We start from the raw sequence: 1,153,433 nt of genomic DNA, 5'->3' as shown, positions 1-1,153,433 counted from the left end.
TGCAGCTTGACTTTACTTTTTCTTGGTTTACTCACTGATTTTGTGAGAGTAAAGGGGAAGTTTATAGGGGAGAGCTGGAAATGCCTTTAGTCAATTTTCATGTGTGATTGACAGTAGAACTGTAAAGGCTTTGACCCACTGTTTTCTGGTTACAGTGTGCTATGATGCATTTGATGACTTTCTAATTGTTGATCCTTTGCGTGTTCCTCCCTCTTTTCTCACTGAACATGATGATTACTGAGTGGCCCTGCCTTTCTATCCTGGCAGCTCATGTCTTCAGTTCCGGGAAGTTATAACTTCTTGGACAATCGCCCCTCCCATTTCCTCTTCCCTGTTCCCAATTTCTCTTTCCTTTTCTGGAACACCTAATTTATTACTTGAATATCCTTGACAGGTCCTCTATTTTTTTTTTAACAGTCTTTTCTCTCCAATTTCCCACCTCTTTGTCTTTTTCGTTTCTAATGTCTGGGAAATTTCCTCAACTTTTAAATTCCATAACTTTGATTGAATTTGTATTTATTTTATGAGTCCAATATATTCCAAGAACTCACTTTTCGGTCTTGAATATTCTTATTGAAAGCAAACAAACAAAAAAGCAACCAATGTCTTCATCTTATGCATAACTTATCTTCTCTTATTCGAAAATCTTACTTAGTTACTTTTCTATCACTTCCTAGATTATTTCTGTTTCCTCTGAGTTCCTTTATTTTATTTTGCTCTCTTTCCAGAATGACAAACCTTTTTTTCCAAATATGTGTTATCCTCTTTTCTGTTTATCTTAAACCTGAAGCACTAAAATGCTTTTTGGAAATTCTGTTCATGAGGTTATTTGTGATTTGTAGTCCTACAGACTTTATTACAGCAATAGCTGTAGAGAGCCTGCCAGTTTGATGGAGTAATCCCAGATGGCAGCCTCTGTGGATCTTTTCTTTGAGGCAAGTCAGTTTTCTTAGAGAGAATTCACCCAATTTCCTGCCTGTGCAGTTGTAAGTGAGGCTCCCAGCATCCCTGGTGCCAACTTATTAAGGTAGACTGTGGTTTTCAATGTTCAGGAGGTCCATTTCCACTTAATCCCACACCTCTGAGCACAGCGTTCCATCTAACTAACTCCATCTTTCAACTTGTTAAGTCTGTCTACTTCAAGGTCTCTAGAGAGTAAAGCTCTAGTCTTCTGTCATGGTGGTGAAGGATGAGAACTGCCTGGCTGCACTGGAGGGGTGAAGGTTTCTCAGGCATCTAACCACTACCTAGGGAGACTTTCAAACAGTCCTCCAACTCTTTCTTATTAGCATCTAGAAGACTAAGTTCAGAGATATTTAGGGGTCCGCTTTCCTTAGTCGACTATGTCCTTCTCCACTCTTACACCCACTTTTGAGACTTCAAGTTTTGTTGATATATCTTTTCCACTGTCCTATTTTGGACTCTCATCTTTGGTTTTGCTGATTTATATTTCTTTTATTCCTTTACGGTATTATCAGTGCAGTTTTGAGATGCAACAGAAATAAACACGTTATTTAATCTATCACGTCATATGGAAGCCTCAAGTCTCCTCATTTATATTCACTGCACTTTTGAAAGGGTCGATGTCAAATAAATTAGTGTAATTTAATTTTTTAAACATAAAACATGTTAGGTATAAATAAAGAATAAAAATAATGTTTATTTAGAATTATTATACGTGATTGGGAGAGGCATATTATATGAAATTAAAATGATAAGACTCATTTGGCTGTATCCTTGTTCTAGTAAACAGTTAAATCAGTATCTTCAGATGAACACACACTGTGTTGGAATACATACAGTATGTGACACAAAGTCCATGTTATTACTATTTTTGAATTGTTAATAACTGCCATTTGCGTTGATATGTGTATTTCAGAAATGAATTCATAAAAGATCTACTGAGGATAAGATAGGTACAGAAATTCATGTAAAATGATTTTAAGTGAATATTCAATCATGAATTTGTCACGTATCAGCAAAACAAATCCTATTATCTAGTATTCCTTATTGTTATGATGTACAGAAATTTTTATTCAATAACAATAGTATTAAATTCTAAAAGTATTTCCATGGAAAGATGAAAAAAAGATAGTTGTATATGGCTTCTGATCTACACTCAAGCTCTGATCTGCTAACCCTTCTCTTTTTTAATTTGATTCTTGTAAGGATTGATGATCTATTAGTGAAATGTCAGTCTTTTATCAAAAATTCCACTTCCTATCCCCTTTGCTTCCCCAAGTTCCCACATCTTCAAGAGCTTGACCTTGTCACACAGACCTTGGCTATAAGTGGTCTTGGAATAGCTGAGTTCAAGCAGTACAGCCCCGAATATGCCATCTGCTCTCTTGGAGATACACTATATAGTTCATGACTCAGACTATATCTTGTTTTGCTTTGATGGAGTGCTGCTTAGTAAAAGAGTGGGTCCAGATGTTTTGTAAATTAATAAAGGTTTATAACTTCTTGCTGTAAGACTATTATTGTGAACTGGTCAGACCTTTTCCTGCAATACAGAGTAAAGAGTTCTTTATAAATCAAGCTCTTGGCATCCTAAGTTAGGTAGTTAATTACAGATGAGTTAAATTGATGAGGTTTTCATTCTCTAATATGAAGTATGATTTTAATAAAACATAATTCTGGAAAACAGGAAAAAATTAGAAAAGTGAGTGGTGAATATGATGATATAGGACTATAGAAATCTAAGCACCAAAGTGGAAAGTGAAAATAAGAAAAAGAAAAGAAAATTCACAGTGTAAGAAAGGGAGAAAGCTAACATTTTTTGAAAGTGCTTAATCATCATTATTGATAACAGATATTTATGAAGTGCCCAGCTAAGATGGAATAAAAGTGAAGGGAGATTTAAAGATAGCTGTGATGACACACTCCGTTATGGTTATTTCTCCATCAATAATTTAAGAAATTTAGACTGTACTGGGAATCGTCAATTTAGTATCCAACAAAGTTCCATTGTTACTAAATATTCTGTAGCTTTGGGTAAATCTAATCTTCTAAATAGCCTGAAACCTTTCTGATGTCTGATGTCATATAGTAACTGTTTTCAAGACTAAGAGTAAAAAGAATACAATTGGTCAAAATGAAAAGAGTTATAAGAAATCTAATATTTTTAGAGGAAAACAGCTACCACAGCGTGATCAAGGAGTTCATTTATAACAGCTACTTGTCAGAGACAAACAGGAGACCACTATGAGGTACTCAGCTTCTATAAGATATATATTCCAATTGCTTCTAGACTGTATTTGACATTGTTGATGTTCTTTGCTCTTTGGAAGTGAAGGGCTCTATAACATAACAAAAAGCCCTTCCTGTATGGACTATTGCCTCCAGTTTAGGTTATAAATTTCTGCAGATGGCAGTTCAAAGTCAAGACAGTTAACACCATAAACGTTATTACCGTCAATGTGTGAATAATTTTAAATGTTGCAGCTGATTTGTATGATTCAACTTAAAAACACTGTATAGCTGCTGTGTTTAGTAGAAATTTAAAATATTTTTATTATTGATTGGGAATTCAATAGGAGTTTTGATGTTCTTAAATAGTTTGATAACCATAGAGGTAATTATTTTATTATTTTCACAAAGAGGAGAGAAGAACTGGTGGCAAAATCATACTGAAATTTCCCGTAAGCATCACAGACCTTCTAGACACTGTAGAATACATACTATCCAAAACTCTCCAGACCTATGTAAATCTGATAAATTGATAATATTTTTAAAATGATAAAAAATTGAAACTGACTTATGCAGAGCCAACAGATAAGAGCTGATTAAAGTGTTCTTGTGTGTTTGAATAGGATATAACTTGAACTTTCTTCTCTCATTTCCTCTTTTTTTAAATGTCAGAGGCTTCATACTACTAAGTAGCATTATAATACTCAGTTTATGATATAATTTTATCATTTTCATTGCAAGTACTATTTTAGTTTTATTTTCCCTTAGTCGTCTGCTCTCACTTCTTTTCTCCATTCCCCACAGGTTCTCACATGTATGATTTGATTTATTACCTGTGTGTATGTGTGCATGTGTGTGAACTTATCAAACATACAGTAATGTTTGTGTTGTTTCACTGTACTTTAATTGGCACAAGTGATATTGTGACATCGTACTTTAATCTGCACATGGTTCTCATTCTGGTTTGGGTTTTTTGCTTATTTGTTTGTTTGTTTACTGCCAGATTACTTTCAAAGTGGCTGCAACAGTTTCCACCATTAGTCTATAAAAGTCCTCCATCCTTTACAGTCAAGTGTGGTATTATATGCAATCCTAATTTCTGCAAAATTCACTTATGTAGAGATAAGGCTTTCTTGTATTAATCTGCGTTTTGATGGGAGCAATGCAACTTAACTTTTTCAGTGTTGGTAAGATTTTGCAGCTTCGTTTACTACATAGCTCATCTTTCCCTACTGAGGTGTGTATCATTGTAAAAATCTATCAAGTTTGCTTATAAACAGGGCTGTTTCTGAGAGTTGAACTTGAGTTTTTCTTTTGCTTAGTATCATATTGTATGTATTATACTGATCTTCAGCATAGTTTTAGTATTTGATAGTGTCAATTTATATCTGCATTAAGTTTTTAAAGATAACTATTTGTTGAGATTTATTCTAATGTATAAATTTCAATGAATTTGTTTTCAGTTTATTTTTAGTTAGCAGCAGATTTTGTTTAGTTATTTTTAGTTACCTAACAGATTTTTGTTTGTTGTAAGTATTTTAGAATTTTATTTGATACCATTTTAAATTCATGGGTCACTTATGTTAGGGTTGGTACATATATTTTTATTTTGGTTTTTGATTTTACTTCCTATTTATTTGTTACTTACATTACTATTGCATTATGATTAAAGAATATAGAATGTTCCTTTTCTGGAACTTACTAAGGCATCCTTTGTAAGCCACTTTTACTTTCTTTTTAAATAAATGTTATTTATATCAAAATAATCATCATATTTTTGCTTCCAAGCTGCCAAGTTTATATCAACTGTCGCTTTCAAATATTGTGTATCTTTGCTTATGCTTTGTATGTCTCAGATGTCATTTTCTGAGCATAGTGCTAAAATCATCTATTAAATTTGTTGACTCAGTTTTTTACATCATCCTAAAAAATCTTTTTAAAATATATTTTAAATCTATATTGTTAGCGGTATGCATGTTCATAATCGCAATATCTTCTGGATCTAGTGTAGCTTTTTATCATGATATAATGCCTTTATTTGTCTCTCAGGGTATTTTTCATTAAGATGGAATTTTCTTGTTTATAAAATTGCTACAGGTTTATTTTTGCTTAATTTTTGCCAGTATATCCTTATTCATCCCTTTACTTTCAGTCCTCTTGCTCTGTTTCTTTCAAGAACTTCTACTATACACGGTACATTGCTAAGTTTATTTTTATAAATTCCATTTTAGAGTCTTTGTGCTTTGGACTGGAGAATTTAATTTATAATTTCCATAATTTCAATTAAGTTAGAACTATTCTTTGCCACCTTATTTCATATGTTATCTTCACTATTATTTATTTATTAAAATTTTTTTTTATCCCAGCCTCCTCCTACTTCAAAAGTTGTACTTTTTTTTTTTCTGGTGGCAAATTCTAATGATTAAGATCATATTTATGGTAATATTTTGCTTCTCAATCTTATGTAATCTCTCATGATTTACTTTTCTTTCTTGCTGTCATAAATATTTCAAGAGTGTACTGACATAGAAAAATTTAGATTTGTCTTTGCAATCACATGTTAGTTTGTTGAGATAAATTATAGATTGAAAATAATGATCTTCAACTATGTAAATATGCCTTTGTTATTTTTATATATCCAGAGATAGTGTTGAAAGTTTTATAAAAATCTTAATATTTTTCCTTTGCTTGTTCTTCTGGAAGCTTGTAGGAATTTCTCAATGTCTTTAATTTTCTTAAAAGAAGCATTTTATTTAAGTGTAAGTACAAAAATAGCTGTTTAGCCTTCTCTAACTTAATGACATTTCATCTTTCTTTAATTTTCACCACTTATTTTCATCTATTTATTTTTTTCTTGATTATATAGTTATATATAAATGTTTTCATGTTTAATTCTATATTTATATCACTTTGGTATTTAAAAATATATAATTGGCATATTTTTTCAAGGGGAGTTTTTAACCTGATGTTCTAGTTAATTAATTATTTGTCTATATTCATCCTATTATTTAAATTATCAATTTATATCTTTAGGTCAATTATATTTTTCTTACAGAATACAATTGGGCTTATTTAAAATTATTTGTATTTTTGGATACTAGTAGCTAATGGTTACAAATAAAAATTTACAATATCACCATAGACATAAAATACTTGGCAATGAATTTAACAAAGGTTGTGTAAGCCCTCTACACTGAAAACTACAAAACATTGCTGAGAGAAAAATGAAGAAGACTTAAATAAATGGGTAAATATACCATATTCATGGATTAGAAAGCCCAATATTTTTAAGATGTCAGTTTTTCCCACACTGATCTGTAGATTCAAAAGAAGCCCAATCAGAATCTCATTAGGCTTTAAAAATAACTTTGAAATTGACAAGCTGATTCTAAAATGTATATAGAAATGCTGGGGACAAAAACAGCCAAGGCAGTCTTAAAAATGTAAGACAAAGTTGAAGACTTACACCCTGTAGTTTCACAACTTATTATAAAGCTATTGTAGTCAACGAAGGGTGATACTGACATAAGGAAAGACAAGTAGAGCAAGGAATCCAGAAATAAACATATACATACACAGTGAATTGATTTTTGACAAATATGTCAAAGTATTCATTGCTGAAAAGAACATCTTTTTACTTATTCTGTTTGGAGTTTGCTGAGCTTTTAGAATCTAAGAGACAATGGTTTTCATAAAATTTGCAAAAATTCTCAACCATTATTTCTTTAAAAATTGTTTTTCTGCTATAGTAACTTTCTCCAGTCATTCTGGGAACTAGTTATACATATATTAGACGGCTTGATACTTCTCACATGACATTAAGTCTATGTTCATTCTTATCCATTCTCTTTTCTTTCTGATTTTCAGGTTGGAAAATTTCTAGTAATCCTGTCTTCAAGTTTATCAGCGCTTCCTTCTCTATCTCCAATCTGTTCTTAAGACTACAAAATCAACGTATTACTTCAGCTAAGGTACTTTTCAGCTCTATAATTTCTATTTGATTCTTTTTGATGGATTACATTTCTCTTCTGAGATTCTTCTTTTATTCAATCATTACAACCATCTTTTACTTTAAATCCTTGAATATATTTATACAAGCTCTTTTATAGTCCTTGTCTGTTAATTGTGCTGCGTCATCTGTTTCTACCGATTGCTGCTCATTTCCTTGATTACACGTCACACTGCCCTGCTTGTTTATATACCTAGTGATCTTAAATTATATGATGGATATTATGAATGACTTATTGGAATGAGTCTGGATTAAATGGTGGTCCTCTAAGTGATGGTTTTTTAAAAAAAATTTTTTTCCTGGAAAGCAGTTAAATTACTGGTGGATCTATTTAATCTTGTCAGTCTTGGGCACTTCTTTTTCTTCTTCTTCTTCCTCTTCTTCTTTATTTGTGTGCCTGAACTTTATTTTATTTTTATTTCTTTTTCAGTTTTGTCTCTAGTAACAGGGTATGGCTATTACTCTAGGTTACTCCCAAGGCATGGTCATTTTTGGGGTCTCAACCAAGTGCTTGAGATTCACTGCAAAGTTTCTAAATACCCTGCATTGTATAGTCTCTCTTTTGCTACCTCTTATTAGCTATCAGTTCTATAATCTTGTCAAGTCTTGCCATTCAAATAGTCTTTATTTTTTAATGTTTTCCTCAGTTTTATTGAGGTATAATTGGAATATAAAATTATGTAAGTTTAAGGTGTACAACATAATGATTTATATATATATATATATATAGTGAAGTGATCACCACAATAAATTTAGTTAATATACATCACCTCACATAGTTACATATTAGTCTTGACAAAGAACTTGCACAGCCCAGCCTTTGGTCAAAAACTCTCTGTGAGGAAGACCTCCCAGTGTCCTGGCCTCTCCTTATTCTACCCTTTTATTGGCATGCTTCTTTGTGAAGTTCAGCCTCCTTAGTTGTCTGAGTACTAATATCTGTCTTTTCAGCTCAGTGAGTTGACTTGTTTTATTTGAGTTCCACTTCTTTGGGCTATAGAAAGTACCTGTGGCAGAAAACTCCAGAGAACAGGCCTAACAACCCTAATCTCCTGAATTTCCTTTCTCTCAAGAATAACATTTATGCATTGCTTGGTTTCTAGTGCCAGAAACACCTGTCACATGTATTTTGTCCAGTTTTATTCTTATTGAGGGCAGGAGGGAACGTTTAATCATGGCTCTCCCAATTTCATTTGTGAGGACTTTGGAGCTTAAGCTCTGATTGGAGCTTAAGAATTAATGGCATTTTTGTTAATATTTTATTTAGTATTCTATTGCTATATAAATTGTTATTAAAATGTAACATCACAACAGGTAAACATAGAATTTAGTGCTAAAAGATTTTCTTCCCTTAGAAATACCTGTAGGTTTATAAATAAATAAATTAATTAATATATAGTTAGGATTCAGTCAGGGAAACAAAAGTCACTTTGTATTTAAGCATGAAGCGTTTGAATACAGGCTGACTTCTTCTACTCTTATTTTTTTCCAAATCTCATGTCTCTTTTTGATAGGCTCCAACCTGGAACCACATAGAGAAAAAAATTCTGGGGAATGTAACTCTTGGTGTCTCCTCTGGGCTGTGTAGAGGGGAACCACGTAAAAAAGTAGTTGTGATGTTGAGTTGATAACAAACAGTGAAGCACAGTGTGGTTTGCCTCAACATCTCACATATATGTATTTTTCTAAAATGAAAAAAATTTTGAAAATTATTTTTGTTGTCAGAGAATTCTGAATGTATTTTGTTTCTTTCAAGTTAATTTAATTTTTATTTTATATTGGAGTATAGTTGTTTTACAATGTCATGTTAGTTTCAGGTGCACAGCAAAGTGATTCAGTTACACATATACATATATCCATTCTTTTTCAGATTCTTTTCCCATATAGGTTATTACAGAATATTGAGTAAAGTTCCCTATACTATACAGCAGGTCCTTGTTGGTTATCTGTTTTATATATAGTAGTGTGTATATGCTAATCCCAAACTCCTAATATATTTTGGTTCTTTAAACATATTAAATGCTTAATAAATCTTTCCTGAGTGAACACTGCTACACAAATGTTATTCAGATATGTTTGAGAATATTTAAGTTATTTTACATATGGAAAAATAATAATATTTTCAATCAAGTTTTAGAATAACTATGATAGTCTTAAGATACTAAATATTTAAAATTCAACTCTCCATATATCTATAACTTTAAATGTTGATCTAAAATGTTTCTAGACTTATATATGTGAAAATGTCCTGGTTGTATAGCACTTTACATAAATTTTAAGGAACCAATGAAATAAAAAGCAAGTACAGGGCACAGAAATATAAATTTTGGTCCCTGATTTGACATATGTCTTCATTTCAAGACATATGAAAACTCAATCTCCATTAAAAAGTAACTTGATATCTCTGTCATCTTTCGTGGAACACTACCTCTGCAATATAAACTTGGAGGACCTCGGGAAAGACCATGCATACTGTTCTACATGCATTCTAATTGTTATGGCTGTGTGTTAATTATGCCTATTGCAGGTGTGTCAAAGGTAAGAGATGCAAATAGCTCTTTAGTATTTTAAATCACTGCAGTGTTTGTTTACTATGGGTATTCCCGGAATACAATGGGGAAAAAGAACTTCAGAGCATGGTGGGTAAAAAGAGAGGGAGAGAGGGCAGTTCATGCACAGTGAGCCATGGATCCCTTCTCTGATGGTCTGGGTTTGGCTTTCCATGGGCTGAACTATACCCAGGATACTCTGCTCTTAGCTTCACTTTTTCCATTGTGTCAACTTTCCGTATTACAGTATGTCCCCTACATAAGAACCTTCAAGTTGTGAACTTTCAAAGGTGTGATCGTGCATTTGCATGTCCAATCACGTAAGTTAGTTCATATGTCTGGCGGACTTTGTCACATGTGTGCATCCTTGACAAGTAGTTGTGCTTTTGTGTACTTTACTGTGCAGTACTGTATAGGGTACAGTAGTACAGTATCTTTATTTCAAGCCCAGGGATGTCTGGAAGCAAGCATTAAAGCAGTGGTGATGTAGCTGGTACTACTGTACTTTTCAAGGTACTATACTGTAAGATTAAAAATGTTTTCTTTATTTTTTGTACTTGTTTGTTTTTTGTGTATTCTTTGTGTGAAAAGTATTATAAACCTATTTCAGTACAGTACTGTATAGCTGATTGGTCAGTTGGGTACCTAGGCTAACTTTGTTGGACTTATGAACAAATTGGACTTACGAACTCATTCTCAGAATGGAACTCGTTCCTGTGTAGGGGACTTACTGTTATTGTTCTCACTTACTGCCCTCAACTCTGTCGGCCTAGGTGGTCTGATGTTGTCATTCCGCTTTTCAATTATTATCATAGTATTTCTTTACTTTGGTCATTCATCTATACAGCAAGTATTTATTGAGTGCTTACTATGCTAGGCATGGTTCTAGATTGTGGGTATACAAAGGCGAACAAAATAGTAAAAAAATGCCTTAATATAGAGGTTCTATTCTAGTATTTGGAGTCAGAAAATGAACAAAATAAATAACTAAAATATACACTATGTTAGATAGTAAGAGCAGCTATAGCAAAAAATAATTCAGGGAACAGGTATTAAAAGTTTTTGTCAGGGAGGCACTTTTGCAATATTAAATAATGTAGTTGGAGAAGGTTTTACTGAAATTCTAACATTTAAGTCACTTGTAGAAGTTGATCACTCTTGCCTCACATTTCTCCATGTTCTTCTCATCTCCTGTATTTTCTGCTCTCCATTCCTTCTTTATTTTTTCTCCTTAGTATTTACATTTCCCTAAATACAAATATATATTTATCTTTTTTACTGACCCCATTAAATATAAGCTCCACAAAGACAGTGATTTTTTAATGTTTTGTTCACTGTTATATTCCCAGCTCCTAGAAAGTTCTTATCTCATAAAAAAGTGATAAACATAATTAAATGAGAAACTGAATGAGTGAATGAAGAAAAGCATTTCAGGTAGAGAGACTAGCAAGTGCAAAGGCAGTGAAGAGAGAGTGTGTCTGGTGAATTAAATGAAAAACTAAGAGGCCAGTGTAGCTAGAGTGCGGTGAGTCTGCGAAACAATAGTAGGAGATGAAAATAGAAAAGTAATGGTGCAGGAGGTGGGTGGCAGCTAGTGTAGGGCCTTAGGCCACCGTGATGACTTTGGCTTCTACTCTGAGTCAGATGGAAAGCTGTTTGGATGGGTCATATCAGTGGCAAGACCTCACTTTTGTTTTCACAAGTTCACACTGACTGTTGTGTGGAGAATTGACTGAAGAGCCAAGAAGGAAAGCAGAGAGACAAGTTAGGAGATTGTTGCAATAACGGCCTCTTCTCAATATTTGCTATTGCCCAATACCTGTAAGTGTAACCACCTTACTGTCCAGAGTACTGTTTCTTCCACTCGGTTCAGAGCAGGAAAAAATAAAAGCAAATATAAAGTGTCATTATATATAAATTAAGGTGGACAGAGAAAGGCACTGAAAACTACATGACTTGGCTTAAATCATGTACATGGAAGTAAACCATTTATACTTAATATTAATTATTCTTAATAATTCAAAAAAGTAAAATTTCAGTGAATGTAAATGTGAATGGAAGGCACACTTTAATACAAAACACATCTGGCATGAGAATTTTTTAAATACATATTTTTGTATTTGGGAAAAAGTCCCTTCAATTATGTTTGAATGACAGTAAAATATTTCCTAGTACTGATACAAAATAAATGTTTTCTGGACAGTTAAATTTAAAAATGAGGCTCTTACATTCAGTCAATACATTTCTTACACTAAATAATTTAGTCATAAAAGAATTACTCTAGGAAATTTGTTTACCCCTAATTTAAGATCAACTCAAATAATTTGATCTTAAATCTCCATTTCAATGAAATAAATGGCAAGTAGTCATAAACTTGACTGTGACTGCAACGTGAATGCCAACAGTTCTTTCCTGTGTCGATAACGTTGGAGAGCCTTAACACTCTATGACATGACGCACTGTATGTTTGTTATCAAACACTCTACATTTGATAAAAGGGCTTTGGTAAAACTTTGTGCATCAGAGACACAATCTTCCTTTCACACACACACACTCAGTAACTTACAATAATTTACCAGCTCCCGGAAATCACTGACAAATATTCTAACAGATAGACAATAGTGAACCCTGTTCTTATACCTCGTATTTATATATTGGAAGATATTTTAATTACATGTTTTTGAAATTTCCTTAGTTATTAATATGTTAGAGATGAACAATAACTAACATTTAATCAATACTTACCATGTGCTAAGCAACATGCTACATGCTTTACATATATGCTCTTATTTAAGATTCACTAAAATCCTGTGAGTAATGGGCCATCATAATACTCATTTCAGAGATGAGAAAACAAGGCTAAACGTTAATTCTCTAGTTCATGCAGACTGTAAGTGACCTGGCAGAGATTCCAACTCTGATTCCATAAAGCAGCTATTACCCAAGGCCATAATTTAAAACTATATAATTAGCTATACATGTTAAAAATAAAGCATCTGTTAACTTAAATAATAAGTAATTGCTTACTTTAAAAACACGATTTCTCTAAAAATTAACTAGCTTCCAAATTCTACCCTTGGGGCCAGTTAAGAAGATAGGTCCTTTCTCCCATCATGAAGGGTCAGAATTCCACAAAGAAAACGTGAAAAAAATGCTTTGCTTTTAAATTTGAAAATAACAACTGGAATCTGTCTGCAGAAATGGTGCTTAGGCACAGTCAATCATAGGCCAATCTTATTGTTCCATTACCTATTTCTGTGTAACAGACAATTCTAAAATATAGGAGCTTAAAGTCAATGACTCAAAATATGGAGTTAAAGGGCTTCAAGTTTGTGACTTAGCCCTAAGTTACCTTCCAGCTTATCGCCAGCATTTCTGCACCTCCAGTCATGTGAGTGGGCAATCTTAGACACTGAGCCCAGTCAGACTTCAGAGGAATGCAGCTTCAGTTGCTGTCTTACTACAAGCTCATAAGAAATTCCAAGTTTGAACCACTCAACCAACTGCAGTCAACTCACAGAACCATGAGAAATAATAAATTGTTATTTTAGTCTGCTAAATCTTCTGCTGGCTTGTTATGCTGCAAAAGCTAATCCAAACAGAAATTAGCACCCAAGGTTTAAGTGCTGCGATAACAAAAACCGTAACGTTTGGCATTGTCTGGGGACAGGTTTGAGGCTGTGAGTATCTGAAGGAGACGTTTAGCAAAGGATGGAAGACAGTGAGATCTTGTAACTGGACCCTGGAGAAAAGAGGGTCCACATTATGTAGTGGCTGAAAGTTTGGCAAAACTGTTGTAATGTTGAAAAAAATAAGACATACCTATTAAAATGGTAGATTTGTCTAAAGAAATTACTAGGCAGAATGTTGAAAATGTCAAATGGTTTCTTTAGCCATTTATGATAAGATATGGAAATAGAGAAATGATCAAAAAGGAAATATTCAAGATTCAAGCAGAATTTAGAAAAATGTAATAGAGTTAGGAAATGCTAGGTTCAAAAATCAAAATATTTATTATCTCCAAAGAATCCCAACAAAAAGTTGCTTAAACTAAGAAATGACCCCATTCTATACTTCCCTTATCCTGTTCAAATTGTATTTCGTGTTCCATTTCTTCAATCATTAACTTGCCAGTACTCTAAACTACTATGCACTTCTGCCAAGCAAAGATGGAGAAATTTTTATAATCTCTGACATGTGGTATTTATAATTAGAATCGAAGCTAGATCTTGAAAAAATACTTGGAATTGTAACGAGTGCTAATTTAGAGTAGGAGTTACTTGGGCAGGTCTGGGTTATCCAAACCCTGAACATTCCAAAAAATGTTTTGACCCTTGACCATCTCCTGGGAGATAACCTCTTGGAATTTCCTGCCTGATAAGAGTGTTTCTATTTACCTGGGTCTTTGGGCCATGCCAGATGTCTTACGCTAACAATGTGATTTACGCTGCAGGCCTTGGGCCATATAGTACTAATTTGTCCACTGGAGGAGCTTAAGACTGAGACATAAAGGTCAGCCATGGGGACTCTCTGGGCCAACATGACCAATACCCAATAAAGTGCCTGGGCACTAAGGCTCTAGAGAGCTTCCGTGGATGGTAACATTTCATGAGTGTTGTCACACATTGTTGCTGGGAGAATTAAGTGTTGTCCATAAGACTCCACTGGGAGAACACAAGTGAAGCTGTGACTGGGCTTTTTTAGGCTCTGCCCTACGTGCTTTCTGTCTTTGCTGCTTTGTCCTTTCACAGTAGTAAACCATAACCGTGGGTATAACATCTTTTCTGAATTCTGTGAATTCTTCTAGAGAAACACTGACCTAAAGGTGGTCTTGGGGGTCCCTGACTACAGTTAGGGAGGCCACAGACATGAAATGACTGAGATATGAGTAATGAGTCAGAGTTACGTAAATGAAGATGGGAGAATGCTTATTTATTGAATCTCAGGTAATATGTGCTTTACTTACAGGTTTGAATGAATGAATGAATGAGCATACAAAGCAGCTAATCTAAACATGGTGAATCTTAGGAATAGGAAATAAAGTTTAAAAAATGTAAACGGAGGGCTTCCCTGGTGGCACAGTGGTTGAGAGTCTGCCTGCCGATGCAGGGGATGTGGGTTCGTGTCCCGGTCTGGGAAGATCCCACATGCCGCGGAGCGGCTGGGCCCATGAGCCATGGCCGCTGAGCCTGCACGTCTGGAGCCTGTGCTCCGCAACGGGAGAGGCCACAGCAGTGAGAGGCCCGCGTACCGCAAAAAAAAAAAAAAAAAAGTAAACGGAGAAATTTAAAACAGCATAACCAGCTTATTAATATTGGTATGAAAATGTTCTTGATAAAATCGAAGTATCATTAGGAATGGTTAATTAATATTTCTGACCAGTGAAAATTCATGACCCTAGTGTGCATATGACTAGATTTGGAGTCTGATGACCTAGATTTGAATAACTTAATAGTCAAATATTGTTTAAAAAAGTCACCAAAATTTTCTGGGCCTTAAGTTTCCTTATTCATGAAATGAAAATAATGATAATTCTTCTATCTTTGTCATAGTCATGAAAGTAAAAATATGATATTAGTAAAAGTGCACTGAAAGTTACAGTGTATGACTCTATCATGGCTTCCAAATACATTCTCCTTCTTCTAATTATTTACCCACCATTACAACCACTATCCTACTATTATTAACCCCTATTATTACTATTAACTATACAACTTAAAAGGCCTAAGACATTGACATAGTTGCTTTAGCAAAACCACTTTGAAAAAATAATCTCCAGCTTTTTCCCTCAAAATGATGTTAAGGGAATGATATTCATTGGAGAAGCTAATACTGTTAGTCATATTTCTTGAACAAAATGTATATATAGCCACCATTTTTTTTTTGAGAAAGAGAAATATCTTCTACTAGGTGGTGTTAAATAGATTTTTTTTATATTAGATACAATACTGAAAATATCATGAATATTTGTTTTTGGTCAAATCTGTCTTTCTTCAGGAGGACAGTAAATTTAAAGACAAGCTAATAAGGTATATTATTGTATGTCTTAGAGAACTGTGGAAAAAGAGAAAATTGTCATAAAGAATAGGAATTATTCAAGAAATCATGGAAAATAGGGACTGTCTATGAGAAAAAAACAATTCACCTCATTGCTCCTTACACTTGAGGATTTTTGCACTGTTAATTTATTCATTGAGCTCTGGTTCTAAATGCTCTGACAGAATCAAGACTACTTCTATCAAGGGGCAGGAAAAATGCCACAGGGTTTTCAAATCAGAATTCATGTCAATCAGTCTAAGAGCAAAGGCTTGTCTGCTGAAACAGGAAGATTAACTCTGCATGTATTTCTGTCCCTCACCTTTATCTTTCTTTCTTTTTTTTTTGGCATTAACACAAAATGTGCTTTGTTGACTCATGGTGTGTCATATTAGTTAAATTAAACATCAAACATCTGTCTGATTTTAAGATCCCAACATGAGTATGTTGGCAGTCTCGGTAAAATTTGAGCTGTTAAAGGCCCTCAATCAGTCAAAAGGATAGAGCTGCTGTAACGGCAAACTCAGCAAGCAATTACATCAAAGGATTTAAAATCTATTTCAGTAATGCCTTCTGGATAATGACATTGATCTCAGAACTCCCCTTGCAGATTTCCCGGTATTGAAAAGCAGGGTTCTGCATGGTTTCACATTTAGAAAAACACCATTCACCATTTCTTTTTATGTGAACATAGGTCAGTTCTCTTGAATACACCTAGACAGCTATTTCTGACATAACACCTAAAAGCTAATAGACTTTTATTTCATAAGGCCAAAATTCATGCTATGCACACAATCTTTTCTTTGTTCTTTTCTGTCATACCAATTTTGCCAAAGTAGGAGAAATAACGAGAGGATTTTACTTTTACATTCATGTTTTTCTCCTACGCTAAATCAGGTATTATAAATAAATAGATCCATCAATCAATCCATATTTCTCTTTATATTTTAATCTTCACTTAGTTTGCTTATCTTTTGGAGTTGATATGAATAAATGAAATGATTGCAGAAGAGAATGTTTCAAATTAAAGAATTTCCATAAACTTTCTTCCTCTCTTCTCTTTCTTCCCTTCCTTCCCCCCCCCCCCCCTTCTGTCCTTCCCCTTCTCTCTCTCTCTTTTGTTTTTGGTTAGGGGAAACATTTATTTCGGGACTTTCATGAGCTATCTGTAGATTGTTTAAGTGGGTTCTAATGCTGGCAAGGTCTTTAATTTTATTTTTTAAGTAGTTGCTCTAGTAAAGAAATAGCTAGGTGTAAATTAATGCTTAAATTTGCATGCCTTAAAGCAGCTGTGTAGTTAGTCAAAAACATGTAGTAACTTTCTACTTTAAAATAAGTAAAAGTAAAAATTGAATTCTACTAGAGAACTACATATTTTTCATGTCATATAGATGATGCATGTGAGATAATTTAATTATCTGTTATTTATTTACTTGTTCTTTGACTCTAGAATCTACTCTATGCCAGAATCCCCAGTGTACCATTATACAGTAGTGGAATAAACCTTGTATTGCTAAATCTCTTTGTATTATCTTCTAACGGAAAGATGTCTAACTCTACTTCCTTCTTAATAAGGCTATTTGGTCACTCAGTGTGACTGTCCTCAAAAAGAAATTCCCTCCTCTCAGCTACTTCCTGGCAATGATCAGAATGAAAGGCGTAGGGTCATACAGACCTACTCTGAGAGTCTGCGAATTCTCTGTGACCATTCCTGGATATGATACTTCTCTTTTACCCCTAACGGCAACCCCAGGATGGCCTGGTTGGTACATCTTCTGAGTGGAAACCTGGCCACAAGAGGGACTAGTGAATTCAAACTTGATTCTGATTCAGCCACAAAGATTCTCTTGTTAGACTGGCATGTCACATATCATATGGGTAATGACCATTTGGTTGAATATATTACTTGTCAATTCCTTCTATAGTGGAACATATGAGCCAAAGTGAAGGAGCTTGTGAAATAAAAGGAACAAAAAGAATACATGATTTAAGAAATAGAAGAAATAACAGGATTAATAAATAAATGAAAGATCTGGTCGTTAAAAAGCAACAATCTAAATAATATCTGTAAAGCTAATATCTGTAAGGATGGGGTCACAGGGGTAAGAATAAGGGGACATAGTAACTAGAAATTGAGTCTTGGTATAATCACAGGTAACACTGATCAGATGCGGAATAATGAAATTATTAGTTTATGTATCCTAAAATATGTCCTGAGCAGAGGTAGGGTTTGTGGATCATTTGAAAAAGGGTTGACATCTTGATTACGGAATAGGTTGGATTCTCCCATACCTTGTGAAGATTGGACAATAACATGTGCTATTATTTTGAATAGGACATTGTTTTGGTGGTTTTTTGTTTGTCTTTTTTTTTTTTTTAACTTTGTAGTGTGACACAAAAGGGTTCAACATGTTGGGGAAACTTTATCAATATTGTGATTTACATTTTTTTATATATAAGCTATTTTGAGGTACAAATAAAAATTTTGAGACTCTGGCAAAGTATGTTTTCCTAAGAAAACATATGTGTTTTGAGTGATCTTAGAAATACCTTTGTCTTTGACTTGCGTAACGTTACTTAGGTGACTAGGTATCTCATTGAATAGCATTAAGTTGATCTGTGTTTAATTTTTATTCTTAAAGCAATGACAGAAGAGAAAGCAAGAAAAGCAAAGATTTATGGAAAGCAAGCCTCGCCTTACCTTATATTGAGAGTTATAGTAAATTCAGGACCACTGAGAATTAGATACTTTATCAAAAAAGTAAAAGAAATTAATTTTTAAATTATGTTAAAATAACTTCTTATCCTTAGCTTCAACACACTGCAGACGAGTGTAATGATGTTCAATACTGGTAACAGAAAACAAACAAATATCAAAAAGCACAATCTTCCTCTTTTGTCTGCCCTATGACCCCCCCGAAATAAGAGTAATAGAACTCATAAACCACACTGAGCACACAGTTGAGAGCTCATAGGAAAAGTACTGATACAAAAGGATTGTGGTAGCTAAAATGAAACCTCTGAAAGTTAGACTAGTTAATAGAATGCTAACTGCTGACACAGTTTCTATTAGTGTCTATTGTAGATTGCATAATGCTATTTCAAGCATGGAATATAAAAAATTAGTGAACTGAAAATAATGAAAGATAATTTGAATTATGGTAACATCATTATTTCCCATCTAATATTTATACCATATTTGCAATTTTATATTCATCCTCATTACTGTCAAATGGCAACAGCAAGAACAGAAACAGGCTTCACTGTTTTCCTGTAATGTATCTTCGCAGCCAGCTGGAGAAAGGAAGTTCCATTTCAGTAATGACATTAGGACTCCAGTCCTTTATTGGAGAGAGAAATACTCATGCTATAAGTTAGTTTTGTGACTCCCCAAAGAACAGTAGTTGACTTTCATTCTATTATTCATTTGAATTTTTCTTATAAGCACAAGGGAGTAAGGGATGATGCTCCCAAACACAGATAGAAGAAATCATGCCACAAAGAGTCTGTCAACATTGCATTTCCTTTTGTTAATGGATATGTGGCCAAAGATAATACTTATTCATATACGAATTATTGACTAAAACGGGATGCCAAAGAAAAATATTTTGGTTCTGGGTATCTGCCTATTTTACACTATTGTTTTTGAAAAAAGGCATAAAAGAATAATATGTCATTGAAAATATACACTTAGAAAGCTGCAGAATATGTATGGAATGTATATGCCCTGATCAGTGTATATGCTCTTATCAATGATTCTACTTATTCTTCTCTTGCTTTTGCAAATAATTTGCCCTGATAGCTTTTTATTATTATTTTGCAATTATTGTACGTGTGCCTTATCTTCAGGAAAAGAGTTTTTTATTCATTGTCATCATTGTCGGATTGTGTTTTACAATATGTAATACATAGCCTGCACTCAAAAAATACAGAAATTATAAAAAGATAAAGTTATTACAAGACACCAAAAAAGGGACACCAATACACATATTAAATCATTGCTTAACATAATGCCCTCAAGATGTATCCATGTCGTTACAAATAGCAGGAGTTCCTTTTTTTCCTCATGGCTGAATAATATTCCATTATATATATATATATATATATGCTTTATATGAAAAAGTGGCAGCTAATCCTTTAGTGGAAACTTGATCCCCCACTTTGCTTTCTGAAGCAAAGCTGCTGTCTCAGATTCACAAAGGTTCTGCTGACTGTCTGGACCTGATTCACTGATGGTTTAGCTAAGCTGGAAGTTGATGGTGTCCTTGGATTGGGCAGTATTCAACAACAGCACCAATTGCAAAATTAAAAATGGTCATGGCCACTCCACTTAGTGGGCAGTACTGACAGTAATTCTCACAGTTCTGGCTAATGCTCCCCTTAATAAATATTGTTACATTTTTACTGACCCTAGCTGTTTTGTCTGCCGCTTGCAAAACTACAGAGTAGTGGATAAAAGGCCTTCTGGAGTAATGGAAATAAAAACAAAAATAAATAAATGGGACCTAATGAAACTTAAAAGCTTTTGCAAAGCAAAGGAAACTACAAACAACACGAAAAGACAACCCTCAGAATGGGAGAAAATATTTGCAAACAGATCAATGAACAAAGGATTAATTTCCAAAATATATAAACAGCTCATGCAGCTCAATATTAAAAAAACAAACAACCCAATCAAAAAATGGGCAGAACCTAAATAGACATTTCTCCAAAGAAGACATACAGAAGGCCAAGAAGCACATGAAAAGCTGCTCAACATCACTAATTATTAGAGAAATGCAAATCAAAACTACAATGAGGTATCACTTCACACCAGTTAGAATGGGTATCATCAGAAAACCTACAAACAACAAATGCTGCAGAGGGTGTGGAGAAAAGGGAACCCTCTTGCACTGTTGGTGGGAATGTAAATTGATACAGCCACTATGGAGAACAGTATGGAGGTTCCTTAAAAAACTAAAAATAGAATTATCATATGACCCCACAATCCCACTACTGGGGATATACCCAGAGAAAACCATAATTCAAAAAGACACACGTGGAGACCTTCAAGATGGTGGAAGAGTAAGACATGGGGATGCTCTGTGGTCTAGACCAACTTAGTTGAGATCACTGGGCAGGACTTATGCTATGCATTCAATTCCTAAGCTAATCCTGACCCCAGCACAAAACCTTACCCACGGCCTTGGTTGGCCATCATGTGGGGCCTTCAATTAAAGTTGCTGCCATTAACTCAGTATTTAGGAAATGAATTCTCAATAAATCTATGGCTTTAGAATAATAATCTTTTTACATCTCTAGCCATGTGCCTGAGTGTTTTCTTTAGTTCTTAAGCCAATATGAAGGTCTTAATGACAATGAAATCTTCTCAGTGTGCTTGGTCAGACATTATTTTTAGCTCTTCTAGGTCTTTTTTTTTTTTTCAGAGACTAGACAGTATCATACCCCTGATTACTGTTAAGGATCCTGATTCACAATGATATTTGCTTGAATTGGGATGTTACTGCATCCCTGCCTATGGTTCCTGTCACTCATCCTCTGAATTGGACTCCTTTTGCCCTGATTTTTGCCAAAACTATGTCAGAGTAATGAAACTTCTTTCTGGTTCCAAAAAACAAGTCAGGATTTAGACGTCCAAATGAATGTTGCCCAGGCCAAAATAGTCAGGTTGGAAGCTTTGCATTTGTTCCAGTAATGCTGCCATGACTTTAAACATTCTGGAATTAGTCTGTGAGAATTGCTTTCACAGCTTGAACAACGTAGGATTTAGGAAGTATTTATTTAGCATTTGCCACGTGCACTGCACTAAGATATTGCATAGAATGTTCGGACTTAAGAAAGAGCAGTTTCTATCCTTAGTGAGCTTGCAGAACAGGGCTAATATGCACCTATTAGCAAAACTGTCTGCAGTGGAGAAATGCATTTCGGCAATAGTAAAAAAGTAACTCATTCTGTTGAGTAGGAAGATAAGCTCTAACATATACTTTGGTCTGTGTTAACATGTGAATTGTGACTACTGTCTGGGTGTTTTAGTGTCTCTAAAAATAGTTCCCAAATATTCAATGGTGTGATAGGTGCACCACTGACATACAGCATAGGCATTCCAAATAACCACCTTGAAAGACATGCCTAATTTACAGTATAACTTTTACGTATTTGTTTTAAGATGTTTTGTTGTTTTGTAATTTTGAATACATGAATACTGGCTCTAAGACATAAAACAGTAAAGTTTAGCACCTTGTTACTGTCTGAATATTTAGGAATCAGTCAACTGGCAGTATTGTTTTAAAAAATTATCTTCAGTAAGTAACAAGCTAAGTGATTTTTCAAAATAGTAAATTGTTACTGAAAGGATTGAACAGTATGAGGAAAGACAGTATACACACACACACACACATACACACACGCACATTGAGAGGGAGACAGGGAGACATAGACAGAGACCAAGAGAATGAATGGCTTCACAGGATTCCCAGAATATTCATTTATTTTCTGTGTCTCAGGTGGATTAAAACTAATCATTTAAAAAATAGCTACATCTGGCTTGGCCTCCATGCATGGTGTTACACAGAATTTGTTTATGTCCTCTAGAAGAACCTGTTTTATAAAATGGTATTTCTAAAAAATAATTTAATCTCCACTACAAAACAAAAACAAGGAACAAGAAAGGCATATGTTGAGGTATGAAGAACAATGCCATGGTTTAGAAAGAAAAAAGCAGGTTATGATGGCATGCTATGTCCCACTTGTTTACCCATATTTCATAAGTTTAAGGTTTGTTTTTTGACTATATAACTATGCTAATATTATTCTTTACAAAAGAAAAAATTAGCAGCATAAATGGTTATTAAAGGTCCAATATTTCTGAATATCCTTCTATATTTACAAGAAAAAGGTAAACATTGGAATAAAAAAGTGACCAAAGGTGTGCATAAGCATGGCAGAAAGAGAAACTTCAAATGGTTAGTCCAAAAATAAAATACAGAGGCTTAAGCTGGTAATCATCAAGGAAGGAAAGATGAAAACATGAGGCCCCCATTTTTGTTCATCAGATGTTTGATAACATTCAGTGCTGGCATGTATGTGGTAAAATCAGCACTCACAAACAGATACTGCCCAACAAACTTGCACTTGCTTCAAACTGGGAAAGGGAAGCACCAATAATCATCTTTATATTTAGACCACCCCTTCTGCCTTTTTCTCCTTCTAAGCATCCAGTCTTGTAATAGCTGTTATGTGAGTGGCTTTAAAGGGCCCCAGATCAACCTTCTAGTTACACGATATTTTCAGGAAACTCCCTGTTTGTCTGTTGGAGTCTACACAAGTCCCATTTACTGTATTACTTAAATTCTCATGATTTTAGCTCTCCTACCTGTGTGTACAGAATCTTAGATCTCTAGGCAATTCCCTCTACTTTCAAAAGAAAATAATTGGGTAATATTTATTTAAATTAAAAAAAATGCGTTTGTTTGGACCCACCTAAATATTAAATAGCTAGAAGTGAGAACCATGGGATTATTTGCTTTTCTCGCAGACACTTCTTTACTTAGATTATTATAATGTTCATGAATAAGTCATTAAAATAAAGCTGAATAAACAGTGACTCCTAAAAATGATTAATTTAGATTCTATTAATCATAATTTAAATGAGACAGACACCTTCCCTAATTAAGATGGGTCATGATGCAAACTACATAATGCTTCACTTTCTGTTACTGTCACAACTACATAAAGCCACAGTGAGCATTTGTAATTTTGCTTTGAACTTTAACATTATGGTCAGTATAGGATGTATGTAATATATTGATATTAATGTATGATGACAATTCAATTATGGGATTTTGCTACCAGGATGTGTAATTAGTAGTAAAAATACCGCATTTTCTTTCACCCTTTCCTTTTTTTCCTCAGAAAATAAGTTTTAGAGATTAAAAAAACAACCCGTTAGTAGATCTTTGGTTCTTGGTGTACCATGCTTCAGATAATTGCCTATTCACTCTCCAAAAATTTTCCTTTTTCAATTTTCTTTCAGTTCTTTTGATTAAATTGAGAAGAAAACATCAATGGGTTTATTTATGGCTCGTAGCTTTGACTGTTAATAGCAGCTTGTTAAATCTGCTCAGTACTGCTTGCAGCTAAAACCCAAAACTCATGAATCCAAATTTCTGAATCAGAATTCCTATAAAGGGTCATGTAAAATTCAGATCAAACATTCAAACGTATGCAAATACAACAAGCTCTTCTTCTTTACTTTATTTGATTTGAAGTAGTTACTGTTAAGGGGTATAAAAGGAAAAGGGCAAACTTATACGTAACAGGCACTTAAATACTTATTTGAAATATAAGTTGACTTCTATCTAATTTTGCTTAGGGATATTGCCAATTTTAAGCAAAAATATTTTTAAGGAGACTTTTCAAACAATATACCATTTACTGCCCAAATCTTATCAAATATTGATAGATTTAGCTTAGAGTGATCCAGTCGGCACACTACTTAATTAAAACATATATATCAATTCTCACAATATTGAGCTTTATTCTCGGCAAACAAACAAGGCAGGAGACAATTCAAGACACATACTAAGCCTGGAGCAGTATTTACAGAGTTTCCTGGGGAAACATAGAGAAGGAAGCAGTAGCTGTTACATGGTTAGCTCATTATTCACAGAGATCTGAAAGGTCCATACATTAAGACTTCAGGAAGGAAACGCGAGTCTTTGTGCTAAGGGTCTATAGGCTACATGACTGGGAAGCCCCAGTCCTTACCCTGGTGTGGCCAGGAATTGAGGTCCAAGCTTGTGGTTGTAGGAGGGACCAGAGGTTTCCAGGGCTGATCCCACACTTCACCATCTTACCAATATCGATTGTCCCAACACAACTGTAGCTGGTCTCTGAGTTTTGCAAGAGGACTGACGTCTCTCTAGAAGACCACTTTGCTGAGACTCATTCCTGGAAAAGTGAATACTTCTGTCATGTGTTAACAAGAACTTATTAAGTACCAGCAATAGGTAGAAATAGTAAGAAACTAATTTAACAGTATGGAGGATCTGCTACTATCAGAGCTCTCAGAAAAATTACCAGTGAGTAAATAATACCCTTGATTCTTTGCTCTTTCCCTCACCACATCCTTTCACCAGCCTTCATAGGCATCCAATGTTTACATAGATATTCCTGTCTTTAACTTGTCCCACAGTGCAGATGACCTCTACTCAAAACCCACTTCTGGGCTTCCCTGGTGGTGCAGTGGTTGAGAGTCTGCCTGCCGATGCAGGGTACACGGGTTCGTGCCCCGGTCTGGGAAGATCCCACATGCCGCGGAGCAGCTGGGCCCGTGAGCCATGGCCGCTGAGCCTGCGCGTCCGGAGCCTGTGCTCCGCAACGGGAGAGGCCACAACAGTGAGAGGCCCGTGTACCGCAAAAAAAAAAAAAAACAAACAAACCAAAAAAACCCCCACTTCCATTCCTAAATAACATTCCTATTTCTCTGTGTAATTCAAGAAATAAGGATGTGCCAGGAACTCTGCTAGACACCAGGGAGACAACGGTAGATAAGACATGGACTCTTCCTTCAAATAACTTAAATTTGGGGGAAGGAACATGCGTGGTTACAGAACACCAGTTTTAGACAACCTGATGAGGAGATGTGAATAATTCACATTAAGGTATAAATCAGTCTAGTACAACAGGCTTAAGTTATCTAGGGTATTTATAGGTTGAGAAAGTCTGCTAATTCAAATTAATTTTTGTTGAACAAAAAATAGATGTTAACATTTTAGAGTGAATTTTTAAACAGCGCAATGTAATTCAGTCACTTTTTCAAAAAGCCATTTCCTAATCACACTAATTGTAAGCTTTGAAGACGAATTTATCACGTACCCTAAAAGCAAAGGGGCAAGAGGCAAAGTGTCTTGATTTAAAGGCCAGGAATTCAAACACAATAAAATATGCAGGCCATGGGCAGCCTTATTGCACGGATTACTGATGCTATAATTCTCACTGTAATGTCTTCTTCAGTAGAGATTCTTAGGTAGATTCTCCTACAGACATTGCCTAAATAAGCCTGTCCTTTATTCGAGGCAGAAAAGGGCTCTATGAGTCATATTTGTCGTTAGGATTCCCATTCTATATTTTTCTCTCCATCCAAGCATCCAGCCTAATAACACGGGCTATACAAGTGGACAAGGATCCCCACTCAACTTTCTGTTACGTGGTACCCTTAAGGAAACTTGATGCTTATTTTGTGGGACTCTGAAACAACCCCATTTAAGATTCTTTTTTTTTTTTTTTTTTCCTCTTTTCGGTAAGCGGGCCTCCCACTGCCGTGGCCCGCCCCCGTTGCGGAGCACAGGCTCCGGACGCGCAGGCCCAGCGGCTATGGCTCACGGGCCCAGCCGCTCCGCGGCATGTGGGATCCTCCCGGACCGCGGCACGAACCCGCGTCCCCCGCATCGGCAGGCGGACTCCCAACCGCTGCACCACCAGGGAAGCCCTGAAACCACCCCATTTAAATTTCAGTGAGTAGTGCTTCTATCAGCTTAGGCAGCTCAGACAGGATTAGAACCCCAGTAACTACCAGTTTTGGGCAGGAAGTCTTTCCCAATATTTCTGAGAGTCTCTGGGGTCTCACAGAGTGGTCGGCGAGGTCCCTGCAGGATATTGTTTTGTCTGCTGGGCTTCCTTCCCATCCCTTCCACAAAACCATTTAGCTTACATTGGGGGTCTTCAAGTATACCTTTGAGGAAACACCAGTGACACACTAGGGGAGTTCCCGCTATGTCAGCATGGTGCTATTTTCTACATTAAAGTAAGGAAAATGTTCAGTAACCTCCAGCCTGGCCACAGTTTATCATACAGAGACCAAAGATGAACATTTTTTGAAAGGGGAAGGGGTTATTTGTCACAGGGACCCATAAAGCAATACCATGTTTACACAGGTAATTTAAAGTAGAAATCATAATGCTGCTAGAATCGTGGCCTCTCTGATGACCTCGAGTGTATTGAACAGGCTAGTACAATAAACAGAATGCCTTACCCATCAAGACAAGTTTCAGCCTTTCCAATTCAGAAAGTTTCCTTTGACTTTCATGTTGCATTTTCGAGATGCAAATTTTTTAAAGAAATAATGAAAAACTTTACTAAATCTCACAAGGTTAAATGATTTGTACAAAGATACTTAGCCAGTGTGTGCAAAAATCCAAGTCCTTCATTGGAGTTCTGTGCTCATTCCACATAGCGTAGTCAGAGCATTTATTAACTCTTGGAACTAAGTGTTCATTATTGTAATCACAGTTATTATTGAATTCCAGTAGGTATAATTTGTCTCTGGTTCAAAAAATGTACAATTTAAGTCATTACTCTTATTTTTATCTAAAATTATTAGAAGATATTTAGTTTTATACTTTTAAAAAATATTAATTAATTAATTAATTAATTTATTTATTTTTGGCTGTGTTGGGTCTTCGTTGCTGTGTGAGGGCTTTCTCCAGTTGCGGCGAGCGGGGGCCACTCTTCATCGTGGTGCGCGGGCCTCTCACTGTCGCGGCCTCCCTTGTTGTGGAGCACAGGCTCCAGACACTCAGGCTCAGTAGTTGTGGCTCACGGGCCCAGTTGCTCCGCGGCATATGGTATCCTCCCAGACCAGGGCTCGAACCCGTGTCCCCTGCATTGGCAGGCAGATTCTCAACCACTGCACCACCAGGGAAGCCCCAGTTTTATACATTTTAATAGTTAATTTGACATAAAAGCGTGTTTTACAACTATATGTTTCCCTTGAAAGGGGGTTTATTTTAGACAACTGAACACGGTGTTACCTACGTCTATGTATACAGTTTAATAAATGATTAGTTAATATGCTTAACAATGATTTGCAAAGTTTCTTTTTGTTACAACAGAAGTGGTGACTAATTTAGTTTCTGTCACTATAGATTAGCCCCTTCATTTATTCAGTTGTTAAAATTCACTTTTAATTGTTTTTGCTTCCTTAAAAAAAAGCCCAGTATGGTCTTATGAAGTTGATAATGGACTTACTAAGTGATATTGACTACTATTTCCTGAATCTATCTTCTGATGACCAGGTGTTGATTACTGTTCATTGAATAATTCACAGATTACCCCCATCTACCTAAAATTACTTCTGTGATGATCTCATAAAACTTTCATTTTTAATCACCTATAATAATACTCAAGAGAAAATAAAGTATGGTTCTATTTTTTTAAAAAATAGACAATGACAACATGCAAAGACATATTTAATATCTGTAAGAGATGCTATTAACTTCAGGGTTGTTCAATAATTTCCATTGTTAGAATGTGCTCCCCGGGAATCACAGAATGAAGATTATGTGGATAGGAAATGTTAATAAAACCAAATGGAATAAAGTGTTTCCTAAATTACAATGATCTGATCTAAATAGTGCCCTAACAAAAGTTTTTGTTTTGTAAACTTGGGGCCATTTGACTTTATCAGGCTACACTGTCCCTCCATGTTCAGGGATATTTTGATTCCCATGGCTATGGTACCTCTAAATACATCCTTATATGTCCAAATACTCTTCCACAAATCCAGCCATCTTGTTGCTACCCAGGGGGAGCTGCCGAACAGCTTGCAGTTTTCAGTTTCATTTAACTACGTTGTTATGCATTCTCAGAAAAGAAACAAAGCTTATTCTCATTGATAGATTTTTCCCTCTTATTGCTTGTACAGTATTTTGATACAAGCATGGGTATAACATGTAATAACCACAGTCAAAGTCATATAATTATTAAATACTTTTAATTTTGTTAGTAAATTTAAGTATCCCATTTGAAATTGAGGGACGTATCTGCAGTCTAATTAAACTTTAGTGAAATGAAAAATTTTTTTTCATTTATATTTTTATTAGAATATAGATTATAAGCATTTTTCTATTTTATACTGTATTCTATTCTATATCCATACTGATTGCTGAAACTATGGTGTACGTTTTTGTTTGTTTTTTTAACTTGGGAGGAAGGTTTTTAAAAAGTTTTATCATAACATTTTTTACCCCCAATGAAACTTCCTAATTTCAAGCAATTTGAGATTTAGCCTGGAAATTAAGTTCTTCTTCCCAGATTTCACTATTCACTGAAGGAGATTATTGTGATCTTCCTTTGCAGGAATCACCTCCTCTGAAATTGCTCTTAGATGTGAAATGGAAATCCGGGGCTGTACTTATGCTGTTATTAATATTCAAAATAGTAGAAGATGCTTTGGTTCTTAACATGTAATAGATTTCAGTTATCCTTTTGGTTGATAAAACTGTGTCTAATTTGAAGAAAAAGGTATTTTAGGGATTTCACCATAGTAGACAACTTCTATGGAGAGACATTAGCAAATAATATTATAACATAATATTTTAATCTCTAATCCCTAGAAACATACCTCTGCACTAAGAAGAACTATAACATTTCTAGTACTTCTCTTGATGGAGATTATACAGTTTTATGGTGATACAATTTATCATCAAGAACTTATTTATAGCTGAAATTCAACATGAGATCATTTTCTTTTTAGCAGAAACAGGAACCAGCCGAACATTTTTCAATAGATTGCTTTATATTTTCACTATGGTTAAGAAACGTCGTGTTTAATTTCCAAATACTTGTGAGTCTTCTAGCTATCATTCTGTTAGTGTTTCAGAATTTAATTATGTTATGATCTGAGAAAATACTTTGTATAATTACTGTTCTTTAAAAGTTGTTAATATGCATTTCATCACCCGGAGTGTGGTCTAGTTGGGTGAATGTTCTATGAAATTGAGAAGAATGTGTGTTCTACTATTGTTGGAGTATCCAGTAAATGTCAATGAAATCAACGTGATTGCTGGTGCTGTACAGGTCAAGGGTACCTTTACTGATTTTATGCCTGCTTGATTTATTGCTGACAAAGAAATGTTGAAGTCTCCAACTATAACTGTGGATTTTTCTATTTCTCCTTTCATTTCTACCAGTTTTTGCTTCATGTATTTTAGTGCTCTGTTCTTGGGTATATATGGTTTTAGGATTGTAATGTCTTCTTGGAGAATTAACTACTTTATCCCTATATAATGTTCCTCTTTATCCCTGATAATTTTCCTTGCTCTGATGTTGGTTTTGCCTGATAGAACTATAACTACTCCAGACTTTTTTTAAACTTGTGTTTGCATGGTATATCTTTCTCCATCCCTTTATTTTTAACCTATGTAAGTCTTTACATTTAAAGTAGCTTTCTTATAGACAACATATACTTGGTTCTTTTTTTTATCTCCTCTTACAAACTGAGTCTTTTAATTGGGATAGACCATTCACATTTAAAGTACATTTTTAATGTAGTATGATTAATAATTACCATGTTTATAACTGTTTTCTATTTTTTTCATTCATTCTTTGTTTCCTTCCCTCATTTTCTGCTTTCTTTCGTTTTAATTGAACATTTTACATAATTCAACTTTGTCTCCTCTCTTAGCATATCAACTATACTTCTTTAAAAAAAAACTTAGTGATTGACCTAAGCTTTATAATATACACTTTTAACCTAAGTTCACCTTCAAATAATGCTATACCACTTCAAGAGTAGTACAGGTGTCTTAACGCAGAATATTCTGAACTCTTCACTCCTTTTCCTTGTGATATTGCTGTCATTAATTTTACTTAAACATAGGCAATGATCACCCAATACATTGTTACTATTATTACTTTTAAAAGAGTTATTTTAAAAAATTAATTTAATTTATTTATTTTTGGCTGTGTTGGGTCTTCATTGCTGCGTGCAGGCTTTCTCTAGTTGCGGCAAGCGGGGGCTACTCTTCGTTGCAGTGCGTGGGCTTCTCATTGCGGTGGCTTCTCTTGTTGCAAAGCATGGGCTCTAGATGCACAGGCTTCAGAGCACAGGCTCAGTAGTTGTGGCACATGGGCTTCATTGCTCCGCGACATGTGGGATCTTCCAGGACCAGGGCTTGAACCTGTGTCCCCTGCATTGGCGGGCAGATTCTTAACAGCTGTGCCACCAGGAAAGCCCTAAACGAGTTATTTTTTAAATCAATTAAGAATGAAAATAAAATATTTTATTTGTTCTTAATTAATTTCTTCTCTGATGCTCCTTTTTTTTCCTTTACATAAATCTAAGTTTCTGACCTATGTTATTTTTCTTTTGCCTGAACTAATTATTTTAACATTTTCTTTAGCATAAGCTCCTGGTGATGAACTTCCTTTGTTTTTGTTTGTCTGAGAAAGTGTTTATTCCTTCTTCACTTTTGAAGAATAATTTTGCTGTGTATACAACTCTAGGTTAGTGTTATTTCTTTATTTCAAACTTTAAATGACACTTTATTGTCTTCTTGCTTGAATGGTTTCTGATGAGAAGCCTCCTGTAATTTTTATCTATGTTCCCCTGTAGACATGGAGTTCTTTCTCTGATTTCTTTAAAGATTTTCTTTTTGTCTTCGATTATCTTAAGTTTGAATATGATATGTTGCTATGTCCAATGCTTTTAAATTTTTTTTTCCGTATAGTTATCCTGTTCAGTGTTCTCTGAGATTCCTGAATCTGTGATTTGGCACCTGTCATTCATTTTGAAAATTTCTCAATCATTATTGCATCAAATATTACATCTCTTTTCTTCTCTGGTATTCCAATTAAGTGTATGTTATAGAATTTGAAATTCTCCACACTTCTGTTTAAAAATTTTTTTTCTTTGCATTATATTTTGAATGTTTCTATTGATCTATCTTCAATCTCACTGGTTCTCCTTTTGGCTAAGTCTAATCTTCCTATTGATGAGCCCCTAAATCATTCTTCATTTCTGTTACAGTGCTTTTGATTTCTAGCATTTCCTCTTGATTCTTTCCTAGAGTTTATCTTCTTATATTACCAATCTTTTATTGCATGTTACCTACTTTCACCTTTAGAGTCATTAATATGTTAATCACAGTTAATTTAAATTCAATTCTCTGATAATTCCAACACAGTAAGTCCCCTACATATGAACCTTCTTGCCGTGAACTTTTAAAGATGCGAACGTACATACGCATTTCCCATCGTGTAAGTTAGTTCACGTGTCTGGCATACACTGTCACGTGTGTGCATCCTCTATGTGTTTGTGCTTTTATGTACTTTACTGTACAGTACTGTATAGAGTACAGTAGTATAGTACATTTAGTACTGTACAGTACTGTATAGTACATTTAGTACATTTAGTACATATAGTACATTTAGTACTGTACAGTACTGTATAGTACTGTATAGAGTACAGTAGTATAGTTCATTTCTTTGGTACTAACGCAGAACTTCTTAGAATATGCAACCTTAGAGTAAAATATTTCTTTAAAAATTATATTTCAAGCCCATAAAATAATTTAACTCTGAAGAATTTTGAATAGGAATGTACATTAGTTATTATAGATATTGGATTGATAGATAAAAATCAGAAATTGTCTTTTGGATCCAATAACTTCAATGTGACCACATTTGTTAAAACTGAGATCAGGGCTTCCCTGGTGGCGCAGTGTTTGAGAGTCCGCCTGCCGATGTAGGGGACACGGGTTCGTGCCCCAGTCCGGGAAGATCCCACATGCCGCAGAGTGCTGGGCCCGTGAGCCATGGCCACTGAGCTTGCATGTCCGGAGCCTGTGCTCCGCAATGGGAGAGGCCACAACAGTGAGAGGCCCGCGTACTGCAAAAAAAACAAAACAAAACAAAAACAAACAAAAAAAACCTGAGATCAATAGTGTGTGTGGTCTTTATGATTTCTTTGGATCCCTAATACCTATATTTGTTTCAGCAGACATAATAGACTTGTGTGAAAAGTATTATAAACTTATTACAGTACAGTACTATAGAGCCGATTGTGTACATTGGGTAGCTAGGCTAACTTTGTTGGACTTCCATACAGATTGGACTTACAGACGTGCTCTCCAAATGGAACTCGTTTGTATGTAGAGGTCTTACTGCATTTGTGTCATATCCGAGTCAAATTCTGGCACTTGCTTCCCTCTTTAGACTGCGTTTTCTCTCGTGTTTTAGCGCACCCTGTAACGTTAAGTCGAAAGCTAGACATGTATGAGGCAGCAGGGACTGCACTAAATAGGCCTTCAGCATGAAGATTTAGGTCTCTCTAGCTATAGGTGCTGTGCTCTGTTTGACGTTTGCTGTAGAATGAGATTTTACATCCTGCTAGTATCTTTGTTTATGTCTCCCCTCTTGACTTAGTGTTTTCTTATGTACTTCCCCTCAGAGATGGTCTCTGTCCTGCAACTCTTTCAGCTTTAATCCATGTATTATACTGGAGCCCTGTTGATGTGGTCATAGAATATGAAGGACAGAGGAAGTTCTATAATTTTCCAACTGAATCTCAGTGCGTAGTGCACCTGTGTCTTGGAGCGAGTTGGGACGTTTATAAGGCTTCTCCAGGAGCGTAGCTTTCCCCCGTTGTTCCCTACTCTCTTCCCTGCCTGCAGTGTTCCCAGTGTATTTCACTGAAGTCCTGATCATTCTGGACCAGGCTCCTCCTCCTTTTATCTGAGAAAGAAGTCTAGAGGGGACCTGGATGGAGAAGAATGCCCTTCGCTCCACAGGGATAAAGCTCTGGCAGAGGCTTTCCCACACTTGGAATGTGGGAGTTTGTTATGGAGGAGTTTTTAATTGTATTTCATATTGATTGCTCTTCCCCTCGCTTTGGCAGAGCCATAAAGAGATCCTTCTCGGATTGTCACTGTGAGGCCCTGGTGGAACTTCTGGAGTAAAGTCCACAAATGCTGTAGTCCCCCGGAATTTCTCACTCTCACACCTTCAGCAATACTTCAAAATTATTATTTATAATTATTATTTATAATTTTTATAATGTTCTTACCAGTTTATCACTCCAGTGGCTTTTACTCCAATTAAGCAGATCTTGGCTGTGTCTGGAGGAGTCTGTTTTTCCAGAGTTTGGGGTGTTTTTCCTTGTGACTTCAGTTCTCTAATGGGTCTAATAAAATAATCGATTTCCCGTTTGTTCAGCTTTTTCTTGTTGTAAAAATGGGTGTGAAGGCTTCGGAGCTCTTTACCTGTCAGAGCTGAAATAGGAAGTCTCTTTTTCTAGGATACTTGAAATTTGCATTTTCCTCAGTTTGAATGAGGTTGAGCAACTTTTCCCATGTTTAAGAGCATTGTGTGTTTCTTTTTCATGCAATTCTGTTCATATGTTATTTCTCTTCTAGTTCTCTATTGCTCTATGAAAATAACTCCTTAGATTAGTGGCTTAAAACAAGAATGTGTTATCTATCTCAGGTTTCTGTGGTTGGGGCTCAGCTCAATGGTTCTTGCTAGATATTTTATGCAGTTGCAGAGCGATGGCGGTTAGGGAGCTAGAGGTGGAGTCATCTGAAGACTCAACTGGGCTGGATGTCCAAGACATTCAATGCCTGGTAGCTTGGTACTAGCTTGGTACTTACATTAGTCTTCTATTGCTTTCTTAGCAAATTACCACAAACCTAGTGGCTTAAACAACACAATTTTGTTAACTTACAGTTCTGCAGGTCAAAATTTGGACACGGGTCTCCTTGGGCTAGAACCAAGTTGTTGGCAGAACTCAGCCCTAGGAGATTTGGAATTTTACCTCTGTTGAGGACTGAGGTCCTGTCTCCTTGTTGACTGTCAGTGAGGACAACTCCCAGCTTTAGAGGCTGCTTGCATGCCTTGGTTTAGGGTGACTTTCTTCCATCTTCAAAGCCGGCCACAGCAGGTTGGATATGTCTCTTGCTTTAAATATATCCTCTTTTTTACTCTGTTGCATTTACCTGACTTACTTTTCTGCCTTCCTTTTCCACTATTAAGGGCCTATTGATTACATGGGGCCTGCCCAGATAATCCAGTATAATCTCCCTATTTAAGATTTGTAACATGAGATACATCTGCAAAGTCTTTTTCCTCACATAAAGTAACATTTTCATAGGTTCTGAGAATTCGAAATGGACATTTTGGGGGGTCATTATTCTGCTCACCTAGAATTCTCCTCTTTCTCTAGATGGCATTGCATTTTCCAGGGCATGGTTTGTCCTTCTCAGGGCATGACTGTCACACTTTTTACATAGTAGCTTCCTTCCAAGAGGGAATTCCTGAAGAACCAGTGTTCTAAAGGGGCAGAAAATAGCAGCTCTCAGATCACTGAAGGACCATATCAGCAAAGGGCACAGCAACACATACCTTCTACTGGGTTGTTCCAGGCAGCCACAGGGCTTATCCATATTTAATCAAAGGAAGACAAAAAAGTCAACAAGGACGTTTTTCTTGGTGGAGTCAAATTGCAGCAAAATATACCAAGCCACAATCCTCATTTTCTCTTGCTGTATAAAAACTGAGCCTAAAACTTAGTAGCTCCAAAACCAGTCTCATGATTTGATGAGGGCAGGTTGTTCTTTCTTGGGGCCTTTTAGGCATTCATGGTTAGATGGTATATGGGACTTCAGTGTTCTGAGTTCTCGACTAGTCTAGACGTCCAAGTTCAAACACTCGCATGACTGAGAGTTGATGCTGGTTGTTTGCTGGGAGCTCAGCTTGGACCACTCACACACCTACACTTGGCCAGTCCACGTGATTTGTATTCTCACGACATGCCAGCTGGGTTCTGAGCAACACCCTGACAGCGAGTGTTCCAAGAAGCCCATTGAAAACTATAAGGCTGTTTATGACTTTGCCTTAGATGTTCCAGAGAATCGTTTCATTTGTATTCCATGTGTTAAGCAAGTCAATTAGGTCAGCTTAGATTGAAGAGGGAGAGAATTACCATACATATTTTTCTCATTTTTCTGTTTTGTTATTGGATTATTCTATTTGCTTCATAGGAGCTCTTTTCATATTTTTCTGGTTATCTATTGTTTCATAAACCTTCCTGGAAGCTCAGTGACAAAAACAATAACTTATTACCTTTTATGGTTCTGAGGTCATCAAATGGGTGGTTTTTGTTTGGTGTCTCTTATATGCCGGCAGTCAGACAATAATGGGACTTGAGTCATGTGAATGCTTCTTTATTCACATAACAGCTGGGGACTGGTCAAGCATCTTTCTCTCCATCATCTCTCAATGTGGCCAGCTTGGTCTTCCTCATCACTTTCATGGCCTCAGGGCTCCAAATGATCAAGGCAGAGACTGCTGACGGTTTTAAAGGAAAGGCCTGGGACAGACATAGCATCACTTTTGCTTAACTCCAGGATCAAAGCAGTCACAGGTTAAGTTCAGAGCCAAGGAGAGGAGAAATAAACTATATCCCTGGAAGGAAAGAGGGTTAAATGTACAGCCATCTTTAATCTGCCATATACGTAAAGGAAATAGTCCTTTCCCTGTTATACAAGCTGTAAACGATGTTCCCAGCTTGTTTTTGTCATGATGCTTCTGTACTCAACAAATTAAAAAAAAACAACCTTGTCTTCAAGTCGGATGTATCTTCATAGTTCTTTGTTTTGTATTTAGCAATACCTTTCTCATTTAAAATTAGTTTTTAAAATTCTCATGTTTTCTCCTAGTACTATTCTTTTTGTGTGTGGGTTGAAATCACTGCATGTAATTTATTGTTTAAAGTTTATTTTATAAATCCATTTTTTTCTTTCTGGCTGCCCTGTTTCTAATACCATTTATTGAAAAGTTTATCTTTACCCCTCTAGTTTTTTACCCTTATTATGTACTCTATTTTCTTACAACTATTTCTTTAGGACATTTTCTTCTGTTCTTTTGATCTGTTTATCAATGTTCAAGTGAAAAATGGTTTTAATAATGTGGTTTTATATCATCTTGCTTGTTTACTTTTTTCCATTAGAATATCAGAATTAGTTTGGTTCAAAAACAATTCTGTTGGTTTTTTTTAGAGGAAATATTTACATTTTTATGATGTTGAGTGTACCTATCAAGAAGACAGTGTGAATTTAAACTATTTTCCTGGCCAGAGACCGTTTTGACCAAAAGAATGAGGTGGAAGGAATGCTACTTACTTCTTTATTAGTCTTGTAAATTTTCTTTCACACAGGTATTATACATGCTTTTTTTAAAGATATTCCTAGGAATTCTTTTTATCCTAGTTATTGTAAATGTAAGTATCTTTCTAATCATATCATCTAATTTATCATCGTATGTATATTTTCCCAGCCATTTTTCTGATTTCTCTATTCATTTATCTATTTCTCAGTTTCTTTTACTTTTTTGAGTAAAAAAATTACGTTAACCAAACTGATAGTAATTTTATCTCTGAAAGTATACTTTTTAAAAGACAATGTATGACTATTTTCTCAAGTACATTTGTCTACTGGAGTGGAAGCCCACATCGTCCTTAAGTGGAGAGCTTGTACATGCACATATAAATAGATACCACGTACTATCCAGAATGAATTTACAACTGGAGTTCCATAAATTTTGTGTTTGGAAGCTAATCGATCTAGTTCAACCTGCGTATGTTACAGATGAGAGGAGAGAGATTCAGAGAAATGAAATGACTCAAGGGAAATCTACCGCTCAGGTAGGACCCAGAATTAGGATGACCAAGTCACCCAGGTGAGAATGGCACTGACACAGTATATTTTCCCCTCCTATTTCCCCCCTTAGTGTACTTTGTGTCCCAATCAAACTAAGCTGTTTGCTTGTCCTGCCTCCACACCTTTGCCTGGTTACTGTCTCTGCATATAATGCTAACCTCACGTGTCCACAAGTCCAGTTTCTACCCATCATTTAAAAAACTCATGTCATTTAAAATCATCCTCCCATGACTCTCATTCTCCATAAAATGCAACACTATCCTCAAAAACCAAGTATCGATGTGTACCTTTCTCACAGCTCATAGCATTTGTAACTTACGTTCACGTGCGCGCAGGTATTGCAACCCTTCCTGGGCCATATATTATTTGTGGTACTCAGCCTCGTCCTCCTTCAAGTGCTTAGCACAGAACATTGAACATAATAGAGAAGTGAAAATATTTCTTGGGTTAATGACTAATATTCATATTTATTGAGCCATTATGTGCACATCTGCACTAGAATCGAAATATAAATATGCAGGATTATACACACATCTACATACATGTACAGGTATAAATTCTGATGTTAGTAACATTCCATGTATTTAATTCATCAGTGGAGATGTTCTTATATAATGTCTCTGATGAGACAGGCATATTAAGTGTTTTGAAGGTCAGAATGTATTGACCTTAGCATGTGAAATGGTAATTAAAATGATGTAGATGAATGTTTCTTTTTGTAGATGCAGGGAGAAGCATTGAAATTTTTAGTATCTGTAACTGTTCATCAGACAACGTAAAATTGTATAAGGTGAACAAAATGTTTAGAAAACAGCACATTTTAAATTTATTCATCTATTTTTAGGACAAAGAAGCAGCACTTAGAAACGTCCTAAATGGAATAGTTGTAAGAAAATAGAGTACATAATAAGGGTAAAAACTGGAAAAAAAACCTTGGAAATAGTCTATTCTATTTATTTGGATACTTTTTTTCCACAGATATATTTCATACTTGATATTCAAGATTCTACAGTTAAGAGGCTAACCAAGCAAGCTTGCTTGCTTGTTTTTGGAATAAAATTTATTTGTGTTTTATTTTTGACTTTGAAGTGAATTTCTATTTGTCAAAAGCTGACCGTAATATCTGTTAGAGCAGATCATATGCATAATCTAAACACCAAACACCCAACAGGAATGTATACAAATAGTCACCAAAAATCATGTAAGAGAATGTTCATCATAGCAGTACTTTTTTTTAACATCTTTATTGGAGTATAATTGCTTTACAAGGGTGTGTTAGTTTCTGCTGTATAACAAAATGAATCAGCTATATGTATACATATATACCCATATCTCCTCTCTCTTGTGTCTCCCTCCCACCCTCCCTATCTCACCCCTCTAGGTGGACACAAAGCACCAAGCTGATCTCCCTGTGCTATGCGGCTGCTTCCCACTAGCTATCTATTTTACGTTTGGTAGTGTATATATGTCCATGCCACTCTCTCACTTCGTCCCAGCTTACCCTTATCCCTCACCATGTCCCCAAGTCCATTCTCTATGTCTGTGTCTTTATTCCTGCCCTGCAACTAGGTTCATCAGAATCTTTTTTTTTTTTAGATTCCATATATATGTGTTAGCATACAGTATTTGTTTTTCTCTTTCTGACTAACTTCACTCTGTATGACAGACTCTAGGTCCATCCACCTCACTACAAATAACTCAATTTCGTTTCTTTTTATGGCTGAGTAATATTCCATTGTGTATATATGTGCCATATCTTCTTTATCCATTCATCTGTTGATGGACACTTAGGTTGCTTCCATGTCCTGGCTATTGTAAATAGTGCTGCAATGAACATTATGGTACATGTCTCTTTTTGAATTATGGTTTTCTCAGGGTATATGCCCGGTAGTGGTATTGCTGGGTCATATGGTAGTTCTACTTTTAGTTGTTTTTTTTTTTTTTGCAGTACGTGGGCCTATCACTGTTGTGGCCTCTCCCGTTGCAGAGCACAGGCTCCGGACGCGCAGGCTCAGCTGCCATGGCTCATGGGCCTAGCCGCTCCACGGCATGTGGGATCTTCCCGGACCGGGGCAAGAACCCGTGTCCCCTGCATCAGCAGGTGGACGCTCAACCACTGCGACACCAGAGAAGCCCTACTTTTAGTTTTTTAAGGAACGTCCATACTGTTATGCATAATGGCTATATCAATTTACATTCCCACCAACAGTGCAAGAGGGTTCCCTTTTCTCTATACCCTCTCCAGCATTTCTTGTTTGTAGGTTTTTTGATGATGGACATTCTGACCAGTGTGAGGTAATACCTCATTGTGGTTTTGATTTGCATTTCTCTAATGACTAGTGATGTTGAGCATCCTTTCATGTATTTGTTGGCAATCTGTATATCTTTGGAGAAATGTCTATTTAGGTCTTCCGCCGATTTTTGGATTGGGTTGTTTGTTTTTTTGATATTGAGCTGCATGAGCTGTTTGTATATTTTGGAGATTAATCCTTTGTCAGTTGCTTCGTTGGCAAATATTTTCTCCCATTCTGAGGGTTGTATTATTGTCTTGTTTATGGTTTCCTTTGTTGTGCAAAAACTTTTAAGTTTCATTAGGTCCCATTTGTTTATTTATGTTCTTATTTCCATTTCTCTAGGAGGTGGGTCAAAAAGGATCTTGCTGTGACTTATGTCATAGAGTGTTCTGCCTATGTTTTCCCCAAGGAGTTTTATAGTGTCTGGCCTCACCTTTGGGTCTTTAATCCATTCTGAGTTTATTTCTGTGTATTGTGCTAGGGAGTGTTCTAATTTCATTCTTTTACATGTAGCTGTTCAGTTTTCCCAGCACCACTTATTGAAGAGGCTGTCTTTTCTCCATTGTATATTCTTGCCTCCTTTGTCAAAGATAAGGTGACCATATGTATGTGGGTTTATCTCTGGACTTTCTATCCTGTTTCATTGATCTTTATTTCTGTTTTTGTGCCAGTACCATACTCTCTTGATTACTGTAGCTTTGTAGTTTAGTCTGAAGTCAGAGAGCTTAATTCTTCCAGCTCTGTTTTTCTTTCTCAAGATTGCTTTGGCTCTTTGGGGTCTTTTGTGTTTCCATACAAATTATGAATTTTTTTGTTCTAGTTCTCTGAAAATTACCATTGGTAGTTTGATAGGGATTGCAATGAATCTGTGGATTGCTTTGGGTAGTATAGTCATTTTCACAATGTTGATTCTTCCAATCCAAGAACATGGTATATCTCTCCATCTGTTTGTATCATTTTTAATTTCTTTCATCAGTGTCTTATAGTTTTCTGCATACAGATCTTTTTTCTCCTTAGGTAGGTTTATTCCTAGGCATTTTATTCTTTTTGTTGCAATGGTAAATGGGAGTGTTTCCTTAATTTCTCTTACAGATTTTTTGTCGTTAGTGTATAGGAATCCAAGAGATTTCTGTGCATTAATTTTCTATTCTGCAACTTTACCAAATTCATTGATTAGCTCTAATAGTTTTCTGGTAGCATCTTTAGGATTCTCCACATCATAGCAGTATTTGCGTTAGTCCCAAACTGTAAGCTACCCAAATACCTATCAAGAGAGTAATAGGTAAATATATAGTAATATTCTCACACAATGGAATACTGTACAGTGATGAGAATGACCAAACTTCACTGTAATTAATGATATAAATGAATCACACAAACCAACACCCAGTGAAAGGAGTGAGATACAAAACACTGCACACTGTATGAAATCAATCAAATAAAATACGAAACGGGTAAAACTAACCTATGCTGTTAGAAATAAAGATAGAGGTTACCCTTGGCGGGTGGTGACTGGAGGGGACATCAGAGAGAGTTCTGATTTCTGGTAACGTAACCATGCTCAGTAAGGGCATTCTTCACTTACTTGCGTGTGCTCTGTTACAGAAAATAATTAAGCATATGGACTTGTGTGTATTGTTCTGTACATATATTTTAATTCCATAAAAGTTCTAACGGTGCTGTCAGTCAATCAGCTGGAAAATCAGATTTGTACATTTACAATCTAGTTATTGGGGCTACTTTCCTGCAATTGGCATAATTCACTCGTTTCAACACGTAGGAAGTGAATCTGCCTTTGTCAACAGTGGAAATAAAAAGGGATCATATTTTCTTGTATAAATCTAGAAAAAAAGAAGTATAATACCAGTATACATGTGTGGTATTTTCCAGGTCATAGAGGGGTTTCAGATACATCATTTTAGTTTATCCTCACTCCTGTACTCTTTAGGCTACATAGAGACTATTCCAATCTTGGGAACAAAAGAACTTTTATTCTAGGAAATCTATGGCCCCTGCCTAACAGTAATATTTCTTTATGAAGCTGCTATTTCCATTGTATAATTTAAAATCATAGAAACATCTTTAACATAAAAATTTGATAAATTTTATTACAATTGGTAGAGGTATTGGTGCTCAAGTTTGTATGATCTTTCCAAGGTTTGCTCTGATAATTATTGGCAATATTTTTAGGTCCCTTTGAGTGAGGCTAGCGTTATTTTTCACTATTTGTAATTGTGAATTTTAAAAAGTTTTCTAGGCCTTAGAATGAATGAACAGAGCATATTTGGAGAAATCATCTTTATATTTATTCATATGTGCTGATAACGTTAACTCAAATTAGGTATTTTCATAAACATTCTGGATATACTCCTATCTAATTAAACTTTAAAAAGCAACCTCTCCTATTGATATAAAGATGGATCATGTAGTTTTCACCAAGAAATAAAAGCTTGAATTCACATGACTTATGCCTTGATTCTGTCCCACCTCTTTGTCTGCCCCTGCAGTTAAAATGAAAGCATCCGTAGCTGTAATCACTGAAGCAAAAAGACCCAAACTTAAACCACATGCTTGGAATTACAGTTCCAGCTTTATCTTGCCTCAGTTGCTGAATCTATTAAACCTATCAGCCCTATTTAAAATTAAGACTCACAGTAACTCTCTGTACTTTCCAAAGGCAAAACCCTTGTTTTGTTGTTATGGGCAGTATTTTGTTTATTTATTTATTTACTTACTTACTTACTTATTTATTTTTACTGCGTAGCTTGTGGGACCTTAGTTCCCCGACCAGGCATTGCACCCTTGCACATGCTGCGTAAGTGCAGAGTCCAGACCACTGAACCGCCATGGAATTTCCTTGTTTTGTGGTATGACTAACTAAGATAATGCATGAAAAATAGTACTTACCTCATCTTTACTACTTACTAAATATCAGGTGATGTTATTATTTTTATTATTATTTTCATCAGTGCAAATAGACAAGATAGATAAGATATTAGGTGCTTGATAAATGCATGGTGAATGAAAGAGTCATTATAAATTGCTTTAAAATATTCTCTAGGATTATCTGTAAGGAGCGAGAGATATGGCTGGTCTAGGAAATGTATTCTAAACAATTTTATAGTGATTGCTTCTGTATAAAAATGGATTTTTCCCATTTTTCTGATTTCAGAAACATTTCACATTACTCTTCTAAAAACTACACGTTTTATTTACAGTAGTTTTAGCTGCAAAGAAAGATACCACATATACCTTACACAACCAATTTCCCGTGTTGTTAACATTTAACATGACTCTGAAACATGTGTCACAACTAAAGAACTAATATTTACTAAGTTATTATTAACTGAAACCCATAGTTTATTCGGATTTCATTAGTTTTGCATTAATCATAGTTTCTGTTTCAGCATCCCATCCAGGTTACCATGGTTACATGTAACCATGTAATCCATTGTATCTCCTAAGGTGCTTCTTGGCTAAGGTGGTGTCTCAGGATTCCTTGCTTTTGATGACCTTGACAGTTTTGAGGATTACTGATCAGATATTTTGCAGACTATCCCTCAAATTGGGTTGTTTGATTTTTTTTCTTGGTTAGAGGGAGGTTATGGGTTTTTAGGAAATAGATCACGGAGATGAAGTGCGATTTTCATCACGTCACCTCAAGGGTACACACTGCCACTGTGAATTTTCACCATTAATGTTAACCATTATTACCTGGTGAAGGTAATGATTACCAGGTTTCTCCACTGTTAAGTTACTTTTCCTCCTCTTCCATACTGTGTTCTTTGGAAGCAAGTCACTCTGGCCCACATTTAAGAAGTGGAGAGTGTACAGCAAAGTAACATTGTTAATCAACTATGCGCCAATGTAAAATAAAAATTTAAAAAGGTAATAGATTAATAATTGTATTTTACATCTATGTTGGTGTAAGGAAGAATACAATATTAATATAATAAAATCATTAATGGTTAAAAAGAAAAAGTGGAGAGGATGCCTCACCTCCTTGAAGGAGGAGGTACATGTAAGTTATTTGGCATTTTTCTACACAGATTTTTCTCCTCTTCATTTAATTATTTATTCAATCATTTACTTGTGTCAGCATGATATTAACTTCATACCTTTATACTCTTAAACATGTACTTTGGAGTAATATATAGTAATATGTTAATTATTTTTCCTGATTGGATTGTTCTGTCTTTGACCATTTGGAGGCTCTTTATTGGCTCCTATATCCCTTTGACATACCTCCATCCTTTGCTTTTTGACCACTGTCTTTCTGGCACTACAAGATGCTTGAGGCTTACCTTGTCTTAGTCCTAGAATCAGTCGTTTCTCCAAGGAACGCTGATTTCTTTTATTGGATAATGCCATCAGAGCAGTGCCAGATGTGTGATGCAAATTTATGTTTACCCCAACTTTATTATTTTAAAATATATTTAATTTTCACTACTTCCCTCTAATTTTTGAGGGAACATTAAAAAAACCAAGATTAGGCACTGGGTTCACAGTGCTTTTTACACTAAAAGATATTTCAGAATATTGATATTAAAACTATATCAATTAACAAATTATTTCCAATAATTAGGTTCATCTTAGTTTCATAAACTTACTAAAATTCTACTATAAATATATTTTGCTCAAAGTTTGGTTAGATAATAAAACTAAGAGATCTTTTCTGTGAGATAAAATCTTGTTCACTTTGAAAGGATTGTTAACACACCATAAGTGAACCAGGCAGATAAGAATCACTGCAGGTAAAATCCTTAAGAGGATGTGCATTTTTATGACGCACATCAATATTTTCCTTACTTGAAAAGCATTTTTAGGTATTTGTTCTATACAATAGAAAATACACTCTTTTCTGAGATTCCATGGCAGTATCTTTGATTACACAAACTAGTAATAAGGTAAAGAAATAAAATGAAGATATGAAATGTAGAAGTTTAGGACAAGAAATCACCCACCCATAGGAAGAGTGTACGGAACTTTTTCTGCTTTCATGAGATATATATATATTTTAAGTACAAAGCTTATTTACTGCTGATTTACAGAATCTATTTGCAAAAGTGCCTTTTTCTTACATTGGTTCTGTTTCCTATTGTAAGAGGAGAGAGATAAGCATCACTTATTTATTTACTTTGTCTTATTTATTTTTTGTCTTATTCAAACTGCTCCTTAAGGGACTTCCCTGTTGGTGCAGTGGTTAAGAATCCGCCTGCCAATGCAGGGGACACAGATTAGAGCCCTGGTCCGGGAAGATCCCACATGCAGCGGAGCAACTACACTCATGCACCACAACTACTGAGCCTGTGCTCTAGAGCACATGAGCCACAACTACTGAAGCCCGCACGCCTTAGAGCCCATGCTCTGCCACAAGAGAAGCCACCACAATGAGAAGCCCGCGCACCGCAACGGGTGAGTAGCCCCCGTTCGCTGCAACTAGAGGAAGCCCACGTTCAGCAACAAAGACCCAACACAGCCAAAAATAAATAAATAATTTACCAAAAAAAAAAAAAAAACCCAAACAAAGTGCTCCTTAATGCTCTATAGTTACAACTTTTCTAAAGATGAACAAATGGATATTAGCCCTGCTTTTGAAACTAAAGAGGTGTCATTTGAATTAAGATATCACTCAGTAAGAGTGTCCATTTCCTTTTATTTTATACTCAGAGAAATGGAAATAGAAATTCAAATGTATAACCTTCTTTTGTGTAAAAAGAAAATGAATTAGCCATGGGATGACTTTTTAAGTCCCATTCAGTTTTGAAATTTAGTAAGTCTGCAGAGAAACTTAAATTTAATGGTCATATGCTTTGCTAAGGTTTCCACAGCCATCATAAAGGTGGAAATTCTCAGAATAAAGAAAACGCCATTTTCTTTTCACTTTAGGCTAGCCATAGGGACATAGGCTATGTCACTACCTCCTTTGCAAAGTTGAAACATGCTTTAGAAGTGTGATCTTACTGATTTCAGAGTTTGAACGTCCTGATTGATTTGTAGACTTGCTCTCTGGTGGCTGAAAATTTGAGGATCAGGAAAATCTCAAGAAGGCAGAACAAACTACTAACTTTTAGAATAAAATAGTAATATGCTTGAAGCGGGAGTCATTTCTCTTGTTACTTTTATTACCATTTTCTCAATGCTCCTTAGTCCTATTCTGAACTGCTTTGGGGTCTATGCATTGTAAGCTGTCATTCATTTATGCTGGTCCCTCCTGATTTCTTGGTTGGCTTTCTAGTAGATATTTCTAACATAAATGTAGAACTCTGTATCAAAAACCCAAATTCAGCTGATGTTGTGAACATAGGATAGTATCTTAACAGGGACCTGAATTCACCCCATTCTGATGGTCAGTTATTATTTGACAGGAGAGGAAAATATGCATTTGTTTGTTCTGATCACATATTCATTTATTCAGAAGGCATAAGAAGGATTCAGGAGATGCATATTTTAAATGAAGATCAAAATCTGAAATAAGTGAGAGTTGAATGAAAGGTGATATAACCATAATGTCCTTAGCATTCCATCCAAAATTGGGGGATTCATTTTGAGTTCTCATTTCATGCGGCTCATCGTGCAGGGTCAGGACAATTTTTGGTTCAATTTTAGCATGGGGGAGGGCTTGGGTGGACTGGGAAAGAGAGGAAGAATAGGTTTTAGAGCACCTATGAAATCCTGAAAGCAATTGTTTCGCTTTCACAAAACATAAAGCAATAAACACAGTTCATAAAATATATCAATTCTATGTCTGTATCTTATAATCATACTAGTAGATATTGTATAGTTTATCATCATCTCCTCTGTGATAGAAATTTCACACGATCCATATTATTGCTTTAATAAGTTGCTAGAGAATGGGTCTGACTTTGCTGTGAATTACTGAAGATGTTTAATACCAGGCTTTTCGGGTGAGGCGACTTTCTGTATTCAAATGTCCAATGCCTTCCTGGTGTTTGACCCTTGTTCACTGTGGTCTCAGAGTAGGATGAGCTTTTTCGTTGGAAAGTGCTGAATAAACTCTCTCTAATCTACTGTTCAGAGCTGCACTGGCATCTCTCCCTGATATACAATAAAACAGCCTTCATCTTGTTCATGTAAAATAAATCATGTTATAGTACATATGACAAAGTGACTGACAAATATTCCAACGGTCTCCTTTCTAACTTAAATGGGAAAGTAGGCCTAAGTTTATGTTTCCTTAGTTTCCCTTATCTCTCCCACGTTCTGTTGAAAAATCCTTTATTCTTGCTCTTTTCTACCTTATTTCACCTTATATTCCTGGAAGAGTATTACTGCTCTTTCACACTGTGCTCCGTATGAGCACTGTATTCGCAAACTGTGTATTGATGGAGAAGTAGACAGTCATCTGTTCCTATATGTTTGAATTTCAAGTGGAAAACCATGCTAGGCAAAAATTACTATATAACTCCTTCTACCAAAGCCAGAGGAATCCAAGTGTGATCAGCTCATAGTACTTAGCTTAATGCTGAGATTGAGGTTTCAGGTTTGGTAAGCTCAGCACTGACAAGCAGGAAGACTTTGCACACATCATTTCTCATCTTTGAGATTCTGATTCCCCAGATGTAAAACAGGTATGTGAGACTATGATTCTGATTCCTTTCAAATTTAGCATTTTATGGTTTACTGTTTCATTAAAAATAATATGGATTTAAAATGGGCTTAGTATATTTAACATAAACACAGACAACTTAGAAGATAAAAATTACCCACACTTCCTTTGCTTTTTTTTTTTTGCAGTACGCGGGCCTCTCACTGTTGTGGCCTCTCCCGTTGCGGAGCACAGGCTCTGGACGCGCAGGCTCAGCGGCCATGGCTCACGGACCCAGCCGCTCCACGGCATGTGGGATCTTCCCGGACCGGGGCACGAACCCGTGTCCCCTGCATCGGCAGGCGGACTCAACCACTGCGCCACCAGGGAAGCCCTTCCTTTGCTCTTTTTAAAAAAAATCATGGAAATATAGTTGATTTACAATGTTGTATCTATTCTTGTTTAGATTCTTTTCCCTTATAAGCTATTACAAGACACTGAGTAGAGTTCCCTGTGCTATACAGTTGGTCCTTGCTGGTTATCTATTTTACATATAATAGTGTGTGTATGTTAATCCCAGTCTCCCAGTTTATCCCTCCCCACACCCCTGTCCTCTTTGGTAACCAAAAGTGTGTTTTCTATGCCTGTGGGTCTACTTTTGTTTTGCAAATAATTTCATTTCTATCTTTTTTTTAGATTCCACGTATCCACACTTACCCCACTGTAATACGGCCATGGAAAGAAACATAGAGAATGAATCCAAGGCACCTGAGGACTGTAATGCTCACGTGCATGTTCTTATCATGATGCCTGCATCAACTTCCTCTTCTTAAGTTTCACTTCATTGTTATCTATCCTGAACTTCTATTCTCCAGTTATTTATCTTACTACCCAGTCCTTCCTATGTTTGTTTTTAAATCTACGGAGTTTAAACACATTTATTTTTATTAGAATTGTTTTCTCCAAAGATGAACAATAAAATGTGGATTACTGTTTAAATAGAATGTGCTGGAAAGGATGCGTAGTCTCATTGCCTGGATATACATGATTTATTCTCTCTGATCTTACCCCACATTTTGATCTTCCTTTATTCTTGACACTGAATTTTTTATCTTTTATAATCTTACTGAAGTGTTTATATTTCTCTAAGCCATTATAAAAACCTTTTGGGATATAAAGTAGAGTGTAAATAAATAAGTGATATGTTCCCCCTCAACTCTAACACTCTCTGGACTCACTCTCCAATTTAAGTCATGTTTCTAGATTGCCAGGAATGCCATTTTCTAAAACTCCAACTGGTGCCACCATTAGAACCCATTTTATTTAATTAATTTATTTATTTATTTTTGTGGTACGCGGGCCTCTCACTGTTGTGGCCTCTCCCGTCGCGGAGCACAGGCTCCGGACGCGCAGGCTCAGCAGCCATGGCTCACGGGCCTAGCGGCTCCGCGGCATGTGGGATCTTCCCAGACCGGGGCACGAACCCGCATCCCCTGCAAAGGTAGGCGGACTCTCAACCACTGTGCCACCGGGGAAGCCCAGAACCCATTTTTTTTGTTAAGACTCATCTTCATCCTGAAAAAATGGTGTCTGGAGGCCCTCCTAACTGGTTCATCTGACTTAATACCACAAGGTTACTCTTTTGAACAATTCCTGTTTAATCAGGCCACTTTCATTCATAAATTCCTAATTACCAACATAGTAAAGTTAAAACCTTTAATATAAAACTTCCTTAATAAAATTTCCTTAGTTCTTAGTAGGTTTATCTCCTGCCATACCCTTCTGTCTACCTTATACATTCCACTCATATAGATCAATTTGCAATTTTCTTAGGAGTTGTGATCTTGAATGCCTCCAGGTAATTTTGACGTATAAAGGCATTCCAGCACCCTATTTGAGACAGGGAAAGCAGCCTATGAAATCTCTATATCTTAAAATTCAATTTATATTACCACATGTACAGCTTTCCTTAATTCCCCAGGCAGAATTATTTCATTCCTTTGTATTCACATAGCACCTATTCATACCTTTCTTATGGCATTTATCACAATGTATTTTATTTATGTGTTACTTCTTTTTCTCACTAAACTATAAACTCGAAGCTAATGCCTTTAGTTGGCACTCAATAAATGTTGAATGAAACAATGAATATGGAAATGAATAAATTAATGAAGTAGGAAATAGTTCATTTTAGGTGTCAAGGTAAATTACAACTTTTAATAGATTAGAAACACAAGATAACATCTTTGGTTTTTTTGTCTTCATTACGGAGAATGGAGAAACTCAAGCAGAAAGAGCCACACTATGTAAACACAAACCTGTGTTCAGAGAACTTGAAGGAAAATATAGAAGATTTTATCTAATCTCAGCTGAATTTAATGAAAGAGAATGGGAAAAGATGGAAAGCTATATACTGTTTCTAGTTAATTGGTAATTTTGGTGAACTTTTGTCAGAATACAGGATCAAAGATGAATGAGACGTGGTTCTGATGCATTTCAGTTAAAATAATAAATGTTTATAAAACCTAAAATGTTTAAAATTGATAGCCCATTGTCTACACACACACACACACACCCCCCACACCAAACATAAACACACACAGAGGTATACACATATAAATGGGAATAGACATACACATGAGGGTTTCAAGTTTCTTTGCAGGATAAATGAGTCTGTTAGTAATTCACTTCGTTACAGACAATTTAACATTTTTAACATTCAGCTGATACGCTGTGTTAGAATAAGTCTAGTCCAATAAATAGTGCGGTTTGCTTCTTTATGGCTTATTTGTTGCAGGTTTTATTGATCCTTCCCTTTTGACCTCAGTGAAAACAAAAGAAAATATTAAGAAACAAGTCAAAGAGAAGATGTAAAAGTCAAAAGGTAACATACTTACTATACGTCCTAACCTAGTGAATTATGACTCCAAAAGAAAGTGGAGAGTGTGAGTCAGAGTGAAAAAAAAAAAAATAGAGAGAAAATAAAGGTTTGTTCCCCTGCTTTGACACTAGAGAAGGCAGAATGGATAGAAAATAATTTGGACTTTCCAGGAAATAAGAGGAAACTACTTTCACGACCTACAGGTACCTGTGAGCCCCATTTTTCACACTCTGCAGGAAGGAAAGTCAGACAAAGAGGCAGCTGACTAGCTTTCCTCTAGCCTCGTTATTTTATATTTGCAATGTTTTCCTAACTGCCAGGGCTGCAGAACTGCAGCATTTGTATATTACGTACATGCAAAGTGCAAAGACCACCTCAGCTACTGAAGACCGAATTTTCAGACTACATAGATGCACTTTATAAAAACCTTAACAATGAACTGGTTAACATAGGAGAAATTATTATCTCCATTGACAGCCTCTGAAATAGTTGAATAAATTAATTTAAAGCCCAGAAGCCGGACCTCCCTTTTGGGTATACATTTCAAAGACGGCGAGCCATAAAAGGTGGGGTATTTACATCTTATTGTTCTGCTCCTTAGCCTTCATTTAGGTGATATATTGTAATGATATCCTGGTCTAAACGTGAGAGAAATGACTGATGATGCTTTTAACCCTCACGAATGAAAAGTTAATCATGTCACAATAGTAATTCTATTTAAAATATGCCACAGCCCTTTGATGATCACTTGAAATTTTTCTCAGAGAAATATGCTTGTGTTACATCTTAGTAAATATGACTGGAAATATCATAAGTGGCCATAAAGTAATTGGTAATAAAATTCTATGAAATACCACGTATTCTCTGAATGCATCCTAGAACTCCTATTAATGTTAATTGGAATAACTAAGCTAGCACAAATGGGAACAAGATGTTTTAACATCTAACACTTTGGAAACTTAATAGTCATAAGCAGAATCAATAGGACTTGGGCCATATGTTACATGTGAATCCATCCTTGTAAACGGCTGCAGTTTGGCATGAACACAGATTTTCTCTTGGCCTAGCTAAGAATAATTTTCTTTCTGCCTGTGAGTCACAGTGTAGAAGTAATAATATCAAAAATCCTTATGCCATTATTCTTTAAGGAAAATACTATATGACTACAAAATGCTACATATTTTAAAAATCTATTTGTCTTATAAAGTAACATTTAGTAATTTCAAATAGTGTCGAGGAATGTGGAAGCCATAATTTATTTTTCTGGCTCCATCATTGACTTGCTTTGGGATTCTAGATGAGATATGCAGCCTTTATACGTGCTTCAGCTTATGAAGCTGTAAAATTTGTACAAAGCAGCCATCATGCTCTGTAGTAACCTGATGAGGAAATAAATTTAAAATATAATTAGGTTACCCAAAAGGAACACTTTGCTGGAAATATTTCTACTCTTCACATGTGGGGCACACACTTGAGGTGGCACCGTAGATTCCCTTCCAGAACCTGCAACTACAGGATGGTTTGGGGCTTCCTCTTTTATACTGTTGCTTTGAGATAGTCAATCCCCTTTTCACCCTTTCTCCTCCCTACTACTCTTTATATAGCATTCAGCTTGATAACCTTTTATCATCCTAAAATATTCCTACTGTATTCAACAGCTATATATTAAACACCTTTCAAGAGTTGGCAATGAATCTTTGTGTTATAGAGTCAACAACCCCTGCCCTCAGTAAGCTGACATTCTGGTGGGTGATCAGAGACAATACATGAGACCAATAAATTGTGTAGTACATCAGAAGAAAAATATTATGAGTAAAATGAGGCAGTGAAGGAGACAGAGCATGCTAATAGGATGTGTTGCAGTTTTAAGCAGAATTGTCAGGAAGGTTTTCCGAAACGGTGATGGCTGAGTAAAGACTCTCTCGAGAAAGAAGTAGGGAAATACCTGGGGGAAGAGAATTCTAGGCAGAGGTTGGAGCAAGGGCAATTCCTTGAGTTGGGGGAGTACAGCAACGTACTTGTGTAAGAACAACAACGAGGCCAGTGAAGTGTTGTAGAATGAGCGAGGGGCTAGTAGGAGGGGAAGTGGTCTCATAGGTAGCTGGTGAGAGGGCTTTGGCATTTACTCTGAGTTGGGTGGAAAGGCATGGGGAGGTTTTAAGCTGCGTGTGATATGGTATGAATTACATACATATTGAGATAATCACTCTGCCTCTTGTTTTGAGAACAGATATTGAAGGGACAAAGATGAAAGTAGGGAAACCAGTATGGAGGCTGTTGCAATAATCTACAGGAGAGATGATGGCGCCTTTGACTAGAGTGGTAGCAGTAACAATGCAGAGAGATGGTCAGATTCCTGATATGTTTTGCATCTAGAACCAAGATGATTTGCTTTTAGATTGAAATTTTGGTGTGGGAGAGAATACATCTCCAAGGAGTTTGGCCTGAGCACCCAGAAGACTGAACTTGACATTCATTGAGATGTAAAAGACTGTAGTGAGAGGGGAAATCAGGAGAGTCATTTTAAGTACATTGGGTTTGAAATATATCTTATCATCGGGTTGTATACAGTATTCTAATCTGGAGTTAAGGAGAGGTCCAATCTGGAGATATAGATTTGGCAATCATAAGCAGAGTAATGTTATTTAAAGCCAAGGAACTGGATCAGATCACCAAAGGAGTAAGTGTAGACCAAAAAAAAAAAAAAGGACCAAGGCTTAAGTCCTGAAGCTCTTCAACAGAAAGAGACCAGGCAGATGAGGAAAAGCCTGTGAGTCTGGAAAATATTAGCCAGTGAGGCAAAGGGAAATCCACAAGAATGGTTCCCAGAAACAAAGAGAAGAAGGTATTTCAAGAAAGAGGGAGTGATGATCTATTTTGTTAGAAGTTGCTGACAGGCCAGGTGGGCTGGGTACTGGGAACTGACCTTGGGACATAGAAATGCAGGGTTGTTACCATCGGTGACAATAGCATTTTTGGAGCTGTCATGGGAAAGAAACCTGACTCACGTGGATTCAAGATTGAAAGGGAGGAGAGGAATGGGTGACAGTGAGCACAGGCAGCTCCTCTGAAAAGTTTTGTTCTGTAAAGAGGAGGCAGAAAAGGGGGAAGTAGTTACAAGGAGATGTGGAGTCAAGAAGAGGCTCTTTAACAAGAGTTAATAGAATACTTCTAGGTGCTTGTGTACTTGCTATTCTGCATGCTTCTTAATGAAATAAGAACCAAAGTTACCATCTTGCAGTAAATACAGGGAAGGCATGTTGGACGTCTGAGGAGTGGAGAGTTAGAAAGTAAATCAGCTAGGAAAACATATGGACCATCCAGAATGATGCTGAGCGTAATGGAAGCTAATGTCCCAGTTATGAGAGGATGAAAGTGGAGGATGGCTTTGAGAATCGCCTCCAAATCTCCATGTTCTTTTTCCTTCAGTTTCTCTTTTCTTTTCTTTTTCTTTTCCTTTCTTTTCTTTTCTTTTCCTTTCCTTCCCTTTCCTTTTTCCTTTTTTTCCTGCCATTACAAAACAGGTATGACATGTCATTATACCATCCCAGACTAGCTTGACAGATGCAAAGGATATGTCAGATTATAAAATAACAGTGTTTAAGCAATATTCTGAGTGACTCTATACTCTGACAACCTCCTAATTCTTAAAAAGAATTCAGTGACCACTTCTGGGGACTTTTCTTTTTGTTGTTTATGTAGCTGTATGGCACACACACACTTCATTTCTGATTATTATTCTGTTTTTAGATGATTCTTTTCTCTAGATCCTCGTTGCCTGAAGCTTACTTTGTGCCCTCATTATCTTTCACGTGGACTATGGTATTTTCTTTGTGAAAATGTTCACTGCTTCTCATTTCTGCATTCTGAAATTCAGTCCACATGCTATGTTTTTTTAATTGAAGTATAGTTTATTTACAATGTTGTATTAGTTTCAGGAGTACAGCAAAGTGATTCATATATATATACATATATATATATTTTTTCACATTCTTTTCCCTTATAGGTTATTACAAAACACTGAGTCAAGTTCACTGTACTATACTGTAGGTTCTTGTTCGTTATCTATTTTATATATAGTAGTGTGTATCTGTTAATCCCAAACATGCTATTTTAAAACTACTAATTATGTTTCTTTCTGGCTTAAAAACATGCAATGGACAGTAGTGCCATTATGATAAATTTTATTTTATTTTATTTATTTTTAAGAATTTTTTATTGAGGTATAGTTGATTTACAATGTGTTAATTTCTGCTATACAGCAAAGTGAATCAGTTATATATATATATATATATATGTAATATATATATATACATATATCCACTCTTTTTTAGATTCCATTCCCATGTATGTCATTACAGAGTATTGAGTAGAGTTCCCTGTGCTATACAGTAGGTCCTTATTAGTTATCTATTTTATATATAGTAGTGTGTATATGTCAATCTCAATCTTCCAAGTTATCCCTCCCCCTTTTCCCCCTGGCTACCATAAAATTTCTTTCTACATCTATAATTCTGTTTCTGTTTTGTAGATAAGTTCATTTGTACCCTTTTAATAGATTCCACATATAAGTGTTATCATATAATATTTGTCTTTCTCTGTCTGGTTTACTTCACTTAGTATGATAATCTCTGGTTGCATCCATGTTGCTGCAAGTGGCATTATTTTGTTCTTTTTTATAGCTGAGTAACATTCCATTGTATATATATGTACCAAATCTTCTTTATCCATTCCTCTGTTGATAAATTTTAAATTTCATAATCTTGGCTGACCTTCCTGTTCTCTTTCTTAGATTACATACTTGCTTCCTGTATACCTCACTCATTACAATGCATCTGCTCTTTTCCAAAAGTACTTTGCTTTTTCAGCCTTCCACCATGTATATACGGATCTCTGTGCCCTTTCCACCTAGAAAAGGATAGGCCAATAGACCTAACTCAAGCATCCCCTCCAGGACAGTCTCCCTTCACTTATTCTGTGTGCAGTTACCAGTTCTCTTATCTGTGCTTCCGTCTCCCCCCTTGAATTTTGTCTCATTAGGGCAGGATTTTTGATTTACTATTATATCCCTCATGTCCAGAAGTGTTCTTAGCTAAGTGTAGGTGCACAAAAACTACCAGATAAATAAAGAGCACCTTAACCCATATGGCAGGATCTGGAACATAGCAAATACTTAAAAGTGGCTATTGAATGCTTCTCACTACTGCTAAATATTTTACTAACTCTAGATGCCTCATTATCATTTCTCATACAGATCCACCACAAAGACTGTAGTTGTGGCGAGATAACTCATATAACTCAAATGTGAGGGTCACAATATCTTGTTCGTGGACAGCCAATACTTTTTATTTGATAACCCAGATGCAGAGTTGACCCTACTTATATATTCCCCTCTGATAGGCCCTCACTTAATTTTTGGCATGATTGAAGATTTATCCAGAAATAAAGGAGCAACAGTTTATACCAGGAAACACAACTTATAAATGGAGTTACAGCTGGCCAAAATAGACTAATTATTTATATATTTATTTAATATTTTATATATATATTTAGATGGCATGCACAAGGAAGTAATGGACACAAATTTCCCATCTCTGTGGTTTTAGAGTCGATTCGAGAGCATGGCCATCTAAAAAGCTCTGCCTCTTCTCTCTCAAGATGGCCATAGATAGCAACACATATAGTTGAAACTTAAGTGCCTTTTGATGAATGAACAAATTGTTTTGAATAAAAATTTTAGGCTTTGTTCAGTTCAGCTCTCTTCTAACGACTTATTTTAATTGGGAGGAAGTGACATTGTTTATAAATATTAATTATTCTTATTAAAATAATAAAAAAGTATTATTTTTACAGTGGAAGAGGCCAGAAAACTATTTGCAGGGATATATCTTGTTGTACAAACCTAAAAATAAGGAGAGCAACCATTTATGTTTCTGTGGGCCATCTTCCCAAAGTTGACAGCTTTTTCATGATTGAAGTTTTCTAGGTATACAAACAGAGTACTACATCTTTAATCCTGTGCAAGATGGCAACAGATTAGCCTGCCACAGGCATTCTTCATCTACCTTTAATATTTGTATTTCTTTATATTCTTTCCTGAAGAAGTTGGGGCTCACCATTATCTGACAAAATATAGTGACTATGGTGTTAGCAAGAATGGAAAGATAGTAATGACTTTGATTTGTTTTTAATTAATAAACCTCATTTTCAAGTTTACAAAAATACTGACTGGAAAGTAGAGAGAGTTTCCTTATATTCCTTCCCCCTCCCAAAGTTTTTATTATTAACATCTTGTATCAGTGTTTGTTACAAGTGATGAGCCAATATTGATACATTATTATTAACTAAAGTCCTTAGTTTACATTAAGGTTCACTCTTTGTGTTGTACATTCTACGGGTTTGCACAAATGTATAATGACATATATACATCATCATGTAGAATATTTTCGTTGCCCTAAAAATCTCCTATGTTCAATCTTTTTATCCCTTCCTCTCCCCAAACCTCTGGCAACCACTGATCTTTTTACTGTCTCCATAGTTTTGCCTTTTCCAGAGTAACTTGATTTTCACCAAAGTATGTGATGGAGTTGCTTGAAAAAGGACCAAGATCTTTCTTTGCTTGATTTCAAGTAGCAGTTTTTTATGACAAAATCTTCTTATTCAAAATCAATTGTTTAAATAATCCATTTCTGGTTGGAATATTCAAAGGTGATCTGTGTGCTGCTGTCCACCAGAAGTCAGCCAGCAACTACCTGTCATCTTACATCGTCAGTTTAGACTTACACAATCCTTTCCCAGCAACATGGTTTATTCTATCAACCTTAACAGAATACTACATGCATGCCAATCTTACGGATTTAATTTTGTTACTGACAAAATTAAGAAACAGCTTAAAAAATGGAACGTAACATCTGTATGTATAAGTAAATTTCACAACTATTTGGGAGACTCTGGTCCCACGAGTTTTAAATTTGATCTGAAATTTAATGCACCTGATTCCATCAATTTTCTGCCAGATTGCCAAGATGTTTTTTTCCTCTTCTTCCATTGCTTCTTTCTCCAGAACTTCTTCCTTCCTGTCTTCTTTCTTTCCTTCCTTCATTCTGAATATTTATTAAGAAAGTTCTACATCCTAACTTCCCTCCTTCCTTCCTTCTTTTCCTACTTGCTATTGTTTTAACAGGTGTTTATTTGGCACCTACCACTATCAAATAAGTTATATGAGTATGGTGATTATTATGGACTGAATGTTTGTCCCCCTAGTTTACACATTGAAATCCTACCTAAACCTTAATGGTATTAGGAGGGGGGGGCCTTTGGGATGTGATGAAGTTGTAAGAGTGGATCCCTCATGAATGGGATCAGTGTCCTTACAAAAGAGACCCCAGAAAGCTCGTCATCCCTCTCCATCATGTGAGGGGATGAGAAAACAGCAATCTGTGAACCAGGAGTGAGCAGCCATCAGACAGCCTTAGCCTTGGACTTCCCAACTTCCGTAACTGTGAGAAAGAAACGTTCATTGTTTAAGCCACCTGGTCTTTTGTACGTTTCTTATATCAGCCTGAATGGACTAACGCAGCAATTGATACCAAGAAGCGGGGTCCTGTGGTAATAATATCTAAAAATATAGAAGCCTCTTTGGAACTGAGTAGTGGACAGAGGCGGGATGAGTTTTGAGATGTGTGCTAGGAAAAAACCTAAATTGCTGTGGATGGACTTTTAAAGATAGGTTCTGGTGAGGGCTCACAAAGAAAAGAGGAGAGCTATAGAGAAATCTGCCATATTCTTAGAGAACACTTAAGTAAGCATGAAGAGAATGTGGATGGAAATATAGTCAGTAGAGGCCATTCTATGGAGGTCTCGGATGAAAATGAGAAAGATGTTATTGGACGATGGGGAAGAGAAAGGTGACCTTTGTTATAAACTGGCAGAGAGCTTGGTGAATTGTGTTTGTGTTCTAGTGTTTTGTGGAAGACAGAACTTGCCAGTGATGGAAGTGGATGTTCAGCTGAGGAGATTTGTACACAGAGTGCTGACGGAGTGGCTTGGATCCTCCCGACAGCTTACGGTAAAATGTGAGAACACAGAAATAACTTGGAGATGGAATGGTTAAGCAAAAAGGAACAGAATTTTAAAATTTGCAATTCTCTCAGCCTATCCATTTTGTAAAAAATGAAAAAGTATGCTCAGGGTATAGCCAAGTGACCATTTGATAAAGACCAAGCTCCTAGCTAGCCATCTCAATAGAGGTCAGGCACTGCTCAAGACAAGGGGAAAATGACTCCTCCAAGGTGATTCCGAGATCATCAGGCTGCCCTCAAGCCAAAGAGGATTCTTCTTGAATCTTAAGGTTTAGTGTTTTCTGCCCTGTTAGGTTTTAGGCTCACTTGGGACATATTACCCCTTTTATTCTTTTTTTTGGAAGAAAAGTTGCTTGTTATTTAATTTTTTATATTTTATTGGAGTATAGTTTATTTACAATGTTGTGTTAGTTTCAGGTGTACAGCAAGGTGATTCAGTTATACATATATTCATTCTTTTTCAGTTTTTTAAAATCACAGAATATTGAGTAGAGTTCCCTGTGCTATACAGTAGGTCCTTGTTGGTTATCCATTTTATATCTGGTAGTGTGTGTAGGTCAATCCCAAGCTACTTTCCTATTTCTCCTTTTTGAATTAGAAATGTCTGTCCTGTGCCTGCCTGACCATTGTACTTTGGAAGCACATGACTTGTTGGTTTCGCAGACTCACAGCTGGAGAGGAGTTTTGCCTCGGGATGGATCATCTTTACCTTACAGAAGCCCAAACTGACTAAGATTGTCATGATCCCAAAAATCTCTTTCGGTCCTGACTTCCTGCTCCAGCTACTCTCAATAACCCCCTGTCACTCTGCTCATTCAAGTCACCATCACCTCACACTTGTTTTACAGAAATAGGCTTTAAACTGGCCTCTTTGCCAAACTCTTGCCCCTCTTCAATTTTGTCCATGTGTGGCAGCATCCTTTACAAATATAAATTGGACAGTGACACTTCCCATTCCTTAAAACCTTTCAGTTGCTCCCCATCACAATTAGGATAGAACCTTAACAGGGTGTTCATAATTCCGAGCTGAGTCCCACCTCCTACGCCAGACTCATCTGGCACCATTTTTGTGTGCTTCAGCCATGCAGCCCTTCTTTCAGTGGCTTAAACCATTCTGCTCTTTCTCATTCAGGATCTTTATGTGCTGCTCCCCAAGTGTACAAAGCTCTTCCCCTCTCCTTTCCCGAACCCACTCCCCACGTGCGTAACAAAGTACAGATTTTTCCAATACTAATTCAGTAGTCATTTTCAGGATAAAATAACAGAATAGCTGATGCTCTCTTGTTACAGAATTTAATGATATCTTGTCTTTATTTTATATGCACATTTTTGTAATTATATATTTATCTGTGATTATTTGATTAAATTTTTTTCTATATTGAAGCGTAAATTGCACACAGACTGGACCTGTGTGCAATTTACGCTTCAATATATATATATTTCTATATTTTATCTATATATTTGTTTGTGAGGTTTGAATTTGAGTTCAAAACCAAACTTAGCAGACTGCTTAGAATAAAGTAGGCAATATATATTTATTGGATGAATGAGGAGTGAATGAATAGATAGATCTCCATGGTCCTGGGATGAATATTATATCTTTTCTCCATCAGCTAATTCATTATTTCAGTTTTCTGCTAGGTAGTAGAATTCAGAGGTGCTTATAATGAGTATTATTAAAGAGTAGGAAGTGGTTGGTAAGTAACAAATCAACTTTTCTTTTACTGGTAGGTGAATACTAATGAACGCTAGTAGGAGCAATTTCCTAGGCTACCGACTATTCCCATCGTAAAAATGAAGTTGTCTTTTACTGGTTGTGCTGAAGCCCCCCCTATCAATTTCAGAGATTCATAAACGATGTCGGTCTAGTTTCTAAATGCCTCGGTGCTGCAATTAAAAATATACTTTAAGTATCAACACTGTCCAAATGAAATCTTCCAAAACACTGGTGGAAATATGCTCCCATTTTAGACCAAACTCTTATAAACACATCTTCTTCAGCTGCATGGGTGTTTTAATGGTCACTTCGCCCATCGCTCCTTACTATGTGGACCACTTGAGTACTGCTGTTTTTCTGCTATTTCATTTCTTTTTTAATGTGTTCCAGTAGTTACACTGCAAATTCTACTTTAGATAAAGGAAACAGAATCAAAACTCAGTTTAGTTCACTCATCTCTTTCTTTCTCCTGCTTCCACACTGCTGGAAAGTCCCCTGGGCTCCTCTCCCCTTCTGCAGATCAATACTTCTTGTCTTAGTTTAATGAACACTCATACATTGATCTCTCTCAGGTGCTGCATTACTTTATGACAAGTTTCTTGGTTACAACTGGCTCTTAGTAAGTCAGTGGGGCACCATGCCATTTCCTACACAAAGCAACCTGCAGAAATGGGAACTTTATTCATCACAGGTTAATGTGTGATTTTTTCCTTTGGAAAGGAACAAATAGATTTTTTTTTCAGCTTATTCTTTAACTTCATCTTTTGGTTATATTCCTGGAAAAATTGTAAAAGCAGTTTAAAATGGTATGAGAAAACAGCAAGCAGAAGCTGTGAGTTTTTAAAGGCTCCTGAAACACTTCTCTAAAAATCTGAACGTTACAATAGCCATGTTGGTTATTTTATTTGCTTTATGTCTTGTTAGCATAGTAACAAGTCATTGAATACTTTCTGTCCCCAGGAAGACAATACTTTCTGTCCACAGGTACCAGCACCTGACAAGTTACTCCTGTTTCCAAAGCCAGGGCTCCCATCTGAGTTGTCCTGTGCTGGTGGAAGGCAGACATGAAGAGAGTGAGTGAAGGGACAGTAGGCCCGTGGATGGTGTTCTTTTGTAAATTTATTTATTTTATTGGAGTACAGTTGATTTACAGTGTGTGTTAGTAGCTGGTGTATAGCAATGTGATTCAGTTATATCCTTTTTCAGACTCTTTTCCATTATAGGTTATTACAAGATATTCAATACAGTTCCCTGTGCTATACAGTAGGTCCTTGTTGATTATTTTATATATAGTAGTTGTATATGTTAATCCCAAACTCCTAATTTATCCCTCCCCCCTCAAGTCCCCTTTGGTAACCTTCAGTTTGTTTTCTGTATCTGTGAATCTGTTTCTGTTTTGTAAATAAGTTCATTTGTATCATATTTTAGATTCTGCATATAAATGATATATGATATTTGTCTTTCTCTGACTTATTTCACTTAGTAGGATTATCCCTAGGTCCATCCATGTTGCTGCAAATGGCATTATTTCATTCTTTTTTATGGCTGAGTAGTATTCCATCGTCTATATGTACCACATCTTCTTTACCCATTCATCTGTCGATGGACATTTAGGTTGCTTCCATGTCCTGGCTGTTGTAAACAGTGCTGCAGTGAACACTTGAGTGCATATGTCTTTTTGAATTATGGTTTTCTCTGGATATATGCCCAGTAGTGGGATTGTGGCATCATATGGTAGCTCTATTTTTAGTTTCTTAAGGAACCTCCATACTGTTCTCCATAGTGGCTGCACCAATTTAGATTCCTATCAACAGTGCAGGAGGGTTCCCTTTTCTCCACACCCTCTCGAGCATTTGTTATTTGTAGACTTTTTGATGATGGCCATTCTAAGTGGTGTGAGGTGGTATCTCATTGTAGTTTTGCTTTGCATTTCTCTAATCATTAGTGATGTTGAGCATCTTTTCATGTGCTTATCGGCCACTGTGGATCGTGCTCTTGACTCTCCATAAAGACTTTTCATGAGTTCATTTGCTCTTGTGGCTTTTCTTTCTGTTATTACACTGTGTGTGGTGTTTAACGAAGTACCGCCCTGTCCCTAAGACATTCCAGTTCAATTTCATCTTCTGCGTCCTTTAGCTAGTTCACCTTTCTTTGCCTGGTGTATCTCTCAGCTGTGGTCATGATCCGAAGCAAACTTTTTTCCCTTACTGCTTGCTTAAACTAATTGCTAACTCAGTGGTCTTTAAAAAAAAAACAAAAATAAACAAACAACTGGTTTCTTAGAGGTAGATCACTTTTTGTTATTGTTGCTGTTTTTTCAAAAAATGAACACCAAGTAACCACCTTCTGGGATACTGCCAAAGCCTGACACACTCAGAACAGGGAGAAGGTTCACCTCTTTGGATTGGCAGCAAAAATAAGAATCAACTCCAAGCTTCCGATTAAATCCTGATCAGTGCTAGAGAGACACAAAACTCAACATCCACATTGACTACTCATTTTTTTCCCCAGCAAATCCTTTGTATCTCCTTTCAAAAAATACTCAGCATGCTACCATTTCTCCCAGCTCTATCCCCATTGCCTCTTCTCCAGAAGAGTATACAATACTCTCAATCTGATTCCACCCTTGCCCTTGAATAGACTAATTTCTGCACTGCATCCAGATGATCCTTTAAAACTGAGGTTAGATTATATCACCTTTCCTCAGAGGAATCTACCAATGCCCCGTGTCCCTCACAGTAAAAGTCAACATCTATATAAGGGCCAATGGATACATACATGGTCTAAAGCGTTCGCCTCAGTCTGGATGTGCTACTCAACTTCCACACACTGGGTAGCTTATAAACAACAGAGATTTGTTTCTTATGGTCCTGGAGACTGGAAATCTGAGATCAGGGTGCCGGCACAGTCGGGTGAAGGTCCTCTTCCAGCCTGCAGACTTCTCACGGTGTCCTCACATGGCAGAAAGAGTGAGGGATCCTGGAGGTCTCTTTTGTAAGCAGCCTAATCTCATTCACGAGGGCTCCATCTTCATGACCTAATCCCCTCCCATGGTGCCACCTCCCCACACCACCATCTTGGGCATCAGGTTTTCACTGTGTGAATGTTGGGGGACACAAACTTTCAGACCGTAGCCCTGCCCTTACTTTTCTGTGATGGTTTCGTCTCTCACCATGTCCTGGGTCATTCTAGGCAGACACACTCTCCTCCTTGCAGTTAATCAAATACAGTCAATGTAATTCACATCAAATTTGCATATATTGTTTCTACTGGCTGAAATGCTTTTCCATTAGCTAATCACAGGGCTCAAGCCTCCTTTCTGGTAAGCCTTTATCCAAAGGTTAGCTTATCGCTAAGGCCTTCCCTGATGAACCTATTGCAAATTGTACCCATTTATAGCCCTGTTTTGATCTATTCCTATCCTATTTATTTGGTTTATTTATTGTCTCCTCCAATTGGAATGTAAGCTCCCTGAAGTCAGAGCTTTTGTCTAATTTTTGTGTTTTTTTTTAACTCTATATACCCCAAACCCAGAACAGTGCCCTGCACACGATACTTAATAAATGCTTTCAAATGAATGACATGCCATAATTAACAGTATTTTTTTTTAAGTGGGAAAATTCACTTCCTATGTCCTAGAGCCCAATCATAACTCTACCCTCTGTTGGGCAAAGAAAGCACAGTTAAAACTCCTGAAGGGGTAGTATGTTGGGGATTGTGAGTAAAAGGTCATACACTCTGGGCTGAAGTTTGGGAAAATGTAAGAGTAAGGATTGAAAGGTACTGGATTTTCCTGCTGAAATCAAACCTTGGAACATATCTGACTTTGATCAAATCTTTGGTCACATGTTTTTTGGTCAGTCCTAGCAGCTTCCTTGGTTACTGCATACTTTGTTTTTTCTGCAATGGACATCTCTTTTCATTACACTACTGTGAAATGGAATGCTATTTCACAGCTGTTTTACTGAATGTTGAAATCGAGTTGAGTATATAATTTCCACCGAGGATTGGGTAGAGGAGGAGGAAAGAAATATTTGCAATAAAACTGCCAGGTAATCTCTTCCTTACTCTTACCCTGACCTCCAACTAAAGAGAAGCATTAAACTTCTAGTCATATATTTAGTACTTATTTCTCATTTTATTTCATCTGATGATGTCACCAAGGAAACTGGCTTACTTGGAGATTTGGGAATGGCTGCTGTAAAGCACTTTCCAACATGTTAGTTTGCCATGAGCTTTATAACAATTTAATGAGAGAGAAAGAGAGAGACAGAGAGAGAGAGAGAATTTAAATCAGTTAGACAATTAGGTAACACGGGATGTGCTCCTACACAGTTCTGCCACATACAAGCTGCACTGATTTTGACTTTGGGAAGATACTACTAACTGCCCAAACCTCACTTTTCTCTTTTGAACATGGGCATAATAACACCTACCTTGCAGGGCTGGCAAGGATTAACATAAATGGGAAATACCAATGTAACTGTACATGTAAAAATCTGTGGCACACAGTTTTGCTAAAAAGCCTTAATACTTTTAGAATTCTGATTTGTCCTCATTCATTTATTCAAACACATATTAGCTATGTTCTGTGCTAGGCATTCGAGATGCAAAGATGAATCAGACATAGTCTTGTATGTCTCTGTTTTACCCCTGGGTAGTTCAGATTTAGTCCTCGTTCTGCCTATAGTACCTGAAATCCAAACCCGACACCCACACCTTTTTATAATTAGTGACTTGAAACTCTTTTTTTTTGCTTTGTGATGTTGTAATGAGATCATCAGACTGTATTCATGTATTCAGATTCAACACATGAGTCACTTTGGAAAATAGCTAATCTCTGTAAAATAACAGATTATTAAAACATACCTTTCTTTGGTACACTCAAAAATGTCTTTGCTTCTTTCCCAGCTGAATTGAAATACACCTTAGAATTTAGTTTCCTCCTTCACTGCACATCCTGGAGATTTTTTTTCTCCCTGACGATTCGTTACATTGAATGGTACATGAAATACCCCATCTGTCTTTCTAAAGGCACATCAATATTGGCCTACTTTGATTGAACTATCTAGACCAGCAATTCATTCACCTGTGACACACCAGGACTATTGTTTCATTATAGCTGCCTTAATGCTTCTCTGTTATTCAGAGATAACAGGAAGTTTCTCGTTTTCTACTTAAATATTTAGCTTCTTAAAATACAACTATTTTCTCCTCTGATTCAAGTGCTAGACCATAGCCTCTAGATACAAGGCTATAAATAAGAACATCTGCCAGTCATTATATAATGCTGAATAAACATAAACCTTTTCACAAACTTTTCCTTTGTGTCTTACTGCATTTTCCTCTGTCTTCCTCTGCATTTTAAATTATTTTCCTTTATTCCAGCTCTCATATTTAATGAGGTTGTGGGTTAAAATGAAAATGAAGAGATTACTTTCATCTCCCTGGTAATCACACTGTCTTGTTATTTTTGGTGGTTGAAAGACACAGTGGAATAAGTCATCAGACGTCACCTGGTACTGGAGGTAAATGTGCTAGTTGTAACCTCAGCTGATATTCCTAAATGCCATTGGGTACCCTCTACCACTTTCTTCTTATTGTATATGTCTCCTCTCTTCCTTTCTGTTATGTCAGAATTATTCTGATTGTAAATGTCAGCTGAGAATCATGCCTTTGCTCCTTGAGAGTTGATATTCTAATGGGCAGGAGGAAAAATAAGCAAACAGCTATTATGTCAAGTGATACATTTGATTTCTTCATAGAAGCTATGTCAACATTCCCCGACTGAGCATATCTGTGGGATATCCAAGACAAGACGGAAATACATGAAGGGAGTTCAGGGGAGAGATTTAGAATAGAGATATTAATTTGAATTCAATAGCATGTTGGCTATAGGTGAAGCTATGCGGCTGGTTTGTCGTTCAAGGAGTATATGTCTAGAAAGAAGAGATCAGGGTCTAAGATAGGTTATGGGGAACAGAAACGTATTTAGAGAATGTGCATAAAGAAAATTTCCAAAGTCCCCTGAGCATGAGTAATCAGAGAGAGACACGTGACGTCTTAAAATCAAAGCAAGAGAGAGTTTCAGAAAGCAACTGGTCAATGATGTTCAATATTTTATACAAATGTTGAGTTACAAATCAAAGGAGTTCTGCTTGATTGACTGAGACAATTATTTGATTATTTGCCTTTAGAAAGGCAGATATGATATAAAAAAAATATACTATTAGCTTCATATCATTTGGTTTTTTTCCCTTCATTCAGAAGGAAAGTGAAAATGTCTCCTGCAACTTTATTATGATTATCTGTGGAGTACTCATTCATATTCTGATGTACTAACCAGTATTGATCTAGAGTGAAGTAAAGATACTTACTGAGAAAACAGACATCAGGCAGTTTATTGCAAATAGAAATAACATAGAGTTCAATCTTGATTGGTAATTCCTTTGAAAATAAGTATTCTTTTAACCAAATCTATTTGGACAAGGAGAGAGGGTGTTTTATAAGTTCTAGTCATCTCAGGGCTGAGCTGCTGGTAATAGGAAACGGGGAAGAGGTTGTGGTAACACATGATTTTGTGGACCAGGCTCTGGTGTCCCCTAAAAAGTGCAAGAACCCTCTGGGCCTTGGCTGTGTGTGACCCCAAATTCTCGCATCAGAGGCCTCTGTCAGAGTGCCATGATCATTGCTCACCTTGGCCAAGTTATGTAGGAAGAACTTTGCCTCCTATCTTGGTATAAATTGGGGAAATTATTCACATTTTATAATACATCTCTTTATCTTCTCTATTGTATCTATTGCCTCTGATTTTCATTTCTGAATACAACTTTTTAAGAAAGTGGTGACATGGGGACAATAAAATCAAAGGAGAGTGGTCTGGTCTCTTAATTTAGAAGAAACTTTGAGAAAATCCCAATGGTCTTGAACTGACAAAATAGATAGATAACCAGGGCATCTCGGTACAGTTCAGGATATTATTCTTTCCATTTATCTGAACAGATGGTTATGTTAAGAAAAATTGTCACTTATCAGTTCTGTGAAATCTCTGAGGATGCTGGCCCTTATGCTAAATATCCTTTTGAGTAAGATTCTCTAAAGTCGCTATCAGCTATGCTGATTTGTAACAGGTTTCGCTTTTTGACTTAATGCATTTTTCCCAAAATATCTGTTCGCAGTTTAGGAAAATGAAGCATGTTATATGCTGATATGACAGGACAGTCGGACAAGATGTTGTTAATATAGTTGCGTGGTATTTCTACTATCTCACACTCACCAGAACCCTTCCTGACCTGTGCATTACAGGGAGAGCTGGTGTGTCACAGCAAAAGGGCACAGAACTGAACTCAAAGCATTATTTTTTCCATACTGTGGCTTAGGCACACTAGATAATTTCTCTTAATTAAAAAAAAGAATGGAGTGTGGATGAAATTATCTATGGCGATCATGTGCATTATATTAGACTATATTAAAATACCTGTCATAGTGCCTGACACAGAGCAAGACTTTAATGCACAACGTTTACGTTCTCTTGTCTCTTTTCTCCCTCGTCTCTTCCTTCCCTCCCTCTCTTCCTTCCTTCCTTCCTCCCTCCTTCTCTCCTGCCCTTCCTTCCTTCCTTTCAACCTTCCCTCTTTCTCTTTCTTTTTCTACTGAATATTCATGAAGCTCTTACTTTACATCAAAAAGTCCTACAAAGTCCAGTCTCTTTTTTTCCAGTCTTTTCAACCGTGTCACCCCCTGTTAACATAAACATTTCATTCTAAGAAGGATAATTTATCCACGGCTCCCAAGCATGGTTTCTCTTTTCTGATCCAACATTTTTGTTGTGTGGTTCCCCATAATAGGAACGTTCTGTCCATTCGAATCTTTTAGAATAAGCTAGTAATCCTTCTAAGGCCATCTTGACAAAACAACCAACCAGCCAAAAAGATGTCTGTTCTTTTTGAAATTCTATGATTATATACCCTAAAATTCTAACGTAATCTGACTTGTATCATTATTTGATTCATCAAATGTAATTTATATATAAAATAATTTTATATCACTTTATCTGCTTCAAACTAATCACTGTAGAAATCAAACATGATAGATATTAATGTGCTCACCCTACAGATGATCAAACAAGCTTAAGATAAATGTTTTACCAAAATCATACAGCTTGTAGGGGCAGAGCTGAAACAAAAACTATTTTTCCTGACTTCAAACATGGTGCTTTAAACCATGCAACTGCATTTTATATGTGTTATAAACATAATATTTTAAAATCACAAACCAATAAATTATAGAAACCTTAAGGGGAAATATCTATAGTTTAATATATGTATTTTTATGTGTATTTCAATCCTATATGCATTTTTTTTTTTTTTTTTTTGCGGTACGCGGGCCTCGCACTGTTGTGGCCTCTCCTGTTGTGGAGCACAGGCTCCGGATGCGCAGGCCCAGCGGCCATGGCTCACGGGCCCAGCCGCTCCGCGGCATGTGGGATCTGCCCAGACCAGGGTACGAACCCGTGTCCCCTGCATCGGCAGGCGGACTCTCAACCACTGTGCCACCAGGGAAGCCCCTATGTGTATTTTTATGTGTATTTCAATCCTATCAGTCCATGTATAAGGACAGTGAAGCAAATCGGAACCATTCTTATATATTTCAGAAATATGTGGATTTTTTAGAAGAAATAAAGTCATATAACATTGTATGATTTGTTCATTTTTTTCCCTGGAAATAAAAGTCACTGTCGATAAGAAAAAAGGAGAGAACTACCTTTGTAATCATTTCTGAAGTTATCATCATGCAGATGCAATAGTTAGGTGTGAAACTGATTATTATGGTTGTGGAGGTATGTCTAGAACATGCCTTCAGGTTAGAGTAACAGGGCATCCGATTTCAGAGCAGAAGCTGAAGTACCTTACAGATGTCCTCATACTGAGAATTAATACCTCATTTTTCACCAAATCTTGAATTGACCCTTAAGTGTATTTGCTCATATTCCTGTGAAGTAAATTGTTGCTTATTTCAATAATGCTGAACGTTAACCACATATTTCTACTTCCTTCATTAGCAAATAGATATTCTGAGTTGGTGATAATATTAACCAGTTTATGTGGTTCATATTTTGTTCAAATAAAGATGTTTTGCCTTATAGGAAAGATAATTTTGTAGTGTATTGAGTTTCTCAGAGATAGATGATAAACAAATACCAAATACTGCTATTCCAACTGTCATCTTCTATCTTTGTATAGACAAACACATTTAAAGCTTAGACAGGATTCATAGTCAGGGCAGTCTTTCTTCATGTGCCCAAGGTATCACTAAAGGTACACACAAGTAAGATCAGAGTCAGTAAGACTGAATACTTCTTGTTTATATATGCATAGCTTGAGTCCAGACAGAATCTAAAAGAACATTATTTTATTAAAAAAATATTTTCAGTTACTGGTTGAAGGCTGTTGCGTAGCAACTAATTGTTCATGGAGTACTACCTAATAATACCTGACCCCATGTAACATTACATCTATTTTTCAAAATTTCAATTCTATTCCAAAAAATCAAGGTAGATAATTAGAGTGACCTGAACATTTTAAAGATAAAAGTTATTCCTTTTAAATTGATAATGATGAAGGTTCTCTTCAGGAAATGTATTTTTTCTTAGATGTGCATGTCAGTTTAAAACTGTTTTAATCCACAATGAGACTAAAAAAATTTGTTTTTCAGCCGAGATATTTAAGTCAACCAAAGGAATTAAGAATTGATTGAACCAGACCTAACAAATGAAGAGGAAATAGGCAGTCTACCTGAAAAAGAATTCAGAATAATGATAGTAAGCTTGATCCGAAATCTTGGAGATAGAATGGACAATAGAATGGACAAAATGCAAGAATCAGTTAACAAGGACCTAGAAGAACTAAAGATGAAACAAGCAACGATGAACAACACAATAAATGAAATTAAAAGTACTCTAGATGGGATCAATAGCAGAATAACTGAGGCAGAAGAACGGATAAGTGACCTGGAAGATAAAATAGTGGAAATAACTACTGCAGAGCAGAATAAAGAAAAAAGAATGAAAAGAACTGAGGACAGTCTCAGAGACCTCTGGGACAACATTAAATGCACCAACATTCGAATTATAGGGGTTCCAGAAGAAGAAGAGAAAAAGAAAGGGACTGAGAAATATTTGAAGAGATTATAGTTGAAAACTTCCCTAATATGGGAAAGGAAATAGTTAATCAAGTCCAGGAAGCACAGAGAGTCCCATACAGGATAAATACAAGGAGAAATACGCCAAGACACATATTAATCAAACTGTCAAAAATTAAATACAAAGAAAGCATATTAAAAGCAGCAAGGGAAAAACAACAAATAACACATAAGGGAATCCCCATAAGGTTAACAGCTGATCTCTCAGCAGAATCCCTACAAGCCAGAAGGGAGTGGCAGGACATACTGAAAGTGATGAAGGAGAAAAACCTGCAGCCAAGACTACTCTACCCAGCAAGGATCTCATTCAGATTTGATGGAGAAATTAAAACCTTTACAGACAAGCAAAAGCTGAGAGAGTTCAGCACCACCAAACCAGCTTTACAACAAATGCTAAAGGATCTTCTCTAGGCAAGAAACACAAGAGAAGGAAAAGACCTATAATAACGAACCCAAAACAATTTAGAAAATGGGAATAGGAACATACATATCGATAATTACCTTAAATGTAAATGGACTAAATGCTCCCACCAAAGACACAGAGTAGCTGAATGGATACAAAAACAAGACCCTTATATATGCTGTCTACAAGAGACCCACTTCAGACCTAGAGACACATACAGACTGAAAGTAAGGGGATGGAAAAAGATATTCCATGCAAATGGAAACCAAAAGAAAGCTGGAGTAGCAATTCTCATATCAGACAAAATAGACTTTAAAATAAGGACTATTAAAAGAGACAAAGAAGGACACTACATAATGATCAAGGGATCGATCCAAGAAGAAGATATAACAATTGTCAATATATATGCACCCAACATAGGAGCACCTCAATACATAAGGCAAATACTAACAGCCATAAAAGGGGAAATCGACAGTAACACATTCATAGTAGGGGACTTAAACACCCCACTTTCACCCATGGACAGATCATCCAAAATGAAAATAAATAAGGAAACACAAGCTTTAAATGATACATTAAACAAGATGGACTTAATTGATATTTATAGGACACTCCATCCAAAAACAACAGAATACACATTTTTCTCAAGTGCTCATGGAACATTCTCCAGGATAGATCATATCTTAGGTCACAAATCAAGCCTTGGTAAATTTAAGAAAATTGAAATTGTATCAAGTATCTTTTCTGACCACAACGCCATGAGACTAGATATCAATTACAGGAAAAGATCTGTAAAAAATACAAACACATGGAGGCTAAACAATACTCTACTTAATAATGAAGTGATCACTGAAGAAATCAAAGAGGAAATCAAAAAATACCTAGAAACAAATGACAATGGAGACACAACGACCCAAAACCTGTGGGATGCAGCAAAAGCAGTTCTAAGGGGGAAGTTTATAGCAATACAAGCCCACCTTAAGAAGCAGGAAACATCTCGAATAAACAACCTAACCTTGCACCTCAAGCAATTAGAGAAAGAAGAACAAAAAAAACCCCAAAGCTAGCAGAAGGAAAGAAATCATAAAAATCAGATCAGAAATAAATGAAAAAGAAATGAAGGAAACAATAGCAAAGATCAATAAAACTAAAAGCTGGTTCTTTGAGAAGATAAACAAAATAGATAAACCACTAGCCAGACTCATCAAGAAAAAAAGGAAGAAGACTCAAATCAATAGAATTAGAAATGAAAAAGGAGAGGTAACAACTGACACTGCAGAAATAAAAGAGATCATGAGAGATTACTACAAGCAACCCTATGCCAATAAAATGGACAATCTGGAAGAAATGGACAAATTCTTAGAAATGCACAACCTGCCAAGACTGAATCAGGAAGAAATAGAAAATATGAACAGACCAATCACAAGCACTGAAATTGAAACTGTGATTAAAAATCTTCCAACAAAGAAAAGCCCAGGACCAGATGGCTTCACAGGCGAATTCTATCAAACATTTAGAGAACAGCTAAAACCTATCCTTCTCAAACTCTTCCAAAATATAGCAGAGGGGGGAACACTCCCAAACTCCTTCTACGAGGCCACCATCACCCTGATACCAAAACCAGACAAGGATGTCACAAAGAAAGAAAACTACAGGCCAATATCACTGATGAACATAGATGCAAAAATCCTCAACAAAATACTAGCAAACAGAATCCAACAGCACATTAAAAGGATCATACACCATGATCAAGTGGGGTTTATTCCAGGAATGCAAGGATTCTTCAATATACGCAAATCTATCAATGTGATAAACCATATTAACAAATTGAAGGAGAAAAACCATATGATCATCTCAATAGATGCAGAGAAAGCTTTTGACAAAATTCAACACGCATTTATGATAAACACCCTGCAGAAAGTAGGCACAGAGGGAACGTTCCTCAACATAATAAAGGCCATATATGACAAGCCCACAGCAAACATCATCCTCAATGGTGAAAAACTGAAAGCATTTCCACTAAGATCAGGAACAAGACAAGGTTGCCCACTCTCACCACTCTTATTCAACATAGTTTTGGAAGTTTTAGCCACAGCAATCAGAGAAGAAAAGGAAATAAAAGGAATCCAAATCGGAAAAGAAGAAGTAAAGCTGTCACTGTTTGCAGATGACATGATCCTATACATAGAGAACCCTAAAGATGCTACCAGAAAACTACTAGAGCTAATCAATGAATTTGGTAAAGTGGCAGGATACAAAATTAATGCACAGAAATCTCTGGCATTCCTATATACTAATGATGAAAAATCTGAAAGTGAAGTCAAGAAAACACTCCCATTTACCATTGCAACAAAAAGAATAAAATATCTAGGAATAAACCTACCTAAGGAGACAAAAGACCTGTATGCAGAAAATTATAAGACACTGATGAAAGAAATTAAAGATGATACAAATAGATGGAGAGATATACCATGTTCTTGGATTGGAAGAATCAACATTGTGAAAATGACTCTACTACCCAAAGCAATCTATAGATTCAATGCAATCCCTATCAAACTACCACTGGCATTTTTCACAGAACTAGAACAAAAAATTTTGCAATTTGTATGGAAACACAAAAGACCCCGAATAGCCAAAGCAATATTGAGAACGAAAGAAGGAACTGGAGGAATCAGGCTCCCTGACTTCAGACTATACTACAAAGCTTCACTTATCAAGACGGTATGGTACTGGCACAAAAACAGAAAGATAGATCAATGGAACAGGATAGAAAGCCCAGAGATAAACCCATGCATATATGGACACCTTATCTTTGATAAAGGTGGCAGGAATGTACAGTGGAGAAAGGACAGCCTCTTCAATAAGTGGTGCTGGGAAAACTGGACAGGTACATGTAAAAGTATGAGATTAGATCACTCCCTAACACCATACACAAAAATAAGCTCAAAATGGATTAAAGACCTAAATGTAAGACCAGAAACTATCAAACTCTTAGAGGAAAACATAGGCAGAATACTCTATGACATAAATCACAGCAAGATCCTTTCTGACGCACCTCCTACAGTAATGGAAATAAAAACAAAAATAAACAAATGGGACCTAATGAAACTTCAAAGCTTTTGCACAGCAAAGGAAACCATAAAGAAGACCAAAAGACACCCCTCAGAATGGGAGAAAATATTTGCAAATGAAGCAACCGACAAAGGATTACTCTCCAAAATTTACAAGCAGCTCATGCAGCTCAATAACAAGAAAACAAACAACCCAATCCAAAAATGGGCAGAAGACCTAAATAGACATTTCTCCAAAGAAGATATACAGACTGCCAACAAACACATGAAACAATGCTCAACATCATTAATCATTAGAGAACTGCAAATCAAAACTACAATGAGATATCATCTCACACCAGTCAGAATGGCCATCATCAAAAAATCTAGAAACAATAAATGCTGGAGAGGGTGTGGAGAAAAGGGAACACTCTTGCACTGCTGGTGGGAATGTGAATTGGTTCAGCCACTATGGAGAACAGTATGGAGGTTTCTTAAAAAACTACAAATAGAACTACCATATGACCCAGCAATCCCACTACTGGGCATATACCCTGAGAAAACCAAAATCCAAAAAGAGTCATGTACCAAAATGTTCATTGCAGCTCTATTTACAATAGCCCGGAGATGGAAACAACCTAAGTGCCCATCAGCGGATGAATGGACAAAGAAGATGTGGCACATATATACAATGGAATATTACTCAGCCATAAAAAGAAATGAAATTGAGCTATTTGTAATGAGGTGGATAGACCTAGAGTCTGTCATACAGAGTGAAGTAAGTCAGAAAGAAAAAGACAAATACCGTATGCTAACACATATATATGGAATTTAAGAAAAAAAATGTCATGAAGAACTTAGGGGTAAAGCAGGAATAAAGACGCAGACCTCCTAGAGAACGGACTTGAGGTTATGGGGAGGGGGAAGGGTGAGCTGTGACAGGGCGAGAGAGAGTCATGGGCATATACACACTAACAAACGTAGTAAGGTAGATAGCTAGTGGGAAGCAGCCGCATGGCACAGGGATATTGGCTCGGTGCTTTGTGACAGCCTGGAGGGGTGGGATAGGGAGGGTGGGAGGGAGGGAGACGCAAGAGGGAAGACATATGGGAACATATGTTTATGTATGACTGATTCACTTTGTTATAAAGCAGAAACTAACACACCATTGTAAAGCAATTATACCCCAATAAAGATGTTTAAAAAAAAAAAAAAGAAAGAAATTAAGCAGATGGTCAAGGAGCAATATAAAAAAAAAAAAAAAATTGATTGAGAGCTCACCAATTGACCAATAACTTGCTAACAAGATTATAAAATGATAGGCAATGGTGATTCTTCTATTTTGCTCTGCTGATGTTCTGGTGTTTTGAAAAATATTTTCTATTCTATTGCATATTCCAAATTAAAAATCCGGGAATTTATTTGGAATAATTATATGAATTTTCATTCTGGAAAAATCTGGATAGTAACATATTTCAGGTCTTCTTATTCACAGGATTATGGTAATAATAATAAAAATAAAACATCCATAGGTTTGATTCCCACCTCCAACAATTGTAGATAGCTATGTGATTGTTAGGCAAATGGTCGTCTAACCATAGGTTAGTAATTTCATATATGAAGATCACACATACCAAAGAGAATGGAGGTCGTGGGGATTAAACATGGTAACACATGGGAAAATGCCTCTTACAGTGCCTGACAGATGGCATATGGTTAGTTCAAGTTGTACATCAATTCTTCTGTTTCACTTCCGATATGGTAAGTTGTTTTATTTACAGAACACTTTCCTGTAAGCCATCTTATTTTGCGGTTGGGATTTTGGTAAACTGGGTGGTAACTTTGTATTTTTGATGTAGTTCTAGATTCCTAGATTCCTAATGGAAAACAGTCCATCCTTCTCTTTTCTTCTTCTTTTTCCCAAAATTGTTAGAATGAAAGGAGCTAGAACTCAGCTCTATGCTATAAAGAGAGGAAGGAGAGTGTAGCAGTAGCTTATAGCCATGTCCTGCTTCAAAGGTAAAGACCAATCAATGCAGGTGGTAGATGATGTAAAACGAACATTCATTCCAGCATCACAGTTACATAACATAAGGTCTGTTTACCAAGTTCCAGAAGGAACAAAAGTGATAAGCCTGGTAATTGAAGTCAAATCAGCATTTAAAATGGAGAAATGAGATCAATCCAACAATCTAAAATTTTAAAAGAATGAATATAACTTGCTTTATGGGGCTCCTAAGAATCAATGGCATAAGTACCACATGACTTAGAAGTGCTATGTATGAAGATGATTTAGGAATCATACTAGTTTTCTGTCACTGCTATAAGAAATTATCATAAACTTGGTAGCTTTAAAAACACAGGTTTTTTACCTTACAGCTCAAAGGTTAGAAGCCCCCAACTTTCTCTTACCTTCAGAGGGACAAACCACACGAAACTGAGCCAGAGATAAATGTATCATGAAGAAAACTGATTACTCTCTTTATGACACGAGAATTTTAATGCATGTTTACAATAACTAATGTACTCTGCTGCAGGACATTAATAAAGTTGCTTTTTTCAGGCTAGAGTGTCGTGATGCTGTAATCAGAACATGCTTTTTTTCCCTTTCTTCAGCTTCAAATGCAAATTCGTCATTGGGCTGACTTCTAATAATTGCAGTGTTTCCTGCCTTGGGCTTATGAGAGAAGCCTGACAAAATAGTGTTTGCTTAGGCAGTAATTTAGACTTATCTTATTTGTGATTACTATAGCGATTACTATAGCTACAAGGTATAACTTTACTTTCTTATTTAAATTTTATGAATTTGAATGTGTTTTACACTAACTTTGCCCAATAAAGTCCAAAATGAAACCAAACAAAAAAAAAATCAAGGTACCGGCAGAGCTGGTTCTCTGGAGACACTGGGGGAGCATCCCTTCCTGCCCTTTTCCAGTTTCCAGGGGCTGCCTACATCCCTTGGCTGTTGGCTCCCTTCCAGCAATAGCATCACCCTGACTTCTGCCTTTGTGGTCACATCTCCTTCTCTGACTCTGATCCTACTGCCTCCCTCTAATAAGGATCCTGTGATTACATTGGGCCCAAGCAGCTGATCCAGGATAATCTCCTCATCTCAAGTTCCTTAGTCTCATCCCACTGCGGAGTCTCTTTGCCATGTAAAGTAACACATTCACAGGGTCAGGGGATTAGGAAGTGACATCTTTAGGGAAGGGGTGTTATTCTGCCTACCACAAGGGGTTTGGGGGGATAAGTACAATACAAAACTACCATGGAATTGAGTATAAGTAAAGTCAATATGACATCAGGCTTTCAGTGACAGAAAAACAAATGTTTTTTTTTTTGTGGTACGCGGGCCTCTCACTGCTGTGGCCTCTCCCGCTGCGGAGCACAGGCTCCGGAGGCGCAGGCTCAGCGGCCATGGCTCACGAGCCTAACCACTGCGCCACCAGGGAAGCCCAAGACAAATGTTTTTAATGGAAGAAGTAATCCAGCCCAGCTCTGCTGATCACAGAGCTTCTTACAGAAGACTGGGGCTAGAATGATGAGTGGACCTAAGAAAAAGATATACGGTTGTTAAAATTTGAAAAGGTTTGTGAACAAAAAGAGGATACAATGCCTTTCCTCAAATATTTATAAGGATGTCTGTCCAATGAAGGAAGGACTATTGTTCTGTTAAAGGCAAAGAGCTAGAAACTGCACAGTAAGCACAAATTGCAGTGTGGCAAATCTTTCAGTCAACGTGAAAGAAAACATATTTCATTCCCTGGAGACTTTCCTTTTCTACATGTCTTCAAGCTTGGAGCTTGCCAAACCCTTTATGGGCATGTGGTAGCGGACATTGAAGCATCAGATAAGAAGTTGGGTCCAACTACATTAATTTTGAAGTTATTACTTCCAAAAATTTTATTTTATTATTTAATATTGCTATCCTCTGACTTATATTTAGGACAGATTCACTCTAGAGTTTATGATTATTAGATTTTTTCCATCTAACAATTTGCTTGATATAAGTCAATATTGACCTTAAGTAAGAAATCTTCAGTCAGGGGGTGAGTGAATCAGAAATAAAACCAAAGGATCTCTATAAAAACTTATACACTGTATCATAAATGAGAAATTCATATTTAACTGATACAATATAAGGTAAAGATTCACGCTTTGAAAAGTCCATACAAATGATAGAGGAGAGCTTTAATGTAGTTGCAGCAAAGAAGAAAATCGGAAACAATTTGTTTGCAAGTACATAAGAGGGCCACACGGTGAATGAGAATTGGATCTGTTCACTTTTGTAAAACTGTTGCAAATACTGTGTATAAAATATGTTATTAATCCACTGAGAGGAGGAAGCACAGATGATGTCACCTAAATTTATATACAAAATAATGTATTTATGGATTATTTTCTTTGATGGAAATAAAATAACTGTGTCCCTTCAATGACATCACTGAATTTTGAGAAACAAGTTGAATTCTCTCTCCAAACTACAGAATCTGAAATGCTGAGGGAATATTCTCTGTCTGTCTGCCTGTCTCTTTCTCATTTTATCTTAATTCTTAAAAGCACAACTTAAAAACTAACTGTAAGCTTCAAACCCTAAATGTAGTAAAAAGGACAGAAAAGGAAGAAAGAAAGAAAGAACGTAAAGATATGCTTTTTAAGTCTTTTTAATACAAAAATTACTTTGATGAGTAGTAAGGGAAAAGTTAATAACCAAAAAAAATCACTTGGCAATTAGGAAAATAAAGCTAAGAAGTTCTGAGTACACTGAAAAAGAAAGAGTGAAAAAAACATGATTAAAAATTGCAGAAAGATAATATTTGTTATTTTTTCATAAAACATTTTTTATTTGTGATGAAGAATTGCCTTATGATTCTTTAAAGCTTGAAGAGCTGGAAAGAATTAGGTGTACATACAAAGAAGAAGGAAATTATCCAAAAGATACAACCAACTAAAAAGAAAATAGAAGTTAAATGGTTAAAATAGTCAAATAGGTAAAGAGCAAAGACAGCATAATTTAAGTATCGTATGTTATTTATATCTAAAAGTCATATTTATCTACTAGCAATTTTAAATTTTATCTCAAAGTTTTTTAGAAAAAAGAAAAATTCACAGTGCTTCATAGCAAACAAGAAAGGCCTGGATGACAAAGAGACGGTCCAGCCAGGTTAGGGATACAAAAACATATTTTTCAAGTACCTACATAAAAGTTGAACCTTGACATGATAAAAGGATGCACGCTTACAGTGGAAAAGCATCCAAGAGCTGTTTCCAGTGGAGAATGAAGAATTAAATTAGCTTCAAAACTACAAGCAGATCATTCTTCTCTTAAAAGCATACAGCATCTCTTCTAACGTTATACTCTATTTCATCAAGGAAGACTCCAAACTACAAAACCAAGAGAGAAGCCAGATTCCATCCAGGTCCCATATCTGTCAAGCACATTCGTTCTATCCAGTAACTAAGAGAAGAGACCAAGACTATCACATGTCAATCTGATTTGCCTTTGCTGAAGTTAAGAAAGAATTGACTACTGAATATAACCATGTTTTAACATGTTTCTATTTAAAGTCCAAAATCTGATAAGTAAAGATAAAGTAACACATCTTATGGCTGCAAATACCAAAGTGTCCTAGAAATGATCCCTTTAGTTTAAAAAAAGATGTGTCATAGGGGTTTCCCTGGTGGCGCAGTGGTTGAGAGTCCGCCTGCCGATGCAGGGGACACGGGTTCATGCCCCGGTCCGGGAGGATCCCACATGCCACGGAGTGGCTGAGCCCGTGAGCCCTCGCCGCTGAGCCTGCGCGTCCGGAGACTGTGCTCCGCATTCTTCAAAATTATTTATGCAAATCATTTTTAAACTATGAAATAAATCTTGAAAATGCTATAGTGACAAGAATTTAAACCAGCCCTTTGGAAGGATAGTATTTTATACCACTTAAAAAAAAAGAAGAAGCTTATGGTTGATTGTAAACTTCCTTTGGAGACATAAACAATATTTTTCAATTTGATTTCCTTTATCATCATTGATTCAGAAATCAATTCTGCATGTGTAACCTGTTAAACATGAGGTGATCTTTAAACAAAGAGGCTCAAAGTTACTACTGGAGTGGAAAGAGGGGTTGAACACTTGATACTGTACAAGAAGCAGAGTTAAATTCCTGCATGATGTGCAATCCATTTACCTTTCAAGTCAATCATGGAGTAATTCTTTCTGCCAGGAATAATTTAACACAGCAAAGAACTCCAGCCTCTAAAACACACGCACACAAAAAAATCTAGAGATGAAAGAACACTGAACCATTTGGGTAAGGTGTTGTCATTCATTTCTTGGTGAGAGGAAACTGGGGATTTGTATTAGATATCACCTAAGTGGTAACCTGAGTACTCAGGAAACCTGATGCTCCAGGCCCAGACTCAGAGATTCTGACTCCATACTGTGACAAATGTATAAAAACTATGAAACCTTAACAAGCCTTATGTCTCTTTGGATACTGTTATATTTCACCTAAACTCAAGAACTGAAGTTATTTTCCACAAGCAAAGGATTGACATGGATGCAAATATGTCGTGAAGATCTTTTACAGGTGGAATTTGGAAACACACGTGTTTAACACGTGGTGCAAGCAATTATATATTGCCTCCAAATAGACAGACCTGTGGGTAGGTTATGACAACAGATGCTCTTTTCACCTAAAGACATTAATCTTAAGGAAAAGAAAGCATTCATCAGTTATACTGAGCAGGTAGCACTTTCCTGATATCTCTGCCCCCTGGTTGCCACCTGCAGAGCAAAAACGAATGGAATTTTCCTTAGAATGCTCTTATGACGGCAAAATGAACACTGGTCAACTAAAACCGAACGGTTAAAAAGAATGTAAATTCAACGCGCATCGCCGATTTACCGCATTGAGCTTCCTAGTCCTGATTGGGTTATTTCGGATGTTCATTTGAAAATGAGCTCCTATTTCTTATCTTTTGTTTTACAGATAAGGATACTGAAACCAGGGATAAAGCTCAGAGGGAAAGGTGACAAGAATCCAAGGTTTCTAGTATTTTGTCTTAATTTTTAATTTTATGAGGAAATCTAATTTCAAAGGTCCTTTCCTATAAAAATTGAAGGTCATACTTTTTTGGTGGTCCAAACCCCACTGTCTGCCTAAACACTCTTCTCACCAGCTTTGTTGTCAAGATATGGTAGAAAGACCATCGGTGTAGAAAAATGTTTAAGTTGTGGGGATTCTGTTGCTGACTCATAGTTTTCTAAAGGTTAGTGTGATGGTTATTTACTATCTACTCCCTGCTGGAGGAGATCACACACTAAATTTCAGACTTTGGGCAGGAACGCAATAGAGAGAAAAGCCTAAGGGACTCACTAGAGGGGAATGAGGAGGTGGGAAGAGGAAAGAAGAGACTACCTATTTTCAGTTTTTAATAAGTGTTTTTCCAGAGCATGGACACTGCTGCTTCATGCTCCACTTTCTTTGGGCACTTCCAGCACTTCCAGCACCAGCTGTGCTGCAGCCCCTCAGAGAGACGAGGACCAAACCATTCGATCACCTTCAATGGTTCCAAGCTCTCATTTCACGTTCCCACCCCCAGCCCTCCTACCAATCTGTCTAAGCCCCAGCTATGTAGAGGGAAAGTCTCCAGTCCTGCAGGTAGAAGTTGCTGCCTCCTGTAATCACTCCATCTGGGGTATCTCACGTGCAGAAAAAGATTAACTCAGCAGGCCTGGAGTGCTCAAACCCTGCACATTCACAGGAAGGCCCTGTCTTTGGTCCTGGCCCTTGGCTACCTCCAGAGATGGGTTCTGAGCACTTGGAATATTCGGCCTGATAAGATTATTTTCTTATGTCTGAGGTCTTAGAGCATGAGATAACTGTTTGATCAGATAGTCTATGCTAACATTGTGATTTGGGGTAAACACTTGTTTTTGTATGTCTGAGGCTATGGGGCTTGAGGTACCAGTTGGATTAGATAGTCTATGCTAACAATGTGATTTGTAACAAATGCCTGTTTTTGCTCTGGGATGCTAAAGCCTGAGCAGCTGAGGTGAGTCACTGATTGTCAAAGATTTAGCGGCAGGTTTGTTTATAAGCTATGAAAAACACAGTTGGATGTTTTGTAACATTACTTTTTGTTGGGAAACAAATATGATATAATCTATAGTGAGACAGATGCTGAAGGCGTAATTTTAGCTTTATTGACATACTTTTTTTGTTCAGGTGAAATCAGTGATGTATAAAACTACCATAATGCCTTAGTTATAATGAAAAGGACCAGTGGTCTACAGTATTACTATTCGTAGTTGTAGTTAAGAGTCCAAAGAACTAAGGGCTCAAAGATGAAATCAATGGAGAAAATAGAAAAACAAAAAAGAAGCTCTGGATAATAGGTAGGAAAAAGGTACTAACTATATACCAGACATGGTGTTGGGTGTACACATTAAAAGGCAATTACAGTCGTTTAGATTAGAATAAGAATATGGATGGCTTAGACTAGGCTAGTAGCCCTGATGGTCCTGAAAAGGAGTGAGAATCTGAATCTATTTTGAAAGGTGAAATTGAACTGGATGTGGATTGTCAGAAAAAAGAGGTGACTCTAGTATGACTACAAGTTTTGTTTTGCATTATAAACTGGAAGGATTGGGTTGCCATTTGCCCAAGAGTAGACAAGACAGGGAGAAGAACAATTTGGGGATGGAGTGGAAATCTGTATTGTAATTTTGAAAACATTAAATAGTTATAAAATCGTTCTTTGGTAAGCCATTAGATATTTGAGTCCAAAACTAAAAGAAGAGATGTAGGAAGGAGACATAAATTTGAGAGTTATCATACAGATTGCTTTTAAAGCCATGAAACAGGAGAGATTGTAGGTTGAGAATGGTCAAATGGAAAAAAATAAAGAAGAGATTCAACAACTGAGGTTGAGGGTTACGCAAAGGTTTAGAGTTAAGTAATAAGAGAAATCCAAAAGGAGATGAGAAACAGTAACCACATGTGAAAGGTTACAGAAAGTCGAGGAGAAAGTAACATATAATAAGCCTATGAGAAAATAGCCTAGCTAAAATGATATTCTGTAAAAATTTCTGTACATCTCATTTTCCTACTCTTGTTGCCTAAGATTATATACTCAATCTTAAGGTGACACATCTGTTCATAACAATAACTGATTGAGTTCTTCAAATTTGGATTTGATGAATATGAATAAGAACAGACAGGCGTTCGTTGAGAAAGATTGAATGCATATTATTTATAACTGTATACATTATACTTAGATGACCTCAGTAACTGTCACTATACCATGAGGCTTTGTATCAATATTCAGTGCCTTTTCACTAGCAACTAGTGAAAACTATTCTACATTTTTCAGTAATGAGGTTGATTTTTTTCTTTTTAAGGGCCTCTTCCTCTCACTTAACATATTCATTAATCTGCATCGAAAAATTTGTATCCCTTAATTGATATAGAGATTTTTCTCCCTCCAATGGGATCTACCAGATACTGGCTGATGCGTCTGGATTGCAACTGGTAATACCTTGGTTTCTTCCTATTGTAGCACAACCATATAACCTTGTTTTTTGTTTTTATTTCTTTCATATATGCTTCTACATTCTGCTGGTCAGTGCCAGGGAGGAATTTTGACCTTCTTTGGCTAAAAAGTAAATTTCTGATTGGAATGTGAGCTAAGTTGTAATTTCTTTCATTGGGCAGAAATTTGCTAATATATTTCCTACATTGCAAAGTTAAATTTACTCCCTGTTTGTAAGTTCAGTGAGTTTAGAGTTTTCAAACACATCATTGTTGATATCACAGAGGAAACACCAGAATATCAAACTGGTGAATGCAACACCATAATCCAAGACTTGCCTTATATCAAAGTCCACGTCCTTCCTGCTGCCACGGGATGACTCCAGCATGCTTCTACCTGCCCACAGCTGGGCCAGGGGGCAGCTAGGAGAGAGACAAACAAATTCACTCAATACACCCAAGTGGTGGTGATTTCAGTCAAAATTCATCGACTTACATGGCTACTCTTGTGAAAGCATAAGTGCTCAAAGATGATTTTCCCTAATCCTATGATTATGAGGCTATGCTCCATTTCTTATGCAGCTCATATGGGAAAATACTCAACTGAGCAATTTTCTTACCATCGCCACTGTCTTGCTAACCTGAGGAGATATAATCATTCCTCAAATACTGCTGATCCTGCTTTTATAATATACAACATGAGTCAATCTACTAGTCAATATATGGCACTCTCTAAAGGCTAACGATTATAGTATAAGGTGAGAGAGCTTCCTTCCTAGAAGGAGGGAATGATGAACATTTACTTGCAGAAAAGCCAAAGATCACTGAGTCCGATATCTTAATTTGGCCTGTGAGGAAATTTAAATAGAGTCAAGCTACTCACTAAACCCAGGCATTCTGACTCTTGTTTTTACTACATACTTTTAAAAAAATATTTTAATTTTATGGGAGTATAGTTGATTTACAATGTTGTGTTAGTTTCAGGTGTACAGCAAAGTAACTCAGTTATACGTACACAAATATTCATTCTTTTTTAGATTCTTTTCTCACATAGGTTATCACAGAATATTGGGTAGAGTTCCCTGTGCTCTACAGCAGGTCCTTGTTGGTTATTTATCTTATATAGAGTAGTGTGCGTGTGTTCAACCCAAGCTCCTGATCTATCCTCCCACACCACGTTTCCCCTTTGGTAACCATAAGTTTGTTTTTGATATCTGTAAGTTTGCTTCTGTTTTGTAAATAAGTTCATTTGTATCTTTTTTAAAGTTAGATTCCACATATAAGTGATATCGCATGATATTTGTCTTTGCCTGACTTACTTCACTCAGTATGATAATCGCTAGGTCCATCCATGTTGCTGCAAATGGCATTATTTCATTCTTTTCTATGGCTGATCTACTACATACTTTGAGTAGTGTGACAGACAAAAGAGTATGTTCATCTGATTCTATTTCATATGACTTTTGCTTGGGCACATGGAAAACCACACTTCCTAGTTTGTTAAGCAGATCATATGACTATTTTTGACAAATGAGTCATGAGCATACAGGACATTTGTCACTCCTGGTCTGGAGCAATGGGAACTGGCTGTGCGCTTATTCAGACTTTCTCTTCCTTTGCAGCAGTGTCTTGAAAGAATCCACTTTTTGAGCTGACAGGGCCACAAGATTGAAGCAATCTGCATTCCTGCTGCTTGAGTGAAGCTTTTTTATGCTTTGGTGAGTGAGAAAAAACTTTGGTTGTATTAAGCCACTGAGATTTGGGGTTGTTCGCTACCCAAGGAAAAGCCTATTCTATCCCAACTAATTCAGGTACTTAAAGATGCAAAGGGAAAGCCATATCTTTGTGACTGCTGGAGTCATGGGGATTTATAAAAATCAAAGCACTGACTTAAAGCCGGATGCAAATAGACAGTCTTGCAAACTGGGGAAAAATTATTATAAATTGAAGGCATGCTCCGTGGGGCCTGGTACCTCTGCTTTGACATGAAATACTTTTTATTGCCTTTTAGATTTACTTCATCTTCTCCTGCAACTCCAATGTCACATTTAGGAAAGGAGAAATGCATATTAGAGGCATAAAAATAGAAATCTCTCCTTGAGTAGATACCACCTGCTCTATGCGGAGTCTCTCCTTTTCTTTTCAATTTTAGCAAAGTACATTTGACAAGATTTTTCTGTCTGCGGAACGCTGTCAATGAGAGAAGAGGATCTGCTTTATTCTGGGGAAATGCTATTAGTCATGATAGTCACAGATCAGCAGCAGTGTAACAAGGTAATGCAGGATAATCAAATGATGCCTGTGGACTAGCACAGTGATTAAAGAATCAATCATTGGCTCTTCGAGAATTTTATGGCTCTCTGTAAAATAATTTAAATGTACAGAGGTATAGATTTTTAGTTTGAAAGTGCTTCTATGTATAGCAAACTGAACTATACGTACATACATACATAAACATAATTAATTTAAGAATAGTTTGATAACACAGAAAACTATTGTCATGTTGTGACCTTGGTCAAAATATATTGGCTTTAATTTGCCTCGGCTGTGGGAACACAGATTATCAAAGAGCTGTTTTCCTTGAAATTGTGTCTCTGGCAGAAGATGACTATTGACTACAAAGTTAGACAAACTAAATAACTGAGATTTGCATTTTAAAAAGTATTTCAAAGTTTTATAAGATTGCTAGCTCGAGATAACTGGAACCTATCTGTGGTATATTCACAACATGTTCATGCCTCTTGAATGGATTTGCATGCCAATCATCTCAAGTAACTTTACTTTTAACTGACTGTTTTTCTCTGGGGAAACAATATAATTAAAATGTGGTGCTACCCGTGTTTGAAAAAATAGACAAGATGACTTGTATGTTATTTTAATTAGTGAATATATTTTTATATATTTCTGCAGTGTACTATACATGTGTGTTATGTAGATAAATGAATGAAAGGACACTTGGAATACTCTAAATATACTTAAAAAGTGGGTACATATTCTTTAAATTGAGACACATTTGTAAAAAAAAATTGCTGAATGTTTGTGTTCCCCAAAATCCATATGTTAAAATCCTAAACCCCAAAGAGGATGGTGTTAAGAGGTGGAAACTTTTGGAGATGCTTAGGTCTTGCGAGTCAATCCTCATGAATGGATCAGTGTTCATCTAGAAGAGACCCCGCAAAACTCCCTAATCCCTTCCACCACTGAGGACACAGTGAGCAGGTGCCAGCTGTGAGCCAGGAGGAAGATCTTCACCAGAACATGACCAGGCTGATGCCTTGACCTCAGACTTCTCGCCACCAGAACTGTGAGAAATAAACTTCTGTTGTTTAGGAGCTACCCAGTCTATGCTATTTCATTACAGCAGTCCGAATGGACTAAGAAAATAACATTTTACAGAATCCTGTGAACATCTTTCTTCCCCAAACAAGATCTGGACACAGACCTTATGAAAACTAATCTTCTGCCTTTTAATAATGTTCTAGAGATTCCATCTTCAGCCTGGAACCGTCTTGGGTTGATGAAATACGAAAAGGATTTAAAGCTGGCCTGACACTCCTCTCCACTAAAAAAGTGCTCACTTCTAAGATGGAAGCACTGTTGTAGAATGAATTACTGGCCTCAATTCTTTACTCCTCCCCGTATCCATGTCCTTTGCTATGTAAATTTGCAGTTGACTCCACAAACAGTAGATTATATTTCTCTATACTTTGAATTAGGATTCTTCCACATAACCTGCTTCCATCCATGGCAAACTAGTGTATGGGACACAAGCAGGGGTTTTAAATGCATCACCATGAGGGGGTACTTCCTTTTGTGCCTCTTCAGTCACTTGGAGAAAAACCATGTCTTTCCTGGGCCGCTGGTCTAAGGAGGGAGAGAGGCATGCAGAACAGATGCAAACTCTCAGATCTGCAGTGTTCAGTGCGCAGCTGTGACAGCTGGCACAGAGCCAGCCAGTCTACCCAGGAGAATAAGTGTTGCATTGTTTTAAGCCACGGACTGGTAGGGTCGTTTTGTCATGCAGCATTATTGCAATAATCAATGCTTGATAAATTCAGGGATGCCACAGTTTTTAAGAAATTAGCACTGGACCACTTATCTGGGATAAGTTGGAAATTCCTAAGATGCCAGAGAATTTACTATCATTTCTTAGTACTGTATTTTCATGTATGAACCTAGAGGGCACTATTTTAAAAGGTCATGTTTTTTTATTATTTTTGCTCTTTTCTTTTCTGCCTTGATACTTGAGACCCTGCAAATCTTCTCCAACTTTTTAAAGTGCCTAATAGGACTTTAAAAAACTCCCATAAACTTTTGAAATATATGGATTTCATTACCTGTCCTTTGACTTAAGACACCCATCTCATTCCTTTAGTCTTATATTACTAGATACTAGCTAAACTTGAATTTGCCCATTGCCCTGCTATGACATAAAGGCACCATATAGGTCTAGTACTAGTACTATAATTTCTTACATTCCTTAAAATTGAAACCCTTCAAATTATCAGGTGGATATCTGGCCACATCACCTGGTGATTTCTGAACATCTATATTTCTTTTCATTTTATCCAGATCTCATCATACATACCGCAGTGGATAATCTGTTGCTTATAAGACATTTCTGGTCTAGGTCTTAGTATACAATCTAAGATGTTATATAGTTCAAATGTTTATAAGTCATAAAGGTGGCTCTAGGATGATTAAACAATAAAACTGCTAAAATAACCTGATAATTTTAACATTAGAAGAAGTGTAGATAAAGTGGATCCAAGAAGAGAAAAAAGGGACTAAAGTGATCAAAGTCGGACGAGCGATGCTTGCCATCTGCCTTCCAGATTTACTATGGTACACCTCATGACTAACTCGTGGGTTTATGTGGGATTTTATTGTGAGAATCACTCTAAGATGTGTAACGTGAGCAAACGGAAAAGCAGAAGGCTATCCAAACACATTTGAGCTGTAGTCCTGTCGTGAAAGCTGGCTTGTTTACAGATTTTTGATTCTTGTCAGGGGAAATCCCGGCAGCAAGAATCTGAAAACACTACAAATTTATTTCACTTTACACAGAGCTTTTCTTTAACAAAACATGATATATAACTATACAACTTTACTTTGCGGTATAACTTTAAATAATTTCAATCAAATATAGGTATATTTCAATAATTCCAGTATATGAACTTTGTGTGTTTGCACATTTTTAATCATCAGAGGCAGTTTCTAAAATCATTATATAGTATATTTAAAAACAGTAAATTGAACATGGGCAGTTACTTTGAGAATGCAGAGAAACATGGATCACCTTAGGGCCATGCGTGTTATAGAACCAGTCATTACTTTAAGCTCTAACTAAACACAATTATGATTTTGTTTGGGATCTTTTGTTTCTCTAAGAAATTAATGGTTAACATTTAATGAATGTTTATAGAAAAGTAAGATATTTACAGTCTTTTTAAAAATTGTTTTCCTCGGGGGGTGGTGGTGGGATGAACTGGGAGATTGCGATTGACATATATACACTAATACGTATAAAATGGATAACTAATAAGAACCTGCTATATAAAAAAATAAATAAAATTCAAAAATTCAAAAAAAATGTTTTCCTACATTTTTTAAAGACAATTTTTTTAGAGCAGTGGTAGGATCACAGCAAAATAAAGTGGAAGTGACAGAGATTTCCCATATATGTACCCCCTACCCTCACACATACACAGCCTCCCCCATTATTGACATCCCCACCATATGCTACATTTGTTACAACTGATGAACGTACACTGACACATCATTATTATCCCAAGGTCAAAGTTTACCTTCAGGTTCGTTCTTGGGGTTGTACATCCTAGGAGTTTGCACAAATGTATGATGACATGTACAGGTTTTCCTACCCCGGCACTGGTTCCCATGACAGTTTCTGCTTGTGCCTCTCTGCTCTAGTAAACTGGGATTCCCTGTCTTGGCCTGTCTGTGTCTCCAATCTTACAGGCACTGTTTTTCCCTTCACCCTCCCCTCTCTAACAGATCCAAGAAGAGTTGTTGATTTTTCAGTCTGTTTAGCTTTTACTTGTTATTATGATGGAGTGGCAACTTCCAAGCTCTTTCCATATGGAACCCTGTTTACATACTCTTCAAATGCAATATTACACTGAAATATTATATCTGTATATAAATGGTCACAGATATATACATAAAGTGAATGTACCTCTTTAATCAGCATCTAGGTCAAGAAACAAAACATTACTAGCATCCCAGAAACTCCTTGCATGTACCTTTCCAGTAACTCAGTAACTACATCTTCACTGAGAGTAACCACTACTAACAGAGTACTTCTTTTTTTTTTTTTTTTTTCCTCTCTGGGTGGCTTGAGGGATTTTAATTCCCTACCAGGTATGGAATCCAGGGCCCCAGCAGTGAGTGTGCCAAGTCCTAACCACTGTACTGCCAGGAAATTCCCCAGAAGTACTTTTTTTTTTGAAAATCATTTCAAAAATCAAATTTTCTGAAGTTTACTTTTCCAGCAAGCAAAGAATCTCTTTATTTTACGGAAAGGGACTGAGGGAGTATGTTAGGGTTTGCTAGTACATTTTACTTTATTATTTTCCCATTGTGGTGTTATTTTTTAAAATGCACCAAATTCTTCTGCACTCCTCCCATCAAAAGACAGAATCTGTGTTTCCCCCTTTTGAATCTGAATGACTTTTGACTATGGAGGAGGAGATACTAAGTACCTCTGAGGCCATATAGAATAGAGCTTCTATTTAATTGTCTTGGGGGGTTTACACTAACCTACAGTCACCAGCCTCTGAGAAAGCCAAGTAGCCACATGAAGAAGTCACGTGGAGATGTTACAGTCAACAGCACCAGATGCAGTTCCAGATGACAGCCATCACCACCTGCAGGATAAGTAAAGGAAGAAGCCTTTGTGATAATGCCAACCTCAGCCTCCATCTCACCATAAAAGCGTGCGAGACCCTGGGTGAGGGTCACCTAGCTAAGCACAGTCAATACTTAGAAACAAATAGTTATAATAAAATGGTAAATGTCTTTTGTATCATTACTTCTTAGGGTAACCTGTTACACAGCAATAGTAACTGAACCAATTTTTGTACTTGAAAGTGCTGTAACAAAAACTTGCAACATGTGTAACTGGCTTTGGAACAAGAGAACAGCTGGAAGGGTGTTACAGAGTGTTTTAGTGAAAGCTTAAAGGGCCGTGAGGAGAGGATAAGCAGAAATCTAAAGGGATCAGGAGGGCATGGGGGCTCAAAGGAAAGTGATGAAATGTTTTGAGAAGCCAGAAGGAAGAGGACTTCATTTGGAAGAAAGTTTGGTGGACACTGTCATGTATGATAACATGGAAAATAGGAAATGTACCTAAGGACCTTGAAAGTCTAACAAAAATGTTATCCAGGCAGAATATTAAACATACCACACGGCTTTTTCTAGTTGAACACATTAAATGTGAGAATAGAGAGGCGAGAATAAAAGGAACTGCATAGTAAAATTTGAAAAAAAATCTAAAAAAGAGATAGAACCTCCTGAATTAAAAATACAATTCTTTTTCTCATTCCTTTCCAGATGGCAAAAATTCTCCAAGAAAAAAAGGAGTAAAAAGCTTCCATGCCAAGATCACATCTAGAGCAAGACCTGTGAAGACTTCAAAGAAATATGGAATGGTGCCTCAATGAAACCTTTAGAAAGATAAAAGACCTTTTATGAATCTTAAAGGCATGCGCAAATCCTCTTAGTAAACAACAGGGCTTCTAAGAATCTCAAGGCTCGTGTCCAATAGCGGTTTCATTGGGAGCTAAAGGTCCAGAAGGGCCTGTCTGGTAGTTATTTATGGTTGTACATTTTGTTTAAAGGAATGAACTGCTGTAGAATTTATAGAAAACCCACAAAGTTGTTAGGATATTGCTTCTCTTGGAAGCACCAAAAGAGAGAATAGAAAATTAAAATGTCTTTGGACCCTCGATGTTTCAGAGAGTAGGCTGAGTATTCAGTTCAATGTGTTTTCTCATGGAGAAAGGATGCATGACTCAGAGTTTTGCATCAAGAACTCAGAAAATGGAGCCACGATCCATGGAGAATCACTCCCAGGAAGCAGAACCAGGCTGTACCCAAGACCTGACAACGTGTGCCCAGCCAGGTTTCAGTGTGTGCCCAGTCCATGGGACTATCCCATGCAGTCTGGTTTCCTCTTTTTGAACAGAGTGTTTATTGCTCTAATGCCTTAACACTTGCTTATTGGGTTTATGTAGGGAGGGCTAACTTGGTTTTTTTTAGTGGAGACTTTCAAGTGGAAAAAAATCTTATCAGAGAAGCTGTTTCCCCCCCAAAACAAACAAGAACCTCATCTCAACTTGATTTGACCTAGATGCACGATTTTGAACCTAGAGCCCTGTCTGATGAGACATTTGACAAGTCTTAGAAAGGGGTTAAAAAATTGAACTTTATTTTGAGTCTTATGAGATAATTCAGTCTGATAGTATTATAGGAATTTAATTGACTAAGCACCTCCTTTTTCTGAGGGCCAAAATGCTTGCTGTGGAAGGAAGGATCATCAAATATATTAACTGATTTTGCATCATATAAGATGACAATTAACTTTTATATCATCTGAATTTCTCAATGTTTTAGGTAGGAAAAATGTGAATAACTCGTTGCCGGTGTGTAAATCATGACTGATCTATAATGTAGCCCCTGAATTCTTTAATACTGATCCCAGCAAGAGGTGGGGATCTTTGTTCTTTACCCTTGAATCTGGGTGGATTTTGACTATGGCAGGAGGAACACTGTACCGTTTCTTTCTGGTTCTTTCGGCACACACGTATTGATCATGGTCTAAGGAAGCCAAGCAACCTATGAAGTGGTTGCTAGTTGCATGGGGGTGTTGTAGCTGATGACCACAGAAAAGATCCAAGCTGACAGTATCAACCACCAGACATGCGGGAAGAAGCCTCTGTAGTGGCACCAGTGCCACCACCTACTATAACTGCATAGACTCTAAGTCAAGAACCACCTAGCCAAGCCCAGTCAACCAACAGAACCATGAGAAATAGAAACGAAATAACTATTGTTGTTTTAAGCCACTAAGATTTCGAGTTGTTATGCAGTAGTTGGAACTAGAAATCTAGCTATATGACTTGAGCTCAATTTAGATATGCTTTAACAGCAAAACATGCTATTATTATTCTTTGCCAACAGTTCAATTATACCAACAATTCATTTTATCTTCTAATAAAGTATCATTCTTCTTTGTATCAGGGGCCTTTGATGGTAGAATATCAGGTAATTATAGAAGTTAGTAAAAATGGTTTTGGCATGGTTGTTGATCATATTTGGGGATCCAGGTCAGGTGGAACTAATTTGTCATCTTACATGTTAAAAAATCAGCTCATATATTGAATGCATCTTTCTTCCCGAGTACTTTGGAGAATAAAGTCTTATAGTAAGGGGTGGGTGTTATTTGGGGTGCTATTATGTTTCCAAGCTAAACTATTCCAGAATCTTTAAATCTCCTTTTGTACTTTGAATCTCTTCATATATTAAATCTTTGAATCTCTTTATATCCTCATTTTAAATGAATTTTAAAGTGTTACTTAGTATTATTTTAACTCTTAGGTTCACTAAGAAATTATTTGCAGAAGTTGTTTTACTTATCTCCTGTTTCTGATATGTTAGTTCTTTGGTTTTTTCAGTTATTGTTTGATCTCAGCCAATTAGGATACCTAACTTCATTTTGCTAGTGTGTTAGAAGGTCGCCAATGCTTTATGTTCCAATAGCTTATTCTGTATTCTCTGAAAATGCTTTCTTCTGTAAATTGATCATTAACATAGAGTTTATAAACCATTTTAATTAATAAATCCACTGTTTTCCTTTGTGAATTAAATACACTTTCATGTGGGTAGAGAGGATAGTAAGCTCCAGTTCAAAGAGGCTCAGGATTTCACCTACAAAAAGTAATCTGGTTTTAAAACCTCATTTAAGCTTTATCTGGCATTACAAAAGCTCAAAATCCTATACACTGCTTTCAAGTAGAAAGTAATGGAATTTCAATTTTGCTAAATAGATTGCCTAGTGATGCTTGAAGAGTTTGATTTAACTAGATAAGTGAATTTCAAAAGAGTTGAAAAAGGAAGTGCAGGAATGAATTTTGTGTGTGTATGTTGGGTTATGTAATAGAAAAATTTTGATAGTAGCTATACATCTTTATAAGAATTTGATTTAAATTCTAACATGTCACTATATACAGGAAATAATTTGTTGATAGATATTAAATACATTGGGAAAGTTATGAAACAGCTTCCCTTGGAAGTTAGTATTTTCTATGCAATTACATAGATAAAATCCTGAATGGAAAGAAATGTATATGTTCAGAGATCATTTAAGGTCTTCAATCATTTTGGCTTGTATTCCATTTGAAATAATTTTGAAACCTATGCTCTCTCTTATATATTTGTAAGCTTACAAACTTACAGAAGTCTTCACCTAAAATTTTCCATTACCGATTTAAATAGTTCCTAGGGATGTAATTTTTGGAATATTGTAAATGTTGGCATTAAAAAATAAAACTGTTACATCACTTTTAAAAATATAACCAATGGAATCTAAATATCAGTTTAATTTGATATCTACCATTACTCAGATTTAAACATGACAGCTTAAAGTTTACATTTTTCTTTTACCCTAAACTTTATTTATATTCTTCTCTCTGTAAAGATTTATATGCTAATAACTTAAGTAATTTTCAATCAATTTATCTTCTTGGGATCTCCTCATATAATAAAACATAGTAAGTTTTAAATGTTAGTATAATCTTAATCCTAACTATCTAATGCCTTTAACTGATCTTACATAAATTCTTATATAGAACTTATATGTATATAAATTAATGTACATATATTAATGTGTATTTATATTGCAATTTTAAAGTAAGTTTGTTTCCTGTGAAAAGAACCTATGAGGCACTACATTTCTTTTCCAGATTTAGATAATATTATATTATAATGATTACAAAATTAATCAAAATAAGTGATTTAAAATGCTTGATAAACAATTATTAAATCTAGAAAACTGGTACAGATGAACCGGTTTGCAAGGCAGAAATAGAGATGCAGATGTAGAGAACAAATGTATGGACACCAAGGCAGGAAAGTGGGGCAGGGGTGGTAGTGGTGGGATGAATTGGGAGATTGGGATTGACACATACACACTAATATGTATAAAATGGATAACTAATAAGAACCTGCTGTATAAAAAATAAAATAAAATATTAAAAAATAAAAAGTAAAATTTTATTGGAAGTGAATCTCTTAATAAAATGAATCCTGACAGGTCTATTATTTTACTTTTTATTGACAGAAATTGTAAATTATTAAATACTTTAAAAGATGAAATAATATTAGGAGTGACTCTAATTAGACTAATTACTTCATAGTACTAATTGTTAAAATAAATTTTCACTGTTTTCTTGAATAACATATAAATTTTAAAAAATTACATATATGTTTTATCCTTGGGGTTTACTTATTCTATCCTAAGAATTTTTATTTTCTAATAAAACACTTCAGTTACATTTAAAAGAATTAGTAACGGGAGACCTTCAAGATGGCGAAGGAGTAAGACGTGGAGATCACCTTCCTCCAGACAAATACAGTAGAAATACATCTACATGTGGAACAACTCATACAGAACACCTACTGAATGCTGGCAGAAGACTTCAGACCTCCTAAAAGACGTGTGGCTGACAGAGTCTTTGTGCTCCGTCTGGGTGTCAGGCCTGTGCCTCTGACGTGGGAGAGCCAAGTTCAGGACATTGGTCCACCAGAGACCTCCTGGCTCCACATAATATCAAACAGCAAAAGCTCACCGAGAGATCTCCATCTTAATGCTAAGACCCAACTCCACTCATCGACGAGCAAGTTACAGTGCTGGACACCCTATGCCAAACAACTAGCAAGAGAGGAACACAACCCCACCCATTAGCAGGGAGGCTGCCTAAAAATCTTAATAAGGCCACAGAAACCCCAAAACACACCACCTTCACACATATCTTCATAGCAACTTTATTCACAGTTGTTTAACTTGGAAGGAATCTAGACGTCCTTCAATAGATAAATGGATAAATAATATGTGTGACATCTATGCAATAAAATAGTACTCAGTGATAAAAGGAAATGAGCTATTAAGTCCCAAGAAAACATGGATAAATCCAAATGCAAATTTCTAAGTGAAATAAGCCAATCTGAAAAGGCTACATAGGTAGGATTACAACTATAAGACATTCTGAAAAAGCACAACTATGGAGACAGTGAAAAGAGATCAATGATTGCCAAGGTTTTAAGGATAGGAAAGAGGGATGAATATGTGGGGAATGGGATTTTTATGACGGTGAAACTTCTGCATGACACCATAATGGTGGATATATGTCATCACATTTGTCAAAATCTGTAAAACGTACAACACAAATCTTGGGCCCTAACGTAAACTATTGACTTCAGTTCATAATAGTGTATCAATATTGTCTCATCCACCTTGAAACGTACCATATTAATGCTGGATGTTAATGATAAGGGAAACTGTCTGCTGGGGAAGAGAGGAGATGTGGGACATAGGGTACATGGGCACTCTCCATACTTTCAGTTCAATTTTTTAAAACATAAAACTGTTCTAAAAAGTCTATTAATTAAAGAAATGTGATACAGATTCCCAGCTGGAAGTCTTATTAGCCAAAATGACAAATTCCACTGCTAGTCTTCTCATGGACCTTCCTATCTCCTGCAAGGAAATATTCTGAATTCCTTTTTGGATACATTCCTAGATATTCATCTGTTTTGAGACTTTGTAGCCAGATAATTAACTGCTACAAAGATGAAGATGTATTGCTTTAAATATCATCTAGGCCAATATTTTTATCCTGCTAATTATGAAAATATGTACAATATTGAAGAATACTAAATGTTCAAACATTCTTATTCTTTTTCTGTGAAAAATAAATACAGACTGAGATTATGTTTCTGTTTCAAACTTTACAGGTAAAAGTACAAATTGGAAAATTATATTTAAAAGTTAGTGGAAAATTTCACCAAACTCTATTCATAGTGATATTGAAAAAGATGTGCTTTTTCCTAGAATTGTTCACTAGTTTTTCTCAACATGTATTATGAAAAATTGCAAATATAAAGAAAAGCTGAAGGAATTATATTTAGTTTGCTATATTATTTCTGCCAGGAAAAATCCCACAGACAATTTTCTGTTTTGATGTATGTATACACTCATGAAACCACCACCTCAACCAAGAAAATGAACTTATTTATCTCCCACAAAAATTTCATTCTGCCTCTTTGCTTTACTTCCTTTCTAACCTTCCCTTTTTCTTCTATCTTACCCCATTTTGGGGAACTACAGATCTGCTTTCTGTCACTATATATTTGTTTGCATTTTGTGGAACTTTATGAAAATTAAATTATACAGTATGAACACTTTTTTGTCTGACTTCTTTCACTTAGCATAATCATTTTTTATTTCCTCCATATTGTTGCATGTGTCAACAGTCTGTGGTTTCTTACTGCTGAATGCTATTCCATTCTGTGGCTATAACACAGTTGGTTTATCCATTCACCAGTCAGGAAACATTGAGCTGTTCAGAGTTTTGGGGTGTTACATGTAGATCTGCTATGTGAAAATTTGTGTACAAATCTCTGTGTGGGACATACACTTTTATTCTTGCTTAAATACCTAAGAGTGAAAATGCTTTGCCATTTGGTAAGAAATTGCTCAATCTTTTCCAAAGTGGTCGTTTCATTTTACCTTCCTACAACCAGTGTAAAAGTCTTTTATCAGATAAATGGTTTTCCTTTATTTTTCTCCACTCAATGATTTGACTTCTTATCTTTCAAAGCCTAGAAGCTTTTAATTTTTATGTAAAATGTATCCACTTACCAATTTACTAATTTAGATTTGCCAACGTAAATATTTTCTCTATATGTTCTTCCACATATTTTCTAGATTTAGATTTTCAATTTAGTCTACAACACACTTTGAATTAATTTTTGTAGATGCTGTAAAGTATGCATTGAAATTTATTTTTTTGCATATATATATTCAATTTTCCCAGCATCAATTGTTTAAAAGGCAATCTATTCTCCACTGAATTATCTGTATATCTTATTTGATAATCAACTGAACAGATATATGTAGGTCTATATCTGGAGTCTTTATTCTGTGCCAATATTCCTTTGTCTTTCTTTATGCCCACACTGTCTTGATTATTGTGGCTTTATAAGAAGTCTAGACATCAAGCAGTATAATCTCTTCATCTTTGCTTTTTCTTTCTAAATGTTTTTCTCTTTTTTATTTTTCACTGATTTAAGTTCTTTGCCCGTAGTATCAATTGTTATCCTACTGTTATTCAGTCTTCTCACTGATAGCAAAGGTATATTTCTAAATTTATTTCTGTCAGCAGTGTTTTGTAGTTTGCCATGTAGAGGTTTTGCATATCTTTTGCCAGATGTAACTCAATTCAGGGAGAACAGTGGGCTTCAATTGAGTTCCCCCTGTCATTGCCTGGAAACTGTCTCCAGAGAGTAAAGTGGGCAATCATAGGGCTCCTTCATCTGTTTCCTGTATCTTTGGCATCACTGTCTCCTGTTGCTTGTGGTCAATGCCATGAAAACCATGGTTTTATATATTTTGTTCAGATTTTAAAATTAATTTAGGTTGGAAGATACCTGTTAACACCAGTTTGGCTGGAAGGAAAAATCCTGTGATAGATTTTGAACAAGAAAGCTATTAGATTTTTCAACAGGTGTTTGCCTTTGGTTCAGAGAAGCAGCTTACTGTTAAACCATAGAGACAATGTGATCCTCTGTATTTGAAATTTACTAAAGGCATTTACCATCTCTTCTAAAATTTTTTCATCCTAAAAACCAATTATGTGCCTGGCACACAGACAGCTGAAAGACTCCTTAGGTCCCTGATTAGAGAGATAATTATATAAATAATGGACTTTATCATCCATTAATATTCATAAAACTTAAATATTTAATACATATATAATTTGTTTTAATTATTTTCTTAGCATAGATTTATTTGACCTAAATAGATTTAGTGAATATATAAGTATAAACTTTTCAAAAATTCCTACAGTTTCCTAGCCAGTGTTAAATGATAAAATATGGGTTAATCTTTTACAAGTTCTTGAGAAGTATAGGCTACACACTAATGACTAATAATTTTCTATAAACTTTATAATAATTAAAAAATTACACTTCTTTTAAAAGATTCACATTATCTTAGTTGGTCTTTGCTAAAGAGAGTTACACACTTTTTTTTTTTTTTTTTGCGGTACGCGGGCCTCTCACTGTTGTGGCCTCTCCCGTTGCAGAGCACAGGCTCTGGACGCGCAGGCTCAGCGGCCATGGCTCACGGGCCCAGCCGCTCTAAAGCATGTGGGACCCTCCCGGACCTGGGCACGAACCCGTGTCCCCTGCATCGGCAGGCGGACTCTCAACCACTGCGCCACCAGGGAAGCCCAACACACTTTGTAAATGATGTGTTACTTAAATATATTAAGTAAGATGAAAATGAATTAGGTTTTTTGCCTTTATTTATTGAAAAAATCTAAAAGAAATATATTTCTCATAATGTTTTCTAGTCAAGTCAAACCAAAAACTCTACTTTGTAAATGACATTTTTAATACTACGTTTTATCTTCTATTTTGCTAGCCCTTGGTTTTAATAAGATTCTTTTAAAATAGATCATCTGCTTTAGGGAATGAAGGAAAAAGCCAAGATTCATGATTTATTGTTAGCTGAAGGAAGAATAATGGGTATCAGACTCATTGGCAACAACTCCAGCATTGTAGTGGTATAGAGTCTTGAAGTTCTCATTAGCTGTGCCATTCTGCTTTGAAAGCCTAATTCCCAGTACTTCTTCATTCAATTCTCATATGTTCTTATAAAAAGAGACTATTATAATAATTTTTTTCCAAGAAAATCTAAAGTCCTTTAACTATGAAATCTTACCTCCCATCAGAGTTCTTAGACCACATAATTTGGAATTTAATATTAATCTTTCCACAACTGTTTTTATGTATTAAACTCTCCTCTCCAGGAATATTATATGTTCACTGAAGGTGGGGCTATATCATATCTTTGTGATTTTGTTATACTTTTTCATGTATTCACTATTGAACCAATTAAGCATTATTTTTCTAATACTACTAATAATATTAAATGTTTGCTGAATGCAGTTGAATTGAATAAAGGGGATATGATTGCTCTATTGAGTACGAATGGAAAGTGTATTGCATTTAAATATTCAAGTGGCCCATTGCTTGGCATATAAAATACTATGCACAACACTCTTATATACTCTCTTAATTGTGAACTAGTACCATGTACCCCTATTCTATACCACTTTTGAGATATTTAAATCAGATATTTAAATGCAGAGAAATTGGAGAAATATTTGAAGGCAAATAGAACACCCCTGGTCACCCTTTTCAGATTTAACTTCTTCCCTCCACATATTTGGACAAAGAAATGATTTGACTTTTCTAGCCAAAAAGTTGTATTGAAATAAAGTGAGACTTTCCTTCTATATATGCTTTCATTAAATGCCATACTAGATTTGGGACTACACTAAATTTGGGAATTCTTTATCTCAATACAAAGAAAATGAAAGAACTGGCTTTGAAAAGAAAGAGAAAAGAAAGAGAAATCAATATTCTTAGATCAAATTTTATAACTTGTGTATGCATGTATTCTAACTCTAGTATGATTAGTTACATTAAGAAATATCTGCTAACATTGTTTCAGCCTCTAATAATATTCTGTATTTCCAATGAGGTATTTTGAGCATTACCTGTAGTTTTTGGAGAACAGCTGATGACAAAACTCCTGCTATAACTCAGATTAATTAATCAATTTTAGTCCTCCATGGATCCAAATGATGAAGAAAATGTATCCACTTAAAACTAATTCTAACATAAGCAACGATGGCAAAAAGAAGTTTATCTAGCATTTATTTACTTCTTTCCCAATATTCTGTTGTGGTAAAATACATGTAACAAAATGTATCATCTCAGTCATTTAAAAATTTACGGTAATAAATAGAATCAGAGTCGTGTGTAACCATCACAACCATCAATCTCCATAACTCTTTTCATCTTGTAAAACTGAAGCTCTGAATTTGTTAAACTCCCCATTCCTCCGCCCTCCAGCCCTTGGCAAACACCTTGCTGTTTCTATGATTTCTGACTTCTCTAAATATGTGATATAAGTGAAATCGTACAGTATTTGTCTTTTTGTGACTGGCTCATTTCACTTAGCATAATGTCCTAAGGGTTCATCCTTGTTGTAGGAAATATAAAATTTTCCTTCCTTTCTAAGGCAGAATAATATTCCACTGTATGTATATATCAATTAGTCAATTATATGCAATTTATATCAATTATATTCCACTGCATGTATCAATATATCAATTTTGTTTATCTTTTCAAAGAACCAGCTCTTAGTTTCATTGATCTCTTCTATTATTTTTTTCAGTCTCTATTTCATTTATTTCTGCTCTGATCTTTATTATTTCTTTCTTCTGCTAACATTGGGTTTTGTTTGTTCTTTTCTTAGATTGTTTTAGGACTCTGGGAGGGCTCACGCCAAGGAGTACTTCCTAGAGCTTCTGCTGCCAGTGTCCTTGTCCCCACGGTGAGCCACAGCCACTGCCCGCCTCTGCATGAGACCCTCCAACACTCGCAGAATGACAAAAGGTATTGTCGGGGCTTCCGGGAAGATGGCGGAAGAGTAAGACGTGGAGCTCACCTTCCTCCCCACAGATACACCAGAAATACATCTACACGTGGAACAACTCCTACAGAACACCTACTGAACGCTGGCAGAAGACCTCAGACCTCCCAAAAGGCAAGAAACCCCCCACGTACCTGGGTAGGGCAAAAGAAAAAACAGAGACAAAAGAATAGGGACGGGGCCTGCACCAGTGGGAGGGAGCTGTGAAGGAGGAAAGCTTTCCACACACTAGGAGCCCCTTCGCGGGCGGAAACGGCGGGTGGCGGAGGGGGGAGCTTCGAAGCCGCGGAGGAGAGCGCAGCCACAGGGGTGCGGAGGCCAAAGCGGAGAGATTCCCGCACAGAGGATCGGTGCCGACCGGCACTCACCAGCCCGAGAGGCTTGTCTGCTCACCCGCCGGGGAGGGCGGGGCTGCGAGCTGAGGCTCCGGCTTCGGTCGGAGCGCAGGGAGAGGACTGGGGTTGGCGGCGTGAACAGAGCCTGCAGGGAGCTAGTGCACCACGGCTAGGCGGGAGGGAGTCCGGGAAAGAGTCTGGACCTGCCGAAGAGGCAAGAGACTTTTTCTTACCTCTTTGTTTCCTGGTGCGCGAGGAGAGGGGATTCAGAGCGCTGCTTAAAGGAGCTCCAGAGGCGGGCGCGAGCCGCGGCTAAAAGCGCGGACCCCAGAGACGGGCATGAGACGCTAAGGCTGCTGCTGCCGCCACCAAGGGGCCTGTGTGCGAGCACAGGTCACTCTCCACAGCCCCCTCCCGGGAGCCTGTGCAGCCCGCCACTGCCAGGGTCCCGGGAACCAGGGACAACTTCCCCGGGAGAACGCAGGGCGCGCCTCACGCTGGTGCAACGTCACGCCGGCCGGCGCCTCACGCTGGCGCAACGTCACGCCGCCTCTGACGCCGCAGGCCCGCCCCGCCCTCCGTGCCCCGCCCTCCCCCACCCCCGCCCCCGGCCTGAGTGAGCCAGAGCGCCCGAATCAGCGGCTCCTTTAAGCCCGTCCTGTCTGAGCGAAGAACAGACGCCCTCAGGCGACCTACACGCAGAGGCGGGGCCGAATCCAAAGCTGAGCCCCGGGAGCTGTGCGAACAAAGACGAGAAAGGGAAATCTCTCCCAGCAGCCTCAGGAGCAGCGGATTAAATCTCCACAATCAACTTGATGTGCCCTGCATCTGTGGAATACATGAATAGACAAAGAATCATCCCAAACTGAGGAGGTGGACTTTGAGAGCAAGATTTATGATTTTTTCCCATTTTCCTCTTTTTGTGAGTGTGTATGTGTATGCTTCTGTGTGAGATTTTGTCTGTATAGCTTTGCTTCCACCATTTGTCCTAGGGTTCTATCCGTCCGTTTTTTTTTTGTTTTAAAAAAATTTTTTTTTCTTAATAATTATTTTTTATTTTAATAACTATTATATTTTATCTTACTTTATTTTATTTTACTTTATCTTCTTTCCTTTTTTCCTTCCTTCCCTCCTTCTTTCCTTCCTTCCTCCCTCCCTCCCTCCCTCCTTTCTCTCTTTCTTTCTTTGTACTTCTACTAATTCTTTCTTTCTACTTTTTCTCCCTTTTATACTGATCCGTGTGGATGAAAGGCTCTTGGTGCTGCAGCCAGGACTCAGTGCTGTGCCTCTGAGGTGGGAGAGCCAACTTCAGGACACTGGTCCACAAGAGACCTCCCAGCTCCACATAATATCAAACGGAGAAAATCTCCCAGAGATCTCCATCTCAACACCAGCACCCAGCTTCACTCAACGACCAGCAAGCTACAGGGCTGGACATCCTATGCCAAACAACTAGCAAGACAGGAACACAACCCCACCCATTAGCAGAGAGGCTGCCTAAAATCATAATAAGTCCACAGACACACCAAAACACACCACCAGACGCAGACCTGCCCACCAGAAAAACAGGATCCAGCCTCATCCACCAGGACACAGGCACTAGTCCCCTCCACCAGGAAGCCTACACAACCCACTGAACCAACTTTAACCACTGGGGACAGACACCAAAAACAACAGGAACTACGAACCTTTTTGCACCCTGCAAAAAGGAGACCCCAAGCACAGTAGGATAAGCAAAATGAGAAGACAGAAAAACACACAGCAGATGAAGGAGCAAGATAAAAACCCACCAGACCTAACAAATGAAGAGGAAATAGGCAGTCTACCTGAAAAAGAATTCAGAATAATGAATAGTAAAGATGATCCAAAATCTTGGAAATAGAATAGACAAAATGCAAGGAACATTTAATAAGGACCTAGAAGAACTAAAGATGAAACAAACAACGATGAACAACACAATAAATGAAATTAAAAATACTCTAGATGGGATCAATAGCAGAATAACTGAGGCAGAAGAATGGATAAATGACCTGGAAGATAAAATAGTGGAAATAACTACTGCAGAGCAGAATAAAGCAAAAAGAATGAAAAGAACTGAAGACAGTCTCAGAGACCTCTGGGAAAACATTAAACACACCAACATTCGAATTATAGGGGTTCCAGAAGAAGAGAAAAAGAAAGGGACTGAGAAAATATTTGAAGAGATTATAGTTGAAAATTTCCCTAATATGGGAAAGGAAATAGTTAATCAAGTCCAGGGAGCACAGAGAGTCCCATACAGGATAAATACAAGGAGAAATACACCAAGACACATATTAATCAAACTGTCAAAAATTAAATACAAAGAAAACATATTAAAAGCAGCAAGGGAAAAACAACAACACACAAGGGAATCCCCATAAGGTTAACAAAAGACCTAAATAGACATTTCTACAAAGAAGATATACAGATTGCCAACAAACACATGAAAGAATGCTCAACATCATTAATCATTAGAGAAATGCAAATCAAAACTACAATGAGATATCATCTCACACCAGTCAGAATGGCCATCATCAAAAAATCTAGAAACAATAAATGCTGGAGAGGGTGTGGAGAAAAGGAAACCCTCTTGCACTGTTGGTGGAAATGTAAATTGATACAGTCACTATGGAGAACAATATGGAGGTTCCTTAAAAAACTACAAATAGAACTACCATATGACCCAGCAATCCCACTACTGTGCATATACACTGAGAAAAACATAATTCAAAAAGAGTCATGTACCAAAATGTTCATTGCAGCTCTATTTACAATAGCCCGGAGATGGAAACAACCTAAGTGTCCATCATCAGATGAATGGATAATGAAGATGTGGCACATATATACAATGAAATATTACTCAGCCATAAAAAGAAATGAAATTGAGCTATTTGTAATGAGGTGGATAGACCTAGAATCTGCCATACAGAGTGAAGTATGTCAGAAAGAGAAAGACAAATACCGTATGCTAACACGTATATATGGAATTTAAGAAAAAAACTGTCATCAAGAACCTAGGGGTAAGACAGGAATAAAGACACAGACCTACTAGAGAATGGACTTGAGGATATGGGGAGGGGGAAGGGTAAGCTGTGACAAAGTGAGAGAGGCATGGACATATATACACTACCAAACGTAAGGTAGATAGCTAGTGGGAAGCAGCTGCATAGCACAGGGAGATCAGCTCGGTGCTTTGTGACCACCTGGAGGGGTGGGATAGGGAGGGTGGGAGGGAGGGAGATGAAAGAGGGAAGAGATATGGGAACATATGTAAAAAAAAAAAAAACGCTATTGTCATCAAAATAAATAAATAAAAAAATATACTAGTATAATTCTAGGTGAAGTTCTAAGAAAAAAGATTAGATCTAAGATTAATATGTCCTTTTTTGATTGTCAAGATCTAATTTTATAATATAGGTAGATATTAAAAAAATTTTTCCTATGAACTTTTACATCTCTATATATTTATATATTTCATGTTTTGTGATAGGGAATTCTGGATATTTAGTGTAGTATTTTAATTTACACATTTAAAAAGTTCTGGAAATATGTTTCAAATTTTCTGGTTTCTTTGCACTTATTCACAATCCCCAATTGACATTAGGGATAATTCTTTCTTTCTCTGTTATAGCAAGAACGTAAGTCAAAAACACATACCAAGTAAAATAAAATGTTATATTAAAATAAAATATTATATTTTCTGTATTAAAATAAAATGTTATATTTTCTGTCAACACTCTTTGTATGAAAAGCTGTAAGTTGAACTTTAAGTTGCACATCAGAATCACCTGTTAGGTGTTGTTTTTTTTTTTTTTTTGCGGTACGCGGGCCTCTCACTGTTGTGGCCTCTCCCGTTGCAGAGCACAGGCTCCGGACGTGCAGGCTCAGTGGCCATGGCTCAGGGCCCAGCCGCTCCGTGGCATGTGGGATCTTCCCGGACTGGGGCACGAACCTGTGTCCCCTGCATCGGCAGGTGGACTCTCAACCACTGCGCCACCAGGGACGCCCCAGCTGTTAGGTTTTTAAAAAATATACTTTTTTGAATCTCCACCATCAATGATTCTTGTGGTGGGCTTCGTCCATTTTCTTTTTCTGTGTTCCCCAGATTATTCTAACACATATTCATATTTGAGAACAACTGATTTTAAAAATGTAAGAGTTTTTGTACTCATTTAACGTGTGAGTTTCAGTTATTAGGTAATAACTCACCAGTAAATTATCTAACATCTTCTCTGCATCATCTGTTAAGATCATTAGAGGTCTGGTTGGAATAAATTAGAGCACTTGACAACCATAGAATATATGTCCTGGACCCCTATAGCCCTAAGGAACATTGGGCATATTTATCATTATCACAGACAACATGCAGGGTATAATCCAAAAGTTTGAGTTTCAAAAGTTACGTAAACTTTTTTTTTTCTTTCTAATGAATCATCTCACATTCAGAGCCCTATTGGTTTGCTAGTGACCAGAGCCCTATTGGTTTGCTAGTGACCAGAATTACTTAATGCTGCTTCCTAAGATTCCATTTTACATAGAATTAATAAGTCAATACATGGGCTTACTTTATTCACCGAGAAGGACAGATTAGATAGAATAATATGAACAGGGAGTGAGAGATTCCTAAAGTGTGTGTCAAGTTGATTATGGGCAATAAAGCCCCAGAGCAGAGACACAATAATGATTTCTAACAAAGATCAGCATCAAACCAAAGGTTAAGACAATTTACAGTACAAATGTTTATAAAAAAACTGTTAAAGAAAAAAAGTCATAAATTTCCAGCTAACCTAATGATGCATTAACTAATGACCTGCTTCATAAGAATATACTGTGACTTTGGAAAATAGGCTTGTACTTAAATGGTTATTTTATATCATCCATGTATATAAAAAATAGTTTCCAAAGTAGGATTAACACTGATAAAAGCTGTCCTATATAACATAATAAAATACTAACACTAGAAAACAAAGAAAGAGCAACTTCCAAAGCTACTTTATCATTCCCTGAAAAGAACTGTTCAATATCCCACCTGCTTAATCACTAGCTCATATTGCCAAAGGGATGGACCTAACAGTTTGTTTTGAGTGGTATATCTTACAAGAAGTAAAGACACTTGACCCACTCTCAGTGCCTATGACAAGAACATCGACCGTACATCACAATGATGGGAGTGATACTCAGTATACTTTCCTTTATCTCTCTCCTTCATCTTTGTCTCTGTTCCACTCTTCAGTTTCTCAATTTGAATGTTGCTAATATTTACAGATTTACTTTTGAGGTTTAACATCAGAATTCAATGTTGACAACATCTTCTTGGCATTGAATTAGCCAATACATTTCAACAGTTTCAAAATATTACTTCAGCTCTATTATGTTTCAGATATCATTTTAATTTATTTGCATTTTGCTGAGTGTAAAACCTCTCTGTAGTTTGAAAAGTACAATAGAAAGTATTAATATAAATTGGATATATGTGTTGAAAAGTAGGTTGTATCAATCGAATACAATTGAACGTGTTCAAGAAATTTAGCTTTGGGAACAAATTTTAAATCATAGTAAATCCAGTTTTAATATGTATTTATATTTTCTTGCATGTCTTTACCTTAAGTCAGATTAGTAGGTTTATTATTTTTTAATTTTTATTATTTTATTGCAGTAAGAATATTTAACATGAGATATACCTTCTTAATATGTCTTTCGGTGTGTAATACAGTAATGTTAACTAGAGGCACAATGTTTTACAGCAGACCTCTAGAACTTAATCAGCTTATATAACTGAAACTTTATACTTGTTGAAAATAGCAAATCCTATTTCTCCTTCCTCTAGTCCCAGGCAACCACCATTCTGCTCTTGGCTTCTACGTGTTTGACTATTTTAGAAACCTCCTATAAGTGGATCAGGAAATATTTTTTCTTCTGTGACTGGTTTATTTCACTTAGCATAGTATCCTCAGGGTTAATAGATGTTGTCACATAGGGCAGGATTTCCTTGTTTTCTAAATGTATATACACCACATTTTTTTCGACAGCTGGACATGATGCACTGGGTGAAAGAAAGTGCTGTAAATGGACTTTTAGTAGTACGTTGGTGAGGTATGGGGACCTGGGAAGCATCCTATGATTAGTCTATGATTAGGTCCTATGATTAGGTCTCAGCATGGATTATGCATTTCAATTGGGCAGGATGGCTAAAGTGGGCTGGTATTTCCTTCTCCCACGTGGAAGGCAACAATTGACTAGAGTTGAATATATCCCTTCCCCGGGTCCGTTAGGCTCTGATAAAACCCCAACAGGTTAAGCTCCAATTAGTTTCTCTGAAGGCAGAGCTTGTTAAGAACGGAATGCTCTAGCACGTTTCAAAATGCCTTTTTACTGTCCTCCTGTAGGAGGCATGAGGGAACTTTTTTATTATATTCACTGTGAGAACAAGTTCAAGCTCCTGGAAGAAAAAATGAGTGGGGCCCCCTATGACTAGGTCTCCCTGGAGTTTTGACTCAGTTTTGTCCACACTGAGCCTTCAGCCATTTGTTAATTACAGTTCAGGTTTCCTTACACTGGCAATGGGTCCCTCAGCAGTTTCCGTTTGTGGGTTTCTACTCAGCTAAGTTGTGATTCTCATTATTCGCCTCTTGGGCTCTCCAATTTTGCATGGTGTGGTGTTAGAGTCTGAATGTTTGTGCCCCCAAATTCATATGTTGAAAGTCTAACGCCCAGGGTAATGACGTAGAAAGTAGGACTTTGGGAGGTGATTAGGTTATGAGGACCCTCAAGAATGGCATCAATGCCCTTATAAAAGGCCCAAGAGAGATCCTTGTCCCCTTCCACCTTTTAGGACACAGAGAGAAGTCAGCAGTTGTAACTGGGTCCTTCACCAGAACCCAACCACACTGGCACCCTGATCTTGGACTTTCAGGCTCCAGAACGGTGAGGAATAAGCTTCTGTCATTTGTAAGCCGTTCAGTCTATGGCATTTGTTATAGCAGTCGGAATGGGCTGAGATAAGCGCTCTGCCCTGGGACCTTACTTCTACTGTGGACCCAAGAAGAACTGGTACTTTTTCAGTTCAGTTTTTCACTTGGTGTTGGGACAAAGTGGTGCTATCCAGATTTTGTAATTGTTGGGCTGGAAGTTTGACTTGATTTTTTAAACAATAAATTTTTTCCTTAAAAATATCTTGTTGGAATAACCATAAACTGTAAGTACATTTAATCTGTACGATTTGCCTTCATTTCACCTGCAATCATCTCTATAATCTATACAACATGCCCTAAATTTCTGGCTAAGGAAATTGCTTTTAATTCTTTCTTAAGGATGTAAGAAATTCTGTGCTTAATACCAAGAGAATTTTTCTACTTATTGCAATCAATTATTTCAGTTTTAGTTAGCACAATGATGAATTAAAATCTCTAATTAGTACAGACTTTTAAAACTTTAATTCCCACGAAGTGCCGTTAAATATAAATTGTTCAGACATTTAAACATCAGTCATATAAATCACATTAAAGATGCTACTTAGTCCCTGATTTATTTTAAAGAGCATTAAATCTTATTAACATTCCAGTTATCTACTCTTAATATTAATTATTATGGGTATTTGTGAGATACCTTGTCAACTTAAAGTCATCAAGGGATGAATGGCACATGACTGTCTTGCACCAGATATTTCTCTGGTTGTATATATTGCAAGTCTTGTATGGAAAGATAAAATATAGAATTTGACAGCCAGCCGCCTAAAATTAATTGAATATTTAGAAGAAAACATTTTATTTAGAATTTAGTATCCAAAGAAAAGTGTGGTATGGCTTCAGTGATAATATGGAAAAATGTATCATGTAATTACAGGAACATTTTTACTTCATAGTTTCGAGGGTTATCTGTATTACTTATAAGATATATGGACTATGATTTATTACATGATGGTACAGATTACATTGAACAAGGCAATAACAGCAAACAGTTCACCACTAAGGTGACCTTCACATCCACGGGGCTGCTAAACGAGTTCTTTTTGGAAAATGAGTGTTTGGGACCTTATTTTTACTAATAGAATCATTTATATTTGTAAAATAAATTTGAAAATGACACAAAATGCTTTTTTCCAATAAACCATAATATATTTAAAAAACTGAAATATTAACAGTAGGCTATACTGTATTCCAACTACATTAGCGGCCATTCTGTTCTTTGAATGATTCCTTGACATTATCACATTGGATAAGCTAAGAGGATTGTTTCTGAATATATCAGTAAAGCTTATTCAATTTTATTTCTTTATATATGGCTTCTCCCCACTTTTTGCTTTTCTATATATTTGTATCAAAAGGAAGAAATGCAATTAAATTATTTCATTAAAATACAGGCAAAAACTCAATTATTTTTTCCACTTTATGCATTTGTACCCGATATTCCTCCTTCATGGAATGTCTTTTCCATTCCTCTCTCCCTAATCCTAGTTTTCACTTCTTTCACATTGGGTTATCTCTGGCTACTGCGGCAAACATTAGGTTTGCTCTGCAGGACTGCAACAATTTTTGTCTGCCTTATTAACCTTGGCCTTATATTTTTACCTTTCCCAGCACGTAGTGAGCTTTCAAATAGGTATTGATGGAATTAATTGAAATATTTCAGAATGTACCGGCTTCTGAATAGATTATAAACCTTGTAAAGATGGGTACAGGTTTAATACTGTTTTTACATCCCTCTAACACTCCTAATTCCTAATTCCACTGCCTGCTTTTCAGTTCTCTGCAGTGATCTTTTTACTTCTCTGCAGTATTTGACAATTTAAGCAATACTGTAATCTTGTACTTTTTGTCCCCTGGATTTGACCATATCATTTTCTAGGCAATTTTGTTCATGTTTCTCCAGAAATGTCTTAGGTTTGGGTACTCTCAATTTTTTAATTTCTGCTTTGCTTTGCTTTCTTTCTCTGTGTTTTATCCTGGCCAATCTTACTTGCTTCCATTACTTAAATTATTAGCTATTCCTTGACAAGAATAATAACGAGTAACTTTTATTACATGCTTTCCAGCTTCTAGAAACTTAATCTGCATTCTTTCACCAGACCCAATGACATAGATTCTCATACTGTTCCCATATCACAAATAAGGAAAATGAGAGATTACATCGCATGCTTATGGTGATGTAGTTAATTGTGTCGGAGTCAGGTTGCAGACCAGATTCTGAGCGTCTATTACCCTGTATTACATTACTCTCTAATTATTTTAGACTGTATCTTTCCAATGCTCAGATTTCTCCTGACCCACATCCCAACCGTCTATTAAGTATATCTATTTGAGATGCTTTACAGAGAAATCAAGTTTTACTCTTGAACGTGAACATTTGTTACAGTTTCTCTATGTTTCCTGCTCATTTAATGATGCCTCAACCATTCAGCTGTCTAAGCTAGAAACCTCACAAGTGTCTTTATTAAGCCTTTTCACCCTCTGCAGGTAGCGGTCCTCGAATCCTTCCAGTTCTACTGCAGAAATATCCTTGACATGACTGCTTATCCCTAATCCAAACGATCACTGTTCCTTTCTTAACTACACTGTTGTCATAGTTTTATCTTCAAATTCAACCTCAATGATGCTGGTAGAGTTATTTCTGTGGAAATATAGATTTGAATTTATCTTTTATTTAAAACCTTCCTTGCTTCCCTTATGTACATAATAAACTCCAACATTTTAATGGAAATATTCATAGCTCCAGTCTCTGTTTTAGCCTTGCTTCTTATAGCTTTCTCCCCAACTCCACTTCCAAGAAACCTATATTCTAGACCCCAAATATTTCTAACACAGTAATGAGTTGGTCACGCTCTTTGTTCCTCTGGGCCTTTACTCATGCTGTTCTCTGTCTGAAATATTATTTCCTTCCTTTCAACCCAGTGGAGTTCATTTATCCTTCAAGGCATAGCTCAAATTACATCTTCTCTCTAAGGCCTTTCTGCTACCAACTGCAACTCCTCCACCTTGGACAGAATCCATTACTACTTTCTTAGGGCTCCAAATCTCTTTGTACTCATCCTGACTGTAGAAATTATTACAATATATTTTATTGTTTTTTGTGCTTTGCGGCATGGCTGTATTCTCCCTTGAAAGTTAAAAAACTGGCTGTACGGCTTCCCTGGTGGCGCAGTGGTTGAGAGTCCGCCTGCCGATGCAGGGGACACGGGTTCGTGCCCCGGTCCGTGAAGATCCCACATGCCACGGAGCAGCTGGGCCCGTGAGCCATGGCCGCTGAGCCTGCGCGTCCGGAGCCTGTGCTCCGCAACGGGAAAGGCCACAACAGTGAGAGGCCTGCGTACCGCAAAAGAAAAAAAAAAAACAAAAACTGGCTGTAATCAGTTTTCTCTTTTAATCCTGAATATGAATACAAAAAGGTCAATATGAGGTAAGGAACAAAAATGTTTTCTATATATTGGACATAAAAATGTATGAAATATATATGTTTTCCTTTGGATTTTATTTCCTTCTGTTATGCTTATTAAGTTTAGCAAATTTGGAAATATTATTATAATGGTAACAGGACACAAAGAATTAGAATTAAAGTCATATAAACATTTATCTAACTTTATATGTATCTCTGAATGTTTGTATTTGGCCATTTGTTAATAATGACTAAAGACATAAGGTTTAATTTGTTGGAGTTTTCTAACCATATTTATACAAATAAAAATAATTTTATGGTTCCCATAGAGTCTGTGATATGAACAATTCTGTATCTGTTCCCTTTACAATTTTTCTTTGAGTTGTACCTATATCAGTTTGATTAATAATTGTTACTAAAAGTTATTTGCTTTAGATTTAAAATTTATTTACTGACTATTATCAACGGCTTTACGAAGTACAGCTGCAAGAAGTTTGACATAATTTAAGCATAAGGGCTTTGAGATGAGACAGACCTGGGATATAATTTCAGCTCTATTATTTATTCGTTGTTAGATTAAAGGCATGTATGTAACGCCTCTGAATCTCAGTTTTGTCTTCTGTAATATAGGGTAAGAATGACTTTTTGGAAACCTGTTTTGAGTATTAAAAATGATATACATAAAGGTCCTAAGCTAAGGCAATAGACGCTCCGTAATTGGTAGTTGTTAATATTGTTACTCATATTACTATAGTGAATAGATCCTTCCTGTAGTGTTTCTAAAAAAGTTTTTTTTATTATCTTCAATATCATCATGAATTCTCCTGTGTCATGATTTAGGGGAGGGTTGTCTTCAGCATTTGATTGAATGATGTCTGATGTGTCAAAATGGAAGTTACGTGATGAATGTGGGTGTGGAAATCTCTGCCACACGGTTGATTTATGTGTGTTCCCTCTGAATCATCAGAGCAGCCTTACTAGCCAACGTGGAGGTTAAGTCACCTCCCTCTTCTGATTCTCAGTTGACAAGAGATTGAACATTGGAATGACAACACCTAACTTCTTTTTCCTTTCCTTTCTAAAAATGTTATTGGAGTATAGCTGATTTACAATATTGTGTTAGTTTCAGGTGTATAGCAAGGGGATTCAGTTACACATATACATATATTCATTCTTTATCAGATTTTTTTCCCATATAGGTTATGACAGAATATTGAGTAGAGTTCCCTGTGCTGTACAGTATGTCCTTGTTGGTTATCTATTTTATATAAATATCTATATAATTTAGTGGCTATTGCTTAATTCTAGTCCACTACCTTAATATGGGCTTCAGAATATCCTTAAAACAGTTGTGTAAAATGTTTTTTACATGTTACTGAATTTCATCTTAATTACATGTTTTTAGGAAAAAAATGAAGTGACTATTCTTTATAAGTTCTCATGCCTGTAAAAGGATTGTGCTTCTGATTCTTAATGTTTGGGGTAATTGCCTAATAATACAAAAGTGGATGTGGCTATATCCCGTAACACACTAGAACAAAAGGAAATCGTTAAGGCTCCCATTTCATTGTTAAAGTTACATATAAACAAGTGAAAGATGGGGCTAGAGGGAGTCATTTGAGATGGGATTAGCATTGGAACAAAGAATCACTGTGGGAGAATTTGGATGCAGTGGTGAGAATAATCCGGTAGGTTTACTCACATTTGGGTTTTTGTTTCCTTATGTGCACCTGTCTATTCCAGCAGTTCTACTTATATTTTAGAGGCTTAGAGGTTGAGTTGCACTCCACAGAGCCTTGGTATTCCACTGATTTTTTTTTTTTTTTTTCAAGAGAAATTCATGTCTATTTTTTCAAGACTTTTCAATGATCTCAGTAATAGAAACGGAGAATGCCTAACCCAAAAGGTTGGTTTTGCTACTAATCTTTCCTCCTCTCCCTGCCAACCCCATTCCACTCCTGCACACCCCCTTTCCCCCACATCAGCATGTTAACCTTCCTATTTATTTTGTTTAAGCTAATTTCTTTTTTAAAATTGAACTAGAGTTGATTTACAATGTTGTGTTATACATAGGAATAACTCAACAAATATTCATCAGACAAATAGCAGATAGTTGCAATATTATGAGGAAAAATATAGCAAAGCAGGAGGATAAAATTCCCTGGTTAGTTTTGATGCAATTTCTAATAGGGTAATCAGAGAAGACTTAATAATAAGGTGGCATTGAAGAAAGCCCTGAGGAAATGAGGGAGAAATCCATGTGGGTACTGGAGGAAGCTCTGTAAGTAGAGAGAAAGCATGTGCAAAGACCCTGAGGTGGTGTATTCAAGGGAAACCAGGAACTCAGAGTAAGGGGGAGAGAATTAGGAGATAAAGTGAGGCCGGGTCATGAGGTATTTGTGGAAATTAAAAGTATGTTAGAATTTGCTCTGTATGAGCCAGAAAACGTTAGAAGAATTTGAGCAGAGGAATGCCATACCCTGGCGTCTATGTTGAGGGTGTACTGTAGGAGAGGCAAGGACAGGCACAGAGACTATGATTAGGTAGAAGTTTTTGCAATAAGTCAACTGAGAAATGATAATGGGTTTCTAGTGTCATTGGGGAGGTGAAAAGAGGTAGTTACACACTGGATATATTTGATGATGCAAGAGAAAGAAGGTATAGGTCAGAAATTTCAGGATTCAGGGTACAAGTAGAATGTTAGCTTACCTATGAGCAAAGACAATTGATCTCTGGGTAGAGACACAGGTGAGTTGGTGAGTGTGATGTTGAAAACTTGTGAAAGTTCTCTTCCAACTACTTACATTTCTTTCAGTGAAAAAGGAAAGAGAGACACTGAAAGTGAGAAAGTGGATGGAGATTTTAGAGCCTAGAAGAGAGGAGAAGTTGTAAAATAATTTGGGAGAGGAAATGGAGCATCTGGGAGGATAGAGGGACTTAGGAAAGTAGTACAATTACCAGATAGTAAGTAGGGACCACTTGAAGTTACTGGCTTTGATTTTAAAATCAGATCTTTTTTACATAGGTGTGTGTCTTTCTCTATCCATATTCTTCTGAGTAGATGAAGTACAAAATATGAATTGCATTGGATTTCAGTAGGATTCGAATTTTGTCCTGTGAACAGAACAAGTGCGTATAGTAAAGAGGGCAGGAGACCTGAGGGTCTGTTCAGGGAGTGATTTTAGAGATGGGCCATGTAATCCGCACTGGATAGGAGGGAACTGAGGACATGAAGATCAGTTGAAGGTTAGTGAAAAGGTATCTTGGTGTAATTGAAGCACTTTCGTGTAAGGGTACCAGAGAGCATGACATTCAGAGAGTTAAGATGCTTGAAACTGAGATTGTGTAAGGTACAGTCATTTGTCACTACAGGTCAGACATAAGATTGAAGGAAGGAGAAGAAGAGGTTAAAATGGGGTAGAAGATCATCGAAAGAGAGGAGATTCAGATACAAGTAGGTGGATATTGAAATCAATATACTATATTATTTTGTAATAAAAGAGACAGTGTAAGATAGAATTTCATTAATTCATAAACTAAAATCATCGAGAAATGACTTTGGTTTAGACATCTGTAGATTACCGCAACAAGTCTGAGTTGATAACATCTGACCAAATGAAATTTAAAGACAGAGCTCTTAATCTCTCTCTTAGCAACAAACCATTGTATTCTTTGCTAGTTTCCATAGTACTCTGCTATCTTTATAATATATTATCTTCTACTCCTTTTTTTCCATAGAGAAGACCTTTATGACGCTAATGATTTACTTTTAGCTACTCTTCTTTTCCCAGAGTGAGGCTGCCCCCTGATGCGGCCCCCAGACACATTGTGGAAACTCTTGTAGCCACCCCGGTCTTACTTCAATGCTACTTGTGCTCACTCTTCTGGGATCCACTGGAGCAATATTGTTTCCAGGATATTAATAGCTTTGTATTCAAGTCCTATAAACAAAGAGACAAAACTGGGTTATATAATCAAATACACTTGGGGGAACATCAGTAAAATCGGTCTTAACCTCTCAGAGTCTTTAATAAATTGATGGGCTTTGTGAGTCTCTGAGACAGCTCTAATAAGCTCAGTTTCTCCAACATTTCGTGTCATCTTGGGGAATCAGCGTTCCTCAGAGCTAATATTTTGGTATATTCTGAACTGCAGCTGTGTAAACTTCATTTACTCTGTGCCTTAGCTTATGAATGAATGAATAATCATAATATCCCACACTTTTTTGTGGAAAGCAGACACTCTTTAATGTTCTTATATGTATATTAGCCTATTCAGTCCTCAATACAACCCCAAAATGTGGGTGCTATTATTGATCTCTGTATTTTAGTTTATATTTTATTTTATTTTATTTCTTAATTGTTTTCATTGCAGTTTCAATGACAGAGTCTTTCATGCAAGTTTCCATCATAAAAAACCCATTTTTATACCCATCATCACAAAGTCTAGGCCTGCACTGTCCAGTATGGTAGCCACTAGCCACTGATCTCTGTATTTGAGATGAATAAACTAAGGCACAGGGAAATTAAGTCACTACCCATATACTCACATGGCTGGTAAGGGGTAGAATTCTGGATCCTGGCAGTTTAGCTTCAGGGTATGTATTCAGCCCACTAATAATAAAAGGAAATTTAGGAAATTTCCTTTCCTAAATGGAAAGGAAGTGAGGATACAAAATGATGATCAGAAAACCAAAGATTAGGTATAGCAACAGTATATGTATTTCTTAAGACATGTGAAACAACTATAAAAGAAGCAGTATGACAGCACCTTTTGTTTGGACTGATAAAATACAGACAGACCATTTGAAAATCTCTGCCTAATACACTTTGGTATGCAGAGCAGAAAGCCCAAAGACCTGATTGAAAAAGATTTCTATAATGGTTAAATCCCATGTATGTGGAAATAGCCCAGAAATAGTAATGACAATGCAGAGCATTGGGTAAGACTTTGTTTATTTTTTAATGTTAAATTCCATGGAGATTGCAAACTCTATACAGTTAGATGTGAACTTACAGCATGTGTATGTGTGTGTGTGTGTGTGTTTGTACATATATGTGTGTTTGTTATTTTATTGTGTTTTTAATACCTTGTTGGATTATTGTATATTCTTATGTTGGCTGGGTTTGGAAAAACAGCCCTAGGTATTTAATCTTTGGGGGACTGATCGATTTTAATTATATTTGCTCGTAGTCAGACAAGCAAAGATGTATTGTTTTAGAACAGGCTTACAGTAAATCTCCACTAGTAGCTATAAAACTGAAGGTTCATAGACCCTACCACAAGTGCTCTAAAGCTAAAAGCAAAGTTGTTTGTACATAAATAAATTTGCTAAATTGTTCGCTGATATGGACATTTTTCTATGGAAGATTCTATATCATTCATTAGGTAACAGATCCTTTACTCCTCAGGCCTCCTGAGAGAGTAAAATTATTTCCTTCCAAAAGTGCGTGTGTGCATGAATATGTGTGTGTGTGCGTGTGCGTGTGATATCTGGTTTGGACACATCACGGCCACCTAAGATTTGAAATATGGCATTACGGGTGAAAGTAGACATTTAGATTGAGGTCCCCTTGACTTTGGATACATTCCGCTGTCTCCAGTTTATCCTGGGTGGTGTGATTTGAGGGAGTTTGAAATTGACTTTGCTATGTAAATTACAGGCCGTGGCATTTCTGTTGAACTACTTCAAATATAATTGAAGAGGAACTGGCTACAGTTAGAATCTATCTGCTCACAAACTTCTTATTTGGATCTTAAGTAGAAACTTCCTTTTTTTGTTGGTAAGTAATTAAATGGCATAGGGAAAAGAAGTGCTGAAGCTAAAAGTGATCCTCCCATCTTTTATGGGAAAAACACTCTAAAGAAAAAATATGCATTTTATGTTTTTTAATAATACATTATTTGGTTTCAGATCAAACCATGAGAGACAAATGAATGGAACTTGTGTTTAACATTAAGTTTCCCCTGAATAACTGTTAGTATCAATTACACAGCTATTGTGCACACTAGTGATTTTCTTATTTTTCTGCTCAAGTGGGAAGTGCATTTAGTATTGATGAAATGCTATCGTCTGAGCTTTTCCCATTGTTTGGATTATAATTTCAGTACTTCTTTGGTATGAAGAAAACAACACTAAAACTACTAAATAACTGCTCTTTTTGAACATGTTAATACCTGTTTATAATTATTTGGCAACTAATTTTAAAAGTATGTTGACTAATGTATTAAAGATCTCAAAGTCTTAGTTTATTCCATATTGCTCACTTGTTTTCAATTCATTTATTTGTAAAATTAAAAATGTACTGCATTATTTATTTTATAAGTCTTATCATTGATAAGGGTAAAACAATTCCACTGCAAGTACTTTTTAACAGAATTATTGCACAAGGGTTAAGTGTAAGTATTGACTAAATTTGCACCTGTTTTATAGTGGAATGTACAGAAAATATTGACTGGAGTTTTCAGTGCTTATTGGTGCAAGGTCCGTAAGATTAGTTTTCTTTTAAAAAGCTTCATAAACCTCATATGTTTGCAAATTTTATTTCCTTCCACTCTGTATCTGACCTACTACTGGCTTCTTTATAAGTGTCCTTTGCTATATCCAGTTATAGAAATTTAGGACACTTTTATCCAATTTGCATAGTACTTGTATAAACAGTTCTCTTTCTTTATTTGGTATTTTTGAAAAAGCCCTTTTTCTTGGTATATATGTAATGTTACTATTCATTTAAAGATTTGTTCCAGAGGTTTTGTGCATTATCACTCAGCCCCTTATTTGATTATTTTAAAATGTTGTTGAAATTTAAATTTGTCCAATGGCTCTACATCTGACTTAAAAATAGTCTATTTTGGAGAATTAATATAATGTAGATTTATCTTATATATGCTTGGAAACATACATACATATATGTGTTATATAATCTACATTTTCAGAATAGAATTAGTATAAATGAATAAAAAATTCTTACTTGTCTTTCTGGGTGAACAATGAAATTGCACACGAAATGCAATCAATTATCCAATGATACTGCACGAATGGAGAGTGAATTATAGGAAAAACAAACCAACTAAAGGGATGAGTAACAGCAGGACCTATTCGACATCATAAAGCTCGGGTCTTAACTTCTGTTCTCTGATCCCTAGGAGATTGTGGATAGAAGTATATTTCAACACAGGGAGATAAGCTCAGTGCTTTGTGACCACCTAGAGGGGTGGGGTAGGGAGGATGGGAGGGAGATGCAAGAGGGAGGAGATATGGGGATATATGTATACATATAGCTGATTCACTCTGTTATAAAGCAGAAACTAGCACACCATTGTAAAGCAATTATACTCTAATAAAGATGTTAAAAAAAAATTCGGGGAGGGTCTGGCCCAGACATTGTCAATCACCAAAAAAAAAAAAAAAAGTATATTTCAATATAATGATATCCTTTATAGTATTATTTACTTTTTGGAGTACTTAAAAAAACATTATTATGACAAACATTTCACTAAACTTCCAAATGTGTCCATGTCACACCAAAGGTGAAAAACCTTTATTGGATATAATAAAAATAGCTAATATTTTATCATTGCTGACAAAGTGACACCCACTATTTAAAAAGTTTTACTTATGTTCATTTATTAAATCCAACAATCTCAGGAGGTAGGTATCATTATTAGACTTCATTTTACAGAAGAGGTAACTGGATCACAGAGCGGTTAAATAATTTACTGAGAGTCACACAGCCATAACTGCAATTCTGGCTACAGAGATTGTATCTTAATATTTTAGTGCATATAGATATAATAGCAGCTTTTAAGATAAAATAAAAAATGTACTGGTGGCGCAGTGGTTGAGAGTCCGCCTGCCGATGCAGGGGACACGGGTTCGTGCCCCGGTCTGGGAGGATCCCACATGCTGCGGAGCAGCTGGGCTCTTGAGCCGTGGCCACTGAGCCTGCGCGTCTGTAGCCTGTGCTCCGCGGCGGGAGGGGCCCCGGCGGTGAGAGGCCCGCGTACCGCAAAAAAAAAAAAAAAAAGTTACTGAATGCAAGTTCATGCACCCTTCACACAGTGAGGCCAAAACAAACCAATATGTCGGAGTTTGGAGCAGAGAAAGGTTTATTGCAGGGCCAAGTAAGGAGAACGGGTGGCTCTTGCCCCCCAAAACACTGAACTCTCTGAAGGGTTTCAGCAAAGCACTTTTAAAAGGCGAGGTGAGGGAGGGGTGTGGTTATTTGTTGCAAACTTCTTGGTGTTGGAATCCTTCGTTCTAGCAACTGTCCACGAAGGTCAGGTCACTATGTTCCTGTAAATCTCCAACAAGACAAATGTTATTCTCGGTTCTGCAACTTTTCATCTCTATATGAATGGGAAAATGTTATACCCTTAAAGGTCAGAGCCTTGAGAATGGGCTATCCTGTATGTTTCAGGCTGTAGGCAACATTCTTAACCTGTAGCAAAAGTGATAGAATACAAAGACTAAAGTAAAATATGGAATCAGATTTGTTCTTCCCTATTACAAAAATATAATGGATTTTAAAAGATGTCAGAACATTTCTTACAGATATGTTACTAGTATTTTAATATGATTTCTTAAAATATAAGATTTTAAATAACATTTTGTTTACTTATATTTGTACAGCAGTATATTTTGATTTGCATTTTTTAATTTATGAGAATTTCTATTCTCAGTTCAAAATCTCGATCAGTTACAACAGATTATCAATGAATCATGATGTGAGAAGAAGCACACAGACAAATATCAATGATACATAAATGCATTGTTTGATAGCATTACGCCACTGATCCTTCCTTACCTGATTACCTTCCAGCAATCCTCATGAATTGGTTTGCAGTACTTTTACTTAACCCCTAATGAGTCTGATATAATAGTCTGCAAATTGTTGCAGGTTTATATGACTCTTTTAGTTAATGAGGTACCATGGGCTTACTAAATGAATGCATCAATAAAACAACCTCTATTCCTCTATATTTGGCAGAAAAATGATTCACGTACTGTAACTACTGCATTTAGAGAGTAAATTTTAAATCACATAACTTCTAACCATGAGAGAAATCTAGTGCTTGCTGACATGATATATGTTCTCTGTCTAACACAGGTGTATACATTCATCTTTTGAAAAGTCTATTTTGCTAAAGGAACGGTAAACACTTGTATTTCTGCTTTTATTAGATTTTAAAGGAATAAAACGATGGAGCACAGTTGTTGCTTTTTTTTCTTTTTTTTTTTTTCTGATTTCATTCAATGTAGCCATGATGGCTATCAACCATCCACGCTACTGTTGCAGTTTTACTACATAGACCAGTTCTTGATTTATTAACTTTCAGACTCAGGCTTTGCTGTGTTGTTACATTCTTTGGCTTACACAGCACCTGTGTAGACCTCTGGTGATACAGTTTTATTTATTATTCATGCAACTTTCCAGGACAAATAGGAGACAAACTGGTTTGGAGGTCATCACCATGATTTAAGGTCAAGCTATTTGACTTCTGAAGTCTTCAGTAATATCCTTCTGATTTCCTTGTAAATGAGGCAGTCCAACCAGCTACAATGCAACATAGAATGTCCTGACCTTTGGAAAGTGAATAAACTAAATGAAAAGGAATTTAAGACATGGCTTTCCTGTTCATTTTAACTCATCATTCTACATGTTGTTATATCTTTTGTAGAATGGGTGGGCATAAAGGAGCTGCTGTGTCATCAATCTCCAGAAAGAATTCTCTGAAAACAGGGGTTTTGCCTAGTTGAATTTGACCATTTGTTATCATTAGAGGACTGTTTGTAAAAAACAAGAATTTCTTCTTAGCTGACAATGCAGGAACATCAAAGGCCTAAATAATCAAGACTCAGGGAAGAGTTTTGGACTCATTCATCGTCCTCAAACACGAACTTCCCCTTCTAACTTGGCAACACACATATTTTAATTTATTTATTTATTTAACACCTTTACTGGAGTATAATTGCTTTACAATAGTGTGTTAGTTTCCGCTTTATAACAAAGTGAATCAGCTATACATATACATACATCCCCATATCTCCTCCTTCTTGCATATCCCTCCCACCCTCCCTATCCCACCCCTCTAGGTGGTCACAAAGCACCGAGCTGATGTCCCTGTGCTATGCGGCTTCTTCCCTCTAGCTATCTATTTTACATTTGGTAGTGTATATATGTCCAACACACATATTTTTAAGATCATGCTTCAATCATTATTTACACACCTGCAATCAGAGTGACATTTGATTTGAGTAGAAAACTGCTTTAGAAACAATGAACCAAATTCTTTCATTTTTAGAGATGAGAAATTTGCGGGGACTACCATGAAACAATGAATTGTATTACACTTATGAAGAAATCAACAGTTTAATATACCTCAGAACTCCCTTACATAATTTGCAAATTTACACATTTGGTTCCTAATATATGCATACATGTCAGCAGTGGCATTTAGAGAATCTCTCTGTGTACAAATATTTCCTTCCCCTTCATATTTTAACAAGTCTTTGAGCAAAATCCTTTATTTGTTCACAGAACACTTACTCCTCTGAAAGCTTCATCTCCATAAATTGTATAACCATCAGCATGGTTGCTATAGTCAAAAGTGGAAGGTTCTTTCAGTTCCACTCTTAACCTCACCTCCACCTCTATCCTCTCATGAATTTGCTAGGTTCTAACTATAAATGTATTGCTAGTTTTCTCCCTGCCTCTGGTGTCACCTCTCGGGTGCAAGCCACTGTGTCCTCTTGTCTGGACCATGGCAGTCCTAACTGCCTCCCTGATTTCCCCATGGCCTCTGTAGGGTCCGTTCCGTACCCAGCAGCCTAAATGTAAACGGCATTACAGGCAGAGATACCGCCTGTTCTGTTCCAGACTACCGCAATAAAGTCAGTCACGTGAATTTCTTTGGTCTCCCAGTGCATATAAAAGTTATGTTTACATTATACTGTAGTGTGTTAAGTGTGCAATAGTCACACTTTAATTAAATATATTTTATTGCTGGAAAATGCTAACCATCATCTGAGCCTTCAGTGAGTTCTAGTAGTAACAGCAGAGATCACTGATCACAGATGGCCATCAGAAATACAATGATATGAAAAAGTTTGAATTATTGTGAGAAATACTAATACTATGACACAGACATGATATGAGCAAATGTTGGAAAAATGCTGCCGATAGGCTTGCTCAACGCAGGGTTGCCGCAAAATTCAGTTTGTCAAAGCTGCAGAATCTGTGGGGCACAAGAAAGTGAAGCACAATAAAATGAGGTACGCCTGTATATCATTTCTGTGCTTAAAGCTATTTTATATCTTCTTATTCCAGTTGTGGATAACTTCAGACTCTTCCTATGGCCTCCAAGGGCCTCCGTGATCTGCCCCAACTGACACCATGTCCTCTAGCTCCTACTGCCTCACTTCAAGAGTGATTTGCATTTGTGTAGTAAAGAATCTAACTCCATTTTTTTGATGTTTGAATGCTGATAGCTTCCAAGCCTCACCTTTTCTTCTTCCCCCTTGGCCCATCATCTTGTTACCAAAAGTGGGGTCCAGCTGCCCACCCCTCGAAAGCCAGTACTCAAGAGGCAAGGTTGGCAGAAAGGAAAGTCTGCTTTGTTACAGAGGCCAGCAACTGAAGGAGAGGTGAGCTAGTGTCCAAAGGCCTACTCCTCCCACCGACAATCAGTGGGCAAGAGCTTTGAAAGGGGAGTCTCAGAGGCGTACAGATGGAGGGAAGGGGCTACATGCAGAAACAGCACATTCAGCTCTGACTGTCATCTTGAAATTGGTCATGCAGTGATCTGATTAGTGTTATCCTGATTGTTTTAAATACAGTTAGTCTTCAGTTCCAGGGTCAGTTTGTTCCCATTCCTTTGAGGCCAGTTCTTGGAATTGTGGCAGCCTATGTGATGGCTACAGTCTGGTCATCATGTAGTTAACTTCTTCCTCCCGGCAGGGTTTTCGGTATCTACAAGACAGCTCACAGATACGGCTCAGAATATTATCTATAGCCCTTGAGGAGGAATTAAAGGTCCTAGATTTTGTTTAATGACTCAACTATTATTATTTGCCCTATTTGACTGTTTTCCTTTGCTTCTGCGTTTACTGACTTCTCTGATTAAACGTATTCTTTGGCTAAAGTTTTTCTACAGACAAAAGGCAGGTCGAGGACATGGGGGGCAAGGACCATAGGGTCCTGGTCCATTTCAATCTGAGCAAGCTGATTAAAATGTCAGGGTAATCTCCCTGTAGTGCCAGTGAGAGATTAACACCACTGCTCAGAAGTGGGAATCGTCCCCGCTGCGTACCCCCTAGCCACCATAAAAGCCCTAAGCCAGTCTCTTTTCCATTTTTTCTCCTTTCTGTTTTTGGACCTGTTGGAGAGCCACTGTTTGCTACTCAGAAAGCCACATTATGTGAGTAATAAAGCTTTTCATACACTCTTGGTGAGTATGCAGGGTCATCAGTCTCACCGTAGGAACCAAATTTGGAGTATGGGGGTTTTTTATCCTGGTTCTGTAGAGTGGTACTATGATTTCTTAATGTTACTTTGGGAAGATCATTCTCTTAGAAGATACATTCTAAAAAGTCAACAGTGATGTGTACAGAGAAATAAAATTCTTCATTCTGTATCTTCAGGAGGAATCTAATAACCAGAGAGAGGATGGTTAAAATTCAATTAATTGTTTTGTTTAAATGTAATGTATATTCTCTATTAGTTGAAAAACAAGTTTTTGTATAGCACTACATAAATATATCTATAATTGTGTAATGAAACCAATCCTGAAATGTTTAAATTTCTTATATAAATTCTTCTTTTATAGATGAGAAAGACCAAAATTATTTTGACTTCTTAAGCATCCTAATATGACTTTTAATCACTTTTCTATCACTATCCTGCAATTTTAATTTTTTTGTTACTTTTCCTCCCTTGAATAACAGTTGACATAAACATAAGTATTTCCATTTTAGAGATAAGAAAATTCAGCATGGCTATTACATGTTGAATTATAGTTATTTAGTGAATACATATTCCACATTTTTGATCTATAGCTATATTATAGAACATATATGAGGTTATACAGTGCAAAATAACATTTTACAAGTTTAACAGAACCCGTACTTTGAGTCCTCAAGCAAATTGCCTATGAAAGGAAATATTGGAACATTGCTGGAAGCTGGTCAATTTCTTCTAAATGCAGCATTTTGTTAAATAGTTACTCTGGACGCTAATCAGGTTATTAGAAAATAAAGTGCATTAATAAAGCTAAAAACCTCGAGTTTGATTATTTTAGCACTAGACTTTTAAAGAAGTCTCTATTGCTCAATTATGAGTGGGAAAATCCTTTTTTTTCTTCCCTAGGTTAGGAATCATCATGCTGGTGTCATGTGGTATGAGGGTGTCAGGTTGTCTTTCAGAGTTACATTTAATCTGATCCACATGGAAAATTTGTATAAAAAGATAATTTTCCTACTCTGACATAAGGGGCAACTACTAGCTTAAATTGAAGCAAATCTTCGCAGGTGATGAGATTACATTAGATTCTAAAATTCCTAAAATGATCATCTTCGTGTCAAGTTCTGACTTTTGAATCCAGGAATGGGATCATGTTGTAAGCCAGCAAAAACAGCCTTAAAAGACTGGAAATCTTAGATATAAAGATATGGTGAATTTGGGTGTGGGATATGAAAGAGAGGACATGCTTACTTAGATATTTTACAGTGATAGACTGTAAGGAGAGGGGGTAGAACATTTTGCTGAATACCTTTAGAATTCTCCTGAAATGTCACCTCCTGGAAAGCATCCCCAGATGACCTATTTGCTGCACCCAGCACATCATAAACCAATCTCTAAGAGGACAAGCTGTACTCTTATTAGAGTGTCAGATGATCCACCACACACTAGCTGGGGGAAACAGAGCAAGTTAAGTTACTTAACTTCTTTGTGTCTCAGTTTCCTCTTTTGCAAATTAGAAAATGCTATTGCACATTTCCTAGGTTGATGAGAAGTTTCATTGAGTTTACACATGTAAAACACTGAGTGCCTGCCATATAGCAATCTCTTGATAAAATATTAGTGTAGCAGATTTAAATAAAATAATAGTAGTTTTGATAAATTGTTGGATGTGTCTGTTTCCACTTAATTGTCTTCTATGAGACTATAAGCATCTTGACAGTGTGCTTTATAGATAACGGCGCCTGCAGGTTCTACCAGGCAGTCTGTGTATTGTGAATGGTATCTCTATTGTTGGTAATATTCAACACAGATATTTACTAATCACCTTGATTCTATTCTAAGAATTTAAAAGTAATCAAGAATATAAATTTACCTAAGAGAATACTCTAAGATTTACTAATCTAAGAAACCCCAAGGTAACCTGTTATTCATGATACAAACAGGTGACATTCAGGCCTGGTATGAAGAGGACAGGAGTTGCCCGTCTATCCAGCCTCTATGGAAATTTTCTCATAAATTCAAATGTGTTTTGTAATGATTCCAGCTGCCATGCTCCTCAGCTACTTTTTGTTCCCTAAGACACTTCATAGTTTTCTTTGTATTTTTTTCAATTTTTAAAAGTTTTTTAACATCTTTATTGGAGTATAATTGCTCTACAATTGTGTGTTAGTTTCTGCTTTATAACAAGGTGAATCAGCTATACATATACATATATCCCCATATCTCCTCCTTCTTGCGTCTCCCTCCCACCCTCCCTATCCCACCCCTCTAGGTGGGAGACTTTATATATATATATATATATATATATATATATATAGTCTAACATCTTTATTGGAGTATAATTGCTTTACAATGGTGTGTTTCTGCTTTATAACAAAGTGAATCAGCTATACATATACATATATCCCCATATCTCTTCCCTCCATATTTTTCTAACTAGGTTCATATCCTGGATTGGCATTGGTCAACCAGAGACCATTAGAGAACCTTGGAGAATGCTCTTATCTGATAAGAGATAATAACCAGATATAATGCTGAGTTAGAACCAGGTTATATTAGCCAGTGTCCAAGGCTCCAATGCTCTTATCTGATAAGAGATAATAACCAGATATAATGCTGAGTTAGAACCAGGTTATGTTAGCCAGTGTCCAAGGCTCCAATGAGTTTATAGATAATCTAGTTCACATTACAAGTATTATGTTCATTTACTCAACAAATGACAACCAAGTGACTTATACATCCTGTTTAATACTGAAAGAGTTACGAGGGCAATATCCTCAAAAACTAATAAACTGGAATATACTCAGTTTTTTCCTAGGGAAAGGTTTGGTATTAAAAACTCAACTGTGCTATACTGCAGTTGTCAAGAGAATGGATAACATCCAGACGACCAAACCACTTACGGCAAACTTAAGAGAGATGGGTTTGTGCAGAGCACCTAGATGAAGTTCTTCAAGGGCATACAAAAATGTATACCACTGTTGCTCTGCTTTAGGAACACTACGCCAATAACATCACAAAACTTGGAGATAGTTTTTCTGTGACTAACAGAGCTTGGGATTGAGCTGCTACTGCATGTGGGTTGACTCAACTTGCAGGTCTGTAATGTGTTTGCAAGGAGTTGAGAAGACAAATGGGAGAGCACCGTAATGTTCTCCTAGAAGGGATGTAGGAGGGTGACAAAAAGCCAGTCCTCGTGGACCAACGTTGCAGAAAGTGTATCCCGGTTTGTTTGGCTGTGTGGATTGAAGCGTCAAGGGCTCCTGATCGTCACATTATTCATTCCTGCATCCCTATAGGGAAACCAGGTCACATCTGTTTTCTGAAATTGGTAACCAGACGTACTCCTGCACTACAGGGAAACTGGAAACACTGCATAAAACCAGAATTGCTTAAATACCATTAAACTACTTCACCAATTCAAAAGGAAAAGGAGGAGTTTAAAAGATAATAACATAAAAACAAACAGTTGAAAAATGTGTTGAACTCCTGTGGTGATCTACACAGTTTTCCCGAAAATGGTGTTGCACAAGACATCAACAGTGACAAAACGCCTAAATGGTGGTACAAGCTGGTATGCAGTTCAGTCCTCAGGGACTGTCATTGTTACCATGATCACACCTTCCGGTTAGGGCTGCTCTTGTGGAGCAGGGTTAGTTGGCGGGCCTGCTTTCCTCTCTCATGGACACCTCATTATTTATCATCCCTTCAGTACTTTTAATTGCTCTGAGCAAAGATTTCTTTTTCCATTTAGAAATGGGGACTGAACCCATCAATACCCAATTTAAGCAAGACGTTCATAAAGACAGCAGTGAAATTATCGCTCTGCTGCTTTTCTAAATATCCAGCTAGCTTGGCCAGACATTCGTAAATTTAAGCTAGTTTGGCATCTAAAACTAAAGCTTCTCCTTGATCGCTGAATGACTCTTCGGACATACAGTGTTTCTAATTAGCTGTAGCAAAATCCTGAAAGACACATTTTGCATTTGGTTTAATGTATTTGTGAAACTGTCCTTCACTTTTACTGGTGTATAGCACACGGATAATTTGGGCCCATGTTTTTCAATAATAATTGTAAAAACATGAACAATTATATTGTTTGCTAAATACTAAATGTGGTTCAATTTTACACGAAATAAACACTGTGTTATTTACTAAAACTTAAATTATACATCAAAAAGTTGGGTTTTTCGATTTATAAATGTTTATTATATATACAAAGTAAGATCTAAAAAATAATCCAATAAATTCAATTAACTATATATATAATATTGGATTTTCAATATGGCAAATGTCATCATGACTATAATTTTTATGTAATAGTATGCAATATTGAGCATTGCATATTTTAATTTCTATGAGTTGTAAAGTTCAAAATCTCAGTTACATTGCTGCAATAGAATAAACTTGAAATAGAGGAACAGCTCAAGGAAGCTGACTACTACTAGTCCACTTACAAAATGCTTAGGTATAGTTCTTAGAGTTTCCAACTGAATGTGTTTTTACATCATGCTTGTACTTTTAGCCACATCTAATTTTCACTGATTTTTAAAAGCTCTGGTAGGCTTTATTTGTACCTGATTAATTCAGTTAATTAATATTTAAGCAACTAATAGTAATAATATAAATTTAGCACATTAAAAATGATACCAGCTACCTTTTATTATGTGCTTTGCCTATTTCCGGCTCTCTCCTAAGGAATTTAAGTCAGACGTCATGTCACATAACTCACAATAAACCTGAGGTGGGTATTTTTATCATCATTTTAAAGGTGCGAACTAAGACTTAGAGAGTTGAAGTGACTTGCCCAAGGACTGCTAGTAAGGATGAAAGAGAAACTCCAAATCCTACATATCTGACTCTGGATTTCAAGTTTGTATTCTAGTTGTTTCTTTTTTTCTTAATTAATGATCTTACTTTTTATTTTTTAATTAAAAAATATTTTTATACAATTTTTAAAGGTTACTTTCCATTTACAGTTATTACAAAATACTGGCTCTATTCCCCATGTTGTACCATACACACTTGAGCCTATCTCACACCCAAGTGTGAGCTTGTGCTCACAAGTGAGAGCTTGTGCCTCTCACTCACCCACCCCTGTATTCCCCCCTCACCACTGGTAACCACTAGTTGTTCTCTATATCTGTAAGTCTGCTTCTTTTTTTGTTATATTCACTAGTTTGTTGTATTTTTTAGATTCTACTTATAAGTGACAGTATTTGTCCATCACGTTGGTTTTTAAACTGCGAAGCATAGGACCTTCTCCCAGGCCTTACTGACAAAGGTAAGGAGTGGAAAGGGGGGGTATTAGGACAGGTTTGTGAGGAAGAAAATAAAGACAGGCCACGAGGTAGACAAAGATCTTTCCACTCTATATTGTGGCTTATCTCTTGGTGGTTGGAGACAGCAGGGGAAGGGGGAGATGTGAATCGAGCAAAGATCTAGTATCTGCTAAGGGAGTTTGGGATGAGACTGAGTTTTCATAATGAGAGAACACTGCTTGTATGCTGAGAGCCAAACGTTCACACTGCTTCAGATAAAGTGTCCATTTGAGAGCTACTGCCCACTCAAGACCCAATGATCAGCCCATATTTAAGAAACACTCTTGAAATACTGATAGCCTGGAGAGACTGAGAAGCTCAAATCCAGAAATCCAGACATACTGATGATTCAAACACATGAAGTAGCTCAGATTTTCCACCCAGAAAAAATGAATAGTTCATCCTATATACAGTAGGCAACCAGAGGAGGTGCTTACTGTTTAATTACCATGGGATTTTCCTGTACAACCCAAATTACTGTGTATGAGTGTGTGAGAGTGTGTGAATGTGAATGTGTGTGAGTGTGTGCTCCAGGGGTGGGACATTGGCCTGTGATTCCCTCCAGACTTCAGTTTTCCATTTTCTATCACCCCCTCCCCCTTACTAAACCATAGGTATGTTTCCCCAGGTCTCCTCAGGAGAGAATTTTTGATATTCACTGCATCAATTAATGCATGGGCCTATAAATAAGTGAAACTTTAAAGCATTTCCCCCCCGAGATCACATGAAGTGTATTAAAAGTTGTAGTTTTTCACAATCTATGCTTAAGTCACTTAACGTGTAGTTTTTTTCTTGAGAATGCCAATTTTTCTAATATAGAAGGAAATGGGCAAAAGCCATCAATATAATTATTAAAACCAATCATTGATGGGCATTTAGAAGCCTGATTAAGTAAAACAGACACAAGTCAGTAACCTAGATTTGAAAGGCATTTGATGTGTTTAATGATTCTTTAAGATCACCCATCCTTATCAGACTTGTGGTCTGCAAATAAGACAATTCACTCAATGCTTAATTCACCTTCCTTATGCAGGTCTAAACCCCAGCTGGGTTGACAGGCCATGCATTATGTTGAAAAAGTGATGTCTCAGACAGTCTCCTAATTTGGAGATATATCTCTGTGCTAAGAGAGGACACAAGACTGTAGAATCAATGGCGGACTTATAGTTTTGAACATATCACATCTAGAAGGATGATCTTATAACTTAGAAGTACTACACACTGTTGAAATTTCTCTGTCTTGATTTTAAAATAAAATAGTCAGGATTTAGAAGTCTATGATTGATAGTTCAAAATTTTCCTTATGTCTATTTTTATTTTCTGTATCAGTAGTGGTAAAAACACTGAAGAACCAAAACACTGCCCTCACACAGGTGTCCTCACCCACCCATAGGTCCTCTGTGTCTTCCAGAAAGATCTACTTTTGCCGAGTGTGTATGTGTGTGTGTGTATGTGTGTGCGCGCGTGCTGTAGAGGCCTTAATGCATTCAGTACAGTAAAACCTAAATAACTTAAGAGTCTGAAACAGAGATGATAAATTGGATTTATATTCAGTGTGTTAAGAAGAGTTGCCATCCCATTGTTAATTGAGAGCAAGACCAATATTCAGTCTTTTTTGTACATTGTATCCCAGGTTAAAAAAGTAATTTCTCCTGACATCAGCCTTTATTTAATTTTTATCTCGCTGTTGCACAATGTATTGCTGAACTATTAATCTTTAAAAGTACTGAGAAAAGTCCCAGAAACTACATTAAAAAATGAAATGGCTTGACCACTTGCACCAATACTTATAAAAAAAAAAAAGATTCATCTCAGTTTGCAATTCAAGTGCCGGGTTTCAGGACATTACATTTTGAGTTGCTGAAATAGAAGTGCTCAGAAACCAGTGTTTGGAAGGGAGGCCCAGCACCTTTAAACCACAGTGCCATGATGCATGGCACTGTAATCAAGAAACAATTCTCGATACACATTTACAAGAGATTCTTTCATATTCTGTGGTTCCCTCAGGAGGAGATAAAAGATACTTCTCACAAACAAAATGCCATGGCTAGTGAAGAAATGTGTTTTACATGATTTGTAATTACTAATATTATTCAGGTGGCTGCCCCAGATGAATCTTTGAAATAAAACCAGTTTTTTATAACACATGATTCAAACGCTCTATCAGATCAGCACACAGCCATGGAAGGTTATGGCAACTTTTAAAATATGATGAGTATTTTATGAAAAATAAACTACTTGTTATGATATTTCATTTCGTTTTCATCTAAGAAATTAATATATATAATTCTGCAGAAATATTCATCATGTGATTATATGGGGTCAAAAAAGTTTATTTTTATGAGTAATTTTACCAACTTCTCTTGTTCTAATTTGGCTATAATAAGTTGATATTTCAGATCTAGTTCTGAAAATCCTAACCCTAGAGTACAATTCTCACATACTTCTGCACAATAAGCTTAAATGAGTTAGGAAATATGCCTACTTTATTTTCGTGGGTTTAATTTCTGAATATGTTTACTACAAGTTCATTTTCTCTCCCACCAGGATTTAATTTCAGAAAGGTTACTGTGTCTCACCTCTTTTCTGTTTTAAAACCTTGAATAGAGCAGTAACATCATAGACCCTTATAAATATGGAGAGAATGATTAAATTAATTTTAATTTATCAAGTTTAACTATGTTGATTGCAAATAACACACCTTACAGCATTTTTTCTAGTTGTGTTTGCTCTCCCACATTCTTCAAAGACTATTCCTCACTTAAGCAGTGGACTTTCCTTTTGCTTTCTAAACTCTCTGGCAATATCTTTTTATCACATTTCACAGAGAAAATAAAACCTTTTAAAAGTGAATCCTTGGGCTTCCCTGGTGGCACAGTGGTTGAGAGCCCGCCTGTCGATGCAGGGGACACGGGTTCGTGCCCCGGTCCGGGAAGATCCCACATGCCGCGGAGCGGCTGGGCCCATGAGCCATGGCCGCTGAGCCTGCGCGTCCGGAGCCTGTGCTCCGCGGCGCGAGAGGCCACAGCAGTGAGAGCCCTGTGTACCGCAAAAACAAAAAAACAAACAAACAAAAAAAAAAGTGAATCCTGTTATCTTCCCTCTACCAAATGAACAAATTCTCTGCATCTATACCCTTTCTTTCCTTTTCTCTGAGTATAATTTAAAGGTATGCCATCTCTCTCTGAAATGCCAGCTACTCTCTGGGTCTTCTAGATTTTCTTACAAATTGATTTCTTAGGGAGCTGAATTCTATTGGAAATCTATCTCTACTCAATCTTTAGCTGCTTCTTTATTAAGATCCCCAGTATCATTTTTAGGTACATTTTCATAACTTCAGTAATAGAAAAGCAAACCAAAAAGAGAGAAAACAAATCTCTAATAGCAAATCCCTCTCTAGCTAGCACCTAATTTTTCTACATGATTCTTCAACCACAATCCAGAGAGCCAAACAGTTTGAAAACCAAAAGTTTTATTTTTTACATTTCACTTAACTGGTCAAAACCTTACCGGACTTTAACTTACAAGAGGCTATTTATAGTCTTATGCAACTTAGCATGAATACTCATACAGTCATATTCAAATGACTCCAGAAAAGTCAATGAAAATTTTAATATAATACTTGATTTTGGGGTGTTGTTAAGAAGTCACGGGGTGTCACTTATATACAATAGGTGTCTTTCTACCTTTTTATTTATTTATTAAACAAACTTATTTACTTATTAAATTTATTTATTTATTAAATTTACTTATTTATTAAATAAATTTATTTATTTGTTTATTTTTGGCTGCCTTGAGTCTTTATTGCTGCTCATGGGCTTTTCTCTAGTTGCAGGGGCTACTGTTTGTTCTGGTGCACGGGCTTCTCATTGTGGTGGCTTATCTTGTTGCAGAGCACGGGCTCTAGGCACGTGGGCTCAGTAGCTGTGGCATGCGGGCTCAGTAGTCATGGCTCACGGGCTCTAGAGCACAGGCTCAGTAGTTGTGGTGCACGGGCTTAGTTGCTCCAGAGCATGTGGGATCTTCCCGGACCAGGGCTCAAACCTGTGTTCCCTGCATTGGCAGGTGGATTCTTAATCACTGCACCACCAGGGAAGCCCCATCTCTACCTTTTTAAAATGTGAAATATTCAGAATTCCGAGCACACCTAAGCCCCGCATTTTCTCCTAAGGGACTGTGGACCTGTCATTTCCTGCTTCACGCACTGTTCCCTCTTTATTGACTGCAATTCACCATTCGGCTCACTCCAGCTTCCTCTATGGACGCTCTCCTTGCTAAGGTAACTAGTAATTTTCATGTTGACAAATCCAATGACATTTTCTATTTCTTCCTTGACCTGTGAGCCCCATCGGACTCAGTTGATCATCCCCTGCTTCCTGAGATGTTCTTTCTCTAAGTGTCCAGGACTCCCTTCCTTGCCTTCCTCCAGTCCCGCGGTTCCTTTACAGTCTACTAAACAGGCTTCTCCTCTACCCACAACCTTCTCCACTACCTCTGAAGGTTGGTGTTACTTATAATATTTTCTATGCCTTTATCATTCTACACTCTCGAAACACGAGCGTTTCATCCCCACTCATGCCTGTCAGATAATGAATCCCAGCTGAATGTATATATTTAAACTATAATTTTGTTGCTGTAAACCTACACAGCCAGCTCAGTATGTAGTAGTCTCCCTTTGGATGTTACGTAAGAATCTCAAACTTTTCTTGCGTCAGATTTCACTCACATTTCTTCCCTGCATCCTCCCTTGACAAAACAAAGCAAGACTAAAACTACTTATCTCTCCATTCATTAATTTGAAAGTTTTTGTTAAGTACTTACTATAAGCCTAGTACTCTTCTCGGCACGGGGAATAGATTAGCGTGAGAGATGATTGTGGTCTCTGTCTGCATGGAAAAGACCAGATTGCTAAATCATAAATTAAAATAAGTTAAATACACCTTACAACTTTTTTTTTTTTTTTTGCAGTACGCGGGCCTCTCACTGTTGCGGCCTCTCCGGTTGCGGAGCACAGGCTCCGGACGTGCAAACTCAGCGGCCATGGCTCACGGGCCCAGCCGCTCTGCTGCATGTGGGATCTTCCCGGACCGGGACACGAACCCGTGTCCCCTGCATCGGCAGGCGGACTCTCAGCCACTGCGCCACCAGGGAAGCCCGTTACAACTTTTTATATGTGGGATGAAGGACCAGGTCGCTGGATAGGGCACATTTCTTAGTTTGGGTCCTTTTGATAGGGTGGTTCTGGGAAGGCTTCTCTGAAGAGGTGACATTGATGCTGAGGTATGAAGGTGAGAAATATCTAATTAGGACCAGGGTGACAGTCAGGAGAAAGAAATTGAAAAAGTCCTGAGTGGAATGGCAGGAGGGAGAACATGATGATGGCAGTAAGTTTCAGCTAGTTGATAAAAGTAAAACTGTTGCATTTTGATTTAGCAATAGATTGTCTGCTTTAAAATTATTTTACGCCATTTGAGAAGGCACATTTAACAACCTTTTCTGATGATAGCTCAGAGTTGAGTTTCTTCCAGAAGTATTTTTTATGTGGTCCCCATTTGTTTCCTTGACTAACTTCCATGATGTGTTATATTAGAATTTTCTATGAAAGAAGAATAAGTCGCCCTGACATTTGAAAACTCACTGAAAGGAGCAACTTAGAACTTTTGAGAACAATACATTTCTAACACCTCCTTTGAAAAAATGTTAAAGCCTTACCAACTGCTTATTTTTAATTTATTCTTAGATTGGTGTGAACCAATTATTGTCTTCCTAGTCCTAGTTCCAGCTCCTTTCCTCACATCGAGTTGAAATACAGCAAGTTGGCTCAAGTTACCACGCAAATGTACAATTTTAGGGACCCTAAGTGTTGGATAGGATTTGGTTGATGGCAGCATAGAGAAAAGTGCTGGAAAATACGAGAAAACTTTACTACTTTATACAAAACACAATTTACTTTCAATTCACAATAATGATAATTAATAACTTTCAATTTTTAATATTTACCATGTGCCAACACTGTGCTTAACCCTGATAACAGTCTTACAAACAATGGACCTTCATTTTACAGATTTGCAAACAGATGGTAACTAGCTCACCTGTGCTGATACATATGGTAGATCACAAAGCCAGGCTTCGAAGCCCCGTCTTACTGAGAGGTCTGAAATGTCATTGTTCATCACTCTCGCACGAGTTAGATATAAAAAGAACAATGACCCAGATCAGGGTACATATGACCCAAAATTGAGTTCTTATTACCTTTGGGAGCACAATTTTATTTCTTGCTCAAAAATCTGTTATCTAAGTTGGACGAGATTTGAAACATTGTGAACATGGTAAGAGAACTCAGTAGAAGAACTGGTATCAGATTTTTATTTGACTGATTACATAATAATTATCCCTTACTCTTCTCATATAGCTATACAATCCAAGAAATAATAACTTAGTTAAACGGTAGAAGGGACAATAGACTTTTTAACCCTGAGTCATATACTCATTTAATTATTAAAATAAAGGATATACGTTTTTCTTTCCTAGAAAGTGATTCTAATGTAAATGCAACAAAATATATATAGATGTGAGTTATAGCTTTTACAGAGTATACAATTTACATTCTTACATCTGGTGTCATTTACCAGGTTTATTAATTTCAGAACTGAGGCATTAATGATTTGAGACTCTAAACGCTTTCACCACCACACCAGAGCAAAATGAAGTGCAATTACCATCAGCAGAAATGCCAGAGATATTAATGGGCCTTTTTTCAACCTCTATTGTTTCTCACCTAGTTTTAATTGATAGTCTATGATGCTAAGAAGAGAGAATCTGTGGCCTGAATAGGAGAAAACATTCTTTACAAAGCTGTGAAGACAGAATCACTTAAATCCAATGTTCCATTTTTGACTTGCTGTGTAAGATAATGAAAAAAAAATGTGAGCAAAGTGCAATAAAAAGCAATTCTGCATTGACCTTGTATAGTGTCTGGCATACTATATGGAGTCAGTACTACATGCTCTTTTGATGATTGCTTTTGTATAGAAATGCTTTTACCTACCTTTGTATGTACCTAGGACCTTCTCAGCTGGAATCAGAAACCAGCCTAAAAATTACTTTCTTAGCTGGGCCTTTCCCTACCCTTTTAGGTTAAGGAGCTGAGACCATCCCTGTTATTTTCTGAAATGGCAGCATGAGTTGGCCACCTGGCACCTCCCAAATTTTCATGTACTAATTTTTTCGTTCACTTGTTTATTGTATGTTTCTTCCACTAGAATCTAAATCTAACACTTGCCATATAACAGGCTACTAATGCGTATTTGCTAAATAAGTGCTGTTGGGTAATTATTTACTTGCACTGTATGTAGGCTACATGTGTCCTCAGACCCTTAGAATCGCATGGATAAGAAACAAACAGATACTCTGCAGCAAGTGTCACAATTTTTATTTTTTATAAAGATGTTTTTGATGTGGACCATTTTTAAAGTCTTCATTGAATTTGGTACAATATTGCTTCTGTTTTATGTTTTGGTTTTTTGACCACAAGACATGTGGGATCTTAGCTCCCTGACCAGGGGTTGAACCTGCACCCTCTGCATTGGAAGGTGAAGTCTTAACCACTGGACCTCCAAGGATGTCACACAAGTGTCACCAGTTTTAAAGGGCCATTATCTGTCTATTATTTCTGATATAAACCTGGCAGTTTTGGATGGTTCCAAAAGATGCTACAATATGCTTCTTACTCACCAAAACAGTGGGTCATGTAGGCTTAGCTTACCACTGGACTTTTAATTCTGTTTTTCAATGAAAGATTGATTGATCAGTTTCATTAATGAGCTTACTCATGTTTCCACTATATTAACTCTCTCTAGATGAACACATTTAAAATTAAGTTTCCAAGAATAGATCTTAAGATGTTAATAAATACTGAGGATAGTAGAGGAAACTACAATTCCCAGTGAAATTCACAGAGAACAAGAAGGAGTTCCACTTGGATGAAATCCTCCAAAACCATTGTTAGCATAAAAGCAGAGTTCAGCAAGCTTAATTAAAGGAAAAAGGAAAGGAAGACTCTCCCTACTAATGTCAGTTTACCCATGGGAAATAGATTTCACCAAAGAAATAGATTTCTTTATAGTCTTGGATACTCAAATATGTGAATAAAACATTTCACATAGTTATATTTTGGAAAAGTCACTTTTTTTGTAAAAGTGATCTTTTTTTGTTGTTGTTTTTCGCGGTACGCGGGCCTCCCATTGCAGAGCAGGGACTCCGGACGCACAGGCTCAGCGGCCATGGCTCACGGGTCCAGCCGCTCCGCGGCATGTGGGATCCTCCCGGACCGGGGCACGAACCCGTGTCCCCTGCATCGGCAGGCGGACTCTCAACCACTGCGCCACCAGTGAAGCCCTGTGAAAGTGATCTTTATGCCAAATTTGTCACAAAAAATACTTTATTTTACTCCAAAAGCATTTTTTTACAGAATATTTTTGGTAAGAGAAAGTAACAAAAGCACAGATTTGCATGTGAGGACCCCTCTGTTTGGCGAAATATTTCCTTCCCTGATTGTACTACAATGTTGCTGAGAAAGCGTCCCTAAGTACTTTTCTCTACTTTGGCATATCTTTAAAGAGGTTGCCAAGTGCTGAAGAGAGATATATTTAACCAAGCTTAATTGCATTTACTGTTTTAAAATTACAGAGCATCCAAACCGCTTACCAGCATTCTTTCGTGCGATACTAATACTAGTGCCATAGAAACTGCAAAATGAAAAGGATGCTAAATGAAGTAGTTTTACTATGCTCTTAACCCTTCTCCGAAGCTGCTTAACTCAAATGTAATTTGTCCAAGAGTCTTTTAATTATTTGAAAGGGTTTATCTAAAGATGTGTAGTTGAATAGGTGATTTATTTATTTATTTATTTATTTATTTATTTATTTATCTATTTATTTTTGTGGTACGCGGGCCTCTCACTGTTGTGGCCTCTCCCGTTGCAGGGCACAGGCTCCGGATGCACAGGCTCAGCGGCCATGGCTCACGGGCCCAGCTGCTCCGCGGCATGTGAGATCTTCCCGGACCGGGGCACAAAACCGTGTCCCCTGCATCGGCAGGCGGGCTCTCAACCACTGCGCCACCAGGGAAGCCCAATAGGTGTTTTTAAACTTAGAAAAAGCACAGTATAAAAACTCAAAAGAATAATACCTCCCAACGTTGAGTGGAACTCATAGAACCTTCCAATTTTAGAGTATTAACTGTGTTTAACTGTTTGACCAGTAGGAAAGTAAAGTGTTGCATTGTTATATTAAAATCATACTGGATAATATTGAAATAATAACAAGATCGTCAGTTTATTATAGGTCCAATTGAAGACATACATGTTTTGCACTGTATAGCTCAAAACAAAAAATGTAAAGTTTTAACAGTAAGAGAATTTTCATGATACTAAAAAAGGCATCAGTTTTAAAAGATTGTTTACTAGTTATTTTTGAATTGACCAGAATTGTAGCTATTTTGTATGCAATATAGTCATAAGCATTACCCAATGGACATAAAATTATGCTGAAAAAAATCTAAATTATTCAGACAAAACTTCATCCAGGAATATACTTAAGTTTTATCTTCATTTCTGCAACATAAGATTGTACAGTTGACAAATATCCAATTTTTGGTTTTTGATACTTTGCTACGCAATAACAATTTAAATTTATTTTCCAAAATATAGGCTTTAAAAATATCCTAGCTGCAATGGTTTAGATAACTAATGAATATGCTTAAAAATCTGAAAAATACCTTTGTGGTTCTTTTTCTTGTGTAAATAATTTAGACAAGTTGGGGGAAATAAATTAAAAGACTGGGAGGGGCTAATAGATATCTTGAAATGGATGATACAGAATGGTGGTCTGCAAACAACCCTAAATCTCTGGTCAGTTCTCAAGTCTTCCATTTTCTCAGCCATGTATATCAAACTTAAATGATTTCCTTGGATCCCAGTGTGCAGTAGGGAAGATGAATATGGACGCTTTGATGCTTCTGCAAAACTAGTATAGCATTTGTTCCTACTCTAGCCCCTAGGACATACAGTTTACATCAGTGGCTATTGACCTCAGAGGATGTGTGAACATTCCCTAAGTTATTTGCAAAATATTCTGAGGAAGAGGATTTTGGGGGTTAAGAATGGATATTTTTATCAGATTAATGAAAAGCATCCATGATCCTCCAAAAAGTGCTGAAAACCACTGGGAGCTAAAAATAAATCATTTTAAAAATGAGAAAAGAGAACTTTTCTTCAGGAATTTAAAAGCGTCTTGTGTTTACCTGCTTACTTTTTTTTTTTTTTTTTTTTTTTTTTAAGGTTCTCTGTTCATAAACTCATGGAATTAAGGATCTGGAAGACATCAAGAAAAACTGCAATCAAATGTTCCAAAAAGTGAATAATAATTTTTCCTTTAAGTATTGGAAATTAAATCTAAGCACCTTTCTTTATAAATTAATTCAGTATTGCTTGTAGTCCCAGCATTTTCCCTTCCACTGACTAGCATATGGAATTCTTTAATTTCCTTGAAAAAAAAAGTCTCTCACACTGTCTGTGCTGAAAGAATTGCTTAGTCTACTAACAAATTTCTATTCTCTGTAGGAAGTTCATTCATGTATTTTACCACTCTTTGTAATAGTTTCATCTTACCTTTAATTATCCACATTGCACTCCTTTGGCACTTTTTAAAGTGAGGGATACTGTGGATATTAGATCATTTATAGAAAAATATTTTTAGATGTTCACTGCCAACTTTAAAAGATGACCAAATTTGTTATTTATTTTTTTATTTAGTAAGTAATTTTAATAATAAATTTAATACATATTTATTTAAAATATTTCTTTGAATAGTTCATGCAAATTTCATGTCATATGATACATTCACATTTCATATTCTAACAAAAATTACTCCGAAGTATCTCATGGGATTTTTATCTTAACTGATCTCATTTCTACCTTTTTTTCTGACAGTTCATTCAGTCTCCTGCTTTACCCATCCCTTTGCTAAGCCAACTGATCATTTGCCCTCTTTCTCTACTTCAACCCAGTTTGCCTTTTTGCTCTCCTGAACTCATTATATCTCTAAGTTACTTCTTTTGCTAATTGTAACATGTCTAATTTTATCAATATTTAATTTCTCAAATTTATTTCTTTATCCATTTTTAATATAAACATTCAGTAGTCTATCAATTTTTAACAATTATATTGTCTCAGACTATACACAGAATCATCAAATTAACAATTACCAGATCTCTGAAAGGCATTTGTGGCATGTTTCATCAGGTTGGTCATATTTACTAGTCAAACACAATCAAATTAAATTATTAGGCAGTATAAGTGGAGTCTTATTTGGACATGGTCAGCCTAAAAATGGATAGAGTCTGAGATCTAGACTTGATGATAACCATCTATATTTAATTTTAAAAGACAAATAATAACCTATTTACTATATTTCCTATGAAACAGGAATCAACTGTCTGGCAAAATGAAGTTTTTAATACATAATAGCATTTCTACTGAAAATTAATTTAATGTTATTAACACATTTAAATTGTTTTTTTGTAATGTTCAATCTCATGCATATAGACATAACTGTAGAGTTTACATTTCACTTTTGCAAACATAAAGTAATTGATTTTAGAAATTTCTTCCTCCCTAAATTTCTTCTTCCTTTTATAGCCCATGCCCAGAGTTACAAGTGCTGGAAATAGCCAGTTCATCTTTCTTGTAGACCTTTCATTAAAATGCATAACTTACTTTGAAAGGATAGATTGCAATGGCCATTGCAAACTTGGCTAAGGACATATGCTGATAAGGATATAACTTAGTAAAGTCACCAAATTAATACTTCACAAGAGAATTATAGTGAGCAGCATTAATGTTCTAGAGTTTTATTAATTTGCAAGAGGCTTTTTCATGTTTGGCAATACTCATGCAAGAAAAAATACTTTATCTAAATATTTTTTCATTTAGTTTAAAAAGAAATGCAGAAAGATATATGTAAACAAAAAAAAAGAGAGACATCAAATGGAATCATTATTAAAAAAAATCAAAGTTAGTCATGAGAGCCATAAAATTTCCTTTTATATAAAATTGGTTTTCCATTATCTCTGGCTCCACTGATCACTGTACAGGTGAGGTTATTGCTTTTTCAGTTTTGTTAATAAACCTATTTGTACATAAATAGCCTTCTGGCCTTTCCTAAACAAATGGAAAATAAAATCGTTTCATTATCCCCAGGGTTTCATGCACTCCTGGTTATAGAACTATCCCTGAAGAAATGGTTCTGTTTGCAAGAAAATGTTTGTCTTGAAGACTTTTCATATTGGACTCTAGGGGCTTCCCTGGTGGCGTAGTGGTTGAGAATCTGCCTGCTAATGCAGGGGACACGGGTTCGAGCCCTGGCCTGGGAGGATCCCACATGTCGCGGAGCAACTAGGCCCGTGAGCCACAACTACTGAGCCTGCGCGTCTGGAGCCTGTGCTCCGCAACAAGAGAGGACGCAATAGTGAGAGGCCCGCGCACCGCGAGGAAGTGTGGCCCCTGCTTGCCACAACTAGAGAAAGCCCTCGCACAGAAACGAAGACCCAACACAGCAAAAATAAATTAATTAATTAATAAACTCCTACCCCCAACATCTTCTTAAAAAAAAAATTTGGTTTCGATATTTTTGTATTCTTTAGATTTTATAATTAGAAATGGAATATTATTTGAAGCCCTGCTATATATTATAAACAATATTTTAAAATTATTAGAGGCAATTTCAAAAAAGGGTAAAGCATGGGTCGTGTCAAATTGCAAACCTACCAGGAAAAGAAATATGAGAATAGGTTTTTAGTGTCAAAGAAAGGTATTTTATTATATTGCAGGGATATTTCATAGGAGTTGAGTGTTTAATATTCAAATGGCCTTCAGATCAAGAAAATAGGAAAGAACCTACTATAGGCCAGGCCTAATAACATGTGCTGGGAAATGAAAGATGAATAACACTGCATCCATTCATTTATTGATTCATACTCAGATAAGCCTAACTATTCCCCAGACAAGAAGGTACCTGTCACCTGCCTTAAAGCCCCAGAATTATTCCTTAGTCTTTACACACCGCAGGTAATCCCTTATTTGCCACAAATTGGTTTAGTGGATTGTGTTGCTGTGTCAAATTGCTCTGGTTGAAACACTAGTCAGAAAGATGCCAGAGATGATTCTTAACAGCCGTGATACTTATGTGCCTGCTTTGTGTACCATAACTGCATTATTACAGCAGGCTAGAGTTAATTGAATATCCCTTTAAGACACTGAATTTCGGAGGACTCAGTGAAGCTGCAAGAAAGCAGGCAAGTGACAAAGTAAGGAAGTGAAAAACCAGAGGTCTAAAGAATTGGCTTGATGGCTGACCTGCCATTTACTGTATGAGAAATACAGACTATTGGTTAGTTGGATAATAAAGTATAATGGAATAGGACAAGGGGATCACTGCAATTAAGCAGTTCTATACTCCATGCTTCAGTACGGGTAGTCTGAAAAGATTAGAGACGAATGATTCTTGTGAGTTCCTTGAAAACAACGGACAATCCTCACCTCTACAACTCCAACACTGAATTCAGTGCTTGGCAGATGAAGTGCACTAAAATTTTTGTTGATCGAATGAATTAATTTATTAATAAAAATGAATATATGTGGAATCTAAATTATGACACAAGTGAACTTATCTACAAAACAGAAACAGACTCACAGAGAACAGACTTGTGCTTGCCAATGGGGCTTGGAGGCGGGGGTTGGATTAGGAGTTTGGGACTAGCAGATGTAAACTATTACTTATAGGATGGGTAAACAACAAGGTCCTACTGTATAGCACAGGGAACTATATTCAATATCCTGTGATAAACCACAATGGAAAAGACTATGAAAAAGAATCACTTTGTTGTACACCAGAAATTAACACAACATTGTAAATCAACTGTACTTAAATAAAAATGAAAAAAATAAAACCCATTATCCAGAAGGTGAAAATTTTCCATTAAAATACAATTCATTCTACTAAACATATTAATTGAGGAGTCTTTGCATTAGATTACCTTATATAAAACTATATAGGTGACCTAAAACCAGTAAAATGCCTTGAAACATTTTAATCTTGTTTAAGGTTATTGCATCCTAACTGAAAAGCTAAAACGTGAGTTACTCAGATCCTAAGTTACTAGGATCTCATATAATATATACAATGTGGAAATGAAAAGATGAAGAGTAAATAGTGACACGTGCCTGATGTGGGTTACCTAAACATTCAGAGATTTTGCCAAACACATGTTTAAGGTTCCTATCTAGCATCAGAAATCATACAGATCACAATTTTCTCTATGAAATTTCTACAGAACTGTAGGGAAGGTCAAAGTTTTTCTTACAAAAACTTAGGTGATGTACTTCCCAAAGTGAAGTATTGAACTCTTAAAAAATTGTCCAAGAACATTCATTAGCATTTTATTAATGAAAAATTGAGAGCATAAAAAGGACATTACCAGCCCATGAAAATTCATAAACAAAATAATTGCTTTTAAAAGTACACGACTATTAAATATCATATATGCAATTGATAATAGAAAAATAATATATTATGGGTACATGAAAACCATGACGAATTTTGTTTGAAAATAATCTGAATATATTGTATTCACTCTCTGGCATATGGGATATTTTGCTTTTCATGTTTGTTGGTATAAATGTTCACGTAACAATCACAACTGGGTAGTCTCTTGGTTGCCTTTCCAGGTTCTGGTATCTGCTTTGAAGAACTATTGTGTTTCTTTATGTCCACACTTGATAAAGAGGAAGCTTAGCTATGTGCCGTGTTCTATGATACCCATGCTCATATAATAAGAACTACACCATTTGCTACATATGAAGGAAAAAAATACCCTTTTCCACTTCTAAATAAGAACTCTCAGTATTAAAGGTCATCAGCGTTTTCTTAGTTCATTTTTAGAATGCTTTCATAAACATTTCCCAACTTTCCTACTTTCCTGAAAGATACTATCTCCTGAATTTAGGAGGGACATGATTCATTGAAATGGTAATTTACCAGATGTTCAGTTATTCTATTTACCTATCAATATTCCTTTTAGGATGCCTGTAGGAGATGCAATGTCTCTTTTTCTAGTTCCAAGAGACAGCAGGCAACTTATGCATGATAACTATCTGTTACATTTCTCTAACACCTTCACTTTGCTTGTAAATAATAATTGTGTGTTAGTTGTAGGAATGTTTACCAGGAGATTAACAATTTGTAAAAGCCCTGCCATGGAGGATGTGAAATAATATAATTCAATTTGAAAACCTATAATTTCATACGATACGGTTTTACCACTCTTCTTAGTCAAGGTAGGATAAAGCAAACTTCCTGTCAGAGATGATTGGATAATGTGATGCATTACCTGATTACCAAGTGATTCTGGGAAAACAACCCATTTCTCTACATTAATCTGACTTGTTTAGTGTTTTTCCCCCTCTCTGCATTCCAATGAGGTGCTCGGCACCAACCTAATTCTTTTTTATGTACATCGGCTGTTTTTTAAAGCACATTTTTTTTCTAAACTGCTTAAATAATGACAGTTTTGCAAAGTTCTGAATAGTTTTCCAAATGTCTTGAATTTTAATTTGGTGCATTTTCCTTCAGGACAATTTGTGTGGGTGGAAACAAGAAATTGGAAAACATGCAACTTGGTGAATTCCAGTAATATTTAATAATTTCTTAATGTTGCTGATATCACTTTGCATTTGTACGGCATTTTTCTTTAGGTGCTTTCCACGTATTTCATTGTTATTTTGCAATTATTAATTTTTTTAGAAAAGGAAATTAGCGACACAGATGAAATAAAATTCTGTTTTACACAGCCAGTGAATAAATGACAAATATTAGACAGATGTCTTTTCTGAGATTTTTAAACATTTTCTTGAAAAGGGTAGAAATCATTTGTCTATTGTTGAATACAAGGACTTTCATATCTTGTACTAAATCTGTTCCCAATCTCTAAGGATCTATACCTTATGTTTTAGTGTGTGTCCTTTTATCCACTATACAAGCTGAAGTCACTCAACTCTTTCTCAATGTCGCTCAATACACTGTAATATATCCCTGCCACTAGAGTGCCAAATAAGGACTCTGATGTTCTTTTGCCCTTTATAGATTTGTTCTTGATGTTGTAATATTGTTACTCATGATCCTAGTTGTTTGTTCCTGTTCCAAGGTTCTTTTCCAGTGGTACAAGTGAAAATTCAAATAGACTTTATTTGCATAAGACAACTTAGACTTTTTGTCTCAAAGGAAACTTTAACGGCCATATCGTTTAACTCTCTCATGAATGTGGAAACTGAGGCACCACAAGATGGAGGGCTTCCCTAAATCAAAGAGGAATTTAATGGCAGAACTGTAAATTCAAAGGATACTCTTTATGCTGCTTTTCTAAAATATAAATGTTCCCACTCTTTGTATTCCACGATTATGTAATTAAGCCTGGGCCACTTTCCTCATGCCACAAAAGAGCTCTTTCTGTTTCTTGTTTTCTTCTACATGGAAATTTAACTCTCTAGCTAGATTTCCTACCCTTTGTCATATTTTTCAAATATTTCTTACATTATGTTTTTTGAACACTTTTTTCTGGATCACTGACCTTTTTTTTTTTTTTTGCCCACAAAAACCTGATAAAATGTGTTCATATTTATTACAATCAACATCAGATTATTATTGAAAAAATGACTGGTCCTTCTTTGGACCTTTCCTTTCTAGAAAGAAGGACCAGGTATGAATGGAAGACTATGTCCACTCCAGAATTAGTTAATCTGGCAAAACCAATTCTCTCATAATCTACATGAGTCACCTCAAAGGAAAACCTCCAATATTCTTAATCTTCAAATCCAGCAAATGAAGGTCCCTAAATAAAACCAAAACCCTCCTAGTTTCTGCTATTATTGCAAAGAGTTGACACTGGGCAGGAGATTGTTACAAATTTAAATATATTAGGCATATTCAGCCCTCTATCTGGACTTGCCAACGTCCGCCCAATTCTCAGTGATGAGGCTCTGAGAAACCACAGGGGTCTTCTCAATCCTCCCTCTTAATGGGTTTGGAGAAAAATTTCTCCAGATTGGGGATGAATCTCTTCCAGTCCTAATTGACACCAGAGCCACACTCTGGGTGCTTAACCCTACTACTATAAAGCAGTCCCTGCCTCAGAATACTAAAAGAATTCAAATAGTGGGATCTCTAATGAACCTCAAGAAGTCCCTGTCTCTGAACTTATTCCATTTGTTTAGGCCCTCTGAGAGATACACACTCTTTTCTCCTGAGTTCCTCCACCCTTATCCATTTATTAGGCCGGGACTTCTTAGAATAGTATCATGCTGGGGTTTGTTTCTCCTGAAAGGGGGAAATAATTCTGGAATTTGACAGTGGTCATCAAAGCAGACAACAAGGTGAATTAAATGCCCCCTTGACATCTTTTTTTTTTTTTTTTTTTGCGGTACGCGGGCCTCTCACTGCTGTGGCCTCTCCCGCCGCGGAGCACAGGCTCCGGACGCGCAGGCCCAGCGGCCACGGCCCACGGGCCCAGCCGCTCCGCGGCACGCGGGATCCTCCTGGACCGGGGCACGAACCCGCGTCCCCTGCATCGGCAGGCGGACCCTCAACCACTGAGCCACCAGGGAAGTCCCCACCTTGACATCTTTTACTTGTTCTGTTTCTGAAGGTACTAGAACTGATTGCGGAAATACTGATCATTTGCCTTTTGAATCGGCTACCACCCTCCTTAAGGGCAAAATTTCCAACTAATATTGGCAAAATTCACAGCATACCTCCTGTCAAGGTTCAAATAGATACCTCACAGCCTCTCCCCAGAATTAATCAATATCCTACAACTAAAGAAATCTTTCAATGTATAAAGCCCATAATAGATTATCATTACACCTTGTACTAACCTCTGTAACACTCCCATTTTACCAGTGAGAAAATCTGAGGGCTGAGGATAGATTTGTCAAGGATCTCTAAGCAATAAACAACATTTTTATCCCTTGACACCCTGTTATTGCTAATCTCATACCCTACTAAAATCCATTCCTACTGGAAGCAAATTCTTTGCTATAATTTATTTATGCAGTGCATCCTTTAGTATTCCAGTTGATGAAGCTTGCCAATACCTATGCACATTCACTTGGGAAGAAAAACAATTTACCTGGGCAGTAACGCCTCGGGGATTTACTGAGAGTCCTTATTTCTCACAAATTCTGAAGGCTGGTCTAGATGATATAAAGTTCCCTAAGGGTTCTACTTTGCTGCAATATATGGATGATTTCGTTCTTTTTTCTCTTTCTCAAGCCTCCTCATGGGAAAACAGCATCTACTTACTTGCTAAAGCTTTTAGTCTTAGAGGGACATAAAGTCACCAAGGGAAAAAAAAATTGCAATTTGCTCAAACCCACGTTTGATATTTAGGGCATCTGATATCAGAACAAGGGCTATACCTAGAGCCAGGTCAATTTCATGGTGTCCTAAGTTTCCCAAACTCAAAATTAAGTCCTAGCTATGAGCTTTTCTCAAGCTAGTTGGTATTGGATTCCAAATTTCTCTCTTATAGTCAAACCTCTGTATGTTCTACTCAACAACAACCACCCCAATCCAATTTTATGGGATGAACAGGACAAGGTAGCATTTGAGGATTTAAAGGAGAGTTTGATGAACGCGCCTGCCCTTGGACATGCAAATTGTCAGATTCTCTGTTTCCTTTTTTTTTTTTGCGTTATGCGGGCCTCTCACTGCTATGGCCTCTCCCGTTACGGAGCACAGGCTCCGGACGCGCAGGCTCAGCGGCCATGGCTCACGGGCCCAGCCGCTCCGTGGCATGTGGGATCTTCCCGGACCGGGGCACGAACCCGCATCCCCTGCATCGGCAGGCGGACTCTCCACCACTGCGCCACCAGGGAAGCCCTGTTTCCTTTTCTGTATATGAAAAGGGAGAGAATGTCCCTGGGGTATTCACCCAAAAAGGTGGGGACCACCATCAACCCACAGGATATTATAGCCAGTAACTGGACCCTATGATAGGAGGATACCTCCCTGGCCTTAGGGCCACCATGGCCACTGTCCTTTAGGTTAGGACCACCAAGAACATTACTTTGGGATCCCCTGAACCCATTTTTGTATCTCATGCAGTAGAAGCCTGCCTGAATTTCTCATCACTCTCAACAATTTTCAGCCAGCCACGTCACCACCTATAAGAACTCCTCACGTGACTCTTTTCTGTAGTAACTTTAACCCCGTTACTCGTTTTTCTGCATCACGGATGAATTCCCTCACAGGTGCTTAATGCTGATGGCTCACCTCCTGACTCCTTATAATGATCGGTAGGAAACTCATTTGGGTATTGCTGACCATGAATGAACCATGATTCATTGATGAATGAACCATGGTTCATTGATGGTTCTTATTTAAAAGGTGACAATGGCAAGTATCATGCTGGATATGCTCTTACAGCTCCTCTTGCTGCTAAGATAGGCTTTTTACCTATGGCCACTTTGGCCCAGCAGACTCAATTACATACTTTTACACAAGCTTGTACTTCAGCCAAAGACAAAACTGCCAATATTTGTACAGATAGTAGATATACTTTCAGAATAGCTCACGGTTTTGGAATGTTGTGGAAGCAACATAAGGCTGCAGAAAGTGTCTACCTCACTTGTCCCACTTGCCAAAAGTACAACCCAGAGATGACTGTTTGTACTGCTTCCAGGCATGTTCAGCTGCCTAGTGGACCATTCAAGGTCTGGCAAATGGATTTCATACAACTTCCTCTGTCTGATGGATATAAACATGTCTCAATCATGGTCTGTATGTTGTCACACTGAACTGAAGCCTTCCCTTACAGACAGGCCACTGTCTCTTCTGTGGCTAAAATCTCTTTGGAGAAGATTATTCTTACCTGGGAAACTCCTCTGGAACTTCACAGTGCTTGAGAAGCCCATTTTACTGGCCAAGTGCTCTGAGAAGTCTGTGCTGTTTGGCCAGTTTTACAACACTATACCTAGGCTTACCACTCTCAATCCCTCTTGTTTAGTCAAATGAACTAATGACATTACTAAGACTCAATTAGCAAAATTTGCAGAGACCCTCCAAATACCTTGGCCAAAGGTATTGTCATTGGTGCTTCTAGGATTTAGATCCACCCATTGGAACACATAAACTCGCAGCCTTTGAGATAGTCACTGGATACCCAATGCACTTGGCTTCTGCTTCTTTTGACCTACAGCTGATAAAAGGAGAGCTGCTCCGATATTGCAAAGGCCTAATTGGTTCTATTAAAAATAACCATTTTTTTGGTAGCACAATCTTTTCACAGTGTGTCAATTTCTACAAGAATGTCAGCTGAGATTCTGATAAGATTTGCATTGAACCTGTACATCAATCTAGGGAGTATTGCCATCTTTACAAAATCAAATATTTTGATACATAAACATGGGAGATTTCCCCATTTTATTTAGATTTTCTTTCATTTCTTTCAACAATATTTTCAAATTTTCAGAACAGGTTTTGCATTTCCTTTGTTAAATTTATTCCTAAGTATTTTATTCTATTTGATGCTGTTGTACATGGAATTGTTTTCTTAATCATTTTCATATTGTTCATTACAGGCGTATTGAAATACAAATGAATTTTGTGTACTGAGCTTATATCCTGCAAATGTGCTGAACTTATTTATTATTTCTAATGATTTTCATTGGATTTCTTAGAATTTTTTATATAAATAGACATATCATCTACAACTAGAAATAATTTTACATTTTTCTTTCCAAATGAATATTTTAATTCTTTTTCTTCTTGAATTGCCCTAGCTAGAACTTCCAGTATAATGTTGTATCAAAGTAGAGAGAGCAAAAACTGACACTGCAGAAATAAAAGAGATCATGAGAGATTACTACAAGCAACTCTATGCCAATAAAATGGACAATCTGGAAGAAATGGACAAATTCTTAGAAATGCACAACCTGCCAAGACTGAATCAGGAAGAAATAGAAAATATGAACAGACCAATCACAAGCACTGAAATTGAAACTGTGATTAAAAATCTTCCAACAAAGAAAAGCCCAGGACCTGATGGCTTCACAGGCGAATTCTATCAAACATTTAGAGAAGAGCTAACACCTATCCTTCTCAAACTCTTCCAAAATATAGCAGAGTGAGGAACACTCCCAAACTCCTTCTACGAGGCCACCATCACCCTGATACCAAAACCAGACAAGGATGTCACAAAGAAAGAAAACTACAGGCCAATATCACTGATGAACATAGATGCAAAAATCCTCAACAAAATACTAGCAAACAGAATCCAACAGCACATTAAAAGGATCATACACCATGATCAAGTGGGGTTTATTCCAGGAATGCAAGGATTCTTCAATATACGCAAATCTATCAATGTGATAAACCATATTAACAAATTGAAGAAGAAAAACCACATGATCATCTCAATAGATGCAGAGAAAGCTTTGGACAAAATTCAACACCCATTTATGATAAAAACCCTGCAGAAAGTAGGCATAGAGGGAACTTTCCTCAACATAATAAAGGCCATATATGACAAGAAGTCCCAGTTGTTATACCTTCTAGCCAACCTTGTGTTTTATTATCTGCTGAGGTTTTCATTTGCGTTTTCTAAGTAGCTAATGATGAGCGTCTTCCTTTGTTGTCATCTGTGTGTCTTCTTTAGTGAAGTGTTTGCTAAAATCTTTTACCTAGTATTAAGTTATTGGTTCTCTTATTGAGTGATTAAAATATGTTTATAATGTGAATACAGCTCTTTACTAAATACATGTTTTGTATATCTATTCTCTCCATGTGTGGCTTATCTTTTCATTTATTTGAGAGTGCTTTTAAAGAGTTTTTTTTTTCTTTTTAAATTTTGAAGAAGGCTACAAGAATTATCAATTTTTCATGGTTTGTGGTTTTTGTGTAAGAAATGTTTGCCTAACCAAAGGCTTCAAACAATTAGAAAACTGTTTTATTTACAAATTAGATATCATATTAAAATAACACTGACTGTGAAAAAAAAAGATTAAATTTCCTAAGGACCATTCGATCTGAGCCTTCAAGAGGAGAAATCTGCCAGGGTAACCAGAAGTACTGAATATAGATCATTGAACTTAAGCCCAATGATTGGATTGATTTTTAAACTCTGCATAGGTCTGTGACCATGATATAAAAACACTTGATTAATAAGCAAAAGTCCAAAAAAATCAAGAAAACACTACAAATAATCATACAGGTCAGGTCCAGCATCTTAGGATAGCTGTCTGTTTCTGATGTGGTCTTTTTCTCACCATGATGCTGATGTCATATCTTCTCTGTCTGACTGTTGTTTTAAGGTGAGTTTGAAGTCAGTAGTCCTATTTATAGACTAGTCCAGTGAAGGGGCCCTTTTTAAGTGAAAATATGAGTTCAAGAATCAATTCCCTTCAGTTTTGCTGTGCATGAGCTAGTTAAGAGTATCTGACAGGGTCCTTCCATCTAGGTTGGAGAGAGTCCTTTAAATGATGTCTTTTCCAATATGCATAATCTGGTTGCACATCACGTGGCACCTGATCTTCATCTAAAAACATATTACTATAATAAGCTTCAGAAACAAGCTTAGAATGTCCTTTCCATAATTCAGTTAAAGCTTACAATAATGTAACACAGTAACAAGGAGCCATTTGGAAGTGAGTCTTAGTCAGTAAACATAAAATCTCAAACACCATTAAAAACACTAGAATTTAATATCCACTGAAACATATTTTTTCTCTAAAATTACCCTCATTTCTACAAAATGTAGCCACACTCAGACTAATTTGTTTGCAAAATAAGTCTGGTTTCCATAAACTTGGCCAGGTTTTTTACATAAGTGTAACAAGAATAGCAATTGATTGTATATGCTCTTTAAAATTTATTTTGCCAGAACTTTTCACATAGAATCTCAGATTGACTTTTAAAAAGGCCTCTCCTGTGGAGGAAATTCACTACAAGGACTTGCCACTATATTCTACCAGAAATACCTACAAATTTGTGTTGATTCCTCTCTTCTTGAGGTCCCTGAAATATCTTGAGGTCCTGTAACTACCAGGAAGTAACTTCTCTTATTTAGCTGGTAAGATTGCTGGGAACCCTGTAAGCAAGGCACTGGGCTGTTTTTCTACTGGGCTTTATGGCTCCATACAGTTCACCTTAGTTGTTTAAGCTGTCTGATCATATCTGATTCTTTGCATTTTTCTCAAATATGGCATCCCAGTCAAAACCATTGTAATATAATCAATGTTTCAATTGTGATCTGTTACAAGGAGAATAGATTCTTGTTGAACTCATGCAAATGATGACATGGTCATGAAAATAAGAATATTCACAAAGTGTTTCCAAATTCTGGAGGGATCAGTAGAGAGAAAAGATAAATGTTTTAATTCTGCTTACAAAGTCAAAATTTACCAGATTTCTATAAGTCATAATTAGCTTAAGGTGAAAAGTTTCCTTATATCTGGAAAACAAAGTTTAAATAAACAGGTAATATTTCAGACAAAAAGTCATAAAAATTATCATTCAGCCCTATGAAACTATTTACTGTTAATCTTGATCTTCTGTTAACAGTTATATGAAGCCACCAGAATTTTCATTAGAATTCTGTAGAATAAGAGTATCAAATTAAAAGAAAAGAGTGATTCCTATATGTTTTTTCACTAGAATTTTTTTTTTAACATCTGTATTGGAGTATAATTGCTTTACAATGGTGTGTTAGTTTCTGCTTTGTAACAAAGTGAATCAGTTATACATATACATATGTTCCCATATCTCTTCCCTCTTGCATCTCCCTCCCTCCCACCCTCCCTATCCCACCCCTTCACTAGAAACTTTTTAAGTAAACTTACTTTATATTCATAGAGGGAAGAAAATATATTCTCTAAATCTCAGTTTAATGATTTAATTTTGTCTCATCATTTTCCCCCAGTTTTTCATTCCCCTTTAAGAACCACATTTAAAAGCAAATGGCCAAGCATTATATCATTATACTGAAGACTGAACTGGTTGAAAAATTGCAGGGAAATTAAAATTCTACTGGAAAAGAATGTTTGTGATAGGAAACAAGAAAGGGTCTCAAATAACTAATATATAAGGAAGCACTGTAGATACATTGAAACAGAGTTTAATGATCTAAAGTTGACAAACAAGGTGATATGGACTATTCCAGGTATGCTATTGCTTGACCTGTGAATTATTTTCTTAGTGAGTAGTGTTTTTGGAGAATGCTTCAGTTCACAAATTCTTCTCAAAGCAGAAAAAATTAGTAGTTCTCAGAGTCTATAAAAGGGTGATTTTAATATCCTCATGTTTTTAACATTGCATATTAATGTTTGTCAAAGTAAATTCTAAATGTATAAACAAAGTAGCTTAGAGGTATATTTCATTCTTGTTACTATTGTTTAAAACATATATAAACCTTCTTTAAAATCTATAATAATCATGTTTATTTTTGAATGTTTTGACAATATAGAGAAGTACAAATAAGAAAACAAACTCCTTTAATTATAACATGCATTGATGTTTATGCTTAGTATTTTGGTATATGTTCTTCCAGTACTATTCTATAAAACTATATGTGTTTGTCTAAATATTTTATGTTTGAATTATATCACATACTGGTCTGTTACCCATTTTTCACTTGGTAATAAATATTGATCTTTAATATATTCTATATTAATATTTTAATAAAAATCTATATTAACATTTTAATGTTTGTTTAGAGTTGCATTCAGTGAATGGACACATATGTGTCCAGTAAAGCCCTGTAGGCTGATATTTTGGTTTATATTATTATTTTATTGACACTGGAAATGATCCCACAGTAAACACAAATCATTCGGTACATATTTTTGTAAGTCATTAGTTTACATTTCTGGACATAAAATCTTTGGATACACTTTATTTTAATAGTTTTGATAAAAGAATTGTGGTAGCAATTTAAATTGATGATCCATTTTTCTATATACCTTGAATAACATTTTTAGGAAAAAGTGGAATTCTGTGACTGTATTTTTAAAATTTTTATACTTTTATACTAAAAGAAGATTATGCTTCTTTTTACACTTATTTTGTTCCATGTATTTTTTTATTTGTGAAATTTCTCAAGTTGTTCTTTATTGTTTTTGGAAGGAGGTGTTTGAATTTTCTTAATAATTTTTAACAAACTTTTAATTTTATTCATAGATGGGTCCTTTCATATATTTGTGTCTCATTAAATTTATAGACTTTCAGAAATTATTGATGTCTATCAATATTGTTATCAAATAAAGCAATTTATTTTTCCCAATTTCCACTTATTACTAAAATTTTCCCCTATGCTGTGTAGCTCCTAATTAGAGCCTCTTATAAGCAAATTATCTAATAGCTGCAAGATAATAAGCAAGAAGAATGTATATTTTATTTACCCTAACATATATTTCAATTACTATTATTTACTACTTGCTCTTAATATGTTCACAATTGGGCACTTTGGCCTTTATTTCTTTTCTTAATGGGAAGATTTTTGCATAGGAATGTGCAGAAATGAAATCAGATGTATCATGCTTTCTTTGCTATACTTGACATATATTAGTAATAAAATTTTCTTCCTTTGATAAGGAAGATTTTGCTACAGATTGAACTCTATAGAAACATTTGTTCCATGTTCAAGAAGTCTGCATTTATTTACATAATACAGCATTTTGGGGGGCAAATTCTTAGAAGTATACACATATAAGGGATTTTTTGATTTGACAGATTTTTAAAAATATGATAATATCCAGTGTTGGCAAAAATTTTGGAGAAAGACCAATCCTACATACAGCTAATGGGAGTATACAATTTTAGAGATTTCTGGAAAATAATTTGGGAAAACATTTTGTAATAATTACTAACACATTGTTATCACAGTATTTGTGATGATATAGAAAAGACAGAGGCTGGTGTGACTTCTTAACATTTTAATAATAATGAAAATGATTTTATAATAAAAACTAGGAGAATGGCTAAAGATATTTTCTGTCCACATGAAAATCCTTTTTATATTACAATACCTCATGATCTTTCTTTGTATTCCCTTCAAAATGGCCTTTAGCCCAAGACAGAGATATGTGTCCTCAGAAATGGAAGTGAATTTCTATTTTCAGAGGCAAACATACTTCCATAAAGACTAAAATATTCCCAGGTGATTCTGGATTTTTTTGATAGTTTGGCAGCAAAGACGTGACAAGAATTTTAGGTCTTCTTACAGTAGCCTAGTGTAATAAAATGTATCAAATACTTACAGATTTACCTAAAGAATATGTAAAAGTGAACATCTCTAAGGCACTTCATCTCCTATATAATTATATGCATTAACAAGTAATGTTACAGAACTAGGGGAGGAAATAGTCATCAAAGCACCTGTACCTTCTGAACCGCACTACTTAAAAGGAGAGCACAAAATAGATACAGTAATTCTTAATGGGAAACTCTAAATAAATATTTGAAAACCCTATAGAAATTGTATAATCATTTACTTTGAAATTCCACTTTTATTAAATTAGTTGAAATAATTAAGACGTTTGAAGTTTTTACATAACAGTTAAAAGTGTAAACAATTTATACATGTAAAAGAATGAAATTAGAACACTCCCTAACACCATACACAAAAATAAACTCAAAATGGAATAAAGACCTAAATGTAAGGCCAGACACTATAAAACTCTTAGAGGAAAACATAAGCAAAACACTCTGACATAAATCACAGCAAGATCCTTTTGGACCCACCTCCTAGAGAAATGGAAATAAAAACAAAAATAAACAAATGAGACCCAATGAAACTTAAAAGCTTTTGCACAGCAAAGGAAACCATAAACAAGATGAAAAGACAACCCTCAGAATGGGAGAAAATATTTGCAAATGAAGCAACTGACAAAGGATTAATATCCAAAATATACAAGCAGCTCATGCAGCTCACTATCAAAAAAATAACCCAATCCAAAAATGGGCAGAAGACCTAAATAGACATTTCTCCAAAGAAGATATACAGATTGCCAACAAACACATGAAAGGATGCTCAACATCGCTAATCATTAGAGAAATGCAAATCAAAACTACAATGAGGTATCACCTCACACCAGTTAGAATGGCCATCATCAAACAATAAATGCTGGAGAGTGTGTGGAGAGAAGGGAACCCTCCTTGCACTGTTGGTGGGAATGTAAATTGATACAGCCACTATGGAGAACAGTATGGAGGTTCCTTAGAAAACTACAAATAGAACTACCATACCACCCAGCAATCTCACTACTGGGCATATACCCTGAGAAAATCATAATTCAAAAAGAGTCATGTACTACAATGTTCATTGCAGCTCTATTTACAATAGCCCGGAGATGGAAACAACCTAAGTGTCCATCGACAGATGAATGGATAAAGAAGATGTGGCACATATATACAATGGAATATTACTCAGCCATAAAAGAAACGAAATTGAGTTATTTGTAGTGAGGTGGATGGACCTAGAGTCTGTCATACAGAGAAAAACAAATACCGTATGCTAACACATATATATGGAATCTAAAAAAAAAAAAAAGGTTCTGAGAAACCTAGTTGCAGGACAGGAATAAAGATGCAGACGTAGAGAATGGACTTGAGGACATGGGGAGGGGGAAGGGTAAGCTGCAATGAAGTGAGAGAGTGGCATGGACATATATATACTACCAAATGTAAAATAGATAGCTAGTGGGAAGCAGCTGCATAGCACAGGGAGATCAGCTCGGTGCTTTGTGACCACATAGAGGGGTGGGGTAGGGAGGGTGGGAGGGAGACGCAAGAGGAAGGGGATATGGGGATATATGTATATGTATAGCTGATTCACTTTGTTATAAAGCAGAAACTAACATGCTATTGTAAAGCAATTATACTCCAATAAAGATGTTAAAAAAAAAGTGTAAGCAATTTGAAAGTTCAACAATAAAGGGTTTGTTAAATTTGACTATTCTAGAGCAGAATACTCTGCAATCATTACAAATGAACACAAAATGTCAATACTTATAATTTATGTTTTGAATAAAAAATCTACAAACAGTACACTAACATCTTTTTAATTTAAAAAATGCACATAATCGTGCTTAGAAAAAAGATTTACAAGTATAAAAGCAAAAAAATCACCACTGGGCTTCCCTGGTGGTGCAGTGGTTGAGAGTCCGCCTGCCGATGCAGGGGACACGGGTTCGTGTCCTGGTCTGGGAAGATCCCACATGCCGCGCAGCGGCTGGGCCCGTGAGCCATGGCCGCTGAGCCTGCGCGTCCGGAGCCTGTGCTCCGCAGCGGGAGAGGCCACAGCAGTGACAGGCCAGCGTACCGCAAAAAAAAAAAAAAAAAAAAAAAAAAAATCACCACTGCTTATCTATAAGTAATGAGTTCTTGAGGTCTTCTTTGTATATGCAGTTTGTATTTTTCCTTATAAACATGAATTATTTTATAACAAGAAAGATAAAGATAACTAACACATTGAAAATATAGCTAGAAGAACTAAAGTGACCCTTTACTTTTGCAAATCACATAAGCAAGGTTATATTTGTTTAAGTCCACATGTGATTGAGGTAGAATTAGAGCCATGTCCTTTTTCTTCTGGGTTTTGTTCTTTCCTCTGCACAGTAATGGTTTTTACACAGTCTGAACTAGTTTAAATATTCTTAATCTATATACCACTGACCATTTGCCTCGACATACATTTATTCAGATACTGAATAGATTGCTAAAAATCAGTAATCTAGTCCACAGATTCTTTTCATGAAACCAAATGGAGTAAAATTACCTCACAGCTATGCATTGTAGGTTTTACTTTGCTTCTATAATATCTATACTTCGTAAACATAAATGCAAATCAAATAGATGCAACAAAGGTAAAATTTTGCTCATCCCACTGTCGCTGTGGTTTCATCCTTTTACTTGGAAAGCTTGACAGGGAAAAGAAATGCTAACCTTTGAAGTCACTCCCAGCAGAGCCCTCCTTTAGCTCAGTTTGTTATGCTCTTGAAAAGATTTGAAGGAGTAGGAATCAACCTTGAAAATCATTCAAACATCTAAACATCTAAATTCACAGGACTTGCTTTCGTTGAGACAGCTCTGCTCATTCTGAATCAATACTCTCTGATGTGGGACTTTTTGATTTTCTTCTGTTCAGACATTTGAATTAAATTTTATGAAGCCATACATGAAGGGTGAGTACATAAACCATTCTTCAGGTACAATTAACAGCAAGTATGGCACTCCAGCTGAGTTATTTTATCCAAAACATCAAAGGGACTTCCTTTCTACTGTGGTCCCTTTAGGCACTTAAGCGGTAATAGCCTATGAATTACTGGCTTTAAACTGAAGGCCCGGGGAAGACCTAATTGGATGAATTCAAACATCTTTATAATGTTGATATCTACAAACGAAGACATAATCTGAATTGAAATACGGAACACACATTGAAATAGAAAGAAAGGGGACTAATGAATATAAACAAATCAAAAGCTATAAGACCAGAAGGGACTAAAGCTGTTTTTTTTTCTGCTTTATTCAGCACTGATACTGTCTGACTTTATCTTTTTAAAGGAACTGAGAATTTGTATCTAATATTCGAGTTAGCTAAAATTTGTAATAAAGCAGAGTATAAAGTTGATTCTCTCATTAGGGTGATAAATAAATATGCCAAATTAATATGGTATAAAAGTAAAGATTAAAGACTCCTTAGCCTAAAAAGAGTCCAGGTAAATTGTCACTTATTGTTTCCTGACAACATTTGTTCAGAGTCTAGAATTTAGCCATGCAAGTTTCTCAACTCAGCTTTTAATGCAATGTATTCTCTCTTATGCTGTTTGTTCTGACTTTTGTTCTCATACTTTCTGTACTATTTACATTTCTCCCTTTTTCTCCTCCTTCCTCCTTTCTCAATTTCTTTTCTCTCTAGGTATTCTCTTTACATTTGTGTAATATATGTATCTTTGTATGTGCATGTTGCATACATACATTTATAATATATATTCATATATTACATATGCTTATACACAATATATAACTGTATATTTATATTTCATTAGAATATAAAAATATATATATATGCATTCTAAGTTCTGTAACCTACATAAAACTTTCAAAGCATATGGTATTTTAATTAATTTTAATAATTATATGACCAGTTTTAATATTTTTATCCAACACCTAAAATGGAAATAAAAGTGCTTTGGAAAAGCATGGCAATTGTAATTCTTATTTGATATTAATAAAATTTTAAAATAATGGGCTTTGTAAATATATAACATTCATACTGATTGTTCTGTAAATAGTCTTTCTATTTCAGTTTGTTATTGATAATTTGTATTATTTGTCTATATTTAAGTAAAAAGAAATTGGAAAATTCTACTCTCTTATCCTTAATGAAGTGGCCTGAAAATACTGGTTTAGAACATGCAGGGCAAAGATGTGTTTTCTGCTCTGTGATAGTAAAATGAGTCCAACAAAATGAACACTTCTATAGCACCGATTAGTATGACTTCTCTTGTATCAATGTGTCATGTTATTTTTTATTTTATTTTTTTCTTTTTGGCTGCGTCGGGTCTTAGTTGCTGCACCCAGGATCTTTGTTGCAGCATACAAGCTTCTTTCTAGTTGTAGCACACAGGCTTCCCTCTAGTTGTGACATACGGGCTCCAGAGCGCGTGGGCTCAGAAGCTGTGGCACGCGGGCTTAGTTGCCCCATGGCATGTGGGATCTTAGTTCGCCAACCAGGGATCGAACCCAGGTCTCCTGCATTGGAAGGTGGATTCTTTACCACTGGTGCACCCGGGAAGTCCCAATATGTGTGTCATGTTAAAGAGGACATGTCCTTGAAACATTTCTTTATCTTACAAGTTCCCTGGTTTTCTTTTGAATTCTCTGGATGCTTGTTTTGTTTCCTTTTTGGTTTTCCTTTTATCTATGACCATTTAATGTTGGAGGAGTCATGGGCTCTTTCTTGATCTGCTTGTAGCCCCTAAATACACTCACTCTGCTGGTGATCAAATGAAATTTCATGGTTGCAAACAACACCATAAGGCGGAATCATCAAATTTTGTCTACATCCCAAACACCTTTTCTGAAATCAAAATTCAAATACCCAACTGCTTACTTGACATTTCCATTTGATGTTGAATATCTCAACATAGCATGCTCAAAATGAAATTCCTCATTATTCAGCTCCAACTTATTTTACTCTCATTCTAGCCCATCTCAGTTAATACAGTCTTACCTTTCTAGCTGTTCAGGTCAATCTTCAAGATTGACTGATATTCCCTATTCCCTTTGTAAAACAGATTGATTGGATACCCATCATACTCATTTTCCCTTATTAGTAGGTAAATCTTCATTAAGCCTATGCAATTCTGCATTGATCAGTTGAAAGAATTGTATACTAACAGAACGATAGGTACAATGGTATCAAATGATTACTATGGCAATCATAAAAATTAATTAAATATTATATGAACTGATACATTTGTACAAAAATACAGTTAAACTATATTTATGGTTTAAGCAACTATATTAAGCAACTGTATGGTTGCTTTTTCTATGAAAGTTAAGTGGAAAGTTTTCAAAATACATATAACAATAGAAAAATTCTTCTGGAATAGGGTGTTAAGACAATCTAAAAAAGCTTCTTGGAAGAGAATGACCAGCCAGGAAAGAAATAATTCTTCAAAATAAGCTCAACTTCCCAACAAGATATTTGCTTAATTAACAAGCTGTGTGGAGTGAGAGGCTAAAAATCTTTAGTAGACTGCAAAATCGGCTACAATAGCTTGCAGATGCTTCCGCCAAAATGTAGTGAATTTTTTCACTATCTTGAACTTAAACTAGCCAATCTCTTTAAAGACAATAGATTATTCAGATTTTCAATATCCTCTTTTGTCACTTTTGTGAGTTGCATTTTTGAAATTATACACCTCAGGCATATTTCAAATATGTTGAAAAATAGTTGTACAAAATGTGCCCTAACCATCCTTTTAATATATGTAGGATTTGTATTGATACCCTAATTTTATTCCTAATGTGAATAACATGTTTTCTCTATTTCTTGATTACTCTTTGTGGGAGTTTATTAGGTTCATTAAAGTTTCTATACAACTAAAGTTTGGCCTTTCCTTTAGTGTACATTTACTTTCTATACTATTGATTTCTACTCTTATTTTTATCATTTATTCCTTCTATTTTCCTTGGGTGTGACCTGCTATTCTTTTTTTTTTTGCGGTACGCGGGCCTCTCACTGCTGTGTCCTCTCCCGTTGCGGAGCACAGGCTCCGGACGCGCAGGCTCAGCGGCCATGGCTCACGGGCCCAGCCGCTCTGCGGCATGTGGGATCCTCCCGGACCGGGGCACGAACCCGTGTCCCCTGCATCGGCAGGCGGACTCTCAACTACTGCGCCACCATGGAAGCCCAATATTTTATTATTTAATTGACAAAGTAGTTATATTTCTGATTTACAAATGATATTTTTAGAGCACTAGTTATACCCCAAGCATGATTCTAATGGCATTTCATCGTTCATTCCATTACTTCTCACAAAAATTCCCTGAAAGGGAAAAACTATTTTCTGTTTTTGCCAAAAAGAAACTTGAGGCACAGAGAGCTCAAACATCTTGCTGAAGGCTACACAGGTACTAAACGGAAGAGCCAAGATGTGAACATACGTGGTTTGGCTCCTGCATCCTTTGGGACACAACCATTTTTGCCACTATGATTTAGCATTTAATTATTATTGATGATTTTGTTATCAATATTTATTGATAAGATATTTTTCTCATGTAAATTAAGAATAGAAATAAGTGAATTAAAAATAAGATGCAGGGATATTTAAAGTTTTTAAAAAAGGAAGGGGGATAAAACAAATTATCCAGTTCTTATAGGTTCTCATCTTCAGGATTTAGATGAGTAGATACCGTAACACAAAGCAAATCAGGAAAGGAATTTAATTTCGTCAACAAGAACATTCTTGTGACTATAATTGCTTTCAAATATATTCTAGTTGGATGACAGAGGATTTAACAGGAGTATTTAGTTCTCATAAGGTGCACGCGTGGGTGGTTAGATCATACTTGATTTACAGATGCAACTATATGAGCTTTCACGAATAAAGCCACGTTTCGGTGTATCGGGGAGAAAAAGAAGTAATCAGTATTAACTTTAAGTATGAGCTCTCTCTGAGTTTTCTGCCTCTACTAAAGTACATACATGTTTGTTTTGCCTTTTTAACTGTGAAAAGTTATTATTCACCTACATTTTTCTTACGATCAAGGCATGTTGAAAACACACAGTCATTTTCTTTTACCCCAGTGTGGGTTCTTTGCCTTCAATAACTAGGAGGTATAGAAACATCTGGATAAATCTGACTAACCCAATTCTGTGTACAAAGACTCTTCTCCCCTTAGAGAACCTCCTTGAGGTTTGTGACATTTGAAGGTAACAGATCTTCTGACCTATTCTTTGGAGAAACTTATTGACCTTTCAAAAATACTATTTTGTCTCATCACCAGGAGGATCTCTGCCCTCGCCCTTTTATGGCAATACTCACATCCCACCTCATCATCCTCCTGTCTCTAGCTCCTAAAAGTCTTTAATATGTTCTTCATTTCTATAATTTTGTGATTTCAAGAATGTTATATATATAATCATGCATTTTTTTACCTTTGATTGCATGCAATGTCAATGTACTTGTTAATAACCTGGGCTATGTTTCTGCAAAATGTTACCATTGTGGAAACTGAACTGGGTAAAGGAACCCATATTATTCTTGCAACTGCATATGAATCTAAAATTAGATTCTAAATCTAATTTAGAATTTTAGATTAGAATTTTAGATTAGAAATTTAGATTAGAAATGTCTAATTTCTAATCTAAAACTGCATATGAATCTAAAATTATTCAATATAAAAACCAAATATTAAACCAAATATTAAAACAAAACCAAATATTAAAACAAAAACAAAATGAAGGGATGCAAAAGTACTAATAGAGGTATATTTTAGGAAATATACTTATAGACGTTATTTTTCTCAGAAGCAGCACCTGGTCCTAGACTGTATCCTATACTGAAGAAAAAAGAATACTATGTAAGACATTATTGTGTAAGCTGACCAAATTAGAATATGGAGAGTAATTAGATTAAAATGACACATCAATGTTAAGTGTACTGGGGTTGGTAATTATACTGTGGTTGTGTAAAATAATATCCTTATTCTTAGGAACTACTCACTGAATTATTTAGAGCTAAAGAGTCATGCTGTAAGTAACTTAACCTCAAATGTTTCAGAAAAAAGTGTGTGTGTGTGTATGTGTGTGTGTGTGTGTGTAAATAATACACGTGCACAAATGATAAAAAAAAGGAAATATTAGTTTGATCCATGCAGAGTATGTGTTTTCTTTGTAATAATCTCATTTTTACAATTTTTCATAGGTCTGAAATTATTTCTAAATCAAATTAAAACAATGCAACCGGGCTTCCCTGGTGGCGCAGTGGTTGAGAGTCCGCCTGCCGATGCAGGGGACACGGGTTCGTGCCCTGGTCCGGGAAGATCCCACATGCCGTGGAGCGGCTGGGCCCGTGAGCCATGGCTGCTGAGCCCACACGTCCGGATCCTGTGCTCCGCAACGGGAGAGGCCACAACAATGAGAGGCTCACGTACCGCAAAAAAAAAAAAAAAAAAAAAAAAAAAAAAAAAAAAAATGTGTATATATATTTCTATATATATATATATATATATATATATATATATATATATATATATGACAAATAAGCTTATGAAAAAGGTCCTCAACATCATATGTCATTAAAGAATTGCAAGTTAAAACAGCATTGAGATATCAGTACACACTTGTTAAAATGGCCAAAATACTGACAACACAAATTATTGGCAACAAAGTATAGCAACAGAAACTCTCATTCTCTGCTGGCGGAAATGCAAAATGGTACAGCCACCATAGAAGCTAGTTTGGCAGGTTTTTCAAAAGTGAACATATTCTTACCATACATTCCAGCCATCACATGCTTTGGTAATTACCCAGTGTAGTTAAAAACTTATGCCCATACAAAAACCTACACACAAAAGTTTAGAGTAGCTTTATTTATAATTGCCAGAACCTAGAAGCAACCAAGACGTCCTTCAGTAGGTGAACGTGTAAATAAACTGTGGTCCAGCCAGACAGTGGAATATTATTCCATGTGAAAAAGAAGTGAGTTCTGGAAAGATAAGGAGGGACCTTAAATGCCTATCACTGAGTGAAAGAAGCCAATCCTGATAGGCTACGCTCTGTATGATTCCAACTACACCATATTCTGGAAAAAGCAAATCTATGGAAATAGTCAAAAATCAATGGTTGCCCGGTTGGGGTCAGGAGGACGAAATAGTCAGAGCACAGAGGATTTTTAGGACAGTGAAACTGTGATATATGTACCTGCATACATAATATCATGGTGGTGGACACATACCATTACAGATTTGTTCAAACCCATAGAAAGTACAACACCAAGAGTGAAGACTCATGTAGCCTATGGACTCTGGGCAACAACGATGTGTCAACATAGGCTCGTCAATTGTTATAAGTGTGCCACTCCGGTGAGGATGTTGATAATGGAGGAGGCTGTACGTGAGGTGGGGTTGGAAGTGCACGGGGTCTGTGTGTACTTGACTCAGTTTTGCTGTGAATGTAAAACTGTTCTAAAAAAAATAAACTCTACTAAAAAAATGGAAGCTGTGTGTTATGCTTAATTGCTTTTTTTATTGTTGCTCTAATGCTTATAAACCTATATTTGTTTTATTAATAACCCATGTATTTAAAAATAATCCAAATAATCATTTGGTAAATTAATTATAGATGCTTTCTCAGTTGGATAAGAATTAGAAGCTTTAATAGGAATTTGGATAGGTCTATGGTTATTCCCAATTTATGGAAAATGATTATTTCAGTGTGGTTATGATCAGGAATCTTATGTTTCTCTACAGCTGATCGAGTGAAGAGTGTAGAATTATTAACCACATTTGTAAATAACCGTTAGACATTGAATAAATCTGTTTTTTCTAAGAAGTATTGCATAGATTGAAATGGCTATATAATAACACCGAAGGGGTAAAAATATTGTAATACTATTTTGGGGAAATAAATTAATGTTATAAATTATCAAATTTTTTTTCAAATTTGTTTTTATGATTTGAACACCAGTCAGATCTTTTGCTTTAAATATATTAGTGTGGCTTAACAGCCAATCAATTTAAATTACCAGCTTGTTCTCAATTACATACTGAATTAAATAAGAGATAAGAAGATCCAAGAGCTTAAAATTTATAGTTTCATTACTCTGAAAAATTAAATCTAAAAATGTGTAAAAATTCACATTAATCATTTAGTTTCAGTCCATAAATGTAAATGGTTGGAACTAAAATTCACTTCAGACTATAAGTAATAATTACCCAAAAACACTTCATGAGCTTCATTAGATATTATGTTTAATAAAAGTGAGGAGCACAGGGGACCTGCCCAAATCTGCACAAATAAGAGGATTATAGTATTTAATCAGTATAAAATGGTCACCATAAAGCTTCATTTAGGAGCATTTTCAAAAAACGAAATCAGGGAAGATGATCTTGAAAATGAAATCTGATTTTCAGCTTGACAGTTTCCTTAACATAATGCAACTAATTTTTGTGCAGTTGTCTTTTCATGTTCTTTTTCTATGTGTAACAGATTAGTAAAGAAAAAAGAATAAGGAAGTGATTGAAAACACCAATAGCATTCAGATCTTTGTTTAATAAACGAGCATTTGTAAATGCCAGCAACTTTTTTTCAATTTCTAATTTTATATGACTCATGCTATTAAATAACATCTGTTAAGAAGTCACTTTGAGAAAACATTTCTAGTTTTTGGGGGATAAGGTGCGCAAATCTTGTTAGAGGCAGTGGAAGCTCTATTTCTGATTCTCTGTGCAGAGTGAAGCAGAGAACATGCTACATTTACAGACACACTGGGGGCTCTGAAAAAATTTTCTGTAAATTATTAGAAAATACAAATTTACCTTTAAGATGTATTTGTGTAATTTAGTGGGTCATTCCAGTGATACAAAGTTTATATTCTTATAATTACTTGAGGAACACACTATTCATACCACACTGCTTTAGAGCTGCCTTATTAATGCAATAACTATGCCAAGATTTAATTTTAGAGTCTCTTTTCATGCTAGAATACCTATTACCTTTTCTAAAAACTATTTATTTGGTTGGTTGCGCCGGGTCTTAGTTGCGGCAGGCAGGCTCCTTAGTTGTGGCTCGTGGGCTCCTTAGTTGTGAAGAATACATATTACCTTTTGATAGGCATTGAATTTAAAAAAATATGAAATCATCAACTGCCTAGTGCATATTTCTGGAAGTGCTTAGACAACAACTATACAATTTCATTAAAAAGTAGTGTGCACTCTGACTGGAGTCGTCACTACTTTGTGGAATCTATGAGCTCTCTGTTAAATATCTAATTACAATTCAATACCACGTGGCTTTTCAGCGACTTACTCCTGAATGTTAAAATTTAGGTAATTGAACTGGGTGACACAGAGTCTATGAGCTTCTATAAGAAATAAGAACCTAATACAAAGGTAACATATTGGCAATATGGATAAACTTTCATCATTTAAAAAAATGCACTCAAAATTTGGAATATAAAAAAGATTGCAAAATTACATGAACCCAGTGATTTTTAAAAGTAATCTGAAAACAGAGTAAATGCTTAAACATTCAATTTGGACTATTGCCTTGTCCTATGGTTTATGGAATCTCTTAGGATATTTAAATGAGATTCCAATTATAATACAGATTTGTACTTTTGTAATGTCTTTCACCAAAAGCAAGATTTTAGTAGGATTAACTTCAAGTGGCAAAATGTCAATGTATAATCCTTTAGAAGTTAAACACACACACACATGGATATACAGATATATATGTGTATATATAAATATATGCGTATATTTATATGTATAGTATATATAAATACATATGTGTGTACGTATCTATATAATGGGCCAGTAAACATTATCCTATATCTTTTTAGCAAATAGAAAAAAATAAAATAAATTATGTCAGAGTAATTACGGAAAAAGTTGGGTACCTGTTTTAATCAAAATATCTTATGCCAATCCCCTTCTCATTTCTTTTTCTGTTAACTTGCTCTAACTCTTACCTTTCCACTTTGAATAACTATACTTCCTCTCTCAATCTCTACGTATGTATTACAGTTCTCAAGTAAGAAAATATATAAATATATATAATTTATATGTAATCTATATAAACATATTTATAATAAGTATTTAAAGTATACATATAGTATGATAGTATTTAAAGTGTGTATATATACTTTATTTATTTATTTATTTGGAGAGAGAGAGAGAATCTCTATACCTATAACACACACGTGTGTATGTATGTTTGTCTGTGATCTTGGGGAAATATCTGAATATTTATAATTATATTTTCTCGCCACATGGCTGTTCTGAACTCAGAAGCATATAGTGTCTATCCTCCTATCGAATCATTTTGTTTGCAAAAGCAGATGGATACTAGCTCTTACCTGGTTCTGGGGAAGCTGAGTCAGTCTATAGAACGTGTTTCGTAGGCTTCAGCACAACTGAGCTGTGTCTTCAACCTGACAAGGCTCTATGATGTTGGTTCTTGGAGAAGGGAGCTCAGTGCAGGAGTTAAGGTTCCCTTTTCACATGCATACACCCAAAGCCTAAAGTTGTAAGAAAAAATGCGGGCTTACAGACAGAGAAAAGATCATGTCATCCAAACATTTAGGTCTCACTGTTTTCTCTTCAGCTTCACATGTTCACTTATTCACACTTTTTCTCTTTAAATATCTGCACCTGACCAGAGTCTCTTGCTTTAAAAACAAATACGTCTCTTCTCATTATTCACTGTTCAAAACGTCCCACTTTCCACATACCCACTAATATAGAGAACATGAACATAACATTTCCTGATGCAAAAAACAATTATTCAGACATAAAGAAATTTCAATAAATTTTTATTGTAATATTTAGCAGTAATAAGATAAATAAAACTCAGAAAATTGAATAAATGTGATTATCATTATTTTCAATAACATTCTTTTATGTGTTAAAAATTATAGTATATAACTATTATATATATGTGTATATATATTCATCATCATGGAACTACTGAAAAAAATGCCAAATATATGTAAATGAAAATTAAACTGACCTAACATTTCAGGAGACAGAGGTAACCACTGTTTTCTATTTATTATGTTAATTATAGACATTTTTCCTATGTTTCCATGCAAAATTCTTAGGTTAAATTAGTACACGTGTGTGTGTGTGTGTGTGTGCGCGCGTGCGCAAGTGATAGATCTACCTCACCAAGCTATGGGTACAAATGCAACATACAAGTGCCAATAGCAACAATTTTATTAACTTTTCTCATCTGCTGCCCCTGTATCTCCAAGTCATCCCAATTATTTCTTTTTCCGTTTATCTTAAGACATCTTCAGGACTGTCTCCCACGTGCTCAGTGATACATGTGGAGGAATTATCTTTTTACACACTACAGAGTGTATCCATATACTGTTTTCTTTTCCTGGTCACCTTGTTGTCATTCACTGCTAGAACTTCTCCCAGTACCAATAATCTTTACAGGCTTTGGCCGCATCTACTTGGCAATGCTATTCCATTTTCCATTCAACTTTTTTTATTGGCATGACTTCTCATTTGAGTGGATACTGAGTTTCTCCAACGCTATTCTCTTTGACACAGAAGTAAGATGAGTGTCCTTCTTATATCGCACACTGTGATGGAACCAGAGGAGTGGAATCTCTTCTCCAGTTTCAGAGTCCCTTCCTCAAGGCAGCTCTTTCTTTTTTTATTTAAATTTTTATTTTATATTGGAGCATAGTTGATTAACAATGTTGTATTAGTTTCAGGTGTACAGCGAAGTGATTAAGTTATACATATACATGCATCTATTCTTTTTCAAATTCTTTTCCCATTTAGGTTATTAGAATAAAGAGGTTATTAGGATATTCATATATACACTGGAATATTAGCCATAAAAAAGAATGAAATAATGGCATGTGCAGCAACATGGATGGACCAGGAGATTATCATACTAAGTGAAGTAAGTCAGACAGAGAAAGACAAATATCATATGATATCGCTTATAAGTGGAATCTAAAAAAAAAATGATACAAATGAACTTATTTACAAAACAGAAACAGACTCACAGATTTAGAGAATGAATTTATGGTTACTGGGGGGTAAGGGGGGAGGAGGGATAGATTGGGAGTTTGGGATTGACATGTACACACTGCAATATTTAAAATAGATAACCAACAAGGACCTACTGAAGGCAGCTCTTTCTGGCCCCCCAACAGCCACCATGAGCTGGTTTTGGAGATCTGTGGCTTGCCATCTTCCCCGTTAATTTGGCCTCAGTATCATGGACACACTCTCCTCTGCTTTCACCAAAACCCCCAATGTATTTCCACCACTGAAATGGGTTTGGAGAGTCCAAGTATCTGTCAATCTGTGAGGATATGCCCAAATCCCATTGGTGGGTCCAGGGGTAGGTCTATCTGGAATATATGCCAGATTATAACATATAAGTCAAACTCTCTTCTCAAGGATCTTTTAGAAAAACTTAACCTTTTGTAATACTTCAACCATTTGTGATTTGGTCTTTAATTTGTTTTAGCACTATTTTTGCCTCACTTTAGCATTACTTTAACTTTGTAAGTAGTAAAATGTATTGATATGTGCTTGTAACTTCTTTATTTTATTTTATATTAAGACAATGCACTCCTAAGTTGAGGTTTATTCAATAGTCACCTTTTCTTTCATCTTTTAGGATTTTGTATTTCATGTTTATCTCTTTTATTCATCTTCCATTAGTTCGATGCCTGCTGAAGTGGAAGTACAGCTTAATATTCTTTCTGCACAATAAAATTGGTAGGGAGAAGTCTTAAAGGTACTGTGATAGCAATGGGGGAGTCAGACATGGGTATAAAAATTGGGGATTCGTACATTCCTCAATGAACTTGAAACCTTTAGGGGAAAACACATGTAAAACACAAATCTATCCAAATATTAAGGGATGCCAAAGGTGACAGTTTTGCTGTTACTATTTTTCATACTTAACATTTACCAAGTGCTTTCTGTGAGCCTCACACTAAGAAGACCTATTATAAATTTTACTAATTAATACAAGGTCTAGAAAAGAGAGGCAAACATGCCATCCAGTTTTTCTGGCTTGGGAAACAGGGTAAATGATGACATAATTAACAAATGCCCTATATGAACTGATTTAGGGAGAAAAATTTAAGTTCGATTTTGGACAGATTGTTTGATATGCTCCTGAGAACTCTAAGAGATGTCTCAGAGAAGTGTCTGAGTGACCTTAGCAAGAACAGTCTCACTGGAATGATGGAATCAGAAGACAAATACATTGAGTGGAAGAGTGAGGAGGAAATAAGTGATAGAAATGGAAAGTGCTCACAAAACTCCATAAAAAATAAGTTGTAAAATAAATGAGAGATGAGTGTGAACTGGAAAAGAACAGAGTCAAGGGAGTGTCTGTGTTTCTAAGAAGAGAGAGAATTTTAATATGTAATAAACATTGAAAGGTAGAGTCCAGTATAAAAATACAAATGGGTATCCAGAGGCTGTCAGAGAAAATCTATGACCAGAGAGCTGAGAGGAAGAAAGGAATGTGATAAAAGACAGAGTCAAAGGAATTGGCTACAGAGAAAACCAGTCATTCATACATTAGAACCGTAGGGAAGGAGGTCCAGGTAAATACACATTGATTAATTTGTTGCCGTCGACTTGAGACACTTTTGACCAGATCCCTTTAACGTGGATCTGAGGTCATCTGCTAAGGACCTTGAAGGAAAGTCTAGAAGGTTAAAAGTAGTGATTGGGGAGAATGAGGGAGTAGCATGACGAAGGAAATAGAATGCTGCTGGTCAAAACAGAGGAGCTAATTGTGGGTGGTGACGTGACCCGGAGTTCATGGCAGTGCAGTTCCTCTGGGGAACGTGCTTGCTTCGGGTGTGATTCAATTAAGCAAAAGAAAGACATGGATAAGCGCAAGAAAGACACGGTTTCAACCAAGGTTGAAATTCTACATACAGATGGGATGGAATGTTAGGGAGCTTGAGTGCTTTGTCAGGAGAATCTCAGTAATGGTGTTAAGGGGTGTGAGCGATGGATAGGAGAGTTTAGCCTGGCCCCCGAAATGGCTTTAAACATTCATTTCCTTAAATATACAAATTATAATTTATGCCAAAAATGATTTTTTGAAAAATGACTTGGCAAATTAAAATAATTAAAAACCACAGGAGAAGGGCAAAGATAAGCTTGTTAAGGTTATTTATTTATGAATAAATTCAACCAAATGTCTGAAAACCTTCTCTGGAGAAATTGGGAGACTGTTCCCCTGCTCTTTAAGAAGGCCTAAAGCTAGTTAATATTGGTGTGATGACTGTTCATCTTTTATAGTATGCGCTAACCTTTTCTTTGAGAGACAATTTAAAGAGCGAGCTATGAATATAGTACTTTAATTAAGCCATCTCTTCTTTACAGCTCTGATCTTATATTCGACTATATTCTGGGGAGAATGTGCTATACTGTAAAAAATGTTTAGAATCTTCTTTTATTCTGCATCTTTTAAATGTATTTGTTATACGGAGGAATAATGAATCTCTATACCACAGCAGAAAATTCTGTCTCTAATATTTATCAAATTTGTATCAAACACCTTGAAAACAAGTTGGTGTTGAAAAAGTACCAGTAAAATGATTCAATAAGGTGAAGTCTCTCAGTGTGTGTGTGTGTGTGTGTGTGTGTGTGTGTGTGTGTGTGTAGGGATGTGATTATTTATGTGAATTCACACAGATTTTGGACTAGCAATGTACAAGTCCATAGTAAAGTCAGTGTATTTGTTGTGGGTTACATAGCTGGAGACGCCCCAAATTTAAAGTTTGAGATAGCAATAGGGCATAATGGACATGCGAATAAAGAAATAACTAAGGTGGAAGCTTTAAACTTCCAGCTTTGTAAAAATGTTACACACTGTGATTTTTTTATTAAGGGGGCTCTGTAGAAAGAAATGTTACTCTTGCTTTGTCAAGTGTAGTGGCAATAGTCGTGAGGCAAAGAATCTGTCCTGATTAAGTGCTATCCAATTACTGTCAGTAATTTCCACCACTAGCCAGAAAGTGTTATGTTAATAGTGTTCATTTTAACAATGCTAAAAATACATTTCTTATGCTATGAAAATGTAGCCATTTTTTTTCTACCAGTAATTTTGAATAGTAGTGTTTATTGCAAATGATCAAGATAGAAACTTTGCTGAGAAACAGGAAGATTCTACAAAATTTTTTTGACTGGGTAACACTGACCCATATAAATAAACACAGAACAGGTTGCAAAATAATGTTCAAATTAGGTTTTAGCTGAATTGATACATTTTATTTTATAGTGCTTCAAAAGTAAGTAAATTCAGACAGCATGACTATGGAAGGAGGACAGTTTCTTATAAAAATAAACAAAAATGTGTTTGCCTGTTACTTATGGGAAAAAGTCAACTTCCCATATCCTAGTCAACAACAAAATAATTCAAGGTAAAGAAAAAAGCAGTGCCAATAAAAACCAAACAAGGATGTATTGTGAGATGGGAAGTTTGTAGAGCTTTATAAGATATAAAACAGGCTGGATCAAACAAATGAAACACTTCACCAGTCTGGTTCACTATCTAAAGAAAAAAAAAAACTGTCAAAGGTAAGGGAAAATGTCACGAAATGTCAGAGCTAGAAGTCCTACAAAATAAACCAGAATATTTTCCTAGAGATAAAGACTGCTGTTCAAACCTATTGGAACTCTATAAATCAAATTCATGAAAAAGGGACACCTCAATAAGCTAGAATGTCAACATTAATAAACAGAGTCAAATAGAACATTAGAGTAGGAATGAAAAAAGGAAAAAGAAGTGGAATTATTTCCAGTTGCTAGGCTTTGCAACAATATGTTCGTGTGGGTTCTAGAAAGTGTGAGTGGGAAAGAAGAAAGACAGTATTAGGGAAATAAGTGGGTGCATAGAATAGGAAAAGAAGCATTGATCTGTAGATATTGGAATTTTTTTTAAGATGAGCAACTGTGAATAATAGCTACCAGATACTGAGCCTGGTTATATGACAGCAACTCTGCTTGCCACTTATAAGGTTATTTCGTGTTATCCTCAAAATAATTTTTTAAACTGTGTTATTATTCCCTTTTAGAGAGGAGGAGACTAGATCAGAAAACATATATCAATTTACCATTGTCACAAAGTGACTGAGGACCTGGATGGAGTAGGAGTCCAGCCAGAATACAGTATTTTAAATGGTAATATATTCACTCATTCTTTTGTAGTGTCATTCTTCTGCTCATCTAATTTGTTTAGGCAGCAAAATTGTGATTTTGTACTCAGAGTATTCAAAAAAATCATTGCCAATGGTATCACAAAGTATACAATGAAGAAACAGTGATTTTTTAAATATAGAAAGTATATTTCCATATTAAATCCTCAGCAGATGAATCCACCTTGCAGCTGTGAAAATATGAGAGTGATACTGGGATTCTTTTCAGGTAATAAACGATATAAGGTGAAACATTACCGATTGGACACTATGACCTCAGTAGAAACTTATGTTGGTCCCTGTAGAATGACCGATGATTAAGTCACAATAATTTGACCTCTGGGTGAGATTGTGTATTAATCAGTGAAGACTTAGAAAATAGTTATCAAACATTAGGGTTTTGTTTTAGCTCTGCTACTGCTGAGCTATTATTCTCACAATAATTAATCAAAGGTTTAATTGCTTAAGGCTTCTTCATAATGAAACAATGTCGTCTGCACAGAGAGTGATGATTGCCTCCTAATTTACGGTGTTAGAAAGGGCTGCATCCAAATTATCTAAGTCAGTAGATACGTTACCCAAATTATTTTCTGCCTCACACGGATCATATTTATAACACAGTCTCATGGGTGACATCACTCATTACACAGAATAATTCTAAAATGTTGGAGGGCGTATTACCCTAAGGTAATGCTTCTCGAATCAGGCTGCTCATTTTGGTCATTTGTGGAATCCATAAAAATACAGTTATCAGATGTACATCCCTACAATTCCGGCTCAGCATAGCTGAGAAGAACCTAGGCATAGAACATGTTTGTAGAACTCGATTTGGAAGCATAAATGGTTTTGAAAACTATTATTTAAGGACAATATAGAATCTTTTGTATATCAACTAGAGTAAGCTATTTAATTCAACAAACAAATAAATAACTATGACCATAAAACTCCAGAGATAATTCTGATATGCTACCTGAACACAGATTTCTAGAATGGGTCTGATCAAAATGCTGGAGGGTGAGTGTATTTGCAGACTTTGAATTCCAGATCTGTGCACGAGCCTGCACATTTATTTTTCCCTCATGCCCAGATCTATTTGAAATAGCAGAAAAATAAAAAATATAAATAATTCTATGAGAGTCTAGAAAGAAAAACTTTGCAACGCCACTAAAGCAAGAGAGAAGACTTCCGAGTGATTGTTCCCAAAAGAATCCTGGAGGGACAAGAAGGGCAAAAATAACTCAGAAATTGGGAACCAGAGAAGCTGTGATTCAGAAGACAGTTCAGGTGAACGAAAATGGCACACGTGCACCAGGCCATCTCTGAGACAGGCTGACGTTCCGCCTCTAAAGACAAGACCTTTTAATAATGTCAAAGCTTGTAACTATTCTGACAAGGTGGAAAATGTGTAATGGTGGCTCTCCATGGAAAGATTTGGGTCTAGAGAGGCCAAAAATCTAGATATCAGCTTTGATCTATCATTTTCCCTCACACACACCAACATCTGATATATCAGACATTCTCGCTGGTTCTAAATGCAAAACTTCTATCCCATTTATTCCACATGCGTCTCCATTTCCACAGCTGCTGTTCTATTCCATGCCAGCCTCCTGTCCACCTGCCTGACTGCAAGCCTTTCTACCTGGCATCTTCGTTTGCACTCTTCTTCCATTGCTAACTAATCTCCAAACAGCTCCCATGATAAGATTTTAAAAACATTACATCAGGTCATGTTCTCCACTTGTTTAGAGCCCTGCCATTGTTCTCATTGAAAGTTGAAATAAAAAGCAAACTCCTTTCTGTGGCCTGAGAGGTGCTGCACATTGAGGTCTTCACATCTTTATAGGTAGCGGTCCTCCCTCACAGGAGGGTACTCTTGATTTTTATGCTATTTTATTGTCCTAGGGATATGATCCAGGATAGGACGTGTCTTCTTTGATTATACAATAAGTGTGAAATGGTACACAAATCTGTAAGTAAACATAATAATTTATGTAAGCCTGTTGATGTTCCATTGTTTGGAAGAAATGAGCTATCTTTTAAGAAAATATGGATAAAATACTGCAACGTCTTAGACCACAGAGGACCATTACTAAATGCAAAATTTTATTGTTTCTCCTCTTATTTTTTCAGGTTCCATGTTTTACTGAGTATGGTTCACAGCAGAAGAGCAATACTGAAAGGAAAAAGAAAGTTTTCATTCTCAACTTGTTCTGAAATATCCATCACTGAAGTAAAGGTAAGCAAAGAAGAAACAGAAATACTAAGTCCTTAATTATAGACATAAAATTAGTAATTCAAAGATTGTCACATACTTTCCCACTGAGTGATATTTATCTGAGATGATAAATTAGCTTCAGCAACAATATTCTTCTCCTACTGAAATAAACATGTCTGGGGAAATTCATATTTCCTATGAATAATATTTTGAGAAGTCAATACAGTCCTTTGTATTTAAGCCTCCCCCAAATTTAAAATTCAGGTGATAAATGCTCAGGAAATATCCATTATGGTTCTGGAGACATCGGAGGGATTGCTACATGCGCCAGTGAGAATGATAAATAAGATCTAATAATGATGTAAGGCATACCGACGTCATCCTAAAATTGTGGTGCAGAAATGATTTTAAGTAGATAAGAACGTGACCTATTAAAAAAGTTTAAAAATTATATAACTTGATTTACCAAATTTACTATAATTGAAATCTGAATAAAGAAGAGCATAAAACATTAAACAAAGGATTCATTTAAAAATAGTCAAGTAGCTATGAGAAAAGGTAAAAATAGTCAGGTAGCTTGAGAAAAGGCAAATGGTCAATAAGATTTTATTCTTTCACTCGAGCTGCCATATTAAAAGAAGAAATCTCAGCTATTTGTAGCAGTACTTGGAAATATCTGTATTGCCAGAAAAGTACCCTTTCATTTGGGGGCTTGGTCATTTATTACTCTTTAGAAGCTAAGTGTTAACCCCCCTGAAATGTGACAGGTCTAACTAGTTTAACTTAAACTTTGTAGCGGAAAATCACTTTATCTTTGGTGTGGAATTATAGTATACTCAGTTCGGTATATCACTCAAGAAGAAAGGCGTAATAAGAAGTTAGGCACTAACAAATACCTATATTCTGTTGTTTGTTGGATGTAATTAGGTAAGGGGAAAATGGCACTAAAGAACCAAGGTAGATTATATTTTTATCCAAAGAGTTTCTTATCTGTAAAGTTTTCACCAGTGTGGCAAAATGACCGGTTTTCAAGAAATCAGACAGGTTAAGAAGTTTGTTAGGGAAAAAAAAAAAGTTTGCAAGTAGAGACCACAGGTTCTGATCATGATGGAGTAATCTATAACAGAATCAGCTGCTTACTGAAAAGGACTGTCAAAACTGTGCTAAATATATAAAACCTCTATTTAAAGGCATTGGGGAGATGCCAGTGCAGTCAGGATGGGCAAGGATAAAATTCTGAAGAGAAGTGAGATGAACTCAGAGTGGAGCTACACATTCACTCTATTTTGTTTTTCTCCGAGAACATTTGCAAATTCTCAGGGTGGTGGGGAATAGAATACTGAGAATGAAAACGGAGTAATACTAGGATAAAGACACAGGAGTTGATGTTAAAAGCTTCCAAAGCAGGTGACACTTAAGCAAAATTTCAGAGAAACCCCATGCAGTTGAGCCATTGTACTAACTTTGAAGTTCTACAGGGAAGATGAGAATTATAAACTGAAGGATCTGTTTCCTTGAGAGTAATTTTGAGATTTTATGTGAAGAAAGAAGGCTAGCACCTGACTAGATATTGACAAGATAATTCTATGAGATGCTTAGTGCATCTAGAGCTGTGCTGAGAAAGAGTGCATGTGACGGTAGTTAGATTAGGGGAGGATCATGCTTACAGATCTGCTTACAAGCTGACAACATTTTGGCATCTCAAGAACTAAGCACCCTTGGCGTGAATGTTGGACTTCTGAAAGCAGACACCTTCTGGGTGATGGAGGTGAAGTTTTCTTAAATGGCTTCAATCAGAGGAGCCATGGAACCAGAGTAGGGGATGAAGAAGAGTGGCAGAGAACTCATGCTGACAGATCTCTAAGGACATGCAGGTATATTATTACTTAGAAAATGTTCTAAGTGATAATCGAGGAATTTTTTAAGAGGATACTTTGTGTGCTATAGGTTTATGTGTTGTATACAAACAGCGAGGCTAAAATACATCCCAGTTGGATTATCATTAAAATTTAATATGATTTCATGGGACTTCCCTGGCGGTCCAGTGGTTAGAACTCGGGACTTTCACTGCCGTGGGCCCAGGTTCGATCCCTTGTTGAGGAACTAAGATCCCGCAAGCTGTGCGGTACGGCCAGAAAATAATAATAACGATACGATTTCAGTCCTGATCACAATGCTAACACACAGATGTTGTGTCTTAGTTGTGACACAGATGACACAGATGAACTAAGATGTTGTGACCCTTAGTTCCCTCAGATAAAGAATAAGGAAGTTAAACTAAATGATCAGAATGGAATTTTCCATCTGGGCCAGTCTGTGAATTTATTTATTTATTTTTTTAAGGACCATCAATTATTTTTCAATATCTTCATAAGAACAGGAAAATGACAAAGTCTTTGCTCTACTCAGCAGCATATACTTCTTTGCAGCTGATTCCTGAGCAGAAAGAATAATGGACTAACAGCTAATTTGTGGAGTAAAGGTTTGGCATGTCCTCTAGTTAGTTATTCTTCATCAATCATCCTTTCATTTTTTGTCCCAAGTCTGTGATCTTCCAGGTAAAATCTTGAGAATTTTGGAAATACATTAGCTCTTTCAAAGCTTTTAGGTACCATCGTACTATGCCAGGGGACTATTAAGTAGAACAACCCCTGACTTAGTAGGCATTGTTGAGAATTAGCTTGATCCATTTAGGTAAAATTAGTTCAGTGCAAAAGTTTTAAGCTTCACATGTGAGCTTATGGCATTCCTTTTGATGGCTTAGAGCTCTCTCTGACGCCCTGGTTTGGGACTGTCTCTGGGACAGTGAAGTTTGTTAGGAAATGCTCCACGCTAACTGATATCTTTGGTTGGGAAGTTTTACTTCCTTGAAAGAGCATAACAGAATTTCAAAAGTGATTTTGACTAGAGAGAATAGATATAATTTTAGTTAATATTAAAAATGAGAAAAAAAAAGAAAAAAAAAGAGCTTCATGCTTGGAAGGAAGATTTTGCCATTCATCAACCTAGCTGTTTATGATTATTACTTCATCAGAAATACTAGCTATAAGAACCTAGCTCTAAGGACTCTTTTTCCTTAAGGAATTCCTTTTTTTCCTGTTTTTAAAATTTGTATAAAAAGGAAAGCTTAGTGTAGATCCAGAAATTAATGGGGAAATTACCCTTGGGAAGCTGGTAGTGGATAGCATAAATTTACAATCTGGTAACTCTAAATTTCACAAGTAATTGCAGCCATAAGAGTTGGAGCCCACGTTGAAGTTATAATGAAATTACCACAGAAAGCAGCCATCTAACCAACAGAAATCTAGCAAAAAGTTAAAGCTACTTTGTTGCCACCCAAAAGGCATGTAAATAAAGTCTTTGAAAACCATAGGGAATCCATCAATAAATTTTATACAGATGTAAAGGATGACATAAAATAGAATTTGTAGTATTATCCCCTGATGAGAAAAAAAATTCATTTTTTCTTTAATGAAAAAAATATATCTCAACTTGAACACCTTTTAAAATCTATTAAACTATAATCTACTTAGGAAATCTACATGAGTTAGAGTGATTTTAAAACTGAACTACTGAGCTTCCCTGGTGGCACAGTGGTTAAGAATCCACCTGCCAATGCAGGGGACACGGGTTCGAGCCCTGGTCCAGGAAGATCCCACATCCCGTGGAACAACTAAGCCTGTGAGCCACAACTACTGAGCCCAAGCACCACAACTACTGAAGCCTGCGCGCCTAGATCCCACGCTCGGCGACAAGAGAAGCCACCACAGTGAGAAGCCCACGCACAGCAAGGGAGAGTAGTCCCCACTCGCTGCAACTAGAGAAAACCTGCATGCAGCAACGAAGTCTCAATGCAGCCAAAAATAAATAAATTAAAAAAAACTGAACTACTAATCTCATTACGTAGGCGTATATTCAGTTAATAGAAAAGAACCCTTATGAAAAGTTGAATTCATAGCAAATTATGACTGATGTCTTTGAGAACAAGGGCTACATCTATACGTAAAGTATTTATACTAGATACTTTTGTTTTACTTTATTAAAAAGCTGTGACAAATTTCTCAAAAGTTATATCACATATTACAGATGTTAATTCAAATTGTGCTTCAAAACTGATATAAAAATCTATAAATGCTATATTCTTGATATGCAGGGACTCTTGTATTTTCAGACACAAGTCTATCTGATGTATGAGTCCTTTATACCTTCAAACTTTACTTAGAAATGATTAAATTCTAAAAATTATTTTTTGTAAAATCCCATGCCTTCTTCTCTACCAGTGATATGCATACTTTTTCAGTAGATACAATTTAGAATAGAAATAAAACGTAAGTTGATTATAGTGGTTCAAGGTAAAGATAGATTATTATGGATTGGTGTAGTCAGAGAAAATTTAGTGGAGAAAAGAGTTAAGCTCACTTAAAGGAAGGGATTTATCAGAATTGAGCCTCGTGTCTTAAAAAGAAGCAGGATATGCATATAGACAGACATTAGCATGGCATATGTAAGAATGAGGAATTAAGGCAGACAATACAAGGATTTATACAGAAAAGTTCAGCGGCAAAAGGTAAACAGATTCTGTCAGTTTTTAATAGAGAAATAAAATTGTTTAGGCTTAATGTAGAAGAAAGTAGGGAGTCAATGTGTCTGATCTCTACTTTTTAATGCTGGATAGGGGCATGAGGCAGACGTGATTTTAGGAGGATTAATCTTCGAACAATATTCAGGCAGCCTCTGAGAAAGGAAAAACAATCACCAGAAAATACTGAAAGAAAATTTTAGTAATAATTCTAATGTAAAAGTATGAGCATCTGGTTTCTGTACAGATAAAATGTAGATAAAGGAATGGGAAACCAAAAGGGCCAAGTAGTGCTCAGGCCTGGTCAGAGGCAGTAGGGAGATGTATTGTTTCAGAGAATTTCAAAACAATAATAAAACTGAATAAAAGTTTATCTGTTTCTAATGTCAAAGATAAAATACATTTTCCTGACAAATTTTGGTCTAAGTACCAAACAGTTGCCATCGTTACTGATGAGTTTTAATCATACACACACAAGCTTTACCTTAGCCTATTTAAATTACTTTTCCTCAATAAATATTGCAGTTAAAGGATGTTAATTCAAAGAACTTCTGGTTATAAAATCAACTCCCATTACCCATGGCCTCCACTATACCATTTCACGTTCATTTCAAGAGTCAGTTCATGAGAATTCGGAATCCTTTGAGCTCATTTCAGGTAGTTTGTGTTTTAAAGCCCTAAGGTATTAGATATTTCTTCAGTAAAATGCAGTACTTTTGAAATAAGCAGAGGGTATGGTGATTTTTAAAATGAAGAAACAGAATTTGAGGTTTTTTTACTTCTGTAATATTTACTTATTATTATTAATTTGTGTATTTTCAAATGACATGATTTTATATATATGTATATATACATATGAGATCCAGTAAAACAAAATTGTCACTTCTTTTCTGACTATTATTATTTGCTTCCTTTTAGGATTATTATTGAAAATAATTTTCCTGTATAGAAAAAGTGGGTGTTAGAAAATAATTCACTTCAGCTGTCAAAATGTTAAATATACTGCAGAAATAAAATAATAGTAGAGGCATTTTTAGGCTTATATATAAGATAAATGAAGTGGAATCATCAAAGGAATTTTTGTGCTTCTTGTTTAGGGATTAGGAATATTAAACGTAGTAAAGAACCTGGAACAAGGAATCAGTTAGCTAGTTTGTGAGTAGAAAGAATGGGGAGAAAAGATAGTGAGTTTGGTTTTTTGCATATTTGATTTGATATGATGATGGCTACTGTAAGCTAAGATAGTACATATACATTTATAAATCTATGTATACATATGTGTTATAGTACCTTATATTGCATTATGGTGATTTGGTGAAATGTTTATTTCTTTGGATATATTGTGAATCCCTGATATTTAACCAAGAGCATGGCACGAAACAGCTACTCAAAGTGGTCAAAGATCGAGCACATGAACACATGTGAAAAAGTTTCAGACCTGAGAACAGGTGAGCTATGAACGCCAGAGATGTGTATTTTGCAATTAGATTGCTCTTTTCTTGAGGCTGACCAATAGGGTCTTTAAAATTTTTTAATTTATTTTTTAATAAAAATTGTATGTATTTAAGGTGTACATCATGATGTTTTGATACACATATACATAGTGAACCGATTATTATGTCAAGCTAATTACCATATCCGTCACCTCACATAGTGATCTTATTTGTGTGTGTGTGATGAGAGCACCTGAAATCTACTCTCTTGGCAAATATCCTGCATACAGTATATACTATTAACTGTAGTCACCATGCTGTACATTGTATAGCTAGAACTTATGCAACTTTGTACCTTTTGTCTAACATCTCCACATTTCCCCTCCCTCTCCACCTCTGGTAACCATTATATTCTGTTTCTATGAATGTGAATTTTTGGACTCCACATGTTAACAGATCATGGAGTGTTTTTCTTTCTGTGTCTGACTTATTTCCGTAGCATAAGGTCCTTCTAGTTTTGTCCACGTTGCCTCAAAATGGCAATATCACCTTCTTTTTTAGGGCTGGGAAGCCATCTGGTCCTGGGGTTTTCTTCGTTGGGAGGTTTTTGATTACTACTTAAATTTTCGTATTAGATATTGGTCAGTTCGGGCTTTCTATTTCTTCTTGATTCAGTCGTGGTAGGTTGTATGTTTCTAAGAGTTATCCGTTTCTTCTATATTATTCAATTTGTGCATACCTGGGGTCACCGCAATACTCATCTTTAGCTTAGATTTTACTTCCTCAAAGATATTCTCTGAGCATCTTACTAAAGAATCCTACTCACCATCTATTGCATCACCTGTGTTTATTTTTATATTTATTTTCTATATAATTTCAGTTAACACTAGTTGAAAGTATGTATTTTCTTACATATTTACTCCCATTAGAATACCAGGTTCTGTTTTTTTCCCTGTCCTGTTCACTTTTGTATTAAAAAAATAGTACAGTGTTTAGCATTTATTATTATTATTATTTTAGAAAGAATAAGATCATAGATTTTTCTATAAATACTAAACATTAAAATTAAAAATGCTTTTAAAATAGTCATTCTTTGGCAATATAAATGCTACAATGTGATTTACCATTCAAATTTTACACTTGCTGTGTGAAAGCTTCAGGTGATCCTTCATAATATTTGCAAAAAATAGGCATTGATTATTGCATTAATGATTTAAAATACGGTGTCTCACACCAGGGCCTCATGATATAGAAATTATATTGTAGAAGAGCTAGATATAGACAAGATGGAATAAATAAAGCTACCCCTCTTTATTCAGGCTGAGAAACTAGAAGAAGGAGAAGCACACTGCTCTTAGAGGAGTCCAGAAGTAAGGAAGATACACTGCTAGCGAATCATGTAGCCAATCTGTTTTCTGTGCATCGCTGCCCCTACAAAGTAACATAGAACTTCTTTTAGTTTTGATGGTTGGTTACTTGATTCACTTAGATTACCTCTATTATCTGATGACTTTGGTAAAATTACTCATAATAGAAAATCTATGAAAGGAAGACTCATGATCATGACTGTATCTCAGAAAGATAATGGCTTTTCTTGACATATACTATACACATACTGGCTCTCTACTATGCATACTCTGCTGTAGAGCATGAGCTTCATATAAGGATTTTTAAAAATTCTAAAGAAAGGAGAATACAAAAGCTTCTCATTAAATCAACATATATGTGTTTTCACCATGACTTCTACCATACACATATTGACTCTACAAAGATGGTTCTTTGCGGAACAATATCTACTTAAGTTAATATGACTGATCTTAGAAATAATCAAACTCAACATAAACCCACAGGAGCATAAATCTATGTACGACTGATAGCTAGAATCAGGACCAAGTCTTTCCTGTTTCCTAGGCAGGACCATCATGAGGTAGCATTTTTTTTTTTTTTTTTTTTTTTTTGCGGTACGCGGGCCTCTCATTGCTGTGGTCTCTCCCGTTGCGGAGCACAGGCTCGGGACGCGCAGGCTCAGCGGTCATGGCTCACGGGCCCAGCCGCTCCGCGGCATGTGGGATCTTCCCGGACCAGGGCACGAACCCGCGTCCCCTGCATCGGCAGGCGGACTCTCAACCAATGTGCCACCAGGGAAGCCCAGAATCATCATGAGAATGAGGTTTTGTTACCAGGTAAATATTACCCATTATGCAGTTACCTAACCACCACTCAACCCCTTGATTTCTTTTTTGCTTTTCTATTTTGACAGTAGTTCAAGTAAAAACAAATATATATATATATATGTCTCTTTATTCAATTTTCCTTTCAGTCAATTCTGTCAAACTGAGAAGACAAGAAAAAACCAAGAAAAAATGTGCAGCATATTTTGATAGATCTCCTTAGAATGGACATGATGACACCTGTCTAATCATAAGGGATTAAAATTCAACATAGTCCTTAAACAGACAGCCAGACTGTCTGCCCTTGACAATTCCTTCTGTCTTTTCTATCATGCTGAAAATGAAGGAAAACTTCATGCATATGACCCCGGGTATTATTTGGAGAGAAAGAAATATAGTCAATTATTAAAACTTTAAACTAAGGGAAAATTGTATTTTCATATATTGTCAATAATCCTTTTTTCTTAATAGATAATTACTGTTATTTTTAGATTAAAGGAGAGGAATATTTTGGTACCTATTAACCTATTAGCTCTTTTTTACTAAAATATAGGACTAGTGTTAAAAATATAACTGTATCTTATTTTTAGAGGATATATTTTATATTTATAATTGCATTTTCTTCAAGGGTAGTTATAGAATTGTAACACTTATGCATATTGTCTTCCTCGCTTGTTAAATATATATGTGTGAATTACTTTTCCTTTTCTTCTTATTTCCCCTTATTGTTTTATTGAAAGATTATTGTTGGTGACTAACTTTACAATGTAGTCATTAGGTTAAGGAATATTCAAACAGAACTGGCATTCAACTTGAGAAGTAACTAACATCACCCAAATTTGAGTAATGCAGCTGTTGAAATGTGTATCCCTCTTCTGGGGAAGAGAGTGAAAATCTTTTTTATTTGTTAAAAGTGTTTATGTTTATGTTGTTCGAAGGATGTTCCCATACGTGTAGAGCTTATTTATGGATACTGACTAGGCAAAGGGGTGGACCTGAGGCTGGGGTTTAAATCTACACTTCTTCTTTGCTGATTTCCATTAGGTTCTACCAATAGGTGAGGCAAGAGGAACATTGGAAGGCAGGAGGAAGAGGAAGAGGCATGTTTCCTCTTGTCAGCTTCCTGTTTCTGCCAGCGTCTACTCAGCCACTGTTTTTCACTTCAGCAGAGGCTTCCGTTTCCAGTTTCTTCCAATACCATCCCAGATCCAACCTCATCCTCCTCCTTAGAGACACCACAAATAGCTGGGTAGCAAGCTTCCTCAGAGTTTTGAGTCCCAGGTCTTTAGGGCACTGCATTTTGGACTGGTGACAAAGAATTTGTCTGCAGATTAGACATTGAATGACACTGACTTATGGTACACGTGAATACATTTGGCTTCATCAGCATTTGTTTCTTGCCCTTAGGCAGCAGAGACAGAATATCTTACTTCTTCCTCTTTTCTTTTCTTTTAATCAGGTTTATGCATACTCAGCTCATGTGCCCATTCACATAAAACCTCTGAGGTAACCAGCCTCTAAAATGATCCCCAATGTTATTGCATTACTGATATTCACAGCCTCCTCTAGGTTTCTCCCACATTGTATCAGAAGTGATCTGTGTGGCTAACAGAATGTGGTTGAAGTGATGGTATGTCACTTCTGAAAAATCATTGAGTTTCTACTTTGCTCTCTTTTAGACATTCACTCTGGAGGAAGAAAGCTGTCACATTATGAGCTGGCCTTTGGAGAGGTCCACATGGCAAAGTCTTAAGGCTTTCAGCCACCACAGAGCAAGAATCTGAGGTCTTCTGCCAACACCCATGGACGCACCATCTTGTAAGGGGATCTCCAGCCCGAGTCCAGCCTTCAGATACTTTCAGCCCTAGCCAGTTGCAGCCCCATAAGAGGCGCTAGGCCAGTCCTAGCCAGCTAAACTGATTCTGGATTCCTGACCTTCAGAAACTGTGAGATATAATAAAGTCCTGCTTATTTTTATGATGCTAAGTATGGGAGTTTATTTGTTACACAGCGAAGAATATATGGTACACCTTCTATCTTGTAAAATTGAATTTTACTTGTCAGAGTATGTCTAGAGAGCTAAATATTGCAACAAAGTATAGAGTTTGGGAATATAAAGTAATTGTCTTTATGTGTCTTCATAGCTCTTCCAAGTTAGGAAGAGTTTTTAAGAGTGGTGTATCCAAAGTAAAGGGACCTTCTGAAATTCTTAATTATCAATACTTTGATCATGTTATTAAAAACATTAAGCATGCATTATGCCCTCCTGAAATTTCTAATAGTGACAGTATATTTCTCTTTATTTAAGAAATGAAAATGAGGTTGATTTTTTTTAATCAATAAATTTAGGAAGAAAAATGTCATCTAGTAGTATATGGTGCTATAGGGTTTGATATCTCTTTTCTCTTCGTATCACACTTTTTTCTTTATCTGGTCTATAACTTCCTACAAATCTTATTCTCAATGTTGGTGTTGTATTGCTTATTTAAACTAAATGATTCTCTCTCCCAGCTCCTCAATTTTGAAATTTCCTTTCAATTTGTTAATTCCCTATTTAAAAGCTTCCTGAACTTCATTTGCTCCTTTTTTTTTTTTTTTTTACAAAAAATAAGGTTTTCTTTATTGTGAGAAATCAGATTCTTTTCTTCCAGCTTAAATTTCTTAGTTTACAATCCAAAATTTCAAATTTATGTCTTTGCTCTTCTAGCCTTCTCTGAAACTGTTACCAGCTTCACTGAGCCGTTGTAACTCTTTACTAAAATTTACAACAATAATAAAAATAGTGATTTTGTAACAAGACTAATCAGAATAACTTTAAGGGGAATAAAATTTTACCTTATTTGATCTTTTTACAAGTGTGAAACCTGCTCTATCCCTGCTTTTTCTTTACTGCCTGTACATAGAAGTGTTGTAATTAATTTGTAATTCATAACTATGTTTTGTGAGCCAAGGCTCATTTGTGTAAATATGTTTTTCCCCTTTTACTATGTCTCCATACTTTGAGAATAATTATGACTCAATCCTATAATTAATTAGTAGCTTTACACATTCATTCAACAGATGTGTACTGCAGTAAATCTTCGTATCACATAAGACACAGACAAAATTGTTTTGAATAATGAAAAAGCTATATTAAAGGAGCTTGTATTTCAGTAGAAAGAATAAAGTATACATCCAAATACCTATCGGCAACATGAGGATTTTAGTAATCAATTAATTTAATCTGTTTTGATGAATTATGGCCATAGGTCATTATATGTGTTCAATAAAAGTATACGCTGTTAATAATAAATATGTAAAAATGTCAACAATTTGGTGAGAAATTTAATTTCTCTGAGATGTACTGAGTGTTTTAAGTTTCAACATTATAAATGTGTGGTAATAAATCTGTTCTATCAAGAAAAATATTATATTCTCTTCTAATTCTTCTCTCTCTCATCTCCCCTGCTCCCTACCTTTCTCTGTTTTTCTCGCCCTGTCTCTCTCCTCTCTTCTTCTGTCTTTGAAGTTTTTCTCTAAGTTCAAATGTCCTGAAATACTGAGGTGGAAGATTCTGTGGTTCTTCGGCAGAGTTTATGAGTTGACTTACAAAGAGAAGAATCTTGAGTTTGGGAAGGAAAGGTTATTTGCAGAATAGGAGGAAATAACTTTAATTATATCTTGGATGTAATTTATGAAAGAAAGGGATCAGGAATGTCAATCCTAGGATGCATAATCAAAGAAGAATCCTTGACTTTGTACCAACTGTTTGGAGAATAACGTATCTATTTATATGAATTACATTAAAATGGAAATATTTTAAAGTATGAAATTATTTTACAGACACTTTAAATTTTGTTTTATGATTCTCTCCTTTAACTGACTTTTAAAAATGTATAGCACAGTGACTGTAGTTATTAATACTGTACTGTATACTTGAAATTTGCTAAGAGAGTAGAACTTAAGCATTCTCAAAATGATAATGATAATAATAATAGTAATAATCAATAACTATATGAGGCGATAGATCGGTTAACCAGATTTTTAAATTAACTATATACTTTTATCAAGTAACCTTTATTTTAATTCTCCATCTTGAATAAATTTAAAAAAAGTGATAAAAAGGTAAATAAGAAATCCCAAATACTTGGAAAAAATTGAAATATACCGCTAAGACACTTTATGTTAAGCAAAGGAAGTTGCAGTTTTCAGCACACATCCAGGGGATAACTGAGAAGGTGGAAATTGAGTTTACAGTGATGTGATATCCAGGGCTGGGTTCTAGTCTAAGCAGCCCTCGAAGGACTGGTTGGATTGCCACAGGTAAAGCACTCTTTGACATGTGCCAAAGGTTTGAATATTACACGCGTGAGAGAAGAGGCAAAAGGCTGAAATCACTCAAGCCACATTCCAACAGCTTCCCTAGTTGGCTTGTGCATATTCAGAATAGATTTCAAATAAATTGTTTCTCCTTCACAGCATGTGGTAAGGATGATATTTCCTACACAGATGCAAGGCCAGCCCTGTGAAAAGGTGTAAAAGACATTCATTTGGAGTGATTTATGGAATATCAAACACTTTCAACTTGGCCAAATAACTTCTTAAAATGTATATGTGTGTGTGTGTGTGTGTGTGCGTGTGTGTGTGTGTGTGTTGTGTACAGTTGTCCAAATTCTCACCTTTGACATTGGAAGCTTTTGAATTAAAACAGTACATTTTTCTATTTCAAACAGAAAACTGACAAAATTTAAGAAGTTTGATAACATTTGCATTGCATGGTGTACGTCATGTGCTGGTGCATGTTTTCACAGCTTTTGAGAGGGAAAACCTAGCAATAAGTACTAAAATTTTAAATGAAAATACCATTTTATATAATAAGTTGGCTTTAAAGTTTTCATAATATATACTATAACTAATACAAATTGTGAAATAAAGTATGCACCAAAATTTGTTGCTTACAAGTCCAAGAAAACTGTGAACAGCCTAGATGTTCATTAGTAGAATAAAGATTAAAGAGATTAATTCAAAAATATATAATGCAGAAATTTTTAAAAAATACATCCATACGTGCTTATTGAAGAAAAATTGCCAAGATAAAATATTGAGTGAGATAAAAGAACAGGGTACGGAGTGTGATTTTTTCTGTATGAGTATACTTGCAGGCATACATTTAAATATACATGAATTACATGGCTCTTCGTCTAACTTAATATATTTTGTATATGCATAGAAATTCCTGGATGGATACACAAGAAACTGTTCTCAGTGGTTACATATGAGAGGTGAGGATAATTAATTTTATATTTCACCTTGTACCATTTCTATTTAATATGATTTTTAGGAATAGTTGTTTTAATAGTATATATCCCTCCTCCCCTCTCCTCTTATTCACATCCTCACACCTTTTAATTCCTTGTGCTATCAGAAATGATTCTATTATGCCCATTATCCTAGTTTACATTAATAAAAATAAGCCCGAGAGTCCCAGGTCACCTCTCACTCCTTAGATTTTCATTCCCAAATACCTGTTCTATTTCTAACCGGCCCCACCTCTTATTCCTTTCCAAACACTAAACTGTTCTGTGTCCCTGCAATTCACAGTCCATCAACAATAAAACCTTCCTTATCTTCTCCAATTGTTCCTTCCCTTTGTTACTCAACACGAAACCCCCGTTTTTCCTGGGAAGATTCTGCTTTCTCTGTGGCCCTGTCACGCGGTGGCTAGAGGAGCAATCCGTTTCCTCCTCGTTTCTCATTTCCAGTTCCAGATAGTTCTCCTACCACCTTCCTAACGCTCAGATCTAACGCTCTTGTCATTAAATTATACCGATGCTGTCTATCCTTGGTACCATCTTCTACTAATGACTCACTCTTGTTCTTTAACATTCCAACACCTCTGTCGCTGCCATTCTTTGTAACATTATGCCTGTCATCATTGGTGATGATATTAACATCATTTTAATAGCCTAGTGGATAATTCCCTCCCTTCTTGTCCTTCAGGGACTTCTCCTCCAATCTATCTCAGCCATTCCCGCCCTTCAGCACTGGAAATAACGGAAACCTCTGCATTACCCTACTTCACTCTTTTACTTCCACTTCTTAACTTTGCAGGTCACTCTTGGTATTCTGACAATTCTTGGACTCCATTGTTATATGTACCTGACTGATCTTATCTCACTTGACTGTTTCCACCACCTCAAATTGTCATCTTCCTAATTACTCACATTAGATTCCATGATCTTATATTACAGTCACTTCCTTGCTACTCTGAAACTTCTTTGCTCCTTTCTCGGTCCATGGGACTCACTTGCAGAAATACCAACTCCAGAGCACATCCGATGCTCTGACTAACCTGTGCCTGCACTGCCGAATATACCTGGAGAAATGCACACAACTAACAACAGCTTGCTAGCGGGATGCTAAGTTTGCAACCACTTCCCTCAGTGGAACCCTAGTGATGCTGTGTTCTCATGTTATGCTCTAGTCCACTCACTTGCTCACTTAGATAGACTTCTCTTCTTTCATTGAATTTCCAACATCTCTTTCTGTAACCTTACTCTTATCTAATCATCTTGTTTTTCTTTTCAAGAAAACAATGTTAGCATTTTACTGTGAACAACTCTCAACAAGACTCATTTATATATGAAAGAGTTAAAAATAAGTTTGTTTTACATAAAGTGAAAACAGTGGGCCTGCTACCCAGGCTGCTTGGGTTTCTACATATTTCACAAACCCCCTCAGTGGCTGGAAGACTCTTCCATGGAAACTGAAAGCATCACAGACAGAATTAAGAATCCTCTGATCCAAAGAACAGGATCGATAATACCTAAATTCTTGTAGGAGACAAATTATGAAATTCAGCATTGTTCTCGTTTCCTCCACAACGTACACAAGTAATCCACTCCACTGTGCTGGCACAGACAAGCTGCTTCGTAAATGGGAGCTAGCGTTATTAGTGCTGGTATGTGTAACGCACACTATTGTACATAATGTGCTTGGGCTCAGAAAAAAGAGAGTGGTAGGTGGAAAGATAGAAGTAAGATATTATTTCCTAGAATTCCATCACCTCACAGAAGGTTAATATTTTCCCATTTGTTCTAAGAAACTGGGTAGGTAAGATTTGTGATTCTCTTACTCCCCCAAATAATAAATAGTAAAGCCATATACATTGCTTCTATCATGAGCAGAGCATAAGTCAAATAGAGCACTGGGAGCATCTCTGAGCACTCTGTCTTTTAAGATGTTACAAATAGTTCCCCGTCTCTATTTTAATTGCGAGGATTATTCTTTACTCTGCAATATACACTGTACCATTGAAGATGCGTATTTCTCTTTTAGGGAGGATGACAAGATGGCGTTTTCACAGCAAGAGAAAAACTTGAATTGGATAAAGGATTTTATAAATCCAACGTGGGCAGGCTTTATAACAGTATACCAGTGAATGGTATCTATTAACAGAATTTGATTTGCTGATGACACAGAAATGTGATATAACATTAGCAAAGACATGTTGGGGTCATTCTTGTTTTTGATAATTTGGTGAGTTGATAGAGAGGTGCTGAAAGCTGTGGGCTGCACTTTGATATGATATTTGCCATTCCATGTAGGAATAAACTCAGTCATTTCTGACTGCTCTAGCACTGATATGTTCAGTTAAATTTAAGATGTTTTCCAATCAAACAAGCATCTAAATAACAGTAAAATTCAATCATAAAAAATGAATTTCTTGACTGACATAAATGAGCAACTGTGACATCTGAAGGGAATACCTGCCTTAGGTCACTGATGACTTTCACTTCAAAATGCTGATTTTTCAGTGTCAGGATAAATCCACCTGTAGTGATATATCACCTGTACGATGTTTCTATAGCTTTATTCCCTATGTTAATGAGTTTTCTTCCTTTTTCTTTTAGTAAAATGAATCATCAAAGGACCAACTCAAGGAGAAATAAAAAGAAAGCACTTGAATATAATATTTTCATGGATTTTTAAAACAAGCTTAGACTTTGATCATTGCTTATTTGATCAAAGAATATTTGGTACCCTTTGAAGGGAACTGTATTGTTTTAGTATCCATCAGATTTTATTTACAACTTCATCATGACAAAAGTGAAAGGAAAAAAGCTGTTTCTATTGTGAATTGAATGTGTTTATATATAAATCAAGCATGGCAATATATACATATATATAATTTTAATTTAAAATATCACTGCTCTTGGGTAAACAGATGTCATCCATTGTGGGAAAAAATAATTAAAATAAATAGTTGAATTCAAAGTTAAACGTGGTGGTATTCGTTCTCTATGAATATTTTAAAATAAATCATGTTAACGTCTCATCATATGAACGATGAACAATATCTCCTGACGATGATTTATCACAGTATTTTTCTTAAAGAATCACTAAAGTACTGTAATAAATGCATTAAATCTAACAATTGACTTTTTTGTAATTTAAAACTTGGGCACTCATTCGTAAGTCAGGTTTTTGCTTGGATTCTAAGGGACTCCCTGGAATAAAGTTTAATATCCAAGAATACCTAAAAATAAAAAATAATATATTTATATTTCAAATGATTTTTTTTTTCTTTTGCGGTACGCAGGCCTCTCACTGTTGTGGCCTCTCCCGTTGCGGAGCACAGGCTCTGGATGCGCAGGCTCAGCGGCCATGGCTCACGGGCCCAGCCGCTCCGCGGCACGTGGGATCTTCCCAGACCAGGACACGAACTCGTGTCCCCTGCATCAGCAGGCAGACTCTCAACCACTGCACCACCAGGGAAGCCCAAATGATTTTTACTTTTGTAAATACTTTAACACTTAACTGACTTGCAATCCCATGGAGGCTTGTATTAATTTTATTGTTTATTTCTAATACTGTGATAAATGTCATGAAGTACTCATATATGGGTACAACTTGAGTTCTTAAAGCTTATAGTATAAGGCAGAATGCATTTTCTTTCTCTGCTGTGTCTAGGATGTATACAGTATAAAACATCTGGGTTAAAACATGAAACAAAGAATCTGGGAGATTTGTTCATACAAGTTCATGAATTCTTCTCACTGGAAATTCGTGGATATCTGTGGCTTTATTGAAACATCCTAAGCTATCTATTAGAAGCATTTTAGATATTAGAGAGAGCCTACTAGCCATTGGATTGCCGGTGATCTATTTTAGGGATTTTGATTCAGTAATGATATCACTGGGATTATTTTGTACTATAATTTTGCTTTACTGCTTTATTTCTTAGAAGGAAAATTATTTTTAGAGATCCACCTAATAGTATTTTTTGTCTTTGCCAAGGGCTGTTAAAGACCAATAGTTGTCTTTTCTCTCCCTTTGGTTCAAGAATATCTATTTTGGGCTTCCCGGGTGGCGCAGCGGTTGAGAGTCCGCCTGCCGATGCAGGGTACGCGGGTTCGTGACCCGGTCCGGGAGGATCCCACGTGCCGCGGAGCAGCTGGGCCCGTGAACCGTGGCCGCTGAGCCTGCGTTCCGCAGCAGGAGAGGCCACGGCAGTGAGAGGCCCGCAGCAGGAGAGGCCACGGCAGTGAGAGGCCCGCATATCGCAAAAAAAAAAAAAAAAAAAAAAAAAGAATATCTATGTTGACATCGGTAATTCCGAATGACTTTGATATTAAATGGAAAGTGGCAATAGTGTAGTCTTTCACTTTGCTCACTTAATTTATTAAAAGAGGACTGAGATGTTTCTTCTTATTACTATGATTTTTAACCTGATTTTTTTCTTACTTCCCTTAAAATTTTTTAGTGATTAAAACTTTTGTCCTCTTATTTTGCTAATCACAATACTCTCTAGGTGCATCCACATTGTTACATATGGCAGAATTTTATTCTTTTCATGGATGAGTAATATTCCATTGTGTACATATATATACCATACATATATCTCCCACAGGAAAGGAGGAATGGGTGAGATAGGAATATGGGATTAAGAGACACACACTACTATGTATAAAATAAATAAGCAGTAAGGATATATTGTACAACACAGGGAAATACAGCCATTATTTTGTAATAACCTTAAATGGCATAGAATTTATAAAAATATTGAATCACTATTTTGTACTTCAATAACATATGTCTCCTTAATCTCTTCTTTCTTTATTCTTTCTGCACATCTGGTATTATTTTTGTTGTGGGGTGACTTTTAGGGTCTTCTTACCCTCACCTGCAGCTCTGTGAGTCCCTAACAGAGGGTAACAGACTCTATGTGGCCTTATTAAATGTACAAATACAATTAAGTTATTCTTCTGCCTCTTCTACTGCCGCAAGAGAAATAAAAACATACATAAACAAATGAAATGTGTTTCAGAGACAGTTTATGAAAAAAAATCTTAGAAGCAAATAGATAAAGCAGTTGTTAAGAACTGAGTTGATCAAAAACACAAGTGTTGGCAAAACTTTGGAGCAATTGGAACCCTCTTATACTGCTGTTTGGAATGTAAAATAATGCAACTAATCTGGCAAATGTGTTGGAAGTTCCTCAAAATATGAAACACAAAGTTACCACATGACTAGAAATTCTACTCTCAAGAGTACTCAAGAGAAATGAAAACATATCTCCACAAATAGGCTTGCAAATGAAGGCTCATCCCATTCCATTATTCACTGAAGCCAAAAACTGGAAAAAGAAAACCCCAAAACTCAAATGTCCATCAACTGATGAGTCCTTAAACAAAATGTTCTATTATTTGGCAATGGAAAAGTGTGAAGTACTGATGCATGCTACGACACAGGTGAACTTCACAAATATTAAGGAAAGTGAGAGAGGTCACAAAGGCCCAAGAATTGCATGATTGCATTGAGATGGATTGTGTGGAACAGGCAGATCTAGGGACAGAGCGTAGATTAGTGCTTGTCTCAGGCTGCAGGGTGGAGAATGGGGAGATGATTAGGAGAGAGCGCTGACTATGGGACTTCTTTGTGAGGTGACAAAAATGTTTCAGAACTAAACTATGCGGTTGCACAATGTTTTTTAGCTTCCCCATGGATGTTGGGACCAATCCCTTACACAAATTAGTATCTTGAGACTGATTATGCCACACATACCAGGAGGATATGAAAAGGTTCATTATTCTCATGATGGGGCTCTCCGGGGAGAGCAGCTGGCACAAGCCGGTCCAGATGACACAAGCGAGAGAGACAAGTGGCTTTGGCTTTTACTGTGGTTGGGAGGTGGGCCAGGGTTTTTGTGGTTTGGACTTTAAACCAGTGCCAAGGGAGGGAAGTGTGGGCTGTCTTATTGCCTTAGACCAAATGTGGGACAGAAGAGAAAGGCAAGGGGGAGGAGGGGTCGTGTTTGACACCTTTCAGGTCAAACATCCAAAATGCAGTCTTTCTCCTTGTTATGCACAACTCTGCAAACATACCAAAAACAGTGGTATTGAACATTTGAAATGGTGAATTTTTTAGTATGTATATTACATCTCAATAAAGCTATTTAAATAAAAACTGACGAGCACACAATCTTGGCTAAGATATGGAACTAACAGAAATATCACATACGGCTGATAGGAATAAAAAAATGATAAAACCACTTTGTAAAAAGTTTTGGAAGTTTTTTTTTAACTTTAAACATCAACTTATCATTTGAGCAAGATGTTCCACCTTTAGGTGTTCTAATCCAAGAGGAATAAAAATATATTTCTATTTAAAAATTCATACAAGAATATTCATAGGATCTTTATTTCTAATAGACCACAACTTCAAGCAATCCATGAACAGGGGAATGGCTGCACAAATTCTCGTATATATATGCGGGTACTGCTACCTGCAAAAACAGGAATGATTCTCATAGACAGCTGGGTGAAAGGAGCTAGAAAAACAAAGAGTTGTGTGATTCAGTTTCTGTTACATTCTTGAACTGGCAAACTGATCCATAGTGAAAATAATCAGACAAGTAGTTGCCTCTGTGGGGAGCGATGGACCAGTTAGGGCCACAAGGGAAATTTCTGGAGTATTAGAAACATTCTATAGCTAGCCAGGACTTTAGGTTAGATAAGTATATAAATTTGTCAAATGTATGCAACCTAGATATGTGAAATTCAATGTGCATTAATTTTATCTTGAAAAATACTATAAACTAGTCATAATTAAGTAGGGGAGCTTTGAATTGGGGTAAGTATTGATGATTCAAGAGTACTGAGTTATTAAAGCTAGGAGATGGGTACATGAGGTCTTATTATACTATGTGGTTTACTTTGTACATGTCTGAAATTTCCCATCACTAGAAGTTTTTTCAGAATTTCACGGGCAAGCATGATGGTGGTGCCTGAGAGAAAATAGAGGTCTCTCTCAAGGAAAATGATACGGCAGACCAGTTCTCTTTGCCTGAGAAGTACAGCTCACTCTAGTGAATCAGAGGTTTTATTATTGTGATAGAAACCTACTAAGTTGAGGCACTTGATGAGGCGAGCTCATTCAGAGAATATCAAGAAAGTACATGACTAAAACGATTAACGCACTTGAAACGAGGCACAGAGCTCCCCCAACTCAAGGCATGCTGCCATGCTATGTCTTAATTTATGCTTCTACATACATCTGTACATTTTTTAAGGATCTATTTAACGTGTTTTGCTGTTTCTAATTGCATGACTTGTGAAGTACCTAGAATTTCAGTTTTTAATTCATAAGACTATGTATGAACTGTTGTATATTTAAAATATCAAATGTTTTACTCATGCATATATACATAGAGTCATACCTTCAGGTACTGGCAAAGATGTAACTCATGATATCTGCTTTTGCTCAATTCTTTTTGAAATAGGTTAAGTGCATTATTTAGTATTACAGCATAAGCTTGTTGCATATTTAAGGCTTATTTGGAATTTCTAATTCCCAGGTCAATTCTACACTAATTTTTTTTCATGTTAGAACATGAAAAAACCATATTTTAAAATCCAATATCATGTCTCACAGTAAAATGTAAAGGTATTGCTTTAGATATCTACTTAAGCTTGCCTACTGTAAGTTCAGATAAGTTTTTTAATGTTTGAGTTCATATGTTTTCTTCAAAAATTACACAAATTTGTATTTGACTAGAGTACAGGTATTAATATGTGTTCTATGCCTTAAATCAGGCATTTTGTGCAACTGCATGTATATCATTATTTTTGTTATTATTATCATTTAAGTTTATTTTTGAAGTATCAGTGGTCAAATGAGGAGTGTAAGATGAAAAGACCTCATTATTTAGACTTGCACATAACCTTCAGTTCATGTTCAGATAATTCATTAAACAAAAAAAACCAATGCAAATTTCCATATCTTTTCATTCAAACCAGATAGGTAAGTAGAATGCTAAGCCTCAAAGTCGTTAACACATGGAAGTCAGATAGAAGAGCTGAACCACTAAATGGTGACAGAATTTCGTCAACAGTGCTTGTAAATAGGGTCTTCAAAATTCAGCATTATAAATAATAGAAAATAAGATTGTATTTTTTAAAGGTAAAGAGCAAAGATGAGAGTGCTGATAAGTGTCGAGACACACCCCAGCCGTAATGCAGAAATGAATTCGTTTTAAGAAAACATAGTTCCTTGTTTTTACTTACGCTCAATTCTCCCCTTATTCTTACTCTCCACCCCTAAGTCTCTGAGGTCCTGCTCCACTAGTCTGTCAGTTGTCAATGTATATTGATGAATCAAAATGTACTATTTTTAGACATAAAGACCATTACAATCAGCCTCTAATACTGAACCACAGAATTAGGTAGACAGCCCATCCATATGATTACTACATACACGGGAACACCAAAATTGTGTGTTACTTTTGTGACACTGGGAATATTTGCAAATGTCTTTGCTGGGATAAAAAAATTAGGATACATATTATAACATCAACTATTTTGTGTGTTAAATAAGAAATGTTCATAGGAAAGCTATGAAGAGTCTTTGAATGATCCAATGTCCTCTTGTAATATTATTATATTATTTTTAAAATATTATTAAGGCTTTCTTACTGCAAAGATACTAATCACCTGCTCCTGCACCTGAGTTCCTGTCTTGTGCTCCTACTGGTATTTACACGTGCTTCTTACGTATCTTAGCACATTTTGACTGCACATATTTTTCCTTCATCTTTGTCATGAGTTCCTGGAGGTCAAAGACCACTCGTTACTCACCTCTGGATATCAACAGCTACCAACTATACAATGCTGTAGGAACACATACAGGAAGGTGAGAGTTAAGTGGGAGTGTATTGTTTCACTGAGTTGGGCTCCGTTTGAGTGACAGCAACTCTGAAGTCTACACCGTGTGAAATGAACTCTCCTCATGCGGGCATCTCCACCCCTGTTTAAAGATCTAAACTTTGACCTATTTCCATGAGTCCTGTTAGAGGAACCACTTATTCTCAATTACTGATATTTTCTCCCATGTAGAAGAACATCTGTTCTCTCTGCTGCCTCCCTCTTCCTCACTCTTCTCTCAGGGAGAGAGGTGATTGTTGGGTTAGAGTTTTTTACAGAGAACCACGTGTCTCAGTTACTCCATTCTGTGAGGCTTCCTGCTTGCAGAGAGCAGGTCCTCTGATTTGCTCCCAACCAGAAGAGGCTCAGAAGACAAGGCTCTGCCTCATTGGGAGATGCCTGGGAGTTCTCAGCACGACTGTGTCTGGGTGGGTCATCTGTGTAATTCTACAGTTCACTGTTAGAAGTCCATAATTGCCTGACACCCAGGTAGCATTCAGTGTGCTCTTTTGATCTCACTTTATTTTGTTCTCTAGAGCTTTAGGTTCTGTAGGGAAAGGTCTTCAGCAGGAGAGGCCTGCAGTTTGAGGAAGATAAGTTCAAATCAGGGGTGACTTGTCAGTAACTTGTGTATTGATCGAGGAACTTTGAGACTTAAAAGGAGCATTGTATCAATCAAAGTGATTTGGCATGATTGAGTCTCTGGTGCTGTCAGGGAAGGGACTTTAAGGGTTGGTGGCACTGAACTAAGGAAGGCAATGAGGATTTGTTGTTATAGAGATAGTGGTGGCTGTTTTGTTGGAAGGTTTATAGGGACCCCTATTGCGTCACTTGACTGTTTTCTCAGTCGTGTGCTTGGCTTTTAACTGTTGCAGGCTTAAACTTTAGACTTTAAGCAAGTGGACCACATGGGATTTTGATGTTAGCAGTTCCCTATACCTCATGACCCTTTTTACATGGGCCAGTATTTACTGTTATAAAGAGAAGGTTTCATTAGGACAGAGTTAAGTGGAAAGGCTCGGGAGCTTATGGTGCAGGCTACTATAGACTTGTCTTAAATGAACAAGCACAGCCTGGACTCTTCTGTAAAGGATGGTGACTTTGAAGTAGTAATATTTTGATTCACACTGGCAAAAAAATCTACTTCTTTCCTTTATTATCAGCCAGATCTACAGGATGGGATATGTGGCCTGAGCCACAGAACACTGGTGAGCTTCCAGGTTCAAACTGCTTAGATGACATTGACATATTGTGCTCTGCATTCAGGGACAAGTGTGAACATTGTGTGAGATGACCTTGACTTTCTGTGGCTTGTTCATAGGCTCAAGATTCACCCCTTATGACATGGCCTGTAATTAACTGGGTTTTGCGTTGACTATACAATCTATGACCATGTGTTTGGAATTTAAAGACCCAAATTAAACCTTTTCAAAGAGCACATGGCAGGGATGTTGGTTGTCCTTACGACTCTGGGGCATAAGCTTCAGAAGCATCAATAGAAGATTCAGTTCAAGAACCCCCTGAGGATAATTCTTAAGCTAGCACAAACATTGAGATTGCACAATGTTTGAGTGCTAGAAACACAGGACTCAAACAGAAAATGCAAGTTAGAATTTTGGATACACAGAAAAGAAAATGAAATACGCCTCAGTTAAGATCCAGTGGCTGGAGTTTGGAGTTGTCTCCATATTAAATTCCTAAACTTTAAAAGAAGGCAGAAATGGCTCTAGTATATATTTTGGGCACTAACCTTCACTTCTACGTACACGGGCATACACACCACACACACACACTCAAATATCATAACGCTGGATTCTGGTTAGGTTGTGTTGACTGTCAGCATACTAACAGAGCTAAAATCACTGAGCAGTGAGCCCTAGTAACACAACATGGCATAACACAATCCTGGTAAAACAACTGTTCTAGGCTCTAGAGATTGTCTTATTGTCTGAATTCAGTGCATGTAGTGCCAGTTCTGTGACAGTCCTGTATCCTTTTATCAGTATATGTTCTTTAATAGTGAGTATCTTAGAGCCTTACCATTGGACTACCATACTACCTTACCATACAACTCCTTAAGCTCTAACTGAACCACCTCCCTATGAGTTAGAGACAGGTTAGGCAGAAGTTGCAGAAAAAGAACAAACAAATCTACTTAAACATTGATAATATTTCTAGAAAACAAGTAACATTAATAAATTAGGTAGGTTACACCTTGAACTTTATATTTTTTAACTTCAAATAAATACGGAAAGAGAATTTGACTTTGCACTCAAATCCATTTGAGCTTCAATTCTCAAGAGATGTTAACTTATAGCTTTAGTTTCTGCCAGAGAATTTGATAATAAGAGGTAGTTATTTCAAATGTGGGGTAACGTTTTTGGTGCATTGTATTAGAGTATCTTTGTGAAGTCATTTGATATCATTGGAGGGCTTTTGAAAGGCTATATTGAAAAATATGGCTAGAATAGAATGGGAATTAAAAGAAGAAATAAAATTTCAGCCTTGAATAGAGACTGGCCTTGTAGCTAACTTAATTAATGCACTATTATAACCCATTTCAGGCTCTTATGTTTCCCAGGAGCGTTTATAAAAGAGCAATCTTTGTTTTGGGGTCCTTTCTTCTTCGTCCCAATAGACTGAATCATCCTCTTAGATCAGAGTGTTAATGGTTGAGCACAGTGGATTAAAAAGACAAAAAGCTGGGGCTTCTGGAAGAGGTACGTCTTTTTTCATTTCTCGTGATTACTTCCAAGTGGAGGGAGATCCATCAGTCAAAGACTCTTCAACTCTCTCTGTTCTTTCGGGTACTGACTTACCTCATTAGTGAGGATAATATGAGTTTCACAGCAGATATTCTTCAGATCCTCAGACTTATCTGTCTGCAGAGACCATGCGCAAAAGTCTGGAGCTCTAATGTTCAACATCAACACGTCCAGTTTTGCTGCACACCTAAGCACTACCAAAAAGTAAGCAGCAAAAACTCAATGGCATTTTAGTCTGCATTTTCCTGATTATCTTTCATTTGTTTCAGAATTTGGTTATGAAAAAAGGATCAATTTTCATCATCTATTAAAATCTCAACAAATTCCAGAGAATTATTACCCTGAATTTAATTCCTTCTGTGTCATTTTTTTCACAGTGGGGTAGAGGTGTAGAAGATAAAGAACATATACAGGTAAGAGAGATACACCGTGGAGGAAGTTAGAACATCATGCTAAAGTGTGTTATTTATGACTTTGCCTAAAGGAGGCATTTTGGACATAAAGTCATTGAAGATTCTGATATTTGCCTCTTACAAAAAAAACTTTGTAAAAACCCAACCAAGTGTTTATTTTAGATAATTGTCTAAAATAACGGTCAAATAGTTTTCAGATTTTTAGACATGTGCTTCCCCACGAGGAAGGAGTGTGTTGATACTCTAACAGAATGACTATGATTCTGGTCTAGCAATAGCTTGCTGGTGGGCTAGCTGAGTCTAGTTGAAGGAAGCACAGATGTCACCACTGCCAGGCTCAGTTTTCATGATATCAGACAAGGAATTATCCTGCTGATTGAGATGTTTGCCTGAAGAGTCTCAAAGTACTTTACTGTAGGGCCCACATCATCACAAAACTATAAACTGATTTTTCCCATCTCATGACTGTTTAGGTTAATTGCTTTTATCCAAACAGCTTTCCTCCTTAGATTTCAGCTACAATAGTGGTGTTCAATTCATTATATAACTTAATCGTAAAACAAAAATTTCCCAAGTGAATGATTCTTAATGTGATACAGGTTATATAATTCCTTAAATACAAAAGTTGATAGCCACTATTCTGTTTACTACTTTACTGAAAAGACAGTACATTTTAAGTTTATTTTTTGAAGGGCAAAAATGCGGTTTAAATATTCATTGATGGCAGAAACGAAATCCAACATATACATTCTGTTCTGTGGAATACAACAAGTTTTCAGTTTGACAAGCCTTTGGTGAATTTGTGAGTTTGACTTTAATACTTGATCTCTAGACTTAAAAGGGGAAAAATTTTTAAATGAATGTGGATTGATGTTCTCTTTAGATACACATTTCTCTGAGAAAACATTGATTGATTCTACTGAAGTCTACAATTATAAGAATTATAGATTTGTGTATTATTAAAAATAGAAGGTTACAAGAGAAGCTTCAAATTTATACGCTGCCTGTGTATTTGAGTTTATGTTGTGGGGAAAGTTAGTGAAAAATTATAAAAAATAGAAAATATTTTTATTTCACATTCTGTCTGCAAGTATGAAGAATCATTTTAATACCTGCAGGAATATCTTCTTCATCTGTGAGGACCATGCTAGTTTGATCTTAAGGAGGGTAAGTATCCACAGATTTCATATAAACTGAATAATCTATACAAAAATGACCACATGGCATTTAAGCAGTCACATAAAAACAGATTCCAAAAAGTAACAAACTGGATTCAACAGGACTCTTAAAAAAGCAAGAAATTTTTGACATTGTTCAATAAAAGAAAATTTAGAATCAGATGCAAGTATGATTGCAGGAATCTTAGCAGAAAATGTAGCAGGAATACAGACATTTATTATAAATGATCAGAGAAACCAAGGTACAGGACAGGGAAAATATGTCAGAAATAATTTTACCTGGAGAATTCTTATACTATTTAGCATGTCCAAATACAACATTTGGACATAATTTAATTTAATTTTTTTTTAAAAACCTGCTGCAAAATATATTCTATTTAACATTCTAAACAAAGGCAAACATTTTGCTGATTCAATTTTATTACCAATGGATTGCAATTAGGAATTCAATGACTTGTTGGAAGAAGAACCAAATGCTGATATTTGATTATATAAAATATACAGGAAATTTTATTTAGTGTAATTTTATTCTAAAAATTATTGAATAACTGAGATATGGAATCCTTGCTTACATTCTAACAAATTTTAAATAACTAATGTGAGAATTAAATAGCATTATGCGATATGTCCTATGGAAAACATAGAATCTTCTCAGTCGCCCTTGTACCGTGGATTATTAGAAAATTAACACACTAACATTGACAACAAATACAACTATTAAAAGAAAGACAATGTAATGATGCACTTTAATTCAGTATTATTCTCTGTAACAGCACTGTCCAATAGAAATGGTATGTGAGCCATGAATATGAGCTACATACATAATTTTAAACTTTACAGTAACCATATTAAAAGGGTAAAGTGACTCAGATTATGTTAATATTAATGATATATTTTAATATATCCAAAATATTTTCCTTTTAGAGTGTAGTCAATATAAAATATGAGAGATTTCACATTTATTTTGTTAGGCCTTCTAAACATACGGTGTGTTTTACATTTTCAGCACATCTCAATTCAGACTAGACATATTTAAACCCAATAGCATCAAGTGCCTAGTGTCTGCTATTTTAGTCAGAGTAGCTTTTGCTGAGGAAGGCAACACCTTCATGAATTGTACACCTATGTCCCTACTCATATGTGTGAATTATTTAGTTATCAAATTACTGGAGCAAAGGGAAATGTTTCTGGAGTAAAAAAATATATATATGAAAGGGTTTAAGGAGAATAGAGAATAAATTACCTCTGTTCCCCACAGAATCACCTGGTTTTACCTTGAGCCCACACTAATAGAGTGTTAGCTGCAGAAGCTGTTGGAAAATTTTGGTGAAAATCAGGACTCAGCAAGCAGGCCTAACCGAGAATTGTGAGGGAGCGATTCTCTCCAGTTCTGCACAGGACTTATTTACTCTCCAGGGCTCTGAGTAAATAAAGCTATAGAGTATGAAGGAATTCCATCATAACTGTGGACAAAGCTTTCTCTTCAGGAGAGCCAGAGAGACTTCTTGAGATATTTTACAAACAAAGCAGGTAACAAAATATGGGAGGAGGCGTAGAAAAGGAAGAATAGGACAGACATCGAATGAGGACTCTGCCATATTTGTCGAGGAGATATTGGTAAGGAATTCTTTGGGGCTGCTCCCCAAAATGAGGCATTTGGTGTGGGAGTCTAGAAGGTAGAAATCTTGCTACTAAGAATGTGAGGAATATTAAGCACATAGGTAATCACAGCTGATGTATTTGAAATTAAATACTAACTTTTTATATTACTCAGGAACAATAAATGCAGTATTTGGGGATAGTTCATTTTCAAATACCAAAACTCATGTATCTACGTTTCTGTCATTAATGTGACTAAAAACATGGTAATTCTAGGTTCTAGAAGATAGCTTGCTGTTGCTGGAGCAGTGCTCGTTTTAAAAAGTGTATGCAAACAAATAAATAACCCTGAACTAAAAAAACACATCGGAAGCAAAGTTGGAGAAATGCAAATAATGCATAAACAAGAATTACCGTTTGAAAACATGAAGTAGTGTGGCCACAAGTAGAAGTAGAAGTAGAAGAAATTAAAGCAAATGAAATCCTTAGGTTAGTAAAAAAGCCAAGCCCTGGTTTGTTGCCAGAAATCAGTGGTAGAAGTTACAACCTGACAGTATTCAATAATGAGGATTTATATTTTAAGCAAGGCTTTGAGAAAACATGAGTGATAGGAAAATATGAAGGACAGCATTAATTAATAAAAAAATAAGGTCGCAGTCAGGTTCAGAATTATTATTAATAATAATAATTATTATTATTATGGACAATATTCTCTAGAAATAGTAGCTAGCACAAATTCTGTGAGGAGAAGATTCAGTGTAAACTCTGCCCCCCAAGTATTCAAAAGATGGATTACAATGTAGTACAATAATCTTGATATGCTGAGGAATCACTTAATAGAAACCAATATAGACACTCCCTGAATGTAGTATGTTGTATCCTGAGCAATCAGTGGCAAATTAAAATGGCATCATTTTAATATTATTCTCTTATCAATAGAATACCAGAAAGCCGTTCCTGTCTTTTCCCAAAACTTCATGAAAGTCTAAGCTCATGATATAGAATAATAGAAAAAAAGGTGCGTGCAATGTACAGTATCTCTTGTTGTAAGTCCATAATTAAATAGGTAAGTCAAGTGACTAATTATATGTTCTCTTAATTTAATGGTAATCCAGTGAGCATTTCTTACCTATGTGGCTCTGAGCTAAGTTATGTGGGGTAAACAAAGATGAATCCATGCATAGTTCTAGCTACAAGATCATATAATATACAACTAAATATAGCTGATCAATATTTTTGTAAAATAAAGTGTACAAAAATGAAAGTATACAAAATGAAGCATTTCTATGAATCGTAACAGAGCAAATCACAGCATGGCTTCCTTATTACCAGCCTGGCTAGACAGGACATAGGTAAGCTGTGAAAGTGATGGTCCTAGGGAGACGATAAAGGTGCTGCCTTCCGTCAATGGTTTGGAGCTGCAGAGCTGGGAGGGAGACAACCAAAGCTGGGATAGCAAATGCTGGTGCTGTGCTGCTCAGCAGCACATACAATAGACTATTCCTGACTTTCTGGATCGCCATTACAGAGATAATAGTAGGCATAGCCAAGATTAATAGCCACTTGTCTCTGACTCCAGAGCTGGCTCTGAAATAACGTGCTACTCTGCCTCTCCGATCGTGTAGCTTTATGAACATGTACATGTTACTACTGAGAGGAACATACGTAGGAAATAAGTGGAGACTTTCAGAATTGTAGTACAAGAAACAGGACAGGGCTGCTACATTCATAAAGGGATAATATTTTATCCATATAATACTATGATGCTCTATAGGGTCTCAAGTTTACATTTTGTGCAATTTGTCCTTATTTTTTCATCTAAATATTAGAAAGTAAAAGGATACCTTCAACAAATTTATGGAATTTAGAATAGCTTCCTTGAGGACACTTTGCCAAGCATCTCTGGGGATACTCTTGGGAAAACATTCACTTAATAGTTTTTTTGAGAAAATGAAGCAGAGAACCTTTTCTGTTCTCCTTTTGATCTCATTTTAAATATCCCTCCAGCAACTGAAAGTATTAGTGATTTGACAGCTGGTCTTTCTTTTTCTAAATTCAACGTTGTAATACTTTCTTGCATATGTTTTTGGGCAAGGTCACGTTAAGTTATATTCCTGCTTACATATGTGGTTTTAGAAAAGTCCATAGGCATAATTGGATGAGCACTGTGTGGATCTAATTAGAATTTTCAGCAAGTTGAGCCGGAAGTGCTTCTACTCTGATATGCATGTGTAACTTCCACTAAAGTGAGCAAGCATAACTAAGGACAGTATTTTCCCCTTTGAGCACTTTGAATTTTGTGCACTCCAGATGCTACAGAGACTCCCTATGACTATTCCCTTATTCAAACTGTTGATTTGTTATGGCAATAGAATTCCTTATGAAATCACTTTTGCTGGCTTTAATGAAGTTTTAGACCCCTCCAAAGTAATATAAGTTCTGGTATGGAGGCGTTAACTTTTGAGGGATGGAAGAAATATTTGCTAAGTGAAATGAAAACAATATTTGTCAAGGCCATCATGCTTCTAGTTTGATGATTCTGGACAAGGTGCTGATACAAGCTGGCAGAAAGATAGGAATATCCCTGCAGATTAAAATGCAAATTTTATTGCAGAAAACAGCAATACACAGGAAGGCCATAAAGCCTTGCAGCTTCTGACAGCAGCTTGCAGAATCGGTGCACTGAATCACTCAATATCTTTAAGTGTCTATCCTGTTCTGGAACTCTCATAAACATCTGCTCACACTGTACCCGTGCCAAGTTCCAGTTTTAAGAATATACAGACTTCAGGATTAAATAACTGTTGGACTAAGCACTTTTCTCCAGAGTAGATTGTGATTGAACATACTCTTAATTAAAAAGAAGAGTGTGGGGTAAAGGGTGAGAGTATAACATCATATAGAGATATAGGTCCTAGATATGTAATTCCTGTTCTAAAAAAAAAATATGAACTTGATTTTGCTGAATTATAATGTTATATCACATGCAACAAATGAAGTACTTTAATTCTGCAGTGGAAAGAAGAGACACTGGGATTTATTCAAGAAACACTAAGTGATTCTTAGAGACCAGAGCCTCTCCTAGGCTGAACCGATACAGAGGGAACAATAAAATAGTCTGTCCTTCAAACACTTAGAGTTCGTCAGGGCCTTAGCCTCATAAACAACTAAGTCCAGTAACCTTGCTTAAACAGCAAGTTCTATGCTCAAGATTGATTTTGTTGTAATCTCTCAATTATATGTAGAGAAGCCACCCTTTTCCGTATGGCAGAAAATCTGATTTTAAGTTGCTAACATACATTCAGAAAAAGTGGCAGTTAGTAGATGATCATGAATGCCAACGTTGACAGTAGTTAGTGGTTACCTTGTAATAACCAGTTGTCCTTGGGATTAGGGCTACTAAAAGCACCAAACTGGATCTTGGCCAATGTTGAAACCATAGTGATGAACGTGGGGCTCCTTTTTCTACACTTCATGTTGACTTAATGCGTTAGAGTATACACTGGGATCACTTAGAGGTTTATTTTGTTTTACTCAGACATTACTTCTAAAGATCACTGATCTCATTCTTTTCATCTCCCCAAATTAAATTCTTAGAAGAGGGTTTAAATTTTGTATATGTGAAACACTTTATTGTTGCCCTGTGTTCTTCAAGTAAAGTCAAATTTTGCTTTTGCCTGAACTATGCACTCTACAGTCAAGACTGAGTCATCTGTAGACATTTAATATGTAGCATAGTTTATATTCAGTTTTCTTCTATCAACCAATATAATTTTAGGTTACTGTAAACCATCTGCATATTAATTTAATATGCCTGGGAAATGGATAATCCTGCATGTACATATGTAAAAAAAAAAACTTTGTACGTATTGTGAATTTAAATTAAACAGATTAAGGAAGGTTTTGTTTTATTATTTACTTTTAAAATTTATTCATGCCTCTGTTCTCCTTTATCACTTTGAATAACCTAAAGTTAATTGTATTTGCCTTATCTTTAGTTCCATTTAAGTGTGTTTTAATCTTATTCTTTTCTCTTCTGCTATCTCTAACTTTGATATACAATTTTAACAGTATTTTGCACAACATAAATAATAGCTCTTAAAGCACAGGTCTGACATTTTCTCACGGTATGCTTTGCTGCTAATATTTTCGTATTATATTGCTACTTACTCTGAATATTACAAAACCTGCATCAGATTTTACATGTAGTATAAATCATTCTAGGTAGTGAATAGCCCAAATAGCGACTAGAAAACAAATTTGCATTCACATATTGTTGTTTATTACCTAAGGATATATATCTCCTCCTTAGAGGGGGAAGTATATATTATGAAACATGAGAGGGCTGGGTATTGACCTGTGATCTGAGGGCAGATAATGACATGAAAGAATCATTGCAAACCAGTGTTGATTTAATTTCTCATTGTGAGAGAGTTCAAGTATTAAAAATGAACAAATGCCATTCTTAGACATTACAGAATATAGAAAGACAAATTATGCATGGATATATTCGATGGTTTCAGGGTAGTCCTGCTGTTTTAATAGTTTTGACAAATACAGTTGTTGAATAAGGGAAGTGACTTTCAGCAAATGGCCCTGCAAGTCTATGAGAGCTATGCTTACTGATAGGGAGAAAAGGTCTCAAAAGGATAGTCTCTCTTCCCACAGATCTTTCTATGAAGAGAAACTGTCTCATCTTCAAGGATTAAAAATGAGAAATTGAAACCAATTTAGGGATTCACATATGTTTTGTATTTAAAAATGGTAATGTATGGAAGAACTGTCTTCTCTCAGCTAATTACTTTTTCATAGGAAGCCAAATTTTATGTGTCTATTCTAATCTGTGAGTTGGAGCACACACACACACACCCATGCACAACACATCTACTTAAATTCTGATAGTAAGGGCTTCATTTAATATTTTTCCTTCCCCAATTTTTATTGATGATTTTAAACTCAGTATAATCTTCTCTTTTATCCAGCTGATCAGCTTGAAAAGAGGACAGAAGCCAAGCCCACCATTACTGAAGTCTTCCTGCTTCCCAGGCCACCAGAATAAGATAAGAATGGTCATATTCCAGCAACTGTAATTCTCATCACACTGTTGTTACAAGTCATTGACGGGGAGTAGTGAACACATGGCTGACAGGTTTTGAATGATAATTCTTCCATTTTTCTTTTAGGGATCCAAAGGCAGTTTATTCCCTCTGGCAAAGCTTCCCTTACAAAATTGTGTGTGGCTTTAATATTTTATTTGAAACCCTATGTTATTATATTTGAATTCAGTGGGTAGAGGTACCATTACAACATTTTACCATAATTTTGACATATTTGATACATTTTGAAGACAGAGTAATATTCATCTGATCAAAATAATCTGCAGTTGAGTTGAGAACACAAGATGAACATGGGTGTGAAAGATACATACTTATATATATTTTTAAATGGAAAGCAGAAAGAGCAATTTGTCAAAAGATAATGCATGAGTCAATTGTTATGCATCATTAATAAATAATGATACTATTTATCATATTTATATATATGTATTGTATTTGACATTTATTGAATATTTAATGTTTACCAGGCATAGGACTAAACTCTTCATATTATTTTATCCTCTCACAAATGTCATAAATTAAGTAATAAGTCCTATGAGTCCCGAATGTGGAGAGATTTCCCTGTGATGAAAGACCCTAAAATTACCTTTGAAAGATGGAACATTTAAACTGTGTCCCTAAGTGTCTAGTTACTAGTATTTAAAAGTTTCTCATTCTAAAGTATATAAGAAGACATTATAAATAAAGAACATCATTTTGGGAAAAAGTGTGGCAGCAGATTTATGATGACATCATGTGAAAAATAAAGAGATCAGTCTGACAACTTGGAAATTGTGACTACAATGAATGGGATTTAGTACAATCTTGGAATGAGGTTTTAGAGAATTTTGTGCACTTGGCTAAGATTGCTAATCTTATTAATTGCTTAATATATGTCAGATATTGTACGAAAAGCTGTACATATAAGAAATAAAAACACATTTTATACTTACAAGAGCCATATGAGATAGTACTTTTATTATCTAGATTTTGCCTTTTACGAAACTGAAGCACAGAGTCTGACTTGCCCAAACTCACACAAGGAATGAGTAGTAAAGTGATTGTCTTGAATAGGAAATGGGGAGTCATGGCATCTAAGTTGAACAGGAGAGAAATGAAAGATTATTGGGTTTTCGGGACTAGTAAAATGGGAGAATAATATTGCCATGGTCAAAATAGGAAATCAAAAAGGGAATCCAACAGGGAGGACTTAAGTAAAATAACATGCTGTCTTCTGCATTTTCAAGACATGAAGGAATGAGGATAAATTTCTCAAGGACACTATTATAAGTATACTTACACTAAGAGCAGTAGTGCCAATGACAGGTCATGTGTGTGTTATTTTTCAGTTGTTTAAAGGATCATGGGCTAGGGGGTCAGGGAAGGATCCCTGCATTCAGGGATCAAGGTTATGATCTGTGGAGAGAGAAACTCTAACTTCAAGCCTGGTTCTAAGACTTACTAACTGGACACCAGACACATCTGTTTTATAATCTCAATATTGTCATTTAAAACATGATTGAACAGTTTTCAAGATTGTCAGATTATAGACTCAACGAGATAGTATGTGTAAAAGTACTTTGTAAATTATTGCTTAAATGTGAAGGTTTTGTCTTACTTACAAGCCCAGTTTCCATGGGTGACCAGTATAAGTGGCAGACAGAGCCTTTTAACAGCAGAGGAGAACACAGCAACATTGAGTTCTCTCTGCTGCATGAAGGAAACTGGTCTCATTATGCCCCGGGGTCTGTTGGATTGCCTGGGCTTTGAGTTACACATTATAGAGAGTAGATGGTATTTTTTTTGTTTTTGTTTTTTGTTTTTGCGATACGCGGGCCTCTCACTGTTGCGGCCTCTCCCATTGCGGAGCACAGGATCCGGACGCGCAGGCTCAGTGGCCATGGCTCACGGGCCCAGCCGCTCCGCGGCATGTGGGATCTTCCCAGACCGGGGCACGAACCCGTGTCCCCTGCATCGACAGGCGGACTCTCAACCACTGCGCCACCAGGGAAGCCCAGATGGTATTTTTTGAATCAACAGCCAGATTTAATTTTCATTTTGAGAAAGTTTCCTAGATCATTCCATGTTTTATTTTAAAGAAAAACGATTAGAAACAATTTATCTTCTACACTGCCCTAGCTATCAAAGGGGAAACCAAAACCAAAAGCGTTTGTGTGAAGTTCCTGAGAGTCTACTGAATTTGTAGGCTAATTAATCTAAAGGAATAATAAATTAGCTCTGTAATCTCATTCTTTCAGTCTGGCCACCCATTTACTTAATATTTAATTTTCTGCTATTTTTAATCTTTTACTGCAGCACACTTATTCTGGATTAGACTTTGAAATAGTCATTTGGCTATTTTAGTAATTTCTGTCTGATTTAAAATGTTTCATTATTTATCTAATATTACTGGCCATTCAGAGCTCTTCAATTTGGAATCTCTATAATTCAGAATTAATTATAAAGCAGATATTGTAATGTTAGAACTTCAGCTTTAAAAACTCAATGCCTAGCCAGACAAGAATGCCACTGGAGAAATATCCTTGACAACTACATTATCAAGAAACATCAGTTGGGTTGGTAAAGGTTAAGACAGACAATTACCTCTGGTTGCTGCTCAGATGGTCACTGTGCATTCTGGCATTTTATTCATCTTATTTCAATGGAATGAGAGTTTAAGTATACAAAGTAATTACCTGAAGGCTGAACAGATTGGATTGGACATGGCCTCCTCATCAGAATTCAGCAGAAGTGTAAAATAATGAAAATGAGCATAAAGTGGAGAGGAAATCAAAGACGGGCAGAGAGAAAAATCTATGTTGTTCCTTAATCGATATGACAAATAAAGGGTATTCTTCTGACCTTAAATTTTGTTTTTCCACCACTTTTTAGGTTGGCATATGACTATAAACTTAACTGCATTGAAGATTTCCAGTTATCAGTCATGCAAACTTAAAGAACTAAGTCTGATCATAAAAGAAACAGATGGAGAGGTCACTGCCGTATACCCTTCTATGAGCTTTGTCACACCATTGCCATTCAAAGCATAGTCCACAGAATTAAAATAGCATCACAAATGGATACACCACCCATAATAACTTAGCAATATAAACTTGTGTCATAAAATATAGCTATATTTTAAAAAAGATCCTCAACATATTCTGTTAGGTGACTTTTCATTAAATGTAAAAGATCTCTGGAATAAATCCAGTTTATATTAAAAGAAAACAGATGTTTTATTTAATATTTACTCAGACTTGGATTGACACCTAATTATTTTACATGTCAGTCTTGAAATAAATATGCACTGCCGTTAATTTCACAGACTAAAAAAAAATTTGACAAGTAAAACAAGTAATAGACATGACAATTTCTCCTTATAAGAAATGTTTTGGAGTGGTCATGAATTTCAGTTATGAGATGCTGTCACTAATTTAGAAGACTAGAAATAGTTTGGATAGATAACATTACATGTAGCCGACTATTGGGGGAGAACTTCATGATTGAGCTAAATTAAATGTATTTTTAGAGTGTGAAATTGCTCTCTGAATATACACATAGCAGTGGGAAAAAATCAACTTGAGACATATGGTGAATATGGGATTAACAGAAGAGAAGCAGTGTGAAATAGAATAATAAAGTTATACTTCCTAAGGATACAGTTGCTTAAAAAATGATAGAAAGATATACATGTACAATTTTTTGAGGGATTCTTGGTATTAGAATGAAAATAAAACTAAAAATGAATAAATATCCATTAATACAAAATTCCTAAATAAACTCTCAGACTCATATAAGTTGAAGTAATATATATATATATATTCTAAAATGAATGAAGGCAATTCACATGCAGTTAACATAAAAAGCTTTTTATGATATTAACTATTTTAGAATAGGTACTTAATAAAATCTTATTTTTATGTAAATAATAAAAGTAAATTACTAAATTTAATGATTGCAAATTTAAATATTATTTTTAGAAGAAAAATCCAGAAACTGCAATTACATCTAGGAACAAATAAGTGAGAATAAAGAAGAACAAGTACCTTCAAAGAAGAACAAATACCAATCCTTCTCCAAATCTTTAAAAAATTAGAAGATGAGTGAGCACATCTGAACTTATGAGGCCAGGTTTACCCTGACACCAAAACTAGATAAGGGCATCACAAGAAAAGAAAATTGTAGATCACCACCCCTGATAAACATTGCAAAATTCCTCAACAAAATAGTAGAAAACTGAATTCAACAATATATTAAAAGGGTCATACACCATGATCAAGTGGGATTTGCTCCAGGGATGCAAGGATGGTTCAACATCTGTAGATCAATCAACACAATGCACCATAATAATAATAAAAAATTAAGAATAAAAAAATTATATGATCACCTCAATAGCTGCAGAAAAAACGTTTGACAAAATTAATCATCAATCTATGATCAAAAAAAAAAAACTCTCAAGAAAGTTGGTGTAGAGGGAATGCCTCAAGATACTAAAGGTCATATATGATAAGTCCACAGCTAACATCACACTCAGTGGTGAAAAGCTGAACTTTTCCTCAAAAATCATGAACAAGACAAGGATGCCCACTCTTGCCATTTTTATTCAACAAAGTATGGGAAATCTGAGTCAGAGTAATTAGGCAAGAAAAAGACATAAAGGCATCCAAATTGGAAGTGAAGTAAACTTGTCACTATTTGCAGATGACATGATACTATATATAGAAAATCCTAAAGACACCACCAAAAACCTGTCAGAACTAATAAATGAATTCAGTAAAGTTGCAGGACACAAAATCAATATACAGGAATCTGTGTATTTCTACACACTAATAACAAATTATCAGAAAGGTAAATTAAGAAAGCAGTTCATTTACAATTGCATCAAAAAGAATAAAATACATGTGATAAAATTTAACCAAGTAGATGAAAGACCTATACAATAAAAACTATAATGCATTTATGAAAAAATTGAAGAAGATAGAAATAAAGTGAAAGATATTCCATACTCATGGATTAGAGGAATTAATATTGTTAAGATGTCCACACTACTCAAAGCAATCTATAGATGCAATGCAATTCCTATTAAAATTCCAGTTGCATTTTTTTACATCAATAGAACAAATAATTCTAAATTGTGTAGGGAATCACAAAAGACCCTGAATATTCAAAGCAATCTAGAGAAAGAAGAACAAAGCTGGAGGCATCATGATGTCTGATTTTAAACATTACAAAGCTATAGTAATTAAAACAGTACATTACTGGCTTAAAAACAGACTCATAGACCAATGAAACAAAATAGAGAGCCCAGAAATAAGTCCACACATATATTGTCAATTAGTTTATGGCAAAGGAGCCAATACAATGGAGAAAGAACAGTTTCTTCAATAAACTGTATTGGGAAAACTGGGCAGTCACATGCAAAAGAATGAAACTGGGCCACTATTTTATACCATACATGAAAACTAACTCAGAATGAGATTAAAGACTTGAATTTAAGACCTAAAACCATAAAATTCCTAGAAGAAAACATAGTCAGGAAGCTTCTTGACATTGATCTGTCTTGGTGATGATTTTTTTGGATTTGATACCAAAAGCAAAGCCAACAAGAGCAAACATAAATAAGTGGAACTACATCATACTAAAGTCTTTGTACAACAGAGAAAACCATCAACAACAAAAAAGGCAATCTACTGAATGGGAGAAAATGCTTGCAAATCATATATTTGAAGGTAAGGGTTTATTATGCAAAGAACTCAAATATCTCAATAGCAAAAGCAAACACTCCAATTAAAACATAGACAGAGGATCTGAATAGACATCTTTCCAAAGAAGACATGCAGATGGCAACAGGTACATGAAAAGATGCTCAACATCATTAATCATCTGGAAAATTCAAGTCAAAACCACAATGAGATATCATCTCACACCCATTAGAAGGGCAATTATCATAAAGGCAAGATGTAACATGTTGGCAAGAATGTGGAGAAAAAGGAACCCTTGTGCACTTTTGGTGGCAATGTAAATTGGTGCAACCACTGTGAAAAGTAATATGGAGGTTTCTCAGAAAAGTAAAAGTAGAATTACCATGTGATCTAGCATTCCCACTTCTGGGTATGTTTCCAAAGAACATGAAAACATTAACTCAAAAAGATATGTGCCCCCCCTATTCATTGCAGCATTATTTTCAACAGCCAAGATATGGAAACAACGTAAAAATTCACTGGCAGTGAGTGGATAAAGACAATGAGGTGTATATACATACAATGTAATATTATTCAGCAATGAAAAGAAAGAAATATTGCCATTTGCAACAATGTGGTTGGACCTTGACAGTATTATGTTATGTGAAATAAGTGATAACAGGGAAAGAAAAAAACTGTATGATATCACTTATATGTGGAATCTAAGAAAGCAAAAAGAAAAACAAAAAACTAAGCTCATAAATACAGAGAACAGGTTGGTGGTTGCCAAAGGTGCGGGTTGGATATGGACAAATGGGTGGAGGGAATCAAAAGTTCCAAACTTCCAGTTATAAAATGAATAAGTCCTGGGGAGGTAATGTTAATACATGCTGGTGACTATAGTTAATATGATTGTATTGAATACTTGAAAGTTGCTAAGAGACTAGATCTTAAAACTTCTGTATCACAAGAAAAAAAATTCTGTAACTATGTATGGGAACAAATGTTAACTAGACATATTGTGGTGATCATTTTGCAGTATTACAAATATCAAACTATTATGTTGTACACCTGAAACAAATATAATGTTGTATGTTATTTATAACTTAATTTAAAAAAAAGATTAGCATCAACCATCCTAAGACAATTTGTACATTGATTAAAAATTACACAGACATGAAATTAAGAATGAATACTATGTATTAAATGTAGAAAGGACAATAAGTTGGTGATCCTTTCAAAATCTGAAATGGGTTTAAGACACAGATGATGGAAAATAGTGGATAATGTGGAAGATATTAAGAGAGAGATGAAAGCATTAATTTTTATATACATTTTACTCCATATTTATTAGAAGAGAGAGTTGTGAAATGAAACTAGTATTTTTTTCGAGTCTAATGTGCATTTTTTTAATTTTAGAAATATGTGTCTTATGGTGAAATAAAATAGATATTAAGCTAAAATACCTAAAGCACAGTTTTGAACTAAACATATACTTTATGCTAAACTCCAAGTGGATCAATAACCTCTTAAAAGGTAGAGACTTCTTTCAAACTAACCCTTTTATATACTTTTCACTCAGGGACACAATGACTTCAGTAAGTAGAAAATAATCTAAACAAATTGGGAGCCATTGTCCATTTCTTATTTGCTGAGCTTGCTTGACCTAATTTATACTTTATCTGTCATTCCACTGCCGTCAACTTTCTGATTTTTACATTCATAGGATAACAAACAAAAAGTGTATGATCCAGGAGAAGGTAGGTCAAGGGGAAATGTGAAAAACATCTAAATTTCCTTGGACACTGAGTAGAAAATATTGAAACTCTTTGAGCAGAATTAGGAATAACAGCAATATGGATACATGATAAGGGATATAACCTTTGAGGCAATCCAGATTCCAAAGCACCCAAGCTGCATGGAGAGCATATGTGATGACAGAAGAATGGGAACTCTGATCTCGGTTCCTAGGTCAGCAGTGAAAGACGTGCGTGTTAAGCATCACAAATTAAGCCAGGTTGCTCTCCATCAATCTAATCTGATTTTAAACCCTAAGCAAATATGAAAACATTAAGCAAATATTTTATGATATTAATTTTATCATCTCAAAATGGTGTCCACAGAGAATAAAAGTTACCTGCACACATGCTTTTAAAAATACCTTAACCATAGTATAGAAGGTGAATAAAATGAATGTAATTATGTATAATAAAATGTATTTAACATGCAAGCTGAAGCAGAGTCCACCAGAGCAAAGGTCTGTAAACTGGAGTAGACATACCCCTGAAGATTCACAGAGACTTTCTAAAGATTTTAGTGTTTAAAACAGTTTAGAAAAAGTTAATCATGGTCCAAAATAAAATTAATAAAATTATATCTAAATGTTTAATTATGCTCTCTAAAAGATAGTCTCAAATCTAAGCATCTGACCATTGTATGTATTCACTCAAAATTACTGTAAAATAATGTGCATTTTGGGACTTCCCTGGTGGTCCAGGGGTTAAGACTCTGCGCTTCCACTGCAGGGGGCGCGGATTCAATCCCTGGTTAAATAAAATGTATTTTGACATTATTCTTATTAAAAATACATTGTTTTAGCTACTCTGCATTATCACAAATTAATTAATGAAAAATAACAGTTTAATTGTTCTTATATAATGCTAAATAAGTAACTTATACAAGGTCTATATCATGTTAACATGACAGATATCTTTGTTAGTCCATTTTATGCAATGCATTCAATAAAGGTTTCCTTCCCCTTATGTAACATGAGTGGTTATATTACATGCTTAAGAATACTTCATTATCTTCATTTCTGCAGAAAACTACAGTAAGGTTTATATTTTAACAGAAAGTAAGTTGTATTGGTTATTTGGTTCGAAAATGCAGACTGCCTTTTCTTTTACGTCATGTGATGGGTATTTTCTGTATGCGATGTGAGCTGAATCATCAGGTCCAAGCAAAAATACTGATAAAAGCATTTTATCAAAAATATTTTTATTGGCAGAAGAAGTACATTAATAAAGAATAATTAAGTTCTCCAGGTTTTCTGAATTAGTCTAAGTGAAAGAGTAACAGGCAAAATTAATTGTTATAATTCTTGATAAAGCCTTTGGTTATATTTCTGAGAAACAACAAAAGTAGCTCTGATACTATTAAAAAATCCTTTGAAGTCCTGTGGTTTACAATCTTTGGTTTCAAAAGTTGAAGGAGAACATATTGAAAATGTCAGCTTAAAGATCATTAAAAATCACCAGTGATTCTAGCTCACTTTTTGATTTTGGTGAATTCTAGGGAGTTCAAAAAATTGAGTGACATTGCTATGAGAAAGCAAAGTTTCTCAAAATAATCATCCATAAAAATTCAACATAAAAAAAGAACTTATGCTAGTCTTCTTTATCAAAAGAATAATTGATAATCTTCCAAGAAAACAGCTAAAATCATCTATTGAAGATATATAATTTCTACAATTTTTTTCTTTTAGTTTAATATAATAGTTATCCAAATCCAAAATATATTTAAGGTAAATAGCTATCTTTAAGAATAAATAAACATAAGAAAGAGCAAGTGAAAAAATACACACTACAGAGGTTATAAAATGTTAATATAGCATAAGGAAAAAGCAACATTGCTTGAAAATTCAAGGAAGATCATCTCTAAATTGAGATTATTTTTGTAATAAAAAAAAATTAGGTAAAAGCCATGCGATTGGTATATTCAAAGAGATGTGTTCTTATTTTTTAATTGTTTAATTGAAGTATAGTTGACTTATAATGTTGTATTAGTTTCAGGTGTACAGCAAAGTGATTCAGTTTTATATATACATATATATAACTGAATTATATATAGGATTTTCAGATTCTTTTCCATTATAGGTTATTACTAGATATTGAATATAGTTCCCTGTGCTATACAGTAGGTCCTTGTTGTTTATTTTATATATAGTAGTATCTGTTAATCCCAAACTCCTAATTTATCCCTCCTCACTCCTTTCCCCTTTGGTAGCCATAAGGTTGTTTTTTATGTCTATGAGTCTGTTTCTGTTTTGTAAATAAGTTCATTGGTACAAAGAGATGCATTATTGAACGACTTTCATGAAACATGAGAAAGTTTACATAATGAGGAAAAAACCTGACAGATACATTTTTACTTTCAAGCCAAAACAGAACATTAAAATGAGTACATTTTTAGAGCAAAAAGAGAACAAACTATAAAGTACTACTATTACGTATTTTTATTTATATATTAACTTATATATTTAATAAATATGTGAAAAGATGTGAAAAAAACATGAATTAAACTTTAAAGATATTATAATGAATAAAAACAGAGAGGATTCCTGAATGTAAAGGAAGAGGACTCTTTTACTCAATTAATGATGGAATTACTGTAAATTACAACTCATTAGTTTTGGACAGTAGCAGCACATGGTGATCTAATGGAATGAAATAATGGGATTTTACTGGATTTAGAAAAGTTTCCCTGGAGTGATGATAGAGCTGAGAGCTGAAAGTTTAAAGCAGAAAACATAATGGGAAGAAGAACCAAGCTAGGAGAAATAGCATTTGCAGAAGTCCTATGGTGGTAACTAGATGACATGTACACAGGAATAAAACAATGGAACATCAAAAGTATGATACAAAATTACTAAAAATAAACAACTGAAAATCGGAATTATTAACAGATAAATATATATATTTAAATAGATATGATGTATATATCATACACACACTGTCTATCTCTATCAATCTACCTACCTATCAATAATCTGGGTATTATAATTTGAGAAATCCAGCCTTAATTTCAATCTTTCTGTTTTATGAATATACCACAGATTACACTGTGACCGGACATTTAGCTTGAAACATATAACTTGCCCCCCAACACACCATTTTGATTGTAAGCTGTAGTAATAGTAAACTGTGAAGCACTCAGTTCTGGGTAAAACTCCTGGTCCTGAAATTTGTAAGTATTTTTAAAATTTTTATTGGAGTATAGTTGATTTACAATGTTGTGTTAGTTTCTGCTGTAAAGTGAATCAGTTACACATATACATATATCCACTCTTTTTTAGATTCTATTCTCATATAGGTCATTACAGAGCAGAGTAGAGCTCCCTGTGCTATACAGCAGGCCCTTATTAGTTATCTATTTTATATATAGTAGTGTGTATGTGTCAATCCCGATTTCCCAATTTATCCCACCCCCTCCTTTTTCTCTGGTAAACAAAGATTGTTTTTTACCTCTGTGACTCTATTTCTCTTTTGTAAATAAGTTCATTTGTACCATATTTTAGATTCCACATATAAGTGGTATCATATGATATTTGTTTCTCTGATTTCACTCAGTATTACAATCTCTAGGTATATCCATGTTGCTATTTCATTCTTTTTTATGGCTGAGTAATAAACAAAATCCAACAACACATTAAAAGGTTCATACACCATGATCAAGTGGGATTTATTCCAAGGATTCAAGGATTCTTCAGTATACATAAATCAATAAATGTGATATACCACATTAACAGATTGAAGAATAAAAACCATATGATCATCTCAAGAGATGCAGAAAAAGTTTTTGACAAAATTCAACATCCATTTATGATAAGAACTCTCCAGAAAGTGGGCATATAGGGAATCTACCTCAACATAATAAAGACCATCTATGACAAACCCACAGCAAACACCATTCTCAATGGTGAAAAACTGAAAGCATTTCCTCTGAGATCAGGAACGAGACAAGCATGTCCACTCTCACCACTTTTATTTGACATAGTTTTGGAGGTCCTAGCCACAGAAATCAGAGAAGGAAAAGAAATACAAGGAATCCAAATTGGAAAAGAAAAAGTAAAACTGTCACTGTTTGCAGATGACATGATACTATACATAGAAAATCCTGAAGATGCTACCAGAAAACTACTAGAGCTCATCAATTAATTTGGTAAAGTTGCAGGGTACAAAATTAATACGCAGAAATCTGTTACATTTCTTTCTTTTTCTTTTTTTTTTTTTTTTTGGCTGCACTGCACAGCATGCAGGATCTTAGTTCCCCAACCAGGGATCGAACCCAAGCTCCCTGCAATGGAAGCACAGAGACTTAACCACTGGACTGCTAGGGAAGTCCCTGTTGCATTTCTATACACTAACAATGAAAAATCAGAGAGAGAAATTAAGGAAATAACCCCATTTACCATTGCATCAAAAAGAGTAAAATACCTAGAAATAAACCTATCTAAGGAGACACAAGACCTGTACTCAGAAAACTATATGATACTGATGAAAGAAATCAAAAATGACACAAACAGGTGGAAAGAAATACCATGTTCTTGGATTGGAAGAATCAATATTGTCAAAATGTCTATACTATCCAAGTCATCTACAATTCAATGCAATCCATATCAAATTACCAATAGCATTTTTCACAGAATTAGAATAAAAATATTTACAATTTGTATGGAAACACAAAAGACCCCAAATAGCCAAAACAATCTTGAGAAAGAAAAATGGAGCTGGAAGGATCAGGTTCCCTGACTTCAGACTGTACTACAAAGATGCATCAACAAAACAGTATGGTGCTGGCACAGAAACAGAAATATAGACCAATGGAACAGGATAGAAAGTCTAGAAATAATCCCACGAACCTATGGTCAATTAATCTATGACAAAGGTGGCAAGACTATACAATGGAGGAAAGACAGTCTCTTCAATTAGTGGTGCTAGGAAAACTGGACAACTATATGTAAAAGAGTGTAATTATTTTAACTTATTTTGAGCATTTTACTTTTTCTATTACATTTATTTGTGTTGGTTTGGATTCCTTTTCTTCCCTATTCAAATTTTTACTATTCAGTGGTCAGCAACATCCACAAATCCAATTAATATATTATTTTATGTCTCCATTCTGGTTTTAGGTGTTAGAATAGTGACCAGCATATTAATAGATCTAAAACCTCCAAGTGTATCACTAGAGTTTTACTTCATATACACCCAAAGGTCAGTGTTCTTAAAGCTTACCATATTTTAAAAAATATAGTACTAAATAAAAGCTGGGATAATCAAAAGTTTTCAAGAGAAAGTAGAATTTGAGTTGTGTTTCCATGTCTTGCAAAAAATTGGAATGGATTTTCATGTTAGGCATGAAAATTATCTTCAAAATATCCAGCCTATGGTGCTGAAGACAATTCTCTCTTTCTTTCTCTCTGTCTCTCTCCAGCTATGGAAAATTAAACTTGGAAACTAATAAAAGTGAGAACACCACAGTTAAAAATGGTCAAAGACTTGGTTTATGTGTATATGTGATATTCGAGGAAAAATTTAAGTTATTTATTAAATGAAGTCTAATAGAGAAAGATATATTTAGAGCTTGGATGAAATTATTTTTACCTTTTTTTTTTTTTTTTTTTTTTTTTGCTTTTGACCTCAGCTAGGAAGCAATGAAAAAGAAGCACAGATGATCAAATGTACATAAAGATAGAAATGCAGGCCTCCTCATCTCTCCAGGGGATGCTTCTGAAATTCCATGATCTCAGCAGCTAAGATGCAGAGAGACACCTGCTGAGAGAGATGAGCCCAGAAATGTCACCACTTGCTGTTTTCTTTTCCATTTATGTCCAGATTAGGGTGGGACCCATGTCAGACTATCTAACTCAGTCTTAACATCTGAGGTTTATAATTGTTTACTGGTCCAGTCCCGTGACCCAGTTTGATAATGCTTACAAAGTATCACATATCACCCATCCAATGAGAACTCTGAGGTTGAAAAAGACTACAGAATTGATCCAGAGCTAACAGTTGTTTGAGTCTATTCTAGACCAAAGGTCCAAACCAGTAATCTCATTATAATTCCTGTTGTAGCTCATGTAATTCTAATACTTTATGTAATGCTAATTATTTCATTAGAAAACTCCTTTCAGAAAGACTTTTTTGACAGCGCTGAATGTGTTCTAAGAATACCAATGATTACTTTATAATCTTATAGCTCCCATGAGCTGCTTTTAAGCCTGCATCTGATTTAATAAGGATAAAAAACTGTTTATAAAATCTCAGAGAAATCTTTTTACAATTAAAAGAGTGAGTAGGTTTGTACTATTCTTATTAACTAATTAAAATCAAGTGAAAAAGCATGTATTAACATAATTGGAGAAAATGTTAAGCTAAAATAATTTGATTTCATTTTAAATAATCTAGATTTACCCTGCTTATGTGATATGGCTTGGATTTAGTAAATCTCCCATCTCTTACAAAATGTAGAAAACTAGTTGAGAAATAAAATATTCTTTTCTTTCAAATCAGGGAGAGTCTAAGTTATTACATAAAAAATATGCTCATATAGATTCATATTGAGAAAATGATCTTTCTCAGTCCTTTTCGTTTAGATCTCCTGTGGTAAACTGACAATTTTTGCTTGAGTATCTGTTTATAGAGCTGCTTTTCCAATTCCAGAAGTTCTCTATTGCTGGAGTCAGCATGCATAAAATGAAACATAGTTGACAAAAAGAAGAGCAAGTCCAAAGCACCGACTACACACTCAGAAAAAGCAGCCTGTGGAAGAGATAAGGCAAGGGGAAGAGAAATGTATATCTATACAGAGTTCCCTGAGCTGCATAATGAATTCCTATGAGCCCTGAGCATATTAAAGGTAGTCCAGGTTTTCAGCTCGCATAAAAGGGAACACAGTGATGCTGTCCTCCAGAAAGAAGAGTAGGCTTACTTTCCCATTGTTTTTCTTTAGACCCTACTGAAGAGGTTTTGCATCTTCTAATCTCCCTTAAGTGGTTGAAACTACCAGTGGAAAAGATGACAATAGCTGATAGACAAGTTGAAACCCCTGACTGTGGTTTGAACAATTCCTGGCTTCTCCACACCCGTTCATTGGAGTAGACATTCAATCTTATGTAGAAGAGGCCTCATATTGCAGGAGAAAAGTTACATAGAAAATCTGAAATTTTGTTTTTGCTCTAAACCTTTTCTCCCTCTGAAGTATATGACTTATAAGCTAATGGCTGTGTGTTAATCATATAGACAGAGTCCCAGGGTGGTTATTTCATAGCCTATATATAACAAAGACAAACGTGAACCTATACCTCTTAAATTATTGGCTTATATTTCCACACACTTTTACTGGGCTCTTTCCCCATATTCAAAAAAAAATGCCTAGAATTCTATTTATCTCTTTCCCACATAATACTTATCCCTCTATACTCTCTTTCATTATCTTCTGAAAACTTTCCCCTGCCTCAATCCATAAAGGACTGCTCAGAGAAGAACTGACAGCTTTCCTGACCCATCCAGGGAAACCCCTTTTGTTTACTCCTCTAGCTGGCCCTCTTGTAAGGCACATATTCTATATCCATATATTGTATGCATGATGTTACAAAAGCAATATTCTAAGACTCCTATGAATGGGAAATAACAGGGACAGGAACACAGTCTGCTGTTCGCTCCATTAGCCTATTGTTAAAAACAAAAATAAAAACTCAACACAGTGTTCAATTCTGTAAGCATACACACATGGTAGAAATCTGGCCTCACGACTGTCACATGCTAGGTGAGAAAATTACTTTTAAGATAGCCAAAAATATTGACAGGATGGTGGTGAAATAAGCTTAAATTTTGTTCTTGCCTAGTGACTTTTCATTCAAAATTGTTCTTACTTTCACTATTGGAAATTTGTACAAATAAGAACAATGTGTGGGAAACGTGCAAAATCCATATGGTAAGTGGGATGATAGTATATACGTTTACCTGCTTTCATTTAATTACATACTGCCTTTCCAGTGCAATAGTATCAAAAGGGGGCTCGGCTAACTTATAGAATAAAAAGAGAGAAGAAACATTGCATTCCATGTGAGCAATAACTTATTATCCCTTTAGACCCCATGCATAATGTTTATTCTTTTCTGTAGTGTAGCAGAATTTTAGAAGGTACAATACAAGCATTGCTAAGCTGTTGTTAATTTTTCTTCTATTCTCCTGAACATTGTGGAAGGCAGTTCACTACTGTCAGGATGTTAAACACATACCTAAGTGCCTTCATCACTCTGAGGTGACAAAGTGCCTTTTAGATTCCGGAAGTGTTAGCTATGAGATTCCAAAGCAAGATTTATACTCAAACCTCAGTCTATTATCATAAATGAGAACCACATATATCTTTGTTACTCTGAGAGTTACTGATCCCTTCTTGACAATATTAAAATCAATGAATAGGTCACAAATTATTCTTTCAACAAATGTTTATTAAGACCCTACAATGTGTCAAGCCCTATTCTGGGAACTGGGATTGTAACACTGAAAAGAGAAGTTACATGCCATCGAGGGAGACAGCTTATAATTCAATAACTACATAAATGTCTACACAAGAAATTAGACCAGATGTTCAAGTGCTATATAGAAAGAAAATCAGGGTGATATGGTACAATGGCAATGTGGACCCACTAGGCTGAACGGTTAAAAAATGCCCACCCGAAAGGGTGACACACATACTCCAAATTAGAACTATTCATGGGAAGATCAAATAGAACAATATTCCAAGCAAAAACTCTAAAATAAGAATGTGCCCCATACATTCAAGAAACCAGAAGAAGGGTGGTGTAACTAAACCACAGAAGCAAGAGAAAGAGAATTACAGGGTGAGATCATCTTTCAAGCCTTGTGAAGGCAGATAATGTAGAGCTGCTTTAGCTAGAAGAAAGTTTAGAGCTTATGTCAAGTGCCGGTGGAAGACACTGAAGAATTTTATGCAACTGTATACAGAATAGTACTTAAGGGCAAAATGTGAGTCTGTAGAGACACGTCACAGGCTAATTAATTAGTCCAAGAAGGAATTATGGTGATTAGCACAATAATAGTAGAGCCAGTGCAAAGCGGAGACACTGGACATTAAGACAGATTTTGAAGACAGAGAAGGCTAAGGGTTACTGAGTTACTTGGGTGAGGGGAAAGTGGTAGTCAAAGACAGTGCTTCAACTTTTGACTTGAGCAACTGATGGGAAGTTATGATCTGTATTTAGCTGTGGAAGTTTACGAGAGAATGAGATGGGAGTGCCAAGAGCAGGAATGAAGATATTTTTGACATGTTACATTTGAGACCACTGTAAGGAAGTCTACACAGCCTTGTTGAGTAAGAAGTTGGAGGTTCAGAGAATTCAGATATAAATTAGGGATCAACAACTTATAGTCCGTCTTGATGAGCCAGCTGAAATAGAGAAACTGATAGTGTAAGAGAGTGTAGGAATAACTTTTTGAAAAAAAAGAAGGGAAAGATTTCTAGCAAGGATATTTCAACCATGAGAGCAAGACGGCAGGGAGACAATTGTATTTGCTCTTGAAAAGAGGAAGTTAGTCCCTTCAGATTCTTTCTGTTTTCTCAGTGAAGCATGTGTCAAGATAATTAGCTGAGAATGAAGAAAGAATAGGGAAAATGAAAAGTAAAAGGGATAGAGAAAATGAGCAATAGAGATTTGAGATAGGAGGAAATGAAAGAAAGTGTAAAACTATAGTCAGCTTTTTGAGTAGTATAAAGTGTTTATTTGAAATTTGAAGCCTTGAATTTTAGGTGAGATAAATCAGTTCTGATGTGTGCAGTCATGGAGAAGACAGAAAACTGAGTTTAATTAGGTATCAGGTAAAACAGATGGAGAAGGGGAAAGGGAGTTAAAAGTCTCGCAAGGGTGTTGCTATAATTATGGAGCACTGAATCTAAGTTGAGTAGGAAGTGAAGTGAAGACATGGGCTGGAGAAAGAGCAGTTCTAGAAAAAAATCAATTGGAGTTTTCAATAAGGTCAAAATATTGGTAGAAAAGAAACTGAACTAGAATGATAGGGAACATGTTGAGAGAGTAGTGTTTTGTTTTGTTTCATTTTGTTTTGTTTTCACCTACCTCTGAGTCCTAAATTAAGTGGTAATTAAACAAAAACATGCTCATTTGAGAGGGCTTTAGAGATAGCAGTGTTGTCAGGATATCACTGAGTTTCTATTATAAAGAGGTAGATGACATGCAGAAACAGTTTGAAAATTTGCTGATTATAGATGTTGTCAGTAAAATATATCATATGATGTTTTTTGAGGTTGTGTAAGTATAGGGAATTATGGCAGATTAATGGATGTGTATGATGTGAAGTGGACTTGGAGGCTTGGGTCTCTAATTGTGTGCAAGGTAAGTGATGAGGCATCTATGGTGCATGGTTTTCTAATGGTGTAAGGGGTGTAAGAGGCTCATGAAGTCCATCATGGTGGTCTCTTGAGAAAAGGCAGGAAACCAGTGCAATATGGATGGTGTGGGGTCTCTGAGCAGTTTTCATTCTAGTCCTAGGAGAGTGGTAGCCAGTGAGTGTTCCTAAGGACCTGCTTAAGGGATGACTTCTTTAGGTGACAGGCTCTCTGAGGACCTTTTTACTTTTCTTTTAAATTTTTATTGGAGTATAGCTGCTTTATGATGTGTTAGTTTCTGCTGTACAGCAAAGTGAATCAGCTATACGTATACATATATCCCATCTCCTTTGGATTTCCTTCCCATTTAGGTCACCACAGAGAATTGAGTAGAGTTCCCTGTGCTACACAGTAGGTTCTCATTAGTTGTCTATTTTATACATAGTATCAATACTGTAAAATGTCAATCCCAATCTCCCAATTCACCCCACCACTCCCTTTCCCCCTTGGTATCCATATGTTTTTTCTCTATGTCTGTGTCTCTATTTCTGCTTTGTAAATAAGATCATCTATATCAATTTTTTCAGACTCCACATATATGCATTAATATACAATATTTGTTTTTCTCTTTCTGACTTACTTCACTCTGTATGACAATCTCTAGGACCTTTTAATCCAACAATCTTAGTCTGTGCACACAACTTCTCCTTCAGTAGGAGATAAGGAACTTCCTCTTCTTTAAAGTGGCACAGTATTGTTGTGGCTGGACTGGGAGGGGCTTTTAGACACTGTTTCTCCTCTGTACAACAATGCCGTAAAGAGAAATGAGTATGTATATATATATATATATATATATATATATACACACACATATGTATGAGTTAACATAGTTTAATGTTTGTCTGTGGGTATCTTCAGGCATGGTTAGCTCATCACTTATGAACTAACAGTGGACCCCAGCTCTTTTTCATTGTGCAAAAAAGAATTAAGATGTAATGTGTATCCATACTTACACAAACAAATGTATATATATTTATTATACATAAATATATTCATTTATAAATCATATGTGTGCTCATGGACCTATATATATATTTTTAAATATATACAAAAATAAATATTAGAAAAAGCAAATTAAGAATATATATAGGTAGAAATTCTTATAGTTTCCTTCCCACAAATAGCGTGCCTGTCTAAGATTTTGGAGCATGGCTGTTTCATTTTGCAGAGCACTCAGAATATATAGTTTACAAAACCCACTATCAAACTTGAAACTAATTCAGAATTACAGTCATACATTCTAAATATATATAATAAAGATATATTTCATTTTCTGAAAAGTCATAGAAAGTTGCCCTAATTCACAAATAGAGTGTAAGAATGAGTCTATACAATAAAATATATATTTTTCGTGAGATTCTGCTTGTTTGCAGCCTTGTGAAACCTGATTTCTGGATTTACTGTTTACTACAAGATATTTTTGTTTGTTTGCTTCTGACTGCTTTTAGAGTTAGCATGTAGGCAAATTTAAGTGTTTTCTAGTGTTCTAATTTTTACGTGTAAACATAAATCTAACATGTGTCTTAGTATGGCACCCAATCTGATTCTCCTAAGTCTTCAAATTCACTTCCTCTTTATCCCCATTGTCCCTACTTGATCTGAAATCCAACCACCCAATATTTGGTTTGCTTCAATAGTCTTCTTTTCTGTCTAATCCTACTCCCTTTCACCTTGGACACAATCTGTGACCCATCCCCACATTTCTATTCTAAATTTACTTCTTGTATTTTGTAGGTGTCATGCTTGCTAAGGTATGTTGATGTTTATCACACTGGATTTTAATCTTTCAGCAAAATATTTATAGTACTCAAATTTTTTAAAGAATTACCTGTTTTCTATTATCAACTTAAATTGTTCTTCCTTTATATACCAACATAAGAACTTTATTCCAAAAGTTCAACTTCTTATTTTACCCTACATAGTTTATTTCTATTTCTTATTCTGCATTTTGTTTGATCTTGTTCGTTCAGTCATCTCCTTTTATGACTCAATCTGTATATTATGGTAAAAGTACATTGCCACAAATTCCTCTTTGAGAGAGCAATGTAACTGTAAGAAATTAGCTTAAGTAGAACCAGGAGTATTCTCAAAGACACAAAGGCACACTTTAAAACTGTACCCATTGGAGGATGGATCCAGGAAAATGGAAGCACTTTTGTTTGAAGTGGGATAAGAACACTTAAAAGTAAGACATGGGCTCAGGCTGAGATATTCTGCATCATAAAGAGAAGAATATGAATGTCTCTGGAAAGATCCGGGGGAAAGAAAAAAAATTTCTAGCAAGGTTGCAACTGTATAGGAAATATGTGAGAAGAAATCTGAGTAGGGTTGTTGGATATTGGAAAATAAATATGTCTAAGGAGATTGTGTATTAATTTATTTTGTAGAAATATATATATTTTCCCTCTGTACACACACTAGCCACTGTCACTATTTTCTTCTTGTTTTTTAATTCACTGAACAATGATGAAGAGGATCATAGAGGTATCAGTCAGATTCTAAAAATACCACACAGAACCTAAATATTTTCTACTGAATCAATACCTATGGATTGCTACATTCCATCACTTGGTTTTACTCTCTTCCTTTCTCACAAGTTGCTCTATAATTATAAGTCCCAGGAATGAGTTTAGAATGGATTAACATTCTTCTTAAATAATTGCTGATATGAATTGGTAGCCTTTTTTCACTTTTGCATTTAGAAGACATCTTTTAAAACAAAACATCAACAATTTTATACTAAAACTAAATTAAGCAGTAGTTATTTGAAAGTCACAATTTGGTTTAGAAGAGAAATTGATCACATTCCTAGAGACTGGTGACATATCCTGCAACTAATAATTGTCAGATAAATGAATAATGAATCGTACACAGATACAGCTACTGATGAAAATATTCACCAGTATATATTTACTAACTATAAAAATACCTATATTATTTTCAAGTCTTCTATATCTAATAAGAGAACATAATCAATATAAAGCTCTTGAATTCCTGACTGATGACTTTTTGATGGAAATGTTATGATTTTGATTAAAAAAGTTATTTATCCCTTCTGTCAAACATTTATAAATTGCATACATATATGTGAAACGCTATGTATATGTGTGTGAATGTGTGTGTTCTTGTCTATCTATCTATATCCATCCATAAAATCAGCAATGACTGATTTAGAAAGTGAGAGGTATTGAGTTGAATACGATAGTTTCAGTACTGGCATAATTATTCCATCATTATAGAAAACAATCAGAGTCTTTTAGAAAGACAAACAAATATTTTGAAATGCTTACTATTTACTGACATTGAAATAAAATACATTGAAAAAATATGAAATTGCTCTACGTATCAACATAAAACAAAAGTCCTCAAGGCAACTGACATAAAACACTGCTGATTTTGACTGTCCTATTTTTATAAACAGGCTGAAACAACCTCTAGATACCCAAGATTGATCTTGGCAGCAGGTAGCAACACTGCCACAGATCAGACACACCATCCAACTCTGCGCAGTGGAAAGTCTGCCTGAGCCACATATTTTAAAAACTGCAGCACTACTTAATGCTTTGAAATGTTAATGGTTCTATAGGCTTTGCCACCATTGCATACTTCCTTCTAATTAATGCTTTTTAAAATTTGTTTTAATTTTATTTTTTAATTTTATTGGAATATAGTTGATTTACAATGTTGTGTTAATTTCTGCTGTACAGTAAAGTGAATCAGTTATAAATATATATACATATATCCACCCTTTTTAGATTCTATTTCCATATAGGTCATTACAGGTTATTGAGTAGAGTTCCCTGTGCTGTACAGTAGGTCCTTATTAGTTACCTATTTTACATATAGTAGTGTGTATATATATGTCAATCCCAAATTCAAAATTTATCCCCCCCCCCTTTTCCCTCTTGGTAACCATAAGTTTGTTACAGCCACTATGTAGAACAGTATGGAGGTTCCTTAAAAAACTAAAAATAGAGCTACCATATGATCCAGCAGTCCCACTACTGGGCATATACCCAGAGAAAACCATAATTCAAAAAGATACATGTACCCGAATGTTCATTGCACACTATTTACAATAGTCAGGACATGAAAGCCACCTAAATTTCCATCTACAGAAGAATGGATAAAGAAGATATGCTACATATATACAATGGAATATTACTCAGCCATAAAAAGGAATGAAATTGTGCCATTTGCAGAGGTGTGGATGGACCTAGAGACTGTCACAGTGGGTGAAGTAAGTCAGAGGGGGAAAGACAAATATCATATGGTATTGCTTATATGTGGAATCTAGAAAAATGGTACAAATTAACTTATTTACAAAACAGAAATAGGGTCACAGATGTAATCAATGCTTTTAATATTAGATGATTATACTGTTTTCAGCACTGCATGCTTTATGGCCATATACTGCTATATGATACACTAAAATCATTAACATTTGGAAATATTCATGTTGACTGTATTTTAAGTTTATGGTGAGAAATTATCTCAGGTCAGTGTATTCTTACTGCTTTGTGACCTAATTAAATAGACAGTGTCAACTTTTCCTCAATAAATAACCAGTCTGTTGTGACTGCACATCCAACCTCCTTAACAAAAGCTGCTGCCCATGATCATTTAATTTTTTGGTAATATGCGAAGTGTCTTCTACAAAAATTGTACCCTACAAGCACTCTCTCAGCACCTTCTGATGAGTTTATGGATTCAGTCTTCTAAGTCTATCCTGTAAGTCTTTCTAAGTATCTAGGGTTGCCTCTCCTTTTTACTCACTATGGGAAATATTAAAGTCTTCTCCAAACACTGGTGCACAAATCATATTTATTAATTAAATTAAAACTTTTTTGGCTAAAAAAAATTCTAAGTATCTAGCACAGTTTATGCATTTAGAAAGATAATAAATACATTTAAAATCACTCCCAAATCTAAATTTACAATACTGACCTCATGAGGTTAGCCCTACCATGTATTTTCTTGATATTTCTAACTTCTTGTCAGTGCTTTGAGCTGTTTACATACATGCGTTAGCACACATCTTCTTTCTCTACAATTTTTTTTCTTTTCCTGATATTTTAAAATTTCAAATCTAATATGAATTATTCCTCACTCTTATTCAGTAGGGGTGGGAAAATTCTATTCTACTCTAATAAAGCCTTTTACTTATTTGTTTATTTTTAAATTGTTTGGCCGCAAGGCATGTGGGATCTTCGTTTCTTGACCAGGGGTGGAAACCGTGCCCCCTGCATTGGAAGCACAGAGCCCTAACCACTGGACAACCATGGAAGTCCCTAACAAAGCCTTTCAGAGCCACCCTCTTGCTGACTGTGCCAGTGGACAAATTCGGGCCCTCTTCTTCTGTCACCACTGGACATAATTAGACGCCCCCTCAAGAGTTTCCTTGCCCTCATGCTTTTCTTGGTATAATCCATTCTAAAAACCCACCTAGAGTGCACCTGGAGTTCAAGTCACTACCTAGCGCCTAGACAAGCTTATGGCAAAAGTAAATGTTTAATAAATACCTTTGATATGGTTAAACAGACTTTAACTGTTAACTTGACCACAGGGTCAATTTGCACCAGCTTCATCACTGGCAGGCACAGTGCTATGTACATTAATTAACACAACAGCCTGTGTACCCCCATTGCCTACACGGTCCCTAGCCTAGACTGTCTGCATTGGCTTTTATGAGCTCACTCATATTCTCCTGCCCTTTTTCTCTCTTGCCTTCTGGGACTCTAAATATACATGCTAGACCATATCATGTTATTCCACAGGCTAATCAGGACTTGTTCATTTTTTTCACTCTCTTTTCTTTCGCTACTTCTATTTGGATAATTTCTATTGTTATGTTCTAATTTTCACTAATCTTTTCTTCTGCATTGAATCTGCTAAGTCAATTCAGCGAATACACACACACACACACACACACACACACACATATATATATATATATACACGCAATATCTTTCGTATCTATCTATCTATCTCTATCATCTCCAAGTTCTAAAGGCTCTCTTTGTTTCTTTTTAAAAATGTCTTCCATGTCATCCCTTATCTTCTTCCCAGTTTACTTTAAATCTTTATGAATATTATAACAGCTGTTTTAGCATCCTCACTTACTAATTCTACCACCTCTGACTGTTTTCTCCTTTGGATGTTTACTGTACGGCTCTGACTCAAGCGATCTGGCCTGGCTCTGGAGGCTGTGGCGGGTGTGCTGGGAGATGTAGTCCCCGATTTATGTAGAAATTGAGATTGTATGTTAACCCTGCAGCCAGAGTTCACTTTCTAGAACACAGATGTTACTCTTTCACTTAAAATTCCTTAATGAGTCCCTATTACATTCAAGGAAATTTCCAGAATGCTCGACACACCTCATGGTTGCCTCTCCAACCTCACCTATTCTGCAAAATCTTTGCTGTATTTTCTTACCCTCTATTTACTAAAACCCAAATCAAACAATCTGAGACTCATAAAATGAGTTTTTGGGAAACATACAATGGGTTTAATATACATCATCAATGATCATCATCATAAACACATATTTCTTTGGCGTTCTTAGAACTATTTTAATTACATTTGCCCCACGTGAGTAGTACAGACAAGGTTAGGTTTTCAAAAGTAACTTGTTCACTTGGATCAATGAGTTTTAATAGAATTCATTAGAACCTGTCTTAGAAGTTCTGAATTTTAGTTTCTGAAAGTGGGAGTTAGTTGTCTTTATTTTAATAACTCCATTAAGTAATAAGGAAACAGAGCCAGGGTGCAAATCACTGCACTGGGAGGTAGGGGGTTCTATCCTTACGTTCCTACCATCTGGCATGATGCCTGAACTTCAGGAGGCAGTCAGGAATTCTCTATTGAAGAAATTTACAAAAAAACCCAGTCTTTTTGCATTTTACATATATACAATTTACATAGCTAACATTTGCTTAAATTATATTGGCATATAAATATATTTGTTGTGACTCACTACCATTTTAAAAGGGGATCAAATCTAAAGTGGAACAATCAAGATGCCTATGCATTTGTGATGCCCAGTTTGGTGCCAATTAATTTATTTTTTCAGTAGTTTACTTGCACACAAGATACCCAATTGCATAATCTCTTACCTCAAATTCTTTGATTTTGTATAAGGGATGATGAAAACATGTTTATATGTCTTCTTATAAGTAATCATTTAGTCTGAAATATTTTTGCGAATATAAGACATTATAAAAAAATTGTGAGAATTTTGTGTTTGACTTTGTTAAATGCACATTAGCTAAGTCAACATGACCAAGTTGTTGCTAGCGAATAAACCAAGAATTATAGAACAAAATAAATATTCTCATATTTAAAAGAATACCACCATCATTACTCAAATTAAATGGTAGATATAAACCTCACTGTACTTTTGACATCTCTTTTTATTTCAGTCTGGTGATTTGTGATGCAGACATATTATTCTAGCTGATATTTTTTATTTTTATTTTATTTTGTCAGACTTGCCAGCCCTTCAGCCAAGGATTTAACCTCAAAGAAAACAGAGTTTAAGAACCAGTCATCCAACATCAAAGTACTAGGCAAGCTGTGCTATGTCTGCTTTGATAATAATGCATTTTCAGAAATTCAAAAGCTTCAAGAATAATATATTTTAGAGGTAACCATGTGTTATACACTGGGTTTGGGTGACCTTATTTTAGAAAGCCGCCCTTGCTTTACTTTCAAATGAGAAAGTCCTGCTGTATTATTTTGCATTCTTTGCCTTAGCACAGATAAATTTAATAATTTGAATGAGGGTTTTCTTGCCTTTCAGTGTTGGTTATGTTAGATCATCATCTTATAGGCTGAATTATTTCCTTCTCAATCATTCATGTTTTCCATCACCTGCTGGGTGCCTTCAATGTGAAATATTATTAGAGGTTATTTGAAATATTCGTAATGTGGACCATGACCCTTGCCCTCCAGGAGATTTAGGGTGGTGGTAGGGAGCAATGCCACAAAAACAACCTCAGAAAGTTAACAGACAATGAATTCATCATACATTTATTCTAGTCTCTTCAAAACTATTAATTGGATATTAAGCAAAGGTGAGTAATTTAATCCTTCTGCCTCTCAACTTTCTCACCTAACGTATGAAAATAAGTTAGATTTAGTTTTCAGCCACCCCATTGGCGCAGCTCCAAGGCATGTTCTCAGTGGCTTCATGAATTTTGCTCCCAGGTATGGATCACTTGATCACAATTTCCTCATCTATAAAATGAGAAGGCAGGACTGACCTTTCTCGCCCTAAGTAGCCACAATCCTAACACATACTGTGACCACAGCAGAATAAATTGTTGTGAAAGAGAAAACACAGTGTAAGCCTTTTCTCCAAGGACAGCATTTAAGACATCTAGACATGCCTAGCTTCTATTTCAGATGTAATATGAAGAGAGACCCTGAATTTTATTCTGTAGTCATCATATAAAACCTTTAGTTGGAAAATTATTCTCAAAATTAGTTTTTTCTTCTATAATCGTGTCTATTCTATTCAGGAATAAAGAATTCAAAAGCTAGTTAATGAAAATTACCAGCGTATGGGGTCTTTGTTAAGATAATTTGGGAATCAATTTTTGATACACTGATTGATAACATACCCAGCTATCAACCATCATTTAAAACATTGTAAAAGAAGAATTTCTCAACCTTGGTATTACATTTATTCCAATATTTAATCTTTATATTTCAAACCTTTATCCTTTTCACTAGATACTTTCCTGGGAGTCTTCAGCCCAAATAACTGTAAACCCCTTAGACTGGTCATATGTGCCCACCAATTCTTACTGGTTAGTAATTCTTATTGGTGATGGAGTGAAAAATAAAATATCCCTTTTGAGGGTGGTTTCTACAGTCCCTCCCAGATGGTTTGCTCTCTGGAGCCACCCAAATCTTCTGGCCTCCACGAAAAGCTCCTTCATTTTGTTCATGTGACAATGGCCTTACTAGTGAGATAAATAGAAGTTCATCTCTCCACCTGATACTAATTCACAGATGACTTGAACAAAGTACTTTGGTCCCCAAAATTGTAAAAATGCTTACAGGAAGTGGTATTTCATTTTGCATATACATACTGATACATGTGCACACACACACATGCACACACACACATTTATTGCCCCAAGTCAATTAGAGTACTTGGGGCTTTTCTATCTGGATGCATTCTGATGCAACTCATCAATGCTACTCCCAGAAATATCAGTCTTCTCCCCAACTCCATACTCTCAGTTTTCAGGAAATTTCCAAGTGGAAGTGTATCAAACACACTCTGAGGTGTTCTTCAGTGAGTTACACTTTTGTATAATTCCCTCCACTTGTATGCCAGTGGAATCTGCGATTTGCTTTTAGCCTGTAGAATATGGAAAAAGGTGAAGATGTTTTTCAAATGTAATGAAGGTACTAAATCAGTTGATTCTAATTTATGCAAAAGGGAGAATACTCTGCCCGTGTGGGCCTCATTTCATCAGATTTAATCTCTTAAAAGAGGGATTGGTCCCTCCCAACAATAGTGTATTATAGACTTCAAAGTTGCTAAGACACTGTATCTTAATTGTTCTCACACAATAAAGAAATGATAAACGTGTGACAGGATAGAGGTTTTATCTGTGCTATAGTGGTCATCGTATGGCAATATATATGTGTGTCAAATCAATGCATCGTACATCTTAAAGTTATGTAATATTATATGTCAATTATAGCTCAATAAAACTGAAAAAAAACCACAAAACAAAAAAACCAAAATCCTCCCCTCAGCAGACATAAGTGACTCATACTTGTGGAAAGAGACAAAAGGATGGAGGGAATGAAGATGTCTGTCTCTTCTGACCAGAAGCACCTGAACCAAGATTCCTGCTCAGACAAGAGGCTGAAGAATCCTTATTTTATCTAGGAGAATTATTCAAAGAAAAATCATTATCAGTACAAGGAAATCTAATTTTCTCTTTGTCATGCTCAGTGGAATATTTATTATTTACCTAATTAACTTTTAAATGTACATGCAAAGTCCTTTACCTTTTACATATTACATTGTTATGGTAAATTAATAATTATTTACATATGATACTGTTATACTTATAATAACTACATTATTATATACTTGTGTTATAAAATTGAATTCAAGAGCAGACATCTCTCGCTTTAGATATATTAGTTGCTCTCGGAAAGAAATGAAAAGGGCCATATCTAAGTTAAAAATTAATACAAAAGTATCATGAAAGACTTCTTGATTCATGAATTTGACACTTTGGTGGTGTTACCTCTAAATTAAATGTAGATCTAGGTATATGTTATACATATGTGATACTAATAGTCTTGTTATGTCATGCAGATATAATCTGAGAAACCCAGATAAACCACAAATACATTCTCACATTATGTTCAGATGACGTTTATACTTGCTTTTATGCAAATATTGTTTATATATTAATAGATTTATTCGATTTTATCCTTGGGAGGTGACCTTTTGTTACTGCACCTTTTAACAGGGAAGCAAGCAAAGGTATTTGGAAATTCAATGACTGCAGCTCATTTACACAGCTAGTAAGTAATGGAGTCAGGGTGGTTTTTCTTGATATAGCCACTATATGTCACACTGCACCTGGACTTACAAGGCTTATCGCTATTATTAAATGTGTCTTATAATCTGTACAAGAATTTTATACAAAATAAAAATGTATTTTCCAAGTGTTACATATAATTATCAGTCATCTATCCAGGTATCTGTCTCTTTTATAAGACTATTTATCAATCTATCCATGAGCAATCTATTGATATTTCCTATCTATATTACCACTTAAAAAGATAGAGGTCTACTTTCATAACTATTAATTATAAATAATTTGTTTTTCATAGCTCATGCTAAAAGTGGAAAAATCAAATTCTCCGAATCAATCTAGTCATTCTTGTTTTGGCCTTGGTGACTTGTGATGTATCTCATTATTACTTCAATTTTAAATGTATTGGCTCTTTTCCCAGTACTTTAAACAATAAAGAAAATAATGAAATATCCTGAATATGTTTATATCTTGAACATGTGATTTTTTTCATATTGATTTTTAAGGAATGACATTGTGTATGGTATATATTTACAAGACAGAATTGACAGGTTAGGAGAGAAAGTGTAGTGTGAAAAACTAATTGTGGTCAATATAATTCTGTAAAAATGGATGTATGTTCTTTTAAGTTTACCAAAGAAATTCCAATATAAGTGAACTATAATACAATAAGTAAGATTAAGTTTTAGGTTGCTTAAAATAAATATATTATTTTCTCCTTAGAATATTTATAAAAATAATGTAGCTTGACAATATATAAAAAGGCACAGATAGGATAATTATAACAAAAAGCCTTCTCTCTTATAAATCTATTGTTTAATCTTCTGTTTAAATTGCCAGATTTTTCTTTTTGGCTGTGTTCTAACTTTAAATTTTGTGTCACCAGTTGACATTATAATTGATATAGCAAAGGAAGATATTTATATTGAAATTTTTATTACTTAAGTTTAAGTGATCTCCTTTAAATAGCTTTATGTCAGATCATTCACTTCAGAATGTAAGGCACTCATTGTAAGTAAAATATGTGGGGATTTTATTTAACATTTTGCAAGACAATCTAATCAGTGCCTCTGTGATATTTTTTAAAAATCAGCAAAACTAGGAATAAAATAAGTACAACTTAATTCAATATATTCATCAGGTCAGCACTTTTCATCATGTTTTCTCATTTGTACATGGGTTTTACATGAATTTCTTGTTAATACTCAGGATCTTGTTGACTTCCTGAATTGTACAGAATAATTTTTCTTCTATTATGGGCATTTCCACCACCAGTTTGAAATAAAAGTAGTTGTCATATATATCAAACAGCATGTTTTCCACCATCATCCCTAACCCCAGTCAAAATTAGTAGTTGGAAGTTTTAAATTTACTTCAAATATAGTAACATAAAGTGATAGAATTGTCTTGACAGCATTGATGATTTCTGTGTATCTTTAGGCACATCTAAGATGTGTGTTAATTATTCTCTGAAAAAGAATATACTATTTTAAAATAATATATTTAAGACTACAGCCAAAAAAATAAAAGTGTCCTGGCAGAAAGAGCTCAGGGATGAAAATGTGGATATGAATTCTTCTTCTGATTCTGAGTTTTAATTTCTTAGAAAATAAATTTCTTACTTACCAAACAAAATTTGATCAAATAAAGAAAACCAAAATACGTGCTTTTCAAAATTTAATGTGCACACCAATTACCTGGGGGTAATATTAAAATGCAAATTCTGATTCCATAGGGTTGGGTGGAGTAAGATGCTGCATTTCTAGGAAGTACCCAGGTGACACATAGACACATATATATGTATATATAATTTATATACATTCCTTTTTTAATATTCTTTTCCATTATGGTTTATCACAGGGTATTGAATATAGTTCTCTGTGCTCTACAGTAGGACCTTGTTGTTTATCCATTCTATACATAAAAGTTTACGTCTGCTGACCCCAACCTCCCGCTCCATCCCTCCCCTTGGCAACCACCAGTCTGTTGTCTATGTCCGTAATTCTGTTTCTGTCTCATAGATAGGCTCATTTGTGTCTTACTTTAGATTCCACATATAAGTGATGTCATATGGATTGTCTATTGATAACTTTCATAAATGGCACCATGGGTAAGCCATGAAAAACCTGAGGCTACCAGAAGCCTGGAGAGAGGGCTAGTACAGATCCTTCCTTAGTGCTTTTAGAGGGAGCATGACCCTCTGATACCTTGACTTTGACCTTATATCCTCCAAAACCATGAGATAATAAATTCTGCTGTTCTCAGTCACTCAGTTTGTGATACCTTGTTATAGCAGCCCTAGGACACTAATAGACCATGGTATGGCCATCCATCACCCACATCTACATACCCTTGACCTTGTCAAACTTAGAATCCTGGAATCATATGAAATCTGAAATTTGATCTTTGAACTCGCTGACCACGACTTCTTGTGTTTCCAGCATTTTGCTTGGTTATTCCCCCTGAACCTTTCCTTTGACCAGACTTGACTCCTCTACATTTGCCAATTGATTTCCTTCCAAGGTTCACTTCCTTCTCTCTATAGTCAATTGCCCATAACCCTTCCTTTTTAACTATTCCCTTTCTAATAATTGCAATTTCTTTCTCTTGATGTTCTCTTGCTCTTTTTGACACACTCTAATCCTGAATTAACAGCAGGGTTTTTTTTGTTTGTGTTTTAATGCTCTTTTACTTAACTGCTAAGTAGAGCAAGGAGATAAACTGCATAAGCCTGGATAATTTTTGTTTCCAGTATTTTATTTTGGATAAAGTGTATATACAGTGAGAAGCATAAATCCTACACATATAATCTGCTAAGTTTTGACAAGTGTGTTCATATTCCTATCACAACATAAATATATTTAAAAACTCAAAATGTTTCCCTTGTCATAATTCCTTTTCAACAACCACAACCTGGTCACTCTGAGGCCACCAGATATTGTTTTGCATCCAGGATTTTCTTTTCCCACAAAGAAAAAGAAATGAAAGCCATCCATTTATGTATATCAGTAGCTCAATCCTTTCTATGCAGAATAGTAGGGCTTTGTATAAACAGGAAATAGTTTGATGCACATTCGTGTTGTTTCCACGTTTGACTATGATGAACAAAGTTTCCATGAACATTCTGAGCATACAAGCCTTTGTGTGGACATATGTTTTTATCAGTTGGATAAATAACTAGGAGTACAATTTCTGTGTGGTATGGTGTTTCTTGACTTTATAAGAAATTTCTACATCTTTTCCAAAGAGATTGTAGCATTTTACATTACCACTAACAATAGACAAGAGTCAGAGTTGCTAAGCATTCGTGAAAATATTTGGTGCTTTCAGTGTTTATAGTTTTAGGTATCTTAGTGGATGTACAAAATGTATCTCATTGTGATTATAATTCATAAATCTGAATATTGTGCTCAGTAACTGGGTCCTCAACCCTGCCTGGAAAACACTGTGATTTTTGTTAATGTGACATTTTGTTAATGTCAAAGTAGCACACGTTGCTGGCCGCCTCCCACAGAATCCATCCAACAGACATAGGCTATGAAGTACTGGAAGACATGGGGAGAGGCAGCAAGAATCTAACAAACTGATAAAACTAGTGGGAACCCCTCCACCAAATGCCCTGTCACTGCAGCTAAAAAGTTAATTACCTGCACACAATCTTTCTTCATCTATACGATTTTAATTGAAGAGGTGTTCCTCTTCAGGCAAACTCTTAGACCACGCAGTATGTCTTGGTGGCTCCCTTAGAGGGGAACTCTTTAGATTTTTGTATTAATATATGTAATATATGTAGTAAAATATCTACACATACATGTATTTATTGCTTTAAGCAAAATTTGTGTTTTTATGGGAAACAAATATTCATTGCTATTATGGAAAATGGCAAAAGGAAATGACAAATATAAAACAACCATTGAGGCAAAGAGACTGTTCATGTGTATTTAAATAATTAATCAGTGAGTCCACTCTTTTTTTCTTTTTAATTTTTATAGGAGTATAGTTGCTTTCCAATGTTGTGTTAATTTCTACTGTACAGCAAAGTGAATCAGCTCTATGTATACATATATCCCCTCTTTTTTGGATTTCCTTCCCATCTAGGTCACTGCAGAGCATTGAGTAGGGTTCCCTGAGCTATAGGTTAGGTTAGTGAGCCCAATCTTGATCAGGTAACTGGAGAAAAAAGATCTTATATTATTTCTATACAATAAAAAGATGTCCTATGAATTTTGTAAATAGTCCAAACATTTTCAATAACATTTGCTTGGAAATATGTTACTGGCAGTCAAGACATATTATTTAAACATATTTCAAAATATTTATGCATCCCTACAATACTTTGGTGGTGTCTATATAGCAAGGCTGAACTGATGACTTTGCTAATCTTTACCTTTTGTGTGATTTCCCCAGGTGTCTGAGATTTTTACAGGCATTGTGATTTGTGTTATTTATATAGTGTCTGAGATTATAAAACCATCCCAGGAAAAAAATAAAATAAAGTAACCAAACAAAAACAAAATTGTCTTGCTGTGAAAATTGAGATTTTTGACAATGGTATTATGTGTTGCCTCCTTCTATGTTTGCTTCCAAATTATATACTGTCACTTTGATTAAATAGGTAAAATATATCCGTCAGGTATCTATGATTTTATTTAATCACATGATCAAATCAACTCTGTAATTCTACCGATGTTGTCTTTTATAATCAGCTTTTACAGCAGAATAAGTAAATAATGAGTAAATGATTTGGAATCTCTTACACCTGAAACTGTGGTTCAGATTTGCTACAGGGCCTGCCTCAAATTATGTTTTTCAGCCTCAGGTCATTGCTCTTGGAATCTCTGAGCCTTTCAGGCACCCCTATGGGTGATTTTAAGTTACTGCAGGGAGTTGAGGGGCTTGGCTAGGAAGGGAATGTCTTAGGACAGGGGTTAATATAGGATGAAGGAGGTTCAGGTTTTGAAATTGGGAAGACTGAAAGACTCGAGAGCTGAAGGAAGACAGAAGGTAGTCAAAAGGAGTAACAAGGAACAGGGGATGGGAGAGGTCTCAGATGAGCTGGTTTGGGGAGATTTCATGTTTCCCAAAGAGGCCATGAAGTTGCAAATTACCCTTTGTCAAATTATTCTATTTTGGAGATATTGGCCCAAAGTAGTGCCATAGTGGTGGAACATAGAGTCAGCAAAGAAAGAGTGTGTGTAAGGGGGGCTGCACTGTGGGATGAGAATTACCCATGGGATTAGACCAGAGAAAGGAACAGAACAGGCTTCGCAAAAGAGCTGGGAAGATTCCTGCTCAATAGAAAAAAGTCAGGAGGTGTCCTACTCAATGGAAAGACTCAAGTACTTAAGCCAAGGAAACATCCATCCAGGAAGATGCTTTCTGACACAGAAATGAGCAGGGAGGAGTTTCACTCAAAAGAAAGTCAGAGATTAAACCCCACTCAAGAAGACCCAAGAACTCTTCCATCCAGGAAATTCTCCCTCACACAGAAGTTCTAAATCTGTCTTCTAAAGTGAGACCCAAATCTCCTCTATTCCATCATTGCTGCTGATTTTCAAACTTTTGTTGTAATTGCACACTTCACGAAAACCAACTTAAAATAATATATTTAGGAATGAAATGGAAATAAATGCAGTTTATCTCAAAAGAAGTGTGTATAGAAGTTTTAAATGTATCTAAAACATTGTATTAGTACCGTGATTAAACCATGCTGTAGCTCAACTAACTCTTCCTGAGTTCTGGCTATCAATTCCTATATCTGCTCCAAATGCATCAGTCTCCCAAATCTGATCATGTAAATTCAGACAAATCTTTTAATCTACTAATTACATAATTTAATAGTACCAAAATAGCAACATATTTTAAAATCAGTAACTTTAAAACTTTCCTTTTCTAAAAACTTAAAGGGTGGAAACTAAAAACCCTTGAAGAACAAGGAAAATTTTAAAATTAAGGTAATTGATAAATTCTATAATAAATATCTTCATTTAAAAAGATTAGTTTTATTTCCTCTTAGCATAAAATACTCATTTAACTTTATATGTATACATAAAATATGATATAAAATTTAACAATGTTTTCCTTCGAATGTTGAGTTTTTTGTTGTTGTTGTTTTTTGCGGTATGCGGGCCTCTCACTGTTGTGGCCTCTCCCGTCAGGCTCCGGACGCGCAGGCCTAGCGGCCATGGCTCACGGGCCCAGCCGCTCCGTGGCACGTGGGATCCTCCCGGACCGGGGCAGGAACCCGTGTCCCCTGCATCGGCAGGTGGACTCTCAACCACTGCGCCACCAGAGAAGCCCTGTTGAGTTTTTTAATGAATGAATAAAAAGATTCTACATTTTTTTTCAGAATGATGATTTTTAAACAATTCTTTGAAATCCATACTGCTTCTAATTGTAGGCTAAAATACTAGTACATCTTTTAATCTTGTTTCACACCCTAAGAGAAAATTGATTTGAGAAATTACTTTTCATATATTAGTGGCATTGATCATTTCTGATTTGTGTTTTTAAAATTTTTCTCTATGATTCTTAGAGTCTAAATATTGCTGATAAATAGCATAATGAATTGTTAAAAACACTGGCATATTTTTATGATGAGTAGCATCCATGCTACTGACCACCATAACTGGTATTTCTTCTAATTCCCAATCAATGACTAGAAAAATAAATATATTTCCAATAAATAGCATGTAAAGATTTCACGAATTGAAAAGTCATATTGAGTAACTCTCATAAGTGTTAGAATTATCTTTTTCTCCAGAACTTTTCCTTTCTTAGAAATATTACAGATGCAAGGAGTCAATCTTCATTATCATGCAGTGTGATTTCACCTACTTTTAATGAAAATTTGTTTCACTGTAGTTCATTACAAAGCTGATTTTCAACATTTTTGCAATTCTATTGATTCTTCGTGAAACCATGTCATTGTCTAATGGAATAGAATAAATTATTTCATTTAGATTTCTTTCCATCACCACACTAATAATGTATTGCACAGCAAGTAAGATTAATTATTCTCTAATATTATGTGACTTACAATATTTTCTTATCATTAATCTTATTCAACAAACAATAACACCATAAAATCGGAACACTATCACAATTAGAAGACTTTTAATCATAGTGGAGTGAATAACATGGCTTCAATATTTCTAATAAATATGAGAAATAATATATATAGATAAAATGTTGTGTTAGCATGTTTATTTGTAAAGCGTCCACTTAATTTTCATGCATTTGTTGCAATAGTAGTAAAGAATATATGTTAGCAGAGTAGGGCATTAGTACCTTCAATTTCATGTGGATATTAAAATTAAATTCCAAGCCCTTAAATGAAGATTTTTACCGCTTTTACTGCAGCTACTCAAACTATTACTCTGTGACAAAATGTAAACCTGAAATAAATAATAGACACGATGTGAATGCTACAGCTACAAATATATATGAAACGCAGTATGTACACTTTTTTCCTGCGATATCTAATCTGTTATCAATCTTACCCATTATCATTTTCACCTGAATCATTGCATAGTATCATCCATATCTATACTTAGCATGTTTTATGTTTCTTCTAGGTTCTCGAACATATGGAATACAGCTAAATAACTTTTAATGCCTTTGTCTACTAATTATATCATCTCCGTCATTTCTAGATTCATTTTGATTGATTTTTCTCCCTGTTAAGAGTTTTATTTCCTTGTTTCTTTGAATGCCTGCTAAGTTATGATTGAAAGCTAACCATTTTGAATTCTAACGTATGCTGGATATTCACGTTCCTACAACTATCTCTCAGGTTTAATCTAGTATTTTGTTAAATTACTTAGAGTTTGATCCTTTGGGGTTTTCTGCGTTTGTTAGTTGATACAAGATCAATGTTTTGGGCGAGTTTCCCTCACTACTGTCGTAAAACCCTGTGTATATACTATCAAATATCCCATGGTCATGAGGTGGGCCACACAGCTATGTTTTGAGCATTGGGTATTGTTTATATCTGTTTAAATGGAGTTCTCTCCAGTCTCAGTTTCCTCACATAGTTTCTCCTGGCCTGTGCTATACTAGTTTCCTCAGCATGTGCTGACATGATTGAGCCCCTCTGCAGATTTCTTGTGTCTCCTCTGTGCTGCTCTTTCTTTGGTACTCAGTCCTGTGAACTCTGACCACCTTGGACTCCTCAAACGCCCATTTCTCTCTCCTCAACTCAGGGTCAATATTCCTGCACCAGGGCTTGGAAACTCTCTTGAATCAATTAGCTAAGGCAAATGTAGGGCGCACCTTCTTTGTTTCCTGTGTTCCTTTACTCCAAGCTTGATTTTAAAAAATTAATAATGTGCCTTGAAGATCTTTTCACATCAGCAGAGATGAATCACTATCATTCTTTTAAATAACGCTGTTGTAGTGCATCCTGTTGTTTTCCTTATTGAAAATGCTTCATTGAATATCTTTAATATATGGCTTGCTGAAGGTTTTCAATATACACAGTACAAGGAATATTTAGTTCAGTTTATCCGGTGGTGGATATTTTCAAATTGACGTGCGTAGGATTTCCACCAGTTTACAGTGTATATTAACAAACTGTGAGGAATAAGTATTTTCAGTTACCATTGTTTGTTACTTAAGTGGTAGTTTAATGCTATCAGGCACAAGTGTATCTGTACCCTGCTTCTGCCAGTTACTAGCTAACTTGGCAAAAGCTTTAACCTCACTGAATCTTAGTTTCTTTTCTCTTTAATCAATGTGAAAAGAGTATTCTATTCACTGGTTGAAAGACAATGTATAAAGAGTTTATTTAAAACAATCCTTGGAACATTGCAAACCCCGATTCAATGAGAGTTTATATAATTATCATTATTATCATTATATAGTAATATTATTATGTATTGCTATTATTAAAATGGTTTTAGGTTAATGCCAGTAACTTTTGGCTTTTGGAGATCTACACAGATGTGTAACATTGGCATCTGTAGCTGTCATCCGCTGATGCCTTTTCTTATAAATCTACTTTTCCCTCTTTTCTGAGGAACAAAAAAAACTCTTTTGTCTTAGTAAATTTAAGAACAGTTCAAATTGAGTATGACATCCCTGAGACTTTACAAAATTTCATCTTGTGCAGGAGTTACTAAGTCACCAACTGATGTGAAAAATTTGAACTGGTGAGTTCTGTTCTTTCAGGTGGAGAATTTCTTACACTGAAGCAGTTGCGTGTGAACTGTAAGTGATGTCTCGAGACAGATGCAGGTGACAAAATGTGTCCCATGACTCACGGCACACCTGGACTGACACAATAAGGGTAATGAGAAGGATACAGTAAACTTTTCTATCCTTTCTGAACGCTGAAGAGAGTATTAGAAAAGCTACACTCTGGTTTTTCCATGTGTTTAAGTCAAAGTGTTTCAATTTAGTCTTGTTCAGAAGCTCAAAGCTAATTATACTATTACACACTGGACACACAAGCACAAATCTTGATCAGAAAAGGGTTTCACTCATCAATATGCATGACGGTATTGAGGTGATACGGCAGGCGCTAAGGAGCCTCTATTAGCCTTGTCTTATTATCCTCAAGAAAAATACAAATAGCTCGGAGGAGAATAGGGAAACCCGGTTAGAAGTGTCAGAGTGGAATATATGACTGAATTTGGAAGATTAAATTCTGCCAAATTACCAGTAATTTGAAAGAAACAGATTTACTGAGATTCAGATATTCTGGTTCTGGTTCGCTCTCTTGTGACAAATGATGCCTTTTTATTTTGACTATAACTCAGAAAAGGTTCAAGTTGCTCCAGGGAAAGTGAGTATAAGATCATCTATTTAAGTTAATAGCATATGGGAGAGTAATAAGATATAACAGAGCAGATCAATTAATTGTTTTCAACTCAACATAGAATACAGTTTATTTCACTTTTGATTTAGCTAAAATGCCTGGAACAAATTAGCTTTGCCATGGTTCGTTCTTCTCTTTTAATACAAAACATAGCCAAGGCAATTGAAAAATTAGGAACTTGTAATTAATTCTATAAATTTAAAATGTAATAAGACTCAACATTGCTCAGTGTCCTGTTGATAACTAACCCTCAATTGAAAATCAAATCAAAATTGGAGACTGTCTATGTTGTTTGCATTATTATACATATTTTGGAGATATATTATTTAAACATGTAGCAGAAGAGAATTTTGCTGGTAATGGGACTTCTTTACTTATCTGAATTAATATTTTGAAAACATTAATCATTAAGGAAGAATTTACGTCTCATAGGAAGAATCTCATAATAGATTCTAAACTGCAAATTATTTTGAGTTTAGAATCATTTTACTTTTGTTTGCATCATTTACAATACACGTTTTTCCTATATTTACAAATTCTTGGGGTCATTTTGAAGTTGGCAAAAAACATCTTAGCAGTATTTTTTACTCAAAACAATAAAATAAATATCCCTAAGGACTCTTTCCACAGTTAAATTATCAAAATGCATATGGGAATTTATCAGGGCATCAGGGTGGAACAATCCAGGGGAAATGAGTTACATTCCCAACTACACTGGGTCCAATTTTTTATAGGGTTCATTGCAATATCTGGTTTTGTTCCAGGAAAAAAAGAGGTATTAAAATTGCTTGGAATGAGTAACCCCACATTGCCCAAGTATGTTTAAGAACATACTAAGTTGTGAAGCACTTGATTTACTTGCAGAAAAACTTGGTTGGGTATTCTATGTGTGCTCTAAGCAGAAGTGCAGCCCCCCTGACAGAAGGTAAAAGCCCACCGGTGGCACTGGTGAGCAGATGGCAGTCATCACACTCGGCTCTGGTTCACTCACTCAGGGGTGCTACCGTCCTTCCTGCTTTGTGTGCAAGTTATGTTTCATTTAGCAAACCCCAAAAAGGTAGTTCAATCAGCAGGCCAGAATAAAGAGATGGGGGTTCTTCTTCATTACTTTTGCTTCAAATATCATGTTATTAATTTTTTCTCTAAGTGAAGAAAGATAACGTGCTCATTTCCTTTCCTTTTATCAATAACACTAACACTAGGGCAGGAGATTTAGTGACTTCTTTCTTTCCTAAGTGTGCAAATGTCACAAACTATAAGTAAGTTAAGACAATAGAAGAAGGAAGAAGGAAAGAGAATATTTTCTCATGTTTTATCCTTTCATTTCTATATTGAGCTAGTCCTTTAAAATGCTTTATATATACTAAACAAACAAAAATATAATATTAATTCATGAATATTTTCTATGATATATAATTTCTATTTAATATATTATGAAGACTGATTTTATTCTGTGGTATTACTGAAAATAGCAAGCAGAGTGTGTTTTCTTTGCTTTGGACATGTACCAAAATTAAATCCTTCCATTACAAGAAACTTAGTGAATTCCTGCCAACCCCCAAAGAAATCAATGATGTGTAAACTTGTAGTCATGGCTGTTAACACAAAAGACAGAGATTTAGAGAACACATGCGGTATTGCAGTAATTCATTGTTTTGAAAAGAAAATTGTTAAAAACTTTGTACTAAGGGAAAATGGATTGGCAGGGGATTTATGTTCTTCATAGACAAAGAGTTTTCAGTGATTATATAGACATTAATGCCTCTCCACCTTGTGATGGGCATCTTGAAGTCCCACTCAAAAGAACAATTAATTTACATTCCCACCAACAGTGCAGGAAGGTTGTTTTTCCAGCACACCCTCTCCAGCATTTATTGTTTGTTGATTTTTTGATGATGAGAATTCTGACTGGCGCTATCTGGTACCTCATTGTGGTTTTAATTTGCATTTCTCTAATAATTAGTGATGTTGAGCATCTTTTCATGTGCCTCTTGGCCATCTGTATGTCTTCTTTCGTGAAATGTCTATTTAGGTCTTCCACCAAGACTTAGACATAGAGAATGGACTTGAGGACATGGTGGGGCAGGGAGGGGGAAGGTGGGGTGAAGTGAGAGTAGCAGAGACATATATACACTACTGAATGTAAAATAGCTAGTGGGAAGCAGCTGCATAGCACAGGGAGATCAGTTCGGTGCTTTGTGACCACCTAGAGGGGCAGGATAGGGAGGGTGGGAGGGAGGCTCAAGAGGGAGACGGTATGTGGATATATGTATGCATATGACTGATTCACTTTGTTGTACAACAGAAACTAACACAGTATTGTGAGGAAAATTGTACTCCAGTAAAGATCTATTAAACAAAAATAAAACAAGGTTTCATGTGGACACATTAAAAAAAAAAATTAAATAGTGTGATAAAGATTAACTCACTCTCAGAGTGTTGGAAACTTTATCCTTTTAAAATTTAAATTTATGACTTTTTAAAAGACTACTAAAACAAAGTTTTTGAAGAAAAATATTTTGCAAGTTACTTTCTACAAAACCAAAGGAGTGTTGTCATATTTGACTCTATCCTAAAATGTATTTTTTCCATAATGCGTCATAATTGAAAAAGTGAGACAAATATTTTCTTATGGGATATGCAACAATATTAAAAATTAGCCCTTAAGTGGTTTTGTATCATTGTTTGCATGCACGGATATATAAATTGCAAAGGTAAATAAGTAGAAAACAATTACTATAATCATTTGTCTTTGTTCAAACAACAGACTGAATCTGGGGACTATGTTGGTAGTTTATCTGTTGTCAGTATAATAGAGAGAGGCACGTGGGTGATACACGTGCCATATGATAAAATAAAGAATAATGGGTGAGGATTCAGAGCAATGCTTTGGAGACTGATTGCTTGGGATCAGATTTTAACATTTCTTGACTACATGACAGTAGGCAAATTACATTCTTTACATTTCTTAGTTTCTTCAACAGTAAATGGGGCTTCAAAGGGCCCCTTTATAGAGGAACACTGTATGGAGTAATGTATGGTGCATAGCGACCTCTCAATAAGTTGTAGATATTTATAATATCGATGTGGTATATATTTTTGGCATCAAATAGTCCTATTCCAGTCTTATGCTACTGAGGATATTCTATAATTAGGTGCAATGGTGTATAGAGATTTAGATACACAGTGGGTCACACATATAATAGGAATTCAGATGACATGGAAATAATACCTTGCCCTTTCTGGTGTCTTTTCAACCCATTAACAATGAATGTTATCATTAAAGACTCGAAATAATGATAAGACAAAAGCTGAAACAGAAAGGCAAAAATTGTAAGGACGGATCAAGGAGAAAATAATCATTTGGCCCATTAAGTGTTGTGCCTTCCCCAGAGTGTAACTGAACCCAGGTTTTGCTTCTCTCTGCTCATTAGCCAATAATTCAAGAGGCAAGTTTCAGTAGAAAGGAAAGGTGCTTTAATCAGAGAAGCTGGCAAGCTGGGGAGAAGGTGGACTTGTGTAACCAAACCAACTCTGAAGATCCTGCTCAGCCATGACAGTTGTTTTTTGTGTTTGTTTGGTTTTTTTTTGCGGTACGCGGGCCTCTCACTGTTGTGGCCTCTCCTGTTGCGGAGCACAGGCTCCGGATGCACAGGCTCAGAGGCCATGGCTCACGGGCCCAGCTGCTCCGCGGCATGTGGGATCCTCCCGGACCGGGGCACGAACCCGTGTCCCCTGCATCGGCAGGCGGACTCTCAACCACTGCGCCACCAGGGAAGCCCCATGACAGTTTTTAAAGGGAAAAAAGGGGGAAAATCTCAGTGAATCATAGAGAGAGGAAGTTGGGTTCTGCATCATTCTCCATCGCATACAAGCTGGCTGACTCTCTCTTCAGATGTTATCTTGCCCAAGTGATCTGCCGGCAGGATTCCTCAGGGGGCTGCTGAGGGTAGAGAGCTAGTCATTTGTTAACTAATTAATTCTTCATTCTTCTTTTTATCTTGGAAAAGAATCAGCAGGTTAGGCAAGGTAAGGCATGGTGTGCATTCAGGAGAGCATAAATCCGGGGTTAGTTTTAATTGCTTAGTCGTCTCATTCCTATAATTAGGTTTTTAAGGTGAGAGGGGGACAGAAATGGGTAGACAGGGAAAGGGCAAAAGAGCTGTGTTCAGGAAGACTTGAAATAGGGAAAGGGAGGTTATGATAAGAAAATGTAGCCTTTATTTTTTAAATTATTTTTTATTTGATATAGTTGCTTTACAATGTTGTGTTAGTTTCTACTGTACAGCAAAATGAATCAGCTACACATGTACATATATGCCCTCTTTTTTGGATTTCCTTCCCATTTAGGTCACCTCAGTGGATCAAGTAGAGTTCCCTGTGCTCTACAGTACGTTCTCACTAGCTGTCTGCTTTATACATAGTATCAATAGTGTATATATTTCAATCCCAATCTCCTAATTCTTCCTACCCCCTTTCCCTCTTGGTATCCATAAATTTGTTCTCTACATCTGTGTCTCTATTTGTGCTTTGCAAATAAGATCATCTATAACATTTTTCTAGATTCCACATATATGTGTTAATATATGGTATTTGTTTTTCTCTTTCTGACTTACTTCACTCTGTATGACAGACTCTAGGTCCATCCACATCTACACAAATGACCAAATTTCATTCTTTTTATGGCTGAGTAATATTCCACTGTATATATGTGCCACATCTTCTTTATCCATTCATCTGTCGATGGACATTTAGGTTGCTTCCATGTCCTGGCTATTGTAAATAGAGCTGCAATGAATATTGTGGTACATGACTCTTTTTGAATTATGGTTTTCTCAGGGTATATGCCCCATAGTGGGATTGCTGGGTCATATGGTAGTTCTATTTTTAGTTTGTTACGGAACCTCCATACTGTTCTCCATAATGGCTGTATCAATTTACATTCAAGTTATGACTTTAACCTTGATTTCTGCAGTTCCACATGTATTTACTTGAGTGTGTGTGTACACACAGGTGTGTGTGTGTTTGTATCTAGTTCTAGGCAATTTATCACATCTATTTGTTTGTGTATCCACTGCCACAGAAAATACAGAGAACAACTTCATCTTTACAAGGATCCCTAACATTACCTTTTCCTAATTGTATCTTCTTTCTCCCCACTCCTAACTCCATCCCTAATAATTGACAACAACTAATCATATCTGCATTTCTATATATTTTTTTCATTTCAAAAATGTTACCTAGGGCTTCCCTGGTGGCGCAGTGGTTGAGAGTACGCCTGCCGATGCAGGGGACACGGGTTCGTGCCCCGGTCCGGGAAGATCCCACATGCCGCGGAGCGGCTGGGCCCGTGAGCCATGGCCGCTGAGCCTGTGCGTCCGGAGCCTGTGCTCCGCAACGGGAGAGGCCACAGCAGAGAGAGGCCCGCGTACCAAAAAAAAAAAAAAAAAAAAAAAGCATTTATTCTTGAAATAATGTCAGCCCAAAAGAAGAATGTATTTACTTAGATGGAGTTAAGAGTACTGGCCCTGGTAATATTTTCAGCTGTGTTTGTTGTCATTTTTGCCCTAGATTTGTATGCAGTCTTTTATCTTTTCTTCGAGGCATGCACTCAGTTTTATTGTGCTGGATATATTCTTTATTTCATTCAATTTCACTTTTTAATGTTTTCTTGCAGACTTCATGGAAACTAGTAAATAAGTGCAACAGAAAAACACACTCCTTTGACTTACCTAAATCTTCTGAAGGACAGTGCAAATTTCTACTTAAAGAGTATGAAAACAAAATAAATAAACACATAAAATCAAGTAAAACTTTCATCAACTAAATTCAATGAAAAGTCTTGTTCATAATGTGCATTGAATTAACCCAACTAACATGTGATTCCCTCTGACTAGTTTAAAAGCTAGTAGCTATGGGTAAGCTCTATAATGTATAATTTGAAATAAATATACTGTCCCCATTTTTCAAATAGAAGGGTACTTTCTTTTCTGTAAATGTGAATATATAATTTTTATGTTTCTCTTTTTTAAGTAATTGTATTACTTTATGAATATACTAGGTAAGTAATTAATAGCATTAAGAACTAATTTTAGACATTTAAAAAAATCAACCTAATATTATCTCAAACCTCTTAAGTTCTTCATTTTTAACAATGCTACATATTGTGTAGCATTTATAACAAAATATAGTAGATATCTAAAGAAATGATTGACATATTGTCTCATCTAAGTCCTCTACATGGCCAAGGCCCTCTGAGCTTCTCTTCCACACTGCTGTGCCCTGGGGTTCTGTGGACACACCAACTGCAGAAGTTACAGAAATCCTCTCATTCTTCCCATCCAGAGCTAACATGGTCTCACAAAATCTGAGACCATTCACCTCTCCCAAAGTCAACAACCTCTCCCTTTCCAGTTGATAAACTACCTGACTCAAATCACTCTAGATTTTTAACAAAAGCAGCTTTTGCTGCTAAAGATGGGCAAAGATGTAGGCAGAGCTACACACACCCCATTATAAGCCTAAACCTCAAAAAGCTGATCATTACACAAGAACATAATGTCCTGATTGACATAATATAATCGTCGCCCAAAATAAACCTTCAGTGCTCACACCTGCTCATTTCCCTAATATAGTCCGACTCATTTTGATCTGGGTGTAAGCTCTCTCTATCAGTTGGTGCTTACATTCTGTGAATCTTCTATGTTTTGAACAGCTTGCAGCTAGCTACTGGAGTAAATTAGAACATAATAAAACTGGAGTGCTTATATCCTTGCTTACAGTATCAAGACTGAGTTTTTGCTTTGTTTCTTATATGAATTAGCTAAGTGCCAATAAACTGTATTGCTATACAGTTTCAGATGCATTAATACCATGTTTATGCAAACATCAGTTATCAAACGAAATTACTTTTGTTTTGAACTTGATTTTCAAAACAACAGAATATCAAGGTGTAGATCATAAAGCCATTATTATCTTTTGATTTTAGATACTTATATTTATGATCATTAAGTTTATAATACCTCAGTGATATTAAAACAGACTTGTTGAAAAACATAATTAAGATAAATGTCCTGTAAGAACAGGAATTTACCAATTATGTATGAAGCAATTTGGATTTGTGAATGAAATGTATAATCCCAGAAATTGTCACAGCATCTTCACAATGAAAATAAGCAAGTTCATAGCCAAAATGTAATTCTTTAATTCTTGACCAAGGGACTAGTAAAAATAAATGGAAGTGGGAGGGAATATTTCATTCTTCCTTGTAAGCAAACCCTTTTGACATTGTTTACAAAATCCAAGCTGGGATATAGTCCATTGTAATAGGTTATTACAAATAGTTGTAAACCAATCAAATAATATTATGGTTGGGCCTTGAACAATACTGGGGTTAGGAGCAACAATGCTTGCACTGTTGAAAATCTGCATACAATTTAGATTCTCCTCCTTATGTGTGGTTCTGCATCCATGGACTGAACCAACAACAGATCATGTAGTACTGTAGTATATGCATTTAGTGATAAAAATATCTCCGTATAAGTGGAGCAGTGCAGTTCAAACCCTGATTCTTCAAGGGTCCACTGTATTTCAAGATTTGGGGCATCAAATATAAATTTAACAAACATAGAAATGGCTAAAAATTAATATCAAAAATAGAATGAATTAAATTTTAGTGCATATTTTATAATTATGAATTATCTATTGCCTCATAACAAATTACTCTAAAACTTTGTGGCTTAAAAAAGCATACATTTATTATCTCACAGATTCTGTGGTCAGTAAACTGCGCACAGTTTAGTTGGATGCCTCTAACTTGGAGTATCTCCTATTCACTCAAAACAAGAACTGAGATTGAAAGAGAGCAAGCAAGATGAAAGTCAAAGTCTCTCTGTAATCAAATTTCAAAGGAGAGCTTCAATCACTTTTGCCATATTCTCTTCCTTACAAGACAGACCACAAGGTCCAGCTCAGAGTCAAAGGGAGAAGAGGACACAAGGATGTGAATACCATGAAGCACAGGTCATCAGGGTCCATTTTAGAGGCTGTCTGCCAAAATTCATTTGTATATTTATGTACACATAATTGTCTATTATTAAAAAATTTAAAAAGCTCTCCCTAAAGCCACATACATTTATTACTTTACATATGAATGTATATACTTCCATTTCACAGTAAAAAAAATGATGTGGGCTAAATGACCACCTAATAAATATTAGCTAAAGTTAAATCAATGCCATTTCCACTCATATCTAAGCTGAACCAAATCTATTTTAGAAATACACCTTAGTGGAAAAATGGTGTTCCATTTTTCTACATGCTAGGGACTTCCCTGGTGGCATGGTGGTTTAGAATCCGCCTGCCAATACAGGGGACACGGGTTCAATCCCTGCTCTGGGAAGATCCCACATGCGGCGGAGCAACTAAACCCATGCGCCACAACTCCTAAGCCTGCATTCTAGAGCCCGCGAGCCACAACTACTGAGTCCATGCGCCACAACTACTGAAGCCCGTGCGCCTAGAGCTCGTGCTCTGCAGCAAGAGAAGCCACCGCAATGAGAAGCCCGTGCACCACAAGGAAGAGTAACCCCCGCTCACCGCAACTAGAGAAAGCCCACGCACAGCAACAAAGGCCCAAAGCAGCCGAAATAAATAAATAAAAATATTTTTCTGCATGCTAGACCAGCTGATTTGATTTCATAGTCAACAAGGGAAAAGCTAACATCACAAGTAATCTCTGCACATGGTTTAGTTTCTAATAAAAGGATCCTATACAAACTTGAAAACTTTTTTGGTTTCTAATTACGTTATTTTGCCACTTTTGTTTCCACTTCTGTTTTCTTATGAACAAGAAGAAAGCATATGTAAATGCTCCTGTTAACTCCTGAAGAGGAGAAGGGTCCACAGTGATGCACTAAACGTTGGGATTTGAATCGGCCTCGCATCAGTCATGCTGCAGAGGACTTTCCTGAATATTCTACGTGGTTGTCCTGAGTACTGCTGACATTCAAACAACAAACAGCCACCACTACACTAAAAGGAGATACTAAGTAGAATTAAATACCGTCCAAAAGATCAATGCATATCTTTTGAATAATACAAAATTCCACAGAACCTGAAACATAAAAATAAAGAAGTAATGAATATTCTCCTTTGAATAGTGGGACCTGGATAGACAGTCTGTGAAGATGATAGGCTGAGCACACGTCCATGCCTCTTCCCTTTCCTAAGTTCCTCTCTTGAATGATAACTGCAAAAGGAAGCTGGCAGACCCTGAACTTCACATTTAATCTGGATCTTCATATGTGAGAGCAGTCGACTAACCCAAGAGCCCTACACAAGCTCCCATTCACTTGGTAGTGTGAACTATTTTCAGACTTCTAAGGATTGCCATTGGTAACAATCATTAAGTATATTTATGGAAACGCTTAGAGTTCATTTAACAATGTGTCAAGTGAATTAGGAAAAAGAACCCACAATTAAAGTAAAAAAAGATGACACAAAAGAGTAAACCCTCAACCTTGAAATATATAAATGAGGTGATGATACTGTAACTGAAAATTGATAATATATTTTGTAAAACTATTACAATAGTTTTCTTGTTTATGAGATATGAGGTGTGATTTTGGGGGAATCATCCTGGAAATTTGCTTTCTTTAGCAAGCCCAAATGATTTTGTAAATCATCTCTAACTCTGAAATGATTCCCCTTAAATTTACACTACTTATAGTAGATTCACTTTTTCTGGAACTGAGTATTGTTCCAAATATAAAAGTGATTGCTTCATGATATGTATATTTATGGCTGTGTGTGTGTGTGTGTGTGTGCACATGTGTGATGAGTGTTGAATGCATGATTGTTCTGGTGATGTGATGGACTTTTGACTGGAAGTGAAATGCTTTAATAAGTTAAGGAAATTCTCTCTAAGTTGTACATTCAAACTATTTTTCTCTTTAAAAGTATAGGTAATGATCATAGTGATCACCCATAAGACCCAATCAATCATCATAACATCCAAACATTCTATGAATTAAAATTATTTCTATGTGTGCTCCTAAGGACATCATAATAAGAGAAAAAATACTTTGCCAGAAAAGAATTTATAAGAATCAATTCTTTAAAAAATTATACCTCTTATAACAACTTATTACTTTAAAAGTTAAATACCAATTTTATCAGATTGGGTTTTATCTTAAATTATTCTTATATAAATAGTGTCTTAGTGATATTAACGTTATCGCGTCAGCCAAGTGTGCAATTTCAACCTTTAAAATTCAAACATGTGCACAAATATGATATTGCTGGTAATGCAGCGACATTAAGTCTCTGCAGTCTTTAGAAGTAAAAGCGTGGTATTTTTTAGAATTTCATTAAGCAAACTTTGGGTAAGAGAAACATTTTATTTTTCATAAATAATTTCAGGAAAGTTGAGTGTCTTCATTTTAAAGTGTCTCTCTCCCACAACAGATTGATGAGATAATTGATTGATAGATTGTGGAGGTCAGATAGAGATGAGTAAAATATTAAAATCGGAGTTAATACTGAATTTAGACTCATACACATTGTTTTACTGTTTAGTTTTGTTTATAGGTTTGTTTCTTTTTCGCAGTATTGGTGATAGAATTAGTGTCAAAAAGAGAGGAAAATTAATTGTTTCATAGAGTGTTCATTTAATATGAAAAAAACAATGGACACACTCCACTAACAACTATAAAATAAAGATTTTAAAGATAATCATATCTAATTTCTACCTGTACACTCTTGAACATATCCTTGTTAAATATTCTTAAAGAATAATTAAGAAATAATATACAACTTGAGTCTACTTTTATAGAATATGTAACCCTTGATGCAATTTGAAATGACTAACAGTGATCTATATATTTACAATTTACCATGTTTTCTCATTGTCAGATAGAAAAACTTCCATTACCAATAAAAACACAGTTTTCATGAGACTCAGTGAAACCCTGAGTCACTGACCTGCCACTGCCTTTAGGAAAGGTTGGAGTGAGGCAAACAAGGGATGGACTTAATGGACTAATTAGTGCCACGTCCTGCAGGAGTGACCCTCAACAACAGCTCCTCATTTCCCCAAATAAGTCCTGGGAAGAAAGGACTGGGGCACATTTGTGCAACTAATTCTTCATCTTTCTTTGTTCTGTAGATTCACTAAATAGGCCTCTTTGCTGTACATCCATTTCTGCAAGTGATCTCATGATTTCATTTTGGAACTCTCATGTTTTCTTCATGTCTTAATCCTGACATTTTAAACTTTAATATACAATCAATATACCTTAAAATTCTTAGTGGTCCTTGCTGAAATATGGGCCTAGGAGAAGAGTGGCTTATTTTGGATAATTTTGCATTTTCAAATTTATTTATATTAAATTAAGCTAACAATGAGCATGTGCTTTTTTATTATTAAAATAAAATCTTAAACTATTTAAAGTTCAAAATTGATATAAATGTTTTTATATACATAAAATTTGTTATATTTTAACATTAAACATGGATCTGCCTCTCAGTTTGTAATTATTCACAGGATGACTTTTGATTAAAGAAAACAATTAGAATCAATTTCTAAATCTCCTATAAAATTGTTTTCTTCAATATATCTGGACTTGTCAAGTTTTAAACATAACTATGTGATATGAATAAACTACCAGTGGACATATCACAATCACTGGCAGAGCAATTGACCAAACCCACCATTCTATGATCCTGTTTATTTTTCCCAGACAGTTAAGAAAAAAAATCTCCTTTTATAATCTTTGAGTCATTTTATCATATTACATATTGCATCAGCTAGGTAGTAAGCATTAGTCAACAAAAGAGAAATGATTCTAGATATTTCGAAAAGAGGACATTTAGTACGAGAAACCAGTAGAAAATGTGTGGAGATGACTGACTGGGAAAAAAGAAAATGAAGTAATCGAAAGTTTATTAATAGCAGGAAATATCTACTCCCCTTTATTCTGGGGGAGTCTCTCATTTGCTGCTGCCCTTCTAGTACCATGTGGGACACTACAAGTATTAGGTAGGGTCACCTGAACAAGGCTGGAACTTCTAAGAATGAGATGCCTAGGACTGGCTGCTATCACAGAAGAAACATCCTAGGAGTGAGAATGGGACCAGCAGGGATACATTAACACCTGGCTCTGGGCAGATGCTCTGAGCTGGGGATGCTACAAAGGACCGGAATCTCCTGGATTCGGCTGTATCTGCTGCTGCTGGACGGGCACTACCAAAACTAAGTTGAAACAGAAAGAGTACTCTCCCTCTTCCTAATCTCCAGCACTCTGAGACTTACCTTCCTTTGGCAGGGTCACCCAGAAGCCAAATGCCAAGAACTTGTGAATAGAACATTGTGAGGGTCCTAGTTTCCAAATAATATGTAGCATTAAATAGAAGAGTGGAAATGGGGCCCCTGAGTTCCCGAACGTAAGAAATATCTGTTCAATCATTAAACAAAACTTTTGGAGACCATGGTGCTTTCATAAGAGCTTCACAAAACTAGAATTCTAACTGTGTACCTTTTCATTTGTCACTGTTATAGAAACTCAACACACTTAATACCATTACTTTTAAAAAAGACATAATTCAATTGCTGGCTTGTCATTAGATTATTTTTTGAGAAATGATGTACTTCTGAAAGCATTGCAAAGTAATTTTCTTTGAAAATTATTTATATATTGATGGACAATTAGGAGAATGCGTTTAAAAACATACTATGAAATGCTGCTTCATAATCTAAATTATTCTGCTTTATATGTTACTGTGTGACAAGATCTATGCAAAATGATTTTAAGGTTAATGCTTCAGACTATTATTACCCCCAAAAATGTTGTGACATTAACAGTAAAACAAATTTGATTATTCTTTACTCATGAAAAAATAAAATGTGTGTTATTTTTTGAATTATTGATAAAAATAATATCAGATATCGAGTATTAATTCATTTATTTCCGCACTCAAAATGGAAGTACCAAACTATCAGTTGAAATTGATCAATATAAATAGAAAAAATAAACTATTAATTCACTGTAATATACATATTGAAATGGAAGAGATATTCATGTACTATATCTTACAGGAACATTGTTTCCAATGAATGCTGGTTACATATGGAATGCGGATACTTGAACAGCAATGTCTCAGCAGTATGTTTGCTTAGAGGAAGTTTAATGATACTGCATAATAGGAGACCCTTTTTTCAAATATGACTACATGCAGGAGGTGACTTCCCACCCATTGAGTTTTAAATGATTTTCTTATTGTTCAACATGCAGAACAAAGCACAGTGTGCCTTAGGAGAGCCAGAGGCTGTAGCATCAGAAGACCATAGTTGTTAGCCCGTAACATGGGCAGCCAGAATTTCAGAGCATGCACTGGAGAGAAGAAAATTTCCTATGGAAGTCAATGTGCAGACACCTTGAACACGAAGATTCTTTTTGGGATCATAAGGAAATATCACCAATTTCAAGTCATTAGTAAAAAGGGCCAGAAAAAGAGGTACCAAATAAGTATCACCCAAATAGAATCCCGAGGTTTCACTGTAAGGGGTACTCTTCTCTTGGATCAGTAGTTAAACACTATTTCGTGTTCCTTAATGAGCAGAAAATACTGATGTTTATGAGAGCCACTGTGTTTTCTTTATATGTAATAAACTTATTCACAGTTCTCACAAACGCTATTTTAAACTATAATCCCAAATAAAATAATCATCTATGCAGTATGCTTATACCTGCAGATCTGCATTGGCTCTGAGATTTGTCTTAACCTGAGCTTATTTCTATGTAGATATGTCCAATATATGAATAAAGTGTTTAATTTTTTACAGGCTTCTATATTTTATATGGCTTCAGCAAATTATGAAAACAAAAATAGTTTTAATTACAAAAGTTTTATCAATAAGGATTAAATCATTCAAGTGTCTGCTGAGTTTTGTATCAACAGTGTATTCTTACTATAAAGATTACAGGGTAAAAATTCAACATGTGCTAATAAAAGAGAGTGATCACAGGTGACTTTAAATTAATATCACTATGAAATACAACTGCTCTAACCATACCCGAGGCCTTGAGTGAATTCAGGACGGTGTGTATCCAGACCCAACCAGAACTAGGTGTAAAATAGTGAAAAACTCACTTTTATTGTTCTAAGCTACTGAGAGTCCAGGGTGGTTTGTTACCTCTGCTTAACCTTACCTAATCAGAAGGTTAAATCCAGTAATATATTCTTTGCAAAAAATAGACTAATATACAAATCTTTGTATTAATTTCATTAGGAAGATGGGGCAAGAAAGTAAGAATGGAGATAATAATAATGTCAAGCAAATGTAAGTTCAAGTAAAAAACAATAATGAAAATAGAAAGAATATATAAGTATATTATATGTATAATGATGATGAGATGTATGATGAACATATAATGATAATAAACCTCAATGTGCATAAGATGTGAAACAAACACCTAAATCAAAAATAATTAGACATTTAAGGTTATCTTAATAAAATATGTTTTTATGTGAAGTAGGAGATCTCATTATCCTTGAGACCTAATAATAATAATAATAAATTAAAATTAAAAATTGTTATACAGAGCATTTAATAAAGTGATCAAATAGACACACAAAAATCTTCACAATATTTCAATCCAGTATAAATTGAATATCAAAATGAAGCAAATTTTTCACATGGAAAGGAAGTTTTCTGGTTTTAATATTCAATGTATACTGGATTAAAATATCTTGAGGGCTTCCCTGGTGGCGCAGTGGTTGAGAGTCCGCCTGCCAATGCAGGGGACGCGGGTTCGAGCCCTGGTCCGGGAAGATCCCACATGCTGCGGAGCAGCTGGGCCCTTGAGCCATGGCCGCTGGGCCTGCGCATCTGGAGCCTGTGCTCCGCAACGGGAGAGGCCACAGCAGTGAGAGGCCCGCGTACCAGGGGGAAAAAAAAAAAAAAAATCTTGATTGGGTTCTGCTGGCTAAACTTTAGATTATTTGCCTTTTTATTCATGGATGCGATTTATTTTTATGTACTAATTTTATGTGAAAATAGTTGCCTGACTATGTACTGAATGTATACCAGATACGGTTTCAAATATTGTAACATTCTCTGTACGTATATTTGATTACTCTCTTAAATGCTTTTTCTTTGGTTGGAAAGACAATATTATAAAAATATAAATTCTCAGAAAATGTCTATCCATTAAATTAAACTACACTGTATATCCCCTAAGAGTTACACTGTTATTTTTGTTTTTCTGAATTCTGTTAACTATTCCTGAATTTCATCTGAAAGAACAAATTTTTTAGTGTAGCCAAGAAAAGGATACTAAAGTATAACAATGACTGGAGAATATCTCATTAGAGGAGCACACTATGGGCTCACTGTAATTAAATCAATATTTTACTAGACTAGGAAGAAATTAATAACCCACTAGACCTCATTATACAGGAGAATAATTAAAATGTGATAAGTTGATGTGAAATATATTATTTAATTAATGGTTCAGGTATATCTTGCCATCATCTGATTTTTTTAAAAAGGTAAGTACTCATCTCACAGTATTTTAAAAATAAAATTCATATGGAAATAGTCTTAAAAAACATCAATATGTGTACCTTAAAAATGAATAAAAATACATACACATTCCAGAAGTAGAAGATACATACTTAATCAAGACTTTAAAATCAGGAACTCAAAAACAAATTTCATTTACGTATGAATGGGTACCCAAAATTGCATACATAAATATAATATAAAAGTTAATAAAATATTATTTGGCAGTTATTATTAAAATGTATTTCTAAAGGGCAAAGATCTCTGATAACAAGCAAACATGGAAAGAAAGTACGTGCACTCCAACAGAAAAATGACTGAAAATTATAGTGTATACAAAGCAGGTAGAGTTTAGTAGACATTAAAAAGTATGACTAAGTGGATTGATACATAGCACGTATGGATTTCCATCTCATGCTATTGCACGAGAATAAAAAGTTCCAAGAGAGCCAAAAGTATGCAATGATATGTTATGTTTGAACACAATAACAGAAATTTCTCTCCTATACGCTTATGACTGTTTACCTATTTAAAAATATACATGCCTCTACAGGGTTATCTGATCATAAAAATACAATTCCAAAGTATAAACATCAAAGTGTTAAGAATGAGGACAGATGTTGAGATACAGAGTGGAAGTTAAGAGAGGAAAGAAAGTGGGAGTGGAGAAATAAGAAAGAAAGAAGTCATTAAAAATAAAAATAACTGCTTAAAGGTAAGAATACAGTTGCATTTATGCATTTAGAAAAAGTCATGCATGGATGTGTCTTTATGCAAAACAAATGAAGCAATTGAAAGGTAAAAGGAAACTTAGCTTTAAGAAATATATGCACATACACACTGAAATTTATCTGTTTAACTTTGAAAGAAATCAAGGTTTTAGATGGAAAAGGCATTGTCATGATGCCACCAAAATCACCCTTCCACGGTCCGTTTTGGGCATTGCTCTTCCACTATAATGCTCTTGCTTGCTGAATGCAGAAACAGCCCCAAATCTTTCTTTATGTAGTGCTTCAGGTAACTAATAACAATGGACAGGTTTAATCCCTCTCAGCCCTTCTGGATTAACGCAACTCTGACTCAAATGTCTCAGTTCTCTGGAGCAAGCTGACATGATGAGCATCAAAAGATAAACTGGGGAAAAACTTAATTTCACATCTAAAGTATTTTATTTTTAATTCAGCTTTAATGAAAAATGTTGTATCTAACCTTGGAGGAGATATTCCTCTTCTCTAAACTTTGTTATTCATAAATTCTTTTAGGTCTCTGCTATCACACTCTGCCTTCATGATATAAAAGTTAAATATTCTGCATAGAATATATGCTTATTTATGGCCATTAGCTAAAAGCATATTGCAAATACTCAGTGGGATTCTCATAGTTAAGTCGAGATCTGCAGCATTTTTTCTCCCTTGATCATTTTATTTACGTGACTTGGCACATTATCTTTTTCCGTCCTAATAGGCCATTCTACAAAATTCAGTGTATGTCCATTATAGCACTTGATTAAAAGTACACTGACCCCCATTAGTCCCACCAAACCCTAGAGAATCATGCAGTGTTCTACATCATTAAAGTTTAGGTCACAATCTCAAATTTTTATGACTCAAGGTAAACTCCAAGCTGTGAGAACCTGATGAGAGCAAGATACTAAAAATTGAAGCAGCAATATAACAAGGAACATTAAATGCATTAATGAACAAACATAACCGTAGAAACTTTTAGGAACCAGGAATAGATCTCCATAAAATAAAATGAAGAACCATTACAGGTAAAGACAAAGGGTTTTCAGTGGAGCCAGAATAATATAAGTACCAGTAAACTACCCAAGATTATTTGAGATTATTTTTTTTAGGCCTAGTAATAAACTCAGGAGAAAAAAGAAAACTATCTCATTTGGTACCTTGTAAATTCTGTTGTTGTTTGCTTGTTTAAATTTCAATGTGTTACATTTTGAATCTGCATATCTAGGTATGTGAAATACTTAATTTAATACATTTTAATATTTGAAAGAATGAGTTAATGGATAAAAACAAAACTACAGGGCCTTCTTGGTGGCGCAGTGGTTGAGAGTCCACCTGCCAATGCAAGGGACCCGGGTTCGTGCCCCGGTCCGGGAAGATCCCACATGCTGCGGAGCGGCTGGGCCCGTGAGCCACGGCCGCTGAGCCTGCGCGTCTGGAGCCTGTGCTCCGCAACGGGAGAGGCCACAGCGGTGAGAGGCCCGCGTACCGCAAAAAATAAAAAATAAAAAACTACATATTTTGACTTCTAATTTGACATTTTGCCATCTATACTGCAAATTATTTAAACAGGAGACAAAGCAAGCAAACAGCCAACTATAATCTTACAGCACTAATTTATTGTAGAATCGTAATTTTCTAAGCCCTAAGTTGAAACTCAAATATAATTCGGAAGTCTCAGAGAATTTAACAGCTATAAAACTTTTGTTTCGAATAATTGTTGTCTGTTAAATAAACACATTAAAATCTGAAGTTTTTGATACTCCATTTGTTGAATACTCTGATTAACACCTTTCAATTGATTTTTTGTAATGCAACAAATATTAGCTTATTTAAAAAAATAATTTTAAAACTTTTTGGATACATAGATTTGTTTTAAAAACTGAGAATTTTAAGAATCAATGATTCTAACATTTCTTAATTCAGTTGATACCAGGTAAGGAACAGCATGTACTAAATTCTGCTAAAATACATATATAAATATATCTTTATTCAACATTGGCTTTATTGCAAGAAAAATTTGATCCTGATATCTTATAGTGTATATATGTAAAAATATTGATAATCTTTGACCATAAGATCTTGTATTTGATTGTCAGATATCATAGTTTCGATGTATTTCAAATATTTATGTACCACAACCAATTTCAAGAATAGGTATTTTTCATTTGGTTAGAATATTGTTTATATCATGATGCTGTGCTCCACCATAATTTGTATTTGTATTATCATTACAAACAAAAATAATTCATCTTTTTTAAAATTTAGAATTTATACTACAGTCATTTGATCTATTAGGAAAGTCATGATGGTGTTTCTTCAGGTTTGCATCTTCTGGTTTCCATATTGTCAGTAAAATGATTGTGTCATTTTTTTGATTTTTTTGTTTTTAGATTCCAATTCTAATAAAACATCAAAATATCTTATGATCACTCTCATTAAAATTGTATTAGTCCATGTATAAAATCTTGCATCAGTTCTGCTATATCACTAATGGAATATTATCTCTATTTGCTTGTCTTGTTTTGGAATATTTTTGAAATTGGCAAAAAACATATCCCAGGTGTCACCGTTCTCCATCAGTTCTTCTGATATTAAACTTCAGTACAGTGGTTATGAAGAATGATGCATATTGCAATTGTCTAAAGGCTTAAAAAAAAAGCCTACTAGTGGTACTGAATTCTTTATTCCAGAGAGAGCCAAGTTCAACAATATGAATCAGTGAAGGTAAAGTAAACCAGCAGAAATCCCTTGAACTGAAGCACGTACAAACAGAAAAAAGGCTAAAAAAGAAAAGAAAAAAAAAAAAAACCAACAGAGAACATAGCATCTAAGGTCTGTGGGACCATATCAAATGGTGTAACAGACACATAATTGGAATGCATAAGTAGATTCCACATATACAAATATAGAATGGACAGAATAATAAATATTGAAATAAATAACAAATAAAATTCCCAGAACTGAAGACAAACACCAAACCACAGGTCTAAGACACTCAGAGAATAGCAAAGAAGATGAATATTAAGATGAACTAGGAAAACTGTCATATCCTATTGAATTGCTGAAACCAAAACCAAATACAAAGAGGAAATCTATCAGAAAAGAAACCCAAATAAACAAAAACAAAATTATCAGAAACCATGAGAACACGAAAACATTAAATAACATCTTAAAAGTCTTGTAGTAGGGGGTGAGTTACCTCAGAATTCTACACCCTGTACTAATATCCTTAAGAAATGAAGGGGAAATAGTACGTTGCTCAGAAAAACAAAACTGAGGATCCATACAATAAAACTGTATAAAATGCTGAAATTAAGCCTAATTCTATTATGTATACCAACAAGGATGAATGGGACAAATATTGAGAAATAGGATTTAACAGAAAATAATACTACTCTGTGATTCCTTTCAAAGAAATTATAAAAAAGACAAAACTAAACCATGGTGCTACAATCCAGAATAGGAGAGGAGCTTGGTGACTGGCAGAGTGCATTGGTTAGGTCCCTAGAGTGCTAGTCACACTAGCACTTTTCCTGAAGTGTGCTATTTACCCGCTGAATGCACATATACCATATACTCTATGCCCTGATTTAGTACAATAACGTATATTGCTTTAATGTTTTAAAAATTTTAATAAAGTTTTCAACATATTTTTCCAATTTCTGTGATTTGCTTCTTGTATACCATGCCTTTCCTTACAAAGTGTATGTGCTAATGTACATGTGTGTTTTAAAGAAGTATATCCTTCAATCAGTCTTTCAGTATGTTTTTTTGTTTTTTTTTTTGTTTTGTTTTGTTTTTTGCGGTACACGGGCCTCTCACTGCTGTGGCCACTCCCGTTGCGGAGCACAGGCTCCGGATGCGCAGGCTAAGCGGCCATAGCTCACGGGCCCAGCCGCTCCGTGGCATGTGGGATCTTCCCGGACCGGGGCACGAACCCGTGTCCCCTGCATCGGCAGGCGGACTCTCAACCACTGCGCCACCAGGGAAGCCGTAGTATGTTTTTTTTTTTTAATGTAAAATATTTGGCTGTAAGCATGTCTGAAAAAATGTTTTTTATTATTCCTGAATGGATATTCCATGTGCATAAGATAGAATGTTTCCTGCCATTTTTTTCTCAGTAGTTTCAAGTCCTTATTACATTCCCTTCTGTCTCTTACAGTTACTAATGAACAGTTTAATTATAATTGGATTTTCTGTCTTTTGAAGGTTATCGGGTCTTTTCAATCTAGTTAAATTACTTTGTCCTCTAATTTTTGATGCATTTTAGTTGCATTTTAGTTTTTTCTGAAATAAAAATAAATATCAAAAAATAATCCTAAATAGTACTTTCTAGGTAAATTGGATATCAAGAGTCTACTGTATTCGGGATAATACATAGTCAGTCATACAAGCCATAATTGGCTTGATTGAGTTTCTTATCATTATTCAGTATATCTATAATGGCCCCTCATGTTGAGTTTGAAAGTTTAATTCCTGTTACTCTGTTGAGCTCAAATTGATTCTACAGTTTCCTATTAACACACCTAAAACACTGAAGTGGATTCAACTTATCACTTGGCATTTTAGTATTCTTGGGCATATAGTTTAAAAAAAAATTGCAGTATAAGTTATATACTGCATTTCACACAATGAAACACCTTGTATGTATACACTGATCTCCTAATATTTACTGTTCTAGGCCCCTTACCAACCAGCAATACTATTCCCCACTGCTTCTGAATCTGAATATATTTTCACTTGGGTGGTTTTATTTCCAAACAAGCTAGATAACTAGATGCACTGTCCAAAGCTCTGCTCAGTGGAGAACTTCTCGTATTCACTGTCTTTTAGGCATACTCCCTGATATAAGCAAGTGTTTCATGTTGGTTTATACCCAAATATTCAGTCGACCCATCACTGATTAGTCTCTGTCTCTTTGTTCATTCTCTAGCTTGTCAAAAGAGACACCCTGTGTGCTCAAAGGTAAAGTAAGGGAGAAGTGACAATGGAGCTGACCATTTCATTGACACAGGTGTTATTGCTCCTGCTTGTGTGTTACCCTGGCAGTACCACTTCCAAGTTACAAAGGATTGCTGCTGCATGCCCCTGACATCATGACTCGGTGAGTAGATTGAAATCAACATTTGATGGATAGCTTGAACTGTGTGATCACTTAGTATCTTAAAGTCAAATGTTTCCTTTCTACTAAGACTTAATAGTATGAAAACAGAGCTAGTTGTCAAATGTTAAGCAATTCTCTATTGTAGAAATAAAGGCCACGTTCCAGTTCTCTAGTGAGCTTACATTTTGATTCTCTTTAGGGGCTTGGCATAAATGTTTCATGATATTCTGTACCATTAAGACAGCATTAATCCTTAGAACTTCAGGAAACATGGCCCAATTAACAAGGCTGCTTACTCTGCAGATGGGACCCCGGTAGAACATTTTTATATTCTTGACTCATTTCAAAACCTTTACCTTTGTGTACCATGTGGTAAATTGTCAGGAGAGTGTGGAATATGTGTTCTCTACTAAGGAAAGTGGCAAGAAAAAAATTAGTATGAAGCAAGAGAGCAGGGAAATACGTGTTACCTATCAAAGTTGAGATTCCATATACAGTTTCCAAGGAAAAGAAGGGCACTAGCCTTCGACTGAAAGAAGGGGACATTTTTGCAGGCCGAGGAGTATTTCAAGGAAATCTGAAATTTCCAAGTTTCTGAGTCCAACCACTCAGATGATTCTCATCCCATAGATCAGGATTCTGCTCTTTTTCAGTCATAGCTCTGATTTTGGTGTTGCAGACTTGCTAAATTTGGAATTAAACTTTACTAGAAGCTCATCTACACCTAGTTAATCCCAGTCTTTGATCCTGGATCCTGCAGAATTTCCTGCTCTCTGCTGCTGCTGAGAATCCCTTAATATGTTGCTAAGGAAAATCTCTGGCTTTCTCATTTAGCTTTAAGTTGATGATTAATCACTGTCTTCCTTTATTGTGCTTCTTGAGCCCATCAATTGCTCCCAGTAAGGGTTATACAATTCCATCATACTTTCTAATTTATTTCTGGTATGACCAGAAAACATAGTTGGTATAATTTCATATTTTTAACTAAATAAATAGAATATCTGAAGGAAAATAATCAGCAGATGGGCTTTCACAGTGAAGATCTGAAAAAAATCCCCGCTGCCTCTGGTGAAGGAAGGGAAGAGTAAGCATTGTGAAGTATGCCCATATTTTACTCATAACAAAGGCCTGTTTTCCAGAGAAAAAAATTTGCCAGAGCCTTAGCCTCAGTAAGCGAACAATATTCTTCCCACTCTGGCCCCCTGCAGCTTTCCTGTTACCCCTAGAAAATGGTGGCATGGGGGAGAAACACATAGAAAACAAGGGGTTGATGCTTAAAGAAAATAGATTGCAGACTCTGCAACCTGGGAAGGCTGTAGGAGAAAGAGAAAAATATATATACACTAATAGAAAAATGCTTGTGAAGGTCACAGTCCCAAGACATAGGCTCAATAAGAGACTTAGATATCATTGGAAGATTATAGAGCACACCCAAACCTTACCATCACATGAAATGGGCTCTGCTATAATAAATGTGGATTACAGATGAAATTGCTGAAACACACAGACAAATTTTAAGGAGAAGTACACAGGGAAACCCAGAGTCAAGACAGAATACAGAAAAAAAAGTATATTAGAGGAATCTGAAGTCTCATGCACCCATAACTACAATATTAAGCACAGCACAAGTTCTTGCCAGTTTAACAAAAATGCCTACACTAAAGGCCTATTTATCTCAGTTCCTGTAACCTGATTTAACATGTCTGGATTTCAACAAAAAAATATAACATGTCTGGATTTCAAAAAAAAAAAAAGGGGGGGGTGACAAAGGTCAAAAAATAAAAAATAGCTTGAAAAGACAAGACAACCTCAGCACCAGATTCAGCTATAACATTGATGTTGGAATTATCAGATAGGGAATTTAAGATAACTATGATTAGTATGTGAAGAGCTTTGCAGAAAAAGTGGAGGACATGCAAGGAGAAATGAGAAGTTAAAGCAGAGAGATGGAAAATCTATGAAGGAATCAAAATGGAATACTAGAAATAAAAAACATAGTAAGAGAAATGAAAAATGTCTTTGATGGACTCATCAGTAGACTTGACACAACTAAGAAAATATAAGTGAACTAGAAGATTGGCCAGTAAAAACTGTCCAAACTGAAATGTAAAGATAAAAACAGTGGGAAAAATAAAAATAGAGAACTTCCAAGAACTGTGGAGCTAATGTTAAATTTAATGCTACAATAAGTGAAGCACAGGGTTGTTTTTTAAGCTGGTAAAAATGTTCTGTGGGATATATTATGGTGGATGCACGACACTATGCCTTTGCAACACTGATAAAAATCTATTGCATAAAGAGTGATCTTTAATGGAAATAAATAAAATAGAGACACACTGCCCCTCACACACAAAATAATACAAAAGATCAATAAATCTAAGAGAGCAGAAAACTAGAGAGAGCCTCCCTCAGTGGCTGATGTTTTGAAAAGATAAACAAAATTGATAAACTTTTAGCCAGGCTCATGAAGAACAAAAAGAGAAAGAGTCCAAATAAATAAAATTGAAATGAAAGGAAAGAAATTACAACTGGTATCCCAGAAATACAATCATAAAAGAATACTACAAACAGTTATATGCCAACAAATTGAACATACATAAATTTCTAGAAAAATACAGTCTTCTAAGACTGAATCAGGTGAAATAGAAAGGTTAAATAGATGAATTGCCAGTAATGAAATTGAATCACTAATCAAAAAACTCCCAGCAAACAAAAGTTTAGGACCAGATGGCTTCACAGGAGAATTCTACCAAACATTTAGAGAAGAATTAATACCTACCCTTCTTAAACTAGTCCAAAATATTGAAGAGGTGGGAACACTTCCAAACAAGGCCAGCATTACCCTGATACTAAAACCAGACAAAAACACACACACACACACACACACACACACACACACACACACACACACACACACACACACACACACACACACACACACAGAAAATTACAGGCCAATATCCCTGATGAAAAGTGAAAATTCTCAACAAAATATTAGCAAACTATATTCAACAATGCATAAAAGGATTATACATCATGATCAAGCAGGATTTATTCCAGGGATGCAACGATAGTTCAATATCTTCAAATCAATTCATATATTACTCCATATTGACAAACTGAAGAATAAAAAGCATATGATTATCTCAATAGATGCAGAAAAATCTTTTGACAAAATTCAATGTAAGTTCCATTTATGATAAAAATTCTCAACAAAGTTGGTATAGAGTGGACGTAGCTCAACATAAAAAAGGCCATTTATGACAAAACCGCAGCTAACATCATGCTCAATGATGAAAAGCTGAAAAGTTTTCCCCTAATTCATGTAGATTCTATGCACAGAAATCCCTCCTCCATATGTGTGGCCTGTGCATAGTGACTTTCTTCCATAGAGTAAAATGTGAAGAGAGGTGAATAGTAAACTTACAGTGGAGAAATCTAGCTACACTATTCAGCCAGATGATCACAGTCAAAACCAATAATGATGAGCCATGTCCTCTCGGTATGACTTAATGAAAATTATACTTCACCTCTCTTGTCTTCCTCCACAAAATCCATAACTGCACTCTAGTCATTAAAAGAAGTCAGAATAATTCCAATAAAGAGGCATGCAATAAAACAGCTGGCCAGTACTCCTCAAAACAGTCAAAGTCATCGAAAACAAGGAAAGTCTGGTAAACTGTTATAGCCAAAAGAAGTCTAGGGAAGCAATATTGTATCCTGGCTGGGATCTCATAACTGAAAAATGAACATTAGGTAAAATATAAAGAAATATGTATAAACTATGGATTCTAGCCAAAGATAATGTATCAATATTAGTTCATAATTGTGATAAGTATATTATTATAAGATATAGATAGAAGGGAAACTGGTCTCACGGTATTTGAGAGCTCTCAGTACTATTTTCAAAACTTTTCTGTAATTCTAAAACTATTCTAAAGTGGAACATTCATTCAAAATAAATCTAAACTACCTTTAGATATATTGAAAAAAATACAATGATATCGAGAGCATGAATAAACTTTTTCTTGTTTGGGATATTTCAAAAAAACATAGCTAAAGCATTAATGTTGGAATAGAAAGAATAAACACCAAAGGCTAAAAGGCAGAGTGATATATGCAGTTATTTTATTTAAAATAAGAGAGAATGATTATATGTGTATGAATCTCTGATATCTCTGTTGGCAGGAGTTGGTACAGCAGATGGGCATGCACTAATTGTTCTATCCTTTCTACCATTTGTTCCATTTGTTCTAATTATCATGCGTTCAAAAAAATTGTGAGTGGTACCAGGAGGTACACTGAGGGTTCTCAATGCTAGTTTTCTATTCCAATACATTTCTATTTGTAAGCAGAAGAATTTAATAACAATCACTTAAAACTTTAATCTCTAGAATGTAAAACAGAAAATTAGAGTGCATCCTTTCCCACCACTCTCCACAAGCTACCCAAGAAAAGGAAGTACTTTATATATGTGAAGATTGTGGTTTATAAAAATGAATCTGAATATTCTCAACAAAACATCCATTCAAAGGACTGCAAACTCTAAACTCTAAAAATGGCTAAAACTTGTGAATAATGTTAATAAAAATTGTTTTTGATGAAGGAAACATGAATCAAAATAAACTGCCTTTTGGAACACAGAATGTTAATAGATACTTTAAAACTAGGTAAACAGGTGAAAAAACATAGAGAAAAATGCATCTTCATGCATCAATTCCATTAATATAAGTGCAAAAAAATTGGAAATTAATTTTGAAATTCATAGTTTGGATCTTAAATATCTTGTATTAGTCAGGGAATAGTCAATAAAACAGAAACCATACTAGGTATTTAAAATGATTGATTTAATATAAGGAATTGTTTACAGAGACAAGAAGGCTAAAAAGCAAAAGTAAATAGGACAGAGAATGTAAGTGCAGGGTGCAGTATCACCCTAAAGACAGGAAAACAAAAAGGACCAGGATGAGTTCCCAGAAATCAGGAGATTGAATAAGGGGTAATTTGCAATTCACATATTTTAGGAATGGGTCATCTAAACATTCCGTACCTCAGGACTTCAGTGGAGTTCTGTGAAATGTTTTTGCTCAGACATCAGAGGAAGGAATATTTTAAGAGGCACAGTTTCAACCCTCTAGGGTTGAAAGAGCTGTTTCAACCCTCTAGGTCAACTTGCTGGTACTGAGGACCTTCCAACTCTGGGTAATGCTGGCAGGAATATAGAAAAGGAAAGATGTCATTCTCCTTGCCTCCTAACTTCCAGTTTTCTTCTAGTGACTCCAAAGTGCAATAAAAATTAAACTGACAAAAATGTATGGGCAATGTAGTTTCCTGAGTTCCAGTTCCTGCATCAGAGTATAAAATGTGGATTTGGAGCTGTAGACAGTAATCATAAATCAATCCATATCTAAAAGTCTGTTAAAATAAATTATAAACAAAGATGCAAAATGTACATTTTATTATGATAGTTATGCTGGAAACAACATAAATGTGTATCCATCATAGTATTCGTACATAAGCATAACATAAAATCATAACAAAATCTCAAAAAGAAGTCTCCATACATTTCAGTGTTTCGTGGGGGGTTTTTTTTGTGTTTTTTTTTTTTCTTTTCAGTTTTCTCTGCCATTGCTTGTGTGTCATGATAATTCCTTCTATACATCTTTCAGAGCTGATCTTTCCAAAGTGAGCCAGAAACATGTGCTGAGTCTCTTTGAAACAAGAAATCTCAAATAACATATTTTCTTATGAAAATATATTACTTAGATTATAGAACAGGTAGCATTTGGAAAAGTCAAATACGACTGGAAGATGCTCAGAGCACAAGCTGACTTAGCAGTCAAGATTTATTTCTTTTTATTTTAAATACTTGATTGTGAAACAGATATCTACAAAAATGTAAATTTATTTTGGATATTTATAGGGCTACAGAATAGATATTTTGCAAAGCAATTGATCAGAGGTGAAGGTGATGTCACAAGAATAGAAAATCATAAACAGAAGGGAGAGAAAAATGAGTTTAGAAAACAGTCTCTGGCGCTCTTTTATCAAGTAGGAGAACGTGAAGCCAAAATAGTATATCGAAGAAATTTAAAATGTGGAGACATTTTTAAAAATGCTGCTACGTGTTGCAGTTGTAATTCTGATAAAGAACTAATGATAAAATAAATCGCATTGAAGTTAGTAATATCCTTAATTACATCAATAGATCTGAAAATTAATTAACATGAAAATACTAGTATAACAATGACACACTATTATGATAAAATGAAAAAATACTATCTAGTAGCTCGTCATGTAGGCATACTTGTCTAAAATTGTAAAACTTTTTAGTACATGATAAAAATCTCAAGAAAATGCCATTCAATGTTAATGTAGAGTGATGTTTCAAGTCCTGAAAATGTACTCAATTTGAAAGTTTGGAAAACTACATTCACTCACTATGAACTGCTCTTAGATTTTACTAATTAGCAAGTATTTTGACAGGTGTTATACTACTAAGTGTTTTGGGACACCCTTTGCTTTATGCTTTGGGAGTTCTGTTTAGCACGATGAATTTAAATAGTTATTCTCAACTAGCATATTTTTTATTCCCTTTAAAGTACATCTCATAAATTAAAAGCAGTGGGTGTATTATAAAATCTAATTCGCTTTCAAGCTTCCTGTCAGGTTTGTTTTTCTACTAGTAGTGAGAAAACTTGCCTCATATAGGTAATACACCTCTCTTCAAGTTTTGCAAAGAACACTACAAAATCCCTAACATTAAAGCTGGATATTTCTGAAAGTACATTGAGTCTTTCAAGTCATTAGGGGAGGATTTAGTGTAATAGAGCTGAATTCACTGAATTTCAGGCATTGGTGGCTTATTGCAGTACAATGTAATTAACACTCAGGGAGTCGTTTATACACCTGGAAGGATCTAACCCATTGTCTACGTAATTGACATGATTTTTTAAAGCGAGATGGAGCACCCTAATATTTATTTGAAAAGAAAATTGGGATCAAATTACCTCTTCAAGGTCAGAGAAAAAATTAATTACTGAAGTAAGTCTTGAATTTTTGTTTCATTCTCAGTGTTTCACTTAAGATAAAAATCATTATTATGATGTGAACCTATGTGAGTATAATTCTGGTCTTTGTTTTAGGTTGGACTTTCAAAAGATGCAGGTTAATATACTATACAACCCTAAAGTTATACAGTGTATTTGTCATTTATATAAGGGTCACATGATAAGGTAGGCAAGTTATGCAAATATCACAGTCAGATTACCCTTGAGCAATCTCTGTGGAAGTTGCCACCAAAGAGACTTCCTCTCAAGAATCCAACATACTTTCAATATTAGAAAATATTCTTCTCTTGAGTACTAGGTGAAATACTAGGCTTAATTTTAGGAACTGTGAAAAGTGTACAGCATTAAACACTAGAACCATGCTCACTGTGGCATGTTCCAACTTTGAAGGTCAAGGGGAACTTCAGTCAACTGAGAGTAAGGAAGGGTAATTGCACAGAAACATTCTAACTAAATTCTAGGCAGAACAACCTCCTCCCAGGATACCTGAGACAGATGAACCATTTCACTTCTAGGACAGGGGTACCAAACCTTGCCATGAAAGCAAGGAAAACAGGCTATACACATTCTTACAGCCTGAGTGTGGGCTACACTGACAGGATGGAATGGCAGGGGGTCACAGGCATACATGGAATCCACACTCACTCAGCAGCTATTTCCACAGGTCTTGACCATGAATTCAAAGGCTAAGGAAAAGGCAGGAGACCTAGGCCAGCCCTGCCTTGTGGTACAAGGACACAAAACTCAGTCTGCTCCCCAGGCTCTACACTCATACAATGGTAAAGCCATATACTGTTGGAGCAGCAAGGAATACTCCTGTTCTGGATCCCTGACAAAGATTCACTGCTGTTGAGGGAGAGGTAAAAGCAAAAGCCATCTGCTCCTGGAGCAGGGAGAGAAAGGCCCTGCTTCACCACAAGTCTTTCAGCAAATGACAAGCAAGTAAGGCACTTAGCACTGTGGGAGGGATAAGGCAAAAGTTCTCTGGGAGAAGGATTATAGAAAAAGCCACCTGACCCAGTGAGTGAGGCAGGGACACCAATTAGACCAAAGATCCTGTACTGATACAAATCAGGAGTCTGTGATCATGGGGGAGCAGGTGGGGGGCAGGACACTCACTCTCACAATAAACCTCCATAGACATGAGGCAAATTTAATTAAATTTAAGGCAAAATTTAATTCTGGAGGACGTAGGAGAAAACTTAGAAAGCCCACGCCCATGGCAGGCACACAGGGCTTTCCTAAGACTGAGCTGAAGAGGAGAATTCAGAGATTATAAAAATAAGAAACAGTTGTGCTGCTTGGGAAGGGACCAGTCCACGAAGCATGGGGAAAAGCTCTTTGACACTTCAGACCCTACATAAGTCACAAGGTAGCAGCAGAGATTATCTGAGTGTTAGATCAGAAAGACATATTCATCTATACAGTCATGATTAAGATGCTAAAGAATCTGGTGAAAAACTTGGCAACAGGTATGGACAGATGGGAAATTTCAGTGAAGCATTTGAAAGTATAACAAAGGGTTAAATATGAATGCTAAATGATACATAATCTATTACATAAAGCATATTTATAGAGGATAGCACAGGTACAGTATTCCTTCAAAAGGTTTCTCAAGACTTAAAAGTTTACCAAAATCCTCAGAGTAAATAAAAGAATAAATCCATAGAGTTTGATAGGCCAATAATAATTATACAAACTTAAAAACAAAGATACAAAAGAGAGTACAAAAGAGAACAAAAAATCCAGGGACTGTGGGACAATATTACAACTATTGTACCAAATAAAGAAGAAAATGATGCCTGTAAAATTTCTACATTTAATGCATGATAGCAACACACAGATAGAAGGGTCTCAGAGAACCCCAAGCGAAGAATATTTTTTTAAAAAATGCATTATAGTTAAGCCTCTGAAAACCAAATATAAGGAAAAATTTTAAAAAATAGTGGAAAAAAACTTTACATATAGAGAAACAGATCTAAGAATACAGCAGACTTTTCACGTGACATTTCCGAAGCCAGAAGACAATAGAAGGTCCTCTTTCACATACTGAAAATACAAACTGTGAACCCAGAATTGCCCATTCCTCTAAAGTACCTTTCAAAAATCTTGGCAAAATATGAGTTTTTTCAGAGAAAAAAAGTAGAAAAGTCTACTGCCAGCAGACCTGCTATGGAAAAAAGAATGTTAAACAAAGGTTTTTTAGGCAGAAGGAAAATTAAATAGATGGATCTATTATAATGTGGATCTTCAAAAAGAAATGAAGAGAGCTGAAAATGGGAAGACAATACACGTGAACCATTTTATTTATTTCTGATATTTTTAAAGATAATACACTGTCTTAAACAAAATAGTAGAAAAATATTTTGTGGTTAAAATAACAATTTTAGCAATGTAACTTGGAGATTAAAGCATGTGTGAGGATATGGGGAGGAACTGATAGTACAATGTTTTCTACTCTAAATTAAGTGGTATTGACTTTTTTTTGACAAGAATGTTTCATATTACAGAGATGTGTTGTGAAACCTAGAGCAAGCAATTAAAAATAAATAGGTTTAAATAATAATTCAGTAGTGGAGACAAAATTAGCATAACAAAAATGTGCACGGGATGAGAAAAAAAGCTAAGAAAAAAATGATACATCTAATCTCAATTATAGTGATAACTAAGTTAAATACTAATAGACTAAATGTCACTATTAAGAGACAAAGATAGTCAAGCTTTTTTTTTTTAAAGAAAAAAGACCCAGTTCCTCAGGAAAAACATTTTAATATCATTATGGATAAACCAAAAAGAAAAAACTGCAATCATGTAAACACTAAAAACAAAACAAAACAAAAAAACCCCTCAGAGTATCAATATTTGTATCAGACAGAGTAGACTTGACGACAATTAATATTACAAGGTATATTGAGGAATATTATATATTAATCAAATTGTCAAATTACAAGTGTACATAACAATCCCCTCCTTGCTTTAAGCTTATAAACTCTATTGTTTTATATATATTTCATTGCTTATCTACTTAATTCCCCTCTTCTTTTTAATTCAGCTTTTTTAACCTATGGTATTTCCTGCTGTTTTATAGACAGATAGGCAGACACACACACAAACGTACACACACGCAGACACACGGTGACAATTTAAACAAAAAATACTTTCACTTAAAGTAGCCTTTCTCAAACTGTTCAACCTTTTTCATACTTATCTCAACTTCCAGATTTCACTTTATTGGTAAGTGACTCATAGTGGCTGACAACTTTCATAATGGGGGAAATTTAAAAGATATTTGTGGTTATGATAATTTTCCCTAGAAGCCATATTCTTCACTCCTGACTCATCATTACATACCAAATCATAGTGACCTGATTTGTTAAATGCTTCTAAATGCTTCTAAAAACTGAGAATAAATCCTTCAGCATTTTGGTGAGTTTATACTCCAGCAAAGTCCTTTGAATATGGTAGCCATTCTATGAACAGTCATTTAAGAATAGCTATTAAAAACAAACAAGCAAAAAGAAAGGATGCTTTAAAGATGAGTGTTCTAAAGCCTTACTATTAAAAAGTACAAGGATATCAGGGGAGATGTGATACCTCAAATATTATCTCAGGAATTTTGAGGGTTATAATTGAAATTATAATTTGAAAGTAATAATAAGGTAAATAAAATATTAAATTGAATAGTGGAAAAATTGTATTTCATTTTCAATCAATATTAGACTTAATCACAAAGTTAGTTAGCTCATAGAATTTATAACACATCTTTACATATATTAACATACAAGTTAACATAAATTGTATATATTTATTATATATTATTAGTCTTGATTTATATTCAAGGAAACTGAAGTTTAATGTATATCTAATACTTAGTGTTGAAAACACACCCTTGGTATGACTCTGAATGCACTTAACTTTTTATTAGACCATATTGCTATTTCCATTAGATATAAAGCCAGTTCTCATTTTTGTATTTGTAATTTGAAAAAAAGATAGGACAACTCTTAAAATATGGGCATATTAAAATGTTACACTTTTTAACACTTTGAAAAGAACATGTCTTTATTAAGAGGAAGGCAGCTCTAAGAAACATGCCAATCATTTGTCTTATGTCCGTAAGTTTGTTACAGTTGTACTTTCACAGATATATAAAATTAAAAAAAAATTAACATTAATAAGTAGTAAATAGTATGAAATAGAACTTTGGAAAAGAGCCACGATAGTTTACCAACTATAAGTACTATAGATTACTCTCTCTAAATAACCTTCTGCCACCTTTCGAGAAGTACTTCCTTTATACACCTGCCTATCAATGCTAGCCTCCCAGTCACCAAACGTATTTAACAGTAACAATTTTTGTCTGTCTTCAGTTGAATTGACCTTCATACAGACTGTTTATCCTTCAAACTACTCTATTTCCAGGATCTAATTAGACACACACACATTCAAGTCTATGACCACAGCTTTTAATCATCTTATTCTTTCCACCTCCCCAGCACTTGGTACCTCACGCTTTACCTCATATCATCTCTGCTTCAATTATTCCTGCTTATCAGAATCCAAAACCACCTCTTCTATTCTGCTACACTCTGAAAATAACTGATTCTCCTAGTTCATTGTAAAATCATTTAAAATGTCATTCTTTACATTCTCCATTCTATCCATCAATTACTTTGTAATTCCCAACTCATTGCATTCCAGTTTCTGCTTTACTACACTATTGAAATTAATTTTCTCAGGCTACTCATTTATTTCTTAATTATCTCTGCATTGTCCATATCTCAAGGTATTGTGAAATAAAAACAGGCAAACGGAATGTTACTCAGGAATATGGATCTAAACAGTAGAGTTATATAAAAGATAGACATCCTTTATTTAAAAACATTTTTGGTTTTTCCAAATGAGAAACTGTATGTTTTAAATTGCTATGGACTGAGTCTAAAATATTATTCTATTATTTATAAGGAGAGAAAAAAAAGTGGTGGCAATTTAGATTCAATGATCATTGTTTGATAAAAATTGAGATAGTTATAAAACAAAGAAGGATCTAATGTGTTAAATTTAATTAAGAGTTCAAATAATATATCAATTTAAAGATACTTAAATGTAGTCTGAATTGGTCAAATTTTACTTTGGAGAAAGCTGTGTCAACAGAAGAACTAATGGTACATACAAGTTGTTTCTATAGGTGTGCTAATATATAGATTATATATCAAGTAGGTTAAAAAGTGAAATCTACCAAGAGAACACAGGATAAGTAACATCAAGTTTTAGTTATGCCTCCAGCTGGAAGGGTGCTCCCCAAATGTGGTTGTGTACAATCAGGGTGAAAAAGATAATCCACTGTAAAGTAAGAAAAACTTACTCAAATTTCTATTTTCTCTACATAGATATTAAAAAGCAAATAAGTCCAGCTTATTAAATTACATGAAACTGTTTAAAATATATACACACCTCTGTACTTATCTCTACATATGTGTATTCATTTGATATGTACACCTATTCAATTACTATCTGTATTTCTATAACAATAACTTCAGCTCTTTAATGAATAGTGGTTGTTGATATTTTTATTCTTTCTTAGATTTCACTGATTTCAGAAAAATTGCAGTTTATCAGTAACTGGACATTTGGATATAGATTATATTACATTGTTACTACATAAATGTAAAAGGATTATTTTAAGAAATAATTACTAAGAACACTAAGAATAAAAACACAACAAGCAACAAGCAAATGAAGGACTCAGCTTCTTCTACACTCACATAAATTCTCCTCAACAGCTTGTGATAAGGAGAAATAGTAATTATATAATTGACAATAAAGCAATAAAAATCAATATTAGAAGATTATTAAAAAACTTGCATTTTTCTTTTTTTAAATTTTTATTGAAGTATAGTTGATACTTCAATAAAATGTTGCTGTAGTTTCTGGTGTACAGAAAAGAGATTCAGTTATACATACATATATATTTATTTTTTCAAATTCTTTTCCCTTACAGGTTATTACAAAATATTGAGTATAGTTCCTTGTGCTGTACAATAGGTCCTTGTTGGTTTTCTATTTTACGTATAATAGTGTATATCTGTTAATCCCAAACTCCTAATTTATCCCTTTTCTCCTTTCCCCTTTGGTAACCATAAGTTTGTTTTCTAAATCTGTCATTCTGTTTCTGTCTTGTATAAAAGTTCACTTGTATAATATTTTTTCTTTTAGATTCCACATATAAGCAATTTGCAGCAGAATTTATAATAGCTAAGACATGGAAGCAACCTAAATGTCATTGACAGATAAATGGATAAAGAAGATGTGGGAGATATATATATATTTATATTTATACACATATATGAACAATGGAATATTACTCAGCCATAAAAAGTAATGAAATAATGTCATTTGCAGCAACATGGATGGATCTAGAGATTATCATGCTAAGTGAAGTAAGCCAGGCTTTTTTTTTTTTAACAGTGATAAACTATATGTGTATGTGGTGTTCACATATTAGCTTAGTATGGAAATTCTATTCTTTTTTAATTCATATTTTGTTTTTATTTTTTAAAACACATGACATTTTAGCATAATGGTACAGGCAGATGGTGTACAGTACAAGTGTTTCATATGTGTTTGTAATGCTGAAAACATTTTACTGATAATTGAGTGATATGAAAATTTGAGAGATTATTTAATTAAAGTGTTATTCTTATTATTGTCAAATGTACACTTTTTTTAAGAAGCACAAAGGTAATAGATGAGAAATTCAGTGAAGACTTAACCATGTTCTTCACTGTGAAAGAGAGAGCTTGAAACCAATAAATATCGTAGATCTAATTAGCAAAAGATTTATAAATATACAATGGAAAATTTATGGCACATTCAAGAGTTTTTAAATAATTTAATTGAAATTGAATGTCTGTTGTCCTAAATTTATAGTGTGTCATTTAGAGTGCATATTTAACTGAAGGATGGACAATTCGTTGATATCTTCTATGACAAGGTATTCAACTTGAATCCTCTGAATTACAGAGCAGTGAGTCTCACATATTAAGCAAACTCACAGAATCTATAATTGAGGGAAGAGCCATGAAGTGAAAGGAAGCATTTATTAAATGACAAGGAAATGATTTTTTGAGAGAAAATCACATTTGGTATTTTTAGCAAGCTCATAGATTTGTTAGCAAAAGTTGCATCATAGCAAGATGATTCTTATCCAATTCCCATTGCCCTTTCTTCCTGTCTTAGTTGGGAAGCAATGTGCCAGCTAGATAATCACTTAGCCAAGCTCCTTGCAGCTAAGGATGGCTATTCCGTTTTACCAGTAAGATGATAAGTGGAATGCTGCTGAGTAACTTTGGGAAATTATTTGTAAGAAAACTTGGGGTTGAGACATCACTGATTGCTCTGTATCAAAGGCAGGGGAGAATCCAAAAGAATATTTTACTGATAATCATATTTTATAGACGGTTATTGATGTACCTGGTACCATTCTTAAGTTCTTTTTTTGGTAGGGAGGGCTTTCCTTGGATTGAGAATCTATAGATTTATCAGAATTCAGTACATTCACAAGATGACAGAAATGAAGAAGAAGGTCAATATTCTAAGACTGGCAGAGAGAAGAGACAAATAAACTGGTTTATTAAAGGGATTTTTTACAGCAACCATTTCCAGCTTCCATATACAGCTTCCATATATTGTAATGTGAGATATAAAATAGATCCTTTATCTGTTTAGTCCACCAAAAGTTTACGTTTCATTACTTGCAGCTGGTTCTGTTTTTGTATGTAATAAAAGAATGGTTTATGGTAAGCACTTCATGGGAAGTATTTGCATATTCAAAGAATACTCAATTTGAAGCTCTCCAATTTCTACACATTCCTAGACAACACATGCACTAGTCACATTGAATTGCCCTGTGCTTGTCATTTAATGTCCTCTTTATCATTTATATTCAATATAGCATGTCAGATTCAATATAAATCTGTTCTTGATATTTTCTCCAAAGACACAAATATCATGTTTTCCTGGCTGATCATGTTTTGCTGTTGTTGTTGTTTAATGCTTATCATATTATCTTCTTATTTGTTCTTTTCACCTGTAAGTTCCTAAAAGGCAATATATTGTATTTGCATGTAACTTTATTACACTTTCATAGTAGTTAGTTGTAAGAAAATGTTAAAAGAATACAGAAATGGCACTTTCATTATTTTTATACCAGGGAGAGCTACAGGCTTATTTTTTCTTAACTGTGAATGTGTTTAACTGAAAGAAGGACTTAGAAAAGCATCTAAAATAAATGTGAGATCAAAAGAACAAAGAACAAAAGAAAGTCAACTGCTCAAGGGCTTTTTTTCCTCCCAAGGGCTTTTTTATACTCTGTAAATTTTGGTTTAGCAAAAATTTGGGCTTGATTAACTATTTCCTTTCCCATGTTAGGGAAGTTTTCAACTATAATCTCTTCAAATATTTTCTCAGTCCCTTTCTTTTTCTCTTCTTCTTCTGGAACCCCTATAATTCGAATGTTGGTGCATTTAATGTTGTCCCAGAGGTCTCTGAGACTGTCCTCCGTTCTTTTCATTCTTTTTTCTTTATTCTGCTCTGCAGTAGTTATTTCCACCATTTTATCTTCCAGGTCACTTATCCGTTCTTCTGCCTCAGTTATTCTGCTATTGATCCCATCTAGAGTATTTTTAATTTCATTTATTGTGCTGTTCATCATTGCTTGTTTCATCTTTAGTTCTTCTAGGTCCTTGTTAAATGTTTCTTGTATTTTCTCCATTCTATTTCCAAGAGTTTGGATCCTCTTTACTATCATAACTCTGAATTCTTTTTCAGGTAGACTGCCTATTTCCTCTTCATTTGTTAGGTCTGGTGGGTTTCTATCTTGCTCCTTCATCTGCTGTTTGTTTTTCTGTCTTCTCATTTTGCTTATCTTACTGTGTTTGGGGTCTCCTTTTTGCAGGCTGCAGGTTCGTAGTTCCCGTTGTTTTTGGTGTCTGTCCCCAGTAGCTAAAGTTGGTTCAGTGGGTTGTGTAGGCTTCCTGGTGGAAGGGACTAGTGCCTGTGTTCTGGTGGATGAGGCTTTCTGGTGGGCAGGTCCACGTCTGGTGGTGTTTTGGGGTGTCTGTGGACTTATGATTTTAGGCAGCCTCTCTGCTAATGGGTGGGGTTGTGTTCTTGTCTTGCTAGTTGTTTGGCATTTGGTGTCCAGCCCTGTAGCTTGCTGGTCGTTGAGTGAAGCTGGGTGTTGGTGTTGAGATGGAGATCTCTGGGAGATTTTTGCCATTTGATATTATGTGGCGCTGGGAGGTCTCTTGCGGACCAGTGTCCTGAAGTTGGCTCTCCCACCTCAGAGGCACAGCACTGACTCCTGGCTGCAGCACCAAGAGCCTTTCATCCACACGGATCAGAATAAAAGGGAGAAAAAGTAGAAAGAAAGAGAATAAAAGAAAATAAAAAGTAAGGTAAAATAAAATAGTCATTAAAATAAAAAATAATTATTAAGAAAAAAACTTTTTAAGTTAAAAAAAACAAAAACAAAACAAAAAAAAACGGACGGATAGAACCCTAGGACAAATGGTGAAAGCAAAGCTATACAGACAAAATCTCACACAGAAGCACACACATACATACTCACAAAAAGAGGAAACGGGAAAAAAATCATAAATCTTGCTCTCAAAGTCCCCCTCCTCAATTTGGGATGATTGGTTGTCTATTCATGTATTCCACAGATGCAGGGCACATCAAGTTGATCGTGGCGCTTTAATCCGCTGCTCCTGAGGCTGCTGGGAGAGATTTCCCTTTCTCTTCTTTGTTCTCACAGCTCACAGGGGCTCAGTTTTGGATTTGGCCCCACCTCTGCGTGTAGGTCGCCGGAGGGCGTCTGTTCTTAGCTCAGACAGGATGGGGTTAAAGGAGCCGCTGAGTCGGGGGCTCTGGCTCACGCAGGCCGGGGGCAGGGAGGGGCACGCAGTGCGGGGCGAGCCTGCGGTGGCAGAGGCCGGCGTGACGTTGCGCCAGCCTGAGGCGCGCCGTGCGTTCTCCCGGGGAAGTTGTCCCTGCATCCCGGGACCCTGGCAGTGGCGGGCTGCACAGGCTCCCCGGAAGGGGGGTGTGGATAGTGACCTGTGCTCGCACACAGGCTTCTTGGTGGTGGCAGCAGCGGCCTTAGCGTTAATGTCAGTCGTCGGGGTGCGCGCTGTTAACCCCCGGCTCGTGGCCGTCTCTGGAGCTCCTTTAAGTAGTGATCTTAATCCCCTCTCCTTGCGCACCAGGAAACAAAAATACCATCATTTCTTAAGTAAATAAGTGCTGTCCATAAAGGTTATTAAATCTTTTGTATCCTACAAGACCCCCAAATATATAAAGATAAACAATGTCACCTATGCCAACGCTATTATTTTTATTGAATAAAATATGTGATCTTGCTCTACTTCATTAAAATGAAAAGCTGCTCTGCAAAAGAAATTGTCAGGAGAATGAGAAGACAAGCCACAGACTGAGAGACAATATTTGCAAAAGACACATCTGATAAAGGGTTGCTATTCAAAATATACAAAGTACTCTTAAAACTCAACAATAAGAAAGCAAACAAAAAAATGGACCTTCAAGGACACCTCACAAAGGAAGATACATAGACAGGAATAAGCATGTGAAAAGATGTTCCCTATCATATGTCATAAGAAGAATGCAAATTAAGACAACAATGAGATGCCACTACACACTATTAGAATGGCCAAAATCTAGAACACTGACAACACCAAATGCTGGTGCAGATGTGGAGCAACAGGAATTCACATTCACTGCTGGGGGAAATGTAAAATGGTACAGCCACTCCAGAAGACAGGAAAAGGAAGAAAAACGTATATAAGTATCTAAGGAGATGGCATGAGTTTAGTTTAATTTCAGTAAACCTTGAGTACATTTACTTTTCCCGAAATCAGCATTCTGGGTCAGTGAATATTAGTATCCCGCTATAAAATAAAGGAGATAATTTAGTTTTCCATCTTTGATTTCAAGGTGTAATTTTATATAAAGGACATTAAAAACCTACAGCCATTTTTAAAGCAAGGCAATTCATAAATTTCTTTTGAAGGTTAGTTGTAAACATAGAGTAAAACCTCATCAATTTCAATAATTGAAGGAGAAGCTTTTTTAAAGTCAGCCTGGAAATTATGTTGGCAAAATGTTGCCTATAATAATTCCTCCTGGACTTACTCTAATAAATAAATATGAATCATGCAATTATCACATTGTTTGTATGCAAATGAATCCTGCTAAAATGTTTAAGAATGATTAAACAAGTTCAATATTCTGTTTTTTCCCTCTGGCACTGTTGAGAAATACCTATTAAAATTTGAAAAAGTTACACAATTTTTCTGGGGCTTAGTTTACTCATTTGCAAAAGGGGCTGAAGTTTGATGATTTCTAATTCCATTTCACATCTACCCAGTTATTTTCTACTATATTCTTTAAAATTTAAAATTACTTTGAGAAGACGTTTCAAATTACTTGAAAATAAATGCTTGGGTTACTTGTTTTGTGTCATCTCCCTGCCCACCCCCCACTCCAAGGAGAATAAATAATAAACAACCTGGGTGATGTAGTCACCTGCCATAGCATGATTCTCTGTTCATGCGGTACATATGTACTCAGCGGCTGGACTCTGCTTATTTGAGCCACCTGGCCAAGGAGGCAGCTACTGTGTTTCAAGACAAAACATGAGTCAACCTGGAACTCAGCTCTCAAGTTGTATGTTGTGTGACCTTATGGATGAACACCAGGGCCATCATTTATAAAGCAGGATTGGGAGTGGAGAACAATAAAATCTACTTTACTGTTTTGTTTGGGTTTTTTTGTTTTGCACAGGTTAAAGAAAAGTGCTTTGCATTTGGATGTACTCAATGACAATTAGATTTTTTATCTGTACTCAGAAGAGTAATTCAGACACCTGTGTTAGGACTTCTTGCCTCGGTATACATAAGAGAATCGAGACATTGCAATTGTTTCAATATTTCTTCTCCTATCCACTGAGAATTAGAAAAAAGTAAAGGGATAAATCTAAAAAAACGTATCTAAGTGTTAGCTTACTAAAAACACTTTAAAGCATGAAAAATTTTGAGTGTGATAACACAACTTAATATGAAGACAAACTAGATATAGGCCATAAATGTACTGCAAACATTTAAAAAATGTTACTAGTCCCAGACTATACTTATTTTATATTATTTTTCCTTATTTTTTACATTGCTTTGCATCCAGTGCTTAACATAATGTCTTGCAATAAAATGTATCTAATATGTATTTCTTGAATGAATAGAATGAACAAATGAATAGGTATGAGGGTAAAACAATATAGTAACATTATAAATTATATACAATAAGTTGATGAGACTGAGACAATGAGATGATAAGAGATTTCAAATTCCAATCTACTCATTTCAGAAGAGAAAATGAAGAGCAGAGCTTTTAGTTAAGATTGCCAGGGTCACCCTCAAACATAACTACCAAATTAAAACACTGGTCTTCCAATGTCAATACTATTTTATTCATTTAATTTTATTATAAAATATTACACATATAGAAAATGCACATAAAATGTTCAGTATAATGAGTAATGATGAAAGAAACATCTTTGGAATTATCAAGTAAGTACAGAAATGGAATACTGTCAGCACTTCAGAAGCCACTCATGTGTCCTATCACATATACAATACCAGCTCCACACAAGTAACCAATATTCTACCATTTTTTGCTATTATTTTCTTGTTTCTATCATAGTTTTACCAAGTATCAATGTATCCCTAAATAGCATAGATCTTTTTTTTTCTAGGATTTAATAGCACATAAATAGATATATACAGTATATTGTTTCGTGTTTATCTTCTTTCACTCACTATTATGTATGTTTGCCAGTTTCATACATGTTTTTGCTCACAGCTCCTATGTTTACTTCCTACTTGCTGTATGTCATACAGCAAAGAGTTATATATATATTCTTTTTCAGATTCTTTTCCATTATAGGTTATTACAAGATACTGAATATAGTTTCCTGTGCTATACAATAGGGCCTTGTTGTTGATCTATTTTACATACAGTAGTGTGTATCTGTTAATCCCATACTTCTAATTTATCCCTCTCGACCCCCTTTCCCATTTGGTAACCATAAGTTTGTTTTCTGTCTGTGAGTCTACTTCTGTTTTGTAAATAAGTTCATTTGATTCCACATATAAGTGATATGATATTTGTCTTTCTCGGTCTGACTTACTTTACTTAATATGACAATCTCTAGGTCCATCCATGTTGCTGCAAATGGCATTATTTCATTCTTTTTTTATGGCTGAGTAATAGTCCATTGTATATAAGACAGGTTGTTGCTTTAGTTGAAGACCCTGACACCTGGCTGTCCTGCTCTCCTTCTTCAGCTTAACTGAGGTCTTGACAGCTCTATATCTGTTACATAAATGGAATCAATAATTAATAACCTTCACAAAAGAAAACACTAGGCCTAGATGATGTTGCTGGTGAATCTACTGCACATTTATGAAAGAAATAACACAACCTCTCCACAATATCCAGAAAACAGATGCAGAGGAAACACTCCTTAATTCATTTATGAAAGGAAAATCACAGACCAATGCCACTCATGAACTTAGACATGAAAAGCCTCAATAAAATAATAGCAAGTTGAATTAAACAATAAACACAAACAAAATTATACCCCATGAAGAAATAGAATTCATTTCAGGAATGCAGGTGTCTTCAACTGGAGTTTCTTTGGGGCCTTTGGCTGAGGTCTCTACCCAGACCTCCTTATTAGGGGGAAGTCAATATTTAAAATTAATAATGTAGCTCACCTTATCAATGGGCTAATAAAGAAAATCATATGATCATATCAATTGACACAAAAAAGTATTTGACAAAACCCAACACCAATTCATTAAAAAGATCTTGAAAACCTAGGATAGAGAACTTCTTTGACTTAGTAAGGAATATTTAAACAAAACCTCCAGCTAACTACATACATAATGATGGAAAGACTGAACACTTTCCCACTTAGATTGGGAAGAAGACAGGATGTCCTTTCTTGTCACTCTTATCTGTCAACATAGTACTGAAAGTTCTACCTAGTGCAATAAGACAAAAAATATATACATACAGTTTATACAGAAAGAGAGGTATATATATATATATGTATATATATATATATATATATATATATCTAGCAGGCGCCATATTGTCTATGTAGAAAACCCCAAAGAATCTATAAGAAAAGCTCTGTAACTAATAAGTGAGCATAACAAGGTTGTAGGATACATGATCAGTATGCAAAAGTTGATTGTCTTCCTATATATCACCAATGAACAACTGGAATTTGAAATTGCAAAAACAATACCATTTGCATGAAGAAGTGAAATATTAATATTTATGTATAAACCTGACAAAACCTATGTAGGATTGATGTGTGGAAAGCTATAAAAATCTGCTAAGAAAAATCAAATAAAGGAAGAGACATTGGAATACTTAATACTGGAAAGATGCCAATTGTTCCCAGCTTGATTTATAGATGAAACGCAATTCCAATCACTATACCAGCAAGCTATTGTGCAGATCTTAACAAAATGATTAAAAGTTTTACAAGGTAAGGAAAAGATCTAGAATAGTCAACCTAATACTAAAGAAGAAAAACTACGTTGGAGGACTCATCCTACCCACTTTCAAGACTAAACATAAAATTACAATGATAGAGACAACATGGAACGAACAGAAGAACAGACACATAGATAACAGACTAGAAAGCCCAGAAATGGACCACAGGGCTACAGTTATCTGAGTTTTGAAAAATGTGCACAGACAATTCAATAGAGAAAGAATAGCTTTTCAACAAATGGTGCTTGGAAAATTGGATGTACATAAGCAAAAAACTTGACATCAACAAAGCCTTACAATTTACAGAAAAATTGATTGAAATTACAGTCCCAAATGCAAAACGTACAACTCTAAACTTTATAGAATAAAACAGAGGAGAAAATCTATGTGACCTTTGTTTTGGTGATGAGTTTTCAGATACAACATTAGCAGCACAGTCCATGAAAGAAGTTATTTATAAATTGAACTTCATTAAAATTAAAATTGTCTGCTCTCTATATATAGAAGATTCTGTTAAGAGAATGAAAAGACAAGCCAGTATGAACTCACATATGTTATACTTTGGTTTATGATGCAATTCATTATCATCATCATTATTATTCTTACTATTGTTACTATTATTACTATTATTATTTTGCTCAAATTTTCCCATAGTTGGCATTGGGTGCTCTTTCAGTCGACTCTTGTGTCCTTTTGAGATACCCTTATTATTTAATTTGTTTAGTACTTCCTCACTTTCTGACAATACAAGTTGCTCCAAGCTCATGTTGTATATTTCTTGCCCCAGTCCTATAATCAGCCATTTTTCCAAGGAAAATTGGACCTTTTATTGGAGAATGGTATTAGAAGCCAAGATCTGGGTGTTAGATGTGTTCCTTGCTACTGAGGTGTTATTGCTTCTAGGCCCTCTCAGCTGATTGAGTAATGATGTATGTGTGTATACTAACCTTTGTATATACGCATAGTAAATATTTCTATATGAAACTATCTATATCCTTATTCAGCTAAACTTGAATCCACAGTGATTTCTCTAACTCTTATCAATTACCACACAGATCTAGGGGGATCTAGCCTAATTCTCTTGCTTTCTTTGAACTACCACTACAACAGTTAGAAATCTTGCTCCCACCATCTTCTTTCCATTACAGTGGAATATGCATAATAGCATATTATAGGGGAAATTCATAGAGTTCATATAGGGAATTTTAAAAAACAGGGTATTTGGGGAAGGTTCATACAGGGAAAACTTGGTGTATGATATGTGGAAATTCTCTGCCTGGTCTCCTAAACTTTTCTGTAAATCTAAAACTATTGCAAAATTAAAAAGATTATAAAAAAGAATGGGCATTATTATATACTTAGCTTTCTACATTTATTCTTAACAATTTGAACATATTCCAAGGTTATTATATATTCTTAGAAAAGGTATTATTAGGTGAAAGTATAACATTCTTTTTGAAAACTATAATATAATTTCCTAATGTGATTTTCATGCTTTTAAATATTTGTTTTAAATTTTGTGGTATTATATGAAACAATCTAATGAATATTTGTAAGTATATAGCTTTGAGCATAATTTATATTATATCATTTCACTAACTTTTTGGAAGTAGAAATAACTGAATAAGATATGTGAACGTTGTATATATACACATTTTTTAACATATATATTATTTTTTAAAGAAAGTTTGTGTTTATTCCAACTTTATCTGAGGTTAATGTGAATTTCTGCCTAATTTGCCCTGGAAAATACTATTTATCATCCTTATTACGTGTTTGCATACTTTGTAGCTTATGTAATTTAATTTTCAATGTTTGGTTGTATCAATGAAGTTGATCAATTTTTCTATATTCATCAGCCATTTCTAGTCCTATTATTATTTACTGCATCTTTTAAATCTTTATCAGTTTCTCACTCTGCTGTTACTTAATGAAAATTGCTCTACTGCTTCTTAATAAGTTTTTCCAGAGCTTTTATTTTATTAATGCAGTTTTAATTTTCTCAGAGAACTTTCATTTAAGTAAGATTTTCACATTGGTTAATAGAATTAAGCATAATCTCTTACAAACAAAGGAAAAGGTAAAGTAATCTAATAAAAATTGGTGTCAAATTATTGAGGTTTATTTAATTACACTCTATTCGGAAGCATAATATTTTATATTTAACCAATTTTACACTTTACAAAGGGTTTTTAAATCCATTGTATTTTACAGAATTGCATAATGTCAAGTTAGATCTCATTCCCAAACTAAACTTTGTCAGTAAGTAACAACTTGTGTATTTCCGCTGGGCCTCTGTTTTCTCTTTTTAAAAAGATAGTGTGTATTTAACAGTACCTACACCCTAGGCTTACTGGAAAGATAAAATTAAAAAACAAACAAATAAGTACCTTTCTCATATAGAAAGCACTCAATAAATGCTATTCGTGATACTGCAGCTGATACTATGATGACTGCGACAGAATGTCTAACGTCCTTGCACAAGAATGCTTACAATGTGACTGTAATGTATGCAAGACAGTCATTTTATGATTAATATACAAAACTAAAACTTGTAGTGCTTGGGTGACTGTCCGTCTCCTAGTTTGTAAGTATCAGAATGCTGAGAAGACACTGGTTTTCTAGCCTCTGTTTTGTGCCTTTTGCCTCCCCCACAGTCCCAGATAATATACCTCTGAGCCAGTGCTATCTTTGAAGATAAGCTGCTCATGGATCATTCGTATGACCATAGCTTCTTATTCTGTTGCTGCTTAAATAATCAGACCCCCAAAATGTAAAATTCTTTATTTAGAGGTCTGTACTATGTGATTTCTAACCTATTTAACATTTTCAGCAGTTACCTCATTGATAACATGGCAGATTCCTGTCAAATCTGCAGAAGATTCTTACCTCTGAGAGATGGCTATCAATTTGGTGAGTGACAGAATCAAGATACAAGGCATTTTTTAAGAGGTGGAAAACCAATATCAATTGCTACAGAACAATATAAGCAATATAACAACATACATATTCTGCAAAATAATATTGTATTTGTATATATATAAGAGCAGAGTAAAGTAAGATTAGTCACAAGAATTGGATATGGGAACAACAACAAAAAAACTTGTATACTGACTATCATTGTTTTAAGTAATGTGACAATATGAGGTGCTGCTAAAACATAAAACTAAGGCAATGTTACTGGTTAGAAATTTTAAAAATTGTGTGAAATCTGTATTAGAGAAGTTGATATGATTGAGGGTGATAATATCACTTGTAAGATACATTATTGCTTGTTAGGTAAGATGTGATAGTGAAAAATTGATAAAATGGAGTGAGCTTGGAATACTCTATGATCTCAAAACCTCGATATATAAACTGAATAAAATAAACTAGGTCTTTTTGATATACAAAGAATAGACCTTTAGTATGTTCTAAATATTTTAAGCTTTACAAATATGGTGATGTTGCAATCATTGCCCTTTAAAGTGATTACAGGTGGGAAAGTTAAATGTCCAGAAAGAAAGTCACTGCAGCGTTGTAACCAGGAACACAGACACTGGACCCCACAGCATAGGTTTGAATCTGGCCCTTCTGTTTACTGTGTTATCACAGTTTCGCTGGGCTCTTAGCACCTGGAGGCCATCTGAATTAAACAGACAAAAAGCTCATTACATTTTTGAGAGGACTATATTTTCTAACTACCTGAAAGAAAATAGAAAACTATTGAAGACCTAAAACAAAATTTGTATCCCCAGGTGTCTAGGTCCATACTGTGGGCTAAAAATTTCTTCAGAACCCACAAAATACACATTTCACAAATCCCTTCAGGTAGAGCAAAGAGGATAAAGAAAAGGAACAACTTGCAGGAGGGCAAAGTCAGGGCCTTCCAAGAACAAGGGAGCTGCATCCCAGGGGGAGGCCTCCATCCCCACTTAATCGCCCAAAGACATCTCAGAATTACTATAGACCAAGTGCTTAATTTCCTCTTCACTTATCTGAATACAGGAATTTATTGTAATCATATAATCCCCATTCCACCTATGGAATTTGAATGTATGAGGAGAAAGAGAGCTCATCCTTTTATTGCATAGGTTTCTAGATCAAGGGGAACCACTTGGGTCTGATAGAGACATAACTGAGCATCCTTCAGAGCTCCTGAAATTAAAATTGGATACCATGATGTTTCTACTGGGCTGAACTTTTGGGTTGTCTCCTTCGGGGACTGGGTGAGTATATATTGCCTATGGGGAGAACTGAATATTTATTGATAAAAGGTAGATTGTCACAACTATACTTCAACTAAAAAAAGATACATATACAGCAATGTATATGTATATATGTATATATTTATATATATATATATAGTATATATATATACTATATATATATATAAATATATATATTTATATATATAAAGTAAGAAAAAGATATGTAACTGCAATGTACATAGTGGCTGTATATGAATATTACTTCAATGTACAGCAATGTAACTCGTTTCATTCTCACAATAACTTAACGGGGCAGATGCTATAAAATTATCCTCATTTTACATATGAGGACACTGAAGCACAGAGAAGCCACACAGCTAGTATATATATATATATATATATATATATATATATATATATATATATATATATATACTATATATATATATATATATATATATATATATAAAAGTATATATTACTTCTGGGTGAAAATATTTAATTGCTGGTTTGAGATCCTTCAGAGATCTCAGTTGCTCTGGCACGGCAACCAGAAACATTCAAGGTGAAGACTGCTTCATCACCCGAAAGAAACTCAGTGAGCACAGACACCTCCCAACTGGTGGGAGACAGGCAGTGTGTGCAGAAAGGAGTCTTTGCTGTTTTAAGCCACTCATTGAGATTCTGGCATTCCTACATGCCAGAGCACAATCCAGCCTGTGCTGACTGATACAGGCAAAATAACAAAGAAAATGATAGAGAGATAATAAATAGAGAGGTAGCTCAGTAGGTAGTAGATAGATCTGATATAGGTATATCTAGATGTGTATATTTATATATCTACATATATATACATCACATGTACAGATATATATTTAGTTTGATATGAATTTATTTTTGTGTTTATGCAAGTATGTGTATATAGTATAGATATAGTAAATATATATATCTATTATATATAAATATATATTATATATATATATATAAGATGGAGAAATTCTAGTATATTTATAGCTAGTCTGAGTTATTTACTAGAAAGAAAAAATAGAGTCTGGAGAAAGACTATAAAACTGGTAGAATTGTGCCTTGCAGAGGAGGGAGGGAAAGGAATCTAAAGTATGAGTGTGGACACCAGCTTTTATAGAAGTCTGGGCAGCTTATTCACAATAACAGAACAAAACTGGAAGGGCAGAGAAAAGTGGTGCGTTATCGACCAGGCAACAACTGCAGAGAAGACAGGAGGGCCTTGATAAGAACAGTAAATATAGAGCAAGAATTGTCCAAGAAAAAACGTGCTGGGTAAATTTCAGAAGTTTGTAAAAATGATTTCTATATAGATAATGAAATACTTGAAGGTGTCTCTGAATTTCTAGTACAGGTGACTGAAATTTGTAACATTACTGATTTAGGCTGAACACAAAGGAAAGACAGGTCCCCTTAGGAGAGGGGCAGGGCTAGAGGTGTGTGTGGAAATCAACCCCTAGTGTGAAGAATGCTGGCTGAGCAAAACAAAATAATCAGGTTTTACTGAAGGTAAACTAAAATTAACACTATTCATTAGCACCAAGCAAATAACAATAAATTTCCATAATAATCTCCATGAAATGAATACATTTTATTTCTATAGGTTTTACTTCTTTAAACTTATGATCATTGTACACACAAACCAATGAATAGATTAATCTAAATATGTAAATTATTTCCCAGGCTCGTTTTACTTAATTCACCTTTTTTCCCCTAATACTCAGAACAAGCACAGAAGAGAAGGATTATGTTTCTCATTTTAATGAAAAATAAAAGGAGATGGAGGTTAGGTGTTTTGCCCAGTTCACACAGTTAATAAAAAGCAGAGGTGAATTTCAAGCCCTGGTCTGAATAATTCTGGATCTCATGGTTGTTAACAAGACATTATGCTACCAAATGTCTTACAATACTTTTTTTTTTAATCATTAAGCAAAGGCTCCCTTGTACAAGTTTTAGCCATCTCTTCCACCTTGATCATCAGTCACAAGTATCTGCAAGGTTCTGTAGCACTCTGCAAACTGGCACATGCCTTACTGGTTAAGATAGTCTTCATCTAACCCCTCCAAGAGGAATACTTCACATCATGTGACAAGGCAGCTACTTTCTCCATAGTATCTTCAGTCTTAGCCCTGCAGTCCTGTTGGAAGCAGCTGCTTATATAGATATTAAAGCTAAGACTATGTAGTGAACAGATTTGATCATGTTCATGAAGCTATCTTGTTCAACTGTCATAATAAATAATGACTGTATAATGTTCAGATAATGGGTTTGTAAGACGTAATAGACCTGACCATTTGTGGTCTGGATCTTTATGCCTTACTATAACCATAATTGGCTTTTTAAAAAATGGAATTCTTTTAATCTCATCATAACCACTAACACACATGCATTTTACATCGTAAAGTGTGAAGAACCATTTACCATAAATCTCATTTGAGAATTGGGAACCCACAATACACCCGAAAAGATTTATATAGATAAGCTGCATTCCTATTTCCAGATGAAGAACACATTTTTAATTATACCACGCAGAAATATATGCCTTTAAATTGCAACTGTATGTGGACTTGTAGACAAAGTAACAGATATAAGAAGAGTTTTCTTTTTTATCTACAAAACTACAAAAAATATATTTTTGAAGTCAGTCAAATAAATCATAAATTAAAATGGAAACACAAAGAAAAATGAGCTACTTGAATGGACAGGTCAACGATGGAAACTTTCGATAGAGGACCTTCAAAATGGCAGAGGAGTAAGATGTGGAGATCACCTTCCTCCCCCAAAATACATCAAAAATACATCTACAAGTGGAACAACTCCTACAGAACACCTACTGAATGATGGCAGAGACCTCAGATTTCCCCAAAGGCAAGAAAATCCCCACGTACTCGAGTCGGGCAAAAAAAAAAAAAAGAAAAAAACAGAGACAAAAGAATAGGGACGGGGGGCTTCCCTGGTGGCACAGTGGTTGAGAGTCCTCCTGCCAATGCAGGGGACATGGGTTTGTGCCCCGGTCCAGGAGGATCCCACATGCCACAGAGTGGCTGGGCCCTTGAGCCATGGCCGCTGAGCCTGCGTGTCCGGAGCCTGTGCTCCGCAACGGGAGAGGCCACAACAGTGAGAGGCCCGCGTACCGCAAAAAAACAAAAAACAAAAACAAAAACAAAACAAAAACAAAGAATAGGGATGGGACCTGCAACTCTGAGAGGGAGCTTTGAAGGAGGAAAAGTTTCCACACACTAGGAAGCCACTTCGCTGGTGCAGATGGGGGTGGGGAAGCTTGGGAGCCACAGAGGAGAGCACTGGAGCATGAAGGGCAAAGCAGAGAGATTCCCGCACAGAGGATCGGTGCCAACCAGTACTCACCAGCCGGAGAGGCTTGTCTGCTCACCCGCCGGGGCGGGCGGGGGCTGGGAGCTGAGGCTCGGGCTTCGGAGGTCAGATTCCAGGGAGAGGACTGGGGTTGGCTGAGTGAACAAACACAGCCTGAAGGGGATTATGCACCACAGCTAGCAGGGAGGGCATCTGGGAAAATGTCTGGAACTGCCTAAGAGGCAAGAAACCACTGTTTCAGGGTGTGCGAGGAGAGGGGATTCAGAACACCACCTAAACGAGCTCCAGAGACGGGCGCGAGCCGCGGCTGTCAGGACAGACCCCAGAGACGGCCACGAGAAACTAAGGCCGCTGCTGCCGCCACCAAGAAGCCTGTGTGCAAGCACATGTCATTCTCCACAACCCCCTTCCGGGGAGCCTGTGCAGCCTGCCACTGCCAAGGTCCTGGGATACAGGGACAACTTCCCTGGGAAAACACACGACACGCCCCAGGCTGGTGCAACGTCACACCAGCCTCTGCCGCCGCAGGCCCGCCCCGCACTCCGTGCCCCTCCCTCCCCCACGGCCTGAGTGAGCCAGAGCCCCCGAATCAGTGGCTCCTTTAACCCCGTCCTGTCTGAGCGAAGAACAGACGCCCTCCGGCGACCTACATGCAGAGGCGGGGCCAAATCCAAAGCTGAGCCCCTGGGAGCTGTCTGAACAAAGAAGAGAAAGGGAAATCTCTCCCCGCAGCCTCAGGAGCAGCGGATTAAAGCTCCACAATCAACTTGATGTACCCTGCATCTGTGGAATACCTGAATAGGCAACGAATCATCCCAGAATCGAGATGGTGGGCTTTGGGTACAACTGTAGACTTGGGGTTTACTTTCTGTATCTAATTTGTTCCTGGTTTTAAATTTCTCTCAGTTTAGTATTCAGACCTTATTATCATTGGTAAATTTATTGATTTGGTTGTTCTCTTCTTTTATATATATATATTTATCCTTTTTATCTTCTTTTTGTGGGTGTGTATGTTTATGCTTCTTTGTGTTATTTTGTCTATATAGCTTTGCTTTTACCATTTGTCCTAGGGTTGTGTCTTTTTTTTTTTTTGGTATAGTTTTAAGCACTTGTTATCATTGGTGAATTTGTTTATTGGTTGGTTGCTCTCTTCTTTCTTTCTTACTTCTTATATTTTTATTACTTTTTATTTTTAATAATTTATTTTTTATTTTAATTATTTTATTTTACTTATTTTCTTTTTTTTTTTTTTCTCCCTTTTCTTCCAGCTGTGTGGCTCACAGGGTCTTGGTGCTCTGGCCAGGTATCAGGCCTGAGCCTCTGAGTTGAGAAAGCCAAGTTCAGGACAGTGGACCACCAGAGACCTCCCAGCCCCACGTAATATCAAAAGGTAAAAACTCTCCCAGAGATCTCCATCTCAACACTAAGACGCAGCTCCACTCAATGACCAGTAAGCTACAGTGCAGGACACCCCATACCAAATAAAGAGCAAGACAGGAACACAACCCCACCCATCAGCAGAGAGGATGCCTAAAATCATCATAAGGTCACAGACACCCCAAAACACACCACTGGACTCGGTCCTGCCCACCAGAAAGACAAGATCCAGACTTAACCACCAGAACACAGGCACCAGTGTCCTCCACAAGGAAGCCTACACAACCCACTGAACCAAACTTACCCACTGGGGGCAGATGCCAAAAACAAAGCGAACTACAAACCAGCAGCGTGTGAAAGGAAACCCCTAAATGCAGTAAGTTAAGCTAAATGAGAAGACAGAGAAACACACAGCAGATGAAGGAGCAAGATAAAAACCCACCAGACCTAACAAATGAAGAGGAAGTAGGCAGTCTACCTGAAAAAGAATTCAGAGTTATGATAGTAAAGAGGATCCAAACTCTTGGAAATAGAATGGAGAAAATACAAGAAACATTTAACAAGGACCTAGGAGACCTAAAGAGCAAACAAACAATGATGAACAACACAACAGATGAAATTAGATATTCTCTAGACGGAATCAGTAGCAGAATAACTGAGGCAGAAGAACGGATAAGTGACCTGGAAGATAAAATAGTAGAAATAACTACCACAGAGCAGAATAAAGAAAAAAGAATGAAAATAATTGAGGACAGTCTCAGAGACTTCTGGGACAACATTAAATGCACCAACATTCAAACAATAGGGGTCCCAGAAGAAGAAGAGAAAAAGAAAGGGACTGAGAAAATATTTGAAGAGATTATAGTTGAAAACTTCCCTAATATGGGAAAGGAAAGAGTCAATCAAGTCCAGGAAGCACAGAGAGTCCCATACAGGATAAATGCAAGGAGAAACAAACCAAGACACATATGGATCAAACTATCAAAAATTAAATACAAAAAAAAATGTATTAAAAGCAGCAAGGGAAAAACAACAAATAATATACAAGGGAATCCCCAGAAGGTTAACAGCTGATTTCACAGCAGAAACTTTGCAAGCCAGAGGGTGTGACAGAACATATTTAAGTGATGAAAGGGAAAAACCTACAACCAAGATTACCCAGTAAGGATATCATTCAGATTTGAGGGAGAAACTAAAATTTTACAGACAAGCAAAAGCTAAGAGAATTCAGCACCACCAAACCAGCTTTACAACAAATGCCAAAGGAACTTCTCTAGGCAGGAAACACAAGAGAAGGAAAAGACCTACAATAACAAACCCAAAACAATAAGAAATGGTAATAGGAACATACATATCAAAAACTACCTTACATGTAAATGGATTAAATGCTCCAACAAAAAGACACAGGCAGGCTGAATGGATACAAAAACAAGACCTGTATATATGCTGTCTACAAGAGACCCACTTCAGACCTAGGGACACATACAGACTGAAAGTAAGGGAATGGAAAAACATATACCATGCAAATGGAAATCAAAAGAAAGCTGGAGTAGCAATTCTCATATCAGACAAAATACACTTTAAAATAAAGACTATTACAAGAGATAAAGAAGGACACTACATAATGATCAAGGGATCAATCCAAGAAGATATAACAATTGTAAATATTTATGCACCCAACATAGAAGCACCTCAATACATAAGGCAAATGCTAACAGCCATAAAAGGGGAAATTGACAGTAACACAATCATAGTAGGGGACTTTAACACCCTACTTTCACCAATGGACAGATCATCCAAAATGAAAATAAATGAAACACAAGCTTTAAATGATACATTAAACAAGATGAACTTAATTGATATTTATAGAACATTCCATCCCAAAACAACAGAATACACTTTCTTCTCAAGGGTTCATGGAACATTCTCCAGGATAGACCATATCTTGGATCACAAATCAAGACTTGGTAAATTTAAGAAAATTGGAATTGTATCAAGTAACTTTTCTGACCACAATGCTATGATACTAGATATCAATTACAGGAAAAAATTAGTAAAAAACTAGAAACACATGGAGGCTAAACAATACACTACTAAATAACCAAGATATCACTGAAGAAATCAAAGATGAAATTAAAAAATAAGTAGGAACAAATGACAATGAAAACATGGCGACCAAAAAACCTATGGGATGCAGCAATTCTAAGTGGGAAGTGATTAGCAATATAATCCTACATCAAGAAACAAGAAACATATCAATAAAACAACCTAACATTACACCTAAAGCAGTTAGAGAAAGAAGAACAAGAACACCCCAAGGTTAGCAGAAGGAAAGAAATCATAAAGATCAGATCAGAAATAAATGAAAAAGAAATGAAGGAAATGACAACAAAGATCAATAAAACTAAAAGCTGGTTCTCTGAGAAGATAAACAAAATTGATAAACAATTAGCCAGACTCATCAAGAAAACAAGGGAGAAGACTCAAATCAACAGAATTAGAAATGAAAAAGGAGAAGTAACAACTGACACTGCAGAAATACAAAAGATCATGAGAGATTACTACAATCAACTAGATTCCAATAAAATGGATAACCTGGAAGAAATGGACAAATTCTTAGAAAAGCACGACCTTCTTAGACTGAACCAGGAAGAAATAGAAAATATACACAGACAAATCACAAGCACTGAAATTGAAACTGTGATTAAAAGTCTTCCAACAAACAAAAACCTAGGACCAGATAGCTTCACAGGTGAATTCTATCAAACATTTAGAGAAGAGCTAACACCTATCCTTCTCAAATTCTTCCAAAATACAGCAGAGGGAGGAACACTCTCAAACTCATTCTACGAGGCCACCATCACCCTAATACCAAAACCAGAAAAAGATGTCACAAAAAAAGAAAACTACAGGCCAATATCACTGATGAACATAGATGCAAAAATCCTCAACAAAATACTAGCAAACAGAATCCAGCAGCACATTAAAAGGATCATACACCATGATCAAGTGGGGTTTATCCCAGGAATACAAGGATTCTTCAATATACACAAAACAATCAATGGGATAAACCACATTAACCAATTGAAGGAGAAAATCCATATGATCATCTCAATAGATGCAGAAAAAGCTTTCTACACCAATTTATGATAAAACCCTGAAGAAAGTAGGCATAGAGGGAACTTATGTCAACATAATAAAGTCTATATATGACAAACGTACAGCCAACATTTTTCTCAATCATTAAAAACTGAAACCATTTTCACTAAGATCAGGAACAAGACAAGGTTGCCCACTCTCACCACTATTATTCAACGTAGTTTTGGAAGTTTTAGCCACAGCAATCAGAGAAGAAAAGGAAATAAAAGGAATCCAAATCGGAAAAGAAGTAAAGCTGTCACTGTTTGCAGATGACATGATATAATACATAGAGAATCCTAAAGATGCTACCAAAAAAAAACTAGTAGAGCTAATCAATGAATTTGGTAAAGTAGCAGGATACAAAATTAATGCACAGAAATCTCTTGCATTCCTATACACTAATGATGAAAAATCTGAAAGAGAAATTAAGGAAACACTCTCATTTACCACTGCAACAAAAAGAATAAAATACCTAGGAATAAATTTACCTAAGGAGGCAAAAGACCTGTATGCAGAAAACTATAAGACATTGATGAAAGAAATTAAAGATGATACAAATAGATGGAGAGATATACCATGTTCTTGGACTGGAAGAATCAACATTTTGAAAATGGCTATACTACCTAAAGCAATCTACAGATTCAATGCAATCCCTATCAAACTACCAATGGCATCTTTCACACAACTAGAACAAAAAATTTCACAATTTGTATGGAAACAGAAAAGACTCCAAATAGCCAAAACAGTCTTGAGAAAGAAAAATGGAGCTGGAGGAAACAGCCTCCCTGAGTTCAGACTATACTACAAAGCTAAAGTAATCAAGACAGTATGGTACTGGCACAAAAACAGAAATATTGATCAATGGAACAGGATAGTAACCCCAGAGGTAAACCCACACACATATGGTCACCTTATCTTTGATAAAGGAGGCAAGAATACACAGTGGAGAAAGGAGAGCCTCTTCAATTAGTGGTTCTGGGAATACTGCATGTAAAAGAATGAAATTAGAACACTCCTTAATACACAAAACTAAACTCAAAATGGACTAAAGTCCTAAATATAAGGCCAGACACTATAAAACTCTTAGTGGAAAACATAGGCAGAACACTATGACATAAATCATAGCAAACAAAAATAAAAATAAACAAATGGGAACTAATGAAACTTAATAAGTTTTGCACGGCAAAGGAAACCATAAACAAGACGAAAAGGCAACCCTCAGAATGGGAGAAAGTATTTGCAAACCAAGAAAATGACAAAGGATTATTCTCCAAAATAGATAAGCAGCCCATGCATCTCAATATCAAAAGAGCAAACAGCCCAATCCAAAAATGGGCAGAAGACCTAAACAGACATTTCTACAAAGAAGATATACAGATTGCCAGTAAACACATGAAAGGTTGTTCAACATCACTAATTATTAGAGAAAGGCAAATCAAAACTACAGTGAGGTGTCACCTCACACCAGTCAGAATGGCCATCATCAAAAAATCTACAAACACGGCTTCCCTGGTGGCGCAGTGGTTGAGAATCTGCCTGCCAATGCAGGAGACACGGGTTCAGAGCCCTGGTCTGGGAAGATTCCACATGCCGCCGGGTAACTAGGCCCGTGAGCCACAATTACTGAGCCTGCGTGTCTGGAGCCTGTGCTCCACAACGAGAGGTCACGATAGTGAGAGGCCCGCACACCGCGATGAGTGGCCCCCGCTTGCCGCAACTAGAGAAAGCCCTCACACCGAAACGAAGACCCAACACAGTCATAAATAAAAATAAATAAATAAAACTTTAAAAAAAACTACAAATAATAAATATATGTAAATAGCTATATGTAAATTTCCATTTTGCAACTTTCTTATTTAAATGATAAAATAATTTTAGTAATATTTCATTCAAAATTAATTTTTGTAAATAATATTGTAAGTGTACTATTATCTTCTAATCATCTTCATGAAACTCCCCATCACATTTCAAATTTGCTGTACTAATTTTAATAAAGACCTGGGAAATTTTGATTCACATCACAAATGAAGATGGAGTAATGTAGGGTAGTCATTACTTAAAGACTGTTAAACTGTTTCCATATCAAACAATTTTATTTATACCTCTGATTGTTTCAGTAGTCTCGATGCAGGTTGTTATCCACTAACACCGTCAAATCTGTTCTACTGTAGTATGAATATCTAGAGTTAGCCTGATTTGATAAAGTGTGTCATTGTTATTCATGGAGGTTTTTGGTGTATTACTGAACTTGTTTTACTTTTTGAAGTGTAAAATACAACCAGATAAATACTAGAACCACCCTCTGTAAATATGCAGTTCAACAAATAACCACAAAGGAAATACCTGGGTTGACCACCACCCAGATCAAGAAATAAAATAGTACCATCACCTAGAAGACTCTTATTTGTCCTTTCCCTAACATAATCTCCTAATCCCTTGCCAAATATTAACCCTACTTTTATCTGTCAAAGTAGAGTTTTGTTTTTCCTGTTTTTATATAAATCGTCATGCATTAATATTATTTTTTAAAATGTATTTATTCATGGGTATATCCTTGAGGACTACCTTCTTTGACTCAGCATTACAATTGTGATCCATCCATGTTTATGCATGTAGCTGTACTGCATTCATGTCTGTTGTTGTATGATATTCAGTGGTATGATATATTGCATTATTAACAATTCTTTTCCTAGAAATGTGATTTGTTTCTGATTTTGCTTATTATGAAAAATAATACCTGGAATAGTTTTGTTTATGCTTGGTGTACATAAACATGCATTTGTTTTGGGCATAATCCTGGAATTAGAATTGATGGATCAAGGGTATGTGTCCCTTCAAATCTAATATATACCTGAATTTCAAAGTAATTGTATCATTTTATATCCCCACTAGCAGTGTAGGAGCGTTTACTTACTCCACATATTCTCTATTACTTGCTATTTTCAAAATGTTTGATCTTCACCCTTCTGATGAGCATGCAGTGGTATTTCATTATAGTTTTAAGTTGAAATTTCCTGACTACAAATGGTTGGTCAACTTTTCATATTTTCATTGACCTCAGATATCACCTTGAATAAAGCTCCTTTAAGATTTTTAAGGTTCTTTTTCTTTTCTTCTTTTCTTTCTTTCTTTCTTTCTTTCTTTCTTCTTTCAACATACACTTATTTTATTTTTGGACTTATTTAGAAAGAAGGTTTGAGATTTGTCTGTTCATAAGAAGCACTTATTCAAAACACTATGTAGAACATTTCTTCATGTCAAATTCATGAAAACACTGAGAGATTCCTGTTTGATTATATGTCAATTTTCTTTTTTTAACCTAAAATTAGGCTGACTGCCATTCTTATACCTTTCTACATTGGTTAGGCTCTTCAAGTGTTAAGGGAAGTCTTAGGTGGGAGCTCCCTCCTCAGTCAAGCAATGTACGTTATAATAGTTGCAATATTACCCCCTGATAAGCTGTTAAGTCTTCAAAGGCAAAAGTAAGTACCTTCCCTTTTAGAACAGACCATTATTTGGCGATGCTACTGGCAGAATCAAAATAAATCTGTCAAAATGGAAGAAATCTTACCTGCCACAAACCAGACTGAGGGCCTTATCTGAAATAAGTTGTAAAGTAGGCAGTGAGGAGGAGTTTGATTTCCTTATCAAAGAGGTGATACACTTTAAATCACAATTTATTCTTAGACAAAAGTCAGAATGCCATTCTAAGCAACACTAAAATCTTTTCTGTTATTTTGATGGAGAGCCCTAGACAGCTTATAAATCAGACATAAACTTGCTGCACTGAGGCAGGCCATGTACCCTTTCCATGTATACAGTGTGCTATACAAGAACACAATGCCATCAATCTCCACAATCTGCAGTGTGCAAAGGTAAATGGCCAGTGCTTCATTCCCTCACTCAGATTTTTCATCTCAGATGCCAAGCCAGTAAAGTCTATAAAGAAAGCCTATTCAGAGTCTTTTGTGCCTATTCTTTGTCAGTTCTTTGCAACTTTTATTACAAGCTCACTACCTTGCTCCTTGCTGCTTCTACAGCTATATTCATTATCTCTGCTTCCTAGCTACCAAGTGAGCTCCAAAAGTGTGGGTGCAGGAAGAGCAAACAGAGGTCTCAGTAGAATATCTGAGATGGAATAGCAGATACTTAACTGTAGTGACCATAGGTCCCAGTTTGCTGGAGACAATTCTGATTTAGCTTGTGGTTCCAGTATCCCCTCTGGTTTACTCTCCTGGTCCCACCACTGTTCAGTCTGAAAAGTGAGGTGGTTTGAATCTGGGATTGCATTGTCTCCCTTGCCATAAACTATAATCTCTACTCTGACCCAGGGAGTAGATAGCGTAGGGCAATTTCAGAGTATAATATCAAATTTATTCATTAGTTTATTAAATCATAGTATGAATAACCATTTTTATGTAAACTGTGGATAATGGATTTCAACTGAATCTCTTTTACTTTCAACAATTTCCTGTTTCAGGAAAGTTGACAGGAAACTGACACAGGAAGTTGACAGGAAACTGACACAGGAAGAAAGTTTTTCCTTGTGTTGTATGTGCTTCATTACCAGTAGGAAAAAAAACCTATAAATTTCAGAGGAATCTATTCCTATTAATTGTTTGGTTACTTAAATTTTTATATTAACAGGCATGCTGAAATATTAAAGTCATAAAAATCTTGGATATCAAGTATATTTTAATTTTAGTTTTGAAATGTTGATATTGATAGTCACAGAAAAAGACCACCATTTTCTTAAAGATCCTTATTTCATTTGAAAAGTTAGTTATTACTATTTCAAATGTATGTAATTCACATAATTAATTACATATGTTATAGTGCCAAATAAAAACGAAACTATAGCCATCTATCTTTATATAAAAATAATGTTTAAAAACCCCACAAAATTAAACACTATAATTCCAGAAATTGGATAGTGTTTCTGTAGGTGTTTAATAAAATGTGTTATTTAACCATTAGGAAAACTATGATTATACAAGCTCAAAACATTTTAAATGAAAAACTGTACCTTGACCATTAACATTCAAAGATACTGAATTACCTATATCATTTAGTCATTTCTAAAATATGTTTAATATCTTTGGTCTTCTGTTGAATAATATATTTTCTTTTCCACTACAAAGTTTTAGTTTTCATTACTTATATGTCCAAGCCTGAGAAACCATGGTGTGCTGAAGATACAAGAGTATGAACAATTGTTTACTACACACCATTCAGAGAGTTGGTGGAGTCACCAAGCTGGAAGATGGACTTGGCCAAATCTTGCCCTTAATTCAAACCATGCTGCAGTCAGTGGCAGTGGCTTGTAACTTGGGCAAACATTAAACGTCATGTAGACTGTTGCTCTTTCTTCATTACAGTCCCTCAAACTTTGGTCTTTGAAAGTGCAAGGGAGCATGTTTCACATTCATCACATACACACTAAATAACCAAAGCTGTTCTGGCAGAAAGTCAGGGTCATGAAAAACTACCCTCTGAATACATAACCTATTCTGATTCCTGAAACATATTTCCCAGGTTAAAAAAATGTTCCACTCATTTTTCTACCTGTATCTGTAGATACAGACCACCTTTCTGTGTGGTTTTGGGGGGTAGGTACATATTCCATTTCTATATATCTTATGACTTATGATACTACCTTCTGTGAGTCTTCTTGAAGCCCTTTCTCTTTTATACCCATCCCACATTTCTTTTGACATTTAGGCTGTGGCATCCTCAGCTTCAGGTTTTCCGTTCTGGTGGTGCCTCAGAGAAGGTCACTTCCCATGTTTGTGTCCTCCTCCTGTGCCATCCCCAGCAGTGCTCTACTCTAACTTCCTAGTGTTTTTTGATAGAGGGCAGTGGAGGAGGAATTCTCTGTTTTCCTGAGTAAGCCACGTCATAAGCAGGCATGGGGTCCCTGGTGTCAGGGAGGGTGGTCTCCTAGGTGCCCTGGTGCTCTGAGGCTCTATTTCTAGATACCTCCTGCCTCTCTCCCAGAAGGACAATGTTCTGTATTTTAGTTCCTTTGCCCCAGCTGCACAGGACCCTAAGGACCAGTGTTTGTGACCTTCCCCCAAGGAAATTAAGACTTTTGTTCCACAGGATAGATGGAGAAGAATGGTTCAGGTCGACTTTCCTGATGCTGTCTCACTGGTTTCTGCCCCCACCCCCCAGGTCTAAAACACAAAGAATACTTTTTTGGAAGAAATTAGCAGTTGGTTTTAAAATGGTAGGAATTAACTTTTGCTTTATGTTTCAAATTAGGAACATTGTTCAAATTTGAAATGTAGGCTTCAATTAGCTATCCATCAAAGATAGCTATCAACTAAAGAATAGAGCTGGTATTAGTGCTGTATAAGGAATTCAAAAATATTACTTAATGGAAACACGATAGATTTATATTCCCAAACTACTCTATTAAGTAAAATTGCTCTGAGGAATTAGCATGTATGAATTATAGTCTAAAGTAGGCTGTGTTTTGGTAATTTAATTACATGAAACTACTAAAAGTGATAACCATGTTACAGCTTCTATCCTTTCTTGAAAACATAACAGTAAATAAAATATTTATTTTTTTCTGTAGGTACTAGACTCTTATCTAAATACAGGTTTTGCACACAAAAGAAATCTTGTCATTAGTCTTTTAAAAACTCTGTTTTGGGAGAATAAACAGAAGTGTCTTTAAACATTATTTACTCAACATGTAGTGAACAAATATTTAGGGAGAAACAACTATAAGTCACCTATTTTCTAGGTTGAGGTATTTAAATCAGTGCACAACAATCAAGTCAAAATCTCAACTCGTGTAACTTATTATATTCTAGTAGGAAGAAAGAAAGAAACAGCTAAATGTAGACTCTGATGTCAGATGTTGACAAGCACTATGAAGAAATATAAAGCAGAGTAAGAAGAGAAAGAGTGCTGAGTGGGAAGGGGTTCTATTTTAAATGCAGGTGTTACAGAACCAAACTTAGGTCAACTCTCCTGTGTGCAGTAAAGCCAACTACTGATACTGGTTGTGGTGAAGAAAAGTGCAGCATTTATTGCAGGGCACCAAGCAAGGAGAATGGACAACTCATAATCAAAAGACTTCAACTCCCCAGTGGCTTTCAGGGAAGGGGTTTTAACGGCAGTGGGGGCGGGGGGGGGGGGGCTGCAGGGTGTGTGATCAGTTCATGCACAGTTGTGGGATGACTGGCATCAAGGTGAAGTTTCAAGCATCATCAGCCTTCTGGTTTCAACCGGTCTAGGGTCTAAGGGCTTGTGCTCAGCAGTTTTCATCTGGTGGGTCTGCTTCCTGTAAAAACAACTTACGAATGTGTGTCGTGCCTTTATCTGTATCTTTCAGGGAACTGGGAGTTCGGTGATTCTGCTATGTGGCCGATTTAAAGTCTAAATCATTACCAGTTTCCCCACCCTACAGCTGTTCTTTGTTTCTACATCTTCACATTCCTAATCATTAACTCTGGAGCAGCATTTAGAGACTCAGTGGAGGCCTGGGAGACTAAAGCAAAAGCCTTGTACTTCAAAGGACGGGGACACAGCGGCATGTATATGGCTTCACATGAATGATATTCACCTCTGGGACACTCTGAGGAGTTGGCGTTTGAAGAGGCATGAATGAAATGGTAGGCTAGACCAGGGGATCTGTTGAAAGAATGATCCAGGACAGAGGCTCAAAATGCAATGAGGCAGGGAGGTGAATGTGGCAGAATATGAGGAAAAAAGGATTTTAGAAGATTAAATATTAACTTGATCTTTGTAACAGCCCTATCACTTACTCTGTCTTACAGATGAGCAAACAAAGGCACACTAGTAATAGGACAAAGGTCATACATCTTGCAGATGCCTGAACTTGGATTTGAATCCATAGTCTTTGATAGCTACAACACTATGAACTGCTTACACACTAGTCTTTCTTTCTTTCTTTTTTTTAAGTTCTTAGTGGTTTTATTCAATTAAAAAAAATTTTATTGGAGTACAATTGCTTTACAATGTTGTATTAGTTTCTGTTGTACAATGAAGTGAGTCAGCTATATGTATACATATATCCCCTCCCTCTTGGACTTTCCTCCCCCGACCATCCCACCCATCTAGGTCATCACAGAGCACCGAGCTGAGCTTCCTGTAATATTTGCAAATGAAGCAACAGACAAAGGATTAATCTCCAAAACATAAAAACACCCTATTCATTCTTTTCTTTCACCACTCACTAACTGCTTTTGTAAGGTCCCTGTTTAACTGGCGCCTCCACTACTAAGCTCATGACTTTCATACACTTGAAATATACACCATATTCATTATACTCTGTTCAATAGCCTCACACCCTTTCAGGTACAAAGATATATCTGAGACCTTTATACCTTTTCCATGAAACTAGCATCATCTTTCTCAACCAAAACTAGTATTTCTCACCAACTACTATATTTTTTAATCACCTCGTGCCTCTTATTTTGAAGGTTTATTTATTTGATTACTTTTCTTGCTTCTATTTATTTTAAGAAAAAAATGGGGGTTTTCCAAATTCCGAGCAGTAATCTAATTTTGACCAATAAGAAAAATATATAGGGGTAAATTTTTAAATAATAAACATATATTTGAGTTTTTTAGCATTCTGTGAAAAGAGGAAACATGATCATTCCTATGGTTCATTGTTCGTCAGATTAAAAAAAAACTAAAGGTGAAAGATTCATTTGGATGCTGTACTTCGGGTGTGTGTTTCATGGGCAGTGAATGAGGAGTGGCAGACAGGAGGAAGTGATTCTGGGATGCTGTGGGGTCATGAAAGAATATTAGGAAGAGCTATAAAGCAACGTTTGAGGGATTACAAATGAAAAATGTAAATAAGTTCATTTGTATCCTTTTTTTTTTTAGATTCCACATATAAACAAAACATGATATTTGTCTTTCTGTGTCACAGATGCAGAAAACAAACTTATGATTACCCGGGGATAAGGGGGCGGGGGATAAACTGGAGATTGGGATTCACATATACACACTACTCTATATAAAACAGATAACTAATAAGGACCTACTGTATAGCACAGGGAACTCTACTCAACTTTATACTCTACTTTATAAAGACCTACATGGGAAAAGAATCTAAAAAGAGTGGATATATGTATATGTATAACTAATTCACTTTGCTGTATACCTGAAACTACCACAAGATTGTAAAAAACAAAAATTTTTTTAAAAAATGAAACTTTAAAATTTGGTTCAGGCTGAAAGGCCTTCTTGGTAAAACTTGGCTTAAAAGGAAAGTGCTTTGGTTTAGGAAACCCGCCTAAGCATGTCTTTGCCATATGATCATAAGGCTGCTCTATCACGCAGTGGCCAATGGACATAGAAGAGACAGTTTCTGAAAGCTCAGAGACTGCTACGACCTACAAGCTTCAGTCGGATTTTCATCTAGATTGTGAGAAAAAGGGAGAAGCAAAGGTTGATGTTATATTGCCATCTCAACTGACAGGAGGGTGAAATAAGTTAAACAGCCTAACTTGGCTGATTTCCCAACCTTTTCTACACTAAGTTTTAATCCGAAGTTTTCGTCCCCTGACTCTATTCACTCCTGAGGATCTGAAGGAATACCTATTGATATCACTTGTGCCAATCACCCATTAATATACAAATCTGTTAAAAAGTATTACATATTTATGCATGTTTATAGACAGACATGCCTATATAATAATGCTGGAGGATGTTTTCATAGCAGTAGTAAGAAAACAAGATACAATAATGTATTAAAAATGAGTTTTTGTTACATTTTTCCAACATAGTATAATCACTAGTGCATCAGTTATCTGTTGCTATGTAACACACCACTGCGAAACTTGTTTGTTTGAAATAATAAATGCTTCTTTAGCTCATGAATCACTGAGTCGCTGTGAAACTGGCAGGTCTGTGCTGGCCTTGGTTATGTACCCACCCCAGCAGTTAGCTGGACAGACTGATAACGTTTGGCTTTACTAACTCTCCGTGGGCTCTTCCACATGCGTTGCACCTTGTCTGAGATGAATCAGCTGACTGACCCCTGACTCTGCTCCATTTGGTCTGTCATCTTCCAGGAGTCTATTCTGGTCTTATTCATGTTGTTAAAGAGAAAACCACAGGCTCAAAAGTTGTCACTTGTGCTAAAGTCCAGGATACCAAACCTCAACTTAGTACCTAACCTAATTGCGGTTTTAACCTTCCCAGGAATGTAATTTTAATCAACCCGTCTGGAATTTTCTGGTCAGCACCAATAAGGTCATGTGTCACATGGGTCCTCTCCATCCCCAGAGGAAGAAAAGGCCATCTGTGTGATAAAACCCTTGTCATTCTCTTTCCCCCCAAAATAAAATGTCCTGGCTTAAAAATAGTTCTTTCTCTTCTTTTGCTAATAGCTCCCTTGCCCCACTCTACTTCCTATAAAAACTTTCCATTTTGTACAACCTCTTGGAGCACTCTTCTAGTTTCTAGGTGGGATGTTGCCTGATTCATGAATCCTTGAACAAAGGTAATTAGATCTTCCAGTTTAATTTGTTGAATTTTTTTTTTTTAACAGTATGGAGGCTTCAGGAGTCCAAGAAAGCAAGCAGAGACATGCAAGACCTCTTGAGGCTGAAGGTTGGAAGTAATATCACATCACTTGCTTCCCTTTTAGCCAAAGCCAGCCCAAATTCAAGGAGTAAGGAAAGAGTCTCTACCCCTTTAAAAAAGACCCGCAAAGGCCCTCTGCAAAGAGCATGGATGTAAGAAAGCACGAATAATTGTGGCTACCTTTTCAATCTACCACGAGTGACCTTAACATATCTGTAGAGAAACTATTAGCAAATTTCCTTAGCAACTTGCTGATCTGTGGCTTTACAGAGGAACCAAGAGATTTTCATCTATTTCATTATAATATTAGAAACAATTTATTATATGAAGTTTCCAGTTGCTTGCATATAATTTCACTCTTCTGCTATCCCTGTGAAATACTTGAAAACTTGTACCCTTGGGTTTTGTCTCCTCTGGATGTTACTAACCTGCAATAGAATGTGTTCATTGCTACTCTAATGCAGCAGTTAATTGAATTTCAGTACTAGTCAACATTCACCAAGGTCATCGTGAGTCAGCTTCCACTTTGACAGGAATCTATTATCATCAAGAAACACCAAGCAATTAATCACTATATTTTAAGTTTGGTTCTTTTCATTTTTTCTCTGCTAACATCCTAATAAATGGAGACACATATCAAACCTTACAGTTATGAATTAGAATGTCTTTCCTAGTAGATGACTTATTGATGGCGAAGTGATTAACCTTTCATTAAAACTTGATATAAAATTCTTCCCTCCATATATCTGTGTTTATTACTCAAGCCCCAAAGGAGAATACATCAAACATAAGACAGCTTGGTTCTTTAAAACACTTTTGCAAGTCAGAGACTCATAAAATCTGTGATTTTCTAATTTCTCCTCCACTCCATCTACTTTATGATAAAAGGGAACAGGTTCCACACTCTCTTGAACTGTATCTTATTACCTACCTTCAGGATAGAGACATGGCGTTAACTAAGGTGGTATCCTATAATTCCCATGTAGCATCTACACAGAAAGGCATGACTCAATCTTTCATTTTGGTAGAATATTCTGTTTGGAATCAACATAGTGCACAACTTTGTAGAACTCTTCACAACCACTCTGACATAGTTGACACATACTGCATACGGTACCCATTTTTTAAGAACTGGATGTAAATGCGGTCTCACAATTAGTGTGACTAAGAGAAGTTATGTGTCTCTATACAGAGGAGCCTTTCAAGTCTCTGCCTATTTATTCCTTCAGATCCTCAGAGGCTGTGGTACTCTGATCACAGCGCAGCTGTTAACTCACACCGTCATCACCTTTTATCTTGTCTTGTGCTTTGACTCTGCTTATCTTTGATAAAATTCATTCTAAAGGCCAGCAAACTCCCCAGCTAAGAGTTCAGTGTTTTAAAGGCGTTCAGAGCTGCCTGCAGGGCCTGCTATGCTGCTTCCGTGGCTGGTGCCAGCACTGCACTGGTGACATCTGACAATGTCCATTAAAGGGCTGTCAGGCTGACACCAGGCTGCTGTGAATCTGCTTCACTGAGATGAACACAATCCCTCCCGCTTTGCTATAATCAGTTACATTAGTAAAAAGAAAGCTGTCTTACTTGCCAGACTTTAGAGAATCTTCGTGCTGTAACAGTACTGTATAAAACAACTCAAGAAAAGAAAACCTCAACTCTGATCACCGCTCTCTGCCCTTCCTGCCCCTCCTCCTGTTTACAGAAATGAGGCTGGGCCTGAGAACAATCTGAGTTTGGAATGCTAAGCTGTACTAGAATATGATGACAAAGCCAATGTTAAATGAAGAAACAAACAGATGTGCATTTTTCTTTCTGGGTGATTTCCTAGACTTTGCCAGTTGTAAAACCTAGATGACTTGAGACAATGCAAATAAGCTTTGGGAATGTATTAACTTTTTACTCAAGTCTTGATAATGAAAAGTAGTTGAAACTTTATGGCAGCTATTGAGACAACATCCCATTAGTAATTTTTTCCAGCTTTATTGAGATGTAATTAAGACTGTGTGTAAGTTTAAGGTGTACAAAGGGATGGTTTGATATACTTACATATTGGGAAATTAAGGATAATTCACACATTCATCACCACAAATAGTTACCATTTTTGCAGTGAGAACTTTTACGGTCTACTCTCTTAGCAACTTGCAAGTATGTAATACAGTGTCGTTACTATACTTGAAGTCTGGTAAATTCCAAAGGTGGAGTAAGACAAGGTCTTAAGAAGATCACTTGGCAAGAAAACTGTACTCCTGGGACCAGACACCAGGACCTGAAGAATACTCTCGGCTGGAAATTAGCTAAGGCGATTGTGAACACAAAGGGATAAAAATATTTTTCTTGAAAAGAGGGCTATAGGTTAAATAAACGGCAAAGCATGAATCTCCACGGTACAGAAGTAAAAATTGTCTAGGGACTCTATGAATAGAGAAATCCAGTGGCAATAGGAAATCAAGACGAAAAAGAATGAATGAACTCTCTTTAGAAAGTTTCCTAATGAAAATGGGACAAATTGTTCACAGAGATGTGGTGCTATGGCCCTATCAGCACTAGCTTACTGGGAGTACAAGACATGTATAAATTGAGAAGTTTAAAATATGTTATGAGGTAGATAAGCCAGAGATTGGCTGGCTACCCCACTAATACCATCTCTCTCATATCTCTAGCTCTACCTATTTCCATCTCTCTTTCTTAGGGGAACCATGATTTCATTTATCTCTCTCCTGGTGGACAAGATTTTCCAGAGGAAAATCATTATCCAAACCAATCCCATTCTCACTTGTGATAATAGTTTAGTGGCACCATATCTGTCCAATAAGACATGAGTAAGATTTACTGAAATGACCTACTTTTAGAAAAGTTTTCCTCAATATCATAAAGTTTTATGCCCCCCCCTTAAAATTCCCACATTTTGTGCCACTTCCTTAGCACTTTAATGAAACTGTCTTAATTTTCCAAACTGAACCAACTGTTACCTCTCATGGGCAAGGATATTTAGAGTTATTGGGTACCTTGTGGTGTCAAATAGTTTCCGAGGTTTCTTTCTTTAAATGAGATGTAATTGACATATAAATTATATTAATTTTCAGGTGTATGACATAATGATTAGGTATTTGTATATACTGTGAAATGATCATCACAATAAGTCAAGTTGTTTAAAAAAATAAAAATGAACTCACAGATACAGACAAGAGATTGGTGGTTACCACAGGTGGAGGAGAGGAACAAAATGTGTGAAGCTGACCAGAGGTGCAAATTCTTATGCTTTTCACTTGGATTCTTCTCACTTAATGGCCATGTCATTAGGATCAATTCTAGAAAATGCTATAATATTCTTGAGAAAGTTGTCCTTGCAGAGTTTGCTAGACAGAAGAGGGGAAATCAAACAGCTTGTATTTAAGGATGGATTAAAATATATGGATTTAAAGACATTTAAAATATTAATTAGGAAGATACATTGTGTAGAGTTCAAGAGAGAAGAGAATTGTAAGTTGAAATCTTCATTTTTTTCCCTCTGTTTTTAAGAGTTAAATCAATCATCTGGGGTAGTCAATTTCTTTGTTGCCGAGAAAAATAGAAAGAAATGAAAGAGCTCCTTTCAACTTTTCTCATTGACAGCAAAGACCCTTCCTAATCCAAAGAATTATTGGAATAGCTTAAAGGTGGACAAATCAAAACTACCTTGAGGTCTTTGCTAACCTTACATGAATGGAGTCAAGTTTACCTTTGACAGAAATGATTCTGTGCAGAGGGAAAAGGCCAAGAGAGGTGTGCCAGATGAGCATTGCTTACCAACCTGGACCCCTGGGTTGGCTTTGAGCTCCATTTTCTTTTTTTTTTTAACATCTTCATTGGAGTATAATTGCTTTACAAAGGTGTGTTAGTTTCTGCTGTACAACAAAGTGAGTCAGCTATACATATACATATATCCCCGTATCCCCTCCCTCTTGCGTCTCCCTTCCACCCTCCCTATCCCACCCCTCTAGGTGGCCACAAAGCACCGAGCTGACCTCCCTGTGCTATGCATTTTGATGGTTGCAGTCACAACTCATTGAAGTTTCTGGAATTCCTAAAAAAAATCAAATATTTGGAATCACTGTCTTTTGATTTGCCCAAAGTTTAGGAAATATTTCTGATATCTGGCATTGTGCCATTAAAATTATCTCAGCTTTACCTAGCAAATAGGTAAATAGAGAGTTATATATCTATCTCTTACAGTTTTAGAATCATTTCCTCTTTTTCCATTTGCTAGCTTTGATCTACAGTAAGTGCCCTACGTACGAACTTTCAAGTTGTGAACTTTCAAAGATGCGAATGTGCATTGTCATGTCCTATCACGTGTTAGTTCACCTGTCTGGTGTACATTGTCATGTGTGTGCATCCTCTACAAGTGTTTGTGCTTTTGCGTACAGTACTGTATACAGTAGAGTAGTACATTATCTTTATTTCAAGCCCAGGATGTCCAGAAGCAAGCATAAAATCAGCAGTGATGTAACTAGTACTTTTCAAGGTATTGTACTGTAAGATTAAAAATGTTTTCTTTACTTTCCATGTTTGTTTTTTACGTATTATTTGTGTGAAAAGACTTGTAAACCTATTACAGTACAATACTATATAGCTGATTGTGTTAGTTGGGTATATAGGCTAACTTTGTTGGACTTAGGAACAAATTGGACTTAGGAACGTGCTCTCGGAATGCAACTCGTTCGTTTGTAGGGGAGTTATTGTATAGGTTTCAGGTATGTATTTGGACATAGGATAGTGATAATACCACCAAGGTATTTTTTAAGACTGGATCCATCGGAACTCAAGAGTGGGGAGCAGCAAGGGTAATCAGTTGGACTGACTGGGAGATCAGATCACAGGGACATCAGAAGTGGACCCCAGAGGCAGAGTGGGAGTTCTGTCCACTGTCAAGAAGTCTCATTTACTCTGCTTCCTGATATCAGAACACGTTGCAAAGAGGCCTACATGATGAAATATGCAGACTAAAATTACTGCAAATCGAAGGCATTTTTTACCAAATAAAATTGTATTTGTCCAAAATTGTATTTGAATTGCTGCTCTGTCTACCTCCCATGAGCCTTTTTCAGTGCTTGCAGTAATAAAATCCCTTTATTTAATAGAATAGAGTTGTGCCACTGCATCTTGCTGGTTTACTTCAGGAACCTCAAAGAGGCTCAAATGATGAGGAAATTGAAAAGAGAAGGCCAGAAACCTTGCTGTTGTTTCACTGTTTGTTTTCCTTTAGACATTCACTGAGATATTATCGCTCAAGGGGGGCAGACCAAAAACTGAAGGAAGTGGTCAGATAGTGAGAGAGCTTTTAAGATATACCCCGTGGTCTGGGTGAAAAATAGCAGAAATGGGCAAGAACGTTCTCCCTGGATATGAACAGAACAAAGCAATTCTGACACCTAGGATCATTATTCCTGGGATCAGTATTCTTGGGAGCAGCATTCCTGTTGTAGACCAGGGGTTCCCAAACTTTCTCAGCTCACACAGTCCTTAGTGTATCAAGATTCTTTTCTTCATGGTGCCCCTCTTTCAAAAAATACGCCATTCAATTGCAGTGAAATAGTTTACCCAAACTTAGATGGATATACATAAAATAGAAACAGAAAATCTTAATTTCATTCTTAAATAACCACAATATCTTGTGACTGGATATATACTCTTGGCATTAGACCTTCAAATTCTGTTCCATGGTGATCGTGTACTTGGTTTTTAACACAGGAACTCCTGCAAACTCAGATTTGCAAAGACATGATGTCATGAAAAGTAATACAGGGTGAATTATGCTTAACCCTAAAGTATCATGAGATGTCTAATGTTGAGTAGTGCTGTTGAGCGTTACTTTGTTTCCTTTGAAAATGTAAGATGCTCCACTGCAACTGCGTGGGTTTGCTGTTAGAACCCAGGCACCTCGGCACACAGTCTGGGAACTGCAGTGTAGATGGTGCCATCCTTACAGTGGATGGGAACCATGACAGCAACCAGGAGCTGTGTCTCCCAGGAGCTTTACTGTCAGATTGGTCTAGTGGCTGAGAGTTTTGATGCTAGAAAAGGAAAATCTACGTTGAATCCCAGCTCTGCCATTACTAGCTCCTTTGCCTTGAACTATTTATCTTTCTGCGCCTTAGTCTCCTCCTACAGAGAATGAAAAATAATAAAAATCCATAGTACCTGTCTCATAAAGCTGTTATGAGTATCAAACTGAATCAAGCATACAAGGTTTCTTTTAAGTATATAGCAGATAATTCATGCAAGAAATTTCACTCACTACTATTATTATTGCCTAATCTCTCTCCAGAAATGTTAGGTTGACTACCGATTGTCACCAGTTCCTTGGCAACAATAGACATGTCATATACAAATATAAAGTTGAAATAAAGAATAACTTTTTAAAATTCTAAGTTACTCATAATAAATTTGGTGATTTAATGTGTAGTTGTGAGTTTTAACCTTATAGGAGTAAATTTTATTAGTAATTAAGATCTAAAATTATTTTTCCTGAATTAGATTTATTTTTCTAAACACCCCTTAGCTCATCTGATAGGATGAATTTTCACTAGAATGATTATCATATTCTGTGAAATTTTAATACTCCCAAAACATCTATGTCTTGCTTTAAACAGACATAAACACATATATACATATTTTGTTAGATGGCTAGGTTTCTTGCAATATAACACTCTATAGTATGATTACTGTGCTGGTATATCAATTAAAAAAAAACACACATTTAAGGCTTGCTATGTGCCAGACACTGTAATGCATCACAAATATTAACACATTCATATCTTATAACAACTTCAATAACTACTGAACACACTTTACAGTGTTAAGCTGGGGTTAAGTAGAGTCATTTGCTTTCTATAAAAGGCAAAAATCCAGACCGTGAAAACAACTGATGAGGGCTTCCCTGGTGGTGCAGTGGTTGAGAGTCCGCCTGCCGATGCAGGGGACGTGGGTTCATGCCCCGGTCCGGGAGGATCCCACATGCCGCGGAGCGGCTGGGCCCGTGAGCCATGGCCGCTGAGCCTGCGTGTCCGGAGCCTGTGCTCCGCAACGGGAGAGGCCACAACAGTGAGAGCCCCGTGTACCGCAAAAAAAAAAAAAAAAGCTTCTAATGCCAAATATTGGAAGTAAAAAATCAAGGTCACATGAAATGATAACAAAAGTAGACAATTTTGCTTTTTAACTACTCAACTTTACATTGGATCACTTTTCCTTGACTGTGCTTAATAAAACTTACGGGGGTTCTTGCAAAATGTTATCATGAGCTTGTCCATTCTCAGTTTACCCCGTTTTTGTTTTTGCATTGAGAACGCCCATAACTTAGTATTAAGAAACTACTGCTCATTAGGCATAGTGCTAGTTTGATTCATATTATTTAATTTATTAAATCCTTAGATCGGTTATGTGATTACTAGTTCCATTTTATAAAAGAGAAAAATGAAACTCTGATAGCTTAATTAAATAGTACACTTAAATTTTTATTGTTTAGGATTATCCTGAGTCAAAACAAATTCTTTAGGATACTATAGTGCAAATCTTATGCATGACAATATTTGTAGATAAAATTTAAATCATTGTACGAGGCAGCTTTTTGGGTTGTGGCAAGGACTCCTAAGATGTATCGTTAAATGGCCATTTTGTTCTTGGAACATGGTTATAATTTTGTGGCCTTGAAAAACAGAATTAAATTAAAAGAACCTCAGGGAGGTCATCTTATGTGTCTTCTACCTTCCAAGAAGCCTCTAAACTACCTTAATATGTGATTATCCATCATATTTCAAGACTCTACAGGGAAAGAGCAGCCGCAACTTTCTTCAAATTGCTGTTTCATTTTTTACCACCACTTACATTCAGGAAACATATCTTTGTGGTTATTCCAAAGTTCTCCCACTATTTCTTAAATCTCTTTTTCTTATTTTGCTCTCAGCGAACATGAAGAATAAATCTGTGAGCTGTACTTTTTCAGGTGTAGGGCAGGAGGTATTTTTTTATAAACAGGTTAAAATGTTTCCATTTCTTTACTTTCTTTTGTAAATCTTATATTCTAACCTCTTAATCTACTTTATGTCTCCATGTTAGATTTGTAATATCAGAAACCCAAAAGAGAAGAAAATTACTCACCAAATGTCTAAGTATAATAGATCACTTTAAGATTCTATTAAATATTTATATAACCATACACTTTCCTTCTCTCTCTTCCTCCCTGCTCCTACCCCAGACTCCTGGTCTCTGTCTCCCTCTCTGTCTCTTGTTCTCACTCCCACACTTTGCCTTCTATGTAGGTATTCTCTACAAATATTCAAACAGTACATGACAATGATAACTGGTTTATTTAGTTTAAATTACAATTTTAATTAACAATAATAGTAACAGTAGCACTTGCTACATCAATGAATAATTTATTTGGTACCCACTATATGTGACATATGTGTATGTTAGTTACTATATATACATTGTTTGTATTCTCACAATAAACTCTGCAAAATCACTGTTATTTGCCAAAATATATATGGATAGATACGAAGGTTCAGAGAAATTAACAAAATCGACTATGGCCATGCAGTTATTAATGCAGCCTGGATTTGACCCCTGGTATTTGTGAATATAATTTCCCTGAAGTAGCCATGTATTCAGAGGAGTGCTGGTAATCCTTGCTTCCTATAATGGAGGATAAGACTATTTAACATGGATCAAGTTTCTCCTTGAGGACAAGAAAACACAGGCAAACATATAATTTAAAGATTATTTAAAAGAATGAAAGAGTTAGCAATAAAATGGGGGATTTCTGGGCCATGACCTGAGGAAGAATGAGAGAGAGAGGAAGGAAGAAAGGAAAGAAGGAAGGGAGGAAGGGAGGGGGGAGGGGGGGAGGGGGGGAGAGAGAGAGAGAGAAAGAAAGAAAGAAAGAAAGAAAGAAAGAAATGAAGGAAGAAAGAAAGAGAGAAAGAAAAAAAGAAAGAAAGAGAGAAAGGGAAAAGAAAAATGTGATCCCAGTAATGAAGACATTTATACCAGAGAAGAAAGACCTTCAAAATAAATCTGTGTTTTTAGTCCGAGGGTCTAAACAGTAACCATGGTCTGAAAAATGTTGGGATTCTGATTAACCATCCAGTATGTTAACCTTCGATCCAAAGGTCTTTGCCATCAAAGTTAAGTTTCAACTGAACTAAAGCAGCCCATTTTAAGTTGTCTTCCAAAGCTTGAACTTAAAAATAAATCCTGAACTTGGATTTGTATGCTCTGAGGTTGCATCAGAAGCAAGCAAAACAAATCATCATTGAGATATAATCACACTAAAGAATAATAAACAGGTATAATTAGAAATATTTTTCCAATACAATGTCCAGTATGGAGTCAAAAATGACCAGGCACACAAAGAAACAAGACATTATGGTCAAGAATGAGCAGAATCCACAGGCAATTGAAATAGTCCCACATGAACTACAAATTCAATTTATGATGGCTATATTAGAAGATATAACAGTTAAACTTGAGTATTTTAATAACGTTCGAAAAGTTAAATTAAAAGGCATAAATATTTCAAAAATGAACTGATACGTATACACAGAAAAACACGGTGATCAAAAGTAAGCACTTAATGGATGGGTTTTATAGCGGATTAAACAGAGATAAATGGAAAATTAATGAAGTGGGGGATCGGGACACAACACTATCTAAACTAAAGCATAAATAGAAAGAGAAGACTTGTGGGAACTCCCTGGTGGTCCAGTGGTTAGGACTTGGCAGGTTCACTGCTGGGGGACTGGGTTCGATCCCTGGTTGGGGAACCAAGTTCCCACAAACTGCACAGTGTGGCCAAAAAAGAAAAGAAAAGAAAAAAAAAGACTTGTCTTTAAAGCAAGTCTTAAAAATATCAAAGGACTAAAAGCATACCATGTATTTTCGCTGTACACATTGTAACTAGCTGAACATGTTCACATACTTGAATAATAAGAAATAAACTTAGAGATACTAAGTGTATCAAAGAAAAACCTTAATAGAAATAGGAAGACATTTGGAATTACAATATTATTCCTAAGAAGTTAAAAGGAGGGTGCAATCCACAACTCAATTTTGAAGACAGCGATACTTTTCTGTGAAAACCTAACAATGAGATTAGAAGAAAGGACAATTATATATCACTGTATATGAGAGATCAGCAAATTTTTTCTAAAAGACCCCTAACGTAAACATTTTAAACTTTCCAGGCTATACAGTCTCTGTTAAAACAATTCAAACCTGCTGTTGTATCATGAAAGCAGCCCTAGAAGATATATAAACAAAAGGTGAGGTTGTGTTCCAGTCAATTTCATTTATAAAAATAAGTGTGGGGTGGGCTGAATTACACCCAGATGCCCTAAAGTGATGACTCCTGAACTTGAAGAAAAGAATGGCCATCAGTCGCTATGGGGGAGATTGTAGAAAGAGCAGTTTATTAGGAATTAAGTTTTTGACATGTTGAGTATGAGCTGTCTATTTAACATCTTAATAGAGATATTGAGAATGCCCTGGGGTAAAATATTATGCACATCAGGAGGGGGGTCTATCTGCATATATAAATTGGCAGTCATTAGTATAAAAATGTGATACAATTCTGGGAAGTGTATAAACAGCTATTTTGCGCTCCAATCACTTTCCTTGTACCAGGGAAAATAAAGAAGGTAAATTAGTTGTTCAAATCTCCTTATGGATATAGTAATTGGAATCTTACTGGTAAATAAACAAACATTGTTTGTTGATCTAAAATTGATCAAAATTTGCTTACAGTATACCTATAATCTATGAATTTATATGAGTGGTCACTGGAATATGTTATATAACTTATTTAGTTATCTTAACATTTATTAGTAATTTTTAATACTGGGTAATATTTCTGACTCATGTGAGTCTGAGTTGATGACGTGATCTTGTATATTATGTCTAATGCCATTACATAGGATCAGATTATTATAGGGTGGGTTTAGGCAGAGAAGAGAACCAAGAAGTGATATTCTTAAGGTACTCCAGTAGTAAAAGTCTTATGGAAGAGAGGGAAAGATGCAAAGAAGACTCATGGAGAACAGCCAATGAGGCAGGAGGAAATCCAAGGGGGCAGGCTAAGCTATAAGCCAAGTAAAGAAAGAGTATCAAAGAGGAGAGAGTGTTAATTGTGTCAAATGGCAGCTATAGGTACTGCAGTTTTGTGTAACACGTTAAGTACACTGGTGACCTCGGCAAGAAGAGCAGTTTTGGCTAAATGGCAAGGGTAAATCCTCAACCTGGGAGAGAATGTGAAATGCTCATTTCAAGGCAGTGAATGTTGACAACTATTTCGCACACAGTTTTGCTGCAAAGGAGACCAAGGACTTTAGAGAAGAAGGGTCAAAAAGTTTTACTTAAGATAGGAAAAACTTAAAAATATATAGTTTTCTATGCTGATTGAAACAATCAATTAGAGGGAGAAGTTTTCAATGATGTAGAGAAGAGAATAATGTTGGAGCAATGCCTGAACAAGGAAGAGAAGAGGGGATCAAGGACATGGACTGAACAATGGGCATAAGGTAAACAAACAGTTCATTTCTCACAAAGGGCAGAAAGTTTCTTCAAATGTGTACAGATGCTTGTATGTGAACAGATGTCCCAGAGAGAGTGTCCATATTCTTTTGTGTGCCTCAATTTTCCCAGTGAAGTCAGAAGCATGGTCTTTACATAAGAGTGTAGATGGGGTAGAGAATGTAGAAGGTTTTAGGAGAGAAAATAAAGTGTGAAATGATACTCTAGGACATTAGGAAAATAAATGGATTAGATAAATATAGTGCTGTTCTCCAGAAGCATTAAGAACGCTATTTTTCTTTTCGATCATGTATTTAAATAGGTATGCACATTTTCTTTAATCACAAAGAGTAACATTGGGTTGCAAGATAAAAGAAATCAGAGATTGAATTAAATCATGGTTATTGTGTAGCCAATAGTAGGAAAAGGTGAGGCAGGTGCCTAGAATTCAAGGGTAGATGCAAGGGAATAGTTATAATGATTGACCACGAACTGAAGTAGGATGAGAACGGTGAAAAGCACCGCCAGTGGTGAAAAAGCATAAAATTGTGGGATGGCCAATGATTTGGACATCCTGGTTGAATTAGGGAGCACATAAACAAACCTGGAAAGCTAAGAGATAGTGGCTAGGGACTTATGCATGAAATTGTGACTATATAAGGCATTGCAATTATAAGTAATGATGACACTTCAGTGGTGATTCTGGTGTTGAGTGGAGGAATTTATGGAACTAAATTCGAGTTGTTGGAAAGACTATATGTACACTGAAATAGACAAGAACTAATTTTGGAATTAGACAGTACTTTGAACAGAAGTTCAATTCATTTAGAAATTCCAGGGAATGACCAGGTATTGAGAGATGGGATGATAAATGACAGATTCATAGATTAATCTGATGATAGGAGATTAGATTTTTTTTTAGTGTGGGTGGAGGAAATTGATCTGAAAATTGTAAGTAATTAGGAACAAAAAACATGGCTATATCCAAGACCAGAAGCCAAAGTGTTGTGGCAGAAAAATGCCATCACTCCAGAAATGAACAGGAATCTCCTCTTGAGAGAAAGCCAGGTGAAAAGAATACTCAAGAAGATTGAGGATGTAGAACTATTTGCTGTTAATGGATCGTTGAATTCCAAAAGGATACAGTGAAAGATTTTATGTGGTAGGACATGGTGAGGAAAGAGAAGGAAGTAAGGTGTAGATACACAAATCAGAAAAACAATGAAAACCTTACAATACTATTTTTGGTGATAATGTAGAGCAATACACTTTCTTAAACACTGCCATTAGGAGTATAAATAGGTATACCTACTCTGTAAAGAGCTAGATTCTGTCTGGGGATCTGGTAAATTTGCATATATAAATAACTCATGTGATAGCAATTCCATTCCTAGGAATATGTCCTGGAGAAATGCATGCAGGCGTGTGCCAAGAGACATGGAAAAAATATTCATAGCGCCATTGTTTATAATTGCCCCGAATGAGAAAATCGCCATGTGCCCATCAATAGAAGGAATTAAACGTCTGTGATTCTTATCATAATAGTATGCCTAAAACTAACACAACATTGTAAATTAACTATATTTCAATTTAAAAAATTGTTAAAAAATAGCAACAACATGCCAAAATGAAAGTAGGTTAAGAGTGAAGCTTTTAATCCCTGACGGCGTGTGACATTGTAAGCATGAGGCTAAACCCAGAAGAAACGCCTACTCCTACAAGTTCCATTTTCCGCCATGAGTCAGTGCACTGGTTCATCAGAATGGGGGTTGGGGCGGGGGGGTCAGCTCATTGTCATGGGAGACAAAACCAAAGGCTCCTATGGTTTTATGGACCCTGAGGCTGGAGGGAGAAAGCAGGAAATATAAGAGCATGGCTGGCCAGCAGGGCCTGAACCCTTGAGTTTCTCTCCAGAAACTGCAATTCATTGTCTCTGCATCAAGTAGAAAGGCCAGCTTTCCTTTCCCCTGAGACCTGCCAGGTAGAGCCTTTGTAATTGTCTATGGTCAGGCTTGAAAAATTACACTAGATTATTTGGCCAGGAGCCAGACTTCTCCAGAGCTATTCAGGGTATCGATTTCTCCTTGTATGAGTTTTGGTAGATTGTGTCTTTCAAGAAATTATTTGGTCCATCTCATCTAAGTTACCAAATTTGCAGGCATAGAGTTGTTCAAAGTATTCCTTTATAACCCTTTAACTGTTCATGAGATCACTATTAATGACCTCTCTGTCATTTCTAACATTGCTAATGCGTATCTTTCTCATTTTCCTTGTTAGCCTGACTAAAGGCTTATTAATTCTATTGATTTTTTCCCATAAATTCATATTAGATAATGTTGGTTGCTGCTGTTTGGGTCATGTGCACCTTAAATGATTTTTCTGCCTCCTTGATCTAACAATACTGATGAGAAATGTAGACGTTTCCAACTTTAACAATGGATATGTCTCTCTCCTATCAATTTGGCCTCCTGTTTTGAAGCTGTGCTGCCAGGTGCATAAACGTCTAGGATTGTGATGTATTTTTGGAGAACTGACATCTTAATCATTGTGTAATGGCCCATTTATTGCTGGTCATCCTCCATCTTCTGAAGTCTGATATGTCTGAAATTAATACAGATACTCCAGCTTTTTTTGATTGTTCTCATGGTAAATATTTTTCCATGACTTTTCTTTACCCTATCAAGTCTACATATTTAAAGTGGGTTTCTTGTAGACAATATATAATTGGAGCTTGTGTTTTATTTTATAGACTCTAACAACGTCTATCTTTTGTTTGGTGTAATTAGACCATTCATTTTAAAGCAACTGTTGATGTAGTTAGACTAGTATCTGCCATATTTGTGTTTTCTACGGGTTATATTTGTCCTTTTTATATGATAGCATTTTAGGTCCTCTCTTAGCATATCAACTGTACTTTGAAAAATTTTTGGTGCTGTCCCAGAGTTTATAGTGAAGATTTTAAACTAATCTAAATCCACATTCAAATAGCACTGTATCACCTATACTGCAGGTGCTTTTCACCAGAGTATTTCCAGTTCCTTCCTCCCATCTCAAGTGACATTACTGACATTTGCTTTACTTATCTGTGCCCTATAACCACCTATACAGTAGTACTATTATTGCCTTAAACAAGGAGTTGTCTTTGGGATCAAATAAGAAAAAGAAATCTTTTTATATCCAGTTTTGGCTTCTCCAGTGCTCTCCTTATTTACCCAAGTTTCTGATCTTTGTCATTTTTCTTCTGCCTGAAGAATTTCTATCAAGATTTCTTGTGGGGCAGGTCTGCTGAAGATGAATTCCTTCATTATATTTTGTTTGAAAAAGAAATTATTTTACCTCACTTTGTAGGCTAATTTTACTGAGTAGAAAATTCTAGTTTGGTGTTTTTTTCTTTCAACACATTAAATGTTTCAGCCTGTTCTCCTAGTTTCGAAGGAGGGATCTATAAGTAATTCTTATAGGATAAGTAAGAATTACTTATAGGATATAAGAATTCTTATAGGATAAGTAATTCTTATCCTCATTCCTCTATATCTAAGGTGCTTTATTTTTGGACCTGGATTTTACAATCTTTGCATTTGTTTTCCTACTGTTTGAGTACACCTAGTTGTGTTACTCTTTGGTGGTTTTTGCTTAGTTTGTTTGTTTTGGTATTTATTCTGCTTGATGTTTTCTGTCCTTCTTGAATCTGTGGCTTGTTGTTCAATTACTCCAAATATTTCTTCTTTTTTTCTCCTTCTGGCATTCCTATCCCACACATATTATACCTTTTGATATAGTCCCACAGTTCTTGGATGTTCTCTTTTATTCATGTATTTATCTCTTTGAATTCCAGTTTGCGATGTTTCTATCAATCTACTTTCCAGCTCACTGATTCTTTCTCCAGCCATGTGAAAGCTGTTGCTTAGGGCATCAAAGGCATTTCTTCATTTGACTGTGTTTTTAATTTCTAGCACTTCCCTTTGATCCTGTCTTAGAGTTTCTATCTTTATGCTTACATTATGCATTTGTTCTTGCATGTTCTGTTTTCCATTATTTAGTGTATTGATCTTAGTCATTTTAATTTCCTGGTCTGATTCCAAAATCTGCCATATCTGAGTCTGGTTCTCATGTTCTCTTCATATTCTTGTGTTCTAGCTTGTCTTCTAATTTTGTGTTGAAAACTGGGCATATGTATCTAGTGATCATGGGTCTTTCCGTAGCCAAACTTTAGTCAGGCTTCTCTGAATTCTCTTCCCAACTAGGTCTATATTTTGGACTTCCATTGCCCAGTTTTAACAAGAATCTTGTCAAGTTTAGCCAGAATCCCCCACCCCCAATATCTGACCAAATTCTTCATCATCCCCACCATCCCTCTGGTGGTATCTGATTACCCTGGACTGCCTTCAACAAGGACCCTGTTAGGTTTAGCCATATACTTGATATTTCCTCTTAGTAACTTTCCATCCACCAACCAGCTGCCTGGCTATAAATTTCTACTTTTCCTTGTTGTATTCAAAGCTGAGTTTTTTTGTATTCTGAAGTCTCATTCCCTCTATCATGTTGGTCCTAAATATAATCTGTACTTTATCATTTTAACTATTATGCAGCTCTGGTTTTCTTTGACACTGGTAACAGGAACTGAGTTAAACAGGCCTTTTAGTGCAAGATTTTCTGAAAACCTGGCCAGGTGTTAGGCTGTGTTGCTTTGTGCTGTGGTTTCCTCTGGTGTCCTTATTTTGTCATGTATCTTAGCTTTGTCTTCTAGAAGCACTCCTCCTCAGAAGGGGTCTCTGTTGTACAGCCTTTCCAGCTGTAATGCAGTGTTATACTGACAGCCTGTTAGTGTGGTGACAGGGATGTGAAAGGAGATTATTCTGTAATCTCTGAATTAAATCACAGTGCTTACGCGGCCCTGTGAATCAAGGCTATGACTTTCATAAGTATTTCTTCAGTGTTATCATGTTGCTCTGTGTTTTCCACTGACCTCTACTCTTTTCCCTGGGCACAGTGATCAAGGTCCATTCCCTTGAAGCCCTGACCCCTGTTGACTACTTTTTCCCTTTTAGTTGTAACAGGAAGGCTAAAAGGGTTTGGCTGGAAGGAATTCCCTTTCCCCAGCTGTTGTAAAACTTTGGCAAAATCCTTTCACTTGAATTCAGGCCTTTTCTATAGAGAAAACTTTTGGTAGATTTCACAACGATTACCTTCCTTTCTACCTGTCAGAGCCAACAAGGGATCTTCCTTAGCTCTTTACCATGAGAACCTGGTGAGGTTCCTAGAGATAAATAAACAAAAGTGTGGGGTCCCTTGAAGACAAAGTCCCCCCAGAAGTTTCTCACCCTCATAGTAATCTATATACAACCTCCAACAACCATCAAAATTACCAGTTTAGTGTTCCCCCCTCCTTAGGGCTCCAGTAGCTTCAATTCCAGGTGAGGAGATCAATATCCTGGGAGACATTTCTCCCAGGAAATATCCTGGGAGAAATATCCTGGGAGATATTTCTCCCAGGATGTGCCAGTTTCTTCCTATTTTCATCTGGAAGGTCTTCACTGCAAATTGATTTCCCTGAGTCCGAGAAAAGTCACTGTTTTTTGGTTTCTCCAACTTTTTCTTATTGTAAAGATGTGTATGACAATCACCAAGCACCTTAAACAAAGCTTAACTTAATTTCTTCTTATAGATTACCTCCTGCTGATTCCATTTTGTTCACCCTCCCTATTTATTAACTTATTATTGTTTTCCTGTTTTGTTAATGTTTTTCTCTTTCCTGAAGTATTTTGATATCGATATCTCTCTAGATTTTTTAATTACCTATTGACTTATGTAGTTCAAAATTAACTTAATATTCATGAAACTAAGAGCACAGAATAGTACAACACTTAATGTCAACCCCGATTTCTGCACTCCCAGTGGGAAAGAGTCATATTGCATGTAAGTAAACACTTATCCATACAGCATGATTTCATTGACTTCTGGGAAGATACTCTAATTCCAAACTAACTTTTCTCCAACCGATATGTGAAATCCCTCTAACAGAGATCAATCTTCGATATGCCTCAGTGAGAAATAAGACTTCAAGTGTCTCCTTGGAGAAGTAATATCTTGAGTTCAATTCTTCTTGGGCAAAATTAAATAACAAGTCCTTTGAAGACAGTAAGAGCTTGAAAGGGAAAAGTAATGGATCAGATAAGCTGAAAAAAAGTGAACGAAACCATAAACCTGGTGTGAAGAAACTTTGAATGTGTCCGAGTTCTCATTTAAAACACCAAATCTATAGCTATATGAAGGAAAATGTCTTAGAGTTGAATCACAGAAAGCCAGGCAGAACTCACCCACAGGATGCTTGTCAATCACTGCCTGCTAGAAAATCGCCAGCAGTACTGAATAGAAATTCAGTAACCATTTCATCCCCACAGACAGAAAGAAACCAAGAGGGTAAGACAATCACCCAATATCACAGAGGTAATTAGTAGCAAATACGGAACTAAAAAATATTCTCTTTTGCCAACATTGGGTTTTGCAATATACAGTAAAAAGTTATTCACTTTGCTGGGATTTTTAAATCAAATAATAATAATAAATCATAATAAAATCACAAAAGCAGAATGATATAAAATATACTTCTCATTTTACTGTTTGGGCTTTGAAAACTTAAAAAGCTAGATTTGTTTTCTGGCCTTGAATTACTTATCTTGCATAAAAACCTATTTCTAGATGATGGGCTGAGCATATAACTCAGCTTCCCCCTGCCTACCTAAATGTGTAGTATTGATAGAAAAAACATATTTTTGAATACCTAAGGCTTCTGTGGAAAGCTGGAAATGAAATTCTTAGTGGACAAGAAATTTTGAGGGATATCGGGAATAAGGAAAATAAATTGCATATTATTGAATAGTAAAATCAAAGTGGTAAGGGCTTGAGAGAAGAGTATGCATAATTAATATAGACTATCAGGGACCGAATTTATCTTCCCACTTGAAACAATAACAAAATAGACAATATACATAAAACAAATGTCGAGATAATGGACATTAGAAAATAAAGGATAATATTCACTGAGAGAATAAAACAGAAGATAAACCATAGAATTGCTCATGGAACAGGAAGGAGAAATCCAGACTCTTGTAACTGCTCTAAATTAAGAAGATTGAAGCTGAAAGTCCAAACGGCTGCAGGAACTAAAGTTCACAGTGCAGAGATATGTGAGGGATTCTTCTCAAATGGATTTATAGGTTCAGGCAATCCCAGTGAAAAATCTTAGTAGATCAATTGGATAGTATAGAGAGTACAGAAATAGATTCACACAACTATTGTCAACTGATCTTTGACAATGGACGAAGAAATTTCAAAGGAAAATTTCTTATCAATAAATAGTTCAGGGAAAGTTAGATTTCCATATACTGAAGAATGAACTTTGATCCATACCTTATACCTCATAGAAAATTTAAATCAAAATGGATCCTAGACCTAAATGTAAACCCCAAACTTTAAAACTTCTAGAAGAAAACATAGGAGAAAATCTTTGTGAGCATGATTTAAGGAAAGGATGTGTTAATATAGCACCAAATACATGATTAATAAAAGAAAAAAATGGTAATTTGGAATTTAACTAAACTAAAACCTGCTACTTTTTGAAAAGACATTGTTAAAATGATAAAGCTATGCAACAGAGTAGAAGAAAACTTTGCAAATTTGACACTTGATAAAGGATTTTTATCTAGAATATACAAAGGACTTTTAATATTCAGTAATGAGAAAACAAACAATCCAATTAAAAATGGGCAAAATATTTCAACTGCAAGTCTAAAGTTTAAAGGGCTCACCATACCAACTAAGATGTGAGGTAATTCAACCGCCGATATACGCATATGAGAATGTAACATTGTACAATGCCTTTGGAAAGCATTTATGGGCCCATCTACACTAAAATATAGTGACATAAAGAAGAACAGCCGTAATCTTGGGATGGAGACCGTGAAGCAGTAGGTGGAAATACAAATGTGAGCAAACTTTTGGGGGTGACAGATGCGTTCATTATCTCGGCTGTAGTGATGGTTTAATATGTACTAAACATCGAAATGCACATTTTAACTATGTGCAGTTCAATTTATATCAATTAAACCTTAATAAAACCACTTTTAAATAACTGTGTATGGAACTATAAAATTTGTAGTTCAGTCGGTTTGATACAACTCCTGGAAAACTGAACCAATAACAGCTTAAATAGATGAGGTTTTTATTTTCTTTTTTTCCAAATAAGAATTTCAGGTAGGGTCCCAGGGTGTCATTATTGTGGGAGGTTTCTTAAGTTTTTTGTTCAACTGTTACTGCTGTTGTGTCTTTTCCTCATAGGCTCAGGAATGTACCTCTATCTCCGGGAATCAAGAGCACATCACAGGAGTTCAAAAAAGGAAAGTACAGACCTTCCACAGTCCACAATGGGATTACATCCTGAGAAACCCACTGTAAGTTGAAACTATTGTAACTTAAAAATACACTTAATACATCCAGCTTCCTGAATATCATAGCTTATCCTAGCTGAACTTACATGAGCTCAGAACACTTACCTTTTCCTACAGCTGGGCACTATCATCTAACACAGAATGTATTTTATAATAAAGTGTGGAATATCGTATGTAACTGATTCAATACAGTACTGACAGTGAAAATCAGAGTGGTTGTCTAGGTACAGAATGGTTGTAAGTGCATCCATTGTTTACCCTGTGATGGTGTGGCTGCCTGGGAGCTGGGGCTCACTGTCACCTCCCGGCATCAGGAGAGAGTTTCCTACCACTTATTGCTAGCCAGGGAAAAGATCAAAATTCAAAATCAGAAGTACAGTTGTCACTGAATGTGTATCTCTTTCACATCAGCCTAAAGTCAAAACAGTTGCTAAGTCAAACTATTTTAAAGTTGGGGACCATCTGCAAATGAAAAAGGGGATAAGCCTGTACCAGCTGACATTCTTTTTTTCTTTTTTTTTTTTTTTTTGGCGGTACGTGGGTCTCTCACCGTTGTGGCCTCTCCCGTTGCGGAGCACAGGCTACGGACGCGCAGGCTCAGCGGCCATGGCTCACGGGCCCAGCCGCTCCGGGGCATGTGGGATCTTCCTGGACCGGGGCACGAACCCGTGTCCCCTGCATCGGCAGGTGGACTCTCAACCACTGCGCCACCAGGGAAGCCCCCAGCTGGCATTTTAAGCAGCCTTTCCCTTTTCTGTACAGTTCTTTGGCCAAAAGTTTGTCCGACAGCAATCTCTCTCAAAAGAGAGTCTGTGAAATATAGTTTTCATTTTCTCTGTTTAGATTTACACATGGCCTGTCCAAACTAAATTGAAGTTTTTATAGTTTCTAGTAGTAATGAAGAAAGTGAGAATGGATATTAGATTGATCACTAGCAGTGTGTGCCAGAGGCACCAGTAGTCCTTTTCATAAGAAGGTGTGGATATAAGAGAGAGAAAAGTTCTCGAGATCAGGAGTATTAAAGTATATACAGTATGATTCCTGGAGAGTCAAACCCTGCATATTCTCTCCCCACCTACCTCTATCCTGACAGCAGTGTTACACGTGTGCACCACACACAGTGGGTAGCTGTGTGATTTGTTGGGGAGAATGGACAATGTCTCCTGTAGCCTGCCATACATGGGGGGTATGGGTAGCATCCCCATCTGTTAACAGATAGTGAAGCACCCCCCAGTACCTGCAACCCCCCAATCTTATTTTCCATTAAAAAAATCCAGAATACACATCAACTAGAATGCACTACCTTTCCGCCCAGTACCCTCAAATTTATGTCAGAGGTCTGAGGGGCAAAATCAAGTGAGACAATGGGTAAGAAGCACCAAATGACTGAAGACAGCCACTACCATGGATAGAACAAGAAATTCAACAAATGGTAGAAATCGGGCTTATTGAAATTGAACTGATTTTCATTAGTTCTTTTTTCCATTATAGGTTATTACAAGATACTGAGTAGAGTTCCCTGTGCTATACAGTAGGTCCTTGTTGCTTATCTATTTTATATATAGTAGTGTTTATGTGTTAATCCCAAACTCCTAATTTATCCCTCCCCTCCCCTTTCGTAATCATAAGTTTGTTTTCTATGTCTGTGAGTCTATTTCTGTTTTGTAAATAAGTTCATTTGTATCATTTTTTAGATTCCACATATAGGTGATATCATATGATATTTGTCTTTCTCTATCTAATCCACTTCACTTAGTATGATAATCTCTGGGTCATTAGTTTTCTTTTTTTATTTGTTGGTAAAGTGGAATATTTCCTCACATTGTAAACAGTGTTAAATATTTATCCTAAAGTCCTAAGGAACATGTTAAAATATATAAGGTTTTCAATATTAAAAGTGTTTTATGATGCATTAACAATTTCATAATCAAAATAAAGTATTATAAATAGCTAGATCAACAACAAGATTATAGCCAGAATGAAATTATAAAATTTATACAATTCCATTCAATTTATGCCAATGTACTTCTAAAAGCATCATAAATGAAATGAGAAATTTTCTCAGAAATAATAAACTATCAGAATTGGACCAGGAAGAAATAGAAAACCTGAGGGAAGTAATGATTGTAGCAACAGTTGGAAAGATAATCAAGGATCTTACACATGTGATCCAGATAATTTTATAGCTGAAACTTGCCAAGTATCATCAATGGACAGTTCAATGTTACCTAAAATGTTCCCCAATGTCAAAAAAGAAAAGATTTTTGGTGCAAGCCGACAAGGTAAATAGTCAATAAACTTAACCCCCCCCCCTTTTTTTTTTTTTTTTTTTTTTGCGGTACGCGGGCCTCTCACTGCTGTGGCCTCTCCCGTGGCGGAGCACAGGCTCCGGACGCGCAGGCTCAGCGGCCATGGCTCACGGGCCCATCCGCTCTGCGGCATGTGGGATACTCCCGGACCGGGGCACAAACCTGCGTCCCCTGCATCGGCAGGCGGACTCTCAACCACTGCGCCTCCAGGGAAGCCCTAACCACTTTTGAGGTATAAATATGATCAGAATATGATAATTTAAGAAATAATGGTCACATACATATCTCTCACTTTCAAAACTGTCTTGAAGAGATTTTAGGTAAAGCTGTAAATAAAAATATTCATTCCTACTTAAATCAACATGCATTTATTGCAGTTTGTTTAAATCTAAAAGTGCAAATGGACTTGGAGACAAGATTCAGGCTAGTTCTGCAGGATAATGTGAGCTACAAACGTTTTCTCTTGAGCTGACAAAGTAGATGTGAAAGAAAATATATATTTGCTTCCAGAATGGGTTAGCTTTGAAATTATTTGTTTTAGTTCCAGGTTGTTAAAGACGTGTAATTTCTCTAACTGGTGTCAATTTTTATCAGGAGCCAATGATAACTGTGAAGTTTCCTGGTATGATTTATAACAAGCAGAGCCTTGCAACAAGCTTTGAGTAAGCCTAAGTGAACCATATCAGATTTGTTTAGTAAAGCTGTGCTAACAGATTTTTGAAATCTGTGGTATGTCTCTGTGAAACCCAGTGAGGTGGATATAGTACCTGTCATCTATAGTTATAATTTGAGAATAAATGCAATACTGAATCAAAATTGCATTATGAATGCAGAGCTTTTGTATTTGGTGGTACATAAAGATATTTTTAAAGGCTCAGTACAGTTTGCTAGAAATGATTTATTAATGTGGGGAAAATGAAATAATACTAAACAGCAATGTTTAATGGACGGTCATGTAAGGAAACGACTGGAGATATCAACCACAAATGTTGTCAAGTCTCAAAAATGAGAAGAAACCAGAAAAATAATGATTAGCAGATAACACATAGAATATTGGAATGGATAGCATCATATTTCAACTCCTGATGCCAATGTAAGCTTGCTTTCACTAGAAGCAGAATTGATGGCTGGTAAAATTGGTTCATTTTCCAACTTTATAAATATTTCAGAATCACTTTCCAGATTGCTTTTACCAGTTAATCCTGTCACCAGGGTAGCAATGCAAGAGGGTCCACTCTTCTGCATCCTGTCCAATGCTTGGTACTGTTAGACTTTGTGTGTGTGCGCCATCATTATGGTGTGAAAATTAAATCAGTGTTGCTTTTAGTTTCATGTCTTAGAATATCAAGTTAGATGGGCAGTTTTATGCATATGTCAACCTACACAAATATTTTAGTCATAAAACCTGACTATTTTTCTATCGGTTTGTGGGTATTTTTACCGTTTTAAAACATCTTTCCTATATTCTGAATACCAATTCTTTGTTGAATTTAATGTAAGTATATCATTTCACACAGGTACTTCTATTTTAATTTAGTTTTTCATTTTGTTGGTCATGCATAGTTTACTTTTAAGGAAGATGAATTTTCACATTTTCTTTTCTGTTTTTTTTTTTGACAGACAAGTACCTTTTAATATGAAAAGAATTCCTGCAACCAATTCTAAAAGGATGAATGCATCATAGGGATAAATGGGCAAGGACACAAAGACAATTTGCAAACTACAGAAATGGTCTTCTGAGAGCTTTTCTTTCTTTTTAAAAAAATTTTCTTGTCATATAAAAAATGTGTAATGTTTTAAACAAAACACATTTTTTAATAGCTGTGGACATTTTGCTGAGTGACAATACTGCCCGAGATGCCCCTAAGCCACCCATTTCCCCAAATGCCTTCCTCATTAGAGAACTTTCCCCTGCTTCTCAGAGATGAAACAAGAGGCCAGCTCTCCTTTTCCCCCATTGTTTAACTACCATTTTTTATCACTGTTGTTGTAGTAAGAACACTTAGCATGACATCTACCCTCTTGACAAAGTTTTAGGTGCACAATACAGTACTGTTAACTACAGGTACAATGGTGTACACCAGAGCTCTAAAATTCACCCACCTTCGGGAGCGCGGGGGAAGATGGCGGAAGAGTAAGACGCGGAGATCACCCTCCTCCCCACAGATACATCAAAAATACATCTACACGTGGAACAACTCCTACAGAACACCTACTGAACGCTGGCAGAAGACCTCAGACCTCCCCAAAGGCAAGAAAGTCCCCACGTACCTGGAAGGGATTCAGAGCGCTGCTTAAAGGAGCTCCAGAGACGGGCGCGAGCTGCGGCTAACAGCGTGGACCCCAGAGACGGGCGGGAGACGCTAAGGCTGCTGCTGCCGGCACCAAGAAGCCTGTGTGCGAGCACAGGTCACTCTCCACAACCCCCTTCCGGGGAGCCTGTGCAGCCCGCCACTGCCAGGGCCCCGGGACCCAGGGACAACTTCCCCGGGAGAACGCACGGCGCGCCTCAGGCTGGTGCAATATCACGCCGGCCGGCGCCTCAGGCTGCTGCAACGTCACGCCGGCCGGCGCCTCACGCTACTGCAACGTCACGCCGGCCGGCGCCTCACGCTGCTGCAACGTCACGCCGCCTCTGCCGCCGCAGGCCCGCCCCGCACTCCGTGCCCCTCCCTCCCCCCGGCCTGAGTGAGCCAGAGCCCCCGAATCAGCGGCTCCTTTAACCCCGTCCTGTCTGAGCGAAGAACAGACGCCCTCCTGTGACCTGCAGGCAGAGGCGGGGCCAAATCCGAAGCTGAGTCCCGGGACCTGTGCGAACAAAGAGAAAGGGAAATCTCTCCCAGCAGCCTCAGGAGCAGCGCATTAAAGCTCCACAATCAACTTGATGTACCTGCATCTGTGGAATACCTGAATAGGCAACGAATCATCCCAAATTGAGCAGGTGGACTTTGAGAGCAAGATTTACTATTTTTTCCCCTTTTCCTCCTTTTGTAAGTGTGTATGTGTATGCTTCTGTGTGAGATTTTGTCTGTATAGCTTTGTGTTCACCATTTGTCCTAGGGTTTTATCTGTCCTTTTTTCTTTTTAAAAAAGCTTTTTCTTAATAATTATTTTTTATTCTAATAACTTTATTTTATTTTATCTTACTTTATTTTATTTTATCCTTTCTTTCTTTCTTTCTCTCTTTCTTTCTTTCTCTCTTTCTTTCTTTCTTTCTACTTTTTCTCCCTTTTATTCTGAGCCGTGTGGATAAAAGGCTCTTGGTGCAGCAGCCAGGAGTCAGTGCTGTGCCTCTGAGGTGGGAGAGCCAACTTCAGGACACTGGTCCATAAGAGACCTCCCAGCTCCACATAATATCAAATGGCGAAAATCTCCCAGAGATCTCCATCTCAACACCAGCACCCAGCTTCACTCAACGACCAGCAAGCTACAGTGCCGGACACCCTATACCAAACAACTAGCAAGACAGGAACACAACCCCACCCATTAGCAGAGAGGCTACCTAAAATCATAATAAGTCCACAGACACCCCAAAACACACAACCAGATGTGGACCTGCCCACCAGAAAGACAAGATCCAGCCTCATCCTCCAGAACACAGGCACTAGTCCCTTCCACCAGGAAGCCTACACAACCAGCACCCAGGTCCACGTCCAAACTTAGCAAACCAGGTCCAAACTTAGCAGAAGGAAAGAAATCATAAAGATCAGATCAGAAATAAATGAAAAAGAAATGAAGGAAATGATAGCAAAGATCAATAAAACTAAAAGCTGGTTCTCTGAGAAGATAAACAAAATTGATAAACCATTAGCCAGACTCATCAAGAAAAAAAGGGAGAAGACTCAAATCAATAGAATTAGAAATGAAAAAGGAGAAGTAACAACTGACACTGCAGAAATACAAAGGATCATGAGAGATTACTACAAGCAACTCGATGCCAATAAAATGGACAACATGGAAGAAATGGACAAATTCTTAGAAATGCACAACCTGCCACGACTGAATCAGGAAGAAATAGAAAATATGAACAGACCAATCACAAGCACTGAAATTGAAACTGTGATTAAAAAGCTTCCAACAAGCAAAAGCCAAGGACCAGATGGCTTCACAGGCGAATTCTATCAAACATTTAGAGAAGAGCTAACACCTATCCTTCTCAAACTCTTCCAAAATATAGCAGAGGGAGGAACACTCCCAAACTCCTACGAGGCCACCATCACCCTGATACCAAAACCAGACAAGGATGTCACAAAGAAAGAAAACTACAGGCCAATATCACTGATGAACATAGATGCAAAAATCCTCAACAAAATACTAGCAAACAGAATCCAACAGCACATTAAAAGGATCATACACCATGATTAAGTGGGGTTCATTCCAGGAATGCAAGGATTCTTCAATATATGCAAATCAATCAGCGTGATACACCATATTAACAAATTGAAGGAGAAAAACCATATGATCATCTCAATAGGTGCAGAGGAATCTTTCGACAAAATTCAACACCCATTAATGATAAAAACCCTGAAGAAAGTAGGCATAGAGGGAACTTTCCTCAACATAATAAAGGCCATATATGACAAACCCACAGCCAATATCATCCTCAATGGTGGAAAACTGAAAGCATTTGCACTAAGATCAGGAGCAAGATAAGGTTGCCCACTCTCACCACTCTTATTCAACATAGTTTTGGAAGTTTTAGCCACAGCAATCAGAGAAGGAAATGAAATAAAAGGAATCCAAATTGGAAAAGAAGAAGTAAAGCTGTCACTGTTTGCAACTGACATGATACTATACATACAGAATCCTAAAGATGCTACCAGAAAACTACTAGAGCTAATCAATGAATATGGTAAAGTAGCAGGATACAAAATTAATGCACAAAAATCTCTTGCATTCCTATACAATAATGATGAAAAATCTGAAAGTGAAATCAAGAAAACACTCCCATTTACCATTGCAACAAAAAGAATAAAATATCTAGGAATAAACCTACCTAAGGAGACAAAAGACCTGTATGCAGAAAATTATAAGATACTGATGAAAGAAATTAAAGATGATACAAATAGATGGAGAGATATACCATGTTCTTGGATTGGAAGAATCACATTGTAAAAATGACTCTACTACCCAAAGCAATCTACAAATTCCATGCAATCCCTATCAAACTACCACTGGCATTTTTCACAGAACTAGAACAAAAAATTTCACAATTTGTATAGAAACACAAAAGACCCCAAATAGCCAAAGCAATCTTGAGAACGAAAAACAGAGCTGGAGGAATCAGGCTCCCTGACTTCAGACTATACTACAAAGCTACAGTAATCAAGACAGTATGGTACTGGCACAAAAACAGAAAGATAGATCAATGGAACAGTATAGAAAGCCCAAAGATAAACCCACACACATATGGTCACCTTATCTTTGATAAAGGAGGCAAGAATGTACAGTGGAGAAAGGACAGCCTCTTCAATAAGTGGTGCTGGGAAAACTGGACAGGTACATGTAAAAGTATGAGATTAGAACACTCCCTAACACCATACACAAAAATAAGCTCAAAATGGATTAAAGACCTAAATGTAAGGCCAGAAACTATCAAGCTCTTAGAGGAAAACAGGCAGAACACTCTATGACATAAATCACAGCAAGATCCTTTTTGACCCACCTCCTAGAGAAATGGAAATAAAAACAAAAATAAACAAATGGGACCTAATGAAACTTCAAAGCTTTTGCACAGCAAAGGAAACCATAAACAAGACCAAGAGACAACCCTCAGAATGGGAGAAAATATTTGCAAATGAAGCAACTGACAAAGAATTAATCTCCAAAATTTATAAGCAGCCCATGCAGCTCAAAAACACAAACAACCCAATCCAAAAATGGGCAGAAGACCTAAATAGACATTTCTCCAAAGAAGATATACAGATTGCCAACAAACACATGAAAGAATGCTCAACATCATTAATCATTAGAGAAATGCAAATCAAAACTACAATGACATATCATCTCACACCAGTCAGAATGGCTATCATCAAAATATCTAGAAACAATAAATGCTGGAGAGGGTGTGGAGAAAAGGGAACACTCTTGCACTGCTGGTGGGAATGTGAATTGGTACAGCCACTATGGAGAACAGTATAGAGTTTCCTTAAACAACTACAAATAGAACTACCATATGACCCAGGAATCCCACTACTGGGCATATACCCTGAGAAAACCATAATTCAAAAAGAATCATGTACCAAAATGTTCATTGCAGCTCTATTTACAATAGCCAGGAGATGGAAACAACCTAAGTGTCCATCATCAGATGAATGGATAAAGAAGATGTGGCACATATATACAATGAAATATTACTCAGCCATAAAAGGAAACGAAATTGAGTTATTTGTAGTGAGGTGGATGGACCTAGAGTCTGTCATACAGAGTGAAGTAAGTCAGAAAGAGAAAGACAAATACCGTATGCTAAGATATATATATATATATGGAATATAAGGGAAAAAATGTCATGAAGAACCTAGGAGTAAGATGGGAATAAAGACACAGACCTACTAGAGTATGGACTTGAGGATATGGGGAGGGGGAAGGGTAAGCTGTGTCAAAGTGAGAGAGTGGCATGGATATATATACACTACCAAACGTAAAATAGATAGCTAGTGGGAAGCAGCCGCATGGCACAGGGATATTGGCTCGGTGCTTTGTGACAGCCTGGAGGGGTGGGATAGGGAGGGTGGGAGGGAGGGAGACGCAAGAGGGAGGAGATATGGGAACATATGTATATGGATAACTGATTCACTTTGTTATAAAGCAGAAACTAACACACCATTGTAAAGCAATTATACTCCAATAAAGATGTAAAAAAATACATAAGTTATTAAACACTTTCTTGAATGTTTAAAAATTCATATTCACTTAAAAAATAAAATAAATTAAAAAATAAAATAAAATTCACTCACCTTATAACCGAAACTTCATACATGTTGAACAGTAACTCCCCAGGTGTCAGGTGAGCACCATTGCACTCTGTGTGTCTATGTGTTTGACTGCTTTGGATACCTCCTAAAAGTGGAGCTGTATTGCATTTGTCTGTGTCTGGCTTATCCATGTTGTCGCATACGGCAGGATTTTTTTTTTGCATTCCTCTAAAATTCTTTCTTTTAGGGCAAAATGGTGCAAAAGGGGACTTATGTTAAATTTCCGAAATCTGGGATAGATTTTTTTTTTAATAGATCTTCATTGGAGTATAACTGCTTTCACTGTGTTAGTTTCTATTGTACAACAAAGTGAATCAGCTATACGTATACATATATCCTCATATGCTCTCCCTCTTGCATCTCCCTCCCTCCGTCCATATCCCACCCCTCTAGGTGGTCACAAAGCACCAAGCTGATCTCCCTGTGCTATGCGGCTGCTTCCCACTAGCTAGCTATTTTACATTCGGTAGTGTATATATGTCGATGCTACTCTCACTTTGCCCCAGCTTCCCCCCCTCACTATGTTATACACCTAAGGCTAATATAATATTATTCATCAACTATACCTCAACAAAAGAATAATTTTTGACAGAAGGAAGACCATATGAGGACACAGTGAGAGTCATCTACAAGCCAAATAGAGAGGTCTGAAGAAAAAGGAGCCCTGCTGGCACCTTAACCTCAGACTTCCAGCCTCCAGAATGAAATAAATGTCTGTGTTTAAGTCACCCAGTCTGTGAGCAGAGCAGCCTGAGCAGAGGAAGACAGACTTTGATACAGAGCAGTGGGGTTCTGCCGTAACAAATACCTAAAAATATGGAAGCAGCTTTGGAAGTGGGTGATGGAGAGATGCTAGAAGAGTTTTGAGGTACATGTGAGAAAATGCCTGGATTGCTGTGAAGGGACTGTTGGTAGAAATATGAACATTAAAGGTGAGTCTGGGGAGTATCAGAGAGAAAAGAGGAGAGCTGTAGATAAATCCTCTGTCTTCGTTGATGGTACATAGATAATTCTGAATGTTGGTAGAAGTACATGATGAGTTCTGGGACAGAAACGAGGAACAGGTTATTGGCAACGGGACAAAAGGGCCCTTCTTGGTACAAGGTGGCCGGGAACCTGGCTGAACTGAGTTTTTGTGTTTTGAGGCAGGACTTACACAGTGAAGCTGGATATTTAGCTGAGATTTCTCAGCTAAGTGCTAAAACGTGGCCTGCCTTCTCCTCACTGCTTTTAGCAAAATGTGAGAGGAAAGAGATGAAATGGAGAAAATGTTAAGTCAGAAGGAACTAGAACTTGAAGATTCACAAAATTCTCAGCCTATTTATACCGTAAACAATGTGAGTGTGCTCTGGAGCCTTGTAAGACTTTTGGTCCTCTCCAAAATGTCCATGGACCTATTTGGTCCATGCCAAGCGGTTTTTGTCAGGACCAAGTATCAAGGACATTTTGGTGTGGACCAAATGTCTTATGGGTAGTTTGGACGAACCAAATGTCTCCTAACCATTCTGGAGAGAAAGCCTAAGGACTAGAACTAAATAAAGAGATTACAGGGTAATATGCATGGAAACACTACACTTGGACTAAAGGACACAGAGACCAGACAAGTGGAGAGACGCTGGTGGACTTCGGGGATTCTGTAGGATGGCAGGTAGAACCAGTCGGCAACAAATTTGCCTTATTCTTAAAGAAAAGAGAAGAAGGACCCCAAGGCCACTCGGAGTTTAACAGGGCTAAAGGTTAAGCCTCCTCCATTTGAAAGGGTGGGGCTACCGCCTTCATTTCAACCTGCAGGCTGTCTCTGGCCAGTGACTTAGGGGCAAGGCTGCCACCAAGGCTGAGGGGGCCAGGCGGCTGCCCCCATGAGCCCGACAGGCCATATCTTCCCTTCATACCCAAAGGTCACACCCCCCACACCAAAGTCACCCACACGTTCTGGTGCCCAGTTCCCTTTGGTCTTTCCCGGGTGCAGGTCACAGCTCTGGCCTTTCCAGGGCTGCAAGGGGGCATGTGGCTGGAGGTGGGTGCTGTCAAAGGCCAGGAGATGCTTTGCTTCCTGGGGAAAGTCGCCTTTCCGAGGCAGCTGGCTCTTTGGCCTAGGGAGCCCCATGGGCTGCAGAATGGGTGCCCCTTAACATCCTAGGCGGCACCCACCTCCCCCCTGGTCTTGCTCCCCGGCACCCTCTGCCGTCTGGAAGTCCGAAGCAGTCTCCTTCCTTCCAGGTCGGCGCCCCCAGGTCACAGGGAGTCTTTCAGGCGTCAAGGCAGAACGCAAAGGGGGAGGGGCCACGTGGCCACCCTGGCGCAACAGGAGAACTTGCGTTTGTCCAGCACCTTCTGGGTGTGCCAGGGCACACTCGTCCCACGGCCATCCTCAAGCATCCTCTGTACGCGGGAAGGGGCGCCAGGTCCCGCTGGGAGCTCTGACCGCAGGCTCAGCCCTGTTGCTGGACATCCCTCCAGCAGGGGCTGCCGTGGGAAGCTGGCCCGCAGCCTCGACAAGGCATGCTCGCCAGCAGGGAAGAGGTGATGTTGCTTCGGTTCTGCCAGGTGGACACCGTGGCCCGTGCTTTGCAGGCAGTGAGAGGGCAGTTTCTTCCAGGCAGGCGGTGGCCAGCCCTCACCCTGCTCTCCAAGTGATACATTAATGCATTATCTCTAAAGGATTTTTAAATTAAGAAAAATAAGATAAAAGAAGGTATCTGATTCAAAGTTCTGTAATTAATCATCAAATAACTAAAAATGGAAAAGTTAAAAAATGGTTATCTCTGGAGAGGGGACCTGAAGCAGGGGAGGGAGGCTGATAACTTATTTTTTCAATATCCCATTTTTTAAAAATTGTTATTGCCCATACATAAAGCAGAATGAAAGGAAAGTTATAAATAATGGGGAAAAACGTTTCTCCTCTACTTTTATATACCTGAGTTAGCTAATTTAACTTCACTTTATTTCTTTTTCTTATGTGTACAATAATTTTATTTATTCTTTTTATTCATCATCCAAACTTTTCTTATTTCCCCAGTTGCTTAAGGAAAACACATTGTTTTAATTATAACTTTACTTGGCAAGTAACCCAGAAAACATCTAAATCATAAATACATCCTAAACACCGAAACATTTTTCAACTAAATGAAAACTATTAAATAAAATTAGGCATGACAATCAGAATCATCAATCTCTAAAAGTTATGAATGATCTAAGCATTTTCATGACAATTTTCAATTAACTTCCATCTAAATATCTCTTCTGAAGCTGCTGTCTTTCACGAAAACAATATTCAGAGTAAAATTCAAAATGTTTACTAATTAATGTAAACATTTCTGTCTTATTAAACTAGTTGTTTTTTGTATTTTTCTGTAAGTCCACGAAAGAGGTGTAGTATGCAGGCACCATTACACAGTATATGGATTTTATGGGCTAGCTTCATTTCAAGCACTGGCTCAAGGAGAAAATTGTTTCTGAGCATGAATCAGCAAACTTAAAAATAAGCGTTTGGATCAAATCCATTTCCGAATCAGAGATTTACATATTTTTCTGTTTCTGCGTCTTTAAACATAGCTTCACTGAACCTAGAGACCCATGTATTAGAATTTCAAATTTTATTTGTAATGACAAAGAAAAATATATTATTACTGTTACACTGGAAAGGAGAGAATAAATAGGTTCTGTCTGAAATGTGTATGTGATTCTATATTAAGGATATAATATACAAATGATTAAAATAAAATGGAAGTAACCTAAATTGTTACAGATCAAGTAACTTATTTATAGATTTCCCAGTAGAAACAATGATTAAAATAATGTAATATGCATTGACCAGAAAAGCTAAATCAAACTACAAAAGGCTGTGATAATGGACTATTTTATATTATTCTGTGCAAATATTATTTGGAGCTACCAAAACCAGAGAGTTATGCACTAATATAGATATCACAACCACGCCTGCGGAATGGTACTGGAGTCGATTATGTAAATCACAGAAGTATATAACAGGATCATAATTATTGACAATTACTTAGGCTGAAGGTGAAACAATAAATAAAGTTGGTTGTAGAAATTACATAAAATCCCAAGCTTTTCAAAATATTTGCTGTAGGTAAGAAATTATGAAACCTGGATTTTATGCCATTGAAAGACATAATAATTAGAAAATATGTTTATATGGGTGAATAATAGTATTTTAACATTTTATTATCATTTATATCATTTAACATTTTATTATCAGTATTATCAGTATCATTTTATTGTTTTCCTTTACTACTAACTGAATAACTTTCAACCATTTTTGAAAATAACTTTGATCATTAACTATCAAGAACTTGTCTAGTTTCATTTAAGGAAATGGTTCTAATATTTCAGCCTTAAAATTGGTGCTGGCTGTGAAGTATTGGTGAAGCACACAGAAAAATTCTTATGAATGAGAGGGGGCATTATGAGGCTACTTTTGTTTTTACTCATTGAGATAGTTTTACTTTTGTCCTTTAATCTGTTAATGCAACATGTTACGTTGATAGTCTTCTAAGGTATATCTGTCTTTAGGATTTTGGGCACCTCTGGTCCTAAGGAAGATTGCCTTTAATTCCGTCTGTTGTTTCTCTTGTCTCATACTTGGCTCATTTTGTGAGTTTTTATGTTTTACACGTGAATTGATGACTGGCTGAGTTGGTGGGTCCTGTGAGGCTGGGTTGAGGGGTTTTCACTTTGTGGAAACTGGTGTTTGCCTCTGCTGAGCACTCGGAATAGCTCCCACTGGAATCATTGTAAATTGATGATCCTGCTTTGGTTTTGATAGGCTTTACTAATAGATAATCTCAAACCCCACATCATTATAAGCACAGGCCTGTATTTACAAATTCTTACGTAAGAAAAAAAAATATCCATCCAAACTCAGGCAAAACAGACACGTTTGTGTACGTACATGTTTCCATTTGCTAGAAATGAAGACGTTTTTCTCTCACTGTGCTTTCTCTGAGCCTGTATTTCTCCAAAGGTCTCGCTTTACATGGGAATGGAGGGGAGTTATCCCCTATTCATCTCCAAATCCTCACCTTGCATAAGCACCAAAAACCTTGCCTTTTGTCACCCATGTAATTCCCCAAATCCCACGGGCCCCATATTAGGCGAATACTCTGAGAGTCCAGGCACACTGTGAGCCTTCCAGCTTTGCTGCACATTAGGAAATAGAAACATTTTACATACGAAGGTAAAAAGTGTCTTAACCTGGCACTGCCATTCCAGAATTCTATCATCCATGTTGAAATTAGTGTTATTGAATTCAGATTCAGCTGCTCACTGCTCAAAAGCCATAAATCGGAGAGACAAATTTTAGCAGAAGGGAAAGGCTCTTTAATCAGAAAAGATGGCAATCTGAGGAGAAGTTGGACTTGTGTCCTAAGATCAACTCTGAAGATTCTGCTCAGTCATGACAGTTTTGAAGGGAAAAAAAGGGGGAAGAATGTCAGTGAATCATCAGCAGGAGGTTGAGCTCTGCATCATTCTCCATTGTGTGCAGACTGGCTGACTCTTCAGATGTTATCTTGCCCACACGATCAGCCTGCAGAATTGCTAAGGGGTCTATTGGGGTACAGATCTACTCATTCTTTTTTTTTTAAAAACAAATTATTTAATAAATTTAAACAAAAACATGACCTACGAGCAAGCAAAAAACTCCATGAATGAATTAGTTCTTCATGTAAGAAAGGGAAATGGTGGGGAGTTTTGCATTCCCCTGATTTAATACCCAATTCTGAGCTCCCTTAGACAATCATTCACGAGACAGCTTTGAGCACCGGTTCAGCATTCACAAGAGGGCCTCTGATTCTCCTGGTCTCGCTTTTGAAGTGAATCTGATCTTGATGCTACAGTCACTTGTCAACATCAAATGAGACCCCTACAACCTACACGGTACCTACATTGTTCTATGTCTTCTTGTTTTCATTTATTTACTTTTTTAAAATTTTTATTGAGGTATAATTGATTAGCAATGTTGTGTTAGTTTCTGCTGTACAGCAAAGTGAATCAGTTATACGTATACATATATCCACTCTTTTTTAGATTCTGTTCCCATATAGGTCATTACAGAGTACTGAGTAGAGTTCCCTGTGCTGTACAGTAGGTCCTTATTAGTTATCTATTTTATATATAGTAGTGTGTATATGTCAATCCCAATATCCCAATTTATCCCTCCTCCCCCCTTACCCCCCAGTAGCCATAAGTTTATTTTCTATATCTGTCACTCTATTTAGTCATTCTTTACTTCATTCTTCATTCTTACTTATTTTAATCTAGGAAAAAGGATCAACAGGTTAGGCAAGGCATGGTGTACATTCAGGAGAGCATAAGTCAGGAGTTAAATTGCCTAGTGATCTCATTCCTATAATTAGGTTCTTTCAAGTTTAGAGGGGAAAAGAAATGGGCCAACAGGAAAGGGGCAAAAGAGCTTCTTTCATTAGGAAGCTCTGTTCCATGGAAACATCTTCCATTATTACCTCTAGCTAGATGCAGCCAGCCAGTACCAAACTTCAGAAGATTCTGGTGCCTTCGCGCCAGGTCACCCCTTATCCCTTCATTGAAGGGAGTGATCTCTGGACCTTCCCAAGGAATATAAAAAGTAGAAATTTCTCAGATCTTACACTGTAAATCCAATCTAACATCACCTATTCCCCGAGACTTTAGAGACCTTCCTATAATGTTACTGCCAACTAAAAGTTGTCACTTGCCATCTGCCTCTACAAGGATTAGGTCAGTAGCCACTGCATCTGCTGACCTTCAGTACGCCCTGAAAGGAGTTCAGGGTGGAGGTCAGGAAGGGGGCCCTCTGTGCGAAACTGGCAGAACAGGCCTTCAGTTAGTTAGATATTTTCAAGACACGATTTTATGAACCCAACATCTTGCATCTCTTCAAATCTAGAAAAACACTAAAATTATTAATGGAAACATCTGCTTCTTATGACTAGCAGCAACCTTGTGCCAAAATGTGTGCTTGGCTGCACGTCCCCCCTTCACCAAAATCACATGTGTACGGACCTCACCCCCACCCCTTTGGAGCAGTTCCTCGGAGCTCTCTGAGAAGCTGTCTCCTGGGCTCTAGTCCTCATTTTGCCCCAAATAAAACTTAACTCACAACTCTCACCTTGCGCATTTTTTTCAGTCTACACAACACTGAAGATACACTGATGTCTCAATCTTATTTACCATAGGGCATCATTCCGTTCAGAGTTCAAGGTGATATCACAGCAGTTTATTAGGCAAATTCTGTCTTTCCTTTCCGGAACACTGAATTTTTAGCCAGGATCAAGTCCACTTCTCAACGTATTCTCCCTTATCTAACCGTATGTATCTCCTACTCTTGTTCAACTTCCTTTAAAGATACATCTCTCCAAACATGTTATACAGGTTCCTTCCAGCACATATTTAATAAGCTTTATTTTTCTCATTTATGGCAGGAGAATTAAGATACTTTCTTTTTCTTTTTCTGGAGCAGAGACAGTACTCCCAGTTTGGGTGATGCTGTATCCTCATCGTGGTTATTTGCACAAAAAAGTGTGTTGGTTTGGAAGATCTTGAGAGGAACAAGCTTTATCATGCAATATGTCTACTTAAGGTGGAAACACTATGCAGTCTGCAGACAAGGAAACCTGTTTTTTTTAAAAAAAAATTTTCTGGAAAAAGACAAAAAATGTTACTCTTAAACAGGAAGTTTTGAGAGGGTTTAGATATTCATATTTCCCAGATGTGTGCACTCAGAGGCTATTATTCTCAGACTAAAGGTCCCTTTCTGACTCTAACAGGGGTCCAACTTTGATATACTGTATCCACATGACTTTGGATTACTCTTCATCATTTATAATTAGATCCTGAAGCTGCTATTCAGCAGGGTCTGACCATTAACTCTAGAAGATAAGACTTTCCATTAAAACATCATAAAGACACTCTCAGATACACAGCGTGATCTAAGTTGTTAATTAATACTTCTGAACATGACAGTTTCTTTTTGCAAAGCTTTTTACTTTTTAACATCTTTATTGGAGTATAATTGCTTTACAATGGTGTGTGAGTTTCTGCTTTATAACAAAGTAAATCAGCTATACATATACACATATCCCCATATCCCCTCCCTCTTTCATCTTCCTCCCACCCTCCCTATTCCACCCCTCTAGGTGGTCACAAAGCACCAAGCTGATCTCCCTGTGCTATGTGGCTGCTTCCCACTAGCTATCTGTTTTACATTTGGTAGTGTATATATGTCCATGCCAGTCTCTCACTTCGTCCCAGCTTACCCTTCCCCCTCCCAGTGTCCTCAAGTCTTATTTTTAAAATTTATTTTATTGAAGTATAGTTGATTTACAATGTTATGTTAATTTCTGCTGTACAGCAAAGTGATTCAGTTAATATATTCCCACTTTACAGAGGAGAAAACTGATATAAAGAGAAGTTGAATAACGACTCCTGATTCTAGCCCAGAATTTTGGCATTTAACAACATTTTACTCAGCTGCCCTGACAGACACTCTCGAATATTCCTCACAAACTCCCAGTATAGTATTTATAGTCTAAATGTCCCCTCACCATGTTGCTTCTTTACTTGTTTTTTATTGATCAGCCCCTTGCAAAGCCTCTCAGCATCTGAGCTACTAATTGCTTATCAAGGGCGACAGATGAGATGATGACATCCTGATACAACTTTCTTCATTCTTATATCAAGACAACTCTACTTCTAAAAACAACTTTTTTTTGTCTTTGTCATAAACAGGTTGTTTAAAACAACTTCACTTAAGTCATAAACAAGTGGATTTGAAATTATATCAAACCACAACACAACAATTTCAAAAGACGATTTCTTGGCAGACATTGTAGCCAAATGTACTGTTAACTTTCCTCTGAATGTTGAGGCAACAAACAAGGGACAGAGAGAAGAAAGCAGGAAGTAACTGGGAGTGAAAAAGAGAGAAAGCACAAAGGGAGACGTACAATCAGGGTCGATTATTATTCAACCTAATCACTTCATCTACTTTAAAAATAGCCTTTAAAAATTATCTTTTATGTATTCTGTATATTTTCTTTGGGGCTTCATATTGGTCAATATTCTGATGCAAGAGAACAGACTCTACCCTAGGCAATTAGAATTGAAGTATTTATTAGAGCATGTCAGAAGGCTTACAGAATATTGAGATGGCTGAATAAAACTCTGTAGGGGGGCTTCCCTGGTGGGGCAGTGGTTGAGAGTCCGCCTGCCGAGGCAGGGAACACGGGTTCGTGCCCCGGTCCGGGAAGATCCCACATGCCTCGGAGCGGCTGGGCCCGTGAACCATGGCCGCTGAGCCTGCGCGTCCGGAGCCTGTGCTCCGCAAAGGGAGAGGCCACAACAGTGAGAGGCCCGCGTACCGCAAAAAAAAAAAAAAAAAACAAAAAAAAACTCTGTAGGGTGAGATTCCAGAATCCATTCCCAAGTCTATACTGCAGGACCAGGCTGCCGAAGGAGCTGCTTCTCCTGCCCTCATCAGGAGGCTCTTTGTCAAATCAGATGTCCCTTATTACACACACAGAGACACAGGGCTGCCCCAGTCTGAGCTGCTAAATAAGCTAATTTCTGGTTCCAGAGGGCATCACTGTGCTCCAGTCAGGAAAGCTCAGGTGCAAAATCGGAAGCTGCCACTATAGCTTCAGGGTGCCACATCATCATTTTCTACTATCATGAAGCGATTTCTGCTAAATCGGCAAGACTGGGAGACATGGTATGTCTCCAGAACCATTCCACATTTGTTTTAACACACACTGATCAAATGCATGCCCAGTATTCCATTATCTCAGCTCAAATTTCAAGTCTCATGTTACTGCACCTGATGTGGAACCTGAATAAAGCTTGGATCACCAGCTGAAAATGAATTGGCTTGGCTAACCTTAAGAAATCCCAAAATGCTTTAAAATTGAGTCTTCTCTCCACATAAGACACAGAAAGTGTAGCTTTCTCCTTCTCCTTTGTTTCCTCCTCCACCTCTGTCCCCTTCCCTCTCTTCCCCTCCCTCTCCCCCTTCTCAGGCTCCCGCTCCTTGTTTAGATGTTTCTATGTCCACTTCACCTGCTTCATCTATTTGTGCTTCTCTTTCTCTTTCTTAACTTCCTTCTCCACTCATTTCTCCTTTCTCTTCCTTGTTTTCATTTTCTTCCTTAACATTTTCTCTTATTTCTTTGTTCTTCTTTTCTTCACCTCTAATTATTTATTGGAAAAAAACACTCATATTTGAATTAGCATGAAAAGAGAATCCATTTTCTTTACTAGGGTTCAACTATGATCTTAGGACAAAGATTGAAGACAGCTATTCTGGTCCCCAAAGAATCGTAATGGATATCGTAAGTTCAGATCTTTCATTTTACCGATGCTGGCCTAAGGCAGTAATAAATCATGTTTCAAACAGTACACTGAATAAAAGAAACTACAAATACTCTTGGATCAATAGCCTGGGGTTTTATCATTATACTATAATTACTAACATAATTTAACTCCAACGCCATCTAAAATTGCGTTTAATTACCTAAAGAGAACAAAATGATGGAATACAGCATATGAGCTAAAAATTATTTTGACAAATATAGACCTACAGTGTAAACCTTTTCCTAACTAGGTTAGACAATTAGAGAGCCACTTGAACTTCACATTAGCGATCTGAAATCACTAAAGCTTAAAAGGGTAGGCAATAGCTTTGTCAAATGGTAAATATTACTGGGATGATGTTCCATAAATTTAAAAACAAAAACCTCCTTTTTTATCTTCCATCATCTGGCTACTGCATAATAGCCATTTTTATTTTTTAAATTCTACTTTGACTGTATTTAGTTTTAATAAACTTCTTATTCTTTTATTCATCTATTGGCAAAAATCTTTGTTATTTTGCCACTGAAACTTTATCTTTACCCGATGCATTTATGTCATCTGCCTAAAGGGGGAATGATTGAGACTACTTAGTACGAATGGCTGAAATTTCTACAAGTCAGTTAAAATATTTTATTTGAATTTTTTTTATTCCTTGATTTTCAAACATACTGCAAATATTTTCAATAAAATGTGTTTCAAGCTAATGGTATCAAGATAGTAACCTAAATAAAACAGTAAACTGAGACAAGCTCCAATTACCTGAAATTGAGGTCATTTGGGGATAGCAGAGGGATTGTAATTTGGGAAACACATGCTGTAGTGAACTACAGGCAAGTCCATTTAAGGTTTGGGTTGGGCTGTATTTACAGGCAGGGACTGCAAAGAGTGGGGAGTCCAGCCAGATGTCAAGGCAATAAATTCACTGGCTTGAAGATGGAGAGAGATTCTTGGTGGTCTTCATGGGTCAGGAGATAATGCTTGGGCTTCTGTAAACCAGGCATTTAATGGAAATCAGTCTCTTAAGTTCCATTCCTCTGAGGGCACAGGCATGAAATTCTCCATTTCATATCCTCCAGTTCTATTCTGGATTGAAATCCTATTACATTTTCTCCTTTTCATCAAGAGTTTTCACAGAAAGCATTCCTGATCAACCATTTTGTTTAAGCATTGTTTTCCTCCTTTTCCCTTCCTTCCTTTCTCCTTCCTTCCTTCCTTTCTCTCTCTCTCTTTCTTTCTTTCTTTCTTTCTCTCTTTCTCTCTTTCTTTCTTTCTTTCTTTCCCTTTTATTCTATCAGAGACATTGTTAGATAGAGTACATGTCCCTCGAAGCTGAGGAGGACCACCTTCAGGTGTCCTGCCCCACCAACGAGGGAAATGACAACTGGATTTTACTGACTTCTTTTGAACAAGAAATTTCAGAAACCAATTTGAATCAAGGTAGCTGAAACAGAAACAAAGAAGTCTAGAGATGGCGTGAACAGACTTGGCCGTTGTGGATTGGCTGGTGTCCTTTGCTGATTTCTGAGAAGTTCCTGTGAGATTAGGTTGTTTCCTTTATGAGCTTGTGTTGACCACCTATATTTTGTCCCTGATATATGTCACCTCATTTTAGTTTGGTTTCACATTTCCCCTTTTTGAGCAAGTACTTATTAGGGTGTTTGATCACCCAACATATTGCTAAGCATTTCTTCTGCATAGACTTCACTTTTTGACTGATCAACTTTTTTTATTTATTTTTCTACACCACGCCATGATTGGACATCTTTCTTCAGGGTGAGAGAAGATTTTGTATTTAGTAGCAACCAAAAGGCCACATTTGAGCAACTTCTTATATTGGGTCTAAGTGGAGGGTCAAAGCAGGAAGACTTTGTCAAAGATACAGGTTTTAGATATCATTTCACAACACAGGGCAAAGCATCCGTCTACCAGGCTTTGTATTGTTACAAAGACTGGGTAAACAGAAACTGAATACTTTAAAGATCACAACACAAAATAAAATTACAAACAAGATAAAGAGACCAAACTGTAGTATAGATCTAAACCATGATCCCAATCCTGTAGGGAACCAGCTCAATAAATCAAAATTACAAGGTGAATCAGATTGGATTTGTTGTAGCCAATGAGCTTTGTTCTTAGGTGTTATGTATTTGGACCTTGACTTCCCCCAAAATATTACTTCAAGTACAACCAGTGATGTTGACTACAGCACAGACACCTCCTTGTTCAGTCAAGAGATAACCAAGGGCTATCCTATTGTCAAGAACAACTTTGGCCAGAGAGTCTGTGGAACTTTGTTAGGAAGCTATTACTTTAGCAACAGATTCTGTAATATTGTCAAGAGTTAGGAGATTCTTGACCATCACCTCATTTGCAATTACTCACAGCCAGAGGAGTAGGGACCTGCCAAAGGAAGAAAATTTGAATCAGTGATGCCTCCCGGTAATTTCTCTTTGAGTCTGTGGTTCTTAAAACAGTCATAGAAGCCAGTGAAATGTAAGGGTCTGTAGGCCACATGGCTGGTTTTATTTTGATTACACTTGCCTTGTGTCCTGTTGTGCAGAACTTGGATACAATATTCCCTTGGTTTGGGATTGTTAACCAGAAACAGGAAAATAGACCTCCAGAGTTAGAGGTTGACATGATAGAGAGGAGACTGAGTTTTTCCAGGGAAACGGAAGCTATAAGATTGCCAGTGTCATGGAAAATCCAACAGTCATTTAGATGTTGGATTACCCCTCTCTGCAATGCCTGAGATACATAAAAAAGGGAATCAGGGGCTTCCCTGGTGGTGCAATGGTTGAGAGTCCGCCTGCCGATGCAGGGGACGCGGGTTCGTGCCCCGGTCCGGGAGGATCCCACATGCCGTGGAGCGGCTGGGCCCGTGAGGCATGGCCGCTGAGCCTGTGCGTCCGGAGCCTGTGCTCCGCAACGAGAGAGGCCACAACAGTGAGAGGCCCGCGTACCGCAAAAAAAAAAACCCAAAAAAACAAAATCTTTGCTTTCTAGGCAGATTACTTAAAAGGTAAAGAAAAACTTTTCACAATTGCTAGTCAAAAGCAGATGAATAGTCCTAAAAGAGTTATCCATTCAGCAAATGAAAGAAAGTTAATTGCCAGTTTTACATAAGTTCTCTGCTTATATTGAAACTTATTTATAAAATATTTATAATAAATTAACTCAATTTTAGCCAGTTTGGCCACATAGGAGTTTTTTCTCTTTCTCTCTTTCTTTTCTACTATCTCTCTCTCTCTCTCCCTTCACAACTTCCTATTTCCATTTAGTTTGTTCTTTGTTCTCCTCATTCTCATTCTGAAATAACCAGCTTTACTTTAAGACAACTGTACTTTTGCAAAAATGCATCTCCTTTTCTTAGCCAAAAATATATTCTACTTTTCTTGCATACAGAAATATTTCCCTTACGAGTTCTACTAGTTTTATTATACATGTTAGAATTCTAAACTCTTAGAAATCTTAATTTTAGTGAAAAGTAAGAAGCAAGCAATTATGGACTGACAAATTTATAAACACATTTTATAATCTTTAAAAGTATATTCTTAGAGTAAATTTTTCAATGTGGCAAAAAACATGTTTAATATACAGAACTATCTTTAGTTCCTCTGTAGAAAGAAACCAAATGTGGATAAATCAATCAGTAATTAATATTTTAGTATATTATTTAGCTTGGAAATGATCTAGATATTCAATGAATATGTCACTTAACTTATTTTACTATAACTTTAAAATTTCAGGTAACCAAAAAGATTTGGAAAGTAATTCTTAAGTAGACATACTGTAAAGCACAATTATTGCTGAAAAGTCCATTTGCAAACTTTCATCTTACATCTATCTAATTTCTTTTTAACAATTATATTTAGATTACTCATGAACTTTTCATGAAACATGAAACAGCTAACCATCATTTTAAGTTATTTTTCTTGCTGAAAAATTCCATAACAGACATAACATGAGCTTATTTGAGTTTTAGTAAACCTAGGTAGAATAAAAGTTTCAAGTCTTCATTATATTTAATGCTGAATGCTAAAGAGATGCCTGTTTTGATTTTAAAAAAAACCTAAATTAGCTTTTATTAACCAAAGATAATTTCAGATCACGTGAACTTGAAAAAACAATTAGGCGAGTTTCAATATTTCTGACACCCTAGAAATAATTAATAAGCTCTTATTTTTCTTTAAGGAAATTAAATAGAGCCCTTTCACAAATCAATTTTTGGCAATACCATCCAAACGTAGAAAAATATCACATCTGTGACATGTAAAGATACCTTTGCCAAAATCTTGGCTCTCTGTGCACCAATGCTGAACAGAAATACAGAAACAGAGTTATGGAGGAGAAAGAAAGAGTGGCTTTATTTCTTTGCCAGGCAAAGAGGGAACACAGTAGGCTGGTGCCTCAAGAACTGTGCCCTGCTCCCTGGGGAATAGGGAGAGGTTTTTATAGTCAGGACTTCTGGTCAGAGGTATGTGATAAGGATCAAGACAGTAACAGTCTTTTTTTTTTTTTTAAAGTTATTAAAATAAAAAATTATTATTAAGAAAAAAAAATTTTTTAAGGAAAAAAACGGACGTATATTACCCTAGGACAAATGGTGAAAGCAAAGCTATACAGAGAAAATCTCACACAGAAGCATACACATACACACTCACAGAAAGAGGAAAAGGGGAAAAAATAATAAATTTTGCTCCTAAAGTCCACCTCCTCAATTTGGGATGATTCGTTGTCTATTCGTGTATTCCACAGATGCAGGGTACATCAAGTTGATTGTGGAACTTTTTAATTCACTGCTTTGAGGCTGCTGGGAGGGACTTCCCTTTCTCTTCTTTGTTCTCACAGCTCCCGGGGCTCAGCTTTGGATTTGGCCCCGCCTCTGCGTGTAGGTCACTGGAGGGCGTCTGTTCTTCGCTCAGACAGGATGGGGTTAAAGGAGCAGCTGATTCGGGGGCTCTGGCTCACTCAGGCGTGGGGAGGGAGGGGTGTGGATATGGGGCGAGCCTGCGGAGGTAAAGGCCAGCGGGACATTGCACCAGCCCGAGGCACGCTGTGCATTCTCCTGGGGAAGTTGTCCCTGGATCCCGGGACCCTGGCAGTGGCGGGCTGCACAGGCTGCTCGGAAGGGGGTGTGGATAGTGACCAAGACAGTAACAGTCTTGCATTCTTCTTTCTTCTGCAAAGTTTCAAAAGGGTGGTGTTCCTGATTAGGGTGTGTGCAGGGTCTCAGGTCTCCTAATCTTTTTTTTTTTTTTTTTTAACATCTTTATTGGAGTATAATTGCTTTACAATGGTATGTTAGTTTCAGCTTCACAACAAAATGAATCAGTTATATATATACATATATTCCCATATCTCTTCCCGCTTGCGTCTCCCTCCCTCCCACCCTCCCTATCCCACCCCTCCAGGCGGTCACAAAGCACCGAGCTGATCTCCCTGTGCTATGCGGCTGCTTCCCACTAGCTATCTACCTTACGTTTGGTAGTGTATATATGTCCATGCCTCTCTTGATGAGCTTCTCTGGTCCCTTTAATCTTGCCTCAGGTGGTTTTATGGCTGCTTCTACCTTGATTAGCAACTGTTCAAATCTGCCTTTTGGAACTCAGGGAACTTCATGGAGGCTAAAGTCTTGCCTACAAGAAATGGGGGACAAAGAGGCCTCCATGCCCGGGAGGCCCACAGGACCCTGCTTGGCATCAGTACATTGAAACGTACAGACAGAGGCCAACAGAGATCTTATAGCTTTCATTTTAAAATTTTAACCATGAGTCAAGTACAATAATGCGAATTTCACTAGTAACAGTTGGATCCAAATTGTGTTTTTGGCAGATGGAATAAGTTAAGTTTACCTGCTCAGCTGGCTTAAACTTTTGACTAATATTTATGGGGAAAACTCTTAAGATTTGTTATTTGCCTAAATTTCAAATAGCGGTTTTTTTTCTTTCTGATAAGAATTTCCTCCCTGAAGTTTGCATTTCAAAGAGAAGGCCTAGATAAGTGATCCTAGAGAAGACCAGATAGAATATTTACATCTCAAAGTCATAGGGAAAGAATGCAAGTTCCTCCAAGAGGACTTTTGTTTCTTAAATCCGGATTTTGTATAATATCTGAAAGCATTTTGAGATAAATAGGGGAGGTTTGTGGATTAGAAGAAAGGTTTTTTCTTCTAAAAAAAAGAAAGTTTGAACTGCTTCAAGAGCTGCATTTCTGTTCTTGCAAAGCCTAGATTTGTAGGACAAGTACAGTTGTTTTTAATCCCTCAAGGAATTGTGTTGCCATTTAAATGACATTTTAGGTTGATCTATCTATCCAACTACATTACCTTCAATTTGCTTCTTTAGATCAGGGAGAAGATCTTCAACTAAGATGAAAATCAAAAGATTCCTATGTTTTGAAATGAGAGCTTTGCCTTTGGAATTCACAAAGATTTTATCACAATTGTGCCCCTCCTACTATCTTTTTGTGGCTTCTTCCTTATCTTTAGATGTAGGGTATCTTTTTTTGGTAGGTCCCAGCATTTTTTTGTTGATGGTTGTTCAGTGGTTAGTTGTGATTTTGGTGTTCTTGTGAGAAGAGTTGAGCTTACTTCCTTTGACTCCCAGAATTATCATTATTTTCATCTTCATCTTCACACTAGTAGCCAGAAACTAGAGAAATAAATTCCTCAGAAAACCGTGAAGTTGAAATCATGTTTCTGAAGAGCAATCATACTGAGCAGACCTTTATTCAAAGTCTCTGTTATTTCTTTGTCATTTATTTTTGAATAACGTAAAGATTATGATGTTGTATCCCCTAAACATTCCAGTTTTGGAAACATTATCAAGCCATATATAAACAAAAGTGCAGTGTGTTGTAACAGTTATGAAACTACATATATAAAACAGATAAAGTCTTGGTCTGTGGCAGGATGAAGTTTATTTCAATCAAAATTACAAGTTAAAATGTAGCATCTCAATATCCAGCTATATTTAGCTAAAATTTCCTAAAGATGAGTTATTACTAGAGGTTTTAAAATACTGAGATATCATAGGAGTCTTTCTTTTTATTCCACTATGGAATATGGTTGTATTTCTAGAGCAATTTGGAAACCTAAATATCTCAGGAAAGTCCATTCTCTCTGGTCTCTTTATAGAGTTGCATAGAAATAGTTGGTCACTGTGATATTTGTTTTATGTTTTAATAACAATTGTGAAAGTCTACGTATCCCAGCTGACTTCTTGGATTACATCTTGTTAAAAAAGCAAGAGTGCTTTACACCCCACTTCATGCCACAGGTAATTTCCTTTGGATCCATAGAGAGTCCAGCAAGTTTACACTTTTTGCTTGAGGGAGTCACTTCTGGTGTTAAATTAAAACAAAAATAAAGCACCACCAATAAAAGTCCACTCCTTATTTTTCAAAGTTACATCCATCAAAATACTAGCTCTGGTCAAACACAGAACAGCTGTAAAATCTAAATGAAGGGCTAGAGTCAAATATTTCCTAATTGCCTGTTTTTCAATACCATCTGTTCACTTGCTACATTTGGTTATGTGCCACTAAATATATAAAAATTAGTTAGTTACACTATATTACTCCAAAAAGATGCCATGTGTTTGTAAAGATCATGGAAACTTGTTTATATTGGCTTCCAGAAATATGTTAAAGAAATAAAAACACATTTATCTGTGAATGAATTTTAAATGCCTCACATTTCTCTTTATTTTCTGCTTTATTTCAGTTTATTAATATGTAAAGTATTGGAAATAAGGTTTACTTTGAAACACTGTACAATATATGACATTATCTATGATAGAAAAATAATCATTGCCACCACTGTTGCACAATGATACGTTATTGACCCTCAGAGGCTCTTGTAGTGTTCTGTTCATGGCTACCACTGGGATAAGAGTCCTTTCCATTCAGGTGTGACCAACCTCTGACCAGTTGAAATTGGAAAGTAAACTTGAAACTAGTGTTCGTCTCCATGCAGAAGAAATAGTTGATGCTTGAACCACTCAATTAATTCATACATCTTCGTGTGTGCATACAAACAAGTGATTAAAACAATGTTTATTCTGCCACAGAAATAATGTCTTATGTTGTTCCTTTCTCAAAGTAATGAGAGATCAATTTTGTTGCAACAATCGCAGGAGACTTATTTCCTTTTTCCTGGACATGAAGTTAATTAGGGAGAGGGGAAAGCTGATAAAAATAACTGAGTGCTTACCAAATGCCAGCTGCTTATCTAATATCAGGTATAGTGCTAGAAACCTATGGAGGGATTAAACCCACAGGCGTTGGAGTCCGACACCATTCAAATTAGAGCCAACTTGTATGGTGAACTTAGGAAGTTTCTTATTCTCTACAGGCTTTATTCCCTCAAGTGTAAAATAGAAATAATACTGTCACCTGTTTTAAGTGATTTCTGTAAGAATTAAATAACATACAGAAATATTGTGTCTAAAATGTACTCAATAAAGTGTTTACTATCATTACTTCATTGTTATTTGGTTTAATTTTCACAGCTAACCTGATATACATACACACACACACACACACACAATCACACGTGTGTGTGTGGGGGGGTGTATATATATATCTTTATATACAAATTAAGGAAAGTGAAGTCCAGAAATTAAAATGACTTGACCAAGTTATGCAGCTATAAATGATTTGAACCTGAATCTTTAAAGCCTATTGGTTTTTTTTTTTTTTTTTTTTCCTTGCAGTACGCAGGCCTCTCACTGTTGTGGCCTCTCCCGCTGCGGAGCGCAGGCTCAGCGGCCATGGCTCACGGGCCCAGCCACTCCGCGGCATGTGGGATCCTCCCGGACCAGGGCATGAACCCGTGTCCCCTGCATCGGCAGGAGGACTCTCAACCACTGCGCCACCAGGGAAGCCCCCTATTGGTTTTTCATTGCATTACATGTTTGCCCACTTCTCCTTTTCTGGTGTCTGTTAGGCAAGGATGGTTCTCCCCACACCACTGTGCAGCTCATTGTGTAGAAAATGAGCAGATTCTTCACAGAAGGAACATTAAGCTCACAATTTTAGTGCACCTCACAATCAAGTTATCATTTTATAGTTACTTCCTCTATCTTCTGGACACAGTATAGGAATAAAAAGAATTATCCCTACTTAATTTTTAGAACATACTGAAAAATAGATATTTTTTCTTTTTATTTTACAATGAGGATCACAGAGGCAAGTGATTTGTTTATGATCAGACAACCATTGTGTAGAATATCCATTACCGGAAGCCATGTCCATCATTTTCTAAAGTTTATAATATAATCATGAAGAAATACTCTCCCCCATGTGGGTTTAGCAAATAAAGTCAGATTTGTATTTTCAGAATTGCTTCTGCCACATGAAGTGTCACATTCAACTCGGAGAGAAATTTTTTTTTACTGGGTGATACAACATAGAATTATGACTTCCAGCTTTCCTGGCTCCAGTAAAAATATTAAATAAATGGAAAGTTTAAAAGACTATTTCCTTTTCTTTGATCTCATTAAGAGCAATCACAGTAAAACTGTGGCAGTTTTCTGATAGCTTTGAAGTAAACTAGCCCGAAGGATTGAGGTAAGCAGCATGAAATGCTGGACTTGCACAGCTTCAGAGAAGTATTGTCTATAAAAAGCAAAATCTAGGCTCATATATATATATATATATATATATATATATATGTATATATATATATATATATATATTTTTTTTTTTTTTTTTTTTTTTTTTTTTGCGGTACACGGGCCTCTCACTGTTGTGGCCTCTCCCGTTGCGGAGCACAGGCTCCGGACGCGGAGGCTTAGCGGCCATGGCTCACGGGCCTAGATGCTCTGCGGCATGTGGGATCCTCCCGGACCCAGGGGCACGAACCTGGGTCCCCTGCATCGGCAGGCGGACTCTCAACCACTGCACCACCAGGGAAGCCCTAGGCTTATATTTTGAGATATGATTACATACAAAGAATAAGGCAAGGATTCCAGTCCAGATACAGCCCTATGAATTCTGCATTTGCTTAGCCAGACGTCACAATTGTATATGCCAATTCCTTTCAATAAATACATGTAACATTTTAACATTGAATAACTAACTCATGCATGTCTTAAATTTCTATCCCATTAGTTCTGCTTCTCTGGTTGAATCCTTCCCAATGCTCCAACACCCTTTTTACTCAGTTGAGACTCCCTAGTTAGGAGAAGCAAATTATAAAGAAATTTGGTACCAAAGAGAGTCTAGATAGTTGTTTATTGCATACAGAATAGTGGATGGGATTCCCAGTTGATGAACATAGATAACACCCAGACAAACTAGTTACAGATGTAACTTCCTTTCCAAATGTCTGGTTTCCATTGGGTTATCAGCTATTCTTCTTTAATGGAGAAAACACAAAATGGACCTTTTTGTTCTAAATAATCATGAAAATGTCATGCTGAATAACATGGCACATTCAATGAGAAAGAATCAAAAAGAGGTAAGTTTTTTGCAATTACCAGTTGCGGTGGTGTCGTTTTAATTGATACCCATTACATTAAAAAAAAATTTGACATTGCTTACAAAAGATAAACCAAAATAAAAGTTAAAAAGTTGTAAGGAATGATTTAACATTTAAAAAATATTCTAAAAATGCATAGAGAAATATATAAAAGTGTAAAATCATTGTACCTATATTTCTCTCACCTTAAAATTAATCATATTATAAGAGATAAACACACACACATAGTCATATATAACTACTAGTGAGTGATGAGATCCAGTTGTCCACATTTTTTTGTCATTTAAAGTAAATTATTTAATAGTCCCCATTTGGTCAGTTATCTACATTTTTATTTTTAATTTTAAAGCAAGCATTACCCCGTTTATGTTTAGACTGTGCAGAGAATAAACTAAACTTCATTTATTTTCATGTGTGTGTTAAATAAAAATTTTCCCAAAGATCCCAGAGAATTCCATTCATTGAACTACTATTTTTTATAATATTATTTTAAAATAACAACCAGAAGCTGCTTAAATCATTTACATCATCTAACATTTCTAGAATAATCTATGTTATAGGACTAGCGCTAGTTCATTTCCTTCTTGTTTAAAATTATTGGAAGATCACGTGGATGACAATTCACATCCAAGAAATTACTTTTAATACTCAACGTAAGTATAAGCTATGTATATTACTATTTTATTTGCATTGTTTATTTGTATTTAGTTCATGATAAGGGGAAACTGTGTATCCTACAGTAGTCTGATTTTAAGTAAGTCTTTTGATATGCTTAATATTATTTTCATAAAGAATTAATAGTTGGCACAGAATGAAACATCTGGAATCAGCTTTGGCCCTGTGATGTTCACATTCCACCAGGTGTAAGATATTTGATAACTTTCTCCATCAGCACATTTGTCCGTGAGCGAGTCTGCAAACACAGAGATGCTGCGTGTTGAAAAGCATCACCCAGGGACTATTCTATTCACACCCCAGCTCCTCCTCTCTTTTCTCGTCCTACTGGGTGTTTGTATGATTTCTCTTGGGCACTTCTAGGAGAAATTGGGCACTTCTAGGAGAAATTCTCTTGGGCACTACCAGGAGAAATTTGACTGATCCATGAGAATCACTTATATAAAACTTAGAGACTTGTGAAAGGAAAGAGGCTTTCTGAGGAATACACAATAAATCTATAAAATTTATGCATATACACTTTCCTTCTAGAAGTAGGCATCTCAGCCATAAGGAGACAGGTGGTTCGTGTATCACTGGTCATTGGATAATCTTCTTTACCTCAATAAAAGCAAGAGCAAAACCATCACCAGTCTCCAAAGAATTGATGATACTGGTGTCCAAATAACTTGGAGTTGATGTGCCCAATAGCTAAAGCAGTCCACTGTGGCATCATATCCTGGTTATGGAGGGAAAATTAATGCTCACATCCCCAAACCCCAACTCTTCACTGGATATCAAAGATTTCAGATCAAGACCATGGACGATGTTTCTTTCCACCCAAAGTCCTTGCCTTTGGGAATCCAATGGGTGAGAGTGGGGGTTATCTGGTTTCTAGTGTAGTTACCCAAGGTCAGCTAAGTACTTCCGCTTTGCAATCCCTCAGCTGGGGGTGCTGAGGACTGTCCCTTTGGTACTACATTCCCACTGTCTTGCCTTAGTCCTCACAGCAATGCTCCCCAGGGACTAGTTAATGACTTTCTCTTTGGGGGAAACACATGGGAGCCAATGGGTCTGGAAGGATACATCAGGAAATTGGATGGGCCTAAGGAAAGTTTCTAGAATGATCCTTAACGTGGGAGCTTACCACTAGCTAATTCTCTGGGACCGAGGTGCAGGAAAGCTAGAGAAATAGGACCCAAACCCAAAATAGAGGTAGCATTTTTATAAGAATGGGACATATTGTTGAATATAGAGGCAGAATAGATAGTTTTTAGAAGTAATCAGCTAGGAGATTGGAAAGAGTAGGCATCTGGAGAGAATTGCCTCTTACAGATCAAAACTGTTAATTCTCATTCCAAACATCTGTCATGCAAAGTTCCTTGGACTGGAAGAAGAGTACCGTTTTATTGGCTCAGTGTAAACGTGCCAAAATAGCAGTTGAAATTCTTTATTGTCACCTTTCCTGATGGCTTCCAAAGACTAATCATTGCAAACAAACATGTGGGTAGAAAAGTCCACCCAAGAAATGCAATCAACACTCAGATCCTCCACCCAGACAAAACTAGGAAACTAGGTGTTTGAGAGGGTGGGTGGAGACCTTGAGGAATTGCGCACTGCCCTCTCTATGTTTTTATAACTGATTTTAACTTAGTAGGCAGATGGATAGTTTCCATTGCTTAGATGAAGGGCAGCTAGGTGGTCACAACTTGAACAAAGATTTCATTTCACGTGGTTCCAGAGCTACTCTTATGTTTCTAGAGATCACATATGATGACAACACTGTCTGTCGGGAATGAGAGAAGGTTAATAGTCAATGAGGAATAAAAGCTCAATTGTTAGTTATAAAACACTGCCAACCCCAGGAAGTGGATGGAGGATATAACATCTCTATCACTCTATTCTTATCCTTGATCCAATTAATTATATCTCCTGATAAAAAGGGCTTATATTTGAGTATTCCTTAAGATCAAGGGTTGACTGGGCAAAGGCAAAGAGGCTTTTCTGCAAGACTAATGACCATGACAATTCTCTCTGCATTGCTCAGTAAGCAGTCAGCTTGTCCTATTACCAGGAGAATCAGTAGGAAAATCTGTGAATAGTCTCAACATCCTTCAAGGTTTTCCAGTGACATCAGTGCAACGAAGGAGCATCTGGTGCCCAAGCTCAGACTGTTATTTTACCATTTTTAAGGACACTCAAATACTCTCTGCATAAAAATACAGAACATATTTTGGGAAACTTTCTTTCTTGGAGAACAGTGTTATTTCTAGCTCTGTCTGGTCCAAACATTCCTCTCCAAAGGATGCCAAGAGAAAAGGGAACCGTTTTCTTCATCCTGTTGGTAACTTTCTTCTTGTAATTCTAGTTTCTAAATATGACCCTGAAGTGTTGCCTGAGCCCTTCCCTCAGCACGTGATAATAAATCCATCATTATATTACACAAATATTGCAATGAATTTCTCTCAGCCTCTCAATTCATTTCTAGACAGTAAGAAGAAGGAGGAGAATGAGGATGAACAGTGTAATGCGTTCCCTCACACTTTTTTCATGTGCTTTGACCTTAGCAAAATGATACACATTTACAGATAGCTATATAGATACATAGATATATAGATATAGATAGATAATTCCTAGACCAGTGAGTAAAAGGATTTACATATAAAACACATTTTGTGGCTTTGAATCTATAAACACCTACTAATGTGGTCTTTACAAATTCTCACAGTCAGTGAAATTTTATGCTCTAAATTAGCTCATATTTAAACAACACTAGCATAGTGATATATGTATATACCAATTCATGGAACATGACAATAAAAATTACTCAAATTTCTAATAGCAAATTGTTTATACTAGTAACTTCATCATGATTTCCACAGCAGGTTCACAAATCCTGGAAGTTTTGGTCTTGACTGTCAGAGCCAGGCAGAGACAATGAAATGATCCTAAATAGTGACTTTGTTTTCATCTACTAAAAAGAAGCCCAGATTCTCAAGCAAATTTGTGTTCTTGAAGTCGTGGAGAGAAAATATCAAGATTGCTAACTTATAAGAGAAATACTTCAGGTTCCTGAATTTATTGAAAGCATAGATTTAATCAATAGGCTTGTATTATATCTGAGTTCCAAAATCTAAGATGAATGTCCAGAGAAAAACATGACAAATTTGAGGGGACAGATGTTTTAACCTCTATACAGTATTACTTCTAGAGCAGCATACAGAAAATCATTAAAATAGAATTGTATTCTTTACCTGAATCTGTGAAAGATTACTGAAAGATATCTAATTCAAAATTCATGTCAACAGTTTCCCAAATTTCCTTTTTCCACCCAATTTTCTTGACAAAGATCTTCTGAAGCTTCTTATTGATCTAAATCCCAGCTCAACAATCTCCATCTCATCTCACAAGAGTGCTTTTCCTCTTTCTGCCTCCTAGCTCTTTCAAGAGGCTTTTGTTACCTTGAGCAACTAGTCTCTTTTCCATTAATTAAAATAACTTTTATTCAGAATACCAAATAGTGATGAAAAACAGACTGATACAGTGATTTTAGAGGTCCGTGGTAGGAGGTACAACTCTTAATGTTCGCATGCAATTTTTTTCCGTTCCCACATATATTTGTCACCTGATAACTGTCTGATACTAAGGAAGGAAGGTGAGAGAGTAACAGTCTAAGAACATGGGATTATGTGGAAAACCAGCACAGCAATAACCTCTTCATATCAGCATTTCCCTGCTTCTGCCATACATTGCATGAACGTCCGTGACTATTCTGGGAGAGATTTATTTTCCTTCCATAAGTGAAACTCAGAAAGTAGTATGGTTTTTATTATCTATATTGCAATTCTCTATGCAGTTTTACCTTGAAAAGCAAGAAGCATCTTTTCTCTTCACATGTATTCATAAATGCAAGTGCAAAATGGAAGATATCAAAAATGTAAGCTCAAATTGTTAAAATAATTTTTGTTAATTGAAATAAAATAAGGTGGGTTTAAAATATCTGGAAAGAAAGCATTCCTACACTATTTGTTGATGTTGTAGGCATAACTGCCTGGGAATGGCATTCAGTCTGTTATCTGCCCTTCTCTGGGGTTATTGGCGTATTTGGTTTCATGAAAAGTCATGGTCACAGATGTGATTTCCACTGGTATCCATGAATGATACTAGGATTTAAACTGTTATAGTTAGATAACTGTAATGCTAAGTGCGTTAGTTTGGACCATTAGAATCCACAAGAAAACTGGGAATACATTCTTAACACGATACTGTGTCTGTTTGCTTTTACGTTTTGAGTGAACTTAAATTCACCTCTTTGGATGTTACCCAGAAATTTACCACTCATAGTGTTTGCCATCACTCACCCCATTCCTCAGAAATAAAACTTGATTATACACATGCATTTTATATCTGCTTCAAAGGATTTTAAACAGTTCTAATGTGGTTACCAACACAAAAATTTCAGTATTTTATGAAACTCCAAAATATTCTGTTTTTTCTTGCTTTATATTACAGTTCAGTATTATAACTGTTAATTTGCTCCATGCTTACTTGTACCATTCATATCATCTATTTATTGTCTTTTCCTTGTCTTATAAAACAATTTGGGACAGGTAAAGTAGAAGTCTTATTATATACATTTCTTAACTCCTTCCCTGTGTTTTTCTCATCAACATTTACTGAAACCAGTTTTGCAACCAAGATGTTTGTCATCTTGGCATGCTGTCACATTCATCCATGTCACTCTCTTCTGATAGTGTTACAACCACAGTTTGGCTGCCTAAGCCCTTTGATCATATCATCTAAATGCAATATTGCCACAAACATTATATTCAGTCACTAAAAAGTTTTGTGATGCTTTATGTCCAAAAAAATAAACTGAAATTTAAACATTCCAAAATTTTAACAATTTTGAGCATAAGACCATTAAAGATTATTTGGTAAAAAATATTCTGAGATTACAAACAATAAAAATCCTCCTGCACTTATATATGAATTGAAGTCAAGAAAGTTTAACATTGACATTCTAAGGAGGCCATACTTTTTGGCAAATGTCAAACTTACCCTTGTTTAAAGACAGTCATTTTTTAAGGGAAAGTATTTTAGCATAGAGGCACAGCAATGGAATTTCTGAACATACAAGCAGAGTTTGCCCTTTGCTTAGCTCTTTGGGTGTAAATAAGTTTCTGTTTTAAATAGAAGAGACCTAAATACTATTATTCTTAGAATTCTCATTATTTTAATTACAGAAACTATGATATGTTTTCCCAAAGGTTAGTTTGCTTTAGAATTTGTAGCTCAATTCTTTGTTATAGAGTATTCCAATTTCCCCAGAGTGGAAGTGATACTAATAAAAGAAAGGATGAAGAAATTTAAAGTTACAATTAATTAAATATGTAAGTGTACATATTGGAGCTTATAGAATAGTTGCATCTTTTAGTTATTCAAACTGGTTTGAATGGAAAACTGATTGAATCTATGTGCACATGTTCTAATAATAATCACTCCTGAAATCAAATAGTTATTAAACCCTTTGCTTATCTTTAATTGCCTCTATAGTGTGTGATCCACAGATGCTATCTCACAAGGATTTAAGTTCCCAACTCCAGCTCATCTCCCCCCACCTACCTAATAATATAACTTGCCTCACACCTAATAGAAAAACCTGAAATTTTCACATATCCCGATCTCCTCTCAGTACTGCAATAAATACACATGTACCATTTGTAAAATTAACTTAAAATAATATCTGGTCTCTGATCTGTGGTTTTGGTCGAATGAATATAGCCTTCCTTTCTAACAAGTTCAAGCCCTTTTTTTTCTTTTCTTTTTTTTTTAAATTGAAGTGCAGTTGATTTACAATGCTGTGTCACTTTCATGTGTCCAGCAAAGTGATTCAGATATATATAATATATACATGTAATATATATAATATTCCATAATATTCTTTTCCATTATGGTTTATTACAAGATACTGAATATATTCCTTGTGGTATACAGTAGGTCCTTGTTGGTTATCTATTTTATAGATAATAGTGTGTATCTGTTAATCCCAAAGTCCTAATTTATCCCTCCCTCCTTCCCCTTTGGTAACCATAAGTTTGTTTCCTATGTCTCTGAGTCTATTTCTATTTTGTATATAAGTTCATATGTATCATTTTTTTTAGATTTCACATACAGGTGATATCATATGCTATTTATCTTGCTTTATATGACTTACTTCACTTAATATGATAATATCAAGGTCCAAACGTGTTCCTTTCTCTATGTTTTTAAATATCCTCAAGTTGTTCATATTTTTAAATTGATTAACTTGAACATCTTTTAGTAACTAGTTGAACTCTCATTAAAACTCCTTGAAAGAAGGTTTACTCAGAACCTTCATGTGCTGTTATTTTCATACTCTTCCATTTGGCTCCCACCCTTGGACTACTCTACACACAGGTGGCCTGAAATTTACAAAATATTCTCCAATCTTTTACATTATGCTACTCCTCCTTGATTCCTCTGAAGCATTTGTTGCCTCAGATCAACCATTATTTGTAAATTTCTCTTTCTTCCTCTTAAGGTATTATGCACTTTGGGTGCTCTTGATATCTTTATAAACTTCTTTTGTGAGTCACTGTCTTTCTTTCCTTTGCTACCCTCTAGATCTTAGTGCCCCTAAAGTGTGAGTTCCTTTGTGTTAAAATTAATCTTCAAAACTCCAATTAAGCTTTTATAACTCTTAAATTACAAACAGATGTTGATTAAATCTACTGTTATGACTTAAATTTACATTGATTTCTCCTTTATTTTCATGTCCCCAGAACTGAGAAGTGTTAAGTATTCAGATCAAAATTGCTCACTGAGTACTTAGTGATGATGCAAAAGAATAACATTAGATGAAAATAAAACAACACAGAAAACCAATGTTCAGGAAAACTTTACAAACTAGATTGGCAATGGATTTCTTAACTGTAACATGTATGCTAGAAAATGTAGCAGTAGTGCTTTGAACATTGTAGACAAAATTATTTTCTACCAGGAAAACTCAGCCAAACTATCGTTCATGTGGGAGGAGTTTAAACAAGAATGGCAGATATATGATCATTTAGAAAGTTGATCCTTGCAGCTGCCTTTGTTAAGAAATTGTTGAGAATGTATTCTGGCCTACTGAGACTGTTAACAAAGAAGACAAATCTAGAAACCAGGTAACATTGGCTCTTACTATCAGTAAGTTCCAAGGAGGCAGCGAGACTGCAGGTTAGAGAACAAAGTTTTAGTGAAAGAATGGAGGTTGAAAGAGGAGTGTCTCAGAGGGACAATAAACAAACTCAGAAAATGAGAAAATTTGACTGAGGGAGCAGAACATAAAATGAAGATATGATAAGAATAGTCCCAAAAGAAGATTTTATAAGATGGGCAAAAATCAATAACACTATTACCCCATTACCACTGCTACTACTACTACTGTCTTCAAGACAATCTATGAATGGAGTATGAGGCAAATTAAATATGACCATAATAGTACAAAGTTCTCTGGTATTTATTTCAAAATACAGAGTCAACTTATGGAGAAAGAACAAAGGAATCCTACCATGGGGTGTACAAGTAAAAGTGCAGGTGATGAAAGGTGAGATGTGAAAGTGGAAATGTGGGAACTTGTACATCAATGATAGCCTCGTCTTATAAAGTGGAAAGACAAGTGATGCCCGTAAATATTGACCTTAACATAATCGAGATTTCATATATATTTTAAAATCAGAAGTGTAACTAAAAGATTAATTAAAATAATATATCATATATATTAAATACCTGTCAAAAATTAAAGTAAAAATATATATTGGACATTTAAATTTTATGGAGCATATTTTTATGTATTGATGCGATACATAAGGTAAGATCTTTTAAAGGAGATAAATATAATAGGACTTATTAAACAGATATCACCATGGATGGACCTAGAAAATATCATACTAAGACAGAGAAAGACAAGTACTCTATGATATTACTTATAATATGTGGAATCTAAAAAAATAATACAAATGAATCTATATACAAAACAGAAACAGACTCACAGACAGAAAGCAAACTTATGGTTACCAAAGGGGAAAGGGAATGGGGAAGGGATAAATTAGGAGTTTGGGATTAACAGGTACACACCACTATACATAAAATAAATAAGCAACAAGAATTTACTGTATAACACAGGGAATAATATTCAGTATCTTGTAATAACCTATAATCGAAAATAATCTGAAAAAATACATATAAATGAATCACTTTGCTGTATACCTGAAACTAGCACAATATTAACTATACTTCAATAAAAAATAGTAATGGCACATTTTTTTGCCCATTATACTGTAGGATATGTTTATTCTCTGTTTTTTTTTTTTCTAATAATATTTCTCTGAACTGCCTGCAGGCACTGGGAGATCTTGTTTTGGTTTGGTTTGGTTTGGTTTTATGTAGTGATAAAATCAAACACAGTCCAGTGTAAAATCCACTTTGCCTTGGTGTTCTGCTCTTCTCAAGCCTATAGTTATTGATACATTGATTCCTGGTTCAACGTAATGGTACCACACTAAACACCCTCTCAACAAAAACATCAAGCATAAAATAATTAGGATTTTACTTAACAGCAACAGTGAGTTTTTAGATGTGTAGGAATTAGATCCCACCTCTTCAAAAGTGTCCACCCACTTATACAGCCAACTATTTCAGGTAGACCAGTTATTTGTCGATCAGGTTCTTCGTACCTACAAATGTATCGTACAGGTCATCATGCTCATCATTTTAAATCGCTCTGTGTCATAAGGATGTCACCATAAGACAAACGTCCCATTCTCAGAGAAAATGGTGTTAATGCACAGAGATAATTTGGATTTGGAAACTGAAGTTACATTTCAAATAGTCAAATTTAGTAAAGACATGAGAAAGTCTTTTTTAACTTGGCTGCCCTTTTGTGGTAATTTTTTTTTTTTCCAGTCCTGAAGCTCTCTTATTTCCAAACACTTCGTTATTTTCTCACCATGGGAATTTCTGTCACAATCTACATATAACAGTGACTAATTTAAATTCAGTCCTTTCATCTTTTTCTAGGCTCCTGATGTCCTCCTCTAAGCTCATTAAACCGTTTTGGCAAAACTACATATGGATTTCTGTTTTACTGTAACACATTTCCACATTCTCATCCTCAATGTATCTCCAAATTAGAGAAGGACATCCTATTACCCACGCTTTGAAAGTATGATTTGATGGCTGGCCAACATTTTAAAATCTTCTCTACAGCCAAGAAAAATGATAACCATCATTTTTGCCATCTCTTTACTTTTCCATTAAGGTGAAATTTCATTAAGTGCTTCTACATTGTCTTAAGAAAACTGAAAACTGAGAAAGTGAAGAAAACCTTTATTAAGAAAGCCTCAGTATCCCAAACGCTACTCCTTGTTGACAGTGGTATGTACAAAGTATGCAGAATATTTAGCACGTAAGGTATTTTCATTTTATTTGTTAAGAAGTTTATAGCAAAAATGGAATTTGCCAGAATTTACATTTGCATTGTGTGCCTGCTAAACATGCGGATGGATGAACAAAGTCTAGTTTGTATTTGGACAAGATATCAACAATCTTGTGTCTCACGTTTGCTGTAGTTTTATTATAATCCTCTTATTATAATCCTCATAGAAATCAAGAAGATGACTTGAAACTCCACATTTCAAATCAAAGAACCTAAAAGCAAGAGAATAACTTTTAAAAATGTCTTCCCTTTTTTTGGCCATGATTCAACAACAAGCCTAATAAACTCTAGGGAACATGGTTATGGGTAAGAACCTCAGAATTAGTGCTATACTGTAAAGGGCCAAAACATCGGTATGAAAATGTGTTTTGTTGCAACACAGGTTGTTTGTTGCAACCTCTGAATTAGGAAATGCTACTTTACTAAATTTCTTAGATCGGTCAAGAGAACAATATGATAAATATTTATTGGTTCCTGTGATACATCTAAACTAATTCAGCAGCCACTATTTTTGATAAGCAATTAGAATCTTTGGGGAGATGAAAAATCTTTTGATTGATTTAGAAGTGCTTTTGTTTCTCATCCTGGATTTGTGAGTTTCCATGTGTGCTCTCATATGCTCTGCTCCACCAGGGCCTGTGACAAGCTCTGCTCTGTAGCTGTCCAACATGTTCTGCTGTGGTGACTTTCCTCCCTAATCCAGTGGTCTATGTTGTTCCATCTGCCGTTAGTATAACACAGTTGTTTAGTCTTCTGTTTGGTGATGTCTGAGTCATCCTAGTGTTAGTGTTGGAATAATTCATTTTGATCATCTTAACTGTTAGAAAAAATAGTCAAAATATTCATTGTTAAAATTTATTCTAGCATTCTAATGATACAAAGCATTACAGTTTATCCACAGGCAAAGTCGAAGATGAAATATTAATGCTCAAAATTTCAACACACTTCAATCGCCCATGTAGTCCTGTAATTTGGAGTGAGCAACAATTTTCATGATCCATTGTTAGGACCCACAGCTCATGGATTCCAACATCAGAGGTCAGGGAAAAAAGGAGTAACAGAGACTGCAGAAGGCTGATAATCTCTGTCATATCCATTTTACACTAAGAAGAGTATTGCTTTTAGCTTCTATTTTGGGGGCAGTTATACGGGTTCTGTAATTTTCCCCCAAACTTCCAAACTCATCATCAAAAAATAGAACTTTTCAAATTCTGGAAATGGTTTTTCCAAGATGCAGCACTGTTAGTGCAAAAAACAGGGGCAAACTAGATGGGTTTTCACCCTGTGATGCTAACTTGTAGCAACTCATATAAAACGGTACATGGAACAAAGACCTTGAATAGAAAGCTAAGTGATGCACTGAAAAGGAGAAGACATAGAAACAGTATGAGGACTGGGACATGAGAATCACACATGTTTTCTGGGAAATAGAAGAGCAGTTTGTTAAAAAAACAAACACACGATAGTCAAAAAGATTACCACCTGAATAAATGAGGATCCTTATGAGTAAAGTCAGAATAGCATGGTTATGTCTCTCTCTTTCTCTTTCTCTCTCTCTCTCTCTCTATATATAGTATGTGTGTGTAGGTATACATGTCTGCACACATATATACAGGTACCAAATTTATTTTTACTTATAGTTTAAATAAAATTATTATATATACATATACTTATATATGCTCTTCTTACTCTTACAGTAATACCTACTATTTAAGCCACAGGATATTACATTTGACAAATGAAAAACATACACTCCATACTTATTACTCTATACAGTACTGTACAGTAAAGTACACAAAAGCACAACTACTTGTAGAGGATGCACGCACATGACAATGCATGTCAGACACGTGAACTAACAACGTGATTAGACATGCGGTCGCACACTTGCATCTTTGAAAGTTCGCAAATTGAAAGTTCGTATGTAGGGGACTTACTGTGTTTGAATTGAGCAAAACGAAATAACAGAATACCTTAATATTTACTAGAAAAGGCATCAGAATTACTCTGATAATTTAGTAGTTTTTATGACTGTTTTTTGTTAGTTTTAAAGTGGCTTACATTTTATTAAATGTGACTTTGTTATGGTAGTTCCTTTAGATATTCTTAGTAAAGGCTGACATTTTGCAAATTAAAAAATATATATTCATATAATTATATTAATTTATATTCAAATACTTCACACGTATCTATTATGGCATCAAAATATGTTTGAAAATCTTACAAGTGTAGTTGCAATCACCTTTTTCTTTACCATTAATATTATTTTTATTTGAAGAAGTGCTAGCATTTTCTATTTAGTACCTCAGAATATGTTATTTTTATATCGCTTTGTCTTTTCAGTGTAAGCACATTATGTTTTATTGGTTTTATTCATTTTATTCGTTTATGGGAATTGCAAATGTCATCAATTCTAATTTTCAAAACACATAATAGTGACCTCTTGAAAATTTCTAGTAGATTAATAAATACTTTATTATTAGAGCTACACGGAATCTATTCAAAATGTTACTGCCATGCAAGTATTCACTACTACAGATTAGATATTTGCATTGTTTTAAAACATTTCTATTCTGTACCTAAGTCAGTAGTTAAAAGTTAAATGATGTCTGTATACTTTTCTAAGAAATTAGTTTGTATTACAGGCACATTTCTCAGTATGTTATGTAAAAGAAAGAAACCTGGTAGATATTTATAAACAGTGGTGCTAAATGCATTTTTACTATAATTTATGGATCATTGTTTAATGTAATTTGCAAATATATCATGTTACAGTTTTCATAAGTCGTATCCTTAATGTATGGAAAGCATAAATCCGTGGTATAAGGAGAACTACGGGTGTTGCTTCTGTAAATAATACAAACAAACCTCAATACTTTGATAGATTTGTAGACAAATGTCATTGTTCTGAAAGAGAAGAGAAACCCCATGCACGCTAAATTAGGAGGAATGTACAAACTGAAAGTGAAAACCTGTGCTTCCTTTGAGATTGGTGAGAAAGATGGCAGGCATAAGGAGGAGGGAATGAGAAGGGACTTGGGATTTGGAGCACGTGATCACAGACAGGAGAGAAACCCGGAGAGATGATGTACTGAATCTTGCATGCTAATCGTCCTGATCTGAATATTCAACACGCATCCAATGTCTTTCTCTCTAAATGACTGCCCAAACAATTTTTCCTCAAATAGATCATAAACCTTTTCTGCTGAGTGTTTAAAATAAAGATGAGATCCACTTCTTTCTTCCTGTGCATTCTCCCTTTGTTTCCTTATTTTTTATAAGCTTTAATGTTGTGTACAAGAACTATATTCATCGGTAATGACTGATTCAAAGATGTCATGGTTTCGTTTTATTTTAAATGTTATTTTTAAATAAAATTTGCATATATTTAAGTTGTACAACATAATGTAATGATATATATATATGTATACATAGTGAAACGATCGCTACAGTCAAGCCATTAACATATCATCTCACAATTACATGTTTTCTGTGGTGAGAGCATCTGAAGCCTACTATATTAGCAAATTTTCAGTATTCAGTACAGTATTATTAACTGTACGTATCATGCTATACATTAAATCTCTAGGCTTCTCCATCTTACATAATTGCAACTTTGTACTCTTAAACCAGCATCTCCCCATCTCTCCCACCTCCCCTCCCCTGATAATCACCATTCCACTCTCTGCTTCTATGTATTTTTTAGACTCAACACGTAAATGAGATCATGCAGTATTTTCTTTCTGCATCTGGCTTATTTGGCTTACTAGTCCTCCAGGCTCATCCATGTTGTTGCAAATGGCAGCCTCTCTTTGTTTTTTGAGACTGAACTATATAGATAGATATAGATAGATAGATAGATGATAGATATAGAGAGAGACAGGATGTTTGGTTGTTTCCATGTGTTGGCTATTACGAATTGTGCTGCAATGAACATGGGGGTGCAGCTATTTCTTCAAGGTACTGATCTCATTTCCTTTGGATATATACCCAGAAGTGAAATTGCTGAGTCATATGGCAGTTCTAGTTTTAATTTTTTTGAGGAATCTCCGTACTGTTTTCCACAGTGGCTGTTCCAGTTTACATCCCCATCAACAATGTACAGTTCCCCTTTTCTCCACTTCCTCACCAACACTTCTTATTTCTTGTCTTTTTTTTTTGCGGTACGCGGGGCTCTCACTGCTGTGGGCTCTCCCGTTGCGAAGCACAGGCTCCGGACGCGCAGGCTCAGCGGCCATGGCTCACGGGCCCAGCCTCCGCGGCATGTGGGATCTTCCCGGACCGGGGCACGAACCCGTGTCCCCTGCATCGGCAGGCAGACTGTCAACGGCTGCGCCACCAGGGAAGCCCTATTTCTTGTCTTTTTAATACTATCTATCCTAGTAGGTGTGGGGTAATGTCTCATTGTGGTTTCATTTGCACTTCCCTGTTGATTTGTAATGTTGACCACCTTTTCATGTACCTGTTGGTCAGTTGTATGTCTTTTTTGCAAAATTGTCTATTCAGATCCTTCTCTGAGTTTTAATTGTGCTGTTTGTTTTTTTGTGCTTGAGTCCTATTATGTTGCTTATAATTTAAAATCTTAAATTTATTCAAATGTACTCAGTTAATTTTATATGTATTTTCACATTTAATCTGATATTTAAATTACAGAGAAAAATGTTCACATGATCATTCTTTATAGATAAATCACGCAGCAATGACTTTCTACTGTATGCAGGGTTTCATCCCATGTTTACAGTCACTTCTCTTTTGATAAATTGATGGAACTCACAGGTATGATTCAAAGGATGGGCTTGATGAATTTTCCCAGGGATCATTACCTAATTTCTCTCTTATTTTATTACCAATATTTATAATATGTTGTGTTTGCTTTATCATGAGCTTATTTCTTTTGTAAGACCCCAAAGAAGTTAAACTGAAAAACGGGAAAAATGAGCTTTAGCTTGATTCCCTCCAGGCCTGCATTTAAAAGGAGAGATCCTGATTCATGGGTTACATGGGGGTCTGCTGAGCAGTTTCAGCCCTGCTTTCTCTTACTGAGGGTATGTGATTCCTTTAGAGTCTCAAAATTTAAAATCTTAATCTCTGAATGTGAGCAATTTATAAAAATCTATAGAGTTAATAAGACATACAGTATCACACTACCAATATTACCGAAAACTATACATAGCTCCCCAAACTATCCCCAGAACTTGGAAGATTAACGCATCAAGAACTCAGTCCTCAGATCCGTCAAAGGCCACAACAGAAATGCAGTGGTAGCTGACTGAAAAGGGGAGAGAGAAAAGTCATCCCTGAGATGCTGATCAGTCCTCTTGAAATGTCCAGAATCCATAACATCTGAACTCAAGTCAACTGGAGAGAAATCAGTAAGATACAGAGATTAGTATGAACTCTCATTATACATTCACCATTTGGGGCAGAAAATTTAATTTTCAGTTCTTGTTTCAAAGTTTTTTTGTTTAGTGGTATTTTCTCTTTGAAATATAAGTAAAAGTGAGAAGGGCAATATCTCAGCCTGGCATGGGACAATCCCACGATTCCTCCAAGCTCTTTCCACCTTTTGGCTTTGTGATACAGCTAATCTCAGACTGACCTTGTGGGAACACATGTTACAGATGTCAGAGTATATGAGTGTGTGAGACCCCAGACCCTTTGCCATGCTACTGATGAAGGCAAAATGTAAACATAGCCCTTATATATTTGGGGACCTTTTATGAAAGGACATTAACTTTTTACAACTATTACAACATTATTCCTTCTTCCAAATGGAACTTTTAGTAGATCTATTATATTTTTGTTCTATCCTTGTATATTGGGCAGATATGTTTATTTTTTAAAGTTATCATTGAAAAAGTAGCCACAACATGGCCTGACAGAGATTACTTACTGCACATCACTAAGAGATCCTAGAAAGTGACCTGGTTATAGTGCAGAGGGAATACGTAAAATATCTCTACTTGTGGGAAAAAAATGGAATGCAGGAATACTAGGCTAACCAGATGGCTGATTTTTACCTATAGCCTACTGTCTGATCTTTCTTTGGTTATTTATTTATCTATTTATTATTTTATTTAGGTATTGTACTTCATTTTATTGAAGTATAATTGATTTATAATGTATTAGTTTCTGGTGTACAAGAAAGTGATTCAGTTATACATAATATATATATTTTTTATTTTCTTTCCATTATGGTTTATTACAAGATATTGAATATAGTTCCCTGTGCTACACAATATTTCCTTATTGTTTATCCATTCTATATATAATAGTTTGCATCTGCTAATCCCAAACTCCCAACCAACCGTCCCCCACCCCCTTCCCCCTTGGCAACCACAAGTTTCTTCTCTATGTCTGTGAGTCTATTTCTGTTTCGTAGATAAGTTCATTTGTGTCATATTTTAGATTCCACATATAAGTAATATCATATCATATTTGTCTTTCTCTTTCTGACTTACTTCGCTTAGTATGATAATCTGCAGGTCCATCCATGTTGCTGCAAATGGTGTTATTTCATTCTTTTTTATGGCTAGGTAGGATTCCACTGTATACACATACTTCATCTATATATAGCATAGATGTAGTACATTTATCCATTCACCTGTCACCTAGTATCTGATCTTATATTCTCTTATTTATAAAATCCCCTGAGTTGTAGTTGGTAATGTGGACGTCAAAGCAGAGATGACAGTTCCTGGCTGTAGATGTGGCATTGTGCCTGGTGTGAGATGAGGGGAGTGAGGGGGGTAGATGTGTACTTATCCTGTGCTTCCTTTTCCCATTTCCACAGACTGAGACCCAGAGCAAGAAGCCAAACATCACACTTAAGACGGCAGAACTCATGTATCCAATTGGTCTTTGGAGTAAAACTCAATCTAGACATTTCTGTCCATCAACATTTGAGGAGAGAGAATGTAATTTCCACCGTATTTAATTAAACTGAAAGGTACACACAAAAGTCATTTCAAATACATTGCCTGAAATTAAATAATATGGATACATCTAACTGCAAAAAGACTGAAGAACAGATTGGTGGTCGCCAAGGGTGGGGCGGTGAGAGGGAGGTGGGAATTATGGGTGAAGGAGGCCAAAGGGTACAAACTTCTCATTTATAAGATGAATAAGTCCTGGGGATGGTGACTACAGCTTACAATATTACATTGTATATTTGGAAGTCCCCAACAGAGTAAATCCTAAAAGTTCTCAAACACACAAAACTTGTGACTGTGTGACATGATGGATGTGTTAACTTTATTGTGGTAATTACTTTGCAATATATACATATATCAAATTATTATGTGTACACCTTAAACTTACACAATGTTATATGTCCATTATATCTCAACTAAGCTGGGGAAAAAAAAAAAAAAAAAGATTGGGTTACATAGTCAAGGATCTCCTGGTGCTATTTGCATACTTTAGAGGTTAAAATAAACCCATAAACCACTCACTCTAACATTACATGTAAAATGAAAGTTCCCTCTTTATCTTTTTAACACATTCACTTCCTCCTACCCAGATTTAATTTCTCTACCAACATTGTTTTGTATTCTCACCATGCATTAAAATTTTTAATCAGTCCAAGCTGACAGAACAAAAAAGCAGTTCATATATTTCTCAGATCTGTTTGAACAGATTTAGACTTAGCTTTGAAGTTGGCATACAAAGATATTTTGTTTGCCATATTCCTTTACACAATGTTTTGCAGTTACTATCTTATACATGATTAATATTTTTATATAGAATTATTTCCTGCTTCTAGATGCAGTCAACTGATAAAAATACATCTACTGAATTCCAGAAAATCTTCTAAAATACCTCAGAAGATGATTTATCTGTTTTTATATCTGCTGATCAAAACAATGGTGATGGTGTTTTTTTTTAATTAATGAAATTAGAGATGATTTACTACAAACACATCAATGCTAAATCTTTACTGAAAGAAAAATTGTACATAAGTAAATATATTTAAGCCAGCAGCACCATGTAGTAAATCAGCCAGAGTATAGTTTTAGAACATTTCTAAATTGGTAAAGGTATAACATTCAGATGCCTAAATCAGGAATAAGAACGCTATTTAAAAAATAACCTACATATTCTCAGAAGACTCTCAGAAGAGCCTGTTTGTAAAGAGGGTTTGTAAGGCCAGTTCTTTAGTTACAGAAAAATTGACTAAGATGTCTGTGTGACAGCAGGACTTGGTCTACACATTTTAATTGCAAAGCTTAATAAATAAAAGGGAAACATTATTTTTTATCCCTCAAAACATTTTTGTTTATAGCTGAAATAAGCCATTAGAAGAGGTTAATAGCCACTGATGGCAGCCACAATGACTGCAAGAAAGATTTAACCTTGGTAATCATAATATTTTACAAAAATAATTTATTTCCCCTGACACAATATAAGCAGCATATACCTGGTATATCAGTGTCACTTAAATCATTAAGTGCTAGAATAAAACATGCATAAATATTTCTGTCCAATTTTTCTTTCAATATTAAAGACAGTTAGAGAAACAAATAAAAAGCAAAGAGGTGGCTTAAAGGAGGTCTGAATGTTTTCAACTTTGTTATCACGTGTGTGTGGTAGTGAAAGAACCAGGAAGCATGACACAGGTAACTTTAAAAAAGATGAGTGTAAATTTTCTTAATACAAAATCAGTAATAGCTAAATATTACGGCATTTTAAATAGTCACATTCTAGTAAGTGTAGAAAGGATGTTCATTATAGACATATTACTTTAATATTTGTTTATAACCATACACAGGTAAGGATTTTGTATCGCACAGAAAATTAAATTTAAACTAGGCTCTGGGGTTCATTTGCATTTTGACCTTGGCCACATTACTGGCTTCTGTGAGACTCAGTTTTTCTTGCTGTTTTTAATGTAAAACATAGGGAAAACAATCTCTAACCTGCAGCATTTATTTTAAAACGCTTATTATCTGCCAGATACTCTGCTAGATGCTAAGGAGATACAAAATGAAAGACTGATCCTGACTTAAAAAATATTATATCCCAGAGAGAAACTATGAGTGCAGGATAGTGTGACGTGTGTCGCCGATAACACTCCACACTCTGCACTGTGTGTTCAGGAAGGGAAGGAAGATCTGCCATCAGACTGGGTCAAGGCGAGTCGTGGCGGAAGGTTCTTTGAAGTACAGACTGAAAGCAGTGGGATGAAGAAGGGGAGTGTATTGCAGGTACAGAAAAGAGCATAGGTAATGTCAGGGAGTTATAAAATGACATGGGACATTCTTCTGGAATGAACAGAGAGAAAAGAAGGAGAGGTAAGGACCGATGATGGGAAAAAAAGCATGGGGAGAAGGCACCAGCCAAATGAAGAAAGGCTTTGTGTTCTAAGTCAAGCACTTAAAGATTACCATGATGGACTGCTGTTAGAATACGAAGGCATGTTTGCATTTTACAGAAACGATTTTGGTACGGTGTGGTGATTGTTTGAAAGATTGCGAAAATGAAAGCGAGAAGTGCGATTGAGAACCAAATCTGGATATTTAGGCTGAAATAGGGAGTAGATAACAGAACTAGGGACAGCGGGAAGGGAGAGAAGATGAAGAGAGCGAAGCTGAACAAACAGGAGAATTCTCAGACTCTGGTGGATGATCAGGCGGGGGACAGAAGGAAGGATGGAGTTTTCTGGGTCTTAACTTGGCTGACTGCAGAAACAGGGCAATTCACAAGCATGACAAATACAGGGAGAGTGGACATTTTGGGAGAAAGATCATCTGGCTTCAGATTTAAACATATTTATTTTAGCTTTTAATCAGACAACTCAGTGGATATGCCAGATGGGCTTTGGCTCAGAGGACAGAATCTGACGTAGATTTGGAGCTGTTGGGAGTTTTGGCTTATATGTGCTAATCAAAAAATTGTCCGGCTGACGTCATCCAGGACGAACAGAGAGAGAACGCAGAGCTCTGGGGAGGAATGGTGAATATGAGACAAGTAGAAATAATAAAAAGATTTTTCGTGATGAATAATTTTTTAAAAAACTTGGTTTATATCATAGTAAAGAATAAAAATATCCATAATTGGACATATATGTAATTGGTATATATGAGTAAGCATAAAATACTATTAATATATAGTATATTTATTTATAATATATAAATGATATGGTGTGTGTGCCCATGCACACGTGTATTATATATATGTTATATTTTACATATGTATAATCACTACATTGCTACAGGTCTAGAGTAACTAAAAAATGTGCTTGTAATGGTCATACAGGTTTTTAAAAACAGAAAACTTTTTAGATGTTTCATTTTATAATGAAATATTAATTTAAAAACAAATATAAATTGTATTTGGAGAAATTGTTTAGACTTGCCATTTCATTTCTTTAGTTAGCTATAGATTTGCTCTATCTTTACTCTCCTAGCCTCAAAATTATTTTGACTCACTATTCCCTTAAATGGAATTCTCCCTTTCTTCATTCCATTTCACCTACTTCAGACATCTTTGAAATATATATTGTCGTAAACATCCCATTGATCAGAGCAAATGTCAGACCAAATCTGATCTTATTTTACAGAAGATAAAAGAAAAATCTGGCATAAATAGAAATTAATAGTCTATTATTAGTTTGACTTATTTTTTAAAAAGCCAAAATAATCAAAGAGTTTCCAAGATATCATAACATACAGTGATGAATTTTCACTACATTTGCCAAATGAATAGAACAAAAGAAAGTAGTATTATTCTATAAGTGCCTTTTATGTGTACTGAATGAAGATTTACTGCATGATGACCAACAAGTGACTGCTTTGTGTGTGTGTTATGATCTAATAGCCATAGACATCTGAGTGCACAGCCTCAATAACTGAGTGATAAAGGCAGGTTTGCCTGAAGTCTTCAATTAAGGGAAAAAACATATCCTTCAGGTCATTTCTGGAAGAACAGAAAACTGAATTGCAATTAGACCTTTCACTGGGAGAAATAGCTCAATCTAACTTCATTTATAAATAACAAAAGGAGCAATGATAGCAATTTATCATCCATCTGTGCCGAGAAAATACACTGAAGACGGTGACCAGAGAGATTAAAGACAGCACTGGTGTGTGTTCTAGGATGCCTAAATGAAAACCAAGTGCTGCATGCGCTGCGGACACTTAGACTTAGTTTCTTTCTCATTAAAAAAAAATCAAAATTTTTGATTTTTAATGACAATATGATATGGTACATTTACCTTTTAAAAAATATATTCCTTAATTACTTTGATTTAGCAGAGATATAAAGAGATACCATTACTCGTCTCGTGTGACTCTCAATTTCTGCCTCATTTTTTTTGGTATTGCTGATGTACATTTCACTTTTTACATACGTTGTAAACACCAGTACATTACTACTGTTTTGAGTTTAGCAGTCGATTAACTTTTAGAAAGATTAAAAAGTTTAAAAATAAATTTATCCCTAGTTTGATTTTGCCATTCCCAGCACTTTCCATTGCTTGTGTAGATGAAGTTTCTGTCTATAATATTATCATATTAATATGATATAAGTTTGTAATATTCCTTCAGCCTGAAGAACTTCCATTAATTTCCTTGTAGTGTAGTGCAGGTCTGCAGGTAATGAACTCTCTCTGTTTTACTTCATTGGAAGAAGGCTGTTTTTCTCCTTCAATTTTGAAAGGTAGGAAGAAAGTGAAAGATGAAAATTTGAAAGAAGAATATAGGTTGGTAGATTTTATTTTATTTTCCTTCCAATGCAAAATGGTTCAGCCCACTCTCTTCTCATATAGTTTTTAACAAGAAGACTTCTGTAATTCTTCTGCACCATTATTTTTCTATTCTTTCTGAAATTTCAGTTGCATGCATGTTAGACCATTTGATATACTGGCAGCAATATGATCTATTACTTTCATTTCTACTTTATTTTCTCTTTTGTTCTAGTTTGGGTAATGTTTATCAGCATTTCTTCAATATCACTTATTTTTCAAACTTCTCCAAGTTCCCTGATTAAGATTATGATAATCTGAAAGACTTTCAGGAAAAGAAAGTGAAAAAAAAGATTGTGGCTATTCAATCTTTAAAAAAGTAGGATTGAAATTTGATGAGATACAAAGTCAAAAGAAGCAGAATATATTCCAAACAGAATATAAAATTAAAGTACACCCATACATATTGCATAATATGTAGAATTCCAAAGACTAGCAGAAGATCTTAAAAACATCAATATAGAAAAGAGAGATAGCATTCCAATAAAAACAAAATAGGGGAAATATTATAGCAATTATTAACAGCACCATCTCAACAGCAACAATGAGTATCTTGCCTTTTATCTCACTTCTATAATATAGATTCTAAATCTTGAGAAAGGACATTTTTGGCTTCGAAGTACTAACAAAAAAAGAACCACAGAGATGAGAAAGCTAAATATATTCAAAGAAACTTTTTTCTCTCAAATCAAATTTGCTCTGACAAGACTATGTAGTACAGCTTTAAAAAATGCCACTGTAAATGGGTCTAATGTGATATGACAGGACCAGAGAAACCGGATATAAATTTACATTTTTGAAAATGTTTGTTGCTTCGCATGATACATTTAGTGTGTACAACTCCTTTTGTAGTTTTTATTTTTACTATTTAAGTCTGGAAATGATGTCAAATTTTTGTATTTAATCAGTGTGTTTTCTTCAGTGATATACACTGCATTACACATTGATGTGTATATCAATATATACTGATATGTGTTACACTTACTCATATAAACACATAAATAATAGGGGGTGAAAACCACAGCCTTTGCATTCTCTATAGCCTCTACAGACAGACCTGATCTTAAATGCAAACTTGTCATGTTGTGATGTACAGAAATAGAGAAGAGTATTAAAACAAATTTAAGGAAGTTTTAAAAACTAACTTTTGGGTCAGAAAACCTATGTTTGAATAGCTGTGTTGGTAGAACATAAGTTGGTACATCCTGCCCAAACAAACCCTCTGGGCCTCTCTATCAAAGAAACAAGCGGGGTGATGGAGGCTGTAGAGGGATGAGGTCGAATAGCTCTTCCAGGATGGACTTTAGATTCATCATGTGAAAAATGAACGTTTCTTTTCCTTTCAAACTTGCTTCTCCTTCCTTGTGAAATATTTTACAATCCAGACAACCGTTCATTTAGTCAATCAAGCTAGGGGGTTATGTAATTCACGAACTGTTCCTGTCCGTTCACCTGCTCTTGGTAAATCTTATCAGTTATTGCCCTGTCTACATGTATAATAGGTCTCAGAACTGTTTTCTCCCCCTCTTCATTTCCATGTATAGTATACTGCTTTAGTTGAGGGTCTGGTCTCTTTCAATTACCCATAGATATCTCTCTATAGTTCAATTTTCTTTCCACAAACATATAATCTTTATTATGCTTTCTGGGTGAGTTTTCTGAATTAAAATTTTGACCATTCAACTCACCACCATAAAATCTCTCATGGTTTTCTATTATCTACAAGACAGAATGAAAATCTGTAGCATGTTTGGGCATTTCTCTTTTATTTAGGTTATTTACTGATATTCAAAGGTTTAATTTCTCCCATTTTGGACTTAGTTCGTTATCCTAGAGCACTGAGTTTCCTCATTGTGTTTTTTATTTAGAATGCACATTTTGCTGTTGTTAAATTTGAAATGAAGGTCAAAACACCATAGATAAAATTACAGAGAAGAAACCAAGTAGGTGTTAAATGAATGTAGATAAATACCTTCATTTTTCAAATGATGAAAAATGCCTGACTATATGAGCACATTTGTATGGCCATCATTAGGGACCTCTTCCAATGACGTGCTGTTTTTAGCTTTACCTTATCCATCTCTGCCTAAGGAAGTGGAGCATAAGATGGGAACTAAGACCCCTCAAAGTAGAGTCAGGATGTATAATATTTAGGAAATGTTTTTCTGGACTAACACTTCTGACGTTTGCCCACACCATTTATTACTTATGTGAACTTCACTGAGTTACGGAAACTCTCCTTATACCTTTGATAACTGTGACAATAATAGTATCCGCTTCATAATGTTGTTTTGAAGATTGAGTTAATACATGTAAGCAATTAGAAGTTTGCCTGGATGGTAATGAGTGCTCAGTAATGTGACGTATTATCATCATTATTATATTTTAAAACATTACACATAGCTACTGTATCAGTCAATTGTATGGGTAAAACAAGTGCATTTTTAGGATTTAAAAGGACTCAAAACAGTTCATTTCCTAAATGTATTGCAGGAAGATAATAAGGAGATGCTGCAGCAAATGACAGGATGGACCAAAAAAACAGAAGACTAGGATCCAGAAAAGTGTGGAACTAAACTAGAAAATCATCCCAAATGGCAGCTGAATGGCTGAGAAAATAAATATCATATTGAAGCAGAAAAATGGATGGTGAAAGGAGGTTGGATTCATCCAATAGAGAAGACTCAATAGGAGTTCATTAGTTGGAAAGTTTGGGAAAATAGTTGGCTAATATGTAGATATGTATTTCATGAAAAAGGAATGTAAATTATTAATTTTAAAGAAGTATATCAGAGAAGACATTTCTAAAATATATTACTTGGATCCATGATGAAAACTTTTTACATAAATATATTGTAAATTCTGTTTATATTTTCTTACTTTTACACTAACACTGAAGATAAAGGTATTGTTATGCTGTGTTTGAAGGGCATGATGTAAGTCACAAACCTAGAAAACATAACATTATAATATGGATTGCAGAAATTAAGAGTTGGGAGCAGGGGAGCAAAGCTTAAAAAAAGAGTAGTGTTCATATTGCCCTAATCTTTCAAAATAGGGAGTCAAATGATAATTGATAGAAGTTAAAATATAAATGAAACAAATCATTAAAAAATTTAAAGCAACCAATAAATAAATTAAAGTAGGGATATAAATATGATTGGAAGATGGTTGGCAGGAGACAGGGTGAAAGAGAAAATAAATGACCTAAGTTATCATCTGTTATACCAGTAAAGTAATAGCTAGTATCTCAGATTGATAAATCAAGCACTTATGGGAAAGCATATTACTATGATATATAGTGGTAACTAACAGAAGAGTAACCTAAAAGAGTCAAAAGAAGTTGGGGGGAGAACTGTAGAAGGCATTGGAAAGTGATAGTAGCAGGAAATGGCTGTATCTTGTTAAAGCCATTCTGTTTTATTAATGTGACTGTATTGTATACCAAAGGATAATAAAGCAGATAATATACTAAAAAATAAAAAATTAACACCATATGAAAATATATTCATTCACACCAGCAATCAAATAATTATTAAATTTAAAAATTACAGTGAGATTCTTTTTTGTATGTTTTTAAAAGTAACAAAAAATTAAATTATAATATAAATAAGGGGCTGGAAGTGATAAGATGAACATCCCCACACAATCTAGTGGAAACATGTCAAATAATCACTCGTAAAAACTTAGTATTAAATATCAAATATTTTTAAATTATCTTTCTTTAAAAATCTATCCCAAGTAAATAATAGAAACTTGAAGTCAAACTAAAGAACAAATATTAATTGGATTTTAATTGCACTTTCAATTTTAAAATTTATGCCTTGATTTCAAGATTTTGACATATAAAAATGCACCATGGAGTCAAGGAATTCAGATTACACATTTGGAAATTGAAATATAATAAGAAGTTAATTTTAAATAAGAGAAAATCCAAGTCAATTAATAATTTGTCAAATATCAATATCATCAACTCTTCCCTCTTCATAATATTTATAACAAAATAAATAAAACCCTATGATTCTTAAGTCATTATATTTCTTGGGGTCAAGAAAGTCATTGGTGTAGATGATGGGTCTCCAGGATGTACTTAAGCCACAGCAAGTAGTTATTAAGCTACTCTTTTTAAGTATGTGGTAGAATATAATCTCATGGGGAAAGAGAATTAGTTATTCTGTTCTCTCTGCTGAATTCTCAGGATCTAGTTAAGTGTTTTCCTTGGCAGGTGTTCATTAAAGATTTGTTAAATCAATGAGTTAATTAACATATCACTTAGAACTATTTCTTATTTTTCCTTTCACACTGGGAAGAGTGTTTTAGCGACCAGAGAAACAAGGAGATGGTCATTCAATGTACACTTTACTAAGGCTGCCAAATCATTAAGGACACCTACTGTACCTACAATATTCTTTGAGTGGCTGGCTTTCTTTAGTCATTAATGTTTTAGATGCTAAGCAAGCCATGAAAATGTGAGGCTCCAAGAATTTACTGAAATCTGGGGTATGTAGTTGACACTTCCACAATCCATGGGCTAGGTAGGAACATGAGAAAGTTACATTTACATCTACATTTGTGAATAAACAAACAAGTTGTGAATAAACAACATGGGTCTCAGGCTGGTTTTAGTTAAAAGGTGACAGAAATTTTCCTAATCTTCAGAATAATGGCCTAATAAATTAATGCATTCATTTTATTTTTTTGCCATTTAAATTCTAAACACTTCAAATGTATTTGTTGTTTTTGTGCACATTCACTTAATATATTAGCAGCTTTATGAAACTCTGTATTATGTTGAAATCAGAAAATTAAAGTAGACTCAGTGGAAAATGTCACAAGGAAAATTTAGAACCTGCTTAAACTGGGCAGGCTTTGTGAGATATGATGGAAAATAAGATATTTAATGTACTATGTGTTAATCATTTTATTATTTGTAGTAACATATTGCATATTTACTAAAAATCTCCATCTACGTTTACTAAAAATAAGTTGGAATATTAAAATAAATGTGATTGATGCATTTTGGATGCATGTGATATTATTTCATCATGATGCATATATATTTGAAAAGTTATAATGTCAGAACTCTGCATTTATCAAAAGACTCTTTTCATATCCTGTGGACTTTTTATTCCTTTTCTTTTTTCAAGACAGTTAATAAAAAGCAAGAGAAAATTCACAGCCAGATATATCACAGCAGCTAAGGAAAAGCAAACAGCTGGAACATAAACATGGTTGTAGATTCATTAGATCATGAATATATATTCACACTTATCTGCCATTTCAAGGTGAGAAAACTTTTAGTTATTGTCAATGCCATAGTGTTGCAACAGCTAATTGGGCTGAAACTGCTTGAAATATTGTAAACAAGACATCGACGTCATCCTTACAGGGAAAAAGGAAACAACTGCAGCTGAAGCCAGGAGAAAATAAAGCTACCCATATGGCTCTAGGAAACCATTGCCAAAAAGAAAAATTCCCAGAAAATGTGATTTCTTTATTATAGGGGTTGATTATTATTCTAAGTACTCTGAAAATAATTCTCCTTTTTCTGGAAATAGTTTAAGAAAATACTTCTCTTTATCTGACTCAATAATAAGCCCATACTCATAGAACTTAAGTAGTATATGTGCTAGCATTTAAAGAGGAGGAATAAGCACATTTAACTGAACTTAAGACAAGAATGAATAAATATTTACTTAAATGCCCATATATTTTTGGAAAAGTGGAAAAGACATAGTCTTCTAACATATTATGTACATATATTTTTGTATGCTAAAAATAAAACATTTTTGTTAAATCCCTAACTAATACAAGGTGTACAATGTTCATAGAAATTAATAAAGAACATAGTTTTAAATGAAAATATGAATCAGTATTAGTTGCAAATAATAACTTGGATGACCCTTAGAGAAATTTATATTATAGAGTAATTTCTTGGGAAATTACTTCTTCTGACTTTCCACTGTTTAACAAGAAACAAATCACAAAAATGTATGTAAGCATATTATTTTAATTTATTTTTCAATACATAGGAGGTTCCATATTTGTTTCTAAACATCTATTGATAAAATACATAACAACTTCATGATTTCTGGAAAAAATATAAAATACCATGTCATGTTGTTGGATGAAACTAGGCTCTGTCTACAAGTTTAACTGATAAAGCTGGTCTTAATTCTACCATATCTGAAGCTACTGCATATTTACTTATGTATTTGTTTCAGTTCCCTCCATGCTTTCATTCTATTCTTTATACCATGTAAAATAGATAAATTCGCTATGATCCTTATTTACTTATATTCTAAAATTGACTCCTACAGGTTTCATATTAACTTCCTTAAGGGGACTTTAACTCAATTTTCTTTTCCTATTTTAAATATTTAATTTTGCTGTTGGCATTCTAGAAACAAAAATTCAGATGATTTAAATTCTAATGGATTTTTTATTGTTGACCTATAGGCAGCTCTGAATACAGGATGTTTTAAAATCTGTTGTTTTCATGTTTAGTGGACATAATGATTTTACTGGTGAAAATCTTGTTTATTGAAAACTACAAAACATGCTTGATTGAAATTTCTAAATTTCTAATTAAAAAATAATTTTAAAAATATCAACATAATGGAAAGCTACCACGTGTTTATGAATAAGAAGAGTAGGTATTGTTATTATGGCAAAATTTCCTCAATTGATCTACAAATTCAATGAAATTCTTCTCAAATAATAATAATAACAATACTAGTAATAAAAAGTTTAGGATGAAATCATCTTCTGGAAGATTTTGGTGCCTGTTCCTTACCCTGTTTGATAGGTAAATTTCAAGATCCCCTGTTTGCCAATATCAAAATATTACTGTATCTTTACAGATGATATTTACCAGCATTTCAGTCCTCAAATTTGAATTGAATTTCCTCACACTGATTTTGCTGGTGTAGTCTTGATTCAACAGCAAAGAAGGTTAAGATATTCAAAATCATCCTAAAACCATTCATCTACATGCGGCAAATTTAGTTTGCCTCTGTGATGAAAACAATGCAAAATCACTGCTTGAAAAGTCCCTTTATAATCTGCTTTAAAGTGTCACTCAATAAGTAATGATCCATGATAAAAGCAACAAATCCTTTTTAAAATCAGTCGATGCTAAAGGCAGCTTTTCATAGCCTGTGGCAAATTTACAAACCACATCTATCATTTTAAAAATCTTAACAAAAAAGAAATAAAAATGATATAATAGGTTGTTTCATTTCTCTTTAACAAAGAGGTTCATGTAACAATCTTCCAATTGGTAAAATTTAGTTATGAATGTATCATATACGGAAATCTAAAGACATTTCTTATGAGATTATTTTATTTTCTCTTTTTTTTGTTCAATAATGAGAAGAACAATTCAATATAAGAACACCTGGAGCTTCTACTGATCTGAGGTTGAAAGATAAATTGTCTGTTTCTTTAATTAGCTCTAATAGCTTCTAATAGAGGTAATTTGTGTAAAAGGAGGTGCTAGGAGGGGGAGCTAAAAGCAATTTACATCAGTGTCAAACACAGACTATGCCTAAAGGCTTTGCTTTCTAATAACTCAGACTAAGGAAGATCTAGTAAAATTAAACTTGTATATAAAACCAGATTCAGATTAAAGAAAATTTTTTTTTTTACATCAAAGAACAGGCAAGTTTCACAACTGAGAGTGGTTGCTTTCAAAAATATATTTAGGTAAGTTTTATTTTAATAACCACAGTACTAAATACTTTATTTCATTAATACATAAAACAGTAAGCACATTACATATAACAGTATATTATTGGGTTATAGATGCAAGAACATCCATTCGGCCTGGAGACACAGCTTGATACACACACAGTGGTTTGTTCTTGACTCTGATGTTCTTTGATTATGAACTCCTATTAGGTTGGTCTTGGAAGTGGAAATTTGAACCCTAATTTTCAAATGCTTTCTTTTAAATGGAATTTGCATTTGCTTCTCCTGGAAGTCAAAGTTCACTTCTAAACCAGGACCACATTGCCCCCTTACCTTCCCCTGGCTTAGTGAAGGTTTCAGATTCTGCACCCCTGCTTATCCACTGGCCAAATGCTTAGTCTTACTGTGGAAATACTGATAAAATTATGTTTTTTGGCAGGCTGTCTTCCTTTGCAGTGCAAATAACCATTGAGAGTATCTGTTTTAAAACATCATTTTGTCACTATTTCTAAGTATTTTATAAACATCATATACTGGTTTTAACTAAATAGGGAACAGAAAAACATAGAAAATGAAACTGTAATCCTATTAATCCAATATACAGCTAAAGAGGGATGTTAGCTGTTCTAAAATGACATCACGATACTGTCACTTGTTGGCTTACTAACACCTGTGAGATTAATTGCTTGAATTTATTTCTGTAAGCCTCAGTTTCAGAACTCTGAAATGGGGAAATAATAATACACAATTAAGACTATTCCATCTATGTTCTTAGTTGTTACACCGAGCAAATATTCAATATACAGCAGCTATTATTTATCTCTGTTATGATTACTTGTTACATAACGCAGAGACAGGAGATGGTTCTGAGAGGACAAGGAAAATACAAGAGTAAAGAAGGTAATTAGTAAAAAATGCAGTTGTATATTGAGTGAGATACAAGGAGAACAGTAAACAAAGATAGATAAAAAGAATGTTAAATAGGCATAGAGACTCTTGGAATAAGATAAAGAAATAAAGAGTTATTTAGGTTCAGATAAATTAGGCAGATAAAAACAAGGAAAATAGAATTCTGGAGAAACAATCTCAGAGAAAAATAAGAAGTCAGTGAGAGACTATGTAGATACAGAATTGATTTACATTCATAAAGATTAATATTTAAGTAACTGAATTGAAAAAAATTGAATGTCCCTGATTATACAATTACGTTAATGCAGATTATTTCCATTTTATTTCCATTTATTGTGAGTGATCACAGCCATAAGTCTAGTAATCATCAGTCCCTGTACAAAGTTATTAAAATTTCATTGACCATATTCCTTATGCTGTATATTATATCCCTGTGGCTTATTTATTTTGTAAATGGAGGTTTGTATTTCTTAATTCCCTTCACCTATTCCATCCCAGCCCAACTCCCTCCACCCTGGAAACCACCTTTTTGTTCTCTGTGTCTATGAATCTGTTTTCATTTTGTTTCATTTGTTTTGCTTTTTAGATTCCAAATATAAGTGAGATCATACAGTATTTATCTGTCTCTGACTTATTTCACTTAGCATAATACCCTCTAGACCCATCCATGTTGTCACAAATGGCAAGATTTAATTTGTTATGGCTGATATTTCATTATATGTGTATAAAATATATGCACATCTTCTTTATCCTTTCATCTATGGGTGTACAGTTAAGTTGCTTCCATATCTTGGCTACCATATCTTGGTGAAAAAATGTTACAATGATGGTTGGTTAGCATATAACTTTTTGAATTAGTGTTTTTGTTTTCTTCTGATAAATACCCAGAAATGAAATTGTTGGATCATGTGGCAGTTCTATTTTAATTTTTTAAGGAACCTCCATGCTGTTTTCCATAGTGGCTGCACCAATTAACAATTCCACAAACAAGGGAGTGTCCCCTTTTCTGTACATTATCACCAACATTTGTAATTGTTGTCTTTTTGATGATAGCCATTCTCACAAGTGTAAGGTGGTATCTCATTGTGGTTTTGATCTGCATTTCCCTGATGGTTAGTGATGCTGGACATCTTTTCATGTGCCTGTTGGCCATTGGTATGTCTTCCTTGGAAAAATGTCTATTCAAACCCTCTGCCCATTTTTTAATAGGGTTGTTTGGGTTTTTTTGTTGTTGAGTTGTATGAGTTCTTTGTATATTTTGGATATTACCCTTTATTGAAGATACTATTTGTAAATATCTTCTCCCATTTAGTAGGTTGCCTTATTGTTTTGTTGATGGTTTCCTTCCTGTTCAAAACGCTTTTAGTCCCTTTTATGGTTTCAGACCATACATTTAAGTTTTTAATCCATTTTTAGTTTATTTTTGTATATGGTGTGAGAAAATTGAGTTTGATTCTTGTGCATGTAGCTGTCCAGTATTCCCAGCACCATTAATTGAAGAGGCTATTATTTCCCCATTGTATACTTTGCCTCCATTATCATAGGTTAATTAGCTATATACTTGTGGGTTTATTTATGGGCTCTCCATTAATCTATATATCTGTTTTTGTGCCAGTACCATACTGTTTTGATTATTGTAGCATTGTAATATAGTCTGAAACCAGGGAGTGTGCTATCTCCAACTTTATTCTTATTTCTCAAGATTGTTTTGGCTATTTGAGGTCATTAGTGGTTCCTAACAAATTTTAGAATGATTTATTTTAGTTCTGTGAAAAATGACATGGGTATTTTGATAGGGATTGCATTAAATCTGTGGATTGCCTTGCGTAGTATGTACACTTTAACAATATTTTTCCAATCCATGAGCATCATACATATTTCCATTTATTTGTGTCATCTTCAATTTTTTTCATCAGTCATATAGTTATTAGTGTACAGTTTTTTACCTCCTTAGACTTATTCCTAGGTATTTTATTTTATTTTTTTGGATGCAAAAAAATTGTTTTCTTATTTTTCTCTGATAGTTTGTTGTTAGTGTATAGAAACGGATCAGATTTCTGTACATTAACTTTGTATCCTGCAACTTTACTAAATTCACTTGTAAGTTCTAACAGTTTTTTTTTTTTTTTGGTGGTGCATTTAGGATTTTCTCTGAATAGTATCATGTTATCTGCAAAAGGTGACAGTTTTATTTCTTTCTTTTCAATTTGGATTCCTTTTATCTCTTTTTCTTGTCTGATTGTTGTGTCTAGGACCTCTAATACTGTATTGAATAAAAGTGCTGATAGTGGGCTTCTTGTCTTGTTCCTGATCTTAGAAGAAATGCTTTTAGCTTTTCACTATTGAGTATAATATTATCTGTGGGTTTGTCATAAATGGCCTTCATTATTTTGAGGAATGTTTCCTTCATACTCACTTTGTTGAGAATTCTTATCATAAATCCATGTTGAATTTTGTCAAAAGCTTTTCCCACATGTATTGAGATTATCAAATTCTTCAATTTGTTTATGTGGTGTACCATGTTGATTGATTTGTGGATATTGAATCATCCTGGGATTCCTGGGATAAATCTCACTTGATCATGGTATCTGATCCTTTTGATGTATTGTTGAATTTGAATTGCTAATATTTTGTTGAAGATTTTTTCATCTATGTTTTCCATCAATGTCATCAAGGATATTGGCCTATAATTTTCTTTTTTAGTGATACCTTTGTCTGATTTTGGTATCAGGATGATGCTAGCCTCATAGAATGAGTTTGGAAGTGTCCCTTCCTCTTCAAATTTTTGGAATAGTTTAAGAATAGGTGTTAAGTCTTCCCTAAATGTTTGCTGGAATTCTCCTGTGAAGATTTGTGGTCCTGGACTTTTTTGTTGGGAGCTTTTTGATTACTGGTTCAATTTCACTGCTAGTAATCATTCTGTTCAGATTTTCTATTTCTTCCTGATTCAATCTTGGGAGACTGTACATTTCTAGGAGTTTATCCATTTCTTCTAGGTTGTTCAATTTTTTGTGGTATAATTTTTATAGTAATATCTTATATATTTGTATTTCTGTGGTATTGGTTATAAGATTTCCCTTTTCATTTCTGATATTATTTATTTGAGTCCCCTCTCTTTTAATCTGGATGAATCTAGCTAAAGGTTCATCAATTTAGTTTATCTTTTCAAATAACCATATCTTAGTTTAATTTATCTCTTCTATTTTTTAAGCTCCATTTCATTAATTCCCATTCTTTTCTTTATTATTTCCTTTCCTCTATTAACTTTGGGTTTTGTTTGTTCTTCTCTGAAATAAATATTTTTAAGGCAAAATGAGATTTATCAGTATATTTAAAGATTACATTTTCTTTTAAAGCATATATTAATTTACTTAGCTAATTCCAAAATAACTTGGACTATTTCAATAAATAGCACATGCTGTACTGTCATTCTTCAGCTTATGTATCTTTGCAATTAAAAATTAAGCCACTTTGATTTGTAATATATAACAGGAATAATTATGACCTCCCAACAAATACTTGTATCTTGTGAAAAATAGTAGCTTCCCCAACAACACTGCTTCACTATCATGCATCTATGATAAATCGGTTCTTTTCTTGTTTCAGAAGGAAAGGCATATACTACAGTGACCTCAGAGGGTGATAAGCACAACTGCAGTTCATATACCTGACTCCCCTGTGTGCCTACAGATAAACCTCTGCCAAAGTGAATAGGAAGGAAATAGAAAAGGAAGAAAAAGGCAGGACAGACCAATTTTTCTTATCAATTCCATTAACAAAATATAAAGATCAGAATCTGAAGTCAGTAGACAGTAAATCACTTGTTAGCTAACTTCAGGCTCACAGAAGCTCTGTGAAAGATTAACATACAAGAATTCCTTTTACTTCACATTCACAGATTAAAGTAAAGATTTCTTCCAACACCTTGCTGAAAAATTAATGGGCATCAAGATAATAAGCCCATTTTCCCCAAAAAACCAAATCAGGAAGCTATTTTCTCTCACATTAGGAATACAAATTCAAAGTGGAACCAAATATTTAAACTACAGCTATATGATTCCCATTCTGTAAGTATTCCAATAATTTTATTATTATGAGAAAAAACAACAACAAAAACCCTAGGTTTTTTCATATAATGTTTTGAAAGCATTGTTGTATAATTGATTTCAATTCTAACTGAGGGTTAACATATTTGGCCCTTACATTGAAATATTATGGTTGTTATAGTAAGATCAGTAATGCTTAGCAATGGACAATTAGGAATCCTAGATTTCTTAGGAAATTTTAAAGAATATATAAATGAGGTCAAGTGACATTTAAATAATTTTGAAGAAATTTGAAAATAATCTCATAAGATTGTCTCCACAGCAATTGTTAAGGAAGTAGAGAAATTCATTGTTTTGAAAAATTTAAGAGGAGAAAAATATAATGTTTTGACATCTAAAACTTTGATATCTGTATTTCTCAGAAACAATTTGCTATCTAATTATACATTAAATTTTTGTTACATTATAATCTTTTTACTCTTTTTGAAATATATAGCTCCTTATTTTTTATCTCTTCCTTGAAACATTTGTACTTTATATATTTTAATGCTGCATTGCTCATGATAATAGCAAATATTTTAAAAGAAATTGTGTTCTAAATTGTCCAATAACATAAAGTCAGTCTAGATTCTTTATAGGAAATATTATTCAAGTGACCTGATTCTTTCGCTTGGACTAGAGGTAGGCACATGATCCAAAATGGGCCTCTTGTACCCTTGGTCACAGTAATTTTTCAGGGATTGGAATGAGTTGGGTCATGGCCCAAAATAATTCTTTGTTCCTTTACAACATTTGGAAAGTGGTTCTCTCTTTCGATGAACAGAAAGAGAATTCTAGACCTGATGCCAAAATATTGACCAAAATTCATCTGTACTTGACACCAGAAAACTGGATTTTCAGTTTAACTAAGTCACTATATACTCTATTTATGTAAGCAAGATTGATTTGTGTCTTATTAATGAAAATCATTATCTAATATAAGAGGAGTTAAATGTGGAATTCCAGGATCATCAGCTGAGAAGTTGGAAAGCTAATTTCTTGGTTTGTTTTGATTTAAGAAATGGGTGTGTCTCCATCCTGAACCATCTAAATGAAGTCATCTCTATGACAGATAAAATTTTTTTAAACGTATTATTTTATAAAAAATTGATTACCAAATTATCATTCCTGTTAGGCATCATCTATATTTCCAAATGAAGAATGTCATTGTACCTTACATATTTTGGTAAAAACAGCTTCCTTCTTAGAGAGAAAAGCAAGAAATTTGGCTCTAGGAGATCATCACGGTCCTTGCACATCTTGGCTTTTGTACAAATGCACTCTTTGTAAAAATAGCATACAAGAGACAAGTTGTATATGTATCTGATTCCTCTGACCAAGATTTTCCAAACCACTCTTCTCAGATAGTGATAAAGATAGTTGGTGAGCACAGTATCTTCTTTAACTTCCTGTCAGTGGCTTTGCCAACCCACATGAATTGTGGCAGATTTACAGTGTATCAGTAAATGAGTGTAAACGACCATCAGACGATTCATCTTTATGGGGCTAGAGTAGTTTGTTATGAAAATATAACAAAGGTCCTTGATTGATTGTTTAATATTCACTTAGTACCAGTATGAGCTTGGTTATATACTTTACTACTAAACTTAGAGATCTCTATGTTACAATTGAGCAGACCATACCCTGTTTATACTGCTTCTACTCTCTTGCAAAAGAGCTTAATATATGGATCAATGTGTTCTTAGAATATTTGTTGTTAATTTCAGCTGGCAAATGCAAGCACCTTTATATCATTAGAAACAAAGTTAAAATAAACATATGCATAGGAATCTCTCATTGTCCCTTAAGCATATCTGTGTAGAAAAACTTCAGCCAATAAAGCTGGAAAGAGTTAAGTGCTTTTTTTTTAACTAAAAGTATTAGGCTGTGTCAATAGCAGTGGGAAATCAAGCTATGTATATTTTGGAATTATAAAAAAAGATGAATATTCTAGGTGATTTTGTGTATAGTGATTATTTCTCACTATGCAATTCTTAGAAAGGGGAATGGATTAAAAAGAGAGATTAGAGAAAAGTTTAAAAAGCAAATAAAGAGATAAAACATCATAAAGAAAGTGATCTGATGTTTCTAGAGCTGTCAGTCTTAACTGGAAGTTTCCTTACCATGCTTTATTGTGGAATCAAAGTGAGTTGACTTTCTGAAAATGTTACGATTAAAGATGAAATAAGTCACTGGGACTTAAGCATCTGTGTATACAAAAAGCTTATATCAATGAAGATGTGACATCATTAGGATGAGGCTTATAATAGTCATGAATATAAACAGGTAAGAACAGTTCATGTATATGGTTTGGAGAGAACATGAGATATATTAGGGCATTAATACTATGTTTTCACTGCCCCGTTTTTCAGTCAAGGAAACAGAGTCACACTGTGTTATGGGATAAAGATTGTACTATACTAATTTGAGCTCTCCTATTTGTGGATGGAGCTTGGACAGCACAAGGCTAGAAGGGGAAGTAGGGGAACAAAAAAGATTCTAAAAGGTCCATGTGGGAAGGTGCTGCCTCAGGGTAGCTTTATCTCTGTGGGTCCACAGCTAAGTATATGGTGGTGGGTTTGGGGCCCCTGTTGGTCAGCAAGTCTAGCAGTCAGAAGGAAGGGCTGAAGAGATAATAGAGGCTGGAACCCATGGGTGTGTGGTAATCTTCAGTAGCGGCTCCCGCTTCTCTCCTGTTTTCCAAATCTCATGCACATTTCTCTTTTGGCCAACTCTCACCTGGAGCCTTACAAGGAAGGGGCTTCTGGAAAACACACTTCGAGCTTAACCAAATCAACAGAATGCAAATTATGTCTAATGTTCTGGCCCCTTAGAATATCAAGTGGTCTAAAACCCAGTCTTTAGAGCAGGAAATCAAAGAGAGTATACAACCTTGAGAACTATGTACATAAGGACAGATATTCAGTAGAGGAGTTATACAACTTCTTAACTTGACTGAATAAAACCCATTTTGACCAATATCTTGGTGTTTATATAGGCACGGCTTTTGATTGTGACTAAGAAAGGGTGGCCCATAAAAACTGACTCCAATATAGAACAGTGTGTAACACAAGAGCAAATTACAAATGATTAAAGGGGAGCAGTTTTCCTAACTAGAGAGAGAGAAGCTCTTGCATTTAGCAGTGAAACGTAAGGGATGAGTAAACAAATACAAGGAGACTGAAATAGATGAAAGATACGACCAATAGCAATAGCAACAGGAACTAAAGAAAAGTAGCAGCCATTACAGTTTAAAGAAATGAGTACATAGGGAATGCAGGAGGCCCTGGGACCAATAAACTTTTAAATATCGCTGCCTCAGGAGGAAATTTCTAGCTTGGGAAGACAATAAAATTTCCAAGGACAGAATAACAAAACAGAAAATCGGGGCAGAGCAGGACATTGCCTTTAGATACCTTTTGCTAAAATACTTGAACAGTTCTTGGGCTTCCCTGGTGGCGCAGTGGTTGAGAGTCCGCCTGCCGATGCAGGGGACACGGGTTCGTGCCAATAAAATACTTGAACAGTTCTTGATAAAGAGAAATGAGCAACTCAGCAAGAGGAGGGCTATTAATATATCATAAAATAAATATGTATATTAATTAATATACATATTAATCTTTTGTTTAACTTATGATCATTTCATTATAGCGGTATTGCAGGTTACTTCAGAGTTTGCATTTAATTGCTAAGCACAATTTAAGTCATCCATTTGTTGTTAAAATAGAAATCCTCTCATCCAAGTGGAATCAACTATTTGGAAATAATCTTGGCATCCTTATTGGTGACTGCTCAAAAATTGGTACATTTGCAGTTTACTGAGCTGACTCTTAAACATGAACTAGCCATAGCAGGTGTTTCTCCTAGAAAAGTCTAATTTGTGGTGCTGCATAGCATCAGTTGGAATTTGTCATACATTTTCAACCCTTCAAACCCTGACACCCCTTTATCACAGTGGTTGGAAGGCTAAAACTACATTTGTCAATCTCCCTTGAAGCTAGCGTTCACTGTTTATTTAAATTTTAGAAATAAAGAACACTCTCATGGGATTTGAAAGTTTAGCTTAGGCCAGTTTCTTGCATGATTGATGCCTGGTAAGGAAGACCTGACATATATGAATATTTGTAGCTGGTTTCATATTTTTGTATTTAGCTATAAGGTTCATGGATGTGAAACAAAGGTATAAACCTTCAGGATTTATACCTGAAGATTCTTTACATTCTGTGTATCCAACCCTTTAACCAATATTGTAACCACAAAATTCCCTGTATTAAATTCTTCCTGGTTGAAATAACTGAAGTAGATTCTTACACTGTTTTTTACATTATACTCTGACAGGTACCAAGGTGCCTCTTAGAGTCATTACTTGACCACATCTATACTGGAATCTAATAAAACACCACAGGAGAAACTGAATTATAAAATTTTAATATAACCACGTGATTGGTAAAAGAAAACATGTCTTGTTGGATTGTGAGATTGTGACTATACAGTAATACATTTTAAAAAACAAAGGGATCTGAGATCATTGACACCAGGGTTTGCCTTAAACCTTTGTGTGATCTTGCCTTAATTGCTCTAAATCATCTGCACTTAAGAAATAAGATGAGGCATGTGCAAACATACTGGAGCCATCCTATCAACAACTGAGTTACTTGTTATTATGTTTGAAGTTATATAAAGGTAATGTCATAGTACTTCTCACCCTAAACAGGTACGGCTATTTTGATTCTGAAATTTTTTTAAAAAAAGAAAACAAATAAGGAAAAAGTAGTTAAAATAAATCAGTTATTTGTGAAAAACTGATCTATCATCTGTATTTTTCTTATCCCTGTAATGTTTTATTTATGCTTAATATTAATGACTCACTCATTTTATATTGTGGATAGTCTTATTTAAAGCAGAATATGGTATCCAAATTTGCCTTATTCCCTAGCTTTGTTCAGCTTAAATTAACCCTAAGTCTGTTCAATATTCTGTAATAACCTAAATGGGAAAAGAATCTGAAATAGAATGAATATGTGTATATGTATAACTGAATCTTAAGCTGTACACCTGAAACTAATACAACACTGTAAATCAACTCTACTCCAATAAAATAAAATTTTTAAATGTCAAAAAACTCTTTATTAACTAAAGGTTCACTCTGCCCATATCCTGAATGAGGTAGTCAATACATTGACAATGTCATACACAGCAGCTGACAGGCTCTGAAATTTGTCTTGCTGACAATCTGGTTACACATAAATGCACTGCCTTTTCCTCCTCTCCTTCATCACTGCCCCTTCTACATACATGTGGCCACATCAGCATGACTGGATTTCATCCGGCCCTGATATCCTTGCTCAGCACTTACATGCTTAAATTCTGCCACTACACCAAGCAGAAGAGAGCTGGCTGGAGCCCTGACACACAATCCTTATTTTCCAGTCTCCCCCAAATTTCGTTTGTTTGGCAGCTGCACTGTTCTAAGCAGGCAGATCCACCAGCTCCTCTCTAATTCCAAGCTTTGCTTGCTGCATTCTCCCTGTACCATATCTCACCCATCTTAATGGGTCTCTTTAGTTCTCCAGGTCTGCCTGAACCAAGCCAGAATTAAGCATGACCTCTTGGAAACAGCACAGCTCTGAAGTGCCATATTGTTCTGCCAGAAAGGGCTTCCTTAGTCAAGTTACCTTCATCTGTCTTTTTGCTACTAAATCCCATCTACTTCAATGTCTCTTTTCCCCCTTCTGTTAACATTGCAGTCTGAAAGCCAAGCTTTTCTTTGCTGGACATGATGAAAGCATTTTAGTTTTCCTTTTCTGTCACACTCCACAGATCTCATAAATCTTACACTGTTTTAGAGCAAGATAAGTGACTTTCAAGCATATTAAAATTTATTTAGGCAGTTTTTTAGTATGTGTAGCTTTTTATTCTGAAGTTTATACGAAGTTAAATAATTATCAACAGAAAATAGCTGACTATTTCACATGCTAGGATTAAAAGAAATATGGATTGAAAGGACTTCCAAGCTGTTCTATGACAGGCAAACTCTTTATAGTTGTCGATTTCTCAACACATTTCCTGCCCTGCTATTTCAATGAAAACAGCCTGTCCAGAAGTTTTACATAGATCAAAAACACGGGATAAAGAAGTGTTAGGTGTTTTCTTGTCTGTAACACCTACTTGCTTCACATATTTTTCTTCTGAAAGGAAAAATCCCCTTATTATATATTAACTGCTATCAATCATAATGAGTACTATTTGTGTTTAAGATATATTTTGCATACTAGGAATTAGTCTTGCTGACACATCTATAATGAGTAAAAAATTTAAAGCAGGAAAATGTTTATTTAAGAAAAAAACATGCAAAATAAATGAATGCTTATTAGTTGTATATGGATATCCATCACAACATAAATATTTATATAATTTAAAAATAATCCTGTGTAAATTCTACTTTCTTGGTATTCTTTTTGTATTTTTCAAATGTCAATAAATTAGAAAAATAATTTATATGGTTGTATACAACCCTGAACTTCTGTAGTTCTATGAGTCCATGACAAGCCCAGATCTCATACACTCAATTCAGTAAGTCTGCCTCAAAAGATAGTGTCATGAGAAATGATCATTTGTTCTCATCATTCCACTCAATTGTGCAATTGTTTTATCTTGAAAATAAACATAATATAAAACTCATAAAAAATTTTAGAAACCAAATAAAACATCAAATTATTCTTAAAGGAAACAAAACTGAAAGTTAAGAAGCCTTCCGAAAGGCTGAGCACACTTTGAATGTATTTTTTAATGGAAAATTTCCAAGAATAATTGATCTGTGTAGTGGTGTGTAATGAAAAATAGATACTCTGAAATGTGAATCTTTAAACCTAAATTCTACTAACTTTAAACTTGAAGTTAAAATTCAGAAAGCATATTTATTGTTTAATCTATTTTTTATTACCATTATGACTAGGCCACCCATATATTTTATTCCTCTTCAATCCATACCTAAAAGTCAAATAGGGAAATGCATAGGTAATATAATGTAATTATCTATAACTTGGATTCTGCAGCAATCTAAAAATAAGTTAGTTTTAGGCAACAAAAGCAAAAATATCAAGTGGAACTATCTCAAACTAAAAGGCTTCTGCACAGCAAAGAAAACCATCAACAAAATGATAAGACAACCTACTAAATGAGAGAAAATATTTGCAAATCATATATCTGATGAGGGGTTAACATCCAAAATATATAAAGAACTCATATGACTCAATAGCAAAAATCCAAGTTGATTAAAAAATGGTCAGAGTATCTGAATAGGAATTTTTCCAAAGAAGACATACAGATGGCCAATAAGTACATGAAAAGATGCTCAATATCAGTGATCATCAGGGTAAAGCAAACCAATACCACAATAAGATATCACCTTATACCTGTTAGAATAATTAATATAAAGAGACAAGAAATAACAAGTGTTGACAAAGATGTGGAGAAAAGGGAACCCTTGTGCACTGCTGGTGGGAATGTAAATTGGTACAACCACTACGAAAAACAGTATGACGGTTTCTCCAAAAACTACAAGTAGAACTACCGAACTACCATACGATCTAGCAATTCCACTTCTGGTTATCTATCTGAAGAAAAAGAAACACTAACTTGAAAAGATATATGAACTGCCATGTTCATTGCAGCATTATTTAAAATAGCCAAGATATGGCAACAACCTATGTCCTTGACTGGGTAAAGAAAATATGGTGTGGACCTTGAGGGCATTGTGCTAAGTGAAATAAGTCAGACAGGAAAAGGTAAATATCATATGATCTCACTTACAGGTGGAATGTACAAACAAACAGCGAAGAAACAAAAAGAAAGCTCACTGATACAGAGAACAGATTAGTGGCAAGCGATGGGCAATATGGGTGAAGAGGGTCAAAAGGCACAAATTTTCAGTTAAACAATGAATGAGTCATGAGTATGTAATGTGCAGCATGGTTACTGTAATTAATAATATTTTATTGCATATTTCAAAGTAGCTGGGAGAGTGGATTTTGAAAGTTCTCATCACAAGAAAAAAAATGGTAACGATGTATGGGGACAAGTGTTAACTGGACTTAACAGTGGTGATCATTTTGCAGTAAGTACACATTTTGAATTATTATATTTGCATCTGAACCTAATATAATGTTATATCTGTTATACCTCAGTGAAAAATAAGCAGTAAGTACAGTACCCTGTACTGTTTGCACACCTTACAATAAGCATTCATTCATGATACAGCATGTCAAATACAATGTAACAAAAAGTTTAGAAAAAATGCAGACAATTATATACAATTAAAAAGAAAAAAAAGTTTTTGCTGAGAAGGGGCCATGCATGGATAGAGGGATATGAAACTTGTGATAAGTAGACAAAAATCTGGTTTGGGTACCATCTTTAATTGTCTACATGAACCTGATTATTCTTTTAAGATATATGACCTCAAATCTTCTATAAAATGGGTAAGCTAGACTGAAAAATCTACATAGCCCCTTTCATCTCTAAAGTTCTGAATTCCTATGAGTCTAAGTCCTACAGATGCTTTGACGTTACTATCTAAACCAAAAGTCAGGGGACCTGATCACATGATGACATTCTGTATTCTTTCCATTTGCAAGATGTAGCTTAGGAGGTACGGTGAAGATGCCATACTGGTGTATGTGAGAAAAGTGGTAGCACCGTGCCTGGAGCACAAGAAGCACTCAGTGAACATTAGCCTCCTTTGTTTTTACTCTCTATCTATACACACTATGGCTAGAATGATTTTCTAGCAGTAAATTTTGTTTGAGAGCAGATGTGCCAAGATGAATCTGGAGGAGAGAAAGCATTGTAAGAGAAAATTATGAACACTTGTCTCTACATTGAACTGAAGATGGCCCCCAATCTCCTTTACTTACATCTAAGTGTTCTGGTGTATTTGTTGTCTATGCTATCTATGTTTTTAAACTTAGAAATATATTTGCTGCTTGAGTCCAGTGTTGCATGGAGGACAGCAGAGGATTACTTCACAGGCAGGCATCCTGAGTAAAATTGATTTGATCTGCCTCAAAGGAAAGACTTCTTAAAAAACACAAGTCACCTGAGCAAAATATAAACTTCTGAAACTCCTTGTGTTCAACCCTGAAAAGCAATTCTCAACAAAATCACTTTTTATTTAGGTGCCTATCATGATAACCTGTGGGACTTATTCAAACTACAAGTACTGTTCTTAACCTTTCTGGTGGTGCGTAAGATATATTGCACATTCTTACCCCTTCTCCCTTTTGGTAATTACTGCTGTTGTAGTATGGTGAGAAAATGATGTAACCTTCAAGTGAGGATGAATAATAGTATAAATGGTTGAAAATGAAACATACTGCTACATTTCTTGATTATTCCAAAGGACTTGTTGGTCTTATCTCATTCTTCACATTTTCACAATATATCATCTTTTCAAACACACATCATAATAGTTGATGCTATATAGCTTCTTTCTTTGATGCATTTACTAAGGAGCACTGAAAGTTGAATAAAGTGACCATTTTTTAAGTGCCACCCTTTTTTAACTGGGTGAATTTGGGCATGCAGTATTCAAGACTCCTGAAGTAGACACATATAGCAAATAACTGTTGTATGTGATTGATACTTTGGCCCATGTCATGGATACTGATAGGAGCAAACAAGTTTAAAATTACTAGTGCTAGATAAACTCAATCATTTTTTTAGAGTTCCTCTGAATCAAATTTATTCTAATATTTAAGGGAGCTTGGCTGACAAAATAAGACAAAAATAGGATGCAGTAATAAAGATGACAATTAAAGACATTTTTAATAAGAGTAAGTAGAGAAGAATGAATGACGGTAAAAGTGTAGAAGAAAGATGGAGCAAGCTTCTATAGTAGTCAGAGGAAATTTGTTTCAGAATTCAAGGGTCACACAACCAGTTAGAATTAACAAATCTCATTTGTTGTCAAAATTAACCAGCTACATCATTTCTCAAACACTGTGAATTTTCACTCACTGTATACTTGTGAAATGGATGAATAAAATATACACATAATAAAAGTGTTATGATTAATACTTTGGCTTCTAAACACTTTGACCAAAAATATAAGGAAATTAAATGTTTTAAAGGGAAGATACCATAGATGACAAATTACTCAAAGTTTTTCAGCATATAAACCAAAAATTCTATGACAGAGAAAATGTATTCATGTTCCTTCATGACTGATTGATAATTACTGACAGAAAAGAAATTCTAAATCATGATCCTCCAAATTCCTAACCTCAAGGGATTTCCTTCAATGGAAGGAAATAAATAGCATTCTAATATCTAGTATGTCTAGTATTTGGACAAAGATGATTATTGTAGGAGATATTTTAATCAAACACTTCTTAAAAGAAGACACTCTACTGCATGAAGTGATCAAATAAAAACTCCTGAAGTAAATTCCAAATTGTGGATCCTTGTCTATTTTAGAATTCATTATAATTAGTGTATTCATTTTTCTTTCCCATCTTTGGTAGATAGGTAATGGGAAGGAAAAACCTCTTTTTTTTTTTTTTTTTAATTTTGCCAGATTTTTTTTCCCTGTTAATCAATTACCCTCAGTATAAACAGTCATTCATCCCCTAGATGGTCTGAAACTGCAAGGCTCCCAAGTTTACATCCTGGGCAGAAGGCCAGAAAGGCTTATGTTTCCCACCTTGCTCTCTGGGTCAGCAGGTCCAATAGAAGTATAAGGTGAGCCACATAAATAATTTTCCATTGTATTAGTTACATTAAAAAACATAATTTAAAATGATATTTATTTTATAAATAAGCTTTATTTTTTAAAACGGATTTAGATTTACAGAAAAATCAGTGTGATAGTACAGAGACAAAGAAGTCAGCTGAGATTCTGTTAGGAAATACATTCAACTTGTAGGCTAATTTGGAAGCATCACCATTTCAGTTTTCTAATCCATGAATAGGGATAGTTGTCCCATTTCTTTTGAATGTCTTTAATTTTTTTCAGCACTGTTTTCAGTTTCAGAGAATAAATTTTACACTTCCTTTGTTAAATTTGTCACTATGTAGTTTAATTAATTAATTTATGTGGTGATATTATAAGGGAAAATTTTGTTTTCATTTCCTTTTTGGGATGTTCATTCTCATTGTAAAAATATACGATTGATTTTTGAATACTGATGTTTTCTCCAATCTTGCTGAATTTGTTTATTAGTTCTAATTATTTTAGTGGATTCTTTAAAATTTCCTATATACAGAATTACGTTATCTGCCAATAGAGATAGTTTTACTTTTCTTTCTAATGTGGATACATTTTATTTCTTTCTTTTGACTAACTGTCCTAGCTAGAAACTCTGTCAGTCAGTCAGGGTCATACGTTTATCCAGAGACACAGGACCAATAGGAAAACAAAATGTGTGTGTACGTGTGTGTGTGTGTATATGAAGAGATTTATTCCAAGAATTGGCTTACGTGATTGTGGAGGCTGGCAACTTTAAAATCTGCATGGCCAATCAGTGACTGGCAACACTCAAGAGGAGCTGATGTAGTCTTAAGGCAGAATTTCTTTCTCCTTGAGGAAGCCCATTTTGCTCTTAAGCCCTTTCAACTGTTTGGATAAAGTCCACCCACATTACAATGCTTTATTGAAAGTCTTCTGATTGTGGATTAACCACATCTACAAAGTACATTTACAGCAAAGCATAAATTAAATGCTTTATCAAGTACCTGGACCTAGCCAAGTTGGCACATTAAAATAATCATTATGGTCCATTACTTTCCAACTTGAAATACACATCTCCATAAATCAAAATTAATCTCCAAATAATGAAAGCAAACTCATATTTCCCACCTAACATGATATAATATTCTGCATAAAGCCAAAAATGTATTATTCCTTTCCCCAGAAGAGGATACAAAGTCCATGGTATCCTGTAATTTTAATATTGTGATGTTGCGCTAACTACTATTAATATATCTTATGTTGTATAATAAAGGAATAAAAGTGGGAAGAAAACAAATATGATACATACAAAATAACACACAAATATAATCATAACAAAATAAGGAAGAAGTACTCATAATACTTGTAAGTCCTAGTTCATGCTACTTGTCATGTGGTCATAGCTGTTGTCTCTCAGTAAATGCCTCAGCTAGTTGAGGATCTTTGACAGGTAGAGAGACCCAAACCTTTACTCCTGAAGTGTCTGAGCCATTGGTATTCTGCCGAAATTGGGTCGTTGTCATCCTCCACTGAATTTAATTAAAAAGCATGGTGATACTAGGAGACACTCTGAGAAATTTCCTGTACTCCACACCTACTCTTTCCTACCCCCATTGTATAGTAGTATCCCCCATCCCTTTGGTAATCAGAATAAATCACTTTGAACAGTACAGTCACTCCTTTCATTGCCCACTGATTCAGAGACATGAGGACCCCAAAGTGGCCGGGTGGCAGACTTAACTTCCAGTTCAAAGGAATCATTTTTGTGTCTCTTGGTGGAAGCATTCTTTCCTTTTGAAATAATATTCCTAGACCAGCAAAACAGAAGGTAATAGGGACAGGGGGCAAAAATTTTGTTAGTGAATCACTAGGGATGAGTGGTTCCACATTCATTTTTTTAGATATATTTTACTTTTTATTTATTTTTAATTTTTTAATTAATTTATTTTTTATTGGTGTATAGTTGTTTTACAATGTTATGTTAGTTTCTACTGTACAGAGAAGTGAGAGTTCCCTGTGCTATACAGCAGGTTCTCGTTAGTTATCTATTTTATACATATTAATGTACATATGTCAATCCCAATCTCCCAACATCCCACCCCCCTCTTCCCCCCTTGGTGTCCATATGGTGTTCCCTACATCTGTGTCTCTATTTCTGCCTTGCAAACAGGGTCATCTGTACCATTTTTTTAGATTCCACATATATGAGTTAATATACGATATTCGTTTTTCTCTTTCTGACTTACTTCACTCTGTATGACAGTCTCTTGACCCACATTCATTTTTGCCACTTGACTCCTGGACCAAAGAATCCTGGCTATGGGAGAAACAGCACTATATAGTGTCTCACAGCATATACAGCTTTCTGGAGAAACTTATCCCAGCCATTCAAGGTGTTGTCATCAGGCTGTAGTTGTAACTCCATACTCAAAAAGACATTCAACATTGGATCTCCTGGACCCAAGTAGAAGAGTGGTTTGTGTAGCAGCCTTTTGCAGAGCTTTCTCTTGTCTTCAGGCCCACTTGAAACTAGCAGCTTTTTGAGTCACTTAGTAAGTGGACCAGAGAAGCACACCCAAATGAGGAATGTGTTGCCTCCAAAATCCAAAGAGGCCCAATAAGTGTTATGCCTCTTTTTTGGTTGTAGGAGAGGGCAGATACAACAGTTTATCTTTCACTTCAGAAGAGATATCTCCATATACCCCCAGATCACTAGACCCCTAGAAATTTCATTGAGGTATAATGCCCTGAAATTTTGTCAGATTTATTTTTCAACCACTGACATGCAAACGTCTTATCAATACGTCTAGAACAATGACTAATTCTCAGTCACTAGGTTCAATTAGTGTAATGTCCTCAATGTAATGGATAACAGTGATATCTTGGAAGGAAAAAGAGATCAAGGTCTCTGTGGACTAAATTATCACATACGACTAGGTAGTTTATGTATTTCTGAGGTAAGTAGTAGACATCCTTGTCTTATTTCTGATCTTAGGAAGAAACCATTCAGACTTTCACCATTAATTTAACGTTAGCTATGGGGTTTTCCTACAAGCCACTTACCAGATACAGGAACTTCCCTTCTATTATTAGTTTGCTGTGGTTTCTTTCTCATAAAAGGATTTTGTCAGATGCTTTTTTTCTTTATTGAAATAATCATGTTATTTTTTGTTTTTTAGTCTATTACTATGATGTATTGTATTAAATTATTTTCAGATGTGAAACCAACCTTACCTTACTGGGATAAACCCCATAGAGTGTATAATTCTTTTTATATGTTGCTGGATTTTGTTTGCTAGTATTTTTTGAAGATATTTGAATCTATATTTATAAAGACATTAGTCTGGCTTTCTTTTTCTTGTGATATCTTTGTCTGGTTTGGTACCAGGGTCATAGTGGCCTCATAAATTGATTTGGGAAGTATTTGCTACTATTCTATTTTTTGTCTCTGCTTTTCTGTGTGTAGTTTTTTTTTTTTTTTAATGACAAATCAAATGTTTCATACCTTATATGTCAATTCAGATTGTCTATTTATTCTTGAGTCAGTTCTAGTTGTTTGTGTCTTTCTAGGAATTTGTCCTTTTCATCTAAGTTATCTGATTGACATACAATTGTTCATAGTATTATCTTAATCATTTTTATTTCTGTTAGGTCAGTAGTAATATCCTTTCTTTAACTCATGATTCTAGTAATTTGAGACTTCTCTCTTTTTATATTGTCAGTCTACCTAAATGTTTGTTATTTCTCCTTTACTTTTGAAGGATAATTTCACAGGGTAGAGAATTCTAAATTGGTGGCATTTTTTTCTCTCAACATTATAAACATTTTTCACTCTGCATTCCCCTTTTTGCATGGTTTCTGAGGAGAAGTCATATATAAATCTTGCCTTTTCTCCTTAATATGTAAGGTGTCCCCCCACCCTGCCCTGACTTCTTTTTATAATACAGACTATTCAAAACTTTCAAAAATACCATATTGATTACTGTAAAACATTATATCTCTTATCTCATATTAAACACAACTGCTACATGTTCCTATTTATCTCTCTGGTGTGCTTTTGATGTCTCCTAAAAAACAACAACAAAAAACAAACAAACAAAAAACCCCTCAATTTTGTCCACATAATCCCTCCACTGTTTCTGAGTATTATTCTTTCTTTTCACATGATTTTTATTGTGTTTAAATTCCTCTTAATTTAATGTGATTTTACATATGATATAAAATCAATAAATTTTAGCTAGACTAAGAACTTAAATATGAAAAGCAAAATTTTAAAATCTCCCCCAAGTTTGGACCTAGGGAAGAATTTCTTAGACTTACTATACAATCATAAAAATAAAGACTGATACATTTGACTGCACTGAAGTGTCTTTTAATCATAAAAAAATAAATAAAATAAACATAAGCTAGAGAAAATATTTGGCTCACGTATAATCAAAAATTTTAGTATTTATATTATATTGTATTCCTACCTATTGGTAAAACACACACACACACACACACACACACACACACAAGCATCAAAATAAAATATCGAGCTAAAGTCATGGTCAAATATTTCATAGTAGAAAAAAATAGATAATAAAGATAAAAATTTTCAACTTTATTATTAATCTGGAAAATACAAACTAAATACCATTGAATATAATACCATTTTATTTCTACAAAATTGAAAAACAAAACAATACCCACTGAAAAAATTGGAAAAATAAAGTTGTTAGTAAAGGATAAAGCAATAGATAGTGTAGGCAAAGTATAAATTAATATAAAGAACTTTGAAAGCAATGAGGATTCCAAAGTAAAGTTGCAAATATGCAATTTTATTCCTTAAAATGTTCTTCCATCTCTGTGCCAGTAGATATGCACAGAAATGCACATATCAGCAATATTTCTAAGCACAAACACTACAAAGAACCCAAAGGTCTATTAGCATTTAAATGCATAAATAAGATTTTTATAGGTTCATACTAAAAAATACTATTGAACAGTGAAAATTAATAAATTGCCTTTATATTGGTCAATGTACAAAAGATATTTAATAAAAATATCAAGGCACGAAAGTCACATGTACATTATTATGTTGAAATAAAGCTTGATGATGCAACATTTTATATTAAGTAAAGATATATGCATATGCCATAACACTATGAAACATTATCCAGATTTTTAAAATATTATTTATAATGATTTTGTGTGTGTGTGCAGGAGGAAGACAGAGGATCTTTCAGAACAGAACCAATGAGGAATTTGACTGCAATGGTAATATTCTATTTATTAAATCTGGTGGGTATTCATTTTGTTATTAAGCCTTGAAATATTATAGGTATTTTTGGCATTCTTTTTATGTATATTCAAAAACAGAAGAAGGAGAATGAACAGAAACACTGGAGCCAGATGGGCTGCGTTCAAATTCTGCCTTTGCCACTTGCAATGGTAACTCTGTGCAAGTTACTGAACTCTTCTGGGTATTTTTCTTATGTGTAAAATGGGTCATGACAACTGCTATTCTCAGAGTTTTCATAAGGAATAAGTGAATTAAAATATATAAAACAATTTAGAACAGTGTCTAGCAGGTAGTATGTACTGAATAAATGTCAGTTTTCATATTTAATTATGGAGGAAAAAAATCTCACCTATATATGTTATATCATTTATCTACAGAAACAGTAACTTGAACATAACAGAAACATAAAATCAACAGTTATTGATTTTCAATAACACTATTTAGTACAAGAAAATAATCTACACACACACACACACACAAACACACACACCAAAACCCAGGGATGCTCTGTGCTTGCTCACCTCTCTGAACTCTTCAAAATAAGGAAATAACTTCCTGTTAGTCCTTGAAACTCAGCTTCTCTGCCTTTCCATGTGCTGCTTCATTTGTATAGTAGTCTCTTCACTTAGTTCTTTACATCTTTGGTTCACCTCATAGACTCATTCTAGAGAGTGTCCATTCCTAAGGCAGGTCTGCACAACATCCCTAACCAAAAAGTCAGTCTGTATGACTTTCATTACTCATAGGATTATTTGGTTATTTGATTATTCACAGAAATTCATAGGATTATTTGCTTGGTGTCTCCTTCCTCCCAACACACAGTTATCTAAATTTTATGGAGTCAGGAGCTATTCCATCTTGTTTACCACTATATTCCCAACACCAAGAAAGGCATCTAGTACAGAGTAGGTGCTCGATATATATTCATTAAACACATGAATGAATCTATAACAAAACAAGGGAATCATTTAATATATCCTGCTCTTGAATATTGTTAGGTATTTAACTGATGCTTTATAATTTAATTACTTAAATTGCCTGATTATTTTCCCTTCAGTTCTTTAACTTATGTGCAAGTCACGGCATTTTGTTCCTGATATGCAAAGAATTGACAAAACGTGTTGCCAAATACAACAGTGATTGTGTTAGCAGAAGGTTTCCGTAGAATAGATCTAAAAGTCCTCATTCGTCTGCTTTTACAAAGCATCACAGTATTGTATTTCAGGTGAAATGTGTAATCATTTTTCTCTCTAGTTCATGAAGAGTCATTCAGAAGGATAAGAATAATTGGCACACTACAGCTTGAAGAGTGGTTCCCTACCTCAGGTATAAAACTGTTTACACAGAGACATTGCTTGATATAAACAATACTAAAGCTTTTTGCAAAAACCACATTAAAGACATCTAGGAAAAGAAAACTTGCAGAATAAACCTTTTGAGAAACAGTTATTAAACACAAAATGTACATTTCTAAACTACTTTTATATGATACTCTAACTTTTAATGCGACTAGTGATCTTGAAACAAGGTTAATACACTTAAAAGGAAGTCATGAATGTTTGTTCATATTGTAAAATGGAAAGTTTAAAGCTCCTTAAAGAAGTCAGATTTGCCTCAGTGGTACGAAATTAGGATGGATCGTGAGAAGTAATTATAAGCTGATTCATTTTACATTACTGGCAGGTTCTGCTTTCCATATTTTCTCATCTTCCTTCACTTTATTCTCAGGGAAGCTATAACTGCATTTCCCAAATCAGTGTTGTCCTTACAAAATTTGGATTGCAAGGGTATGAAGCACCTTCACTTATTTATAATATCGTACACGGAATAGAAACATCATTTAACAAGGAGGTTAAATGTAAATAGATGAGGTATAGAAGTGAAAACTAACTTTAAGATGTCACACCAAAAAGTAAGTAAATAAGAGAACCGCTTTCAGATTAAAGAATCCAATAAAAATAAAGCTACTCAACGATCTGTTCAGTCTGTCGTTGTTTTATTATTTTTTTGAGACACACTTCATGGACTCTAAATAAAACTCTTCTATAGCAAACCAGTGTTTAAAGAACAAAAACAGTTTAATGAATCAAAATCCTCAGAGTTCCAACAATCAATATAAGAAACCTTCCACACGCAGGGATTGTGTAATTTTGTCAGCTGTTTCAAATGGTCTCCTTCAAGAAATTTTGACAGCAGGACACTCAGAGGGGAGACACACCAACTGCTGGCAAATCATTCCCACTCATCTAGTGGTGAGAGCTAGTAAAATGAATCACAGCGTTTAAAATGATTTAAACTGGGTATATCCAACTTGGAAGACTATAGTTTTTAATGGCTACTTATCAATTACAAGTATCTTGAACTATCCAAAAAAATTAAGGTTATTGGATTTTTAATTTACACTGATTTTTTACAAATCATTACTTTTAGCATATAGCAAGTCTGCTTGTAGATGACAGCAATGTGGGGTGTTTATCTTTTGGTCATATCACATTATTTATATGAAACTGCATACTTACATGAAATTGCATATTTATAAGAAATTGCATTTCCACTTTTAATTAAGGGTTGGGCATGTATAGATTCATTTAAGGGTTATACTATAATGCTAAATGTTATACATATTAAAACTCATGAAAGGTTTCTATAAAAAATTCACTGATTTAAAAAAATAACAGTAGATGGCTTAAAAAGCAAATTTATTTTTATAAAACAATAGAGCTGTGAACCTAGCCACTGCAACTGTAATGACCTCAAATAACAAAATATTTGACTGATTCGTCAACCTTACGTATAGAGCCTGCCACCCTAGGAATAAAAAAGAACAGTACAATTTCTTGCCTTAACACATGTTCTAAAACAGAGAATTGTTGTGAGGTCTTTAGTTTGAAAAAGTATTAAAACTCCACCCACATTTTGGTGTTTAATACTGATGAAATATTGGACATGAATAAAAATTATTGGAAATGCCAGTTTGGGGTTCTCTTTTAATGGGAGGCAGCATCCTATAGTGGATAATGTTTAAATAGCACAAACAACCTTAGTTTAAGAGCAGCTGCAACACTGATAAACTTTGACCTTTTGATCAAGTACCCTTATTTAATCTCTCCTCTTGGTGCCTTCATTTCCCCTGGTTTAAAACAAAATAGGGTCTACCTCAAAATGTTATTTATATAATACTACACAATGCGCTTAGAGCTGAGATAGGCATCACTCTATACACACATATATAATGTAACAGAATTTATAATGTATATGTGTATAAGTTTATGTATATGTGTATAAGTTTATATATATGTGTGCATACATACTTCTCCAGATTATGTTGAACTTTTATCATTTTGATCTTATTTAGGAGAATTTACTTTATTAATAACCTTAATACAATAGACTAAGTGTTATTGTCATGATCACATCTTTCAGATTTTCCAGGATTATCTTTATTTAAAATATTATTTTCTATCGCTCCCACACTTGTCACCATTATATTCACACCAGTGAGATTTGTAAGCCTTGATTATTACAAACACCTGAGCTATGATGGAATAAAAATTAAAATTCAGTTGAAAAGATAACATGTAGATAAAATCAATAAGACTATAGTGTAGCCCTATTTATCTTTTCTATTACAGTTTGTAAATGGTAACATTTTGTTTTCACAGAACCCTGAATCATCCAACACAAGGATTTCTAAGAGCTTTCATTTGAAACAAAAAGAGCTCTGCCTATCAGGATTCTAGTGTCAAAAAGGATTACTGGGATGAAATAAAATTAAACAGCTTGTTCCACTGAGTATTTAAGAATGTCTATCATAGCACTGATACGAGTTAAGTATGAATAGGAAGAAACTCTCTCAGGTGGTTTTTAGAATAAACAAGAAGGAAAGCTCTTGAGCTGTAGTGCTGAATGCTACCCTAAGGGGCCTTTATTTTTGCTCAGGAACTGTCAGCAACACTTCATTCCTGCACATATGATAAGTCAAATTTAATAACACTCTTCCTATAAGAAATGAACCTAGAGAGTGAATTAAATAAAATAAAGATCGCCTTTGTGCTGAAGTTGCAATGTAAGACAACCCAGAAAATATCCACATGCTTTCCTGGGTCTTCTACACCTGCCTGCTTGGCAGGACATCATATATAAATATAAATGAATATTTAAATCAAATCACAAATTGTGAACACAGTTAATTTAGTTGCTGTCATATCTGCCTCAGAAAACCATGTGGGAATGAAAGTATTCATTGTCTTGTAATTAAATAAAATTAATTGTTATAACATATTATCATGGAAACATGTTGTTCTAATTATTTGTTAGTAATTGCTTTAAAAAGTGTGTGTTAGAAAATATTTCAGCTTCCACTTGAATTTTTATTTCTAATTGAGAATTATAACTTTCCATTTCTGCTTCTTAGTTATCTATGGTTCAAAAGATGTTTTACTCTTCTAGTTTGGGTTATACTTGAACACTCTGTGATACAACAGACATTCAAACAGAGTTGAAAATATATTTTCCACTGAGGGTTATCAACTTAAGAAAAAAGGGCAGATCCTATTGAATAATAAAAAAATATTTTAAAAGCCCAGAAAACTAAGTAGGGAATATAAATAGCACTGTTCCCCACCTGATCTGACTACATTTAAGTTTAAAAATATTTTATGACAAAATTTATGTATCAATTAGTGTAAATGTTTGAAATATTAAAATAAAATTAGAAATAAGAAAAAAATTTAATTTCTAACACATAACTTAGAAAAATTCTCTAAACAGTTCCATGTACACACTTTTTCACTTTTCTATGAATAGAGATGGCATACAAGAAAAACATAAATTTCAAATGGTCAGGTTAAAATTTGGTTGTTAGTATCAATGAGGTTATCTCCAAAAATAGTTTGCTATGTTGTATATTTGTTTGTCAAAATAGCACTTATAATAAGTGTAAATTATTTAAAATAAGCAAGTATAAAGTAATGAAAATACATAAGTTTCAGTAAAGAAAGAAATTGAATGTAAATAAATATATTTTTACCCGCTCTCAACTTTCATTTAGGAGACTGATATTACTTATATGTGGAATCTAAAAAAAAATGATACAAATGAACTTATATACAAAACAGAAATAGGCCCACAGACAGAAAACAAAGTTATGGTTACCAACGGGGAAGGGGTGGAAGGGATAAATTAAGAGTTTGTGATTAGCTTATACATGATACTATATATAAAATAGATAACCAACAAAGACCTACTGTAGAGCACAGGGAACTATACCCAATATTTTATAATAACATATAAGGAAAAAGAATCTGAAAAAGAATATATATGCATATTACAACTGAATCACTTTGCTGTACACCTGAAACTAACACAACATTGTAAATGAGCTATACTTAAAAAGAAAAAAAGGATGCTCTTCTTCTGGGCCACTGGAACTATGTAATGAAAAATATTAATTGTCCCTACCTAATTTTTGTGAAAGCCTAGCTTGATAAAATACATTTGAGATTTTATATGCCTTTGAGACTTGACTGAGGACAATCTCAAAATAGGTATTCTTAAAGTACTTAGCTTAAACTCTTTGCTTTATGAATAAAATGATATCTTGTAAAGAACACTGAACTATAGAGAAAAACAGCAAGGTGAAATGCCATAAGTCGAAACGGAGAGGGGATATAAGAGAGTTTATGGAAGATGTCATAATCGTTCCCATCCTTCACTGCCTCTCTGTAATGAGTTACACATTCACCCAACTTTTCCATCTGCCTTTGTAATGGATACCAGTATAGTAAGCAGGGTATCTATTACCACCCCCTTGACCATGTGACTTGCTTGGAAAATAAAATGTTAACAGTTATGATATAAGCAGAGGTTTTAAATGTGCTTGTATTGTTTGGCTTAGTCATTTGGGCTTCTACCACCTGCCATGAAAAGAGCATGCCTCCGGGTTAGTCCCCAGAATGAAGAAGATAAACTAAGAAGAAGCCTGGATCTAGCTGAGACCAGCTAAGACCAAATGAGCCTAGTTGAGATCAGCCAAACTGCAGCCAACCTAAAGATCCATAAGCCAGAAAAGTGAATGTTTGTTGCTGCAAGCCATTGGGCTTTGGGATTGTTTGTTACACAGTATTACCAGAGCAAGAGCTGAGTAATACAGTTTGTAAGGCTCTGCCTGTGTTTGAATTCTAACTACACTATTTTCGAATTGAGAGATATTAGCTAAATTGCTGACATTGTACATTAGGGTACTTTTTCAAGAGAGAGAAGCAATAAGGGTATCTATAAGTAAGATAGATAAACTTAGAGGATTGTTGTGGTAATGACATGGGTTAAGGCATATAATGTGTTTCAAGTAGTACCTGGCATGTAAGTGCTCATTACACGTAAATGAGTTACAATTCTTAATAAAGTCTAAAATTTCATATAATTTCACCTAGACTGGTTATCCTTATGTAAAAAAGAAAACATATATTAACCTTTATTGTGTAAACATAAATAGAAATGCTAACAGTTTTTAGATTATAAACGTGTGTGTGAATCTCTAAATCTCAGATATAACTGCTAAGTAATTGAATTACCTACAATGGCTCAACATTTTAATATTTTCTGACATTATAATCTTATAGAGAACATTAAATTAGATGGCCACAAATACTTGGGTAGAGTAGGATTTTGAAAATATGAATGGAAAGGTATCCAAATCTGTATTATTTTCCTATTGCAGCTGTAATAAATCACTATACACTTAGTTGCTTAAATAATACAAATTTGTTATTTAATAGTCAGGAGGTAGAAGCCCCAAATGGGTCTGACTGGACTAAAGTCAAGGTGCCCTCAGGGTCACCTTCCTTCTGGAAGCTCTACATCAAAATCCAATTCCTTTCCATTCCATCTTTGAGAGGTGGCCTGCATCCTTTGGCTTGTGGCCCACTCTTTCATCTTCAAAGCAGCACTCACAGCCTCCATGTCTCTTGTTCTGATTCCCTCTCCCACTTTAAGGTCCCCTGTGATTACATTGAGCTCACCTGGATATAATGCAGAATAGCCTCTGTTTTAAGGTTGGTTGATTAGCAAACACAATTCCATCTGCACCTATTTGCTTTGCCCTGTAATCTAATATTCACAGGCTCTGGAGGTTGGATGTAGATATCTTTGAGGTGGGAGACACCATTCTGCCTAACAAAAATACTCAGTTTAACTTCTAAGGATGAAATAGTAATAATATCCAATTCCACCTATTACCTATTGTGAAAAACAAACTCATTGCCACAACAAAGTGTTCATTTTGTGACAATATAATATTTCTCTGTGTTGCTGTATATTTAAATTTTCATATGTGTTATTTTCTGAATATCTTCATATGTGTTATTTTCTGAATATCTTCATATGTGTTATTTTCCATTGGGGTGCCTGTGCATATTTGTCTGAAAAAGAACGTTCCAGTGTGCAAATCTGCACATCGTTTTCTACTAATAAAATCTTTCAGAAAGTAACATTATATGTTTTATGTATTTTATATATAAATATATATTTTTTCCTATTGAGAAAACTTCCCCACAAGAGATGTGTTTTTAGATTGGCTGCCTTGGGATTAAAAAATCAGTACACAATTGGGAGATTGGAACTGACAAATATACACTATTGATACTATGTATAAAATAGATAACTAAAGAGAACCTACTGTATAGCACAGGGAACTCTACTCAATGCACTGTGGTGACCTAAATGGGAAAGAAATCCAAAAAAAGAGGGGATATATGTATACATATAGCTGATTCACTTTGCTGTACAGTAGAAACTAACACAAATTGTGAAGCAACTATACTCCAATAAATATTAATTAAAAATATTAGTACACATCTATTCTTTATCATGGCTGTCCTGTTATACAAGCTTTTATTTTCAATCCAATATTTTTTACCCTCTTATTCTAATACTAATCATCCTACATTGTTGTAATAAAAAACCCTTTTTTATAAACTAATTAAAATTCCATTGGGTAACTTTTGTCCAATTATGGCATTTAGAATAACCCATATAAGCTTCAGTTGAAATGTGAACTCTATTAAGAACCTGTATTTTTATCCTTTTATTTTCTTATTATTAGCAAAGTTTGTGTTTTCATATTGATTTTTCCCCCTTGAATTCTAGATAAAAAGTATTTTACAGAGCAAGTAGTGAAATACATTTTAATTTGTTTTTAGGACATAGTTAAATATGAAAGGAAGATACAATTATTTTTACATATATGTGATTTGCAGCTCATCAATATGTAAAGAACCAAGGAAAAATCTTAAGACATAAATCTTTTCTTTCTTTCAATCTCTTAATCTTCTTTTTAGGAATGTGTTATGGGGAAATAAAGTTATTGAAAGTTGGAGGGATCCCTTACTATCACAATCACTGTTAGGCTTTTGAGTTCTGGGCATCACCTGACAGCAAAATTTTGTAACGCAAAATCCTCTTTTCCTACCCTCATGTAGATATTTTGCAATATGTCAAAAAACTATTAGATTTAATATGCAGCTACAGTATCATTTAGTTCTGAAATGCTGAGAGAACAGTTGACTAAAAATTGTTTATTAGTGTGACCATTCCAAACAATGTAAGGATAAATCCTGCTGACAGAGGGGCTTTGCTAAAGAAAATTAACAGTGCCAGCCACGTCACCTCAGAGATGAGAGACAAAGACAGGTAGCTGTGACTCTGAAGGCGACAAAACACCAGTTATCCTGAGTTCCTAACAGCCTGGGCCCCTGCAAGTGGCAAAAACAACATGACTTAAAAAGAACGCTAAAATCACTGAGAGTAGAACAGAGCCCTTTTGAAGTCAACGGGGTTTTCATGCCTACGGTGGCAAAATTGGGACCATATTGCAGATCTCTGTCCTAAAGGTCATTCCACTTATTTCTTTTTAAAGGCAAAGAATAACTTTTAAAGAAGATGGCTACCAAAGTTCAACCATAACATTGTCGGTCTTCAGGTTTCAAAAGGACAGACCCATTTTAAAAATATCATAGTTCCTCAGCTTGTTCTTAAAAACAAAATGCTATAATCATTTAGGTGACTTTGAACTTATTACCATTATCTTCTTTATGCATTTGTTCCTCTTTGCTATTAAGATCCTCTAAGGGAGAGCTTCTTTCCTCTGCTCTCAGCTACTTCTGATCTATCTTGCAATTTCCAGTGTTCTCAATTTTATAGGGCTTACATTTATGGCTTTAATTTTCAGTGTCATGTTCTTTTCAAATACCAATAAAACTAGCTTTAAAAACACAAAAGCAGGGCTTCCCAGGTGGTGCAGTGGTTGAGAGTCCGCCTGCCGATGCGGGGGACACGGATTCGTGCCCCGGTCCGGGAAGATCCCACATGCTGCGGAGCCGCTGGGCCCGTGAGCCATGGCCACTGAGTCTGCGTGTCTGGAGCCTGTGCTCCGCAACGGGAGAGGCCACAACAGTGAGAGGCCCGCGTACAGAAAAAACAAAACAAAAACAAAACACAAAAGCAGGAAATGGTTGACTATGTTACTTTAACTGGCCTATCTGAAATAGAAATAAAGGAGTTACCAATAATTGCTCAGTTTTGGACCAGGAAAATAATAAGAAAGAGAAATAGTTCTGATGGTAAGCTGTTCATGCTACCTCCTAATAAAATTGAAAAGATAGTTTTGTTTGTTTTTTTTTTTTTTGCGGTACGCGGGCCTCTCACTGCTGCGGCCTCTCCCGTTGCGGAGCACAGGCCCCGGACGCGCAGGCCCCGGACGCGCAGGCTCAGCGGCCATGGCCCACGGGCCCAGCCGCTCCGTGGCACGTGGGATCTCCCCGGACCGGGGCACGAACCCGTGTCCCCTGCATCGGCAGGCAGACTCCCAACCACTGCGCCACCAGGGAAGCCCTGAAAAGATATTTTAATTCCAAATGTATCTGAAGGAAATTTAAGCTTTACAGGCAATGGCTGCCAATTAATCATATTTATTTTAATGAGAAGAGCCTAGATAAAGCAGAATCTAAAATAGAGTGTAGATGAAAATGAATGGTCAGAGCACAGGCTATTTTCCTGTTACTCCCTTGGGCAACCTGAAGTGAATTATGGCCAAAAGAACTCTCCAAACGTATTATTTTGAGAATCAGAAAGCACAATCGCTTGCCATTGCATTTTTAGGTGAAAAAGTTTTGTTAGATGACATCATTTGAAATTAATAATGACAGTAAGAGTAAATGAAAAGCCCTGGAGCCTTCAAACTTTCTGAAACATTTAAATGTGCACGATCATGACAGTATTCACAAGTACAGTTAGAAGAAAGATGTATTTTGACAAAAGACGATGAAGTATCTTTGCTTGGAAACTATCCTTCAGAAAATACCGCTCAGGCATGCCACCTTGTATTTTTCTGAAATATATGATGAATAAAAGTTTAAGGTTTCGCATGATTTATGTCACAATATCCACACACTCTTTCCATCACTTATTTCAGTTTAAGTCCAGAGACACTCATTTCAGCCTTGAGTCAACAAAGCATGTGCATGCATAAAGCAAAGGTAAATTTAAATAGAACTGAGTTTACTTGGTCTAAAAATATGCCTCTTATTTTACAGTTAATTCTTTAATATTTTCCTAAAATAAAAAAATCCTAACCAATTGACACATCTTAGTGTAAAACTGTATCTAGAAGGATTTTTGTTTATTCTTTCCCTGAATGTTCACTTTCATTAGTCAAAGAAGTATGTTGATTCTCCTGACACACTTTCTTGACTAAGGATGTAATTTATATGTCCATCAGCACTTGGTCAAAATTTCCTACTTGCCAGTTTACTTCTCAAGGTGCAGCTGTTGTATCTCAAGATACAATGGCCTCAATTCTTCTATGACCAAAAACACCTTTCCAAAATCACAGGTTTTCCTTCCCAATATTTTACAAGTGGTATGTTAGAAAAGCAGAAATCCCTCTCTGCAGGAAGTTTGAAACTATATTATCAAATCACATACTGACATGAAAATGGACTCAGAACTGTTTATTCTTCTTCCCGCACACACAGCTAGATTGCATTGATGTTAAGAGTCGTCATGCACTGTGATTGAGCAACACAATATGAGTGGGAGTGTTGTGTACTATTTCTAGGATTGACCCATGAAACTTCCTGTACCCCATCTTCTGTGCACTTTCCCTTTCCTTTGAACATGATCCAATGTGCATGAAAGCCCAAGGGTTGAAAAACACAGAGCCTCAAGATAAAAGAAACCCTGATTTGTAAATTACTACTAGGAAGAAAAACACAAGTTAGTCAGGAACACAATTTTGGAATTTAGTTGAATGATAAACCTCACTCACGTTTGAGTCTTTGTTCATTTATTGGCGCAGCTAACATTCCATGAACTTAAAACAAAACCTTATACCAAAACTTAACTGGAGATGGCTTGCTGCCTTTACAGTCACCTAAAGTGTGTGTCATTGGCTTTGTGGTTGGATGACAGATGGTAAGAAGAGAGATATTGCAAATTGTAATGCTGAAGATCTGTTATATAATGGCAGAATGTCCAGTAAAACTATTGCCCATAAAATGGTTGATAATTTTCAAAACAGACTATGTGCCTACTAAGTCTGACTTCAGGGAAATTAGGTTGAAAACAGAATGTGTATTGGCTATGATCTGAAGCTTGAGATCAAGCAAGAGTTGACTGGTTTTCAAACATAGATGACAATAGAGGAAATATAGAAATAAAGAAAGTATGGGCTTGGAAAAGCCACCAACTACTTCTGGATACAAGTCAAAAGATGATATGGAATTGGAAAAGGCTTAGCAATAAAGACCCAATAAGACTCCTTAGTTGAACAAACATCTTAGTCTTGAGACAAAGACCATTCAACCTAATACTAACATACCTGAATCTTTTCTTTCAGTTTACCTCAAATCAACCAAAATTGAGGGGAAGAGGAAGATAATATTAACAAATCAAATAAATAAATTAAACCTGAGAATTATGCACCCAGAAAACTTTGTGTAATTTTACATGTATATTTGAAATGCCTGCAAGCAAACAGATCAGAAACCTACTATGTTTTGAATGACCTGTTTTGGCAAAGGAAAAACTAAACCAGGAAAGAATGCTTTGACATTTTTACTTCAAATCAACCCTTGGTGTTCAGAGTTGCACAAGTAGGAAGAAGGCTGTAAAAACCATACTCTACCAAATAAGTAATTATTCCAAATTACATCCACTTCTGATGTAGCTTTAAAGAGTAAAAAAGAAAGAAAAATCTGTCAGAAAGAAGAAAAAAAAGCAAGCAATCATGAAGTACAATGTATAAGGAGGAAAATTAGGGATGGTCTCATTAAGGTGATTTTCCAAAAACCTGAGAAAGGAAACAGACCTCCAGGTCCAGGAAGCACAGAGAGTCAGAAACAGGGTCAACACAAAGAGGATCACACCAAGACACACTCCATTTAAAATGGCAAACATCAAAGATAAAAAGAGAGAGTATTAAAAGCAGCAATAGAAAAGCAACAAGTCACGTAGAGGGAACTCTCCAATTGCCATGAACTGACTTTTCAGCAGAAACTCTGAAGGTCAGAAGGGAGTGGTATGATATATTTAAAGTGATGAGACCTACTACTAAGAATACTCTACACAGCAAGATTTTACTTGGATTTGAAGGAGAGATCAAAAGTTTTAGAGAGCAAAAGCCAAGAGTTCAGCACCATGAAAAAAGCTTTACTAGAAATAAAGAACTATATCCACTATGTAAAGTGAATATATATCACATCTTCTTTATCTATTACATATTTAGATAGTTTTCTTTATCTAAAAGAAAACTAGGTTAGCAACATTTATATCAGACAAATAGACTTTAAAACAATGATTGTAACAAGAGAGAGAAGGACATTACATAATGGTTAAGAGATCAATCCAAGAAGATATAAAAACTTTAAAGATCTATGCACCCAACATAGGGGTACCTAAATATGCAAAGCAAATATTAACACACATAAAGGGAGAAATTGACAGTAACACAATAACAATAGAGAACTTTAACACCCTATTTACTAACAACTAAAGGATCAATGAAGAAATCAATGAGGAAATTAAAAATATATCTAGAGACAAATGAAACACAATGATACAAAAACTACGGGATGTGGCAAATGCAGCCTAAGGAGAAGTTTATCATGATACAAGCCTACTTCAGGAAACAAACAAACAAACAATCTCAAATAATAACTTAGCCTTATACCTAAAGGGACTAGAAAAAAGAACAAAAAATGTCAAAAGTTAGAATGAAAAAATCATAAAGTTCAGAACAGAAATAGAGACTAAAAAAATAGAAAAGATCAATGAACAAAAAGAGCTGGTTCTTTGAAAAGATAAACAGAATTAATAAATCTTTAGCCAGACTCATCAAGAAGAAAAGGAAAACTCAAGTAAATAAAATTAGAAATGAAAAAGGAAGTTACAACTGACTTCATAGAAATACAAAGTATCATAAAATATTACTATGAAGAAGTATACCCTGATAAAATATACAACCTAAAAGAAATGAAAAAATTCATGGAAGTGTATAATCTCCCAAGACTGAACAAGGAAGAAATAGAAAATATAGATGTACAAATTACTAGTAATGAAATTGGATAAATAATAAAAAGAACTCCCAACAAGCAAAAGTCTAGGACCATGCAGCTTCACAGGTAGTTTCTATCAATCATTTAGAGAAGAGTGAATGCCTATACTTCCCAAACTATTCCAAAACTAGTGCAAAATGCAGAGGAAGGATTATCATCACATCAAAAAGAATGAAATGCCTAGGAATAAATCTAGCTAAGTAGGTAAAAGACCTGTATTCAGAAAACTAGAAGACACAGATGAAAGAAATTGAATATGACACAAACAGATATAAAGATATACTCTGCGCCTGAATTAGAAGAATTATATTGTTAAAATGACCTTACTACCCAAGGCAATTGACAGATTCAAGTCAATCCTTATCAAAATACCAATGGTATTTTTCATAGTGATAGGAAAAAAAATCATTCCAAAATTTGTATGGTAAAACAAATAACCCCAAAGGGTCAAAATAATCTTGAGAAAGAACAAAAACTTGAAGTACCACATTTTCTGATTTCATATTATACTACAAAACTACAATAATTAAAACAGTATGGTACTGGCACAAAGCAGACACATAGATCAATGGAAGAGAATAGAGAGCCCAGAAAAGAACACACTCTTATATGGACAATTAATCTAAGACAATGTAAGCAAAAGTATACAATAGGGAAAATACAGCCTCTTCAATAATTGACGGTGGAAAAACTGGGCAGCTACATGTAAAGAATAAAACTAGAACATTTTCTCACACCATATACAAAAATAAACAAAAAAATGGATTAAAGACTTAAATGTAAGACTGGAAACCATAAAGCTCATAGAAGAAAACATAAGCAGTACACTCTTTGACATTAGTCTTAGTAATATTTTTGGATATGTCTCCTCAGGCAAGGGCAACAAGAGCAAAAATAAACAAATGGGGCTACATCAAATTAAAAAGCTTTTGCACAGGGTTGGAAACAATCAACAAAATGAAAAGACCTCTTACTGAATGGAAGAAAATATTTGCCAATGATATATCTGATAAGGAGTTAATATCCAAAATATACAAACAACTCAACATCAAAAAAACAAACAACTCAGTTAAAAAATGTGAGGACCTGAATAGGCATTTTCCAAAGAAATCATGCAGATGACCAACAGGCACATGAAAAGATGCTCAATATCACTAATCAGAAGGAAAATGGAAATCAAAACCACAATGTGATATCATGTCACACCTGTTAGAATGGCTATTACCAAAAAGACAACAAATAATAAGTGTTGGTGAGAATGTGGAGAAAAGGGAACACTTGTGCACTCTTGGTGGGAATGTAAATTGGTGCAACCACTATGGAGAACACTATGTAGACCCCTCAAAAGTTTTAAAATACCACTGCCATATGACCCAGCAATTCCACTCCTGTATATTTATCCAAAGAAAACCAAAACTCTAATTAGAGAAGATATATGCACCCCTATGTTCACTGCAGTATTATTTATGATAGCCAAGACAATGGAAGCAACTTAAGTGACTGTCAATAGATGACTGGATACACATACATATAATTGAATATGACTCAGCCACAAAAAGAACGAAACTTTGTCATTTGTGAGAACATGGATAACCTACAGGGTATTATGCTAAAATGCTAAATGAAATAAATCAGATAGAGAAAAACAAATACTGTAAGGTTTAACTTACAGGTGGATTCTAAAAAAACACATATGAACAAACTAGACTTATTGTGGTGGTCATACTGAGATGTATAGAAATGTCAAAATACTATGTTGTGAAACAGGAACTAACATAGCATTGAAGGTCAATTACTCTTCAAAAACAAATAAACAAACAAACAAACTTACAGAAAAAGAGATCAGATTTGTGGTCACCAGAGGTGAGGGTAAGGGAATGGTAGTCAAAAGGTACAAACTTCTAGCTATAAGAAAAATAACTACTAAAGATGTTACATATAGCATGATAAATATTATTGACACTGCTGTATGTTACATGTGAAAGTTGTCAAGAGAATAAATCCTGAGATCTCATCACAAAATTTTTTTCTATTTTTTTAATTTTCTATCTATATGAGATGATGGATTTTCACTACACTTAGTGTGATAATCATTTCATGCTGTATGTAAGTCAAATCAATATGCTGTACACCTTAAACTTACACGTACTGTATGTTAATGATATCGCAACAAAACTGGAGGAAAACGGACAAACTCGCACAATACGTTATCTTGTAATACTTGTGACCGCCTCAATACTGTTATAACTGAGTATAACTAAGATGATTTTCCTTTAAATCTGATACTTGATTCCTCAAGTATCTGACCTTAGTTTCATGAAAATGTCAAAGTTGAACAAAAGAAAGTTTGTAAAGGAACACTAAAAATTATTTATTTCCATTTGCATTGTGTACTACTCGAGACATGAAATATTCTTAGTAGGTACTATTTACTACTCGCAGCTCTGAAGTTTGCTGGCCTTGGAGAGCACATTGTTCTCCCTCATCCCACCTTCTTTATCTCTTGAACACCAGTTATTGGTGATCTACTAAAACTTCGACGCAAATTTGTCTATTTTTATAGACAAACATAATAGCACCTAAGAAAAGTCAGAGGAAGCACAGTTTTTCTATCCCTGAGAGAATTACTGAAATTAACAAGGATACTGATTAGAGACCGTTGGTAAATGTAGTAGTGGCACATGTATGTTAAGAAAATGCTCATATTAAATCATATTAAGAAAAAGCCAAAATTGTGAAGTTTTTATTGCAGCAAATGCTAACAAGTCTACTTTGATCTGAAATCCAGTAAAGAAGAAAAATATGTAGAAAGAGTCCAATATATATTTGAACTATATGTCATGAAAGAAACTGTCCATGCAGAACACAGGTATTAATTTTAAAATGCGAAATGCATTAATCAATTTTGCTATAACATGAATCTAATCTAATGTCATTGTGAAGCCATTTAATGGTTTAAGTAGAATGAGTCCTTTATAAGGTAACAACTGTGGCTGTATCAATACTTTCAGATAGTTTAGGCAGAAATGTGCTGGCTCTCCTACTGTCTGTTTACTCTTTCCAAACCCAAAGGAAAGGTTTTACTAAGATTTACGCATTTTATGTAGTTCTAAAGGATTTCACTACTTATTTACTACTTGGTGAGCATCATTATACATTTATTATTATCAAAATATGCTCTGGCAATTACATACTGTCTGGTGATATTTGGGGGTACTTCATATATAACATGTACTTAGCTAATGACATTTCTCAGTTCCATCATTCATAGAAATTTCTGTAACCTCTTCCTCATGAATGACAAGAGAGCTCCTTCTGAAAAGGAGAGAACTGTTTATTTATACTTCATCAGTAGAGTTGCCTTTAATTTGCAGTTTTTTTACCGACACGTTCAATTTTTCAAAATAATAGAATGTAAACTCACACTTATTTATGCAATTTCAGGATCCTAAAAGATTCCTAAAATAACTATTCTACTTTCAAAACCCATATGAAATATAAAATTATAAACGTTTAACATTTTAAAATAAAAATAGTTAAAAAGCTGTGTGTCACACTCTGTACTTCGTTCATATCTGATTTCACTTTGAGGTATGTTAATTGAAACATTACTTTGAGAGCTACAATCATCAACATGGTATTGGTATTTTTTAATACCAAATCTGTTTCCAATTCTGTCTCTGAATTATCTAACCTGAACTATACTATACATATAAAATTTTAAAATACATATATTAAACTTAGAACAATAATCTGTCAATTTCGGTGCCATAACTATTAATTTTGTGTTTTTGACATGGCATAATATTCTGTGATTAGCCAAACTTCAAAGTTATAACAGTGTCCTAATATATCTATTATAAATTAATAAACTGCTATTGAATCTTCATCTCATAATGTTGCACTTACCAATGTTGTAAGCATGCATTAATAATTGATACTTAAAAGAATAATAATGTTTATAACTGTGTAAGAGAGGTGGAACCCAATTAAATTAGACCTCTACTCAGGAAGCTTCCACAGTAGCAGAGATAGATATGGGAACATGTACGCTGAAGAAATACATTTATGTTACGTTTGTTGATAGTCTACAACATCTTTTATAATTAGCACTGGTAACACAGAAAACTGAGATAAAATATGACTGATATATCTGAAACTATTTTGTACTATGACTGAAATATTTGAAACTATTTTATAGAAGTGATAACTTGTGAGCTGTAACTTGTGGACTGATGGACTTCTGACAGGCAGGGTTATTGGGGAGAACACTTCAGTGAGAGGAAATAACTAGGAACAACCTTTGTTTGATTTTCCAGTGCCAAAAATACAGTGACAAACCTCATAAAGGCAAAGTCTCTAATGACTTTTATATACTTTTGCTAATCTAAGGCATTGATGGACTGTGAAAATGTTAAGATCTGACAAGCTGTGTCTAAGTGTACAAAGTTGTTAGACAATTTTCAATGCAGGTAAATAAAATGAATTAACCTGGGAAGGGTAATTCTGAAAATTGAAGCATAGGTTATTAGAATTGGGAGGAACCAGAGGAGCTTGGGATTAACAGACACACACTACTATATATACAATAGATAACCAAGGACCTGCTGTATGGCACAGGGAACTATATTCAGTATCTTGTAATAACCTAGAATGGAAAAGAATCTGACAAAGAATTATATATAAATATATAACTGAATCACTTTGCTGTACAGCTGAGACTAACACAACATTGTAAATCAACTATACTTTAATTTAAGAAAAAAACAAACAGGAAATTCCCTGGTGGTCCAGTGGTTAGGGGTCCATGCTTCCACTGCAGGGGGCACGGGTTCCATCCCTGGTAGGGAGCTAAGATGCCACATGCTATGCAGTGCAGCCAAAAATTAAATATATTAGCTAGAGAGCCTCTACCTCCGTGGTACCATCATATTCTAAGAGTTAGAGATATGGGGTCAGGTGTGGGCTACAAAACAGCATGACATTCTCAGAAAACAGCATGGTGACTTCAAACCAGTTAGATTTACTAGAAAAACTTTTCAAGGTGTAAAGAGTGAGAATATAAGCCTGAAATGTAAGCCAGTTGCTTGATGCGTGTGCTACGGATGGATGTGCTATGTGGATGGGTGAGTTATAAGTGCAAGTGCTGTGACAAGGAGTTTTGTTTACGTTGACACTTTAACACTGGGTAGGAATTTTTCAGGAAACACAGAGACGGGCCACACAGAGAAGTTGCCATGAAGGAGACTACAGACAACAGAAATCTTTAGTTTCTCCCAGGAATTATATGGAGTACTATATAGCCAAAGAGTAAAATGTCCCAAGAATTTAGTGCTTCTCTGGTGGCGCAGTGGTTGAGAGTCCGCCTGCCGACGCAGAGGACACGGGTTCGTACCCCGGTCCGGGAAGATCCCACATGCCACAGAGCGGCTGGGCCCGTGAGCCATGGCCGCTGAGCTTGCGCGTCCGGAGCCTGTGCTCCGCAGCGGGAGAGGCCGCAGCGGTGAGGGGCCCGCGTACGGCAAAAAAAAAAAAAAAAAAAAAAAGTATGTGTAGCTAAAAGTATTATAATTTTCTCTCAAGATACTTTTTCTTCTGTTTTAATTTTAAAGGAACCATTCTTTGTATGTTTGACTTCCTGCTGTTTAAATAGGCTGGTTAATCAAAAATTTAAAACACAATACACACACTGAACATAAATCTGTAATAAATCTTTGAACTACATTCCATGTATGAAATTTTATCCATGCTGTAGCTTTTTCATAAAAAACAATATCAATATTCTGAAAATGAACATATTTTAGAGTTAGAGTTTGTTGTCATTTGGTTTATATATGAGAAATACATTTTACTTTAAGAACAAGTCACTAAAAACAATTCTCACATAATCTACAAGATAACTTATTTTTGCTGGATCAAGAAATATGTCACATTTACTAATGACACTGCAATAATAATGTTAACCCTTCATTTGGCTGGTTGTACCCTGTGACCTAATAAAACTGTCTTTTCTCTCAGCTACTTAGGCTGCTGCTGTGTTGTGAGTGCCCTTGTGTCTTCTACACAAGCACTTTCTTTCCTGATGAAGTTTGCCCAAGCGCAAATGTCCACTACTTCATTTCCAGAAAAAGAAATAACTTACTCTTATAGTTCAAACTTAAAACTTATCCTTAAATCCCAGGAGTTTTCACTGATTTAAATAATAATCAGATATGAGGTGTTAAATTTGGGTAAGAAAAAAGTCATCCACGATTTAATATGAATTAAATTACTATAATTTATAAGAATAACTCACTGAAATGCTTTTGATATGAAAATTTATTATCTTACAGTATTTATTTGCTGTCTCCTATACTATTCTTCTTTGGTTTAGTTTGATGATAATATATTGATTTAAATCTCATCTAAATTTACTTTTCCACTGGGCTGCCATAGCCTTGGGCTATTTTGTTCTGTCCCATTAAGGTGTCATTCCACCCAGCATGCATCCCTTTGGCCAAGGAGTCACCATCCAACCCGCCGGCTCCCATACACCCAGCTCAAACCCATTCTCCCCCTGCTTAATTTTCCTGTTTCTATCAATGGCTATTCTCTTAACAATATTTGAACATTTTCTAGGTTGGAAAGCTTAACTGCATCCTTATACCCTTTTTCTTAATTGAAACGTATCTTCCAAGGGCAATTTTTACTCCACCCTCCTTTGGAGTGGACATCTTTATTCAGTCCCCCATCACAAGACCTGGAGAGACTTGCTAGCATTATGCTAGTTTCCTGATCCATGAACACGGCGTAAGGGAAAACTCTTCTGTTTCCCCTCTACTCTCAATGCTTCACTTCTGAAACCAGATGTGTGGATTCTCCCGCACATCAAGTCATTCTCTGATATCAGCTGGGTGTCCTATAACTTAACTCAATTCTGACATGATCTCCCTGGAGTTGGCATCAGATTCCGCAGGTTAAGTCAGTCCCACATGACTGCCCCACTGCAGACACGAATCCAAGGTCCAGCTTGTCCCACGGGCTGCATGATCCCCTACTCTGGCTCAGTAATTCGCTAGCATGACTCACAGGACTCAGGAAAACAACTGGTTTATTAGATTACCAGTTTATTACATAAGGATACAGTTGAGGAGTGGCCAGATGGGGGAGATGCATAGAGCAAGGGTGTGGGGAGGGGTGTGAAGTTTCCATGCCCCCTCCAGATGTGCCACCTTCCCAGCACTTACATGTGTTCACCTATCTGGAAGTTCTCTGAACCCCAGTTTTGGGAGGTTTTATGATGGCTTCATTACATAGACATGGTTGATTAAATTGTTAGCCATTGGTGATTTAATTCAATCTCTAGCTCCTCCCTCCTCCCAAGGGGTTGGAGGTCAGGAGTAAGCCTGAAATTTCCAACCCTCTAATCACATGAATGGGCAACTAAGGCCCCTCCTTAGGGCCTTTCCAAAAGTCATCTCATTAATATAAACTCAGGTGTGGCCTAAAGGGGCTTATAATGAATAAGAGAAAACTTAATTGAAATTCCAAGAGTTTTAGAAGTCCTGTGCTAGGAATGGGGACAAGGACCAAATACATATTTTTTATTATAAATCACAATGTCACGGGTGGTATATTTATCCATTTATTTAGGTCTTTGACTTCTCAGTAATGTTGAACAGTTTTCAGCACTGATCTTGCACATCTTTTGTCAGATTTATTCCTCAGTATTTCACAATCTATTTCACAGTATTTCAGAATCTATTCTGAGTCGTATTGGTTCTTTATTTTAATTTCTGATTGTTGCTAATTTACAGAAATACTAATTATTTTTAAAATTAATCTTGTATCCTGCAAGCTCATTAAATTCACTTAGCTTAAGTAGTTATTTTGATACATTCTGTAGATTTGCTACATAGATGATTATGTTGATTACAAATGGAGAGAAATTAACTTCTTCCTTTCCAATTGGACAACATTCATTTCTTTGCCATTGCTTAATGCATTGTCATTAAGAATCAGGCAAGAATCTCCAATACAGTGTGAGGTAGAAATGGTGAAAAAGCAAACACCTTGCCTCCCTCCCGCTCTCAGGAGAAAGGATTCAGTCTTTCACCTTTAAGTAGGATAATAGCTATAGATTTTTAGATGATGCCCTTTATCAGGTTGGGAATGTTCCCTTATATTATCAAAACTTTCTCCTTCAGCTGTTGACATTAACATGTAGTTTATCCTTTCAATTTTTGAAAACACAGTGAAATGCATTGATTGATTCTTAAATATTAAACCAACTTTGCATTTTTTGAGATAAGCTCTATTTGTAAATTGATCTGTATTTTTGTTTCTCATATGTGTTTGCCTAACTTTGAAATCAATGTAATATTGACCATAAAAATGATTTTGAAATTATTCATCCCTCTGCAATTTTCTGTAAATGTTTAGGTAGAATTCCACTTTTTTCTTCCTTAAATGTTTGCTAATATTTATCAGTGAAACCATTATGGTGTGGAGTATTCTTTGTAGGAATGTTTTAACTATAGTTTCACTGCCTTTAAGAGATGTAAACTTTTGTTTCTTCTGCGAGCTTTAGTAGTATTTGTCTTTTAAGGAACATGTCCATTTGAGTTTATTAATATATTGGCATAAGGTTGTTCATAATAATCCCTTGTTCTTTTAACGCCTACACAATCTGTAATGATGTCACCTCTCGTTGTAAATATTGGTCATTTGTGTCTCCCCACTTTGTTCCCTGATTGGTCAGCCTTGAGGTTTACCGATTTTATGGATTTTTTTTCAGTTGGTTATTTTTATTTTCTAATTATTCAATTTCTCTTTGATATTTATCATTTTATATCTTTTGCTATATTGCTTTCTCTTTGTTTTCTAGTTGCTTAGTTTGGAAACTGAGGTCTTTGACTTGAGACTTTTCTTCTTTTCTAATGTAGGCTTTTATTCTATACCTATCCCTTTAAATTCTACTTTAGCTTCACACTATACATTTTGATATGTTATATTTTCATTTTCATTCAGTTTAAAATATTCTGCTATTGGTTTCTTTATTGACCCATGGACTATTTAGAAGTGTGATATTTAGTTCCTACCTATTTGATGATTTTCTAGAGTCTTCACTGTTATTGATCTCTAATTTAAATATATTGTGATCACAGACCATATTCTGCATAAATTTAATTTTTTTATATACATGGAGTTTTCGAATGGCTTAGAATATGATCGACCTTTCAGTGTCTCATGTGCAAACTGAAAGTAATGTGGATTGTGCTGTTATTTAATGAGATATTCTAGAAATATCAACTAGGTCAAGTTGATTTCCAGTGGTGTTCATGTCTTCTATATACTTATGATACCCTGATAAATTTTATAGACTATTGTTCTTTCAATTATTGAGGGAGGGATGTTGAAATCTCTAAATGTAGCTGAATTTTACTATTTCTATTTGTGGTTCTATTGACTTTTTTCTTAATTAATCTTAAAATCCACTTCTTAGGCACATAAACAATTAAGACTGCTATGTCCTTTTGATGCTTTGGCACAGTGATTATTATGCAAGACCTTTTTTGTACCAGATAATATTCTTTGTTCTGAAATATAATGTTTCTATTACTAAAATAGTCTCTCTAGCCTTCTTTTGTTTAATGTTAGTGTGGTATAACTTTATCTATCCTTTCACTTCTAATCTACTTATTCTTTATATTTATATGCGTTTATTAAAGAACATATAGTTGTGTCTTGCTTTATTATCTGGCAGTACTCACTCAGTGTGGTTCTTAAAATAATTTACAGTCTTATGATTATTGATATGATTGGTTACGAATTTACTGTTTTTCTATTCATGTTCTGTGTGTGTTCTATTTTTCCCATCTGTCCTTGGTTTCTTTTTTTTCTCTCTTTTTCTGCCTTGTTTTGGATTATTTTACTTATAATCTCTTTTATCTCCTTTGTTAGCTTATTAGCTTAACTATTTTTCATGCATGTTTTGTGTTTGATTTGGGATTTATGGTGTTCATTTTAACTTCCCACTGGCTGTTTAACTTCCCACTGGCTGTTTTCCAGATATACTTCATATATAATATGAAAACCTCACAATTGCATATTTTCATTTATCCTCGCCTGCCCTCATTGCTATGGTTGTTATATATGTTACTTTCCATACATGATATACTCCCCATAAATATCTATTTTTTGCCTTAAAAAGCCAATTTTTATTTGAGAAGATTTAAGTAACAAAAAACTATCTTTCATATTTGTATACATATTTACCATGCCCTTCATTTGTATTTGAAATCTAGTTGCCATCTGCTGTCAGACCCTTCCTGTCTTTCCTTTACCGTTTCTGTAGTGCAGTCTGCCGTTGGTGAATTTCAATTTCGTATGTCTAAAAAATGTTATTTATATTAAAATATACTTTGCTGGATGTAGAACACAATGTTAACAGTTTTGTTCTTTTTATAAAAAAGAGGAAAGCCAAAAATAAAAGACATTGCAGATGTCCCTCTGCAAGTGATGTCTTTTTTTTTTTTTAATTGGAGCACAATTGCTTCACAACAGTGTGCTATCTTCCGCTTTACAACAAAGTGAATAAGCTATACATATACACACACGCCCATACCTCCTCCCTCTTACATCCGCCCCCATCCCACCCCTCCAGGTGTCACAAAGCATCGAGTTGATTTCCCTGAGCCATGCGGCTGCTTCCCACTAGCTATCTATTTAAATTTTGTAGTGTACATATGTCCATGCCAGTCTCTCACTTCGTCCCAGCCCACCCCTCCCCCTCGCAGCATCCCCAAGTCCACCCTCTACATCTGAGCCCCCATTCCTGTCCTGCACCTAAGCTCTTCAGAACCACTCCTTTCTTTCTTTTTAGATTCCATATATATGTGTTAGCATACAGTATTAGATTTTCTCTTTCTGAATTACTTCACTCTGTATGACAGACTCTAGGTCCATCCACCTCACTACAAATAACTCAATTTGTTTCTTTTTATGGCTGAGTAATATTCCATTGTATATACGTGCCACATCTTCTTTATCCATTCATCTGTCAATGGACACTTAGGTTGCTTCCATGTCCTGGTTATTGTAAATAGAGCTGCAATGAATATTGTGGTACCTCACTCTTTTGGAATTCAGTTTTTCACCATTGACAACAATGTTGGCTGTGGGTTTGTCATATATGGCCTTTATTATGTTGAAGTAAGTTCCCTCTATGCCTACTTTCTGGAGGGTTTTTATCATAATTCTGTATTGAATTTTGTCGAAAGCTTTTTCTGCATTGACTGAAATGATCATATGGTTTTTCTCCTTCAATTTGTTAATATGGTGTATCACATCAATTGATTTGTGTATATTAAAGAATCCTTGTGTTCCTTGGATAAACCCCACTTGATCATGGTTTATGATCCTTTTAATGTGCTGCTGGATTTTGTTTGCTAGTATTTTGTTGAGGATTTTTGCATCTATGTTCATCAGTGATATTGGCCTGTAGTTTTCTTTCTTTGTGACATCTTTGTCTGGTTTTGGTATCAGGGTGATGGTTGCCTCATAGAATGAGTTTGGGAGTGTTCCTCCCTCTGCTATATTAAGGTAATTATCAATGTGTATGTTCCTGTTACCATTTTGTTAATTATTTTAGGTTTGTTATTGTAGGTCTTTTCCTTCTCTTGTATTTCCTGCCTAGAGAAGTTCCTTTAGCATTTGTTGTAAAGCTGGTTTGGTGGTGCTGAATTCTCTTAGCTTTTGCTTGTCTGTAAAGTTTAATTTCTCCATCGAATCTGAATGAGATCCTTGCTGGGTAGAGTAATCTTGGTTGTAGGTTTTTCCCTTTCATCACTTTAAATATGTCCCGCTACTCCGTTCTGGCTTGCAGAGTTTCTGCTGTAAGATCAGCTGTTAACCTTATGGGGATTCCCTTGTATGCTATTTGTTGTTTTTCCCTTGCTGCTTTTCATATTTTTTCTTTGTATTTAATTTTTGATAGTTTGATTAATATGTGTCTTGGCATGTTTCTCCTTAGATTTATCCTGTATGGGACTCTCTGCACTTCCTGGACTTGACTATTTCTTTTCCCATATTAGGGAAGTTTTCAACTATAATCTCTTCAAATATTTTCTCAGTCCCTTTGTTTTTCCCTTCTTCTTCTGGGACCCCTGTAATTCAAATATTGGCACATTTAGTGTTGTCCCAGAGGTCTCTGAGACTGTCCTCAATTCTTTTCATTCTTTTTTCTTTACTCTGCTCTGCAGTAGTTATTTCCACTATTTATCTTCCAGGTCACTTATCCATTCTTTTGCCTCAGTTATTCTGCTATTGATTCCTTCTAGAGAATTTTTAATTTCATTCATTCTGCTGTTCATCATTGTTTGTTTGCTCTTTAGTTCTTCTAGGTCCTTGTTAAACATTTATTGTATTTTCTCCATTCTATTTCCAAGAGTTTGGATCATCTTTACTATCATTATTCTGATACCTTTTTCTGGTAGACTGCCTATTTCCTCTTCATTTGTTTGTTCTGGTAGGCTTTTACCTTGCTCCTTAAAAAGTTTAAAATAAATATGGTCTAACGTGTTTAATAAAACCACTTGATTAATCTGCTCATAAATTGTGGCTTATAGCCCACCAAATGTTCATTCCAAATATGTGTCCTAGTACAGCAGGCTGTCCTGTTTTGTTTTGTTTTTCTCCATGAACCTAGAATATACCATCAATGATAAATGTTAAAAATATTATTTTTTCTAATGTAAACCTTAGCTTCATATGAAAACAAGATTGAGATTGAGAATAAGATTTTCATCCAAGTTATTTTGTTTTAGGAAAATATCAGTTCACACATTCAAACTTGAGTAAATAGAATATTCAGAGGCACAGATCAGTGAGTTGTCACTTGAATGGCAAAGTTATGTAAGCTTTCTTGAGTTTAACAGAATCTTCAGAAATGAGTACTATCTTAGAAATGTCTGCTCAACAGATTTCATACGTAGGTATTGTCAGTTCAAAGTTACTTTCTGAATTTCCTTAGAATTTTAATATTGATCCATTCATTCTCTGCAGTACATTTTTTCGTTTTAAAATGTTTTTCTCTTTCTTGTTTACCCGCTTTCTTGTTTACCCCTCACATGCTTTCATATATTTTAGAGAATTCTATAATAAAAATTGTTTTAGTAACTAACATTTATTGAGCATTTACTATATACCATTATGTGTGTATATACATGTATATCTAAATATGCTTATTTATTATTTATAACATCAAAGTGGATACTACTATATTCAGACATTCATAAGTGAGAAAACTGAATTACAAAGAGACTAATTATCTTCTAGCCCATTTTCCTGGCTATGTGACCATTATGTCACTTTATCAGTTTTACTTTGTTAATCTCTACTTTATCATGCTGAGTTTTCAAACTTGCAAACTACATTTCTAATTACAATTGCCTTCTTGTTACATTCTGCTTATAGGGGGTAGTAAAAGAAGGAAATTGCAAGGCAAACAAAAGGAAGAAGAGTCTTTCTTCTTCCTGTGTACTTGCTGTTCTTGTCACCATCATCTCAACCACCACACTGCCCCAAAGTAACCGCAGTTAGTCCCAGCCTCCAGATCCTTTTTGTTCTCTGAGCCCCAGCATCACCGAAACCCCTCAGGTAACAACAGCACTAGAAGCACACCTCCTCCTAAGAGGTCTGTCTTCCTGTTCTGCAGGACCACTATTGACAGTCATTATGATAATCCCAACTTTTTTGCTTTATTCTCCAGATGTAAGTGTGACAGATTCTTCTTGCCATTGTTATTTGTGGCTTACCAAATTTTTGGTTTTGGTTTTTACTTATTCAGTTTATTCAGCACCTGTATAACCAATTCCCTGCTAAATTCCGTCCTTTCAAATACCTAGTTTGGTTTCTGTTTTTCCTGCCAACTCCCTAACATAAACTCTCTTGACTCATTTCTTTGCAATGTTCGATCTCTTAATTTAGGTCCCTTGAGTGGTGAAAATGAAACTGAACCTTTTAATATTTTGAATAATTATTTGTATAAATTAAAAAAATCAATTGCTTCTCACATCCTAGGTGAAAATAACCCTTAACTAAGTAAAGCTATCATTTGCTCATGACTGCTCTGAGAGCTGACAGTGTTGAAGCCATCTCGAATGGAGAATTGGGAGGTAGCACAATGTCTTCATGCTCAGATTTTTGTGGTCCCTGGTCTCCCAGATTCTGAACCAACACTATGTGTGCCCAGAACCTGCCAAAATTTTTCAACTCTCCAACAGTCAAAATCAAATCAGTATTTACATTTCTTTCACCAACAATCTTCTCTGCTACTCCATCCCATTTAAAATAATCAGAACCTGTATCCAAGACTCAAAAGAAAATTAGGCATTACCAAGCATATTAATTCATACGCATGTATTTGTGTGTGTGTGTGTGTGTGCGTGTGTGTGTGTGAGGGCACACACGTAGTGGGAGGAATGGTGATTCTACATGCCTAGTAATCCTTAACCAGTCCAGCTGAACCACCTGACTTAACCACACTGCACAGAATTGCTTTGTCATTTCCTAGTCCTGAGATTTTTGAAAAAATTACTTAAGCTCCATGGTCTCCCATTTCCTCATCTCTGAAATGGGGATTTTAAAAGTATTCAACTCAAGGATTATGGGAAATTAAGTGAGTTAATAAGTATAAAATGGTTAGAACTACATCGTCACATGGCAATTGTTAAATGACTACCCACTAGTTTTACTGCTATTATTCCTGCCGTGTCCTAGACTGACATGACCTGGAGAAATATGTACTAGAAAAAATAATGTATTCTAAAACATACATGTAGGAAATCTCCATAAGCCAGAAATAGTTTTCTCAGAAATATGGAAAGTACAAACTTATCAGACAATTTATCTTGTATATAAATTGGTTTAGCAATTGTGTGGACCAAGCCTATGCACCACTGCTTCACACCTCTGGAGAAGAAAGCCTCTCAAATAAAGGGTAGTACGAAAACACTTTCTTTACTTCCCTGCCCCTCATGTCTCTCTTACCAAATGCTCTTGGAAGAAATGTGAAGGCAGATGTCAATGCATGTACAACTGTGATACTACCTGTAGAAAACAATTGCAGATTAAGTAAGGTTGCCATATTGTTTGTTTCATTTGGACACATTTCTTAACCCCATGAAGAGTATTTTTCTAGTTCTTTGGTAGGAAACTGAGTACTACCCTCCACCTCTGGCTTCCACCTCCAACGTGTATACCTTTGGCCACGCCTTTCCTGTCTTGGATTTCTCTGACACTGTGTTTTATACATGTAAACTGCCTTCTAATTTTGAAATCATTTTTATATACTTTATTCCAACATATCTTTCTTTCCCCCTTATGAGTAGTAGAGTTGAAGCCCAGAAGCTAAATGCCTGAAGGTCGTGGTTGAGCCAGCTCTGAGCTAGGTCTCCTGATCCCTGGCCTAATGTATTTCCATTAATGTTTAGGTTAGAGTTATATGTTTGTCCTTTCCTAGAACAAGAATCCACAACTCTTGTTGGATTCACATATGGGTATGCGATAAAAAGATTGGTAACAACAGAATTGTAAATTTACAAGAAGCTGAGTTTGGGACAGTGAAGAGCATGGGGTCCATCACTAGCAGGTGTGGTGGACACATTTCATGTTTATTACATTATCTCTGTTCACCTGTAGGTGGGAAGGTTCCAAATATTTCAGGCTAAAGAGGGCATTGCATTTCTTCTCATCTTCTATGCTGTACCTACTCAGCTGAGACCTCTCTGCGGATAAAAGGACTGAATACTTGGTTCAGAAGAAATCTTTCAGGATGTTGGAGAGACAGAGATTGGAGAAAATACATCACAGAACCTCAACTTTGCCAATCAGGTTTTAGTCGTATGATACTGAAATTATTTTTTGTCTGTTTTAATTTAACATATTTTCCACTAAAAATTATGAGAAATAGTTATCCGAATGTGCTACGTTTTCCTTGGAGTATCGCATGTTGCAGAGAAATATAAAATATGCAGCACTAGTTCCATCCATATGTAGTCCTGGAACATCTTGGACTCTGATTCTCTCTTTTTCAGAAGGTTAGGGTTGCAACACAGCAGGCAGGATACAAAGAGCAAACGTCCCACAGGGAGTTAATCTGACTCCTCATTTATTATACAAAAAAGGTACGTGTAAAGAGGTGGAGAATCAACTTACATAAACAGTCTCACAATGTGATGTATTCATAACCTCAGTACCTGCACTTTTAGGGAGCGTGAAATGTAACCGTCTCTGGAGATAATGTGCTTCTTCTTTTTCATACTGCAAATCAATGAGGGTGGTCCTAGAAATTTCTCTTTCTTTTTTCCTCTCTTCTTCATCTCCTATTTTTCTTATTCCCTCTTCCCTCCCTCTCTCCACATATCTAAAGCTTTCTCTATAATTTAAAGCACTTTTTGCTCCACAAAATGTAATAATATTTTAATTGACAAAACAGCATGCTCTCAAGACAGAAAAATTTTACATGCTTACTTATTCCTTAAGAACAGCAACCAACCTCCTCAAAAGAAAAACAAATAAACAACCCAGTGGTAGCAGGAAGTTCCAGGGATGCTATATTTCCTAAATGATACTTATGTTCTTGTTTACTAATTCCTAAATTTGCCTCAGTCCATCCCTGTTGAATCATCATTTCTAGCAACTTTACCATGAAAAACTTCTGCTCCTGTAAATATTAAAATCAAGGAAACTCCAAGAGTTAGTTTTTTTAAAAAATAGAAAAACAGAAGAAATGGTTCTGCTTTATTCTGTTGTGTTTTCTTGTACTTTTTAAACGAAACTCAATTTATCAATTCAAGAGAGGGTAGAACATAAAAGTAAAGGATGTTGCCATAAAAGGTGGACATATATCCTCTATAACAGCTTCTGGGGCCGATCTGCATAGCAAGTTCTTGGTTGTTTATTCAGTGTGAAAGCTAATAAATCTATTTGTGAGAACTCCTAAAAGGCAATCATTTTCAGAAGAGCGAATCCTGGCAAAAGCTATTGTTTTTTCAAATCCAAATGACAGACGCTTTAATATGACAACATTTGCAGTTCTGGGGGCACAGTACATTTTGGAATCATAGAAGTAGCAACACATTTTGTGTAGCAAAACATACTGTGTTTAAATCTGTCCTACTGAAATGTGCTGCTAATGGTTATACACACTATATTAAGAAGAGGAAGGATGACAAATTGTAAACCAACACAGATCTAGTCATTTTGCAAGAAAATCTTTATTTTCTTTACTTATTTTTTCTTTTTATCCATCTGTTTTGGTTTCACACACCCTCCAAATTCAGTTAGAAAATCTGTCTCTCAAGAGCTTTCTCACACTGTGTTTATCTTTAGAAGGTATGCTTTAGATTTTCCAATAACACTCTTCAACTTTATTGAAAGTATCAAATAAAATATAATTATTATTAAATTCAAGAATTAAAATAAACATTGTATTTTTTTGCTACGTGTGAAGTGTAATGATTCATGATGCCTAGAAAGGTGAAATTAATTAATTAATTTCTCATTTAATTTACTTCTCAAATGTCTTCTGTTTGTCACTGGGGTACAGGGCAACGAACATTGTGGAAAATGAAAAGTTGATTGTCTTTGCCCTGAAGCTTACAATCTTAGAATAAAAGCTTGAGACAGGCAGAGTCAAAATAGGAAACCTGTAGCAAAGTGAAGTAAACATTGTTAGAGGTAAGGCAATAGGAAGGGAAAACAATATACTGTGAACTTGGAAGTAGAGACAATATTGTGTTTATTTAAGAACTGCCAGTCTCTCAGGCTGCATGCTGCAAGCTGGCCCCTGTTATAGTGGGCTTAGGTTTGTTTTGTTTGTTTCTTCCTTTCTTTTAGATTTATAGAGATACTTCTGGTTTGGACTCTCTGATTACTGCCTAAATCCATACTTCAGAGAATTGCCAGGAAAACACCAAGCTTTTGAAGGAATTTCTGCACACACTGTAATCTGACTCCCTTTTTTCTGTCACATGTCACATTTAATCTAAACCTGTCAATCAGTCTTTTAAAGTTCCCTATTAAGTGAATCCAACATTCTTTTTTTTTCTTTCTTTTAATTGTCACACAAAATGAAGTTTTTATTTGTAGCAAATAAGGAGAACACGGGGAATCATTTCCTAAAGCCGTGGCTCCCCAGCAAGAAAGGTTAGGTCTTTTATTAGGGCAGCAGATGAATATTCAAGCAGGAAGGTTTTGTCAGTACAAATAAAGGCAGACATAATCTTGTTCACGCAGTTTTGGAACATGCTTCTTCCCATATTGCATGTTACGTTAATGGGGCTTAAGCTTCACCTGGGGAGGAGATCTTAGCACTGAAATTAAGCAAAGGTAACTTCCGGGACACTGGTCTGTCTGAATAGGCTCCAGTCTTGTGGTAGAGTGTAAGGCTCAAACCAGTTGCAGGGTGCTCTTGATGATGTATCTTCTTGGAGCTGTCCATATCATGAAAATAAACAACTCAAAAAACAACACCAGTGACTTTCTGCACTGGTGCTACCTAGGAACACAATAGCCTCTCCTGATCTTATGTTTTGCATGAGCTACTCAAGGTCAGGGTCTGACTGATGACATTTTCCCTTCGAAATAGACTTGTGAGAACACAATGAGAATCTACTTTCACCGAAGCACTTTTTTTTAGGAGAATTGGGATTTCTCATGACTGACGGATTTTCACAAGGGATCCTCAAGTAGAGAGATCTTTACTCATTTCAAAGAGTAAAAGAAAATGTGTCCAAGCAATGAGAAATCCAGAGCGTTACTGCCCAGTGGACCCCTGAGGCCCTCGAGTCCTTACTTCGCTTTTCCCAGCTAAGGACACTGCTGTTCAGGAGCTGGTCATTACTTAAAGCGTCCACCTGAAATTGTGTACAAGCCCATGTGTCCCTTTTTACTTTGAAGTAGACAGCTTTTGCTTTAGTCTCCAAGCTTCTCTTGAGTGTCTAAAGGCTGCTCTAGAGCTAATGATTAGGACTGTGAAGATGTAGAAACAAAGAATATCTGTTGGGCTGGGAAACTGGTAATGATTTAGACTATAAATCTACAGGATAGCAGAATCACCAAACTCCCAGTTCCCTGAAAGATATAGACAAAGGCCTGACACACATCCCTAAGTTGTTTTTACAGGAAGTAGATCCACCAGATGAAAACTGCTGAGCACAAGAACATAGACCCTAGACTGGTTGAAACCAGGTTAATGAAGCATGAAACTTCACCTTGATGCCAACCAATCTGAGAATTATCCAGGAGCTGACAACACCCTGCTCCTTGAACACTATAAAACTCCTCACTACCCCCTCCAGGGTGGGTCACTGTCTTGTGGGCATTAGCCCCCTGTGGCCCCCTTTGCCCAGCAAAGCAACAAAAGCTACTTTTCTTCTTTACACACCCTGCAGCCCCCTCCCTCACCCTGCCTTTAAAACCCCTTCACTGAAAGCCATAGTGGAGTTGGGGTCTTTTGCGCATGAGCTGCCCATTCTCCTTGCTTGGCACCTGCAATAAATGCTGTACTTTCCTTCACCACAACCCAGTGTCAGTAGGTTGGCTTTATTGCACATGGGTGAGCAGACCCAAGTTTAGTTCTGTAACACACACTTCCAAGCAGATATCAGGTCAGATTCCTGTGCTTCACTTTCTTGATCTGGGGTGCTCAGATTTCTCTGCTCCATCTGTTCAAATCCTAACTATCAGTGGGGTCCAGATCCACCCCTTCCACCAACTTGCTACTATGTTCTTTTACAGACCTCAGTTACTAGATTATACAAAAGTTTGCCTCTTAGATGCTCAGCTCCTGTTTCTGTTGTTCCCTCAGTTGGAAAATGTGCTGCTTGAGGAAATCTCTGATGTATTACTTGCCCACATCTTTCAAAATGCCCTGAATAGAATAAGCCTTTGCTGTATTCTCAAAGCCAATCCTGTGTGATTAAATGACAAATGAGCACACTGTGTTTCTTAGACAAGTTCTTCCATCAATAAATATATTAAATATAATGATGGGTTAATAAAAGTAAGTGTGATTTAATCTACTTTAAACCTTAAAAAAAGTAGTCGGAATATAACACCTGACTCTAAGATAGATTTTCACTGTAACGTTTTTCCTAATTTTTCTCCACTCAATTCCATCCTAATTAATGTGAAGAGAAGAATGGGGTTCCTCTCTAATAATTTTCATTTGAAATAATACAAGTGAAAATAGCACGTTTTCTCTTGAATACAAGCAGACACACACACACACATATTGAATTCAGCTAAAATATTTTAATGATTAACAGGCTCTTATTGGGTTATAATTAGAACAGCAATTTATCAAGCTCAGCAAACCTTTTCTCTTCGTAAGTGACTCTCATATGCAGAGAGATGATGGTATTTATTTTCTATGAACTTAAATGATTTAAGATAGTACTTAAATTGATTTTGGCTTAAATTCAGTAATATCATTTGGTAAATAATACACTATAGATTAATGAAAGGTTTCCTGGAGTAATTCTACTACTGTAGCTAATGTTGTTTCAGAAATTAATACTATTTTGCAATATGAAAGGAATAGTCACTGTTCCCCTAGGTATGTCTAGAGCAGAAAATGTTGTAAAACAGAGTTAAGATTCAAACCTTGATCTCTCTGCCTTCTAATATCATTTTTCCACTTTGCAATCTACCTTTCTGTTTTTATGTGTTCAAAATCATGAAGTCATAATAAAAAGTATCTCATGGATGTTGAGGAAGTTCTTACATAAAATAAAATTACTCATAAGCATTTGTTAGGTTATTTTTTTCTTACAGTGAACCTATGTTAAGTAATGAATAATATTATTTATCTTTCCCTAACTCATAAGAATTATTCTTATCTCAAATATATTTCTACAGCAATTCTCACATTTCACTTAGAATACAATTCACATTCATTAGCTGTCATTTTTATACAACTTTTCTACTGCCATCCTCAAAGGCACCCTCCACTGGACTCAAATTTCTTGCAGCTTTAAAAATGTGACCTGATCTTTCTCATCAGTCTTGTCACTCTTTTCCCTTCTCTGTGCCTGGGATTCTTCCCATTTTCCTCCTGATTGCTAGCTTTAAAGCTCTGCTCAAGAGTTGCCTCTATTTGCAGATGTCACGATGTACTCCTTTGCTCAGTCTAGCCTCTATCTCCTTCTGGTGTCCTGAGGTCTGTGAGTACCCTCTGACACTGCACATAGTGGGCTATGATGTGGGTCATACAAAAAGGATGGCCTTAGTCATCTCTGTGGATTAGAGACCAGAGTCAGTGGCGTAGCAATACTGGGTCCTCAGAAAAAACTTTGCTGCTACTGCTGAATATAAGTTATGTTGACTTTTTGAAGAAGAACAAAAAAAGTTTCAGAAGCTTCAATTTTCATATATAGGAGGTTTAGCAGTTATAATTTGAGTTAATTATAATAGAGATGTGTGGACATTTGTGCTTTCCCAGGACTGACAGCCTTAAAGAAGGTGCTTAGGGAATGGCAGAGGGACACCAAGGAGTCTAGGCAAAGACTTAATATCTGTCCTGTTCCAGTGCTTTTTACATAGTTCTAAAAGCACATAGAGTTCTGCACATGTACATAGGCAAATGCAATGCCTACAGAAAACTTTTAGAATTTTTATGGCTAACTTAGTAGTTACAAGATTAATGATTAGTAATATAAAGTATAAGTAAATATCATTATGAAGATTAAAGGTTGAAAAGTCAGGACTTGGAAAAAATTTCTCCAATCAGAACACTTTATAATAGAAAAGGAAAATTCATTTCAATGAAAAATACTTTCATAACATTACTGGTGGCTAGAGGGAAATAACTGGAACAAGATTTATTAACATTCCCTCTTTTCTACCTACTACTTTGCCTCTCCACTCATCCAACATTTTAATAACCGAAGAAATTTCTGTCTATACCAAGATTCAACACCACAGCTCAACTAACTTATCAAACCAAAGTTACTTTCTGTAGCTGTAACTAGTGTCTCGTACTTGGAAGGTAGAGATGGTCTCAAGTCTACTTGTGTTTACTGCAGTCAGTCCATGTTATTTTTCAAACATTCTTTAATGTTTCGATGGCCAACTTTACTCTCTAGTTTTCATTTCTTCTTGAAGGGTATTAACACCATTTACATGGAATATTTACATTAGGAAAATTAATTTTTATTTTACATTTATATAAAATATTGAGATCTTGTTTAAAATTACATATTCTATGCTTATGGATTATTTTTATGGGTGAAGCCACTAGGACCCTCTTCCTGATCGTCACATTCTGTTGATGATTTCAATGGCTACTTTACCAAGGAAACTGAAGCATTAAAAGAAAAGTTTCAGAGAATTCCCTGGTGGTCCAGTGGTTAGGACTCTGCGTTTCCCCTGCAGGGGGCATGGGTTCAATCCCTGGTTGGGGACTAAGATCCTGCAAGCCAAGTGGCGTGGTCAAAAAATAATAATATTAATAATAATAATAAAATAAAAGTCGTTTGTAAAAAAAAAAAAAGACGAAAACTTTCAGATTCCCACCACACTCTCCTGCATCTGCCAACATACTCCACCTTCCTCCCATACCTAGTTCCTTCCACTGTGTTCTAGATCCTATCTCTTCTCATCTTTTCAAGCATATCCTTCTAGCATTTTCCTTTGTCTCTTCTAATTGAAATTAAAATAAAAAATGACTAGATCATTCTACTCAGCTACCATAATGATGTTATTTCTCTCTTTTTTTTTAACATCTTTGTTGGGGTATAATTGTTTTACAATGGTGTGTTAGTTTCTGCTGTATAACAAAATAAATCAGCTGTACATATACATACATCCTCATATCTCCTCCCTCTTGGGTCTCCCTCCCACCCTCCCTATCCTGCCCCTCTAGGTGGTCACAAAGCACCAAGCTGATCTCCCTGTGCGATGTGGCTTTTGCCAATACTAGCCACTACCCCAATTCATTACATGCATATCTTTGAAAGATATGCTGACTCCAATATTTCTCTTCTCATCTCTCTTAATCCCAATTTAATCAGGCCTTAAAAGTCAACTCTGCACCAAAATTGTTCTCAAGATGAACAATATCATCCACGTTGATAAATCCTACTCTCAGTTCTCAATAAAATATCTTACATAACATTTTAGCAAAGTTGGACATAATAACACCATTGATAGCCACTCTTCACATAGTTTACAGAATACTATATTACATTATTTTCAACTAATTCACTTCTATTTTCTGGTTCCTTCTATTCTCTCAAGACTGCTTGTTGTTAATTCTTGTCCTCTTCTTTCCTTATTTATAATTAATCTCTTGATCTCATTGGTTCCATGGTTTTAAATCTGGCAAAAGCTAACAATTTACAAATTTATACCTCTAGCTCATATATCAAATAAACATCTCAAACTCAACAAATCTGAAATTTAACTCCTAAATTTTTTCTTCCATGCTTGTTCTACCATAGTGTCAGAGTAGAGTGTTCCCAATTTCTGTTGAAGATAAACCCTCTCAGTTGCTCAATTACAAAAATCCTAAATTCATCTTTTCTCTCACCTACCACATCCATCAAGAAATCTCATCATTTATGAATGGACAAAGAAGATGTGATATATATATATATATATATATTGCCCTCATGATGGGATTAGTGTCCTTATAAGAAGAGACACCAGGGAACATGCTTTTTGCTCTCTGCCATGGGAGGATGCAGGAAGAAGGCAGATGTTTGACAGCCAGGAAGAGCGCCCTCACCAGAACTCAACAGTGCTGGCACCCTGATCTCAGACTTTCAACCTCCAAAGCTGTGAGAAAATTAATTTCTGTTGTTTAATCCACCCAGTCTGTGGTATTTTGTTATGGCCTCCCAAAACGTCTAATACAGACATATATTAGCTTTCTGAGTTATTCTTCTTTTATCTCCTCTACTCCAGCCAGAGTCTCCTTTTTCTTTCTAAAACCACCAAGCATGACCATGCATTAGGATCTAGTTCTACATATACCATCTGCCTGAAATAGTCTCTTGGAAGACATTCACTTGCAAAAGATTTCATCTTTCAAGTCACTGTCCAGATCCCAGTTTCTCAGCAGTCTGCCCCACCTGTCCTATTTCAAACTACAGTTAGCCACCACATGTACACCTGGCCCAGGATCCCCACCTTCTTACTCTGCTCTATTTTTGCTTATTTAATTTTATATCTTTCTTTCTTTTCTATTTTTTAAATTTTTTTTCAAAAAAATGTTTAATGGGAAAATCCCTATGTTTTCAAAATCTTAAGTGAAAAGAATATCCAAAACTGTGTACACCATTTGATCTCAATTACATATAAAATACACATCTCCATATGTCTGGATGAATAAAAAAGTCTGAAAGAAGAAAGACCAAAATAATAACCATGGATCTATCTGGTTTATGATATTTTTGGTGATTTTTGTTGTCTTTTTTCTTATCCTCATGCAGTGATTTTTAAAAATAATTAATTTATTTTTATTGGAGTACAGTTGATTTACAATTTTGTGTTAGATTCAGGTGTACAGCAAAGTGATTCAGTTATACATATACATATATCCATTCTTTTTCAGATTCTTTTCCCATATAGGTTACTACAAAATATTGAGCAGAGTTCCCTGTGCTATACAGTAGGTCCTTGTTGTTTATTTATTTTATATATAGTAGTGTGTATATGTTACTTCAAAATTCCCTGCTCTATTTTTTTTAACAGAACATATCTTCTAACCATAATATCATTTACAGATACTGTTTATTATTACATGTCATTCTCTGCTTCTAAACTGTAAGCTTCACAAGTACAGGGATTTTTTTCCTTTACTTTTTTTTCCCTGATGAATACCAAATGTTTATAAGATAATATATATATTTTCCCTTAAAAATTAATCTTTAATATATGTTATACTATCTAAGGTATTTTTTTCCTGAGTGCCCAGAACATTTGCTCCATATGATAATTATTAAGCAGATTTCATATTCTCCTTTTTCCTGCTATACTTGTAATAAGTGTGTTATATACTTCCAATCCTCACTATTAACATTAAGACCTTTGGGTGGAATTAGCTTCTTTTTTCTTAACATTTATTTTGATAATGAATAAACATAATCCCATTGGGTTATTTTCATTTGAAACACTGAATTTGATGTTTCCTAATGTGCCTTGCTTATAAAAATGTGTAGTTTGTAAAGACCTAGAATTCTCATCATAAACAGCTTCAAAATACATCACAATCTGAGGCACTTGGCATACATCTGTGATCAAGATAAAAACATCCCTATTCTTGATCTCTAAGATATTCCAGTGATCATATTTCACATGAGTATGAGTACAAACCCAACTGTTTTGAGTTTCAAACACTACCATTTTCTTTTGACACTCTTTCAATGTAAAAGTCCATTTCATTTCACAGGACTTGTATTAAAACTTTTTCTCAAAGTCTCTGTTTAAACCATTCTCATGGTACTCATCATGTCCTCTCAAATTTATGAAGTTTAACCTTTAATTTTTATCCTTTATGTCAAGATGTTTCTCTGAAACCTCCATATGGTTTATTTAAGGTTTTTCCTCTTTTTTTTTAATGGATTATCAGTTCCTCTCTCTCAAATGAATTGATATCTGTAAAATAACTTTGAAAGTAAATGCAGATTTTTAACTTCACTTCAGAAATGATGTACCTTTACTTTTTCACTTCAGACATGATGTACCTTTGCTCTGTTTCATCACTGCTTTTGAAAATTCTAGACTATGACAAAAACCGTAAGGTTTTTTGTAAGTACAACTTACTCCTTTCATTTCCATTATTTTGAACACATTCCTTTCAGTTTTTTTTTCTTTTACATATTGCCACTCCACTAGTGAGACTGTATCTAGAATGTTTTAGCCACACTGAGTAAGTTTGTTCTTCTGTGGACTCAGTTCCCTGCCTGAGAGTGAATTAGGTACTTGGAGAGGACCACTAGCGTCTGCAGTGCACGTGTAATGCTCAAAACAGCACCCAAGTGGCTCAAAAAGTTTATGTACCTGATGTTAGAGAGCTTGACTTCAGTCCCCAGGAGGAAGGGATAACAGGATCCTGGGAGATTATCTGATCTAGCTCCTTGCGTCCAGGCAGGCTTATGTTGAAACCATTCAGGACAGATCATCTTCTAATTATTGTTCTGGATCGTTTCATTTTGTGTGTAATTTCCTTCTCTTTAAATTACACAAGGCAGCCACTGCAGTGCCATGTACCTGGCGCTTTCTAATACTTCTTGCATTGAATGGTTACTTGGGACCTTGTTTGTTGTTGTTATTTGTAAGTATCCGTCACTACTCACTCTTTTAAATTGAAATAAGATTACTATTCTACTGATTTACCTTTAGATATCAAAGATAAACTAAGTACAGTAAGTCCCCTGCATACGAACAAGTTCCGTTCTGAGAGCACGTTCATAAGTCCAATTTGTCCGTAAATCCAACAAAGTTAGCCTAGGTGACCAATGAACACAAATGGCTATATAGTATGGTACTGTAATAGGTTTATAATATTTTTCACACAAATAATACATAAAAACAAACACAAAAAATAAAGGAAACATTTTTAATCTTATAGTACAATACCTTGAGAAGTACAGTAGTACAGTATAGCAGCTGGCATACAGGGGCTGGCATGGAGTGAACAGGAAAGAAGAGTTACTGACTGGAGGAGGGAGAGGAGGTGGGAGATGGTAGAGCTGAAGGATTGTCAGCAACAGGAGACGGAGGGCCAGCTGCAATGTTGCTCACATCTTGGGCTTGAAATAAAGATACTGTACTACTGTATCTATACAGTACTGTACAGTAAAGTACACAAAAGCACAACCACGTGTAGAGGTTGCACACATGTGACAATGTAGGCCAGACATGTGAACTAACTTTCGTGACTGGACACGTGAACGCACGTTCACATCTTTGAAAGTTCGCAACTTGAAGGTTCCTATGTAGGGGACTTACTGTAACACAAAAGTAGAAGCAGATTTTTATTAGGAGTCAGAATAGATTCAATCTGGTTCTGCCATTGGAGCCTGGCTACTTTGGACACTTTCTTCTCTTGTTAAGTGTTAAAAATAACATTTATATTAACTACCTTATTGGATTGCTTTAAGGATTAAGTAAACTAGTGCATATCACAGTGCCAAGAAAACTACAAGGTGTTATTCAATTACTAGGCTTTTAATCACTATCACTTCTATGTCCCTGGCAGAATTTTGTTTATATAGCTATTATAGCGCTCAGGATGTAGCTTCTTAGTATTAAATGTCCTTCTTCTGTGTCCCAGCCCCAAGGTTGTCAACTACCAGAAAGCAGAGACCCTAATTTACTGTCATGTTCCCTGAATGCAAACAAGTACAGGGCCATAAGTGTAATAGCCAAAAAATAAATGTAGAATAAACAAGCAAATGAAATGTGTAGATTTCATTACTGATTATTTGTAATACTAATATAAGTTATTAGCTAAGGTGGAAACAGAAAACAAAGGCGTAATGAAAATAGTTCAAGCTATATATTTCCAGATTTTTGGTGGTAAAAAAAACCCCAAACCTCATGTGACGTAAATCTATACCCCAAATTTTGCCAACACAAATTTTGAAGAGAATATCCACACTTTATTGGAAAGAGATAACATATTCCAACAAAAATTCTGTGTTACCATGTGTTTACATCTGATGGTACCAAGGTCCAGTGCACTTTACTCTAAAGAGTGATGGACACCAGAGTTCAGGTACTAGGTGAGCCACATTCTAGCTGTGTGGTCTTGGGAAGCTGGGACTTTAATGGTTCATCAAGGACAGGGATGTCTACTACTTAAATGTGAAATATTGTGAAGTGTTCCCTGCTTTATAACCATCGCAGTTCCCTCTTTCAAAGCTTTAGTTAAGCCTGTTCCAAACATTTCTTGGATTGATGTAGGAGACAGATGGGCCCCTGGGCTGGACAGCTGGTGTTTGTCAAGTGGAGTACCACTGAAGCTTTGTTCTCACCCAGACACTCTAAGGACAAAGCCAGTGGCAGAAAGCTGAGCTCTGCTCGAATAAAGAGATACGATGACCCCTCCTGAGGTCAAGGAAAACTTCCCCAACTGCACATGAGCAGGAAAGCTCCTTGGGGGTCAAAAAGGGAGGGGCTTCCACCCCATAATATGTGTGGACATGCACACACAGGCCTCTGCGGTAGGATCCGTCTTAGCCAAAAGATGCTCACGCATGTTGGGGAGGGTCCTGGGACTAGTCAAGTGTGAATAAAGAAACAAGATAATTGGCCAAAGTTAAACAAAGATCCAGAAAGACTGTCCTATATGAGTGATTCAAATCACTTCCTTACTGCAGTCCTCCTCATTAGAGAGGACACCCACATCCTTTTTCTCTGCGTGTGCATTTTTGCCTTGCTTCAGTCTTAAATAAACTGTTTCTCTGTGTGCTCTCTCACTCGTTGTGCTGTGTCTCTAATAATAAACTTTGTTCCTGTTTTTATAGTTTTTGCCTCCTTGAAATATTCTTGCTTTCAAACAGGGGCAAGAGCCAGTGCTACTTTTCTTCTAGCCTCTAACCCCTGGTAGTCTATTGGCTAGGATTCCTAGTTTTCATCCAGGCTACCTACTTTCAACTCCTGGGCAGGGAACTACGCTCTCTCTTCAGGACTGCTCACTGCTGTCTCTCTGAGATCAGAATCAGTGGTAATTTAAGAAATTAGAGGCAGAGAAATCAGCAAAAGCCGTAACATAGTGTCTGGTGTAGCTGAAAGGAATATAAGGACACCAAGTCTCACTTAAAATATTTGAATAAACTCTGACTTTATCACCATACCTGAAAGAAGTATTTATGTAATATTAATTTAATATTAATAAAATAAAAAGTTATGATCAGAAAGCATGAGTATGAGAATGTTCAGATGCTGAAAACTTATGGTATATAACAGAGAAAAAAAAAAAAAACTATGAAGAAGCATAAAGCATAGTCTACTTCCAAAGAAGTGAAATTTATCACCTGAAGTAAAATGCTTAGAATTTTGGTGAACTTACTGCATAGGATTTAAAAATATTTAATTCAGAATAATTTGCCTCGGGCTTCCCTGGTGGTGCAGTGGTTAAGAATCCGCCTGCCAATGCAAGGGACATGGGTTCGAGCCCTGGCCCAGGAAGATCCCACATGCCGTGGAGCAACTAAGCCCCTGCGCCACAACTACCAAGCCTGAGCTCTAGAGCCCGTGAGCCACAACTACTGAGCCCATGGGCCACAACTACTGAAGCCTGTGCACCTAGAGCCCATGCTCCACAACGAGAGAAGCCATGACAATGAGAAGCCTGTGCACCTCAAGGAAGACCCAACGCAGCCAAAAATAATTAATTATTTTTTTAAGTGTTTAAAAATAATAATAATTTGACTCTCATTTAGTGAGTCTACATTAAAATTCTGAAAGAGGATACTACAATAACTGATATTATTAACAACATACAAGAAAAAGGTACTAAGAATATCTTTCCCTTTCTGCCCTTTTTATACTTAAATACGTTGTCTTCTCCATCCTACAAAAAGGAGACAAAATCATCCAAAACGTTGAGGAGTCTTCAATTCTGAATCACACACTTATCTAATTCTCTTGAAACTTAGGGGTTGGCTAGAAGATAGTTAATGCTGAGGAAAAGAAAACAAACACAAGGGAAAGATGGTTCATTCATGCAGGGATGACTACTGGTTGACTCTTTGAAACATTTTTATTATATCTGATGTTATTATATTGGTTGTCACAAAGTCAAAAATTTGTACAATTTCTTTTTTAGATATTTTTAAATGGGTAACTTTAAGGTATTGTGTAAACATGTAAATCTACTTGTAAAATATTTGCAAAGTTTTATTCATATTGTTTCTGATAAAAAATCAGGAGAATTTTATATGTTCACAGGGGTAGATTTTGTTATTGTGAAATTCTGATTCTTTGGTTTAGGACGGGGAGAAGTGAAATACCATTTATTAGAAAAGTTTTGGCCAAAGTAAGCAACAAGATAAATGCAAGTACCAAAGAAAATATTCAGAAGACTGATATCTAAAACTGCATGAGGGAAGTAGTGACAAGTAGAATTTCCTTATATACATGGAGGGAAATAAAGGTGAGATGATTAAGAAGTTAAAGAATATCCAAGCTATAGAGTGCAGTCCACTCTCTCACTTTAGAATCTAATTTGGGGGCTTCCCTGGTGGCGTAGTGGTTAAGCATCTGCCTGCCAATGCAGCAGACACAGGTAAGAGCCCTGGTGCAGGAAGATCCCACATGCCGCAGAGCAACTAAGCCCATGTGCCACAACTACTGAGCCTGCGCTCTAGAGTCTGCGAGCCACAACTACTGAGCCCATGTGCCACAACTACTGAAGCCCGCATGCCTAGAGCCCATGCCCCGCAACAAGAGAAGCCACCGCAATAAGCCCGCACACCTTAACGAAGAGTAGTCCCACTCACCACAACTAGAGAAAGCCCACGCGCAGCAACGAAGACCCAACACAGCCAAAAATAAACAAATAATAAATAAATAAATTTATAAAAGAAAAGAAAAAGAATCTAATGTTAAATGATGTGGCCAAGGTCGCATGCCTGATATGAAACCCTAGGTATTAGGATACCCAAGACGGTTTGTTCTACTGTTTGCCCTTCTTTAGAAAGGCAAAGGCTGAATCTTGTTAGGGGACACAGTGGTTAAAGAGCAGGGACTCTGGAGCCAGACTCCCAGAGTTCAAGTACGATCTCTGCTACTTACCAGCAGCATAACATTGGGCATCTTATCAATACTTCAGGTCTCTGTAACTTTGTTTCTTTATCTGTGAAATGGTCCTAACAAAGCACGTATCTCAGAGAGTTTAATTCATAAACAGTGCACAGAGCAGTACTGAACACATAATAAGGGTGTATTAGTTCCCTGTAGCTGTTGTAGGGAAGAACGACAAAATTGGTAGCTTAATACAGCAATTTGTCCTGTCACAGCTCGGGAGGCTAGAAGTCTCTAATCTGGTAGGGTGCCTTCGCCCAGGAGTCCTAGGGGACAACCTGCTCCTTGCCCCTTCCATCTCTGGTGCCGACCCTCCCCCCCCCCCATTCCTGGCTTGTGGCCGCATTGCTCCAGTCTCTGCTCCAGCCTCATATCTGCCTTCCCCTCTGTGTGTCTCCGTGTAACATCCTCTGCCTCTATTTATAAGGACACCTGTGATGGCACTTAGGATAATTCAGGATAGTTTCCTCACCTCAGTATTCTTAATAGTGAAAGATTAAGTATTAATCTTAATACTGCATCTGAAAATATACTTTTCCCAAATAAGTTAACATTTACAAATTCCTAGGATTAGGACTCAATATGTTCAGGTGACCATATTCAAATTACTACATAAGGACTTTTCCATTTTTATAATTTCTGGGATTCTGGATGCCCTGATTTTATAACAAAGTTTATCCGAGTCACTTGACAGAATAGTCTCTATAAGACATTAAGTACCAGAGACAAGAGGAGGAAAAGGTTTTGAACACATAGGACAGGCTTGGGGCGGGGAGGCACAAACTCTCGATGAAGAAGAAAGAAAGGCATATTTAAGGTTAAAGAAAATCTGTGCATTCTACAAACGATAGAACAAAAATTCTAAGTAGATTTATGAGAATCCTGCCCCTCTAATCAGTCTGTCAGTACTTTAAGGCTAAGTTGGGAAGCACTGTGAGATGAATGATTTATCTTCTTGAAACATCGATTTATTTGGTAGCATGAGTAAAAACACTTGCTGATCATAAAATCAGCTAATGTTTTACATAGTTGCCAGTACTGTCCAAGCGTCCTCTTAGTCCTGTTCCAATGATGGAAGCCAAGCTGGAATCTCATCTTGAGTTTTACTTTTCTAAGGCCATCTCTAATTCGCCTTGAAACGTTAGCCAGGACCTGACAGGAAACAGACATTCTTGGTGTAATTGGAGGAAACCTTGTGCCATTGGAAAAGGCAGGAGAAGGGTTTAGAAATAGCAGGAAGGGATGGTGTGGTCCTCCAAACTAGGGAGCCTGTCACAGGGTCTGAAGTGTTGCTACGGGGTTGCCTGGATGGGAGTGGAGGGAGAGCTGAATAGAGCAGTCTCCTGCCTCAAGTTGTGTCCTCTGATGGAGACATGCAGCCACCCATGGTGATGCAGCAGAGGGACCCAGGTAAATAACGACCGCGACTACTCATGTTGACACCAGAAAAGCTCCAGCAAAAGTCCAGGCTCTTGTTCAACTCATCCAAGAAAAGTTTGGGCAAGGTACACAAAGGAGAAAACAAAAAGAGAACAATAAAAAAAAAAAATCAAAAAACCACTGCAGCTCAGGAGCAAGGAGAACAAAGAAGCATTTTATTGAGGCAAAAGGGAAAAAAACACACTCAGAGAAGAGTGTGGACATCCTGGTGAGTGAGGGATACCCTGCAGGTCTTTATTTTGATCCTCCTTTTATCTTATTTTTAGCCCTTTGAATGGGAGGGGGTCTTTTTGATTATGGGTAGAATATTCATTGAGGGGAGGGTTGAGGTGTGGCCTGGATTGCATCAGGTTGCATCAGCTTCTGGTCCTGTGCATTTGTCTCCTGAAGCCATCGTACATGAACTCCAAGAGCCGTTTTCCCTTAAATTGTCCCTTACTAGTCAAGTGCCACACGTGGAAGTGTGTACAGGGTCATAAGCAACCTGTGCATCTTTTTTGCCCATGCTCCAGGGTTTTCATGGTCAGAGTTTCTTGTTCAGATACTACAGATTTTCTGTTTTAGATGCCATTCCTCCATGCATCATGGCCTCATTAAGTGCAAAACAAGGAGGTGGCTTTGCCTTCTGCCTAATGCCTGTGCATGAGGAGGCTGTGCTTGGGCCCTGTCCTGACTTTCCTACCTCAGCATTGTCCTCTGTGTGGTATTCTGTGCCTCATAAGGGATAGTGGAAGAGTAGGAAGTCACTGATGCAGTCCTTGTGGGTCATCCGCCCTGGACACAGGAGGAGAAGTGGTGATGGGGCCCAAGAGAAGTATCCACCCACACTCTCTTGGAAACTTTGCATATCCTTCTCTGCTTCTCTTTTTTAAATTATATTATTGCAGGTATTCTTTCAATGAAAACCGCTGGCTTTGTTGAGCAGGGTCCTTCTTGTTTAAATGTATCTTTGCTATCACCTAGTGCAGCACACTGGGACCTCTTTTTACAGAGTTGTTTGATATTCTTCAGTAATGGTGTTACCGATCAGGGTTCCTAGTCTCCTAATCAATAGAAAGCGATAAGATGTCAGACAAGAAATTCAGGCAAGGCTTTACTGGGGCCCCTGGTGCAGCACAGGGGAGAGAAATAAGTAATAGGTTCCCTTGCTCGCTTGCTCCGGGGGAGGGGTGGGATGTTTCCTTATACGGGGTGAGTTATTTTTAATCCATTATAGTTTCTTTGTATTTTGTTGCTTGTGGAGACCTTTGTCCAGGTTCCAGCACTGCAGCAAAGGGTCCCAGGTCCCAGGTCCCAGCCTCTCTCAAGGGGACTAGTCTCAACCTGTGTCAAGAATCAGGCTAGTAACCACCTTCTGACTGTCTTTTGTAATAGAGTGACAAAAGCTAGCACGAACAAGTGAGTATCAGCACACCATATTCTTCCAGCCAGCTTAACTTCCGCTGCTCCAGAGATTAAAAACATGGACTCTGGAGCTTCCACTGGCGCAGTGGTTGAGAGTCCGCCTGCCGATGCAGGGGACACGGGTTCATGCCCCGGTCCGGGAGGATCCCACATGCCGCGGAGCGGCTGGGCCCGTGAGCCATGGCCGCTGAGCCTGCGCGTCTGGAGCCTGTGCTCCACGACGGGAGAGGCCACAACAGTGAGAGGCCCGCATACCACAAAAAACAACAACAACAACATGGACTCTGGATTCATTTTATAGCTCCACCTCTTATTAGCTGTGTGACATTGGCTAAGCTCCTTAATCTCTCTGTGCTTCATTTTTCCTAATCAAGAAAGTGAGTTTCAATAGTATCTACTTCATAGAGTTGCCATGAGCATTAAAACAGTTAAAATACTTAAAGCATGTAATAGAGCGCCTGTAACTACAAAGAGCTGTATCAGTATTTGTTATTATTCCTATATCCAAATACTTTGTATATACCATGTCTTTGAATAGAAACCATACTTCCTGAGGTCTTCCTGAGAGCCATTCCTGTTTCAAATTCCCCACTACTTTTAGCTTTAGTGAGATTAGAGTTTCCCACTAAGCATGTCTTCTGAGAGTAGCATTGACATATACACACTACCGAATGTAAAATAGATTGGCTCGGTGCTTTGCGCTGATGATATGGGGACGTGTGTGTGCAAATGGCTGATTCGCTTTGTTGTGCAACAGAAGCTAAAACGGTATTGTGAAGCGATTATACTCCAATAAAGATCTATGAAAAAAAGCAACTGAGAGTAGGCCAGGCACTCAGCACATCAGTGATGTCTGAGCATTTGGTTGTAGTTTCCACACCACTGCCTTGTAATCTCAAGACGTCACAGAACAGCGCTCGTGCTGAACCTTTTTAGCTTCTCCTTCGTCTTTGACTGCTCACCACTACAGCCCCACGTCTGGTCAGGGCTACAGCAAGCCTCTTGTCTATGTTTTGAACTAATGGCATAATCCACAGAACCCAGAAGCCTCCTCCATAGTATTCCTGCCAACTCTGCTGTCTCAAGGTTCTCCAGAGAAGTCACCAAGGAAATGCGGTCATTCTTTCTTTTTCAAGTCTAATATAATCTAATGAGCCAGGCCCCTAAGAGGTAAGTCTTCATACCCTACCGGGAATCCTACTCGCCATCATATATCCTACTGTCTGAGTCACAGAAGAGGATCAGTTCAATCAAGATTACATTGCTCTTCCCACCTCCACTCTTTTTATCACCCTGGTATCTTTTCACCGAGGTTTGCCCTGAATGGTCTACAGTTTCCAAGGCAAATCATCTAAACTATTCCTATGTAAGTCTGTGCAGTCAGAATACAGGACAGAGAGAAGCCCCCTTCTTCCTAAGTCATAGTGGTATAAAGTTCTTAAAAATCCTCATGTGCTCCAGGAAATAATAACATGAGAGAGAATGTTATATTATCACCAAGCTATTCAAGTGAGCCATGCAAACTCAACTTTATCTCTACAAGACGAGAGCCAGTGTAGCGTGCAGCGGGATCGGAAGTAGGCTGTGCACCACATCAGTCTCAGTATTGGGTAATACTATACACCAAATGGCTACAGAGTGAGGGAGTGCACAGAACACAGGCAGGAACACGATCCTCATTTGTCATTTGTAGCCTCCCAGGCTACTAAAGCCTAGCACTGTTACCCAGTCCAAGCTCGTACTGCTTGCCGCACAGGAGGCCAGTAAATCAACAGATGAGTTGTTGGGCAATAAATAGAGACTTTATTCAGAAAGTGGCAGACTGAAAGGATAGTGGATTCATGTCCCAAAGAACCGTCTTCCCTGAGTTAGAATTCAGGCTCCTTTTATACTAAAAGGGGAGGGAGGAAAGTCAAACATTTCCTGGTTCCCACCAGCCTCCGGAGGGGATGTGTTAGTTTCTTCCTTCCTGCAGTCATTCACAGGTGAGCCTGGTCGGGATGTCTCCTGTGAGCTAAACTAAGGTGTTTTAGCTTAATGGTCATTACCTGGGAGTCAGGGTTCCCAGAGATGGGACGTTATGTATAATTTAAGCATATAGGCAACATCCTTTTAATGAATAACTTGTATAGAATACAGAGCTTCTTCTCTATTACAGCACAAGTGTGTTCTTGAAGTCAGAGCTGTAGAGTTACAACAAGTCTCATATTCACATGTCTCTGGGTGTCTGGCTCGCAGTCTCCTAGGCAATCACATGGCCTAGGTTTACTGCTCAACATTTTAAAGTAAACTTGTTAAAAATAAGATTTTCAAACCTGCCATATGTGATCAAATTATTTGTAATGACTCATTTGTGCTGTAATTTGTAAAAGTTAAGTAAAGAGTGGAAAGTCATACTATTGTCTAATGATTTTAATGAACTCGGATATGAAATTGGCACTTAGAAGATGCTCAGTGGCTCTGAGTTGCATTGAGGGCAATGTGACCAGCTTAACAAAAAGGGCTTTGTTAGCAAACCACACTTGGGTCCACTGACCCACGTGTAAGAAAGCCAATCGACTGACATTGGGTTGTGGTGAAGGAAAGTGCAGCATTTATTGCAGGTGCCAGACAAGGAGAATGGGCAGCTCATGCTCAGAAGACCCCAACTCCCCAGTGGCTTTCGGGGAAGGGGTTTTAACGGCAGTGTGAAGGAGGGGGCGGCAGGGTGTATGCTCAGCTCATGCACAGTTCTCAGGTTGGTTGGCAACAAGGTGAGGTTTCAAGCATCATCAACCTTCTGGTTTCAATCAGAATAGGGTCTATGTGCTTGTGGTCAGCAGCTTTCATCTGGTGGGTCTGCTTCCTGTAAAAACAACTGAGGAATGTGTGCCAGGCCTTTATCTGTATCTTTCAGGGAACTGGGAGTTCAGTGATGCTGCTATGTGGCTGGTTTATAGTTTAAATTGTCACCAGTTTCCCAGCCCAACAGCTGTTCTTTGTTTCTACATCTTCACATTCCTAATCAATAACTCTGGAGCAGCCTTTAGAGACTCAGGGGAGGCCTGGGAGACTGAAGCAAAAGGCTTTTACTTCAAAGGGCAGGGACACAGAAGCTTGTACACAGTTTCAATCCTCCTTTTTTTGATAGTCCTCAATCTTGAGGGGAACATGCTCAGGAAAAGAAAGGGAGTAAAGTTTTGGATAGAGAGACTAATCATAAACTCAGCAGAGGAACTCAGTTTCAGGGGGACAGAGTTTCAGCATTGGTAACTGGATAAAAGTCCCCAGGCTAGGTCTATGAAACTTCATGCCTCCTCTCTAACTAGGTTTTAACTTAACATCACTATGTTTGTGTACATGTGACATTTCTTTCCCCCAGAAAGTCCTGTACACCGTTATTGAGAGCTGCAGCGATTAAAAGGGAGGGATGATAGAATCACCTGGAAAGGGATAACAAAGCACAGAAAACAGAAATGGGAATTGGCCAAAACACAGCTTTTGAAATCACCAAGAATAGCAGTGGGCACAGGACAAGCAGTCAAAGACTTAGGAGAGAAGAATTTTGTTCTCCTGGTTCCTTGCCTCTCCCCCGACTAGAAAGTAAGCCCCGGGCTTCCCTGGTGGTGCAGTGGTTGAAAATCTGCCTGCTAATGCAGAGGACACGGGTTCGAGCCCTGTTCTGGGAGGATCCCACATGTCGCGGAGCAACTAGGCCCGTGAGCCACAACTACTGAGCCTGCGCGTCTGGAGCCTGTGCTCCGCAACAAGAGAGGCTGCGATAGTGAGAGGCCCGCGCACCGCGATGAAGAGTGGCCCCTGCTTGCCACAACTAGAGAAAGCCCTCGCACAGAAACGAAGACCCAACACAGCCAAAAATAAATTAATTAATTAATAAACTCCTACCTCCAACATCTTCTTTAAAAAAAAAAAAAAAGAAAGAAAGTAAGCCCCGTTTCAAGAACAGTCTTTGCTTGTTTTGTTCCTATATAACCAATACCTAGAGCAGAGCCTAGCAATACTTGGTACTTAATAAATATTTCATAAATGGGTGAACCAAGGAGTAAAATTAGCATAGAAGAAGCAGAATTTGAAGATTAGAAGATCAGTGTAGCTATGGACACAGAGACCTCTTCTACTAAAAATGTCAAGTTGCTAACGTGCCATGCCCACTTATTCCTAAAGCAAATATTTATCAATTTGGGGAAAGCTCTGTTGCTGTATAAAACACAGTGACATTACACTCATATAACACCTTCTTGGCTAGCTCCCAAACTAGCAATGCAGCAACGCACAGATGCAAATGATTGCACTGAGAAAGATAAAAAGGTGCCAAACAACGACCTAAAAATATTTGTTTTATTTGGTTGGTTAGTCCTCACTGAACTGGAAACTTCTTACGACTACAGTAGTGTCTCATTCATCTTTGCTTCCTGGTGGTGCATGGTATCTGATTCAGAAAGCACACATTTGTTAATGTAATTGAACTAAATCCCAAGAAACTTTCTCAGTAAAGCAGACATCCTGCCAGATCAAATAAACACTGCTCTAATCTCTGCGACCAAAGGATGTTGTTACTTCATTAAATTAAATTTCCTGCAAAACAGGGAATGCTAGGCAATTCCTCCTCTAGCTGGAAAGAACCACAGTGTTGACACCGACTTGAGTTTTTAATGTTTTTCTCTCTATAATCCCATCACTTGAGGAATGCACTGCAAATCTGTCCGGTCTGACAGCTTGCTGCCACCCACAGCCTGTCAGCTCTCTCAGAAGACGGAGGCTCTGAGAGAGAAAGTGCATTCACACCTCTGTGATCCCATGAATTGGTTTAGAAAAGCACCATTTCTAACACTGCACAGCTTCCACACCACAAGGGAGCCCCATTCTCTTGTCCCTTGGGCTTCAGTCTGATTTGTGTTATCAATATGAACCAACTGATACGTGGAAAATGGTACACCAGGCAGTAGAGGCAGACATAAATATTTTAAATAAAACAGTAGCAGTGGGAGGTGAGGTAATATACAGATACATGGGGCTTTAAAGTGTTCTAATTCTTTCCTTTTAAAGATAAGTAAACCATTCCAAAGAGACAATGGACCAATCAGGATTACACAGATAAAAAGCGGTATGAATAAGAATGTAAATGAGAAGACATATATCCTATGTGTTGCAATAAAAGGATCGTTTCCACTAAGTTAATGGTTTTCACACTAGAACTTTGAAGAACTATTTCTGTCAAATGTGTAGACACTAGACACATGTAATTGAAACTGAGATTTAAATTAATTAAATATATTAAATTACAAATTCTATTCCTCAGTCATACTAGCCACATTTCAAGTGTCCAATGACCACATGTGGCTTGTGGCTGTATGTTGGACATAGGTTAAAGTAAAGGACACAGATCCAATATGGAGTCAGATTTGTTCTTCCCTGTTACACCATGGCCATCAAGATTCATCATCATCTCTACAATTATATTATTTAACAAGTGTTGTATAAATGAAATCATGAAATATGTGTTTGTGATTGGCTTTTTTCACTCAGCTTAGTTTTCTTGAAGGCCACTTAAGTTGGGCGTATCAGTAGCTTGATCCTTTTTATCGCTGAGGAATATTCTGCCACAGTTTGTTAAATCATTCATCCATTGAAGAATATTAAAGTTTTCTGTTTTGGGCAATTATAAATAAAGCTGCTATGAACTTTCATGTATAGGTGTAAAAAGCTTTCAGTTTTCTGGGATAAATGCCCAAGAGTACAATTCCTGGGTAATTTGTTATGATCATTTTTAGTTTTAAAATAAACTGTCAAATCCTTTTCCTGACTTACTGTACAATTTCACATTCAAATCAGCAATGTATGAGTCATTCAATTTTGACAAATCCTTACTAGCTTTTGGGGTTATCACTATTTTTTAATTTAGCCATTCCGATAGCTGTGTAGTGATATTATGATTTTAATTTCTATTTTTCTAAATGCTAGTGATGTTGAAGATCTTTCCATAGGCTTAGTTGTCATCTGTGTATTCTCTTCAGTGAAATATCTGTTCATGTTTTTTGCTTGTTTTCTAGCTAAATTGTTTGTTTTATTAATACTGAGCTTTAAGAATTCTTCACACATTCTACATATAAGTCCTCTGTCAGATACAGGATTTGCAAATGTTTTCTCCCAGTCTGTAATTTGCTTTTTTATCTTAGGGTTTTTTACAGAACAAAGTTTTAATTTTAACAGTTTCAATTTATCTATTTTTCCTTTTATGGATCATACTTTTGATGTCAAGTGTAAGACTCTTTGCCCCACATATTTTCTCTTATGCTTTCCTAAATGTCTTATGTTTTTAGTATTATGTTTTATATTTGATCCACTGTCCATTTTGAGTTACTTTTGTATAAGGTGTCATATCAAGGTCAAGGTTTATTTTGCCTATAGTTGTCCAATTGCTCCAGCACCACCTGTTGAAATTAAGTTGCTCTGCCCCTTTGTCAAAATTAATTCTAGTTTCTCTGTTCTGTTACAGTGATTTATGTCTTTCTCTCCAACAGTACCACACTGCCTTGATTACTCTCCTCCATGCTGGGAAAAGTATTTCTTCTCACTTTATTTACAGGTACAAAGTTTATTAGAGACATAGCACAACAACAAGTGGGAGAGCACACAGAGAAACACTTTGTTTTGTTGAGACAGAGCAAGGCAGAGATACACACCCAGAGAGAAGACGGATTATAGCCCAGAGGCATATGGGACGGCCTTAGCATCACATATTACGGGGTGGTGTCTCCTCCTTTTTGGCCCCCAAGGAGGCTTTCTGCCCGTGTGCAATGTTTCCCTTGCCCCAAGATGGGAAATGTATGACTTCTTGATCTTTTAACAGTGTTTAGCCCCTCTCTGTCCCTGCCATAAAAGTGTCCAATGTCTGGTTATTTATCCTATTTCTGTTGCTGTTTTTTATATCCAGGTGCAGATCTTGAAATATAGACAGGAGTCCAGCCATAAATATGTAATCCTGAGGCCTGTTTGTCTCTTGCTTCAGGAAATGTAAACAGGGGGCTGGTCACGAATGTCCAGCATGGAACCCATCTTCTTCTCACCCCAGGAGGTGTGAACAGGAGGCCAGTTTTAAATGCCTAGCCTGGAGCCCATCTATCTCCTGCCTCATGGCCTCCATTGTTTGTGATAATGCATCACTCTTAATCTTACTGGTGTTCCCATAAGTAACATATCATTTTCTTCTTTCTGTTTCAAAGTGTGTCGCTTTGTTACTGGCTTTCAAAACTTTTACTGTGTCATGCCTGCATGTGGATATCTTTGCATTTGTACTATTTGGATTTCACTGACCTTCTTAGGTGTGTAGATTAATGTTTTCCATCAAATTTGGGAATATTCAACTCTTATTTCTTCATTTTTTTTCTTTTCTTGTTAATACCATTACACATATTTTGATGTCTTTAGTGATGTTCCATGTTTATCTTAGACTGTCCATTTGTCTTTATTTTCTTTTGTCTCATTCTTAGTATTGCATAATCATTATGAATCTACTTTCAGTGAATGTTTTTTTAGTTACTGTACTTTTCAACTCCAGAAATTCAGCTTTTTAAAAAAATTTCTCTCTTTATTGATATTCTGTCTTTGAAAGGACATTGTCACTATCTTTTCCTTTGATTTTTTTAAAGCACAGTTTCCCTTAGCTCTTTGATCATATTTATAATGGCTACTTTGAACTCTTTGCCTGTTCAGTGCAACAGTTGGGGCCACTCAAAAACATTTTCAGTTGCTTGTTTGTCCCTCCCTTCGTATCACATTTTCATTTTTCTTTGTATGTACAATTTTTTGTTGTTTTTAAAAGCAAGGTATTTTAGGTAATATATTGTAGCAAATACATATACCCTCAACAGAACTTACTGTATTTTGCTTGTTTATTCATTTATGACTTTACTGAACTATTAAAGTGAAACTCACACAAGTTAAAGCCTTTGATACTACTACACAGAGGATGTAGCCTTTAGCATTTCCACAATCATCCTTGAATGACATTGGTTTCAGCAGGGCTCTCTTAGGCTATTTCTTTGTCTAATCTCTGTGTTAATCTGTCTGTCTCCATTGTATCACACCAGGCTATTAGGTTCTACTAATTGCTGGCTGAATTCACTATTTTTCTTTTAAACATCTTTATTGGAGTATAATTGCTTTACAATGGTGTGTTAGTTTCTGCTTTATAACGAAGTGAATCAGTTATACATATACATATCTCTTCCCTCTTGCATCTCCCTCCCTCCCACCCTCCCTATCCCTAGATGGTCACAGGCACGAGCTGATCTCCCTGTGCTATGCGGCTGCTTCCCACTAGCTATTTTACGTTTGGTAGTGTATATGTGTCCATGCCACTCTCTCACTTTGTCCCAGCTTACCCTTCCCCCTCCCTGCATCCTCTATTGTTTCAACAAACCCTGGGGGCAACTTGCTCAAAAGTCTTCTCAAATTACATTCAGGGTTTTTTGCAGAGGCAGTTTCTGATGTCCATCTTTGTGATTTGCTCTGAACCCAGGAGGGCTCTTCTTAGCTGTGCCTTTCTCTGATTCTCTCTAGTAAACTTATTGGCCTACAATTTACCTTGTAAACTTTTTTTTTTTTTAGGAGGAGTCTGTTAAACAAAGAGTTGCTTTATTAATACAAACTATTAATACATACCCACAAACTATAAAGTGCTAAGAAATTTAAATATCTAAGTTATAGCAAACTGCTGGCCGTTCAACATCCAGGGTCAACAGAATGCCTGAGGGAGACTGTTTTCCCATAGTCCCTTGTGTTATGTGTATTTCTTCTAGACTTGGACTATTAAACATAATTTGACAGTTTTTACAAGTTAAAAGAATACATAGTAATAGATCTTATGAAAAAAAAATCCTAGGAGGGTTTAAAGCAGTAAATATTTTAAAGAACAAAAATTGAGCCTAGACATTTTCTGAGAGAATTCAAAAACACAATTTCTAAATAACATACTTCAGCATTTCAAGTATAATAAGTACATGTATTTATTTTTCTATTATAATTTTCTTTAAACAGTGTAACTTTATAGGATGGTGGTACTTAGTCCAAATAATTATAACTAATATTAACAACATTAGAAACTGAGCTAATAATGGAAGGAGAGGTTGAATATAGTTGGATAACATAGTGAAAAATTTATGCACAATACATACGAATAAGATAAATCAAAGGCATATTATTTCATGTTGGATGTTGGGGTAAAAGCATAAATTCATCACACAGTTAAAAGATATTTAAATAAAGTTGTAGATATTTTCAGCAATGAATGGTATACTTCTGATTTGATGAATTAATCTCAAAACATAAATACAGATTATCCCCAAATACACTGATATTTTGGGGGGATACTATAGATGCAACGTCTTTTATTTATTTCATATAAACATGCTTCTTGGGATAAGGCTAATATAAAATGGACAATCTGCCTCTATAAACAACTAAAATATAATGTATATTAATTTAGAGTTTAATTATATATGTAAGGGATTAATCTTTAACGTAACATCATGTTTACATAACAAATTACATTTAATGTGAGATGGCAAATGTTTAAAAGACATCATCTATCCAAATGTTCATTACGTCTATTAACTCTAATACTTTAGACAATTAGAGGATATTAAATAGAAAACACCTGCCTGAATAGTGTTCCTTTCAGTTATCACAGTTTAATAACATTCAAGGCATACATTTTTGCCAGAATGATTTGAGATTCTCAGGAAGTTAAACATATGCTCTACAGAGACCAAAAACTAGTTTGAGTCCAATTAAAATAGTAATCCAATCATCTCCCATATGTTTATTTACTGCCTAATATGTGCCTACCACATACAAGGCCTTTTTGGTTTGCTCTCCTTGCTCTCATTTGGTTGCATAATGTGGATGTGTCAGATAGGGTTACATAGATAATAAACAGAAAATAAATTGTATAGCATGTTAGATATCAATTCAATTATGGAAATGAATATCAGCAAACGTGATAGCCATATTCTGGAAATTCTGGAAGTTTTAAATAGGGTATTCAGAAAAGCTCACTGGCAAGCAGCCATCTGAAGAATGTGAAGAGACAATTCGTATGAATGTCTGGGGAATAAGTACTCCAGGTAGAAGGACCAGCAAGTGTCAGGAGTGGTCTTTCAAAGGAAAAGACAGTATGACTGGAGATGAATGGATGTGAAGAAAACTGCTCATGTGATGCTCAGGTGATCGGAAAGCTAATGGGATACTACATCATGTCATTTAATGTAGACAATTGAAGAAAGTCCCAGGATCTAAAAGAACAGGGAAGTACCATTTCCCACCCACTGCCCTGCTCACAAAGCTGGAGTCACTCCAAGAGTGGGGAGCAACTATTTCCAGTACCAAAATATCTGTGGCTCAGATATTCTGCAGATCATAAGAATAGGGGAAGGGGCTTCCCTGGTGGCGCAGTGGTTGAGAGTCCGCCTGCCGATGCAGGGGACAAGGGTTTGTGCCCCGGTCTGGGAAGATCCCACATGCCGCGGAGCGGCTGGGCCCGTGAGCCATGGCCGCTGAGCCTGCGCATCCAGAGCCTGTGCTCTGCAACAGGAGAGGCCACAACAGTGAGAGGCCCGTGTACTGCAAAAAAAAAAAAAAAAAAAAAAAGAATAGAGGAAAGACAGATCATAAGAACAGAGAGCAGCAGACCTATTCTCATAAAATTCTGACTTTATTTCCACAGTGTAAAGGAACTTAAACTAAAAGGCTTTTTAAAAAACAGTAGAGATTTTAGTGGTAACCAAATAAGAGGAAGTTGGTAGCCCCATATGGGTAACAAGCTACATCACAGGTCAGCTAATTTTTCAGAGATAACCAGGAAGAGATGCTAAAGAAAACCAGATCATAACAAACCCCTAAGGCAGGCCTCAAAACTATCCCTGAATAGGAAACTGAATTTAACAGGAGCAGACTGGAGCAATTTGTCTCCCAGGACATTGTTGAAAACAATAACAAATTCAGCCAGCAATTCATGGAGCCTAACAGCTCAGTGTGATGCCAACGGAGACAGACAGCTTAACAGAGACATCAGGCACAGAAACACTCAGAACTAACTCTGCTAAAACAACATCATCACAGAGTCATTTTGCACGTGCTCAGTGTTGTGGTCTCTGAGGAGCAATGTCAGTCTTCACACTGTGGGCAATCTACATTTTCCTACAATAGTCCAGCTAAGTAAGTAAACAATGTAACAGTAAACAAGGACAACAACAAGCCCAGGGAGGAAGACAGAATATCTAGAGTTGATATGTTATCGAAAATGTGTTGTCTTCAACAAAAGCTACAGCAAAACCACGGAACCGAGAAAGTGTGTCTCATACAAAAGGAAAAAAGCAGACACCAGAAACTGCTCAGTAGATGGTCCAGTAATTGCATTTAATAGGCAAGTCTTCAAAGCAGCCACTATAAATACGGTCAAAGAAAGAATAGAAATGCTTCTTGACGAGTAAAGGAAGTTATGATGACAATATTTTGTCAAATACAGAATATAAATTAAAAACTAGAATTGATTGAAAATAAACAAAAATCCTGGAGTTGAGAATTACAATAAAAGAAAATAAAAATTTGCTAGAGTGGTTCAACATTAGATTTGAACTGATGGAAGAAAGACTCAACCAACTTGAAGACAAATGGATAAAGAATATGCCATTCAAAGAAAAGAGCTAAAGAGAATAAAACGATTGCATGAAGATTCAGAGAAGGATATGACACTAGTAATCATACCAATATATATAAAATGAGCATGGCAGAGGACGAGGGAAAATGTTATTTAAAATGATAATAGCTGAACACATGCAAATGTAATAAAAGCAATAATCTACACATCAAAGAAGTTCTATAATGACCAAGTTGTTTAAATAAAAAGAGATCTAAACCCAGGCATGTCATAGTAAAAATACTGAAAGACAAAAAATAGTCAATTTTGAAAGCAGCAAGAGAATAACATGTCACACACATGAGAATCTCATTAAGAATTACAGCAGATTTCTCATCAGGAAAAATGAAGGCTGGAAGTTAGTGGGATGACATGTTCAAATTGCTAAAAGAAAAAAAAACCTTTCTCTCAAGAATCTTATACCTGGCAAAACTTTCTTTCAAAAATAAAGGCGAAATAAAGACATTCTAAAATAAACAAAAATTGAGAGAAGTTCTTGATAGCAGACCTACCTACAAGAATGCTAAACAAATTTCTTGAGGCTGAAATCAAGTTACAACAGACAGTAATTTGGATCTACACACACACACACAAACACACACTCACACACATACAGAGCACCAGTATGGACAATTATGCAATTAAAAAAGATATTATAAATGCCTATATCTTCTCCTATCTTCTTTTAACTGACATAAATTATTTATTGAAAAGTATATATGCACATGTGTTATATATACACATTATATATAATGTATTGTAGGATCTGTCACACATGCTTATGCAATATATTTGACACTAAAAGCACAAAGGAGGTGAATAGGAGCAAAGCTGTACTGGAATAAGGAAATGGTAACATGGTAACTCTGCTACACAGGAACCAACAAAGGGGACCAGAAAAATATATATAATTGTTCTTCCTTTTCTGTTTATTTGAAAGACATACATTTACATAAAGTAAATAACAAAAAGTAGTACAAAATGAGGGAAGAGTGATTAGAGCTTTATGGGAGTAACATTTCTGTATCTCACTAGAATTAAGTTAGTATAAATCTGAAGTTGTTTCAATAAGATGTACCTAGTAAGCCCTAAAGCAACAATTACAAAAACGATTTTCTAAAGAGTGAAAAGATCATTAAAGGAATTGAAATGTTACCCTAGAAAATAGTCACCCAATTCAAAAGTAAGCAGGAAAGAAGAATAGGGGAACAGAAAAGACATGAGACCTATTTTAAAAAAAAAAAAAGGAAGATGTAATTCCTATGATAGTAATAATACAGTTAAGGTAAATGGATTAAATAATCTAATCAGAATACGTCAGACTGGACTCAAAAGGATCCAAATATATACTGTTAAAAGGAAACATTTCAAATTGAAAGATACAAATATAAAATAAAAGGGTGAAAAAGATATTTATTCCAAAAGCAACAATAAGAAGTCTGGAGCAGCTCTACTAATATCAGACAAATGAGAGTTTAATACAAAAAGTGTCCCTTTAAGTGTAAGTGGCATACAGTTCTTCTTTACACGGTCCATGGGACCAGGTTTCCTGTCCCTCCCCCAGCACCAGAGCATCCTTTCTTCTCTCCTTTATTTACCTGTCTTGGGGCTGGGTGCTTGCTACTCCTCCCTCAGAGACAGAAGGTCTGCTTTTACTCCTCCTGAAACATTGGGTCCTTGCCTGTTCTGGGGGCGAGACAGATAGCTGCTCTGCCTTAGGAGCTTAATGTTTGGCTTCCTAGGGTACAAGAGCGTCAGCAAGGGGACAAGGCTTCCTCTCCACAGCAGATGGTCACGTTACACACAGCACCAGGGTAGGTGTCTCCGATTTCCTGCTGGCCTTTCATCTTATGCGCTTAAAGGATTCTGAGTGTGGAAACTCTTCCTGTGTCTGAGCCTCACCCCCTTCACCCCAGCCATTCCAAACTGATAAGGTGCCCTCCACATAGCCTGTAAGAACTTGCAAAACTTTTAGCTGATTTCGTGCCACCTGCTTTTCATGTAGGCCACCTCTTTCTCCCGTGCCGTGCCAAGGGCTAAATAATTCCTTACTCCTCATTAGAAATTAGTTTACCAGTTGACCTTGCACCCCCAGCTCTATGCTATGCTCAGGTAAAATTATGATGTTGGCAATTTTCCAGCTTTTTCTCTTTATTAGAGTGGGAGTAACTTTCTTTGAAGGTTTCTTCTAAGAACTGTCAGAAGCATCACATTATTTTTGAAGTATGTTGTTTTCATTTTCATTTTTATAAACAGAATCCACAGATTCTGCACCTCTCAACTTGATTCCTTTTTAAAGTGTTGTTTGTGATTGGTTGTATAATGTACATGCTTGCTTATTTACATATTTATAATTTCTTAAGTAGTTGAAAAATTATTTCTCAGTTTACTTTCAGTGAACTGAGAATGCTCTCTATATTATTTTGCTTTATTTAGTTTGTGTCTGTAACTGTTTTTAAAATGTACTAGTAATTGTGAGAAAATATTAGAGAGCTAATTTTTGCATGTATAAATACTTGTATTTATATGCATATGTGTACATATGTATACATTCATTAGATCTGAGTATTACATTGCTAAGTGGTACTTAGTATTGCTATACATGTTTACATATCTTTATTTACTCCATCTAATAGAGTCTCCAGAATCAAGGCACACTACTTTTTCTTTTATTTTCTTACTTCTCTGTAGTTCGTACTTTATACACATGGATGCTAATTAGTAGGTGTTGCATAAGTACTTTGAAGTTATGTCCTCATTTTGGTTCATTATAAAGAACACATATAAATAGGTGTGTAGAAGATGGAGATTCTGTGCTCTACAATCATTCCACAAACTTACACTAAAATCTTATATATAAAACATTTTATTTAAATCAATCTTGTCCTAGATTTAAGAGAAATTTAAAAGTACTAATGAGGTATGTTTGAATATTAAGATTTAATTCTCCATCCCAGATGCGTCCATTTTTGCATATGCCCAAATTGAGACACACACACACACACCCCTGTGTGATGTTTAACTGCTGCTATGTAAACCTGCATGATGTATGGTACATTTGCACCAATATAGACAAAATGAAATCATGTAATATTTCTGTCAACAATAAAATTTTTAAAACTATACAAAATTAACATACTGTATGTTAATATCCTTAATCTAATTGATATATTTACTTTTGCTCAACTTATAATAATTATTTCCCTAAAGGGCAATTAATGTATCAAAATGATGTGTAATGACCTAAGGAAAGTCATGAATACTACTTTATTCCCAAGATCAGTTGTGGAGTGTTTGCTATGCTTTGGTAATAGTTCTGAACAAAGTACAGAACCTTGAATTAGAAGCAAAACTGGTTTGAAGGTAGGTGGATAAGCAGAGGCATAGTGGAGTAATTCAGTGATTATCCATTTGTGATATCTCTATATTTTCATGTGTGTAGAGTCCCTTTCTTGATTATCATGGGATATAGAGCCAGGTGTAAAGGAACAGTGTACTTTTTCATGGAAATGCAAAAATAATTTATACACATGAATAAAACGAACATATTTCCAACTGAATTGACCGTATATTCTTTTGACATTGAGACAATTCTGAATCTTCTTTTAAAAGTGGAAAATGTGCTATAGAGAGTCTTCGAAATATTTATCAAACATTAAAAGATACACTTGGTATTTCAGTCTGTTCTTTCTCAGTTTCAGCCAAACTGTACTACATGCAAAATTTAGTTATGGACTTGAACACAAGTCTCAAAACATTGAGCATTTTATCATTACTGTACTCTCGTATAAAAGAAAAATGGTGAAATCTTTTCTAATTCACCAATGGTTAGTTGCACATTACTGTAAAAGAGCTGTGCAGTGCCCATTATATTACACAGAGGCAGGAATATTTTGTTGATGAATATTGCTGAAAATGCTGTGTGCTTTTCTATTTACTAATAGGACTATATCATTTATTAAATACAGACTAACAGGGCTTCCCTAGTGGCGCAGTGGTTGAGAGTCCGCCTGCCGATGCAGGGGACACGTGTTCATGCCCCGGTCCGGGAAGATCCCACGTGCCGCGGAGCGGCTGGGCCCATGAGCCATGGCCACTGAGCCTGCGCGTCCGGAGCCCGTGCTCCGCAACGGGAGAGGCCACAAGAGTGAGAGGCCCGCGTACCACAAAAAAAAATAAATAAATAAAAAAATTACAGACTAACAAATCATGCTCATATGTTAAGATTTAGTCTTCTCAGAGGATGGGGAAGGTTACCGTGACTCAAGTCTACGATCGTGAATTTCTATAGCATGATTTTCAGAACATATTTCTGTGCATGAAGATTCCAAGGAGAGATAAATGATATTAGAGTGTGTTTGGAAGAAAAGTGAAAATAGGCTTTTGATAAGATGCTGCTTTTTTTCTCTTTACCCATTCACACAGGAACCGCTAAATGGTAGATGTATGGACCAGTGACATTAGAAGTGGCCCCTTGTGAGTTCGTAAGGTTGTAACATTGGGGTGTACATTTTCATCCTATTTTAGAGTCGTATTAATTTTCATGATAGCCATATTGTTCTTAATGTTTTCACACTTTTAAAATTTACATAATATGACAAGCTGTCAGATATGATTAAACGTATCATTTCATCATGTAAAATCTAAAATACTTAATGTAAAATCAGTCAAGTTCACTTATTTTTTAAAAGAAAACCCTGCGAAGAACTTTTGTGTGGGAGTCTTAAAGGTGGTAAGGTTCTAAAATTGCACTTTTTAAAAAGTGCTTCTACTTTACTTTTATATCATTAAACAGGAGGTGGAATAATGCCTGAAAATTGTATTGGTTTGCTACATAAACATGATGACACTACTCTGGAAATATATCCCATGTCCAGTATTATTTGTCTTTTATCTAAATCCTCCTTCTTACACCCAAATCTGCTTCTCTTTCATGACTTTGTTTTTACCACTGATGTCCTATTTGAGACCTGTTGATTTGTTTCTTTTTATCATACACACTTATTCAGTTGCCATCTCAAGTCTGGTTCCTTAACACGCCCTGTCTTGTAATATATACTTTCAATTTAATTGTCATATATTAAAGATCACAAACTTACATTTTTTTGCAGTAGCCTCCCAAATGATACCTCTTTCTCTAATTTCCCTTGTCAAATCTTCATTTCATTAGAAAATAATGAATGTTGAAAGTGTTGTTTTCACTGTTATTTCTCTTTTTAAAAATTATTGCCGAGTTCCTACTGTCTGGATTAAGCCTAAACTCTTTAAATTCGTTCCATTCTTCACTTCCCTCCCTCCAAAATCTGATCATAACCCCTTTTTCTTGAGTTATGGATATCACCTTCTTTACATAAATATTTACTTTTTCTAGTCAGTTGTGCTCAAGGACCTCTCCACATCCTATTTCTGTTCTTGATTTCACACCTTTTCTTACTTCATGCCCTTCACTGATATCACAAAATTATCACCAGATAATTTGCAACAAAATCATATTATTTTTTTTTTTGCTATCACTTCACTATTTTCTCTTGCCTATTAAAAATCTACTCTTTGATGTTATAGCTTCTTTTTAGAGTGATGACCTTATCATTTTTATCTTGGCTTTTCTTAACGTTCAGTTTTTACACATGCCCACATTATTGATGAGATCATTATTTTCAACACACTTTTATCAAGACGCGTATAGAGTAATGCTGATGCCCTGTCGGCCAGCTCTTATTCTGTTGAAGAAATAATTATCTACTTTAGAAAATATTATATTATTGCATTTCCTTCTTTTTTAAAAGAATCAAAATGTCAATATTTTGAATATTTCATTGTTAAAAAAGAGGGCTCAGTATTTGTGTGGTTGGAAGTGTAAGGATGTTGAAAGGAAAGGATTTGAGTCTACTTTTATGTTCCATTCTGATACTCATTTCTTTAATATATAAGAAGGGATTCTAAAGACATAGACACCTTAAAAGGATAAATATCTTGCTTTACACATGAATATGAAGGCATAGAGCAACTTAGAATTGATATAATAAAGCTAAATGGTCGTTCCTTGATTGGTCTCACTTTACCTGCCCTCTACCCCACCCCATCACTTTAAAAATAATGCAGAACAGCAGACTATGTTTGAAGTACAGGGAGGAAAACAAAACAAAACATGGGCATTTACATTAAAACACTGACTGAACTCTCAAGAGTTAAAATGTAAGAAGTTTATTCTCCTTTTATCAAGCAATGTCTACAGACAGAGCACCCACATGGTGTAAGCTACCAAAGAAGGATATATGAGACAGACTTAACATTAAATCATTAGGTCACAGACACTTTATGTGGTTCATGATCCCAAAGGAGAAAATTGCTAGAAAGGAAAACAGGTAAGTAGAAACATAAGCTGATTTCTGTTGTTTATTAAATCTACCTCCCATAATGCTTCCTTAAGCTAAGAAGTAATCTACTGTATCACACAGTTCAGGATGCTATATACACATAAGATATTACACACTATAAAATGTCAGGTTTCTAAGCAGTTTTACACAATTTAAACGAGTAAAATTTGTATTTAAAAAAGACCTTACTGGATTACCTTCAGGAAATGGAGGTCATTTCAACAGCTCATTAGCATTTTTAGCAACAATAAAACAAAAATAAGTAAAAAGGTTCTCCAAACATGTAAGCTATTACTTTAAGCCTGGATGATTATCCGCTTATTTTAATAAACCAACTCACTAGTTTTAATCCACTTCTACCAGCCTTTTCTTTGCCTTGAAAAAGAAAAGCAGTAATTTTTACTTCTATGCAGTGTCGCAAATAAGAGGATTAGTCAGGTTTCAAACTACGGGACATAGTGAGAGAGTTGTTTAAGGATTATGTAGGAGTTAAACAATAGTCATTTAGGAAGTTATAAACGAAAGAAGTCCTGTGATGGGTTATATTTAAATAGCAAAGGCAATGGAGAAGTACATCTTTCCTCACCACTGTGGTGCTACCCCCTAATTCCCAATTTCTGTTACTAATTCTCCTAAACCACTAATACTCATCAGTTCTCCAGCCAGTTTTTTCTTCCTGTTATTAATTTCCCGATATGTGGTTTACTCTAAGCAGACACAAATAATGCTTCTGTTTTAGAAATGGAAGTTCCTGCTGATGCAACACTGGACTACATGAAAAGAAAAAATCTATTCCACTAATAATAGACATTTGTAAGCAGTTGACATCCCAGACAAACTTGCATTAAAAATATAATACACTCTAGCGATTGAAACCAAAAGGAGTTGAGAATACATTGCAAACATTTCACCATAATTATTTTCCTCTTTTCCTCCCCATTTTCCATAGCATGCTGCAGATTATACAGTGAGTGTCAGAGTTTGTCACCTGTGTACAACCTTAGGCCAACTTATGCCTTCAAACGACATTTCATTGAGGGTTAGACAAATGACTGAAGACTGGGTTTGTTGCAAGAGATATTCAACTTTTCTCTTTTAATGACAAGAAATTTACAGTGATGTAGGCGGTCAGTATGCAGTTTTTAGCCTTCCTTTTCTTCTTGTGACATTCCCTTCAAGGCACAAAAGATTATAAACAGTGGATGGGACAGAATATTTTGAATTAAGAATTTTAAGGTTCCATAACACCTTTTATTTCTGGTGTAAGCATACCAAAAGGACAGAGCAAAAAATAGATAAATCACCCTCAAAATGAAATGATGCTTAAAATCATTTCAAATTCCCTGCAGTTATTTGTAAGTATTTAAATTCCTATTTTATTAGCTTAAAACATAACTATAGATCTGATTCTTGCAATTGATGTATAATAGCTTCTCATTAAATATCGTGTTAAATATTTCTAATCAACCAATATTACTAATTGTGTATTTCTCTGCCAAAAAAAAAAATCTATTTTATTTGGGCCACCCAAGTAACTTATGTTTGCCTAGGATACAAACTTGAAAAGTTAAGCCATGTAAGTTGTAAATTGAAACCATGGATTAAGTGCAGTGTACTGGAAAGCTCTTCACTTAATAATTGTTTAATAGGCTCCTAGGCATCTCCAACCCAGACGACTGTATTTCCTTGCTTAACTTCAGTGATCTCACAGTTTAACTTATTGAGTCGTCCATCTAGTATAAAGAGAGAGTCCTTGGAAGGCGTCATCAGATATTGACCAAATAAGCCACTGTCCTGGATTTGCCTGTTCTTCCGGTTCCAAGGCCATTCCTCTGCCTTGAGTGGTTCCTTGAGACTCTTTATCATCTTAACCTTCCCAGAGGCGAGCTCCACAAAGAGCACATCAGTCTGTGTGCTTGAACTACCGTAGATGTTGTACTGATGGGCTTCCGTAAAGGATGGCTGAAAGGCCAGGTCAGATATGTGCAGGTTTGTGTGAATATCAAAAGCCTCTTGTATTTCTCCTCTGATGGTGATGTACTGGACCCTCACAAGACCTTTCACGTCACTGATGCTGACAAGATAGTGTCCGTCCGGAGAGACATACGGAGTGCCTGTCACATCACTGTTGAACCCAAAGACCGAGTCAGTTACACTGTCCACCAAGAGCTGTGGGGGAACCACCCCAGTGCTGTTGGGTTTACAGCCAATAAAATAATATCCTCCCAAGTGTGTATACGCCAGCGACTGAGGGACACACTTATAGTCCTTCAAGTTAATGGTCTTGACGTATGACATGGTTTCAAGATCAATTTTTTGTAGTACAGCTTCATCTTTATGAAGAATAAATCCAAACCTGCAAAGATGAAAACCAAAGTTAGACAGGAAGCTCCGGGGTGGTTACCAGAAGAAAATGCACTGTGGGCAGGTGGAAAGGGCCATCACAGCCCAGGCATTAATTGTCAGGCCATGCAGCAACCGGTGGCCCAATCGTGTTAGAATTAACTTTCAATCTTGCTGTCCTCCTCTTTCCTCTAGGTCATCCTTTCATTAGAGCCAAACAGTTATAGCGCATGCTGTAGAAAGCAAAATAATTAAAAGTGATATATCTAGTTAATTGGAACAACACATTTTATTTTTACTCTAGAGGGTCAAAAAGTAAACATTATTTTGCACGTCTCTAAACCTACTGATATTGAATCAACTTTGTTAACTGCTAGAAAGCCAGCAAGAATAAAAGCCTTGAATATATATCGCTTTCACTCACTTCATTTACTTCTTATATTGTTTATGACCTTCAAATAAATCTGACAATCACTATTTAGATAATTATCCCTATTTTTCTCATTTTAAGCTGCCTCTCTATCCTAATAGATGGAGATTTTTTTTGGGAGGGGTATAAAACTATTACCCTTCTATTTATTCCATTTTAGGATCATCTTGATTAACTACCTTTACGCTTTTAACATTTATTTTATTATAAATTTCAAATACAAGTTAAAATTTTCATCCTTGCCAAGCAAATACTATCATAATTTTTAATGACATACCTGCATTGTATCGGTTATTTTATATTGAACAATGATGAACTTTGGAGATTTATGGCATTTTTCTATTAAATTCAATCAAAAAAATAAATATATTTTAAAATATGTTTTGGTGACCTCTTTGATTACTTCAGTGCTTTTGGTCCTGAATGCTAGCCGTAAATCATCAAAAGTCCCTGTGACAAGGGTAAATATATCTTGTGGGTTTTTTTGTTTGTTTGCAGGGTATAAATACATTTTGAAACACTGACCTATAACATCAGTGGCTTCCTAGCAAAAATAAGTAGGTTAAATAAGATAAAATGAGATAGAAACTACGATACACAATTATATCCAAAATGCATATTGGACAACAGAATTGTAAAGGACTTTTATTTTGTTTTTGTTAATAATATTGATTAAAACACCTCCTAATATTTCCAGAAATTCCTTAAAAATAAAGATCAGAAAAGTATTGTTATGTTACATTGACTGTACTCCTAAATGAAAAAAATTAAGATGACTTTACTGTGAGTATTAAAACAAAGCAAAACAAAACAAACTCTATAAAGACAGCCATTTTTATTATTGTCACCTGTACAATTCATTTTCAGTATACTAATTCTTAAAGTTTAATTTTTGTAAACAAAGTTACCATTTCCACACAGAATACAGAAATATGGTGCATTCAGTGTAATAATCCTTAAAATTTTAAATATAATCACATGGAAAGCTCAAAATATAAATAAACACAGACCTTTAATATCCTAGACAAAATAAGGTGAATGTTTTCAAAGAATCAGTCTTGTATTATGTAAGGCATGAAGTACATAAGCACAAATATTTTACTAAAATAGACATAAGACTGTAACTGCTTCTATGTTATTGCATTACATAGACTTAGGAAACTATATCATAACTTTAGATATATTTGAACATTTGTGAAGAGACTGCTGTCACTGGAGAGAGTACAAATTCTTCTACACAAAAGAAAAGCTACCGAGGGTTGTCGTGAGTGCCTCTGAGGAAGGCTGGCTTTTGGGGGAGTTTTGCGCTCGCTGAGGGGGCACCTCGGGAACAATGGCGGAAGGAGATAATCGCAGCACCAACCTGCTGGCTGCAGAGACTGCAAATCTGGAAGAGCAGCTGCAACGATGGGGAGAAGTGATGCTGATGGCAGATAAAGTCCTCCGATGGGAAAGAGCCTGATTTCCACCTGCCATCATGGGTGTGGTTTCTTTGGTGTTTCTGACTATCTACTATCTAGATCCATCCGTTCTGTCGGGTGTTTCCTGTTTTGTTATGTTTTTGTGCTTGGCAGACTACCTTGTTCCCATTCTAGCGCCTAGAATTTTTGGCTCCAATAAATGGACCACTGAGCAACAGCAGAGATTCCATGAAATTTGCAGCAATCTCGTAAAAACTCGACGCAGAGCTGTGGGCTGGTGGAAACGCCTCTTTACGCTCAAGGAAGAAAAGCCTAAAATGTACTTCATGACCATGATCATTTCTCTTGCTGCGGTTGCTTGGGTGGGACAGCAAGTCCACAACCTCCTTCTCACCTACCTGATAGTGACTTTCTTACTCTTGCTTCCTGGACTAAACCAACATGGAATCATTTCGAAGTACATTGGAATGGCCAAAAGAGAGATAAACAAGCTTCTCAAACAAAAAGAAAAGAAAAATGAATAATACATCTGCTTTATGCAGTGTGATTAATGGTGTATACATTGTCCTTGGGGACAGTGTCTTTTATGCTGTCTGGATACTAAAATGTTACAGATGTAGCTCTTTGCTGTCCCTCATTCTGCCCTTAGTTAGTAGAAATTCTGACTTGCCAAGTAAGGCTTTATGCCCAGTGTCTTCATGGGTGTGTTGTCATCCGCTGGCCTTATATGCACAACTCATTCATCATTACCACTCGTCTTGGTTTTTCTCACCCAGGGTTAATTGAACTCTTACTTTTAAAATAATATAGTGGTGAACTTCATCCTTTAGTACAGTTAATAGTGGCCTGGGATAACTGTTCAAGTTGATCTTTGCTGTAGCTGGATACAAGATAGTGGTCTGTGACTACAGGAAGCTGGTTCTACTGTCTACTTCCACAGTCTGCTTAAACAACTGTCTGGCTTCGTGAATATAGAAACCAAGTTTACCACTTCTGATGAAGAGACCAGTTAAGATTCATTCCTCATTCTGTTTCGACACTGTGGGAGAAGAATCCTCATGGAATAAAATGAAAGTAATTCCATGGCCTAGTGTGTGTTGGCTTCTCCCTTGTGCAGAATTTAGCAATTTGTTGGAAGCATTGATCCTCCCTCCCAAATGGGTAATCTGACAGGCTTAGAACTCTTGTTCCCGTGCACTTAAACTTGAAGTTAGTACATCCTTAAGTGCTTTTTAGTAGCAGGCTTACGCAAGATGGTATTTAGGATTTTTAGCATACTTTTGACTTCAGATTTTCAGCTAAATGAAACTAAAGTACATAATAGGTTAAGAGTCATGTCTAAGACCTTCACTCCAAGACCAGCCGATAAAGAACAAAACTCATCCTGTGTTTAGTCAAGATTCATTTCAGTAGAAAATCCTACTAGTTTTTCAAGACCAGAATAAGCCTTTAAAGGTAAGCCTCAAGATTCTCATTTTATGGTATCACTGGCTGCTTTTGGTCCCCATAGATGGAGTAATTGAAATCTGTAGGAATGAACCTCTGAGGGCTGGAAATGTGACATATTTGGGAACAATTCTTAAACTGATTAACTAGCTGTAATATAGTTTTGTGAATTTATTGCACTGATGCTGTAAAACCTGGACCTTGTGGTGTATCTGTTCCTAAGTAAGTGTTGTTTTCTCTCCTTCAATATTGCTGTAAACAGTGGCACCCATGTAGCATATGTTTGACTTCTCTTTTTTTAATGTTTCGTATACAAACTACCGTAATTTACATGTGTTTCCTCACTGTAAATAAGCTTGTCTTCCTAGATTTTTGTGTGTATGTGTGTTCTACCAATTAACTACTTTTGCAGTTTTAATCCTGTATTATTTCTTCTACTTTGTTTTGTGTAAAGGGGGAAAAATAAAAAAGCTGGAATCCCAAAAAAAAAAAAAAAAAGAAAAGCTACCATGTATATCTACTCCTTTAAAAAGATATCTTAAATATTTACTGAACAACCACTAAACCCAAAGAACTGGGAATATACTGGAGGTGAACATAACTCGCCCTGCTTTCAATGAGTCTAGAAATTTTGAGTGAATTGAAAAACTGTTAGTGATTAATGCTTAATTATAGTATTCTGTAATACTATTACTTAGTATCTATTACTTTATATATATATATATATTTGAAATGGAATAAAGTAATCATTTTGAAAGTAATATTTCTATTGTATTTCAAAATGACATGCACCATTTCTGGTTGACTTAGGGGATCTTTATTTTTTATTGTGTCCCTAATAACTGTGCTTGTGTCCTTTCAGTAAACAAAGCTCATACTATACCTATTCAGGATGCAATTTCGGTCCTGATTACAATGGTATGAAGAGACCTTTATATTGTTAACGATCACTTTTAAATGCTCCCATTAAAATATGAATACCTAGTGCAGGTTTTAAATACTACCTGAATGTTAAAGAATAAGCAAACAAACAAAAGCCCTCAAACTGAAAACTGAGTCTCATTACTTTTGTATTATCGGCATCAAAAATATCATAAAATCCTAATTATCACTACCCACTCTCATACTTGTCTTAATAAATAATGAACTTGGGCTACTGGAAAGGGACGTACTTCCATTCATTGACAGTCATTAAGGACATGTAAGTGTGGAGATGTATCATTGTGTCTGATGTCATTAATGGAATTGTTAATTATGATGGAAGATACTGTCTTTTTTTTTGTTATATATGGTATAAGTGCTCAGAGGCAAAAGCAGTAATTTGCACATTTAATAAAAGCCATAAACCAGTCAAGTCTTGGCATTTCAATTCTCCTCTTAACCTGGGGTCTTCTGCTCCCTTTAGACAATGGTGTTTGAACGCTGAAGAGGAAGAAGGAGACAAGCCCTAACCACTCATGAACTAGTTTAACTCCGATACTGAAGAATGCACTCAACTTTCCTCTGATACAGTCCAGCCTCTTTTGGAGGTAAATAAATTTTAAAAAATGGTTCCGTTAAAAATGCAAAAGCCCCATGTGGGGCGATAAAATTACATCCCTTTGGCAACCATACTGTATGCTCCTTTAGGACTAGAGATCTAGCTACGTAAACAGATGCATTGAGAAAGCTTCAATTTTTCACTACTGATTTATTGGTAGGAAGTGGTGTCTCTAATTCAAAATTTCCCCCAGTACAGATTGATGTTCTGAAGTCTCCCACTGTTCATTAGTCTGTGATTAATATTTACTATGCTAGGCTCTCAACTTTCATGCCTGCTTAGTATAATAAAATCCTGCATAGTACTAGACCTAACATAGTTTGTCTAATATCTGTCAGAATGTGTGTAGGAAGTTGCAGACTATGAGAAATGAGAGAGTTAAAACTTATTCTTGAAATGACTTCGTGTAGTTGGGAAATAAAGTAACTAGGAAATCGTAACCTCTCCGCACGGCACTGTGTGGATCTGTTGCCAGATTTGGTGAGGCGAGTGAGAGCCTTCTTTCCTTTACCAAATTATTTTCTTTTTCTGAGTGTTTAATCAATCTAGTTCATTATAAATTTTATAAAAAGATTCAACTTTAATTACTGTTTTTATGCTTTAAAGTGAGGTCATGAGGTGATTCACATTCAGAGAACTTGTTTGGATGAAGTAAGTGTTTCCAATCTGAGCTGATTTAGTTTCATGACCCAGTTTTTCAATATAATAGACATGTGACCTCATATAAAGTCCTTGACTCATATAAGGTCCTTGACTTCCATGAGTTTCAGTTTCCTCATCGGCATGAAGAGGATAAAAGTACCTTGTTTTGAGAATGAGAATAAATGCGTGTTTATTACCAGTAAAACAGTATATTCTCAACAAGCAGAACACGTCCATGCTTTATACGTTAAGTAGCATCATTTTCCCATTATGTATCAAATATAATATCTCCTATGGGACAACAGACTATTATAATCCATGGATGGAAAAACAAAAACAAATGATTAATATTTTTGTATAGCCAGTATTCCCACAATGTTAAAAATAAGCACATGGTATTACCCAAATGTGATGAGATTTATGCATTTGTGAATTCAACAGCGGTCACTTTTTTTAAAAAAATTAATTAATTAATTATTGGCTGTGTTGGGTCTCCGTTTGTGTGCGAGGGCTTTCTCTAGTTGTGGCAAGCGGGGGCCACTCTTCATTGCGGTGCGCAGGCCTCTCACTATCGTGGCCTCTCTTGTTGTGGAGCACAGGCTCCAGACACGCAGGCTCAGTAGTTGTGGCTCACGGGCCTAGTTGCTCCGCGGCATGTGGGATCTTCCCAGACCAGGGCTCGAACCCGTGTTCCCTGCATTGGCAGGCAGATTCTCAACCACTGTGCCACCAGGGAAGCCCAACAGCGGTCACTTTGATAATAGAAATTCACCTTTTTATTCTTGCTTTCGCTTGTGTCAACAGGATCTGTGTCCAGTGCGCACCTTGCCCAATCACCAAATTGCTCATGTTAGGAACATGGGCAGCCGAGCTCACTCCATCATCTCTTAGAGATGCTGTTTCAGTTCCTAGGGAGGGTGTGGAGCAGGTGGCCATGGAGTACTGGGTGACTTTGAACTCTGCACAAATGATGGGATTTGGAATCGATATCTGTCTTACTCAAGGACTTTCACTAAAAGTAACAGAAAATTTTGTGGCTGACTTTAGGACCTGGATCTCTAAGGACATGGAGAGGTGCAGTCAGAGTGTGTCATGGCAATTCAGGAGCGTTGCAAGGGAAGTGATTTGGCAGAGAGGGGGAAAAGAACAGATACTTAGAGAGAAACATGACTGAAACATCATGAAGCCTAATAAAGATTAACTGTGCCATGACCTCCACGTCCCACAAGACCAGGCTACAGTTCTTGCATTTGAGTAATGAATGACTTCCCCATATCTTTCACTAGACAGCCCCCAAATAGAATCTCACAAAGCAGCTTTTAAGTCACTCACCCCACAGAATCTGTGATGATATTCTGTTCCTGTCCTGCTTTCAAATCCATGACCTGAGATACTACTGAAGGAATCTCATAATTGTAATTAATGACCTGTATTAATCTGCCATGGTCAGTGCCAAGAGTAGTGATACCCCAAAGCTTAGAGTGAAAGGTGCTCCAAAGATTTGCAGAAAAACAATGATTTTATCTCCTGAATCATAATACAGGGCTGCCTCTCCCCAGAGTCCTCACAGATCCCCACCTGGACAGTTCTCATTAAAGCTGACTTCTAATACTTAACCACTAAGGACCAGTCCTTACAAGCTAGGAAGTGTTTCTTTGTTTTTTTTTTTTCTTTAATTTTTATTGGAGTATAGTTGATTTACATTGTTGTGTTAGTTTCAGGTGCACAGCAAACTGAATCAGTTATACATATACATATATCCGTTCCTTTTTTTTTGGGATTCTTTTGCCATATAGGCCATTACAGAGTACTGAGTAGAGTCCCCTGTGCTATACAGTGGGTCCTTATTAGTTTTTTATTTTTTATATAGTAGTGTGTATATATTAATCCCAATCTCCCAGTTTATCCCTCCCCCGCTTTCCTCCCTGACCATAAGTTTATTTTTTTACATCTGTGCCTTTATTTCTGTTTTGTAAATAAGTTCATTTGTACCCTTTTTTTTTAGATTCCACATATAAGCGATATCATATGATATTTGTCTTTCTCTGTCTGACTTAACTTCACTCAGTATGACAATCTCTAGGTCCATCCATGTTTCTGCAAATGGTATTATTTTGTTCTTTTTTATGGCTGAGTAATATTCCATTGTATAAATGTACCACATCTTCTTTATCCATTCCTCTGTTGATGGACATTTATGTTGCCTCCATGTCCTGGCTATTGTAAACAGTGCTGCAGTGAACATTGGGGTGCATGTGTCTTTTTGAATTATGGTTTCTCCCTGGGAAATGTTTCTGAAGCTCCCTCTCCATTCCTGTATGATCCCTTTCCTCAAACTCTGTCATCTGCACCTCCCCAGATTTTAAAACTAGTCTTTCCATGTATATCAATGGATGCAAATGGAAAGCAGTAAGTGGAGATTGGGTGTATTTGAGTATTGGTTTTGCCAGACACTATGCCTTATTAGTTAAAAAAAAAAAAAACAAAAAAAAAAACCAAAACTTGCTGCAATCCACATCTAAATAAAAGAATTTCCCCAAACTTTTCTGATGTCTCAATTGTAGAAAGCATATTCTTTGAAATAAAATCTCAGAACAAGAAAATTGGAACAGCCATAGGAATTTGTTGTATTGAGATTTTACTTGTGAAAATCTAAATCCAAAACATAGGATCAAGTAAATGATCAGTACTTCATAAAAAGTGACAAGCAGGATTATTAATACTTTGTTTTCCTAACTGGATGATAAGTACCCTGTTTTTCCAACTGGAAGGTAAGAAATGCTTAACAGATAAGAAAGTAAAATGATAATCTCCTCTCCTTGCAATTAATATATAGACCCTCACACATAATGTGCTGTTGAAATATCCCCCAGTGTGTTAACAGCTAGCACAGGGTTTTCATCGACACAAACCATAAAGCTGACGTGAGTCATCATTCACTAGTTTATGGATTCCTTTATATTTAGTTGTTTCCTGTTATCCCAGACTGACCCCTGTAATAAAAGACTGAATGCTGTTCCTACTCAAGTACCAGAGGATTTAGTTTTTATCTGAATTTCACATAAACAGCTCAGTAAAATACACCTGTTCCTAAAGAGTGGTCACATTCACATTCGAAAGAGGTGAAACACAGAAGAAGTGGAATTGACACATTTAGTAAAGATTTATAACGAGAGCAAGGACGGTTTCTGAATTGGCCTAATGCTTAGATGTGTTTGAGAAATGATAATACTTTGAAGTTTTCTGTTTTCAACACACAGGTTGAAAAGCTGAAATGAACACCAGGATGCCCTCCTTCCTGACTTTTATAAGTATATTGTGCGAATTCTGTATTAAAGATTTTAGCTACATTACTTCTTCCCTACTTTCATTTTTAATTTTTTTTCTTAAAAAATGAAGTAGAATGTATTACTGATCCCTAAATCCCCTATTGTCTTCCTTCTCTGGTATCTTATTTTTCTGTTGTGTAGGGAGCTTGATTCTTCTAGGAAAAACTGAGACATAAATACATAACTTAATTTTATTATATTCAGGATGTCTAATCGCTTGACAGAATTAATATAGTGTCTAAAGTTCTATCACTTCTAGTGAGTAACCAGGGCATACAGAAAAAAAACAGATTTATTAAGAATTCTGTGCACACCACATGGACTACAGACCGTACTTCAAATACCAAAGCCCTCCACTTTTTTCTGAAGAGCTTAACAGCTTAAGGAAAAACATGACAACTATGCATTAAGATGGCATTTTAAAAGATTGGTGGCTCTCCCTAACTTTTTTTTGGAAAACAACCTGAAAAATAGCAGCTTCCCTGACCTTACCTGTTCCTCTGAAGAGGATGTGTTTCACGTAAGAGTTGGTAAACGGATCAGAGGTGACATAACAGAAGTGGAGTTAGTAATTAGAAGAGTGAGAGATAATTTGTGAGCCCAGAGGTGGGAAGAGAAAAGGGAGATAAAACAAAGACATGAACAAATTAGAATCTTATTAATCAATCAAAAAATATTACCCAAGTGTCCACTGTGTACTGTAAGAGAGAAAAGGAAGTGAAAAACCGGTTCCCTGAGGAACCAGGTTAGGCATGATTTGGGTTCTAGAGGCTACGTGATCACATTCAGTAATAATTCACAGCCTACTGTGTGCAGTACACTTCATAAAACCTTAGGAAGGAAATGGAGAGTAAATAAATGGTTCCTATCCTTAAGGTAATTATGTCAAGTAGTGGGTGCTTATAATTATGTCCCTTGACTTGCAAAGAGTATTTGGGGAAACTCTGCAAAGAAAAGATGGGTTACAACTACTAATTTGCTACAGCTACTAACTTTTGTTATGCTAGGCTTTCAGTGGAAGAGAGAGCTCATTTCAGTCTGGATCCCAGAAGGAAAAGTGCAAATTCTAATTAGAATAAATCAAAGAGACTGTTTACAAAGCAATGTAAATTGACTGCAAGTGATAGTGCAGTAATGTGTGGAGCGCAACAGTAAGGCTGTCGTCACTGCTGTGTCCTGGAAGGAAGGAGTTAGGTGGAGAGAGGTATGTCCTGTGAGGATCTGGGACTTTCCATTTTAAGAAACATCTGGTTTCCTAGCAATCAGTAGACAAGGTGCTGGGGGGTGGGTAGTGGGGATAATACGCTCTGGTCCCACCTTCTGCATGCAACCTCCAGCCAGGTTTCTCATTGGCCAGACCCCTGGGACAGAGCAAGGTGGAGGAGGGTAAAGGTTTTGCCAAAGAGCAGCACAGGTTTCCTCGGCTGAGGAATCCGAGAGTCTCAAGTCTAGTGAATGCATGGAGCTGCCTGCAGTGAGAATTGTAACATACACAGTTTTTCTAATTGAGATCATTTGACAATTGATAAGGAAAAAGTGCGTAACTGTGCAAGTTGGGCGAAGGAAAAATTCTTGATTTTTCTCCCTGAAATGATTTCTTCTTTGTATAACATTTTCTTCTGGTAAAGTTGTAGAAAATGTCTCTAACCTCCAGTTACTAGTAAAATATTTTTACTAACTCCTGTGTACTGAATGTGTGTGCCTCATATCCTTCACCTCCCTCCAAATTCACATGCTGAAGCCCTAATTCCCCATGTGATGGTATTTGGAGGAGACTTTGGGAAGAATTAGGTCATGAGGGAGGAGCCTCCATGAATGAGATTAGTCGCCTTATAAGAAGAGACATGAGACAGACGATCTCTCTCGCTGTCTCTGCCATGTGAGCACACAAGAAGACGGCAGTCTGCAAACCAAGAAGAGGGTCCTTACCAGAACCTCGCTATGCTGACACCCTGGTCTCTGACTTCCCAGCGTCTAGAACTGTGACAAATACATTTCTGTTGTTTAAGCCACCCAGGCTCTGGTATTTTGTTAAAACAGCATGAACTGACTAAGACAGACCTTGGTACCACAAGTAGGGATGCTGCTGTAAAAGTGTGGAAGCAACTTTGGAGCTGAGCGATGGGTAGAGGCTGGGATAGTTTTGATGTACATGTGAGAAACAGCCAATATTGCCATGGAGGGAATGCTAAAGGCAAGCCTCATGAAGCCCCAGAAATAAAAAAGGAGAGAAAGTCTCTGTCTTCTTAAAGAATACACCAAAAATCATGAGCAGAATGTGGAGATATGAATGGTAGAAGCCATTCTGATGAAGTCTCAGGTGGTTCTGAGGAAGTATTATTGGAAACCAGAGGAAAGGTGACTTCTGTTACATGCAAAGAACTCGGTTAAGTTCTGTTAGTGTTCTAGTGTCTTATGGAAGACAGAACGTGGGAATGATGAAGTTTTAGATGTTCAGCTGAGGAGATTCGTAAGCAAAGTTCTAAAGGAGTGGCTTGCTTCCTCATCACTGTTTATAGTAAAAATATGAGAAGAGAGATGAATTGAAGAAGGAATCATTAAGCTAAAGGAGCCAGAACATAAAGATGTGGAGAGTTTTTTGTGTCCATAATACAAAAAATGAGAATGCATGTTCAGAAGAGAACATTAAGTGTGTGGAAGACTGACCATTTGATAAGGAGATTAGCATGGGTGGGACCACAGAACGAATCAGTCACCAGGAAGAACACGGCCAGTCTGAACTAAAGGAGATGGAGATGGGATGGAGTGAAGGGAGATTGTCTGACTTCTCGAATTTTAAAGGATGAGACCATACAGCTATTCAGCTGTGGACATGCATTATTCTTCAAGGCAAAGGGTGAATGGCTCCAGAGGTGATTCAAGGATTATCACGGCCACATCGTAGGACTGAAAAGATGTGACACATCACCCAAAGCTTCAGGAACAGGACCACCCAGAGCTCTGCAGAGTTGCAGGGGGCAGAACTGCCACTCCAGTGGGTCTGGAAGCCACAGCATCTAGCCAAAGGGTATATTCTTGAGACTCCAGAATCTCATGGAGTTTGCCATGCTGCATTTTAGAGTTGCTTGGGACTCATCATCACCACTCCCTTCTCTCTTTGTACTCCCTTTTGGAATGAAGTGTCTATTCTGTGCCTGTCCCACCACTGTATTTTGGAAGCACATAACTTGTTTGATTTCACAGGTTCACAACAAGAGGGGAATTTTGCATCAGTATGAACCATACCCTGAGTCTCCACCAAATCTAATTTAGGTGATATTTAGATGAGACTCTGGACTTTAAACTTGAAATGCTAGAATGAGTTCAGACTTTTGGGGCTATTGGTATGAATGAGTGCATTTTGCACTTGAGGAGGACATTAATTTTGAGGAGGTAGGAGTGGAATGCTATGACTGAAATGTGCCCTCCCCCCCATTCATATGTCGAAGCCCTAATCCCCAATGTGATGCTAGTTGGAAGTCAAGCCTTTAGGAGGAAATTAGGTCATGGATAGAGCCCTTGTGAATGAGATTAGTGCCCTTATAAGAGGAGACACTTCTTAGAAAGGTGATCTCTCTCCCTGCCATGGGAGGACACAGCAAGAAGATGACAGTCTGCAAACCAGGAAGAGGGTCCTCACTATGACCGTCAGGACTTCCCAGCCTCTAGAAGAGTAAGAAATAAATTTTTGTCATTTAAGCCACTCGGTCCATAGTGTTTTGTTAAATTAATGGAACTGAGATAGAAATATGCAGTAAAAGTTACAAACATGATTAATACTAGTAGCGGTATTATTATTTTCCCATTATGTTTACATTTTCTTCAGACAAGACTAAAGCTGCGTGAATAATTACTGCTTGACAGGTTAAGGGATTATAATATATGTTCTGAAATTTATTTGGACTTAGTATTAAAAAAAATTATCCTGTGTGTGTATTCTTGGGTATGTAAGAGTAAGGGAAAGAGGGAAAGGCGAGAGTTTTGTTTTGTTTTTGCATTTTTATTTATATAAATGATGATGATATGGCATATATCTCATGTTGTGTCTTAGTTTTCCTCTTTCAACACTACATTTGAAAGATACGTCCCCATAGCTGTCTGTAGTATATTTACTGCTTTAGAGTCATTCCCAGGAAGCTGAAGTATGAGCCACAATATTTTACTTACTCCATATACTCAATGTGGCTTCATTCAACTGCTGGGTTCGTTGGTGGCTGAGCTCAGCAAGGAAAACTGGGACGGGTTGGCCTCCCTCTTTCAGTGTGGTTTTCTATCCTCGAGGATGCTACACAAGACTTCCTCGCAAGGTGACTGTGGCGTTCTAAGAAGGGAAGCTCTAAATAGTCAACTCTCTGCTTGCCTCATGTTTGCTTAGGTCCCACTGACATTAAGAAATGATATAGCCAAGCCTAGGGTCAACGTTTGAGGGGATTACCCAAAACCATTGATACTGGGAGACTATTCACTGGAGACCATTATTATAACAATATACTATATACAGTAACGGTTCAAATGTTGTTGTTTTTCTTGACATAGCTATCTATCAGTACACAATTTATTGAATAGGCCATCACTTCCTACTGATTTGGAATGCCGCTTGTTGGCTGACATGCATTTAGTCTATACCTGAATGTTCTATTTACTTCATGAGCGTTTCTCTTCACATATAAGTTTTACACTATTTTATTTATTGAGCCTATAAATACATATAAATATCCAAGAAAGTGAATCTTTCACAATTTTTTCTCAAAATTTATTGGCTACATTTTTTATGTGTGGCGTTCCATAAACTTTGCAGTCAGTTTATCAAGTTAAAACATGACTAGCATTTTTATCTTACATTTTAGAATTTATCTAATTTAAAAATGTTAATATTTTCAGGGGATATATTAAATTTATACATTAACTAACTGAATTTTAACATATTTAAAAGGAATACTGTATGTGTTTCTATTTATTTGATTCATTTTTAATTGCTATATCATGAAAAAGTCGTCTCTTCTTGAACGTATACATAGATATTTTACCTTTTTAGTTGTTAATGTTAATCAATTCTTTTTTCCATTACATCTCCTGATTTTTTTTTACTATATATAGAATTACTAATTTCTTTTTCTTTTCTTTTTTTTTTGCGGTATGCGGGCCTCTCACTGCTGTGGCCTCTCCCGTTGCGCAGCACAGGCTCCGGATGCGCAGGCTCAGCAGCCATGGCTCACGGGCCCAGCCGCTCCGCGGCATGTGGGATCTTCCCGGACCGGGGCACAAGCCCGTGTCCACTGCATCGGCAGGCGGACTCTCAACCACTGCGCCACCAGGGAAGCCCTGATCAAAACTTTTAATGACTTCTATCGCACTTAGAATAAAATGTAATTGACTCTTCTTCCCTAAACCTGTCTCCTCTCTCTAGAGTTGCAGTGGCCTGCGGACTGTACCTCAAACATGCCAGAAGGATTTCTGATCAATAACTGAGCTCACAGTTGCCTCTACCTAAAATACTTGGCTTGATTGTTCTCTCATTTTTTTTCAATTAATATCTTTTCACAAATACCTCTTAAAATTCTCATTGTCAATAACTGTACATTCTACTCTTTTCCTCAATCTTTTATGCATTCTAGTGGGCCAGCGTAAGTTACTGGGATTCTGACCATCCCTGGGTACTTGTAGATACTAACCTCTAGTCCTTGAAATTAGAAACCTGGTCCTGAATTCTGTGATCTCATCCAAGAACTGCTTGGTGAGGTTCTGCTCAGTTCCAGCAGGCTGTCCTTTGGTTGGCATTATATAATTCCCATTTTTCATTCTCTATTAATGCCTATAAATTCCTTGTTTGAAGGACTATTGAGAACACTTTAAATGTTGTATATAAGGTACCCAGTAGACTGCCTGGCAGAATACTAAAGACTATCTACTATTACTGTTATTGCTGTTTAATTAATGATGTTCATGAGATTGCTGAACAGGAAAACGAGATTTTCCTCTGTGTTAATAAGGATCTTCTTAAGAGTCCAGAACCAATTTTCTTATTTATATTGCCAGAATATTCAGGAAACGAGCTAGATTTGGAATTATTCCGAAGAAAGTACAGCTAGGAATCCAAGGAGGCTAAGCAAACGTGTGGAGGTACCAGCATAGCTCAGGGAATCTGAGCTTCTACACTGGGCCTTAGGGCAGCCTGTACTGCCTGCTCTCAATTTCCTCTAGCTGACCGTATTAAAAAAAAAAAAAAAGCAGGCAATCTGAGTATAGCATTCCCTGCAGGAGGCCTAGATGCTATTCTCTAAAGTGCCCTAAGGAGTTTATTTAATTTTTTGAAAATACGTCACACTATAATGCAACCTGTTTCTTTCTTAGAGAACAGAGTATGAGCTTTCACATGCACAGCTTTTTAGCCATGGTGCTGCCTTGGAAAGGACCTGTGGACTGAAAGCACATTACGGTGTATTACAATCCAATCGCAGCTTCACTTATCTACTTGGTAAGACGTTTGTATTGCACTTATTACCTAGTACCTGTTAAATCTGTTTATGAAGACCACAAGAAAGAAATAATTTTTATGCTCCTTTTAGTTTAATATAAACTCAGAAACAATTTTGCTTGAACAGTTGACCTGTGAATTAATAATGAGGGACTATAATTTATTTTCACTACAGCATGTCGAGTACTTCCTTTGCGTTTAAAAATTGATGAGGCTCAAAACTCCATTTCTTTACAGGAAACAGATTTCAAAGGCCTATGGGGCAAATCACCACTTTCCTCACATGGAAATTTCCTTCCAAGACCATGTCTTGGCTAGTAAAAGATAAATAAGTGAAAACAGTTTAGCTTTGAGTTCAGTATGACATAAAGTATTATATTCTTTATTAAGGACTTCCGGAAAATATTCTGTGAAAAACCATGTGAAGAATAATTTCTAGTCAAATAGATCACGCTTTATCTCAGAAATGCTGTCTACCTAAAGAAACAGTTAACTGAGTCTTTTCATCATGTGAATAATCTTCCCAGTTGCTTTCATTGGCTCGATGTTTTTGGATTTTTGTATCTACTGCTGTTGAAGTGGAATCATTCTCTCTTCTATGTTTTTTATTCAGCGTTATCTTGAATTTGCCAAGACTAAGACATTGGTGAAATGAGCATTTCATCATTGGGATCACTGACCAGAGACACATGATGAAAATACACTCTTCTCCAGATATGATGCCTCAGTCCTGCTCATAGACAGCTGGTTCACTTATGGCAGCTGAACCAAAGTCAACTGAAGGTAAACTAAGGCAGCAAACAGGGCTTCACCTTCTCTAGTATTTTATATTGTTTATCATCAGATGGAAGTAGGAGAGGGAACAAAGATTTTGCTAAGGTTCGAAGACTGCCCAGATTATCCATGTAGTAAGAGTAATCCTTAAAGTAGTTTTAACATAATTATTTTGTCACTGGAAATAGATTGTTCATTTATTCAAACTACTTACTTACTCTTTACTGGGGACATAGGACATGACAGTGAATGATATAAAGTCCTGAAGGGAAACAGTCCACCCTTCTTAAGGTTTTATTTTTGAGAAAAAGGGAGAATATTTCCTGAATAGTGTCTGTAGAAGACCTGCATTTTCCTTTATATAAAGAAAAGCTTATACCTGTTTTTTCCACCTTCTCTAAATTAAAAAAAAATTGCTTTTATTTTGTTCTATCTCTTTATGTATTTATTTTCCTATACAAAGGGAATCTTGCTGCTTTCCCTTTTTTTTTTTCTAGGACTCAGTAGGCAGTTAAGATTTTGTAAATATCCAGTCTCTAAATGCACAGATTGGAAGTTAGGTCAGAAAGTGGCAAAACGCTACTTTGGATTTTTGCAGATAACAATTCACAAACGAACTGCAATTTTGAGAAGTTTAAAAATACGAAAAGGTTATATGATGCTGCAAGAGTTTTAAAAGGCAGACACTGATATTAGAGAGAAACTATACCTTGGAAAGAAAATATTTTTATACCATAAAATGTTGCTATCGTGATTAATGTTCAAGTTTTCCATATTTAGATATTAACTATGCCAGGGTATGAAAAATACTAAATCCAGTGATCATGGGGTGTATCAGCTTCTGCCTGAATGTCACCCAAACAGGCTGAGTTTATGGTTTATTTGTAGTGAAGTCTCTACTTGGTAATGTGGCCAACTGAGATGTTACAGATATCGTAAGCATTTGCATGATTATGTACTGCACTTTAACAGCTATTCCTTGCTGAGGAAGTTCTTATTTCAAAGAATGTTTGCCTCCTTTGAGAGAATGATTAACATCTTGTAGTCCTTCTATAGGACCACAGGGCGCACAAGTCGTTAAAGAGAAGAAAAGCCCAGAGCATCATGCTGAGTCAGTCCTAAGACCTGAGAGTTTGCCTTGAAGCTGAAGGAACTTTGGAGACGATCTGGATAAGTCCCTTCATTTCACAGATGAAGATCTTGAACTCCAGTGAGATTAAAGGATATACCTGAAGTCACACAGTTCACTTACTGAAGAGCTTGGACTGGATCCTATGTTCTTAAGTCCTATTCTGTTCCTCTCTCTGGAAAGAGATCGTCACGAGTAGAGCTTAAAACTACTGTAGGGGGGCTTCCCTGGTGGCGCAGTGGCTGAGAGTCCGCCTGCCGACGCAGGGGACACGGGTTCGTGCCCTGGTCCGGGAAGATCCCACATGCCACGGAGTGGCTGGGCCTGTGAGCCGTGGCCGCGGAGCTTGCGCGTCCGGCGCCTGTGCTCCGCAACGGGAGAGGCCACAACAGTGAGAGGCCCGCGTACCAAAAAAAAAAACAAAAAACAACACAACAAAAACTACTGTAGGAAATATTTTTTTTAACACCTCGGCTGCACTTTATTTACCTATTTACATTTTTCTGAAGTATACTTGGATCTACAATGTTGTGTTAGTTTCCGGTATACAGCAAAGTGATTCAGCCATACACATATATATCTATTCGTTTTCAGATTCTTTTCCTTTATAGGTTATTACTAAATATTGAGCAGAGAGTTCCCTGTGCTATACAGTAGGTCCTTGCTTATCTATTGTATATATAGTAGTGTGTATATGTTAATCCCACCCTCCTAATTTATCCCTCCACACCCTCCCTTCCCCTTTGGTAGCTATAAGTTTGTTTTCTATGTTTATTTCTATTTTGAAATAGAAATTTCTATTTCAAACAGTCTATTCTATTTCTAACAGTCTATTTCTGTTTTGAAAAGATGCTCAACATTGCTAATTATAAGAGAAATGCAAATTAAAATTACAATGAGTTATCACCTCACACTGGTCAGAATGGCCATCATCAAAAAATCTACAAATAATAAATGCTGGACAGGCTGTGGAGGAAAGGAAACCTTCCTACACTATTGGTGAGAATGTAAATTGGCGCAGCCACTACGGAGAACAGTATGGAGGTTCTTTAAAAGACTAAAAATAGAGCTACCATATGATCTAGCAATCCCACTCGTAGGCATGTATCTGAAGAAAACCATAATTTAAAAAAAAATTAAATTGGTACATAGAGAAAAAAAAAGGTTAACTGTTTTGGAGTATTTAAAGATTACAAACCATTAAAAATTGCCAGGAAAAAATACTTAAAGAAAAAATGTACCATCTTCTAGCTAGAATCTCAGTCTATATTTGCTTAATGTCATTTGTGTTGTGTAACGTATAAACATTTATGTATCTTCATATTCTTCACTATATGCAGAGATTCAACTTACTAAAATGAATTAACTATACATACTAATTTTCTTTACATAATATTTAATAACCTTTGTCTGTTAGGTACTGCACTGAGTGAATGATTTTACAGATTCTAATAGCTTACCTCAGGAAGCTTAATATCTAGAGTGCAAGGATAAACAAAATTCTCTCATATAAAATACAATATGATTAATACTGCAATGTCTGTAATAATAATCAGTTTTGATACTATAGGAAATGGACAGAGAATTATAGATGCAGCTAGAGGATGGTCCAGGAAAATCTGGAAAAATTCCTTAAAACTAACAGGCACAATTTGATGTGGGTTTTAAACAAAAGACAGAACCTTGTAGGCAGGTATGAAGGTGGATATTTTTAGCTCAGGAATTATTCCAAGTTCATCTCTATGACATGCCCCCTTCCTTTTCCAAGCTTGAGGACACAAGTCTTTTAATAGAAGAAGGTACATTTTTATTTTAATTACGAAAAAGGGTAAAACAACCATACTTTCTCTGACGACCTAATGGTATCTAGTGCCATGTAAAATATTTGCCAACTGTCTCAGAATTCAACAAAAAGTGGTTTTTGAAAAGACTTAACATTCTTTACCAAAGATCGCGCTAAGAATAAACTATGTCAAAATTCTGACAATAGCTTTTAATGTGATTTAATGGTCTATACCTATTGTTGAGATTAAAATATAAATGATGTATTACTATAGAAAACCAAGCACCACTAATATGTAAACATTATAAATATACAATATATAGTTTAGCTAGAAATTGGAAAACTCCTAAGTTCAATAAATGTTCAATAGTGGAAGTTAACTTTAAAATTTTGCACGTTACGTGCTATATCAGACACGACAATAAGATCATCAGTTCTTCTCCTGTGGGGAGCTTAACCGAACAAAGGTCTCAGCTGTTGTGCTTTGCATTCTGTAACTGTGTTTGTGACATTACCATGTTGTCCGCAGGCTGGACCACTGAGCCAAAGGCTGAGTACAGTCCTCATAGTAGTAAAGCAGGCCCATTTCTACTGATGTGAGCCATATCTGAATGGGGGTTTTGGCTCTAGGATTTCCAATGGCATTGCTAAATCTTCCTTAGACTCTATGTGAGTCTAAGATGCTTCACCCAAACTAACTTCCTTTCTGACCATTCTTCTTCACTCAGGCTAAGACATGCACCATAATGAGACATGCATCAGGATCAGATAAGCATCATGGACAGACATGCATCATGGACAGACATGCATCATGATTAACCATGCATCATGATCGGATATGCACCATGGACAGACATGTACCATGGGCTGACCGACATGCACCATGGTCAGACAAGCACCATGGACAGACATGCACCATGATTAACCATGTGTCATGATCAGACAAGCACCATGGACAGACATGCACCATGGTCAGACATGCACCATGGACAGACATGCACCGTGGTCAGACATGCACCATGGACAGATATGCACCATGGTCAGACATGCACCATGGTCAGACAAGCACCATGGACAGACATGCACCATGATCACACATGCGTCATGATCATACATGCATCACGATCAGACATGCACCATGATCACACACGCGTCATGATCGCACATGTGTCACGATCAGACATGCACCATGGTCGGTCAGAGAGCTTTCTCAGCCCTGCTTGGCTCCCTCCCCATTTGTTCTCACAGGAGTTTCTCCTAATATAAATTTCTTGCACAACGCTTGGTATCTGCTTTTTCAAAAGACCCGGAGTAAGACACATGCATATAAATGATACATAAAGATAATGTCTGATTACAATAAGCCATTCATGAATATGACAAGTTTTCAACGGAAGCAATGTTATTATTCAAGAAGCTGTCTTCACAGTAAACAATCAAAACTAGACTGTCCCTTGGCAATCTCAAAAATGCTATTCAAATTGGTCAATGAATATATCACTTTATACTTCTACCATACAGAAAAAATTGGACTTCCTCAAAGGAATCAGAACAGCTTTTTTAGTTTCTTTTATTTTCTGATTATAAAGTAAGCTTGCCATGTTTTGTTATTTACACCTGCTTTTGCACATATTCTTTCCTCTACCTGTAACATCCTCTCTTTTGTTTCTCCCCTTGTTTGTCTGACAACCTACTACAATTCAAGTTTTTGTCAGTCTCAGGGTAACCATGATTAATAAAAATTCTCCAACAGACACAAGCAAAAAGATACTTATTTGTTAATGGAAGTCAAAGATTTAAGAACAAGTCTGTATGTGGTTAGAACTTCACGCAGAGGACACAGCAGAATGCTCCCAGTTGGAGGGACAATTCTACCAGCCCTCAGGTCCCCGTCAGAGCACACAACTGCTGGTGAAATTCCTTAAAATAGGATAAAGATCTAGAAAAGTCCTTTCTTCTATTTCTACCTTCTGTTCTCAAGGGCTCTACATACTTTCCCAGATACTTCCAAGTCTTTAGGCAGTTTTGGCTACTGCCTGCCTGCTTGCTTGGTGTAAGTAACTAAGCATTCCTGAGTGGTTACTGGAGAAAGGGTGAGTTCGTGTTCAATTTTCTGAGCAGACTATCCGCTAGCATTTTCATGTTCCAAGCTTTACGCTCTTGTATTTCTTCAGAATCCACTGTACACATCACTGCTACTGCCACATCTTCCCTGACTTCTCCAAAATGTTTGTATCCTTTGTTTCTCTTAGAAATGTCTTGATACTACCTCTATTATAGCACTTACCATAATGCATCGGACTCTGTTTATATATTAAACTACTTTACTAGGTTTTGAAGACTTAAGGGCCAGTCTTCATTAAAACATATGTGTTAATGATTTCTCTATCCACCCCCTCCATCTAGGCCTGTATTTGTCTGCAGATGGTCAGATTGAGCTGTCAAAAAGCTGGGACATTTTGATCATTCTTAATAAGCTAGAATGATTAACTCTTACTTGAGATAGAGAAGTAGAAGCTTTTCCTAAGTAGTTTCAAGCTTGCAGAGGAATGCTTTTGAAATACATTCAAGTAACTTTTACTAATTACATTCAATCCTTCCCTTACTGAGCGTTCTGAATTGGCACCATGTTCCAGGCAATGACCTAAGTGTTGGGGTAGGAATATGATACCAGAGTATGATTCTGTCATTCAGGACTTTATTCTGATGGAGAAGACAAATATGTGAACAAATAAATTTTGAAAAATGAGTTCTGCTATCACAGAAACTTGCACAGAATTCTATGAAAATGCAATTTTGGGGGGCTGGAATAGGTTTAACATAGGAGATTCGGTGTGGAGACACTGCCACCTAAGAGGGCCTGGCGGAATAGAGGCATAGTGAGCAGTGTCTGAAGCACAAGATGAATAGCAAGGAGGAGCAGCTAGTGAGGATGAAAAAATAATTTAAAAGAAGTAGGTCATACATGGCCTTAATCCCATGAAAACTTCCTTTAAAGTTAATGATGGTTAAGTTACCACCTCGGAAGCAACGACTTGATTCTAAATGCAATGTAAGTAATTGAGACACTTAGACAAATAAGAATATACTTTTGGCAGTAGAATCAAGAGCATGTGTGGATCTTGTGGAAGTGGGGAGTGAGGTGGCGGGTAAGCTGTCCGCATGGAAGCACAAGTCACTCGGCAGGACTCAGCCTGGAGAGGAAGGTACCGTGGAGACCTTTCAATAGTTAATTGTTGCTCCTGGGGAGTTTAGATGCTGTTAGATACCAGTAAATCAAACAAGTTGAAAGAGATGCAGGATTATACATTGCTAAATGAGATGCTTTTGGTTTTTTTCTCACGTTTATTTAGGACCAATGGTCTGTAAATGACAGTGTGAGTAAAAATGGCGAAGGCAAACAATTCCCTTTCGAGGTCCTAGCGCATCAAGGCTGTTCAGAGTGAGAATACCAGGCACGGCATGTGTGCAGAAGTTGCCTCAATAAGGAGAATGGAGTTTCATTAGAGGCAAGAAGGGTAAAGAAAAATGCTGGCGGAAGTCTGTGGATGTAAGGAAATTTAAATAGCTCAGATAGCTGTCTATAAAAGTGAAATAACATCAAGGCATATGAGGTGATTTTCTGCCTATAAGTCCATCTGGCCATCTGATATTTTTCACATTTATCTTTAAGTGGGCCAAAGTCTATACTTACTTTTTTTTTTAATGTTCATAATGTACAGCTTTGACTTAGAAATAAGTAAGCAGCTCCTTGTACTGAATGCATTGGTTGTGAAAATGAATATACCATTCAAAAAAGCATTTTATCTAAAATCTTTCATATGGTGCCTTTTAATTGCCTTTTTATCTCTTGCTGATGATAAAGAAAATAGGTTGCCCATTTAGCATCTTATATGGCTACAGAATGGTAATTCTACAATGTCCTATGAAAAAAATATTCATTAAAGTCTAAATAACACCAGGGATTATTTTTCAGTTCTCCAATTCATAAATCTAAATGAACAAAAGATAACTGTTATCGAATTAAAATATATCATTACTGGACAACGATTCAAAAGTAAAATTAAATTGATGGATCTATGTAATGAATTAACTACTATAATCCATATGCTTGAATTTTTTACAGAATATTCAATTATCGTATAGGAAGCACTGCTCTGAAAGAGATAAGCATTCTACTCTGATATAATAGATTAGAAACAAAAATCTTTTTTATAGTCACTCCTTTCTCTCATACATGAAATATATCCTTTCTAAAGTTTATGCTAGTAACTTTTGTTAGTGAGTACAAATATTGTTGATCACAGAGTATTTAACACACAGGCAGCTATGAAGGGAGCTCTCAGATGATGATAGAAATGAGGAAATGACTAGGCTTGTTTTCTACTGGAAATGATTTAAGTATTGAAAACACCAGAACATAGCATGATCCAATTATTATTAAACACACCTTATAATCAATATAACTTAATTGATTCAATGTCCTGTAATATGCTATATTTTTGGAGATTAACAATGGACATATATCCAAAAATTTTCCATAAAACATGTTTCAGAAATATATCTGATCAAATAATAGTTTCAACATCTCTCCACAAAACAGAACAAGAAAAGGTTAGTAGTTAAACCAAGTACAGGCAAACTGTAAATAGAGGTCAGTGTGAGTATATGTGTGTTGGAGGAGTGAGTAGGGGTTGGGGGCTTGGAGTGCCATCAGCAGAACCAAGTGTTTAAAAACACTCAGACACAGCATTCAAACAAGACTATGTCCAAATATATCCCCGTTCCAAAATTTAATAGCAGTGTGACATTGAGAAAGCCATTTAATTTCTCTGTGTCTCTCTTTCTTATTCATGAAATGGAACTAGTACAGTTGCTATGATTAATAATAGGTTAAAACATACAGAGGATAAAACATTGCCTTGCACAATTAAACATTAATGAAGATCAATTATTTGTGAAGTGATTTAAAATATATATGACAAGTGACAGGGCAAAGGCACCAATCCATTAGAACATGTGACAACCTGTGTACACCGCTTAATACAAGCCCTGATTATTTAATACACACACATCCATGCATATGTTAACTATATGTACATACAGGGTAAACTGAAACCAACTGACACTTTCAAATTTGTATTACTCAAAAATTAGGTTACACATGCACTGAGTTGTAGAGATAGCCTTCTGTGCATCTAAGGATTGTGTCAGGAAAGTTCTCCAAGTAATGGCCAGAGTGAGTTGGCTCAGGTATATATTCTGTAAGTGATTGAAGATTATTGCCATGTTCAGAAGCTGCAGGTCCTGACAGATACAGATAATGTCAAACAGTACAATAACTGCTCATATTATTAGTCTTGGAGAAGAATAAGATGACTCTGCAAGTCATCTCACAATGATAAGGTTACTTTTTCTTTTATTTTTCCTTTTTAAGTAGAAAAAAAGAATAGCTAAATATTCCAGAGGAAGCACTGAAAACAAGCATGTCATTATTGAACGTGTAAGTGATTCATCAACATACAGATCTTTGCTCCATCCATTTTTTTTGCAGAGAACACAGTGAGAGTGACTGCATATCTGGACGTCTTGATAACGTATTTGTTTTCTTTCTCCCTCCACCTACAGAAAGTCTCTGATGACCTCATTTTCCAACAGAATGGGGTTCTGTCTTGTTTTCCTCATGCTGTTCTGAGTTTTCTAATGAACATCTTCTGTGCTGGTGATTTATTCATTTTGTTCAAAACACTGACCTCCTTCTGGACCTGCCAGATATCATATCTTCTTGCTTTTACCATATTTTCCTTTCAGCCTTGAGGAAATAAAGGTCTCTATCATGTCTGTGATTTCAACCATTAATGGTGTTTTATTTTCAGGGTTCTGAGATGACTTACACTATAGGATTGACGTTTACAGTGGTGCACATTGATCATAACAGAAATAGCTGTGAGAAACTATTTTTTAATTTGTCTTGGGTATATACTGATATTCCTAGTAAACTGAGTAATACATTTTGAGAGTGTTCAAGCATTTACCTGCTTGATATTAATTAGGTAATAAGCATACAGATTTATCATTGTCTACTTTGATAGTGACATTTCAAAAAATTCTCCAGTAATCCATCTGACAGGTATTTATTTAGAATTCTTCCAAGTCATCTTTGTTACAGAATGTTTTTTCTCTAAAGTTTTCTGGCTAAAGATAAGGTCCTCAACAGAGCTCATCACAGGAGTTGTGTGAAGCATCATTGCTCAAGATTGACCAAAAATCTATTCTTGGTTTTGAGCCTCCTCCTATATCCTGTTTGCTGAAGAATATGATTTGATCTCTGTACAGAACCAATATTAAAATTTCAAATTAAAATAAACAAGACTTCCCGAGTTTTATAAGTTCTTTAGTAAATATACCAAATGTCAACTGCAGATGGCTTTGTTCTTCTTTGTGTTACAATCTCATAAATTCCATCTTTAAAAAGAATTACACTTTTTGGAAAAATATTAGTCACGTAGTGAGTAGGGTTCTACCTTACTTATAAACCTTACTAATTATTCAACATTCCTGTCAATTAAGTTGACACTAAATTGAAACTGAGAAGCCTAATGAAATATGCACTCCAATATACATTGTTTTGAACTAGAAAAAAAATTCACAGAGTAAATGTCTCTAGAGCATTTTCAGAATGGCATGAAAGACTTAATCTCAAATGAACAATCTAGGAGATTTATAATGAAATCTACCAGAGAGAGAGAGAAAAAAATAGTCTTTAAACCACAGAAGAATTACAATATTCTCAGGGTTCAAGGTCTTGTTCAATCACAAGTTTCAATCAAATTCTAAATGACATGTTTCCCTTGGAGGAAAGTCCTAGTGAGTTTTCTCTTCTTAGCACTTAGAGAAGATGTGGATTTGGGCAAGCTGTAGAGATGGATGCCCAGATTGAATAAGCAAATAGTCCCATCTATAACTGTCGTAACTTAAGGATCTCTGAGAAAACTTCTGCAGATGGCAATCTCATAGGTTCGGTGTTACCCTGAGCTGACTCAAGTCATCGAAATATCTTGAACTGGTCTGTCTCCATACCATGTCACACAAGTGGTTGATAAGTGGTAACTCTCTGTCTCCACAGCACCTAAGGCCACGGGGAAGTTTTCAGCAAACTACAAACTGGGACTTAGCTCAGAGTCCTTTTTTCTTTTATGTGGAAACACTATGCCAGATAGACACTCAGAGAAACATTACTAAGTGCAGTATTTTTTAACAAATATTTACTGAGTGTTAATTGTGTAACTGCTATAGGAGATGCTATGACAAAGAAAAATTAATCATCCCAAGGGAAAATGAAAACAGCATTTGTTAATCACGTATTGTGTGCCAGGAACTGTACAAGGTCCTGCAATCAACCAAAATAGTGTGAAGTGAGTAATATGTATATTTTAGACATAAGGAAACCCAATCTCAGACTCTTTCATTTTATAAGATACCCAATTCAAACTTTTTTAAACAACAAGAAAATGGAGAGCTCATACAGAGGAAATTCTAAAACCAGCTAATTATAGCTGAAATTTTCTCTACAGTAATGTAACAATAACTCATTTTTTTCCCTTAATCTATTGGCTCTGCCATCTCCTGTCTTGGTTTCAGATCTGAGCTTCATGTGGTGTGAAAATTACTACTGTAGCACTAGAGCCTCTAGACAAACTACACAAAAATCAGAAGTCTCTTTCTCAAAAGCCCCAGCAAAATGCTTATCATAGGGGTTCTAAGTGGGTTACACGTCCAGGTTTGAACTAATGATTGTGGTCAGAGAGAATTCGGGGATCTATTTGTCTAAGCCTTTTCAGGTATTCCACCTTGACAGATAGTAAGTGAAAAAACTTATGCAAAAGTCTGTATCTTAGAAGAGGGCAGGGTGAACTGCCAGCAGACAAATTAATGTGCTTGGAATCACAGTGTAGTAAGTGTGATTCACTAAATTTGAAACTATGTCCTTATAATTCCAAAGTATGAGTTCTTTTTAAAAGATAATTTTTAATTTTAATTAACTATACACACACACACACACATATACATATATATATATATATATATTGCACTATAGGAAAATAAAGCAAAACATATCCTCAATTTCCTGTTGGAACCTGGAATACTGTCTGGCATACAAATAGTTGATGCTTAATACAACTGTATGGAATAAACAAATAAAATATACTAACACTTGATGTGAGGTTGAATGCCCTTGACAAGAAGTAAATTCTGAGGAGCGTGCTATCATTAAATGACAAAGGAATAGAAAAAGTTGCATGAATTAGAGAGTGTTTGAGTTTGGCCAGGAGATTGATACAAATTAAGAGGGTCTAAATCAGAGTCAGAAAGAGCACTTTAGACAACACGAATAGTTAGGTGGAAACTGCAAAGTACAGATCTTTCTCAACTTACAGTGGGGTTATGCAGGTAAATAACACAAGTCAAAATGCACTGAATACACTTAACCTACCGAACAGCATAGCTTAGCCTAGCCAACCTTGAATGGGCTCAGAACGCTTACCTCAGCCTACAGTTGGGCAAAATCATCTAACACAGAACCTATTTTATAATAAAGTGTTGAACATCCCATGTAATTAATTGAATACTATACTGAACATGAAAGAGAGAATGGTTGTCTGGGTGCAGAATGGTTGTGAGTGTATCGGTTGTTTACCCTCAGTAATGGTGGGGGTGAACTGGGAGCTCCAGCATCACAAGAGAGGATCCCACTGTGTATCACCAGCCTGGGAAAAGATCCACATTCGAACTACGGTTTCTACTGAATTCCTATCACTTTCACTCCATCTGAGGTCAAAAAATCGTAAGTCAAACATTCATAAGTTAGTCTGGATAGGGGTTACTCAGGTTCCCATTGGCTGGACCATAGGGTGTCTTAGGATCAGCCTTAGGAGCTAAGCGTCCTGAAGGAGGTGGTTCAACACAGCCTGGACTTAATCTACATGCAATAGAAAATACGTTAAGGTTGTTTTTTTCTTTCCAATGCAGAGTTGTATCAACACAGTCCTAAAGTTAGGAAAAAGAATCCAGTGGTTCCCTGGTGAATGGAAGTATGGAAAAAAATAAGAAGTATGGAGAAATAGTAAAGGGTCAGTTGCATTAGCAAGATGAGAGGTGAGAGGGATCGACTTAGGGCTGTGTCTAGAGAATGGAGAAGAACAGACTAATAAAGAGACATTACAAGTTAGACAAGAGCAAAGAACAAAAAACGAGTGCAGGGTCTGTTAGGACTGTAGACAAACCATGTTTTTCTCTGTCCTCTCAGAAATCATTTACCTTTTCTTTTTCATACTCATAGCCTAGTTTATTTCCTTGTTTAACAGAACTTACACTTCCTTACTCCATTTAAATATCTAATAAATTAAATGACTTGTATATTTGTTTCTGATCTTTTGAAAAGGTGCACAAAATTTTAATGTGATATATATCAATATCATCATGAAAGACTTCAAACTTAAGATTAAATCAGTTATGAAAAACAAGTATCTATGTCTAATTTGGTATCTTACAAAAATAAGGACAGACGTAAAAGTAATCTTGCAGTGGATCTAAAGGATTCTGGTAATGGAACTAGTAGAAACATAATATATTTAGCTGGTCCTCTTATTTATCATTTGTTGGCCTTAAAAAATTTTTTTTTTATTAAATTTTAATTTTATATTGGACTGTAGTTGATTTACAATGTTGTGTTAGTGGAGAATCAAACTAATCTGAATGATATTAAATACTGTGGTCCCAAGGGGCTAAAGAACTAGTTTCCAGCCTAAGTCTGTGTGAAACTCAAGGACAAGTGAAAAATGATGAAAATTCAAAACGTCAAGGGGACTCCAATTAAGGAGATTATAACACATTTTTTAAAAGGTGGCTTTGAGAGAAGACTTGAAGGGTTGTTAGGTGAACAAGAAAGAAACCAGACATTCTGCAAATAAATGCAGATTGGCAAGAAATGTGTAGGTCTGTAGTGAGGAGCCACGTTTTGCTGTAGCAGAGGTACATAGAAGCGAGAGACGAAAATGTTTTAAAGGTGACATTAGGATAATTTGTAGAGCACACTCGTTGTTAGGTTTTACCCCGAAAGTGAAAAAAGGACTTGAATACTATAATGTATTGAGCACTAAGGCACTGAATTTAGACAGAACTGAGTTTATAGCTGGTTCCAACACTTATTAGTTAAGTGATTCACCACATGTAGAATAGGGATAAAAATTTATGTAGCTGTTAGTTTTAAATGAGGCAGTGCATAAAAATTCTTAGCTCACTGTCTGGTAGAGCGTAAATGCCCAGTGTTTCTTAATTACTATTAGCATACTGTAAAATAACCATAGTAATAAGAAGAAAAACTACATACAACTAAGCGATACAACCTGAAGAGATGTGTATGATATAGCAACTCAGACTTGACTTCAGAAAATCAGACTGTAGCTTCTACATTAAAAAAAAATTACAGGGGAACACTTTAAATGACTATTGTATGTAGGACAATAGGAAAGTTAGACATTACTGACGAAACTGTTAGTATGAATAAATGGTAGTGAATTTACTGCATTTCCAGAAATTTTCTCATACCTGGTCCACTTTTCCTTAACATTCTCATCCCTTTATTTCTTGCTAAAATTTGAACTCTTGATTTATTTCTGTGCATGTCTTAGGAAATCTTCTGGAGTTTATCAAAATAAAAAGAGTGAATATTTTAAAGTTATTTATATTATAGTCTTACAAGAAAAACTTAAGGTTACTGTTTATATTTCACTTGTATAAATGAATTCCCTGGTGAATTTGAAATTTTAATAATGCATTTATGAATCAGAAGAATAAATACAATTTATCTCCCTCCTGTAAATCCAAATATTATGGTGGTTCAAAAAGTGTTTTCAAGTGCTTTGAAATTTTAAAAGATGGCAAAATGGATCACTTTGAAATTAAATAAGTGGTAGAAGTACCAGAAGGGTTATCAATATATCTCTCTTTTTTTAACATATTTATTGGAGTATAATTGCTTTACAATGGTGTGTTTGTTGGCAGGGCACCGATTGGGTTCAGGATATAAAAAATGTATTAAATAGGTTAATGTAACTCTAGTTTCATGAGGTCACTGATAATGATGATACCCATAGAGTATATTTCTTAATTCACAGAACATAAAATTATAAAAATAATATACATCTCAGATGACTGTTGGAAAATGGTTTATGTTCCACTCTATTTCTATTTATTAAAAAGTCATTTGTGTCCAACAAAATCTCTTTGAATTAGATTTCATTATTTCCCAGTGTGAATAAAAATTTGGATGGAAGTAGAAGTTTTTTTATGTCAAAAAATGGCAAGCAAGTTAAGGCTTATGCAAGAAATCAGGAAGGCGTATTCAGTCAATATTAAGATACATGTATCTATGATCTATTAAAATATTTCTTAACATCATCTTTCTACATAAACTAATAATTTATGTTCAAGCCACTGTCATGTATCAATTAAATGAGTGTGGCCAAGCTTTTTTTTAATTAAAAATTATTCAGGGTTCAAATTACTCTGTATATTTGATATAAATACAACAAAGTTTTTAAGCAGAATTTAAATAATGTATACTTTAATTAAAAACAAAAGCAATGTTTCCTTTCACTCAAATTGATGAATAATCTTGATTTACATTATTAACGAAAAACATCTAGGTTATTTTAGGATTTTCTTGGCTTAGTTACCTAAATCACCAGCTACTTCCATAGCATATGCAAACTCTGATTCCCTTTTGTTTCAAAGAAACTAAAAGGTATATTTATGTATGCAAAATTACATAAGCATAAAAATAAGTGTCTACATCATGGCAAAAAATGAATTACTATAATTTTACAGTGTTTTTCTTAAAAATCAGTTGTCAATATAGAAAAAAATCTATATATTTCATTATTCCCTCCCCCTTCGGAAAAAAAAAAAGGAAAGAAAGGTAACGTCTCCGTAGTACTGGAAAAAATTCAGCTAACCTCAGCCTAAACAAATACAGAGGAGATTTTAAGCATACCTAACCCAACAAGTAGTTTTAAGAGTTATTTAAGGCAACTATCACTTTTATTTCCCCTGAAGCTATTTCTATACATTTTGTGAAGTCTGTATACCCTATATCACACTGGTGTAAACACCGAAGGATAAAACCCTGGCACTGTGATGTCTGTTGCTTAGCATTCTTAATATACTCATGGGGTTATGGTGAATATGTCTACTCATGACATGACGGATTAGACTTAATAGGAGATTTCTCCGTATATATACTAATTTGGTAGGTTTCTCCACTACAGTTAAATGTAAAGGCTCTCTGACATCCTTTTCATGTACTTCAGTTTTGCTTGAACCATATCTTAAAGAACTTTAAAACCTGACATGTTGTTGCATAATCGTTTTTCAAGAGATAGAACACTAACATAACAAGTGAGCATCCTTAATTTGAAGGGAAGAAAAAGGAATCCATTTGTCTACTTATTCTTTGATTGACCCACACTGATCAATTTCTTTTTCCTACATAGTGAGGCTACAGCTACAGATTTACAACTAAATTAAAATGGTACAAAATATTAACTCAGGCGGATTCACAAGGAATAGGTTTTACAACCTCAAATCGCTGTAAAGACAGAGAATATCAGTGCCCCTAATGCTGTCCATCTAAAGAACCCTCACAACTACCACTAATTTTACATTTAAAATAACTTTGCTAGGGACTTCCCTGGCAGTCCAGTGGTTAAGACTCCACGCTTCCACTGCAGGGAGCGCAGGTTCAATCCCTGGTTGGGGAACTAAGATCCCACATGCCATGCGGCGAAGCCAAAAAGAAAAAATAAAGTAAAATAAATTAACTTGCTTATATGGCAAGAAAAAAGAAAAGAATATGATGTATATACGAAATGAGCATTTTAGCCACATTCACAGAAACTTCCTGAAATGTTCTACTGACTTCTATCATTAATTTACATATGTGTTTTCAAAGATAAAATTATTTATTTAATAGCATTGCTTTGTAGAGCTACAGTAGGAGTCTTTCATTCAAAAGGGAGGTTTCTTTGGTATGATACTTGTATTTAAAATTTTAACATTTTACTAAAACATTTCTTCAAGAAAACTTCATGAATTCATAAAATTAAATGCTATGGTAAAAAATATCTTCTTCCTCCAACAGAAAAATAATATATCCACTTAAAAATAGAAAGAATTAGAAAGCTCAATATGCATTATTGTTTTCTACACACATTTTATGAGAACTAATCTTGCTTTATCTGCTTGGTTCAAAATATCGCAGTGTAATCTATTGCATATACATATGAAATAGGTCCTGGCAATGTGCACATTAGATTCACATAAGAAATTCTTTAAGTTCTCAGGATGAGCTCTGCCCACCTCTTGTGAAGTAGTGCATTGTATCATAACTTTTGATGTATTTCTTCATGCAACTTAATTGTTATCTTAGTCTGTTTTTACTACTAAACAGAAAAATCCAAGTAATTTAGGCGGTCATATTGTTTACTCGTTTAGGGTAAAATAAGTTTGATTTACCATTTCCAGCAAAATCCCAAATCATATGTGACAAGAGGGGAAAAAAGTATGTGGAAATGTGCTATGTATACACCACAGCTGTCTCCTAAGGAGAAGGCTGCCCTGTGTTTTACTGAACACTTTGGTGAGTTAGCTTAAGGACCTCTGAGGGCAGAAGCAAGAGCTATTTTACTTTGCATAATAAAACTCAGGAGGCAGATCTGCAATGTAGAGTGTTTCTAAATTACATGTTATCAGTGCTCCATTGATTTCTTCAGTGAGGAATGCCATAGAATGAATCTAGTTAGAGGCTTTTATTAAATCCTAGAGCTTGGAGTCTACTAATAATACCTGTACAAACTTTTTATTTTTAAAAAAATAATGAAATCCTTATATTTCAAACACAGCTTGCTTTTAAATCCACCCTTATTTCCCATACAATAAAAATATTACATAGCTAATATGGGATAGTAATCTGACCAAGTGAACATTCTGTCAAAAGAGGGGCTAGCATACTTGATTCATCCACTTTGGGCTCTTTCCTTACTAGGCTCATATAGAGCCTGTTAATGCTGGGCAGAGACCAAGTGGGGAATCAGACGAGATTCTCTAACTCAAGAAATAATGAAGATAACAAACTGAACACACACACACAACACTAGGCTACAAGCAGTCGGTGATTCTCTGTCTAAGCATTTTACACTCCATGTGTGGGCTGTACCAATATGCTAAAGAAGGTGGGAAGTACTGCTTAAGATAAAAGCAAATCCAGTAACCATAATGAAAAAAGAAGAATGGCATGACAGGTCAAAGCTTGAAAAGTATAACGTGTTTACTTCTTTAGAAATAAGATGAAGAAAGTTAGCACGTGTTATGTAGAAGCAGCTTTGCATCCTTGTAAGAATGGTGGAGGGTTTGCCGACGATGAATTGCATATGCATGTGCATACACACTCTTAAAAGTATAAAACTTCTTTAATAAACAATCTATGACTGTCTTGTTTTTTAAGATAGTGCACTAGGCTCTGAGAATTTAGGGAACTGAGAGGTCCTGACAGTCTAGAGTTTGTGTTTTCGTAGAGTGGAGAGGGAAGGAAGAAGCTCAGAGAAACTGGAAAAGCGAAGGTCATGGTTTCAGGATTTATACGTGCTTCAGATATTCACTATTTAAGAGCATAGCTAGATAGAAAAAGTTCCAACTCCTGGGATATTTAAACCCTATTTGTTTGTTAGTTTATTTCTCTGTGGTAGGAATTGGCATATAAGCATGAAGGGAGCAAAAAAATAATTGAATCTCACTGAACTGTGACGTTGCCAGATTGTTATCTAGGAACCGTGTTTGGAAACAATTTTTTTTTTTTTTTGGAAACAATTTTAATTGCTGCTCATCATCCTGATAATGTACTTTTCCTAAAAAGACGTGAAACAACTCATATTTTCAATTTCTGATGTGTTTGGGCTTCAGTGTAACCAGATAATTTTAGTGCTTCATCCACCTGGCCTGTCCATGAATCAAGTCACAAGTGTAGAGTTGTCTTGATATATGGCCAGCCATATATGTAATTTTGCTTTAACAGATTTGATAAATTATGAGGGAGAATGATATACTTTACTAACTTTCACTTTCACAGAATGTTTATTTTTTCCCTTAGAGAAGCTTTAAGGAAACATATATCAAACCCAATCCCTTCTTAATCATTTTCTTACTATAACTTATAAAGAAAAAGGAGTGCTAGACACCTCTCTCCAGACTACCACGGTGCCCGCTATGTGTTATTTCCTCTTTCTTCGCCCTTTGAGTGGCAACATAGCCATTGGCTGTGCAGGGATTATGGCAGATCTGACCCTGGATAATCCCTTAGCCACTTATTGCCGTATTTGATTGCAATCACTCATCGACATTTGAGGGTCCTAAAAGAGTGACTCCAGTTACCATCTTCGTGTTTTCCAGCCCACCCACATTGAAGAATGACACTGAGGTCCACTTTCCATAAGATTCCTGAACTATCCAATCTGAGACATTCACTGGAACCAACTTCACCTCAGCGTATGTGCTAGGGAAGAGAGGAGTATATCAGGAAGAAACTCTTGGAACATTATTTGTTTGCTTATTTGTTTGTTTTGGTTAGCAAGTCAAGTTCAGAAAAAATCAGAGCGTGGAAACTGACATTTTCAGATTTTTATAGAAGTGCCTGTTGCTTTCAAGGTCTCCCTGTCACACTGTGATTTACAGATACACTCTATTCATCTTATTGTTTATCATGTAATCACTGATTGAAACACACACACGCACACCATCCCAACTATAACCATTACTTTTAAGACACTATGCAGTCAACCAATCACCCCTAAAGAAAAATGACAATAATAAAAATATCATTTTCCCAACTGCTCCATTTTCCTCTCAAGAAAAAGGAGTACTTTAAAGGTAGATTTCTAGAGAAATGTAACCCAAAGGAACAGGAGAAGTAGTTGGAAATTCCAGACAATAAGATCAAATGTGGTGTCGGGGGTGATTTCAAGGGTAGGTAGGCAAGCCTTTCAAAACATCTCGGATAGCAATAATGTTACCTAAGCTGCTATCTTCCCTTTCTATATATAGAACTAGTCCTGGGGTAGGTAGTAAATCAGAAATGATTGCCTTCTTGTATTTACTATAAGCATCCTCTGTGCCAATTTACACCGACCTGCTTGAACTGGATGAGATTAAACTCCAGTTGCACTCCAATTTGAAAGTGGGCAAGAGATGGGAGAGGTGTGATTTACAGATGGTACGAGGGTCAGACTGTACATACATCTTTTTACATCAACTGACACCTGTTTTCAATTGTATCAAAGGTATTGTTCTAGTCAGTGAAAATTTTAAGGAATTTCTATTTATAGCCCTAACTAGTCCAAATGTTAGCTATGCCCTTGTATTTAGGTAAAAATATCTTGACGGTAATATTTTTTCTTTCCTTTCAGCTATTTTTATTCATGACAACTCGAAACCTCTAAGAAAAACTTCTGCTAACTTTTGGATTTGTTGTAGCATTACTTCGTGGCCTTCTTAGTGTCTTGCACTAAGCTTTGTCAAATTTCCCTGCTCTGAACCACATTGCCTCCTTCTAGTTCTCGCTTTCAGCCCCCCTACTACCAAAAATAAACCACTTGTGGGAGAATTATCTAAGATTTTTCGAGGGAGATCCAGTGGAATTGTTTCTTCACTCATTGCTTGACTACCTGCTACCCATGTTTCTCTTCCTATTCTGTCGATTTTCCTCACCGCTCCAATCTTCATACAAAAATTAAAAAGAAATATGGTAACATGATAAATTACTGCCAAACCTATTGTTTTTCACTTCTTATAGGCAAATTCTAGTAGCACCTGCACAGAAAGTTGTAATCTTTACGTATATTACAAGAAACTGACATTTAAATTTTTCTCTCTTCAAAATGGTGCCAAAAATAAGACACAATCAATTAGGTAAATGTCCGTTCTTTTTGAGATTTGATCTTTAACCCAACCATTGTAACACAACCATTTTTCTGAAAAAAATAAACTTATTTTAAAATTATTTTTAAATTTCTGGCTAATTAAAAAATTGATAACAAAAACCATGAAATTCCCATGCACTGGCCATATCATAAAAATTTTAAGAGTAGTAGAACTATAATATTATTCAAATATATCTATGTACATGTAATGATATAATAACTTAATTCTTTGGATTCAAATTATGAGTAAAATAATGAAACATGTTGCTTTACATTTGTAGAGCACTTCTGATTAAAAAGATAATGAATTATTTCAATTTCTATGACATTAAATAGATATCATTGACTCTTCTGAGAATTACACATGCATTTTTATTTTTAATAGTCTCTTTTAATCTTACCTATCTGGATATTTTTGTACACAGAAGAAGATAAAATTATAAATTAAAATTCTTCATATAAGAAATTAATATTTCTCAGGTCATTATAAAACACTCCTTTTGTAATGCATAATCTCTTCAACTTTAGAACTATGATTCATGTTTCATTAATGACTTGTTGAAATTTAAGATTTTTTCAAGAAAATTTTCTCTTAACTGCCAGTCTGAAAATTGTCCGTTTAGGATACATTGCCAGTTAACTGGATGCACGAGTTATTAATGTGAAAAGTGCATCAGTTATTACATATTCAATGACTTATTTTAGTTAAGAAAACGTAAGATATAAAATGTTTTATTCTTACTTAAAAGCAATAAGGCATATAATTGTACAGTGATTTAAATCAATGTATTTCAATAAGCATCAGAAAACCATTTGTGTTATTAACTAAATTTCAAGTAATTTATATTTTCTCTAAATATTTAGGGGGTGGATTAGCCAACTCACACTCAGATATATTAAAAATATCTAATATGGAGTTTTAATAACCTTTTAAAAATGAACTCTGAGTCAGTAAGTATTAATCAGTCCCTTTCAGAAGCTCAGGAACTATGGGGGAGACAGGAGTGTAATATACCCTCTCTCATCTTCCAGGAAGTTTAGTTTAAACTAACCTGGATTCACAGTTGGAGCTAATAGACACCAGGCTTAAAGAATGTTGCATGCTGGTCTCGAGTTTTTGTGCACCATCTCTGGGCAAGCGTTCATATTCAAGAAAGAGACAAGGACGCCAGCTCGGTTCATTAGCCAGAGCTCAACACTTTAGAGACCATTTTGATTTAGACCAAACTTAGGTTGCATTGGTGTGTCTGGCTGAGCTCAGCCTAGGGCTCAGGTAATCTTCTGTTGTCTAAAGAGAAGGAATGTGTAAGTAACAATAAAACCCAAAGAAGTTATTTTCATTAATAAGCTCTTATGCTATAGTATAAAATAGAAATAATGGTATGTGGCCTGGACTGTGTCAGGTGGAATGGGATGGAATTCAGCTGAGGAGCTGAATGAATGGGTGGTACCAGGCCAACATTCTCAGGCATTTTTAAAGTGAAAATTAATCTCCTGAAATTCAAATTTCTCAGGACACTCAGAAAGGTACCTACATTAGGCTCTGAAGAATTTCTACAGTGCTGAGAACTTCAAACTGTCTTAAAAAGTGAAATAATGATTCACATTATTTTAAAATAATGATTTAAAAATAAAATCCAAATAATGATTGGTTTTTTTAAGCTACAAGTTTATCTTTTAGTATAGATGTGAAGTAATTTTGTTTCTCTTAAATTCTTCAGTTTTGATTTACATTACAGACTAAACAAACCTGAAAATTATAGATAACAGAAAAAAAAAAAAAAAAAAAAGAAACCAAGCAGAGAAAAAAGAAAACTTTTAGCAAAACTGTAGCTAATTGCAGGGTAGCCCTTCCTCCAGTGTAGATTATGAGTAGTTTCGACACTACTATTATGGGCAGCTTAATTTTCAAACATTATGTTACTGCAGTCCCTAGAAAGAAATGAAGTAAGCTGACTTAAGTCACATTTGCCAACGGCAAATGGTGCTGCTGGGGCATTCAGGCTGAGATCTGTCTGACGGGAGATGTAAGACCTTCTTCCTATTTACTGCTTCCATACACACCATTCCTGTGTGCTTGATGCCGTGCTGGCGGCCTGTCAGATCTTGTGTTAGACGCTGAGAAATCAGGTACATAAGAAATACCTTCTTCCCTCAATACTATGTAGTCTGGTTTAGGAAAGAGTGTAACACTTCCTTTTTTATTTCCATTCTTGTGAGAAACATGAATTAAGTGCCTACCAGTTTTGAGGCACTAAGGATATAAAATCCTGACTCGTGCCCAGAAGTTTTTCAGACACAGGAGATATAAATTATTTGAAATGAGAGAGTAGCAATCTGAGAGAAATGCAGATTAGTGTGATGAGGGGTCAGAGGAAGAAAACTAATATTAATTAAATGCATATTATGTGTCAGACCTTCTGCCTGGCCTGGAATATACACTCAACACAACAGTCAGAAAACAGTCTCAAATTCTGTTAAAGACAATTCTTAAAAAGAGCAACCTCAGGACACAAGCCACATTTAGGTAGGAAAAAATGTTCCATGAATTGGTAAGAGAAAAGACCATATCTATCCTTCAGGTTTTCCTGATGTGGAAAAGATCCCCATTATGTTAAAAATACTTTTCACATTTAACAGTTTCGTTTTGGAAACGCGTGCTAATTTTTACTCTTACTTTTCACTTTAGCAGTCGGGATAATTACTGTGAAATAGGATTTATGATGATCATTCACATTCATTAAAATGGGACTCTATATGCTGGTAGAATTGCTATAACTTAATATAGGATTCTGACAAGTATTGGCAAAACACCTATGCATTTGACTCTATATCCCTAAAAGAAATAAAGACATTTAAAAATATCCTCAAGCATACTTTTCAGTGTTTCTCACAATATATAGAAATAACTGAAATAAAATTTTGCCTTATATGTGTTCACATTATTTGCATGTTCCTCTAATTATTATTATCTCCAACTTCAGCTCTGTAGTAATCATTTTGACCCTCAAGAGATGTTATGTTCTGACAGCATATTATACAATACATACAAGCCCAGAATCCCACATGGTACTCACTGCATCCAGACAAAGTTGAACTCCTGCCTCTAGTAGCGAACTTACCTTAATGATCCAATATACTTGTTACAGGGGAAAAGACATACCCCCGATGGTACACTATTAACCGTATGTGTCATAGATACAGGAGTTTTGACCCAAAGAATTGTGTTAACAGTGCAGTTAAAAAAAAATAAGCAAAGTTGATAACAGTATATTAAATACAGTAAATAGGGAATAGGAGAATGAGATAAATAAAAGCAAATGTTACATATTAAATTATTTACCAGTAATAATTTATCAGTAACTTGAAAATAACAAAAAGATATTTATTAAACATATCACTCAATGTCAATTAAATAAAATTTTATCCTCAACAGATAAGTATAAGAACATTATATATTTTTTAGATATCACCTCAAGAGGGGCCATTTTCAGTTTCTCTGCTGATTTCTTCAGTCTCTTAACTCTTGCACTCAGACCTAAAGATTATTACTTTAATGCAAATGCAAATACTTTTCAAATATGCTTCATTTTCAATAAGTTCTACTTATTTTCCATAAAAACACTGTGACAGTATATTATAATTTTTAATCACTTCATTGCTGAGCACATAATAGGTATTCTGAAATAATAATCAGTTGCTTGACAAATATATTAAACTCTTTGAAAACATATACTTGGCTGTCCGAAGTTTCTGTATCATAACTTGACTGTGAGCCCCAATTCTAATTTATGAATTTCCCTTTTTATTTTTGCAAGTTGAATTTTTCACTCTTTCAGAATTCTTACAACTCCAACTTTTAGACAAGAAAATTTTCACGTTAATTCAAGAGAAACAAATATACACAAGAACCAAATAATGGCTCATATAACATATCTGAAGCAGTTTCCTCCCATCCAAATCCCCTTGAAATAGAGAATAAAATATTTGTTTGGTTCAGATTCACGAACATTGCTAAGCAATACTTTAAATACTTAAATGAAGTATCAAGAGACATAGTATTAGAAATTGTGAATATCTAAAGTCTCCCCCTGTTAAGTATTTAAACCACTTCTGTGAACCTTTAGAGTGATGCCATTAGGAGTTATTATTTTTTACCTCTTGTGAACACACAGAGAGATATAACACGCCCACACATTTTCTCAAAGTGCAGACCTCACACATTTCATTTCAACTTACTATACGCCCTGATACAATGTTATATTCATTTCTATATGGGCAAAACAATACAAGAATGTTCTTCTAACATGTTGAATAGATGTTGATGTGAGTGGCCCTCTTCTCTGAAAGGAACTCAGGCCAAGTTCCAACATTTTGCAAAAGCCTAATCTAAAGACCTTAAGAGCAATTTGCCAAAATATTAACCATAAGATTGATTTAAAAATGCAAGCATACTTTTATAGATTCACTTCTCAATTACACATAAAAGGGAAGAGAAGACAGGAAATTCATCACTAATGTTGCTCAATAAAAGTTCATCAAGCAGACGAGACAGAGCTCCAGAACAATTATGTGTGTATCTGTGGTATAACTGAATTTTTCTGTTGGTGATTTCCCGTGGCTTCCTACCAAGATTAGAGAGAAATCTACAAGCTAATGCTCGTCCGCGCACTCACCTCACGTGGGTGATGAGGAGGGAGGCGGTGGGGATGAAGAAGTCGTCCGCTCGGTCGAACTGCTTTCCCACGGGCTGGGTGTGGATGGTGTGATGTGGCGCGTCCCCGCTGGCCAGGGTTATCACCTAAACACAGCACCACATTTAGATCTTGGCCGTGCAGGCCCTTAATGGGATCAGAGATGAAATAAATCTCTGGCGGTTGTTTGCATAGGCTCTTTGTTTTCAACCTCAAAATTAGTACATTGTTAAGCAAACTGCAATTCTGCGTTTGCTTATTTTCAGTGTAAAAGTTTCTAAAAGAAAAAAAATGGGAAACATCTTTTTCTTGAACAATTTCTGCCTAAAAGATAAAATAATATACATATAGGTAACTCCTGCATTATAAAAATGTTATTGCTATAATAAGAGATATGAAAGCAAGCGTACACATGACGTAAATGAGATGCTGGCTTTCTTTTCTTTCTTCCTTCTTCCCTCCCTCTCTTCCTCTCTCTCCCCCTTCCTTCCTTCTTTCCTTCCGTCCTTCCATCCATCCTTCACAACTTGATTGAGGAATAAATGATATATTAAAAAAAAAACCTCCCCCTCCTATACAACAGAGTTGTAAACATAGGACAGAAAACTCTAAAATATATCATTTGAAATATTTTTGCTCTTAGAAATCTTAGAATAGATTTACATATTTTAAAAATTTCCCTTTTATAAATTGAAAACGATAAAGTTGAATACGTTTTAATCAAAGAGGTCTCTTCTAACTATTCGTCATTAATTGGTTTTTAAAACTTTCATAGTTCATTAAAGAAAAGATCACTACATTTAAGCTCTTTTATCCCTTATATCCCATTTTGCATGAAATTCTATCAGTTCTTTCTTCTGATTTCTCATACCTTCACAGCTGTCCTATTGTCCCTGCTGCACAACCATTGTTCTGTGTTAGCTTTTTAAAGTATTTTCCTGCCTTTATTTTACCCCTTTTAAATCCTTTCTACATATGGGCACCAAGCAAACTTCTTAAACTTTTGACTGCCTAAGTTAAATAGACTATCTTCCCTCAAAACTGAGTGTCTTCCTTTGGTTTTTAGGACAGAAGGAGATAGCATTTTTAGTTTTAGATTTTTTTTCACCCTAAAAAGTTAATTTTTGTTTATTGCAATGAGCATAATTTCATTGAGTTACATTGGGAATTGCCAAGTTCAAGAAAATAGAGTAATTATTATAATAGTCAAGAAAGGCTCAGTCATGTTATAGTTACAAACCGAAACAAAGCAGAAACAAATCTTTACTTCTTTACTACTTACTTCTTTATTTTTTAATAATAAAGACTTTTGTTTCATACCTCTTACTTTCCTAGAGGGCTTTGGTAGGATATCTATTGTTTTTAGCGTTTTTAATTCTGATTTCCATGCGGAAAGAGCAGCTAACTACCTTGAATGTTTCCATTTATGAAAGACCTCTTTTGCCAAAACTAATCATATGGCCTCACCCAACCAAAAGAAGCCCCCCCCACCATGTGCCCAGAGGAAGAGAGAACCAAAGTATGTGATAACGCTTTAAACGTACTCTACCTATTTTATTAATGAGTAACAGTGAGAAAGTCCTCACTGGATTTTAGCCATTCATAATTATGCCTATAAGACTTTAATAAAACTCAACAGGGGTAATAACAATGGAACTCCCCAAATTTTCTTCCCTTTAGATTGTATAGAGGTACATAATTCTCAAGCTGCATGTACGTGTATTTGAAATTAATAATAATACTTAGACTGACAGCAGCAATAATAATACTTACTGAGAGCTTGCTATGGGCCAGGTAACACTTAAACAACACTGTAATGTGTGTATTGCATCCCAAACTTAATGACGCAAAAATATTTCACGCCACTGAAGGCAGATTAACTGGACCTCTCTTCTGCGCTTGGCACCGTCCTAGGTTGTAAAAAATACAAAGCCACTTCCCCAGTTCCTCTCAGTCTGGACTTTGATGGGTTGAGGTCCTTCTCGTTGCTGGAATTGAGCAGGGAGTGGTGAATTGCCAGGTTCAGGACTGAGCTCACTGAAGGACACAGATTGATCTGTGATGTACCTCAATCAATAAGCCCAATCTTGCAACAATTCTGAACTCATTTCTAACAGCATCCTGCTGCTGGCCTGTCTTTATGTGATGCCTGCTGCAAACCCAGAGCTACCACCTCCCACTGTCACACCATCGGGCTGGGTCCTACTTCCTGGCCAATGGAAGAACGCAAGGACTTTATTCCAAGTTGTTTCCTGGGGATATTTTCTTTTCTAATTGTTGTGCGTTTACAAGACATTACATACAGGTTCCAAAACTGTGCAGATGACAGACTAATGAGTTTTAGATTTTTACAGAATTTCTTAAGCTTTCATAAGACATAAGTGCTCTTTAAAAAGAAAAACATACTATGATAAATATTCAGACTTCATCTGAGAACACTAGATGGAAAATCACTGTCTTAAATACCTAAAATTATGACAGTTTATGGGTATTAATTAATTAATTATAAATGTCACAGAAAATAAAACATATTGCTTTCATAATCAACAAAGATGTACAGATTTAATTATACTCAACAGGAAAACACAAAGGAGGGCTTTCAGATCCTTGATAAAATGTTTTGCACCTTCAAGGGTGAGAGGGTCCCATTATAAGATATAACACATTAGGGCTAAAAAGTTACTTCCTAGCCCTCAAGACCTGGCGTCAATCTCTCTTTCCAGTCTAATCTTTCACCATCATGGCACAGGGACACTCTAGCAAAAATGAGAGTTTGACCATGTTTTTGGTTTCAGTTCAGTTTCTCCAGAGGAAAATCTGTTCCCCTTTCAAACAAATCTCAAATCCCATTTCTCTCGAAGATATTTTCTGGTAATCCTGTTGGGAGACGATTATCCATAAATATCTTGACGTTTCCGCAGAGTCAAGTCTTTCTGAGCAAAAAGCACGCCACCTTGGTTAAAGGATGATCGTGCAGCAAAAATGCCTTTGGAAGCTAGAAACAGAGTATTTCTCCTGAGAGATTTAGAGACTTAATTCCTCTGAGCCAATTACTGAGGTGCCAGGGTACTGACCTTCCCCTCCTCTCCCTGGAGAAGATTTGCATGCTTTCCAGACTAATAATCTCTTCTCTCTCACATGAGACGGTGGGTTGAGGTGCCAGCAGCCTAAAATAACTTAGAGACACATGATTCCAGGCTCCTCCTGCAGTAGGACTGTGCTGGTCATGAAGGGTGACACTAGCCTCTCACCACATCACCCCATAGGGGTTGGGGCCAGAGAATAAATACTAACAGGCTGCATGGGTAAGAAACAGTCTGTTCTCTGATCCAGAGACCCTGTGTTTCCTGTCAGTCTGTCTATCATCTATGATCTATATATCTATCTATCTATCACCTATTTATCATCTATCCGTCTTATACATACATAAATACACACACACTCTCTTCATGTAAATAAGTCTTGTTGTATGTCGTATTTTAAGAGTAATTCTCAGTCCTTACATTTTATTTTATATTTTCAGTTGTGAAACTAACCTTTCACTTCCACCCACCAAGTATTTTAAAAATTCACTAAATCTTATTAGCATGATTTTTATTAGACATTCAGAGAAAAAGAACCTGTTTTTAGATGGCTGGACAATGTGTGGGAAGTTTCTCATCAACTCTACAGATAGTCACTGTCAAAATGTGTATATATGTATATATACCTCTATCTGTCAATTTCTCATGTAAACAATTTCAAAACATAAGCAAATTTCACAAAAATGACAGTACATATTCCCAATTAGAAGTGAACCTGCACTCAGATAGTAAAGTACTATGTGTTTGGAGAACACTGGGGACCTGCTTTGAGACTCTGTCTAACTCTCCTGGTCTCTATCTCACAGGACCCACCCTCCAGGCCCCATTTAAAACAGATGGAAACAAGAAAATTCTCATGAAAATTCGAGGGAGGTAGGAAACGTAAATCATAATATTTTTTTCTTAATAGCTTCAGCTTTAGGTTATTCTTTTTGCATATAAATCTAATGTTTGGAACGTCTGAACTAAAATATTTTCCAAGCAAAAAGGTACTTGAGAATCAACATTTTTTTCCCTTACTGTGAAGATCTAGGTGGAAGAATATCATCGTTAAATGGTTATGTGTCCAATTAGATATTGAAAGGTTTAAAAGATCATTATTTTCTCAAATACACTGAAATGTACTTACCTGTAGTGTTGGAGAAGTCTTTTCCATGGTACCCCAGCTTAGCACCCAGACTTGATCATGTGATTTGTCGTAGTGTAATTTAACAGGGATGGGGTCTGTGCTTACTGCCTGTAATAGATAGAAGTTGAAAAAGTTTTCAGACCGAAATATTAGTTTAAAACTAGGCCAAAAATTATAGAAAAATCCAAGAGTTTAGATGTCAGATTAAAAATGTATGTTGCCAATTATCTAATTTTCTAAACCTTTATTTGATTAATTTGGAAATATAATACTTTACTCAAATATATTTTTGCACAATTTTATATAGTCTTACATTCATTCATTACCTATGCAAATTCATTACCTATGCAAATAATGGAGAAGCTATTTAGAAACTCAAGATATAAATGATTAATATGTGCATTTTAATCAACTGTTGAGTACAGGTAAGAACTATATTTATACTATTAGATTTTTCTATCCCACTGCTGGTTATGGGACTTGACCATTTATAATGCTAACATGCCAACAATCTGATACATGGTTGTAACTCTAATAACAGATTACCTAATTTAGTTTCCTTAATGAGAAGTCTAAAGCCACAGAAAAAGAAGCAGCAATTTTCTGTATCGTACTTGATATGGTAAATGTATTTTTCTGCTAATATTTATAATATCTAGCATTTACTGAAAACAAAACTTCCAAAACACGCATTGCTGCCAGAAAGTTATTTCACTCACCTTAATTCCAAGCTATTTATATCATAAACTAATACCTTTTAGAAGTAATTTCCTGCAATATTAATAGTTACACATTTTCTAATTTAATAACATAGAACAAATTGTTTTCAGTAAAACAACCTTTATCCAATATTGAAAACGTTTCTTTCCAAGCTCTATTGAATATCCTTAGAGAATTTCCCAAGTCCTAGTTTATAATGTAATTCTCTTCTCAGTGGATTAAAAGTTGTAGTTGAATATATAGAGATTCATATTTTAACTAACACTTTGGCAATTTAGTCTTAGTAAAGTATTTCTTTTCTGAAATCTTGCCCTGTATTTTATCTATTTAAAATTCTCAATATTCTTGGATTAGAATTAATTACTGGATTTCTGAAAAGACCTATTTAAGCATTTCTGTATTAGTGTCCTCACCCCTTTCTCTCTGGCTAACAGAGCCACGATAACATTTTGGGTTCAGGTGGGCAGTGATGTTCTAAGGGAAGGTAGCCCACCTGAGGACCAGCAGAGATTTAAGCCAATGACTAATCTTATTCCCCTTTGACATGGGTGAAATTTCCCCGACTCCCTAGAGGTGAGGGGTAGTCACATGGCATATCCTAGTTTACACATTGTGAAGATTAAGGTGATGAATGATTTCTGAGAGTGAAGCATTTCCATCAAAAGAGACAATAGCAGGAGGAGACCCCCATGCACCACACTTTCTCCTTCTTCCTGCTTTGAATGCTGTCAGATGAGGATATTAAGCCTCAATTTCTAAAGCCATTTTGAGGTCATGAAACAATAAGCTTAAGAAGGAAAAGCCACCACTTTGAGGATTTAGCAGGAGAAACATGAAAGGAGACTGAATTCTCCATGATAGTCTTGAACTGCGGCACAAACCTAGAATAACTATCCCGAGACTTGATGCTATTTGGGATAACTATAAAGTTCTATTGCTTGAGGAATAGCTGGTCTGGTATTTGGTGAATCGTACTCAAGTGAATGCCAGACGTTTCATTTCGATTCTTCATGTACTGATCAATAATTTCAACGGGTATATAGCAAAAGAGCCATCATTAATCATTACACTAATAACAAGGCAGTAAGATTCCTTTGATTTTTCAAATTTTTCCCTTTATATGTTAAACCTGATCTATGTAGGATTATAATAGCCTATTTTGCATGCAACTTAAAATGGAATAATCTTTAGGCATTTAAAAAGTTAAAGATAAAATAATTCAATAGGCAACAGAAGCAGCAATAACAAAAAGACCTCATTGTTAATCAATTGTTAGGATATGGTTATAAAAATAGCAAAGATCCTTAGATAACTTTATAAAGTAGGGAACAATTTGAATAAAAATTTTCCGTTTGCCAGCTCTCATAAATTTCTCTTCTTTCCACTTGGCCCTTCATAACTATTATCTTGTAAGGACATACCACGATCCATAGGTTCTGTTAATGTCCCCATAAGACGTGATAAGAAAACTGAGACACTTATCTTACCGGCAGTCATCCAGCCAGTGAACAGCAAGCCTGGGATCTGGGTCTGAGTTCTTTCCCAAAGTGGGAACCTCCCTACCTATGAAAGACCATTCCTCCTAGTGGACAGTTTCATTCCTGACAATGTTTGGATATGCTGCCCTATTATTTATGCTTCATAGATAAGAAACATTCTTTGGGGTTTTTTTCTTTTGGAGGGTGAAGAGAAACCCACGGGACCCAAGTATATGCAGTATCATTTGTATAAGCAGTACAATCCCAGGGGAGAATCACTGAGAGGCAGTATACACCATGCTTATGAGCATGTATTCTGAAGCTGACTTCAAATCTTAGTGTCTTCACTTAAATTTAAATAATAATAATAACTTGGGAACTTACTAACGCTTTCTGTGGCTGTTTCCTCTACAATAAAATGGAGACAGTAATAACACCTACTTCAGAGGGTCGTTGTAAATACTGGGTGAGGTAGTAAATATAAAGTGCTCAGGTATGCCTGATGAATGCTAAACACGATGGAAATACCACTGCTCCTACTATTAGAAAGACTAACGGAACTAGAGTATTTTCATGACAGCATTATAGTGTTTTAGAGATGTAATGCCCTTATTTAGCAAATGAAGAAACTAGAAGAGGTTATTTACTTTAATAATCACAGTCTCTGTCCTGGAAGAGTTTATAGGTGAGAGGGTGAAAGAATTTAAAATAACTTGATGCATGTCACAAAATAAAAATAAGGGCCAAATGCCTTGGAAGCTCAGAGGAAGAAGTACAGAGCAGGATGGGGGAGAAGAGGAAGTGAGGCTTTAATTGAGCCTTAAAGTATAAACATTTTCTTTTATAAATGGCAGGACAGAGACAATTTTTTATTTATCTTATTATTTTTAAATTGGGATATATTTGCTTTACAATGTTGTGTTAGTTTATGCTGTACAAAAGAGTGAATCAGCTACATGTATACCTATATCCCCTCCCTCTGCATCTCCCTTCCACCCCTCCCATCCCACCCCGCTAGGTCATCACAGAGCACTGAGCTGAGCTCCCTGTGCTACACTGCAGGTTCCCACTGGCTATCAATTTGACACATGGTAGTGTATTTTTTAAAGTTAAGTTATGAGAATATATTTCAGGAGGTGTCAGAAGGCAGTTCACAATTAAATTCCTTCAAATAAGTGAAGATACGTTTTTAAAGGAAGAAAATATCAATTTTCAAAACAACTTCTCAATTTGAAAGGAAAAATCTATTTACAAGTTCTCAAGTGTGCAGATACAAAACGTTTTACGGAGGAAATGTTGACATGGTTTTCAGCCAGGAAATCATACAACAATGACAAAAATATGTGCAAACAACCGTATTCAGGATCATCTTTCCATAACCCAGTTTTCAGTCAAAAAACAGAAATTTTCCTACATAAATGGACAATGTTTGAAAGGGATAAATTACAGGTGTTGACTTTTATAAAATATCTGCTGGTCTACTTTGGAAATTACTCTAAACGTTCAATTTAGACCATTAGCTTCTGAAAAAGAGAAAGGCACTATATTTGACACACACAAGAAATTCGTGCCACAAGTAAGCCTGTAAGCCTGTGTTATAAAACAGATCTTATTTTTGAAAAAGACAGTATAGAGTCTATTATCCTTAATGGTCCTTTCTCCTCTACTTCCCATCCTCACGCCCCAGCTGGACCTGCCTTCCAAACGCTGAGCCCTTTGCAGCTCCTGCCCTGCTTAGACCACATAGGGGCCTCTATCACCTCCAACCCCATCTCCTGGTTTCCACCCTTCAACTTTCTACTCGTCCACTTTCTCGACAGCTTCGTCAGTGATTTGTTTTCTTTTCTTTTCTGGTGAGCATTAGGCAGATCATGGCACCAATTTGCTCAAAACACAATGTCTTCTCAGTTCCCTCAGAGTAAAAGCCAAAAGCCCTTATAATGACCTGTCGCACCTGGTCTTCTTTCTCAGATCCTTCACCTTCCAGGCTCCCCCCGATGGCTCCAATCCAGATGCTCTGGCTTCCTTGCTGTCCATCCAACATGCCGATCACACTTCTACTTTTTGGAGGCTTTTCCCCAAAACCAACCGCCTTCCCCGGATAACCCAGTGTCTACTTCTTGGACACCTTTGCTGAGAACTCACCTTGTGGGTGAGGCCAGCATGGCCACTCTATTTAGTGCACCCAGGCTGCCCTTCACCTTTCACTTTCCCAGTCCCACCTGGTCTGCTCTGCCATTTTACCTTTTCCAGTGGCACTGACCACTTTCCGTATCGTAGAATTTACGTGTCATTTTTAGTATTCTTATTTTTTGTTGTTTGTCTCTATCCAGTGGGCTCTAGGCTCCAAGAAGGCAGGCCTTTTGTGTTTGTTTAGCTCAACGGTATCACTTATGCACTTAGAACAGTACCTTGTAAATTGTAGTATTCGACATATAATTAATGAGCACCTACATCTACTTCACTGGGAAAAGCAAATTGCAAAATTGAACAACATGACAAAAGGCACTATAATTAAGATCATGATTATTACTTTATATAACAAAGACAACTACACTCTGCACTAGGCTTGTTATGAACAAAATTTTTATCTAAATATTTTACAAATACAAATTATTATTTTAATCTTCTTGACAGTTGTTTTGTTGACATGTGCACTATTGATATTTATATAGATAAAAGTAAACAAAAGACTAAGGGTACCAATGTCCATCCCTACAGACTATAAAATTCACTCTCCCTCAAGATAACTTCATACCCACCATCCAATATACAGATAAATTCAGGTCTCCAACTTTGGTCCATATGTTAAATATTCATAAAATGTAATATGATTTTTTAAGATAAAAATAAAAATAAACAATGTCTTGGGATTCCCTTCTCACAACTAGTCATCTTTCATTGCCCTTGTGTTGCATACATTTCGTTTGGAGACCATTAGCGTAAATATTTTTTGTTTCTGCAGCCATCGAGCATTTATCAAGAAAAACGATGTAAATCAATATGTAATGTTCAAGAATGTGTGATTGGGAAAAAGCATTGCACATATGCTTATCTTTCACCTCAAAATTACCTTATGTGCATAGAATGCTCAATTAGTATAATTTGCATTTGACTACCAATATTATTTTGCTAGAAAAATTGTTTTCAAACTTTGCCTTGAGAAGCTTACAGAAATGAGCCTTATTCACAGCAGGTGCTTTGAACTGCCCCATAATAGAACAAAGGGGCTCACTTTTGATCTATTGAATGCTTCTGTGAGACTTTGTTTAAATAAAATTTTCTGATACTATAGTTTGGAAACTTCTCTCCATCCCATAAACACTGTAATTTTCTGTACACAGTAGCCTTTGCTTGGCCTGATATTATCTGATATTCAGATAATTAATTATCTGATATTCAGATAATTAGGCCACAATCCTTCTTCCAAAGATTTATTGATTTATGGACATATTCAGAAGTATCTTTCAAATAACTTAACATTTTGTTATTGTAATTAATAGTAGTCTAAATATTCAGATCCTAGAATCATATTTCTTATCTTCCCATGTAAGTACCATTTTCAGTGTTATATTATCATGATGAATTATCTTCTTATCCTATTCCTTTGTAAAAATGTGTAAAATATACTACATAATGTAATAACAAAAAGTTTTTATCTGTTGTAGCTTTATAAAGATACTGATATTTTTTTCTTTAATATTTTAAAATATTGTTTCAAACACTGAATAAGGATACAATTTACTTACAGTATGAGTTCTTTTTTTCTTTGTAGATCTATAAATTTTAACTCCCTCATAATCCCAACATACCTAGTGTGATATAAATTTATCAGTATTAGAGACCTTCAAGATGGCTGAGGAGTAAGACGTGGAAATCACCTTCCTCCCCACAAATACATCAGAAATACATCTATATGTGGAACAAATCCTGCAGAACACCTACTGAACGCTGGCAGAAGACCTCAGACCTCCCAAAAGGCAACAAACTCCCCACATAACTGGGTAGGGCAAAAGGAAAAAACAGAGACAAAAAATAGGGATGGGACCTGCACCTCTAGGAGGGAGCCGTGAAGGAGGAAAGGTTTCTACACACTAGGAGCCCCTTCGCGGGCGGGGACTGCAGGTGGCAGAGGGGGGAAGCTTCGGAGCTGCGGAAGAGAGCGCAGCCACAAGGGTGCGGAGGGCAAAGCGGAGAGATTTCCCGCACAGAGGATCGGTGCCAACCGGCACTCACCCTTAGTTTAGAATTTAGAGGTTATTATCATTGGTAGATTCGTTTATTGATTTGGTTGCTCTCTTCTTTATATATGTATATATATATATTTTTTCCTTTTTCTCTTTTTGTGAGTGTGTATGTCTATGCTTCTTTGTATGATTTTGTCACTATAGCTTTGCTTTTACCATCTGTCCTAGGATACGGTCTGCCCTTTTTTTTCTTAGTATAGTTTTTAGCGTGTGTTTTCATTGGTGGATTTGTTTTTTGGTTTGGTTGCTTTCTTCTTTCTTTCTTTCTCCTTTTTTTTCTTTTTTTAATTATTTTCAATTTTTTAATTTTTAATATATTTTTTATTTTAATAACTTTATTCTCTTTTTTCCTTCCTTTCGTTCTTTTTTTTTTTTTTTTTTTTTTTGCGGTACGTGGGCCTCTCACTGTTGTGGCCTCTCCCGTCGCGGAGCACAGGCTCCAGACGCACAGGCCCAGCGGCCATGGCCCACGGGCCCAGCCGCTCCGCGGCATGTGGGATCCTCCCGGACCGGGGCACGAACCCGTGTCCCCTGCATCGGCAGGCGGACTCTCAACCACTGCGCCACCAGGGAAGCCCCCCTTTCTTTCTTTTTGTCTCCATTTTTTTCTGAGCTGTGTCACTGATAGGGTCTTGGTGCTCTGGCCAGGTGTCAGGCCTGAGCTTCTGAGGTGGGAGAGCCAAGTTCAGGATATTGGTCCACCAGACACCTCCCAGCCCCATGTAGTATCAAACAGCAAAAGCTCCTCAGAGATCTCCATCTCAATGCTAAGACACAGCTCCACTCAATGACCAGCAAGCTACAGTGCTGGACACCCTATGCGAAACAACTAGCAAGACAGGAACACAACTCCACCCATTAGCAGAGAGGCTGCCTAAAATCATAATAATGTCACAGACACCCCAAAACACACCACCAGACACGGTTCTGCCCACCAGAAAGACAAGATCCAGCCTCATCCACCAGAGAACAGGCACCAGTCCCCTCCACCAGAAAGCCTACACAACACACTGAACCGACCTTAGCCACTGGGGGTAGACACCAAAAACAATGGGAATTATGAACCTGCAGCCTGAGAAAAGGAAACCCCAAACACAGTAAGTTAAGCTAAATGAGAAGACAGAGAAACACACAGCAGATGAAGGAGCAAGATAAAAACCCACCAGACCTAACAAATGAAGAGGAAAAGAGGAGTATACCTGAATAAGAATTCAGAGTAATGATAGTGAAGGTGATCCAAAATCTTGGAAATAGAATGGAGAAAATAAAAGAAATGTTTAACAAGGACCTAGAAGAACTAAAGAGCAAACAAACAGTGATGAACAACACAATAAATGAAATTTAAAACACTATAGAAGGAATCAATAGAAGAATAACTGAGGCAGAAGAATGTATAAGTGACCTGGAAGATAAAATAGTGGAAATAACTACCACAGAGCAGAATAAAGAAAAAAGAACGAAAAGAATTGAGGACAGTCTCAGAGACCTCTGGGACAAAATTAAACGTACTAAAATCAAATTTTAGGGGTCCCAGAAGAAGAAAAAGAGAAAAAAAAAAAGGGACTGAGAAAATATTTGAAGAGATTATAGTTGAAAACTTCCCTAAGAAAGGAACTAGTCAATCAAGTCCAGGAAGTGCAGAGAGCCCCATACAGGATAGATCCATGGAGAAACATGACAAGACACATACTGACCAAACAATCAAAAGTTAAATACAAAGAAAAAATATTAAAAGCAGCAAGGGAAAAACAACAAATAACATACAAGGCAACCCCCATAAGGTTAACAGCTGATCTTTCAGCAGAAACTCTGCAAGCCAGAAGGGAGTGGCAGGACATACTGAAAGTGATGAAAGGGAAAAAACCTACAACCAAGATTACTCGATCCAGCCAGGATCTCATTCAGATTTTATGGAGAAATTAAAATCTTTACAAACAAGCAAAAGCTAAGAGAATACAGCACCACCAAACCAGTTTTACAACAAATACTACAGGAACTTCTCTAGGCAGGAAATACAAGAGAAGGAAAAGACCTACAATAACAAACCCAAAACAATTAAGAAAATGGTAATAGGAACATACATATTGATGACTACCTTAAATGTAAATGGATTAAATGCTCCAACCAAAAGACACAGATTGGCTGAATGGATACAAAAACAAGACCCATATATATGTTGTCTGCAAGAGACCCACTTTAGATCTAGGGACACATACAGACTGAAAGTGAGGGGATGGAAAAAGATATTCCATGCAAATAGAAATCAAAAGAAAGGCTGGGTAGCAATCTTCATAACAGATAAAATACACTTTAAAATAAAGACTATTAAAAGAGACAAAGAAGGACACTACATAATAATCAAGGGATCAAATCAAGAAGAAGATATAACAATTGTAAATAGCTAGCACCCAACACAGGAGCACCTCAATACATAAGGCAAATGCTAACAGCCACAAAAAGGGAAATCAAGAGTAACAATCATAGTAGGGGACTTGAACACCTAGCTTTCACCAATGGACAGATCATGCAAAATGAAAATAAATAAGGAAACACAAGCTTTAAATGATACATTAAACAAGATGGACTTAAATGATATTTATAGGCCATTCCATCCAAAAACAACAGAATACACTTTCCTCTGAAGTGCTCATGGAACATTCTCCAGGATAGATCATATCTTGGGTCAGAAATCAAGCCTTGGTAAATTTAAGAAAATTGAATCGTATCAAGTATCTTTTCCTACCACAATGCTATGAGACTAGATATCAATTATAGGAAAAACTCTATAAAAAATACAAACACATGGAGGCTAAACAATACACTACTAAATAACCAAGAGATCACTGAAGAAAACAAAGAGCAAGTGAAAAAATACCTAGAAACAAATGACAATGAAAAAACAACAACCCAAAACCTATGTGATGCAGCAATAACAGTTCTAAGAGGGAAGTTTATAGCAATACAATCCTACCTCAAGAAATAAGAGACACCTCCAATAAACAACCTAACCTTACACTTAAAGCAATTAGAGAAAGAAGAACAAAAAACCCATAAAGTTAGCAGAAGGAAAGAAATCATAAAGATCAGATCAGAAATAAATGAAAAAGAAATTAAGGAAATGATAGCAAAGATCAATAAAACTAAAAGCTGGTTTTTGAGAAGATAAACAAAAATGATAAACCACTATCTAGACTCATCAAGAAAAACAGGGATAAGACTCAAATCAACAGAATTAGAAATGAAAAATAAGAAGTAACAACTGACACTGCAGAAATACAAAGGACCATGAGAGATTACTACAAGCAACTATATGCCAATAAAATGGACAACCTGGAAGAAATGGACAAATTCTTAGAAAAGCACAACCTGCTGAGATGGAACCATGAAGAAATAGAAAATATAAACAGACCAATCACAAGCACTGAAATTGAAACTGTGACTAAAAATCTTTCAACAAGGGCTTCACTGGTGGTGCAGTGGTTGAGAGTCCGCCGGCAGATGCAGGGGACACGGGTTCGTGCCCCGGTCCGGAAAGATCCCACATGCCGCGGAGCAGCTGAGCCCGTGAGCCATGGTTGCTGAGCCTGTGCGTCCCGAGCCTGTGCTCCGCAACGGGAGAGGCCACAACATTGAGAGGCCCACGTACCGCAAAAAGAAAAAGAAAAAAAAAACATCTTTCAACAAACAAAAGCCCAGGACCAGATGGCATCACTGGCGAATTCTATCAAACATTTAGAAAAGAGGTAACACGTATCCTTCTCAAACTCTTCCAAAACATATCAGAGGGGGGTACACTCCCAAACTCATTCTATGAGGCCACCATCACCCTGATACCAAAATCAGACAAAGATGTCACAGGAAAAGAAAACTACAGGCCAGTATCACTGATGAACATAGATGCAAAAATCCTCAACAAAATACTAGCAAACAGAATCCAACAGCACATTAAAAGGATCATACACCATGATCAAGTGGGGTTTATTCCAGGAATACAAGGATTCTTCAATATACACAAATCAATCAATGGGATAAACCATATTAACAAATTGAAGGAGAAAAACCATATAATGATCTCAATAGATGCAGAAAAAGCTTTTGACAAAATTCAACACCTATTTATGATAAAAACCCTCCAGAAAGTAGGCATAGAGGGAACTTACCTCAACATAATAAAGTACATATATGACAAACCCACAGCCAACATTTTTCTCAGTCGTGAAAAACTGAAAGCATTTTCACTAAGATCAGGAAGAAGACAAGGTTGCCCACTCTCACCACTATTATTCAACGTAGTTTTGGAAGTTTTAGCCACATCAATCAGAGAAGAAAAAGAAATAGAAGGAATCCAAATTGGAAAAGAAGTAAAACTGTCAGTGTTTGCAGATGACATGATACTATACACAGAGAATCCTAAAGATGCTACCAGAAAACTAGTAGAGCTAAACAATGAATTTGGTAAAGCAGCAGGATACAACATTAATGCACAGAAATCTCTTGCATTCCTGTACACTAATGATGAAAAATCTGAAAGAGAAATTAAGGAAACACTCCCATTTACCACTGCAACAAAAAGAATAAAATAGCTAGGAATAAACCTACCTAAGGAGACAAAAGACCTGTATCCTGAAAACTATAAGACACTGATGAAAGAAATTAAAGATAACACAAACAGATGGAGAGATATACCATGTTCTTGGATTGGAAGAATCAACACTGTTAAAATGACTCTACTACCCAAAGCAATCTACAGATTCAATGCAATCCCTATCAAACTACCAATGGCATTTTTCACAGAACTAGAGCAAAAAATTTTGCAATTTGTTTGGAAACAAAAAAGACCCCCGAATAGCCAAAGCAAACTTGAGAAAGAAAAATGGAGCTGGAGGAATCAGGCTACCTGACTTTAGACTATACTACAAAGCTACAGTAATCAAGACAGTATGATCCTGGCACAAAAACAGAAATATAGATCAATGGAACAGGATAGAAAGCCCAGAGATAAACCCACACACATATGGTCACCTTATTTTTTATAAAGGAGGCAAGAATATACAATGGAGAAAAGACAGCCTATTCAATAAGTGGTGCTGGGAAAACTGGAGACCTACATGTAAAAGAATGAAATTAGAACACTCCCTAACACCATACACAAAAAAGAACTCAAAATGGATTAAAGACCTAAATGTAAGGCCAGACACTATCAAATTCTTAGAGGAAAACATAGGCAGAACACTCTATGACATAAATCGCAGCAAGATCCTTTTTGACCCACCTCCTAGAGAAATGGAAATAAAAACAAAAATCAACAAATGGGACCTAATGAAACTTAAATGCTTTTGCACAGCAAAGGAAACCATATCAAGGCGAAAAGACAACCCTCAGAATGGGAGAAAATATTTGCAAATGAAGCAACTGACAAAGGCTTAATCTCCAAAATTTACAAGCAGCTCATTCAACTCAATGTAAAAAAACAAACAACCCAATCCAAAAATGGGCATAAGTTCTAAATAGACATTTCTCCAAAGAAGATATACAGATTGCATCAAACACATGAAAGGATGCTCAACATCACTAAGCATTAGAGAAATGCAAATGCAAATTACACTGTGGTGTCACCTCATACCAATCAGCATGGCCATCATCAAAAAATCTACAAACAATAAATGCTGGAGAGGATGTGGAGAAAAGGGAACTCTCTTGCACTGCTGGTGGGAATGTGAATTGGTACAGCCAATGGAGAACAGTATGGAGGTTCCTGTAAAAACTAAAAATAGTACTACCATATTACCCAGCAATCCCACTACTGGGCATATACCCTGAGAAAACCATAATTCAAAAGAGTCATGTACCAAAATGTTCATTGCAGCTCTATTTACAATAGCCAGGACATGGAAGCAACATAAGTGTCCATCAGCAGATGAATGGATAAACAAGATGTGGCACATATATATACAATGGAATATTACTCAGCCAGAAAAAGAAACAAAATTGAGTTATTTTAGTGAGGTGGATGTACCTAGAGTCTGTCATACAGAGTGAAGTAAGTCACAAAGAGGAAAACACATACTGTATGCTAACACATATATATGGAATCTAAAAAAAAAAAAATCATTCTGAAGAACCTAGGGGCAGGACAGGAATAAACACACATACTTAGAGAATGGACTTGGGGACATGGTGAGGGATAAGGGTAAGCTGGGACGAAGTAAGAGAGTGGCATGGATATATATACACTACCAAATGTAAAATAGATAGCTAGTGGGAAGCAGCCACGTAGCACAGGGAGATCACCTCCTCGGTGCTTTGTGACCACCTGGAGGGATGGAATAGGGAGGGTGGGAGGGAGACGCAAGAGGGAGGAGATATTGGGATATACATATATGTATAGCTGACTCACTTTGTTTTAAAGCAGAAACTAACAAACCATTTTAAAGCAATTATACTTCAATAAAGATGTTGAAAAAAAATTTTATCAGTATTCCTTGAGGGGGGTGCACCAACTACAAATAATTTAAAACTGATGCTACACTGGTTATGGACCAGTTGTGTCAACTTATATAAAGATGGGTTATTTTGTCAGAGCAACAAAAGTGAGAATAGCACAAAGATACCCTGAACCTGGAGTTTAGCCTTGACATAAAGGAGCAGTGAAACACAGCTTGTGTATCAGTCTGACAAGGAGAATACCAGCTGGCTAATTAAGTGAACCTAATTTAAAGTAATGATGTAGATTCTCAGGATAATGCGCTAACAGCTAGAGAAGACTGCTGATGACACTTAAGAATACCCGATGTGTTACAATAAGCCACTTCTGCATCCAAGCAGAACCTGATTTTGCTCCACAGAAGGCAAAATGAGGTCAGTTGTTTACTAGTTAATCTTTTACGCAGGAAAATATCACCTGCATGCCATTCTTACAAAAAGTATTAATGGCAAGAAAAGTAATAAGCATTTGATGTTTAGAGCAACACCAAGGTGATAGATTCCATTAAAAATGTGTGACCTTTTATTTTTAAGCTGCACACAGAAATGATATTAATGTATCCACTGAAAACAAATATACCCCTATGGTAAGAATTTATCATGAGGTTTGTAAAACATGTTGTCAAGAAAACATTTGCCATTTAAGAGTAAAATGCAACAATGTTCAAGTTTTTAAAATGTTTCGTGCTAAAATTACACACTTAATACCAATTCTCACATTCAAATATATACAAAAGAAATAAAAGAAAGTCAGAAATATGATTTCTTAGATAAGGTCAGTATAAAACACTAGGGATCCAATTTAATTGGACTGAAAAAAAACTTGAAAGAGTAAATTTAAATAAGTTTACTGTTCTTTTTTTCTCTCACTTTTTTTTTCTACTTTTTTTTCTGTTCAAAAAGAAGGCAATTTGATTTTGGACTTCACTGTTCCATCTCTCTGTCCACCCTATAAAAAATTCTATACTAGTTTCTATCATATTTTGGAGATGATTAAATTTTGATTATAATTATTATTCTTAGTTGCCACTGTATAATATACTTAGGCTAAAATAAAGAAACAAACAGAGGTACAGCACACAATCAGGAAGTATAACTTCATGTGGATACAAAAAAGGCTGACTTGAGTCAGCCTCTGTTGAGAAAAGGTATCAAATTGAGAAAGGATGCTTTACTTTTCACAAAACTAACTTTGTACCTTGCAGGTGACTTTGAGTATACTCTGTCCTTGGATATGAATAAAGCTTTAAATCACAAATGAAGCAGTTTACCTTTATTTTTTTAAATAGCTAGAAATATTCTTTCCTTAAAGGGTTTTAAAACTTGAATTAATTGGATTATTAATTTATAAAGCATAAGTTTCAAAACCTACATCTGTTAAATCTATTATTTACATGTTGTTTTTAAATTAGGAGAATTTAAGGGAATTTAGAATTATAAGAGATTGCCTATTTTCAAGTATAAAAGTAGAGTCATTAGGATATTCCTAATTCACCTTTAAGCATGTACTTTCAAGCATTAAAATTCACATACTCTAAGGTCATGTTAAGACAAATATAGGGATGTGTTATTTCAGCCAACACTTAGTAGACATATGGAATTTCATCATCTAAAGAGGCTCACAGACTGAAATTATACGTGGTTACAAAAAAAAAGAATTTAGGCAAATTCAAAGATAGAAAACTTTAATTTTTTAAAAGACATTTTTATGGAGTATATACGTAAAATTTTAGGTTGATATTTATAGTCAACAATAGGCCTCAGAAAATAATGTCCCTTTCAGAAAGATGGCTAGACTGAATATACCCAATATGGAAATTTTCATTTTCTAAACTAATTTGGTCTCTAAATATCTATAGAATAGATCATTGCAGAACGTCCCAAATCACTGCAGCTGCTACTTCACTCTACTTCTTTCCAGGGAGGTATTCAAGCACCCCTATAATTCAAAATTTTTCTTTTTATTGACAGAAGGGCAATATTCAATTCCATCCCATACCTCCCCAGAGTTGTGTGGGCAAACCCATGACACAGTACTGCCTTTTTGATCCAAGGATTGAGTGCCCACATATTTCCTACAATAGGGAAGTCTCTGTTACGTTACTCTCCATTCCTACTATACCTCAAATGGAAGGCAGCTATAGAAAAATGAGGCAATAAGGCTGATAAATGGTGGCACGAGGCAAGATGCATGAAGACAGGGTTCAGATTTGTTTTTGATAGCTGACAATCTGAGAATACACAGAGACTGTATACAGAGTGGGTAGAAGGGGTAAAACAGGAAGTCAGCCATCAAGACAGTGAAAATACACATTTTTAAATTACTACTTCTCATCAAATTGCTTGCTAAAATGTTACTTTAAAGTTCAGAAGAACTTTCACCTCTAATTCCATCTGGGACAGAATTTTCTGTTTTAGTACTCTTAAATCAGTTCATTTGTCATAAAAGTGTTCCTTTTTGATTACTTCTTGGATTATATGTTATTAACTTATACTTTCTCTTCAATTTGTTCTTTCTCACTACATTTCCAAATTTACTACCAAGACTTTTACTTTAATACTTTCTTAGTTCCTTTTACTCTCTGCTAGGATTGTGGTTATTGTTATTTCTTTTATTCAGTTCTAATAGTATTAACCATGACTTTTGTCCTTGTTCTTTGCCAAAATTCTGTTTCCTTTTAATTAGTCTTTTTTGAATAAATCAATTTTTACCTCTTATATATTCATTTCATTGTGCCTTTATCTACCTATATTTTTACTTTCTTTCTTTCACTTACAGTATTGTGATTTTCTTCAGCTAAATTCTAAAATTATCTAGTTAAATGTTTTCTTTACTTTTCTTTTTTTTTTTTTGCTGTACGCGGGCCTCTCACTGCCGTGGCCTCTCCCGTTGCGGAGCACAGGCTCCGGACGCGCAGGCTCAACGGCCATGGCTCACGGGCCCAGCCGCTCCGCGGCATGTGGGATCCTCCTGGACTGGGGCACGAACCCGTGTCCCCTGCATCGGCAGACGGACTCTCAACCACTGCGCCACCAGAGAAGCCCAAATGTTTTATTTTCAATCTATTATTTATTTATTTTTTCATTACAGTAACAAAATTCCTTCAAAGACAGTCTTACTTGGAGTCAACATGTTTAATCATGATTATCAATATTACTTGTTATTGATATTGACATTTTAAATTTACTTTGCAGTTTTTGATAGCTTAGCACTGTGTCAGAGAATCAGTATAAAATGATTTCATTAATATTTCTTGAGGGTAAATTTATAACCCAGCATGTGTTCATTTTCAAAAATGTTTCCTTTAGTGAATGATATAGTCTGAAGGTTTGTGTCCCCCCAGAATTCACTTGTTGTAATCCTAACCCTCAAAGATGATGGTATCAGATGATGGGCATTTGGGAGGTGATTAGGTCATGATAATGGAGCCCTCATGAGTGGGATTAGTGCTTTTATAAAAAAGACCCCACAGAGATTGCTTGCCCCTTCCCCCATGTGAAGACAGAGTGAGATGGCAATGGCTATGAACCAGAAAGAGGGCCGTCACCAGGTCATGATCATGCTGCCACCTTGAGAAACGAATTTCTGTTGTTTATAAGCTACGCAGTGTGTTGTATTTAATTAAAGCAGGATGAACGGTGATATGAAATGATATTGAAAAGGTTTAGAAAGTGAAATATTTAGTAATAATGTATATTTAATTACTGCTGGATGCAAAAAATAATACATGTATCTGTTAGTTCAAGCATAGTAATAATGTTCAATTTGCATAAAGTATTAATTTTGTCTGTTGATTTATCAAGAACAGAAGTATCAAATATTTCTCACTTATATCAGCTTTTTTGTTTTGTTAGTATATGACTAAATTATCTGGAACTGTCCTTAAATTTCAAATTTTATTTTTTCTTATTTTTGGGATATATCTTATAATCTGCATATGGCTAGATTTTCATTATTCAGTCCATTACTTTTTATTATCAGCTATTACTTTACTCCATTCTTGGTTATTGTAATTATAAACATATTTGGTTTTATTCTATAATTTTGTTTAAAGATTTTTGTCCTGATTTTTCCATTCTTACTGTTTTCTCTTTCTTAATTCTTCTTTTCCTACTGTATTTAGGAGTAAGTTGTTCATTTAATTCTATTTTTTCATAGACAAATACAATATTTAACACACAGTTTCTTAAAATATTAATAAACATACTTAATGTACACAGGTAATCCATAATTACTCCCATTCTTAAATAATACAAGAAACCTTAACATATATATTTCAAATAATATCAGCCCCTTCCGTGCTTACATATTGTTGTACAATATTTAAACATTTTTTTTTTGCTATTTTGGTCCTGTGTTTTCACTCTTTTAAAAATTTCAAACTTAAATTCAGGGAATATCATTATTATTGACAGTATTTTAATAGGTCCTATGTTTACCAGTTTACTCGCTCTCTATACATCAAGTAGAACTGCTTAATTTTCCTTATTCCTGAAGCATATAGTTTTCAGTTTCAGTTTTGTTTAAATTTATTTTGTTGATAGTCTATTTTTTTGTATCTGATACAGTAAATAAATTATATACTTTTTTCCACTGACCATATAGTATCAGAGTATATTTTATTTCTATTTAGTCTTTTAATAATATTATTTCGCTTTCTTTTGGTGTCCATTATTGCTACTGAGAAAATAGCTGCTGTTCTCATAGTACTTTATCTCCTATTTTTAGATCTTCCTTTTGGCTTTATGTGTGGCTGTGTCATGTTAATATATTCAGGTACTGATCTTTTTTCCATTTGTTTCACTGTCCTTTCTAAATCTGAGAGCTTCCTGTATTATATTTTATAAGTTGTATAATAAAGAATAATACATAGTACATGTATATAATAATATATACAAATATATATAGTATATATAATATATATTACATATACACATATACTATGTATTACTCTTTATTATATTACAGAAAATTCTCATTCACTTTGACCAAATTATCAACATTTCCCTTTTCTTTCTATTATCTCCCTCCAGAATTTATCCTTCCTACTGTTAATGTATAAATAAAGTCTGATATTTCAAAATACATTTGCTTCTCATTATTAATGGCATTTGTTCTATAAAGTCACCACAAACACTGAATTTCTGAACACTGAACCACTGCTTCTATAGGAAATGCATAGTTTGGTTCCTATCAGTCTCTGGTCACAAGATTTTCATCATCTGATCAATACATAACCTAATTTCATGAGTGTTTCTGCACAGAGAAACGTTATTTAATACATATTGTTCATTAATTAACAGTAACACTGAGAACTTCCCTGGTGGCACTGTGGTTAAGAATCTGCCTGCCAATTCAGCGGAAACGGGTTCGAGGGCTGGTCCAGGAAGATCCCACATGCTGCAGAGCAACTAAGCCCATGCACCACAACTAACTGAGCCTGCGTTCTAGAGCCCGCGAGCCACAACTACTGAGCCCACGCAGCACAACTACTGAAGCCCACGCTCCTAGAGCCCATGCTCTGCAACGAGAAGCCACCGCAATGAGAAGCCCACGCACCGCAACAAAGAGTAGTCCCCGCTCACTGCAACTAGAGAAAGCACGTGCACAGCAACAAAGACCCAATGCAGCCAAAACGAAATAAACAAACAAATAAATAAATTTATATTAAAAAAATAAACCAGTAACATTGAACTCAGCATTAGGACTCATGAATGAATTAAGCCCACCGTTAGGCACACCACGACCTTCCTTCACAAGCGTTTCAACACAACAAAATTGTCCTTGAAAACACAATAGTAAACAGACCATGAAAAAAACACTTGTTCACAGTATGAAAGCCGAACCAAAAAGGTCGGGGTGTCTCCTTTTCCAACCTAAGATGGGGACATGTATTTCAGGTCACACATTTCTCCTCACTCTGCACAAGTCCCTGAGCGTCTGCAAAACACCATGTGTATTGGTTTTGTGGTTCTAAATAAATTCAGGAGAGTGAGTTTTAAATACAGAACAATGAGAAATGAGCAAATGAGTTTTAAATACAGAACAATGAGAACAATGAGCAAACAATGAGAATCAACTGTAATCGATTTTTCTGTAGCGAAAAAAAAAAAAGAATAGCACTAGCTCCATGCAAACAAAATGACCTCACAATTATCATGTAGCCAGACACAGTGAATACTGTATATTTCCATCTCTGTAATATTCAAAATTAGGCAATACTGACTTATGGTGACAGAAAGCCACATAATGATTACCTTTGGATAGGTAATTACTAGAAGGGGTAATAAAGCATAATTATTATTTTCATAAGATCACATGGAAAACCCATTTGGACTGAGGCCCAATTTTCTAACTTCTAAAAATGTGTTAGATTCTTATCTGAAAATATCCACAATCATAATTATATTGTAATATTATTTTAATATTTTAACCTTGTATAATGTCTTTTACATTCTGCTTTTTTATAGGCATTATAGACACTTTGAAAAATAATATAATTGATGTGATTTTTTACCATTGCATGAATGTTTCATTATTGATATTTCCTATTAATTTTAAACTTTACTTCATTGTCTGAAGATGGAAGTTAGATGAATAATAAATGATGTTAACTTTTCTCACTTTTGAATATCTACTAGGTAGTACATACTCAGTCAGTGTAGGTTTCCAGTTTGAACACTGAATTTAAAAACCAGCCTGATTAAAAGAACATCTAGTAGCTAACACATGCTAACTAAAGAGTCTTGATAATCCCTGACTGAATGCCTATAATTCGCTGGCCTATGTTGCAGCTGAAATCAAAGTAAAATCAACCTGGTCAAAAATCAAGCAGTCTCAAAGACAGACACATAGGAAGCAAAATAGACAGAAAAAATATGTTCTCACAGAAGATACTGGACCATTAGATTGGGTGCACAGGGAACTGTGTAACCCTGGAGGCCTTAGAATCTTCTAGTAGACAGTTATTCATCCTTCTACTCATGACTCTTCTGTTCATTCTCATAGTAGAAACTGAACCACTGGACTAATTATCCATTGTAAATTTGTAACTCTGGAGATATCAGAGCTTTCTAATAGAAACACTTTTGATTCTTTTACTTGTAATACCAAACACATCTCATAAAAGGCAATTAATGAATGTATACAGAATGGATAGATGGGTGGACGGAATGGATAGATGGGTGGATGGAATGGATAGGTGGGTGGATGGAATGGGTAGATGGGTGGACGGAATGGATAGATGGGTGGATGGAATGGATAGGCGGGTGGATGGAATGGATAGGTGGGTGGATGGAATGGATAGGTGGGTGGATGGAATGGATAGATGGGTGGATGGAATGGATAGGTGGGTGGATGAATTCATGTGAAGCTGTTAAGAACTCTTAGAATGAGAGGCCCTGATTTTGAACTTCTTAACACTTCTTTTGGTTCTAGTCAGGAATCAACATTAGAGGGACTAACAGCTACTTCAAATTCAAACCAATATTGATGCAAAAGAAAAAAAAATCTCTGTAAATATAAGAAATGGTTACATTCCTGTGTCTGTCAGAATTTTGACAGTAAATAGCACTTCTATAGTCCAGACTCTGCTACAAACGCTTTGTATGCATAAATTGGTATAATCCTTAGTATAATTTTATGAGATATGTACAGTTATTATTCCCATTTAACAGATTATACATATCTCACAAAACTATTTTAAGTTTGCTTCCTTTGAGCTGAGAAGCCATAGATCCTAACAGTCAAAGGCTGAGATACTGGAGCCAGACTGCCTGGGCATAAATCCTGCACTGCCCCTTGATTATTGTAAGACTGAGTTCTAGTAGACTGTCCAAGATGGACAGTCTTAGAAAGAGCAGGGCATAAAATAGGTGATGGCTCAAACCAGAATAGTCTGTCATAACCATGACCATGGCAACATGGAAAAATGACATGGCAAGGCGTGTTATAGGTGTTTTTCTCTGTCATTGACCTATGCACATATTACTTGTTTTACTACTATAGTAAAACCTACTAAGCTACTATTATCCAGTAAATCTACTATTGTCTCAGCCTTTGTTAAGAATCACATGAGAAAGATATACTACTTTACTGTGATGGTAACTAGGAGCACCTTAATTGGCCTTGGACTGGGACTCTCCTTGCTCTAGACAGAATAAGCAATTGTGAGGATGTTTTTTGTGTAACTGGTCATGTGGCGATTATGAGGTATTCATGGAATCTAACTGTTGAAAACAAAAGCTATTTCAATTACGTCTTTAATTCTTTAGGCTCAAGGAGCGGAATGAGAGGACAGTTTGTAGAAATTGTGTATACTTTTTAGTTATCCAAGTAACGAAACAAGTTATCAATGGCAATCAAATGGCAATGCACGAGTTACCTGGTAAAGTCTATTACATTAAATTAAATAGTCTTCAAAACCACTTTCAAAAGGAGGAGTCATTCATACCTGAATAACTTTTTGAGACTGCACATCTACAAGAAGGACTCTGTCCAGAGTTGGCTGTGCCACATAAATGAACTTGTCCTTGACATTGACAGCTGTGGCCCACACACACCTCTGGACTTCATCGCCTTCAGCTCTGGGACAGACTTCACCCTGTAATTTAGAAAATAAAAATCAAATGAATATCTTAAATGATAACATGGATATAGCCATATTATGAGTAACATTAATGTTTCATGCTCTACTACTTTTAGCATCAAAAGTTTTATATATATATATGTTAAATATATATTCATATGTTACATATTTATATATTTAGATTTATGTCAAATATATAAATATATAAAGAGTTAAATCAAATAGAACAGTATATAGTGCATATTTAAATTCATTAAATTTGTATAGGAATCAATGTGAAATAACCCTTAAAATATATTTTATTAAGCCTTTGAATGCTTATTTATAGTAACATATAGCCTTTTCATTTGTCACTACCTATTCTTAGCTCAGTAACTGCAGAAGTACATAATAAGTCGAATGTTTCCTCCCACATCCCCCCAATCTCAAACTTCTTTACCAGACATTATATGCCACACTAAAGTATATTTAGAGCTTCTCAAAACCTCAAGAGCTGCCCTTAGAGCATATTCATGGGCTTATTAAAAGCTACCAAATCCACTACACAAGACTGAAGGAGTCTTCTACTTTGTGGAGAACCAGAAACTTAGAAAAATGATAATAAGGTAGTTACTCGAAATGGTTATTTTATTTTCAATTTGGTATCAAGGTCAAATTTTATAAAGTCCTTTAAGCTGCCTAAGCCCTTTTCATTCTTCTCCTTTACCCTAGAACTACCTTCTGGTTAATATTCTGTAGTTTGTGCTATATGGTCATAAAGGAGGCATAAATTATCTTCTATTTCTTCCTTCCAACATTCAGTAAGTGAATGTTGAAGGGATACGTAAGCCTTTCTGATTTGTATGGGCAGACACATGGTGATTAGAAGAAATGTCATTTAGCTTGTTATTTTTGTTTCAGGTTTTTCTTTTATTCACTGGTCTGTCGGTTTTGTGATTCTCACAATTTATTTGTAGTTAGAAAAACCACTGAGAAGAGAGATTTCTTGAACTATACATGAAATACATGTATAAAGATAAACACTTACTTATATAATGATAAACACTGATTCCAAATATGTCACTTGTTTTATGGTTTACGCCTGATCACTGATTATCATGTCTAATTCATTGATTTGTATACTCCAGTTAGTAACTCATGAGCTCAATTAGAATACTCTCTTTAATCTCCAATTCAAACCAAAACATTTATTTTTCAGGAGATATACCATCCACCATATATATTTAATAATCACAAAATAAAATCAACAAAATTTTCATGGTCAACACCACCTAAGCATTTCTTTCAATGAAAAGATAACACTGACAGCACATAAACCACATTTGCCTTTTAGTAACTAAAATGACTACCACAGTAACTCTTCTGAGGCAGCACAACCACAGTAGGTGTTTTTTCTTGCTTGCATAAAACTTGCAAAATAATGCAAAGCCCAGAACACTTTGGAATGAGAAGCTTAGTATGTAGCTTGCTGGGGTTTTTTTTCCCCCAAACTTCAGATCTAATTCCAGAGGACCTGGAGAATCCACTCATTTTTAAGATCCAGTCCAGGGCTTCCCTGGTGGCGCAGTGGTTGAGAGTCCGCCTGCCGATGCAGGGGACACGGGTTCATGCCCCGGTCCAGAAAGATCCCACATGCCGCGGAGCGGCTGGGCCCGTGAGCCATGGCCGCTGAGCCTGCGCGTCTGGAGCCTGTGCTCCGCAACGGGAGAGGCCTGCGTACTGCTAAAAAAAAAAAAAAAAAAAATCCAGTCCAGAATTCCCAGGTTCACTAAAATATCAGGGACGTATAACACCAGGGAATTGTAGTGTTCTCTGAACAGTACAAGTGTGACAGGCTTCCAGGACATAAGCAAAAAACCTCAAAACTAAACATCACGTGTATATTTCCGATAGTTCTGGGGAGTTTGAATGAACTGCATTTCATAGAATGCACCACAATAATACTAAGATGACCACCAGTGGTGTCCATGGCACTCGTCAGCAGGCAACACAAACCTGATGGCAGAAATCTGTCCTCAGCACATGCCCAGAACACAGTACAGGATTGTACCTTCATTCATCAATTCACTGAAACATTATTTTCTACACCATTTTTCTTCAGAAGTATTGGGTTGGTCAAAAGGTTCGTTCAGTTTTTTCCTCAAGATGCCTCTAGTAGCGCTTAGTTGTCTTTAACTTCATTCAAAACAATTTTGTTAGATTGCACTGTGACAGCTGTCATATCAGTGTGCATTTAAAAAAAATTATCAAAATTGGCGAACTTGTGTGGAGCCATTTTAATATTGAAGATGGAAGAAAAAAGCAACATTCTTGGTATATCATGCTTTATTATTTCAAGAAAGGTAAAAACGCAACCAAAAAAAAGATTTGTGCAGTGTATGGAGAAGGTGCTGTGACTGATCGAACGTGTCAAAAGTGGTTTGTGAAGTTTCATGCTGGAGATTTCTTGCTAGACGACGCTCCACAGGTAGGTAGACAAGTTGAAGTTGATAGTGATCAAATTGAGACAACTGAGAACAATCAACGTTATACCACTTGGGAGATAGCCGACATACTCAAAATATCCAAATCAAGTGTTAAAAATCATTTGCTCCAACTTGGTTATGTGAATCGCTTTGATATTTGGTTTCCACGTAAGTTAAGCAAAAAAAACCTTGATTGTATTTCCTCATGTGATTCTCTGCTGAAACGTAATGAAAACGTTCCGTTTTTAAAACAATTTTGACTGGCAATGGAAAGTGGATACTGTACAATAATGTGGAATAGAAGAGATCTTGGGGCAAGTGAAATGAACCACCACCAACCACACCAAAGGCTGCTCTTCATCCAAAGAAGGTGATGTTGTGTACATGGTGGTATTTGAAGGAAGTCCTCTATTATGAGCTCCTTCCGAAAAACGAAACAATTAATTGCAACAAGTACTGCTCCCAGTTAGACCAATTGAAAGCAGCACTCGATGAAAAGCATCCAGAATTAGTCAGCAGAAAATGCATAATCTTCCATCAGGATAACACAAGACCTGACGTTTCTTTGATGACCAGGCAAAAACTGTTACAGGTTGGCTGGGAAGTTCTGTTTCATCTGCCGTATTCACCAGGCATTGCACCTTTGGATTTCCATTTATTTCATTTTTACAAAAGTGTCTTAATGGAAAAGATTTCAGTTCCCTGCAAGACTGTAAAAGGCACCTACAACAGTTCTCTGCTCAAAAAGATAAAAAGTTCTGGGAAGATGGAATTATGAAGTTGCCTGAAAAATGGCAGAAGATAGTGGAACAAAAGGGTGAATACGTTGTTCAATAAAGTTCTTGGTGAAAATGAAAAATGTTGTCTTTTATTTTTACTTAAAAACCAAAGACACTTTTCGGCCAACCCAATATCTTGAACATCTTTGACAAGAACCTATTTCAGGAGACTCAAACTCTACCTAAGTACTTGAGAGGCATGAAAAGGTGGGAAAAAGTGGGACCTAAGGTTGACGAAAGGATCTGAATATAGGAAAATTGTTTACAAATTCTTTGCCGTTGTGTAAAAGCTCCCAACAAAACCTGTCAAAACAACAGAAAGCGTGAGTAACCTGACACTAAACTGTCAGTCAAAAAACAGCTGAACCGGGAGAAATTTCCACCCCTTTGTTTGCTACAAAACTAGTCAACAGTAAAATAAACTGCTCTGCTGGGAATTATTTCCTATTTGTACGCTGTCCGTATAAGATGGCCCTGACCAGACTCACAATCATTTTTACAAAGCCATTAAAAGTTTCCTGACAGTCACCCTGAATTTTCTTTGCTTTGCTTCAGGCCATTATTGCTGATTATAGTCTATTAGGTCCCGTTTTACAATAGCACTCCTCTGTTTTCAGATTACATAGATTAATATTTATTTCTGTGGATAGGAAGAGTAGGGGAATATTTTTCACATGCATTAGGCATTCAGTGATAAAAGGAAACTAAAATATATAAGAGATGCAAAAGAAGATTAAGATAATGCATACTGATGAGGAAAATTGTCAGAAATTATATCAAAGAGTATCAATCATTTTTATAGAAATGTATACTGCCTTTGAGAGTTAAAGGATTAATAGGATTTTAGAGCTAATGAAGACGAGTCAATAATAAAAAGACAATTCTAGCTCATAATTAGAATTTATCTATTTCCCTTTGGGTTACTTCCATATTTCATTATGCAGTTCCTATTTATGTATTATCTTCTTCCAAAATTTTAAAGGGATATAAGATGTATCACTAGTGATGATGGAAATTTTGATTTAGCAATTAAAATAGTGTTGATGCTTCCTGATTTGCTAAATACAAGTTATAGTTCGAGTAGATGGATATATATACTCATCTTCTATAGGACTTGGTCATTTTCATATATTGTATTGATGACCTATTAAAAACACTTTTCCCTTAAATCTCCAATTTCCCATCTTTCTTTCCTCCCTTTCTTCATAGTCTACCTCTGTGTCTTTCATGGTGAGGATGAATGAATTTGTCACAAGCACATCTGTTTACCTTGCATCCAACTCAACAAGTTTCTGTCCTTATTCCTTCCTTGCATCCTTCTCTCTGATCACGGTTTGTCCACTATCTTTTGCCTGAAGACAGAATCTGCCTATATTTTAATTATAACTTTAGCTATGTCTCCAGGTGTGTTGGAACATGCACATGCCCCTGTAATTTAAGTAAACATTATTTGGATTCATCTGCTTTCCCTTTCAATAATCCATCTAATTTTCTTTAGACTTCGAACAAGTTACAAGAACCTTAATTCCATTTCTTGACCTTTCACTCTAAATTGCTCATACTTCAAACTTGCTTTCCAGATCCTGTCTCTTCCAAAAGAGAGTTCTTGAAGAGTCATAAAGAGCTTTAGAATCTGTGATCATTGCTCTTCGGTTATTGCTGGGGAACATTTATTGAACACTTACTATGTGAAAGATATCATGCAAAGCTCTGTTTGGAAATAAAAACATGAATTTGTGTGAATGCCTGCTCTCAAGTTGCTTATAATTTCTGCTATATTTAGCTGTTTCAGACTCTTGATTCTTCCTGGAATGTTTTTTCATTCTTGTAAGGCGAGAAGCAGCAAACCATGACCCCAGGCCAAATTCAGCACACTGCCTATTTTGGTAAATGGCCTAGGAACTAAGAACACTTTTTGGTATTTTTTAACAGTTGAAAAAAAATCAAAAGAAGAGTACTATGTTGTGATGTGTAAACATTATCTGGTATTCAGATTTCCATAAATAAAGGTTTATTGGAACACATCTACACCCATTCATTTAAATATTGTCTATCTCAATATCAAAAAAGCAAACAACTCAATTAAAAAGTGGGCAAAGGACCTGAATAGGCATTTTGAAAACACCCAGATGGCCAACAGACACATGCAAAGATGCTCAACATCACTAATCATCAGGGAAGTGCAAATTAAAACTACAATGAGCCATAAAATTACACCTGCCAGAATGGCTATCTTCAAAAAGACAGCAAAAACAACTATTGGATAGTATGTGGAAAAAAAGAGAACCCTCATGTGCCACTGGTGGAACTGTAAGTTGATGCAGCCACTATGGAAAACCTTATGAAGCTTCCTCAGAAAATTAAAAATAGAACTACCATACAATCTAGGAATTCCACTTCTGGGTATTTTTCTGAAGGAAATAAAAATTATGTTAATTTGAAAAGATATACCCACCCCTAGGTTCACTGCAGCACTAAGTGCAGAAATAAGTATACAACAAATCAGGTGAACTAAGATGTACACACCCAATTTGGGTACCACATTATGGGTTCACCCAAGGATAGTATGCAGATGCTCCTAGATACAGAGTGAACTATTGTGAATGAATGTTGCGTTAAAGGTGGAGAGAGAGAGAGGGTTTGATGTTTGATAAATATGTAAACATATCATTAAATTTGAAAACTCCTAGACGTATTGTCGACCTGGTTCTCTCACTGATTGGGATCAGGTCATTAACTATTGAAAATAAATTGGTTTCAGTAGTTCTCATTGTTTAACTTTACTGCTTCTCTACCTATCAGGTTCCTAAGACTGGCAGGAGAGTCCGCTTTCTTGGAAGTAATTGAGAATTGGGAGGAAAGAGAACTTTTGCAAAAAGGAAAAAATAATAAATAAACCTTACTCAAAATGTGTAACTGTATTCTTTGTTGTTCTCCAACAAATGGCCTGTTCTCCAGCTAGAGTGTTCTCATCAAAATCTTATTAAAAAACCAATGATTTTCCACAGCAACTAAAGAACGCATCACACATTTTATTAATCCAATTCTTTTTAATCTACATTTGGTAGCCGCATTTCCAACACCTATATGGCTCATCCTAATTACTGTGGGTCTTACTAATTTTCTTCTTGTCTGAATTTTTGTAGCATTTATATTTGGTGCCACATAATTTGGCCTTTAATCAGGTACTATCATCCCTGCCTAAAATGTTAGCCTTTGCTATTCCTGTATTTCTACATTTTATAGACATACTGGGGAAGGTACAATATTTCCTCAGTAAATACAAGTTTAAATGTCACTTATCACAGAAAAAAAAAGGAGAGAGGATCAAAAAGTGTATATTTTTCAAACATGTTGTTAAACACTATTCTGTGTCATCCAGAATCATTGAGAAACCGAATTCTAGAACATCTTCAAAATATAGTCTGTGGATAGCTGCCTGTTGGCATATCATTCCTTACCAAGCTGAGAATAGTACAGAAATGGAAAATAACCATTTAGAATCTTTTCTAACAATTTGCCATTGACATAATATCCATAAGCATGATCAGCGGACCCATCTCCTTTAATAGGGTTTAGACAAGCTTGGGTGTGTCAGGCGTGCCTGGAGGGTTCTTTTCCACAAATGTTTTAAGAAGCTCTGATTTTGAGCCTTCTTTTCTTTTCTAGCTCTCTCTTTCTCTTTTAAATAGCTTTAAAATACATATATATCCAAAACTGTTGCAATCTGAGTCTACTGAGATAAATAGAAAAGTGAATGAAACACTTGACAAAATAGTGTTCACTTTAATAAATGCAATGTTCAGTTTATCATGAATCAAAGAAATGAAACAAGGGTTCTTTGTACTGAACTGGAATGTTTAGATTACGATTTCCAGGATTTTTTTTATAATCATGAAGAAATATATATATATATATATATATATAAGGTTGAGCTATTTGTGAATACACTAGATATAATGCATTCTTTTAATCTTGCTTTGCAATATAAAAAAACCCTAGATCTTACAATAGCATGTTAAACAATTTAATATCCATGGTTATCTCCCTTATTGGACCATTTTTTTTTAAAGGCAATGAGGTTAAATTACTTTCGTCAATTTTTAGTCGAGATCACTGCTTATAACCCAAGTGATACAACTGCTTATTTCTACAGTTAGATATATTCAATTTATCTAATTCTAGTTCCCATTTCATTTATGAAAATGTCATAAACAATCTAGTTCGTATTAGTCAAAGCATAGGTAGTCATGGCATTTAGGGGCTGATTTGCCTTAATTTGGCCTATATAAGAAAACTGTCAGATAGTATGATTTTTGATTCTAGGATATCAATGGTACAAAGACCACAGTAAAGAAATTTTCTTCCTTTCTTTTAACATAAGGAGAATGCATTTATGTCCTCCAGTGTTATAACAAAAATGGAGCAGATAACACTATACAATCATATACTGAGGACTGATTTCTCTTTAGCCGCAAATTATTAGAAAGATTAAAAACACAGGCTTTGAGGTCAACCAGAATTAGATGTAATCCAGTTTTACACTCATATTAGCCATGTAAATACTCCTTTTAAGCTTTGTTTATGTCACTGGTACAATATCACCAATCACATAGGATTATTATGTTTGTTAAATGAAATCATGTTTGAAAAGGTCAAACGATCAATAAATGTTACCTGTTATTTTCCTATAGAAAATTCACTATGGGATATATTTCACGAAAACTATAATAGTCTACACATTTTTCATCAAATATTTTTTTTTCAATTTCCCAAAATGTTTTAGAGGGAAGTTCACTGTGTATATTTAAGAATTTCAAAGAGTTACTTTAAATACAGAATGATGGTTGCATATGTGGTCAGGAGAACTTATTTTTCCCTTTATCACTTGGCAGTTCTATGATATTGAGCTAATTATTTGTCTTTTCTCATTTCCTTACCTAGAAATTCAGAGGATTAAATTAGAACTTGTCCATGGTTTCAATAAAAGAAAAAAACAAAAACAGGAAGCAAAGCTATCTGAATTACTTCTACTCTGCTTAAACAGAAACTATATTACCAGCTTATAGAATTATTATATTAAGTCCACCCATGTTGCTGCAAATGGCATAATTTCATTCTTTTTTATGACTAATATTCCATCATAAAAAAATATATAAATATACCACATCTTCTTTATCCATTCATCTGTTGATGGGCAATTGGGCTGCTTCCATATCTTAACTATTGTAAATAATGCTACAATGAGCATAGAGGTTCATGTATCTCTTCAAATTAGTGTTTTCATGTTCTTTGGATAAATATCCAGAAGTGGAATTGCTGGATCATACGGTAGTTCCATTTTTAATTTTTTGAGGAGCTTCTATACCGATTTCCACAGTGGCTGCAGCAATTTACATTCCCACCCACAGTGTAGGAAGGTTCCCTTTTCTCCATATTCCCACCAGCATTTGTTATTTGTAGACATTTTAATGATGGCCATCTTGACAGGTGTGAGGTGAATAACCAATTTAAAAGTAAATAAATTTGCAGAGTGTTAAATTTCAAATGTCTGCAAAACATGAGAGAAGAACTCTAGATCTTTCGTCAGTGAAGGACTGAATGATTTGTGTGTCGATTCTCCTGGTTCTTGTAAATGAGCCAGAATCCTGGCTGAGAGTTGGTCCAGGTGTCAGTGGGCACTGAGAATCCAGGGGCAGGGACTTAATGACTTTTGGAAAAGGCATAAACTTGAATAATGGTGAGACAAGTTAAATATCAAGACCATAGGTTTCACATTAGGTCCAAGAACAAGTAAATAGAGTCTGGCAAAATGTCCTTTGAATTGAAAGCTAACATTAAGCACTAAAGAAATTAGACAAATATGGGGAATATCAGGAAACGTAAATTATATGGACCCGCAAGGTTCAGGAAGGATCAACTCAATTAAATGGCAATTTAGATAGTTGGAATTAAAGAATTAGTTGTGTTTAATTTCATTTCCCAACGTGTTGAAGATTTGATTTGTACAGGAGCAATGGTGCTCCTTCCTAACTTTATTTAACAAAGCACAATTGGTAAGTTGGTTAGATAGGGTGAAAATTTATTATTAAAAAATTCTTTCTTACCAGATAACACATGAAGTTAAATGACCACACAAGAAGAAAAAAAAAAAAAAAGAATGTACTTTAGTATGTAAACCTCTCCTTAAAATGTTGAAAAGCTCATCAAAATTATGACATCACTATGAAAACTGATGGATATCATGGAAAGATAGAGGTTACTTCTTTCAAATATGTTCTGTACTCTAGTTTCCTTAAGTAACAATAGAGAATATTTGCTTAAACGGTCCTTTCCAGCTACTGATTAATAGTCAAAATTAAGAGGACTACTTTAAGAAGACTGTTTGGATTAATTTACCTTGACACTTCTTCAATTGGAGCATCAAGGTAAACTAGTCCAAATAGATTCATTTAAAATGAGTCATGTACCACAATATTCATTGCAGCTCTGTTTACAATAGCCAGGACATGGACACAACCTAAGTGTCCATCAACAGATGAACGGATAAAGAAGATGTGGCACATATATACAATGGAATATTATTCAGACATAAAAAGAAATGAAATTGAGTAATCTGTAGTGAGGTGGATGGACCTAGAGTCTGTCATACAGAGTGAAGTAAGTCAGAAAGAGAAAAACAAATACTGTATGCTAACACATATATATGGAATCTAAAAAAGAAAATGGTCATGAAGAACCTATGGGCAGGATAGGAATAAAGACGCAGACGTAGAGAATGGACTTGAGGACATGGAGAAGGGGAAGGGGAAGCTGGGACGAAGTGAGAGAGGGGCATGGACTTATATACACTACCAAATGTACAATAGATAGCTAGTGGGAAGCAGCCACATAGCACAGGGAGATCAGCTTGGTGTTTTGTGGCCACTTAGAGGGGTGGGAGGGAGACGCAAGAGGGAGGAGATATGGGGATATATGTATATGTAGAGCTGATTCACTGTGTTATAAAGCAGAAACTAACACACCATTGTAAAGCAATTCTACTCCAATAGAGATGTTAAAAAAATAATAATAAAATAAAGTGAATACTGCAAAAATAATAAATAAATAAATAAAATGTATTTTAAAAGCAAGCAATTTTGTTTTGATAGATTTCACTTCTCTATGTTCTGATCATATTACCAAAGAAAATACAGATTTTGAAATAAATAATACCTATGAGATAGATTATCAGGCAGGCAAAGAAATTACTTCTACAAGATAGGATTGAAGTAAAAACTTGAAGTTTAGTTTGGGGGAACCATAAGCCACATTAACAAACTGTCATTAAACCTTTAAAGGACTTTCATGTAGATTCTATTCCTTGATTCTTTGAAATTCTTATATTAAAATAAAGTAAATGATTTCTTATTGGTATATATCTGTAGGACACAAAGGAAACAAAGATAAACTTTTGAGGAAAAGGGTCAAACAATCTGAATGACATGGAATATCAGAAACTTTAAGTTCCCCTTTCTTTCTTTAAATGCATGAGTTTTGATAATGCACATTTTACAGATTTCTCTTTTTGGGGACATTAGTTGAGGACCAAGAGAGGTTTTATTAATTGCCTTTCTCAGAATACATTATGTAATCTCTTGCTCTGAATGGCTTATTCTGTCTTGTAACTGTTTTAAAAATGTTGACGTACAAGCATGAGTTGAGGGAATTTTATGATTGTTGCATTCTCTATATTTGTTCAATAGAGTGTAACATCACTTAGGAATTGAACTTTTTTCTATGCAACATAATCTCACAATGCAGATGGCAGTGTCATTTTGATGGAGTTCTGCATCTCCCCATATTGTCCGGCAGAGGGCGCCTTATGTGGAAGGCAGGCTTAGTTGTTTTTTTAAGATTATTATGGACTGAAAAACATTCTGAAATGTGGTAGATTTATCTTCAAAAATTATAAGGCTCCAGAGAGGATAATTATACGCATGTGTACTTTTAAACTGTATTGTAATTCACACATTAATTTGTTCCACATAGGAACGCCGACACTGAGAATCATTACACTTTTTCAGGTCAACATTCTTTAAACATTATTTTAGCTTGCTTTACGACATTAACTAGTTAATTATTATTATTGAAAATGACCTTATATTCTCTTTCTTAAAGGTATGAAGTGAGCGGATTCTGGCCAAATAATTTATACACATAGGTATTTTGCTGTGTTTGTATCAATTAATATAAAAACCATAAAATACACCCATTTTGAAATCATATCTTGTAAACCTTTAGAAATAAATGTTACATAAAAATAATTTACTCCTGTGCCTATCTTCTTTATAGGTAAGAAGACAGACCAAATTTACATTTTCTTTGTCCTTTTTCTTTAAAACTGTATCTTTATTTATTATATTGCCTGCAGAATTACATTTTCTCTTGTCTCTCTTCACTGACAAATCTGATAGGGGTTCTGCCACACTATCCAGCTCAGAAATATTCTTGAGTAATAAAGTGAAGACAATATTGAATAAGAATTCACCAAAACTGCCTCTGTGACTTAGTTCAATGTAAATCCTTTATGTATGCAGATTATATAATCTGATATGCTGTTTTTCGTTTGCATCTTTCAGCTTTCTAAATAATTTCAAAAGTAAACTATCAGACATAAGATGGTATTTTGAAAAATTATATTCACAAATAACTATGCTGAAAGTTATATATTAAAGAGTGACTTTTTAAATGAAAATGATACTAGTATGTGGATTTTTAAATATGAGAAAAAAAGGAGTTTTAATGGGCAAAAATTAGCAGCTTAAATAGTAATGGGATGAACAATAATTTTGAGGTTTAAGTTTTGTTTTCCTTGGGATTTTTATTATATAGTTGTATTTTAAATATAGATTTAAGAAATTTCAAAAACATATGACATCATCATATGATAAAGTATATGGAGAAATGCAAAACTGTCATTGTAAACGTTTAGCAATATTTTCAAAAAAAATTTAGTGATTCAAACATTTAATAAAGTAAAATAAAGCCATTAATTTACTGTATTGTTTTCCTTCCTGCACAGCCTCTCACATTATTCAAACTGAGATTAATGACCTATCTAAATACGAAAAAGATATTAAAGAAATGACAAGCCTTCAGTATGAAATTACAATTTTGACAACTATTGTTGAAATATAAAATGTAAGCAATGAGAAATCAAGCAAGAGATCAGTTAAATAGAAATTTTAAGAAAGAAAAGGAAAAGAAAAATAAGGACTAAGGTTTAAATAAATCATTAAAATCATCAATCTAATCCTCAATATGATAATTACAATTAATCTTGTTACAGTAACTTTTCAACATATTTAGAGAGAAGAAAATTTGGAAATTATCATCCTTCAGAGAGGAACATCACTAGAAAATACCTAATATTGATAATTCAAGAAATACCATTCCTGAGCATATTACTTAAAGTGATTAAATGTAATTGGTTGCATGAAGTCAGACTGGGGATAGTAAGGTACAGAGTAAGAAACTACTACTTCTGTATTATTTTATTTTTACCATATGCCAATCTATTACCTTGAATAAGTCAACAGGTACTTTTTTTGTGAATAAAACTCAATCTTAGACCAGAAACTGTAGTTTAAGAGCCACAGAAACTAGATTTATGTGATTTTTGTAAGTCGCAAGTAAAATGGTGTTATGTTTAAAGATATTTGTATGAATAATTTTTATGTTAAACTCTTCAATTTTACCTTTAAGAAGTTTCTATTGAAATTCCAAATTACTATAAGTACATTTCTTTCTCAAGTACAGAAAATGCGCTCCTAGGTGTGTGTAGTGAATCCTTATATTTCACATAAAAAATGTGATGGCAAGAGACAGTTTGAGACACATACATAATTCTGGTCACATTTACCAAATAACTTGGCTGGCTCTTATTAATAATCTCTTAAAAACCTAATATGCTTTCTTAGATAAGATTACTTGATCCAATTAATATGCTATACAACTCCATTAAGATGCTGTTGCATGATTTACACGCTCCCCGCGGCTCTCCCCCTAACGTCAGCCTTGCCTACTTCAAGCGTAACAGAAGCGCAATGTGAGAATTTCAGAAGAGTGTGATTTTTAATGAAAGATTACAAGGCCCCTTTAAATCCAGGGCTTCAAAGACCAATTTCATAAATTTATTTCTTTTAAAATCAACAGCATAATCTTCTAAGGAATAGTTAGAGGTAGTTTGCATTACTCTCTTTAGGCAGCTCTTTGCAGGATATCATTGTAAGTGCAAAGGAAGCTCTTTGCAGGATATCATTGTAATGAAAGCTTAAATTTTTATCATTCTAGAACTCTTTGTAAGTTAAGCCATGTTTGAATAGAGACCCACTGAGAAAAGAATAAGTGGGGAAAATTTCGATTACCTTTCTGAAATATACAGTGGTACTGAATTCAAAAGGTTGCTTGATGGCTTCATGGAGACATGAATTGCCTGCATCATATAAAGCGGCTGGTGTTTTAACAATTATTTTTCTGGACAGAGTTTGGAGAAGTAGTAACTGGATTAGACACAGAAGGAGATGCTGAAAAGGGGGTTTGGAAGTATTACCAAGGAAATGGATAAATGCCCTGAGAAGAGGGGAACGCCAGCAGAGAAAGAAGTGTGGACACAGCAGAGAGAGCTGTTTCCCCATTTCTAATCTCAGTTTCAATTTCTTGATACCTGAGTATTCTGCACACTATGGACACAACCTGTTCCTATGTAAAACCTCCATTCTAATAGAGTACCAATCATATTCATTTATAAAGTCTAGGTAATTTTCTTATGTGGAAATTCCAAGCCTAGAAAATAGACATTTTAGAGGTGATTCACATCAGACTTTCTGCAGAAACTATGATCCTCTGGAGTTAGTATCATTTAAGTTGCATTAAAGCCAGTAACAGAATCTTTGCATCCTAAAATATAAGACCCGTGCATGTGGGACTTCCCTGGTGCTCCCGTGGTTAAGACTCTGTGCTCTCACTGCCACGGGCCCAAGCTTGATCCCTGGCTGGGGCACTAAAATCCCACAAGCCACGCAACATTGCCCCCCAACCAAAATACACACACACACCCCTATATACTTAAGACCCACACATGATAAGATTTGTGTGATTTTTCTTTCAAGCTCTTCTAGTCCCCACGAAAGAATAAATAATACGATGGTATGTATGGAGAACAGCAGCTGGATCTTAATAAGCGAACAGAGAAGGAAGTGAAGTAAAAAAGCATTAAAGATTAAGAGTTGTGGATAAGGTTGACAAAATACTTGAAAACCAGAAGAGTGAAACAGTTGGTAATCTTGCAAAAGCCTAATAATTGAAACATTTTTCCAAACCCACTTCAGTTTGAGTTCTGAAGTTATAAGTCTGGGATAGAATCCTATTTGCTTGAAGTACACACTTACTGTAGTTGACAAGATGAAATCATGTATACAACTAGGATAAATATAGCAAGAATCCTGTCTAGTTAGGCTGCATCACAAAAAAAAAAAGAAAAAAGATAGATGAGAGTATAAATAAAAGCATGTTCTATGAATCTTCAACCAACTCACTACCAAAAGCTGAAACCTGATGTAATCTGACATTGCACCAAAATTGAATTTTTATTTAGAGCAAGCAAACAGCAACTTCTGAGAGATTTGATCAAAGATTCTGTATTCTAAATATTTCAGTTTTTATCTAAACTTTACTAGCCAATGGGTTGTATTGGGAATTGCAATTCTCTTAATATCAACAGTGACTTTGAAACATATTATTTTTATGTTTAATCCTTTTATGTGGGGAAAAAATGATTCGAAAAGACTCTTTTCCACTACTCACAATCAAGTGATTTATGTTCTAAAATCCAGAAGAACTAGCTTTCTTTTTTCTATAATAGAACTCCAAACTATCTTAGACTGGGCATTTGAACAGTATATTTTGACCGTGTGATCTTGAATTAATAGAGGTTATGTTTACCCTGAGGTTATGTTTACCCTGAAACAATTCAGTGATCAATTATTCTATGAAACATTTTTCACAAGAAGAATACTGTTTTGTGGGAATTGTAAAGTAAGGAGAGGTGAGGAGGGAATTAGATGTATACATCTTTAAACTCAGGCAATGCATAAAAGAATGACTAGCCTAAGGCTCTAAGCAATGGAGTTTTCCTTAAATTCATTTCACAAATGTTACTCGACTACCTGCCATGTGTAAGTACACTGGGAATAAAAATGCTAATCAAAGTCTTGACTAATAGAGGTATAGTAAGATGTGGTGGGTTGTTTCCTATGTCAGCTTGGCTATGACTAGGCTATGTTGCTCAGTTGTTGGTCAAGAACTAGTCTGATAGAGAATGGATAAACAAGAAGGTCCTACTGTAAAGCACAGGGAACTATATTCAGAGTCCTGTGATAAACTATAATGGAAAAGAATATGAAAAAGAATATATATATATGTATAACTGAATCACTTTGCTGTACATCAGAAATTAATACAACACTGTAAATCAACTATACTTGAATAAAATAATAAAAAAAAGAACTAGTCTGGATGTCATTGTGAAAGTATTGTGGAGGTGATTAACATTTAAAATTAGTTGGCTTTATAGAGACACAGATGTAGAGAACAAACGTATGGATACTTAGCGGGGAAGGGGGGTAGTGGGATGAACTGGGAAATTATGACTGATATAGATACACTATTATGTATAAAATAGATAACCAATGAGAACCTACTGTATAGCACAGGGAACTCTACTTAATGCACTGTGGTGATCTAAATGGTAAGGAAATCTCAAAAAGAGAAGATATATGTATACGTACAACTGATTCACTTTGCTGTACAGCAGAAACTAACACAGCATTGTAAAGCAACTATACGTCAATAAAAATTAATTAAAAAGTAAATTAAATTGGTTAGCTTTAAGTAAGACAGACCACCCCCCGTAATGTGAGTGGGACTCATGCAATCAGTTGCAGGCCTTCAGATTTAAGAGTGAGGTTTCCCACGGAAGAAGGAATCCCACCTTAAGGCTTCCACACAGAAATCTGTTTGAGTTTCCAGTCTGCCTATATATGTCAGACTCAAGACCCCAGTGCTGACTTGTATCAGCACTCTGCTGGCCTCATCTGTGGATTTTGGATTCCAGACTGAACACCAACTCGTATCTGAATTTCCTACTGCCTGGCCTGCCCTACAGATTTCACACACGTGCGTGCCACTCCACCCACCAGCTCCGGAGCCAATTCCTTAAAATAAGGAGATGGAGGCAGACAGTGATGGAGAGATATAGACCCAGATCCAGGTCTGGACAAGGATATAGATACTAATCCTATTGGTTCTGTTTCTCTGGAGAAAAATGTTCTCTTGACATAATACTCAACAATTTTCTCATGAAATTATTTTATAATTAGAAATGAAATCTAGTAGAATGTGGCACCAAATAGCTTACACATTCTGAAATGCACATCTTCTTGTGTTTAAACAGAAATAAAATAGCTTCATATAAGAAACACATTTAATTCAACATTTATTCTCAAAGCATACTGCTGTCAATTTTTCTTTTTCTACTGCTGTATACTTGTGTATCAGGAAAGTGTCTGGGTATACATATTCCAATTATTTAAGTTTATCTCACATTAAGGAATAACAAAATAACAAAGCAATAAAAACTTTTACGAAATAAAAGTTTACCTACTCTAGCCTTTATTTCATATATATGGGCTATAATAACTGCATGAGAAATATGTCTCTCTTTTTTGGTATAAACAAATGCCTGTATTCTGCATTTTACAATATAATCAGGATGTAGTTTTAGCCAATTATCCATTCTCTATATTATTCTTAGTGCTTTAACAAATATATTGGTCAGCTAAAATGTATCTGTATTTTAATTTCAACATCCAACCAGTAGAAATGTCATAAATTTAAACACACATAATTTGATAGTTTCTCTCGTCTTAAAAATACAAATCTAACTTTTCTTATACTTTTTGCTTAGTTTTCCATTAGCATATAGAAAGTCTTGTAAATTTTTGTTTTATATAAGAATGTTAACTTTCTATCCTTATATTTCTTTCTATTTTGCAGTATGAATTTCTGGCATAATCCCATGTGTAAGATGGCTGTAAGATTTCCACGGGCAGTGATTTGAAAAATCTGATGCAGTCAATTAGTTCTTAATAACTAATAATCCCTGCCTTGTCATTGCTGTGGATAAGGGTTCTCAGGTTGAAGGAAATGAGTTAAGGCTGTCATCACCGATGTTTGGTTTCTATCTCCTCTTCAATTTTAATTTTTTATAGAAAAGTATACATAATTTATATATGTATGTATATAATTTCTCACTATATATATATATGCATGTGTATATATGTGTGTATGTGTATATATATATATACATATATATATAGAGGGGGGGGAGAGAGAGAGAGAGAGAGAGAGAGAGATCGATCTACTTGTTTTAGGAGGCAGTCTAAGTAATCAAAGGTTTTAAAAAGAGACATTCAGGTAAGTAAACTTCACATCCCTATATTCCAGACATGTCACAAAACTATCACATCAATTTTTCCTTGCTTTTTCAGCTTTAGATTCCAAATAGCTAGCTACAACACTGCCAATCCCGTAGGAATCAGAAACACTCTTTTGTTAAATGATTTTGCTTTGATTTAAATAACTATTTTGATGCCACATTTGCAATATCTGTGTGTTAGCCCAAATTTCTCATCCATAATGTTTTTATAAAAATATACACATGCCATAAAATTGAATGACTTGCTTTATCAGAAGCAAATATTTATATTTTTATATGTGTTTCTTTACATACACACACACCTTATTCAAAATGGATTTAGTCAGTATTGATATCTGATTATAAAACAAAACAAAACTGCACGTACAATTTAAAGTGTTTTCACACTTGTTAAACTTATAGTTTAACAAAAATGGTAATGATTCTATTCAGTAATTTAGCCTTTAAGTGAAATATTTTTAAATTAAAAAGTTTCTTTTGTTTTAAACACTCATAAACATATTGAGTTAAATCATTTCCTTTATTTAAAATAGGAGGTCATTAGACTGCTTTGTCCTACAGAGTGTCTGAGAGATGCTGGCCTATCTTATCTCATTCTCATGTTTTTCCTTCTTCTCATTCTAGGACATGGCTTTAATTTGTAAATTGTTGTCTCCATAAGTCAGTATGTGGCAACACTGGCTACTGGTAGGCTCAAAATAGGAGTTGAAAGTAAAGGATCTAAACCAGGGCATTAATATCTATTTTGCTCATATCTTGTCGCCATGCCAACCTTAAAATGAGTATCAAGACAGGGTTGCATTCTGAGGTCTACCAATATCTTACCTTATTTTGGGTGTCTGGTGCATGCCTGTACTTGTGTGGGAACACAAAGGTAACGTGGGTATCTTTAGTATTACATATTTTGGTGTACACATATTTATGTGGAGATATACATAGCCATAGCAATATAAAATTAATTATTATTTCTTATTATCCTGCACAGAAGTACAGTCCCTAGTATGTATAGGCAATATGCATTTTGTCATATATTCTTCTATTTTCTGAAAGCTGACCAAAATTTTACAGAAAATAAATATTTCTGTTAAAGGTAAGTACATGTAATTACATAAAGGTACATGAAAAAAATAAGATGAAGAATAAATGGGCATCAACATTTATAAAGCATCTAATATACCTCAGCTTCCCATCAGATTATTTATAGGCTATTTTCTTTCATTACGTTAAAGTAACCATTGCCTGCCAAAATGGGAGACATTCTAAATTAAGGAACAGGTGAAGTTTTTATACTGTGTTCAGTTTTGATATTTCACCTCTAGTGCCTTTATTTTAATTACAAACAGGTCATTATGAATACACAATATATTATCTTCCTCTTTAAGTATAAAACCTGCATAGAGTAACAGACAATATCATAGTTTTAACACTGTCCTACCCACATCTCATACATGTGTAGATTTCATTGTATTTCCAAAATACAATTCTACTTAACAAAATTACTATATAAAACTGTAAAGGAATTTTTAAAATACTTGCCTGAAATCCAAGGAGCTTTTCACTAGGCTTAATGTGCCTCTGAAATTCACATTCTATGGGTTGTATCACTTTGATTCCATCTTCATAAAACACATAGAACATGTTCCCAATTCCCAGACCTTAGGAGTAAAAACACATTCAAAAGTTCAAAATAAAATTACCAGAAACATTTACAACCAAAACTCAGTGCCCCTCACATTGCTGGTGAGAGATCAGTTTGTGAAGTCCTATAATGCTACTAAAGCAGACCGTGTGAGACCTTTACCATACGCCCAAGCAGCTCTGCAATATTATGCACACAGTCTACTTCATCTCTCTGATCTGCAAGTCAGTGATTTCTTTAACATAATTCAACAAATGTTTCACATATTTAAAAATAATTATAAATGGAGATAAACTCTTTGATACATAGATTATGTCTGCTACCATCCCTACTTAATTTAGGTGCTGATTAAGACATAAAAGTGCTTTTTGAAGAATCATATTTATCCTATTTCTATTAGAGTTCCCTAAGGGAAATAAAATGGCATTCTTTGCAGGAATTTAGCTTATACAGAGACTTTTAGAAACAAAAAGACCAAGTTCCCCAGATTTTGGAGAATATGTATTTTCCTAAAATAATTTTTGTAAATATAATCCTACTGGAGGTCTTACATATCAGTTTTCATATTGACAAAGTTTGGGGTCTATTTCTCCAGTTTAAAATTTGAATTAATTTAAGGTCTTGCAAAAATCTCATTTAAATCATACTTTTAATTACTTTTCACAGGGCCGGTTTGGGTGTGTGACATCTCAGAAATTCATCTCCCTTATATTATACACCCACACCTCATGGGTACGGGGTGCTACAGATTAGACATCTGGAATGCCGTGGAGTTAACGGTGGTCTGCACCTGGGGACTTGTCACGTATGATTGCACACCTGTTCTCTTTGTTTCCTCTGCTTCTGCTTTGTCCCAACATGTCCAGACTAAGAGCATGTAGTTCTCCCTTTCCTGATCCTCAACTGAGGACCTCATCCAGGTGTACTGCTTTGCACAATCATATTTATTCAGTATAACTATACCGCACATAATTCAGTGAGAACCAATAAACAATTATACTGAAATCTTGATAGTTTGAAGAGCAAATCATTGTTCTTTAAAATGCTTAACTTTTAAAAACATCTACTTTTAATTTTTACTTCACTTGAGGACACCTGCAAGGCCCATGAAGTCAAGCCTGAGGATTACAATAAAAGTTTACTGATTTGTAAAAAAAAAAAATTTGTTTATTCAACTTAAGCCACATTTATTTTTGTTAAATATGTTCCTAGTTAATTTTAAAAGTCACCATCTATTCTTATGATTCAGAGGAAAATGCATTCGATCATAATTATCACTTTATTGGTGTTTATACAGAGTGAAATTATTTCTAATAATGCATATATATTTTAAATGATCCAGATTATTTTGACACATCTTATTATTGGTTTTTTGTTTTTTCCCCCTTGGACTTATTATTGTCTTATAAATATTTTACAGTCCTCATATTTTAATACATGCAATCTTTATCAGTTAATTGTGCATTTTAATTCCAGAGTGCACAATGTTACAATGAGATATTCCAGAACAGTAGCAGAAGTAGCAAGAACTAAATTCAAGTTATGTCTTCATAAAATAAAATTTAAGAGTTGTCAGCTACAATTTATAATTATAGCTTTGAATACAGAGGGATCAATTCCATACCAAAAGGATAAAACTTACAAAAACTGCTTAGGCAAAACATTGATTTGTATTAGCAAGCTTCTGTGTAAACACTGTCAGAAGGTTGATGTGTGCTATGTATCAGTGACTAGCAAATTAACAATACTGGTAGTTGAAACTTGGATCTGATTTCCAGTTGTGTCAGTTACATACAAAGCTCATAACATTTTTTAATGAACATCACTATATTCTCCTTCAGGTACTGCACAATTCTGCTCCACAGTCAGGAGTCTGAATGTGTCTGAACTTGACAACTACTCTAAGTCCAGACAGTTTGCAAAGTTGCTTGAAGTATTCCCTGCCCTTATTCCTATGGATATTTTTATTGTGTTACTTTACTATATTCTGTGCACAGTACAGTCAGTGGGATTCCACAGATGAAAGTTCTTGAGCTGTATCTTCCTCTAAAACTCGCTTAATCCATCCAAATCACTTCCAAAACTGAAAGTGCATTTTCTTGCTTTTTAAAGTATGAGTTACATACACATCAGCATTTTTACAGAGTACAAGCTACTTTCCCAGTTACAAGTTATTGAAAAATACAGATAAAGTTATGCAAGGTTTAGTTTGCTTTTGCATTTTATTGTTTTTGGTGGGAATATAACTCCCTAGTGTTTATGAAATAGCAATGCCAACAATGTATCATATATAAATATATGTTAAAATAATAAGATAAACTGAACACCTATGTATCAATCACTCCGCTATGAAATAAAACTTTATCTTCAGAGCCATCTGTGTATTCCTCTCTTCCCTACCTACACGAGGGATATTTTGCATTTATTTTCTTGTTAGACATATTTTGTTCATCAATTACTACTTAGGTTTTAGCAGAATTTATAATCTGAATATATGATGCAGATATATATCCTTTTAAATTTGCTGCTATAATATTATAATTTATTAATAATATACTATAATATATTAATAATATACTAGGCACAGAATGATATGAATTACCTGATGCTTGAGATGTGGTAATTGAAAACACATGCTGATTTTCACTTTGGGGCATTTGTTAGCTTAATCTGTATAGGAAGCAATAACATATCTGTGTATGTTCATTATAACTATTAAGTTTCCATGCCCTAACCTTTTTTTATTTTGGTGTGGGAGAATATAACAAAGAGAGAGGAATTTAATTTTCTGAATTCAGACAGCTCAGAGGTAAATCACGACTATAGAAGTCACTGTTGTATCATGGGAAAGTTATTTCCCATGTAATATCTGTGCTGTACTTTCTCCTTCTCAAATTGGGAGAAATAATTAGATTTATGCAGCTGTTGTAAGAAGTAACTGAGATGGACAAAGGAAAACATGTAGCAGAGTGACCTGAACTCTTACTATGAGTTCAAGAAATGGTAACTGTCCCTCTTTTTTATGACTGACAGTGGGAAAAAAATGGTGAAATGGCATCTAACCAAAATGTGATTACTGTCCTCCTGTTTTCCTCAAAGCTACTCTGTGAGATATACTACTAGTACATTTCAGTTTTCTATGAGATTGAATTCTACGAATGCGTGAGCCTGCTAAAAGAGCAACCTGATTTTCTAGTAGAGCCGTTCTCAAAGTTGATCCTTTCAGAGGGTCTGCAAAGTCAAAACTATGTTCATAATAATGCTAAGATGTCATTTGCATTTTTCTCTCTCATTCTCACAAATTAGATGCTTCCAAATGTGGAGTGTAGTTCTCAACAGGCTACTTGACATATGATGTTATGAGTGATATCACAACAGTTCAATGCAGGAGCAAATATAGGAATCCAGCATCTTTTATTCAGTCAGGTATTTTAAAAATTTGCAAAATGTACAACAGTGAGTCTCCTCATTTAATATAACTTTACAAATAATGTGGTATTTATGCCTACATGTAATGGGTTATTTAAAACAAATAAATACATATTTTAATTTTCTGTTTTAATTTCTTATATGGTAAATACAAGTGGATAGAAATAACCCACATAAAAAAAGCTCTTGGAGTTGTCAATAATTTTGAGTCCCCAAAAGTCTGACAACCATGTAGGTCTCAATTACCATTCTCTCCTCACTGATGCTTTCTATTGCAGTTTATTACAAAAGCTCCTGACTTCAGTAAAAGCTTTACCACTCTAGTCACGGTCAAGATTAGGACTATGTGCTGTTTTGTCTTTTTTCATCCCCTGTGAAAACAGACTCAGGTACTTTGTCTTTTCCAGGTCGACTGTTAATCTAACACAGTATAGTAGCACAAAAAAGTGACCCATAATTTGTTTTTTCTTTGTGAGCCCTTCTTCTCCTTTGTTTTTCTTTCTATACAGAGAGAACATGGCAAGAATTACTTGCAGTCTCATGAGGGAGAAGTATTTCCCAGAGGGTTTTTCAACCAATACTGCACCTTTAAATACATGAGGTGGACTGAGAAAAAAATGTATGTAATTCACATTCCTGTCTCAATCCTTTGAGGATTTCTACTCAAGAACAACAGTGTATCATGATAATATAGTTACATTATGTATTATAAATTACATATATATTCCATCGTTTATATCAAGAATAACATTTGGTTAATGTGTGATTATTGGATGAATATTTAAGTCAATAACAAAAATATTTTGTCTGATGTCTGCCTTCCTCTAACTTAAACCGCCATTACTTTAGCATTTAAATTATGATCAATGGCAAATTATAATCCTACAAAGCACTGATTTGGTAACCAATCTAAGATAATTCAATGTTTGGTGTTAAAGACCTTTATTAGTTGATATTATATCATTCTTTTCCCTTTCAAGTGATCCTAAACTTACTCATATTTTTAATATAGAAGAAATTTTTTTTTTTTTAGCTAAAGAAAAATATAGGCAAAAACAGATGGTCTATATTGCATCTCTCACCTTGAATAACTCAGCAGGGAGGGATTTTTGTTTCATGAATGTTCCCATTTTTGTACCTCTGTCTTCGGAGTTAAAATCCTTTTCACACACATAACAATACCAAACCATCACACCTCCATGAGATTTCTATGTTATGTTCAACTAAAATTAGACGGACTTCCTCTGTCATTCCTCTAGCAGATATTCTGGGAGTGATTGTGTTAAGCACTTTATTAGCCACTATTAATCCAGGAAAGTGGGTACTGTATGAACATTATATATTGGTCAGCGTGATATTATCTAAAACCAGTCCTTTTAAGTCAGAATTCAATTTCCTGAACTTCCAAAGATATGTTGAAAAACTTGAATGCAAATTTACGTGATTCATTTCACATTTAATGATTAACATAGCAAAGGTTATAACATAATAGAGTATTTGTTTGCTATGTAGTTTATATTAGGTGAAATCATATGTATAATTATATATGTACACATGTATATGTGTGTATACATATATGCATACGTGTGTGTATACACATATATCTGAAAATGGTTCTCTCTTGTCAGATTCATTTTTGACTTGAAAACAGGCTTATGAGATAATTTGAAGCGCTAAAATGTTGACATTTGTTTTCATCAGAGAAGGTAGGGAACTTGCAAATGAAAATATTGACAGCTTTCATCACTTGGGCGATGGCATCGCAGCCAGCCATTAGAAGGCGTGGTCTCTGCCTCACCCAATTATATGACTCACTAAGTCTCATGAATTTAGAAGCCTTACCCTCTGAAAACTCTTTTTCATTTTAACTATTTCACCAATATTATTGTGAGACAGTAATCTGGTCCTGAGAACCTCAGCAATTTTTTTTCTCTAAAAATAATTATACAGGAGGCTCAAGTAGCTCATTAAGCAGGCATGCATGCTCCTATATCTCCAATGCTCCCCTGCAGCATGTAATGGTCTGGACAACAAAACGTGAAAAATCTCAGGCTAAAGGAGTTAAGAGCTGACCTGCTTCCGATTATTCCTTTTCCCCCACTTTGGTGATATTATAGTTCACAAAGCTAATCAGATGATGTAACATGTAAACTTTTTTGCAAGATTTCACTGTAATGTCTACTTGTACCTGGTGTTGGTTGGTGTTAATTAGCCCAACTAATATAGAAATTTATTTGAACCATTTCTATACCATATTTATGTGTGAATAGATTCATAAATATTTATAAAGAATAGAAGAGACAATTTTTATAAATATGGAAATATCAATATACATATTTTTGCTTTCAAATCATTAGATGTCACATCAAGCCAGTAGCTTCAGTTAAATATTGATTCTATAGCTATTCATCAAAATAATTTCATGTTATAATAAATTTAGAAAATTCTGTGTCATGTAATGAATCACCCGACATCTCTCCTGAAAGTAGTATATTTAGAAGTTCAGCTTAATCCTGCAGTGAATAAAATGTTTTAAGTTCCTTTAATTCATTAGACCTTATAACATATACCCAAACTGTTGTCTACTAAATAAATACTAGGAAATACTTTATTAGATTATATTTGATAACAACATCATAAAAAATATTGTAGAAGAGACCCAATCCTACTGAATCTTTTAATGTGTATTTTGAAATCATATAGGTAGTAAAATTAGTTGACAATAAGAATGATTTAGCCTTTAATTTACTAGATTGAAAACATCTTTAGAGTAGATACTAGTTCTTATCTTTATATTTCCAGTGCTTTCAAAGTGTTCTACATACAGTAGGCTCTTTAAAATATTTGTCAGTAAATGAGTGAGATACTTCTCTTTGAAAACATTGTATTTTTACACTCCTGCTAACTTGAATCACGGCTAGAAAAGAACTGAAAGGTGAACTCAGAAACAGAGGACCCTATTTCATGCTTAAATATCCATGTGATTAATAAGATAATATACATGAAATTCAGTAAAGCTGATTTAGCTCACAAAGTCCTGGATAAGCCAGATTCTGATGTATACATTTAAAAATAATTTTTCAGTTAAACAAAATTTTATAGACCTTACACTTGCATGTAAGTCATATGACATTATGAGAGGTATTATCATTTTAAACTCTCTTTCCATTACTATTCATCTAAAAATGCTTGAAGTTCTTAAATGGGTTCTCCTTGAGATAAATTTCTCTTGGCCTTGGTAAGAACACAAGCATACAAATAGAAAGCACTGCTAGAGTGGAAATAAAAATGGACCACAGAAAAATGTTGTTCGTATTAGTTATTATCCTATCTTTTAAAAACAGAGGTAGAAAATGGCTTTGGAAACTTTATTATTTTAATTATTTTTTATGAAATAATTGTACACACAGTTGGGGTTCAGTGATTCCTCAAGCTGGTCTATTATCTCTGGCCACCAATATTATTACATGCAATCGTTTCTAATTGTAATGCCTTGCCGATAACTGTGGCATTATAAAAAGTAATTTACAGATTCCTATGAATCTAAGTATATTATTATCTCAAATGTATTATCTTAAATATTTTTATTTCAAAAAACAAAATGCTCTGATGATAACTCTACATGAAATAAAATATTTAAAAGCTTTCCCCCAAAACATTTCTTGTATAAGTTTTAAAATTACCTGCAAAATGTACTAAATAGCTATGATTTCTCAAGCACATATTCTGTGTCAAACAAAGTCATGAAGAGTAAGCACATCACTGATTGATGGAGAATAATTATTGAGAACATACATCTTCAAAGACTAACAGAAGAAAAATTTAAATAAATAAAAATGATTTCATATAATGAATCTCAGTGTGATTTTAATTAATCTGCAGGTCTCCTATACTTTTAAGGGTAGTCTGAAGAATATTATATTATTATTACATATCAATGAGTATTATAAACTAATAATGTTAATGACTGTTATCAAGGTCAAATTATAAGGAAGAGTTGTTTCACATATTTTAAGGAGATATACATATCACAGATTTGCAAGGTGAGTCCCAAACTGTATTTCAAGCATTGTTTTAGAAAAGTCTGGCTCAGAGAGGTAAAATGACTCATTCAAATTTTCCCAGCAATTAGCCAGCAAAGCTAGATCTGTGGTACCCAGAGAAATATTTGTTTAATCTCAAGAAGGAAGAGAGTATAAAGAAATGTCTAACCCATATGTTAATCATGTCATATCTGTTTCAGTAATGATCGCATTTGTACGTTCAAATGTGAAATATCCGAAAGGAATAAAATGAGAAGGTACAGTTACACTAGAACCTCTTAAGTAAACTGGAGTTTAAAGGAGCCTTTACAAAAGATTTGAGGAGCAAGAAATACCAAGGACAAAAAAGAAAAAATAAAGTGTTATGCTCATCTTTTACTAATTTTAATGGATCTAAATATTCTAAGATACTTGGACAGTATCTAGCACATTATAAGGGCTCAATAAATGTGTTCTGGTTACTGATATTGTTATTATTCTGCTTCAATAATTTTAGGAAGCTATAACTGGGGAAGAGAAAGTTTTTCTAGGATGGATCCTGAAGGCAGTTATTTTGGCCATTGCGTACCAGGAGTGTAATGACTTATCGATAATTTTCTCCTAAGAATTTAACTACAGCAAACACATTCCTCTTGGTCTTTGTGACTAATTAAGAAAAACAAAGACAATAATAAATGACTGTGGATGGCATTTATTGAGTGCAGACTATATTTAAGGAGTTGATAAAACAACCCTATTGAGAATTAACAACTACCCTTATTTTTGAGATGAGGAATTTGTGACATAGAAAAGCCCTAGGTTACATAATGGTGCAGACTGGATTTGAATCCATGTCCTTCAAGTTTATAAACTATTTTCTAAAATAATTTATTATAGTCCCTTCATAAGGCAATAGTTTTTATAATTCTTCTTTTTCTAATCTAAATCACGGTTTATTACATAAATTATGTTTAAGCTTGCTTTCATTTATTTGACTAATTTTAATTTTATACTCTTAAAAGCATTTCCATATATTGTAATATAACTTCCTGATTATATACCAAAACTAAATCAAGCTGATGAGGAGTTATAACTATGTTTAATGGTAGCAGTGTACAGAAGAATACTGATTTATGATCAAATAAAAATACTGAGTCAAAATAAAAATGAATAAGGCAATTACTAGAACTGATAGTCAATACATCTAAAAGTTAAGCAAAATAATCACAATAATATAAAAAATAATGGAATTTACTACCTTCTTCTCTCCATAATATGTTAGCTACTGCAGCATGTTTAAAAGAAAAAGGAGAAAAAGAAAAATGAGTAAAGAGTGATTCAATTACATAGTAATATAAATAACTATTAAAGAGGTCACAATCTCTAAGGCAGAACATGCACATAAAAATAGTGAGGATGAACTCAACAATCTATATTAATAAAACAGTAAAATGCTGGGAGTATAATAATGTTCTATTCATGTCTTGAAATAGCCAATTCTTCTTCGGAATAAAGATTTTTGTTGATAGACAAAAAAAATTTTATGTATCACTGAAAATAATGGTATATTTAAGTTAATTTTAATAAAATATATCTTTAGAACACACATTAGTAAAGACTATTTATTTGACAGCTTAGTTAAAAGTTACTAATTGAAACAGTTATAATTTTAGAATTCTCATTAATTATAAGTAATGCTTCAACATAATATGTAATATTCCTGAGCAAGATGAGTTCTTGTAAATACAGGATTTTGAACGCAGAAATAGCCTATTTTTAAGTAGTATATGCTTTCACTTTTTAAGCCAGCATAATAAAATATATCTAAATATATCTTGTTTATTTCAATGCACAATAATGCTTCATATTAAATTATTCCTGGACAACAGGTTATTAAATACTGTATAGGGACTAAATCAACATAGAGTTAAAATATTAAGACAGAAATAAAGAAAAATACCAATTAAAAATATTCTCAACAAAATGCCTGATTCCTTTACTAATCCAAATTTATCTAATTCTATATAATTTCTCTTTTTTTGAAGTATAGTTGATTTACAATTCTATTAGCTTCAGGTGTACTTATATACTTTCAAAGCAGAATAATACTGGCAAAAAGAAAATGTAACTAAAGGAACAGCTCATCCACATCTAATTAATTCCTGCATATGTTAACCATATTAAACATAATCACTTTTTAAAAACTAAACCCTGATCGTCAGTGTAGCAGAGCCAACACTGGAATCTAGCACTCCTAGCTGGAGGGTGGAGGTCCAAGTCATGCCGTTTTCAGCACCTACCATAGTATAAAAAATCCTTTTTTGTAGAGTAAGCATTTTTTTGAGATTCTTGGCATTTTTAATTCTTTAGCAATACTTATTCAAATGTGCATTCATGGTACTTGCATCCCTTGAGCACATTTTGTGCTGCTGCTCTTGTTGCCTATGGTGTGCTTGCAATGAATATGTAAAAGGACAGATCCTAGTCACAAGGAGAGAACATGGACCTGAGAAAGGAGAGAACCATGCTAAAAATGATTATAAGCATATGTAATAAGTGCAATTAGAGAAACAAATATCAGGTTCGGTGGCAAGCGACAGGACGGGATAGTCACCTTCAAGGGGCAGAAGCTGGGCAGTGGAGGGACCACTTCATTGGGCTGCTGATGCGCAAGCAAGATGATGCCACCCAAGCTTACGAGGGGATGCCGGGCGCAGGAGGCATGAGATGTTCAAGGTATATCAATGGGACACGTTACAACGTGTTCAGTGAAATTTAAGTAATTGGCTATATTTGGAGGGCAAAACTGATAGAAGATACAGCTGGAGAATTTGACCCTGACAAGGTCAAGAAAGTCTTTTATATTACATGGTACACAGGAGATTAAATTTTCTTCTATAGGCTCATGAAAGATGGAGCCATGATTAGACTAATTTTATTTTTCCGGCTTATAAACAAAGGTAAGTAGACCTATGTTTACTCATATCTCCACCGATGGAATATGGTGTGCCAATTGTGTGCCAGGCATTGTATTCAGCGCTACCATACACAGAATAAAACAGACCCAGGCTCTGTGCTAATCGAGTTTATACACTAGTTGAGGGGGAAAAAAAAAAAAAACTGGATTCAAATCATGTAATTTCAAAATTACAAATTTAATATGTTATGAAAGAAAGGAACACAGTAATGTGAATGCTTTTAATGAGTGGATTAGGCATGATCAGTGAAACTGGGGGAAACGTCCTTAATGGTGATGGTGAAGGTGAAGTCTGAAACATGAAGAAGAGGAACCCAGGCAGGGTTGTAGGAATCGGGCTCCCAGACATAGGAAAAGCATGTACAAACCCTAGCGGGTATGTCAAAGCACTGCTATTTTATTATTATTCTTATTATTTCGTCCTGCCACTTGTGGGATCTTAGTTCCCTGACCAGGGATTGAACCCGGCCCCTCAGCATTGAGAGCACAGAGTCCTAACCACCGGGCCGCCAGGGAATTTGCAAACACTGCTATTTTAAAGGACTAATGACAGATATTTTTAAGAGATGCAATCATTTATGAGAAAGTACCAAAAATACATGGTTTGTAATATTAATACCAGATAAAGTAAAATTCAAAGCACTATATAATGAATTTAAAATTATATAAACTAAAAACATAGTATTAAAATATGAAGCAAAATTATTAGGACTAGATACAAAATTTATAAACCAACCATCATATTCTGCTTCTTTCACTCATCACCTTCGGTATTTGAAAAATGAAGGGAAAACCCACAAAGTTCAATAATACAGTTATGATGACTAAATTAGTGTTTTCATAATGAATGTTCTGTAACAAAAACAGGAAGTGTTTTCAAGTTTTCTTGAAAGATAATCAAGAGTAGTCACAAAGTAACTGGAAAATAGAAAGTCTTTCTGTATTCTGTAAGTATATTCCAATAATCATAAATTGTTAAGACATTTTCTGACAATAAAGCAAATATGAAAATGTATTACAAGTATTTAAACCCACTAAATCCTTCAACAAATTAAATATTTAAAAAATAAAATAATAATTCATATAAAACAACAAAAATGCAAAAATAAAATTCAATATGTGGACCCAAAGACTTTTGGCCAAAAGATAATGCATAGGCTTAATTAATTCATCGCTGAACAAAATATATGAGGGAGAGAGAGAGAGAGAGAGAGAGAGAGAGAGAGAGGAAAAAAGTAGAAAGAGGAGGAGATGGGGAGTCAGGAAAGAGGGAAGAAAGAAGAAATGTTTGTAGCTATGATAATTTTAAATCAATGTAGAATCTTTTGGTAATAAATTTGATAATCTATATCATAAAAATTCCAAGGAACTATAAATATCCAAACTGAATGTAAAGAAGAAATTTGAATAAAAATAACCATGGTGCTAATTAAACCACTTTCAAAAACAGTTTCCTCCCAAGATGCTCTTAGAGTCTAAGGCTTATATAAAAAGTATTTACTTTCAAGAATTATACAATTCCAGTTGTATTCAGTGTTGTTAGAATATAGATCAAGATGGAAACGTTCCCATTCAGTTTGTAAAGTCAGCAAAAGGGATGCCAATAAGTGATAATAATAGCAAAGCAAAGAGAATTACAGGATACTTTCACTAATGACAAAAATGACAAATAAAATGCAAGTGAAATTCACCAGGATATTAAAAGTTTGATCATAGACAGGAATCCTCTTGGAATGAAAAAAGGATTTGGTAGAAATTTAGTTAAGAAATCAATTCATCTGATATAATATATTAGAATATCAAATGAGAATGACAAATATAATTTAAATTTAAAAACATAATCTGATGAAATGTATCACATATTACTAAGTGTAATATACTCTTAGTAACCTGGCAAACTAAGAGTAGAGGCATATTTTATATTAATATAAATGTGTTTGTTAAATGTTAAAAATTAACTAGAAATTTATTTTGACAAACCACTTTATTAAGCCCAGAAACAAATATAAATTATATAAGCACTGTAAACTTGTAAATAAAATAATCAAAATTTGAAGCTAAAATGAGTCACAAAGGTTAAATTAAAATGACACATAAAAATCACAAGAGAATTCAGTTAGGCGACAAGACATAAGATAAATACCCCAAATTCTATATTCTTATGTAAGAATTAGAAGATACAATAGAAGATTTCATTTACAATAGCCTCAAAGTATATCAATGATTTACTAAAATATAAAAAATACAGGAAATCAAGTGTAACATTCACTAAAAATATACTAGATGGGACACTATATTATCCCTAGATCAAGAGAATAAATCTTATAAAGATAAAATTTATTCTGAAAATACTTAATTTAAAAATGTCATGTATTGTTATTGTCTGTTTAGAATATGTTTTATATATTTATTGTACAAAGTCAGAATGTGCATTACATTAAAAAAAATACTTTGAATTCAATTACACAGGTAAAATAACCAAGTCTATTTTCCTTATATGGCTCTTCATTATTTTTTTAAATTTTTACATAAATGTGTACATGAAAGGGGGAGCTTCTGACACAATATATAAATATGTGACAGATAAAAATTCATTTATCATAACCTGGCTAGTCTAATCTTAATCACTGTGCACTATTCCATCATATGGATTTCTACTTTTAAAAATACAATTGTTCATTGTTTGTCAACTTAAACCTAGTACCTAAATCAAAGACTAGTATAAGTGATAGGGACTCAATAAATATTTTTGGTTGATCAGTCATATAGATGTATGCATGTACACGTACGTGTACATGTGTGTGTGCACTGCAATGACCCTCTTTCTAGCTACTTTTTTGCATTAGCATACAGCTCTACAAGACGTCTGGCTATGTTTAAAGCCACTGACACCTGTTGCCAGGTGGATTTCCAAAAGGTTGCTGTCAGCACCATCAGCTGTCCAGGAAAGTATTCATCCCACCACACTCAAGGTGGACTATTAATGTGTATGTGTGTATGAGCATGCATGTGTGTGCAGGCTTACCAAGTGTGAATAAATATTATCTCTTACATATATTAGTTTGCTTTTAAATTATATTGACTCTGCTTGCACATATATAAATAAAACTCTCCTCTATTTATATACTTAATCGCTTATCTATTGGGATGTAACTTTGATAATTTTTACATTTTTAATAGCTGCTTATAGATTAGAATAACTCTATTTTGTCACATTAATTTATTCTTCATAAAATATAAACAGCAACTTATAATAAATGCAGGCTTGATGATGCCACTCATTTGCTTAAAAACATAATGCATGTATCTGTGTTTGTGTGTGTGTGTGTGTGTGTGTGTGTGTGTGTGTGTGTGTGTAAGCTCAAAATCTTTAGCATAGTACATACGGTCTTCCATGATATGCCTGTGTCATCCTAAAGTCACATTCCAAACATCAAGTTATTCTGAATCTCTTTATTGTTACACATGTATTACATTTGCATGAATAGCCTCACCAAAATTCTTCACCTAACTTGACCATAATTGTCCTTTAAGATCCAACTTAGCTTTTATCTATAGTTAGCCTGTCTAGAACCAGGAGTTGGGTTAAATGACTCTTTTTCTCTACATATGAGATCCTATGAAACATCTGTGGCCTTCCATAATGTACCATACCTACATTATCTGTCCTGAAATCTTTCATTTATAATTAGATAATGAAAACCTCAAAGTTACAGACCTCCAGTATTCAATACTTATCCACAACTTAACTGAAATGTAAATTTCTTTTTGAAGATAACATATGTCTTATAATGAAAATGTCATTCAATGGAACAGATGTGTAGACATCCAGGACTTTTATCAATGCTCTTTTCATAAATCGCTTTATTTTGTAAATTAGGGACTTGCAATTATATTCAAATGATGGATGCCATATTAAGTATGCTGTCTCTATGAGAAAACACATGTGGAGGGTGAATATTACATAAGCAAAAGCAATTACATAGTTAACTACAGAGCAGCATGCTATAACACTGAACAGCTATTTTCCTTGGCTACTCATGTGTAAATTGCTTGGCCTTTCAACTAAATAAGTTTTTTGCTCATCCTTGTCTTTGTCTGAAAGTGTAAGGTTGGAACCAGTGCAAAACATTTTTTGATAAGCTACATTTATGTAAGTGTAACATTTTAGCTAGATGTCTTATTGACTGTTTCTCCATTTGAACTTAAAAAATTGACTTAACTTCAGAAGGCAAATGAAAAAGGGCAACGGCAAAAGAAAATATAGACAAAAATTTAATGTATCTGAAAAAATGTGTGGTTTGTGTCATGGTAGTTGAAATTTCTTTGAATGTACATATGGAGAAGGAAATGAGACATTAAAACATACTATTTTGGGGATGGAAACTATATAAGATATGCCAGATACACTGCCTGCCATATGCCAAATTCAAACCCACTTTTAAGTAAAACTGTCACTCTTTTAGCACTGACTGAAGACGATTCTCCCAGGACTACAGATTCCCAACCTAGTGTCTAGAATTATCTGATTAGGCTATAGTGCCAAGCTTACATTAAAGCATACAACCTGAAACTAGAGACGACTCCATGGTTTTAAATTCTATGAAGTGATGACATAGGATAATAATATTCTTTTGGGGGTGTAATTTGAATCAAGAAATCATGTTAGAAAGCCAAGAGTACAGAGAACTGGAATTGTAAGAATGCATAGCAAAAGGCACCATGACATAGAATTAGGGCTGTGATAATTTGTGATCATGCAGATCAGGATTCAATTAGATGTGAACAGGAGGAAGACCTATGCAACACATGGGAGAAGCAGGAGTCTCAGCTGTTGTCTATGTAAAGTTGGTTTCTAGGTTCTGAATGCAGATCATCTCTGACTGCTTCACATTGCCTGTTCAACATTCACATCCATTTTTAAATAACCTATACTTAACCAAAGAGAGAGAGTCTACTCCTGGTGACAAAGTGAGTCAGATTGAAACCAAGACAATGTAAGAATTATTCCCATGTCAAGAGGTAGAACTGTCATTATACACAGGTGATGTGATAATATATATAGAAAAACCTAAAGACTCCACACAAAATACTAGAACTGATAAATGAATTCAACAAGGTAGCAGGATACAAGACTAACATAAAGAAATCGGTTTCATTTCTTTACACTAACAATGAAATATCAGAAAGAGAATGTAAACAAACAATCCCTTTTACAATCCCATCAAAATAAAATAAAATAATTAGGAATGAACCTCACCAAGGAGGTGAAAGACTTATACGCTGAGAACTATAAAAACAGATAAAGGGAACTGAAGATGATTTAAAGAAATGGAAAGATATCCAGTGCTCTTGGATTGGAAGAATTAATATTGTTAAAATGGCTATATTACCCAAAGCAATCTACAGATTTAATGCAATACCTATTTAAAAAAACCTATGACATATTTCACAGGACTAGAGCAAATACTCCTAAAATGTATATGGAACACTAAAAGACCCAGAATTGCCAAAGCAATCGTGAGCAAAAAGAACAAAACTGGAGGCATAACCCTCCTAGACTTCAGACAATACTACAAAGCTACAGTAATCAAAACAGCATGGTACTGGCACAAAAACATACAGATGAATGGAAGAGAATAAAGAGCCCAGAAGTAAACTTATACACCTATGGACAATTAGTCTTCAACAAAGGAGGCAAAAATCTACAATGGAGAAAAGACAGTGTCTTCAGCAAGTGGTGTTGGAAAAGGTGGACAGCCAAATGTAAATCACTGAGGTCAGAACACACCTTCACACCATACATGAAAATAAACTCAAAATGGCTTCGAGACAAATATAAGACAAGACATCATAAAACTCCTAACAGAAAACATAGGCAAACCATTCCCCAACATAAATCATAACAATGTTTTCTTAGGTCCATCCCGCAAAGCAATAGAAATAAAAGCAAAAATAAACAAATGGACCTAATCAAACTTATAAGCTTTGCACAGCAAAGGAAACCACAAAACAAAAAGACAACCTATGGACTGGGAGAAAATATTTGCAAATGATGCAACCATCAAGGGCTTAATGTGCAAACTATACAAACAGCTCCTATAACTCAATAACAAAAAAACAAACAAGCCAATCAAAGAATGGACAGAAGACCTAAATAGATATGTCTTCAAAGAAGACATACAGATGGCCAATAGGCACATTGAAAGATATTCATCAACACTAAGTATTAGAGAAATGCAAATCAAAGCAACAATGAGGTACCACCTCACACCAGTCAGAATAGCTATCTTTTAAAAATCTACAAATAATAAATGCTGGAGAGGGTTTGGAGAAAAAGGAACCCTCTTACACTGTTGGTGGGTTTGTAAATTGTTGAAGCCACTATGGAAAACAGTATGGAGGTTCCTCGAAAAACTAAAAATAGAGTTGCCATATGATCCAGCCATCCCACTACTGTGCATATACCCAGACAAAACTATAATTTGAAAAGATACATGCATCCCTATGTTCATAACAGCACTATTTACAATAGCCAAGACATGGAAACAGTTATATATATATATAACTGAGTCACTTTGCTGTACAGAAGACATTCAACACAAGACTGTAAATCAACTATACTTCAATAATTTTTTTAAAAGAATTATTCCCATGTCAAAGAGTTAAGCTATTGCATGAAACAAATGAAAATGGTACCCATCTTTCCTTCCAATGCCAAACCAAGTAAGCATATTGTCTGCAGTGGTTATAACATGATGAGTAAGAAAGTATCTCAAACTCAGCGGCTTAAAACAACAAAAAGCATGTATGTCTTTATGGAGGTTTTTTTGGCCAGAGGGGGCGCTCTGGCTTGGGCTTTCTCATGAGGCTTCAGTCATCTGCAGGCTTGACTTGGGCTGGAAGATCCACTTCCATGCAGGTTCACTTGAATGGCTGGGAATTTGGTGCCAGCTGTTGGCAGGAGGTTTTAGTTTACTTCTGGGACTCACCCCAAGGCTGCTTAAGTGTCCCCCTATGCTGGCAGTTGGCTTTCTCCATAATAAGTGATCCAAGAGAGCAAGGCAGAGCCATAATGCCCTTCATGAACTGTCTTCAAAAGCCATACACCTTCCCCTGTACCCTACTTTATTTATGATAGAGGGAGACCTGATCTGTTTCAATGTGGGAAGAGACTACAAGGGTGAGTGAAACAGAAGAGGAGGAACATTAGGACTATGCTGGACACCACTCAGTGTTAGTGTAACAGACTGCTTACTAAGCAAACATCAAGAAAACCTAACTTCCTCTTAGCCAGATTGCCAAGACCTAAGCTTCTTTTCATATAGAAATGCTAAGCCTACTACTGTCAGGAAGCGACTCGATTTTGAGAATTCTTCATACAAATGACTGGCTGTGGTTTTTACATGATAAACAATAAACAGTGACATTATTAAACAACTGTGGGTAATTAGCTGCAGATATATATGAGAACAACTTTGCCTTCTAATTCACTTATACACCCTGCTATTTTAGGTAGATGGCAAGCAAAGTTACTTCCTCATTTGCTTTGACTTCCTCATCTAGAAAATACATCACATGGTGAATTAGAGAATTTGAAAAATAAAATGATTATCACACATTTTAAGTAGTACATGGCACATAATGTTTTATATATATAAAGTACTTAGTTCTCCTAAGTAGAACTCAAGATCATCATACCTATAGAAATTAAATTAATAGAGAGGTAGCAAAAAAAAAAAAGTCGCATAAAAGTATATTCTAACCTATCATTAGGGCTACCAGAGGATTCTCTTTATTATCATTTGAGAGAACAAAATTATTAGAAAAATAGAAGACTACTTGGATGTTAATTAGCATATGTGCAAAGAAATAATTAAAGATGGTAGACTTTAAAGCTGTAGCAATGAATATCAGTTTTTATAAAAGGGTATTATTTCTAGCAATTTTTATCCCTCTCGTATTCTGAACTCCCCACTATTTAATATGTATTCAAATATACATATTTAATATATTTATATTACATACAATGTTAACATATGGATCTAATTATATTTAAACATGGTATAAAATAAAAGATATACATTCTCTGAAGGAAACTGGCTACATTAAAAAGTTATTTATCATTCAGGTAAGTGAAGATTTTTAGATAAATATTTTGAGAGGGAAATTACACATTATAATCCACAAATGCATTAAATATCATATTTAAGGCATTCTGGTTAAATATATAGTTTATAATTCAGTTACATTTGCTTATCTCTAAAGACATTACAAAACAGATATAAAACAGGGCAATGAAAGTCAGCAGACACCTTAACAACATAATCACTGAAGTAGGCCATAACCTTAGCATTGGAAATTTCGTCACAAGATTAGTTGTCACAAGATTTTAAAATATATTGGACTTTACGCTGCCTGAGAAAGTGTTCATGTAGAAAATGACATAATGTCTCATAAAACAAGCTGATTATAAGTTAACAGAGGTTAACTTCTTCTTGGAACAGATTTCTAAAGAAATTGCATGACATAGAACAGAAAATCAGGCAGTATGAAGATTTTATGAGCATTCAACGAGCTAAAAATGTTCAGTTACTTAGAACAGTGCCTGGCATGGGCACACACACACAAACACAGTAGTGTATGTATACACACAACACATATGTTTATATACATAAGTGCACATGTACTTTTTTGAAAATGAATATGTATTTTTGCTAAACATACATATAAACATAACTTCAAAGATAAGAACTTTATATTATGACTCAAAAATGAAGCAACTTGCAGCAGTAATATGGCTTATATATCTTGTCTTGTCTTGCAGAGAAACAGTATAACATTTGAGTGTACACAGTGTGGAGGAACAGATATTTACATGCCCCTTCAGACATTCTTTCTCAAATATGAAAGGGCTTATTAGCAGGCCAATGGCAAGTTCCATAGTAAATTCAATTTGCTTTTTAAAATTGGTTCAAGTGTTTACATTGTGTTGATTAAAGTGAATTCCATATTGCTTCTGATTTGCTTTTACACAATAGCTCCAGGCTCGGCACTGTTAAACAATAATGTGAAACCTGACATTCTCAATCTGTTAAATCCCCATCCTACAGCAATAAGGTCACGTATTGTTGGATTAAAAGGATGGCTAACCCTAGAACTGAAATTTTCTTCTCCAAAGTACCTTAAATATGTCTTTGTTCTCATACAATTTTACGGTAGAGAACCCAGATATGTGTTGTATAGTAAGAATTTTGAGGGAAAAATGTTAATTGGAGAATTACAAACTAATAATGACATTCATAAAGGAATTTCAGCTTAGTCATGGAAGAACTTGTGATCTTAAATTACAAAATATCCTGATGGTCCCAAGATGCGTTAGCTGTACACAGCACATCCAACTTGTTCATTGAGCCATTTGTTGAATAGGATTAGGCCAATTCAATGGTAGCCTGATGTCTCTCTTACTATTTTTTCTGGGATAATTTTTCTTCTATCTGACATAATTCTGAAAGTAGTATTTACTCAAAAGACGTTAGTCTCTTTGTTTTGCTCACATTAGTGGAGAGCAAATGGCAGGTCCTGCTTAAAATGACATCATAAGCTGTTAGGTTCTCAACTTTTCAGGGCATTGTCACTTACTACTCTGTTTTCCTAAAATTCTTGATGTATCCTAGTTATTAGGATTTTTTAAAATATTTTTTTGATGTGGACCATTTTTTAAAGTCTTTATTGCATTTGTTACAATACTGCTTCTGTTTTATGTTTGGTTTTTTGGCTGCGAGGCCTGTGGGATCTTAGCTCCCCAACCAGGGATCAAACCCTCACCACCTGCACTGGAAAATGAAGTCTTAACCACTGGACCACCAGGGAGGTCCCTAGTTATTATAATTTACCTACATGTTTTAAAAACATATTATTTAGATGAATGAAGTCAGACTCATGGTGTTTTAATTTGCAAATGATATGACCGATTAGGGATTAATATACAACATATAAAAATAGTTCATACAACTCAACATCAAAACAAACAAACAAAAAGCAACCACATTAAAAAATGGGCAGAAGAATTGAATAGATAATTTTCCAAAGAAGACATGCAGGTGGCCAACAGGCACATGAAAAGATGCTCAACGTCTCTAGTCATTAGGGAAATGCAAATCAAAACCACAATGAGATATTAACTCACACTTGTCAGAAAGGCTATCATGAAAAGGAACAAAAATAACAAATGTTGGCGAGGGTGTGGAGAAAAGGGAACCCTTGTGCACTGTTGGTGGGAATGTAAATTGGTGCAGCCACTCTGGAAAACTGTACAGAGATTTCTCAAAACACTAAAAATAGAACTACAAAACAACCCAGCAATTCCACTCCCAGGTATATATCCAAAAAAAACCAAAAAGGAATTCGAAAAGTTACATGCACCCCAATGTGCACAGCACCATTATTTACAGTTGCCAAGATATGGAAGCAACCTAAGTGTCCATCAACAGCTGACTGGATGTGGTGTACATATATAATGGAATAGTACTCAGCCATAAAGAGAATGAAATTTTGCCATTTTAAGCAACACTGATGGACTTGGAAGGCATTATGCTAAGTGAAATAAGTGAGACAGAGAAAGACAAATACTGCATGATGTCACTTATATGTGGAATCTAAAAAATACAACAAACTAGTGAATATAACCAAAAAGAAGCAGACTCACAGATATAGAGAACAAACTAGTGGTTACCAGTGGGGAGAGGCAACATAGGGGTGGGGAAGTGAGAGGCACAAACCATTGGGTGTAAGATAGGCTCAAGGGTGTACTATACGTCATAGGGGATATAATCAATATTTTGTAATAACTGTAAATGGAAAGTAACCTTAAAAATTTTTAATTTTTTAAATTTGAAAGTAAAAAAAAAAAAGACAATAGTGTATTTAAAAAGGGATGACAATATAGTGAAACCAGAAAAATGTCTGAAGTCATCCACAGTTTTTTATTTGTTCATTTTTGTTTTTTCTTTGCTTCTTACGTTGTCCCATTAAAACTCCTGGTCATAATGCTACCTGATTTTATTTATTTATTTATTTATTTTGCAGTACGTGGGCCTTTCACTGTTGTGGCCTCTCCTGTTGCGGAGCACAGGCTCCGCGGCCATGGCTCACGGGACCAGTGGCTCCGCGGCATGGGGGATCTTCCCAGACCGGGGCACGAACCTGCGTCCCCTGCATCGGCAGGCGGACTCTCATCCACTGCACCACCAGGGAAGCCCTGCTACCTGATTTTAAATCTCTAATCTTTCAGAAGCCTTCTCTGTGAGACACTGTCATCCCTGGTTTTAAATGCCTGAAGATGAGATTGAGAAACAAAATTCTTCCTCATCACGTTAGAAGGGAAAATTAAAACATGAAGAAGTGACGTCAATGTCTAAAACCAGGTAAAGAAACCACCACTACACATTAAGATTAGAAATCTGGAGTTACTGCCCATATTACTTTAACATGTATCGTCTTCTTAATCTGAAACCTTATTGCTACTCCTGGGAGCTGCTACTTCAAACTGTTACACTGGAGAAACAATGGTGGAAAATCATAAAAGGAATAAACTATCTTTTTAATTGGGGTATAGTTGCTTTACAACCTGTGACTAACACAATATTGTAAATCAACTACACTTCAATTACAAAAAAATTTAAAAAAGGAATAAACTATTCTGTTCTCCTCTAATTCTTTCCTCTCTCCCCTCCTTTCCCATCCCCACTCCAACACAAAACAGATTCTGTATTAGTAAGAGAGAACAATGCCAGCTGCCCTTCTTCCTTCCATTGTCAGAACTGAAAAAAGATCAGAACAAACAACAGTGAAACTCCAGCAGCTGTAGTGACTGCAACAGAGTAAAAGAGAATGGGGTCAAAGATGCTCAGAGAGAAGTGACAGAAAGAGAAATAAACTAGGCCAAGTAGCAGTAGTGTAGCCAGCTGTGCTGTGGGAAGAGTGAACGCTGGCACTGAAACATGAGAGCATTTTCAGTTGAAGCCGTCTGATACCGCCGGGACTCCACACGTGTAACCTTTAATTATTGCTCACTCTTGAAAATAAGATGCAGTCAGGCATGACTTCCAGAATGTGATATAAAAACGGTTTCCCTATATATATGTATTAGCATACGGTATTTGTTTTTCTCTTTCTGACTTACTTCACTCTGTATGACAGACTCTAGGTCCATCCACCTCACTACAAATAACAGACACGGGAAGGGGGAAGGGTAAGCTGGGACGAAGTGAGAGAGTGGCATGGACATATATACACTACCAAACGTAAAACAGATAGCTAGCGGGAAGCAGCCGCATAGCACAGGGAGATCAGCTCAGTGCTTTGTGACCACCTAGAGGGGTGGGATAGGGAGGGTGAGAGGGAGACCCAAGAGGGAGGAGATATGGGAACATATGTATATGTATAGCTGACTCACTTTGTTATAAAGCAGCAACTAGCACACCATTGTAAAGCAATTATACTCCAATAAAGATGTTTAAAAAAAAAAAGGCTTCCCTCCTATATATGTATATGTATTTTTTTACTAACATTCCGTATGAAACTTACCTTTCCCACTCTACAAGAAAGAACATCAAAGGAAAATGATCAGATTTGAATGAAACTCTGAAATGTTTGTTCCAAGGGCATTTTTTCCAACTTGAGCATACAATTTTTCATGTGACTAGGAGATTCAAGAAGGGAATTTAGCTTCACAGGAGTAACAGACTACGTAAGATACAAGAGTAAACGAATCGGCAGTTGCAACACATGCTCATAAAGGCATAAGCAATTCCTCAGTAAATCTGAGCCTCAAAATAGTTTGCTGTTAAAAACAAATATCAAATATTTCATCTGTAACACTTTCTTGAATAGTCCTATTCCTAGCATTTTTCACTTTTACCCATTTTTACCATTTACATAATTTTTATCCATTGTTCAACATATTTAAGAAAAATTTAAAGCTAAAATTATTGAAGCAGAATAATAACAGTATCAGTAATCAGAAACATTTACTGAGCCCTTATTATGTGCTAGACATGGTGCCAAGTATCTCAGAATACTGGAGCCATTAAAATTTTATTTCTACCAATATCTCTAATTGAGTTAATTTCTCTAATAATTTAAAAAAAGCAATTAGCTGTACAGTGGAAACTAACACAACATTGTAAAGCAACTACACTCCAATAAAAATTAATTTAAAAAAAGCAAAATAAAGCAAGCATGTGCTAAAAATGAGTCTAATCAAATAGTCTGGAGTAGAATAATAATGTTCTAAAAACAAATTAATGAGCAGAGTATCCACTTATTTATGTATCTAACAAAATGTTTTCAGATGAGTTTCTGTAGCCAGAATTGTGTCCTGGCCAACATTGTACCCATTGGTATGAAGTAAACATTGCTCAGGGGCCACAAAAGCATAAAGTCGGCAGTAGATTATCTCTTATCTACTATTAAAATAGAATCTTTTCAGTGTTAACTTTGCTCTAATTTAATGGATACAAATTAATAGGCACAAGCAGCCTAAGGCATAATTTTAGTCCTTGACTATTTTAATATGATTATTTATTAAAAATAATATTTTATGAACGTTTTCTTCTTAGAAGCTCAAACAGGCTGATAAATCAAGTAAGACTATCTTTTGGGAAATGCCATTATGCAAAATAATTTTCAAAAGATGAGTAGAGGAAGACGGTCCAACTCATACTGAATGCTCACATGGGTTGTATCCAACAGCACAAAACGTATCCTGTCTTGAGATTAAAATAGTCAACATAAAAGACCATTAGTCTTACATACCATGTTGGCAATTTGAATTTGGTTAATCCTGCTCAGGTAAAAAAAAAAAAAAATTACTCAAATGTCTACTATATATTAAAAATGAGATACACAACAAAAAGTGCTTACTGTGATATTTATCTAAACACTAGATAATGACTATGTAGAAAAGAATTTTTACCTTTGCAGAAATATAGCATGTAAATGACTCCTCACTTGACTTTTTCTATTCACAAAGTTCAACACCTCCCTTAATCTGGTTCTACCCAATAATTTATTCTCACCATGTATTGCAAATTCCCAGCAAATCTTTTTATGAGTATATTACATAAAGTTAATAAAACACACCATGTGGGTTCATGACTCTTCCCTGAGTTGATATACTTTTAAGTCTCCAGCTGTAGAGGTATCGCTACAGCCACCAAATATTAGCTCAAATGTCATTACCTCAATAAAGATTATGCAATGCAACTCAGTTGGAATTTGATGATTCTGAGGTTCCAATCCTATCCCACTTGGCTTGTATGTCTGTTACAATTATGTTATTCTACCATGTATTACAGCTGTCCTTTACTTCTAACTGCACTAAACTAGTCTTTCTGAAAGTACAGAGTTGTCTTATCCAGTGCTAGCCATATGCTAGCAGCATGTTTGTTTGCGTGTTTGTTCCTTCCTCAGTGACTATTTCATAGGTGAAAACACAAATGAACAAACCTATTGTTCCCTGTAGATTTTTTGTTCGCCTTACAATGAAAACTCTTAACTTTATAAATTTTATAAATATCCCTTTTCTAATAGACATCAGAAAACAAATAAGTTTGGATTAATCTTGAAACAGTATTCACGCACTTGGGAATGTAACAACTTCACACACATTTAAATTACATAAATCAAATTACAGCCATTGTAAAAAGTATTTAAATTAAGTTAGTTCGGTTACCATGGAAATACGAAAGTAATTAAGAGACAAATAAAAATGAAACTAAATTATAGCAAAATATTAAGTACGTGGCAGGTTCTTCTTAAATAACTTCTGAATGCATGGCAATTCAATATTTCTCTAATATGTGTGATTGCTGGGTTCCAAGGTATATGCAAATCCGAACAGAAAATGTTAAAGTGCTTTCCAAAGGGAGGAGAAACTGACACTACCTCTAGCAGTGGACACTGAGTCCTATTTTTCCAAATCACATCAAGTCTTGGTGGTTTGCAGCTTTTTACTTTTTGGTGTCTGGGAGACGTAAAAACGGCACTTCTCTGTGCTTATAAAGTGCGTTTCCTTGAAAACTAATGAGGATTAACATCTTCTCATAATATATATTGGCACTTCATCTTTCCTTCTGCCTGAAAAGTCTTTTTAAAACTACTGCCTAGTTTTCTTTGGTTTGTTTCATCTATAACTATCTATCTATTGATTAATCTATGATACTAAGTTCTTATTAGTTTTTTAGGTAGGCAATATCTTGAGGGAAAATTCTTATGATTAGAACTTCTTAATTTTAATCTAATCATACTTTTTTTCTGATGTTTATTCTGCCTTTGAAACATACCCCTAAAATTATATTCTAATATTGATATTAGTATAATCATAATTAAGACAATATTGGATGTGATATATATGTATTATGTATGTATATAGTCTTTACTTGAATATCATTATGATAATTACATTAGAAAATAACACTCCTTTCTTTACTGTATGGTATAATCTTAGTCTTCTGAATCCAAACTATATCTAGGAACACATTTTGACTTTCTATAAGCATATGTTTCAGACAAAAACAAATATTTTATTCACTAATAATTTATTTTCTCTTCAAATTGTACTATTAGAATGTTTCCAAAAGTTTTATTATTATTTATACCAGAGCTTAGTATTTATAAAGGTATGCATTAGACAGACAGTAGATCAATTTAGGGGAAAGATACTGTATTTAAATTGGCACACAATTTTACTGCATGAGTTAGAAAAGTGACTTTTAAGAAATGTCATATTTAATAACATTTCAAATGTAAAGTAATATTTCGCATGTAACACAAATATGGAAATGAACACAAAGTTGGAAAATAGAGCAAATAAGGAAGATAAACAGTAATCAAACTGTCTGACTCACTCTTTCTGGCATATTCGTACAACAATTAGTTCTTATCAGAACCCAGATATCTGGGCAAACAGAGGATAATAGGCACACAGATGTATAATCTGGGCTCTTTGTACACAGTTGATAAAAATGTATGGCATCAATTAGATTTCACAAAATGTTAAGAAGGCACCTCCCTTCAGCCCCTCACGTGGGAGCCTGGGAATTTGAAGAGCACATTTGTTTTATTAACTCTTCACACACTGACACCATTTTCTGACAGAATTCCTATATCAGAGAACTCTAAGAAAATCATTGAGTGATAATTTTCACCTCTTGAACCTAAGTACAGGTTTCCCCACTATCCGAAAGTAGAAGGTTCCTGTGAAACCTTTCACAAACCAAAATGCTATAAAGTGAAGAAGCAATTACCTTAGGACACATCTTGCTAAGGGAGGCACAAAATAAATGGAGGTAAAGCACAGATGCTCACAGACACCATTCACAGCTATGAGGGATTGATGCTGAGATGATGCTGAGATGATGCTGAGTGTGGTTCCAGGGAAGGAGCTTGGCTGTGCCAGCCTTCCAGCTCAGATGCTCCCAACCTCTACAGGGCTGCTGCAAAGCGGGTTGGACGTGATTTTAGCTCTTCACCTTTCTTACTAGAAAAGAAGATCCTCTTAGGATTTCTTTTGGTTAGCGAAAGCTGATACTAACGTATTTGTAGGTCTTTAGTAAAAGATAGTGGCATAAATAGAATTTATGAAAATCGGGGGCTACCTGTCACAGCTATTTTGCAAAGGACTCACCAAGTGCAATACCTCTGGAATTATGGATTACCAAAGTGAATCCTAACGTTTTCTCCTGAACACCACCAACAAAATATTAGTATATAGGTTTTCTAAAAGTTTCATAGAGACCTCATACTCAGCACTGTCACTGTATATAAGCATATTTAGTCTGCAAGCCTGCAGAAATATAAATAAAATATCATCATGACTTGCCTATTTCTATCATAAAATAAATTAGGCAAATTGACATGGTATAATATGAGATGAGATACAGGAATATTCCACTGAAGGTATACAAGGTCCTGTAGACAAAATGGAGGAAATAAATCAAAATAAGGAAGCTTAGAGTCATATTTTGTTTTGTAGGCAAGGGATCCCTGATTATTGATGACTGTTGTAAACTTGTCAATCTGATGACATTCAGATCACGTAGCATCTTGTTAAATGAGAGACAGGCCTCCACTATTGGGCAAAAATGGCAATGCGTTAGAAACAGGTCTATTTAATGACACTGAAAAGCATGCTATTTTGAAAATATAACCTTCAGATATGGAAACCACAAAGCAGATCATTTCACCATGGTCTGGGTCAACAGATGAAAAGATTTATGAACAAGTTACTTCACAGGATGCGACAATGTCATTGGCCAAATTGAGAGCCTGAATATGAGAATTTAAGATAAGTAATGAAAGCTCATAAAATAATAAATGCTTATCAAGCATGATTAACCTCAACTTGAGTCTGATTATTCTAAGTGTGTTTTATTTCACAATAAGCTTACTAATATGTAAATGTCGTGACAAATATTAACCAAATAGTTTTTTGGGTTTTTCAAAAGAAATATGCATTGTTCACTCTGCATTAAAGTGTTTTTAGTATAGTACTTCTATTAAATAATAGTCAGTGAATGTTAAACAAAAATTAACAATAATTTTCATTTATTGATTTATTTCATTTTTCTCAAATATCTGTTTTTATTTGGTTCTTTTGGATTCCAGCACTTAGCTCGTAACTATCAGCATTAAAATATCACCCTGGCTATGATGTCCACACCATATCTTTAACTATAGATTTTCCAAATTCCTATTTATTCTACCTAACTCATATTGGTTGAGTATAAAAATGATTATTAATTGATAACTGGTGCATTTGGGTCCATCTATACCTGATAGACTATGCTATTCTTTGCTTATACTAACTTCCTAGCCTCTGTAGACATTGATAAGATCCTACGTAAATGATCTCATTAAACCTATACAATTGCTATTTCGGAGTATTTTCTCTACTCTTTAAAAATAGAAAGTAAATGAAGACTAGAAAGGTTAATTAACTTGTTCATATTACCAGAATACGTTCTATTTCCAAAGTTTGTGATATCATACTTAAACTGCCTTTAAATGTAAAAATACCATATTTTAATCTATTTTAAGATCCTTTCCTCTACTTCTAAAATAGGCAAATACTTCTTAAACATTCATATATCTTTTGAAATATTTAGGTACAAGTGGCTACATTTCACCATATTTCTAAATCCGTGTATTGTGAATTATACTTGTCATATTTTTATAATACTTATTAACTTATAGGAACATTATATATTTATATAGTTTGTTCATTCTTGTAATCTTCTTGTAGAGTCTAACCGATTTAAAATATCCATTTAAAGAATCATAATGAATTTTAGTTCATAACAGTCAACCAATATTAATGTATTGAAGTTAATTCTAAACTAAGGAATGTAGCAATAGCTGAATATTTCCAATGTAATACTGCCTGTGACAATGAAAAAATATATATATATATAGACTAGTCTAACATATTCGAATATTATATTCCAATATTTCTGAGAAGCTAGATTAAACGTATCCTTTACTAAAATCCCAGCAAGGTGTCATAAAACCTGTGCCCAGGGCTTAATGCGCATAGAGGCTTAAAAGCTTTCCAGAGAAGCCTACATTCACTCTGTTTTTAATTTACCATAATTCTGAAGATAAACTGTTATCATCTGGGAATTGCCTCCCATTGGAAATGGAAGTGTATTAAGTGCTTATGCTATGTGCAAGATGTTTCCAAATAAACAATGTTGTACCTCTACCTAAAATCCCCTCACATTATTTCAAATTGTCTTCTACTCCCTGTTACAAGCACCAGTCTAGGGCCCATTTCTACTGCTCTTTGCATTTAAATCCTCCCTGTATACCATTCTGTCCAATCTTAGTTATCAAACCCTAAGCCTAATATAGCTGGAGATTATATTATTTTGCAGCATTTTCTTGTAGTTCAATTTGTCACATGAGAAAAATTCCAGTAGGGTTTGCCAACAAGCCTGTAACTCAAGGTTTTCCATTTCAAAGATTCAGGTACAAGAAAAAATCAGCTCCCTGGCCTGTGATGCTTTGCATGAATTTTTCTCTCAACAGCATCATATTGCTGGGAAATATAGTATAAGAAAAAAATGTGGTTGATGCCACTATCAGAACTCAATTATACAGAAAATAGCTGGATGATGACTCTGAAGCTGTAGCCAAACAAAATCCGTGTTGTGTCATTTGACCCAAAAGTTGTAAATCTTTCCCCTTTTTTATTGCTGTCTACATGGGATTCAATACTTCTCTGCATCCTTCAAAAAGAAAACAGAAGAAAATCACCTTACAAAATAATTTTTTAGTATAATAGGAATATAAATTGACCAACATAAAGGGGAAATAAAGTGTAGCTTTTGCTTTGACTCTGGCAAAAGTGGACCCTGGCAAAATATATATTTTTTATTTAAAATATCTTAATAGCTACATTAAAAGAAAAATTATATTCTTATCAGCAGAGTCAATTTTTTAGTAGGAAGATATATAATATTTTATGTTTGGATATATAATACTATAGATGTCAATATACACTCACATCTCCATCTCCATCTATCTCTATACCTATATCTCTGTATATGTCCCATTCATTTTGGAAACGCTGATTTCTAACAATTACTAGATTTTCCAGTCTTATTAAAAATGATTTTTGTCAATGTTTCTAGCAAGAAGTAATTATTTTCAGAAAATTAGTAAGAATCAGCATCATGTCTAGCATTATGGTGGGTGCTTTTCAGTTATCTATACAGAAAACCCTTAGTGAGTTAGTATTTATACTGTATTACAGATAAGGACATTAAAGCTCAGAGATGCTAACTAGTAGCTCCAAATCACAGGACTATTATGTGGTGGAGGAATTATTCTAACTCATGTCTTACTCCAAAGTTCATGCTCTTCTATTAGACCAATCTGCTTTTTAAATATACAGTTGACACTTGACCAACATGCGTTTGAATTGTGCGGGTCCACTTATACAGGGATTGTTTTCAATAAATACATACTACAATACTACACGATCTGCCGTTGGTTTAATCCATGGATCTGGAACCACAGACACATAGGACAGACTGTAAAGTTCTACTCAGATTACTGACTGCAAGGGCGGTTGGCACTCGTAAACATTGCATTGTTCAAGGGTCAACTGTATGTAGTATCCTAACACAACTAAAAGGACAAAAGACCTCTGAAATTATTTTGGATAAGTCAGTAATTTTTAATGTGTGTAAATAAGAAGAGTGAAGTCATCATTGATGGGTCCGTGACTGTTTTCTCTGGTTTTTTGAGAATATCTGTCAACATACAAATGTGACTTGCATAATTAATATTATTAGTCTTTTTTCCATGGAATTACTAGAAGAGAAACCAGTGCAATTCTTAAATTAGGACTTAGAAAAGGCTATAGTTTTCCCTGATGTGCTCGCCACCTGATTTTGGTATTGTTATACAGAATTCTGACAATTTATTGAGTACTAGGAAACATCCCAAGGAAACTGCCTTCAACTAGACAGTCTCACATTTTCAGTTCATTCTCTTTTATCACTACTAATATTCTACTCAATTATTTTACTTATTTAGCTTTATCCTGGTTTTAATTATGTGCGTTAGTGTCTAAAAATGGCTATTTTCACATTAACAACTATATACATATATATGTTCTTAATAATGGTGTTGCAAATTTGTGGAAAACAAATTTAACAAAAATTAAATTAGTTTAGGGAATTCCCTGGCAGTCCAGTGGTTAGGACTCGGCGCTTTCACTGCAGGGGCCCAGGTTCGATCCCTCTGTGGGGAACTAAGATCCCCCCAAGCTGCACGACGTGCCAAAAAAAAAAAAGGTTAAAGTTGTTTATTTAAATGAGAGTTAAATTTGTTATTGCAAAGAAACTGTATTTGCATGCCTACAAAATAATAGAATATAAACATGAATTAGTGATGCTTGAGACTTCTGGGTTACAACTAAAATCCATTTTTTTTTTTTTTTTTGCCAAAAGCAATGTCATGAAGTTTTCCCTTGTGTTTTCTTATAAGAGGTTTACATTTTCAGGTTTATACCTAAGTCTTTAACTATTTTGAGTTGATTCTTGTATATGATAAGAGATGGGATGTTCAGTTTCATCCTTCTATGTGTGGACACTCAGTTTCCCAGCACCATTTTTTGAAAAGACTATCCTTTGGCAAACATGTATTCTGGAGCCCTTGTCACGGATTAGTTGACTGCATATGTGTGTGTTTATTTCTGAGCTCTCTTTTCTGTCCCATTGGTCTACATGCCTGTCTTTATGCCAATATCATACTGTTTTAATGACTATAGTTTTTTAATATATTTTGAAATCAAGAAGTGTGATTCCTCCAGCTTTGCTCTTCTTTTCCAAGATTTTTGCAGTTATTCTGGACCTTTTCTTGTTTCATATGAATTTTAGGAATTGTTTCTATTTCTGTAAAATGCCACTGAGATTTTGATGGAAATAGAATTGAATCAGAGACTCGTTTGGTTAGTATTGACATTTTAAGAGTATTCATTCTTCCAACCTATGAGCACAGAATATCTCTCCATTTATTTGTGTTTTGTTCAATTTCTTTAATCAATTCCTTATAGTTTTCAGTGTACACGTCTTTCACCTCTTTGGTCAAATTTATTCCTAGGTATTTTATTCTTTTTGATGCATTTGTAAGTGGAATTTCTTTCTTAACTGCCTCTCAGATATACATTGTTAATGTATAGAAACACAACTGATTTTCATATGTTGATTTTGTACCCTGAAATTTTGCTGAATATGTGTATTAGTTCTAACAGGTTTTTTTTGTGGCATCTTTAGGGTTCTCTCTATATGAGATCATGTCATCTGCAGAGACAATTTTGCTTCTTTGGATTTGGATGCCTTTTATTTCTTACGCTTGCCTAATTGTTATGGCTAGGACTTCCAACATTATGTCAAATAGAAGTATGAGTGTGTATCCTTGTCTTGTTCCTGATCTTAGGCGGAAAGTTTTTCTCAGCTTTTAACCATTGAGCATGGTGTTAGCTGTGGGCTTAAAAATATATGGCCTTAATTATGTTGGCGTAAATTCTTTCCATACCTAGGTTGTTGAGAATTTTTATTGTAAAGGGGTGTTGTCAAAGTATTTTTATCATGAAAAGGTGTTTCAAATGTTTTATTTGCATCTACTGGATGGTCAGGTGATTTTTATCCTGTAGTCTGTCAATGTGCAAGTCACACGTACTGATCTCCTTATGTTGAACCATCCCTGAATCCCAGGGATAAATCCCATTTGATCATGGTGTATGTTCTTTTTAATGTGCCACTGGATTCAGTTCATTAATATCTTGTTGAGAAATTTTGTACCTATGTTCATCAGGGATACTGACCTATAATTTTCTCAAAAGCACAAGTAGCAAAAGCAAAAATAGCCAAGTTAGAATGTATCAAATTTAAAAGCTTCTGCACAGCAAAAGAAATAATCAGCAGAGTGAAAATAAACTACCTATGGAATGGGAGAAAATATGTTCATCCTTTATATCTGATAAGCATTTAATTTTCAAAACAAAAGCAACTCCAATAACTCAATAGCAAAAAATAACCCAACTTAAAAATGGGCAAAGGAGTTGAACAGACATTTCCCCAAAGCCATACAAATGGCCAATGGACATATGAAAATTTTTTCTGTATCACTAATCATCAGGGATACAAATCAAAACCACAATGAGATATTATCTTCATACCGGTTAGAAGAGCTATTATCAAAATAACAAAAGATAAAAGTATTGGCAAGGATATGGAGAAACTGGAACTTTTGCACATTGTCTGTGGGCATGTAAAATGGTGTAGCCACTATGGAAAACATTATGGAGGCTAAAAATAGAACTACCATATAATATAGCAATCCCATTTGTGGGTGTATTTCCAAAAGAATTGGAACCAGGATCAAAGAGATAGCTGCACTCACATGTTAATTGCAGCATTACTCACAACAGCCAAGATACGGACACAACCCAAATATCTATTAACAAATCAACGGAAAAAGAAAATATTGTATATTCATACAATATATTATTATTCAGTCTTACAAAGAAAGAACAACATGGATGGACCTGGAAGATGTTATGCTCATTGAAACAAGCGAGTCAGAGAAGGAGAAATATTGTGTAATTATACTTATATGAGGTATCTAAAAGAGTCAAAATCATAAAAGTAGAAAATACAAGGTGATTGTTGGGGGAAGGGGAGAAGGGAGACATGAAGAGTTGTTCAATGGTTATAAAGTTGTAGTTATATAAGATAAACAAATTTTAGAGCTCTGCTGTGCAACTTAGTCCTGTAGTTAACAATACAATATTGTACACTTAAAACTTTAAGAGGGTTAAGCCGGTATCCTTATGTTAAGAGGGTAGGCCTTATGTTAAGTACCTTTTCGAAATTCATTAATTAATTACAAAACTAAAATCTGTTAATTTTCACTCTTTATCCTTCAAAATGTCACATGATTTGAATGCATAACTAATACCTATACATATTTCACTTCCAGAGTTAGAAAACAAAAGTCTCCAAATCTTTCATTTGTATTGTTTATTATAAGATGGCTTTGAAAGTTCTATTAACTATAGATGTAGTAAGGCCTGCAATGCTATGTCTTATAAAATTAATATTTCTGATTTTAACAGCATATTGCTAACAGAATCTCTTTCGGACTTCCCTCGTGGCTCAGTGGTTAAGAATCTGCCGGCCAGTGCAGGGGACACGGGTTCAAGCCCTGGTCTGGGAAGATCCCACATGCCACGGAGCAACTAAGCCCATGCGCCCCAACTACTGAACCTGTGCTCTAGAGCCTGCGAGCCACAACTACTGAGCCTGCGGGCCTAGCACCCGTGCTCCACAACAAGAGAAGCCACTGCAAGGAGAAGCCCTCGCACCGCAACGAAGAGTAGCCCCCGCTCGCTGCAACTAGAGAAAGCCCACGCACTGCAACTAAGACCCAACACAGACATAAATAAATATTTAAAATGCATTATTTTGACCTGTCAGAGTTTAAGGTGATAAGTAAAATAAACTGAAAATATGATTTCATAAACAGCTTATGATTAAACTAACACATTTATATGACAAAATTATATGAAATCTTCCAGTAAAGTGTTTCTCAGATATACATGCTGGTAGACAGTGATCCACTGATTAAAGAAGCTATAGCTAGGTGTTTCAATTTTGTAATAGAGAAATATGTTGAAAACTACATGACCAATATTAAATAAAAATTAAAATACAGAGTTGAAAGAAAAATCTGTTTCACCAGCACCATCATGAAGGACAAGGAAAACTAAAGTTTTCAATTACTTGTCACCCAAAATTAATTTTTAACAGGAAATGAATTGCAAATTGGGGTAAAGAAACTATGGTGGTCCTTATCTAGTCATTAAATCCAGTTTTCTTTTCTCTTTTTTCACCTTAAGAATTTTATATTTAAGTATTTGCTTATAATGATGGTTGTCCTAGCCAGATGAAATATAGATACAGATATACCAGTAGTCAGGGCCTGGGTAAGACCCAACTTCCTCATTGGATCCACTCATATCTACATGCACTCACCAACTGAAAGAGGAATAAGAAGATTCCTGGGACAATGTTTTAACCTCGTCCAAAAACTGGGCTCAGAGAATTGCATATGTAAATGGTCCTCAAAATATAAGGATCCCTGCAAAAACTTAGACTGATAGGCGGTACAGACAGGTGCAAGACTCTGGGACAAGGAAACTAGCCATTCCAAGTACATCCAGACCCAATCCCAAAACAGCCATCTGTGGCACATGTGCACCAGGGGAAGAAAATGTCTGAGTGTTTGCCTATAGAGAGCTCACTTGATAAATGCTACAAGAGTACTTTGAGTTCTAAACAATTCAGCTGTAACCAAAATTCCATCTTTAGCATCCCAGGCCACCATATCCCTTTCACTAAGTACTAATTTTTAAAAAGGACAGTACATTTTTGTTAAAACTTCATGAAACAACGAGGAGACAGGTACAGCAATGACAAAGGATTTCTAGCTATAAAAGGAGAATAGCCCATGGGGTGGTGTTGGTGCCGGGGCAGCGGGTATCTCAAGGTGGCTTACTTCTCTGACTGCTGCAAAGAAGGGCTGATGTACAGCCACTGGGCCAGGACTACAATGCAACTTCAAAAAAAGAATGATTGATGTATTAAAACTACAGAATGCTCCTTGGCTATACTGTAGGACCTTGAATTCCAAATCATTTGGGAGAAGGAGTTTGCAAAGGATTTAACTTCCTATATGAGCAAACGGGAGGACAGGGCCCAACATATCTTATGTACACTTGCCAAAGAAACAAAATCATTTTAGTTGTCATATTGAAAGTTTCACAATCTTGTATTTAATCCTTAAATCTCCTTTTAATATTTCAAGAATTCCAGCCTTCCTATACATGAAAACTGCTTTTGTTTGCTTGTTTTTTCTTTTTATGCATTGCTCTTTTCACAGTGTTTTCTGATGCCTTTGTTTTTGAAAAAACTTACTTGTAAAGTTGAGTATGATGTGTGTGTGTGTGTGTGTGTGTGTGTGTGTGTGTGTGTATTCAATACTTACGGGTCTTTCTAGCAGAATCTTCCACAAAAAGAGAAGAAATGTCTTCATCCACTCCTGCTTCATTTTTCGCGATACAAGTGTACGCCCCTGTATCTTCATATCGCACATTGCTAATATGAACCTCGCTGCCATTTGCTGAAAACAGAAGGCAAATGCAACCTGTAAACTACAATTTCAGTTTTGGTATAGTGACTTCTGATTATACAGTCAAACAGTTCTCTTAGCTTATCCTAATTAAACTGTTTCCCTTCATACTTCCATGCTTTGGAGACATGCCAAATTATTCCAAACGCATCAAGTGTTTCATAAATTGTGCTGTCACTCTATTACAGAAATCCCAATACTCTGTATCAAATGCACACACACCATATTTTATATTCATTTCCTACCTTGCATAAGAAGTATTACATATTGAAAACTGTAATTCCATTTCTATATTTATTTTTAATATTCATAATCCACGTCGTCCTCAGCTTTTACAACAGTTTTAATTAACACCAATATGGTTCATTTACAGGAGAATACATGTGAAAAGACATGTCATAAAGGCATTAAGTGAGCTACATCATGCAAGTATAATACAATGCCATTTAGCAAGCATATTCTTGAGTCTGAATTATATATCTGGAATTATTAGGTATAGGGGACAGAAAAAAAACACATGTTTTTTTGGTAAGATTTGCAGTCGTTTGCAAGAAATATACCTAAAGTAAGCAGTATTATAATATGTAAATTGATATAGTCAGTGTATAACCAAAGGGTTAAGGGAATGATTAATCCAATTTTTAAATTTTGGTAAAATAATATTTGCAGCTAATCTCTGAATGAGTTGCATTCCCCAAAGTGGAAACCAGGGTATAATTAATCATTTACTATATGTTGGCAATATAGGAGGTGCTTTTACATATATTATTCCTTAACTGTCCCAGATAATAGCTAATTATCAAATGAGGAATCTGAGACTCAATGATCTGCTGCAGGTCACTCCCCTCAAAGGTAAGGGCTGGACTTCTGTTCTATCAGACCCTAAGGTTCAGTGTTTTAGTGCTCATTTGTTTAGGTTTGCATCTTTTCTTTTACTTTCTTTTCTTTCTTTCTGTATGTCTCTGTGTGCATGTTTGTGGTGTGTTCCATGTTATCCAAGCACAAGGACACCATGAACTATGCGCAGTAGAAAGGGGCATGACTCTGTGACAGAGAGGAGACTAAATAATCAGAGCCGCTGTTTGGGGGAGGAAGGTAGAAAACCAAGGGGAAAAGCGCTTAAATGTCATCCCTAGGAGGATATGGAGAGGCAGTGAGTGTTTGGGGAAGGCTTGTCACTGAAATCACTGGAACCTCTTTCTTCATTCACAGATATCACTGCACTCCTCCATTCCCCCCATCCTTTGTTGAGAATCACAGTTGGCAGGTTCTTGTTGGCAGGGCCGCTGAAAAAGGCCAGTTGGCTTTGTGGGCTACACAATCTCTGTGCCAACTTCTCACCTCTGCCACAGTAGCATGACAGCAGCCACAGACACTATTTTTTTAAATGAATGTGGCTGTTTTAAAAACAAGCAAAACAATTGCTTTATTTACAAAAATAGGCAGCTTTCCAGATTTGGTCTGTGGTCCTTCATTTGCAGACCCCTGCTCTAAAAGATGAGAAGAAAACAATGTATTTAAGCCCAGACCAGCTTCTTGTTTTATGTGAAACATGGCCCTCTCCAAAGACCACATACTTAAGGTAAATTCTCTAGAACTTTTTTGAAACTTCAATTTATTCCCTCTTCAAATTCTCTCTTCTCAATATTCTTATATGTTCTTCTAAACTATGTGTCCCACTATCTTTCCCTCCTTTCCTACATAATCTAGCATATCTAGATGTTTTCTACTCTATGACCAGAACTACCAATTTCCGGGTCCATTTATCATCCTGACACATCTGCTTTCAGAACTAGAAAACATTCCCTGCACTTAAATTTTTGACTAAAGTACTAGACTATTACATAAGCAAATTTACAAATTTTCAAATTCACGATCTCCAATTTTCAAGTAACAGGATGTTACTTGACCTTTAAAGTTAGTTGCATTTCATACCCTACTCCACTTTTATTTCAGATCTTTAGTCTTTGTTTGATGTTTCCTGGCATAATAATAACTTCTCACTTTAAGCAGGTTGTCTTGCTCTTTATATCATGAAATACATAGAAGTGATTGAAAAGTAAACCCAAATCATTTCACAACATATGTGTAAAATATCATTGCCTTGTATACCTTAAGCTTACACAATTTTATATGCCAACTGAATTTCAATAAAAGCTGGAAAAGAAAGAAATTAATCCTCAAACCTCCTGTTTCCATTTACATCTTCATTTTTATTTAATTCTCAAAGGAAGTTTTCTGTTTCTTTCCAAGGCCAACCTCCCCTCCTTTTTTGTTTTGTATTTGTCCCTCCTTCCCCTGTTACATTATTCATACATGTTTCTCTTTACCAATATCCTTTTAAACCAACAAATTGTCCAAGAAGTAAGAAATATCTTCATCAGGCCTAAACCTTCCCACCAGCAGCTACTACTGTTACTTTTTACTCTTTCAAAATCTGGAAAGAGGTTTTTATACTTCTTCCCTCCTTTTCATTTCTAAGCCCACTGAGGACTGATTTTCTAAATGTCACAAGGACAAACTAATCACTAACCCATGAATATATTTTAATGATCTTCCTTGACCTTTCTATGCCCCCAGCACTGTTGAACTTGTTCCCATCTGTGGCTTTCTTTTCTTTCATTCTGTAAACACCTTGTTCTCCTGCCTCTTTGCTAATTATTAGTCCCTTCGGATATTTATCTTGATTTGCCCGCCAAAATATTTCTGCTTTGTTGAATTTTACTTCTCATAACCATATCATCCCATCTATTGCCATAGTTATCAGTTAGTGCCTAGACCTGGACCTCATATACCAATGCTAAATAAGCATCTGATGAATAAATGGATAATTAAATAACTATGTAATTTGGTAATATGTGATCATATACAAAGCCACATGGAATTTCACACTCCTGTGCACCCAGATTTATCTCTTAGGTTCTGCTTCTTACTTACATTTTATTACTTGTCATAGTCTCTCAAAAATTAACTTATTTTCTCTTATTTTAAAAAATGATAATAGCTATTTTACAAATGCCCCAATCTTTCAAATATTGAGTCTAGAGTGTAACCAACTCCCCAAATTTGCTTTCCTGTATATTTCTAAAACAAAAACAAAATAAGTTCATATAATATGGTTTGTTGCTGTCAAATAGGTAAGAGATGACAAAATCAGAAGCTAGTTAGACTTTCATTCAATTTAACTTCAGTTTATCAGATCAATCCTCATCTTAGATTATAGACACCATGATGAAATCAATAGACATAAACATGTAAATTTGTTGGACCTACTTATATTAACATAGAGATTGCTAGGATTCAGCTTTGAAAGGTCAAAAATACTTTCACATGTCATTTTTCATTTGCAAAAATAAATAAGTAAATGATTTAAAAGATTTATTTTAAGATGTATACTGATAAAGTATATTCACTCTCTAAGTTGAATAATAAGAGCAGTCTATTCTTACAGAAATAATTTTAAAAATGAAAATATATTCATTTCTAAAGTATGAATTGAATTAATTTAAAAGCATGGAACAAGGAATGTAATGCCATGCAACAGATACTCCAGTAAAATGACTGTCCCTGGGCCACTCCTGACAATGGAAATAAGATTGTTACATTTTTTTGCTTACTAGTATAATCAACATATATGAAACCGCTTTTGCATTATTTAGATTATTTGACATTAGAAAGATTGCCTGGTTTGCTTTTCACATACCACTCATTTGTGATTATTATAATCTGTAAAATAATTGATTAATGTCTGCACATTAGACTATTAGAACATATAAAATATTTTATATATTAGAATGTAAGAACTTCATAACTGTAAAACTACATAAATGTGGAACATATTTAGTAGCATTTTGAATTTTTTCTCTTTTCATTTCATGATGCAAAACATTTCCTAAAGAATTTCTTATTTTTGACACTCTCTGTAATATATATTTTAATATATGATTTAAGCATTTAAAATTGTCTCTTCAGAAATGTATTCAATGAAGAGATCCAATTATTCTGTTCCCCATATCTGCTATAATTCAGAGGATAAGATTTTAAAAGAAAAAATTTAATATTTTACTTATGACAGAAATAATGACATAGCTAATCATTATGACAAGACTATTATTTAAAACATTAAAAATATTAAAGGACTCTATTTCAAATATTATGCCTTAGGTACAACCATATCTTTTTTCATATTCATGATATTCTTTTGCCACTAAGACTTATTTGCTCTTTCTCATAATAATGTAAAATGTGTTATAAATTTTAGAATAAAATTTTTACATTGTCATTTAAGAGGAAAAATGCAAGTAAAAAGTACCTTGAAGTGTGAGTTGCTTGGACAGCTTTGGTGTAATATCAATTCCATTCTTCAGCCATCCAAGCTGAGGATTTGGTATGCCCTCAGCATGGCACCTGAGACTTGCAGTTACCCCAGGTTCTCTGGCCTGACTCTCTGGATACACCCGGATTACAGGAGGGACTAAAAGAAGAAATGGAAAAGAAAGTGAATGAGTGATCTGTATTTGCCATTTGATTTTCCAAAACAAAGAAAAATTGCAATATGAGAAAATTACAATTATATTATTTTAATGATGATAATTTAATGAATGATATTTCTACAGGTCTTAGTTTGCAAATAATAGCATCCACTAAAACGTACCAGTGTCCCCTAGATAAAAGTTATTCTGAGACTGCACCAGGGAAAATATAAGCTGAGCCTGGGATATCTTGATTCAATAACTAAAGAAGTCCTTAAGGAATGACAGAAACATATCAAAAACTACAAAACCAGTTTAAAAAGGCTCTCATTCACCAAATCTGAAATAATTTGAGCATTGAGATAATTATCAATTATAAAGGAGTATAAAGAATCAAACAAGACTCGATAAATTCAGTAACATAAATAAACAAATATATAAATGGGAGAGAAGAAAAAACTTTTCCTTACTATAGCATCTTTTAGAAATTAAGATAACAATTCCACTTACAATACATCCAAAAATAAAATATTTAGGAATAATTTCACCAAGAAGGTGAGAGACTTTTACTTTGAACACTACAAAACATGTTGAAAGAATTTAAATAAAACCTAAATCAACAGAAAGACACCATGTGTTTATGAACTGAATAATTAATTGGTGAGATAATAAGATTTGGTAAGATGACACACAATACTGCAACATTGATTTATAGATACAATGTAATCACTATCAAAATTCCTAACTGCATTTTTTTTGCAGAAATCGAAGAGCTAATCCTCAGAGTCATATGGAATTACAAGGGGCTCCAAAGAGCCGAAACAATCCTGAAAATGAAGAATGAAACTGGAGTTCTCATATCTCCTGATTCCCAATCATATTACAAAGTTATAGTAATCAAAACAATGTGGTCCTGGCAATAAGATAAAAATATACTTCTATGGGATTAGAATAAGGAGCACAGAGATAAACTCATACATCTATGGTCAACTGATTTTTGACAAGGATGCCAGGAAATAGTGTAAATACAACTGACAAAACAGGAAAAAATTGCAGATGATATCTGATATGAGCCTGGTATCCAGAACGTACAACGAACTCTTACAACTCAGCAACTAAAAGACAAATAGCCCCCTTCTGCACAGCAAAGGACACCAACAAAAAGTGAAAAGGCAACTTACAGAATGGGAGAAAATATCTGTAAACCACTATCTGATAAGAAGTTAATATCCAAAATGTACCAAAAAGTCATATATCTTAATAGAAAAAGAATTTAAAAATGGACAAAGGACCAAAATAGACATTTTCCCAAAGATATACAATAGCGAACAGGTTCGTGACAAGATGCTCCACGCCACTGATCATCAGGGAAATGCAAATCAAAACCACAATGAGAGGAAAAAAAAAAAAACAAAACCACAATGAGTTATCACTTTATACCTGTTAGGATGTGTCTTATCAAAAAGATTAGAGATAACAAATGCTGGTGAGGATGTGGAAAAAAAGGAACCCTTGTACACTGTTGGTAGGAATGTAAACAGGTGCAGCCACTATGGAGAACAGTATGGAGGTTCCTCAATAAATTAAAAATAGATCTATTTCCAAGTCAATAAATTTCCCCTTTCTGCTTCAGTAAGCCTTAACTAATATGGATTCCTTCTGAACTTTAGCCTCAATATTCTCACCAGGAAAACTGAGATTTGATTTATGTCTCTTCTGGAATATGCATCAGTTACTCTGGTGATATGTCAGTAGCAGTACCTTTAGAATGAAAACTATAATATATTCATAGATGTTATGGAATGTGCTGAATGCTTTGTAGTCATGTTGATTTGAAGATGAGTCACAGAGAGGTTAATGGCATCCCCAAGTCACAAAGCTTATTAGAGTCCAGAGTTGAGGTTAAAATCAAGGGAGGTCTGACTCCTGGGCCAATGCTCTCTACATTTCAGTTTGCCCTTAACCAGTCTGGCTGATTGTGGTCTGTAACAGCCACTGAATTTAGCCATAAGAAAGAAAATCTGATGGGTATTAAAAATAAGTATGTTCCAAATTTGACTTGTCAGGACTTCCTGTGGCAAAAAAATTATATATATATATATAATCCATAGTATACATATGAGTATACTATGAATTATATATATTGATATAATATGAATTATTTATATAATTCATATATGTATAATTATATTCATATAATATGAATTATATATATGATTTATATTCATATATATATACACACACATATATATATACACACACATACATAAATACATATATATACCTTATGATCCAGTGATCCCACTTCAAGGTATATATCCAAAGGAAACAAAATTATTATCTCAAAGAGATAGCTATATGTATGAACATCTTCCTTATGTTTATAGTAACATTATTCACAGTAGCCAAAATATGGAAATAACCTACATAAGTTTCCTTCAGTTGATAAGAGAAAAGAAACTATTATATAAATATATATATATAGATATATATATATGAATATTACTTAGCCTTAAAATAAAGGAAACCTTGTCATTTGCAACAACATGGATAAACCTGGAGGGCATTATCCTAAGTGAAATCAGCCAGACAACACAAAAAAAATACTCCATGGTATAACTTATACGGGGAATTAACAAAAAAAAGTTGACCTCATAGAAGCAGAGGGTAGAAAAGTGGTTGCAAGGGGCAGGGAGGTGAAGGGAATAAGGAGAGGTTGGGAAAAAGGTACAAATTGTCAGTTATAGGATGAATAAGGTCTGAGGATTTAACGAATAACATGGTGACTATAGTTTATAACACTGTAGGGTATAACTGAAACTTGCTAGGAGAATAGAACTTAAATGTTTCCACACAGGAAAAAAAAAAGGTTAAAATCCCCCATACAATCCAATTCAAATGTGGGCTAAGGACTTGAATAGACATGTCTCCATAAAGAAGGCATGCAAATAGCCAATAAGCACATGAAAAGATATCAAAATTCACTAGTCATCACTGGAAAGGCAAATTAAAATCACAATGTGATACCACTCATATCCACTAGGATGCTATTAAACAACAAAACAAAAGGCAGAAATTGGAATTCTTGCACATCTGTGGTAGGACTATAAAATGATGTAGCCACTGTGGAAGACACTGGTGGTTCCTCAAACTGTTACACATGCAATCACCATGTGATCAAGCCATTCCAAGCCTAGGTTTGTATACATAATTGAAACAGGTTTTCCATAACAAACATGTATCTGAATGTTTATGATAACCAAAAGGTGGACATTACAAAAACAACTATCAACTGATAAACAGAAAAATAAAATGTGGTTTATCCTTACGACAAAATATTATTTGGCAATAAAAAGAAAGAAGTACTGATATATGCTACAATATAATATGCTCAGATATTACCCTAAGTGAAAGAAGTGTGACACATAAGGCAACATATTGTATAAGTCCATTTACATGAAACATCCAGAATGGGTAAATCCACCAGGATAAAAAGCGGATTAGTGGTTCTCAGGGGCTGAGGGGAAGGAGAAATGTGAAATGACTGCTTGATGGCTATGAGGTGGTTCATGAAAATATTTGGGGAGTAGATAGTGAGATGGTTGCATAACATTTTAAATGTCCTATAAACTACAGAACTGTACACTTTAAAATTGTTCAATGTTATGTGAATTTTACCTTGATAAAAAAGAAAGATGAAGAAAGGCTGAAGGAAGTTTCTAGCTTAAAAGATACTAAACAGGAATATTAACTGAATGCAATGTGGAATCCAGAATGGATTCTGGACAAGGAAAAATTAGTTATAAAGCTATTATTGGGAAGGTTGTCAACAAGTCAATATGGACTGTAAACTAGATAATGAGATTCTATCAATGTTATGCTTACTGATTTGATAATTGTATTTTGATTGGGTAAAAAACTTTCTTTAAAAAACACACATGCTGGGCTTCCCTGGTGGCGCAGTGGTTGAGAGTCCACCTGCCGATGCAGGGGACATGGGTTCGTGCCCCGGGCCGGGAAGATCCCACATGCCACGGAGCGGCTAGGCCCATGAGCCATGGCCGCTGAGCCTGTGTGTCCGGAGCCTGTGCTCCGCAACTGGAGAGGCCACAACAGTGAGAGAGGCCCGCGTACCGCAAAAAAAAAAAAAAAAAAAAAAAAGAAAAGAAAATTTCAAAACTAACTCTCATAGTATTTCTGTATCTGCTTTACTGATGACATAGAGCATATATTTAGGCTCTTAATATACCTAACACTGAGTAGTTTTTGTAGCATTTTATTGGAGGTTCAAACAAATAATGTTTTAAGGAGATATTTTAATATACTCCCCAGCAAACCCACATTACTCTAAGATCTGCAGTAAAGAGACTCTATCAAAGCTCAGATCAAATCCCTAATGGCTTAACAACAAGGGAGTTAGGAAATAAGCCTCTTAAAAAGACTTATATAGAAAGCCAAAATGGATAAGTACTCTCAATAAATATTTAATACGAGAAAGTGTATCTTGTCAAAACCAAGGCTCAATGCTTCTTGCAACATTCTCTGGAATAGCAAAAACTTGAGACAACCTAAACATATTTGAAAATTAGATTGAGAGGAAGCACATTAATCAACTCAATGATAACAACAGACACTTCATGATTCATGTTAGAATACATAGATATTATATGGGTCATCTATACTGTCTCTGATACTCCCTAATGGACAACTTTTCAAATCAGATGTTCAATTTCCCCCTGCATTCCTGTTTTTACTTTATTGATATATGTGTGCATGAACTGAAAGGGAAACAGTCAACAATAATTTTTTTGTCATGTAGAGGTTTTATACTCAAATAGGTAATATGTACTTTGGAAAAATAATAATACTCTCATATAATATGGTTCTCATTTAGTGCACTGGTATCAAATGATGGTCTGAAAAATATCACCTATAAACTTGAAGGATAAGTGATTGGCATAACAACTATTTAACCTCAGCGACAAGCTACACATTTAAAAGTAGTTTATTTTCCTAGGATACATATTATGAAATATAAATGAGGATTGATGGCAGCTGAATTAAAAAGTCAGTACTCCCCCAGAGAACATTTCAAGCCGTTTGCTACAATCGCTTTTAGTTAGGAAGTGCACTCTATGAACTTATCTTTCCTTTATTTGGGCAGTGCATGGAAAACGAAATTTAGGGGCCACCAAAGGTTTCCCACATTGTACTGAGAATCCAATTTCATGCACTACCATGAAAATCCTTAAAGTTCCCCATATTTTAAACAAAAGGTAATATTTAAAGGTGTCTACTCACTGAAAATTTCCTGATGATATTGGATGTTTCACAAAAATATCTCAGCAATTTAAATGGTTGGCTTTATTTGATATCATCAGATAAAGTCAAATAATATCAATATTTAATAATATAGTATATGTATATGTATACAAACATGTTAAATGGTTGAGATGATATATTGTTCAGTTTTATGCTATAACTATAACCAAATAAGTTTTTGACATTTAAAATGGAAGGTATACAAGAAGATCCAAATATATGAATTTTGTTCATGAATAAAATTTAAGCAAAGTACAAAATCTGACTTATTTTGAGTCTTAAGATAATAATTTACAAATATTAACTGAGCAACTTCTGAGTGTAGCACGTTGTTCTAGATGTCATTTTCTCTCCATCTCTCACATGTACAGTTTTACAAATTAACATGTTGAATGAATGCTGAGACCAGGTTTGGAAATTAGCCTAATGGAACATAGGAAATAATTGGCCTAAATTGTCTTATCTGGTAGATCACAAAATAAGTGGTTCCAGAGAAGTGTCTAGTGGAATGTGACTACTTGAAATCTAAATATAAATTCTGAATTAGGCTTCATATATTAATAGATAAGGTGTATTTGAGATCCTTCAAAAATTGTATTTTAAAATGTAAAAGTCAAATAAATCATCAGTGCATTCATAGTATTTTTGGAGAGGTATTAATAATTCATTTCAAATAGATATAACTTCTCAAGGAAACTGAATTATTTCTTTCTATCACCCAGTTAAAATAACAGTATCACCATGAGACTAAATTAAACTAATATAGATAACATTTTATTTAATAGTTATTAGAGCATAAAGTATAAATAATTGGATGCTACATATGAAGGACTAGTTACTCCAAGAATACATACATAAAGCTAATATTTTAACCAGTTATAGAAATGGAAATGGGGTTCTGATACTAAAAAAATATTAAATTAAAAGATTTTTTTAAATAAGTTAAAGAACTAGTTTAATTATATTCCTGGAAACTCTGAGTCTACATAGAATCAGTTATAAACATTTATCAGCTCAAAACCATAAAGTATTTAATAATAATAATGGGTGTAAAACTGGGTAATAAAGGTCGATGGATATATTTCTCAAAAGTCCATAATAACTTTATTGAACTAGAATAAATCAGTGTTTTTCTCAGTATTAGGAAAGATCTAAGAGAATCCTTTTAATCTAAAAATCTTTCTAATCTAATGATAGAAAGGATCTAATGGAAAAAATATATATCTTATAATACTGAACTCTGCCTTTTTTCATCCTTCAACTTCCATCCTGTGATTTTTCCTTAGAAGTTGCTGCACTATAGCACATCGGAAAGTATCGCACATCCCAGGTATTTTGAAGTCTGATTTTAGAGTTAGGCAGAGATCACTGACCCAATACAGCGACTGCATTCTAACTGAAAACAAAAGTGAATTTAAGGTGAATTGTCAGGTCACAGGGATGTAAACAAATAAACGCTGGATATTTTTTTCCTTTTCTTGATGCCATTATCTTGTATTCTTTTGAAGGATTCTATCAGTACTCTTCCACAAATTATTCACACAGCTGCACTGTTAGAAAAGGTTGTAAGAAAGCTTGAGGGTAAGAATATAAATGTCTCTGAAGTAGTGCTGACTCACAGTGGCATGTGGATTATTCTGTTTGTATTATGACTTCCTTTGTCATTAAAGCAACTTTCCTATGAAAAATTACAGACTGGGTTTAATAAATATTTTAAATGCTACTGAGCTTGTCCATTGCCTTTTGTCTCTGACATTATTAAAGCCATCAATTTCTCTTTAACTTTATCCCAAAGCAATCTTTTTATATTCATGACTTTCACACTGCCTCTTGTCAATATTACAAAACTCTCTGATCACATTATTGCAGCCTTCATAAAAGTGCAGAGGATGCAACAAATGTTAGAGGCAAAATATAAATTAACAGCAACACACTTATGGTCATAAACTTTTCTGATTTTTTTTATTATTAGATCTTCCTATTTTCCTACAGTATTGTAATAAATCACAACAGTTTAAGCCATTTTGAAAGGGACAGCAGTTCATCCTAGTTTAATTAACTTAGATCTATTATACTAATCCTTAAAATTAGTGGCCCTTTTAATCCCCAATTTCAAAGTCTCAAAAGCCACCATTTTCAAAAATGCTCTCTGAAACACAAAAGATAACTAAAGTATTCAAAATAATAATACATAGGATGCTGTGTTTCTAAAGCTATGAAAAAAATAAAAGAGGAATTAATGAAAAAATTAATTTAATGCTGTCATGATGGATGCTTTCTTTTCCTTAGACTTTATTTTATTTGATTTAATATATACATAATTTAAATAGTTTGTCCAGAGATCTCAAATTAATTATTTGAGGCAGGGACTGTACAGTGGATATATTATAGTAAGCCCACCCAACCTGAAAATTTGAATGCATTTCTAACACTTACTTTATGCTCTAAGGAGTAAAATATCCAGTTTCTGTGAGTCTCACTTTCCCCATTTAAAAAATTTGAAACCATTTATAGGATTACATGGATTAAAGGAAACAATGTATGGCAAGTTCCCAACCCACTGCTAGACCCAAGTCAGAAGGAAAATGTTAGGTGTCTAAACCCACACACTTCACTTCCCAGAAATAATTTTCTTTGCCTTTTACAAATAGAATGACCGAAGCTTCATCGGAGAAATGGCAAATGTATATTAATTTCGCTAGTCAATACCCATTGATTGCACTTCTTGGAGATCTAAACTACAGGTAGCCTAAATCCATGTTTGAGTTCAATAGAGTGAAAACTATAGTCGATCAGCAATATCTGCCAAAACTAGAGAAAAGGAAATGAAAGCAAGACAACATTTTGCCAACCTGCTTAATGTTAAAGATGCAAATATAAACCCTATCTAAATACAATTTATCCAGAAAAATTCTAAACAGATCAGGTGTATCTTCTAAGCTTTTCCTCAATCACATTTGCACCCCCTTAGTCACAGAACTAGTAAGTGTATGTATACCCTGCAAAAAAACATTTTTTTTGTGACTGGGAAGTAAAAAACAATTGCATTAGTTAGAGCTTAAAAAGATAAGGAAAATGTATGTCATTCAATATAATTAAAATGTGTGGCAAAAATATATATGATTTTGGAATTTGGAAAATTTCAGAATTTTTCTTACAGCTATTACTCCAGCTAGCCTTATCTTCTTCTGTCATTTGTGTAAGAAATTAAAGAATTTGAAGAATATGGTAAAACTCTAAAATATAAAGCAGCTTGCATCAAACAGGATTACTCAGGAGACAGATTTTAGATCACAACCTGGAACTAACCAGCTATGTGATTTTGAGAGACTTAGTCCAACTCTTTCAGTTCCTGTTTCTTCATTTGAAAAGTGAACATTATAATAAAGTAATGTGTGATGGTACTTTAAAATAAAAAATGCCTTTGCAGATGAAAAAATGGATTCATGATAACACTGTTAGTGCAACAGTGGATGAAAATCTTTTCAATAGAGATGATGAAAACTACAAATATTAAATAATTTTGTTCAGGGCTTTTTTTGAAAACTAATTTATATAAAAACTTGGCTAGTCTATAATTCCATGTATATATATTTTTACTATAAGTTGAACTCCAGTTTTATCAACATGAAGTAATTTCTTAAGAAACTACCTAATTGATCTTAGAACAATTTTTATATATGCTAACATACTGAGGATTATAAATATAATTTCCTAAATGCAGGATGAGCTTCTGGATAGAAACTGTAAATGCAATCTACCTGTAGTTGGAGATAGTCATGTAAAAGTAAGACATAATATTAATTTATTAAAAATGTGCAGATACTTCATTTGAAAAGACACTCGAATAAAGCAGCAGTAAACTTTGTTTTGAACAAGCATTATGTTATATATGGTTTAACCATGACAAATGTCAAAAGAAATCCTTAAGTTACAAAATTACAAATAACACTGTAGCCTTAAAAATTATATAAGAATCATACTGATCATGATGCTTATTAAACAAAGAGAATATACATGACTATTTCTTTTAAAACAAGTTATTATTTAATTTTCATCATTTTTCATTGTTAAGTTGAATAGGATGTTTGTTTTAATTTTTCATACGTGTAAAACAAAATCTTGGCATACATATAAATTTGCTAACTCTAAACAGAAGAAAATTATGCTCTTTTAGACAATGCCTTTGATAATTTTCAGAATATCCCACAGTGTCCTAGTTTTGTGTTTTTTATCCCCTAGTATAAACCTATTGATTTTACTCATAGAGCCACAGTCAAAATCTATCCCTGTCTTATCCAAGTCCATGGACCACATGAAACCAGACCAATTAGGGCTGGAGGTCCACGTTCAACAAGTACAGCCAGGTGTACCACGTGTACCTGGAAACTTCCTAAGGTTTCTGAGTCTGTTTCTTCAACAATCAAATTAGCATACTAATAAAAATTACCTCCAAAGATTTTTGAGTGAAACAAAAAAAAAGAGATCACATATGTAGAAAAGTCATTAAAAAATGCTGAAAAATATAAATTACTCATTCATGTTAACTATAATTTATCTTTTAAATTTCTTCCATATTATTGATTTCCTAACGTACCACATATTTATTTTTTAAATACATAATATAGAGAAGCATGTAAGATATTGTCTCCCTCACCACAGATTTCTGGTATGAACAGTTTTAACTTTCCAATGTAGTCTAAGTTTTACTTCTATCCTTATACAATATATATGCACAATTTTGTTTCCTAATATGAACTTATTCTCTAAATATTTCTTTGGATTTCTTTCACATCAGATATCTTAGACATATTTTAGGACACTATATGTAAATTAGCTCATTATATTTACTATATTAATATTTCACATTATGACCCTATGATAATTTATTCATCAATTTTAATATTGATGATTCTGGAGTCACAGTTTTGCACTATTATATGCAATTGTGCACAAAGACCATCCTTGTACTTACATACTGTTGCTTTCATTTTTTTAGATTAGCTGAATCAAATAACTGCTACATTAAAAAATACATGAATTTAAAATTGGATAGGTAATGCTAGGTTACTAAACTAATGTTTGTAGGAATCCCAGTTCCCAAAAGTAACCAGTATATGAGGGTTCAGTTTCCACAAATCTACCTTAAGTAGATGCTATTTTTTTTAACATCTTTATTGGAGTTTAATTGCTTTACAACAGTGCGTTAGTTTCTGCTTTGTAACACAGTGAAGCAGCTAATACATATACATGTTTCATATCCCCATATCTCCTCCCCCTTGTGTCTCCCTCCCACCCTCCTATCCCCCCTGCCAGGTGGTCACAAAGCACCGAGTTGATCTCCCTGTGCTATGCGGCTGCTTCCCACTAGCTATCTAATTTAATTTTGGTAGTATATATAAGTCCATGCCACTCTCTCACTTCGTCCCAGCTTACCCTTCCCCCTCCCCGTGTCCTCAAGTCCATTCTCTACATCTGCGTCTTTATTCCTGTCCTGCCCCTGAGTTCTTCAGAACCCATTTTTTTTTTTTTTTTAGATTCCATATGTATGTGTTAGCATACAGTATTTGTTTTTCTCTTCCTGACTTACTTCACTCAGTATGACAGACACTAGGTCCATCCACCTCAGTACAAATAACTCAATTTCGTTTCTTTAGACTGAGTAATATACCATTTTATATATGTGCCACATCTTCTTTATACATTCATCTGTCAATGGACACTTAGGTTGCTTCCATGTCCTGGCTATTGTAAATAGTGCTGCAATGAACACTGTGGTACATGTCTCTTTCTGAATTATGGTTTTCTCAGGGCATATGCCCAGTAGTGGGATTGCTGGGTTGTATGGTAGTTATTTTTTTAAGTAACCTCCAAACTGTTCTCCATAGTGGTTGTATCAATTTACATTCTCACCAACAGTGCAAGAGGGTTCCCTTTTCTCCACACCCTCTCCAGCATTTATTGTTTCTAGATTTTTTGATGATGGCCATTCTGACTGGTGTGAGATGATATCTCATTGTAGTTTTGATTTGCATTTCCCTAATGATTAATGATGTTGAGCATTCTTTCATGTGTTTGTTGGCAGTCTGTATATGTTCTTTGGAGAAATGTCTATTTAGGTCTCCTTCCCATTTTTGGATTGGATTGTTTGTTTTTTTGTTATTGAGCTGCATGAGCTGCTTGTAAATTTTGGAAATTAATCCTTTGTCAGTTGCTTCATTTGCAAATATTTTCTCCCATTCTGAGGGTTGTCTTTTCGCCTTGATATGGTTTCCTTTGCTGTGCAAAAGCATTTAAGTTTCATTAGGTCCCATTTGTTGATTTTTGTTTTTATTTCCATTTCTCTAGGAGGTGGGTCAAAAAGGATCTTGCTGCGATTTATGTCATAGAGTGTTCTGCCTATGTTTTCCTCTAAGAGTTTGATAGTGTCTGGCCTTACACTTAGGTCTTTAATCCATTTTCAGTTTATTTTTGTGTATGGTGTTAGGGAGTGTTCTAATTTTAATATTTTACATATAGCTGTCCAGTTTTCCCAGCACCACTTATTGAAGAGGCTGTCTTTTCTCCATTATATATTCTTGATTCTTTTATCAAAAATACGGTGACCATATGTGTGTGGGTTTATCTCTGAGCTTTCTATCCTGTTCCATTAATCTATATTTCTGTTTTTATACCAGGACCATACTGTCTTGATTACTGTAGCTTTGTAGTATAGTCTGAAGTCAAGGAGCCTGAATCGTCCAGCTCCGTTTTTCTTTCTCAAGATTGCTTTGGCTATTCGGGGTCTTTTGTGTTTCCATACAAATTGTGAAATTTTTTGTTCTGGTTCTGTGAAAGATGCCAGTGGTAGTTTGTTAGGGATTGCATTCAATCTGCAGATTGCTTTGGGTAGTATAGTCATTTTCACAATGTTGACACTTCCAGTCCAAGAACATGGTATATCTCTCCCTCTGTTGGTATCATATTTAATTTCTTTCATCGGTGTCTTACAGTTTTCGCATACAGGTTTTTTGTCTCCTTAGGTGGGTTTATTCCTAGGTGTTTTACTCTTTTCACTGAAATGATAAATGGGAGTGTTTCTTTAATTTCTCTTTCATATTTTTCATCATTAGTGTATAGGAATGCAAGAGATTTCTGTGCATTAATTTTGTATCTTGCTACTTTACCAAATTCATTGTTTAGCTCTAGTAGTTTTCTGGTAGCATCTTTAAGATTCTCTAGGTATAGTATCATGTAATCTAAATATTGACAGCTTTAGTACTTCTTTTCCCATTTAGATTCCTGTTATTTCTTTTCCTTCTCTGATTGCTGTTGCTAAAACTTCCAAAACTATGTTGAATAACAGTGATGAGAGTGGGCAACCTTGTCTTGTTCCTGAACTTAGTGGAAATGGTTTCAGTTTTCCACTATTGAGAATGATGTTGGCTATGGGTTTGTCATATATGGCCTTTATTATGTTGAGATAAGTTCCCTCTAGGCCTGCTTTCTGGAGGGTTTTTATCATAAATGGCTGTGTAATTTTGTGGAAAGTTTTTCCTGCATCTATTGAGATGGGCATATGGTTTTTATTCTTCTGTTTGTTAATATGGTGTATCACATTGATTGATATGCATATATTGAAGAATCCTTGCATTCCTGAGATAAACTCCACTTGATCATGGTGTAAGATCCTTTTAATGTGCTGTTGGATTCTGTTTGCTGGTATTTTGTTGAGGAGTTTTGCATCTGTGTTCATCAGTGATATTGGCCTGTAGTTTTCTTTCTTTTTGTGACATCTTTTTCTGCTTTTGGTATAATGGTGATTGTGGCCTCATAGAATGAGTTGGGGAGTGTCCTTCCCTCTGCTATTTTTTGGAAGAGTTTGAGAATGATAGGTGTTAGCTCTTCTCTAAATGTTTGATAGAATTCGCTTGTGAAGTCTTCTGGTCCTGGGCTTTTGTTTGCTGGAAGATTTTTAATCACAGTCTCAATTTCAGTGCTTGAGATTGGTCTGTCATATTTTCTATTTCTTCCTGGTTCAGTCTCGGAAGGTTGTGCTTTTCTAAGAATTTGTCCATTTCTTCCAGGTTGTCCATTTTATTGGCATATGATTGCTTGTAGTAGGCTCTCATGATCCTTTGTATTTCTGCAGTGTCAGTTGTTACTTCTCCGTTTTCATTTCTAATTCTATTGATTTGAGTTTTCTCCCTTTTATTCTTGATGAGTCTGGCTAATGGTTTATCAATTTCTTTTTATCTTCTCAAAGAAGCAGCTATTAGTTTTATTGATCTCTCCTACTGTTTCCTTCATTTCTTTTTCATTTATTTCTGATCTGATGTTTATGATTTCTTTCCTCCTGCTAATTTTTGGGGTGTTTGGCTCTTGTTTCTCTAATTGCTTTGGGTGTAAGGTTAGGTTGTTTGAGATGTTTCTTGTTTCTTAAGGTAGGATTGTATTGCTGTAAACTTGTCTCTTAGAACTGCTTTTGCTGCATTCCATAATTTTTGGGTTGTTGTGTTTTCATTGTCATTTGTTTCTCGGAAGTTTTTGATTTCCTCTTTGATTTCTTCAGTGATCTCTTGGTTATTAAGTAGTGTATTGTTTAGCCTCCATATGTTTGTAATTTTTACAGAATTTTTCCTGTAATTGCTATCTAGTCTCATAGCATTGTGGTCAGAAAAGATACTTGATATGATTTCAATTTTTTTTAATTTATCAAGGCTTGATCTGTGACCCAAGATATGATCTATCCTGGAAAATGTTCCATGAGCACTTGAGAAGAAAGTATATTCTGTTGTTTTTGGATGGAATGTCCTATAAATATCAATTAAGTCCATCTTGTTTAATGTATCATTTAAAGCTTGTGTTTCCTTATTTATTTTCAATTGGGATGATCTATCCATTGTTGAAAGTGGGGTATGTCCCCTACTCTGATTGTGTTACTGTTGATTTCCCCTTTTATGGCTGTTAGCATTTGCCTTATGTATTGAGGTACTCTTATGCTGGGTGCATAAATATTTACAATTGTTCTATCATCTTCTTGGATTGATCCCTTCATCATTATGTAGTGTCCTTCTTTGTCTCTTTTAATAGTCTTTATTTTAAAGTCTATTTTGTATGATTTGAGGATTGCTACTCCAGCTTTCTTTTGATTTCCATTTGCATGGAATATCTTTTTCCATACCCTCACTTTCAGTCAGTATGTGTCCCTAGGTCTGAAGTGGGTCTCTTGTAGACAGCATATATACAGGTCTTGTTTTTGTATCTTCTCAGCCAGTCTATGTCTTTTGGTTGGAGCATTTAATCTATTTACATTTAATAAAATTATTGATATGTATGCTCCTATTACCATTTTCTTAATTGTTTTGGGTTTGTTATTGTAGGTCTTTTCCTTCCTTTGTGTTTCCTGCCTAGAGAAGTTCCTTTAGCATTTGTTTTAGAGCTGGTTTGGTGGTGCTGAAGTCTCTTAGCTTTTGCTTGTCTCTAAAGGTTTTAAGTTCTGCATCGAATCTGAATGAGATCCTTGCTGGATAGAGTAATCTTGGTTGTAGGTTTTTCCCTTTCATCACTTTAAGGACGTCCTGCCACTTCCTTCTGGCTTGCAGCGTTTCTGCTGTAAGAGCTGCTGTTAACCTTATGGTGTTTCCCTTATATGTTATTTGCTGTTTTTCCCTTTCTACTTTTAATATATTTTTTGTATTTAATTTTTGATAGTTTTATTTATTTGTGTCTTGGAGTGTTTCTCCTTGGATTTATCCTGTATGGGACTCTCTGTGCTTTCTGGACTTAATTGACTATTTCCTTTCCCATATTAGGGAAGTGTTCTACTGTAATCTCTTCAAATATTTTCTCAGTCCCTTTCTTTATCTCTTCTTCTTCTGAGACCCCTATAATTTGAATGTTGGTGCATTTAGTGTTGTCCCAGACGTCTATGAGACTGTCCTCAATTCTTGTCTTTTTTTTTTTATTCTGCTCTTTCTTTAGTAGTTTTTTTCCACTATTTTATCTTCCAAATCACTTATCCGTTCTTCTGCCTCAGTTATTCTGCTATTGATTCCTTCTAGAAAATTTTTAATTTCATTTATTGTGCTGTTCATCATTGTTTGTTTACTGTTTAGTTCTTCTAGGTCCTTGTTAAACATTTCTTGTATTTTCTCCATTCTATTTCCAAGATTTTGGATCATCTTTACTATCATTACTCTGAATTCTTTTTCAGGTAGACTGCCTATTTCCTCTTCATTTTCCTGGTCTGGTGGGTTTTTATCTTGCTCCTTCATCTGCTGTGTGTTTTTCTGTCTTCTCATTTTGCTTATCTTACTGTGTTTGGGGTCTCCTTTTTGCAGGCTGCAGGTTCGTAGTTCCCGTTGTTTTTGGTGTCTGCCCCCAATGGCTAAGGTTGGTTCAGTGGGTTGTGTAGGCTTCCTCGTGGAGGGGACTGGTGCCTGTGTTCTGGAGGATGAGGCTGGATCTTGTCTTTCTGGTGGGCAGGACCACATCCAGTGGTGTGTTTTGGGGTGTCTGTGACATTATTATGATTTTAAGCAGCCTCTCTGCTGTTGGGTGAGGCTGTGTTCCTGTCTTGCTAGTTGTTTGGCATAGGGTGTCCAGCACTGTCGCTTGCTGGTCTTTGAGTGGAGTTGGGTCTTAGCATTGAGATGGAGATCTCTGGTAGAGCTTTCACCGTTTGATATTACATGGGGCTGGGAGATCTCATTTCTTTTTTTCCTGCTAAGTGTTTTATATACACTCACAGTTATGTGGCTGAGTCCTGTTTTTATTTTAGTTACAATACTTTTAGATTTTGATCTCTTGGGTTTCAGAGGTAAACCATCACATCATCTTCAAATATACAGTAAAATTTGTCTGTTTTATAATATGTATGTTTTTTAAATCCTAAACAATTTAAATAGTAGTGGAGAGGGATGATAAACTATAGCCTCATCTTGTTTTAATGCTAAAGAAAAAACATTCATCATGTCAAAAGGATGTCCTTTATGATATTAGTTATCATTATGAAAATAAGCATTATAAAGTATAGCCTGATTCCTTTGATAAGTATTTTAGAATGTTTAAAATGGTATTTTAATTCTATCAGATACTTTCAGCACCTACTATTGTAAGATTTTTTTTAAACCAATCTTATTGTGGTCAAATACATGTTGTAAAAAAAATGGTAAAAGGACAGCACTAATGCTACAGCCATCCAGCCATCATCTGTCTGTAATCTAAATACAACATACATACTTCAAACATACTGAATTATTAAAATATTTTTTTCTTAGGTTTGTTCAGTTTATCTGTCAAATTATTTTATAAGTATACATTAAAGTTCTCACTATTGTTATAGTTTTATCAGGAAATCCTTTGATTCTTAAATTTTGCTTGATGCAATTTTATTCTATACATTAGGTACCTAAAAGGTTTTGACACTTACCTGATCTGCATATGTTCGTTACCATCAGAAAACATTTTTTTTCCAGCCAATAGGTTTAGCATAAATAATACTTTAGCTAATATATAGTACCAGTGATTTTATTTTTATTTTCTACATATGCATTGACTTTATTACCAATATATTTTTCGACGTTTTTTGTAACTCTTACACAGCTATTTTTCTTTGTACAAGAGTTTTTGATTGATGCAGAAATTCCACCCACATATATCAATTGTGATAAACATATTTGTTTTAATTTTTCCATACTATTTTATACTTATAATGTATTACGCATTGTTGCTGTTCACTCCTTTTTTCTGACTTTTTCTTTACTGCACTCATTAAGTTCCTATGTGTTCCTTCCACTTCAATTCTGCTATTGTGAACAGGAATTAAATAACAGTTACTTGCAACTCAAGATATGAAAACATCTCCATCCAAAACAGAATTTTAGAATTTCTTTGCTTCCTCATTTCTTTTTGTTCCCCATATCCACTCCTAACCTAAATGTGGAAAAGTGAAACAGAACCAGCAAAAACTCTGACTCAATTACATACTGGAGCTGAGAATCCTTTTATTTTCCTGTTCTACCGAGGGCTTAGAATTTGGAGATCTACAAGTTGTCCAAGGCAGAGGCAAATATGTGACTGTATGGAGAAGTGATGAAATTTGTAATCACACTGACTTGTGTCATCCCTCACACCTCCTGCTACGTATATGGTAACACCCATGGATGGAGGGTGAAATAGAAATTTCTCCTCCACTCATGCAAGAGGAATTATATATTATCCTTCTGTCTTAAAATTATTGATGACTTACATATCACACCTTATGAAAATTCAAAATGGATTGTAAACTTAAGTGCAGAAGGTAAAACTATAAATCTTTTAAGAAAATATATAGGAAAATGTGTTCAGTATTTAGGACTCAGCAAGTAATTCTTAAACTAGACACCAAAAACACTATCCATAAAAGAAAAAACTGATAAATTGGACTGTAGCAAAATTAAAATCATTTGCTCTGGAAAAGACTCTATGATGTAGATCAAAAGACAGGCTGCAGAGTGGGAGAAAATATTTATAAACCAGACATGCAACAAAAGTTTAGTTTATAGAATAAAGAACTATCAAAACTCGACAGTTAAAAAAACGCAACTAGTCCAATTAGAAAATGGGCAAAAGACATGAGAGGATATTTTACTGCAAATGATATCAGATGGCAAATAATCATATGAAAAGGTATTTGTTTAATTAGCCATTAGGTAAGCGCAAATTAATATGAATATAAGACATCATCACACGTCTATCAGTATGGCTAAAATAGAACTAGTGATAATGCCAGATACTGCTGAGGATGCAGAGAAACTCAATCACTCATACATTGCTAGTGAGAATATACAATGGTGTGGGCGCCTTGTTAGTTTCTGAAAAACATCTAAACATGCAACTACAATATGACTCAACAACTAACCATCTGAGTCTTTATCCCAGAGAACTGAAATTTATGTTCACATAAAAAACTGTGCATGAATATTTTTTGCAGCTTTATTTGTAATAGACAACAGCTGGAATTATCCTAGATGTCCTTCAACAGGTGAAGAGCTAAAGAAATTCTGGAACATGCATGTCATGGACTACTATTCAGCAATAAAAAAAGAACCAATTATTGATACACACAACAACGTAGATGAATCTATAAATACACAATACATTCGCATGATTGAATGTTTAAAAAGATAGAAAAAATATACCATGAAAAGTCTCCCTCTCATGTCTATCTCTTAGGTATCTAGTTTCCCTCTCTCCAGAGGCAACTAATAAATGTTACCAGCTTCTCATGCATTCTGACAGAGATATTACATACGTGTGTGTATATATATGTGTGTGCATGTGTGTGTGTATACAGAGAAAGCTATCTATATATAATAGATATATAATTATATACGTTATATGTAGATTCTATCTATCTATCTAATCTAATCTATCCTCTATCTATCTATCTACCTACCTGGATTTGTTGCAGGATTCTCACTTTACACAGTTCAATTGTATGAGCTGAGTAAACAGCCTCTGTTAGACTGTTGTCTTCCTCTCTGATTCTGTAGCTTAAGTTCACAGCGCAGACATTTAAGAAAGGAAGATAGATGTAAAGTGTAAGAATAGGCAAATACATAGAACAGAAAATAGATCAGTGGTTTTCAGGGGCTGGAAAGTTGAGAGTGAATGCCAAGTGAAAAAGTTGTGGAATCAATGATGATGGTTGCACAATTCTGGTGATACCCCCAAAACATGCTAAATTGTACACTTTAGAAAGGTTAATTTTATGGTATGAGAATTATAACTCAAAAAAATATAAAGAAAAAAAGGAGAAAAGAAGGGAAGAACAGTGAGAACAATATATTACCTTTCTGTGGGAAAAAAAGTAAAAAAAAATATTAATAGTGGCTTCGTAATGTCTCAATTTGGCTGGGCTGAACTTCATTTCCAAGAATTCCCTTTCTTGTATGTTTCCAGTTAGGATGTGGCAAAAGAGTAACTATAATTTTAGTTCTGTCCAAGGTTTGGTGGGCAGAAGCAAGCAAAGGCCATTTTGAATATTGGAGCAGCGCACTGTGTGATCTTGTAGCTCACACACAGGGCAGCAGAACTGGGGTGGGTGTGGCTAGTGTGGGGTAGCAGCCAGGCCTGCCACTGCTCGGCCCCCCTCAGCTTCGCTGGTTCCTGGGCATGGCGTGCATTTGGTTCTGTACAATCTCAGGACACTCACCCCATCAAGGCTGGAGCAGTGAGCATTGACGTTGGTACCAGGCCAGTATCCTGGGTTCCCCTTCATGCTCACAGGTGTGTATTTTCCTTGCTCTTCCCAACTTTACATCCATTTTCCCTTCTCCAATTCTCTCAGTTCTGTTCCATTGATCTTTGTGTCTATCCTATGCCAGTATCACACCATCTTGATTATTGTAGCTTTATGGTACCATTATATTTTGCTCATCATACATCTCTTGGTTTAGGATAATATCTGACCAATGGCAGCAAAGTGTTTTGAAGGAAAGGCAGGTTGTACTCAATATATGGGAGGCTGGGCATCAAAAATGATAGTAAACTCCTCTAGGAAGAATATAACTATCATTTGTTCACTACTGGGTCCTCAGAATCCAGCATGGTATATAATAGATCTCAACCTGCAGTTATAAAGTAGATAAATTACATGCATGTGAGTCAATGAATGAATAAGAGCTTGATATCAGCTTTATATTCTAACTGTCACCATCATAACATGCTGGGGGGGGGCAGCTAATGTCACCACAGCCTTCATTTAATTCCTCCCTGTTAAGTCTGTGCTTGACTTTATTGTTTCTGCTCTTGTCAGGCACACTGCTTCCTCTGCTGCTGTTAATCCTTGGGCAATTGTCACCTGCAACATATAATCTGACCATACCCTACAGGTCAGTAGATATCAGCACTGCTTTCTGCTCCTTTCTTCTCTGTAATCTTGTCACTTATTAGTAGATATATATTTTAACCTAACTCTTCTAAACTATTCAATTTCACCCTGATAATTTAGCCAGATAGCATATAGATTGTTCTAGTCAGTTGTACTATATTGAGACTAGCCAATCTAATTTAAGAGTTTGCCAAATAGTAGGCTATTATTATATATAATAAAATCAAAATTATAAAGAAAAATAAATATTAAAATGGTCAGAGTGCATCCTAAGAAGTACACATGCAAATTTTTACATCTTAAAAATATTTTGTGCATATTAAAAGAGAATAAAGACAGTATTTCCTCTTTCACTACATAGGTATTTCTTACTTAAAATTTTTAGCAGAAAATAAATATTTAATATTAAATTTAATTTTCTTCAATGATTAAATAACCCAACTACACTTAAACCCATAACCAATATTTACGAACACACATATGCAAACACACATACACATATATTATTTTAACACAGTTCCAGTATTTGATGTGACACAATAATAATTTACAATAGTCATAACAATAAGGAATTATTATTTTTGGAGATATATATTCCAAAGTAAAAGTTTTCATTTTCTTTAAGAAGAAACTGTAGTTTTCAGTTTTATCAATAGATGGCACTACTATTTACTGTATTTTTTGGAGACACTATAACAAAACACTTGCTAAAATACATCAGTTGATTAAATAATATATTTTCTGCCTTCTGCAAAACTTACCTTCAATAAAAATGTATTATTTACTTGACATAATGATGTGTTATTTTAAAATATTCACTTTCAAAAGTGATATAATTTAATGTAATTTTATTTTATTTTTTGATTTTTATTGGAGTATAGTTCATTTATAATGTTGTTAGTTTCTGCTGTACAGCAAAGTGAGTCAGTTATATATATACATATACCCACTTTTTCAGATTCTTGATACTTACAATTTTAATATATGATAATTACTGTCAAATGCATTGTAATCATCCACAAAATATACCAGATGTTTTCTAAGAAATTTTTTTTATTATTAATTTTTTAAGACATTCTGACTTATGGTGGCATTTGTGGGGGAAATGTCTGTTGTAGTTGTCAGAGTGCGGTTATCATTGGATGTTTTGCTTGCTTATTACTTGTTTTTCTTTTCAAATAATCAATGGTCTTAAGTCAAAAGTGAGTTGGAGGAAACTCTTAAAATTTAATAGCATAAATTATCTAGTAATAGCTATAAAGCACTACTGATAGTCACAAATGATATATTTTCTATTTTTAATCTATCATGCAACTATATGACACGCAAAATTATCTGTATTTTGTCACGAAGCATACTACCATGTCACTATTATAGTTGCCAGTATACTATATAGCAAACTTTCTACTTACCTTCTGGCAAAGCTTATTTAAATGAATTTATGTTAACTGGAAATGTGGAGCTGGTAGCAAAAAGAGCTTCTCAGGCTGCCGTATTAACAATAAAATAACCAGAGCCTTCCAGTGCATGCTGGTCTCTCATTTCCTTTTGGCATACCTTGTCTGTCCTCCTTATCATATTCATCATAATTAGCAACACCAATGACAACATCTTTTAGCACTTGATCAATATGGAGTCTTCAGTGGCATTAACTTTCAGACGTATGCTTGCCTGGTAATCTCCACCAAACAGAAACTACCTTGTACTTAATATAATGTCAATAAATACGTTTTAAAAATACGTATGTAGTATTTTGAGGAAAAAATGCTAGTTGCAGGACCACTCTTTCTCCCTGACTCTCACCTACAATTATCTATCTACATGAGTGGCAATCCTGGTATTAAAAGAAAATTTAACCAAACCAGATGTCTCTTTGGCCTGCATTGAAACAGTTCTTCCTTTGCATGCAATTTTTTTTGTGTGTACAACTTTTTGGATTTGTCTGACACCTCAAATTTCAAAAAGGCTGTATGGGTAAGAGCTATGCCCTTGCTTATGCCACCAGAACATTTAATTAACGACCTAAACTGCTGTGAGATTAGTCCAATGGCTGATTTCATCATTGTGAGGGTGGCGTATCTTGAGAAACAAATCTCACAGTTACAATGTAGAGTGGCTGACTTTTACCAGTCAACGCACCACTTAGTTCATCATTTAATTTTTAGTATACTGAAACATTTTCCAGTTCAGTAAACAAAATAGACCAATAAATATGTGTTTACTTTCACTATTTGCAAAATACAAAATTATGTCTATAGCGAAAGCAAAGAATTTATGAAATATGGCTCTTGTTCTTCAGACATCTAACTACAATATTTCATATACATTAAACATCTAAAGGAAATGTGGTATGAAAATCAAATTAATAACTTCTAATGAAAAATAGCTAATAATGCAGGATACCTGAGGTGGAATTGATTACTGTGAGCTTCAGTGTTCATTGGTACATTCATGTAAAACATGCAACATGATTTCAGCCTTAGAAAAGGATCTGACTTAGATCAGCCAGAGAAAACGAGAGACCCCTGTCATGCTAGTAACTCCTGTCTTGATGGTTTTAAGATTAATACGCTACAGAGGAAACTGCATTTAAAAAGGAATAAGGAATGAGCAGTAAAAATCATGTAAATAAACTGTATATCTGCAGGAAATTAAATAAATTGTAGCATCTTCTGACAATGTCATAGGATACCACTGTTAAAAAGACTTTAATAGAGCTGCATTTATCATCGTGGATAAAGTTTCTGAAGGAAATGTTGATTTAAAACATGGCTCATAAAAAGAAACGAAATTGAGTTATTTGTAGTGAGCTGGATGGACCTAGAGACTGTCATACAGAGTGAAGTAAGTCACAAAGAGAAAAACAAATACCATATGCTAACACATACGGTAGCATGGAATTAAAAAAAAGAAAAATGGTTCTGAAGAATCTAGGGGCAGACAGGAATAAAGACACAGATCTACTAGAGAAGAATGGACTTGAGGACATGAGGAAGTGGAAGGGTAAGCTGGGATGAAGTGAGAGAGTGGCATGGACGTATATACACTACCAAACGTAAAATAGATAGCTAGTGGGAAGCAGCCGCATAGCACAGGGAGATCAGCTCGGTGCTTTGTGACCACATAGAGGGGTGGGATAGGGAGGGTGGGGGGAGATGCAAGAGGGAGGCGATATGGAGATATATGTATATGTATAGCTGATGCACTTTGTTATACAGCAGAAACTAACACACCATTGTAAAGCAATTATACTCCAATAAAGATGTTAAAAAAACATATAAATAAATAAAAGCATGGCTCAAGCATGTATTGTACAACATGGGAATATAGCCAATATTTTATTTTAAATGTAAATGGAAAGTAACCTTTAAAAACTGTATAAAATACTTTTAAAAATTAAGAAAAAGGATAGAGGAAGATTATCGTTTCCTTCACGTACCTCTGAATTGCTTGACATGATAAAATAAATATGCATTACTTAAAAAAAAAAAAGCATGGGGTAATATACCACTTATATGAAGCTTACAAGAAATAAAGTTTATAATTATGAAAAAGTAAATTGTAATAATCACTTATAAGTATAAACAAAACATAAAAAGGTATTAATTTGGAGAACTCATGAAAACCTATATGCAGAATGTGAATGTATAATTCTTTATTTCCCAGAGCACCAGGAAACAACATACTGTTGATTGAATTGCTGCTACAAATGAATGAAAGAGTGAAATGAATGAAATGATATTTTCTTTCATTGTTAATTTCTAAAATGTTCTTTCCATTTGGCCAAGTTTAAAAATGACACAGGTGTCAGATAATGAAATCAAATTTACTGATACATTGTACGGTGCAATAAAATGTGCTAAATGACTTAAAGATTAGTTTAAAGAGTCACGTCATGACTTATCATAACTGCCTGAATTATGCTAAGGTGTTGTTTTGCAATTTTAAAATGTTATACTATTTTGAAGTGAGCTACAACTTAAGCATAATATAGAAGAAAACAATCATAAATAATACACATTAAGTGCAAAACTCAAGAAAACACCATCACCAATAAGAGTAAAACAACACAGGGAAAGAGGTTAAATTCCTTAATTTAAATAAAGTAAAATGTATTTTTAGAACATATGGATTAACAAGTACACATGCAAATTGCAAAAGGTACTTAAAACCTAATTAAGCTATCTTGAGAGTGCCCTCATGCTAAATCTTTAAGATCAAATAAGCCTCATTATCACATTAACCTTCTTTCCACTCTCTTGTTATACAAGTGTCATTACATTAATTAGTCATTATACAGTTCTTTAAGTGCTGGCTACCTCATGAGTGTTTTGTAACATTACCCAGTCCTTGTATACACAGAAGTAGTCTAAGAAATATCACTCCTATCGACCCATGTAAACTAGTCCAGTAAACCATGTCAGGCTAATTTAAATATGCCAGTAGATATAAGCAGATTGAAATTTTATGAAGAAAAATAATTTTGCAATATCAAAAACAAGACTTAGTACATTCATTTACACCTAAAAGTACATACGCATGTTGACTTATACCATAAAAGAATTCTGGCTGAAAGAATTTAGATCTGAGTCAATCCTAAGTGAATACAAAACAACAGTATCTGAGAATGAGTCATCTACCTGAGGAATTTGCCCCGATCAGCAAAAGACTGCACACATCTCTGCTTCATGTAGCAAGGGCGGCACCTCTCTCTAGCTCTTACTAAGTCACCAAGAGGGAGGAGGACAAAGGATCTGCTTGGTGTGCTCTGAGAATGACTGGGCACAGTCAGCCTATCCCTTTTCATATTGTGGGTCTGCTCTGCTCTCTTGACAACAGATCATCAGGGGTCTCAGCCCTGTTTCCGTGCTGAGGTCTGGAGTGGTGTTATTTACTGATCTCCTAAATGCTCCACATCTGATGCTTTAGGAAACCTTGAGAAATTCACAGAGTACCTGTGATTGACACAGTCATATGAGAAGGGATCACAGATTTTTGAAATGGCTCTAGTGTGTAACTTAGCTCTGATGGTATATGCCTTGGAGCTGATTGTTTAAAAACTATACACTAGTAAAAAAAGGTGGTTTCTATATGCTGTAGCCTCAGCGGGTAGCTTTAGGTCTTAGCTTTAAATATATGGGCTAGCTGGATTTGATCCCATTGGATGACTGTCTTCCATAAGTGAATAGCTGTGTTTATGCAGGAGGGCTGTGTCTCACAAACACAGACATTGGGAGGCAGGTTGCCCTGTGTATGGGCTGTCATGGTTCAACTTTGAACTGCACAGGTGCACTTTGGTCTGAAATTTCATCACAGTGGAAGCAGGAGTAGGTCCTTTTTTAGGGATCAGCAAGTGACTTTTGCTATGTTTCTCAACCAGCTCTGTAGGCAGCATTTTTGTGGGTTTTTTCCTAATGCATAGGCAGCTAATTTAAATTATTAGTAGCAGCCCTAGGTAGGCAGTACTAAACTGCCTAAATTCCATTAACTACCTTTATTTACAAAGGAGAGCTCTTGTAGGGCTAAATTCTGTGAGGAAGGGCTTGTTCAAAGGCTCCCAAGGACCAGCCCACTACTATGTAGTAACAAGTACTCTGGTTTCCTTATTTGTATAAACTCTGGTCATGACTTTAGATTGCAGAGATCTACAATGTGTCTTCACCCTAAGAAAAAGTATATATTCACAAACAAATACAAAGTAAAAAGTACCTATTTTAGAAAAATAAATATCAAGGGCTGGATAGGGAAACAACTCAATGAAAGCATTAAAAACTAAAGCATAACACAGCAGCTAAAGCTTCATATCTCCACTGTGTCTAAGAAGGAGGTTTGCCCAGGGTGTCAAGGAGGACCTGATGTGGTTTAAAATACATACTTCAATGTTTCATCAGGGCACTAGTAGTAGAAACTGAAAACAAAATAAAGGAAGAAAGTGATTAAGTTGGAGAGAAAGATTTACTTAGGAGAACATCTTAGAGGACAGAGAAGCCACCAGATATGAAAAGGAAAATGAAATCTTAAAGTCCATACACACACACACATACATACATACATATACACAGAGAAACACACACACACATACACACAGACACACATACACATACATATACACACACACACACACACACTGTGGAGAGGCAGCTCTGAGGACTAACTTCTCTTAAAGTAAATTATCATTAGAAAATGAAGAAATGATTTAGTTGTCTATTTAATAAAACCACTGGTGGTCTCCAGCAATCTGTCAGAAGAGGAGAGTGGAAAAATCTCAGAGAGCAAAAGCTAAAGTAACTCTTCAAAGGAATTCAGACCAGGAACTAATGAGAAAGTTATTCATCTATTAATGTGCATTCATTCAGCAAATATTTAGTGAGTCCTAACTAGGTTCAAGGCCCAGTGTCAGGTGTGTAAAAGGAGAGGGAGAGGGAGTGGGAGTGGGAGGGAGAGAGAGAGGGAGAAGGAGAGGGAGAGGGAGGGAGAGGGAGGGAGAGGGAGGAGAGGGAGAGGGGGAGAGGGGGAGAGGGGGAGAGGGGGAGAGGGGGAGAGGGGGAGAGGGGGAGAGGGGGAGAGGGGGAGAGAGGGAGAGAGGGAGAGAGGGAGAGAGGGAGAGAGGGAGAGAGGGAGAGAGGGAGAGAGGGAGAGAGGGAGAGAGGGAGAGAGGGAGAGAGGAAATCTCCAGTGAGGGAAGAACAAAAATGAACTATAAACATATTAGATAAATATTTACCTTATTTACTTAAATTTAACATGCTATTATTTATATACCATTAACAAAGAAGAAAGTGTTGCCCGTTAATAGGCACATTGTTTTTATAACCATATATTGTAGAATGTATCCCTATTTCAAATATGTTGAGATATGAGGAAAAAAATCAGTATTAATAGTATGCTAGGATGTACACAACTTTTTAGAAATAGTGCTGTCAATAAATAAAATTGAGAGGGACCAAAAGTGTGGGAAGGCGAGGACTTGTCATAATCTTAAACTGTGTACTTTGAATAAGTCTTCCTTGAGAAAGGGACATTTAACCAAAGAGTTGAAAGTGGTTGAGACTAAGCCTCGTGGGGATTTGGCAAAGTATCTTCAGGCAGGGGGAGTAGCCAACTGCGAACCGGTTTTATTTCAGGACAGAAAGGCAATGAGCATTAAGAGCGGCTGCGTGGAGTTTGCAAGAGGGAGAGGAACGTGATAGGAAGATACTGCAAAGTCAGAACACTTATGGTTTTGATGTGCATTCAAGAGACTGGTTTTTAATCTGAGTGACACTGGGAGCCAATTTAGCATTTTAAGCAGAGACGGGATGTGACTTAACTCGTAAATGTGAAGTTAGGGATACACAAAAATAGGAATAATACTGTTAGGTAGGATTACTGAAAAATAAGAATAATAGTTCATAAATCTCTATCAAGTGTTTACACAAATCGTGGAAAAATATGTTAGAAAGACAGAGGAATAGTAAAAAATTCTCCTGGCACCCCCGGATGCATTTCAAAGTGACAGCTACTGCAGGTGCTCATGGAGCTGTGCTCTGTACCTAAGGGCACATGACCAGACAATCTTTGGAATTAGGACTCTGAGGGAACACAGCCAAGATGAAACGTACTAAAAGGACTCTAGGGAAGATAATGATGGATCACGTCTGGGCATAAGTCAGATACCATTCTAATGGAAGAATAGCCCCTGGGTGGGATTATTCAAATCAGTAAGGAGAAGGTGGAAAATATCTGTTTGAACTGTGAATGCTTTTAGCAGACCCAGATGCAATATTTTCAGATCTCTCACGGCGACAGATCCCCCAGGACTATATATAAAGAAATGTATGAGAACAAAAGTGTGTGGGCCATAAAGCAGAGAGCAACAAACACGAAGGAAGACCCTCGTATCTAGCACACGGCCCTAGCAAAGGAGAAAGCAAAGAGCCAGATGAAGGGGCTGATCCCTCCTGAAAGAAATCATGGAACAATTACGAACACGAGAGCACAAGAAACAGGGAGAGACGTAGCAGAAATAAATACAGCACAAGGTCTCAAGACTTTCAGACTGAGGACATGAAACACTGTGGAGCTCACGGGAGGTTTAGGTCGGCAGTAGCCCCCAAAGGCACAGTCTCCAAAAACATTCATCTCATTTTTCGTTTCAGAATCAGCTAGAGGATATACGCCAGCTAAAACAGTGTGGGGCTTTGGTGTAATCCCTATGCTGGTTTCACAAATGCAAGTAATTCCATCAGGGCACTGGGTCCAAAAACGCCTGTTCCCAAGGGCTATGTGATTGTCTTGACATTGTTTTTCTGAGAAAGGGGACACTGTACGGTTTGCGCTTTCTCCCGGAAAGCTTATGACTATTGGGCTCTTGTGGCAAAATCAGGCTAGATATACACTAAATGTACTCCCTCTTCTTTCTGAGCCCAGTCCCAGTTTATATCTCTCAGACTCCTCTACAATAGAATGTACTAATTGAGAGTCCTGATAAGCAGCAAAAGTACTGTCTGCCACCACAAAGCTGCCCTATGATCCTTCACATGTCTCTCTCACTGTCTGTTAAACGCAGACGATCCAGTGGAGGGCTCCGAGGCCTTGGGGAAGTGATTCTAAAACTATCTGTGGTGCTGAAGATATTTTCCCTCTTCCATTTCTATAGTTACCAGAAAATAAGACCCCTTTCATAGATGATGTAGCAGTATGAATTTACTGGAAAAATTTTAAAGATTACTCATAATTTCTATACTTTATCTCATCACCAGGTAACAAATAGTTCGCAGACTGAAGCAAGGACATTCCCATTCCGTAGCACTGTCTCATATGATATTATGGACTGCAGCGAGACTGATCCTGGATCACTGGATGGCTGCATGAAACAGAGCCCCCCATAAACCCACAGCTGGACTGCAGGAGAAATGAGAATCAACGTGATAAATGAAGGTAGGATGTCGGTTAAACTACTGGAATAAACAGAGCAACAGTACTGTCAGTGGCTTAAATAAGATATAAATCCTGATATGTGGTCATAAAGGGGTATGGTGGCTTCATAGTGTGGACATGGATTAAGCTGTTTTAACACAGGACCAAATACTTTGGCTTAAACAAGACATAAGGCCTTGTAGGTGGCCAGACGATGGTTGGGTAACTTGCTCTCATTGCATACATGACGTATTCATTTCCTTTTGCTGCTTTAACACGTTACCATAAATTTTGTGGCGTTAAGCAATACAAATTTGTTTTCTTACATTTCTAAATGTCAGAAAACCAAAATAAGTTTTACTAAGGTGCCAGTAGGGTTGGTTCATTTTGGAAGCTCTAGGGGAAACTCCACATCCTTGCAATTTCTGGTTTCTTGGGCCACTTACATTCCTTGGTCTGTTACTCACTCATCAGATCTCTCTAACTTCTTGCCTCTGCCATCACATCTCCTAATTTCTTCTTTGGCTTCCTTGCCTCTCTTGTATGAGGACCTTTATAATTATACTTAGAGCCTACCAGAATAATATCCTTATCTTGAGAACCTTAACTTAATCATGTATGCAAGTCCCCTTTGCCATTTAAAGTAGCATTCACGTGTTCCAAGGATTAGGATGTGAATGGCTTTTGTTAAGACATCTTCAGCCTACCACACCCAGGCACCTTCTATTTTAGTTCTTCTGCAAACATCAAAGCATGACTTTCTCCAAATTAAAAATAGCTCCCCAAGCTACCACCACCAGACCCATATTCCAAAAAAGCAGAAACAGTTAAAAGAGGAAGGGCAGGCACATAGCTTTCCTATTTTGGTCATAATTCAGACAGTAAATGCATCAGTTACCCTCACATTCCATTGGCCCAAAACGTGTCACAGGACAACATCTAGCTTCAAAGAGATCTGGGAACGGTAGGTTTTGGTGGGTGGCCTTAGGCCTGCTAAAACTGATCTTTTATTACTAAAGAAAACTAAAGAGAATTATTTGGAAGATAAAAATCAAGTTTTCTCCACATATAGTGATAAAACTAACCTATTTGTGTGTGGGTTTGATCAATTAAATGTAAGTTATTTAACCTTGGATAGCTGATACAGAAAGAGTCGTATCTTTCCACAGCAAAACCAACTTTTTTTTTTTTTTTTTCCTGTCATTCCCCTTCCTTCATATACTACTGAGTGCCTGCTGTGGTTTTGGACAGAATTAAAGTACTGAACTCTGAGAACAAAGAAGTATTACTTGTAATTTCTAAGTTTACTTGATATTTTCTTGATGTTGTCTACATTAACCATATCCACTAACTTTCAGAACTTTTACAAATGAGGGTCATAAGAAAACATGCCTTTAACTAATGTAACCAATCAGGTTTTTAAGAATGGTTCTTATGAGGTATAAGATCATGATGGAAATTAATGAGATAAACCGTCTGCCACAGATAAATAGAATACACAGGAAACAACAGTTATCTAATATCGGAAACCAGCAGCAGAGGACTATGGTTCCTGAAATAAGGCAAAAAGAAAACAAGTGGGATGAGCTGTAGAACTGCCTCAGCTAGCAGCCAAAAGGCATTTGGTTGATATTGATGCAGAGAAGGGGAATCGAAAGTTCTCAATGAACTAAAGATAAAGATATTGGAATTCAGGAAAGCTTGGCAGCTGGAATTTGCAGGACAGAGTACCAAAAGGGAGAGAAATACGTTGAGAAAGAGCTCCAGGAATCTTAATAGGGGTCTTCGGGGTCTTTGGTTCAATGCATAGCATAAAACTTCACAAAGTCAGGCAAAATTCAATTACTATAGCAAGAAATAAAACCAGGGAGCTATAATTCTAAAAGTTCCAAGAGCTTACATAGTGGTAGGTGACATATGAGTTGGGTTAATCAGACTTCAGACTGGAGAGACTTAACTGAAAAACCAGATTGGAGAGCTCATAGAGACTCCAGAAATAATGAATCTTAGAAGGTTAATGAAAAACTTTTAGTATAAAGGTTACTCTAGAAATAATCAAATAGAGTTTAAAATACTCTAAAGTATGAAACTGATATACAGGTAAATTAATGTCAAAACAAAAATCAATACTTCTCAAAAGTATCCCGCAAATCTCTCTCAACAATTTTCACCATCCAATTTAAAAATACTTTAACAGACATAAAGAGAGAAAATTAGACTCATATGCAAATAAAAATTAGTCAATAGAGACAATTTCAGAGATTATGAAATTAGCAAAAAAAAATTTTTATAAATATCTGGCATGAAAAGATTGAAAGATTTAAAGGAAAACATGAAAAAATGGGGGATAAATGCAGATCATAAAAAATAAATGGTAGTCCTAGAGTTGAAAATACAATATCTGAAATAAATTTCAAAAATACTCTGGTTGGGATTAATAGCAGACTACACACGTACAAAAATGATTTGTGAACTTGAAGTCAAAGCAACAGAAACCATCTGTACTGAAGTACAGTAAGAACAAAGATTGAAGAGAAAAAATGAACAGAGTTTAGCGGTCTATGTGAAAATAGTAAGCAATAACACATATTGGTAATGGGATTCCTAACGGAGGGAGAGAGCTGTTTGAAAGGAATTGACAATTTATTTTTCCAAATTTGTTGAAAAATGTAAACCAAAAATTCAAGTTGAGCAATCCCTGCAGGATAAATCTAAGTAGAGAAAAAAAAAAACCAAGGCATATCATAATCAAATTGCTGAAACCCACTGAAAAGGAGAAAATTGCAAAAACAGAAGAGAAATAGAAAAAAAAAAAAAACTAGAAATAAGAGAGTTTTCCTTAGAAATCATGAAAGCCTAAAGGTAACAGAATAACATGTGAAAAGTGTTGAAAGAAAACAAAAAGGAAAACAATCTGCTCCAAATTCAATATCCAGGAGAAATAATTCTTTAATGAAGAAAAAATTAAAATATCTTTAAATAACAAGGGCTGAGAAAATGTATCAGGAGCATATCTGAATTTCACATTGTTACATAATGTTTATTAGGCTAAAGGAAAATTCAGAAATTTGGATTTCCATGAAAGAATGAGGAGAATTAGAAAGGACAAATGTAAAAGTCTTGTGTTTTTTTTTAATTCTTTGAAAGATATTTAACTATTTAGAGAAAAAAATAACACAATGTATTATGAGGTTTATAACACATATAGAAGTAAAATATTTGACAATATTACCACAATGAATGGAAGAAAGAGAGATCAATGTATACTGTATTAAAGTTCTTATTCTACACTTGAAGTGGTAAAATATCTGAAGATACACGGCAGTACGTTAAAGTTGTATATTGTAAACAAAGCTTTCACTTACACCTTCAAATATCAACAAAAAGCCATAGCTAGTAAGTTAATAGTGGAGAAAAAACAGAATTCTAAAAGTTATGTAATCCAACAGAAGGCAGAATACAGGGAAATAATGAATAGAGAACAGATGCAACCATTTGAAAACACACAGCATGAGGGTACACTTAAATCCAGTGAGAATCAGCCCAGGAGAGAGATGTTGAAGTTCTCCCAAAACTATGAACTTCAAGAAACTGCTTCACCGAGAGGAAGCAAAATAAGAAATTAAGGAGGGACATGACTGTTTAGATTTTACTTGTCCTTAAAACTTTCAGACTTTCTTTAGACTTTATGTCACAAGGGCAGAAGAACTTACTTTTGGATATTAATTACTTTGGACTAATTTCATTGTAACTTTAATCTTTGAAGTATTATTTCTCTCCGGGTATTTAATAATTAGATTATCTGTTAAAATGTGAGCATGTCTATGCTCTCACTATTGTGTAACTGGAGTATCTTGATATCACGATTTAATCTAATTGCAGAAGCTCTGAAGAGCTCTGTTAAACAGTGTAAACTGCACATAATTTAGCATGGGAAATAATAGAAAGAATCTTTAGGCCTTGGAGTTAATGAGGTAATGTACTGTTCTATCATATTTAAAAACTTTCTGGAAGCAAACATGGAGTGCCCACCAGTAGCTCTCGGGGGGGAGATACAAAAGGGAAGCAACAGTCATTAAGTTAAGGACACCCCTTAACTATGAGTGTCCCCAAATTCAGCTCTGAGAAAAGAAGTTAGGTTCAGATGGTTGATTTGGGAAACGATCCCAGGAAGCACAAGTTAAAGAGTAGGAAAAGTATGACAGAGGAAAGAAAAATAGCACAAAAAAGTGTTAATTCTGGTGAGGACACTCTGAGGAATCAGGTACAATGCACCTGAGAATCTTCCCCACTGAGGAGCGGGTGCTGGGCTTCTTACCCATTGACTCGTGTTCCTCATTGGTTAAGGACTGTCCCTGGGGGCATTCAATCCCTGGCACAACCGGGCTACCTGAAGTGAGGCTGATAAAGCTTCTTGTGTCAAATAAAGTCCTCAGGAGAGTGGAAGAGAGACAAACCCCTGCATGACCAGCCGTCAGGGGATGTCCACCACAGCTGAGGAGGCCCGAGTGGGGCTTGGAGCAAATCCTCAAGACTGAGGGCAAAACTGGTTTGATACATGTCGGATCTCAACCCCTGAAGAAACAGCCACGCCCTGAGATCTCGATATGCTTATTTTAAAGTCAAAATTAAGAGAATAGAGCTGGAGAATCTGAGGAAGGACATATACTCCTGCTTCACATGTTTCTGGGGAATCAAACTGCTGGACCAGTAGTTCTCCAACTTTATCATCAGTCATCAGGTGGGTTTATAAAACACAGATCATCCTACCTCATGACCGGACCCTCCGATTCAGTAGGTATGGGTGAACCCTGAGAATTTGCAGTTTAAAAAAGAGACAAATGAACTTATTTATAAAACAGAAATAGATCTACAGACATAGAAAACAAACTTATGGTTGCCAAAGGGGAAAGGGGATGGGAGGGATATATTAGGAGTTTAGGATTAACAGATACACACTACTGTATATAAAACAGATAAACAACAAGCACCTACTGTAGAGCACAGGGAACTATACTCGATACCTTATAATAACCTATAATGGGAAAAGAATCAAAGAAGAATATATATATGTATAACTAAATCACTTTGCTGTACACCTGAAACTAACACAACATTGTAAATCAACTATATTTCAATAAAATGTTTTAAAAAATAAAATAAAAATTAAAAATAAAATAAGTTGCTCATGCTACTTGCTCAAAAACCACTGTTAGAGAATCACTGAGCCAGAGTGACCCTCAAAACTTCTCTCTCTCTCATCCTTTAGTAACTCACAGTGGGAAGAAGAGAGAGGAGGCACTCGGCCTTTTGCTTCCTGCTTTCCGGACCTTACTGCCTGCAGGAAGGTTATATTCCCATTTGTGCTTTGTCCTTGCTGAAAGCTTAGCGGGGAAGGCTGCCTGAAACTGGAAGTTCAATTCTATGATGCATGAAGAAGCAGACCACTGTTGCTCCAGACTTAAGCCACTTTTTCTAAAAAGCTTTATCCGTAAGAAGATGATGCTTTGATGTCTATATGGCTAGCTCCAAATGATGTTTCCAAATTCTGAAGGAGCAAAATAGAGGTGTTCTACATAGACATCCTATAGAACCAGAAATTTTGTGCAGAAGTTTCTGACATGAGTAGAAAAACAAATCCACTTGACATTACGTGTGAGGTCTTAAACAATAAAGGAGGGAGAAATAACAGCATGCATATGGGTTTTTTTTTTTTAATATGGACAAGCTTTCTGCCCAGAGGGTAAACACTGAATGACTTTTAAAATTTCATACATTCTGTATCCTAAGCTGAAGATCTAAAGCCGATTTGCTTTATGTAAAAAGAAAAGCATGAAATGAATTCCACTGGAAGAGTCAAGCTCCTTTGATTTATACATAATGTTTCTTCTGACAAGTACACAGAAGCACTCTCATATTTCAATAACCTAATTTTGCATTGTTTGAAAAGAAAAAGGGCTATTGATAGACTTTTATTTGGCTCGCACCCAGGGATATTTAAATAGACTTTGCACTTCAAAAACACTCTTTAACAAATTCCAATGACTTGTGGTATTTGCAGAGCTTTTTATGGTAATCAATAATATATTATATTTTTATAGCTAATTGACAAATTGTTAAGATAAATATGTTAAATTCCCTATGGAAACCTGATTTTCTAAAGGTCTTTTTAACCTTTTCTGAAAAGTGGATAGAGATTGAAAAATGAGTTAAACTAGTTTTAGAGATTTATTGGGTCCATAAATGTGCTATTTGTCTACCTAATTTGCATTTTCTCGCGTGTTCATTGTATTTTTCAGGGTCACAGCTCCTTCTCAACTATTCTTTTGTTATTGGCCTATAACTGTTCTGAGTGACCTCAAGTTTACTAGACTTATTTATACACAAAGCATACATTTAAAGTTATTATGCCAAATATAAACAATATAAAACCAAAGGAAACACCAAGAAAAGCGACAAATCACTTATTTAGCAAATGACTTGTAGGGCTGCTGTTTTATAGCTAATTCTACCCTTTCTAAACATTTTACTATGAAGTGATAAACACAACTAGTTACCTACCCAGTATTTATTGTCACCTTCCTCCCTTCCTCCTACATAGCTGAGCGTTTCATCCTTGTGAATGGCAAACCCCAAGGTCAAAGAAGCATCTTTAGCAGTCTCTGCATTTAGGGGGTCAATGGCAGTTACTGTCAGCACTTCCATTAAAGTTCTTTTAAAAGCGGGCTCTCAGGTGTCAGGAAGTATTTTTCCTCCCTCTTGATTACTTTTTCCCTGCTGAAATGTGAAAATGCCGGCTGGAATTTTCACCTCCATTTGGAAAACACTGAGAAAGGAAACAATGTTCTAACCACAAATAGTGGAGCATAGGATAGTGATGACATTGCAGGGCTCCCGTCCTGAGCCACACCATCTGGGCTTCTTTTACACATAAGAAAACCACACCGGTATCTTCTTTATGCCCCTGTTATTTGGGGTGTCTGTTACAGCAGCTGAAGATAATCTCTTACCGATCCATGCATAATACATTTTCTACCCAGGTTTTTGGCCTCTTCAAATAGGTTTAAATATTAAAAACGATCCTTGAAATATACTTATTGTCTTCCCTAGTTGATAAAAATGCAGTAGAACAAGGCTGGTTGCTTTTTATCGGTTGTGGTTGAATTTGATGAATTAGTGTTAGTCTATACTTCATTTCTCCCTCTCAGCTAAGGCAAGCACACTGGCAAGTCAGATTTAGAAGAACAGCTGGGCTGTCTAAACATCTGTCAGATCTTATATGGTCCACATACTCCTTTATATATGCTTGACCTAAATAAAAGTGTTTCTTATAAACAGATATTGCCAGATGCCTTCAGAAAATGTTCTGAGGGAAGGTTTTGCATTTCTTTCTTTCTCTCTAGTACCTCATTCTAGTAGTATTTGACCAACTTGGATACCCCAGTCAGTTTTTCACTTCGTTCCTCATTTCTCATGGTCTCACATCTTTCCTTACCTACAACTTTCCTTATCTTACCATTTATTCTGTGTTCCATCATTATAATCATTCTCTTGTAAATGTACTTAAATTTATAATGTCTCTCTCCTACGTACTCATGTGACAAAACAAGATGTTGGTAAACCCAAAGCTCCTCTTTCTATGATTACAAATTCGCAGCCAACCACAACAGAAAGAAAACATACTAATATATATCATCTCAAGAACACCCAAAGATGTGCCCAACATTCCAACTACATACTGCTATTTTTATAACCCTACCTCCCTATAACTTTTCTCCTCAAATCACTAAAGCTCTCACAAACTGCCCACTTTCAATAGTTGGTACAGTAAGTCCCCTATATACAAACCTTCAAGTTACGAACTTTCAAAGATGTGAATGTGCGTTCACATGTCCAATCACGTAAGTTAGTTCAGGTGTCTGGCGTACACTGTCACATAAGGGCATCCTCTACAAGTAGTTGTGCTTTTGTGTACTTTACTGTACAGGACTGTATACAGTACAGTAGCACAGTATCTTTATTTCAAGATCAGGATGTCTGGAAGCAAGTGTAAAAGCAGCGGTGAAGTGGCTGGTACTGCTAAGAAGCACCGGGAATAGGAGGCCCAGAGAAAGGATGAAGAGAGACAAGAGGAAGAGAAGCAACCGAAGAACTGAAGAGATTCACGACGCAGGAAATGGCAGGGGATTTTCTCTATCTGAGGAGGCACTGTTAGTTTCTGAGGCACAGGACCTGAACGTAGAACGGTACATGAAGGTCGCAGCAGCCATTCAGAATGCAACCCAGTGCCACCGTGTCATCTATGACGAGAAAAAAAAGCTACTACCCAGACATCACTGGATCGTTTTTTCAAGAGGGTAGATAGAACTGAATCCAGCAAGGAACCGGAACCTGTGCCGTCAGCGTCAGGCATGAGTGAAATGGCAGCTGGCCCTCCGTCTCCTATTGCTGAGGCTCCTTCAGCTCTACCATCTCCCACCTCCTCTCCCTCCTCCAGTCAGTAACTCTTCTCGCCTGTTCACTCGATGCCAGCCCCTGGATGCCAGCTGTTGTACTGCACTACTGTACTTTCCAAGGTGCTGTACTGTAAGATGAAAACATGTTTTCTATTTTTTGTGTTGTTTTTTATGTATTATTTGTGTGAAAAGTATTATAAACCTATAAACCTATTACAGTACGGTACTATATAGCCAATTGTGTTCGTTGGGTACCCAGGCTAACTTTATTGGACTTACAAACAAACTGGACTTACAAATGTGCTCTTGGAATGGAACTCATTTGTATGTAGGGGACTATTCCTCATGACACTGAAATAATCCAAGCAATGCAAAGAGGATTTCCTCATGCTCCCACCCTGAGCATCTGCTCCCAAACTGTCTGTCCTCCTCCCTGTTTCAACAGATTAACTATCAATCTTCCAAAGAACAGCCCTTCCATCTGTGTACTAGATTATATCAACTTTTTAAAGACTTGATGACTGCAATTTTCCCCTTTTTCTCTTATATGAGCTGCTTTTCATTTTTACTGGACTATTCACATCAACATAAAAGATAATCACATCTGCAAAATGAAATTCCCTCTCTTGACCCCAAGTGACTCTCCACTTACTGCACAGTTCTCTCTCTGTTCACTTTCAACAAACATAATATCCTTGCTTCTCTTTCCAAACCCCATCCCTTCACAGAAACATTTATACCAAGGATTTCAAAGCAGATTAAATGTAGTAGGAGGTAATAGGAAGAGACTGGTTTTACTCCCAGGTTTAGGGATCTTTGTTCCTGGGAAAAGGAAAGCACCAGTGCTTAGTCTAGGCAATCACTGTTAATATTGAATTCCTCTTAAGTAATTCATAATGCTAAGCCTGAAGGTGGAGGACAGGCGGCACTGTTTCTGAGACCTCATTATTCCTTTATTCTCATATTCCATCTTCAGAAAAACCTGATATCAGAGTAAATAGTTAATGCACAGGAAGGATGAAATAGGGACACCGCATTTCCCCAGCACCACTCAAGGCACATCTTACAACATAACTGCCTGCAGTTTGGCTCAAAGCCTTCTTCCTGGGCTTTCCAGCTGGATCATGGCAAATGAGTGAGTTGTGTAAGAAACCTACATCGGACGTGACTGTGGAGCAGACCCTCAGAAGAGCATCAATTTAGAATGGTTCCCATGCTCTACCATGCATCACAATTCCCTGAGAAGCTTATCAAAATGCAGATTTCAAATCAAATTTCCAGAGAGTGCTGTTGAAGCTCAGGTCCTAAATCTTTGATATTTTTTCCTGTGGTTCTGATGCAGGTAGAACATGGACCCTGCACTGCTCTACAAACTAGCTAGAACTCCAGTGTGCTAGGTACTTAGACTGGACAAACTAGGGCTAGAAGTGAGGATGAGAGGTAAAAGACAGAACTTTTGGTTAGCCACATGCCATTGCGAGAAAAGGGAACGGAGAGCGACCAGGATCCCTGGCAAAAACACCACCTCAAAGCATCAGTTTTGTCAATTAGGCCATTAGCCAGTAAAAATCACCGCAAAGAGGGAGACAAGGGCCAGGATGCCTACAACCACCAGTTCGCCATGGATGCAGCACCCAGATAGGGAACATCTCACACACACTCCTGTCCTGTCCTCCCAAGACTGAGTCCTCTGGGACAGTTGCTATCTCTGAACATCCAACTCCAAACATCTGAGACCACTGGGAACAAGCCTCACCTCCTTCACACTTTGTCTGTTATATTCACTGGTTTCTGTGAAAGCCCATTTCCAAGCCTTGATCCATGTCTAGCTGACAAATGGATTTGCACCAGAAACCAAAACCTAAATCTGCTTCTGTAGAGTGTCAACTATACTCAAACTTTGCCAGAGCTGCTCTAAGTCTTTGCTCAAAACCCTCCAACCCCACTTTTAGCAGAAGTTAACATAAATCTTTAAGTTAAAGGGTCCAGAGATAAGAAAGGAAGTTGCCAACAAAAAAACAAATGGAACTAGCTGGGACCAAGATGGGAATAAATCTGACCTCCAACAGACCCTCAATCCCATTGTATGCTGATTTTCCTACATTAGCATATTCAGTGACACGCCTACCTGGTGGCCATGACTGGACACTAAGGACCAAAAGAAGATAAAAAGGGGGTGGCACCCCTCTCCCTCGAAAAAGCACTGCCCCTTCCCCAGTAAACTAATGCACATAACTCCCCATCATTAGTCTCATTCCTCCTCCGTTTGCCTTCACTCTTTAAAATTAAATTCCTTTTGCCAGGTAGGCAAAAAGTTGATCTGGGAACTTAGTTCCTGCTTCTCCATTCTTTGGTCACTGAGTAAAGCTTGTGCTTTGTCAATTTCAGCTGCAGCTTCATTATTGGCTGCTTGAACAAAACAGAAAAAGAACCTTCCCCTAAAGAATCCAAAAAAAAGAGTGGATATATGTATATGTGTAACTGATTCACTTTGCTGTACACCTGAAACTAACAACATTGTAAATCAACTATACTCCAATAAAAATTAAAAAAAAAAGAACCCTGCCCTGCCGGGTAGGGGTAGCAGAGTCTATATGACTTAATTCAGTAACAAAACCATAAGCTCCCCAAACTTTTCAAACTTTTTTTCCACTCTCCTCTTAATTCATTCCAGTCACACTAGCCACCTTGCTGTTCCTACAGAAAGCCAAGAAAGTTTCTGCCTCCTTTTGTAAACCATAGAGTAAATTAATGTATATATGTGTATGGAAATTAATTAGTGTGTATTAGTGAATCATACATACAATCCTATTATCAATTCAACTAAATGTGAATTAAGTCAGATATAAAACAAAGCACTGATTGTAAGATTGATATCAGCCTACTTGGCCAATGCTTTAAATTAATTTAAAGCCATTAGATTAATTATTGAGATTATAAAACTTTGTACATAGTAAGTTTTCTATATCACTAATAAGATCAACTAAACATCTGATCCAACTAAAATTTTTAAATGCTTAATTTTTTCAGTTTCTAAAATTTATACAGTTGCCTAATTGTTGATATTCTAAAGTTGAAAAAATAGTTTAAATTTCCTGTGCTTTAATTTTCCAGTCAGAATGAGTTACTCTGTAATGTTTCATGATGAGAAAAGTGGTACAAATTTATTATATTTACTTACTCACTTTTTTTTAATTGGAAGGGTTTTACATTAACAGTAAGTCCTGAAACTCAAAATGAAGCCTTCCTAGTCAACTGTGACAGTCTTTGAATACCTACTGAAGCAAAAAGCAATTAAAACACCCCCACATTTCTTACCATTCACTTGAAAGATGTGAGTCTGATAGATGTGTTCATAGCCCTCTGCATAGCAGGTATAATTGCCCATGTGAGTTGTGGTGACCTTGGTAATATATAAGGATCCATCATCTCCAAAGTCCTATAGAAAAAAAGTAAAATTAAATAAAATTAGCTGTTTTTATTTAAAATGTATTTCAACAATTCACTTTTTAAAAAAATGTACTCAGGAGCAAAGTAAATTAAAATATTATCTTTAAATTATCAAAATGATCACTGTTAGTTCTATAAAGTTGCAAGATTTTATAGGCTGTAATTACTATCTTCTCAAGACAAGTTTTGTTTAAAAAGTATAATCTCAGTATTTATTTGAAATATCTGAGCTTATATAAAATAACTGAATTTTCACATATTTATTCTAATTCAGTTTACATTTTAATGAATAAAGGTATAAAATATTTTTCTTATTTATAGCTAAAACAAATAGCTCTTAACTACATTCTTCACATTTTTAATTGTCTATTAAGTTTTACATCCTTTAATTATATCTTTACCTAGGAAAAAAATATTAAAACAGTGTGGTTTCAGACATAAAATGTATAGCCATATCAGTAGAACAGGATTTTTTTAAGCCTCCCAGAAATAATCAGTACATTAGCTAAAATAACCACGGCATTTCAAATTTATGGGGGAAAATATGCATAACATTTTAGAAAAAAGATTAAAAAATCTTGTGCTGTTTATCAAAATCAAATCCAAGAAGCACCTCTGGAAAAGTAAAGACCAGAAAATCTTCTCTTTCATAAAGGGAATGAATACACTGGCAAAAATTGTCATAATCAACTTATTCAGAACTCTGGAAATAGACAAAGGCTCACACCAGCGCACACAGCATTACTGGAAAAACTGGCTGAATTTCAGCAAGGACAGCGAGGTTGGTGGCTTCCCTCTCTTCAGAGCTGCATGGAAGCCTTGGACCACCAGCTTCGTAACTCTGCTAGCAGAAGAACGGGTTTGAAGCTCCTCCAAGACCCCATCCTCAGAGAATCATCACAATCTGACCTACATGGCAGCTCCCTGAAAATTTCCATTTTCATGAATTCTTTTTATTTGAGCAAGACTTAGAGTTGAGTCCATACGTTTCTGACTCCATACGTTTCTGACTCCATATGTTTCTAACTTTACCTATATTCACACCATGTGCATTTCTGTTAAAAATAGCTTCCCTCTAACTGATACTCACTACAGATTAATCACAATCAAAAAAATGACTATGGAGCTATTGAATATGGACCTCAAAATAATGAAAATGTTCTCCCAGTCAAGAAAGAGAGAGACAGAGAGAAGAAGAGAGAGAAAAAGAAACGGGGGAGAAGAAGAAGAATGAGAATAAGGAGGAGGAGAAGCAGAAGGGGGCTGGGGAGGAAAGGGGAGGGAGCTTCGGGGGAGAGGGGGAAGAGGAGGTGGGTCAGGAGAGGAGATGTATGTTCTGGCCATCAGATTATTTAGCTGATGAATAATATTGTCTTAATGATTATCAAATGAAATAAAATTCCTCCATATCATATTATATGAGATTGATCATACCACACTTCTGCAGCTCCCAGGGGCATCTCATGGACTTACAGGAAAAGCCTCATGCCCTGCACGATAGGGGAGAATTTGGAGATTAAACCCTAACAAGGACGTCACTGAGTGACACCAATTTGTGATAGCATCCCTTGCATCACCACGGGCTACCATTAGAAACAGGGCTCCTGGGTGAGCACTTAGGCTAGAGAACAGAAACACCAAACAGCAAGGCCACGCTGTCCCTCAGGTTAACATTAACGCAGGGAGTTGACACACAGCTGGGTATAATATGAGAAAAAGCCAAACCTCTGCAGAAATCAGTTCAGGATGATTAGAGTTAAAGAAATTTTGAGAAAAACTATGAGCCAAAAATAATTCTTGACAACCTGAAATGTAATAGTAAGATACCTAATGAGCACAAGGCAGACAATCGCACAGGACGTGCATGTACCAGGAAGACTCCTCACAAGCAGAACAGACCAGGGAGACCAAATCGGAACAGAGATGAATCCCCTCATGGGACAAGAATAACTGGAAATAATCATAAAAACCCAAAGTATTATCTCATATTTGTAATTATGTTTAAATTCATTTATGCCAAACTGCACATAGATCTTTTAAAGTCTATTTTCAAATAATACTTTTTAAATTATTCGTAAAACTTGAAATAAACTTTTCCATGTGTTTTCCTGTATAGCTACCTAGAAAGCTTGGCCCTTCCCAATCTACTATAATCCAGATTCCTTCACCGAACGATGTGAAAATTTTCCAAGAATATAATCTTGAGAATGTTTATTAAAGTATCTTATTTTGCTATCTGTGTTATTCTGTAATATGAAATCCTTTTAATGTAGATATGCTCTAAATTAACATATTGTGTGATCCCTTCTAATCTACATATCATTTCTTATTTTTTCCTCTTTCTTCCAAGTAGAAGCAAAATCTTCCAGCCTCAATATATTTCAATACACAACTTTATAATCACCTTTTCAAACAGCATTTCTGAATAAGCAAGATTGTCTCACCACTTTGCATGAAGCATGGATTGTATCACTATACTTATTATAAAACTCAATAAATATTTATTGAGCACTTAAATATGTCAGGCACCGTGATAAATAATTTAAATAAATTATCAGATTTTATCCTTTAAGCAACCTTTTTAAAATGCACTACTATTAGCCCCATTTTATATATATGAAAACTGGAATATGCTGATGTTAAGCTTGGGCTCATCTGAGGTCACCAACTGCTATGGTCTGGATGTTTGTGTGCCCCACCCAAAGTTCATCTGTTGAAATACTAAAGCCTAATGTGATAGCGGGCCTTTGGGGGGTGATTAGGTTGTGAGGGTGGGGCCCTTAAGAACAGGATTAGTGCCCTTATCCTACAGAGATTTGAGGACATGGGAGAAGATTCTGGCTATTAATCGAGAGGGTGGCCATCACCCAGAATATTAATGTGCTGGCACCTTGATCTTGGACTTAGCCCTAGAACTGTGAGAAATACATTTTTGTTGTTTATACCACCAAGACTTAGTCTTTTGTTATAGCAGTCCAACAGAGTAAGACACCAACCAAAGTAAGGGATCAGAGATTGGCATCCAAACAAATGGTCAGACTCCAGAACTGAACCCTTGTTATTATGCAATTCTTAACCCATCTTCATCTTTCCTGATTCTCCATTATTTTAGCCAAACACAAAACTTACCTTTTGAGTTTTTTTTTTTAATATGGATACATCAATCCTATGCCTTACCTCCATCCTGATTCAGCATTTCTAATCTTTTAATCTTTCATTTTCTCAGCATTTTTCCAATCTTAAGTAGATTAAACTGTGTGATTTTGATGCTCAGCCATGGTTGAGAGTTATGTCCTTATGTAACAGATGCTCCCTGAATTTGGGGACAAAATCTTGCACTTATTTGGAACCCCCATTTTACACCTTTATAATCTTGCTGCCAATAGATTCTCCATAAATATTTCTTCAGTGATTTAATCTTTATGAATCTCTACACCATTAAAAAGTTGCCTCAGGGCACTAATGTCTGGAAATTCAATAGAAAAAACCTAAAACCATTTATTTTGTTGAGTTGACTACCTATATTATTTTCAAAGCAGTACAAAAGAGAACTGTGGAAAAAAGGAAAATCTATAGCACACTTCTAAAATTTTGAAAATTGTATGGCTACTACTAATTGACTATAATCAGTGGTGTAAGAGTAATAATCACAATGTTTAACAACCTATAGAGGACAGGCACTGATCAGTCAGAATGTATAAGGCAGTAAACATCAGGTATGACTACACCAGAATAAAACAGCTGAATTTTAGGCCTGTATTTACCCACAGGCATTTGTTATGATCCAAAAGATAAATCCCATCCATTAGAAAATGGTAAATTTCAAATTTAAGTTTATTTTCCTATTTCATATTATGTTCTTATTCATAGTTTTAAATTACATGGTCCCAGTATTACTATACTTTAAATGAGGTTTTCTATGTAATACACATTGCTTTGACATACACTGACATTAATTTCCTTTCTAATTCTGATTATGCTAGTATGCTTTTACTTTGTAATACTGTGAAAGCTATTTTCCTAGCTTTATATGTGTACAAAATATATTTTCATAAAATAGCAATAAAAGTAATTTTAGCAAGCATCTACATATTGAAATTCACAAAAATGCCATTATCTCATAATTTATGTGATTTTCTAAAAATTATGGAAGATTCTCACTAGTCTATTTTCTTAGATATTTAATCTATCATCAATAAAAAGCACAGTGAAGTATAAAATTAAATAATCTAAATCCGATTTGGTATAGTCATTACTTTTAATACCATTTTTTCCTAAAGTAAAGAATTTCATGTATCAATTTAAAGAAATACAATAGAAAAGTAAACTAATATGAATTGAAATTTTTTTTCCAAATTGATAAGCAAACAAAAAGTCAAGCAACTGCATTCTTTGGTAGAAAACCAAAATTATGAAAACTAAGTGCAACAATATTATTTGATGGTATATGTAAATAGACTAATTATATTTTATTTCACTTGAGAAAATGACCCTGGCAAAAGTTTCCATTAATATAATAGTAATAAAAATAAGTAAAAATATCAACACTTTTATGGAACAACTCTTCAAAATGTTTTACATATATGCAGAGTCAGATCTGCCCGGAAGCTGACAGAGTTTAAGTTTCAGAGCCCCTCATCTGTACAAGCCCTTTCCAAGGGCCTGGAATGTGTTTATATGGTCATATATTTCTGTAAAATTTAGAAATATATTTATAATTTTCTGTGACTTCTTTTCTTATTTTAATTAATATCCTATTTTATAGCTAATTGTTATTTATAATTTGTATCCTGTTTCTTAAATAGAATACCTTCAAAATGTAGGTACTTTAAAACATCAAGATCTATATAATTTTGAAATATAGTAATTAACCATATTATTTATATTTTGACAATATGTTTTACACACAAAGAAACAGAAGTCAGAAGAGTTAACTTTTCTGTGGAGGCTAATAAGTTAATGATACAATATTCAGAACTAGGCTGTCTGGCTCTGCTTCTGAAGGTCCACACTTACAGACCGAGGTGTTTACATGGATGGATCTCCAAGCTCAATGTCACATATATATAGAATGCAGTATGGCTCAATTTACATAAAGTTCAAAACAGGCAAAAATAAACTGCATGTTTTAGAGACAAATACATTTATGGTAAGAATAAAAAGAACTGGTTAACATATGACTCATGGTAGGAGTTATATCTAGAGTAGAAGGAAAATATAGTGGGGAAGAGCCTACAAGGGCTTCAAGTGTGTTTGTCATGTTACAGTCTTAAATGAGTATTGAGTCTATAATTATTCACATATTATTTTACTTTAAATTGTACGTATCTTATAGATACCCTCAGGCATGGGTAATATTGAAATATAAAAAGAAATTCAATAAAAAATCTGCTAGACATTAAATTGTGTATCTCGAAGTACATAGCTTCCCCTAAGTATATATATCAATAGAAATCTCAAAGTCTCTTTCTCATTACTTTAAATAGACTGGAATTGCACTTCTTAATTTAATGGAATAAAAATAAAACATTTAAACTATATTTTTGTGTATTTCAAAAGAGAATAAATCCTTATTTTGGTTTTCTTAAAAATATTTATAACATAGTAACCAAAGGTACCCAGAATCCTGGTAACTTTTATGAAATTGGTTAATTAATGACATGTATTACAGAGTTCTGGCTCCATTTTAGGATAGATAGATGGAAAGAGTGTTATCCAAACAAGAAGAAGCTGGGCAATCTGAAAAATCACCCTGTTCTTGAACCTATTAGTGTGCTGACTTTGAAAGGCAATAATGAAAGTAAAATGTAAGGAAAGCTGGAGTGAGCCTCCAGACAGACAAGACACAGGCAATCACTCACGTCTAACACAGCACTGGAAGGAAACAAGGAGGCCGTTCAAACAGGTACAAGATATCAACTAACTTCTTAAGGAACTGCTAAAAGTTGAGCAGCCACAGTTGAGAGAGTACAGAGCCCTGAGAGCACAGACACCGGCAGCCCCTTCTCCATGGACCCCACTGTTTGCTTCTGAAAAGTCTGGGGGCAGGAGAGAGCTGAGAAAGCATCCCTCAGGTAATGGCGCTGCTGAGGGAGAAAACAATTCTTACCTGGATCCTTCTCCCCAGTGGAGCAAAGTCTTAAGCTGCTGAAAAAAAAAGGCAGCAAATCCTGTCAGTTTCAGTGGGTGAAAACTGACAGAGCTTGGGAAAAGGAGAGAAGCAAGAAATCCTCCTAGTTTCAGAAAATTAAAGATCCTTTACCACTGGAGGCAGGGCAGCATCATGGAGAAAACCTGGCTCAAAAGACTCAACTCAGAAAACCTGGCTCAAGAGACACATGAGCTGCCTAAGGCTGATGCTGAATGAGGAAAATGTAGAAAGCTTTGTTCCTCACCACCCAGGCTAGCGAGGATCAAGAAACCAGCAACAGCAGACTAACAGAGGGACGAGAGAATGGAGAGACAAAGGTGCAGGCTCACAGGGAACACCTAAAACTGAGGGTGGACGAAGCACCACCTGAAAGATGCTCAGATACCCCATCAGTCTGGTTCTTACCCTAACCACAAGGTGACACTGAAGAAACCGAGGCTGGCGGTGCATTGAAGGTAATCACAGCAACCAATAAAACTAAAGCACAGCACAGCTCCTCATTAAAGGCCAAGCAGAGAAAGAGGCATGCTTATTTCCAGACATAAATACTATCGACCTTGGTCTCTGCTACCCTATACAGAGCATGTACATTTCAATGAAAAGTTATGAGACATATAAAATAGAAAAGAAAAATAATCCGCTGTTGAGAGACAAAACAAACAGACAGAGGATTTAAAATAACTATGATTAATATGTTACAAGCTCCAGTGGAAAGACTTGAAGACATTCATGAATAGATGGGTCATTTCAGCAGAGAAATGGAAACAATAAGCAAATGGCAAAGGGCATGCTGGAAATAAATGTACCCTCCCCACAGTAACAGAGATGAAGCATGACTCTGACAGGCTCATCAGTAGGTCTGACACATCCAAGGAAGGCCTCGGTGAACTTGAACATAGGTCAATAGACAGTACTCGGATGGAAACAAAAGAGGAAATTATTGAAAACAATTTTTAAAGAACAGAGTATCCAAGGCATGTAGGCCGATATTAGTCCAAAATATATTTAATTGAAATAACGGAAGGAAAAGGGAGAGAATGGGGAGAAAACATTTGAAAATGAATGGTCTAGAATTTTCCACAAATAAGAATTGTAAAACAATCTAGAAATATATTCATACTGCTGAAGACCAAAGGTAAAGAGAAGTATTAAAGTCTGTCAGAGAAAAGTACATAATCATCTGCAGGAAATGGAAAGTCTCCCAGGTTTCTGAGACCAGGTATAACCAGAGTAAAGGTATCACCATGCCTGAAAAAAATTATTTATCATTTAGAGGAGTGAATGTCTACCAAAGAGGTTAAGAAAAATCAGAGAAGGGAGGTAACAATGTCAAATCTCCAGCATAAAGCATGCTTTTCCTGGCTAGGAGAAGTTGGATCACACAGTTTTCTATAGCTTTATTGTAAAAATTAATAAATCAATTAATTGTATGAGCATATATAAATAACAAGTAAATACAACTTTTTTACAAAAACAGATTTTGATGCTACTACCATTTTATCAGTGATAAAACTAACCATTTCTTGATATTTGTACTCAAATAATATTCATTTCTGATGATTTTCTTTTCAATAGCATTTGCTTCTTACTTTCAACGTAATTTCGATCATTATCTTTCCAATATCTTCTTAGGTAGATTTTACTATTCCGTTAAATTGAGTTTAATATTCATTGATAGATATTTTAAATATCAGGGATTAAACTGGCAAATAATATTATGCAAAACCCACTCAGCATTACTACCATGAATCAACAGTCTTCAATCAGAACTCTGGGACCCTGAAGAAAGCAAGCACATCATTCAGGGACTAATCAAGAGTCAGGAACCACACGGTAATTTATTTAAGGGTGATTTGCAGCAGAGAGGTGATGTGTCAATAACTAGTACATCAAATTTTAATGTCTCTCAAGAAAAATGCCAATGTGGAAAAGGAAATGTCGGCTATCTGGTCTACTGCAAGCCACATGATTTGCACTACACACATTTTCTATTCTAATCATTTGCCAGTAATAAGGGAAAAGAAAGAGATAATGCGCAGAGAATTCAAAAGTATCTTAAAGCTGGTTACATCAGTGTTTTCAATTGCTGAAAACTCACCAAGCTGTAAACCTAAGGTTTATACACCTGTCTTTATCATTTTTATATTTCAATAAAAACTTAAAATAAGCCATACATGTTGCAAAGTTTAATTTCTGATGACGTAGCTTGTACATGGCAATCCACAGAATCCATGTATTTAGCCCTACTGACACACTTATTTCTTTATGTTGTAATTGCCTATTTAACTGCAATGACTCTGAATTGAAAATAATCCTGTTTCCAGGCTCTAAATAAAGGTTTTTTCAAAAGAAATAATTGAAGAATGAGCTTAGTTTGGAAGTAAAGACTTGTCAATCATTCAAAATGTTTTCTCTATGACTTCTTACAGGTTCCTAGTTTCTCTCTAAATGAAGGTAATTGTCATTATAAATGCAATCAGAAAGCTGATTCCAACAGTACTAATTACTTTATGTCAAAAATCAAATGCCCCCCATTTCATTCACTAAGCTCTTTTTAAAAAAAATGATATATATTTGACTTCTATTACTTTCAAGTGTACAGCATAGGAATTTAACATCTTTATAGATTACACTTCATGCAAAGTTATTATAAAACATTGACTATATTCCTTGTGCTGTACATTAGATCTCTGTAACTTATTTATTTTATACATAGTAGCTGGTACCCCTTAATCCTCTTCACCCATTTTGCCCCTTCCCCCATCCCTCTTTCCTCTGGAAACCACCAGTCTGTTCTCTGTATCTGTGAGTCTGTTTCTGCTTTGTTACATTTGTTCCTTTATTTTATTTTTTTAGATTTCACAAATAAGTGAAATCATGCCCTTCAATGAAATTTAGTTAAGGGACCCAATCTTGCCCCCAAACTGAAAACTGAACCCTCTTCACCCTTCAAGGGAGAATCATTCCCTGTCTTAGAAGACAGGTCTTTCCAACAGCACTGTTAACAAATGAATCACCTTTTGTGGTAGACAGATTTCACTGATGGTCTCAATTAATTCTTTTCCAAGCCATGCCATTTGCTTTGTAACTTTCTAGTCTTCCCTTTGACTGTGGACTTTTCTATATCACATGCTCTGGCCAAAGTGATGTTAGCAAATGTGCTGCAAGCAGAGAAGTGAAGAAAGAAAAGTGCACCTCCTTTTGCCCTGTTCATGACACGGCCTGCTCTCTCTTGTATCCTCACCATCAGCATGAGAACGAGTGCTCACCAGCCTGGTGGCAGGTGAGAGTCCACGGGAAGCAGAGCCGCATCATCTCGGCTGAAGCTACCAGAGGCTAGTCAGTTCAAAGCATACCCTGGAGCTTATTACACAGGAGTACACCCAGCCAAACCAGCCCGGTTCAATCCAGAGCAGCAGGCACTCCAAGCTGACCCAAAACCTGGCAAAAAGATAATGAATGGTTGTGATTTTAAGTCACTAAATTTTGGAGTAATGTGTCATGGAGCAGTATCTATGTACTATAACTTTCTACCTCTGGCTAAAGTTTTCTCTCTCCATGATTTTTAAAATTTTTTTTAAAATTTTGTTTTGTTTTCTTAAGAAATAATATTCATAGCACTTCACTGGAGCTACTGCTCAGGCAAACTAAACTGAGAATCAAAAAGAGCACTAAGGGCTTCCCTGGTGGCGCAGTGGTTGAGAGTCCGCCTGCCGATGCAGGGTACATGGGTTCATGCCGCGGAGCGGCTAGGCCCGTGAGCCATGGCCGCTGAGCCTGTGCGTCCGGAGCCTGTTCTCCGCAACGGGAGAGACCGCAACAGTGAGAGGCCCGCGTACCGCAAAAAGAAAAGAAAAGAAAAGAAAAGAGCACTGAGTGAGGTGGTCACTTCGATTTCTCAATAGCTAGAGACCATTTTTCTTCATACCAGCAAGAGACATTGTGAATCCAAACTGCATTACAACTAAAATACAGAGTATTACGTACCATGAACTTTTACTTGGGAAGAGTTAAAAGCTTAAATTTAGGGCTTCCCTGGTGGCGCAGTGGTTGAGAGTCCGCCTGTAGATGAAGGGCACACGGGTTCGTGCCCCGGTCCGGGAAAATCCCACACGCCGCGGAGCGGCTGGGCCTGTGAGCCATGGCCGCTGAGCCTGCGCGGCCGGAACCACGCCCGCTGAGCCTGCGCGGCCGGAGCCACGCCCGCTGAGCCTGCGTGTCCAGAGCCACGCCCGCTGAGCCTGCGCGGCCGGAGCCGCGTACGGAGCCTGCGCGTCCAGAGCCTGTGCTCCGCAACACGAGAGGCCTCAGCAGTGAGAGGCCCGCGTACCGTAAAAAAAAAAAAAAAAAAGCTTAAATTTAAAAGCTACAAATGTTGAGTCCACCAAATGATATAATTGGTAAACAGTAAGAATTATATTTTCTTAATTGTTTTTGGACCTAGAAATTATCATACTAAGTGAAGTAAATCAGACAAAGACAAATATTATATGATATCACTTAATGCAGAACCTTAAAGACGATACAAATGAACTTATATACAAAACAGAAACAGACTACAGGCAAGAAAACAAACTTCTTTTACCAAAGGGGAAAGGCATGGGTGGGGGGACAGGGGATAAATTATGAGTTTGGAATTAACATATATGCACTATTATATATAAAATAGATAACCAATAAGATCCTATTGTATAGCACAGGGAACTATATTCAATATATTGTAATAACTTGTAATGGAAAAGAATCTGAAAAATTATATATATATATATATGTATAAATCTCCTCTTAACTAATCACAAAGAAAAAGATATAATTGATGTTGAGGACCTGAATAAAGCCAGCTGATTTTTGTTCTGCTCCTAAACTTAAATAATTTTCAACTCTCCTATTCAATGTTTGCATATGTATATGAAGCACTTTGCTGTACACCTGAAATTAACACAGCACTGTAAATTAACTAAAGTCAATAAAATAATAAAAGAAAAGAAAAATTAAAAGAAAATAAAAGGCAGCATCCTCTGGGTGCTTGTCATTGACAAAAAGAAAAAGAATTAAACGTACAATAGGAGTGGTCTGATTTCCACATTAAGAGACATTGTTTCAAGGTTTAAATAAAAGGTTTTGAAAATCATTTGGAAATGTTTTACAATAAAATAGGTGCTAATTCAATAAATGTAGGCTTACTGACTGTTTCACTAAGTGTGCATGAACCCACAGGTTGTTATTAAGGAATATAATAAGTTTGATGACTTTGTCAATTAAGCAATAATGATGAACAGCTGCACAAAATCAGTCTCCTGCTCTGGATCATTCCAAGAATTTGGGGAAAGAGCCAGTGACTTGATGAATAGTGAAAAAATATAGTTTATATGAGAACTGTATTATAAAATATCATGAATATTTTTTCTGTGTGCAGCTAGATGATACCCCTGGTGTTGGCTCAGCTGTCTTTGATGAGTCAGGAGACAATTAGGAGTATTGTTCTGCTAATTGCATATAACACAGCTAAAACATATATCATATTCCAACACAATGACTCTTTTATATTTATTCTCTCTGTTTCAGAGATAAGAATAAATAGGAATTTTAAAAAATGAAGAACTTTAAAACCTTCTCTAAGGCAATTTATTTTTTCAGGAAATGTTTACTGGGCACCTCTTCTTTACCAGCCACTGTGAATCTCAAACAAAGACTGCATGACTCTCCTTTCGGATGTCTAATGGTAAGAAATTATTTCCTTTTAACTGATCACAAAAAAAGAGATACAATTGATGTTAAAGATCTGAAAAAAGCCAGCTGATTTTTATCTGCTCCCAATCTTAAATAATTTTCAACTCTCCAATTCAAAGTATGCTTAGGTAGAACAAAAGATATTCACAGTATTTACAGCAGAACAATTATTTATCATCTTTCAATGTTTGTTTTTCTTTCTACCTATTTCTGTTTCCTTCAGCTCTGCTGGATGATAATGTATATCCACACGTGTATTATACTTTTCCCGTGAAAACTGAGCTTCTTAGACAAGACTTGCTGTTGCTTGTGTTAACTTTACAACACTTCATCCAATTATTTATTTAGGTCATCAAATTTTTGAAAAGTAAAGACGTGGATTTGAAACACAGCTTTGTCATGGATTGGTTTCAAGAAACTGGAGAAAGTTATTTCATCTCTCTAGGCTTCGATTTCCAAATATACAACATGGGAATTGAAATATTTGCTTACTTTACCTCACAAATAGATGTAAGGAGCAAATAAAATGCACTTTTGGAAAGCACTTTGCAGTTAGAATAAAATGTGAGACATATTCTCTTAATCATAAGGAATTAATAGTTTGTACATCTGATTTTGTGGAGATTTCTAAATGGGAATAAACTTGTTAAAGTTACAAGGACTAACATTTTATAATTACTTCTAACAGTTCATCCCCTCATCATCAATCACTATATTTTTCATGTAGTTGGTAAGATGTTCTGGAGTTCTTTAGAAGTGGAGCTGAATATTCTTTCTTCCTCAGGGAAGGACTGCTTCACTAAGGGTTCCTTTTCTCTGGGCCACATGGGGTCAGATAGCTTCATTGTTCAGATGATAGTTTTACACTCAGAGAAAAATGGGAAAGAAAAGAGTAACTGAAAATAAGGCTATATTCACAATTTGGAAATTTTCTACACTTTTCTAAAATCATGAAAACGATAAAGTCATGACTATGAGTCCTAAAAGAGTAATCTAATAGGTTTCTAGAGTGAATGTATTAGAATGCCTTTCTAATAAATCGTAAATACATATCCCTTAAAAATATTTTATACCTCAGGCTAACATACATGGGGGAAAAGACGTGTGGCACAATAAAAGAAAATGTTGTAAGAGAGTTTCATTTTTTTTAATTAATTTTTATTGGAATATAAACAATGTGTCAGTTTCTGCTGTACAGCAAAGTGATTCAGTGATACATGTACATGTATCTATTCTTTTTCAAATTCTTTTCCCACTTAGATTATTACAGAGTATTGAGCAGAGTTCCCTGTGCTATACAATAGGTCCTTTTTGGTTATTTATCTTATATATAGTAGTGTGTATATGTCAATCCCAATCTCCCAATTTATCCTTCCCTACCCCCTACTTTCCCCCTTAGTAACCATAAGTTTGTTGTCTACATCTGTGACTCTATTTCTGTTCTGTAAACAGGTTCATTTGTACCATATTTTAGATTCCACATATAAGTGGTAACATATGACATTTAGGTTTCTTCCATGTCCTAGCTATTGTAAATAGTGCTGCAATGAACATGGGAAGAGTTTTAAATTTTATATCAAAAAATAATATCTGATTGCTTCCCCAGGCTTGTCTCCTGCCATCAGGTTCTGTCAAGAGAGGCCACTTTCAGTGCTTCCCTGGTGGCGCGGTGGTTGAGAGTCCGCCTGCCGATGCAGGGGACATGGGTTCGTGCCCCGGTCCGGGAAGATCCCACATGCCGCGGAGCGGCTGGGCCCGTGAACCATGGCCGCTGGGCCTGCGTGTCCAAAGCCTGTGCTCCGCAACGGGAGAGGCCACAACAGTGAGAGGCCCGCGTACCGCAAAAAAAAAAAAAAAAAATGAGAGGCCACTTTCAGACCCTCCAGCAGCCCAGCATCCTTCCTCCCACATTGTGGCCCTCATCGCCGTTGCCAGGCATACACTTTGCAGAATATCACGTATGTATCCTTGAGATATTACATTAGTCTCCTGTTGGATAACATAAATTAGGTCCCCTTTGTACAATTTATCATATTACTCTAAACTCTTTTATTCTTAGTTTTGAGTATAGTTGTTATTAGCTTTTAATTTTTGTGTGACTATTTGTTAATCTACTATCTCCACAGTCTTACCTATGAAGGCAGGTACCGTGTAGTTCACTATGGAACCTACAGCGTTTAGCACAGTGCCTGGCAGATAGGAAGTGTGTGATGGGCATTTGAACGAGTTAATTTCAAAAATGAGGAATTAATGAATTATAACCACTCAAAGCTCACAGGCATTTAGTTTGAAAATTATTTCTTAGAAACAACACTTTAAAAATACATAATGCTGAAAAGTTTAATTTTACCTTTCACTAGAGCTATATGCAGTGCTATATCATTAAATGTTGCCAATTAGATTTACCAGGCATCCTTAGATAACATTTCTCTGGATGTTTGAGTTTATTTGTATTATTATATCATGCTATGCTGTAGCATTCCAGTTTTAAACTAACAATTACACTGAAACACTTACTAATTTCATTGGATTACATAGCAAAGTTTTTATTTAAAGATGTTATCGAAATTAGATTCAACCTTGATACATCATGCAGTTAGTTTGCTGGATGAAATCAGTTACAGCTGTCAAAAACTGTGAATGGTCGGATATTTTTTCCTACATACAAGCTGATAAGTAAGCCTGCTACAGTTTCGTGAATGCTGGCAGAAGACGAGATATTCCTGGATCAGAGACAAAGGGCTTTATTACTCATGGTACAGCAAGTGGCACGAGCTTTGGACTTGTATCGGGTCCCTCTGTCCCCTAAGTCCAATGGGAGCCTGGTGAATGCTGAAGACAGTAAACAAACCTGCAGTCTACTTTACAGAGAGGCACTATTTCTGTCTTCAGAGACTGTATCCTTACAAACATAGTCCAGAACACAAACGGTCAGTGCCTCTGCTCACAGACATGCAAAAATATAATACATCCATGGACGACTGTTTCCTAGCGTATTCTTCTCCTATTGATGCAAATCTTGCAGATTACATTTTGAAATAATCATTTTATTCATTTTATCAGGGCAGTACGTGTATGTGTCAGAAAAGTTTGATTTCGATAGGTAAATTTATGCTCACTAAATATTATACCAATTAAAAATATACTTGTTTATTGAAACTCTTCTTGCTAATAAAACAATGGATAACAATCTGAGGTTTTAAAAATATTAAATGTGTGGTTTCTCCTCTTTTGGGTTGTATTTCTAGGTTCAATTATGTTGCACAATTTAAAAGTGATCCTTTCGATGTGTAAGAATTATGTGTAGTCCAATCTCAAAACTCTAGCTTTATTATAGAATCCTTAAGGTGGCAGCAGTGATAAAGACGTTAGTCAGAGGTGTATATCACATATAACATCCCAAGTCAGTTATATCCTTTTTCCATTCCCAACATGTGCTGCTGGTTTCAGAAGAAACCTGATTCTATCCATGTTATAACCCAACTTTGCTTTAAAAATGGAGACATCTGAGGTGATTGCATGACTGAGGTCATTAACTAGAATTCATGTTTCTGAAATCTAGTGTAGTATTGCTCTAAACAAGAGAGAGGGGAGGGCCATTTCCGTGGCGACAACTCTGCTCCTCCCATGGAAACCTACACGAGACATCACAGGAGGAGCAGGAAACCCAGGATTCGGCACAAATCTCCTTCTTGAAATGATTAGAGAGTTGCCTACACACTAATATGGAATTATTAACATATTAAATTGATTTCCTCTCTAATATACTTCATTTATATTTTGGTTGTGAATTATGTTTTTCTCATTTCTGTCTGCTAAATTCAGGTGCAGATATAGTAAGAACGGATTTGATTTTCTCTAACCCCTTTTCTCATGCATAAGACAAAATAGGCACCCTATTTAAATTTAATGTTATAAAAGGAAGATATAGAATTGTAAGATAATTCAGCATACTTATTCTGTGAAGGAATAAGCTGAAACAGAAGATCTAAATAATTTTCCCAAGGTCTCAGAGCAGGTGGCATCAAGAAATAAAAATATGTAAATAAAACTTCCTAAACCTGTTGATTATATTTCATTCATCATCTTAAGGTCTTCTTTGTTTGTAATTTAAACATTAATACTCTATCAAGAAAATTGAGATATCTGTATTTCCTTTATCTATTTTTTTAAGACCCCTGCCTGTCACAGAATATGTGACAGCCATTCTCATTGACCTAGCTGAGGATGGTGTTTTTGGACAAGAAGATATAGATAAACTACCTCCTCTGGAGCATCAGACGGGATAATGGACCCCAAGTGAAGGCCAGGGGCCACTCAAGGTGCTGACTGAGAACAGTGCTTTGGACCAGAAAAGCCTTGATGCCAGGTGTGGTGGGTTTTCAGCCAAAGGTGAAACAGCAGCAGAAACACCCCCAGGACAAATGGTGGGAGCAGAGTCTACAGATGGGACAGAGAGATAGAGGAGGGGTGTCTGGGACTCTTGGGGGTACCATGACCAGCCCGAGATGCCTGTGACCCTGGGTTAGGGAAGATGGTACCCATATACGAGGAGGTAAATGTCTCCTCATAGCTCTCTTTGAGGCTCACGAAGTGGGATGCCTCATGAGAAGGGGACCCTGCACGTAAACCCGGTGCAGGTGAGGCAGGTTTGAGAAGAAGTGAAAGGCACGGTGTACCAGGCAGTGCAGGGTGCTGGGTGCCAGGTGTGAATCACCTTACTGCATCCTCACAAGGTCCCGGGTGGTGGGCAGGATGATCCCATTTTACAGATGAGAAAACTGAGGCTCAGAGAGGCGAGTTCCTGCTGCTAGGAAGTGTCAGAGCCCAGAGCATGAGCCAACCTTGCCTGCTTGTCTTGGTCCCTTTTCCTAAGGCACTCAGCTACAGCCGGTGCCTGCTGTTGGAAGACCATGGGTGCAGTAAGAAGAGCACCAGACGGAAGTGACATTGTAGCGGATCTGAGAGAGGATGTGGGAATGGGTTCCTGATGCAGCTGAAAAGGTGGGCACACGCGCAAGGTGTGAGGAGGATAGCAGCCTCCCGGCTGTTGGGGGACTAGGGGCGAGAAGCGGGGCACCTGGGGAAATCTCGGCCTGACCTTCCCGTGGAAGCTGGATTACCCACTTATCCAGGAAGCAGGAAGGAAGTGATTTTCCGTTTCTTCTCAGCACTGGTGAAACACCAGGTGGTTGATAAGTGGGATGAAGGAGAAATGGGGTGACAGAAAGAGACATCTTTTCTTCAGTGACCAGGGACAGGCTGCCTCACCTCGGAATCGCACTAATCAGTCCCGTGGTGCTGCGATCACCCACCACCCATATAGCAACATACAATGTGAGGTGCTGGGGGGCAGCCACTGGGTCCTGTACACAGGTCACAACACACCACGGGAGTCAGGGGACCAACTGAACTGTCTTACGTGCATGGTCTGTCTTTCCATTACGGTGTGAACTCCAGGTGGGCAGGAATGGTATCTTTTTTTGAAGCTGTGATCTTAGATCAGATTTTCCCAGAAACAGCCTCTGAGGCTCGCTTGGGATGGTTCTGGGGAGCAATACCTCTGTGAGAATCAAGACTGGGCAGAAGGAGAGGGTGGGCTGAGATGTTATCATAACAGAGCCCTCAGCCCACCCACGGGGATCTGGGAACGTTCTCGGTTGTCCCCAGAAGCAAGGGATATCTATTTGTATTTCTTTAAATTTCTTCTTTAATCTTTTATGTGTTTATCTCACTAATATTTGTTTATAACTTAGTATATACACTATCACAGTAACTATAGCCTCTAGTTCTCATTAACTAAAATCTAGCAACATGTGATATATTTTCACTTACTCATGACTTTTTCTACTCCCATTGTAATATTATGAAACACCTACTAGGGAATAAACACCATTCAAGCACTGTGTATATAACAGGGAACCAACCAACCAAAATTTGACATCAGGAAGCATAACTACAGCGAGGGGAATCAGAGTAAACACATGAAGAATCTCATCTCCAGTGTAAAATTATGGCAGGGAAACATTATGGTGGGAAACTGACTTTAGATGGAATGGCCATGAAAGTACTCTCTACCAGGGGATGTCTTCCTCACAGAAAGGTTAGACTTGGAAAGAAAGCAGCCATGGGAGGAGCCAGAAAGAGGAGGGAGGTCCCCACAAATGAAAGCTGCAAAGTTCTGAGCTGTTGGAGGTGTCCTTGCAGTGTCGTCATCACTGACTTTGGGGCTGGATGGGGTCACTAGGGGAAACAGAAGAGGGTAAAAGCCTAGATGTCGTGAAAATCTAAAGGTAGTGAGTGATGGGTTAGCTGGCAAACAAGAAGGCTGAGGATCAGCAATACGTGGGAAGGTAGGAGGGAAAAGAGATGCTTCACAGTTGTGTTCCTTCTAATAATTCACAACAGCAAATTCAAATACTAAAGTTGAACTTTAATGTTACTTCCAGATGAAGGAAAACCAATCAAACAATATATACATAAAAGTATTTGGAGTTAAATGGAAATAGTGTATTCATACTTACTAAGGAATGAAAATGTTCTATCCCTACTAACTTTTAGGATAATAACATGTAGTTCAATAACAAAGTGAAAAATGAACAAGGGTTTTCTTCAGTTTCCAAAGTATGTTTTTTCACTAAAGGAAAATAAGATTAGTGGCAGTTTAGAGGGCTAGAAAAGTCAGATTTCTCTACTTCGTCCTTCTCCAGAACTATTCTATGATTATGGTAGATTAGTTTGGTGCTTGAATCCACACTGTTGTGTTCAGCCTTTGTGATATTCAGTAGCCCATAGACTTGTAACATGATTCTCTAGATTCATTTAACAAAGATAAAAGGGTGGAGATGAGAAGTATAGAAGCCACCATGCCTTTCTGAGAGCATGATTTCAATTAGGCATAAAAGGTTATGAAGCTTCAGAGGGAATTATTGCTCATGAATTGATAGGCTGGCTACCATGGGGGTTAGGGATTGGAAGATGTAAGGAAAGGTGTTGAAGTGGGATCTGTAACAGAAACAAGAGTTATGTGATGAAGGCGAATCCCATAAACTCTTGTCCCAGAATTATCATCTCTAAAATTGGGATATGAGTGATAACTACCATGTTACAAGACTAAACATTTTAATTTGTAAAAAATACTTACGAATGTGTTTGCAACACTACAATTTTAATATAAAGGCTTATTGTTGTTTTGTTATTCTAATTTTAAATCACTTAATAATTACAGCTTAAGATTGGATACTGAATTTAAGCAAGCTTGAAGTTAATTGAGGTAGTAAATCTTTTAACCAAGCCTGAGGGGTACAATATCTATTGAACCCAAAATATAATCACAGCATTTTTTGGAAACTGGAACTAATACATTACAATTCACTAATGCAGCACCTAATATAATGTCCCCGACATTTACCGTGGTGGTCTAATCATGTAAGTATCAATACTTAATAGGTGGTCATCCTGATGACGTGAAAAGAAGGGACAGGAGCATGGGAGCTAGAGGACAGAGTGGGAGTGAGGGAGAAGGTCACAGGAAGACCAGAAGCCAAAATCCCTTCAAATATTATCCTTTAAGAAAACATTCAGGTAAATCCATATGCAAAACGTTCTATTTACATTTCAGAAATACTCACCTGAACTTTCCTTTAAAAAGCACATTCTCTTACCATCTTTTAAATTATAAATTACAAGTTTTGTTCCACATGTAACTTTTCTGGAGCATATCTGGTCTGTGAACTGACTAATAGCATAAGTATATAGAGTACAGAAAATATAATGAAGTGTGAAGGTCATGTTTAAAATATTTATTTTCTGCAAAGACTTTGATTGAAACAAACATTATAAGGTATGCAAAACATGAATTCCTAATGCAGTTCAATTATATTTAATATGTCATTGACTAATTAAAACTTGTTTGTGTTTTACTTTTTAATCCTTACAGCACTATATATATATTCCCAAATTATTTTCATGTTTAAAGAAAGAAAATATCTAAACATTTAAATTTAAAAAGTGATATGAGCTTATAACGGATTATTGCTAACAAGAATTGTGCTTCCAATTTACTTGAACTCCCTAAAGAGGGAACTTTACCAAGTGGTTTTATATTAGAAAGCACCAGTCTCTTCTGTCATACTTGACACTCTTCTTTAGTAATTGTTTTATCTCAGAATTATAAAAAATAAATCTAATAAAATTGGCGTGACTATTAAAGCTTAATTATCCTATAGGGATTCTGTTAAAGTTCTCAGTCTTTTTCTATATGAACTCAGAGATCTGATGCTTAACAATTATCTGATTCTGAGACAGTAAGAAGAACTCCTTGAACCTCAGTTTCCTCACCTTTAAAATAAGGTTAGGAAAACATTTCATCTGATTAAATAAGTTTGGGTCAGTTAATGTTCTAGTATACTACCTGTCACAAAATAGGCATTCATTAAACCAGAAGTAACTTAGAAGGAATTTACCAAAGGGGCAAAAGCAAGGATTTTGAAATCAGAACCTTGGAAAGGATTTTGATTCCATTCTATACTTGCTGTATATGTTCACAAGTTAACTGGCCTCATTGATTACTAAGAATAAAAGAATGTTTATGATATATGCATATGAAGATTCTCATAAGGTACAAGTAATCACTTTCATTGTCATTTATAATTATATTCCAACTATCTATTCTCATTAGTAAATCTTCCTCCTAAACTCTGATAGAAAATCATTCCTATATTCCATCCATAATAAAATACACTATATTTAAAATAATTTTATTCTCAGAGACTAAGTATTTGCAATCAACAAAAATTCATCAATCCCTCTTCATCATTTGATGGTTGATAATCCCAAAAATAGTGAAAGAAAACCTTAATTTAAATATAGTACTGTAGACAAGCCCACAGCAAACATCATCCTCAATGGTGAAAAACTGAAAGCATTTCCACTAAGATCAGGAACAAGACAAGGTTGCCCACTCTCACCACTCTTATTCAACATAGTTTTGGAAGTTTTAGCCACAGCAATCAGAGAAGAAAAGGAAATAAAAGGAATCCAAATCGGAAAAGAAGAAGTAAAGCTGTCACTGTTTGCAGATGACATGATCCTATACATAGAGAACCCTAAAGATGCTACCAGAAAACTACTAGAGCTAATCAATGAATTTGGTAAAGTGGCAGGATACAAAATTAATGCACAGAAATCTCTGGCATTCCTATATACTAATGATGAAAAATCTGAAAGTGAAATCAAGAAAACACTCCCATTTACCATTGCAACAAAAAGAATGAAATATCTAGGAATAAACCTACCTAAGGAGACAAAAGACCTGTATGCAGAAAATTATAAGACACTGATGAATGAAATTAAAGATGATACAAATAGATGGAGAGATATACCATGTTCTTGGATTGGAAGAATCAACATTGTGAAAATGACTCTACTACCCAAAGCAATCTATAGATTCAATGCAATCCCTATCAAACTACCACTGGCATTTTTCATAGAACTAGAACAAAAAATTTTGCAATTTGTTTGGAAACACAAAAGACCCCGAATAGCCAAAGCAATCTTGAGAACGAAAGAAGGAACTGGAGGAATCAGGCTCCCTGACTTCAGACTATACTACAAAGCTACAGTTATCAAGACGGTATGGTGCTGGCACAAAAACAGAAAGATCAATGGAACAGGATAGAAAGCCCAGAGATAAACCCATGCACATATGGACACCTTATCTTTGATAAAGGTGGCAGTAATGTACAGTGGAGAAAGGACAGCCTCTTCAATAAGTGGTGCTGGGAAAACGGGACAGCTAGATGTAAAAGTATGAGATTAGATCACTCCCTAACACCATACACAAAAATAAGCTCAAAATGGATTAAAGACCTAAATGTAAGGCCAGAAACTATCAAACTCTTAGAGGAAAACATAGGCAGAACACTCTATGACATAAATCACAGCAAGATCCTTTCTGACCCACCTCCTAGAGTAATGGAAATAAAAACAAAAATAAACAAATGGGACCTAATGAAACTTCAAAGCTTTTGCACAGCAAAGGAAACCATAAACAAGACCAAAAGACAACCCTCAGAATGGGAGAAAATATTTGCAAATGAAGCAACCGACAAAGGATTCATCTCCAAAATTTACAAGCAGCTCATGCAGCTCAATAACAAGAAAACAAACAACCCAATCCAAAAATGGGCAGAAGACCTAAATAGACATTTCTCCAAAGAAGATATACAGACTGCCAACAAACACATGAAAGAATGCTCAACATCATTAATCATTAGAGAAATGCAAATCAAAACTACAATGAGATATCATCTCACACCAGTCAGAATGGCCATCATCAAAAAATCTAGAAACAATAAATGCTGGAGAGGGTGTGGAGAAAAGGGAACACTCTTGCACTGCTGGTGGGAATGTGAATTGGTTCAGCCACTATGGAGAACAGTATGGAGGTTCCTTAAAAAACTACAAATAGAACTACCATATGACCCAGCAATCCCACTACTGGGCATATACCCTGAGAAAACCAAAATTCAAAAAGAGTCATGTACCAAAATGTTCATTGCAGCTCTATTTACAATAGCCCGGAGATGGAAACAACCTAAGTGCCCATCATCGGATGAATGGATAAAGAAGATGTGGCACATATATACAATGGAATATTACTCAGCCATAAAAAGAAACGAAATTGAGCTATTTGTAATGAGGTGGATAGACCTAGAGTCTGTCATACAGAGTGAAGTAAGTCAGAAAGAAAAAGATAAATACCGTATGCTAACACATATATATGGAATTTAAGAAAAAAAATGTCATGAAGAACTTAGGGGTAAAGCAGGAATAAAGACGCAGACCTCCTAGAGAACGGACTTGAGGTTATGGGGAGGGGGAAGGGTGAGCTGTGACAGGGCGAGAGAGTCATGGGCATATACACACTAACAAACGTAGTAAGGTAGATAGCTAGTGGGAAGCAGCCGCATGGCACAGGGATATTGGCTCGGTGCTTTGTGACAGCCTGGAGGGGTGGGATAGGGAGGGTGGGAGGGAGGGAGTCGCAAGAGGGAAGACATATAGGAACATATGTTGATGTATGACTGATTCACTTTGTTATAAAGCAGAAACTGACACACCATTGTAAAGCAATTATACCCCAATAAAGATGTTAAAAAAAACCTGTAAATAAATAAATAAATAAATAAATAAATAAATAAATAAATATAGGACTGTAATCAGGTATCCATTATTATCTTTTATGGGATCTCAATTAGAGATATTTATTGAGATGATAGAAACTGTAATCAATTGTGGCTGAAGAATGTCACCTGCCGTATCAGTAAACAAAGGATGCTGGGCCATCAAGCCCTCACTCACTGCAGCTGCCCCCAAAGATGCCCCCTGAGGGGACTCAGGATGGGAAAGAGCAGGATACTGACCCCAGAGAGTTAAGGTGCACATCAAAGGAGTGATGTCAGTGAGCCCAGACTCTTTCCTCTTCCCGTACATAGAAGAGCTCTAAACTCATTAACGTGAGGTGTCTGGTTTTCTTTAATTAACAGTAATCTTTTGATGTTCTGACGACTGCTTTATTTATTTCTTTCTTTATTTTTGCAAAAACCCCTCTATATCCTGGCTCCTCCCTCACTTCTGTGGAGCCGTCCCTCGGAGCGTCTGAGAGGCTGCCTCCTGGGCTTGCATCCTCAGTATGCTGCCAAATGAAACATAATCCTCAACTTTTAGGTTCTGCATTTTTTTTTTTCAGGTGACACAATCAACAAGGATCAGGTAAAATAAATAAATAAAAGATGAAAGCCTCCTGAAAAATTACAAATTTATGTAGTCCCACCCTCCAGATTTATATTCAAGGGCAACATAACAAAAAAGGTACCTTTATCAAGTGTTATAACTATACCTAGGGTAAAAGAATCTGATTTTTTCGCCTCTTTAAATATCAAAATCTTGAAACATGAAAAGTGAGTTGTACAATCCCTTTGTTCTTGCATAGAAACATTATTAATTGTTTCACTGAAGTGTATCACTCCCTGTAACACCATAAGAAATGTTAGAGTGACAATGGGATTGAATTACCCTCAGTAGATCGAATAAACGTCAAAACGAAATGGTACAATTATTCTCCATTTCTCCCCGTGCTTCTATATTTACACTACCATTATACTTCTGGTGCCATCTTCCATAATGGCATGTGTAGAAACTTTTTAACAGGCTATTGTAGCAATACATTTTAAAAAGGTAGCCCATGATGAAGTGAATCAGCTATATGTATACCTATATCCCCTCCCTCTTGGACCTCCCTCCAACCCCCCACATCCCACCCATCTAGGTCATCACAGAGCACCGGGCTGAGCTCCCTGTGCCATACAGCACGTTCCCACTAGCTATCTGTTTCATGTATGGTAGTGTATGTATGTCAACCCGAATCTCCTAATTCATCCCATCCCCCCATCTTCCCCACCTGTCCACATGTCTGTTCTCTATGTCTGTGTCTCTATTCCTGCCTTGCAAATAGGTTCATCTGTAAAGCAGCTATACCCCAATAAAAAAAAAATGAATAGGTCATAAAGAACATTAATAATTTAGTGTTACAATATCTCTAAAATTTTCAAAGTACATGCTCACTTTAGGGGACTCTACCCTACAACAATGAAAGCATCAGTATATAAGGATATATTCACAAAGATGTGTTTACTTCAGTATTGTTTACAGTGGGGAAAAAACAACCCTGAATGTCTATTAGTAGAGAAATAGTTGAATAAATTCTGGTACGTTCGTACTGTGGAAAAAACAAAAAACATAGCATACTTAGTTTTCCTTCTGTCAAAGTTACTTTATTATGCCACACCTTTTGAAACTGTTAGGATTCTATCTGCTTCTCAACAATCACATTCTCTTATTTCTCCTGGTAATCTGATTTTAAGAGCAACACATTCCTTTTTCCCCCTAAAATGTATCTTCAGAATTTATTCCTTTATTAGAAACCGTGGAGACACTTAAAAAACTCATCTGGTAGAAAAGTTTATCATCCTCATTTTACAGTGAAGAGGCTGCAAATCTCAGTCCAGATTCCCATCTAGTTAAGGGTAGAGAAGGCCTTTCTGAAGGCAAAGACCATGGCCTTCATACAGCGTCATTCTGCCTTCCTATTGCCTGGCCTATATTACCTTAGCTCAACACTTGAATCATGATTACAAACAAAATGCTACTTTCCCAAAGCAGATTTTTGCCTTTTTCACTTATCATTTTATAAATATTATAAATATTGAATTGTGCTTCCCAATGTTTCCTATAACTTACTTCTTTTGATTTTGTTTTCTAATCCTCAGGGGATAAACCCCAAGGTTGTATTTGTGAAGTCTTGTCGAGATCATTACATATTCATTACTATTTATAATTTACCTAGTTTTCAGGGCAAAGAATACATTAGGAATTTACATAAAACCAGTTTAAGTTTAAAAGCTATATATCATCTTATTTGTTTTATATTTCTTAGAGATAGATCACCTGATATTTAAGACATGAAGTTTGCATTATTATGGTCTGACAAAACCCTAAGGCTGAGTTAATTTGCTCTTGTTGTTGGGATAATTAACATGAGACTGTGGCCTACAGCTAGAGAAACATGGAACTGGGATGTCTTGTGCACCATAAATCCAACTGAAGCTTATATTAATCTTGTGAATTCACTGACACAATGTTCACAAATTTAAAAAAAATTTTTCCTAAGTCACACTCATTAAATTCTCATGATAGTCATAGAACTTTTTAATCTACTTTATAGAGAAAATGTGTGAACTATTGTATCTTTTCTCCTCTCTTATCTAAAATGTACACTTTTGGGGAATTCCCTAGCAGTCCACTGGTTAGGGCTCTGAACTTCCACCACAGGGGGCACGGGTCCCATCCTTGGTTGGGGAACTAAGATTTGCATGCTACAGGGCACAGCCAAAAAAGAAAAAAAAAAGAAGAAAAATGTAGTTTAAAAAATATATATACATTTTTTTTAATGTAATCTGCACATCACTTGCATTAGAATCCCAATGGATGCTTGTTTAAAAATATAGATTACTTCTTCCAGCCCATCTATTTATTAGATCGTGAGAGGGAACAAAACACATAATTAAAACCTTCCCGAGATGATTTTTAACATATATTAATGTTTGAGACCCACTACACATGCTCCTGCTTTTTTGCCTTTATCTGTGAAAAAATAAAGCTCTCCCTCATTTCCAAGAACAAATTATTTAGTTTTCTTAACCATATTACCTCACATTTTCCTTTTGTCATTCTTGCTAGATATCCTCCTTTATCTCCAGCAATCTGAAAAGCTTCTTTTATCTAAAAATTTATTCTGATTTCCTCTAATAAAAAGTAACTTGATCCAGCTACACTGCCTGATGTTTCAGCCCCAATATAGCTAAGTTTTGCCATGAAGAACCTTCTGGAAGTAAAATTTTATGCCTGTACTATTTTCTATTATATATGGTTCATCATTTTTTTCATCTATATTGTTCACATTGGTATTATCCTATATTTCTTGGCTAAGGTCCAATTTCAAACTTTAACTGACCTTATTGATAGAAAAGTTGACACAAGAATCAATCTGGGAATCTGAAATTGTGTAGGGCATATGCACATGGTTGTAACAACCATTACAAAACTTACTATACACAGATACTTGGGCCATAGGAATATCACCCCTTTGGCTTAGTGACCAGTAAATGATGGTGGAAAATGAGAGAATGTTGCTGATTGTAGAAAAAACAATTTATTGGCTCACACAATGTTCATGCCATGCCCTTCCTGACATGACACATCTGCTCTAGGAGGATAAGGTAAAATTAGCCAGAGAGATCTGAAGATGCTTTACTGCTGATTCTTAAGATGGAGGAAAGGGGTCATGGGCCAAAAAAGCTGGCAGCCTCTAGAAGCTGGAGAAGATTTCCCCTTACTCTCCGGAAGGAATGCAGCCTTGCCAACACCTTGATTTTAGCTGGTGAGATCCATCTTGGACATCTGATTATACTGAAGTAAGCCACTTGGTGCACCCTGCACACGAGGAGAAGGTATTTTTCAACGGTGCAGATACCAGGAGGTGGGATCAGTGGAACCATCCCTATCACAACTGTACTTCTGATGAGTGACAATACTTCAAGAAATTCTGAGTCTCCAGGGGCTGCAGGGGATGAGAAGATCCTGGCCTATGACAAATTGACTGGATGGAATTTTCAGACTGAAATGATGCTGACTCCATTAAACCTTGGGCAGTCTCTCCTGAGCTTCAGTCTGTGAACATGTCCCATACAGTGGGATATGGGAAATGTGTTTGGAAAAGCATCTCCTACCATCCCTCTGCCTTTTGTGGCTGTGTATTACAAAAGCAGCTGTGAGCCAGGGGTTACGACTATGGAATTACTTGGCTCCTTTGGTTGATACTGGTTGCTTGGATCTGCTTAGCTCCTGAACTCTTGCTGGCTAAAAGATCTCTCTCCACTCTGTCAGGGTTTGTAAACATACTCCAAGAAACTCAGGAATCTTGGAAGAAAAACTTTTCGGGACAATGGCTCTTTAGCTTTCTGTTAGACAAATGGCTCCTTAACATTTGATTTCATTAGGAATAAAGTTCTCATGTCAAGATTCTAAACAAGAAAAATATTAGCCAGAAGACTCAGCAATGCAAGTGAGATATTAGGAAGTTAGCTGGCCCTACCTTGTCCACTTTCTTTGTCTACCTAAATTGCTTCCATGATGTCTGAAGTGCAACAACTGTGAAAAAGGAAGGCCCAGAATGAGGGTAAAGTAACCTGTTTCTAGGCTTGTTTTGTATCTATTCAACCACTCTATGTCTTTTGATTGGAACATTTAATCCATTTACATTTGAAGTAATTATGAAGAGGTATATACTTGTTTCCATTTTGTTAATTGTTTTCTAGGTTTTTTTTTTGCAGTTCTTTCTTGTTCTTTTGCTGTCTTCCCTTGTTATTTGACACCTATCTTTAGTGTTATGTTTGGACACCTTTCATTTTTGTGTGTGTCTATTATAGGTTTTTGGTTTGTGGTTACTATGAGGTTTAGATATAGCAACATATAGGCATGTGTGTATATATATATATAATATATATGATTATTTTAAGTTGATGATCTCTTAAGTTTGAAAGCATTCCAACAATCCTGCGTTTTCACACACCCACAGCATGTTTAATCTTTTTGACATCATGTTTTGCATCTTTTAGTTTTGTGTATCCCTTTACTACTTATTGTGGATATAAATGATTTTTACTACTTTTGTCTTTTAAACTTCCTACTAACTTCATAAATGCTTGATCTATATTACCTTTACTATATATTTGCCTTTATCAATGAGATTTTTCCTCTTATAATTTTCATATTTCTAGTTGTGGACTTTTCTTTTTCACTTAGAGAAGTCCCTTTAGCATTTCTTATAAAGCTTGTTTAGTGGTGCTGAACTCTTTTAGCTTTGCTTGTTGGTAAAACTCTTTATCTCTCCTTCAAATCTAAATAATTTGCTGGGTAGAGGATTCTTGGTTGTAGGCTTTTTTCCTTCTGGCCTGAAAAGTTTTGTTGAAAAGTCAGCTGACAGTCTTCTGTGAGTTCCCTTGTACATAAATAATTACTTTTACCTTGCTGTTTTTAATATTGTCTATTTTTTGCCATTTTAATTACAATGTGTCTTGGTGTGGTCCTCTGGGTTCATTTGTTTGAGACTCTTTTTGATTCCTGGGCATGGATTTCTATTTCTTTTCCCAGGTTAGAGATATTTTCAGTTATTATGTCTTCAGATATGTTCTCTGACCCTTCCTCTCTCCTGGGGTAGCAATACTTATATCAGACAAAATAGACTTTAAAACGAAGACTGTAACAAGAGACAAAGGAAGACATTACATACTTGATAAGGGATCATTTCAAGCATCTTTTCCAACCACTACACTACGAGATTATAAATCAACTACAAGAAAGAACTGCCAAAACCACAAACATGTGGAGGCTAAAAATATGCTACTCAAAATCCAAGGGGTCACTGAAGAAATCACAAAGTACCTAGAGACAAATGAGAATAAAGCACAATGATCCAAAATCTATGGAAGACAGCAAAAGCAGTCTTAAGAGGGAGGTTTGTAGCAATAACACCTCAGTAAACAAGAAAAAAATCTCAAACAAATAACCTAAACTTCCACATAAAGGGACTAGAAAAAGAGCAACAAACAGAACACAAAGTGACTAGATGAAAAGAAATAAAGATCAGAGCAGAAATAAATGAAATAGAGACTCAATAAATAAATAAAAAAGATCAATGAAACTAAGAGCTGGTTCCTTGAAAAGAAAAATAAAATTGATAAACCTTTTACCAGACTCATTAAGAAAAAGAGGGAGGGGCAAAATCAATAAAATCATAAAGGAAAATAAAGAGGTTACAACTAAAAGTACAGAAATACAAAGACTCATAAGAGACTACTATGAATATTTATGTGCCAGTAAAATGGACAACCTAGAAGAAATGGACAAATTCCTAGAAATGCACAGTCTTCCAAAACTGAATCAGGAAGAAGTAAAAATTGTGAACAGACCAATTACCAATAAAGAAATTAAATTAGAAAAACAAACAAACAAACAGAAACCTCCCAACGAATAAAGTCCAGGACCAGAGAGCTTCACAGGTAAATTCTGCCAAATATTTAAAGGAAACTTAACACCTACCCTCCTTAAATTATTCCAGAAAATTGCAGAGGAAAAAGTGCTTCTAAACTCATCCTACAAAACCAACATCACCCTGATACTAAAACCGGAGGAAGACAGCACACAAATAAAATTATAAGCCAGTATCACTGTTGAACATAGATACTAAATTATACTCTATAACTATACATGAAAATTGTTACAAAAGTGAACCGTAAAAGTTCTCATCACAAGGAAAAATAATTTTTCTTTTATTTTGTATCTATATGAGATGATGGATGTTCACTAAACTTATTGTGATAATCATTTCATGCTGTATGTAAGTCAAATCATTATGCTGTACACCTTAAATTGTACAGTGCTATATGGCAATTATATTTCAATAAACCTGAAGGAAAAAAATGGAATTGATGACTTCATTCTCATTAGAAAAAAAATAAGAGGGCAGAAAACAATGGAATGACATCTTTAAATCATGAATGAAAATAAAATTTTGAGCACGGGATTATATAGCTAGTGAAAATAAATTTTATAGATAAAGAAATGCTCAGATCCACAAAACAGAGAATTTATTTCCAGTTGACCAGCACTACAAGAAATGCTAAATTGGGTTCTTTAGGAGGTAAGTAGCACATAGAGAGAGAGATAGATAGATAGATAGATAGATAGATAGATAGATAATTTATAGGCCAAAGAAGAAATCATGAGTGAAGTTAGAAAATATTTCAAACTAAATGATGGTTAAAATATAAAATTTCAAAATGTGTGGTTGAAGCTAACATGGTGCATATATATTTAAATAGTTTATAGGAAAGTAATCAAAGTTTAACCTAAATTAGCTAAGAATAAATAAGCAAAATAAATCCATACTAGATAGAAGGAAAAATAATAAAGACCACAGCAGAAACCAATAAAAAACAATAAAAACAGAAATATTAACAAAACAAAATTTGGTTACTTGAAAAGGTGAATAAAGTTGATAAACCTCTCACAAGTTTCTTATAGGAAAAGAAAAAGATGACCTATAGTATATCAAAATTGAAGTAGATGCCCTTACTACAGATCCTAAAGAAATGATGATAAAGTCATGCTCTACGTAATACTTGTATGTCAATACATTTGATGATTGGAATTTAGAATTATGGACTAATGGCTGAAAACACTCATATTAACCCAATAAACATGAGATGAAATAGAAAATCTGACTAGCCCTATATCACTTAAAAAATTGTATTTATTATAAAAATCTTCCCCCAAAAATAAAATTCAGAGTTTAGATGTTTTCACTGGGGAATCCTATACAAACTCTACCACAAAGTAGAGGAAAAGAGCCACACTTAAACACGTCATGATTCCAGGAAAACCTGATATCAAAACATGACAGAAACATGACTAGAATAGGAAATTATAGCCTTTTATGAATATCATGAAAATATTTAATAAAATATTAGCAGTTAAAAAATCAATATATGTAAGTGATCATAAATAAACAATAATATATATTTGACCAAATAAATTTATCCCAGGAATGAAAGGGTAGTTTAATCCTTGAAAACTGAACAATGTAATCTACTAAATTAACAGAATAGTATAACCACCTTAATATATAAAAACAAAACATAGGACACTTTTCAACTCATATTAATGATGAAATTCATGGCATATTAATGTAGAAGATAAATTTTCAATCTAATAAGGAGTATCTTGGCCATGACAATATATCATGGCCAAATTTGCTTTATCCAGGAAACCAAAGTTGGTGTATACTATAAAAGTCAACTAACTATATTAAAAGATTGAAAGAGAAAATTCTTAAGACCATTCCAAAAACTGCAGAAGAAATAACACATTTGATAGGAAAGAATCATTGATGATAACATTTTTTGGCACATTCAGAATACAATAAACATCCTTTATCTGCCAACAGGTATTCAAAACTAGAAGAGAAAAATTCCCGTTTTCATCACTTTCACTCAAGATTGCACTGGAGTTTAGAGGAGGTTCAATAAGTCAAGGAAGAGAAATAAAAGCATAGAGATAGAACAGAAAGGACCGTGTCAGTATTCAACAACATTAGGACAAAATAATGGAGAAGTTTCAACAAAGTGTTGAGCAAGAATACATCTAACTAACACACTTCTCTTCAACATGGGAAATATTTGTGTCAACACTTAAAGATTTATTTTTTCAATTTAAAAATATATTTTTGAGGCAGAAAATCTCAGTTTCATTCCTAGCTTTATTTCTAGAGTTTTCCAGTATCCTCAACGGAAATACCAAGCATCATAAGGAAGCATGGTTGAGATTGTATTTAAACAAAAACACACCATGTGCCTTGGTGGAAAATACAGAAGCTCAAAAATCATAATGGTTAATTATATGGAATTTATGTTTGATATTCACCAGATTTTTATTTCTACTACTATAGTGATAAGTAGTGGACAGCCAGATGATTTCCCATGGATATTAGCAAATATTTTCCTGGAGTATTAAAGTGAATTTGACTATGATAACAGCATTTCTACCCTATGTATAAAAAAAAATGACTTCACATTTGAAACACAAGTTATTACTGAGAAAAAAACTGAATTTATCTTGATATTATCCTATATACATGGGCTTTGGATTAGTTTTATGATGGCAATATGACAAAATACCTCATTTTAAATTCAAACCTAATACACAAGGAAGAATTAGACAAATGGAAAAAGTTCTACACAAAGTGGTACAACTTTGGAACCAACAAATCTGCCTTCATTTCTGGCTTTACTTCCAGCTCTATTTATATGATTTTGGTTAATCAGTCACATAGCGTCATTTTCTCATACATAAGTAGGGAAAAAAGCACCTTTCCTTACAAGATTTTTATCACGATTAAATGAGATAGTTTAATATAACGCATTAGCACTGAGTTCGTCATGTGATAGGCACTCAAGAATGTTAATTCTCCTAACATTAGTTTTTATTTTACAGATTTGATTTGAAAAATCTATAATCTCTATGTTTTGAGATATGGAAAATATTGTCGTTATGGGAAATTGTAACAAAACGGCCAAAAATTGAACTTAAACTATCAGTGAGTCCTGATGAGTCTAAAGGTTTCCTTAGTAAGGTAACGTCATAGTCTAAGCAGAAATATGACTGCAGTGATAAAACTGCTTATACGAAACATATGAATGGAAACTCCAAGTTTAAAGTTATGCCTAAGGAAAAGTTAATATATATAACAATATCAGGGTATAATTATTTTACTTTCTCATGTTAACCAAAGATTGATGACAGCCATATTAGTTTCGATGTGCAGAGTGATGCCAAAAAGGACATTTGAAATCACTCTACTCCATTAAGTGTAACATTAAATCCCAGTGAAATTTAAGTTTGAAGTTTATAATGCATCTCAATCTGAAACCTCCTTTTCTAATTAGTAATTTATCCCTTTTAACTTCCTATTAGGTTGGCTTTGCCAATCTTAAACCCAGATCACAATTTGTCATTTCTAACATCAAGATTCAAACTACTAATCGACAGCCAAGCTATCCTGCTGCCTGAATGTACAAAAAAAGTCACTGATCTCCAGGAACAGCAAAGCTTTACGTTTTATCGACTGCTTAGTATATTCAACTCAATAATATTTACTGGAAGCTTCCTATCCAGATATAATTTTGGTATTTGTTACATGGTTATAAAATAAGAATTAAGAAAATACTGCCAGTGAACACAGCTTGGCATTTAGTGAAGGAGCTAAGGCAGCATGTATGAAGACAAAGCAGAAAGAATTTATAACAGTGAAACATAAGTGAAACCTAAGTTTGTCTTATTTTTGGAGATCGGCGACTTTTATGGCATATCCAGGCAAGCAGAACACTCTGGCCATCTAACAGAAATCCCAGCACAAGTAATTTCTGTCTCCTTCCTTTTTTAAGTGGCCTCTGGGTCTACATCTCAATCTCCACCTCTGTTTTCTATCCCAAGTTACGATAAACATTTCCAAAGATACATTTATTAGTAAAGAATAGCAAAATTACAAGAGATTAGAGGAAAATCAATAAAGTCATAGGTAATTTACTAAAACTGTTTTTAATGAGACCAACATCTTTGAACAGAAGAACATGTGATTTTTTTTTCAAGCCCTACAGGTATATGTTTTGGTTTGAATCAGTTTATGACAAAATTATTGAGGAGTCTGGCCCCTGGTCAGAAACCTCTGTGTGCTCTTTCAGATCTGGCCACAGGCAGTTAACTGGGCAGAGGCCTAGGAGCAGAAAGCTGCCTTCCTCACACCAGCCTTGCTGCACAGCCCATCTCTGAAGGGAGTAGCACTCAAGGCCTCTGGAAGCCCTGGCCAGCTGTGCTCTTATGCTGTCTGCATCAGGATCCCAAGCATCTGCACTAAGAGACGTCTCCATCAGGAACTACCTACAGCAGAGACTTTCCTGAGAAAGGGAAAGAAGAGGGGATGGGGGAGACACCTTTTTCCTTTCTGGCTCAGTATTAAGCTTTTTGCTCTCCTAGCTCTTACCCTTCCTTCCTCTCCTCCCCCAGGTCCATAAAACTGCAGGATCCTTTTGTTCAGCCTGTCTTAGCAGTGAGCAATCCTCCTGACCCTTGACAACTGCCGTTGACTGGGGAAAAAATGGAACAATGGGACAGGCAGCCCGTTTGCTAATTTAGCCTCTTGCTTGCACTTTTGCACTGAGGTGACTAAAGTATTGTATATTACTTTCATTTTGGCTTTTTGTGTCAATCAGCTGCTCTGACACTGCAGCTCAGCTCAGCTCAGCTCTTGAAGTTATCTACCTTCTTTGAGCCTTTCTTACTGACAAACAAGGATAGCAATAGCTTTCCCATCATAAGCATGAGATGATATAAGTGGATTTCTTAGGATAAAACTGGTAGGATTGGCAAGTTCAAAACCATAATGATAACTGGAAACTTGAAGGATCTCCAAAGCGGTAAATAAGAGTGAATCATTTTACACTTGTTATGAGTCATTTTACACTTGGGTTAGATAAGTTTTTATAGACGGATAATAAATCTTTTGTCTTTAAACTATGTCTATTTTCTATAGGATGTCATTTGAGCACTTCAAAGTCAACACATTTATGTGTAAGCTATATTCTAATTTGAGCAAGAAACCAACTCACAAGGTTCTTCTGCTTTTACCAATAGTTCTATCATTTTTGAGCTACTAAGACTCAAGCTTTTGAGTCTTATTTTGTTCCTGCTTTTTCCCTCATCTGTTGACAGAGTTGTTTCATGTGCATTTGCGAAAACAAAACAAAAAAGACACTCACCTGCTATCTACCTGTTCTCTTAATAGGAATCTGATGCAAAATGCCATGCGGCTTTATTCCCAACATTTCCATAACACATTTCCCTAATAACAAACAAGCAAGCAAAACTTAAACAAATAATTCCTTACAGGCCAAGTTAATAATTAATCAGATGTACCCTGGCATTTTTCAGTATTGATTTAGTCAGGAAAACCTCATTCCCCCCAGCACCTTATATTAAGAGGCAGAGCAGCATTGGGGTTGGTTGATTCTGTGCCTCCTGAATATTATTTGTCCATTTCTACCTTCATAATAATATCCCTACAATTAAAGTTTCCACATATTTCTTTAAAATTATCCTGTTTCTTCTCATCCTTCAAGTCGAAATTCTGAGCTTCCTCATGAATGTTTCCATGTCCACTAATGCATCATCTGTTCTACCAAGAACGCATGTGACCCATAACACTGATTTGGTGCTTGATGCTCTTATTATACTTATTTAACAATATGACTAGTATTCACACTGCCAAGCAGCCTCCTTTGACATACACAATTACTACAGAATTTTGACTAGACAACTTTAATAACAAATTAAAACTTTTAAAGTATGTCTTAATTATTTATTTAATAAGTATAGTTTCAAACTTGAACTGGTGCCTGAAAAAATTTGGTAATGAAAGCAAAATTTGGTAATAGGACATTTCAGTATATTATTCAAGTGGGAATTCAGGTAAGGAATTCCTTTTGAGTCTTGATTTATTCTATCCCGCTTGTTCTCATTTAAGGTTACCTCCACTTTAGAAATATGTTGAAGCTGTAGTTGGTTTATATAAGACTTATTTTAATGTGTGGCAAGATCATCTCCAGCTTCAACAAAAGTGACCCTGTTTAACTTTTTGACATTACATCGCACAGGGGTATTTTTTAATAATGCACAGGGGTGTTTTTTAAAAATGGGGGAAACAGATTCGAGTAAATATGGTGGCACTGGTATATTTAGACATTGGTGTGTACATTTTCAAAGTCCTGAAAATTTGCATCATTTAAAGACTAATAATTTTTTTTCTAAGTAAATTACATGACCACGTATACCTTTTTTGGTTAATGTAATCTATTATTTTGACTATTCTTCTACACACTGTAGCTTGTATTTCTACCTTGACTTTGTGTCAGGAAAAATATATTTTATGTAATATTAGGAGTCTGAGATATACAAATCATTTTCCTATCAATTGTTTTGTGTTTTTAGTTCTATGATGAAATTCACATATTCCTATGACATATTCAGTGGAGTTGTTTTTTTCAGTCTTTTGAGTAAAATAATATTCAAATATAATAAGATACAATCTTTTAGCAAATGAACAAAGGAATTTAACTGAGGTCAAAAGGAATAGCTTAAATTTCATGGGAGGGACGTAGCAATAAATCTTACTAAATTGTAACTGTTTACCTGATGTTAGTCTAAAGATGTATGTTCCCTTTAATATAATTTTTCTACAAAACTGTTAGGCAAGTTGCTGAAATGTCTTTTATTTTCCTTGTAAATAAGAAGGTTTTGAATTAGAGATATACCATGTCTTTCCAGCATCCATTCACCTAGGAAATAATAGAGTGATGACTTAAGTGTTTCTGGGGTGCAAATCTCTGTTAGGCCAGGGATTACATTAAGGTCTCTAAACATCCTAAAATAGTAAAAATATTTAAGATCCTTCCACCTTTATTCCACAAAAAAGCCATCCCTAATACCTATTTTATCACTACATTGTTTAAACAATAGCTTCCTCTTTTATTCAGCCACAGAAAATAAAAGACACATCTTATCACATCTTATCAAATATCACACTGGCATATTAAAGAAACCTTAAATGTATGGAGCTTAAAACATAGTTGAGGAATAATTTTAAAAGGGTTAAAACACAATTCTCATACAAATATAAGGTAAGCATGAGACAAAGTTCTATTTATCTCATTAATGAGAGAACCAGCAAGTCGGGAAAGCTAGTTCAAAGTCCATTTGAGGAGAGGAGATTTTCATAACTTGGTTCAGGCATGCTGAAATAAGTTTGTTAAGTTAAACAGAAACTGGTTAATGTCCTACAGTGTCATAAAACAATTATTTTGTAGCTGTCTTTTCTACAGGAATCATTTACATCTTCTTTGGACATATATGCAAGTTAACATGCATATTCACAGATTCTGTGCCCTAATCAGCAGTTAATGGACAAGCAAAGGTACATCCTAGAGAATTAAACAATCCTTAGGTGGGAGTGTTAGACCATACTCCAATACGACTTCAAAAGATATGTTGTCATTATATATATTTGTAATGTCACTGATACATCATCTCAAGCAATTGACTCTACAGCATTAGCCAGAAGTTGGCCCTTTAATTACCCTAAGCCAGAATAGGAGCCAAGGTCATAATATATCATCTCAACCATGTTTGTCCCAGGTTGTTTCTCTATAAAAAAATAAGTTCTTGTTCACCACATACACGTGGTGGTAATCCATTGACGATTGTCTTTATTTTTGATGTGACAATATTTCTTGCCCTAAGTCAAAATAAATCTTACCACTATAAACTCTAGAATTATAGATTATAAAATATCTTTCCTGCCATAAGCTCATACAGATCTGCTGACACTTTGTAAACGCTCATTGACAAAGATTTTGAAGAGGCATATTCAAATTAAATCATTAAACTTAAATATGCCATAGTGAATAGAAGTAAATAAAATAAGAGAGGGATTAATATCTTCCTTCTGAACAATAGCTGCTTTATTATTTTTAGACAAAAGTAGTAAAATTACAATGCTTTTTTTTTGGTGGGGGTTTGCGGTACGCGGGCCTCTCACTGTTGTGGCCTCTCCCGTTGCGGAGCACAGGCTCCAGACGCGCAGGCTCAGCGGCCATGGCTCACAGGCCTAGCCGCTCCGCGGCATTTGGGATCTTCCCAGACCAGGACACGAACCCGTGGCCCCTGCATTGGCAGGCGGACTCTCAACCACTGCGCCACAAGGGAAGCCCTACAATGCATTTTTCCCATTGAAATACAATTTTATGAATCATGATAATGTCAGTATAAATATGTTTGAACATATATAAATTTAAGAATGTTTACTAGAGTTATCTGTTATAAATATAATTCATTTTCAGGAAGAAAAGCAGTAATTTATAAGAAATTGCAATCAACATGCTTCACTAACATAAATTGGAATTCTCACAACTCTGCATGAAGTTCCTTCAGTGAGCAACTAAAAAAAGTTATGTTTTTATTCCCTTGTCTAGCATTTGATAGTATATTCAGTTAGGAAGAAAATATGTCTCCAACCTTTGCCAAAACTCTGCTAATTGAAGAAAAATAAAATAACAAATCCTTGAAGGAACAACAAAACTGGATGGTATTTTAGAACGTCTTTTTTCTCTTTGGTTAATCACCTCTAACAGCCTTCTTAAATTTCTCTTTCTAAAACACTGAGTACTCAGAAATGTAACTAGCTTACATGGATACTGTTACATCCACATAAGAGAAATCTCTATAATACTGCTTATTTTAAATCAAGCTATTAGTTTTGCTTCTTGCACAAAAGGACAAAGATAAGAAAAGTGAGAATCAACAATTAACTTTAAAGTGATTGGTTGTCAGAAATCTTCCAACTATTTTGCGTTTAATTATGCAATAAGATTTTGATTTTAAACCCTATGATTTTTGGTGGTTGTGAAGCAATTATCCCACTATAATTTTCCTTACTTTTATTAAATGTAAATTTGTAGCAGTAATATCTCCCACAAGCTGGGCATTATTTAAAAGGTCAGGAATAAAGTTAACTGTAATTAGAAGGGCAATGAAAAGTCTCCTGTGAAATTAATGGTATATACTTTAGGGAGTTTACCTTTGAATGGTGCTTGCTAGTTTCTTTTGCTAGAGAACTTAAAAATTGCTTAAAATTGTATAGATGTATTATTTGTTTAAATTATGGTTCAATCTGCATATACGGACCAAAGTGAATGGAGAAAGGTAAACTACAAAGGGAACCAAAGTTATTATTGAAATTATACCATTAAAAATCAACTTAAGCATCATCCTGTATGGGTATAAATATGTTGGTTTACGTAGGTTTGTGCTGAGAAGTAAATGAGTTAATACAGTTTTTAAAAATGACAACTTAGAATGGTTGGTAAATATTTAGTTTTCATCAAATGTTATCTTGTGTTATATGTTATAAATGTAAGTGTACAGTCTAAAATCAAATGCAAAAACCTGGCTTTATTTGATATATTCAAGCCTTTGCTTACTCTAAAACATAACAGGGACAGTCACGTCTCTGAAGGCACCATGGTATCTCAAGCCCATGTACCCTTTCTCAAGGATACCTATCCACCACTCCTTCATCTATTGATAGCTATCATCTCAACTGCAAGACTAGTGTATTCTTAAAAGTCTTCTATGACCCTGAAAACTTAAATTTGACTTCTCTTTTCTATTATTTATATATTTGTGTACAAAATATACAAAGGTAGGGCTTCCCTGGTGGCGCAGTGGTTGAGAGTCCGCCTGCCGATGCCGGGGACGCGAGTTCGTGCCCCGGTCTGGGAAGATCCCACATGCCGCGGAACGGCTGAGCCCGTGAGCCATGGCCGCTGAGCCTGCGCGTCCGGAGCCTGTGCTCCGCAACGGGAGAGGCCACAACAGTGAGAGGCCCGCGTACGGCAAAAAAAAAAAAAAAAAAATATATATATATATATATATATATATATATATATATATATATATGTATATACACAAAGGTATATATTTATGACACTGTTTCATATGCATTATTAAATTTTATGCAGTTATTTTCTTTTTTGATTCCTTCTGTGAACTTTTGAAGACTGAAATGGTATCTTTTATAGGTTTATCCTCACCATTTAGGTAAGTGCCTTGAAAAGTGTAGCAGTTAAATCAATATTTGGGGATGCAGAAAGATTAAACAATAACCAAATATGTGTTTCTCCTCATCTTTGTTTTTACCCACCTTATTGCATATGATAGGAGATTAAATTGAAACTGTAGTAAAACGTCGATCTGCTTAATGAGATATGTTATTAAAGTAATTGAATACAGAAATTGGTGAGCTGTGCTAGGTTTAAATGATTGACTGCCAATAAACATCAGTTGACTGATAATTCTTGATGTGGCTAAGTAAGTAAATAAAACCCCTAGCAAGCTTTAAATATAAAAAGCCCACAAACTCAATAGTGCAAAATTATAAATATAAGACATGTCAATATGTCTTTTGTTATTTGAGCGTTTAAGAATTATTATCTTCTTTGTCTATATAGTGCAAACATCATAACACACAGTTGAACAGGTAAAGGTCCTTGTGCTCAGAGTTCCTAGTCCAGGGAAGAAAGGCAAGAGTACTCATAGTTTTATTGTGATACAATAAGTATTGCAGTTACTGGACAAAAAACTTAAAAACAACTCAAGTTTAAGCATAACAAGTGTTCATCTGTTATAAAGGAGAAGCTGTAGTGGAAATGAGATGACAGAATAGATTTAAGATAAATAAAAAGTTGAATTCACAAGGTTTTGTGACATATTAGATTTGAGGGCAAAATTGAGAGAGAAATCCAGCAGGAACTCAATTGTTGACTACATTTACATGGAATAGAAAACACACAAATGTTGTAGCTTTTAGGGTAGAAATATTGCCTTGAATTTTGCACATTCAAATGAAGAAAATATTACTCAGAAGAGAAATTGAAAGTAGAACTATACTTTGGAATGTATCAGCTTAAACATAGTAATTGAAGCCCTAGATTCAGAGACATAATAATGAAGAAAACATTGAAAAAACAAGCTTCATCACGTTAAGAATCTATATAGTTATTTGGCCATTGATCTTACTGAAAGGAAAAATGTCACAGTGAAGTCCTGTTTCCATATTACTATTCCTCACAAATTTATTTAAATAATGTGATCTTCTATAATTTTGAAAACTGAACCTAAAATTAAAAGAAATATATATATCAAGTACTCAACAAACTGATATGTGAATATTTTTCCACTCATTCAGACATGGACATTTTATCTTTATACATTGCTATTTGCAAGAGTAAGTTCCAAAGGAATTTGGCAAAATATATTCAAAAATATTTCTAAATAAATTTTCTAAATATTTTCTAAAAAAGAATCAAAAAAGATTCTTTGAGAAGTGAATTATAAATGCAGAGCTCTATTATATCAGCAGAAAAAGAGTAATTTAGGAACAATATTCTTTTTAAAGCAGCATACTGTTAGGCAATATTTATGATCACAGGCAATTTCACAAAGTTAACAATTAATATTGAACCTGCATAACATATGTTTAAGTGAAAGATGAATGCATATTGCATGTTGTATGTTTGTGGAAGAAATTCAATGCCCTCAGGCATGTCAAAACTCCCTGCTTGGGGCTTCCCTGGTGGCGCAGTGGTTGAGAGTCCGCCTGCTGATGCAGGGGACACGGGTTCGTGCCCCGGTCCGGGAAGATCCCACATGCTGCGGAGCGGCTGGGCCCGTGAGCCATGGCAGCTGAGCCTGCACGTCCAGAGCCTGTGCTCCACAACTGGAGAGGCCACAACAGTGAGAGGCCCGCGTACCACAAAAAAAAAAAAAAAAAAAAAAACTCCCTGCTTGATTTGGCTTGGAAGATTTTGAATCATAAATATTCTCTGATTTTATCTGGATTTTAAGATCCACAATGGTCTCAGGCTTATATGAAAAATGAATTAGTGATAAAAATTTACATGATTAATGATGTATTATATTACAAACATTAAATGTCTACACTTTTAGTGAAGGGGGGAAAAGAAATGGATTGTTTATAGTCTAGAGAAGAAAAAAGTCAATTTCTTTCTTTTCAAATAACTAGTTTTGATGGTATTGTCTAATACGTCCCATATTAGAACACAACACTTTAGAGTTTTAACAAGTTATAAAGAAAACTTACTAATTAAATTATTTTAATTGGTGTTATATAATTTGGGCTCTGTTATCAATGAATAGCCTAAAGGGTAAAATTGTCCCTTTCATATATATAAGAACTTTAAAAGTCATACATTTAAAGGAAAAATTTGTATTTTCACACTGCTTTAGACATTAAAATTAAGTAACAGAGTCTTTTCCATCTCTGGAGAATAAATAAGATTTAGGGATTTTACTTGTAAATTTGAAGTACAGTACATATACTGAAATATGTTTTACCAGAATAAGGTATAATATTCCTTATTAAGCATTTAATGGCTTTTAAGAATCCAGACATATAGAGAACATTTTATTTATTATGCTTTGATATGTTATCTTCCAGTGCTAGTTTTATCAGCAGTGTACTAGAAAACCTAGCATTAAAAAAACCTACTCTAGACCAGAGTAGGTTTTTTTTTTCTCACAACTTATTTATCTATTCTATTTTTTTTTCAGAGTAGGTTTTTTTAATGCTACACTTTAGAGTGAAGGAAGTCAGAAAGAGAAAAAAAATACCGTATGCTAACGCATATATATGGAATCTAAAAAAAAAAAATTGATACGATGAACCTAGTTGCAGGGCAGGAACAAAGAGGTCGACATAGAGAATGGACCTGAGGACTTGAGGTGGGAGGAGGAGGCTGGGGCGAAGTGAGAGTAGCATCGACATATATACACTACCGAATGTAAAATAGTTGGCTGGTGGGAAGCAGCGCATAGCACAGGAAGATGGGCTCCGTGCTTTGCGATGACCTAGAGGGGTGGGATAGGGAGGGTGGGAGGGAGGCTCAAGAGGGAGGGGATATGGGGACACGTGTATGCATATGGTTGATTTGCTTTGTTGTACAACAGAAACTAACACAGTATTGTGAAGCAATTATACTCCAATAAAGATCTACCAAAAAAAAAAAAAAGAAAAACTACTAATATGACAAGCTGCCACACCAGCAATTGTATCCTGATTCGAATTAAAATGTTCATTTTAAATTTTTTATCTTCCATGACTTTTCTTTGCATGCTTTGCTTTAAATGGAGATCAACTGTACATGGTGAGAATCACTTCAAATAAATTTCAGGGATAGGACAATCTTAAGGGTGATCATAAGGAAAATCTCAGACTGAAGGCAAAAAAAGGTTAGTAGAATATTTAAGGAAAGGGTTACAAAGCAAAACGATCAGAGAAATAAACTGAAAGCTGATACAACTACAGAAGGAACTTAAATGGTATACAGAGTTGTTCAAATTTGAATTCAGAGGGATAATCATATGTAGTCAATGCAGAAAGACAGAGTATAAGTAAAACATCTTATATCCTCTTACATGGACGTGTAAAGAGAGTTGGAGATCATTCTCCTGGACCTCTTTTGTAACAGAAGGCTGAGCATATGCCCAGCTAAACAACTGTATTTACCAGCCTCCCTGGTATAGTTATTGCAATTATGGCACATCAGTGACCTATAAACAGTGTGGGGCTTCCAGGAATAAGTGCCGTTCATCTTTCACCTGCTTCATACTACTGTGAGCCTGAATTATAGGTTGATAGAATATAGATTGGTGACTGGAGCTCCTACGGCCCTCTTGAATCCTGAAATGCTCTTGGAGACAAAAGCCATGCTCTTGGAATGTCAGAAAAGATAGGAGGTTGAGTTCCAAATGCCTCAAGGAGCAATCATGTCAGCTGTGGACAGTATATTTTATTAACGAATAAACTGCTGTCCATTTAATCCACTGTTTTGTCCAGCCTTCTACTAAGTGCTGGACACAATTACTAATACAGGTTAGATAGATGTAGAAAACAAAAATCCCAGAACAAATACTAAAAATGAGAGAACGAAAGGAATCTACAAAGCCCGGGATTTCATTTCACATGAACTTTCAGCATTTCAAACATTTCATATCAGTGATATAAGCCACAGTAACATTTTTAGGAGAGTAGCCTAATGCCATATTCAAACCAATTTGAGTTTCATGTAAATAGAGTGCCAGACTTAACAAATAAAATATGACACCCAACTAAAGTTGAATTTCAGAGAGACAAGAATGATTTTTATATAAGTATATCCCATGCAACATTTGGTACATACAGTAAATACTGATTTATCATATATCTGAAATTCAAATTAACCTGGAAGTTCTGCATTTTATCTAACAAGCCTACCTATAAAGTTGTTGAAATTCATAGTAATATTTATTACATTACGTTATTTTCAAAGAAATAATATTTTCATGGGGCTTTGTTATTCAACATGATCAACAATATCATATCGAATCAAGCTACTCAGTGATATGAAAATAGCGTGTATTTTATTGAGCACTTGTTATATGTCCTTGAATTTTGTAATAATCCCTTCTTTGTAGATGAAGAGACAGAAGCTTAAGCTTCGATCAGTACATTGTGAACATACAACTAATAAGTAGCAAAACTAGGACTGGAATCTAGGTTGGTATGACATAATTTTTTTTTTTTGCGGTACGCGGGCCTCTCACTGTTGTGGCCTCTCCCGTTGTGGAGCACAGGCTCCGGATGCGCAGGCTCAGCGGCCATGGCTTACGGGCCCAGCCGCTCCGCGGCATGTGGGATCCTCCCGGACCGGGGAACGAACCCGCGTCCCCTGCATCGGCAGGCGGACTCTCAACCACTGCGCCACCAGGGAAGCCCTGGAATATCTTTAAAGCAGGGACTACTACAAGATTGCTAATATGGAGATATAACAGCATGATCTTAAAGCTTCATTGAATAGGAAAAATCTTCCAATTTCAGAGGCTATAATTGGATAAAATTTTGTTCTGGCAGTTTCTGCAAGTTTTCACACTCCCTTATTGCTGTATGTAACTTACATTGATTCACATTCTTTCAGGCAGGTTGGGTGTGTCTGTGCTCCATGAAACATATATTAGAAGGAAGAGAATGAGAGACCAAAAAACAAAGAACCTGGTTCAACTGAACATTTACAATGTATTTCATCGAGTGTTATCAGCTGTAAAATACTTTATCTCATCAGCTCTCACACAAAAATGAGTTCATTTTATTGGTATACTCAATTCACAGATAAGGAAGCTGTGGCACAGGGAGGTTAAATAAGTCACTTGAGGGCACATCACTCCCAAGAGACTTTATATTAATTGGAATCCAGATAGTCTGAATCCCCAGCCCATGCTGCAAACCTCTGTATAATCCTTCCTCCAGTAGTTTCTGTGGTGTCCTTTTTAATCATTTGGTGTAAAACAGAAGACAGGCAAAATGAAAGTCTTCAAACATCAATTGATCATGAATCAATCTCACACAAAACAGCAGAGTATAACACATCTATTTGTAATATATAGGAGACAGAATTATTTGGGGTACATTTTACAAAAGGCAGCAGCTACAGAGCTTCTCACTTACATGCAATGGTTTAGCTCATGATGTAGAGTAAATCAGGCCGTGTAAACATCCCAGGTGTACCACTTAATAGTTTACTAACCTGCAGTGAACAACTCTCTTAGCATAAATCCCCACATGTGTAAATGGGGACTTATTTCTTGCTTCATGGAGTTGTTTTTAGGGTTAATGAGATAATGAGGTTATAAGAACTAATATGAATATATCCTATTAAATAAACAAAATTATCGTTGCAATGCATGGGAAGGGGATTCAAAGTGTACTCACAGGACTTCTCCACCTGAGAACAGGAGTAAGTGGATATAAAAGGTGAGGGATAATTATGCTTTTTTAAAAAATACGTCTATATTATTTTAATCTTTTGCAATCAGAAGGTATTCATGTATTGAATAGGTAAATAAATACTAAATTTTATCTTATATATATTAAGTAATCAGAAAGAATATTGAAAATTGTTACTGATTCCCTTTGACTTAAAAAGCACTTAACTTTATACAATTTAATAGACATTAAACCCACTTTTGTGAAAACAGACAATATACTAACAGGGTACAAAAACTGACTCATATCTGAATTTTTGAAAGTCTTCTTTGCTTATAAACAAAGCAAAATGTATTTTACTATAGTAAGATTATCTTGATCTTTCAACATGTCATAAATCCATATAGAACAATTAAAAATACATTTTAAGGAGACATAATAACAGATATTTCTTAACATTAAATTCAAAATATAATTAGACAACATTCATAGTGGCAAACAATAGGACATATTTTTCTAGTTTTAAGCAGGAAAGGGGTTTAATAAAGATACTAGGAAGGTCATAGAATAAGCAGGATATCAGCATGTCAGCTTAGGGAATGAGAAGCCAGAAAAGGTGCACAAGCCACATACTGAGACTGGCCAACTGGAAACCCTGCTGAAGCTGAACACTGACCAACTGCAGAGCTTTTGTCACTGATGTCCTTGAAAGTGGGATCCTGCTGCCACAACACTCACCAGGAAGGATGGGCGGAGAGAGTGGATTCTGAAAAGCACCTGCATTCCCCTGTTCTTGCTTATAAAAGAAAATCTTTCTCAGCATCCTCTTTATTAGAGCCTTATTCACATATCGGCTTCCTAACTGGGAGAAGGTGGATTAAGTAAGATTTTGGCTTCCACCTTGGGGTTAGCAAAAATCAAAGCATTGCTAGAATATCCAAAGAGGTGTTCAAAAGGTGTTGGGTGACCAAAAATCACATCAGATGTCCACCAGAGACAGTGCTGAATATATGTATATAATATATAGTTTATTTATATGCTGAAGTCTTTATTTTAGCAGACTTTAAGCAGAAATAAATATAAGGAAAAACACCAGTGAGAGATTTTATAACTGTTTTATTTCACATTTTAGTTATACTAGTAAATGCAATTCAATGTATTCAGATAATTTGACAGGTGATGGCATAGCACTTAACGAAAACACCAGAAGCATATTGGGAAGTTGAATAAATATCCCTGTTTTCAAAGACATCTTTGGGTATTCCGTGGAGTTTTACTTGAAAGGCTGGTAGTTCTGTGTACACTATAGATTATGAATGCTTGTTTAACTCAATTAAGTATGCCTTGAAATGAAATTGAAACTTTCTCGATATTGGAAATGTGATTTTTTTAAGTTCTCAATATTTATCTGCTCTATGAAATATATCCAAAATACCTTCATCCTGTAAAAGTTAATTTATCGATGCCAGAATTCATCTAACATTTACATATATTTTAGAGCTCTAACTTACTTATAATCCTTTTTCTCTGGAAATTTCAAGATTCTAGAACAGTCAAGAATAAGAAAGTAAGCAAAATAATTTACATGATCCATGCACAAGAATATGTCCACTTTTGCAAGTTGTCCACAGACTATAGCTCTGTGAATATCATCATATGACTTACATAGCACGTACTCCCCCTTATTCTTGAAACAATTCAAATGAGCTTATGTTGAGGTATTCAAACCAAAGCATCATAGAGTACATAGGCTTCTTTAAAATAACAGTGGTAAGCTTGATAGTAAGGATGAAAATAGGAAATAAAAGATAAAATGCAGAAAGTGGTTTAAGATGGTGGCATAGAACTTAACCTCTCCCCACAAGCATACCAATTCTATAGTTACAGATTGATCAATTCCCTGTGAAAAACAGCTGAAATCTAGCTGAAAAGCTTCTCCACAGCAAAGGACCACCTCGAGATGGTAGAATAGGCAGAGACAGTCTCCCACAAATGTCACACACCCAGTGCAGCAACCCCCAAGCAGGAGGAAACTCACAATTATAAACTTCACCCTGAGGACAGAAGGGTTCGAGCCCCATCTCAGACACTCCCAACCTGGGAACCTGCACTGGAGAGATGAGCCCCCAAAAGTCCAGCTTTGAAAACCAGTGGGGCTTATGTTCAGGTGACCCAAAAGGCTCTGGGGAATGGAGAGTCTGTTTTCAAAGGGCTCATGTACAGACTCACTTACACCAGGACCCAGTGCAAAAACACCAATTTGAAAAATGCCTAGAAGACATGTGAAGGAGATTTACTAGCTAATCTTAAAGTGCCTCCTGGGGCACAGGAGTCTGTTGGGGCTTCCTCTGGGGATGGAGGCAGTAGTGGGTGTCATTTTTGCTCTCTCACTCCAACTTGGTAGAGCCAGCACTGGTGGGCACCAGGTTCTGTACTCCCTCTATCTTGCTAGTGCTGGCTGGCTTGCGCCACCTAGATACTCTCCCAAAACCTCACTGAAGGCAATGATCTCATGCCACCCCTGAGCCTGATGTGGCCCTGTTGCAGGCAGTGGGCTTACCCCAGCCCTGCCCCCTCTAAAGTCCCACTGAAGTTTGTGGCTTTGTCCCACCCACAAACTCTCCTGTGACCCTGCTGAAGCTGGCTGCTGACTCCAACCCCAGGCTCCTCTGTGGCCCCACTGAAGCCAGCGGACACACACAGTCCACACAGTGGACACACCTTGAGCACCAGGCTTGGGTGGCCAAGGGGGCCTATATTTCTGCCCCCACAGGACTGAAACAATTGGAGGGACAGATTTTGGCAGGTTACAACCCCCAGGTCACAACACAGACACCCTCGGACTTTCCGTGACAAAGGTCTCTTTACCTGTCCTGGAGCTTGAGGGACAGGCTTGAGGGGGCAGGCTTCAGGATTACCAGACATGTAGAGGCTGCAAAGGAGCTCTCAGGGAATGTAGGCTGGGGATGCCATCTTTGTGCTCTCCTTTGGCCTTGCTACACCTCACTGGTACTTTCCAGAAAGGACCTTATATACTCATCTGGAGCCCTGGTTTTCTCAACTCTCTCCAAGGGAAAATCTTCAAATCACCTAATCTGGAGGCCAGCAGGGGTTATGAGGTAGTCCCACAGGACTGTATATAGTTGCATATTTTAAAAGCTGCTACCTGAGTGTCTAGTTTTCAATTAGCCTAAAACTAGCAGCTGACAAAGATCCCTTCATGTGAAACACTGACAAGGCTTGGCATGACCTCAACAACTGAACCTATCAAGAATAAGTTGGGTTGATAAGACAGCCACAAAGGTTCTAGAGACAACCAGAGGTAGGGCAAAGTTGAACAGTAACATTGCCTACACAGGGCTATACCTTCAAGACTAGGAGAGGTCGAGGTTTCACCCAATCCATAGAAACAAATAAAATAAAGAGAAACAAGAACATGAGAAAACAAAGGAAAATGTTCCAAACAAAAGAGCAAGATAAAATCCCAGAAAAAAAGAAAAAACTTAAAAATAGAGATTAATAATTTACCTGATAAAGAGCTAGAAGTAACTGTCCCTGAACATGGCAGAAGAGTGGATGAACACAGTGAGAATTTCAACAGACATAAAAAATATAGGAAACTACTAAATAGAAGTCACAGAGCTGAAGAATGCAAGAACTGAACTAAAAATACACTAGAAGAATTCAAAAGTGTACTTGATGAAGCAAAGAACAGATCAGCGACCTGAAAGCCAGAACAGTGGAACTCACCCAAACAGAGCAGAAAAAGAAAAAAGAATCAAAAAAATAAAAATAGCTTAAGGCATCTATGGGATAACATCAAGCAGAATAACATTCAGATTATAGGGTTCCCAGAAATAGAAGATTTAAAGAAAGGGGCAGAAAATGTATTTCAGGAAATAATGGCTGAAATCTTCCGTAACCTGGGGAAGAAAACAGACATCCAGATCCAGGAAGCACAGAGAGTTCCAAAAAAGATGAACTCAAAAAGATCCACACCAAGCACATTATAATTAAAATGTCAAAAGATAAAGGAGACAATTTTAAAAGCAGCAAGAAAAAAACTACATTTTACATATGAGAAAAACCCCTCTAAAATATCAGCTGCCTTCTTAACAGAAATTTTATAGGCCAGAAGGAAGTGACATCATATAGTCAAGGTGCTTAAAGTCAAAACCAAAAAGAATCTAACTAAGAATACTTTACTTAGCGTAGTTATCATGTTATCATTCACAATTAAATTGAAGTAGAGGTCAAAAGTTTTCCAGACAAGCAAAAGCTGAAGGAGTTAATCGTCTCCAAACCAGCCTTATGAGAACTATTAAAGGACTTCTTTAAGCTGAAAATAAAAGGCACTAACTAGCAGTAAGAAAATATAAAGGGGAAAAAAAATCTCACTGGCAAAGGCAAATATATAGTAAGTATAGTGGACTAACCACTTATAAAGCTAGTATAAGTTTAAAGACAAAAGTAGTATAATTATTAACTATAACTATTATAATTAGGTAAGAAACATGCAAAATAAAACAATGTAAAATATTACATCAAAAATATAAAACATGGGGGGGTGCATAAAAATGTAGATTTTTAAAAATGTGTTCAAATTTGAGTTGCTTTAAACTTAGACTCTATACCGGCTCTTATATGTGAACCTCACAGTAACAACAAAGCAAAAACTTATAGTAGATAGACAAAAGACAAAGAGACAAGAATCTAAACATAACACTGAAGAACATCATCAGACCACAAGGAAAGAGAGCAAGAGAAGAAGAAAATAACAAAAAGGAACTGTAAAAATGGCCAAAAAACAAGTGGCAAAATGGCAATAAGTATACACCTATTAATAATGACTTTAAAGCAAGTGGACTAAATAAACTAATCAAAAGATACTGAGTGACTTAATGGATTAAAAAAACCCAAAAAACAAGACCCATCTATATACTGCCAGCAAGAGACTCATTTCAGATCTAAAGATACACACAGACTGAAAGTGAAAGGATAGAAAAGACATCCCATGCAAATGAAAACAAAAAGAGAGCTGGTGTAGCTATACTCATATCAGACAAAATAGACTTTAAAACAAAGACTGTAATAAAAGACAAAGAAAGGCATTACATTATGATAAAGGGGTCAATCCAACTGGAAGATATAACAGTTGTAAATATGTAATCACCCAAAAAAGGAGCACCTAAATATATAAAGCAAATATTAACAGACTTAAAGGGAGAAATTGACAGCACTGAAATAATAGTAGGGAGATTTCATATCTCACTTACATCAACGGACAGATCATCCAGAAAGAAATCAATAGGAAAACAATGGACTTAAAAATACATTATAGCAGTTGAACTTAATAGATATATAAGGAACAATCAATCCAAAATCAACAGAATACACATTCTTCTCAAGTGCACATGGAATTTTCTCCAGGGTAGATCACATATTAGGCCAGAAAACAGGCCTCAATAAATTTAAATAGATTGAAATCATATCAAGCATCTTTTGTGACAATAGCATAAAACTAGAAATCAATCACAAGAAGGAAACTAAAAGAGTTACAAATACATAAGATTAAACAACATAATACTGAACAGTCAATTTGTCGGAGAAATCAAACAAATACCTGGAGACAAATGAAAACAGAAATGCAACATTCCAAAATTTATGAGATGTAGGAAAGTCAATTCTAAGAGGGAAGTTGAGTGATATAGGCCTACCTCAAGAAACAAAAATCTGAAATAAACAGTCCATTCTTAAAAGTAAAATAACTGGAAAAAAAGGACAAACAAACTCCAAAGTTATTAGAAGGAAGGAAACAATAAAGATCAGAGCAGAAATAAACAATATAGACACTAAAAATTTTAAAAATGGAAAAGATCAATGAAACTAAGGGTTGTTTTTTGGAAAAGATAAATGAAATCAACAAACCTTTAGCTAGACTCACTTAAGGAAAAAAAGAGAAAGAGTTCAAACGAATAAAATTATAAATGAAAGGGGAGTTGTTACAACTGATACCAGAGATATACAAAGGATCATAAAATACTACTATAAATAATGATACAACTAACAAATTGGACAACGTAGAAGACGTGGATAAATTCCTAGAGACATACAAGATGAAAACAAACATAAAATCTCTCAACGAAGTGAGTATAGAGCAAATATATCTCAACACAATCAAGGCCGTATGTGACAAACCTACAGCTAACATCATACTCAACAGTGAAATGCTGAAATCTTTTCCTCCAAAGCCAGATATAAGACAAGCATGCCCACTCTAGCCTCCTTTTCTCAACAAACTATTGGAAATACCAGCCACAGCAACTAGGTAAGAAAAAGAAACAAAAGGAATCCAAATTGGAAGGAAGAAGTAAAACTGCCACTATTTGTAGATCACCTGATACTATATATAGAAAACCCTATAGACTCCACTGAAAACCTGTTAGAACTAATAAATGAATTCTGTAAAGTTGCAGGATACAAAATCAATATACAGAAATCTGTTGCCTTTATATACACTAATAATAAAATATCAAAAAGAGAAATTAAGAAGAACCCAATTTATAATTGCTTCAAAAAGAATAAAAAAATTATACTTAGGAATAAATTTAACCAAGGAGGTAAAAGACCTGTACACTGAGAACTATAAGATACTGAACTTAAAGAAGGCATGTATAAATAGAAGGATATTTTATGTTTACTGATTGGAAGAATTAATGTTAAAATGACCATACTACTCAAGGCATCTATAGATTGAATGCAATTTCTATCAAAATACCAATAGCATTTTTCACAGAAGTAGAACAAATAATTCTAAGATTAGTTTGGAACCACAAAGACCTTGAATAGCCTAATCGCTCTTGAGAAAGAAAAATAATTCTGGAGGCATCATGCTCCCTGATTTCAAGCTATACTACAAAGTTATAGTAATAAAAACAATATGGTTTTGGCATAAAAAGACACATAGATCAATGGAAAAGAATAGAGAGCCCAGAAATAAACCCATGCATATGTTGTCAATTCACTTATAACAAGGAACCAAGAATATGCAATAGGGGAAGGACAGTCCCTTAAATAAATTTTGTTGGGAAAATTGGACAGCCACATACAAAAGAATGAAATTAGACCACTATCTTATACCATACATAAAAATAAACTCAAAATTGATTAAGGACTTGTATATGAAACCTGAAAACATAAAAACTCCTAGAAGAAAACATAGGTGGTAATCTTCTTGATCTCAGTCTTGTCGGGGACTCTTTGGCTCTTACCCCAAAAGCAAGGCAACAAAAGTAAAAATAAACAAGTAAGACTACATCAAACTAAAATGCTTCTGGAGAGCAAAGGATACCATCTGCAAAATAAAAAGACAACCTACTGAATGGGAGAAAATATTTGCAAACCATATGTCTGGTAAGGAGTTAATATCAAAAATGTATAAATACTTCAAGCATGTCAATAGCAAAACAACAAATAATCAGTTCAAAAACATGGGCAGAGGATCTAAGTAGACATTTTTCCTAAGAAGACATACAGATGGACAACAGGCACATAAAAAGATGTTCATCACTAACTATCAGAGAAATGCAGATCAAAACCACAGTAAGATATCACCTCACACCTGTTAGAATGACAGTTATCAAAAAGACAGGAAATAATAAATGCTGGATAGGATGTAGAGAAAAGGGAACCCCTGTGCACTGTCAGTAGGAATGTCAATTGTTGCAGCCACTATGGACAACAGTACGGAGATTCCTCATAAAATGAAAAATAAAACTACCATATGACCCAGCTATTCCACTTCTGTGTATTTATCCTAAGAACATGAAAGCACTAATTCGAAAAGATATATGTGCTCCTATGTTTATTATAGCATTATTTACGATAGTCAAGATATGGAAGCAAATTATGTCCCCATCCATGGATGAACAGATAAAGAAGACGTGCCATATATATACAGTGGAAAGCTGCTCAGCAAAATAAAAAGAAGGAAATGTTGCCATGTTCGATACCAGACCAGAGGGTGTTATGCTCAGTGGAATAACTCAGACAATTTCACTTGTATATGGAGTATAAAAACGAAACAAAAGAACAAACCAAACAAAACAAAACTCATAGATACAGAGGACAGATTGGCAGTTATCAGATTGGAAAGGGTAAAGAGGTTGGGGAAATGGGTGAAGGGGGTCAATTGTACGGTAATTGATGGTAACTAGACTTATTGTGGTAATTGCTTGTAGCATATACAAAGATTGATTTTGTTTATGTTTTACGGCTGAAACAAATATAATATTACATACCGTTTTTACCTCAATTTTTTAAAATGCATAAATGTAGACACAACAACCCATAATGCAAACCTAAGATGATTTTGTCGAGGGCCATACCTCTCAAAGAATCTTGAATGCTCCTGAAATTATAGCTGTTCTATGGCACAATGTTCTTGATATCTTGGAGAATTAAAAATTATTCTACGTATACTCTGAGGAAATTTCCCAGATGTAAGCAAATTTAGAAAACTTTTAATAGAAGTAAAAAAATCTAAAATGGAGAAATTTTCTTTTTTGAAGCATTCAAGGACACTAACAAGAATATTAGTAAAATGTAACAAATAAGAGTGACTCTCTTGGGCTTGTGTTTTGGGGGTTCTTTATGAAGCAGCAAAGAATAAGTGGATAGGTGATGGCTTTCTTGAGTGAGAGTAAAGAATATCTAAAATTTATATGCAAAGACATTATAGAACCCCAAGATCACTAAGGTAAAGGATTCTCCCACCTCATTTCCACAGACAACCCATAACATAAGATTTTTACTTCTTTTCATTATCCAAGATGATGTTCACTTCTTCATGCTCATTTTCAACAGAAAGCATGGAAGGAAGAAATTAATTCCCTGGAGTTTGTTCAGCCTTTGTTTCACCTTTTGGGCTGTACACTCTTTGAGTTTAGATTCTGATTCTCTAGGAATAAACCTGAGTGATGAACATGTTCCTTCATTCCAGAAAAATAAATCATTTATTTGTTTTATTAATATTTATTGTTTGTAATACATTATGAAGTATTTGAAGCAAAAACTTCCTTTACCCACCTTAACACTTCATAAGCTATAGGGTGTTGCTCAACTGTAATAGCAAATACGTAGAGATTCATTGTTGGTAATTATAGAAATTCTTAGAGTCAGACCTTTATGGTTTAAGTTTCTGTGATCCCACCAACACAATGGTATATAACCTGCTTACCACGCTTAAACAAGTGATTTGGATGAACTATTAGTGCCTCCCAGACAGTAGAATGGATATGAAAATGTTCCAATAATTCTCTTCAATTCTACATCTTATTTCATTAAGCTCCTCAGACTTCACAAAGTCTAGAGTATATCATGTGAAGTACACAAATTATACACAACCTCTATTTATGTACTCACATTGATGTCTTCCAAATCTAAGTTGTTTAGAATAATATTGTTGCGTTTCCAGATGATCGGAGGTCTGAGTTCTCCCTGAATGGCACAGCTCAGAACTGTACTCTGTCCCACAGTTGCTGCTGTGATGCTTAGTTTCTGATCTTCAGGCAGACTCAGCTGGATAACCTCTGTAAAGATAGTATCAGGAATGTTGATGAGCATGTAGTTTTGTAAAGTTAATTAGTATAAAGTTTCTGAATACAAGTAATTAAGGCTTTTAATTTGTATAAGATGGAAAAAGCTTGTGATGAAATGAAAAAAAAGTAAATTGTTTCCAATAAAAGGTCAGAATGACATTTCAATTTAATTGATTGACAGGCATCCTCATGAGGCAAAGCACTATTAAACGTGAAATGAATATCAGGAGTTATAATAAGCCTGGCAGATTGCACCCAGAAGAGAGAAATTATTTAACTGCCAAATCAACATGTAGTGTGTCATTGGCATCATTGGCATTGAAATAAAAATGATGTCGTTTATTCACTGATAGATTTATATTGTGGGTGAGGTGAGATCATTGCTGGCTGGCTTCAGAGAACACTAGCATAGCTGAATGGGTAAAATGCCATCACTAGGCTGGGAACAAAAACTGACTCTAAAGGAATAAGATTTATTTGAGAAGTTGAGGGAGGAAAAACTGAAGTTCATCAACTAAACAGCAAATTCCTGAAATTCTGTCAGCTGCCTTTATCAGACAGTGTGGGTCCAGTACAGTTCTTTCCTTATTCTTAAATTTTAAAGTTAAATATATTTTTAAGTAACCATTAAACACATTTCTCCTAGTAATGATGCCACAGCAGGAAATATACTTTGTGACCTGGATCCTCTTTCCTGTTTCCAGACAGTCCTAACCAATCTTGGGAATGAATCATGACATTTATATGATTGTCCATGGTCACCAGAGATGCCTGGGATAATCCCACCAGTCTTTATCCATGTGACAACTGCCCTTTAGTTTTCAACTGACACTCGCTGACACACTATTGTTTCTATATTATGTTGAAGTCTTGCCTTGTGACTTTGCTCAGTCTCAGCCAGGTGAGAAATACCAAAATCACTATTCTTACTGAAATTTCCATGTGGGTGGGGAGACCATAATTGTCCTTTGTTCCTTTGTTGTGGTTGATGATATTTTTCATGATGGAGGGGTTGACTGTCCAAAGTGGTGGCTTTTAATTTGCAATAAATATGATCAGGTACAATCAGAGCGGTATCCTCCACAAACCCCTCTTCTTCCCTTCCATCATTTGACCTTCTTTTTCTCTCTTTCTGAATCCTATCTTCCTCTTAAGGAGGAAGAGAAATGCTAATCAAATGATTTTTATAGACTATAACTGTTCAACAAAAAGTTCTTTGAATTTTTGGTACCGCCACAAACTGTAAGGTCAAAAAATGGCACAATTCTTTGTCTCAGAAGGCCGGGATTGAACATATAATCCCTACATGCACTTGTTAAGTGTTGATGTTCCACACCATTATCTGATAAAAATAAGCAGAAGGAGATTGACCCTGTTATACAGGATCTTGTCTTTAAAAGCCAAGTTATTTAAGTCATCATTAGTTTGTGTTGTCAAAGAGTGGGGTAGGCAATCTTTTGAAATTTCAAAATCCTATGAGAGAGACTCAGTTCAATGTATTCTTTTGATTTTACATCACTAAGAGAAATAATAGAAATGGGGAACAAACATCTTGGTCAGTCTTTTGTATTGACAGTTTAATTTTTCCTAATGACATTTCCATATTCACATTGTATTTCAATGTTTCCTGAGTAATAAGACCACAGGGAATGTGTTCAATCTTATTTTCTTTAATACCCACTCTGTTATACATATTTATATAAAATTACTAAAAGAAAATATACTTGACCAATTAGGCATAGGAAATTTTTGAAATTTGCAGACACAGTGTTTTTTATGTCTTTTTCTTTAATATTACAAACTTATGGGAAGAGAGAAAACTATAAAAGTAATAACATCATGTAGGGTATCAAATAAGAATTATTAACAATTTCCATTAACATTCCTGAATTTCAGCTTCTGTTTCCTCATAAAATCACATACAAGATAATAAGGCATCTATTCTAAAAAACGGTATGTTAGCATTGGCTATTCTGACATTTAGAAATACAATTGGTACTAAGTCACCTTGAAATGTTTTCACTAACTTTCTGCATCTGGTATTAGGTCCCAGGCCTTTTAGATTAGTTGTGCTTTTGGTAGTTATACATTACAATGCTAATTAGATAATATGAACATCTTAGAATAAATGCTGAGATTTGGCATAACATTATGTGGGACATCCTTGTAAAATGGACATCCTTTGAGAGGATGCTTAATTAGAAGTAAGAATTACTATTCACCCGGGAAATATTAACATGCATAGTAAAAACTTATACGTTAATTTGGAGGGTACTTTTTTAAATGATTTTTTAAATTATCTTAGTAATACATGCTATTAAATAATATGTATTTCAAAAAGTCTATAGAATTTTTTCCTGCACGCTTCACCTTTTCTTTAATGTATTATATCGAGCTACATCTACAAAACCAATTACGTTTACCTGTTATTCTTCAAAATCAAGTGGTCATTTTCTCAAATAAATTTAGCTGTAAGATTTCTTTTACTTACAGAACTGTCGTGCTCATCTTGACTAGTCTTTCTGATAGTTATTACCAGACTAAGATTTAGTCTCACAAAATCACCAATGTTAAACATTTTTATTCTATATTCTAATGTCATTCAATATGCTTTAATGGATTAAATGTTTATAAAACATGTCACATTTACAAATTTCAGAGAGAAATGGTGATTATTTCTAGAGATACATTAACAACCTGAAACAACAGCTATGAATTAACCTGTAAACTAATTTAAAACTGCATTTAAGATGTAAGATCAGTTGAATCTGAGCATTTGTGTATATTTGAGTGATCATAGTTGTTAGTTAAGAAATAAGAGTTTCAAAGAAAAGTACTGAAATTTAATTCATTATCAATTATCATTAATATACAACTTTGTAGATATACATTAAAGGTAACATATTTTATTCTATAGCACTCTATTCACAAACATCATATGCTAGTTATGTACAGACAAGTAACAGTTATGTGCAGCAAATAACATCTATCATTTTAGTACTCTATGTCTTTAGCTCCAGTGATATTGCACATTTGAAGGTCTAAGTAAAAACATGTATCATATGACATCAAGAGTCATCTAATGTCCTGACCAAACGTAAAAGCATATAGGTTAGATATAACAGATATTGCTGGGATTTTTGAAACATGTCAGTACTTCTTTTGACCTATAAATTATTCCTCTTATTGGAGGCCCTCTCAAGTATTCATGGCAAGAAATCAGAGCTCTAGTTGTGGTGCTTCCTTTGATCTTGTATTATGAAGACTATTAATGCCATTTCCAGACCAGCTTCTTTTGTTTGCTCACCTGGGAAAGCTAAGAGGCAAATAAATTTTTTTCTTTCTGTGGATCCCTTTCTGTACTTTCTCACCTTCACAACTTGGCTTAGAGGAATATAAAGAGTTTGTTTTCAAAGAAATGAAAAATTGTATTCTCCTCTAGCAGAATCTGAAGTTGGAGAGACAAGTGTAGTTGAATAAAATTTCAAACACTGCACATCAGTATTTATGAAGCGTTTATTCCAGTAGTAACTAGGTGGTGGAAATAGCAATAAAAAGTTTGGTAAAAATAGTATGTAAATTTAGAATAGAACAGAAAGGGAATAAAATATTTTGAATATTTGTGAAACTCCACTTTATAAAAGAAGATGATTTCAGTAAATTTGTTTGAAAATCAGTTCTGTAAAATCATAAGAAGAAAATAATGTATCATAAACAGAATTCTGTTCTTCTAAATGCCTACATCTTTTCAAGTTCCAAAGTACATACTTATGTTGAATATTTTATTTAATTTATTTAAATACTAGTCTCATAATCTTGTTGATCTGATCATACTTACAATTTCTGTTTTAGGAATGATACCTAGAAGAAATTTTATCAGTGATATTTTCAAATAGCGTTTATGTTCCCTTCTCTACTCCACTAAAATGAATTACTAATTAAAAGCAGATAATAATTAAAATAAAAAGAAATACATCACAATAAAAGACACTTAGGAATGCTAGAAGGAATAAATTAATTATTCTCATAATAAGAACATCACAATTACTTAATGACAAGCTCTTTAACTAACTGGGAAATTATGATGGTGTCTTCCGTCAAGAAATAGGTGATATCCAAATAAATGTTACGTCTGAACTAAGTTAGACACACCAATATATACACTAACTTATTATGATAAAATGTCTAGAGTTTTTTATGCTAATTGCTTATCTGTAAACTATTATATGCTTATATCATAATATGTATTATTAAAATAAAACAAAATAAATTAAAAAGAGATTTAGAAACTTCTTCAATAACAATGCAGTAGATAATTTGGACTAACTCTTCCACTGAAGAAATAAAACAACAGCAAAGGATAAATAACCCTGGATTAAATACACATAATATATTTTAAAGAATAAATGAAAGAGATAGTCTTTCTCATTCTTATCCATGAAAGAGACAAGAAGACAATAAGGAATTTCCCAGCCTATGTCCTGAAAAGAATTGTAATTTAGAGAGATGGGATTGCACCTGGAGTCACATTGCTTTGGGAATTTTTCCACCTTAAGAAAATGACTGATCAGCCTAAATGTCCTATATGGCTTCTTATTCCTAGAGACATGGGATAGATGGGATAGGTACAGTACTAGACCACCTCCCTCTCTGTGCCAGGACTTTAAAGCACCTCACTCTGCAAGTGAATGTGTGGACTGCAGGCTATTTTTGTCTGGGTGTCTCATAAAACATAAAGCCTTCCTCTCTATAATAAGATAACATCATCCTAGTTCATCTAATTATTATTATAAAAAATTTTTAAATAAAATATCCAGTACACAATGAAGGATAATATAGAAAACAAAGGGAGACAACAGCATTAAGAGAATGAGGAGAAATAACATACAACCATAACAAAGTCACCAGGATTGTAAAATTTAGGTTTATGAAAATAAAATCAGCTTAGAAATTCTAAAAAAGAACTTAAATATATAATCTATGAACATTATAAGTTTATGAAAGAGTTATATAAGTAGAAAATATGATAACTGAAATTAAGATTAAATTGATGTCATTAAGAACAGATTAGACACAGTACAAAAGAGAATTAATAAATTGAAAAAGAAATATTATGGAATAAAAAGCAGAAGAATAAAGATTTAAAAATGCAGTTGAGGTTAACAAAAATAGGTTTATGTGAAACCCAGAAGAAGGAAACAAAGAAAATTGGGCAGAGGCCATATTTGAAGAAATAGTAGTTAAGAATTTTCCATTAGTGTTGAAAGACACCAATCTATAAGTTTAAGATTATTAAATGTCAAGCAAAGAAAATGAAAAGCTAGAATAACCCACATCTAGACACTTAGTAGTGAAACTGAAGAAAATCAAAGACAGAGCAATCTTAAAATTATGTAAATGAAAAAATACAGATTGCATTTACAGTAAGGAGAGTTAAGCAACTGATATAATGAGCAAAAATAGGAACAAAAAGCTACTGGGATTATATTTTATGTGATGAAACAAAGTAAAGTCAATCTTACAATTTTATACACATACATAAAAATTAAAATAAGTATATTTTCAAAAAACAGTAAGAAAATTCATCTCTAGTAACTCGTCTTAAGATAAATTCCAAAGGATGTTCTTCAGGCAAAAGGAAAATGATCTCAGATGGAAGCTTAAAGATGCAAAAAGGAAAGGAGAAAAAAAAATATGTTTAAATATGTGTTAAACTTTAACATTAAACGTTGATACTTCAAGAATGTTTGATAATATAATATATGATTATGTACAATTATAAACATTTATAATAATAATAAATATATTTATAATAATATATAATGGAGATATAATATCTTCATAATCTTATGGTAGAGAAATATTCTTAAACAAGGCACAAAAAACTCACCATTACAGAAATGATTTATAAGTTTTACTACATTATAATTTAGAGTATCTTTTCCTCACAAGATACTATTAAGAGATAAAAGATGCAAGCCACTGGGCAGGAAAAGATGCTTGCCATCTACAAAGCTATCAAACATCTTATATGTAGAATTAATAAAGATCTCCTAAAAGTAGATAAGAAAAAGACAGTTCCAAAGAACTACCAACAGGAAACTCAAACAAATGCTCCATGAATGAGTAAAACCATGTGACTAAGAAAAATCTAGATAAGTGCTAACTATATGTATAATCAGGGAGATGCAAATTTAAGCCGAACCTTTCAGATTGGTATGAATCACTAGGTCTAGTGTCAAGAAGAATATGAAGCAACATGAATTCTTATATGCCTTGAACAAGAGGCATATAAGGCATATATGTAATATATGTCTTATATGCCTTGAACAAGAGTGTAATTTCACATATAAACTTTCTGTATTGGTAAATGAAGCCTCAACTAGAGAAAATTGCCCTGTCAGCTCCTGTTTCCAAGGACCCAGTTAGCCATATGCCTTGTAGAAGCCTAGAGTATGGCACAGAGATGGCAGAGTATTCAGGTGTTATAAAGACAAAGCAGAGGTAGTGATGCATACATTTTCAAGATACCTTTAATATACTGGACAAAGGAAAAAAGAAGAGAAGTCTAAATGTGGAAAGACAAATCTGATAAGGAATAGGAAAAAGGAATCTCAAGTTCATCCTGAAGAAAAGAAGCCACTAGTGAAGAAATTCTGAGAATTCAAGTGAGAATAGAATGACTTCTGTCACAAGTTCTGAAAGAAAGAAGGACTTATAATCACAAGCATAAATAAAAATATTTAGTAGTTAAAACAAAAAAGTCATTTCTTCCTATGTCATTGGTGGGATTTAAAAGTTATGGGAAGAAATAAAAAGGCTTTTCCATAAAAGATTTTTCTGTAAAACAATGAAGCAATATGTTCTTGTGTAAAATTAGAATTTCATTTTTTATTCACCTCATAACTCTGTAATAAGCGCAATACATTATTATAGACAGGACTATATTTTGATAATACTTCAAGCAGTTTTACAAGTTAACAATAATGAGTCTCATTTTCCTTTTTATTTATTCATGATTTTGATACTCCTTCTGTGCTCTTACAAACATAATACAATTACCATTCAACTTTTTGTTCCATTTAAATTAATTTCTTTCTTTCAAATAATTACATACAGTTGAATTTTAAACTGGAGTATGTGAAGAACAAGGTTATTCATTCAATGATATGTATGACACTAACAACTTGAAAAATAATTCTTTCTTTTGAAGAATAGTTTTCATTTGAAACCTGACCTAACAAAAACTATATCCAACAGAGAATTTGGTGGCCCCCCCAAGTAGTAAGGTTAGTTTTAACTTTATGATTTGGAAAACTTCAAGAGTGCATACAACTGGATGATTTTCACATGATAGGTATATAGGTTGGAATAATAAGTATTGATATTTCAAGGTATGTTCTACCAAGTTTAATGTTTCTTTACAAGTGAATTGCTCCTTGTATGACTAGGATAAAAGAAAACTGTCAGCATTCACTCAATGGTTAATATTTGCCAGGCATTGTTCTAAGTGGTTGATTCATTTAACCTTCACATCTAAGAGTTAGATGCTATAATGACCCTATTTTTTTTTCTTTTTGTGGTACTATTAGGTAAGGAAGAAGTAAATAATTGAAGTTTCACCAGAAGTCTTGTGATCAGATAGGAACTTTCCCCACAAAAGGACACAGAAAGAGGAGTTGAGGTCCTTGATCACAAATGGTGAGAAGAAAGAAAACACCCTATCATTGGATAATGTGTAAAGCAATTGTCTTAAAAAGATGCATGCTACTGACAAAGAAGCCTGCATAACATGGGGATGAAAGCATGAACTATATTACCAGCAAGTCATATTTGAGATATGACTTGATGACTGCCCCAGTTTGATTTCTAATGCACACTATTTAGAAGACTTTTGACAAGTGACTTAAACTCCAAGTCTCAATTTTTCCATCTTTATAATAAAGATGGTACCGAACTCTTAAGAATATTGTGAAGATAAGATATGATATTTAAAAATACTTATGACTATGTCTAGCCTTTAGTAAATTCTGCATAGGCTGCAGCTGCTATTACTAGTGAAGAGCTATCAACGTGCTTGTAGGTTAAGATAGGCGCCATTTCAGCCAGCTTATAAATATAACCTTGTGATCACTTTGAGAAAGGTACTGCTTATATAAAATCTCATTGGTTTAATTTTCATAGATATTACTTAAGCATGAGAGAAAAAATCCCAGCCTCATGACCCATTAGGCTGCTTGTGCTGTAGTTTTACTTTCACCTACAAACTAAGTACCCTTGAGGTTGAACTTATATATCTGCATGTTAAAAAAAAAGAGGCTATGGAACACAATGATAATCACTCTTCTATTTATAAACAATTGTGAAGAATATCAATGAAATGTTGAAGTAATCAAGTATTTTTCCCTGTATGATTTATTGGTATAAATATCATATGATTTGAGAACATTTGATATTGAGATCCAAATCCCTGAATGCATAAAATACTGAAATTTCTTGCTGTCTTTAATATTTCTTTTAAAGTTTCAGTATGATTACTTATATATGGAATTCAATGAGGTAATCTGGGATGAGGAATTGCATAGATATATGAAAGAGACAACCCCACATGAACAGTTTGCTGTGAATCCTCATTTGTCAGTCCGAGTAAGGCAATCAGCTAATCAATACACATTTCCTGTATGTTAACAGTGTGCTCAGTGGCCTGTTAAAAAGCTATTACAGATACGAGGAAAGAATGTTAACCTGTGTTCATTCCCTCAGTTTATCTCTGGGAAACCCCAGGATGATAATGCAGGAGAAGTGAATCAGATGATGCATTATTTGCTCTGTCTTTAATAAACTGAAAAAATTTCACCATTTTTTAATATTACGGCCAGGCAGACAGAGCTAAACAAATGAACTATTCATTCCACACAGTGAAAGAGAATTTGAGCATTTTCCACTGAAAAAGACTTTAGCATTGTTTGCCTAATTAAAACAATCCAGGTAAGAAAGTCTGCTATTAGTCATAATGCACTGCTATTACTGGTAAAACTGAAACTGGGATCCAGAGCACTGGCCTTCACTACGATGTTTTACAGATTTAGAGCCTCTCTAAGATGTTACAGCAAATGGATGTGAAGGATGGGGAACTGAACGTTGGCTGTTCATTCTGGCAGCTCTTCACATCTGAAGATGGGCCTCAGCTATGGAAATCCAGAAACAAATTTAAACAATTCATGCAGAATTAATTAGCCCATTGGAGATTGACTGAGCTAATCAAAACCACAGGATACTTTTGTTCATCCTGGAATACCAATTTATTCATTTACAAATGGGAAACCTCAGGTTTAGTAAGTAGTGTCAGCTGAGAGCCTGGGAATATCCCTTGTAGTGCACAGGTCAAAAAGCTTCTCAAGGTTGATGAATAGAAAATTACAAAAAAGGGAGTTGGCTATTCCTTAACCAGTCAAGCTCTAATCAGCTAATGAATTGCCCTTTTCAACTCTAAAGGCATTTCTGTGTAGAGAGCCTTTCTTTTTCTTGTCACTTTCAAGTTTACTGACAAATTCTTAGTTCTTGGTCTCCTTTTCCTTTTTTTTTTTCACACCACGCATATCACCATATGTTTGCAAGTAGACCATTAACTCAGGTAGGCTATAAAAGAGTTCAGCTATTAGAGCCTTCTTCAGATAAGCAAATATTCCCACAGTTGTGGGCTTGGCAAACTATATCCATGAACCAAATCTGACCCACCACCTGCTTTTATAAATAAAGTTGTATTAGAACTCAGCCATATCCGTTCATTACTACTGTCTGTGCTATTGTCTATGGCTGATTTCTGCTATATAGGCAGAGTTAAGCAGTTGCTATAGAAAATTCATGGTATGCAAAGTCTAAAATATTTCTGCTGGCCCTTCACAGAAAGTCGCCTACTCAGCTGAAACACAACTTTGATGGTTTTACTTTCCTTCAATATGCTTCACTTATTTAAATGTGATCTATTGGATTCTGCTCATTCTCTAGGTCAGAACAGTAGTGAGAACTAAAATATTGCCTCTGCCATATCAGTAAACAAAGGATGTTGCAGCCATGAAGCCATGACATGAGGGCTGCCCAGACAGTGCACCCTGAAGAAACTCAGGATGAGAAAGCACAGGATGCTGGCCCCAGAGAGCTGAGGTGCACATCAAAGGAATGATTTCAGTGAGCCCGGACTCTTGCGTCTTCCCATACAGAGAAAAGTGCTAAATTCCTTAACTCAAGATGTCTGGTTTTCTTTAATTAATAGTCATCTTCTGATGTTCCGTCTACCTGGTCTTTGTTGCAAAAACTCCTGTATATCCTGGCTCCTCCCTGACTTCTTCTGAGCAGTTCTCTCAGAGCTATCTCCGAGGCTGTCTCCTGGGCTTGAAGTCCCAAGAATATCCGCCGCATAAAACATAACTCTCAACTTTTATGTTGTGCATTTTTTTTCAGTCGACACTAAGCATGAAATAATTACGCAGAGAATACGTGAAAACTGTACCCATTTACAATGGGTGAGTTTGTAAAGTACCAATGTATGTTTTATCTTTGAGTCCTCTGTAAAACACAGAAGGATGAGTTTCTATTAGAACTCCAATAGTTGCTCCTTTTAGAGTCCAATGCAAAATGCAAATGTGAGTTAAATTTTTCTTGTCCAAATGCAATTTCTTAGTCCCTGATGATGGCGTCCTACTGGTCCCCAAGTTTATAAACTTCCCTAAGTTTATCACGTAAAACAGTGATAATTTCTCCCCTCTTCTTCCAATCGAAATACTAACTCCCAGGGCACATTCTCAGCCAGAAGGAAAACTATCTGATTTTCCCATGTAAGTCATTCACAGTACTAGTCCGTGAACAAACTTGATTGCCAAGACAGTATTTACATTTTAATAGGGAACATTTTAATTCAAATGTATTTTAACCAAAAAGATGCTTAGCAGAAATGTTTTTGAGATGAAAATCTTCCTAGGAACACTTGTCAACACTGCTACCACTTTCTTTCTAAGAAATCAGAGGGACCTAGATCTGACTAGGACTGCCTTCCTGTTTTTCTCAGTTTGACTAACCTTTAGACAAAACCTGTCTGGATTATAAACCTATGACTTCCCTTTTCTTAAGAAAGTTGCAGTGTATATTCTTTCTCTGCCCCTTTGGGATGTAAGTCTTCTCTCAGCTTGCTGCAGTTTTTATAATCCAGGAATGTCTTTCTCTAGGACCTAGGAGCTTTCCCTTTGAAATGTAACCATCAGGGAAGATAGTACCCCAATTTCAGTCTCTGTGAGGATGTAGGAGTTTAAATGCAATAAGTGCCAATTAGCAGACAGACTTGTCCGAATCCCATTGACCAACTTCATCTCCCTCCCCCGCATTGCCATTCAGTAATTTTCCACTTGCTCACCTCGGTACCTAATAACTCTCCTGCCTTCTGTGTCAGTGGGGTTGAATTCAACCTCTCCCCGCATTGCGATAGTCTTGACTCCTATTACAAAATTCTTGATTAAAGTCTCCCTTGTCTTTTTAACTTGTCTGGTGCAGCTTTTCACTGACAATCAAAAATCAGATTTCTGTTTCTGAAAAATTACCAATATTTACTTACCTTCATTCTTTCTCACTCATACTTAAGAGAGAGAGAGTTTACAAAGTATTAACGGAAGAATGAGTAACACTTATTTATGATCTATAATTATAGAGAGGACGAGAATTGAAGAAAGATAGAGATTGTGCTGGTTTGTTGTACCTCTCCCCAAAATAAAAATCCATAAATTTAACGATTTTTATAAACCTATGATTTGTTGCCACACAATGATTGTTCCTGACCACTTATAAAGCTTGAAATACATCTTCTCTGCATATGAATGTAATTTTAATTACTTTAAATATGTATGTCTCAGGATCTTCTAGGCATAATTTAAAATAATATCACCACCTCAGAACTGCAGGTCTTTACAAATCCCATGTAAATGCAGTACAATTGGAAGCTCTCCAGCAAATTAAATGCCTAAGAACTCAGATTTAGGGTCATTTATCTTCATCATCAAAACAAAGAAGTGAACAATTTTACACTTAATAACTGTGAATGGATGTTTAGTACATTGATTGCTAAAATTAGTGTACTAGATTTAAATTATACATTTAAAAATTTTTAATTCTAGAGATATAAATTTCAGAACTGCCAAAGCACATTTGATTGTTTGAGAAAAGGGGTACAGTACAATAAGTGCCAGAATTTACATTTTAAACCTTTTCTTTTCTAACGCAGAATTCTCAGTTTTTATGTCAATTCAATAATGTTTCTCAATTCTGTGAAAATTTTACTAGCTACTATATCTTTATCCTGCTCATTTGAGCAAATTTTGTAAACAGTACTAAAAAAATTAAATACAATTATTTTTGAAAGAAACTGCTGAAGCAAACCTGAAAGGACTTTTAGTAATTCTTAAATAATAAAAGTCTAAACTATAGCATCATACAAAAAACAAGTAAAACAGATATTTCTGGTTAAGTAAATAAAAAAGTGAGCCAAACACATATACTAATGAATTCCAGCGTCTGAGAATATATATTTTTGTAATAAATTGTCAAATGTTCCTATTTTTACATTTAGTCTCAGTTTTGTATTTTTAATTTTGTATTACTAATTTATAATAAAATTACATAATTTTTATCAGATGACATTTGTTTACATTTTTTAATTCTTATTTTTGAGAATAATTATACTTATTTTAAATTCATGAAAAAAATTTATAATTGGTTTTAATTATATATTTAACAGGGTGTTTCAATGTACATTTATAAAATGTCATAGGAAAGCTTTTTAAGCTTTTTAAACTGTTTCATGTAGAATTAAGTCTATTTTAAGATATGATCAAACACTGCACTACATATAAAATTCTAAACAGTAATTTTGTTTCAGCTGGGTACTATTTGGTGTACAATAAAAGGAAACTGAAGGATTAATGTCAAAAAAAACACTATAGGTTTTCACCACAAATAGAATTTTTTAACACAAATATATATTTTGGCAGGAAGCTAAATTGTAAAGTTTTACAGCACTGACATTGTTACAAAATAATTCCTTTGGAAAGAAAGCAAAGGTGAAAAAGAATAGAAATGAGGAAAGAATAAAAAGAGTCGGTATAGCTGATTCAACGGAAAAATGTACAGAATAAAAGGCACCAAATAAAAGATACCAAAATCGGGCTTCCCTGGTGGCGCAGTGGTTGCGAGTCCGCCTGCCGATGCAGGGGACACCGGTTCGTGCCCCTCTGTCCGGGAAGATCCCACATGCCACGGAGCTGCTGGGCCCGTGAGTCATGGCCGCTGAGCCTGCGCGTCCGCAGCCTGTGCTCCGCAACGGGAGAGGCCACAACAGTGAGAGGCCCACATACCACAAAAAAAAAAAAAAAAAGAAAAAGAAAAAAAAGATACCAAAACCAGACAAGGACACTACACACATAGACACAAAATTACAGGTTGGTATCCCTGCTGGACAGAGATGCAAAAGCCCTCAACAAAATATTAAGAAACTGATGTCAACATACACTAAAAGGATCATACATCATGATCAAGAGGGATTTATTCCAGGGATGCAAGAATGGTTCAACATCTGCAAATCAGTCAATGTGATATTCCACATTAACAAAGTAAAGAATAAAAATCATATAATCATCTCAATAAATGCAGAAAAAGCATTTGGCAAGAATTCAACATTACTCTCAACAAAGTGTGGATAGAGGGAACATACCTCAACATAAGAAAGGTTCTATATAGAAAGCCTACATTTAATATCATATTCAGTGGTAAAAAGCTAAAAACTTTTCCTTAAAGATCAGAAACAAGACAAGGATGCCCACTCTTGCCACGTGTATTAAACATAGTAGTGAAAGTCCAAGCCAGAGGGATCAGGAAAAAAAGAGAAATAAAGTTATCCAATTTGGAAAGAAGGAAGAAAAACTGTCACTATTTGCAGATAACAAAATATTATATATAGAAATACCTAAAGACTCCATTAAAAAACTGTTAGAACTAATAAATTCAGTAAATTTACAGAATACAAAATCAATATGCAAAAATCTGTTTCATTTCTATACACTTATAGTGAGCTAGCAGAAAAATAAATTAAGAAAATCTACATTACAATTGCATCAAAAAGAACACAAAACCTAGGAATATATTTAGCCAAAGAAATGAAATAACTGCACACTGAAAATTATAAGACATTAATGAAAGATATTGAAGAAGACACAAATAAATGGAAAGATATTCCATGCTGATGGATTGGAAGAAATAATATTTTTTAAATGTCCTTACTGCCCAAAGAAATCTACAGATTCAATGAAATCCCTATCAAGACACCAATGGCATTTTTCCAAGAAATAGAAAAAAACAATCCTAAAATTTGTATGTCACCACAAAGACCCCAAATAGTCAAAGCAATATTGAAGAAGAAGAACAAATCTGGAGGCATCATATTCCCTGATTTCAAACTTTACTACAAAGCTTTTAGTAACCAAGACAATATGGCATAGGTATAAAAACAGACATACAGTTCAAACAGAATAGAGAGCCCAGAAATAAACCAATGGATATATTGACAATTAGTTTCTGACAAAAGAGCCAAGAATATGCAATGGTGAAAGGACAGTCTCTTCAATAAACTGTGTTAGGAAAATTGGACAGCCACATGCAAAAGAACGAATCTGGACCACTATCTTCCTCTATACGGAAAAATTAACTCAAAATGGATTAAAGTCTTGAATGTGAGACCTGAAACCATAAAATGTCTAGAAGAAAACATAGGCAATAAGCTCCTCCTTGACATATGTCTTGGTGACATTTTTTTGAATCTGGCACCAAAAACAAAAGCAACGAAAGCAAAAGTAAAAAAGTGGGACTATATCAAGCTAAAAAGCTTCTGGACCACAAAGGAAATCAACAACAAAGTGCAAAGGTACAGACTGAATGGGAAAATATTCGTAAATCATATATCTGATAAGGGGTTAATATCCAAAATATATAAAGAACTCTTACAACTTAATACCAAAAACAATGATCTTTTAAAAAATGAGCAGAAGATCTGAATAGACATTTTTCTGAAGAATACTTACAGTCAACATGTACATAGAAAAGTGCTCTACATCATTAATCATCAGGGAAATGCAAACAAAAGCACAATGAGATACCACCTCATACCTATTAAAATGGCTACTGTAAAAAAGTATATATATGTATAAACATATGCATATATACATATAAATATATATGTATAAAAATATGTTATATATACACATATGTATATTATATACATATAAATATGTGTTTAAATATATATGTATATCTAAACATACATATTTAGATATGCATATGTGTGTGTGTGTGTGTGTGTATATATATATATATATATATATATATATATATATATATATATATATATATATATACAGAGATACAGAGCACTTATTGGTGGTTGCTAGTGGCAGGGGTGGGTTTGGGAGAAATGGCTGTACGGTTTTTGTGTTTTTTAGTTTAAATAAATTTAATTTTATAAATTAAAAAAAAAGAAAGTCAACAGGGAAAATATCTTAGGAGCAATCTTATAAACCCATTGGCTTCTTTACTCCATTGCCACCCTAGCCTTTGATGTAAATAATATTCAAAATAAAAAGTAATACTTATCCTTTTATGTTTGCATCACTTCTCAGACAACAAAAAAAAATTCAAGACTCAACAACTAGTGCAGCATGGTCCAGCAGCATCTTTTGAACCACCTCAAGTCACAATGAGGGCATGGCCCTGCTGTCATATGGGTATGTCATCATTCCCAAGGGCTCTGCTGTAGGCTTGTTGGATTGGGGTATCTTAGGAAGTAGCTAATGACTAACTTAGGAGCTCAGGTCTGCAACTTAGCCGTTTATCTGGAAAAATGTAACAAGGGCAGTCAATATGCAGAAGGCACAAAGGGGGACTGTTTACATTGACAAAGAAACATTGCAGTGAAGACATGTCTCATTCTGTTTAACAGAGGAATGTGTCAGATCTCATCCCTGGGAGAACCCTTCTGGACTTGAGCGCCCAGTGTTGGCACTGTGCTTCTGGAGTTTCCATAGGAGTTAGACACCCACTGTCCCATACAGCAATTTCATGCCTCAGTATCAGAGTTCTGCTCTTTAATCTCTGGTTTGACTCACTTGAGATATCTGTTTCAATTTAATATGAATAGATTTAAAGGCAACAAAACAAGATTATAGATAACGTGGAATACTTCATAAACATTTCAGCTTAGTAAACAGATAACAACTCTAAACAGACATGCTTCTAATCACTTCAATAAACAGTTTAAAATACACCAATGGATATATGCTTATTTAATTGCTTATTATCAATAAAATAATAGCAGAGAGAGTTTAAAATTAGGTGAAAATATTTCATTAGTATTCTTCTCTTCATGAAAATTTAATAAACCAATACTGGTTTTATTTTATTTTTAAATTTGGTCCTTAAGGAGTGTCATATCATATCTCTAAGTGCATACTTGCTACTACTTCATTTACTTAGAAGTAGTAATACAAATGAATTCACAGAACACAATATTTACCAAGTACTTCTTAATTATCAATTTAATATTAAATAATTCAGACATTAAGCTCACCATTTTGTTAAAATAACAACCCAGGAACACACTAAGATCCTTAAGTAATTCCTCTTATGCTCATAAAAACAAAGCTCTATAATTAGCACAGTTAAACGGAAAGCACTTTTATATAATCCATATTTGTTATTCATCAAAATTCTAATTTTGTAGTTTTAAGAAGCAGGGATTTGCTATATTATCATGAAAGCATAAACTTCCATGTAGTAATTTCCTCAGAAGTACAAATATTAAAATTCTAGCGAGACAAAAAATAACAATAATGTCATTTCCCCTCAAAATTATATTGCATAATCAGATTTTAATATGTTGCTAAGAAATGCTTACATAAATGTGCTTCTAAGAAAAAAAAAAAAAAACTAAACAGAAGGGAGGTGTCAAAACGGTGCTGTAGGAAGGTCTTAAACTTACCTTCTCCCAGGGACGCAGTTTTCAAGTACAAACGGAATAATTCCCTTGGAAAGAGACTTGAAAACTGGATGAACAGAACCTCCACAACAAAGAATAAAAGGACAACACTGAGATGTATAATAGAGGCAGAGATACGGGCTAGCCAAGAAAAAGTCCACATCCCAGCTGCAGCAATCCACAATTTAGCAGGATCACAAAGGTATGAATTTTTTAACCTGGGGATCAAGAGATTCTAGCTCCACATCAGGCACCTCAACCCCTAGATCCTGCACAGGAGAGATGAGCCCCAAATAACTGGATGTGAAAATCAAAGAGGAATACACCCTGGAAAACCATAGAACTGTAGGGAATGAAAAAAAAAAAAACTCTTAAAGGGACTGTGTGCAGATTCACTCAAGCTGAAAACCAGCACAAATACACCAGAATGAAAAGTGCATGGACCAAAGGTGAAGGGAACCCAGTTACAAATATTGAAGTGTCTTCCAGAAAGACTGGAAAGAGTTGGGATGCTCCCAATGGAGCAGTCGCTGGCAGGAGCCATTGATGTGAGGTCAGGTACCCTGTTAATACCAGCACTGGGAGGTGCAATATTGGAATTCTCCATCTAACCTGCTAGCACTAGTGGGCATGCCCGGCTAAGAGCCTCTGCAACTTGACCAGCCCTCACAGCCAGCTGAGTGATAGCCACACCCACCATTGCCCCACAGCAGCCACAGTTCCACCGCACAAGAGGGCACAGACAGCCCACATATGGGACAACCATCGAGTGCCTGGCCCGGGTGTACAGGGGAGATTGCACTTCTGAGCCACGCAAGACACCTAAATAAGCCCATTCCTTCAAGACTGGGAGAGATAGCTGATATACCTTATACACAGAAAGAAACAAATTAAGTAAAATGAGGAGATATAGGAATAAGTTCCAATCAAAAGAACCTATGGGGGGTACCTAATGACAAGACAAGGTTGCCCACTCTCACCACTATTATTCAACATAGTTTTGGAAGTTTTAGCCAGAGCAATCAGAGAAGAAAAAGAAATAAAAGGATTCTACATCAGAAAAGTAGAAGTAAAACTGTCACTGTTTGCAGATGACCTGATACTATACCTAGACAATCCCAAAAATGCTACCACAAAACTACTAGAGGGATTCCCTGGTGGCGCAGTGGTTGAGAGTCCGCCTGCCGATGCAGGGGACACGGGTTCGTGCCCTGGTCTGGGAAGATCCCACATACCGCGGAGCGGCTGGGCCTGTGAGCCATAGCCGCTGAGCCTGCGCGTCCAGAGCCTGTGCTCCGCAAAGGGAGAGGCCACACAGTGAGAGGCCTGCATACCGCAAAAAAAAAAAAAAAAAACAAAAAAACTACTAGAGCTAAACAATTAATTTGGTAAAGTACCAGGATACCAAATTAATGCACAGAAATCTCTTGCATTCCTATACAGTACTGATGAAAAATCTGAAAGAGAAATTAAGGAAACACTCCCATTTATCACTGCAACAAAAAGAATAAAATACCTAGGAATGAACCTACCTAAGGAGACAAAAGACCTCTATGCAAAAAACTATAAGACACTGATGAATAAATTAAAGATGATACAAACAGATGGAGAGATATACAATGTCCTTGGATTGGAATTGTCTACATTGTGAAAATATCTGTAATACCCAAAGCAATCTACAGATTCAACACAATCCTTATCAAATTACCAATGGCAGTTTTCACAGAAGTAGAACAAAAAATTTCACAATTTGTGTGGAAACAAAAAAGACGCCGAATAGCCAAATCAATACTGAGAAAGAAAAACGGAGCTGGAGGAATCAGGCTCCCTGACTGCAGACTATGCTACAAAGCTACAGTAATCAAGACAACATGGTACTGGCACAAAAACAGAAATATAGGTAAATGGAACAGGATAAAAAACCCAGAGTTAAACCCATGCATATATGGTCACCTTATTTTTGATAAAGGAGGCAAAAATATACAGTGGAGAAAAGACAGTCTCTTCAATAAGTAGTACTTGGAAAGCTGGAGAGCTACATGTAAAAGAATGAGATTAGATCACTCCCTAACACCATACACAAAATAAACTCAAAATGGATTAAAGACCTAAATGTAAGGCCAGACACTATAAAACTCTTAGAGGAAAACATAGGCAGAATACTCTATGACATAAATCACAGCAAGATCCTTTTTGACCCATCTCCTAGAGAAATGGAAATAAAAACAAACATAAACAAATGGGACCTAATGAAACTTAAATGCTTTTGCACAGCAAAGGAAATCACAAACAAAATGCAAAGACAACCCTCAGAATGGAAGAAAATATCTGCAAAAGAAGCAACTGACAAAGGATTAATCTCCAAAATATACAAGCATTTTATGCACCTCAATATCAAAAAAAACAACAATCGAATCCAAAAAAGGGCAGAAGACCTAAATAGACATTTCTCCGAAGAATATATACAGATTGCCCACAAACACATGAAAGGATGCTCAACATCACTAAGCATTAGAGAAATGAAAATCAAAACTACAATGAGGTATCACCTCACACTAGTCAGAATGGCCATCATCAAAAAATCTACCAACAATAATTGCTGGACAGGTTGTGAAGAAAAGGGAACCCTCTTGCTCTGTTGGTGGGAATGTAAATTGATACAGTCACTATGGAGAACAGTAGGGAGGTTCCTTAAAAACTATAAATAGAACTACCATATTACCCAGCAATCCCACTAATGGGCATATACCCTGAGAAAACCGTAATTCAAAAAGAGTCACGTACCACAATGTTCATTGCAGCACTATTTACAATAGCCAGGACATGGAAGCAACCTAAGTATCCATCAACAGTTGAATGGATAAAGAAGATGTGGCACATATATTCAATGGAATATTACTCAGCCATAAAAAGAAACGAAATTGAGTTATTTGTAGTGAGGTGGATGGACCTAGAGTCTGTCATACAGAGTGACGTAAGTCAGAAAAAAAAAACCAAATACCTTATGGTAACACATATATATGGAATCTAAAAAAAAAAAAAAAAGATTCTTAAGACCCTCAGGGGAGGACAGGAATAAAGACACAGACATAGAGAATGGACTTGAAGATACAGGGAATGGGGAGGGTAATATGGGCCAAATTGAGAGAGTGGCATTGGCATATTTAAACTACCAAATGTAAAATAGCTATTGGGAAGCAGCCGCATAGCACAGGGAGATCAGCTTTGTGCTTTGTGTCCAGATGGATGGGTGGGATAGGGAGGGTGGGAGGGACACACAAGAGGGTGGAGATATGGGGATGTATGTATACGTATAGCTGATTCACTTTGTTATACAGCAGAAACTAACACACGATTGTAAAGCAATTATCTTCCAATAAAGGTGTTTAAAAAAAAATTAGGCAACATGCAAGGACAGACAGATAATGTAAGTAAAGGGGTGGATACTCCAAAAGAATAATAATTAAAAAAAGATAGTGAATCAGTTACTCATAAAGCAAGCATGGAGGTTAAAAAACAAAAGCAGTAAAAACTGAAATTGCAATATTTAGTTAAGGGATGCATGAAATAGAAAGTTGTAAAATGTGTCATCAAAGTATAAAACAAGGGTGAGGTGATAAAAGATATAGCTTTGGAATGTGTATGAATGTAAATTGCTACCACTTAAAACACACTACTTATTACAAAGGATGCCGTATGTACCACCAAGGAAAAAACCTATAGTAAATATGCACAAAAGAAAAAATGGGAAAGGAATTTAAACAAAACAATTAAGAAAACCACCAAAACACAAGGGAAGAGAGATAAAGAATAAAAGAAAAAAGAGGGACTATAAAACCAACCAGAAAATAATTGAAAAAGTGGCAATAAGCGCTTAACTATCAATATTACTATACTTTATATATAAATGGACAAAATTCACCAATCTAAAGACATAGAGAGTATGCATGGATTTTAAAAAAAGAAGACCCATCTATATGCTACTTACAGGAGACTAGCTTTGGAACAAAAACACACAGGCTGCAAGTAAAGGGATGGAAAAATATATTCCATGCAAAAAATATGAAAAGAAAGCTGTAGTAGCTATACTCATAACTGACAAAATAGACTTTGAAAGAAAGACTGTATAAAAGACAAAGGAGAGAATTACATAATGATAAAGGGGTCAATCCAACAGACACCTTTATATTTTTCTTCCTGAATTGATCTATAAGTGTAAATTTCCTTTTATTCATGTAAAATATGATTTTATAAATGTTATATATCACTTTTAAAATATAATGAAGAATCAGTCTCAATTTAGGGAATTTATATATACCTGACACCTAATTTTGATCATAGCTATATAGTAACTAGACTTATCATGTTGATCATTTCACAATATATAAAAATATCAAATCACTGTATTGTACATCTGAAACTAATATAATATTGTAAGTCAATGATATGTGATAAAAAATCATAAAAACTACAAGATGCTCATTTCAAACTATAGAATATAGTTGTTTGAGGAATATTCATTTATTTATACCACATAACTGACATATATTGCCAACTAATAAGAAAAAAATAGAAAGAGAGAAAGAAACAGACAGACAGGCAGACAGAGACAGACAGAATCATAGAGAGAGAGAAATATAGAGAGCCAGCCAAAAGGGAGGCGATTAGAGAGATTGAGAGAGGAAGAGAGGGGAGGAGTTAGGGAAAGCAAGAAAGTATTAACAACATATTTTATCTTGGGGAAAAATTTATAATCTAAGATGAAATTAATAGCTACCACTTTATAATATATTGTTTTTCTTTATTTCAAAATTATTATTCATCAGTTAACAAGTATTTAATGTATGCCTCTTAATAGCGTACACTTGGAAATGTCATCACTTCCCTTCTTGAACCTATTAGTATTCTTGGGGAGTCAGAACAGAAACAGCTACAAATTTTCTTGTGTCAGTTCTGATCTCTGGTCCCTGCAGCTCCCACGTGAGAACTGAGCAGGTGTGCCCTTTCACTAATAATCTGGAGTGTTCACTATAGTTTTCTTAAGACTAAGAAGGCTGAAATTTAATGCCAGACAAATAATAAAGAAAACATGGATTTTTATAAGCAGATTGGTCAATATCTGTGTTGGATGCAAATGTATAATATATATAAGGATTATTATATGTAATATATACCAAGTATATATAACACTATTTATAATATAAATAAATATATTATGTATATGTGTATATATATCCCACACACTTGGATATAAATCCCAGTGACCAAACAATCCTCATGAAAATTTATTCCTCGTGGAAGGGAATATGAGGGGGATTGAAGGGAGTAATTTAAAATATGCTGTTTTGTTTTTCACTCATCAAGAAAAATAGATTATTTGCAATAATCTTTGGCCCCTTTTGTTAGGCATTTGGGCTCAGAGAAATGCAACAAAGAACAATGAACCAATCCCTGTAGTTTCTAAGATCCAAGTACTTTCAAGTTTGTTTTCATCATTATTACTACTACTACTGATAATATAAATTACAGAAATAAATTATTGAAAATATAGAAAAAGAATGCTATAATTATATGAGTCAAGCTGAATCCAGAGAGGGGTCTATCATTGCATTTGATCAACAGAAAGAAGAGGGTGCATTTATCAGAGCTACAGATAGATTTTCAAAATAAACTGCAAACCTAGTGGAAAGTGAGAAAAGTTTCAAAGTGATGAAAAGTGAGAAATGGGAAAACAGCAATACAGGATGAGATTTAATTTAGATAAATATAAAGTAATACACAGAAGGAATGCTGAAAGAAAGAGACAAGTTGAAGTGTACTGGTTAGAGAACACCATTTAGAGATTAACTATATACTGCATGGGAAATAATTTTGGTACACGACTGTGAAGTAAATTCTAAATGAAATATGAGTTTTAGTACATGAAGGGTATTATTAGCTTTTGATCCATACACCTAGAGTCCATTTTTAGCACACAAAAAAACTTTAAAAACAACAATAACTTTAAAAACTGAACATTGTTGAACACTAAGTATATGCTAGACATCGTACTAAATTCTTTTCTCGGCATTGAACATTCAAATATTGAAGCAAATATTATTATCCTCATTTTACAGATGTGGTATTAGATCTCAGAGAGGTTAAATAATTATTCAAGGTTGTACAGTTATAAGCAGGGGAGCAAGGATAATATAAATATTGAAAACTTACAGCATAAAACAAGAGAAAATTAAAGGAAGCATAAAAAACACTGACTAATAATGTATAAGAATAAAGATTTCAGTAAAACATGATTTTCTCAATAATTTCTAACACACTTTAAGTACTTACTATGTGCGACACACTGTTTTCCATGCTTTATTAGGTTTTATTCACTTAATCCTCCAAAATCACGAGTTATTTTGGAGGATTAATGATTATTGCATTTTAAAGTTAGGAACACTGGAACAGGGAACAACTGTGTAACTTTCCTACGGACATATGACTATTAAGTGGCAGATATGGGGTTGGAATACAGCACTCCCCAGCCCCAGCTCCAGAAATACGAGCTCGTTATCATTATGCTACACTGGTTCTGCTGTAGCAGAGACTAGCTGAGACACCCCCATTATGTTAGCCCTTATTCAGCCCTTATTCTTTCCTCCCATTCAACTGGTCTCCTACAGATGGTTTTTTCTCCCCTTTCTTTCTTGCATAATTGCACTCTGATAGTGACTGCCCTCTAGCTAAAGTGGTACTATGCACCTGATGTTTACTTCTCCAAGACAACACTCCCTAGCACCCTTCATTTGTGAGCATTCTTCATTACAGAAAGAAGGTCACAAAAAGATAACTTCAAGGACCACCAGAACCTACTCCGGAACTACCTGACGCCAGCCCTAATGATCTCAGTGCCACCAGGAGGAGAAGAAGAATGCAAGACAACATCAGCCCTGATCCTTATCTACAGCCCTATTTTCCACCTTGAAACTATAAGACCCCTTCCTATTTCTCAGGAAAGGGGGCACAGTCATATGATCTGCTGGGTACTATGTGTGTGTTAAGTACATTTTTGAAATGGGCAGAAATAGTCCTGTCCTCACAGAACTTATATTCCAGAAAGTATAAAACAATATTATACCAAGGCCCAAATATTTACACCTTTATTCCTAATTGTATTCTTCCAGCTAGTTTTGAATCAAAATGTAATTACATGATATAAAGTTAAATCCACTATTATATCAAGGATATTAAAGATGCAATTTTAACTTAAAAACTTTTCTTCACATAAATATGTTTTTATGTAAGGAGAAAATCTTGTGCTAAAAATGAATATAATCCACATATCAATTTAGGAACTGAGAGCTTTGAGATACAAATAAAATAGATGTGAATATGATGGAGTTAGATGTAATGTTATACATTATCCTTGCCACATCACATTCTGAGCTCTGAATCTACTTAATTAGATCAACGTTTAACCACCTACCCACCTCGTGTGCACAGTGTCCTAATTCTAAGCTGTTCTTTGTCCCTTCAAGACACTTCTTCATTCCTCAACCCTTCCATCTCCTTGAGCTTTACATCTGCTAAGGTTTACATGAAGACATTATTTAATCTGCTTGATGAAGGGCTACCTTAAAGCTTTAACTTTTCTGCTTTTGTTTGTTTTCATCTTTCTCTCTCTGGCATCTTCATATGGGAGGGCAATGATGTGCTATAAACACTCACATTCCAAGTGGTGTGACTTATGCCACCTTCCTTAGAGGTTAGAGTTTTTTTTTATTTTATTTATTATTATGTTTTATTATTTTATTTAATATTTTTCTTTCGATTAAATAAGGAAAATATTTAGAGAAAAAATTATGATAGAGTGTATGTTTTCAAATGTATTTCTAATTTCCCCCTGGAAAAGGAGGTATCTTGTCAAACAAGAAATTTACAAAAGATTAAGTAAAAACTTTAGGCAACACACTAACAGTGGCATTATGAAGACTTGAAAATAGGAGGTACTGAAAGATTGAAAATAGGAAGATCTTTGAATTCCATGCTTTCTAATCTATCCTGTTTGTAAGGCCCTCTGGCATACAGAAAAATACATTAAATCGTTCAGTTCAGTGAAGTGTAGCACTGAAAATGGTAATAGTATGTAGATGCCATCCAGAAATCAAACTGAATTACAGAGTCCAAGAAAAAGTTTCATTATATGAGAGAGTAACTATGGAAATCAATTAATGAAGCAGATAAATCCAGCCCTGGGTCATGTCAATCAAGTAAAAACAGCCTCTGTGTGTGTGTGTATGTGTGTGTGTGATTTGAAAATGATCTTCATAAAATAGAAATGATTCCACTAAAAATGTGTAAATACGGGTATTGCAAACACTTTGATGCCATTGCTTATTTTTGGTTTTCTCTTTTATAAAAGTAAAATCTGCAATAACAAAAAACTGTATCACAGAAAATATGAGAAATATAAAATCGAATTAGGAAACAATCTAGCACATATCAGAAGCATTTTGGTACCATTTTTCAAGCTATTTTTCAATGAATGGATGGATGTTTGTGTATTTCAAGACGTTTACGTTTATTTTCCATCCTTGTAAACAGAAGTACCTCATAAAGTATCACATTGGCACTGACCAATCAGAAGAGGCTGTACAGGAGATACTAGTAAAAATGTCCATGACAGACGATTATTAGCCCTGGTGATGATCAGAATTTGCACAAGAACTGATTTCTCATTCAAAATCATCATTTAAAAAATGACTAGATTTTATCATGTGGACTAGATATAATTTAATTATTCTTTTTAGTGTAATAAACACAATACAATAATATACATATTAATGATTATATACTTTCCCCCTTATTTTATATTATCTTGTCCTAATTTCAAAAGAGGAATTCAAAGGTCAAAATTTAAAATATTTCTTAAAATTCTTGGTACATATTGTTAAATTGCTTTACAAAAGAAAAATGAATTGTCCAACTCTTATATGTATGCATATATATACATACAAATCTGATACTACTTCTACATTTTAATGTTACATATTAAACATACTTAGTATGCAATTTTGGGGAAAATAACCAGAAAAAAGCCCTACATATTATATAATAAAGGTCTCCCACAATTCTCCTGAAATATTTTTATGTACATATCAAATAATTATATAGTAAGATCTAAATTTTGATAAATATGTGTGTATGTATTTTTCTGTGTATATATATAAAACATTATTATATAAACATATGCATATATATGGTAACATAAGACATACAAGTGTAATGTTGTATCTGTAGATTTGTATCCTTTTTCTCAATTATGTTAGACATATTTTTATATTGTTACCCATATTTCTTTATTATTTTTAGTAATTACACTGTTTTACATTATGTAGATGTAAAATATTTATAATGTATTTAATCAGTCTCATCATTTTGGTATCATGGTCATTTCGATCTCCATTACTATTTATTCTAAATGAATCATATCTTGTATACAGTACACACTCTTTTTTAACAAACTTTTTTTTTAGAATAAATCCTTAGAATATGTGAAACAAATTTTGTTAACAAATTTAAATTTTTCATTCATATTTGATATTTGAGCTGTCAAAGTGAATACCAATTTTCAATCTAATAATTTGGACTAAGAATGTATGTTGCTCTGGCCCCTGCCAACATTATGTATTATCACTAAGCAACACACATACACACATACAAACAGACACACTTTGACAATTAAAGAAGTAAAAATGTGTGCCTCAATTTAATTTGCTTTTTTGTAATTATTTATAACAATGAAATATTTGAAGCAAACTAAAAGTATAACGACATGCTAATGGTGAAATAAATGTATACTAAATTGATCTTGATTTCGTACAATGTTTAACATTTATTTATCTGCCATACATGTCACAAATACTTTTTTATTGCAGTTTATGCTATGGAGTCATATTTAATTATGTGCAGTTCAATTTAACAAATATGCTTCAGTATTTATTCCATTAGTGTTCTTACACAAAGCTTTCCAGAACCTGTGACTAAAATGTGTTTATTATTTTCTGTTAGTTCACTTATTTCTTTTTATCATTTGGTGCCATTTTACATTAACCTTCCCCTAAGATATGAGTTAAGATTGTAAGAATGCATACTATTTTCAAATAGTTAATCACTAAAACTTTCATATCACTTTGAATAGTGTAAACACAAAAGATTTTATTCTTTCTCAGGTAATGGGGAGAAGTCTAGAATTGGTGGCTTGACAATATCACTAGAAAGCTAGGATTCTTCTCTCTTCTTCACTCCTTCTGTTTTCCATCCTCAAAGCTACGTCTTGATCCAAAATAACTATTACACAGTCTTAACATTCTACACAAACTGAAAGGAAGAAAGTGGAATGAGAGAAATGAGCCTTTCTGGAAATTCCGTACCCAGTTTTAATCTTATTTTTGAAAAGTAGTCATATTTGGATTGATATTGGAATGCATTAAATTCATTAATTAAACCCTTCCTTACAATAACACTTTTTTTTGGCATAAGCTATCTTAAAACTTAGTGACTTAAAAGAAAAACATTGTGTTGTCATGATTCTGTAGGTCAGTATTTCAGCCTCAACTCAACCACTTAATTATTCTTTTCCATGCCATTCACTTTGTTGCATTCTGCTGCTCAGTGTGCTAGACTAGAAAGTTCCAAGAGTCTCTGCTCACATGTCAATGGGGCATGTGCAGCAGTGCTCTTCCACAGGACCATTCTCTCACCACCTTGGCCTTTGGCTTCCTTACAGAACAGTAATCAATGAGTATTTGGACTTCTTACACGTCACTCGGCTTGCCGTTTTTATTTTGTCACATCTTTCAAAAATGTTATGACTTCCCATTTACAGACAAATTCTTATGTACTTATAATTCTAAAGGGTTTTTCCTCTTGCAGCTGATACATTTTTTTGGGTAAGTTAATTATACAGTTGATACAGTGAATGTCATCTTTCATTGTATTTTCTAAATGTTTATTGATGGAATCAGGAGTAGTCCTGCTTGAGTATTCCTCCTGAATCCAAAAGATTTCTCAATTATAGTGCTTTTTAATTGAGATCTTTTGAGATCTCAAAAGATCTTTGAGATAATTACTGATCTTTTCAAAGAACTGTTCGTTTCATTAATTCTCTCTATTGTTTTGCTATTCTCTATTTCATTCATCTCTTCAATCTTTATTACTGCCTTCCTTCTCTTGCTTTATGTATAGTTTGTTCATCTGTCCCTACTTTCTTACGGGGTACAGTTAAGTTATTAATTAGAGACCTTTCTCCTTTTTAAATGTAGATATTTAGAACTATAAATTTCCCACTGAGTGTTTTTACTACATACTACAGCTTTTGGTATGTTGTGTTTTTCCTTCCAGGCATCTCAAAATATTTTATCCTCTAGTGATTTCTTCTTTAAACTATTTGTTGTTTCAGAGTGTATTTTAAAATTTTCATGTATTTGTGAATTTAGTTTTCCTTCTTTTATTGATTTCTAGCTTTATTCCATTGAGATTTGACGTCTTCAACTAATACACTGTTTCCAAATGTATTATTGTAGAGTTTCCAACAATACCGTAGACATCTGTTGCATAACTCTTTCTTCAATTCTGTCAGTATTTGCTTCATATATTTTGAGGTTTATTGTGTGTATATATATATATATATATATATATTTATAATTGTTATTTCTTCTTGATGAATTGACACATTAGTATATAATGCTCTTCCTTATCTCTCATGACACGTTTTAACATAAAGTCTATTTTGTCTAATATTAGTATAGTCTTTCAGCTCTTTTGGTTACTACTTGCATGAAATATTTTTTTCCATTCTTTAACTTTCAGCCTATTTATTATTGAATTTACAGTGAGTCTCTTGTAAACAACACAGAGTTGATTGTGTTTTTTTAATCCATTCTGTCAATCACCTCTGCCTTTGAGAGTTTCCTCCACTTTCATTTAAAGTAAGTACTGATAAGGAAGGACTGCTTCTAAAGTACTAATTGCTTTCTGTTTTTATTCTTCATTTCTTTCTTCATTTTTATTCTTCATTTCTTCCATTACTGTCTTTCTTGTTTTTAGTTCAGTTTTTGCTGTGAATTATTTTGACCCCTGCTCATTCTCTTTGGTGTGTTTTCTAAAATATATTCTGTTAATGGTTATATTGGTGATTACAAAGAATATCTTACATTTATAACAATAAATTTGAATTGATACCAGCTTAGTTTCAATATCATAAATTAACTCTATTCCTATCCAAGTCTTTCCTCCCACCCTTCTATGCTTTTATTGTCACAAATTGCATATTTATACATTCTCTATCTAGTAACATAGATTTACACTTATTGTTTCATGCATTTGTCTTTTAAATAATTTAGGAAACTAAAAGAGTAGACACCAAAAATAAAATAATTCTGCTTTTTATATTTATTTATGAATAAATAAATATTTATTTATCTTTCCCAGTGACCTTTGTTTCTTTGCATGGCTACAGTGTCCTGTTCAGGTGGAAGGAGTCCCTTTATCATTTATTGTGGAGCAGACGCCAAATGGTCACAGCTTTTGTTTATCTGGGAGTGTCTTAATTTTTCCCTCATTTTTGAATGATAGCTTTGCCTCTTATAGAATTCTTATTTTACAGGGTTTCTTTTCTTGAGCACTTAGATGTATCATCCTACTGCCGCCATACTTTCTGATGAGGAATCAGCTGATGAGAAACCTCTGTACATGATGAGTAACTTCTTTTTTTGCACTTTTTAAAGACTCTCTCTCTGTCTTTCAAAGGTTTGATTATAATGTGTTTTGGTGTAGATCTCTTTGTTGTACCTTGCTTGGCGTTCATTCAGCTTCTTGGATATGCAAATTCATATATTTCTTCAAATTTGGGAAGTTTTCAGACATTATTTCTTTATATATATTTTCTGCTCCTTCTCTCTTTCTCTTCTCTTTCTGCAATTCCCATAATTCCTATTTTCGTATGTTTCTTGGTGCCTTAAGCTCTGTTCATTTGTCTTCATTCTTTTAAAAACTTTTTTTCCTCCAAAGCCGATTTCAATTGCCCTATCTTCAAAGTTGCTGTTTTTGTTTTTTTCGGGGGTTTTTGGTTTTCTTTTTTGTTTTTTTCCCTGCTTGCTAAAACCTGCTGTTGGACCCCTCTGCCCTCTGGTGATTCAATATCAAATTATGGACATTTTTCCTTTCAGTTACTTTACTTTTTAGCCACAGAAGTTCTATTTGTAATTCTATTTTATAATTTATATGTCTTACTGATATCCTCTGCTTATTCTTACATCATTCTCTGGATATCCATTGTTTTTTTAATCCATGGTTTCTTTCAGTTCTTTGAGCATATTTAACACAGTTAGTTTAAAGTCTTCATCTAATGAACCTAATATCTGGGCTTCCCAAGAGATGTTTTCTGATATTTTTGTTTCTTCCTATGAAGAGGTCATATTTTCAGGTCTGTTTGGATGCTTTAAAATTTTTTGTTGAGAATTGGACATTTTTAATATTGTAATGGGTTGACTCTGGAAATCAAATTATCCTCCCTCCCCAGAGATTATTGATGTTACTTGTTGAGGGCTGCAAGTTGTTCATTTGTTAGTGACTTCTGTAAGCTTGTTTACTTTTATTTTTGCAAAGACTGTATTCCTTGTCATGTATGATCACTGAAATCTTTGTTCTGTTATCTCTACAGTCATCTAATGACCTTACAGTGATTTCCTTAAATGCCTGGGCCCAATATAAAATGAAAAAACAGATTTTTTTCTTTAAATTACGTTTTTACAAATGCTACCTGGGAAGCCATTTGAGCCAAACTCTGCACCAGTTCCCCAGCAAACCAACAGACAAATTAACATGCAACACTGATATCTATAGGATAAAGTCCATATTGTCCAACCAGGCGCCAACAAGCCACATCAGGAATGTATGTAACCATCCCCAGAGTTGGCTGCATGAAGCTCGGGAATAGGGATGGTAGCTGTTATATGAAATGCTAAAATTCCTCAAATTTTACTGTCCTCTTTATTCCTCAAGCACTCTCCTGGGCACTACAACTGTTCCACTAGAATCCAGAGTCCTGATAGTTGACTTTGACAATTCTTATTGAGCTATTAGCCCAATAGTTGTTTCAGTGAAGGGGCCATTTCCTGGAGTTTCCTGCTCCACCATCTTCCATGACATTCTGGAGGGCACTTTGGAACCAGTATTGAAAAACAATTGTCAATAAGAAGGTCTAAAAATTGAAGTTCACAAAAGTAATTAAATTTGGAGGAGAGTGAGTCGTAAGAGAGAGAGAACTGAAGAAGAAAAGTAATTTGATGCAACAGTTTAAAGCTCCAAAGAGCAAGAAAGAAATATGAAAAGCATGAGGAACAGTAAAATAAACAGGAAACTTGATTTTAAATTTTGTCCCTGTCCTTAATTAGCTGACTAATTTCAATACATCATATACTATCTAAAATCCTTGTTTCTTTATTTTCAGAATAAAGGAGTTATGATTTCTATTTTTCTTTTCACCCATATAATTTGAAATTTAAATGTGCAAAAAACAAAAGTGTTCAATGTTTTTAAGTTTTTATTTAAAATCATGCCTATGATGTATAGATAAAAAAGAAAATATCCTATATAATTAGCTTATATAAAGATTTTCACTCTTACGCAATATTAATATATTTAATATTTGTTGAACATTTAATGTACACTCTTTAGTGCTAGTCACAAGAAAGGATAAAATTTTCAGCTCAAAAACAAGACCAAAGCAGTCTGCTTTCTTTCTCTCCCTAACCTTCACCCCTTGGGTTTTCTAGAAGATGTGCACTGTGTTTCCCAAGTAATAGCCTGTTTTCTGTGGTAACTTGGAATCTCCTGTAAGAGCTGCAGGATATTTTATTATTTTAATTAATAGAAAAATAATCTACAAGAAACTCATTAGTAAACTCACATTTAATATATACAAAATGAACATAACTTTGTCCATTTCTTTTATGGTACATAAAATGCTGAATTTCTGCAGAATACAATTATATAAATTTATGTTAATTTGTACATTTATATGCTGATATTTTTATAAAGCATGTAACATGCTGCTAATTATGACATGATTAAAAGAGAAAGATTTGCACTTAAAATGTGTGTTTCAGTTACATATTCAATTACAAATTCTATTAACAATGTTGTAATTTGGAGCTTCTTATCTCTTTTTAAGTTCTAGTTCACTGTTTCCTCAAAAATAATGGTAAAATTCTAAACTAATAAACTTTATGGAGGCATATTCTTTCTATCTGAAACTGAGACTGAATTAAGCTTGTGTTCATTTGCTTTGCCACTATAGAATGTAATTTAAAAGCAGTCACATTTTAAAACCACAAAAAACATCCTTTAATGTATAGACTATGCATCAAGTTTAATGAGTATTTCATCATATGTGTATATGCACATTTTGATGCATCAAAGCATCAAAAAAGGAAAAAAAAATAATATGTACTATGTTGAGATAATATTTGTTATCAATGAGTTTAATTTCTGTTCATAGGTGTGACGAAGATTCCAAGATACTTAAAATTCACTGAAATTAATATTTTGCATTTTCTTAAATGTTGTCATAAATGTCATTCTCACTTAGAAAAAATATTAAATATATATTAAAACATTTTCCCAAAGTAACTTTCACAAGTAAAACTGAAGCTATTGTTTTTTTCTCCCAAGAAAACCCAGAAATATTTTAATATCTGATTACAAGAAGTGAGAAGAAACGAGCAAATTATAGATTTATTATCTACCATAAAATTGGGACAAGTTTTAGGCAAAGCAGGGTGTGACTTTTACAAACAATATCACTGTGTTTTTGTAATGATCATTCATGCTCACAAATGGTAATGTTCTAAGAAATTCTCTGTATTTTCTTTCTTATTCAAAATATAAAGATTTTATTATAAATGCATGTAGTTAAGGAGCAACTGATTTGACTTAAACAGTTGTTAAGTGATTCATTCAAACTATGTTTGAACTGTATATGGAATAACAAACCGTTATGAAACAGTTCAAAAATCGTTTGTTTCATTTATGTTTTGATGTTAGTGTAAGAAGTAGTGGTAGTGGTGTTTTAACAGGGAAGAGCCAAATCTGACTACATGTTGGATCTGTTTCTTTTACTTTAAACTGTGCTTTCTGCTGCTTTTGTTCACTAAAAGGGTACTGTCTATACATAACGGCCTACCTCGGGGAACCTTGCCCCTCTGCTTGAATGTTAAACCAAAGAGCCTTTGTTCCGGGATGCACCCGGACTCTGTCCACCTGTGGATGGCTACAAGAAAGAAGAAATTAACACATCTCATCCCTGAAGCTGGCCATTCCAGGGGATATTTGCAAAACTTATGGCCTATTTACTTCATCTCCTCCCCCTCTCTGTGCTATAAAAGAAACTGGCATCCAAACCCCGATAAGATGGTTATTTTGAGACTTTAGTCTGCCATCTTCTCAGTCTCTGGACTTTCCAAATAAAGTCGTCTTCCCTGCCTCAACACCTCATCTCCTATTTATCAGCCTGTCGAGCAGAGTGAGCTTGGACTCGGTAACAGTGTGTGATTAGATTGATACTATACACTCATCACCTACATACAAATATGTTAATGCACTTAATTACATTGATATACTATTTAAAAGATATTATGTGGGTTATTTACATCATACTATATTATGTAATGTGATTCCTTAGTACGTATTTAAATATGGTTCCAAGTAGGCACAAATATGTTCTGACATTGGTGGTACTTGTGAAGTTTTGAAAAACTGACCACAATGTTCTCCTACTTAAATCATTAATAATATCCTTCGATTTACAATATTAAATCTAAGCTATTCTATGGCTTTGGAATTAATTCTTTTATGACGCTCAAAGTGCAAGTAAAACCACATTAAACTTTAAAAATCTTTTCAAATCAGATGAAAGTTTAGTGTGCCTGCATTTGATGGGAAGGACGAGAGGAACATTACACAGTGATGTCATGAAGCTTGGTCATGGGGACCTTTAGGAGGGTCCCATGGGCACAGGGATTTTTTAATGGCCATTTATCTGCAAGCAGCCGTATACTTATCCCCCCAAAAGAAGTGCCCACTCCAGGGTATGTCTTTAGAGAGAACTCACAATTTTCTACCTTCTGCCCTTTATTTCTTGTGACATCCTAGAAGGAGAGAATAAAATCATCCCTGCTAAATATCAGACTAGATAACATCCATGGATGTGACTCACCCCAAAGATAACAAACACTTTTCCCCAGGCCACCTGTTGGATGCTGACACAGCCACTATCTATTGAGTGATTTCTCCTATCACATCACTGATGTCTCTAGAGACACTTTGCTGCTCTGGCTTCCACTGATATTAACTCAACTGATTGCTAAGCCTCCCTTGCTTTATGGCAGAAACAAATACAACATTGAAGTTCCTCTAGTCCTTCCTCAGAAAAATGACTGATACATAGTTGTTGTGGACTGAATTGCGTCCTCACTGCATATGCTGAAGCCCTAAACCCCAGGACCTCAAAATGTAAGTTTATCTGGAGATAGCGCTTTTAAAGGGGGTAAATATGGTGAAATCAGGCCACTAAGGAGGGGCCCTGATCCAATATAACTTGGTGTCCTTACACAAAGAGATGCCAGGGATGAATGTAAACAGAGTGACAACTGTGTGAGGACACAGTGAGAGGGAGCCATGTGCAGACAAGGAAAGAGACCCAGAGAAACCATAAAGGCCTGCACCTTGATCTTGGATTTCTAGCCTCTGGAACTGTGAGAAAATAGATTTCTATTGTTTAAGCCCCCAGGCTGTCTATTTGGTCATGGTATTCTGACTTTCCTATGTTCTCCCTGTTGCAACAGGTTAATAAACCTCAATTTGTTTGACTTCAGGTTTGTTCCTGGTGGTCTCTGTCTGATGGACTTATCCTCCATTTCCTGAGGGTCAAAACCAGCCCTGAGTTCAGGTAACACCGCTTGAAGCAAAAAGCCTTATTCTATGGCACCTGTGGAGACTTGACTGCCAACATCTATAAAAAATATTAGGTAAATATAGTAGTTTAAGAAGAGAGCATGTATTAGCTTATAGTAAGTGTAAAGAGCTCACAATAAGCAGCTGTGTGGAAGTAGATGATAATTATTTAATTTCATACATAGAAAATATATGATCATTATTATTTTTCATCATTTGTTATTTAATAAAATTATCTTACTTTAGGAACAAAATAATTTATCATCATTTAATAGCTTTTTATTGAGAATGGAGTTTATATCTAAATATGTTATTGACTTATTCCAGCTTGCAGACGTAATTAGTACTAGAAAAATATTAGAAACTAAATGTCCAATTGTCAATCTAATGCTTTTTCCACTAAAATACCTCTTACTGGCACTCTCACCTTTTGAGATGGATTGCATTCTGTCTATGAAATGTGTATCTCTCTAAATAAACCCACTTCTTACATATCAAAAAATAAAATAAAATACCTCTTACTGTAAAAAAGAGAAGAAAATTATAGGAGATATTACAGGGTATTTGCTAATACTGAGGTGTCTTTTCTCCTTTTATTTTTCTGACTGTATTAATCATTTAAAATAATATTTTTGTAGATTAAGTATGGTTTATAAATATTTCCACTGTTTTAACAAAAGTGATTTTTAAAGTTAAAATGAGAAAATGTATATCTAATGAATTTTTGGAACATCACAACTATCACTACCTAAAAGAGATAAATCTGGGTGAACTAGCTTATTTAAATTAATAAACTAATATCATCAAGAGCAGTCCAAATCCTAGATTCTGAATGAGGTTCTCAAAACTAATCTTTGCAAATTGAAATCATCTCATTGCCAACATCACCCAGCTATTAGGACAATCTTTCACTGAAAAGAGATATGAGTAATAGTAAAAAATTTGCACACACAGTTATTGATTGATTCTTAAATTAACATTACTTTTATACAGATTGTAATTAGTGCTATAATATAAATTATCTTACTGTATACCTATTCTAATGTATTTAAGCAAAAAATCATCTCAGCAAAAAATTAATTTATGTTTCTTTCTGTAAATTAATTTGTTCAGAGAAATACCTTTCTAGAAAAATTGATTATAGTTACTACTAATAATAAATAATAATAATAGTAAATTGATTATAATTAGCTAATAATAGTTACCTGTACTTTTCACTTCTTTAGCAAGAAATTTAATTTTCACAAGTCAGAACAACATAATACTGAAATGAATTTTAAATCTGGTTTCCTGGCCAAATTACTATTATAGAAACATGACATGCATTATTAAGAAATGATGTTTATATGGTTAATGACTAAGTTATTTTGTTAACAAATGTACAAATTATTATGATACATTTATTAGAAGATATAAAGATGTATGAGTTGGAAAGGAGAGAATATGATCAAAGTTTAAAATTTTATGTCATTCATTATGCTACAAATGTCTCAATAGGATAAAAAATTTTAAAGAATAAAGATTGAAGTATGTACTACGTATAATATTTCTATATAAATTAACACAGCTTATTAATGAAAATGAAACCATTTAATATGTCTATTCCAAAATTTACTTCAAAGTTTCCTCACAGAATGTTGTTATTTCAATATCGTTCTGCCAAATATAGTGATATATGAAAACATTTAATCTGCTAACACATTCCATTCTCCTGAGTTTGTAAATTTAATTTTATAACATAATGGAAAACAACCATTACTAATCATCATTTAATGGTGAAGTAAAATAAGAGAATATGTTCCACAGCACAAAGGGAGTAGATAAAAAATCTTTGACAAAATTTGCTCTCTAGACAATGCTTTTTTCATTGATGCTTGGCATCTAAACCCAATAACACTGAAACAGAAAAATATAAAAAGAGGAACAAGCATCAGGAACTAATAGATATTTATTTCCTCCACCAAAACATCTTCTAAGTTTAGTAAAGGTACAGTTTATCAGTTGTAGAACTCTTATACCTGCCCACAAAATTCCAGATTATAGAAAGTTCAAGTGAGCACATCTTACTGCCGTGTAAAGGTAGGTTAGACATTGCCTATATCCATTAAAACATAACACAAGCAAACCCAATTCAGCAATATACAAAGAGGACTGTTCATTATGACCAAGTGGAATTTATCTTATAAACCTAAGACTGTTTCAACACCTGAAAATCCATTAATGCCATACACCATATGAGTAGAATAAAGAAAAAAATACACGATCATTTGTATAGATGCGGAAAAAGTATTTGATATATTCCAAAAATCTTGTGATAAAAATATTCAATTTCTAGAAGTTAGAGGGTAAATTCTTACTAACCCTGATAAAGGATATCTGTGAAAATCCAGCAGCTAACAGCATGCTTAATTTGAAAGACTTAAGCCTGTCCTCCTAAGATCAGGAAAAAGAAACAATGGTTTTCAATGCTTCTTTTTGATATTATAGAGAAGGTTGAGGTCGATGTGGAGCAACTACTAAGGGGTATGGGATTTCTTTGGGGATTTTAGGAACGTTCTAAAATCGATTGTGACGTAGGTTTCACAGCTCTGTGTGTATACTAAAAAACTAATAAATTATACACTTGAAATAGGTGAATTGAATTGTAAGTATACAAATTATACTTCCATAAAAGTATTTTTTATTTTTATTTTTTTTTGAGGTACGCGGGCCTCTCACTGTTGTGGCCTCTCCCGTTGCGGAACACAGGCTCCGGATGCGCAGGCTCAGTGGCCATGGCTCACGGGCCCAGTCGCTCCGCGGCATGTGGGATCCTCCCGGACCGAGGGACGAACCCGCGTCCCCTATATCGGCAGGCAGACTCTCAACCACTGCGCCACCAGGGAAGCCCAAGAGTATTTTTTAAAAGTAATAAATACAGGACCAAGACCTGCTGTTATGTAGAAAAAAATAAGTGCTGGTAAACATTCTTAAATTCATTTGACCATTAGGTCCACCTTCCTAGTAGTGACTGCAAGAACCATTACAGACTCACAAAGACAATAGATGCCTTACCACAGAATTAAATCAAGACTGAGAGGCTTTGAAAACATTGATTTTCAAAGTGGCTGCCTGATATGAAGACACTCGGAAAATATGGTCATTTGCAAATCATACACAGTTCCCAGGTCCAAATGAACAAGTGTTCAGTAGTGTTATGCATAGTTAATGAACCTAGGGAATAAGTCCAAACTTGCCCTCAACAACTATGTGGTTTAAAGGAGTACCTCTTTCTGGTCAAATTGTTGTAAGTGAGAAATAACTGAACAGTAAATTATGAATAATAATAATTAATAATGTGAAGGAAAAAACCCAAAGCACCCAAATGTATTTTACCCGCGTGCATGTTATTAGAAGTTCTGCCTGGGTGTGTGGAGGTGTCCTTGCACAAACAGTTGAAGTGTGAAAGCTTCAAAGAGAGTTTCTCAGACCACATGCAGTATCACTGCTTCTGTCAACTGGTGTTTCCTGGGTAAGTACTTTAAGGAAAAGTTAGGTAATATAAGGTCAAATGTGTTTCTTTGCTCTGTGACATTACTTTGAAAAGTTAATATTCACCATAACTTTCAATGTTTTCTTTTACAGAATACCCTTAAATTATATTAGAAAACACCTGATAAATTCTATCCAAGTATAAAAATAATGCCCACCTTATAAAAAGAATGAAAGAGTAATTATCACCTGAAATCTCACAAAAACAGTGATGAAAACATTTGATTATTCATTTAAAATACACACACACACACACACACACACACTTCCCTACATCTATCTCCGCAGATGTTTAAAATTTTCCATTACTTACATTATTCTCTCCATTGCGTTTCATTAATTTACTTTTTCTCCTAACATTACAAAAATAGGCATAATTTCATGTAAATACATTTTCATTTACGAAAGCCTTTGTTTTTTTGTATACTTTATTTAACTAGTTCACTCTTGATGTGGTTTGTATTATTTTACATTTCCTGTACTTAGACCTGGAATGTTTATTAAAGGGTATGCATTTTAATTTTTTGAATTTTAATGCTATATTGCTCCCCCAAAATATGTCCTTTTACACTCCCAAGGGATAACTTTTATCCACAAACTTGTGGGAATTGTGCTGCCACTTTTTTCAACCTATTGTATTTGTAAATATTTAAAACAATCTCATCATTTCAAATTTTCTTTCTCTATTGACTAGTGAGATGAAGAGTGTTTCCTATTGGTTGGTCACTTGCACTCCTACTTTTAAAAATTGCCTCTATTCCCAAAACATTCTTTGGGAAAATCTGTTTCAGGAGCTTCCCATCCAAAGGGGGGACCCAGGGAGCAGGCACACATTCATTAAAGTGTGTGAAATGGTCTGAGGTCACCACATGACACATTCTCACACAAAGAGGATGTAAATCACAACCTGAAATCCTTATTCAATTTACTCAGAACCAGAATGCAATGTAAGAACTTTACATTCTGAGTCCTGTTTTCTCAGCTAAAAGTGAACTCCATCTTACTTATTTCCACATTCATTCTCTACTTAATGTTCAGACATAAAACATTTCATAAACAATATACACAATGAGGGCTATGGTGAGGAATAAAAAGGGAAAAGACAAAACATGGGATTCAAATCTCCTAATCCTCTAACAGGTCTTCTAATCCACTCGCCTGCCGCCTGTAACGAATGCTCACTCTGTCACTAGGATTTGCTGTGCTGTTGACTGGTGTCTCGCTTCCTGCCCTCAGCCTGGCTGTGTCATCTGCTTAGTCTTGTAATTATTTCAAGGTCACCTTTACATACTAACCAGTCTCTTCTAGAAACAAGGAAACAGAAAAATATCAGCTCTAATATGTATTTGTTTTAGAGACAAGCCATACTTTCTGCCCAGCGAGAAATAAAGTTTGATTTGTGCTTTGTTGATTATAGAGGCAAAAAGATGCAGCTTTATTTAAGTAGAAGAGTTGGGAGGGTTTTCTTTGGCAAAAAAGGCCTGAGGTTATTTTCTCTATCCAATGTGTACTAGGTATAAGACTCATAATTTCAATGTCAATTTAAATATATCTTTTTCATTCTAGGTTTGAAGCTAATATAATAAATTTAATGGTTTGACTAATTATATAGTAACAATATTTCATAGTAAAACAGACTAAATAAAAAGTTTAAACAACTAATAAGTTTTTGTTATTTAAAATACTTAATGTAGTTATATTATGAATATAGTCAGAATTGCTACCATGAGAGACAAATATTTTAAGGAGTAGGATGGTGGAGACAAGGGAAAAAAAATGCACTGAGAACCTAACGCTTGTGAGACATTTAACATGTATGTAGGTTTCTCCCTCCATGTGCAAATGGAAACCGAAGTGCAGGAAGGGCATTAGGCTGAACTATGGGAAAGTGATGATATAGGACCAGTCAAAATCCTTTTGTCTGGTGCCCAAATATTTGATAACAGTTGATCCTTCTCTCCTTACTGAAATAGTCTCTTCACTTGGCTTCTCAAATAACACGTTTTGCAATTGTTTTTTTGTTGTTGTTTCCCATTTCACTGGCTACTTGTTCTCACCTTTTTTGCTGGATGTTTCACCTTCCTGACTTAGACAGTAGGGTGCAGAATATTGACCCTAATATGCGAGCTACTCACTCTCCATGGTCTAAAGTACCACCTATTTGTACTTCCAATGTCATTCTCTCTTCTAAGTGCCAACTTAACGTTTCTACTTTAATGTCTACAGGTACCTAAACATAACATATACCAAATTTGCTCCTCCCATAGCCTTCCCCCATCTGGGGAAGCAGCAACCCATGGGTCCAAGTTCTGAGAAAAATTCTGAGTCATCCTTGATTTTCCATTCTCATCCACTTGATACCTGATCAAAAGATATGCTCTAACTATGAAATATATTATGAAATATGTATCTGAATAATCTCCAGCCTGGATCAGAGCCAAAACTACCTTCCTGTCCACCACTTCCAATCTTTCCCTCTCTTATTCAGTAGACTTCTCTACTCAGCCATCAGAAAAAATCCATTAAAAAGTAAATAACTGGCTTCTTACCACATTTGGAATCAAAGCCAAAATTCTTGTCAGGTTTCTACATAACACAATGTCTGTTAATCTCCTCATGACACTCTTTCTTTCTCACCCCCTCCCAAGATAATGGAAGCTCTTTGAGACTACTATTTTATTTACTTTTTTGTCCTCAGTGCCAAGTGATTGATATACAATCTTTGTTAACTGAATGAGCGAATGAGGAGTTTATTGCTCATCTAGAAAAGAGATAATTCTGATTTTATTCAGGTCATAGCATTAAGGATAGACAGAAGTTAGGTGAAAATATCTGTGTAGTAGTTTCAATACAGACTTCAAAATGGTTTGAACATTTTTATGGCTAGAATAGAGAAAAACTACCTGGTTAAAACTGCGAATATTGCCTTTATTTTTATCTGATATTGAAATTCACTTTTTTGGAACAGACTTTCCTTTTGTTTTGGAAAATTGCCTTTAGTAGAATTTTTGATGCTTGGTTAAGACATGAATGTAGTGACATGACCTGAGTGTCCATTTTTCACACTGAGAAGTTAAATGGCCTTTTTATTAATGGAAATTGGCAGGTCATGATTTCTTTAGAGATTTCATTTCCTAAACAAATATTTAAACTGTGTTGAGTCAAACCGTGGAGCTCCTACAGCTGAGTGTTTCAATAGGAAAGGCAATCACTTCCTCCATTATGAGAAACTATTACTGACTTTAGGGCAGTAACTTGTGTTTGTTCATGTAGAGCTTCGTGTTAACAGCAGGTCTCACCCACTCTGGTTTATGCACCAGTGGACAGAGCCTCAAAGTAGACAGACATAACATCAAAAGCATACCTCTTGCGTAAATGTGTAAATGAATACATTTTTCATTATCTCCACCTCAAAACCCCCCATAGGGTCAAGTAAACAAGACTGACCTCTTCAGAGAATTGGGTTCTAAGATTCTTAGAATTGTGCAAAGGGAGTCCACTTAAGGGAATTTCTTGTGATATGAATATGTGGGCTGTTAAAAATGATTTTTATATAAAACTGTGTAATTCTTTTATCTTAATTTAACATGAAGTTTAAAAGTGTGTTTTTTATTGTAAGCAAAATATATTTATTGTTTGGCATTTTGCTAAATTATTTCCTGATAAGGATGTAATTATAAGAAAAATATGCTTATTATATTTCTGTATAGGTAAAAGTATTTAACCAATTATATATTTACATATGTAAAGACATCCATTTTTCCCATTTAATAGGTTACGTAGTTACTTAAATCATTTTTAAAATAATTTATTGGACAAATGTAATACAAAGTATGTATTATATCAATTTGATCTGGGAAATATTAATTCCAAGTATTACAGACTTTTATTATGTGTTATGGCATCTAGCAGAGAAAAACAGACATTTATTACCTGATATTTGAAATCACTGCATGTTGTGCTTTTAAAAATCAACTGGTACACTGCTAAAATAACTGCCATATCTTATTTATAAAAAATGATACAAATTTTGGGAAATTCTTGCTGTTGTTTTAAAACACTTTTCTTCAAGTATAGTAGATTTGACTGATCTATAATTCCATAACTGAAAAGGGAAATTGAAAATAATCTTTACCAAATTTTTATTTTATTATCAACAATATTTGAAGTCTTAGAGATATCTTTATACACTCAGTAAGGAATTCATTTAGATTAATGTCTTTTACTAATCTATGAGCAGCATCTTGGGGAAATTTGACCGAATTATTATCATTTTTATGTTTCTCATTAAATGTTTTATCTCAAAGTTAGTATTTCCTATATTCCCCATCTCTAAATTATGGTTCTTAAGGTGTAAATTATACAATATGCATCTATAAATAAAAGCACATTAAAGCATTAGCACTATGGCAGCTATACTCTACCAAGTAAAAATGTGAAGGGAGATCTGTATCCCTATATGCTCATTTTATTTCCACCGACACAGATGTTTACTTGCTATTCAAATTAGTTACTATAGTTTTGCTTTAAAAAGGAGTAATTGAGTCAACACTCTTTGAAGTACCTTTGGAAGCCACTAGAAATCCACAGTTTGCATTTGGGAAATATTGACACCAATGATTCATAGACAAACCTTCATCTATAGTGACATCAAAAATAAAACTCTGGACCTTTAATGGTTAAAATCTGAGTTGCTTATGCTGAGTTAGGAAGTGGAAGTCCAAGTCCCACATGCCAGGTTTTCCCCTCACTCCCTGTAACACCTCGGAGCTTTCCTTGTAAAGCACAGTCTCCCAGAATCACATTTTGAAGACTATCACCTTGTGAAGTACGATTACAATACATTGTGCCAGAAAAATAAAGTGAGGAAAAAAAATTTAAAACACCATCCCATACAGACAAGCTTATCTTTGGGATAAAGCTCCTTAATAGAAAATGTTCAAACTCTCCCTTCGGTAAAGATTATACAAAAAGTAGTGAGTGAAATTTAAAACAGTTTGCAAAGAGTCTAAAGAAGCATAATCAGGTATCATTATACTGGTGAGCCAGGGGTCAAAGTAATTGAATTTTTAAAAAGGCACAAAGGATATCTGGTGAATTAAATTATAATTAGAGTGTGGTAACATCTTATACATAATGTGAATGCAAATATAAATGAAAAAAATACTTGAAGCTGTCTTTTTCTTTCATCTCTCTGGAATAACATGCCTAGCTTCTAAGGACTATGTGGGTGCCTGAGATTAGTTCCCAGAAATGTTAATATCACTTTTTTTTCATCCTCTCACTGATATGAAAACACAGCTGGGAAATTAAATGCAAATGCAAACATTTCCTTAACAAAAGTCTTCTACTCTTGTAGAAATCTTTTGTATCTATTTGTTTTAATGACAAATCCTATTCAACATTTGTCACTGTTAATTAACAACATGGATTTGATTCAAAAATGAATAGTCAGGTCATCTAAGTCTTCTTGGAATATTGCTTTCCAGGCTCTTCTTGGCTCTAAAATTATTGAATTTCAAATAATTTTCTCACCTACTCTGCAGATGACTCTCATCTGATGTTCAGCTCAGATTCCATATATCTCCTTTTAGTTCGCTTATTTTAGGTGATTTTCCCTAATTGGTATTTCCAGTTCCTTTAAATATTCTGATGTGTGTAAATTGCAATGATGTATTTCCCTATAACAACACTGTTGATCTATCTATATGCATAATTAACCCCATGGTACTTAACTAGCTACTTCCTCCTTCTAGACAACTTCCATTTTAATCATTCTCACAATTTTTATTCACTTAAATATATCGTATTATATTCTTAGCCAAACTACTTTTTAAATGTCATATCTCATAAGGCATGATTGATTAGCTTTTCAGGCTAAATATACTAAATGTCACTAGAAGGGAATCATGGAGGCATGTTAATCCTTTTGGGCCACTAGAATGCCACAGAGGCTTCTGGGACCTGAATAGCTATTGTTAAAGCAGGTCTTTATTAAAAATACTCAGTTAGAGCTATATAAGGCTTTTTCTAAGGGTCACTCTCACATTTACGGAGGACCAGCTACAATGCTTTCTAGAGAATATTTGATTTTATAAAAACAGAAATCTGCGAGGACAAGTCATCCAAGAGGGTTGCCAGGAAGTGCATTTCTGAAACAAGAATGAATCTTTATAATTAATGTGCACATTTAAGGCATATTTTCACCTGCAGAAATGCCATTTGTAAAGAAATGAGGAAATATAAAGACTTATAGTTAGAAACATATTTGATGAGCAGCTTCCTCCATCTACTACAATATGTGAAAATAACGATACCTAAACCGAAACTCACACAATAAGCAATTCGTTGGCAGAGTATAGAGGGATTATCCACTAACTATAACACTGATTGAGCTTGGCAAGAAAAAACATCAGTGGACAATTTATGTTTTTTTAATAAAATAAGCAATTGGTTTCCTTCCCTCTCTTTTTCCTTTAAGTAGGAGGTCAAGAATCTGTACTAAACAGAATATGGGCAGGGTGAAATGCCTTTAGGGTAGCCTAAATGTTGAAACTATTCTTCCCTTTGCTCTCTACTCATCTTTTTGTATCCATTTACAGAATGTACATTTAAAAGACAACAACTGGGAATTTAGGGAGAGGAATATTAAGTGTGCACTGAATCCTTGGAGATGGAATGGCTTAAAAAAGTTAGAATAATGCTTGGCAAACTCAGATAGGATTAGAGGCATGGACATCAATATATACACCTATTTCTCTGCAAGTAGGAGTTAAACACTAGCCAGTGCTCACTGCACAGGACAGATGCCTGGATTATGAAAAGCATGTTGAAGAACGAGACCAACAACAAAACAAACCAACACTGGATTTTGAAAATCGTCTATAAACAAAGAGGAAAGATACTCCCCAAAAAGAAATATACATTTGAAGCTATTTCTAGAGAAAAAAAATGTTACTGTTTAGGTGGTCAATGAAATTCAAAATAATATTAAATCTACAAAGGAGAATGAAAGGCTGTGAGAAGAGTAAAGTATTTTTGAATGGATTTAAAGGTGAAATAAAAGTAAAACTGAATGAGATTCAAAGGGATAGGCTCTTGGAAAGAAAAGATCACAATGAAAGCAAAATAGCAAAATAGCATTAGCAGAATTAAAAATTACAGTTGACCCTCGAGTAACCCGGGTTTGTGCTTTGAGAGTCCACTTATATATGGATAGTTTTCAGTAGTAAATACTACACAATCCATGGTTGTTTGAATCCACAGGTGCAGAGGAACTGTGGGTACGATTCAGGTGCCAACTATAAACTACACACGGATTAACTCCTGTGTTGGTCAAGGGTCAACTGTGTATTTAAGGCAATAAGAGCAGACTAGGTAATGCAAAAATCTAATGAGAGGTGCTGAGAGAAAACTTGAGAAAATTTTCGTAAGGATGTAGGAAAAATAAAATGCAAATGAATAGAGGTGTAGAGAAGGACAGAGAGCAGGCCACACAAATACTGTTTATGTTCTTCAGTAGATGCCGGAACAATCAAATGAGCATTGTCAGTAAATAATGAGATATTTTAAAATGAAGAATGGTTACTTATTCTTTTATTTTTTATATAATTTTAAAGGTTACTTTCCATTTACTATTATTACAGAATACTGGCTCTATTCCCCGTGTTGTACAATATACCCTTGAGCCCATCTTACACCCAATAGTTTGTGCCTCCCACTCCCCACTGGTAACCACTAGTTTGTTCTCTATATCTGTAAGCCTGCTTCTTTTTGGTTATATTCACTCGTCTGTTATATTTTTAGATTCCACATATAAGTGATATCATATAGTACTTGTCTTTTTCTGTCTGTGCACAATGCCCTCCATTGTTTCAAATGGCAATATTTCATTCTTTTTATGGCTGAGTTGTATTTCATTGTATGTATGTGTATATATATGTATATAATGTACTATATATATGAAGATATATATATATATATAAACTTCTTTATCCATTCTTCTGTTGATGGACACTTAAGGTGCTTCCATATCTTGGCAATTGTAAATAATGCTGCTGTGAACATTAGGGTGCATGTATTTCTTTGAATTAAAGTTTTTTGGGTTTGGGGTTTTTTTGGACATATACTCAGGAGTGGAATTGCTGGGTTATATGGTAGTTCTATTTTTAGTTTTTTGAGAAACCTTCATACTGTTTTCCACAGTGGTTACATCAATTTACATCCCCACCAACAGTGTAGGAGGGTTTCATTTTCTCCATATCCTCGCCAAGGTTTGTTATTTGTGTTCTTTTTGATGGTAGCCATTCTGACAGGTATGAGGTGATATCAAATTGTGGTTTTGATTTGCATTTTCCTGATGATTAGTGGTGCTGAGCATCTTTTAATGTGCTTGTTTGCCATCTTCATTTCCTCTTTGGAAAAACGTGTATTCAGTTCCTCTGCCCATTTTTTAATCTGGTTGTTTCTTTCTTTCTTTTTCTGATATTGAGTTGTATGAGCTGTTTATATATGGTGGATATTAATCCCTTATTAGTCATATCATTTGCAAATATCTTTTTCCATTCAGTAGGTTGCCTTTTGGTTTTGTGGATGGTTTCCTTTGCTGTGCAAAAGCTTTTAAGTTTAAATAGGTCCCATATGTTTATTTTTGTTTTTATTTCCTTTACTTTAGGAGATGGATCCAAAAAATTATTTCTGTGATTTATGTCAGAGTGTTCTGCCTATGTTTTCCTCTAGGAGTTTTATAGTATCTGGTCTTACATTTAGGTCTTTAATCTATTTTGAGTTTATTTTTGTATATGGTGTTAGAGAATGTTCTAATTTCAGTCTTTTCCATGTAGCTCTCCAGTTTTCCCTGCACCACTTATTGAAAAGACTGTGTTTTCTCCATTGTATATTCTTGTTTCTTTTGTCATAGTTTAACTGAGCATAAGTGCCGGGTTTAATTCTGGGCTCTCTATCTTGTCCCATTGATCTATATGTCTGTTTTTGTGCCAGTACCATATTGTTTCGATTACTGTAGCTATGTAGTATAGTTTGAAGACAGGGTTCTTCTTTCTCAAGATTGTTTTGGCTATTTGGGGTCTTTTGTGTTTCATCTAAATTTTAAAATTATTTTCTCTAATTCTGTGAAAAATGTCACTGGCATTTTGATAAGGATTGCATTGAATCTGTACATTTCCTTGGGTAGTATGCTCATTTTAACAATACTGATTCTTCCAACCCAAGAACAGGGTATATCTTTCCATCTGTCAGGTCGTCTTCAGTTTCCTTCATCAGTGTCTCATAGTTTTCAGAGTGCATGTCTTTGCCTCCTTAGGTAGGTTTATTCTTAGGTATTTTATTCTTTTTGATGTGATGGTAAATGGAATTGTTTCCTTAATTTCTCTTTCTGAAACTTCATTGTTAGTGTACAGAAATGTGATGGATTTATATATATTAATTTGCAACTTTACTGAATTCATTGATGAGCTCTAGTAGTCTTCTGTTGGTGTTGATTGTCTATGTATAGTATAATGTAATTTTTATTGGGAAAAAAATAACTTCCTTTTTGGAACTGAAAAAATACCTATATACATAGATCAAGAAAGTTCATCATATGCCAGACACAATAAATGGAAAAGTTAGTGAAAAGATATCCATATACACTACAGACAAAACATGCACACACATATGTATGTGTGTAAACACACATTCCTGTATATATGTGTATATACATTAATATATGTGTATATATATGAATTATTTTAAAAATTTCCTCTGGAATATAAAACATTAAAAGACATTGTTAAGATGTACAGACATTGCCTATGATGCAAAATTTTTTATGTGTACATGTTTGTTTGCTTTTTTTTAGTTTTTATCTGAAAACAATAAAAAGACAATCACATATACACCTTTATTCAGAAAAGTTACTAATTAATGTCCTATCTATAAAAATTTCTTGAAGTTATATCATGGATAAATGACATGAATCAAAATTAAATGCTAAGGGCTTCCCTGGTGGCGCAGTGGTTGAGAGTCCACCTGCCAATGCAGGGGACGCAGGTTCGTGCCCTGGTCCGGGAAGATCCCACGTGCCGCGGAGCGGCTGGGCTCGTGAGCCATGGCCGCTGAGCCTGCGCGTCCGGAGCCTGTGCTCCACAACGGGAGAGGCCACAACAGTGAGAGGCCCGCGTACCAACAACAACAACAAAAAAAATTAAATGCTAAGCATTTGGGCAAAGGCATACAAACATTTCTTTTAAAAAAGGTAGAAACATAAGATTTAACATGAAACATCTCTATGATATAGTTAATGGAAAAAAACAAACTATAGACCCATGAACATCATATTCTAACAATTCATAATGCTTGCACATGTTTCAAATAACTGGAAATTCATTTAAGTGGTTTGTGAAATGGATGCCTCCAGGGAGGTGGATTGTTTTGGGGAAAAGAGAAAGGGCAAAACTCTTCTGTCCCATTGAGTCTATAAATTCCTCAATATTATTTATTTTGTACCATGTGCATATGAAAAGTTACTTGAAAGAGAAAATACAATATATAAATAAAATATATGAAAATATTACATAATACATAATTAATAAACATATTTTTGAAAAATATATTCATAAGATTTAGTGATAGCAAGCATTTTTGGTAATGTTAATTCAGTGCATCTGTGAAAAGACAAACTTCATAATATATTTCAATGTTTGGAGTCATCTGGATATTCAAGGAGAAAGATTACCTAAATCATAGGAACCATGATAAGAGTGGCTAAGTGTACTGGGCTATGTTGTAAGGACTTTATACATATCAAAACATTTAATTCCCATTACCACCCTGTGAGGTAGCTTGAATTATAATCCCTATTTCACAGCTGAGGAAAGAATCAATTAAGTAATCTACCCAAGGTAAAAACATGAGCGGCAGAGTCAAAATGTAAACACAGGCCATCTGACCGCACAGCGCACAAAGCAATTCTGCTTCTACAATGGACTCAAAGTAAAAAGACTATTTAGTGATATGGACAATTGTGATGTGATGATAATTGAAAGAATACTAGAATGCAACTCAAATAATCTGAACATAATTCTGAAAGAATAACTAAATGTATACTATACACACAAAAATAAGATGGAAGGAAATATGAATAGAGGTTTAAACTCTGCTGGTATCACCTATGATTATTATTAAAAAACACCACATTTTATAAAGACTAAAATGCACTGTCATTCCTTTCATTATCATAAATATTAAAAGTACACTAGTTGCACATAAGTAGTTAGCTAATTAGCTAATTTACTAAGTAAGTATACCTATAGAACAGTTCCTCTGGGAGCTGATACCCTCAAAATGCCACAGATTAAGGAAGTTATTGTTAATTAAGGAATTCTAACCCACGAAGAGGTAATCAGTGCTCTGCCAAGAATCAACCCAGAAAAAATACTTCCATGTAATTTTTATTGTTTCTGTGTCCGGATGAAGAAAAGCATTAAAGTACAATGAAAGTATAATTTATCTTTTGCATTACATATACAAGTTTTCATTTAAAAATTGAAGAGAAATGAGTTATTTTGAAGAGATATTCTGATTGTTCAGAAACATTGCCTGCCTATTATGCTGCTGAGCTAGGAGTCAAATATTAATTTAATGCTTCTTCCCTGCATCAAATGTGAAATTTATAGTGGCTGAAGATGTACCCAAGTGAGGGATCCTCATGTTGCTGAATTTGTAAACAGATTTGAAAACTGACTTCTTCATTTACCTCGTAAGACTATATTTTGAGATAATAGTGGTCTTTAGTTATTTTTGTCTCCATATATTTTTAAATGATTTGAATTATTGTTTATTCTTCACAAGTAGGGAGCCAAAATTAGAGAGAGGTTGTGTATGAACATACCTGCTCCTGACTGAAATTCCACCAGAATCAGATATAGTTCCAGCCCCAGGTAGACACATGTGATTCTGCTTCAGTAGTTTTACTGAATAGAGAGAGGCTGGCCATTTTGCCAAATGCCATTTCACTTTATTCATTTTACTGAATGACTAACCTACCAAATTGCTGAATAGTTTTTTGAAAGTTGTCAGTTGTTCTCTGACGGCTCTGTCTCTGACCCTGGTTCTCTATCTTCACGTGGAGCTGTGTGGAATATTTCTCTAAACTAACATGTAGCTTACTGTGTGTTGCAAACATATGCGTTTATCCACTTATGCTCCTCCCACTCTCCACCAGAGCGTTAGACTCTTTGTCATTAAAGTAGCAACAAATGAAAATTGTATGAGAAGAATTTCTGAAAAAGGTGATGTCTTAGTTTTGCAAAACTTGCACTAGAGAAAGGAGAGGAAAATGTGTTCAAGGAAAAGAAAGTAGCTTTTTTAAAACCATGGTTGAAAACAAAGCAAGGCAAGTTCCAACTGTGTTGAGTCAAAATCTATGAGGATGGAAAGTGATACAAACAGGAAAAAGAGGGAAGCAACTAAAATGATGCTCAAAAGGGAAGCTGAGAACAGATCCCTGAAGCCAGAGAGAGCCATTGAGAGACTCACAGCAAGATAGCAACATTTTTAAGAGTTAGAAACATCATCTTGTTGGCAGCTTAAAGATCAGAAATTAAGGTGAGAATTTTTGAAACAGAAATATTAATTAGGAGATTTGCAATAATCTAGGCAATCAATGCTGAAGGACTAATCATTTAGTACAAATGTGGCTGCAGAGGGGGCATTTCTGAGAGATATTTAGTTAAATAGATTTGTAATGTTGATGACTAATTGTCTGTTTAGGCACGGGAAGAAATAAACGAAGTGAAAAGATTCGGGCGTGGAATATTGGTGCTTACCTCACAGAGGAAATAAGAGATTGATAATAGTTTGGAAGGGATGATGATAATGTTGGTTTATTTTTGGACTTAAGATGCCATTCAAGGGAACTTGTATGGTAATTTATCAAACTGTGTGTGTGTCTGGATTTGAGCTCAGAAGGGAGAGAGATAAAGATTGGGACTTACTCAGTATAACTGAAGTTATATATCACACAGGAAACATGTATCAGTAAAAGAAAAAGTTAACAAGTATTGGTGGAAAAAGGAAGGTACATGATGGAGCCAGGGAAGAACTCACATAATTCTATCTATGTACTTTATTCTCTTCTGCTGCAAAGAATTTATTGGAAATGGCAGTTGTAACAGTCTATTACAAATACATACATAGATATATGTATATATTTGATTCTCTCTGTCTTTCTCTCTTTCTCTGCTTCCCAGTTAATAATTGTGGAGAGAGAAGATTTGGCCAAAAGAGAACTTCAAGATACTGAAAACCTTCCACCTCTAGGAAAGAAGACTTTTCACATGCTCTCTAATTGCAAATATCTTTCCTGTCCTTCTATGATTTAGCTGCATTACTGCTTAGATTTCCACCATTACAGAGTCCACATTAATCTCTGTAGTGTGTCAAAAGGAATGAGAAGGGTACCTAGTTGTAACAATGCCCAGGGAGGTATTAAAAAAAACAAACAACAGCCATTAAAAACTAGCAGACTAATGGTGAAAGTTACCAGACACTTCTTCCCAAATGGAGATGTAGACAGTTGCTGAGGAGAGTGGGTAAACTGGCACAGGAATTAAGAAGGAAACTGACAAGAAAGGAATTAGCTTGTTAGATATTTCTTATCTGAAAGTCAAGGCATTACAACCTCAGAAGGATGTGAATGCCACTCACTGTGGTAGGCTGTCGCAAAGGAGTCCAAGAGAGGAATGGATACTCATCAAAGCCTGGGATTTTAGGAAACTGTCTGCATCTGCTACCGTGATGTCTAAATCTGGAAGCTCCTCTGGACATAGGCAAAGTAGCGATGGGGGAGAAATCGGCAGACAAACCTACAAACATTATGGAGGACTCACTTTGAAATGCTAAGCAAAAAGCATCACTGCAGCAGATGGGACATGCATGATTAGATGTAAAGAAGAAATCGGTCTGTAGGTAGAGTCCAAGCTGGTGGAGTGGGTCCCACTGCTTACACAGTAAATGCGCAAGATACATTTAAGACTTGGATTAGAATGTTCTCTCATACCGTAGTAGGCAGAATAGTGGCTTTTCAAATATGCTTGTGACCTAACCCCCAGAACCTCTGAATATGTTATGTGGTAAAGGAGACTTTGCAGATATAATTAAGGTGCTGTCCTTAAACAAGCAGATTTCCTTGGATCCAGGTGGACCCTATCTTTATTCACATAATTCCTTAAAAGCAGTGAACTTTCTTTAGCTGATGTCAGAGAGATGCCTCAGAAAGAGGAGTCAGAGAGATTTGAACTATGAGAGGGACTTGGCCGACCGTTGCTGGAATTGGGACTATCTGGAAAATACAAAATGAATGCAGGCAGCTCTAGGAGCAAAGACGGATGGACCCACACTGACAGCCAGAAAGTAAACAGAGCCCTCGGTCCTACAACTGCAAGAAACTGAATTCAGCCAACAATCCGAATGAGCTAGAAAGCAGATTCATCCTTGGAATCTCCAGAGAAAAACACAGCATTCCCTATGCCTGATCTCAGCTTGTGAGACGCAACCTAACAACTCTGAACCACGACTTCTGACCTACACGATTGTGAGATAATAAATGGGCTGTTTTAAGCTGTTTCACTTATAGCAATCTGTCGTGGCAGCAACAGCGAACTAATAGGTGGGTATTAACGTGTGATATTGCTATGAACTTAGATCACATTAATAAAATTATGATGTCAAGATAGCACAATAGAAAATTCTAAAGTACTCCCCAAAGTCAATCTGAGGTGTATTTTATTTCATCTGCATATCCCTCTCTAAAAAACACAGTGAGCAAAATGATGAAAAAAAAATTCAGATGACAAAGAAATCAACCGACTTTAAACCACCTTACACATGTGATTCAGTAATATACACCAGGTAAAAACTACACAATGAAATAAATAACATGTGAAATATAAAGACGTGTAGAACTTCTCTGTAAGTGGGCAGAATATGATAAGTCTGTGATGGTAAATAATGTCCTTTCAGATCTCCTAATAACACTTAAACGAACAGATATTATTTAAAAAGTCTTCCCCAATATTATGAGATAAAATGCTGTTCAAATTCATTCATAGCTGCCCTGTGCAGCCACCCAATCATCCATCTGCAAATGACCTTGAAAAGTCCAGAAACCTGCCACAAATGCATGGCCCGCCTGCCATCACTTTTAGGAAATGGTACCCCAGAAGCCAGCATGTTAGGAGGTTGACAGAATCTGCCTCTCCATCTCAGTTCTCAATTCAGGGAGTGGCATATATATGCCACCTGTGCTTTCCTGTTGTTTCAATAACACTGAGCCCCTGCTGCCTCCTTTTAAGCCAAGATATCCTGTGAGGGAGTGTGAACATAACACCAAAATGCATTTATAAAAGTTAGGTTTAAGAAAGTTTTAGTGCCTACTCTAGCACAGCCCCTCCGTTTTATAACCCCCCAAATAACTCTAATAAAATGTTTTGCCCTCCTCTACCCATCACTTTCCTGTAGTGAAAGTTGAGAAGCATGGGGCCAAAGAGGAGAGAGACAGCTAAGAATATTTTACGATGCTGAGCATGTCAGATTTTCAGCCTCATGGATTTTAAACACACACACTTCTGAATAACTCTGCCCTCAGACCTGCTCTTTCTAGTCTAGCAGTCTTGAAAAAGATGGCAATTACCACTTCATCATGTTCAGTGATATGTGATTTGTCTCCTTTTTATTCTTGTCAGTGATTTAAGCATTTGAAAGGAAGAACAAAAATAGGTATTTTAAGCAGAGGCAATTCTGAATTATAAAATTCTACTAAAAATATGCAAGAAACCATGTCTTCCCAATTTGAAATAAAAGCAAACAAAATCTTACTATTCCGTGTATAACCATTTATTTCCACAGGCATTTATGCTGAAGTTAGGGGGTAGCAGTTGGTCAATGATTAAAACTGCCTTCCAAGGACTTTCAGGTACTGGATATGGCAGTGATGGAGGGAGCCTCATATATTCTTCTACACAGAGTCTCAGGAGAGAAAGTAGTGATGGGCTCCCAGAGTGTGTGACCCGCCAGCAACATGGAGCATTACCTCTACTTATGTGTAAGTAGATGTAACAGTGTAGTATTTTATTTCTATATACGTTTACTTCTCATGAGAAATTAGAAGTATTTTCACCCTAGAATATTCTAAATCAGAATTTGTTGGAATTGTGTGTGTGTGTGTGTGTGCACCCATGTTTGTGGGTTCTATTCAGCTTTTCCAAGAGGAATGCTTTTGTTATTTTATGTCAATCTTATTCACTTCTGTTCATGCCAATCTTATTCAAATTCTGTGTTTTGTGGCTTCAATTCTTTTTCTGTGTGTTTGCAACATACTGAATTATATGACAGAAGAACTTTGCGTGCAACTAATATTCCTTTGAGAATTATAAAGTATTCATATTATATTGGAAACTTTGTTTCTAGAATACAATGCCAAAGGAATTATAAAGGAGTATTTTTGAGATGCTTTTCAGGTATATAGTACTTTTCTGAACCCATTTACAACAAATGAGAAATAGGAAACATCAAGTATCTAAACCTAAAACAATTTCTTAGAGAAGGAGATATTTTCCATTGTATTTGTATTTTGTTTACTTATTTAATATAAAACAACTTTATTTAAAATTAATTCTAATTTTATCTTTTTAAACATATTTTAAATAACTTTCGTAAAGAATGTATTGAACCAATCAAGATTCTCCTACAGTGGTGTCCTTAATAGATGGCCTCAATCAACTCTTCATAGGAAAAGCTGGTACAGAAAGTTTGCTGCTGTCAGAATCTATCTTCAATTGTTGACCTTTCACCTCCCCTTTCAGCCAGATTCTCACAAATCTAACCCTTTCTCTGAAATGATGCATTGGCTCATTAGCCAGAATACTGAGCCTACTGTCCATAAATTTTGAATCAACACTAATTTACATTTTCTTGCTTGCACTTGACTGTAGAAGCCACAAGAGATTTGGAAGGATTTCATATTTGCAACTGAACATTGAATTACTCAGAATCTTATGCTAGGTAAACGAAAGTTGTTAATGAAAACGCTAATAATCTCATATCAGAATAAATGGAATTTGGGGGATATAAGTATCCATTGTAAAGAAAGCAAACAAATAAACAAACATGTCCCTAGTGCCCAAGTGAAGGGAAAAATATGAGTACTTAAATATATGTATACTAATTTTTAAGATCATCTATTATTTTTATTGGACAATTTTTTTTAGAGCTGTTTTAGGTTCACAGAAAAATTAAGAGGGTATAGAGATTTCCCATAAACCGCCTGCACTTCACATGCACAGCCGTCTTCACTATGAACATTCTGCACCAGGTGGTATATCGGTTACAACTGATGAACCAATATTGACACATCACAATCCCCTAAAGTCCACAGTTGATATTAAGATTCACAGCATGTTGCACCTTCCATGGGTTTGAGATAATTTATTTTTATTATAATTAATTTTTACTTATAGTTACCAGTTACTATCAAATGAGGTTTCTTGTCTATTACTAATATTTTCAATCAATATGTTAATTCTTACATCATTGAGATAAAATTGGTGTAGACTAAACTGCATATATTTAAATATATGATTTGTTGAGTTTTAATACACATAAATACCCATAAAACATTACTACACTCCAGATGATAAACATATCCATCACCCCAAAAGTTTTTCTGTATCCCTTTGTAATCTTTTTCTTGCATTCCCCCCATGATGGGGGATGATGATGTCTGCACCATCCCCAGACAAAACATTGACTCTCTTTTTGCTACGGTAGATAATTTTGCATTTTCTAGAATTTGTATAAGTGGAATATTGTACATGATATTTTTTGTCTGGCCTCTTTTACTCAGCATAAGTATTTTGATTTATCCATTTTGTTGTGTGTATCAACAGTTGGTTCATTTTTGTTGTTGAGGGCCATTCTATTATATGGGTGTACCACAATTTGTTCATCCATTTACCAGTCAATAGGCTTTTGAGTTGTTCACAAATTTTGACTATAACAAATAAAGCTGACATAAACACTCATGTATAAAATTACGTATGGCACATCCTTTCATTTTTATTGTGTAAATATCTAGGATAATTGTATGGCAGCTCTATGTCTAACTTTTGAGAAACTACCTGATTCCAAAGTGATTATTCTATTTTGTGTTGCCATCAGCAGTGTATGTGAATTTCAATTGCTCTGTATCTTTGTCAACATTTGGTATAGTCGATCTGTAATTTTAGCCATTCTAGTGGGACTGTAGCAGTATCTCATTGTGGTTTTAATTTACATATCCCTAATGATTAATGGTGTTGAACAGTTTTCATATGAATATTTGCCATTTGTATATCTTCTTTAGTGAAATTTCTGTTCATGTTATTGCCCATTTTCAAAATTGAGTTTTTTTGTCTTTCCATTATTAGGTTGAAATGGTTTTTTATAGTTTCTAGGTAATGTCCTTTGTAGAATATATGGTTCTAAAATGTGTTCCTATTCTGTGCTTGCCTTTTCATTTTTGTAGTGGTGTTTTTTAATGAACAGAAGTTTTGATTGTTATGAAGACAAATTCAGTGATTTTTTTTCTTCTGTAGTTGATGTTTCTTAAGTATATTTAACTAAGATTTGCCAACCCAAGGTAAGTGAAATTTTATTCTATATTTCCGTTCATAAATTTGATAGTTTTATCTATAATTCATTTTGAGTTAATTTTAGTCTGTAGCATGTAGTAATGGTTAAAGTTTATTTATTTACTCATTTATTTTGCCTATGCATATCTGTTTGTTCCAGTACCATTTGTTGAAAGATTGTACTTTCCTCATTGTACGGCCTTAACACCTTTATCAAAAATGAATCAACATTATACATATGCTGTTTCTTGACTCTTTTTTTGTATTCCATTGTTCTATATGTCTATAGTTATGCTCACAGAATTCAGTCTTTATTCTATAGCTTTATGTTAATAATACATCTAAAAACTAGATGTAAGTCTCCCAACTTTTTTCTTCTCTTTATTCAAATAATTTTGGCTATTCTAGATACACTTCATCTTCATATACATTTTTTATCTTAACTCAAAAGTCTCCTGGGATTTTGTTTTCCACTTTATCTATCCATAGACCAATTTTGATAGAATTACCATGTTTTGTTCCCTGAACATTATGTACTTTTCTATTCATTTAAGCCTTCTTCTTGATCTCTCATGAAAATTGTCATTCTAAGTGTACTGATTTTGCACATTATTGTCAGATTTATCCCTAACAGATTTCATGTTCTTTGTTGCTACTGTGGGTACGTAAAAAATTAATTTCCAGTTTTTCATAGCTAGTTTATTAAAAGCAGTTGAGCTTTGTATAATATAGTGGCATGATATCCTGTGTCTTTGCAAAACTCATTTATTAATTCTAGCACCTTTTTCTCATATATTCATTAGTATGATAGTTTTGTTTTCAAATAGACATTTTGACTTCATTTCTAATCTGTATAACTTTCAGGTCCTTTCCTTCCCTTTTGCACTGAGAGAACCTCTAGGACAGTGTTAAATATAAGTGGAAGGAGCAGACAAATATTTTTTCCTCAATCATAGGAGAAAACATTCAATCTTTCAACTTTAAGTATGATTGCTGAAGGTCTTTTGTAGATGTCTTTTATTAGGTGATAAAGTTCCCTCCTATTTCAAATTTGTGAAGATTTTGTCAGTAATATATGTTGGAATATTTTAATTATTTTATATTTATCACTTTAGTAAAATTACCAAGCTTTGTTTCATATGTTTCCTTAATTTTGTAATTAAAATTTGTGAAAATATATGATTATATTTTCTTTCATATATGGAAAATTGGTATTTCTTTTAGAAATGTAGGCAGCCACAGGAATTATCTAGACTAACTCTATATTTAGAGATACAGATTATAATTCCCAGTTTGTTTAAATGACTGTCTCAGGGTTACTCAACACACAAAGTAAATATATAGAATTTCCTTCTTTGTCCATTGTCTCTCTTCTTTAAAATACAGGAATAATGTTTTTGAATTAAATTTTCAATCTGTTTGTTAATCTACATTGTACATTCAATGAGAAAATAGGAATAGATATTTGAGAATTAAATAATACTATTATAAATTCATTTTAATGGATGAGAAACATTTTGTCTTTTAAACATTATATCATATATAAACAGTTTCATAAGTGTGTATTTTATCATAAGTATTCATGATATTTTCAGTCAACAAAAGGAGAAGTAAAATTTAGGTGCCAACAATATAAACAAAATTATTTAGTTACTTTTACAATGACAGTAAAGTATTTCTAAGTAGTTTTATTTTTTATTATTTACAATAGATATAGACAGCTAGGGCTAAGTTTCAGTGAATTAATGGCCTTTGAAACCCTGGACAACTTATCTCTTATCTCTAGGCCTTTTTATTTTCTGGGTAAGTATAGGTATTAAAATAAATGATTTTTTGATTCAAATTTTTTGTGATCTCTGATTGGCCTGACAGGTGATGAATATATATTAATTAACGTTTTGAAATGTGATTTACTGAAGGTATCTCATTTTATGTGTATCTCAAATCAATGTGGCTGTTTCAATATCTACTAAATTCCCTTTGATTCTATGAGAAAATAAAATATTTTTGTTTAACAAGTAGTCAGTCTTTTGAATTGAATCTAGAAGAATTAAGTTAAATATTTAAGAATTAGGTGATTTCCCTATATTTTATTATCATCTCCTTCTTCCAAGACCAGTAAACTGAAGCCTAATTGAGTCTGTTAATTTTACACAATTTGTGGTTACAAAAATTTTCTATTTGATTCAGAATTTAAAATTTGTATAGTATAAGTAATACTTTTACTTGTTAATGTATGGATTATGTCAACAATAATGATCAGAAGGATAATTTTAAATTACTGGTCACTGAGAATTTAATAAGAGACAATAGTTTGTGTTTACATTTAATTAAATATACAGACTACCCAGTATAATTTTTTTTTTTTTTTTTTTTTTGCGCTACGCGGGCCTCTCACTGTTGTGTCCTCTCCCGTTGTGGAGCACAGGCTCCTGACGTGCAGGCTCAGCAGCCATGGCTCACGGGCCTAGCCGCTCCACGGCATGTGGGATCTTCCCAGACCGGGGCACGAACCTGTGTCCCCTGCATAGGCAGGCAGTGCAGACTCTCAACCACTGCACCACCAGGGAAGCACTCCAGTATAATTTATAACAAAGTAAGAATTTATATTGTATATTCATTCTTAGAAGGAATGTGGGTCAAAAATCGTATTTGTTTCTTTCCTTAAAACTCTCTATTTTCTGTTTTTTTAAAAAAATATGTATTTATTTATTTATTTTTGGCTCTGTGGGGGTCTTTGTTGAGGCATACGAGATCTTTCGTTCTGGTGTGCGGGCTCTTTGTTGCAGCACATGGGTTTCTCTCTAGTTGTGGTGTGTGGGTTCCAGAGTGTGTGGGCTCAGTAGTTGTGGCACATGGGCTCTATAGTTATGGCACAGGCTCCAGAGTGCATGGGCTCTCTAGTTGTGGCACATGGCATCAGTAGTTGCAGCGTTTGGGCTTAGTTGCCCCATGGCATGTGGGATCTTAATTCCCTGACCAGGGATCAAACCCCTGTCCCCTGCATTGAAAGGTGGATTCTTAACCACTGGACCACCAGGGAAGTCCCCCAAACTCTCTATTTTCTAATAGAATAGTTTAATCTAGGCTTAACTTCAACACATAAGGAAAAGTAAGGAAAAATGGAAAACAGCATACTCTGAGGAAGAGATTATTTATCAGTTTTTTACTTCCACATTCAGGAAACATAAAAGCCAGATTTCCACAATTATGAGAGTAAGGTTCTCTCAGTAAGCTTAGTGTTTGAGTGTATGTGACTTTGTAAAATCAAATTTAACACATTTGAACTCTCAAAAAGCAACCATATCAATTTTATAACAGTACATCTGATTACAGAATGTTATTTGCTTGCACTCACCAAAATAAAAATGTTTAATGCTGTAGTAATCTTCAAAGAATAGTTTACTTGTGTCATCTAGTTCATTGTTTTGCTACCATTTTGTTTTAGTAAAAACACACATTATTAAAAATATTGTTTTCTTAAGAAAGAACATTATTAAGAATTTTGTTTTCTTAAGAAAGGACAACATTATTACATACATTTACTGTGCAGATTAAATGGCACTCCCCAGACAGTTATCTATTTAATGGAGTGAATCTACCACTTAACAAGCAGTTTTAGCTTTATTATAACACTAACTAATATATTCTGTAGTACATAAAATGCATCTATTTCATTCCTTTCCTATACCTTATTGATGATAACTTAGTATTGGATAATGAGATGTAACTAAAAAAGTGACCTCATGCACCCCTCCCAGGAGGCAAGTAAAGGAAATAATAATGATCATGCCAAGGAAATTCCCATTTTTCCCTAGCGTGTAGTCAAGGAAAAGTAATTATAAGAGTTTTTTTCCTATTTCTACACAGTGGAATGCATAATCTGAACAGGGTTATGAGAGAATTTGTCCTGCAAATTAGAGCTTGGCAGTAATGTCTGTGGCTATAGGAGCCTACTGGTATCTGGTATCTGGTGTGTGTGTGTGTGTGTGTGTGTGTGTGTGTGTGTTGGATTAAACTGTGAGTCCTGGAAAATCTAAAGAATAAAGTCATAGCTGCACCTCAAGGTAATGAACAGGAAGAGGATGAATTGGTTCCTCCTCTAAGGAACCAGTATTAGCCCTGAACAATCTTGTGAAATTTAGATTGACAAAAGCTGAGTGAAGATTGACAAAATGAACCTTAGAAGAAGGAGGAAATTTCCTAGAGAATTACTGGAGATCAGGCAGAACAAGCAAGGTTAGTGACCAGGGAAACCCACAAAGGTATCACTGTTAACTCTGTACAAGCTTCAGCCTTGGCTATGGGAAATGTCCAATTAAAAGTTCAGGTTTTTGCTTTTTCTAATCCATCTATAATCCCCTTTAATAAATCTAACTTCTTATTCTTGCCTTTCATGTCCATAAAGCACTGTGTGTTAGCTCTTTGGGAACTAAAGGAAAGGGTGAGGAAAGGAAAATGAAGTGTGGCCATCACTCACCCTCTGTGTTCTCACACTCAGGCAGATGAATGCAGCCAGGAGATGAGCTGAAAAGGGAATATGATCCTGCAGTGTAGCAGGAAAAGCAGGAAGGGTCAAAGAATGTGGGACAGCTCTTCTACCTTATAAGTTCATTCTGCAACAATAATATGAGACATTAATACTCTCACTATCTTTCAGAGTCTTTTTATTACCAGTTGGCCACAAGTATGAAGTAGCTCTCAAACATTATTTCTGGCATATTTTTTCATGATAAATTAAAAGAATGGAAGGAAAGTTAAGAGTCAAAGACAGCTGAACTTCCAACTAAGTGAAGTCTATATATTTATTTCCAAATTGAAAAACACCATTGACTTTTAATTTTTTTATGTTTTATAACATCAACTGCTGACCTCTCTTCATTGATTGGTTTTAAAGGAAAAAGAAAAAGAGGGGGGATTTTCAGCTTTTTCTGAATCAACTACTTTATAATATGCTTTATAACTTTAAATTTTAAAATAGCCAAATATGATGCATTTAAATGTAACAATTATGACTAATGTTAAAGAACAAACATTTAGAACTAATACTTTTTAGAATTTCAGTGCTGTTCTTCTTTTGAGCAGATGATCATATTGATTAAGACTGAATAAAAATGAGAAAACAAGTTTTTCTGATTCTCTAAATGATAGTGGATATAATATTTTAAAGAGAAAGAACATTATTTATCTAATAATTATTATGTTACATACATTCTCTTATACTGAATAGGAATGTATATATATTATAATGTATATTATATATATATTATTTCATGACTTACAAACTATATTTTCAGGACAACACTTAATGTTCTTTTGAGTGTCAATTTTACCTGAGAAAATAAGAGGAAGATGGTCCATTGAAAAAAATCCTGGTGTTCAAAAGTGACCATTAACATCTAAATAATTCTGTCAATGCCGCGACCTATGTTGCTAGCTTTGAAAACCAAAAAACCTTTATAATGCATGTGATTTGGCTCAATAATTGTGAAATAATAGTTCACAATATACTCAGTAATGATTTTTCTCCATGACAAAATGAGAAGGGTCAAGAATGAACATGGGGAGATAGCACATTGAAGACAAGTATTATATGAATAAGAATAAAATAAAAATTAGAAAAGCTGGCATTGAAGCTGATCCAGAGACAGGATAATCAACATAATACACTAGGATCAAAATGTAGCTTGCATTATGCCAAAGCTTATAATAGGAACACTAGTAGAAAGGCAACCAAATTAATTGGTGTTGATCAAACTCAAATAATAATGCGTTACCTACTTGAAAAATTAGATGCAAAATCAAAACTTTTTGTCTTAACAACATATTAAACAAGAAAATAAGCCTGATTATTTGCATATTTTCTGATAATACTTAAAACTCTTGACTTGTTTTTTCTGATTATTCTAATTTATTTGCATATTTTGGTTAAATCACTTGCACAATTTCCTTAATGATACAAGTTGTAATCAAGCTCTCTTATCAGTGCTCTATTCTTTTTAAAATTTACCAAGAAAAAACATTTTTGTCCAAATTTCATTTAACGCAGTATTTGTAAAGGAAAATTCCAACAACTATGCTTCGTCTTATTTGTGTATGCATAATTTGTATGTTCCAGTTATTAAAAATGTGTTTGATGCGACTTCTTGTATTATGGGTTTGTGTCCCTCCCCAAAATTCATTTGTTGAAACTTTAACCCCCAGTACCTGAGAATGTGACCTTATTTGAAAACAGGGTAACTCAGACTAGTAACTCAGACTAATAACACTATTATTCCCAGAACAGGTTCTCAATGGAAGGCTTACATAATTGGTCCATTTATTTTAAATCAGAAGAAAAAGTAAAATTATTAAAAATCATAAAATATATATTTAAAGGTGTTAATTATGGGTAGGAGACATATGACTTAAATGTCAATTGATAAACAACATTTGGGAGACACTGGTAGAAGGTGGTATTGAATGCATTTTAGTGAACTCTGTTTTTAAAATAAACATCTTATTTATGTTGAGGATGTATATTTTGTCACTTAGATGATTACATTTATCCTATGTGTGTATTTTTTTGGTTTGCTGAAAAATAGATATGAACATGATTTTCACATTATGTTATCTACAAACTAGAATATGTGCTTAACCTCATATTTATTTATTTATTTTTATTTTTTTATTGAGGTATAGTTGATTTACAATGTTTTCTTAGTTTCAGGTATACAGCAAAGTGATTCAGTTATACATACACACACACACATATATATAGTGTATATATATATATATGTAGTACATATATATTTATATTCTTTTTCAGATTATTTTCCCCTATAGGTTATTACAAAATAATGAGTAGAGTACCCTGTGCTATATAGTAGATCTTTCTGGTTTTATCTATTTTATCTGTTTTATATATAGTAGTGTGTATCCGCTAATCCCAACCTCCTAATTTATCCCTCCCTTCCATCTCCTGTTTGGTAACCATAAATTTGTTTCCTATGTCTGAGTTTATTTCTGTTTTGTATGTAAGTTCATTTTTATCATTTTTTTTTAGATTTGACATATAAGTGATATAATATGATATTTGTCTTTGACTTACTTCACTCTGTAATCTCTATTTAAAGTACTGGGATAAAATTTTAGATAGTCGTGTTTTTAACACTTTAATGTTAGCTATCCAAGATGGTAGCCCGTACTACATGTGGCTGTTAAACATTTGGAATGTGGCTAGTACCAATTGAGATGTGTTGTACATATAATATATATAGTAGATTTCAAAACTTGCTGAAAAAAAGAATTCAAATTATTTCCTTAACTTTTACATTGATTATATGTTGTGATAATAATATTTTGGATATATTGGGGTAAAGTGTTATTAAAATCAATTTCACTTCTTTCTTTTCTGTTTTTAATGTGACTGCTAGAAAATTTAAAACTGTGAGGATGGCTAAAATATTTTGCTTGTATTATTTTTCAAATGGGCCAGTGTTAAACCCTAAGGAGAGGAATAATAGTTTGAGGATAGTAATAAAATGTCATGATTATAACTTTTATAATTATGGCGTCTTTATACAATGCAAATCATTAAAAACATGATATTAAACTATATTTGTTGATGTTGAGATATGTTTCTAATATCTAATAATTAAAAGAAGTTACAATTAAAATAAATCTTGAATATATAAGAGTAATATAGTCATATATGTATATATGTAGATCTCAAAGTGATTGTAACTGAATGATGTAATTAAATTGATTCCAATTTTCTCTTGCATTCCTTTCTGTTTTATTTAACTTCTACAACAAGAAAAATAAATAATCATTGTTTAAAAAAAGTTATGGAAATATGGTAGTTAATACAAGCAAAAAAGCAAAGTCTTTGGCAGACCTTTTATTAACATGAAATTTGGCTTAAACTTTAGGAAAATTCAAAAATCTATTTCTCTAGTTTTGATACATTTCTTCCCTTTTTTCAACAAGGTACACTGTATTCAAACTAATATTAGGTACTCAATGTAAATCTTACGATGTCTATATACATGGATAAGGCCTGTTAAAACTTTGTTTTGTCTGGTTATAACCATAGAACTACTCCATAATAGCAGTAGAACTCACTTAACTGACGGAGTAGACCTTTAGCTGGTTAAAAATTAATGAGGCAATAATAACTATTCATTAAAATAAATTTAGCAAAAATGTATTTTCTAAGTATTAGCTTTCAAATTCTTTAAATAAATATTTTTAAAAGATTAAATGCTTAAACGCATATGATTATCTGATACTATAAGTTTAAAAAGCACTTTATTTTATATTTCATAATAACGCTCACTTGTTAGATAAATGCCTTTCTAAAGGATCACTTGACAGAGCAGAATCCTATAAAGAAACTTTCAACTGGAAAATTTAGATAAAATGCATTCTCTCAGAATAACCTAGAGAAGGGAATTCAGAGAACAGCTAGTAATTAAAACATGACAGATTCCATTCCAATTGTTTTAAATTGTTGAACAATTTTGGCCAGTTAAAAATTAAATTCCATTAGTATGAACTCAGTTTGGGAATCTGAGATACTTTGAAATGAAGCAAAGGCTTTGGTGCCAATCTGCAGCCACTCAGTCATGTCCAAATGGCTCAGATCTGGGCAGCAGTGTTCCCTGGATCTCCACAGTAAAGCCACTATGAAGACTCTATCCGGATAGGGTTTCAGACCACACAAGGAAAACATAAGCCTCAATTCAAGGAGTTTCTGAGAAGATGGTATTAAGAACATGGGGTTAACAAAGCCAAAGGACTAGTGAATTATAGAAATGATTGTGAAAGTCCATAAACAGCCTCAGGCAAACTCCATCTCAGAATATTATGCTGAAATCAGCGGAAAGTAATTTTAAGTCAGACACAGTAAATTATGATTGACAAGTGTGGAAAATAAGAAAGATTGGTGAGTTACCATTTTATTATTTTTTATTTCAATTTCACTTTATCAGGCAAGTCCTTATTCTCAATATCTATATGACAAAAGAGTCAATACTTCAAGAAATAAATAGAAGTGTTTCACCTGAAATAAAAGAAGCTAAAATATCTAATTATATCTGCTTTTAAAAGTTACAAACAGGTCAACAAGCAAAATTTACCAGTGAGAGATCAGAGCGTGTAAAAATCAGAGAGTGTAGAATGCCAGTGGATATAGGTAAAAAGAGAAACATAAATGTGTACCAGCTACATCAGATTAAGGTAACCTTAGCAATGGTGAGGACAAAGTCGTCTTCAGATGGGAATGACTTAAGGCTTTTATTGTTTTTAAAATTATAGTTCAAATCTATATTGCCTTAACAGTTGTAATTTTATTTTTTACTTTTTTAGGTTTATTTAAAAAAATTTTTTTAACATCTTTATTGGAGTATAATTGCTTTACTTTGTTGTTAGTTTCTGTTGTATAACGAAGTGAATCAGCTTTATGTATATATATATATATCCCTATATCCCCTCCTTCTTGCATCTCCCTCCCACCCTCTCTATCCCACCCCTCTAGGTGGTCACAAAGCACCGAGCTGATCCCCAGTGTTATGAGGCTGCTTCCCACTAGCTAGTTTACATTTGGTAGTGTATATATGTCCATGCCACTCTCTCACTTCTTTCCAGCCTACACTTCCCCCTCCCTGTGTCCTCAAGTCCACTCTCCACGTTTGCGGCTTTATTTCTGTCCTGCCCCTAGGTTCTTCAGAATCTTTTTTTTTTTTTTTTAGATTCCATATATATGTGTTAGCATATGGTATTTGTTTTTCTCTTTCTGACTTACTTCACTCTATGACACACTCTAGGTCCATCCACCTCACTACAAATAACTCAATTTCATTTCTTTTTATGGCTGAGTAATATTCCATTGTATATATGTGCCACATCTTCTTTATCCATTCATCTGTCGATGGACATTTAGGTTGATTCCATGTCCTGGCTATTGTAAATAGTGTTGTAATGAATATTGTGGTACATGACTCTTTTTGAATTATGGTTTTCTCAGGGTATATGCCCAGTAGTGGCATTGCTGGGTCATATGGTAGTTCTATTTTTAGTTTATGAAGGAACCTCCATACTGTTCTCCACAGTGGCTGTATCAATTTACATTCCCACCAACAGTGCAACAGTGTTCCCTTTTCTCCACACCCTCTCCAGCATTTATTGTTTGTAGATTATTTGATGATGTCCTTTCTGACCAGTGTGAGTTGATACCTCACTGTGGTTTTGACTTGCATTTCTCTAATGATTAGTGATGTTGAGTAACCATTTTCATGTGTTTGTTGGCAATCTGTATATCTTCTTTGGAGAAATGTCTATTTAGGTCTTCTGCCCATTTTTGGATTGGGTTGTTGGTTTTTTTGGTATTGAGTTGCATGAGCTGCTTGTATATTTTGGAGATTACTCCTTTGTCAGTTACTTCATTTTCAAATATTTTCTCCCATTTTGAGGGCTGTCTTTTCATCTTGTTTATGGCTTCCTTTGCTGTGCAAAAGCTTTTAAGGTTCATTAGGTCCCTAATGAGCCTAAGGTTCATTAGATCCCATTGTTTATTTTTGTTTTTATTTCCATTTCTCTAGGAGACGGGTCTAAAAGGATCTTGCTGTTATTTATGTCATAGAGTGTTCTGCCTATGTTTTCCTCTAAGAGTTTTATAGTGTGTGGCCTTACATTTAGGTCTTTAATTCATTTTGAGTTTACTTTTATGTATGGTGTTAGGGAGTGTTCTAATTTCATTATTTTTTATATGTAGCTGTTCAGTTTTCCCAGCACCAATTATTGAAGACGCTGTCTTTTCTCCATTGTATATTCTTCATTCCTTTATCAAAGATAAGGTGACCATATGTGTCTGGGTTTATCTCTAGGCTTTCTATCCTGTTCCTTGGATCTATATTTCTGTTTTTGAGCCAGTCCCATGCTGTCTTGATTTCTGTAGCTTTGTAGTATAGTCTGAAGTCAGGGAGCCTGGGTCCTCCAGCTCCATTTTTCTTTCTCAAGATTGCTTTGGCTATTTGGGGTCTTTTGTGTTTCCATACAAATTGTTAAATTTTTTGTCCTAGTTCTGTGAAAAATGCCATTGGTAGTTTGATAGGGATTGCATTGAATCTGTAGATTGCTTTGGGTAGTACAGTCATTTTCACAATGTTCATTCTTCCAATCCAAGAACTTGGTATATCTCTCCATCTGTTTGTATCATCTTTAGTTTCTTTCAGCAGTGTCTTATAGTTTTCTGCATACAGCTCTTTTGTCTCCTTAGGTAGGGTTATTCCTAGGTATTTTATTCTTTTTGTTGCAATGCTAAATGGGAGTGTTTCCTTAATTACTCTTTCAGATTTTTTGTTGTTAGTATATAGGACTACAAGAGTTTTCTGTGCATTAATACTGTATCTTGCTACTTTACCAAATTCATTGATTAACTCTGTAGTTTTCTGGTAGCATCTTTAGGATTCTCTCTGTTTATTATCATGTCATCTGCAAACAGTGACAGCTTTACATCTTTTTTTCCAATTTGGATTCCTTTTATTTCTTTTTCATCTCTGCTTTGGCTAAAATTTCCAAAACTATGTTGAAAAATAGTGGGGATAGTGGGCACCATTGTCTTTTTCCTGATCTTAGAGGAAATGGTTTGAGTTTTTCACTATTGAGAATGATGTTGGCTGTGGGTTTGTCATACCTGACCTTTATTATGTTGAGGTAAGTTCCCTCTGTGCCTACTTTCTGGAGAGTTTTTATCATAAATGAGTGGGAAATTTTGTCAAAAGCTTTTTCTGCTTCTATAGAGATTATCATATGGTTTTTATCCTTCAATTTGTTAATATGGTGTATCACATTGATTGGTTTTGGTGTATTGAAGAATCCTTGCATTCCTGGGAATAACCCGACTTGATCATGGTTTATGATCCTTTTAATGTGCTGCTGGATTCTATTTGCTAGTATTTTGTTGAGGATTTTTGCATCTACGTTCATCAGTGATATTGGCCTGTAGTTTTCTTTCTTTGTGACATCTTTTTCTGGTTTTGATATAAGGGTGATGGTGGCCTCATAGAATGAATTTGGGAGTGTTCCTCCCTCTGCTATATTTTGGAAGAATTTGAGAAGGATATGTGTTAGCTCTTCTCTAAATGTTTGATAGAATTTGCCAGTGAAGCCCTCTGGTCCTGGGCTTTTGTTTGTTGGAAGATTTTTATCACAGTTTCAATTTCAGTGCTTGTGATTGGTCTGTTTATATTTTCTATTTCTTCCTGGTTCAGTCTCAGAAGTTTGTGCTTTTCTAAGAATGTGTTCATTTCTTCCAGGTCGTCCATTTTATTGGCATATAGTTGCTTGTAGTAATCTCTGATCCTTTGTGTTTCTGCAGTGTCAGTTATTACTTCCTTTTTATTTCTGACTCTATTGAGTTTTCTCCCTTTTTTTCTTGATGAGTCTGACTAATGGTTTCTCAATTTTGTTTATCTTCTCAAAGAACCAGCTTTTAGTTTTATTGATCTTTGCTGTCATTTCCTTCATTTCTTTTTCATTTATTTCTGATCTGATCTTTATGATTTCTTTCCTTTTGCAAACTTTGGATTGTATTTTTTGGTTCTTCTTTCTCTAATTGCTTTAGGTGTAAGTTTAGGTTGTTTATTTGAGATTTTTCTTGTTTCTTGAGGTAGAATTGTATTGCTATAAACTTCCCTCTTAGATGTGCTTTTGCTGTATCCCATTGGTTTTGGGCTGTCATGTTTTCATTGTCATTTGTTTCTAGGTATTTTTTTAATTTCCTCTTTGATTTCTTCAGTGAACTCTTGGTTATTTAGTAGTGTAATGTTTAGCCTCCATGTGTTTGTATTTTTTGCCATTTTTTTCCCTGTAATTGATTATCTACTCTCATAGCATTTTGTTCAGAAAAGATACTTGATACAGTTTCAATTTGCTTAAATTTACCAAGGCTTGATTTGTGACCCAAGATCACAAATGTTGTATCCTGGAAAATGTTCCATAAGCACTTGAGAAGAAAGTGTATTCTGTTGATCTTGGATGGAATGTCCTATAAGTATCAAGTAAGTCCATTTTGTTTAATGTATCATTTAAAGCTTGAGTTTCCTCATTTACTTTCATTTTGGATGATCTGTCCATTGGTGAAAGTCAGGTGGGGTGTTAAAGTCCCCTACTATGAATGTGTTACTGTCGATTTCCCCTTTTATGGCTGTTAGTATTTGCCTTATGTATTGAGGTGCTCCTACGTTGGGTGCATAAATATTTACAATTGTTATATCTTCTTCTTGAAATGATCCCTTGATCATTATGTAGTGTCCTTCTTTGTCTCTTGTAATAGTCTTTATTTTAAAGTCTATTTTTTCTGTTATGAGAATTGCTACTCTAGCTTTCTTTTGATTTCCATTTACATGGAATATCTTTTTCCATCCCCTCGCTTTCAGTCTGTACGTGTCCCTAGGTCTGAAGTGGGTCTCTTGTAGACAGCATATATACGGGTCTTGTTTTTGTATTCATTCAGCCACTCTATGTCTTTTGGTTGAAACATTTAATCCATTTACATTTAAGGTAATTATTGATATGTGTTTTTGATATGTGTTATTGATATGTGTTATTGATATGTGTTATCATGTTCTTAATTGTTTTGGGTTTGTTATTTTAGGTATTTTCCTCCTCTTGTGTTTCATGCCTAGAGAAGTTCCTTTAGCATTTGCTGTAAAGTTGGTTTGGTGGTGCTAAATTCTCTTAGCTTTTGCTTCTCTGTAAAGGTTTTAATTTCTCCAACAAATCTGAATGAGATCCTTGCTGTGCAGAGTAGTCTTATTTGTAGTTTTTTTCCTTTCATCACTTAAATATGTCCTGCCACTCCCTTCTGGCTTGCAGAGTTTCTTCTGAAAGCTCAGCTGTTAACTTTATGGGGACTCCCTAGTTTGTTATTTGTTTTTCCCCTTTCTGCTTTTAATATTTTTTTTGTATTTAATTTTTGATAATTTGATTAATATGTGTTTTGACATGTTTCTCCTTGGATTTATCCTGTATGGGACTCTCTCCGCTTCCTGGACTTGATTGACTATTTCCTTCCCCATATTATGGAAGTTTTCAACTATAATCTCTTCAAATATTTTCTCAGTCCCTTTCTGTTTTTCTTCTTCCTCTGGGACCCCTATAATTCAAACGTTGGTGCATTTAATGTTATCCCAGAGGTCTCTGAGACTGTCCTCAATTTTTTTCATTCTTTTTTCTTTATTCTGCTCTGCGATAGTTATTTCTACTCTTTTATCTTCCAGGTCACTTATCTGTTCTTCTGCCTCAGTTATTCTGCTATTGATTCCTTCTAGAGAATTTTTAATTTCATTTATTGTGTTGTTCATCATTGTTTGTTTACTCTTTAGTTCTTCTAGGTCCTTGTTAAACGTTTGTTGTATTTTCTCCATTCTATTTCCAAGATTTTGGATCATCTTTACTATCATTACTCTGAATTATTTTTCATGTAGACTGCCTATTTCCTCTTCATTTGTTTGGTCTGGTGGGTTTTTACCTTGCTCCTTCATCTGCTGTGTGTTTCTCTGTCTTCTCATTTAACTTAACTTACTGTGTTTGGGGTCTCCTTTTCACAGGCTGCATGTTTGTAGTTTCCGTTTTTTTTGGTGTCTGCCCCTGGTGGGTAAAGTTGGTTCAGTGGCTTGTGTAGGCTTCCTGGTGGAGAGTAGTGGTGCCTGTGTTCTGGTGGATAAGGCTGGATCTTATCTTTCTGGTGAGCAGGACCATGTCGGGTGGTGTGTTTTGGGCTGTTTGTGAACTTAGTATGTTTTTAGGCAGCCTCTCTGCTAATGTGTGGGGTTGTGTTCTTGTCTTCCTAGTTGTTTGGCATGGGGTGTCTAGCACTGGAGCTTGCTGGTCACTGAGTGGAGCTGGGTCTTAGTGTTGAGACAGAGATCTCTGGGAGAGCTCTCGCCAATTGATATTATGTGGAGCTGGGAGGTCTCTCATGGTCCAGTTTCCTGTACTCTGCTCTCCCACCTCCAAGGCTCAGGCCTGACAGCCAGCTGGAGCACCGAGACCATGTCAGCCACACAACTTTGCTTTCCTTGAATTTGACTGTAGCTGTTTTGACTTGGGGATTTGTACTGGTTTTGTTTTACTCTTGGCTTGTTTTCACTTCCATGAAGCCCGAGACCAGTGTGCAGGGCAAAGGCTGAGGTGTCAGCCAGTGGGGGCAACCTCTGAGGGCTCAACGGACTGCGGGAACGCTCTGAGGTGCCCTGGCTCCACCACCTTTGAAGACGTCAAACTCCCGGTTGTCTTTTTATTAACATGTGGGGTATACAAGCAATTTTTTTTTTTTTAAGAACCAGAAAACTGTCCTTTTGGAATCTATGTCTATAAGTTGGATCTCAACAATCATGTTTTGCACAGTATTTTTCTATTAGGGATAGAACCCAGACACATCAAAAATAACATACACTACAACCATCTGTAAGCAAGTGGTGCTCTATGTACCCAACGATTAGTGCATATCTACACACTCCAACATAGAGGATTGTATTCATACACACATGTAAACTAACTTTGCATTCAAAGCATGTAACAAAAGAATGATTTCCCCAGTGGACCAGTCAACTAAACTTGCTGCAAGATTTTATGCTACAATGATCCAGTTTGGGGTTATTCTATAGCAGTTCATCCAATGCAGCATTTCCCAAATCAGTGTGGGATTTTTTATCTGGATGAAAATAAGAACATTGCCAGCACCATAGAAGCCCTTCTCTTGCCTTGTGTTCTCACTGCACGCCCTCCACTCCCCCAAAGGCAACCATTCATATTAACTACTAAAATCACAATGAGTTTTACCTAATTTGGATTTTAACTACATATATACTTGATGTATATTATGTGCTCTGCTTTTTTGCTCGACATTTGTTTTCATTTCTTTTTTTTTTATATCCAACTTCTCAACCACCAGCACTTTTGCTTCTACCCCTACATCTCTGCTGAAAGTGCTGTGACCAAAGTTACCAACAAATTGGTAACTTGTTTTGAACCCAGCCTTGGAAACAATTCCTTATTAAAATTTTATGATGGTGTACTCCTTTGGCTTTCTTCCTATCTCTCTAAGTTTTGCTGTTGTTTACTTTTAGTCTCCTACTGCTGTTCTGCCCATCTCTTCTATCTTCACATACTCACCTTAGATACCCCACTCCTTGCCAGAGTATCAAATTTTGACTGCATGCTCTATGTCTCTATTTGTGCCCCAGAGCTCCCACCTGACTCTAGACCACCATATTCTCCATCCAAAAGTTTATATTTGAATATTCCAATATGTCTAAAATTTAACTTAATATACTCCCCACACTTCCTTCTCTTCCCATGTTTCCTACTTTAATGAGTAGCATCATTGTTCACCTTTGTTTGCAAGCAGAAAATTGGACATTATCCTTGACTCTACCCTCTTCCTCCCATGTGTATGTAATCACTCATCAAATCGAGATGATTCTGCTTATAAGTGATTTTCCAAATATGGACACCTTCTTGCATTACTGCTACTGCTCCTCCTGCCTCCTTCACCTTAACATACAGCAACAGTCTTAATTCCGGTCACTAAATTCTGCTATTTTTCTCAAATAAAGGACTTTCATATACTAATGATCTAATGTCAATAAATGTTAATATAATACTCATATTTTATTGCTCTTATTAGATGATTCCGATAATTAACATTTTATTATAGCAATTGTGATTTCCCAGAAAAATAAATATCTTTTCCTTATAATGTCGTTATCAAATTTATATTCCATTAAGAATTCTTTCATATAAAGAGAGATGACATTTTGTATATAATCATGAAGAGTTAGGTGATTTGAAATAACTGTTCCATATTTTTTAATATTTTAGAGTCTTAATTATTCTTTTTAAGAAAGGAGAGACAGATATTGTACAGTTAGTTTCAATATAAATGCTCATAATTGATGCATAATGCTTGCAAAAACCTAATTATTTTATGTATAGTAGAAAAACATCTTCCTTTGGATCTTTCCACACATAGAGATCATTTTGAATTGATAAAGATTTATTTAAGGGTGACATTAGATCTTGAATCACTAGAACACATCTTAAAGTGTATGTATATGGTTTGGGGAACTACAACTCATAAGTTAATAGGATTTCAAGAATCTATCAGAGTTACACAGACTCCTCACTTCATGTAATTTTAAGTCAAAGCACTTTATAGTTTAACTCAGGAAATTATGTACATGGAAAGCATTTACAATATATCTTTTCTCTAGATAGACATTTATACCATTTTGGGTTATCTAGAAAGTCCAAATGAAAACAATTAATTCCTAAAATTAAGAGCCATATAATAACACTTTATCATCTTAATTGAATTTGCAAAAATAAATAAATATAAACATTTATTTGAACATCATTTCTGAAATTAAATGTCTCAGTTTTGTGTATGGTCATCTTGTTTAACGGCAAATCACTTGCATTTACCTACAAATCTGAAGCAAAAATATAGAGTTCCAGACATGTCAAACTTAATCAAACATTGTATTTTAATTTTGAGTTGGAAGAAAATAAAACGCTGAATCTCTGTATTTTAATACAAGTCCTTGTAGTTAATAATGACACTATTAATTTGTTTTTAATTCTAAGTACTCTTTGCACTGAAAAATCTATACATTTTACTATCAAGGCAACAAAATGCAAGTGTGCAGGGTGTCCGCCATCTGACGAGAGGATTTAGTATTTCTTATTTTTTAGGTATTCGGGCGTCACTGTTGTGGCCTCTCCCGTTGCGGAGCACAGGCTCCGGACGCGCAGGCTCAGCGGCCATGGCTTACGCGCCCAGCCGCTCCGCGGCATGTGGGATCTTCCCGGAACGGGGCACGAACCCGTGTCCCCTGCATCGACAGGCGGACTCTCAACCACTGCGCCACCAGGGAAGCCCTAGTATTTCTTTCAAATATTCAAAACTATGTCTGATCTCACTTAAGATTTATTGGATCCCATTGCATAGATTTCCAAGTTTGTTAATCAAACAAAGCATGATTTAAGATATTTGATGCTTGCAGTGACGATTTATTTTAAATATCCTAGTAAAAATCAAGGGATTTTTGAATAACGTCAAAAATTCTGGAGAAAAATTAAGAATGTTATCTGATGCTTATTGTAAAATAATAAAATAATTCATCTTATCCAAAATGAAAAAAAATACTATTTTATGGAAAACTTTATAACTACTAAAATAATACCCTAATCATGTAATAACAGTTGATAATGTGCTGGTTCTTTTTTCTTTACCATTAACCTTTTCCTGTTTGCAAAGTACCCTTTACTTTCTTCCATGTTGTGTGGTGGCAGAAAGAATAATAAACTGGAACTCAAGAAATCTGTTTATCTTTGTATCTACCAGTAAATAAAGACTGGATAAAGACAAGTTTCTTAACTTCTCTGGCCTTAGTTTATTTTTCTAGATTCTATTCATTTAGGGACTTTTTAGTTTTCTGGGCTTTCTTTTTAGAAGCTCTGGGGGAATGAATTCTGGGTGGAAAAACTGATTACTTTTTATCCTTACTATATCTGTCCTTTTTATCATTGTCTGTCTGAGATGATGCATTCTAAAGGAAAGGAAACTTATCTTTTCAAGTTGCTTTAACTGTCACAGCAGTCTATACACATAGGTACTTAATACATAATTTTAAAATAGATTGCCTTTTCACAATTGTTATATTTTTTTATTCATGATACTAATATTTTATAATAGAGTGACTTTCTAAAATCATATCATTATACAACACCTGTCACTAAACTTCACAAAACCGAGGTGGGTTTAGTGGTGAAGTATTTTAACAGAAGGAGAGAAAGAAATAGACGTATGTTTCCTATTCATATATAAGTATAAATACATCTTGCTGATACAGGCAATCCATACAAGTTAGTTTTGCTCTCTCCAAAGGGTCATTCGAGAGCTTGATACCCTGTTTAATAACGGTGAAACACTGAAAATATATTGCAGAGAACTGCTTGGTGAGACCACAATGAATCTTAAAACACCCCAGATAATTCCAGCAGTACTTAAAAACATTACCTTTTCTAAACGATTATGTTAACATCATTTTATCATAGTTAAGGAAAAGTTTTGTGATTATTCAAAAAGATAAAACCTCATAATATGATTGCTGATTGCCAAGTGCTTTTGTTATCAAATATCACTTTATGATTCAAAGTATTAAAAATGTAGACCTTTTGCGTTATACATAATTTTGACAGAATGGCAGAATCATTACAATCTTCATTAAACTTCATTGCATTTACTATAAATAATCTCAATAAAATTGCTACCATACTACCTTCCAGTTGTTAACAGAATCATATAAATTTTCTGCTCTCCGAATTCAATAGTTTGTAGTACACTGTAGCTCCTTTAAAAACAACGTTTCACTATGTCTCTATTGAAGTTTGTATTGATGATTCAGATTTCTGAATTGCAAATTTTATTTATCTTTACAACATGCTGATCTACCTTGCCTTCCTTAGCAATATCAAATCGTATCCCAAACACAGCATCATTTTCCCCCTGATAGGTGCAGGCAGCAGTATTCTAGGGAAGATTCTTTTGTACTGATATTGCCAGGGGTCATTATTCAGTCTTTTCTGTGTTACCATAAAAATAACATATTACTCACACTTTATTTTCATTGTATTTATTAGTTTCTAGCTCCACTATTCCACCATTAACAATATTTTGAATAAAAATCCTACGTAAACATACAATTTAATTCTTATTGATGCTTGATAGTTTGTATACCATTAAAAATATTTTCTGCTATTGCTATAGATTTCAACTACTTTTATTTAGCCACATCCATGTATCTTCATATTATGGGAGTGGGGGATAGGAGTTGGTAGGTTAGACTGCCTGTTTAATAAAATAAGTTAGTAAAATAGTAATGATAATTGATATATTTCCATAGACTTTCAGACCTGGAAGAGATCTTCCGGTTGGACTAGTTTCTATAAATACTCTGGTGTATCATGCAGTAGAGATTTTATTTATGCTGATGTAGGAGAGCAAAACTGCCACCCCCAAATGTCTCTTTGGTATTAATATTATTTCAAGCTGAAAACAATCAAAGCCCAAAAGACTTGGAAAGTAACTTCAACCTTCCCCCAACTGCCTTGAAGAAAGAGGATAGAGGACCTCTTCCAGGAAGGGAGCTATCACCACAGGTTACCATAGTATGAACTAGGGGTGTGGACAGAAAGGAACTCAGCAAAGTCTGCTTCTTAAAATTACTCTCTGTGTCCCATTGTTTGTGCAGGGCTAAGAGAACATTCATTTACCAAACACTTGTTTTTCCATCTCCATGTGTGTTGCTTTCCTCCCCTTTGAAGCACAAAACCCCTACCTCAACATCCTCTTTTGTCTTTAGCTGAAAATGGTATTTAAGGTGAGGGTTTCAGCCATTTTGGTGAGTTACCCAGTTTTCTTGGGTCTCTCCCATGTATACACGTTATTAAATTTTGATTTTCTCCTGCTAATCTGTCTTATGTGAACTTGATTCTTAGACCAGCCAAAAGGACCCAGAAGGGTAGAGGAAAATTTCTTCCTCCCTGACACTCTTCTCTTTGTCCATCTTCCATCTCTCATCCCCTAAAGTCCAAATCCACTCATCCTTAAGACCCATTCAATTGCTACTACTTTCATAAACTCTCCTTGATTCCCAGTGCTGGAGGTTATATTCTTAGTTCACTTTATATTTTATGTAGGCCTTCCTATGACATTTATCCCCTTGTATCTTACCTGATAGTATACAATATAATCTAATGTAAACAATTTTTCCTGATAAACCATAATATTCCTGTCATCCTAAGCACACAGAACAATGCCTACTACAGAGTGAAGTTTAGACTTCTTAACTGGTTTGGCATAGGTCTGATAATAAACTCAGACTTCTTAACTGGTTTGGCATAGGTCTGATAATAAACTCAGACTTCTTAACTGGTTTGGCATAGGTCTGATAATAAACTCAGCCACTTGGTTCTTAACTTCTCTGTGTTTCAGTTTCTTCATATAATCATTGAATGACAATGCTGCTTTCTTGTTATCTTTGAAAAGTTTTCTAGCCTTGTGACACACTTTAAAGGATTAAGCGTTTACCAAGATATCCCATCTGTATTCTGCTTGCAATTTAAAGTGGAAATGCAGTTTAATTAAATCTGAAGAGCATACTGACGTCTTGCCTTAAAGCTTTGTAACAAGCAGCTATTTCACATTTACTACTTTGCTAGTTTCAAATATTACATAAAATATAATTCAGTGTTTTAATATAAAATGATCATGTGGTAATTACTATCCTCATTTATATGAATTTCAGAGATTTAAGTAATTTTTCCAATATCAGACAACTGATGGACGACAGAGGCATAACTCAAAAAGGATCTTTTGGGCTTCCCTGGTGGCGCAGTGGTTGAGAGTCCGCCTGCCGATGCAGGGAACACGGGTTCGTGCCCCGGTTTGGGAAGATCCCACAGACCACGGAGCGGCTGGGCCCGTGAGCCATGGCTGCTGAGCCTGCACATCCGGAGTCTGTGCTCCGCAACGGGAGAGGCCACAGCAGTGAGAGGCCCGCGTACCACAAAAAAAAAAAAAAAAGGATCTTTTTATACCAAGTACATATCCTATTTCCTACCTTTTTGGAAAAAAGAAATATATACATATGTATATATTTGGAAAGTCCTATATATGAGAGTGCATATAAAAATATTGAAGATTATCCATCTATCTATCATCTATCAATCTAAAATCTCACTTAACTTTCATTACTTGGTGATTTTCAAATACCAACCAGTTAATTTAATGATTTTTTTTTCTCTTTCTTTTACACATAGCTCCAAACTTTCCCTTCTGTTTTTTGACTCTTACTCTTTTTTCTTTGAATTATTTTTAATGAATAACCTGTCATACACTTTTTTAACCAAATCATCTTTACAACTTTGCTCTATAAAGTATACTCAATTTTAAGAAGTCTTTAAGCATTTTAAACATATATAATTGATTCCAAAATATCTTAACATAAATATAATTTTCAATTCTTATGCTAATTATTGTTGTTAACATATATGCAAACTTTATCTATTAATCAACTTTGGTTTTTCTATAAAATAAAAAAAATTGTCATTATGTAAATAATTGTTTTTGATATATGGTGACAGTGAAGTGCTGTTCCTACTCTAAAAATAACCTTGGAAGCGTCACTGTGGAATTAATATCTTAAACTAGAATCAATAGGAACTGATAGTAAATGTTATCAAACATTTCCAGCTCTGCATTTTAGAATTATAACTCCCTTAGCTTTTACATTCGTTTCAATACAGCCACACACTTAAGTTATCTCAATTATATACTTCTCTTAAGAAACAGTCTGGGTCCGGGGAAAAGCCTGCACCTGCCGAAGAGGCAAGAGACTTTTTCTTCCCTCTTTGTTTCCTGGTGCGTGAGGAGAGGGGTTTAAGAACGCTGCTTAAAGGAACTCCAGAGAAGGGCGCGAGCCGCGGCTAAAAGCGCGAACCCCAGTGACGGGCGCGAGCCGCGGCTGAAAGCGCGGACCCCAGAGACGGGCGCGAGCCGCGGCTGAAAGCGCGGACCCCAGAGACGGGCGCGAGCCGCGGCTGAAAGCGCGGACCCCAGAGACGGGCGCGAGCCGCGGCTGAGGGCGCGGACCCCAGAGACGGGCGCGAGCCGCTGCTGAGGGCGCTGACTCCAGAGACGGGCGCAAGCCGCGGCTGGAGGCGCGGACCCCAAGGCGGGCGGGAGACGTTGGGGCTGCTGCTGCCGCCACCAAGGGGCCTGTGTGCGAGCGCAGGTCGCTCTCCACTCCCCTCTTCCGCGGAGCCTGTGCAGCCCGCCACTGCCGGGTTCCCGGGATCCGGAGACGACTTCCCCGGGAGAGCGCACGGCGGGCCTCGGGCTGGTGCAGAGTCACGCCGGACTTTGCCGCCGCAGGCCCGCCCCGCATTCCGTGCCCCTCCCTCCCCGCCGCCGGCCTCCGTACGCCAGAACCCCCGAATCAGCGGCTCCTTTAACCCCGTCCTGTCTATGCAAAAAACAGACGCCCTCCAGCGACCTACACGCAGAGGCAGGGCCAAATCCAAAGCTGAGCCCCTGGGAGCTGTGAGAACAAAGAAGAGAAAGGGAAATCTCTCCCAGCAGCCTCAGAAGCAGCGGATTAAAGCTCCACAATCAACTTGATGTACCCTGCATCTGTGGAATACATGAACAGACAGCCAATCATCCCAAATTAAGGAGGTGGACTTTGGGAGCAAGATCTATGATTTTTCTCCCTATTCCTCTTTTTGTGAATGTGTATGTGTATGCTTCTGTGTGAGATCTTGTCTGTATAGTCTTGCTTCCACCATTTGTCCTAGGTTCTATCCGTCCATGGTTTTTTCTTAAAATTTTTTTTCTTAATAATCAATTTTAATTTTAAGAACGTTATTATACTTTACCTTCGTCCTTTCTTTCTTTCTTTCTTTCCTTCCTTCCTTCCCTCCTTTAGACAACGAATCATCCCAAATTGAGGAGGTGGTCTCTGACAGCAAGATTTATGATTTTTCCCCCTTTACCTCTTTTTGTGAGGGTGTATGTGTACGCTTCTGTGTAAGACTTTGTCTGTATAGCTTTGCTTCCAACATTTGTCCTAAGGTTCTATCCGTCCCTTTTTTTTTTTCTAATTAAGAATTTTTTAATTCAATAACTTTATTATACTCTATTTTATTTTTACTGTATCTTCTTTCTGTTTTCCCTTCTTTCCCTCCTTCCTTCCTTCCTCCCTCCCTCCTTTCGTTCCTTCTTGCCTTCTTTCCTTCCTTGCTTCTTTCTTTCTTCCTTCCTTCCTTCCTTCCTTCCCTCCTTCCTTCCCTCCTTTAGACAACGAATCATCCCAAATTGAGGAGGTGGTCTCTGACAGCAAGATTTATGATTTTTCCCCCTTTACCTCTTTTTGTGAGGGTGTATGTGTACGCTTCTGTGTAAGACTTTGTCTGTACAGCTTTGCTTCCAACATTTGTCATAAGGTTCTATCCGTCCCTTTTTTTTTTTTTCTAATTAAGAATTTTTTAATTCAATAACTTTATTATACTTTATTTTATTTTTACTGTATCTTCTGTCTTTTTGTTTTTCCTTCTTTCCCTCCTTCCTTCCTCCCTCCCTCCCTCCCTCCTTTCGTTCCTTCTTGCCTTCTTTCCTTCTTTGCTTCTTTATTTCTTTCTTCCTTCCTTCCTTCCTTCCTTCCTTCCCTCCTTCCTTCCCTCCTTTCCTTCTTTCTTTCCTCATATGGCTACTAATTCCCTCTACTTTTTCTCCCTTTTATTCTGAGCCGTGTGGATGAAAGGCTCTTGGTGCTCCAGCCAGGAGGCAGGGCTCTGCCTCTGAGGTAGGAGAGCCAACTTCAAGACACTGGTTCACAAGAGACCTCCCAGCTCCAGATAATATCAAACGGCGAAAATCTCCCAGAGACCTCCATCTTAACACCAGCACCCAGCTTCACTCAACGACCAGCAAGCCACAGTGCTGGACAACCTGTGCCAAACAACTAGCAAAACAGGAACACAACCCCACCCATTAGCAGAGAGGCTGCCTAAAATCATAATAAGGCCACAGACACCCCAAAACACACCACCAGACGTGAACCTGCCTACTAGAGAGACAAGATCCAGCCTCTTCCACCACAACACAGGCACTAGTCCCCTCCACCAGGAAGCCTACACAACCCACTGAACCAACCTTAGCCACTGGAGACAGACATCAAAAACAGGAGGAACTACGAACCTGCAGCCTGAAAAAAGGAGACCCCAAACACAGTAAGATAAGCAAAATGAGAAAACAGAAAAACACACAGCAGATAAAGGAGCAAGATAAAAATGCACCAGACCTAACAAATGAAGAGGAAATAGGCAGTCTACCTGAAAAAGAATTCAGAATAATGATAGTAAGGTTGATCCGAAATCTTGGAGATAGAATGGACAATAGAATGGACAAAATGCAAGAATCAGTTAACAAGGACCTAGAAGAACTAAAGATGAAACAAGCAACGATGAACAACACAATAAATGAAATTAAAAATACTCTAGATGGGATCAATAGCAGAATAACTGAGGCAGAAGAACGGATAAGTGACCTGGAAGATAAAATAGTGGAAATAACTACTGCAGAGCAGAATAAAGAAAAAAGAATGAAAAGAACTGAGGACAGTCTCAGAGACCTCTGGGACAACATTAAACGCACCAACATTCGAATTATAGGGGTTCCAGAAGAAGAAGAGAAAAAGAAAGGGACTGAGAAAATATTTGAAGAGATTATAGTTGAAAACTTCCCTAATATGGGAAAGGAAATAGTTAATCAAGTCCAGGAAGCACAGAGAGTCCCATACAGGATAAATACAAGGAGAAATACGCCAAGACACATATTAATCAAACTGTCAAAAATTAAATACAAAGAAAGCATATTAAAAGCAGCAAGGGAAAAACAACAAATAACACATAAGGGAATCCCCATAAGGTTAACAGCTGATCTTTCAGCAGAAACCCTACAAGCCAGAAGGGAGTGGCAGGACATACTGAAAGTGATGAAGGAGAAAAACCTGCAACCAAGACTACTCTACCCAGCAAGGATCTCATTCAGATTTGATGGAGAAATAAAAACCTTTACAGACAAGCAAAAGCTGAGAGAGTTCAGCACCACCAAACCAGCTTTACAACAAATGCTAAAGGATCTTCTCTAGGCAAGAAACACAAGAGAAGGAAAAGACCTATAATAACGAACCCAAAACAATATAGAAAATGGGAATAGGAACATACATATCGATAATTACCTTAAATGTAAATGGACTAAATGCTCCCACCAAAAGACACAGATTAGCTGAATGGATACAAAAACAAGACCCTTACATATGCTGTCTACAAGAGACCCACTTCAGACCTAGAGACACATACAGACTAAAAGTAAGGGGATGGAAAAAGACATTCCATGCAAATGAAAACCAAAAGAAAGCTGGAGTAGCAATTCTCATATCAGACAAAATAGACTTTAAAATAAGGACTATTAAAAGAGACAAAGAAGGACACTACATAATGATTAAGGGATCGATCCAAGAAGAAGATATAACAATTGTAAATATTTATGCACCCAACATAGGAGCACCTCAATACATAAGGCAAATACTAACAGCCATAAAAGGGGAAATTGACAGTAACACATTCATAGTAGGGGACTTAAACACCCCACTTTCACCCATGGACAGATCATCCAAAATGAAAATAAATAAGGAAACACAAGCTTTAAATGATACATTAAACAAGATGGACTTAATTGATATTTATAGGACACTCCATCCAAAAACAACAGAATACACATTTTTCTCAAGTGCTCACGGAACATTCTCCAGGATAGATCATATCTTGGGTCACAAATCAAGCCTTGGCAAATTTAAGAAAATTGAAATTGTATCAAGTATCTTTTCTGACCACAACGCCATGAGACTAGATATCAATTACAGGAAAAGATCTGTAAAAAATACAAACACATGGAGGCTAAACAATACACTACTTAATAATGAAGTGATCACTGAAGAAATCAAAGAGGAAATCAAAAAATACCTAGAAACAAATGACAATGGAGACACAACGACCCAAAACCTGTGGGATGCAGCAAAAGCAGTTCTAAGGGGGAAGTTTATAGCAATACAAGCCCACCTTAAGAAGCAGGAAACATCTAGAATAAACAACCTAACCTTGCACCTCAAGCAATTAGAGAAAGAAGAACAAAAAAACCCCAAAGCTAGCAGAAGGAAAGAAATCATAAAAATCAGATCAGAAATAAATGAAAAAGAAATGAAGGAAACAATAGCAAAGATCAATGAAACTAAAAGCTGGTTCTTTGAGAAGATAAACAAAATAGATAAACCACTAGCCAGACTTATCAAGAAAAAAAAGGGAGAAGACTCAAATCAATAGAATTAGAAATGAAAAAGGAGAGGTAACAACTGACACTGCAGAAATAAAAGAGATCATGAGAGATTACTACAAGCAACTCTATGCCAATAAAATGGACAATCTGGAAGAAATGGACAAATTCTTAGAAATGCACAACCTGCCAAGACTGAATCAGGAAGAAATAGAAAATATGAACAGACCAATCACAAGCACTGAAATTGAAACTGTGATTAAAAATCTTCCAACAAAGAAAAGCCCAGGACCAGATGGCTTCACAGGCGAATTCTATCAAACATTTAGAGAAGAGCTAACACCTATCCTTCTCAAACTCTTCCAAAATATAGCAGAGGGAGGAACACTCCCAAACTCATTCTACGAGGCCACCATCACCTTGATACCAAAACCAGGCAAGGATGTCACAAAGAAAGAAAACTACAGACCAATATCACTGATGAACATAGATGCAAAAATCCTCAACAAAATACTAGCAAACAGAATCCAACAGCACATTAAAAGGATCATACACCATGATCAGGTGGGGTTTGTTCCAGGAATGCAAGGATTCTTCAATATACGCAAATCTATCAATGTGATAAACCATATTAACAAACTGAAGGAGAAAAACCATATGATCATCTCAATAGATGCAGAGAAAGCTTTTGACAAAATTCAACACCCATTTATGATAAAAACCCTGCAGAAAGTAGGCATAGAGGGAACTTTCCTCAACATAATAAAGGCCATATACGACAAGCCCACAGCAAACATCATCCTCAATGGTGAAAAACTGAAAGCATTTCCACTAAGATCAGGAACAAGACAAGGGTGCCCACTCTCACCACTCTTATTCAACATAGTTTTGGAAGTTTTAGCCACAGCAATCAGAGAAGAGAAGGAAATAAAAGGAATACAAATCGGAAAAGAAGAAGTAAAGCTGTCACTGTTTGCAGATGACATGATCCTATACATAGAGAATCCTAAAGATGCTACCAGAAAACTACTAGAGCTAATCAATGAATTTGGTAAAGTAGCAGGATACAAAATTAATGCACAGAAATCTCTGGCATTCCTATATACTAATGATGAAAAATCTGAAAGTGAAATCAAGAAAACACTCCCATTTACCATTGCAACAAAAAGAATAAAATATCTAGGAATAAACCTACCTAAGGAGACAAAAGACCTGTATGCAGAAAACTATAAGACACTGATGAAAGAAATTAAAGATGATACAAATAGATGGAGACATATACCATGTTCTTGGATTGGAAGAATCAACATTGTGAAAATGACTCTACTACCCAAAGCAATCTATAGATTCAATGCAATCCCTATCAAACTACCACTGGCATTTTTCACAGAACTAGAACAAAAAATTTCGCAATTTGTATGGAAACACAAAAGACCCCGAATAGCCAAAGCAATCTTGAGAACAAAAAAAGGAACTGGAGGAATCAGGCTCCCTGACTTCAGACTATACTACAAAGCTACAGTTATCAAGACAGTATGGTACTGGCACAAAAACAGAAAGATAGATCAATGGAACAGGATAGAAAGCCCAGAGATAAACCCATGCACATATGGACACCTTATCTTTGATAAAGGTGGCAGGAATGTACAGTGGAAAAAGGACAGCCTCTTCAATAAATGGTGCTGGGAAAACTGGACAGGTACATGTAAAAGAATGAAATTAGAACACTCCCTAACACCATACACAAAAATAAGCTCAAAATGGATTAAAGACCTAAATATAAGGCCAGAAACTATCAAACTATTAGAGGAAAACATAGGCAGAACACTCTATGACATAAATCACAGCAAGATTCTTTCTGACCCACCCCCTAGAGTAATGGAAATAAAAACAAAAATAAACAAATGGGACCTAATGAAACTTCAAAGCTTTTGCACAGCAAAGGAAACCATAAACAAGACCAAAAGACAACCCTCAGAATGGGAGAAAATATTTGCAAATGAAGCAACTGACAAAGGATTAATCTCCAAAATTTACAAGCAGCTCATGCAGCTCAACAACAAAAAAACAAACAACCCAATCCAAAAATGGGCAGAAGACCTAAATAGACATTTCTCCAAAGAAGATATACAGACTGCCAACAAACACATGAAAGAATGCTCAACATCATTAATCATTAGAGAAATGCAAATCAAAACTACAATGAGATATCATCTCACACCAGTCAGAATGGCCATCATCAATAAATCTAGAAACAATAAATGCTGGAGAGGGTGTGGAGAAAAGGGAACCCTCTTGCACTGCTGGTGGGAATGTGAATTGGTTCAGCCACTATGGAGAACAGTATGGAGGTTCCTTAAAAAACTACAAATAGAACTACCATATGACCCAGCAATCCCACTATTGGGCATATACCCTGAGAAAACCGAAATTCAAAAAGAGTCATGTACCAAAATCTTCATCGCAGCTCTATTTACAATAGCCCGGAGATGGAAACAACCTAAGTGCCCATCATCGGATGAATGGATAAAGAAGATGTGGCACATATATACAATGGAATATTACTCAGCCATAAAAAGAAACGAAATTGAGCTATTTGTAATGAGGTGGATAGACCTAGAGTCTGTCATACAGAGTGAAGTAAGTCAGAAAGAAAAAGACAAATACAGTATGCTAACACATATATATGGAATTTAAGAAAAAAAAAAAATGTCATGAAGAACCTGGGGGTAAGGCAGGAATAAAGACGCAGACCTCCTAGAGAACGGACTTGAGGTTGTGGGGAGGGGGAGGGGTGAGCTGTGACGGGGCGAGGGGGAGTCATGGACATGTACACACTAACAAACGTAGTAAGGTAGATAGCTAGTGGGAAGCAGCCGCATGGCACGGGGATATTGGCTCGGTGCTCTGTGACAGCCTGGAGGGGTGGGATGGGGAGGGTGGGAGGGAGGGAGACGCGGGAGGGAAGAGATATGGGAACATGTGTATATGTGTGGCTGATTCACTTTGTTATAAAGCAGAGACTAACACACCATTGTAAAGTAATTATACCCCAATAAAGATGTTAAAAAAAAAAAAAAAAAAAGAAACAGTCTGTACTTTGAGGTCAAGCAAACGCACCATATTGGGCAAAGAAACAGAAAAAAGAACAAAGAGGAATTAGAGAATGAATCTTATACTCACGGAATGTTCTATAAAATTCTTCAAGAGCCAGGTGCTTGTCTGAGTTAAAATCATCATATTTCAGTAGATCATACAAAGTGCAATCAGAAGGGTCCTTGCCAAGTTCTTCCTGTTTTATCACCTGACAAGAAAATTAAATTCAGGCAATTATATCTGTCTTAACATTTCTATAGTATAATTAATTATATGTAAGTCACTTAATAGGTAATTTAAGTCTGTAGTTGGGCAAAGAACTGAACCTATGAGAAACCTGGGTTTTCAGTTACTGGACATTTATTTTCAACTGTTTCAAAGATATACTTATAAATTTGACTTAGTTGCTTTGACGTTAAGATATGTACTTAGAATTTAGCCTAAATTTTCTAATATAGAAATCTCCCAGTAGGACCCAGAAAATCTGAACACTAAAAGGACATTTTTGTATTTCAGTCATTTCCTTTGCTCCACTTATATTGACTCAAGGAAATACCTGCACATGAAAATTTCCTCCAAAGTCTCAGTGACCCATGTCAAAATAGAACAGCTCTTCTCCAACAAAAATAGTGAGGAAATTTGGTCCAACTTTCATCTTCCTATTATTTGTAAAAAATGAAGTTAGTATTTTTTTTCTCTTCTGCCTAAACTCCTCTCCAGCTGGAAATAAAGGCATTTGGTATTCTGAATTAACTCCCTGGGTCACAAAGGAGCTATTCAACAAATGACTGTTTCCAGGAGCCAGATAGAATTAATGCAGCAATAGATGATGGAAACCTACCCAAGCATGGGTGAGGAAAATCACCAGACTGCTTTTCTACTCTGTGCTCTGTCCCATGGACTGGGGCAGTAGCTTTTTTATACTCTGTTTTTTACCAGACAGATATAGCCTGTCTGGTAAAAGAGGTCTCCAAGATTTTTCAAACATTCCTTTTCATTCTGGGTAGCTGCATAGCTGTGTCCACGGTCTTTCATATTTGTCCACAGAGGGAGTGGTTCATATTGCTTGGAGCTTTGCTTCCTTGTGTTTTTTTTTAAGTTGGTGCAATCAGGAAACACAGACTCTGAAGTCAGCCAGCTCTGGGTTCAGACCATGCCAAGGACACTTAATAGTTCTAGAATATCTGGCAAGTCACTCAACCTTTTCTCAATTAGAAATTAAAGATAGTAATCTCTATCTCTCCTGGTTGTTGTGCAGACTTATAAAAACATGTATATGCTTATACACACACATATCATCAAGTGCAAGACAGACAGTATACATTCAGACCTAATCAAAGTTAAAAATAATGATTTTTATTTAACGTGCTTCTCATTATAATAATTCATGCAGATTTCCACACCAGCTTGTGCACGTTATAGTTGTATATTCATGATGCTTTACTATTTCTTTTGGTAGAGCGGGATGATTCAAGCTTTGTCACAGCAATGGCAGATTGGTGATAGGAGTTACTAAAGAGCTATTTTTAACCTTTTATGGAACATCCATAAGTTAGACGTTGTCATGCCTGCGCTTGGATGAGCTGCAGAGACAACGCTGAGGATGGAGCTTAGCCGATGGAGCACTAGAAGCTCCAGCCCCTCCTGTAGCCACCTGAGTGGTGACGTGCAATGACAGCACCTGCACTGCTAAATACGACTTTTACACATCATGTGTTCTCTCTTCTTGTTTACTGGATTCAAATTTCATTGGCTAAGCGGCATTTGCTGCCTTAGAAGGGGAGGAAAGTGAATGATTTATCTGCTTTCCATATAAATGGATATTGTCAACAGTGAGGATTAAAGCCCTAGGCTTTAGCACAGTCCAGCTGGAGGGATTAACAAAACCATCTAATGGCTGAAGCTACCTCTCCTATAAGCCTAATGGGGAAACAAGTACTGCTTTTCTGTTTAGAAAGCAACGGCGCTCTCAGCCACTCTCCATCTGTTATTTGTTAGATAATGGGAAGTGACTTTTCCCAGGTGGCGGAGGGGCAGTGTGTTTGATCTTACCTCACTATACTCTTCCTAAAGACCTGCAGTGCCAGCACTGCGGTAATTTTTAGGATGCAGTGACACCAGGATTTGGTCAGATATTTTAATACTATTTTTAGTGACTTTTAGTCACGTACCTGTTTGTGAAACGATGGAACAGAAAGTTGGGGGAGAAGCTTTCATCATTGTACTGTATGTCTCACATTTATTTCTGTTCTAATATTTCACTCAAGTTAAATCATGTATAGACCCAGAGAACAGACTCCTACTTTTTTCCTTGAAACTGGTTTTGACATAAGACTAGCTTGCTTTTGATTTGATCTTGAACTTGATTTGATCATGATTATAAAACTCCAGCTGGATATGCTGTTTTAATGAATGTGCTTTAGAAAAGTCCACGGTCCTGGCTAGTGAGCTTTTTATAAAAATCCTTGTTCACAGACGCTTGGCCATGCCCACACACAGGGGAAAGGTGATTGACTCCCTCATTCTTCCATATTTTAAATACACGTTTTCCTCATTTAGTCCATTTTTGGTCAATGAAATAGCCTACTTAAGACATGCTTCCTAGTAACTTTTTCTCTCCTCTGTTTCCTGATGGGAGCATTGGCACACTCTGGGGTGTTCCAAATGCAGAAGATACCTTCCTATAGACCTTTTAACCAGCCTGGGAAAATTGCTTCAGATATTTGGAGTTCTGATAGCCTTAACGAGCTGAATGTGTGACTGGGGGAAAGAAAGTATAAAACAAAATAGTAGTAATACATTAAGCACTCTGGTGCTGGGGATCCAAACTTGTAGGACATTTATTTCATTTACCGTCTGGCTCTGGTTCCAAAGACTTCCCACTGTAGCTTCCTCAGAATGCATGTGTTACATCTGAACTAGCGATTCTTGACAAGGCCAGACTCACTGAATATACTGTCATTGAAGTATCTTATGTTGAAACTTTAGTCTAGGAGGCCAGTCACAGTTTCACTTGCAAAGTATCTTTTTAATTCAGGTAAGTACATTGTTTTTTTAGGCATAATGCTATTGCACACTTAATAAAATACTGTGTAGTGTAAAAATAACTGTTATATGCACTAGGAAACAAACAAACAAAAATTATGTGACTTGCTTTATTGCAATATTGTGGTAGTCTGGAACCAAACTGCAATATCTCTGAGACAGGCTTGTACACTACACAGAATCTCAGATGACGATAACTTATCTAAAGGTAAATAAAACTGGAAAGAGAGATAGAAAGTGCCAGAGGTAGATGTAGAGGATTGTCTCCCTGCTAAGAGATGCATGGTTATTAGATTTCTGGGGATAAGGCATGATTTGGACATCCAGGTTTATTATATTAACTCTCACAAAAGCAATAAGATACGTGTAGTTGATTTTGATGGTCTCAAGTCAGGTCATGGTGATGAGACCATCTGTGTAGGGGGTAGGAAGACAGAGGAGTCTAATCTTCCAGTTTTGTGTCTTGTTCTTTCCTCTCCTTGGTGGAGTGGGAGAAAAGATGAACTCGTGAGCTATACCACTCATACTGCCAACTACTAATTGGCACTTGCCAGCTCCCTCTACAAGGATTAAATCATGCGCTGCTGCAGCTGCTGACCTTCAACGCCCCCTGAAAGGAGTTCAGGTGGAGAGCAGAAATGAGGCCCTCTGTGCTCTGCAAAAAAGTGGCAGAACAGGTCTTCAGATAGTTAGATATTTTCAGGAGACAATTTTATGAGCTCAATTCTTGCATCTCCTCATATCTAGAAAAGCACTAAAATCCTTCGTGGTGACGTCTGCTCCTTGTGACGAGTAACCTTCACGAGACCAGCAGAAACCTTCTGCAAAAAATATGTGCTTGACTGCATGTACTCCCTCTTCACCAAAATCACATGTATACTGACCTGCCCCCCAAAATCTTTGGAGCAGTTTCTCAGAGCTCTCCGAAATGCTGTCTCCCGGGCTATAGTCCTCATTTTGCCCCAAATAAAACAACTCACAGCTCTCACGTTGTGCATTTTTTTTTCGATTGATAATATGTTCAAGTAATCTGAGTTCTTCCTCATCCTTTGAAACTATTTTTCTCAAACTAATCATGCCTGTGTCAGAATCACAATGGTCTTAGTAGAGTTAGAGCTCAGTGATCCTCTATTTTAAAGAAAGTCCATCATGTTTGTGAAGTTAAGCAGAGGTAGATATATTCAGTCCTTTACTTGACAAATGTGTAGGCTCAGAAAGGCTCCAAGGCTCAGAAAATAAATATACTCCTGTGGTAACAATACACATCTCCAGGCACTGGCTTTTAACTTTCTCCCACATCAGTATAGGTTGGCTCTTCTATTACTTGGTCCTCCAGACTACTTCTTATCCACTTTCTTCCTTTCTCCCTCTCTCCCTTCCTCCATCCCTCTTTCTTTCCTTTCTTTACAACCACCATATGCCAAGAATAGTTCTAGGGACTGGAGATTAATTAGTAAGTAAGAATGACTCCCTTATGGAGTTAATATTCTAGAAACGGTGAGTGGGAACATGTAATCAATTGAAAAAAACAAGATAATTATGGATGGTCAACAGCGCTTAAAAATAAACAATGTGAAAGGACAGAGAGTAAATAATTAATATTACAAATTATAATGGTTTAATCATATGTAACTGATGCTACCCTGCAATAGGTGTATTAAAAGAAAAGAATTGCATAAAACAATCACATCTTCTAAATTCTCTTTTAGATTTCGTAACATGCTTAACACGTTAGAAGACGTTTAAAAAATCATTAGGGCCAACATTAATTTTGAAAGACTAGCTGAAGAGATAAAATTATGAAACAATTGGTGGGATGAAAACTATTTTAGTTTTAAGGCATTCTATATGGCTCACAGGGATTCTCTGAACATGAATGCCAACATTTTTAGTATACTTTGACATTCTAAAGGAATGCTACAAACAATATATTTAAAATTTTTTTTTAATTTAATTTTAAATTCCAAGTTGTCTTATGATACTATGAACAGAGTTAAAGCAAAAAAAAAAAAAAAAAAAAGAATATTTGAAACTACTTACTAAGGTTTCCAGCTACAATTGAAATTACTGTTTACTAATTGGAGCCCTGAGCTACACCTAACCCAACAATACAGGCCTTACCTTTCTGTTTTAAGTGCTAACTGTTGCTGTTATTATTCTGAAATCCTTAGCCCTTGAAAGGAAATTCCCAATTCTACTAGGATCTACCTACTGGCATTGCCAATGCCATTTTAACAACTGGTTTCTGCTGCCTTATTTTGTATACCTGACAGGTTTATGGGGTTTGTAAATGCTGAATAGGATTAATTACCATGGCACTCCCAGACAGCCCTCACTTATCTCCTTCTCTACCCAAACAAAGGCTTATTTATTTGCATTTAGTTTGTTTCCACTAAAATAGCATTTTATCTATGGGATAAAACAATTCTTACCAATCTCATTATACATAAATATGTTGACTAGCTACAAGAACCCTTTTAAAAATCTTTAAAACTGTAATAGGCTTAACAACTCAAAATAAAGACTAACTGTCCATTCCCTATGTAATAGTTTTAATAAATTTTAAAGAAAATGGATATGTACAAAGTCTGCAAAGACATCAGCACCATGCCTATCCTGTTAGCTTAAAAATATCTAGCGTTATTTATTCTTGTTTTTTTATTTAATTTTGTAAATGAATTCACATATGGTAGTCATTGAGCAAATGGCTCTTTAAGTCAAATATATATAACGTAATAATCTAAATCCTGAGAACAAGTAGTTCCTTTTGTTATTTTAATAAACAGTTGTCATGTGTGCACATTAAGGAAATATTTCATTCTAATATGTATTCCTAATGTGAATCAGCTTATTAAGATGACAGAATCTAAATGAAGAAAAAAGCTAAATCAATATACTCAATACAGCTGCTAATTTAAACTCAGACTCACAAGGGAATGACTTTGCATACTTAAACTCCATGGGTGGTTATTTTATGAAATGGGGAGAAGGCTGAGGAACACATTTGCCAAGCCATTAGCACCATTTCACTTCAAGAACTCTACGTTGGCTGCTCTTAAATTAAGCAAGGAGAATTTTAGGCTGAGGTTGGCTCTAATGCCTTGGCACATACAATACAACCAACCCCTAAACCTGTAAATGCCTCAAGGTTATGAAATCAAAACCTAAGGACAACCAGTCACAAACAACTAGGCTTTAATCTGTAGCCAATTAGTACTTTTCTTACTTTGCTTTCACCTTCTCTCTGTAAAAGTTTTCCCTAGCTCCCCTCCGCAGAATGCTTCTAACAACTTTTGGTATGGCGCTGCCACATTTGAATGGATTTTTGCTCAGATAAACTCAACATTTTAATATGTTTCAGTTTATCTTTTAACATTGCTAATAAACTCAAGGGTGCCATTCTGCTGAGTGAAGTCTGCGTATGTATCCCCTCATTTTACTCTGAGGAACCATGATGCAAGAAGTAGTTGTCCTTTCTCTAAGGGACAATTTATACAAATTCCCTTGTGCTTCTAACCCTGGTTAACCTCTGTGACACTATAAAATCCAAGTCTCCCCATATTGCTCTGCACACTTCCCAATCTGACCTAATCTCATTTCCTTTCCAACTCAAACCCATCATAGTATCCTCTGTAAATCCTGCTCTCTGATCAGAAAATTCTCTTTTGGCTTCTATTTTTATGAAAACATGTTCTTCACCATACTGACTTTAAGAAAATCTGGCTACCCCTTAAGAAAACCAGTTGTCCAATAATTTTAACAATTGGAGACTAATTTTTTTCTCATGTCTATTCTACCTCAATGGAAGGAAGATGGTCAAAAATTAAATGCTTCCCTATTGGCACTTCTGGATTTCTTCCTCCTCCCAAATGAGTTTTCTTTCATCAGATAGATAGATAGATAGATAGATAGATAGATAGATAGATAGGCAGATGGATGGATGATAAATAGAAGCTACTCCTTTGAATGTCAGGTCATTCAGTTACATAATTCTTTCCTATTCTCTCCCCATAATTCACCAATGATTTACCCCTCAATTCACAATATTTCTGTCTACCTTAACTCTTTATCAATATCCCCAGAAACTTCAAAATGCATATGAATAAACCACCAGGAAGAGTTCTATGCTTCTTTTCATAGCAAATGATCATTAACCTTCTCTCTTCCAATGAACTTTTCCTACATACCAGCCTGCCAAAAGGGATGTGATCATACCTTAGGTCACTTCATCCTGAAATCCTCATTTCAAGCATTACAGGTCTATTTTGGAATAACATATGTTCTTAAAACCATAAATGTGTTACTGTGTAGCTGAGCGCCTGACCATACTAGTCACATACACAATACTTAGGGGAGAAACCCTGTTTGTTATTATGTTTCAAATAAAGACTATACTTTACATTTGTTAAGGCTTTTTCAGTGAGCTATTATCCTATGAGACATACATTTGAATATTAAGCAAATTTGCAGCATATTGCTACAAGGACAATTTTCACTGAAGCAAGCATTAGTAAAGCTCAGATTTCACCATAGACCCAAAGAGAGCCCTGAATTCTTGCTGTTGGAGAAGGCAATTTAAGAGAAGCAGGAGAGAGATACAGGTAATAGAGATGAACCTCAGACACTTGTTTAGATTTGGGGAATGGAACTAAGAGAGAACACCAAACAAGCAAAGTTTCACACCGTCAGCCTGGTCTTTGGAAAGAGCCAGAAAATTTGATTTCGCCTTTAGTGCATAAAACCGGTTACTGGCTGAGACCACTCAGTACTACCACCTCATTCTGAATAGGACCCAGGCAGTACAGCACAGATTTAAGAAAAGATACAGGGCTGCCTAGACCAAAGTAAATTAAATGTCCATTTACCCGTTGTCAATAAAGAGAGAAGAGACATCTTAAAACAAAAATGCTCAACAAATACTTTAAATGTGATTGAAATATTACCTTTGTCATACAGTAATTAAGATACGTATATGGGAGAGGAGAGAGTGATGAACTGTTCTGTTCCTGTAAAAATGCTCCCACACTCTCCCCTGTCATCCAACCCCATGTCCCTCAGGAAGGCAAAAATCCTCACCAAGGGGGAAAATGGACATCATACACACTTGAGGAAAGAGAGAGAGGTGGGATTTTGCTTGGTTCTGAGGGTATAAAAAATAAGGCAGAAGACAGAAGATAAGAATTTCTACTAGTCTCAGGGATTGAAGACTTATTTGCCAAAGGAAAGACTGTGCCAGATATGGCTTTATTTCTTTTTTAACATCTTTATTGGAGTACAATTGCTTTACAATGGTGTGTTAGTTTCTGCTGTATAATAAAGTGAATCAGCTATATGTATACATATATCCCCATATCTCCTCCCTCTTGCACAGATCGGTTTTTGATGTTGGTGTTATTATATTCTATAACTTGCCATTAGTTTTTAAGAAAGGCACATAGATGTTGGCAACTATTGAAAGTGAAGTATTTGGTTATACACATTTAGGGGGAGAATATAAATAAAACAGAACTATATTGTTTTGAGTGATAAGGAATTTGGAGCCCCAGGGAAAATTAAGGAGTTGAAACTGAGAGATAGACTTGGGTCCTGCATCTGTGGTACAGAAAATGCAAGGCATGATCTGGACAGAGCACAAAGAAAGGAAAAGTATACAAAGTGCTTCATCTAAACTGGATTTCAATGTGTGATTTGTGTAATATGTGATATAATCCCATCCTCTACCACCCTATACATCTTCAGTCATTCAACCAAGTACATATTGCTTTTTGCAAATGGATTGTGTGTGTGTGTGTAGCTCAAAAAGAAATGCAAAGGGAATGACAGACATCTGGATTATAGAAACGTAATAGTATTATTACAATTACTACTACTATTATCATTACTCAGTTACTGTACTATACTAACTGAGGACTTATATATTTTTAAAATATTTAAATTGTAAAATATAGTCAATTAAAGCATATTGTTTCTTTCATAACACATCTATGTCTGTCTTAATCAAGATATTGCTTTCAATTATTTCTTATAACTTGGCTTTATGGGCAAGAAAAAACTGCACAAAACTAGGTATTTTACAGTTTGACAGGTAAGGATATTTTAGTATAATATATATCAGCATCTTAAAAACAAAATATATATGATACTTATTTAAAGTTTAGTTCAATTTAACATCATATCTGTAAAGACAGGGGCACTATATACTCTGGAGAAAAATGCCCAACACCACAGTGGTTGCAGAATGATGCCATGTACTTGTCTCTAGCCTAGAACTCAGGATTTAACAACATTCATACTAGCTACGTGAGATAAGCAGATGAGTACTTCAAATGATGTGAGCAAAATAAATAATGAATAAATAAATAAAACATGCTACCATTTATTTTTCCTAATTTCTTGGAATAACCAAACTATTTTTCTTCTTTTGTAAGAAACATTTTTTCATTGTGAAAATTGGTATTAAAATGCTTGCATATTTAATAACGTGTACATAGATTTCTGGGTTATAATGGCCGATTTGTTCTCACCTATCAGCTGATTGTAAACATTAAAAAATGCAGGGCTTCCCTGGTGGCGTAGTGGTTGAGAATCTGCCTGCCAATGCAGGGGACATGGGCTCAAGCCCTGGTCTGGGAAGATCCCACATGCTGCGGAGCAACTGGGCCCGTGAGCCACAATTACTGAGCCTGTGCTCCGCAACAACAGAGGCCGCGATAGTGAGAGGCGTGCGCACCATGATGAAGAGTGGCCCCCGCTTGCCACAACTAGAGAAAGCCCATGCACAGAAACGAAGACCCAACACAGCCATAAATAAATAAATAAATACATTTTAAAAAAATGCAAAGGATGAACTGGATGGAAATATTGATCAGTTGCTCATCCACTAACTCAAGCATGTGTGCCCTCTTTATATTTCCATTATCCTCCACGATATGCACAGGAAACTTAGATTGGAAAATTTAATTAGAGCTAACAATTACATCATGTTTTCTATGTGCTAGTTATGTTTCTAAGAAGTCTACATTTTCAAAATAATATCAATATCACATCCAGCTTACATACTAGGTGTTATTATCATTGTTGATATGTAGAAAGGGAAGTTGGGACACAGAGAGTTTGGGTCATTTGCTAAAGGTTGCACAGGAATTAAGTAGTAGATATGAGTCCAGGTTCTATAATCAAAGTTCTTAAACTGTGATACTATAGATCTTACCCCCTTTAACTATTGCTTTTTATTATCTCTTTCTTCTCTCAACTACCTCTAGTTTCTAATTTACTTGAAAATCTGCAAGACAAGCTTTAGAATATATATTCATTATGTGGAGTATGAACAGAACACGGGCAGCCAGCTTTTATGCTGAATTTATAAAACCTCAAAGCCAAATTACGTTCATTAATTTTTACTTGCCATTGGCAGTATCTTGGAATTACAGATTACATTTCTGCTAATAATAGCTTGTAAATTATTAGCAGACACCATTAAGATCCTTTTCCCTTTTACTCTTTTAATTTAAATTATTTTGAAACTTGATATTAAATGAGGATATTATATGTTTCCAAGCTGATTTTTAAAGTCATATACATTATTGACTTTAATATTATAATACTTGGAATACAAGTTCTCTAAAAGCACCTGTAACCTAAAAAGACACAAGTCAAAAACAATATTTATGCTCGTAAGAGCTAGAAATGTATTATATCTTTTCCACGGCGTCAGTTACAACCTTCTGGTTTTTTCACAGCTGATTGCTGACAGATGAGACGCTAACATTTCCACTCTATAAAGCTGAAGGAAGGACTGGGGCATGTCTTCAGGGGTTAGTAAGTATTACCTCCCCAGATCCTTCCTTGCCTGTACCTTGTGGATGGTCAACATATAAACAGGATTCTGAAGATCCTTTCTGCTCTCACATGATAACTTTCAGATGAATTGGAAGGGCACTTTTCAGATGTAAAAGCAAATCCAAATCAAAGGTAACAGGAAAAACAAAACTAAACGTTGTAGCAGATGACTTTATTATGGGTTGTGCTCTGTCCTCCCCAAAGATATGTTCAAGTCTTAACCCTGAGGACTTCAGAATGTAAACTTTTTTGGAAATAGGGTCATTGAAGATGTAATTAGATACTGTAAGATGTGGTCCTGCTAGAGTAGGGTGGACCTTCAGTCCAATATGACTGGTATCTTTGAAGAAGGGACAAAATGATGCGAAAACAAATACACAGAGAGAAGCTATTTGACTGCAGAGGAAGGGACTAGAGTGATGCACCTACAAGCCAAGGAATGCCTGGCACTACCGGAAGCTGAAAGAGGCAAGAAAAGACTCTCCCCCGCAAGAGGCTTCAGATAGAGCATAGCCCTGCCAACACCTCCACCTCAGACGCTGAGCCTCCAGAACTGACAGAGAGGTTGTCTGAGCCACCCAGTTTGCGGTACTTTGTTATGGCCACCCTAGGAAACTAATATAAACTTGGATGTAGCAGAAACTTGAAACAATTATAGGTGAGTGATGTCAATGTCATTTTCCAGTGATGAGCAATTTTCTCTTTGGACTCAGAAGTGGGTCCTAGATTTGGTCAGATCATGTGTCACACCCAACCACTGGTTAAAGTAGTGTAGACATGTTAATGAAAACTAAAAACTATTATAAAATTAAAAAGAAACAAAACCAAAAACACAATATATTTGAATATGTCAGACATGCATAGATCCAAGTGACATGCCTTAATTATAAATTCATTTAAGTGAATTACGTCATTACTAGAAATGTAAAATTCTAAAGAGTTTCATTCTTGAAAAATAAATTATGACATGTATGACAACATGAATATCTTAATTAAAAGTTGTCTAACTTTACCTTAAAATTCCAGAGTTTCATTCCTTGAATCCCAGGGCCTGGGACTTAGTAACTACTCATTAAATGTAAGCTGAATTAAAGAAGATAATGAAAACGGTGTGTTTTTTAATTACCTAGAATGACAAGTCAATTTGCTCACAAGGTCACTTTGACATGAAGTCTCTAAACTAAGTTACACTATCCTAAAACTTGAAATACTTGCATAATAAGACCGATATTCCACATTGTTGGATTTTTTTAAGTAAGCCATAAAATTAAATATGAAATGTGAATGGCATGATGTTGTGGAAATAGACAATTGAATTTTTTTTTTGAAAACTATATTTCCTGTTAAGCACAGCAGCAAAATCCACCTTAAGATCCACTATAGGAATTATCATGGACTCAGCAACACTCCTCAGGGCTATCACCAATTTCCTAGTCGCCCTGGAGTGGCTTATTCTCTCCTTTGCTCCCTAAAAACCTATATATATTTGTGGAGAAATTTTATGTCCATCATTTTACATTTCCATCACTATACACAAGTAATTTAGGTTCTTAAATCTGGGTATTTCAGTTTCCTTCAGCAGTCTGTCTCAGTAACACACACATTAAAATATTTCTAATTTTCCAAAATGGCTCACATAAAGACCTTTTGTCTATTAAAATATTCTCTTCTCTTTAATAACAATTTGTCTATATGTATCATTTTGGTGGCAATTTTCAAAGAAATGAAATTTAATGATGTTGACATAATATTAAAATCAGATTTAATATACCTGATCTTTGATAATTAAAAAGGTACTGGAGTAGGTCAATAATTGAATACCTTCTTAAATCACTTATTTACAATATGTTATAGATGTACTCAATTGCTGTTCAGTAATGCTCTTGAATACCAGATAAACAAGCTTCCATTGACTGACAGAAAATTAAACATTACAAAAGCTCCAGAATATATCTGGAGATATTTTATAAATTCTATAAGAGAGAACTGGCAATTCCTTTAGGTATTTAAGGTATAGAAACCGGTCAAAAGTAGGTTATCTCTTTTAAATTGTACAACATCATATAAATGTTACTTAAAATTAATACTGCGGATAGAGTAGTCAAACTTTTCTCTTAAAAATATTTTATGTCTATAGTCAAATTATATGAATAAAAATATTTTTATTTATATAGCATAAATTCACACAAATGTAAATATATTGCATATGCTATACTTAAATTAGCTTGTTAATTTAGTCATTAATCCTACCTGAGTTAGTTCATTGATATCTACAAGTCCATTACTGTCGGCATCAAAATATTTAAACATTTGATCCACCAGCAACTTCTTCCGAAATACGTCATCACCGTTAGGGTTTTCATTGTCTTGTGTAACATATTTTTGATTTTGTAAATCTAAAAGCATGCTTTTCATCTTGCTGTATTCAGTGGCCTCGCAGTTATCTCCTGTAACAAAAGAACTAAGTTATTTTCAAAACAATATTATTAGAAAGGAATCATTTATTTTATTAATGTTTTAAGCTGATATCTAGTAGCATACTTTGTACATAATATTTATGTTTCTACTTGCATACTTTACTACTTGTACAAGGAAAAAAGAATGGGCTATTTACATGAGAGGATAGAAAATTTTCATTAGCATCAAATCCAATAACAACACAAATACTGTGTGTTTTCTCGATGACAAAGTCATTGATTCTATGAATGTACATAGAAAAACATGATAGCTTCAATTGGCTCCAATGTTTAAATACACTACCTTAGTTTAACTCCTCACTATACATGTCTACAGTGATAATTTCACAGGTTTTGAACATGAGGTTCAGGGAGATGAAATGGCTCACCCAAACAAAGGGTTAGATTGTGCTGGATTTTGTGCTTAAACTGATATATATATCTGGCTCCAAAAGAGTATAGTAAGTTTTAAATTGGAAATATATATATTTTTTACATTTGGATTTGTTTTGAAGAAGTTTGTGTGTATTTACATTTTTTCTTGATTCTATTTTTTTTATTTTGTTTTGCGGTACGCGGGCCTCTCACTGTTGGGGCCTCTCCCGTTGCGGACCACAGGCTCCGGACGCGCAGGCTCAGCGGCCATGGCTCACGGGCCCAGCCGCTCCGCGGCATGTGGGATCTTCCCGGACCGGGGCACGAACCCGTGTCCCCTGCATCGGCAGGCGGACCCTCAACCACTGCGCCACCAGGGAAGCCCTCTTGATTCTATTTTTAATGATGCTAAGCTCATATTTGTTTTCTTACAAAAGTTTATTTATTTACTTATTTTTCTGATATTCATCTATTTCTCCGTTTAGAGTCTTGGTGTATAATATGAAATATGTTTCCATTTTGTATCTTGAAGTCTTAACCTGTCAATTTCATTTCCACAGCTAAAGTATGAGCTTATTGAAGTAACAACACATTACAGATTTTCAGTATCTCCCATAAAATAACCAGCAGAACACTGGGAACTTCACAGTTAATGGAAATTGTTGCTTGGCTTAATATCTTCAAAAATAACTGCAATTGCTCTAATATCTTGACATCATTATTTTACAAAGGATTTTTCTTACAACAGTCTCCATGCTGATGTCTTTATAACACATTGAAATGAAATGTGCTTACTATTGATAGCAAATGTGATATAAAATGTATACAGAAAATACAATGTGTAATGTAATTTATTAATGAAAAAGTAGGCATTATATTAGCTGAGAATTTTCACAATATATTTTTTAGGAAAAAACCTAGCCTTATAGTTGTAGTTCATTTCGACAATTAAGCTGTGACAGAGTCTACAATATTTCTAAAGATTTTAAAATATATGTCTGAGAAGCATGGGGTTGGGGTCTCATTCCTTTTCCTGACAAGATGGAAAACAATCTCTTCCAGAGAGATGAGAGACTATCTTGTTTTTCAAAGACAGTGAAATGGCTTCTGTTTTTCAGCAATTTTAGTGTTTAGTAATCCTGTCAAGAACTTCATTTTTTACAAGATGTAAACTTTGTACCACAAATTAAGTGAATTTTGCACTATTCTGTTCTCAGTAAAGAATAATAATATGTTTTCATAATAGAACAGAAATCACTGACAAAAGGGAAAAGTAATCAAGTCCAGAGGGATAGGTAACAATTTTGGTGTCTGTGAAAGATGCATAAAAGGAGACTTCAATTACTTGTGCGTGTGTGTGTGCAGCGGGAAGAGGGAGAAAACCATTCCAACAGCCCTCCCTGGGATTTCTGTCTTTGACCTGGGACCTGCCTGTCCTTTCATTTGACTGATGGGAAGGAGGATGGAGTCTGGGGGAAGTGACCTGTGTCTATCCATGATGAGCAGGTGAGAACATGGGAAATAGAATTTAAGTGCTGAACACCTTTTAACTAATATTTGAAATTTGGTGTGAGGAGATACACTTTTAGGTTGTTACACTCTAATTTTGATCAAATCAAGTAATACAATCATCATCATGCTCTCTCTATAGATACTTTTTCCCAAATTGTAAATTCCCTGGCAAGTCCAGGTATTGAGGTAGTTGCTGGCAATCCAAAGAAAACAAAAATAAAAGCATTGCAGTTAAGGTATTCACATTCTATGGAAATGTGCAATAAACAGTCCTAAAATTATGTAACACTTTGTAGAATTTAAAGATTTTAAATAATCGCTGTTACAGATTTTTTTTAGTAATAAATAGATACATCTATTATTAATATATAGATTACCTGTAATGCAGGCTTTCTATGTGCCAGGAACTTTTTATGTATTAAATCACTTAACTCTCATGACAATCCAACAAGAAAGACCTTATAATTACCATTATTTTACAGATGAAGAACTAAGACACAGAGATTAAATAACTTTATCAAAACTACAGAGCTAGAAAGGAGCACAGTGATTTTTACAGCCAGGCAACATCTCTTTTAGCCTTTATTCTCTACTTTTCTCATCTTCAGAACTGAGTTTAAAATCAACTTATACATGGATTCAGTAAATTTGTCCAAGGATTATTTGGAAAGTGAAAAACAAATATAATAATAAACTCCGGGCAATATCATTGCTTAAATTGCAGGTAGAGAAAAAAGAACTTGCAATGGGAGAGAGAGAAAAAGAAAAGGAGTATCTGAGAAATAGCAAGAAAACTGTAAGTACTGAAGAGGAAGCTAACAGGAAAAGAACTTTTCAAGAAAGAGGGTGTGATGAAAGGTTAAATGTTTCAGAGTAAAAATAAGATAAGAAATGAAACCTGCTCATTAGATTCCTTAAGTTGGAGGTAACTGATGACAATAAAGGGAAATTTTAGTGAATAAATGGAAAAGTCCTATTACAATAGGTTAAAATGAGTAAAAACAAAATGACGATTTGGAAATATTAAATGTTTACTACCCTTTTAATAAGGATCAATATAAGAAATAGAATTAATGAAAAAGAATAGATATTTAGAAATAAACATCAATGTATATTAAGAAATCATGGCCTCATCCAAGAATAATTTCAAGAAGGAAGTTAAGAAATTTTAGTTTGTTGATTTGTTTGCTTTGGTAGGATTCCTTTCTCAATACTTAATCAACCCATGGTGTTAGGAAAAGAAACCTGACACCTGCTGGCGTTAGGCAGCGAAAGGAAAGAGAACTTCTGGACTCACTTGGTGCTCTTGGAGACCAGTAAGAGATCACCTCTGCTGTGCCTGTTCTAGACACTGAGGACAAGATGAATGAGGTCGCCACCTGATGGTACCTATACCATCCTCCTGCCTATGAATGCAGATTCCAGGGCTGTGCTGACTCTGGACTCAGAGTGATTCTAGGAAAGTTAAAATCCACCAGGTCTTGTGGGGCCTGGAAGAAAGCAGAATCTCTGACTTTCTTTTTTTTTTTTTTAACTTTTTTTCTCATTTAAGTAATAGATTCATAATTTTATTCCAACTAAACTATTTTGTGAAACAAAAAACATGCTTGATAATGCCACATGGCCAAAACATGCATGATATTTCTGTATTCTTATTATGTGCACAAGTTCTCACTTGTTTTTTCTAATTAATTTTTATCGGAGTATACTTGATTTATAATGTTGTGTTAGTTTCTGCTGTACAGCAAAGTGAATCAGTCATACATATATACATACCCGCTCTTTTTTAGATTCTGTTCCCATATAGGTCATTACAGAGTATTGAGTAGAGTTCCTCATGCTGTACAGCAGTTATTGTTGGTTACCTATTTTATATATAGCAGTGTGTGTATGTCAATCCCAATCTCCCAATTTATCCCTCCCCCCTCCCCCGCTTTCCCCCTTGGTAACCATAAGTTTGTTTTCTACATCTGTGACTCTGTTTCTGTTTTGTAAATAGGTTCATGTGTACCCTTTTTTAGATTCCACATGTAAGTGATATCCTGTGAGATTTGTGTTTCTCATTCTGACTCTGACTTTCAAATGGTCGAACCTGTGTATTGGCAAGGCTTCTCCAAGACTCTACTGAACTGAGGATAATTACATTTTATATATCTGATAGTACCACCATCAGTTTTGAGTACATGATAAGTGCTCAAAATTATAGATTCTATCAATTATGCTTAACACTACTTTTTCAAAGCCTGTAATTTGTTCTTATCTCTTTGAAATTACACTTTTATCCTTCCCTTCCATCCATCATTAAGAAGTACCAATTCCTTTCAACATAAAAATAATCAAATCTAAGTATATAAGAATATTACTTGCCTCTTTTTAGCATTTATATTTCAAATTTGATTAATATGATCCTAATATAAGCTGAAATATTAGAAATTAAAAGGATACAAATTAAATGTTTTTATTTTAGCATCAATTCTTTTCATGTATTAGAATGCATACTAGAATTGTTTTTTCATCAAACTATTAAACAATTGCTAAAAGAAAACTTTTACACCTTTTTCATATGTAAACAGTTTTTAAAATGTAAATATTTTCTAAAATGTGTTTTAGAAAAATACTTTGCATTTATAACATAAGGAATGTATGAAAACTTTAGTATGTTGATTTAATATGCATCTATGAATAAATTCAACATGGAAAACTATTACATTTAAATTCATTTTTAAATTCATTGTTAAACTGTGTGTTTGAAGGAATTAAAATTATCTTGGTTAAAAGTAGTCTGAACAAAATTAAAATAAACTTTAACGAGTATCTACTAAAATATGGAAAATCTAATGGTGTAAATTGTTTTATATTACATAAACTTTACTTAAAAGTTCTTATTAAAACATGTTTACAGTTACACATAAGATTAATGTAAAACTGTTATGTTTCAGATACTAGTCTAATTCTGGAAATTTACTAATACAAGCACACCTACACATACCACTTCACAACTTTCTACATTTGAAGAGCCATGATTTCCTCATGGAGAGGGAATTTTTTTTTAAACAATAGACTTTACTTTTCAGAGCAGTTTTATTTTCATAGAAAAATTGAGCAGAAAATACAGATTTTCCATGTACCCTTTGCCCCCCCAATATGCACAGACTCCCCCACTATCAACTTCCCCACAAAAATTGATGAACTTACAGTGACGTCATTGTCACAAAAACCCCTATATTAGAGTTCATTAGTACATAGGGTTCTTGGTGTTATATACTCCATGGGTCTTAATAAATGTATAATGACATGCGTGTACCTGTATCTACAGAGTAGTTTCACTGCCCTAAAGATCCTCTGTGCTCTCTGCCTATTCATCTCTCCATCCTCCTTAACCCCTGACAAACACTGACCTTTTTACTGTCTCCATAGTTCTGCCTTTTCCAGACTGTCATAGATTTGGAATTATATACAATATGTAGACTTCTCAGATTGGCTTCTGAGAAGTCAATGCATTTAAGATTCCTTTGTGTCATGGCTTGTTAGCTCATTTCTTTTTATCACTGAATAACATTCCACTGTCTGCATGGACCACAGTTTATTTATCCACTTAACCTACTGAAGGACATCTTTATTGCTTCCAAGTTTTGGCAATTTTGAGTAAAGCTGCTGTAAACATCCATATTTAGGTATCTGTGTGGACTTACATTTTCAAATCCTTATCCTAAGGAGCATAATTACTGGATTGTATGTAAGATTATGTTTAGTTGTGTACAAAATCACCAAACTGTCTTCCAAAATGGCTGTACCAGTTTGCATTCTCATCGGCAATGGATGAGAGTTCCTGTTGCTCCAAACCCTCACCAGCACTTGGTGTTGTCAGTGTTTTGGACTCACCATTACAATAGGTGTGTAGTTGCGTCACGTTGTCTTACAGGGAATTTTTTAAATGAATGAGGGACTATATTTTACAAGAGACATTGGTTCCATAACCTTTCCCCCACTCTCTGCACACACACAATGTGATTTGGCTTAATTTAACATCTCCTTAAACGTTGTTGACTAGTTAAGTGAAAATGATTAAAAACACAATTAATTCAATTGACATGCTTACTGATTAATTTTGGGAATTACTCTTACTGGAAATAAAAGGAAAGTATTGTGAGTTAAATATTAATTCTCCAAACACTTTGTTCCTTATGATGTAACTTTTTTCAATTATATGCCACATGGTCATTGACAACTACCTACATCTATACAAGCAGTATTAAAAAGGGGTTTGATTTTCTAGCTTGGCAAATGTGGTATTATAATTTAATAAAGGTGTTCTAGTAACCAGGCCACTTTGCTCTCTTTACCCTGAAAGAACATTAATTAAAATGCTTTTGAGGGACGAGATTAGGCATCCCATGCTCTGTTTTCAATTATATTCTTCAAAGGTGACACACTTTGGAGCAAGTAGGCAGCTTAGCTCTTACTATCCCCACCCTCTCTCATCACCCTCACAAACAGAATCACATATTATAAAGTAAAGATGCAGAGAATGCTGGCAGAAAACACAACAAAATAAAACAGAGCACAATACAATGATGATGGCTATCTAGAATGCTTGGGAACCTTAGTGAAAAATGTATATTTATCTTACCTGAAATAAATACAACTTGTAATAAAATTATCACAATTGCTCAATGTGTGATTTTAATGTTTAGTGAATTAACAGTCTTTTAAGTCATTATCTTTATAGTTAAAACCAAGAAAATACAGTATGCTTCATATGAAAAGGCATACCTCCTATAAAATACGTGAGAAGTAGCTAATGATGTCAAACAGTTTATGAAATAAGTTTTTCCTAATTAATTATTGTTTGTTTTCTGGCAACCTTTCTACAAATATTTTGTACACAATATGAAGGACTTTCATCTTTTCACATTTTTGCAATTGCTGTTAAAGTATGAGTGCATGTTGCCTTAAAAATTATACTACACAGTTCTTACAGGTCTCATTGTGGTAGTCTGTGTTTTATAGAAGTTTTAAATTTTGATTTATATTATCTGGATTTATAATATTTCAAGGAGTAAAGATATATAAAGGATATTCTTGAATTTTTAAAAAATTTGATGAAAGTAATTTAAAAAAGTAATCAGGTTACGAAAAAGTGTCTATCCCTTAATCAAGTAGAGTCAAAACTAAGAGTCGGCGCGCGCGTGTGCGGGAGGGGGCGGGTGGGGAAGGATCGCCAGCGAGATCCCGAGGCTAGGCTCGTGTGCCCGCCCCCTCCCCCATCCTGGCCCCCAGCTCCCACCGGGTCGGCCCGGCTCAGCCATGATCAAGGCGATCCTCATCTTTAACAACCACGGGAAGCCGCGGCTCTCCAAGTTCTACCAGCCCTACAGTGAAGATACACAACAGCAAATCATCAGGGAGACATTCCATTTGGTATCTAAGAGAGATGAAAATGTTTGTAATCTCCTAGAAGAAGGATTATTAATTGGAGGATCTGACAACAAACTGATTTATTGACATTATGCAACATTATATTTTGTCTTCTGTGTGGATTCTTCAGAAAGTGAACTTGACATTTTAGATCTAATTCAAGTATTTGTGGAAACATTAGACAAGTGTTTTGAAAACGTCTGTGAACTGGATTTAATTTTCCATGTAGACAAGGTTCACAATATTCTTGCAGAAATGGTGATAGAAGGAGGATTATTAATTGGAGGATCTGACAACAAACTGATTTATAGACATTATGCAACATTATATTTTGTCTTCTGTGTGGATTCTTCAGAAAGTGAACTTGACATTTTAGATCTAATTCAAGTATTTGTGGAAACATTAGACAAGTGTTTTGAAAACGTCTGTGAACTGGATTTAATTTTCCATGTAGACAAGGTTCACAATATTCTTGCAGAAATGGTGATGGGGGGAATGGTATTGGAGACCAACATGAATGAGATTGTTACACAAATTGATGCACAAAATAAACTGGAGAAATCTGAGGCTGGCTTAGCGGGAGCTCCAGCCCATGCTGTATCAGCTGTAAAGAATATGAATCTTCCTGAGATCCCAAGAAATATTAACATTGGTGACATCAGTATAAAAGTGCCAAACCTGCCCTCTTTTAAATAAAAAAAATTTTAAAGGCCACTCCCAGGTAAAATCCGGGGGAAAAGTCATCTAAGTTTACCATGCAGCTGTTTACCAAAAATAGAGGAGGAGAGTCTTAACTTCTGCTCTTGGATTTAAGTCAAGGTACTGCATAGAAGTCATGTAAAATCAGTATGGAAGTTCATTGTTGCTTTTCTTGCTCAGTGATTTTGAAGAAATTGAGTAGTTACAGTGTGATTTTTTTCTTTATTCTCTAAACTGCATTCCTATGACCACCTAAGGCATGCCTCTACGTATTGGCTACCACAGTATTTTGAAAAGTGTTTGGGACATTTCTTTAAATTATGTATAACCCAAAATGTTCGTGTTTTGTATGGATCACAAATACAGCATTCCTTAATTCTTTCTGTTATTTGTCAGAATTGTTATTTAAAGAACGCAGTATGTATTGCATGAAAACATTATGACTTTTTCTCTTAGTTTAAATAAACTCCAAGGTAACTGGACTTCCAAAGCAAAAAACAAAAAAAACAACAAAAAAAACCTAAGACTCATGTAACTCCATTAAGAGCAGGACTCTTTGTACTTCTGAACACTAAATAATCTTGTCCAATAATTTTATCACAGTACCCAATATGTGGTTTTCAATGAAAATTGTATTGTTTGCATTGATCTTACAGAAGGTATGCTATTCATATCTGTGAAGCCATAGGCATATAATGATTTTAATCCAATATATACACAGCAATTATTGTGTGCTGGCACTGTTCTAAGTATTTTACAGACAGCTCATTTAATCTTTAAAATGATCCCGTGAGGTAAGTACAATTACTATACCATCTCCTTGAAACATAATAAGCCCAATAACAGGCTTGACATTTGACTTTACATGAAAGATTAAGACAATTCTGACCCAATAATTGTAAGCGCATCATACTAGTTAACTCAGACATTTCTCATGAGGTACACAGGACTCACAAGTTGCATCTATTTGTCTCTTGAGAAGATAGAGAAGCTTTAGTTATTCTTTCTTTTATGTTACTCTACAAATTTGTGTGAAATTCTGTCAAGAATTTACAGTTTTCTGAGGACTGCCTGCATACACATATTCATGTATATGAATACACATATTCAATAATAAATCATGTGTCTTTTCTCTGCTACACTGAGAGAGAGAGAGGTCTTTTGGTTGGTAGGATTTTTAATTTCCCCAACAATCATTAGGAATGCTGCATAATATTGATAGAAATGACTCTCCAAACCTGTCTAAACAACATAACTTCAAAAATATGAATCAAATGGAGATACTAACAGGCAAACTTGATAAACCACAATGATAGAGAAACACTGTCATACTTCTAGATGGGAAATGTAGATCAAGCAGCCATTAAGCATAGTGCCTTGGTGTGGAGCAAACCCAGACATATACTCTTACAGGAATATAGTACTCTTCTATAAGCATCAGGTCTAAGGCTACATTTATATACAGTAGAAGATTGAGGTTGAGTTACTTTCTTCCTGAAGTTTATAGTTTGGTGTTAAGTTTCCAAGTTATGAGCATAAGCATATGTCTTTTTCTGGTCACTGAATATCTTATTCAGTCAAGAGTTCATATACGTCTTGTCTCAGAATATCTCAGTTACTCTTTGTCTTATTTATCATAGAAAAATACAAAAATGATAGTAAAAAACAGGATTTCTTCTATGGTTTCTACTTTATATATTTTCTATATAGCCTATTCATTATTTTCCATCAAGCAAACAAAAGAGATAATAGTCATGAATGGGCATCAACCCCCAGCTATGTCTTTATCCTATTAAATTTAACATAAAGAAATATTCTTTCCAAAGTACACCTAATTCTAAGCAACAGTAAATATTCAAATACCATTATACACTAAACATCACAACAGTAACATTTATAGTATTGTTGTTCTTTTGTTTTATGATAAATACTTTCATACAGGCTCAACGCTGAAGTGGGTTAGTATATGTAACAATTAATAGCTTGGATTTGGGAAGAGATCTTTTGTATGTATTGCATGTGTGGGGGGCAATATCACTTTATTGGATTTTTTAATCTTGATACAATGATCATGTACAAATAATTTATCTGAATAAATGTAACCTGTAAAAAACCATGTCCCTGGGGTAGTCACTATGTGTTGTCATTATTTCTTTTAAGAACAGCTGACCTTCAGGAGACATCGTCCAATGAGAATCCTTTGATATTTCACATTTCAATTGGTCATAGCATGGATGCTAGCGCTAACTGCCTCCTCATTGACCCCAAACCAACCAAATAAACACAAATGATTCTACGAATTTGTGTCTCTCTGTATAAAAGGATCACCCAATGCTCTCAAGAGTCCTGGTAGCAGCAGTTAAATAGTTCAGTCATCGACAGAAGACTTCTTCAACTGGACTGCCATTCTCTACTATATAATGATTCTATGGAATATTTCCAAAGTGGACCCCTATTTTTGTCTGAAATTGCAATAACATAAAATACTATATATTAAGAACATTTGGTCATATATTGCCTACATGCAACATCTATTGTTTTGTTTTCTGGAAGACTATAAATGTTATCTGTTCAATTCCTCAGTAGTACATATTCATCGAAATATGATATTATTTGACATTTTATTTTAATTTACACATAGTCACACACAATAAGTAACAAATATTTATTTAGTCCTACACTTTCTTATGGGTATGCATCATGTTTAACAATAGCTCATCATGACCTTGACCAAAGATTTATAAGAGATAGCAAAGGCGGAGGACAAATGATATAAGGGATGTGAATAGGAGGACATGGGGTAATTAATACTGGAAAGTTTCTACATTAAGTATACACTGTGTGTGTCTTCTGTAGAAATTAGGTTTATGAGACAGTGAGTAAATAAATATAGGGGAAATGATAAATTAATCTTTTTTTAAAGATAGAGCAATTTCATTCTTTCATTATAGTTCTTTGGAGATATTTTCAACAAAACATAGTAAATATTCCCCATATTAGAGAAAACAAACATTTCCTGATGTTAATAGTAGAAAAAAATTTGAAAACAAGTTTTTCACCAACAAAAACTGAAAAACAGTCATATTTCTGACAGAAAATAGGTCAGATTTGATTCATGGGCAGTTGATGACTTCCTAGTTAGGTCAACGGCAAACATTTTCCATAAATTTATAGCTTAATTTTGTTCATTAAAGTGAAAATTATATTGAGAGTACATGATATGATAAAAGCATTTTATCCAAAATATGGTAGTGGCAAAGGTGTATTGAAATTAATAATAGTTCCCAATGCTTTTGAACATGTATAATAAATAAGGTACCACTAGTAACAACTATAATTAATAGCCATTTAATCAGTCTTGATAAAATATATTTTGAAAGCCTCCCAGAAATTGAGAAAATGAGTAGTCCTAGAGAATGAATAACAGGTACTTTGGTAAGTTGAGTGTTTTCCCCAGCCCTCTAAATTATTGGCTTTCAAAAAGAAAAAAAAAAATGGAGAACTGATGCAGAACCTAATCAAATTGTCAGCTAATTACCAATTTAAAAATAATTTACAACACTGGATTACTGTGTGATTTTTAGCCCATAAACTGGAAAGAGTTCAAATAATCGATTGATCTGTTATGTCAGACAGAGTCCAGTCAAAAAGCAAAACCAAACTAGATATTTCAAACAGGAGACAATATAGGGAACTGGTTTCCCTGTTGTTAAAGCATTAGGTGAAAAATAAAAAACAAAAAAATCTTGAAGTAACTCGGAGACAACTGCAGGAAGTAGCTACACCCTCAAGAGTTGGGGGAATTAGCTTTTAAATGAGATGAATTTGAGGTAATTATGAGATGCTGGTAGAGGCCTCAGTGAGGGAAAAGAAAACATAGTCAGTTAAGAAGCTCTGTAGTCTAAGAAGAAAGGAAAGGTTTGATGAATTGGCTTTGTGTCATTGGTGAATGCATGGAAGCTGAAGTCTGACTGTTAAGGGAGGGCATGTGTAAATGTGAAGTAAAGATGTTCCTGGTCAAAACATGACAGTGTGCATTTTTAAGGCGTATTAAGACACTGCTGACTTAAAAAGAGACCACAAAAACGTCTAGTTTGGTGGAAGAAGGAATGAAGATAGATTTATCACACATCTTTATATCCTAAGGCCCATTCCTTGAAAAGGGAAAAATATCAGCTAACTGTAATTGAACATGGGGGTCTGGCTGCTCACTGCTCAAAAGCAATTAAAAAGGCAAGGCTGGCGAAAAGGAAAGTGTGCTTTATTTTGGAGGCAAGCAATGCAGTGGGGAGGACTCCTGTCCAAAGGCCAACTCACCGCCACTGACAAGCAGTGGGTGAGAGATTTTATAGATGGAGGGAGGGGGCTACATGCGGAAACAGCACAGTCAGCTCTGACGGTCATCTTGAAATTGGTCCTGCAGCAGTCTGACCAGTGTCATCTTGTCATCTTGATGGTTTTAAGTACAGTTTAGTCTTTAGTTCCAGGGTCGGTTTGTTACCATTTCTTTGAGGCCAGTTCTTGGCATTGTGGCAGCTTATGTAATGGCTACAGTCTGGTCATCATGTAGTTAAATTCTTTTACCTGGCGGGGGTTCCAGTATCTACAACACAGCTCACAGGATATGGCTCAGAATACTATCTGTAGCCCTTGAGGAGGAACTAAAAGTCCTTGACTTTGCTTAACGACTGAACTGTTATTATTATTTGGTCTCGTTTGACTGTTTTCCTTTGTTCTGCTTTTTCTCACTTCTCTTATTAAACTTATTCTTTGGCTAAAAGATTTCTACAGACAAAAGGCAGGCTGAGGACATGGGGGACAAGGATCACAGGGTCCTGCTCCATTTCATAACTGCTGCAAATTAGATAGAAGAAGATGAGGACAAGGGATGTTGTCTTTCTCTGAAATGCAAAAGTTTTCTGTGAAATCCAGCTGACATCTTGATTTTTACCATATGCATGGATGTGTGTGTGTGTAAATAAAACAAAATCTGTGGTTATATTAATATGAATAAGAACAGTGGTGTAGAGATATATTCCTTTGATATAGTATTGACTTATGTTCACAAAAAGGCTATGGGTTGTTTTATCAAAGTCTAAGATAATGTTATGTAACGAAAAGTTGCTTTTTCATCAAATTGACTTTCTTAAGTTAATTTTGCTACAACCTAAAGGCATATGAGTTTTGAATACGTTTACATAAAAAAATTCATTAAAATGTGTGAAATTTCTAAAGTCAATAGAGAGATGTAAAATTCCCAATTTTCACCTTATGAATAAATAGCAGAAGAGAATGACTTAAGTATTTGTCCTTTCCATGAATTTTTTCAGATGAAAATGAATGACAAACCCCTTGTTTTTAAAGTCATTCATTTTCACAAGTGAGTTGTGGAATTACTTAATAAACACATTTTAAAACGATGTCTGGCTTTCTAGTTTCTGAGGAAAGACGAAAACCAAGATTTTGCCTTTACATACACTCCAAAATTCATATTTATTTAATTTATTGGTTGAGTTACCGGTTATGAGCAATGGACGTAAAAAACATCCTCTCTTTGAAGATAACATACGTTAATGTACATATGCCTATATTTGTATGTTTGTGTATATAATACAAAATATAAAATGGTTTAGTGTTTTATAATTTAAAAATATAAAATGGTTTAGTGATATTGTATTCTCTCCAATTAAATTTATTTCTTCTTGGCTTCATAATTAAAATAATGACCATAGCTTATGTAATTTGTGTCTAAAGATTTTCACTTGTTATTTGAATGTCATTTAGGCCATATACTGATTTCTAGTATAGTTTGGTAAATAAGTTTGGAATAAACAAAGACATTATTAGGTGTTTCCAATGGAAAATTACTCATTATTTATAGCATGACTTTCTGGGTTATATGACTTTAGCCTTTCATTGCCTTTGAAATATTTTACTACCTAGTAAATTGCAGATAACTGATACCAATGGAAAATAATTCTTGCCTATGGACTTGCAAATGAATTTTGTCTGGAAAAGATTCAATTGATTTCTATTCCCTTTTAGGTGGAAAAGGCCAGGTTTATGTCTATTTGTAATTTCATTTCCACAATTGTTTACAGCATATAAATGTATGGCTCTTTGACTTCTTTGAACTGATTATAAATCTGCCTAGTTTCCTCTTAAATAATGAGTTAATTAAATATCTAACATGTTAAATTTATATTTGTAAGAAATTCATGATTTTACCTTGAAAAAGTATCCTTTAACATTCTAGATATCTGATTCATTTTTCTTAGAAGAAAAAAAGGATTAATACAAGCTCAAAGTTCTTGTGATTGTTTAAGATATAAGTGATTATATATCACTTATATAATACATAAGTGACTATATATAGGCAAATTTAAATATACTTCCTGCAATATAAACAAAGAATGTAACAAGAAAAGATATTGTAAATAGAAAACTTATAGAACACCTTTCAGTTTTAATTTTTCGATTCTTTATTACTACACAAAATAAGCTTTAAAAAAATAGAACTCACTAACTGAATTAACTTGACCTTTCTAAAGTAAACCTCCTATACTTATTCTACCAGTTTACTCTAAATAAATAGTTCTTTTATTGTTTTTAATCATTAAAACATCCTTTTAAGGAGAAAATAATATAATTTTTTATTTTGGTATACTGAAATAATGCAAAAATATCATGTCTATTATTTCCTAAAGACACGAAATTTTAATTGGTTAGATTCAAAAGAATTTCCAATTACTATGCACTTCTAACAAGGTCCTTTAGACTTTACTGAACCTTCTAGTGAATTAAGAAAAGCACTCAGCTAGGTGGACAAAACTCTGGATACCAAACTTAGCAAGCAAATATTGCCTTTGTGGAAAGAGGAAAAAGCTGGTGAATACAACACTTCATAGACAGAAGAAAGCTCTTCTTGGTGAATATACCCCACCTAGGGTGCCTGGCTTGAAAAGTGAGATGTAGTTTTAATTTCAGCCTTACTCATTGCCTTGGCCCAGTGCCTTTATGCCCTGGACAGCTGATGGCAACCTTGCCTCTATCGTTTTGTACTGGGCATCATTTTTGTATTTCACTTTGAGTAAGTTAAGCATTCTATTATAAATTCTAACAAAGCCCTTTTTCATGAACAAGCCTCTATTTTTTTACACCATTATATGCATTACATTATTATAGTGTTTCATATATCATGTAAAGAGATCAGCCAATAATATTTAAAATAATGATAAAAGTACCATGAAAATACTACTATTAATAGATATCCTCTTAGAGAAAAAAATATCTGATAGACAAGAAAACAAAAGACATAGTTAAAAGCAAATGGTGTCATTATTTAGTCAATAACAATTCTACTTAAGAGCAGGCTCTTTTCATATTTTTCATTTTTCTCATTCATAGTATACATTTTATACCAACTTTCTGGAGCTACTACCCCTGATACCACTGACTGATTCCTGTTCTTACCAGGCCTTGGCACCCCAAAGAACAGACAGGATTTGGGCTGATACCCAATACTTGATTCAGGACCAGGTCTCTAGCACAGTTCTATCTTTTTGGAATTCAGCGAGGTTGAGAGACTAAATAAAAAGTTATGTGAGGTATGACCTGAATTTCTATCTTATGTTGATGAACTTTCAATTCATCCTTTTATTTTTTACATCTTTATTGGAGTATAATTGCTTTACAATGTTGTGTTAGTTGCTGCTGTATAACAAAGTGAATCAGCTATACGTATACATATATCCCCATATGACCTCCTTCTTGTGTCTCCCTCCCACCCTCCCTATCCTACCCCTCTAGGGGGTTACAAAGCACCAAGCTGATGTCTCTGTGCTATGTAGCTGCTTCCCACTAACTATTTTACATTCGCTAGTGTATATATGTCAATGCTATTCTCTCATTTCACCTTAGCTTACCCTCCCCTCCCCGTGTCCTCAAGTCATTCTCTATGTTTCTGTCTTTATTCCTGTCCTGCCCTTAGGTGTATTAGAACCATATTTTTTTAGATTCCATATATATGTGTTAGCATATAGTATTTGATTTTTCTTTCTGACTTACTTCACTCTGTATGATAGACTCTAGGTCCATCCACCCCACTACAAATAACTCAATTTCATTTCTCTTTATGGCTGAGTAATATTCCATTGTATATATGTGCCACATCTTCTTTATCCATTCATCTGTCGATGGACACTTACGTCGCTTCCATGTCCTGGCTATTGTAAATAGTGCTGAAATGAAAAGTGTGGTACACGTCACTTTTTGAATTATGGTTTTCTCAGGGTATATGCCCAGTAGTGGGATTGCTGGGTCATATGGTATTTCTATTTTTAGTTTTTTAAGGAACCTCCATACTGTTCTCCATAGTGGCTGTATCAATTTACATTCCCACCAACAGTGCAACAGGGTTCCCTTTTCTCCACTATGTCTTGATTACTGTAGCTTTGTAGTATAGTCTGAAGTCCGGAAGCCTGATTCCTCCAGCTCCATTTTTCTTTCTCAAGATTGCTTTGGCTCTTTCAGGTCTTTTGTGTTTCCATACAAATTATGAAATTTTTTGTTCTAGTTCTGTGAAAAATTCCATTGGTAGTTTGATAAGGATTGCATTGAATCTGTGGATTGCTTTGGGTAGTATAGTCATTTTCACAATGTTGATTCTTCCAAACCAAGAACATGGTATATCTGTTCATATGTTTGTATCGGATTTGATTTCTTTCAACAGTGTCTTATAGTTTTCTGCATGCAGGTCTTTTGTCTCCTTAGGTAGGTTTATTCCTAGGTATTTTATTCTTTTTGTTGCAATGGTAAATGGGAGCGTTTCCTTATTTTCTCCTTCATATTTTTCATCGTTTGTGTGTAGGAATATGAGACATTTCTGTGCATTAGTATTGTATCCTGCTACTTTACCAAATTCATTGATTAGCTCTAGTAGTTTTCTGGTAGCATGTTTAGGATTCTCTAGGTATAGTATCATGTCACCTGCAAACAGTGACAGTTTTACTTCTTCTTTTCTGATTTGGATTCTGTTAATTTATTTTTCTTCTCTGATTGCCATGGCTATAACCTCCAAAACTATGTTGAATAATAGTGGTGAGAGTGGGCACCCCTGTCTCATTCGTGATCTTAGAGGAAATGGTTTCATTTTTTTCACCATTGAGAATGATGTTGGCTGTGGGTTTGTCATATATGGCCTTTATTATGTTGAGGTAGGTTCCCTCTGTGCCCACTTTCTGGAGAGTTTTTATCATAAATGGGTGTTGAAGTTTGTCAAAAGCTTTTTCTGCATCTACTGAGATTATCATATGGTTTTTAACCTTCAGTTTGTTAATATGGTGTATCACATTGATTGATTTGCGTTTACTGAAGAATCCTTGCATTCCTGGAATAAACCCCACTTGATCATGGTGTATGATCCGTTTAATGTGCTGCTGGATTCTGTTTCCTAGTATTCTGTTGAGGATTTTTGTATCTATGTTCATCAGTGATATTGGTCTGTAGTTTTCTTTCTTTGTGACATCCTTGTCTGGTTTTGGTATCCGAGTGATGGTGGCCTCGTAGAATGAGTTTGGGAGTGTTCCTCCCTCTGCTATATTTTGCAAGAGTTTGAGAAGGATAGGTGTTATCTCTTCTCTAATGTTCGATAGAATTTACCTGTGAAGTCATGTGGTCCTTTGTTTTGTTTGTTGAAAGATTTTTAATCACAGTTTCAATTTCAGTGCTTGTGATTGGTCTGTTCATATTTTCTCTTTCTTCCTGGTTCAGTCTTGGAAGGTTGTACTTTTCTAAAAATGTGTCCTTTTCTTACAGGTTGTCCATTTTATTGCTATATAGTTGCTTGTAGTAGTCTCTCATGATCCTTTGTATTTCTGCAGCATCAGTTATTACTTCTCCTTTTTCATTTCTTATTCTGTTGATTTGAGTCTTCTCCCTTCAAATAATCCATAAATGATGTTTCCCAGACTTGCTCTCAGGGAAGCAAAGAAATATTTGACACTTGATTTGTGGAAATACAACCATCATTTTAAAAGTCCAAGGAGGTACAGCTTTTTAAATAGACCAAGGAAGATGGGAAAAGTGTATACAGGAGGAAAAACAAACAAACAGAAAATATGGAGGAGGGAAATGAGGGAGATTATACTGCACTGAGGAATAAACATTTCACAAATAACTTTTTCTTCTTTCTTTGTTTATTGCAAGGAATTGTCAAAGAGTAATTTGAGAGAATTAGTAATCACAAATTATTTTAAGTAATAGATTTTAAAAAATCAATCTATAGCAGGTTTGGACAAATTTTCCTCTAAAGTAATAGATTTTAAAAAATCAATCTATAGCAGGTTTGGACAAATTTTCCTCTAAAGGCCACAGAGTAAATATGTTAGGCTTTCTGGTCCATCCCCTCTCTGTCACAGTGTTATATAGCAATGTGTTATACTGTAAAGGCAGACACAAGCATACATGAACAAGTGGTCGTGGCTATGTTCCTATAAAATTTTGTTTAAAAAAGCAGGCTTTGGGCCATAATTTTTTGGCCACTGATCTATAAAATAATGGTATAGCATAGATAGATATCAGTATAAGATGCATTAACATCACGAGTGTTTTTTTGTTGCTGTTCTTAACATTTAAATATACGTATGATATCACTTACACGTGGAATCTAAAATATGTCACAAATGAACCTTTTTATGAAACAGAAACAGACTCACAGACATAGAGAACAAACTTATGGTTACCAAAGGGGAAAGGGGGTGGGGTAGGGATAAATTAGGAGTTTGGGATTAGCAGATACAAACTACTATACCTAAACTAGATAAACAGCAAGTTCCTACTGTATAGCACAGGGAATTAATTCAATACCCTATAATAAACCATAATGGGAAAGAATATGTATATAGACATGCATAATACGTGTATATATGCATGTATATATAGATAACTGAATCACTTTCCTGTATAACAGAAAATAACACAACATTGTAAACCAACTATACTTCAATTTAAAAACAAAAAAAAGGTTTAAGTATAGACTTCTTGGGAATCAGAGGAAAAAACGTGGATATAGCCATATTCAATTATGAATTTAAAAGTAGCAATTTTTTGTTATCTCAATTTAAGAGATCCTCTGTTTGTCATATAAATGTATTTCAAATAATATGTGAGAAATTAACATTTTATGTAAATTCTAGGGATAGTGTCAGAATGGAGGAAGGCTTCTGTATCACATACATCCCAGCAAAGTCACTGATTTTTCTCTACTGTCATAAAAGAGTGGACTAGACCTTGGACTTCTATTGACATAACCTCTTGGTTGTTTCAGGTAAAAACATTTTGTCAAATATAATCAGGGTAAATTTGGTGTTGTATTAATTGCTGAACATAAGACAGAGCTATCATTTACCTAGTGAGCATGGTCAGGAATGCTAGACACACAGGCAATTCGACCCCAAAGAGTATTTTTGGTACAGCTTAAACTTGCTTTTTAGTTATACTGAATGAGGAAATGGGACTCTCAGAAGCAGTAGTTCTTCACCTGTGTTTCACATTACAGTCATTTGAGGAAAATTAACACAACTGATGCCCGGGCCTCATTATGAGAGGTTCTGATTTAATTGATTGGTGGTGAGGTGTGGGCATCAGTGTTTTTTAAAAGCACATTGGGTGATTCACATGTGCAGCCAAGGTGGTGAGCCACTGTTTCCGAGCTTAAATAAATTAAAATCACATACCTATTAGGGGAAAAACTGAAACTTGACACTAGTTCGGGTGCTAAATTTAGACCATAATCTCACAGTTGCTTCTTCATGCACATAGGCCTATTAGATTATGCAATGGAACAATGCCTTGAGCATTTAGGACTCGTAAGTTGTTTCTATTGCAGTAATTGTAAATCTGAATTAAATTAGTGGCGCTGAAGAAAAATACACTTTTATCAATGAATTGCATTCCAAGTCTCATCCACTTTTTTTTTTTTAATTTTTTTTTTTTAAGGGAATTCCTTTATTTTTTATTTATTTATTTTTGGCTGTGTTGGGTCTTCGTTTCTGTGCAAGGGCTTTCTCTAGTTGTGGCAAGCGGGGGCCACTCTTCATCGCGATGCACGGGCCTCTCACTATCGCAGCCTCTCTTGTTGCGGAGCACAGCCTCCAGAGGTGCAGGCTCAGCGGCCATGGCTCACGGGCCCAGCCGCTCCACGGCATGTGGGATCTTCCCAGACCAGGGCTCGAACCCGTGTCCCCTGCATCGGCAGGTGGACTCCCAACCGCTGCACCACCAGGGAAGCCGCCCTCATCCACTTTTAATGCCCAGTTTAAGGGCAACCTAGGCAGTGTCCCCAGTCCTTCAAGAAGAATTATAGAAGCCCTAGCTGGAGCCTATTTTTATTTCTCCCTTTAGACATCTGTAGTGCTTTATCTGAATCATATTTATTTTCTCTTTCTCTCTCTCAATTTACCTTTTATTTTTTAGGCATGCCTTTTTTCCCCTTCTTTTGGACTATGATATGCTGAGGGTAAGGACCATTTATGATTCATTTCCATATCATCTACAGATTCTTGAATTAGATTTATACATAATAAAATTTCAATTATTTGTCATAAAATAAATCAAATACTACTATGTAAATGTTGCACCTTTTTCTATTCTCCTACTATATGCGTATCATTTATAAGATTTATATATGTATAATTGGGGAGTGTGGTGTGGGGTAAGAAGACATGATAACGGTATTGCTAGCATATAAATTATGTTAACTTAATCTTATGTAAATGGATTTAAAAATATGATATTCTTTTTTAAAACTGATTGGATTAGTCCACTTATATTCATTATTGATATGTCTGAAGGTGTCACTTGGAAATTAATATGTTGAAATCCTAATGTCCCATGTGATGGTATTAGGAGGTGGGGCATTTGGGAAGTATTAGGTCATGAGGGCGGAATCCTCATAAATGGGATTAGTACTCTTATAAAAGAGGCCCCAGAGAGCTCCCTGATGCTGTCTGGCATGTGAGGACATAGTGAAAAGACAGCTGTTTATGACCAGGAAGCCCTCACCAAACATTGAACTTGCTGGTGCCCAGATCTTGAAATTTCCAGCTTCTAGAACGTAGGAAATAAATGTTTGTTGATTATAAGCCTCTGAGTCTGTGATATTTTGTTATAGCAGCTTGAATGGACTAAGAAAATAAGAATAATTGATATCTTTGGAGTTATTTCTATAACTTTTCTTTGTGCTCCCTATTGTCTTTTATGGTACGTTTTCTTTTTGGATAGATTGTGTTTATTTGTTCTGTTTTTATTTCATTGTTTTCCTGTTACAGACTTCGAATTTATATACTTTTTTCCCTTATTTTAGTGTTTGCCCTGGGTATCTTATCATACATGTTTACTGTAGAAATATTTTTTATCCTTTTCTGTGTCTGAGAAATTTCAAATTCTTTTCATTAATGGCCCAAATCTTTTATGGCATTATGCTTTTCACTCACTTTATCAGAGTCTTAAGGAGGTAAGGAGATAAATGCTTAATCTCAGTTGGCTTTCTTTCATCCTGGCTTCTTAATGTCTGTTGTATTTCTCTATCCCTACTAACAGTAGGTAAATTAACTCAGAACTCCTTTATCATTCATCTGAATCTTGCATTCCTTTCCTAACTGCCTAACTTTTAACTTTCTTTGCTTTCAACCTTGCCAACTTCAATCTAATTACTGTTAAAGTAACCTATAAATTAATATTTTCAGATGTCTTTTCTGCTTTAAACCTTTAAATGGCTCACCATTTCTTTCTATATTAAGTCCAAACAGAAACATGCGACACAGTCCTTCGGACAAGTCGCTAACTCTTCACTTCTAGTGTAGTTACTTTGGATACTTTGAAATTTCTGAGAGCTGACTTTTCATTGGCTGCTCTACTTCTTTTAGCAAAGATTTCATACTGTCTATTCAGCAGGGTCATGGTACAAAAAGCATACTGAAGCTGCATAGTAAGCATTATGTTTTACTCAAATTGTTTAAATGTCCATACACATATTAAATTATTAAAAATTAGGCACTATAACATTCTGGGAACTGCTTAATGATATTCAGCACAGCACTTAATTTTCCTAGAACAGTTTGTTTATGTTAATTTGGTTTTAATCAGGTAAAATGCTACTTTCTACCACACTGGCACTATTAGCTATTCTAGTAGGAAAATGACACGTCTTTTCCAAAATTAGAAACTGAAGTAAATATTCAGCCAAACAACCGATCCATTCTGATGATTATATTTCAATTATAAAGTACATGGAGCACTATTAGAAAAATTGGACTTTAAATCAAAAGGTGGACTCTATATGCTGTTTTATATGTACTGTGTTTATTAAATAGTTTCAAATACATTTTTTAATGAATGCAGCACTCTCAAGAACAGGAAATTACTTTTCTCATAAGTAGCAAAGCCTATTTGTTGCTTTACTAATATGGTATTTTTGAAGGTTTTTCTATTGGAAATACTTCAGTTATAAGCTTCCAGGAATATTATAGTTAAATTAAAAATATAAAAGCAGTGCAAAACATGTTAAGCTGAGATTTGAATTTCATTTTGACTCTTGATGGTTATGCCCATTATATATTATCAGTCAATAAACCCTCCAAGCAAAAGATTTTACATTATGCAAAGCATAATCTCATCATCAAATAAAAGCTCAAACTCATATATCCCTCACTGTGTATATTTTTAAATGCCATATATATGTATATATGCATATATATAAATCTATATGATAATAAAACTACATAATGGGATAGATGCTAGTATTATTTTCCTCTTTTAGATCAGGAAACCATGGCACATGGAAGTTAACTAATTTCATCAGAGTGACAGATTTAAGAAATGGTAGAGCTGGAATTTGAATTTCAGGTAGTTTGGCTAAGAGTCTGCCACTTTATAGTCTGCCCAGTGATAGTGATCAACCTTAGATAATTAAAATTAACAAACTTGACTACAGCCTCCTGTTTCACAAATAATTTTTCTAGTCTATGAAATATGGAAACATCTAAAAAATGGAAAAGAAAAATAGTCTTAAAATCAAAACTTCATCAACCCAAAAACTAATAGAGATATTTTGCTAGTTAGAATTTTGTCAAGGGTTAAAAATTTTTAAAAAGATGGTCATAATAATTTAAAAAGTACTTAGCACTCATGGGAATACAGCAATTGAAGGCATTTTTAAAATGTACTGTTAGTCTGCACCAGTGGTCTCACATTATAGCTCAATTGCAAATTCTCAGCCCCAATCAGTATTTAATGAATCAGAAACTCTAGGTGTATGACCAAATCATTTGTGCTTTAACAAGCACTTCAGGTGATTCAGATGAACACTCAAGTTTGGCAACTTGTTGTGTTCAAGTGTTGTGTTGTGTTGTTTTACACACAACAATATGATTCAGTGATGGGGCCCATTCAGAAACATAAAAAACACACAAAGTTTAAGTAGTTTAGAGATGAGCAGAGTCTCATTTTTAGCATGGCCTGGCATGCCAAATGAACAGGTGTTTGTTTTAATAATCTGAGTTAATAAAAAAAAATTGTACGAATTTGAACTTCTCAACTGTGTGAAGTGGAAAGAAAAGTGTAAATTGTGGAGTTGAGAAGGGGGGTGGAATTTAGACAGACCAGAGACAAAAGGGAAATTATGATGGGCTATGAAGGCATTATAGGAAAATCTAATGGAAGTTCAAAAGATGAACGCTAAATTAGCTTCGATACTGAGACCATATATTCAACTACCAAAAGCCAAGGCGCCCAAGTTAAGAACCTAACTCCAATGTATAAATACTCGTGAATGCGTTAGTGAATCACTGGCTCTTTCTGGGCCTTAGTGTTCTTATTTAATACAGTGATATCAAAACCTAATTCACACATTTTGAAAAGATTAAGTTATATGTGAAGAGCTCACCATAGTTTATGGCACATAACTAAACCCATCCTCCATTAGATTCTCCTTATAATGGAAACAGAACCCATCCCTCATAGTGATGAGTGAGGCATTAGAAATCAAGTAACGATATTTATACTCTACTTACAAATGTTTGGGGTTAGATATTAGTGATATCAATTTAGTTTGAAGATCTTATTTTAAAATGTTCTGATGTTTCCAAAGGTAAAATACATGAAAAAATATAAAAGCTTTTTTGCCTGAACTCTTTTGATAGTGGAAGCAAAGAGATATTTGACTCAAATTGCTTTACTGTCTAACCTTATTCTCCACTTGCCATCTGTTCACAGTCTATACTTTAGTAGAATGTATGGCTTGCCTGATTCCAAAATGGAAATGTAGAAGCAAGACCTAATGTATACATGAATGACAACAACTAATGTAATTGAATATTCACTGTATTATAGGATCCAAAGCTGAGTATTAACACATTTAATCCCTGCAACTCTATTAGGAGATAACTTTTATGTCTTTTTCATGGGCGGGTAAACTATGGCAATAGGGAGTTAAGTCTCCAAAAAAGATACAGTCAGTGAGTATTGGAGCTGGGTTATAAAATCAGGCAGTTAATCTCCAGAATCTATGTATTTAACCACTGTGCCATGATTCAAGACACTTGAAATAAGGATGTTTACAAAGTAATATTGATTCATACCCATAATAGCAATGCAAGTATTGACATAACATTCAGGACATCTGTTCAAATTTAGATTTCCATATCATGCAGATGTAGTACAGAATGCTAGAGGCAGGCTAAGATTAGACTTGGCTAACTGATTATTGAAATAGTGATGTCTCATCTTAAAGAGTTAATTATACATTTTATTTTATCACTGAAATAAAAATCCCTTTCCCATTTTCATTCCGACTGTTTGTTTCTGAGCTTTAATTTTTAGATGTAATCTCTGAGGAGCTGAAAATGGTTGACCATTAACCATTTACTTATTTTTAAGTAAGTGGTTCACAAGAAAATTTTGCCTCTAAATCTTGCCTCTCTCTAATGGTTAATTTCATCAAATGGGTTAAATATAGTAAATAATACACAAAACCAGTCCAAATGGAGAGATGCACCTCTTAAAGAAGAGGGTGAAAGGAACATTTCCATAGTGACTTTTATCTCCTCTTTTATAATGTAGGCACTAGACCAACACCCACAATCAGCGTCTTTCCTACATTGCCTGGCCAATTTTTACCTTTCAATATTTATGTCAAAGGACATTTCAGAGCCTTCATGTAGACTAAATTTAAATTGTAAAAGAATCTTATAAAAGCAAATGTTTCTCAAGCTGGCAGATGGAAATGAATATACAAAGATCATCTTTATTTTTTCTTTTTTTTTTTTCTCAATTGGGACAGAATTGCCCTCATTTCTTTACCTCTCAAGTAATGCTAACTTTTAATGTAGATTTTGTTGCATTAAAACTTTGATAAATTAGCACTTTTAAGTGACTGAAATAGTAAATGGAAATTTAAAGTTCATTTCTATTAAGTTTCAGTCATATTTTAAATCAGAAAATGCCATGAAAAATACTAGTCTTTAAAAATGTGAGCAATAAACTGAGTAAGCATGACTGTAAAGGGCTATTCTTCAGGTAGAATGAATATCTTTAATATAAACAACTATTTTATTTAATTTTCATGAGATTCCAAACAATCCCCCCCAAAATAAATCAGTGACTATTGTGAAATATATTGTGGTATATATTTAAGTAGTTGATAAGTTTATCAAAGTTTATGTGAATACATTGTTTAGTTTCTTTTGATAGGAGTTTGGAAATACTGAAAAACATTAGAAAATAAAGATAAATGACAGTGGATATGTTTCATTAAGCAGCTGCAGGGATTGGTATTAGGTGAGAAAAATGATACGCCTGTAATATTATGGAGATGAAAAAATTTAAAAAGCAGCATTTTTGCAGTCCCAGTTTAAAAAAAAAAACTTTTTTGTAAATATCTTAGTTTTTAGATTTTTGTTATCCATGCATTTTTTTTTTTTGTAGGCGGGAAAGTGTTTCTGGGAGGACAAGACTGATGCATAAATTATATAATTCCTCTATGAACTATATTATTCCTTCTTCTTAATCTTTTCATGGCTAGTCTGCAGCATCGCTGGAAAATAGTAGGGGTGACATTTGGTTTTATGTATTCACTCAATGCACATTTACTTTGTGGAGAAATAAATGGGGTCTGACCATCTTTCTCTCATTTTTATGTTTTCTGGGGTCTGGAATTTTCTTTAGAGGAGATCTCAGAGAAATATGAGAGAGAAATCATTTCTGCAATACCAAGAGATCCTTCTGTTTTATCCCTCTATGTTCCTGATGGGAAAGCAAAGTCCTTCCAGACTTTCTAGGGCTCAGATTGCAAATCTCTTATCCAGGACAGTCTTCGGTTTCAAACATACTGTAATCAAAATTTTCAATATGACTGATACATTCTTGTGAAACTGTAGTTGAGTATATCACTTTATGACTGTGTTGTATAAATATTTATAAGTATCTTTCCTAGCTGATACAGTATGTATGATAAAAATAAAAAAGCCTTTTGAGAAAAATGCCTCTACATAGCAGGCATTCCATCAAGTTCCTTGAACACCCGATGAGCTTTGATTGAAATGTCTGAAGGACAGATTAAAAAGAGATTCCTGTTGTGCCTCTCTTGCTCATGTCTTCCTTATCCTCAGCAAATAAACTGAAGGATATGGCATTTTTGAAGATCTTTCTCCTTGTGTGCACAGTATTCAAGGGTAGAATCTTACTTTGTGGTGGTACTCCATCTATGACAGGAGTAAAATCATGCAGTCATCCAAAGGCCTCATGTGTACACTTTCAAACATATTTAGATAGTGTGCTATTCTTTACATATAAAGGAGACTCTTTGAGTCAATCTTCAGTGTTTTCTTGATTAGGAAAATAATGGATTCTTTGGATTCTCCCTTCACATGTGCTTAAAATGCAACCGCATTTGTTTCTGTTTGTTACATGACTGAAATAGGTCTGCTTTGGTCACAAAATGGAAGATGGTTAACTGGCTCCAAAAATTAGTCATAGGATATTGATTGTAGTCACATTAGTCTAAGAATTCCTAAAACCAGGTAGTATAAAGGTACTCTGTGTGTGTGTGTGTGTCTGCGTGTGTGTGTGTGTGTGTACTGATAATATTTTCTAAATCTAACACAGTGAACCCATTTATAATTTTCTAAACCAGAGGACTTTGGCAAATGATGAGTGAGGCAGTGCTGTCAGGGGAAATGATGTGGAGCTCTCACTTTGCTCTACTCTACGGCCCATCCATCTCGTTAGGTAAAAAGAGGTAATAAACTTTACTGTGTGAGCAGTTTTCTTAAGCCTATATGTTCCATCCTTCCGAATCTTATGGTATTAATTATCTTTATTATTAGATCAATACCTAGGATGCTCTGCTGTATATTAAGCAAAATTTAAAGGCTGGCAGGTGCTATGTTTCAAAGAGTGTCTTTAATTCATGTCTTGCTGCTGGTAAAGTACAGATGACAAATAACACAAATGCTGTTATTAAAAAGAGGAACTCCATTCATATGTGGATGGGAAGACTAAAAAAACTCATTCTGTACCATCTCTAATGATTTTCATGGCATTATTGAGCAGAAGGATGCCTCCTGAATCCATTCTTAAAGATAGCTGAGTTGTATATATTTTGTGGCAATAGCTTTAAAATAATTTTTGAAACTTAATAATTCACTATCTGTGAAAGATTATTTTGTCCTATTATTTATACTAAGAATCCACAGAGAGAATTAAGGTATAAGGCACATATATTGAGTTTTGATATCCTAGTATCTAGTATATTTTATACTTGTTGGTTTACAAATCCAAAAGTGAATTAATTTGCAGCTGTACTGAAGAGAATGCTGCATGAGTTCTGCATAAGGCATTCCAAAAATCACTTAAACCTTTATTCTATTTCTGTGCCTGGGAGTGCTCAGTGTTTATCACTGACGTTGTGATTGATTAACTGGCTAAAATTAATCATCTAGCATAACAAGCTTCAGAGTCATGCTTCAAATCCATATAAAAAGAATTCATAAAAATAAAACATTGGAACTTAATAGGTTGTAACTTTTTGAAGAAAGGTAATATACAATATACAAAAGACAATATGTGTATTGTCTTTTAGTATCTATGATCCTGTGAAACAATGATGATCAAATATTCTGTTACTGACACTGACTCTTCATAATGGTCAAATTTCAAAGTTTCAAGTTTCAAAATATTCAAAAACACTCATGGTGGTGACAATCACTTTTAAATATAACAAGTAAGTTCGCATGAACAGATGCTTTTCTCCATGCAAAGCTGGTGATCAATAATTTATACAAAAATTATAGTAATAATATTTTAATAATTTCCAATTGCTGCCCTAACAAATTATTACAATTTAGCCAGTATAAAACAACTCAATTTTATCATTCCACAGTTTCTCTAGGTCAGATGTCCGGGTCTAGTATAGTTCAGCTGGGTCCTCTGCTATGAGTTTCTCAAGGCTTAAATCAAGGTGTCAGCTGGGTTGCAGTCCTATCTAAAGGCTCTATGGATGAATCTACTTCCAAGCTCATGCAGGCTGTTGGCCAAATTCAGTCCTTGAAATTGTAGGACTGAAGTTTCCTTGCTGTCCCTTTTAGCTCCAAAGGCCTCTCTGTTCTCAGCACTCAGCAATGGCACTTCAAATCCTTCTGATGCTTCATATCTCTCTGATGTTCCCTTCTGCTGCTTCTCTCTGATTTCTGGATTAAGGGCCCTTGTGACTAGTTAACCCCATCCAGATAATGCAGTGTACTCTCTCTACTTTTAGGACCCTAATTATAACTATATTGTCAGTATTCATTTTGCCGTTTAATATAACTTATTAACAGAGTCCATGGATTGGATGTGGGTGTCTTTGGAGGTGAGGGAGAGTTTCTGCCTACCACAGAATTTGGGGGGTTATTTTACATATCCAATTTTTTACAATTGAATTACTTCAACCATATTTTATTTTCAAATTCCAATTACTCACTGAAGTTTATCAAAAAAAAAATGTGCCAAAATATATATTGAGCAGTTCCTCTTATGACCAGATATTTTCTGCACAATTATCCTTTTTCTTCAAAGTGAAAAACAGCTATCATACTTTCGGTATTTGTGAGATAATTCTTAAAAATATGGGTGGATTTTTATTATTTTTTAAATAAAAATTAATAGATAATAAAGAGTTGTTGAGTGGCACAGATGGCTGGAGGGTCTTGAAGAGGTGTGCTTAAGGTAAATTGCAGAACTCAAATCAGGTTCTTAATAGAGAAAAAGGTTCATTGTTTACTTGGGTAAATACCAGAAGAGACTGGAAGAGAAAACGTAGTTAATTTAAAAATTATCTAAATATAGAAATCTAAGATCCATTGACACTGAGGTGGTCAAAGGAAGGTTCCAGAGGTCATTCCTAACCTTTATAGTTTATAAGTTTGCTACGTGAACAACACTATTTTAGCACTTTACACATATTAACTCATTTAATCCTAAAATTTAATCCTATGAGGTAGGTGTAACTATTAAACTAAATTTTATAGATGAGAAACTAAGCCAAAGAGAAGTTAGTTTTACACAAGTTAGACAATAAGTAATGGTAGCACTTGGAAAAACAACCAGCTTTAAGTCATGTAAAATGTTTCTGTGGATATGTTTGTGTTTGTGTCCATCTCTCCCACTGCTGTACCACCATTGGCCATTTTAGTCCATCAAGGACCCTAAGAAGGGCCATGAGGAGATGGAGGAAAACGTTGAATGTATCAGTCCGAGTAAGGACGGCTTGAAAAGGAAAACTGTCCGACAGTGAAAGGCAGATATTATGAGGAAAAGACTAAAAATGGCTGACAGACATAGCAAGAATCACATCAGTGATGACCTTAAAAAAGCCTTGGAATAGTGGGAATAAAATCAAATTGAAGCTGGTTGACCCCTGAGTTGATTAGAGGTGGTAAAAAACAGTTGGGAGTGGCTATAAAAGGGATTTTTAAAAAAAGTTTAGTAGTCGAGAGAGAGGAGTGTTTAAGGGTGGTCTCATAAATATTTTATATTCCACAGACTAGCTAGCTAGATAGACGCATGATAGACACATTAATATGTTTGATTTCTAATTGGAAGAAGAGTAGAATAAATTTAAGTAGGGGTTCCAGAAAGGGATGTGAGCTGGCACATAGGTAGAAAGATTATACTTCAGTTAGGGGACTATTTTCTATTATAATAGGAGGCAATCAGAAGCAAGGAGTCTTGATATAGGTTAATCAGTTGGTTTACAGGCATAAAATTGATGACAATGATGTTCGCTCTGAATGATAAATCAAGGCCGTTTACTAAGAGTGTATGAAGAAAAAGGAGACAATTTGAAATAGTTGCTGTGGAATATGAAACCAGAGATAACTTGCAAAATGTAGAAGCATTGCCGCTGGACAGAATTAATACTCAAATTGTGGCTGAATTTGTGATGTGGATATTTTGTGAGATTTTTGATACTGTAAAGGCAGGGGTCAGCAGACATTTCTATCAGGGTAATATAGTAAATATTTTATGATTTGTGGGTCATAGGTCTCTGTAGCAACTTCTCAATTATTGTTTTAACATGAAAGCAACCATAGAAAATACAGGAATAAATGGGCATGGCTGTGTTCCCATAAAACTTTATTTGCAAAAATAAGTGGTAGGCTAGATTTAGCCTATAAGCCATAGTTTACAGACCTCTGCTTGGCAGGAATGTATATCCATTTGGTTGTAAACAAGGAAGCACCTGAGAAGAGTGTACCAATCAGTGGACAGGATGGGCAATAAGAAACGGGGCTGAGAATAGAGGCAAAATTGTGCTAAAAGTGTTGACCATGTTGAATGGACTGTGTTGGAAATAAGAGCTAATTAAACCAGGGGCTTATATACAGGGAGAAATTAAAGGAACCAAAAATCAAAGGGGACACATAATGTGTGTATTGTGTGTTACTGGGTAGAAGAAAGGGAAACAAAAGGCTACATGAAATAGAATACAGTAAAATCAGGCTACAACAATTTTCTATCTATGTGACTGATGAAACAATTATCTTTTTTGGCAGTGTAGTGAAGAAAGAAAATAATCTAAGTGTTACAACTTCCAGAGAAAAGGATTGATGGGAAATTAAAATAATGCAGGCAGAAAATAAAAAATAGTGATAAATAGATGAAAGATAGATAGATTGAAGTGTATGATAGCAATGTAAAATAGTTATATAAAGTTTCCTCCAAAACTTAAGCATCAAATTACCGTATGATACAGCAATTCCACTTCTAGGCATGTACTCAAAGGAAACGAAAGCAGGAACATGAACAGATATCTGTACAGCCATGTTCATAGAAGCTATATTCACAATAGCCAAAAGATGGAAACAGCTGAAGTGTCCATCAATAGATAAATGGATAAACAAGATGAACTATTATGTCATATACAAAAACTTAACACCAAATGGATCAAAGACCTAAAACTATAAAACTCAGAAGAAAACACTGGGGAAAAACTTCACAACTTTGGATTTGGCAGTGATTTCTTGGATATGACACCAAAAGCACAGGCAAAAAAGTAAAAATAGATGAATTGGACTATATCAAAATTAAAAGTGTGTGCATCAAATAACACAATCAACAGAGCAGAAAGCAAACTTATGGAATGAGAGAAAATATTTGCAAATCATATATCTGATATGGCATTAATATCCAGAATTTATAAAGAACTCCTACAACTCAATAACAAAAATGAAAATAACCCTGTTAAAATGGACAAAGGACGTGAAGAGGTATATTCCCAAAGATGATAAACAGATGCCAACAAGCATATGAAAAAATGCTCAACAAACTAATCATTAGGGAAATGCAAATCAAAACCACAATATGACACCTCACTCCCATTGGAATGGCTACTATATATGCACACACACACATATACACACACAACAACCAAAGTTACGGCCAGGATGTGGAGAAATTGGGACACTTGTAAACTATTGGTGGGAATGTAAACTGGTACCGCCACTATGGAAAGCAGTATGGATTTTCCTCCAAAAATTAAAAATAGAACTACCATATGATCCGGCAATTCTACTTCTGGGTATATATTCAAAATAATTGAAAGCAGGGTTTCAAAGAGATATTTGTTGCATTACTTACAATAATTAAGAGGTGGAAGCAGCTCAAGTGTCCATAGATGGATTTACAGATAAACAAAATTTTGTCTGTACATAGAATGGGATATTAGCATAAAAAAGAAAGAAATTCTGACACATGCTACGATGTGGATGAACTTTGAAAACATTCTAAGTGAAATAAGCCAGCACAAAGGACAAATGTTACATGATTCCACTTAAATGTAGTACCTAGAGTGGTCATATTTATAGGAAAAGGAAGTAAAATGGTGGTTGCCAGGGGCTGAGGACAGAGGGAAATGAGGAATTAGTGTCTAATTGGCATAGATTGGGGAAGATGAAAAATTCTGGAGATGGATGGTGAGCATGGTCGCACAATAATGTGGATGTGCTTATGAACTATAACTGTACACTAAAAAATGGTTAAAGTGGTAAATGTTATGTTTTCTATATTTTATAACAAAAAACTAAGAATTCTAAAGAGTCTAAATATTTTGGTCACTGACTAATAGGCTCTGAAGTTAGGAGATGTAAGTTTGAGTCAAAATATCATTGCTTACAGATTGGTGAACCTGGACAAGTCAATTAGCCTAAGTCCCAGTTACCATATTTATAAATGAGAATAATATTAAAACGTAAACATGATGGTGTTGTGAATGAGATAGAATGAGATAATACATTTGAAGTACTTAGCACAGCATGTGGCACATGGAAAGAAATCAATACAAATTAATTATTATTGGTTATTATTACTATTATTTCAAGCTCCTGAGACTAAGATGTGTACACTGATGATAAAACTACTAAAATACTTAGAAAATGCAAGAGAAGAAAAATGAATGTTATGCAGAATGAGGGATGCATTCCCTTTTGAGTAGCCAAAAAAGAAAGCTGTAGAGATGTCTAAAAGGAAATTGGGAACTCAGAACCAGGTGTGAGAGAAAGTTCCTGACCAGGGACATTAATTTGGCGGCTGTTATGGTAAAATGTTTCCATTTCCTAAAAAGCTACATTGTATAAATAGAAAGAAGTAGATTAAGACTTCTAATTCTACTACCAATGTGACCTTGAGCATTTACTTAAAATCCTAGTGACAGAGATAAAACTTAATAGCTTTGTTATAAAATTAATTGATATATTTAATTATTAAAATACTAATCAAAATATAATTTATATACTATAACGGTAATTTATTTAAACCCCTTAACATACAGAAGGTACTTAGATGTAGCTATGACAAAAGTAATAACTGTTGACACAAACACTTGATAAGCATCCACTAATAATAACAAAACAACAACAGCAACAAAATAAAAGCATCACCACCAAGAGTAGCTACCATCTGAAGGCATGAAGCACTCATTGTGTAACTGTGTTAGCCCTGTCCTAAAGATTTCTCATAAATTTTCTCCTTTAATCTTCAAAAACCTCTGTGACCTATTTTTACTCCCCTCCATCATTTTTATGAACAGGTAGTACAAAGTGACTAAATAGAGAGGGGCTGAGAAACACGAGTGGTGTCCTGAGAAAGGAACAGTAAGAGAAGGAGTAAGAGGATTTGAAGAAGGAACAGCTTCGGTGTCCAAAGGAGGACTGAACAAGAGCAACCTCACTGACTCAAACTAGGAGAGAGTTAAAAATCTATAAACCATATAATTTTTTGTAGGATAATCAAAATATAACATTATTTTATAATGAGATGTTTAAAATGTTTTCCTTTCACGTAGATGCCAAGCACTTGAACTATTGAGTGAGTTGTACATTGTGACAGCATTTTAATAGACTTTCTGTATACATGACAATCGAATATAAATTTCCCTCACTCAGCTTTCACTGTAAAGAGCTACGGAGTTAATCTTAAAATGACTCTACTGAGAAAGGAGTGAATTTTGTGTACAACATGTTTGAAAGCATAGAGATGAAATCACAAATGAAATGTTGACCTCAAATTTTACTTGATGTTCAAATCAAGACATGGCTTGAAAAAATAAAAATATGCCATTAATCAGGGCTAATCTTTGAAACCACGGAGACCAGAATAAAGATGTCATTATTCTGTTGTAAATCAGCAAATTTCATGCACAACAATTTATATAAATATTTAATATTACACACAATGTGCCGTAGCATCAAATATTTATCTTAGGAATTAAAGATAAACACCGAATTTATCTAAAATAATTATTTCCAATCGGCCCTCAGGGCTGCCTCACTGAATACAAGTTAAAGGCTCTGAGGATCAGTATACATAAAGCTAGGTCTACGCTATGAATATTTCTTTCATTTTTTAAAATTTATTTTATTCAAGTATAGTCGATTTATAATCTGTTAATTTCTGCTATACAGCTAAATGATTCAGTTATACATATACATATATATACATATATATATTCAGTTTTATATATATATATATATATATACATTCTTTTTCATATTCTTTTCCATTATGGTTTATCCCAGGATACTGAATATAGTTCCCTGTGCTCTACAGTAGGATCTTATTTTTTCTCCATTCTATATAGAATAGTTTGCATCTGCTAGCCTCCCAATCCATCCCTCCCTATGAGTATTTCTAACTAACTGGTTAAGTATTAAAGTAATACTTGATAACAGTCCCTGGGAAATGTTTGAATATAATATTAATGAGAAATATTCCTCTCAGAATCCTAGAACCTCTGTTTTGATAAAACAGCAATGTAGCTGAAAATTCAATAGATGTTATAGAGAAATTTGTTACCAAACTGTGTTTTAGGCAACATTAGTTCTATAAAATACTAATAGAGGTTTCATTAAAAAAATAGTTTGTGGGACAGATATATTTGGGAAATAATGAAGCAAACATCCTCAAAGAGATTTTTTTACACCTTTTAAAAAAGGACTGTGAGTTTTCAAGTGAGGATCACATAGATGCAGTTTTCACCATTTTCCTTGGTCACAGAGCTGGTGTACATGTACTGAGATGCGTGGCTAAGAGCTGAACTCTGGGACCACACTGATTTGAGACAAAACCCAGCCCTGTCATTTTTTAGGTATAAGACTGCAGATTGCTTAACCTCTCTTTCTCTAAATTTTCTCCTAAAATTAAGGAAAAAGTCCATACAAATCAGTCAAACAAAACTAACACATGAGGTTCTAATGAAGACTGAAAATTATATTTTGAGGATTTAAAGTATGATCTGGCATTAACATTTGGTTCTTGTTACAATGGGCTAGGAATTGAATGTCTGTATCCTCCCTCCCCCACATTCATGCACTGAAACTCTAATCTCCAATGTGATGTTAGTTGGAGATGGGACCTTGGAGAGGTAATTAGGTCATGAGGGTGGAGTCTTCATGACTGAGATTAGCTCCCTTATAAAAAGAGAAAAAAGACCTCTGTCTCTCTCCTCTTCCTCTCTCTCTTTCTCTCTCTCTCTCCCTCCCTCCCTCCACAATGTCAGGCTATAGTAAGTAGGTGGCTATCTGCAAACCAGAAAGAGGACCCTCACCAGACACCAAATCTGCTCGCATTTTGATCTCAGACTTCCATCCTCAGAACTGTGAGGAATAATTATTTGTTGTTTAAACCACTCAGTCTTGGTATTTTTGTCATAGCAGCCTGAAAGAAGACACGGATTCCTGGGAGCATCTCTGAGGAGCAGTGCACCAAAGTACACACTCTGTTTGAGCACATTTCACCAATGTACTATTCTACATTTTCAACAATATTAGCCCAGCCTTTGTTATCACTTCAGCTGCCCTTGGCGGATCCTTGAATGGGTGATTTAAGGAGTGATCATAGATGTAAATCTTTAGGCGCAAGGGAATAATTTCATCCAAACAAGATACCAAATCTCACCAAAACGGATTCTGTTCCAGAAGTAGGAGGAGCCACTAAGAAAGTTTTCTCAGGTCAGAGATCCTGTTTAGATGAGTCATGGACTCTAATAGGTATTTTGACAAGATTAGGGGAGTGGGGATATGAGACTATGGGTGATTCTTTAGAATCACACAAGGCCACGCCAAGGCCACATTTCATAAATACGCTAAACTGTGAACAATTAAACAGCTTAAATGTAATAAGATGTTACTAGAAGCAGCATGTTGTAGTAGAAAGAGAATGCAGAACCAAGAATCAGCCACTTACTTATGAAGTGATTGTGAGAATGTTTTATTTCTTTGAATCCTAACTTTCATTTTGAGGTTGTTGTGAGTATGTCTAGTTGGTCCTTCCCCTCTGTGAACCCTCAGCATTTTGTGGGTTACATACTGGTACATTGCATAGCACAAGCTGACTTTTCAAAAACAGAGCACCTCTGGAGACTGCAATGTTTGTTTTTTGCATTTTATAAATATGACCTCCTTAAAAAACACTGCTACCAGAGTGTAAATAAGATAGTGTATTCTAATTATACATAATAATAATTATGATTTTTTTTATTATTCTAGATCAGGCATTGGGAATTAAAGAAAAAGTTTTGGGCAAGATCCCTGGCCCTTACAAAACTGGAGATAAAAAGATAGTTCAAGTACAAGACGTTTTGTTTTAGTTCAGACTCTCTTATTCAATTTTAGTTAAATAGAAAATGCAAATTTTGTCTAAAGAACCCAGTCAATAAAGAAATTTGTCTCTATGTCATGAAGAGGTAATGGAGCACAAAAAAAAAAGAAAAACAGATCAGCAAGTGTTTGGGTAAAGGAAGGTGGGCAGAGAGCAACAGAGAAAAAGTAAATGATGCTGAAAGAAAGCAAGTAAGCAAGAGAAGGAAAGAGAATGAAAAGTTTGGGAAAGAGAAAGACAGATGGGTGAAGACATAAATATTCACTGAGAGGAGAAGATAGAGAAGGGTAAGAACCAGGAAATTACAGAGAAAACCAGCATGTCAAGAAGGCATCTGTGCATTTTCTGTTCCATGAAAGTCTGTATACATAATCCTGTAGCCTTTAATCTCCAGTTGTTAGTTTACAAAAAGTTCTTCAACTAAGCTCTAGCCAAGAATATACTGCTATGATTTATGGATTCATGGATTAAATCCAGGATCAAACTGGCCTAAAAAGGTTATTTAGCTCATTTCTGGATGGGTTATTGTTTCATGGATGTTTAAATATTTGGACTGATTGTTCTCATTACTGAGCCAAATTTGGGTCTGCTCGCCTCCCACACAGTAAAGCCAATTTACGGATACCGATTGTGGTGAAGCCTTTATTGCAGGTGCCAAGCAAGGAGTTCAGGATGGCTCATGCTCAAAAAGACTGAACTCCCCAATGGGTTTCAGCAAAGCATTTTTAAAGGCCAGGTGAGGGAGGTCACAGGGTATGTGATCAGCTCTTGCACAATTCTCTGATTGGTTGATGGTGAGGTAACCGGGCAGGATAACAGGGGTTAACACATTATCAATCCTTTGGTGCCAGTAGGTCTGGGAGCTATGTACTCATGGTTATCAAGTAGTTAATTTCTTCCATTGGCTGGTGGTTTTAGCATCTGTAAAACAACTCAAGAAATGTGTTTCAGATACTATTATCTAGGTCCTTCAGAGAGGAGCTATGGCAGAGGATATAGGGGAAGGGTCTGTCCTGCTAGGTTACTTTCTGGCATCACATAATACTTTAGATGTGTACTGGGTGCAAGTTAACCTTAACTCCAGGTGGCATTCCTAGATAATAACCTGGAAACAGGAGAAAACTGCTCACCATTCATGTTAGGTTGCAATGGACTCAGGAAAGTGCAATTGAAACATGTGCATTGTATAAAGGAATTTTGCACTGCATATGGCTTTGGTTCCAACCTCTGGCTTAAAATGGTAAAATGTTTCCCACCTCCAAAGCATTTATACACTTACATTTAGTGCAATTGCTTATGCTCTGGTGACAAAAAAAAAAAATGTAGAGGTTTGAGTCAATTACGTAATTTTTATTTTATCCACTTTATGAGTTAGACCTTTATTAGTTCTCTAAGATGTGATAGTATTTTCCTAATACTATGGGTTTATAATATTTACCTTGTGTAGAACTAGCATACATCCCAGCACAGATACCAACTATACATTTGTAGGATAATATAGTGCTGTTTTAATTTTATATTGAAAATTTAAGATCAACAGTTGCAGATGATCATGACTGTTGTGAAAATAAATGAAGGAAAACCGCATGAAAAATGGAGTCAGGAAGCCCTGTAGAGAGAGCTCTCAGGCAGGTACCACTCAACACCCCTCCATCACCAATGGGGAGAGGGGAGATGAGAATTATTTTAACAAGGTCTCTTTGTGTACAGTTCTTTGTATAAAATTCTCTTCATCTCAATCCTTGATGATCCTTGATGATAAGAATGTCACTTTTCTTCTGGTCCAAAGGAGGACAGTTTTTCACAGGGAAATTTCATCTCCTGCTTTTAAGAAATGGAAGGAAGATGTCTCCCTGTCCAGCTACAATGCTCTAGCCACCGCTTGCTTGCAGCCAATAAGAAACCACCTCAAGTTTGAACTCTTGTTCTTCTCCAGTGAACAATAACCCTCCCCAATTTTCTCCTAAAATTTAATGAAAGTTGACATTCCCTTTGTCTCTTCAGGCTTGCCTGTCCTGACTTGCAATTCTCTGCTCTTCATGAATAAATCCATCTTGCTGGTAAAATAACTTTATTTTTGAGGTTGACACTATCATCTAATAAATAAATTAAAAGATAATTTAAAACTTATTTGTTTGAAACAGTTATAGATTATGTCTGATGATTTATCTTTTCAAATTGTCCATATTAACCATCAAGGTTAAAAAGTCTGTATCCTTTCTAAGCTTTCAAAGCTATTAAATTTTAAATATAATTTACACGTATTTAAAATTTAATTTTAAAACATATTTTTATGTGTTTATTTATTCTTAAATAATTAAGCATTATAATATTGTAAATATTGTATACCTTATATATAATGGTATAAATAGAATACTGTTGATGATATCATGATAGATAAGAATAATTTCAGCTAATGTTTATTACACATATCTGGAAGATAGTATGTTGCCTTTTCTCATTGAAGACATATCAACTTGGAGATAAAGATAATATTTAATTATGCAAATATTTATACCCTAAGTATAAAAATTACCATATTACTATATATTGTTCTATATACAGCAAAATATTTGTCTAGAATTTTAACCCTATGAATACTGACAGCCATTTATTGCTTTTTTTTTTTTACAAATAATAAAACTGGCAATTTGATTGTCCCAAAACAAGATCTATTTATCACTTATATTCATCATAACACAAGTGACTGTTTACTCAGCTCCCCAAATAAATCGTCAGTATAGTTTCCAATTAGGATTATTAAAAATAATTTCCTAACTAGGAGTCATTTTGTAGTACCTTATTGTTTCAAATCTGAATGGTTTCAACATTGTTGAATAACTGATATAAGCAGCAAATTATTTAGTATATTTCTTGTTAATGCATTTTATACATAGTTTTAGACAATTACTGAATTTCATTATGTTATTGGTTTTGCTACAATTACTTCACACATTTATTGAATGGTAATTTGTAAATGTATCATTTTAAGTAATAGAAGATCAGTCAAATGATATCTTCTCTCCACCTGCACCAAGAACTTAGAAATAAGGGAAAAAATGGTGTCTTAAAAGCAGGTACTTTTGCTGAAACAGCAACTTTTATGGAACACAAACACATGGAACGTTAGCAAACTGGCATCAGTCCTGTGGGCTAGATTAATGGGAATAATTTACGCACAGATGAACCCACTGGGATGTGGTCCTAAATCAGGCAAATGAAGGCTCAGGGTGGACTCAACTCTGGATACTGCAAATGAACTGAGGTGATGGCATTAGTCAGGCTATCACTCACCTCTTCCCTGAGACAGGTATTTATCACCATGCAGGTTGAGATGGGTATCATGTGACATTTTTTCCATTTTTGGGCCTTATAGAATATTTAATTTTAAACACTATTTAATTTTAAATTTTAATTAAACAATATTTAATTTTAAACACTATACATTTAATTATACATGTCTTTATTGAGTATAACCACATCATGTTTAAATAAGTTTCTATCACTAATGTGTAAAACTTAATTTCCATAGTTACATATCTTTATGTTGTAAAAATTCAAGTAGCAATGGAAGTGTTCATCCATTATACAGGAGTATGTCCACAATCAGAGAAGAGTCTTCTTTCAAATTTATCTTTTGGTTTACAGTTACAAATTTACAATTGTCACATATATTATAATTTGGTTTACATTTTTACTACAGACTAAAGATGATGCCATCCTGCTCACCTGGTTCCAGGTGAAGCATGGGACAAAATTCAAAGGGCAATGACTAGGCTTCAGACCTTGAGGGAGGCTACGTTATTCTTTGAGATATTTTTATATAGAGGTTAACGAGGGGTCTAACACTGTGACTAATATATTTCATGTAATTAAGCTGAGTCTATCCACTTACCCTCCTCCACCGTCCAAGTCATAGTGCCCATAGAGTGCTGAGCACTGTACATACATTCTGACTGATTGGCTTTTCATAGAGACGGACAATATTAAAATAATTAATTTTATATATCAAGTATATTGCAATATCAAAATAAGTCACTTGACATATCACCTATATTAGCAATAATTAATTTTAAAGGCTCTAAATTACCCAGGATTATGCTCTAACTTTGCTGATATCCAACTCTGAGTAATCATGTAAGAAGACAGGCCAAAATTATAATACCATACTAGTGGAGTAATCAGAGCAAAATAGGGTGTGTCTTTGCTATAACCAAGAAGAGTTCAAAGGTCACACATATGGAACAAGTTGAAGAGTTCGATCAAAGGTATAGATCATAACAAAGAAGACACAATATATTGCGGGCCAAAGTTGGAGTTGGAAAAAAAATGTGGAAGATTAAGTTGAAAGCCAGTTTGGACTGGAGTCCAAAAGCTAATTTGAAAAGTGGATTTGAAAACTGGATTTGGAGTCCATAAGCTAATTTGAAAAGGCATTTCTTGAGCTGTTCTTTCAAAGTCTCTCAATAATACTGGTGTAGAGGACACACAAATGTTGTAACCTCAGGGAAGGAAATTTAATAGCTTATTGGGATCAGTGAAAAGACCTATTCAAGGATTAGGCTTGAGATAAAAAAATAAGTTTGCAGAAATATTGCTTAGGTAAAAAAATAGTGAAAAATGCTTTTTGAAAAGGAGGCTTTAGGGGAGAAAATAAAGTACAATATATAACTTTGTAACTAGGGAAAGCCAGCCTAGAACAATGGAGATGGAGCAGGAAACGTTTAATAATAGCCTGGGTTGAGACTCTGCTGGATTCTACACTGATGAAATGAGGCAGTTGACTGGGATTTGTAAACAGGAAGATAATCTGTATTCTTATTTTGCAAAATATCCTCAACACTTTTAGCAGTTTATTTTTTTTATTAAGTGTTTAATAGTATTTTAAAAACAATTTTCAAATTTTATAGAAATTTAAATGGTGATGGCCGCACAATGTACCTGCAAATTGAATGTAAAGGACTCTGTGTGTGTGTGTGTGTGTGTGTGTACTTTCAACTAAAAGGGTCTGGGATCATAAGTACTTTTAAATTATTTCAATTCTCTTAAATAATTAGATCTTAGTTTGCATTGGAAATCTTAGAAGAACGCATGACTTTTCTAGTCAAGGAAAAATCCCTTTTCCTTTCAGGGCTTTCTAAAATTTCAGTGTATTTTGAGCTAATGGGAATTGCCCCAGAACTAAATAACATCTGCTCAGTAATTACAACAGCCTTTGCTATTTTAATCTGTTTGTTTGTTTTAATCTGTTTACCTATTGTTTTTGCTGGATATATTTGGTGTCTCAAGAAAACTGCAGCTTCCTTAAATGCTCAGATTTTAATTTTTGAGGGGAAACACCCTGAATAATTATTTTGCTCCTCACATTCTTAAGGCTTAATAAAAACTTTAGTGATGAAAAGTAAAAAGAGATGCATATGTTGAAATAAAGAACAATTTATAGTACAATTTAACTATTCTAAATATTAATGCTATGGCTTATATGCATGCATCTCCCTATTGCAATAAAATATACTATTAACCTTAATTTTCTATACCTTAATATATTAACTAATGCATTTATCTAATAATAATTACAAAGTTAATGATATTTTTGGTAAAATACATTTCTTTGTGTTTCATTATAAGTACTGAAAGACTAGAATTTTTCAATATTCAAAAAGAGCTAAAAAAATGTCTATTAAAAATAAGCAATAGCTTTCTCTGTCAAATAGCTTACTCAGCAAACAACAGGCAATTTGAGCTGGTTCCTTTTATTTTATGCAGTAATAGTCAAAATACTTCCATGACATTTTGTTTTGTATAACTAACATAAAGAGGGCTTAGAGTTTCTCAAATTTAATCTTTAGTTTCCAGTTTTCATCATCTACCTGTCTTTCTCTGTGGATTTCCAACATTCTAAAATGAAGTATTTGCATTTTGTGATACACATAGAATGTGACCTTTTTAGAAAAACTACATCAATCAGATATACTGTAATTTCTTTTCAAGCCATTGCATCAAACAGGAGGAAATTATGAACTAGAAAAAAACCCAAAAATAGTTTTGATCATTTCAAAATACATTTTAACTATAGCAAGCTCCTTTGAAATTTATGTAAAAATGGCATATTCTAATAAAGTTGGCATGATAAATATGTGATTAAACCATAGTCCTCAATAATTGTAATTCAGAGGAAAATTTAGTTCCCATCTTCTGAGTCAATTTGTTTTGAAAATATTATGTCTATATCAAAAATTGATATTTTGGAGTTTTTTGTCATAATATGATGGAGAAAAGTAAAATTAAAGTCATGGAAGGAATTAAAAAAAATGTATATAGCGATTTTCTCTAAAGGACATTGAAGACTCTTTAGTTCCATTAAATTGCTGGAATAATCCTTTACTCTATTACAGTATGTTTTTAAAGTGGAAAGTAATATTTGTTTCCTGATGCTTTCCAAAACTTGTTCTCAATAATACAAAGGAGCAAACCATTTACAAAAAATTACCAGAATTTCCTCTTACACTGCCTACTATTTCAAGTAATATCAATTGATAGAAACATTTTCTAGCTTAAAAAAAATAAGATTAGAAAGCATTACTGGCAGATAAAGATTACAGGAAGTGATTTATTACATAATTTTCCCCTAGATTCCAGGAAGAACACTAATGAAAACAATGAGATGAGAAAAAAGAAATTCAAAATCACCATTAAGAACTTTTGGAGATTCTCAGGATTCAAATAGATGTATTTTAACGATGAATTCCAACATACGGCAATCTAATACCACGTATATACATGCGTGCACACACATACATACTAATTTTAATTGAAAAATAGGTAATAGCTGTTCACCAAACCCATTTTCTTTTTTCTTCCTGAATTCACTGTTGTGTGCGGTTTTTCACGTTTCCTGTAGTGGGTGTGCTTGACTGACAGCTGATGGGAAATGAATAGAGGTGTTTATGGTGATTCTAGGGGTAGACCCTAAAAGCTGCCCCCGGGTGGTTTCCTTTGCGTGTTACTTTCATAGACCAGCTGCAGATGAAAAGGGGGCACTCTGAAGTCATGATGAAGATAATGAAGCCCTAAGATGGAAGAAACCTGAGTCCTTGAAATACCACTGGGAGGAAAACAAGTAGCCCTTCAGAAACGTGTTTTTGATTTTATATAAGTAAGAAAAAAATATCTATCATATTTAATCTATCACAGTGTTTTTATTTGTTACAATGCCCTAGTGTCAGTTAATTAACATTTCAAGGACTCTTAATTATTAGAATTCAAAGGGTCATTTACAAAAAAACAAAGAATTTACAAATGGAAAATGCATATATTTGTAAACACTCCTGAATAATGATATTTGATTAAACTCAGGTTTAATTAAAGGACAATGAAGAATTAGATGATGAAGATTTCCTAGGTTCTTTTGGGCATGTTAAGATTCACATTTTTAAAAGGGATGTTTTATTTGGGAGAAGGATATTTTTAAACTATGAAAAAGGCATTAACTTTTGAGAAAAGTTATCTGACAGTTTTAGAATCTGTGATTTCTTTCGCTAGACTATATTTTCTTTGAGAGTAAAGTCATATAGCGTTAATCTTTCTAGGCCAGAGTTAAGTTATATTTAGCAATTGATAGATGTTCAATACATTGTATTGAATGATTGAATAAAAGTATGTATTTTGTATCCAATTTTACTTTAGCAGTTATATTTGTTGTGAATCATTAGTACACCACATATTTGCTAGATTTTACAGCATCTTATAAAGGTGATATGCATGAAAACAGAAAGGAAGATCAACAGAGGGAGAGAGAGACAAATATTTTGCTACGGTCTAGCTAGGGACAGGGGCCAGTTCTATTAAACTCAAGAGTATGTCAAAGGCTGGAGTAGTAGAAGCAGAACATGAGGACCTGTCCTCCACCAGGTCTTTTGGAACTCTGCACTTGGAAGTTGTCAATGGTGGGGAATTTAGAATACTTGAGAAATAGAGTAACTCCAAAGAGGAAAAATTGGAAGTTTAAAACTTTCAGTCACAAAGCACTGAGCTGATCTCCCTGTGCTATGCAGCTGCTTCCAACTAGTTATCTATTTTACATTTAGTAGTGTATATATGTCAGTGCTACTCTCTCATTTTGTGACCACCTAGAGGGGTGGGATAGGGAGGGTGGGAGGGAGACGTAAGAGGGAGGGGATATGGGGATATATGTATACGTATAGCTGATTCACTTTGTTATACAGCAGAAACTAACACACCATCGTAAAGCAATTATACTCCAATAAAGATGTTAAAAAAAACCAAAAAAAACCTTTCAGTCACATTAGACATCATGAGAAGAAGGAGGAAAGTGGATTCCACCTCCAGGAACAGAGTTCTTTGTGCATTTTAAATTATTTCTTTGCTGATGAAACTTCTGACTAGTGCATTAATGAAAAAATCCTTATAATATAGGTAGGCATTACATGTATCATATCTATAATACTATACATTTTATATGTAAATACTAGCATGTGAGTGTATATATATATATATATATAAATTCTGGTATTTAAAGGCAAAAGCTCTTTAACGTATTAGTTTTAACTCAAAAACAAGCATAGGAAAATATTACAATTTTCCATTTTGGGTGAGAGCTAAAGGAAAAACAAATCAAATAATCATTTTCATGATTGTCAGTGAATAGAAAGAATTCTGCCTAAACAATAGCAAATCAAAAGATAAACCAAGAGAGAACTAGATTTTTAAGCTGAAAATCAACACAAATCACATTATGATGAATGTATACAATTAACTATGATAGTATGCAATTCAAATTTATACTGATTTTTCTTCAAAATGATCTCATTTTAAGCATTTCTTATGAATGAAAAATAATTTCCAGTTTTGTTTTGAGCCATCATATAACAAACACCTTGTAAATGAGAAGGAAACAAGAATCCATTTGGCTACTGTGCCAGGATAGACCCTAACAGCAGGGGATTACAATAAAAACCACCTTGATGTTATATAGTTAACATCTGTGCTTTCTAAATGGTAAAGTAAATGAACATAATGGATATAGTTTTGGATTCACATTTTGCCACCCGCCTTTACACAAGCGTATGCAGTGTCTTCAAACCACAGAGCCAAATCTCAGATACATCCTGCCAATTTTCCCTTAAATGGGTGTATGCATCAATGACAAGGAACAAACATATTTTGCAACTTTTTTCACAAGGAAAACACAATAATTAAGTTTACAACAGTGAGAGACTAGACTCAGAAGCATTTTTTGAGATGAATAAAGACAGGAAAGCAAAGATCCAGTAGAATTCCAGAATCAGCTTATTGTCTTAAGTGGTTTTTAAAATATATATAATATAAATATAACAGATTTAAATAACAAAAATATCAGTGGACCTTTTGTGTGATGTAATAACATTCATAGGGATTTAACTTAGGTAAACATATTTGCTATTGTGCAAGCAGAATTCTCTTTGTGGTTACGTCTACAGTACAGAGAAAAGTTGGCTACTCATCTTCAGACACATTTTTTGCCTTCGGGAACACCCAGGATACTCCAAGTTGTATACTTTGAAAGTAAGTAAACATGCTGCCAACTATTTCCAGAGATTTTGTTGCCTGCTAGGATATACTTTCCTAGTTCTTAAGGGGATAGTAAGAATTAATAAAGATATCCATAATTAGATTTTTTTTAATTTGACTGCTTATCAATTTTGTCCATAACATTTAACTTGACCAAAATTACTTTTCCTTGCTTAAAGATGTTGACAGAACTGAAATTGTATTTGCAGGCATACTTTTGTAGAGGCAGAGCGCTTGATTCTGAGGGAGGTATATCCTATCTTCTCTGTTTACTTGTTTTGTGGCCTAGAGACCTTCTTAAAGTCCCTGGTCTTGAGATTCTCTGTCTACAAAATGAAGGTATCAGTATCTAACTCAAGATGATCCTGTGTGCTTCAAACATATAAAATTAAATGAAAGTATTCCTTGATAAAATACTTGGAAAATAATCATTCTCTAGCCTCTCAACAGAGACCCTACCAACCTCAGAATATTAAGGACTTCAAGAAATCTTGAAAAAAAACCCTAAATAAATAAATAGACAATAAATCTGCATTTCCTCAAGTTGACCAGGGTATTTCCATAAATTGGGATGTGGGAAGTAGGATTAGAACATGTGTTAACATCTCTCTGACCCCTAGGATGCTGCATTGTTATTTTGAGGGGAAAGGTAGTATAGGATGACATATGGGCTCCCATCAGTAATAAATTGCTATGATGTTGAACTCATTTGATAATCACAATTCTTACATGCTCTTCAGAGGTCAAATGAGACTTTCATGACTTAGTATAAGGAAATATTTTGGCTCTTGGAGTCATTCACAAATATCGAAATCGATAGAAATATTGCAAATTCTTGTTTGGACATTTAAATTCAATTTTTAATGACTTGAAATATAGCTCATATCATGTACCTGCAAAGACAAGCAAGCACCATCTACCTAGTTTTTTTTTTTTTTTTCGGTACGCGGGCCTCTCGCTGCTGTGGCTTCTCCCGTTGCGAAGCACAGGCTCCGGACGCGCAGCCTCAGCGGCCATGGCTCACGGGCCCAGCTGCTCCGCGGCATGTGGGATCCTCCCGGACCGGTGCACGAACCCGTGTCCCCTGCATCGGCAGGCGGACTCTCAACCACTGTGCCACCAGGGAAGCCCATCCACCTAGTTTTTAAAGTGACATATTCATCACCTGAATGCTTTCTTTTGGGCCATTGTGAGGAGGAAATAATACAAACTTTGGAAATAAAATGGAAAGTTTTAAATTTCCGAAGGTTACTCACTATTTTGTTTGCAAGTATATAAATCATATAAAAACTTAAAAAGTGTTATCATTTAGTGCCCAATTTCGAAAGTTTACATTATAATATATTTGAGATTAAAAGATAATTAACTGGACTTCCCTGGTGGCCAGTGGTTAAGAATCCGCCTGCCAATGCAGGGGACACGTGTTCGAGCCCTGGTCCAGGAAGATCCCACATGCCGCGGAGCAACTAAGCCCGTGTGCCACAACTACCGAGCCTGCGCTCTACAGCCCAAGAGTCACAACTACTGAAGCCCACACGCCTAGAGCCCGTTCTCCGCAACAAGAGAAGCCACCACAACGAGAAGTCCACACACCACAATGAAGAGTAGCCCCTGCTCACCACAACTAGAGAAAGCCCACGTGCAGCAACAGACCCAATGCAGCCAAAAATAAATAAATTTATTTAAAAAATTATAATTAACTACAGTTTTTTCTTTCTTTCAAATTCAATATAGTATTTTATTCTAATGTGTATTTCCACAAGACTTTAGTTTTGAAAAGTAAAAGCTGTTTAGAGATATCACTTAAAGTAATGTCATTCACTAAGTAACTTCTATTTTACCGTAATATGCATACTTATGAACAGCACATCAGTGCATCATATTAATATATAATGTATACATATATACATTATATACAAATAATGCCATTCTGAAAATTCAAAAATATATTCCTAGGGCTTTAAAGACAATTTGCTGAAAAACATATTTTAAGAGACTGATAAAAGTAACGACTTGTGACTTTATTAACTTATTAAGTGGTTTGAATAATAGCAAAGGACACGGCCCAATTAAGACCATTAATTCATTCAACAGACACTTATTGCCCCCTGCTTGGTATGTGCAAGAAAAGTTAATACAGAGCTGAAAGATGACTGATAGTAAAGCTAGTGCAGAATTCCTATGCATAAACAGACCCCTATAATACAACATGGGGAGTGGATGACAGTTTTATGGATGGTATACTTTTTCAAGGCGATGAGGGGATGACTAACCAATCATTGTCTCAGGATAAGGACAAAGGAAGAATTCATAGATGGTGTGAAAACTGAGCTAAAAAAATGAGCTGCACAATAGAACAAGGTGCTGGTGAATTTTGTGAAGAGAGATGATTATTCCAGAGAGCCAGAACACAAGTAGAGATGCATGGAGCTGGTAATGAGTAAGAACTATTCCTACACCTGCATATAGTGCGTCATCCCTGAGGATGTCTGGTGGGTAATGAGCTGTTCACAGAGACTCCTGTATGTTCCTCCAAGGAGTTTGGACTATATCAGGGAGTCTATTTTAAGCAAAGCTACTGTATAATCAAATCTGGATATTAGAAAGAGCACTCTGGAAGCACTGTTGAGAATAGACTGTTGAGAAGCAATTTGGGATATTGTGAAATTTCGGATTTTTAAAATTTATTTTTCAGATATTAAAATAAAGATTGAGTATGCACATATAAGAAAAGGAGATATATTTAACAGATCATGGATTTTTTAAAAACAAATTTGGAATATCTCCCTATTTCTTGATTTGAATAGTCAAGTAGATGTTGATTTCATTTTTTGAGACAGAAAAAAGAAAAAAGAGGGACAGTTTTTGTGAAACAGTAGTGAGTCAGTTCTGGATCCTTTGAGTTGGAGACACATCTGTGTGACCACAAATTCAGGTGCTACATGTGTAGCTGAACCTGTGAACCTGGAAGCTCAGGATACATTTTTAACTCAAGAATTAATTAAAATGTAGGTGATAGTTGAAGCCATGGGGGAGAGTATCATTTATTTGCTAAATCATTTGTAAAATGATTAAAAATTTCTTCAGAACTCAACAGAGATGATGAGGTCATCCAAAGAAAGAGTATATTGTGGAAAGAAGGAGCACTAAATAAGGGATTCGAGAAAGACCCTTCCTCAAGGCCGAAGGAAGAGAAAAGGGAGCCCGTGAATGAGACTAAAAGATGTTGTTAAAATATTGAGGGAAATTTAGAAAATAATACCGTTGAGAATTTCCAGATATATAAAGTGCTTAAAAATCTCAAATAATCTGAAAAGTTATATCCAACCAATCCTGGAAAATGCCTATTTTATTTGGTAACTAAGTAGGATGACTGAAATTAGGCAAAGAAGTTTCAGTGGATTTGGGGGAGCAGATGTCATTGTATTAGTTTGAGGTGAAGCGATAGCAAGGAATTGAAATAATGAACTTAGACAAGATATTTGTCTAAAGATATGAAACACTTGAATATCATTAGTCAAATGAAAAGATTATACTATTTTATCAGTGAGGTCCCATCCATCTTTGTATATGTATGATTTATGAAGAAAGGAGTCTAATTATACAACAAACTCTCATATTTAAAATACCATAAAGAAAAACAAAAACACTTTGTAAGAGTTAACTTTAATACAGCCTTGAATAAGGTTAAAAATACATTCTATGGCTTATGAGGTAGATGCATCTTCTGTGTTATGCATTTAATACCCTTTAATCTACCCATATAAGCAATGCTGACTCACTTGAAATTATGAATACATCTTCATCTATAAAATACATATACTTTTGACTTTCAGGGTCAATAAAACAAATACGAATACATCATTGTGGAAGTCACAGAATGTTAACCATTTGACTTGATCATTTTATATGCTTAAAAGATTTGTCTTTTTAACATGACCTTATTATTCTATGTGTTATTTTTTTTTGGCAAGTAGAGGTGAATTCAATCAAATCTATCCAAGATGTACACACATGTGCACACACACAAACTGGTAACAATAGTAAATTATCTTGTGTGGGTTATGGATCCACTACCAGAGTCAAGATAAGGAACAGATACAATCCTGCAAGGATCCATTGTGTTGCACTTTTATATCCACACTCAGTTCCCTCCAGCTTCTCCTGGAACCTATCTAGCCTTTGGCAACCCACCACTAAACTTTCTTCCATTTCTAAAATAGCATACTTTTAAACATGTTGTATAAATGGAATCATGCAGTATGTAGCACTCAGGATTTTTTTTAAACCTTGGTGATTAATCCCAAGTTTATTTCTTTATTTCCTGCTGAGTAGTGGTCCATGTATGTGTAGATCACACTTGGTTTCCCCATTCACCTGTTGAAGGGCATCTGGGTGGATTACAATTGTTAATTGTTATAAATAAAGCTGAAATAAGTATTTGTGTATAGCTTTTGTGTGAGCATAAGTTTTCATTTCTCTAGAATAAATGACCAGCAATACAATTGCTAGGTTACATGATAGGTTCGTTGGCTAAAGCTGCCATAATAAAAAGCCACAAACTGTGGTTTAAACACAAAAATTTATCTACTCACATTCCTGGAGGCTGAAAGTACAAGGTCGAGGTAGAGCAGGGCTGGTGTCTGGTGAGAACTCTCCCCCAGGTTGCAGATGTTTATCTGCTCTCCACGTGCTCACAATTGTGTGTGTAGAAATAGCAAGCTGTCTAGTGTCTCTTCTTATAAGGACAGTGATCCTATTGGGTCAGAGCCCCACTCTTATGACTTAATTTAACATTAATGGCTTCTTTAGAGACGTCATCTCCAAAGACAGCCACACTGGGGATTAGGGCTTCAACAAAGAAATTTGGGAAGGACAAAAGCTTTCAGTCCATAAAGTAGGTAATTGGATATTTTGTTTCATAAGAAACTGACAAGGTGCTTTCTAGAAAGGCTGTACCATTTTCTATTCCCACAAACAATGTATAAGTGATCCAGTTTTCTTGCATCTTCACCAGAATTGGATGTTATCATTATTTTTAATTTTCGTCATTCTGATATGTGTGGAGTGATATATCATTGTCTTTTTAATTTACATTGCCCTGATGATTAATAATGCTTAAAATCTTTCCATGTATTTCCCAGTTGTATATCCTCTTTTGCGAAAGTCTGTTCATGTTTTTTGCCCACTTTAAAATTTGATTTGATAGTTTATTTTTATTGTTAAGTTTTGAAATTTTTATATTTCTAAATGCTAGTCCTTTATTGGATATGCAATTTGCAAATATATTCTTATACTCTGTAACCTGTCATTTCATCCTGGTCCAATAAGCTTTCCTAGAACAAATATTTATAATTTTGATAACATTCAATTTATCACTTTTTTTCTTTTCTGAATCATAACTTTGTTCTGATTCTAAGAAATCTTTATTAAATCCTAAATCCTAAATATTTTTTTCTATTTTTAGATTAAGTTCTCTCTCTCTCTCTCTTTTTTTTTTTTTTTTTTTTTTTTTTTGGCCTATGGCTGTCCTTGCTCCAGTACCATGTGTTGAAAAGGCTGTCTTTCCTGGATTGCCTTTGCCTTTTTCTGGCTCTATTTATGGGTTCTCTATTCTGTTCCATTGGTCTATGTGTCTATCTCTCTACTAATACTACACCGTCTTAATTTCAGGTAAGATAATCTTCCCAATTTATTCTTGTTATAAAAACTGTTTTTGCTATTATGAGATTTGTTACACAGGAAGATAATGTATTCCTAGTGATAGAGAAAAAATGGATATTTAAATGTTTATACGAGGATGAAAAATAGGTTTAAATTCAGTGATATAATTCCACCTTAAGGAGCTAGAATTAAAGATAAAATTAACCCAAAGTGTATGAAATGAATTAAATAATAAAGATAAAAGTAAACATCAACAAAATAGGAATCATATAAGCAATTTAAAAGCCCAAAAATAAATAAATAAAAGGTCATAGATACAGAAAATAGACTGGTGGTTCCCAGAGGCAGCAGGTGGCAGTGGGCGAAGTGGGTGAAGGGGTCAAAAGCTACAAACTTTCAGTTATAAAATAAATAAGGTGTGGGGATGTAACATACAGCATGGAGACTATAGTTAATACTTCTGTATTGTATATATGAAAGTTGCTAAGAATGTAGATCTTATTAATCCTCATCACAAGAAAAAAATGTAACTGTGTATAGTGATGGATGGTAACTAGACTTATTGTGATCATTTCACAATATATACAAATACGGAATCATTATGTTGTATACCTGAAACTAATAAAATGTTATATGTCAATTATACTTCAATTTAAAAAGTCAGTAGTTCTTTCTTTTGAAACATTAATCAAATGATTAAACCCCTAACAAAACTGACCAGAGCGAGAGAAAGAGAGAACACAAATCACCACTATTTAGGAATGAAAGATAACATTGGCTGAGAGAGGATGCTTAACAAGAAAGGGGTATGAAGTCTTTTCTGGAGTGCCGGGCATATTCTACATCTTAATTGGAGTGGTGATCACACAGTATATGCATTTGTCAAGGAGCACTTAAGTATGTCATTGTATGTAAATCTTACATCAATAACAAACATTTTAAAAGAAAACATAAGGCTGAATGAGCTTGCTTCAAGAGAGCATTTAGAGAGAAAAGCATGGGACAAAGCCTGGAATTTTGAATAACAAGAAGGCTACTTGGAAATTTTCAGAGTTTGGAGTGTAATTATAAGAAAACTGCCCTATTACAAAAGCTAAGGGGCTGCATAATTTTAATATTGTTGATAATTATTTTTTTATTGTTCAGGAGTGTTATTTGTAGAAATCTCTTTAGGTCATTGCTGAACAGTATCCACTGTATCAGCAGGTATTGGCTGATCTAAGGGAAAGTGATTCTATGTATTCTTTGCAGCACAGCGAAATAAGAGAGAATTGATGTTGATTAAGGATAATAAGGGGATGTTTTTGTTTTTAAGATGTTTAAATGACATGGAAAAGAAGCAGAAATTTAAAAAAAACAAACAATAAAACTAGGGTTTTAAAAACGTTCAGAAGAGATTGTGTTGGATCCTATATTGACATATCCAAGGTAACTGTTATATTCTGTTCAGAATTTATGTGATAATGTTACTTTTTCAGTGTGTAATAAAGTTTTCTTTAATTTGGATGAAGGAAAATGGAACAGCATAAATAAAAGATCTTCATTCAAGACTAAGCCTTGGTTAGTATTCTCAAGCCATGTTGATATCAGCAGAAGTTGACATTAGTAAAAAGAACTGTCTGGTTAATCCTTAAATTTAACTTTAGCCACTCTATCTCCTACTGAGTAATTCCTTTAAAGGAATATCACTCCGACCTAATCTGAGTTATCTGGCCAACCACATTTTACCAATTACCCCATAAACATTGTTAAAATTATTGTGCAAGACAAACTGGGTAACTAATATCTTAGTCCCCCATTTGGATCATATTTCCCATGCTTGTTCTCTCTTTCCCTGTCCAGATCCTCCCTTGACTTCTATGGATGACTTCAAGAAGCTGCCTTGACTTTTGGTTTCTGGTGGGGTTCCAAAAATGAGGAGTACAGGCAAGAAATCAAAGGAGAAGGGACATTGAGACTGGGAATAGATAAATACAGATGAATAACTAGCTAGCTAGAATATAGATTAGATATAGATACAGATATAGACATAGATGTGGATGTAGATACAGATGTAGATGTAAGTGTAGGTATAGATGTAGGTGTAGGTGTAGGTGTAGACGTAGGTGTAGGTGTAGATGTAGCTGTAGGTGTAGGTGTAAATGTAGATGTAGGTGTAGATGTAGGTGTAGGTGTAGATGTAAATATATGTGTAGGTGTAGGTGTATATGTAGGTGTAGGTGTAACTGTAGGTGTAGCTGTAGGTGTAGCTGTAGGTGGAGATATAGATGTGGATGTGGATAGATATCCCTTCTTCTCCCCATCACTTGTGGAACCAGTGGGATTCAGCTACATCCCTTAACCTAACATCACAGCTCTTGTCAGGGGCACTCTGCACATGGCTCTTTTCCTGGTAACAGTTGCTTTCTCTTTGCCTTTTAGTCCTAAAATTGAGAAGGAGAACTTGCTTTTACTAGGTCCTTCCAAGCTTCTATAAACAGCTCATTAATTAAACTCCCTTCAAATTGCCCCAAGTGCATGTGCCATTTGTTTCCTGTCAGAATTCTGATAGCTTTGCCTCTTTTATTGATAAAATTATAAATGAAAGTGAAAGAGAAATGATAGCAGCACTGTTACAGTTTCTTACTCACATCTTATATAAAATATTGTATAAAATATATTGATACCATATATTTGTAGGGCCCAAGTGGCCCAGGTGTTTGAAGTGGGCATGAAGAGATTCCAACTTCTGCCATAAACAAATTATGAGGGCTGGATATGTTATCTGAATATGTATTTCAGTCTTTTATGAATGAAAACTTTCAAAGTTTCAGTTACCACATAATCACCTAATTATTCTAAAACAAAACAGAAAATACAGTAGACTGTATACATCTTCATCTGATGATATTAAAGTTATTTTAAAAAATCAGTTCCATTTTGAATATACAAAATGTGTTCTAAAGTATTATTTTGTAACATTTGGGAGCAAAAGTCCATAGATGAACATGTGAGATGATTTTTGTTAACTCAATAGACGTTTATAGGGCAGCTTTCTGTGAGATGGAGGTAAATTGTTAAATGGAAGAGATAAGACCGTTGCACTCATAGAGTTTATATTTAGGTGAGAGGATACAGATGATAAATAAACAAATAAAGAAATAGATAAAAATCTTGTGTAGTATTAACTACTGTTTCTAGTGCTTTAAGGGAGTTACTTTAAGAAGAGAAATGTGACCAGTGTAGTAGAAGCACAGTGAGTAAGAGAAGATGTGGCACATATATACAATGGAATATTACTCAGCCATAGAAGGAAATGAAATTGTGCTATTTGTAATGAGGTGGATAGACCTAGAGTCTGTCATACAGAGTGAAGTAAGTCATAAAGAGAAAGACAAATACCGTATGCTAACACATATATATGGAATTTAAGAAAAAAAATGTCATGAAGAACCTAGGGGTAAGACAGGAATAAAGACACAGACCTACTAGAGAATGGACAAGAAGATATGGGGAGGGGGAAGGGTAAGCTGTGACAAAGTGTGAGAGAGGCATGGACATATATACACTACCAAATGTAATGTAGATAGCTAGTGGGAAGCAGCCGCATAGCACAGGGAGATCAACTCAGTGCTTTGTGACCGCCTGGAGGGGTGGGATAGGGAGGGTGGGAAGGAGGGAGATGAGATGCAAGAGGGAAGAGATATGGGAACATATGCATATGTATAACTGATTCACTTTGTTATAAAGGAGAAACTAACACACCATTGTAAAGCAATTATACTCTAATAAAGATGTAAAAAACTGAAATTTGTATCTCTTTATATTTGATAACTGGGCTACATAAGAATATGCTGCTTAAGAATTAACATCTATCTATCTCAAATCTATCATCTAAGTTTAACTTCAAACTTACTCCTAGTTGTCACTAAAATAACAGTATATATCTTTAACAATATACTATGTCTAAAAAACTCTTTGAAAAGTTTCTACTAACAAAATGTTACCCTATCAAAAAGAAACAACAATCAGCTATTATTGATTTTTGACAAATCCAAGTGGTTTCTTGATATCATTTATTTTTCCACTAAGCAATTACAACTAGCCATTCTGTTAATTCTTCTTCTAACTCTCCTGCTCTAAAGTTCAAATAACATTATCATAAAACATAGGCATGTCATAAAACATGACGATCTTTTGAGACCTTAGTCACTTTGACCTATCACGAGTTCTCCATCAGATTCATCAGTTCTCCACTAATGCTCTCAATTATTCTTTATCTACTACCCTAAGGAGAGCAGAACGATTTGAGTACATGTGTGTTAACTTGATTGTGTTTGCTCTACTGTATATTTTTGATCATTTCATGTGATTGAATATTTCTTTCTTAAATTATTAAGATGGTGCAATATAAACTCAATTCTTTTTTTTCAGCTTTATTGAGATATTACTGACATATATGTTACTTTACAACATACAGTGTGATAATGTAATACATGTATATACTGAGAAATGATCATCACAATAAGGTTAGTTAATACCTCCATCCCCTCACTTAACTACCGTGTATGTGTGTGTGTGCGCGCACGCGCGCGTCTGTGTGTGGTCATAACATTTAAGATCTATCCTCTTAGCAACCTTAACGTATGTAATAGAGTATTGTTAACAATAGTCACCATGATGCACATTAGGTCTGCAGAACTTATTCATCTTATATCTAGAAGTCTGTACCTTTTGGCCACCATCCCTCTATTTTCCCCATCTCCCAGCTCCTGGAAACCATCATTGTACTCTCCATTTCTATGAGTTTAACCTTTTTAAATCACACAAGTAAGTGAGGGCATAAAGTATTTGTCTTTGTATGACTTATTTCGCTTAGCATAATGCCCTCAAGGTCCATTCATATTGTTACAGAAGACATGTTTTTCTTCTTTGTTTATGGCTGAATAATATTTCATTATATATTTAGATATATAGATATAGATATATAGTTATAGATATAGATCTCACATTTTCTTTATCTACTTATCCACAGATGGACACTTAGGTTGTTCCCATGCTTTGGCTATTGTGGATAATGCTGCAGTGAACATGGGGGTGGAGATATCTCTTCCAGATAGATTTCACATTCTTCAGATGAATTATAAGAAGTGGTATAGCTGAATCATATGGCAGTTCTATTTTTAATTTTTTGAGGAACCTCCAAACTGTTTTACATAGTGACTGTACCAGTTTACATTCCCACCAACAGTGCCCAAGGGATCCTTTTCTCCACATCCTCTCCAGCACTGGTTAACTCTTGGTTTTTAGTAATAGCCATTCTAACAAATATGAGGATATATCTCATTATTGTTTTGGTTTGGATTTCCTTGGTGATTAGTGATGTTGAGCATCTTTTCATGTACTTGTTGGGCATTTGTATGTCTTCTGTAGAAAAATGTCTATTCAAATTCTTTCCCCATTTTTTAATCAGATTTTTTTTTCTTGCTGTTGAGTTGTATGAGTTCTTTATGTATGTTGGATATTAATCCCTTATTAAATAGTTCACAAATATTTTCTCCCATTCTGTAGATTGCCTTTTCATTTTGCTGACTGCTTCCTTAGTTGTGCAGAAGGCTTTTTTTTCTTTTCTTTTTTTTTTGATTCAGTACCACTTTATTTTTGTTCTCCTTGCTTGTGCATTTGGTGTCATATACAAAAAAATTGTGTAAAGACCAATGTCAAGGAACTTTCTATGTTTTCTTTTAGCAGTTTTACAGTTTTGAGACTAATATTTAAGTTTTTAGTCTATTTTTGATTTAATCTTTGTGAGTGGTTTAAGATAGGGGTCTGATTTCATTTGCATGCAAATATCTAGTTTTCCCAGCACCATTTATTGATGAGACTGTCTTTTCCCTACTGAGTATTCTTGGTTCCCTTATCAGATATTAGCTGACCATGCATGTGTTGGCTTATATCCGGGCTCTCAGTTCTGTTCCATTGGTCTGCATGTCTGTTTTTGTTCCAACACATACTGTTTTGATTAGAATAGTTTTGTAATAAAGTTTGAAATCAGGAAGTGTGATGCCTTCAGCCTTGTTCTTCTCTCTTAGGATTGATAAGCCCAATTCTTTATTTGCTGAGCAGTACCATTTTTTCATAAACCTCCTTTAAAGATTTTGTGGATATCCACTTAAATGGCTGAATAACCATCTTATTATTTATATAAACTCCATTGTGTTACTTTTATTCTCCTTGCCTTGGGTTATTAAGTATTAGATGATAATAATGTACCCGGAAATTTGTTGCTTCATTTGTATTACAGAATATAATTAAAAACAAACAAAAAAAGAACCAAAGACAATAGCAAACACTGTTCTTAGGAGTTCAACCATGCTACGTACATTATTTCTTTCCTGAGTTTAATGCACATATCTTCAAATTGCATGTCTGAGAAATGATTTAATGTACTTTAGTAGTGCAAGCTCTGAGATTAAGGTACCTTATGAATTATAATAATTGATTCCTAAATATCTTTAAAGCCAAGTAAAATCATTTTTGCTTTTTAGTTTTGTTTTAACTCAGGCTGTTGCTTCTCTTTATTCATGCTATCTATCCTGATGCAAGAAGGTAATGTGCTCTTAAAACAAGCACGACTATTGTGTGTCTTTTCAAGCTTCAGAGTACTTAGGAGCTGCCTTGCAGACTAGGAAAATCAATCTCACTCTTTAGTAGACAAATTGCATTTGTGACTGCAAATGATATTATCAAGGTTGATTGCCCATCTTATTCACCAGACATGAAAGGGTTCTACTTTAAATAAAACAAATTTACCACCACTCAATATATTGGAAACTTTTGCTTTATAATACAAATGCAATTGCAAAACAGAAACTCAAGATATTTTTTCAGAAATGTCAGTATCTTTAGATTTTCATTTGATAATTGAAGTATATTAGGTCATAATATGGCCCACTATTTCATTACTTCAAAAATTTGTGATGTTATTCTTTGCAGGTATCTTAAGTATTTTATCTGATATGAAGTACTGTGTGTATGTGTGTGTGTATTTGTGTGTGTGTGTGTGCGTACTGAGAAAAAGGACAAGTAAATGCTAGTCCACAGTGTTATTTTTGGGGTAATCTTTAAATTAGTTCCTGTAATCAAGTGAAAATTTTTAAAATAGATATATTTAAAATCAGTCTGTATATCCAAAGTACCTTTTTTGTTCAAAATTGTGAGATTTTACCATATATTAAAATGCTGCTTATAATCATAGAAGCAGCAATTTGGTATTTCAGTTTGTGGTACACACTTTTGTCATTGATTATATCATAAACAATACAGAACTAAATTCATACTCTTGAATATAAATTTATTTTAATTTACTAGTTAAGATGTAATGCATTTGTAGGTTTTCATTAGTATGGAAGTAATAGTAACAATGATTTCAAATGCTATATACTACCTATTAACACTATTCAGAAACTAAATTCCTCCATAGATATCTATGAAGAGAATTCACAATGGTTAACCAACCACAATCCATTCTGTCCAACCTTTATTTTCATTATTTCATTTTATTCGTAAAACCACAACATCAAGTGGTTTTTTTTTATTGAAGTATATTTTATTTACAATGTTGTGCCAATCTCTGCTGTATGTTACTGACATTGCACAGATAAAGAAACTGAGGTACTGAAAGTTTATTTACCTAGGTCATTAGCTATTCAAAACTAAATGGAGAATTAGAACCTAAGCACTCTCTTCTCCACGACTAATCCCACTTCACTATACAACCATGAAGTCAAGTATTATTGAGTTCAGAGTCTACTGTGATTTTTTTGGGTAATTGATTAAGAAAAAAAAATTGCAATGGTTTTTGATAAAAATATGTTATTGTGTGCATCTATCACTTGGAACATATAGCTAACCCTTAAACCTAGATCTAAAGTGATATTTGGGTGTTCTAATCTGTATTAGACATAGCTATTATTTCAAAGAACTGGTAGGAGGTATTTTTCAGCATAATAGAATTATACCTTTAAAATCACACAATCTTTAAAACTGAGGAATATAAATATTTAAGGTCAGAAAAGTTATATTACTTTTATTGGTGTTCGGTTCACATAATACACATATTGGATGGAATACTAAGAAAATATCAAGGGGAAAAAACCCAAAAATATTTGTACAACATTTTATTAGAGAATCATTGCAAAGAAAGGATGAATTAGTAACCCTTCTTATGGTTACAATAAATAACTTTTGTTGAGTGATTCCAATGTGCAAGCTATTGTTCTAAGCATTTTTCATGGATCAGCTCAATTAATACAACTCTTTTATGAGGGAGCTATTTTTACTATCCTCATTTCACAAATGAAGAAGCACACAGGGCATGGTTAAGGAATTCACTCGAGGTCACAAAGATATTTGAGTGGGAGAGCTGAGACTGAATGCCAGTCAGCAGGGCGCCAGGGCTGCCCTACCAAGCACCAGAGTTTATTTACTCTTTAGAGCTAAGACACCACTAGGATCACTGCTGGTTGCTTTTCCAGAAAGCAGCGTTTTTTGTTTGTTTGTTTGTTTTGTTATGTTTTAAATTTTCTTTTCTCTCTTTCTCTAAGTGGAATTAGAGTAAAAACCAAAATAACTCCCAGGCTTACTTCAGTATTTGTAGCTATCACTTTAACATTTTAATTTCAGCATAAACTTAAAATTACTTCTACTTTAATATTAGACAATGCATACAATTTTTTTTTCTTGATGTTTTGTTTTAAGAAAAGACAATAGTTGGTACTATTGCAAAATTACAGTAATATTAATGTATTAAAATGACTACCATTTACCATAAATGTACCATCTTCCAAGAATCATCCATAAAAATGATCTCAGGTATAATTAGGCTTTTCAGAAATATAATACACAGCTACAATAAAAGGATCATCAGCCTTGTAATTTTCAGGATCCTGACCTCTTGATTACTTTAGCTTTGATTTAGGAGATAGGTTATTGTCATTTTAAAAATAATAATTTCACTATTTAAGTTTTTCATAATTATTCTAATTTAATAGTATGCCAAATTCATTTTCTATAATGGGAACTATAAAAAAGGGAGTCCGATCATAATTTTTAAAACATACTGGATAAACATTGCTCAATGAATTCTTAGTATTAAATATGCTAGCATGTGTTGTGTAATTTCAAAAATTAATACAGTATGTTACATATTTGCATATTATATATATAGCATTATTTCATTATGATATAGTCAGGAATAGATAAGGTTTTCTGCAGTGCAAAACAATCAGAAAAGCCCTTGTTACATGTTCACAGTGTATTGTCTGAAACTATTTGGGGGCCAATTTTGTGGTCCTGCCTCTAACTGGAAATTTTCTGGTCCTTGAAAAAAAAAGACAAATAAAAACAAAGAGAAAAAAAAAAAAAAAAAGCCAGAGAGGAAAGAGTCTTGACAAGCATGAATCAGTTCTTAATGTCTAAAAAGTGACACATATACCATTTTTGCTCTCATTAACTTGACCAAAGTAAGTTACAAACCTATTCTGAGTTTATTAGGATGGGAAAGGGATATGAAGAATGAGCATGACCTCTATAGGGGGGTTAGGGACAAACCTGGACCTAACTGAACATAGTAGTTGCTAAATAAATGTTTTTGAATAAATGTTAAAGTAAAATTGCTTCTGCATTAAAGACACTTTCTTGGGCAGATCTTTAGAAAATCTGAGTAAACTCAAGATAAAGCTGACTATTTCCTCAGAAGGAAGCCCTGATAACCACCAGCAACAGGATTGCATTGCTTGGGTCTCTGCCTCCTAGACCATCCACCAGTGATGGGCTATCAGATCCTACGTGCTCTGATCTCCTTGACTCCTTAGCTCTACACAAGATATTATTTCTTAGTTACCCACAGAATAGTATTAAAATTATCCTACTGGTTAAAGTTATAGGGAAAAAAAAAACCCTCTGAGACTTATGTATGTCTTCTAGATTAGGAGTATCTGTACTTGATGGACACAAAATTACTTCAAAGTTTCATCAGTGCGTTCAAAGCTATAACACACACACACACACACACACACACACACACACACACACACAGAGGATTCTCACACTTTATTGGATATTTTCTCTCTGTCTCCTCTATTTCCTTCTTTGCTAAACAAGAATAACTCTATTATACAAGGCAAAATACTAATAAAAATTATGTAAGCTCTTTTATATACATTATAGGAATAAAAATGCTACAAGTAGGGAATAAGTAAGAGAAAAGCAAAAACCAACTTTTAATAGTGTAAAATATTAATGGTCAGTGTCTTTAGCGACACTGTTGGCCTACTTATATTTAAACTACATTGCCTGTAAGCATCTAGGACTTTTTTCTTTTCATAGCCATACAATTGTTTTTTCTATTTTCTTTGACATGACCCCTGCTGTTATAGATTATTCCTAGGCAAAGGCAGCTCTTCTAGGTCTTAATATGACAAAATCAAGAAAGTCAATTTCTGTGTCAAAAATATGTACTATTTTTTTCCATTGAAGTTGAATTGTTTGATATCACAAACACTACAAAGGAAAGGTTAATTTTCCATGAAAGTTGCTATAGTATTTATACCCTGTAATGTCTGTTGAAAATATATATTGTAGAAAAATGGGCTGTAATTATGAGTATCTTTAAGCATGTAAACTCTTTAGACAGTTTCAACAATGCCACATGTATTTCATCATAGTAGTCTATAACTGAGGGAAAGGGATAATATGGTTTCAGGAAATTTTAGCCAGAAAATTGTAGAAGTTGCTACTTAAAGATATTATTAGTAATGTGTTTTAGAATCAGCACCATGGGATGAAGATTATAGTGTTTGAAGAGAGGAAAACGAAAATGCATTGATTGTATTATTGTGTACTGTCATGGATTTTTAAAACATTAGCCCATTTATGTACCAGGGTGAACACTCAAAATGGTAGAACAAGATGGAGAGAATAGCTTTTTCACACAATTGAGTTATCTCATGCAAAGGATAGTGAGAACCTGTGCTAGGGGAGCACACAGCTGGTGAGTCTGGGACACTCTTCCCAGTGGAGTAGAATCCTGGGTCTGGCTCAAAGTCATACAGAAGGCATGGAGGATGAGGCAATGGTCACCAGAGGACAAAAAGGAATTGGTGTTCAAATCTGAGGAGGGGTGATTATGCACCAAATAAAGTGACCTGTCTCTCCATTAACCCACAGATCCTCAAGGGTTCACCGGAAAAAGAAAAGCTAAGACCTGTGTATTCATATGGGAGGAAACCAACATGATCGTAAGCAAATAAAATCAGAAATTTGTATAAATTTGGAGAGGAGCAAGGATATGAGTTTGGGGGTTTGAATTAATTTCATCCATATCTGCAAGGGCAAGAATGACTCAAGCAAAAATACGGTCTACTGTAGGAGTGTTTATTCCCATTAATTACATATGACAAAGTTGAAAATGAGAAAACTTAAATTCCTGCTAACAGTAAATAATTTAGGAAGCAAATGAGAGAGCTTGGATTTGAAAGTTGATCCATAGTTCTTTTTCACATGGAACATATAGAAATGTATAAGCTACCCTCATAAAATGTTTATGACATAAATATATGTGAATTTTTATTGTAGTCTGTGTTGTTATTATCGTGCCACTATTAAACTTATCTGTTTGGAGTAGAGAACCTTCAGTTTTCACTAGTTAGGTACTGACCACACAAGCACAGGTGCACATAATCGCAAGCAATTTTAGAGACACTGTTTCAATATGTCTTTCTTAATGACAAATTGCCAAAACAAAAGGTATGTGCGTATATACACATACATCTATACAAATATATGCATATGATATGTGTATATCTAATTAATATTATTATTATATATTTCTATGATTTTCCCACATCAGAAATAATTTAATTCTAGATGTTAGTGTAAACACTATTAGAATATTTAAATGTTAGTAAAATATTTTATAGTAACTCAGAAAACAAATGTATGAGTCATATATATTCCATGTAACCTTTGAATATATTTTGTTTTGCGTGTTATACCATTTATAACTTTGGCTTCTCTCAAAGTTATGTAAGTTAGGGATAGTTTTACTTTTATTACAACCATCTTAAATGATAAAAAAAATAGTACAAAGGAAAATCCAATTTATCACACATACACACACACACACACACACACACACACACACACACACACACACCAGAACACATGATTTTTCAAAGCATTTGGTTTACTTTAATTGTATCTTGGATTTATTAGTATTTTCTCTTTATGACAGTTTGGTTACTTTGTTAAGCTATAACATTATCAGAAAATGCATTGTAAATTGGTTAATTTATGCCATCTTTCAGACTTATCTAAGAAATGTATTTTAAGAATTGCCATAGTTTCTCATTTTGTTAAATGAGGTTATAACTTGATGCTCATCCTTTCAGAATGCTCATTGAATTCACTTTTTAAACAAAGGCAGTTGTAAATATATACATGTATTAGAAATTATAAATACAAGTTCTAAAGGAAAATGACTGCCAAATATTAAAATAACTAATTTGAAGATAATGGAGTTGAAAACTAAAGAAAAATTAACAAATAAAAATAAATAAAAACAACAAAAATTCAGCATACATCCTACCCTTTAGAATAAAGGTGAAATAATTTCTTGTTCTTTTCTCATATTTATATCACTTATGTATTATTTCTATCATTGAAATGAGAGAAAAAATTGGTTTCCTAAATCTTCCCTCATGAATTCTAACAAATTGTGTCTCGTTTCTTTTAGCCCATCCATTTTCTATCATATCAGTAGAATACAATTCACCTTTAAGGAAGTTGTAATGAAAACCGTACAACTTAATCACAGAGATGAATAAGGGTTAAGTGACTTGTTTTTTAAAAAATGCATATTTCACTTCTAAAAAAGAAAGACTTAAACTTTCCTAAAAGTTAGTCACTTTTTTGTTGCTTTTTCTTGGGTATATGCCAACGTTTGCTAGCATTTTTACACTTTAAATAGTTAACATTATTGACCTGGTCAAGGGGGCCCTGTCATTTCTTCATGGTAGGTGTTTCTCCTCTTCACCTGGGTCAGAAAAATACAGTAAAACTGATTCCAAGTGTTCCTATGCATTTTAATGTGATTTATCCAGAGTCTGACAGAAAACAGATCAGGGGACATTAGGATTCTGGAGTAGATAAGACTCTCCACTCACTTGCAATGTAGCCTTAGATAAGCTACAAATTTTGAGACTCACTTTCCTCGCCAAAACAGTGAAAGTAATTTCTACCTTCCAGGTTCAAGATGAGGGTTCACTAAAATTGTCCACCCAAAAGACAGTAAATAAGAAAACTAAGTACCATAAAAATACATATTTATAAAAATAGATCATGACTTGTATACATTTCTTTGTAGCGCTAGCCTTAAAGTTAAACACAAACTTATGCAGTTGGGTTAGGGTGGGTCTGGCTAGGAGAAAGCCTTTTACAGGAATTCTAGGAAGAATCCCTAGAATTGATGGGAGAAACTCAGGAAGAGTTGGGCAGTTATACTTTGAATTATAAAGGGAAAAAATGATTAATATTCACTTCCCAGTTGAGAAGAACCACTGTTCAAAAGAGTCCACTCAGTCCTTAGAAGAAGCTTCTGGTCTGGAATGAATCTTCCAGTGGACAATTTCAGCGCTCAGCACAGAGGCTGCTTGCACAGGAAGGAGCAGTATTCATTCTTTGGATGAATAGCATGAGTGCCATGAACGACTGGGGAGTCCCTACCTTACACGATCATTCCTCTTGACAAGGGTTTTGATTATAAGCATTTGTATACATTGGGCACGATTACGGTAAGTCCCCTACATACAAACCTTCAAGTTGCAAACTTTCAAAGATTCGACATGCGTTTGCATGTCCGATCACGTAAGTTAGTTCACGTGTCTGGCGTAAACTGTCAAGTGCATGCATTCTCTACAAGTGGTTGTGCTTTTGTGTACTTTACTGTACAACACTGTATAGAGTGCAGTAGTATCGTATCTTTATTTCAAGCCCAGCACGTCCTGAAGCAAGTGTACAAGCAGCGGTATATGGCTGATTGTGTTAGTTGGGTACCTCAGCTAACTTTGTTGGACTTATGAACAAGTTGGGCTTACGAACGCACTCTTGGAATGGAACTCGTTTGTATGTAGGGGACATACTGTACATGCCTCTTCAATGGCTTAAGAGAACAAAAGATATTTGATTTGACAGTGGGTGATGGCGCTTTTATTTCTCCATGAGAATTACTAATGTTATTTCAACAAAAACACCAATTTTATAAAGCATGTACTTCTTGAGTCAGAGAGTGTGACTCAAATGAGAAATACTAGGAACAAATCAATTAGGTTAAGCTATTGTGTAAAATAGTAGCTGGCTTTCTTAAGAATAGAGGGGTCAAGAGAAATTTTTAATAAAATATCACAATGAACTATATAAAATATAATATATAAAATTCAAAATTTGCTATATAAAATAAATGTCTATATTAAAAATAATTTCCAAATAGATCTATATTTATCATATGGTATACATTCAAACATGTTACTGAAACTCAAAAGGTTATTTTTTTAAAATTCCAAACAAAAACATGCCAAATCATTTTCCTAAATCTAAACCTGCTAATAATTACCATGTAAATAACAGTGTAACTATACCTATCTTCACATTTCTTCTGAGGAATACATTTGTGAGTTCTGTTTTGTTTTTTTCATTCTAGTCTTATTACCACTAAGTTCTACAGCTTGGAAGGAAAGATTGAGAATGTTCTCAAGGATCTGACTCAAGGCAGTAATATTAAAGAGAAGAGAGTCAAGAGAGTCTTGATTAAGCCCTAATTGTGCTATTTGGAGTAAATTAATTATTTTGCAAAAAATATAAAGATTAGCAGAGTTTTATGCCCTGGGCTATGTAAAGATAGGGCAACATTGCCATAAGGCATCTTTGGAGAGCTTACTAACTGGTATCTTCAGACCTATTCTATATTCCCTTGAAATTTTACAATTGAAGAAACTTATATATTCATGTTTATAAGGAGTACATGGAAAACAAACTTCTCCTTTGAGCATAAACAGACTCTTTTTTTTTTCAATACAATGGCAATGTGCATTTTTGCAATCAGAGTGCTGACTCACATTTGTTTCAGGATATATAGTTATACTGGAAATATACAGAAACGCAGAGAAATGTGCTCCTAGTTATTCATTTCATCAACACCAAAATATATAGGAAGTGCAGGAAGAAGATAGAGAAGTATGTATGATGTTCGGTCCTAGGACTATAATACTGTTTACTAGTTTGCTTGTTTTCTGGTCACATAGCAACTTATCATCTCACTATTAGAGACACCAATCATATTACACTGAAGTTAATTTATTAACATTTAATTTCCTCACTTAGAATGGTAAGATAAACACCTCAAAATTAAATGCAATCTCAGTTCATTGGATATTTTTTTCCAACATGTACATATTAAAGTGTGCATAATTTTGGCTGGTTTGGGAAAAACGATTCAACACAGGGGAGGAGAAGACACTAAAGAAAGAGCATCTGGGTCTGAACAAGAAATAATGCTCAAGAAGAAGAATGAAAGGAAGATATTTCAAACCTTGCTATTTTTTTTGTTTGGTTTGTTTGCTTATTTTGTTTTTAAATGCTTATATACATCATGCCACTAAATAGCTTATAGTCTTATAGAGATACAATATAAACCACAAATCTATAATATATAAAGGTCTTATAAGCATACAGTAAAAATCACATGTAAATAATACAGAATACTAATTAGTGAAAGCAGGGGGAAATATTTTGATGCTGAGGGAACGGTAAACTACTTCCATTTGGAAAAAGGCGAAAGTTCTCACATATCATAAAGAATATAAATTTTCCTAAAAAGATAATTCAGGCCGAATTTCTTGATTAAGAAATGAGAAGGAACAGCTTGAAGCAAGGCATGATGGAGGGAGAACGTGTGTGCAGAAGAGGAAGGAGAGTATTGTAACCAAATAGCTTGCTGTTTTCAAAGGTATTCTTCAAGGGAAATATTAAAAATATATTTAAGTATAAAATTAATGATTTTAGGAAGGCCTACATAGCATCAAAGTATAGTCATTAAAAAAGAAGGCATTTTGAATATATGTATATGTATAACTGTATCACTTTGCTGTACACCTGAAACTAACACAACATTGTAAGTCAACTACACTCCAATAAAATTAAAATTTTTAAAAAAAGAAGGCATTTTGAAACACCTGTGGTTTTCCTATATGCAATCATCAAACATTTATGGAGCATATACTGGGTTAGATACTGTTCTTGATCTGGAGAAACAAGAGTGAACAAGACAGCCAAATTCTCATCTCTCTTTAAGGAATTTATACTCTAACAAGAAAGGAAGAGGATTTCTATTTATATCTGTGCCTCTATTGTTTATTTGCATGCTGATATATGTATGCATGTGTATGTGTCTATACCCACTCAGGTAAGCAAGTAAGTAGGTAATGTAAATTCAAATATTAACAAGTATCCTGAAGAATAAAACCCAGGTGGGGGATAGAAAGTTTGGGTGGGATTTAAAGATTGAAGACATGAATGCATCCCGGGACCTGAATGATGAACAGAAATGAGGCTTTGGAAGACCTGAGGGGAGAGGATTTAGGCAGAGTACTCAAGAACCCACAGCCCTGGGGCCAGAAGGAGTTTTGTGTGCTGATGGAAGGGAAAAGTAGGCCATGTGGACTAAAGTAGAGTAAACCTGCGGATAGAACGATGAGATGAGGGCCAAGATGGATGGAGAAGACAGATGTACCATCCTGGTAGATTCCTGTGTGAAGTTTGGAATTCAGTCTAAGCACTGTTGGGGATTCATTGACTGAGATGTTCAAAAGCAGCAGTGGCTTGATCTGACTTGCCTTTTTACCAGATCATTCTGATTGCAAAAATCATTCTGATTGGAAGCAGAGAAGTGGTGTTTAAAAACCCACTGCTGTGGTGGAGGTGAGAGATAGAAGTGATATGGACTAGGTGGTAGTGGAGGACAGATGAGATTTGACCAGATTCTCAAATCAGATACATATTGTGAAGATGTCGGCTATAGGACCTGCTGACAAATGGAATGAGATGTGAGAGAAAGTGGAGTAACCAATATTTTCTGTGTTTTTGTCTGAGCACCTCAGTAAAAACATATTTCAATCCATTTAGAATTATTTTTTTCTAACAAGTCCAGAAAACAATGCTTGGGAGCAATTATTTATAATATTAAGTTATTAAGTTTAAGTTAGCCTTAACGGCTGCATTATACCCAACTGCCTGGAGTGCTACCCCTCCCAGCCCATCCTCCATCCCTTTCTTCAATCTAACTGCTATTCTGCTACTCATTATTTATTACTCAGTATCTTTCTAGAGATTGTTTCTCTGCAAGCCTACATATATTTTAACACATTTATCTCGATTTTAATTACTTAATTTTTCATTTAATAATTTAAGGTTTGCATCCCTACTATGAAAGCTCCAGAAAGGCAGGGACTGTGTCTGTTATATTCACAGATTATTCTCAATACTAAGACCTTGCCAGCAGTGGCGTATCAATAAATATTTATTGAGTGAGTAAGCAATTCTCTTTCCTGCCTCTCCTAATTTTTTTCCAGTCCTTTATACGGGAGCTCCTGCTGTCTTTTTCTATCACCTTTTACCTCTTCCTATTGCTGTCAACTACTAATCAGCTAAGTGTTGTGTGGGGAAGAGGCTTTTAGCCTACTTTTAGCTAACTACCAAATCCAAAGTCCTGGGCAACCATTCATACCGGACTTTGAAAGCTCTTGACTTACTTGCATAATTCACTTTCATAAAAGGTATATTGAGAGAGCCCATCAGGCAAATGAAGTTCTGATGGAGGAGACAAATACTAATCAAACAATCCCATTAAATACCCTGACCTCCAGTCCATGTTAGCTACCCTCTACCATAGACACTGCCTTGAACTGCTCCACTTCTATTGTCATTCTAGTCCTGATTCCTAGACCACAAATCGGATCCCTTCACCCTTTTCATTCTGCTCCTCCGGCTCTGTGCATATGCTGAGACATCTGGTACATGACCTCGGCTTTTACCCTAGATGATTGCTTTGTTCGTGGGTTTACTCCCTGCTTTTTCTTCCCTTAATATCCCCTGGCTCTTCTTTCTTTCCTGAAGCTTTATCTGCTTCAACTCTGCTTTAAGCCACAGATTCTTGGTAAGCCCTAATCTGTAATATATTTATGTATCTTTCATCCTCTAATTCTGTGAGAGCAGTTGAACTTTGCTGGGGAAAATCCCATACAAATTTTAATTAGTGGCTTTGCAAATTTGTGTTTTCCCATCTCCATCAGGACCAGCGTTGTTCAGTAGACTTGTCATGTGCTCCTTGCCAGGTCTCTCTGATTTCCACTCTCTCCAGGAATATTTCTTAACACTGTTTCCTAATCTCTTAGCAGATCATATTGCTTTACATTTTTGGAACATTTGGTCTATCAAAAGTAGACCCTTGGGCTTCTCTGGTGGAGCAGTAGTTGAGAGTCCGCCTGCCGATGCAGGGGACACGGGTTCGTGCCCCGGTCCGGGAAGATCCCACATGCCGCGGAGCGGCTGGGCCCGTGAGCCATGCCCGCTGAGCCTGCGCGTCCGGAGCCTGTGCTCCGCAACGGGAGAGGCCCCAACAGGGAGAGGCCCGCGTACCGCAAAAAAAAAAAAAAAAAAAAAGTAGACCCTTAACTTACTGCGCTGGTGCCGGCACATTTATCCACAGCCACAAACGTTCCCACTGCCTTCATTTCTACCCTAGAGTAATGGGTGGGGACTTCTCACTCTCACATCCTATCACCATTCTTGTGGTTTACAAAAATGCTAATTTACAAACCTCCGGAATGGTCTCTCTGCTCTTGAACTTTTTCTTTTTGAATCATCACACATTATATCACTAGATTAACCTTAGTAAAATATATTTCATTGGGTTCCATCCATATACAAAAACTCCCAGAAATTTCTTTAAGCCTTTAGTATCTTTCCCAATCTCTTCATCTGTTTACTAAAAACTCTGTAACCTAACTTCATGATAACTAATGCTGCTTTCTACAACTCCCACTCTACATATGGACTCCCAATTCACAGAGCCTTTGTTTTTTCCCCAACACTCTTGTATTTTTTTATTATTTAAAAAATTATACTTCTTCAATTTCAAAAACTTGGGAAGTGAATTCCAGTCAAGAAGTCAACTATATTAAAGGCATAGCACTAACTGCTGGGAATAAAATAATAAATGAAGTGGCCTGTTCCTTACCATTACTAGGCTCACAGCCCATCTGAAGGAGCAGATGCTTACATGCCATTAATTAAATGCTATTATATGATGTTGTGGGATCTGTGGACCATGTAGAAGGAAATGGTACCCAGAGTGAGGGGTTAAGGTGGGATGTCAAGGAAGGCTTTGAACATTAAATACCAATTACATTAAGGGCTACAGGATGAGAAGCATGTATTAAATAAAAGAGATGGCAGGGAGGAAACAACAATGTGTGCCATGCTTTTCTGAGATGTTAAAGAGTACGTATAGAATTTAAAACCTAGTTTGGCTGAAATGCAGAGCTAAAGGTGAAGGTGGGTGACAGATGGAGTTGAACAAGTAATTTTGTTATTGTCGCCCTGTTAAGAAGCTTGGATATTGTAATAAAAGCGTAGGGAGGCTTGAAGAATTAATAAGGTTAGATTTGATTTTTATATCAGTCTGTCTCTCTTCTGGCTTCAGGGGAGAAAAAGTGTCCAAGAGTGTAAAAATGCAGGCAGAAAGCTGAACTAAGAGGCACTCATGTAAAAGGTAATGGCAGCATAAATCAGGGTAGAGGCATTGGGCCCCTAAAATACTCTACCCTGTGGATATATAGAAATTAACTTAACCATTCCCCCAGTTTGGCGCATTTATATTCTGCCTGGTGAATCTCTAAGAAAGGAATAAAGTGTATAACATTTCTTACATGTATTTGCCTTCATTTTTCCCGAAGAACGTCTCATAACACTATATTTATGAGGCCCACCCTACAAGAAACTCTGACAGTGTTGTTTAGCAGTGGATAAATGCTTATGCATACACCCACAACAACACAAGTACTTGTTTCAAGCCCAAGAGACCTTGGATGGATAGTATACATATTACTACAAACACAATGTAGTATATTATATTTCTCAAAAATAAAACATCTAACTCAATATTACCACCAAATATGCTTAAGTATCATTTCTTTGTTCAGTGTATTGTGTGTTACATTTGTAAATATTTGTGTTGCTATGAAATCATCCCTTTTACTGGTTCTGCTAGAGAGTATTCTCTTTTCTTGTAAGAAACGCTAAATGATAGTTAGGTGGCATCACTCAATTTAGCATAATTATTCTGGCATTGATTCTCATTCAAACATGGTACCAAAAATTCAACAAGCCAATTTTTGGAGAAAAGTTCAGTTAGTGTTATATTTTTCATGGGTAGAGGTTTTCTCTTCCTTCTGGACTCTTCCTAGGGAAGCAGCTGAAGGATTTAGTGGGAAAACTTCAAGTCATCTCAAGCAGTCTCTGGAAGCTGCTTTCTCACTTTAATTCTCCAATAATAAATGCGGTATAATAATAGTTGACAGCAAGATGGAAAGAAAATATATAAATATATAGAATAAACTATTCACAGACAATCTGATCAATGCATGTGTCTGTGGCTAAGAAATCACTTCTCCCTTGATGCATATTTAGTTCATTCTATCCCACTGAAAAGTAATCTAATAACATTAGTCTTTCCTCACCTGGTAAAACGGACACAGCCTATGCAAGGGAACTGAATTTCCTTCTTTGGGAGGAACTGTAATACAGAGATCACATTAACTCTCAAAGGGAATGCATTCTTTATGAAAATACTTCCTGTTTGATAAATACTGCAGAAAAACATTTTAAATAACTCACTTGATTATGTATAGATAAAATAAGTGTCTTTGATAACCTTATAAAATATATTATTTTTTTATAGTGGCATTTCGGAATATGGCAAAGAGAAAAAAATAGATAAGTATTTCATTCATGGGTAAATATAAAGATAGGCTTGACTCTATAGGTATTGGGAAATTTTTATCTAGTAAGAGAAGTTCAGTATTTTCTATTACAGTATCAATTTAAAGAAGCATTTAATATCTTAATATCAGAAAAAGAATGATCTATAAGTCAGTGTAAGAGATATGAAAATTGTAAAGACCTTAAGTGACTGTCCCTTCTCTCTTTTCTCAAAATATGTAAAGAATTTACAAATGTGCTTTTACTGTAATTCAAACTATCTGAAAAACAACAGTGGTAAGGCTATGAATGAATGAAGAAAGTGTATGTCATTAATTTTCCATTGAGTACAATCTATTCTCTGTACCAAGTGTCTGTGATAACACTACAATTTTATTTGATTAAACTTGCTCTCAATTGTCATAATCCCTAAATACACATAAAGCTCATTTAATGAAAATCCCTACTACTCAAAAATAAACAAATGGGACCTAATGAAACTTAAAAGCTTTTGTACAGCAAAGGAAACCATAAACAAGATGAAAGGGCAACCCTCAGAATGGGAGAAAATATTTGCAAATGAAGCAACTGACAAAGGATTAATTTCCAAAATATACAAGAAACTCATGCAGCTCAATATCAACAAAACAAGTAACCCAATCCAAAAATGGGCAGAAGACCTAAACAGACATTTCTCCAAAGAAGACATACAGGAGGCCAAGAGGCACATGAAAAGCTGCTGAACATCACTAATCATTAGAGAAATGCAAATCAAAACCACAATGACGTATCACCTCACACTGGTTAGAATGGCCATCATCAAAAAATCTACAAACAATAAATGATTGAGAGGGTGTGGAGAAAAGGGAAACCTCTTGCACTGTTGGTGGGAAATTAAATTGATACAGCCACTATGGAGAACAGTATGGAAATTCCTTAAAAAACTAAAAATAGAACTACCATATTACACATCAATCCCCCTACTGGGCATATACCCTGATAAAACCATAATTCAAAAAGAGTCATGTACCACATTGTTCATTGCCGCACTATTTACCATAGCCAGGACAGGGAAGCAAGCTAAGTGTCCACTGACAGATGAATGGATAAAGAAGATGTGACACATATATACAATGGAATATTACTCAACTGTATATAGAAACGAAATTGAGTTATTTGTAGTGAGGTGGATGGACCTAGAGTCTGTCATACAGAGTGAAGTAAGTCAGAAAGAGAAACATAAATACCATATGCTAACACATATATATATGGAATCTAAAAAAAAAAAAAAAAAGTGGTTCTGAAGAACCTAGGGGCAGGACAGGAATAAAGACACAGACATAGAGAATGGACTTGAGGACACGGGGAGGGGGAACGGTCAGCTGGGACGAAGTGAAAGAGTAGTACTGGCATATATACACTACCAAATGTAAAATAGATAGCTAGTGGGAAGCAGCCGCATAGCACAGGGAGATCAGCTCGGTGCTTTGTGACCACCTAGAGGGGTGGGATAGGGAGGGTGGGAGGGAGACAGAAGAGGGAGGGGATATGGGGACATATGTATATGTACAGCTGATTCACTTTGTTATACAGCAGAAACTAACACAGCATTGTAAAGCAATTATACTCCAATAAAGATTGTAAAACAAAAAAATAAGGTGATTAAGAATGTTAAATTCCTCAGCAAGAGCAATCATGGAAATCACTATGGGGAGAAGCTTATATATCCTTCATCTGATTTAAAATTAATTGGTATTTTAAAGATTATTGGACAATTTGTAAACTGGTTACAAAATTATTTGGTGCAAATCATAGGTTAAAGAATAATAACACATATATTACATATGAAAATAAATAGAAACATGCATTACGTGATGTATACGAAAGCACATACAAGTTTTTCACTTTTATTAATCAAATGGTAACCTCAGTAAATTATTTTAAAGCATTTTTTATTATAATACATCAGGATGTCAGAAGTCATGATAAGATACAGAATCACTGAAATATTGCCTTGTTATTTTAATGTTACAATATCCTAATCTGTTTTCTTCACAAGATATTTCCGTAGTCTTTCAAGCATCATGAACCTGCTCTGCTCTAATTTGAATCACAAGTACAAAAAATAGGCTCTTTTGACCTATGAGGATGCACTTTCTGTTTAGTTGCTGTACTAAATTGAAACCTAACATCTCCAATCAGCAGTTCTAAAACTCAAGTTCCTTTGCTGCTATAGACTGAACCACATTTAACATGAATAGGAAATCTTTCCCAAGAACAGCTGATGGACCTTTATCTTAAACTACTGCACATCTCACTTCTAGCCCACAATGTGAAAGAGATTTTTTTTTCCCCTCACAATGTGTGATTCAGAGAAAATAATTTAGAGAAAGGGCAGCGAGCTGCTCACTGAGGCAAATTGTTTTAAGTATTCTAAGTACTTCCTGTAGTGCTGGCTACTGGAATAACGGTGTCCTTCTAGTTCATATAGAACCTAAAGAAGATTATGGAGTTAGGATTAGTTTATCCCTGGCCTGATGGTTCCCTCTAAAAAACTACATTCCAGAGCTTTTCAAGTCCCGTATGTAATATGGCTCCAACATTTCCCACACTATTTTGTCCAGGATATCAGTCAGTTTTTGTGGATTTTCTTTCTGGAACTTTACCCGAATAATTCATTTCTAAAAATAATTAAACACAAAAATATCCTGCCTTCTGCTTAAAACTCATTCTCGTCTGGGCTTCTGTGACACATGCCTTTACTGATTTTCCTGTTTTCTCTCTGCAGACCCAGATACTATAGCTGCTATGCCCATTTGGATGTTTTATATGTGTGTCAGTTTTCCATTTGGACGTTTCATAGTGTTCAAAAATGAACACTCACTTTTTCCTGATTTCAATAAAGGATATCATATTCTTATTTGCACATAAGAGGAATTATGGAGTTTTTACTCACTTTCTCTCCTCCTTATTCTTACATAAAATCAGAGTTCTGTCATCTCTGATCTCCATTCCTAGTGCCAACAACCTGGTTCAAATCTCCATAATCTCTTACTTCGTCTTAAATGGGTTTCTAACTAGTCCCCCTAGTTTTACAATTTTCTTTCTTATGTTCTTCCAACTTCTTCTGCAACCTAATATTAGAGTGTTCTTTGTTAAAAAAAAAATTCAATTTTCTCATTGGAAATATTTCAGTCTTTGCTGATTGCAGTTAGGATAATATTTAAAATTGCTTCCCTGATGTAGCAGGTGCTTTATGATTTTGTCCTTGCCTATTTCTACAACTTTAATGCAAAGGTCTTAGCTCACTTCAGTTGCACTGTTGTGTGTGAGTTTTGTTTCTATTCAGATCTGTTGCCTCAGGTTCGTTCTATAGTATCAACTCCTTAAGACAGAGACTGGGCCTGTTCAAAATTTTGACACTCAGCATGTATTATCTAAACAGTGAGTGCATTAGTCAGTGTAGCCTTAACATCAGTTACAATTTAATGAAATAATACTTTTGATGCTAAAATGTAGTGATCAAATTAAAATCTAAAATATATTTAGTTACATATACATTTTTCTGCCTATGTACTCAAGTGTTTTTCTATAACTTTCTAAAATCAAGTTGTTATTTTCTGCCATGTAGGACTAATACAGTATTGACTCATTTTGCAATATAGTGCAGATGGGGAAATAAGGGAACAAAAAGAAGTCTGAGGAAATGGTGAATTTCACATTTATTAATTTGTGTTATGAAATTAAATGGCAACATTTTCACTTTATCTTTAAGCTCTTTCTGGAAGAGAATACAACGAAAGCAACTGTCAAATGTGATTTATACCAGGTTGATAAAATGACTTCTCTCTCTCTCTTGCTTGCCTCTGGAAATATTTGTTTATATTTAATTCAGAAGAAGAGAGACAGAAATAGAATGAGGTATACTGGGCTACAGTTCCAATCTCGACCCATTGCTTTATCATTTGCTTTATCATTCGAGGGCATTTTATCAAGCGGCCTCAGTTCCATACATATACATTTTATATTTGTATACATATACATTGTGTATTATGTACAATATTATTATATTTTCATCCTACTTGATATCTTGAAATTGTCTTTTAATTATAATGTGTTTTCCTAAGTAGATCATACACTCTTTTAATATTAATGCCCTAAGTAGTGCATGGTATTAATAATATATTTAATTTGCCAATGTCTCAAATAATTAATTACACGTTAATTTAATGAGCATTTTCTATGTGACAGACACATAGATATTTGAGAAAATTATGCAGGCAACTTAAAATATGAATATTTTAAATATTTTTGGAAAGTATGTTCAAATTTAGAACTAATCAAATATGTTCAAAATTATATATATATATATTTTATGTATAGTTATGTGGATATTATATGAATGAAAAATAACAGAGTTAATGTTTGACAGGCTAAAAGTATTTTCACACAATGAAACACTTCACACTCTGAGGTCCATAGGAGAGGTCATACAATGTGTTCACCATCCTGTGCTTAGCACAGTATCCGGCACATATTAGTTGACATATAAATGGTAATTAATTGTTTTATTGTTTTGTTTTATGTTTATCTTTTCACAAAAGAGCAAGTAACTAAAGACTATCTTTCTATTACAAATATGAAATATTACTTGCTCAATCATACATATATCTGATTAGAAGATATAAATTTATATATATATAAATAGTAGAATACCTGGTTTCCAATTTGTGCCCTGGTTATTTAATATCACATCATAGTGCTCATGCATCATGGAGGGTTCTTTTTTTTTGTTTCTGTTAAGCCATGTAGCAATGTATCCCAAGTGTCTGGAATAATAAATGTCTGGTATATACTCGGCTCTCAATAAATTCTCAATGACTGAATAAATATCACTTAACCTTTCTGAGCCACAATAGTTTCTGTAAAATAGGGCTAATAATACTTACCTCCAGGTTTTATTAGGATGCAATTAAATAAAGTAAGCTAAGTGTTGGACATATTAGAAGTGTTCGATACATATTACTTCCTTTTCTGTCTCTATTTTTCCAAACAATTTTCTGCTTGTGAAACATCTCAGACAGAAGGATACTAATCAATGGGTCACATAATGAAAACAAGCCCCAAAAGAATGACAGACACAAAACAGAGTAAACCTTGATTCATAAAGATGACTTAATAATGTGAAGATATGTTTTAAATCAGAAATTTTACTTAAAACTAAATTATAGGGTTTCCCTGGTGGTGCAGTGGTTGAGAGTCTGCCTGCCGATGCAGGGGACACGGGTTCGTGACCCGGTCTGGGAAGATCCCGCGTGCCACGTAGCGCCTGGGCCCGTGAGCCATGGCTGCTGAGCCTGCGCGTCCGGAGCCTGTGCTCCGCAACGGGAGAGGCCACAGCAGTGAGAGGCCCGCGTACCGCAAAAAAAAAATTATAATTCAATATACATTTTAAGAAAATACCCACTTCTTTGAAAACCATAGTCTTATAAGTAAATATCATCTTCGCACTACTTTTCAAAGTCAAGAAGAACTGACTATTAAAAGAATATCTGACTACTCTTTCAAACAAGTTATGCACAACTATGCCATCCATAAAAACAGATACTTTTAAAGAAATTTTAATTGTTTGGTCTTATAAAGAATTTTTATAATGAGATTCATTAGCACATACTACAGACAATATAGATTTACCTTACATAGTAAATATAAAACATAACATAGCTGCTAACTAGTCTGTATATCTTTACATCCTTATTAATTTTCCATAGACTTGTTTAGCTACTTTAAATTTTCAAAATCAAGAAAAAATTCTATTTGTTTTACAGACTAATGAATTCTTAATTTGTGAAAAATTGGTATTTAAAATTTGTATTTGCAACTTTTAAAATCTATTAGATAAATCTCTGATTAGATGTGATCACAAGATTGCAAATTTGCCACAATTTTCATAAGGCAACACAGTAAAGGCAAAAGGCAGTTAACTATCATCATGTTGTGTAAAAAATAATCCTACATATATTTCCACATGTAATAGTCATGACACTTCACATTATGAGGTACACAGGAATTAATATTCTACATCTTAAAGGAAAAGACCTAACTATCAAATGATTAACAGATGCTGATTAAAGGCTTAGTTGACCCCATAAAGGAAGATTATCCATTTTCCAAACTAATTTATTGTTAACATAATGAATATGTAAATTGCAGTTATGAATAAGCAACAGGTTTGAATCACGGCTCTTGCTTCTATTAACTGTGTGACTTTGGACAAGTTACAAACATCACTGACCTCTGTCCTCAGGTTGTAGAATGGGGATAATTATACTGTCTCACAACGTGCTTGCATGAAACTAGTCCTTCTTTGATTCATTGAAAGTACACAGAAAAGCATCTGGCATGTCATAAATGCACAGTCATGAAAGTTATTACTCTTCAAATTATCATTATTTCAAGAAAGTAATACAATTAATTTTTAACCACTAAACTGGTACTGTTTGTACATTTTACACCTACATATTAATTCACATCAAAATATATTGTTTAGTAGAAAAACAAAGTTCACTGATTTCCAGAAAAGTCTTTCATAGCTTAATGGGATGGCTTTAAGAATGTTTCTACTCAAGACCTTTATAAAATTTTACATACCTGATCTTCTTTATGAAGAAAATTGATTCAGAAAGTCTGAACAAGTCTATATCTATACACTTCAACATATGTATGTGTACTATTCAACCAGAATATATATATATATTTATATATACACACATATATATATATAGATATATACACATACATATAGGGATATCTTGGAGATACTGTGGGTTTGGTTCCAGACAATCACGATAAAGTGAATATGGCAAATAAAGCAAGTAACAATGATTTTTTGGTTTCTCAGTGCCTATAAAAGTTATATTTACACTGTACTGTAGTACATTGTCTGTAATAGCATGTGTCTAATAAAGACTTTATTGATAAAAAAAATGCTAACTATCATCTGAGCCTTCAGTGAGTCATAATCTGTTTGCTGGTAAAGGGTCTTGCCTTGATATTGATGGCTGCTCAAAGGGTGGTGCTTGGGGAAGGCTGGGGGGGCTGTAGCAATTTCCTTAAATAAGACAACTATGAGGTTTGCTACATGGATTGATTCTTACTTTCATGGGCTAATTCTCTGTAGCATGGAGTGCTGTCTGATAGCATTTTACCCACAGTAGAACATCTTTCAAAATTGGAGACAATCCTTCCAAAACATGCCACTGCCTTTATCAACTATTCTAAATCCTTTGTTGCCATTTCTACAATCTTCACAGCATCTTCACCAGGCATAGGTTCTATCTCATGAACCCACTTTCTCTGCTCATCCATAAGAAGCAAATGCTCATCCTTTAATTTTTTATCAGTCATATCTTTAGACCCCTCTTCTAATTCTAGTTCTCCTACTATTTCCACCACATCTGCAGTTGGACATCTCAAAGTCATCCACAAGGGTTGGAGTCAACTTTCAAACTCTAGTTAATGTTGATATTTTAACCTCTTCCCATGAATCAGGAATGTTCTTAATGGCATCTAAAGTGGTGAATCCTTTCCAGAGGTTTTTAATTTCCTTTGGTTAGATCCACCACAAGAATTACTAACTACAGCAGCTATAGTCTTATGAAATGTACTTCTCAAATAATAAGATCTGAAAGTTGAAATTACTCCTTGATCCATAGGCTGCAGAATGGATATTTTGTCAGCAGGCATGAAAACAACATTAATCTCATCATATATCTTCATCAGAGCTCTTGGGTGACCCGGTGCATTGTCAATGAGCATAGTATTTTGAAAGGCATCTTTTTTTCCTCAACAGTAGGTCTCAACAGTGAGCTTAGCATATTCACTAGACCATGTTATAAACAGATGTGCTGTCATCCAAGCTTTGTTGTTCCATCTATGGAGCACAGGCAGAGTAGAGTTAGCATAATTCTTAAGGGTCCTAGGACTTTGAGAATGGTAAATGAACATTGGCTTCAACTTAAAGTCATCATCCTCATTAGCCCCTAACAAGAGAGTCAGCCTATCCTTTGAAGCCAGGCACTGACTTCTCCTCTCTAGCTATGAGAGTCCTAGATGGCATCTTCTTCCAATAGAAGTTTGTTTCATTTACAATAAAATTTGTTGTTTAGTGCAACCACCTTCATGAATTACCTTAGCTAGATCTTCTGGATAACTTGCTGCAGCTTCTACGTCAGCACCTGCTGCTTCACCTTGAACTTTTATGTTATAGACATGGCTGCTTTCCTTAAACCTCAGAAACCAACCTCTACTAGTTTCACACTTTTCTTCTGCGGTTTCCTCACCAATCTCAGCCTTCACAGAATTGAAGAGTCAGGGCCTTGCTCTGCATTAAGCTTTGGTTTGAAGGAATGTGGTGACTGGTTTGATTTTCTATTCAGACAACTAAAACTTTCTCCATATCAGCAATTTTGCTTTCTTATCATGTGTGTGTTCACTGGAGTAGTACTTTTAATTTCCTTCAGGAACTATTCTTTTTTTTTTTTTTTTTTTTTGCATTCACAACTTGGCTAACTGTTCGGTTCAAGAGCCTAGCTTTCGGCCTCTCTTGGATTTTGACATGACTTCCTCACTAATATTAATCATTTCTAGCTTTTGACTTAAAATGAGAGACATGCAGCTCTTTCCCCTGATCACCTAGAGGCCATTGCAGGGTTACTAATTAGCTTAATTTCGAGACTGTTGTGTCTCTGGGAATAGGGAGGCCTGAGGCGGAGGGGAGGGATGAGGGAACAGCTGGTCAGTGGAGCATTGAGAATACACATAACATTTATCAATTACATTTGCCATCTTACTTGAGCGCAACTGGTGCCCCAAAATAGTCACAATAGCAACATCACAGATCACAGATCACCATAGCAAATATATAATAATGAAAAAGTTTTAAATATTAGAAGAATTATCAAAATGTGACACAGATTCTCGAAGTGAGTAAATGATGTTGGAAAAATGGTGCTGATAGACTTGCTCGATGCAGGGTTACCACAAACCTTCAATTTGTACAAAATGCAGTATCTGCTAAGAATAACAATGTGAAGTGCAATGAAATAAGTGATGCATGTACATACACACTGTACCAAATCTATAATTTCTATTAGTTTTACAAGCTGCTTGTTTATTTTTATAGGCATTTTTTCTTTTATCTCATGTTTAATAACATTTTCCTTTATATATATGAAAAGCACTTATTCAATATTTCTATAGGTGTGATTACTCAATCTCTTGTTTTTCTTGGTTCTCAGTTTCTCTTGTTATTATGTAAAAAATTATTTTTTATTTGAAGTTGTATTTGATGAAACTTTTTTCTTCCTATGGAATTACATAAAGCCCTAAGGTAAAAGTTTGTTTGAAAGAAAAAACCTTTGGGCTACTTGCTTTTTCCTGGTGCCTTGTGGGTGCTATCATCCCAAATACTATTTAAAATAAAATATGAGATTTTGCATATTGTAGATATCATATGAATTAGACCAGAAATCTCAGGGGAGACAGTTTGCAATTATTATTTTTAAGAGTGTCTTCTTCTTACCTTACCTACTGCCAAGATTGAGATAGACAGGTATGGCTTCAACTGAAAAGTATACTTATTTCTATTTCATTGAGGTCATGGCTTTGGAAAGTCTCAGTGTTAGGTAGGGCTCTTCTATCAGGCCCTCCTTTTTACATAAACATTTTGCCAAAAATAACTGAAAATGCGCAAGTTCAATCTTACCAGCTTTGGCCAATGCTTACTGATCAGCTGGTGGTTTCAGAGATTGTTTACAATTTTGGATTGCCACTATTTCTTTACTTTTGACCTATGAAGATTTTTTTTTTTTTTGGCCATTTAACTGCTTGATTTACTGAAGTGTTTTGGATTTTATGTGACATTTGGTGGCATTATGTTTTCGCTTGGATGATTGTTTATGGTTTATGTTGTTTACTGCATCATACAGCCATAACTGGAAGTCATTCTTTTTCTATTTTAGAAAATGTTCAATTTATGCATATCTTCTCATTTCTAGTATAACACTACTCATAAAACTGTAAAGATATGAAATTTGTGATAAATTTGTTGCAAATCAAATGTTTTAATGAAAAAGACAAAATTTTAGACATCCCTCACCTGGAGTCTAGCCACTTTAATAGCTCCCTCCCTGAGCCCCTCCCTTCTACTCTCCTAAAACTGCAAACTATTCACTGTACAGGAGCCAGAGTGATTGTTTTAAAATGTAAATCTGTTCATGGTACTTCCCTGAGCAAAGCAAAGCACTGCAGTGCCTCCCATAATGGATAACATCAGGCTTCTCACCAAAGTGTACAAGTCTCTGCAAGAACTCATCTCAGGCTGTTCCCAACATCATCTCACCACACAGTGTAGTAACCTTCCAAAGACCTGCAGTCTGCTACTGCCTCAGCACCTCTCCAACCCCTTTGCATTTTGCCTTGAACTTTCCTTTTCTGTATCGCCACATGGCTAGCACACCTCACTTCATTCAATCCTTTGCTCAAATATCATCTTACAAGAGGGATCATCTAAGAACTTCTTCTAAAAGATGTATTCTTCCTCCAACCCTGGGATACTTCTCTGTCTGTCATTCTTGCTTATGCTTACCACTATTATATTTTATATTTATTTATTTCCTTATACTCTGGTCTCTCCCACTAGAATATTAATTTCATGGAAGTAATAGAACTGTTTTTTCTGCTGGTTCTCTGATTCTAAATACAGTAATTTCTTTAGTGTTAATTTTTATTAACCTTAAAGGTTATTAACCATTTCAGCAGGCATCCTTTTCAAGATCGTTAATCACATCGGCAAAGACCTTTTTTTCTGCCTATTGTAAACTCACACTTCCCATAGATTAGGTTCTGAATATCTTTGGAGGGCCATTATTCTTTCTACCACATTAACTAAACACAAAATATAAGTATTAAATATAATAGGACCTTGACTCATCTCTCTAATATTTGTCTTTTCAAAAAATATGTATTAAGCTAACACCCATATATTGTTGAACTGTAAAATGGTACAGGCCTCTGGGAAACAATTTGGCAGTTTTTTAATAAGTTATACATGTACTTACAATATGACCTAGCTAATCCATTCCTAGGTATTTATTTTAGAGACATAAAAAGTTATGTCCACTCAAAAATCTAAACACATATGTTTATAGCTGCTTTACTCTTATTTGCCCCAAACTGGAAACAATCTTAACTGTCCTTTGATGGCCGAATGGATAAACAAACTACAATATTCATAAACGGAATGCTACTCAACAATAAAAATAAAGAAACTCTTATTACACAACATAAATGAACCTCAACGGTATTATGCTGAGTGAAAGAAGCCAGTTTCAAATGGTCCTGTACAGTATGATTCCATTCATAGGACATTCTGGAAAGGGCAAAACTACAGAGAAAAAGGTGAGATTAAATGGCTGCCCTCTGGTAGGGGTAGGGAGAATGTATTACTACAAACAGCAAAGGGAATTTGGGGGGCATAAGAAAATGTCTCTGTATCTTGATTATGAAGGTGGTTACACAAGTCTACATGTGTTAAAACTCATGACACTATACACCAAAGACATGAAAAAGGTAAATATGATTATGTGTAATTTTTTAAAATATCACCTTACAGTGTTCCATAATATAGTAATCAGTGATATTGCTGAGGAATTAAAATTAATTTTAACAACTCTGATTGGTTATGAGCAAATGATTTAGCAATTTAATATATCCAGCCCATAGTTGATAACTGTATTTCAAATCAACATTTTGTCCTTTACTTGCTACACACACATACATGTTTTCATCTTTTTTCATAGTAGGGTTAAATTGCATACTAATGTAGTATCGATTAAACTTTGGAACAAATAGTTTTTATATATTTAAGAACATACTGTACTAATTACCTGGAACACCGAATAAAACAACAACAAATGAAAAACAAACAGGTGTACGAACAACTACTCTCTTATTCACATTTACATTTTAGAAATCACTGTTTAAACTAATGACGATTTTTCTGATCCTGACATTTGAACACTGGCACATTTCTTGCTGATTATTAATTGTTTCTTCTGACAGCATTGTTCTGCTGCTCTAAATATCCTAATGGGGAAAAAAAATGCACAAGTCTTGTCATTCTAATAGCAGGAAAGAGTTAGGTCACTGCGGTTTTGGGGGTTTTGTTTTCCTTTTATAAAAAACAAAAACGGAAATGAAAAATTGTATTCTCTTACGCAGGCTTATCTCAGGCTACCTGGCTTCATTTCAGTCATGATGTGCATGATTTCTTAATTCTGAATACAGGAATTTCTTAAATGTTAATTTGCCCTAACCCTCAAAGATTATTTATTAGCCGTTTGAGCAGGCATCTAGGGAATTTTATAAAGTGGCCTCAAACTAATATTTGATGTTAATTCTTTTTTTTTTTTTTTTTTTTTTTGCGGTACGCGGGTCTTTCACTGTTGTGGCCGCGCAGGCTCAGCGGCCATGGCTCACGGGCCCAGCCGCTCCGCGGCACGTGGGATCTTCCCGGACCGGGGCACGAACCCGTGTCCCCTACACCGGCAGGCGGACTCTCAACCACTGCACCACCAGGGAAGCCCTGACGTTAACTCTTATGTAGGTCTGACTCTTTTCTTTCTGACCACTTAAATTTCCTATTTGATCAAGCAATTTTAAGACAGAAATATACAATGGTCTTACAAATGATCAAAATAGTTCCTGAATATCTGTTATATTTGATTAAATAGTATTCAATTATATAAAAGTCCTTCTTTTACAGCCTTCTTTCATCCTCATCCTCTGATCAACCTTCTTCAGATTCTGTGAGCACCAGCAATACTTCTTTCCTCTTATAAGACCTAAGCCAACAGTAATGGACTTCAAGCTGATCACCTGTCTTATCTTAAATTGTTCTTTTCTAATTCAGGATTTTCTCAAATCACTAGTGACTTACTACTTGAAAACCACAAATCCTCAATTAATTCCTATCATTGATTATCCTGAAACTTCATCTGTTGTACCAAAGCAAAACTGTAATATTTCGAAAATGGAAAACATTCATACAGATTTTGGCATTTCTCTTAACTAAGAATTTTCTTTTCTTATTTGTTTGTTATTTTACACTTATTCATCCCAGTGGTATTATTTTAAAAACCCAGAATGAACATTTCACCCTAATGATATTATCTATAAATCCAAAGTGATCATGACAGTTCTTTGTTAAGGAAACATAAAAGCCTTAAATAACTATGAACAAGAATACTATATCTAGGAAATTTCCTATTTAGATAGATCAAAAAGGCTAATCGAAAATAGAAAGGATTTTAAAGTATGTTTTATCTTCATTTATTTTCTCTACACACTTTCATTTCCACTTACAGTGGAATAACCATTTTACAAAACTCGAGTTATCTTTCCAGTTGAAGCTACAGACTCCTTACATGGTAGAATAGGCAGGAGTATCAGTAGAATACTCTGGTCATCCATGTATGAGGCTTATTGCTAAATGGTTCATTGAAACGTATAAATAGTTTGGTTTCATTTTGCCTCCAAAAGACACTCCTCCAAAATGTCAATGTATTATCCCATTTGGGTCAATAGGGAATTATTGATTTTCAGTGAGATCATTGCTGAAGAAAATACATCTCCTCTATTTGCGGGTAAAGTCCATTAAAGGTTTATTTTAGATGTTTAAAAAGCAGGTGATATTTTCCCTGCCTAGAAAAACAGTACTGTAGTTTGAAAACAAGAGATAAAAGATAAACTTTAAAACAGTATATACGGACTTCTGGTTTCCAGTTCCTCACGTAAAGAGTTTGGAAGTTACCACTGTGTCCTAACAATAAGTAAAAAGCTGAACAGATTAAAAAGTCAGCAACTCTCCTTCAATTAATTAGAGAAGGGAGGATACAAGGCAAACTGCTGTCTCTAGGTTGGACAGACAGACAGGTGAATACAGGGAGATAGGGTTTTCCAAAGCAGAGTGGAAATTGCAGTGGGGACCTGTGCTGGAAATAAAACCTGAACTGTAATTGCTGAATTGCTGAGGATCAGTGTAGACAGGCTGAGAGTTAAAAACTTCAGGCGTACCCAGTCATGGGGGGACCACCACACTTCTGTGAGCTTTACTTCCAGGAGCTTAACCAGATCCTTGCAGTAAATATGAGAGAAAATTCCCCTCATGCTTTCAGCTACAGGAGGGGAAAAGGACCACTTTAAAGTATGAGACAGCATTTTGTTCTAAAGGAGCCTTGCCCCAGGGAAAACCTTGAAGAAGAGTCTAACCTGTTGGTATTCTATCAGAGCCTACTTGACCTGCAGGAAAAGAAATACCCAACTCTAGCCAGTGATAGCCATCCAGTCCCATGTAAGGGAGGGGGAAGAATGGAGAAGCACATGTGAAGTTCACAGTCCAGAAGCACAGGCGCAGTAAAAGTTTGAAACCCAATCACAGAACTATAGAATACTTTCTACCCCCCAGATCTCACACCACATTACTAAACACCTAATTACAGCAGTTCCTTTTACCTGGTACTTCATGTGAGGCTATCAAGAAAAATTCACGATACTAAGAGGCAAAAAAAAAAAAAAATATATATATATATATATATATATATCCCACACTCTTTTAAGAGATGGAGCAAGTATTATAATCACTCATGGCAGGGACATTGGAATTATCAGCCCAGAAATTAAAACAATTATGATGAATATGCTAAAGACTCTAATGGATAAAGTAGCATGCAAGAACAGATAGGTAATGTAAGCAGAGAGATAGAAATTATGAGAAAGAAACAAAATTAAATTCTGGAGATGAAAAACACTGCAACAGAAATAAAAAACTGCCTTTGATGGGCTTATTAATATACTGGACATGACTGGGAAAAGAATCTTTAAGCTAGAGGGCATATCAGTAGAATCCTCAAAAAATGAAAAGAAACACAAAGGATGATTTAAAAAAAAAAAAGCATAACAGAATATCCAAGACTGTGGGACAACTACAAAAGGTGTAATATACATGTAATGGGAATACCAGATATAGAAGAAAGAGAGAAAGGAATAGAATATTTCAAACAATAAATGGCTGAGAATCTCCTCAAATCAATGACAGACACAAAATTACAGAGCCAGGAAATGAAGAACAGCAAGCAAGATAAATTAAAAAAAACAAAAACAAAAAACCTCTATACCTATGCATTATTTTCAAACTACAGGAAATCAAAGATAAAGGAAAAATCCTGAGCGAAGCCAGAGAGAGAATAAACACCTTACCTATAGAGAAACAAATATAAGAATTATATCTGACAGTGTCTCAGAAACCATGCAAGCAAGAAAAGAGTGAAGTGAAATATTTAAAGATGAGAGAAAAAAACCTACCAACCTAGAATTCTGTACCCTACAAAATTATCTTTCAAAAGTGAAGGAGGAAATAAAGACTTTCCTCACACAAATAAAAATTGAGGAAATTTGTTGTCATTAGATCTGCTTGGCAAGAAATATTAAAGTAAGTTCTGTATTATAAGGAATATAATACAGGTCAGAAACTTGGATCTACAAAGAGAAAGAAAAGTGTCAAAGAAGGAATAAGTAAAGAAAAAATAAAAACATTTATATTTGGATTCTTAATTTATCTAACAGATAACAGTTTGGTCAAAATAATAATACCAACAAAGCATTTGACTGTGAATGTTTAGATACATATATGTCATGTATATGTATATAAATCTATATATGCATATATACATATAAGGACATGACAGCAATAAAACAAAATATGGGAGGGAGGAATTAGGATGATTTCATCACTATAACTTACACTACACATGAAGCGGTATAGTGTTATTTGAAAGAGCACTTAGATTGGCTGTAAATGTATATTGCTAACTCTAGGGCAACCACTACAAAAAGTAAGAAAATAAAAAATAAATATAAATAAATACATATATAGTATAACCTAAATACTAAAAATGAGAAAAAGAATAAAATTGTATAAAATGATTATATAAAGGCAGGAAAAAAGTGAAAAACAAAAGGACATAGGACATAGTTGAACTCAACAGCACCATCAACTGGATATAATTGACATCTATAGATTATTTCATCCCAAAACAGCAGAATACGCATCCCCACATGGCACATTCATCAAGGCAGATCACACTCAGGTCCATAAAATACACCTTAACAAATTTAAAAGCACAGAAGTCATACCATGTTGGCTCTCAGACCACAGTGGAATTAAACTAGAAATCAATAACAGGAAGACAACTGGAAAAACCCCAAATATGTGGAGATTAACAATGTAAGAGCATATGAGTAAAAGAGGAAATCTCAAAACAAATTTAAAAATATTTTGCACTAAATGAAAATGAAAACACAGCTTATCAATATGTGTGGGATGTAGTTAAAAGTGCTTAGAGGGATCCTCCCCCAGATTTATTGAGATATATCAAACACACAACATTGTATAAGCTTAAGGTACAAACCCTGCATACAAATGCTTATAGCAGCTTTATTTACAACTATCAAAACTTGGAAGCAGCTACGACATCCTTCAGTAGGTGAATGGATAAATAAATTGTGGAAGATCGAGACAATGGAATATTGTTTCGTGCTAAAAATAAAGGAACTATCATCAAGCCATGAAAAGAAAAGGAGAAATATTAAATGCATATTCCCAAGTAAAAGAAGCAAATCTTAAAAGCCTACATAATGTATGATTTCAACTACATGGCATTCTGGAAAAGGCAAAGTTATGGAGACAGAAAAAAGATCAGTGGTTGCCAGAGGTTGGGAGGGAAAAAAAAAATAGAGCACAGAGGATTTTTAGGACAATGAAACTATTCTGTATGATACTACAATGGTGGATACAGTATTATGCATGTATAAAAATCCATAAAGTTCAGAACACTGAGAGTGGACCCTAAAGTAAACCATGGACTTTGGGTGATAAAGATGTATCAATGTAGGTTCACGGATTGTAACAAATGTACCATCTGGTGAAAGATTTTGATAGTGGAGGAGGTTAGGCCTGTGATGCCAGGAAGTACACGGACATTCTCTGCACTCTTGGCTCAATTTTGCTGTGAAACTAAAAGTGCTCTAAAACATAGTGTTAAGAAAATAACAGCATTACATGTATTTACCTGCGGTACTTTAATCTCTAGTCCATAAGTTCTTCAACTTCCCACGGAAACTGTCATTGATCTGAATAGTATCAAAGACTTGGTTGAATGAGCCCCAATCACTTAACAACAGTCAGTAACAAAATATTCCTTAAGTTCCTAATTTAATCAATATTTTATTTTGTTGTATTAAGCATACACAAATTATCCACCTAATTTCTAATCTAAGTTCTCAGTGTCACATTAACTCTGTCATCATTATCAGTCTCATATTAGTCTTCGGCAGCTGTTTGCTAAGCAATTTAAAATTTGAATAAAAATAAAGATTTCTCCTGATTTCTACTGTGATGAGTAGGGGAAGCAAATGTAGCCCTCTGGGAAATTAAAAATGTTTCAATATGAGTAATTTCAGATTTAAAATCATGAACTTTGCCAGCATTTTGTTGAAATCAAATTTTATCAGGAACCAATTACTAATGACTGAAGTAAATTGATATAAAGGTTAACTGATAGGTCAAAAACAGGTGCTGGTGAACACAGGGAGATACCAAGCTCATGAAGTCAGAGACAGAGCTTCACATGTCTGAGATTCTCCCGGAAGTTAACTAATGATGTTTCCAGTAAATCAAGAGACTCCTTGATGCATTACTTTTTGTTTTTATCATAAAATTTGTCCTCACCTTTTTGAATGTTTCTGTTAGATTTGTTCAATATTTATAAAAGAAAAATTTACATATTTCAGAATGTGCTCATTTTTTTCTGTAAAGTATGCTTATGGCACAGAATTTTAGAAATTCATTTGAACTGCTGATTGTTTACATCTATTTAAGAAGTGCTTGTCAGGAAGAATTCTATCTCCACTGGAAATAGTATGGTGTCAATTACAATGAAAGATGGGAAGAACAATGCTGATTAAGAGGCTATGGGAAAGGATGTTAGTCCAAACTTGATACTAGGTGAGGAATTTAGGTGAGGTTTGACCTCCACAATTCAATCCATCCCATATACACTGGTAGGAATATTCTGAGGATTAGATGAGAAAACTAATGTGAACGACTGAGATTAGAGAGCCACACTACATGCCCACTATGAGTTTCAGAGCTGTGTCTTTCTTTCCTCTCTCTTCCTCTACTCCACGTTTCCTAAGAAATTTTGATGCACAGTGGAGTGAAATGAAATATAAAGTGGAGCTCACCTTCTATTGAGAGTAAAAAGAGCATAGACATACAATTTATATACTTGTTTACTTAAACTTGTAAAATGCCACGTAATTAAGTTAGTTTTTTTTCCAGGAGTTATGTCTTATGTAAAATCTAATGTTTTGGAAATCAGATATATTTATACACAAAATACATTTTAAATAAAAGTATCTTTTTTTGGTATTTAGATAATACTGCATTTCTCCAAAACTATTTTTTCCATTTCAATTAAAAATCTCTAGACTATTCATTATGTCACCATTACCTTAAGTCAACTTCATATCCTGTACTATACAAATGTAAGAAATTATTATATCTATGACAAGAGCATTCTGAAAATATTAAAATGTTAACAAAATCTTCCTCCCTCTCTTCCAGTTGCTAAAAACTTCTTTTATTGAGAGAGAAATAGTATAATATGAAAATTACACACTAAATCATCATTCTACAAAACAACAATAAAAGGACATGTGCTTTGCTTTTTTGCTTGTGACAAAGTCTCAGGTAGAAATTGAAACTAAAATTTTGGTTATATTCCCTTTTGATTTTAAATACTTTATGCTTGAGAGATGCCAGGATAAATGGAAACTAGAATTTTAATTTTAATTTTACCAGGTGAATTTAAGGTTAAAGTAGTCATAGTCTTCAAAGATGGTAATAAAACTGAAAAGTCTTTATCTCAGTAGGAGACCACCCATTTTTTAAAATCTGCAACTGATCTCTGTCATATTTTGAGATCTTAGTGACATGGTTCAAATTCAATTTCTACAGTTTAAAATTGAGAAAATTCAGGAGAAAGTTTTAGGTGAATTATTCTGGTGATTGTCTTTGATAGTCATCTCAATTCTAAATATTTGAATAATTTCTATAATTGAAGGAGAGAGATCAGTACAAATGATCTAAATTATCATAAGGGGGAAATTTTTGATTGAAAGCTATACTCCAAAATGTACAAGCTACAAAGGTAGTTATTATCAACAAAATTATTGAGTATTATAACCTAAGGTGTGCAAAGTAGTCAAAAAAAATGCATGTAGTTACACACAAGAATGATTTTTGTAAAATTTGCCATTTATATTGTCATGAGCTGGAAATAAAAAATAAATAAATGGGGATAAGATCATATATGAGTTATATTTATATAAACTGGAGAATGAGTGAAAGTAAACAAGGGAAGATACTTGAGCCATTTCTCTCCTCAGTACATTTTTGATGGTATAACTGAGTTTTGGAAATCTAACTATGCATTTTGAACTGTAAAAATGAATTAAAACCCAAAGGAGAATTTATACAATAACAAAAATTTAAAAATAAAAGCAAAAAAATTTTTTTAAATCACTGCATTGCTAATATTTTTGTTTTCTTTTTTTTTTCCTCTGTGTGTATGTGTGTACATGTGCATGTGTATGTGAGTGTGTGTATGTGTTTTCCTTTTGGTAAGAAACCTTAGCTTGGATTAGTTAGGTAGCCACAACTGCTGTCACATGAACTGTCATAATATGAAAGGAATTAGAGGAATGATATGGATAATTATTAAAGGACTTAAAAATAATGTAACTAATTAGCTGGAAGACTCAATCCATTCCTGTTTGTTTTCCTTTAATCAACAATTATTTCTCAAAAACATATTACATACCAGTTCTTGGGCTGTACACTGTTGAAGCAACTGGTAACACTGTAAAAGTCCTCTCTTTAATAAAATTACTATCTAACTGGGGAAACATAAGTAAATAAAGTTCTCTAATTCATATTGATGGATAGCTGATCTACATAGCTTTTATTAGAAGAAATTATTTTATTTGAATATATAAGAGACATTAAGATAAATATCTTCCATATTCTTTAATCATATTTGAATACAAAAGGGCCAGTGTGAATGGGCTGTGAAGTAAACTACAAATGGGTACATCTCCATATCATCATTACCTTCCCCTGTGTCTGAAAGCCATCTTTAATTTTAATTCATGTATTATAAAACTCAGTATGTTCTTAAAGTTCTACCACCTTTGAACTATATTCGTGTTATATGCCTAATACAGAAGAAAAAGAGCACACTTTGTTTTAGAATACACACGCGCTAAATCTGATAATTGAAACACATCACAGATATTTGTGTGGCAATTCAAGACTCCCTGGGTTGTGAAACAACAATCCTGATATAAGCTATCATCTACAAAAGGACTGTACTACTGATTAGAACTCCGGTATCCTAAAAATTTGATAAATAAAAACCTCAATTAAATAGAGTTGGGAGACAGGAAGGAAAAGCTCTCATGCCCTGAGAGGATAGCAAAGACCAACAGGAAGGAGACAGACTCCTCTTCTTCCTTGGCAAGGACTCAACCAATGAAAAGTCATGGACCCTTTTTCTTACTGCAGCCCTCCCAGCTTCCTTTTCCCTCCTATAATAGCATTCTCCTCGCCTTGCTGTGCAGGGAATTTGCACATAGCTCACCATGGTTGCAGACCCCAAACTGTAATTCTCTGCTGACCCCAAATAAACCCATCTTTGCTGGAGAAATATCTGGCAGTTGATAATTTCAGGCCAAAATTTGTGTTTAAATATTTTTTTCCCAGCTTGTTCAACTTAAGCTGTAAATAGGTAAATTTATGACTGCTACCATTGTATTGGCTTGGTAATTTACAGGTAATGCAATATTTAATGGTTCTAAAGAAAGTCTGTAGCAAATTCTCAAATCCCAAATCTCATAAAAGCATTAGCAGGTAAGGCTGAGAGCCATTTAACCTAAATTAATGTTGCATGTTTTCAAGGGTATCATATAGTTATTTAATCACAGATAAATTAAATTGCTCATTCAGACCTCTGACCAAGAAGAAAAAAAATAACAACAGCAAAAAACTAATACTACTTTATCCACTATTACCAAGGTTGTCTCATCAAAATTCAGGAACATTTTTTGATCAATTCTTATTTGTTCCACATATTAGTTTACTATTACTCCTATTACTGAGCATCCTGTTATATCTATCATCTGTCTATCTATCTATCTATCTATGTATCATCATCGTCATCATCATCATTTATTTAGCTGTTGTATATCTACCTATTCTATCTATACTATTGATTCTCTTTATTTTCCCAATTTTAAATGCTTCTCAGATTTTTAATCTTTTGATATAATATTCCTAGCAGCACTATGGCATCTTTCATCAAATTTTTAGGTTCATCTCTCAATGTTTTCTAGGATTTCCTCCAGTATTTTTTTCTTTTTTAATACATACATGAGTAAAATTGATGGGAATTTTCATTTATCAAAAACTGTTAATCTTCCAATTTAATTCACTTTCTCCTCAAGACTAGCCTTTATAAGATAGATTACCTACAGTTAATCTTGCACAGGTAAATGTTCAGTAGGGACCATACCTAGTATAATTCATTCATTTTAAAGGGGAGGACGCCTAAGTGCAGAAATAATAATACTTTGTCAAGCTATTAAGGCTCACATAGTCCCTGCCCACCAATATCCACTCAGGTTTATTCTTCCTTTGTCTCTTTTTTCCCCCCATTAACCCAGTGACTTCACAAAAATCCAACTGGAAGTTGTCCTAGTACAAATCCAGTAAATTAGATAAAGTCATATAACCACCATTCATCAAACTCAGTTCTTTGTCTCCTTTGCTGCTTTTCCCAGCCTCCCTTAAAGTTGAGGAACCAAGTGACTGAGTTCTGGTCAATTCAGTATGGTAGGGTAATGAGTTTCGTTTTCATCATGGCCCACTAAAATCTCCCAGGGGTGATCCTCATTTTTTCTCCACTTCCCGGCTGAATGGATAGAACCTATAGAACGTGCTATAGACCAGAGCCCTATGATGGAAGAAACTGATCTGTCATGACAGCATGCAGCAGAGCCCATGCAAACCTGAAAAACACATACTGGACTATAGCAGGTGGAAGAAATCACATTTCATCATGTTACATCACAGCCGCTTTAGGAATTGTTGGTACAGGAAGCAGAGCACCTGACTAATAAATATGTACTGATGTTGCACATGGGTTTCTTTGCGGTTTTGTCCTTGATGATTTTCAGAAGAGGATTTTGTCAGAAATTTTACTGAAGTCTGCATTAAAGCAAATGCTTCCTTTATTCAAATATAATGAATATTCTAATGGATAATGGGTGACAGAAATGTGAATTTGTATTTAATACATACTTGGAGTTTTGTAATCAACTTTTATGCTTTAGGCATATAAATTAAGAACTAGTCATGCTTTGATTCCATCTCTGACTCATTTTATGACTGTAGTCAAACAACAATGTACAAAATATCTAGACAGTGCTATTAAATGTTTTTGACTTGATATGTTCTGTCACTTTGTTAACTTTGTCTCGTCTATACTGACAAAAATAAGACTAAATATACTTGTATATTTCTCTATAGATCTTCTGTTTAGTTTCCTATATATGTCAACTTTGTATCCTTTATTGAAGGAACACAGTAAGACAGAAGGAGGTTAGTAAGCTATAAATATGGGAAATAATTATTAATTTCATAACATTAATTCATTGATGATTCATATTTACTTTATAACATGATTAACTCAAGATTTCTTTAGGAGTTATCTGTGTATACAGCATATTATCTTATTTTTTAATCATCTTTTAACAAAACATTTCATGAAGAGAATTGAGCTTGTATTATAACTGATAGGGTCATTTGGATTTCTGGTATTAGTTGTACTAGTAATTAGGAATTTATTTATGGCTGTGCATACAAAATGTGTGACTATATTTACAACTGAGAAGAATAAGAAAGTATTTTTAAATGTTTATTTTTCATCCATAATTAACTTCAGTCTAAGTATTTTAGATTTAGCAAACTTTATTTTTTTTAATTTTTATTGAAGCCTAGTTGATTTACAGTGTTGTGTTAATTTCTGCTGTACAGCAAAGTGATTCAGTTATACATATACATACATTCTTTCCCATATTCTTTTCCATCATGATTTATCACAGGACACTGAATATATTTCCCTGTGCTATACAGTAAGACCTAGTTGTTTATCTATCCTGTATATACTAGTTTGCATCTGCTAATCCCACACTCCCAATCCATCCCTCCCTTCCTCCCGCCTCCTCCTGGCAACCACAAGTCTGTTCTCTCTATATATATATGAGTCTGTTTTTGTTTCATGGATATGCTCATTTGTGTCGTATTTTAGATTCCACATATAAGTGATATCATGTGATATTTGTCTTTCTCTTTCTGACTTATTTCACTTAGTATGATAATCTCTAAGTCCATCCATGTTGCTGCAAATGGCATTATTTCATTTTTTTAATGGTTAAAAGTAACCATTAAATGAAATAATGCTATTAGCAAAATTTAAATAGCAATTTATGATTATTCATCACATAGAGGAGATCTTAATGCTCTTCCCTAAGGAATATTTGGTTTTGTTGAAAGACGATTCTTATTATAACAGATTCATTTGGATATTATTTGGTTAGAGAAATCCAGGACAATAACAATTCATGCTTATCCTTGAACATCCTGGGGAAGCATGAAATAAACATGTTATCTAGAGGATTATGATAACCTTACTGGAGATGTAAATAACTTTTTTCTGCTCTTATTTCTTATGTGTATGGTTGTAATCCAGCCAGTTGAAAAATACGATTTTCCACACTTCCTACTGCTTTCTCCAGTAGACTTTCCATGCCACTTCTCTCCAATAACCATAAGATTTTTTAATAAAAGGAAATTAAGAACTTAGTTGATTATTTTCATTGTAATGAAATTATAATCTTATGTCATAATTTTGAAAAACATTAGCAGATCAGAAAGTCCGTGCCAATAACACAGATATTGAAGGGGAGATTCCAGCTGTCTGATATGGTTCTGAATCATGTAACATTTACAAAATTAATACCTCTCCATTTTTATTCCTCTTTGCTCTCCGTGTTAGTAAATGGAAATAAATTCATCTATATAACATGTTTAAAATATGTTTTGATGAACTTCACTAAGGTTTAAAGCTAAGGAAGTTCACATGCCACAATGTGTCTGACACCTGATATATGCCCTTTAGTAAGCTATAAGTTGACAGCATGTTGAATTTTAGATGTTAATATTATGTCAAATATCACGAATTCAAGTTTGAATGGATCTTAGTATAAGTTCCATTTTTCTATTGACTATTAATGTGAAATAAATCATCTTTTATACAATTTAGTTATTAAAATTATAGAAAGATTCATGTTACAAGAAATATTAATATGCACTATCGGTGTCCCTCGTCTTTTTCTGTCGGTCTCTCTCCTTTGGTTAAACAATGAAACTGTATGCTGTGTTTTTAACTACAAAGCCACTGGTATCAACTAGGGACCCTGATAATGCTGAGTTTATACATAAATTAGCTCGTGCTTCCTCCCCTAGAACCTGATGTATGCATCAGTCTAACATACTATAGTTTCCTAATTGCTTTACTCAATTTGATTTTTCATCTTCACAACTATGAATCCATCAGTTTTTGTATTTTCAACTGTCAATTCTGCTCCTGGCTGCTTCTGAAGCATCTAGTATTCACTTTTTATTTATACTATTTGATCCTCATTTGTTTTATTTGGTCAAAAATCTTCCTTTATGTTATTCCTGAAAAACTCACTCTTTTTTTAAGAATTTTATTAAATTTTATTAAAACAGTTTTACTATTGTTCTTTTACACACCCAGAATAGAATTAAGAAAATTCAGAAAGCTCTGTTCTCTTCTTTAAAGACAAAATTAGTTATTCTATTTGCAGGAATATCTGGGCAAGTTTAGAAAATACAATTTAGTTGCTAAAATAAATAATCTGGTATAGCAATAATAAGAAGAATCAAAACACATTTGATTTCAAATCTCCTTTTCTCTATTCTAGTTACTAGCTGGTAATCTTGTCAAAGTAATTGATCTCTTATAAATAGAATATAACCTTTCATAAGTAAAATATGGATAATACCCCCTAGTCTATGACGATGTTTTGACTTTTAGGCAAAATTACATTTGATAGCATATAGTTAGTAATCAATAAATTACAGATGTATTTCAAGTTTCGGGGGGGAAAATTTTGAAAAACAATTCCTTCCTTATATTACTCATATTATGATTGAATTAGCAGGATACTAATATCACACAATTTATCCAGTCTGGGAATTCAGTATGTCCAACTTTTAAAGCACTACCTTTGGTAATGTTACAGATATCCAAATGTGTCCTAATGATTACAGACCTTTTTCGTCCAGCAAGAAGATAAAATGGACTTACCCCTTCTCCTATTTACCTTCTGAACTACTCACTTCCTTCACAAGCCTTGAGGCTTAGGATATTAACTTTTCTCTTCCCAACAAGTTTCTGCCCTCAGAGAAGCACATGTGAATGACCAACTAGAACTGACAGCATAGCTTCAATTTTCTCTGACCTTCACATATCTGCAAAGTTCTACTTCCGGTCCCCATCAGTGGTCCTTGTTCAGGGGTGCGTCTAGGATTTTGTTGTCCTTAAATGTCTTACATTCCAGTACCCTGTGATTATAAATCACTGTGCTTTCTTTTCAATCATGTCATTATCTGAATAACTACCAGCTTAGACCACAGTGTGATCAGTACCTTTCTCATTTCTACTAACTTTTCAACTTAAATCTGCTTTCATTGGCTTCCCTTTTTAGTGATAGTTCTATATAAACTGAATGTTCATCTTGTTATGCAGGAATAAAATCCACTAGTCACATTATTTCAGTTACTAAAATAATTCAAAATACATTGATTTATTTTTCCATTACTCTATACTTTTTTTAGTCCTGGCTTCAAAAAACAGGGAAAAAAGTTTGTAAGTTTGTTGAATATTTTGTAATTCTCATTTTATACTCATGACCCTAGGACAACACCAAAGTTTTTTTCTTTGCCACAGAAATTTTAATCCTAGCTGTCTTTAAATATATAAACCTTGTAGAAGTCTATAGGTTCAAATATCTATTGACTATATCTATTTTCTACAGCTTTTAAATTTGAAAAATTAACCCCAAATTAACTCAAAATATTTCAGATAAACTCATAATAAATCTCATACCACATTATAAGCTTATTTACTAACTTTCACATGTGAAATATTGTTAATCATGTATAGCAAATTAAAATACTTCTGAATATCATGATTTCTGAAGCTATCTGTCTAATATTTTAAAGTAATAGTTATAGGAGGATATAGCAAGTAGAAATTCTTCTGGTTTTCTTTTGAACAATATATCAGGAATTGCATAACATTTTATGCCAATATTTTATGCTTTACTTAACTTTTAATTAGAAGTATTATTCATATATTTAAGTACATATTATAAAAATGTTTGCCATAATGTTGTATTCTCATGCTGCATATATTTGTATCTTTTTCTTTCAATAAACAAAGAAAAACTGTTTTTAGTGTGATACAAGTCTGTGTTTTTCCCACCACAGCTAACATTTCTGGTTTAACACTTTTAGTCACACAGTAACAAAGATGGATGTAATCTCTGTACAGCCATTTGCCATCTGGTTAAGCAAATACACTTAAAGACACTTCTGCAATTGTGATCAAGCAACAGCAGATCTAAGAGCAGACAGAGCTCGGACTCTAAAATGATGATTGTACAGCTGTAGTTGGCATCATTAGAGACCAATAAAATCCTTATGTTCCGTCTGAATGGCAAGGACCTTATCAAAGAGAAGCTCAAATTACTAAATAACAAAGAAATGACCCGTTTAGCAGTTGTTTTAAATTTAAGACAGATAATAGAACTTCTAAGTCATAATTAGCATATAGCACTGGAAAGATTGTTTTCAAGTTCTATCTTCCATTCTAATATTTTAAACTTCTCATCTTATCATAATTCTTTGTCTATGGTTTTGCTTCATTTTTCTAATGTCGCCATCAATGTTGGTTAAAGGCATCACATAATCCTCAACAGCTAAGCCACTGGATTATCAGAATGCTTTCATACTATTTCCAATTACATACACAATAGAAAAAAATCACTAAATGTCTTTTGCCTAGCAAAAAATAAGCAGACATACACTTTTGTTTTCTTATCAGGTAATTAGAAGCTGTTTCTAAACATTGGATATTTATTATGTATTCTGGTAACAGGGTAATTCTTAAATAGCTATATAAGGTCTATTAAAATAGAACACACGAGCATTGCACACTGCTGATTTGCAGTATCAGCAGTAATTCCTTAGAAATCATTCTTAAGAGTTTTCAGAACTCTAAATTGACATCAGCAATTTTTATTAATTGATATTTTTTTTTCCTCTCGAGATTCAATCACCTTGGTGCCTAAATATTTTAATCACGTTCCAGACTAGAGGGGAAAACCTACTTTTTATTTCTGCAAACTTAAATATTAGTCAGACTTTCCTAGGCAATGCCTGAAGAGCTTAAATTCTATCCGTCATAGAAAAATATAGGTATGTTTTTAATCCTATATCTATAGGCTATACTATAAAATTATCCAAGTTAGGGGCTGACATGCAGTTCACAGCATCAGAATTTTACATGAAGAGGATATTACCATTCATCTAACTCAACATTATGTCCATGGATAAGGAAATATAAGTCTGAGATGAGTGTTTGGATAAAGTCACACAGTAAGAGGTGGAACACAGGTTACTGTCAGGCCTTCCTGACTCGAGACCCACTTCCTCTCCATTACACTATGGAACTATTAGTCCTAGTTTAGAAAAATCAGGTCTCTTCTTACATGCTCACTTAACTACAGGAACCCTACCAATATCCATGTTAATGTAGTATTTGGTCAATTCAAACAAACAAACAACTGTTTGGGTCATTTTAATGTATCTGCCTGTGAACAAAGAAACATGTGCTTCTTCCAAATATACTTATGCAGACACATATGCATACACAGAAATTAATTTGTGTGGTGCATATTTATACTCTATCCCATGTTGGACATTTATTGGCAGACAATAATTGGCAGACAATTATTTTCAAGAGTGTGCTCATTGTTTAGTTAAGCTCTCCTGGCTCTATCAGTACAGTGCTTGTCAAAAGTATATCAAAGCTTAGAGAAATCAATCATAACACTAGCTCACGTGTACAGGGCACTTGCTATGTGACAAGTGTGATCGAGAAGAACCTTTCTATTGTATTACAAGTTAATCACTAAAGGGATGTTGCCTATAAGCTTAAATTATACATAATGACCCATCTTTGGGAACCCTGCCTCCCATGTAATGAGCATTAAGCTAAAACATCTTCCTTTAGCTCTTAGAAAACATCCTGACCAGGCCACCTGTGAATGACTGCAGGAAGGAAGAAATTAACACATCCACTGCAGAGTCTGATCCGAACCGGGACTCCCCTTTTAACATAAAAGAATTCTGAGTTCTAACTTAGGGATGATGGTTCTTTGAGACACTAGTCCACCACCTTCTTGGTCCACTGGCTTTCCAAAGAAAATTGCTATTCCTTGTCCCAACAACTTGTCTCTTGATTTATTGGCCAGTCATGAGCCAGCAGTACGACCTTGGTTTCAGAAAGACAGGCACTGTGCTTTGAGAGTTACAGTTATGTTCTTTATAGTGTTCAATCAGCACAACAACCCTTTGGGGTAGGTATTGTCCTTACCTCCATTTTGCAGATAAGAAAATGCAGACATGAATATTTGGCTAACTTGCCCAAGGTCTCATAGCTAATAATAAGTATAATAAGTAGCAGAAGAACAACAAGCAGATGTAATTCGACTCCAGTGCCTGTTCTCCTAACCACTTGGTCACAGTGTTAAATTATTATATTTCAAAATTATATTAGAAATGCCCTTTCTTCTGCATGAATAAAAATAATCTATTGTTATAGTTCTTTCTACATTTCAAAGAAGCAATAATTTAAAGAGAAAGTTATTATGCTTCATTTCCTTTTATTTGGAAGCAGCTTTAAATGAGGCTTATGATTCACAGTTAACTGAGGAGCTCAATTAAATAGGAGGACTTTCCACACTGTTAGTAAGTAGCAAAGACAGAAATTAAGCCCAATCTTCTGATTTTAAGTCCAGAGCTATTTCAATTAGAGAAATATGAAGGTAAATTTATACAGACATTTTGGATTTGCCTGAGCTACGATCCAGAGCAGTTGTAACTGTGATATTATAGATGATAGTTTAGAGCAGCAAGAAGCTGCAAATAAAATAATACGGTTAATTATTTTAATTTACTTTAGAGTGCACTTAACTTTGTGCCAGCCACTGTGATAAAGGTATAAAGGTTTTTGTAAATTACGCTGTTTAATTCTCAGTTAAGATTATTAGAATTATTTTTTACAGGTCACAATCGTTTTTGCATGTCCTAGTCATTGACCAGAGGACCGTTGGCTTCTAGGTGGCAGTGGTGGGATTTAGAACAAGTATTCCGTACTCCAGAGGTTGCACTTTTTAGTAACCACAAACAAGAATACAGAGGGGCATTTCTACTGCTTTCCTTTCTATGTTATTTTCCCTCAGCTATATGACAATAGTGGGTTTTATCAATGCCACCTGGGCCACAAGAGAGTAATAGTTTCCTCCTCCACCTATACATGGAAATATACAGTTGATACATAGGATCTGTACTTGTCTAGATAATTAATCTATCATGTATTAGTTTAGGCTTAGTCTTTTTGATATGTTGTCATGACCTCTGAATTCCATAATGATGCTAAACTCTCAAAAATACTGCCAATAATAATTAAGCATTTTTTGTATCATTGTTGTTTTGGTACCTGAACTGTTTCTTTCCTTAATTAATGGTAAAATTGATAGATTAAATGTCTTGTAATTATTGAATTACATACAAATATATTGATTTTTCAATTATTGAAATACACAAAATTATTTTGTAGGTAAAAATGATCGAATATTAGCAATTTCTAATGCTTCAAACTGATAATATTTTCTTATTTCCTACAATGTTCATGCTAAACTTGGTTATTTGGTAATAATTTCTTTAATTTTCCTGCACCAATGTATTAATGCTTTGTGAAATTTTTAATTTAAATGCTGAAGAGATGTTTACCACCTCCCTGCAACACACACATACAGATTAGACAGAATTAAAGCAGCTTAATGCAACTGGGAAAAGTTCATATCTTCCATTTTGTTTTATATAATATTAGGAATTATTTCTTATTTATCAATAAATATTAATGGTTATAATATATATAATGGAGTTTGTATCTAATAAAGCTGCAGCTGCAGAAGCTGATATATTTTAATATCTTAAACCTGAAAAACTATCACATTTTTCTAATTAAGTAATCAGGCATTTACATAATTTCGTGAGAAGAATTTTATAAAAATTAAAAATTGTGTTTTTATTCTCTAAGACCTTTTGGATTATAGACAATTGAATTTCGTATACTTACATTCTACATTTTTATTTTCAGTGTGGAAGCATCAATCAATCGATCGATCATACATTCTGTGAAATGTATTGATTTTTTTCATTAGGTGATTAAGGATTCTACTGACATATATATGTGTATATATATATATATAACTATACATATATACTTTTAAAAATAGTAAATATATATTAATATTTTGTATTTTTAAATTAAGACACCAAACATTTGAATTCACCTGGATCATGCTGTTTATGAATAAAAATATTATTAAAAGAATAAATTACACATTTCATTCTATTTAATTTATTTGTATTAGGCAATTAGAATATTATGTATTACATATTAAATATATAAGATAAATATAACACTATATTAAAATTTAATTTATAAATTACGTTCATATTTATATTGCATATACTTATGTATTTATTGTATGGATTTGCCACTCTTTATTTAACCATTCACCTATTGAAGGGCATCTTGTTTGCTTCCAGGTTGGGACAATTTTGAATAAAGCTGCTATAAACATTTGTGTGTAGGGTGTTTTTTTTTGCACCTAAGTTTTCAACAACCTAGGAACATGTTTACTGGATCATATGGTAAAACAATGTTTAGCTTTGTAAGAAACTGCCAAACTGTTAAATATTGGTTTCTGAGAAATTACTCAAATTTTGAAGTAGAGGAAATTATAACAGTTGGGGACACTTCTGACTATTCTTAATTAATGCTTTTAAAACCTGCATCTATCAACCCAAAGAACACTTTCTTACTTTCTAAAAATTAAGCATTAGTTCTCAGGAGACTTTTAACAACTATTAATACGTGTTTTAAGTTTTTAATATTTAGAGTGCCAATCTATGATTGAATATCATTACCAGCAATAAATCAGGTCTGTGGTATCTACACAGATACACCAAGTAAACAATTCAATCTCCTTATAGTGGAATGCAGGGAAGTATAATTCAGTCCTGAGATTATAATTACAACAAACTCTCAGATGAAAAGTGTCATTCTTATATTTTTAAACAGCCAGAACGTAAAAGTCACTAAGTGGCAGCAAGCAAACTGAAGAGTTCAATTTTATGTGGAATTCAAGTTTGCGTCAAGTCTTTTGGAAAAAACAAAACAAAGAAAACCCAAAAGATCCCCCACCATTTGGTATTGTCAGTTTGGGTATTTTTTTTAGCCTATCTAATAGTTACATAATAGTATCTAATTGTCGTTTATATTTACAATTCCCATATGAACACTGATGTTGAGTCTCTTTCCATACACATGTTTGCATCTGTTTATCTTCTTTAGTGAGGGGTCCATCACTGCTCAGTCTCTGTTACCCTTTTTCAGGTAACAACCCCACAGTTTTCTTTCAGGAAGATACTTTCCCTCCATCCCTTATCCTCTTGGACGGAGTAATTCCATCTTCAATATTTGAAACAGGCCTGGCATAAGAGTCAGTTGGTGGGCAAAGAATTAGGGATGGGCAGGTGACACAACTGTCAGTCATGGGATTCTAATGGGAATTTGTGTGTGAGAGAGGCTGTCTTTCATTGGATGGGAAACTGGGGAAAGTAAGTCCCATGGTGCTGCAGACTCTCGAGAAAGTCTCCTTTCTGCCACTCAGGTCTGCAGAGCTGATGCAAAGGAGATCAGAGTCAGGAGCGGACAGAGGACACCTTCATGGGAACGCATTTGAGCTCTGGCATGCAACTTTACTCTACCCTTATAATTTTAATTCTACATACAACTAAATGTCCTACTTTTTGCTTAATCTAATTCATTGGATTTTTCTGTCGCTTAACAATTTCAAAGCTGCAAACAGATACATTCACACAGACGTGTCATGAAAAGTCCTAAACTTCTTCTGCAGAACTTCTAGGAAGCTTCTCTCTTCCTATTTACTCAGGATTTTAAGCTATTTCTTACTTACAGAACATCTACTAACTGTCAGATTCTGTTCTAGGACTTGAGGATACAGTGATGAAAAATCAAATAATGTCCCTGTCTTTAAGGAATGTCATTCCAGTGGGGAGGAAACAGAGAAAAGCAGACAGTATATAGACAAGTAAACCAAGGACAAGTAAACCCCTTCTCCAGAGCAGCCAGGTGTCTGTGAAGAGAACGCAAAGGAGCCTGCATGGAAGAGGTTGCGTATTTAGAGAACATGTTACCAGCGCTACCAAGAAAGCTCTGACCCCAGGACAGCAAAGTGAGACTGTTTTTATATTTATGTTTATGTTTATATTCATATGTAAATATATATTTTAATATAACTACTTTTAACAGTGGTTCAAGGCAAGTGAGCATAATCAAGGAACTGTTTTATGAAGCAGATGGTCAAAATCAGCCTTCAAATAGAGGTTGAAGAACATTATTGGAACAGAAGGCATCTAATCGGATGAAGTAAACAGAAACTAAAAAGAGAAAACAATGAAGTGCAGAGAGCAGCAGGAACAACAAAACGAGCGAACAAGAAATGAAAGAACAGAAAACCCTTAATAATCACAGCAGTATGTGGACACTAAGCCACTGCGAAGGCGTCTGTGAGCACCTTGGACCCTGAGAAGAGGCAGACACATCCCAGCAGTAGAGCTGTGGCCCTGGTCTGGTCCTACTCAGTCAGTAAGCACTGACCAGTTCTCATTTGTAAAGAGGTTATAGCAAAAGATAAACATGTTTGAGATTGTCTGTACTGTCAAGCTCTTTAGAAACCTGTTAGTAATGTATTCTTACACTGAAATTGTGTTTCTAAAGCACTTTTATTGTTATCCTTCAAGATGTCTGAAGGGATATGTTTGAATATTCATTCTTTTATTTATTCCCTCACTTAGTTACCACATATTTACTGAGCTGTTACCTCAATTCTAGACTTGGCAAAATGGTTTATAAGAAAGAAAATGTCCCTGCTCTCCCTGAGTTTACATTTTAATAAGAAAGTCTGCCAAAACCCAGAAGTCATAAATTGCTAGTATCATTTCTGTAATGTTACTAAGGTATACTTAATGTATTTTGTACTCAAAAATTAAGTATAGAACACTTAATGTATTTTGAAGAAAAATATTGAAAGATATTTTATAAAGGATGTCCTATGTGGAGGTGACACATGAGAGTTGGAGTGAGGGAATAAGCCATGTGCAGACCTGAGGAACAGCCTTCCCAGCCGTGCAAGGATGGGAACATAAAGGCCCTTGTGTGGGAGTGAGCTCCCCGCGTTTCAGTATCAGTGAAAAGGGACATGGGACCGAATGAGTGAGCAGTTAGGGAGAGTGATAAAAAGCATGCCTAAGGTATGGATCCTGTGAAACCTAGATTATGACTAAGACTGCATTCTGCTTGGGGTATTAAAGAGTATTTGGGGTGTTTTGAGAAGGAGAGCAACATAATCTTATTTGTCTTCTATAAATTTCATTCTAATCTTTGAAATAGATATGTAGTTAGAAAACAAAAAAAAACTAGCATAAGGCTGGGTTTACATCAATTAAACCCCAAATAAAGATGAGTATCTATGTGCAACATTTTCAATCTCTTTTTTCTTCTTAATTTCTTTATCTAAATATACTTTGTTATATGTACTCTGGTAAGTTTCATTGCTCAGTTCTTTAAAATACTTACCAACTTAATATTGTTACCAATTATATGTTATACATAGCTATATTTTGCCTAGTTTTAATAAGTTTAATGAAGATCGCAACTACATAAAAACGCTTTGTAGGGACTTTCCTGGCTGTCCAGTGGTTAAGACTCCGCGCTTCCACTGCAGGGGGCGCCAGTCCCATCCCTGGTTGGGGAACTAAGATCCTGCAGGCCTTGCGGTGTAGCCAAAAAATAAAATAAAATAAACACTCTGTAAAATCAATTTAATATGTAAAATCATATGATATTTAATCTGATAAGTAAACATTTATTCTTTTAATTTCACTAAATGAAGACAGATTCTCTTAGACCTGCTTTTATGTACTAATAATACTTAGCCAAATTAACTGTCTTAGTATTAAAGCCATGGAGATAGGTGTTTTATTTTTTTTAATACATAATATTTTAAATGATCAGGCAAGGGAACATACAGATATTTAAATAATAGACAAAGGCAATAGGGCTAAGTTTGAATATAGCAGTGTTTCTCTTTATTTTCTTCATCCTCTGTGAATCTGTGTCATTAAAGATGAAAGGAATTAAAATGTAAAGCTTTATAAAAATAACTCCCAAAGAATATTTTTTGTGGATATATTTAATCCTTGCTACTCTCATATCTGCTATCCTACCTTTTGCTAGCTTTCCCACCAATATTAAGACTTCGATAGCTGCTTTTAGATATTTGAAGGGTGATGTCTAATTAGTCATCAAAGTCAGGCTACTCACCCTAGCAATAGTTGGCAGTAGACTATATTAAACACCTTATCAGGATTTTTATTGTGGGATTTTTTAATAGGTATTATTCCTACAGGATATCAAATCCCAAGCTCTAACACTTACTTTTTCATGAACTTCATTCATTTTGCTTGATCAGGTTATTAAGTCTTCTAAAAGTTTCTCTTATTTCATGTACCATCACTTTTAACAAAGTTTAAAGGATGCTATTGATGTGACTGGCCCCAAGGGTTCTATTCAAATATAATTTTCATTTCCTTTTGGCATAAAGGGATAATTTTAAAAAACCTTTCTTTTCTAGACCCCTCAAAAACTATTACACCTTGTCTCATAAAAGTAAGAAAAATGAGGAACACTTTTTCATTCATTTCTTCGATTTTTATTACTTGAAACCATCCTTTCATTTTTTTCTCCACTGCTATTCCTAGGTGTAAATTATTAAAACATCCTTGTTATAACTATATTATAATTTTAGTAAAATGTATTTTTTAACAATTGCTGACATACAACATAAATCTTAGGTATCTCAAGACTTTTAAAAATAATTCTTATCAAAAGCCTGATAGCTCAATTATTGAAGTCACATTGGATTTTCCCTACAATTAGACATCGATATTTCACTGAGGATACATGGAGCATTTTTAGTCCTTAGTTATAGACAATAAGACCCTCTTGGGGAAATAGTATGTGGATTTTCCAAAGTATATTTAGTCTTTTTTCTCCAAAAGCATACGATGCATAGATCCATCACTAATTAACAGAAATTCAGATACTTCATGTCCTCGGCCACTCAAATGCTTTCTGTGTTACTCTGGGCCCCTCCTTATTCTTCCAAGTCTCCAGTCCTTCCTTCAATCATGTAAAGGTTGAAGGTAAACGGCAACATTATGACAAAGACAGAAACAGTATTACTAGAAAAAATCAAGAGCCGAGCTCATGGGAGAAAATCAGGGAAAAGAAAAATGTCCTGTATATCGCAAAATGCATTAGAATAGTCCTATAAGGAAAAAAAAAACACTTCTTTTTTCTATAATCTCAAATTCTAAAACTTTAAGAAATATGATTCTTTCAACTCCAAGTAGGATTTCCAGATTTAACTTAGGTATTCACAAACAAACACAATTCTGATGAATTCTATCACTTCCAAACTTACAGACCTTGGCACATAAATACCAATCCTATTGTGATTTGCAGGTGCACAACATAAATGTGGTGATGCCTTGTCTTAAAATAATTAAAGAATCAAGAGGATTGTTTCTTAAGCTAGCTCACAATTTAGTTTATTCAAGTGCTTTAGGATTTGATAATTAGAAATAGGAAGTTTATTTTCTCAAAACTCAATTCATTATTGATTAATGATGAGAGCTAATTGTTTTAAACATCCCATTCACCTTTTTCTCATAAAATGAAACTTACTGTTGAAGCTTTACTTTAGTCTAAATAATTTATGTTAAACAATACTGATAGTGTTCCATTTATATAAAATTCATTTTTCTTAAAGAGGAAGGGTATGTTTGGCATTCAGCAGAAACTAGACAGTAGAAGATGCTCTTTATGCTATCCTTAGAAAAACAAAAACCACAAAACACACACAGAACACACACATTTTCACATAATAAAGAAAAAAATGTTAAAAGTAATAATGATTTGAGTACCAATACCAACATTAGTATACCTATACATTTTATTGGTTATTTTATGTTAAAAATTGCTGGATCCTCAGCCAGTTAATTATTGAGGCATATCTGTACACACTAACACCAGTCTTTAAAAAAACTCATTATTTTATTGTTAAAATGTGTGAGAAAATAGAGATTAGCATTATTATTGTAAATATTAAAATTTCAAATCAATGTGTATATGTATGTACATATATATTACTACTTTAAAATTCGTATTTGAATTACTTCATTCTTGCCTACTATTATGAATTTATCACAGGCCCTATCACAGTAACAGGCGGTTGGGTGATATGGTGCCTTAACAAACCCAATATATAAAAATTCACTTTTAATAAACTATGAAAAAATTACCTTTTTGTCAAGTAATTTTCATTTTACAGGAGATATTCCTTCCCATTGTAGTTCCTTTAAAATTTTTTTAAATGATTAAAATTAGACATAATTATCATAGAAATGTTGGTGGACAATAAAATTCACCTGCAATGCAATTTTTGTGCTCCCAGGGTGCTTGGTCAGGAATAATTGAATTTTGTATGTTTACCTAGAGATGCTACACCATGTCCCAGACGTTCGTTCCATGCCCAGGAAAGAGTCTGTTGAATGGCCTTTTTGTAGACTATGAATATAAAGCAAATGATCCACATTTACTTTTAGAGGAGATTATGATCAAAGTTCATGAGTATGTATGGTTAAGGTAAAGCAGAAAACCAACAAGACGCATTTTCTTGTGTTTAGGTGAAGGCTCTGGGGATGCACTGGTAGGTAATAATGAAAAATAGAATTTTGACCCTGATGTTCAAAATGAGGGAAACATGGTGCGGCAGGCTGGCAGACTCCTGGCTGAGATTTACTGACCACAGAGAACCCTGAGCAAAGTGCGACCAAGCAGAAAAGAAGGAGAATGGAGAAGTTTCAGAGTGAGGCTTGCTTCAGAGGCAGAAAGTAGCTGAGCCTGGAATCTTCTGGGGGACCCACCTTTGGACAATGTTTTAACCTATGATTTTGGCACATGAGCTCCGGAATTAGAGCCCAACCTGTGCAAACCTGTGATAACTTCAAAGAGTCAAAACTACCAGAATCCTGAGTCCATATAAGAGATTTTGCGATAGAAGAATGGAAAAGAAACTTGAGTTTCCTGAGGATGAGACATAACTAAGTGCCCCAAGAAATGGCAAGAACTCAACTAGAGTGAAATCCTATGAATGCTCACTGATATCTCGAATCACAACCAGAGTTCCTTCTGTATTACTAGTTGCTGGTGAAGAGACTGCCCAGCAGACTCTTTTCAAGAGTAGGAAAAGACAGCAACCAAGACAAAGAGATTTGAGTCAAGTACTTTGGTGAAAAGAAGATAGGTTTTTGAAATAGCTAAAGGCTCTAGCTCAAATTGATCCATTCACTCTAATTTGATTGGAAATAAGGTTGGAATACAGCTTGCTTTTTATGCACTTAACACTTTGGTCTTCCTGGGCTTTTCTTAGGAAACAGGGTCAAGAGTTTGGGTTGTAAATGGGGGCAGTGCCTTGCCCTCTTCCAAAAGCCACAGTGTAATGACATTTCTCTGGAGGTCACTGCTTTCCAGTGTCAGAGGGCAATGGGATGGTCCGTGTTGGGACAGGGCAGTGAGGGGGACTGCGAGAAGGGTGAGGTGAGAAGAGGCTTTGCCTCTAACTAACAAACCATTTTCTGTGTCTGCAAGAAAAATTTCCAAATATTTAGGATGACCTAGAGTCAAATACAGCAACCTGTTGCTTTCTACTGCTTGTAAGATAATGTCTCGATGTCTAAATATGATTTTTATTTATTTATTAATTTATTTTGTATACTATTCTGATGGTGAAATAATTAGAATTCCATAGAAAGGACATGGCATCATCCTTCTCTCATCTATTTAAAGATATGTTTAAATGAAACTCCACACCTGCTACTTCCAGTAGATGTAGACACAGCAGTAACACATTTATACAGGAGTCGGTGTGCAGGTTTACTGTGGAATTAATGAACAAAGCTGTCGCTATGTTGTGTATGAGCTGTTTCTGAGCTATAGAGACCGTGCCAACGTGTCATGTAAATGTTTCCACTTCCTAAGATTTTTAAAGGCCAAAACATGTGCTGTATTATTCAAGCATATTTTTCTTCAGGATCTGAAAGTAATTTTGACATAAATTTAATTAAACCCCAACCCCACTCTTATGTTTTGTAGAATGCCATCATAGCTAAATGCCACAGTTATTATTCCGAGTACTGGAAAACACACCCAATACCAACTGGCATGTTCTTTTCTATTTCACCAAAAGTGCAGTTGATGTGGGCCTATTAGTATCTTTCAAGTGAAAAATTAAACAACGCTCAGTTTTATTGTCTATATAATTAATTTACACCCATGTATCTGTTTTGAAAGTAAGTAAATCTGGGGATCCAAAAAATGAATTATGGGTTTTGATAAGGCATGGAAACTCCACTCAAAGCTAGAGCTCTAATGTCAATATTCTGTGCTTGTTTGGAAGAAGATGGACATCCAGTGACTAGATAGATACAATGCAAATGAACAGTTCCAAAAATCATTCTCCTCCTTAGAATATTCCCTTAGTCAAAACAGGCCACGCACTACATGCAGGACATCAGGCTGTCTGAGTTTTTATACATATGAATTAGCTTCAGCACACACTACAACACAACACTTTTACTGGTACTCATCTGAAATTCAAGTGAATGATCAGTATCTCCTAGGTTGACAGAGTGAACAGAATAGGTTAAAGATGTGAATTCTTACAAACGAAGACTCCCTTCTTATTAAAAGAATGGGCAGTGACTTTCAAAGCCGCGTGAGTTAACACGTGGGATAAGAAGGTGGAAGTTGTTCTCAACACGTTCCTTCTGAGTTCGAACTTCCCTGTTGTTTTCTGAATGTGACTGTCTCATTTCTTTCTGAATATTGTTCTCAAGCATCCCTCCTTTCCTCTTTTAATTTGGACCTCATACTCAGTAATAATAAACTGCCAAGAGAACAAAAAGTATACGGCCATCAATAATGTTTGGATGTAACGTGACACATTTACACTGATAAAAAAACGTTTCACTTAAACAAAGGGTAGATAGGTTGTTTTGACACAGAATGATTTCAGCATATCTGACTATCAAGCACAGATGCTTATCTAACATAACATGAGATTTTCTGGCAATGGGGAAAAACATCGATGGGCATTTATCGAAGGAACTAGCCACTCATTTCCACTAATTTGGCAAAAGTAAGAACTGTGTCACCTTCATCTTTGGATAGTGCCTTTAAAATGGGTCAGCCGCAGGATTAGGTGACAACGATCACCAGCGAACAGTCAAAAAATTATATTTGCTCATGAATACCTGTCCATGGTATACATATGCATATATATTTTCTGTAGATACTTTTATTAATTATTACCTGAAACCTTTTGACAGGCATGTGACACTTTGAACACTTATACATTTAATCAAGCATATGTAATATTGTTCCTTTCAATTAATTACACTAATGCTTAATTAGATTCATCAAAAGCTCATGCATCTCTCTCAATTTTTATTAGCGTTTTCTTCCTTTTTAAGAAAAAAAAGTTTCAAAAAGTGAATTAGGGCTTCCCTGGTGGCGCAGTAGTTGAGAGTCTGCCTGTCAGTGCAGGGGACACGGGTTCAAGCCCTGGTCCGGGAAGGTCCCACATGCCACGGAGCAACTAAGCCCATACGCCACAACTTCTGAGCCTGTGCTCTGGAGCCCACAAGCCACAACTACTGAAGCCCACACGCCTAGGGCCTGTGCTCCGCAACAGGAGAAGCCACTGCAATGAGAGGCCTGCGCATCACAACAAAGAGTAGCCCCCGCTCTCTGCAACTAGAGAAAAGCCCGCGCGTAGTAACGGAGACCCAATGCAGCCAAAAATAAATAAATTTATATTAAAAAAAAGTGAATTAAATGTCAAAAACCCTAGAGACATCCACATTAAGTCAATCTATATTCCAACATGATTGGGAGCCAGATTGATTAAAACATATTGAATAAATTAAATGTTTAAATGAAGAAATATTTGATAGAAAATGTTTGAGCTGCCTCAAACTTTCAGATAATTTGCTTAATCAAATAAAGCAGTTTCATTTGTCAAAGTATATCCTCAGCACAATGACTGTTCTCAATAACATTGACTTATGGCTTGCTGATGGAATTAATAATAAAATGCTATTATCTTAGATATATGTCAAGATAATTGCCCATCCACTTTCTGTTTTTTCAGAGTTATCTGTCAACAGTTCTTTTTTCCTAAATAAAAATAGTTTGTGTATGACACAAATAGTTACACATAATGGTGACTGCTAATTCATAAGAGAGATGGAAAGCCGTTGAAATAAAATAGCTATTGTAGACTTACATGCTTTCCAAATACTTTGGAAAGGTGTGTCTTGGCTAACTAGTCTAAACAGATTTCATTATTGCAAGTTTTAACTAAGAGGTACAAATGTAAACTGTATGTTAGCATTAGGAAGTTAACCCAAAATATGTAATAGAATTTCCAGGATTTAGAGATGGTTGGGAATCCATTTTGTTCTATACACAAGCTGAGGCAAAAGGTACTCACCAGGAGAGCTCTGGATACAGAGTAGATATGCACAATAAAGCAAAGATAACATAATAATTCTGCCCCTGAGAGAGGTGGAAAATATGGCTTTGGACTCTTTCTTCCTATGTAATTCTTTCCTGGAAAAATTAAAATCCTGGTTCAACCCCATTCCTTATCTTCGCAATGCCTTACTTAAGCAGCTGACTATATTTGTATCAGTAGAAGAATACACAGCCATGGAAGACTACTCTCACTTTAAATTCATGAGCAAAATATACCACATGGTTTGTCAGCACCACCCAACACCCTATTACACCCCCTGGTCTTTTCTCTCTTTTTCCTTGTTTATTGTTTCACAAATTTTTTTCTTTGTTCTCAAATCCCCAAAACTTTCTTCTCTGCCACTTTTAACTCATGCTTCCTTTTTGTCACAAAATGAGGAAAATTTGACAAAAATTAAATATAATAAGAAGTCCACTTAGTCTCTAAATTTATATGGGGGGGTAGGGGAGTAAAATCACATTGTTATACATCTAATAGGTATTCTATTTATAGTATACGGTAAGCAAAATAAGCCTATAAGTCAGTGAGAAAGGTGACTATGAGATAGATGTTCAATTACAATCAAGAAACTAATAATAAATATGTTTCTAAACTTGAGTTATTTTTTCTTTAAGTAGTCTTATTTACAATTGGAAAACTTATTATCGTCAATTTGTTTATTATGATCTGACAGATTTGGTTCTGTAATAATTTGACCAGAGTCTTTTACGCAAGACTGATGTAAACCTAAAAGAAATTATGTGTGGCTTCCCAGACTCAAGGGTGAAAATTTATTTCAATCAAGTGTTCACAGTTATTTAAGTTCCACTCTTTTTTTTGCGGTACGCGGGCCTCTCACTGTTGTGGCCTCTCCCGTTGCGGAGCACAGGCTCTGAACTCGCAAGCTCAGCGGCCATGGCTCACGGGCCCAGCCGCTCCGCGGCACGTGGGATCTTCCCGGACCGGGTCATGAACCCGTGTCCCTTGCATTGGCAGGCGGACTCTCAACCACTGCGCCACCAGGGAAGCCCTAAGTTCCAGTCTTTTAAACCCAGTAATTATCTCTTATTAACTTCTTTTGCCCAAGAACTGTGTTAAATGCATTATTTAACCCTTACAAATACCACAGTGAGAAACGCTGTTTCTAAATAACGTAAAATAGTCACATGGAAATTACTATAAAAAATAAATTTTTAAAAATCAAAGGCAAGTAAGCTATTATGACATTAGAGACTTAAGTGGAATGATTTGAAGCATACATGCACTAAAAGAGAGGCCAGAAGCCCTTGGTTCTTATCCAAGTAGCTTTAACTTATGTGTGAATGTTGGCAGCCATTTTAAAAATCTTAGGCTTATTACCTTCTGGCTTGTTATTATAATGAATTAATAATATAATAGCTGTGAAAGTGTTTTGACATAAATAATACCCAATATTTCTCATTTCTCTCTGACAATATTTTAATACATTTGTTGGGTGGTCCTAACATTTAAATCCTCCTCTTTTGGAGCTTTTCATATCATATGTAAAATCTATAACATATCTACTATCTATAAATGGAAGATAAACACATACACTATGTAATGTTTACAAAATCCTTTAGAGTTTTCAAAAATCAGGGGAGAACTAAACATTTGGTATGATTTTAGTAGCAAATAGTGCATTTACAAACGTACACCTAACAACGATTCCTAAAGTATGTTATATAGTGGGTTATACGTAGGATTCTGCAGGTCACAGTTTGATTAGAGAGGAGAGTGACAACAAAACTATATTCTTAACACCGATTAAAATTTCAGTGCAAAATAAATACGAAAAATGAAACACAGCTCAGTTGATTTTGTCATCGAATCAGAAAAATGTAATGTACATCTAATGAAATTCAGGGGACTAATAAAATTGGTTTTGAGGTTGTGGGTACAGGATGCATTCAGAGGAACTGGAACTTCTGAGTGTCAGCATTTTGTCCAAGTTATTAATTTCACCACCAATCTGTAATTCCATTTGCTAATACTGACTAGAAACAAAATAGAACAGAACAAACAAACCAACATCTGGGTACCATTTTCCAAAGTTGATATTATCAACATAATTATTTTTCATGAAATGGTAAACAAGCCTGTTTCAACATAAAATAGAAGCTTTACCAACATGCCCTTTCCCAAAAAAAGGCAATCTAAAAGCCCAGGGGGACTATCACAGGGCATTTTACTGATCTATTTTAAAATATCATTGGCAGCCCAGTTTTCTAGGCTAAGTTCTAGAAGTTCTGTCTTAAAAAATAATAATAATCAGGAAAGAGAATCAATTAAATATGAAATATGAATGTCTCTCCAGATTATACCAAAGAAAAAGAAAACTATGTCAGATCTCATTCAAATAGCACACACGTAGCTGTAAAAAAACATATTTCCCAAGTTGTTACTCTTTGTGATGCACATTTAGGTGCACAGAACATTTGCATTTATAGCAGTTTTATAATCAGTGCAGTAAATGGCCGAAGTGTTTCTGTTCAATTGACTTTCTCATAAAAGGTTTAATTCCCTACTCCTCTTGGCAGAGGTTGTATCTTTAGCTTCTTACTCCAGCTTACATCTATACTCTGAGTGTGTAAATTCTGCTGGGTGACCCGGTGTCTGACAGACTGACCCAGCGTCAGGTGAGAGGACCTTTTATTTGTTATGTGTAACCACGTGTATTGCAGCAGTTAGAAAGCCATTTGCGGGTGAGGCATGGGAAATTAAAGCAAAACTCTCATCAGAGTGAATAACAAGGCATTATATAAAATGGAAAGTTTGATTCTATGGTAAAGATCATCATAAAGTATTTGATGCCAATAAACAAATAATATAATATTCTATATCCTATTGTAGACAGTTTCTTCATAATCGAATAAATGTGAATAGAAATAAATTAGAAAAAAATTTGTGTTCACAGATGTATGTTTTCTCTATAGTTTCAGAAATCATAAATCACTAAAGAAAATTCTTAGTGAATTCATGTCTATGTTTATTTATGAGTCAGTAGTAATAAATGCTGAGTATACTACAGAGGCATTTTAAATATTTAACACAAATAATAATAAGATATATAGATATAGGTTAGATATAAGTATAGATATGTGTATTGATATAGAGATAAATATAGATATAAATGTTTTTAATCTGGACTCTAATCTTAATTTTAAAATGATGAATAAATATACAGGCTTAATTATAAATACTAAACATAAATCTGATAAATTTATGATGTGTGAAACAAACAGGACTTTGCTTAAAGTTCAAGTCATTAATGAATAATGCAAATCTTCCTTTAACTTTTTAAAAAGTTTTTGTTATTATTTTTTCAGTACTTTTAAAATTAAACTCTTTTATTTTATGATAATTATATAGTCATCTGCAATTGAAGAAGTAATGCAGAGAGAGTCCATGCATCCTTTACTCATTTCTACCAATGGTAAGTAACGTTTTGCAGAACTATAGTACAATATCATAAACAGGATACCAACTTTGACCCCATCCACTGATCTTACTCAGATTTTCTGTTTCACTTCTATCCATTTGTGTGTGGGTATGTGTGTTGTGTTCTAGTCAATTTTACCACACACGTAGGTCCCTGTATTCACCACCCTAGCCAAAAACAGAGGATAATAAAGATCTGCGAATATGTTTAAAATTGATTTTAAGGCATTAGTAATCTTTTAAATCAGAAGTTAACAAACCTTTACTGAAAAGATGCAGATAAAGCATTTTTTAGGCTTTGCAGGCCATACTGTCTCTGTTGTAACAACTCAATTCTCCTTTTGTAGCTCAAAAGCACCCAACGACAATTCCTAAACTAATAGTGTGGCCGTATTCCGATTTGGCCTATAGGTTCCTGTTTGTTGATTTCTATAAGGTTTTCTTAATCACCTTTTATTAGATCTAAAAGTAGAAAAAAAAATTTTAAGGAGGAAAAGATTCCTGTTATTTTGCTTGTTTTGATTTTTTCTATTTGAAAATATTTAATTAAACATAATTTTTTAGCAGTTCTTGAACATAATATTTTGACTTGCTTCTTTCTTTGGGCCATTATTTGAAACAATATAAATTGCTGAAGTTCCACAGAAAGAATAATCCACAAGCACAAGAATGAATTTTAGCCATCACACTATTAGGCCTTCGGCTCCATAGAATCTCCTTTTATGTCCAAAATTTGGCCAATTGCACACTAATAAGACAAGCAATTTATCATTTTATTATATATTATCTACTTCCTTTCTGCTGAAATAAAATCCTCTTATGAGATACATATATATTTATATTAGGCAAAACACCAAAACAAATAAACAAACAGAAGACCCACCAATTTTAAGACCTGGGAAATGTGTTAACCCCTGGTAACTCACCCAGTTAATATAAATTAAGTTGTAATACTATGTATGATGACAAAGTATTTTGGAAGCAATCATAGATCTAATAAATATGCTTAGTATGTCTGAAGGACAAAAGATTTTTAAACCACTGTTTTATGAAGTAACTCATAAGGAAGGCAACATTACACGCTATATCCACTTCATTTATTTCCACGCTGATTTGCATACTGCAATGCATTATGCCTAAGCCTCCAGCAATAGAGCAGAACATTAAATACTCCAGATTTTTTTCCTCACATGATAATTATCGTATATTTCCATATAATCAATCAGCTGGGCCAAACCTCAATATTAGAATATAATTCTAAGTTAATCGCATATTATTTACATAGTTTTATTATACTAGATATCAATGGAATAGTAAAATTTTCACTATACCATTTCAGGTCAAAATGACAGAAAAATATTATTTTATGAGTATTAAAGCACAATGTTAATCCAGTTAATTTTAGGTATTTATAAGACAGATTAGATAGAAGAGGATAAGAAACAGAACTTGAAACCAAAGCATCTGTTATTCTTTCAGTAAAAGAAAATAATCTAACGCCATCAATTTCTTCAATACATGTAATCAAGGTGCACAGATTCACTCTGGTAAAGAAATTATTCTTGTAATTTATCTCATTTATATCAAAGGGCTTCTAGTAGCCACAATGGCTACAGAGCCTTCCATCTTAATTCATTTGAAAAGCTGTGTGTCTTTTTTAAAATCGCCTTGAAAATAACACTTTCTTCTACCAAGTTTGAAAAAGAAAACTTAATCGGTGGGCAAATGAACAACATTGTATGTTACCATACATTTAAGCTAAGAATTAAAATATCACATGAGCTTTTAAGTGTAAAAATACTTCAGCAACATTCTGAGAGCTAGGGATGTAGAACCAATTGAAGATTAGAAACCAAGCTGATCACTGACCTGTTAGAATGATGGGAGTTCTATATACTTAACACTTTAGAATTTCAGTCTGTGTTACGACTATTAATAAAAAAATATTCTTTCCAGCATAAATAAATAAACAAGAAATAAGTTTATAAATAAATCAAAGGCATTAAAGATGTTTAATGATTTATTTATCCAGCATGTTAAAACAATTTGTCAAATTACTAATTCAGCAGTACTTTTCATATAAACAGTTACCACTGATTTTGAGCACCATGGTAGTAAATACTACTAACTTTTAAATTTTAAATTATTGTCATCTCAGATTTACTATTTGGGTTTAGCATGAGTTCATAGTTATTTCAGTGGGCATTTACAGGTTCCATATAATTTGAATTATGTGGTACTAGCTGAAGGCATCATTTTTAATCAGGAAGAAATGAGATGTTCTCACAGCATGGCTTGGCATTCATTCTTCTCTCAATTTCACTCCAGGTACATTTCAATGGGTGGAATTGGCTTGTTGACTGAATTGACCACTCTGTGTCCCTAAGAAAACTGCCATGATTGGGAAGCCATATGGTGCAATGCTGTAAGCTATATTAAATTCTGAGTCATATTTTGGCCAGCTTTGTTCTCATGACTGAGATTCAGAATCGTATCCATGTAAATTTCTATCCACTTGCTGCTCACAAGTGTCATTAAGCTCACATTATTTTTCTTTATTTTTTTAGACACTTGCTATATAAAGTGGTGCTGGAGTTTACACTTAAAGGCACTAGTTGAGAAGACGGAAAAAATAGAGAAAGGTGACCCTTTAGGCTCACCCGGTATTTACCTCTGAAGAAGCAGTCTTCATTGTGGACAATGGTAATCTTGTGTTTTTTCAGGCAAGCAGCTCTGTGCACCTCACAGTGGTTTTCATAGAATTCTCCATCAGATCCACACACAGGTTTGTAGTGCCGATTGCAAAGGTCCATGCAGGCACATTCCGCTTGCCCTGTCTCTCTGCTGAGAACACAGTGCCTTCCCAAACCACAGTATTTGTTTTCACAAGATCCCAAAGGGCCATCCTGAATCAGGAATCCTAAGGACAAAGAATAGAAAATCACTTGGATTCATATGTCCAAATAAAATGCTGATGTCAAAGTTTAAAGGGAAAAGGAAAAAAATAATCTAAGAGAAATATAATATAATCAGAGTTCAGTTGTTCTCAGTGGAGAAGGGACTTGTATTAGAACCAGCAGGTGAACTTTTTCAAAATACCCTTAACATACTCCCCTTCTTTCCCATTTCTCCTTGAGCTCTCACCTCCCTACCCAATGAGTATTACAGTCCTTAAGGACAAGGGCTCTAAAGTTAAAATGCCTGAACTCAAATTCTCTACCAATTATTAGTTTTATGTCCTTGGATAAATTGCTTCTCTGTGCTAAGTTGTCCTATCTGTAATACAAGGTTGATAATATAGATGATCTCCTACAGTTGTAAGGAACAGTACACATACTGGTCCATGGAGAGCACAGCCTTGACACATAGCAAATGTTTAACAAATGTCAACCTTTACATTAGCAGAATTCTGGTAGGAGAAAAGAAATGTAGGTATATAATGTAGTAAATAGGAGAGAATAGGAATAAGAAGCAGTGTCTTGAAAACTTCTTTCTGGGTTTTAACATCTGATCCTTTCTTGTTTTGACATTTGCCACTTGGCAATTACTGGTGAATTTCATAACTAAATGAACAAATCATGAAGAATTTGATTGTCTTGTTACTTGTTCAGTCTAACAATCTACATTTGCATCAGAAAAGTATAGGTGGATCTAGCAGTCTTGTACTAAAACCAAACTAAGCAACTTAAATACTCAGGCCTTTATAGGTAAATCTGGCTTTTCTTCTTTGAGAACATTATCTGACTGAAAAGTAAAAAATGTCAGTAAACACACACACACACACACACACACACATATATATATATATAAAGAGAGAGAAATATATATACATGTATCTCAAGGAATAATATATATTCATATATATACACATGCATAAATGTGTGTGTACATATATTTACCATTGGTGACACTTATATACTGCAAAAAATAAAGTTTTGAGAGGTTATAAACTTAAATTACAGTAATTTTATTAGATACTTAGTGTATATTTTCAGCTGGTTGATTTAAAACCATCTCCCTACATGATTGCATCACAATGATTAAGAACATGGTTTCTGATCCAGAGTTTAAATCATAGCTCCACCAGTTACAAACTTCAGGACCTTGGGTGGGTATCTAACACATCTATAACTTAGTTTCCTCATCTGTAAAATAGGACTAATAGTATCCTCAAACAGTTATCAAGATTAAAGGGTTTGTGAGGGAGAGATCAAGATGGCAGAGCAGAAGGAGGCTGGGCTCAACTCCCTTCACAAACACATCAAACTACAAATCCACGTAGAGTGACACTCACTGAAATCTACCTGGGACAAACACAACAGGTCTTCTACACCAAGGCTATAAATAAAGATCCACAGAGCATCTGACAGGAAGGGAGGAAATGATCAGGCATGGACCCACACCCTAGCAGGGGACACAGAAGAGGAATGAGTATCACAGGCTTGGAGATTCTCCCTGGGAGCAAGGGATTCAAGCTACATATTAGGTGCCCCAGCCTGGGGCGTCCAACACCAGGAAGGTGAGTCCTCTTAGCTTGTTTGAAAACCAGTGGGGCTTACCAGAGGGCTGTAAGAACCCAAGACTCCATTCTTAAAAGAGCACACACACAGACTTACTCCCAGTCACATCATGAAGGCAGAAGACTGAAATCCCCTGGGGCTCTGGCCAGCCCGCCAGGACATCCTCTGCACACATCCAGCCTGCATGGCCTCCTGCTCCAGCCCATCTTGCTCCGGCACTGCTCCCCGCTAAGGCAGAGTCTGTCATTGCCAATGAGACTGCACATGTTTGGAGGGAATGGAGCCGGCTGAGACGCCAGCACAGCCTCTGTCCAGTGCGGAGGTAGACACTGCCAGCTCATGAGTCCCTGTGCACACTTGAGAGTGGACAGGGTCAGTTCAGTGGTGCGGCACTACCTCTGCAGCACCAAGCCAGCCTCTAAAGACAGTGTGCACACCAGGGGGAAAGTGAAACCAGCAAGAAGTGCAGGCCCAAGCACTCAAGCCCTGGCTGCGTCCCAAATCAAGGTGGAGACTACCAACACACCTGGGTGAAAGCCAAATACCTCAGGGCTCTTGCTCTAGCTCCTCAAGCCTCATCCCTGCCCCAGATAGGGCAGTAATGGTTATTGAGCATAGACGATGTCCTGACCTTCTTCACCTGGCTCTGGTTGTGGCCCAACTACACCAGCACCACCACCCACCAAAGCAGGACACCCAAGGGAAGGACACAGCCTGTGCCCTCTTCAGATCCAGCTCTCCCACCAGAGCCACTGAACGAACATATGCAGAGTGTAGAGGGACACTCCCACACAAGGACACGCCACCAAGCCTGGGATAGGCAACTGTTTCACCTAGTTTCATAGAGAAAAAGGAAGTTAAACAGAATGAGAAGACAGAGGAATATACTTCAAATGAAAGAATAACAGCAAAAACAAACGAACAAACAAAAATCCCTGAAAAAAACCCTAGTGAAATAGAGGAAAATAATTTACATGATAGAGTTCAAAGCAATAATAGTAAGAATGCTAACTGAACTGGGGGAGGTGGGGGGGAAATAGATGAACACAGTCAAATTTTAACAAAGAACTAGAAAATATAAAAAAGAACCAGTGAGAGCTGAAGAAAACCATAACTAAAATTAAAAAACACACTAGAGGGAATTAACAGCAGACTAGGTATACAGAAGAACACATAAGTGATCTGGAAGATAGATAAAGGAAATTGCCCAAACAGAACAGGAAAAATAAAGATTTTGTTTTTTTAAATGAGTAGTTTAAAGGACCTCTGGGACAACATCAAGTGTATTAACATTTGCATTACAGGTGCTGAGAAGGAGAAGAGAGAGAGGAAAAGGTGGAAAGTGTATTTGATGTAATTATGGCTGAAAACGTCCTGAACCTGAGGAAAGAAACAAATATACAGATCAGGAAGCACAGAGCATCCCTAACAAGATGAACCCAAAGAGACCCATACCAAGACATATCATAAATGGCATAGAGAAAAAGAAAGAGTCACACAGAAGGGAACCCCCAAAAAGCTATCAGCTCATTTCTTTGCAGAAACTTTTCAGGCCAGAATGGAATGGCCTGATATATGCAAAGTGGTGAAAGCAAAAGCCTAGGATACTCTACCCAGCAAAGTTATCATTCAGAATTGAGCCAGAGATAAAGAACTTCTCAGAGAAGCAAAAGCTAGAAGAATTGATCAATATTAAACTGACTTTACAAGAAGGGTTAAAGAGTCTTCTTTAAGTGAAAATAAAAGGGTGCAACAAGAAATAAGAAATTATAGGGTGGAAAAATTCCCACCAGAAAAGGCAAGTACATAGTAAAGACTGTGGATCAATTGTTTCAATAATCTAGTATAAAGGTTAAAAGACAAAAATTATAAAATCAACTATAGGTACAATATACAGTTAAGGGTTAGACATTAAGATGTAAAATATGAAATCAAAAATATAAAATGTGTGGGGGGAGTAAGAAATATACAGGTTTTAGAACGTGTTTGTACTTTTTGTACTTAAACGACTATCAGGTTAAATCAAGCAGATGTACTTATAGGTCAACATATATGAACTTTATGGTAACTGCAAAACAAAAGGCTACAATAGATATACAAAACCTAGAGAGAAGGAAACACAAATATAACACTGAAGAAAATCATCAAAAAACAAAGAAAAGACTAAAAAGAAAAAAAGAAAACAGAGAAAAACAAAAACAAAAGCCAGTAAACAAATAACAAAATGGCAGTAAGTACATACCTATCAATAATCACTTTAAATGTCAAAGGACTAAATGCTCCAATCAGAAGACATAGGGTAGCAGATTGGATTAAAACACACAAAACGAACGAAAAAAAACAGGACCCATCTATATGCTGCTTACAAGAGAATCACTTTAGAGCTAAAGACACACACAGACTGAAAGTGTGGGATGGAAAAAGATACTCCATGGAAATTGAAACAAAAGTAAGCTGGGTAGGCTTTTTATTTTAAAGTAGATTTTAAAACAAAGTCTATAATAAAAGACAAAGAAGGACATCATATTATGATAAAGAGATCAATACAATAAAAGGATATAGCATTTTTAAACATAAATGCACCTAATATAGGAGTGTTTAAATATATAAAGCAACAATTAACTGGCATAAATATGGGAGAAATTGACAATAATCCAGTAATAGCAGGGGATTTTAACACCATACTTTTATCCAGATAGAAAATTGATAAGTAAACAATGGCCTTAAATGACACATTATAACAGTTGGATTATATATATATATATATATATATATATATAACATTTAAAGGAATTAGAAAAGAGAACAAATAAAGCCTAAAGTCAGCACAAGGAAGGAAGTGATAAAGATCACATAGAAAAGTAGAGACAAAAAAATAGAAAAGATCAATGAAACCAAAGCTGTTTTTTTAAAAAGATAAACAAAACTGAGTTAGGTTCATTAAGAAAAAACAAAAAAGAGGACCCACATAAAGAAAATAAAAAATGAAAGAGGAGAAATTACAACTGTTATGACAAAAATACAATAATAAGAGATTTTATGAACAATGATATGCCAACAAATTGGACAACCTAGAATTGGATACTTTCCTAGAAACACACATTGTTCAAGACTGAATCAGAAGAAATAGATACTCTGAACAGACTGATTATTAGAATTGAAATTGAATCAGTAATCAAAACACTACTGATAACTGTAAGTCCAGGACTGGATGGCTTCACAGGAGAATTCTACTGAACATGTAAAAAACAGTTAGTACCTATCTTTCTCAAACTATTCCAAAAAAGTGAAGAGAAGGGAACACTCCCAAATTCAGTCTGGGAGGCCACCATTACCCTGATACCATGACAAAATGAAAATTACATGCCAATATTCCTGAAGAATATAGATTGAAAAATCCTCAACAAAATAAAAACAAAATTCAACAATATATAAAAAGGATTATTCACTATGATCAAGTGGGATTTATTTCAAGGATGCAAGCTTGGTTCATAACTTCAAATCAATGTGATACATCACATTAAAAATACAAAGGATAGGGCTTCCCTGGTGGCGCTTCCCTGGTGGAGCAGTGGTTGAGAGTCCGCCTGCCAATGCAGGGGACACGGGTTCGTGCCCCGGTCCGGGAGGATCCCACGTGCCACGGGGCGGCTGGCCCCGTGAGCCGGGGCCGCTGAGCTTGCGTGTCCGGAGCCTGTGCTCCGCAGCGGGAGAGGCCACAACACTGAGAGGCCCGCATACAGAAAAAAAAAAAAAAAAATACAAAGGATAAAAAGCACATAATCATCTTGATAGACACACAAAAAAACATTTTATCAAATTCAACACACATTCGTCCTAAAAATTCTCAACAAAGTGGTATAGAATAAATATTTCTTAAGCATAATAAAGGCCATTATAACAAACCCACAGCTAGCATCATACTCAACTGTTAAAACCTGAAAGCTTTTCCTCTAAAATCAGGAACAAGAATCAAGACAAGGATAGCCACTCTCACCATTTCTATTTAACATATTATTTTAAGTCCTAGCCACCGAAATCAAACAAGAAAAAGAAAGAAAAGGCATCCAAAGTGAAAGGGAAGACATAAAACTGTCACTATTTGCAGAGGATAGGATACTATAATAGAAAATCCTAAGGTCTCCACCAAAAAACTATTAGAACTAATAAAGGAATACAGTAAAGCTGCAAGATACAAGATAAATATACAGAAATCTGTTGCTTTTTATCCACTAGTAATAAACTATCAAAAAGAGAAAGCAAGAAAATAGTCTCATTTACAATAGCATTAAAATGAATAAAATACATAGGAATAAACTTGAAGGAGGTGAAGACCTACACTCTGAAAACTATGAGACAATGATGAAGGAAACTGAAGATGATACAGTAAAATTGAAAGATATCCTATGTTCATGTATTGGAAGAATTAATACTGTTGAAGTGTCCATAAAGCAATCAACAAATTTAGTGCAATCCTTATCAATATAACCATGACTTTTTTCACAGAACTAGAAAAACGATCCTAAAATTTATAAGGAAGCACAAATGACTCCAAATAGCCAAAGCAATCTTGAGAAAAAAGAACAAGACTGGAGGTATCACACCACCTGACTTCAGACACTACAAAACTAAAGTGATCAGAACACTATGGCACTGGCACAAAAACAGACACATAGGTCAATGGAACAGAACAGAGAGCCCAGAAACAAACTCATGCACATGTGGTCAATTAAACTATATCAAAGGAGGCAAAAATATATAATGGGGAATATACAGTCTCTTCAATACCTGGTGATGGAAAATTGGAACTCTACATATAGAAGAATGGCATTAGAACATTTTCTCTCACCTTATACAAAAATAAACTCAAAATGGATTAAAGACCTAAATGTAAGATATGAAACCATAAAACTCCTAGGGCAAAAAAAGTCAGCACACTCTTTCACATACATATTGGCAATAGTTTTTTAGATCTCTCTCCTCATGCAAGGGAAACAAAAGCAAAAATAAACAAATGGCACCTAATTAAATGTAAAAGTTTTTTCACAGCGAAGAAAACCATCAACAAAATGAAACAACCACCAACTGAATGGAAGATATTTGCAAAGGATATGGCTAATAAGGGATTAATATCCAAAATATATAAATACTGCATGCAACTCAATATCAAAAAAATAAACAATCCAGTCAAAAAATGGGCAGAAGACCTGATAGACATTTTTCCAAAGACATACAGATGGCCAAGAGAACATGAAAAAATGTTCAACATCACTAATCATGAGGAAAATCAAAACCAAAATGAGATATCACCTCACACCTGCCAGATGGTTATTGTCAAGGACACAACAAATAATAAATGTGAGATGTGGAGAAAAAGGAATAATAGTTTGCCCCAGCAATTCTACTCCTGGGTATATATCCAGGGAAAACGAAAGAAAACTAATTCAAAAAGACACATGCACCCTGGTGTTCAGAGCAACACTATTTACAACAGCCAAGATATGGAAGCAACCTCAGTGTCCATCAACAGATGAATGGATAAAGAAGACGTGGTGCATATACACATGGAATATTACTCAGCCATAAAAAGAATAACATTTTGCTATTTGCAGCAACGTGGATAGACCTGAAGGGTATTATGCTTAGTGAAGTAAGTCAGACAGAGAAAGAAGAATGTTATATGCTTTCATTTATATGTAGAATCTAAAAAATAAAACAAACTCATGAATATAACAAACAGAAACACTCATAGACAAGTGAACAAACTAGTAGTTATCAGTGCGGAGAGGGGTGGAGAAGGAAGCAAGTTAGGAGAAGGAGAGTAAGAGGTACACACTACTAGGTAGAATATAAATAAGATACAGGATGCAATGTCCAGCACACGGAATATAGCCAATATGCTATAATAACTTTAAATGTACTATAACCTATAAAAATATCTAATCACAGTGCTGCACACCTGAGACTAATATAACATTGTAAATCACTTATACTTCATTTGAAAACAAAATTAAAAGTCTTGGCACATGAAAAACTGTTAGTTATTTAAATGTTAGTTATTATCATTACTTTTTAAAGTAATTAATTTTCATAAGAACAGATATACAAATAAAAAAGTATTTAAATAATCAATTTGTTTGTATAAATAAAACCCATTAGACATTTTGATTTTTATATAATGCATGTATTTCCATGTGGAATTTAGAAAAACTGAAATTAAAAAAATGACCAAGACTATCAACAGTATAATTTTCAAAATTATTTACTTATTTATCTTTTAATTTTTTTTTTTTGGCGGTACGCGGGCCTCTCACTGCTGTGGCCTCTCCCGTTGCAGAGCACAGGCCCTGGACGCACAGGCTCAGCAGCCATGGCTCACGGGCCCAGCCACTCCGTGGCATGTGGGATCCTCCCGGACCGGGGCACGAACCCGTGTCCCCTGCATCCGCAGGCGGACTCTCAACCACTGCGCCAACAGGGAAGCCCCTAATTTATATTTTTGATAGAACTGTAAATTGGAACAACTGTTCTTCAAAGCAACTTAAAATTACTTGCACTCTTTGAAACCATATTATGATCTTTGTGAAACATTCTAAAACATTTAGAACAAAAAATAAGAAAAAAGACAATAAAATTTATTGAATCAAGCTTTGCAATGTAGTGTTACTTTAAATAATTGATAATTACTATGAAATATTTAGTAGATTTTGGAAAATATATTTAATGCAGTATTTCTTGAAGTGTGGCACTTTAGAATGGCCTACAGAAGTTTTATAGCATAGATTCAGCCTTCACTTTACCCTAGAGTTTCTGACTCAGTAGATCTAGGATTGAACCCCAAATTTATATTTCTAATTTCCCAGGTGATGATGTTATTTTGGTTTCTGGTATCAAACTTTTGGGCCTTGACTTAATGAAATCCTAATTGCTAATTAAAATAAATACGACAAAAACAAAAAGACTAGGTAAACAATTACGAAATATTCTTAAGTGGAAAAGTGAGAACTTTGTCATGATTAAAACCAGATAAAATCAAGCAAGTATTTGAATGAAACTAAGAAAGGATATGGAAAATGAACACAATTGATTAGCTAATTGGATATGATATTGGGCAAATTTTTCTACTTTTATATAATTGCTTTTTTAGTGTTCAATATATTAATAAAAGAAATTCCATAATTGTGTCAATTACAACTGTAAAATAATGACTGATTTCATTTTGGAAAATCTTTTTCTTCATTTTTCTACTTATGCCTGTTGTTGATCTTATGTTTATAGGGTCCAAAATGGGGCTGCCATTATAGCACAGGGATTTGACTCATATAGTTGTATTTTGCACAGTTTTATATCTTATATTTTCCTTATTTCCTTAATATCTTACTAACAACTAGTTTCTTACTATCAAATAGTTTAAAATTTATGAATGGAGTATTTTATTTTTTTATTATCTAAGAATGAGTTTAAGGTCAACTGGGTCAAGAGATTATTTTACGTTTTGATCACAAACTGAGGTGGCTAACAAAATCAGTACAATTTCTGAAAAAGAAGGAATGCTTTGCTATAAAATGAGGTCATTTATGGTATATTTATGTCAATGAGTATCTTTCCTTGATTCTCTCTTCTTCAATTTTTCCTCTTTTTGCTTGTACTCCAGTTCAGAGATTTGTATTAGAATGGCCAATAAGCCATTTTCTAGAAGTTAAATGAACTATTTTACACTAGCTAGAAGCCGTGTGTTGCATATAGCTGCTACAATTGAAGGAAATTTAATTAATTCATATGCAATCCAAAAGAAAGCTCATATTATGTAAATGAATAACTAGAACATATCCTTTCTGACAGTAATTATCCATGACTAACACTGAACTTAAGTATCAGCTGAGATTAACTCAATTTAATCTGATCAACATGTCAAAGCTTTCTTTTAAGTATACTCAGATAACACACTAAATGAATTTTAATCAAGAACTTCTCTCTTGCTATCTCACAACTTGATAAAATAACATGTGTTCCCACAAAAATGCTATATATTTAACAAGCACATTATTTTATAACTTCTATGCCTTCAGGGCATTACAAAGATTCCTCAGATTTAAAATAAACAAAGAACTGAAACAAAAGATGAAAGACACCAAGTCATAAAGCAAAATCATTCTATATAATTCTAAAGATAGTCTGCTCAGATTCTCAATGATGATGCAATTCTCTTCAAGTGGTTTATGTATATATACTTTATCAAATAGGTACTTCATATAGAGTGGATCTAATTTAAAATAAACTTTAATAAAATGTATTATTTTTATGTGCAAGGTACTATACTAGATGCTATAGAATAGATCAAAAGAGCAGTCATTGATACTTTTTCTAGTGGCTTAAAAAGGGCATGAGGCAGGCCTTGGGCCCAAGGAGAGAGTTAAAAATTTAGGGACATGTTTAGGAGCACAAAGGAGCATGAGATGAATAATATCAGGTAAGACCTCACAAGTATTATATCATGTCATGGTTGAGGTTTATGCTCCAGGAATGGGTTAGGAGTTCAGAAGGCTAATATATGGAATAGACAAGGTATGAATTAAAGATGGATGTTGGATATAAAACAGTAACGTCAGAGGGAAGAAAGAACCAGATTTTGACAAGCTAACTACCTCTAATGATAACAGTGGAATATAAGCAAAATTAATTAGAGTGCCAAGTTATTTGAGGTGTTAATTTTCTCATAAAAATGTATAATGTTTTGATACAAAATGTAAGTATTATGTTAACTTTGATTTGTTAAAAAGAACAACAGATTTTGGTGAAGAGAATAGGATTACAGTCTTTGCATTTCCATTACCTATTGGACTGACCTCAGCTGGGCTGCAATCTCCTTGGGTCAGATGTTTAAATGGTAAGATAAAAGGAAACTGATAAACCATCTTTAGATTCACTCTCATCTGAAAAAAATCCTTGCATTTAAGAGTGCTTGGCAAAACAGTGTCTAGTAAAAGGTAATGTTTGAGAATATATTTAGGAATCTTTCTCTAGAGTGCCTAATAGGTAAACTTCACCTGCAGGAAACAATCATATACTCGTAATTCTCTACTTTAAACAATATTTATGTACTCTAGAAATAGCTTTGAACTTAAGTATCAGCTGAGATTAACTCAATTTAATCTGATCAACATGTCAAAGCTATTTCACAGCAAAATTGAGTGGAAAGTACAGAAAGCTTCATAAACCAGGCACAGAAAAGACAAATACGGTATGATTCCACTTATATGAGCTACTTAGAATAGTCAAAATCATACAAAATTAAAGTAGAATGGTAGTTTGACAGGGACCAGGGGAGAGGGGAATAGGGAATTATTGTTTAATAAGTATAGAGTTTCAGTTTTGCAAGATGAAAAGATTTCTGGAGATGGATGATGGTGATGCTTGCACAACAGTTATGAATGTACTTAATGCCACTGAACTGTACACATAAGACAGTTAAGATAGATTTTATGTTATATGCATTTTTCCACAAAAAATTGGCCAAAAAAAGTAAGGTGCAGAGTTCCTACATAACCCCTCCTTCAAAAACATACAGCCTTCACCACTATCAACCAACTTAAGCATCTACTATTTGCAAAAAAGAGACCTTTATATATTTCCTAAGAATCAAATTATTACCGTATCTGAAACAGCATACTTCTATAAATAAATTATAAAACTTCAATCTCAGTCATTTTTGAGTCATTTTTGAGGCTTTTTCTTTCACTTTTGAGGGTTTAGGCCTATGTTTCAGAGTTAAACTGAAATAGCAAGGCATGGGAGATAAATATATTGACCTCAGGTTCAGACCACACAGTTCATTCCTGATACAATTCTGGGTTTCTATTCTCATGGTCACTCAAGTTCTTTGAACATTAAAAAGAAAAATTAGGACAAAAAGCACTCTCTCTAGGCTCATCAACTCATTTCCTTCAAGCTCCCATTTCTGTCCTCCACCATCTGTGGTTTAAAACTATTTCATGTCTCATTTATCCAAAAACTTTACTCATTCTCTGAATCCTCTCCATTCCACCAGCTTAGGTGTCAGGAATAAAAGCAGTTTTTTTCAGCTTTTCATTGACTTACCTTCCCTGAAGTAACAGACACAAATTCAATCCATTGATTAAACTGGACAAAGGTTAAGTTTATTCATGCTCTTGTCTTCAAATGAACAAATCATATTAAGTTTCTGACTGACAAACTCCCAGTCAAATGTGATTTTTCAGAAATCTAATGGTTATGGAGTTATAGAGTATGTATGCATGCATGTATGTGCTTAGAGACATTTAATAATTTAGGTTAGGTTACTGCTTTCTTGCGGACAGCTTTAAGACATCCGCTTATCCTGTAACACAAGCACAAGTCTCTGTAAAAGATGTGATACTCACTTGCCAAGAAATAAACTAGGTGGATCATTGTAGGTGTGTCTTTTTACTTCTGCCCCTTTTCTTACTGAAATCAGAGCCCCACGCTGAAGTTAATTTCTTTTTAAAATTCTGTAAGCCAGCACATATGGATAATAGAATGCTACCTGAAACGTATTATGTCACCACCATGACAAAAGACCACCTATCCCAGTCTAGTAAGGTTCTGGAAGGCATTCCAGAGGAGAACAAGCTGGCACTGTACAGGAATTAGTCATGTAGAGAAGAGAATCATGAGAGGAGACTTGGGGCAAAAGTGTGAATTTATGCGCAAAGTGATTGAGTGTTGCCAAAGTGTAGTGATTATGGCTGAGATTGTTGGAAAATATGGTTAACAAACTAGGGAAATGATAATAGTCGTCCTGAAGGCTATACTAAGGTTATGTTACTGAGGTTGTGGAAGTTACTATGTTTAAGGAGTGTCTGTAGACTCTAAAAAAGAAACACCAGGAGTTAGGAAGCTACCACCCTAGTCTAGGTAAAAATAACCTGTCAGAACAAGGAGAGAACTATAAGAAAATCAATTTTTGGAGCAACATGAAATGAATTAAAAAGGGAGGGGGCAAAAAGTGTAGCTTTGAACATAAAGGAAGGAGTCAAAGGTGGTTATAAATAAAGATAATTGTGTGAATAGCCTTGTCAGTGGTCAAAGGAATTCTTAACTAATATTCTTGAATAATAATAACAACAGTAAGCACAAGAACAATAAATAATTGGCTGTGGATTAAAGTGACACAACTGAGGGTGGAAACCAAATACGTTTAATTGCACTAATCTGCAAAGTCATGTTGTGTTTCATCAATACTCAGCCATCTCACAAGGAAGAGTGGAGCTATAAGATTATGGCACTATTCAGAGTAATGTTCCTCCATGTTCCATGTGGTGGAAGGATTTGAATGGATGAGAAGCAACCCAGAAGAAAGTACTGCTCACAGGGTACAAGGAACAGGGTACAAATAGGGGAAACAAGGCAAAGTTTCCTAAACTCTTGCCTGGTAAATTGTTCTGTACTTTAATATCACTTATAGTCAAGGAGTTAAGTCCAACATAGTCTGTTCAGCTGAAATGACAATATCTTGACTTTTCTCTAATATTTATGAAAATAAGAAATTCTCTTTCCATCCACCCTAGTAATAGGAGACTTTTTAAATTGCCAAGATCTTAAATCTTTTTTTTTTCAAAATACTGTTTATTATCTCCTTTATGTTCATAAGCTCTGATACTTGGCGCTGCTGTTTTCATGTGTCTGAAAATTAAGCTCTACATAGCAGAAATATGATTTAAATATCTTAAAAATAATTACGCTAACAATAAAAATACTTACAATATTAAAATGGTTAATGTATTAGTATTTAAAATCCCATTTAGCATAAGTCCCACGGTGATATCTACGTCTTTGGTCTTACTGATTTATCTCTACTCTGTAGCACTGTAAATATTTTGGTTTTGCCCCACATCACTCTGTTTATTATTTTTCATTTTTGAAAAATCAATTTGTTTTTTAAAACTTATTCCATACTTATGACTTCTACATATTTGGAATCTTCCCTTTTCCAAAAAATGAAATCGATATTTTAAAATTCATCACTTAACCAAAGCAAAAGTTTTTCAGTCGTTTTTAAGGATTATTTTATTAATTTTGTTAGTTAATTGCATCATGTTCTTAGCCTCCTGAATATTTTGGTTTTGGTGTTCTTCCCATCACTGGCTTTGTCATTTCAAACTATTGAAAAACTCTCTACAAGTTATACAACAAAACAAAACATTACACTACAATACATACATGTTTCCTTTTATTTAATTTACATATGATAATCTTCTGCATACACATCTTTATATCACATATAATTTGATTAGATAGTAATACTGTTTTTCTGTTTCACATTGTTGGCAGACAGATATGTCAGGTTCTCTGTAAACTTAGAAGTTACTTTATGACCTGGATCCTCTCTCTCCCTACTGTGCAAGCAGATCTGGCACCGATGCTGTTTTCCAAGGGTTTCTCTCATTTGTTTCAGGTTCCAGGGCCACAGGATCCCACTGGACTGATATTTTATGGTGTTAATAACTTGGTGACTATCACTGCTTGTTCCCTCTTCCCATCTCCTCCTTCTTGGGTGTAGAGGCTGTATTATAGAACTCTCTACATGAAGGTAATGCCCTAAGTACTGAACAGTATACTAAGATGCTTAGACTTACAAGGGCCTTATATTTTAGTAGGGCTATGATGTAACTAAAACGTAAATACTTTAAACGGTAAAAAAAATCCTTGTCACATGGGAGACAGAGTGATATGAAATTTTAGAGAAGAGAGATTGTTCTTTAGAGGGAAAGTAATACAAGCTTCCTAATAAACTCAGATTTTATCAGGGATTTTTTTAAATTGCTTAGGCTTTTGACAGGTGGAAATGGGTTGGAAAAGGAAAAGCATGGGAAGACAAAAAAGCAATATTCTATGTTCCAAAAAACTTGACCCTGCTCTCATTTTCCTTACCTGTATTTCAGAGTGATAATTTCCCTAAGCTGGTAAACCCATCACTATTACGGTCCCAACAAAGGACAACTAGCAAAACCTACTGTATCTCTTCTTAAACAGTTTTACTTTTAAACAATTAATTACCATGTATTTTCAAAAATTACAAAAGAAGCAGTACAATATAGCTTTTTCTATATATTTAGTTCTTTGAGTGGTAGCTCTGAAGTAGAAAAGAAATAAGAAAACATCTCAAACCAAGTTTACCTTCTAATAACGACCATTTATGTATACTGACTAAAACATTTTCCTAAGCATTTTACCTCCTTTGTAACAATCCTAGGAAATAATTGCCATGTGTTTCCTGTTTTACGAATAGAGAAGAAACTAACTCAGAATGGTTACTTATCATGTCCTAGGTCACACAACTGTGAGCGAAAGCACCAAGCTTCAAACTCATGTCTGTTTGAACTATTAAAAATTATGTGATTCTGCCTGGATGTCATTCCTATTGATTTGTACAATTCTGGTGGAATATATAGGAGATAAGTATTATAGGCAACTGGAAATGGAAACTTGATCTTAGTAGGAATCTGAATTTGACAACCATCTATATAAGATGATAGGTGAAGCTATGAGTGAATGTATTACAAAAAAATATATAAGTATATGGAGAAGGGACAATTGGAAATATCTGGACTTGGACTTAAGCAGTTTTTCAAGAGGACTGGGAACACCTTCACCCTCAGACATTAAAGACATTAAAGTGTCTATTTTAAAAAGGCTCATTTTTCTCACTAGTGGTTGGAAGCCTTGGACCTGGAGTCCTACTGCCTGGGTTTGAAACTTGGCTGCATCAGTAACTTGTTCTTGTAATCTTGGAAATTTTCTTGGCTTCTTTTTGCTTTGTTTTCTCATCAGTAAAATGGAGGTGGTAATGGAAATGATCTAATTGAATTATTGTAAATTAATGCCTATAAAGCCCATGAAATAGTCCCTATCAGATAAGTGCAACATTAATGTTATGTATTATTAACATTATTATTGCTGCTGTTATTGTGGTTACGTTATTTTACCCTAAAATTCAACCCAAAATGTAGGCAGTTGTCAAAGTTATATCCCCGAGTTTATGTGGTATTTGATGCTTACTGAAACAACACTTACCATGATAGGCTGCCAGGTTAACCCATGAACTTTTACTTAACCATCAATGATTCAATGGTATAAGCCATATTGATGATATTACAGAAAACAATCATTATGTGTAAAACATTCTTAAACCAAATATGGTCAGAAATTTATCTTTGGATCTCATGACCATATTTCTTCTCTTGTAGGAAATTTCCTGTCCACATTGTCAATGTATCGAGTAATAGAAGTAAGAACTCCTTCAGCTCCTACTTATTCTGTTTAGCAAAGGAGTTCCAGTTTTTACAAATGCAGGGCATTTGTAAAGGGTTGTAAAGAGAAGAATGAGAACATTAAGACAGTAGGGAGAGAAAACTATGGAAACCTGTTATTTCTCTCAATTTTGATTCCCAGATAATCTTTGCTTCCAGTTCTTTCTCTGTTCTCAGGTATACAGCATCAATGGTGCAGAACCCTCTGCCTTTCCTCAACAAGGTCAACCATCCCGTAATGTCTTCCTGCAAAGGCCATCCTATACTGCTTCATATCCATCAGCTTACCAGTGGCTGTCCTCATAGACCTAAGGAAGTTGGTGTTATCGAATGCATCTCTCTTATGAAAACTCTGATTGATATCTAGGGCTGCAGAGTCAGAGCCATTTCCTTAATCACCAGGAATAGGTAATTAGAGTTTGGACATTTGGAAGGACTGTTCATGGAATTCTTCTGGAGAAGGTGAGGACTTCTTTCAAGCTTCTGTGTATCACATTCTACCTCTTCCTTTGCATGTGTCTCCGTTGCCTTGATTCTCAGTCATTTTTGCCCTATGCCATTTTCCTTGTAGTCAACTTTTATCCAGTCAGGTCCAATTAACAGATTTTCTTCCTAGGTTTCTCAATGGTCCTGATGGCAACCAATAGGATAAATCTGTACATCCTTCACAAGTAGTCTTACAAGAAAAGCATAGACTTAAAGACTTTCTCCTGAAACTTTTAGTAAATGAACAAACAAGCAAAGAAAAAATAGGAACTACTTTCACCCAGCACACAGCTTCCTTTAATGAAATACAGATCAAAGTTTCTTCATCATTATTCTTTTGGGGAATTGTAGAAAATAAGAAGCAATGACAATTCCTTTATATTTTACATGCATACATGCAATTACATAATCTGAGTATATGTATGTGTACCTAGATATACAGTACCATACATATATTTTCTTCTTAAGTGCACTTCTGGTTTACTATGGCATATTGAACACAGAAATATCATTTTGCTTTCTTCTTAAATCCTTCAAAGCCACTAAAAATGTGTTTTAAAAGATACACACAGGATGAGGAGAACTGGAGAAAAGGCCACAAGGAAATACTGGAAGTTTGAAAGCATGTGGTAAGTGGGACCTGACTTAGTTGCCCTAAGGAAGGTGAACCCCAACCTTGTGATGGGTAAAACCTTATTTACTGCACAGATTCCTCAAAAAAGTACATAAACTAGAAAAAAAAAAGTAGTAATACCAAAAAAACTTAGTAATACCAAAAACCTCTGGGAGTGAAAGTTCTGGTGATTTAAAAATATGATGACCTGTTGAAAACTGTTTAAGAAGTTGTTAAATTACTAGATCCCCTCCACTTCATATTCCTGAGAGAATTCATTCTGGACACAACTACATGGAGTGTGAAGACCAGTGAAGGCTTCCTCTGCCCCACTGCCCTCTCTTCCAGCACCTGCACAAATGCCAACATTTATGGACACAGCTTTCAGGCAGATGACTCAAAGACTTTTTCTGCAGAATCTGTAACCTCATATTGGGGGATCCCTATAAACGGTCCACCCAGGTCACCCCCAGTGAAGTTTACAGTTGAAACCCTTACCCAGTGCTCAGAAATTCCAAGTTAGCTTTTTTTAAAAAAATTTTATCCTTTTATTTATTTTTCCAAGTCAGCTTTCTGATATCCCTGTCTTAATCAAAAGCAGAAAGCCAATATTAACTAGACATCTGATTAAACACTGTAACATGGAAAATAAGGCCAAAATACACAAACAGATAAAACAATATGGAATGAGAATATGCAGAGAGAAAAATACTACGAAAACAAAAGAAAACCTATAATTTATATCCTCAAAGAAATAAAAGATAATAGTGAATCCAGGAATTGAGAGTAAGAATAAACTTTCTAAAACCAAAAGAGGTATTAGGATTTAAAAACCTGATTGTTAAATAAAAACCGTCAAGAGACAGTCTGGAAAATAAAGTTAAGAAAATCTTACAGACAATAAATAAATAGAAAAAATAACACATAGTAAAGAATATACAAAACAACATAGATATCACTTCCAGAATTCCGAAGTACAAATAATAGAATGTCCAGATGGAGGGGGAAAACAAACAGATGGTAGGAAATAATTAATAAAATTATTAGACTATTTCCCAGAACTGAAGCACAAGAATTACCAAGTTGGGAGAGTTCACCCAGTGCCCAGTAAAATAAATTAGAATAGATTCATGCCATGACATATCGTGAAATTTATAAATATTGAAAACAAAGAAAATTTTCTACAAGCTTCCAAACAGAAAAATAAAATGTTCAGGCACACAAAATGGATTAAGAATCAGAATTTCTTTTGACTTCTCAACAGCAGTGGGGCAAGCGCGAAGGCCACAGAGCTGCACAGGATTCTGAAGGGAAAGGACCTTGTGCCGACGTGTTTGTGCCCCTGCTCCCCCCTTCACGCCCTACTCCTGACGACACTGAGTCCGCTCCAGAGAGGTCTTTCTGCTTGGGTGGACTCCTGAGAGTTGAAGATAGGGAATGTGAAATTTAAAGGTGAAAAAAATTCAGATCTGTCTCTCTGCCCATACATCTGCTGTACTTTAGTACCTGGTTTACACTACAGCCCTGCCAGTTTGCCCTACCTGTTACAGGCTTCCAGGTCTTGAGGGCATCCTAATATAGCGACTGCTCCGAAATCATCTCACCTCCCCACCAACACACCTGTTCTCTTTGTCTAACTCCCATTCATCCTAGGTTTCCTGTGATGTGTCTTCCCACCTAAGAGGCTTCACTTACCAGCTTCCTTTCACTTACTCTCTTCCTTTCCACCCTCTTTACACTACTTTACTCCTGAAATGTCAATGCACTTTTGTAGAATTCAATGTTTTTCTCCATTACACCTAAACAAAAGTGTGATTATAGGAATACTTATTTGAGTATTTGCTTAATTTCTATGTCTCAATAAATATGGGTTCCAAGAGAGCAGAGATGTCTGTTAGTTCAACAACTGTCTCCTCAGGGGCTAGCAGATTCTCTGATGAATCTCGATAAGTGAATAAGTGAATGCTTGATATACTAGTTGATATTGTATTGTATGCAAAAAATCAAAATGCATCATCAAATGGTATTACATTGTGAAATGTTTTTAAAAGATGCACACATGCGCGCACACACACACACACACACACATACCATTTAAAAAGCAATATTCAGCAAAATGATTCTTTTAAAATTCCATAAATTGGGCACAGATTTTTAACCTATGAGAAATATTATATGAGAACATTTGGCATATGAAAGACTGTGCACATCTTCATCTTTTATGTATCATGGGTCATTAAAATGTATGGTTGGTAGGTTAGAGTAGTAAAATATCCAACGCTGAAATATAATAAATTGATTAAATAAGGCTGACAAAAATATGAAATAATTAAAGAAATATCACAATGTATATTACATATCAAAATGTTCGTCCTTGATCTCCATTTAGTCTGAGAACTTTAGATGTAAGATCCTTTTAATAATTGTATTCTTATGAAAAAGCATTATATTTATTTAAAACTTTGATCTATAACAAATAGGCTATTTTTAAACTTAAGTTTCCTTTTATTGGCGATGTAAGTCATAGAAAAGTTTTCCAATGATTAATTTTAACTTGAATCAATAACTTAAAGATTTATATTTGTTGTTCCAATCCTCAACAAACAGAACAGTTAGTAACATAAGAATATATTAAGAAATTGTAGCCACAGGAAAAAGGAATGACAGTGAGCATAGTATAACACTTTCCTAGTGTTAACTGAGACCCTTAATTACATCATCTAAGAGATGCAAAAGACATTGATGAAATAATTTAATTTTTGTACTGTACAAAGTGTTGCCATTTTATGCAGCAGAAAACTGCTGAAATATTTAATAATAAGAAAGGTGTATACGAAAAATAAATTGATTTTGTTTGCTTAGAATAAATATAAGAAAACTATGTTTCCATGTATTAAGTTTAATGAAGTCCTAAGATACATATTGTTGATAACACTGGCATACCTATAACTTGAAATTATATGATAAACATCTGTAATATGAGAAGCTTTTTTTTACTGTAGGTATATTACTTTTTTATGATATCTTTTAATCCCAAATGATCAAGATAAGATTTAATTCTATTTTAGGGCTATTCAGTTAATGGTTTCAGTAACTTTTCTTCTTTATTACCACTAGCTGATTCTCATCTAGTTTGCATGCAGGATCATTAAGCTGGTTGACACTCTTCATAACTCAGGCATGAAAATGACCATGTAATAAGAAGGACTGTAAGAGGAGCTGGTTTTTGTTACTTATGAAAGGGAAACGTAAAGCTATTCTTATTGCCAGTATGGAGAGTTTGGCTCCATTTGACAAGAAATAAGGTGGTATCCTCAATTATAGAAAAAGCTGTAACATGAGGAAAACAGCCAATCAGAAAGGTTAATTTTAAAGTTTTGTGCAAGATGACATCAGCAATAGCAGTGGAGCGGGAAATTCTAAGGGTACATCCCTCCACAGAAACACTAAAAAAAAAAAAAAAATGAGCAACTAATTTTTTTCCTCCTTTCCAAAATTCCTCAGGCAGATGGTTGTCTTTCTTTTTTCTACTGTCTTGAGTTGATGGGTGGAAGTCTGGAGCTTTTTTGTTTTTTTTAACATGCAGAAAACCAACTGAAGTATATAGTCTGCCGGCAGGGTTATGGCTTCTGGTTTCCAATGTTCTGAGGTGTATATTAATCGCTTCTGTCCTTGCAATGCTGATGCTCAGCCTCTAACTTTTATCTTCATGTGGAACTCTGTTGGGTTCACTACCACCAGCTTGTATTTCATCTGAAATTTTATATATTTATATCTAGAGGTTGCTTGTTGATAACACCATAGTTTACCATTTTTCAAGAAGATCCTAGCATTTAATTATTTTTATCATTATACTAATACATCCTAATATCAACTGCCAATAATCTTCTGTGTTGGTTCCAGAACATATGATGAAATATTTTTGCCAGTATAAAAGACAACTGTCTTTTTTACATTTATAATAAAAATTGAAAGGCAATTTAGAAAGCTAAAACTTTATTGTTTTATGTTATTTCAAAAAATGAGACATATTTGACATCATGAAAATAATATAATGGTTTATTGATTACTTACTGTTGGCTAATTAGAAAAGAATAGAAACGGATATAGAGAATGTATTATGTATTTTACTGAAGCAAGGCCAAACGATGTCATAGCATGCTATAATAGTAAGCATTACACTGTCATATAAATAGAGAAACTGGATGAAAACTTTGCAATATAAAAAGTACATATACATATTTTAAACTCAGAGTCATCATTATAGTAGTATGTATCATCATACACTGAAAATTATTATTTAGTTTTAGAAAAATAATATCTGTTAAGTTAAATCAAAATATGATACTGGTTTTATAGTTTGGTAGTATTTAATTTATAATACTCTTTAGGTTTTATAAATGTAAAACAGCTATGAATATATAAAGTTTATAACTAGTTATGGATATATATTAAGATAAAATAATTAAGTGAACATTTGTAATTTGCAAAGTCCCCTCTTTAATTACTTTAAACATAAAGTAATATTCACATTTTACTTTCAGTTTGAGAAAACCCACCTAGAGAACTTTTAGAATTGGGTAATCTCAGGTATAATGTGAGAATAGCAAGGATTCATACACTACATATGTTATAATCTCAGATAGCAGTAAATAGTAAATGGATTAAAAGTGAAAAATAAGAGTCTGCATCTACAATGTTATCTATTTTAGTTTTCTTTGCACTGGCCATCAGCTTAATCAGGGGAAAACATTTTTCATATCCTGCCTACATCCTTCTTCCAGGGTCCAGACTACAGATTTTCCTAGGTTTTATGATGGCATTACATCCAAATAAACCCACTGTAAATTCAAAACGTCGTAAGTCAAAAATGCATTTAACACACCTAACATTGAAGATCAGAGCCTAGCCCAACCAACCTTAAACATGCTCAGAACACTTCCATTAGCCTATAGTTGGGTAAAATCATCTAACACAAATCCTATTTTATAATAAACTGTAGAAAATTTCATGTTATTTACTGAATAAGGTACTGAAAGTGTAAAACAGAATTGCTGTCTGGGTCTAGGATGGTTTGTGACAGTGTAGGTTGTTTACCCCCATGACCACTGGCTGACTGGGGGCCGCAGCTGCTGCCACTGCCCAGCATCAGGAGAGGATTATATTGTACGTCACTAGTCCAGGAAAAGATCAAAATTCAACGTGTGGTTTCTACTCAATGCTTGTTGCTTTCACACCACCCTAAAGTCAAAAAAATCATAAGTCGAACCATTGAAGGTAGAGACCGTCTGTAATACTACAATTTATACTAAATATCAGGTTAATTATCTGTGAATTAATCTCCACATGGGTTTAAGGACAATTTCTAAAGTTGTTTCATGAAAACATGTGTTAACATGTTTCATGTTAAATTTTAGAACACTGTTTGTATATAATTTAAGGACTGACTGCATGTAAATATTCCATATTATGGTAGATTCTCTCTAGATCTTTCTATCAGGGTGGCATGACAGAGAATGTATGCTTACCCTAAATGTGTCCATATATATACTGTTACCTACCATATGATCCAGCAATCCCACTCCTGGGCATATATTCGAAGAAAACCATCATTCGAAAAGATACATGCACCCCTACGTTCATAGCAGCACTATTCACAATAGCCAATACATGGAAGCAACTTAAATGTCCATCAACAGAAGAATGGTTAAAGAAGGTTGGTACATATATACAGTGGTATATTATTCAGCAATAAAAAAGAATGAAACAATTCCATCTGCAGCAACAATGGATGGACCTAGAGATTATCATACTAAGTGAAGTAAGTCAGACAAAGACAAATATCATATGATATCACTTATATATGGAATCTTAAAAACTGATACAAACAAACTTATTTACAAAACAGAAACAGACGCACAGACATAGAAAGCAAACTTCTGGTTACCAAAGGGGAAATGTTAAGGGGAGAAATAAATTAGGAGTTTGGAATTAACATATATACACTACAATATATAAATGGATAAACAACAAGGACCTACTGTATAGCACAGGGAACTATACTCAATGTTCTGTAATAATCTAAATGGGAAAAGCATCTGAAAAAGACACCTGAGAAACAGCAGATGCAGGAAGGGCTCTCTGACATACCCTCTTCTATCTAAAAGTAGGCCATAAAATTTCCCATGAGAAAGTCAGAGTCCCTGTAACAGGAAGAGAATATCCTTATCACCGGAGACTGGGAATCAACGCTGAAATGGGTCTGTACAAAGAAACTAAAATAGTCCTTTTTTCCCGGTACTGTCCCCCTTACATCTCCTAGTCACTTCTCCATAATTTATTGCTCCTGGCCCAATCCTTTTGTCTTAAAACATTTCTTTACAAATATATTGTTCCTTTGTCTAAAATATGTAAAAGTCTTCTGCTTCTCTAGGTGCTTCCTCAAGACTTCATTTTCTATGAAAGCCTCCATGTACAAATAAAATGTTAATAAAACTTGTATGCTTTTCTTCTGTCAATCGGTTTTATATAACTTTAATTCTTAGGCTCAGCCAGAGAACCTAAGAGGGTAGAAGAGAATGTTCCTCCCCTTATAGGGTGTTCATTCTCCATGATACATAATAATGAGTTGCCACAAAAGTTATATAGTATAGCTATTCCTCATATCAGAACACAAAATTCAGTGAAGGAGAATTAGAACAGAGAAAAATTATCTAGTTCAAAGTGAAAAAAAAAAAGAATTTAATTTTGAAGTTTATTCCTCTGACAGACAATAAAAAGTAAAAGCAAAAAGGACCCTAGTGTAAAGGCCATAGTCCAATGGAGCAACAGCATGAAAAAATACACAGGTAATACATTTCTAAGTGCCAACCTCTACGTCTAGACTCTATCAGCCAAGTCAAAAATATTTTAATATTTTATATTCTATAAGGTATGTTCTATAAGTATATCTTACATGAATTTTCCTTTATAGAATATTTTGTATATCCTAGGTTCATTGCCCAGCTCTTCCCCAAATTACTTTAATAAGATTATTTATGTTTATCACCTGTGCTAAATAGGATAGGTGAAAAAATAAAAGTTTATGTTTGCCTGTGAGAAGGATCAAAATATACCACCCCAAAATACGTCTCTTGGGCATATTGGGTACCTTGAGATAGTCATTTTTAATAAACTGCAAAGACAAGAGATATTCTGAAAACTGAGTAGAAGTTATCCTTTGTAAGAGACACTTGCATTTTTAAGGTAAATCTCCGTTTGTAGGGTGACCCCCTCTGTACTAGGAAGATAAGGATGACTCTAAAGCTCTAGAAACACTTACCAGTGAAGACAAGGACTGCAAAACGATCTTAGTCTTGTTTACTGTGCTTTTCCTGGTCACCCCCCAAAACTGGTGCAGCATCTTTTTTTTTTTTCCTGTCTTTATCTGGAGATGGTATTTAAGGTGGTAACTTGGGCCATTTCAGGGAGTTACTCAGTTTTCTGGGGTCTCCCCCATGTATACAGGAGGTGCACATGTTATTAAACTTCTGTTTGTTTTAACCTTTTATTAAAGGGGGTGGGGTCTCAGCTAGGAACCTAGAAGGAGAGATGGGAATTAATCTTTCCTCCCCTACACTTGCTTATTTACTTATTTTTTTTCTTAGTTTTACCATTTGGGGATCAAAGTAGATAGGGAAACAAGAGTGTCTGTGCAAGCTAGGTACCAGCAGCAGGGAAAAAATGTAGAAGTTCCACAACACTCAGGGGTTGTGAAACCAAGTAGGACCCTGTGGGGCGCCTGGGCACAGAAGCCCTCTGTGCCCCTACCCCGTTTCTTGTTTGTAGTCAAGGGATACACCTAACAATATCTTTGAGCTTTTCTGCAGAAATAAAATCCTTAAAAAATGGAAGGTGCTAACTACTTGTTGAAGCATTCTTCAGAGAAGATCAGGAGACCACCTGAGGATAGAATAAAGGAATGCAGGTCCTGCACACACCCTGATCCTTATTAATAATCCCACTTTGAACCATTGCTGTAAAACTCCTCACCAAATTCCCCCGGGTGGGGACACACAGTTTTCAAGGGCAGGAGCCCATGGTGACCCCCTTTGCCTGGCAAAGCAATAAAGCTATTCTTTTCTACTTCACCCAAAACTCTGTCTCTGAGATTCAACTGGGCACTGGTGCACAGAGGCCAAGTTTTTGGCGTCAGTCAAATTGTAGAATTGAGGGCAGTCCTATCTTTCCATGGTGTTTCTCTCGGGTGATGATTTCATTTGTACATCAGAAGAACTTCAGTCTCTCTTTCATGAAGATATTTGTTGTTGCTGTTAAAATAACCTAGTAAAGACTGAAGGCTTCTGATTAATCAAAGGATGTCAACTGTTAACAGTGTTTTCCAAAGCCAAATATTATAGAGCTGGACTCTTTTCCTCCTAGAATCCACCCACAGTCAAACAACAAAATTGCTAGTTTTTAGATCCCCTTTATATGAGGAAGAATTCTATCCACATTTCTTTCCCCTTTCCTAATTCCATAAATTATTGATGAGGCATGAAGAAATCCTGGGGCAGGATGGAGCAACACTCTTAAGTTTGGAATCAGAGAAAACTAAGAACAAAAAAAATAGAATTCTGAGAGGAGGCCTCAGGGAGGAGCAACAGAGAGACAGGCAGACAGAGACAGACACAGAGAGTTAAAGACATTTTAAAAATGCATAACACTTTCATATTATAATTCTAAATTAAAATTTTGCTAATGCTCTTTTCCTATTCCGATCAATGCTACCAAAATCACCTATTTATATGGATAAAATAATTTTTACACATATTTACACATAAAGGACATAACCCAGGCTTATCAGTGTTTTTCTTATAGATTCATCATGTATTTCTTTCTGTACACTATAAGCCATATTTCAAATTCCTGTGTCAGAATTAGGTATAAACCAGTCTAATTTGTTCATTCATTACCTTAGTTTTCAAATGACATTTCTAAATTTTATGGTCTCCATCTTTGCCTGGTCATTTTTGCACTATGAGTCATGTCATTAATTTTGTATCCATTAATCACTGCCCTTCTCTCACCTCCTCCTATTAAATGGCTTCAGAAGATATAAAACTTTAATAAAATTGTTAAATAACATAGAATTCTGGTGAGAACATTCACATAATGTATGTTGTTAAATTAATTAAACAAGGAGACCTTTAGACTGAGGTGGCATTAATGTCATGGCAGCTTACATAAAAAAAGAAAAAATCTAAGCCTGAGAATTCCTTAAAGTTATGAAATCAGAATGCTAAGTGCAACCAATCACAAACAGCCAACTAGGCTTTAATCTAGAGCCAATCAAATAATTTACTTTTTTTGTTTTCACATTTTCTCTATATAATTATTTCCCTTGGCTCACTGTGGCTGAGCATTCTGGATCGATTTTTACTTAAATAAACCCTCACAATTTTTAATATGCCACTGTTTATCTTTTAAACAATGTGTCCCATTTGTTTCTGTGGTGACCTAGCTGGAAAACCCAGAGTTGGTATAAAGATTATTTTAAGCTGAAGACATTTGAAATTCAACAGAAACATAAAGAAATCTTCTCTGAGCTTCCCTTGAATGACTAAAATCAGCAATTTCAGGGAAAGGAGGCTGACATAAATTCTCTTTTCAAGGTGGGTCTACTTGCCCAAGGAAGAACAAGAGTAAACCTACCAGAAATCCGTCAAGAAAATCGGAAGACCACTCACACCTGTGTAGAGAAGCAGTATAAAGACTACCTCCCCTGCCTTCTAAAAACCCATGTGTCTTTTCTAAAGAAGCGTCTCTGTTCTTCCTATAAGAGCCTTCCCCGCCTTCCCTTTTCCATACTACCCTAGGTATTTAGACTTCTAACTTGAATTATTTAACCAGCCAGCTACTTCTTTTGTTAGCTCCACGGCACATAACATGCACATATATAAACCTTTTTCTCCTGCTAATCTCTCTTTTGCCAATTTAATTTGCAGGCCCCAGGTACTGAAGTAAGAGGCAGAGGAAATGTTGTTTTCCTCTTCTCCACTTCAAAGCAGTACTACTATGATTTTATGCTACTCTCATAAAAGACGCTGTGTTTTTTAAAAGTGATATTTCTATTACAGAATATTTGTTGGATTTCAGAAATTTCAATGAAATCAGATTGTTAGTTCAAATTAGTTAGTTGTATATGTTTTGGAATATTGTAATTATAACTGAATAGTATCATACTAATTTTGAAGAACACCTGAGAAGATCAAGTAATTCAAATAACTAGGATCTATCCTTTGATCTTTGATTCTTTTTTTCATTCTAAACTTAAAATACTACTAATTGAAAATTCACAAAAGTAAAAAAAAAAATTATAGCTGACTATGAATCATGTTAGCATATCTTCTGTGGCATCCTCAAACAAAGACGACAGCCATGAGTCCTTCCACCTGTTTGCTGGTTAGTGTTTACTATGCACGTCTGCAAACGAGAGCAAGTATGTGGACTGTGCTATTTACATACAGTTTTAACCAATCTTTGAATTTTGAACTCTGCATTTGATGGAACCCTTAGTGTGGAACCAATATTCAGAACCTAGCAAAAACAAGGTTTTCAAATAAGAATGCTCACCCCCTGACTACAGCTAACTTAATGAAGGGAGAGGATAGCTAGCCCAAACTCTGTTATTTAGACTTTTCTCTGCTTCTACTTTGGAGTTGGAAGCAAGAGACTTCTGTAGTTGGGGAATTCTAACATGCAGAATTGGAGGGTGTGTAGTCATCAAGGCTTCCACACAGAACATGGACAGCTTCATCCTGAGAAAATAGACAGTTGGAAAGAAAATGCTACCTGGATATCTAATGACTGTGGATCCTGGTGCCTGTCCCTACTTACAGATTAAACACAGTTCTACAACATGCCTTTGGTGGGTTTTATGAGACAAACTCAATTCTAAATTCTTTAGTTCTTATTATTACTTAAGGTAATTTGAGTTGACTTCTGTTCTTGAAAATACAATTATAAATATACAAAAATTATATCAATGCAGCTATGGAAAAAACAATTCTTGATGATACAATTTAGATATTTGTAACATTTCTTGAGTTCAGTGTACCAACAGGGATATGCAATATATGTGAAGAGAAAAGGTTCATTCCCTAATCCTTCACAGACATAACGGATTTGGAATTACAGATCACACACAAGAACGCTCAGGACTCATGCATTAGCTTTAAGCTTTCCTGTCTAAGCAGTTGTGCTCGGGATGTATAACGGCCACACGTGTTAATTTTCTGTTGATATACCTGTGTGGTTGCCTAGATTTGCCTTATGCTGTTTAAAAACATTTACCTGCAAAGCTCATAACAGACACTGTAGTAATTTAGGATCTACTGAAACATTAAAATGTGCATTTTTTTTTATCCAGAGAAAAGCTCACTTTAATTTTTAAGCAGTATGTAGATGACAACTGTGTTAATATGTCTTAAGCCTTAGATGTCATATTTTTATACTCATAAGACTGTGCACAAATATGCAGAAAATATATAAATAAATAGACATAAATGATTGTTCACACCAGTATTTTTCCATTTATTTTTCTCAAAATTAAATTTTAATATGCAATGTATGCTTTTCTTACTTCAACACTGAATTTATTACAAATAGCCTATGATAATTATGATAAAAAAATTATGATTGTGGAAATGCTCGTGGCCTTCCTGCTTTCCCCTTGCCATTTCCCATCTTTCTCTCTTCCTTAAGAACAGGGTTTGGGCTTGTTGACATGCATGAGGAGGGCTGTTCACGTTACCAATGATGAAAGGATAGAAAAGCATGGGAAAATGGAAGACGGAAAAGCTCCATGGCCAAGACGTGTGTGAAACACTGGCACATAAAGGACCCCAGGGATGCAGGGTGTTGCCAGAAAATTCAAGAATACATAGAATGGCTTTTGGAAAGTGTCCGTGTAGGTTATGAATAGAGCTGGGATTAGTCAGAATGCTTTTACTTGGTACTGACAGAAACCACACTCAAAGTAGCTACACACAGAAGAGACTATCTGGACCTTGTAACTCAAAGCCCATATTTGATTCTGGTTTTAGATGTGGCTCTTTTCAGGTACTCATCAATGTCATCATGAATCATCCTTACTCTCAAACTGTTTTCTGTTTTCTTGGCCTCAACTTCAACAGTGGCCTTTCCACCTAGCAGCAGTGATGATCCCAGGCTACTCTGGATTTACATGGATCTTACCTCAGAAGAGGAGATACCCTCCTCTGGGCTATCAGCTCATTCGAAGGGTTTCTAATTGGCCCTAATTGGATCATGTGCCCATCCCTGGATTAATCCATATGTCCCCCCAAGAAAGGTAATCTCACAGGTCAGGTGGGGTGAATACACTCCTCATTCTCTACAGTAAACCATGGGCAAGTTGTTAAGTAGCTTTACCAGATTAACAAAGGAAACTTCCAAAAATACATACTATAGGGCAGGAAAAAAAGAGTATTACACTTTTTTTTTTTTAATGGTGTTGAGAGACAGAAGAGAGGAATCCCTTTTAAATTACTTATTTCTGTTTACTTCTGCTAATTTACAGAGATTGAGGCATTGAGTGGTTTTTCACTTGAGAATAATTATGTCATATACATAATGTCATAGAGCAATGAGAATGAGGAATAAAATGGTCTTTTCGGAAGGCAAGAATTAATTTCTAATCTCACCCAGTATTTTATTTTTCTCTATACATATTTGGGGATATGATACATTTGTATATATTTAGCTTATTTTGAGACAAAATCTATATATTGTAAATGCATAGATCTCAAGTATTCAATTTTGACAATCTTACACACTCAATATAAACATTACCCATATCAAGATGTATAATATTCCATCACGTCATCAAGTTCACTTCTGGACTTCCTGTCAGTTTCCAAGCTCAACTCCCCATCCTAAAAAGAAGTATCATTCTGATTTCTGTCTGGAGAGAGTACTTAGTGCCCATAACACCTTTAGGGGTCCATGAAATCGTTTTCATTTATTTTAAATCAGAAGGAAAAAGTAAACTCCAGGTAGAAGGGAATGTTGTACACTGTTTTTCAATATACCAGGAGAGTCATAAAGCATAATAATTTTTTTTTTTGCATAAGGGAAGGAGCCCATCAAGGCAAATGTGCTTAGTGTCCACAGTGTCATAATGCAACACTGATTTCTAGCACCATAGAAAAGTTGTGTCTGCTTTGGACCTCATGTAAATGAAAGCAGTCATACAGAACATACTCTTTTGTGTATGGCATCTTTCATTCTAAATCATTTTTCTGAGAATTATCCAGGTTGCTATGCATAATATCTGTTATTTCATTTTTAATGCTGAGTAGTATTCCATTATATGAATATATGGACATCTGCTAACCTATTCACCTGTGGATGGTTACTTGAGTTGTTTCCTGTTCGGGGCCATTATGAATAAAACTGCAATGAAGATCACAGACAAATACTTGTGTGGGAACATGTTTTCATTTCTGAATAGTAGTGGAATTTGTCGTAATGTAGATTTATGTTTAATTTTATAAAATACTGCCAAGCTCTTGTTCAAAGTGACTTAATATATTACACTCTCATGTGCTAGTTCCACATGCTACATCTTTGTCAAATCATGTTCTTGTCATCGTTCTTGATTTTAGCCATTCTAGTGCATTTGGGATGGCATTTCATATTTTAACTTTCCTGATGAATAATTATGTTGAACATCTTTAAATGTGCTTATTAGACATTTATATTCTTGTTTCCAAAGTTTCTGTTCAAGTCTTTTGTCTATATTTATTGGGTCATACTCCTTATATACCGATATTTAGAAATTCTGTATCTACTCCTTTGGCAGTTATGTATGTTTTGTGTGTGTATGTGTGTGTCTTATTCTGTGACTTGCTGATGCCTATTAATTTCCTCGATGGAGACTTTTGATGAACATAAATTTTATTTTTTAAAAGTCCTACTTATTATTCTTATTTTATTTGGGGATTTTGCTTTTTGTGTGCTAAGTTATCTCTGCCTATACCAAAATTGTGACGTAGTGTGAAGGCTACATAATTTCTTTTCTTTCTTTCCTTCTTTTTTTCTCTCAAATAGTTTTGCCCAGTCTAGGTGTGATGATTTTCCTTATATGTTTTAGAATCTTACTGAAATTTCTACAAAAACTTGTCTTCTGGAATTTTGATTGAGCTTTATTTAAATCTATAGATCAGTTTGGCAAGAATAAACATCATAACAACATTGTGTTTTCTAATTCATGAATTTGGTGTTCCTCTATTATTTAGGTTTTCCATAAAGAGGCTTTTGTTAGATTTGTTAGACTTATGCTTAGTTATGTGATGTGAAAATTATACTTTATTTCTACTTGAGAAAGAAATAAAAAGAGATCAATTAATCTTTTCTGATACTTTTGTTTCAGAAAATATAGGCTTTAATCTAATACAATTATCCTTCAGCCCATATAACTTTGTTGTTGCTGTTTTAATAATTCCTATAGTACAGCTCTGCTGGGGAGGAATGTTTACAGTTTTTGTCCTTCTGGAAGTGTTTTTTTAATCACCTTCAATTTTTGAGGGATACTTTTTGCTAGAAATTGAATTCTAGGTGGCAGTTTAATTATTAAATTTTTATTTATTTTTGTGGTACACGGGCCTCTCACTGCTGTGGCCTCTCCCGTTGCAGAGCACAGGCTCCGGACACGCAGGCTCAGCGGCCATGGCTCACGGGCCCAGCCGCTCCGCGGCATGTGGGATCTTCCCGGACCGGAGCACGAACCCGTGACCCCTGCATTGGCAGGCGGACTCTCAACCACTGCGCCACCAGGGAAGCCCCACATTTTAACATAGATGTAATAATTTAATTAACAGAATTTCATTTTTCCTTTTGTAATACCAAAATAAAGCCTTTCAGCTAATGGTATTCTATATTCAGTGTAATTTGTTACCTCAGATATTATACACACTTTAGGCAAGTAGTTCTTTACTTAACACATATTAATTATATTTTCATGTTAAAAATATGTAAACTCATATAAGAGAAGTTCAACTAATGATTGAGATAATGGTAACAATGGAAGAAATTCTGTCAAGCTTAAATTAATGTATCTTAGTACTATCAACAATTTCTAACTACATTAACAAAAGTAACATATGTGTGAGAAATAGCATATATTTAAATTAGATATTTTTTTGGTATAGAAATGGTTTTGGAGATTTTTTTTCAGTAATGTTTCTACCCTTCAGAGTTGTGTGCCTCACAATTCTTTGGGTGATAATTAGCTGTCTGAGGGCATTCATTCAAAGGTTTGCTATTGAATTATCCTTTAACACAAACGGTAATTCATATAGTGGTGTTCTGGTTGCCTAGAAGAATGAACTACGCCTTAAATTTACATCTAGGGAACAGTTTACACAGAAGGCCGATTCTGGCTTCTTATGTGCTCAGCATGACAAAGCTAATATTGCCAAGTAATCCCAGACCCCAAACTAAAGCAAACTGAAACATCATATCAAGAAAAATATGGCAAATAAACATTCATTATCTGCAATGTAATTAAATAAAGATACGTTTTGACATTTGAATGTTTGGTTAGCTTATTTGCTTTTTCAATATTTATTCCTATGCTAAAATAAAAGTGGACTGAGATATACAGAATTTTAACATATTCTAACAAATAAAATGTGTATATATATATATATTTTTTCACTACCTACAATTAGTGCTAAGATAGTTCTTGCTAATATGTTTGGTAATTATGTAGAAATATTTACATTATATAACTGGCTGAAATAACTAATTTATTTTAAATTACTTAAGTATAATGCTTTTCTTGTACATATCAATGCACGCTATTTATTTCAAGCCAGAAGTGAACCTCCTGCTAAACTATCTGTGTTCCACCACATGGAAGCCTGATATCACACTAAAATATTATGAAGACCCTGAGAAGATGGTTCAAAGCAAAAATAATTTTAGAAGGTTCAGATATGAATGGGAAAACTAAGGAAACTATTCAATATTAGAAAGAGTTGTGAGCCACAATGAAAGTAAATCATGGGATGAAGTGAGTTCACTTGTAAGTGAAAATGCAAATTTTAATTTAAATTCTTGTTCTACATGTATATCTCATTAAATATAATCACTTGGTGATGTTTCCTGATGTATACTCTTTTGATTATGAAGCTTTTAATTTATTCTACTGTGCTTTTTATTTTCAAAAGGAAAGCAGAGAGATCACTTTGGTTATAATAGAAATTCAAATAAAAATTAAATTGCATAGTTAATAACAACTGGAATACTTGTCCCAAAAAAGGTAATGAGCAAATAAATAATACTATATACTTTACCTTGAGAGAAAGAATATATATAATTAGCATCCTTTCATATTAAATTGAAATTCTCTTAACCTAGGAAACTCTGTTTTCATCCCCAAACCAACTGTTAGCAATACATTTCTCCATTACAGAACAATTGCAATGTCTCCAAATTTCAAAATTTGGTGCTACACAGTTTTTGTTTTTGTAATTGTAAAACCCAGTTAGTATCTGAATATTAATTTAAAAAGACTTCCTCCTCCCAACCTCAATTAGAAATTGTATCATGGTCCTTATCTTTAGTACATGACCTAATTCCACCATAAAACTTCTTAAAATTCATAAAACAGACATAGCCTGTTATAAACTTTGATTGCTCAAATTAGGTGAACTTACGCAATTTTAAACAAATTCTCTACCAACTAGTTTGATATGTATTTTATTTATGCTATATATATAGTAATATGTGTTGATTATATTATTATAAATATGTCAGCATCACATAATGTTGTATATTTATTCCAATATAATCTTTGTTTTTTTGAAAATTGAGTCCCATTCACAAAAAAGTCAAATATGAGTAAAATCTAATAAATTCTGAACTTAAGAATTTGTGTACCCAGCTCTCAAATGTAAAACCTTTTTATAGTATTATTGAAAATATTAAGAAAATTACAGAATAAAATTTGATGATTTATATAAACATTCTCAAGTAGATTGTAAGCTCCATGAGAGTAGAGTTCCACTTACTCTTTTAAATATTTTGCCTCAGAAACTAGCAACGTTCTCTATATGTTATTATTTTTATATAAATTAGAAAATATTTTCTGCTTTGCTATGCTAGCAAGCCTGCTCCTTGTTGAGATCTAATCAATCTCTTTCCCTCTACTGTAACACCCCGGAACACTCTAATCTGTAGCTTCCTATGAGCTAAGAGGAATAACTGTCCATACTGCTCTTTGAAAATGGAATCACAGGTATTGTACAATAGCATCTTCTATTATTACCTTTGCTGTTGATTATCTGTCATTTAATTTTCATAAGTTGATGCCCTATCCTTTAAGTTCCTCTAGGGCAGGCACCATGAATTAAATTTAATTTTGTCACTGAGACAGCTTATTAACTGAGCCCTTAATACTCTTGAAACCACTACTGAGATAATCTCTAAGTGTAATTTCAGGCATGTTCATATAACTAAAGAACTTTTATTTCTCAAGGCACCTGGAGGACTATCATTTAAACACATTTATTTCTCAGTTAAGGAAAATGAATTTAAAAATTGTATATGCTAGATTTGTGATTTTGTGATCAGAATCCATTTTTCTGTCTCCCAACTAGCCCCCTTTTTATTATAATTGTGGATAAAGTGGCTATTCCTCTGAAAACTGTCTTACCAGTAACAGTAATATGTATTTTCATGAGTATATACGTATAATTAGTAAGCATTGGTTTATTACGTATAATTAGTAAGCATTGGTTTATTACTATTTACAAATTATTTGAAATACTATTTGCATATATATAAATTTTGCTATCAAAAATGTTAAGAACCCAGTAAAGGCATATTTTAATTTACAAGGATATTTTAAGGGAGGAAATAAGTGTGTGTGTGTCTGTGTGTGTGTGTGTGTTGGTGTATACTGTATTTCAAGATGTGGGTGTTATTATGAAAGAGGTAGCATAGTCTTTAGGGTTAAAACTAAGCTTGAATTCCAGTCATGCAACTTGCTAGCTGCATTTCATTTAGTCCCAACTTGACACTATTAGAGAGGGAAAACAATAACTATTTTGCAAATCTGTTGTAAATTTGAAGGAAATTATTTAAGTAAAATGTTATGCAGAACACCTGAATACAGTACATGATAGTTTTATTTTTTTTTCTTTGAATTTCCTTGGAAATGCATTTTCAATAAGTATGAAATAGAAAATCTCCCTTTGTTCTACCAAGTTCATATAGAGTCACCCTCAATACACAAAAATGCTCTTTATTAAAATGATACATTTTGGGCTTCCCTGGTGGAGCAGTGGTTGAGAGTCCGCCCGCCGATGCAGGGGACACGGGTTCATGCCCCGGTCTGGGAAGATCCCACATGCCGCGGAGCAGCTGGGCTCGTGAGCCATGGCCTCTGAGCCTGTGCATCCGGAGCCTGTGCTCCGCAACAGGAGAGGACACAACAGTGAGGGGCCCGCATACCACAAAAAAAAAAAAAAAAAAAATAGATACATTTTAAATCCCCCATATATTGTATTTACTTGCAAGAAGAGTATTTTTAAGAAGATGGTTTTGAATTTTTAATAAATAAATCAAAACAAAACATTCACAGCTAGTGTCCTCATTTGCAGGGTTCTTTATTGTGCATAATGCTTGCAAAACTGAAATACTACAGTAGCCTGGTTCCTCCTTAGATAATTTAATTCCCCTCTTATACATTTCCAATTTAAAAAGACTCAAACACTAGAAAGTAACAAATTAGGATAAATGCTTGAACACTCATATAAACAAGATCATAGCAAAATATGGGATTTATTTAAACCATATTCCTCTATGAACTGTCCATTTCTAATGTCTGACCTTTAAGTGAGAGATTGATGTCATTTGGTAGAAAGAATTCCTTAGATTTACATTTTACAACTACTGTTGTTTTCAACATAATGTGCATACTTGTTATTAGCAATGAATGGCCTTGCCTAAGTATTAACCTGATACTATGCTATGTTGAACAAATTCCAAAAGCATTTTTCCTGCTCATGCCTGACACGTGTCCAATGGTAAAATATACTGAGCAGTGATTTAAATAATTTGTGAACCTACCAAAACACTCTGAAAATTGGTCGTCATAGAGATCTTATGAGAGTACTTGTATTTACAATATATCTCCATGAATTCTGAATTTTATACAGATTTGTATTACTGGGAAAAAGGATTTCAGAATAGATAATAAAGAATAATTGTAAGTAATATCTTTTTTTCTCTATTTTCATTTAAACTTTATGAATCTCAAATACTAAGTATTCACACTTGCAGTGATTTGGGCCCCTGTGGAATTCTAATGTGACCCTGGACTATGGTAGCTGTGAATAAAGACACCACATTGAAGGTGGTCTTCATTGTAATTTGAAGACTATCTCTGAGCATGTGCTCTGGATTGGCAGTCATCTAACTGAGGTGGAAAATTTCAAGTCAGATTTCACCTCTAGAAGAAAATGATATCTTCACACTTCAGCTCACTGATACTGGTTTTTGATTATTTAATTAACAACCAGTTTATTAAATTCTCTGTTAGATTCTACAGAGCTTCACAGCAGCTCCTTAAACATGGTTGACAAATTACATGTAGATTGTTACGGTTTTCTTCCCAAAACCACATAGGAGAGTCAAGCTACATTATGAGGAATTACATGCAGAATACAAAGTTTTAGCTAAAATTCTAAGGAGTAGCTGTGTGTTATTTACCTCGGGAAATCTCAGGCTCTTGCATGTAGTAAAGCAGGCGATTTAATAACATCAAAGGTTAACTATTTTAAAGACCCTCTGTGGTTTTTCTTTTTCTGCTTCTATAGGAAATTACCTGCCAGATTTTTGGTCCATTTATTGTGCTCTTCTATGAAAACAGGTAATATTTAATTTATAAGGTTTACATCATTCTTAGTCTATAAATATTAATAGCTTCCTGTATTTGCCTTCTAGGATGCACCATGATAATATTAGAAATTTTCAAAACATGATTTTTGACTTCTAGCTATAACTGTTACATTTTGGAATAAAATACTTCCTAAACACATATGGTCACAATTCTTTAGAATTTTTTTTTTCCTGAGCTCCAAGAAAAGCAATATAATTTCTTTGTAACAAATAAGACCCTCTTTAATTGTTGGTTCACCATTATTTTGCTTCATTTTATTCTAGAGCAGGATAACGTCTACTTAATTAAGAAGAAAATATTGAGTTGATATAAAACTGTTAAAATGTCTTCTAAAACAGTATTACAATTAAAGGAGAACTGATTATTAGTAAACATACATTAATTTTTTGAATATTTTTGTAAAACACGTTAGTCATGAGAATTTTGAATTTTTCATTATACCTTAATCCTTCATATGTCTAGTGGGCCCATTACCCTTGTTACGTGACCATAACTTCCATGCAATATCCATGGTCCCTTTTAAAACTATGTTGTGAATCTCTGGTCCATGATGACACTCTAGACAGTTTTTTAAGTGCCCCAAATTTGTTGAACTAGAGGAAGGGTCTACCCTTATATATTTTAAGGAGTTAAGATCTTCTAGCAATCTTATTTTGAGCCCAAGAAAGACTAAGTTTTGGTAACTTCACCTTGGAATAGTAAATGGAATTTTTGTCTGGACTAGAGACGGGGTGAATATTAATCGGTATCTCCTATCTTTTATATTTGATGTACTTAATAAGTCATTTAATTATATTTTTGTGAGCAAATTATAACTCAGAATCTCTAGGAAGACCAGATCACATTTGTCTTGAGACAGGGATTTGCTATGCCCAGTAGAAATAAATCTGGAAGGAATGCACCATACATATCTTTTTTAGAGGCCATTATTTTTTTTTTTCTTTTGCTTCCTACTTTCCGTAGGAATGTTATTTAAAGGTATCAGAAAGTGATAAATCACAGCTTGCTTAATATGGAATAAAGCACTTCTCAGGCCTTTGTTCAGACAGCATTGGGCTAAGGCATTTTAAGGGGAGAAAAAATGATGAGGATTGTCACTTTCTACTGGTAAGTATATTTAGAAATTCAACTCAGCTGCCTTAAAAATAATGTTTCTCTTTTCACCAATGATCAGTAGTAGGATGTGGATAATCTGTCATGGTTTATAAAGTTCCCACATACTTAGCTTATTCATTCAAGGACTGTTGAACAACCAGATTAGATAGATGATGTGCAAAACACCTAGGACTTAATAAATTTTAGTATGTGTCATATATGTATAAATTTCTTATTTTATATGTGAGCATGTGGGTATATATGTGTATGTGTGATATTCTCATTGCCACAGAGGTAAGTGAGCTGCCATAAAATGTTGTGGTAGGAAATACGAAGCTATAACAAGAAAACATATGTGTTTTCTTTGATTTATACTAAGCAGATGAATGAGGTTGTGGAAACCTAAATTTCAGTTCATACAGATATTTGGCTTACAGCGCTACAGTTTGCAAACATCTATCCTGATTTTTTTGGTCTCAACTTGTCCACTCTAGGTTTCACTAAATTGCTCACTTTGTGCACCTAAGTATGAAAGAAACATTAAATAAATTATTCAGGTAATCTTCTTTAAAGATAGTTTCATAAGCACTTAATATCTAATAGGTGGTTATTAGCTGGATTGTGTCTCTCCCCAAAATTAATGTGTTGAAGTCGAAGTCCTGACCCCTAAAATCCAGAATGTGATCTTATTAATATATAGGATCTTTCCAAAGGTGACTGAGTGAAAATGAGATCATCAGGTGGACTCCAATCCAATATGACTGGTGTCCTTTTAAGAAAAGGAAATTTGGACACAATGATGTTTCCCTTTCACAAAGGGAAACCTATGTGAAAACACAAGGAGTGGCCATCTATAAGTCAAGGAAAGATCCCTAGAACAAATCCTTCCCTCATGGCCTTCAGCAGGAACCAACCTAACTGACACATTCATCTCAAACTTCCCCCCCAGAACTATGAAAAAATAAATTTCTGATGTCCAAGCCACCTAGTCTGTGGTACTTTGCTATGGCGACCCCAGCAAACAAATAGAGAACCTCTTATTTTGCCATCATGATCCTACTTGGGTACATATGGTCTATCTTTATAAAATAATGCTTTAGTTAATGTAAATGAATGACCAACTTGTGGCTTGACATGCAAAAAATCTAGATCTTACAGTGGAAAAATTCTATACAAGATGGACTTAGTCACGACTACCTTAGCCATAATAAACCTCTACACATAAAAATAATGAACTAGAAATGGACTCATTTTCTATTTCCCCTCTAGATTTTTACTATGTAAACAGAATTCATGATGAGCTAAGCCTCATGAGTTCAAAATGTCACTGATGAAAAACTACAAACTGCTCTTTAAAAATCAAGAATTACGGCATTAAAACACAATAAAATAGAGTATGTTCTAGTATGCCCTCTTTTTATTTATATCTGAATGATCTGATAACAACTCAAATTAAATTCTTTAATGAATAAGAAAAATATTATTTTATACACATTCTTGTATTTTACTTCAAGTTTCAGAAAAAATTATTGACTTCTCAACAAGTGACACAGATATGCTATTTTAAAACTAAAGCTGTTGCTTAATCATTCCACAATTTTTAATTTTTATAAATAACATTTTCATAGAAAGTCAAGTATTTAATGACTTGAGATTTATATTTCACAAAAAAAATGTGTCTTATAGGTATACAATGTTATAGCATTACTCTAATATAAGATTTGAAGTAAACGTTTTAGTTTTTGTTTAGTCTAGCTGAGATAGTCAGTTTGTTACATCTGTCTTGAAATGTTCTGGGCGAGAGTCACAGCTGTTAAAGGACATTTGATGCATTCTTGTCATGTGCTGTTGAGAAGCTCCACTTTATAAAATTTCCTTTTGAATAATTTTGAGTTTTATTGAACTAGAAACAACACACATAGTCTGCTTCCAGATACCCTCAAATAATTAGCACTTTCCTCAATAAAAAACTAGCAACAAATAAACCCAAAAGAAAGAAAAAAGAAGGAAAAGAGAGAATGGAAGGAAAGAAAAGAAAAAGGACAAGGAAAGGAAAGAACTTAAAGGAAGGACAAAAAAGAGAACCCTTAAGGAGAGGAAGGTAAAAAGCAGGATGGTCCTACATCTAAGTAAAAGAAAAAAAAAAAGGTTTGATTACAGAAAGTAACTTTGTAAGTTTTTGATTTGTTAAATGATGTGTAGATATGAGACAACCACAGCATATAACAGACAAGACTCTACAGACAAAAAACATGCTCACACTAATATTTGGGAATCATAGTTTGTGCTAAGTCAACATTTCTTTTTAAAAATCATTAATTATTGGAAGCAGTTGGTTTAAAAAGCCTCCTGATTTAAGTGTCTATTCTGAAAAACAATGTTAAAGAAATACTTTCTTCCAGACAAATCTTAATAAAGAGAATATTTTATGCTCAAAATAAGGAATTTTCCCAAGAAAGAGTATGCCTTTAAACATTTTCTATGCTTATGGATGTTTCAAGAAAAAAAATGCTTCTTTCTTTGTTGTTTGTTTGTTTTAAATATACTGTAGTTGATAAGAACAACTGTTTGGTGTATTTCTGATTTTTAAAAATACCCTGATTTCTCTCTTATTAATTTTGCAACTATGGTAATTAGTTTATTACCCTGAACATCAGTTTTCTCACCAGTTTTCTCATCTTTTTTTTTTAAGTTGAATATATGATACAAACAATGTTTAGTGTCTGGGACAAATGTTACACAAAATAAGTTAAGGGAGAAATATACCCTAATTATTAGTTAAGTGGAGAAAATGAAATACAAGTGTAAAATATAAACGCAACCTTTTTGAGAACGTGTCATCCTTACCCTTGAAATATGTTATATTGCCTCTAAAAGAGACATGAACACAAATAGTTGAAAAGCAGTGTATTTATAAATCAAATATTTACATTATTTCATATATGTAGCACCACACATTCCTTATATGGAGAAATATAAAAGAAAATATGTGATTTTTCTCATAGCAGGAATTTAGAGCAGAAATTTCCCACTGAATATGTGAATTAGCCATTTGGGAAAAAGGATATTAAAAAATAGGCAATCCGGGGTTTACAAGGGCCCTCTGAGACATTCTAAGACAACCATTCATTTGATATTTTAATCTCCTCAAAATCAACTTAGCCGAGAAGCCATTCCATCTATGTTTGAACACCTGTTGGGACAAGCGTCACCACATACTGCCTGCCAAGACTGTCCCCAAATCCCCATTATTTAAAGCTAATATTTGGCTCATATGGAGCCAAATACATTTACTTTAGCCTCGACTTATTAATCCTTGTGGACATGAAAGAGAGGAAAAATGCCTCTTGTCATAACAGACGTTAAATAAGCAAAGATGATTATTATGCTTCCCACTAACATCCATAACAAACAATGTGTACACACACACACACACACACACACACACACACGCACACACAAGACTTGTTCTTCTTCCAGTGAAATACATAAGGACCAGAAACGTATGAGTTGACTGTGAAACTTTTTACCAAGGGCATCCTCTGTACAAGTTCCAAGGTGGGGCAGGGGTAGGGGACTCTATTGCTTGCAAGTGTAGACCCACTTATATATGAAAAAAGATACTCCATGTTGAGTTCTTGTAAAGTGCAGTTATCAATATGTCTATTCTGTCATATGACTTATTAATATGGATAAGTAAGTTTAATTCATACTTTTTTTCTGACACTTTAATGTTCTGTTTCTCCTCCCTCCTCTTCTCAAGTTGTTTTTTCTACACATAGTTCCAATATGTTGGAACTAACATATTTTAACTGGTTTTACTAAAACTCTTTGCCAAGATGTTGAGAGGACTGAGATTGCAAAATATTTACCTAGTTTTCTATCAGAATTTTATGATATACACAAATTTGTCAAGCACTTCTTCTGTAAGCTAAAAAGATACAATAATACAGAGTCACAGACATCTAAATACAATTTATTTTACTTTTATTTTGAAAGGAATGCATTTATAAGAAATTATTTTAATGTATTTGGGTCATATTTATTATTGGGAGAGTTGGACCAAAGCCATAAATATAGAAGATGTGTAGTTGAATAACACAGTCCTCTCAAGATACTCAGCCCCTAGGAGACAAAAGAATAACATTTACACAGAAGACATACTTCAAAGTATCAAAATAGCACATGGTTGAAGACATAAAGAGGAACATCTGACACAGGACACTGTCGATAGAGACATTGGTAAAGTGGAATAAGCAGTGAAAGTTTGAGAAAATGATGGTTACATCTTATGAATATCTTCTCTCTAATAACAAAGGCTACCTTAGAGCAGTGGTGAGTCACCTAATTGGAATATAGAGTAAAATGATAACAATTAAGATTATGTTAATAGTCTATAGAGCAGTGTGTTCAAAAGGCAGAGAATAAGACCAAAACAATAGATTTCCATCCCAAAAGATATTAACAATCAACAAAAGACTAACCAATGATATTTGTTTGTGATTTTCAGCATTTAGGGGCAGGTAAAAATTAAGGTCAAGACTATATAAGTGAAGGCAGAAATCTGTCTATAGAATCACATAAAATAATTAGGCTGTAGAAGGATAAACCACAGAATTTAAGGAGCACATAATGATCAAAATGTCAATTTAAGTATTTCATTTTAGAAGAAATCAAGTTATTGTACTTCCCACTCATTGGAAAGGAAAATACAGTGATACAAAGTATTCCTCAAAGTATAAAATGACCTCTTCCTCTATTTCACTGAATCTAAAATACACCCAAGTGTATGACAATGGCACACTTTTATTTCCAGCGCAAATAAGAAAAATAACACGTGCTATTATAGATGTAATGTAGGATGCCATAGGGAAATAGAAGAGGAGAACTTAGTCTCAGGATGAGTAAGGACTTCTTGTTGGGGGATTGATTCATGAGCCCAATCTCAAAAAACAAACACACAAACAAATAGGGGGAATGAATAAGGAATGGGAGGTGATGTTAATAAGTACAGAGGAAATGAGGGAGGATTAGAGGAAATGAAGGGGATGGTGTATGCTTGAAAAACTGCAAATAGTTTATTACTCATTCAGGATAGCTTTAATGTGGAGAGAGAGAGAGAGAGAGAAAGAGAGAGACTATTAGCTGAAGAGGTTGGTGGGGACCAGACTCCTGTGTTCCAGGCTAAGACATCTGAACTGGATTTGATGGAAATTCAGGGAAAATATGTGATTAAAAAATAGGAAGAGTTGCATTAATGTGGAAGATGTTTTGAGTGGGGAAGAGTGAAATAAAAGACTGTTTTCCACTATGACAATAGTCCAGATGGAGATCACAAGGACCTCAGGCAAGATCACAGTAGTAGGAATAAAGAGGTTAAGAACAGATTTTAAAAACACTAAGAATTTACACTCACAGAGTCTATTCTATATTTAGCAAGTTTATCTTGAATATATCTATAATATTTTCGAGGACTGTAAGAGATCCTTTGCAGTTTGGAAATACCTTAATTGATTTTGAATAGCAATGAGTTTGGATTTAGGAAGAAAAGAGTAATGAGAATAATACAGATTTATGAACTATAATGTTTTGAAATACAATACTGCAGTTAAAACTGAAGTTTCACTAGGGTACATTACATATCCTTCAAGACAAACATTTTTAAAAATACTTAATTCACATAAAATTACATTATTTAATTTTTTAGGAATCTGGTGTCCAGATTGAACTAAAGGAAAAAAGCAAAGCTTAATCCTATGGGGAAGGCATCTGTGCAGTGAGAAACAGATTTTTCCACCTTGTACAAAAACTCTCTCAAGCTGGAATATTGAGCAGAAAGTTTTCTAAAAGGCACAAAATTTTAAACCTGGTTTAAGAAAGAGGCCATTAAAACAGAATATTAGAAATAAAACCCCCATGTTAAAGCATTCAAATAATCAGAAAATAGCCTCTGAAGTGCAAATAGAATAATATGATTGCAATAGATTATTGGAAATTAATTTATATTCTAAGCAACTCCGACTGTATCAGTTATATTTGAACAATGAAATTGAAGTGAATCATGTAGAAGTTACGGTTAATACCTGGTATAGATTCTATTTCATTTGTGTACTCTATGTAAGAAATGTAATTACATAAAAGGGAGCTGGTTCATTATTAAGAAATGACTTTTCCATCTGGGCCTGGGAATTATTTTACTAGGAAACAATAAAAATTTCCTACTAATGCATGTGTCAATTACTGCCATAATATCATAATAGAAATGGCAAATATTAAATGCTTATTTATTTTTTATCTTCTTTGATATAAAATGACTCAGACTGGAGATTTCATGAGATAAATAGAGTGGTGTTCTCAAATCGGATAGCAGATTGTCAATCGCTTCTGATAATGTAGTGTCATACTGAACCATATGAATTGCTATTTTTAATAGGTCATAAACTATGAAATATCATACTTCATATAGTTCTACTTTAGAATATGAGAAATTAATTTTACAAATCCCATATTAAAGTATTCCTAAACTACTTTTTAAGGGTTCTAGCATATTTCATATAGTATTGGATGACTTAAGTTGTACCTATTAATTATATTCACAACTCCCCTCTCTAACAAACCCAGAGAACCATCCTCATACATGAATAACTATTAGGTGGCAGTCAGGACACATGGAATAAGAATTGTTATTGCCTCAACATTCTTAGGGAAAACATTTAAATCAATAATATGGGTTTCCTCTTTGAAAACTATAAATTTCCTGAGTTTAAATATGAGAACAAAAAAGGAATCATAGTCTATCAATTGACATGAATGATGCAAAAAACTCCAGTTATAAACTGCACGTCTCAGATTAAAAAAAAAACCCTAAACAGTAATATAAACACTGATTTATGTCTCAGAAATGCTAACATCTTTCCTTCAACTGTTTGTTATTCTTGAAGTCATTCTCTCGCTGTTACCTTATCCAATCCATTATCTAGTTGATGATATTTTCTAATTATCTCAATCATCTTTCTATCTTCCATCACTAGTTGCTACATCAAGCCAAAGTTACTATGGTGTACAGCCTCCAAGGTGGCCCTCAGTGATCCCTGCCTGCCAGTGTTCACTCACTCGTATAATTCCTCTTGTCTGCCCCCCAATCCCTGCCTGACTGGGGGAGGAAGCTGTGACTTGCTTCTTAAGGACAGAATGTGGGGAAGCAACCTGTGTCAATCAACAGGTGAATGGATAAAGAAGATGTGATACACACACACACACACACAAAATGTACAATGAAATATTACTCAGCCATAAAAAAGAATGAAATGCCATCTGCAGCAACATGAGTAGACCTAGAGATGATCATACTAAGTGAAGTAAGTCAGACACAGAAAGACAAGTATATGATATCACTTACATGTGGAATCTAAAAAAATGATGCAAATGAACTTATTTACAAAGCAGAAACAGACTCACAGACACAGAAAACAAACGTGTTACCAAAGGGTAGAAAGGGGCAGCGAGGGATAAATTAGGAGTGTGGGATTAACATATACACACTACTATATATAAAATAGATAATCAACAAGGACCTACTGTATAGCTCAGAGAACTATATTCAATATCTTGTACTTCAGTTTCTTCACTAGCAATGAGGAATTCTTCATTAGCAATGTAAATAATATTTTATGTTATATTTATATATGACCCATAAGGTTATATTGAAGATTAAATGAGTTTATGCTTGGAAAGCACTTAGTTTTATGCTTATTACCGAGTAAATATTCAAAAACATTTTTAAAAGTGTTCAAAAATATAATTCAGTACAATGCAAAGTACTCCCACTTAGTCCCATAGTGTTAGGAGACTTAGAGCACTGAGGAGGGGCCTTCCCTTCAATTCTGATAAAAGAGTTGGGGGTAGAATTTGAACTGCATGTGTTGTATTGAGACCCAAGTTCTACCACTGAATAATCAGAGAAAGGCAGGGGCCAAATTGGAATCACTAAATGATTACTTCTGTGCATTTTATCTTCATGCACATTCATCTCAAGTGGAAAATCGCAGACCATGAACAGATTCTCCTTTGGAATAAAGATGGGAAAATACTTCTAATCATGAAGGACTCTCTTTGATGGTCTTTGTATAGAGTGATTAATTCAAAATAGGCATAAGGGCTGGTAAAGGAAGAATGGAGTAAAGTGGTTCTCCTATATAAGCATCTAAATTTATTGGTATAGGACCTAGGTATGAGTAGTACTTTAATGTTTACAAGGTGATTTTAAGGTGAAGTTAGTTTTCAAAAGTTTGCATGAGTCTAGTTAACCCGAAGGGACCTTTAGAACAGAAGAAAAGGGTCTTTGAGATATATGAGAATTAAAAATTCATTCAACACTAAGTTTCCAAGATTCAAACTATCAAGATAGCCAATCTTCCTTGGAAATAGACACCATCTTTTTTTGTTTTCATTGGTGACTATTATGACTATCTTCATTTTATTCACTCATAGAAGCACAATTATAAAGTCCTAAAGTTATAAAGTCTCAGTCATAAGTGAACCCATCATTCCTTTACAGTTGACCACAATTCACCAAAACAGAATTAGGCAGACCAGAAGTTTCCTTTGATATAATATTCTTTATTAACCCGTATCTTAATTATGGATTGAGAATCCACAGTGCTTATACATCTGTTTACATTACCACAAAGAACTACCATAAAATTCTATAAGTTATTTTGATGCTCTCATAAAAATGCAGAATCCATTAATCACTCATGTTATTGTGCTGACAGTATCGAAACTAATAGTGCTGGCCTTTCCACTTTTACTTAAATTGTAAACATCCAAAGGCAACCTACTGTGCCTGTTTAATGTAGTCTGTGTATAACAGCCATAGAAAATAATGGTTAATGAGTTTTTATTAACAATACACAAATCATGATAATTTGCTAGACATAAATTATATTATTCATGTCTCATTTAAGTCAATTAGAATAGCAAATATTCAAATATATATTTATATGCATATACTCTATCTTGTGAATCTATTGATTATAAAATGTTAATGTTCTCTAAAGTGTTAAAATAACCCTCAATAATAAAAAGAAAAACCTTTTAGTGGACACTTATGGATATTCAGAGATACTTATTTGTTTTGTCTCAATCACATGAAGCTGATTGATATGCTTTATTTTCATACAAAAAATGTGTCACTCTTATTTTATTTATTATTCACACTCTCAGAACAGTTTAAATTTTAACAATGCCCTATTCTATCTGTGTGTCTATTTATCATCTATCCATCCATCTATTCTACCTATCTATGCATTTGAAGGTAAGCCACAGATGTTATGAACTTTACATCTAAATATTTCAGCATGCATCTCCTAAAAATGACAGACTTCTATATAATACAGCATTATTGTAACACTATATAAAATTGTTATTAAATAATATCATGTAATTGTATAGTCCCTACTTGTTTTCCAATTTATCCATGATTTTTTTTTTAACTACGAACTAATCAACCTTTATACCTTGCATTTGTTTGTATGACTTCTTAGGTTTTTTATTTTTTTCCTGTAGAAGAGCATCACTGCCTTTTAGTATGTGTTTTGAAGAATAGAGCATATGTCACTTGTCTTCTAGAATATTTTACATCCATATTTGCCTACTCTTTCTCATAATTAAATTTAAATTTACTTTTTTAGATAATATTACTATGCAGGTGATATTGTGCATCATATTAAGAGATACATGATATCAGTTTGTAATGACATGATTTTGCTTTATCTCTTTTTTAAAAACTTTAGTAACAATGTAATAGTTTCAGGTGTACAGCAAAGTGATTCAGTTATACATGTATCTATTCTTCTTCAAATTATTTTCTCATTTAGGTTGTTACATAATATTAGGCAGAGTTCCCTGTGCTGTGCAGTAGGTCCTTGTTGGTTATCCATTTTAAATATAGCAGCACTGCAACTAAGAAGTCCGCATGCCACAACTAAGTGCTGGCACAGCCAAAATAAATAAGTAAATAAATAAATAAATATTTAAGAAAATATAGCAGTGTGTACATGTCAATCCCAAACTCCCTGACTATCCCTTCTCCCCATTCTTACCCCAGTAAACGTAAGTTCCTTCTCTAAGTCTATATGAGTCTGTTTCTGTTTTGTAAGTTCATTTGTATCATTTCTTTTTAGATTCTGCTTATAAGCATTATCATATGATATTTCTCTTTCTCTGTCTGAATTATTTCACTCTATGACAATCTCTAGGTCCACCCATGTTCCTGCAAATGGCATTATTTCACTGTTTTTAATGGCTGAGTAATATTCCATTGTATATCTGGTCCATTCAGACCATGTTATTCTCAGGATATATGCTCAGGAGTGGGATTGCTGGGTCATATGGTAGCTCTATTTTCAGTTTTATAAGCAACCTCCATACTGTTCTTCATAGTGTCTGTACCAATTTGCATTCCCATCAACAGTGTAGGAGGTTTCCCTTCTCTCCACACCCTCTCCAGCACTTATTATTTGTAGATTTTTTGATGATAGCCATTTTGACTGGTGTGAGGTGATATCTCACTGTAGTTTTGATTTGCATTTCTCTAATAATTAGAGATGCTGAACATCTTTTCATGTGCCTCTTGGCCATCTGTATGTCTTCTTTGGAGAAATGTCTATTTAGGTCTGCCCATTTTTTGATTGGGTTGTTTATTTTGATGATATTAAGCTGCATGAGCTATTTGTAAATTTTGGTTGTTTTATCTCTTAATTTAAATGGTGACTGCAATAGCTCATCATTCAATAGGCATATTATTTTTATCTCTGAACCAAAAAGGTAATCTGTATTGTAATATTTGAGTATGAATAGCCTGATGTTCAACAAACTTTCAGACCATCGATTAGATAGATCTATCTAATCTGTGATAGATTAAATCATGGGACAAGTATTCATTGCTTCTTCTGGGGTCTGTACTTGGTCATGTGGCTTACTTTGGCCACAGAGATGTCAATGGAGGTGATGAAATCACTCTCCAATATCCTTGCTCAGTTGGGCTTATTCTTTTGCACTCTTGCCTTTCACCATGAGAAGAATGTGACTGGCATTGTCCCTGGTCCAGGTGAAAGAGAAACACATGAGATTGATCTGAACCCAATATGCAGCCTGGAGTAACTACAGGAAGAAGAAATAAATGTTCTTTGTACCTACTACAACATAAGACTGTATACGAATGGAATATAGCATACATTGATGATTTTTACTTGACTTAGTAACTTTGGGTCTTGAAAAATAATGATTCTCTAATTTTTTTTCCATCAATATTTATTAACTTGCCTTAAATAAATTTATCTCTCTCTTTCTCTCTCCTTGTTCTTTTTTTAAATGAGTCATTATGGATACAATATTTTTATTCAATAGGTTATAATTTATTTAGAGCATTATTCTTTTTAAAATTTAAATTATATCAAACTGTACAAGGGAATACCCTTAACACTATTATGTTCTTTGGACATGACCCTGTTGTCTCTGGGCACTTCTTTGCTTTCTGTAATAAGAGCATATTCAATGCTGCCCAGATGTGGGATCACCCATTTCTCAAGGATCTCTTATCCAAGTTAGTGGGGAATGGTACTGAAAAATCAAGATGTGGGCTGTATGTTATTTTCAGTCTTACTCTAAGTGATTGCTTCTAGTCCTATTGGAAAGCTAAGGAATATATATATATATATATATATATATATATATATATATATATATATATATTCAATTCATGATTTCATATAAAGACCTCAAATGCAAATCCGACATTATGCATTTTTTATATCTAAGGCCAAACTTTTTCTAGAGAAATATACTTCAGTTATTTCCAACCAAAAAAAGAAAGAAAGAAGAACATTTAAGGAGCTGAATACATTATCAAGAGGCAGATGGATTTAAAAACAAACATTGGGAAAGAAGAAGCAGCTGCTTAAGACCAAAGAACAAATGACAAGTTATATCCACAGGCACCTGTTCTTTTGTTTTCTTTATTCCTAAACATGGCAGTTTTTTTCCCTCCCATTTGTCTCTTTCTTTGCTCATCATAACTCTCTCCCTACATTTTCATCTTCTCTATCTTCTCTTTTTTTCCTTATAGTCTTCAGTTTAATTTTTGTCTCTCATTTGTCATCTGTATCATGTGGAAATCAGAGAAAAGTGAGTGGTATTTTTATACTCTAGCTTGTTCTCTAAATTTATCTATTCAAGACACCAATCCCTTCTCTTAAAAAAAGAAGCATAAAAGGAATTTAATAATAAGCACAACATGGTTGTACTTTCTTCAAGTAATTTTTGCAAAACTTAGCATGTATAAAACCTTTGCTCCTTTTTTCTGCCAAAAGCAAAAAAAACGAAAAACATTTTATAGTTCTAAGATACATATTTTCTGAAAAGTCAGTATAGGAAAAGATTTGATGAGAGAACCAACATGTGTTACCTCTTTACTAAAATACAGATATAAAATCCTAGCTTCCTCAATTGAAATTCGCTATCGTGCACAGCACACATTTTAAACCAGAAGTTAGATCCATTAAAAGATAATGAAAATGCTTTACTGTTATAATGATCATTTTGCATTTTATAGTGTTTCCAGTAAGAAATCAGAGTAGTGTAAAGACTTCCAGAGATTACCTAGCAAAGCTCTTTGCCTTTTGATATACTACAACAAAAAAATGTAAAACTTTCATACTCTCGGGACATTGTTTAATTCAGAATTATTTATTTAATTCAGGAAGTGTAGGTAACTGTTACCAAATACCACTTATAATATATATATATATATATATATATAAAATATTTTCCCCATATTTTCTTTCTTTACTCCAGTGATATGCCATTATACTTCTTGTTATTTCCACAATGACATGTAATTACAGTCTCACTTCAGAGCACGTGACTAGTTCACCCTGATAATACTTTGTAGCAAATATAGGTTTGGATTTCTCCCTTTCAGTTCTTTGGAATTGATCTTCAACTTGGTATTTTAGTGTTTAGATATATTCTTTACCTTGAAAAGGTATGGAAACTTTGAATTCTTGACGTTAAAATAATCTATTAATTAATATGCCCTTTAAATGCATATATTTAAATTGAACATTTATATAACAATGGTGAATGAAATTGATTTACATAAAAATCTATAGAGACCTAAAAGTTGTTATGATTTTTGCACACCTCTTTCTCTTAGAATATAAGGTGTTTGCAAGTAGGGAATGAAACCCATCACAGTTGTAACCTTAGTGTTTACCGAAGATCATGGTATTTGTAAAACTTTAAAAACATTTGTTTAAAGAATAAATAGTGAAAGAAGCTAGAGGAATAAATGTATGGATTAAATGAGTTTTTAAAATTAATAATTGGGGGATTTCAGAATTGTTTCCAATGTGGAAGCATCTTTAAATCTTAGTTCCTAGAATGAGATGACTGCATGGAGAGTGGAAGCCAGATTTTTCACCTCAAAAGCTTTCTGAAAAGTAAGCATGAGGTGATGGAGACACAGAACACAGGAAGAAGGGTGGCTGCAGGTACCGTGCATTCACGGCTTCAGTCTGCCTTTAGCTGTTCCTGTTTAAATAACTGCTGAAAACAAGAGTCAGATTTAATTAACACTAGGAATCTGGGGAACTTAACCACAGATCAGTCAATCATCTGTCAAAAATCAGAAGTTTTGACAGATGACTCCTAAAACTATGATATTTGAAAACTACAAGTTATGAAATTGGCTTTGATGCCCAAGGGAAGGAGGAACCTAAACCTGCAGTGATTCCGGGGAAGACACACATCCCACACCTAGTTTTTCCTTATTAAATCTAATCCGTTAACTGTCATGTAGAGGAAACCTAATTTAAAAACAATCCCAATTCCTTTTTTATTACTTATATCTTTCTATGTTATGGCTCACAGAGGTTTTGTTGTGGCAATGATTGTTTTTATTTGTGTTCACAAAAACTTCTTAATCCAAATGAATGTATCTCTTCTGGTGGGTTTTTGGAAACAGTAACAAAGCAGTGAGAAAGATATTTTGGGATGGTAGGGAAAGGAGAAAAACTTTCTAAATACAAGAGTAGGCTTATAATTCTTAAGGAACAGTTTAAATACTATATAAAATGAGACTTCAGTGAGTTTACCAAGCCTAATAGAGGAAGTCAGAGTTAGGAGGGTTATTCCTACTCAAGGGCTCCAACAGATTCTAATTGCAGGCTTACAGATCTCAGTGAAGGACTTCATACCGGAGCACACCATCAATTTCATGACCCCGGTGCAAGAGACTGGCAACGTTCAGCTGGGCTTTGAGAGATCAGTAAGGGTCAAACTACCAATCAAAATAAAATTTAGGGTTTTCCTAGTTCAACTTCATCATTTTACAGACTCAAAAAGTGAATCTCAGAGACGTAAAGAAACTTACTCTATTTCAGTTTGAAATTTTAAACTAAAGGTACAAAGAGGGTACTATAAATTTTGTTGAGACTACTTGACTGAATTAAAAACCACTAAAAGAGCAACTTAGGAAACTCATGAGAGTTGAAAGATGCTTCCAGTATCAGATAAGCTGTAGCGTTTCTTTGATTTCACAAAATTGGAACGGTAAATAGAATTTAGAGAAAGTACAGAGGTTTGGTCTCATGAGGTAATTAGTAAGATTTCTCTATTTGCATAGCCTAGGAACCACAAAACATGGGGTTTAAAATAAGGAAATCACAGGTAGCCAAGCAGACAAAGGCAATCCCATTGTATTTCAGTTAACAGAATCACTGAAAACAGAAGATGGATCATTACAAAAGGTGATACAGAGCAAAACAACAACAAAAATCCAGAATATGTGTAAATAAATTATAGTGACAGTCAATCCTTCTCAAAGACATGCTAAATCTCAAAAAGAAGAAAATTCTATAGAATATAAAGCTTGAAAATTATTTATCAATTAAAAACTGACATATTATAACTTTCAGTGGAAGCTAGTTGGCTTTATTAGAATATGAGAAACACCCAGGAAGACAAACTCCTTCACTGCGTACACTTTTGAGATTAACAAAACCAGGACTATGATGAAAATATTGAAACTTTGTTTCTATATATACATCTGACATTTTATGACAAAGAGGTTATTTCTTAGACATTTTATTTTTTTCCCTTTTCTGGCGATTTATTTTAAATTAAATGATGTAAAATGCTAAGTCAGTTTAAAGTTGCAGCAGAACTAATTCAAATAATGAAATAACCCCTTACAGCAAGTCTTTGAATCATTAGAGGATTTTCAGATAATTTCTTGTGAATGCAAACAAGATAATCATACAAGTGCACATATCAAGTAGCCCTTTCTTCAAACACTAATGGTCATGCATATTCAACAGAATGCAAATATTGACTTTTCTGATAGATTGGATCAGATTGAAAAGTGTCTGATAGGAAAGTATAATCATTTTGTGGAATGTGGCAATGACCTTCATGCTCCCAATGCCAAGGATGTATTCCACTTGAATCTCTGATTCTGCTAACCTTTAAACAGTTTCCACAACTTGAGAAATAAAATAGACATCTGGGAAAGGGCAGTCTTTGCCAGTACAATAAAGCCTTGGAAGAAATAAACAGGCCTCGTGTCTCATGATGTTTCTCAGGAGACCCAGACCAACAAAGCCTAAGGTTGCAACTGACTTCTCAAAAAGACAAACCAGCACATGAAAATCTTCCTCCCTCTGAAAAAACTGGGGAGAGAATAGAAAAGGTCAGCTGAATAATCAATATATTCTGGAAATATAATACTGAAATTAGCTTGAAGTATTTAATGTTTCAAGGAGAAAAATATCCTAGTACCTTTCAGCCAAGATACTGTTAAAAATATTACAACAGGTTTTACATTTATTGAACATAGACTGATGATGCTCCAAATACAAGTTAAAGCACAGCCATAGGATCAAAACTTAAAAAAATATGGCTAACTATATATTGACTTTTATACATGTACTCTAATAACTTAAAAACGAATGCTACCTTATTGAAATATTAAATGCATTAGATAGTGATGTCAGTCTAATGTCAAAAGGTTACAAACTGCATGATTTCATTCATATGTCACTCTGGAAAAGGTGAAAGTATATGGACAGAAATCAGATCAGCACGGAAGGTTTGACTGTGGAGGAAAAGCATTAGGGAGTATTACTGGTTGATTGATGGATCTGTCTAGTATCTTGATTTTGGTAGTAATTACAAAATGCTAAACAGGTCTTAAAACTCATAGATCTGTGGGTTTTCTATTCTTTTCCATTGATCTATATTTCTGTTTTTGTGCCAGTACAATACTGTTTTGATTACTGTAGCTTTGTAGTATAGTCTGAAGTCAGGGAGTCTGATTCCTCCAGCTTTGTTTTTCTTTCTCAAGATTGCTTTAGCTATTCAGTGTTTCGTGTTTCCATACAAATTGGAAATTTTTTTGTTCTAGTTCTGTGAAAAACGCCATTGGTAATTTGATAGGAATTGCACTGAATGTGTAGACTGCGTTGGGTAGTATAGTAATTTTCACAATATTGATTCTTCCAGTCAAAGAACATGGTATATCTCTCCAGCTGTTTGTGTCATCTTTGATTTCTTTCATCAGTATCTTACAGTTTTCTGCATACAGGTTTTGCCTCCTTAGGTAGGTTTATTCCTAGGTATTTTATTTTCTTTGTTGCAGTGGTAAATGGGATTGTTTCCTTAACACCTATGTTCACCTAATCTATGATAAAGGAGGTAAGAATATACAAAGGAGAAAACACAGCCTCTTCAATAAGTGGTGCTGGGAAAACTGGACAGCTACATGTCAAAGAATGAAATTAGAACACTCCCTAACACCATACACAAAAATAAATCCAAAATGGATTAAGGACCTAAATAAATGTAAGGCCAGAAACTATAAAACTCTTAGAGGAAAACATAGGCAGAACACCCTTTGATGTAAATTGCAGCAAGATCTATTTTGACCTACCTCCTAGAGTAATGAGAATAAAACCAAAAATAAACAAATGGGACCTACTTAAATTTAAAAGCTTTTGCAGAGCAAAGGAAACCATAAACAAGATGAAAAGACAGCCCCCAGAATGGGAGAAAATATTTCCAAATGAAGGAACAGACAAAGGATTAATCTCCAAAATATAGAAACAACTCATGCAGCTCAATATCAAAAAAAACAAATAACCCAATCCAAAAATGGGCAGAAGACCTAAATAGACATTTCTCCAAAGAAGACATACAGGTGGCCAAGAGGCTCATGAAAAGATGTTCAACATCACTAATTATTAGAGAAATGCAAATCAAAACTACAATGAAGTATCACCTCACACCGGTCATAATAGCCATCATCAAAAATTCTACAAAAAATAAATGCTGGAAAGGGTGTGGAGAAAAGGTAACCCTCCTGCACTGTGGGTGGGAATGTAAATTGATAGAGCCACTATGGAGAACAGTATTGAGGTTCCTTAGAAAACTAAAAATAGAACTACCATATGACCCAGCAATCCCACGACTGGGCATTTACCCAGAGAAAACCATAATTCAAAAAGATACATGCACCCCAATGTTCATAGAAGCACAATTTACAATAACCAGAACACGGAAGCAACCTAAATGTCCATCAACAGAGGAATGGATAAAGAAGACATAGTACATATATACAATGGAATATTACTCAGCCATAAAAAGGAACCAAACTGGTCATTTGTAGAGAGATGTGGATGGACCTAGAGACTGTCATACAGAGTGAAGTAAGTCAGGAAGAGAAAAACAAATATCGCATATTAATGCATGTGTGTGGAATCTAGAAAAATGGTATAGATGATCTTATTTGCAAAGCAAAAACAGAGACACAGACTTAGAGAACCAATGTATCGACCCCTAGGGGGAAAGGGGTGGGGGGTGAGAGGAATTGGGAGATTGGGCTTGACATATATACACTATTGATATTATGTATGAAATAGATAACTAATGAGAACCTACTGTATAGCACAAGGAACTCTACTCAATGCTCTGTGGTGACCTAAATGGAAAGGAAATCCAAAAAAAAAAGGGGATATAAGTATACACATAGTTGAGATACTTTGCTGTACAGTAGAAGCTAACACAACATTGTAAAGCAACTATACTCCAATAAAAATTAATTTAAAAAATAAAAGTTATAAACAACAACAAAAAACTCATAGATCTGTGCATGAAAATAAGAAATAAAAAATTTCACATATAAGTGTGTGGATAGAGATATAGAAATAGGTATAGGGATTGATATAAAAGTATATAGATATTTATTCATATATCTCTTGATTATGTGGATAATGGTTGTATGTGTCAATATGTTGTCAAGCTCACGGGACAAAACCTGCCCCCAGATGTTTACAGTAGCTTTATTCATAATTGCCAAAACTTGGAAGTAACCATTATGTCCTTCAGTAGTAGGTGAATGGACAAATAAACTGTGGTCCATCCAGACAATGGAATATTATTCAGCGCTAAGAAGAAATAAAATATAAAGCCATGAAAATACATGGAGGAATTTAAATGCATGTAACTAAGTAAAAGAAGTCAATCTGAAAAGCCTAGGTACTGTGTGATTCTAACCATACAAACCTGGAAAAGGCAAAACTATGGAGACACTAAAAAGGTTAGTAGTGGTCAAGGGTTAGAGGCGAGGGAAGAATGAATAGGCAGGAATGAATGCAAAGGAATTTTAGGGCAGTGAAAATACTCTCTACAATACTATAAAGGTAGATACATATAATAATAATTTTTGAAATCTTATACAACCCCTATAATTGAATTATACCTCAATAAACAGTTAAAAGTCATTTTAAATAAATGTAGATATACAGGAAATAACTTTGGAGAAGCTATTTCCATAATTTTAAATTAAAGCCAAATTTAAATAGTCAAAATAAAACAAGGTAAACTTCAGATGCTACACAGTCTAGTGGATTGTATTCAAAGTAGTGAGGCTGAGTCCATGTTTAGTCAAGTCTGTTTTAAGAATTTAGGCTATATGATCAATATTAAAGCAGTTTCTATGTGACTGTCATATCACGATAAGAATTTAATATGTTGGATTTGGGGCAAGAAAGATATATTGGATTATATACAAAATTGCCTTCTTTATGAAAACACTCTTAAAAGTACTTAATTTTGTTTATTTTATTTATTTATTTATTTTGCGGTACGCGGGCCTCTCACTGTTGTGGCCTCTCCCGTTGCGGAGCACAGGCTCCGGACACGCAGGCTCAGCAGCCATGGCTCACGGGCCTAGCCACTCCGCGGCATGTGGGATCTTCCCGGACAGGGGCATGAACCCGTGTCCCCTGCATTGGCAGGCGGACTCTCAACCACTGCACCTCCAGGGAAGCCCAATTTTGTTTATTTTTTTTTATTCTTTTGATGCATTTTCAAAGAAAATGATATTGTAAAATCATGATCAATAAAGTTACTTAAATTTTAAACACTTTTAAATATGAATAAATTATTAACACGACCTTGTTATGAAATATGTATAATAAAAATGTGTTAATATAGTAAATAAAATGTAATAAAATATACCAATACTTCTTCTTTTGTAATTTTAACATTAATTCACGTACATATAAATTATATTATCATTATGTAAATTTCTTTCTTTTCCAACTCATTAAGAAATATAGGGAGAAATACAAATAGATATGAAAATTCATAGGATGATATGATAGGTACTACACTGAAAGGCTATTTAGTTTTTAGCTTAAAGTATAATCTTATTCTTTTCCTGAGTAAACATTTTAAACTTAATGCCCTATGAATCATCATAACCTTAGTCGAAAATGAATTGAATAACACACTCACTCCTGAACATCTTCCAGTGAATGAAATATGTGAGACACGACACACAAAGTTTTAAAATTGAATCATAGCTAACAAATAATTATTCTCTCTAGCTAGGTGTTAGATGTACATGCCCAAACTTGCTGTCTTCACTCACCTGGAGATCAGAATATAGCAGCTACTAGCAGGATGTTAGCAATGGAATCCCAGAAGTGAGTGAATAGAAATAGACTTTGTAAAAAAAAAAAAAATTCTCTAGATGTGGCTCAAGTTGCCAACACTGATTTCCCAACAAAATTTATTACACTGTTACTGATTTGGAAATACCACCAAGGCACAAAAATAAAAGGGCTATTAATATATTCAAATTGGAAATACCATGTTTTGATTTCATATAATTTTATCTTAATGTAAATTAATTCACATAATGTATTGTTTTCTCTCATATCTACTGAATAACCAATGCCAATTCATAACGTGCATCTAATTTTGTACCCAGGATACTTGAGCTTTGGGAAAGCAGAAAAACTGAGCTCCTGGAGAACTAGCAGTATCCAAGTTGTGAACCTATTTTGGTGGTTCCATCATGAACCATCCTCAACTCTGCATGTTCTTTCTCTTACTTAGTTCAATATTTCTGTCGGAAGATAATTATTTGTAGAAACTTTTTTCATGTATTCTATCAAATATTTTAAGATAGAAGTACAAGTCAAGCTCCTGCATTATTAACTCATTAAAAATATTTATCAAAGATCTACTACATACTAATATTCTATACATAGGGCATACAGAAGCGACCCAAAAAGATGGAAACCCTGTCCTCACGTAACTCACATTTTAGTGAAGGAAGCGGACATGAACAGGATAAACAAATAAAAGACATAGTTTGCTAAAAGTTTATAAGGCCACAACAAAAGAGAAAGCAGGGTTAGAGGAGAGGAAGTACTAGAATGGGAAGTTTCAGTTTTTAATAGAAGGGTCAGAGTAGACCTCATGGAGAAGTTGGCCTTTAAGCATGGACAGACATCAATGATATAAAAGAATAAACCATGTGGACAAGTAAGGAAGTAAAGAAGAGTGTTTCAGAAAGAGGCAGAATGGACTGCAAAGACCCCAGGAAGAGACTGTCTGATATGTTTTTGCTCAAGAAGCAGCAAGGGGGGTGAGGCAGAAGCAACATGAGTGAAAAGAAAGTGATACTGGCTGAGGTCAGAGATGTAGAGGCAGGAACACATTTCACAGGGCCATGTGAGTAATTTTAGGTCTTTGGCCTTTAGGCTGGTAGAGAGCCATAAGAGTGGTTTGAGCAGAGTGACTCTATAGGAATCCTTCTGGCTGCTGGACTGAGAAGAGTTTGAAGGGAAGAAAATGCAGGCAGGTAGTGAGTAATTGGGATAAACTTCTAAGCAGAGATACAAAAGCAGTGAAACAGAGGTGTGGGGCATCTTAGAGCTTTGATATGGAGAGAGTGACCTAGTGAAAGAGAGGATTCAAAGTTGATGCAAGATTTGACTGAGCACATGGAAGGAAGGAGAAGCAAATTGAGAAGATGAAGAGACCAAGAGAAGGAAGAAGTATTCTGGGTTGGATAGGATAAGTTTGAGATGTCTTAGGTATTCATGTATAGATATGTTTCAATATGTCTCACAGTGTGTGTGTGTGTGTGTGTGTGTGTGTGTGTGTGTGTGTGTGTGTGTTGTTTTCTTTTGTTTTCTAGAAATAAGGCATTATGATGCCTTATGTGATATCAGGTGGTGTCTCCATGGCTTGAACGTCAAATGTAAACCAAGATTTCAAAAAAATTGTCAATAATTATTTTTTCAATAATTCAGTGATGTGGTTGATGTAAAACTTGAAAAAAAAGTCATGACACTCTTATATAAATGAACTCATTTCCAAAGGCTCTTGGTAGATTATGCTTCAAAAAAAAGAAAATTGAATGGTTTATGAGTTAACTTTATTACTGAATACAACAATATCAACTAAAAAGGAACAAGAAAAATTATGTAAGTTGCATATGAGGCATTTGATAAATTGTGTGATTTCTTTGAAAAATTATAATATAATTTATAACTGGGAAACAGTGTCCTTTTCAAAAGTATGAAATGAATTTTACCTTTGCATATGTTTTAATCATAATGAAAATTACTCAAAAGTAAATGGAAAAACAGTATACATTTTTTTTTTTTGCTCTTGGTGTATACAGAAATCGAAGACTTTAAAGCTGTGTGATTACAGGACCTTCTCACACCTTATTACAGGCTCACAAAAGAAGAACTCTTTTCAAGGAATCTGGCTTTTGAATTAAGAATACTCTACCAAGTGACCCAGCAATCCCACTACTGGGCATATACCCAGAGAAAACCATAATTCAAAAAGACACATGCACCCCAATGTTCACTGCAGCACTATTTAAGATAGCCAGGATATGGAAGCAACCTAAATGTCCATCAACAGAGGAATGGATAAAGAAGACATGGTAAATATATACAATGGAATATTACTCGGCCATAAACAGGAATGAAATTGGGTCAATTGTAGAGACACAGATGGACCTAGCGACTGTCATACAGAGTGAAGTAAGTCAGAAAGAGAAAAACAAATACTGTATATTAACGCATATATGTGGAATCTGAAAAACTGGTATAGACGATCTTATTTACAAAGCAGAAATAGAGACACAGATGTAGAGAACAAACATATGGATACAAAGGGGAACGGGGGGGTGGGATGAATTAGGAGATTGGGATTGACATATATACACTACTGATACTATGTATAAAAGAGACAACTAATGAGAACCTGCTGTATAGCACAGGGAACTCTACTCAGTGCTCTGTGGTGACCTAAATGAGAAGGAAATCCAAAAAAGAGAGGATATATGTATACATACAGCTGATTCACTTTGCTGTGCAGTATAGACTAACACAATAGTGTAAAGCAACTATACTCCAATAAAAATTTAAAAAAAAAAGAAACTAGAGAAATAAACCAGAAAAAAAAAGGTATGCTTACACTATACTGTAATGTATTAAATGTGCAATAGGAGAACTTCCCAGGTGATCCAGTGGTTAAGAATCCGCCTTCCAATGCAGGGGGTGAGGGTTCAATCCTTGGTTGGGGAACTAAGATCCCACAGGTCGTGGAGCAACTGAGCCTGCAAACTGCAACTACTGAGCCTGAGCCCTCTGGAGCCCGTGCGCCACAACTAGAGAGACTGTGTGCTGCAGCTACTGAGCCCACATGCTCTGGAGCCCATGCACCACAACTAGAGAGAAGCCCACATGCCACAACTAGAGAAGCCTACATGCTGCAACAAAAGATCCTGCATGCTGCAACAAAGATCCTGTGTGCCACAACTAAGACTCAATGAAGACAAATAAATAAATATTTAAAAAAAAAAGAATACCTTAGTGGAATGCCTTTTTGTGGCAAGGTGGGGAGAAGTAGTGAATAAAACTAACACTAAATTTATTTTCACCTGATTTTTGGTTTCTGTGAACATGTATGTGTGTGTGTGTGCATGGTATGCACATGCCTATGTGTAAGACAGTTGTTTTACTTGGAATATATAATTGATTCAAATATTAACAATTTGTGTAATAAGATTACAGGTTATTAAACGTGGCCAAGATGGTGGAGTAGGAAGACCATGAGTTCCCCTCTCCCATGGGCACACCAAAATTACAACAATTTACAGAGCAACTATCTACGAAAATGACATGAAGGCCAGCAGAAAACACTTTCCACAACCAAAGGTATAAAGAAGGAATGACAAAGAGATGGGTGGGAGTGTCAGAGACTACATATAGACCACCCACAGGTAGACAGCCCACAAACAGACAGGAGGATAATCACAACTGCAGAGATTCTCCTCAAGGAGAAAGGGGTCCGAGCCCCACATCAGGCTCCATGGCTTAGGGAACCTGCAATCAGGAAGCATATCTGGCTTTGAAGACCAGTGTTGCTTGTGCATGGGAGCTGGGGGGCTGTAGGAAACAGAGACATTGCTCTTAAAGGGTGCACTAAAAATCTCATATGCTCCAAGTCAGACTGCAGAGGCTGTAATTTGAAAGGAACCTGGGTCAGACACACTGGTTGATCTTGGAGAGCTTCCCAGAGAAGCAGGAGACAATTGGGATGCTACCTGAGGGCACAGACTCTGGAGGCAGCCGTTTTATGGAGCTCCTTCTTCCACGAGGACAGTGGTGCTGGCAAGCACCATTTTGGAGTCCTTCCTGTAGCCTATTAGTGTCTGGGGATCAGCGGCCCAACAGTGATCTATATCAGCCTAGGGACCTCAAGGACCCTGCTGCCAGCCATGCTAGGACCCAGCCATGCCCACCAGTGGCCAGCACCAGCTCTGGGACTCCCTACGCTACACAGCCAACCATGCCAGGACTAGGCCCCATCCACCAATGGGCTGGCAGCCACCAAAGACGGCAGGGCTGAAAGTCAACCAGACCAGTATGCTCACCTTCCTCAGCCCCACCACAACAGAATGGCCCACACAGTCCATGTGAAGGGCACCCCTAGAGCATATAGCTCTCAGGATCAGAGGGGAGAGTGTTGCTATGCCCCAAAGGACATATCCAAAACAAGGTTACTTCACTACGATTGATTGGGAAACATAACCAACCTATCTGATACATAGAAACAAACATAATGAGTTAGGAAAAATAAGAAGAAAGAGGAATATTCTCCAAATGAAGGAATAAGACAAGACTGCAGAAAAAATAAATAAACAAAGAAGAGATAAGCAACCTACCTGATAAAGAGTTCAAGCAAGTGACCATAAAGTTGCTTAACAAACTTGGCAGAAGAATGGATGAACACAGGAGAATTTTAATAAAGATTTTAAAAATATAATGAAAAACCAAATAGAGCTGAAGAAGAGAGTAACATAAATTTAAAAAATACACTAGAAGAAATCAACAGTAGACAAGATGGTACAGAGGAATGGATCAGTAAACTGGAAGACAAATTAGTAGATATCACCCAAACTGAACAGAAGGAGAAAAAATAACTTTAAAAAATGAGGATAGCTTAAGAGACCTCGTGATGACATCAAACATGCTAACATTTGCATTATAGGGGTCCCAGAAGTAGAAGAGAAAAGAAGAAAACGGGAGAGAATTTATTTGAAAAAATAAAAACTTCCTTAACCTGGGGAAGGAAATAGACATCAGTTTCAGGAAGCACAGAGAGTCCCAAAGAAGATGAACACAAAGAGGACCACAACAAGACACATTATAATTTAAATGGCAGAAATTATAAAGAAAGAGAGAATATTAAAAGTAGCAAGAGAAATTCAACTACATACTTAAAAGGGAACGCTCTGACTTTGCAGAAAATTTGCAGGCCATAAGGGATTTTAATAACATAGCCAAAATGATGAAAGAAAAAACCTTCAGCCAGGAATACTGTATGTGGCAAGGCTATCATTCAGATTTGACAGAGAAATAAAGAGTTTTACAGACAAGCAGAAGCTAAGAGTTCAGTGCCACTCAACTGGACTTACAAGAAATGTTAAAGGGACCTTCCTAAGTGGAATAAAAAGACCACAATTTTAATGCTCCAATCAAAATACATAGAGTGGCTGAAGGAATTAAAACAAAAACAAGACTCATATTTATGCTGCCTACAGGAGACTCCCTTCAGCTCTAAAGACGCACAGACTGAAAGTGATAGGATGGAAAATGATATTCTGTGCAAATGGAAATGAAAAGAAAGCTGGGGAAACAATATTTATATTAGACAAAACAGAATTTAAAACAAAGACTTTAATAAGGAAAAAAGATGGACATTACATAATGATAAAGGGACTAATCCAAAAAGAGAATATAACATAAGTATAAATGCACCCAAAATAGGAACACCTAATTACATAAAGCAAAACTTAACAATAATATAATGAGAAACTGACAGTAACAGAATAATAATAAGGGACTTTTAACACTCTACTTACATCAATGGACAGATCAACTAGACCAAAAATCAATAAGGAATAACTGGCCTTAAGCACACATTATACAAAAGGTACTAAATAAATACATACAGGACATTATACCCCCCAACAGAAGAATACACATTCTTTTCAAGTGCACATGAAACACTGTCCAGGATAGATCACATCCTGGGCCACAATACACGTCTTGGTAAACTTAAAAAGACTGAAATCATATCAAGCATCTAATCTGACCACAATGGTATGAGACTAGAAATCAATTCAAGGAAAACAAACTGCAGAAAAGGCAAACACAAAGAGGGTTAACCATATGCTAATAAACAACCAGTGGGTCAAGAAGAAATCAAAGGAAACATTTAAAAAATAACCAGAGACAAATGAAAATGGAAACATAATGATCCAAAATCTATGGGATGCAGCAAAAATAGTTCTAAGAGGGAAGTATATAGTGACACAAGCCTACCTCAGGAAACAACAAAAAAAATCTTAAGTAAAAAATCTAACCTTACAGCTAAAGGAACTATAAAAAGAACAAAGCCCAAAGGTAGTAGAAGGAAAAAGATAATAAATATCAGAGCAGAAATAAATGAAATAGAGAAAAAATAGTCTATCAATGAAACTAACAACTGTTACAAAAAAGCAAAAACAAAATTTATAAGCCTTTAGCCAGACTTACCCAGAAAAAAAGACAGATGGTCCAAATCAATAAAATCAAATGAAAAGAAGTTAAACACACAGAAATCTAAAGGATTATAAGTGATTTCTGTGAACAATTATACACCAAAAAGTAGATAGCCTAGAAGAAACGGATAAATTCCTAGAAAAATACAATGAAGAATGAATCAAGAAGAAATAGAAAACATGTACAGATTACCAGTAATAAAGTGAAATCAATAATAAAAAACATCCCAACAAACAAAAGCCTAGGATCTGATGGCTTAATAAGTTAATACTATAAAATACTTAAAGAAAAGTTAACATCTGTCTTTCCCAAAGTATTCCAAAAACTTCAAGAGGAGGGAACACTTCCAAACTCATTTTATGAGGCAAACATCATCATGATACTAAAAAAAGACAAAGACACCATAAAAAAAAATAGGCCAACATCATTGATAAACATAGATGCAAAAATCCTCAACAAAATATCAGCAAACTTAATTCAATACTACATTAAAAGGGTCATACAACATGAGCAAGTATGAGTTATCACAGGGATGTAAATATTTGCAAATCAAACAACATGATATACCATATTAGCAAATTTAAGAATAAAAATCGTATGATCATGTCAACAGTTGCAGAGAAAGCTTTTGACAAAATTCAACATACATTTATGATAAAAACTCTCAGCAAAGTGAGTATAGAGGAATTATACCTCAACTTAATAAAGGCCACATATGTCAAACCTACAGCTAATATCATACTCAATGATGAAAAGCTGATGGAATTTCCTCTAATATCAGAAACAAGACAAGGATGCCCACTCTCCTCACTTTTATTCAGCACAGGACTGGAAGTCTTAGCAACAGAAATCAGTCAAGGAAAAGAAATAAAAGGAACCCAATTTGAAAAGACAGATGTAAAACCATGTCTCTTTACAGATGACATGAAACTATGTATAGAAAATTCCTATGGCACCAGCAAAATACTATTAGAACTAATACATAAATTCACTAAAGTTGCAGGATACAACATTAATGTACAGAAATCTGTTCATTTCCATACACCAACAATGTTACCAAAAAGAAATTAAGAAAACAATTCCATTTACAATTGCATCAAAAAAGATAAATTACATAGGGATAAATCCAGCCAAGGAGGTAAAACACTTGAATTCATAAAACTACTACCATATTGGTAAAATAAATTGAAGATGACACAAATAAATGGAAAGATATACTAAGCTCATGGATTGGAAGAATTAATATTGTTCAAATGATCTTAATCCCCAAGGCAATCTACATATTCAAAGCATGTCCTATCAAACTTCCAAAGGAAATTTTCACAGAACTAGAATGAAGAATTCTAAAATAGGTATGGGAACAAAAAGAGCCTGAGTAGCCAAAACAATATTGAGAAAGACCAAAAACTTGAGGTGTCACGATTTTCTAACTTCAGACTATACTACAGAGCTACAGTAGTCAAAACAGTATGATACTGGCACAAAAACAGACACATAGATCAATGGAACAGAATAGTGAGACCAGAAATGAACCACACTTAGACTGCAAACTAATTTATGACAAAGGAGGGAGGAATATACAATGAGGAAAAGGCAGTCTCTTTGATAAGTTGTGTTGGAACACTGGACAGCTATATATAAAAGAATCAAACTGGACTATTTCCTCACACCATATATAACAGTAAATTCAAAATGGCTTAAACACTTAAATGTAAGACCTGAAATCATAAAACTCCTAGGAGAAAACATAGGCAGTACACTCTTTGACATCAGTCTTAGCAATATTATTTTGGATATGCCTCCTCAGGCAAGGAAAATAAAAGTAAAAATAAAAAATTGGGACCTGGGCTTCCCTGGTGGTGCAGTGGTTGAGAGTCCGCCTGCCGATGCAGGGGACACGGGTTCGTGCCCCGGTCCGGGAGGGTCCCACATGCTTTAGAGCGGCTAGGCCCGTGAGCCATGGCCGCTTAACCTGCGCGTCCGGAGCCTGTGCTCCGCAACGGGAGAGGCCACAACAGTGAGAGGCCCGCGTACCGCAAAAAAAAAAAAAAAAAAAGATTGGCAGAAGAACTGAATAGACAGTTTTCCAAAGAGGAAATGTGGATGGTCAACAGGGACATGAAAAGATGCACAACATCATTAATCATCAGGGAAATGCAAATCAAAACCACAATGAGATATCACCCCACACTTGGCAGAATGGCCATCATCAAAAAGAACACAAATAACAAATGTTGGCAAGGATGTGAAGAAAAAAGAACACTTGTACACTGTTAGTGGGAATGTAAATTGGTGCAGCCACTGTGGAAAATAGTATGGAGACTTCTCAAAAAACTAAACATAGAACTATATATAACCCAGCAATTCCACTCCTGGATATATATCCAAAACAACCAAAAACACTAATTTGAAAAGATACACGCACCTCGATGTTCATAGCAGCATTATTTACAGTTGCCAAGATATGCAAGCACCCTAAATGTCCTCAACAGATGAATGGATAAAGAAGACTGATGTGTGTATGTATATATAGAGAGGGATAGATATAGATATAGATGTATAAATATCCCTCTCTCTCTCTCTCTCTCTCTCTCTCTCTCTATATATATATATATATATATATAAGAAGCCCCCACAAAACTGATCACAAAAATAACACTTAAAAAAATACAAGTCATCATTATTCTCACGTGGATTCCAACCATGACCAATGACATGAAAAATCATCATTGTCATTCAACTATAAGAACATCAATGACCAACATCCAAAAAACTCACCCACTGATAAAAATCATCAACAATACATTTATCGACCTCCCAACCCCATCAAACGTCTCATCATGATAACTTTGGCTCTTTACTAGGCATCTGCCTGATCCTACAAATCCTAACAGGCCTAATACTAGCAATACACTACACACCAGACACAACAACTGCCTTCTCATCAGTAGCACACATCTGTCGAGACATCAACTACAGATGAATCGTTTGATACATACATGCAAACGGAGTTTCCATGTTCTTTATCTGCCCTTACATTCACGTAGAACGTGGCCTACCTTATGGATCCTATGCCTTTCAAGAAACATGAAACATTGGAATTATTCTACTGCTTACAGTTATAGCTACTGCATTTATAGGCTATGCACTACCATGAGGAAAAATATCATTCTGCGGAGCAACAGTTATTACAAACCTCCTCTCATCAATCCCATACATCGGAACCACTCTTGTTGAATGGATCTGAGGCGGCTTTTCCATAGACAAAGCAACACTCACACGATTCTTCGCTTTTCACTTCATTTTTCCTTTCATCAATACAGCACTAGCAGCTGTCTACCTACTATTCCTCCACGAAACAGGATCCAACAACCCCACAGGAATCCCATCTGACACAGACAAAATTCCATTCCATCCCTATTACACAATCAAAGATATCCTAGGTGCCCTACTACTAATCCTAGCCTCACTAATACCAGTCTTATTTTCACCCAACTTGCTAGGTGACTCCTACAGCTACACCCCGGCAAACCCACTTAACACACCACCACACATCAAACCAGAGTGACCTTTTCTATTCACATATGCAATTCTAAGATCAATCCCCAACAAACTAGAAGGAGTCTTAGCCCTATTACTCTCAATACTGATTCTAGCATTCATCCCAATACTCCACACATCCAAAGAGCGAAGCATAATATTCCGACCTCTCAGCCAGTTCTTATTTTGAGGGCTAACAGCAGATCTATTAACACTAACATGGGTTGGAGGACAACCCGTAGAACACCCCTTCATCATTAACAGACAACTTGCATCTATTTTATACTTTCTTTTAATTTTAGTGCTGATGCTGCCAGTAACTAGCATCATTGAAAACAATTTCCTGAAATGAAGAGTGTTTGTAGTATAACACATTTCCCTGGTCTTGTAAACCAGAAAAGGAGAACAACACACCTCCCTAAGACTCAAGGAAGAAGCCCTAAACTTCACTGCCAACACCCAAAGCTGAAATTCTACTTAAACTATCCCCTGAAATTATATTATAAGACATTTACAAAATTATTAAGTACTATGTCAGTATTAAAACAGTCCATTTTATCACATACTACTATGTACCTCGTGCATATTTGCACCACCACATTAATGAGTACATACATCTTATACATACATATTACATTATATGTATAATCGTACATTACATGATTTACCCCATGCTTATAAGCATGTACGTTATATTATTAGCATTGCATAGTACACACAGGTTATTAATCATACACAGTGCATTAAGTCAGATCAATTCCAGTCAACATGCAGATCCAGTCCATTAGATCACAAGCTTAATCACCAGGCCTCGTGAAACCATCAACCCGCTTGGCAGGTGCCCTTCTTCTCTCTCCGGGCCCATAACTTTTGGGGGTTTCTATTGATGAACTTTATCAGACATCTGGTTCTTACTTCAGGGCCATCTCACCTAAAATCGCCCACTCTTTCCCCTTAAATAAGACATCTCAATGGACTAGTGACTAATCAGCCCATGCTCACACATAACTGCGATTTCATACATTTGGTATTTTTTAATTTTTAGGGAGGATGCTTGGACTCAGCTATGACCTTAAAGGGTCTTAACACAGTCAAGCAAATTGTAGCTGGACTTTAATTGAAGATTATTTAGCAGCATCAACAATCCATGGTGTGCAATTCAGTCAGTGGTCACAGGATATAACGGTATTATACATGTACATATGTGCGATAGACATAGCATTCCACTCTCCCCCAACCCCATCTAACACAATATACCCATCAAAACAAATCAGCCTCAGAACGCCCCCATCGTACCAATAATCTACTTAGATATGCACCACCCATACAGACAGACATCTCCCTAGATTCATCAGCCATTTTATCAAAAATTTAATACTAAACCTCACACAAACCTCACAACACAGCCATACAAACACCACCTATGTATAACAAGTTGATATAGCTTAAACAACCTCTAAAGCAAGACACTGAAAATGCCTAGATGAGCTTACTAGCCCCATAAACACACAGGTTTGGTCCCAGCCTTTCTATTAGTTTTTAATAGAATTACACATGCAAGTATCTGCCCTCCAGTGAGAATGCCCTCTAAATCACTAAGATTAAAAGGAGCAGGTGTCAAGCACACTATACCAGTAGCTCACAACACCTTGCTCAACCACTCCCCCACGGGAGACAGCAGTGATGAGAATTAAGCCATAAACGAAAGTTCGACTAAACCATATGAATTAAGGTTGGTAAATTTTGTGCCAGCCACCACAGTCATACGAATGACCCAAATTAATAGAATTATGGCGTAAAGCGTGTTAAAGAATAATACAAAATAAAGTTAAATCTTGATTAAGCTGTAAAAAGCCAATAATTAAAGTAAAAATAGACTACGAAAGAGACTTTAACATACCCTGACTACATGATAGCTAAGACCCAAACTGGGATTAGATACCCCACTATGCTTAGCCGTAAACCCAAACAATCATAGGAAGCAGATTATCTGCCAGAGTACTACTAGCAACAGCTTAAAACTCAAAGGACTTGGTGCTTCACACCCCTCTAGAGGAGCCTGTTCTATAATTGATAAACCCAAATAAACCTCAGCAGCCCTTGCTAATTCAGTCTATATACCGCCATCTTCAGCAAACCCTAAAAAGGAGCAAAAGTAAGCAAAGTATACTTACATTGAAAGTAAAGTATGCACAGTGGAATACTACTCAGCCATTAAAAAGAACAAAACACTGCCATTTCAGCAACATGGATGGACTTGGAGGGCATTATGCTAAGTGAAATGTCAGACAGGAAATTCAAATACTGTGTGATATCACTTACATGTGAAATCTAAAAAACACAACAAATTAGTGAATATAAGAAAAAAGCAGCCAACTCACAGATATAGGGAACAAACTGGTGTTCACCACGGTGGAGGGGAGGAGGGGCAATATAGAGGTGGGAGAGTAGGGATTAAAAACCATTGGGTGTAAGATAGGCTCAAGGGTGTATTGTACAACAGGGAGAATATAGCCAATATTTTGTAATAACTGTAAATGGAAAGTAACCCTTAAAAATGTACAAGAATAAAAAAAGTTTAATGAAAATAAGTTAAATAAACAAATAAATAAATAATTATTTAGATAAGGTGGTGGATGATCTATGGCATTTTGAATGTTGATCCTGGCTTTACTCATAATTTGTGTTTTTTCTTAGGTCAAATATCTCCAATGTTTTCTGTGAATAACCCTATTTTTAAGTGCAGCATCCTGTAAGTGATAGGATTTTGTGACCTCTAGTGTGGTGTATAAGTTTATTACCACAATGTTATATAATTGGATGAAACTTCCAACAGGCTATATAATCCAAGATAGGCATTTAAAAAATCATTTACATGTAAAAAGTATTTTCAAATACTCTATTTCCTCTGGCCATGGAAAAAAATTAACAACATAGCAATGTGAGTAAAATATAAGTGATAGTTCGGATGCAAAGCAGATGTGAAGTATTTGAAAAAAATCTTTAGAGAGCAATGTAAGAAAATAAATGAGGCTACAGTTATACTGAAAATATTGTCAAGCTCTTGGTTTTCAAGTTTTCCTGCTTAGTCTCTGAAATAACCCAAGTTACATGAGTTATAACCCTTCATGGAACTGATAACCATAAGGGATGACACAGCCTGTGATGATTGTGTTACCATAAACTACCTTCATTAAAGGAATTAGACCTCCTATCTAGCGAATTATTCAGATGTTGGAGGAAGAAACTAACATGGGCTGAAAATACTGTTTAAATGACAAACGATGATGTTTTCAGAAATGCCTGGAATAATGTCAAAGATAGCAAAGAGGCCATATCCTTGAGATAATTATGGTGCTTAAGAAAATGAATGAATATAAAATGTGTTGAAAGAGAACTTCAAAGAGCATATGTGTTTTTAATACTGTTTACAAAAAACAGGTGACATATATTGGTCAAAATGAACTATGAGAATTCTATAAAAATATGTCCAATACTTAAGTTATCAATAACAAATTTTTATTACATTTCAGGTTTTTAGAACTGTTCAAGTTTTAACAAAGATTGCTTATAAAGACATCAATTTGTTTTACTTCCACATTGAAAGAAATATGAAGTTAACTATTTAAGATAAAGACCACATGCTGTAATAAAGAATACATTATCTGACTATGCAGATAAATGCTATGCCACGTGGACCAAAGTTATAAAATATTTGTTCTATTTAAAGTAATGACAGAAAATAAACAACAAACAGTCCCCTGAAAGTAAAGTTAAATGTTGAAAATGGAATATTAACTTTAATCTGGTAACATAAATTAATATTGATGAGAAAACAAAATTGCTTGGAAATTATCTCCTTTTTTGTATAGTAAATATCTTTCTAATTAACTATGTATAGTAAACACTTCATGGTGTCACTTAGGTATTTGTACTCATCAGCAAATAGATTGCCTAAAAAAAGTCTAATAAGAAGAGAATAACCCTCTTCTGGGAAAATGACAATGCGTTATGCATGCACAAATGATCATTTGGATATGACGTTTTAATGTGGCTGAATTACCACCATGAGAGCAAACAAATCTCACTTATGCCTCAATTATATCTTAATTTTAGAAATGAAAATTTCAAGTATAATCCATAAGTCTTAAAAATTTGATAGCCTACATAAAATAATGATATAAAAATCACATTCCTTGTAATTCTTCCTTAGACAATTCATATGAAAACCAACAAAGTCATCGCGAAGTCTAGTCAAAAGTCAAAAAAGTTTTCTGAGGTCAAATTCAGCTCTGATTTCACAGGTAAAACACAAGTAGATTTTTAAACACAAGTAATCCGTTTTTGCTGGATTCTTCAGGCACTATAAGGTCAGCCTGCACTAACTGATTGAAGACTGAAATTGATTCTGATGAGCTGATCTGAGATACTGTATTTGAAGTTCTTTTGCTTAGGGGCTATCAGGAGAACAGATGTCAAGAGGTTTGACTTCTAGCAGCATTAGCCAGTATCTCTGTGCTTACACTTCTGCCTGCCAGGCACAAAGACTCAAGTATCCATAGGGTGAATAATTCATGCTTTAAAATTGAAGGTTGAATATTTTCTTTTTTTAATGTACCACTTACAGACTTAAAAGAACAGAAAAGGCTATATTTCTTACACACTTTTTAAAAATTTAAACTTCTGAGAAATAAAATAGTAAAGTTAAAGTAGTATTTTTGGATGATTGGGCAAAATCACCTCTGTACAATGACCTTTATAATCTAATAGGAGATTGAGAAATTGTGTTACTAAAATAAATGCTATTATTTTTTAGAGGTCATAATTATAAACTATCTTACAGGGGTTGTGGAAGTAGATGTAAAATAGGAATTGCAGGAATATCAGTCCTTGGTACAAAATAAGGAAACAAGAAAATAAAGGGAGAGAGAGAGAGAATATGCCTGGGAATGTTTGGCAAGGTATTAAAACTGTAGGTGTTGGAAACAGAATATTAAAAGTACCATATAATTATATATAAGCAATGAAATTTCATATCCTATGAATTTAGATTTGTTAGAAACTATAAGTGGATGAGCAAACACAATTTTAAATTTGAATTCCAAAAAATATCCAAACAATAACAAGAAGTCCTGAGATTTTGTGATTTTGATTTAGTTTCATAATAACAAACAAATAAGAATTATCAGTTACCAATTATAATCTACCTGCCATGGGCCAGGAACTGAATACAGTACCTACCCCCTTCCATGGGGAATTTGTTCCGAGACCCCCAGGGATGCCTTAAACTGCACAAAGTACCGAATCCTTCACATACTATGTCTTTTCCCATACTAACTGGTGTGGAATGTGTATAGGGTGCATATGCTGGTCAAAGGGATGATTCATGACCCCAGAGGGACAGAACTGGTGGGTGTGAGATTTCATCACACTACTGAAAATTGCATGGAATTTAAAACTTCTGAATTGTTTGTTTCTGGAAGTTTCTATTTAATATTTTCAGACCCTGGCTGACCCTGGAATGCAAAACCTCAGATAAGGGGGGAGAGGCTGCTGTACTGTATTTATATCTTCATCTCATTCAGATTGTTAAAAGAGGGAAACTCCTCAGCAAATTCTTCAGTGTACTGTATACAGTGCAAGATGGAAAACCAGATAAGATAGTGAAAATGTTGTATTCCCTTTAGGGAGAAAAAGTCAGTATTTTATAAGTGCGTGTGTCTGCGCATCACATTCATTTTTATGATATGCTTATAATGCAGTTGGTATCACTCTCTCTTGTATAGGTGAAGAACATCATATATGTGGAGTGACAGTGAGGTGATATTTAGCAGCTAGTAAGGACTGTGAAAAGAAGGCATCATTGAATAGAAGTTAAGAGTCACGTGGTCATGAGTTCAAATCACAACTAAGTCACTTGCTGGCCATTAGATCTTAGACACATTGCATTGTTCCTGTGAGTTTTAGTTTTCCTCATTGTATATGAAGGGTCTGGTAGTAAATACATTTATATGTTGTGAGCTGTTAATTGGATAATGTACACAAGGCTCCTTCTGATAAGGATATATGCCTGTGTGTGTACCTTGTACTGTGTTGTACACACATGCGTATGCACATGCATAACATTCAAACAGTGTGAGTGCACGTGTTTATTACTTCAAGAAATGATAGTGTTCTTACTGTTAGCACCAGGATTCAAGCCCAGGGTTATTTTTACACCAAAACCCACAGTCTCTCTGCATTAGTGCCAAAACCACAAACTTCTCATTCTCTTGTTTCTTTAATGCAGATTAAGAAAAATGATTTATTCTCCTTTACTTTATTTTTATTTAAAATTCTATACCTGATTGGAGGTCTTGTTTCAGACACTGTGGCTAGGTAAAGAGAAACTGTAGGTAAAGAGAGACTGCCTATCCATTAGGGCAGCGTTTTTAGATTACAAGGGCAATCATAATATTATAAGTTTGCAAGACAGAGTTGAAATTGCCTACTGTTTTCTTTAAAATTTATTATTTTGTTTGATCAAGTTAGAAATTTAGCATTTCATATAGGAATATTGTACCTAAACTGATGATATGCAAAATTTTTACATTTGGACCAATACTGCTCTAAACTCAAAGAGACTGATATTTTATGATTTTATGTGCAGCTTTTATAACATATATCTGCTTCATTGCACAGCTCTAACTAGCACACTAACACAGAACTACTGTTTCAAAATAATTTCAGAGGAAAAGATCTACTTTAAAATCAGCAAAATTATTTCCCCCAATCCAGCCTGCCACCCCACGGTTAACTCGTGCTCCTATATCAGGTATCAGATTAGTGGTTGCTTTGTCTAGTAAACCCTCCATGAATCCAACCACAGCACAGGGCTCCATAAGGCAGAGACTGCAGCTAGGTGTGTCCATTTCATGTTGTCTTGTCCTGTCAATTATTCAGTTACAGTTGTTATTTTCAGTTTGTTAACTATGAGATTATACCTACTTTGTTGATGATCCTATTGACTAAACAAATGGCTACAAATGCAAAAATCCAATGTATTGTGGTTTGCTTCAGGATACGGTAGTCACCAGATTCTAGTTCTATACACATAAGGAGACTTAATAGAATCAGATAAAACACTGGCAATCTACCACACAGACCCAAATATACTTATTTTATGTGAAGTCTTTCCTTATTACATAAGAGAGTTTTCTTCTATCTTACTGTAGTATTTTGCTACATTGGTAATCAAATACCACATTATTATTACAGTTATTTGTTTCACGTCTAACGCTGCTTTTCTTCTGTAGACCTTGGGTTATTAAAGGTTATTAGCAGGGGCCAACCATCATCTTGTTTTATCTATCACAATATCTGGCAAGGAGTAATATAATGCTACATTTACATTTACTGTGGGCCAGATGTTGGCCAGTCTATGTGCTTTAGTGATTTCATTTTCCATCAACACTATAAGGTAGGAACTGCCATGTCTACTTCGGAGATGGGAAACTAAGGCATAGTGACCAAAGACATTCAGAATTTACATTCAGATGATTGGCTTTGAAATTTGAACTCTAAATTGTTATAGTATGTTATCTTAGCAGATTCAGTACTAAATAAATTAATGCTTAGAGAAGACAGGAAGGAAAAGAAAGGAAAAAAAGAAAAGAAAAAAAGAAAAAAGATAGCAAGTCAATCAGGAAGAAAAGAAGGTAGGGAGGAAAGAATAGTATTTAACTTACAATGAATTAAATGATGAAGACAGAATGAATGGTATGCTATGATCCATAAGAATGACCTATTTAATATATATACATATATAACATAAATGTAACATGCAGAAATAAATAAAATATTATTTCATTAAATGATATATATGCAAATTATATATAATGTTTAACATTTAACACTTTATATGAATAACGTTCCTTTTCACATATTGCTTCATTTTTTACTACCTCACTGTTTAGGCTAGGGCATCTTATTTCATATTCTCCTGCCCTTTCAGAATGAATTACACCACTGGATTTCCAGGTTGCAGGCAGCATGTCATGGGACTTTACAGCCTCCATAATTGTGTGAGCCAGTTTCTCATAATAAAGCTAGCTCTTCCTCTCTTTGTCATATCTATATATCTATATCTCTCTCTCTATCTCTGTATCTACTGTTTCTCTGGAGAACCCTAATACAAATTTTGGAAACAAGAGTGTTTCTAAAGAAATATTGACAGAACTTAACGATGAGAGAACGAATTTTCTGAATTGGTTCTCGGGTTTCTGGAACAGCCTCCTCAGTCTTATTAGATTTAAAGACACTGAGGACTATACTTCCATTAATAAACAGGACACTGATTGTCCATGATATGAACTGTTTATAGAGATATGAAAAAAATATGCTTATTTTACACTATGCTTCTAATTACTTTTAAGAAACGAGGAGCTAAGCAACTGTATATGAGTCTTTTGAACATTTTTGGAAAACTGATGAATATAATGATTGGTTGCTCTTAATGTCACTGGATAAAGTGGTGAAAGAAAAGGATGAGTTCAGGGTTTAGAATTCCCAGATCAAGCAGCACATAAATAACCCAAGAGCTTCTATGAGTGCACCACTGAAGGAAACCCTTGTCTCCTGTAGCTGCAGGGTTAAAATTGTTAAAAATCAAAAGCACCACTTTATCCTGTGAATGGCTGAATTAAAATGCAAGCGGAACTCTCAGCCTCGCAGGGTATCTACTGCTAAAGTGAGGGCATTGATCGGGAAGGAACAGGATCCCATAGGTTGAGATGGGGACATATGGTAAGACCCTTACAAAGGTGAGAATATCGAGTCCCTAAATTCTGATGAGTCTTCCTTGCTAGTGGAAGAGGTTTCTCCACTCACAGTGGCAGTAGCATCCCTACCCCTAGTGATATTGCCTTCTCCACTTCCTTCTGAGGAGATTAACCCTGCATTGCCTTAGAAAACTCTAATAGTCTTCCCTGAGGAAGCTGACATACAAGACAATCTTAATTCTCCTCAGTACCCATCCCAACACCCTCTTTGCTTCTAGACCTATAATTAGACTCATTTTCCAGCAGGCCCCTAAAGGTGAGGTACAAAGTGTAACCCATGAGGAGCTGTGCTACAGTCCAAAGTAACAACTTCAGTTTCCTTATTTTTACAGAAAAATAGCTGGGAAACTTCTGGGAATGGATATTAAGGGTGTGGGGTAATGGTTGAAGGAACATAAAGTTGGATCAGCCTGAATTTATTGATATGAGCTCAACAAAAAGAGATTGGGCATTTAATGCTGCAGTTGTGACAGAATTGGAAAGAGCTTTAAATCTAAGTTTGTTTGGTTCGTTGACCGAAACAGAACCAAAAAGGGGCCCACTGTGAGTGAACTGGAATTGCTGGATGTGCCTTAGTTTAATTTAGAGGAAGGGGTTCAAAGGCTTAGAGAGATTGAAATGTTACAATGGAGAGGTTCCAGAAGGTGTATCTTTCATGGAAACTGGGAGGAACCGATTTGTGAGGGGAGCCCTGGCCTCCTTAGAGATCACTGTGATCACGCTTCTCTGTAGGACAGACCTTACAGTGGGGGCTGCCGTCACTGAACTGGGAAACCTAAACATGACGGGAGTCATTCATCCCTGGGGTGCCAGGGACCAAGTGGCAGCACTCAACTGCCAAAGGCAAGGTGGCCATGATTATCGTAATGGACAGCAGAGTCAAAGCAGCAATCAGAGTACTCTGACTTGTGCAGATCAGTGGTTAGTTGATGATGATATTCCTGGAAGTGAAATAGACAGAAAGCCTGTTAAACTCTTACTGTACCTGTAAAAGCAGAAAATTTTCAGGTTCAGTGAACACAAGTCCAGCCTGAATATTGAAAAGCAGAGAGTCATGAGACATCAATCAAATCCTAGACTTCAGCCCATTTACAGCCCCAAAGCCCACTGAATAAAGGAGAGGTCAGGTCCCCTTGAGGAAGAACACTACTAAAATATTTTACTATTAATCTTCCTCCAGCCCTTTCCCTAAGGAAGCTCTAGTCTTCTACTAGAATAACTATACTTTGGGGAAAAGGAAATACTCAGAACTTTTAGGGATAACTGGACTCTAGCTCTGTACTGACACTAATTCCAGGAGACCCAAAATGTCCAAGTGGCCCACAAGTCAGAGTATGGGCTTATGGAGGCCAGGTAATTGATGGATTATCTAAGATCAGATCTACCTCACAATGGGTTCAGTGGGCCCATGAATCCATCTTGTGGTTATTTTCGCAGTTCCAGAATGCATAATTTGAATATACATACATAGACACTGGCAGAATCCCCACACTGGTTCCCTGAGATGTGGAATAAAAACTATTATGGTAGGAAAGGACAAGTGGAAGCCTTTAGAACTGCACTACCTAGGAAAATAGTAAACCAAAATCAATACTACATCCCCTGAGGGATTGCAGAGGTTAGGGCCACCATCAAGGACTTGACTAATGAAATGGTGGTGATTCCCACCACATCCTTCTTCAACTGTCCAATCTGGCCTGTACAGAAGACAGTGGATCTTGGAGAATACCAGTGAATTACAGAAAATTTAACCAGGTGATGATTCTAATTGCAGGTACTGTACTAAATGTGGCTTCACTGTTTCATAAATTTAACACATCCCCTGGTACCTGGTATGCAGCTTTTGATCTGGCAAATACCTTTTCCTCTACACCTGCCCATAAGATTCACCAGAAATTCACCTGCATTGTTCTACCTCTGGGGTATATCAACTCTTCCAGGTCTATGTCATAGTTTAGTTCTCAGGGATCTTGATCACCTTTCCCTTCCACAAGACATCACATCGGTCTATTATATCAATGACATTATACTGATTGGACCTAGTATGCAAGGCGTAACAACTACTCTAGACCTATTGATAAGACATTTGTGTGTTAGAGGGTAGGAAATAAATCTAAAATTCATGAGTTTTCTACCTAGTGAAATTTTTGGAGGTCCAGTGGTGTGGTCCATATTAAGATACCCCTTCTAAGGTGCCTTGGGCCATGTAATTGAGCAGATCCAATGGTGCTTGATGTGTCAATGGCAGATGGAGGTGCTGTTTGGGGTCTTTGGGAGGCCCCTATAGGTGAATCATAGTACAGGACTTTAAGATTTTAGTGCAAGTCCCTGCCATCATATGCAAATAACTACTCTCCTTTTGGGAAAAAACTCTTGACTTCTACTGGGTCTTAGTAGAGACCGAACACTTAACCATGGGCCACTAAGTTACCATGACCTGAGCTGTCCATCATGAACTGGATGTTATCTGACCCACCAAGCCATAAAGTTGGGTGAGTACAGGAGGACTCTATCATTAAATGGAAGTGGTATACACTTGACTGGGCCCTAGCAGGCCCTGACGGCACAAGGAAGTTATATGAAGAAGTGGCCAAAATGCCCATCGTCCTCCTTCTGCTCCTCTGGCCTCTCTCCCACGCAGCACCTATGACCTCACAGGGATCTTCCTATGATCAGCTGACACAGGAAGAGAAGACTTGGGCCTGCTCTACAGATGGGGCTGCGTGGCATGCAGGCACCACCTGAAAGCAGACAGCTGCAGTACTACAGCTCCTTTCTGGGCCATCTTTGAAGGACAGTAGTAAAATGAAATCTTCCCAGTGGACAGAACTTTGAGCGATGCACCTGGTTGTTCACTTTATTGGAAAGAAAAGTGGCCAGACATATGATTATATAGCAGCTCATGAACTGTGGTCAATGGTTTGGCTGGATGGTCAGAGACTTGAAAGGATTATGATTAAAAAACTGGTGACCAAATATGTGGATGGACCTCTCTGAATGGGCAAAAAAATGAAGACATTTGTGTCCCATGTAATGCTCACTAAAGGGTGACCTTAGCAGACGAGTATTTTAATAATCAAGTGGATAAGACAACCCATTCTGTGGATACCAGTCAGCCTCTTTCCTCTGCCATCTCTGTCATTGCCCAATGGGCATGGTGGCAGGGATGGAGGTGATGCATGGGCTCAGCCACATGGACTTATGATCATCAAGGCTGACTTGTCTATGACCACAGCTGAGTGTATACCCAACCTGCCAACAGCAAAGACCAACACTGAGGCCCCACACGGCACCATTCCCTGGGGTGATCAGCCAGCTATCTGGTGGCAGATTGATTACATTGGACCACCTCCATCATGGTAGGGACAGCATTTTCTTCTTAGTATTTAGAAGAGCCACTTACTCTGGATAAGAATTTCCCTTCTCTACATGCAGTGCGTCTGCCCAAACTACCATCAGTGCACTTATCCACCACCATGGTTTTCACCAAATCACTGTTTCTGATCAAGGAACCCATCTCACAGCAAAAAAGTGCAGCAATGGGTTCATGCTAATGGAGTTCACTGGTATTACCATAGTTCCCACCATCCTTATGCAGTTGCCTTGACAGAATGGAAGCATGGCCTTTTGAGGACTCAGAAACAGCATCATATAGGTAATACTGTCTTGCTGAGCTAGGGAAAGCTTCTCCAAAAAGCTGTTTCTGCTGTGTATGAGCTTCCAATATATGGTGTTGTTTCTCCCAGAACCAGGATTTACGGGTCCAGGAGTCAAGGGAGTGGCACCACACACCACTATCGCTAATAAACCCTTAGTCAAATTTTTGCTTCCAGTTTCCATGACTTTGCGCTCTGCAGGCCTAGAGGTCTTAGTTTCAGAAGGAGAAAGGCTTCCTCCAGGAGAGACAAGAAAGATTCTATTGAACTGGAAGTAAAAACTGCCATCATGCCCCTTTGGGCTCCTCATATCTCTGAATCAACAGGCAAAAGAGGGAGTCACGGTGTTGGCTGGGGTGACTGACCCTGATAGTGAAGGTGACTGCGACTCCCCAGTGGCAATAAGAAAGAATACGACCGGAATACAGGAGACCTCTTAGGGCATATCTTGGTATCCATACTCCATTATTGAGGCCAATGGAAAACCACAACAACCCAACCCAGGCAGGACCATTAATGGATTAGACTTTGCAGGAATGAAGTTTTGGGTCACCCCATGAGGTAAAAGAACCACCACCAGCTGATGGGCTCACTGAAGGCAAAGGGGATACAGAATGGATAATGGAACATGGAAGTTATAAGTACCAGCTATAGCCATGTGACCAGTCGGAGAAACAAGAATTGTAATTGTCATGAGTATTCCCTCCTTATTTTACTATGAACATGTTTATGTGTTTATCTATCTATCCATCTATCTACCTATCTATCATCTATCTTTGCTTTCTTTCGTCTCTTATTACATCATCCCACAGTATAAAATGTATTGATTTTATATCATAGTATTTAAGTTACAGGATATCAAGGAGAAGAGCAAAAATCACTCAATGATTTCTACATATCTTCTAGGGAAGAAGTTAGTGTGTGTTTTGGCTGAATGCAAGATAGTTGTCACATTAGGTGTAATTATAACCTTATTTTTCTCTTTATTTGTAGATTGAATACGGTTTGAGATGCATATGGCTGCCGAGTTGACAAGGGGTAAACGTTAGGTGGCTAATTTTATGCATGAGCTTGACTCGCTATGTGATGCCCAGATTAAATATTATTTCCAGATGTGTCTGTCAGGGTGTCTTCCAGATGAGATTAACATTGAATCAGTGGACTCAGTGAAGTTGATGCTATTACAGATGAGACTGTTTCCTTAATTCACCTTTCTGAAAGTTTGTTAGTGTATAGATTTCATAGTGTATAGTGCAACTGATTTTTATATATTGATTCTGTAATCTGCAACATTACCAAATTCATTTATTCTACAGTTTTTTCTGTGTATATTATTCTATATATAATACCATGTATCTGCAAATAGATACAATTTTACTTCTTCCTTTCTGACTTGGATGCCTTTATCTGTTTTCCTCTTTGTTGCCTAATTGCTCTGGCTAGAACTTCCAGTACTGTGTTGAATGAAAGTGGCAAGAATGGGCATCCTTGTCTTATTCCTGATGTCATAGCTTTCAGTTTTTCATCATTGATATTAGCTGTGGGCTTGTCATATATGGCTTTTATTATGTTGAGGTAGGTTCCTTATGCATCCTTCATACAACTTTTAAGTATATATTTCCCACAGAGCTTTCCATTTTCTGACTAAGACCCTTGTGTCTAGGTTTAGTGTTTCCATAACACCCTCTGTTTATATCTTTGTTTTCTGTCTTTATTTCCAAACCATAACTTACATGAGTCAAGTTCTATCTATTACTGTATCCTTGGTAGTCTCCTCCTCTCTGTATCATTGCATTATTTAATGCATCATTGAATAGATAAACTGTGGATAAAATCACGTGATTAAGATCGACAGAGAGTGAATTAAGTGAGAAGCCCATTGAGATGCCAGTGGGATCTCAAGACTTCAGAGCTTGAAAGGAATGTAAAGCCTGTGAAAGAGAAGGGGGAGAAATAGAGAAAACAACAGAGTCAGGGAGGTGGGAGGGAATCCTACAAACATCTGCTCTTTCTTGTTTCAGCCCCATCACCTCATCTACCGTGTGAAGGTGAGGCACGGATACGGGTAAGTTCCCAGCACAACTCTAACCCCTTTCTATACGTGAACACGTTTAACCCTCGTTATGGCACCACGGGATAGGTCCTATGTACACCTCCACCAGGGCAGAGAGAGACTCAGTAACTGTCCTGAGGAAACACGTTCCGTAAGTGGATTTAAACACGGAAACCCACTCTCTTACTCCTCTGCATACTGCTTCTTCTCTGACTGTATACAAAATGGTACTTCCCAAGTTGTGCTGTTTTCATATTTTGGTCCTCAGTTGTGTGTATGCACACACACATCACATCCACCCCCCACCCTAAACACAAAGTTAAATGGCAGCAGCTATATACACAGCTTCAGCATTACTAGTTTTCATTGCATAAATCAAGTTTAACACATGCTTTTATTTTTGAATAATGTAAATGAAGACTGTAAAAGATAGTAAGATACTGTAGTGCCCTAATATAAAGGCTAAAGTTATAGTTGCATATAATTTATAACTGGGTAGATTACTGCAGCTTTTACCACACTGAATTTTATTATTGGTAATATTTACATCCCCAATATGTGATTTTTTAAGTTTTCCCTCATTTAATCTGAACATAATTAATGACCTAGATGCCCTGTAAATTCTGGAAAAAGTGGAAGAAATTAGGATAATAGTAGAATTTTTAAAATAATTTTCTGACCTTCATTTAGAAAGTTAAACTGGTAAATACCCAGGCATTGTGGTGCTTAAAAAATGAGAATCAAATAAATACATACATTATATAAAAAATCAGACAATACATGTTCTCTGTGTTTTCTGTGAAAAAATTATATATGTTGTTGTTATTATACAAGTAAAATATTTTGTGATTAATGTCAAGTTTTCTGTATTTCTACAGTAGAATGAATTTTCATGGATTAGAACTAGTATTCTTTTGCTAACAAGAATGAAATCATATTTCCTAAGTTCCAGTGTTATTTGTTGTTCTAAGTGGCTTAATCATAAGCCAACACAACTTCTTTTGTTTTGCTACGCTCGTGTTATTTTTCAAGTATATTTCCTACTTTGAAAATTATTCAATCCCCATGGATCCTATTCAACATTACAATTTTCTATTTTTTATGGTAGATTTATTTCAAATAATGCAGTGGCAAAAACAGTGAAATAGTCTCATGGCTGTGGGAAGGGATTGCCCAAGTCTTAAAATTACTAGATCAGTAAATATTATTTTTAAACTAAAAAAATAATAGATACATAAGCCATCTGGTAACATCCCAAGTCAGTTCTTGGGATATTCTGACTTTCTGATAGCCAATAGGAATTTTATTTTCACACGGTGAGGCATTAAGAGATTTAAGGATGAGTCCCCATTTATCTGTAACTCGCTGCCAGATGCACAATTAACCATCAAGAGGTTATCAGTGATTGACAATATATGAGTTATTATAAAGACAAAAGAAATAAGATAAATTTACCACTCAACATTCTGAAGTTATTAATATGGAAAGGCTATAAAGAACCATGGTATATGGAAGCATAACACATACTGAAATATTTTAAAATCAAGAAAGTATATTTTTCAAATATAAATTGTGATATAGAGTAGGTTCTTATTAGTTGTCTTTTATAGTGTGTATATGTCACACTACTACGTATAAAATAGACAGCTAATAAGAACCTACTCTATAGCACAGGGAACTCTACTCAATACTCTGTAATGACCTATATGGGAAAAGTATCTAAAAAAGAGTGGATATATGTATATGTAAAACTGATTAAGTTTGCTGTATAGCAGAAACTAACACAGCATTTTAAATCAACTATGCTCCAATAAAAATTAATTTAAAAATTGTGATATAGAGACAAGTACAATAAAAATGTGTAAGAACACTCTCACCTTTTGAATGCTTAGATTTCTATGAAAAATATAAGAACTGAAACATTTTATATGGTTGGGTAAATTTTGTATTGTGTTTATGTATATATCTCCATGTGTTAACTTTGCAAAGCCTGGAATACAATCTTTCACCATATTCCAGTTATTTTGAAAAATAAATAAAAGTGTAGTAGAAATAGTACAGGCTCAAAAGACAGGCAAAGTTGGGATTGACCCCCTGCCTTGTAATTAGTCAAACACTGGTCTGCAGCACAAGGGGTAACTGCATTGTGGTATATTCTTACAGTGGAATAGTATATAACGATAAAAATGAACAAATCACAGCTTCAAGCAACCTGTTATAAAGGACTTAAAGCATTGAACACAAAATATTTAAATTTTTTCATTTATGTATCATTAGAGCAGGTAAATTAAACTGATTTTCAGAAGTCGCCTTCATGGCTAAATTTTGAAGTTGCAAGTGACTGGGCAGTGGGTGGCAGGAGAGGGAGAAACTTCAGAGGGCTTGGTAACATTCAGTTTAGTGATATGGTATATATCAAAACTTATACTTGCAATTTGTTTATTTTCTTATGTGAACTATACTATCATGAAGCATTATTTAAAAAACATATTATAGAAATGTTATAAGTAGTGTATTGTTAACATTCTGAAACTTAAACTCTGATCACCTGGATTTATATAATGACCATGAATGAGATAACATTTCTGCCAACTAGTCCTCACTGTGATTTTTACAAAACTAAACATTTTACAAAACTAAAATATTTAGTACAAAATAAAGCAAATACAGGTAGTCTATGTGGTGATGGTGATCAAATAATCAAAGAACAGTAGTGCCAGGACAGGGCTGAGCACAGCTGAAGGAGTTAGGAACATAACCTTAAGATGCATGACTTATTTTCCAACAGCAACTTTTAATACTTTAGAGTATTTAAGTTGACCTAATTTTGGTAAAGAGAGTGCTATTGGAGAAACCGTGGTTGTTTGATTAAGGATGGTTCTGTAGGAAAGTCATCTTTTTACATTTTTAAAAATCTAGAGATGGTTTATAACTCATGCACTATTCTCCTGACAGGGACAGAAAGATCTTATTTGATGTTCCAGTTCTGTAGAAACAATGGCATAATCACTGTGATGTTTGCTCATATTACACAGGAATAAACAATGAGTAATTAAATGCAATTTTCATCTGTGTTCCAGGAGACAGACACCATTACCCCAAAGACAATGAAATAGATAGAAAAAATGCTGGGCTCTGATCTCTTTTAACATGAATGACTTTAGGATATTCCTTTTTTTAAAATATTTAATATGGAGGATGAATTGCTTAAACTTGGGCTTGATTCACACATTCCTCTAGGATAGTAATTAGCATTGCAGTATTTTAAATTAAACAGGCTTAGTTACTCAAGAAGCTATTAAAATGCAAGAATTTTTCTCTTCTATTAAGCTTACATAAAGGGGTTTGATTTTGTAGAGAAATTAACCTAAAAGAAAAAATAAATAAAAGGGGGAACATTAAAAAAAATTGACCTTTGATTGACAGAAGCTTCTAACATCCTACAAAAAGTAGCCAATAATTACATACATTTAAACCACTAGTTAACAATAGATGTATCTCTTTTGGCAAAGCCTTCTTTGAAATGCCACTGCTTTAACAGTAATCAGAACTGACAGCCTGATCCACCTTTTATGATAATGCGGAATGCAGCCTTGTTAATCTGACCCGCTGATATAAATGAAAAATGTACTCATGCCCCAGTGTAATTGTCGGCAGCAGAATTTTAGCAGGCTTTGATTTGCACTTCCCAGTAATATCTCCTCTTAAGTCTGATGGAAACGTTAACCAGAGCTGGCACTGTTCATCGCAAGCTTGGATCTGGGGTAGGAGCAAACCAAAGCTCATGGAGTGAACCAGAACATGACCTTAATTGTCAGGGAAATGCAGCAGTTCTTTGGAAAGGTAAAAGCACAAAATGATACAATAATTGTTTCATTAAGAACCTGCATAATGCAAAAGGCTACCATTATAAAATATGTCACATAAATAAGCGCTCTTTGGATTCATATTTCAAGGTTATATGAGCTCTAATTGTCCTTTAAATTACCAGTAGAAAATAATACATCTTAATATATAATTAATAATATTTAAAAGCATTAACTCACAGACCTGAAGGTAATAGGTGGCATAAAAATAAAAAAACTGCTATACACAGAAAATAAGAATTATTATTTTTATTCCTCCATTATTCTGTGCATGCATAAAAATTTCAATATCATTTAGTATTTTGTGTTTTTTCCTATGTACATAAGTAATCTTTCAACTCAACATATTTCTGACCATTTTCTACGAATCAGGTGTAGTAGTAACAAACTATAAAGGTGAAAATTAGCATGCTATTTTTGTGTTTGGTTTTTGATGTGAAACTTTAAACAAACTTTTTTGGTATTTTTTGTTTATTTTTGTTTTTGTTTTAAGAAATTGAACCTATTGCATCTTTCGACTATTTTACTATCTATTTACTAGTACAGACTATAAGCATAAGTGGTGAGATTCTGAACCATTTTTTGATGCTTTGTTCCTACTTGTAGGTTAATTTGCTTTTTATAGAGTTCAGCACACTGAGCTTAGGAGTTTAGCAGACAACACTATTTCGAAATAACAAGGTTGTATTATGCAATATATCTCAAAACTTTTTTTCCATTTTCTAATATACTTGTATGCCAATAAAATTATAAATCTGTCATAGCACTGTGGGGTGGCAATGCATTATTGCTAAAGATCATAGGCAAGTTAAATAGGATGTAGAGTCCTGAATAATAATATGCTTTTCATCCTAAGGAAGAAAAATGAAAGAGGAATGTGTGGGAAACAATTCACATACCATACATTCACCCATTTAAAGTGTACAGTTTAATGACTTTTAGTGTATTCACAGGGTTGTACAACAATCACTGCAATCTAATTTAGGAACATTTCCATCACCCCCAAAAGAAGCCACACATCCAGTTAACAGTCAGTCTTCATCTTTCCCCTTACCCCTCCTGCCCTCATCAACCACTAACACACTTTCTGTATTTATAGATTTGCGAAGCTGGACATTTCATATAAATGCAACCATATAAGCTCTTTGTGTCTTGCTTCTTTCATTAGTATAATGTTGTTAAGATTCATCTATCCGTGTTATAGTATGTATTGGTACTTCATTCCTTTTTGATTACTGAATACTATTCCACTGCCTTATACCAGATTTGTTCATCTATTCATCAGTTGATGGGGATTTATTTCTCTTGGGTATATACCTAGAAGTTGCATTGCTGGGCCATATGGTAACTCAGTGTTTAAGCTAATGAGATTTTGAGGAATTCTATATAGTACAGTAAAAGACAGGAACACCAGAACAGTTTATGGATCCCCCCAGAAAGAAAGAACACATCTGTTTCACTGCCTTCTTTCTTGGCTATCATGTTATAGAAAATACGCGTGACAGTGAGAAGCAGGGGCAATGCTGCCTGGAGATTGGGCTCAGAGTTAGGGGAACTCTCAAGCCAGATATTCAGTGCTCCTCTTGTGCTGGGCCATTGTTCTTTTTTATCATCAAACCTTACGATTTAAGATTTCCATCCCCAGGCTGACATACCCGGGTTACATGCCAAAGATATGACTTGAATTCTTCTGGAATAATGTCCCCACCAACTGGCTCCTAGTCCAGAGACCAGATTTCCAAAGTAAAACCAGAATATATGGTTGACATATGGGCTAACAGCAGGACAGAATATTTAAAATCATAGTTTCCCCAAAATTTGGAGATATAATTCCTCCTGTGTTTCCAGGCTTCCCTCTGTCCAGCCCTCTCAGTGAAGCTGTGCTTGTCATTTTACTCTCTTAACTTAGATTTACTTTAAGTTGTGTTGTTTGCTTGGGACATGGGTCCCTTTTATGAATACTTTTCAAGCCTTGTGCATTTTTTAAGAACTGTATCAAATCTCACTCTTCCAAAAGCCTTTCTAAAATCTGTTATTTGTTATTTTCCTCTAGAGTCTGTTTATTCTGTTTCGATATTTCTCCCCCTGTGTGTTTTTGACTTATCTAGTGGAGCACAAGCATCTGGAAGACAGGCAAAAATAGTTTATGAGTTTGCATCTTTGGTGTGTCTAGGGTAATACTTTGCAGACACTCAGATGTTTAATAAACATGTAGATTCTAAAGCCCTGTGTGATACCAGGATTGCATTGCCTAGGACACAACAAATGTTGATATACAACTTACAGGAACCCTCTGTGGAGGTATCTCGGGAAGGCAGCAGACTGAAATGAGACATAAACTCCAATATCACCTTTCAAGTTAGAATAAGGGAAAAATATATTATCCTCAAGGACATGATACCCACAGAAATCTTGATGATATTCCAGGGGTAAAAGTACTGAATTGTAATAAGCATTATCCCAACACTTCAGAATATCAGCACAAGATTCTCTTGCCTTGATGCAATCTGAGATACCTGAATAGAATTACAATTCTTCAAGTGACCATGGATTATTAGTAAAACAGAAAATCACAGTTAAAAATTAAATGATGTAACCCAAATTTTATTTCAACGATAACTCAAAACATTCCAATTATTTCTTCAATCAGTGAAATCTGTGGCCAAATATCAATTAAAATAAAATTAAAAGAAAACAGTTCTAAGCATATAAATTTTAATCTCTACCCTGCTGATGAGTTTTGGTAGAAAAAAAATATCATAGAAAGCTTCATTTTATCTTTTAGGTAATCATATAGGAAAAATTTAAATATATCAAATGCATTTTAAGTTAATATCAAATATCTGAGTAGTTAATCATATTAAATTGGGGATTTATAATAGATTTATTTTTCCGGAATGGTTGGAGAATCATGTTTTTCACCCCCTTTCTCTGTATGATATTATATTTCATTAGAATTCTTGAATCTTATAGTATTATGAATTGTATTCACTAAAATGTAACCTCTTAGAATAGTTTCACAAGAGTGTATTATAGAGCTTCGCTGGTGGCGCAGTGGTCGAGAGTCCGCCTGCCGATGCAGGGGATGAGGGTTCGTGCCCTGATCCGGGAAGATCCCACATGCCGCGGAGCGGCTGGGCCCGTGAGCCATGGCCGCTGAGCCTGCGCGTCCGGAGCCTGTGCTCCGCAACGGGAGAGGCCACAACAGTGAGAGGCCCGCGTACCACAAAAAAAACAAACAAACAAACCAAAAGAGTGTATTATAGTCTAAACATTCCCTGCAACCACTTCAACATTTAGTCTGTTCCCCTGGGATCTGGGGAAGGACAGTGCTGAGGATCAGGGCATAGAGATGAGAAGGAAGAATCCCAGGGAGGAACTATATTAATATAACACATGCAGCTCCTGGTTTCTTTCTGTTTTCTTACATCGGTCCTTTGGGAGAAGGTCAGACTTACGGAAGAGGTGAATTTGGGAGAAAACTGGACTTGTTCTGTTTAGTTCCTGTTTTTTTTTTTTTGGAAGTTTATTCCCTACTCTCCACAATTTAGGCTTTGCAGGTTGGGCTCATGGCACATGGCTTTATTTCAGGCATTAGTAAACAAGAGTCTTATGTTTCTTATGCTTGTTTTTGTAGAGGCTTAGATTAGGTTATGTAAATGAATTTTAAGTTGTCAACAGCCTTAAATCAAACATTTGTGATTTTTCTGTTGGGACTGGTCACCGCAGCTTATGAAGGACGTCCACGGGCAACTTTTAAAAGAGATGTAAAGACTTACCTGCAGGGTGTGGGAGGGATCAATTAGGAGTTTGGGATTGACATATATACACGACTGTATATAAAATAGATAACCAACAAGGACCTACTCTAAAGCACAGGGAATTCTACTCAATGCCTTGTAATAATGGAAAAGAATCTGAAAAGCAATATCTATCTCTATCTGCCTCTCTATACACATACATGCACGTATATAACTGAATCACTTTGCTGTACACCTGGAGCAAACACAACATTGTAAATCAATTATACTTCAATAAAAATTAAAAAAAAAAAGACATACCTGCAAACATCAGGCCTTAAGCAAAGGTGCACTGACCTTTATAAAGACACTGGGCATCCCGGATTCAAGCAAAATAGAAGCCACATGGATCTCAGAAACTGTATGTGGGCAGAAAATTCCGCAGCACACTCCAAGCCTCACAGGCCTTGGGAAAGGGGTGATCCCAGAGAGTCCTGGCTCTGAGTGTCTGTGGCAGCTTGATTGCACTGCCCTCCATACACGTGTGAAGGCAGCAGTGCCTCGGTAGTTGCCGTGGGCTATAGAGGCACAAGTAATCGGATTTAACTGAAGCAAGAGCTCAATTGTATGGAAAAGGGAATCTTTCTATACACCTACCATTTAGCCTTTACAGAGCAGAGCAGTTATTTCCATTTGTGCCATGCTTTTCAGCCTGTCTGCAGGGAATGACTTTTATAGTACAAGGCAGCTGGATTCCAAGCATACTACATAACACTAAAGAGGTTCAGTTTTTAAATTATTATTGTCAGCCTGAGGTTTCATGCTTCAAATGTCATCTTACATTCAGGGCTAAAGAGGAAACTGGAAGAACTAAGCTTGAAGTCATGGAGTTAGCCCACAAGGCTGAGATTTGAAAAGTAATAAACAATGTTAGATAATGAAGTTACATTTAATTAACTACCCAGGAATTTGCTGGGCTTTGAGAGAACATGTTTGACAAATTCGTGGAATTGAGACCATAAAAGAAAGCATAGCAAAAAATAGGCACATGACAGGAAGGCAGATGGGATGAAGATAAATTCAGTCCATGCTGTGGTTTAATGGCAATATCTCCTGGGTGGGATTGTCCAAGACAAGGAAATGAAGGTATATAAGATTTGTTTGAACAGTGGATGCATCTGGCAGACTCAGAACAAGCAAGCTAAAATCTTAATACTCTGGATGGAAACACAGGGATGGTAAAAGGAGCAAGGCATCTGGATCCAGGAAATTATTATCTCTTTACACTGTGGAAAAGGGAAGAGACCAACCTTATAAACAGGTCACAATAGCTTTTCTAAAGAGAGAAGAGAAAGAGTATGAAAATAAAACAACAGGAGTTGTCTTCCATTATTGCATGAAAAATGTCTACTAGAAATACCACTCAAGATCTGTAAAGAAGATGTGGTAGATATACACAATAGACTATTAGTCAGCCATAAAAAAGAATGGAATTTCGTCATTTGCAGCAACATGGATGGACCTGGAGGGTATTATGCTAAGTGAAATAAGTCAGAGAAAGACAAATACTGTATGTTTTCACTTATAAGTGGAATCTAAAAAATACAACAAACAAATGAATATAACAAAAGAGAAACAGACTCACAGATACAGAGAAAAAACTAGAGGTTACCAATGGATAGAAGGAAGTGGGAGGGGCAAAGTAGGAGTAGGGGATTAAAAGGTACAAACTACTGTGTATAAAATTCATAAGCTGCAAGGGTGCAATGTGCAGCACAGGGGATAGAGCCAACCAATATTTTATAATAACTATAAATGGAGTATAATGCATAAAAATTTTGAGTCACTACGGTGTACACCTGGAATTAATATAATATTGTCAATCAACAATACTTTAATAATAAAAATGTCTAAAACATTCAAAATATGAGGAGCAACAGTGACTTGAAAAATTCTTGGCTGTATTCTCACTGTCCTTAGTGCAAACTTTTTGAAGCACTGATGGGAGGTTAAAGTCAGGAATATTTTGAGGGGGATGTTAGAAAAAAAAGAGGGAGTAAAACCTTCCCCAGGATGCAGGATGCATAGGTCAGTTCCAGAGGAGCAAGCAGAACAATGAGCCTCTCATGGCCAGACACTGTAAATGAGAGAAAGAATGGAGGCTTGGCTACTGAAAAGAGCCACCTTCACTGTGGCACTGGTGGGCCACAAACACAGGGCTCACAGAAAAGGGAAAAGTCCTGGATTCAGTTTTATTCATTGCTCCAGATCTGCCTACTTGACTTACTTCCTGAACAAATGCCTCAAACAACAATTTAGCTGTTATCCTGAGTCAAGGAGCCAGTTGCCACTGCCCTCAGTATAGACTTGGTGACTCTCTCATCTCCCACGTTCACAGACTTGCTTCACGCACTGCACATGGAGACCCAGGGGCAGCTCAGCACACGTGCCTGCATGACCCTTAGTGCTTGTCTGGAAAGCTCTGACATGTGGGTATGGAGGAGATCAATGAACTCAGGTAAGTTCTTCTGCCTTCTTTCCCACGGATGGACTGTTTGTGGATGGAGAAGCTTCATACGGTTTCACTAAAAACGTCCAGTGAGACTAAGTAACCTGTTTGTTATGAAGGACAGTTTTTAAGAGCACTGCATCCGGTCTCCAATATTCTCTTTTTTCCTACATTATTCTGTCTCTCTCAATCCCTAGGGATATGCTCACCATAAAATGTCAGCACATAAGTCTTTCTAAAGACTCTGCTTTTAGGAGAAATTCAGTTAAGACAGGAAATTAGAAGATTTTAATATGCTGGATGAGAAAGAAAACTACATAATTTAACACTTGCCAAAGCCATTTTATTGTGGATTTCCAGACTCCAAAAGAAGCTGGTCTTGTCTCAACAGCCATTATCTGAGAAAGCAGAGTGTTCATAAGAGATTACTTTCTTCTCAGTTACAGTAAACTCTGCACTGTAATTAACCTCTTGATAAGAGTCTTCTTCTGGTTGAAATTACCTTCAAAGATCATGGACTGGTGGAGATGAACTGGTGTCCTGGAGTGGCTGAAACAAAGCCCATTTTTACTGTATGACCTGCTTTCCTTGGATAGCACTGAGTTTCTGTTTTGGTCTTTGCCAAACCTAAATCCTGGGTTCTGAAAACATCATTCTGAGTGGAAGAACTTTGGGTTCTAGAAATGAGCTTCTTTACGAAATTTCTTGGATGAGAATACAAACTTCGATCATCTTCGGACTCTCTAAAAGAGTGGCACAGCAGACTTGATCTAATGGATTCTGAGCTTGGGGGAGAGCCACCTCAAAGCCGTGGCACACGGACCCTTAGGCTGCTGCTGCTGCAAGAGGCCGTGTCCCAGCCAGGCTCATGCTGGTCAGGAAAAGCAATGGGGGTAATTCTATTTTCTTTAGATTCAAAGGAGCTGGATAATTGATTTTTTTGAGTTTTAATCCCTTTGGCTTCTAGTGTCTTTGGATTTTTACTGACATGGGGACTTATTCTCCTGATTAAATTTCTTTAATGGCTTCCCCAGGCTTCAAATAAGAATGAGATTCATAAGTGTATTTGAGGTATTTCTATCTTCTTGGCACTTTTGGAATATCTTTCGAAAGTTATATAATCTCAATATGGAACTTTGGATGAAATATAGTTCACAACATGGCTGTGCTTAATTTGGGAAGGAAAAGAGAATAGGAATGGATTTTCAGATTTGGAGGGAGTAGTCTTAGAGCTAAAGCTATTTTTTCTGATCCATTTCAGCATCTTTCGGGGACAAAATCCACAGTAGCTGTCAGAACATTAGTGGCTCTGGCAGACACTGAGTTTGTGACTTCATGAAGTCTTATAACTGTCTCAATAAATTCCAGGGACGATGCTCACATTGCCAATTGAACACAGACTTAGTAATTTAGCTCAGTGGTTTAAAAGTCAGTTTAAAAAAATCTGGATGGAGGGGTTGGAAGTCCTCTCTGTTCTTATTCTCTAGTAAATTTCACTTTGAGTCAGTCTTTGGAAGTGCCTGTGTGGTTACCACCTGCACGTTCCTCCCGCTGTGATTTTTATCTTAGGGCCTGTGGCGCACAGACCACATGCCAGATGGGCTGTATGCTACCATCCTCTAGATTATCTGCCAGCATGTTCTTTCAAGAATGACCAGACAATAGCCAAACTCTTTGCAACTTCTCTCATCTCTCTCTGACCTCGTTCTTGTTTTTTTCAGATCAATTCACTAAAGGCTCAGAGCCCTAAAACAAAAGTGAAAGCACTTTTCTCTAATAAAGTGTCTTCTGATATTTCCAAATTCTATTACATCACACTAAAACCATTATAAAAGATATCTGTTACCAAAGACATGACCATGTAAAGGGGAAGTTGTGTTGGACGGGCAGGGGAGGCACTGAGAAACAATGTATGATTTCCATGGCCATTTTTGAAGAGCAGTTTGAAGCAGGCTAATCTTAGAATACCTACAGCAGCTGTCTGCTGGAAGGCACATGGTTTTCTGCACTTTTTGGGTATTAGTTTACTTTCATACTTCCAGCAGGCCACTTAACTAAGTCAGCATCATTGGATCAACAGAGAGGATGTGGTCAAGAAGAACGGTAAAATATGTTAGAGGAGGAGACAATGGTGGATAGTACTTTTTCCTAATATACAAAGATTTGATAACAAGTTCATGAAACTCAAGTTTTTCAAAACAGGGTTGTATCTCATGTAAACCATTGCTCTTCCAAATATAGTCCCCTTTTTTTAGCTTCCCCTGATGCAGATCTCCCTACTCATTGGACCTTCCTTAAGTGGTATTTTCCAGCTCATTACAGCTTCTAAACAGTACTGAATGGGTTAGGCAGCTGGGTTCCCGCCTTGAGCCCCTGGTTTTGGAGGATGACCTGGAGCCCTCCTTTGACTGTTCCCCTCTTGGCAAGGCAAGAAGTTCAAGCAAGGGACTAAGTCAAAGTCTGTGCCTTGCTACCCTCTGGGCCTTCTTCAGGGGGAATGGACCCTAGAATTCCCTAACCCTGACCCTGAGCCTACTTCCTGCACCTGCACAGGGCAGACTGTTTTGTTTTCTTTTTTGTTTTTAATTTTCAGAAGAGGTAAAGGGGAGGAATGGTCATGCTGGTAGGTGTGAGAGAAGAGGGAAGACCAAGGTGTATGGGGAGTGGGTGAAGTGTTCTATTTGTACTCTTGGTCCAGGACCCAAAAATGTTAGAATTGGGCCTGTTTAAAACAGGTGTTTATATCCAGAAAAGACCAAAACTCTAATCTGAAAAGATACATGCACCCCAATGTTCATAGAAGCACTATTTACAATAGCCAAGACAGGGAAACAACCTAAATGTCCATTGACAGATGAGTGGATAAAGAAGATGTTGTACATATGGAATGTTACTCAGACATAAAAAGAATGAAAAAGAATGAAATAATGCCATTTTCAGCAACATGAACAGACCTAGAGATTATCATACTAAGTGAGGTCAGACAGAGAAAGAAAAGTATCATAAAATCACTTATATGTGGAATCTAAAAAAATGATACAAATGAACTTATTTACAAAATGAATATAGACTCACAGACATAGAAAAAAACTTATGGTTATAAAATGAGAAAGGGAGGAGAGGGATAAATTAGGAATTTGGGATTAACAGATATATACTACTACACATAAAATAGATAAACAATAAGGACCTACTGTATAGCACAGGGAACGATATTCAATATTTTATAATAACCTGTGATGGAAAAGAATCTGAAAAAGAATATATATATATGTATATATATATCTATATATATATCTGAATCACTTTGCTGTACACCTGAAACATTGTAAATCAATTATACTTCAATAAAAAATGTTATACAAAACAAAAACATACATTAAATAAGACCTTGCAAGTGAATAAAAGTTGAGCCAAACTTCATAGATTTTACATTGTTACAATATTGCTTTCCATTTACTTTCTCAACATCCTATTGGCATTTAACATTGTAGTTGATTGGTGATAGTAATTTGATAATTGTTTTATATGTGCAAGATTTTTATTTAGCAGTATATTGGGTGGAGCTAACTCTTTTATATTTATGAGATGTTCTTGCTTAGTGCATATACTTAGTGCATTGTGGAAACCACAGTGCAGCTTAGATTATTTCTCCCTTCATGATTCTTGACCCTGAAGCCTACTTATTTTAATTTCTTTTTTGTAGACCTGTATAATATTTCTGTGTTTTACGTTTCTTTAATTTAAAAATAAAAAAGATCAGTGCCATCTGACCGCTCAGTGTTCCTTCTCAACTTCCAGAAAACTCGACAAAACCTTCTCAGTAAGCTCAGACACAGTTCCTGGGACCCACAGCTAACACATACTGAGGGAGCTGCACAGCCCCCTTCCTTATACTTCAATCTGTACAGATCTGTCTTCTTCACTTACTGTCCCCATCCATTCCATGATGAATAATATGTTTAATAATAAAGCATGGAAAAAAGTAAACAATCTGTTAAAAGTCTAAATGGCCCACATAGTATTTATTGTGTGGGTGCAATAATTGATCCACTGACATCTAAACCTAATCAGAGACTAAACTTTCTGTTGTTGGCTCTGTGGCTCTTAGATGACATTACTCAAATTATTTTGGCTTGTACATTTGATTTTGCCAGTCAGCCATGAAGAATGCTTTTTTTCTCTGCATCTGAAATTTGGTACTTTTTATGATATGGCACATATTTTTCCCCATTTGAGGAAAATGGAATTTTGGTGATCCATGTATAACCCCTAAAGTGTCTTATAGAATAAAAACAATTTGAACAGATCACAAATTTATGTATCTTACTCATTAAAAATTTAGCAAAGCATAACATATGATCCAAATATCAATTCGTTTTTTAACTCCTAATGAAAATACATGATTCGCCATTTGCAAATTTCAACTCTTGAAATTAAATGAAAATTTTATGTATGTCAGTAAATGTAAAAAGTTAATAACAGACTACACTACATTGTTTTTCTAGATTATACATGTTAACAGATGACTGAAAAGGGAATATATTTGCTGTTGTTTAAATATAGAACACTGGTAATAGTACTTAACTTTGAGGAAAAAAATAATATCACATTTCTACTTAGAAAGAGTCTAAATAATTCATTGTGGATTGCATTAAGTGATTTTCTGTGAAAGTATACTGACATTTGTAACTGAATGTGTCTTCTAGTTCATTCGTAATGTATTCACAAATATTTTCGGAATAGCTTTTATGAAGATATAGCTTTCCACCTGCCAGGGTTATAAGAGATACAAATCTGGGTAAGTCCTGATTTTAACCATAAAGAATCTGGCTGTGTGTGTGTGTGTGTGTGTGTGTGTCTGTGTCTATGTGTCTGTGTGTGTGTAATAACGCATAGTATCTTTTCAAAAGGTGGAAAGTGATTTAATTTTGTATCTTTATGTATCTAAGTATATATGTATATTTATAAAGTTATTTCAAATATATTTCATTTATATGTGAGCTTATGGAAATTATTATGAATTATATATGATATTTAATACTATTTATAATAGGGACATATATATGTGTACATGCCTACATATATTCATAAACTGTAACTTGATTTAGTTTTAATAAACATTAATTGAATACCTATGAGTTTCCAGGTAATGTGTTAAGTACTTCTCATATATATTATTAGATTCACCATCTTATTTGGTCCTAAAAAGAAAAACTTTTTAAAAATCCTAAATTATAAATGAGAAATGTAAAGAGAAATGAAAAAATTATACAATTTAAACTTTTTTTTTCAATTTGAATAAATAACACTGCACTTTGATGTCTTGATTAACCAGGATCATGGGACACAAGTCCTATGGATAAACTCACACTGTGAATAATACTAACGACTTAAGTTATTGAAAATACAGATTTAAAACAAATCTGTTCAGTGAAAATTAATCCAGTATTTCAAAAAGTGATGATTAAGCTCAGTGCTGTGAAAGATATTGATGTTGAAAGATTTCCTTTTCCTTACAACAGATATTTTCTGCTCCCACCCAAGATAACTCATGATATAGTCATTAGACCATTCTCCAAAGCTTAGTTCATATGTCAAATCACTCAGTAAATTATAATAATAGTATTTAAGCCAACCATTTTGAGTATTAACTATGTGCTGAAACTATTCCAAACACTTCTATTTGCAACCACAGTTAACGCTCACAACAGAACAAGCAGGTGGATGCTATTAGTTGTCTGTCATTTAGGGCAGAGAAAGTCAAGGCTCAGGCTAATGAGGGGCTTGTCTGCAGTCTCATGGCCAGTGAATGCCCAAGCCAGGATCCCACCCATGCATTTGACCCTTGATCTCACTGCACTATGATTTGATTCTGCCTAACCGGGCATAAGAGGATTAAGTCACTTCACACTCAATTAAAACAACAACAACAACAAAGAACAAATAAACAAAAAAGGATTTCAAATAAATTTATGTTTTTTCAGCACATATATCATGTGCTCTTTGCTGATTGAACCAAATGATTATTGCCTTATCAGACTCCTCATAAGAGGTAATTTAATGTTTTAATTTTATTTGTTTATTTTATAATTGAAATTTAAGTAAATCAAATTAATCTTTCATTTGTTTAAATCACAGATGATTTTTTTTTATTTTAAGGCAAAATTTAAAGTTTTTCTCCCATTTAACCTGTTCACATTTGTATTGGTTAGGAAGCATTAATTTTTCACACGGATTCTGACATTTCAATAATTAAACTATTCAAGTTTTGAAGGGATAGGACTTTTCTATCTTACAAGGGACGCAATGTAGTTTTTATTGGTTACTAGGCAGCTTCAAACAATGAACACATTCTCACACTTAGACTTACACAAAATAGAAAGATTTCACTGTATTACATATGCAGTAGGATGTTTGAGGATACTTTTTAGAATGGCAATTCAAGTAAAAGCAGTAAGTTTATTTTAAATTAAGTTTCAAGCATTTATTAGCTGTATAATTTTGCATGAGCTATTTAATATTCAAGATTCATCTTCCTTACATATGAAAGTTCTGTCTACTTCTCAGGGTTTTTTGATAGTTATAATAAGCTAAAGAAATAAATATATGAATAGATATGTGGTACATGGTAAGAGACTGATATATATTAGTTCTCCTTTTAAGTCTTTACAACAAACACAAAACAAATGCAGAAAATAAATCACATCTATAATAACCTAAAGTTGTGACTGTATTAATTTTATTATTTACATAAATTTTATTATATGATCTACCATATAGATCATATAATTTATAATATATTATTATGTATTATATATTAATAAATGTATATATTAACATTTTGTATAACACTATATATATATATAATTTATATAATGTCCTTTATACTAAGATTTTTTAAGGAGAAACTTTAAACACTTTTTTATTAAAAATTATAATGGGATAATAATATTCAATCAATGCCTTTGATAGGAGAGATATTTGCATAATAGAGCAGAAGGATTACCACACAGAAAACCAAGAAACGTGGTGATACTTCTAGAGGTGAACTATAAGCCTGTGTGTTCTAAGTCATCTTATCAAAGCACTGCTGCTTCATTACCCTGAGAAAATAAATTGATGAAGACCAAACAGGACGAAGAAATGATGTAGAGTCCTTTCCTTTTATGGATTCATGGGAGTTACATCCTGAAAATTACCATTTAATTCCCATGATTCAGAACCACTAGGAAGAGATTTGAAGGCAAGATTAAGAGACATATATTTTGCAGAATCAGAAATTATTTCTACTGTAAGGTTTGAAGGTTTGGTGGGGGGGATATTTCGAGGTATCGGTAGTGTAAACTCTCAGGGATGGAGTTTATCCTTTCATTGTATGCCTGTGCTTTTCATGGGATTTTAGAAGGTTTTTTTGTTTATTTGTTTGTTTGTTTGTTTTTTAGAAAATAGCAATTATCCTTCCTGTGGCAGAGGCAGATTTACTAGGAGCTGCAGTCTAAAATCCAGGAAGACAAGATATTTGTCCTGTTTTGTCCACTACAGTATCTCCATGGCCAGGTCTGTGATTGGTACAGAGTTGATACTCAACACAAATGTTTGAATAAGTGACTGTATGAGCCATCATTATATCTGGCTTAAGAATGTCCTACTGTTATGCTTGCCAGCTAGATAGGACCAGCTGGTTTTACATTTGCCTGAACAAGGTATGTGTTTGCTCTGCAATTTGATTTTAACAACTTGTGCCTCCTGGCCGTCATTGCCTGCATCAGCTTTGCAGATAGGTTTGCTCCTGGAGTCTTTCTTGAAGATCTGGTAAATAGATCTCTGATAAACCCTTGGCTATTTACTTTTTCCATACCAGATACCCTAGTTGTAGTCCTAGAGTAGACTTGTCAATGAAAAATTGTTGCCTGCCATATCAGTAAACAAAGGTTGTTGCAGCTATTAAGCCATCTCATTACAGCTGCCCTGACAGTGAGCCCTGAGGGAACTCAGGATAGAAACAGGGTGCCCACCATCCATCAGTCAGCCACTGAGGCCACCACCCCCACCATGGTGTTTCCTGAGGAGACTCAGGATGAGAAAACACAGGATACTGACCCAGAGAGCTGAGGTGCATCTCAAAGGAATGATTTCCTGTGAGCCCAGATTCTCCCATTTTCCCATACCTAGAAAAGCACTAAATTCCGTAACTTGAGATGTCTGGTTTTCTTTAATTAATAGAAGTCTTTTGATGTTCCTACCACCTTGTCTTTGTTGCTAAAGCTCCTGTATACCCTGGCTCCTCCCTGACCTCTTCCGAGCAGTCCCTCGGAGCTACTGAGATGTTGTGTCCCAGGCTTTAGTCCGCAGAATGTCTGACGAAAAAAACATACTCTCAAATTTAAGTTGTGTATTTTTTTTTTTAAGTCGACAGACTTGGCATTGATCAAGGCTCTTTGTTACAGACAATAGAATCTGCACTAATTTAATTTAGGTTAGAGATATTTGTGAAAGAATATAGAAAATTGTTCACAGGACTGAAGAGAAGGGATGTATACTAAGCTGTTAGAAATAACTTCTAGAACTCACCACAGAACTGGAATATCAAAGGGTTACTGCCTTTACTATAGTCAGGACTAACCACATAAGGAAGCTATCACCCTAGTTGCTGGGTTCAGAACTACAATGTCTTTGCCATTACGTGTGAAAGGAAAATGTCTTTCCCCCAAACTGTGCTTATTTCTCCAACAAGAATTTCATAAAAGGTCATGCTTGCATGAATCTGACTGGAGAAACCTAAAACACATCCAGAAGGCTAACTGCAAGGGAATCCAGGAAATGTATGTTTTCATTTACTAGACGCTGTAAAAAAATCTATAAGAAGCAAGCTAACTGGTGTTTGAAATGGTTGTTGAGTGAACCAATTTACAGTATCTACTGCAAATCCTTTGCAACTTTTGAGAAAAAAGGATATACACGAACACTTCCAAAAGGAGAATACTGAAAGTTATTTTGCAGAAATAGATGCATATGTAAGAAATTTCTGAATCCACATATACCAAAATGTTAATGGTCATTTATAGATAGATACATTGCCAATAAAATTTACTCTCTTGTTAGTATATAATATTCTTCTGAGGGTTATATAAGATAATACATGGAAAGCACTTAGCAGAAGACTTGGCAGTAAAGAAGTAATGTTAACTATTCATATTTATATATATAACGATATATATTCATAACAATATATAGTTACCTGCACAGTAACATTCCAACACTGATCTATATATATATATAGTTATATATGTATAACTATATATATTCAAATATATGTGTATATATACATATATATTCATATATATGTATATATATTCATATATACATATATACTTTATATATACATATATATATATATATATATATACACACACATATAAATCAAGATAAAGCAACTGAAGCACATTACATAGAGACATAGGGCCTGGCACTTATTAAATACACAGAAACTGTGAATTACTGTAATTATTCTTTTTAAGTTTCTGAATTTGTTTGACTTTTAAAATAACCACACATTAACATTGTGGACAGAAACAATATGATATATGTATTTCTCCATGCATCTATCTACATTGACTTGCACTCAAGAGGATAATCAAGAAAAAGAAAAACAAAAAAAACTACTGTCTGAATGATGATGTTCGTGGTGGTGATGGCATTTATGAAGGTTTATTGAGTAGGTATTTTGTGCTGCTACTACTCTAAATGCTCTGAGAGACAATTCCCTACGGTCTCTTGCATTTCTGTGTGTCTTGAGAGAAGAGATACTGACTATATTTTATTCCAGACTTTTCTTCTCAGGAATTTTCTATAGTGAACACCTTTAGAAAATAGAAAGAGCACCTCCCTCTAGAGCCACGGGTAAGTATGTTTCCCTGTCAAGTGTAACAGTCAAATGTCAGGTGTGCTTCCTGTCCATTATAAAATATGGTTTTCCTAAGCGGGGCAGTCAGAGGGAGTGGTCCTCTCCTATAATAAAAACCGCTGCACATGCATGCATCCTGAGGGCCTCTTCCCATCTCCCTGGGGGATCAGCACAGGTACTGTACACTGGCAACTGCTATGGCTGTGAGGAAAAAACTCTGCCTCTGACACAGGAGCCTCCTGTCTTCTGCCATAATCCAGAAAACTGGGAGGCTCCCATGTTGGTTTGTGAAGAGGGTAAAATCTCAGACTGTTTTTGATAAGTTCTCTGTATTTAATAACTTGTTTAATCATCAAAAACAAACCTGTCAAGAAGGAACCATCATTACCCACTTTTTACACGTGGGGACATTAGTCCACCAAGTTCAGGTCATTTTCCATTGTCACACAGATATATAGCGGTAGACTCAGGACTGAAAGTTACTCTGGTTCTGAAGCCTGAGTGTTAAACCACCAAGCAAAATTGATTTTATGATCATCGTGCAGTTCTCAGGTTTTTGTTCTGTTTGTTGAAAGGAAAAAAATGGAATAATAATTTCAGAAGAACTTGCAGCTTATCAAACTGGAAAACTGCTGAGCTTGTTCCCAATATTTCTCAATGCTATACCTATTAATCAATATCAGCCTTCTGTCTAGCCTGAACAATCTCATCACACTAGCATTATTCCTGCTATCCAATTTGCTACTGATACTTTCCTAGTTTTAAATTCCTCTATGAATCCATTCCACTCTGTACTGATTTCTCCTTTGCTTCTCATCAACCTCACATTAATATGTAAATGTGTATTTCACTAATGCCACATGAACTGGAATAATCTCCCTTATTCTTCACCTCTCTGACTCCTCCCTGTTCTTCTAGACAAGACCTTGTCTCCCTATAAAAAGAAAAGGTGAACCTTTCCAAAAGTCCATTCCCAGACCCCCTTCCTACCCCTCGCCTTACCCCCATGCTTGCACAGCATTCTGGCCTTTCTCTCTTAAAGAATCTACCACGCTTTTTTGGCAACTGTATTTATCAGTCCTAGGTCCCATCTCCCAAACTCACAGCCAGTATCACCTGACTCACAACTTTGTCCTTAATTTCTCTGGCATCTAACTTTGCTTCTAATATTGAAATTAATAAATGTTGGTTGAACTAGGTTTTATGATAGAATACAGTTGAACTGATATCTTCTTTTCTGAATTATTTGGACAGGCTAACATTGCCACAAAATTTCTGACATAGCAGCACTTTCTAAATGAAACAGTAGCTAACTTATAAGTCAGTGGGTTAAATTAGCTTTCTCATCCCTAATGCCGCCGCAAAGATCCTGCATGCCGCCACAAGGACCCCGCGTGCCGCAACTAAGACCCGGTACAACAAACACAAATAAATAATTTTTTTTTTTTTTTTTTAGCGGTACGCGGGCCTCCCACTGTTGTGGCCTCTCCCGCTGCGGAGCACAGGCTCCGGACGCGCAGGCTCAGTGGCCACGGCTCACGGGCCCAGCCGCTCCGCGGCACGTGGGATCTTCCCAGACCGGGGCACGAACCCGTGTCCCCTGCATTGGCAGGCGGACTCTCAACCACTGCGCCACCAGGGAAGCCCCAATCAGATGCTTTTGAAACCTCTTCTGGTTGATGAGAATAGCATCATTAGGTAGAGGTGGATGTCTGTCTTCCTGCTGCTGGGGCAGGAAGACATGCATCAAGATCATCTAAAATTGGACCAAGCTGTTTAAATGAATCTTTTTAAGAATGGAGGATGAATATTACCTTAATTCACAGAAAAAAGTTATCACTGACTGAAATCTTTACTACTAAAAAGTTATGTAGGTAATCATTTGGGGGCATTATTTAGATTATTTGCAGTGAATATATTTCCATTAATTAATTTTTATTTTATGGAGTTATACATTAGAACTTAACTTGTTATATGTTTGAAAGTTTGTGAAAGTAACAATTATTACCTTATGTATACAATGGCTTCCAGAATTTGCATCTATGTGTTATCATTTTTGTTTCCATACCTCATTCACTTTAAAACAAAAACTCACATCACTCACATAAAGAGATATGATCACTTTGTTTAATAGTGAAAGATCAGAAATAGAACAATTTTCAGCTAATGAAATCAGAGAAAACTGCCAATGTGTTTATAATAATTGAAAATTACAGTTTTAATTGATTTATCACTGAACAATCAATTTATATTGTTAAGTATAAAATGAAATGGATTGAAATATTTGAGGTTCTCATATAAGCAGTTAAAGAGTTACTAGTCAATCATACACTATTAAGTTGTGCATATGGGACACTGATACTTTGCTGTAAGGTAATCAATAATTACTTACGAGAATACATTTTGCCCCCATTTAATTTCAAAAGTCCATTTTAAGTAAACAGTGCAAAAAGAATTGTTCTGCTATAATGCAATTGCTATGGCATAAAATGTATACAAAACAAAGATCGTTCCTTCGCACTCTTTTACAACATTTATTTTTTAAGATTATTATCACAAGTCTGCCATAAGTACACTTGTCTGGTGTTTATCCAGCATTGCTCTTTGCCAAAAACAAAAAAATAAACAAATCTATGGATCATTCAGTTGACATATTCTAGAGGTGAGTTTTCTTGTCTTTTAGTGCTTGGACTTTCTAAGGATTATAACTATTAACTATGATAGAAAGAACCCCACAGTTTTCATAAATCCTACAAATGATTATTTCTCTCAGCAATAGCTTTCTAAACTGAATACCAAAGAACCTAACATTCATAATGTATGACATTGTAATCCATTAAAAATATAGTGACTCTAGGGGCTTCCCTCTTCCCTGGTGGCGCAGTGGTTGAGAGTCCGCCTGCCGATGCAGGGGACGCGGGTTCGTGCCCCGGTCCGGAAAGATCCCACATGCCGCGGAGCGGCTGGGCCCGTGAGCCATGGCCACTGAGCCTGCGCATCCGGAGCCTGTGCTCCTCAACGGGAGAGGCCACAACAGCAAGAGGCCCGCATACCGCAAAAAAAAAAAAAAAAAAAATAGTGACTCTGATATTGAGCTCCATGAGCTATTTGTATATTTGGGAGATTAATCCTTTGTCTGTTGTTTCATTTGAAAATATTTTCTCCCATTTTGAGGGTTGTCTTTTTTTTCTTGTTTATGGTTTCCTTTCCAGTTAAAAAATGGGCGGAAGACCTAAATAGACATTTCACCAAGGAAAACATACAGATGGCCAAGAGGCACATGAAAATATGCTCAACATCACTAATCATTAGAGAAATGCAAATCAAAACTACAATGAGGTATCACCTCACGCTGGTCAGAATGGCCACTTATCAAAAAATCTGGAAAGAATAAATGCTGGAAAGGGTGTGGTGAAAAGGGAACCCTCTTGCACTGTTGGTGGGAATGTAAATTGATAAAACCGGTGTGGAAAACAGTATGGAGGTTCCTTCAAAAACTAAAAATAGAACTACCATATGACCCAGCAATCCCACTACTGGGCATATACCCTGAGAAAACCATAATTCAAAAAGAGTCATGTACCACAATGTTCATTGCAGCTCTATTTACAATAGCCAGGACATGGAAGCAACCTAAGTGTCCATCAACAGATGAATGGATAAAGAAGATGTGGCGCATATATACAATGGAATATTATCCAGACATAAAAAGAAACGAAATTGAATTTGTAGTGAGGTGGATGGACCTAGAGTCTGTCATACAGAATGAAGTAAGTCAGAAAGAGAAAAACAAATACCGTATGCTAACATATATATATGGAATCTAAAAAAAAAAAAAAATTGTACTGATGAACCTAGTTGCAGGGCAGGAATAAAGAGGTAGACATAGAGAATGGACTTGAGGACATGGGGTGGGAGGGCGAAGCTGGGGTGAAATGAGAGTAGCATCGACATACATACACTACGGAATTTAAAACAGTTGGCTGGTGGGAAGCAGCAGCATAGCACAGGGTATGGGCTTGTTGCTTTGCGATGACCTAGAGGGGTGGGATAGGGAGGGTGGGAGAGAGGCTCAAGAGGGAGGGGATATGGGGACGTGTGTATGCATATGGCTGATTCGCTTTGTTGTGCAACAGAAATTAACACAGTATTGTGAAGCAATTATTAATAAAGATCTATTTTAAAAAAATATAGTGACTGTATTTCAGTTAATGGTAAGAGTCTCCATTTCAGGTATTACTAATTGTGCTGGCGATATTTTGTTTCCTAAACATAAAGAAATGCAACAATTAGACAAAACAGTCTCATAAAGGGCTCATATACATGAATGACTGTCTTTCAGTTTTATATGATATTTTCATTTGTTAATGTAATATATCCAATGGCCTTTATGAATAAGAATTTGAAGGTCAATTTCTATCCACTCACTGTTCCTGACTAGCTACCTGAGCTTGAAGAAGTGAGCTGACCTCAGGAACTCTGTGAAATTATTCTAATGTAGGAGCTCTGAATATTCAGGCAGCCCAAATGAGGAGTTTAGCATTCCAATCTCATAGCAATGCCCCTTCAGCCTGACTGAGATATAATTCCCGTATATATCAAATTACTTTTAGTGTTCTCAGTTACCAGTTTTGTGATGTAGGAAATAAAGGAGAATCTGAACCCATGAGTGTTTAAAAATAAATAGAAGGTAGCTTGTATGTGCATCTGTGTGTATGAAGACTGCAGGCTTCATAGTTCTTTAACAGCATTTACTGTCCCAAACACACTCTTTTAATTCAACCAAGTATGGTCTTGACATAATGTTTTCTGTTATTGCTCGATGTATGTAAGAAGTTATGTACCATAGGAAGAGCAATTGTGCAGCTTACTTTTTTCATATACACAAATGTGTATGACATAATATTTGCCATTTAGAACCCATTGAGTCATAGACTTTTGCATCCTAAGTGCTTGTAATAATAGCATTCTCCAATGTCCTTATAGAAGTATAAGACTTAGAGTTTCAGACACGTAAAGGACTTTTGATATCACAAGGTATGTTTCACTAATATTTACCATAAAAGAGAAACTACTTCCGGAGGGGTTAAGTCATTTGTAAAAGATCATAAGTACCTAGTGAACAAGCTTGAGTAATTCTTACATGTGTCCGTTAGAATATTACTATGTTGCATTTACCACTATCTATTTTTTTCTTAAAGTTACAAAGCACTGAGCAGATTTTATATAAATTAGCAGGAAAATATTTGTGACCATGATGTTAAAAATAAGGCATAAATAATAAAATTCATATGTATCAAATCCATGAAAATGTAAAAAACATTGCTAATAACAGTATGCTGAATTTACCTAACATAAGTTGGTGATTGGGTATATAAACTATGATCCCTTTTAAAACAGAACGAGAATGATAATATTGATCTGTATTATTTACTTTGGATGTGATTTCTCAAAATGCGGGCATATTTGCATTCTAAATCTTAATAATGCATGCTTGACTATTAAAACGAGATAATATATGTAAAAAGCACAGTGTCTGACATCAATTAGATATTTAACAAAACAGAGAAGATAATAATATAACATGTAAACGATTATCAGGGAACGGACTTCAGTCCTCAGTCTCCCCCAAATGTAGAGTCTTAACAAAAATATAACTAGTAATGAAAGGGGAACATACTTTATTTTTAACCCTTCTGAATGGGAAGAGCCAAGAATATCCACTTGAGAAGAGAGGAGGGGGGAAACTGTGCGTTAAAAGCAATCGGATCTCTTTGGTGAATGGACATTCTTTTACTGACAGAAGAGGGTGAAGCCAATACTGAGAAGCATGCCACAGCATAAGCACATGCAAACTCTCCACAGTGATTTCAGCCTTCTGATTATAGTAAAACTTCACACTATTTTGGAGTAGTAGTAAAAACTTGATAGAATTTTTAAGCTATTTGTCAAGCATGGCTTATTTAAATTTTCCTCAAAAACTGTTACTGTTTTATCACTAAGAACTCTAGAGAGATGCTCTAAAATAGACACAAATAAACCAGTCACAAACAAAAATACTTACCCGAGAAATACTGGCAGATGATAATTGATTTGTTATGATCCTTATAGTAGAAATTATTTCTTAATAATATTTACAAAATTCTCAATGGGTTTTAAACACATAATGTGCTCTGTTTAATTTAGCTGTAATGTCACTGGAGAACAGTGTGAAAGATGGTTTCCTGAATAGTTGATCTTTCTTTCAAACCTGTGTAACTGTATTTATTTCTCTGCTATAATCTTTAATGTAACTTTAAGGAAGGACATCTTAATTGTAAACCTCAAAATTGTGTACTAAATAGAGGTTAGTCTTTGTCTCATTTAACAACAGGCAAAACAATGATGAAAATTAGTTGAGAATCCATACTAACAATTGAACTGAAATTCATCTTGTCAGTTGAATTCCATATAGATATAATTTTAGAATATGTAAAATATGGATTTGTATGACATTCCAAAATAATATTAGAATAAGAGCATGTGAGTGTCAAATAATCAATTAGAGACAGAATTGCAAGTTTCCAAACATTTCAATGTATGTCTCTATGTACACAGAAAAATGAGAGATTGGTTCTCATTGTAGTGCTCTGTGAACTAATGTAATTTCAGGTCACTGATATCATGAGGTTGGGATTGTTGTTTCAAGCAGAAACAGGAACCGAATGCAAGAAATTAGAAGATGAAAGACTGTGTATATATTCTTGACAATGTAATAAACGGGTTCTGGCAAATAAGGTTACCAATTAGTCAGGAAGTCAGAGAATTACTAGCTGAGAATTGTTTGGTAAGATCAAATGAGGCCATAGCTCACACTTCAACTATTAGTGACCAAGAAATGTATTTACTATTCAGAATTTTTGTTATTTAATAATGGGTAAGCTATTGCTTCTATGATAATTTTTTTCTTCTTAATATAGATTTTAAAATATTTAAATGACCATAAGTTCCAGTAAGATAATATTGTAAGATGATTCCCATAAGTATTCAAGAAAAAATGTAGAGTTCCTCTAAGCAGAGCTAGGCAACAAGTCCTGATGTAACCATATATCTACTTAAAATTCAGTAGTCTAGCAGACATTATGTCAAGGTTCTGAACCATGTGTCAGCCAGTAACAATGAAAGAAGTGGCAAGCATCATCTTGAAAATTTTATTACATTATAAAAAGAAAACATGTTCCCAGCCAATAGTTGGAAAAAAAACTAATTTCTACTATTTCAGATGTTATAATTTATGTACTACAAGGCAATAAAGCATCAAAAAGAAAGCTATACTAAACTTATTTCAACTATAACAGAATTATAAATATGATTTAAGATTATTCTGAAACCCTGGGCCCCTCCATAAGAAGGAAGATGTGCACTCAGTATGCTTAAAATGCAAATATCATTTAAATGAACATCACACATCACCTCTTAGAATAGAAATTCCCTTTTGCCACACAAAAGTACAAAACTTTGAGTTAATATGAGTATTCTGAGGAAAAATAAATGTAATAATTTCATATATAAAATAACAAGACATACTTTAGTTTGCTGAAAAAGAACATAGTTTGGGAATCCCTCAAAGGGCAGTTTTACATAATTCATTTGAATAAAATATACCAAGCAATATTTTTAAAAGTATGTCTTTTCATATTCTTCAGTAATATAGACGCTTACAGATGACCAAACAAGGAAAAAATTGTGTCAGTCAGTTGTGCGAAAATGTGACGATTATATTTGGACTTAAGTAAGCAAAATTGCTATCATCAATCTAGCCACCCTCAAAAGTGTAACAATCCTTTCATCATTTCAGGAATACATGTAATCTTTGTAACTTTCTCCACAGTTATATTTTAAAATTTATTTGTGTATAACTCCAAAAAACTCTAAAAAAATTTTCCTGTGCCAAAAGAATGGAATCAAACAGGACAATTGTCAACAGGCACAAGAAAAATGCTCAACATCGCTAATAATTAGAGAAATGCAAATCAAAACTACAATGAGATACCACCAAACACGGGTCAGAATGGAAATCATTAAAAAGACTACAAACAACAAATGCTGGAGAGGGTGTGTAGAAAAGGGAATCCTGCTATACTGTTGGTGGGAATGTAAACTGGTGCAGCCACTATGAAGAATAGTATGGAGGTTCCTCAAAAAACTAAAAATAGAGCTGCCGTATTATCCGGCAATCCCATGGTTGGGCATACATCCAGACAAAGCTGTAATTCAAAGCAATACATGTACTCCTATGTTAATAGAAGCACTATTACAAGGGCCAAGACATGAAAACCACCTAAATACCCATCGACAGATGAATGGATAAAGAACATGTGAGATATATATATATATAATGGAATATTACTCAGCCATAAAAAGAATAATGCAATTTGCAGCAACATGGATGGACCTGGAGATCATCATACTAAGTGAAATAAGTCAGATAGAGAAAGACAAATACCATATGATATCACTTATATGTGGAATCTAAAATATAACACAAATAAACTTATCTACAAAACAGAAACAGGCTCAGAGAACAGACCTGTGGTTGCCAAGGGGGAGAGGGGTGGGCAAAGGGATAAGTTAGGAATTTGGGATTAGCAGATAGAAACGACTACATACAAAATAGATAAACAACAAGGTCCTAAAGTGTAGCACAGGCAAATATACTCAATATCCTGTGATAAACTATACGGAAAAGAAAATGAAAAAGAATGTGTATGTGTATATATATATATATATATATATATATATATGTATGTATGTATATAAAATTGAATCACTTTGCTGTACAGCAGAAATTAACACAACATAGTCAATCAACTATACTTCAATAAAATAAATTAAAACAAAACAAAACAAGGCAATTGTGCTTTGCTCCATTGTCGGGCTTGGACTACTACACCTTGGGGAAGGGATAGGTGGGCAAGGATGCCCAAAACACAGAATAAGAATGGAGAGACCAGAAGGCCTAACCCTGGAAAAATCTGTGAAGTTCTATCATTATGATTGGCAGGAGCACACATTGATGGAAAAACCTGGTTGAAGGGTTACAATCTACTCAGGGTAATTTATTACCTCAGTGAGTGCATTTCAAAACTGAAGATGGTCTTTATGGTGTAAAGAGCCTTCCTATGTCTGACTAGGATTGACTATGCCATACAAAAAGCTATCACCAACTTTTAATATATAAATACATATTTTCTTGCTTTTTCAGAGAACATAAAGTGAGATAGCAGCGACTAACTAGTTCAGTCTCTAAAAAACATATTTTGAAAAGGTTCATATGCTAAATCATAGATGTGACAGAACACCAACTCTTTTTTTTTTTAATTTTCTTCCTTCTAGTTTATTTTTAAACATCTTTGTTGGAGTATAATTGCTTTACAATCGTGTGTTAGTTTCTGCTTTATAACAAAGTGAATCAGCTATACATACACATATATCCCCATATCTCCTCCCTCTTGAGTCTCCCTCCCACCCTCCCTATCCCACCCCTCTAGGTGGTCACAAAGCACTGAGCTGATCTCCCTGTGCTATGCAGCTGCTTCCCACTAGCTATCTATTTTACACTTGGTAGTATATACAAGTCCATGTCATTCTCTCACTTCTCCCCAGCTCACCCTTCCCCTTCCCTGAGTCCTCAAGTCCATGGACAATGGTTGGTGGAGGAATTCAATGAGAACAACTCAGGGAATAAACAGAAAATTGTGTCAAAGTTTCCAAAAGCACTACTGAAGAAAGGAAATCTTGATGGAGAATCTTCAATGGCCTTGGGGAATTCCCAAAGGGTTCACAATGGTTTTAAAATCATGTTGAAGATTTTGAAGTCCCACTGTTTTCTCACTTTTAACTATAATTTCAAAGTAGCATCGTCTTTTTTTTTTTCCTTCTCCTATACTTACACAAATGTATAAAACTATGATCGTAAAATAGTCACTCCTTACCTTTGATTCTTGAACGTTCTTGACTTTTTTCCTGCTGGAAATAAAACAAAAATAGTTCAAAATTTGTAAGTATTTTACCAACAGGCTGATATAAAGTATCACTATAACTAAAGAATTGTCAAAAAATATTTTCCTGTACATATACCCAGGAGTTACCATAACACAATTCTCAACTTAAAAAATACTTATGTTAAATCTTTTATCAAAGCAGTAATCATTCTTAGTGGACATAAATTTTTCTAAGAAACCAATACATTGTAAGAATATGGACTTATAAATAAATGCCTAATGAATAATAAATAAATTATTATGCCCTAAAAAGGTCTTGGTTCATTCCATTTAATTCCAATGACATCTTCAGAATTTGCTTTCAATGTCTCTATGTTAATCATAAAATTTTAGTGAGAAAAAAGGTTTAAGGGCAAACAGTGGATAATTCACGAAAAATTAAAAAAACACGAGACGTTTCAACAGTTTTTCCTTCAGTTTAGCTTAGAATTCACCCCTGTCTCGCTTCTCTGAGGCTAAAGTTGACAACAATTGTATTATTTATTCAAGGCTGCTTCAGTCAGACCTGTCTTTCAATTTGACATACTCCTTATTAGTTACCAGGCAACCCCAGAAGAATTAGCTTGCTTTCAAGTTTTTAAGTAGAAATTGTGCACTCTATAACTTCTCGATTCATATTCAAGCACAGTTTACTCTGTCTAAAAGTTTCAGGGTATCATACTAAAAATAATTTTGAAATATGTTCCTAACAAAATGTCTCACACATACACAGAGAACTGCAGAATTGTATGAATGCCAATAAATTTTGGTAAAATTTATAAACACATTAAAAAATATAAAGAACTTATTTTGCAGCAAGCACTCATCCCAGAGTCAGATTATGATAATAAAAATGCATATTGGCAAATGTATATTTACTGGAACAGCCAACCCTATGTATAATTCTATTAGACTAAAACTTTGTACTCTGTCCCTTATTCTAACACATCCAAGCTTTGTGACTAAATTATGTACTGTCCTTTGTTAATTAATTGATTTTTTTCAGTTCTGATGTATTTTTAATTTAGAGTACTTATTGTTCATTTAAACTAAAATTTAAATATGAAGTACAAATTTATGTATATTATATACATAAATATAAATTCCTTGCTTTAAAAGTACATTATTTTTTCATAATTTTAGGTCAAGCTGCTTTAAATTTTCCAAGTGGGTATTGAGGAAGAGAAAAATCTGTGTCTCTCTCCTCATCTTTTGCCATTTTCTCATTCATTTAATCATTCATTCATTCAACAAATTTGCATAGATCACTTCTATGTGCCAGACACTGCTCCAAGTGATAAGACTATGAAGGATGAAAAAACTGACAAAAAATTATGTCCTTTTGGAACCTAATTATTACATAAATGGTAATAAATTATATTTAGAAAAAGATATACCCTAAAAGGAGTTATTTTGCAGTGAATGACTGCAATTTTACACAGGTGTATAATGTTAAATAATTTTTGAATAAAATTCTGAGTGAGATGAGATGATATAACTGGGGAAAACATGTTTTAGGAGAGAAAAACAACTGCAAACTTCCTGAGATACAGGAGGTCTTGGCATTGTCAAAAATACCAAGGAGACCTGTGTAACAGGACAGGCTGAGTGAGGGGTGTTTTGTAGGAAGTTCAATCAAGGAGGCAACAGGGGCAGAGAGACTAGCACTGAGGTCCCTGGTTATTTCTTTGGTTTTTGCACTGAGAGAGATGAAAAAAACATTGAGAGTTTCTTCTCCAAGGACTAACATTATCTGAGTTACATTTCGGTAGAATCATTCTGGCTATTGAGAATAGTTTGAACAAGGGAAGGACAAAATTAGAGGGACCAGTAGAGAAGGTATTGCAGGAATCCTGGTGGGAGGTGATAATGGCTCAGAAAGGTGTGGTGTCAGTGGAGTTGGAATATCAGTTAGAGCTGGAAAGGTTTGTTGATAGAATAAGTGTTGGGTGTGAGATACAGTGCATAAAAGGGTGATCTCAAGTGTCTAAGCCAGTAGAAGAATGGCATTACCTCTAAGATAAGGAAGATGGCCAAATAAGAAACACTTTTATCCCTCTTGCCTTGCCTTCTGGTAGTGTCCCGCTTTGTTCATTTTTCTCTTGTCTGGCTACCCCTGTTCTATCTCCTGTACTGATTCCTTCTTGTCTCCTCAATTTCTAACTACTAGTTTCCTAGACACTGAGCCCTTAACTTTCTTCTATACACCTCATTCCTTTGGTGATCTTTTCTACTTTTCTGGCCTTAAGTGTCATACTTTTCCTAAGGACTCAAATTTATATCACTAGCTAATCCTCAACATTGTACTACAGATTCAAAGATTCGGCTTTACTTATTTTTTTAACATCTTTATTGGAGTATAATTGCTTTACAATGGTGTGCCAGCTTCTGCTTTATAACAAAGTGAATCAGCTATACATATACATATACCCCCATATCTCCTCCCTCTTGCGTCTTCCTCCCACACTCCCTATCCCACCGCTCTAGGTGGTCACAAAGCACTGAGCTGATCTCCCTGTGCTATGCAGCTGCTTCCCACTAGCTATCTATTTTGCATTTCGTAGTATATATAAGTCCATGCAACTCTCTCACTTCATCCCAGCTTACCCTTCCCCCTCCCTGTGGAATCTAAAAAGAAAAAAAAATGTTTATGAAGAACCTATGGGCGGACAGGAATAAAGACGCAGAGGTAGAGAATGGACTTGAGGACTCAGCTTTATTTTTGACATCTCTGCTTGATTATCTAATAACAGCTTACCTATCATGTCTAAAACTAAACTTCTGATCTTCCCTGACTTCTTCGATCATCTTTCTCATCTTCATCTCTCCATCTTCCTTGTTGTTTAGACACTTAAAATAATCCTTCTCTGTCTCTTAAGAGTAAAGAACCTGACATTTTCATGGGTTTGATATTTGACTGTGATTTTACTTTGAATATCACTCTGAGGATGCAAAGTAGGATGATGGTCAAAATACCTGGAACTTATGGAAGATATTTTAACAAGTTTCATAGATTTAGAAATCACCAGCCTATGTATAAATCATCAGTACTGCATCTGGAGAACATATAATAGAGTTAAATGATCTAGAACTGAATATTGTAAACAATATAAGAAAAATATAAAGTCGAATTAGCCAACAAAAGACAATGCAAGGATAGACAAATTATAGGAGAACAAACAGGAGAGCATGGAATCATGGAATACTAGGGAATATATTATGTAAGTGTGAGATTTTCAATAGTATAGAATTATTATGACTGCTCTAGTAAAATTACATCTAAGGCAATGCCCTTCAGATGAACTGACATATATGGAATCACTGATTTAAAAGAAAGCACATTTTTGATGGTGCTTGGACTTGGAAGTAAAACTGAAGTTATTCATTGAAGGAGAGGGTAATTGAGAAATATATGAAGTGGTAAAAATGGAATGAGAGAAACACAGCTGGGAAAGAAAGGTCTAGGATGGTGTGTAGCTGAAGAGTGAAGGGAGGTCCACAGAGGTATAGGGTTTGTTTTGCTCACTTGTCTTTTTGTTTTATTTTGTATAAATTTATAATATATTATTTACATAAGTGAGAACTGAGAAAGTCTAAATGATAGGAGATACATAGTAGAAATGGAGAGGATTAAGATAAAAGGGAGAGATGATTAGACTAACTTTATAAGGTTATTGAAAAAGTAGATGTGATAAAGAACATAAGTGGGGAAAAAATTTAGTTAGAAAGACCACCAGTTCCTCTAATGTAACCAGTGGGCATAGGAAGGCATGGTTATAAATGCAGGAGCTTTGTAGGTTTGATATGATGAATTAAACATGTTCAATCTGTGATGATTTATTTTCTTTATGTAATAGAAGGAAAGTCTGCTGAGTGGTGAAGTAGGATGGCTTGTCAAAAATTTGTGGAGATAGCACAGATTTTAAATGCACTGGTTTTTGTGAGGTCAATTGAGTAAAACAGCTTGGTGTTTTTGAAATCCTAACTGAGTTTTGCCATCATAAATATACAGTGACTTATTTTAACTATAGTCAAATAGGCTTAGCACTCACTGATATTTTATTTTATTATTTTCTTAACACTCAAATCTCTATTTGTACAATTGTATGTAATTATAAATTACCAATGAAATATCCTTAAAAATTTTACAAATGGTAAATGTTTAAGAAGCCTGCATTTACAGAAGATAAATTAATTATTAATTTATGGACTGAGAAGAGTAGGAACAGACTTGTAATGTAGGAAGGTAAAAGGGATAAACTACCTCATTTATTCCTAAACGTGTATTAGAACCCTGTCAGTATGTGTGTGTGTATGTGTGTGTGTGTGTGTGTGTGTGTGATTATACACATATATGTATAATTTAGGATTTTCAAAGTAATAACCGTTCCAATTTGTTTCTATCACTAAAATATCGCATTGTTCACTAAGCAATATGTATTATCCACAATTTTATTTTACAAACTATCACTTTATATTTTAAATGTTAATTTTTAAATGAGGAAATGTTAAGAAGAAAACTATAATTATTTAATTATGTGATAAGTCTTAAGAGGTCAGAAAAATTTTTTACCCTGTCTGCATGATACTTTTGAGAACCATTCTTATGTTATGAAAACTTAGGTCTTGTCCATAATAGAAGAAGTGCCAATCTCTTGGTATATCTCAATTTTAATATTCTTCCAAAACATTTTCTGACAAAGTGGTCTTGTCTTAAAATAAGAAATATATATTTGGCTACGTATCAAAGCTAAATCAAAGCAGACGATTCACGTTTTACTTCATACCACACCATTTCTTGGAAGAATCCCAAAGTGCTATCTTTATTACATAAATAGACTACATGAAATCCAGCTCAATAGTAGAAATGGGCAAACAGATCCTTTCAGACAGTATGTTAAAGATTAGCAAAGACAATCTGGACAGAAGTATGGATTCAGAAGAAATACATGATTGTAAGATATGATTTCTTAAATATTAAACAAAATACAGGGGACACGGATTCGTGCCCCAGTCTGGGAAGATCCCACATGCTGCAGAGCGGCTGGGCCCGTGAGCCATGGTCGTTGAGCCTGTGCGTCCAGAGCCTGTGCTCTGCAAGGGGAGAGGCCACAACAGTGAGAGGCCCACATACCACAAAAAAAATAAAAAAGTAAAAAAAAAGAAATACAAAGGATTATAAGAGACTACTACAAACAGCTATAGGCCAATAAAATGGACAGCGATGAAGAAATGGACAGATTCTTGGTGAGGTGTAATTGTCCAAGACTGAACCAGGAAGAATTAGAAAATATAAACAGACCTATCACAAGTAATGAAATTGAAACTGTAATTAAAAATCTTCCAACAAACAAAAGTCCAGGACCAGATGGCTTCACAGGTGAAATTTATCACACCTGTAGCGAAGAGCTAAAACCAATTCTTCTCAAACTCTTCCAAAAAATTGCAGTGGGAGGAACACTCCCAAACTCATTCTACGAAGCCACCATCACCCTGATACCAAAACCAGAAAAAGATATCACAAAAAAAAGAAAATTATAGACCAATAACACTGATGAACATAGATATAATAATCCTGAACAAATACTAGCAAGCAGAATCCAACAACATATTAAAAGGATCATACACCATGATCGAGTGAGATTTATCCAAAGGATGCAAGGATTCTTCGATATATGCAAATCAATCAATGTGATGGACCACATTAATAAGTTAAGGAATAAAAACGACATGATCATCTCAGTAGATGCAGAAAAAGCTTTTGACAAAATTCAACACCCATTTATGATTAAAAAACTCTCCAGAAATGGGCATAGAGGGAACCTACCGCAACGTAATAAAGGCCATATATGACAAACCCACAGAAAAAATCATACTCAATGGTCAAAAACTGAAAGCATTTCCACTAATGCTTGTCAGGAAAAAAGACAAGGGTGTCCACTCTCAATACTCTTATTCAACATAGTTTTGGAAGTCCTAGCCACAGCAATCGGAGAAAAAAGAAATAAAAGGAATACAAATTGGAAACGAAGAAGTAAAACAGTCACTGTGTGCAGATGACTTGACACTATATATAGAATATCCTAAAAATGCCACCAGAAAACTACTAGAACTAATCAATGAATTTGGAAAGGCTGCAGGATACAAAATTAACGCACAGAAATCTCTGGTATTCCTATACATTAACAACGAAAAATCAGAAGGAGAAATAATCCTATTTACCATCATAACAAAAAGAATAAAATACCTAGGAACAAAGTTACCTAAGGAGGCAAAAGACTTGTACTGAGAAAACTATAAAACGCTCATGAAAGAAATCAAAGATGACATAAACAGATGGAAAAATATACCATGTTCTTGGATTGGAAGTATCAACATTGTGAAAATGACTATACTATCCAAAGAAATCTACAGATTCAATGCAATCCCTATCAAACTACCAATGGCATTCTTCACAGAATTACCACAAAAAATTTTACAATTTGTATGGAAACAGAAAAGACCCTGAATAGTCAAAGCAATCTTTTTTTTAAAAAAACATCTTTATTGGAGTATAATTGCTTTACAATGGTGTGTTAGTTTCTGCTTTACAACAAAGCAAATCAGCTAAACATATACATATATCCCCATATCTCTTCCTGCCAAAGCAATCTTGAGAAAGAAAAACGGAGCCGGAGGATCAGGCTCCCCGACTTCAAACTACACTACAAAGCTACAGTAATCAAGACAATATGTTACTGGTACAAAAACAGAACTATAGATCAATGGTACAGGATAGAAAGCCCAGAGATAAACCCATGCACATATGTCACCTAAATTACAACAAAGCAGGCAAGAACAAACAATGGAGAAAAGACAGCCTCTTCAATAAGTGGTGCTGGGAAAACTGGACAGTTACATGTAAAAGAATGAAATTAGAACACTACCTAACACCATACACAAAAATAGACACCAAATGGATTAAAGACCTAAATGTAAGACCAGACACTATAAAACTCTTAGAGGAAAACAATAGGAAAAACACTCTTTGTCATAAACCACAGCAAGATCTTTTTAGGCATATTATTTTCTTTCCACACCTTTTATGGGTTTCAAGTCACCAAGGGTTTAAAATCATTAAGCAAATGAAGACACAAGTAGAAATAAGAAAACTATAGTAATGGGTAGTACAAAAATGTTGGGACTGTTGAGATTGAGTAATATCATAAACTACATGTGCTGAAAAAAATACTCTCAGAGATATAGGGTCCACAACCAGAGGGGATAGCTGGAAATTTACACTGTCGGCTAATGCTGAAAGAGTGAGCATTTATCCCACTCAGTATACCCTATGTGGGGAGGGCAGACAAAAGATCTTGGGACAGTGCAAATTGCAGTGTTAGAACTGAGATGCTGGCAAGATGCTAAGACGCTTGATGTGAACTGGGAAAATTTTTTTCAACTTCTATTGTCTGCTAATTCTTTGGAAAAATATATAAAGCAAATTAAAACATGCAAGTAAGAGCCTATAAAAAACTACTGGGAAGTTCAGAGGTTGTCATGACTGGTGTAGGTGGCCAGTAAGAAGTGGTTGGAGAAGAGATAGAAATCTTTGGAGATTTGCTCTTCCCTCCACTTCTATCTAGCTACAAAAGCCTTATAAGTGTCCTTTCCACTGGTACTGTAACACATATGTCTGCTGCAAAAACCCCAAAGCCCACTGTCAGCAGAATACTTTCAGTGCAGCTCAAGCCCCCAGCTGGAGTGAGCTGGCTGATTATATATTCTTGCTCATGTATTTCTCTACCTACTGTATTTCAAGATCACAGGATTTATGGATTACAATCTAAGGGCATTACAGCTTCACAACACTGTTCCTTTCAAAGAGTTGAAAGGTAAACTTCTCAGTACAGGAGTTCGTGGAACATTTGTAGTACCGGGAAGATCAGAAATGGTTCTTTGGTGTCTAAGGATCTTAACACTGCAGTCTCTTACTCTCTTTTGAATCAAATCAGGATTAACAGGGAGCAGTGCCTAAACATGATTTTGCAGATCAAAACATCTAGGCATCTTAATACAATTACTAGAAGATAAAGACAAATAGACAGCATAAACCATAGGAGATAATTATAATTTTAAAATAAGCATGATGGGCATATTTAAGAAAATGTTTTAGTAAATGAAATGAGAACAAGTAATCATAGAGAAAAACTAAGCAGAAATATTAATCTTGAACAGTATAATAGTTGAAATAATAAAATGAGAAATGAAATAAACTGCAGGAAGAATGAAGCAGAATGATTAGCAAAGTATAAGTGAGATAAGACAAAGAATCCTGGAAAGAGTGTTAGAAAAGATGTCAGTGAAGTTACGTGATACAAGGCTTCTAATTAGTAGTGCCTTCAACTGTTAATAGGGATTCCAGCAAAATAGAAACCTAAAAATAGAAGTAAGAAAGAGTAGAAGAAATAGTGGAAATACATTATCCACACTATGTAATTAATCTAGAATCAAAAGAGTTTGTAACGTATCAATTAAGATATAAGAAAATGAATTATAAATGCTTGCATAGAGTGAAATATAAAGAGATCAGTGACATATGTATATGTATATATTACATATACTGTACATATATATTTAAATTCCAGAAAGAGTAAATTATAGTAAAAAAAAAAAAAGAATTATATTGACATCAGACTTCTCAATAGCAACATACTTATAAGAAGACAATGAAATGTTTAAATTACTAAAATTAATTTTTTAACATTTATATGTGAGTTTATAATAAAATACCTTTAGGCATAAATATGGTTTCAATATTTTGGGCTGTCAATAATTCAGCAGAGTTCTTCACTGTTGTGGTGTGACTTTTTCCTCTTTCACTTTGAAAGTCACTCTTTGAGAAAATATTTCATTAAGATGAGAAAAAAGACTCCAGAAGAATTTGACAAGGAAATAACTTCACGACAACAAGTATATAATTGCCTAAATAACAAGGACAAAAAAAGAAAAGAAAAGAAAAGCTAGTTGCATATTAGGTAAAGGCACAGATGTAGACTATCAACTTGTGTTTTGGGAGGACAGACAGTAGACTACAAAGGGATTGAAGTCTAATCTAAGTGAAGTATGTGTTGTTCTATGGGTAGATATAAATGTTAAGGAAGTTAATAAATCGATAAATAGAATATAAACCTGAGTTTTAAGTAGAGATTTTATATGATAATGAGGAAACCAAACTATAACATTTAAACCAATTAAAGGAAATTATATCTATACAATGAAAGGAAGAAACAAGAAAAATAGAACATAAAAGTACAGTAAAACACATGAAATATAAATGGAAGATGTTGAAAACAAAACCAAATGTAAGAGTAATAATAGTAATTAAAAACAGTTAAATTCACCATTTAAAACTCTGATGGGTCAAAAAATAAGATCTAGCAACATGCTGTCTTCAAGAAGCACTTAAAAGAACAGAAATGTATATCTATATCAATCAATCTAACTATTCCAAATAAGAACAAAGATATTTGGCATAGCAATACTAGAATGTGAGATAAAATGCACGTAAAAAATATACAAGCATGGTGAAGGAATTAGAGAGAAAATATAGTCTTAATAAGACGCATAAAATAAGAAGATATAACCATCACCAACATATATTCATCTAATAGACTTAACACTGAATTAATATATAAATTAATTATATTAAATAAAGATTCAACAGAGATATAAGTAGATACATCTACAAATAAACCTACAAGTGGTGGTGTGGTTTTTAACAACCTCTCAGAAACTGAAAATTCAAGCAAAGAATAATCTGAGCTATGAATTCTAAAGAGAATCAGCTCAAGCTATTAGGTAAAGAATCCTATACTGAATGAAGAAAAAAATGTATTGTTTTAAAGCACATATGTAACATTTATAATAATTGAATGTATATTAGCCCATAAAGGAAACTTCATAAAAACCAATGGGAAAATTATACATATAATTTTATCAGATAATATTCAGTAATGTTAGAATAGTAACAAAATGATGCTGAAATTAGCACCCTATATCCAGAATCTAAATAATGGATTACTAAATAATCCTTTGATTAAAAAGGAAACCATAAAGTAATTCTGACATATTTAGATTGAAGCAAAGGGAAGCACTGCATGACAAAATTCATGGAGCTCTACAAAAACAACTTTCATGGGAAATTTATAGCTTTAATTATCAGGGAACAAGAAAGTTTATAAAATTCAAACTATGCATTCAACTTAAGAGATTAAAAGATAGTAACAGCATAAAAATAAACAAAAAGGATAGGTATCAAGGAAATAGAGAACAAAAAGAAATGAAGAATATAAACAAAGTTTAAACTGGGACTTTCATTTTGTTAAGATTAATAAGAAACCTTTTGCAAGACTGATTTAAAAAGTACAGATAGAATGTAAAGAAGATGTGGCATGAAAAAAGTTGGACATACAGACAATAGGCATTTAATGTAAAGGATATTTAAGCACTATATTCTAAAAGTCTTATCTAATAATCTTGTAAATGTAAATGATGTAAATGATATATTTCTGAAAAGGTACAAAATATCAAAATGGCATAAGAAGAAAAAAGAAAACATGCATAGGTAAGTAAAATCTTAAAAGACAACACAAAAACAAAACAACAATAGAATGCCTGAAATTGCTATGAAAAATCTATCTTTCCAAATACCGAGACCCAAATACTTTAGCAGATAAATTCTATTGTATAGTTAGGGAATAAATGTTTTGTATATTAGAAAAAAAAATTCAAGAAAAAATAAAATTACAAAAGACACACTACTGTTTGCGTGAGACCAGAGCAATAAAGTAGGAATAATCCCCTGCCAACCACACATTCTAAATGCTTAGAAATTCTCATAAGTTCCATAAAGGAATAGGGTGGGAGGATGACCACCACAGCATTGTTTGTGGCACAAGGTATTGGTGGCAATTGATGTGGTGATCACTGGGAGAACTGATTTGTAAAGACTAGGGATTCAACAGATAGAAGCAATAATCAAATGGCATGGAAAGATCTTAAAAATAGAGTACTGAGTGAAAAATTAATCAACAGAATGAGAACAAAAGCAGTCCTGTTGATGTGAATTCAAACCACAAAAACACAAGAAAGTACAGTTTTATAAGTATACATACACATAAAACTTAGTCATCATGAGGTAGGAGATAGATGGGCCTCTGGGCTGGACAGCTGGTGTTTGTCAAGTGGAGTAACACTGAAGATTTGTTCTCACGCAGACACGCCAAGGACAAAGCCAGTGGCAGAAGCTGAGCTCTGCTGAAGTAAAGAGATAAGGTGCCCACCTAAGGTCAAGGAAAATGTCCCTAACTGTACATGCACAGGAAGGCTCCTTGGGGGTCAAAAAGGGAGGGGGTGCCACCCCATAATATGTATGGACATGCACACACAGCCCTCCGCGGTGGGATCCATCTTAGAAAATTGTTGCACACGCATCTTGGGGAGGGTGCTAAGATGAGTCAGGTGTGAAAAAAGAAACAAGATAATTGGCCAAATGTGAACAAAGACCCGGAAGAACTGTCCTATATAAGTGATTTAAATCACCTCTTCACGGTGCTCCTCATTCAGGCGCCCACCCTCCTCCCTGGGTGTGTATTTCTGCTTTAAATAAATAAACTGTTTCTCTGTGTGCTCTCCCATAAGTTGTGTTGAGTCTCTAATAATAAACTTTGTACCTGTTTTGGAGCTTTTCCTCCTTGAAACATTTTTACTTTCAAACAGGATAAGAATCAGGGAACTTGGCTTCTAGCCCCTGGCCCCTGGTGGACTGGCAGCTAGGGTCAATCCCTGGACAGGGGTTAAGAGCCTTACTCACGACTACTGTCCCTCTGCGAACAATCAAACAAATTAAAACGGCTGAAATAATGTAAAGAGAGGATGAGGATAAAAAGAATTGATGGAATGGTGGATAAATGATTGGTAGATGCATAGAAGACAGATACATACATACACTCACAGATACATACACATATACACACATAGACATAGATAAAAATTAAACAGATAATTCATGTCACCAGTTGATGACAACAGGTACTTAACATGCGTTAATTAACTGTCTTGCATGGAAATCAAACAGAAGAATATATATATATATATATATATATATATATATATATATATATAAATTTCCTAAAATAACATGTTTGTCAAATAGAAGCAACAAGGGAATGTGCCGTTTCTAGGCTGAGCTCTAGCTGGGGAGAAGATAATTCCCTTCGTATCTGTAACATTAGGCATGTCCTCATAAGGATTTGGATTGCAGGTTTATACTACTGATATGACCATAAAAAGTCAAGAAATAAACTTAAATGTCTGTACTTTGGTAGTGTTTTAAGGTCATTTACAGCCAAGAGGTTTTCATATCTGGAGACCTGTGTTCTTGACTTATGATTTCCAAGGTTCTCAGGGACAGGAATGAAAAGAACACAGCCTCAGAAGCCGAAAGGACAATTACAGCACATGCAAATTGTCAGGGGAGGCAGCAGTGGGCCAGCTATGCTGCCCTACATTTCAAACACCGAGATTACTGCATGTGGAATATGAAGAGAATAGAATGTTCACAGATTCAGAGAATTAGGCACATCTAAGTAAGTTGTGAGACCCTTTTAAACGCACAACTAAGATAGTTCAAAATAACCTAACTAGTTAACACGTTGAATAGCACCAAGCTGAACAACTGGACTGGAAGACAAATCTGAACAGGTCAACCAAAGAACCTGGAATCAACACAGATGACTGTCACTGGACCATCAGAAATACTATTGTTTGAGGACATTTCTAGAGTCATTTGTGAATATCAACTACACTTGGATATGCAGATATCCTATGAGATGGAAACCCACTTTTGATAATGTATCCTAGAGTAATTTCTGCATTAGTGCTCTTGGAAAAATGTATAAGAATGCTCCCAAGCAGCACAGTTTGTAATAAAAATTTGAAACACTTCACATGGCGAGTATGGGGTATTTATGAGTGAGGATTAATTATAGAGGAAATAAATAAATTGAAGCTATTGGAATCATAATGAATAAATAAGATATCATAATTTATAACATTTTATAATATGTAAATCACTATTTATTGTTTGTCATCATATCCGTATGTATTAAACTTACAAAGAATATAATGGGAGTGATTAACACAAAATTCAAGAAGAACATTTTCTTTTAAAGAGGTGGTCAAGTAAGAAATATGGTTGGGAAGAGATACACAGGGGCTTAAAGAATATTTTCAATATCTTATTTTTTACTTTGGTGTTGGATTCATAGGGGTTTATTAAATTATTTTATATGTTATTGTATATCAGAAATATTTTCTAATAAATTGTGGGAAAATAGTTTATCTAAGTGCCAAATTCCAAAAAACTAAACTAGAATAAAAAGACAACTTAAAACATCTGTTATTTTCATTATCATACAGAAAAATATGTTGATACATGGAGACATTTGACATTGTGCGTCTGAAGAGGCATATGATTTAAACTGCTGCTTAATATAAAAAGACGTGCACAGCAGGTTGCAAATAGGTCCTGAGGGGATGGAACAACCCAGCTGGAATGTGTGGCCCACCTGCCTGATTAGCACCACGGTTGAAAGGGGCTGACAAGCAGCTTCTATTTTTATCTAATCTTTAAATTCCAGGAACCTCATTTCACTAAATCATAGCTTTCTATAGGACTGTAAAAGCTTTCCCTCTGCTTATTCCTTTTTCATCTGGATTTCCCTCAAGAGCACTACTCATAGATGGTTACTATCCTGATAAACTCTCCATATCCTCTGCCGTTACTTTATTGGGAAAAAAACCAAACCAAAACCAAAACAAACAAACAAAAAACTCCCCTGAGCTGAGATTAAAGCAAAAAAAAAATCTAGAAATAATTTAGAAATTATTCATACTATTAAAACTAATTTTAAGAAGATTTAAGAATTAATGAAATTCTATTATTTTTAGTGTTTTTGCCTTATGCATAACATAGACCAGTATGCAAAGTTAAATATATTTACAACTACTTGGACCATTTTGCTTAAAGAAACAATAAAAATGCACCCAATCAATTAGCCTACAGGCTTTCAAGGATGCAATTCATCATTACATCCAAAACAATGGCATAATTGTATTGGAAAGCAAGTTCACCAATTTTTGCCCTTTGAACAGGTGTGATTCTATCAATTTCAAATTTAAGAAATAACATTTCAAAATAATTGAGGAAATCTTTTAAAAATAAGGTAGAATTCTTGTAACATTTAAACTTATTAAATAGTTGGAGGGCTATATGCATACCTTTTAAATAATAGTCAAAATTTAAGAGAAAGTACCAGAAGAAGTCTGAGACAATTTTCAACTATTTGATATTTAAACCCCAACAGGTGCTGAGCAGCTAATACTCGTGATACAACAAAAGGGAGAGAGGAAACAGAAAACCCATGAATCATGTGTTAATTTCTCATACTTATCGATAGTCAAAATTTTTAAATTTTTCAGAACTGAAATATTAGCCACAGAACATCATGCACAGTAGAAATCATACATTCTTACATATTAGTGCTATGGTTGGGTTAAAGCATTCAAATTGCAAACTTTTTGAAAGTCAAATAAATATTAAGTTGCAATAGAATGATACTGTTAGATTTGACAATGTGCATTTTTGCCTCATATTGGAAATTGAGAATAAAATGGAAAAAGACATAATATCAGATACTGTTTATTTATTATTAGGTCCATGTAACATCATCAGTATTTTCAGCACAATGTAAGAACCACATTCTGTTTCAGATCACCATTAATATCATATTAGTCTGTCAAGTCAGTGCACAATCACGAAGGTCAGGAAAAGTCAAGAGTCACAGTGGAATGGGAAAGCTAATAATAGTCTGTAAATAGCATAATCTATAACTCAGACAAATGAGAAACGGTTATGTCTATAAACATGAGGAAAACAGGGCAGGATCATGCTCAAAATTTAAGCGGACTGTGGGGAAAGATGGGCTGCAAAGAAGATCAAGGTTAAGAGATCAGAAACATATACTCAGATGTCTGAATTCTGGATAAAGGTCACAGGTCTGGAAAAGTTTCATATTTCTCAAATTATAGTGTGCATCAGAATCACCGGGGAACTTGTTAAACTGAAGGCTTCTTTGGATTCCACTTTAAGAGGAGTGAATTGATTCAATATGTTTTGTCTGAAATATCTTTAAAATAAATTCCTCATAGGAGCCTTTTCTTATAATTTCTCTCAAAATGATATTGGAAATGTGGAATAAAAACACATCAGAATTGAAGGTTATATTCAGTTGGCTTGTGTTTATTGGGGCATTCAATTAATTCCTTATATTCAGTTCTACTATTTGTTTCTTGCCCCTAAATATTTCTCATTCCATAACTTTCTTAAAAATTGTATTTGAAGAATTTTGTTGTAAAATTTTTGAACAGTGGTCTCATACTAGATTGATACTTGAATCGGTGGATCAATGGCTGAAACTGAAAACATCATATTGCAGCAGAGCCTCTAGACTCAGTATCTTCTTTGAGTTTTAGAACGGTGATTGGATTTTTCTAATATAATTTCAGAAGCAGCTAGCTTTATTATGTACATGTCTTCTAAAATCATTATTAAACCCTTTTTTAGATAACCCCCATTTTTTTAGATAACCCCGTTCAGTTTTTATACTGTGATATTTGTCTTTTTCATATTTGAGTTATATCTGACGTCATGTCAGGTTTCAACAGCATTGTTCTTCTGAGCTGTCCTCCTGTTATAAAAACAGGATAGTATGGGCTATTTAGCAGAGCTACCTAACACTGTGACTTCCTATGTCAGAAAATGACTAAAAGAAATTCTACAGATGTCATAGGGAGTCTTCAATCATAAAACACGTTTCCAACTGGCTAGGATCCCATATTCGGCCACATTGAGACACTAAACTCGAAAAATTCCTACAATGGAATGGAAATACCCCTCTGGCTACTTTTTCTAAAAAATGCAGGATTGAAATACTCCTTTTACAGCATCAATATTGGAAAATGTGATAATTAGTTATGATTTTTCTTCCTGCTTGATATGAAATGACTTCATTTTTAATCAATAGCTATAAAGTAATTGTTTTAAGCCACTGATTTTCAATGTCCCAAACAAAAACAAATATAAAACCTGTGGCCATATGCAATACAAGTTTTCCATTCTACCCTATCCCATCTTGACTAATTTCGCTTTTGAAAAGAATTCCTTCCTGATCTTGGAGTTTCTCAGCTGACACTCTAATGCTCTTATTTTATTTCTTAAACCAGCTTCCGGCCCTAGCTTTTCTTCTCAGGCTACGAGAACTCTGGGTGCTACTTTTGTTTTTGTACGGTCTACAGACCTTCCTCCTATTTCATTGTTGAAATCCTCTGGATTGGGATTGGATTTTTATCAGTTTTGCTTTTTTAAAATGTATTATTGCCTGTTTTCTCCATTTATAAGATGCTTCATCAAGAGATATGTCATGTATCTTGTTTAAAACCTTTGACATATTTTGAAAAGATTTAAGAACATTTTTCAACATATCTGACCACACTTTAACATTATGAAAGATAAGTACTTTTATTGATAAAATTAAAATTATCTAAATGTAATAAATTTCTGAAAGAGATAGTCTTGCTTCAAGAAAGCCATAACAAATTTCTCAGAATCTCTCTACTCATTACTCTGTAATGGCCTACATGTTAAAATAATCTAAAAAAGAGTGGATATATGTATAACTGATTCACTTTGCTGTATACCTGAAACTAACACAACATTGTAAATCAACTAAAAGTAAATAAATAACTTTTGCATCAGATGCTAGAAAGAATAAAGTATTTCACTTCATATCTGTAAACCTATGATTTTTTCTATTGGTGATCTATTTTAAAATAAGGGCCAGTTCACATCATAATAAAAAGTCTTTTCCACTTTTTTCTTCCTGTGTTCCTTTCTCTCCTCTCTATTCATGTTGGCATGTGTAATAGATTGGAGTGTGTTCCCCAAAAATGATATATGTTGAAGTCCCAACCCCCAGTACCTCAGAATGTGACCTTTAATTGGAAATAGAGTCTTGACAGAGGTAATGAAGTTAAAATGGGGTCATCATGGGCCCTAATGCAATATGACTGGTGTCCTTGTAAAAAGGGGAAATTTGGATACAGACAGACATGTACAGAGGAAATATGATATGAAGGTACAGAGAGAATGCCATCTACAAGGAATGCAAAAGATTGCCAGCAAACCTCCGGAGAAAGGAGAAAGGCCTGGAACAGATCTTCCTTCACGGCTCTCAGAAGAAACCAACCCTGCAGACACCTTGATCTTAAGACCTCTAGCCTGCAGAACTGCTAGATTATACATTCCTGTTGCACTAAGCCACCCAGTTTGTGGTATTTTGTTATGGTGGTCCTAGTGTACTCACATAGCATATGGTCATTTTTATCAACTGGAACATGTGTTTATTTGAGTCATATCTATTGTGCGGTACCAATATATTGTCACAGAGAAAAAAACTAACAACTTCTGGCATAAATATTACTGAGAGTTGACACATTCCCCTTTTAATTACTCATAAGCTAACTACTGGTTTACATTTATCTAGGGAAACATTTAAAATTCAATGTATGGCTCTGTAACAAAAACTTTTCAGTGACTGAATTGGGTCTTGAGTATTTTTGAAGATTGGCACAATGTTCCTCCACTTCTGAATATGTATTGCACCTGAGTTTATATGCTTTGGTGGGTTTGAGTTGTTATTTTGTTTGCTTGTTTGTTTATTTGCTGGAAGTAAAATGAAGGGTTCTGGTTCAAGATAAAAGGCAAGTTCTAATATCAATAGTTTTTTGAGAAACCTCCGTACTATTTTCCCCAGTGGTTGCACCAATTTACATTCCCACTAACAGTGCACAAGGGGGTTCCCTTTTCTCCACACCCTCGCCAACATTTGTTATTTGTAGACTTTTTGATGATGGCCATTCTGACAGGGGTGAGGTAATATCTCACTGTGGTTTTGATTTGCATTTCTCTGCTGACCCAGCAATTCCATTCCTGGGTATATATCCGACAAAAAAACAAAAAACACTGATTTGAAAAGATACATATACCATAATGTTCATAGTGGCACTATTTACAATAGCCAAGATATGGAAGCAACCTAAGTCTCCATCAACAAATGACTGGATAAAGATAATGTAATATATATATATATATATATATATATATATATATACATATACATATATATATGTATATGCATGTATATATATAATGGAATATTAGTCATTAAAAAGAATGGAATTTTGCCATTTGCAGCAACATGGATGGACTTGGAGGATACTATGCTAAGTGAAATAAATCAGACTGAAAATGATACATACTGTATGATATCGCTTATATGTGGAAGGTAAAAAATACAACAAACTAATGAATATGACATAGAAGAAGCAGACTCACAGATATTGAGAACAAACTAGTGGTTACCATTGGGGGGAAGGGCAACATGGGGTGGGGGAGTGGGAGGTACAAACTATTGGGTGTAAGATGGGCTCACGGATGTATTATGAAACACAGGGACTATAGCCAATATTTTGTAACCACTGTAAATGGAAAGTAACCTTTAAAAATAGTATAAAAATAAAAATAATAAAAGATAAGAAAAATGCTAGGACAAAAAACAAAGAAAAAAAATTAAAGAAACACACGAGGAGGACAATAAAAGAATAAAGTAGTGGCCAAGGTAATGAAGGAAATGTGACCGAGGCCTCGTGGCTGCCCAGCTCCCAGGGAGAAACAAAAGAAATGATGAACCCAAAGGCGCCGCTTTGAGGAGTGATTTTCTGAGGCTCTGCTTTGGAGCACAGGTGACCGGTGCAAGGAGTCATTCTCTCCCTTCAGGTCAATGGGCAAGAATCCTCAGGCACCCAGAGTGCTACAAAGTGATGTGGGGAGCAGCTTCAATTATATCCTTCTTCCTGCCACATGTGCGCTCTGGGAAAGGCAAAAGCTGCAGAGAATGCACACCAGAGGCTCTGCCACCCTAGGACTCCCTGAAATAAATGAAGGAAATATCTGTGGCCCTGAGATAGGATCAGCTTCGGAATTTGCAGGGCTTAGTGCAACATGAAAATACAAGGCCCCTTATTCAAAAATTATGAAGAATTTCAAGATAGTGGCAGCATAGTTTAAACGCAAACATGCAGCCCTACTAAGCATGGGGTCTCGCTCAATTGCCTAGGTCACATGCCAATAAAACCTGCCCTACCTGGATATGATTCATGCAGAGGCAGATAGGGTAGCAACTGATACGAGATAGTATTATTAACATAATGGGATATGGTTAAGCACGTATATCAATTTCCTACAATTCCTCCATTTACTAAGTATGATAGCTATTTGACATCTTAAAATCTTAATTTTCTGCTTTTTAACTGCTTTAAAAATTAAAACGGTGAATATGCTAAGAGTATCTGACTCAGCAATATATTTCGAAGTACTAAACAAACAAATGGCTTACTAGTTTGAGAGTTTACTTTCTACATTTTTTTAATTAAAATGATCAAGAAGTGTCTTCTAAATTCTATTAGAATTAGGTGCATGAAGTCAAAATATCTTCCTCATTTATATATGGCACATACTATTTCTGATTAGCAACATTAATACAAAGTTTGTGATATCTTCATTATAGATCAAGCATATAGTCTAAATTTTATCTCATCATGAATTTACTATTCTCCTTGACATGGATTTCTAAATAACAGTTGAGTAGTCTAATTTGAAGTGTGAATATGTACTAGCCAGGTAGTCTTACAAACAAAATGAGGAACTCTTAACACTCCTGCTTGTTCACAGATTCAGGATGTTTATGTTGCTTTTTGTTTAGTTCAATTCCTACTACAATTTCCTAAAATAAATTGATAATTTCTCTTCTCAGCACCTGCTTTACCTTCCTGAGAAAGTGCAGATAATACATATACTACATTTTTTTTCTCTTCTATGTTTCTTCTTGGAACAATTTATACACATTCATACACTTGACATTTCCTATCCTCATTTCATATGGATACAACTTCTAAGTAATAAATCAATTTGGGATTGATTATTAATTGTTATAATTAAATATTAAATAATATTTTGTCTTCCTCATGTTCCCCTTTGCAATTAGAAGGTAGGTTACAATAAAGTTTACTTCAAGAATGTTTAAAAAATATATTTTTACTCACACAGCTTAGTTGGATATCTGAGCTTTTCTGCCTACACTGAACTACATTTTCAAATTTTTCATGTTTTCCAAAACAAGAACAATAACAGTGATAATATAAGTCATACAATTCTCTTCTTATAAATTTGCAAATGGTCCACAAACCAAATTCTCCCTAAACAAAACATTGCCCTATTGAACTCTCTCCAGTTTTTTATACATGATAATGATAATATCCTGTCTTAAATTTGCATATCTATTTATTATGTGTACTATATGCTATTTTAAACTGTGTTTTTTCCTTTTTCTATTCAAATATACCCGGCATGCCCTCTCTTGTGATCCTATTGAGTCCTCCAATTGCATTGTTACATCTCAACATTATTTAATCTCCCATGTGTCCTTAACTCTTCTGAGATTATTCTTTTAACTACTCTGTGATTATTAATGATTATTTGCTTTTCTTATTTTGCTCCATTATTTTACCTCCATTCTCCTTTTTCTCATCTGTAAATTAAGAACTATTTTTGAAGTACTGGTTTTCTGTATTTATGCTTAAATATACTTAGTTTTAAATAACATAGCCTCTTTCCAATGCAGTTGTTATAAACTTATATAAGAGAATTTTCATATTCCTGCTTTCCACATACAAAACGATTGCGTTTAAATTTCAAAAATCCTGCTTTAATGGTTTCCTGAGTTTTACTGATACCCTGTATTGATCAATGTGCTGTATCAACTAAAACTCTGTAATGAAATGAAAGAACACAGTAAAATTACCCTTCTGAATCTAATACTGCACAGTAAAAATGCTGAACTTAGATGCTAATTTCTAAAAGAAAAACAATATGTATCATTATATATGAGAATTAGCTATCTAAATTTGGCCTGGACAGTTGTCATTGACTTTCTTTTTTTTTTTTTCTAAAATCTTGTTGATTTGTTATTGTTTGATCAAACCAACTGCCATCTCCTAAAAAAAAAATCAGTTTCTGTTCTATTCTAAAATGATAAATGCCTTACTTTGAAAGATTTGAATTTGGACAACTGTGCTTCAATTCATCTCTCTGGATTTAACCAAGGTTCCCATTTCATGAGACTTTTCTAGGAAGTTATTCCTATTACTTATTCACTTACCTATGAAGTGAATTCTTAAAAATTGAGCTTAAACTTTAAAGTGATTTTTCTGCCCTGTGTTCTTCTTCCCAGAAACTTGTATAAACTTTGTAAAGCCACCTTTCATTCTGTAGATTCAATGAAAAATAGACTAAGAAACACATTTTCTTCCCTTTCTCTTGCCCAGTATTTACCAAAATTACGTTTTCTATATTCTCTTTCTGTCTTAAGAGTTCAGCTATTTCCCCATACAATAGGATGGTACAATCATCCACAAAAAATTAGGTGAGTATTGGCCTCAGTTATGATGAATTGGCATGGATACTTAGATATTATATATGCTGTTGGTATAACATCAATATATACAAGTGATCAAGGAATTTTTGATGCAAAGAATCTTAATAGATGGAGGGAATATGCGGTAGTCTTAAGTAAAATAGCCTGTATTTGTAATTATTTTTCTCAATAATGTTAGTTTAGTTGACATTAGTTCAACAGATTAAACAAGGCACAGTTAATAAAGGACATCTAATCAGAGCTCACAATATTACTTCACATCTAAAAAGTCAAAGAGTAAGTGCTTATTTATTAAAGTATATCCTTTTTTCCCCACCACCGACATACAGAGGTATAAGGATAAAATCTTACCAAGATAATTCCAATTATTGTTAATCTTCCAAAATAAAGAGATAAAGTATATTTAAAATGTTGACATAAAATATATAATTAGTTTAAAAAGAGGATAACCTTGTTCTGAAATCTGTAAGGAATCAAAAAGGGATAAGCTCTTATATTAACAAATGAATTCAAAAGTAATTTTTCACCTATCTACTACTAATTCAATGAATAAATACAATACATGACTTTGTTTCTAGGTATGAAATTAGTTCTTAAAACAGAGTCAAGTTTAATAGTTGTAGGACAAATATAGTGAAAACAATTTTAACAGTGTAATTGCATTCTGATACAACAGCAAACACTTGCTGTGTGTAATGTAATACAGTTGAAGTCTAAGATATATTCAGTTACAACATAGTTGACATTTTCAAGTTTAGTATGTGGGATGGTTAAATTTATGTGTCAACTTGACTGGGCCAAGGCGTGTCCAGATATTTGGTCCAACATTATTATGGGTGTTTCTGTGAAGATGCTTTTTGGGGATAACAAACACTTCAATAGGTAGAGCCAGTAAAGCAGATTGCCCCCTCTAATGTAGGTGGGCCTCATCCAATCAGTTGAAGTACTGAATAGAACAAAATGTTGATTCTCTTCAAGGAAGAAAGAATTCCTCCTGCTTGAGTCCCTTGGATCTGGGACATTCGTTTTTTCCTGCCTTTGGATTTGAACTGAAACTTCGGCTCTTCCTGGTTCTCAAGACAGCCCACCTCCAGGCCAAAACCACACTATCAGTTCTCCTGAGTCTCCTGTTTGCTGATCCACCCTGCAGAGCTCCGTTATTATCTGTCCCCATAAGCATGTACATCAATTCCTTGTAAGAAATCTCTTTCAAAATACATGTACATAGATTGGGAGTTTGAGATTGACATGTACACACTGCTATATGTAAAATGGATAACCAAAAAGGACCTACAGTATAGCACAGGGAACTCTGCTCAGTACTCTGTAATACCTAAATGTGAAAAGAATTTGAAAAAGAATAGATACATGTATATGTATAACTGAATCACTGTACTGTACACTTGAAACTAACACAACATTGTTAATCAACTATACTGTAATATAAAATAGAAATTTAAAAAATACAATAAACATATACAATGAAGAAAAAACAAAACAATATATATGTACATCCTATTGCTTCTATTTCTCTGGAGAGGCCTAATACAGAATGTACAAATGTTTGTCATTAACAAATTGCTGTTAATCACTATACCACTATGTGTCTGTGTGTGTGCTTTATGATATAAACTCAATATAATGATATATTTTTGATTATAAAAAGAGTCATTTATTTTACATTGACCATTTGCAGAAACATTTGTCTTTCTTGTTTCTTTTAGTAAATTAATCTGATTGATTAAATTGCAAATGTCACAGTAAAACTGTTTATATGAAGGCAAATTGATATATTTATTTATGCTATGCCTTTAATCTTTGCAAAAATAGAAAATTTCTGCATCGAGAAATACCTCAAGAAGCAGCAAAACAAACAGCTATATTTTGAAAATATGCTTCTGATTAAGAAGTATTTAGATGATATCTGACTGCAATAGCAAATGTAAAACATTAATATTTGTTATATTATAGTTTGGTGAATTAATTTTTGTTGGGAAAATATATAGTGGGCAAAATTATAGGGAAATTAATGGTTATAAATAAAAACTATACTTATTCTAGTACCCTTTTATGTAAAATTGAATATTCCCGCTGTACTCCTCTTTTATAGAAATAAGTTAGGATAGATCAGGCAATGTTTTCAGGGTTTGCAACTTTTGCCAAAGCAATACAGACACTATTTTTAGAGAATTTTGAGATTCTCAAGCCAATGAATTTTAAAAATAAATTGAACAATGTATGTTATATTTGTTACCTTGTAAATGGTGAGTCTTATATGCTAAAATATACCTTTTTCACTTGCATTTCTACATTTCTCAGGTAGTTCCATGCTTATGAAAACCCTTACTCTACCAAAAAAGGAAATTAGTTCAGCACAATCAGCCCTTCACAAAGTCAGATGGATTATGCACAGCTACTTTCCAATTTTAGGTGATTCTAAATCTTGCCTTTGGTGACTTTAAGTGGTGAGTATTTGCTCACCACTTAGTAATTTACAGATTTATTATTTCCCTCTTCCTAAGGAGATTTACAAATCTTTTTTCCTGCCAACAACATTTATTATTTTTAAATTCATGACTGCACAATTTCCTTTGAATATTTATTACTATTTAACGGATGGTATTCTTAATGCTTGCTAAGTTTTCTTTATTTTTAATTTGAATGTTTTGTTACTTTCTAAATTTACCCATATGGATATTATAACTGTGACCAAAGGATTTTTTTCTGTAAGACTGAAAATTTCAGTATGGAATACCAAGGGCAATATGTACTATGGGTTTAATGAATATCTGTTGAATTGATATTTAATACATATATTACCTTAACTGTTAATATACATAAAATATGACAGACTGAATTGGTCTTCCTACTATGCACCCCTTTGTATAAACTTTGGAATTAGTATCTATCTTACCATTATATGAATTTCATATAAACAAGTCCCATATATTTTTCCTTTTATTTTTTACTCATGGAAAAGAAGACCAGCATCAAAGACAAACATTCACATTAAGTTAATCAAAAGAAGTGATTATTTTCATCTTTAGGTATATGGGAAATTATCTCAATGGAACATTTCCAAGGAATTCATGTTCCAAGTAAGGTTTTTAGAGCTTAATCACTGCCTTCCCTTGATTTGGCCCACATCTATGTGAAAATGGTCTAAAGCTGATCAAGAGACTTTTTTCCCTAGAGAGTAACATCCAAAAAAAGTAATAAAATTTTAAAAACTTTTTAAAGGAGAGAGCTAGGGGGAAAACTACCAATTTCTCATTAGACAAAAAAAAGAGTGTCTATAAATAAATAAGAAAAAAGAAATATATCAATGTTTAATAGTGTGAAATGATTACAATATAGGTAATTTGGCTACTAGCTTCAGAAATCTGTTAGAAACACACACACATATACACACACTCCCTCCAAGAGCACCTAGAAATTCTGGAAAAAGTATAACATATTTTCAGTTAAATGCATACCTGAGCTTTCAAGAAAGAAGGAGACAAAGGTACTAGAAACAAATAGGAAAACAAATAGGAAAGTGAAAAATCAAGGTGCAAGAGTCAAAAGGAATACTGCACATTCCATAAAGTGCTGAAATAGTAATTCTGAGGCTTGAAATATATTGCCCACATGAAATATGAACAATTTTTTGATGTTTCCATTTTTAATTGGAAAAACAAAAATCTTGAAACACGTACATACATTTAGGAGCAAAAGGGGGATGGTTTGTCAATATCCATCAGCAAGTGTTAGTGATTGGTTCTATAATTCAGATTTTTTCTTGTTAAATCTCAAATTTCCAAGTTTATTCTATTTTTTTTCCTATATATTTACCCATTTGAACATAATAATAAGTGACTAAAACAAGATGGTCTACAAAATTCTTTGCACAGATTCTTGGCTGAAATATTTGTCTCATTTCTAAAGATGGTACTCCAATGCTTGTTTTACCCATGGTTTTCCATATACTGAAATGTTTTCTCTGCACTCTATTAAACTATGTTCCATCTTTTCATTATTATTCTTATATTTCTGACATAAAGCATTAAAACAAAACTACCACTTCATGTACCAAAATCCATGTTCACATGACAATATAAGCACTGCCCTCCAGAGATGAAAAAATTGTAGTAATTATCACGCTTAAAAGGTATGTTCTTATTACTCTTTTATGTATTTTGGACAAAAATATTGACCAGCTAATTATGCTCTTCCACACATCACGTTCACTGAGTTTACTACCACGGTTTTTAGTGCAACAAATACCTTTGAAAAGCCACTCTACAGTAATTATGGCAAGGCTCATTAAAATGCAGAGGTAAAGATTCCATTTGTATTGAAACACAGAAAATAATGTTTGAAAAGAAAAGGTGTTTCATCAGGTTGAATTTTTTGTATACTAAAAATATCCATAAACATTTCTTCAATTCGTTTTATAGTCACTTTTTTTTAACATCTTTATTGGAGTATAATTGCTTTACAATGGTGTGTTAGTTTCTGCTTTATAACAAAGTGAATCAGTTATACATATACATATGTTCCCATATCTCTTCCCTCTTGCGTCTCCCTCCCTCCCACCCTCCCTAACCCATCCCTCTAGGTGGTCACAAACCACCTAGCTGATCTCCCTGTGCTATGCGGCTGCTTCCCACTAGCTATCTATTTTATGTTTGGTAGTGTATATATAGTCACTTTTGATGTAGTATCATTTAGTGGTGACAAATTTTGAGAAGTATATGTATAACAAACATTATACTTGAGATTATAGCCCTAGGTAAACATTTAATACACAATACCAAGGTAGTTTCCTTGAACATGAAGGAGATGAAGACTCGGGCTTCCAAAAATTGGCCTGTATCTGTGATGACTGCAAAAAATCTGCACCTTCTGTGGGCCGTACCCTTAATGAAAGTTTGAATTCGGTAAAAAATAAAAATATATACCCACTGGAGAAAGAAAAGAAAGCAACTACCTTTGATTTATTTCTGGGGAATTGGGGAAATCTCTGAGAACACATAATAATAACCACGAGCCCACCAGGGTAGGTTTTCCTATAGCATAGCAATGTCTGTGCTATAGGAAAACCTCCGGAAAGTTATTAACATGAAATTTGACCCTGGCTGGATATATTGCTAAGTAGAATCAAAAGAAAAAGCTTTCCAGAGAGACACAAACTAGTATATACCCCACAGGATTTATCTCTCAACCTCTCGATCTTTCAATCTTGTGTCCATACTGTTGGTTGGATAGACAGAAAATGTAAAATTTGTATTTCCCAAATATCCTTTTCCATGAGGGTTTGGATGTAAGTTGGGTGTTCCTAGTTAGATGCACCTGCATGAGATTTGGCACACAATTCTTGAGGCAGAGGTCATCTTCCTGATGCTGTTGCTGCTAGAAAGCAATGAGGTGACACTGAGTGTTAGACACAGCTGAGGTGGCCAGTATCCAGTTGTCATCTCCATGGGGATCTGAGTCAGGGGCAACAGACAGATGTCACATTCCAGCATCTGGTCAGCAGGTTCATGGGCATGAGAGTCAGCTGTAGCGGCAGCACCAATAGCTTCTTAATGTCAAGAACTATGAGGGATCTGAGAATTCACATGGCTTTCAAGTAACAAGTCCATCCGCCCCAGTTTTATAGATGCAGCCAGAAGACACCAGCGCGTCATAAGCAAATGACTTTATTACTAATGGCACAGCAGAAAGCATGAGCTACTTCATGCTGAGTCTTCTTCCTGTTCAGATCCAACTAGGGCAATGAGGAGACACCCATGTGCCTGCTGCACACCCTCCTTAGGTGCAACCCCATGTGGAGACTGGTTAATAACAGGATTACAAAGGCAGCCCCCCTTGTCTCAAATTGGGCCATCCCTGAAAGACCACCCCAGCTCCTGAGCTCCCTGTGGGATTGGCTGGGGTCTCTTTTGCAACATCATAGTAGTTTAATTTATTCCTCTGTCCAATCCTTCATTACTTGAAGGTGGTTTCCTCAGAGTATTCCACAATAGTACATCTGCACCCAAATCTCTATCCCAGCTTCTGTTTCCAGGAAATGAACTTAAGACATATATTGTAGCAGGAAGGAAGCAGAAACTATTCCTGGTATTTATAGCACAAATATCGAATATAGGTATTAGATGCTTACACAATAATTGGGAGGTCTGGAGGAGTAAGAGTCTGAAGCTACAAGTGGATGATTAAGGGCAGGAAGAGGCTGCTGTAGCTAAAATCTCAATGTCCTGGGACAGAGTTCTCCCTTGGTCTCTGATGTTTCTGCACATCTTGTGAGCAAGGCGACGTCTATCTTCTTTTTCCAAACTGTATTGTCAAGCATGTTTGGATAGTGCATAGTTTTGGAATTCAGAGATACCATTTCCATCCAGCATAAACGGCAGAATTATTTTCTTTCCACTATAACAACAATAGTGTTTGTTATCTTTAGGCTAAGCTTTAATAGGTTTGCTGCAGCCCATTATAAAACATGCAGAAGCTCTGGGTTCCTCAGCTTTGAGACAAACTCACAAGAATTCAGTGACAAAGGATTACTTAAATAATCCCCTGAGATCATATGGAATAAGGTGCCAGTTGAAAGCAACTCTTCTGTGAATGAACTGGTTGTTGGAACATTGTGATGGGAAAGAGAAATACAAAGGTGGCGTTGGAGCACTGGCTGCTTCTGGCTGCCCTGGAATAAACAGTGAAACTTATAAGCTAAGCACTTCCTGTGCTCAGATGAGAGGACCAAAGGGTTTTATAACTGTCCTAAAATCATATTTTGTTTTGTAGACAGAGGGTTGATGTGCTACAGAATCTAATCTTATGGATTGTTGAGTTACAACATAAACTGAATTTTTAACTCCTCCATGTCTCATATAAGCATTAATGTACCAATTGGGAGAACACAGGACTCTGATAAATAGAATGGACTATTTCTGATATACCCTACAGAACCTCCACTGCTGGCACAATGAACTCTAAGTCTAATCAAACTACTTCTGTCATTATAATATATATAAAGACATTATAATAACCTCACTTGAAATAGTTACCTTACAATGACATGCCAATATTTTTCTGCCCCTTTCTATCCCTGACTGTCAGATCCAGGTGTCCCAGGGGAAACAAGAATAAAATCTGACTGAGGAAGTAACTAACAAATAAAAATAATTGCAAGATGTTGATAATTTATACAGGCAAAAATGTGGATAATACGTGTGGAGGTGAACTCTAAGAGTAATGAACTATATAGGAAATAAAATAACTCTATTAGGCCATATTTATCAATATGGGTGCAATTACGAGTATTCTGCATTTACTAGGATGGAATCAGAATATGACACTTGATTCTTTTGCTTGATTTATTGACCAAAGCTAGTATACTCATCAGTGACCTATATTAAATAATGCTGAGAGTAATAAACTTTTTTGCTACAGTTCAAAAGATTAAATAAAACACTCAAGGTGATAGTAAAGTTAAAGTACACATCTTAAACTACATATTCAGGCTCTTTAATATCCCCTAAAATACCACAGTGTGAAATCTTTATAGAGGCAGAGGTGAGTTGGTCACCACCACACTTGAAGAGTACTATGGTTATGCCACAGCAGAAGTCACCTCTAAATCCTTGACGCAGCACCTGTACAATGTTCCATATCACACTGAGGGACCAGCCATTTACCTAAGCAGCTTGATTACCTTGGTCACAGTGCATCATGGAGTAGATATTTTCCACATTAGAACAGACAGTCTTCTGGATATGGATTTACCTTTTTTATCACCAATATTTCTGAAGTGGTCACCTTCTTTAGACTCATTAAATGCCTTATTTACTTCTATATACTCCACACAATATTGCTTCTGGACCAAATAGCTATTTTCATGTAAGAGAAGTAATCAACAGAATTACTTCCAACAGTGGATTATGAAATCCACTGATCTTACCATGAATCCCAATACCCAGAAGCAGCTGGCTTTACAGATAAGTGTAATGGTTTATTTTATTGGGTACTTAGTTATGTTCCCAGCTACGAGGAAACAACTGCTTGTAAATTAGTGGTACAAGATGAGATGGACAGTATAAATGGGTAATCATAATGTTCTTCCATATCCTAGGAGACCAAGGAACAAAGGGATACCATTAGGAGAAGTATTTCTTACTATTACACTTAATAGCTTATACTCAATATTTTGTTCATACATTCTCCAACTTCAAGTTCTGCTACTTTAGTATTCCAGAGAGGGATGTTCCCACTAAGGCACAAAAAATTCTTCCACTGAATTGGTTGTCTAAAGTGTCACTTGATAACTGCTATTTTCATGCAGTTGAAATAAGAAGAAAACAGGGATCCTGATTATGATTATCAAGGGAACAGGGTTGCAGGTTCAAAGCACGAGTTTGGAACTCAGAAGATCCTCTGGACTAACGCATAATATTTTCACATGCATTGGTAAATAATGGTAAGAGGTTACAGCAACCTAATACAGAAAAACAAAATCCTAAAATCTCAGGACCTTCAGGAAAGAAATTTGAGCCCATCCTACCAGGGAAATAACTAATGGTTGAGATATTGTCTAGAGATCGAGGAAACATGAAACAGTTGGTGGAGGAAGGATGTTATAAACACCAACTATAATTTTTGATCAGTTAAGAATCACAGACTGTAGAAAACACCAGTGTTTTCTGCCTTTATCTATTCTCTATTAACCTACCTTTCTCCTGTGGATTTACATATGGTATGTAGGTGGTTGTTAAATTTCTAATTTAGCTTTCAGGTTAGAGCATATCAAGTTGAGATTACGATTGAATTAGTGCAAAGAATATCATCCCAATTTGTATTCCACGACAAATGGAACTCAGTATGTCTTCTTCTGGGCATATGGATTGGTGTTTGAGACAGGTGGTTCCAGTACACTACAGGGAAAATGACTTCTGGAGATGGAAACAAGAAGTGGGGAGGAATGGAGAGAAGGTCTTTAGGTATATCTCAGTTGTTTTTTTTTTTCTATTTTTTTACATAAAGAAATAGGAAACCAACCTGGAAGAATATTAATATCTCTTTATATGGTCATAAGATGTGAGTTTCCCTTGTGCTATTTTTCTGAAATATTTTATGTGTTTAAAAATTAAATAAAAATATAATAATACTGCATTTATGTTTATTTGTCCCTTAACTTGCATGTGTAAATATTTGGATATGGTGACAATTACCCTTTAATTAGAAAATTCTTCAGGACAGGAGCAGGGCAACTTCAAAGCATTATAATGTTCAAAGAGACAATTATATAAATGAGAATTGGAACAGGAATTAGGAAGGTTTGATTCATTTAAAGGAAATATAAGAATAGAAGAAAAAATTACCGAAAAAGAACATGCAAACAATCAAATTGAGAATAAATTTTAAGATAGTAAATTGTACTTTGGATTTGATGTGATGCTAGTGTGTGGTATGAAGATCAAGAAACTACTGTCCGTTTTAGGAGAACATTAGATTTGTTGAAGAGATAAATAGTACAGTACACACTTCAGGAAAATGATTAAGGGATTGTAGCCGAACCAAGACGATATTAGTAATGGAAAAGAGAATGCGTATCTTTCTGAAGCTACCACAATTTTTCCAAAAGTAAAATGACAGAAATTGCGGTCGGGAAAACTATACCCTTCTCCCTAGAATGATGCATTTTGTGCTGCTTCACATGAACCTTTAAATATTCTGTCTTGTTTATCACTAGCTGAGAAACATCTCTTGAAACAATATAGTATTGAGATTATTTATGTGTGTTGAGTTCCCCATGTCACTTCAGATAGGATTTATTTCAATCATCTTGAAGGGTAATTTTACTCACATTTTTATTATATTTATTTTTCTATGACAAATTTTGTAAGCATTTTTTTCTGAGTTAATGTATTTAACGTGTGTCTTAAAACTGACATGAATAATTTAATCTCATGATGCAAGGAAATAAGCTGATTGCTAGAGGGTTTTAAGGAAGAATTTTTCCCTCTGTGCAGAATACTGTAAAGACAAATTAGAAGAGAGAGGGGCGTGGGGGAGAGTCTCGTTTTCATTACTGCATCCCTGGTACTGAATGAAGTAAGGCACTAATCTGGAAAATTCTACAGGAGACCTTCATTCTAGACATTTTTGTAAAGTGTTGCAAAGTATACTCTTTTTAAATGTACCACAGATTAGCATTTTCCTTTAAATTAATCATAAAACAATCCATTTTCAAAGTTTTACTAATTTTCTTGTATGATACGGTTCATTGCATTATCTTGTCTCCAAATCATTACTTTTTAATTTGAGTATCAATAATTTGAAATTGATTCTGAACAAAATTCCCCATGCTTCTAAATTTGCTAATTTTTTTGTTATGAAAGTTTACAATGTAAATTTGACAAACTCTGTGCAGTAGATTAAATATAGGGGCTTCTAAACACAATTTAACTCTCAAGTCCTAAATAAATTGACTAAAAGCACCCTAGGGTTTTAAATTGCCTAAATTTAAAAGCATTGCTGTGAACTAAGCATAAATAAGCCTCACTGTTTTAGACAATTTAATTCTGTACAGATTATGTCCATGGGATTTTTTTTTCCAAAATAAAAACTGAAATTCCAAGATTGAAATATATTATTAGATTGATTAAGCTAGGAAGGTAATCTTAGCAGATATTTTTGTGTCTGCCCTCTAAATAATCCTCACTGTAGGAAGCAGTCTGATTTTTAAAAACTGAATGTGTAATCGCTCATCAGGTAATGCCAGCATCTCAAGGTCTAGCAGTGCTGGAGTTTATAGAAAATGAGAGTTTTCCTGGGTCAGTGGCACAAAAATACACTGAAAAGGCAAGTCTCCATCACCATAGGTCACAAGGGACAGGATATAATGGATCACAGTGAAGCCAGGGTTCAAAGGGACCCTGGGGGAGAGCCCGCTGTAATGAAGCAGATCAGAGGCAGATGTCCAGTCAAAACGATTTAACTCATTTATTGCTGACCTGGCATTGGTTTAGACAAAGGTCAATTTGTAAAGTGATTGTCTTCATGGGCGAACAGAATGCAGATAAATCAAACACGATATGGAAAATGAAACCCAATCTTTTTTCTTGCCTGTCTAAAGCCAAAACACATACAGGTGGGAAGCAAAGCTCAGGCTTGTCTTAAGGGAGTTAGATTCTTCTTTTATTTCTAAGGAGGCCACTGAAAACATACCCCATTTATTACTTAACAACACCAGAGGGTCAATAGAACAATTTGGTAAACAACGGTTCATTTATAGTATGGCATCCTGTCCATAGCTACCTTCAACTAGAAAAAAGGTAAATGATATGAAAACAGAAACAGGAAGAAAATTACTCGTCTCTCTCTCCTCTCCCTCTCTCTTTTCTCTCTCTCTCTCTCTCTCTCTCTCTCTCTCTCTCTCTTTCTCTCTCTCTCCCTCTCTCTCTCACACACACACACACACATTTTCTTAGGCAGACAAACATACAAGAAAATACACTTCAAAGATTTCTAAACTGAGTTCAGTAACGAATAAGCAGCCCTCAGTCCTAGTGACAGGACATTTCAAACAATGTAACAGTATATTCTGGAAAGTTATCTTGATTTCAGAATATTTTATAAAATTTGAATGAATTTCAACATGTAAATATTGAGTTATTTCTCAAGAAAAAGAGTGGAATTATTTTAGTACCACTGGAATTATCTGGTTTCTTAAAGTTAGATAGTTTAGAAGTTGGACAGTGACTTGCAGAGATGGCTCAGCTGTGGAGCCTCTGGCTCTAGTGCTTCATCAATGTTGACCTCTAATTTCTTTTCCAATCTCTTTTATAGTAGTTGGAGAACGTTTTCCACTTTCACATGAGCTGATTTTGAAAATTTTCATTTTTCTACAAAACCATTAATTTTGTCTAAATTTCAAATTTCTGCAATTGAATTGCTGTAAGAACTGCTGTAAGATGGTTTTTTCATCTTTCCTGGCATTTCCTATTATTGTTCATGTATTTAATCAGTCAGGTTTAAGAGAGGATTATATATTTTTTTAGTAAATGAAAGAAACAGCTTTCAGATATATTTACCTGTTCCACTAAGTTTTATTGTCTAGCCTATTAATTTCTGCTTTTACTTCATAAATTCCTTACTCCTGATTTTACTTCATTTATTCTTGGTCCAATTTTAGGATGAAAAATTAAGTTCTTTACTTTTTCAAAATCTGTACTAAAGAAGGTATTTAAGGCTATATCTTTACCTCTAGTTTCTTACAGTTTCCACCAAGCCCAGTCTGTTCACTTATGTCACTTATTTAGTTCCCAGAATCATTTGAATTCACAACCCTTGAACATCAACACGTCAACTTATGGCAACTCAGCATAATAAATATATAAATGTACATCTTCTGTTGTCAAAATCACATTAAACTTAATCTAGATCTACTCAAGCCTGGGTCACAAAACATTTTTTTTTCTTTTTTTTTGAGACAAGAGGAAATACAATCCCATCTGTTTAACTTCATGTGGCTTCCAAACACACTCAGAAACTAACCACTGAAGAAATGCTTCAGTACATACTACAAGTAAATCAATATCAAATACAAAAATAATGGTAATGTCGAAGGTACCTCATAGTGATAGTTTTATAAGCTTAGTAAATGGGTGATATCAGTAAAAGCTGCTGTCTGTATTTAGTGCTTACTCAATGGCAAGCATTTTGTGAGCTGTTTGTTTGGAAAAGAGCTTATCATAAGAATATGCATGTCAGAGGTAATTAACTATTTTATCACTTTTTACACTTTGGAAAAAAATGGGTGGAAAGGATCTTTTACAATATTGATTTCACATAGTTCTACTGGAAACATGTACAGAACATATGGCTATTAACATTTACTTGATGACTGTCTTGTATTTAATGGCTAAGCAAGTGCAATGAAAGTCTTCAAAATGTTGAATTCACAGTGAGCAATAATTACCACATGGTGTGCTCTAATATCCACAGTGATGAATGTTACATACACCACTTCACTCAAAGTACGATAAAAACTGAGATAGTTCAGCTTTATATTATAAAGTATTGCCTCCCTTTAAGAGTACAGTTTGATGTCAAATAAACATGTTTTCATTCAAATAGCTTGTGCAAGATAACAGAGCTTTATTGAAAGGAATTAACGAGTTCATGAAGAAAAATGGCATCTTTTTAAAAAAGATTTTCTTTCTGAAGAACAAAAGATCTTCAACTCAAAATATGTGAGAACCAATAGAGTTATCCAAAAACAAAATTAATTACAAAAATCTAGATCATTTTTATACAGTTGCAAGGAATAATTTTAAGTCATATCACTTGAATATTTAAAATATTACCAAAACAGACCAGTTTACAATAGCAAAACACGTAAAACTCTTAGAAATCAATTTAAAATGTATAGCACCATTATCAGGAGAACTAGGAAACATTAGAAAGAGATGTCAAGGGAAAGTTAGTTGAGAGACATTTGTTTCTTCACGGAAAAAGTTAAATTCATTACTATAATATGATGGTTCTTCTCAAGGTAAAATTCAGTGACATGACTGTCAACAAATACAGTATTTGATATAGGAACAAGTTAATTAATAATTTTAATGCAATACATTAATAAATAAGTCTGTAATTTAACTACCATTACTCCAAAGTGTTCATAGAAGAAAGTGCCAGTAAATAGAAAAAATTCTGAAAAATGAATTATAACAAGGATGATGCATGCCCACTCAGGATTAAAGAATATCATAAAGCTATACTAAATAAAACTGTTGCACTTATGTGAGAGTGAACAGATACATTAATGGTATAAATTACAGACACAGAGTTTTGCAGGACAGATTGTTAGCTGATAAATACATACAACAGTCTTTCTGATGGGTCAATGCCCATAACCATGCTTATTGTTAAATATTTTGAACATCATCTTCTGGATTTGTGCTTATTTAGCAATTTAATTTATGACTAAATAGCATTTAAAGAGGTTAGAAAATATTAATCACAAGAATTATATGTGAAAAGCTAGTTAATAATTCGGAGGAAAAAATTAAAGATTTCGGACCCCAAAGTCAACATAAAAACAATAACAAAATATATATTAAGGCCAAATGTATTTTGCCTGGGAGGGGTTATTTTTCCCCTTTTGGTTTCCCTATGTATTTCAAAATTGTTATTGATCTGAGAGCTACAGATTTCATCTTTTTTCAAAGAGTTCAAAACTCAATTCCTATGTTCTCAACGGACACTTCCATTTAAGAAAATAATAACATAATTTTAGAGCTTGAAAGATGAAGTTAACATTTCAACAATGTTCTATAAGTTTTAAAAATAGAATAAAGTATATCTGAGTATTTGGTTAGATCCAAGTGTGTAATAATGCATTCATGTTACAGATTATCCTGTCTCTCAAGATAACTATTATTTGGATATTTTAAAGTGATAACTTGTTTCTGATAGAAAATTCATTTTATTTGTATCTATAAAGACAATTTACTGATGCACCAAATCTGAGGAAATCTATGAGGATATGCAGTACTGTGAGTGTATATAAAACACAGCAATTCAGAGGTCTGAGAACTCTCTCCAGATTTCCTGTGTTCTTCATCATCATAACTAACTTATCTCTGCTCAGAGGAAATAAACCAAACTTTTATTCTCTTTGAATAAGAGAATGACAAAAAGTAACAAATGAATTCCAAATTAACATTGTAATGATAATTTCTTACAGAGTAGCTTATATAAAACTACTCCAATTAATGAAAGTTAAGTTGAACAAAAATCTGTGTGGCTATTTATTGGTTTATAATTTTACTTGTATTTAGGGAAAATTAAATAACAGGTCTGTTGTTTTGTTATGATTGCCATGCACGAAGGAAAAATCTTCAATTTGCTTCTGCTTCATTTTGAGTTCAATCAAGAGAATAAAACCTTAGAAAAACACTGGTAAAAGGTAAAAGCCCAGGAAAACTAAAGGGATTATAAATACTAAATATTCCTGTTTCAATCAAATTCAAATTTCATGGTCTAAATGAATTCCATTCTCTTCACTCCCCCCCCATTAAAAAAGAAACAAAATATCAAAAACAGACTCATCAAATCACAGACAGAAGAATTTTACTTTCAAACAATTTTCCAGAAGCATTTACTGAACAACATGCTTTGTACACCTAGAAGCTGTGAGTCTGATGATTAAGTAAAAGTCATCAAATACTAAATTTTTTATTTTCCCTTTTGAAGGTTATCACAAGTGGAGATAGAGTAGATCTTCACTTCAGCAAAGTATTGAATACATTTCGTAGTATCATTATGGGATGCTGAATTACATAGGTTGATTCTGGAAAAACCAACCTTGCATCTATTTGAATAATTGTTCACATTTTCTATGCCAACGGCTATATCAACATTGTCTAAGTTGCAAGCATTGTCTTAGATAGATATATACAAGATAACATATTGATTTGGGAATAACATGAATGTAAGTGGGAAAAATGAATAAAACAGGGATTTTTGATCTTTAACAAAAATAAAGATAAGATACTGGTTTAATTCTCAATACAGAGAGTTCCCCCAATTCACAATAAAATAGCCTGACTTAGCAGCATGATAGAAAAAAACATCTCTCCCACACACACACACAAAAAGCACAAAATTAGATTCCAGATTGTAGATTTTAGAATAACTAATGTGCATCATCTCTAATAAGATGGGGGAAGAAAAGGAAAAGAAACAACTAATTCATTATTAATAACTTAAGTACTTTGATACAAATGTCATATCCAGAAGGAAGTTTGAGTTTAGTTGGGGGAAAACCACACCTAGAGAACTGGGTTTTATTCCAAGCACCTCACTTCACAGGGAAGGGATAAAATGGAGTGCATTCAGCAAAGTAAGAAGACAAGTCATACGAATAATAGTTAATAAAATTAAAAAATTTTAGCTTGAGAAATATTTCCAGGGCTGCTCAGTGGAAAGAATATTAGATATTTTATGAAAAAAAGTGACAGAGCTGAATTAGCACCAATAATTGAAAGCTAAAAGGAGACAGATTTTAGTTCAAAATAAATTAGCATGTTTTAAAGTAACAGTGAGGAGTTTCATCCATTTACAAGCGGCTGCATGTTATTTAAAGTAACTGACTATAAGCTGAATGACTATTTAACAGGCATTTTTGAGATTATTCAATCAAAAAAGAATAATCATTGATAAATGATTTTTAACACATCCAAAATATGTAGCATACAGTAAATGAACTGTCTTATGTTAGAAAAGGAATACTTATGATTTAAATTCTTATACACTTATTAGAAATTTTTATTTGATTTCGGGGGACAAGGGGAGTTATTTTCTTATGTTAAGAAAACTGGAACAATATTATTAAAAATAAAAAAATTAAAAAGTCATAAAAGAAAGAAAGAAAGAAGAGAGCAACCAAACCAATAAACAGATCCACCAATGATAACAAGTGCTAAAATCTATACTAAAGAAACTAAAGAAAAAAAGAAAACTGGAACATTTTGCCTTCCATTTTTCCCAGGAGTTCTCAAATTTTATACTGAGTCAGAATTACCAGGAAAGTTGATTTGGTAGATCTGGGTGGTATCTGAGAATTTACATTTCTAACGAGTTCCTGATGATGCTGGTAGAGTTGATTCTGGGACCACACTTTCTGATTCCATGCCTTAAGGAAGTGGGTTTGTTGTGTTATTGCTTTCAAGCAGGCAAATGGCACCTAGACAACAGTGCAATCTGATCTCCAGGTTATTATGCAGAAAGGCCAACCTTTTTAAAATATTATTAAATGAAGCATGATAAAAATTAGCTCCTACACAAAATTATGTTAGATTAAAAATTAGCAAAATATTTTTTTAACTTTTAAGGTATATAAAGTTACTAACTTTATATTATTTCTTCATCTTATATCTTTCCATTGGCCTCTTGTCAATACCAGATTAAGATCCAAAAGTTTTACTCTTATTTATGGTATCCTCCACGACCTGTCTGCTCCTTAGCTCTTTAAGCTGAGTTACTGCCTCTATTTCCCTGTAGGGTGAATACTTTCAATCCTCGAAAATACTGAAATAATTCTCAGGGTTTCTGAATAGTTATGTCTTTCCTCCTGCTTAGAACACTTTTACCCCTTCTTTTTGCTACCTAACACCAACGTTCTTTTTCAAGTATCAGCTCTGTTGTTTCTTCACTTACCCAACCACCCAAAAAAACAGCTTGAACGTCTATCTTATACATATCAACTGTGCCCTGCAGTTAACTCAAGTTTTTGCTTGATAAATTATCTCCCTGAATGTATAAGTACTAAATACTGTTGAAATCTCTGCACTAATACATACTTAAATAAAAGTATATTAATATTGGAAGATTTTAAATATCTAAGCTTTACATAGGCATCTTGCTTCATAATTTTCAACTGCTGTCAGTTGTGGCTTAAACCAAAGACATTTTCTTCATTATGAACAGAATCACCCTGGCCTGAACAAAGGTGTTGGCTCCTTTAGGGATTTCTTTCACCGTGAATTGTCATTAAAGGTTTCCAAGCATCTTTCCCCAGCCAACTCAGAAATTAAAGGATTGTAATTAAAGAGATGATCCAAACAGACCCTCTGGAAGTTCTGTTTTTGTTATTTGTTTGGAATTCACTCTCCCAGGCCTTGATTGTGGCTTGAAAGATTAAAGGTTAGATTTTCCTGTTCTGATATCATTTACATACGATAGTCAACCACCCACCCCAGGCATCACACATTTATATCCTCTCTGCTTAATGTCATTGCATCATTATTTTCTTTGTTCTTACAACTGCAGCAGCAAATACAATTTCTCCCACCTGTACAAAGTTTGCACCAATGTGGGTTTCTTTTTATATGGAAACATTTTTCCTTATTAGTTTTATTCAAATTGTATATATATATATATATATATATATATATATATACACACACACACACACACACATATTTATACATGAAAGTATATATTTTTAATTTAGAAATATTGAAAATTCCTTCTAGAATATATATCTTTTCTATATTTTTTCTAGAATATATATTTTTTCTAATTATATATTATAGACTATATTATATATATTTTGAATTTATTCTGTGTATTCTCCATATATTCTTATTATATGATATGTATAATTTCTAAATTTAAAAATGCTTAATATTGCTTTTTAAATAAAAATCAATACTCTTATGGCTTTTTATATTCAACTCTTTGATATGGAATTCTAGCCATTAGTAGAACAGTTGTCTATGCTGACTGCACTTTGGAATCATCCAGGAACCTTTGTAAATACCCATGTCTAGCACCCAATCCCAGAAGCTCTGATTCAATCTTCTAAAGGAAGGGACCAGACATCTGTATTTTATATGATCACAGATGATCCTAATATGCAGTCAAGGTTTATACCCATTGCTTTAGAGACCCTAGCGTCAGTTTACACCTGTAAATCTCAAAATATTCTTAAATTGTTCAAAAGAAACAAACTCGACAGAAATATAAAACATTTTGCTGCAGCTTTATGTAATGTTTCACCATGATGATACCATAGAAGTTTTCTGTTGAGAGTCAGTAATATTTGTTACCATTTATAACTGGTAACAGGTAAAACTCCCAGCAGATGATCATTTTGTTGCCAGAAATCAATTCACTTTTCTTACATTCCTGATAACAGCACTAATACACAAATGGAAGTAAATAATTTTGAGATCACTGCTATGAGCTGAATGTTTATATTTCCCCCAGATTAATATTTTGGTGCCTAATCTCCAATGTGATGGTATTGGGAGGTACAGACTATGGGACGTGATTAGGTCATGAAGATGGAACCCTCATAAGTGGGATTAGTGCCCTTACAAGAAGAAATGTGAGAGAGCTGGCTTTCTCCCTCTCTCTCACTCTCTCTCTGCCATGTGATGACATAATCAGAAGACTGCTATCTCTGAATCATTAAGAGAGCTCTCACCAGACAACAGATCTGCTGTCACCTTGATGTTTTACTTTCAAGTCTTCAGAATGGTGATAAATAAATGTCTTTTAAGCCACCCAGTCTATGGTATTTTTAATATAGCAGCCTGAACTGATTAAGACAATCATTTTTCTACAATTCGATCAGTAAAAAAGAAATAAGCCACAGTAGCTTCATTTACAAGCTCAGTAATTCTACCAGTTGGCACATAATTCAAAAAATAGCTGAGTTTATGTCTTCTACTGGTGTAACATCTTAAATCCTATGAACTTAGGTAACTTCAGTAAGATCCTAGTCTCAGCAAATCTCTATTATTAATAGTAATAAGACTATTAGAAAAATAAGACAGTCACAAAATGAATACAAAAATTATGCTTTTCAGTAGTAAGCACTCTTTCAGAAGAATACAGTTTTCTACCGTAAAATCTGTTTTTGTAATTATCAGCAAATATTAAAAAAATAAAATGTTGAGGTCAACCACAGTAAGGATTGAGGAGAGGTGGAAGCTGCTTCAAATGCCTTATTTTAAAGAATGTAAATATGAAATTCCATACCTGGAGAGTATTTTATATGAAATAATTAAATAATATCAAAAACTTTTATGTTTATGTTATGTACAAAAGCTCTAAGAAGTTTAAGTTGTTAATCATTAAGTTTCCTAACATATCAAAAGAGATAAATACCTTTAAGAAAAATTTACACTACAAAGTTCTGTGATTTGTCATTAAGGTAAATTCATAATCGAAGAATGACTTTTTCTGAGTCAGATATTGCATACTAATTCACATCATACCAAACTTTCAAAAAGGGACTTAGCAAGAAATTTTGGAGCTTCAGTTTTAGTATTTTTTTTCTCTTGGAGGATGACTATTCAGTCACTTAATCATCCTGTAATTGTTTTATTCAACATTCATCAGCAGCAGCAATAACATTACATCTGCTCACATCTCATTTTTTCCAACTAGGTAGACAAACGAAAGATCTAGAATTAAAATAATTCCTAAGAGTCATGCTAAAATATTTTACAAAAATAAATACGCTGGTACAAACACTTTGAAAACTCTTTGGAATTGTCTATTAAAGCTAAATATATGCCCACCTTACAATTACACTCCAAGAGAAATAAGTGCATATGCCCAACAAAAGCCATACACGAGAACTTCTTAATAGCCCCAAACTGGGAACAATTCAAATATCCTTCATTAGCAGAATGCATAAAAACTGTGAATTCTGTGTGACAAAACTTTAGAGTAATAAGAACAATATGCTTCCTCTACATTCAAAAATGTGGATAAATATCATAGACATAGTGTTTAGCAAAAAAGAAAAAAATCCATATATAAAAGACTTCTTACAGTAGAATTCCATTTATATGAAGTTCAAAAGCAAAACAGATTAATGGTGAAAAACATGGAATAGTAATTACCTACAGAAGATAGTATGAATTTGAAGAGTTTTTATATAGGAACTCAAAATCTAGTAGAATTGGTAAAAATATTGTTGTGATGGAAATATTTTTACACACAATACACACATAGTCTGCCTGCATGTAAGTACTTTGACGGAGCGTTTTAAACAAATTTATCAAAAAAGATATTACTAATGTGTAGAGTCCCTATCTACTCTTAGTTAGAAGATCAGAATTTTATTTGCAAATCTATCACTAATTGATTTTAGCAACTTGGGCATTTAGCAATTAGGACCTGAATTTTTCATTAGCCAAATGAAGGTATTAGACTTGTAGACAGATCAGATACACTTCAACTTTTAGTGAAGTTTTTCTAACTTATGTATAAATAAATGCAATTAGGTGTCAAAATTTTAATTTTTTTCTCTTGGAAAAAAGCTTTTAGAATTGTCCTCAATATATATTATATATATAAATTATAAAATTTATTCACATATCTTAAATATCTATATTGTTAAAATAAACTTAAATGATAAACACAGAAAGTGAACAGTATTCAATTGATGAAATGGAATTGATACAACGAGTGACGTAATGTTGAAGCTGTATTAACACTTGGCCACGTGCCTATGGTACTGACAGGAATGTAAACACAGTAAGGTTAAGTATCTTTTACTTTCATATTCTTCAAAGATAAAATAGTAGTTCATTTTTAAGACTTGTTAAAAATCTAGTATGAAGTGATAAAGCAAGAGATATTTTCTCGTCACAATAGTTACATGTTCTCTTACTCTTTATTTTCCTAAGTGGAGTTTTAATTCCTTCTTTTAAATGCTATTTCTGGTTTGCGTATCGTTAATCTTCTCAGAGAAGTGAGTTATAGAGATAATATACTAGGGAAATACTATTTTAGATCTTAAATTGGGTGTGACCAATTAATTTTAGTGGCTCACAAACTAACTGCAATGGATGAATTCCTAAATTTTTTAACAATGAACAATCTATGTTTTAGAATTACATGAATGTTTATATATCATAGTAAATATGTAATTATATATTATAAAATATATTACTATATAATTATAAATCTACAAACATATATAGTTACACATGCATACATAAATATATACAGATATATCTTTAGGTTCACAGTAATAAAATATAGCATTATTTTAGTCATATCTAATTTGTGCTAATAGTTATAGCTTTCAATTACTGTTTACTTAAACATTTAAAACTTCTGCCCAAATGGAGACCCTTTTTATTGTCTTCACACTGTTTTCTATGAAATTACACTGACGAAGTTAACAGTGGCTTTACTGACCTTGAAATTTTACAGTAATATAAATACTTCCATAAAATAATTTATATACTTTGAAGTACTTATGAAATGTACAGAACTTTAAAAACCAAATACTAAAAATATATACAAACAACGGGCAAAGAGATTTGAACAGATTTCACAAAATAAAATTCTTGAATGGCCAGTACACAAATGAAAAGATGCTCAATGTCACTAGTCATCAAGAAAACTCAAAACTATAATGAATAAGACTCCTCAGAATAGCTAAAATTAAAAACACAGAAAACAGCAAATATTGCCAAAATGTGCAGTAACTGAAATTGTATGCATTAATCTTGAGAATGTAAAATTGTACATCTACTTTAGGAAAAGTTTTGGTAGTTTCTTATTCAAGGAAAACTACCTACCTTACAAAAAAGCAATTCACTGCTATCTATTGACCCAAGGGAAATGAAAATATACAACCACGAAGGATTTGTACAGGAATGTTCTTAGAAGCTTTATTTATAAGAATTCCAACCAGCTTTTCATCAATAGGAAATGGATTTAAGAAAAAGCACTGTGGTATATTCATATTCTGGAATATTATTCAGCAATAAAATTAAATATATTATGGAGAAGCTCAATAACATAGATGAATCTCAATAACATTATAATGAGTAAGATAAGTATTACACAAATCTGCACATGTGGCATGATCCCTTTTACACCAAATTTCAGAATGGACAAAACTATATTATGGTAAAAAATATCAGAACTTTGATTGCCTCAGAGGGAATGGGGTCAGAGACTGCTTGGGAAGCAGTGTGAGGGAATTTCCTTGGGGAATGATGACATTCCAATCTTGATACACCTATACCTAGATGCCTGTTTCACAAATGTATACATTTGTCAAAACTCAGAGAATGAAGACATAAGTTTTGGGTTTTCCACTGTATGGATAAAGTATTTTAAAATAATAAAAAAAATTCTAAATAAATATTAACTCGTTAATGTTATAGTTAAATCTAGTTAAAGTAAGAAAGAAGAGATTACTGTCTATAATTTGAAAGTAATACAACAGTAAGATAAATTAATAAATGGAAAGAGGGATGGAGAGGCACACAAACACACACATAAATATGTGAAAACCAAACATAGCAAAATATTCATTAATGTCTTGGTTACAAGGGCACACACTGTTACATTCTTTCAAATTTGCCTGAATGCTTTAAAATTTCATTCTAAAATTTGGGTAAAAATAAAATATAAGGGCTACATAATTCCCTTCAATAATTTCCTAAATCTTCATACAATTAAGACAAATGTTTATATTACTTCAAAGCATATATTTTTAAAATATAAATTGTTGTATTTTTATTTATTTGTTTGTTTTGGTAATGTCAGAACACTTGTTTTTGTTAGGTCTCTATAGAAACTTCGTTGGCAAAATTTCCTGAGGTCGTATAAACTGGCAAATAATAGAAATATATTCTTTTGAAATACTGTATCATGTGGACATTTCAATGACTGACCTTCATTACCACAGGAATTTTTCAGTAGATGAGGTAAATATTCACAAAATAACTTGCTGAGAGTTTTCTTTAGATTGTGTTGAATCTATAGATCAAGTTGGGAAGAAATGTTATCTTGATAATATTGAGTCTTCTTATCTATGAACATAGGATATCTCCCAATTTATTTAGTTATTTTTTGATTTTGTTTATTTTGTAGTTTTCATCATATAGATCTTGTACATATTTTGTTAGATTTATACCTGAGTATTTCATTTTTGTGAGTGCTAATGTAAATGGTATTGTGTTTTAAATTTCAAATTCCATTTATTCATTGCTGGTAAAAAGGGAAGTGATTGACTTTTGTATATTAACCTTGTATCCTATGAAATTTCTACAATCACTTATTAGTTCCAGGAGGTATTTTGTCAGATTTTGACTGACAAGTCCAGACCAGACCCACATATATACAGTCAACTGATCTTTGACAAAAGAACAAAGGCAGTACAATGGAAAAAGATAGATCACTACTCAAACTTCAGAATTAGTGAATCATTTTCCTATATACTAACAATGAACATGTGGAATTTGAAATTGAAAAGACAATACCACTTTCATTAGCACCCAGAAATATTAAATACTTAGATATAAACCTAACACAATATGTACAAGATCTATATAAAGACAACTACAGCACTCCGATGCACAAAATCAAAGAACTAAATAAATGGAGAGATATTCCATGTTCATGGATATAAAGGCCCACTATTGTCATGATTTCAATTCCTCCCAAGTTGATCCACATGTTCAATGCAACCCCAGTCAAAATCTCAACCACTTATTTTATGGATAATGACAACTGATCCTAAAGTTTGAGAGGAAAAAGACCCAGAAAAGGCTATACAATATTGAGAAAGAAGGAGGTGGGGGGACTGACACGAATGCACTTAGGACCTATTATAAAGCTACAGTAATCAAGAGAGTGTGGCATTGGTGGAAGAATTGACAAATAGCTCAATGGAACAGAGTAGAGTCCAGATCAGACCCACAGTAATATAATCAACTGATCTCTGATGCAAGAGCAATGACAGTACAATGGAGCAAAGACAGCTTTTTCAACAAATGATGCTGGAACAACTGGACACCTACATGTAAAAAAAGAAAAAATGAATCTAGACACAGACTTGAAACTCTTCACAAGAATCACCCAAAATGAATCTTAGGCCTAAATGTGAAATGGAAAACTATAAACCCCCTAGAAGGTAATAACATAGGAGAAAATGTACATGACCTTGAGTAGGGCAATGACCTTTAAAATACAACAAAGTCAGGAAATAAATAATTATTAAGCTGAACTTCATTAAAGGTAAAAAATGTCTTCTCTGCAAAAGATAATGTCAAGAAATGAGAAGACAAGCCACAGTCAGGAAAAAAATATCTGACAATAGTACACCTGATAAAGGACTATTATTCAAAATATACAATGGACTCAAACTCAATGATGAGAAAACTAATAACCCAATTTAAAAAATGGGCAAAAGATCTGAGCAGACACCTATACCAAGAGAATATACAGATGGCAAATAAACATATAGAAATATGTTAAACGTCATATGTCTTTAGTGAATGGCAAATTAAAACCACAGTGAGATACCACTATATGTATATGTATTCTAATGGATATTAGAATGGCTAAAATCCAAAAAGTTGGCAACACCAAATGCTGACAAGAATGTGGAACCACTCGCATTCATTGCTGGTGAGAATGCAAAATGATGCAGCTACTTTGGAAGACAGTGTAACACTTTCTTATAAAACTAATCATACCCTTCCATATGATTCAATAATCACACTCATTGGAATTTCCCCAGATGAGTCGAAAACTTATGTCCACACAAAAACCTGCACACAGATGTTTATAACAATTTTATCTTTAATTATCAAAATCAAGCAACCAACATGTCCTTCAGTAAGTAGATAAATAAATTGTGGTACATCCAGACAATGAACTATTATTCAGTACTAAAAAGAAATGAGCTATCAAGACATGAAAAGATATGGAGAAATCTTTAGTGCATACTATTAAGTGAAGGAAGTCAATCTGTAAGGGCTATATTCTGTATGATTCCAACAACGTGACATTTTGGAAGAGGCAAAACTATGGAGACAATAAAATGATTAGAGTTTATGGGGAGTTATGGGAGAAAGAGATAAATAGGCAGAGCACAGAGTATTTTTAGGAGGACGAAATTATCCTGTATGCTACTACAATGGTGGATACAGGTTATTATGCATGTGTCGAAATCCATAAAGCGTAGAACACCAAGAGTGAACGCTAAGGCAAACCACGGACTTCAGGTAATAATGATTTGTCACTGTAGGTTCATGAATTGTAACAAAAGTACCATGTGGTGCAGGATGATGATAGTGGAGGAAGCTTACAGATGTGGTGCCAGGAAGTATATGGGCACTCTCTAGACACTCTACTCGATTGTGCTGTGAACCTAAAAGTGCTATAAGAAAATAGTCTATTTAAAAATTGGGAAAGAGAAAATAAGCCCCTTAGGAGAAAATAAAACCACACTGCCACCATTGCTGATAGCATATGTAAGTATCCTTCTGACAGGATGTTGAAAATAGACGTTTTTTGTTGGATGGTTCTACCAATTGGTAGTATAATCACTGACAGCCCAATCTTTGAATGGGCCATTTGTTTAACACACACAACTGATAAACTCCCAATGACTTTCAGACAGCCTGGTGGCTAGTTAAAACTGTGTGATCTTCAGTAAAGACCTTTGCCTCTCAGGCACTCACTTTTCCCATCTATATTATATGCTTTTAAAGATGGATTGAATATTTTCTACTATTTTATAGCTCTAAAACCACTATCTCTCAGCTCATATACAGGGAACCCGATGCCAGAAATAAGCAGTAAGCAATATTAGTTAAAACTAATCCTATTCTTTTCAACTGTGATCTGTACACCATAGGGTTTTTATGCCTTAAACATGTTGAATGTCAAGCTCATAATTCAGGATATTTCTTTTCATTTATAATACAGAGCTTTGCTAATTGAATTCACAATAGAATTTTAATAATGGAAGATGTACAAAACAACTTATAATTAGTTTACACGTTTAAGTAGTGAATACAAATATTAGGTTGTGGTATATATATATATATATATATATATTTTTTTTTTTTTTTTTTTTTTTTTTTTTGCGGTACGCGGGCCTCTCACTGCTGCGGCCTCTCCCACTGCGGAGCACAGGCTCCGGACGCGCAGGCTCAGCAGCCATGGCTCACGGGCCCAGCCGTTCCACGGCATGTGGGATCTTCCCAGACCGGGGCACGAACCCGTGTCCCTTGCATCGGCAGGCGGACTCTCAACCACTGCGCCACCAGGGAAGCCCAGGTTGTGGTATATTAATGTTAATTTACGTCATTTGCCTGTTCTCAACTCACAAGCCTTTTTTCTACATGTACATGTTTAGAGTAACCACACTGAACCCTGTTATAAACTATGACACCTATATATATTTTTTTGAACAGGAGGTAGTATAATGTGCTTAATTAGTGGTAGATCTGGGTATATGAGTAGTTTGTTTTCTTTAGCAAACTGATGTGTACTAGCACATTCTTTCCACAGAAATGAGGAGAAAAATACAACTATATCTAAAGAGAAGGCGGCTTTGGAAGTCAATCAAAATTCAATCAAAATGAACAGTAATGACAAACCTGTTTAACCACATCTAGATCCTAATATTCTGGTGCTTCTTGATCAGTAAAAGAATCAATAACTGTTCAGGGAAACAGGGATAAAGCCACTGTTTTTCAGCTATCTATCTATATAAATTTTTTAAATTATTGAGTTGGGTATAGAGAAAGCATTGTGGTTCAGGTCACTTGAAATTCATCCCAGAGTGGTAAAAAACATCATAAGTGCCCAAGACTAATGCATAAACAGAGTTTTCTGGAATCCTGACAAGCTTGGTTCTAATATACTATATGAATTTGATTTATTTGATTACTTTGTTATATTTTACTGAATAGATGTAAGTAGAATGCTAATGCATCCCATTTTTAACATTTCAAAACTTCAAATCTTCAAACGAAAGCAGTTATAACTACTACTTTTAAATTTTTACAAAAAATATTTTAATGTAGGGTCATAGAGGTATAAAGGGACAGACTTTATGCATATCACCCTACACATCTGTAATAATAGTACTGCTTTGAGAATTCGTTCTCAAAAGGATCAAATGACAAGTAGGTTCTTATCTTGAAGATTTTAAAAGTTAGATATATCCCTTTATTGACTTATTTTTGGTAAGGAAAGTGATTTAGTCAACCACATGCCGATTTTCCCCAGATTAACAAGTATGTCCTGGTGTAAAGGAATAAACATGAAAGCAACACATTCGAAGGTCGACAAAACATTTTTTTCCTTAAAGTTCTAAAAAGGACAAAATTAAGCAGTAAAAGGTAGGATGAAGTTATACCTATGCACTTGGTTTGCAAATCAACTTTGAAATACACATCATTAGCTTAGGCCTTAGATACACTTGATGGTGACTCTGACCTCCTGATACAGGTGGTACTCCCATTGTGTCTTGGGAGACAATCCCCCTCATGTTTTTGCACATCTCCTGAGCAGAGACACTGCCTGTCATTTGCTCTGGAATCTATTCAAGGATGTTTGTACAGCAAGCAGCTTTGAAACACAGAGATAATGTCCCCTTCCGGAGCAAAGGCAAGTGTATATACAGCCTTAGAAGACAGAGATTGTATCTCTAATTGCAAAGGACAAGACTACCTACTGTCCAGTATCCTAAAGATAATGTCTTCTTCTGGTGCAAAGAACAGTCCATATGGTGTCCTTCAACGCACAGATCTTCTATATCCTATGGTGTATGCTGCTGTAACCTAGCCCTCTTTGCATAGCCCTGTGGAAACTAGGTTCCAGGCACTAGCTCAATTAATAGCGGAACTTCATTTATCAGAAAAAAAATAAATGTCCTCCTTTTTCAAACATAATTTTTGGATTAAAAAATCTGATTTGCATTTCTCTAATAACTAGCAATGCTGAGCATCTTTTTATGAGCTTTTTGGCCATCTGTATGTCTTCTTTGGAGAAAAGTCTATTTAGATTTTCTGCCCATTTGGATTGGATTGTTTATATATATATATATGTAAATATATATATATGTAAATATATATGTATATATATATAGAGAGAGAGAGAGCTGCATGAGCAGTTTCTATATTTTGGAGATTAATCACTTGTCAGTTGCATCATTTGCAAATATTTTCTCCCATTTTATAGGTTGCCTTTTCATTTTGTTTCTGGTTTCTTTTGCTGTGCAAAAGCTTTTAAGTTTAATTAGGTCCCATTTGTTCATTTTTGTTTTTATTTCCATTACTCTAGGAGACGAATCCAAAAAGATATTGCTGCAATGGATGTCAAAGAGTGTTCTGCCTACATTTTTCTAGAGGAGTTTTATAGCATCTGGTCTTACATTTAGGTCTTTAATCCATTTTCAGTTTATCATTGTGTATGGTGTTACAGAATGTTCTAATTTCATTCTTTTACCTATAGCTGTCCAGTTTTCCCAGCACCACTTATTGAAGAGAGTGTCTTTTCTCCACTGTATATTCTTGCCTCCTTTTTTGTAGATTAATTGATCATAGGTGCATGGGTTTATTTCTGGGCTTTCTATCCTGTTCCATTGATCTATATTTCTGTTTTTGTGCTGGAACCATACTGTTTTGATTACTGTAGCTTTGCAGTATACTCTGAAGTCAGGGATAGTGATTCCTCCAGCTCCATTCTTCTTTCTCAAGATTGCTTTGGCTATTAGGGGTCTTTTGTGTTTCCATACAAATTAAAAAATTTTTTGTTCTAATTATGTGAAAAATGCCAAGAAATGCAAATCAAAACTACAATGAGGTATCACCTCACACCTGTCAGAATGGCCATCATCAAAAAGTCTACAACTAGTAATAACTAATAAGTGCTAGAGAGGGTGTGGAGAAAAAGGAACCCTCCTACACTGTTGGTGGGAATGTAAATTTGTACAGCCAGTATGGAGAACAGTATGAAAGTTCCTTAAAAAACTAAAAATAGAGCTACCATATGATCTAAAAATAGAGCTACCATATGATCCTGCAATTCCACTCCCGGCCATATATCTGGAGAAAAACATAATTCAAAAATATACATGCACTCCAATGTTCATAGCAGCACTATTTATAACAGCCAAGACATGGAACAACCTAAATGTACATCGTCAGATGAATGAATAAAGAAGATGCGGTATACCTATACAATGAAATATTACTCAGCCATAAAAAGAATGAAATAATGCCATATGCAGCAACACGGATGGGCCTACAGATTATCATACTAAGTGAAGTAAGCCAGACAGAGAAGGACGAATATCATATGACATCTTTTATATGTGGAATCTAAAAAAAAAAATGATACAAACAAACTTATATACAAAACAGAAATAGACTCACAGACATAGAAAACACTTATGGTCACTAATGGGGAAAGGTGGGGAAAGATAAACGTGGAGTTTGGGATTAACAGATATACACTATTATATATAAACCAGATAAACAAGGACCTACTGTATAGTGCAGGGAACTATACTCAATATATTGTAATAACCTATAAGGGAAAATAATCTGAAAAAAATAGATATATATGTATATGTATAACTGAATCACTTTGCTGTGTACCTGAAACTAACATAAGATTATAAATCAACTATACTTCAGTAAAAAAATAAAACATAAAAAGTCATAGATTTATTAATAATAAATCGCTAAAATATATATGGAATATATATATTAATTAATTAATTCCTTAACATTTACTTAATCATTCCACCATGATGTCTTTACTTCCCTCATCACGACCATTTTTGCTCTTACATAATGGTCCAAATTGATTCTTGACCTCTGCAAAATAGATTAACATTTTAAAGGGCCTTCCCTTGAACATGCTAGAAACAGTAAGATATTTCAGATGGAATAGCACAATTTTTAGTCAGTCAGGAAATAATGCTCCTGGGTTTGCCTGAAGGTTTCTATCCTCTGAGCAGTCACGGTTTTGATGTGTTGTTTAATGTTTTTCTCCTTCCCTAGAGTTCTCTCCTGCCACTCTTCACCAATCCACATCTATCAATCTTTTAATACCAAAAGTAAAACATCACCTCCCACAAACGACTTCTTAGAATTATAGTGCACTGCTATGCATAGCAACACTCTCTGGACTTATTAAATTATGCAAACTCTTTGCTCCATTTGCACGGTAACTACTTTCATAGACTAACATTTTGATTTAGGAAGTAAAGGGATAGTAATGCAATTTTGGTTTGCTCTGCACTATAAAGCTGGGCATCACATTCTCTGGCCACACAAACATGTAAGCTATTTAAGATATTTCAGTGGTCCCACTAGGTATACTCAAAGAGAACTCCTTACTGTCCTCATAAGATCTTCCCTCTAGCTTGGCTTTGATTACCAGTATCAGCAAACAGTGTAGCAGGTGTGATCAGTGCTGTAGGTAAGAAAAAGGATGTAAGATAAGGCACCGATCCTGACAGGATTTACAGTGAACTGACTAGGGTAATATGCTGAAATATTAGTACGTGCATATTACAGGTTTGTGACTACAACAGGAGTTTTAATTGTGATAGGAAATTATGACTCAGCAGGAAACAGAGAGAAGAAAGAAATACTGGATGAAAGAGAGGAAGAAAAGTATAGGAATGGAAATGAAAAAAAAATACCAAGACAGTAGAGGAAAAGGAGCCCAGAATTTGTGGTTAGGTGATAGGAGTTTATATTCTAGTTCTCTCTTTATTGGTGAGAACAGACTATGGTTATGCTGAGATAGCAAACAACTCCCAAGTCTCAGTGGTTTAAAAGAGAAGATTTTCCCCTAATTTCACATTTCAATTTTAATAATATCATTTGGATAAACAGGAATAATACTCCATGCATCGCAGGATTATTGTAGAATTAAATTACAACAATGTATATGAAAGTACGTAGTGCTATATAAGTATGCAATGTTCACTAACTGCCAGTGTGTTTCACTCATCCTAGTTGATTTAGACACTTAGGATGATTTAAGCAGACACCACCTTGATCAGATGCTGTTTGTCATGCTAGAAGAAAAAGAGAATTCAGGAAGATTTTACAATTGGGATCAAATGTTCAGCCCAGATGCATTTCATGTCACTTCTTACAATTCATTAGCCAGAAGCAGACACATAGTCACATCAACCACAAAGGGACCAAGACATAATATCGTGCCTTACTACTATGTGATCGGAATGCAGAGGGAACAGGAAATACACAGCACACAGGTCAAATTACTACAAAAATTACTCACTGCGGAATGGGCATTAATATATATAGACTCTGCATTAAATCCTAAATCCTGCTTCCTAACATTATAAGGGTGTTGAATTAAACAATTACTAAATATTTTTTAAGCCCAATTTTCTTATTTATCAAATGGTAATAAAACCACTTACGACGTGAAAATCTTCATATAATTAAACCAATGTATAGAATAAAGCTAACAGAGTACCTGGAATACAGTCAATGCCCTGTGAGACTAAGTTCTGTATGGGCTGCTCTGAGTATACGAATTCTGGAGATGGCTTAAAATTTGGGAGACTACAGGGAATTTTCTCACGAATGCACATGGCAGCCAATAGTTACTACTATGCTCAACACCCATATTCCTAGCAACAGACCAGCAGTTAGGGTGGTGACTATTGCTTCCTAGTGAGACTTCATTGGGAGACCGGCCTAAACCAGAGCTACAGCAACCTTCAGAAGAAGGCATTCAATCTGGCCAAGAAAATGGAGGTGGGAACACTGTGGTTGTGCTTATGGAAGGGCAGGAGGAACAATCTGAACGAACAGGAGATATTTCTCGTTGAAGTTAACGTCACATTGCTTTACTACCATCATCATCTTTATGCTTTTCTGGTCCTTCTTCCCCATCTGTGGTCTACCTATGCTTTTATCTACCTCTTACTAATTTCATTCATTCTGTCTGTTCCCCTCTCTTCTCCTTGGGAAAGTAACTTTTCCTCTCTGATTTTAATAATATCATTTGGATAAACAGGAATAATATTCCCTGCATCCCAGGATTACTGTAGAATTAAATTACAACCATTAATGTATACAAAAGTACACAGTGCAATATAAGTATGCAATGGTTATTTTAAAATAATAATGAAGGAAGAGCCACTATTTGGATTTGCATTTTGTAACTGTATTTTTCAATTTTACAGTGCTAATGAATTCCTACTCTTAAGTTCAATAAATACTTGTTGGGTAAACACATTGGATGAAACACAGGATCAGCTCCCTTAGATATATATTATGGACTATAATTAAGATTCCATAATTAGCATGATGGATTTATGTTATTCATTTTTATCTTGAGACAGACAAATACATTTGTAATCACATTTGTGTGTATATAGAGTTGTAAATGATATAACTATGTACATATGTTTATAATTATATCTACACTATTTCTATCTAATATGACAAATAATTCTCACATTTGAGTTTTTGCTCCCCAAAGGGGATTCATTATACAGTTAACACACAAATATTTGATAAAAATGAATTCTGTATATACATTTGTCCAGATTCAAAGTATAGACACGTCTCTGGGGAAAATGTGGAGATTGGCTAATCAGAACTCAGTATCTATCATATCTATTATTTTATAGTTTTGTAGCTAATAACTAATATTTAATACTAGTGACACCTATCCAAAGGTTTAGAGAGGTTACTATTCTTTGCAATTTAAATAAAACTATATAGGTTAAAAAATAACAAATAACAGAAAATCAATTTATGTAATGCTATTAAAATAACATATTTAAAAAATTTATTAAGTATAGCTCTATTGATTTTACTCTGGTAAAATGGTAGAAAAAGAAATTATTTCTGATTTATTAATTATAATAATATAATTATATATGTATATCATCTTGATTTAAGCCTTATTCTAGCCAACAGATGGAATCATTCATTCTACATATATTTGTTTGTTTACCATGTGCCACATACTGTTCTAGGTGCTGTGTTATAGCAACATGAATAGTAGCTTATATCATAATGGAAAGAAACATCCAACAAACTAATAAATAATTAAAATAGATATCTTGCAAATAGTGATGTATTCTATGAATGGAAATAAGAAACAGAGACACAGATGTAGAGAACAAACGTATGGATACCAAGGGGGGAAGGGGAGGTGGGATGAACTAGGAGTTAGGGATTGACATATATACACTACTGACACTATGTATAAAATAGATAACTGATGAGAACCTACTGTATAGCACAGGGAACTCTACTCAATGTACTGTGATGACCTAAATGGGAAGCAAATCCAAAAAAGAGGAGATATGTGTGTATGTATAGCTGATTCACTTTGTTGTAGTGTAGAAACTAACACAACATTATAAAGTAACTATACTCCAATAAAAATTTTAAAATAAATAAATGTGAGAGAAGAGTACAGAAGAAAACATTTTACAAAACTATTTAGAATATCAGTAAGAAGTCTAGAAAAGGTCCTATTTAAGACCAAAAATAAAAAATGGACATAAAAAGTTTAGAACCTCTGGGACTAATTAATAAAAGCTTATTTCCCAGCAAAAAGAAATAAAAGAAAAAAGAAAGAAAAGAAATCAAACAGGGGATCTAGGGAATGTCTATGTTTGTCCCATTTTCAATTATGATTTGGGAAAGCCTAACAAAGTAGCATGTGAACCTAACTGGAATGAAAGCAGTGGAAAAAGGATGACCAGGTATCCCTGGGATTCAAACAGTGACTGATATAAACAAAAATAAATAGTATAATGAGATTAGTCTTCAAGGTCTTGGGGAAGGAAAAGTAGATCCCAGTGGCTGGGACAGGGGTTGATAGTGTGTGGAAAATATCTTGTGGGACTTTGCAGGAACTTGCACAGCTCAGGGTGCTTTTTTATTCCTGTCAAATACACAGGTTTACATACACACACACAAAGTCACAGAATGCCTCTATAGCTTCATGTCACCTCTCTCTCACATCATTTGAAAGTTAGGTATTACATAGCATTCTCTGCTCTCTGCTTCTACATACTAGCAATCATGTATTGTTTCTAATTATTTCGGGCTAAAGACACAGAGATAGAAAAGATTGGGAGGTGACTTTGATCATTTTGGGTGGGTATCAGTCTTTCTAAAACAGGTTTAACTCATTGTGTTGTTTCATTTCCTTAAAGGTTTCTTAAGTCACACAGCAGTGCAGGATAAGAAATTTATCTTCAACGTCCAAATTTAATTCAAAATTATTTATAAATAATACATAAAAATCTGTGGTTTCTATTTAGCAGGGGAACAGTCAGAACTCCTAGTCATGCATTCTACCTGTCATTTTTCTGCCATCGATTCAATTAAACAGTATCTACTATATTCATGGCACCAGGAATGAAAAGATTAGAAAGGCACAGTTTCTGACCTAAAGACACATAACATAGGGCAGACACAAAGCATGGAATAAATATTCACTGGGTCTGTAACAGTATGAGTCAAACGTTGAATTAATAATGTGTTTTGAGAGCATTCATAAAGGAGTTATTATTTCTAAGTTTGGGGCAGTGATAAAACTTATTGTTAGTCCATGAAGTAGGGGAAACAAATGATATTTGAAAGATAGTGGAACGAGGCCAATTCTCCAATTGTATTTATCCAGCCTGAACACTTTAATAACTTATTTACTTTTACATGAGACTAAATTTCTACAATGATTTTTGACATTGAAGTATATTTTATATTTTACTTATTTTCTCTTTTATTCCTATCAAATCTATCCTGCATGTTATACCCTAGCCTACTGATATATTTAATAAATATATGCATTCAGAAAAATACTTTAACATTCTAAGAATTTTTATTTCTCATCTATAGAATGAAAATAGATATGTCTTTATCAGTTTGTTTTGAAGATTAAATAAAATTATAAATTTAACAGCTTAGCCTAGTGTCTGGCACATAAAAATCCCAGTAAAGTTTAGCAATTTTATCAAAATACAATAATGTGATGAAAGAATTTCAGCAAAAATAAATGCCACTAGCATGTACTGAATGTAACGGAGGAAATCAATATAGTTATGTTTATTTCAAGTGTTATTTTAAAAGACAAGTAGCATAAGAAATTTAAAAATACATATGTTCTTTTCAAAATCAGCATTTTTGTCTTTTTTCAGTTCTCTAGGAAAACCAAAATGTATTGTAAACTTATTTGATTGAATAAAATGTTGCTTTAGTATCTTATTTGCAGTATCATGATCTGTTATTAAAATAAAAGCACTAGCTTAATTTACTGTAAGTATATAATCTATATAATTTATAGAATTCCTAAATGTCAACTTATTATTTTCTTGAAAATATTTAACATAAATAAATGAAGTATTTTCTCAACATTAGACAACACAAAATTATGATTTTTGATGAACTTAAAATGTCTAATGATTTTTATAAAAACAAAAACTTTGCCAAACTATATATCTCTAGATGGCAGACATCCTTTTCTCTTTATCTTTGAGAAATTCAAGAACATAACAGTATTGTTTTATTTTGAAAAGTTCTAAACTTAAAATTAATATCAAAATAATAGAAAGCATCTGGGTGATTAGGTCTTAACATATTTACTGATCTTTATAAATCCTTTACTATTACTTCACGTGAACTTTTAATGACATATTTTTAAACTAGCCCATCTCTATAATTTGTGAAAAAGTATTTAATTCCCAAAGTGGTAAGCTTCCAAAAGTACTACCACTTCATGTTTTAAAATGTGATTTTTATGTAAATTATATTCTGAAAGCATATTCTGAAATAAGTGCTCCTAAGTGAGTAGTAAACCAGACAACCAATAGTTTAGTTCATAACCGCTAGACACTAGGAGCAAGTCCAGATGGGTACTGTACCTTGTGTCGCAATCTTATTAGAGGCTGATAAGATTTAAGGCCATATCCTGCTTCTTTGGTTGGCCTTCCTTCTGACTCCAGAAAAATGAATCCAAGAATCAAAACAGCTGACCAGCACTTAAACATCCTTATTGCTTTTCACCTGTGAAAATTAACATTGCAAATAATCAGAAAATACATTCTATATTGAATAAATGTATCAAGAAATATTCAATAGCAAACAGAAATCTTAATAGATCTAATCAAAACCTGGCAGCAGTCGCCAACTGAATCCATAATAGGTAAGCATCTCTGAATAAAGATTATTATCTTCTTGACCATAACAAATATTGTTCGTTTTACTCATACAGCTTTACACAACATTGAATAAGTAGAAATTTAGGGGCCAATAAAAATGTACTGAGGAACAATTAATAAACACATGTTGAAAGAAAAATTTTTAAAAAGAGTAAACATTAAACAATGATAAATTTTCTAAGCATCCATACAGAATACAATTATCAACATATTTTTAAATCTCAAACTCCTCTTGGAGTGTATTTGATGAATAATGCTCAATAAAACTATAGCTATTATAATTTACTGGTAAATATTGGTGAGAGGTTGATAAGATAGTCTTCTATGGTAAGTACTTAATAAACTGAGGTACAACAGAAATTATACAGATAGGTTATATCGAGTTATGAACGCATTTTACCAGTAGCACCTAAGAGGACATTCCTAGAAAATTGCTTTTTAAGTGCTTTAAACTAAAAGTCCTATGGCTCTTTCCACAGCTCTATATTCTTGGCTATAGCAGAGAAATTGTAAAATTGCATAAATTTATCACCATATAAACTCTCTAAGCCCTCTTCCAAACAAACAAATCTATGCTTTGACCTCAACTATATTCAGCTTTACCACTTTCACATCTTTGTCACTATTGTGACCATAGGAGGAGCTTTTTCTCTTCCTGTCTAATCCAATCTGGTCATCTGGCTTGAGAAACTTAGCCAACTGATTAACCCTGCTATTTAGTGTATTTAAACTCTGTCTCTAAATGATTTTCTTCCATCTTTAAATGTGTTGAAATCATCCATGTTTTAAGATAATTTCTCTTCTCCTCTCCTTCTGAATTTTTGGAAGGAATTGTATATCTCATTCTATCCATTTTCTGACCAATCATGATTCTATCCTCATCACTCTATCAAAATAACATTTCTTTTTTTCAAAAAATGGTCACTGTACTTGATGTCTATGACATCCATCTCTTCTGTGTCTACAGAGTTTGTAAAATCGTCTTCTCAGTCCTCTTGCAAGTCATCCTACTCCTTTATTTTGCCATTAAATATTACTTAATCCCATTAGCCATGTATGCTACTCCATTCACTCAGCCAGACATTCAACATAGTCTATGGTTTTAATTATATGTAGTGCTTCTCATTCAATCTCCAGATTGGTATGATTAGCCTGCTTAACAGCTCTGCCTTCATGTTTCAAAAGTAACTCCTCATAGTATACACATCCCTACATAAAGCCATGCTTTTGCAGACTTTCATTCATCCCTTTACTCAAGCCAGAAACAAAGGAGACATTTTTTGACATCTTAGTCTCCCTTACTCTCCATATTAAACCTATCTCTAAGTTCTATTAGTTCTACCTTCATATATGTATATATATCTCTCAAACATCAGTTCCTTTCCAAATCTACAGCCACAACCCTAGTTCAAGCTGTAGGTACCACTTCTCCCTTCAAATGCTCCAATCCCATCCTTCCTCGCCTTCCACACTTATGCACCTTCAATCCCTTCTCCACACAACAGCCTGATCAATCATGTTGCATCTAAACATCATGATGTTATTGCCTTTGCTAGTAACTTTGGGATATATACATTTATCCTTAAGATAAAAAACAAAACCACTGGTTCTTACAAGTTCCTACAGCATCTAGGCTCTGCATGTCTTACTCTTCTTTAAATAACTGTTCTCCAGCCTAATTTCGTGCAGTTATTTGAACTTGTTTTGTCCATTCCTACTATGAGGCTTTTGTGTACTATTTTCTCCAATTGAAATACAATTATTTTCCCATTTATCACCCAAAGACCATCACACATCAAAAATGTCCCTTAGAATCCTTCCCCATAATACGAAGCCTGAGTTACATTTCTTAGTTACTCTGCTCATAGATCAGTATTCTTTCATTTCAGAGCATCTCTTTGTAATTATACAACATTAATATGATTACTTTAAAATGTACTCACAAGACTATATATCTGTCTCCTTCAAACTTCGTGGTTGCTGGAATCTGTTTAGTTTTGTTTTGTTTCCCCACCATTATATCATCTGGACCTACCAAATTGCCTTTCACCTACTGGACATACAGTGAATGAATGCATAAATGAATGTCATCTTGCATGCAAGGGAAACAAGAAAGAGCGTGTTTTCCTGCATTCTGACAATTCTGAATGCAATTCCCATTTCCACTACTGTTACAAAACATCTGAAAACTAACCTGAGAAAACTAAATATTTTCATTTTCAATCCTTCCTTCTGTTGTCATTTTGACATATAGTCTAATCCTTCTTCCAGAAGTAAATATTTGTTTATAAGACAACTGGATGGAATATTTCAAATTCAAGATAGAGACCGAGAATAAAGCGAACAGTTCAGGTGAGGGCGTATTTTTTCAGAGCTCTGAATACTATGTTCCTTCTGTTGTGAAGCAGGAGGAGGAAAGAGGCATGGCAATAATCCTGTAGCATTATGATTCTGGGTGAAGGTGAGGTCATAAATTTCCTAAAAGTGCTCACTTAAGGGTTTGTCTTTCTCTACCCTCCTTCTTTTCCCCGCCTAACCTCCCTCTAATTCCCTTTTTTTTTCTGTGTGTGTGTGTGTGTGTGTGTGTGTGTGTGTATATACACACACACACACACACACACACACACACACAAAGATACATATATATATATCCCACATGGAAAAGAGTTCATCTACTATAAAATACAGAACAAATGAACAGTTAATTAGGTGAATAAAAATCTCATAAATTTTGGGTGACTGAACTTCTACACATTGATAATTAGATCAACAATCTGCTGAAATATATTTTCTGCCAAAAGGTAACAGGATAGGAATATCTACTTTAAGAAATTTCATTAGTTGAGAAAAATAAGTCAGTGTGTAAATCTTTGGTGTAGTATTGATATATGCAACCTATTTATACTATTTTAATCTACTTTTCTGATACTCTTAACTGTGACTCATTTTTTCTTCAGTGGTAGTCTTATGATTTTCAAGTCTAAAATTTCTTTAAAATACCAAGTTATACAAAAATAAGAATGTTTTATCTTATCAAAAGCTGTCATACATCTGAAGTGGTTTACTTGGTATTATGGATAAAGTAAAGAAGATTTAATATTAAAAGTCAGAGAACATTTTTTTAGGAGATCTCTGATTTCTACTGCAGATAGACATTTGAGCTCAGCAGTGGAGAGTTAGACAAAGACTAGTTTCCGTGTTTATCTTCTGTGAATGGTACCTCATAAGATTTTCTCCATTGAAATATCACTAAGGAAAATACTTGAATTCAATTATATAGTAATCAAATGGCAACCTAAACATAAAGAAAGAAGGCTCTTCTCAAAGGATACTCAGAAAACAATTATTAGCTTCTTACTTCTAGAATCGAAAAGCGTTATTACTGCATTTTTAAAAGTTCACTTGTCCACAGAAGCTGTTCTGGAAATTTTAAATCAGCAATAATTGATCCCCTGATATACTGACTCATGAGCTCACTTTCTCGGTATTGTAACCTCTGACAACCTGTTAGGTTTTCATAATTAATTGGCAGTTTGTTGACAGCTCGGTAAGAACACTGAAAAGCATGTGACAAAAACAAACCAGCTGGAGCAGATGGTGTGATAATGATCCTATGACATTTCCTTCTAACCTCAACATTTATATGGAAGCATTAGAAAACAACCTATTAACTTAGAGAAAACAAAATGCATGTTACCTAAAAGGTATCTGCCTAATATAGATAACAAAGTTGGACTTAAAAATGGTAACGGGGAAAGCTTGTTTTGGGAGGGGATTCAAGATGGCGGAAGAGTGAGACGCGGAGATCACCTTCCTCCCCACAGATACACCAGAAATACATCTACACGTGGAACAACTCCTACAGAACAACTACTGAATGCTGGCAGAAGACCTCAGACCTCCCAAAAGGCAAGAAACTCCCCACGTACCTGGGTAGGGCAAAAGAAAAAACAGAGACAAAAGGATAGGGACGGGGCCTGCACCAGTGGGAGGGAGCCGTGAAGGAGGAATGGTTTCCACACACTAGGAGCCCCTTCAATGGTGGAGACGGGGGAGGGAGGGGGGAAGCTTCGGAGCCGCGGAAGAGAGCACAACAACGGGTGCGGAGGACAAAGCACAGAGATTCCCACACAGAGGATTGGGGCCGACCGGCACTCACCAGCCTGAGAGGCTTGTCTGCTCACCCGCTGGGGCGGGCGGGGCTGGGAGCTGAGGCTCGGGCTTCGGTCGGAGCACCGGGAGAGGACTGGGGTTGGCGGCGTGAACACAGCCTGCAGGGGTTTAGTGCGCCACGGCTAGCCGGGAGGGAGTCCGGGGAAAAGTCTGGACCTGCCGAAGAGGCAAGACTTTTTTTGCCTCTTTGTTTCCTGGTGCGCGAGGAGAGGGGATTCAGAGCGCTGCTTAAAGGAGCTCCAGAGACGGGCGCGAGCCGCGGCTAAAAGCGCGGACCCCAGAGACGGGCTTGAGACGCTGCTGCTGCTGCTGCTGCTGCTGCTGCCGCCGCCGCCACCAAGAAGCCTGTGTGCGAGCACAGGTCACTGTCCACACCCCCCTTCCGGGGAGCCTGTGCAGCCCGCCACTGCCACGGCCCGTGATCCAAGCACAACTTCCCCGGGAGAACGCACGGCGCGCCTCAGGCTGCGGCAACGTCACGCCGCCTCTGACGCTGCAGCTTGCCCCGCCTCCGTGCCTCTCACTCCGCCCCCCCCCCCCCACCTGGCCTGAGTGAGCCGAGCCCGAGAAGCAGCGGCTCCTTTAACCCTGTCCTGTCTGAGCGAAGAACAGACGCCCTCCGGAGACCTACCACAGAGGCGGGTCCAAATCCAAAGCTGAACCCCGGGAGCTTTATGAACAAAGAAGAGAAAGGGAAATCTCTCCCAGAAGACTCAGGAGCAGCAGATTAAATCTCCACAATCAAAGTGATGTACCGTGCATCTATGGAATACTTGAATAGACAATGAATCATCCCAAATTGAGGAGGTGGACTTTGGGAGCAAAGATATATATTTTTTGTCCCCTTGTTCTCTTTTTGTGAGTGTGTATGTGTATGCTTCTGTGTGTAATTTTGTATAGCTTTGCTTTCACCATTTGTCCTAGGGTTCTGTCTGTCCTTTTTTTTTTTTCAATTACTTAAAATTTTTTTTTCTTAACTATTTTTTTATTTTAATAACTATTTTATTCTACTTTATTTTATTTTATCTTCTTCTTTCTTTCTTTCTTTTTTTCTCCCTTTTATTCTGAGCTGTGTGGAGGATGGGCTCTTGGTGCTCCAACCAGGCGTCAGGGCTGTGCCTCTGAGGTGGGAGAGCCAAGTTCAGGACACTGGTCCACAAGAGACCTCTCAGCTCCACGTAATATCAAATGGCGAAAATCTCCCAGAGATCTCCATCTCAACGCCATGACCCAGCTTCACTCAACGACCAGCAAGCTACAGTACTGGACACCCTATGCCAAACAACTCGCAAGACAAGAACACAACCCCACCCATTAGCAGAGAGGTTGCCTAAAATCATAATAAGGCCACCGACACCCCAAAACACACCACCAGACGTGGACCTGCCCACCAGAAAAACAAGATCCAGCCTCATCCACCAGAACACAGGCACTAGTTCCCTCCACCAGGAAGCCTACACAAACCATTGAACCAACTTTAGCCACTGGGGACAGACACCAAAAACAACGGGAACTACAAACCTGCAGCCTGCGAAAAGGAGACCCCAAACACAGTAAGTTAAGCAAAATGAGAAGACAGAGAAACACACAGCAGATGAAGGAGCAAGGCAAAAACCCACCAGACCTAACAAATGAAGAGGAAATAGGCAGTCTACCTGAAAAAGAATTCAGAATAATGACAGTAAAGATGATCCAAAATCTTGGAAATAGAATGGAGAAAATACAAGAAACGTTTAACAAGGACCTAGAAGAACTACAGAGCAAACAAACAGAAATGAACAACACAATAAATGAAATTAAAAATTCTCTAGAAGGGATCAATAGCAGAATAACTGAGGCAGAAGAACGGATAAGTGACCTGGAAGATAAAATGGTGGAAATAAATACTGCAGAGCAGAATAAAGAAAAAAGAATGAAAAGAATTGAGGACAGTCTCAGAGACCTCTGGGACAACATTAAATGCACCAACATTCGAATTGTAGGGGTCCCAGAAGAAGAAGAGAAAAAGCAAGGGACTGAGAAAATATTTGAAGAGATTACAGTTGAAAACTTCCCTAATATGGGAAAGGAAATAGTTAATCAAGTCCAGGAAGCACAAAAAGTCCTATACAGGATAAATCCAAGGAGAAACATGCCAAGACACATATTAATCAAACTATCAAAAATTAAATACAAAGAAGAAATATTAAAAGCAGCAAGGGAAAAACAAGTAACACATAAGGTAATCCCCATAAGGTTAACAGCTGATCTTTCAGCAGAAACTCTGCAAGCCAGAAGGGAGTGGCAGGACATATTTAAAGTGATGAAAGAGAAAAACCTGCAACCAAGATTACTCTACCCAGCAAGGGTCTCATTCATATTTGACAGAGAAACTAAAAGCTTTACAGACAAGCAAAAGCTAGGAGAATTCAGCACCACCAAACCAGCTTTACAACAAATGTTAAAGGAAATTCTCTAGCCAGGAAACACAAGAAAAGGAAAAGACCTACATAATAAACCGAAAACAATTAAGAAAATGGTAATAGGAACATACAAACCGATAATTACCTTAAATGTAAATGGATTAAATGCTCCAACCAAGAGACATTCACTGGCTGAATGGATACAAAAGCAAGACCCACATATATGCTGTCTACAAGAGACCCACTTCAGACCTAGGGACACATACAGACTGAAAGTGAGGGGATGGAAAAAGATATTCCATACAAATGGAAATCAAAAGAAAGCTGGAGTAGCAATTCTCATATCAGACAAAATAGACTTTAAAACAAAGACTACTACAAGAGACAAGGATACTACATAATGATCAAGGGATCAATCCAAGAAGAAGATATAACAATTGTAAATATTTATGCATCCAACATAGGAGCACCTCAATACGTAAGGCGAATACTAACAGCCATAAACGGGGAAATCGACAGTATCACAATCATAGTAGGGGATTTTAACACCCCACTTTCACCAATGGACAGATCATCCAAAATGAAAATAAATAAGGAAACAAGAGCTTTAAATGATACATTAAACAAGATGGACTTAATTGATATTTATAGGACATTCCATCCAAAAACAAGAGAATACACATTCTTCTCAAGTGCTCATGGAACATTCTCCAGGATAGATCATATCTTGGGTCACAAATCAAGCCTTGGTAAATTTAAGAAAATTGAAATCGTATCAAGTATCTCTTCTGTCCACAACGCTATGAGACTAGATATCAATTACAGGAAAAAAATCTATAAGAAATACCAACACATGGAGGCTAAACAACACACTACTTAATAACCAAAAGATCACTGAAGTAATCAAAGAGGAAATCAAAAAATACCTAGAAACAAATGACAATGAAAACACAGTGACCCAAAACCTATGGGATACAGCAAAAGCAGTCCTAAGAGGGAAGTTTATAACTGTACAAGCCTACCTTAGGAAACAAGAAACATCTCAAATAAACAACCTAACCTTACACCTAAAGCAATTAGAGAAACAAGAACAAAAAAACCCCGAAGTTAGCAGAAGGAAAGAAATCATAAAGAACAGATCAGAAATAAATGAAAAAGAAATGAAGGAAACAATAGCAAAGATCAATAAAACTAAAAGCTGGTTCTTTGAGAAGATAAACGAAATTGATAAACCATTAGCCAGACTTATCAAGAAAAAAAGGGAGAAGACTCAAATCAATAGAATTAGAAATGAAAAACAAGTAACAACTGACACTGCCGAAATACAAAGGCTCATGAGAGATTACTACAAACAACTATATGCCAATAAAATGGACAATCTGGAAGAAACGGACAAATTCTTAGAAATGCACAGCCTTCCGAGACTGAACCAGGAAGAAATAGAAAATATGAACAGACCAATCACAAGCTCTGAAATTGAAACTCTGATTAAAAATCTTCCAACAATCAAAAGCCCGACCAGATGGCTTCACAGGCGAATCCTATCAAACATTAAGAGAAGAGCTAACACCTATCCTTCTCAAACTCTTCCAAAATATAGCAGAGGGAGAAACACTCCCAAACTCATTCTGCGAGGCCACCATCACTCTGACACCAAAACCAGACAAAGCTGTCACAAGGAAAGAAAACTACAGGTCAATATCACTGATGAACATGATGCGAAAGTCCTCAACAAAATACTAACAAACAGAATCCAACAGCACATTAAAAGGATCATACATTATGATCAAGTGGGGTTTATCCCAGGAATGCAAGGATTCTTCAATATACGCAAATCAAACAACATGATACACCATATTAACAAATTAAAGGAGAAAAACCATATGATCATCTCAATAGATGCAGAGAAAGCTTTCAACAAAATTCAACACCGATTTATGAAAAAAACCCTGCAGAAAGTAGGCATAGAGGGAACTTTCCTCAACATAATAAAGGCCATATATGACAAACCCACAGCCAACATCATCCTCAATGGTGAAAAACTGAAACCATTTCCACTAAGATCAGGAACAAGACAAGGTTGCCCACTCGCACCACTATTATTCCACATAGTTTTGGAAGTTTTAGCGACAGCAATCAGAGAAGAAAAAGAAATAAAAGGAATCCAAATTAGAGAAGAAGAAGTAAAGCTGTCACTGTTTGAGGATGACATGATACTAGACATACAGAATCCTAAAGATGCTACCAGAAAACTACTACAGCTAATCAATGAATTTGGTAAAGTAGCAGGATACAAAATTAATGCACAGAAACCTCTAGCATTCCTACACACTAATGATGAAAAATCTGAAATTGAAATTAAGAAAACACTCCCATTTACCATTGCAACAAAAAGAATAAAATATCTAGGAATAAACCTACCTAAGGAGACAAAAGACCTGTATGCAGAAAATTATAAGACACTGATGAAAGAAATTTAAGATGATACAAATAGATGGAGAGTTATACCATGTTCTTGGATTGGAAGAATCAACATTGTGAAAGTGACTCTACTACCCAAAGCAATCTACAGATTCAATGCAACCCCTATCAAACTAACACTGGCATTTTTCACAGAACTAGAACATAAAATTTCACAGTTTGTATGGAAACACAAAAGACCCTGAATAGCCAAAGCAATCTTGAGAACGAAAAATGGAGCTGGAGGAATCAGGCTCCCTGACTTCAGGCTATACTACAAAGCTACAGTAATCAAGACAATATGTTACTGGCACAAAAACAGAAATATATATCCAAGGAACAGGCTAGAAAGCCCAGAGATAAACCCACACACATATGGTCACCTTATCTTTGATAAAGGACGCAAGAATATACAGTGGAGAAAAGACAGCCTCTTCAATAAGTGGTGCTGGGAAAACTGGACAGCTACATCTAAAAGAATGAAATTAGAACTCTCCATAACACCATACACAAAAATAAACTCAAAATGGATTAAAGACCTAAATATAAGGCCAGACACCATCAAACTCTTAGAGGAAAACATAAGCAGAACACTCTGTGACATAAATCACAGCAAGATACTTTTTGACCCACCTCGTAGAGAAATGGAAATAAAAACAAAAATAAATAAATGGGACCTAATGAAACTTAATGGCTTTTGCACAGCAAAGGAAACCATAAACAAGACGAAAAGGGAACCCTCAGAATTGAGAAAATATTTGCAAATGAAGCAACTGACAAAGGATTAATCTCCAAAATTTATAAGCAGCTCATGCAGCTCAATAACAAAAAAACAAATAACCCAATCCAAAAATGGGCAGAAGACCTAAATAGACATTTCTCCAAAGAAGATATACAGATTGCCAACAAACACATGAAAGAATGCTCAACATCATTAATCATTAGAGAAATGCAAATCAAAACTACAATGAGATATCATCTCATACCGGCCAGAATGGCCACCATCAAAATATCTACAAACAATAAATGCTGGAGAGGGTGTGGAGAAAAGGGAATTCTTTTGCACTGTTGGTGGGCATGTAAATTGATACAGCCACTATGGGGAACAGTATGGGGGTTCCTTAAAAAACTAAAAATAGAACTACCATACGACACAGCAATCCCACTGCTGGGCATATACTCTGAGAAAACCATAATTCAAAAAGAGTCATGTACCACAATGTTCATTGCAGCACTGTTTACAATAGCCAGGACATGGCAGCAACCTAAGTGTCCATCAACAGATTAATGGATAAAGATGTGGCACATATATACAATGGAATATTAGCCATTAAAAGGAACGAAACTGAGTTATCTGTAGTGAGGTGGATGGACCTAGAGACTGTCATACAGAGTGAAGTAAGTCAGAAAGAGAAAAACAAATACCGTATGCTGACACATATATATGGAATAATAAAAAAAAAAAGGTCAGACGAGCCGAGGGGCACGACGGAAATAAAGATGCAGACCTACTGGAGAATGGACTTGAGGATACGGGGAGGGGGAAGGGTAAACTGGAACAAAGTGAGAGAGTGGCATGGATATATATACACTACCAAACGTAAAGTAGATAGCTAGTGGGAAGCAGCCGCATAGCACAGGGAGATCAGCTCAGTGCTTTGTGACCACCTAGATGGGTGGGAGGGAGGGAGATGCAAGAGGGAAGAAATATGGGGACATATGTATATGTATAACTGATTCACTTTTTAATTATAAAGCAGAAACTGACACACCATTGTAAAGCAATTATACCCTAGTAAAGGTGTTAAAAAAATAAATTAATAAATACAATAAAAAAAAGTGGTAAGGGGGATGGACAGAGGTTTTTTCTCTTTTTCAAAAAATTAGTATTTTTCTCTGAATCAAACTATTTTTTTTTCACCATATGAAAGAACTGCTTTTGGCAGCAGGATTTAGAGTACTTACATTATTCAGTAGATTCAAATTTGAGGGATTTTGATTTGTTTCTGCATTCTCTGTAATCTAATGTCTAATCGTTTGGGGAAAAATAAGAGTGTTAAAGTATTGCGTTAGGAACAAAATGCAGAATTTGATATGGGGAAGGAAACTTTGGTATCATGCCTATGAATGAAACGAATGTTAAGGTAAAGCAAATCCCCAACATTAACAAATGTTTTAAAGGAGTCAATTATCCTAAGAGTTTCACCTGGAGTATCCCCACTGCATCTTACTCCACCCTAGAAAACTACCATAGGTCTTTCAAGAAATAGCCCCAGTCACCTCTTTTGTGAAAACTTCCCTGCCAATCTCACATGAACTTGACTGCTCTCTGCTGCAATTTTTATGTATCTCCCTTAGAAGACATTTTACCTTGCACTGTGGTTATCAGTTTAAGAAAGGCTATCATCCTCATATAGATATAGAAGGAAGCACACTGAACTGGTTCTGTCACAATTTAACACATTCCTTAACTTCCACAGACCTCTCTTTGCTCTGTTCTGGGTGAGGGAGGTGCCTACACGATCACTAGTGCCTTTTTTCCTTTCTGGTATCCTGCAATTCAGTGAGATGCAGAAACGGACTTCCAGACTACCTTGTGTCATGCTGTACAGCCTAAGCGAAACCAATGGCCTTACTTGGACCCCATATGTAAAAAGAAATTTATGAGCTTATAAAGTCTAGCACCTGTACCAGATTATTCCTACTGAGTAGATGTATTGATCAGAAGATACAGGGAAGAGCAGGTTTGCAAGAGAAAATTATGGTTTTGTGTGTGTGTGATGCCTTTTGTAGTCCTATTGGAGGTGTTAAATAGGCACTGGGATATTGAACCTGGAGCTTGGCAAAGAGGTATAGGCTGGGCATACCTGTTTGGGGTTGTGAAAATTTATATGTCTTTTACTCTAGGTAGGAAATGGGAAGAAGTTAGAGAGGAGAAAAGGTCCAAAGACTAAGCCCTCAGGCAAGTTTAGTTGAAACAGAAGATTAAGTGCTGCTAGAAGGTGGAGGAAATGAAAAGAGTAAACTGGCAATTTTAGAAAAATGATAGATGGGCATTTTCATTGGAATGGAAGGACTAGAACCCACAGCTCTTATTATCTGACAGCCTGTGTTTTCACCGGTTTTCTTCCGTGTACTCTGTATCCAACCAGAAGTTGTCTCATAAAGACAGGACTTTGTTAACCATTTGTGTGAATCAGAGCAGTACATGGCACACAGCATAAACTTAATAAATAATTTTGATTGATTAATTAATAATTAATGGTGATAAGTAATTAATTTGAAATTATAACTATACATAAAATGATTCTTAATCTTCTTCATGTGGTCAAAAATAGTCATTAAAACTATGAAATTAATCTAGAAGTCAAATTGCATGTATCACAAAAAGCTTTTCTTTTCCCCCTGGATCAAAACCTTTGAGCTTGGCTTTCAATGGGAAGTTCCTCTGAAAAAGCCTCTCTTGTCAAAGACAGACAACCTTTTCATTCTTTGGCTCAAATGAAATTGGAGCGACCAGCCAGATTCTCCTACATTCCTCAGTCTTGTCTGTTGCAGCAACTGTTTTCATCTCTTGACCCACTTTACCATGACATCCACCACTGTGAACTCTGAGGTTGAGTTTTAATTTGAGATTTCTCTTAGAAGGAAATATTATCCAAAGAACCCAGTTTTTTGGTTTTTTTTTTTTTTTTTTTTTGCGGTACGCGGGCCTCTCACTGTTGTGGCCTCTCCTGTTGCGGAGCACAGGCTCCAGACCCGCAGGCTCAGCGGCCATGGCTCACGGGGCCCAGCCGCTCCGCGGCACGTGGGATCTTCCTGGACCGGGGCACGAACCCATGTTCCCTACATCGGCAGGCGGACTCTCAACCACTGCGCCACCAGGGAAGCCCCTGATAGGTATTATTGCTCATATTGAATTAGTATATAAATAAAGGGAAACTTCTCAAGATAAAGTGTCCAAGAATGACTCTGATCAAATTTGACCCATGGTTCTGTTATATAATTCTACTTTTAAGACACACATAATGTTGCAGATATAACGGGGTAGCCTATACGAGAAGTAGCCATAGAGAGAAAAAAAACAAACTAATTATTCAGACTTCATACTACTGGAAGAGGGAATCCTTCACTTCCATTTGCTTTAGATCAATGTAAATGAAGACTTAAGATAAACAAATGCAGCTATAATGTGAGAGCAGTAGCAATGTGACTTCTGTGTCCAGACTGCATGGGTAAGGGTGGTTCAAATCTATATGGAAACACTAGCAAACATGGAACTTTATTCTTAATCCTATGGTTTATATTGTGAAAGTGTCTAAAACTTTTAAGTGTAATACTCTATGTTGAAAAATTCTAACATGGGCAATACACTTTCTTTAAACATGTGGGATAAGAATAGAATTATAAGTGTTAAATAATGAGAATTCTGACCATTAATTTAATTTCACTCTTTCAAGGAAGGTGGAACTTGTAATGACATCTGAGTCATTAATTCAGATGAACAAAAACTGTAGAGATTCTAATCAATTATACCTTTCAATAGCCAGCTTAATTTGAAGCTGAAAGAAGCTAAATGTAGATAAAATATATTCTTTGCCATTTTAGGACTGCAGTCTAAAATGTACAATAATTTAAGCTTGCACTAGGAGAAAATATTCACACTGAATTCCATTCAATTAAAGAACGTGTGTTACTCTGCTTTAAGCAAATGAAAGTCTCACATTATGAAAAGCATGCTAGGTGGTAAATATTGTTTTCCAAAACCATCTTTGCTTTACAAAACTATTTATACTCAGTTATATTAACTATTCTCGTGCACTAAAAAGAAAACATTTTTTAAATAAGATATTCAAGTACAACACACAACAGATAACAGAACTGAAAAATATAGTAGAGACCTAGTGTAACCACTTCTTTTTATTTGTGATGAATATGAGAACCGATTAGAATAAGGTTTGTCTATGAGGAAAGTAGAAGTGGGTGGGAATACAGCTGTCCTGATTCCAGGTACACAGGTATTATTTTTTCTAATACTAAAACACACCCGGTAGAATCCATTCACTACGGAAGAAAAGGACACACAGGTATCAATGAGGTTTTGTTTAGAAACGGCATCTCTGTGAACCCCAGCATCCTTGTATTTGCTACTTGCTAGAGTTTCCAGAAGCCAGCTGGTAGGCCACCAGAGTCACCATCTCTAGAGAATCGTGTTGTTTGAATAGAATGTTTGGAAAACCTTTCTCCTGTTCCTTTGTTCTGCACAGTAATCTTCGCTGAACAATAATGTAGTTGTGGTTAAAGTTATACATAGATGGTTCAGCTGTCCTCATATAACTGCAATTACACAGTAGTTTCATATACATAACATATACCATATATATATATATACATATACAAACACACACACATATATATACATATATTGTGGTTTATGTAGTTATATAACTATGTGGATGTCCATAGGTATACATAGGTGGCTATATATAATACAGGATACATAGATTTATAAAGAATGAACTTTGCATCTAGCTGACTTAACCCAGGAAATGTTGTAAATTGTATAACATTACAGTAGGCTGGACTTCCAACTGTATATACCAGCACCTCAAATTTAGGCAGAAAAAAAAAAAAAAACAACCTTCAATGACTCATTTTCAGTCTCCCAAAAGAAGTCCCTGGACTTTATAATACATTTATGATTCAGTAGTCAAAAAGTGTATTATGCGTAGCCTGAAGTTAAATTAATTCCCTATGTCCATTTTTATGATGACCTCGGTAGACAATACTTAAAAAAATAAACTTTATTCACTTCTTTGTGTTCAGCTTATTAAATCATGGACTGTCAGTTTCCTCTTCACAATGAATAATCTCAGTTACTTAGAGAAAATTTGGTCATAATATTCTGGATTAAATATCTTAGTATGTGCACATAATGGACCACCAGTATCACCTTGCTGAGAGCTGTGGTCCATAACATGGTGAAACATAACAGGTCAAAAGCCTGTTCTAACATGGCCAAGGTGATGTGACCCAGCTCATCTGCTCTTAGCTTTTGTCCACTCTATGCCCACCCGTCTTATGTGTGACTAGTTCAAAAATAAGCCACTACAATATCATTCCTCTATTTTTCATATAATTTATTACACTATAAATTTCTGAATTTTAGTTCATTTTCCCAGAAGTCTGACATCAAACAGGCACTTTTTCTTCTGGAGGATGATAAACTGAAGGTATTTATTTCTACAAACCTTACAAAAGTCCTTTCAATACTGAGCAGCAGCATGCTATAGTGGAAATAACAGGAGGCTAAAAGTCGAAAGAGATGGATTCTATTTGTGGCTGTGTTTATAAACATTTTTTAACACTGCTTTAGAGTTCTCAACCCAGGGTGTCTCCCCACTAGTCCACTGAAACTGCCTCCAGAAGTGAGGTCTTTATTGACACTTTCACTTCTATCACACAATATTGTCATGGTTTCATTTCACATTTCTATCCATCCTTCTGCAGTCTCTTTCCCCACTTTTCTTTATTCACCTGATCTACTCACCTGATTCATAAAATAAAAATTTAATCAGAATAATAAAGTTCACTTTCCCTTTGCCTTTTTATTTTCAATAATATATCCAAAATATTAAGGAACAACACCTGTATGTCATGGACATATAAACTGAAAGTTATAAAAAATACTTTCATTCTTTTCAAAGCAAGTACCAGCTGGAAGGGATCATGCAACTTAAAACTAATCAACCACAATGATCTTGGTTTTTCTCTTTTTTCTCCGAAATACAATGGATGTAACTTATTGCACATTGCAAAATATTACCTAAAGATTAGCAATCCCCTATATGTTTGGTGTGAAAGACCTATTCTCCTACTTTGTATCTAAGCAGTAATAAGTTTGACTGATATAAGAAAAAATTATGCTTTAAAAGTTTAAAAATAATAATATATTATATGACCTTGAAGATATTGCCCTGGTTCAAGAGAAGAGAACATCATTATAGGCTCTGTTTTCTGAATTCATTGCCTCCTACCTTGATAGGCACTTAAAATGTAAATTAAGGAAGAATACAGCTCTTAGGATTGACTATGCCTAAAACCTCAAAGGTACTATGTTACAGATTTTATTTGCTATTAAAAGAAATCATTGCAATTTTTTCAATGTCAGACATTTTAAATTCAACCTATTCCATACCAAGCTTTTTAGCAGCCTATGTTCCTTAAATCTGGGACTACACTTAGTATACACGGAAAAAAATCCGTCAGTTTAGCAATGAAGTGCTGCACAGGGAACAACTTGATTTCCTCTGTATTTAAAGCTAAAATGCCATGGGGAAAACTTGCCCATTCATTCAGGTCAGCTGAGATTCAGAGGTATCCCAGTTCATATTCAGGGAAGTATGGGGAGAGTCCAAGGATAGAGCCCCGAATCAGTTGTAGAATTCCCTGGAACCCAGGGTATTTGCCAGGATGACCTCATGCCTCTCCAGAAGGACAGATCTGAGCATTTTCTCAGAATCAAAACATCCATGTTTTCATGAGAGATATGAAAAGCAGAGAGCAAACTGGGCATATAGACCAACTGCAGCTGAGTCAACTGAAGATGGGCACATTCCTAGTGATCTGAACACAAGCAGACAAGGGGAGTGGAAACTTTCCAAGAAACTCTTAACAGGAATTAACAAGAGCTGTAGTAGCTAGTTATGTGGTCAGTGTTGACCAGTGATCAAAACAAAAGTCATTAGCAAAAAAACAGCGAATGTCAAGTTGGTTTTCAGCAAGTGACATAAGAGAGCTTGCATTTTATTTTATACCCGTATTTTTCAAAATTCAAAAATAAACATCTGTAAAAGCTTGGATTTTTTTACATATGAACACATTATTTTTAATAGTCTTTTCACTATGTTTTATCATGTTTTTATCATGTTTTTAACCATATTGACTATGGTTCTGTGTGCTATACAGTAGGACCTTGTTTTTTATGTAATAGTTTGCATCTGCTGACCCCAAACTCCCAATCCATATCTCTCTGCTACCGCCCTTCGCTTTGGCAACCACGAGTCTGTTCTCTATGTCTGTGAGTAGCTTGAATTTTTTTAAAACACATTTTATCAGATTGGGAAAGAAAGATGCCCGAAAAAAGATGAAAAACAAAATCAGTAATTTAATGCTTTATACTATAATAATAAAAAGTACTTTTTGGATATTTTGTCCAGGCACAAGTATACCATATGCTTTCACATTTTTGATAACAATCTATCAACACAAAATCCACTAATTTAGATAGACCAGATATGTGAGTCCAGTCAATATATCCATAATAATTTACTAGATTATACAATCTAGAAGCACATGCTTCTAGGAGAAAATAAAAGCAAGGCACAGGTACCAGTGTGCTCTCTGAGAATCTCACATTTGAAGTATTTTGGGATGAGTCCTTCTCATTAGATTTAAGAGCAAATACTACATGGTATTGAACTACATGGAATTGGAACTAAATTGCAACTCCATCAGGATGCTGCCTTAATCTGAAGGCAGCTAACAAAAATTTAGTAGCATCATACAACCCACAGATGGCCTGCTTCAGGAACCTTGTAATTCTGCAAAATCCGCAATAACCCTGACAACCATTTTTAATTACATTCTATTTTTATTTAATTTTAATTATAATGTATATATTTTTATTTAATTCACTGAATTCTTTAATGGACTGTGATAATGTTTAAAAAAAAACCTTCCCTTAATAAGTTAGATAAATTAATAGAATTTTCATGAACTTTTTTTATGATAAAAGTTAAGTGGACAATGTTTTTGCATTTATAAGCTCCTTAAAGTACAAATGTGGGTACAAAATGCTAAAATCTATACTATTAAGATATAACTTGGCTTTCATTGTAAACATCTGGAGAAAAGTAGAAAATGTCAACCTGAACATGGGGTCTTTTATTAATATTACTCAAAAGTAGACATATTATTATTCAGTTCATAAACTAACTTTCTCTTAGGTGGAGAAAATTGATAATATTTGAAAGTCATTAATTTATTGGATCTACAACCATGGAAATATTTCAAATGATGTACTGAGAATATTTTTTTACATTAAAAAATATACATCCATCTTTTCATAGTGATTTTCAGAAACTACAGAGCAAGTAATTAATATGTTAAATTTAATTTAATGCCAACATAAATTCAATGAAACATGAATTGTATAAAATTTGATAAAACAAAAATTTTATATTTGAAAGACCTCTTAGAATTTATGTAGTCCAAAGTCATTTCTCCACAGATGAGGAACAAAAATAAGTATAATGAGCTGAAATCTGATGGTACTTAGCTAATAGCCTAGCAATACATCTAGAATATTTCTAGACATATATGTAGGAATATGTCTAGACACAAAATTTCCTAATACCTAGAGTTCTAAGTTTTTATTGAAGTTTTTAATTGAATACATCCATATGATTATCCTAATATTATAAAATATGTAGGAAAATGATGTCTAGAGTAAGGTAACAGGATAAAACTACCGGTATTTTCTTGGTCCTGTTCTAACAATGTGTTTGGTTATTTAGCATGCATACTTCTGTAACAGTGTTTGTAAATGGCAACTTTTCTCATTGTGAAAATGACTTTATGTACAAGAGATCTCTCACATTGTGGCAGTGTGTTATCCACAGGTTAAATTTAACTTTGATACCGCATTGCTTGACACTCTATTTATTTATTTATTTATTTATTTTTGCAGTACGTGGGCCTCTCACTGTTGAGGCTTCTCCCGTTGCGGAGCACAGGCTCCGGATGCGCAGGCTCAGCAGCCATGGCTCACGGGCCCAGCCGCTCCACGGCATGTGGGATCTTCCTGGACCGGGGAACGAACCCGCGTCCCCTGCATCGGCAGGCGGACGCTCAACCACTGCACCACCAGGGAAGCCCGACACTTTATTTTTATGTTTAATTAATTGATTTGTTTTGTGAAAATCCACATCTTATATGAAGTAGAATGCTTTGAATATTGTAGTGTAAATTATTATCTTTTGTATTTTAAGTTTTAAGAAAATTTCTTTCAGGGAATACAGCTGGAATTTAATATTTCCAAATAAAATCTGCAAGTTTTCATATTCTTTACAAAAATACCAAGTGAAAAAATAACCACTTTGATGGTAAAGTTGATGTTATATAGTGAATTCTTAATTAAAACTAATAATCAAAAATCACTTAATAATCAAAAATATCAAGATAACATTATAATTCTTAATTAAAACCTAATAATCAAAAATCACTTAATAATCAAAAATATCAAGATAACATTATTTACATTCTTCCCCTGAGAAGAACAAAATGCTCTATAATTGTGAAAACTTTCAAAATTGGCACTGAGCTGTATCATGGAAGTACTATATTAATAAAGAAGGTGTATCTCAGCTCCATATTGAAAATGAAATAAAATGAAAACAAAACAAAACAAAAACCCTGTTATATTTGACTCAAATATTAATGTAATGCAAAGTAAATAATCCATTTTTATATGAAAGCTTAGGCAAATTCTAAATAAATAATAAACACATTTTTCCAAATTTTATGCCTTTAGAGATAGTACTCAGAAATACATCTGCTATGAAGGGAAGAGAGGAAGAACCTATTCTAACAAAACCATCAAATTCTTTTAGACTTACTCATCACAAGATTTAAAATGTGTCATTTTTTTGAGGCAACATGGTAGTACAATAAATATATTTTACAAAGACAATACAGTGAGATTACCAATATGAAGCAATAGAATTCTAAGGACCTAGAGGCATAAAATCCACAAAGGTATCGAACATTTTTCATTTTCTGAAATCACCCTGCCATTTTAAGCAACAAACTGAAGGTCTTGTAAAAATGGCTTTATTCTGCTATCCCTGAACACTTGACAAAGAGTTTAGGGAAAATCGTCTGTGTCTGGTCTTTGAAAAACTCTCACTTTGTTTTCTGTTCTCACTGCCTATATGAGTTCACTCTTAGGAAGGAAGAGTATTCCGAGATTCATGAATTCAGAACTACCTGTATAAAATGTTCCATCTCAACTATAAATTCACCCCTTATCAAGTGCACAATAAATAGGTTCATGGATTTGAAAATTATAGTCTTTTAAAATGAGCTCAATCAAGCCTGAACACTGTAAGCACTTTCTATGCAACTGATTAAGAAAGGGTATGAGCAAAATATCTAAGACCTATGTAAACAGAAGCTTATTATCCTTACAATCATACCTTTTCAAATGACTGATAACTACGTTAAATAAGAAAATTTCCAAGTGAATGTGATTTTTTTTCTTCCTAGGTTTTTGTACTTATACAAGCTGCATTAGTGCAAAGAGAACTATAGATAAAGCCCTTCTAGGTATGTCAAGGCCTACAGAGTCAAAACAATATAATAACAACAGCAAACAATAGCAAAATATTAGTTCACCTTATCAACATTTCCATATTGTAGATGTGGTATGAAGTATTAAATATGGTCAATGATTATGACTTGAACATATTTCTATGCTTATTTACATGATGTATCCGCATAGGCATATATATTATTCCTTGTGAATATGTAAATGTCAATCCTAATGGCGGTACCTTTAAGCCACATCGCTCATTAGGTATATGAATAATATTAAATGGAAAAGAAAAATACTTTGAAACCTGTATTATTTTAGACCCACATAGTCTAGCCCAAAGACTTATAGTCCATGTAAACATATCATTTGATTTAGAATACAACTTGCATTATACTCATTGCAAATGTGGTGGTCCGGTGGGTTTACATATCTTTGTCTGCTGAGTTAATCAAAATACAACCCCATTAGAAGACTTAAGAATATACTTAAACTAGCAGGACCACATTACTCCACAGTCACCCCTTAAATTAGATAGAATTAGAATCTCAGATATCATTTGGGTGATTTGAGTGATCATAGGCCATGATTTCTCATTGGAAAAATTTTATATTATTCATTATTTGTGGGTGAATAAAGCTCTATTAACATTTTATACTAAACAAACAAATCCACTACACTACCTGTTATCATTTACACAGTGAAAAAAAATATGGATTGTGGTTATAACAAGGTCACAACTGTTTAATATCAAAAACAACTAAATTTTACAATGTGGGGACCCTTTCGCCACTTAGGGACAAGTTCATTGATCTCTCAAAGTGGCCATCTGTTGGTCTCATTTCAAATGGAAGTCATGTTCCAAATGATGCACTCTGATCTCTGGAGGACATGGCTAAGCCATTCAACTCTCTCTACGGAGATTATAGTAATCAAATGTCACAATGATATAAAATTATTCCGTGGGACTGGAGAGTTTCTGCTATGGCAGTGGCTTCTCACTGAGAGAAGATTCCCTGGGCTGGATGGACACGAGCTGCATCAGAATCAAAGTCAAAAGCTTCCGCACAAGGAGAGAGCCCAGTGGTAACCCTGCTCTGTGCCCTTATCGCCTCACCGACTTTTCCTTCTTCTCTGCCTTTGCTTTCTCTGCACTGAGACCAGCAGACCTGACACTGTTCCCATGGCTATCAGATTTTAGTGGGCAAGAGAACGTTGAATAGAGAGCGTTGGTTAAAACTTCCTAGGCCCAACCAAAGAGATTCTGATTTCAGGGTTTTCGGATGAGATCCAAGAATCTGCACGTTAAGCAGGCATCCTAGGTGACTCTGAGACAGGAGATAGACGGGCCCCAGGCTGAGCAGCTGGAGTCTGTCCCCTGTGGACAGATACTCCAAGATGAAGACAGTAGCAGGAAGATAATAGGAGGAGCTGAGTGCTGCCCAGATAAAAGGCAAAGAGACCACATGTTTCTCATTCTCACGGTCGAGGAGACCTTCCCGACTACACATGCGCAGAAAGGCTCCTCGGAGGTAAAAAGGGAGGGGCGCCACCCCGTAGTAGGTGATGTCAACCTACTCACAGGCCTCTTTGCGAGAATCCATCTTGACTAAGAGATATGCCGGCACACCGGAAAGGACGCTGAGTTAAATCAAATACGGACTCAGCACCATGCAAAGCAAGATGATTGGCCAGAGGAAACCCACAAGAACTGCCCCATATAAGTGAACTGAACTACAATGAGGGCACGACTCTCTCTCTGAGCCTGCCCGTGGGAGTCTATTCACACGTCCTCTTTTTCCTCCTAAGAAACACTTTACTTGTTTCACTACTTTCTGTCTCTCTGTGGAAATTCATTTCTACAAAGCTGGCGCCGCGGCCTTAGCACTGGTCACTGGCCCTGGGGTATAGTGGTTAGGATTCGGCGCTCTCACTGCCGTGGCCTGACTTCAATCTCTGGCCAGGAACAGAAATCCTGCTTCAAGCCGCTGCAGGCCGAGGCCACCTGAGATCATCTCCAGTACTGGGACGGTAAGCCCCATACTTGGGAAACACTGCTCTACACTTTATATTATACTCACCTAGGAAACAGATTCACCTCAAAGCACATGAATTCAACTTGCATACCAAGGTCTAGCAAAATATTTGCAGACAATTATTTGCTTCTTTGATGAAACTGAGTGTGGGATTTCAGTTGCTGAATGCCGGTTTTGTTCTTTCTAATCGAGGCAGAACTGCATCTATGTAAGTACCCCCACTTACAAGATTAGGGCCAGAAAATATATGGTGCTCCATCAGAGGCAATATATTGCACACTTTAGAATTTTAAAAATTTAATCTTTCCACCCTGAAATGAACTTGTCAGTGGCATTAAAAATGCCACTATCCTGCAAGTTGTTCCTCAGAGCCTGACAATAAGGCATCTTTGTGTGAGATATGAAATCAACTTCGGAAGCCTGAAAAAATTGCCATCAAGAAAATTGCAGGCATTTATATTTCTCTTGAGGATTTTGCTATCTGCTCTCTCTAGGAGGAACTAATTCCATCTTATCTTCTAGGGGAGGAACTTGTTTGATCCCCAGAGATTGTCAACCTGTGAACTCTTGTATGCTATTAAGTTATAGCAACTAATTATTTTAAAATCTGACTTTTGTATAATTACTAGAAATAGATCAAAAGTGTTTTAGTACGTAGCAAAGAAGTTGTAGTAATATAATTCTAATAGTCGTTCAGAAGCATAGAGAGTTGAGGTTAATCTAAGTATTTTCACATGCATTTGAACTTTTAACAATATTTGTGGTTCTCAAAAACCCTGCAACAAAGGAAGAAATGAAAGTCTGGTCTGTAGTACACAATTAAGCAACTGAGGCAGAGCAGGTAAGTACCTTTCCAAAGGTCACACAGAGAGTAAGTTAGAAGATCGCCCTGAATCTAGCTCTATGGTTCCAACTCATGGTTTCTTCAGCACACAAAGCACAAGAGGGAGACTACACTGCTGTTCACTAATGAAACGTTTTGTCTTCAAGTCCCTGTGCTTTTATTTTCCTTCTTAATCTTCCTTCTTCTCACCCTCATCTTTTCCTTTTTTTGGCCATCCATGTAACATCTTATTTTAATATAAATACTGACCACATTCAGATACTTTAAAATGAAGCCCTTCTCTCAGGTCGGATCAGTGTTTCAGCTGGTGCCGGGTATATGGTGGACTTAACAAATATTTGAAAAGTGAAGACGTCAAGATCTATCAGAAGTAGTTCTCTTGACATTATGAATCTTCCTAAATTTGTGGTAATTAGCGCCATAATGAGATGCTTCATTTCTTGTGTTTCAGCCTTTAAGGAACATTAAGTAAGCAGCTCTAAAATACAAAGGGCAGGGATCCTGTGATGTGCATGTACCCGCTTCTTGTCGGTCAGGACTCATTTTTACCTAGCGCCACCACTGCCATCCCAGGTTCTCTGAGGCTCTCTGACTTTTGCCTCTCTCTAAATGAACTGGACTCATGGTGCTTGCATTGGAAGCACACCTAATACTAAAAGCCAGAGAACTTATCATCTGGACCCAACTTTGTCTCATGTTGGGTAAATCACTATATATATATATATATATATATATATATATATATATATATATATATTTGTCAATCATGGGGGCTTGAATGAGTGATCTTCATGGTTTCTTAAACCTCAGAATTCTGATTTCTAATCCATAGCTTCCATTATTCTCGCTCTTTTTGCATACAGTTTATTTTATCTGACATTTACCTCTAGGCCATTGCATTGTAAACTGTTGATAAATAAGAATAATTTTAAGCACGGTGGTATCTCAGGCCATGGAGGCTTCATGGAAGTGTGCTGAGGGAGAATAATTTTAGTCAGGTGACCTAGAAGTGTGTTCAGTAATGCAAAATCATCAATTTTAAAATATGTGATTACACTGCCCCTGAAGTTTCCCATCTTACAAGGTGTATTTTAATCCGTAATTGGCTGATGGGCTTCAGGCTAGCAGTTACACACTCTTTTCTGTTAAATGGCATGGGAGACCACCTGAGAATATTTCAGAAATGTTTAAATTTGTTTGGAAAGGTATCTGAGAGGGAAAAAAAAAAAGGATTTAGAAACTTATTGGTTTCCAAGGTGTATTTTTTTTTTTTTTTTAGCGGTACGCAAGCCTCTCACTGTTGTGGCTTCCCCTGTTGCAGAGCACAGACTCCAGACGCGCAGGCTCAGCGGTCATGGTTCACGAGCCCAACCACTCAGCGGGACGTGGGATCTTCCCGCATCGAGACACGAACCCACGTCTCCTGCATCGGCAGGCGGACTCTCAACCACTGCGCCACCAGGGAAGCGCATCGAAGATGTCTTTTTAAACAATGCAATAATGTTGGAAGAAACTAACAATTTAACCCCTTCTGATTTTACTCCTAGAGACTGTGATCTCACATGCTGGAGGGAAGGCAGAACAACAAAAGTATTAGCTTACAAAGGCCTCAGGGGAGTTGTTTTAATAGAATGGAATCATGGCTGTTGATCTCATTTTCCCATACATGTTCACAGCTCAATCTGGTGGAATGGCTGTGTTTACCACCACTGATACTTATAATCAGTGTTAACATAGGGAATTTAGACAGCCAGCCAGGCAGTCCTTTTCTTCTCTTGTTAACTGGGCTTGTTATTACTGTTTCCTCAATTTCCTAGAGGATTCATGTGCATAATCATGTCAGCTGCTAAACTGGTGGGAATTGAAGCCATTCTACATTTTGAAAGCATTAGCACGTGCCGACTTAGTAGCTACATAAATTGATGCTCTGCTTTCCACTTTTTAAAAACTTCTAGCAGCTCAAGCAGCTCTAGATTTTGGTAGATGTGTGTTGTCAGCATAGAAAAAGTTGAGTTTGGGCAATTATCTGCATAATTATATCATTTTGGAGCCAATCAAAATAATGAAGTCTTCAAAATAGATGTACTCAGGTTTTGCTATCGTTAGTATTTGTTTGAATCATTTTATTAAACCCTTCGTGTTTATCATATTATTCAGATAAACGTTATGCCTCCATTTCATTTATATTTTAAATGTAATTAATAATAATTCATTAGAACAGAGTAGCTCATTTTTTTCTTTTTTAATAATATATTTTTTGTTATAAAAAAGGATGTATCTTATTGTAGGCATTTATAAAATACATATGAGAAAAATACAATAAAAATTACTTGTAACTCCACAGTCCAGAGTCAATACATTGGTGCATTTCAGTATTTTCCTTATGAATATAATCTAAAATAAATGTTACAGTATAGTTCAACCCATTTCAATATGGCTTTTTCCCCCACTACTCCAGAAAAGTTATCTCACTGAGCCTTTTGTATCTTTGTTGTTGTTAAATTTAATAAAAACCTCTAAATACATTTTTATCTGCCTTGGCTTTCCCTAAATAATGGAGTATCATTATATATTTCAGTCTCTCTGAGATCTTATTTATCTTTGCAGTACTAACACAGTAACTGGCACATGGTATGGCTTCTTTGATATTTTGTTGAATAAATGATGATGTCCTTAACCTTCAAACAATCTCTCCATTTTATATTATGGCAATAAACTTTGTCTACTTTCCACTATTTGTGTGAGAGAGTGCTCAAAATCCCTTTTATTTTTCTCTTGTTCTTTGCTACATTCAATGCTAGTGACTTTCTTCTCTACACCTTCCTCTTTCACAATCTACCTGACTCTCCACACACTCTTTTGTTATTTCAATTGTCATCTGGATGGTTATCTTTCCTAAATCAAAATCCATTATAGATCTCTTTCCAGATTCATAAATGTGACTGTCTACTGTCGTTTTCCACTTTGACACACACATCTCAGAAACATCTTAAGCCAAAAAAAAATACCCTCACCTCCCCCCAAATAACTTCATCTCTCTGTGAGGTCTTTAGGAATAATCTGACAAAAATGGGCTTGACTGTGGGGAATGATGAGACCCCAGTTGTAGGTGAAAAAAGAGAGGAATTGAAGACAATCTGGAGGAATAAGTGCCCATGATGGTTACTTTTGAGATAAATGCATCAGCAAACTAAACTGTTTATTAAGAGTGTGTCAATTTAGGTTTTACATTTCAAGATTTGGGGAAGTGTGGACATAAAGGTTCCTGTGAAATGGATTGGGATTCAGAGAGAGACTTGGTTAGGGTATTAACCAAGAAACCTAGACAGAACTCCATAGCTGTAGACTGGATTAATAAGCCAAACTAGTTAGAAAATAGCTATAACTCTGTTCCAGAAAGTCCAACCTGTGAATATAGCCACTTATACACCAAAAGAAGGTCTTATTGCAAAATTATGTATTTCTTAACTAAAACTATATTTTCCAAAATGCATCCTGCAGAACACTAGTGATTTACTAGCTGGATTTATACAGAAAGGAAACGGACTTAGATAGTCAAATTAATTTAGGAAAGCTGGGATAAAAAATAATTTTATGAAAGAATTGTCAGAGACTTCAGTATGATAATGTTTATTGGAAACTCCAAGAGGAAGCTGTAGTGTGCAGGGTTTCCTGAATACATTTAACAGCCATAGCTCATTCTCTGAGTCCATTTCTGTATTGTAAATAAATTTGTTTGTATAATTTATTTTTAGAATCCTCATATAAACAACATCATATGATATTTGTCTTTGTCTGACTTACTTCACTCAGTATGATAATCTCCAGGTCCATCCATGTTGCTACAAATGGCATTACTTTTTTCTTTTTTATGGCTGAGTAATTTTCCATTGTATATATGTACCACATCTTTATCTATTCACCTGTCGATGGACATTTAGGTTGTTTCCATGTCTTAGCTATTGTAAACAGCACTAAACAGATTCACAGACTTAGAGAATGAGCTTATGGTTACCAGGGGGGAAGGGTATGGGAGGGATAGTTAGGGAGTTTGGGATTGACATGTATACACTACTATATTTAAAATGGATAACCAACAAGGATCTACTGTATAGCACAGGGAACTCTGCTCAATATTCTGTAATCACCTAAATGGGAAAAGAATTTAAAAAAGAATAGATACATGTATATGTATAACTGAATCACTTTGTTGTACACCTGAAACTAACACAACATTGTTAACTATATTCCAATAAAAAATAAAAATTTAAAAATATATATATTTAAGAGCAATTCCTATTTTTTAAAAGAAGAATATACTAAGGAATAAAGAGACCTGTGAATAAACTTTGAAACATACTGCTGAAAATAGTTTCAGGAAACCCAACTGCATATCCACGGTACTAAGTAAAACAAGATTTTTAAAAATGCAGTATACTGAGCGCCTGGTGGCGCAGTGGTTGAAAATCTGTCTGCCAATGCAGGGGACACGGGTTCGAGCCCTGCTCTGGGAAGATCCCACATGCCGCGGAGCAACTAAGCCCGTGTGCCACAGCTACTGAGCCTGCGCGTCTGGAGCCTGTGCTGCGCAACAAGAAAGGCCGCGATAGTGAGAGGCCCGCGCACCACGATGAAGAGTGGCCCCTGCTCGCCACAACTAGAGAAAGCCCTCGCACAGAAATGAAGACCAACACAGCCCTAAATAAATAAATAAACAAATAAATTTATTTAAAAAAAAAAATGCAGTATACTAAACAATGAAAAAAGTGTGTAAAGTATATTCTAACTTTTTCTCAGCTATTTTTCTATGTTGGCAATATATCAATAGTTATCATCATAGTTCCCCCAGCAAAAATAAATAAAAGCTGATGGTTATTTTCTACATAATGAAAAATTATAATATGTGCTCCAAATTTCAACATGCATATTTAATTGTTCACAAATACCAAATCTATATACGTACACGGAGTAGATATACATATAAATAAATAAAGTATAAACCTCTCTCTTAAATGTGCTAAGAGATTGTAGTTCAACAACCAGCTCTAATCCAAATATGAAACAGTTTTTTTGAGAAAGCAGTGAGATGGAAAGAACACTTCAGAATTACAGAAACTTCAGTTAAGTAATAAACTGAAGTAATTAATTTGATTAGTATTTATTGCAACTTACCCAATTTACAGATTAAAGGACAGGGATACTAATATGGAATTCATCTTAGTATATGCAGATATAATTCCCTTAATTACATTTAAGATAATGTACGATTAAAAACTCTTAGCAAACAAAAAATAGAAGGGACCTACTAAGCCTAAAAAAAGGGCATTTATTTTAAAAAATTAAAAGAAAAAATATTAAGGCCAATATACTTATTAAAATAATCCTTAATAAGACCAGAAATTTTTTAAAAGTTTGCTATTTTCAATTCTATTAGGATTGTAGTGGAGTCCTAGTCAGTGTAGTTGAAAAAATAAAAAAATAAAATCTATGATTGGAAAGGTGAGCAAAACTCTTTGTTTTTAATGGCGTGATTGTCTATATAGAAAGTTCCACGTGCAGTTTTGTTATTAGAATAAATAAGGGTGACTCAACCAAAAGAAGAAGTTGACATATGACACACAACCGTAATTCTTTAGGCCAAAACGTTTGGTTAGAAAATGAATTTTTTTAAAATTAACATTTAGGATGTCAATAAAAAATATATTAAAGCCCTTTATAGAATAAATTATTTTACTGAAAACATTAAACAATTTAAAATAAATGGTAACCTTGACTGTATTTTGGAGAGAATTCTCTATCATAAATATATCAGTGTTCCCCAAACTAGGCAATCAAATCAGTGCAATTCCAATCCAAATCCCAACGGGGTTCTTTATAGAACCTGATAAGTTGATTTTAAATTGCATATGGAAGAAAAAAGAACCAAGATGTATGAGAGATCCCAGAGGAAGAACTAGGTGGGGAAATTGGCAAATGAAGAAAATGTTTGCCATGATATAATCTAGCAAATCATCTAACAGTTCAAGCAAACTGAGACTAAAAGTTGAGCAATGTTATACAGTAAACGCAGAACATCACTGACATCACCATAGATCTCAGGGACTGGTGAGGCCCGTGCAGGTGAGGATGTATTTCAAGAGAGGAATTTGGGAGAGTGCATAGAGATTACTTTTTGAGGAATTTTGAACCATACAAAGGAGAGAAATGGCTGAAGGATTATTGCAGTCAAAAGAGTTGTGCTTGTTTCTTGGGTTTAAAGATGGGAAAACAACAGCATTCTTTTCTGCTGATGAAAATAAACCAGCAAAGCAGAATCAATTGATGGAAGAGGGGAGAAAACCCTTGGACCAATGCCCTTGAGTAGCTAAGAGAAGATATGATATAGTAGTTGATATATTCCAAAGTTTTTGTTTGTTTCTTTGTTTATTTTTAAGGAGAAAATGACAGAACAAGCATGCTCTGTCATATGCATGTATACCTGCAGGAACTTTATTGCGACTTTTGTCAATTATTAGCAAAATGACTTTAGACAATTTATTTACACTTGAATTCAGCGTTCACCTGTGCAATCATTCCTTCTTGTGAGGCTGTTGAATGAATTAAGCATGACAATATATGTCTAACACCTAACAATTTATTTTCAAATAAAACATTTAGGCTCTCAAATAATGACATCTGATTTTTAAATGATAAAATCAATTCCTTCATCCTTGAAATATTTCTGATTGTTATCATCATTTAAAGTCTCAAATGTAATGTCTATAGTTATTTAGCGGTCTCTTAAAATAGAATATATTCTGCTAAGAAAGATCCTCACTGATATCCAATGATAGATATCATTAGAAATGTCATCTCAAACAACAGCTTCACTTCTTTTAATACGCAACAATCTGCAATTTATACTTAGTCGGGTCATTTTGTTTCTAGTATAGGTATTAAACTCTAATGTCCGAAAAATCACTTTTAAAAGTTATTAACTATAGCTTGATCTGTATTAAGGCATTTGCATATACTTGCTAAATTTAAGTTAAACCAAATTTAATTAATTTATTTTTTTTACTTTAAAGTTGTAATTATGAATTCACATTGTCACTTACAAGTGTCCTTAGAATTAAATCTGAGAGCAGATGATCATCTCTCAAGATCAGAATTTGTAACAAAGACAATCTTGCCTGTGTTTAGTGGTCAGCATAATAGTCAATGCTCCTTACTAATTGGATATATAATTGGCATCATTACTAATTTAAGTGTCTAAAGCGTATTATTTTCTTTCCATTTTTCTCTTTTTAGTGCAAATGCTCCTTGGCCTCCACAATTATTATAAGTTGCACATTATTGAGTATCTGGATCATCACACACACTTTAAAATTCCAACAGCTAAAGTGACATTATATCTGAATTTTAACACACACACACACACACACACACACACACACACAAGGAGACGCATGCTTTTACAGTTTCTAAGCAGAATTTTCAAAAGCTTTTTGTTTTCTTTCAAAATTACACAACTGGAGTGTGAACATTACTGTTCTCAAGATATTGCATATTTTAGAGTCAAAATGATTTACTGAGAAAATTCAAGACATTGACATTCCCATGGTGGTGCGCCAATTACAGAACTTCCATAATTATGTCTGAAACAAAACCTGCCAGCAGAGTTGAAAGCTTTAGTGATAGTATTTGAATGCAATGAAGAGCAGTGAAGAGCCTTCATCGGCCTCAGTGGGGAAAAACTTGTCTAGTGACTGGTCTGTGGGAGATAAACAAAACGTATTCTAATGTGATCCAAAGTTAATGAACTTTCAAGCATTCACAGAAAGAACAAAATTCAAATGCACACATCAGTGATTTATATAGCTATAACTTAATTATTTGGGGGGAATTTCCATTTGTGTTATATATTCTATTATCGATGTAACTCAATTGGATTGCCTTCTTATATTTGCATTTTAATGCACTAAGAGGATTTAATTTGAACTTTTCTCCCACAAGGCTATTCCAAATGGAAATTTATTTCTAGGTTGCTATTTGATCTGTATTCCATTCATTATAATCAAACATGTCAGAGTATGCTATGTTGCATACAATCACTCAGAGTATGTGATTAGTATGGAATCAAACTCAACTTAAATTTTTAAGTAACTTTGTCAGCTCTGGAGAATGACACCAAATCCAAAGTTGTGTTTCTTCGTGATGAGGTTGTAAATATAAAGGACATCATGGTCATTTTGAAAATTTATATTATCATTATATTATCATTATACAAATATAATGATCAGTGAGAAAAAGTGAATTTATATTACATCAAGGAGGCAGTACAGAAAAGCAAAAAGAATTAAGAAATATCCAATATACACATATTATTGTGATCTGGTATGTTAAATGGACATTTTTAAAAACCTATTTTTTGTTTTGAAATTTCCTTATACAATGCTTATAAAGGTGTATATTTTAGAATGTGAACCTTGTTCTAAACAGTAGATATTCACATAAAATTATTGTTATAGGTTGTAAATTAAGAAGTGAGAATCCTCAAAAATGAAACAAACATAAGTTTCTATATAATACAATAGCATTTTAAATAAACATGTATCCAATACCATTATGCACACACACACACACACAAATGCAAGTTCATGCAAGCATGCACATTTACATGTAGAGAGAATTATAAACTTATAAAATATGAAATTTATTTTGTTTACAATTAACGGAAATCTTATAATCATCTCAACTTCTTTAATGGAATTTAAGATATAAAAATAAAACACATATTTAGAAACATATAGGGCAAAATGCCTATGCAATATTACAAGTAGGTATGATAAAAATAAAACTTTCTTTTCAAAATGTCTATAAAAATACAAGTTTATAAAGGGTTTATACAGTTTAGAGTCAAGATTGTCTAGGTTACATAACAAACAATTCGAAAATCTCAGGAACCTATTTTTTTTTATTGCATGTTTTTACCTGTGCTATGCACTCACTGATGGTTGGCAGGAAAAAAGTCTTTTCCTGGAGTCACTAAAAAAAGGAACTGATGGAGAGTCCCCAGTCTTATGACATTATTATCTCATGGGCATCAGGATGTGCCATAGAGGGGAACAAAACAGAAAGAATGGGGCACCTGCTCTTCAATGCTTCCGGAGAGGAGTGACCCTGGTGTATCTACGCTCAAATCACATGACCACAGCTCACTTTAAGGGGATAAGACCGTGTAATCTCTGTGTGCTCAGAAGGTGAAGAGAATAAAGAACTGGTGAGAAGTAATAATTTCTACCACACTACAGGACCTTTCATAATGTAAAGCTTATACTATCCTGAATGTGTATTATGACTCTCCAAAGCTGTATTGAAGTTCCTTAAACTTTTTGAACAAGCGACTTATTTTTTTAAGTGGGATATTTTTGCACTAAATTTCTATGAACATACCTTCAAATAGTAGTTAATGCTGTATTTCAACTCTGTGACAGATAGACAAAAATTTTTTCACAATTGCACTTTAGCAATTAAAATCTTGATGTTCTTTTATTACTAAAATATATCTAATCATAATAATTTCTTACTCATATAGCTTGACAGGGAAGGAAATAATAATGAATTTCTGGAACCCAGACCTTAACCCATTAAGCACCCAAAGTTATTTTCTTTCTAACCCTTGGATGGGGATGTCTACATACTTAATAACACCTATATATCTTTGCCTGTATATATCTATGTATCAATTGATCTATGTATTAATCTATCATCTATCTCTCTAGATAAAGAATACTTCTTTAATTGAAATACCTGTGAAGCTTTGAGGTGAATCTATTTTAATGAAGGGTCAAATATAGAATTTCCTTTCTAGAATAAATTCCTTAATAATGACTTTCTGTCATAATTTCTGCACTCCTTATACAAGGGAGTATTAAAATATGTTCAAATCTATGATTTTCTTTATAGCAAAAAAAATACTGATTATCCAAAAATAAATCACTTATTAATAAATAAGTTAACTATAAATTAACTACGTTTCTTATCACATTTTCTTTGTGTCCAGCTCATTTTTAAAGATTTTTATAGTTTTTTTTAAGTTTTGGATTCACAGAAAAGTTTCTGTGAAAAGGTAGTATATATACTGTGGTAGATCATAACTATATACCTAACACCTAGTATCTCCACTATAAGCATCTTATTACTATGATACGTTACCAACACCAAAATATTATTATTAACTAAAGTCTGTACTATATTTTGATAGTTTTAGTTCTACCGAATGTCCCTTTTCTTTCCCAAGATCTCTTTGAAGACATCACATTACATTTGGTGATGTTGTTTCTGTATGCTCCTCTTAACTATGATCTTGCTAGTCTTCTAGTCTTTTATTTTTTTCAAAATTTTGTAAATATATATATATATATATTTTTTGCACGGGCCTGTCACTGCTGTGGCCTCTCCCGTTGCGGAGCACAGGCTCTGGACGTGCAGGCTCAGCGGCCATGGCTCACGGGCCCAGCTGCTCCGTGGCATGTGGGATCTTCCCGGACCGGGGCACGATCCTGTGTCCCCTGCATCGGCAGGCGGACTCTCAACCACTGCGCCACCAGAGAAGCCCTGTAAATGTTTCTATCTGGGAATTAGTTTCTAAACTTATCTATTTCTTTTTAGGTCACTCTCCCTAGCTTAACACAGAAATGTTGCTTTTCAAATAATGCCAATCAAGTCCAAATTCGAGAAGCATTTCACAAGAAGCTGTTTTCACAACAGGCAAAAACTGGATTTTAAATCTACAACAATTCTTTGATGCTTGGCATTTCCAAGTGTGTCTTATAAAAAAGCTGTAAGATTTCTTTGTTCTACAGAATTATACATTCACTTTATTATCATGAGAAAATATTGGGTTGGTCAATATTTTCATTCAGGTTTTTCTGTAAGATCTTATGGAAAAACCTGAATGAAATTTCTGGCCAACCCAATACAAAATAGAGTGATAAATCCAAATTGGATTCACATTTCTGTACACCATTTAAGTTAAAATTCTACTGGAGATCAATTCACTATTCTTTCTCTGAAGAAGCTTTCTAGAAGCATTTTTTTAATTGCTTGTGTGTCATTTCTTTAGTTTGCCTATTTGCTTAGGTAAATGACAGGCATAAATGACTGATCCATCTTCATTGCCTAAATCACAGTCTGAGTTACCTAGAATCTGGCAGGTTGTTGGTTAATATTTAGGGAAGTTTGATATCTAAAACCAATAAATAAATACTTAAACAGTGAAGCTGTCTGAACCTTCACATATTAGATGAGTTTGTGAACAAATTATACTATTGCCTACTGGGTGATCGGTTCTTCCCTCTGATACCCACAACTAGTTTATCATTAAAAAAATCCTCAAGTGTAATTCAAACTAATGTGAGATCAAAGGCACTACTGATATTTTTTAGTGTGTTAATTATTGTGTCACCCTAAATTCTGTTCTGTCTTGAATTTGGTATTTTACTGCATTTTCAACCATTATATCTAGTATATACATGATTCTAATAGGACTTCAACTTTTAATATGTCAACATAATACTCTATTGAAAATGTAGTTATCTACATATTAATAATCATAAAAATTCCAACTGATATGAGAGTTTCAGAGGCTATATATATATCAGATGGTATAAAAATAAAATATTATGTATTTCAAGTTAAACATGATTAGAGTATTCATTGTCAATAATAAATTATCATATGTGTAGTTCACTCTCAAAAAGATAATTGTGTTCATCTTAAACATGTAAAAAGTATTATACAATGTAGCTCAAAAAATGATATAAACTTCTTGAAGTCCATGTGATTTATTACCATACTTTTATTTTCTGAGTCAGGCATTATTAAATTGCATTACAAAAGGAATGGTCCCACAAACTATTTTATAAATGAATACACCTTATATAATTTGAAATGAATTTTAAGTGCTATAATGCTTACAAAGGGGTAAACTCTTGAGAAGTAACATATTTAGTACTCAGCCTGAAAATATACATAAAAATGGAAAACAATCAAACAAAGCAATGTTTGACATTACTTTTTCCAAGTTTGTAAGGAAAAATATTGCAAAGTCCAAATCAAATCCTTTTGTTTGTATCCTTCACCATTTATATGATCATAGCTATGAGGCTCATAAATGGAGCTCTAGTATTCAAAACTTATTACAATAACAATCCCCTCCAATTAAGTGGCTGAATATCTCTGAATGGATATAAGGATTATACACAAAAATAGGGAAGTGTGGAGTGACGAAATGAGGCCCATAAGTAGTTGACTTCAATTACAATTAAAATAAAATGGCTTAATCTTATTTTTCTTATTATTGAATCTGATGAAAATAAAGATTCCATCACTGAAAACTCAATGTGGAGTCAGTCAAATAGTCTATATATTTAAATCTACATTTATATATGTATATATATGCATATATTTAATTTTATTGGAAAAATAAGATGATTTTAAAACTATTTTTGTTCCTGGTGAAAATGATACCTTGTGATTTTACTTAATGTGTAAGTCAGTTTCAATATTATGTTCAATTTGTCATTTGTTTTTTTGTTTGTTTTTTGGCCACACCTTGCAGCATGCATGTGGAACTTCCTTGACCAGGATTGAACCTGTGGCCCCTGGCATGGAGTCTTGTCCACTGGAACACTAGGGAAGTCCTGTTATCTGTTTTTAAGATACAATATTTGGAGTGTGCCAGAAATAGAAAATTGGATATTCCACCATTTACTGATACGACTTGAATGAAAAACAGAGATAAAATTGTATTAACAAAATTAATTTTATTTTCCCTGTAATTTAGGGAAAGCTTTAATTCATAGTGCTTTTGCCTTTTGTAAAATTGAGAAATTTAGAATTTCTCAATTAAAAAATAATGGATACGGCTTCCCTGGTGGCGCAGTGGTTGAGAGTCCGCCTGCCGATGCAGGGGACACGGGTTTGTGGCCCGGTCCGGGAAGATCCCACATGCCGCGGAGCGTGAGCCATGAGCCCGTGAGCCATGGCCGCTGAGCCTGCGCGTCCGCAGCCTGTGCTCCGCAACGGGAGAGGCCACAACAGTGAGAGGTCCGCGTACCGCAAAAAAAAAAAAAAAAAAAAAAAAGGATAATCAGGATTGCATTGGAATAAAATATCTTTGTTAAGAATTTTAGACATGCAAGAGATGAGTTGCTCTGTAGAAATACTTACTTGAGAAATCCAAGTGCTCTCTAGAAAAAATGCTGAACATGGTGGTGCATTTTTATTGAAAACTTTAGACATTGAAAAAAATCAGCTTGCCTGGAAAATATGAACTAAAACTTCAGTGTTCTTCATATACAGACATTGGGCCTTTAACCTCCCAAGAAGCCTTGGGCTCAGCCTCAGTTCTACCTTAAAAGCTCTTTACAGCTTTAGTAAAATAATTTATATGGTATCTAAAATTGTGCTTGAAACCCGATACTTGCTCAATAAACTATTATTATTATTTCATAGAATCCAATTTTCACTGATTCTGTAAAATCAAGTTTCTCTTAGATTAACAGTCAAAGAACATACAGGAAGATTTACAACAAAAGAATTATTTCTAAGAGGTATATTAAAACACCACATTCACTAATAAGGAATTGTAAATAAAAGCTCACACTTAAGGAGGAAGATGAAAGAAATGAACAGAAGTAAGACAACAATAAATATATCTTGAATTTAAAAAGATCTAGAAATTTTAATTTTCATTATTAGTTTAAGAAAATCATAACACACAACACTATGGTCAAATATCTCAAACATTCCTACCATAAATGCATTGATGTAATCATTTTAGAAAATAATATGACATAGGTATCTCTAATCTTAAGATGACAAGTGATTTTACTAAGTAATTTAACCTCTGGGAAATTTTATAACAATAAAAGCTTTGGATGGATTTCAAATACACATTTCAAGAGTTTGTAGATCGCTTAATGTTCATATAAAAACTGCATGACATTTAGGTCTTTAATCCATTTTGAGTTTATTTTTGTGTATGTTGTTAGGAAGTGTTCTAATTTCATTCTTTTACATGTAGTTGTCCAGTTTTCCCAGCACCACTTATTGAAGAGGCTGCTTTTCTCCATTGTATATTCTTGCCTCCTTTGTCATAGATTAGGTGACCATAGGCGCATGGGTTTATCTCTGGGCTTTCTATCCTGTTCCATTGACCTATATTTCTGGTTTTGTGCCATACCCTACTGTTTGGATTACTGTAACTTTGTAGAGTCTGAAGTCAGGGAGCCTGATTCCTCCAGCTCCATTTTTCTTTCTGAAGATTGCTTTGGCTATTTGGGGTCTTTTGTGCTTCCATACAAATTGTAAAATTTTTTGTTCTAATTCTGTGAAAAATGCCATTGGTAATTTGATATGGATTAAAGATCTAAATGTAAGGCTGGATACTATAAAACTCTTAGAGGAAAACATAGGCAGAACACACTTTGACATAAATCGCAGCAAGATCTTTTTTGATCCACCTCCTGGAGTAATGAAAATAAAAACAAACATAAACAAATGGGATCCAATTAAACTTAAAACCTTTTGAACAGCAAAGGAAACCATAAACAAAACAAAAAGATAACCCTGAAAATGAGAGAAAATATTTGCAAATGAAGCAACAGACAAGAGAGTAATCTCCAAAGTATACAAACAGTGCATGCAGCTCAATATCAAAAAAACAAACAACCCAATCCAGAAATGGGTGGAAGACCTAAATAGACATTTCTCCAAAGAATACATACAGATGTCCAAAAAGCACATGAAAAGATGTTCAACATCACTAATTATTAGAGAAATGCAAATCAAAACAACACTGAGACATCACCTCACACCAGTCAGAATGGCCATCATCAAAAAATCTACAAACAATAAATGCTGGAGAGGGTGTGGAGAGAGGGGATCCCTCCTACACTTTTGGTGGGAATGTAAATTGGTACAGCCACTGTGGAGAACAGTATGGAGTTTCCTTATAAAACTAAAAATAGAACTATCATATGACCCAGCAATCCCACTCCTGCGCATATACCCAGAGAAAACCATAATTCAAAAAGACACATGTACCCCCAACATTCATTGCAGCACTATTTACAATAGCCAGGACATGGAAGCAACCTAAGTGCCCATCAACAGAAGAATGGATAAAGAAGATCTGGTACACATATACAGTGGAATATGACTCAGCCATAAAAAAGAACAAAATAATGTAATTTACAGCAACATGGATGGACCTAGATATTTTCATACTGAATGAAGTAAGACAGACACAGGAAGACAAATATCATATGATATCGCTTGTATATAAAATCTTAAAAAAAAGGGGTACAAATGAACTTATTTACAAAACAGAAGTAGTCACAGAGGTAGAAAACAAACTTATGGTTACCAGGGGTTAGGGGTGGGGGGGGGCAATAAATTGGGAGATTGGGACTGACATATACACACTACCATATATAAAATAGATAACTAATAAGAATCTGCTATATAGCACAAGGAACTCTACTCAATACTCTGTAATGGCTTATATGGGAAAAGAATCTTAAAAAAAAAAAGTGGATATATGTATATGTATAACTGATTCACTTTGCTATACACCTGAAACTAACACAACATTGTAAATCAACTGTACTCAATAAAAATTTTAAAGAAGAATAAAAAATAAGTAAAACATTAACGGCATGACAAAGAATAGTAAATAGTAAATTTACAAATAGTAAATTGTAAATAAATATAAATTTTACTAAAATGAAAGTTTACTATTTCAAATATGCTACTACTAAATTTAAATGTCCTATAGAAAAAAGCAATTAATTATTAAAATGTCATCAGGCAAGGAAAGAATCTATTAATTTAGTATTAAATCAGGACTAATAATACTATCACTGTGAAACCATGTTAAGAAATTATTAGTAATAATATTTATTTCCTTTACAAGAATGCTGTTATGTCATAGCTCATTCTTACATCTTGGTTAGGTTTTCAATTGAAATATTCAGATATATTTAATACTCTCTGATCCATAGAAAAATATGAAATTTTAATTTTGAAAAAATTTAATTAGAAAATTTTATATTTGCAGCTGAACTTTGAAAAACCGTGTAAGGAAGTCCCACTCAAAAATAACCCCAAATAGTTGCTACTTCCAAATTTATAAACTTTATAAATATGGGATATGGCTCTTGGTATGAAGTTGCTAATTAAAAACAGTCTATTTGGGCTTCCGTGGTGGCGCAGTGGTTAAGAGTCCGCCTGCAGATGCAGGGGACTCGCGTTCGTGCCCCGGTCAGGGAAGATCCCACATGTCGCGGAGCGGCTAGGCCCGTGAGCCATGGCCGCTGAGCGTCCGGAGCCTGTGCTCCGCAACGGGAGAGAAAACAGTCTGTTTAAGGTTTTCACATTTGGGAGGATGATGCTACAAGCGCTGGGTTAGAACAAAATTCCAGTGTATTTACGCAAACCAGTACAATTTTTAGGATATGGCCTGCCATATTCTTAGGACTATCACAGATTTTATTTAAGACTACTGATGTTTCATAAAAGTCCCTTGAAAATTAGGCCTCTAGTGTTCATGTTCTCTTTCCTGGGTCAAGAGCCCTGTACGAAGATCTAAAACCTAGTGCAGCAAAAGCCTGGAGATCAGATAAGGGTCCTCATTGTTTTCCAATACTTTACAAATCAAACCCATTTACTTTCTGTAATAAATAGCACAAAGAAACTTAAAGAGAAATAGTGCAGCTTCGTTAATTATTTAAATAATTGTGAATTTCCCAACTTCAAAAAGATTACTTTGCACTTAAGAAATCTTTATGTCCCATACATGAAGAAGATGGTTTTTGAGGAAAAGCATAATGACATTAAGAAGCTAGTATCAAAATATCCTCACTGCCTTCTTGAGCTCCTTCTCCTGACTTTCAGACAGTTGTTAACCTAACTGAAATGTTCAACAAAACATACATAATCAACAAGACATCCAGTTGAGTGCTAGCATCCGGAACCGTTTTCATAGGTGGACACACAGTTCTACTCCAGGCATTACCAGTTAGGCTGTGCTTTTTGTGCACATACAGGGAAACAAGCTCTGAACGCTATTTCCCTTCCTCAGGCCTCAGGAAACTTGGGAAATAGGACACTTGCCAAAAGAAAATAAACAGTTGTGGAAGATAATTACTTGAATTCTTTGTTATCATGAATTGTAAACACACAAAATGCAAAGAATTTTCTAGAAATTTTTCTCTTCACTTTTTTTTTTTAGCTCAATTAATTATGGCTTCATGAGAAAGCTCACCAAAGGAAATAAGTCAGGCAAAGCAATGGCACAATTTGTGCAAGTTCTTTCAAGCCTTACTTTTTTGTAAACATGTTATTTTCTGAGCCTCTGCCAAAGATTTGAGATATTGTGCAACTAACTGTTACGTTTATTTTGTTAAATTGTGTGTGCATTTTTATTACATTTATTTTCTTTTGCTTTTTCCTTACATAGCTCCATGCTGTCACACTTTTTGGTAAAAAGAACATAATTACATAATTAATAAACACTGTGGTTTCTCAAGCATGTGCACAAACACAAAAGACATTCTAAGCATTTCTCTTTCCCTAATAATGCCATAGTGTCTCGGATAATGGATCATTTGATAGAAGTACTAGCCCACTGGATCATTGAATCAAAGGAACACCGATTTTAGAGCACTTAAGTTTTCTATGAAAAAATATGTAGTTCTGAACAAATAAACTGTACAATGCACAAAGAGTACAAACTAATTTTCAGATTCACTTTAAGTCCCAGGATTTAGATGCAACACGCTCTGTATAGTGTGTTTAAAAGTGGAAAGAAAAATTGATCTAAATAAGAGTTTAAATATATTGTAGAACCAAACAAAGAAGGAAGCTAATTTTCATTAATGAGAAAATCACAAATAAAAAGAAGAAATTTTTTTTTTACAGTGACAGCCTTTGAGTTTTTGCCTATGATTTGATATTAAGAATGAGAGAGAGAAACCCTCCTACACTGTTGGTGGGAATGTAAATGGTGCAGCCACTATCGAGAACCATATGGTGGTTCTTTAAAAAACTAACAGAGTTACCATATGATCCCGCAATCCCACACTTGGGCCTATATCCAGAAAAAGATTATAATTTGAAGATACATGCATCCCAATGCTCATTGAAGCACTATTTACAAATAGCCAGGACATGGTAGCAACCTAAATGTCCATTGACAGATGAATGGGAAGAAGATGTGGTACATATATACAATGGAATATTACTCAGCCATAAAAAAGAATGAAATCATTCCATTTGCAGCAACACGGATGGACCTAGAGAGTGTCATACTAAGTGAAGTAAGCCAGATGAAAAAGACAAATATCATATGATATCACTTATATATGGAATCTAAAAAAAAAAGATAAAAAAGAACTTATTTACAAAACAGAAATAGACCCACAGACATAGAAAACACAAAGGTGAAAGGAGGAGGAGGGATAAATTAAGAGTTAGGGATTAACATATGCATATTACTATATATAAAATAGATAAACAACAGGTCTTACTGTATAGCACAGGGAACATTATTCAATACTTTGTATTGAAACTATAAGGAAAAGAATCTGAGAAAGAATATATATGTATTCAGATATATATATATATATATATATCTGAATCACTTTGCTGTATACCTGAAACTAACACAACATTGTAAATCAACTATACTTCAATTAAAAAAAAAGAAAAAAGAATGTGAGAGATATTCCAAAGAACATTTAAAGGATCAAAATGTACACAAATAAATGAGATGCTTAACATCATTAATCATCAGGAAGATGCAAATCAAAGGTGCAAAGAGATCACCTCACACCTTCTAGGATGGTTAGTATCAAAAAGATAACAAATTACGAGTTCTGGGGAAGATGTGGAGAAAAGGTTAATCCTTGTGTACTGTTGAAAGAAATGGAAACTGGTGCAACCACTTTAAAAAACAGTATGGAGGCTCCTTAAAAAATGTAAAATAAAACTGCCGTATAATCCATCACTCCTACTTCGGGGTATTTATCCAAAAGAATTGAAAAAGATATGTGCACACCCATGCTCATTGCAGTATTATTCACAATAGCCTTAAGTGATGTTAACTTATCAGAAGCTACCTAATGACTATCTTAGAACAGCAGAGTTGGCTCCTATGCTGACCCCTATCTTAGGCAGCACTCTTAGCCCTTAGTAATCTTTTCCCTGTTGTTCTTTTTATCATAACACTGGTCAATGCCAGATATTATCCTTTGTCTTTACTGGTTTGCTTGTCATCTATCTTTCCACAGAAAGAGTAGAGCAGGAACTTTGTCTCTAATTCCTGCTCAACCCCCAGAAACTGAAAGGGCATCCGAAACATAGTAGGTACCTAATCAATATTATTGAGTTAATAGTTTATTTTATAATAAATGTGATCTTACTGTTTTAAGAAAATTATTGTTTATTAAAATTAAAAATTGAATTTATACACTAATTTCCTTTAGCTTTTGTCAAAATAAGATTACCTTAATGATATACAAACTATAAAAGGTATAAGTCCAATGAAATTTTTCTGTTTAATTAATGTTTGTAAAAGTAATTGTGTGATTATTTACCAATCTTCAGACCAAATAAGCAAGAACAAAATTATTGGTACCATATGTGTGACATTCTTTTAAATTGTGAAATTTTTCTTTCAAAGTAAATATAAAATAAATTTCTTGCATTTTTCCTAAATAGCAAATGGAAACATTTTCACCTTTTATGTAAGTTCTATATCATCTGTAAAGCATAATATTAAGTATAAATTCCTGAGTTTTCATGGAAAGATCCCATGTTGCATTAAATAAGATAATAATAAAAAACGCTTTGTGTGGTTTTTCAATTAGCCAGAGATCAAAGACAAACACATGAAAACAGAGCAGAATACCTAAATCTAAAATCTAGAAATATTAACAGACTGTAAATCTGTTACAGTCTCAGGTGTGCAAAACACAGTACAAATTTATTATAATCTTACATGCATAAAAACAGTACATAATAGAAGCAAATGTAAAAAGAATTAACTTCAGTGAAGATTAAATAATAATGTGTGTTTGAAATAATTGTAAACTACAAAGTTTTATACACATGGTAGGAACTCCTAAGCTTCTTCCTTTAAAAATAGATTACGATTACTTGGATAGAACAGCCTAAGACAGATTTAAAAATCCCCAAACAATGCCAAACTGTCCACTGCATATAATCCGGGTCATACATACCAGGGAGGAGAAAGAAGGACTCAGAGGCCCCACAATAATGAGGAAAGACTCTAAAGTTCAGTAGAACTTGAACTAAGCCCAGTAGACAGAATTCGAGCGTGAATCCCAATGACCCACATTCTTGTATAACCACCTCATCTTATGTATAAGCAGAACCTTTAACATGCTTTTGAGCAACGGAATATGGCAAGGGTGATGTGATATTGCTCTTTTGGTTATGTTCTATGGCAAAGAGGATAGATCTTAAGAAGCAATTAAGGTTTCAAATCAGTTCATTTTATGTATGTCAAAAAGGAGATTTTTCTCTCTTGACCTGATCCAATGAGGTTTCTTTTAAAGAAAAGCAATTCTAGAGGTCAGACCAAAGAAGTCATTGAGATGCTTTCAGGCCTCAAAGAAGCAACCTCCCATGAGTTCTGAGCTGCAAAGAAATAAATCCTACCAACAGCCTGGAGGAGGAATCTGAGCCTCAAATAAGAGCCCAGCCCTGGATGAAACCTGGATATGAGATCCTGAGCAAAGGATCCAGCTAGCTTGTACCCAGACTTGTGACCCATGAAAACTGTGAGATAATAACAGTTTAAGCCAATAAGATTATGGTAATTTTTATGCAACAATCTAAAACAAATACATACCAAAAAATTGACATCTTGGTGATATCCAGGGTGCCAGTGACATGTCATTTGTTGCAACAAAAACTACAGAGACTGAAAAGTACACATGAGCACAATATGCTCTTATACTGTGAGAAAACTTGTCTGGAAACAGGAGTGGGTTATAGGTTGGGATTATTGAAAATACAGCAGTCCAGAAAAGACATCGTGCTTATATACTGGGAAGGAATCAAACTTTATATTTTGACCTATCTCTGTTTTACAAATGTGCATTGCACATATGAGAAAACTGAAAATCAGATTGATTGCTTGCAGAGTGTAGAGTCAATTAGAAGGATCTTAAAAACAAGCAGAGAATTTCAACTTAATACAGTAAAAATTAGATCCACTGATGATTTCAGAACACAGTGACATTTGAAAGCTTACTTTAATCAAGAGGAATCTAGAAGAGGTAAGATTTCTGTATCCGCAGAGCATAATGATTATGATCATGCAGCTGTTTCAGACAGAGCTTGGTCTGAGTCCCAGCTCTGTGGGCAACATAACTATTGAAGCTTTGGTCTCTCAGTGTCTACCTCATAGGGTGTTGTGCACATAAAATGAAATAATGTTTATAAATACTTAACACCTTTCATGGCATGTTATGAATCATCAAAAAATTTACTTACCATTATAATCATTAATTATTATAACTGCAGGAAGAACCAAGAATTAGAAAGATCAATGTAGAAAATGTCAAAATAATTCTGGTTGACATGGGACAGTCTGGGTTACCTTATCAAGGTAAAAGTGATAAGAGGAGAGAATAGAAAATAGAGAATTAGGTAAAGTTACAATACAAAGGGAAGAATGTCAAAACTTGGAGGCTCACTGCATATAATAGGATAGGATAGAATAGAATAGAATTGAATATGAATGATGTAAGTTTAAAATGTGTATGAATTTTCAGGCCTAGGTAAATGGAAAAAAAATATGTCATTAATTGACAGGCAGAAAAATTAGGATGGGGGACCATGTTAGGAATGAGATGATGAGTTCATGGAGTTTGTCCTGTCACCATGAAATCAGAGTTAAAAAGTCTAGCAGACCTTTGTAAATATTTACATTTATGGAGTTCAAATGTGGGCCAGAGGAAGATATTTGTGAAGAGAGAATAATTGTAGCTTTTGGAGTGACTAGGCTTCTTGCAGGGCTCCCGAGAGAATGAGGAACAGTGAATAGTATACAGAATGGTGTAGAAATTTCAAGATTTAAACCTTTTATGCCAGGCTTCATTTCAGAAGTAAAACACTAGGTATTACTAATCAGCATGTAAAATATTTAATAAAATCCCTATAAATCTTTCCACTTTTAAGTTAAACTTTTTCCACAAATCAAACTTTTCTATCTCCTTTGGGATCCACTTAATAAGGACAACCCAAACTCAGATAACGAGGATTCACTAGGGGATCTGATGCAACTGTGTGGCCCTCCTGGGAGGGCCACCAGCACTTACCTCTTCTACTCAGTCATCCTAAAAGCCATGTGAAAGCAAAGAGCATCAGTTACTGGCCAGCACTTCCCTTTGTATACCTCAAATAGAAGAAACAGTAGAATGAAGTACTGAATGTTTCCTGAGGGTTCAAGAGCCCACTTTAGACTACCTCTTTTTGTATTGTGCTTCAAAACTACTTATTTTATTTTGATTATTTTATTTCATCTCATAGACTATTTGAAATATTAGCAGCTAACTGGTCTGAAAGTTTAAATGTGAGTAGCAGTTTATAACACAAGTGGTAATTGCTTGAAGTAGGTGATTGAACTTCAGTTCAAGATGTATTTGGAATTGAATTTTGTATCCGGGAGGACTTTTTAGAGAATGAAAAAAACAAACAAACAAACAAAAAACTTGAGCTCTTAGGGAAGAGCTCTGTTATATTTCTTATTGTCTTTGAGATATAAAGGGAAATATTGTGTTGCTAGTATTATAGTCTATGAGATTGAATAATGTAACACCTCTAACATTAAATACGGAGGAAAAACTCCTTAAGACCTTTGGTATTGTACATTCTAAAGTTTGTATACTAGAGAATATATGACATAAAATCATTTCAACATAACTTAATAATTAAGGGAAAAACTTGGGGCAAGAGGGGAAAATGGCATTCACGTTAAATAAAGAATCAGAAAAAATAAAAATCCTAGCTTTAAATAAGACACACCCACTTGGATATTTGACCTAAACAGAGGTGCTAAACCAGAGAGTACATGCAAGATGGATGAGCTAAGCTCGATTGCCTAATCCACCTATTCCTAGAGGCGGGACCATGGGCTGGAGAGGTAGAAAGCTTTCACCTGTCTGCTTTCTCATATCTAAAATGAAGGTAACAGAAACTTCTACATGGTTATGTAAATGAAAAATGTCTTAATATGGATAAAGGGATAATATGAATAAAATGTATATGTACACATATGAATACTTTAAAATAGCATTTTTTCCTATATTCTCCCTCTTCCTGTATAGGCAAATCTAGGTTCACAGACCATATGCTCAGATGTCAATAGGTAATCTATCATGAGACAGAAAAAGTGTTTACTACTGGTAGCTCACTGGCCCTCTTTCTTTGGAAAGATGAATGAGACCACTTCCTTACTCCTAAATGAGGTAGTCCAGAGTCTGGTTGACATCAGGGCCACAACAACACTTGTGTCTTTGAGAAAAAGGTGCACATAACCACAGAGGGCATGGGGATATTTGTCATTTCATATGTGTAAGAACCTTACTTTGAAGGCTTTAGAAATTAGAAAAAATAAGACCTTGGTGGTCATTAAAACACTATCTAATATGTTTGGTGGAAGTGGAAGGGAAGATTATTTTCATTTCATCATCATCTTTGGGGAACATAGTTCAGACCTGTATGTTTTAATTGCTACTGTATGTATGTTTTAATAGGTAGGTTGGTGCTATCTTTGTGGGGAAGATATATCACTAAAGTAAGTTTCTCTTAACTGTCAATTATAATGAATATATTTAAATAAAACTCAATGAAAAAAGGATTTTCAAATCTTCTGCATTGGACTTTAGAGTTGTTAGCAGTGCTATGAACCAGTTATGAGTTGGAATAATAGTCTCTGCATTGACATGCAAACGAATTCACTAAGCAACTACTTTGCTTTAGAGATTTACATAATTTGATACCAAAATCACATTAAATTAATATTAATAATTTGGTTTTAAAGCAAGAAAGTTCAGAGTTGAGCTGCTCTTCTTCCCACATTTCACCACATCTATGTATGAAAACACTGATATACAAACAGCAAAAACATTTTAGGTGTAGGGCTATCCAGGCTCTGTTCCTTAGAAGTACATGCTTATTACCTGAAGATGTATAAGAAGTAAACCTCATGTGCCTCTTTTAGAGACAATAACTTTCAAATTATTCATCACTACCCACACTTTTTGCAGAACTAGTGTAGTGCTGTAATCTCTTCATTATTCACACATTCATTCTGTTTCTTATTCCTGCCAATTTTTGTTTCCAATTTTTCCTTCCCTTGCCGATCAACATGAGAGATTCTGAGTGACATTTTCATGTCAAGAAAAAACAAAAACAAACTTTATGTGTGCAGAAGCATACTAGCCTAAATAAAAACTAACAATAATTAGAAAACACTTTTGCCACTACAAATTATATATTGTATTATAGATTAATATGTAAATTATTTTTATATTAAGTAGCATTTCTTGAACTTGCATGTTCCAGATGATTCCCATCCCATTGCATGTTTATGGTAGAGTAGAATTTACAAAAAAAAAAAAATATATATATATATATTTAATTAGATAGGTAGATAGCATATATATATACATATTTATGTATAGTACATTCATATATATACATTCACACACTCAGAGTAAGCATTATACTATTGTTTAATTCTTATTCTTTTAGAAAATACATATTAAGACTCAGAATTCTGAACGTATCAAAAGCACTATCTCATCTCTTAATATATCTCATAACATAAAATATTAACTTCTTCAATACCAAGATGATTAAGGAACAAAGGGACCAGTTGTTTTCTTGTGTGTTGACCAATTTAATGAGGAAATTGGGATTTTCCACAAGGGGATCTACAGCTCACCTTAAGTAGACAAAGCCCAAAGGACATTGGAAGTGTTGAAGCAGAAGGTGATTAAGTTTGTTCTGAAGAAAATAATTGGTCACATGGCTGTTACAATGATGTTAACAACAGGAAGTATTTTTCTAGCTTATTAGTTCACAAACATCTTCTGAACTTATTATAAAGTATATTACATATTCTATTAAGTATATTTTATAAAGTATATCATATAAAGAATATTATATAGTAAGTAATAAAAATACTAGAGATTGTATGTCATTTTGGGGCAAATATAAAGGATTCATAGGAACATATTATTCAAAGTCCTTTGGTTTCATGGGTAAATGAGTATTAAACATGAGAACTGGCCATCATTCAAAGAAAATTCTCAATAAACTATTAGATATAATTTAAAAGTTAATTTTAAAAAGTCAATTAGAGTAAACTTTTCAGCATATTTCAGATTTTATCATTACTTTCTTGATTTCTCTACTGTACATGTTAATTAATTTTTTAAAAGATAGCAATATATAGTCTTGATAAGATAAAATCCAAATTGTTCATCTTTATCTTAAATTCCTCCAGTCATACATAGTCATTATTATTTGTAAGGGAAAAAAAGACATCTATCAAGAAATATCATCTTTTAAATTATTATCTAGATCAATGTGCTTTAAGAATTTGAGAAACAAGGAAGAAAATAATTTGAACATATGTGACATTAAATTATTTCAATAATTTGTCTATATACTTTCTAAAAGTTCATTATCTTGAAATAAAAAGTACTTTATACAATTTCAGTGCCTATGAAATGAAATGAATTAATGGCTGAGCAGGTTATCTGTTGCTATGGTATTGACTAGTCCCTTGAATTTCACATGGACAAGTTATAACTTCAAAATATGGTCATTTCTTTGTGGAGCAAAGAATTAATGAAATACCACCATGTGTGAATATCTTTACTAGAAGTCTTCAAAGTTGGCAGTTTTATTTGTTTACAGTTAGAATTGCATTCTGATCAAATAGTATCTCCTATGTGCTAATTTTGGGCTTATTATGGTCACCTAATTTTACCTTACTTCAGAACTAATATATAAAAGCTTAATATGTAAAAAAAAATCAGGGGAAAATGCTTTTAGTGTTTTAAGTTTGCAATCTCATTGAACTTACCTTACTGGTTTCATTACTACCAATAACACATTTTGATTTTAGTGTTTCACCGTTTCATTGTGACAACTCTAAACTTCATCTAAAAGAATTCTGGATGCTGGTAGTTCAAGCTTTACTGTTTCTACCCAAACAAAGACATACACCTTGGAAAACTTTATGGAAAAAAAAAGTCAATGGGATACTCATTTGGGTGAATATAGTGTTTATATATGTTACCACTTTTAGAGTAAGTTATAAAATTAAAATTTATGTTTCCATATAATAAATAAAACTAAAATTTTAAAGCCATAAATCTGTTTAAAATTCCACAGTCTGAATATTTATACCAATATGATTAGAGAAAACGTTTCAAAATATACAGAAGAAAAGAATGATTCTCCTCTATACAATTAAAAGAGGCTGGTATAAGCCTCATGGCCCAGTGTTCCATAGACTGTAGTTTGCTTTTCTACCTGCTTAGTTCTTAAAAATTTGTATCACTATTTAAGGTAAGATAGCATGACTTACAAGAATCCTGCAAAGAACACCTGCTTAGGGTAAAACATGAGAACAGCTAAAGAGGCTTACATTTGACCTCTACTGTTTGCAATAATATCCATTTCTTTTAACAATCACTCTCATGCAGGATTGTGCTGTTAATAAAATGCAAAATCTTTACCCAGAGGAATTATTTTAAACAATAAACTCTAAACCTAAAGTTCATCTTTGTATGTATAATGCAACTATAGCATACATTTTATGATAATTAAAAATATACAAATATATAAACTTAGTGTACTTTTTAGTTGCTGAAAAACATAGCCCTAGTCAGTTGAATGGTATTTATTGTCTGAAATAGCTCATATTTCACCCATTCCTATTAATAAAGGACATCTAGTTGCAACCTGAACTCTCTTCCTGGAATGTAAAGAACCTCCTCCCCATGTTTCCCCGGCCGTGGTTTATACTTAATCTAATGTCACTAAATGACAAAAATGAAAGAACATAATATCCTTTACCAGACAAACTATCATACCTATCTAAAAAAGTCATGAATAGTAATAGAAATACATAGAGCACCAGTTAACTTCTATCATTTCATAATTCTTCATTATGAGAAATACTGTTCAGTGGTTTTCTGCACTGAATTCTTTATACATACACACTCAAAACACACTGCCAATTGACAAAAGGAACGTAGCTTCCAAAGAAAATCTCCCAAGTAGAGAAAAGCTCTCTGTTAAGCATACAAGAGGTTAAACATTGCTGAAATAAGGAGACATTTTCCCAGCCCATGCTTCCCAGTTCCATTCAATTACCAACGGCAGTAGCAACTATAATACAAGCTAATACTGTATTATTAAATCAGAGCTTCCTATTTACATCCACCTCTGACCTGAGGGGGCAGGGAGGGGATGACATTCACTAGTCAAGCAGAACAAACAGCTCCCCACTTGGAAATACACATGACCTTGGGGTGCAGAATTCTGAGAGACCGAGTTTCACAAGTTTTATTTGGATCTACTGTATAACACATCTAAATGAACCCAGCATGGTATAAATGCTCCTATCCCTACCACCTCCCCTCCAGAATAATGTGAAGAGAGCTCTGCACTTTGCAATCTAAGCTTTAGATACCATAGGCAATATTGATTAATCAGAGATTAGTCCATTCACATATTTTTAAGGTTACATTTATTTTAAACAACTTGTTGGTTGATTATTTAATGCAATTTACTAACATATTTGAGGACTTCCGGTGAATGGTTCCTGTTCCTTGAGCCATGCAAGAAGTGTTGCTCTACAAAATTTATATTTATAAAGCAAAATGTAACATGATGACATTAACTTCACACACATAAAAAAAAGCAGAGCCCTCAACTTCCTCTCTAGAATTCAGTGCCTAATCACCAATCATTATTCTTGTAATAGTAATGATAACAGTAATTAGTAAAATAATTGTTGCAATCATTGCCAACTGTCCCGTTTCAAATTATAAAAATAATCATAACTTGGTCTTAAATTTTTGTATGACAGTCTGCATTGCTCCCCCATTTGTAAAAATGTTATAATAATGTTCTTTTTCTTACCTTATTTCAACAGTTACAAAGTCTCCCAGAAAGATTCTTAAACGGCGTGTATATGTAAATCACGATAATAATAATAATTTTTTTAAAAAAGCTAAAAAGATGGTCTTAGCCTGGAAAAGATGGAAATAGTTTGGTCTAAAACTATAGAAATCCCCGAAGTCACGCCTGAAGGGGCGTCCAGGTGGCGAACGCAGGACTCTCTCCCACGTCCGATACCACACTCCTTTGTCAAGTCGATAGGGTCCAGCTGGTGAAGAGGGTCCCGCAGGGCACAGAGGGTGCGAGAGGGCGTCGCCTGGAGGAGCGGAACAGCGGGTCTTCCCGCGCCCCAGGTTCAGCACCGGCAGCGCCGTGGACAGCACCCGCTCTTCTCGCCTCCAGTTTGTCTCAGTCACTGAACCAGGCTGATTCTCGCGCCTCCTCCCCGAGCGAGGGCTGCTGCCACTCAACCCGGGAGCGCCCCGCCCCACCATCTGACGTAACGATTTTGCATCTCAGCTCCCCGGGAGGCGCGGGGCCGCCCCCTGGACTGGGCTTCTGCTGCGGTCAGCTGAGGCAGTGGAGGCGACGGAATCCAGGCTGAGGATCGGCGTGGGCATCACTGGACTTCACGATCCATTACAACCAGCCCTGAAGAAACCGAATGCTTTCGGCGCTGCTTGAGCTTTGCCTGCGCTGGGACCGCCGCTCCTGTGCACTCCGGAGACCTCAGCTAGCAGTTCCGGAAGGAGACGGGGCGGAGGGGACAGTGGAGCAGAGGACAGGCTAGGGGCCGGTGGAGAAGGACGGGGGATCAGGGGACCGAAGGAATCCGTGCAACCGGTCAGGAAAAAAAAAAAAAAAAGTCCCTTTGATCTTCCTGGCCAAACTTCCCTCTTTCTCCCTGCCATTTGTTTACTGGAAAGGATGTGTTCGGTGTTCCGTTTTCTTTCCTCGGTTCAGGAAACTGCTAGAGGGAGTCACTGCAGCAGAAACTTGTTCAGGAGGGGGGAAAAATGCTTTGAGCACTTGGAGAAAATGTGAAACCTTGCAATACTTATCATTCGTAAACAATGCTGTCTTAATTTTTCTTATATGAGTTCTGCGTAGCATATATCAGACTTCATATGTGTTCCTATAAAATCTGTGGAACCCTCTCTCTCATTGACATGATTTAAATACATTGTCAAGTTAAATGGATTTGGAGATTCCAGGGTTAAAAAAATTATTTAATAATGAAAAAAGTGAGAGTTCTCAAATTCAATTTCCACTGCCAAAATCCTGAAGGTTATGCAATGTTTATTATGTCTAATATATCAATTGTTCTATGGAAGATGGGGTAGGCTGGAAGCATTTCATAGCCTTTAGCAATTCTCTCAGTGTATGTAATGCTTCTTTTCCCAGTGAGGCTCTAAGGCCCTTGACAGAAAGAGAACCGGACTGGGGATGGGGGGGTGGAGGGGTGGGGGACCACGCCAGATTTCTGACTGCTTAACCTTGTAAATAAACACTTTTTGTGAACTGAAATGATCAATCATCCCAAAGGGTCATTATTCACATACTATCCCATGTCCCACCTACAGCCATCAGGACTTACTTTTACAAAGAAATGAGCAAAAAAAATTAAGCCTAAGTTTTCTTAAGTTGGATAAAACATTTTTCATAAAAAGATGTTTATTCAAGAAATTTCATAACATCCAACACATTGTTTTTCATCCAAATGCATACATCTATGTGTCATCATATTCCTGAAGTCTAAAATAATTTTGTGCTGGATTCACTCCTGAGTATTTTCAGGGACTCTGATGGAATGAATTCACTTGTTTATTTTCCTATCAGGAAAAATAAATAATAAATTTGATTTTCTGCAATGTTTAAGAAATTATTTCAGGAAGCATATTTACTTTGTGGGCATATATACTCAAATACCTTCCTAATAGCTATTTAAACAGCAGCAAAATTGAGAGAAAAGAATATATTATTTTTGCTTTTTAGGGACCTTTCTTTTTTCTACTCTGTATCCAATTTATTCCCAAATTTGTCAGTTTCTTTCCCAAATATTCATGTTCCTGGCAGTATCCTTCTAACACATCTAGATCAGTATCCTTCTAACACATCTAGATCATAATGTTTGTATTTCAGGTAATCTGCAATGTTTTATTTTCCTGTGACGACTATTGATTTTATGTAAATATATAAACACACAGCATCATGCCTTCTTGCACTGCTCCCTACACACACATACTCACGTATACACACACATATTCTGAAAGCCCCTCAATTCCCAAAGTGATTTTAATAATGGCTTCTGACACCATAGTAGGACATGAAAGATGACATTTGGGAACAGAGGGTCATTCTACAATTGTAATTACAATGGAACCATTTGAATAGCTTGTTTTAAGGCTGATCAAAGCACATGTGTTTTACTTCTTTGGAAATGTCACATGACATATTTTGGTCTGCTTCATGCCAAGCTGCCAAAATGTCAGAGAAGATTTAAAAGTTCACTGTGGAGATATATAGAGTACATTATAAAAAACTCTTATATAATTCCACTCAAGCCTGTGTCATGTGTTGTTTAATAGACACTATTTTTCAGTTCGTTTCAGTGATCAGATTGCTTTTGGCTATGAATTCAATTAAAAACCTGAGGGGATGAAACTGGAAAACAAACCTATGTTTCAAATGTGGAAGCAAAAAAACAGACTATTTTTCTCATTGTCTCTAAAAGAGAGAGAAAGAAAGAAGAAAAGAAACAGAAAAAAAATAGAACTATTTTGGTATGCATGCACAGAGATGTATGCATGCAGAAAAGTAATGGGAGGACTGTACTATTTTAGAGGATTCTAGCTTTTGTTCTGTTCTAATTGGCTGTGTGGCCAAGAGCAAGTTATTCTTTCATCATACCCATCACTGGTAAAATCTGGGTATTGTACTAAGTTATCTTTAAAGTCCTCTACATATCCACCATTATGGGATTCTATATTAGAATTCAAAAACTTCAGAAATTTTTATATTGGAATTCAATATCTTAAGAACTTTCCCCTTAGGTGGGAAAAATTGACATCTGTTACTAAGACTATGAAAATAGTACCTTAGGGTAATTAGTTTCGGGGGTGTGGAAAGGGGATGAGTGACTAGGACCAAGGATGAGGCTAAGAGGTCAGAAAATAAATTTTCCCCATCCAAGATGAAACTAAGAGAGGACTGAATGGGTTTGTTAAAGTGGTCACTTATTTTTATATAAGCAATATTACAGTATACTCATATAGTCACATATAATTACTGTGTAGGATATTCAAGGCAGTTGTAGAACAACAATAAGATGCAAGGCATGCAGAAAGTGATTACATGGATTTTTAGTTGTAAATTGTCACTGGAAAGATGACTAAAATATCAAGTAAATACGCTCAAGGAAAATGTCTTAAGGGCTGAATGGCCAACATCTACTAAAGGATTTTAATTTAAGTAATTTACATGAGCATATTAAAATGTGATACACAGAAATCATGAAGCTCATTGTGTTGTTGTCTTGTGAGTGTGTATTTATACTTGTATGAGAGATTTACCTTTTAATCATACTGCTTTTCAATTCTCTATTTTTGGACTCCGGTAGTGTCATCAAATTTTACAAGCTCCTTTTCAAATTATAATTATTCTAATGTATTTGTAGTACATTAGAATTATACTCTAACGATAATAACAGTGTGTGTGTTGTTAATGTTTCTTTTTGAATCAATTATGCGAAGGTTTGTTGAGAATTAAGAACATGCTTTTTTGAAAAGCAAAGATTCACTACTTTGTGAGGTAATCATCCCTCTTAATTTTGGGGAATCATAAAAAACCAGGATAGGAAAAAAATCATAGGCATAATGACCAAACCTTCTTTAACTAAAGAGAGCAGCAAACTTACAACATAAGCGCATAGAGACCTCAAATCTTCTGCAATGTGGAATTCCATATTCCTGATACATGTTCTAAAGAGTCGATGCTGCCTTCAACAATTAGTTCTCAGGAAAAACAAGAATTTCTGAAATGTACCCTTACTTTTTGGCCTTGTAATTCAATTCCACATGCTAAATATACAGAGTTTTATAATATTATTTGACTCTTTGACACCTAAAAATATATTTCCCTTTCCTTACCTCCTCTTTTGTTTTTCTTATTTTTGTTATTTCCTTTCCTCCCCCTTCCTAACTCTTGCTCCCTTAGGGCCTTTCTCTCTCTCTCCCTATCTTTTATTTCCTTAATAAAACATTTGTTAGTGATATGTCTGCTGTGTTATAGGATACTTAAATGCAATATTGTGTTATGGAATGGAATATTGATACAACTCATTTAAATATAAATTTCTTAACTAACCTGGATTTGCGATCTTAAATGCACTTTGTGTATGGGGTGTGGGACAAGGTGTGTGCTGAAGAGGATTTTCAAATGTGTTTCTTTGAAATGTAGACATAAGATTTGGGATACCTATAAGAATCAAAACCTCAATACCAATACATAAAGCTACAGACTGAAGACCACTTGAGTTACACATACACATTTTCTACCTAAGCGTTATTTCTGATCAACTACATAGTTTTCATGAGGTTTTATTAGTTTACTTTTTAAAACTCTCATTATATATTGAAAATTGAGATTATGTTAAATTTTTGGTCTCCATTCTCTACCATAGTGCAGGCATTGTGTTGGTTTTGGATAAGAAAGTTTTACATTTATCATGAGCAATATGGAAGATAGTTCTTTTCTTACTATTATTAACTGTAACACACAGGGAGATACACTAAGAAAAACTATTTTTACAAATTTTAATCATGAACTCACCAACAAAATGGTATATTTCATAAATGATTATAGATCTTTTTCAGAAATATTATGTTAAAGCTTGTATATAGCTCTTTATCCCTCAAACTCTCAGATGGATGCACTTGTGAAATTTTTAATTCCCACTGTGTAACTGGGCTTTACAAATTCCACAAGAACCTGGGCAATTGTATAACATGAATAAAAGTTACACGTTTAAGAAATTGGTTGACCTCAATCTGTATTGAGGTAATATTAAATAGAAAAACGATAGAACGTTTCAAGAAAGGCTGTGAAACTAAAAAGCTAAAACCTAGAGCATTTA

At 35.2% G+C, this 1,153,433-nt stretch overlaps 1 protein-coding gene and 2 pseudogenes across 3 annotated transcripts; 2 read left to right on the top strand and 1 right to left on the bottom strand.

Annotated features, from left to right (window-relative positions):
• Positions 1–481,021: 481,021 nt before the first annotated feature.
• Positions 481,022–1,096,612, bottom strand: FSTL5 (follistatin like 5). 3 transcript variants are annotated; one of them, XM_019926751.3, is made up of 15 exons: positions 1,096,487–1,096,612; positions 1,038,566–1,038,599; positions 925,692–925,940; positions 804,945–805,141; positions 791,898–792,018; positions 704,334–704,500; positions 649,291–649,411; positions 608,280–608,441; positions 603,824–603,958; positions 576,482–576,508; positions 567,670–567,788; positions 548,216–548,365; positions 526,835–526,942; positions 522,605–522,729; positions 481,022–481,942 (listed from the first exon to the last, which is right to left on the bottom strand). In XM_019926751.3, the coding sequence occupies exons 1-15, from the start codon at positions 1,096,610–1,096,612 to the stop codon at positions 481,240–481,242; spliced, it is 2,544 nt and encodes an 847-aa protein (XP_019782310.2). In that variant the 3' UTR covers positions 481,022–481,239. The 3 variants fall into 3 exon arrangements, with proteins under 3 accessions (XP_019782310.2, XP_019782311.2, XP_019782312.2); XM_019926752.3 differs by having other exon boundaries at positions 1,038,566–1,038,596; XM_019926753.3 differs by lacking the exon at positions 576,482–576,508 and having other exon boundaries at positions 1,038,566–1,038,596.
• LOC117312454 (ADP-ribosylation factor-like protein 6-interacting protein 1 pseudogene) lies at positions 483,621–484,788 on the top strand (annotated as a pseudogene).
• Positions 812,311–813,166, top strand: LOC109548578 (AP-3 complex subunit sigma-1 pseudogene; annotated as a pseudogene).
• Positions 1,096,613–1,153,433: the final 56,821 nt, after the last annotated feature.

The sequence above is a fragment of the Tursiops truncatus genome, chromosome 5 (genome assembly GCF_011762595.2).
Source record: "Tursiops truncatus isolate mTurTru1 chromosome 5, mTurTru1.mat.Y, whole genome shotgun sequence".
Lineage (NCBI taxonomy): Eukaryota > Metazoa > Chordata > Mammalia > Artiodactyla > Delphinidae > Tursiops > Tursiops truncatus.
The sequence above is the reverse complement of the archived record's forward strand: the minus strand, read 5'-3'. Positions and strand labels throughout refer to the sequence as shown.

What these genes read in the sequence shown, in the direction of transcription:
- FSTL5 (XM_019926751.3), bottom strand. Translation starts at nt 1,096,612, where the DNA reads ATGTTTAAGTGCTGGTCAGCTGTTTTGATTCTTGGATTCATTTTTCTG. An exon ending in AGAACGTTCAAGAATCAAAG is followed by an intron (nt 925,941 to 1,038,565) that starts GTAAGGAGTGAC and finishes CTTTGTCCTTAG; the next exon opens with GATTCCTGATTCAGGATGGC. An exon ending in AGACTTCTCCAACACTACAG is followed by an intron (nt 522,730 to 526,834) that starts GTAAGTACATTT and finishes TGCTGTGTTTAG; the next exon opens with GTGATAACCCTGGCCAGCGG.